The sequence below is a fragment of the Pristiophorus japonicus genome, chromosome 1 (assembly GCF_044704955.1).
Source record: "Pristiophorus japonicus isolate sPriJap1 chromosome 1, sPriJap1.hap1, whole genome shotgun sequence".
Taxonomy (NCBI): Eukaryota; Metazoa; Chordata; class Chondrichthyes; family Pristiophoridae; genus Pristiophorus; species Pristiophorus japonicus.
In genome coordinates this window covers 80,094,264-81,205,189 of record NC_091977.1, presented here as the reverse complement: position 1 = coordinate 81,205,189, position 1,110,926 = coordinate 80,094,264, and the positions used below count along the sequence as shown (strand labels likewise).

The 1,110,926-nt window shown below is 44.6% G+C and overlaps 2 protein-coding genes across 4 annotated transcripts in view; both read right to left on the bottom strand.

Moving 5' to 3' along the window:
- The window catches only part of rfx3 (regulatory factor X, 3 (influences HLA class II expression)), a 576,400-nt gene extending 535,030 nt beyond the window's left edge, over positions 1-41,370 (bottom strand). Inside the window, exons 1-3 of one of the 2 annotated variants that reach the window (XM_070881253.1) lie at positions 41,252-41,370; positions 40,833-41,028; positions 4,433-4,461 (exon numbers count right to left, since the gene is read on the bottom strand). The gene's annotated coding sequence lies outside the window, so the exon portion shown is untranslated. The other variant, XM_070881273.1, reaches the window with a different exon arrangement.
- A 95,316-nt stretch (positions 41,371-136,686) lies between these two features.
- glis3 (GLIS family zinc finger 3) lies at positions 136,687-1,075,533 on the bottom strand. Of its 2 annotated transcripts, XM_070857596.1 has the most exons (11): positions 1,075,140-1,075,533; positions 786,485-786,680; positions 759,642-760,677; positions 452,515-452,676; positions 447,970-448,080; positions 359,928-360,069; positions 323,818-323,983; positions 301,137-301,139; positions 247,566-247,747; positions 184,168-184,350; positions 136,687-136,823 (listed from the first exon to the last, which is right to left on the bottom strand). In XM_070857596.1, exons 1-11 carry the CDS (start codon positions 1,075,531-1,075,533, stop codon positions 136,687-136,689), a joined length of 2,712 nt encoding a protein of 903 aa, XP_070713697.1. The 2 variants fall into 2 exon arrangements, with proteins under 2 accessions (XP_070713697.1, XP_070713781.1); XM_070857680.1 differs by lacking the exon at positions 301,137-301,139.
- Positions 1,075,534-1,110,926: the final 35,393 nt, after the last annotated feature.

Below are 1,110,926 nucleotides of genomic sequence, written 5' to 3'. Positions count from 1 at the left end.
GGGCGGGGGGGCGGAATGGAGGGCGGGGGGGCGGAATGGAGGGGCGGGGGGGGCGGAATGGAGGGGCGGGGGGGCGGAATGGAGGGGCGGGGGGAAAAAGAAAGGAGAGGCTGAGGGAGGGAGTGAGTGAGTGTCCATATCAGTGAGTGGGTTTGTGGGGATAGGCTGTGAGGGAGAGTGCAAACCGGGAGGGGAGAAGATAGAGAGAGAGACAGGGAGCGTGGGAGAAGAGAGACAGGGAGTGTCGGGGTGGGTGGGGGGAGGGGAACAGCGGAAGAGAGAGAGAGACAGGGAGCGTGGGGGAGAGAGAGACGGAGCGTGGGGGGAAGAGAGACGGGGGTGGGGGGGGGGGGGGGGAGAAAAGAGAGACAGGGAGCGTCGGGGGGGGGGGGGAAGAGACGGAGCGTGGGGGGGGGGCGTGAAGAGAGACAGGGAGTGTTGGGGGGGACGGTGAAGAGAGACGGAGCGTGGGGGGAGAGGGACAGGGAGCGTGGGGGGGCGGGGGGGGGGGGGAGGTGGAGAGAGAGAGAGTGAGACGGGGAGTGAGGGACAGGTGGCGGGAAGGCCGGGTGGAGGGAGAGGGGGTCCGGGCTGAGGGAGCGAGACTGTGGCTGAGAGGGAGGGAGGACAGGTGGAGGGATCGAGGGAGGTGGGATGGGCTGAGGGAGAACGAGTGACAAGCTGAGGGGGAGGGACAGGCGGAGGGTGGGAGAGCAGGAAAGGCTGCGGGAGGGCGAAGCGGAGAAACATGCTGAGGGAGGAAGTGAGGGAGGGAGGGACGAGCTGACTGCAGGAGGGAGTGCCGTGCTTCGGGAAAGAAGGAGGGAGGGACGGGCTGAGGGAGGGAGGGAAGGAAGGAGGGAGGGAGGGAGGGAAGGAAGGAGGGAGGGAAGGATGGACGGGCTGAGAGAAGGAGGGAGGTGGAGGGAGGGACGGGTTGCGGGAGGGACAGGCTGAGATTAAGGAAGTGGGGAGCTGAGGGAGGAAAGGAGGGAGTGAGGGGCAGGCTGAGGAAGAGAGAGGGCAGGGCTGAGGAAGAGAGAGGGACAGGCTGAGGGAGTGAGGGACAGGCTGAGGGAGGGGAGCGAGTGAGGGAGGACGGGACAGGCTGAGGTGGGGCGGGCGGGCCGGACGGAGGGACAGGTGGAGGGAAGGACGGGCTGAGGTAAAGAAGGAGGGGGACAGAGGGGTAGGCTGAGGGAGGAAAGGAGGGAGCGAGGGACAGGCTGAGTGAGGAACAGGCTGAGGGAGGAAATGAGGGAGTGAGGAACAGGCTGAGGGATGAAATGAGGGACTGAGGGTCAGGCTGAGGGAGGAAATGAGGGAGGGAGGGCCAGGCTGGGCTGAGAGAGGGAGGGTGGGCCGGGCTGTGAGAGGGAGGGAGAGAGGGAGAGGGGCCAGGCTGAGGGAGGGAGAGGGGGAGGGAGGATCGGATGTACGGGCTGAGAGGGGGAACGAGTGACAAGTTGAGGGAGAGACAGGCTGAGGGAAGGAGGGAGAGTGACCAGGCTGAGGGAGGGCCGGCGAGCTGACGGAAGGTGGGAGTGCCGGGCTGAGGGAGGGACAGGCTGAGGGAAGGAGGGAGGGGCAGGCTGAGCGAAGGAGAGCGGGATGCGCTTGGGGGGGGGGGGGGGGGGGGGGGGAAAGAGTGACATGCTGAGGGAAGGAGGCTGAGGAAGAGAGAGAAGGAACAAGCGGAGGGAGGGGGCAGGAAGGAGGGAGGGACGAACAGGGCGTGGGGGGCGGAGGGGGGTGGGGAGGGAGGGACGGACAGGCTGCGGGGGGGGGGGGGGGGGGAGGGAGGAGGTGGGGGTGGGGAGGGAGGAGGTGGGGTGGGGAGGGAGGGACGGACAGGCTGCGGGGGTGGTGGGGGGGAGAGGGAGGAGGTGGGGGGAGGGAGGGAGGGACGGATGGACAGGCCGCGGGGGGGCAGAGAGGGAGGGACAGGCAGGCTGATGGGGGGGCGGGAGGGAGGGACAGGCTGCGGAAGGAGTGAGGGACAGGCTGCGGGGGGGGGAGGGGGGGAGAGGGTGAGCAGGAGAGGCGCAGGCTGAGGGAAGGAGAGGCTGAGGGAGGGACAAGGTGTGGGAGAGTGTGGCTGAGGTGGGGAAGGAGTGACATGGTGAGGGAGGTAGGGAGTTACAGGTTGAGGGAAGGAGGGAGGGATAGCAGGACAGGCGGAGGGAGGAAGAGAACAGGAGAGGCACTGGCTGAGGGAGGGAGAGTCCACACCGAGGGAAGGAGTGAGTGAGGGTCTGTGTGTGTAAGTGACGGTATGTGAGAGAGAGTGAGTGTGTGAGGGTCTGCGGATGTGAGTGAATGATGGAGGGAGGGTGCGTGTGTGTGTGTGAGAGACAAGGAGTGAGGGACAGGCTGAGGGAGGGACACGCTGAGCGATTGCAGGAGGGACAGGAAGAAGGGAAGGAGTGACAGGCTGAGAGAGGGAATGAAGGAGGGAGGGAGGGAGGGAGGGAGGGACAGGTGGAGGGAGGTAGGGAGGGACGTGCTGAGGGAAGGAGAGTGGCTCAGGGAGGGAGGGAAGGGGTGACATGCTGAGGGAGGGTGGGAGGGACATGCTGAGGGAGGGAGGGGATGGCTGAGGATGGGAGTGACACGCTGAGGAAGGGTGGGAGTGAGGGACAGGCTGAGGGAGGGAAGGAGGGAGTCACAGCTGAGGGAAGGGGGGAAGCGAGGGCTGAGGGAAGGGGGAAGGGAGCGAGAGACTTAAGGGAGCGAGGGGATTAAGGAAGGAGGGAGCAAGGTACAGGGCGAGGGAGGTGCGCGGCAAGGGAGGTGCGCGGGGCGGAGCAGGGTGAAGGGCAGGACAAGGGAAGGGTATGACAAGCGGGGGCGGGCGGAGGGAGTGAGATGGGTGTGAGCGAGGGTGGGGTGGGGTGGGGCACAGCAAGGACGGGGGCAGTAGCGAGGGGCGGGGTGGAGTGAGGGCGGGGCGGAGTGAGGGCGGGGCGGGCGGAGGGATGGCCGGGCAGGTGGGGTGAGCGAGACCAGCGGGTGCGAGAGGGCGAGGGAAAGGGCCAGGAGCGAGCAAGGTGGCGGGAGCAAAGTGAGGGAGGAGCAAGGGGCGGGGCAGAGTGAGGGAGCAGCGAGGGGCGAGGCGGAGTGAGGGAGGGGCGGGTGGAGGGAGCGAGATGGGCAGCGTGATGGAGGGAGCGAGGAGCGGGCGGAGCAAGGGATGAGCCGGGCAGAGGGGCCGGGCGGGCGAAGGGAACGAGGGGCCGGGTGGGCAGAGCGAGGGAGGATCAGAAGCGAGGGTGGTAGTGATGGGGGGGAGGAGGGCGGTCCGAGTGGCGGGCGTGGCGAAGGAGGGAGGGGGCGAGAGTGAGGTAGCGAGGAGCGGAGGGAGGGCGGGGCAGGTGAGGTGAGCGAGACCGGGGGGGGAGGGAGTGAGGGGGTGGGCGGGGGCGATTGGCGGGCGGGGAGAGGGGTGGGAGTGAGGTAGCGAGGGAGGGACGTGCAGGTGGAAGGAGGGAGACCGGTGGGTGAGAGGGAGCGAGGCGGGGGGAGGGGGCAGGAGCGAAGGCGGAGGAAGCGAGGGGCCGGGGGCAAGTGAGTGGAGGGGCGGAGTGGGGGCATGGCGAGCGAAGGGAGCGGCAGGTGGTGTGAGTGAGACGGGTGGGCGGGCCAAGGGGGGCAGGAGCGAGTGAGGGAGGGGCGCTGCATGAGGGCGGGCGGGGTGAATGAGACGGCGGGGCGGGCGGAGGGAGGGAGCGAGGGGCGAGTGGAGTGGGGTGAGGGAGGGCTCGGTTGTGAGGAAGGGGTCGTGAGCGGGGATGAGGGAGGGGCGAGCGAGGGGATGGACGGTGAGAGGGAGGGGCGGGACGGTGTGGAGGGGCGGGGCGGTGTGGAGGGGCGGAGTGAGGGAAGGGTTGGGCGGAGTGAGCGCAGGGCGGAGGGAGGCCGGGCGGAGTGATGGAGTGGTGAGCGGGTGGCGGAGGGAGGGAGGGGCGGAGAGGGGTGGGATGGGCAGAGTGAGGACCAAGCTGAGAGTGGGGGAGGGGAGAGGACCAAGCTGAGGGTCGGAGGGGGTGTACGGAACAAACTGAGGGAGGGTGGACCAAGCTGAGGGGAGGGACAGATAGACAGGACCAACCCCAAGGCGAGGGTCAGCTGGAGATTGAGATTCGGGCAAGGGTAGTTCGGGGGCTACCAAACGAGAGGAGCAGCAATTAAAGAGGCAGTGACCCGAGGAGAGGAGCTGTTACAGAGCCCTGACATGAGTGGAGAAGTTTGAGATTTACATTGTTGCAGAAAGGGGTAGTCTTCAGAGGCTTGGATAAGACAGCATTAGGAAATGTTGATGGAGTTTTACTCTCCATCTAGCCATGTTGTACATGATCTGTCTGTGCTTTACAACATTAATGTTAACATTGCTTGGTAAAAGTGCCACGAACTCTTGTTGCCAGGTACTCACATTTCTTGTTCTGATGATCTCTCCCTGTGCTGCAAAAGACAAAAAAAAACAAGGAGTTTGATGCTAGGCACTTAGGCAGATCCTAACCTGCAATGAAGAGGTTGAAGTTTGAGTAGTATTAAAGGGAGTGAAGTTACTTAAGATGGTAACAACGGTCGTCTGTACATAATTTTAAAAGGGATACATTTTCATGCTCAGCCCTCCCAGCACGGGGATTTGCATGCTTTGAATGAACTACACACCATTTTTGATCCATTAAAATTAATATACGGTAAACTGTTGCATGCACCCAAATTCCCAACATATGTTCCCAGTGTAAAAATCTCTGCCTGGAGTGCTAACGATTTTGTTTTAATCCCCAAAGGCAAAGTGAACTGCATCATTGAAGCTAATAACTCAGGAGCTGAAAGGCAGATTGATACAGCACAGAAGGAGGCCATTTAGCCCATTGTGCCGGCTCTTTTAAAGAGCTATCCAATTAGTCCCACTCCTCTGCTCTTTCTCCATCGTCCTGCCAAATTTTTCTCTAAGTATACATTCAATTCCCTTCTAAAAGTTACTATTGAATCTGCTTCCTGCACCCTTTCAGGCAATACATTCTGGATCATCATAACTTGCTGTGTAAAACAAATTCTCATCTCCCTTATGGTTTTTGTTGCCAATAACCTTAAATCTGTGCCCTCTGGTTACTAACCCGCTTGCCAGTGGAAACAGGTTGTCCAATTATCAGAAACTCTTCATAATTTTGAACACCTATAATGGGGTTGGGGGAGGGGCAGAGTTAGGCAACATAAGAGCCAGTGACTAACAGGACATGCAGTTACATTGACAATATCCTCAGCTGGAGTAGCTGATTGGGACTGACCTTATTAGAAGATTAGATTACAATGGCAGCTCAGCATCTTCCACTGGCAGCTCCAGGTTTCAACACCATCCAACATTGCTCATTCTCAATATATTCATTTTTTCCAGTTTGCACTTGTTTTTGAGATACCTGGTACAAATGAACTATCTCAGGGTGCACACCTCATCCTGGTCAGCACACATTTCTGAAGATATGAAAATATCTGTGATGTGTTTATTCAGACTTTTCCAATCAGAATGATGGAGCTGACACAAATATTTGTGAATTTTGGGGTGGGGAAGTGTCGGGACATTACTACGTTAAAAGTACTATATAAATACAATGTTGTAAGCTCCCCCTTTATCTACCAAGTGCTTATCTTGAGATCATTGCTTTTGATTAATCTACAAATGGAAATAATTTTTATATTTTTATCTCATCTATTTATTTTATCACCTCTATCAAATCCCTCCACTATCTTCAGTTTGACATCCTATATCCCTTGTTTGTTCTGGCCTTTCCATATAATTCAGATGTTTCATCCAGTATCATCCAGGTTCCATTTTCTCCAGGGCTAGTATCACAAGATAATAATGGATGAAAAAGGCTATTCGGACCAATCTCAATTTGAGTATAGGAGCAGGGAGGTCTTACTGCAGTTGTACAGGGCCTTAGTGAGTCCTCATCTGGAATACTGTGTTCAGTTTTGATCTCCTAATCTGAGGAAGGACGTTCTTGCTATTGAGGGAGTTCAGCGAAGGTTCACCAGACCGATTCCTGGGATGGCTGGACTGACATATGAGAAGAGACTGGATCGACTGGACCTGTATTCACTGGAGTTTAGAAGGATGAGAGGGGATCTCATAGAAACATATAAAATTCTGACGGGACTGGACAGGTTAGATGCAGGAAGAATGTTCCCGATGTTGGATAAATCCAGAACCAGGGGACACAGTCTAAGGATAAGGGGTAAGCCATTTCGGACTGAGATGAGAAACTTCTTCACTCAGTTGTTAACCTGTGGAATTCCCTACTGCAGAGAGTTGTTGATGCCAGTTCATTGGATATGTTCAAGAGGGAGTTAGATATGGCCCTTATGGCTAAAGGGATCAAGGGGTATGGAGAGAAAGCAGGAAAAGGGTACTGAGGTGAATGAGCAACCATGATCTTATTGAATGGTGATGCAGGCTCGAAGGGCCGAATGGCCTACTCCTGCACCTATTTTCTATGTTTCTATCCATCAGAAAGATCCTAAAATCCCTCTGTGGTGTATGAAATGATACAATGAACTCCATACTGTGAGCCAGTGACTAGGTGTAACCTGGTCAGTCTTTAATGGCTTCCAGAAGTGAAGATACAAGGTGAAGTTCAGGTTATATATCAAGCCCAGCACAAGTGTACCTATGACCCTAGGACCTCAGACGGTAGTGCCCCCTGGTGGTGGGCAGACCTTATGTACATACATTACATCTCCATATAATTCAGATGCTTCATCCAGAATCATCCAGGTTCCATTTTCTCCAGGGCTAGTATCACAAAATAATAATGGATGAAAAAGGCTATTCAGCCAATCTTAATTCATCCATCAGAAAGATCCTAAAATCCCTCATTGTAGCATCTGATTGACTGCAGGGGTTTTGCCTCCACTGCTCTGTCTGTAATTCTATTCCACACATTTGCACAAGTAAGAATTTCCTGATTATCAGACCGAAATGACCCTTTTACTTGCTTAAACCTATGTCGCTTTATTCTACTTTCGCAATCCAATTCAAAATGAAATTACAAGATTACATTCTCCATTCCCTTAACTATCTTGTATACCTCTAAGATCACTGCTCGGACACATCCTTTATGGGCTAAAAAGTGCATGTTTCTCCAGTCTTAGCTCATAATTCAAAACTTTGACTCCAGGGATCAGCCTTGTGGCTCTTCTCTTCACGGTCTCCAGTGCTTGAAAACCTCCCTTGTGTCTTCACAATCAGAGCTGGGTGCCGTCTGACCAGAGCACTATAAAGTTTTACAATTTCCTGTGAATTATATTCAACATTCCATTGGCTATGTTAATCACTGCTCTGTATTTGGTTGAACATGTTTAACATCGTGTCCAATAAGAATGAGAGGTGTCTTTCAGCTTCACCCTTTGTTATTTCAACACCATCCATGGAGTATATATGTTCCCTATTTGCAGAACTGCACACTAGGCTCCATTTAATTTCACCTGCTATTGTTTTATCCATTTAAATATTTTATCCAACTCATTCTATAATTTTTGAGCTGTGTATCCCAATTCCAGTACCCCTTCGAGTTTGCCATGATCTACAAATGTTACCACTTTGTATTGAGTTCCTGATTCCAGGTCATTCATGTAAATTAAAAAGTGGTCCCAACACTGAGCGGAGGCTACCAATCCAACTCCTCTATCAATACTTGTTATTTTCTACCCTTGAACTAGTTTCTTAACGATTCCCAAGGTTTACCCTGAATCCCCATAAAATGCCTTTTGTGAGTCTAGGTACAACACTTCGTCGGACTTTCCAGTGTACAGGATAAATATCTATCGCTGGGGATTTATTGGTTTTGAACCATCTGAGCCTGTAGGGCTTTAATCTCATTTATATTGCAGTCATTAATTTTGTCTAAGTTACCTGTGTTCATGAATAGTATGTTGCTCATATCTTGTGTTGTAAATACTTGGGGGAACTAATCATTACTTATCTTGTGCTGATTCTCTACTTCAAGCCGCTTGCATCTTTTGTGGTATTCAGCTCTTTTACAGTTGTGGTACTGAACCTTTTTTTTTTAAACTGTTACGTTTAGCTTCTGTTGCTATATTTTTTCTAGGTTTTTCTTTGCCCCCAGATCACCCTTTTAACAAGTTTCTGCATTTTCTTATGTACATCTTAGTACATTCCTTCCCCTTTCTCCCTGAAGGATTTGCAGAGGTAATTTTTCCTCTTTGATTTTCTGGAATATGTTAATCTATTTAGGGTCAAATTTGTAAATAACAACATAAGAAATAGGAGCAGGAATAGGCCATACAGCCCCTCAAGCCTGCTCCGCCATTTAATACGATCATGGCTGATCTGATCATGGACTCAGGTCTACTTCCCTGCCCGCTCGCCATAACCCCTTATTCCCTTATCGTTTAAGAAACTGTCTATTTCTGTCTTAAATTTATTCAGTGTCCCAGCTTCCACAGTTCTCTGAGGCAGCGAATTCCACAGATCCACAACCCTCCGAGAAGAAATTTCTCCTCATCTCAGTTTTAAATGGGCGGCCCCTTATTCTAAGATTATGCCCTCTAGTTCTAGTCTCCCCTATCAGTGGAAACATTTTCACTGCATCCACCTTGTCAAGCCTCCTCATAATCTTATACGTTTCGATAAGATCACCTCTCATTCTTCTGAATTCCAATGAGTAGAGGCCCAACCTACTCAACCTTTCCTCATAAGTCAACCCCTTCATCTCTGGAATCAACCTTGTGAACCTTCTCTGAACTGCCTCCAAAGCAAGTATATCCTTTTGTGTTTCATGCACAAGTACCCCCAGGTCCTGTTGTACTGCAGTACTTTGCAATCTTTCTCCATTTAAATAATAACTTGCTCTTTGATTTTTTTTCTGCCAAAGTGCATGACCTCACAGTTTCCAACATTATACTCCATCTGCCAAATTTTGCCCACTCACTTAGCCTGTCTGTGTCCTTTTGAAGATTTTTTGTATCCTCCTCACACATTGCTTTTCCTCCCATCTTTGTATCGTCAGCAAACTTGCACTACATTACACTCGGTCCCTTCCTCCAAGTCGTTAATATAGATTATAAATAGTTGGGGTCCAGCACTGATCCCTGTGGCACCCCACTGGTTGCTGATTGCCAACCCGAAAATGAAGCATTTATTCCTACCCTCTGTTCGTTAGCCAATCCTCTATCCATGTTAATATATTACCCCCAACCCCGTGAACCTTTATCTTGTGCAGTAACCTTTTATGTGGCACCTTGTCAAATGCCTTCTGGAAGTCCAAATACAGCACATCCACTGGTTCCCCTTTATCCACTCTGCCCGTTACATCTTCAAAGAATTCTAGCAAATTTGTCAAACATGACTTCCCCTTCATAAATCCATGCTGACTACCTGACCTAATTTTGCTTTTCCAAATGTCCTGCTACTGCTTCTTTAATAATGGACTCCAACATCTTCCCAACTACAGACGATACGCTAACTGGTCTATAGTTTCCTGCTTTTTGTCTGCCTCCTTTTTTAAATAGGGGCGTTACATTTGCAGTTTTCCAATCTGCTGGGACCGCCCCAGAATTTGGGAATTTTGGTAAATTACAACCAATTACAACCACTATCCCTGCCGCTTATCTCATAAGACCCTAGGATTTAAGCCATTAGGTCCAGGAGATTTATCTGCCTTTAGTGCCATTATCTTACTGAGTACCACCTCGTTAGTGATTGTGTTAAGTTCCCCCTAACCCCCCATAGCCCCTTTGACTATCCTCTGTTGGAATATTGTTATTGTCCTCTACTGTAAAGACTGATACAAAATATTTGTTCAGAGTTTCTGCCATCTCCATGTTCCCCATTACTAATTCCCTGGTCTCGTCCTCTAAGGGACCAACATTTACTCTAGCCACTCTTTTCCTTTTTGTATACCTATAGAAACTCTTGCTATCTGTTTTTATATTTCCTGATGGTTTACTTTCATAGTCTATCTTCCCTTTCTTAATCATTTTTTTAGTAATTCTTTGTTGGCTTTTAAATGCTTCCCAATCTTCTGTCCTCCCATTAGTTTTCACCACATTGTATGCCCTGGTTTTTAAATTGGATACCGTCCTTTATTTCTTTAGTTAGCCACAGATGGCTGTCTTTTCTCTTACGCCCTTTCCTCCTCACTGGAATATATTTTTCTTGAGAGTTGTGAAATATCTCTTTAAATGTACACCATTGTTCATCAACCGTCCTACACATTAATCTATTTTCCCAGTCCACATTAGCCAACTCAGCCCTCATACCTTCATAGTCTCCTTTATTTAAGCTTAGTACGCTGGTTAGAGATCCAAGTTTCTCACCCTCCATCTGAATTTGAAATTCACTCATTCCAAGGGGATCTTTTACTAGGAGATTGTTTTTGTTTATTAATCCTGTCTCATTACACAGGACCAGATCTAAGATAGCCTGCCCCCTGATTGGTTCTGTTACATACTGCTCAAGGAACCTGTCCCTTATGCACTCTATGAATTCTTCCTCAAGGCTACCCTAACCAATTTGATTTGTCCAATCAATATGGAGGTTAAAATCACCCATAATAATTGCAGTTCCCTTTTTACAAGTCCTCACTATTTCCTGGTTCATGCTCTGACCAAGAGTTGCTACTGTTAGGGGCCTATAGACTACACCCACCAGTGACTTTTTCCCTTTATGTTTCCTTATCTCCACCCAAACTGTTTCAACATCCTGATCATTTGAGCCAATTTCATTTCTCACTATTGCAGTGATTACATCCTTTATCAATAGAGCTACCCCACCTCCTTTCTGTCTGTCCTTCCGGATTGTCAAATATCCTTGAATATTTAATTCCCAGTCCTGGTCACCTTGCAACCACGTCTCTCTAACGGCTATCATTAGTTTAGTAATTTTAATCTTGCATTAATGTTAATCATGTATTTATCCTGCATGCTCAGTTAGCATGATACCTTTAAAAGTGTTCTAGTAGTCATCATCTAGTATTCTGGAATAGCCTCGCAAGTGCCGTTACTTGTTACCTCACATTTTTGCAGTTAGACCCAAATCCTAGTGTTAGTTTTGACTCTAAGATCATTCTGTGGTTGCCATCTGCCAGGGGTGCTACAGCTTTCATTTCATGTACATTTTCTGGGTCATTAATGAATACAAGATGAAGATAAGCATGGCTTCCCTGAAACACTGGGCCATGAACCAGTCAGGCATTACATTTACTAATTCTGACCCTAAACCATTTGGGTTTCCCCAGATTATTTTTGGTTACTTGAAGTCACGCATTAAAATATTTTTTTTGTTCTCACATATTGTTGCTATTGCTTCGTAGAGCAAACTACCCTTCTTATGATCTAGCGATAATATATCCCGAGTGCGAGTTTGGATTTTTTCACCTTGCATGTCTTAGCAGAGTAGTTCATTTTGTAACTTACTACCTACCACGGGGTCAATTTTGGTTTTACCTCCCAGGTGTCCATGGCATAAGAAAAGTGGTAGCCCTATATGTCATGGACACCTGGACACTTCTTATCCGTGCTGTCTTTCCTGAAGATATTTATTTTTTAATATTCATTTCCATCCTCTGGATTATGTCATTTTCCAATATTATATGCTATAAATATAGATCCCAAAACTGCATTCCAGATGTGGTTGAACCATTGTTTTGTTAGTTATGCTGACTTCTTTCCTGTTGCATTCAATGCTTCTCACAATAAATCTCAATAATCCATTTGATTAATGTTTTTTAACATAGTCAACTATTTAAGGATTTATGTTTCTTCACACCTAAATCCATTTGCTCCTCTCCTACATTAAGAAACCATTTGATATATTTCCATTCTTTATTTTTGTTCACAAATGTATTACCTCATATTTTTCTTTTAGACTGCAAATGCCACTTATCTGCCCTTTACTTTAGCCTTTTTATACCCTCATGTTTGTTACTACCAGCAGTTTGGACCATCAGAAAACTAGTATTCACATTCTAAGTCCAAAACATACATAAATATATATACACATACACACACACACACACACACACACACACACACAAAGGGTTGGTATGTCAGCTGCAGGCTGATGAGGACCCTGATCCCAGAGGAATAGCCCATTTAAGAACCACCCCTTTAAGGATAATTGCACCTAGAGTGGGAGGGGTGTTTCCCCAAGCAGCTGAGCATAAAAGGGAGAAGTTCATGAGTAGGCCCTGAAAAGAGGCTGGGAGTTGAAAAACTGAAAGATGCACTGTGTGGTCTTGCTTTGTGCTAAATGCATTAAAAGGTGTTTGGAACTTGGCTTGTTCAAGGAACACTGCTTGTAAGGAAAAGATGTCAGAAATGGGATCCGTGTTTCTAAAAGAGATCAACTCAATGGAGGAAATGGTGCGGACCACGCAGGCTTTGCAAGAGGCCCGCAGGGCTGCTCAGGAGGCCCACCGGGCCACACGAGAGGACCATTGAGATCCCTGAGGCCCAGTAGGAGATCACCCAACTACTAGTGAACAAGGTCACCCAAAGACAGGGAGAGATCACTGAATTGAGGCAGCAGTGAGGCCAGATGGAGGGCCAGGAATCCCCCATCCAACCTAGTCTAATGCTGCAGAAAATGACTAAAGTGGGCAACGTGGAGGCATACCTTTTGGCCTTTGAAAGATGTGCTGAGCGGGACAAGTGTCCACAAGACTAATGCATTGTGGCACTCTTCTTAGTGGGTGATGCTCAGAAGGCATTCTTTGACCTGGAGTCGCAGGTAGCAGCTAACTACCCACAGTTGAAGGCGGAGTTGCTCGCCAGGACTAGCATCAACTTAACTGTACAGACTCAGAAGTTCAACGCCTGGTCCAACCAGGAGGGCAAGGCACCTCTGTCTCAAATGTTTGACTTAATAGTTATGGCCAATAGGCGGCTGCAACCTGACAGCAACTCCCCTAAAAGAATTGTGGAATTGCTGGTAATGGACCCTATCTACGAGCCCTTCCACCCTAGATCAGACAGTTGGTGGATCAAGGGAACCCAGCCAATGTCCAAGAGTTGATCAAGCTGGCATAAAGACAATTTGCTGCAGAGGAACTGGTCAGATCACCGACGTTCACAAATCTAGGCAAACCCCCCACCCGAGTCCAAAAGAATGTGCCTATATCCTAGGCTGGTAAAGCTCTTGGGGGGGGGGGGGGGGGGGGGCAAGGGGGCACTGAAGAGCAGCAAAGGAACTTATGGGTGTGGCCTATGTAACCACAAACCTGGGGGTAAACAGAAAACGAAGGAAAATGTATGGGTGTTACCGATGTTGAGTGGACATTGCCCAAACCAGGAGGGGCCCATGCAATGCAGCCTCGGGGAGTCCAGGAATGCCAGCAGAGATTACCAGAGTTGGGCAGTGCAGCTTGTGAGCCATGTGGAGGCTGCTCATCCCTTCCTAGGAACAATAAAAGTTAATGGAAAGGAGGTGGTGGCACTTACTGACTCAGGGAGTGCAGTTATCCTCGTTTCCTCAGCTCTAGTATGGCATTCAGATCTAGACTATGTGAATGAAATGGAAATAAAATGCATAAGCGGAAACATATTTTATTACCCCCACCAGCTGGGTCAAGGTGGAAGTGAAGGGAGATGCTTGGGAAGTAAAGGATGGGATGTACCCAAACTTCCTTAGCCTGTAATCAACGGAACGCTTTAATCTGCACGTCTGCTGGTCACGCGAAGCCCGGGACCGTCTTTTTCAATGTTAAGTTTCGCGCATACATGGAACTGAATGGGGCACGCACCCAAAAAGAATTAGGGGATCATCGCCTGTAGTACGGGGAGGGATTTCCCAGGGTTTAACAACATGTATTCATATAGCGCATCTATCATAGTAAAACGTCTCAAGGTGCTACACAGGAGCAAAATTTGACACCAAGCCACATAAGGAGATATTATAAGAGAAGGCCAAGAGGAGATTTGATAGAGGTGTTTAAAATCATGAAGGGGTTAGATAGAGTAAATAAAGAGAAATTGTTCCCAATGACCAAAGGGTCGATAACCAGAGGGCACAGATTTAAGATGATTGGCAAAAGAACTAGAGACGGTATGAGGAAAAACATTTTTACGCAACGAGCGGTTAGGATTTGGAATGCACTGCCTAATAGGGTGGTGGTACAGATTCAATAGTGGCCTTCAAAAAGGGAATTGGATAAATACATCAAGGAGGGGGAAATAGCAGGGGAGTGGAAGTAACTGGATTTCTCTTCGAAAGAGCCAAAGACTGTCCTCATGTGCTGTACTATTCTGTGATTAGGTCAGATGAATAACATCTTGGTCTTAAAGGAGGAAAGAGAGATAGAGAGGAGCAGAGATTTAGGGAGGCAATTCCAAAGCTTGGAGCCTTGGCAGCTGAAGGCAAGACCACAAATGGCGGAGCGATTAAGATTTGAGGCTCTTGCTCCCTGTGGGGACGAGGGCAGGGACTTCATGGAGGATATGCAAACTGACCACAGCACCATGGTACAGGGGGCCATTCAAGTGGGGGGAGTAAAAAGAAACGTAGTGGTAGGGGACAGTATCATTAGGGGGATAGATAAGATTCTCTGCAGCCGAGAGCGTGAGTCCCGAAGGTGGTGTTGCCTGCCTGATGCCAGGGTTAAGGACATCTCCTCAGGGCTGGAGGAACTTGGAGTAGGAGGGAAAAGATTCAGTTGTTGTTGTCCACGTGGGTACCAACAACATAGATAGGACAAAAGCAGAACCACAAAAGGTAATAATCTCTGAATTACTACCTGAGCCACGAGCAAATTTGCACAGGGTAAATAAAATCAAAGAGTTAAACAGGCAGCTCAAAGACGGGTCTGAGAGAAATGGGTTTTGGTTCATAGAAACATAGAAACATAGAAAATAGGTGCAGGAGCAGGCCATTCAGCCCTTCTAGCCTGCACCGCCATTCAATGAGTTCATGGCTGAACATGAAACTTCAGTACTCACTTCCTGCTTTCACGCCATACCCCTTGATCCCCCGAGTAGTAAGGACTTCATCTAACTCCCTTTTGAATATATTTAGTGAATTGGCCTCAACTACTTCCTGTGGTAGAGAATTCCACAGGTTCACCACTCTCTGGGTGAAGAAGTTTCTCCTTATCTCGGTCCTAAATGGCTTACCCCTTATCCTTAGACTGTGACCCCTGGTTCTGGACTTCCCCAACATTGGGAACATTCTTCCTGCATCCAACCTGTCCAAACCAGTCAGAATTTTAAACGTTTCTATGAGGTCCCCTCTCACTCTTCTGAACTCCAGTGAATACAAGCCCAGTTGATCCAGTCTTTCTTGATAGGTCAGTCCCACCATCCCGGGAATCAGTCTGGTGAATCTTCGCTGCACTCCCTCAATAGCAAGAATGTCCTTCCTCAAGTTAGGAGACCAAAACTGTACACAATACTCCAGGTGTGGCCTCACCAAGGCCCTGTACAACTGTAGCAACACCTCCCTGCCCCTGTACTCAAATCCCCTCGCTATGAAGGCCAACATGCCATTTGCTTTCTTAACCGCCTGCTGTACCTGCATGCCAACCTTCAATGACTGATGTACCATGACACCCAGGTCTCGTTGCACCTTCCCTTTTCCTAATCTGTCACCATTCAGATAATAGTCTGTCTCTCTGTTTTTACCACCAAAGTGGATAACCTCACATTTATCCACATTATACTTCATCTGCCACGCATTTGCCCACTCACCTAACCTATCCAAGTCACTCTGTAGCCTCATAGCATCCTCCTCGCAGCTCACACTGCCACCCAACTTAGTGTCATCCGCAAATTTGGAGATACTACATTTAATCCCCTCGTCTAAATCATTAATGTACAATGTAAACAGCTGGGGCCCCAGCACAGAACCCTGCGGTACCCCACTAGTCACTGCCTGCCATTCCGAAAAGTACCCATTTACTCCTACTCTTTGCTTCCTGTCTGACAACCAGTTCTCAATCCACGTCAGCACACTACCCCCAATCCCATGTGCTTTAACTTTGCACATTAATCTCCTGTGTGGGACCTTGTCGAAAGCCTTCTGAAAGTCCAAATATACCACATCAACTGGTACTCCTTTGTCCACTTTATTGGAAACATCCTCAAAAAATTCCAGAAGATTTGTCAAGCATGATCTCCCTTTCACAAATCCATGCTGACTTGGACCTATCATGTCACCATTTTCCAAATGCGCTGCTATGACATCCTTAATAATTGATTCCATCATTTTACCCACTACTGAGGTCAGGCTGACCGGTCTATAATTCCCTGCTTTCTCTCTCCCTCCTTTTTTAAAAAGTGGGGTTACATTGGCTACCCTCCACTCGATAGGAACTGATCCAGAGTCAATGGAATGTTGGAAAATGACTGTCAATGCATCCGCTATTTCCAAGGCCACCTCCTTAAGTACTCTGGGATGCAGTCCATCAGGCCCTGGGGATTTATCGGCCTTCAATCCCATCAATTTCCCCAACACAATTTCCCGACTAATAAAGATTTCCCTCAGTTCCTCCTCCTTAATAGACCCTCTGACCACTTTTATATCCGGAAGGTTGTTTGTGTCCTCCTTGGTGAATACTGAACCAAAGTACTTGTTCAATTGGTCTGCCATTTCTTTGTTCCCCGTTATGACTTCCCCTGATTCTGACTGCAGGGGACCTACGTTTGTCTTTACTAACCTTTTTCTCTTTACATACCTATAGAAACTTTTGCAATCCGCCTTAATGTTCCCTGCAAGCTTCTTCTCGTACTCCATTTTCCCTGCCCTAATCAAACCCTTTGTCCTCCTCTGCTGAGTTCTAAATTTCTCCCAGTCCCCAGGTTCGCTGCTATTTCTGGCCAATTTGTATGCCATTTCCTTGGCTTTAATACTATCCCTGATTTCCCTAGATAGCCACGGTTGAGCCACCTTCCCTTTTTTATTTTTACGCCAGACAGGAATGTACAATTGTTGTAATTCATCCATGCGGTCTCTAAATGTCTGCCATTGCCCCTTAAGTATCATTAGCCAATCTATCTTAGCCAATTCATGCCTCATACCTTCAAAGTTACCCTTCTTTAAGTTCTGGACCATGGTCTCTGAATTAACTGTTTCATTCTCCATCCTAATGCAGAATTCCACCATATTACGGTCACTCTTCCCCAAGGGGCCTCGCACAATGAGATTGCTAATTAATCCTCTCTCATTACACAACACCCAGTCTAAGATGGCCTCCCCCCTAGTTGGTTCCTCGACATATTGGTCTAGAAAACCATCCCTTATGCATTCCAGGAAATCCTCCTCCACCGTATTGCTTCCATTTTGGCTAGCCCAATCTATGTGCATATTAAAGTCACCCATTATAACTGCTGCACCTTTATTGCATGCACTCCTAATTTCCTGTTTGATGCCCTCCCCAACATCACTACTACTGTTTGGAGGTCTGTACACAACTCCCACTAACGATTTTTGCCCTTTAGTGTTCTGCAGCTCTACCCATATAGATTCCACATCATCCAAGCTAATGTCTTTCCTAACTATTGCATTAATCTCCTCTTTAACCAGCAATGCTACCCCACCTCCTTTTCCTTTTATTCTATCCTTCCTGAATGTTGAATACCCCTGGATGTTGAGTTCCCAGCCCTGATCATCCTGGAGCCACGTCTCCGTAATCCCAATCACATCATATTTGTTAACATCTATTTGCACAGTTAATTCATCCAGCTTATTGCGGATACTCCTTGCATTAAGACACAAAGCCTTCAGGCTTGCTTTTTTAACACCCTTTGTCCTTCTAGAATTTTGCTGTACAGTGGCCCTTTTTGTTCTTTGCCTTGGGTTTCTCTGCCCTCCACTTTTCCTCATCTCCTTTCTGTCTTTTGCTTTTGCCTCATTTTTGTCTCCCTCTGTCTCCCTGCATAGGTTCCCATCCCCCTGCAATATTAGTTTAACTCCTCCCCAACAGCACTAGCAAACACTCCCCCAAGGACATTGGTTCCGGACCTGCCCAGGTTCGTGGGACACTGGCAGCAGTACTGGGGTACAAGGGAGCTGTTCCATTGAGACGGCCTCCATTTAGACCGTGCTGGTACCAGGGTCCTGACGAATCAAATAACTTGGGCTGTAGAGAGGGCTTTAAACTAATTAGTGGGGGAGAGGGGTCAGGTGAGCGGAAATTTAAATAGTCAAAGAATAAGGAGAAGGCAATAGAACAGAGTAGCACTGGAGGAAATAAAAACCAGAGACTATTCGGAAGGACCGACAGAAAGGAAAAGGAGGTGGGATAACTTTGCTAATAAAGGATGAGATTAGTGCATTAGTGAGAAACGATATTGGCTCAGAAGATCAAGATGTTGAATCAGTTTGGGTGGAGATATGGAATAATAAGGGGAAAAAGTCACTTATGGGCATAATCTATAGGCCCCGTAACAGTCGCTACACTGTTGGATGGAGTATAAATCAATAAATAATGGAGGCTTGTTTAAAAAAGGAACGGCAATAATAATGGGCGATTTTAACCTTCGTATTGATTGGACAAAGCAAATTGGCCAGGGTAGCTTGAGGAAGAGTTCATAGAATGCATCCGGGATCGTTTCTTTGAACAGTACATTGCGGAAATCAACCATGGAGCAGGCGATCTTAGATCTGGTACTGTGTAATGAGACAGGATTAATAAAGGATCCTCCAGGAATGAGTGACCATAGCATGGTTGAATTTCAATTTCAATTGGAGGGTGAGAAATTTGGATCTCAAACCAGTGTACTAAGCTTAAATAAAGGATACTACAAAAGTATGAAGGCAGAGTTGGCTAAAGTGGACAAAGAAAATAGATTAAAAAGTGTGGGACAGTTGATGAGCAGTGGCAAAGGAGATATAACATAACTAGAGTGGTTAAAGTAAATGTTGGTCCCTTAGAGGATGATACTGGGGAATTAATAATGGGGAACAGGGAAATGGCAGAGACTTTGAACAAATATTTTGTATTGGTCTTCACGGTAGAAGACACTAAAAGCATCCCAATCGTGGATAATCAAGGGAGGAACTAAAAACAATCACTAAAGAAGTAGTACTCAGTAAAATAATGGGACTAAAGGTAGACAAATCCCCTGGACCTGATGGCTTGCATTCTAGGGTCTTAAAAGTGGCTGCAGAGATAGTGGATGCATTGGTTGTAATCTACCAAAATTCTGGGGAGGTCCCAGCGGATTGGAAAACTGCAAATGTAACACCCCTATTTAAAAAAGGAGGCAGACAAAAACCAGGACACTACAGACCAATTAGCCTAACATCTGTTGTTGGTAAGGAATTTAGGAAGGACAGGCAAAAAGGAAGAGGAGTTGGTGTGGCGTTGTTAGTAAAGGATGAATTCAGTGCAATAGTGAGAAAGGATATTGGCTCAGAAAATCAAGATGTAGACAGTCTGGGTGGAGCTAAGGAGCACCAAGGGGCAGAAAACATTGGTGGGAGTTGTCTATAGGCCTCCAAACAGTAGTGGTAGTGTGGGGGACTGCATCAAACAGGAAATTAGAGATACATGTAGCAAGGGTACTACAGTAATCGCAGGTGACTTTAATCTACATATAGACTGGCCAAACCAAATTAGTAATAATACTGTGGCAGATGAATTCCTGGAGTGTGAACGAGATGGCTTTTTAGACCAGTATGTTAAGGAGCCTACTAGGTTATTACTACTACTACAATATCCTAGATTGGGTATTGTGTAATGAGAAGGGGTTAATTAATAGTCTTGTTGTGCGGGGTCCTTTAGGGAAGAGTGACCATAACATGATTGAATTTCTTATTAAGATGGAAAGTGAAGTAGTCCAATCCGAAACTAGGGTCCTAAATCTAAACAAAGGAAACTACGAAGCTATGAGGAATGAATTGGCTACGATAGATTGGGACTATGCATTAAAAGGCAAGACGGTGGACAGGCAATGGCTAATATTTAAGGAACAAATGCATGAATTGCAACAGTTATACATTCCTTTCTGGCGTAAAAACACAAAAGGAAAAGTGGCCCAACCATGGCGAACAAAAGAAATTAAGGATAGTATTAGATCCAAAGAGGAGTTATAGAAATTTGCCAGAAAAACTAGCAAGCCTGAGGATTGGGAGCAGTTTAGAATTCAGCAAAAAAGGACCAAGAGATTGATTAAGAGGGAAAAAATAGAGTATGAGAGTAAACTTGCAAGGAACATAAAAATCGACTGCAAAAGTTTCTACAAGTACATAAAAAGAAAAAGATCAGTGAAGACAAATGTAGGTCCTTTACAGACAGAAACAGGAGAATGTGTAATATGGAACAAGGAAATGGCAGAACAATTAAATACTTTGGTTCTGTATTCATGGAAGAGGACACAAATAACATCCCAGAAATGCTAGGGAACCCAGGGTCTAGTGAGCAAGAAGAAGTAAAGGAAATGATAATAAGTAAGAAAATAGTACTGGAGAAACTAATGGGACTGACGGCAGATAAATCCCCAAGGCCTGATGATCTGCATCCCAGATTACTAAAAGAGGTAGCCATGGAAATAGTAGCTGTATTGGTTGTCATCTTCCAAAATTCTATAGACTATGGAACAGTTCCTGCAGATTGGAGGGTGGCAAATGTAACCCCACTATTTAAAAAAGGGAGAGAACACGGGGATTATAGAGCGGTTAGCCTGATATCAGTAGTAGGGAAAATACTGAAGTCTATTATAAAAGGATGTGATAACGGCACACTTAGATAATATCAACGGGATTAAACAAAGTTAACATGGATTTATGAAAGGAAAATCATGTTTGACAAACCTACTGGAGTTTTTTGAGGATGTAGCTGATAGAATAGATAAGGGAGAACCAGTGGATGTAGTGTATTTGGATTGTTAGAAGACCTTTGATAAAGTCCCACATAAGAAGCTAGTATGCAAAATTAAAGCACATAAGATTGGGGGTAATGTATTGGCATGGATTGAAAATTGGTTAACTGACAGGAAACAGAGTAGTAGGAATAAACGAGTCTTTTTCAGAGTGGCGAGCAGTGACTAGTGGGGTACCACAGGGATCAGCGCTTGGGTCCCAGCTATTCACATATTTTATATATAAATAATTTGGATGAGGAAACCAAATGTAATATTTCCAAGTTTGCTGACGACATAAAACTAGGTGGGATTGGGAGTTGTGAGGACGATGCAAAGATGCTGCAAAGCAATTTAGATAGGTTGAATGAGTGGGCAAACACATGACAGATGCAGTATAACGTGGATAAATGTGAAGTTATCCAGTTTGGTAGGAAAAACAGAAGGACAAAGTATTATTTAAATGGTGATGGCTTGGGAGGTGTCGATGTACAGAGGGACCTGGGTGTCCTTGTACACCAGTCATTGAAAGCAAATATGCCAGTGCAGCAAGCAGTTAGGAAGGCAAGTGGCATGTTCGCCTTCATTGCAAGAGGATTTGAGTACAGGAACAAGGATGTCTTATTACAGTTATACAGGGCCTTGGTGAGACCGCACCTGGAGTATTGTGTGCAGTTTTGGTCTCCCTTACCCAAGAAAGGATATACTTGCTGTTATGTATGGAGAAAGAGTCAGACTGAACACTATGAGCTCAAAGTAAAGTGTGACCTTACTTTTATTGCAGGTCTCCAGAGTGCCTCTCCAACCTGTGAGGCCTCCTGAAATACCTGTGCTCCCAAGGGATTATGGGATCCCTTGGGAATCCAGGGGATGAACCCTCTGGCGGCTGTACAGAGTATATACAAGTTTACATATAACACACACACTCTCTCTCTCTCTCTCCCTCTCTCTATCTCCCTACCTTCCCCCCCCCCCCCCCCCACCCAAAGTATTTACAAGGTGAGTCGATCTTAGGCCCTTCTTGCCCTGGTTGATCGTCTTGGTGTGAAAGCTGGTATTGGTGAATCAACTGTTGGTCCCTCACTGGGGTGCTGTGCAGCTGGCCTTGATGGACTGCCTGGTGTGGCGGGTCCTGCTGGGCTGCTGTGGATGATGGGTTCTGCTTCATGGCCAACCGCAGTGCCAATTGCCACTGGTGTGTATGTTGGGGGGTCAAAGCAGGTAGGCTCCAAAGAGGGTTGCTCAGGATAGTCCGTGAATTTGAGTTTGATTTGGTCCAAATGTTTCCGGTGAATGAGTCCATTTTAAAGTTTGACCCAAAACACCCTGCTCCCCTCTTTGGCCACAACAGAGCCGGGAAGCCACTTGGGAACCTTGTCCATAATTCAATACAAATACAGGATCATTGATTTCAATTTCGCGTGACATACTTGCGCTATCATGGTATGTACTTTGTTGAAGCCGCTTGCTCTCTACCTGTTCATGTAGATCCGGGTGAACTAATGAGAGCCTTGTCTTAAGTGCTCTTTTCATGAGCAGTTCAGCAGGTGGGATCCCAGCGGACGTGCTAGCCAACATAATATCCTATTCAATCCATTCAGAGTATGCATTTACAACCACAAGGAACATTTTACCCAAGAACGGGCTTGCATAGTCGACATGGCCCTCCAACCCGTGGTCTAGGGTACAAGACCATAAACTTAGCGGCGCCTCCCTGGGTGCATTGCTTAATTGCGCGCATGTATTACATCTGTACATGTAGGACTCTTAAATCCGCATCAATACCGGGCCACCACACGTAGGATCTGGCTATCACTTTCATCATTACAATGCCTGGGTGGGTACTGTGGAGGTCACTGATGAAGGTGTCTCTGCCCTGCTTGGGAACCACTACTTGATTGCCCCACAGAAGACAGTCTGCCTGTAGACATTTCATTTTGCGCCGCTGGAACGGCTTTATCTCTTCCTGCATTTCCACTGGGACATTGGACCAGCTCCCATGAAGCACACAGTTTTTGACTAGGGACAAAAAGGGGTCCTGGCTCGTCCAAGTTTTGATCTGCCGGGCAGTGACGGGGTGATTGGTCACTCTCAAATATGCTTTCATAACCATGACTAAATCTGCGGTGCCCACCCCCGTGGTGTGCAATGGCAGCCTACTGAGAGCCTCGGTGCAGTTTTCTGTGTCTGGCCTGTGGCAGATGGCGTAGTTGTATGCGGACGTAAGCGCCCATCTCTGGATTCGGGCCAATGCATTAGTATTTATCTTGGAAAACAGGGATATGAGTGGCTTGTCAGTTTCCAATTCGAATTTTAGTCCAAAACAGATATTGATGCACTTTCTTTACCCCATAAACACACACTAATGCTTTTTTTTCAATCATGCTGTCGGCTCTCTCAGCCTTAGACAGACTCCTGGATGCATAAGCAACTGGTTGCAATTTCCCAAAATCATCAGCTTATTGCAATACACACCCGACGCCATATGACGACGCATCACATGCTAGTACCAAACACTTACATGGATCATACAACACAAGCAATTTGTTTGAGCATAACAATTTTCTAGCTTTTACAAAGGCATTTTCTTGGCTTTTGCCCCATGCCCATTCGTTCCCTTTACGCATTAAGACATGCAGTGGTTCTAACAGTGTGCTGAGACCCGGTAAGAAGTTACCAAAGTAGTTCAGGAGTCCTAGAAACGACCGCAGCTCCGTCACATTCTGTGGCCTCAGTGTGTTCTCGATTGCTTCAGTCTTCGAATCGGAGGGCCTGATGCCGTCCACCGCAATCCTCTCCCCAGGAACTCCACTTCAGGCGCCAGGAAAATGCACCGAGCGTTTTAACCAGGGCCCCATGCGGTTGAGTCAACCGAGAACCTCCTCCAGGTTCTGCAGATGCTCGACTGTGTCCTGACCTGTAACCAAGATGTCATCCTGGAAGACCATGGTGCGCGGGACCGACTTCAGTAAGCTTTCCATGTTTCTCTGGAATATCGCTGATCAAATTCCAAACAGGCATCTGTTATAAACAAAAAGACCCTTGTGTGTGTTGATGCAGGTGAGGCACTTCGATGATTCCTCCAGTTCCTACGACATGTAGGATGAAGTTAAATCTAGCTTCGTGAATGTCTTTCCTCCTGCCAGCGTTGCAAAGAGGTCGTCGGCCTTTAGTAGTGGGTATTGGTCCTGCAGGGAGAAACGATTGATGGTTACTCTGACGGTGCTGTCTCCCTTGAGGACTGGTACAATAAGACTGGCCCACTCGTTGAACTTGATCGGGGAAATTATGCCCTCTCTTTGCAGCCAGTCTAACTCGGTCTCTACCCTTTCATCATGTACGGTGCTGCTCTTGCCTTGTGATGGATGGGTCATGCCCCCGGAATTAGGTGGATCTGCATTTTGCTCCTTGGAATTTCCCGATGCCTGGTTCGAACAGCGAAGGGAACTTGTTTAAGACCTGGGCACACGAAGTGTCGTCAGCGGGCGATAGTGCTCGGACGTCGGCCCAGTTCCAGCGTATCTTTCTCAGCCAGCTCCTACCATTGTCCGGTACCACCCAGAGTGGTGGCTTGTGTACGGCTCCATCATAGAAGACCTTTACAGTAGTACTGCCGATTATGGGAATCAGTTCCTTTGTGTAAGTTCTTAGTTGCATGTGAATTGGAGTTAAGACTGGCCTTGAGGCCTTGCTGCACCACAATTTTTCAAAAGTCTTTTTGCGCATGTTGGACTGGCTCACACCTGTGTCCAGCTCCATTGGCACCTGGGGTCCATTTAGTTCAACATTCAGCATTATCGGGGGACACTTTGCGATGAATGTATGCACCCAATGTACCTCTGCCTCCTCGGTCTGAGGCTCTGGTTCATCGTGATCCGCCGTGGATCTGTCCTCCTCTGCAAAGTGGTGGTTTGCAGGATTAACAGGATTTGCAGCTCACCTGCACATACGTTGGAGCTGTCCCATTGTTCCACAGCCCTTGCAAACGTATCCTTTGAAGCGGCATGAATGGAAATGATGATCACCCCCGCAGCACCAAAAGGCGTTAATGGCCTTGCATTCATCACCCTTGATGGTGGACTCTTGAGACATCTGCGGACGTGCAGCTGCAGGCATGTGTGACCTGCCCTGTACGTTGCAATTCGAAAACATCACTACTTTGTTCACAGTTCTTGTAGCAGCACTTGTGTGCTGAGAGATTTGCTTGGTATTGTCACTGGTGGCAATGAATGCCTGGGATATCGCTATGGCCTTACTCAAGATTGGGGTGTCTACAGATCAAAAGTTTGCGAAGTATGGTTTCGTGGCCAATGCCAAGTACGAAAAAGTCTCTGAGCATGTGCTCCAAATGTTCTTCAAATTCGCAATGTCCTGCAAGGCATCTTAGCTCGGCGACATAACTCGCCACTTCCTGGCCTTCAGACCTTTTGTAGGTGTAGAACCGGTACCTCGCCATCAGAACGCTTTCCTTCGGGTTCAAATGCTCCCGGACCAGTGTGCACAAATAATCGTACGATTTCTCCGTGGGTTTCACTGGAGTAAGCAGATTTTTAATGAAGCCATACGTTGGTGCCCCACAGACGGTGTGGAGAATCGCCCTTCGTTTGGCAGCGTTCTCTTCCCCATCTAGCTTGTTGGCTACAAAGTATTGGTCGAGTCACTCCACAATGGTTTCCCAATCATCTCCCTCTGAGAATTTCTCCAGGATGCCCACTGTTCTCTGCATCTTTGGGTTCGCTATCTGTATCTCGTCACCAGTTGTTATGTATGGAGAAAGAGTCAGACTGAACACTGCGAGCTCAAAGTAAAGTGTGACCGTTGTCTTTTATTGCAGTTCTCCAGAGTGCCTCTCCAACCTGTGAGGCCTCCTTAAGTACCTGTGTTCCCAAGGGATTAAGGGGATGAGTCCTCTGGTGGCGGTGCAGAGTATATACAAGTTTACATATATAACACTTGCCATAGAAGGAGTACAGCGATTCCTGGGATGGCAGGACTGACGTATGAGAGATTGGGTCGACTAGACCTGTATTCACTAGAATTTAGAAGAATGAGAGGGGATCTCATTGAAACGTATAAAATTCTGACTGGGTTGAATAAACTGGATGTGGGGAGAATGTTTCCCCTGGCTGGGAAGTCTAGAACAAGGGGTCACAGTCTCAGGATACGGGTTAGGAAATTTAGGACCGATAATGAGAAATGTTTTCACTCAGAGGGTGGTGAACCTGTGGAATTCTCTACCACAGAAGGATGTGGAGGCCAAGTCACTGAATATATTCAAGAGGGAGATATAGATTTCTAGAAACAAAAGGCATCTAGGGATATGGGAAAAAAGCGGAAATATGGTGTTGCGATAGAGGATCAGCCATGATCACATTGAATGGCGGTGCATACTCGAAGGGCCGAATGGCCTACTACTGCTTCTATTTTCTATGTTTAGTAGCAGAACATTTGGAAAAGCATAATTCAGTCAAGCAGAGTCAGCATGGTTTTATGAAAGAGAAATCATGTTTGACAAATTTGCTGGAGTTCTTTGAGGATGTAACGAGCATGATGGATAAGGGGGAACCAGTGGATGTGATGTATTTGGATTTCCCGAAGGCATTCAATAAGTTCCACATAAAAGGTTACTGCACAAGATAAAAGTTCACGGGTTGGAGGTAATATATTAGCATGGATAGAGGATTGGCTAACTAACAGAAAACAGATTTAGGATAAATGGGTCATTTTCTGGTTAGCAAACAGTAACTAGTGGGGGGCCGCAGGGATCAGTGCTGTGGCCTCAACTATTTACAATTTATACTAATGACTTGGGTGAAGGGACTGAGTGTAATGTAGCCAAGTTTGCTGCTGATATAAAGATGGATGGGAAAGCAAATTGCAAGGAGGACACAAAAAATCTGCAAAGGGATATAGACAGGCTAAGTGAGCGGGAAAAATTTGGCAGATGGAGTATAATGTGGGAAAATGTGAGATTATCCATTTTGGCAGAAAAAAAATAGAAAAGTAAATTATTTAAGTGGAGAAAAATTGCAAAGTTCTGCAGTACAGAGGGACCTGAAACACACAGTTAGTATGCAGGTACAGCAAGTAATCAGGAAGGCAAATGGAATGTTGGCCTTTATTGCAAGGGAGATGGAGTATAAAAGCAGAAGTCCTGCAACAACTGTACAAGGTATTGGTGAGGCCACACCTGGAGTACTTGGTTAAGGAAGGATATACTTGAATTGGAGGCAATTCAGAGAAGGTTCACTAGGTTGATTCCGGAGATGAGGTGGTTGACTTACGAAGATAAGTTGAATAGGTTGGGCCTATACTCATTGGAGTTCAGAAGAATGAGAGGTGATCTTATCAAAAATATCAGATGAGGGGGCTCGACAAGGTGGATGCAGAGAGGATATTTCCACTCATAGGTGAAACTAAAACTAGGGGGCATAGAATCAGAATAAGGGGCCGCCCATTTAAAACTGAGATGAGGTGGAAATTCTTCTGAGGGTTATAAATCTGTGGAATTCTCTGTCCCAAAGAACTGTGGAGGTTGGGTCATTGAATATATTTAAGGCGGAGATTGACAGATTTTTGAGCAATAAGGGGATAAAGGGTTATGTTGAGCGGGCAGAGAAGTGGAGCTGAGTCCATGATCAGATCAGCCATGATCTTATTAAATGGCGAAGCAGGCTCAAGGGGCCAAATGGTTTACTTCTGCTCCTATTTCTTATGTTCTCATGAAGGAGCTTAGAGATAGGGAGGCCATGGAGGGATTTGAAAACCAGGAGGAGAATTTTTAAAATTGAGGTGTTGCTTAACCGGGAGCCGACGTAGGTCAGCGAGCACAAGGGTGATGGGTGAGCGGGACTTGGTGTGAGTTAGGACACGAGCAGCAGAGTTTTGGAGGACCTCATGTTTACAAAGAGTAGAACGTGGGAAGCCAGGAATGCATTGGAATAGTCAAGTCTAGTGGTAACAAAGGCATGGATGAAAGTTTCAGCAGCCATAATCCTGATCCAACAGAGGGCAGGTTGAAAACCTCTCCCAGCTGTTTCGCTTTTTCAGATCTCATGTTGTATCAGGGATCCGGGAAGCTCAAAAAATCAAAGGGAACAGAGGAAAGACAAAGCAAGGGGAAAGTGCCTAGAATTTTACTAAGGCACCAAGACCCTATTCCCTCTGCTTCTCCAGCCACAGAGGGGGTTCCGGGCCTGATACAAGAGGATGGAGAGAGGAGCTCCTCCGGCCAATTGCCAGGGGAGGACGGGATAAATTTTGAGGGACTGGATATGTGTACTTTCCACTTTCAACTGGAGCAGATAAATGATCCAGTCCTACAAAATACAAAGCAAGAAGTAATGGTGATAAATGAGCACCACGTTGAGGGTAAAACAAAAAAGGTTCTGGCCCACTACCTTTTTTTATACCGAATGATTCCGGCAGCGAGAGGAAGTGGAGTAATTGCTGGTGTCACAGACACATAGGTGGGCAGTCTTTGACTTGTGCCACAAGCACCTATTTGGAAGTCAACTGGGAACAGAGAAGATTCTGGAGCAGTTATTGAGGTGATTCTTCTGGCCAGGGCGATATGAAGAAGTTTGCTGGTTCTGTACCTCCTGTCCAACGTGTCAGTTTTTTGGAACCAGGCCTCACTGTCGCACTCCATTAGTCCATTTCCCAATAATTGAGCTGCTCTTCAATTGGATCACAATGGACCTAGTGGGACCACTGGAGAGGTCAGCACCAGAGGACACCGATATATTTTAGTAGTCGTTCACTATGCCACATGATAACCAGAGGCTATTCCCCTCAGGAACACCTCAAACTACAGCAGGCGAATTAGTAAAGATGTTCTCCAGAGTAGTGATCTCAAAGGAGATCTTAATGGACCAAGATACTTGCTTTGTGTGAAAACTGATGAAAGACCTTTGTACCCTGCTCCAAGAGTCTAAGGATCTCCGTGTACCATCCTCAAACCGATGACTTTGTGGAGAGGTTCAAATAGAACCCTTGAGTAGAGTAAAAAAAAAAGGATGTGAGAAACAGGGATATCCTACTGTTCGATTTCATGTTTCCAGTTAAAGAGGTGCTCCAGTCTTCGACAGGGTTTTCCCCATTTGAGCTGCAGTATGGGCAACAGCCTTGCAGAATCCTTGATATGAAAGAGGAATGGGAGAAACAAAACCGTTCAAATATTTTTGAACATGTAGTGAAGATGATGGAGTAGCTCAGTGGTATCACTCTTGCCTCTGAGTCAGTGGGTTCTGGGTTCAAATCCCACTCCAGGGACTTGAGCACATAACCTAGGCTGACACTTCAGTGGAGTACTGAGGGAGTGCCGCACTCACTGTCAGTGGTCAGAAGTTCTGGATGAGAAGTTAAACCGAGTCTGCCCTCTCAGGTGAAAATAAAAGATCCCACGGCACTATTCAAGGAACAGCAGGGAGTTCTCCCAGGTGTCCTGGCCAATCTTCAACCAATATCATTTAAAAAGAAAAGCAGATTAGCTGGTTATCACATTGCTGTTTGTGGGATCTTACTGTGCACCTGGTTGAGGAATGTTCCACTCAGAATTCTTTGGCAGCCACCAGAAAAAGGCAATTAAAAAAAAATATTGAAAAAATGTTGCTGGGGAGCCAGAAAAAGTAAGAGTGCTCCAGTGACTTCACAGTGCACACGATGGGCTCCTCACCGATTGCCACTTCACTCTCACCGGGACTTACCTTAGAGTCGCTGTTGGCGAGGCAGGTGGTTAAACATTCATCTATTTAAATTGGGCAAGTTGCCTGTGGAGGCCAACATGCGCTGGCAGCTCACCCACATAACACAAATCAGGCCAAAAGTCCAATTTCAGGCCAGCCTCTGGTCTCCTGGTTTTGGGTCACACACTGATGGTTCGCTGTTGGTTATGCACTCCAACAGGCCGTAACCAATTTTCACCCCTTACTGGAAGCAATACGGTGGAGGAGGATTTCCAGGAGTGCATAAGGGATGGTTTTCTCGACCAATATGTCGAGGCACCAAATAGGGGGGGGGCCATCTTAGACTGGGTGTTGTGTAATGAGAGAGGATTAATCAGCAATCTCGTTGTGCGAGACCCCTTGGGGAAGAGTGACCATAATATGGTGGAATTCTACATTAGGATGTTGAATGAAACAGTTAATTCAGAGACCATGGTCCAGAACTTAAAGAAGGGTAACTTTGAAGGTATGAGACGTGAATTGGCTAGGATAGATTGGCGAATGATACTTAAGGGGTTGACTGTGGATGGGCAATGGCAGACATTTAGAGACCACATGGATGAACTACAACAATTATACATCCCTGTCTGGCGTAAAAATAAAAAAGGGAAGGTGGCTCAACCATGGCTATCAAGGGAAATCAAGGATAGTATTAAAGCCAAGGAAGTGGCATACAAATTGGCCAGAAATAGCAGCGAACCCGGGAACTAGGAGAAATTTAGAACTCAGCACAGGAGGACAAAGGGTTTGATTAGGGCAGGGAAAATAGAGTACGAGAGGAAGCTTGCAGGGAACATTAAGACGGACTGCAAAAGCTTCTATCGATATGTAAAGAGAAAAAGGTTAGTAAAGACAAACGTAGGTCCCCTGCAGTCAGAATCAGGGGAAGTCATAACGGGGAACAAAGAAATGGCAGACCAATTGAACAAGTACTTTGGCTCGGTATTCACTAAGGAGGACACAAACAACCTTCCGGATATAAAAGGGGTCAGAGGGTCTAGCAAGAAGGAGGAACTGAGGGAAATCCTTATTAGTCGGGAAATTGTGTTGGGGAAATTGATGGGATTGATGGCCGATAAATCCCTAGGGCCTGATGGACTGCATCCCAGAGTACTTAAAGAGGTGGCCTTGGAAATAGCGGATGCATTGACAGTCATTTTCCAACATTCCATAGGCTCTGGATCAGTTCCTATAGAGTGGAGGGTAGCCAATGTAACCCCACTTTTAGAAAAGGAGGGAGAGAGAAAACAGGGAATTATAGACCGGTCAGCCTGACATCGGTAGTGGGTAAAATGATGGAAGCAATTATTAAGGATGTCATAGCAGCGCATTTGGAAAGAGGTGACATGATAGGTCCAAGTTGGCATGGATTTGTGAAAGGGAAATCATGCTTGACAAATCTTCTGGAATTTTTGGAGGATGTTTCCAATAGAGTGGACAAGGGAGAACCAGTTGATGTGGTGTATTTGGACTTTCAGAAGGCTTTCGACAAGGTCCCACACAAGAGATTAATGTGCAAAGTTAAAGCACATGGGATTGGGGGTAGTGTGCTGATGTGGATTGAGAACTGGTTGGCAGACAGGAAGCAAAGAGTAGGAGTAAATGAGTACTTTTCAGAATGGCAGGCAGTGACTAGTGGGGGACCGCAAGGTTCTGTGCTGGGGCCCCAGCTGTTTACACTGTACATTAATGATTTAGACGAGGGGATTAAATGTAGTATCTCCAAATTTGCGGATGACATTAAGTTGGGTGGCAGTGTGAGCTGTGAGGAGGATGCTACGAGGCTGCAGAGTGACTTGGATAGGTTAGGTGAGTGGGCAAATGCATGGCAGATGAAGTATAATGTGGATAAATGTGAGGTTATCCACTTTGGTGGTAAAAACAGAGACAGACTATTATCTGAATGGTGACAGATTAGGAAAAGAGGAGGTGCAACGAGACCTGGGTGTCATGGTACATCAGTCATTAAAGGTTGGCATGCAGGTACAGCAGGCGGTTGAGAAGGCAAATGGCACGTTGGCCTTCATAGCGAGGGGATTTGAGTACATGGGCAGGGAGATGTTACTACAGTTGTACAGGGCCTTGGTGAGGCCACACCTGGAGTATTGTGTACAGTTTTGGTCTCCTAACTTGAGGAAGGACATTCTTGCTATTGAGGGAGTGCAGCGAAGGTTCACCAGACTGATTCCCGGGATGGCGGGACTGACAAAACAAGAAAGAATGGATCAACTGGGCTTGTATTCACTGGAGTTCAGAAGAATGAGAGGGGATCTCATAGAAACGTTTAAAATTCTGATGGGTTTAGACAGGTTAGATGCAGGAAGAATGCTCCCAATGTTGGGGAAGTCCAGAGCCAGGGGTCACAGTCTAAGGATAAGGGGTAAGCCATTTAGGACCGAGATAAGGAGAAACTTCTTCACCCAGAGAGTGGTGAACCTGTGGAATTCTCTACCACAGAAAGTTGTTGAGGACAATTCACTAAATATATTCAAAAAGGAGTTAGATGTAGTCCTTACTACTAGGGGGATCAAGGGGTAAGGCGAGAAAGCAGGAATTGGGTACTGAAGTTGCATGTTCAGCCATGAACTCATTGAATGGTGATGCAGGCTTGAAGGGCCGAATGGCCTCCTCCTGCATCTATTTTCTATGTTTCTCTGTCTGTAATGTGACATAAATGGTCATTTAATCTGATAATATTGATTGTAAGAGGAATGTTGGCCAGGAAGCCAGGAAAATCCCCAGTTTTTCATCACATCCACCTGAACAATGCCTCAGATGAATATTTCATCCAAAAGACAACATCACCAACAATGCCGTAGGCCTTGAACATAGAATCTTCTGACTTAGAGGCGAGAATGCAACTACTGACCCAAAACAAAAGTATAAGCTAAAATTGTAATAAAATTATTTAAGATCATCAGCCATCTTTAACAGTCATTTAAAAAAAACATAAGCCTGTGGCACATTTCAAGTTTATCACCACAATTTTTCCATAGAATTTGGAAATAAGATCCATTTACGTGGTATGATTTAAATTAAAGAGGCCTTTATCTCAAGGAGACTGGAATACAAAGGGGTAGAATAATGCTCGTTGTAAAAAGCTTGTTAGATCCAGAGTACTTAAGGAAGTGGCCCTAGAAATAGTGGATGCATTGGTGGTCATTTTCCAACATTCTATAGACTCTGGAGCAGTTCCTATGGATTGGAGGGTAGCTAAGGGAACCCCACTTTTGAAAAAAAGTTGGGAGAAAGAAAACTGGGAATTATAGACTGGTTAGTCTGACATCGGTGGCAGGGAAAATGTTGGAATCAATTATTAAAGATGCAATAGCAGTGCATTTGGAAAGCAGTGACAGAATCGGTCCAAGTCAGCATGGATTTATGAAAGGGAAATCATGCTTGACAAATCTTCTAGATACATCCTCAAAAAATTCTAGTAGAGTGGACAAGGGGGAACCAGTGGATGTGGTGTATTTGGATTTTCAAAAGGCTTTTGACAAGGTCCAACACAAGAGATTAGTGTGCCAAATTAAAGCACATGGTATTGGGGGTAATGTATTGACGTGGATAGAGAACTGGTTGGCAGACAGGAAGCAAAGAGTAGGAATAAATGGGTCCTTTTCAGAATGGCAGGCAGTGACTAGTGGGGTACCGCAAGGTTCAGTGCTGGGACTCCAGCTATTTACAATATACATTAATGATTTAGACGAAGGAATCGAATGCAATATCTCCAAGTTTGCAGATGACATTAAGCTGGGTGGCAGTGGGAGCTGTGAGGAGGATGCTAAGAGGCTGCAGGGTGATTTGGACAGGTTAGGTGAGTGGGCAAATGCATGGCAGATGCATTATAATGTAGATAAATGTGAGGTTATCCACTTTGGTGGCAAAAACAGGAAGGCAGAATATTATCTGAATTGTGACAGATTAGGAAAAGGGAAGGTGCAATGACATCTGGGTGTCATGGTACATCAGTCATTGAAAGTTGGCATGCAGGTACAGCAGGCGGTGAAGGCGGCAAATGGTATGTTGGCCTTCATAGCTAGGGGATTTGAGTATAGGAGCAGGGAGATCTTACTGTAGTTGTACAGCGCCATGGTGAGGCCACACCTTGAATATGGTGTACAGTTTCAGTCTCCTAATCTGAGGAAGGACATTCTTGCTATTGAGGGAGTGCAGCGAAGGTTCACCAGACTGATTCCTGGGATGGCAGGACTGACATGAAGAAAGACTGGATCAACTAGGCTTATATTCACTGGAATTTCGAAGAATGAGAGGGGATCTCATAGAAACATATAAAATTCTGAAGGAATTGGACAGGTTAGATGCAGGAAGAATGTTCCCGATGTTGGGGAAGTCCAGAATCAGGGGCCACAGTCTAAGGATAAGGGGTAAGCCATTTAGGACCGAGATGAGGAGAAACCTCTTCACTGAGAGACTGGTGAACCAGTGGAATTCTCTACCATAGAAAGTTGTTGAGGTCAGTTCGTTAGATGTGGCCCTTATGGCTAAAAGGATCAAGGGGTATGGAGAGAAAGCAGGAATGGGGTACTGGAGTTACATGATCAGCCATGATCATATTGAATGGTGGCACAGGCTCGAATGGCCTACTCCTGCACCTATTTTCTATTTGGATTACTGCGTTCAGTTCTGGACAGTGAACATCAAAAAAGATACATCAGGATGTAGTGCAGAATGAAATTGAGCTCAAAGGGTTAAATTATGAGGATGGGTTGCATAAACTAGGCTTGTATTTCCTTGTGTTTCGAAGATTAAGTGGTGATCGAATTGAGGTGTTTAAGATGGTTGAAGGATTTGATACGGTAGGAGAGTTCAGAAAAAGGGGGCATAACCTTTAAAATTAGAGCTAGGCTGTTCAGGGGCAATGTTAGGAAGCACTTCCTCATACAAAGGTTAGTGGAAATCAGTAACTCCCCCAAAAAGCTATAGCGGCTAGGTCAATTTAAAAATGTCAAAACAGAAAGGATGGTTAACTGAATGCTATGGACAGAATATACATAAACTTAATATGCGCCGGCATGGACTGATTGGGCCGAATGGCCTGTTTCGTATATCCTATGTAATATGCATCCCCATGGCATTAACTGCACCAAAGCTGCTAATTATTAAAATATGTCTCATGAAATGCTCTTATTTAGATTCAGATACAGCATAATTGAAAGAAATTAATTGATTTTAAAGGATTATCAAGGCATCAGCCTCTTGCCTCTGAGTCAGAAGCCCATGCTAGACTTTCCACTATGATCTTTTTGGGCGATAGTTCCAACCTTGGTGCTTTTTTTTTTTTATTTTTCAGGATTGATTTAAATACCATTTTAAATACGGTTTAAAATTTTAAATACCGCTAATTTTGCCCTTTTAATTTGGGCGATAGCCTTAACGACGTGAAATGGGCGATAGCGATGGATTCAGTCGTGCAAGGCTGGCATCCATAGCAACGGCCGTTCTGCGCATGTGCTTTTTTTTCAGCCAAAGAACTTTTCCCGCGATTTAGGAGGTCAGGGGTCATCTGCACATGCTCAGAAGGCAAAGGGAGGGAGAGAGAGAAGGAAGCTTTTCGATGAGGGTGTATTTTGAAGGAGTGCTGAACATACTACATGATGGTGATGTCCCACGAGGATTCGAGAGAAAGTCTGCAGGGAGAAGGAGGGCGAAAGCCTTTTCAGATGAGGCTAAGAGGCCTTAGTCAACGAGGTCAAGACTCGGTGGTGCCAATTAACTCGGGTTGGGCGTGGGAAACCTCCACCCCGGATTTACCTAAAAGTATGGGCGTATATCGCTGCTCTCGTCTCATCGATGGCCCACGATAGGCGTGAGGCAGACCAGTGCCGCAAGCGTTGGAACAGTCTTGTTGCACCAGCAAGAGTAAGTATTAAATAATTGTAATGATACACTGACTCATTAATTAGAATGTAAATCTTCCAGATTATAATTAAGCTGGGTAATCTTGGGTATCCTCTCTGTTAAGATTTGGACTGGGATCAGAACCTGGTCCCTTTAATTCTAATTTTGCTGAGATGCCTTAAACTTAAATCGACAGTATTAATTATTATTTAAAGGCTTTGATCGAAAATTGGGGCCAAAGGAATGACTGGAAACAGACAGACTGCAAAGACTCGGCATTTCTACCACTTTAGTTTAGAAGAATTATTAAATTATATCGTTGCTTGTGTGCTGTGAGCAACTCTTTAATTTGGGCTCCGCCTCCTTTTTGGTTAGGTTGGTGAATGGGGCACAACTGAGCACTGAGGGGGCCGCTCAGCTTTGCCCAGACTGTGAGTCTCTCCGGCTACTGTCAGTCACATAGTGACCCAGCCTGGAGTGGGGGAGAGCTCTGGCTCAGTCTGCCCTGGAACACTTTGGGACATTAGTTCCGGCCACATGGAGGTCTCCGAGCACAGCCCAGGGACACTGTGCCCTCTCCCATTACGGTCCTGTCATTGCCAAGCTCACCAATGGTCTTGATCCCCACCCCCTCAGGGACCTCCATCGATTCCAATAAACCACCTACCTCCCCTCAGGCGCCGAATGGCACCGCCCGTGGATAGGGCCTTTCCTGGAGATTGTACGCGAGATGTTTGGTGTAAAGCATTAGTTCCTAAACACAATCTTCTTAAATATTTTCTCTGAACATAGATGTTATAACCATGCATCTATTGGATACAAACCGTATTAGCATATAATGTTAATGATGACTAGCATGTAGGGTGACTAATTGTGTATTACATATCTGTTATGTTTCCATAATAGTACCTAGTCAATTAACTTATGCCATGCTCTTGTCACGTTTGCAGAGGAAGATATCTAAGAAGTGGACCTGCACCCTCACTGATCTGGAGGAGCGTGCCGCAGCCTTAGTGGGCAGGCATAATCGTTCTGCCACCTGTTATGGTGCACATCCCGCTGTTGCGCCACATGAGTAATGTGTAAACCAGTGCTAATTTAAAGCCATTTGATGATATATGATGTAATATTATGCGCGCAGCTTCTGTACTCATGTTAATCATATGCAACGTCTCTCGTTCACATTTATTGCAGTGGTGTTGCTCCTCATACATATGCCTGCGCAGCGCAAGCATTCCCATGTCTCCCCTTCTCTTCTACTAACCTCAATTATGTTTTCCAGCTCCCCAGGCACAACGGGAGTCCCCTGGAGCAACACCAGTACCACTGAAGGTTGTGCTCACCACGGGTGACGAAGAACAAACCGAGGAGGATGATGAGCCTGAACTCTCATCTGTGGTACCTGCGGCCACGTCATCATCAATTGATGAAGTCGCGGGACCAAGCGGCTTGCAGCAGGCCACTCCTAGTCGTCCAGTGCCCACGCCGACCTGGCGGAGGTTGGGTCGGCGAGGTAGGCACGTGCTGCGATGGGCTGATGTCAACAAGGACATGGTGTCACTGTCAAGCGCGAGCGTCGACATAGGTCGAGAGCTCCTCCAGGTACTTGTTGGGTTGACCGGCATCATTGCCACACTGTCTGCCAGAATAACGAAGGGCATGGGGCAGATGGTTGCGGCAATGGGGCGAACGACCAACTCTGTCGATGCCTTGCGGCACGCGATAGTTTCGGGATACAGCACTGTACCCCAAGGTGCCGTACCACAAACCCCCATGACAGATGCGATACAGGAGGAAGAACTTCCTTCTGACTCGGAAGATGTTTCTTCGCAAACATCTTCTCCTCGATCCACTGAGGTCATTCTGCCGCGTCACCTCCCCCCCCACCCCACCCCCACAGCAGCAGCTCTTGAGGTTCTCTGCTGCAAGACATCTTGGTCCCATTACTAGATTACGTGGCAAACTGGGGGTTACAACAGGGGGGGGGGGGGGGGTCAAGTTAGAGGTGGGAAGCGTGGCCGCAAGAAGAGGGGGGCATATATTGTTTTGTAATCATGTTCATTGTTGACTGTTGGGGATGGTGGGATGGTGGGATGGTGTTCTTGTTATATTGTTGTGGAAAAAACTTTCTTCATTGTTGGAGGTTGGGGAGGGGGCGTTATATAAGTTTGTTGAAAAAAAAATTAAAACCAGCTGTTAAAATTATAAAAAACTTGTATTTAACTTTGCAATTGTTGTGAAGTGTCTTCTAATAACACAAGGTAAAACATCAATACAAGGGTTGAAAACAATGGCCACGCAAGGATGAAACATAACGCAGCTGTAACGGTCACTAACGTAACTTCATGCAAAGCGTTCATTTATGAGCTGCTAACATAGAAACATAGAAAATAATGTCATGTGACATATTGAAATGGTGCTATACAATCTCTGTCCTGTGACAGTTGGAACTGGTGCTCTCCTCAGTTTTGCAGCGGCGTAACCACCATGGGGCTTTTCTAGTGGTGTGGGGGGGGCGTGGGCGTGGGGGCATGGGTTCATTGTCAGGCTGATTATCCTCCTCAAATTCCTCGTCCTTATCCCCTCTCCTGAGGTGGACCGGCAGTCCCATTTGGCAATTGTTGTCCTCTCCCAATAGCTAGGTTATGCAACATGCAGCACACCACAATGAACTCAGCAACCTGCTCAGGGTGGTATAATAGGTTGCCTCCTGAGTGGTCCAGGCATCTGAAGCACTGCTACAGAACTCGTCTTTGACGATATTGCGTGTGGCGAAATGGCTTTCGTTATACCGCTTCTCGGCTTCTGTCTGGGGCTTACTCCGGGGAGGGGGCCCCATGAGCCAGCTGGCAAGGCCAGATCCTTTATCCCCAAGCATCCAAACGTGACCTTGTGGCTGACTCTTAAACAGGTCAGTGACAATGCTCTCACGTAAGATGTGCACATCATTGTTTCTCCCTGAAAAATTTGCATTTAGTGCCATGATTATTTGCTGGTGATCAACAACGAGCTGCACATTCAGAGAGTAGAATCCTTTTCGGTTCGCAAACACCTCTGCATCCTATAAAGGTGCTCGCAGGGCGATGTGCGTACAGTCTATTGCTCCCTGCACCTAGGGGAAGTTTATAAGAAGTTTGCTATTCTGCAGAACTCAAAAGCCCTTTCACTCTGTGCCTCCCTGGTCATAGGGAAGTTTTTAAGTCCATCCTACGTGCATAAAGGGCTTCAGTCACATGTCGAATGCAGCAATGTGTGGCATGCTGAGAGATACCGCAAATGTCGCCATCTGAGGCCTGAAAGGAGAGAGAAAAAACGGGAAATTATAGACCAGTTAGCCTGACATCAGTAGTGGGGAAAATGTTGGAATCAATTATTAAAGATGAAATAGCAGCGCATTTGGAAAGCAGTGACAGGATCGGACCAAGTCAGCATGGATTTATGAAAGGGAAATCATGCTTGACAAATCTTCTGGAATTTTTTGAGGATGTAACTAGTCGAGTGGACAAGGGAGAACCAGTGGATGTGGTGTATTTGGACTTTCAAAAGGCCTTTGACAAGGTCCCACATAAGAGATTGGTGTACAAAATCAAAGCACATGGTATTGGGGGTAATGTATGGCATGGATAGAGAATTGGTTGGTAGGCAGGAAGCAGAGAATCGGGATAAACTTGTCCTTTTTGGAATGGGAGGCAGTGACCAGTGGAGTGCCACAGGGCTCATTGCTGTTGACCCAGCACTTTACAATATACATTAATGATTTGGATGAATGAATTGAGTGTAATATCTCCAAGTTTGCAGATGACACTAAACTGGGTGGCGGTGTGAGCTGTGAGGAGGATGCTAAGAGGCTGCAGGGTGATTTGGACAAGTTAGGTGAGTGGGCAAATGCATGGCAGATGCAGTATAATGTGGATAAATGTGAGGTTATCCACTTTGGTGGCAAAAACACAAAGGCAGAATATTATCTGAATGGTGACAGATTAGGAAAAGGGGAGGTACAACGAGATCGGGGTGTCATGGTTCATCAGTCATTGAAAGTTGGCATGCAGGTACAGCAGGCGGTGAAGATGGCAAATGGCATGTTGGCCTTCATAGCTAGGGGATTTGAGTATAGGAGCAGGGAGGACTTACTGCAATTGTGCAGGGCCTTGGTGAGGCCTCACCTTGAATATTGTGTTCAGTTTTGGTCTCCTAATCTGAGGAAGGACGTTCTTGCTATTGAGGGAGTGCAGTGAAGGTTCACTTGACTGATTCCCGGGATGGCTAGGCTGACATATATGAGGAGAGACTGGATCAACTGGGCCTTTATACACTGGGGTTTGGAAGGATGAGAGGGGATCTCATAGAAACGTATAAGATTCTGATGGGACGGGACAGGTTAGATGCAGGAAGAATGTTCCCGATGTTGGAGTAGTCCAGAACCAGGGGACACAATCTTAGGATAAGGGGTAGGCCATTTAGGACTGAGATGAGGAGAAACTTCTTCACTCAGAGTTGTTAACCTGTGGGATTCCCTGCCGCAGAGAGTCGTTGATGCCAGTTCATTGGATATATTCAAGAGGGAGTTAGCTATGGCCCTTATGGCTAAAGGGATCATGGGGTATGGAGAGAAAACGGGAAAGGGGTACTGAGGTGAATGATCAGCCATGATCATATTGAATGGTGGTGAAGGCTCGAAGGGCCAAATGGCCTACTCCTGCACCTATTTTCTATGTTTCTATGCATAGAAGGAAAGTACCAGCCTTTTATTAAAGATCCTCTGTGGCGTTCATAGTGCCGAGTTAAGGTCAGGTGAGTGCAGCTTTTCTTAAGCGTCTTTTTGGGCGCGCGGTCATTTGGGCGAATTGCCAAAAGTAGCGCTCGGCGATAATCTGGCACTATTTTCCATTATAATCAGTATTCTGATCTTTGCACGAGGATGACATTATATATTTTTTAAATAGGCCGGGCAATGCAGCTCATTCCTGTATGCCGAAAGTTGTGCCGAGGATAAATGGGCTATAATCAGGTGCTAATTTCCTTTTTCTTCAAATATAGGCGATAGCCTGAATCTTAGCACTTATATGGGCGGTGATGTGCTGAAAGTCTAGCCCCAGTCCTATCAGTTGTTGGGAGGTGCTATCTTTTGGATGACAGGCCCTGCTTGTCCTCCCGGGTGCATGAAAAAGATCCCATGGCATTATTCAAAGAACTCGGCAGTTCTCTTATGTCGCTGGCCGTTTATGTTACCCTTATTCCTTACCTTGTTCTGACCTTTACTCTCATCCATTTCTTTTATTTTCAGGATTATCTTATTTTCACCAGATTCCTCCCCCCCATCTTACTAGTTAAAAATGTATTCATAGCCGGATTCATCCTTTCCGCTAGCGTAGCCAACATTTATCCTTCAGCCATCATAATTAAAGCAGATTATCTGGTCACCTCTCGTTGCTGTTTGTGCAACTTGCCGTGTGCAAATTAGCTGTCCTGGTTCTCAATATTTCGACAGTAACTACTCTTCAAAAATCTTAATTGGCTGTAACGCACTTTAGGATACCATTAAAGGTTGCAAGTTTCCTCGTTGTTAAGAAAAACATAAGTCGGAGTTCCAAATATTTGTTTCTTCATTCCAACAAGCCTTTAATTAAAAAAAATACAAGAACATGTTAACGCTCCTTCTCGAAACTTACTATATACTCCACAGTAATAGGGTGTTAGAAGAAAACCAAATGCAACCCAGTGACCTCAAGTCAAAGGGATCCATTTTAAATAAATTTTAGTGTTTTAATCGTTTCTTGCAAATTACATTCTCCATTAAACTATTACAAATATTTGTTGGAGGGTGGAAGCATAACGTTTACCTTGGCAGCATGTGTCGTTACTCAAGTGCAGAGGGTGGTGTGGGCAGAAGCAGCCAGCAGTCACTCCACAGTATAAGCGTCTGTTGGCTCTTACCTGTCTGGCTGCAGAGTTTAAGGCGGGATTTCCGCTCTTGGTAGCAAGTTTGGCAGAGAGGGAGAGAAAGAGTCGGTTCAACTTCCGCCCCACCCCCATCCCTTCGCCCTAATGAACAGTCAATCGGCACCGGCAACAAAAAAGTCACAAGGCCCGGCGTCCCATCATCATCCGCTTATACAAAAACTCGCCTCCCTTTAAACATGCAGACATTCGACTATTAATTTAGGAAAGAAAACAATTTTGGCAATAACAAATGATATGATCTATTTTGTTTTCATTTTTAAGAGTACAATTTGAAACCAGGGGAACTATGTTCTTTGAGCCGTGCAATGCACCTGTGTGCACCTGATGACATTTCCTCCCTGGTTTTGCGGCTGCTCCATGTTTGGGTATCAATTACACTGTGTGTGTGCCGCACTGTGACAGTGACAGGCGCGGTCTGAGCCCCTAGGGTGACGTCACATTGGCAGGGGGACACTGTTTTTGGAATGTCATGTCTCTATAAAATGTATCTCTTAACAACCCGGGAAAATCTGAGTTCCATTTAATATTGCATTAAGTGGTGCACGCGTTCTTTGTTCTCGAGTTTTAGTTTATAAAGTAAATTTCTCTTTAAATTTATTTGCACCAGATCCACGAGGTTGCCTCGATCATGTTTCCCGATACAAGGTGGAACTTGAGTGTGGGAAAAAAATCAACGAAGCTCCATTTGATCAAATGGGTGACTTTAAAACAAATCTTGCCAACAATTTCCCCATTCTCGATAACCCCCTAGCAAGTGATTTCAGGTTAAAGTAATAGCACAAAAATGATGTCTTCTAGACGAGTGGGCATGCCAGAACAGGCGTATTTAATAAAGAAAAACATCGCAAATGAATTGTGAATGTAAATAAAAAAGTGCATTAACAGTTATTAATGAATGTTTTAAAAAAACATGCAGCACTGCAATCTGGTGGGAGGTCACTAATGCAAAGTGCGGTTCTTCTAGGGATGGGATAGAAGTCTGTTGTTTGCCGCAAACCCGATTCTTTGAAGCGGGAATGGAGAAAAGTTTTTCCCCCGCCAAGGATAGGAGTAAACAGCGCGCTATCAATCAACTTCCCACTTTGCATAACTGCAGAGTTTCTCCCAAAGCGCACGATCTGCATGATCTGGAGTGAAGAATGAATATTGGTGAGGAGACAGCAATAACTCACCACACTTTAAACACTGCTATGGGATCTTTAATGCCCACTTAAACACCCAGACAGCATCAGTTTAATGTCTCATTCGAAAGAAAGCATCACCAACAATGCAGCATTCCCTCAGCATTACAACAAAATGCCATAGATTATGTGCTCAAATCCTGGAGTAGGGTTTGAACCCATACAATTTTTATTCAGAAGCAAGAGTAGAATCACTGAACCAAACCAACACTTAAAACCGCTGACTTGCTGTGAACAATGTCACATGAGCTCTGTTACATGTATTTGTATCTCCAGACAAATCAACTGTCAGCCATACATATTAGCATTCTCATGTCACCCACTATCATCTGAAATACTCCATACGTGCTTATATATAATAAATGTTTGTGCATGAGGGTGTTGTAGTTTCCTTTGAGGCAAGCTTAAATTAGAAAAAAATAGGGCCAAATCTTTCAGATTGTGGATGGAAAGTATTTTCACCAATTGTGAAAACATAATCTGTACAGCTTTTTCTGTCAAATCATCCAGGAAATCATTAAAAAAAAAACAGATCTGGTATCACTTACAATGATGACAACTACTTTGTATATTTTTATAACCACTTTAATATAAATAATGTCCCAATGTACTTCACAGGTGTGTAAGGAAAATGAATGCCATGCCAGAAAGGGAAAGATTAGGCGCGAGTGACCAAACGATTGGTTGAAGAGATAGATTGAAAACATTTTTAAAGACGGAGGAAGCGGGATTTAGAGACGGAAATTCAGAGAGGAGCACCTAGGCAGCTGAAGGCTCTGCTACCAATGCAGGAATGAAAGGGGGTGGGGTGAAGAAAAGGTTAGAGTTTGCAGAGAAATGGTGGGGAAAGGTCATGGCAGGAATTAAAGACAAGGAAGAAGATTTTTAATTTAATGTGTTTAGGGATTGTGAGCCAATATAGGTTAGCACAAACAAGGACGATGGGAAAACAGAACTTTGCGCAGCACAGGAGTTTCTGGAATGTGGAGGAAGGGGAACGAGCAAAGAGAGCTTTGGCGTTGTTAAGTCTGGAGCCGGTAAGTCTGGAGCCGATGAGGGTTTTGTTGTGTATGGAGAAAGAGTCATACTGAACACTGTGAGCTCAAAGTAAAGTGTGACTGTAGTCTTTTATTGCAGGTCTCCAGAGTGTCTCTCCAACCTGTGAGGCCTCCTTAAATACCTGTGCTCCCAAGGGATTATGGGGTCCCTTGGGACTCCAGGGGATGAGCCCTCTGGTGGCTGTACAGAATAAATACACCCAAAGTCAATAGTGTAACTATTTACAATGTGAGTCGATCTGGGGCCCTTCTTGCCCTGGTTGATCGTCTCAGTGTGAAAGCTGGTATTGTTGAATCATTTGTTGGGCCTTCGCTGGGTTGCTCTGCAGCTGGCCTTGTTGGTCTGCCTGGTGTGTTGGGTCCTGCTGGGCTGCTGTGGATGATGGGTTCTGCTTCGTGGTCAATGGTGGTGCCGGTTGCCACTGGTGTGTATGTTGGGGGATCAAAGAAGATAGGGTCCAAGGTGGGTTGCTCAGGATAGTCCATGAATCTGAGCTTGATTTGGTCCAAGTGTTTCCGGTGAATGAGTCCATTTGAAAGTTTGACCCAAAACACCCTGCTCCCTTCTTTGGCCACGACAGTGCCGGGAAGCCACTTGGGACCTTGTCCATAATTTAATACAAATACGAGATCATTGATTTCAATCTCGCATGAAACATTTGCGCTATCATGGTATGTACTTTGTTGAATCGCCTGCTCTCTACCTGTTCATGTAGATCAGGGTGAACTAATGAGAGCCTTGTCTTAAGTGCTCTTTTCATGAGCAGTTCAGCAGGTGGGATCCCAGTGAGCAAGTGGGGTCTCGTGCGGTAGCTAAGCAGGACTCGGGATAGGCGAGTCTGCAGCGAGTCTTCAGTTACCCTCTTTAAGCCTTGCTTGATGGTTTGCACTGCTCTCTCTGCCTGACCATTGGACGCTGGTTTAAATGGGGCAGATGTGACATGTTTGCTCCTGTTGCGGGTCATGAATTCTTTGAACTCAGCACTGGTAAACTATGGCCCGTTGTCGCTCATATGGACATAGGGTAGGCCGTGTGTGGCAAACATGGCCCGCAGGCTTTCAGTAGTGGCAGCGGATGTGCTAGCCACCATTATCTCACATTCAATCCACTTGGAGTACGCATCTACAACCACAAGGAACATTTTACCCAAGAACGGGCCTGCATAGTCAACATGTACCCTAGACCACGGTTTGGAGGGCCAAGACCATAAACTTAATGGCGCCTCCCTGTGTACATTGCTTAACTGCGAGCATGTATTACATCTGTGAACGCAGGACTCTATGTCCGCATTGATACCGGGCCACTGTGTGATCTGGCTATCGCTTTCATCATTACAACGCCAGGGTGGGTACTGTGGAGGTCATTGACGAAGGTGTCTCTGCCCTTCTTGGGAACCACTACACAATTGCCCCACAGAAGGCAGTCTGCCTGTGTAGACATTTCATCTTTGCGCTGCTGGAACGGCTTTATCTCTTCCTGCATTTCCACTGGGACACTGGACCAGCTCCTGTGAAGCACACAGTTTTTGACTAGGGATAATAAGGGGTCCTGGCTCGTCCAGGTTTTGATCTGCCGGGCAGTGACGGGTGATTGCTCACTCTCAAATGTTTCCATAACCATGGCTAAATCTGTGGGCTGCGCCATTTCCACCCCCATGGTGTGCAATGGCAGTCTATTGAGAGCATCGGCGCAGTTTTCTGTGCCTGGCCCGTGGCGGATGGCGTAGTTGTATGCGGATAACGTGAGTGCCCATCTGTGGATGCGGGCCGATGCGTTGGTATTTATCCCTTTACTCTCGGAAAATTAGGATATGAGTGGCTTATGGTCAGTTTCCAATTCGAACTTTAGCCCAAACAGGTATTGATGCATTTTCTTTACCCCATAGACACACGCTAATGCTTCTTTTTCAAACATGCTGTAGGCTCTTTCAGCCTTAGATAGACTGTTGGATGCATAAACAACCGGTTGCAGTTTCCCGAAATCATTAGCTTGCTGCAATACACACCCGACGCCATATGATGATGCATCACATGCTAGTACCAAACGCTTACATGGATCATACAACACAAGCAATTTGTTTGAGCATAACAATTTTCTCGCTTTTACAAAGGAATTTTCTTGACTTTTGCCCCAAACTCATTCGTCGCTTTTTCATAGTAAGACATGTAGTTGTTCTAACAGTGTGCTGAAACCCGGTAAGAAGTTACCAAAGTAGTTCAGGAGTCCCAGAAACGATCGTAGCTCCGTCACGTTCTGTGGCCTCGTTGCGTTCTCGATTGCCTCTGTCTTCACGTTGGTGGGCCTTATGCCATCCGCCGCAATCCTCCTTCCCAAGAACTCCACTTCAGGTGCCAGGAAAACGCACTTCGAGCGTTTTAACCTGAACCCCACGCTTTTGAGTCGACTAAGAACCTACTCCAGGTTCTGCAGATGCTCGTCTGTGTTCCGACCTGTGACCAAGATGTCCTGGAAGGCTACGGTGTCCGGTTCCGACTTCAGTAAGCTTTCCATGTTTCTCTGGAATATCACCGCCGCTGATCGAATTCCAAACGGGCATCTGTTATAAAAATAAAGACCTTTGTGCGTGTTGATGCAGGTGAGGCCCTTCGATGATTCCTCCAGTTCCTGTGTCATGTCGGCTGAAGTCAGATCCAGCTTCGTGAACGCCTTTCCACCCACCAGCGTTGCAAAGAGGTCTTCGGTCTTTGGTAGTGGGTATTGGTCCTGCAGGGAGAAATGATTGATAGTTACGTTGTAATCGCCACAGATTCTGATAGTGCGGTCTCCATTGAGGAGAGGAACGATCGGGCTGGCCCACTCGTTGAACTCGATCGGTGAAATGATGCCCTCTCGTTGCAGCCGGTCTAGCTCGATCTCTACCCTTTCTCTCATCATGTACAGTACTGCTCTCGCCTTGTGATGGATGGGTTGCGCCCCCGGAATTAGGTGGATCTTCACTTTTGCTCCTTGGAATTTCCCAATGCCTGGTTCGAACAGCGAAGGGAACTTGTTTAAGACCCTGGGCACACAAAGTGTCATCAGTGGGCGATAGTGCTCGGACGACGTCCCAATTCCAGCATATCTTTCCCAGCCAGCTCCTGCCGAGCAATGTGGGACCATCATCCGGTATCACCCAGAGTGGTAGCTTGTGCACCGCTCCATCATAAGAGATCTTTACGGGAATCAGTTCTTTCGTGTAAGTTCTTAGTTTTGTACGAATTGGAGTTAAGACTGGCCTTGAGGTCTTGTTGCACCACAACCTTTCGAAAGTCTTTTTTGCCCATGATGGACTGGCTCACGCCCGTGTCCAGTTCCATTGACACCGGGAGACCATTTAGTTCAACATTCAGCATTATCGGGGGACAATTCGTGGTGAATGTGTGCACCCCATGTACCTCTGCCTCCTCAGTCTGGCTCTGGTTCGCCGTGATCCTCCGTGGATCTGTCCTCCTCTGCAACATGGTGATTTGCAGGTTTAGCAGGATTGGCAGCTTGTCTGCACCTACGTTGGAGGTGTCCCATTGTTCCACAACCCTTGCAAACATACCCTTTGAATCGGCATGAATGCAAGCAATGATCACCTCCGCAGCGCCAACAAAGTCTTAATGGCCTTGCATTCATCACCCTTGATGGTGGAATCTGATACATCTGCGGATGTGCAGCTGCAGGCATGTGTGACCTGCCCTGTATGTTGCGATTCGAAAACAACATCACTTTGTTCACAGTACTTGTAGCAGCACTTGTGTGCTGAGCGATTTGCTTAGTATTGTCACTGGTGGCAATGAACGCCTGGGCTATCGCTATGACCTGACTCAAGATTGGGTGTCTACAGTCAAAAGTTTGCGAATTATGGTTTCATGGTCAATGCCAAGTACAAAAAAAGTCTCTGAGCATGTGCTCCAAATGTCCTTCAAATTCGCAATGTCCTGCAAGGCATTTAGCTCGGCGACATAACTTGCCACTTCCTGGCCTTCAGACCTTTTGTAGGTGTAGCACCGGTACATCACCATCAGAATGCTTTCCTTCAGGTTCAAATGCTCTCAGACCAGTGTGCACAAATCATCGTACGATTTCTCCATGGGTTTCGCTTGAGTGAGCAGATTCTTCATGAGGCCGTACGTTGGTGCCCCACAGACGGCGAGGAGGATCGCCCTTTGTTTGGTAGCGTTCTCTTCCCCATCTAGCTCGTTGGTCACGAAGTATTGGTCGAGTCACTCCCCAAAAATTTCCCAATCATCTCCCTCCATGAATTTCTCCAGGCTACCCACTGTTCTCTACATCTTTGGGTTCGCTATCTGTATCTCATCGCCAGTTGTGTATGGAGAAAGTGCCAGACTGAATACTGTGAGCTCAAAGTAAAGTGTGACCTTAGTCTTTTATTGCAGGTCTCCAGAGTGCCTCTCCAACCTGTGAGGCCTCCTTAAATACCTGTGCTCCCAAGGGATTATGGGATCCCTTGAGACTCCAGGGGATGAGCCCTCTGGTGGCTGTACAGAGTAAATACAAGTTTACATATATAACAGGTTTCAGTACCAGAGATGCAGAGGTAGGGGCCATGATGGACAATGTTTTAGAGGTGGAAATATATGGTCTTTGGGGTTAAGGTCTTTGTGGCTACGAGGTCTAACACTAATCTCAAGTTTGAACAAGATACCAAGGTTACAACTTGCAAGTAGACTGGTTAAAGCTGAAGCAATGGGCATGGAGTGGAAGATGCCAATGAACCAAAGTTAGTTGTAAGGTTGGGGGGGCGGGGGGGGGTGGTTATCCAGATGTTGAACTGGAGGAAATTGTGACTCATCCAAAACTGGATGTCAGACAAGCTGACTGATAGCAGAGAGGCAGTTGAGGGATCAATGGAGGTGGTTGAGAGGTAGAACCGGGTATAATCGGCATACAAATAGAAGCTGACCCCATGCCTACAGTTGGAGTTACTGAGGGGTGCATTTAGATGAGAAAGAAGAGGGGTCGATCGTTGGGCGATTTCAGAGGTAATAGTGCAGAAGAGGGAGAGAAGCATGCTGGTGATGCACTGGCTATGTTTACATTGGTAGGAATGGAATCATGCAAGGACAACCCCACAAAGCTGAACGAATGGCCTCTCCCTGGCCACTGTCTGGGGCTGAACCAGACCATTTGCAACCTTGGTGTGTCATTTAACCCGTAGCTGAGCTTCTGACTCCTTAACTGCAGCATTACCAAGACCGCCTACTTCCATCTCCGTAACATCGCACATCTCTGCCTCTCATTATCTGCTGCTGAAACCCTCATCAATATGTTTGTTACCTCTGGATTCAACTATTCCAATGCACTCCTGGCCGGCCTCCATCTTACATCCTCCATAAACGTTAGTTCATCCAAAAGCATGTATCCTAATTCGCACCAAGTCCAATTCACCCAGCACCACTGTGCTTGGTGACCTACATTGACTCCCGGTCCGGCAATGCCTCAGTTTTAATATTCTCATCCTTGTTTTCAAGTCCTTCATTAGCCTCACCCGACCCTATCTCTGTATTCTCCAGCCCGACATCCCTCTGAGATCACTGTGCTCCTCCAATTCAGCCATTTTGTGCATCCCCAACTTTTCATTGCTCACCATTGGGGGCCATGCCTTTAGCTGCCTGCTAAACCCCTCCACCTCTCTCCTCCTTTAAGATGTTCTTAAAACCTATCTCTTTGACCAAGCTTTTGATCAACTGTCCTAATATCTCATGTAGCTCAGTGTCAAATTTTGTTTGATAATCGCTCCTGGTGATGCAACATGGAATGTTTTACTACATTAAAGCTGCTATATAAATAAGTTTTCGTTGTTGTTGTTGATGGAGGAGAAACATAGGATGAGAATGATAACAACATAAGAACATAAGAAATAGGAGCAGGAGTAGGCCACCTGGCCCCTCGAGCCTACTCCGCCATTTAATAAGGTCATGGCTGATCTGATTATGGACTCAGCTCCACTTCCTTGCCTGCTCCCCATAACCCTTTATTCCCTAATCGCTCAAAAATCTGGCTACCTCCGCCTTAAATATATTCAAGGACCCAGCCTCCACAGTTCTCTGGGGCAGAGAATTCCACAGATTTCCAACCCTCTAAGAGAAGAAATTCCTCCTCATCTCAGTTTTAAATGGCCCTTTATTCTGAGACTATGTCCCCTAGTTTTAGTTTCCCCTATGAGTGGAAATATCCTCTCTTCATCCACCTTGTCAAACCCCCTCATTATCTTATATGTTTCGATAAGATCACTTTTCATTCTTCTTGTTACGTCTTCAGATGCTCTAATAATGACTCCACAAGACAATGTGTTGTGCTTGAACTGTAGTGACCTTAGTCCATTTAATGTAACTCCAGAGTGAGGATCACGCGTGGTGGCCTGCCTTTTATACTAGGCCTGGCACACTTGTATAGGTAATCTACAAGTCTCCCACTGCAGTGCCTTCTGGTGGCAAGCCTTGTAATAGTACAAGCAGTAACCATGTAGGATACATGACATCACACTCCCCCAAGTCCTTTGTGCGAATCGCCTTTGCATTGACTGTGCTCTGGGCTTAGCTCTATCTGGTTGACCCTTGGAGGGTCGTTTCCATCTTGGGTGAGTAGGTGGTGTTTCGTTGGCAGTAGAGTTGCTGGTGGTTTCTGTTTGTGCGTCCAGGACCACTCCATTCTCTCCCCGCCTCCCCCCCGCCCCCCCCCCCCCCCCCCCCCCCGCCACATAGAGATTGTGCTGTTGGTTCATTACATTCATATACATTCAAGTCCCCAAAAAATTTGCATTTACAGTATTGCATTTGTGGTACTGTGGTGAGGTAAGTATATTTGAATGGTGAGGTACATACTTGGAATATACTTGCCGTTAGTGCTGGGGTCAGCACCGGTGCGTGAGGACAAACTAGTGCCAGAACTGCTGGATGGTGGCCAGGTAGTCTGGTGGTGGAGCGGTGCCCAGTGCCTGCTCTCAGGGCTTTTGCCGTTGTTTCTTGCGTCGGGCAGGTTCACAGATGCCTGGGACCTCCCTGTCCTCTCTTTGCGCCCCGGGTCGCTGTTGCTACCTAAGGAACAGTCATCTAGCAGTGCACAGGGAACTGCTGACTTGCTTGCCTGGGCGTTATTGGGTTTGGGATCCTGGCTGGTCCCAGTCCCATTTGGGAGGACTGTTGCGGGTGAGCCTTCGTTTCCGGGTGTAATCTTGGTGGCGATAGGGTCTGGGGGCTGTGCCTGAGCGCAGTTTGCTCTTTCAGGCTCGTGGCGGTTGCTGCCATCGGGTTCCTGAGAGGTGGAGCTGATCGGGGGCAGGGTATTGATACCGGTGCCGTTGCCCTCCTGAGATCGCTTGCTCTGCAGCTTGTATATATTAGCTGCTTGTGGCCACACTCTGGTCCCAGGGATGCAGGCTACAGAATTGGGTAGCTCGCTGGACCTGTGTGCTCCCAGTGGGTGTTTGCCCGTTGCATTGACTGTATGCATTTGAAATCCTACATCACACAACGTTTCATTACTTATGGTAAATAACCTGTAGCTCCGATCATAATCGCGAGACTTTTCCTTGCTTATTGCATGTACACAACTCTGATCATCAATGACACATTTTACATCTAACTCACAGTTGCTGTTACATTGATTGAGAGTGTGGAACTGTCCCTTTAAGTGTGGTGAGTTGTGGGCCTCCTTTAAGAGAGCATTGCTATCTTTATGAATTTAGGGAGCTAGGAGCTAAATTAAAAAATAGGACCTCAAATTAGAAATCTCAGGGTTGCTATCAGTGCCACATGCTAGTCAGAGTAGGAATCACAGGATAATTCAGATGAATACGTGGCTTGAGGAGTGGTGCAGAAGGAAGGGATTCAAATTCCTGGGACATTGGAACTGGTTCTGGGGGAGGTGGGACCAGTACAAACAGGACAGTCTGCACCTGGGCAGGACCGGAACCAATGTCCTAGGGGGAGTGTTTGCTAGTGCTCTTGGGGAGGTGTTGAACTAATATGGCAGGGGGATGGGAACCTATGCAGGGAGACAGAGGGAAATAGAATGGGGGCAGAAGCAAAAGATAGAAAGAAGAAAAGTAAAAGTGGAGGGCAGAGAAACCCAAGGCAAAAAGCAAAAAGGGCCACATTACAGCAAAATCCTAAGGGGGCAAAGGCTGTTAAAAAGACAAGCCTGAAGGCTCTGTGCCTCAATGCGAGAGGTATTCAGAATAAGGTGGCCGAATTAACTGCGCAGTTAACGGATATGATGTAATTGGCATCACGGAGACATGACTCCAGGGTGACCAAGGCTGGGAACTCAACATCCAGGGGGATTCAACATTTAGGAAGGATAGACAGAAAGGAAAAGGAGGTGGGGTGGCGTTGCTGGTTAAAGAGGAAATTAATGTAATAGTAAGGAAGAACATTAGCTTGGATGATGTGGAATCTGTATGGGTGGAGCAACGGAATACCAAAGGGCAGAAAACGCTAGTGGGAGTTGTGTACAGACAACCAAACAGTAGTAGTGAGGTTGGGGACAGCATCAAACAAGAAATTAGAGATGCGTGCAATAAAGGTACAGCAGTTATCATGGGCGACTTCAATCTACGTATTGACTGGCTAACCAAACTGGTAGCAATGCGGTGGAGGAGGAGTGTATTAGGGATGGTTTTCTCGACCAATATGTCGAGGAACCAACTAGAGGGCTGGCCATCCTAGACTGGGTGATGTGCAATGAGAAAGGACTAATTAACAATCTTGTTGTGCGAGGCCCCTTGGGGAAGAGTGACCATAATATGGTAGAATTCTTCATTAAGATGGAGAGTGACACAGTTAATTCAGAGACAAGGGTCCTGAACTTGGGGAAAGGTAACTTCGATGGTATGAGACGTGAATTGGCTAGAATAGATTGGTGAGTAATACCTAAAGGGTTGATGGTGGATAGGCAATGGCAAACATTTAAAGATCAGATGGATGAACTTCAACAATTGTACATCACTGTCTGGAGTAAAAATAAAATGGGGAAGGTGGCTCAACCGTGGCTAACAAGGGAAATTAAGGATAGTGTTAAATCCAAGGAAGAGGCATATAAATTGGCCAGAAAAAGCAGCAAACCTGAGGACTGGGAGAATTTTGTAATACAGCAGAGGAGAACAAAGGGTTTAATTAGGAGAGGGAAAATAAAGTATGAGAGGAAGTTTGCTGGGAACATAAAAACTGACTGCAAACGCTTCTATAGATATGTGAAGAGAAAAAGATCAGTGAAAACAAACATAGGTCCCTTGCAGTCAGATTCAGGTGAATTTATAATGGGGAACAAAGAAATGGCTGACCAATTAAACAAATACTTTGGTTCTGTTTTCACGAAGGAAGAAACAAATAACCTTCTGGAAATACTAGGGGACCGAGGGTCTAGTGAGAAGGAGGAACTGAACGAAATCCTTATTAGGCGGGAAATTGCATTAGGGAAATTAATGGGATTGAAGGCCGATGAATCCCCGGGGCCTGATAGTCTGCATCCCAGAGTACTTAAGGAAGTGGCCCGAGAAATAGTGGATGCATTGATGATCATTTTCCAACAGTCTATCGACTCTGGATCAGTTCCTATGGACTGGAGGGTAGCTAATGTAACACCACTTTTTAAGAAAGGAGCGAGAGAGAAAACGGGTAATTATAGACTGGTTAGCCTGACATCAGTAGTGGGGAAAATGTTGGAATCAATTATTAAAGATGAAATAGCAGCGCATTTGGAAAGCAGTAACAGAATCGGTCCAAGTCAGCATGGATTTATGAAAGGGAAATCATGCTTGACAAACCTTCTGGAATTTTTTGAGGATGTAACTAGTAGAGTGGACAAGGGAGAACCAGTGGATGTGGTGTATTTGGACTATCAAAAGGCTTTTGACAAGGTCCCACACAAGAGATTGGTGTGCAAAATCAAAGTGCATGGTATTGGGGGTAATGTACTGATGTGGATAGAGAACTGGTTGTCAGACAGGAAGCAAAGAGTCAGGATAAACAGGTCCTTTTAAGAATGGCAGGCAGTGACTAGTGGTGTACCGCAGGGCTCAGTGCTGGGACCCCAGCTCTTTACAATATACATTAATGATTTAGATGAAGGAATTGAGTGTAATATCTCCAAGTTTGCAGATGACACTAAATTGGGTGGCAGTGTGAGCTGTGAGGAAGACACTAAAAGGCTGCAGGGTGACTTGGACAAGTTAGGTGAGTGGGCAAATGCATGGCAGATGCAGTATAATGTGGATATATGTAAGGTTATCCACTTTGGGGGCAAAAACACTAAGGCAGAATATTATCTGAATGGCGGCAGATTAGGAAAGGGGGAGGTGCAACGAGACCTGGGTGTCATGGTTCATCAGTCATTGAAAGTTGGCATGCAGGTACAGCAGGCGGTGAAGAAGGCAAATGGTATGTTGGCCTTCATAGCTAGGGGATTTGAGTATAGGAGCAGGGAGGTCTTACTGCAATTGTACAGGGCCTTGGTGAGGCCTCACTGGAATATTGTATTCAGTTTTGGTCTCCTAATCTGAGGAAGGACGTTCTTGCTATTGAGGGAGTGCAGCGAAGGTTCACCAGATTGATTCCCGGGATGGCGGGACTGACATATGAGGAGAGACTGGATTAACTGGGCCTTTATACACTGGAGCTTAGAAGGATGAGAGGGGATCTCATAGAAATTTATAAGATTCTGACGGGACTGGACAGGTTAGATGCAGGAAGAATGTTCCCGATGATGGGGAAGTCCAGAACCAGGGGACACAGTCTTAGGATAAAGTTTAGGCCATTTAGGACTGAGATGATGAGAAACTTCTTCACTCAGAGAGTTGTTAACCTGTGGAATTCCCTGCCGCAGAGAGTTGTTGATGCCAATTCATTGGATATATTCAAGAGGGAGTTAGATATGGCCCTTACGGCTAAAGGGATCAAGTGGTATGGAGAGAAAGCAGGAAAGGGGTACTGAGGGAATGATCAGCCATGATCTTGTTGCATGGTGGTGCAGGCTCGAGGGGCTGAATGGCCTACTCCTGCACCTATTTTCTATGTTTCTATGTTTATCCCAATCCTCTTCTTTTCTTGGTGCCACGTGTTGCTCCATCAGCGCTGCACCTCGTGGTCCGGCTGCCGCCATCTTTTTCTTCAGCGCTTCACCTCGTGGTTTGTGTGCCATCTTTCTTCCATCCACGATGTCGACTGCTGTGATCCTCTTCTCCCCGGATTCTGCCACCAAAGCTGGGAAGTCTCCTTTGGATCCGATTTTCTTCCTCCGGAGTCCTGCCACTAGAGCCTGGAATGTGTGTTCGGGTCGTCTCAGTTGGATCATCTCCACGCAGTCGTGCTGAGCAGTCTGTGCCTCGGGTGCTGTGCTGGTCTGCTCTCTGGTGCTGAATCCAACCTCAGGTGGGGTCTTACTTTGCCCCTGAGCGTGGGGGATGTCGATCGCTGGAGGGATGAAATCTTCCCAGCTTGAATGGATCTTCTCCATCCACCTTCTTCCGAGTAGCATTGGCCCATGACCTGCAACAATGCACAGGGGTAACTTGTGCACCGTGGCATCATGGAGTACCTTTACCTCCGCACTACCAACGACTGGGATAAGTTAATTGGTGTAGGTGCGCAGCTTTGCCTGAACTGGGAGCAACTTAGGTCGTTCAGCCTGATTGTCCCATAGCCTCTCAAAGGCCTCTTGATTCATTACTGACTGGCTCCCCCCCGTGTTCACTTCCATGAAGACTGGAACGCCATTTATCTCAACTTCGATCCTCAACGGAGAACATTTGGTGGTGCAGGTAAACATGCTATATACCTCATCGTGGGACTGAGCTGCCTCTCTGCCTATTGCCTCATGGCCACCTGCGGACTCTTCATCAACACAGTGAGTCATATTTCTTTTACACATTCGCTGGAGGTGGCCCTTTGTGCTGCAGCCTTCACAGACATAGTCTTTAAAACGGCACTGGTGAGCCCTGTGATTCCCACCGCAATGCCAGCATGGTGCTACTCGACTAGCCCCCCCGGCGGACTCTGAGTTAAGGGTCTCGGGGGCCTGTTCTCTCTCCCCTGAGAAGATTCACGTTCTACAGTCCAGCCTCTAAAAGGCGCCATTCTGTGCACAGTACTTTCCGGGTTTGAGTCCTGAGGATGAGTCATCCACCTAGAGCCTCAGGTCGAGGTAATGAATGCTTGGCTCACGGAGATGGCCTTCTGCAGTGTGACTGTAGTACCCGCAGATAGTAGCTCATGAAGAAGGCCCTCATGGCCGATTCCGATGACAAAGATATCCCGCAGCGCTTCGGTGAGGTGGTTGCCGAAATCACACAGTGCCGCCAGCCTCCTGAGATCTGCAGCATATTTCGCGATCTCCTGGCCTTCGGGCCGTTGGTGTGTATAAAACCAGTGTCCGGCTGCGAGGATGCTCTCTTTGGGCTTGAGTTGTTCTTGGATCAGTGTTACAAGCTCCTCGTACGTCTTGGTCGTTGTCTTCGCTGGTGCCAGCAAGTCCCTGACGAGGCCATAGACGGTGGGCCCACAACTGGTTGGCAGGATAGCTCTGCGTTTATCAGCCAGTGTGGCCGGATTGTCGCCTGCCAAGTCGTTTGCTGTGAAGAAATGGTCGAGCCTCCCTGTTATGTATTTAATCCCTTGTCACCTGCGTCACACCTGACCACCAGAGGGCCTACCTGTTGGAGTCCCAAGGGATCCCAGCATCCCTTGGGAGCACAGTATATAAGCAGGCCATCCACGAGGTACCTGCACTCTGGAATCTTAACAAAAGGAGCTAAGATCACACTTGCTCATTACACACAGTACTCAGTCTGACCATTTATTATGAGCGTAACACTCTCCACAAAGGCTTCCCAATCATCACCATCAGCGAACTGCTGCAACATACCAAAGTTAGCCATTTTTATGTGAAGGTCCGTAATCTCATCGCCAATTGTTATGTGTTCAGATGGCTCTAATAATGACTCCACGAGACAATTGTGCTTGAACTGTAGTGACCTTAGTCCATTTAATGTAACTCCAGAGTGAGGATCACACATGGTGTCCTGCATTTTATACTCGGCCTAGCACACCTGTACAGGTAACCTACAAGTTTCCCACTGCAGTGTCCTCTGGTGGCACACCATGTAATAGTACAAGCAGTAACCATGTAGGATACATGACACTTCAGAACTCCAATGAGTATAGGCCCAACCTACGCAACCTATCTTCATAAGTCAACTCCCTCATCTCCAGAATCAACCTAATGAACCTTCTCTGAACAGCCTCCAATGCAAGTATATCCTTCCTTAAATACGGAGACCAAAACTGTACGCAGTACTCCAGGTATGGCCTTACCAATATCCTGCACAGCTGTATCAGGACTTCACTGCTTTTATACTCTATCCCCCTTGCAACATTCCATTTGCCTTCCTGATTACTTGCTGTACTAACATTTTGTGTTTCATGCAGAAGGATCCACAGGTCCTTCTGTACTGCAGCACTTTACAATTTTTCTCCATTTAAATTATAATTTGCTTTTCTATTTTTTCTGCCAAAGTGGATAACCTCACATTTTCCCACATTATATTCAATCTGCCAAATTTTTTCCACTCACTTAGCCTGGCTATATCCCTTTGCAGATTTTTTGTGTCTTCCTCACAATTTGCTTTCCCACCCATCTTTGTATCATCTGTCCCTTCATCCAAGTCATTAATATAGATTGTAAATAGTTGAGGACCCAGCACCAATCTCTGCGGCACCCCACTAGTTACTGTTTGCCAACCGGAAAATGACCAATTTATCTCGACTCTCTGTTCTCTGTTCGTTAGCCAATCCTCTATCCATGCTAATATATTACCTCCAACCCCATGAAATGTTATCTTGTGCAGTAACCTTTTATGTGGCACGTTATCGAATGCCTTCTGGAAATCCAAATACACCACATCCACTGGTTCCGCCTTATCCACCCTGCTCGTTACATCCTCAAAGAACTCCAGCAAATTTGTCAAACATGATTTCCCTTTCATAAAACCATGCTGACTCTGCTTGATTGAATTATGCTTTTCCAATGTCCTGCTACTGCTTCCTTAATAATAGACTCCAGCATTTTCCCAACAACAGATGTTAGGCTAACTGGTCTATAGTTTCCTGCTTTTTGTCGGCCTCCTTTTTTAAACAGGGGCGTTACATTTGCGATTTTCCAATCCGCTGGGACCGCCCAGAATCGAAGGAATTTTGGTAGATTACAACCGATGCATCCACTATCTCTGCAATCACTTCTTTTAAGACTCTATGATGAAAACCATCAGGTCCAGAGGACTTGTCTGTCTTTAGTCCCATTATTTTACTAAGTACTACTTCTTTAGCGATAGTGATTGTATTTAGTTTCTCCCTCCCTTTTGCCCCTTGATTATCCACTATTGGGATGTTTTTAGTGTCTTCTATCATGGAGACCGATACAAAATATTTGTTCCACATCTCTGCCATTTCCCTGTTCTCCATTATTAATTTACCAGTCTCATCCTCTAGGGGACCAACATTTACTTTTGCCACTCTTTTCCTTTTTATGTACCTGTAGAAACTCTTATTATCTGTTTTTATATTTTGTGCTAGTTTTTTTCATAATCTATCTTCCCTCTCTATCATTTTTTTAGTCGTTCTTTTCTGGCTTTTAAAAGTTTCCCAATCCTCTGGCCTCCCACTAGTCTTGGCCACTTTGTATGCCCTTGTTTTCAATTTGATACCATCCCGTATTTCCTGAGTTAGCCACGGATGGTTATCCCTTCTCTTATAGTCTTTCCTTCTCATTGGGATATATTTTTGTTGCGAGTTATGAAATATCTCCTTAAATGTCTGCCACTGCTCATCAACCGTCCCATACTTTAATCTATTTTCCCAGTCCATTTTAGCCAACTCTGCCCTCATACCTTTGTAGTCTCCTTTATTTAAGCTTAAGACACTGGTTTGAGATCCAACTGTCTCATCCCCCAACTGAATTTAAAATTCAACCATGTTATAGTCACTCATTCCAAGAGGATCCTTTACTAGGAGATCATTTATTAATCCTGTCTCATTACACAGTACTAGATCTAAGGTAGCCTGCTCCCTGGGTTGGTTGCACAACATACTGTTCAGGGAAACTATCCCGGATACACTCTATGAACTCTTCCTCAAGGCTACGCTGGCCAATTTGCTTTGTCCAATCAATATGAAGGTTAAAATCGCCCATGATTATTGCCACCATTATTTCTTGATTTATACTCCATCCAACAGTGTAGCTACTGTTAGGGGGCCTATAGACTATGCCCACCAGCGACTTTTTCCCCTTATTATTCACAAGAGGCTCTGGTCAACCACATTGAATGCTGTGGACAGGTTGTGGTGAACAAAGAGCAATAAAGCACCACAGAAGACATAGGGCTAGACATTCCATATTTACCGCTACCGTGTTTTTAGTACCACTGGAATACCGCTAAGAAGCAAAGCCGCAAATTTCGGTAAAATTTGGCCGGCGGTGGTGGTAGCAGTAAGTATTGGGCGGTGGCGATTTATTTCCTCGTGTAAGGGTGGCTTCTGTGACAACGGCCCTTCTGCTCATGCGCAAAAAAAAAATTCGCAGATAAATTTTTCCCGCGATTCGGGGTCAGGGTTGGCCCGCGCATGCACAGAAGAGGGAGGGAGGGAGAGAGAAAGAGAGGAAACTGTTGGGATTTGTCGTTGAGCTATTGATAACACTTTATTATCGATTTCTGGACATCTTTTTTGAATTTATTTAGAATAGACCTCATTATATTTTGAAATTTGCTGGATATTTTTTCTGCGTAATCTTTGAACATTTTCAAAGCCAAAATAATGGAGCGAGAAGGAGAGGGAGAGGTGGAAAGAGAGGTAGGGGAAGGAAGAGGGCAAAGAGATTCTCATGGGACACCCAAGAGGCTCTTGTCCACGAGGTGGAGGCAAGATGGGGTCAATTGACCCGGGGTGGACAGGGGAAACCCGCCCTAGCGGTGTACCAATGCATCTGGACAGAGATATCGGAGGCGGTGTCCTCGGTCGCCCAGGCCAATTGGGGGGCAAACCAGTGCCGTAAGCGATGGAACAACATAGTTTTGGCCGCGAGAGTAAGTAATAACTTTAATCATGCACTGACTCATTACTTAAAATGTAAATCTGCCACATTTTAATGTTGATAAGCTTGGTGTCATGCCTTATTTCCCATCAACGATCTTATTGCAATGGTTTTCTGATGTGTTCATCATGCACCACTTGCATCCTAACATTACATTAATGGGACATTGAGGAAAGGATTGGGGATGGCTAATTGGGGATGTCTATCTGTGTGTTCCGTAATAGCAGCTGGGCAATTAGGTTATACACTGCTATTGTCTTCTTTGCAGAAAAAAATATACACCAATCACCAATCACGCAGAGCGTCGATGCGGCTGGAGGTCCACCAAGCTCGAAGATCTGTCTGACCTGGAGGAGTGTGCTGCAGCCCTGGTCGGAGCGCATAATTACTCGGCCACCCTGTGGTGGTGCTGATCCAGTGACAGTGGAGGGTAAGTCCTGCATAATCCACGGGCTGTGCTGCGGTCATGTAATTTAATGTAATGTGAATATAATGTAGAAATAATGTAATGTAATACTGGGACCACGAAATCTAACGTCATGCAGTTTATGTCCAATCTGTTTATGTAAATTTCATGTAATGTCTCTTGGCGATATATAATGCAGCAGTGTTGCTCCTCTACATAGGCCTGTGCAACGTGAGCGTACACATGTCACTTGACTCCTCCCCTCCCCTGCTGCTAACCACTCATATTATGTTTTCAAGTTGCACAGGAGGAGCAGCAACCTGTCCATCCCTCTGGAGCATCCCCCGGCATCCTTCAGGTGTTGATTTCCGAAGGTGACACCACTGAGGAGGAGGAGTACGTTCATCTTGATGGCCCTCCTCAAGCTGTTGTGGCGGGAGAGAAAGTGCACAACATGTGCAGGGGATAGTTGAGGAGGAGGAGGCAGAGACTCAGGGATCTATTGCATCTGCAGCCACCTCTTCCTCATCAGAATCCATTTTTTCTGGCTTCCGATCAGAGGAAGTAGCGGGACCATCATCAAAGGCAGTCCCTCGGAATCGAGGAAGACTTGCTTCCACTCCTGAAGTGAGTTCTTTGTTGGCTGAACAGTCCAAAATGAGAGCCACAGACTCTGTTACAGGTGGGACAGATAGTCGTTGAGGGAAGGGGTGGGTGGGACTGGTTTGCCGCACGCTCTTTCCGCTGCCTGCACTTGATTTCTGCATGCTCTCGAGGTGCTCAACGCCCTCTCAGATGCACTTCCTCCGCTTAGGGCAGTCTTGGGCTAGGGACTCCCAGGTGTCAGTCGGGATGTCGCACTTTATCAGGGAGGCTTTGAGAGTGTCCTTGTAGCGTTTCCACAGCCCACCTTTGGCTCGTTTGCCGTGAAGGAGCTCCGAGTAGAGCACTTGCTTTGGGAGCCTCGTGTCTGGCATGCGAACTGTTATATATGAATAAAAAGCCTGACTGGATACTGTGAGCTCAAAGTAAAGTGTGACAGTAGTCTTTTATTGCAGGTCTCCAGCGTGCTTCCCCAGCCTGTGAGGCCTCCTTAAGTACCTGTGCTCCCAAGGGATTGTGAGATCCCTTGGGACTCCAGGGGATGAGCCCTCTGGTGGCTGTACAAGGTATATACAAGTTTACATACATAACAACACCCCCCCCCCCCCCGCCCCCCGCCCAAAGTCAACAGTGTAACTATTTACAAGGTGAGTCGATCTGGGGCCTTTCTTTCCCTGGTTGATCGTCTCGGTGCAAATGCTGGTTTTGGTGAATCATTTGTTGGGCCCTCGCTGGGCTGCTGTGCAGTTGGCCTTGCTGGGCTGCATGGTGTGGTGAGTCCTGCTGGGCTGCTGCGGGTGATGGATCTGCTTCGTGGCCAACCACGGTGTCAGTTGCCACTGGTGTGTATGTTGGGGGGTCAAAGAAGGTAGGGTCCAAAGTGGGTTGCTCAGGATAGTCCGTGAATCTGAGTTTGATTTAGTCAAAGTGTTTCCAAAGCCTGCCTTCTACCTTCAGCGGGATATCGACCGGAGGTGCGGCCCGACCTCAGCAGCTGAGCCAGAGACTGACAAGTTTTAAAATTTACATTTTAGACTCTCAACCAAAATACTTTTAAACATTTATTATTAACCTACATCTTTGACTTTTAACAACTTTTTAAACTGGGGAAACTTTTATAATCTATTATTGATTTATATCTTAGATTTTTAACAACTCTTAGAAACTTCTTAAAATGTTTTAACAATTCTTAGAAACTTTTGAAATAAATTGGGAATCTTTATCAACTTTTAATCTTTTAAAATAACTTTGGAAGTCACCTTCCTAATGCCTGCCCTCAAACCTAGCCTAGGGCCATCTACCACCAATGGCACCACCCGGCGCTGAGCTAGCGGCCAACACTTCGCCGTAGACAATTAGGCTTATATGGCTGCGCCTGGTCTCCAGTCGTCTTGGACCCACTTGCCACTGGACCAAGACTTTTCTCAGCTAAGCCCGTGTGGTTGCCGGTGTGCAGCGGCCACCCCACGTTAAAAGAACTCACGCACAGGCATCTTCCACTCCGTCAGTATGAAGTTCGGGACCTGGAACGTCAGGACCCTCATGGACAATCCTAACAGCAATAGGCCGGAACGCCGCACTGCGATAGCTGCCCGGGAACTCAGACGTTTTGACATTGATATCGGCGCCCTAAGCAAGACCCGGCGGGCAGGGGAAGGCCAGTTGAAGGAACATGGTGGAGGTTACACCTTCTCTTGGAAAGGGAAACCAGAGGCAGAACGCTGCCTTCATGGAGTCAGCTTTGCCGTCAAGAATGAGCTGGTCGACCGCCTCAAAGACTCCCCCTGTGGGGTCAACGAACGCCTCATGACTCTCCGTATCACCCTATCGCGGAACCAATGTGCCACAGTCATCAGTGCGTACGCCCCCACACTTGATGCAACGGATGAGGCTAAAGAAGGTTTTTATTCTAACCTCGAGATATCCTTGTCCCGTGTCCCCACGGGCGACAAATTGATCCTCCTGGGTGATTTTAATGCCAGGGTTGGCAAAGACACAGCCCTCTGGGGAGGTGAGAATGGAAGAGAGGGGGTAGGGAAAGCCAATTCTAGCAGTACCCTACTCCTGACAAAATGTCTAGAACATGAACTCCTCATTACCAACACCCTGTTCTGCCAGAGAGACAAATACAAGGCATTGTGGCAACAACCTCGCTCCAAACACTGGCACCTGCTTGACTATGTTATCGTTCGAGCCAGGGATCGCAAGGATATGTGCATCACCCACGCGATGACAGAAGCTGACGACTGCTGGATGGACCAACATCTAATCCGACCCATCATCAACATTAACATTGCCCCAAAGCAGAGGGGACAACAGAAGCAGTTCCGCAAAAATGTTAATGCCAGGGCACTTAAAGATCCAGCTAAGAGAGCCCTATACAGCCAGCGCCTCACAGCCAATCTGGCGTGCCTTGATGACCCTGAGAGGCTGAATCCCCATAGTGCTTGGTCTGCCCTCCAGGCCTCTATAACCAGTGCCTGTGAAGAGACACTTGGTCACTCAACCAGAAAACATCAGGACTGGTTTGATGAAAATGATCAGGAGATCAAAGAACTAATGGATCGCAAGCGCAAAGCAATTCTGAGCCTCAAGCAACATCCCAACTCGGGAGCTGCAAAACAACATTACAGACGGCTCAAGGCTCAGGTCCATCAAAAAACCTGGGACCTAAAGAACAGGTGGTGGATGGAGAAAGCACAGGAGATACAACAACTGGCCGACAGCCATGATATGCGAGGATTCACTGCAGTCAAAGCCACCTATGGTCCAAACTCCCAAGGCCCCACCCCACTCCTGGCCAAGAACCGGGAAACTCTCATCAAGGACACCGAGGCTGTCAGGGCCCGATGGAAGGAGCATTTTGAAAATCTCCTCAAACAAGACTCTGCCTTTGACTCGAGTGTTCTCGATTCCATCCCGCAGCATTTGAGCCGACATCAACTCAGTGAAACTCCAACGCTACACGAGAAAGGCAAAGCCATAAAATAGCTTAAGAATAACAAGGCTACGGGTGCAGATGGAATCCCTGCTGAGGCGTTAAAATATGACGGAGAGGCGCTGTTGGCGCGGATACATGACCTCATCTCTCTCATCTGGAGGGAGGAGAGCATGCCGGGAGATCTCAGAGATGCAGTGATTGTGACCATTTTTAAAAGGGGGACAAGTCCGACTGCGGCAACTACAGGGGAATCTCCCTGCTATCAGCCACTGGGAAAGTTGTCGCGCGAGTTCTCCTCTATTGTCTTCTTCCTGTGGCTGAGGAGCTCCTCCCGGAATCACAATGTGGATTTCGTCCTCTACGGGGCACAACAGACGTGATCTTTGCAGCGCGCCAGTTGCAGGAAAAATGTAGGGAGCAGCGCCAGCCCTTATACATGGCCTTTTTCGATCTTACAAAGGCCTTTGACACTGTCAACCATGAGGGTCTATGGAGCGTCCTCCTCTGTTTCAGATGCCCTCAAAAGTTTGTCAGCGTCCTTCGCCTCCTTCACGATGACATGCAGGTCGTGATCCTTAACAACGGATCCATTACAGACCCAATCCACGTCCGGACCGGGGTCAAACAGGGCTGCGTTATTGTTCCAACCCTCTTCTCAATCTTCGTCACCGCCACGCTCCACCTCACAATCAACAAGCTCCCCGCTGAAGTGGAATTAAACTACAGAACCAGTGGGAAGCTGTTTAACCTACGCCGCCTCCAGGCCAGGTCCAAGATCACCCCAACCTCTGTCGTTGAGCCGCAGTATGCGGACGAAGCCTGCGTCTGTGCATATTCAGAGGCTGAACTCCAGGATATAGTCAATGTATGCACTGAGGCATATGAAAGCACGGGCCTTACGCTTAACATGCGTAAGACAAAGGCCCTTCACCAGCCTGTCATCGCCGCACAGCACTGCTCTCCAATCATCAAGATCTACGGCGCGGCCCTGGACAATGTGGACCATTTCCCATATCTCGGGAGCCTCTTATCAACAAAGGCAGACATTGATGCGGAGATTCAGCATCGCCTCCAGTGCGCCAGCGCAGCCTTCGACCGCCTGCGGAAAAGAGTGTTTGAAGACCAGGCCCTCAAATTTACCACCAAACCGATGGTCTACAGGGCTGTAGTAATACCCGCCCTGGGTCTGGGGCATGGACGATGTACAGAAGGCACCTCAAGTCGCTGGAGATATATCACCAACGATGTCTCCGCAAGATCCTTCAAATCTCCTGGGAGGACAAGCGCACCAACATCAGTGTCCTCGACCAGGTTAACATTGCAGTACTGAAGCACTGACCACACTCGATCAGCTTTGCTGGGCAGGCCACATAGTACACATGCCAGATACGAGACTCCCTAAGCAAATGTTTTATGTGGAGCTCCTTCATGGTAAACGAACCAAAGGAGGACAGCGGAAACGTTATAAGGACACCCTCAAAGCCTCTCTAGTAAAGTGTGACACCGCCACTGACACCTGGGAGACCCTGGCCGCAGACCGCCCGAGGTGGAGAAAGTGCATCCGGGAGGGCATTGAGCTCTTTGAGGCTCGACGCGAGGAGCATGAAGAGGTCAGGCGCAGGCAGCAGAAGGAGCGCACGGCAAACCAGCCCTACTGATCCCTTCCCCCGACGAACGTCTGTCCCACCTGTAACAGGGTCTGTGGCTCCCATATCAGACTGTTCAGCCATCAAAGAACTCACTTTGGGAGTGGAAGCAAGTCCTCCTCGATTCCGAGGGACTGCCTATGATTCCGGTGAATGAGTCCTTTTGAAAGTTTGACCCGAAACACCCTGCTCCCCTCTTTGGCCACAATAATAACGGGAAGCCACTTGGGACCTTGTCCATAATTCAATACAAACACAGGACCATTGATTTAAATTTCGTGTGACACATTTGCGCTATCATGATATGTACTTTGTTGAAGCTGCCTGCTCTCTACCTGTTCATGTAGATCAGGGTGAACTAACGAGAGTCTTGTCTTAAGTGCCCTTTTCATGAGCAGTTCCGCAGGTGGAATCCCAGTGAGCGAGTGGGGTCACGTGCGGTAGCAAAGCAGAACTCAGGATAGGCGAGCCTTCAGTTATCCTCTTCAGGCCCTGCTTGATAGTTTGCACTACTCTCTCTGCCTGACCATTGGATGCTGGTTTGAACAGGGCAGATGTAAAATGTTTGGTCCCGTTACGGGTCATGACTCTTTGAACTCGACACTGGTAAAACGTGGCCCGTTGTCGCTCACAAGGACATCAGGTAGTCTGTGCGTGGCAAACATGGCCCGCAGGCTTTCAGTGGTGGCAGCAGACGTGCTTGCCGACATTATCTCACATTCAATCCATTTGGAGTACGCATCCACAACCACAAGAAATATTTTACCCAAAAACGGGCCTGCATAGTCGACATGGACCCTGGACCACGGCTTGCAGGCCAAGACCATAAACTTACTGGCGCGTCCCTGGGTGGAATGCTTAACTGCGAGCACGTGTTATACCTGTGCACGCAGGACTCTAAGTCCGCATCGATACCGGGCCACCACACGTGGGATCTGGCTATCGCTTTCATCATAACGATGCCTGGGTGGGTACTGTGGATATCACTGATGAAAGTGTCTCTGCCCTTCTTGGGGATCACTACCTGATTGCCCCACAGAAGGCAGTCTGCCTGTGTAGACATTTCATCATTGCGCCGCTGGTACGGCTTTATCTCTTCCTGCATTTCCACTGGGACACTGGACCAGCTCCCGTGAAGCACACAATTTTTAACTTGGGAGAGTAAGGGATTCTGGCTCGTCCAGGTTCTAATCTGTCGGGCTGTGACGGATGATTGCTCACTCTCGAATGCTTCTATAACCATGACTAAATCCTAAATCTGCGGGCTGCACCATTTGCACCCCCGTGATGTGCAATGGCAGCCTACTGAGAGCATCGGCACAATTTTCTGTGCCTGGCCTGTGGCGGATGGTGCAGTTGTATGCGGACAACGTGAGCGCCCATCTCTGGATGCAGGCTGTGCATTCGTATTTATCTCTTAATCTTGGAAAACAGGGATATTAGTGGCTTATGGTCTATTTCCAATTCAAATTTTAGCCCAAACTGATATTGATGCATTTTCTTTACCCCATAGACACACACTAACACTTCTTTTTCAATCATGATGTAGGCTCTCTCAGCCTTAGACAGACTTCTGGATGCATAAGCAAATGGTTGCAATTTCCTAGATTCATTAACTTTTTGCAATACACACTCGACGCCATATGACGACGCATCACACGCTAGTACCAAACACTAACATGGATCATACAACACAAGCAATTTGTTTGAGCATAACAATTTTCTAGCTTTTACAAAGGCATTTTCTTGGCTTTTGCCCCAAACCCATTCATCTCCTTTACGTAGTAAGACATGCAGTGGTTCTAGCAGTGTGCTGAGACCCGGGAAGAAGTTACCAAAGTTGTTCAGGAGTCCTAGAAACGACCGCAGCTCCATTAAGTTCTGTGACCTCGGTGCGTTCTCGATTGCCTCCGTCTTCGAATCAGTGGGCCTGATGCCATCCGCCGCAATTCTTCTCCCCAGGAAGTCCACTTCTGGCGCCAGGAAAACGCACTTCGAGCGTTTCAACCTGAGCCCCACGCAGTTGTATCAACTAACAACCTCATCCAGGTTCTGCAGATGCTCGACTGCTTCCCAACCTGTGACCAAGATGTCGTCCTGGGGCATTGGAACCGATTCGGGGGGAGGTGGGACCAGTACAAACCAGACGGTCTGCATCTGGGCAGGACCGGAACCAATGTCCTAGGGGGAGTGTTTGCTAGTGCTGTTGGGGAGAAGTTAAAGTAATATGGCAGAGGGATGGGAAGCTATGCAGGGAGGCAGAGGGAAATAAAAGGGAGACATAGAAACATAGAAAATAGGTGCAGGAGTAGGCCATTCGGCCCTTCGAACCTGCACTGCCATTCAATGAGTTCATGGCTGAACATGCAACTTCAGTACCCTATTCCTGCTTTCTCGCCATACCCCTTGATCCTCCTAGTAGTAATGACTACATCTAACTCCTTTTTGAATATATTTAGTGAATTGGCCTCAACAACTTTCTGTGGTAGAGAATTCCACAGGTTTACCACTCTCTGGGTGAAGAAGTTTCTCCTCATCACGGTCCTAAATGGCTTATACCTTATCCTTAGACTGTGACCCCTGGTTCTGGACTTCCTCAACATTGGGAACATTCTTCCTGCATCTAACCTGTCTAACCCCGTCAGAATTTTAAATGTTTCTATGAGATCCCCTCTCATTCTTCTGAACTCCAGTGAATACAAGCCCAGTTGATCCAGTCTTTCTTGATATGTCAGTCCGCCATCCCGGGAATCAGTCTGGTGAACCTTCGCTGCACTCCCTCAATTGCAAGAATGTCCTTTCTCAAGTTAGGAGACCAAAACTGTACACAATACTGCAGGTGTGGCCTCACCAAGGCCCTGTACAACTGTAGTAACACCTCCCTGCCCCTGTACTCAAATCCCCTCGCTATGAAGACCAACATGCCATTTGCTTTCTTAACCGCCTGCTGTACCTGCATGCCAACCTTCAATAACTGATGTACCATGACCCCAGGTCTCGTTGCACCTCCCCTTTTCCTAATCTGTCACCATTCAGATAATAGTCTGTCTCTCTGTTTTTACCACGAAAGTGGATAACCTCACATTTATCCACATTATACTTCATCTGCCATGCATTTGCCCACTCACCTAACCTATCCAAGTCACTCTGCAGCCTCATAGCATTCTCCTCGCAGCTCACACTGCCACCCAACTTAATGTCATCCGCAAATTTGGAGATACTACATTTAATCCCCTCGTCTAAATCATTAATGTACAATGTAAACAACTGGGGCCCCAGTACAGAACCTTGCAGTACCCCACTAGTCACTGCCTGCCATTCTGAAAAGTACCCATTTACTCCGCCTCTTTGCTTCCTGTCTGCCAACCAGTTCTCAATCCACGTCAGCACACTACCCCCAATCCCATGTGCTTTAACTTTGCACATTAATCTCTTGTGTGGGACCTTGTCGAAAGCCTTCTGAAAGTCCAAATGCACCACATCAACTGGTTCTCCCTTGTCCACTCTACTGGAAACATCCTCAAAAAATTCCAGAAAATTTGTCAAGCATGATTTCCCTTTCACAAATCCATGCTGACTTGGACCTTTCATGTCACCTCTTTCCAAATGCGTTGCTATGACATCCTTAATAATTGATTCCATCATTTCACCCACTACCGATGTCAGGCTGACCGGTCTATAATCCCCAGTTTTCTCTCTCCCTCCTTTTTTAAAAAGTGGGGTTACATTGGCTACCCTCCACTCGATAGGAACTGATCCAGAGTCAACGGAATGTTGGAAAATGACTGTCAATGTATCTGCTATTACCACGGCCACCTCCTTAAGTACTCTAGGATGCAGACCATCAGGCCCTGGGGATTTATCGGCCTTCAATCCCATCAATTTCCCCAACACAATTTCCCGACTAATAAGGATTTCTCTCAGTTCCTCCTTCTTATGAGACCCTCTGACCCCTTTTATATCCGGAAGGTTGTTTGTGTCCTCCTTAGTGAATACCGAACCAAAGTATTTGTTCAATTGGTCTGCCATTTCTTTGTTCCCAGTTATGACTTCCCCTGATTCTGACTGCAGGGGACCTATGTTTGTCTTTACTAACCTATTTCTCTTTACATATCTGTAGAAACGTTTGCAGTCCGTTTTAATGTTCCCTGCAAGCTTCCTCTCTTACTCTATTTTCCCTGCCCTAATCAAACCCTTTGTCCTCCTCTGCTGAGTTCTAAATTTCTCCCAGTCCCCGGGTTCGCTGCTATTTCTGGCCAATTTGTATGCCACTTCCTTGGCTTTAATACTATCCCTGATTTCCCTTGATAGCCACGGTTGAGCCACCTTCCCTTTTTTATTTTTACGCCAGACAGGGATGTACAATTGTTGTAGTTCATCTATGCGGTCTCCAGATGTCTGCCATTGCCCATCCACTGTCAACCCCTTAAGTATCATTTGCCAATCTATCCTAGCCAATTCACGCCTCATACCTTCAAAGTTACCCTTCTTTAAGTTCTGGACCATGGTCTCTGAATTAACTTTTTCATTCTCCATTCTAATGTAGAATTCCACCATATTATGGTTACTCTTCCCGAATGGGCCTCGCACAACGAGATTGCTAATTAATCCTCTCTCATTACACAACACCCAGTCTAAGATGGCCTCCCCCCAGTTGGTTCCTTGACATATTGGTCTAGAAAACCATCCCTTATGCACTCCAGGAAATCCTCCTCCACCGTATTGCTTCCAGTTTGGTTAGCCCAATCTATAAGCATGTTAAAGTCACCCATGATAACTGCTGCACCTTTATTGCATGCACGCCTAATTTCCTGTTTGATGCCCTCCCCAACATCATTACTACTGTTTGGAGGTCTGTACACAACTCCCACTAACGTTTTTGCCCTTTGGTGTTCTGCAGCTCTACCCATACCGATTCCACATCATCCAAGCTAATGTCCTTCCTAACTATTACATTAATCTCCTCTTTAACCAGCAATGCTACCCCACCTCCTTTTCCTTTTATTCTATCCTTCCTGAATGTTGAATACCTTGGATGTTGAGTTCCCAGCCCTGATCATCCTGGAGCCACGTCTCTGTAATCCCAATCACATCATATCTATTAACATCTATTTGTACAGTTAATTCATCCACCTTATTACGGATACTCCTTGCATTAAGACACAAAGCCTTCAGGCTTGTTTTTTTTAACACCCTTTGTCCTTTTAGAATTATGATATAGTGTGGCCCTTTTTGTTTCTTGCCTTTGTTTACTCGGCCTTCCACTATTGCTTTTTAACTTTCTACCATCTGTTTCTGACTCCATATTACTTCGCCCTGTCTCACTGCATAGGTTCCCATCCCCCTGCCATATTAGTTTAAACACTCCCGAACAGCATTAGCAAATGTTTCCCCTCGGACATCAGTTCCAGTCCTGCCCGAGTGCAGACCGTCCCTTTTGTACAGGTCCCACTTCACCCAGAATTGATTCCAATGTCCCAGGAATTTGAATCCCTCCCTCTTGCACCACTGCTCAAGCCACGCATTTATTCTAACTATCCTGCTCCCTCTACTCTGATTAGCACGTGGCACTGGTAGCAATCCAGGGGTATGGCGAGAAAGCAGGAATGGGGTACTGAAGTTGCATGTTCAGCCATGAATTCATTGAATGGCAGTGCAGGCTCGAAGGGCTGAATGGCCTATTCCTGCACCTATTTTCTATGTTTCTATGTTTCTACTACCTTTGAGGTCCTACATTTTAATTTAACTCCTAACTCCCTAAATTTAGCTTGTAGGACCTCTTCCCACTTCTTACTTATATTATTCGTACCTACATGTACCACGACAACTGGCTGTTCACCCTCCCTCTCCAGAATGCTCTGCAGCCGCTCCGAGACATCCTTGACCCTTGCACCAGGGAGGCAACATACCATCCAGGCGTCTCGGTTGCGGCCGCAGAAACTCCTATCTATTCCCCTTACAATAGCGTCCCCTATCACTATAGCTCTCCCACTCTTTTTCTCGCCCTTCTGTGCAGTAGAGCCACCCATGGTGCCATGAACCTGGCTGCTGGTGCCTTCCCCTGGTAAGTCATCTCCCCCAACATTATCCAAAACGGTATATCTGTTTTGGAGGGAGATGACCGCAGGGGACTCCTGCACTACCTTCCTGCTCTTGCCTTGTCTCTTGGTCACCCATTCACTATCTGTCCTAACCCTTACCTGCGGTGTGACCAACTCACTAAATGTGCTATCCACAACATTCTCAGTATCGCGCATGCACCAGAGTGAGTCCATCCGCAGCTCCAGTGCCATCATGCGGTCTGTCAGGAGCTGCAGCTGGACACACTTCCCGCACAGATAGTAGCCAAGGAAACTGGAAGTGTCCCTGACTTCCGACATAGCACAGGCGGAGCATGACATGGGTCTGAGCTCTCCTGCCATGACTTAACCCTTAAATTAATTTACTTACTAAAATTTACTTAAACACCAAACAGCTACTTAGTAGTTCGCTGTCAATTATACCAATCTAAAAATCAGTCTAAAAGAGAGTTATACTTACCAGTCGAACAGCCAACCACTTACTAGCTTGGCTGTGACGCCACCTCTCGATTTCGCACCCCTCCATCTTTGTCTGCAGCTGGTTGGGCAGAGGCAAAAGATAGAAAGAAGAAGAGTAAAAGTGGAGGGCAGAGAAACCCAAGGCAAAAAACAAAAAGGGCTACTTTGCAGCAAAATTCTAAAGGGGCAAAGTGTGTTAAAAAGACAAGCTTGAAGGCTCTGTGCCTCAATGCGAGGAGTATTCGGAATAAGGTGGACGAATTAACTGCGTAGATAGCAGTTAATGGATATGATGTAATTGGCATCACAGAGACATGGCTCCAGGGTGACCAAGGCTGGGAACTCAACATCCAGGGGTATTCAACATTTAGGAAGGATAGAGAGAAAGGAAATGAAGGTGGGGTGGCGTTGCTGGTTAAAGAGGAAATTAATGCATTAGTAAGGAAGGACATTGGCTTGGATGATGTGGAATCGGTATGGGTGGAGCTACAGAATACCAAAGGGCAGAAAACGCTGGTGGGAGTTGTGTACAGACCACCAAACAGTCGTAGTGAGGTTGGGGACAGCATCAAACAAAAAATAAGGGATGTGTGCAATAAAGGTACAGCAGTTATCATGGCCGACTTTAATTTACATATAGATTGGGCTAACCAAACTGGTAGCAATGTGGTGGAGGTAGATTTCCTGGAATGTATGAGGGATGGTTTTCTTGACCAATATGTCGAGGAACGAACCAGAGAGTTGGCCATCCTAGACTGGGTGATGTGTAATGAGAAGGGATTAATTATCAATCTTGTTGTGCGAGGCCCCTTGGGGAAGAGTGACCATAATATGGTAGAATTCTTTATTAAGATGGAGAGTGACACAGTTAATTTAAAAACTAAGGTCCTGAACTTAAGGAAATCTAACTTCGACGGCATGAGGCGTGAATTGGCTAAAATAGACTGGGAAAGGATACTTAAAGGGTTGACGGTGGATAGGCAATGGAAAACATTTATAGATCACATGGATGAACTTCAACAAGTGTACATCCCTGTCTGGAGTAAAAATAAAATGGGGAAGGTGGCTCAACCGTGGCTAACAAGGGAAATTAAAGATAGTGTTCGATCCAAGGAAGAGGCATATAAATTGGCCAGAAAAAGCAGCGAACCTGAGGACTGGAAGAAATTTCGAATTCAGCAGAGGAGGACTAAGGGTTTAATTTGGAGGGGGAAAATAGAATACAAATGGAAGCATGCCGGGAACATAAAACCGATTGCAAAAGCTTCTATAGATATGTGAAGAGAAAAAGATTAGTGAAGACAAACATAGGTCCCTTGCAGTCGGACTCAGGTGAAATTATAATGGGGAACAAAGAAATGGCAAAGCAATTGAACAAATACTTTGGTTCTGTCTTCACGAAGGAAGACACAAATAACCTTCTGGAGGTACTAGGGGACCGAGGGTCTAGTGAGAAGGAGGAACTGAAGGATATCCTTATTAGGCAGGAAATTGTATTGGGGAAATTGATGGGATTGAAGGCTGATACATCCCCAGGACCTGATTGTCTGCATCCCAGAGTACTGAGGGAAATGGCCCTAGAAATAGTGGATGCATTGGTGATCATTTTCCAACAGTCTATCGACTCTGGAGCAGTTCCTATTGGCCTGGAGGGTAGCTAATGTAACACCACTTTTTCAAAAAGAAGGGAGAGAGAAAACAGGTAATTATAGACCGGTTAGCCTGACATCAGTAGTGGGGAAAATGTTGGAATCAATTATTAAGGATGAAATAGCAGCGCATTTGGAAAGCAGTGACAGGATTTATCCAAGTCAGCTTGGATTTATGAAAGGGAAATCATGCTTGACAAATCTTCTGGAATTTTTTGAGGATGTAACTAGTAGCGTGGACAAGGGAGAACCAGTGGATGTGGTGTATTTGGACTTTTAAAAGGTCTTTGACAAGGTCCCACAGAAGAGATTGGTGTGCAAAATTAAAGCACATGGTATTGGGGGTAATGTATTGATGTGGATAGAGAACTGGCTGGCAGACAGGAAGCAGAGAGTCAGGATAAATGGGTCCTTTTCGGAATGGGAGGCAGTGACTAGTGGAGTGCCGCAAGGATCCGTGCTGGGTCCCCAGCTCTTTACAATATATATTAATTATTTGGGTTCAGGAATTGATTGTAATATCTCCAAGTTTGCAGATGACACTAAACTGGGTGGCGGTGTGAGCTGTGAGGAGGAGGCTAAGAGGCTGCAGGGTGACTTGGACAGGTTAGGTGAGTGGGCAAATGCATGGCAGATGCAGTATAATGTGGATAAATGTGAGGTTATCCACTTTGGTGGCAAAAATACGAAGGCAGAATATTATCTGAATGGCGGCAGATTAGGAAAAGGGGAGGTGCAACGAGACCTGGGTGTCATGGTTCATCAGTCATTGAAAGTTGGCATGCAGGTACAGCAGGTGGTGAAGAAGGCAAATGGCATGTTGGCTTTCATAGTTAGGGGATTTGAGTACAGGAGCAGGGAGGTCTTACTGCAATTGTACAGGGCCTTGGTGAGGCCTCACCTGGAATATTGAGTTCAGTTTTGGTCTCCTAATCTGAGGAAGGACGTTCTTGCTGTAGAGGGAGTGCAGCGAAGGTTCACCAGACTGATTCCAGGGATGGCTGGACTGACATATGAGGAGAGAATGGATCAACTGGGCCTTTATACACTGGAATTTAGAAGGATGAGAGGAGATGCGGGAAGAATGTTCCCGATTTTGGGGAAGTCCAGAACCAGGGGACACAGTCTTAGGATAAGGGGTAGGCCATTTAGGACTGAGATGAGGAGAAACTTCTTTGCACAGAGAGTTGTTAACCTGTGGAATTCCTTGCCGCAGAGAGTTGTTGATGCCAGTTCATTGGATATATTCAAGAGGGAGTTAGATATGGCCCTTACGGATAAAGGGATCAAGGGGTATAGAGAGAAAGCAGGAAACGGGTATTGAGGTGAATGATCTTGTTGAATGGCGGTACTGGCTCGATGGGCCGAATGACCTGCTCGTGCACCTATTTTCTATGTTTCTATATGTCCATGTGTGCGGCACCGACTTCAGTAAGCTTTCCATGTTTCTCTAGAATATCGCCGCCGCTGATCGAATTCTAAACGGGCATCTGTTATAAATGAAGAGACCTTTGTGCGTGTTGATGCAAGTGAGACCCTACGATGATTCCTCCAGCTCCTGCATCATGTAGGCAGAGGCCAAGTCCAGCTTCGTGAACGTCTTTCCTCCCGCCAGCGTAGCAAAAAGGTCGTCAGCTTTTGGTAGTGTGTACTGATCCTACAAGGAGAAATGATTGATAGTTACTTTGTAATCACCACAGATTCTGACGGTGCCGTTTCCCTTGAGGACTGGAACAATCGGACTGGCCCACTCATTGAATTCGGTCAGCGAAATAAAGCCCTCTCGTTGCAGCCGGCCCAGCTCGATCTCTACCCTTTCTCTCATCATGTACAGTACTGCTCTCGGGTCGCGCCCCTGGAAATAGGTGGATCTGCACTTTTGCTCCTTGGATCTTTCCGATGCCTGGTTTGAACTTGTTTAAAACCTGGGCACATGAAGTGTCATCAGTGGACCAGAGCATTTGGACATCATCCCAGTTCTAGCATATCTTTCCCAGCCAGCTCCTGCCAAGCAACGTGGGACCATCACCCGGTACCACCCAGAGTGGTAGCTTGTGCACCGCTGCATCGTAGAAGACCTTTACAGTAGCACTGCCGATTATGGGAATCAGTACCTTTGTAAGTTCTCAGTTTTGTGCGAATGGGAGTCAGGACTGGCCTTGAAGCCTTGCTGCACCACAATTTTTTGAAAGACTTTTTGCTCATAATGGACTGGCTCGCGCCCGTGTCCAGCTCCATTGACACCGGGAGTCCATTTAATTCAATCTTCAGCATTATCGGGGGACACTTTGTGGTAAATGTGTGCACCCCATATACCTCTGCCTCCTCGGCCTGAGGCTCTGGTTCGTTGTGATCCGCCGTGGATCTGTCCTCCTCTGCAACATGGTGGTTTGCAGGATTAACAGGGTTTGCAGCTCACCTGCACATACATTGGAGGTGTCCCATTGTTCCACAGCCCCAACAAACGTACCCTTTGAAGTGGCATGAATGGAAATGATGATCACTCCTGCAGCACCAACAAGGTGTTAATGGCCTTGCATTCATCACCCTTGATGGTGGACTCTGAGACATCTGAGGATGTGCAGCTGCAGGCATGTGGGGCCTGCCCTGTATGTTGCGATTTGAAAACAACATCACTTTGTTCACAGTACTTGTAGCAGCACTCGTGTGCTGAGAGATTTGCTTGGTATTGTCACTGGTGGCAATGAACGCCTGGGCTATGCTATGGCCTTACTCAAGGTTGGGGTCTCTACAGTTGAAAGTTTGCAAAGTATCACTTCATGGTAAATGCCAAGTACGAAAAAGTCTCTGAGCATGTGCTCCAAATGTCCTTCAAATTCGCAATGTCCTGCAAGGTGTCTTATCTCGGCGATATAACTCACCACTTCCTCACCTTCAGACCTTTTGTAGTTGTAGAACCGGTAGTTCGCCATCAGAACGCTTTCCTTCGGGTTCAGATGCTCCCGGAGAAGTGTGCACAAATCATCGTATGATTTCTCTGTGGGTTTCGCTGGAGCAAGCAGATTTTTCATGAGGCCATATGTTGGTGTCCCACAGACGGTGAGGAGAATCGCCCTTCATTTGGCAGCTTTCGCTTCTCCTTCCAGCTCGTTCACCACAAAGTATTGGTCGAGTCGCTCCACGAAGGTTTCCCAATCATCTCCCTCCGAGAATTTCTCCAGGATGCCCACTGTTCTCTGCATCGTTGGGTTCGTCACCTGTATCTCGTCGCCAGTTGTTATATATGAACAAAGAATCTGACTGGATAATGTGAGCTCAAAGTAAAGTGTGACCTTAGTCTTTTATTGCAGGTCTCCAGAGTACCTCTCCATCCTGTGAGGCCTCATTAAGTACCTGTGCTCCCAAGGGATTGTGGGATCCCTTGAGACTCCAGGGGATGAGCCCTCTGGTGGCTGAACAAGGTATATACATGTTTACATACATAACGCTAAACATCCATAAGACAAAGATCCTCCACCACGATCCTCCACCACTGGCCTGCCCAGCGGTTAGTGCTTCAATGCTGGGGATGTTAGCCTGGACGAGGATGCTGATGTTGGTGCGCCTGACCTCCCAGGGGATTTGTGGGATCTTGCGGAGATATCGTTGGTGATATTTCTCCAGCATCTTGAGGTGTCTGCTGTACATGGTCCATGTCTCTGAACCAGACAGGAGGACGGGTATTACTACAGCCCTGAGGACCATGAACTTGATGGCAGTTTTGAGGGCCTGGTTTTCAAACACTCTTTCCCTCAGGTGGCCGAAGGCTGCACTAGTGCACTGGAGGCGGTGCTGGATCTCGTCGTCGATGCCTGCTCTTGTTGATAGGATGCTCCGGAGATATGGGAAGTGCTTCACGTTGTCCACGGCCGTGCCGTGGATCTTGATGACTGGGGGGCATTGCTGTGCGATGAGGACAGGCTGGCGGAAGATCTTTGTCTTATGGATGTTTAGCGTATGGCCCATGCTTTCGTACGCCTCAGTAAATACATCGACTATGTCCTGGAGTTCAGCCTCTGTATGTGCGCAGACGCAGGCGTCGTCCGCGTACTGTAGCTCGACGACAGAGGTTGGGTGGTCTTGGACCTGGCCTGGAGACAGCGCAGGTTGAACGGGTTCCTCCTGGTTCTGTAGTTTAGTTCCACTCCAGCGGGGAGCTTGTTGACTGTGAGGTGGAGCATGGTGACGAGAAAGATTGAGAAGAGGGTTGGGGCGATGACGCAGCCCTGCTTGATCCCGGTCCGGATGTGGATTGGGTCTGTGATGGATCCGTTGGGAAGGATCATGACCTGCATGTCGTCGTGGAGCAGGTGGAGGATGGTGACAAACTTTTGGGAGCATCCGAAACGGAGGCGGACACTCCATTCACCCTCGCAGTTGACAATGTCAAAGGCCTTTGTGAGATCGAAGAAGGCCATGTATAAGGGCTGACACTGTTCTCTGCATTTTTGCTGTATCTGTCGTGCTGCAAAAATCATGTCCGTTGTGCCCCGTAGGGGACGAAATCCACACTGTGACTCCAGGAGGAGCTCCTCGGCCACGGGGAGAAGACAATTGAGGAGGACACTAGCGATGGCTGATAGCAGGGAGATTCCTCTGTAGTTGCCGCAGTCGGACTTGGCCCCTTTCTTAAAGATGGTCATGATTACTGCATCTCTAAGATCCCCGGCATGCTCTCCTCCCTCCAGATGAGAGAGATGAGGTTGTGTATTCGCGCCAGCAGTGCCTCTTCGCCATATTTAATGCCTCAGCAGGGATTCCGTCCGCACCTGTAGCCTTGTTGTTTTTAAGCTGTCTTATGGCTTTTTCTACCTCGTGTAGTGTTGGGGTCTCACTGGGGTGGTGGCGAGTAGCATGGCGTGGGATGGAGTCGAGAACACGCGAGTCAAAGACAGAGTCTCGATGAGATCTTCAAAGTGCTCCTTCCAGCAGGTGTTTGGCCCGTAGGTGGCCTTGACTGCGATGAAGAATACTCGCACATCATGGTTGTCGGCCAGCTGCTGTATCTCCTGTGCTTTCTCCATCCACCACCTGTTCTTTAGGTCCCGGGTTTTCTTGATGGACCTCAGCCTTGAGCTGTCTGTAATGCTGCTTTGCTGCTCCCGCTTTGAGTTGTTGTTTAAGGCTCAGAAATGGCCTGTGCTTGCGATCTATTAGCTCTTGGATCTCCTGATCATTCTCATCAAATCAGTCCTGGTGTTTCCTGGTTGAGTGACCGAGCGTCTCTTTGCAGATACTGGTTATGGAGGCCTGGGGGGCAGACCAATCGCTGTGGGCATTCTGCTTCTCGGGGTCGTCAAGGCACGCCAGGTTAACTGTGAGGTGTTGGCTGTATAGGGCTCTCTTAACTGGGTCCTTAACTGCTCCGGCATTGATTTTTTTGTGGCACTGCTTCTGCTGTCCCCTCCACTTTGGGGCTATGTTGATGTCGATGATGGATCGGATTAGACGGTGGTCCATCCAGCAGTCGTCAGTTTCTGTCATGGCACGGGTGATGCCCACATCCTTGTGATCCCTGGCTCGGACGATGACATAGCCGAGTAGCTGCCAGTGCTTGGAGCGAGGATGTTGCCACAATGCCTGTATTTGTCCCTCTGGCGGAACAAGGTGTTGGTGATGACAAGTTCGTGCTCAAGACATTTTGTCAGGAGTAGGGTACTGCTGGAGTTGGCTTTTCCTACCCCCTCTCTGCCAATCACGCCGCCCTCAGAGTTCTGTGTCCTTGCAATCGAGTGTTGGGGCGTACACACTGATGACTACGGCGCACTGATTCCGGGATAGCGTGAGTTGAAGAGTCATGAGGTGTTCGTTAGCCCCGCAGGGGGAGTCTTTGAGGCGGTCGACCAGCTCGTCTTTGATGGCGAATCCGACTCCGTGGAGGCGGTGTTCTTCCTCTGGTTTCCAGAAGAAGGTGTAACCTCCACCTTGTTCCTTGAGCTGGCCTTCCCCTGCCCGCCGGGTCTCGTTTAGGGCGGCGATGTCGATATCAAAGCGTCTAAGTTCCCGGGCAACTATGGCGGTGCGGCGTTCCGGCCTGTTGCTGTTGGGGTTGTCCATGAGGGTCCCGACGTTCCAGGTCCCAAACTTCATGTTAACGGAGTGGAAGATGCCTGTGCGTGAGTTCTTTTAACGTGGGGTGGTCGTTGCACATTGGCTACCACACGGGCTTAGCTGAGCAAGGTCTTGATCCAGTGGCAAGGGGGTCCAAGACAACTGGAGACCAGGCACTGCTATATGGGCCTAGTTGCCTATGGCTCGGTGCTGGATAGCACCCTTGATGGTAGGTGGTCCGAGGCCTGGTTGGGGGCAGGCATTGGGAGGGTCAGAGGCCCACCAGGGTTCAGGGTGGGAGGGCAGGAGTTCACAGCCATGAAACTCACCACGTGTTGGAGGAGGAGAAGAGGCCAGGTCGCCATTGGGGGAGGAGAGCTCCAGTCATCACAGAAGGAGGAGGGGAGGCCAGTCACCGACGTGGGAGAGGGGGGATCCGGTCGTTGTTGAGGAGGCGGTCGTCTGTCGCTACGGGAGGTCCAGCCGTCGCCGAGGGGGCCCGGACTCCGTCGTGGAGAAGAGGCCCATCTGCCGTTGCTGGAGGTGTTCCGATCTGATCACCACTGGAGGGGTGGGATGGGGTGGAGGCCCAATAGCCAGGTCCAGGTCGAGGATGCTGCCTCCGGAGTATGTTGGAGGTTGCTGGAGGTCGCCGGGGGTCGTCGGATGTCGTCGGAGGACATCGGAGGTATCGTTGGAGGTCGTCGGGGACGTCAGAGGTCGTTGGAGATTGCCGGAGGTTGTCGGGGGTCACCGATAGGTGATGTGGTGGGAAGCCTGAGGTAGGCCCGAATGGCCCGAACGCGTGGGACTTGCAGGGATGGGACTAGGATAAGGTGTAAGGGTTTGGGTTCATGTGTTTAGGACCCCCTATTAGGGTCTATTTCATTTGGTGCGTATGTTGGGAAGGTTGCGGGGTGGAAAGTTGCCAAGAGCTGGTGGGAGTTGTTTGGAACGGGGAAGCTCCCGAGGGAACTACCACCCCGGTGGCCATCTTGCACTTGCGGGACCAAGCGGTGTGCAGCAGCGCACACAGAGTTTTCCAGACCCTATGCCGAATCTGCGGAGGTTGATTCAGCAGGGCAGGTATGCTCCACGACAGGCAGACGTTGACCTGGACATGGTGGGACTGTCTCGAGCGAGCATCAACATCGGTCGTGAGCTCCTCCAGGCCATTGGTGGTTTAGCCAGGAATATCGCCACACAATCCTCCCGTCAATCGGCGGACATGGTGGAGCTGATTGCGGCGGTGCGGCGAACCACCGATTCCGTCGATGCCATGCGGCAATCGATGGAATCGGCATATGGCACTGCACCCCAAGGTGTCATACCCCAAGATGGCGACAGCACCTGAGAGGCAGGAGGAATTAACTGCTTTCCACTCTGAAGCCGGGTATTCAGAACCCTGTGCTTCTGCAGAACCCGCAGACCCCCCTTACAGCAGCAGTGCTCGAGGTAAGCTCAGGGGTAGGGGTAACGGGATGAGGAAAGTGGGGGTAAATATCAGGGGGGCAAAGGCAGTGGGAATGGTGGCCACAAGTAGAATTTTTGCCGGTTGGGGGGTGTTGTGGGTGTTTATAGTTGTTACTCAAAAATTGTTGCTTGTTGGGGGGTGTTTGTAGTTTTTACTGTTTTTAACTGTTTGTTGTTAATGTTTGGTTTGTTATAGTTCAAAGAAAACAAAAATTATTTATCACGTTTTATTGCAAATGAATTATTTATTATTTTATTTTTAATCTTTCAAACTTGTTCAAAATTTCAAATTTCAAATTTTAATTAAAAAAAATTATTCAACTGATCCATTCTTGTGTATGTCTCACTCACTTTTAGAAAATAAGGGGTAACAATCATTGTAAGGGTTGCATACAATGGCCAGGCAAGGGTGAAACGTAGCTCTCACCATTCAAGCAAAGCGTTCATTTATGAGCTGCTGACGTAGCAGTTTTGCAATTGCTTAAGCACCACGAGGCTTCCCCTGTGGTGTTGGGGGATGGTGGCATGGGTTCACTGCTAGGCTCCTCGTCCTCCCTGACGTCCTCGTCCTCCTCTTCCTCTTCCTCCTCTCCTCCCTCTTGAGGTGGTCCTGCAGTCCCATGTGGCAATTCCTGTACCCTCATGATGGCTAAATTGTGCAACATGCAACACACCATAATGAACTCAGCGACCTGTAGAGGGTTGCATTGCAGGCTGCCTCCAGAGTGGTCCAGGCATCGGAAGCACTGCTTCAGCACTCCAATTGTCTTTTCAACGATATTGCGTGTGGCTATATGGCTTTTGTTGTCGCGCTTCTTGGCTTCTGTCTGAGTCTTTCGCAGGGGGGTCATAAGAACATAAGAAATAGGAACAGGAGTAGGCCATACGTCGCCTCGAGCCTGCTCCGCCATTCAATAAGATCATGGCTGATCTGATCATGGACTCAGCTCCACTTGCTCGCCCGCTCCCCATAACCCCTTATCCCCTTATTGTTTAAGAAACTGTCTATTTCTGTCTTAAATTTATTCAATGTCCCAGCTTCCACAGTTCTGATGACAGCGAATTGCAGATTCACAACCCTCTGAGAGAAGAAATTTCTCCTAATCTCAGTTTTAAATGGGCGGTCCCCTTATTCTAAGATCATGCCCTCTAGTTCTAGTCTCCCCCATCAGTGGAAACATCCTCTCTGCATCCACCTTGTCAAGCCCCCTCATAATCTTATACGTTTCGATAAGATCACTTCTCATTTTTCTGAATTCCAATGAGTAGAGGCCCAACCTACTCAATCTTTCCTCATAAGTCAACTCCCTCATCCCCGGAATCAACCTGGTGAACCTTCTCTGAACTGCCTCCAAAGCAAGTATATCCTTTCATAAATATGGAAACCAAAACTGCACGCAGTATTCCAAGTGTGGCCTCACCAATACCCTATACAGCTGTAGCAAGACTTCCCTGCTTTTATTCTTCATCCCCTTTGCAATAAAGGCCAAGATACCATTAGGCTTCCTGATCACTTGCTGTACCTGCATACTATCCTTTTGTGTTTCATGCACAAGTATCCCCAGGTCCCGCTGTAATGCGGCACTTTGCAATCTTTCTCCATTTAAATAATAACTTGCTCTTTGATTTTATTCTGCCAAAGTGCATGACCTCACACTTTCCGACATTATACTCCATCTGCTAAATTTTTGCCCACTCACTTAGCCTGTCTATGTCCTTTTGCAGATTTTTTGTGTCCTCCTCACATATTGCTTTTCCTCCCATCAGTGAGGCCGTATCCTTTGTCCCCCAGCATCCAGCAGTGACCTTGTGGCTGACTCATAGGGCCCGAGTTTCGGCCCCAGTTGCTCCTGATTTTTTGGAGCAACTGGTGTAGAACGGAGCATCTTAGAAATTCAAATTCTCGCCATTTAGTTTGCTCCAGTTCTAGTCAGTTAGAACAGTTTCACTTTGGAACAGAATTTTTTTTTCAAAAGGGGGCGTGTCCGGCCACTTACGCCAGTTTTCAAAGTTTCGGCAGTGAAAACTTACTCCAAACTAACTTAGAATGGAGTAAGTGAAGATTTTTGTATGCTCGAAAAAACCTTGTCTACACTTTAGAAAATCAGGCGTAGGTTACAAATCAGGCGTAGGGAATGGTGGGAGGGGGGTTTAAAGGGAAGTTTACAAACATTAAACACTTCAGTTTTACAAATAAAGAGCCATCATCAATAATAAATGATAAAAACATCAATAAATCAACCAATAAATCAATCAAAAAAAATTAATGAGAAATAATTTTTTTTTAAATCAATAAATAAAACATTTTCTACTTACCGACTGCAGCACCGGGAGCCCTCAAACAGCGTGCTGGGATGCCCCCCCCCCCCCCAGTGTGTCTCTGTTAGTGTCTCTATCTCTCTGTCTGTCTGTCTGTGTGTCTCTCTCACTCGCTGTCTGTCAGTGTCTGTGTTTCTGACAGCGAGGGGTGGAGGGGAGGGGGAGGATGGGGAGGGGGAGATGGGGTGGTGTAGTGGGGGAGAGGGGGTGTAGTGGGGGAGAGGGGGTGGGGGGGGAAGAGGCGGTGGGGGGGAGAGGGGTGAGAAGGGAGGGAGGGGAGGGGGGGTGAGAAGGGAGGGAGGGGGGTGAGAAGGGAGGGAGGGGAGGGGGGGTGAGAAAGGAGGGAGGGGAGGGGGGGAGGAGAGGTAGGAGGAGGGAAGGAGGGAGAGAAGTGAGGGAGGGGAAGGGAGGGGGAGAGGAGGGAGGAGGGGAGGTGAGAGAAGGGAGGGAGGGGAGGGAGGGGAGGGGGGAAGAGAAGGGAGGGAGGGGAAGGGGGGAGAGAAGGGGGGAAGGGAGAGAGAGAGAGAGAGAAAGAAAGGAAAGGGAGGCTGAACGGGCCGGGCCCGGCCGGGCCCAAGACGTCGAGCTTAGACTTACCGGATTGACAGGTAGGTGGCGTTGGGTCCGGGGTCCGGGGGGGTCGGGGGGAGCCCGGGTCGAGGCGGAGGGGAGGGAGGTCGGTCGGAGATCGGTCGGGGAGGGTGGGGGGGGGCGGAGATCAGTCGGGAGCGGAGGTCGGTTGGGGGGGCGGAGATCGGGAGCGGAGGTCGGTCAGGGAGGGGGGGGGCGGTCGGGAATGGAGTGGGGGGGAAGGTCGGGAGCGGGGGAAGCGGAGGTCGGGTGGGGGGGGGGGGGGGTGGCGGTCCGGTGCGGGGTGGGGGGGTGGGAGTGGGTGTCAAGTCGGGTCCGGTCTGGTCCGGAGGAAGCAGGAGCTGGGCGTGGGAGGAGCCTCATGCACGCAGCCACAGTGAGGCCATTCGGCTAGGGCTAGGGGCTGCGTGCTTCGGGCCCCTCCCACAGTTTTGGGCGCCTGGAGCTACTGCACATGCGTGCCCACTGTAGCGCGCATGTGCAGAGGTCCCGGCACTGTTTTCAGCGCAGGGACCTGGCTCCGCCCCCTACAGCTCGTGCTGCGCCGCGCCGAGCTGCAAACGACCTGCAGGGAGCCGGAGAATCAGGAAGTTTTTTTTAGGCGCACTTTGTGGCGCGAAAAACGGGCGGCCAGGTCGGGGCTGCGCTGTTTTAGGCACGGCCCGAAACTTGGGCCCTTAAAGAGATCACAGGCAGTGCTCTCATGCAAGATGTATGCATCATGGATGCTCACTGAAAAATTGGCATTGACTGCCATGATGCATTGTGTGTGATTGATGACGAGCTGCATGTTCAGGGAGTGGAATCCTTTTTGGTTTCGGTACACCTCTGGCTCCTCTACATGTGCTCGCAGGGCAATATTCATACAGTCTATGGCACCCTGACCTTGGCGAAGTTTGAAATTCTTGAAAAACCCAAGGCCCTCTCACTCTGTACCTCCCTAGTCATTGGGAAGTTTATAAAGTCCATCCTGCGTGCGTAAAGTGCTGCAGTTACCTGACGAATGCAGCGATGTGTGGCGTGCTGAGAGATGCAGCATATGTCACCAGCTGATGCCTGAAAGGAGCCCGATTCACAGAATGAAAGTACCGCAGTCACCTTCACCTCGACGGGCAGTGCGATCCTGATGGTGCGGGTAGGCTGCAGGTCTGCCGTAATGAGCTGACATCTCTCATTGATGACCTCTTTTCGGAAGTGCAGCCTTCTAACGCACTGTGTATCGGACAGGTGCAGGTGTGACCGCTTCTCCCTGTAAATTCGTTGGGGGTAAGGCCTCCTCCTCCTCAGAAGTCTGCGACCTCTTTCATGAGGCACATAATGCTCTTCAATGAACCTTCTTCCAGCTCTATTCCGCAGCATGTAAGTAGTCAGCAATATTAGCACAGAAATTACAGGCCCCATCCCTTTTAATGTCCTAAACTGTCCTCAAAATTCTTCAAATGTCCTCAAACAACCACAAATGTACTTTAAATTGACCATAATGTGCTCAGATAATCTCCAATATATTCAAACACCCTTGAAAACTACTCAGAAATAACTTTTATGAGTAATTTTCAGAATTTACCGTCAGCGGTATTTTTAGGCGGTATTTGGGCGGTGCATGAAAATCAGAATCAATTTTTTAAACTGGGCGGGTGGTATCGTTTATATGTGTAGTCCTTACGATACAGTATAAATGCACACGAGGCTCATACTTGAGAGAAGGTCACTCTGTGACCAGTTACCTGTATTACCAAGACCTCAAGTGATGAAGGTGGGTGGAGCTTCCCCTTTTATACCTGAAAGTCCAGGTTAGGAGTGTCTCCCACAAGTTCACCCCCTTGTGGTCAATGTTCTCAAGGTGTACAATTTAGGTCAGCTTATACATGGGTAACAATGATAGTTGAATACATGACATCACCTCCCCCCCAAAGTCTTATTGGGATCACAGGTTAAGTCTCTCTGGTGGTTTACGCTCCCTTGTAGAGCGCCTGAGTTGGGGCTCCGGTTGTTGGGCGCTGGCCTGAGTGTCTGCTGTTTGCGGTGCCTCAGGCCTGTCCGGACTGCCCACAGTGACTGGGCTCTCCACCACTTGGTTCCGGTGTTCGGTCACCTGTGGTGGAGTAAACTCTACATCGTGTTCTTCCTCTGCTTCTTCTATGGGGTTGTTGAACGTGCTTTTAGTTTGATCCACGTGTTTGCGGACGACTTGTCCATTGGTAAGTTTATCTACCAAAACCCTATTCCCCTCTTTGGCAACCACAGTGCCTGCAAGCCATTTGGGCCCTGCAGCGTAATTAAGGACAAAACAGGGTCATTGACATCAATACATCGCGCCCTCGCATTCCTGTCATGGTAGTCACATTGTGACTGACGCCTGCTCTCAACAATTTTTTTCATAGCAGGGTGTATAAGGGATAACCTGGTTTTGAGCGTCCTTTTCATTAGCAGCTCTGCGGGTGGAACCCCTGTGAGCAAGTGTGGTCGGGATCGATTGGCCAACAGGAGGCGTGATAAGCGGCTTTGTAGGAAACCCCCTTGGATTCTGAGCATCCCGTTTGATTATCTGCACTGCTCGTTCCACCTGGTCGTTTGAGGCCGGCTTGAACGATGCCGTTCTGACATGGTTGATTCCATTGCCTGCCATGAAGTCCTGGAATTCAGTGCTTGTGAAGCACGGGCCACTGTCGCTGACCAAGACATCCGGTAGACCATGGGTGGTGAACATTGCCCGTAGACTTTCTACTGTGGAAGAGGATGTGCTTGAATTTAAAATGGCACACTCAATCCATTTTGAGTAGGCGTCGGAGAGACGTGAGTCCGGGGTCAGCGAGAGGCCTACAAAAGGCCGCGAGAGGCATCGGGAGGTGCGTCGGAGTGATGTGAGTCCGGGGTCGGCGAGAGGCCTACAGAAGGCCAGCCGTTGCAGCTACAGGGAGAGGGCAAAAATGAAATAGAAAGAAATAGAAAGGTGACGTCACAGCCAAGGGGGTAAGTGATTGGCTGGTGATTGGTGAGTAGCTTTTCTTTTTTCTTTATCAGTAAGTAACTTTTAGCATTGTTGTTGCCACTTTAAGTTAATTTAAGGGTTAAGTCATGGCAGGAGAGCGCGGACACGTGTTATGCTACTCCTGTACTATGTGGGAAATCAGGGACGCTTCCGGTGTCCCTGACGACTACGTGTGCGGGAAGTGTATCCACCTCCAGCTCCTGATGGACCGCGTTGCGGAATTGGAACTGAAGGTGGATTCACTCTGGAGCATCCACGATGCTGAGAATGACGTGAATAGCACTTTTAGTGAGTTGGTCTTACCGCAGGTATAGGATCCACAGCCAGATTAGGGAATGGGAGACCAACAGGAAGAGCAGTGCAAGGAAGGTAGTGCAGGGATCCCCTGCGATCATCCCCCTGCAAAACAGATACACCGCTTTGAGTACTGTTGAGGGGGATGACTCATCAGGGGTGAGCAGCAGCAGCCAAGTTCATGGCACCGTGGCTGGCTCTGCTGCACAGGAGGGCAGGAAAAAGAGTGGGAGAGCGGTAGTGATAGGGGATTCAATTATAAGGGGAATAGATAGGCGTTTCTGTGGCCGCAACCGAGACTCCAGGATGGTACGTTGCCTCCCTGGTGCAAGGGTCAAGGATGTCTCGGAATGGGTGCAGGACATTCTGAAAAGGGAGGGTGAACAGCCAGTTGTCGTGGTGCACATTGGTACCAACGATATACGTAAAAAACGGGACGAGGTCCTACGAGAAGAATTTAAGGAGCTAGGAGCTAAATTAAAAAGTAGGACATCAAAAGTAGTAATCTCGGGATTGCTACCAGTGCCACATGCTAGTCAGAGTAGGAATCGCAGGATAGCTCAGATGAATACGTGGCTTGAGCAGTGGTGCAGCAGGGAGGGATTCAAATTCCTGGGGCATTGGAACCGGTTCTGGGGGAGGTGGGACCAGTACAAACTGGATGGTCTGCACCTGGGCAGGACCGGAACCAATGTCCTCGGAGGAGTGTTTGCTAGGGCTGTTGGGGAGGAATTACACTAATATGGCAGGGGGAGGGAACCAATGCAGGGAGACAGAGTGAAACAAAATGGAGACAGAAGCAAAAGACAGAAAGGAGATGAGTAAAAGTGGAGGGCAGAGAAACCCAAGGCAAAAAACAAAAAGGGCCACTTTGCAGCAAAATTCTAAAGGGTCAAAGTGTGTTAAAAAGACAAGCCTGAAGGCTCTGTGCCTCAATGCGAGAAGTATTCGGAATAAGGTGGACGAATTAACTGTGCAGATAGCAGTTAACGGGTACGATGTGGTTGGCATCACAGAGACATGGCTCCAGAGTGACCAAGGCTGGGAACTCAACATCCAACGGTATTCAACATTTAGGAAGGATAGACAGAAAGGAAAAGGAGGCGGGGTGGCGTTGCTGTTTAAAGAGGAAATTAATGTAATAGTAAGGAAGAACATTGGCTTGGATGATGCGGAATACCAAAGGGCAGAAAACGCTAGTGGGAGTTGTGTACAGACCTCCAAACAGTAGTAATGATGTTGGGGATAGCATCAAACAGGAAATTAGCGGTGCATGCAATAAAGGTGCAGCAGTTATCATGGGTGACTTTAATATGCATATAGATTGGGCTAACCAAACTGGAAACAATATGGTGGAGGAGGATTTCCTGGAGTGCATAAGGGATGATTTTCAAGACCAATATGTCGAGGAACCAATGAGGGGGAAGCCATCTTAGACTGGGTGTTGTGTAATGAGAGAGGATTAATTAGCAATCTCGTTGTGTGTGAGGCCCCTTCCGGAAGAGTGACCATAATATGGTGGAATTCTACATTAGGATGGAGAATGAAACAGTTAATTCAGAGACCACGGTCCAGAACTTAAAGAAGGGTAACTTTGAAGGTATGAGGCGTGAATTGGCGAGGATAGATTGCCGAATGATACTTAAGGGGTTGACAGTCGATGGGCAATGGCAGACATTTAGAGACCGCATGGATGAACTACAACAATTGTACATCCCTGTCTGGCGTAAAAATAAAAAAGGGAAGGTGGCTCAACCGTGGCTATCAAGGGAAATCAGGGATAGTATTAAAGCCAAGGAAGTGGCATACAAATTGGCCAGAAATAGCAGTGAACCCGGGGACTGAGAGAAATTTAGAACTCAGTAGAGGAGGACAAAGGGTTTGATTAGGGCAGGAAAAATAGAGTACGAGAGGAAACTTGCAGGGAACATTAAAATGGGCTGCAAAAGCTTCTGTAGGTATGTAAAGAGAAAAAGGTCAGTAAAGACAAACGTAGGTCCCCTGCAGTCAGAATCAGGGGAAGTCATAACGGGGAACAAAGAAATGGCAGACCAATTAAACAAGTACTTTGGTTCGCTATTCACGAAGGAGGACACAAACAACCTTCCAGATATAAAAGAGGTCAGAGGGTCTAGTAAGAAGGAGGAACTGAGGGAAATCCTTATCAGTCGGGAAATTGTGTTGGGGAAATTGATGGGACTAAAGGCCGATAAATCCCCAGGGCCTGATGGTCTGCATCCCAGAGTACTTAAAGAGGTGGCCTTGGAAATAGCGGATGCATTGACAGTCAGTTTCCAACATTCCATAGAGTCTGGATCAGTTCCTATGGAGTGCAGGGTAGCCAATGAAACCCCACTTTTTAAAAAAGGAGGGAGAGAGAAAACAGGGAATTATAGACCGGTCAGCCTGACATCGGTAGTGGGTAAAATGATGGAATCAATTATTAAGGATGTCATAGCAGCGCATTTGGAAAGAGGTGACATGATAGGTCCAAATCAGCATGGATTTGTGAAAGGGAAATCATGCTTGATAAATCTTCTGGATTTTTTTGAGGATGTTTCCAGCAGAGTGGACAAGGAAGAACCAGTTGATGTGGTGTATTTGGACTTTCAGAAGGCTTTCGACAAGGTCCCACACAAGAGATTAATGTGCAAAGTTAAAGCACATGGGATTGGGGGTAGTGTGCTGATGTGGATTGAGAACTGGTTGGCAGACAGGAAGCAAAGAGTCGGAGTAAATGTGTACTTTTCAGAATGGCAGGCAGTGACTAGTGGGGTACCGCAAGGTTCTGTACTGGGGCCCCAGTTGTTTACATTGTACATTAATGATTTAGACGAGGGGATTAAATGTAGTATCTCCAAATTTGCGGATGACACTAAGTTGGGTGGCGGTGTGAGCTGCGAGGAGGATGCTATGAGGCTGCAGAGTGACTTGGATAGGTTAGGAGAGCATGGCAGATGAAGTATAATGTGGATAAATGTGAGGTTATCCACTTTGGTGGTAAAAACAGAGAAACAGACTATTATCTGAATGGTGACAGATTAGGAAAAGGGGAGGTGCAATGAGACCTGGGTGTCATGGTACATCAGTCATTGAAGGTTGTCATGCAGGTACAGCAGGCGGTTAAGAAAGCAAATGGCATGTTGGCCTTCATAGCGAGGGGATTTGAGTACAGGGGCAGGGAAGTGTTAATACAGTTGTACGGGGCCTTGGTGAGGCCACACCTGGAGTATTATGTACAGTTTTGGTCTCCTAATCTGAGGAAGGGCATTCTTGCTATTGAGGGAGTGCAGCGAAGGTTCACCAGACTGATTCCCGGGATGGCGGGACTGACATTTCAAGAAAGACTGGATCAACTGGGCTTGTATTCATTGGAGTTCAGAAGAATGAGAGGGGATCTCATAGAAACATTTAAAATTCTGACGGGTTTAGACAGGTTAGATGCAGGAAGAATGTTCCCAATGTTGAGGAAGTCCAGAACCAGGGGTCACAGTCTAAGGATAAGGGGTAAACCATTTAGGACCGAGATGAGGAGGAACTTCTTCACCCAGAGAGTGGTGAACCTGTGGAATTCTCTACCACAGAAAGTTGTTGAGGCCAATTCACTAAATATATTCAAAAAGGAGTTAGATGAGGTCCTTACTACTAGGGGGATCAAGGGGTATGGTGAGAAAGCAGCAATGGGGTAGTGAAGTTGCATGTTCAGCCATGAACTCATTGAATGGCGGCGCAGGCTCGAAGGGCCGAATGACCTACTCTTGCACCTATTTTCTATGTTTCTATGTTTCTACTACAACCAAAAACATTTTTCCCATGAAAGGACCTGCGTGGTCCATATGGATGCGTGACCATGGCTTGGCGGGCCAGGACTAGGGGCTAAGGGGGGGCTTCCCTGGGTGCATTGCCCAGCTGAGCACACGTGTTGCACCTGCGAACACAAAGTTCCAGGTCTGCATCTATCCCTGGCCACCAAACCTGTGACCTGGCAATTGCCTTCATCATGACAATGCCCGGGTGCTCATTGTGAAGTTCTCTGATAAATACGTCTCTGCCCCTCTGGGGCATGACTAGTCGGTTTCCCCACAGTAGGCAATTGGCCTGAATCGAGAGTTCATCCTTGCATCTATGAAACGGTTTAAATTCCTCAGGGCATGCCCCATACGTGGCTGCCCGGTCCCCATTCAGGACACATTTATTAACTAAAGACAGTAGCGGGTCTTTATTTGTCCAGACTTTAATCTGACGGGCGGTCACAGGTGAGCCTTCGCTTTCGAAAGCTTCAACAGCCATGACCATCTCAGCATCATGCTCAGTTGCCCCCTCAGTGGTGGCTAGTGGGAGCCTGCTGAGTGCATCGGCGCAGTTTTCAGTGCCCGGTCTGTGCCGAATTGTGTAGTCATAGGCGGCTAACGTAATTAATCACCTCTGTATGCGGGTTGATGGATTCACATTTATGGGCTTGTTGTCGGCCAAAAGGGATGTTAGGAGTTTGTGATCTGTCTCCAGCTCAAATTTCCTGCCAAACAGGTCCTGGTGCATTTTATTTTACACATGCTAGTGCTTCCTTTTCTACCATCCCGTAGCCTCTTTCTGCCTGGGACAGACTTCTGGAGGCATAACTGTAACTGACCATTGGCATTCACATGCTGCAACACACACCCGACCCCATAGGACGACGCATCGCATGTTAGAACAAATTTCTTACACGGGTCATATAACGTTAACAGTTTGTTGGAGCATAACAAGTTGCGTGCTCTATCAAAAGCCCTTTTCTGGCTGTCCCCCTAAACCCAATCGCGACCTTTGCATAGGCGCATGTGTAGCGGCTCTAACAGCATGCTCAATTTGGGAAGAAAGTTACCAAAATAGTTCAGGAGCCACAGGAACGAAAGCAGCTCCGTCGTGTTACGGGATCTGGGTGCTCTCTGGATCGCTTCCGTTTTGGACGCAGTGGGTCTGATCCCGTCTGCTGCTACCCTCCTCCCCAGGAATTCTACCTCTGGAGCTAAGAAGACGCACTTTGCCTTTTTCAGTCGCAGCCCTACCCGGTCCAGTCTGTGTAGCACCTCCTCCAGGTCGTGGAGGTGTTCTTCAGTATCGCAACCCATGATGGGGATGTCGTCTTGAAAAACCACCGTCCTTGGAATCGACTTGAGGAGGCTTTCTATATTTCGTTGAAAGATCGCGGCGGCCGAACGAATCACGAACGGACATCTGTTATACTCAAACAACCCCTTGTGTGTCGTGATGGTGGTCAGCTTCTTCGACTCACTCGCCAGCTCCTGGGTCATGTAAGCTGAGGTCAGGCCCACTTTTGAAAAAAGTTTGCCACCAAATAGCGTTGCAAAGAGGTCCTCCGCTCTCGGTAGCGGGTACTGGTTTTGGAGTGACACCCAATTGATGGTGGTCTTGTAATCACCACATATCCTGACCGACCCATCCGCCTTGAGCACCGGCACAACCAGGCTCGCCCAGACACTGAATTTGACTGACGAGATGATGCCTTCTCTCAGCAGGCGGTCCAATTCTTATTCTATCTTTTCCCGCATCACGTACGGCACCGCTCTGGCCTTGTGGTGTACTGATCTGGCGTCCGGGTTTATGTGAATCATTACCTTGGCCCCCATGAAAGTGCCGATACCGGGTTGAAATAATGAGTCAAATTTGTCCAGGACCTGTGAGCATGATACTCGCTTCACAGAAGAAATTGCATTGACATCGCCCCATTTCCAGTTCATGACAGCAAGCCAACTCCTCCCCAGTAGTGCGGGACCGTCCCCTGGGACAATCCAGAGTGGCAACCTGTTCTCCGAATTTTTGTGGGTCACGACTACCGTGGCGCTGCCGAGCACCGGAATGATCTCCTTTGTATAGTCTGTAGCTGTGTGTCAATCGGCAATAATTTTGGCCTCCTGGCCTTGAACACCCACAACCTTTCGAACTGTTTGTTACTCATCAGGGACTGGCTGGCCCCCGTGTCTAGCTCCATTAATACTGGGATGCCATTGAGGAGCACTTTCATCATTATCGGTGGCGTCCTGGTATATGAACTGTATATGTGCTCCACATGAACTTGCTGAACTTCAGCTTCCAGCGATTTCCCCCAGTATTCATTTTGCCTCGTAGGGCTTACATTGGGCCCGTCCTCCTCGTACATCAACCTGGCTGCAGGCTTCCTGCACATACGCGCCAAGTGACCGCTGACGTTGCAGTTTCTGCAGGTATATTGCTGATACTTGCAAGCTGTGGTTGGGTGTTTGCCTCCACACCTCCAGCATGAGCTGGAGGCCCCATTGTTGGAAACAAAAGGTCCATTACTAGTCGATCGTCTCTGACTGCCTCTGTAACTATCCTTAAGCCCACCATTAACAGGTGTTGATGGCCCCATTACTGGCCGCATTGTCCATTGCGATGGCATGAATCGCCGTTCAGCTAGCCATTGTCTCTGTTGAATTCCCCCTTTGGGTTCGACTACATGCTGGGGCATATTCGATTGCCCTTGTCTGCCTAGAGAACTGTGCTGTGTTAACAATGTTGACTCCCTCGCCCTTTGTCGCATTTGAGCCACGATCTTTGTCATACATCATTCTGGTCTCTTCCTCTCCTGAGATAAATGTCTGGGCTATCAGAGCCACCGCTTCCAAGGTCAAATCTTTGGTCTCAATCAGTTTCCTGAAAACACCAGCGTGCCCAATGCCCTCAATAAAAAAGTCTCGCAGCATCTCCGCTCTGCATGCATCTGTGAACTTAAGGCTCACCAGTCGCTGGAGATCTGCCACGAAGTCAGGAACGCTTTGCCCTTCTCACCACCGGTGCGTGTAAAACCGGTGTCTCGCCATGTGCATGCTGCTCGCCGGTTTAAGATGTTCCTCGATCAACTTACTGAGTGTCATGTATCTTACATTATTATATATAACTGTATCCTAACATACTATACATGACTGTAATAAGATATGACCTGTAACCACCAGCATACCTTACCACCAGGGGTGCACTTGCAAGAGACAGGTATATAAGGACAGGTCTCAGGCAAGTGCAGCATTCCAGAGCTGTGAAATAAAGGTGCAGGTCCAGAGTGACCTTGACTTCACTACATGCCTCGTGTGAATCTGTACTGAGGGGACAGGACGTTACACTGAGCTCTTCGAACGTCTTGTCCGCCGGCTTCTCTGGCGCTAGAAGGTCCTTCATCAGGGAGTACGTTCTGGATCCACAAACCGTCAGGAGATGAGCCCTGCATTTATCGGCCGAACCCTGTCCCAATCATTCCTTCGTGACAAAACTTTGCTGTAGTCTCTAAATAAAGTCTTCCCAATCATCACCAACACATTACCTCTCTTCTGTGCTGCTAGTGGCCATGCTCGCATGGTTTAAATCCCAGTTTCTCGTCGTCAATGATATGTCCTTACTATATAGTGTAAATGCACACGAGGCCCATACTTGAGAGAAGGTCATTCTGTGACCAGTTACCTTTATTACCAAGACCTCAAGTGATGAAGGTGGGTGGAGCTTCCCATTTTATACCTGAGAGTCCAGGTTAGGAGTGTCTCTCACAAGTTCACCCCCTTGTGGTCAATGTTCTCAAGGTGTACAACTTAGGTCAACTTATACATGGGTTACAATGAGTGTTGTATACATGACAGTTTACTGTGATAATTGATTGTCGAATTTACTGCCGACGATTTATGGCTGGTAAATGGCTACTAATTTCCACTTTGACCGTCACTTGGGCAGTAAACTGTTCCCAGTGGTAATTGGGCAGTAAAATGGGTGGTAAATGGGCGGTATATTGCTGAATTTCATAGTTTGTGACTTTGGTTAGGGTCGTATCAGTGCAGTGAGAAGGGTAAAGCTGAACTGAAGATTTAAATGAAGTTATGGGAGAGATGGGCATGGAGCTGGGATATAATAATATTCAAAGATCTTAGGAAGGAAAGGATTATTGTAGTTGGTGATATAATTGGCAAGGATGGAAAGATCAAGAATATGTTTTTTTGCAAAGGAGTGTGATAACAATTGTTTAGAAAGGAAGAGGGATGGTCCTTGAAAATTGGGGAACACTGACAATGTCAGCTAATATAGGAAGAAGGGTTGGGTGGTCAGCAGTTGAGTGGGAAAGGGATCAAGTAGAAAGTTGGTCACACAAACAAGCTAGCTTGGGGCTGGTGAGGGAGATGACAAAAAGCTGCAGAGTGATGGAAATTCAGGATTGATGGCAGATTTGGGAGAGGGGAGGGGTATTGCTGGGGAGAGTTGTGGACGAGGGTAAAGGAAGGCAGATTGGGAAGGAAAATGCAATACAGGATAATTCTCTAAAGTCTTGTTTGGGCAAATTTATATCTGACCTGTGATTGCTTGATGCTGACATGCTGCCTGAAATAGAAAGTATTGCATTCCCTATCACGAACAGCTTGATAAGCACAAAAGTCACAAAAAAGGACATTTTGCAAACTGCTTAGACATGGCAGTACAGTTGACAATGCTTTTTGTAAGACTTCAAAGACAAACTAAACTAATAATAAGGACTAATAATCCTGAGAATGAGAGCTCAAATTGCAGTGGCAGTTTGAGAATTTGATTTCCGTTTTTTTAAAATCTGAAAATAAAAGAAACTAGTATCAATGAAAAAATCATTCACATTACCTGTTTGCAGATTCCTTATTACTTGTTTAGACATTGCTCTCCTGTTATCTTAATGTCCTTCTGTGTGCTCCTACTCATTGAATTGAGGGATGAAAGTGCTGGGGAATGGAATTTCTTTTCCCCTCCTTGTAATCTTGGGATTACTACCTGAGCGGTGTACTAATTGGCATAGGGATAGACAGATCAGGAAGGTGAATGCGTGGCTGAAAGACTGGTGTGCGAAGGGGTTCCATTTTATGGGACACTGGCACTAGTACTGGGACAGGAAGGAGCTGTACCACTGAGACAGGCTCCACCTGATTCAAAATGTCCTCGCAGAAAGGATAAATAGGGCTGTGGATAAAACTTTAAACTAGTAAGATGGGTGGGTGTCAGGGGGAGATGGATCTGGTGAAAATAACATAATCCTGAAAATAAAATAAATAGAAGATGAGAGTAAAGGTCAGACTATGGTAAGGAATAAGGTTAACAAATGGTCAGGGAATGGATACAATTATAGAACATAAGTATAAAATGACTTAAAAATGAAGTGAGTGTAACATAAGAACATAAGAAATAGGAGCAGGAGTAGGCCATACGGCCCCTCGAGCCTGCTCTGCCATTTAATAATGATCATGGACTCAGCTCCACTTCCCCACCCACTCCCTATAACCCCTTATCCCCTTATCGTTTAAGAAACTGTCTACTTCTGTCTTAAATTTATTCAATGACCCAGCTTCCACAGCTCTCCTTGGCAGAGAATTCCACAGATTAACAACCGTCTGAGAGAAGAAATTTCTCCTCATATCTGTTTTAAATGGGCAGCCCCTTAATCTAAGATCATGCCCTCTTGTTCTAGTCTCCCTCGTCAATGGAAACATCCTCTCTACATCCACCTTGTCAAGCCCCCTCATAATCTTATACGTTTCGATAAGATCACCTTCCATTCTTCTGAATTCCAATGAATAGAGGTCCAACCTACTCAACCTTTCCTCATAAGTCAACCCCCTCATCCCCAGAATCAACCGAGTGAACCTTCTCTGAACTGCCTCCAAAGCAAGTATATCCTTTCGTAAATGTGGAAACCAAAACTGCACGCAGTATTCCAGGTGTGGCCTCACCAATACCCTGTATAACTGTAGCAAGACTTCCCTGCTTTTATGCTCCATCCCCTTTGCAATAAAGGGCAAGATACCATTGGCCTTCCTGTTCACTTGCTGTACCTGCATACTATCTTTTTGTGTTTCGCTGTACTGCGGCACTTTGCAATCTTTCTCCATTTAAATAATAACTTGCTCTTTGATTTTTTTCTGCCAATGTGCATGACCTCACACTTTCCAACATTATACTCCATCTGCCAAATTTTTGCCCACTCACTTAGCCTGTCTATGTCTTTTTGCAGATTTTTTGTGTCCTCCTCACATATTGCTTTTCCTTCCATCTTTGTTTCGTCAGCAAACTTGGCTACATTACACTCGGTCCCTTCTTCAAGTCGTTTATATAGATTGTTAATAGTTGGGGTCCCAGCACTGAACCCTGCGGCACCCCACTAGTTACTGGTTGCCAACCAGAGAATTAATCATTTATCCTGACTCTCTGTTTTCTGTTAGTTAGCCAATCCTCTATCCATGCTAATATATTACCCCCAACCCCGTGAACTTTTATCTTGGGCAGTAACCTTTTATGTGGCACTTTGTCAAATGCCTTCTGGATGTCCAAATACACCACATCCATTGGTTCCCCTTTAACCACCCTGTTAATTGCATCTTCAAAGAACGGCAGCAAATTTGTCAAACATGACTTCTGTCATGTATCTAAACATGTTTATTGCTTGTACTATTATATATGATGTGCCACCAGAGGGCACTACTATGGAAACTTGTACACCAGCTGTATGATCACTAAGGTGTGCCACCAGAGGGCACTGCAGTGGGAGACTTGTAGGTTACCTGTACAGGTGTGCCTGGCCTAGTATAAAAGGCAGGCCACCATGTGTGATGCTCACTCTGGAGTTATATTAAATGGACTAAGGTCACTACAGTTCAAGTGCAATACTTTGCCTCGTGGAGTCATTATCAGAGCATCTAAAGACATAACAACTTCCCCTTCATAAATCCATGCTGACTCTGCCTGACCATTAATAAAAACAAATTAAATTGCCTGTACGCAATGTGCACAGCATCCAAAAGAAAATGGGGAACTGGAGGTAGCGAGGAGCCAGATGTAGCAGAGCTAACTGAAACATAGCTATAAAACGAACATGACTGGCAGTTAAATATTGCAAGGTATCAGTTCATGTTGAGATGGCTGTTAAAAAAAGCATATGAGATCCTTGGCCTTATTAATAGAGGAATAGAGTACAAGAGCAAGGAAGTTATGCCAAATCTTTATAAAACACTGGTTAGGCCTCAGCTGGAGTATTATGTTCAATTTTGAAGGATGTCAAGGCCTTGGAGAGGGCACAGAAGAGATTTACTAGATTGGTACCAGGGATGAGTGGCCGTAGTTATTTGGAGAGACTCGAGAAGCTGGGTTGTTCACCCTAGAGCAGAGAAGGTTAAGAGGAGATTTGATAGGTGTTCAAAATCATGAATGGTTTTGATAGAGTAAATGAGGAGAAACTATTTCCAGTGACAGACGGGTCGGCAACCACAGATTTAAGGTGTTTGGCAAAAGAACCAGAGGCAACATGAGGATCCATTTTTTTAAACCCTGAGTTGTTGTGATCTGAAGTGCACTGCCTGAAAGGATGGTGGAAGCAGATTCAATAGTAACATTCAAACAGAATTGGATAAATACTTGAAGAGGAAAAAAATACAGGGCTATGGAAAAGAGTAGGGGAGTGAGATTCATTGGATAGCTCTAACAAATGGCAGCACAGGCACCATGGGATGAATGGCCTCCTTCTGTGCTGTATAAGAACATAAGAATTAGGAGCAGGAGTAGGCCATTCAGCTCCTCGAGCCTGCTCCGCCATTCAATGTTCATGGTTTATCTTCTACCTCAACTCCAGTTTCCTGCATTGTCCCTTGATTCCCTTAATATCCAAAAATCTAGCGATCTCTGTCTTGAAAAGAGACTGAGCCTCCACAGCCCTCTGGGATAGGGAATTCCAAAGATTCGCCACCCTCTGAGTGAAGAAATTTCTCTTCATCTCAGTCCTAAATGGCCGACCCCTTATTCTGAAACTGTGACCACTGGTTCTAGACTTCCCAGCCAGAGGAAACATCCTCCCTGCATCTACCCTGTCTAGCCCTGTAAGAATTTTGTATTTTTCAATGAGATCACCAGTTATTCTTCTAAACTCTAGGTAATTTAGTCCTATTCTGCTTAATCTCTCCTCATAGGACAATTCCCCCATTCCAGGAATCAGTCTGGTGAAACTTCGTTGCACTCCCTCGATGGCAAGTATATCCCTCCTTAGGGAAGGAGACCAAAACTGTACACAATCTTCCAGGTCAGTGCTTCAATGCTGGGGATGTTGGCCTGGACGAGGACTCTAATGTTGGTGCGTCTGTCCTCCCAGGGGATTTGTAGGATCTTGCGGAGACATCGTTGGTGGTATTTATCCAGCGACTTGAGGTGTCTACTGTACATGGTCCATGTTTCTGAGCCATATAGGAGGGCGGGTATCACTACAGTCCTGTAGACCATGAGCTTGGTGGCAGTTTTGAGGGCCTGGTCTTCAAACACTCTTTTCCTCAGGCGGCCAAAGGCTGCACTGGCACACTGAGGCGGTGTTGGATCTCGTCGTCGATGCCTGCTCTTGTTGATAGGAGGCTCCCGAGATAAGGGAAGTGGTCCACGTTGTCCAGGGCCGCGCCGTGGATCAAGCATTGAAGCACTGACCACACTTGATCAGCTCCGCTGGGCAGGCTACATAGTTCGCATGTCAGACACGAGACTCCAAAAGCAAGTGCTCTATTCGGAACTCCTTCACAGCAAACGAGTCAAAGGAGGGCAGGGGTAACGTTACAAGGACACCCTCAAAGCCTCCCTGATAAAGTGCAACATCCCCATTGACACCTGGGAGTCCCTGGCCAAAGACCGCCCTAAGTGGTAGAAGTGCATCCAGGAGGGTGCTGAGCACCTCGAGTCTCATCGTTGAGAAAATGCAGAAATCAAGCGCAGGCAGCAGAAAGAGCATACGGTAATCCAATCCCTCCCATCCCTTCCCTCGACGACTGTTTGTCCCACCTGTGACAGAGACTGTGGTTCTCATATTGGACTGTACAGTCACCTAAGAACTCATGCTAAGAGTGGAAACAAGTTTTCTTCGATTCCGAGGGACTGCCTATGATGATGATGATGATGATGACTCCAGATGAGGTCTCACCAGGACCCTATATAATTGCAATAAAATGTCTTTACTCTTATACTCAAATCCTCTTGTAATAAAGGCCAACATACCATTTGCTTTCTTAATTGCTAGCTGCATGTTAACTTTCAATAACTCCTGTACAAGGACACCCAGATCCCTCTGAACAACAACATTTCCCAATCTCTCACCATTTAAAAAATACTCGGCTTTTCTATTTTTCCTACCAAAGTGGATAACTTCACTTTTCTCTACATTATATTCCATTTGCCATGTTCTTGCCTATTCACTTAACCTGTCTTTATCCCCTTGAAGCTTCTTATCATCCTCCTCACAACTTACATTCCTACCTCGCTTTGTATCATCAGCAAACTTGGATATATTATATTTGGTCCCCTCATCCAGATCATTGAGATAAATTGTGAATAGCTGGGGCCCAAGCACCGATCCTTGCAGCACCCGACTACTTACACCATGTCAACCCGAAAATGACCCGTTTATTCCTACTCTCTATTCTGTCCATTAACCAATCTTCAATCCATGCTAGTATATTACCCCCAATCCCATGAACCCTAATACAAAAGCAAAATACTGCGGATACTGGAATTTGAAATAAAAACAGAAAGTGCTAGAAATCTCAATGGGTCAGGCAGCATCTGTGGAGAGAAGCAGAGTTTACGTTTTGGGTCGATGACCCTTCGACAGTTCTGACAGGGACTCCGAATACACAAGAAGCCAAACAAGTGAGCAATCACTACTGGATCTAATAATGGTAAATGAACCCAGAGCAAATAAGAGAAGTAAGCCTGGGTGAACATCTAGGCAATAATGATCGCATATAATAAGTTTTAAAATAATAATTGAGAGAAACATATGTAAGATAAAGAATAAAATAATGCATTGGAAAAAAGCTAATTTTGAGGGGATGATAATGGAAGTAGGGAAGGTAAACTGGAAAAAAAATGTTGACAAAGAGATAAAACAGCAGTGGGAAATATTTAAAAAGTTGGTCGATAGAGTTCAGAAGAAATATATTCTGTCAAAAAAGAACAAACTAGCCAATAATTAAACACCATGGATGAATAAAGAGGTCAACATTAAAACTAAAGGAAAAAAGCATAAACCAAGTGCATGGACAATAAAGGAGAGGATGACTAAAGGGAACACGAAGAGGTTAGGAAAGAAGTTTAAAAAAAAATTAAGAAAGCAAAGAGGAACTACAGAATTAAATTATCAAGGAATATGAAAATAAATAGTAAGGTATTCTACAGACACCAAAATAACAAAAGAAAAATCACAACAGGATTAGGGCCACAAAATAAATATACAGGTAATGACAAGAAAATGGCAGAAATATTGAATAGTTACTTTGCCTCAGTACTTACCAGGGTGACTAAGAGGATGGACCTGATATTAGAAAAGATCAAAAAAGATATAGTGACATTTAAGATAGAAACTAGGCAGATAATTGATAAACTAATCAAATTTAGAGAGGATAAAACCCCTGGTCAGGATGGATCGAATCCAGGCATATTAAAAGTTAGGGAAGAGACAGCAGAAGCACTATTATAAATTAATTAGAAAATTAAATAGTTCCATATCTGATTTCCTATGGGTGTCTTTTCCCTGCTGATTGGTGACATTCTTCCCTCAGTAGCTTTCAAGTCAACTTGTTGTTTGCGTTTAAACAACACCCGATATTTTCATCACAATAACACTAAAATGTCTAGTTTACAGTTGGAATAATACTCCCGGAACAATATTTACGTATAAAATTTGACATCCCCCCACCCGCCCCGCCCCCCCTCCAAAACACACATACAATTTTGCATTGCAGTCTTTTGTCCTAAATCAATGTCACAATTGTGCACTTCTCCAGGACAGTGATCAGCAACTGGAATCTTGACTGGGTTCCCTCCTCTCCAGTTCAGATTATTGTTGCCAATTGTGACTGTGATGCCATATTATATATATATATATATATATAAAAATATAATATATATATATATTTTAAGTTGAGTTGTATCAAACAGAACATCATCGAGGATCCATGAAATGTGACAGAATTTTACAAGATAGTTTACTTCAGATTTTGTCTCTCCTGTGTTATCAGTCAAATCCACCTCTAGAATTATTTAATTTGTATTTTTCCCTCTTTCAGTTTCCCACCTCTGCAATGTGACAGATTGCTGCCAATACCATTCTATAATCACCGCCGGCAGGCAAGCAGCCTGGGTGGAGTTGCCCACTGTACGGGCCCAAGTTTCGGGTTGCGCCTAGAATGGCGCAGCCCCGACCTGGACGCCCGTTTTTCGCGCCACAAAGTGCGCCTAAAAAAAACTTCCAGATTCTCCGGCTCCCTGCTGGTCCTCTTGAGTCGGGCGCGGCGCAGCACAAGCTGTGGGGGGGTGGAGCTAGGTCTCTGCACTGAAAACAGTGCCGGGACCTCTGCACATGCGCGCAACAGTGGGCGCACATGTGCAGTAGCTCCAGGTGCCCAAAACTGTGTGGGAGGGGCCCGAAGCACGCAGCCCCTAGCCCTGGCCGAATGGCCTTACTGGGGCTGCGTGCATAAGGCTCCTCCCACGCCCAGCTCCTGCTTCCTCCCGACCCGACTCGACTCCCGCTTCCCGCCCCCGGACCGGACCCGACCCGACTCCCGCTTCCCCCCCACGACCCCGGACCGGACCCAACCCAACCTGACCTCCGTCCCTGGCCCCCGACCCGAACCGACCTCCCTCCTCCCCCCCCCCAACCCGACCCGTGCTCCCGACCGCCCTTCCCCCCACCCCGGACCAGCCCCGACCCGATCCGACCCGCGCTCCCGACCCTGACCCGCGCTCCCCCCGACCCGACCCGCGCTCCCGACCCCGGACCCAACCCGACCCAACGCCACCTACCTGTAAATCTGGTGCTGGGGACGGGCCCTGCCCGAAGTCTTGGTCCCGGCCGCCGGGCTCGGCCTGTTCAGCCTCCCCCCCCTTCTCTTTCCGCCCCCCCTTCTCCTTCCCCCCTTCTCCTTTCCCCCCGCTCTCCTTCCCCCTTCTCCTTCCCCCCTTCTCCTCCCCACCTTTCCCCTTCTCCTCTCCCCCCCATTTCCCTTCTCCTCTCCCCCTTCCCCTTCTCCTCCTCCCCCCTCCCCTTCTCCCCCCTTCCCCTTCTCCCCCTTCCCCTTCCCCCCCTCCCCCTTCCCCTTCTCCCCCCCTGCCCCTTCTCCTCCTCCCCCACTTCTCCTTATTCTCTCCCCCCCTTCTCCCCCTCCCCTTCCCCCCTCCCCCATCCCTCCCCCTTCCCTCCCTCCCCCTCTGCCTCCCTCCCTCCCCTCCCCCTGACCCCCCTCTCTCCCTCTTCCACCTCCCCTCACTGTCAGAAACACAGACACTGACAGACAGAGAGTGAGAGACACATACAGACAGACAGACAGAGAGATAGAGACACTGACAGAGACACACTGTGGGGGGTGGGGGGGGGGGGGGGGGGGGGTATCCCAGCACATTGTTGGAGGGCTCCCGGTGCTGCAGATGGTGAGTAGAAAATGTTTTATTTATTGATTTAAAAAAAAAAATTCTTATTAATTTTTTTTGATTGATTTATTGGTTGATTTATTGATGTTTTTATCATTTATTATTGATGATGCCTTTTTATTTGTAAAACTGAAGTGTTTAATGTTTGTAAACTTCCCTTTAAACCCCCCTCCCCCCATTCCCTACGCCTGATTTGTAACCTACGCCTGATTTTCTAAAGTGTAGACAAGGTTTTTTCGAGCGTACAAAAATCTTCACTTACTCCATTCTAAGTTAGTTTGGAGTAAGTTTTCACTGCCGAAGCTTTGAAAACAGGCGTAAGTGGCCGGACACGCCCCCTTTTGAAAAAAAAATTCTGTTCCAAAGTGAAACTGTTCTAACTGACTAGAACTGGAGCAAACTAAATGACGAGAATTCCGATTTCTAAGATACTCCGTTCTACACCAGTTGCTCCTAAAAATCAGGAGCAACTGAGGCCGAAACTTGGGCCCTACCTTTCCTCATCTTTATCGATCTCTGTGCATCATTTTCTAAAAATGTTAGAAACTCTCCTTGTGAAAAATAAAAGAACAAACCTGTGTCATATGTTACAATACATGCCATCTCTGCGACATCACTCGTGAAATTATATCATAGTAAATCCCTTTCCATACTGTATACTTGATTTATTTGTACTGTAACACAATATACATTGTTTTACTAAATGTTAGACATGAAACTTCTGATTATAAAAGCAGAATTATGTATCATTACTTTTATACTTTTTAGCCAGCCAGCACCGTCTTCCATATTAAGCAGTACTTCATTTTCTTCAACAGGTGTCACTGAAGTTCTATTTCTTACCTGTCACTGTCTGTTTACCAACGTTAAAGTTCAGACAGAAAACACCATTCATTTCAGAAGATTAACATTTCTCTGTAATGTTTGCTATGACAATTAGTTTTACAGTAGAGATTAACCAGGGAATGTGTCTCCTAGTTTCAGTTACAGCAGAAATGTTTAAATCCCTATTGTACACTGGACTGCCCCATTAGCTGATTGTAATCCGTAGTGTACGTAACAGTGATTAACCTGTAGATTTCAAATAATTGATTTTTTTTGTTCATTATGAAATATGCAGCTTCTCTCAGACTGGATACATTTCAATGTCCTGCACATAAACAGAATAAAATAATTGCTGGGAAATTCCCCCCCCTCCGGTATTTCCCGCTTTATATCAGGTTATTTATGTGTAAACTTTGTGAATGCATCCCTCGTTTAGTTTTTCACTCCTAAGTTACATCCAAATTGCCCGAGCAGTGTGACGGAAAATATGCATTTGGTCGCTGGCTTTGCATTCATGTTAAGTGCACTCATGTTAAGTTAGAAAACTTTGCTAACTAATTAAGGATGGCATGCTTGAGCGTTTGAGGCCGAATAATTATTTAGTATGTTTAGTAGATTTTTATTGGATTGAGTTTGGACTGAGATCTGATTACATTGAAGTGATATCAAGCATACAATATTTATCTTAATGAACAAAACTGCCTTATAATTATGGTAAACCCCAAAATATATGAAATGAATTAAAAATATATATAGGAATCAGCACAATCAGTTGAGATAATCATTGCAAAATATTACCTCCTTTGCAACTTAAGTAACCGACTGCTGCATATTTTGTTGTTGGTTGGAGCAAATTTTCTAACGCTACCAGGTTATTTATTTATAGGCCTTGCTGTGATCTTGGAAAGTCCCACTTTTCTCTTGCTTGAGTGGATTCATTTTTTTTAAAACTCTTTCTATAAACGGCACTTGGAAATACACTTTATTTTGATAGCTTAATATCTCAATTGTCTCTTGCATTATAGACACATTGCTTTGATTTACATGATCTAAATATTGCCAACATTAATACAACATTGCATTTTGTTGCGATTTTATATTAAAATGAAATTGGTAGATAGTGTAGATCAATATAATGCACTTAAAAAAAACTGTTGCCCATTGAATTGTTAAACAGTATACGTGCCTAAATATAAAAAATATCTTCAAATCATAATGCAGTTATAACGCACCGGGGCTGCAACTGAATATCACGGGTTCTGCATTTATGCTCGATTCCAAAGAATTCACTCAGTTTTAAAACAACATTAAACTGGAGAAAATAATGTGGATGGAGATGATATGGTTACTGTGCTTCCTTCTACCCGAGTCCGGCCCCCGCGTCGTTGGCAATTTAATCTTTTTTGTGCAGATTTGTGCTGCCCAAATACATTAGCAGGTCCCATTTACCAAAACCTTTACCATATTGCAGCTTTTTAACAACAAAATGGGAGGGAACGCGATTATTTGTAGTGTTTAGACCTCAGTTTGATTAGAGCTCCACTTACCAAACAATGAGTGGGCTCGGAATTCCGAGTCCTTACTCCCTAAATTCCTTGACCAGTTAATGAGGACAGATACAATTTCCGTCTTTTGGACAGAATCCCAAAGTAATGCCCAATGGGGGGAGGTGGGGGGTGGGGGGGTGTTGAGCGTGCGTAAATAATGTTATTAATATATTTATTTTTAAAACTAATAGTGTCATGGGGATTTAATTAAATGAAAAAAGACAGGTTTACCACTCCATCAAAGTTAGGAGTGGCAATTTAGGCTTTCTAGAGAGAAGAACATCAAGCTGGCTACTCATGAGATTGGGTAGTGCACAAAACCCCTTGATACCCCATCCATTTGGTAATCATTCCCAGAAACCCATTCAGATACACTGCAGGGTGAGACTTTATTTTCTACCATGGTTTTCATTCCTGTCAAGTGAATCTTCATTACTTAAATTACACATTACAACAGAAACACCCTCCATCTGCTGATCCCTGCCTAGGGTAACGACATTTTGAACTGAGTGTTCTGTATGATTTGTGAACCTGACTTCCCTTCGCAGTTTTAAAATATATTATATATATATCAATACAGTATATCAAAATTCTTACTTTGATTCAAGTGGGTTAATTTACTTTACAAGCATGCTTACAATTGAAACCTCAAGTGACAAGTTACTAATTTGACAATTTTGGGTTGTATTGGGAAATTGCTACAAGGACGCAGCCCAGGGAATCAGAGAGTATTCCCTGATTCCTCGGGAATTATATAAATGTAGACAGGATAAGTGTGAGAGCTGCAGCGAGGAAGACTTGCCGAAGTCCGGATTGCTTTTGTCAATTGCGTTGTCTCCGCGCATGCAATGGAATATCAAAGAACAGGATCAAACTTCAATCCAAGTTTATGCAAAAAAATTCAATATTATTAAAGTTGTGAGTCAATATAAAAGCTCTATCTCTGAAAGCAAAACAGAAAAACATATTTGTCATTCTTTAAAAGTGAATGCTGCAGTAGTAAAACTCTAGAGGTGGCTCTTGCTCCACAGATCTCCCTCCCTGAACAGTCCTCTTCAGAGTCCAGCAGCCAACATGTTTTCCAAATGGTAGTTTTTTTGCTGTGGATGAACCAACTGCACAATGGCCCAGTGGACCCATCTTTAATTCACACCCTCGTGTGCAAGTTTCGCAGATGCCAATTTGCAGGCTGACCAGCTGGGGGTCCTGACAAAAACTTATAAATGAACGCATCTGGAAGTAAAACTAATAATTTCAGTAGATTTGCAAATATTTTGGGGGGATTTTATCAATAAATGTCAGCAGCTATTTAATGATGGAGGTTATCTTAACCAAGCCTGATCCTGTCCTTAGCTGAGATCCTCACACATACATATCTAGTAGAGGTCGCTGCATATAATGATCAGGAGCCAGAACTCTAAGCTATTTTCCCATCCTAATGATTGTCACCTGGCGAATTCTCTAAGTGAAGCCAGACTATAATACATCAATGATATTGCCTCTCTGGGTCCAGTGCTTCAGACATTGTCCGTAGTGATGCAACCAGCCAGTTTAATTCAGCATACATTACTACAGAAATAAAGTGGCCATTGGACCAGCACAACCAATTTAATGGTGCTCAAATTGCTAGTCAAGACTAGAACTAGAACTCAGATTTCCTAGTTGGAAGTCCAGTGCTGTAATAAAATTATAGTATTGTAGTTATTGGGGCTGACTGATATAACAAATAGTCTCAAATAAATAAATTATATCAAAGAATTTTAAATACCAAAATAAAATGCGCATAACTTTACTATCAAAATTCAAAGAATGTAGACAATTAGATTATGTTTGTACACAATGAAAGCCATTTTTCCAAATATCACTTATCTGAACTGACTGGTTATTGAAATTGGCTGCACTCCCATTATTCCCTGTGTAATTGATTATTTCATTATGCTTTTTATAAGTCTCTGCACTGAAGTAATATCCTTTAATATAGTTCCACATTGGAATTAATATGTGAGCCATTATGCAAATCATTCACTGATCCAAACTGGATAAATGGTGTCCCACTGTATTAGCTGTTGATGATCTTTAATTTTTTGGAGCTAATTGCATCTTTACAGAATAAATTTGCAAAGGAGAAATAAATGTAATTAAAAATATATACTAGTAGCCTCAGGTAGTTCAATGAATAAATTCATTGTTATACCTCTGCGATCTGGGTTTACAACTAGCACAAAACCAAAGAGGTGAAGATCCTGCTGTATAGCCTCTAAGGATCCTAGATGTAATATGTTTGGGCTGTTTGAACCCAATTTTGAGCAGGTATAGATAATACATAATTGTTGATCATTTGCCTCCAGTTGGCAACCAGAGAGAAATCATCAGGATGGTTTGTGAGGGAATGGCAGCATCTCATTGATGCGGTAGTAATTGCTCTTCTGAGGATGGGCTCAACCTACACTGCTGGGACAAGTTAGAGGAAGTTTCACTGCATTTAATAGTCACAAAGCTTGACCTGGGAGAGCTTGACATTGATACTGGTGGGAAAATGTTCCATTATACCAGAAGCACAAGCATTTGGAGAAATAAACATAAATCATTGAACATGGTTTTGTTTTCTAATAATTATTTTCATATTCAGAAAGTGCTAATTGTATCCCTTTATCCATGCCATGCAAAATATATACTTACTACCAATATTTCTATGGATATACTTCCTATCCTTACCTTTGGCTATGGTTTCTTAATGGTCTCCAGCTTAATTCATTATATTGCTTGATTTAGAAAACAAATTGTACCAACTTTAAGTGATATTTACCCTTGTTTGGTAATCTGATAATACCTGTAAAATGACGTCAATGAATCTTTAAAAAAAAGAAGTGTTTCAGAATTTTTTCAGAGGTTCCTTACATTGGCAATTTTAAATTTACATCTATGGCAAGTCTCATTCTAAAATAAGTTGTTTTAGTCTCAGTGCTGGAGAGAGATTACCATCAGGTGCACACATTTCAAATATGCAATTAAACTGTCAACTTTAATCTTAATTGCTTTCTGGATCCCAACATTATTCAGGTTTTGAAGCCTTCTGTCATGGGTTTCAATGTTTCAAGCCCAGGTGTCTTATAAGATGCTCACCCTTTAAATATTGTGCAAAAATGCAATATGGTTTGAAATAATATTGGATACATTATATTTTTTTAAAGTACGTGCACCAGCAAAGCTATTGTCATAATATTGAACACACTAAGAGACTATTTATCCCTGAAGTGTTGTCTCAAACAGGCAACTATAGAGAGTGACACAGGGCTAGCATACATTCATTATGCTGCCTGCTCTAGCATCAATGCCAGCCAACACAGCAGATGAACTCCATTCACTGGCTTCCAAATGATGGTTACATTTTGAAATTTAAAAGACAGCTGATGATCCACTCCATGTTGACATTAAAAAGATTCAAAATGAAGATTGAAATGTGTTTGAACTAAACTTTGCACTAGACCTTAGTTATAACAAAATTAATCTTGAGGTGTCACAGAGCTCTAGTTATAGTGTAGCAAGTGTGAAGACTGCCTCCTGGAAATGGTCTCAAATGTTTTACCATAAACGGTCTGAAGCAGATCACTGACTAGTCTCTCGAATTGTATATTTGGTTTTGTTTCAATATGCAGCTGAAACTGCTTTGTTGTAATGGAAAACTGGTAATTGAATGCACAGTTGAAGTATCTTTAGGTTCAACAGAAACACAGCACCAGAACAGGAAGAATAATGATTGTGAAAAATGTTCAATGTTATAAATATTAGAAACATAGAAACATAGAAAATAGATGCAGGAGTAAGCCATTCGGCCCTTCGAGCCTGCGCCGCCATTCAATGAGTTCATGGCTGAACATGCAACTTCAGTACCCCATTCCTGCTTTCTTGCCATACCCCTTGATCCCCCTAGTAGTAAGGACTACATCTAACTCCTTTTTGAATATATTTAGTGAATTGGCCTCAACAACCTTCTGTGGTAGAGAATTCCACAGGTTCACCACTCTCTGAGTGAAGAAGTTTCTCCTCATCTCGGTCCTAAATGGCTTACCCCTTATCCTTAGACTGTGACCCCTGGTTCTGGACTTCCCCAACATTGGGAACATTCTTCCTGCATCTAACCTGTCTAAACCTGGCAGAATTTTAAACATTTCTATGAGATCCCCTCTCATTCTTCTGAACTCCAGTGAATACAAGCCCAGTTTATCCAGTCTTTCTTGATATGTTAGTCCTGCCATCCCGGGAATCAATCTGGTGAACCTTCACTGCACTCCCTCAATAGCAAGAATGTCCTTCCTCAAGTTAGGAGACCAAAATTGTACACAATACTCCAGGTGTGGCCTCACCAAGGCCATGTACAACTGTAGTAACACCTCCCTGCCCCTGTACTCAAATCCCCTCGCTATGAAGGCTAACATGCCATTTGCTTTCTTAACCGCCTGCTGTACCTGCATGCCAACCTTCAATGACTGATGTACCATGACACCCAGGTCTCGTTGCACCTCCCCTTTTCCTAATCTGTCACCATTCAGATAATAGTCTGTCTCTCTGTTTTTACCACCAAAGTGGATAACCTCACAATTGTCCACATTTTACTTCATCTGCCATGCATTTGCCCACTCACCTAACCTATCCAAGTCACTCTACAGCCTCATCGCATCCACCTCGCAGCTCACACTGCCACCCAACTTAGTGTCATCTGCAATATTATGAATATTGAGGTACTTCTAGCTGGATATAAGGCAATAATGTCATATTGGGGCTCTGACAAACAACATAAACTGCTCAAAGTTTGAGTTTGTAGTTTAAGACATGATCTAGACCCTTCATTTGGATTATTGGCTTGTAATGCATAGAGGGGTATCCATTGACCTCCATGTAATTTTGATCAGTTCATGTCCTGCATCTAATATCTTGTATTTATTCTGAATGTACTATATATGTATGGTGGAGTCACTGAACTAGTCACATCACCAAGTACATGTCCCCTCAACATCGTTACACTTGCATTTTTGCTTTGTTACAAAAAGGCATTAAGAGAAATGAGCAGATCTGATTTGGTTAATTGATAATAACTCATGCATGGAGTTTAAATCAAACATTGCAAGCCTGTCTCTATATATTCCAATATTTCACAACGGTCGATCACTTTGGCTTTTTTCCTGACCTTGTATTTTATTGAAATTCACTGATCCTAATGTTATGTCTTGGCATTCTTGGGTACTTTTTTCCTTTCCATGATTAATTATTTCAACTAGTATGACTCAATGAAGCAGCTAACCCAGAATGACTTCAGGGTACATACTGTGCATCATTGGCAAATTATCTTACGCAGACTATGAAAAAGAAAAAAATGGAACTGGACACCTATTAACTTTCTGTTTAGTACTATGTGTGAATAGTGTGACTAGTGATAAAAACCCTGGTGAAAGTAAAAGTTGATTAGGGTACTTCTAGAACCTTGCTGTGTATAGCATCTGTCTTTACTTATCAAAGACATCTGGGTAAATTATTAACATTTCATCTGTCAGGTGTCCTTTGTCCTACCTCCTCTCTCCTTTCTGATAATTGGTCATTGCTCAATAATGCTGCCTTTGTTAAATACTTGTTGGGTGAGGTAACTCTAGGACAGTTGCCAGAATTTCTAAATTCACTTACTAGCAGCAAAAAAAAAGGTTTAAAAAAGTAAAAGTATCTTTTTCTTTGTTTTATAATAAGTCAACATATTTCCTGCTTGTTCTTGACAATTTAAAACAACACATTTTGTTAATAAAAGCAATAACTTTTTTTTCAGGTATTCGAACTAGACTAGTTTGTTACTGGAAATTACAGTGTTAACCATAAATGCACTCATGCATGATATTGGTATTTTCTGGTCACTTCAAAAGTATGCTGTGGTACTTTCGAAAGAACATATAAGAAGGATCTTTGTCATACTTTAGCAAACTGGTCATCCACTTTGTGAATCATTAATTTCTTACATTGGCAGATCAATTTACTGTAAATTTAAAAGTGACATGAGAGGATATGGTACACTGATTTTCATGAGTAGCTTTAAACTAACTTTAATTAAAGATGTATTTACAATGATCTGTAAGAGGACAGTTATGAAGCTGTCTGCTCTCATATTGATTTATGTGTGGTGCTTTAGACACAGTTAACTGGTTAATGACAGAACACAGTTTCATATAGTTGTGATGCACCCAGTTTGTACTGAGTTTCTATTACATTTACCCAATGTCACATGACTAGTTGATTAAAAGCAGAAAACATTGAAAATGTATCAGCATCTGAAAAAGACAATTTGGTTGGAACACTTATCAGACTTAGTTTACGTGGGAGTTATTGCCAGTCTTTTATGATATTGCATTTCTGGGTCATAGATTGTTGAGTAGTATGTAGAGATATAAAGGATGGGGTAATATTACGATAAAGTTTTATTTTTATTTTGACAGATCGCAAAGAATGATAACCCAATAGGTGGGACAAAGAAATAAAGGTGTTTTCATTGAGATTTCAGTCAGACTGACAACTTCATGGTTTGTGATCACCTCACTGTCAAATGTACCTATAATTAAGAATGAAGATAGATCAGTCATGGAACTCAATTAACATTCAAGAGAATTCACTCTTTTTACGAATCACATTGTCCATAGCCTGAAAATCCACAGGGGTGGAAATGTTGTGTGTAAGTGCCGAGGTGCCTCCACCTGGGACTTCTACCTTTGACCCCACCAAAGTTCATGGGGACAGGAAAAGGTCCTTGGCATTGGTGCGCATTCACACTGCTAGGGGCACAACTAGATTACTTACAATTGTTTACATGCAATAAAGTTCAGTGTATGTGGCCTGCTTGGGGAAGGGGGAGAGGGTTGTCATGACCACCACCAGAAAGTCAATTTAGGTGGTTTCTGCATGCGTATTTTTATTAAAGAAAAATAATCAGGCATCCAGGCCATGATCCTGGCCAGATGGACCCCACTTCCAACCCTGGCGAAAAGGTTCACCTGGCCTGACCAGGCATACCTCTGCTCACCACACACTAAGTCCCACGGAAGGCATGGGAACTCGCAATATAGGGAATCCCTGCCCTGGCCCAACCACTTATGAAGGGTAAATTTGTATTGGCGGGTTGAGGTTCTGCCCCACAAGACCATTCCAGAAAGTTTGCTGCAAGGTTGGGACCCAGCATATTCAGGTACCGGCTTAGTGTCCAGTTGATTCAGCATACTCCCACTGAAGTTACAGCAGGCGTATGCAGAAATGATGGTGGATTTTTGAGGCCTGTGCCTTTATTCAGAAGTCACTTCTTGATACAAATTTACCACCTAAATCAGCACATGTATTGGTGTCAATAGAAAAGTTCAACATTTTCAGGAATTCTGTTTTGGTCCCTTCTCTGCCTTCATAAACTCTGACTTTGGATATACAATAGTACTTGATCTGAGGAGAATTGTTCCAAATGCATTTGCTTAAGAAAGAACTGTTGTGACATTAAAACCCTCTATATACTCAATGATTGATGCCTAGAAATTCGTCTCAGGCGGTGGTGCAAAATGTGTGATAGCGAATCTGCCGTCCGTTATATGCAGAGCCTCATATTCAATTTCATTGCAGTCAATGGAACTCAAAATCAGGCGCTGCGTATACTACCTATTTTGGTCACTGCCCGAGATGAATTTCTAGCCCTTTATATGTAATTATGTCAGATGTTTGTGCACAGGTTGTTGTTAGCTGAAGTTATAAAATTGAAAATGGTCCTGACCTATTCTTTGACTGTATCACCATCTGTTTTCCAAGGGACATTTTTAAATTGTTGCATGAAGTCCAAAAAACTGATGAATTTTGACACCTAAACCTTTACTTCACATGATGCTGGAGTGTTCCTTTAGTCAGTTTTTTTGGGGTATGTAAATGTTGCTGTGAGTGTCACATCACTCCACCTTAACATAATACTTCATGATACATGCGCACAGCAGGATAAAGGGAAAATAATTGCAGAGCTGTGAAGACAATTATAGCACAGCTCCCAATATGTCCATTTTTAGTCGAGGAGATTGGCTTGGCTGAAACATGTACTGGTTTGATTTTGTTTATTCAAATAGATATGTATTTTCTTGACTTGAACATGGGAGTTTTGCACTTTAAATTATTTTTAGAGGTCAGATAATTGAATAGGTTTACAAGTTGATGTGTGAAGAATCAGGCTGGTCTGATACCAAGCCTATGGTAAGGATTGTATGGCTTGTGTGACCTCAATTTGCAGGCACACCATGGCTGAAGTATATGGTTGCTGACTTAAGCATTTTGTCTGGACAGCTTATGTGTTTATGGCACATCTTTAGCATGTGGACAAATTGTAAATTCATTTTTTTTGGAACCACCACTGGGATTGGTTATAGTATTTAGGTTTGACTTTTGCTTTATGTTAATCTAATAATTCCAAAATATTAATGATGCAGCTAATTGGATAAATTGGATAATATCCAATCTCTGCATTGACTATAAAGATTCTATGTAAAATAAGCTTGGATAGTCTCAAATTATTTCAGAGTGGCCATGGGCCCACAACTGAATCAGTAAAATTTAGATATATTGGCGCTAAATTGAAAATGGGATTAAAAAAGTAAAATTTTGAAGCAATTGGAAATAGCTAATGATTCAACCCAAGATGTTGACGAAGCACACTTACACATTTCCAGATGTAGGTGTTGGGGGAATAGTCTGCAAGTTTGCAAATGATACAACAACAACTTATATTTATATAATGTAGGAAAACATCCCAAGGCGCTCCATAGGAGCGATATAAAACAAAATTTGACACCGAGCCACACAAGGAGATATTAGAGCAGATGACCAAAAGCTTGGTCTAAGTGACCACCAGTGGTTGAGCGATTAAAATCAGGAACACACAAGAGGGCAGAATTTGATGAGTGCAGATATCTTGGGGGGTTGTGGGGCTGGAGGAGATTAAAAAGATAGAGAGGGACAAGACCATGGAGGGCAGAGTTTTGGATGACCTCAAGTTTACGTAGGGTAGTCAGCCAGGAGTGCATTGGAATAGTCAAATCTAAAGGTAACAAAGGTATGGATGAGCAACTGATTGAGCTAAGGCAGGGGCAGAGATGAGTAATGTTATGGAGGTGGAAATAGGCGGTCTTAGTAATGGCGAGGATATGTGGTCGGATGCTCATTTCAGGATCAAATATGACACCAAAGTTGTGAACAGTTTGGTTCAGCCTCAGACAGAGACTAGGGAGAGGAATGGTGTCAGTGGCTTGGGAATGGAGTTTGTGGCTTTGGTCTTCCCAATATTTAGTTGGAGTAAACGTCTGCTTATCTAATACTGGATATTGGACAAGCAGTCTGGCAATTTAGAGATAGTAGAGGGGTCTAGAAGTGGAGGTGAGGTAGACCTGGGAGTCGTCGGCGTACATATAGAAACTGACGCTGTGTTTTTGGATGATGTCACCAAGGGGCAGCATGTTTTTGAGAAATGCGAGGGGGTCAAGGATAGATCCTTGGGGGACACCAGAGGTAACAATGTTGGAGTGGGAAGAGAAACCATTGCAGGTGATTCACTGGCTACAATTAGATAGGTGAGAATGGAATCAGGTGAGTGCAGTCCCACCCAGCTGGACAACAATGGAGAGGTGTTGGAGGAGGAGGTTGTGGTCAACCGTGTCAAAGGCTGCAGACAGGTCGCGAAGGACGAGGAGGGATAGTTTACCTTTGTCATTGTCATGTATTCAACTATCATTGTAACCCATGTATAAGCTGACCTAAGTTGTACACCTTGAGAACATTGACCACAAGGGCGTGAACTTATGGGAGACACTCCTAACCTGGACTTTCAGGTATAAAAGGGGAAGCTCCACCCACCTTCATCACTTGAGGTCTTGGTAATAAAGGTAACTGATCACAGAGTGACCTTCTCTCAAGTATGGGCCTCGTGTGCATTTATACTGTATAGTAAGGACATATCATTGGCGACGAGAAACTGGGATTTAAACCACGTGAGCATGGCCACTAGCAGCACAGAAGAGAGGTATTGTGTTGGTGATGATTGGAACGATGTTATTGAGAGACTACAGCAAAGTTTTGTCACTAAGGAATGGTTGGGACAGGATTTGGCCGACAAATGCAGGGTTCATCTCACGACGGTTTGTGGATCCAGAACGTACTCCCTGATGAAGGACCTTCGAGCGCCAGAGAAGCCGGCGGACAAGATGTTCGAAGAGCTCAGTAAGTTGATCGGGGAACACCTTAAACCGGCGAGCAGCATGCACATGGCGAGACACCGGTTTTACACGCACCTGCGGCGAGAAAGGCAAAGCGTTCCTGACTTCGTGGCAGATCTCCAGCGACTGGCGAGCCTATGTAAGTTCACAGATGCATGCAGAGCGGAGATGCTGCGAGACTTTTTTATTGAGGGCATCGGGCATGCTGGGGTTTTCAGGAAACTGATTGAGACCAAAGACTTGACCTTGGAAGCAGCAGCTCTGATAGCCCAGACATTTATCTCAGGGGAGGAAGAGACCAGAATGATGTATGACAAAAATCTTGGCTCAAATGCGGCAAACGACCAGGGAGTCAACATTGTTAACGCGGCACACAGTTCTCTAGTCAGACAAGGGCAATCGGACATGCTCCAGCATGTAGTCGAACCCAAAGGGGGAATTCAACAGAGACAATGGCTAGCTGAACGGCGATTCATGCCATCGCAATGGACAATGCGGCCAGTAATGGGGCCATCAACACCTGTTAATGGTGCGCTTAAGAACAGTTACAGAGACAGTCAGAGAAGATCGACTGGTAATGGACCTTTTGTTTCCAACAACGGGGCCTCCAGCTCATGCTGGAGCTGTGGAGGCAAACACCAGCCAGAGCTTGCAGGTATCAGCAGAAACTGCAACGTCAGCGGTCACTTGGCGCGTATGTACAGGAAGCCTGCAGCCAGGTTGATGTACGAGGAGGACTGGCCTGATGTAAGCCCTACGAGGCCAAATGAATACTGGGGGAAATCGCTGGAAGCTGAAGTTCAGCGAGTTCACATGGAGCACATATACAATTCATACACCAGGAGGCCACTGATAATGATGAAAGTACTCCGCAATGGCATCCCAGTATTAATGGAGCTAGACATGGGGGGCAGCCAGTCCCTGATGAGTATCAAACAGTTCGAAAGGTTGTGGGTGTTCAAGGCCCGGAGGCCAAAATTATTGCCGATTGACGCATAGCTACGGACATATAAAAAGGAGATCATTCCGGTGCTAGGCAGCGCCATGGTAGTCGTGACCCATAAAGATTCGGAGAACAGGTTGCCACTCTGGATTGTCCCAGGGGACGGTCCCGCACTACTGGGGAGGAGTTGGTTTGCTGTTATGAACTGGAAATGGAGCGATGTCAACGCAATTTCTTCTGTGGAGCGAGTATCATGCTCACAGGTCCTGGACAAATTTGACTCATTATTTCAACATGGCATTGGCACTTTCATGGTAGCCAAGGTAATGATTCACATAAACCCGGACGTCAGGCCAGTACACCACAAGGCCAGAGTGGTGCCCTATGTGATGCGGGAAAAGATAGAATGCGAATTGGACCGCCTGCTGAGGGAAGGCATCATCTCGCCAGTCGAATTCAGTGACTGGGCAAGCCCGATCATGCTGGTGCTCAAGGCGGATGGGTCAGTCAGGATATGTGGCGATTACAAGGCCACCATCAATCTGTTGTCACTCCAAGACCAGTACGCACTACCGAGAGCGGAGGACCTCTTTGCGACGCTATCCGGTGGCAAACCTTTTTCAAAATTGGACCTGACCTCAGTTTACATGACCCAGGAGCTGGTGAGTGAATGGAAGAAGCTGACCACCATCACGACATACAAGGGGTTGTTTGAATATAACAGATGTCCGTTCGGGATTCGTTCGGCCTCCGCGATCGTTCAGCAAAATATGGAAAGCCTCCTCAAGTCGATTCCAATGACGGTGGTTTTTCAAGACGACATCCTCAGCACGGGTCATGATACTGAAGAACACCTCCACAACCTGGAGGAGGTGCTACGCAGACTGGACCGTGTAGTGCATCGACTGAAAAAGGCGAAGTGCGTCTCCAGAGGTAGAATTCTTGGGGAGGAGGGTAGCAGCAGACGGGATCAGACCCACTGCGTCCAAAATGGAAGTGATCCAGAGAGCACCCAGACCCCATAACACGACGGAGCTGCGTTCAGTCCTGGGGCTTCTGAACTATTTTGGTAACTTTCTTCCCAAATTGAGCACGCTGTTAGAGCCGCTACACATGCTCCTACGCAAAGGTCGCGATTGGGTCTGGGGGGACAGCCAGGAAAGGGCTTTTGATAGAGCACGCAACTTGCTATGCTCCAACAAACTGTTAACGTTATATGACCCGTGTAAGAAACTTGTTCTAACGTGCGATGCGTCGTCCTATGGGGTCGAGTGTGTGTTGCAGCATGTGAATGCCAATGGTCAGTTACAGCCGGTAGCTTATGCCTCCAGAAGTCTGTCCCAGGCAGAAAGGGGCTACAGGATGGTAGAAAAGGAAGTGCGAGCACGTGTATATGCAGTAAAAAAAATGCACCAGTACCTGTTTGGCAGGAAATTTGAGCTGGAGACAGATCACAAATCCCTAACGTCCCTTTTGGCTGACAACAAGGCCATAAATGCGAATGCATCGGCCTGCATACAGAGGTGGGCACTTACGTTAGCCTCCTATGACTACACAATTCGGCACAGACCGGGCACTGAAAACTGCGCCGATGCACTCAGCAGGCTCCCACTAGCCACCACTGAGGGGGCAACTGAGCATGATGCTGAGATGGTCATGGCTGTGGAAGCTTTCAAAAATGAAGGTTCACCTGTGACAACCCTTCAGATTAAAGTCTGGACAAATAAAGACCCGCTACTGTCTTTAGTTAAGAAATGTGTCCTGAATGGGGATGGGCAGCCACGTACAGGGCCAGCCCTGAGGAGTATAAACTGTTTCATAGGCGCAATGATGAACTCTCGATTCAGGCCGATTGCCTACTGTGGGGAAACCAAGTAGTCATGCCCCAGAGGGGCAGAGAGGTGTTTATCAGAGAACTTCACAATGAGCACCCAGGGAAGCCCCCCTTAATCCCTGATGAAGGCAATTGCCAGCTCACACGTTTGGTGGCCAGGGATAGATGCAGACCTGGAACTTTGTATTCGCAGGTGCAACACGTGTGCTCAGCTGAGCAACGCACCCAGGGAAGCCCCCCTTAATCCCTGGTCCTGGCTTGCCAAGCCATGGTCACGCATCCATGTGGATTACGCAGGTCCTTTCATGGGAAAAATGTTTTTGGTTGTAGTAGACGCCTACTCCAAATGGATTGAATGTTCCATTTTAAATTCAAGCACATCCTCTGCCACGGTAGAAAGTCTACGGGCAATGTTCACCGCCCATGGTCTACTGGATGTCTTGGTCAACGACAATGGCCTGTGCTTCACAAGCACTGAATTCCAGGACTTCATGGCAGGCAATGGAATCAACCATGTCAGAACGGCACCGTTCAAGCCGGCCTCAAACGGCCAGGCAGAACGAGCAGTGCAGATAATCAAACAGGGGATGCTCAGAATCCAAGGGGGCTCCCTACAAAGCTGCTTATCACGCCTCCTGTTGGCCAATAGATCCCGACCACACTCGCTCCCAGGGGTTCCACCTGTAGAGCTGCTAATGAAAAGGACGCTCAAAACCAGGTTATCCCTTATACACCCTACTATGAAAGAAATTGTTGACAGCAGGCGTCAGTCACAATGTGACTACCATGACAGAAATGCGAGGGCGTGATGTATTAATGTAAATGACCCTTTTTTTGTCCTTAATTATGCTGCAGGGCCCAAATGGCTTGCAGGCACTGTGATTGCCAAAGAGGGGAATAGGGTTTTGGTAGTTAAACTTACCAATGGACAAATCTGGCGCAAACACATGGATCAAACGAAAAGGAGGTTCAGCAACCCCATAGAAGAAGCAGAGGAAGAACACGACGTAGAGTTTACTCCACCACAGGTGACCGAACACCGGAACCAAGTGGTGGAGAGCCCAGTCACTGTGGGCAGTCCGGACAGGCCTGAGGCACTGCAAACAGCAGACACTCAGGCCAGCATCTAACAACCGGAGCCCCAACTCAGGCGCTCTACAAGGGAATGTAAAGCACCAGAGAGACTTAACATATGATCCGAATAAGACTTTGGGAGGGAGGTGATGTCATGTATTCAACTATCATTGTAACCTACGTATAAGCTGACCTAAGTTGTACACCTTGAGAACATTGACCACAAGGGGGTGAACCTCCTAACCTGGACTTTGAGGTATAAAAGAGGAAGCTCCACCCACCTTCATCACTTGAGGTCTTGGTAATAAAGGTAACTGGTCACAGAGTGACCTTCTCTCAAGTATGGGCCTCGTGTGCATTTATACTGTATACTAAGGACATATCAGTCATAATTACATAGGATGTGATTTGTGACTGATAATCATAGAATCATAGAAATCTACAGCATGGAAGGAGGCCAATTCGGCCCATTGTACCCGCACCGGCCGACCAAGTGCTATCCAGCCTAATCCCACTTTCCAACTCTTGGGCCGTAGCCCTGTAGGTTATGGTACTTTCAGAGCACATCCAAGTATCTTTTAAATGTGGTGAGGGTTCCTGCCTCTACCACCCTTTCAGGCTGTGAGTTCCAGACCCCCATCCCTTCTGGATGAAGAAATTTCCCCTCATATCTCCTCTAAACCTCTCCACAATTACTTTAAATCTATGCCCCCTGGTTGTTGACCCCTCTGCCAAGGGAAACAGGTCCTTCCTATCCACTCTATCCAGGCCCCTCATAATTTTATACACCTCAATCAGGTCTCCCCTTAGCCTCCTCTGTTCCAAAGAAAATTCACCCAGCATCTCCAATCTTTCCTCATAGCCAAAATTCTCCAGTCCAGGCAACATTCTTGTAAATCTCCTCTGCACCCTTTCCAGTGCAATCACATATTTCCTGTAATGTGGTGTCCAGAACTGCACACAGTACTCCAGTTGTGGCCTAACCAGTGTTTTATACAGTTCAAGCATAACCTCCTTGCTCTTGTATTCCATGTCTCAACTAATATTCCATATGCCTTCTTGTATTCCATATGCCTCCTTAACCACCTTATCTACCTGGTCTGCTACCTTCAGGGATCTGTGGACCTGCACTCCAAGGTCCCTTTGTTCCTCTACACTTTTCAGTATTGTACCATTTAATGTGTATTCCCTTGCCTTGTTAGACCTCCCCAAATACATTACCAAATGCACTTACCTGAATTGAATTCCATTTGCCACTGTTTTGCTCACCTGACCAGTTGATTGATATCTTCCTGCAGTCCGCAGCTTTCTTCTTCATTATCTACCACACAGCCTATTTTAGTGTCATCTGCAAACTTCTTAATCATACTCCCAACATTTAAGTCCAAGCCATTGATATATACCACAAAAAGCAAGGGACCCAGCACTGAGCCCTGTGGAACCCCACTGGATACAGCCTTCCAGTCACAAAAACACGCATCAACATTACCCTTTGCTTCCTGTCTCCAAGTCAATTTTGGATCCAACTTGCCACTTTGCCCTGGATCCCAAGGGCTATTACTTCCGTGACCAGTCTATTATGTGGGACCTTATCAAAAGGTTTGCTAAAATCTACACACACTACATCATACCCATCATCGACCCTCCTGGTTACCTCCTCGAAAAATTCAATCATGTTAGTCAGACACGATCTTCCCTTGACAAATCCATGCCAACTGTCCTTGATTAATCCCTGACTTTCCAAATGAAGATTTATCCTGTCCCTCAGTATTTTTTCCAATAATTTTTGCACGACCGAGGTTAGGCTGACTAGTCTGTAATTAATCGGTCTATTCCTTTCTCCCTTTTTAAACAAAGGCACAACATTAGCAGTCCTCCAGTGCTCTGGCAGCACACCTGTAGCCAGATAGGATTGGAAAATGATGGTCAGAGCCTGTGCTATTTCCTCTTTTGCTTCTCTTAACAGCCTGGGATACATTTCATCTGGGCCTGGGGATTTATCCACTTTCAAAGCTGCTATGCCCCTTAATACTTCCTCTCTCTGGCCCCAAGTTTTGCCATGATTTGCTCCTGATTTTTAGGAGCAACTGGTGTAGAATGGAGTATCTTAGAAATCGGAATTCTCGCCATTTAGTTTGCTCCAGTTCTAGTCAGTTAGAACAGTTTCACTTTGGAACAGAATTTTTTTTTCAAAAGGGGGCGTGTCCGGCCATTTACACCTGTTTTCAAAGTTTCGTCAGTGAAACCTTATCCAAACAAACTTAGAATGGAGTAAGTGAAGATTTTTGTACGCTCGAAAAAACCTTGTCTACACTTTAGAAAATCAGGCGTAGGGAATGGGGGGGCGGGGGGGTTTAAAGGGAAGTTTCCAAACATTAAACACTTCAGTTTTACAAATAAAGAGCCATCATCAATAATAAATGATAAAACATCAATAAATCAACCAACAAATCAATCAAAAAAAATTAATAAGAAATAATTTTTTTAAAAAATCAATAAAAAAAACATTTTCTACTTACCGACTGCAGCACCGGGAGCCCTCCAACAGCATGCTGGGATGCCCCCCCAGTGTGTCTCTGTCAGTGTCTCTATCTCTCTGTCTGTCTGTGTGTGTCTCTCATTCTCTGTCTGTCAGTGTCTGTGTTTCTGACAGCGAGGGGAGGGGGAGGAGGGGCGTAGAGGGAGAGAGGGGGGGAGCAGAGGGAGGGATGGGGGAGAAGGAGGAGGGATGGGGGAGAAGGGGGAGGGATGGGGGAGAAGGGGAGAAGGGGGAGGGATGGGGGAGAAGGAGGGAGGGAGAAGGGGAAAGAGGGGGGGAGAAGGGGAAGGGGGGGAGAATGGGAAGGGGGGAGAAGGGAGGGGGGGAAAGGAGATATGGGGGAAAGAGATATGGGGGGGGAAAGGAGATATGGGGGGGAGAAAGGAGATATGGGGGAGAGAAAGGGGGGGGGGAAAGGAGAGGGGGGGAAAGAGAGGAGGGGGAAGGAGAGGAGGCGGGGGTGGGGAAGGAGATGGGGGAGGGAGGCTAACGGGCCGGGCTTCAGGCAGGGCCTAAGACTTCGGGCAGGGCCTGTCCCCAGCACCAGATTTACAGGTAGGTGGCGTTGGGTCGGGTCGGTGGGATCGGGTCGGGTCGGGGGGAGCGTGGGTCGGGGGGGGGTGGTGGGAGGGAGGGAGGTTCGGGTCGGGGGGAGGGAGAGGGAGGTCAGGTCGGGTCCAGTCCGGGGGCGGGGCGGGGGGGGGAAGCGGGAGTCGGGTCGGTGTTGGGTCCGGTCCGGAGGCGGGGGGCGGTGGGGGGGTGGGGGGAAGCGGGAGTCGGGTCGGGTCCGGTCCGGGGGCGAGGGGGGAGAAGCGGGAGTCGGGTCGGTGTCGGAGTCGGGTCGGGTCCGGTCCGGAGGTGGGGGGCGGGGGGGTGGGGGGGAAGCGGGAGTCGGGTCGGTGTCGGGTCCGGTCCGGAGGCGGGGGGCGGGAAGCGGGAGTTGAGTCGGGTCGGGAGGAAGCAGGAGCTGGGCGTGGGAGGAGCCTTATTCACGCAGCCCCAGTGAGGCCATTCGGCCAGGGCTAGGGGCTGCGTGCTTCGGGCCCCTCCCACACAGTTTTGGGCGCCTGGAGCTACTGCACATGCGCGCCCACTGTAGCGCGCATGTGCAGAGGTCCCGGCACTATTTTCAGCGCAGGGACCTGGCTCCGCCCCCTACAGCTCCTGCTGCGCTGCGCCGAGGGCCAGAGGACCTGCAGGGAGCTGGAGAATCTGGAAGTTTTTTTTAGGCACACTTTGTGGCGCGAAAAACGGGCATCCAGGTCGAGACTGCATCGTTCTAGGCGCGGCTCGAAACTTGGGCCCTCCATGTTTATCTCGTCTATATTTCGCACTCCTCCTCCCTCATTGCAAAGTCTGCATTGCCTCTCTCTTTTGTGAAAACGGGTGCAAAGTATTTATTAAGAATCCTACCCACATCTTCCACACACAGATTTCCTTTATGGTCTCTAATAGGCCCCACTCTTTCTCTAGCTATCCTCTTGCTCTTAATATACTTATAAAACATCTTTGGGTTTTGCCTGATTTTACTTGCCAACATTGTTTCATGCTCTCTCTTTGCTTTCATGATATCTTTTTTAATTGCACCCCTGCACTTCTTATACTCCTATAGAGTTTCTGCAGCGTTGAGTTCTCAGTATCTGTCATAAGCTTCCCTTTTTTTCTTTATCTTACCCTCTTTGTCCCTTGGCATCCAGGGGGCTCTAGATTTGTTAGTGCCACCCATTTTTTTTAACGGAACATACTTGCTCTGTACCCTCAGGATCTCCTCCTTGAATGCCTCCCACTGCTCTGACACTGATTTACCATCAAGTAGCCGTTTCCAGTCCATTTTGGCCAAATCCCATCTCAGCTCAGCAACATTGGCTTTACCCCAATTGAGAACTTTTATTCCTGGTCCCCCTTTATCTTTTTCCATAACTACCCTAAATCTTATGATCATAAGAATTATGATCACTAGCACCAAAATGCTCTCCCACTGATAGCCCTTCCACCTGCCCTTCTTCATTCCCCAAAACCAAGTCCAGAACCGACCCTTTCGGTACTGGAAACCTGATTGGAGGGATTCAAAAAAGGAGTTCTGGGAGAAAATGTGCTCGGATTTGGGAGGCAACACATTCAAGGACTTCAAGGAAAGGAAGGTAGTTTGCAAGGACGGAGTGGTCAAGGGTTGCTTTTTTAAGGAGACATGTGATGAAGGCAGATTTGAGGGGGAGGGGGACAGTACCTGAGGAGAGAGAACCGTTAACAATATCCGCTAACATGGGAGCCAGAAAAGAAAATTGGGTGGTCAGTAGTTTAGTGGGAATAGGGTCGAGGGAGCAAGAAGTGAGTCTCATGGATAAGATGAGCTTGGAGAGGGAATGAGTGTAGATCAGAGAGAAACTAGAGAAAGATGTGATTTCAGGGCTAGGGCAGGGGGGAACCTTAGAGGGAGTTTGGCCTGGTGGGTTCTGGGATGAAAGTGAAGTGACAGAGGCAGCTGATTGGATGATCTTAATTTAGTGATAAAGAAACCCATGAGCTCTCTCTTCGCACTTGTTGTTGTAAGTGAGGGTGGAGGGGACAAGATAGAGGGGTTTAAAGAAGATGGTTTACAGTAAAGAAAAGAAGCTGGGGTGATTTTTACATTACAGAATGATCCTGGAACAGTGAGCAGTTTTCGCAGACGAGAGCTGGACCTAATAGTGCTCTATGTGATCCAGCCAGATCTGGCGGTGAATGGCTAAACCAGTTGTCTGCCAAATTAAGGTCTGGGTCCTATGAACTTAAGGGAATGGAGATGAGGGCCATACTAGGGGGAATGGCCAGGATAAGAGAGAATATTGATTTGAATGGAGATAGGGCGTCAAAGGTGGTGGTGAAGGTGTGGTTGAGCAGATCGGTAGCTGCAGGAATGTTGTGGTGAATGAAATGCCAAAGGCTAGACAGTTAGGATTTTGAAAGTGCAGTTGTAAGAGAGTTGTAAGAGAGTTTTTTTCCAGGTGTGGATACAAAAGGAAATAAGGTTGGGAGGGGAAAGGGGGATGTGGGCGGAGAGCGATACAAGGAAGAGGCCAGAGGTGGCCTTATCTGTGATTGACACGATGGGAGGAGCAAGGCCACGCGAGATTGAAAGGTCAAAGAGGTGGCTGTGAATATGGGTTGAGGAGTTTCCATGGAGGGAGAGATTAAGGGAAGATAGGAGGGTAGTAAATGCAGAGGAGAGAGAGCAAGATGATTTGAGATGGAGGTTGAAATCACCGAGGATGAGAAGTCGCTCAGTTCAGATGCTGAGGGAGGAAAGCAGTGGAGATATTGTGGTGAGAACATTTTTATGGTACTTGGGTGCGTGGTAGAGAATGGGGATTTTAAATCAGGGGTGAGAGGGCTGGAACAAGGTGAGATGCTCAAAGGAGGAGAAAGTGCCAGAAGAGTTGGGGGACAGATCAAGGTGTGCTTTGGTGATAAGTGCTACACCGCCACCCCAACAGTCTGGGCGGGGCAAGTGGTGGAAGGTATAGCCAGGTGGGGAGGATTCACTTCGGGGGAAGATGTCATCACCTCTCAGCCAGGTTTCCATCAAGGCCATGATGTCGATGCCATCATCCAAGATAATCCCATGAATGGCAAGGGCCTTGATATATGTAAGAGTCAGGTCTGCAGACGATGTTCGACTACTACAGGCAGATCTAGATGTGCTGGGGGATTGGGCTCCTAACTAGAAAATTATGTTTAACTTAGAAAAGTGCAGTGTTGCATGTGGGCATGGCGAATGCTAAACATATGTATACACTTCAGCGAGAAGTACTAAAGTCAGTGGAGAAACATAAGAACATAAGAAATAGGAGCAAGAGTAGGCCATATGGCCCCTCGAGCCTACTCCACCATTTACTACGATCATTGCTGATCTGATCATGGACTCAGGTCCACTTCCCTGCCCGCTCCCCATAACCCCTTATCCCCTTATTTAAAAAACTGTCTATTTGTGTCTCAAATTTATTCAATGTCCCAGCTACCACAGCTTTCTGAGGCAGAAAATTCCACAGATTTACAACCCTCTGAGAGAAGAAATTTCTCCTCATCTCAGTTTTAAATGGGTGGCCCCTTATTCTAAGATTATGCCCTCTAGTTTTAGTCTCCCCTATCAGTGGCAGCATCCTCTCTGTATCCACCTTGTCAAGCCCCCTCATAATCTTATATGTTTTGATAAGATCACCTCTCATTTTTCTGAATTCCAATGAGTAGGGGCCCAGCCTACTCAACCTTTCCTCTTAAGTCAACCCCCTCATCTCCGGAATCAACCGAGTGAACCTTCTCTGAACTGCCTCCAAAGCAAGTATATCATTTCGTAAATATGGAAACCAAAACTGCACGCAGCATTCCAAGTATGGCCTCACCAATACCCTGTATAACTGTAGCAAGACTTCCCTACTTTTATTCTCCATCCCCTTTAAAATAAACGACAAGATACCATTGGCCTCCCTGATCACTTGCTGTACCTGCATACTAACCTTTTGTGTTTCATGCACAAGTACCCCCAGGTCACGCTGTACTGCAGCACTTCGCAATTTTTATCCATTTAAATAATAACTTGCTCTTTGATTTTTTTCTGCCAAAGTGCATGACCTCACACTTTCCAATATTATACTCCATTTGCCAAATTTTTGACCACTCACTTAGCCTGTCTATGTCCTTTTGCAGATTTTTTGTATTCTCCTCACACATTGCTTGTCCTCCCATCTTTGTATCGTCAGCAAACTTGGCTTACAGTCCCTTCTTCCAAGTCGTTAATATAGATTGTAAATAGTTGGGGTCCCAGCACTGATCCCCACTAGTTACTGATTGCCAACCCGAGAATGAACCATTTATCCCAACTCTCTGTTTTCTGTTAGTTAGCCAATCCTCTTTCCATGCTAATATATTACCCCCAACCCCGTGAACCATTATCTTGTGCAGTAACCTTTTATATGGCATCTTGTCAAATGCCTTCTGAAAGTCCAAATACACCACATTCACTGGTTCCCCTTTATCCACCCTGTTCGTTACATCCTCAAAGATTTCCAGCAAATTTGTCAAACATGACTTCCCCTTCATAAATCCATGCTGACTCTGCCTGACTGAATTATGTTTTTCCAAATGTCCTGCTACTGCTTCTTTAATAATGGACTCCAACATTTTCCCAACCACAGATGTTAGGCTAACTGGTCTATAGTTTCCTGCTTTTTGTCTGCCTCCTTTTTTAAATAGGGGTGTTACATTTGCAGTTTTCCAATCTGCTGGGACCTCCCCAGAATCCAGGGAATTTTGGTAAATTACCACCAATGCATCCACAATCCCTGCCGCTAAATAAAGAAATCTGAATGTTCTAGTGCATAAATCTCTAAAGATTCATGACAAAGACAGTGAAGAACTACTCGACCAAATAGGATTTCTAGGCTCTATTTATAGGACTATTTTATCCCTGTACAAGACCCTAGTTAGACTTCAGTTGGAATACTGTCTCCAGTTTTGGTCTCCTCACATGGGTTACATTGAGGCTTTGGAAAGAGTGCAGAGGATTGCCGCTAAATTAATTCCCAGTTTGAAGTATCTTGGTTACCAAGTTAGGCTTACTTTAGAGAAATGCAGACTTGGGTGTTAATTGATCAAGGTTTATAAGATGAAGAAGTGAATAGATTGTGTTTGTGTGGAAGGTTTGTTTCAACTAAATGGGTCAGGGAAGACCTGGGGTCACAATCTCAAGTTATGCAAGGCCAGAACTAGGTTAGATGATCGGAGGTGTTTCTTTTCCAAGAGAATAGTGGACATACAGGTTCGTGCTGGGAACGCTGATTCGCTGAATTCCTTCAAGTAAGAGCTGAAATTGTTTCTGGCTGGGTATGGATCACCTTGTACAAAAGATAGACACTGTATAACATTAAGCAGGGCCAGAACTAGTTTTGATCGCCTAAGGGGATTGGTCGGATAGAAATGTTCGTTTTTTCCCCCCTTTATTGGCCTGGGTTTTTATCTGGTTTTCGTCTCTCCCAGGTGATTACAGAGCTTTTGGCTGAGGTGGGGAGTGTATATATAGTGATGCACAAGGCATTGCAGTTGTGTGGGACAGACTGGATGGACCAATGAGTCTTTTCCTGTCTGTTATTATTCGTATGGTCGTATGATTTTCAATCTCAAATAAGCCAGTGTGAGAAAAGAAAAAATTCATTGTGCAGGAAGGGTTGTTTATCTGAAACTGGGATTAAAGCAGATTATTTGAGAGAGTTACATCGCTAATCTCCTGGAAAAACACGATCCATATCTTTAAAATGCTGAGAGGCAGGTCATGATGGGCCAAAATGGCCTCCTTCTGCATTGTAGATTTCTATGTTTCTACGTAATCAGTACTATGATGATGTTTTGTCATCCAACTGGATAGAGTCCAACAATCCGTACTTGGTTTATGCAGAAAACAGACTGGATCGACTTTTCTTGTTTCATGTTTTATATCGGTATAAGCCTGGATATGTTTCCTTGGAAAATAAAATCTGTTGATTTTTTTTCATTTTGTTTCTGGTTTCAATAACAATTTTTTTTTTTGTATTATGTCATTCTCTGCATTTTAACTTATTCATTAGCTTTGGTAGAGAAATAATTTCAGTTCACGAACAACACAGAATTTTTTATATCGTTTAAAAAGAAAACATTATTTATAAAAGTTTATTCAGCAAAGGAATGTCTAAAGAATCAGTGCATAAAATTCATCAAAATAAAATTTATTTAATGAATTAAAGCAGATATTGTGAATCATTTTTTTCCAGCACTGTTACGCCAATCTCTCTTTCTCACTCTCTCATGCTTTATGATACAAAAAATAGTTTGAAGCGATACAAAATTGATTTTTAATTCATTGTACAAAATGTTTCCAAATTATCCACTGCAGATTAACTTGAAAAGATAAATAATAAATATATTGCACATTACTAGAGATGGGCATTACATTTGATTTATTTTTAGCTTAAAATAATGAAAGTAACGGGCGGAAAGTTTATTTTTGTGATGAGGTTGCTCCTGTCGAACTTGTTAATGGTCCTTCAGATCATCTATTGCCGAGGTGTATAGCTTTCAGTCACAGGGCCACACACAGCCTCCAAAATCAGATGATCTGGCCTTGAAGCCCAAGCTACCTGGTCCTATTTGCATTTATTATTTATTTTCTGCTTTGCCCTGTTTTGGATTTTGTGGGCCTGGACAATTGAAAAGGGTTGTTTTACTACTGGAAAAATCCTAAATCAGAATACTAAGATCTTTAATACCTGCAGCTTCAAATATGTGCAAATTAATGGGAACATTGATTTAAACTTTTTTTGAAGCCCCCAAGATACCATGGTATGTACCTATGCGGTTCATGAAGACAAAAGCTTGGACATCTCTGATCTATTGTATAACTAACCGTAATACCACATATTGTAGGAGCATTTTAATGTGTAAAAGATGGAATATTCAGACAAATCTTGAGCACCATAGAGACTGCTTGCTTTAATCGTAGACTGAAAATATTTTTACCCTCACATGACTATGATCTGAGTGTTGTGTCTGTCTAAAGACTAACCTTAAGTGCCTAAACTTCCCTGCTCTGCTCACTGAAATATTAATCAGACATACTTCCAGTGTAGAAATCTCAAACACAGTAAGTGAAATCGGTAAATTTTCCCCTGGGTGGTGGTCATTAACTTGACTCCGATTATACTAAGGCTAAGTTATGGTTTGGGTGAAAAGAGTTGCATTAAACAAAAAAAAAACTAAATTTAATCACCTTTATCCATTTTAAAAGTTTTATTTGGGATAACTCCCATAGGAAAAAAAATACAAAAGAAGTTCACTCCAGGTGCTGCAGTTTTATGACAGTTATTTCACAGCAATATAATCTACATTTCTAATCAATTCCAGTCCTAGAACTTTGGCCAAGAATAAAAAAAAGCCTCATTAGCAAAGACCTTAAAGCATTTTTCTGTTTCTGATTATATAAAAAAAGTAGCACAAGTACTCAGTAATAATAGTAAAACAAGTGGAAAAACTGCTTTATTTTTCAGTACATCCTTTACTGGTGCATTTCAGTTGTTTAAGTGCTGACAGATTTCCAGTTTCAATCTTGTACCATATTCAGGGAAACAATTCAGAGATTTATTTTGTGCCCGAAGTGGTGAACTATTATAGCAAAAGAATAATATAAACATGAGGAAAAAATAATTTATCAAAGTTGTAATAAACCACAAGACTACATTATACATGTTAATGATGATGTAGCTATTAACCTATCCTGTTGAGAATTCAAGCTCCAGCCACACAATTTACAGGATGTCATAAGTGTAGTATTGGACAAGACAATCAACCAAATATACAATCAAATTTGCAGTTAAAAATCTACATGTAAAGATGGATGAAATATATACAAGCTCTATAAAACCATGCAAAAACATAATACATTTTCACATCATTTCCTATTCAAAAGTGCTTCCAAAACTATATTATGCAGAAAGCTCTAAAGTATGTACAAAATTGTTTTATTTAAAAATGTTTTAACCTGCAGAATTATTATATTTTGTTATACCATTAGTATCCTCATTGGGAAAACATCAAGTCATGCCAGTGAGGACAATGCAATGCCATCTAAAGGAAATGCAGCTGAAGAACCTTTTATCATGAAATGTATAAAACAATAGTAGTCAAAGCTTGAAGGATGAGCAAAGCAGCATCGAAGCCAAACTGAACTGCAACATGGGAGTGTACAGGGGACAGAAATATCATCTGAGGAGAGAAACCAGATTATATCTGACACACATTGAAATATGGCACATGACTCCTCATTCATGATGCAACTTGCTAACTATTTTATGATGCTACTGTCACAAGGGACTGTTTAATCTTAAGAAACTGAGGTGAAGAAAGAAGAAAAGAAAGACTTGCATTTATATTGTGCCTTTCACGACTACCGGATGTCTCAAAGTGCTTTACAGCCAATGAAGGGTTAATATCCTTACTGTAGGACATGACAAAGGTTGAACACAGTGGAATAGAAGATGAGATAGATTAATAGTGATACTAGGCTTGCATTTCAAAATCCTACAGATTGTGGAAGTAAGGGAAAACTGAGGGAAGTGAGGAGTTCAATGGTTCTGAGGTCTTGCCAAAGAATATTAGAGGAGGCAATGTAATAATTCTTGATAATTTCAAAAGTTGAATAACTTGAGGCAACACAATTGTGCTGAGTGCTAGGGGAATAACATTCTGGGATGTGAGTGCATGATTAATCTACATTTGATTCCTGCTCTACTCAGTCCCCGATCTGGGCCACATCGAGCAGTGCTTCCAATGTGAGGGATGATAATTCAAGCAGGGGCAAACATACCTGGGAGCTTTACATGATCAACAACAGAAGATTGGCAGGGAAAATAGCAGGATGAGTGCATGATATCTCGACAGCAGAGGTCAATGAATTCTCAATGAATTCAGATTGTCAATGACTAAATTCTCACCAAAGTCAAAATCACCATTGAAACTGCAAAGGCACACTATTATTATAGGGCTTATGATCCTTTTCCCAATCTATCCTCCTCTTCATTCTGTGTAGAATCATCACTTTAAAAAACTTTAAACACAGAACACATCATGCAAACTTATTATGCATGTGTTATGAAGTTACTTTACCTATGAAACTAAAAATACTTTCATATCGACTTTCTCCCATTCTATTAAGTATCCTCTGTATATTTCCCTGTAACCCATCTAAATGATCTAAACTTGGAAGATTGCACACATTATCCAATTTTTATAAAGCGAGCAATTTTCCTGAAATTAAACATTTGTCCCTTGTAGGTTTTCTATGGTAGTTTTGTTTTGTTCTGTTTGGATGTTGAGTCACTCATCCTGAAGGAGAAACATATTTTACTGAATTGTCGCACAATCATAAATGTTATGAAGGTACATTTACTGGTTTCTTCCAGTTGACCCTTCTGCTTATGTTTCATGTTTTTACACTACTGGTTGGTGGCAGCCTAGGTACTGACCTTTTGTGTAAAGCCTCCCTTGATGTGATATCATAAAATTCTGCTCCATTACAAATGGGGTGCATGGATTGTAAGAATACATTCCTATAATGTCACTAATGCAGAACTTTGTGATGATACACCAGAAAAAACATTAGACAAAATGGCTGCTCTTAGGCTGGCTTGAACAGGTGGTTTCAGTTGATGAAACATAGTGATTAGGGCAACTGAAACTTTGGTACGTGTACACACGACCCTTTGAGCAGAATACTGTTCCCCTTTAAACACACGTAATAATGTGAAATAGTTGTGAACATTCATGTGAATAGGTCTACGTGGGGTATAAAGGGCAAGAATTCAATATTGTTCTAACAACAACACCAACTTGTATTTATATAGCGCATTTAACATTGTAAAATGTCCCAAGGCGCTTCACAGGAGTGTTATAAAATAAAATATTTGACACCAAGCCCCACAAGGAAAAATTAGGGCAGGTGACCAAAAGCTTGGTCAAAGAGGTAGGTTTTAAGGAGCATCTTAAAAGAGAAACAGAGGTAGAGAGGCAGAGAAATTTGGGCAGGGAATTTCAGAGCTTAGGGCCCAGGCAACAGAAGGCATGGCCACCAATGGTTGAGCAATTATAATCAGGGATGCTCAAGAGGCCAGAATTAGAGGAGCACAGATATCTTAGGGGGGTTGTGGGGCTGAAAGAGCTTACAGAGATAGGGAGGGGTGAGGCTATGGAGGGATTTGAAAACAAGGATGAGAATTTTGAAATCGAGGCGTTGCTTAACCGGGAGCCAATGTAGGTCAACGAGCACATGGGTGATGGGTAAACAGGACTTGGTGTGAGTTAGGACATGGGCAGCTGAGGTTTGGATGACCTCAAGTTTACGTAGGGTAGAATGTGGGAGGCCAACCAGGAGTGCGCTGGAATAGTCAAGTCTAGAGGTAACAAAGACATGGATGAGGGATTCAGCAGCAGATGAGCTGAGGCAAGGGTGGAGGTGGGCGATGTTACAGAGGTGGAAATAGGTGGTCTTAGTTATGCTGTGGATATGTGGTCGAAAGCTCCCTTCAGGTTCAAATATGACACCAAGGTTGTGAACTGTGTGGTTCAGCCTGAGACAGAAGTTGGGGAGAGGGATGGATTTGGTGGTGAGGGAACGGAGTTTGTGGCGGGAACTGAAAGCAGTGACTTCGGTCTTCCCAATATTTAAGTGGAGAAAATTTCTGCTCATCCAGAACTGGATGTCGGACAAGCAGTCTGACAATTTAGAAACTGTGAAGTGGTTGAAAGAAATGGTAATGAGATAGAGCTGAGTGTCATCAGCGTATAAGTGGAAACTGATGCTGTGTTTTCGGATGATGTCGCCAAGGGGCAATGTGTAGATAAGAAATAGGAGGGGCCAAGGATAGATCATTGGGGGACACCAGAAGTAACGATGCAGTAGTGGGAAGAGAAGCTGTTGCAGGCGATTCTCTGGCTACAATTAGATAGGTAAGAATGGAACCAGGCGAGTGCAGTCCCACCCAGCTGGACAACAGTGGAGAGGCGTTGGAGAAGGATAGAGTGGTCAACCGTGTCAAAGGCTGCAGATAAGTCAAGTAGGATGAGGAGGGATAGTTTGCCTTTGTCACAGTCACAAATGTGTCTTTGATGAGAGACATTTCGGTACTGTGGCAGACACGGAAACCATATTGGAGGGATTCAAACATGGAATATCTACACTCTTACATTTTCATTTCTAATAATGGAAGAGGCCTGTATGGCACATTAGGACCAGAGTCGTGGAAAATCATTCTGAGCACAGGATTATTTTAAAAAGGGATAGAACAATGCAAAAGATGGTTTACAGTCTATGGGTAAACTGGAGTTACCTCATTCCTCTAGACAATCCTTCTCCATGCATTTTGTGATCTTGGCACTAACATTCTACCTTAAAAGATATGATACTTTGTTAAAAATAATGCAGTGTAAGGGATGCTGTGTAGCATCTCATTTTTTTATTTGCATGTTAGAAATAGGACAATATAATTCAATTTGAAAATAATAGCAAAGAAAGATGCAATTTTGCACTGTGTGCTACTTAATGGGCCAGATCTTGCTGGACTGGGACATCTCGAGACATGCGCAATTAGACTGTTTTCTGCTCCCTTCGCCTTGAAAATGTTTTGCGCCGTAACTTGCTGGATGTGCGAGCTGATAATGGCATGGTGAGGGTAACAGGGCACCTGTGGAACCAGTGAGATTTAAGGATTGAGAAAGAAACAGAAACAATGGAGAAGGATGGTGAATTAGAGTTAATTAAGGTACAGAAAGAGAAATAAAGAGAGAAATGAAGATTAGATTGAGAGAGAGAGAGAGAGAAGAGAGAGAGAGAGAGAGAGAGAGAGAGAAAGAAAAGAGACGAAGGAAAAGTAAGAAAAAAAGTAATTTAAAAATTTTTTAAAAATCATTCACAATTCACTATATGCAGGAACGGGATTGAACAGTTTAAATGGTTCCCTTTCTGGGGCAGAGAGGTTGATTGGCATTGCATTAACAATTATGATGTAGTTCGAAAGGTATTTACGCTGTTAAATTCCAGTCCTAACTTTCTGTGGCGAGTTTAATGGGCAAATCCATCAAGTTCTTAAAAACAGGGAGGTTATTAATGCTGTGTAAATCAAGCAGCAATTTCTGGAGATTCGCAACTCATGGCGTATTTCTTAATCCCTTGAATCTGCTGGCCGATTTGCAAATTAATAACGGCATGCATCGTCAACATGCCGTTATTTTCCACCAAGATCCGGCAATATCTTTATTAGTGTAAACTGATGGACAGTGATATGCATGTGTGTACATTACTGTCCATATATTAAGAGTAATAAAGGTATTAGGTTTTAGTTATATTACAATTTCCATACTGTTTCACTAAAAGCCATAGCATACAACCTACACACTTCAAGTCTTAGGATGCTAGTTTTTTTATTTGCTTGTTCTGTTTTTAATAAAATAAACTTGTAAAGGTATTTTGCAACACAGCTTTGAATTTAGAGAGAGGGCTTTAACCTTTGTTTGGATCTAGGGCCATTTAATGCCAAACATCAGGGAAAAACCCCACATCTTTGTTCCTTCTAAGTATTGTTAGTTAGTGAGCTTGGAAAAAAACTTGCCTGAATAATGTAAATTTATATACTAATGATTTGAAAGGTGAGAAAAAAAGACATTTTAGAAAATATATATAAAAATAGTGTGAGCTTAGTAATACATATGTAAATAGAAGATAGCTTAAAAACAAAACAAAAACAACACCCATAAAAAACATAACAGATCTGTTCTTAAAGCTTCTCTCCATATGTAATGCAACCTGTTTCAGTAGTCTGCTCCAATGTTTTTAATGTAAGTTTAAGATCGTGGTTGCTCCACCTGTAGGTGGTGCTATAATCCATTTCCCAGCACCCACAGTGAAAAGAAATGGGTGGCTGGGATGCACTTTAGACACAGTTCCCATTGTGCTGTGGCCCTGGTTTTGGAAGCACTATAGCACCAATTCTATAAGACTGATTATGAAAACTCAGCATTTTTTTTATTTTCAAGTTTAAGGAAAGAACATTAGCACATCAGTTAAAGAGAAGCAAGGATTCTATAAAACAACATATGACCCTTCATATAAATCGTGAATTCCCTTTTCTTTTTCAGGAGTAGTTTGTAATGTGGCCATGGGTGCATTAGCAGTACTTTGATTCCCTTGCTATTTCACTTCTATGACAGCGTTTACATAGCGTATGGGTTTCACTTTTCTCCTCTCTCAGGTGCTGGCTTTCTGTGCAAAGAGAAACTAGAGGTGAATGAACACTGTGCTTCTCTCAACTGTGAGAGGTAGGAATGTAGAGCCTGAATTCATCAGAATAACCTCATTCAGTTTCAAAAGGTTTAATAATTGGTTTAAAACAAAACATAAAAGAATGTGAGGAGTTGCCTCTTTGTAGTTTTTTTCTCTCTGTTCTCAACCCTCTGTGTAAATGGAAGACAGCTGGCTCGGGCATCGATCAATTGCATTAATCTGGAGGAAACCACTGTCCTCAGGACAATTCCGTACAGAGTCACCAAAAATCCCAGGGGAAGTTGCTTGAAAGTCATAAGCTGCAAATGAAAAAAAAATATATATTAATACAATGCATAGAATAAGGACAGACGAACTTCAGACTTCAGGGTGCCGAAATTGCATATCGCCCTGTTGGAGGCGATAACCTTTCCGAGGCCGGTCATTCTGCGCCCAGAGCAGAGGTCCCGCATCCGAAAATGAAATTGGGCTTACCTCCCCGACAGGCAGTGGAGCACAATGTTGGGCACTCCACTTCCTCTTGGGGCGGGCTCGGAGGCGGTACCCATAGAACATCGGAGCACTACACGGCCTCGCCACATAGCGCTGACGCGTTCCAAGGGCCTTCCCTTTCATTAAAGGAGAGGGACGCTGCAAGCTCTGCCAGGTTTTTGATGGGCCTCCACTCGGCTATCAGGCTTTTTGGGTGCAGAGGCCGCAGCCCGGCATGATCGCGGCACGGCCACCACGAAAATGGACTCCAAGTCCCGACTTATAAGTCAGAGGGCAGCGCAAAATGGCAGTGCGCACTTCCCCTTTAAGTTATGCCCTGCGAGCGATGTGTGGTCCAGTTCGCAACCTGCGAGGCTGGTGCTGTCATCGCCCGTTGTAACCTCATGGAGCACAGCCCAATTTCTGCCGCGGGGTGAAAACGATTTACCGCAGATGAAAAGGGGTCGCGCGCATAGTGATGACATCACCGGAGGCGCAGTGGCCCAGGTCACTTCCAGCGGGGGCGTGGCCTTACTTGTTTCGTGCCTCCACTAACTTCTGCGCAATTTTTCTGTAGCCAGTAGCGCTCCGCCCTCGGGTGAAAACACTTTCACGTCCCATGTATCTAGGGGTCAAAGATCCTCAGCTCCAAGTGGATATCCAGTGTAATTATTATGTAGGAGGCCCAGTGAAGTACAAAATGTGGGTGGGCCCCGAAACACGGATTCCACCCTGAAGCCTTCTAATTAATTTGTCCATGGTTCCCATGGTGGGGCAAAGGGGGAGGAAATTCCAAAGTTGGGATTTGGTCCCAGCCTCTCTATTAATCAATGACCTGCCTGCTGTGATGAACCCAGCATAGAGATCGCGTCAGTGGCACAAGTGTGGCACAAGTGTGGCCCAGTTTCAAATTTGTACGACTTTCAGGCTTCGAGTACTATCAGCCCCCTTATAAAGGCGATTTATTGTGCTGTATTCAAAACATGTCCTTAAGTGGTGGTGCCTGCAGCCAAATGATTGGCTTGCCAGTGCAGTTGTTCCCGCTTCCCTCCTCTGACAGGTGCCCAACATGTACCAATATTGGTGTGGGCACCTGCTCAACATATGTACATACTCTGATCCTGCCCTGATCCTGGATATCCTGCCGAGATCAGGAGCTGAGGTCATTGCGCTTACTCTGCAGCGTTTCTGCTGTCTGAGCAGGTTTGCGGATTTTTGTCCCCATTTGTTTGATGGATACCAGTGCTGTACTGAGCAGTCAAATCCTGTTGGATGTTCTAAATACAAGTATCTGCACTTTTGTTTGGTGTGTGTAAATGTTCTGCAAGTTCCAAGCAGAATATTTTAAAGCAGGAAGATACAGAACTGTGAAACAATTCTTAATTCCTAACCAGCACTGTGGTGATGAAAAAAAACCAAAATAAACTGTAGATGCTGGAAATCTGAAATAGAAACAGAAAATACTGGAAGTATACAGCATCTGAAAAGCAAAAAGACGACTTAATGTTGAGAGTGTAGGTCCTTTGTCATAAACTAGAAAAAAGAAGTTAAACATGCTCCTTTAAAGCACTCAACAAAATTAAGGGGCCAGAGAGAAACAGTTAAAAGTCGCAAGTCAAGAATATTGACTCCCAACACAAAGCAGCAGTTAATGGGTTTTAATAGAATGCAAACAGTTTTCTTTGCTTATTATTACATAGAACATACAGCACAGAGACAGGCCATTTGGCCCAAATAGTCTGTGCTTGTGTTTAGTCTCCTCCCATTCCATTTACCTCATCTCAACCTTTCAGCATATCGTTCTATTCCCTTCTCTCTCATGTATTCATCTAATTTCCTTTTGAATGCATCCAAGCTATTTTCCTCAACCACTTCCTGTGGCAGCGAGTTCCACATACTAACTGCTCTCGGAGTAAGGAAATTTCTCCTTATTTCGTTATTGGATTTATGGCCCCTAGTTTTTGATACTCCCACAAGTAGAACCATTCTCTCCACTTCTACCCTGTGTAACGCATTCATAATTTTAAAGACCTCCATCAGGTCACCTCTAAGTCTTCTCTTTTCGAAAGAAAAAAGCTCCAATCTGTTCAATCTTTCCCTATAGCTATAATCTCTAAATTGTAGTACTATCGTTTTTGCTCTTTCTCCAGTGTTTCTGTGTCATTTTTATATCATGGAGATCAGAATTGTACATAGTACTCCCTGTCACGTATTCAACCAGCATTGTAACCCATGTATAAACTGACCTAAGTTGTACACCGTGAGAACACTGACCACTAGGTGGGAGACACTCCTAACCTGGACCTTCAGGTATAAAAGGGGAAGCTCCACCCACCTTCATCACTTGAGTGCTAAGGAATAAAGGACAGGTCACAGACTGGCCTTCTCTCAAGCATGGGCCTCGTGTGTATTTGTACTGTGTAGTAAGGACGTATCACTCCCCACAAGTGTGGCCTGACTAGGATCCTGTACAAATTTACAAGGTGTAGGTGATGTTTTTGTTCTTCCAACCAAAGTGCATCACCTCACATTTATCTATGTTAAAGTTTGTTTGTCACTTAACCACTGACCAGTCTGCAAGTTTTCTAATGTCTTCTTGTCAAGTATTGACTTTACCGTGGCTTTGCTCACGTACTCCGGAACTTGCAGTACAGTCCCTGATCTTTACCATATTCCCATTGGAGCCTAAACTTGACCGCAATCACTGATCGCTGCAATATGGAAAATGTACTGAAACAATACATCACATAACTGCCACATGGACTTGTGTCCACAACTGGCAAAGCCTTCAGCCAGCTCTCTGGAACTCCTTCATTCAGTCTCTCTGCTTCTCCACCTTCCTCTCTTTCTCTAAGACACTTCTTCAAACCTACTCCTTTGATCAACCTTTTGGTCACCCTTTGTAATCTTTTCTTCTTTGGCTTGATGTCCATTTTCCATGCGTCTGTTTGTGAATTACCAGGAGACAAGTTTTAATTTAAACGTGTTATAGTTCTGACAGCCTGTCATTGTACCCTAGGGGGCTGAAGTTGGTCGATACATAAGGTCCGCCCATTTCTCAGCGGTACGTCGTTTCATACCGCCGGCATACCGGCGAGACTGAACAGAACGAAATTAGTCAACATTTTTTCAGCGGTGTGTCAGCAGTCTGCATCTGGCAGTATGTATCTTAGTAGTCGATCCAGATCGACTTTCTGTTCGATAGGTGGTGCGGCACGGAACTGTGCACGCGGGAATTTTTTTAATTTTGTTTTTACACAAGTGTTTTACCTGCAATATCGGGGGCCAGGGGTCAATGAGTTGAAGAGGAGAGAGAGAGTGAGAAAGTGCAGCAAGGTAGTTGACGGGTAGTGAGTTTAAAAATACATAGCACAGTGGAAATATATTGCTGACAACTAATAATTCATCACTTTGAAGACAAGAAGAAATATTTAACAAATCAAATTCATACCAGTAAAAAGATTATGGCAATGTTAAAAAAGACATCAAAACGCAGGAACATTGAGAAGGAGGGGAAGTTGAGGGCGCCTGCCTTCGATGAGATGGAGTTACCTGCCCTTCTGGAGCACATAACAGAGAGGTACTCCGAGCTAACTAAGGGTGATCGTGGAAAGCCCCCCCGCAAAGAAGTACAACAGGATATGGGACGACACCGGGGAGGCCGTGTCCTCTAAAAGTACAATGGTGCTATAAAAGGTGGAATGACCTGATGAGGGTAGTAAGTAATGATTTTATTTATGCCCCCCCATGTGCAATGTACCATGTAAATGTAGGTTCAGTGTCACATGGATGATGTTATTTATCTTAAGGTTATGGCAATGTATTCGTGCTTTTCAGGCAATGACAAGAGGATCAACGCAGTGCTTTTGTGTGTGTGTGTGTTTGTGTGTGCGTGCGCGCGATGTTAGATGGATTGAAGATTTTTACTTTGACTTACTTTACTTTCTGCAGAAGAAGACATCTGCAATAGCAGCCGATCAGCGTCGCACGGTGGGAGGACCCACAACCCAGGAGCCTCTTACTGATATTGAGATTCGTGCCCTGTCCCTGGTTGGGGATAGCAACCGTACCACCACCGGCATTGGAACTGACCCATTCACACAAGAAGATGGTAAGTTGAATAAAATGCAGTCTATGTTGCGGTTCTCTCATGTCATGTAATATAAATGTAACTATAATGTTGGCCTGATATAATGTAATGTAAGTTTATTGCACTGTAATGTTGGCCTCATGTGATGTACTGGAATGTTGGGGGCATGTAACGCAATGCATATATGTATTCTGTCTGCAATATAGAAACAGAAATTTACAGCGCAGAAGGAGGCCATTTTGGCTCATCGTGTCCGCACCGGCCGATAAAGAGCCGCATGGCCCTCGGTCAGCAGCCCTGAAGGTTACATATAAACCTATGAACAATAAACAATGGCGGAAAGGTAGAGAGCACCCAGCCCAACCAGTCCGCCCCACAAATTGCGCCACCCCTTACACTGAAATATTCTACAGTCCAGTCCAATCGGAGCCATGAGATCTCCTAGGAAAACCAGATAAAAAACCCAGGCTAATTGGGGAAAAAAAGAATCTGGGAAAATTCCTCTCCGACCCATCCAGGTGATCGAAACTAGTCCAGGAGATCACCCTGGCCGTATTCGATTCCCTGCAGTACTTACCATCATATCTGCACCAGACAATAAGAGGTTATCCAGTCTAATCCCAATTACCAGCTCTAGGTCCGTAACCCTGCAGGTTACGGCACTTTAAGTGCTCCTCCAAGCACCTTTGAAATGTGGTGAGGGTTTCTGCATCCACTACCTTTACAGACAGTGAATTTCAGACTCCCACAGCCCCCCGTCAAATCTCCTCTGAAGCTTCCACCAACCACCTTAAAACTATGCCCCCTCGTAATAGACTCCATTCATCAATAGAAATAGGCCCTTGCTATCCACTATATCCAGGCCCCTCAAAATTTTGTACACCTCAATGAGGTCTCCTCTCAACCTCCTCTGTTTCAATGAGAACAAACCCAGCCTATCCAATCTGTCCTCATAGCTAAGATTCTCCATTCCAGGCAGCATCCCAGTAAATCTCCTCTGTACCCTCTCTAGTGCAATCATGTCCTTCCTATAATACAGCGACCAGAACTGCATGCAGTACTCCAGCTAACCAAAGTATTATACAATTTAACCATAACCTCACTGCTCTTGTATTCTATGCCTCGGCCAATAAAGGCAAGCATTCCATATGACTTCTTAACCCACCTGGCCTGCTACTTTCAGGGATCTGTGGATATGTAAAGAGAAAAAGGTTAGTAAAGACAAACGTAGGTCCCCTGCAGTCAGAATCAGGGGAAGTCATAACGGGGAACAAAGAAATGGCGGACCAATTGAACAAGTACTTTGGTTCGGTATTCACTGAGGAGGACACAAACAACCTTCCGGATATAAAAGGGGTCGGAGGGTCTAGTAAGGAGGAGGAACTGAGGGAAATCCTTATTAGTCGGGAAATTGTGTTGGGGAAATTGATGGGATTGAAGGCCGATAAATCCCCAGGGCCTGATGGACTGCATCCCAGAGTACTTAAGGAGGTGGCCTTGGAAATAGTGGATGCATTGACAGTCATTTTCCAACATTCCATTGACTCTGGATCAGTTCCTATGGAGTGGAGGGTAGCCAATGTAACCCCACTTTTTAAAAAAGGAGGGAGAGAGAAAACAGGGAATTACAGACCGGTCAGCCTGACATCGGTAGTGGGTAAAATGATGGAATCAATTATTAAGGATGTCATCGCAGTGCATTTGGAAAGAGGTAATATGATAGGTCCAAGTCAGCATGGATTTGTGAAAGGGAAATCATGCTTGACAAATCTTCTGGAATTTTTTGAGGATGTTTCCAGTAGAGTGGACAAGGGAGAACCAGTTGATGTGGTATATTTGGACTTTCAGAAGGCTTTCGACAAGATCCCACACAAGAGATTAATGTGCAAAGTTAAAGCACATGGGATTGGGGGTAGTGTGCTGACATGGATTGAGAACTGGTTGTCAGACAGGAAGCAAAGAGTAGGAGTAAATGGGGACTTTTCAGAATGGCAGGCAGTGACTAGTGGGGTACCGCAAGGTTCTGTGCTGGGGCCCCAGCTGTTTACACTGTACATTAATAATTTAGACGAGGGGATTAAATGTAGTATCTCCAAATTTGCGGATGACACTAAGTTGGGTGGCAGTGTGAGCTGCAAGGAGGATTCTATGAGGCTGCAGAGCGACTTGGATAGGTTAGGTGAGTGGGCAAATGCATGGCAGATGAAGTATAATGTGGATAAATGTGAGGTTATCCACTTTGGTGGTAAAAACAGAGAGACAGACTATAATCTGAATGGTGACAGATTAGGAAAAGGGCAGGTGCAAAGAGACCTGGGTGTCATGGTACATCAGTCATTGAAGGTTGGCATGCAGGTACAGCAGGCGGTTAAGAAAGCAAATGGCATGTTGGCCTTCATAGCGAGGGGATTTGAGTACAAGGGCAGGGAGGTGTTGCTACAATTGTACAGGGCCTTGGTGAGGCCACACCTGGAGTATTGTGTACAGTTTTGGTCTCCTAACCTGAGGAAGGACATTCTTGCTATTGAGGGAGTGCAGCGAAGGTTCACCAGACTGATTCCCGGGATGGCGGGACTGACCTATCAAGAAAGACTGGATCAACTGGGCTTGTATTCACTGGAGTTCAGAAGAATGAGAGGGGACCTCATAGAAACGTTTAAAATTCTGACGGGGTTAGACAGGTTAGATGCAGGAAGAATGTTCCCAATGTTGGGGAAGTCCAGAACCAGGGGACACAGTCTAAGGATAAGGGGGAAGCCATTTAGGACCGAGATGAGGAGGAATTTCTTCACCCAGAGAGTGGTGAACCTGTGGAATTCTCTACCACAGAAAGTTGTTGAGGCCAATTCACTAAATATATTCAAAAAGGAGTTAGATGAAGTCCTTACTACTAGGGGAATCAAGGGGTATGGTGAGAAAGCAGGAAAGGGGTACTGAAGTTGCATGTTCAGCCATGAACTCATTGAATGGCGGTGCAGGCTAGAAGGGCCGAATGGCCTACTCCTGCACCTATTTTCTATGTTTCTATGTTTCTAAGCACTCCAAGGTCCCTTTGTTCATCTACATTATTAAGTGGCCTACCGCTTAATGTGTATACCCTTTCCTTATTTACCCTCCCAAAGTAGCCCTCCCATTACCTCACACTTCTCTGAACTAAATTCCATTTGCCACTGCTCTGCCCACCTGACCCAGTAAATTGCTATCCTCCTGTAGTCCATGATTTTGCTCTTCATTATCAACCACACAGACAATTTTAGTGCCATATGCAAACTTCTAAATCATACTCCCTATATTCAAATCTAAAACATTGATATATATCACAAAAAGCATGGGACCCAGTACTGAGCCCTGCGGGACCCCACTGGAAACATGCCTCCAGTCACAAAAACATCCATCAACCATTACCCTTTGCTTCCTACCTCGAAGCCAATTTTGGATCCAACTAGCCACTTTGCCCTGGATCCCATGGGTTTTAACATTCATGACCAGTCTACCATGTGGAACTGATCCTGAGGAACGTTTTCTTCCAAGGGATGCCCTTGATTTCCATTTGAACTCTCTTTCTTTTACTCTACCTCTATCAAAGTAATTGGGCGCAAAACTCTTGGTCAAGCACATTCCCAGGTGCTGGTTATGGAGGTCTCCTAATAACTTGGAACTGCATTTATTTGGTATAACCACTCTTGCACCCCACATGATACAATCTTTATCGACTGATAATTCATTCCTACGAATGAAGAATGGATGAATATCTTTGTCTGTTACCTGGTTTGGCCATCCATTTGCAATATACTCATACACATTTGACATAACTGGGTCACATTGGTTGCTCTACCAATCTCTTCATCTGTGACTGACAGTTCTTCAATGTATGAAAAATAGAACACTTCTTCCCTATCGGGTGTAACTTATGATGGAGAAGGCAATCTAGACATAGCATCAGCATTACTGTGATCAGCTGATCGTCTGTATTCAATATCATATGTATATGTGGACAAAATCAAAGCTCATCTCTGCATTCGGGCTGCAGCTAATGTTGGAACTGGGGACTTTGAATGGAGGATTGCTGTCAGGGGCTTATAGTCCATAATGATGGTAAACCTATGACCATACGAACATTTGTGGAACTTCTTGACCCCCAAAATTAATGCCAAAGCTTCCCATTTGATTTGCGTATAATTATGCTCACTGGCAATGAGAGTGCATGAAGCAAAAGCAATTGATCCCTCCTCCCACTATGTAGTACATGAGAGATCACTGCCCCCACTCCATATGGAGGGGCATCACATGTTAGCTTGATCTCCTTAGAGATGTCATAGTGAACTATCATGGTGCTCTCTACCAACTTGCTTTTACACTCCTTGAATGCTGTATCGCATTCTTCTGACCACTTCCAATGGACCTGTTTTTTCAATAGTTCATTCGGTGGATATAATTCTGCAGCTAAATTTGGTAAGAACGTCCCATAATAGTTTAAAAGACCCAAAAATGATCGAAGTTCAGTGACATTCTTGGGAGTGGGTGCATTTCTGATTGCATCCAGTTTTCCCTTGGTTGGATGTAAACCATCTTTGATACTCTGTACCCTAAGTATTACACTGTTTTGAAATAACTCATACTTGCGAGCAGACACTCGTACTCTGTGCTTCTCTAGCCATTTGAGGATTTCATTCAATATATTATTCATAAATTGCCTATTTGGTGCTGAAATTACTATGTCATCTAAATAACATACAACCCCTTCAATACCTTGCAAAATCTGGTTCATCACCCCTTGGAATATGGCAGGGGCGGAGGACACTTCAAATGGTAGACTATTAAATTGATATAGGCCTAGATGAGTATTTATAGTCAAGCCTTACTTGGACTCCTCATCTAGTTCAAGCTGTAAGTAGGCATTCGTAAGATCCAACTTTGAGAACATCTGACCACCTGTCAGTGTTGTGAACAAATCTTTCATATTTAGCAATGCATTGGGTAGATTACCCTCTAGAACCTGTTTTACGGTTACTTTATAATCATACAATCTCACCTTACCATCGGACTAAGGTACAACAACAATGGACGTAGCCCAATTACATAGATCTATATGAGAAATAATGTTCTCAGTCTCTAGTAAACATAGAAACATAGAAATTTACAGCGCAGGAGGCCATTCTGGCCCATCGTGTCCGCGCCGACCGACAAAGAACCACAGGGCCCTTGGTCAGCAGCCCTAAAGCTTACATATAAACCTATGAACAATGACGGAAAGGCAAAGAGCACCCAGCCCAACCAATCCGCCTCACCACAACTGCGACACCACTTACACTAAAACATTCTACACTCCACCCCAACCAGAGCCATGTGATCTCCTGGGAGAGGCAAAAACCAAATAAAAATCCAGGCCAATTTAGGGAGAAAAAAAAAATCGAGGAAAATTCCTCTCCGACCCATCCAGGCGATTGAAACTAGTACAGGAGATCACCCTGGCCATATTCTATTCCCTGCAGTACTTACCATTATATCTGCTCCATCCAACAAAAGATCATCCAGTCTAATGTCAATTACATAGAAACATAGAAAATAGGTGCAAAGTAGGCCATTTGGCCCTTCGAGCCTGCACCGCCATTCAATAAGATCATGGCTGATCATTCCTTCAGTACCCCTTTCCTGCTTTCTCTCCATACCCCTTGATCCCCTTAACCGTAAGTGCCATATCTAACTCCCTCTTGAATATATCCAGTGAACTGGCATCAACAACTCTCTGCAGTAGGGAATTCCACAGGTTAACAGCTCGCTGACTGAAGAAGTTTCTCCTCATCTCGGTCCTAAATGGCCTACCCCTTATCCTAAGACTATGTCCCCTGCTTCTGGACTTCCCCAATATCGGGAACATTCTACCTGCATCTAACCTGTCCAGTCCCGTCAGAATCTTATATATTTCTATGAGATCCCCTCTCATCCTTCTAAACTCCAGTGAATAAAGGCCCAGTTGATCCAGTCTCTCCTCATATGACAGTCCAGCCATCCCTGGAATCAATCTGGTGAACCTTCGCTGCACTCCCTCAATAGCAAGAACATCCTTCCTCAGACTAGGAGACCAAAACTGAACACAATATTCGAGGTGAGGCCTCACTAAGGCCCTGTACAACTGCATTAAGACCTCCCTGCTTCTATGTTCAAATCCCCGAGCTATGAAGGCCAACATACCATTTGCCTTCTTTACCGCCTGCTGTACCTGCGTGCCCACTTTCAGTGACTGATGAACCATGACACCTAGGTCTCATTGCACCTCCCCTTTTCCTAGTCTGCCGCCATTCAGATAATATTTTGCCTTCGTGTTTTTGCCCCCAAAATGGATAACCTCACATTTATCCACATTATACTGCATCTGCCATGTATTTGCCCACTCACCTAACCTGTCCAAGTCACCCTGCAGCCTCTTAGCGTCCTCCTCACAGCTCACACCGCCACCCAGTTTAGTGTCATCTGCAAACTTGGAGATATTACACTCTAATCCTTCATCCAAATCGTTAATGTATATTGTAAAGAGCTGAGGTCCCAGCACTGAGCCCTGCGGCACTCCACTAGTCACTGCCTGCCATTCTGAAAAGGACCCGTTTATCTCGACTCTCTGCTTCCTGTCTGCCAACCAATTCCCTATCCACATCAGTATATTACCCCCAATACCATGTGCTTTGATTTTGCACCACAATCTCTTGTGCGGGACCTTGTCAAAAGCCTTTTGAAAGTCCAAATACACCACATCCACTGGTTCTCCCTTGTCCACTCTGCTAGGTACATCCTCAAAAAATTCCAGAAGATTCGTCAAGCTTGATTTCCCTATCATAAATCCATGCTGACTTGGTCTGATCCTGTCACTGCTTTCCAAATGCGCTGCTATTTCATTCTTCATGATTGATTCCAACATTTTCCCCACTACTGATGTCAAGCTAACCGGTCTATAATTACCAGTTTTCTCTCTCCTTTCTTTTTTAAAAAGTGGTGTTACATTAGCTACCTTCCAGTCCATGGGAACAGATCCAGAGTCGATAGACTGTTGGAAAATGATCACCAATGCATCCACTATTTCTAGGGCCACTTCCTTGAGCACTCTGGGATGCAGACTATCAAGCCCCGGGGATTTATCGGCCTTCAATCCCATCAATTTCCCTAACACAATTTCCCGCCTAATAAGGATATCCTTCAGTTCCTCCTTCTCACTGGACCCACTGTCCCCTAGTACCTTCGGAAGGTTAATTGTATCTTCCTTCATGAAGACAGAACCGAAGTATTCGTTCAATTGGTCTGCCATTTCTTTGTTCCCCATTATAAATTCACCTGAATCCGACTGCAAGGGACCTACGTTTGTCTTTACTAATCTTTTTCTCTTCACATATTTATAGAAGCTTTTGCAATCAGTTTTTATATTCCCTGCAATCTTCCTCTCGTACTCTATTTTCCCCCTCTTAATTAAACCCTTAGTCCTCCTCTGTTGAATTCTAAATTTCTCCCAGTCCTCAGGTTTGTTGCTTTTTCGAGCCAATTTATAGGCCTCTTCCTTGGCTTTAACACTATCCTTAATTTCCTTTGTTAGCCATGGTTGAGCGACCTTCCCGGTTTTATTTTTACTCCAGACAGGGATGTACATTTGCTGAAGTTCATCCATGTGATCTTTAAATGTTTGCCATTGCTTATCCACTGTCAACCCTTTGAGTATCGTTTTCCAGTCTATTCTAGCCAATTCACGCCTCATACTGTCGAAGTTACCTTTCCTTAAGTTCAGGACCCTAGTTTCTGAATTAACTTTGTCACTCTCCATCTTAATAAAGAATTCTACCATATTATGGTCACTTTTCCCCAAGGGGCCTCGCACAACAAGATTGCTAATTAGTCCCTTCTCATTACACATCACCCAGTCTAGGACATCCAGCTCCCTGGTTGGTTCCTCGACATATTGGTCTAGAAAACCATCCCTAATACACTCCAGGAAATCCTCCTCCACCGCATTGCTACCAGTTTGGTTAGCCCAATCAATGTGTAGATTAAAGTCGACCATGATTACTGCTGTACCTTTATTGCACACATCCCTTATTTCTTGTTTGATGCTGTCCCCAACCTCACTACTACTATTTGGTGCTCTATACACAACTCCCACCAGCGTTTTCTGCCCTTTGGAATTCCACAGCTCCAGCTCTAGATCTGTAACCCTGCAGGTTACTGCACTTTAAGTGCTAATCCAACCATCTCTTAAAAGTGGTGAGGGATTCTGCATCCACCATCTTCCAAGCAGCGAGTTCCAGATCTCCACAACCCTCTGCTTAAAGAAGCACCCCCTTAAATCCACCAACCATCTTAAAACCACGCCCCCTTGTAATAGACCCCTCCACCAATGGAAATAGACCCTTACTATCCACTATGTCCAGGCCCCTCAATATGTTGCATACCTCAATGAGGTCTCCTCTCAACCTCCTCTGTTCCAATGAGAACAAACCCAGACTATCCAATCTGTCCTCATAACTAAGATTCTCCATTCGAGGCAGCACCCTAGTAAATCTCCTCTGCACCCTCTCTAGTACAATCACGTCCTTCCTATAATACGGCGACCAGAACTGCACGCAATACTCCAGCTGTGGCCTAACCAAAGTATTATACTATTTAAGCCTAACCTCCCTACTCTCATATTCTATGCCTCAGCCAATAAAGGCAAGCATTCCATATACCTTCTTAACCACCTTATCCACCTGGCCTGCTACTTTTAGGCATCTGTGGACAAGCACTCCAAAGTCCTTTTATTCATCTACACTATTAAATGGCCTATCGCTTAATGTGTATACCCTTTCCTTATTAGCCCCTCCAAAGTGCATCACCTCACACTTCTCTGAATTAAATTCCATTTGCCACTGCTCTGCCCACCTGACCAGTAGATCGATATCCTCCTGCGGCCCATGACTTTCCTCTTCATTATCAATCACATAGCCAACTTTAGTGTAGTCTGCAAACTTCTTAATCATACTCCCTATATTCAAATCTACATCATTGATACATACCAGAAAAAGCAAGGGTCCCAGTACTGAGTCCTGCGAAACCCCACTGGAAACATCCTTCCAGTCACAAAAACATCCATCCACTTTGCTTCCTACCTCCAAGCCAATTTTGGATCCAACTTGACACTTTGCCCTATTTCCCATGGGCTTTAACCTTCATGACCAGTCTACCATGTGGGACCTATCAAAAGCTTTGCTAAAGTCCATATAAACTACATCGTATGCACTATCCTCATCGCCCCCCCGGTTACCTCCTCAAAAAATTCAATCAGGCTAGTCAGACATGATATTCCCTTAACAAATCCATACTGACTATCCCTAAATAATCCTTGCCTTTCCAAATGTAGGTTTATCTTGCCTTTCAGGATTTTTTCCAATAATTTTCCCACCACCGAGGTTAGGCTGACAGGCCTATCCCTTTCTTCCTTCTTGAACAAAGGCACTGCATTAGCAGTCCTCCAATCCTCTGGCACCATGCCCAGATCCAAAGAAAACCGGAAAATGATAGTCAAGTCCTCTGCTATTTCCTCTTTTACTACTATCAACAGCCTGGGATGCATTTCATCTGGGCCTGGGGATTTATCTACTTTCAAAGCTGCTAAGCCCCTTAATATTTTTTCTCCCAGTATATTTATTTAATCGAGAATATCACAATCCTCCTCGATAGCAGTATCTGCATTGCCCCTTTCCTTTGTGAAAACAGATGCAAAGTATTCGGTAAGAATCGTCCCAACTTCTTCCGCCTCCACACAAAGATTACCCTCATGTTCTCGATTAGGCCCTACCCTTTCTTTAGTTACCCTTTTACTCTTAATATATTTATGGAACATCTTAGGGTTTTCCTTAATATTACTGGCCAAGAATTTCTCCTGCTCTCTCAGTATTCCTAATATCCTTTTTAATTTTGCCTCTCAACTTTCTACATTCCTATAAAGATTCTATAGTATTTAACTGTTGATATATGACATAAGCTTCCCTTTTTTTCTTAATCCTCCCCTGTAAGTCCCTAGTCATCCAGGGGGCTCTAGAATTATTTTTCCCAGCCTTTTTTTTTAAGGGCACATATTTGGCATGAGCCTTCCGGATCTCCTCCTTAAATGCCTCCCACTGTTCCGACACTGATTTACCCACAAATAGCTGTTTCCACTCCACCATGGAAAAATCACTCCTTAACTTAGCAAAATTAGCATTTCCCAAATTCGGAACTTTTATTCCAGGCCTATTCTTATTCTTATCCATAATCAACTTGAATCTGACTGAATTATGGTCACCTGCACCCAAGTGCACTCCCAGTAATACCCCTTCAACCTGCCCAGCTTCATTCCCCAAAACTAAATCCAAGACCACCCCCTCTCGTGTTGGGCTTGCTACATACTGACTAAAAAAGTTCTCTTGAATGCATTTCAAGAATTCCTCACCCTCTATATCCTTCGCAATGAATTTGTCCCAATCGATACTTGGAGAGTTAAATTCCCTACTATTACTACCCTATGGTTTTTGAACTTCACAGCAATTTGCCTACATATTTGCTCCTCTATCCCCCTCCCACTGTTTGGGGGTCTATAATACAGGCCCAGCATTGAGATTTTTCAATTTGACCTATATGGCCTCATTTGATGATCCCTCTAACATATCATCCCTCCTCACCGCTGTAATAGTTTCTTTAATCAGTACCCCAACACCCCCCCAACCCCCTATCTTGTCTAAAAATCCTGTAGCCAGGAATATTGATCTGCCAAACCTGCCCCTCTTTCAGCCATGTTTCTGTAATAGCTATAATGTCATACTCCCAAGTGTCTACCTGTGCTCTTAGCTCATCCGCCTTATTCGCTATACACCTTGCATTAGTCTTTTGAGTTCTTGCTCAACTTTCTCCTTGAGTTGAGGAGACGTGGCTTGCTGTAAACCGATCTAGCATCCTTCTGTACCCTGACACTCGCCTTGAAGCCTTGGAACGGTCTGCCCATTTCGCAGAACACCTTCGGATAATTCTTGATGACATCATCCTTTGATGCAAATCTCGTTTCAACACGAAAAATCTCACTCCAATCCAGCTTCAGTGATCCCAACTAATTATGTTAGAGGGATCATCAAATGAGGCCTTGACCATCATTTTCCAGTCCTCTTTGGATCAGGGCATGGTGCCGGAGGATTGGAGGACTGCTAAAGTAGTGCCCTTGTTTAAGAAGGGAGAAAGGGATAGGCAGAGTAATTACAGGCCTGTCAGTCTAACCTCAGTGGTGGGAAAATTATTGGAAAAAATCCTGAAAGACAGGATAAATCTGCATTTGGAAAGGCAAGGATTAATTAGGGACAGTCAGCACGGATTTGTTAAGGGAAGATCATGCCTGACTAACCCGATTGAATTTTTTGTGGAGTTAACCAAGAGGGTAGTGCGTAGAATGTCTATATGGGCTTTAGCAAAGCTTTTGATAAGGTCCCACATGGTAGACTGGTCATGAAGGTTAAAGCCCATGGGATACAGGGCAAAGTGTCAAGTTGGATCCAAACTTGGCTTATCTACTTTCAAAGCTGTTAAACCCCTTAATACTTCCTCTCTCACTAGTAAGGCAAGCTCTGAAATTGATCCTTTATTTTACTGGTATGGTGATACGACCTACCACAGGAATGTTCTCTCCCTAGTAGCCTCGCAGCTCTATCTTGGATTTTTCCAGTGGGAAATCACGCAATTTGTCAAGGTATAGCGACTCCGGTACTATACTCACGAATGCAACAGTGTCGATTTCCGTGGTTATCTTGGTTCCTGCAACATTTATGTGGATTATGATACTTTTCGAATCGCTGTTAGTTAACCTTGTGCTCCTGATGATGTGTTGCTCTAAAATCTCCTCGTCCTGTTGTTTTTCTTCCATGCTATGTAGTCTCTGGGGATTTCTACTTATAGCTTTGAAAGCTGGTTTACCCTTCAGTCGGCATGCCTTCGCAAGATGCCCAGTTTTCCTGCAGATAAAACACTCTGCCTTCATATATGGACAACTTTGAGCAATGTGTTGTCCCAGGCTTCGATAGCAGGACTTCAATGCTCTGTTACCATTGCCAGTTTCTGAGACCTTGGGGCCCAACTGCCTTTTACTTTTAACCTGCAGGCGATTCACCTCGGTTGTCTGACGACTGGAAATAATATGAAATTCTCGGGAATATTGGTCGGACATGTTCATTGACATGCTAAATCAAAAGTCAAGTTAGGCGTTGCCAATAACTTTCTTCCGATTGCATTATTTTTCATCCCACAAACAAAGCGGTCACGCAATGCTCGGTCCTGAAAGTTTCCGAAATTACAGTGAATAGATAGCTTTTTTAATGCTATAATATGCTCACTAATATTTTCTTCGGTTAATTGATCTCGTATTCCGAAACGATAACTTTCAGCAATTTCCAGGGGCTCAAGACTGTAGTGCTATTCTAACTTAATTAGAATCTGCTTAAGAGTTGTGTTCTTTGGCTTGGACAGGCACAAGCAAAAAAATTGCCCGTTGTCTTTCCAACACCACTCGGTTATGGTTTTCAACATTGGGGACTTTGATGATATTATTAGCGGTGAGAAACATTTCTAGCCGCTCCACATATGCTCCAAAACTTTCACGGTCACGTTGAAACTCCACCAAATGCCCTATTATTTCCATAGGCACAGCCATCTGGACTCTGGCAGTTCAGACAAGTTTGCTTGTAATTTACCTTGGATTTGTAGCTGTTAATCAAAACAAAGAAGCTCTCAAAGTCTCTCTGTCATAGAAACATAGAAAATAGGTGCAGGAGCAGGCCATTCAACTCTTTAAACCTGCACCACCATTCAATATGATCATGGCTGATCATGCAACTTCAGTACCCCACTCCTGCCTTCTCTCCATATCCCCTGATCCCTTTAGCCGTAAGGGCCACATCTAACTCCCTTTTGAATATATCCAACGAACTGGACTCAACAACTTTCTGTGGTAGAGAATTCCATAGGTTCACAATTCTCTGGGTGAAAAAGTTTCTCCTCATCTTGGTCCTATATGGCTTACCCCTTATCCTTAGCCTGTGACCCCTGGTTTTGACTTCCCCAACATCGGGAACATTCTTCCTGCATCTAACCTGTCCAATCCCGTCAGAATTTTATATGCTTCTATGAGATCCCCTCTCATTCTTCAAATTCCAGTGAATATAAGCCTAGTCGATCCAGTCTTTCTTCATATGTCAGTCCTGCCATCCCGGGAATCAGTCTGGTGAACCTTCGCTGCACTCCCTCAATCGCAAGAACATCCTTCCTCTATTAGGAGACCAAAACTGCACACAACATTCAAGGTGTGATCTCACCAAGGCCCTGTACAACTGCAGCAAGACCTCCCTGCTCCTATACGCAAATCCTCTCGCTATGAAGGCCAACATGCCATTTGCTTTCTTTACTGCCTGCTGTACCTGCATGCCTACTTTCAATGACTGATGTACCATGACACCAGGTCTTGTTGCACCTCCTCTTTTGCAAATCTGTCACCAGCCAGATAATAATTTGTCTTCCTGCTTTTGCCACCAAATTGGATAACCTCACACTTATTCATATTATACTGCATCTGCCATGCATTTGCCCACTCACCTAACCTGTCCAAGTCACCCTGCAGCCTCTTAGCATCCTCCTCACTGCTCACATTACCACCCAGCTTACTGTAATCTGCAAACTTGGAGATATTACATTCAATTCCTTCGTCTAAATCATTAATATATTTTGTAAATAGCTGGGGTCCCAGCACGGAACCTTGTGGTACCCCATTAGTCACTGTTTGCCATTCTGAAAAGGACCTGTTTATTCCCACTCTTTGCTTCCTGTCTGCCAACCAGTTCTCTATCCACGTCAATACATTATCTCCAATCCCATGTGCCTTAATTTTGCACACTAATCTCTTGGGTGGGACCTTGTCAAAAGCCTTTTAAAAGTCCAAATACAGCAAACTGTCAGTTGGCTGAATCCTCCACCCAAAAAAATTGCAGCTTTTTCCCCCCCGATTATCCCATCCTCATCGCCATTGTTATATCTTCAGTACAACTCACAACCTTAAGATGGCAGAACACTCCGGAAATCTCAGCCAGGTGACCTGTTCCCTTTTATTTGTACACAGCACTGGCTGCAATGCCATAGTAGTCCACAGGTGGCGCTATATATACACATTACAAGGACAAAGCAGCCCGCTTGTTTGGCATCTCATCTACCACCTTAAATATTCACTCCCTCCACCACTGGTGCACCGTGGCTGCAGTGTGTACCATCTACAAGATGCACTGCAGCAACTAGCCAAAGCTTCTTCAGCAACACCTCCCAAACCCACGACCTCTACCACTTAGAAGGACTAGGGCAGCAGGCGAATGGGAACACCATCACCTGCAAGTTCCCCTTCAAGTTACACACCTTCCTGACTTGGAAGAAAGTCATCGTTCCTTCATCGTCGCTGGGTTAAAATTCTGGAACTCCTTCCGTAATAGCACTGTGGGAGTACCTTCACCAAACAGACGGCAGCGGTTTATGAAAGCTGCTCACCTTCTCAAGGGCAATTAGGAATGGACAATAAATGCTGGCCTTGCCAGCGATGTCCACATCCTATGAATGAATAAAATAAATGGGTAGGCATTTCTTAAATCAAATAACTGACTTTATGGATAACGCTAGTGATTTTTTCAGTTTTAGTCTGCATGTAACCATTCTACCTATGCCTGGCAATGAAGTGCTTTCTTGTACCACTGACTGCCTGAAAATAGATTATTTTTCCATTTTCCAGCACAAAAAACATTTATTCTAAAAAATAAATCTATTTTTAATGATATAGGGTTGCTGCAGGTTCACTGCAATTACTGCCAGCCAGTGGTAATCAAAACCGTCAAACTATTTATTTCACTATTTTTAATGTAAAAAAGCAAGAATTCTGCAGGACATTATTATATTTTTCTTACAGGACCTATAAAATATTTAAACGTTTTTGGAACACATCCTAACGGATTGTATAAAACTATATAATCCAATAGGCAAGATGATAAACTTTGCAGGATTTCTCCCAATCATCCTAGCAGAGAGTCTCCAGTGGTCAGTGAAACTTTTATAATTATGTGAACATTCAGGCTTTTGTACTTTCTCCTATAATCATCTTCAAGAATAGCTGACTCTAGATAAATGTTTGTTAATATGATAATCGAATGCCACGCTGGATCAATGCTCCAAGACTCTGCAAGGTATACCTGTAGCTCATACCCATGATTCTCAGCATGCTAATTTCCTAAATCAGGTCGAAACACAATGGTCAGGTGTCAAGCAGGGGTCAGGTGGCATGCAAAATTCAGTGGCTGAGTTACCCTGAGTTGCTTTTTTTCATCCCCAGCAGCTGGCTCTAGAGGGCCACAGTCAGCGACTTGGTAGCAGGTCAGCTGCACACTCACTCAACTAACTATGGAATGGTTTTTGGTAGAATTTAAAATGAGAACTGAAAATTGAAAACATATCAGAAATGTGGGAGGGAAGAGGAATGACACAATAGTTCCATAATACCCAATCCCTTCCAATTTACTGTTATTAAATAGCATTTATTCTTTCGTCATTTATTTTATTTTGTCTTTTTTCTCTCTCAAGACTCTCCAGTTAGTGTTTCTTCCTCAGCTGAGAGAGTGAGCTAAATATCTGCTTCCTGGACTCCACAACCCCATAGCCAGCTGTCAGGTGTACAGGATCGATCCAGAGTGACTCAGATTTTCCTTCGCTTTCCTGTGAGGAAATGGAAGGTTTCTCACTGGTGTTCAGCCATAATTCTGTGACAAATATGAAGCAGTTCTGTCTTGTTTTGGGTCTGATTGCTTTCCATTTAAAATCAGCCACAAAACATGAGACCTGCTCAGCCACCTGCGCAATCTCAACCTACTTTGTTACACATGTTGCAAAGTTTATTGTTGTAATCTCCTTGGTAGCAGGCTTGAGAGGTGCCTAATATATACTGACATTGTAACTGATTCAGTTAGGAATAGACAGCATGTTTTTTTAATGCAACTGGGAGTTATGAATTTATAACACTTGGCAACAGGTCAAGAGTTATACATACCAGTGGCAATAGGAGATTCCAGTTAACATTTAGATTCACATCCTTTTTGTTACTTTCCCATTTTGAGAAGATAGATAGAATTTCTATTATTTATTGTATATATTTAGTTGTTCCATATTTGCTTGTTCATTCAATTAATACATTTTCTTCGTCATTTAAAAGCAGAGCAAGGTCCGATGTGATGTTCTATCATTTTAAAAATAACTGGAGATAGATCTTGTGAAGGCATAGGAATAATTCTAGTAAATGACAGGCTAGCGTCTTCTGTACGACATCACAACACACACTTTTAAAAGATATCTCTTAACTCAGGAACTTCTCAGTCACCTGATGCTTTGTTCTTACAAACAGCAATGGCTGCATTCATCATCATCATAGGCAGTCCCTCGAAATCGAGGAAGACTTGCTTCCACTTTAAAAAAGTGAATTCTTAGGTGATGAACAGTCCAATACGGGAATTACATCTCTGTCACAGGTGGGGCAGACAGTCGTTGAAGGAAAGGGTGGGTGGGACTGGTTAGCCCCACGCTCCATTCCGCTGCCTGTGCTTGTTTTCTGCATGCTCTCAACGACGAGACTCAAGGTTACTTAGCGCCCTCCCGGATGCGCTTCCTCCACATGGGCGGTCTTTGGGCCAGGGACTCCCAGGTGTCGGTGGGAATGTTGTATTTTATCAAGGAGGCTTTGAGGGTGTCCTTGAGGGCTCGCTTGCAGAGTAGGAGTTCCGAGTAGAGCGCATGCTTTGGGAATCTTGTGTCAGGCATATGAACAATGTGGCCCACCCAACGGAGCTGGTCGAGTGTGGTCAGTACTTCGATGCTGGGGATGTTGGCCTGGGCGAGGACGCTAACGCTGGTGCGTCTGTCCTCCCAGGGGATTTTCAGGATCTTGCGGAGACATCGTTGGTGGTATTTCTCCAGTGATTCGAGGTGTATACTGTATATGGTCCACGTTTCTGAGCCATACAGGAGGGCGGGTATCACTACAGCCCTGTAGGCATGGTGGCAGATTTGAGGGCCTGATTTTCGAACATACTTTTCCTCAGGTGGCTGAAGGCTGCGCAGGTGGTGTTGAATCTCGTCATCAATGTCTGCCCTTGCTGCTAATAGACTCTCGAGGTATGGAAAGTGGTCCACCTTGTCCAGAACCGCGCCGTGGATCTTGATGACTGGGGGGGGCAGTGCTGCGTGGCGGGGTCAGGTTGGTGTAGGACCTTTGTCTTGCAGATGTTTAGTGTAAGGCCCATGCTTTTGTACGCCTCGGTGAAGATGTTGACTAAGACTTGGAGTTCAGTCTCTGAATGTGCGCAGACGCAATCGTTGTCTGCGTACTGTAGCTCGACGACAGAGGTTGGGACGGTCTTGGACCTGGTCTGGAGACGACGAAGGTTGAACAGGTTCCCACTAGTTCTGTCGTTTAGTTCCACTCCAGCGGGGAGCTTATTGAGAGTGAGATGGAGTATTGCAGCGCGGAAGATTGAGAAGAAGGTTGGCGCGATGACCCAGACCTGCTTGACCCCGATCCGGACATGGATTGGGTCTGTAATGGATCCGTTGGTCAGGATCACGGCTTGCATGTCATCATGGAGCAGGCGGAGGATGGTGACAAACTTTAGGGGGCAGTCGAAACGGAGGAGGACGCTCCATAGACCCTCATGGTTGACAGTGTCAAAGGTGTTTGTAAGGTCAAACAAGGCCATGTACAAGGTGCTGTTCCCTGCACTTTGCTTGCTGCTGTCGCGCTTTAAAAATCATGTACATTGTACCCCTTAGAGGACGAAATCTGCACTGTGACTCCGGGAGGAGCTCTTTAGCCATAGGGAGAAGATGGAGAAGGTGGCTGCATTACCATAGTCGACCACTAGGTGGCGCTATATTACACCGGATGTGTTATTGAGCGTATACCAAGAAAATACATTTGCTGAAGTCTATTGGCTAGACTTTCCACTAGGTGGCTAAGGCCCTCAAAAATGGGCCTTGTTCCAGCAATGTGGGATGTATCGCCCATGCTGATCGCCAGCACAAAGCCCATTTTTTTTGGTGATTTTCCACTTGACCTTACCTTGGCGATGTCAAATGGGCGATCTGATTTTTCGGCGATCTCACGATCGCCCAAAGAAAACAGAAGTTAATGAAGAAAAATAAGCTTCCCTAGCAACGCAATACTGCGCATGTGTAGCTTGAGTTTTTTTTTAGGTTGATTTTCTTTGCCGCGTTTTGAGAGGTCAGGGGTCATCACACATGCTCAGAAGCTCTGTGAGGGTCGGGGAGAGAGAGAGAGGAGAAAGGAGAAAATAGAAAGGAGAAAGGAGTTTCTGGATTGTTTGAATTTATCTGATAATATTACACATATTTTGAATTATTTTCGCATTTTAACAAATTTTAAATACTGTTAAGTACAATGATAATACTACTTAGAATTTAATTAAAAAAATTATCAGCATTTTATTCTTTGAAAATGGAGGGATCAATGGAAAGGCGAAGGGCCAAGCCCTTCAACGAGGAGGCCAATGAGGCCCTCGTGAATATAGTCAGCACGAGGTGGGAGGATCTGACACGGAGTGTGCATGGGAAACCTCCACCCCGTGCATATAGGAGGATTTGGGCAGAGATTGCCGATGTGGTCACGTCGGCATCAAATGAAGCGCAGACACCGGACCAGTGCCGCAAAAGATGGAACAGCCTACTGGCGGCTGCCAGAGTAAGTTAAAATTTATATTTGAAATCATCCATATGTATTATTTAATGATGTATGGAAATTGTAACTAGAATCTGCAATGTTATTTCATAATTTTTAAACATAACTAAATTATGAATAAATTTAAGCACCCCAGCATAAAGTTGAATGTTATAGTATGAAATATTTTATTCCTATGCAATGTAATGTAAATTTGTAATTGAACATTTAAATCTGTCAGTCTTAAATGTTTATTGCCAAATCCATTTGCTTATGCCGTGCAATGTTATCTTATCATTTACAGAAGAAGATATCTATCAACCACTGCAAGCAACGCAGGATGGATGGGGGCTGTGCCATGCTCCAGTCTCTAAGTGCTTATGAGGAGTTTCGGTGGCCTTGGTGGGGCCAGAAAGCCGTTCGGTCACAACCCGTGGTGTGGCCGAACCCACCCTTGAGTCACGTGAGTAATGAGAACTGTGCATTGTGTAGTGTGTGAATCAATAGTAAATACTATATATATATCTTAGTTACGCATGTTATGCAATTATAATGTAATTTGATATATAATTGTGATGTACTATTGATCTTCGAATGAGGTCATGTTAGGCCTGGTGATCCCTTGTGCATATGGAGTAATGGGAAGCATTGTAATGTTTTGACTTCTTGAGAAATTGAGATGCATTGATTTGAATTGTTAAACGTTGTTTATAAATTTCATTTGTCTTTCAAAGGTCAACAAGTGTCCGTGGAGTCACGTCCACTGACCCTTCAGGAACGTCGCAGGAGGAAGAGGCAGAGGAGGAGCCACTGCAGACTCCACGGACAGGAGAAGGAGGAGAAGGAAGAAGAAGAGATTTTTTTTTTGTGGGGGGGGGTGGGGGAACAACCTGCGGCCATCTCTTTTGAGATGGATGAGGCACCATGCCTCATGGTGGAGATGGATGAAGCGGTGTGCAGGTGGTGATGCCAAGGCGCGTGACATTGCACACGCCGACCCCACGGAGGTCTGGTCAGCGTGCTACACAATCGCCTACCACGGAGGACCAGACGAAGAGCTTACTATTCCTGTGCAGGGAGACGGTTGCGATCGGTCGCGGCCTTATCCAGGGGTTCGCGGGTTTCTCCTCAAATTGGAGTCAGTTCTCCACATCCTGGAGCGAGTTCTGCATGCGCTTCTCCAGCTGGTCTTCTGAGTAGTCACAGGCTGCTCGGGAGACGTTAGAGGCGATTAGGGAGCAGACAGCTGCAACAAATGCCCTACGGCATGCATTTATCATGGGCGACTTTAATCTACATATTGATTGGGCGAACCAAACTGGTAGCAATGCGGTGGAGGAGGATTTCCTGGAGTGTATTAGGGATGGTTTTCTCGATCAATATGTCGAGGAACCAACTAGAGAGCTGGCCATCCTAGACTGGGTGATGTGTAATGAGAAGGGACTAATTAGCAATCTTGTTGTGCGAGGCCCCTTGGGGAAGAGTAACCAAAATATGGTAGAATTCTTTATTAAGATGGAGAGTGACACAGTTAATTCAGAAACTAGGGTCCTGAACTTAAGGAAAGGTAACTTCAACGGTATGAGGCGTGAATTGGCTAGAATAGACTGGCAAAGGATATTAAAGGGTTGACGGTGGATAAGCAGACTTTTAAAGATCAAATGGATGAACCTCAGCAATTGTACATCCCTGTCTGGAGTAAAAATAAAATGGGGAAGGTGGCTCAACCATGGCTAACAAGGGAAATTAAGGATAATGTTAAAGTCAAGGAAGAGGCATATAATTTGGCTAGAAAAAGCAACAAACCTGAGAACTGGGAGAAATTTAGAATTCAACAGAGGAAGACTAAGGGTTTAATTAAGAGGGAGAAAATAGAGTATGAGAAGAAGCTTACAGGGAACATAAAAACTGACTGCAAAAGCTTCTATAAATATGTGAAGAGAAAAAGATTAGTGAAGACAAACATAGGTCCCTTGCAGTCGGATTCAGGTGAATTTATAATGGGGAACAAAGAAATGGCAGACCAATTGAACAAATACTTCGGTTCTGTCTTCACGAAGGAAGACACAAATAACCTTCCGATTGTACTAGGGGACAGTAGGTCGAGTGAGAAGGAGAAACTGAAGGATATCCTTTTAGGTGGGAAATTGATGGGATTGAAGGCCAATAAATCCCCGGGGCCTGATAGTCTGCATCCCAGAGTACTTAAGGAAGTGGGCCTAGAAATAGCGGATGCATTGGTGATCATTTTCCAACAGTCTATTGACTCTGGATCAGTTCCTATGGACTGGAGGGTAGCTAATGTAACACCACTTTTTAAAAAAGGAGGGAGAGAGAAAACGGGTAATTATAGACCGGTTAGCCTGACATCAGTAGTGGGGAAAATGTTGGAATCAATCATGAAGGATGAAATAGCAGCGCATTTGGAAAGCAGCGTCAGGATCGGACCAAGTCAGCATGGATTTATGAAAGGGAAATCATGCTTGACGAATCTTGTGGAATATTTTGAGGATGTAACTAGCAGAGTGGACAAGGGAGAACCAGTGGGTGTGGTGTATTTGGACTTTCAAAAGGCTTTTGACAAGGTCCCGCACAAGAGATTGGTGTGCAAAATCAAAGCGCATGGTACTGGGGGTAATGTACTTATGTGGATAGAGAACTGGTTGGCAGACAGGAAGCAGAGAGTCGGGATAAACGGGTCCTTTTCAGAATGACTAGTGGAGTGCTGCAGGGCTCAGAACTGGGACCCCAGCTCTTTACAATATACATTAACAATTTAGATGAAGGAATTGAGTGTAATATCTCCAAGTTTGTAGATAACACTAAACGGTGTGAACTGTGAGGAGGACGCTAAGAAGCTGCAGGGTGACTTGGACAGGTTAGGTGAGTGGGCAAATACATGGCAGATGCAGTATAATATGGACAAATGTGAGGTTATCCATTTTGGGGACAAAAACACGAAGGCAGAATATTATCTGGATGGCAGCAGATTAGGAAAAGGGAAGGTGCAATGAGACCTGTGTGTCATGGTTCATCAGTCACTGAAAGTTGGCATGCAGGTACAGCAGGCGGTAAAGAAGGCAAATGGTATGTTGGCCTTCATAGCTAGGGGATTTGAGTATAGGAGCAGGGAGGTCTTACTGCAGTTGTACAGGGCCTTAGTGAGGCCTCACCTGGAATATTGTGTTCCGTTTTGGTCTCCTAGTCTGAGGAAGGACATTCTGCGTCGACCAAAACGGGCGGGTGGGGTGCGAACACGGGGTGGGACAGGATCTGGAGGGAATCGTGACTGCAGGTATGGAAGGGGGAGTGCTTTTCAATAGTTCCATAAATGTTATTGTTACTTAAATGTTCACGTTATTATTACTTAAATGTTCAATTTCTTCCTGTTGTAACATTTTAGAGATTTGAGGGAAGGGCGGGTTGGTGCGGTGGGCGGGGGGTTGGAGGGAGGGTGTTGTTCATTAGTTTATTAAAAAAATTCTATTTTGTTAATAAAAAAAAAATTTATTCAACAACTTTTGTGCCTTCTCTCTTAATTACATTAGTTTTCAAACGTACAGTTTTTCATACATATTTGTTTGTTTATTCTGTTATTATACCAGTACTTTAAGTTTGCCAGTACTTTAAACTAACTCAGATGATAGGCCAGCGCAGGAAAGACAACAAGGAAACCCCACGCAAATGAAACTTTTGATTAACCCTAACTGCAATTGAACATTTGAATATCCACAATCATGCAAAGCGTTCATTAATGAGCTGCTGACGCAAAAGCTTCGCAGCCGTGTAACTGCCATTGGCTACTGGTCTTCGGGAGAGGTGTGGGGTGGTATCGGTGCTAGAGCGCCAGGCTGATTAAGCTCCCCTATGTCCTCGCCCGCGTCCTCTCCTGCCTGTTCCTCCTCTTCATCCTCGCTGGCTGCCTCGTGTCTCATCTCCTTCTGGAGTGGACCTGCAGCATGATGTGACATTATTTGTCCTCTCTTTATAGCTAGGTTATGCAGCATGCAACACACCACAATAAATTCTGCTACCTGATCAGGATGATACTGGAGGCTGCCTCCGGAGTGATCCAGGCATCTGAAGCGCTGCTTTAGGACTCCAATTGTCTTTTCAATGATGTTGCGAGTCGCTATGTGACTTTCATTATACCGTTTCTGTGCTTCAGTGACGGGATTACGTAGAGGGGTCATCAGCCAAATGGTAAGGCCATATCCTTTATCCCCCAGCATCCAACCGTGACCTTCTGGCTGATTGACAAACAGGTCAGGGAAAGCACTTTCACGTAAGATGTGCGCATCATGGATGCTGCCAGGAAATGTAGCATTCACTGTTAAAATTGTTTGATTGTGGTCGACAACAAGCTGCACATTTAGTGAGTGGAACCTCTTTCTGTTATGAAACGCCTCCACTTTCTTTAAGGGTGCTTTCAGGGCAATGTGCATGCAGTCTATTGCTCCCTGTACCTTGGGGAAGTCTGCTATTCTCGAGAAACCCAAAGCTCTCTCGGTCTCTGCCTCCCTGGTCATTGGGAAGCTTATGAAGTCCATCCTGCGAGCATAAAGGGCTTCAGTCACCTGTCGAATGCAGCAGTGTGTAGCGTGCTGAGAGATATGGCAGATGTCGCCAGCTGAAGCCTGAAAAGATCCCGATGCGTAGAAGGCTAGGGCAGCCGTAACCTTCAGCTCAACGGACAGTGCGGTTATGATGGTGCTGGAAGGCTGCAGATCATCCTTGACGAGTTGACATATTTCATCGGTGACCTCCTTCTGGAATTGCAGCCTCCTCAGGCAAGCATTTTCAGACAAGTTCAGGTAAGATTGCTTTTTCAAGTCCCTTCATTGGCTCTACGGTCTCCTCCTCTGTCTTTGTCTCCATCTACGCATTTCTCTGCCATCCCTTCGATTGATCCTTTCAGTAACCAGTGTGTGAGCAGTTGTAATTAAAGGCAGGGAAAGCATGAGCCCCATCACTATCGATAATTACTTTCACTAATTTTAATAATCTCTCTACTCTATACTCTCTAATCACTGTAGTCTGCCCTCTCTATGCTGTATACCAGTCAGTTTGATAGGCCCCAACAATATCAGTAAATAACTTCACTATGTAAAAGCTATTGACAAAATAATTTCAATATATAAAAGCTATTTACCAAAAATAATTTGATAATACCTATTTATATTCCCTGTCCCAATATTCTGAGTAAAATTATCTTTAAATTAACTCTCTAAATAACTCACAACTAATCCTCCACCTTTCCGCTGAAGTTCAAAATGGCGTCCGTAGTGTCCATTTCCTTCTCTTAGGCCCAGTAAAAGCAACTTTTTCTCAGCACTCTTTTGTGTCTTGCATCGGCCCAGCGAAGTGCATGCTAGTGCCGAAACTTGGGATGGGCCTTGTGTGGGCGATCAAAGTGGAAACTTAGGCACCTGTTTTTCTGGCTATGTTTTGGGTCTAGTTTCCACTTTTTGCTCAAAATGGGCGAAAGAGGTCTGTTTTGGGTGATAGATGGGTGATGTGAAGTGGAAAGTCTAGCCCGATGGATTTGGGACTCACCAAGGAGAGTGATCTAAGATACGAGTGCCAAAAAAATCTAGCACAAAGAAGGGTAGAAAAGAACAGAGGCAACAACTTACACTTATATAGCAACTTTAACAGAGAAAGAAATGTTCCATGTCAATTCACAGATATGCAAGAAAAGAAATGGATGGCAGGTCAAATAAAGAGATAATAGCTTGGTCAAAGAGATAGATTTTAAGAAGGGGCTTAAAAGGAGAAAAGGGATGTGAAGAGGACTTTATTGTGGGAATTCCAGGGTGTCATGTATTCAACTGTCATTGTAACCCATGTATAAGCTGACCTAAGTTGTACACCTTGAGAACACTGACCACAGGGGGCGAACTTGTGGGAGACACTCCAAACCTGGACTTTCCGGTATAAAAGGGGAAGCTCCACCCACCGTCTGTCTCTTGAAGTCTTAGTAATAAAGGTAACTGGTCACAGAGTGATCTTCTCTCAAGTATGGGCTTTGTGTGCATTTATACTGTAGAGTAAGGACACATTATTGGCGACGAGAAACTGGAATTTAAATCACACGAGTATGGCCACTAGCAGCACAGAAGAGAGGTACTGTGTTGGTGATGATTGGGACGACTTTATTGAGAGACTACAGCAAAGTTATGTCACTAAGGAATGGTTGGGACAGGATTCGGCCGAAAAATGCAGGGCTCATCTCTTGACGGTTTGTGGATCCAGAACGCACTCCCTGATGAAGGACCTTCTAGCGCCAGAGAAGCCGGCGGACAAGATGTTCGAAGAGCTCAGTAAGTTGATCGGGGAACAGAACACCTTAAACCGGCGAGCAGCATGCAATTGGTGAGACACCGGTTTTACACGCACCGGCGGCGAGAAGGGCAAAGCGTTCCAGACTTTGTGGCAGATCTCAGGCGACTGGCGAGCCTATTTAAGTTCCCAGATGTATGCAGAGCAAAGATGCTGCGAGACTTTTTTATTGAGGGCATCGGGCACGCTGGGGTTTTCAGGAAACTGATTGAGACCAAAGACTTGACCTTGGAAGCGGCAGCTCTGATAGCCCAGACAATTATCGCAGGGGAGGAAGAGACCAGAATGATTTATGGTAAAAATCTTGGCTCAAATGCGGCAAACGACCAGGGAGTCAACACTGTTAACGCGGTACACAGTTCTCCAGGCAGACAAGGGTCATTGGACATGCCCCAGCATGTAGTCGAACCCAAAGGGGAAATTCAACAGAGGCAATGGCGAGCTGAACGGCGATTCATGCCACCGCAATGGACAATGCGGCCAGTATTGGGACCATCAACACCTGTTAATGGTACGTTTAAGGACAGTTACAGAGACAGTCAGAGACGATCGACTGGTAATGGACCTTTTGTTTCCAACAATAGGGCTTCTAGCTCATGCTGAAGGTATGGGGGCAAACACCAAGCCAGAGCTTGCAGGTATCAGCAATATATCTGCAGAAACTGCAACGTCAGCGGTCACTTGGCGCGTATGTGCAGGAAGCCTGCAGCCAGGTTGATGTACGAGGAGGACGGGCCTGATGTAAGCCCTACGAGGCCAAATGAATACTGGGGGAAATCGCTGGAAGCTGAAGTTCAGCGAGTTCATGTGGAGCACATAGACAGTTCATATACCAGGACTCCACCGATAATGATGAAAGTGCTCCTCAATGGCATCCCAGTATTGATGGAGCTGGACACGGGGGCCAGCCAATCCCTGATGAGCATCAAACAGTTCGAAAGGTTGTGGGTGTCCAAGGCCAGGAGGCCAAAATTATTGCCGATTGACGCACTGCTGCGGACATATACAAAGGAGACCATTCCGGTGCTAGGCAGCGCTACGGTAGTCGTGACCCACAAAGATTGGAGAACAGGTTGCCACTCTGGATTGTCCTGGGGGATGGTCCCGCACTACTGGGGAGGAGTTGGCTTGCTGTCATGAACTGGAAATGGGGCGACGTCAAAGCAATTTCTTCTGTGCAGCGAGTATCATGCTCACAGGTCCTGGACAAATTTGACTCATTATTTCAATCTGGCATTGGCACTTTCATGCGGACCAAGGTAGTGATTCACAAAAACCCGAAAGCCAGGCCAGTATACCACAAGGCCAGAGCGGTGCTGTACATGATGCGGGAAAAGATAGAATGCGAATTGGACCGCCTGCTGAGGAAAGGCATCATCTCGCCAGTCGAATTCAGTGACTGGGCGAGCCCGATCGTGCCGGTGCTCAAGGCAGATGGGTCGGTCAGGATATGTGGTGATTACAAGACCACCATCAATCGGGTGTCACTTTAAGACCAGTACCCGCTACCGAGAGCGGAGGACCTCTTTGCGACGCTATCTGGTGGCAAACCTTTTTCAAAATTGGACCTGACCTCAGCTTACATGACCCAGGAGCTGGCGAGTGAGTCGAAGAAGCTGACCACCATCACGACACACAAGGGGTTGTTTGAGTATAACAGATGTCCGTTCGTGATTTGTTCAGCCGCCGCAATCTATCAGTGAAATATGGAAAGCCTCCTCAAGTTGATTCCAAGGACGGTGGTTTTTCAAGACGACATCCTCATCAAGGGTCGCGATACTGAAGAACACCTCCACAACCTGGAGGAGGTGCTACGCAGACTGGAATGGGTAGGGCTGCGACTGAAAAAGGCGAAGTGCGTCTTCTTAGCTCCAGTGGTACAATTCCTGGGGAGGAGGGGAGCAGCAGACGGGATCAGACCTACTGCGTCCTAAATGGAAGCGATCCAGAGAGCACCCAGACCCCGTAACACGACGGAGCTGCGTTCATTACTGGGGCTCCTGAACTATTTTGGCAAATTTATTCCCAAATTGAGCACACTGTTAGAGCTGCTACACGTGCTCCTACACAAAGGTCATGATTGGGTCTGGGGGGGACAGCCAGGAAAGGGCTTTTGATGGAGCATAACAAATTGCGTGCTCCAGCAAACTGTTAACGTTATATGAACCGTGCAAGAAACTAGTTTTAACGTGTGATGCGTCGTCCTATGGGGTCGGGTGTGTGTTGCAGCATGTGAATGCCAATGGTCAGTTACAGCCGGTAGCTTATGCCTCCAGAAGTCTGTCCGGGCAGAAAGGAGCTATGGGATGGTAGCAAAGGAAGCGCTAGCATGTGTATATGCAGTAAAAAAAAATGCACCAGTACCTGTTTGGCAGGAAATTTGTAAAAAAGTATTAATCTTGGGATTGCTACTAGTGCCACGTGCTATTCAGAGTAGGAATCGCAGGATAGCTCAAATGAATATGTGGCTTGAGCAGTGGTGCAGCAGGGAGGGATTCAAATATCTGGGGCATTGGAACCGGTTCTGGGGGAGGTGGGACCAGTACAAACCGGATGGTCTGCACCTAGGAAGGACCGGAACCAATGTCCTAGGGGGAGTGTTTGCTAGTGCTGTTGGGGAGGAGTTAAACTAATATGGCAGGGGGATGGGAACCAATGCATGGAGACAGAGGGAAACAAAATGGAGACAGAAGCAAAAGACAGAAAGGAGATGAATAAAAGTGGAGGGCAGAGAAACCCAAGGCAAAAAACAAAAAGGGCCAGTGGGCAGCAAAATTCTAAAGGGTCAAAGTGTAATAAAAAGGCAAGCCTGAAAGCTCGGTGCCTCAATGCGAGGAGTATTCGGAACCCAGGAGAGGGCTCTCAGCTAGTTAGAGTGGATGAGAGCGCAGATGAACAGGACCCCAAGAAAGAATGCAAAAGGCAGGAGGCAACAGAGCAGAGTAGCACTGGGGTAAGTGTAAACCACAAGGTGATAGGAAGGGACAATATGTATGAATATAAAGGGGCTGCAGGAGGGGTCAAAACTAAAAATTATGGTTTAAAAACTAGTATTAAAACACTCTACCTAAACGCACACAGCATTCAAAATAAAGTAAATGAGTTGACGGCACAAATCATTACAAATGGGTATGATTTGATGGCCATTACAGAAACGTGGTTGCAGGGTGGCCAAGACTGGGAATTAAACGTACAGGGGTATCTGACAATTCGGAAGGATAGACAAGAAGGGAAAGGAGGTGGGGTAGCTCTGTTAATAAAGGATGATATCAGGGCAGTTGTGAGAGATGATATTGTCTCTAATGAACAAAATGTTGAATTATTGTGGGTGGAGATTAGAGATAGTAAGGGGAAAAAGTCACTGGTGGGCGTAGTTTATAGGCCCCCAAATAATAACTTCACGGTGGGGCGGACAATAATCAAGGGAATAATGGAGGCATGTGAAAAAGGAACAGCAGTAATCATGGGGGATTTTAACCTACATATCGATTGGTCAAATCAAATCGCACGGGGTAGCCTGGAGGAGGAATTCATAGAATACATACGGGATTGTTTCTTAGAACAGTATGTTACAGAACCTACAAGGGAGCAAGCTATCTTAGATCTGGTCCTGTGTAATGAGACAGGAATAATAAACGATCTCCTAGTAAAAGATCCTCTCGGAATGAGTGATCACAGTATGGTTGAATTTGTAATACAGATTGAGGGTGAGGAAGTAGTGTCTCAAACGAGCGTACTATGCTTAAACAAAGGGGACGACAGTGGGATGAGGGCAGAGTTAGCTAAAGTAGACTGGGAACACAGACTAAACGGTGGCACAATTGAGGAACAGTGGAGGACTTTTAAGGAGCTCTTTCATAGTGCTCAACAAAAATATATTCCAGTGAAAAAGAAGGGCGGTAAGAGAAGGGATAACCAGCCGTGGATAACCAAGGAAATAAAGGAGAGTGTCCAATGCGTATAAGGTGGCCAAGGTTAGTGGGAAACTAGAAGATTGGGAAAATTTTAAACGACAGCAAAGAATGACTAAGAAAGCAATAAAGAAAGGAAAGATAGATTACGAAGGTAAACTTGCGCAAAACATAAAAATGGATAGTAAAAGCTTTTACCGATATATAAAACGGAAGAGAGTGACTAAAGTAAATGTTGGTCCCTTAGAAGATGAGAAGGGGGATTTAATAATGGGAAATGTGGAAATGGCTGAAACCTTAAACAATTATTTTGCTTCAGTCTTCACAGTGGAAGACACAAAAACCATGCCAAAAATTGCTGGTCACGGGAATGTGGGAAGGGAGGACCTTGAGACAATCACTATCACTAGGGAGGTAGTGCTGGACAGGCTAATGGGACTCAAGGTAGACAAGTCCCCTGGTCCTGATGAAATGCATCCCAGGGTATTAAAAGAGATGGTGGAAGTTATAGCAGATGCATTTGTTATAATCTACCAAAATTCTCTGGACTCTGGGGAGGTACCAGCGGATTGGAAAGCAGCTAATGTAACGCCTCTGTTTAAAAAAGGGGGTAGACAAAAGGCAGGTAACTATGGCCGGTTAGTTTAACATCTGTAGTGGGGAAAATGCTTGAAGCTATCATTAAGGAAGAAATAGCGGGACATCTAGATAGGACTAGTGCAATCAAGCAGACGCAACATGGATTCATGAAGGGGAAATCATGTTTTACTAATTTACTGGAATTCTTTGAGGCTATAACGAGCATGGTGGATAGAGGTGTACCGATGGATGTGGTGTATTTAGATTTCCAAAAGGCATTCGATAAGGTGCCACACAAAAGGTTACTGCAGAAGATAAAGGTATGCGGAGTCAGAGGAAATGTATTAGCATGGATCGAGAATTGACTGGCTAACAGAAAGCAGAGAGTCGGGATAAATGGGTCCCTTTCGGGTTGGAAATCGGTGGTTAGTGGTGTGCCACAGGGATCGGTGCTGGGACCACAACTGTTTACAATATACATAGATGACCTGGAAGAGGGGACAGAGTGTAGTGCAACAAAATTTGCAGATGACACAAAGATTAGTGGGAAAGTGGGTTGTGTAGAGGACAGAGAGAGGCTGCAAAGAGATTTAGATAGGGTAAGCGAATGGGCTAAGGTTTGGCAGATGGAATAAAATGTTGGAAAATGTGAGGTCATCCACCTTGGAAAAGGGAATATTATTTGAATGGGGAGAAATTACAACATGCTGCGGTGCAGAGGGACCTGGGGGTCCTTGTGCATGAATCCCAAAAAGTTAGTTTGCAGGTGCAGCAGGTAATCAGGAAGGCAAATGGAATGTTGGCCTTTATTGCGAGAGGGATGGAGTACAAAAGCAGGGAGGTTCTGCTGCAACTGTACAGGGTATTGGTGAGGCCGCACCTGGAGTACTGTGTGCAGTTTTGGTCACCTTACGTAAGGAAGGATATACTAGCCTTAGAGGCGGTACAGAGATGATTCACTAGGTTGATTCCGGAGATGAGGAGGTTACCTTATGATGATAGATTGAGTAGACTGGGTCTTTACTCGTTGGAGTTCAGAAGGATGAGGGGTGATCTTATAGAAACATTTAAAATAATGAAAGGGATAGACAAGATCGAGGCAGAGAGGTTGTTTCCACTGGTCGGGGAGACTAGAACTAGGGGGCACAGCCTCAAAATACGGGGGAGCCAATTTAAAACTGAGTTGAGAAGGAATTTCTTCTCCGAGAGGGTTGTGAATCTGTGGAACGCTCTGCCCAAGGAAGCAGTTGAGGCTAGCTCATTGAATGTATTCAAATCACAGATAGATAGATTTTTAACCAATAAAGGAATTAAGGGTTATGGGGGGCGGGCATGTAAGTGGAGCTGAGTCCACGGCCAGATCAGCCATGATCTTTTTGAATGGCGGAGCAGGCTCGAGGGGCTAGATGGCCTACTCCTGTTCCTAATTCTTATGTTCTTATATTCTTATGTTGAGCTGGAGATAGCGCACAAACACCAAACGTCCCTTTTGGCTGACAACAAGGCCATAAATGTGAATGCATCGGCCCGCATACAGAGGTGGTCACTTACGTTAGCCGCCTATGACTACACAATTCGGCACAGACCGGGCACTGAAAACTTCGCCGATGCACTCAGCACTGAGGGGGCAGCTGAGCATGATGCTGAGATGGTCATGGCTGTTGAAGCTTTCGAAAGCGAAGGCTCACCTGTGACAGCCCGTCAGATTAAAGTCTGGACAATTAAAGACCCGCTACTGTCTTTAGTTAAGAAATGTGACCTGAATGGGGACTGGGCAGCCACGTACGTGGTATGCCCTGAGGAATTGAAACCATTTCATAGGCGCAAGGATGAACTCTCGATTCAGGCCGATTGCCTACTGTGGGGAAACCGAGTCGTCATGCCCCAGAGGGGCAGAGAGGTGTTTATCAGGGAACTTCACAATGAGCATCCGGGCATTGTCATGATGAAGGCAATTGCCAGGTCACACGTTTGGTGGCTAGGGATAGATGCAGACCTGGAACTTTGTGTTCGCAGGTGCAACCCGCTGCCCATAACCCTTTACTCCTTATCACTTAAAAATGAAGACATTTCTCCTCATCTCAGTTTTAAATGGGTGGCCCCTTATTCTAAGATTATGTCCCCTAGTTTTAGTTTCCCCTATGAGTGGAAATATCCTCTCCGCATACACCTTGTAAAGCCCCCTCATTATCTTATATGTTTCAATAAGATCACCTCTCATTCTTCTGAACTCCAGTGTGTATAGGCCCAATCTACTCAACCTATCCTCATAAGCCAACCCCCTCATCTCCGGAATCAACCTAGTGAACCTTCTCTGAACAGCCTCCAATGCAAATATATCCTTTCTTAAATACGGAGACCAAAACTGTACGCAGTTTTCCATAACTGCAAAGACTACCGCTCATTTAATGTGCAATTTGTGTGCGACCGCACCCAGCACATCATGATGGTGAATGCCTGGTATCCTAGCAACAGTCATGATGCCTTCATCCTGCACCAGTCCGCTGTGCCAGCAGTCTTCTAGTCACCACGTCGAACCTGAGGGTGGCTGCTGGGCGAGAAGGGTTATCTGCTCTACACCTGGCTGATGACTGCCCTCCACAAATCCACCATGTGGTCACCAATCATATAATGACAACCATGACGCCACGAGGCTTCAGTAGCATTCAGCAAATGAGCTCCAAGCATGTGTAGTGTCTGTTCTAAAAGGCCATGACTTTGTTGGAAGATGATCAGCTTGTTGGTGGGTTTACAAGAATCTTAAAAGGGGAAGGGTTTGTTGCAATGATATAGAAGATGGAACAGTCTGAAAGCATTTATTAAGAATCCCAAAACTCTCTGAGCTGCTGACTGTTGGGAGCGAGTTTGTCTCACGAGGGCACCCAAGGCCACAGTCCCCATAGAAGAGTTTTCCAAAGTAAAGGTGACAACTTGTGTCACTGTGCACAGTAACTCCATAAGGATATGGGCTCAACTGCAAAAGAAGTTCAGAGATCTCACTCTACATCTTGTAAGGACTCCATTCCATTCTCCCAAATTTTCTGTTGCATCTGCTGTGACGACGCCATCTTCCACACTAATGCCTCTGATGTCTTCCTTTTTCCTCAACCGAGCATTCCCCTCCACCGTGGTTAACATGGCCCTCGACCGTGTCTGTTCTATTTCCCGCACCTCTGCTCTCACCCCTTCCCCCCTCTCTCAGAACCATTGCCAACGATGGTGGTATGCTCATACCTAACCCTTCTTCTCACAGCCCACTTCCCCCTCATCTCACAATCTCTTCTCACTTACAAGCTGCGGATGGTCTATGCATGGATATCTTGCTTTCCCCCAATCTCCTCAACACAACCTGACCCTTGTGCCTTTCTCCTTTCAGATGCCCAAGAACTCCAATCGGGCCAGCCTGTCCCTTAAGTTCTAGAAGAGAGTGATGGAGGAGAAGACGACGACACATCGGCACTGCATCAGACACTCAGATGCCATCTCAGAAAATGGCACTGTTTGTATTTTACATGGTAGTACCGAGGTGGGATCTGCACGTGGTGAATCACCGGGCACAAGTGGGCTGCAGCCAGGACAGAAAGGATAGCTCGGGAGCCAGCTCCCTGGAGCGCTAGTTCATGCACAAGTTCTGCTCCACAGGACTCAGATCATGAGCTTGATTGGGTGGCCTTCAGAAGAATGGTGATGGGCTTGCACGCAGAAATACTTTGTGCAATGGCAAGCCTACCAGAGAGTCTCTCGTCCATGTCAAGGAGCATGGAGGAGTCCGGCTCCAATATTGCACTAGGTTTTGCACAGTGCTTGGAGCACATGAATTCCAGGATTGAAATGATGGGTGACTCCAGGAGAGAACGTGTGTACCCAAACATGAGACTGAGTGTCATGGGAGGTCTCAGCTTCCATTGCAGCGAAAGCGACTCAACCTCTCAATGCTGCAATGGAAGGGCAGACTGCTCTCCTGCAGTCTCTGTTTGCTGCCACGTAAGCACAGACTGCTGCCATCATGGCTGGGTTTATGAGTGTCGAAAGAGTCTTGCAAGGTATCACAGCAGTCCAGTAGATGGCTGGGAATGCTGAGACATGTGGCAGCCAGGGTGTACAGTGTCAAGTGAAGTAAATCTGGCCAATGGTGAGGCCATCCTTGGGGTCCCAGGCAGCAATGTGGTCGGCTGATGGCCTGTGCCCTGTGCAGCATCAGTTGATTGCGGAGAAGGTTGGTGTTGTTGATGCTGGTGGTGTCGGGGCTGATCATAGTGGGATTCTGCAGATTAAGGTGAGATTGTTTTCAAGGGCACCGATGCTAATAGAATAGATGGCAGGTGAGGTTGAGATGACAGAAGCAATCCGTCAATGGTGAGAGGTGTTGTTCCAATGAGGTGACGCTGGATAGAGAGATTGCTCTAAACACTTGCTTGCTGCAAAATGCTCAATTTCCAAATGCAGTAAGTAACAGCTTCTAATCTTGGAAAGTGAACACCTATGAAATGGGAGCTTATATAGACCACTTGCTGCTGTCAAGTTATGAAATCATGCCATGCTGACACAATACCTGATCTCCTTACCCGAAGTGATCCCTGAGCAGCAGGGAAGCAGTTGGCAAACTCTTAAAATCTAAAGTGAGCTTAAAATAGTTTTTAAGAAGCTCTTAATAATCTAAATTGCCACCCCTGTAGCTTGGTGTCAGGACTGATCAGCGCTGACAGACCCAACACCTGGGAGACTACTGTGGAGACGGGTTGACAGCGGGGTCCCGACCCGTTGTCAATCGTTTCAAATTTCACAGCTGATCTGCCTCCGATCCCATTATGTCAGTGCCAGTCATATTCCGGCCTGAAAATCAGCAGCCTTCCACCAGCCATGCTACAGCCACTGGGGGACACTTCGTAGGAGCACTAGATTGGGAAAAAGCACACGAAAGACAGATACTAAGGGAATACATAAGGGTGATTAGTTGTGTTATGTATTTATGCTTGGGGTTACCAGACACCAGGGGGCGCCACTGTCGCAAGCCATCGGGTTGTACGCGTGCATGTGTGGTCACTGGTACATAAGCGCGGGTATCATGTCATGCGGGTTACTTTGGGCATGAATAAAGTTGGATCAGGTTTACACCTGAGGCAGTTTACAGTATCAAGTCTTTTGACTCATTACATTCGGTGGCGAGGTAACTTAAGAAGCTTCGCATGTACAATGGGCTCATCACATTGCTGATGATGACCCCCAGTCCAGTGCTAGCCTGGATACACAATCCGAGGAGCAAGTGTATGGTCTGTATTCGTTCTTGGGAAGGAACCACCCGATAATCGTTAATGTGATGCTGAATGGCATGCCTGTATCAATGGAGCTGGACACGGGTGCGAGTCAGTCGATAATGAGCCAAAGGACATTTGACAAGCTGTGGGATACTGAGGCTGTGAAGCCTAAGCTGAGTCCAGTCAATGCCAAGTTGTGTACTTACACTAAGGAACTCATACCGGTAATTGGCAATGTAGTAGTCAAGGTGTCATATGATGATGTGGTTCATGATCTACCGTTATGGATTGTCTCAGGTAATGGTACAACGCTGTTTGGCAGGAATTAGCTTGAGAAAATCTAGTGGAATTGGAATATCATCAAAGCGTTGTCATCAGTGGATGACACTTCGTGTACTCAAGTATTGAAGAAGTTTCCTTGTTTGTTTGAACCGGGCATTGGTAATTTTACTGGAGCGATTTTACTGAATTCACCTGGATTCTGATGCAAGGCCTGTCTATCATAAGGCTCGGTCTGTTCCCTACATGATGAGGGAGAAGGTTGAAATTAAGCTTGACAGACTCCAACGTGAAGGAGTCATATCACCGGTCGAATTTAACGAGTGGGCCAGTCCTACTGTTCCTGTGTTAAAGAGTGATGTCACTGTCAGGATTTGTGGAGACTACTAGGTTACAGTTAACCGATTTTCGAAACAGGATCAGTACCCATTACCGAAGGCTGTTCGCTATGCTAGCTGGTGGAAAGTCGTTCACGAAACTGGATCTGACGTCAGCCTATATGACACAGGAGCTTGTCGACACTTTGAAGAAACTCACCTGCATCAACACCCATAAAGGACTGTTTGTCTACAACAGGTGTCCTTTTAGAATTCGTTTGGCTGCAGCCATATTTCAGAGGAATATGGAGAGTCTACAGTTCCTAGAACTGTCATGTTTCAAGATGACATTATGGTCACAGGTCGCGAAACTACTGAACATCTGAACAATCTTGAAGAAGTCTTACATCAAGAAGTCTTGAAGAAGTCTGGACAAAGTGGGACTCAGGCTGAAATATTCAAAGTATGTCTTCATGGCACCTGAAGTTGAATTTCTGGGGAGGAAGATTTCTGCTGATGGCATCAGGCCTACTGTTTCGAAAACCAAGGCCTTCAAAAATGCACCCAGGCCTCAGAATGTGACGGAGCTGCGTTCATTTATGGGCTACTCAACTACTTTGGTAATTTCTTACCGATTGAGCACTTTGTTGCAGCCACTCAGAAAAGGCGGCAACTGGGTCTGGGGTGTGTTTCAAGATACAGCCTTTGAGAAAGCTAAGAATCTGCTCTGTTCAAACAAGTTGCTTGTTCATTATGATCTGTGTAAGCGTCTTGCATTGGCCTGTGATGCTTCATCATATGGGGTTGGCTGTGTTGTACTCCAACAAGCAAATGAGTCAGGTAAGCGATAACCTGTTGCATATGCTTCAAGAAGTTTGCCAAAGGCAGAAAGAACTTACAACATGGTAGAAGAAGAAGCTTTGGCCTGTGTTTATGGGGTCAAAAAGATGCATCAGTACCTGTTTGGTCTTCGTTTTGAACTTGAAACGGATCACAAGCCACTCATTTAATTGTTTTTGGAAAACAAAGGGATTAATACCAATGCATCGTCCCGTATCCAGAGATGGGCGTTGACATTGTCTGCCTATGATTACATTATTCGTTATAGACCTGGCACTAAGAATTGTGTCGATGCACTGAGTCTTCTGCCATTGCCCACACCTGAGGTGGAGACGCCTCAACCTGTAGATCTACTGTTAGTAATAGATGCTTTTGAGAGTGAAGGAACACCTGTCACTGCTCAACAAGTTAGGATCTGGGCCAGCCATGACCCTATTTTATCGGTTGTGAACGTTGTGTCCTCAGTGGTGATTGGTCTGCAATACCTATGGAAATGTGTGATGAGACCAAACCTTACAACCGTCGCAAAGATGAACTGTCCATTCAGTCAGATTGTTTACTGTGGGATAATCGTGTTGTTATGCCTAAGAAAGGTAGAGAAAAATTTGTATGTGAACTACATAGCACTCATCCTGGTAATGTCATGATAAAAGCCATTGCTAGGGCTCATCTATGGTGGCCTGGAATTGATTCTGATCTGGAATCATGTGTGCATCAGTGCAATAATTCCATGCAGCTAAGTAAAGTACCAGCGGAATCTCCACTGAGTCTTTGGTCGTGGCCATCTTAACCATGGTCGAGGATCCACATCGATTTGTGGGCCCTTTCCTGGGAAAGATGTTTTTTGTTGTGGTGGATGCATATTCAAAGTGGATAGAGTGTATTATTATGTCATCCAGTATGTTTACAGTTACTATTGAGAGACTTCGTGTCATGTTTGCTATTCATGGTTTACCTGACATTGTTGTGAGCGACAACGGATCTTGCTTCACAAGTCTGGAGTTTCAAGAGTTCATGAAACTCAATGGTATTAAACATGTGAGGTCAGCCCCATTCAAACCTACTTTGAATGGTGAAGCAGAGCGTGCTGTTCAAACGATCAAGCAGAGTATGAAACGTGTAAATCAAGGTTCACTGCAGACTCGCTTGTCCTGTATACTGATCAGTTACAGGACCAGACCTCATACGCTTACTGGGGTCTCCTCTGCTGAACTACTGATGAAGAGAAGTCTCAAGACCAAGCTCTCTCTTGTTCATCCCGATTTGAATGATCATGTTGAAAACAGATGTCAGACTCAGCAATGGTATCATGATCATGCTGCTGTGTCACGTGACATCTCTGTCAACGATCCGGTTTATGTACTGCACTATGGTCAAGGTCCAAAGTGGATCGCCGGTACTGTTACAGCCAAGGAGGGTAATAGGATGTTTATTGTCGTGCTCAAGAATGGGCAAACATGCAGGAAACATGTTGATCAGATAAAACTCTGGCACACGGATGAACTGGAACCGCTTGAGGAAGATGTAGTCAGTGACCAACCAACCAATGTTCATTCATCAGAGGACTTTGCTGTCATTATTGAAACTGGACCTCCTGTCTCTGATGTGGTCATTACCACTCCCATCAGTTTGGTTACTCAGCCTTCAGTCACAACTGACTCTGAACGCTCGCCTAGAACTGAAGTTGAACTGAGATGATCAACTTGTGAGTGGAAAGTCCCAGACCGTCTTAATTTGTAAAAAGATTGATATTAAGATCTAGAAAGGGGATGTTGTTATGTATATATGCTTGGGGTCACCAGACACCAGGGGGCGCCACTGTCGGCAGTCACTGGTACATAAGCACGGGTACCATGTCACGCGAGTTACTTTGGGCACGAATAAAGTTGGATAAGGTTTGTATCTGAGACAATTTACAGTAACAAGTCTTTTGAGCCATTACATTCATTACAAGTTGACTTTGTTTTTTTGATTTGAATTTGATAAATTTATAAATTATGTTTGGAATGTGTGTTTTGTGGTGGCTCTCATTTCAACTTTGTGCCCAGGAGGAGGATGTTTCTATTTCTCTACCACAGAAAGTAGTTGAGGCCAATTCACTAAATATATTCAAAAGGGAGTTAGATGAAGTCCTTACTACTCGGGGGATCAAGGGGTATGGCGAGAAAGCAGGAAGGGGTTACTGAAGTTTCATGTTCAGCCATGAACTCATTGAATGGCGGTGCAGGCTAGAAGGGCTGAATGGCCTGCTCCTGCACCTATTTTCTATGTTTTCTATGTTTCTATGTTTCTATGTGATGTTCCGTGGCATAGGGATGGTCAGGTGAGCAATGGGGTGGAGATGAGGAAGTTGGATGATCCGCCACCCAAGCTGAGGGCTAGTACCATTTTTGTTTATCCAATGGGTGCAAACTACAGAGTAGCCCCTAATTCCTGAAAAACAAATAAAAAATCAACTTGTACTTTCCAAATTAGGCTGTTCAGACCTATCACATAGTGACAGCAATTCAGGTACATCTACATTCTTTTTATACTTTCTGAAATTTTGGATGTTTATACCTTCACTACCTGTAATGCCGACGCAAGAGCTGGAAATAGATGCGCATCTCATTGTGCTGCTTATTTAATATTGAAACCAACAGTTCGTGGTTTTTAGTGAGCCTGTTGAGTGCTGACTTCTTGAGTCAGCCCAGGCACCCACCTGAATAATGTGGGAGCCTCATTAATCTATGAAAATTGGGTTCCTATGATGTACATAGGACACCGATGCAATTTGAGGGCATACTTTGCAGAGCATGCACTGCAGACATTCTACTCAGTAAATTCTGGCGGTCAACAGGAAGAGGCCCCCAAAAGGTAGGGGCTATTTAATTATTGGGTGGCTGGCCAGCAGAGCACTGGCGGGAGGCCCGGTCCGTTTTGAGGGCGGTGCTTCATTAACCTGCACTGTCAAGCTGAATATCCCAAAAGAGTACACTGCTGCAGCTTGGCAGCTCTTCGGTCAGTGCAATTTCAGGCAGCCCAGAGGCTGAGCGGGCTGACAGGAAGGTAGGTCTGGAGCGAGCACCTAGGGTGGCAGCAGCTCACATTATACTTGTGGAACCCAGAGGAGCACTTTTGCTCCTCCTGGTCCCACAAAAATAATTTTGGACTTACCTTTGCAGCCTCTTCCTCCTGATCACTGTCAATTGCCCCTATAGTGTGAGAAGTGAAAGAGTACAATGCATACTTTGGTGCCCCGTCGTAAGAGAATGTTGGGGTACTTGGACCAACCTTAGTATTCCTTTTCTTGCATGTTTGAAACCACGTCATTGTGAGTTATTATGTGTCTTGACATGGGTTTGTACTTCCTTCTATTCACTTTAAAGCACGCTTTTAGGGGGCTGTGGCCTATTGTGTCAAAGATAATTGTTCCTCTCGAGATGAACTTACAGTACTTAATGCTAACATTTGATAAATCATGACTCTACAAATCGTTTCTCCTTTAAGACCCAGTAACAGACAGGAACCCCAAAGAGGTTGTTACACATCCCAATAGCTCACTTGCTTATGGCTCTTGAGGCAGCCAAGGAAGTCTAAACATGACTTTCCTTTAACCAAATTGTGGGCTTGAAGCACATTGTTGCTGCCTCCATTATGGGTCAAATTGGAAGACTTAACCCATCAGCTCTAAAGTTCAATTTTAAACTTTACCTATAAATTAAGAATGTGCGCATAGCCAATTGCTTATATTTTGTAATCTTAGTGTATAGAGTTTATGCTTATTTACAATTATTTTAAAAAACAAAATATATATATCGAATTGGTATTTGAATAGGAGTGAAAGTTATAACTGAAAAAATATTGCTGGCCTATGTCCAAACACAAATCTTGTTCTGGTACAACTGAATTCTGATAAATGCATAACTAGTTTGCCAAGAAATGTTCCGCTTGAGTCAAGATTATGCTTCATCAGAATTTTTATCTCGTTCAGATAAAAAATAGCCAGTTGGCAAACCCTTGTACCACAGCCCATTTAATCTTGCAGCACTAGAGCCTAAACAAAATAGAAAATTAATAAGTTACATTTTACACAAAACAGATTAGATTTCTAAAATATTCTGGCATCTTTAGGTGGAATATTGCAGTTGGTTAGCTTTTATGGTGATGAACGTAAAAAGTGTTGAATAAAAACACCATATTGAATCATTTTGTCGAGAAGTGTATATAATACAAATTAGTTAAATGCACTGGAATTCTTTACAATGGGAGTGAAATAGAAGTGATTCAGTACATTGGGATTCAATGCAATATGAGTGTTACAAACTACATGCTTGGGTTCAGTGGGACTCCCGAAGAGTTCTTTAAGATTTGGGATAGATTCACACTGTGCAATATCTAATTATATGATAACATAACCCAGGGGTGCAACAAAAGCATCGTTTCGTGAATTGGATACGCCCAATTTCTCATTTCCTGCCACATATCTATCCAATATTTTCAAAGGTGGACAGAAAATACATGGTAAACTGAGGCAAGATATGAATTGTTAAGCTACTTTATCTCACAGCAAGTGAATATGCAGAGCAAGTCATCATCTGACAGACTTAATTTAATCATTACAAATTGTTTTTGTGCAATATTACAAAATAATGATCATGCTAGGCTTCCCCATATCAGCGGGCCATCTTGCTTGACGAAAGTAAAATAACTCCTAACTACCCTCCTGCATTCTCTTGCTGAGCTTGCAAAAGTTTTCCCTTGCAGCTTTCTGTTTTAAAACCAGACTGACTGCCTATGTCTTGGGAGCTAAATTACCCTGCGCCACCATTTGGGGCGCACAATTCGAATTAAGTGAAGATTTAGCACCTGGCGAGATGGACTGCTAAATCTTGCTGATTTGGGCACTTAGAAAGAGAAAAAGTTGCGGGATTGTATCGGAGGCAGGAATGGCATCAGGGGGCGCTGCCAGGGCGTTAGTGGGGCGGAAGCGGGGCGTGACACGTCACAACGTCCCTACCCTTCTTTTAAAGGGGAGGGCCACTGTGAACTCTGCAGCTGCTTTCGTGGCGCCGACTGGGCCACCAGGGAGGGCCACCAGTGGCCCGGCACCCAAGAAGGGGCGCCGTTGGGCCGACTGCAAATTTGGCCAACAAAAAAAAGATGGCGGCCGTGGTGCAAGGCCCTACCCGCAGCCGGGGCGCTCCAGCCATGACAGCTTCACACCCCGCAAAGCTGTAATTGGCATCACCCTACGCCAAACTCGTATCCCGCGGGGTGCAAAGGGGTCAGCGTGGGCCGATAAGGGGTCTGCGCACACGGTGATGCTGTCATCGCCATGTGCGCCCCTGCCCGGGTCAAAAAGTACGGGGTGCGGTGCAAATCTGTTTTTGCCTGCAGACTCCTGGGGGCAATTCCGGGGGTGGGGGGGCGCGATCTGCCCGCCACGCCCAGGCTTTTCACGAAGGGGCAATTTTGTCCCCGTTGTCTTTTATCAGCCCATGTTCACAGCCAGAAGGTAAAGCCTGAAAAAGTGATCCCTGCCAAGCTCCCAGGTCCAGAGACTTCCTAACATAATGGGTGTGAGGTGTTTACCGAAACATGTTATTGAATTCCTTATTGTTTACAGTTATTGGGGAAAACAACCTCAATGACTATTCATTAGCATCTTAACCATCTTTCATTTAGTGCATTTTTCCCCTAAACTTGTGTGAAAACACTTTGGGCCAGAATTCCATTCGCCACTGCAATTTCACTGGACGAGCGGTGGAAATCTATTTTGCGTGTGTAAATGCAGTTTGCACCGTAATTCCAACAAAGTTAGGATGGCAGAGTGGGAGCAGCTCTCAACGTTGGTTTAAAAACCTAAAATTTAATAGTAACTCTTTTTCCAAATCCCTTTGTGTGGAAAATTGTCAAAAACAAATCCCAAAACGTCATAGGGAGTAAATGGAAAATATAACCAGCTTGATGTGGTTGGAACCACTTGTTTATATTACAACTTTGTTAATACACTTTCAATCATCTTTAGTTCTCTGTTTAATGGCTTTTGCCACATTTGGCTTGTAGTCTGATTTTGTAAAATGAAAAATTAACGAAGTATAAAGGGTGAAACAACAGCAATATTTTCATTAGACTGATTTTGATATCTCCTGAGCAGGTGTTGAAGTGATTATTCAGTTTGACCACTTAAACACTTGGGAAAAAAAGTTTCTCAGTTCAAAATAAATATGTGAAATGTGCCGCAGCTGTTAAGAATGTAATCTGTAGTTTGCATCATTAAATTTATAACATTGCAATTGAAAAATTATAGAGTTATTGGACAACCATCTAATTTTCAAATCAAAATTGCTATAAGGAGCACTGTATTCATATTATCAATGACTATTCATATTTTGTAACTGATGGAAGTGTATTCAACTTTAATTCCCCCCTTCTTTAAACACTTCAATGCACACCATGCATTATTCTCCCCCAAGAGTGGGCAAGCGACTTGCTCAAAATTCTCTGGCAATGTCCTTTCCATAACCACAGTCTTAGAGGTGAAGGGAGTGGTTCAGGTTGACTGTCTTTGATTTCCCTCTTTTCCCATTAAGGAAACAGTTTAAACCACTCAGCACCAGTAATGAAGCGTCAAGAGTGATCTGGGCATTTCCCGATGGTCAACTGCAGTCACAAGGACCTGTCCTGGCACTGTAGATTGGAAATGTCTTTTTTATGTAATTACATTTTTATTGCCCAGTAGGGAATGGGGGTGGAAGTGTGGTATTCTTGCATTGAATGAAAATAAATAGATAGTCACCTGGAAAACTGGGATGAGCAGACAATGCTCTGTGGAAGGCATCAAATCCAGCTTGTCCCACAGTTGTGGGAAATAGGCAATCTTCAAATGGAGGCACCATATTGCGAGGACTAGCTTGGCGTATATTTCGAGAAGTTTCACTATACTGGGGTGGGTAGAAAGTCTGCAACTGACCATAATAACCTATAAAGAGAAAACAAAGCATTAGATAAATTGACCTAATTGTAGAATTTTAGTTTTTTTGTCACATGTAATTCATCTACTAAACTCTGAAGGCTTGTACAACTTTTCTAACAATCAAGCAAAGACAGAATGCTGCCCCGAGGCTGTGAAAGTTTGTCATTCTCCCATTAGCTGCCAAGTATGGAAAACAATGTAACCTTTAATGTCAGCTGGTTAGCCAAGATGGTGGAACTTGGAAAATGGTTTTGGGCCTATCAAAACTGGCATTTTGCCACTCTGTGCATGAATGAGGGGCAAATGAATCAAAACTTAAAGTAATCTAAATTGACTAAAGTGCATTTTCGGGTACTCACAAATAATTTGGCCAGATCAGTTTTCCAGCTCTGTTCAGTGCTCAACCCACAGGGAAAAGAAACACTGCAGTGTAAGTGAAGTCAATTTATTTTATCACATTATTATGGGCAATTACAAAATTACATATTGAAAATACTGCATTCTCTGTATAAATGTTTGAATGGAAAAAAGTGCTGATCAACTTTAGAGACAACATATCTTTGCACATGACTAAAGGCAGCTGTTCTCAATGTTCAGCACAAAATTACAATGAATTAAATGCTACACTTGCTGGAAGTGGACTGCTTTGTGAAAGGTTACAGCTGAGTCCTATTACAAGAGAAAACTGCTTCCATCAAAGCCAAGCCAGCTGGCAGGGCCCATCAGAATGCATACTGAACACATCTTTCACACTGCCTTGCACTCATTCTGCATGTTTGCACCCTTCTACAACTTCCTATTCACAATTCAGAGAATCTCGTAATATTATCTGCCGCATCCAATTGTAGCCTAGTAACAAGAAATCTAATAATGTGGAAGAAATGCTACCTTGTCCCAGATCATGCCCAGTGTGAAGAGAAGGATACAGAATGCCTTAATTATTTCAACAGCTATGTTAAACAGACGAAGTAAAAAACAAAATGCTCCTTCATCCCTATTCTTCTGGTATAAACGATGCTTTTGTTTTGCCTTTATTATTTGTTTCCAATGCAATTCAGGATTTTAGCATAACACAAATACATTTTTACCATTTTGTATGTTGCTGTTTAATTGACGATGAACAATGAAGGGCTGAGTTTATGTTGCAGAATCCATTATACAGAAAAGATAATTCAGTTGCAGATTACTTGGCTGTGTTTAATACCGAGACAATGGCATTTACTTAAATCTATAATACATGCATGGGTTTGTTTATGCTGTCTTCTTTCTTACTTCTGTGTTATTTTTAATTACCTGTGCAAGGCTTGAAGAATGATGTGGGCACAACTCTTTCCCACCTACACAGGTGTGTCAACCATATCATCCATTACTCTCTGACTCATCTTTAGATATCTTTCTGTTTCTGCCTCTCTCTCATTATTTTCCCAAGTGTCTATCCCTTTATGTACTTTTGAGGGACAGTGTCCAAAATGCAGCCTGCAGCCAAATGCAATCCGCGAGATCCTTTGATCTGAACTGCAAAACCTTTTCTGGTTCTTTGGATATCCGATCACCAGTGGGCATATCTCAGCACTTAGAGCTACGTGGATAGCACGTTTCCAGAGGTGGTCACCCCGCAGCTTAAGAGTGCACAGGCAGAGAGGCAGTGGGTGACCAGCAGACAGAAGAGGAGGACTAGGCAGGTAGTGCAGGAGTCCTGAGCCCATCTCGCTCTCTAACTGGTATTCTCTTCTGAGGACCGGTGGGGGCGATGGTGCCTCTGGGGAGTGCAACCAGAGTCAAGTTCACGGCACCACGGGTAGCTCAGCTACACAGGGGGGGCAGGGGTGTGGGAGAAAGAAAAATAAGAAGAATGGAAGAGCTTTAGTGGTAGGTGATTCAATAGTCAGGCGAGCAGACAGGCGTTTCTGCAGCTGTAGACATGACTCCAGGATGGTATGTTGCCTCCCTGGTGCCAGGGTCAAAGATGTCACCGAGCGGCTGCAGGGCATTCTGGGGGTGAGGGTGAACAGCCAGAAGTTGTGGTTCATATCAGGACCAATGACATCGGTAGAAAGAGGGATGAGGTCATGCAGGCAGAGTTTAGGGAGCTAGGAGAGAGTTTAAAAAACAGGACTTCGAAGGTAGAAATCTCTGGATTACTCCCGATGCCATGAGCTGGTGAATTCAGAAATAGGAGGATAGAGAGATGGTGCAGGAGGGAGGGCTTCAGATTTCTGAGGCATTGGGACCATTACTGGGGGAGGTGGGACCTGTAGAAGCCAGATGGGTTGCACCTCAACAGAGCTGGGACCAATATCCTTGTGGCCGGTGGGGGGGGGGGGGGGGGCGGGGGTTGCTAGTGCCGTTGGGGAGGGTTTAAATTAGCTTGGCAGGGGGATGGGAACTTGAGAATAGATTCAGTAGGGAGGGAAGTAAAGTTGGAATTGGAAAACACGAAGATAGAAAGTGAATTTGAAGGACACAGGAAACAAGGGCTAGAAAGTAGTCAACAGGGCGGTCTGGCTATACTAAATGGTATATACTTCACTACAAGGAGTGCAACAAATAAGGCAGATGAGCTGAGAGCACAGGTAGACATTTGGGAGTATGATATTATAGCTATTACAGAGACATGACTAAAAGAGGGGCAGGTATGGCAGCTCAACCTGGTTACAGAATTTACAGATGGAATAGAGAGGGGGTTTAAAGGGAGGGGCAGTCGTGCTTTTGATTAAAGAAACTATTACAACTGTGAGGAGGGATGATATGTTAGAGGGATCATCAAACGAGGCCGTATGGGTCCATTTGAAAAACAAAAACGGGGTGATCACACTGCTGGGAGTGTAATATAGACCCCCAAACAGTGAGAGTGAGATAGAAGAGCAAATATGTAGATACATTTCTAAGAAGTGCAAAAACTATAGGGTAGTAATAGTAGGGGATTTCAACTATCCGAATATTAACTGACACAAAATTAATGTGAATGGTATAGAGGGTGCGGAATTCCTAAAATGCATTCAAGAGAACTTTTTGAGCCAGCATGTAGCAAGCCCAACATGGGAGGGGGCGGTACTGGATTTAGTTTTCGGGAATGAAGCTGGGCAGGTGGAAGGGGTTTCAGTGGGAGAGCTTTTAGGTACTAGTGAACATAATTCAGTTAGATTTAGGGTAGTTATGAAAAAGGACAAGGATAGATCAGGAATAAAAAGTTCGAAATTGGGGAAAAGCCAACTTTGCTAAGCTGAGAGGTGATTTAGCCATTGTGGACTGGAAACAGCTACTTGAAGGTAAATCAGTATCAGAGCAGTGGGAGGTATTCAAGGAGGAGATCTGCAGGGTTCAGGCCAAATATGTGCCTTGAAAGAAAAGGGGTGAGACTAACAAATCTAGAACCCCCTGGATGTCTCGGGACATACAGGGTAGGATAAAGAAATAAAGGGAAGCTTATGACAGATACCGAGGGCTATATACTGCAGAATCTCTCGAGGAGTATAGAAAGTCCAGGGGTGAAATTAAAAGGGATATTAGGAAAGCAAAGATAGAGCATGAAAAATTCTTCACAAGTAAAATCAAGGAAAACCCAAAGATGTTTTACAAATATATTAAGAGCAAGAGAATGACTAAAGAAAGGGTAGGGCCTATCAGAGACCATGAGGGTAATCTGTGTGTGGAGGCGGAAGATGTGAGTATGGTTCTTAATGAATACTTTGCGTCTGTTTTCACAAAAGAGAGGGGCGATGTAGACACTGCTACCAAGGAGGAGGAGTGTGAAATATTAAATGAAATAAACACAGTGAGAGAGGAGGTGCTAAAGGGTTTAGCAGCTTTGAAAGTGGATAAGTCCCCAGGCCCAGATGAAATGTATCCCAGGCTGTTAAGCGAGGCAAAAGAGGAAATAGTAGAGGCTCTGACCATCATCTTCCAATCCGCTCTGGCTTCAGGTGTGGTGCCAGAGGATTGGAGGAGTGCTAATGTGGTACCATTGTTTAAGAAGGGAGAAAGAGATAGACCGAGTAAATATAGACCTGTCAGCCTAACCTCAGTTGTGGGAAAATTATTGGAAAAATCCTGAAGGACAGAATAAATCTACATTTAGAAAGACACGGATTAATCAGGGACAGTCAACACAGATTTATTATATGGTGGTCGTGTCTGAATAACTTGATTAAATTTTTCAAGGAGGTAACCAGGAGGATTGATAAGGTCCCACATGGCAGACTGGTCATGAAAGTAAATGCCCATGGGATCCCCGGGATGGCGGGACTGACATATCAAGAAAGACTGGATCAACTGGGCTTGTATTCACTGGAGTTCAGAAGAATGAGAGGGGATCTCACAGAAACGTTTAAAATTCTGACGGGTTTAGACAGGTTAGATGCAGGAAGAATGTTCCCAATGTTGGGGAAGTCCAGAACCAGGGGTCACAGTCGAAGGATAAGGGGTAAGCCATTTAGGACCGAGATGAGGAGAAACTTCTTCACCCAGAGAGTGGTGAACCTGTGGAATTCTCTACCACAGAAAGTTATTGAGGCCAATTAATTCACTAAATATATTCAAAAAGGAATTAGATGTAGTCCTTACTACTAGGGGGATCAAGGGGTATGGCGAGAAAGCAGGAATGGGGTACTGAAGTTGCATGTTCAGCCATGAACTCATTGAATGGCGGTGCAGGCTCGAAGGGCCGAATGGCCTACTCCTGCACCTATTTTCTATGTTTCTATGTTTCTATGTTTCTATGGCAAAGTGGCAAGTTGGATCCAAAATTGGCTCAGAGGCAGGAAGTAAAAGGTAATGGTTGATGGGTGTTTTTGTGACTGGAAGGATGTTTCCAGTGGGGTTCCGCAGGGGTCAGTACTAGGTCCCTTACTTTTTGTGGTACACATCAATGATCTAGCCTTGAATATATGGGGTATGATTAAGAAGTTTGCAGATGATACAAAAATAGGCCGTGTGGTTGATAATGAAGAAGAAAGCTGCGGATTGCAGGAAGATATCAATCAACTGGTCAGGTGGGCAGAACAGTGGCAAATGGAATTTAAACCAGAGAAGTGTGAGGTAATGCAGTTGGGGAGGGCTGACAAGGAAAGGAAATCCACATTAAATGGTAGGACACTGAGAAGTGTAGAGGAACAAAGGATCCTTGGAGTGCAGGTCCACAGATCCCTGAAGGTAGCAGGCCAGGTAGATGAAGTGGTTAAGAAGGCATACGGAATGTTTGCCTTTATTAGCCGAGGCATAGAATATAATATGCTTGAATTGTATAAAACACTGGTTAGGTCACAGCTGGAGTACTGCGTGCAGTTTTGCTCACTGCATTACAGGAAGGACGTGATTGCATTGGAGTGAGTACAGCGGAGATTTACAAGGATGTTGCTGGGAGTGGAGAATCTTAGCTATGAGGACAAATTGGATAGGCTGGGTTTGTTTTCTTTGGAACAGAGGAGGCTGAGGGTAGACCTCATTGAGATGTATAAAATTATGAGGCGCCTAGATATTGATACACTCATAATAAAGGATGAAACTGAGTACTGTGAACAATGAGCAAGTGTGACCTTAGCTCCTTTAATAAGACTCCAGAGTGCAGGTACCTCGGGGTGGACTGCTTATATACGGTGCTCCCAAAGGATGCTGGGATCCCTTGGGACTCCAACAAGTAGGCCCTCTGGTGGTAGTGTGATACAGGTTGCAAGGGGTTAAATATATAATACCACTCCCTCGTAAAGTTAATAATACACTTATTTACAAGGTGAGACGATCTGGGGCTTTTTGCTCCGTTGTTGATCGTCTCAGTACAAATGCGGGTGTGGGTGAGTTGGTTAGTTTTTCACTGGGCTGCTGGGCAGCTGGTCTTGCCCAGCAGCCCAGTTGAGTTCGGCTTCGTGGTCAACCATGATGTCGGTTGCCACTTGTGTGTGTGTTGGAGGGTCAAAGTTGGTGCTGTCTTCTTCGGGTTGTTCGTAGCTGTTGGTGAACCGCAATTTCATTTGGTCCAAATGTTTTCTGCATGTTAGTCCATTGACCAATTTGACCAGAAAAACCCTACTCCCCTGTTATGTATGTAAACCTGTAAATACCATGTCTAACCACCAGAGGGCTTATCCCCTGGAGTCCCAAGGGATCCCACAATCCCTTGGGAGCACCTGTATATAAGGAGGCCTCACAGGCTGGAGAGGCACTCTGAGATCTGTAATAAAGGACTACGGTCACACCTTACTTTGAGCTTGCAGTATCTCGTCTGACTCTTTATTCAAGACATAACAACTGGCGACGAGATAAAGATGACGAACCCCACCTCAACAATGCAGAGAACTGTGGGCATCCTGGAGAAATTTTCGGAGGGAGATGATTGGGAAACCTTCATGAAACCTTTGTGGCCAACGAGCTGGAAGGAGAAGCGAGCGCTGCCAAACGAAGGGCGATCCTCCTCACCGTTTGCGGGGCATCAACGTATGGACTCATGAAAAATCTGCTCGCTCCAGCGAAACCCACAGACAAGTCGTACGATGAGTTGTGCGCACTGATCAAGGAGCATCTAAACCCGAAGGAAAGCGTTCTGATGGCGAGGTATCAGTTCTACACGTACAAGAAGTCTGAAGGCCAGGAAGTAGCGAGCTACGTCGCCGAGCTAAAGCACCTTGCAGAACATTGCGAATTTGAAGGACACTTGGAGCACATGCTCAGGAACTTCTTTGTACTTGGCATTGGCCATGAAGTGATACTTCGCAAACTTTTGACTGTAGAGACCCCAACCTTGAGTAAAGCCATAGCGATAGCCCAGCCATTTATCGCCACCAGTGACAATACCAAACAAATCTCTCAGCATACGAGTGCTGCTGCAAGTACTGTGAACAAAGTGACATTGTTTTTGAATCGAAATGTACATGACAGGACTTACACGCCTGCAGCTGCACGTCCGCAGATGACTCAGAGTCCACCATCAAGGGTGGTGAATACAAGGCCATTAATACCTTGTTGGCGCTAAGGGGGTGATCATCGTTTCCATTCATGCCGCTTCAAAGGATACGTTTGCAAGGGCTGTGGAACAATGGGACATCTCCAACGCATGTGCAGGCAAGCTACAAGCCCTGCTAATCCTGCAAACTACCATGTTGCAGAGGAGGACAGATCCATGGTGGATCACGATGAACCAGAGCCTCAGATCGAGGAGGCAGAGGTATATGGGGTGCAACATTTACCACAAAGTGTCCCCCGATAATGCTGAAGGTTGAATTAAATGGACTCCCGGTGTCCATGGAGCTGGACACGGGCACAAGCCAGTCCATAATGAGCAAAAAGACTTTCGATAAATTGTGGTGTAGCAAGGCCTCAAGTCCAGTCCTGACTCCCATTTGTACTTAACTGAGAACGTACACAAAGGAACTGATTCCCGTAATTGGCAGTGCTACCGTAAAGGTCTCCTACGATGGAGCGGTGCACGAGTTACCATTCTGGGTGGTACCGGGCGATGGCCCCTCGCTGTTCGGCAGGAGCTGGCTGGGAAAGAAACGCTGGAACTGGGACGATGTCCAGCGCTTTCGTCCGTCGACGACACCTCATGTGTCCAGGTCCTAAGCAAGTTCCTCCCACTGTTCACACCAGGCATCGGGAAGTTCCAAGGAGCAAAAGTGCAGCTCCACCTAATTCCGGGGGCGCAACACATCCATCACAAGGCGAGAGTGGTACCTTACATGATGAGAGGGTGGCGATCGAGCTGGACAGGCTGCAACGAGAGGGCATCATTTCGCCGATCGAATTCAATGAGTGGGCCAGTCTGATCGTCCCAGCTCTGAAGGGAGACGGCACCATCAAAATCTGTGGTGATTATAAAGTAACTATCAATTGTTTCTCACTGCAGGATCAATACTCACTATCAAAGGCAGACGACCTATTTGCGATGCTGGCAGGAGGAAAAACGTTCACGAAGCTGGACTTGACCTTGGCCTACATGATGCAGGAGCTGGAGGAATCATCGAAAGGTCTCACCTGCATCAACACGCACAAAGATCTCTTCATTTACAACAGATGCCCGTTTGGGATTCGATTGGCCGCGGCGATATTCCAGAGGAACATGGAAAGCTTGCTGATGTCGATCCCGTGCACCGTGGTGTTCCAGGACGACATCTTGGTTACAGGTTGGGACACCGTCGAGCACCAGCAGAACCTGGAGGAGGTTCTTAGTCGGCTTAATCATGTGGGGCTCAGGCTAAAATGCTCAAAGTGTGTTTTCGTGATGCCTGAAGTGGAGTTCCTAGGGAGAAGAATCGTGGCGGACGGCATCAGGCCCACCGATTCGATGACGGAGGCAATCAAGAACATACCGAGTCCACAGAATGTGACGGAGCTGCGGTCGTTTCTCGGACTCCTAAACTATTTTGGTAACTTCTTATTGGGTCTTAGCACATTATTAGAACCTCTGCACTCTTTATTGCGTAAAGGAGATGAATGGATATGAGGTAAAAGCCAAGAAAATGCCTTTGAGAAAGCTAGGAAGCTGTTATGTTCAAACAAATTGCTTGTGTTGTACGATCCATGTAAGCGTTTGGTACTAGCATGTGCTGCGTCGTCGTACGGGGTCGGGTGTGTATTGCAACAAGCTAATTTGGGAAATTGCAACCGGTTGCTTATGCATCCAAAAGTCTGTCTCAGGCCGAGAGGGCCTACAGCATGATCGAAAAAGAAGCGTTAGCGTGTGTGTTTACGGGGTAAAGAAAATGCATCAATATCTGTTCGGGATCAAATTTGAATTGGAAACCGACCATAAGCCGCTTATATCCTTCTTTTCTGAAAGTAAGGGGGTAAATACGAATGCATCACCCCGCATCCAGAGATGGGCGCTTACGTTGTCCGCCTACAACTACGCCATCCGCCACAGGCCAGGCCGGGATGGAGATGGCACAGCCTGCAGACTTAGTTATGGTAATGGAAGCATTCGAGAGTGAGCAATCACCCGTTACCGCCCGACAGATTAGAACCTCGACGAGCCAGGACCCTTTGCTGTCCTTAGTAAAAAACTGTGTGCTCCATGGGTGTTGGTCTAGTGTCCCATTAGAGATGCAGGAAGAAATAAAGCCGTACCAGCGGCACAAAGATGAAATGTCTATACAGGCTGACTGCCTCCTATGAGTCAATTGGGTAGTTGTGCCAAAAAATGGCAGGGATACTTTCATTCGTGATCTCCTCAGCACCCACCCAGGCATCATAATGATGAAAGCAATAGCCAGATCCCATGTGTGGTGGCCCGGTATCGATGCAGACTTAGAGTCCTGCGTGCACAAATGTAATACATATTCACAGTTAAGCAATGCACCCAGGGAGGCGCCACTAAGTTTATGGTTCCGGCCCTCCAAACCGTGGTCTAGGGTCCATGTCGACTATGCAGGCCCATGCTTGAGAAAAATGTTTTTAGTGGTTGTAGATGCGTCCTCCAAATGGATTGAATATGTGATAATGTTGGCAGGCACATCCGCTGCCACCATTGAAAGCCTACGGGCCCTGTTTGCCACGCACGATCTGCCTGATGTCCTTGTAAGTGACAATGGGCCGTGCTTTACCAGTGCCGAATTCACGGAGTCCATGACCCGCAATGGGATCAAACATGTCACATCTGTCCCGTTTTAACCAGCGTCCAACAGTCAGGCAGAACGAGCAATTCAAACTATCAAGCAGAGCCTGTAAAGGGTAACTGAAGGCTCACTGCAGACTCGCTTATCCCGAATCCTGCTTAGTTACCGCAGAAGACCCCACTCGCCCACCGGTGTTCCTCCTGCTGAACTGCTCATGAAAAGGGCACTTAAGACAAGGCTCTTGTTATTACACCCTGATCTTCACGAACAGGTGGAGAGCAGGCGGCTTCAACAGAATACATATCATGACCGTGCAAACGTGTCACGCGAAATTGAAATAAATGATCCTGTATTTGTGTTGAACTATGGACAAGGTCCCAAGTGGCGTCCTGGCATGGTTCTGGCCAAAGAGGGGAGTTGGGTGTTTCTGGTCAAACTCGCAAATGGACTCACCTGCAGAAAACACTTGAACCAAACCAAACTCAGATTTACGGACCATCCAGAACAACCCACAATAGACGCTACCCTTTTCGACCTTCCAACACACACACAAATGGTAACCGACCCAACGGTTGACCACGAAGCAGAACCTATCACCCGCAGCAGCCCAGTAGGACACACCACCCCCAGCAGCCCGGCAAGGCCAGCTGCACAGCAGCCCAGCAAAAGCCCAACAAAAGACTAACCAACACCAGCAATTGCGCCGAGACAATCAAGCAGGGAAAGGAAGGCCCCAGATCGAGTCACATTTTAAATAGTTACACTATTGACTTTTGGGTGGGGTTGTTGTTATGTATGTAAACCTGTAAATACCATGTTTAACCACCAGAGGACTTATCCCCTGGAGTCCCAAGGGATCCCACAATCCCTTGGGAGCACCTGTATATAAGGAGGCCTCACAGGCTGGAGAGGCACTCTGAGATCTGTAATAAAGGACTACAGTCAACCTTACTTTGAGCTTGCAGTATCTAGTCTGACTCTTTATTCAAGACATAACACCGCCTTTGGCTTTGACCGTGCCAGCGAGCCATTTAGGACCATGTCCATAATTGAATACAAACACAGGTCATTGACCTCAATATCGTGTGACAAATTTGCGCGGTCATGGTACACACTTTGTTGATGCCGCCTGCCCTCCACGTGATCATGGAGATCAGCGTGGACAAGAGAGAGCCTTGTTTTGAGCGCCCTTTTCATGAACAGCTTGGCTGAGGGAACCCCGCTGAGTGAGTGGGGTCTGGTGCGGTAGCTGAGCAGCACTCGGGACAGTCGGGTCTGCAAGGAGCCTCCCGACACGCATTTCAAGCGTTACTTGATGGTCTGAACTGCCCGTTGTGCCTGGCTGTTGGATGTGGGCTTGAACGGGGCAAAAAAAATGATCAGCCATGATCTTATTGAATGGCGGTGCAGGCTCGAAGGGCCGAATGGCCTACTCCTGCACCTATTTTCTATGTTTCTATGTTTCTATGTGACGTAGTTGATCCGATTGCGAGTCATGAATTCTTTGAATTCAGCACTGGTGAAATACGGCCCATTGTCGCTGACTAGGACATCAGGCAGGCCGTGCGTGGCAAATATGGCTCGTAGGCTTTCAATGCTGGCCGTGGACATGCTTACAGACATTATAACACATTTAATCCATTTTGAGTAAGCATCCATGACAACCAAGAACATTTTGCTCAGAAATGGGCCCTCACAGTGCATGTGGATCCTCGACCACGTTTTGGAGGGCCATGACCACAAACTTAGCGGTGCTTCTCTGGGTGCATTGCTCAGTTGAGAGCAAGTGTTGCACTGGTGCACGCATGACTCTAAATCTGAATCGATGCCGGGTCACCACACATGGGATCTGGCTATGGCTTTCATCATTACAATGCCTGGGTGGGTGCAGTTCACAAATGAATGTATCTCTGCCTTTCTTGGGCAAGACCACGCGATTACCCCACAACAGACAGTCCACCTGTAAGGACATTTTGTCTTTGCGCCTGTGGAATGGCTTAATCGCCTCCTGTATCTGCGCTGGGATACTGGACCAGCTCCCATGGAGGACACAATTTTTTTATCAAGGACAGTAAAGGATCCTGGCTAGTCCAGGTTCTGATCTGGCGGGCCGTAAAGCGTGACACTTCGTTTTCGAATGCATCCATTACCATGAGCAAGTCCGCAGGCTGTGCCATTTCCACCCCAGTGGTGGGCAATGGTAGCCGACTGAGAGCATCAGCGCAGTTCTGTGTGCCCGGTCTGTGGCGGATTACACAGTTGTATGCCGACAGCGTGAGCGCCCATCTTTAGATGAGGGCAGAGGCATTGGCGTTAATCCCTTTGCTCTCAGACAACAGCGATATGAACGGCTAGTGGTCAGTTTCAAACTCAAACTTGAGGCCAAACAAGTGCTGGTGCATATTTTTTACCCTGTAAACGCACGGCAGAGCCTCTTTTTCAATCATGCTGTAGGCCCTTTCGGCCTTGGACAAACTCCTGGACGCATAAGCGATCGGTTGCAAAATCCCCGATTCATCATCATCATCATCATAGGCAGTCCCTCGAAATCGAGGGAGACTTGCTTCCAATTCCAAAGTGAGAACATTGATGGCTGAACAGTCCGATACGAGAGCCACAGACCCTGTTACAGGTGGGACAGACATTCGTCGTGGGAACGGGTCGGTGGGGCTGGTTTGCCGCGTGCTCCTACCGCTGCCTGCGCCTGGCCTCTTCACGCTCTTTGCGTTGAGAGCTCAACGCCCTCCCAGATGCACTTTCTCCACCTTGGGCAGTCTTCAGCCAGGGTCTCCCAGGTGTCAGTGGTGATGTCGCACTTTACCAGGGAGGCTTTGAGAGTGTCCTTATAACATTTCCGCTGTCCTCCTTTGGCTTGTTTACCATGAAGGAGCTCCGCATAAAGCATTTGCGAAGGAGGTCATATCTGGCATGCGAACTATGTGGCCTGCCCAGCGATACTAATCGAATGTGGTCAGTGCTTCAATACTGGGGATGATAGCCGATTCATTAGCCTGTTGTAACACACACCTGACCCCGTACGACGACGCATCGCAAGCTAGCACTAATCATTTACAAGGGTTATACAGGACAAGCAGTTTGTTTGAACACAACAGATGTCTGGCTTTCTCAAAGGCAGCCTCTTGTGAATTCCCCCATACCCAGTCGTCTCCCTTGCGCAGTAGCACATGTAGGGGTTCCAGCAGGGTGCTTAACCCAGGTAGGAAATTACTGAAATAGTTAAGCAGTTCCAGGAACGACCGCAGCTCCATCACGTTCTGTGATCTCGGCGCGTTCTTGTTGGCCTCCATCTTGGCGTCGGTGGGTCTGATGCCGTCTGCTGCGATTCTTCTTCCCAAGAACTCGACCTCCGGCACCAGGAAAACACACTTTGAGCGTTTCAAGCTGAGTCCCATGCCATCCAACCGACTAAGAACCTCTTCCAGATTCTTCAAGTGCTCAATGGTGTCCTGACCTGTAACCAGTATGTTGTCCTGGAAAACCATGATGTGAGGAACTGACTTTAGCAGGCTCTCCATGTTCCGTTGGAAGATTGCCGCGGCCGACCGAATCCTGAACGGGCATCTGTTATAGATGAACAGACCTTTGTGCATGTTAATGCAGGTGAGGCTTTTCGAAAACTCCTCCAGCTCCTGCGTCATGTAGGCCGAGGTCAGGTCCAACTTGGTGAACGTCTTCCCTCCAGCCAAGGTTGCAAATAGGTCATCTGCCTTGGGTAGCGGGTATTGGTCCTGCAGCGAGAAACGGTTAATCGTTACTTTATAGTCCCCACAAATTCTGACTGTGCCGTCCTCTAAGTACCGGGGCAATCGGACTGGCCCACTCGTTGAATTCCATCGTGCGACGATGCCTTCTCGCTGCAGCCTATCCAGCTCAATTTCCACTTTCTCACGCATCATGTACGTTACCGCCCGTGCCTTGTGGTGGATGGGTCGCGTACCGGGAACCAAATGGATCTGCACTTTCGTCCCCGAGAAGCTTCCAATGCCTGACTCGAACAACGATGGAAATCTGCTTAGAACCTGGGCACATGAGGCGTCATCGACGGACGAAAGCGCTTGGATGTCATCCCAGTTCCAGCGGATTTTTCCCAGTCAGCTTCTGCCAAACAGTGTGGGGCCATCCCCTGGCACAATCCACAGCGGGAATTCGTGTACTGCTCCATCATAGGAAACTTTGACTTCTGCACTGCCAATTACAGGGATTAGTTCCTTGGTATAAGTCCTTAGTTTGGTGTGAATGGGTCTGAGCTTGGGCCCATGTGCCTTGTTGCACCACAGCCTGTCGAAGGCCTTTTTATTCATTATGGACTGACTCGCACTTGTGTCCAGTTCCATAGATACTGGAATTCCGTTCAGTTCAACTTTCAACATTATTGCTGGACCTTTCATGGTGAATGTGTGTACCCTGTAACACTTCTGCCTCCTCAGTACGAGTCTCCAATTCAGCCTGATCCTCTGTAGATCGATCTGCAATGTGGTGGTTTGCAGGGTGTGAAGGGTTTGCAGCTCGCCTGCACATTGCTGGAGGTGTCCCATTGTTCTGCAGCCGTTACACGCATAGTGCTTGAAGCGGCATTGATGGGCCCGATGATCACCTCCACAACACCAACAAGGTGTTAACTGTCTCGGTTTAATGATTGATGGCGGACTCTGGGTCATCTGAGGTCGTGCAGCAGCAGCCGGCGTGTACATTCTGCCATGTAAATTCCTGCTCGAAAATGACATAGAAACATAGAAACATAGACATAGAAAATATGTGCAGGAGTAGGCCATTCGGCCCTTCTAGCCTGCACCGCCATTCAATGAGTTCATGGCTGAATATGACGTTACTTTGTTCACAGTACTGGCCGAAACCTCTTTACTCTGCAAAATCTGTTTGGTATTGTTGCTGGTGGACATAAATGCCTGGGCTATCATTATGCCTTTGCTTCGATTCGGAGTTCAACAGTCAACAGTTTGCGAAGGATTACCTCATGGCCAATGCCCAGTACAAAAAAGTCTCGAAGCATTTGTTCCAGGAATCCCTCAAATTCACAATATCCTGCGAGGCGCCTTAGTTCGGCGACAAGGCTCGCCACTTCCTGACCATCCGACCGTTGACACGTGTAGAACCGATATCTCGCCATCAAAACACTTTCCTTAGGATTTAGGTGCTCCTGGACCAGTGTACACAATTCTTCATAGGATTTAATTGTTGGTTTTACCGGAGCTAGAAGATTCTTCATGAGGCCAGAGGTTGTTGCCCCACAGACAGTAAGGAGGATCGCCCTTCGTCCCTTCGTTTGGCAGCGTTCTCATCCACTTCCACCTCGTTTGCCACAAAGTATTGGTCGAGTCTCTCCATGAAGGCCTCCCAATCATCCCCTGCTGAGAACTTCTCCAGGATACCAACTGTTCTTTGCATTTTCGCACGGTTGTTCGTTACCTCGTCGCCAATTGATACGCTCATAATAAAGGACGAAACTGAGTACTGTAAACAATGAGCAAGTGTGACCTTAGCTTCTTTAATAAGATTCCAGAGTGTAGGTACCTCGTGAGTGGCCTGCTTATATACAGTGCTCCCAAGAGATGCTGGGATCCCTTGGGACTCCAACAGGTAGACCCTCTGGTGGTAGTGTGATACAGGTTGCAAGGGGTTAAATACATAACAGCTATAGTGGATAGAAAGGGCCTATTTCCCTTAGCAGAAGGGTCAATAACCAGATGGCATAAATTTAAAGTAATTGGTAGAAGGTTTAGAGGGGATTTGAGGGGAAATTTCTTCACGCAGAGTGTTGTGGGGGTCTGGAACTCACTGCCTGAAAGGGTGGTAGAGGCAAAAATCCTCATCACATTTAAAAAGTACTTGAATGTGCACTTGAAGTGCCATAACCTGCAGGGTTACGGACCTAGAGCTGGAAAGTAGAATTAGGCCGGATAGCCTCTTGTTGGCCGGCATGGACACGATGGACCAAAATGGCCTCCTTCTGTGCTTTAAACTTCTATGATTCTATGCCAGGATAAGCCACCTGTGGAATTGTGGCCACCTCGCCTCTGCTGTTATTTTAGTCAGGAATGTATACACTGAACTGCATTATAATGCTATTATTTTGTATTCTATCAAGTATTTTGCTGCAAATTTCCTATTATTCTAATTCTTACTTTCAATTATTTTTGCCAAAAGAGCTATGCCTTTATGTATCTCTCTCTTTTTTTAATTGACCGTGACTATTTCTGTTTGATAAATTCTGTCATTTTCAGTCTCTCTCCTCCTCCTTTATTTTTGCTGTTCAATGGCCCTGAAACTCCGATGTCCCGGGTCCGTACGAAGTTTCTGCAGACCCGGGAAGGCATCGGAAAGCCGGTTTTCAGCACGCAATGCGCACGCGCTGAAAACCGGCTTTTCCGATCTGTCAAGTTTCTGGCTTGACAGATCCTCCCCATATCGGGAGTGGGGACACTTGCAGGGCAAGATTTCCGATATTTACGAATATTTTGCCGTGCAAATGTCCTTTAAAATCTTGCACCTGAAAAAGCAGGCCTATAGCCTACTTTTACAGGCGCAAGTGTTTAAAAATACACAAAAACATTTTAAAATGAAGTTATAAAAACTGATTTTATTGTTAAAAACCCTCCACACTACGGTAAGTTTATTTTAAGGTTTAATTAAAAAACGTTTAAAAAAAAGTCGGGAAAATATATTTTTTGATAACAACTTTAATTTAAATGAATTAAATATGTAGTTTATTTTCTATTTTTGATTGTGTTTTGGGTGTTTGTGGGGGTTTCTCATTCATAGTAATAGGAGTTCCGGACTTACGGATGAGAATCTATACTTCATCTGATTGGCTGCTGTCTCCAGCTCCCGGCCTGCGCACGTCTCCATGTGCACGCGCTGCGACGCGCAGTTACGAGAGGCCTCAGGCTCGGAAGTTCTCGCGGGAAGAACTCGACCGGAATTTAAGGACCAATATCTTTTCTGGAGCTATCCTACCATATGTCAACCTGTCCTTTTCATCTTTGTTGTGCTCTTCCTTGTCTCAAAGAACACATAGATGGGGGGAAATTTTTGCTCTTAACACAGTACTTCATACAGCAGGCGTGCACTTCAGGAATGTGGCTACATGGCTCACTTCACTATGTGTACTCCTGGTGCAACATTCTGCATGAGGAGTTCTTTATAAGGGAGCCAAAAATTTGTTCAAATTCTTTAAAGATTTTCAGGCATCCAAGTCCCAGGCCTGGACTCTCAGGTAGGACCCACCATGTAGGCCACCTACTTTCCCTGGATGTATCAGCCTGCTGGAGGATTCCAAGCCTGGGGACATGGATACTCCTGGTCTGGGAGTTCACAACCCCTAGCTATACCTCCTCTGATGCTGGTGGCCTTGTTAAAGTGGATGGAGGCTCTGCCCCAATAAGGAATTACACAGAATGGCAAGGAAATCCAGGTAACATATCCAGGACCCAGGCTAATTTCCAGTCCTCACATTACACTCCTGCCAGATTTATAGAATATTTCAAAAGCTATAAAAGCTTCATCAAAGAGGGTGAATAAGTAATATTTCGCAGGTTTGGAATCAGTGTATGAGGTAGCAATGGAGAAATGCCACAGAGGAGAAAGGAAGTGTTATGTATGTAAACCTGTAAATACCATGTCTAACCATCAGAGGGCTTATCCCTGGAGTCCCAAGGGATCCCACAATCCCTTGGGAGCACCTGTACATAAGGAGGCCTCACAGGCTGGAGAGGCACTCTGAGATCTGTAATAAAGGACTACGGTCACACCTTACTTTGAGCTTGCAGTATCTAGTCTGACTCTTTATTCAAGACATAACAACTGGCGACGAGATACAGATGACGAATGCCACCGCAACAATGCAGAGAACCGTGGGCATCTTGGAGAAATTTTCGGAGGGAGATGATTGGGAAACCTTCGTGGAGTGACTCGACCAATACTTGGTGGCCAACGAGCTGGAAGGAGAAGCGAACGCTGCCAAAAGAAGGACGATTCTCTTCACCATTTGCGGGGCACCAACATATGGCCTCAGGAAAAACCTGCTCGCTCCAGCGAAACCCACAGAAAAGTCGTACGATGAGTTGTGCACACTGGTCTGGGAGCATCTGTAGAGACCCCAACCTTGAGTAAAGCCATGGCGATAACCCAGCCATTTATCGCCACCAGTGACAATACCAAACAAATCTCTCATACACTAGTGCTGCTGCAAGTACTGTGAACAAAGTAACGTTGTTCTCGAATCGAAATGTACATGGCAGGACTTACGCGCCTGCAGCTGCACGTCCGCAGATGACTGATTCTACCATCAAGGGTGGTGAATACAAGGCCATTAACACCTTGTTGGCGCTGTGGACGTGATCATCATTTCCATTCAAGCCGCTTCAAAGGATACGTTTGCAAGGGCTGTGGAACAATGGGACGCCTCCAACGCATATGCAGGCGAGCTACAAACCCTGCTAATCCTGCAAACCATCATGTTGCAGAGGAGGACAGATCCACGGCAGATCACGACAAACCAGAGCCTCAGACTGAGGAGGCAGAGGTATATGGGGTGCACACATGTACCACAAAGTGTCCCCCGATAATGCTGAAGGTTGAATTAAATGGACTCCCGGTGTCCATGGAGCTGGACACGGGCACAAGCCAGTCCATAATGAGCAAAAAGACTTTTGATAAATTGTGGTGCAGCAAGACTCCCATTCGCACTAAACTGAGAACGTACACAAAGGAACTGATTCCCGTAATTGGCAGTGCGACCGTAAAGGTCTCCTACGAAGGAGCGGTGCACGAGTTACCACTCTGGGTGGTACCGGGCGATGGCCCCACGCTGTTCGGCAGGAGCTGGCTGGGAAAGATACTCTAGAACTGGGACGATGTCCGAGCGCTTTCGTCCGTCGATGACACCTCATGTGCCCAGGTCCTAAAACAAGTTCACCTTGCTGTTAGAACCAGGCATTGGGAAGTTCCGAGGAGCAAAAGTGCAGATCCATTTGATTCCGTGGGCATGACCCATCCATTGCAAGGCAAGAGCGGTTCCTTACATGATGAGAGAGACGGTGGAGATCGAGCTGAACAGGCTGCAACGAGAGGGCATCATTTCGCGTCGAATTCAATGACTGGGCCAGTCCGATTGTTCAAGTCCTCAAGGGAGATGGCATCGTAAGAATCTGTGGTGATTACAAAGTTTCTCACTGCAGGATCAATACCCGCTACCAAAGGCAGATGACCTATTTGCGATGCTGGTGGGAGGAAAACGTTCACAAAGCTGGACTTGACCTCATCCTACATGACGCAGGAGCTGGAGGAATCATCGAAAGGTCTCACCTGCATCAACACGCACAAAGATCTCTTCATTTACAACAGATGCCCGTTTGGGATTCGATCGGCCGCGGTGATATTCCAGAGGAACATGGAAAGCTTGCTGAAGTCGGTCCCGTGCACTGTGGTGTTCCAGGACGACATCTTGGTTACAGGTCGGGACACCGTCGAGCATCTGCAGAACCTGGAGGAGGTTCTTAGTCGGCTTAATCGTGTGGGGCTCAGGCTAAAACGCTTGAAGTGTGTTTTCCTGGCACCTGAAGTGGAGTTCCTGGGGAGAAGAATCGCAGCGGACGGCATCAGGCCCACCGATTCGAAGACGGAGGCAATCAAGAACGCACCGAGACCACAGAATGTGAAAGAGCTGCGGTCGTTCCTAGGATTCCTGAACTATTTTGGTGACTTCTTACCGGGTCTTAGCACATTGTTAGAACCCCTGCACTCTTTACTGCATAAAGGAGATGAATGGGTATGGGGTAAAAGCCAAGAAAATGCTAGGAAGCGGTTATGTTCAAACAGATTGCTTGTGATGTACGATCCATGTAAGCGATTGGTACTAGCATGTGATGCGTCGTCATACAGGGTTGGGTGTGTTTTGCAACAAGCTAATGAATTTGGGAAATTGCAACCGGTTGCTTATGCATCCAGACGTCTGTCTAAGGCTGAGAGGGCATACAGTATGATCGAAAAAGAAGCGTTAGCATGTGTTTACGGGGCAAAGAAAATGCATCAATATCTGTTCGGGCTCAAATTTGAATTGGAAACTGACCATAAGCCACTTAGTGACTAGTGGGGTACCGCAAGGTTCTGTGATGGGGTCCCAGCTGATTTAGACGAGGGGATTAAATGTAGTATCTCCAAATTTGCGGATGACACTAAGTTGGGTGGCAGTGTGAGCTGCGAGGAGGATGCTATGAGGCTGCAGAGCGACTTGGATAGGTTAGGTGAGTGGGCAAATGCATGGCAGATGAAGTATAATGTGGATAAATGTGAGGTTATCCACTTTGGTGGTAAAAACAGAGAGACAGACTATTATTTGAATGGTGACAGATTAGGAAAAGGGGAGGTGCAACGAGACCTGGGTGTCATGGTACATCAGTCATTGAAGGTTGGCATGCAGGTACAGCAGGCGGTTAAGAAAGCAAATGGCAGGTTGGCCTTCATAGCGAGGGGATTTGAGTACAGGGGCAGGGAGGTGTTGCTACAGTTGTACAGGGCCTTGGTGAGGCCACACCTGGAGTATTGTGTACAGGTTTGGTCTCCTAACTTGAGGAAGGACATTCTTGCTATTGAGGGAGTGCAGCGAAGGTTCACCAGACTGATTCCCGGGATGGCGGGACTGACATATCAAGAAAGACTGGATCAACTGGGCTTGTATTCACTGGAGTTCAGAAGAATGAGAGGGGACCTCATAGAAACGTTTAAAATTCTGATGGGTTCAGACAGGTTAGATGCAGGAAGAATGTTCCCAATGTTGGGGAAGTCCAGAACCAGGGGTCACAGTCTAAGGATAAGGGGTAAGTAAGCCATTTAGGACCGAGATGAGGAGAAACTCCTTCACCCAGAGAGTGGTGAACCTATGGAATTCTCTACCACAGAAAGTTGTTGAGGTCAATTCACTAAATATATTCAAAAAGGAGTTAGATGAAGTCCTTACTACTCGGGGGATCAAGGGGTATGGCGAGAAAGCAGGAATGGGGTACTGAAGTTGCATGTTCAGCCATGAACTCATTGAATGACGGTGCAGGCTAGAAGGGCCGAATGGCCTACTCCTGCACCTATTTTCTATGTTTCTATGTTTCTATACCCCTCTTTTCTGAAAGCATGGGGTAAATACGAATACATCAGCCCGCATCCAGAGATGGGCGCTCACGTTGTCCAGATACGCCATCCGCCACAGGCCAGGCACAGAAAACTGTGTCGATGCTCTCAGTAGGCTGCCATTGCCCACCAGAATGGGTGGAGATGGCACAGCCCTCAGATTTAGTTATGGTAATGGAAGCATTCGAGAGTGAGCAATCACCTGTTACCGACTGACAGATTAGAACCTGGACGAGCCAGGACCCCTTACTGTCCTTAATAAAAAATTGTGTGCTCCACGGGTTGTTGGTCTAGTGTCCCGTTAGAGATGCAGGAAGAAATAAGCCGTACCTGTGGCGCAGAGATGAAATGTCTATTCAGGCAGACTGCCTCCTATGGGGTAATCGGGTAGTGGTGCCAAAAAAGGGCATCTTCATTAGTGATCTCCACAGCACCCACCCAGGCATCGTAATGATGAAAGCGATAGCCAGATCCCACGTGTGGTGGCCGGTATCGATGCGGACTTAGAGTCCTGCGTGCACAAATGTAATACATGTTCACAGTTAAGCAATGCACCAAGTGAGGCGCCACTAAGTTTATGGTCCTGGCCCTCCAAACCGTGGTCCAGGGTCCATGTCGACTATGCAGGTCCATTCTTGGGAAAAATTTTCTTAGAGGTTATAGATGTGTACTCCAAATGGATTGAATGTGTCATCCGCTATCACCATTGAAAGCCTACGGGCCATGTTTGCCACACATGGCCTGCCTGATGTCCTTGTGACTGACAATGGGCTGTGCTTTACCAGTACCGAGTTCAAGGAGTTCATGACCCGCAATGAGATCAAACATGTCACATCTGCCCCTTTTAAACCAGCGTCCAATGGTCAGGCAGAACGAGCAGTTCAAACTATCAAGCAGAGCTTGAAAAGGGTAACTGAAGGCTCACTGCAGACTCGCTTATCCCGAGTCCTGCTTAGTTACCACACAAGATCCCACTCGCTCACTGGGGTCCTTCCTGCTGAACTGCTCATGAAAAGGGCATTTAAGACAAGGCTCTCGTTAGTCCACCCTGATCGAGACGAACAGGTAGAGAGCAGGCGGCTTCAACAGAATACATATCATGGTCGCGCAAATGTGTCACGCGAAATTGAGATAAATGATCCTGTATATGTGTTGAACTATGGACAAGGTCCCAAGTCACTTCCTGGCATGGTTTTGGCCAAAGAGGGGAGTAGGGTGTTTGTGGTCAAACTCTCAAATGGACTCACATGCAGGAAACACTTGAACGAAACGAAACTCAGATTTACGGACTATCCAGAACAACCCACAATAGACTCTACCTTTTTCGACCCTCCAACACACACACAAGTGGCAACCGGCCCAGCGGTTGACCACGAAGCAGAACCGATCACTCGCAGCAGCCCAGCAGGACTCACCACCCCCAGCAGCCCAGCAAGGCCAGCTGCACAGCAGCCCAGCGAGTGCCGAACAAACGACTCACCAAAACCAGCATTTGCACCGAGACGATCAACCAGGGAAAGGAAGGCCCCAGATCGACTCACATTGTAAATAGTTACACTATTGACTTTGGGGCGGGGGAGTGTTGTTATGCATGTAAACCTGTAAATACCGTGTTGTCTAACCACCAGAGGGCTTATCCCTTGGATTCCCAAGGGATCCCACAATCCCTTGGGAGCACCTGTATAGAAGGAGGCCTCACAGGCTGGAGAGGCACTCTGAGATCTGCAATAAAGGATTATGGTCACACCTTACTTTGAGCTTGCAGTATCTAGTCTGACTCTTTATTCAAGACATAACAGGAAGGCACTGGAGCTCAATGTGGTCAAAATAAATGTTTTGTCAAAACACTATGTCAAAAGGCTGATTCTGATTGGGCTCTCCTGGCAAGTACCGGTGCTTGCAGGTAGGACTGGTCAGAAACTGAAGTCCCATTGTGACTGATTTTCCATCCACTAATTTAAATACATAGAAAATTCAGGGCCAGGCTTCTCCATTTCCTGACCAATACTTAGTGTGAGCCCTGCTCAGGCCTGAAGCACCCAATCAGGCAATCAGCTCTCCGATGTCATGGGTAGTTTGGAAATGTATCTACATAGAAGAGGAAAAAATAATTTCAGGTATAGACCCTTTGTCAGTCATGCAATATTAACTTGTTTGTTCTCTCCATAGATGCTGCCTGACATCCAGCTATTTCGGTTTTTGCTTTACGTAAATGTAGAATTAATCTCACCACATTATAGGATCAATTAGAGTAATATAAAACATTAATAATTTGCATCTTTACAATTTGTACAATTCAAGGAGCAGTTCTATTCACAATAGTTGCTTACATTTTGTTGCACTTTTAACACATTAAAATGTCCATGTCTGCTTCACACAGGAGAGAGCAGACACCAGACAGCAATAGAAGAGTTACGAGAGATGATTGAAGGCCTGTTTGAAAAGTTATGTTTCCAGGAGCCTTTTATAGAAGAGAGTGAAGTAGCAAAGAGAATGGGAATGAACTGATGAAGGCTGTGACACAGAGAAGAATGGCAGGAAGGGAGATGTAAAAAAATGTACAATCATTAGAATGAATGAGGCAGATTGTGACATAGGGCTGGAGAGGAGTGTGGAGTCAGGTAATGAAACAATTTGTGGACAGACAAAAATTTTAGAATTCAGTTGCACTGAAAAACAGGGACTCAGTGAAAGGTTAGGCATGACAGGTGTGATGGTTGAGCAGCACTTGACGTAAAAAGAGGATGTGGGAAATGTAGTTTTGGACGAGTTGAAACATAGAAACATAGAAAATAGGAGTAGGCCATTCGGCCCTTCGAGCCTGCACCGCCATTCAATAAGATCATGGCTGATCATTCCCTCAGTATCCCTTTCCTGCTTTCTCTCCATACTCCTTGATCCCTTTAGCCGTAAGGGCCATATCTAACTCCCTCTTGAATATATCCAATGAACTGGCATCAACAACTCTCTGCGGTAGGGAATTCCACAGGTTAACAACTCTCGGAGTGAAGAAGTTTCTCTCATCTCAGTCCTAAATGGCCTACCCCTTATCCTAAGACTGTGTCCCCTGGTTCTGGAATTCCCCAACATCGGGAACACTCTTCCCGCATCTAACCTGTCCAATCCCATCAGGATTTTATATGTTTCTATGAGATCCCCTCTCATCCTTCTAAACTCCAGTGTATAAAGGCCCAGTTGATCCAGTCTCTCCTCATATGTCAGTCCAGCCATCCCGGGAATCAGTCTGGTGAACCTTCGCTGCACTCCCTCAATAGCAAGAATATCCTTCCTCAGATTAGGAAACCAAAACTGAACACAGTATGCCAGGTGAGGCCTCACCAAGGCCCTGTATAACTGCAGTAAGACCTCTCTGCTCCTATACTCAAATCCCCTAGCTATGAAGGCCAACATACCATTTGCCTTCTTCACCGCTTGCTGTACCTGCATGCCAACTTTCAATGACTGATGAACCATGACACCCAAGTCTTGTTGCACCTCCCCTTTTCCTAATCTGTCGCCATTCAGATAATATTCTGCCTTCGTGTTTTTCCCCCCAAAGTGGATAACCTCACATTTATTCACATTGTACTGCATCTGCCATGCATTCGCCCACTCGCCTAACCTGTCCAAGTCACCCTGCAGCCTCTTAGCATCCTCCTCACAGCTCACACCGCCACCCAGTTTAGTGTTATCTGCAAACTTGGAGATATTACACTCAATTCCTTCATCTAAATCGTTAATGTATATTGTAAAGAGCTGGGGTCCCAGCACTGAGCCCTGTGGCACTCCACTGGTCACTGCCTGCCATTCTGAAAAGGACCCGTTTATCCTGACTCTCTGCTTTCTGTCTGCCAACCAGTTCTCTATCCACGTCAGTACATTACCCCCAATACCATGCGCTTTGATTTTGCACACCAACCTCTTATGTGGGACCTTGTCAAAAGCCTTTTGAATGTCCAAATACACCACAGCCACTGGTTCTCCCTTGTCCACGCTGCTAGTTACATCCTCAAAAAATTCCAGAAGATTCGTCAAGCGTGATTTCCCTTTCATAAATCATGCTGACTTGGACCATCCAGTCACTGCTTTCCAAATGCACTGTGCACTGCACTGTGCACCATGTTTTGGCCAAGACACCATCAACAACACTGCCACCTGCACCACCTCAACGATCATGGATATCCATCCTTTGATCTGCCACATATTCTGCACATGGACAGCACTATCAGTCAAGGTTGCTGCTGCCCTGAACTGTTATGTCTTAGGCTCTTTCCAAGCCACTACAACAGTCAAAGCAAAGTGTGCAGATGCATCACACAGGTCCCTCATACTTTGTTCAACAGGATAAACATCTTCATCACTCTTCCAGCACAAGGACAGCACTATCAGTCAAGGTAGTAAACTGTCAAAGTAAACTCAGAAAAGGAACCTGTGTCTTACGGATGTTTAATGTAACACCCAGACGCTCGTATGCTTCAGTGACGGTGTCAACGATTATGTGGAGTTTGACCTCTGAGTGTACGCAAATGCAAAGCGTCATCTGCATATTGTAATTCAATAACAGTGGTTGGGACAACCTTGGTACTTGACTGGAGGCGATGGAGGTTGAACAATTTCCCGTTCGTCATGTGGGGAGCTTGTTGGAGGTTAGATGAAGCATTGCAGTGAGTTAGATTGAAAAATGCGTTTGGTGCAATGATGCAGCCTTGCTTGAACCTGGTCTGCACTTGTATTGGGTCTGCGGTGGATCCATTTGTAAGGATCATGGCTTGCATGTCATCGTGAAGCAGGCGGAGGATGGTGACAAATTTTTGAGGTCAGCCGCATTTGAGGAGGACACTCCATAATCTCTCTCGGTTGACAGAGTCGAAAGCCTTTGTGAGGTCAAAGAAGGCCATGTACAGAGGTTAGTGCTGCTCATTACATTTTTCTTGGATTTATCGCGTGGTGAAAATCATGTCCATTTTGCCTCTAAGTGGGCAGAATCCGCATTGCGACTCAGGGAGGAGCTCTTCAGCCACTGGGAAGACATGATTGAGGAGGATTCTTGTGGTAATTTTTCCTGTGGCAGACAGCAGGGAGACTCCTCTGAAATTACCGAACTCAGTCTTGTCACCTTTCTTGAAAATGGTCATGATTACGGCATCTCTGAGATCTTCCGGCATGCTCTCCTCCTTCCAGATAAGAGCGATGAGGTCATGGATTCGCTCCAAGAGTAATTCTCCGCCATGTTTTAGTACTTCACGGGGATTCCATCTGCTCCTGAGGCCTTGATGTTTTTCAGCTGCCGGAATGCCTTTTCAACCCCATGCCGGGCTGGTGTTGTGCCGAGATGGTGGCAGGTAGCATGCTGTGGGATGGCGTCAAGGAAGCTCACGTCAAATACAGAGTCTTGGTTAAGGAGATCTTCGAAGTGCTCCTTCCAGCAGGCACGTACTGCTTCTCTGTCCCTGATGAGTAGGGTTGCCAACTCAAGGTTGATGTATTACTGGAGATTTGATTTTGTGACATTTGATCACATAGCATCTGATCACATGACACCGCTCATGTGACGCTTAACTGCATGACATTTGATCATGTGACATTTGCCCAATGTTTTCAAATGCTTTTGCATTTACTTTAGTTGAGTGTCTAAGTATCGTAAAGCCCCGAATAAAATATTTGACTTTTTGTTTGATAATGGGATGAATAACTTAATTTATAAATCAAAGAACGAACACAAAAGAATAGAAAGATTTAAGGATAAGTAATGTTTAAATAAAATCTACTTCTGTAATGTTTCTACAGTGTCGATGGCAATGAGAAACACCATGTAAATTCCACTCATTTAACAAAAACATCATCAACATAAATAATGCCGACCTGATGTGAGGTTGTCTGCTGATCCCTGTTAGTGCCCTGGAGGGGTGGCAATGGCGGCAGTAAGCACTTCTGGGCGGATGGCCAGCTTCCAGTGCCCCACCGGGATATTCGGTGACGGTTTCGAGGGGGTGTGGAGCATTACAGCCCGGAAGTGCAACAATCCTGGTGGCGACACCAGCTCGATTTTTGGCTGGCGCCCGACCCGTAGTGCTCCGTAGAGCGCCCTGTTGGGGATGCCTGTGGAAGCTGGCATTCCAAGCTGTGGCAGCTGCATTGAGTTAAGTAATGTCGACATGATGTAAGTGTGATTGCTTATTTTGCGATTTAATTTGTGGTGTTGTGAGTTATGTATTGGGAATGTTTTTGGTGTTTTTTTTTCAGGTTTTTTTCCCTCGCGAGGCCTCTCTTAGGGCGCTCTGAGGCCGGCTATTCAGCTCTGGATTTTCACTTGCTCAGAGGCCTAGCGCCCTAAAAGAGGCTTGCAACGTCGCCCTTAGCGCTCCGCTCCAAACTCCGGGCGCAGCTGCTGAATTTTGCGGCTGCAGATGCAATGCATTTGCCGGCGCAAAATTTACCCCTCCGCCCGGGACAACGCCGCAACAGAGGCACAACTGAATTTCTCCCCCGAAGCTTCTTAATGAAAGAAACACACAAAAATAGGAATGAAAGCTTTTGTTCAGCACTAAAGCTACAGCAATTTAAAGTTGTTGTGAAGCATACCTTTATATCAACTTCCTGCTGTTGGCTGCTGCCTGGTAATGCTGAACCTCGGTTATGTACTGGTGATCTTAACGATGGGTGAACCAGAAGCATCAACATCTTATTTGGGATAATGCATCCATGAACATTGAAGGGGTGGAAGGGGGTCTGTGCCCTGTTGCAGCACCCTCAGACATCAATCTTTGCACCACTTTGGTGTACTTTCCCCCCCACACCCCATACCATTCACTGTCACCAAGAGGGCAACATTTACAATATATTTAAACATGATGGCTATTTGACCTTTGTATTTGGGGATGCCAGGGTGAAAGAACACCAAAGTGGTACAAAGATGCATGTCTTGAGGATGCTGCAGCAGGGTTCTAGCCTCCATATTTTTATTGCTTCTCCTGTTTTATTTAGATTTCTGCACAAAGCTATGGAGTGGTGAGTTTTGTGCTTATCACTTTGCCGAGATTAGCCCAAGTTAAATAAGAAGGCTGAGCAGGGGTGGGTGGGGAAGATGTGAACTGTGTACATCAGCAACCATTAAAGGCTGAAAAATTCAAGTGTGAGGCCATTAAAGGTAAATGGCTGCTAATGATGCAACATTTTATTGGCTTTTAAAAAGCGTAAAATATTTTTAATGTATAATATTTCCTTTCCAATTGCTGCTTCGGGCAAAAAAATGGCTGGCAAATTCCAGAGTTTGGCACAATAAATGTGCAGTAAGTAAACAGAGATTGTAGGCATGTGATGGAGTGCCATAGCAGTCAAACCCCCTATTTGATGGTTTAAAAAGTGGAAATGTTGTTGTAAGAGGATATCTGCCCTGTTTGCCACTCTGGTGCATTCTCCCCAGAGTTTGAAGTGCTTTTTCTCTGGCCATTGTAGTATCTTTTTGGTGACACATGGATTCTTCTTCATTGCAGAGCCTTTAAAAAAATTATAGTCTTACCTTTGAGTCCTGATTTTCCAAGTTCAGGGAAAGTGGGCTATGCATAATGCTACACATTGACATGGGCACCCATGTGGGGGAGGGTGCTGTCCTGGCTTAATTTTCTAAATTAATGCCATGTTCAGGGAATCAGGCCAACCAGCTAATTGGCTGGCAATCAGAAAATGGAATGAGGCAGCAGCACTTAAAGGGCTGCTGCTAACCCTTAATGAGAAGTGGGAATGAACTTGCATTTATATAGTTTCTCAGACCATCCCAAAGCATTTCACAGCCAAAAAAGTAGTTTTAAGTGTAGTCACTATAATAATGTAGGGAAACACAGCAACCAATTTACACACAACAAGGCCTCACAAAGATCGATGACTTAAATGACCAGTTAGTCCGTTTCAGTGTTGTTGGTTACATAGAAACATAGATACATAGAAAACATTGAGGGATAAATGTTGGCCAGGACACTTGCGCTCTTCAATGATTAGTGCCAATGGGATCTTTTATAAATACACGAGAGTGCAGACGTCATGGTTTAATGTATCATCTGAAAGAGGTGTTATAACTGAGTGGAGGTTAAGGTGCAGCATACATGTAGAATTTGTGTAACAATGGCTATGGGGAGGCCCCTACGGGAAGGCCCCTGGCATTTAGCAGCAGTGCCTTGAAGGTCTTGATGTAGGAGATGCGATGAACCAGGGTGACTCTCTTAAAGCACAAGATCATAGGCCTGGTTGTTCTTGGGGCAAGTGAATGCAGTGTCCCAGATCCAAGAGGAAGTAACTGGGAGAAATGAGGAAAATGTTCAGTGGCATCGGAAGTGCCATGGTAAATGCAGGTACCTTGGCATACATGTGTAGTTATACTCTTTATTTCTTTAAACAAGGAATGGTCCCAGTCTAATTGTCCATGTGCTTTATACTCAGAGAGGTAATCTGAAAAGCTATTACGTAGCATTGCCCCTTTTTGCAACACACTGTTCCATAGAAGCTGTATGGCACATTGCCAGCAGGGAACAATTGCTCCATGCACAGAGATCTTGACAGGTCTGGCACGAAGAACCATACTAGGAACAATACCATGAAGTAGGAGTGGTCTAGGTTAGCAAGAGATGTGGTCAAGAGCAATTCAACATGGGCAAGAGCAATTCAACATGTAGCAGCAAAATCTCTAGTCAGAAAATCAGGAGCGTTGTGAATGCAGCACTCAAAGTAGGAGGCTTGATTTCCCAACCATAGAAACATAGAAAATAGGTACAGGAGTAGGCCATTTAGCCCTTCGAGCCTGAACCACCATTCAATAAGATCATGGCTGATCATTCACCTCAGTACCCCTTTCTGGCTTTCTCTCCATATCCCTTGATCCCTTTAGCCGTAAGGGCCATATCTAACTCCCTCTTAAATATATCCAATGAACTGGCATCAACGACTCTCTGCGGTAGGGAATTCCACAGGTTAACAACTCTCTGAGTGAAAAAGTTCCTCCTCATCTCAGTCCTAAATGGCCTACCCCTAATTTCAAGACAATGTCCCCTGGTTCTGGACTTGCCCAACATCGGGAACATTCTTCCCGCATCTAACCTGTCCCGTCCCGTCAGAATCTTATACATTTCTATGAGATCCCCTCTCATCTTTCTAAACTCCAGTGTATAAAGGCCCAGTTGATCCAGTCTCTCCTCATATGTCAGTCCAGCCATCCCTGGAATCAGTCTGGTGAACCTTTGCTGCACTCCCTCAATAGCAAGAACATTCTTCCTCAGATTAGGAGAACAAAACTAAACACAATATTCCAGGTGAGGCCTCACCAAGGCCCTGTACAATTGCAGTAAGACCTCCTTGCTCCTATACTCAAATCCACTAGCTATGAAGGCCAACATGCCATTTGCCTTCTTCACCGCCTGCTGCACCTGCATGCCAACTTTCAATGACTGATGAACCATGACACCCAGGTCTCGTTGCACCTCCCCTTTTCCTAATATGCCGCCATTCAGATAATACTCTGCCCTCGTGATTTTGCCACCAAAGTGGATAACCTCACATTTATGCACATTATACTGCATCTGCCATGCATTTGCCCACTCACCCAACCTATCCAAATCACCCTGCAGCCTCTTAGCATCCTCCTCACAGCTCACACCACCACCCAGCTAGTGTCATCTGCAAACTTGGAGATATTACACTCAATTCCTTCATCCAAATCATTAATGTATAACGTAAAGAGCTGGGGTCACATCACTGAGCTCTGTGGCACTCCACTAGTCACTGCCTCCCATTCCGAAAAGGACCCGTTTATCCCGACTCTCTGCTTCCTGTCTGCCAATCAATTCTTTATCCACATCAGTACATTACCCCCAATACCAATTTGATTTTGCACACCAATCTCTTACGTGGGACCTTGTCAAATGCCTTTTGAAAGTCCAAATACATCACATCCACTGGTTCTCCCTTGTCCACTCTACTAGTTACATCCTCAAAAAATTTCAGAAGTTTTGTCAAGCATGATTTCCCTTTCACAAATCCATGCTGACTTGGACTAATCCTGTCACTGCTCTCCAAATGCGCTGCTATTTCATCCTTAATAATTGACTCCAACATTTTCCCCACTACTGATGTCAGACTAACCGGTCTATAATTACCCGTTTTCTCTCTCCCTCTTTTTTTAAAAAGTGGTGTTACATTTGCTACCCTCCAGTCCATAGGAACTGATCCAGAGTCAATAGACTGTTGGAAAATGATCACCAATGCACCCACTATTTCGAGGGCCACCTCCTTAAGTACTCTGGGATGCAGACAGTAAGGCCCTGGGATTTATCGGCCTTCAATCTCATCAATTTCCCCAACACAATTTCCTGCCAAATAAGGATATCCTTCAGTTCTTCCTTCTCACTAGACCCTCGGTCCCCTAGTACATCCGGAAGGTCATTTGTGTCTTCCTTCGTGAAGACAGAACCAAAGTATTTGTTCAATTGGTCTGCCATTTCTTTGTTCCCCATTATTAATTCACCTGAGTCTGACTGCAAGGGACCTACTTTCGTCTTCACTAATCTTTTTCTCTTCACATATCTATAGCTGCCTTTGAGGTTCTATCTCAGTTGCAGAACCTCAGAAAATGTACTCTTTAATTTAACAACACAGCTCAAGTTGTTTATAGGATTCTCATTGCGTTAGAAACTTTTAACACTTTGTGTATGATGACGGCCTAGGTTTTCAATGGCTTTCTATTGTAGTCAAAGTTGCAATGGTGCCAAGCCAAGCATGACTGAACCCGATGTACTGTTTCACCAGTACAAACAGTTCAACTTTTCTGAAACACGCTGTCCTGTGTGCGAGTTCTCCTTCATTGCCATTTTACACCTCTTTACTGCCACCAATGTAACACATCATATTCAATTTTATGTGCCAAATAGCTAATTTCCACCATTTCAGCAATAAATTTGAACAACTTTAGCTAACATTTGACAGAAAGTCAATCAGTGGGCCAGAAAATTCAGTATTAATGACTCAGTTATAAGTGCATGCGATTACTGCCAAAGAGCTGTCTACAGCGGCTTTTGCACCCAACAGTTCAAATATCTGTCACATACTCTAAGTTCACTACAAAGAATATACAAGTTAAAAAAAGTTGTTGTCTCCTTAAATTTAGTATACCCGTGTTCCTAAAAGTGAGACACACTCGAAAAATGCAGATCGTGAATAATCCTGATTCTCTGACCTGATCCTCTGAACATGCTTCCACAGTCGGAGCATGGGAGTGATTAGTTCTGTCATGGTGAACTTCGTCATCTTTGAAGAGAGGCAAGCACAAACTCTTTACTTAACTGCTATTCAATTGAATCTATCATCCAAAAGATAATTAATTGATCATTTTGTATTTCAAGAAAGATACTTGAATCGGTTTTGATGAGTAGCTCACTGATTTAAAAAATAATATTTCTTTCTTATTCATATTCATACATTTAAGGTGACCTAAAACAGTTTATAAACAGCTTAAGTCCACCAGTGGTAGTTATTACCTTTTAAATTGAATTCATCAACATCGATTATACTTCTATAATAATAATTTCTAGAAAAAATATATTTTGAATCCATTTATTCACATGATATTAAAATGAAAAGTTTATTGACTACATATACAGATGATCACTGAATGATTCTGAAATGTTGACAGTTTAAGCTGTCAATCAGTCAATGAGTTCACAGCTGCAATGGGGCGTGGGGCTGGTGGAGAGAAGCACTGGATTGTTAGTGGGTAAGCTGCCTTCAATATAAATCCTTGATTAGAAATAACTCAATAAAACAAACATGGAAAAACACAAAAATGTTCTCTCCTCTGGGAAATTAGGAAAGATGGATATGGAGATAAAACTGAACATGACTTGTCAGAGAAAGACTCCAATATTTCCAACCCCCTCACTTGGTGAAAACAAGCAAAGCAGATTTGGAAGGGATGGCGAGACAATTTAGATTTCAAGCTGGTTTTGCTTATATAACGTTAGTGCTTTTTATTGACTTATAATCACAGAATTAAAGTCTGTATAAAATATTGGTAGTCTGTAGAAAAACTGGAAACTGAGCGGGGCTGAGGGGATGTGAGTTGAGTGACAAAAGCAGGGTGGAAACTTCTAGAGATCAAAATAAAAAATATAGCAATTTTCTCTTTAAAATTTATATATGTAATGCTACTTTAATATGTGCATTGGATTTCAGATAAGAATATGTTTGTGTCATGTCTAATGGTGATACCCATCCCCAATTTTCTCGCCTCTTCTGAAGGTGGTGATTTATGACAGGATACAATTTCATAGGCAATGACCATCTATCTACCAGTGCCTCATCCATATGTGTGAGTCTAGAAAATTAGTATTGACTGACATCTTAACTGTAGGGAGCTATCATAGCAGAGGCTGATTCAGTTCTCAGCTGATGTCTATGCACATAATTTTCTGCTGGAAAGTGTATCTGGCAGGAATGCTGGCTAACTTTTCCCTTCCACAATCTAAGTTGTTGGAACAACCGCATGTGTGCTTACTGCTACTGCCATGGCTGAGTTCATGTAACCCAGTGCTGCACAGGGATTGAACCTGGGGACTTAGCAATTTGAGACATAGGGTAAGTGCAGCATGCTTGGGAGGAATAGGTGACTTTGGACCTATGGTTTCTGAAACTTTCTGCCACTGGGGTTTTCCTCACCTTATGTCTGTTGCAGACGAATTGATAGAGATTGATCGCTATGATTAGTCAACTACTCCATTATCATTGTATCATGCAACTCTTCTCCTTAGGCAGTCTCATGGAGTCGAGGATGACTTGCTTCCACACTAACATCAGTTCTAAGGTTGCTGATGAGACCAATGCGGGATCTACAGTCTCTGGCATAGGTGGAGCAAGTGGTGGTTGAAGGGATGGATGGATGGATGGGGTGCTTGGTTTGTTGTACGCTCCTTCCGCTGTTTGTACTCGCCTTCCGCGTGCTCCCAGCAAAGAGACTGGGAAGTGTTCGGCGCCTTTTCGAATGCTTCTTCTCCACTTTGAGAGATCATGGGCCAAGGATTCCCAAGAGTTGGTGGGAATGTTACATTTTTTCAAGGAGGCTTTGAAGCATTTTCTCTTTCCTCCTGGGGCCCCCTTGCCGTGAAGGAGCTCAGAGTACAGTGCCTGTTTCAGGAGTCTTGTATCAGGCATGCGGACAATGTGGCCCACCCATCAAAACTGATTGAGCATGGTCAATGCTTCGATGCTGGGGATGTTGACCTGAGAGAGAACACTGACATTGGTATGATAATCCTGCCAATGGATTTGCAGGATTTGCGGAGGCAGCGTTGGTGGTACTTCTCCAGTGCTTTGAGGTGCCCACTGTACATTGTCCATGTCTCTGAAGCATAAAGGAGGGTGGGAATTACTACTGCTCTGTAGACCATGAGCTTGGTGCCGGCTTTGAGATCTTGGCCTTCAAACATTCTTTTCTTCAGGCGACGAAAAGCTGCACTGGCACATTGAAGGCAGTGTTGGATTTCATCATCGATGTCTGCCCTCGCTGACAGGAGGCTCCCAAGGTATGGAAAGTGGTCCACGCTGTCCATGGTCTTGTCGTGGATCTTGATGATCGATGGGCAGGTTGGTAGAGAACCTTTGGTTTATGGATGTTTATGGATAGACTCTCGTACACTTCAGTAAAAGTGTCAACGATTGTCTGGAGTTCGGCCTCGGAGTGTGTGCAAACGCAAGCATCATTTGCATACTTTAATTCAATGACAGTGATTGGGACAACCTTGGTACTCGACTGGAGGCGACAGGGGTTGAACAATTTCCCATTCGTCCTGTAGATTAACTCCACTCCAGCGGGGAGCTTGTTGGAGATTAGATGAAGCAGCAAGAAAGATTGAAAAGAGCGTTGGTGCAATGACACAGCCTTGCTTGACCCTGGTCTGCATTTGTATTCGGTCTGTGGTGGCTCGGTTGGTTAGGATGAGGGCTTGCATGTCATGCTGAAGCAGGCGGAGGATGGTGACAAATATTAGAGGCAGAGGCATTTGAGTAGGACACTCCATAATCCCTCTCGGATGACAGAGTCGAAGGCCTTTGTGAGGTCAAATAAGGCCATGTACAGAGGTTGGTGCTGCTCCTTATATTTTTCTTTGATTTATCGCGTGGTGAAAATCATGTCCATTGTGCCTCTAAATGGGTGGAATCTATATCGCGACTCTGGGAGGAGCTCCAGTCACTGGGAGGAGATAATTGTGGAGGATTCTTGCGATAATTTTCCCTGTGGCAGACAGCAGGGAGACTCCTCTGTGATTACTGCACTCGGTCTTGTCACCTTTCTTGAAAATGGTCATGATTACGGCGTCCCTGAGATCTCCCGGCATACTCTCCTCCTTCCAGATAAGAGTGATGAGGTCATGGATTCGCTCCAAGAGTACTTCTCCGCCATGTTTTAGTACTTCACGGGGATTCCATCTGCTCCTGAGACCTTGTTGTTTTTCAGCTGCCGGATGGCCTTTTCAACCTCATGCTAGGCTGGTATTGTGCCGAGATGGTGGCAGGTAGCATGCTGTGTGATGGAGTCGAGGATACTCACGTCAAAGACAGAATTGGTTAAGGAGATCTTTGAAGTGCTCCTTCCAGCGGGCACTGCTGCCTGTCTGTCGCTGCTGAGTAGGGTTGCCAACTCAGGATTGATGTATTCCTGGAGATTTGATTGTGACATTTGATCACATGGCATCTGATCACATGACACCTCTCATATGATGCTTAACTGCATGACATTTGATCATATGACATTTGCCCAGTGTTTGTAAATGCATTTACTTTAGTTGAGTGTCTAAGTGTCAGAAAGCCCCAAATAAAATATTTGACTTTTTGTTTTATAGTGAGATGAATAACATAATTTATAAATCAAAGAACGAACACAAAAGAATAGAAAGATTTAAGGATAAGTTATGTTTCAATAAAAACTACTTTTGTGATGTTTCTGCAGCATTGACGGCAATGAGAAACACCAAGTAAATTCCACTGATTCAACAAAAACATCATCGATACAAGTAACTTATAACCAAAGGTTTTGTCCTATTTTATAACTTTTTACAGTACACAGCAAGTTATAATGGTAAGAAATGAAACCAGAAGTATACCTAATTCAATTCACTGACCAGCTTTAGGGAGATGAGGCTCAGTTCTCAGGAAGAAGCACCAACGCTGCCTGACTCCCGGAACAAAATACATTATATAACAGCGCACATCACAGACTAATATGAACTCTCTCTTGCTCCACTTCCAGTTGCTCCCTCTCCCCCAACCCTGTAAAGTCCTTACTCTACAGCATGAAACCACACGAGGCACATTCCAGGGACAAGGCCACTCCGTGACCTTAACTCTTTATTACAGGACTCCAGAAGTGATGACCCTGCGTGGGACCTCCCTTTATATACCTGTGTGATCAGGTAAGGAGTGTCTCCCACAAGTTCACCCCCTATGGTCAAGGTGTGCATCTAAGTTGAGTGTATACAGTAATACAGTGGTGTTACATTGTAGTTACAAACATGATACACCCCAGGTTGTGTTTCTCACTCTTTCTCTCCATTTTGTGTTGCTCTCTCCCTTCCCCAGTTTGTTTCACTCTCTCTTCCCCAGTTTGTTTCACTCTCCCTTTCTCAGTTTGTTTCTCTCTGTTTCTCCCCACCCCAGTTCGTGCTGTTCTCTCTCTCTCGCTCTCCTCCTCCCCAGTTGCTCTCTCAGGAATCACGGAGTTTTCAGGTGATTCTTGTTAACCCCGATGCTGCCACCCTCACAATTGAAGAAGTGCGCTCTGAATATTGGGGCGACCTGTAGGGCTCAGACAATATGGTTTGGTTGCAAGCCACAACAGCCAGGGTACTGCGCATGCGCAAACTGCACATACAAGGATCATTTCTCCCCAGCAGCTCCTATTTAAATCTCTCGGATTGCTTTCAATAGTCACCAGGAGATCGATACCAATTCTGGTCGACTCCCGGCCAATCCGGGAGGGTAGGCAACCCTATTGATGAGTACCTCTCCATTCTTAGCCCTGAGTGGGATAGGACCTTGAATGCTTGGGCAAGGATCAGAAGGTGAACGAGATGGACCTTGGTCTTTTTTCGTCTAGCAATTCCTATATTCCAATGATGTCCTGGTCTATATGGCTCAGTTTAAGTTTGGGAATGCAGTTATCAACTGAGCCATCAGGGCAGCCATTTATTTGGGTATTGGAAATTTAAATTACTACAGTATTCTGAAAGGGTATTTAGGAAATGTTTGCAGTGGCGTGATTGTTTTGTAGAAAATTATTGATGCGTTTGAACTGGCACAAGCCAAACCATCAGCTACATTTCAATACCAGCAGAACCTACAGGATAAAAGAGTGCCATATGTGATAGAATATTCCCAAAACAATAAAATACACACCGAGAAGGATTAATGGGTATGAGGCTGCAGGTTTGCAAGCTAGGGGGGGAATTGTAACCCTCAAAAATGGATGGATTTGGGTCAGGTGCCATGTAAAAATATACAAATCTGAAACCCGCCTGTTGTGTATGGAGAAACATAGAAACATAGAAAATAGGTGCAGGAGTAGGCCACTCAGCCCTTCGAACCGGCACTGCCATTCAATAAGATCATGGCTGATCATTCCCTCAGTACCCCTTTCCTGCTTTCTCTCCATACCCCTTGATCCCCTTAGCCGTAAGGGCCATATCTAACTCCCTTTTGAATATATTCAATGAACTGACATCAACAACTCTCTGCGGCAGGGAATTCCACAGGTTAACAACTCTCTGAGTGAAGAAGTTTCTCCTCATCTCAGTCCTAAATGGCCTACCCCTTATCCTAAAACTATGTCTCCTGGTTCTGGACTTCCCCAACATTGGGAACATTCTTCCCGAATCTAACCTGTCCAGTCCTGTCAGAATCTTATAAGTTTCTATGAGATCCTTTCTCATCCTTCTAAACTCCAGTGAATAAAGGCTCAGTTGATCCAGTCTCTCCTCATATAACAGTCCAGCCATCCCTGGAATTAGTCTGGTAAACCTTCGCTGCACTCCCTCAATAGCAAGAACGTCATTCCTCAGATTAGCGACCAAAACTGAACACAATATTCCAGGTGAGGCCTCACTAAGGCCCTGTACAACTGCAGTAAGACCTCCCTGCTCCTATACTCAAATCCCCGAGCTATGAAGGCCAACATACCATTTGCCTTCTTCATCGACTGCTGTACCTGCAAGCCATCCTTCAATGACTGATGAATCATGACACCCAGGTCTCGTTGCAGAAAGAGTCAGACTGAACATTGTGAGCTCAAAGTAAAGTGTGACCTTCGTCTTTTATTGCAGGTCTCCAGAGTGCCTCTCCAACCTGTGAAGCCTCCTTAAATACCTGTGCACCCAAGCGATTATGAGATCCCTTGGGATGCCAGGGGATGAGCCCTCTGGTGGCTGTACAGAGTAAATACAAGTACACATATAGAACAGCACTCCCCCCTCCCCCCCCCCACCTCCAAAGTCAATAGTGTAACTATTTACAATGTGAGTCGATCTGGGGCCCTTCTTTACTGGTTGATCATCTCGGTGTGAAAGCTGGTGTTGGTGAATCAATTGTTGGGCCGTCGCTGGGCTGCTGTGCAGCTGGCCTTGCTGGGTTGCCTGGTGTGTTGGGCCCTGCTGGGCTGCTGTGGATGATGGGTTCTGCTTCGTGGTCAACCGTGGTGCTGATTGCCACTGGTGTGTATGTTGGTGGATAAAAGAAGGTAGCGTCCAAGGTGGGTTGCTCAGGGTAGTCCATGAATCTGAGTTTGATTTGGTTCAAGTGTTTCCAGTGAATGAGTCCATTTGAACGTTTGTCCTGAAACATCCTGCTCCCCTCTTTGGCCCCGACAGTGCCGGGAAGCCACTTGGGACCTTGTCCATAATTTAATACAAATACAGGATCATTGATTTCAATCTCGCGTGACACATTTGTGCGATCATGGTATGTACTTTGTTGAAGCCGCCTGCTCTCTAACTGTTCATGTTGATCAGGGTGAACTAACGAGAGCCTTGTCTTAAGTGCTCTTTTCATGAGCAGTTCAGCAGGTGGGATCCCAGTGAGTGAGTGGGGTCTCGTGCGGTAGCTAAGCAGGACTCGGGATAGGCGAGTCAGCAGTGAGCCTTCAGTTACCCTCTTCAAGCCTTGCTTGATGGTTTGCACTGCCCTCTCTGCCTGACCATTGGACGCTGGTTTAAACCGGGCCGATGTGACATGTTTGATCCTGTTATGGGTCATGAATTCTTTGAACTCAGCACTGGTAAAACATGGCTCGTTGTCGCTCACCAGGACATCGGGTAGCCGTGTGTGGCAAACATGGCTCGCAGGCTTTCAATAGTGGCAGCGAACATGTTAGCCGACATTATTTCACATTCAATCCACTTGGAGTATGCGTCTACAACCACAAGGAACATTTTACCCAGGAACGGGCCTGCATAGTTGATATGTACCCTAAGCCACGGTTTGGAGGGCCAAGACCATAAACTTAGCGACGCCTCCCTGGGTACATTGCTTAACTGTGAGCATGTATTACATCTGTGAATGCAGGACTCTAAGTCCGCATCGATACCGGGCCACCACACGTGGGATCGTTTTCATCATTACTATGCCTGGGTGGGTACTGTGGACGTCATTGATGAAGGTGTCTCTGCCCTTCTTGGGGACCACTACTCGATTGCCCCACAGAAGGCAGTCTTAGACATTTCATCTTTGCGCCGCTGGAATGGCTTTATCTCTCCCTGCATTTTCACTGGGACACTGGACCAGCTCCCGTGAAGCACATAGCTTTTGACTAGAGGTAATAAGGGGTCCTGCCTTGTCCAGGTTTTGATCTGCCGGGCAGTGACGGGTTATTGCTCACTCTCAAATGCTTCCATAACCATGGGTAGATCTGCAGGCTGCACCATTTCCATCCCCGTGGTGGTTGGCAGCCTACTGAGAGCATCAGCGCAGTTTTCTGTGCCTGGCCTGTGGCGGATGGCGTAGTTGTATGTGGACAACGTAAGCGCCCATCTCTGAATGTGGGCCGATGCGTTGGTATTTATCCTTTTACTCTCGGAGAACAGGGATATATGTGGCTTATGCTCAGTTTCCTATTCGAATTTTAGCCTAAACAGGTATTGATGCATTTTCTTTACCCCATAGACACACGCTAACGCTTCTTTCTCAATCATGCTGTAGGCTCTCTTAGCCTTACAGACTCCTGGATGCATAAGTAACCGGTTGCAGTTTCCCGAAATCATTAGCTTGTTACAATACACACCTGACGCCATATGACGATGCATCACATGCTAGTACCAAACGCTTACATGGATTATACAACACATGCAATTTGTTTGAGCATAACAATTTTCTTGCTTTTACAAAGGCATTTTCTTGGCTTTTGCCCCAAACCCATTCATCCCCTTTTCGTGGTAAGACATGCAGTGGTTCTAACAGTGTGCTAATACCCGGTAAGACGTTACCAAAGTAGTTCAGGAGTCCCAGAAACGACCGCAGTTCCGTCACTTTCTGTGGCCTCGGTACTTTCTCGATTGCCTCCGTCTTCACGTTGGTGGGCCTGATGCCATCCGCCACAATCCTCCTTCCCAGGAACTCCACTTCAGGTGCTAGGAAAACGCACTTCGAGCGTTTTAACCTGAGCCCCACGCGGTTGAGTCGAATAAGAACCTCCTCCAAGTTCTGCAGATACTCGACTGTGTTCCAACCTGTGACCAAGATGTAGTCCTGGAAGACCATGGTGTGTGGGATCAACTTCAGTCAGCTTTCCATGTTTCTCTGGAATATCGCCGCTGCCGATCGGATTCCAAACGGGCATCTGTTATAAACAAGAAGACCTTTGTGTGTGTTGATGCAGGTGAGGGCCTTCGATGATTCCTCCAGTTCCTGCATCATGTAGGCTGAAGTCAGATCCAGCTTCATGAACGTCTTTCCTCCCGCCAGCGTTGCAAAGAGGTCGTCAGCCTTTAGTAGTGGGTATTTGTCCTGCAGGGAGAAACTGCAGGGAGATAGTTACTTTGTAATCGTCACAGATTCTGACGGTGCCATCTCCCTTGAGGGCTGGGATGATAGGACTGGCCCACTCGTTGAGCTTGATCGGGGAAATGATGCCCTTTCTTTGCAGCTGGTCTAGCTCAATCTCTACCCTTTCTCTCATCATGTACGGTACTGCTCTCGCCTTGTGATGGATGGGTCGTGCCCCCGGAATTAGGTGGATCTGCACTTTTGCTCCTTGGAATTTCCCGATGGCTGGTTCGAACAGCGAAGGAAATTTCGTCAGCATGAAGTGTCGTCAGCGGGCGATAGCGCTCGGACGTCTTCCCAGTTCCAGCGTATCTTTCCCAGCCAGCTCCTGCCAAGCAGCGTTGGACCATCACCCGGTACCACCCAGAGTGGTAGCTTCTGCACCGCTCTATCGTAGGAGACCTTTACGGTAGCACTGCCAATTACAGGAATCAGTTCTTTCTTGTAAATTCTTAGTTTTGTGTGAACTGGAGTTAAGACTGGCCTTGAGGCCTTGTTACACCACAACCTTTCGAAAGTCTTTTTGCCCATGATGGACTGGCTCGCGCTCGTATCCAGCTCCATTGACACCGGGAGTCCATATAATTCAACATTCAGCATTATCGGGGGATAATTCGTGGTGAATGTGTGCACCCCATGTACCTCTGCCTCCTCGATCTGAGGCTCTGATTCATCGTGATCCTCTATGGATGTCCTCCTCTGCAATATGGTGGTTTGCAGGTTTATCGGGCTTTGCAGCTCGCCTGCACACTCGTTGAGGTGTCCCATTGTTCCACAGACCTTCCAATTGTACTCTTTGAATCGGCATGAATGGAAATGATGATCACCCCTGCAGCACCAACAAGGTGTTAATGGCCTTGCATTCATTACCCTTGATGGTGGACTCTGAGACATCTGCGGATGTGTAGCTGCAGGTATGCGTGACCTGCCCTGTACATTACGATGCGAAAACAACATCACTTTGTTCACAGTACTTGTAGCAGCACTTGTGTCCTGAGTGATTTACTTTGTATTGTCACTGGTGGCAATGAATGTCTGAGCTATCGCTATAGCCTTACTCAAGGTTGGGGTCTCTGCAGTCAAAAGTTTGCAAAGTATGGTTTTGTGGCCAATGCCAAATACGAAAAAGTCTCTGAGCATGTGCTCCAAATGTCCTTTAAATTCGCAACGTCCTGCAAGGGGTCTTAGCTTGGTGACATAACTCGCCACTTCCTGGCCTTCAGACCTTTTGTAGGTGTAGAACCTGTACCTCGCCATCAGAATGCTTTCCTTTGGGTTCAAATGCTCTCGGACCAGTGTGCACAAATCATCGTATGATTTCTCCGTGGGTTTCACTGGAGTGAGCAGATTCTTCATGAGGCCATACGTTGGTGCCCCACAGACGGTGAGGAGGATCGCCCTTTGTTTGGCAACGCTCTCTTCCCCATCTAGCTCGTTGGCCACGAAGTATTGGTCGAGTCGCTCCACAAAAGTTTCCCAATCATCTCCCTCCGAAAATTTCTCCAGGATGCCCACTGTTCTCTGCATCTTTGGGTTTACTATCTGTATCTCGTCGCCTGTTATTGTGTATGGAGAAAGAGTCAGACTGAACACTGAGATCAAAGTAAAGTGTGACCTTAGTCTTTTATTGCAGGTCTCCAGAGTGCCTCTCCAACCTGTGAAGCCTCCTTAAATACCTGTGCTCCCAAGGGATTATGCAATCCCTTGGGACTCCAGGGGATGAGCACTCTGGTGGCTATACAGAGTAAATGCAAGTATACATATATAACACCGCCCACTTCAGGTTTTAACCAAGGCAGGTTGGTCATTTAAATATTATAATGAGCTGCATGGCTCATATGTAACCACCATTTTAAATTTGACTCTGTCTGGTCGGTTTTCCCGGGCCTCAAGAAACCTGTCGGCTAAAGGAAGACGAGGATTGCTGGATCTAGGAGTTAAGTGCCTTTGCACTTACCTACTGGATCCAATTTACCTGCCTCACCCACCCCTCGCATTTGGACATTCCCCCAAGACCCTTCTGATCTCCCACACCTGACCCTTCTAATCTCTCCACTGACTCTTCCAATCTTTCCCACGAGGTCTCTGATCTCCACCACTAAAAGGTCCTACCGACCTCCCCCCCACCCCCGCACCATGTTGACTCTGCCCAATTATATTATGATTCTCTAAGTGCCACGTTACTACATTCTTAATAATAGTTTCTAGCATTTTTCCTACTGTTGATGTCAGCCTAACCAGTCTAAAGTTCCCTGTTTTCTCTCTCCCTCCCTCCTTGAATAGCGGGGTTACATTTGCTACCTGCGGGCACAGATTATAATCCCTCTGCTCCCTCCTGTAGGGCATTCCCATGCTTTGCTATTTTATTTGAACAGAAAATAATTCTGATTAAATAATACAGGGCTTTCAATGACCCCTGAGTTGCCAGTGTGTGGGGCAGAGGCCGGGGCGGCTGGGAAGAGCCCATTACCAATGCAGGCGTATGGCACGGACTATTTTAACTTCCACTCTTCATTAAAATGATCAAAGTCTGACTCCCACCCGAACCTGGCGGGAATGACAAGCTGAGCTCCTTCTGGCCACAGTCCTGCTTGCTGCCAAGTTTCACTAGCAGCTCGAGCACTGGCCATCACTGCTGTGATCAGCAGTAAAAATTGCACTGGGGTCCAAATGAGGTCATTGAACCCCAATATTTAAATATGAATGAGGCCCTTGCCTGCCTGTGGTGGCCGGCCCTGATACTGTCAAAAATCTGGGCGTTAAGATGGCAGTGGATACAAATGGATCAGGAACACAGCACTTGGCTACCATTTTAACATTCCACCTACCCCATTCATGCTGTGCAGGCTGGGTTAAAATTGGCCCTTAAATGTCTGGCTTTCCTTCTCTTTTTAAAAAAAAGTATGATTATTAACTAGTTTTCAAGTTATACGCTGCAGACCTTCAAACTTCTGTGTTAATACAATATTTTCTGTCACCAGGAAAGTTTCTCTGTATAATACAAGTGACTGGCTTTTTACTTAAAAAAAAAACTGACTGAAGAAATTTGTATATGACCCAATTAGCAGCAAGAAATTTGCCTAGAATATATTTCCCTATAAATCATTATGACAGAGAAATGTGATGCAAGAAGTATAATGTGATGGTTAGGAAATGTGTGAACATGTGCTGTTTTAATTATATGACTAGTGGATCTTCTTTGTCACTGATCATAGAAGTTGGAACATCTGGGGGTAAATATTTATCTTCACCACGTGAGCAGTAATCTGGCAGAGTAGATCGCCCATCCATATAGAACCCTTCCAATTTTCATTCTATTGAAGTCAATGAAATGTAAATTGGGCAGATTCTAAAACGGGCTAGTAATCTGTTCCACCAGTTTACTGCCCATATGGTGAAGACTGAAATTTACTGCATGGTACCTCCCAAGCCCATCTTTCTGCTGTTTGGATTTCTGCTTCTTTATCTGTTCCTCTACTGTTAGTGTCTCTCTATCTTTCTCAAGTTTGTTGCTTCTTTCTCTTCATTTTTCTTTTTGTTTTGGGCTTTGGGTGGTTGATGGTGGACGGTGAGTTGTGGGAAAGCTGGTGACAAGAGTCACCGGCTGTTATTCTTAGTGTCGGGTGTGGTGTGCTGGGTAGGGGGAGAAAATAAGATAACGTAACAGCCCAGAAGATTGTGGGTGGGGTATGTCGATTGTAGTGAGGGATCTAGCCAAGGTTGTCTTGGAGTGTCTAGTCAGAGAGCAGTTGTGGATAGGAATCAAGACAGGGTGGAAGGTGGCTTTCAAGTCAAGGGGGGGTTGGATCCAGCTAGAGTGCAGGGTAGCCGAGGAAAGTAATATGAAAGGATTGGATTTGCGACCCCTTTGTTGCACATCTGCTGTGCAGTGTGACACTCTGCCAGTTCACGTACCAATGCCCTGTTTTGTCTGTTGCCGCTTCCTAGTGATATTGTGTCACCGATCTATTCATCTTTTGATCAGCCCATGATCCCGTGTATTCTTCCTTAGCTTCACTTTATTGTTGTCTTGTGTTACTTTTTCCAATGTGTGTTGTTTCACACACATTCATTCCCATTATGTACATCTATTACCTACCTCCACTCTGTATGACCTATACGTTATCTTTTTCCTGTCATAGTGCCAATTCCCAGAATTCCTGTCTTTTTCACCCTGCATCCATTATGGCAACACCTCTCTGACCATCATCTCTTCCTGTCCATTCCTATCCTGTATCCACTTTGTGAGCCCAGGTACTCTATGACAGCCCTATTCTTCAAATGTTCAGAAAACTGCTTATCTAGCAGTTTGGTTTTTAAGCTATAAAGAACCCTCGGCCTCCATATCAATCTTACTCATCGCATTGTCTCCCTCCAGCTACTATCTTATGTCAATCAATTTAATCCCTATGGTTGCCATATCATGATTCCACCAATCTCCCTAATTAGCTATGAAAATAAAATGATTGCGCACACTTCCAGTATCACACTTTCTTACATTCATATTCAAAAAAAATTGTTGTCATACTTGTGATACTTGGTAACAACTGAAGTCACTCCTGAACTATCACCTGTTTACATTAATGGAGTCGCTGTCATTGTTGTTAAAATTACTATTTTATCTGTCATTGCCTTTTAGTCCTCCCCTACTGGCTGCACTACTCTCTCCTCTCCGTTACACCATCACTTCCCATTCCATTCGACACCCACCATTGCTTCTCACTCCCTAATTCTCCACAAACCTTTTTGGTACCCCACTCATTCCCATACTTAACCCCTCACCCTGTTCATTTTTTTTGACTCTCTTTGTGTCGATACACATAATTTTCCTTTTTATCCTGGGTCTATTCTATCTCCCGCAGCCTGAGTAAAGGGTAAATTATAAGTAGTGGAATAGTGGGCTGATTTTTGGAACAGGGCCTGAAGTGGAGTAAGGGTGATTGTTGGAATACAAAGCAGAAAGTTAATGAGAAGCTGGGTTGATATTTCATTAGGGGGCAATTTTTGGAATGAGGCTTGCAATAGCAGAACAAGGCCTGTAACAGTAGAAGAGCAATGGAACCAGATGTTTGGGTGAAGGTTCTGCAGTCGCAGCAATTGGAAGTGGGACTTGTGAACCAAACAGCAGTAATATGGAGCCAGAGGCAGTGCTGGCTTTTTTGGTAAGTGAGAGGAGGAACACTGGGGAGTGCAGCCTACAGGAGAGCTGGGGAAAATTTAAAAAAACCTGTGCGCCCAGTAAAAGCTGAAAGGTGTGGGGCACAAAATTCATTCGGGAGAGATAAACATTTTATGAAATGAAAATTTGAAATGCATTGACCTGATTTGGGAAATGGCAAAATAAGGTGAAAATACTGGTTTGTGGAATTAGGCACCTCGTGCCAACAGTAGGGGAGGACTAAAGCAATGAAAGGTATAACATGAGAGCTTTAATAACTTCTACTGAACAGCTTCTTCCATGTACAGTTTAGCCATTTGAGATGGGATGGGTGGGCATGGGGTGAGGGGTGGGGTGGATGGGCGTGGTAAGGATTGCCAAGCATATGCAAGAAATAAGTTTCACAAGTAAATACCTCGACACTGATATGTCCTTACTATACAGTATAAATGCACACAAGGCCCATACTTGAGAGAAGGTCACTCTGTGACCAGTTACCTTTATTACCAAGACCTCAAGTGATGAAGATGGGTGGAGCTTCCCCTTTTATACCTGGAAAGTCCAGGTTAGGAGTGTCTCCCACAAGTTCACCCCCTTATGGTCAATGTTCTCAAGGTGTACAACTTAGGTCAGCTTATACATGGGTTACAATGATCGTTGAATACATGACAGATACTATAACATTGATATAATTGGGAAAGAAAACATTTTCAATTTGATTTTTATTCACAATTTCAAACTATACTTACAAAATTTTAAATAATTTTATTAGATACATATCAACTAGCACCTAAACTGTTGAGCAGTGAATGCTTGCTTTGAAATGTTCAAAATGAAAAAAGATGTTCATGGCAACAGCAAAAATTATTTTCACTATATTTTTGTGCTAAATACAACAACGCAACATCAGACAATGGCGAGGAATGAAGAATAATGTTTAATTCTCAGACTTTGTGCAGATTTATTTTTAAAGCACAGAAATGTTGCTGCAATCTTCAAAGCGTTACTGTATGAAAATGTGAGATGAGGCCCATAAAGTCCAAAAGTAATGGCTTTAGAAAGACATGATGAACATTTAAAAGCCGCCTTCTTTTTGAAGAAAACACAGCTGCAAAATACAAGTAGTTTATGGAGTACATAGGACAGTCAATCTTAGATTGATTTCATGACTGCTTGCTGTTTAAGCACCAACACTTGGAGATTCACATCGGCTTCCAAGACATGCAGTCTTCGGCAGGGAAACTATTTACTGCTCTTTGTTGAAAAGGCATGCTGGCTATGGAGCTGTTCTCGAGTCGTACAGCCAATTTAAACTAAACTGACAAGTTTAAGACTGCATATTGGGATAGATAAATGTCACTATTGTTTGGTACCAGATTGAGCTGAAAGTTCAGTGACCATGGCTACAGCTCTTTAAATCATTCTAAACAAGTTGGAACAGCAAGGTAGTGAACTGCAGGAGATGGTGACTGTTGGAACTGGCTTCCCACAGCCACCTGATATTATGAAATAAACCAAAACTGATGAAACAGCACCATTGTGCTCTTTTTAATGCATTGAGATGAGACAACTAAGGATGATTAAAATTTTTGTCCATGCCTGGGTGGTGAAGCTCAACTCTAAACTAATAAACTGTTGAAAGGCATGTGCCTTTCTAAGCTCAAAATTGTCTGATCTGCCGTGTACTAGAAGTATCATTTTGTATTTATTTATGGTTATAGTTTTTAATGAGGTGGGCAAATGACTAAAATTGATTATAAAATAAGTAAAGGATTTACCATTGTACTCATGGGATATCAAAATTCATAAGCAATCAAACTAAAACGTATGGAGGCCAGACCACATATGAAATAATATCAGCATCCTTCAGCTATTACCAAATCTCTGGGTTTTAGTTTTGTCTTAAATCATTCTGTTCATAGAATTATAGAATCTTACAGCACAGAAGGAGGCCATTTGGCCCATCGTGCCTGCGCTGGCTCTCTGAAAGAGCTCCCAATTAGTCACACTCCCCTGCTCTTTCTCCATAGCCCTGCAAATGTTTCCTTTTTAAGTATATGACCAATTCTCTTTTGAAAGTTAGTACTGAATCCGCTTCCACCACCCTTTCAGATAACAACAACTCGCTGAGTAAAAAAGTAAAATCTCATTACCCCGTGGCTTTTTTGGTAATTACTTTATATCTGTGTCCTCTGGTTACTGACCCTCCTGCCAGTGGATCCTCTGGTTACTGACCCGCCTGCCAGTGGATCCTCTGGTTACTGACCCTCCTGCCAGTGGATCCTCTGGTTACTGACCCTCCTGCCAGTGGATCCTCTGATTACTGACCCTCCTGCCAGTGGATCCTCTGGTTACTGACCCTCCTGCCAGTGGATCCTCTGGTTACTGACCCTCCTGCCAGTGGATCCTCTGGTTATTGACCCTCCTGCCAGTGGATCCTCTGATTACTGACCCTCCTGCCAGTGGATCCTCTGGTTACTGACCCTCCTGCCAGTGAATCGTCTGGTTACTGACCTTCCTGCCATTGGAAACAGTTTCTCCCCATTAAATGTATCAAATCCCCTCATAATTTTGAATACCTCTATTAAATCTCCCGTCAACCTTCTTTGCTCTAAGGAGAATAACCCCAGCTTCTCTAGGCTTTCTGCATAACTGGAATCTCTTATCCTTGTATCCATTCTAGTCAATATATTCTGCACCCTCTCCAAGGACTTTCCATCCTTTCTAAAGTGTGCTGCCTAGAGTTGTACACAAAACTCTAGCTGAGGTTTAACCAGTGATTTATAAAGGTTTATCCTAACTTCCTTGCTTTTGTACTCTATAGGATTGATATTAACACCCCCACAATGGGCGAGAGGGGGTTTGGGTGGGGGTTAAAAATGAAAAATCGCAGCTTCCCCTAAACTACCCGAGCGTGTGGCCGTGCATCGATTGGGAGATCCTGCGCAAGCCTTTTAGAGCACTGCTTGTGGGCCAGGAGGAGCAGGAGTGCTTCCCCAGCGGCCCCGCAAGCAAATCTTTTTCTGATTGCAGTCTCTCCTCGCCTCCGTGATCTGCCGATGCCCTCCATCTTGTGATCTTTCCCTTCCTCCCTGTTAAGCTCATAATAAAGTAATGTAACTGAGTACTGTAGACATGAGTAAGTGTGACCTTAGCTCCTTTATTCAAACTCCAGAGTGTTGGTACAGCGTGGGAGGCCTGCTTATATACAGTACTCCCAAGGGATGCTGGGATCCCTTTGGACTCCAACAGGTATGCCCTCTTGTGGCGGTATGATACAGGTTACCTAGGGTTGCATACATAACATCACTCCCTCCCAAAGTCAATAGTACACTTATTTACAGGGTGAGATGATTTGAGGCTTTTCGCTCCTTTGTCGATCGTCTCAGTACAAATGCAGGTGTGAGTGAGTTGGTTGGGCCTCTGCTGGGCTGCTGGGCAGCTGGCCTTGCTGGGCTGCTGGAGATGGTGAGTTCAGCTTCATGGTAGACCGTGATGTCGATTGCCACTTGTGTGTGTGTTGGAGGGTCGAAGTTGGTGGTGTCCTCTTCGGGTTTTTCTTGGCTGTTTGTGAATCGCAGTTTGGTTTGGTCCAAATGCTTTCTGCAAGTTAGTCCATTAGCAAGTTTGACCTGAAACACCCTACTCCCTTCTTTGGCTATGACAGTGCCAGCAAGCCATTTGAGACCATGTCCATAGTTGAGTACAAATGCAGGGTCATTGATTTCAATATCGCGTGACAAGTTTGCACGATCATGGTACATCCTTTGTTGATGCCGCCTGCCCTCGACGTGATCATGGGTGGACAAGAGAGAGCCTTGTTTTGAGCACCTTTTTCATGAGCAGCTCGGCTGGGGGAACCCCGGTGAGCGAGTGGGGTCTGGTGCGGTAGCTGAGCAGGACTCGGAACAGGAGGGTCTGCAGGGAGCCTTCCGTCACATGTTTCAAGCTTTGCTTGATGGTTTGGAATGCCCGTTCTGCCTGGCCGTTGGATGCGGGCTTGAACGGGGCAGATGTGACGTGCTGGATCCCATTGCGGTCATGAATTACTTGAATTCAGCAGTAGTGAAGCACGGCCCATTGTCGCTGACAAGGACATCAGGCAGGCCGTGCATGGCGAACATGGTTCGTAGGCTTTCGATGGTTGCAGAGGATGTGCTTACAGACATTATTACACACTCAATCCATTTTGAATAAACATCCTCAACAACCAAAAACATTTTGCCTAGAAACGGGCCCGCAAAGTCAACGTGGATCCTAGACCACGGTTTGGAGGGCCATGACCACAAACTTAGCAGTGCCAGAGGGGTGCATTGCTCAGTTGAGAGCAAGTGTTGCATTGGCGCATGCATGACTCCAAATCTGAGTCGATGCCAGGCCACCACACATGGGATCTGGCTATAGCTTTCATCATTACTATGCCTGGGTGGGTACTGTGTAGGTCGCATATGAATGTTTCCCTGCCTTTCTTAGGCAAAACCACGCAATTGCCCCACAAAAGACAGTCTGCCTGTATGGGCATTTCATCTTTGCGCCGCTGGAACGGCTTGATCTCTTCATGCATCTCTGCTGGGACGCTGGACCAGCTCCCATGGAGGACACAGTTTTTTACAAGGGGCAGTAAAGGATCCTGGCTGGTAACGGGTGACTTTTCGTTTTCAAATGCATCCATCACCAAGAGCAAGTCTGCAGGCTGTGCCATTTCCACCACAGTGGTGGGCAATGATAGCCGACTGAGAGCATCAGCGCAGTTCTCTGTGCCTGGTCTGTGGCGGATTACATAGTTATATGCAGACAGCATGAGCTCCCATCTTTGGATGCGGGCAGAGGCATTGGTATTAATCCCTTTGCTCACTGAGAATAATAAGAAATGAGCGGTTTATGGTCAGTTTCTAACTCAAACTTAAGCCCAAACAGATACTGGTGCATTTTTTTCACCCCGTAAATGCATGCCAGAGCTTCTTTTTCAATCATGCTGTAGTCCTTTTCGGCCTTGGACAAACTCCTGGACGCATAGGCGACTGTGCAAGCTAGCACTAAACGTTTGCATGGTTTATACAGAACAAGCAGTTTGTTGGAACGTAACAGATTTCTGGCTTTCTCAAAAGCAGCCTCTTGTGAGTTTCCCCATACCCAGACATCTCCCTTGCGTAGCAGCTCATGTAGGGGGTCTACCAAGGTGCTTAACCCGGGTAGGAAATTACCAAAATAGTTGAGCAGACCCAGGAACGCAGGGAAAGGAATGCGAGGGCTGCTGGGTCCAGTAGGTAAGTGCCTTTACACTTACTTCCTGGATCCAGCGTCTCTGCCTCACCCACCGCACACGATTGAAAAGCTCCCTCCGAGGCCTCTGATCTCCCCATACCAGCTCTCCCCCGAGGCCTCCGATGGCCTTCCTGGCCTCTACCCTCCGGCCCCAATGCTCCTCTAGCCCACAATCACCCCCCAATGCTCCTACGGCCACCCATCTCCAGCCCCGATGCTCCTCCAGCCTCCCCCCTCCATCTGCCTGGCTGCGGGAGGTAATCAGTGCTTTAAAATGCTAATCAGGCACTACCATTAAATTTGACATGTCCTGCGGGAAACCCGCTCTCCCAGGTTTTCCGACCGCTCACTAGTCCCCCCGCTCCCGAACTGCCTCCAGATTAAAATTCCAGCTTATGACTCTATTTATAAAGCCAAGGATCCCATATGTTTTTTTTTAAACAGCTTTATCAATTTGTCCTGCCACCTTTAAAAATCTGTGTATGTGAACCCCCAGGTCTCTCTGTTCCTGCACTCTCTTTAAAATTTTACCAGTTTGTTTATGCTACCTGTCCTCGTTTTTAATTCCAAAATGCATCACTTCACATTTCTCTGTGGTGTGTACCATCTACAAGATGCACTGCAGCAATTCTCACGGTGGCTTCTTTGACAGCACCTCACAAACTCCCGACCTCTACCATCTAGATGGACAAGGGCAACAGGTGCATGGGAACACTGTTACTTCCAAGTCACACACCACACTATTGGAAATATATCGCCATTCCTTCATAGTCGCTGGGTCAAAATCTTGGAACTCCTTCCCTAACAGCACTGTGGGTGTACCTGCAGCAGTTCAAGAAGGCGGTTCACCGCCACCTTCTCAAGAGCAATAACTGCTAGCCTTGCCAGTGGCGCCAACGACCCAGGAATGAATTTAAAAAAAAAAACTGACATCTGCCGTGTGTCTGCCCATTTAACAAGTCTGTCTATGTCCTCCTGAAGTCTGTTCCTATCCTCCTAATTGTTTACGATATTTCCAAACTTTGTGTAATCCGCAAATTTTAAACTTATGCCCTTGTATACCCAAGTCTCGGTCATGAATATATATCAAGAAGAATTATTTCCTTTCCTTGCTTTTTATCTCCCTTCTTGTCACAGAGACCGATTATCATGGATTGTACAAGAGTAACATAGGTTGTTGTTATGGACAGGGGCAGAGCTGTTGTGACATGAAATCTACAAGTGGCAGATTGTACAAGCCGATACAAATAGTCACCTGTCTGCATTGCCTGTCATATTGGGTCTGTCATTTTCCTGACTTGAGTCTTCATTCCGAGTAGTTTGCTACGCTATATCTGGGCTGTGAGGGGACTAAATATTGTTAAAGATCTGGGATGGGAGAAGAGCAACTGAACATAAGAACATAAGAAATAGGAGCAGGAGTAGGCCATACGGCCCCTCGAGCCTGATCCACCATTTAATACGATCATGGCTGATCTGATCATGGACTCAGCTCCACTTCCCTGCCCGTTCCCCATAACCTCTTATTCCCTTATTGTTTAAGAAGCTGTCTATCTCTATCTTAAATTTATTCAATGTCCCGGCTTCCACAGCTCTCTGAGGCAGCGAATTTCACAGATTTACAACCCTCTGAGAGAAGAAATTCCTCCTTATTTCAGTTTTAAATGAGCGACCCCTTATTCTAAGATCATGCCCTCTAGTTCTAGTCTTCCCCATCAGTGGAAACATCCTCTCTGTATCCACCTTGTCAAGCCCCCTCATAATCTTATACATTTCGATAAGATTACCTCTCATTTTTCTGAATTCCAATGAGTAGAGGCCCAACCTACTCAACCTTTCCTCATAAGTCAACCCCCTCATCTCCGGAATCAACCCTAGTGAACCTTCTCTGAACTGCCTCCAAAGCAAGTATATCCTTTTTTAAATATGGCAACCAAAACTGTATGCAGTATTCCAGGTGTGGCCTCACCAATATCCTATACAACTGTAGCAAGACTTTGCTGCTTTTATACTCCATCCCCTTTGCAATAAAGACCAAGATTCCATTGGCCTTCCTGCTCACTTGCTGTACCTGCATACTAACCTTTTGTGTTTCATGCACAGTTACCCCAGGTCCCGCTGTACTGCAGCACTTTGCAATTTTTCTCCATTTATATAATAACTTGCTCTTTGATTTTTTCTGCCAAAGTGCATGACCTCACATTTTCCAACATTATACTCCATCTGTCAGATTTTTGTCCACTCACTTAGCCTATTTATGTCCTTTTGCAGATTTTTTGTGTTCTCCTCACACATCACTTTTCCTCCCATCTTTGTATCGTCAGCAAACTTGGCTACGTTACACTGCTGTGGGAGTACTTAGTCGTGAGATAGGTAGCTGCTGTGATGGAGCAGTATGAGGACAGAAGTGCACTGTTCACTCGAAGCAGCTGCTGGGACCAGTTCAGAACAGAAACATGTTAACCGAGACAATTAGCAAAAGCTGACCAACAGCTTAGAAAAGGTGACACATGATAAATACATAATATGAGCAGGAGTCCATCGAGCCATAACAAGCTGACAACTCAAGAATAGCATTGATTATGACAGCATGACATGTGAAAACAAATAGTTACATTGGCTTTGTATATCCAATATCCCATTGTTTGAATTGAAGAGTGGAAAAAAACTAAGTGCATAAAAACTTTAAAGGGGAAAATACAATGCTAAAAATTGATTATTCTAGGGTGTCTGAGGTATGTTTCCCTGTAACTATTTGAATTTTTACAATAAAATGATGCATTCTGGTTAATTAGTGTCCTTTTATTTTTCACAATGAGATTCTTAAACTTAAACAAGGGAAACGCAGTGACATTTGGATTTTTGACAAATTAACCAAACCACTTCCACAAAAGTTAGTTTTCACCATCATTCTTCCCCATCCATCCGCTTTGTTCGAATTCACAGAAACACTCTACCCATTCTACAGAAGCACTGTACGCAATCCAACACCCAGCCCACTCAGTTAAGCTTTCTCGTCCTCCAACCCTCCCAGTTCATACTATCACTCTCTCCCTCTTTATATCAATTCAACCTCGCATTTTTCTCCTCTCCCCTCAATTCAATCCTACTTCCACCCATATCTCTCATTTCATGTCTCCCATTCAAACAGACATTCTTTTGTCTCTCCACCTTAATTCAACCTGACAAAAGGTCATCAACCTGAAACGTGAATTCTGTTTCTCTCTCCACAGATGCTGCCTGGTCTGCTGACATTCTTCTCCTCTGCTTCTTCTTAACTCATCATGCGGGCACTGTTCTTTCTACCCATTCAATCTGATAATCTTATCATCACTCTCTGTTAATGCTGTCACTCTTATTCTCCACCCCTCCACCCCTAAGTGCCACTCTCAGCTTCTTCCCTTTCCCTCCAAAGCTCAGCTTCCAGTTTACATAAGAACATAAGAATATAAGAAATAGGAGCAGGATTAGGCCATTTGGCCCCTCGAGCCTGCTCCGCCATTTAATAAGATCATGGCTGATCTGATCATGGACTCAGCTCCACTTCTCTGCCCTCTCCCCAGAACCCTTTATTCCCTTATCGCTCAAAAAACTGTCCATCTCTGCCTTAAATATATTCAATGACCCAGCCTCCACGACTCTCTAGGGCAGAGAATTCCATAGATTTACAACCCTCTCAGAGAAGGAATTTCTCCTCATCTCAGTTTTAAATGGTTGGCCCCTTATTCTATGTCCTCTAGTTTTAATTTCCCCCTATGAGTGGAAATATCCTCGCTGCATCCACCTTGTTGAGTCCCCTCATTATCGAGGTGGTGATGGGGGAGGAGGAGGCTGATGGGGGAGGGGGGTAATGCAGAGGGGTGGTGATGGGAGAGGGTGATGGGGAGGGGTGTTTCAATAAGATCACCTCTCGTTCTTTTGAACTCCAATGTGTATAGGCCCAACCTATTCAATCTATCTTCATAAGCCAATCTCCTCATCTCCAGAATCAACCTATTAACCTTCTCTGAACAGCCTCCAATGCAAGTATATAGCTTCTACCCCTCCCTCTCTCCTTCATTACCATCCATTTCCTATCCGTTCATCTCTCCCATCTCTTTACCCCCTCATTGAGTGCTTCTATATTCCCTTCATTACCATTAATTTTCCTCTCCCTTCCCTCTCCTCTTAATTGCCCTCAAATTCCCTTTCATTTCTCTCTTCCTTCTCCCCTTCATTCACCCCTACCCTTTTTCTTCATTTCTCCCCATGCCCTATCCCCATAATTTCCTCCATTTCCCTCTCCATTCAGCAGCACTTCTACTTGTGTGACATAAACAAATCCAGCCACTGCATTCTGCAGAGGGGACTCTTTTTCTTGCTTGAATTTCTGCCTCCACTGTGCACCAGTCAGAATCACTTCCATTAGCCACAGGACACTCATGAGAATGGCACTGAGGGTAGTGAGGCCTGGTCTGTGCTGATTTCTGTCAACAAACACTGATACATGCTCTGGGACCCCAAAACACTGTCAGAATGAAATGCTGACAGCTGCCATGTGTGGGAAGACAAACTGCTGTGAGGGACCTGTGCAAGGAGAAAAAGAGCTCCTTTGAGAAACCAGTGCAGGAAGAAAACAAACTGTTTTGGGGACCACTATAAGGAGAAAGTACTGTAAAGGATCAAATTTATGTCCGATTAGTATTACAACATGAGCAGGTGCTATGAAAGAGAATCGAGTGAAGTGAGTGGTAATATTAGGTATATGGAGTAAATTCAGGTTGAGTGGCAATAATAGTGAAGATAAAGGGAAGAAGAAATAAGAGGGCAGATTACCCTCTGCGCTCCAATGGCGGCAGGTCAGTGGTAGGGTGAGACTTCCGCCTGCACCATGTCTGTGCTCTTGACCAGGCCGGTTACCTGGGGTTGGGGTGATTATCAAGATTTGGGTGAGCACAAGGGCTGTTGACATCACTGCTGCATCATCCACCTCAGATGGGTGAGAGAAATTGCTGTGGCATCTAGCTGCACTGTAGTCTTGATGCTGCCTGAAGGTTTTTTTTTAATATTTAATTTTTTTAATTCCCGCTGTGCAATGGATTTCACCAGGCAAAGCATCCTTTACGATAAATCCTCCCTTCCAAAGCTGCAGCCCCTGCCCCCGCCCCCAACCCACCCACTGGCCCATATCGATGCTGGGCATCAGGACCGCCTTGGTATCCTTGCAGCGAGTGTTGCTGTCACAAATTATGGGAAATAAGTCAGATGACTTCATACCATAATTTGCATCTTATTATAATACGCCTGCCTGGAAATCCTAGATGTTATGTAAGTATGTAAACCTCACCAATATGTAAGACTTGCCACCAGGGGGCACACCTATGGGAGACCTAAGGGTCATCTGTGCACCCTGCGCAAGCAGATATAAAAGGTAATCTACCATGCTGCTTCCTCACTCTGGAGTCTGAATAAAGAGATCAAGGTTACAACAGTTTGAGCTTTCAATACAGTCTTGTGGAGTTATTCTGAACATAACACTAGAAGTGTTGCAAGTGGTGGAGAGCCAGCAGAATGGTTGCTTGTCTGATCCTCGCCTGTGCAGGATACATGATAAATAGGGGTGACTGGCAGAGGAAGATCTGCCCCTAAGTTTTGGAGTGGCTCTCTGGCCAATATCCCACTCCCACGTGCCTCATTAATGCCACTAAAGTGGTGCAAATGTTGCGAAAAATCTGCTCTAAATCTCAACAGGATTGTAAATTGGGAACTCGTAGTCTGTCCCAGCATGAAGGAGGGATTAGTTTTGAAGTGCTATGGCAGCATTGAAGTTGGTAGCTTGGTTTAAAGTCTGTGAAGGTAAGGCTGTGGCAATCTTAGCTATCACAAGGGCACAGTGCAATGCTAATTGAAACCGTAACAGGCTACGATTGTGGTGATATGAGCAAATCAATATTTAATGCTTTCGTAAGTTATTCCTCTGTTGCTATTTTAATGGTGGCATTAATCTGTTTGAGTCAACTCCTGTATAAAAATAGGAGACAGTGGAATATCACACAAATGTGCTATGCATTCGTCCGCTAATGTCAGTAACAGCAATTTCTCACATCATGTATTTTGGCTTTCACTGAGAAATTTATGTGGACTCATTTTTCCACCATTGTCTATTGATGGGTAGAAATTCAGTCCAGCTGCATGTGCATGATGCCAATTTTATTTAATTTGACAAGAGCCAAATCTGCATTTTCTTTTATATGAGAAACCAAAGTGAAGTGCCAAGGCCTATAGTACAATACAACATCAAGTTTGAGAGGCATCAAAGAGAAGAGGAAGTAACTTAGGAAATTATAATTTGATGATGCTCGACTTAAAGTTTATGTCCTATCCAAGAGCACGGAGAAGATTAAAATCCAATGTATCAGCAACTACACTGCAAGAGTACTGGACATTGTATGTAGCGAAGGTATGTTATCTGAAGGAAGTTGATGTAGAATAAGTCCATCAGCAGGATTGTATATCGCTGACTGATGAAAAGAGAAAATTATTGAAAGGGAGCAGAGGAGATTTACAAGAATGTTGTCTGGACTGGAGAATCTTGGCGAAAAAGGAAAGATTGGAGATGCTGGGTCTGTTTTCTTTGGAACAGAAGAGACTGAGGGGAGTCTCAGTCGCCTCTGTTCCAAAGAAAACAGATACTTAAAGGGTTGACGGTGGATAGGCAATGGTAAACATTTAAAGATCACATGGATGAACTTCAACAATTGTACATCCCGGTCTGGAGTAAAAACAAAACGGGGAAGGTGGCTCAACCATGGCTAACAAGGGAAATTATGGAGCGTGCTAAATCCAAGGAAGAGGCATATAAATTGGCCAGAAAAAGCAGCAAACCTGAGGACTGGGAGAGATTTAGAATTTAGCAGAGGAGGACAAATGGTTTAATTAGGAGGGGGGAAATAGAGTATGAGAGGAAGCTTGCTGGGAACATAAAAATTGACTGCAAAAACTTCCATAGATATGTGAAGAGAAAAAGATTAGTGAAGACAAACGTAGGTCCCCTGCAGTCAGAATCAGGTGAATTTATAATGGGGAACAAAGAAATGACAGACCAATTGAACAAATACTTTGGTTCTGTCTTCACGAAGGAAGACACAAATAACCTTCCGGAAATACTAGGGGACCGAGGGTCTAGAAAGGAGGAACTGAAGGAAATCCTTATTTGTCAGGAAATTGTGTTGGGGAAATTGATGGGAGTGAAGGCCGATAAATCCCCAGGACCTAATAGTCTGCATCCCAGAGTACTTAAGGAAGTGGCCCTAGAATTAGTAGATGCATTGCTGATCATTTTCCAACAGTCTATCCACTCTGGATTAGTTCCTATGGACTGGAGGGTAGTTAATGTAACACCACTTTTTAAGAAAGGAGGGAGAGAGAAAACGGGTAATTATAGACCGGTTAGCCTGACATCAGTAGTGGGGAAAATGTTGGAATCAATTATTAAAGATGAAATAGCAGCGCATTTGGAAAGCAGTGACAGGATCGGTCCAAGTCAGCATGGATTTATGAAAGAGAAATCATGCTTGACAAATCTTCTAGAATTTTTTGAGGCTGTAACTAGTAGAGTGGACAGGGGAGAACCAGTGGATGTGGTGTATTTTGACTTTCAAAAGGCTGTTGTCAAGGTCCCACACAAGAGATTGTTGTGTAAAATTAAAGCACATGGTATTGGGGGTAATGTATTGACGTGGATAGAGAACCGCTTGGCAGACAGGAAGCAGAGAGTCAGGATAAATGGGTCCTTTTCTGAATGGCAGGCAGTGACTAGTGGGGTGCCGCAGGGCTCAGTGCTGGGACCCCAGCTATTTATAATATACGTCAATGATTTAGATGAAGGAATTGAGTGTAATATCTCCAAGTTTGAAGATGACACTAAGCTGGGTGGTGGTGTGAGCTGTGAGGAGGATGCTAAGAGGCTGCAGGGTGACTTGGACAGGTTAGGTGAGTGGGCAAATGCATGGCAGATGCAGTATAATGTGGATAAATGTGAGGTTATCCACTTTGGTGGCAAAAACACGAAGGCAGAATATTATCTGAATGGCAACAGATTAGGAAAAGGGGAGGTGCAATGATACCTGGGTGTCATGGTACATCAGTCATTGAAAGTTGGCATGCAGGTACAGCAGGCGGTGAAGTAGGCAAATGGTATGCTGGCCTTCATAGCGAGAGGATTTGAGTATAGGAGCAGGGAGGGCTTACTGCAGTTGTACAAGGCCTTGGTGAGGCCTCACCTGGAATATTGTGTTCAGTTTTGGTCTCCTAATCTGAGGAAGGACGTTCTTGCTATTGTGGGAGTGCAGCGAAGGTTCACCAGACTTATTCCCGGGATGGCAGGACTGACATATGAGGAGAAGCTGGATTGACTGGGCCTATATTCACTGGAGTTTAGAAGGATGAGAGGGGATCTCATAGAAACATATAAAATTCTGACGGGACTGGACAGGTTAGATGCAGGAAGAATGTTCCCGATGTTGGGGAAGTCCAGAACCAGGGGACACAGTCTCAGGATAAGGGGTAAGCCATTTAGGACTGAAATGAGGAGAAACTTCTTCACTCAGAGAGTTGTTAACCAATGGAATTCCCTACCGCAGAGAGTTGTTGATGCCAGTTCGTTGGATATATTCAAGAGGGAGTTAGATATGGCCCTTACGGCTAAAGGGATCAAGGGTTATGGAGAGAAAACAGGAAAGGAGTACTGAGGTGAATGATCAGCTATGATCTTATTGAATGGTGGTGCAGGCTCGAAGGGCCAAATGTCCTACTCCTGCACCTATTTTCTATGTTTCTGTGTCTATGTTTCTATGCTCGCAGTTAAGCAATGTACCCAGGGAGGCGCCGCTAAGTTTATGGTCTTGGCCCTCCAAACCGCGGTCTAGGGTACACGTCAACTATGCAGGTCCGTTCTTGGGTAAAATTTTACTTATGGATGTCGACGCGTATTCCAAGTGGATTGAATGTGAGATAATGTCGGCTATCACGTCTGCTCTCACCACTGAAAGCTTGCCGGCCATGTTCGGCACATGGCCTACCCGATGTCCTGGTGAGTGATAACGGGCCATGTTTTACCAGTGCTGAGTTCAAAGAATTCATGACCTGTAACGGGATCAAAACTGTCACATCTGCCCCGTTTAAACCAGCGTCCAATGGTCAGGCAGAGAGAGCAGAGCAAACCATCAAGCAAGACTTGAAGAGGGTAACTGAAGGCTCACTGCGGACTCGCCTATCCCGAGTCATAAGAACATAAGAACATAAGAATTAGGAACAGGAGTAGGCCATCTAGCCCCTCGAGCCTGCTCCGCCATTCAACAAGATCATGGCTGATCTGACCGTGGACTCAGCTCCACTTACCGTAACCCTTAATTCCCTTATTGGTTAAAAATCTATCTATCCATGACTTGAATACATTCAATTCGCTAGCCTCAACTGCTTCCTTGGGCACAGAATTCCACAGATTCACAACCCTCTGGGAGAAGAAATTTGTTCTCAACTCGGTTTTAAATTGGCTCCCCCGTATTTTGAGGCTGTGCCCCCTAGTTCTAGTCTCCCCGACCATTGGAAACAACCTCTCTACCTCTATCTTGTCTATCCCTTTCATTATTTTAAATGTTTCTATAAGATCACCCCTCATCCTTCTGAACTCCAACGAGTAAAGACCCAGTCTACTCAATCTATCATCATAAGGTAACCCCCTCATCTCCGGAATCAGCCTAGTGAATCGTCTCTCTACCCCCTCCAAAGCTAGTATATCCTTCCTTACGTAAGGTGACCAAAACTGCTGCAGTACTCCAGGTGCGGCCTCACCAATACCCTATACAGTTTGCAGCAGGATCTCCCTGCTTTTGTACTCCATCCCTCTCGCAATGAAGGCCAACATTCCATTCGCCTTCCTGATTACCTGCTGCACCTGCAAACTAACTTTTTGGGATTCATGCACAAGGACCCCCAGGTCCCTCTGCACCGCAGCATGTTGTAATTTCTCCCCATTCAAATAATATTTCCTTTTACTGTTCCTGCTTAGCTACCGCACGAGACTCCATTCGCTCATTGGGATCCCACCTGCTGAACTGCTCATGAAAAGAGCACTTGAGACAAGGCTCTCGTTAGTTCACCCTGATCTACATGAACAGGTAGGGAGCAGGTGGCTTCAACAAAGTGCATACCATCATAGCGCAAATGGGTCACGCAAGATTGAAATCAATGATCCTGTATTTGTATTGAATTATGGACAAGGTCCCAAGTGGCTTCCCGGCACTGTCATGGCCAAAGGGTGTTTTGCGTCAAACTTTCAAATGGACTCATTCACCGGAAACACTTAGACCAAATCAAACTCAGATTCATGGACTATCCTGAGCAACCCATCTTGGACCCTACCTTTTTTGATCCCCCAACATACACACCAGTGGCAACCAGCACCACGGTTGACCACGAAGCAGAACCTATCTTCCACAGCAGCCCAGCATGGGCCCAACAAATGATCCAACAATACCAGCTTTCACATCGAGACAATCAACCAGGGCAAGAAGGGCCCCAGATCGACTCACATTGTAAATAGTTACACTTTTGACTTTGTGGGGGTGGGGGTGGGGGGCCGGGAGTGTTGTTATATATGTAAACTTGTATTTACTCTGTACAGCCACCAGAGGGCTCATCCCCTGGAGTCCCAAGGGATCCCACAATCCCTTGGGAGCACAGGTATTTAAGGAGGCCTCATAGGTTGGAGAGGCACTCTGGAGACCTGCAATAAAAGACTAAGGTCACACTTTACTTTGAGCTCACAGTGTTCAGTCTGACTCTTTCTCCAGACATAACACCCTCAATTGCAGCCAGAAAGCACTTCTGATTGTGGCTACAAGCCCCCCACCCCCCGATCACCTCCAGAGCCCACCCTCAATTGACAACCGGGGGCAGTTCCCATGATTCCTTAGCTGTGGCCTCATGCCGCCGAACTCCCGCTCCCACCTGCGGGCCAGATAATGGATCTGGTTGAGTTCGGCAGAGATTCCGGGTGAATTTATTTAAATCGGATCTGGCTGTTAAGATCGGCCGATCCTCCACGTCCCCGAAGTGCCCGGGATTACTCATCCGCTTCTGGGATCGCAAGCTCCGTTCCTGACCCCACTTTAAAGCAGGGGTTTGTGTGTTTGTAAACAAATGAAAGGAAAGGTTGCCAAAATCTGTCATGAAGGGGCTGCTCTTTTCCACCCATTTCTTTGCAGTTCTAAGAAAGAACTGGAATCAAACATTGTGACATCCTGCCCAGTTTCAGCTATCACCGAAAGTTAAAATCTGCTTCAGTAATACTGGACTTTTTTTCTGGAAACAGGTGTCCAATACTGTAAAAAAAAATCAAAAATCTATCGCAGAAAGTCAAATAAATAGAGGTACTATGGATCGTCAGGCCCAGGTTCCTTTTCACTGAATCTGTATCTGACACAGCAAAATCAATTTCTTCTTGGAGACGGTCTGACTTTTAAAGGTGTTTCAGTATTCCGAATCCTGTTGCAGCATCCACTTCCGGACTCTCCCAGTGATGAGCTCCTCAGTGCAGGTAGCAACACCGTCAATCGCGACTGAAAATAAATGCACCTGACCATGAAAAATTCACTGGGGCCAGCACTGATGGCCTGAGGCAGGGAAAAAGCCTGCCTCACCAATCTATTACAGTGGATTGCACAAGGGAGGAGAATCCCAGCTTGCATCTCTAATTCTGTATTCGAATGAATTTCCGCATTTGTAGTTTTAAATAATTCATTTTGGATAATAATTAACTAACTCTCGTTGAGACCTCTAGTTGAAATTCAAACAGTTGTTAAGAACTTTTTTGTAAAGCTTTTTCTTTTTAAAAATACAGTAGATGGACAAAAGTTTTGCCACAATTGATTGTTTAAGAAGGGTAGTGAGAAATTGTAAACAGTTTGCATCAGTAGATTGCAGAAATTTGCAACCATCAACAAGGTTTCCAGTGTGGATATGACTACACTGTCAGTGTTTCCTTTTCTTACCTTGGACATGGATGCTGCTGGGTTGTGCTGAAGAGGCTGTGATTGGCGGGTAGGGTTTGAGGTGCGGTCCTGAAAACTGCTGAATTTGGGGTGGCTGTGGTGTCCTTCTGTGCATCAAGGGAGGAGGTGCTGTAATTCTCCTGGGACTGATGTGATGAGGAGAAGGAACTGAGGCTGCAAATCTGCCGGACAAATCAGAAATGACCAAATGACATAAACTGACATTTTCACTTTACAAAGTTGCCCTTTATATAAGAACATAAGAAATAGGAACAGGAGAAGGCCATATGGCCCCTCTAGCCTGCTCTGACATTCAATATCATGACTGATCTGATCACGGACTCACTCAGCTTCCCTTCCCTGCCCGCTTCCCATAACCCTTTACCCTTTGTCGTTTAAGAAACTGTCTATTTCTGTCTTAAATTTATTCAATGTCCTAGCTCCCACAGCTTTCTGAGGCAGCAAATTCCACAGATTTACAAACCTCCGAGAGAAGAAATTTTTCCTCATTTCTGTTTTAAATGGGCGGCCCCTTATTCTAAGATCATGCCCTCTAGTTCTAGTCTCCCCCATCAGTGGAAACATCCTCTCTGCATCCACCCTGTCAAGCCCCCTCATAATCTTATACATTTCGATAAGATCACCTCTCATTCTTCTGAATTCCAATGAATAGAGGCCCAACCTACTCAACCTTTCCTCATAAGTCAACCCCCCCCATCTCCGGAATCAACCTAGTGAACCTTCTCTGAACTGCCTCCAAAGCAAGTATATCCTTTCGTAAATATGGAAACGAAAACTGCACGCAGTATTCCAGGTGCGGCCTCACCAATACCCTGTACAGCTGTAGCAAGACTTCCCTGCTTTTATACTCCATCCCCTTTGCAATAAAGGCCAAGATTCCATTGGCCTTCCTGATCACTTGCTGCACCTGCATGCTATCCTTTTGTGTTTCATGCACAAGTACCCCCAGGTCCCGCTGTACTGCAGCACTTTGCAATCTTTCTTCATTTAAATAATAACTTGCTCTTTGATTTTTTTCTGCCAAAGTGCATGACCTCACACTTTCCAACATTATACTCCATCTGCCAAATTTTCGCCCACTCACTTAGCCTGTCTATGCCCTTTTGCAGATTTTTTGTGTCTTCCTCACACACTGCTTTTCTTCCCATCTTTGTATTGTCAGCAAACTTGGCTACGTTACACTCAGTCCCTTCTTCCAAGTCATTAATATAGATAGTTGGGGTCCCAGCACTGATCCCTGCGGCACCCCACTAGTTACTGATTGCCAACCAGTGAATGAACCATTTATACCGACTCTCTGTTTTCTGTTAGTTAGCCAATCCTCTATCCATGCTAATATATTACCCCCAACCCCGTGAACCTTTATCTTGTGCAGTAACCTTTTATGTGGCACCTTGTCAAATGCCTTCTGGAAGTCCAAATACACCACATCCACTGGTTCCCCTTGATCTATCCTAATGCCTGTTTTGGGTGGATTTGAAAAAGAATCATGGGGTATCTTTACTAACAACAGCTGGTTCAGTGAATCACTGCCAAGGTGATTTCCTCCCTTGTGGTAAAAATCTAAAGATATCAAAAATAGAGCACACAGTCATAAAGATTTCACATCTGGTTTAGCATCTATAAAATAATTGCAGGTCATTTTAGACCAGAAAAGAATGGTTTCATTTAGTAATACTTTGTGGCATTTAAAATAGTTCATGAATTACTAATTGGGTTCGTGGCCTACTGACATTGGTGATTATAGTCATTATTAATAGTCCCATTCGCCCTATAAAATGGATATGTTGGACAGCTTTGAGTTTCTCCATTAAACAAAATTTTCCACTGGAAAACTGAAAACCTACTGCTGCTAAAAAGAACCATCAATACCCATTTGACACCACATGGATACTGTTTCAACGTGCTCACAGATTGCTCCCCTCTGTCCCACAACTGTTAGGAAAAAATTGTGGCCTGCAAATTCAAAGTCTTACCGCTGGCCGTTAAGGTTTGTTTCGGGGGAAAAAATGGTGGTTGCTGCACTTCAGCCTGCTGCCAGCAGGTCTTGCGGTGGCTGCCATTTTCAGCAGGTCAGCAGCGCTGCCATTATCTGCGCTCATCGAAAGTATTGTAATTAGTCGGAGCGTGACGTCAACTGGTGTGCAACGTCGAGCTGATGGCCGCTCATCCATTTTGGATCTTGCCACTCCTCTTGCCTCTAAAACAGGCCCATGGGTGCAGCTGCTAAAAGCGTTAACAGCCATGAGGACGCTTGAACTGACAAATGTAAGACAACCGGGACTCTCCACATAGCAGTGTTTATATTATTTGCAAGCTTAGGTCTCGAGATCTAACCCTTGAGATTTGTTGGTAAAGTTAAATGTTTTTTTTGGTGGTTTGCTGATTTGAAACTGTCCTGGCTGAGATTGTAACATTGAATAAAACAAATGGGAAGATGCAGAATATTGCAGGTGATTATTTCTGAGTGACTAGAAGAGTGAGCTTGAGGTTTGGATTAGGAATCAACTCTGGATATTCAGTGTTTCGCGCTCTGAAATCTGAAGCGTGAATTCAAATTGTTTAAGTTATCAGATTCTGAGTACTCTGTCCTCAGCATGGACTAGAAAGCCCTCAGTTGTCAGAGCTCCTAAGCCAGTGACTAAAGTGACCTCAGCTTATCAATGAAATGATGACTACAGTATAATGGTTTCAAAAACTACAAATTGCTGGATTTGATCGTTCCTGCCCTACATCCTTTTCTTCCTGCTTTTTGAAAATTTAAACACGCATTTAAATTAAATAACTTTGCTTAGTCTCTATTCCTTTAGAATGAGATGTATGAGTGAAATGATGGGGGAAGAGTCCTTGAAAGGATTAAATGGGCCATCTTGGCTAAATGTAAAAAAATGACCTGTGTTCCCTTTCAACAACACTGAATGCTGCATGACTTCTTCAGCGCTATGAGAGGGATGGACTTCAGAGAATTAATTTGCCCTGGTGTATACCCACGATCTTCCCCCATCCCATAAAACCCGAAGTCTAATCAAAGCACAGACTTCCCCGGCACAGTTGTCTGTCTTCCCACAAACACAAGAACAATTTGCCTGTAACAATGATTGCTGAGCGGATGGCAGGTAAATTGTTGTAACGAGAATGGCGACTGACCCGAACATGGCCTACAGGTCCGCTCGTTTCTTCCCCGTCTCCTTCACTGCAAGCAGGACACAGATGCGACCTTCGGCCTCCTGCTGAGCTTAGTGCTGGAACGAGTGCGATACACCACAAATTCTCCGCACCGCTGAAGTTAATTAGCACGCAGAACCAAAATACCGGTTCCGCCTGCACTCTCTCAGCAGGTGGCTGTTAGCCTTGGCAGGTTTCCTGCGTATTGTAATTTCTAGGCCCAGGTTTATGTCGACAAAATGTGCAGATTCATTGGCTGAATAATTTGGTGGAATAGTGAATTGTTTGAATTGCCCTTTAACCATCTTTCTTGTTCAGTTTGTAGTACTGCCAGGTGAAGTGGAAACTACATTGAATGAATTCCAGCTACATGGGAAGCAGATACATTGATATTTAAGTCACCTGTGCTCTCGCTCCCCCTCTCTTCCGCAGCAGTTGTAACACGCTCACATGTAACCCCATCACAAAGCCTCAACAATTCTTGTGGCAGATGTGGATAGGACCTGAAAGTACCCTTAAAAGTGTAAATATCTATAAGCTAATAATTAGCTGTAGACTTGTAGTCCATCCTGTATTGTCATTTCTTTCTGCCTTCATGTTGTCCTGCTTCCGTCTGGGTGACAGGATGAACCTATGATTAATGTTGCTTGGTACTAAACTACCGTAGATCAGGAGATGTGCATTGTGAAATGGGATTTATGTGATCATGGTGGGATTGGGACTGGGGTAGAGGTAACTTTACGTTGTTTCTGGCCTGTGCTGCATCTCATGTGGGTGCACATGATACCGACACTACAATCACAGCTTAAGCATCACAACACTAAAAGTATATTTTATTTGATAATGTGGAATAGATGTTAGTACTTCTGGGTAAATATTTAAATTCCAATCTGTACCATAAACTTTTCTTTTTAAGTTTTGTATTTTTAATAACAATCTTGGCTCACTTTTATATTTCCCCTCAGGCCTCTGCCTTTGTCATTCTAAAAGTGACTTCGAAGGGGTGTTTGAAAATAACTTGTATTTTCCACTTCCTTGTGGGGAAATGTAAGCCTTCTATCCAACACCTATTTCTGATGATAACGCTAGATTGCAAACTCACCAAAGGGAGAATTGTATACATAGTGGAAACCAGGCCATTGTAGAATTGGCACTGGGTGGTGCACAAATTCACACAATTTTCCATCACTCCTGGAATCTGGGCTCAATTCTGGGGTGCAATTTGGGAAATCTTTCCATCTTTCTTCGCACAACCAATTCCTAGAAATTCTGGCATTTGCAAAATTTCCTAGTGAGTGCAAGCTCCTACCTGCACAATTTGAGGGAATAATTGGACAGTTCACAGTTAATTTTAAAGTGTTGCAGTCCGGGGAGCGTCGAGAGAGGCGGGAGTCGAGAGAGGCAGCGGCCTATAAAAGGCTCAGCAGTCCGGGGAGCGTCGAGAGAGGCGGGAGTCGAGAGAGGCGGGAGTTGAGACACGTACCGGTGCAGCTCCAGCTGAGATAAGTCAAAAAAGAAGTAGAAAGAAATCAAAAGGTGACGTCACAGCCAACGTGGTAAGTGATTGGCTGCTGATTGGTGAGTAGTTTTTCTTTTTCTTTATTAGTCAGTAACTTTTAACATTGTTGTCGGCAATTTAAGTGTATCTAAGGGTTAAGTCATGGCAGGACAGCTCGGTCACGTGATATGCTCCTCCTGTACCATGTGGGAACACGGGGACAACACCAGTGTCCCTGACGACTACATGTGCGGGAAGTGTGTCCACCTCCGGCTACTGACGGTCCGCGTTGCGGAGTTGGAGCTGAAGGTGGATTCACTCTCGAGCATCCACGATGCTGAGAATGACATGAGTATCAAGTGTAGCGAGTTGGTCTTACCGCAGGAGAAGGGTCCACAGCCAGCGAGGGAATGGAAGACCAGCAGGAAGAGTAGTGCAAGGAAGGTAGTGCAGGGGTCCCCTGTGGTCATCCCACTGCAAAACAGATACACTGCTTTGAGTGCTGTTGAGGGGGATGACTCATCAGGAGCGGGCAGCAGCAGCCAAGTTCATGGCACCGTGGCTGGCTCTGTTGCACAGGAGGGCAGGAAAAAGAGTGGGTGAGCGATAGTGATAGGGGATTCAATTGTAAGGGGAATAGATAGGCGTTTCTGCGGCCGCAACCGAGACTCCAGGATGGTATGTTGCCTCCCTGGTGCAAGGGTCAAGGATGTCTCGGAGCGGGTGCAGGACATTCTAAAAAGGGAGGGAGAACAGCCAGTTGTCGTGGTGCACGTTGGTACCAATGACATAGGTAAAAAAAGGGATGAGTTCCTACGAAATGAATTTAAGGAGCTAGGAGCTAAATTAAAAAGTAGGACCTCAAAAGTAGTAATCTCGGGATTGCTACCAGTGCCACGTGCTAGTCAGAGTAGGAATCGCAGGATAGCTCAGATGAATACGTGGCTTGAGCAATGGTGCAGCAGGGAGGGATTCAAATTCCTGGGGCATTGGAACCGGTTCTGGGGGAGGTGGGACCAATACAATCCGGATGGGCAGAATCGGAACCAATGTCCTCGGGGGAGTGTTTGCTAGTGCTGTTGGGGAGGAGTTAAAACTAATATGGCAGGGGGATGGGAACCAATGCAGGGAGATAGAGGGAAACAAAAAGGAGGCAAAAACAAAAGACAGAAAGGAGATGAGGAAAAGTGGAGGGCAGAGAAACCCAAGGCAAAGAACAAAAAGAGCCATTGTACAGCAAAATTCTAAAAGGACAGAGGGTGTTAAAAAAACAAGCCTAAAGGCTTTGTGTCTTAATGCAAGGAGTATCCGCAATAAGGTGGATGAATTAACTGTGCAAATAGATGTTAACAAATATGATGTGATTGGGATTACGGAGACGTGGCTCCAGGATGATCAGGGCTGGGAACTCAACATCCAGGGGTATTCAACATTCAGGAAGGATAGAATAAAAGGAAAAGGAGGTGGGGTAGCATTGCTGGTTAAGGAGGAGATTAATGTAATAGTTAGGAAGGACATTAGCTTGGATGATGTGGAATCTATATGGGTAGAGCTGCAGAACACCAAAGGGCAAAAAACGTTAGTGGGAGTTGTGTACAGACCTCCAAACAGTAGTAGTGATGTTGGGGAGGGCATCAAACAGGAAATTAGGGGTGCGTGCAATAAAGGTGCAGCAGTTATAATGGGTGACTTTAATATGCACATAGATTGGGCTAACCAAACTGGAAGCAATACGGTGGAGGAGGATTTCCTGGAGTGCATAAGGGATGGTTTTTTAGACCAATATGTCGAGGAACCAACTAGGGGGGAGGCCATCTTAGATTGGGTGTTATGTAATGAGAGAGGATTAATTAGCAATCTCGTTGTGCGAGGCCCCTTGGGGAAGAGCGACCATAATATGGTGGAATTCTGCATTGGGATGGAGAATGAAACAGTTAATTCAGAGACCATGGTCCAGAACTTAAAGAAGGCTAACTTTGAAGGTATGAGGCGTGAATTGGCTGGGATGGATTGGCGAATGATACTTAAGGGGTTGACTGTGGATGGGCAATGGCAGACATTTAGAGACCGCATGGATGAACTACAACAATTGTACATTCCTGTCTGGCATAGAAATAAAAAAGGGAAGGTGGCTCAACCGTGGCTATCAAGGGAAATCAGGGATAGTATTAAAGCCAAGGAAGTGGCATACAAATTGGCCAGAAATAGCAGCGATCCTGGGGACTGGGAGAAATTTAGAACTCAGCTGAGGAGGACAAAGGGTTTGATTAGGGCAGGGAAAATGGAGTACGAGAAGAAGCTTGCAGGGAACATTAAGATGGATTGCAAAAGTTTCTATCGATATGTAAAGAGAAAAAGGTTAGTAAAGACAAACGTAGGTCCCCTGCAGTCAGAATCAGGGGAAGTCATAACGGGGAACAAAGAAATGGCGGACCAATTGAACAAGTACTTTGGTTCGGTATTCACGAAGGAGGACACGAACAACCTTCCGGTTATAAAAGGGGTCGGGGGGTCTAGTAAGGAGGAGGAACTGAGGGAAATCCTTATTAGCCGGGAAATTGTGTTGGGGAAATTGATGGGATTGAAGGCCGATAAATCCCCAGGGCCTGATGGACTGCATCCCAGAGTACTTAAGGAGGTGGCCTTGGAAATAGTGGATGCGTTGACAGTCATTTTCCAACATTCCATTGACTCTGGATCAGTTCCTATGGAGTGGAGGGTAGCCAATGTAACCCCACTTTTTAAAAAAGGAGGGAGAGAGAAAACAGGGAATTATAGACCGGTCAGCCTGACATCGGTAGTGGGTAAAATGATGGAATCAATTATTAAGGATGTCATAGCAGTGCATTTGGAAAGAGGTGACATGATAGATCCAAGTCAGCATGGATTTGTGAAAGGGAAATCATGCTTGACAAATCTTCTGGAATTTTTTGAGGATGTTTCCAGTAGAGTGGATAAGGGAGAACCAGTTGATGTGGTATATTTGGACTTTCAGAAGGCGTTCGACAAGGTCCCACACAAGAGATTGATGTGCAAAGTTAGAGCACATGGGATTGGGTGTAGTGTACTGACATGGATTGAGAACTGGTTGTCAGACAGGAAGCAAAGAGTAGGAGTAAATGGGTACTTTTCAGAATAGCAGGCAGTGACTAGTGGGGTACCGCAAGGTTCTGTGCTGGGGCCCCAGCTGTTTACACTGTACATTAATGCTTTAGATGAGGGGATTAAATGTAGTATCTCCAAATTTGCGGATGACACTAAGTTGGGTGGCAGTGTGAGCTGCGAGGAGGATGCTGTGAGGCTGCAGAGCGACTTGGATAGGTTAGGTGAGTGGGCAAATGCATGGCAGATGAAGTATAATGTGGATAAATGTGAGGTTATCCACTTTGGTGGTAAAAACAGAGAGACAGATTATTATCTGAATGGTGACAGATTAGGAAAAGGGGAGGTGCAAAGAGACCTGGGTGTCATGGTACATCAGTCATTGAAGGTTGGCATGCAGGTGCAGCAGGCGGTTAAGAAAGCAAATGGCATGTTGGCCTTCATAGCAAGGGGATTTGAGTACAGGGGCAGGGAGGTGTTACTACAGTTGTACAGGGCATTGGTGAGGCCACACCTGGAGTATTGTGTACAGTTTTGGTCTCCTAACCTGAGGAAGGACATTCTTGCTATTGAGGGAGTGCAGCGAAGGTTCACCAGACTGATTCCCGGGACTGACCTATCAAGAAAGACTGGATCAACTGGGCTTGTATTCACTGGAGTTCAGAAGAATGAGAGGGGATCTCATAGAAACATTTAAAATTCTGACGGGGTTAGACAGGTTAGATGCAGGAAGAATGTTCCCAATGTTGGGGAAGTCCAGAACCAGAGGTCACAGTCTAAGGATAAGGGGTAAGCCATTTAGGACCGAGATGCGGAGGAACTTCTTCACCCAGAGAGTGGTGAACCTGTGGAATTCTCTACCACAGAAAGTTGTTGAGGCCAATTCACTAAATATATTCAAAAAGGAGTTTGATGAGGTCCTTACTACTAGGGGGATCAAGGGGTATGGCGAGAAAGCAGGAATGGGGTACTGAAGTTGAATGTTCAGCCATGAACTCATTGAATGGCGGTGCAGGCTAGAAGGGCCGAATGGCCTACTCCTGCACCTATTTTCTATGTTTCTATGTTTCTATGACTGCATAAGAAGGGAAGGGGATCGCTACTACAATATTACTGGAAAATGGGTGGTTGTTGCCTGCATACCCAGATTCAGGGATCCTGCCCTTGAAGTCATGTTGGATAAAGTGAGGTAAAGAAAGTCTGCCCTTGTGTATTTGTGCACTCTTCCCAGAAGAATGGTTGAATAAATCTGGCAGAGAATAATTGACAGGTTAAATGTTGGCAGCTGTACCCAAGAGAATATGACTCTAAGCAAAGAAGAAGATGTCAGACCTCAGGAGATCTGCCACGGTAAGGCTACCTACCAAGTAACTGGCTCAAGTACGTATGCTACAAAGTGTTTTCTCATAACCTATTTAACGTTACCCAGTGAAAAATACTCAGAACAGCGTCGGCGGCAGTCGGGAGCAGCGTCGAGGAGGTGCGTGGAGAGGCCTATAAAAGGCACAGCAGGGAGTCCGGGGCCCAGTGTCGGCAGCAGTCGGGAGCAGCGTCGGAGGTCCGTTGGTGAGGATTATAAAAGGCGAGCCGGTGCAGCTACAGGGAGAAGGCAAAAAAGAAGTAGAAAGAAACAGAAAGGTGACGTCACAGCCAAGGGGGTAAGTGATTGGCTGGTGATCGGTGAGTAGTTTTTCTTTTTTCTCTTCTATAACAGTGAGTAAACTTTAGCATTGTTGTTGCTTATCTAAGGGTTAAGTCATGGCAGGACAGCTCGGCTCCTCCTGTACCATGTGGGAACTCAGGGACGACTCCAGTGTTCCTGACGACTACGTGTGTGGGAATTGTATCCGCCTCCAGCTCCTGACGGACCGCGTTGCGGAGTTGGAGCTGAGGGTGGATTCACTCTGGAGCATCCACGATGCTGAGAATGACGTGAGTAGCACGTGTAGCGAGTTGGTCGTACCGCAGGTAAAGGGTCCATAGCCAGATAGGGAATGGAAGACCAGCAGGAAGAGCAGTGCAAGGAAGGTAGTGCAGGGGTCCCCTGTGGTCATCCCCCTGCAAAACAGATACACTGCTTTGAGTACTGTTGAGGGGGATGACTCATCAGGGGAGGACAGCAGCAGCCAAGTTCATGGCACCGTGGCTGGCTCTGTTGCACAGGAGGGCAGGAAAAAGAGTGGGAGAGCGATAGTGATAGGGGATTCAATTGTAAGGGGAATAGATAGGCGTTTCTGCGACCGCAACCGAGACTCCAGGATGGTATGTTGCCTCCCTGGTGCAAGGGTCAAGGATGTCTCGGAGCGGGTGCAGGACATTCTAAAAAGGGAGGGAGAACAGCCAGTTGTCGTGGTGCACATTGGTACCAACGACATAGGTAAAAAAAGGGATGGGGTCCTACGAAACGAATTTAAGGAGCTAGGAGCTAAATTAAAAAGTAGGCCCTCAAAAGTAGTAATCTCGGGATTGCTACCAGTGCCACATGCTAGTCAGAGTAGGAATCGCAGGATAGCACAGATGAATACGTGGCTTGAGCAGTGGTGCAGCAGGGAGGGATTCAAATTCCTGGGGCATTGGAACCGGTTCTGGGGGAGGTGGGACCAGTACAAACCGGACGGTCTGCACCTGGGCAGGACCGGAACCAATGTCCTTGGGGGAGTGTTTGCTAGTGCTGTTGGGGAGGAGTTAAACGAATATGGCAGGGGGATGGAAACCAATGCAGGGAAACAAAAAGGAGACAAAAGCAAAAGACAGAAAGGAGATGAGGAAAAGTAGAGGGCAGAGAAACCCAAGGCAAAGAACAAAAAGGGCCACTGTACAGTAAAATTCTAAAAGGACAAAGGGTGTTAAAAAAAACAAGCCTGAAGGCTTTGTGTCTTAATGCAAAGAGTATCCGCAATAAGGTGGATGAATTAACTGTGCAAATAGATGTTAACAAATATGATGTGATTGGGATTACAGAGACATGGATCCAGGATGATCAGGGCTGGGAACTCAACATCCAGGGGTATTCAACATTCAGGAAGGATAGAATAAAAGGAAAAGGAGGTGGAGTAGCATTGCTGGTTAAGGAGGAGATTAATGTAATAGTTAGGAAGGACATTAGCTTGGATGATGTGGAATCTATATGGGTAGAGCTGCAGAACACCAAAGGGCAAACAACGTTAGTGGGAGTTGTGTACAGACCTCCAAACAGTTGTAGAGATGTTGGGGAGGGCATCAAACAGGAAATTAGGGGTGCATGCAATAAGGGTGCAGCAATTATAAAGGGTGACTTTAATATGCACATAGATTGGGCTAACCAAACTGGAAGCAATACGGTGGAGGAGGATTTCCTGGAGTGCATAAGGCTTGGTTTTCTAGACCAATATGTCGAGGAACCAACTAGGGGGGAGGCCATCTTAGACTGGGTGTTGTGTAATGAGAGGATTAATTAGCAATCTCGTTGTGCGAGGCCTCTTGGGGAAGAGTGACCATAATATGATGGAATTCTGCATTAGGATGGAGAATGAAACAGTTAATTCAGAGACCATGGTCCAGAACTTAAAGAAGGGTAACTTTGAAGGTATGCGGCATGAATTGGCTCGGATAGATTGGCGAATGATACTTAAGGGGTTGACTGTGGATGGGCAATGGCAGACATTTAGAGACCGCATGGATGAACTACAACAATTGTACCTTCCTGTCTGGCGTAAAAATAAAAAAGGGAAGGTGGCTCAACCGTGGCTATCAAGGGAAATCAGGGATAGTATTAAAGCCAAGGAAGTGGCATACAAATTGGCCAGAAATAGCCGCGAACCCGGGGACTGGGAGAAATTTAGAACTCAGCCGAGGAGGACAAAGGGTTTGATTAGGGCAGGGAAAATGGAGTACGAAAGAAGCTTGCAGGGAACATTAAGACGGATTGCAAAAGTTTCTATAGATATGTAAAGAGAAAAAGGTTAGTAAAGACAAACGTAGGTCCCCTGCAGTCAGAATCAGGGGAAGTCATAATGGGGAACAAAGAAATGGCGGACCAATTGAACAAGTACTTTGGTTCGGTATTCACTAAGGAGGACACAAACAACCTTCCGTCAGAGGGTCTAGTAAGGAGGAGGAGCTGAGGGAAATCCTTATTCGTCGGGAAATTGTGTTGGGGAAATTAATGGGATTGAAGGCCGATAAATCCCCAGGGTCTGATGGACTGCATCCCAGAGTACTTAAGGAGGTGGCCTTGGAAATAGTGGATGCATTGACAGTCATTTTCCAACATTCCATTGACTTTGGATCAGTTCCTATCGAGTGGAGGGTAGCCAATGTAACCCCACTTTTTAAAAAAGGAGGGAGAGAGAAAACAGGGAATTATAGACCGGTCAGCCTGACATCGGTAGTGGGTAAAATGATGGAATCAATTATTAAGGATGTCATAGTAGCGCATTTGGAAAGAAGTGACATGATAGGTCCGTCAGCATGGATTTGTGATAGGGAAATTATGCTTGACAAATCTTCTGGAATTTTTTGAGGATGTTTCCAGTAGAGTGGACAAGGGAGAACCAGTTGATGTGGTATATTTGGACTTTCAGAAGGCTTTCGACAAGGTCCCACACAAGAGATTAATGTGCAAAGTTAAAGCACATGGGATTGGGTGTAGTGTGCTGACATGGATTGAGAACTGGTTGTCAGACAGGAAGCAAAGAGTAGGAGTAAATGGGGACTTTTCAGAATGGCAGGCAGTGACTAGTGGGGTACCGCAAGGTTCTGTGCTGGGGCCCCAGCTGTTTACACTGTACATTAATGATTTAGACGAGGGGATTGAATGTAGTATCTCCAAATTTGCGGATGACATTAAGTTGGGTGGCAGTGTGAGCTGCGAGGAGGATGCTATGAGGCTGCAGAGTGACTTGGATAGGTTAGGTGAGTGGGCAAATGCATGGCAGATGAAGTATAATGTGGATAAATGTGAGGTTATCCACTTTGGTGGTAAAAACAGAGAGACAGACTATTATCTGAATGGTGACAGATTAGGAAAAGGGGAGGTGCAACGAGACCTGGGTGTCATGGTACATCAGTCATTGAAGGTTGGCATGCAGGTACAACAGGCGGTTAAGAAAGCAAATGTCATGTTATCCTTCATAGCGAGGGGATTTGAGTACAGGGACAGGGAGGTGTTACTACAGTTGTACAGGGCCTTGGTGAGGCCACACCTGGAGTATTGTGTACAGTTTTGGTCTCCTAACCTGAGGAAGGACATTCTTGCTATTGAGAGAGTGCAGCGAAGGTTCACCAGACTGATTCCCGGGATGGCGGGACTGACCTATCAAGAAAGACTGGATCAACTGGGCTTGTATTCACTGGAGTTCAGAAGAATGAGAGGGGACCTCATAGAAACGTTTAAAATTCTGATGGGTTTAGACAGGTTAGATGCAGGAAGAATGTTCCCAATGTTGGGGAAGTCCAGAACCAGGGGTCACAGTCTAAGGATAAGGGGTAAGCCATTTAGGACCAAGATGAGGAGGAACTTCTTCACCCAGAGAGTGGTGAACCTGTGGAATTCTCTACCACAGAAAGTTGTTGAGGCCAGTTCACTAAATATATTCAAAAAGGAGTTAGATGAAGTCCTTACTACTAGGGGGATCAAGGGGTATGGCGAGGAAGCAGGAATGTGGTACTGAAGTTGCATGTTCAGCCATGAACTCATTGAATGGCGGTGCAGGCTAGAAGGGCCAAATGGCCTACTCCTGCACCTATTTTCTATGTTTCTATGTTTCTATGTAAGAAAGCTTTTCTGGACTGCATGTGGCAATTCCAGGGGCATCTGCACTGCAGTCTCCAGTGATACGGTCATAGAAACATGGAAACATTGGGCTAGACTTTCCGCTAGGTGGCTAAGGCCCCAAAAAATGGTCCTTATTCCAGCGATGTGTGATGTATCGCCCATGCTGATCGCCGGCATAAGGCCCATTTTTTTTTTTGCGATTTTCCACTCGGCCTTACCCCAGCGATGTCAAATGGGCGATCTGATTTCTCAGCGATCTCACGATCGCCTACAAAAAGAGGAAGTCAAACGGAAGTCCAAAAAAATAATCTTCCCTCGCAACGCTGTTGTGTGCATGTGTGGGATATTTTTTTTGGGGTCGATTTTTCTTGCCGCGTTTGGAGAGTTCATGGGTCATCGCACATGCTCAGAAGGACAGGGAGTGTCGGAGAGAACGGGAGAGAGAGGAGAGAAGGAGAGAGGCATTGAGGAAGCAGAGAGGAAGTAGTTGCTATTTTGCTAATTTGCTTAAACAATCAACAATGGAAACACCAAAAACAAGGGAGATGGAGAGGCAAAGGGCAAAAGTCTTTAGTGAGGAGGCCAATGTCGTTTCTATAAGGTGGGAGGACTTGACACGAGTTGGCCATGGGAAATCTCCACCCCGTGCCTATAGACGGATCTGGCTGGAGATTGCCGATGTCGTCACATCGGCATCAAATGGGGTGCGGATGGCTGACCAGTGTCGCAAGAGATGGAACATATTTAAAAGTCATATTTAAAATCACACATATGTATTATTTACTTCATGTTTATAAATTATTATGTATTATTTACTTGATGTTTATAAATTACAAATAAAATCCTCAATGTTATTTATTTATAATGTGAAGTAATAACATTAATTTAAAAACTACATTAAATTAAAAATAAATTACATTAACAATTACATTTATTTACCCTAATACTAAGTTGCCTGTTATAGTACTAAAAATTATTCATATGCAGCTTCCAGAGTAAGTTGCATTTTAATATTTAAAATATATTTAAAAGTCATAGTTAAAATCATACATGTGTATTATTTACTTGCTGTTTATAATTAGAATAATATTAAAAATTATTCATATGCACTACGATGTTATGTAATAATTGAACATTTAAATCAGTCTTCAATGTTTATTGTCAAGTACAGTAGCTTGTGCAGTGCAATGTTAAATGATCATTTACAGAAAAAGATCAGTATGAACCACGCAGAACAAAGGAGGACGGGTGGCGGCTCCATGACAGTGCACACACTTAATTCATACAAGGAGCTTGCGGTGGCCTTGGTGGGGCCTGAAAGCCGTTTTGGTCATGACTCGTGGCATGGCCGAGCCCACCCTTGAGTCTGGTGAGTAATGGGAAATGTGCAATGTATCAAACATTACTAAATACATACGAAAAATATCGTAGTTATGCATTTCATGTTATACAATTATAATTCAATAATTTAGATGTAGTCTGATCTACAAATGAGGCCATGTTAACCCTGATGAACCCTTGTGCATATGTGGTTTTGCAAAGTATTGCAATGTTTTGGGTTATTGAAATATTGAAATATTGATATTAAAATATTGAAATATATTGATATGGATTGTTATGAGTTGTTTAGAAATTTCATTCATCTTTCTAAGTTCAAGTGTCCGTTGAGCAGTGCTTGGTAGCAGAGACATCTCAAAATGTGATACATCCCTCAAGCAGCTCGCAGGAGGTTGAGACAGCGGAGGACGAGGAGGAGGAGCAGGAGGAGGAGGAGGATGATGATATTTTTTTTGTGGGCGGAACAACCTGCGGCCATCTCGATTGAGATGGAAGAAGCACTGGGACCAAGCGGTGTGCAGGTGGCGACGCCAAGGCGCGTCATTTTGCAAACACCAACCCCATGGAGGTCCGGTCAGCATAGTGAGCAATCACCTACCATGGAGGGCCAGACAGAGAGCTTGATTTCCCTGTGCAGGGAGACGGTCGCGATTGGTCGCGACCTTATCCAGGGGTTCGTGGGATTCTCTGCGAACTGGAGCCAGTTCTCCGTGAACTGGAGCCAGTTTCCAGCATCTTGTGTGAGTTCTGCCAGAACTTCTCCAATTGGTCTTCCATGCATTGCTGACTGGACACGACGCTGCACCCCAAGGTGTCGTGTCTGCTCGCAGTGAGACCCCGAGCACGCAAGCGAGTACAGAGGACACAGTTCCTCCTGACTCGGAAGTGGAGCTTCAGGCTTCCACTTCCTCTCTGTCACCTCCACCACGGCAGGAAGTCTTTCTGTCCCACTCTGCACGACATCTTAGTGTCGGTCTGCGTTGACCAAAACGGGCGGGTGGGATACGAACATGGGGTGGGACTGGATCTGGAGGGAAACGTGGCTGCAGGTAGGGAGGGGGACGTTTTTTCACAAAGTTTATTCACTTGTTCAATTGTTCTTGTTCCTGTTTTGTTACTTTTGTTGGTTGTTAAAGGTTAATTGTAAATTGTTAATTGTTAACTGTTAAGATTTTTATGTATTTGAGGGAAGGGTGGGTTGGTGCGAGGGGTGGGGGGTGGGGGTTGGAGGGATAGTTTTTCAATTTTTGTTTTCGTTTTTGTTAATCAAATTTTTTTTTATTTAATTCAATAAATTGTGTGTCTTCTCTCTTAGTTACATTAGTTATCAACTATACAGATGTTATTCCATATTTGTTTATTCTTTTAATATACGAGTACTTTAGTAACACTTCAGTAACACTAAACTTTATAAAATAAGCATAAATTCTGATGATAGGCCATTGCAGGCAAGACCTAAAGGACACCCCAAGCAATTGAAACTATTGATTAACCCTAACTGTAAATCAACATCAAAAATGTCCACATTTAGTGAGTGGAACCCCTTTCTGTTTCAGGGTGCTTTGAGGGCAATGTGCGTACAGTATATTGCTCCCTGCACCTTGGGGAAGTCTGCTATTCTATGGAAACTGCAAAGTACTCATGGTCTGTGCCTCCCTGGTCATTGTGAAGCTCATGAAGTCCCTCCATGAGTGTAAAGAGCTTCAGTCACCTGTCAAATGGAGCTGTGTGCAGTGTGCTGATGTGTAATTTTAATAATCTCTCAAAATATCTAATCACTGTACTCTGCACTCTGTGTACTCTATACGCTGTTTACCAGTCAGTTTGATAGGCACCAACAATATCAGTAAATAACTTCACTATGTAAAAGCTATTTAATAAATTCAATATATAAAATATATATAAAACCTTCTAATAAATTCTATTATATAAAACCTATTTACTAAAAATAACATAATAATACCTATTTATATTCCCTGCCCCAATATTCTGAGTACAACTAGCTCTCTAATTAAATCACAACTAATCCTCCACCTTTCAATTGAAGTCAAAATGGCGTCCGTAGTGCCCATTTTCCTTCTCTTACGCCCAGAAAAAGCAACTATTTCTCAGCACTCTTTTGGGCCTTACATCGGCCCAGCGAAGTGCAAGCTAGATGCTGAAATTTGGGATGGGCCTTGTGTGGGCTATAATTTCGGCAATCTTCTCGGCGATCAAAGTGGAAACTTAGCCACCTGTTTCTCGGGCGATATTTTGGGCCTAGTTTCAACTTTTTTGCTCAAAATGGGTGATAGAGGTCCATTTTGGGCCATATATGTGCCATAAATGGGCGATGTGAAGTGGAAAATCTAGCCCATTGAAAATAGGAGCAGTAGTAGGCCATTCGACCCTTCGAGTCTGCACCGCAATCAATATGATCATGGCTGATCCTCTATCTCAACACCATATTCCCGCTTTTTCCCCATACCCCTTGATGCCTTTTGTTTCTAGAAATCTATCTCCCTCTTAAATATATTCAGTGACTTGGCCTCCACAGCCTTCTGTGGTAGAGAACTTCACAGGTTCACCAGCCTCTTGAGTGAAAACATTTCTCCTCATCTCAGTCCTAAATTTCCTACCCCATATCCTGAGACTGTGACCCCTTGTTCTAGACTTCGCAGCCAGGGGAAACATCCTCCCCGCATCCAGTCTATCCAACCCAGTCAGAATTTTATACGTTTCAATGAGATCCCCTCTCATTCTTCTAAACTCTAGTGAATACAGGCCTAGTCGATCCAATCTCTCCTCATACGACATTCCTGCCATCCCAGGAATCAGTCTGGTGAACCTTCACTGCACTCCCTCTATCACAAGTATATCCTTTTTTAGTTAAGGAAACCAAAATTGCACACAATGCTCCAGGTGCAGTCTCACCAAGGCCTTATATAACTGTAGTAAGACATCCTTGCTCCTGTATCAAATCCTCTTGCAATGAAGGCCAACATACCATTTGCCTTCCTAACTACTTGCTGCACCTGCATGTTTGCTTTCAATGACTGGTGTACAAGGACACCCAGGTCCCTCTGTACATTGACACGTCCTAAGCACATTGGGATTAACTCTCATGAATCTCAAAATACTGCTATAGAGATCAAGGGCTCTGATCTACAAGAAACTCTCTTATCTGGTTTTAAAAAGTTGCAGGATCGAGTTGAGAGAACCTTGAGACTGAAATTCACATACCTTATTGCCATCCACAGATCTGCTTCCATGCAGATCAATAAATATGCTGAAGGCGTGCCCAGCAGCAGTAGCATGGCCAGAGTAGGCATTGATAAAAATAAGAACATAAGAACACAAGAAATATGAGTAGGAGTAGGCCATTTTGCCCCTCGAGCCTGCTCCACCATTCAATAAGATCATGGCTGATCTGATCATGGTCTCAACTCCACTTCCCTGCCTGCTCCCCATGATCCTTTATTCCCTTATCTCTCAAAAATATGTCTATCTCCACCTTAAATATATTCAATGTCCCAGCCTCCACAGCTCTCTGGGGCAGAGAATTCCATAGATTTACAACCCTCTGAGAGAAGAAATTTCTCCTCATCTCAGTTTTAAATGGGCGACCCCTTATTCTGAGACTATGTCCCCTAGTTTTAGTTTCCCCTATGAGTGGAAATATCCTCTCTGCATCCACCTTATCGAGCCCCCTCATTATCTTATATGTTTCAATCTTCTGAACTCCAATGTGTATAGGCCCAACCTACTCAACCTATCTTCATAAGTCAAACCCCTCATCTCCATCTAAGGTTACTGTCTCTCAGGGAAATGCCATAACCAGCCTCCAGAGCAAGTAATAGTAGGTGTGCTAGAAAGTGGCTGAATCAAAAACCAGCACAAGGAAGTAGAGTCCATTCTGAATCTCATGTAACTTCCTCTGAAACTCAAAAAAACAGTGAACTTCGAATTATTCACAGGTTCTGAGTTAAAGGTTGCACACAATACATGAGCACTAAGGTGAAGTATCATGGGAAAATATACTAACATTACTGACACGTGGCACCGAGTAGGTGAATAAATCGGTTGCATTGTATTTCAATTTTGTCCAGAAGTTAATTCTGATTCTGTGGAAGAAGGAAGCAGTACAGCAAAGCGTGTGCCCTTATGTTAGCTGAGGAAGTGAAGAGGATGATGTTTCTTGGTGCCATGTAGACAGTTGTCTTTAAAGAAACAGCTTTAACATTGAGTTGAATGTCTCTTGGATAAATGCTGGATGCATCAGTTTTCCTTACTGTACTGCTATTGTTTGTAGTGACATCCTCTTGACCAGTGCTTGCATACTGCTCTGGCCTTGTTTTTGGTTTGTCTTCCTCCTCCATAGCTAGGCCTCTTTATATTGCAAAGTTGTTGAGCTTGCAGCAGATAACAATGATCTCGGAGACCTTGGTGGAGAGGGACTAAATAGTCGAGTGCCTCTTGATCTGTCAATACATTTGAAGAACTGTTTCAAGATGCCAATGGTATTCTCTATAAACGTCTGGAAGCTACATGGGCCTCATTGCATCTATACTCTGATTTTGCCTAGAGCTGTCATAAGGGTATTCTTAGCCATGACTGAAGAGAATCATTGCAGTCTGCCTTTAGCTTCAAATACGCCTAATTCACAGATGGAATGAATGCATCGTGTTAACTGCCTGACAAGTGATTATTGACCCGCATGATGATGATACTACTGTTACATAAACAACAACAACTTGTATTTATAGAACACCTTTAATGTATAAAACGTCCTAAGGTGCTTCACTAAAGAAATAGATCTTGATTAGTAATAGAAGAGTTAGGAGAGATGAAGATAGGCCATACATATGCATCCAGAGTCTTTTGACCTGACTTTCACCCTCGAATATTACAACTGTCATTTTTGGGGTTTATATAAATAATCAAATTACAGAAATGACAGTGAATATGAACCTAATAGATGGATTTTAAAAAATAGGGCCAAGTTCAGATTCAAGAGGAAGTAAAAAGCAAGTTAGCACGAAAGCAAAAATGGATACAACTAAATATTGATTTAAATATCGGCGGAATTGAACTTTTCTTAATCCTAGTTTAGCTTTTTTTTTTAGCTCATCCTGCTCTTCAGTTGCAATAATTCAATGTATGAATAAATAAATTACATTAAAAAGGTAAAGTCTGAATTAGCTAAGTTTAGGAAAATATTTCAGAAAAGTTAGACAGCAAACTATAATCATTTGAATCTGACAGTTACACAAATTACTTTACAATGTAATGCCAACACCATAGCAACTGCTTTGTATTGTTGGCCAGGTTGTGATGAAGTGATAAGCACAGTGAAGAGCACTGGTTCTGCTATAGAATAGTGGGAGACACTTCTAAAAATGTGGTGCTCATGGAAAAACAACAGCATTGGTGCAAACTCGGTGCAGCACAGTTTTACCATCTGTCTTGTTCTTAATTGTTTGGTGTTGTTGTCACCACTGTCATGTTTTATGCTATTGCTGTGACTCTTCGAGAGTTTGTACTTAATTTCAGACCTTTTCTCAATCAGAAGCTCATTTTGGGTGGCAAGGGGTTAAGGTAAACGGTGAATATTTTTGTTTCATTTGTAACTACTTCAATGGGCCAAGAAAATTGTTACTTTGATTCAGAGCTCGCATCATTAGTAATGTGAATTGACCTTACATAAAAGATGTTTTCCCATGCCAGACCTGAGTAGCTTTGCCATGTGCAGTGTTAAATACTGACAATTGCACACAATAGTCAATAGTTCATGCTTTTGGAACCCTGGAACATTTTAACTCGGTAGTTTACAGCTTTCAAAATAAAAAAGTAACCACAAAAATGACATTAGGAAATAAGAGTCATTTCCTTAGCCTTTAGATTACACACGTTTGAGTAACACAACACACATGTAACCCAACAATTTTGAACAATACCAAGGAGAATAGCAACTGAATTCCTTCCTGAAACACCCTATTCAAAAAAGCAACATAAACCGCAGTATGCAATAGTTATGACAGAAAGACATGATAAAACTTTGCTGAGCCACTGAGCTTGTTCACCGCTTGGTGAATGTTGAGAAAAATCAAGACAATCTGCATCAAACTGGCCAGGAAACTGCATCTTGCTTTCCTTTAATGATTTTGATTGATGTTGCCACCCAGAAATGATAGCATGAGTGATTTTCCTTGTTTGGTAACCCATCTGAACCAGATTCTCCAATCTATTGCTGCAAATCTAAAAGTTGGGGTTGTGTAGGAAACTGCAGTTTGACTGTCCAGCAGCTGTAGCTTAATTACTTCCAGCTCAGGAGTCCTTTAAGGTGGTCAGTGCAAGTATTGCCTTGGACTTATATTGTTACTTACAGTTCAGACTATCAGTGACAGACGAGCAGTGTGATAACTGACTTGAGATGAGATTTCTGTGTCCATTCAATAAGCATTGAAATAGTTATTAGCTTAGACATCTAACAATCTTTTTCTGGTGCGGGGGCGGAGGGGAGGAGATCCATCTTCAAAAGCACTAACACCTGTCTTAAGCTTCAAGAAGGTAAATAAATAATAAGATACATTGCACTTGGTGGTGTGGGTTGACTATTTTTTTCCTAAAGGCCCGAGTGAGGTTAGTAAAATGCTTTAAAGCTTCAGCAGCAAGGTTTGTTGGTAGGGCTGAATTGTAGGGTTATATTGATTATAAAAAGAATTAGATCCTGCAGCCCAAATGAAATTTCATCCTACATTTGGAAAGCAATGCTTCCAGAATATTGGAACAAAATCTGAATAGATCCCCATTGGCATAAATTGATATGCTACATACAAATGGATGTCCCTGTTTCTGTACACTCCTGAATGGCAGAACACTAAACTCACAAAGAGTGGAAAAGAACAGAATTTACTTTTAGCTTCACCCCACTTTGACATTAAATACATCGGTTGCATTAGAAATATCAAACAATCTTTCTTCCTGACCTGTACTATTTCTATGACAAAGTTGCTGGAATTCTTTGAGGATGTAACGAACAGGGTGGATAAAGGGGAACCAGTGGATGTGGTGTATTTGGACTTCCAGAAGGCATTTGACAAGGTGCCACATAAAAGGTTACTGCACAAGATAAAAGTTCACGGGGTTGGAGGCAATATATTAGCATGGATAGAGGATTGGCTAACTAACAGAAAACAGAGAGTTGGGATAAATGGTTCATTCTCGGGTTGGCAATCAGTAACCAGTGGGGTGCCGCAGGGATCAGTGCTGGGACCCCAACTATTTACAATCTATATTAACGACTTGGATGAAGGACTGAGTGTAACGTAGCCAAGTTTGCTTATGATATAAAGATGGGAGGAAAAGCAATGTGTGAGGAGGACACAAAAAAACCTGCAAAAGGACATAGACGGGCTAAGTGAGTGGGCAAAAATATGGCAGATGGAGTATAATGTTGGAAAGTGTGAGGTTATGCACTTTGGCAGAAAAAATCGAGAGCAAGTTATTATTTAAATGGAGAAAAATTACAAAGTGCTGCAGTACAGCGGGACCTGGGGGTCCTGGTGCATGAAACACAAAAGGTTAGTATGTAGGTGCAGCAAGTGATCAGGAAGGCCAATGGAATCTTGGCCTTTATTGCAAAGGGGATGGAGTATAAAAGCAGGGAAGTCTTGCTACAGTTATACAGGGTGCTGGTGAGGCCACACCTGGAATACTGCATAAAGTTTTGGTTTCCATATTTAAGAAAGGATATACTTGCTTGGAGGTAGTTCAGCGAAGGGTCACTAGGTTGATTCCTGTAATATATGTATGCCTGGGTTTACCTGCCACCAGGGGGAGCGACCGTCGGAGATCATTGGGCCTCAGACACACACGTGCAGTCCTTGTATATAAAGAAAGCCTCCATGTTTAATCCTCATTTTGAGAGCTAATAAAGAAGAGTCAGGTCGCACCTGATTGAGTTCACAGTACTAAGCCTATTGAGTTATTACATACGCAACATTTGCCGACAAGGCACAATACGAACTTTCACGCACAAAACGAAAAAATGAGCACCGTTGGAATCCTGGAGCGATTCGTGGAGGGAGAAGACTGGGAGGATTTTACAGATCAGTACTTCATGGCCAACAAGATGGATGAAGACGCTGATGCAGTTAGGCGCAGGGCGGTTTTCCTCATGGTTTGTGGTCCAAAAATCTATGGCCTCATAAAGAATCTGCTCTCACCTGTACGTCCAACGGAAAGGACCTATGAGGAATTGTGTGCTCTGATTTGGGACTATCTCAAACCTAAAGAAGGCATCATTATCTCGAGATATCGCTTTTACAAGCATGTTCATTCTGAGGGCCAGGACGTGGCCCTCAGAATTTGTTGCTGACCTGAGACACCTCGCTGGGCCGTGTAAGTTTGGAACCACGTTGGAAGACATGCTGCGTGACGTCTTTGTAATAATCATAAATCACGAGGTAATCCTGCGGAAGTTGCTGGCTGCAGAGACGCTGGATCTGAGCAGGGCCATCACGATCGGCCAGGCTTGCCTGACCACGGTCGATAGTACAAAGCAGATATCCTTGCAGAGTTGGAACTCCATGGCAAGTACTGTGCACCAGATTGTGTCGTCGGTTGGCAGAGCTGCACCTGGCAGGGCCTACCCGACAGTGTTTGCGAAACCTGTAGCTACTCGAAGTCTGCCATTGGGCACAAATCCAATTTCACCCTGTTGGCATTGTGGGAGCAATCATCGGCCTCATCAGTGCTGTTCCACACAGTATATTTGTAGAGGCTGTGCGAAAATGGGGCACCTTCAGTGGATGTGTCTGCAGCTCAGCAAGCGTGCTGCGACACACCACGTGGATGATGATGACCAATCCGGAACGGATCCGGCAATGCAACCCGAGATACCTGACAAAGAGCCAATCGATAATGATTGAAGTAAAATTGAACGTCGTGCCGGAATCTATGGAATTAGATATGGGTGCGAGTCAGTCAATTATGAGCCAGAGGACTTTCAAAAAGCTGTGGGACACCAAGGCTGTGAAACCCAAGCTGAGTCCAGTAAATGCAAAATTGTGTACCTGCACCAAAGAGCTCATACCAGTGATTGGCAGTGCAGCAGTCAAGGTGTCATACGCTGGAGCAGTTCATGATCAATTGCTGTGGATCATTCCAGGCAATGGTCCAACCCTGTTCAGCAGGAACGATATTAAAGCTTTGTCATTGGTAGATGCCGCTTCGTGTGCTCAAATGCTGAGCAAATTTCCCTCGCTGTTTGAACCGGGCATTGGCAACTTCACGGGAGCCAAGGTGCAGATCCACCTGGACTTGGATGCAAGACCCGTCCATCACAAAGCCCGGGCAGTCCCATACATGATGAGGGAGAAAGTAGAAATCGAAATGGACAGACTCCAACGTGAAAGGGTCATTTCACCGGTCGAATTTAACGAATGGACTAATCCCATTGTTCCTGTGCTAAAGAGTGATGGCACTGTCGGGATTTGTGGCGACTATAAGGTTATGATCAACCGAGTTTGGGAACAGGATCAGCACCCGTTACCAAAGGCTGATGACCTGTTTGCAACGCTAGCCGGTGGAAAGTTGTTCACCAAATTGGATCTGACATTGGCCTATATGACACAGGAGCTTGTTGAATTGTCAAAGAAACTTACATGCATCAATATGCATAAAGGGCTGTTCATTTACAACAGGTCGCCTTTTGGAATTCGCTCGGCGACCGCCATATTTCAGAGAAACATAGAGAGTTAACTGAAGTCGATCCCTAGAACCCTAGCATTCCAAGACGACATTCTGGTCACAGGTCGTGACACTGCCGAACACCTGCACAACCTGGAAGAGGTTCAACGTTGTCTGGACAAAGTGGGGCTCAGGCTGAAACGTTCAAAGTGCATCTTTATGGCACTGGAAGTTGAATTTCTGGGAAGGAAGATTGCTGCAGACGGCATCAGGTCTACGGATTTGAAAACAGAGGCCATCAAAAATGCACCCAGACCCTAGAATGTGATGGAGCTGTGTTTGTTCCTTGGTCTTCTCAACTACTTCGGTAATTTCTTATCTAAATTGAGCACATTATTAGAGCCACTGCACATGCTGCTCAGAAAAGGCGACAACTGGATTTGGGGTGTATATCAAGACAGGGCCTTTGAGAAGACTATAAATCGGCTTTGTTCCAACAAATTGCTGGTACATTATGACCCGTGCAAGCGGTTAGTATTGGCCTGTGACGCTTCATCACATGGGGTTGGTTCGTGTTCCAACAATCCAATGAGTCAGGCAAACTACAACCCATTGCATACGTGTCGAGAAGCATGTCTAAAGCGGAAAGAGCCTACGGTATGGTAGAGAAAGAAGCTTTACCCTGCCAAATGGGGTTAAAAAGATTCCTACCAGTATTTGTTTCAGCTTCGTTTCGAGCTTGAAACCGATCACAAGCCGCTCATATCTTTGTTTTCAGAGCATAGAGGTATCAAATGTATCAATACCAACGCATTGTCCCGCATCCAGAGGTGGGCGCTGACATTATCTGCCTATGATTATGGCATTCGCCATAGACCTAGCACCGAGAATTGTGCCAATGCATTGAGCCATTTATCGTTGCCCACGCCACAGCCCGCAGACCTACTGTTGATCATGGATACCTTTCAGAGTGAAGGGTCGCCTGTCACTGCTCAACAAGTTAGGACCTGGACCAGCCTGGATCTGATCTTATCGGTTGTAAAATGTTGTGCCCTTAGTGGTGATTGGTCGGCAATTCCCAAGGAAGTGTGTGATGAGACTAAACCTTACAACCGTCGCAAAGACGAACTATCCATTCAATCTGATTGTTTGCTATGGGGTAATCGTGTTGTTGTGCCCAAGAAAGACAGGAAGAGATTTGCTTGGGATTTACACAGTACCCATCCCGGTATTGTGATGATGAAGGCCATTGCTAGGTCTCAAGTTTGGTGGCCTGGCATTGACTCTGATTTGGATGCATTTGTGCATCAGTGCAACACTTGCATGCAGTTAAGCAATGCATCAGTGGAATCTCTGCTAAGTCTGTAGTCGTGGCCATCCAAACCATGGTCGAGGATCCACATCGACTATGCGGGTCCTTTCCTGGGCAAAATGTTTTGGTGGTGGTGAATGCGTATTCCAAATGGATAGAAAGTGTAATTATGTCATCCAGCACATCCACAGCCACCATTGAGAGCCTTCGTGCCATGTTCGCCACTCATGGTCTGCCCGACATTGTTGTGATCGACAACGGATCATGCTTCCCAAGTTTGGAGTTTCAAGAGTTTGAGACTCAATGGTACCAAGCACATAAGGTCAGCACCATTCAAACCCGCGTCCAATGGTCAAGCGGAGCGGGCCGTCCAAACCATCCAGCAGAGCCTGAAACGCGTAACTCACGGTTCTTTGCAGACTCGCTTGTCACGCATACTGCTTAGCTACAGGACGAGACCCCATACGCTTACCGGAGTCCCCCCTGCTGAACTGTTGATGAAGAGAGGTCTCAAGACCAGGCTCTTTGTTGCCCACCCTGATCTTAACGATCACGTCGAAAACAGACGTCAACATCAGCAGTGGTTAATGATTGCACTGCCGTGTCACACGACATCTCTATTAATGATTCTGTGTATGTGCTAAATTATGGTCAAGGCTCCAAGTAGGTCACTGGCACTGTTATGGCCAAGGAGTGTAACAGGGTGCTTATTGTTAGACTCACTAATGGGCAAACATGCAGGAGGCATATTGATCAGACTAAATTGCGGCAGACAGACGAACCGGAACAGCTTGAAGAAGACCAACCGATTCATATTCAGCCATCAGAAGACCCTGCTGTTGTCAATGAAACTGGACCTTCAATCCCCAACATGGACACTGCCACTCCCATTAGATCGGCTACCCAGCCTCAAGTCATGAGCTCGGAGAGCTCACCCAGATCTGGAATTGAACTGAGACTAGGGACCAAGATCAACTAGGGAGCGGGAAGCCCCGGACCATCTCAATTTGTAAATCGGACTGATACCAAGATCTTGGGGTGGGAATGATGTAATGTATGTATGCCTGGGTTTAACTGCCACCAGGAGGAGCGAGTGTCGGAGGTCATTGGGCCACAGACACACGTGTGCAGCCCTCGTATGTAAAGAAAGCCTCCATGTTTAATCCTCACTTTCAGAGCTAATAAAGTAGATTCAGGTCGCACCTGATTGAGTTCACGGTACTAAGCCTATTGAGTTATTGCATATGCAACAATTCCGGAGATGAGGGGATTGACTTATGAGGAAAGATTGAGTAGGTTCGGTCTCTACTCATTGGAATTCAGAAGAATGAGAGGTGATCTTATCGAAACGTATAAGATTATGAGGGCGCTTGACAAGGTGGATACAGAGAGGATGTTTCCACTGATAGGGGAGACTAGAACTAGGGGGCCATCTTAGAATAAGGGGTCGCCCATTTAAAACTGAGATGAGGAGGAATTTCTTCTCTCAGAGGGTTGCAAATCTGTGGAATTTGCTGCCTCAGAGAGCTGCAGAAGCTGGGGCATTGAATAAATTTAAGACAGAAATAGACAGTTTCTTAATCGATAAGGGAGTAAGGGGTTATGGGGGGCGGTCAGGGAAGTGGACCTAAGTCCATGATCAGATCAGCCATGATCATATTAAATGGCGGAGCAGGCTCGAAGGGCTATTTAGAAACATACAAACATAGAAAATAGGCGCAGGAGTCGGCCATTCGGCCCTTCGAGCCTGCACTGCCATTCAATGAGTTCATGGCTGAACATGCAACTTCAGTACCACATTCCTGCTTTATCGCCATACCCCTAGTAGTAAGGACTACATCTAACTCCTTTTTGAATATATTTAGTGAATTGGCCTCAACAACTTTCTGTGGTAGAGAATTCCACAGGTTCACCACTCTCTGGGTGAAGAAGTTTCTCCTCATCTTGGTCCTAAATGGCTTACCCCTTATCCTTAGACTGTGACCCCTGGTTCTGGACTTCCCCAATATTGGGAACATTCTTCCTGCATCTAACCTGTCTAAACCCATCAGAATTTTAAACGTTTCTATGAGATCTCTTCTCATTCTTCTGAACTCCAGTGAATACAAGCCCAGTTGATCCAGTCTTTCTTGATATGTCAGTCCCGCCATCCCGGGAATCAGTCTGGTGAACCTTCGCTGCACTCCCTCAATGTTCTTCTGTTCTTATGTTATTATGTTATAATTCTTTCATTTTTAGAATTAAAAACAATATCGTGGATTTCACTGTGGCTTCAAGACATTAATAACAAATTTTATCTTGTTATTTATTTATTATTCTATGTGTTGGCAATCTAATGGATAGACCGTTGAGTGCGGTGACCAGAATGACACCTGCGAAATACAGTGAAAGCTTCCTTATGAATTCAAGATGGCTGCTGTTATATCTTGAATAAAGAGTCAGACTAGATACTGCAAGCTCAAAGTAAGTGTGACCATAGTCCTTTATTACAGATCTCAGAGTGCCTCTCCAGCCTGTGAGGCCTCCTTATATACAGGTGCTCCCAAGGGATTGTGGAATCCCTTGGGACTCCAGGGGATTAGCCCTCTGGGTGTTTCGACATGGTAATTACAGGTTTACATACATAACAACACTACCCCCTCCGCCCCCCCCAAAGTCAATAGTGTAACTATTTAAAAGTTGATCTGGGGCCTTCCTTTCCCTGGTTGATTGTCTCGGTGCAAATGCTGGTGTTGGTGAGTCGTTTGTTGGGCCTTGGCTGGGCTGCTGCGCAGCTGGCCTTGCTGGACTGCTGGCGGTTCTGCTTCGTCGTCAACTGCTGGGTCGGTTGCCAATTGTGTGTGTGTTGGAAGGTCAAAAAAGGTAGAGTCTATTGTGGGTTGTTCTGGATGGTCCGTAAATCTGAGTTTGGTTTGGTCCAAGTGTTTTCTGCAGGTGAGTCCATTTGCAAGTTTGAGCATAAACACCCTACTCCCCTCTTTGGCCAAAACAGTGGCAGCAATCCACTTGGGACCTTGTCCATAGTTCAATACAAATACAGGATCATTTACTTCAATTTCTCGTGACATATTTGCGCGATCATGCTATATATTCTGTTGAAGCCGCCTGCTCGCTACCTGTTCGTGTAGATCAGGGTGGACTAACGAGCGCCTTGTCTTAAATGCCCTTTTCATGAGCAGTTCAGCGAGAAGGACCCCGCTAAGCGAGTGGGGTCTTGTGCGGTAACTAAGCAGGACTCGGAATAAACGAGTCTGCTGAGAGCCTTCAGTCACCCTTTTCAAGCTCTGCTTGATTGTTTGAACTGCTCGTTCTGCCTGACCGTTAGAGGGCAGACTTGACATGTTTGACCCCATTGCGGGTCATGAATTCCTTGAATTTGGGACTGATAAAGCACGGCCCATTGTCACTTACAAGGACATCAGGCAGGCCATATGTGGAAAACATGGCCCATAGGCTTTCAATGGTGGCAGCGGACGTGCTTGCCAACATTATCATGCATTCAATCCATTTGGAGTACGCATCAACAACCACTAAAAACATTTTTCCCAAGAATGGGCCTGTCGACATGAACCCTAGACCACGGTTTGGAGGGCCAAGACCATAAACTTAGTGGCGCCTCCCTGGATGCATTGCTTAACTGGAAAAATGTATTACATTTGTGCACACAGGACTCCAAGTCTGGATCGATACCGGGCCACCATACATGGGGTCTGGCTATCGCTTTCATCATTACAATGCCTGGATGGGTACTGTGGAGATCACCAATGAAAGTGTCCCTGCCCTTTTTTGGCACCACTACCCGATTTCCCCATAGGAGGCCGTCTGCCTGTATAGCCATTTCATCTCTGTGCTGCTGGTACGGCTTTATTTCTTCCTGTATCTCTAATGGGACATTAGACCAACTCCCGTGGAGCACACAATTTTTTACTAAGGACAGCAAGGGGTCCGGCTCATCCAGGTTCTAATCTGTCGGACAGTAACAGGTGATTTCTCACTCTCGAATGCTTCCATTACCATAATTAAATCTGCAGGCTGTGCCATCTCAACCCCGGTGGTGGACAATGGTAGCCTACTGAGAGCATTGGCACAGTTTTCTCTGCCTGGCCTGTGGCGGATGGCATAGTTGTATGTGGACAACGTGAGCACCCATTTCTGGATGCGGGCCGATGCATTCGTATTTATCCCTCTATTTTCAGAAAAGAAGGATATAAGCGGCTTATGGTTGGTTTCCAATTCAAATTTGAGCCCGAACAGATATTAATGCATTTTCTTTACCCCGTAAACACACGCCAATGCTTCTTTTTCGATCATACTGGAGGCCCTCTTGGCCTTAGACTGACTTCTGGGTCCAAAAGCAACCGGTTGCAATTTACCAAATTCATTAGCTTGTTGCAATACACATCCGACCCCGTATGATGACGCATCACATGCTAGTACCAAACGTTTACATGGATCGTACAACACAAGCAATTTGTTTGAACATAACAGCTTCCTAGCTTTCTCAAAGTCATTTTCTTGGCTTTTACCCCCTACCTATTCATCTCCTTTACGCAGTAAAGAGTGCAGGGGTTCTAACAGTGTGCTAAGACCCGGTAAGAAGTTACCAAAATAGTTCAGGAGTCCTAGAAATGACCGCAGCTCCGTCATGTTCTGTGATCTTGGTGCATTTTTGATTGCCTCCGTCTTCGAATCGGTGAGCCTGATGCCGTCTGCCGTGATTCTTCTCCTCAGGAACTCCACTTTAGGCACCAGGAAAACGCATTACGAGCGTTTTAGCCTGAGCCCCACACGATTAAGCCGACTAAGAACCTCCTCCAGGTTCTGCAGGTGCTCGACGATGTCCTGACCTGTAACCAAGATGTCGTCCTGGAAGACCACGGTGCGCGGGACCAACTTCAGCAAGCTTTCCATGTTCTTCTGGAATATCGCCACGGCCGACTGAATCCCAAACGGGCACCTGTTGTAAACGAAAAGACCTTTGTGCGTGTTGATGCAGGTGAGGCTTTTCGAAGATTCCTCCAGCTCCTGCGTCTTGTAGGCCGAGGTCAAGTCCAGCTTCCTGAACGTTTTCCCTCCTGTCAGCATCGCAAATAGGTTGTCTGCCTTTATTGATCCTGCAGTGAGAAACGATTGATAGTTACTTTGTAATCACCACAGATTCGAACGGTGCCATATCCCTTGAGAACTGGAACAATCGGATTGGCCCACTCATTGAATTGGGATCGGCGAAATGATGTCCTCTCGTTGCAACCTGTCCAGCTCGATCTCCACCCTCTCTCTCATCATTCATCACCTTGTGATGAATGGGTCGTGCCCCCGGAATCAAATGGATCTGCACTTTTGCTCCTTGGAACTTCCGGATGCCTGGTTCGAACAGCGCGGGGAACTTGCTTAGGACCTGGGCACAAGAGGTGTCGTCGACGGACGAAAGAGCTCGGACGTCGTCCCAGTTCCAGCATATCTTTCCCAGTCAGCTCCTGCCGAACAGCTTGGGGCCATTGCCCGGTATCAGAGTGGTAAATCGTACACCACTCCATCATAGGAGACCTTTACGGTAGCACTGCCAATTACGGGAATCAGTTCCTTTGTGTACGTTCTAAGTTTGGTATGAATGGGAGTCTGGACTGGCCTTGAAGCCTTGTTGCACCACAACTTATAAAAAGTCTTTTTACTCATTATGGACTGGCTTGCGCCTGTGTCCAGCTCCATGGACACCGGGAGTCCAGTTCATTCAACCTTCAGCATTATTGGGAGACACTTTGTAGTAAATGTGTGCACCCCATATACCTCTGCCTCCTCGGTCTGAGGCTCTGCTTCATCATGATCCACCGTGGATCTGTCCTCCTCTGCAACATGGTAGTTTGCAGGATTAGCAGGGTTTGCAGCTCGCCTGCACATATGTTAGAGGTGTCCCATTGTTTCACAGCCCTTGCAAACGTATCCTTTGAAGCGGCATGAATGGAATCGATCATCCCCGCAGTGCCAACAAGGTGTTAATTGCCTTGTATTCACCACCCTTGATGGCAGACTCTGAGTCATCTGCGGACGTGCAGTTACAGGCGTGTAAGTCCTGCCATGTGCATTTCGATTCGAAAACAATGTTACTTTGTTCACAGTACTTGCAGCAGCACTAGTGTGCTGAGAGATTTGTTTGGTATTGTCACTAGTGGAGATAAACGCCTGGGCTATCGCTATGGCTTTACTCAAGGTTGGGGTCTCTACAGTCAAAAGTTTGCGAAATACTACTTCAAGGCCAATGCCAAGTACAAAGAAGTCCCTGAACATATGCTCCAAGTGTCCTTCAAATTCACAATGTCCTGCAAGGCACGTTAGCTCAGCGACGTAGCACGCCACTTCCTGGCCTTCAAACCTCTTGTTCATGTAGTACCGATACCTCGCCATCAGAACGATTTCCTTCGGGTTTAGATGCTCCAAGACCAGTGTGCACAACTCATCGTATGACTTGTCTGTGGGTTTTGCTGGAGCAAGCAGGTTTTTCATGAGGCCATACATTGGTGCCCCACAAACAGTGAGGAGGATCACCCTTTCATTTGGCAGCGTTCTCTTCTCCTTCCAGCTTGTTGGCCACGAAGTATTGATCAAGTCACTCCACGAAGGTTTCCCAATCATCTCCCTCCGAAAATTTCTCCAGGATGCCCACAGTTCTCTGCATTGTTGCATTGGGGTTCGTCATCTGTATCTCGTCGCCAGTTGTTATGTCTTGGATAAAGAGTCAGACTAGATACTGCAAGCTCAAAGTAAGTGTGACCGTAGTCCTTTATTACAGATCTCAGAGTGCCTCTCCAGCCTGTGAGGCCTCCTTATATACAGGTGCTCCCAAGGGATTGTGGGATCCCATGGGATTCCAGGGGATAAGCCCTCTGATGGTTAGACATGTTAATTACAGGTTTACATACATAACAACTGCCATGTCAGTAAGTCCAAAAACATGTTGGTGCAAGAGCTAATTTTCTGAAATATATTTAACTTTTTTAACATCGCCTTTTCAAATCAATAAATTCTTAAAATTGCTGACAGAATGATGTCTAGAAATGCTTCTAGTAGGGTCCACATCGAGCATCCACAGAGCAGTGGTCAAGTAAAATACAACCTAGACATTTTGATGAATACTAACTAGAATGCAGTGTGCTTGAAATGTATCTTTTTCCCCTGAAGAATTCAGGACAATCAATCCGAATTCCATTACAAGTGAACATCCATCACCTAATCTCAAAAGATTTGAGGAAGACAGAATTCTGATGTATTTCACCAATTTACAAGGCTTTTGCTGAGGTATTAAATTTATAAATTTGTGTCAATCTAGAATTTAGAATTTAGAATTTATCGACCGAAATTTTTCAAAAAGGCTATTTACATACTGCCAAATACTATAGTTCAGCACTTTCTGAATCCCGGTTCCAGTAAAAAATGAGAATGTCTTTGCGTCCCTCAACAGAAAAGAATTCCAGGTTGTAGGGAGTGTATCAAAATATAGAAGCAGATTCTTCTGTTGCTCCTGGGCCAGTAATGGAGTCTACCAATGTTCTGGTCATTTAAATTAATAGTTTGAAAAGCAAATGGGGCAGTTTATGGGTGGAGTGAGCCTTTGACTCTGTGGTAGCTTTGTCACCTGAGTCAGTAGCTAAAGGGTTAGAGCCCTGTTCTAGACAGCCTTGGCAAGTGGAGGCTAGAAAATGGGCTTTACATCCTGGGTTGCAGAGCATATGGGTCCCGACAAAGGGTTGGGGTTGGGGCCACACTCCAGCTAGCTCCAGCGAGCCAAGCGCTGGTTCTGAATATTGGATTGATGTTGAGCAGGGATACTTGCATCTAATGCCTGTGCGTGCCTCCATCCTCCCCCACCCATCATAAAGGGTAGGTGTGACTCTTTAACTTTGTTTGCAGCCCACTTAGGAGAAGGTACTCCGAAGATAAAAACCATGAGGAAGGCAACGGGATAACCACCTCAGCTACTCTCCTCTAGTAAGTGAGTCAAGAATCTCGTGTCGGAGACTTGAGTTAAGACCAGCCCGGCGGCAGAATACAACGGATTGACGGACCTTACAGGTGTAATATCCTTCACACCTAATTGTCCTCGATGCACTATGTTCAGGTGGTTGAATAACGCCCAGATGCATGAACAGGAATCTCTGCCCCATACAATCAAATATTCTACAAAATAATGTCCTGCCGGGACCCTAGAATTGTTAATTCTGGAACCTAACTGATCTGAAGTATTTCCCTTGCAGCAATCAGTCCCAGGCCTGTACCAAAAGTTTTTTTTAATGCAATAAATTATATGTGGAGCAAAATCGTACTGAGTGATTTTAGTGTACTTTCAAAAATTGGGTTAGTGCCTCAATTGACATAATGGACAGAGGGCATTTCATATGAACATTTTAAATATTCATATGCAATTTCACCTCACTAGGCATTTGCAAAGTTTCCATGGCCAATGAATCAAATACTGATTTAATATTGTCCTCTTGTGAATATTTTGCACAGTTCACTGGACACAGATCAAATTCCACAGGACTGGAAAATAGCAATTACTCCCATTTTCAAAAAGACGTGGAGGATGAACTATCAAATTATAGACTTGTAAGTTAGGTAAGTGTTTGAAAGTACTGTGAGGGACAACATAAGGGAGAATCTCGAGGGGCATGAGCTAATCCGAGAGAGTTAGCATGGTTTTAAGAGTGGGAGATCATGCTTGACTAATTTGTTGGATTTTTTGAGATGACAGACCTAGTAGATAGAGAATAGACAGTGGACATCATCGACCTGGATTTCAGGAAGGCATTTGGTACTGTCCCACATAAAAGGCTGCTACAGAAAGTCCATGTCCATGCGATAGATGGGAATGTCTTACCATGGTCTGGAGAATAGTTGGCTGGAAGACAGCAAATAGTACTGCATGGGCAAATATCTGGTTGGTAGCCAGTTACCAGTGGAGTGTCGTATGTTTCTGGGTTGGGGCCACAGTTGTTCATAATTTTTAGAAATGATTTAGAGGAAGGAATTGTGTCCAAAATGTCCACAATTACAGATGATACCAAATTGTGATAAATGATGAATATCAATGTGCACAAATTCAAAACATAACATAAGAACATAGGAACGTAACAAATATGAGCTGGGCGAGTTGCACCTCAACAGAGCCAGGACCAATATCCTCCTGGGAAGTTTTGCTAATGCTGTTGGGGAGGGTTTAAAATAGCTTGACAGGGGGATGGGAACCGAAGAATAGATTCAGTGGGGAGAGAAGCAAAGCTGGAACTGGGCAGCAGAGAAGTAGAATTAGAAAGTGAATTTGGAAGGCAGAGGAAACAAAGTCTGGAAAATAGACAACAGGGGAGTTTGGCAATAGTAAATGGTATATATTTCAATGCAAGGAATATAGGAAATAAGGCAGATGAGCTGAGAGCACAGATTGAAACTTGGGAGTATGCTATTATAGCTATTACTGAGACTTGGCTAAAAGAAAGGCAGGTATGGCAGCTCAACATTCCTGGTTACAGGGTTTTCAGATGGAATAGAGAGGGTGGTAAAAAAGGAGGGTGGTCACAGTATTGAATAAATAAATAATTACAGCTATGAGAAGGGATGATATGTTAAAGGGATCATCAAACAAGGCCATATGGGTTGAATTAAAGAACAAAAAAGGGGCAATCTACTGGGAGTGTAATGTAGACTCCCAAGCAGTCAGAGGGAGATAGAAGAACAAATATGTGGGCAAATTGCTGCAAAGTGCAAAAACTATAGAACTGTAACAGTGGGGGATTTCAACTACCCTAATATTAATTGGGAAAAAAGTAGTGTGAATGGTACAGAGGGTGCAGAATTCCTAAAATGCATTCAGGAAAACTACTTTAGCTAGTATATAACAAGCCCAACAAGGGAGGGTGCAGTTCTGGACTTGGTTTTGGGGAATGATTTTGGTGGAAGGGGTATCAGTGGGAGAGCATATTGGAGCATATTAGTGCTACTGATCATAATTCAGTAAGATTTAGGGTAGTTATGGCAAAGGACAAAGGGGGACCAGGAATAAAAATTCTCAACTGGGGTAAAGTCAGTTTGGCTGAGCTGAGATGGGATTTGGCCAAAGTGGACAGGAAATGGCTATTTGAGGGTAAATCAGCGTCAGAGCAATGGGAGGCATTCAAGGAGCTGATCCTGAGGGTACAGAGCAAGTATGTTCCCTTTTTAAAAAAAGGGTGGGGCTAACAAATCTAGAGCCCTCCTGGATGTCAAGGAACATACAGGGTAAGATAAAGAAAAAAAGGAAGCTTATGACAGATACCGGGAACTCAATACTGCAGAAACTCTAGAGGAGTATAAGAAGTGCAGGGGTACAATTAAAAAAAAATCAGGAAAGCAAAGAGAGAGCATGAAAGAATGTTGGCAAGTAAAATCAGGGAAAACCCAAAGATGTTTTATAAATATATTAAGAGCAAGAGGATAACTAGAGAAAGAGTGTGGCCTATTAGAGACCATAAAGGAAATCTGTGAGTGGAGGCAGAAGACGTGGGTAGGATTCTTAATGAATATTTTGCATCCGTTTTCACAAAAGAGAGGGATGATGCAGACTTTGCAATGAGGGAGGAGGAGTGTGAAATATTAGATGAGATACACATAGTGAGAGAGGAAGTATTAAGGGGCTTAACAGCTTTGAAAGTGGATAAATCCGCAGACCTGGATGAAATGTATCCCAGGCTGTTAAGAGAAGCAAAAAAGGAAATAGCAGAGGCTCTGATCATCATTTTCTAATCCCCTCTGACTACAGATGTGGTGCCAAAGGACTGGAGGACTGCTAATGTTGTACCTTTGTTTAAAAAGGGAGAAAGTGATAGGCCTTTAATTTACAGGCCAGGCAGCCTAACCTCGGTAACATTATTGGAAAAAATCCGGGCGGCAGGATAAATCTTAATTTGGAAAGACAGGGATTAATCAAGGATAGTCAGCATGGATTTATCACGGGAAGGTTGTGTCTGACTAACTTAATTGAATTTTTCGAGGAGGTAACCAGGAGGGTCGATAAGGGCAGTGCGTATGATGTGGTGTATATGGATTTTAGCAAAGCTTTTGATAAGGTCTCACATGGCAGACTGATCACGAAAGTACTAGCCCAAGGGATCCAGGGCAAAGTGGCAAGTTAGATCCAAAATTGGCTCAGAGACAGGAAGCAAAGGGTAATGGTTGATGGGTGCTTTTGTGACTGGAAGGCTGTATCCAGTGGGGTTCCGCAGGCCTTAGTGCTGGGTCCCTTGCTGTTTGTGGTATTCATCAATGACTTGGACTTAAATGTTGGGAGTATGATTAAGAAGTTTGCAGATGACACTAAAATAGGCTGTGTGGTTGATAATGAAAAAGAAAGCTGCGGATTGCAAGAAGATATCAATGTACTCATCAGGTGGGCAGAACAGTGGCAAATGGAATTCAATCCGGATAAGTGTGAGGTAATGCATTTGGGGAGGTCAAACAAGGCAAGGGAATGCACACTAAATGGTACGACACTGAAAAGTGTAGAGGAACAAAGGGACCTTGGAGTGCAGGTCCACCGATCCCTGAAGGTAGCAGGCCAGGTAGATAAGTTAGTTAAGAAGGCATATGGAATACTTGCCTTTATTAGTTGAGGCATGGATTACAAGAGCAAGGAGATTATGCTTGAACTATATAAAACACTGGTTAGGCCACAGCTGGAGTACTGTGTGCAGTTCTGGACACCACATTACAGGAAAGATGTGATTGCACTGGAAAGGGTGCAGAGGAGATTTACAAGAATGTTGCCTGGACTGGAGAATTTTGGCTATGAGGAAAGATTGGAGATGCTGGGTCTGTTTTCTTTGGCACAGAGGAGGCTAAGGGGAGACTTGATTGAGATGTATACAATTATGAGGGGCCTGGATAGAGTGGATAGGAAGAACCTGTTTCCCTTGGCAGAGGGGTCAACAACCAGGGGCATAAATTTAAAATAATTGGGGGAAGGTTTAGGGGAGATATGAGGGGAAATTTCTTCACCCAGAGGGTAGTGGGGGTCTGGAACTCACTGCTTGAGAGGTGGAGGCAGAAACCCTCACCACATTTAAAAGATACTTGGATGTGCACTTAAAGAGCTGTAACCTACAGGGTTATGGACCAAGAGCTGGAAAGTGGGATTAGGCTGGCTAACTCTTGGTCGGCCGGCGCGGACACGATGGGCCGAAATAGCCTCCTTCCATGCTGTAAATTTCTATAATTCTGTGATTCTAGTAGGCCATTTGGCTCTTTGAGCTTGCTCCGCCATTCAGCAAGATCAAGGCAGATCTTCCACCTCATCTCCACCTTCCCGCACTATCCCTATATCCCTTAATTCCCTTTGTGACTCCATCCTTGTCCCCAACGTCTGTGAGGCAGAATCACAATGTTACCAACCTTGCGCTCATACTTGACCCTGAAGTTAGCTTTTGTCCACATATCGGCAGCATAACTAAGACTGCCTAGTTCCACCTCCGTGTCTCCACCCGTGCCTCAGCTCATCCATTGCTGAAGCTCTCATCCATGCCTTTGTTATCTCTAGACTTAACTGTTCCAATGCACTCCTGCCTGGCCTCTTACATTCTACCCTACGAAAACTAGAGGTGATCTAAAACTCGGATGTCCATGTCCTAACTCGCACCAAGTCCCGCTCACCCATCACCCCTGTGTTCATTGACCTGCACTGGCTCCCAGTTAAGCAACGCCTCGATTTCAAAATTCTCATCCTTATTTTCAAATCCCTCCATGCCCTCACCACTCCCTATCTCTTTAATTTCCTCCAGCCCACCACCCACCCCCTCCCCCAGAGATGTCTGTGCTCCTCTAATTTTGCCCACTTGAGCATTCCTGATTATAATCGCTCAACAATGGTTGAGCCTTCTGTTGCCGAGGCCCTAAGCTCTGAAATTTCCTGTCTAATCCTCTGTGCCCCTCTACCTCTCTTTTCTCCTTCAACACACTCCTTAAAACCGACCTTTTTGACCTGCCCTAATTTCTCCTTTTGTAGCTCGATGTCAAATTTTTAAAACCTCATAATACCCCTGTGAAGCGCTTTGGCACGTTTCACTACATTAAAGGCACTATACAAATACAAGTTGTTATTGTTCCCTAAAATTGGTCCACCGCTGTCTTGAATATACTTAATGACTGAGTCTCCACAGCTCCTTGGAATAGAGAATTCCAAAGATTCACAACCCTTTGAATGAAGAAAGTTCCCTTCCTCTCAGTCCTAAATGGCCGACCCTTTATTTTGAGACTGTGGCCCCGTGTTCTACATTCCCCAGCCAGGGGAAACATCTCCTCAGCATTTACCCTGTCAAGGCCCTTAAGAATTTTACATGATTCAATTAGATTACCTCACATTCTTCTAAAGTCTAGGAAATATAGGCCTAGTCTACTCAATCACTCCTCATAGGGCAATCCCCTTATCCCAGGAACCCCAGATTAGTGAACATTTGTTGCACTCCCTGTAAGGCAAGTATGTCTTTCCTTGGGTAACGAGACCAGAACTGTACACAGTACTCCAGGTATGGCTTCACAAATGTCTGTATAATTGTAGGAAGGCTTATTTACTCTTGCATTCTAATCCCTTTGTAACAAAAGCTAACATACCATTTGCTTTCCTAATTGCTTGCTGTACCTCAGAAGGCTGTGGAAGCCGGGACATCGAATAAATTTAAGACAGTGATAGGCAGCTTCTTAACTGATAAGGGATTAAGGGGTTATGGGGAGTGGGCTGATAAGTGGACCTGAGTCCTTGATCGGATCAGCCATGATCGTATTAAATAGCGGAGCAGGCTCAAGGGGCCGTATGGCCTACTCCTGCTCCTATTTCTTATGTTCTTATGTTCTAAAGTATTTGTTTAACATCCCTGCCATTTCCTTGCTGCCTATTATAATTTCTCCTGTCTCTGCCTCTAATAGGCCCAAGTTTACTTTCACTAATCTCTTCCTATTTACATACCTATAGAAACGTTTACAATCTGATTTTATGTCTCTTGCTAATTTACTCTCATATTCTTTTCTCTCTTTCCTTCTCAATTTCTTGGTCCTCCTTTTCTGAATTCAAAAATCTTCCCAATCCTCAGGTTTACAATTTTTTTTGACAACATTATAAACCTCTTCCTTTGATTTAATACTATATTTAACTTTTCTTCTTAGCCACGGTTGGACCACTTTGTACGCACCCGGCGAGGCTGCAATTTTCGCCGCACTATTCCAGAGAGGTCATTTTAAAACTGTATTTGGCACTGATGAGAGCATCTGGAGTACTGTGGCCAGATTTGGTTTCCCTATTTCAAAAAAGGATATCGAGTTATTAGATGGGTGCGCTACATGGTTAATTACAGAACTTAAGGGAAAATCACATGAGGATAGATTGACTACCATGAGTCTTTTCTTTATTGAAAAGAGAGACTGAGAGGGGATATGACAGAAGTATTTAAAATTATGAAAGATTTGGACAAATTAGATCCAAGTAAGCTTTCCTCCTGTGTACAGAATGTAAGCACAAGGTATCATATTAACAAATTGAGGACAGCAAAATAGAATAGGAAGTGCAGGAGGATGTACAGGTGTTAGATATGTGGAACAAGAAATCTTAATGGGTTTCAAGAAGGAACTAGATTGGTTCTGGTCATCAAATAGAACTCCGGATTATTAGAAATACATTCCGGGAATACTGTGGATGGTGCGAAGGTCTTCTCCTGCCTGAAACTGTAACTCTGTTATAATGTTACCAAGTTAGTGTTCCAGGTCATTACAACGGGTGTAACGGCACATGGTCTGACATTTGCAGCAGTGTGGAGATAACACCAGCTCTTCTTAACTGGTATCTCTAAAGAAAGCAAAGTGCTGTAATTATTTACTGGAAACAAGATGGATTTGAAGGCTTTGTTAGCCAGGTGTAGATGGTGAGCTGTGTGTCACTGGAAGCCTGCTACATTGTCCGAACATTTATACAAATATTCAAATTATTTTGAAACAATATGTAGATATAATATTGTAAAGAAACCACAGCTAGTTATGAACCAACATAACATTAAAGCAATCAGCTAATACAACAAATGCTGCACTTGTGCCTAAAGCTTCCCATTTGGCCAGTGGCCAATGTTTGCTGTGTGTTCAAGGGATGCATTGAATAAAGTCTGGAGGTTCCTCACAGAAAGAGTGAAAATTAGAGACTGAGCCACAGCGAACAGCTTTTGTGGACTTCCTGGCCACAACACCACCAACTTGTATTTATATAGCGCCTTTAACATAGTGAAATGCCCAAGGGGCTTCACAGGAGTATTATGGGATAAACAATTTGACACTGAGCTGCATGTGGAGAAATTAGGGCAGGTGAAAGAGGCAGGTTTTAAGGAGCGTCTTGAAGGAGGAAAGAGAGGTAGAGAGGCGGAGAGGTTTAGGCAGGGAATTCCAGAGCTTAGGGCCGAGGCAACGGAAGGCACGGCCACTAATGGTTGAGCGATTATAATCAGGGATCCTCAAGAGGGCAGAATTAGAGGAGCGCAGACATCTCGGGGGGTTGTGGGGTTGGAGGAGATTACAGATAGGGGAGCCAAAATTTAGTCCCGCCGGAAAGCTGACGCTCCGACCTTTTTTTTTAAATAGAGTTTTTACCGCCGTTTCGCTAAATTCACCTCTTTGTCTTTTTTTAATCAGCCTGGAAGTTGGTCATAAAGTGGGCGGAAGTGCTGCAGTAAGTGCTGGTGAGTGGTGGAAGTGGAAGTGGAGGCAGGACAGATTCTCCGCCGCTGTCACTCAGCAGTGGAGCGGTGGTGACGTCATTGCGCGTCTGCATCACCACGTATCTCACCTTCGTTAAAGAGGAGAGAATCGGCCATCAGTTGCGATCAGATACTGGACCATCAGGGAGGGTTTCGACCGGGCCAGTGGCCTGGCACCCAAGAGGGAGTGCCAGGCTGCCTGTTGGTGGCCCGGCCGAACCTTGAGGCACAATAGTCTGGCTGACATGGAAGTCAGCCGGCAAAAAAAATGGCGGCAGCGGCATTGTGCTGCAGTTATGTGCTCGAAAGCTCAGTTCAGAGCAGTAATAACATAAGATTTGCATGTTTTGACAGAAACAGAGCCCTACCTTTCTTCAAACTGTAAAATCTCTTATTTTTCATATGAAATGTTAGATAGGGGTAATTTAAACTTGTGAATTTAGACTTGAACTCTTATCTGCATTCTGAAAAGAATTCCTTTGTCCTGACTCCTGGGGTAAAGTAATACACAAATACTTGCTGGAGATAGCTGCTAGATTCACGGGGAGGTGGCCTGTCACTGTTAATAAAGCAGCTAGAATCAGAATCCAATCTGATCAAGCTGGATTGGCTTGTACCTCAGGTTTTCAAAATAATAATCATGTAGGCAAGCTGGCCATGGTTTGGGTAGATGGAAATCATTGTCTGTGACTGCTGGAATCATCAAAGGGATTATCATGAGAGATGGAAATTCAAATAGGCTTTTCTTCAGACCTAGCCAAGAAAATTAGGGGCAGAAATTCACCCCCGCCAGAAACGGGTCACTCCTACCGTTTTTCTTGTGTTTTGGCCGTCGCAATGGATGCGGCGGCCCATTTTGCAAAATTCAGCACTTTGTCGGGTTTTTTTCTGAGCCGGGCGGAAGTTGGTCATAATGGGGGCAGAAGTGGAGGCGGGACTGAGTCTCGCCGCTGTCAGTCATCAGCGCCGGGCTGGTGACGTCATCGCACTGGCGTGTCAACACATCTCTCCACTTCAGTTAAAGGGGAGAGCTGCTGCGAGCTCTTCAACTTTTTAAGTTAGGTCCACTGGACCACCAGGGAGGTTTTTGGCCGGGTCAGTGGCCTGGCACCCAAGAGAGGGTGTGGTGTGCACTTTGATGTCGCACTTAGGAGGGTTCAAACAACAGTGGGGCGGAAGTGGGAACCACCCGGAAAAACCACCAGGGAGAACTTCACCTACAAATCGGCGGCCATTCAACACTGCCGCGTGGCCGCGGCTTTCCGATGGTCATGAGCCTTATCGGGAGGCTGAATTTCGGCCCCTTACTCTCTCGTCAACCAAGGCACTGCAATTCATATCCCATACAGTTGATTGGTAGAAATAAGTAACATTCAAATTACTTACCTATTGAGAAACAAAAGATGAGTCTAAAAAGGGTATAGCAGATTTACACCTTTTCTAGATTTATCTTTTTTGTCTTTACTTGTCCCATTACCATCTCCTTTTGCTTTGTACAATCATAACTTTTGTTTTAATTAAATGTAATAACTCCTGCCTTCCACCCTAACACAGACCTACCTTTTTTTCTTTCCTCTCCTCCTGCCTTTACCTGCCACTGCACTTGCTTAAAACCTGTTACATCTCTAACTTTTACCAGTTCTGACGAAAGGTCATCAACCTAAAACGTTAACTTTGTTTCGCTCTTCACAGATGCTACCTGATCTGCTGAGTATTTTCTGCTTTTATTTCAGGTTTCCAGCATCTGCAGTATTTTGCTTTTGTATTGCAGCTTAAAGGGAACATTGGTTGTAAGGCTGGAGGAGGTTACAGAGATAGAGAGGGTGCAGCCTTGGAGGGAAAAACAAGCATGAGAATTTTAAAATTGAGGTGTTGTCAGACCGGGAGCCAATGCAGGTCAGCGAGCACAGAAGTGATGGGTAAATGTGAATTGGTGTCAGTTAGGAGATGGGTAACATACTTTTGGATGAGCTCAAGTTTATGAAAGGTGCAGGATGAAAGGTCGACAGGAGAGCATTGGAATAGTCAGGGTTAGAAGTAATAAAGGCAAGGATTAACTAAATGGTTGTAAGGCAACAAAAGTATACAAGTAGTGACCTGGAAGCTGGAAACTCTGATGGAAAACCAGATATCTGCACTTTCAGCATTAAATGCAGTGGGGGTGGATATGACATCATTTTAATGACCACGCTTGCCTGGGGTGGGTGCCTGACACGCAGTTAAAAAATGATGAGATAAAGTGGTGTGGGGTGGGAATGGTGCGCTGAGCCTCCAGAAACTATTTGAACCCTTCACCTGCCACATTCCCACTGGCAGGCCGAGTTTAAAATCGGCACTCGTGTTTTTTGCCTGAGCCCAAGTAACCTCCAGTGTGTAATTGTCTGTGTAAAAGGGTAACTGGTAATTCTGTGGCATGCTGCTCTCATTCCTTTATCCACATAAAAAATATAGTGTTACAAATCAGGGGTGTCCAAAATGCATTTGGTATGGTTATGCGAGCAAAACTGTGAGGTGAAGAATACTGTGTTTACATGGTTGTGTTAGAATTGGAGACGAAACGTCTCCTCAGACTGTTATTAGAATGCTTAGAAGTGCTAGGGGCCAAAATTTTCCCCCTCCATAAGCTCCAATACTGCCGCTAAGAGGCGGGAATAGAGCGAAGAGGCCTTACTGACTGGGATCAGACAGATGGGCCGACCTGACCGAAATTGCCCCGGGCCAGAAGCGGTGGGAACAGGTTACCATACCATACCAATGGGGCTTTGAGTTCTTTGTCTTGATTCTTGAAACAACTCCTTCCCTAAAGATGCCTCATGATCGTGTTCACATGTCTTTTCCTGTTTATACTTAAAGTTCTTCCTTTGGAATTTGTCTTATCTCTTTTGATCAACAGGGAACCAAAAGATTAGGGGACCGAAATTGCCCTCCCAGTGGGAAGCTGTCAGTGGTGGGGTGGCAGGTCTGCCCTTAAAGGGGAAGTCGCATCACTGGTGACTCCATGTTATTTTTTTATTGTCGGCCGACTGTCAGGTCAGGTCAGCAATTATGCCAACGGATTCAGCCGGGCATCCCCTCTTGGGTGCCAGGCCACTGGCTCGGTCGAAAACCTCCCTGGTGGCCCAGTGTTTGCCACTAAAGTGGCTGCAGAATTCGTAGCAGCCCTCCCCTTTAACTGAAGTGGAGGGACATTGTGATGCGTCCCGCACTCGTGCCCCGCTGATGACTGCAACACCGCTCCGACCGGAAAAAAAAATCAAGTCCTGAATTTCGCTGGATTATCATGGGGCGGACAGAACACTTACAAAATGGTAAGTGCGCCCCATTTGGGAGGGCAATTTCAGTCCCCTAATCTTTTGATTCCCTGTTGATCAAAAGAGATAAGACAAATTCCAAAGGAAGAACTTTCAATAAGTATTAACAGGAAAAGACATGTGAACACGATCATGAGACATCTTTAGGGAAGGTTTTGTTTCGAGAATCAAGTCAAAGAACTCAAAGCCTCATTGGGTATTGAGTTTTTAGGGGAATCTCTATAGGTCAAAAGGTCCTGTCAATATCCCATTTCAGGCCACCCCTAAAAAGGGAATAAAAGTAATCGCCTCAGGGCTTGATGGAGGGAAGAACCAGAAGTTGGGCTGGTCGAACACTCTTCAAGAATGATCCTTTGCTTACCGAAGGAGGCTCTAGATGAAAGGAAGAGACGGGGCAAGCCAGAGAACTGCTCATGTGCACCAGCCATTTGTCCAATTGGGTCGGTACTAGCTACTTGTCACGGTCATATGTTTTTGCTGTATAACTAACATGTTATATTCTGTCTTAAACTTTGATTAAACACAATAAACCCACCATACTGGTTTACAGTTGATCCTGATTATTAAAGTGACCAGAGATAGCCATACATTGGTTATTTCTAACAATAGGTTTTGGATTATAGGAAACCCAGGTCTGCCGATGGAAACTATACAGTTCTGAGAGCCTGAATTGTCACACTGCTTTTGTTTAATAGCCTGAAAATTGAAAGCACTACAAGACAGGCTTGCTGACGTTCATGCTTGATTCTTCAATTTGCACAACTGTTGAATAAGAGTTTAGACTAGGAGTAGTGCCTCAGAGTTTCACGGCCATACTGCTACTATATTCCACTGCCCTCAGAAAAGCCCTAGCAAGCCATTCAGTTATACCAAACCGCTACAAAAATTTGCAAGAATAATAAAACAGACCACCCGGCATTAACCTAGGCATCGGATTCAGACACGATGAAGGCATACCCAGCCCAGATGATCCTGCAAAGTCTTTCTCACTAACATCTGGGGTCTTGTGCCAAAATTGGGAGAGATGTCCTACGGCTAGTCAAGCAACAGCCTGATACAGTAATACTCACACAATCATAGCTTTCAGCCAACGTCCCAGAAACTTCCATCACCATCCCTGGATATGTCCTGTCCTATCAGCAGGACGACCAAGCAGAGGTGGTGGAACAGTGGTATACAGTTAGGAGGGAGTGGCCCTGGGAGTCCTCAACATTGACTCCAGACCCCATGAAGTCTCATGGCATCAGGTCAAACATGGGCAAGGAAACCTCCTGCTGATTGCCATTTACCGCCCTCCCCTCAGCTGATGAATTAGTACTCCTCCATGTTGAACACCACTTGGAAGGAGCACTTTGTATAGCAAGGGCACAGAAGGTACTCTGGGTGAGGGACTTCAACATCTATCACCAAGTGTGGCTCGGTAGCACTACTTCTGACCGAGCTAGCTGAATCCTGAAGGGTATAGCTGCCAAACTGGACATGTGGTAGGTGGTGAGAGGAGGGAAAAACCTACTTTACCTCATTCTCACCAATCTACCTGTCGTAGATGCGTCCAGCCATGCCAGTATTGATAGGAGTGACCACTGCAAAGTCCTTATGGAGATAAAGTCCCATCTTCACACTGAGAACAACCTCCATCGTGTTGCATAGCAGTACCACTGTGTTAAATGGGACAGATTCAGAACAGATCTAGCAGCTCAAAACTGGGCATCCACGAGGCACTATGGGCCATCAGCAATGGCAGAATTGTATTCCACCACAATCTGTAACCTCATGGCCTGGCATATCCCTCACTCTACCATGACCATCAAACCAGGCGACCAACCCTTGTTCAATGAAGAGTGTAGAAGAGCATGCCAGGAGCAGCACCAGGTGTATGTAAAATGAGGTGCCAACCTAGTGTAACTACAGCACAAGACTACATTCATGATAAGCAGTGGAAGCAGTATGCTATAGAAAGAGTTAAACAACCCCACAATCAATGGATCAGATGAAAGCACTGCAGTCTTGCCACATCCAGTTGTGAATGGTGGTAGACAATTAAACAACTAATGGGAGGAGGAGGCTCCATGAACATCCCCATCCTCAATGATGGCAAACCCCAGCACTTGAGTGCAGACAAGGCTGAAGCGTTCACAACCATCTTCAGCCAGACGTGGTGAGTGGATGATCAATTTTGGCTTCTTCCTGAGCACCCCACCATCACAGATGCTGGTCTTCAGCCGAATTGATTCGCTCCACATGATATCAAGAAACCGCTGAGCACACGGGATATGGCAAAGGGTAAACAGCTGGAGTTCATGGTCCATATCGGGACCAATGACATAGGTAGAAAGAGGGATGAGGTCCTGCAGGCAGAATTTAGGGAGTTAGGAGAAAAATAAAGGGTAGGGCCTCAAAGGTAGTAATCTCCGGGTTATTACTGGTGCCACGTGCTAATGAGTACAAGAATAGAAGGATAGAGAGGATGAATGTGTGGCTGGAGAGTTGGGGTAGGAGGGAGGGCTTTAAATTCCTGAGGCATTGCGACCGCTTCTGGAGGAGACGGGACCTGTACAAATCGGACGGTTGCACCTGAACAGCACCGGGACCAAAATCCTCTCAGGGGGATTTGCTAGTGCTGTTGGAGTGAGCTTAAACTAGCTTGGCAGAGGAATGAGAACTGGAGAACAAGTTCAATAGGGAAAGAAGTAAAGCTGAAATTGGAAAGAAAGAATGTAGAAAGTGAATCTATAAGACAGAGGAAACAAGGGTTAGTATGTAGTAATTGTTGTGTATGGAGAAAGAGTCAGACTGAACACTGTGAGCGCAAAGTAAAGTGTGACCTTAGTCTTTTATTACAGGTCTCCAGAGTGCCTCTCCAACCTGTGAAGCCTCCTTAAATACCTGTGCTCCCAAGGGATTGTGGGATCCCTTGGGACTTCAGAGGATGAGCCCTCTGGTGGTTGTACAGAGTAAATACAAGTCCACATATATAACAACACTCCCCCCCACCCCCAAAAGTCAATAATGTAACTATTTACAATGTGAGTCGATTTGGGGCCCTTCTTGCCCTGGTTGATCGTCTCGGTGTGAAAGCTGGTGCTGTTGAATCATTCGTTGGGCCCTCGCTGGGCTGCTGTGCAGCTGGCCTTGCTGGGCTGCCTGGTGTGTTGGGCCCTGCAGAACTGCTGTGGATGATGGGTTCTACTTCGTGGTCAACCGTGGTTCCGGTTGCCACTGGTGTGTATGTTGGGGGATCACAAAAAGTAGGGTCCAAGGTGGGTTGCTCAGGATAGTCCGTGAATCTGAGTTTGATTTGGTCCAAGTGTTTCCGGTGAGTGAGTCCATTTGAAAGTTTGACCCGAAACACCCTGCTCCCCTCTTTGGCCACGACATTGCCGGGAAGTCACTTGGGACCTTGTCCATAATTTAATACAAATACCGGATCATTGATTTCAATCCCGCGTGACACATTTGCGCTATCATGGTATGCACTTTGTTGAAGCCGCCTGCTCTCTACCTGTTCATGTAGATCAGGGTGCACTAACGAGAGCCTTGTCTTAAGTGCTCTTTTCATGAGCAGTTCAGCAAGTGGGATCCCAGTGAGTGAGTGGGGTCTTGTGCGGTAGTTAAGCAGGACTCGGGATAGGTGAGTCTGCAGTGAGCCTTCAGTTACCCTCTTCAAGTCTTGCTTGATGGTTTGCACTACTCTCTCTGCCTGACCATTGGACGCTGGTTTAAACGGGACAGATGTGACATGTTTGATCCCGTTATAGAAACATAGAAACATAGAAAATAGAAACATAGGTCATGAATTCTTTGAACTCAGCACTGGTAAAACATGGCCCGTTGTCGCTCACCAGGACATCGGGTAGGCCGTGAGTGGCAAACATGGCCCGCAGGCTTTCAGTAGTGGCAGCGGACATGCTAGCCGACATTATTTCACATTCAATCCACTTGGAGTATGTGTCTACAACCATAAGGAACATTTTACCCAAGAACGGTCCTACATAGTCGACTTGGACCCTAGACCAGGGTTGGAGGGCCAAGACCATAAACTTAGCGGCGCCTCCCTGGGTACATTGCTTAACTGCGAGCATGTATTACATCTGTGAAGGCAGGAATCTAAGTCTGTATCGATACGGGCTACCACACGTGGGATTTGGCTATCGCTTTCATCATTGCGATGCCTGGGTGGGTACAGTGGGGGACATTGATGAAAGTGTCTCTGCCCTTCTTGAGGACTACTACTCAATTGCCCCACAGAAGGCAGTCTGCCTGTATAGACATTTCATCTTTGCGCCGCTGGAACGGCTTTATCTCTTCCTGCATTTCCACTGGGACACTGGACCAGCTCCCGTGAAGCACACAGCTTTTGACTAGAGATAATAAGGGATCCTGGCTTGTCCAGATTTTGATCTGCTGGGCAGTGACGGGTGATTGCTCACTCTCAAATGCTTCCATAACCATGGCTAGATCTGCGGACTGTGCCATTTCCACCCCCGTGGTGGGCAATGGCAGCCGAGTGAGAGCATCGGCGCAGTTTTCTGTGCCTGACCTGTGGCGGATGGCGTAGTTGTATGCAGACAACGTGAGCACCCATCTCTGGATGCGGGCCGATGTGTTGGCATTTATCCTTTTACTCTCGGAAAACAGGGATATAAGTGGCTCATGGTCAGTTTCCAATTCGAATTTTAGCCCAAACAGGTATTGATACATTTTCTTTGCCCCATAGACACACGCTAACGCTTCTTTTTCAATTATGCTGTAGGCTCTCTCAGCCTTATACAGACTCCTGGATGTATAAGCAACCGGTTACCGTTTCCCCAAATCATTAGCTTGTTGCAATACACACCCGACGCCATAAGACGACGCATCACATGCTAGTACCAAACACTTACATGGATCATACAACACAAGCAATTTGTTTGAGCATAACAATTTTCTTGCTTTTATAAAGGCATTTTCTTGGCTTTTGCCCCAAAACTATTTGCCCACTTTTCGTAGTAAAACATGTAGTGGTTCTAGTAGTGTGCTGAGACCCGGTAAGAAGTTACCAAAGTAGTTCAAGACTCCCAGAAACGACCGCAGCTCCGTCACGTTCTGTGGCCTTGGTGCGTTCTCGATTGCCTCAGTCTTCGCGTTGGTGGGCCTGATGACGTCCGCCACAATCCTCCTTCCCAAGAACTCCACTTCAGGCACCAGGAAAATACACTTCGATCGTTTTAATCTGAGCCCCACGCGGTTGAGTCGACTAAGATCCTCCTCCAGGTTCTGCAGCTGCTTGACTGTGTTCCGACCTATGACCAAGATGTCGTCCTGGAAGACCACGGTGTGCGGGACCGACTTCAGTAAGCTTTCCATGTTTCTCTGGAGTATCGCCGCCGCTGATCGGATTCCAAACGGGCATCTGTTATAAACAAAGAGACCTTTGTGCATGTTGATGCAGGTGAGGGCCTTCGATGATTCCTCCAGTTCCTGCGTCATGTAGGCTGAAGTCAGTTCTGATTTCGTGAATGTCTTTCTTCCCGCCAGCGTTGCAAAGAGGTTATCGGCCTTTGGTAGTGGGTATTGGTCCTGTAGAGAGAAACGATTGGTAGTTATTTTGTAATCGCCACAGATTCTGACGGTGCCGTCTCCCTTGAGGACTTGGACAATAGGACTGGCCCACTTGCTGAACTCGATCGGTGAAATGATGCCCTCTCTTTGTAGCCAATTTAGCTCGATTTCTACCCTTTCTCTCATCATGTGTGGTACTGCTCTCACCTTGTGATGGATGGGTCGCGCCCCCAGAATTAGGTGGACCTACACTTTTACTCCTTGGAATTTCCCGATGCCTGGTTCAAACAGCGAAGGAAATTTGTTTAAGACCTGGGCACATGAAGTGTCATCAGCGGGCGATAGCTCTCGGACACTGACCCAGTTCCAGCTCCTGCCGAGCAGCGTGGGACCATCGCCCAGTATCACCCAGAGTGGTAGTTTGTGCACCGTTCCATCGTAGGAGACCTTTACAGTAGCACTGCCGATTACAGGAATCAGTTCTTTAGTATAAGTTCTTAGTTTTGTGTGAACTGGAGTTAAGACTGGCCTTGAGGCCTTGTTGCACCACAACCTTTCAAAAGTCTTTTTGCCCATAATGGACTGGCTCGTGCCTGTGTCCAGCTCCATTGACACCGGGAGTCCATTTAGTTCAACATTCAGCATTCTCGGGGGACAATTCGTGGTGAATGTGTGCATCCCATGTACCTCTGCCTCCTTGATCTGAAGTTCTGGTTCATCGTCATCCTCCGTGGATCTGTCCTCCTTTGCAACATGGTGATTTGCAGGTTTAACAGGCTTAGCAGCTCGCCTGCACACTTGTTGGAGGTGTCCCATTGTTCCACAGCCCTTGCAAATGTACTCGGCAAGAATGGAAACGATGATCACCCCCGCAGCGCCAACAAGGTGTTAATGGCCTTTCATTCATCACCCTTGATGGTGGACTCTGAGTCATCTACGGACGTGCAGCTGCAGGTATGTGTGACCTGCCCTGTACGTTACGATTTGAAAACAACATCACTTTGTTCACAGTACTTGTAGCAGCACTTGTGTGCTGAGAGATTTGCTTTGTATTGTCACTGGTGGCAATGAATGCTGGGCTATCACTATGGCCTTACTCAATGTTGGGGTCTCTACAGTCAAAAGTTTGCGAAGTATGGTTTCGTGGCCAATACCAAGTACGAAAACGTCTCTGAGCATGTGCTCCAAATATCCTTCAAATTCACAATGTCCTGCAAGGCGTCTTAGCTCGGTGATATAACTCACCACTTCCTGGCCTTCAGACATTTTGTAGGTGTAGAACCCGTACCTCGCCATCAGAACGCTTTCCTTTGGGTTCAAATGCTCTCGGACCAGTGTGCACAAATCGTCGTACGATTTCTCCGTGGGTTTCGCTGGAGTAAGCAGATTCTTCATGAGGTCATGCGTTGGTGCCTCACAGGCGGTGAGGAGGATCGCCCTTCGTTTGGCAGCGCTCTCTTCCCCATCTAGCTCGTTGGCCACGAAGTATTGGTCGAGTCGCTCCACAAAAGTTTCCCAATCATCTCCCTCCGAAAATTTCTCCAGGATGCCCATGGTTCTCTGCATCTTTGGGTTCGCTATCTGTATCTCGTTGCCAGTTGTTGTGTATGGAGAAAGAATCAGACTGAATGCTGTGAGCTCAAATTAAAGTGTGACCGTAGTCTTTTATTGCAGGTCTCCAGAGTGCCTCTCCAACCTGTGAAACCTCCTTAAATACCTGTGCTCCCAAGGGATAATGCAATCCCTTGGGACTCCAGGGGATGAGCCCTCTGATGGCTGTACAGAGTAAATACAAGTCCACATATATAACAGTAATCAAGGAGGTCTTCCTGTGCCAAATGGTATATATAGGCAACTCTCGATTATCCGGGTCCCTCAGGGATTGGGCTATTCCGGGTAAACGATTTTTCTGTTAGGGTGTCTACATTGTAAAGTTAAAACTTTAATGAATATATACAATCATTAGGGTGAGTTTACACTTATAAGTTAAAACTTTAGTGAATCAGTACAATCAGGTACAAACAGTAACAAATGATGGATATTACCAGTATGCATGTACAGGTTCTGTGCCTGGAACCCGGTGCCGGCTCTGCCCCCGTTCCCAACGTCAGCGGCGGCTGCGAGAGACAGCGGCTGCAGCAGTGCGCACACACACACACACACACACACATCAGCAAAGCAAGGGCAGAGGAGGGTGATTTTTACAGTGAGTGAGAGAGAGAGAGTGTGTGAGAGAGAGAATGTGCGAGTGTGAGAGAGAGTGTGTGAGAGAGAATGTGCGAGTGTGAAAGAGAGTGTGTGAGAGAGAGCGAGTCTGAGAGAGAGAGTGTGTGAGAGACAGAGATTGTGTGAGTGTGAGAGAATGTGTGTGAGAGAGAGAATATGCACGTGTGAGAGAGAGAGTGTGTGAGAGAGAGAGTGTGAGAGAGAGAATGTGCGAGTGTGAGAGATGCGCAGGACATTCTGAAAAGGGAGGGAGAACAGCCAGTTGTTGTGGTGCACATTGGTACCAACGACATAGGTAAAAAAAGGGATGAGGTCCTACGGGACGAATTTAAGGAGCTAGGAGCTAAATGAAAAAGTAGGACCTCAAAAGTAGTAATCACGGGATTGCTACCAATTGTAGGGGAGGACGAAAACTCCCTCATTTTACCCAGAAGGAAAAGGGCTGTGGGATCTGTCTGTGCTGCAATGTGAATTGAAACGGAGGCGGTTTGACCTTGGCAGAGCAGTGATTGGACGGGGGAGGACACCGGAGGGCCAATGGTGGGACAGAGTCAGCCCGAAGCATGGGGTTTTCAAGCCAATGGGAGAGCACTTGCTTGAAAACTGTGGGACTAACTCATCGCCATTATCGGGCTATTGTCTTCCCCATGTTTACACTATGGAAGGAAATTATGCAGACCTTCAAAAAACTAGGGAACCCAAAACAAACCAAGGGCCTACACAATGGCTACAGAAGGCCAACGCAATCAACACCTACTCAAACCTTGAGTAGGTTAGGAAAACTGAATTGGAGGAAAATTATGCAGACCTTCAGAAACCAGGGAACCCAAAACAACCCAAGGGCCTAAACAATGGCTACAGAAGGCCAACGCAATCAACACCTACTCAAACCTTGAGTAGGTTAACATCAGTGGAAAAAAACCCCGCAATAATCTAAAACTGCTGCATTTTTCAAAATCACAAAGCCCACCAATGGGAAGGATCGATTTCAGCACGGGGGGCGGACTGGATAATCTGGCTATAAAAAGGAGTTTCTGACGCAGTGTGTGCGCTCTGCTCTCGTGATCCAACAACCAGCAGGCCTCTCGACCATGAAGGAAAACCAGTGTCCGAAGACACCGAAGATAGAAGAAACAAACCACCAGACTGCAGAAGGCACAGTAGTGAGTATAACCTCTTGTCCCCAGAACTCCCAACTCAGTTAGGCCAGGAAAGGTGGGAGGTTGGGCATTGCACTGCTAAACTTGTGTAAAAATTTTCATTGTGTCCGTTTAGTGGGATTTAGGGGGATTGTTTTGTTGGTGTATTGCTGTTTGTTGAGATACACCTTGTAAAATAAATTGGAAGCCGAAGTTCCTCTTGGAATCACCTTGTCTCAGTTCTATTGTATTACATCTCCTGATCGTGAGTCTTATGTCAGAACAGTGTAAGGGAAGCTAGGAGCGCCTCGAAAATGCTCAACTGTGTGTCACATGCTAGGGAAGAAGGGGTTAAGAGTGTTTGACACTCACAGGTGCCTCACAGGCTAGGCATAAGCTGTGGGGACGCACGAGTCTCAAAACCCCCTTCATAAGCTGTGGACACAGTCTCTCCAGGGGTGCTCTTGCAGCACTCAGGGTACCTCACAGGCCAGGCATAAGCTGTGAGGGCAGAAGCCCAGAGAAAGACACCCAAGGCACAACAACACTCCCTGTGAACCCCTTACACAGTGCCACGTGCTAGTCAGAGTAGGAATCGCAGGATAGCGCAGATGAATACGTGGCTTGAGCAGTGGTGCAGCAGGGAGGGATTCAAATTCCTGGGGCATTGGAACCGGTTCTGGGGGAGGTGGGACCAGTACAAACCAGATGGTCTGCACCTAGGCAGGACCGGAACCAATGTCCGAGGGGGAGTGTTTGCTAGTGCTGTTGGGGAGGAGTTAAACTAATATGGCAGGGGGATGGGAACCAATGCAGGGAGACAGAGGGAAACAAAATGGAGACAGAAGCAAAAGACAGAAAGGAGATGAGTAAAAGTGGAGGGCAGAGAAACCCAAGGCAAAAAAAAAAGGGCCACTGTACAGCAAAATTCTAAAGGGTCAAAGTGTAATAAAAAGGCAAGCCTGAAAGCTCGGTGCCTCAATGCGAGGAGTATTCGGAATCCAGGAGAGATCTCTGAGCTAGTCAGAGTGGGTGAGAGCTCAGATGAACAGGACCCCAAGAAAGAATGCAAAAGGCAGGAGGCAACAGAGCAGTGTAGCACTGGGATTATTGTAAACCACAAGGTGATAGGAAGGGACAATATGTATGAATATAAAGGGGCTGCAGGAGGGGTCAAAACTTAAAAATCATGGTTTAAAAACTAGTATTAAAACACTCTACCTAAACGCATGCAGCATTCGAAATAAAGTAAATGAGTTGGCGGCACAAATCATTACAAATGGGTATGATTTGGTGGCCATTACAGAAACATGATTGCAGGGCGGCCAAGACTGGGAATTAAACATACAGGGGTATCTGACAATTCGGAAGGATAGACAAGAAGGGAAAGGAGGTGGGGTAGCTCTGTTAACAAAGGATGATATCAGGGCAGTTGTGAGAGATGATATTGGCTCTAATGAACAAAATTTTAAATCATTGTGGGTGGAGATTAGAGATAGTAAGGGGAAAAAGGCACCTGTGGTGGAGTTCAAAGGCCCCCAAATAATAACTTCACAGTTGGGCGGACAATAATCAAGGGAATAATGGAAGCATGTGAAAAAGGAACGGCAATAATCATGGGGGATTTTAACCTACATATCGATTGGTCAAATCAAATCGCACGAAGTAGCCTTGAGGAGGAATTCATAGAATGCATACGGGATTCTTTCTTAGAACAGTATGTTACAGAACCTACAAGGGAGCAAGCTATCTTAGATCTGGTCCTGTGTCATGAGACAGGAATAATAAACGATCTCCTAGTAAAAGATCCTCTCGGAATGAGTGGTCACAGTATGGTTGAATTTGTAATACAGATTGAGGGTGAAGAAGTAGTGTCTCAAATGAGCATACTATGCTTAAACAAAGGGGACTACAGTGGGATGAGGGCAGAGTTGGCTAAAGTAGACTGGGAACACAGACTAAACGGTGGCACAATTGAGGAACAGTGGAGGACTTTTAAGGAGCTCTTTCATAGTGCTCAACAAAAATATATTCCAGTGAAAAAGAAGGGCGGTAAGAGAAGGGATAACCAGCCGTGGATAACCAAGGAAATAAAGGAGAGTATCAAATTAAAAACCAATGCGTATAAGGTGGCCAAGGTTAGTGGGAAAATTTTAAACAACAGCAAAGAATGACTAAGAAAGCAATAAAGAAAGGAAAGATAGATTACGAAAGTAAACTTGCGCAAAACATAAAAACAGATAGTAAAAGCTTTTACCGATATATAAAACGGAAGAGAGTGACTAACATCCAGGGGTATTCAACATTCAGGAAGGATAGAATAAAAGGAAAAGGAGGTGGGGTAGCATTGCTGGTTAAAGAGGAGATTAATTCAATAGTTAGGAAAGACATTAGCTTGGATGATGTGGAATCTATATGGGTAGAGCTGCAGAACACTAAAGGGCAAAAATCGTTAGTGGGAGTTGTGTACAGACCTCCAAACAGTAGTAGTGATGTTGGGGAGGGCATCAAACAGGAAATTAGGAGTGCATGCAATAAAGGTGCAGCAGTTATAATGGGTGACTTTAATATGCACATAGATTGGGCTAGCCAAACTGGAAGCAATACAGTGGAGGAGGATTTCCTGGAATGCATAAGGGATGGTTTTCTAGACCAATATGTCGAGGAACCAACTAGGGGGGAGGCCATCTTAGACTGGGTGTTGTGTAATGAGAGAGGATTAATTAGCAATCTCATTGTGCGAGGCCCCTTGGGGAAGAGTGACCATAATATGGTGGAATTCTGCATTAGGATGGAGAATGAAACAGTTAATTCAGAGACCATGGTCCAGAACTTAAAGAAGGGTAACTTTGAAGGTATGAGGCATGAATTGGCTAAGATAGATTGGCTAATGATACTTAAGGGGTTGACTGTGGATGGGCAATGGCAGACATTTAGAGACCGCATGGATGAATTACAACAATTGTACATTCCTGTCTGGCGTAAAAATAAAAAAGGGAAGGTGGCTCAACCGTGGCTATCTCGGGAAATCAGAGATAGTATTAAAGCCAAGGAAATGGCATACAAATTGGCCAGAAATAGCAGCGAACCTGGGGACTGGGAGAAATTTAGAACTCAGCAGAGGAGGACAAAGGGTTTGATTAGGGCAGGGAAAATGGAGTACGAGAAGAAGCTTGCAGGGAACATTAAGGCGGATTGCAAAAGTTTCTATAGGTATGTAAAGAGAAAAAGGTTAGTAAAGGCAAACGTAGGTCCCCTGCAGTCAGAATCAGGGGAAGTCATAACGGGGAACAAAGAAATGGCAGACCAATTGAACAAGTACTTTGGTTCGGTATTCACTAAGGAGGACACAAACAACCTTCCGAATATAAAAGTGGTCAGAGGGTCTATTAAGGAGGAGGAACTGAGGGAAATCCTTATTATTCAGGAAATTGTGTTGGGGAAATTAATGGGATTGAAGGCCGATAAATCCCCAGGGCCTGATGAACTGCATCCCAGAGTACTTAAGGAGGTGGCCTTGGAAATAGCGGATGCATTGACAGTAATTTTCCAACATTCCATTGACTCTGGATCAGTTCCTATCGAGTGGAGGGTAGCCAATGAAACCCCACTTTTTAAAAAAGGAGGGAGCGAGAAAACAGGGAATTATAGACCGGTCAGCCTGACATCGGTAGTGGGTAAGATGATGGAATCAATTATTAAGGATGTCATAGCAGCGCATTTGGAAAGAGGTGACATGATAGGTCCAAGTCAGCATGGATTTGTGAAAGGGAAATCATGCTTGACAAATTTTCTAGAATTTTTTGAGGATGTTTCCAGTAGAGTGGACAAGGGAGAACCAGTTGATGTGGTATATTTGGACTTTCAGAAGGCTTTCGACAAGGTCCCACACAAGAGATTAATGTGCAAAGTTAAAGCACATGGGATAGGGGGTATGGATTGAGAACTGGTTGTCAGACAGGAAGCAAAGAGTAGGAGTAAATGGATACTTTTCAGAATGGCAGGTGGTGACTAGTGGGGTACCGCAAGGTTCTGTGCTGGGGCCCCAGCTGTTTACACTGTACATTAATGATTTAGACGAGGGGATTAAATGTAGTATCTCCAAATTTGCGGATGACACTAAGTTAGGTGACAGTGTGAGCTGCGAGGAGGATGCTATGAGGCTGCCGAGCGACTTGGATAGATTAGGTGAGTGGGCAAATGCATGGCAGATGAAGTATAATGTGGATAAATGTGAGGTTATCCACTTTGGTGGTAAAAACAGAGAGACAGACTATTATCTGAATGGTGACAGATTAGGAAAAGGGGAGGTGCAACGAGACCTGGGTGTCATGGTACATTAGTCATTGAAGGTTGGCATGCAAGTACAGCAGGCGGTTAAGAAAGCAAATGGCATGTTGGCCTTCATAGCGAGGGGATTTGAGTACAGGGGCAGGGAGGTGTTGCTACAATTGTACAGGGCATTGGTGAGGCCACACCTGGAGTATTGTGTACAGTTTTGGTCTCCTAACCTAAGGAAGGACATTCTTGCTATTGAGGGAGTGCAGCGAAGGTTCACCAGACTGATTCCCGGGATGGCGGGACTGACCTATCAAGAAAGACTGGATCAACTGGGCTTGTATTCACTGGAGTTCAGAAGAATGAGAGGGGACCTCGTAGAAACATTTAAAATTCTGATGGGTTTAGACAGGTTAGATGCAGTAAGACTGTTCCCAATGTTGGGGAAGTCCAGAACCAGGGGTCACAGTCTAAGGATAAGGGGTAAGCCATTTAGGACCGAGATGAGGAGAAACTTCTTCACCCAGAGAGTGGTGAACCTGTGGAATTCTCTACCACAGAAAGTTGTTGAGGCCAATTCACTAAATATATTCAAAAAGGAGTTAGATGAAGTCCTTACTACTAAGGGGATCAAGGGGTATGGCGAGAAAGCAGGAATGGGGTACTGAAGTTGCATGTTCAGCCATGAACTCATTGAATGGCGGTGCAGGCTAGAAGGGCCGAATGGCCTACTCCTGCACCTATTTTCTATGTTTTCTATGTTTCTATTATAGACCCCCAAACTGTGGGAGGGAGATAGAAGAGCAAATATGTAGGGAAATTGCTGTAAAGTCTAAAAACCATAGGGCAGTAATAGTAGGGGATTTCAATTATCCTGATATTGATTGGGACAAATATAGTATGAAGGGTATAGAGGGTGTGGAATTCCTAAAATGCATTCAAGAGAACTTTTTTTAGTCGGTATGTAACAAGCCCAACTCGGGAGGGGACAGTTCTGGATTTAGTTTTCGGTAATGAAGTTGGGCAGGTGGAAGGGGCATCAGTGGGAGAGCACTTGGATGCCAGTGATCATAATTCAGTCAGATTCAAGGTAGTTATGGATAAGGACAAGGATAGACCAGGAATAAAAGTCCCAAATTGGGGAAAAGCTAACTTTGCTAAGTTGAGCAGTGACTTGGCCACAGTGGACTGGAAACAGCTACTTACATAAGAACATAAGAAATAGGAGCAGGAGTCGGCCATACGGCCCCTCGAGCCTGCTCCACTATTTAATACGATCATGGCTGATCCAATCATAGACTCAGGTCTACTTCCCTGCCCGCTCCCCATAACCACGTATTTCCTTATTGGTTAAGAAACTGTCAATTTCTGTCTTAAATTTATTCATTGTCCCAGCTTCCACAGCTCTCTGAGGCAGCGAATTCCACAGATTTACAACCCTCAGAGAAGAAATTCCTCCTCATCTCAGTTTTAAATGTGCGGCCCCTTATTCTAAGATTATGCCCCCTAGTTCTAGTCTCCCCTATCAGTGGAAACATCCTCTCTGCATCCATTTTGTCAAGCCCCCTCATAATCTTATACGTTTTGATAAGATCACCTCTCATTCTTCTGAATTCCAATGTGTAGAGGCCCAACCTCCTCAAACTTTCCTCATAAGTCAAATCCTCATCTCCGGAATCAACCTCGTGAACCTTCTCCGAACTGCCTCCAAAGCAAGTATATCCTTTCTTAGCAGGGTGGAGGCCCCAAGCTGTGGCAGGTCGGAGCCATAAACTGAGCGGAGGCGCAGCGACCCGGGAGCAGCGTGGAGGCATGCCACTTCAGGGAGCAGCAGGAGGGCGATGGCAACGAAGAGTGAAGTTATCAAGTTGCAGGTCGGTGATTGGAGTGTGGGCAGGTACAACAGGAGCAGTGAGAGATTGTGGAGGGATGTGATCGGGGCCCAGGAGAGGCGTGAGTTTGGGGCCAGAGGCCCAGGGGAAGCACGGCCAGCCCACACTGCGATATGTGTGTGCACTCGGTCCGTGCAGCAGAGCTGGTCTCCAGTCATCTTGGATAACCTTTGCCACTGGACCAAGACCTAGCTCTGTCAAGCCCGTGTGGTGGCTGGTGTGCAACGGCCACCACACGTTAAAAAAATCCATGCATAGGCATCTTCTACCCTTCAGGATGTACTTCAGGACCTCGAATATTACGTCCTTCATTGAAACACCTGGGAACTCATCCTTCTTTGGCATGGAAGCAAGCCATCCTCAATTCGAGGGACTGCCTTTCTTAAATATGGAAACCAAAACTGTTCGGAGTATTCTAGGTGTGGCCTCATTAACACCCTGTATAACTGTAGCAAGACTTCCCTGCTTTTATACTCCATCCCGGCATGACGGCATTAGACTCACTCTGCGGATGGACTCACTCTGGAGCATGCGCGATGCTGAGAATATTGTGGATAGCACATTTAGTGAGTTGGTCACACCGCAGGTAAGGGTTAGGACAGATAGTGAATGAGTGACCAAGAGACAAGGCAAGAGCAGGAAGGTAGTGCAGGAGTCCCCTGCGGTCATCTCCCTCCAAAACAGATATACCGTTTTGGATACTGTTGGGGGAGATGACTTACCAGCGGAAGGCACCAGCAGCCAGGTTCATGGCACCATGGGTGGCTCTGCTGCACAGAAGGGCGGGAAAAAGAGTGGGAGAGCTAGAGTGATCAGGGACTCTATTGTAAGGGGAATAGACAGGAGTTTCTGCGGCCGCAACCGCGACTCCAGGATGGCATGTTGCCTCCCTGGTGCAAGGGTCAAGGGTGTCTAGGAGCGGCTGCAGAGCATTCTGGAGAGGGAGGGTGAACAGCCAGTTGTCGTGGTACATGTAGGTACCAACGATATAGGTAAGAAGCGGGAAGAGGTCCTACAAGCTGAATTTAGGGAGCTTGGAGTTAAATTAAAAAGCAGGACCTCAAAGGTAGTAATCTCTGAATTGCTACCAGTGCCACGTGCTAATCAGAATAAAGGGAGCAGGATAGTTAGAATAAATACATGGCTTGAGCAGTGGTGCAAGAGGGAGGGATTCAATTTCCTGGGACATTGGAACCAGTTCTGGGGGAAGTGGGACCTGTACAAAAGGGACGATCTGCATTTGGGCAGGACTGGAACTGATGTCCTGAGGGTACCATTTGCTAATGCAGTTCGGGAGTGTTTAAACTAATATGGCAGGGGGATGGGAACCTGTGTAGCGAGACAGGGCGAAGTAATATGGAGTCAGAAACAGATGATAGAAAGGTAAAAAGCAATAGTGGAAGGTCGAGTAAACAAAGGCAAGAAACAAAAAGGGCCACACTACATCATAATTCTAAAAGGACAAAGGGTGTTAAAAAACAAGCCTGAAGGCTTTGTGTCTTAATGCAAGGAGTATCCATAATAAGGTGGATGAATTAACTGTGCAAATAGATGTTAACAGATATGATGTGATTGGGATTACAGAGACGTGGCTCCAGGATGATCAGGGCTGGGAACTCAACATCCAGGGGTATTCAACATTCAGGAAGGATAGAATAAAAGGAAAAGGAGGTGGGGTAGCATTGCTTGTTAAAGAGGAGATTAATGCAATAGTTAGGAAGGACATTAGCTTGGATGGTGTGGAATCTATATGGGTGGAGCTGCAGAACACGAAAGGGCAAAAAATGTTAGTGGGAGTTGTGTACAGACCTCCAAACAGTCGAAGTGATGTTGGGGAGGGCATCAAACAGGAAGTTAGGGGTGCATGCAATAAAGGTGCAGCAGTTATTATGGGTGACTTTAATATGCTTATAGATTGGGCTAACCAAACTGGAAGCAAACCGGTGGAGGAGGATTTCCTGGAGTGCATAAGGGATGGTTTTCTAGACGAATATGTTGAGGAACCAACTCGGGGGGAGGCCATCTTAGACTGGGTGTTGTGTAATGAGAGAGGATTAATTAGCAATCTCGTAGTGTGAGGTCCCTTGGGGAAGAGTGACCATAATATGGTGGAATTATACATTAGGATGGAGAATGAAACAGTTAATTCAGAGACCATGGTCCAGAACTTAAAGAAAGGTAACTTTGAAGGTATGAGGCGTGAATTGGCTAGGATAGATTGGCGAATGAACTTAAGGGGTTGACAGTGGATGGGCAATGCCAGAAATTTAGAGACTGCATGGATGAACTGCAACAATTGTACATCTCTGTCTGGCGTAAAAATAAAAAAGGGAAGGTGGCTCAACCGTGGCTATCAAGGGAAATCAGAGATAGTATTAAAGCCAAGGAAGTGGCATACAAATTGGCCAGAAATAGCAGCGAACCCGGGAACTGGGAGAAATTTAGAACTCAGCAGAGGAGGACAAAGGGTTTGATTAGGGCAGGGAAAATAGAGTACGAGAGGAAGCTTGCAGGGAACATTAAGACGGACTGCAAAAACTTCCATAGATATATAAAGAGAAAAAGGTTAGTAAAGACAAACGTAGGTCCCCTGCAGTCAGAATCAGGGGAAGTCATAACTGGGAACAAAGAAATGGCAGACCAATTGAACAAGTACTTTGGTTCGATATTCACTCAGGAGGACACAAACAACCTTCCGGATATAAAAGGGGTCATAGGGTCTAGTAAGAAGTAGGAACTGAGGGAAATCCTTATTGGTTGGGTAATTGTGTTGGGGAAATTGATGGGATTGAAGGCCGATAAATCCCCAGGGCCTGATGGACTGCATCCCAGAGTACTTAAGGAGGTGGCCTTGGAAATAGCGGATGCATTGACAGTCATTTTCCAACATTCCATAGACTCTGAATCAGTTCCTATGGAGTAGAGGGTAGCCAATGTAACCCCACTTTTTAAAAAAGGAGGGAGAGAGAAAAAAAGGAATTATAAACCGGTCAGCCTGACATCGGTAGTGGGTAAAATGATGGAATCAATTATTAAGGATGTCATAGCAGCGCATTTGGAAAGAGGTGACATGATAGGTCCAAGTCAGCATGGATTTGTGAAAGGGAAATCATACTTGACAAATCTTCTGGAATTTTTTGAGGATGCTTCCAGTATAGTGGACAAGGGAGAACCAGTTGATGTGGTATATTTGGACTTTCAGAAGGCTTTCGACAAGGACCCACACAAGAGATTAATGTGCAAAGTTAAAGCACATGGGATTGGGGGTAGTGTGCTGACGTGGATTGAGAACTGGTTGGCAGACAGGAAGCAAAGAGTAGGAGTAAATGGGTACTTTTCAGAATGGCAGGCAGTGACTAGTGGGATACCGCAAGGTTCTGTGCTGGGTCCCCAGCTGTTTACACTGTACATTAATGATTTAGACGAGGGGATTAAATGTAGTATCTCCAAATTTGCGGATGACACTAAGTTGGGTGGCAGTGTGAGCTGCGAGGAGGATGCTATGAGGCTGCCGAGTGACTTGGATAGGTTAGGTGAGTGGGCAAATGCATGGCAGATGAAGTACAATGTGGATAAATGTGAGGTTATCCACTTTGGTGATAAAAACAGCGAGACAGACTATTATCTGAATGGTGACAGATTAGGAAAAGGGGAGGTGGAACGAGATCTGGGTGTCATGGTACATCAGTCATTGAAGGTTGGCATGCTGGTACAGCAGGCAGTTAAGAAAGCAAATGGCATGTTGGCCTTCATAGCGAGGCGATTTGAGTGCAGGGGCAAGGAAGTGTTACTACAGTTGTACAGGGCCTTGGTGAGGCCACACCTGGAGTATTGTGTACAGTTTTGGTCTCCTAACTTGCGAAAGGACATTCTTGCTATTGAGGGAGTGCAGCGAAGGTTCACCAGATTGATTCCTGGGATGGCGGGAGTGACATATCAAGAAAGACTGGATCAACTGAGCTTGTATTCACTGGAGTTCAGAAGAATGAGAGGGGATCTCATAGAAACATTTAAAATTCTGACAGGTTTAGACAGGTTAGATGCAGGAAGAATGTTCCCAATGTTGAGGAAGTCCAGAACCAGGGGTCACAGTCTAAGGATAAGGGTTAAGCCATTTAGGACCGAGATTAGGAGAAATTTCTTCACCCAGAGAGTGGTGAACCTGTGGAATTCTCTACCACAGGAAGCTGTTGAGGCCAATTCACTAACTATATTCAAAAAGGAGTTAGATGTAGTCCTTACTACTAAGGGGATCAAAGGGTATGGCGAGATAGCAGGAATGGGGTACTGAAGTTGCATGTTCAGCCATGACTTCATTGAATGGCGGTGCAGGCTCGAAGGGCTGAATGGCCTACTCCTGCACCTATTTTCTATGTTTCTATGTTTCTATGATGTTGGGAAAGTCCAGAACCAGAGGACACAGTCTAAGGATAAGGGGTAAGCCATTTAGAACTGAAATGAGGAGAAACTTCTTCACTCAGAGAGTTGTTAACCTGTGGAATTCTCTACCGCAGGGAGTTGTTGATGCCAGTTCATTGGATATATTCAAGAGGGAGTAAGATATGGCCCGTACGGCTAAAGGGATCAAGGGGTATGGCGAGAAAGCAAGAAAGGGTTACTGAGGTGAATGATCAGCCATGATCTTATTGAAAGATGGTGCAGGCTCGAAGGGCCGAATGGCCTACTCCTGCATCTATTTTTATGTTTCTATGTTAATTGGGTACCATCCTTTATTTCTTTAGTTAGCCACAGGTGGCTATCTTTTCTCTTACACCCTTTCCTCCTCACTGGAATATATTTATCTTGAGAGTTATGAAATATCTCCTTAAATGTAAGCCATTGTTCATCAACCGTCCTGTACTTTAATCTATTTTCCCAGTCCACTTTAGCCAATTCTGCCCTCATACCTTTGTAGTCTCCTTTATTTAAGCTTAGTACGCTGGTTTGAGATCCAACTTTCTCGCCCTCCATCTGAATTTGAAATTCAACCATGCTATGGTCACTACTTGTAGGTAAATCAGTGTCGGAACAGTGGGAGGCATTCAAAAAGGAGATCCGGAGGGCAGGCCAAACATGTGCCCTTAAAGAAAAGTGGTGGGAATAACAATTCTATAGCCCCCTGGATATCTAGGGGAGGATAAAGAAAGAACATGAGTTCTTACAATGCAGTCCAATACGAGAACCACAATCTCTGTCACAGGTGGGACAGATGGTTGTTGAGGTAAGGGGTGGGTGGGACTGGTTTACCGCACGCTCTTTCCACAGCCTGCGCTTGATTTCTGTATGCTCTCGGCAACGAGACTCGAGGAGCTCAGCGCCCTCCCGGATGCACTTCCTCCACTTAGGGCGGTCTTTGGCCAGGGACTCCAAGAAAGGGAAGCGTATGTCATATACCGATGGCTAAATACTGTAGAGTCTCTGGAGGAATATAGAAAGTTCAGAGGTAAAATTAAAAAGGATATTCGGAATGCTAAGAGGGAGCATGAAAAATTCTTGGTGCGTAAAATTAAGGAAAAACTAAAGATGTTCTATAAATATATTAAGAGTAAGAGGGTAACTAAAAAAAATGGGTAGGGCCTATTAGAGACCATGGCCCCAAGTTTCCACATGATTTGCTCCTGATTTTTAGGAGCAACTGGTGGAAAACGGAGTATCTTAGAAATCGGAATTCTCCACATTTAAGTTTTCTGCAGTTCTCGTCAGGTAGAACAGTTTCACTTTTGAACAGAATTTTTTTTTCAAAAGGGGGCGTGTCCAGCCACTGACGTCTGATTTGAAAGTTTTCACAGTGAAAACGTACTCCAAACTAACTTAGAATGGAGCAAGTGAAGATTTTTGTAGGCTTGAAAAAACCTTGTCTACACATTAAAAAATCAGGCGCAGGTTACAAATTAGGCGTCGGGAACGAGGTGGGGGTGGGAGGGGAGGGAAGGGAAGTCATTAAATTCTACAATAAATCCTTAGTTATACTTATACAAATATTATACAAATAAATCCAACCTGAATAAAAATTTATAAGCAAAGAAAAGATTAAATAAACCATGTTCCTACCTGTGTGAAAGTGTTTCAGGCAGGCCTTTCAGGCAGCGGTTTGCCATCGGGATCGACCGACGGCAGGGGGAGGGGGAGGGAGGGAGAAGGCTGCAGGAAGCCTCAGAACTTGAGGCAGCCGTTCCCGACGGCAGGGGGAGGGGGAGGCAGGGAGAAGGCTGCAGGAAGCCTCATTACTTGAGGCAGCCGTTCCCGACGGCAGGGGCAGGGGGGGAGGCAGGGAGAAGGCTGCAGGAAGCCTCATTACTTGAGGCAGCTGTTTGCCGTCGGGCCTGACGGACGGCAGAGGGAGAAAGCTGCAAGAAGCCTCAGTGCTGATCATGGAAGGGCAATGTGGTTTTATTAAAAAATGTTAAAAATTGAACAGCTACAAAGAATTTGAATAGTCTCAAACAAGTGCATGTGTCCAGTTTATCACAGTCTATCTTTATTTACAGAATGCACTCCCTCACACACAGAAATATCAAGAAAATTAAAATGCAAGCTTTTGCAAGGGTTCAATAAACAAATTTTCACTTTTTCTGCAGCACTTTTTAAAATGGCCGAGTGCCAATGTTTCCTTCAGACTGTGTGTGCGCGAACGCTCCAACGCTCACGCGCAGGGTTGCCGGCACGAAAAGAACTCATTTAAATTGTACCCGCCCCCTCCTACTTACAAAATCGGCGCGAGTGGTAGGCTCCGCCCCCTGTGCGCCGCGCCAAGCAGCCAGCGAACTGCAAAGCGCTCGAGAATAGCGCGTTTTTTTTCAGGCGCCGTTTTCGGCGCGAAAAACAGGCGCCCAGGTCGGAGGGGCGCCTGTTTTGCCGCGTGTGGAAACTTGGGGCCTATGATTGTAATCTCTGTGTGGAGGTGGAAGATGTTGGAATGGTTCTTAATGAATACTTTGCATTTGTTTTCACAAAGGTAAGTGGCAATGCAGATACTGCTATCGAGGAGGAGTGTGCAATTCTGGATGAAATATACATAGTGAGAGAGGAGGTATTAAGGTTTGAAAGTGGATAAGTCCCCAGGCCCAGATGAAATGCATCACTGGCTGTTGAGCGAAGCAAAAGAGGAAATAGCAGAAGCCTTGGCCTTCATTTTCCAGTGGATTTAGGCATGGTGCCAGAGGACTGGAGGACTGCTTATATGGTACCCTTGCTTAAGAAGGGAGAAAGCGATAGGTCGAGTAATTACAGACCTGTCAGCCTAACCTCAGTGGTGGAAAAATTATTGGAAAAAATCCTGAAGGACAGGATACATCTACATTTAAAAAGGCAAGGATTAATCAGGGACAGTCAGCACGGATTTGTTAAAGGAAGATGTGTTTGACTAACCTGATTGAATATTTGGAGGAGGTAATCAGGAGGGTCGTTGAGGATAGTGCATATAATGTAGTGTATATGGACTTTAGCAAAGCTTTTTATAAGGTCCCTCATGGCAGACTGGTCACGAAGGTAAAAGCCCATGGGATCCAGGGCAAAGTGGCAAGTTGGATCCAAAATTGGCATGGAGTTAGGAAGAAAGGGTTAATGGTTGATGGACGTTTTTGTGACTGGAAGGATGTTTCCAGTGGGGTTCCGCAGGGCTCAGTACTGGGTCCCTTGCTTTTTGTGGTGCACATCAATGATCTAGATTTGAATATGATTAAGAAATTTGCAGATGACACTAAAATTGGCTGGGTGGTTGATAATGAAGAGGAAAGTCATGGACTAAAGGAGGATATCCATCTGCTGGTAAGGTGGGCAGAACAGTTGCAAATGGAAGTTAATTCGGAGAAGTGTGAGGTAATACACTTGGGGAGGGCTAATAAGGAAAGGGTATACACATTAAACGTGTTAAGTCCTGACTCTAATGTACTGACTTACACGAGACACATGCTGAATTCAAGGTCGCTCAGGACCTGCACCTTTAATTCCAGCTCTCCAGTGCTGTACTTGCCTGAGACCTTCCTTTATATACCACAGTGGGACAGGTATGGAGTGTCTCCTGCAAGTGCACCCCTGGTGGTAAGGTATACTTATTGTTACAGGTCATATCCAGTTACAGTCATGTATAGCATGGTAAGATACAGTTATATACAGTAATGTGAGATACATGACATCACCCTCCCCCAAGGTCTTATTGCCTTTATAGATTTAGTCTCTCAGGTGCTCTGCGCTCTCGCGTGGAGCGTCTTAGTTGTGGTTCAGTTGTTTGCCTTGGTGCCTGTTTTTCGTTCGGTGTGATTGCTGGTATCTCGCCTGAGCTGTCTGTTGAGACTGCCCTTTCCTCAGGTTGTTCCACCTGTCTGTCCACCAGGTGTGGTGTGAGTTCCATATTGTAGTCTGCCTCTGGTTCTTCAGTGTTATCAGTGAATCTACTTTTTACTTGGTCTACATGCCTCCGGCAGGTTTGGCCATTGTCCATTTGTACAACCAGTAGCCTGTTTCCTTCTTTGCCTGCTATTGTCCCTGCAAGCCATTTGGGACCCCGGCCATAGTTTAGCACAAACACTTTGTCCCCGATCTCATTCCACCTCCCCCTCGAATTTCGGTCCTGGTACTCAGTTAGCTTTTGACGCTCAGCCTCAACAATTTCATGCATGTCTGGGAGGATTAACAAGAGCCTGGTCTTTAATCTTCGTTTCATCAATAGTTGCGCGGTCAACGAATGCGGACGAGATCTGTATGCCAGCAGCAGTCGCGACAGGCGGCTCTGCAGCATGGGACCTTGGATTCTGAGCAGGGTTTGTTTAATGATCTGCACTGCTCGCTCTGCCTGGCCATTGGAGGCCGGCTTGAAAGGTGCCGTCTTAACATGATTTATACCGTGGTCAACTATAAAATCGTGAAATTCTGCGCTGGTGAAGCATGGACCATTACCACTGGCCAATATGTCAGGAATGCCGTGCGTTGCAAACATGGTTCTAAGGCTCTCCATAATGGTGGAGGTGGTGCTCGAGTTTAAAATGGTGCACTCGATCCATTTTGAAAATGCATCAACGGCTACGAGGAACATTTTGCCCATGAATGGGCCTGCATAGTCTACGTGCACCTGCGACCACAGTTTGGTGGGCCAGGGCCAGGGGCTGAGGGGGATCTCCCTGGGGGCATTACTGAGTTGGGCACAAATGGTGCACCGACGGACGCAGAGCTCCAAGTCCGCATCTGGCTATGGCCTTCATAAGGACGATCCCTGGGTGCTCGTAATGGAGCTCCCGGACAAATGCCTCCCTGCCTTGTAAGGGCATAACTACTCGGCTGCCCCACATCAGGCAATCTGCCTGTAGTGAGAGTTCATGCATGCGCCAATGGAAGGGTTTGACCTCCTCGGGGCAGGCATCGCGTGCCTCTGCCCAGTCACCGGTTAAAACGCATCTTTTAACTAGAGATAACGTGGGGTCGCTCGTCGTCCAGGCTCTGATTTGGCGAGCCGTCATGGGCGACCCTGTGGATTCAAAGGCATTGATTGCCATGACCGTCTCACAGTCCTGTTCGTCGGACCCTTCTGTGGTCGCCAGGGGTAGCCTGCTAAGCGCGTCGGCACAGTTGTCTGTGCCTGGTCTGTACCTTATCGTGTAGTCGTAAGCCTCCAGCATGAGTGCCCACCGCTGAATGCGCGCTGAGGCGTTGCCGTTGATTGCCTTGCACTCGGATAGTAGGGACGTGAGGGGTTTGTGGTCAGTTTCTAATGCCAACTTGGCCCTGAAAAGGTATTGATGCATCTTTTTGACACCGTACACGCACGCGAGCGCCTCCTTCTCAACCATACCGTATCCGCGCTCCGCCCGCGAAAGTGACCTGGAGGCATAAACAACGGGCTGCAATTTACCCGCATCATTGACGTGCTGCAAAATGTACCCGACCCGTACGCTGAAGCATCACACATAAGGACTAACTTTTTACCTGGGTCAAAAAAGGCTAAAACACTCTTGGAACATAGAAGGTTGCGTGCCTTATTGAAAGCGCGTTCTTGGGCGTCCCCCCAAAACCAATCGCACCCCTTTCTGAGTAGCAGGTGGAGAGGCTCCAGCAGCGTGCTCAACTTCTGCATAAAGTTCCCAAAGTAATTGAGTAGCCCGAGAACGGCACGCAGTTCCGAGACATTCCGGGGCCTGGGTACCAGGCGAATCGCTTCAGTTTTGGATTCGGTTGGGCGGATTCCATCAGCGGCAATCCTTCTGCCCAAAAATTCAACCTCAGGCGCGAGAAACAAACACTTGGATTTCTTAACTCTTAGGCCTACCCGATCCAATCGACTTAGTACTTCCTCAAGATTGTGGAGATGAGAGTCGGTGTCCCTGTCCGTGATGAATAGGTCATCTTGAAACACAACCGTCCCCGGGATGGACTTGAGCAGACTTTCCATGTTGCGCTGGAATATAGCAGCTGCCGACCTGATGCCGAATGGGCATCGATTGTAGACAAAAAGGCCTCGATGTATGTTGATGGTGGTGAGTAGCTTAGACTCTTCGGTCAGTTCTTGCATCATATACGCAGATGTGAGATCATATTTCGAGAAAAGTTTTCCTCCAGCCAACGTGCCAAATAGGTCCTTCGCTCTGGGCAGCGGGTATTGGTCCTGTAGGGTGACTCTGTTTATGGTAGACTTGTAATCCCCACAGATTCGCACGGATCCATCAGGCTTCATGACGGGGACGATGGGGCTTGCCCAGTCGCTGAATTCCACAGGAGAAATTATGCCTTCCCGCAGAAACCGGTCCAGTTCGTTTTCAATCTTTTCCCTCATCACATAAGGCACAGCTCTAGCCTTGTGATGGACCGGTCTGGCATTCTGTGTGATGCAGATTCTAACTTTTGCCTCTTTGAAGGTGCCCACACCTGGCTGAAAGAGATGTTCAAAACGACGTAGAACTTTTGAGCAGGAGGTCCGTTCCTCTGACGACATGGCGTGAACATCATCCCATTTCCAATTAAGTTCTGCTAGCCAGCTTCTCCCCAACAGGACTGGGAGATCCCCGGGGACAATCCACAGGGAAAGTCGGTGCACCATCCCTTTGTGTGTGACTGAGAGCATGGCGCTGCCAAGGACTGGGACGATTTCTTTAGTATAGGCCCTTAGTTTGGTGTCGATCTTTGTGAGTTTTGGTCTGTTGCTTTTGTGCGGCCACAGCTGTTCAAATTGTTGAACGCTCATGAGGGATTGACTGGCCCCCGTGTCCAGTTCCATGTTGACGGATATCCCGTTGAGTAGTACCCTCATCATAATTGGAGGCGTCTTGGTGTAAGAACAGTGGACATTGATCGTGTTAACCAGCTGTACCTCGGCGTCCCGTGCACTGTTCCAACCGTCTTCTGGACCGCTTTCCGACCCTTCCGATTCATATCCCAGCCGAGCTGCTGTTTTTCTGCACATGCGAGCCAGATGCTCTGTGTAGTTGCAGTTTCTGCAAATGGCATGCTGAAATCGACACACCCTGGTTGAGTGCCTTCCTCCACATCTCCAACACAGACCATTTCCATTGTTTCCGAAGGATGAGCTGCATCTGGCTGATCTCCCTTGAGCTTCTCTCAATCTGTTGTTGATTGCTCGCATTGTGGGTTGATGAGGTGTGATCGGCCGTTCATGTGGCCCTTGATTTTGATGGCTTCTGGCGCCATTGTCTGCTGTTGAAGGCCTGCTCTCCTGCCTTTGCCTGTGTGTGGGGGTAGCGGTTTGTTTCACAATGTGAACCCCTTGTTCCGATGCCTCGTTGGTTGTCGTACCCAAAGTATAGATCAGCCTCATTTCTTCTTCGCCTGCCAAGAACGTCTGTGTGACCAGAGCTGCTGCCTCTAGAGTCAAGTTCTTAGTCTCTATAAGCTTTTGGAATATGCCTGCGTGGCCTATTCCTTCAATAAAAAGTCTCTCAGTACTTCTCTTCTTAGTTCATCGGGGAACTCACATGAACTAGCCAGCCTCTGAAGTTCCGCCATGAAGTCGGGTATGCTTTGGCCCACGCAGCGTCTGTAGTTGTAGAAACTGTGTCTGGCCATGTGTCGGCTGCTCGCTGGCTTCAGGTGGTCTCTCACCAGTGTGCTCAACTCCTCAAATGACTTGCTTGCTGGTATCTCGGATGCCAGCTGGTCTTTCATTAAAGCGTATGTTTTCGAGCCACAGCTGGTCAAGAGATGGGCTCTTCTCTTGTCTGCCTTATCGTCGCCCAACCAGTCTTTGGTCACAAAGCTTTGCTGGAGCCTTTCTGTAAAGTCATCCCAATTGTCTCCAGCATTGTATTTCTCATCTGAGCTGTTGGTAGCCATTCTGTGGATTCTGTGATCCCGTAACTCGTCGCCACTGTTAAATCCTGACTGTAATGTACTGACTTACACGAGACACATGCTGAAGTCAAGGTCACTCAGGACCTGCACCTTTAATTCCAGCTCTCCAGTGCTGCACTTGCCTGAGACCTCCCTTTATATACCACAGTGGGACAGGTATGGAGCGTCTCTTGCAAGTGCACCCCTGGTGGTAAGGTATGCTTATTGTTACAGGTCATATCCAGTTACAGTCATGTATAGCATGGTAAGATACAGTTTTATACAGTAATGTGAGATACATGACAAAACGGCAGGCCACTTAATAGTGTAGATGAACAAAGGGACCTTGGAGTGCTTGTCCACAGATCCCTGAAAGTAGCAGGCCAGGTGGATAAGATGGTTAAGAAGGCATACGGAATGCTTGCCGTTATTGGCCAAGGCATAGAATACAAGAGCAGGGAGTTTATGCTTAAATTGTATAGACTTTGGTTCGGCCACAGCTGGAATACTGCGTGCAGTTCTGGTCGTCGTTTTATAGGAAGGACATGATTACACTGGAGAGGTTGCAGAGGAGATTTACTAGGATGCTAACTTGAATGGAGAATCTTAGCTGTAAGGACAGATTGGATAGGCTGGTTTTGTTCTCCTTGGAACAGAGGAGGCTGAGAGGAGACCTCATTGAGGTGTATAACATTTCATGGAGTCTGGATATAGTGGATAGCAAGGGCCTTTTTCCCTTGGTGGAGGGGTCAATTACGAGGTGGCATAGTTTTAAGGTGATTGGTGGAAGCTTTAGAGGTGATTTGAGGGTAAACTTCTTCACGCAGAGGGTTGTGGGGGTCTGGAACTCACTGCCTGGAAGGGTGGTAGAGGCAGAAACCTTCATCACATTTAAAAGGTGCTTGGATGGGCACTTAAAGTGCTGTAACCTGCAGGGTTACGGACCAAGAGCTGGTAAGTGGGATTAGACTGGATAACCTCTTGTTGGCTCGCGCAGATACAATGGTAAATACTTTAGGGAATCGAATTCAGCCAGAGTGATCTCCTGGACTAGTTTTGATCGTCTGGATGGGTCGGAGAGGAATTTTCCCGGATTTTTTCCCCCAATTGGCCTGTGTTTTTATCTGTGTTTTTTGCCTTTCCCAGGAGATCACTTGGCTTCGGTTGGGGTGGAGTGTAGAATGTTGCGATGCAAGGGGTATCATAGTTGTGTGGGGTGGACTTGTTGGGCTGGATGCTCTTTACCTTTCCGCCATTGTTCATTGTTCATAGGTTTATATGTAACCTTCAGGGCTGCTGACCGAGGGCCGTGCGGCTCCTTGTCGGCTGGCACGGACACAATGGGCTGAAATGGCCTCCTTCTGTGCTGTAAATTTCTGTGTTTCTATGAAGAAAGATGGTTGTGGTGGTTGAAAGCCAATCATCACAGTTCCAGGACATCGCTGCAGGAGTTCCTGAGGGCAGTTTCCTTGCCCCAACCATTTTCAGCTGCTTCATCAATGACCTTCCCTCCATCATAAGGTCAGAAGTGGAGATGTTCATTGGTGATTGCACAGTGTTCAGTTTCATTCGCAATTCCTCAGATAATGGAGCAGTCCATGCCCGCATGCAGCAAGACCTGGACGATATTCAGGCTTGGGCTGATAAGTGGCAAGTAACATTCGTGCCACACAATTGCCAGGCAATGGACATCTCCAACAAAAGAGAGTCAAACAACCTCCCCTTGACATTCAATGGCATTATCATTGTTAATCCCCCACCATCAACATCCTGGGAGTCACCATTGACCAGAAATTTAACTGGATCATCTACATAAGTACTGTGGCTACAAGAGCAGGTTAGAGGCTGGGTATTCTGTGATGAGTGACTCACCTCCTGACTCCCCATAACCTTTCCATCATCTACAAGGCACAAGTCAAGAGTATAATGGAATACATTCCACTTGCCTGGATGGGTGTAGCTCCAACACTGAAGAAGCTCGACACCATCCAGGACAAAGTAGCCCGTTTGATTGGCACTCCATCCACCATCTTAAACAGTCACTCCCTCCACCACCAGCGTACCATGGCTACAGTGTGTACTATCTACAAGGTGCACTGCAGCAACTCACCAAAGCTTCTTCGACAGCATCTCCCAAACCCGGGACCTCTACCACCTAGAAGGACAATGGCAGCAGGAGCATGGGCCACCACCACCTCCAAGTTCTCCTCCAAGTCACACACCATCCTGACTTGAAAATATATTTCAATTCCTTCATCTTTGCTGGGTCACAATCCAGGAATTCCCGTCCAAATAGCACTGTGGGAGTACCTTCACCACACGGATTGCAGCAGTTCAAAAAGGCAGCTCACCATCACCTTCTCAAGGGCAATTAGAGATGGGCAATAAATGCCGGCCTTGGCAGAGAGGCCCACATCACATGAATGAATACATTAAAAAGAAATACATAGCAGCATTTTCTTTATTAACCCAATTCTTTTTAAGTTTGAGTATTAGAATTAAGTTTGTGACCTTTTTTTTTTAGGAGGGACAATAATGCTTAATGTTTTGGATCACTGTGAAGTAAGTTATTTGATGTCTGTTGGAAATGCACTCAGCTGTAATATTTAATCAACTGACTTCATTTTATTTCTGATAAAGAAAAAGGGTCTCCATTTCCATTACTTACTATCTAGGATTGTATAAGGACAAATATTATAAATAGCATGGCAAGCACTCCTGATTTTATCTCAATATCCTAAGACATTGTATTAATTTTATCCACCTTAGAAGGATGATATACTCAGTGGACCCTTTCAGTATTGGACATGCTTATCTGTACTGCCAAAATGGCCACCATGCTCCATCCTTTGTCTATGATTGGTCCCCTTGGAGGATAAGCCACACCCTGAAGTTTCACTGGAATTTGTAACTGGAACCGCCCATTCCCAGGTCTCACTTACTTTGCAAAGTGTAGCTCGATCCACTTTGACTTCCTGAAGCAAAAGGAGACAGGGCTCCGCAGAAGACAGCAAGAACCAGCCAACGTGCCTCCCCCAGCCGAAGAGCCTTAGCCCAGCGCAAGTGCATCTTTCCCCCCACCCTCCACCCCACCAGAGATGGGGCAGGCATTGTGTATGGATTGTTAACAGGTTTATTGGGTATGAAGTGAATAGTGACAGTTTCATGAATTCTGGATATCATCCATTCCAATGATGTCCCTTGTAGGGGGTTGTCAGAACATGATCCGTCTTCCCTGAGTTCCCTCTCTCCCCTCCGATCCCCCCCCCCTCCACCAGTCTCTTTCCCCCAGTCTTTCTCTTTCTCCCCCAGCCTCTCTCTCTTTCTCTCCCCCAGTCTCTCTCTCTCTCTCCCCTAGCCTCTCTCTCTTTCTCCCCCAGCTTCTCTCTCTCTCTCTCTCTCCCCCCTAGCCTCTCTCTCTCTGCCCCCAGCCTCTCTCTTTCCCGCCCAGCCTCTCTCTCTCTCTCCCCCCAAGCCTCTCTCACTCTCTACCCCCTCCCAGCCTCTCTCACTCTCCCCCCCCCCCCCCCCGCCACCCCTCCGCTGTCACTCTCGGCCCTCCACCGCTTCTCTGCTTGCCAATGGCTGCTCTGGGCCCCAGGCTGCCGGGGAGGGAAGTGAGTCGGAGCCTCAGGTCCTGCTTCTTGGCACCACGTGGATGTAATGATTCGGGTGGGGTCAGCGGGGGGGATTGTTGCCTGTCTGTCAAAAAAGTGCAGTATGGGCATGGGGTTGCAGGGCTGGACAGACACCTGTCTGTCAAAAAAAGTGTCGTACAAATAGTTACATCGGTCAGTATTTGATCTCAGGACCAGTGCTCAAATGGCCAAGCTATCTAGTATCCCATTCTCATTTAATAAAGTACAAAAACTTTATAGCAACATGTATATAGCAATATATGTAAATCAGATGTAAATCAAGTATTGATGAAAATAAAAATGACACTAAAACATATTCTAATCTGATTAACATTCACCTACCTCTCATTGCCCTCTTCGACCACAGGGAGTGGGGGTAACTGTGTCTGTGGGTTGTGGGGGCTTCCTTGCATATTGTGCACAGGGGACAAATGATTCGGAGGATGGGAAGAAGGCATGATGCCTGTTGCTGTTCCACATCGGCTTGAATGTGTGCTGGAAAACATTCCTGAAGAGATACATGAAAAATATAGCATTACTTAATATAGACAGAATTGCTCTCAGTCACAATACAGTCACTGTTAAATAGAATAATGCCTCTCCCTCCTGGGAATAACAAATGTTGTCTTGATATGAAAGATGATCAGGTTCAACTTTCAACAATTGAAAAGATTATTTACTAAATGTTCCTTTAGAAAAATCTTGAATTTGAAAATAAAATTGTCAGCATGGCTAACTCCTTTGGTTTCTGCTTGTCAGTTGAAAGATTTTCAATTATCTCCATTAGAAGTATCTTAAGAAAGTTGCGAGTTCCTTCTGAATTGCACTCTCTGAAAATGTTAGGTGTCTGTGAATTATCCATACTTTTAGGATTCAAAACAGACTTGCCCTCTTTTGTGAGGAAAAATTTATAAGATTCACAAAATGCAACACCCTTTTGAAGTAGCGCAATTAGGTATAAATATAGTGTAAATACAGTATATGTAGTACATTACAGAATCTGTGTACATTACAGTATAAACCTAAGTATATTACAATGTGCACAGATTACAATACAAATCTATATAGATTAGAATGTGTATGTTCCAGTAAAAATGTATGTTGATTAGAATGCGTAAGTGTATGTGGAATCCACTATGTGTGCAGATCAACATATAAACTACATAGATTACAATGTGTGTAGATTGCAGTATAATTGTACTTAGATTAGAATATGTATGTAGATTACTGTGTAAATGTATGCAGATTATAATGGCCCACGTTTTGCAGTGGTAATGATGGTGAAACTGTCAGCGTTCACTGTCATGACTCCTCTGAAACTGACCCCAACGTCAGGATTTAACGCATGCACAGATAAACTTGGAAATCCTGAACTTTTGGTCAGTCATTCCACGATCTGCCACAGGTTGAATTGTGGAACTGCCCCAGAGCCTTGTATCCCCTAATTGGACCTTGCACTGTGCTAGCTTGAACTAGTACTTCTTCGTCATGAGCAGGATAACTAACGGTGACTAACTGATCATCTCCATCCCCAGACTAGCCTGTGGACCTTGGCGCAGGCCAAAATTGGTAAAGCCCAGACAGGTGAACTGCATTGGGGTGCCTGATTGGCATCCGTAGCTCACCTGAATTATTATGGTGAGGCCTAAATAGAGGACGGTACTTGGGCTTGTCCATAACAACTAGCCATTTCTACACATTGCCGGATTCACACCCGGTTTCAGGCGCTAACTAATTTAGGGGCCATTCTCTTTTTGAAAGCTCATGTCTGCTGTCTTCTGAAGTAATAACTATGCTTGTATCTAGAGTATGATGTAGTCACTCTTCAAAAAAAAGATACAGAAGGATATTATATTTTAAGACCATTAATAATGACTATTTATTATGATGCCATAACTAAAAACCTACACTAATTGTCACTGCTATGACACAAGGTCACTGGCATAATGTAAAATAAATCATGTGGTGTAGTCCCTGAAAATAGTTTATTTTCAGATTTTACTCCATGGCGCCTCATACTCTTGTTGTAAAGCAATGGAATCAAAAATACATATCCTGTAAAATTATGCTTACATTTAATAATAGTTATTTATATAAGAGTGATGAATGTGAGTCCATCTCTGACAGTGAGAGGTAAAATTATTTATAGGTAACAAAATACACTTGTAACAGCCTATGGTATGCAGCACAATAACGGCACACATGCTGCAATACATTTACATTAAGCGCTGCCTCGAGGGTTTATGTTCATTGTCTGAATCCTTTAGATTAGTAAAAGTCACTCTTTTTTTGCTAGTGGATTGCTTTTAAGTTTGTCTTGAGACACTTAAAGTGATTGACAGGTGGAACAATTGATTGGGCACGGCAGGAGAACATATCAGTAATTTTCATTGCTTGTGTGACTGGGAGATTTCGAGATTAATCTGGAGCTGGTACTTGTGGTATTAATTAGAACATGAGATTATAGGATCTGGTTGTAGACTCTTTTCTCCTTTACTCAATTTTAATATAGGATTATTATTTCTACAATACAGTTTAGATATTAAGGTAAAATAGCTTTGCATTAAGGCCAACTTATAAACAATGCCAGCAAAGTATATATTATTTTTAAATACTTCTTTGTTTTTTTACTCAGTTTTTTAGGGGAATTGCTTACCATGCATATTTTCAGAATTCATTGTTGACCATATCAGCATCATTTGTGATTACTTCAATATTCAATCATGGCCATAAAAATCCATTTGATTACACACATCTTTGGTAAGTCAGCTATTTCAATTTTGTATATGAGGTTCCATGGAGTCATCATAGGCAGTCCCTCGAAATTGAGGAAGTCTTCTTCCACTCCAAAAGTGAGTTCTCAGGTGACTGAGTTGTCCATGAGGGCCCTGATGTTCCAGGTCCCGAACTTCATTTTGAAGGGTGGAAGATGTTTGTGTGCGAGTTCTTTGTCTGTGTGTGGGGTGGCCATTGCACACCGGCTACCACTCAGGCTTAGCAGAGAAAGGTCTTGGTCCAGTGGCAAAGGGGTCCAAGACGACTGGAGACCAGGCACTGCTGTATGAGCAGAGTTGCCTCGATGGGATGCGAGCCGTAAGCTCGGAAACAGTAACTTCCAATATAACTCATCCCCAAGTCCTTTCCACTGCAAAATGGTCAAAAGTCCCAAAACAGAACAGTCCTTGTAGTGTATTTTTAAATAAAGCAGCCAGTGGCCTTTTAAAAACACAATGAGAACATGAATTCTATTTCCTCCTATTTCTCTCTATTCAGGTCTCAATGGGGGCTCTGCATCTGCTGCTGCTAAGAGGTTCGATGATCTACTTGTAGACCTCAACAACTCAATGACCCAATGAGGCTGTTCCTTCTTATTTGTTTTGGCTATGAATCAGAACAGGCGCTTAGCAAAGTGCTCATAATTAAAACTATGCATCTCCACTCTGGTTATGTGCCAGTGCATCAGTAAGCCATCTTTGATAATGGATCATTTTTGATCAAAGAGGGACAATTTCTACAGTTTCTACTGTATTTGATACCATCGATTCTGCTCTCGTGCCATTCAGCACGACACATCCTCCTTCTGCTTTGAGGGTCTGAGTTATCTACAATTCCACAGTCGCCATCAATGAGCTTTCACAATCAGCTGGCAGGAGCTTTGACACAAACCGCATCAGTGGACGATGCCAGTTTTTACTGCTTTATCCCGTCTTACCTGCTGTCGTCTAGCAAGGGCTGAAATCTGGATTTCCAGTTGTCGAATGACCAACTAGTAATTATCTTCATTGGAGAAGGTGGGAGAGAGTCAAGTGGACCCCTCTTCAGGGTCAAGATGGTTCAAAGATGACATGCCTGGGATGGACGATTGGAACCAAGTCAATCCTCCATGGCAGTAGTGGCAATCCAATATCTAAGTCAAGCAGATTCAAGGCACCAGATGATTGACTAGCCAGTTGGCTTATTAATGGGCCCTGGAGGGGTAGACCAGCACCTGGGAGCTGGGATTCTCCTCACTTGGCTCCAGGTAGCCTTGCAAGTCAGTAAAGGATAGGGCGGTGCATACTGAACAAACAGCAAGAAATTTACCAGTGCTCTCTGCTGGTAAGTTGCACCTTTTCAGCGGGTTAAACCCCAGCAGTACACCTGAAACATTAGATGATTCCTAAGCCTTGGCTCTTGCTTAACCTTGCGTAATCTCTCTGGATTTAGTTAGGTTGTATATGGCCCTACAGAGAGGAGAGAGTGCACATTTTCTATGGAGCACACAGAAATTGTGGCTTTCTCAGTTTGATTTGGAAACACAGTGATCGGTTTCCACATGTCAAACAACTAGCTAACCAAAAAGAAAGAAAGAATGTGAGATGTATCATAAGAACATAAGAAATAGGAGCAGGAGTAGGCCACCTGGCCCCTCGAGCCTGCTTTGCCAGTTAATAAGATCCTGACTGATCAGATCATGGACCACTCCCCATAACCCTTTATTCCCTTATCACTCAAAAATCTGTCGCTTAAATATATTCAATGACCCAGCCTCCACAGCTCTCTGGTGCAGAGAATTCCATAGATTTACAACCCTCTGAGAGAAGAAATGCCTCCTCATCTCAGTTTTAAATGGTTAGCCCTTTATTCTGAGACAATGGGCCAGAACCTCCATTTTTGAGCTTATTGCCCAAAAATGGGCGTTATTTCCAGTGTGGGCAGGAAAAAAGGGTTTTCAGATCGCCGGCTTCTCGCCCATTCTCAAAACGCCTAGTTTACATTTTTGAAAATCGGCGTTACCATGACAATATTAAATGGGCGGTACCGTTAAATCTTTTAGGCCTTCTGCCATATAGTGTGGCCGTCCTTTGCAACGGCATGGCAATGCTCGATTCCCGCAATTCAGGAGGTCAAGAGTCATCATGGCAAGCGCAGAACAGGAGACAGAGAGCTCAGAGGCACTGAAAGCGTGTGTGGCTGTGGTGTGTGCTTGTCTGGCTATTGTGGGAGGCATGACGGAGATTCACTATTAGCAAAAAGCTTCCTTAGCACCAAGAACATAGTTGGCACCGAGTTTTTGTCCAACAAATAAGATATAACATGGAAGGGATGGAGGAGGCCCTGGAGCTGGTAGCCAGGAACAGTGATGGCAGAGAGCTCCCAGTGGTCCCTGAGCACGGCACTCCACCCCTAAGTTCCGCACCACCACTGCGAATGACAGATGAGAGCAAGGACCAAGATCCTGCTTCTGCATCAGAGAATGTTGCCCCCTTGGCACCTCCCCACTCCCGTACTCGTGCACCCACCGCATCTGCCTTCATCCCCCCCAATAAGACATTGCCTGAGGAGCTCCTCGGTCAGGCGCCGTGGAGCGAGGAGGGGAAGGGATAGAGGTGGGGAGAAGAAAGAGAGGGGGAAAGGAAAGTGAGGTGCATGTGCACAGGTGACGGCTGTGTTATATCTCCATCTGGGTGTATGCAATTTGTTGGGGGCTGGGGACCATGCTCCTGCTTTGCCTTTGTATTCTATGTTGCTGGACATATTGACCATGTGATTTATGTCAATGCTGGAAAAAGCAGGATGTGGGCGGGGTTATTGGCTGTGTCACTTATGATTTCAGACCAATGTTGGTATTAAACTTTTGTTATTGAACATAACCTTGTTGCGCATTGTCTCAGATAGCTGGATCGTTACACACTGGTGATTCCTTACCGTGAAAGGGTTAAATACAACTTTACATCAATCAACAGAAACTTTAACTGGCACCAAGGTGATGGGCACCATTGGTGTCTGAGCTGCACACACACACAGCAGTGTGTCAGTGTTGTCACTCACATCAGCGCTCTTTCAGGCAAATCTTTCCGATATCAGCTCCTCACGTAAGAGTGGGATTTAACAAATGCTAGCCACACTGCTGACATCCATCCCAGTTAGTTCCACTTTTTGTGGGTGGTTTTTTGAGCGGGCGATATTCTGGGCGATATTTGTGCGAGGTGGTGAAATTGACGGTGGGTAATCTCCATGGCCGCTAGTTTGGGTAAATATGCTCTTTACGACAAAAAACAGTCACCGGGCGTTATTATTGAATCTCGGCGTAAAGTCCGTGAGGAAAGTAACGCTGGCCGATATTATGGGCGTTGAAATCACCCATTCTGCTGATTCTATCCAAAAAAAGTGGGCGGGCAGTAATATTTTTTCTCGCCGTTAAGCATATGTGGAAAAATAATGCTCGGCGATAAGTCTCCTAAAAAGCCCGTCAGTTTCCATTTTGTGCCAAAATGGGTGATATCTGGGCGTTATACGTCATTTCAGCGGTTAAATGGGCATTAAGTGGGCATTAAGCAGGCAAAAGAAGTGGAGATTCTAGCTCTATGCCAACTAGTTTTAGTTTCCCCTATGAGTGGAAATATCCTCTCTGCATCTACCTTGTTGAACCCTCTCATTATCTTCTATGTTTCGATAAGATCACCTCTCATTCTTCTGAACTCCAATGAGTATAGGCCCAACCTACTCAACCTATCTTTGTAAGTCAACCCCCTCATCTCCGGAATCAATCTAGTGAACCTTCTCTGAACAACCTCCAATGAAAGTATATCCTTCCTTAAATACGGAGACCAAAACTGTACGCAGTACTTTAGGTGTAGCCTCACTAATACCCTGTGCAGTTGTAGCAGGACTTCTCTGCTTTTATACTCCATCCCCCTTGCAATAAAGGCCAACATTCCATTTGCCTTCCTGATTACTTGCTGTACCTGCATATTAACGTTTTGTGTTTCATGCACAAGGACCCCCAGGTCCCTCTGTACTGCAGCAGCTTGCAATTTTTCTCCATTTAAATTATAATTTGCTTTTCTATTTTTTCTGCCAAAGTGGATAACCTCACATTTTCCCACATTGTACTCCATCTGCCAAATTTTTGCCCACTCACTTAGCCTGTCTATATCCCTTTGCAGATTTTTTTTATATCCTCCTCACAATTTGCTTTCCCACCCATCTTTGTGTCATCATAAACTTGGCTACATTACACGCGGTCCCTTCATCCAAGTCATTAATATAGATTGTAAATAGTTGAGGACCCAGCACCGATCCCTGTGGCACCCCATTAGTCACTGTTTGCCAACCGGAAAATGACCCATTTATCCCGACTCTGTTTTCTGTTAGTTAGCCAATCCTCTATCCATGCAAATATATTACCCTCAAACCCTGTGAACTTTTATCTTGTGCAGTAACCTTTTATGTGGCACCTTATCGAATGCCTTCTGGAAGTCCAAATACACCACGTCCACTGGTTCCTCCTTATCCACCCTGTTCGTTACATCCTCAAAGAACTCCAGCAAATTTGTCAAACATGATTTCCCTTTCATAAAACCATGCTGACTCTGCTTGATTGAATTACACTTTTTCCAAATGTTCTGCTACTGCTTCCTTAATAATGGACTTCAGCATTTTCCCAACGACAGATGTTAGGCTAACCGGTCTATAGTTTCCTGCTTTGTGCCTGCCTCCTTTTTTAAATAGGGGCGTTACATTTGTGGTTGTCCAATCCGCTGGGACCGCCCCAGAATCCAGGGAATTTTGGTTGATTATAACCAATGCATCCACTATCTCTGCAGCCACTTCTTTTAAGATTCTAGGATGTAAGCCATCAGATCCAGGGGACTTGTCCGCCTTTAGTCCCATTATTTTACCGAGTACTATTTTATTAGTGATAGTGATTGTATTAAGTTCTTCCCTCCCTATAGCCCCTTGATTATCCACTATTGGGATGTTTTTAGTGTCTTCTACCTTGAAAACCGATACAAAATATTTGTTAATTTCCCTGTTCTCCATTATTAATTCCCTGGTCTCTTCCTCTAGGGGACCAACATTTACTATCGCCACTCTTTTCCTTTTTATGTACCTGTATATATATACCTCTTACTATCTGTTTTTATATTTTGTGCTAGTTTACTTTCATAATCTATCTTCCTTCTCTATCATTTTTTTAGTTGTTGTTTGCTGGCTTTTTAAAGTTTCCCAATCCTCTGGCCTCCCACTAGTCTTGGCCACATTGTATGCCCTTGTTTTCAATTTGATACCATCCCTTATTTCCTTAGTTAGCCACGGATGGTTATCTCTTCTCTTACAGTGTAGATTTGCAACAAATAAAAAAAAGCCTTGAATGTTTCTCCCATGAACATGCTACCCCCTCTAACAAAAATAATTTTTATTGTGTACATTTATTTGGAGTGCCTCCAGTGCATACTTAATAACTGTTTGTATGTTTTACTAATTACTGTGGCAAAGATATGTAACAGAATATTAATGAATTCTACTTTAAACAGACACAAGAATAATCAGCACTGAGTTGACTTAATTATGTTTACATTGTAATCATGCCTTCCCTTGCTTGAATTTTTCTTTTAAAATCATAATAAACCGTAGTTATGAGCCAACCCTGCTCTGATGGCATAATGATCATTTAAAAACTTAACAGACAATAACATTTTACTGAAGGTACTGGCTGCTTTCTAACAGAATTGTTGCTGGCAAGGAATAAAATGTGGGCTCGAAGATGTGAAGCAGAAAATCATGTGGTATAAACAACCCGAATGTCCATGATAATGATGTATAGGAACGCTGCACTTTAATAAATGTTACAGGCAATAACAGGATCCTTTCCAACAAGCGCTAGAATTATGTCTGCATTTGAAATTTCCTAATAATAATTCAGTGCAGTATCAGAAGAGCTGCATCTGTCTATTAAAGGGTAAATGACTTCATGTAAATTTGCTTGACAAACCCCTATTTCATTTGGGCAGGGAATAGAACGAAAGAACCATGTGCTATCGTAACAACATCACATTTGAATGACGCAATCATTTGATGTTATTTATCTGTTATCATGTTATGCGCTTGGAAACATAAAAGAAAAGGTTTGCATCGCACTTTTTTATGGAAGTGGTGACCCTTTAATTCTAGGTTTTAGCAGAGTTTTTCATAGCATGTAATCAGATAGCTGTCAACCATTATTTTTAATCACTAAGCATTTTATTAATAAGAAGATTAGAGGAAAATATGTTTACAATACTCTATATTCTGGTCGACGAAAAATAGACAGTAACATAACACCGCACACTGTAGTATAAATCATGTAATATTGAATAACTTCAGCTGCCATGTGACCGACTGATGACATTTGTTGGGGATCTGTTGAGTAAACTTAATCAATGAGCAACAACGCACCAATCATGACTCAACATTCATGAGTCATTGTGCTCATTAGATAAATATATTCAGTGAATCCCTGACATGTCTACTGCTTGATTTGTGGTATATGCTAGAATAAAAGTGTTTTTTTGAATAAAACAAACTGACAAAATATGTGTACCCAAGATGATATGACAGGATGGATTTTTGGATTTAGAAAACATAGCTGTCATATCATCTCAGGGGTAGTAAGGAAAAATATAATTGTTGCTAATCGGTAATAAAAGGTGCTCCCTGAGTGAAATGGCAAATGTCACGATCATTATGGTTCAGGCGAAGCAAGAGAACCAGAAACAGCAAAGAGGTTCTGTTTTGCCAGTCCCACCTACGCAGTGTTTGTTTTTGTCCTGTTCTACTGATGCAGTAAAAGAGGAAATACTGTTAACAAGCTATGTGTTACCTCTGCTGACTGAGTGAATATTGACATAGAGGTTCCACATTGCTCCTGCACTAGATTGACAAATAGTATACCTACCACCTAATACAAGTGGGCCTTAGTACAGTTGTAGTAATTTGCAGAAAAGTAGGTGTAACTGATCAGCGCCTTTATTCGTGCTTGTGCTGCTAACTTCAGTCTTTTTTACTATGAATTCAAAACATTCTCAGATGCCTGTAGAGGTAATAAAAAAAAAAATGGTGAAAATTGTTGACGGTGTGCGTTATCTCACGGATTGAGCAAGACTCCTTTGTCTGTGGCCAATTGTCATGTTGGCGTATGTTGGCGGGTGGTGCTCACACCCTGTGCTCGCCTGATGAGGTTGATGGAGGCTTGAACAATTTTAGTGGTCAGGCCACATTTGAATGCAACAGGTATGCTAGCAGCACTAATCACGCTCCTTATAGGCAGCTTGTCGATTGGGAGGGCAAGAAATCTGGCTGCTTCTTAGAAGGAGCCTGCTGCCCCATAAAGAGGAGGGGCACATTTCAAAGGTGGTCAGTCGAATGCGAGTTATTGAAGCAACAGTCAACAAGACATAGCCTATGGTTCTCCAATTCTCTGATCCATCTGTGGAGATGCTCGTGAAACGAGTCAGCAACAGGTCGAGGACCTGATACCATAATTTGCATGTTTCTGGTGAGAGCTCCGGGTGCCTAAATCGAGCTTGCCCAAAAATCGGAATGGGTGGAACTCCAGTAGTAAATCAGTGATTCAGTTTCTAATGCGATTTTGGTTCTCCTACTGCCCTGGTTTTAGGTGTAAATTTCCTCCGATAGCTTTTTACTGCTTTTCACATTGCCTTTGCTGCTTCAGACATATATAATCCTTAAACCGTCGATAGTTCAGGAAAATCACTCAAAATATTAACCTGTCTTTTTTCTTTATGAACGCTGTCTGACCTGCTGACTATTTTCAGGATTTTCTGATTTTATTTCACATTTCCAGAATTTACAAATGTTGTTTTTTTCTGAGCTCAAGGAAATTACTTATTCCCAGTGCTAGATGATTTTGGACATTTTCAGCTTACAAACTGTGGTGTAAAAATAAACACTAATTTTATGGAAATGCAGGAGTAGTTTTTTTATTATAATGAATCAATGCAACTAAAACAAACACGCACAACTTATAATCAACTAAACATTTTAAGCATTAATTCTGCTCGCTGCCTCTTTTTATTTGTATTCTTTTTCTATCCTACTTTTATCTTACATTTTTAAATATCTAAACAAACCTTTGTATCTTTTAAAAGTTCTCACCCAACAAAAATTTAAATTTTAACCTTTAGCTGGCCATTTTCCTTCTTTCTCTGAACTCACAATCTCTAATTTGGACATGGGAGCAAGTTTAGGAAAACTAGGACTTAGAAATTCAATGCCACCATGCCTCTTTTTCAGGCACATAACCAGGTGCCCAAGAATCCAAAATGATGGGCGGGGTACACATGCTCATTACATGCTGGCAGTGCACTGATAGCCATATTGGTAAAAGCATGAAAAGCAGCGTCCATGACTCATGCTTAAAACAAACGAAAGCCTCTTTGCATATGTAAATAGGGGGCCTCATGCTTGTATGAGGCCCCTTTTACAAAATTGGCTGCCTTCAATGCAGCCGGTGGTATGTCAGCAGCGTTTAGGAAAACATGATCTCTATGCGGCCTAACCAGCGGTCCTGAACGGGACCGCTGGAGGCTGCCACCAAAAGGGTAATTAAAAAAAAATTTACCTACCAGAATATGGAGCTGGGCGGTGCAGGAATGCTCCTCTCAGCTCCACTGCAGTGCCTGAAGACCATTTAAGCCGACCCCCACTTGGTCCCCTTCTGATCACCTCCGCCCTCTACCAATTGCTCTCTCTTTCCTGATCATATCCATCCCTCTCAGGCCCTCTCTGCTGCCAGCAGCACAATGGTGCAAAGTTGAAATCCTGGAGGTGCCGGTCTCATGTAAATGAGACCCGAGGCCCAATATCCGTGTACCTCGGGCCTACCGATTCTGGCACAGGGATTGTTGCCTGCGCCAAGTTCTATGTCTAGGCCTAGGTTTTTATAGGCTGAAATATAGCTTAATAGACTGTATTTTCAGGCAAGTAATAGCCCTGACTTCGAAGACTCTTTTGAGGTTCTGCAAACAGTCTACCTTTTGGTGGCTCCTGGAGACTGTGTGGTGCTCGGAGGGTTAAATAACCTGAAGCGTATTTTAAAAAATAATAAATGGCTGGGAGTGCATCTAAGGCAGTGTTCCGGCAATGTTCATAAACTACTTTTGTTTTGCTTTTGTGGTTTGTGATTTCAATAAGAATTGCTTGATTGAATTAAGTGAATTGCTTTCTTGAAGCTCACTGTCAGCCTTCCTAGAAACCTATACTGACTTACACTAAAAAAGTATCTGATCTTAGAGCTTGATAGGGACTGGAAAGTCCATGTGTAGAACAGATTGGTCTACTATGAAATAGTGTAGTACACAGAGATATTCAAGAACCCAAAGGCAAATATCAAGGATCCATTAGTCAATAATATTAAAATAAAAAAACAGAGACAAGGGATTTAGCCATTATGTGTCTGCGTCTCAAAGATTCATGTCTTGGACTAAATCCCTTTTAGCCGTAACAAAAAAAATTCAATTACAATGCCCAACATAGCCAAATTCCCAGTTTTGAGAATTCAGGCTCTTGTTATTAAAATATATTAATTTTCCTTTTTAAAAAAGAAGTCAGCAGGATATTGATGCTCATTCTTGCAATGACTGCCATATGAAAAACCAGCTGGCTTGAGGAAGTGGATTCATCATTTTAATCCCTTCATCATCACAGCATTAATAATGTATGGAATAATGTTATTTTAGACAAAAGCTGAATTCTTTTCAGTCCTTTGATAGCCCTCGTTTATTATCCACCAGGAGGATGACTAGACAGGTCCTTTTGGCTGCATCAGGTGCCTGTCAGAGTGACAGGACAAGAGCTGGTTTGTCCCTGACACCAAACTCTCAGCTAATTTCATGGCAAACAATAGCACCCGTCTCGTGCACTCCATTACCAAGAAAACAAACACTTGTTGACTGACTGATTGCTCCCGTGAATGCTAAACATACACATTTAGAAAGCTATTCTATTAATTAAAATATGTGGCAGATGATAAGGGCTTATAACTCACTAAAATCCCATTAAGGTTTCAAGTCATAGAGTACAATTTTGGACAGTACATCTAAAAAAAGAAAGACATGGGTCAAAGCTGAAACTGCCATTAACCATTTGTTACAGTTTGGGCATATCCTCAATACTTCTGTTTTGTGTTTAAAACAAAACATAAAAATCACTTTCCACAAGTAACCAAGTCTCCTAAGAACGGAAACCTATGCCCTTATATGTACCATACCTTCTACATAGAATTAACAACACGGAAACTGGCCGTTAAACCCAACCAGTTCCCGTCGTTTATCCTCCTCATGAACAGTAGTCCTATTCCCATGTGCTCTCCCTTTTCCTGTGTCTCTTTATCTTTTTTTCCTTTAACCACCTATCTAACCTGCTTTTACATATTGACATGGTCTCTGTTTCAATCACTAAATCTGGTGCATTCCACAACTTTGTAACCCTCTGTGTAAAAGCTTCCCTTGATCTCTGTCCTAAATCGATTACATTTAATCTTATATGTATATCCTCCCATTCTAGAACCCTCAAACACTATAAACAGTTTGTTTTTATCTATCACCTTGATTTTAAAATTCTAATCCTTGTTTTAATTAGTTAAGTGACAGGAAACAGAGTAGTGGTGAATTGTTTTCTCCTGTAATCTCCTCTAGTCTACAACACTCAGATATCCGCGCTCCTCCAATTCTGGCCTCTTGAACATCCCTGATTTTAATCGCTCACCAGTGGCGGCCGTGCCATCAGTTGCCAAGGTCCGAAACTCTGGAATTCCCTCCCTAAACCTCTCTACTTTTCTTTTCTCCTTTAAGATGTTCCTTAAAACCTATCTCTTTGATCAAGCTTTTGTACATCTGCCCATATATCTTATGTGGCTTGGTGTTAAATTTTGTTTGATAACTCTCCTGTGAAGAATTCTGGGATGTTTTACTATGTCAAAGGTGCTATCTAAATTCATACTATTGTTGTTATTTTGTCTCATCTTTTCATAATTTTAAACAACTCTATCAAATCACCACTTAATCTCTTCTGTTTTAATGAAAACAGCCCCAATTTTTTAAGTCTTTTTTTGTATTTGTATTTTCTCATTCCAGGCAGCATCCTAGTCAATCTGTACTGTACCCGTTCTAGTGCCTTAACATTGTTTCTATAGTATGGAGCCCAACATTGCATTCAGTACTCCAACCGTGGTCTTCCTAAGGTACTAAGCAGCATCTCAAGTAATAACACCATAAAAATGCTAATGAAATATGGATTTTAAGGACAAAGGTATAGCAGTAAATGTTCCTCTCCCCTGCATGTGCAGTCATCTGGCAGGACATATCACTTGTTTGTTATAGAACCCGGCCAATTTACATTCCATTAAACTCACACCTGCAATTTCTCAATATCTGCTCCTGGCAGGCAAAATTTCACACCAGAAATAAGCATTCAAAACAAGGTGTTAAAATACATAGTAGAAAAACATATTTCATCTGCAGTTTGATAAATGATGGAAATCTGAGTGAAACGGTCTTTATACCCTATGTGGTAGATCTTTACTTTTTTTGATAGCGTAAAATGGGTGATAGTGAGTCGGCAGCCCGCTTTACATCTCTCCCGATTTCTCCATTGTGTCAATGGAAATAAAAATGGGGAGAGATGTAAAACAGGCTGTCAACTCACTCTCACCCATTTTACAATATCGCACCATTCCATTCTACCCCATGCAATGCAATGTTATACCCGGAGAATGTGAATTTCCACTCCACCAACAGATATTTGATCTCAGGCCAGAACTAAAGCTTAGAAACCAGAGCTATATTTTATAGCCATGGAAAGTTCTTCATGCTACACCTTAGAAGTATACAAACTATCTGGGAGTTTAACAGCTCTTACGATTTGAATTATCATTCCCGGCATATATTTCTCTCTGATGGACTTTCACAATTGAAACAGATTTTCTTAATGCCTCAGCATTGAGAGAGGTTAGGTTGTCTCCGCCGCAGTCTGTCAATCCATATTTGTTGTTGTTTCAGTTGAGCTACTTCAGCAAAAAACTTTATTTTAGTCAATCAACTTCTGAACAAAAGTATAGATGCAGAAAAAGAAACATATTTAGGACAAATGTTAATCACTGAATAGACTGTACGTCTAGTCAGTTAAGTGGATTTGTTATCACGACCAGAAAATAATGGGATACCTTGAGTCATACAATTGGCTGAAGCCATTTTTAAATTTGATTTCCTGAATCTATCTAAAGTTGAACAACATAAAAAGCAAAAATTGTCCTATTTTATTACACCCTTTTGCAGTAGTTTTTAATCAAGTGGCAAAACATGATATGGTGGGAATGTCACTGGGTTTATGATAAGCCACCAAGATACCTTGTTTAGAACATGTCAAGATGAAGGAATGTTAAGATGATGCATTGCTCAGTTTAATCAGAATGCAATGCCTACCTGACAACTCAAAATGATGTACCATTTTACAAGGTGGATTAAGATTGTAACATAAGCTTATTGCGAAAATACAGAAACCAGTATCATAGCAATGTACAACATATTATGTAATTAACTTTAATTCAGCTATATTTGGAATTTCTCTTTGTCATGTTAAAGTATTTTGCTAATTAGGTCACTACATGACTGTTAGCTTTAACTGAGACAAAAAGCAAACATTAGAAAAATAATTTGTCCACTGGTAGGTGAAATCCATTAAGGTGCTTCAATTCATGGGATTAAAGGTAAAAACCAAATAGTGCAATGAAAATTATTCCAGGGCAAAATCACCAGAGTATAGAAAACAAGCTTACAGTAATGCTTCTTTTTGCTTAAGAAAATAGGTTACATTTCATAAAGTGGGTCAATGTTAATTTTATGTTTTGGAAAAGCAGTTATATTTTCTCCTTTCCCGCTCCTGATTTTCTTGAGCCATGCATCAACAGTGGCCGACAAATTTGACAGGAAGATGACCAGCTTCTCGATTTTGCCAATGTTGCTCTATAACTTGAATTTTCGAAGAAGACTCTTCCAACTCTTACACTTGACAGGATACATGAGATAGCTCATTGTCTAATAAGGTAATTGCTCTCTTACCACCAGCTTCCTACCTCTCTCTGCATTGCAACCTTTCTTTTCTTTCTTTATTTGGCCAATATGACTATAACTAAACTAAGTGTGAAAGGAATAGCAGACATGACCTCATATCCTACTATTGCCTAGCATGATACATGAAAATTCAATGCACAAACCTGTTGTTAATATTGAAGAAATAGAGCTATTGGATATTTCTAGCTTCTTTGAATAAGCACAGATAGTAGTAATGAGAAACACCTGTCTATTTTGCAATATGCAGCAATTAAAGATGAACTATATGCTACTGAAGTACCAAATGATCTTATAAATTATAAAGTGAGATATTTATACACTTATTTGTGGCTTATATTTGCAGCTTGTTTTATACTTCTGAACTGCTGCCCAAGATAGGCTGGATGCAGGCATTTTTTGTGAAATGTTTCTGTTATGTGACATCATAAAGGGGGGTGGGGAAGTGCTTCCCACTATATCAGATATAATCACTGAAATTTTCCAGTAAGATTGAAATAGTCTTTAATTTAAAGACTCAAATGTGCATATTTAACAAGTTCCATTTAAGTTAGGAGCTACTTGCTGTGTGTCTACAGCATGACATAACACAAGGAAGGTAGAAGCTGTTGGGTTTGTTTACAATACAAATACAAAAGCACCTATTAAAATTATATGTTGTCGATTTTTTTGTGTTGCAGCTCAGGTTTTGTGCATTCTGAAAAAAGTGACAGCACCAAAGCAGCATCAGATAATAAATTGGGCGAACACAGTGGCCTTGATATTAACCCTCCCACATGTGATTGTATGTGGGGATGGGTGCGGGGGCGGCGTGGGAGGTTAAAGACTTAAATGTGGGGAATGAGTTCCCAACACGCTGCACATGCGCCCACTACTTTTTTTACGATGGTTTATATCAGGGCAGCTGAGAGTGGCAGGACAAATCATTAACATATGTAAGTCGGGCTCCCACAGTGCAGTTGGGAGCCTGATTTAAAATTTACTGCTTCTGCATAGGTTTCCCAGGGGTTAGGAAACCCGGCAGTGAAAGGGAGGCAGGAGTTGCCGGCTCCACAAGGTAAGTGCCTTTATCAGCACTCCTTGTTGGCCAGGAGGAGTGCTCCCCCCCTCGGCCCCTCAAGGAAGCCTTGGGCCTCCCCTCCTCCCAGCCCTGATGGCTTCTCTCTCTCCGCACTACTGCGACATTCGATCTCCCCCCCCCCTCCCATCCCCGCCATCAACCACCGGCACCGATTGTTGACTGTCCCCCCACCCCCTCCTGACTGCCAGGGTTCGTCCCTATGGGTCACCGGCTGTGGCTTCCTGCCACTGGATTTCCTTCCTGACTGCCAGCCAACCTGTCAATTTGGCCAGCTGCCGGGGGCGGAAAACAACAAAAATATGATAATGATAATGACGTCCTGCCGTTAAATTTGGCAGAACCTGTGTGTTCTTATTCGGCCTCCCCGTAAATATCGGGGCCAGTATGATACAAAAATGGGTGGGAAAGCAAGTTGTGAGGAGGACGCAAAGAATCTGCAAAGGGATATAGACAGGCTAAGTGAGTGGGGAAAAATTTGGCAGATGGAGTGTAATGTGGGAAAATGTAAGGTTATTCACTTTGCTATGAAAAATAAAGAAGAAAATTATTATTTACATGGGGATAGATTACAAAATGCTACAGTACAGAGGGAACTGGGGGTCCTTGTACATGAAACACAAAAATTTAGTATGCAGGTACAGCAATTAGGAAGGCAAATGGAATGTTGACCTTTATTGCAAGAGGGATGGAGTATAAAAGCAGAGAAGTCTTGCTACAACTGTACAGGGTGTTGGTGAGACTACACCTGGAGTACTGCGTACAGTTTTAGTCTCCTTATTTAAGGAGGGATATACTTGCATTGGAGGCAGTTCAGAGAAGGTTCATGAGGTTGATTCCTGAGATGAAAGGGTTGTCTTATGAAGAAAGGTTGGGCCTATACTCATTGGAGTTTAGAAGAATGAGAGGTGATCTTATTGAAATGTACAAGATTCTAAGGGGTCTTGGCAGGGTAGATGCAGAGGGGATGTTTCCCCTCGTGGGGGAATCTAGAACTGGGGGGCATAGTTTAAGAATAAGGGGCCGCCCATTTAAAACAGAGATGAGGAGGAATTTCCTCTCTCAGAGGGTTGTGAATCTTTGGAATTATCTACCCTAGAGAGCTGTAGAGGCTGGATTATTGAATATATTTAAGGTGGAGCGAGATAGATTTTTGAAATTACTGGGTTCAGTTCTGGACACTGCATCTCACAAGGAATACATTGGCCTTGGAGGAGGTGCAGCGCAATTCACCAGAATGATACTGGGGCTAAAAGGGTTCATTTCTGATAACAGGTTGAATAGACTAAGCTTCTATTCCTTTGAGTATAGAAAATTAAGGCGTGATATAATCGAGGTGTTTAAAGCAATGAAAGGAAATGATATGGTAGCTGGAGAGAAATTATTTTCTTTGCTTGGGGAGTTCAGAGCATGGGGACATAACCTTAAAATTAGAGCTAGGCCATTCTGATGTCACATGAGGAAGCACTTCTTCACAAAAAGGATAGTGGAAATCTGGAACTCTCTTCCCCAAAAAGCTATTAAGGCTCATTCAATTGAAAATTTTAAAACTGAGATTGAAAGATTTTTGTTAGGCAAGGGCATTAAGGGTTATGGAGCCAAAGGAAATAGATGGAGTTATGATACAGATCAGAAATGATCTAATTCAATTGCAGCACAGACTCGAAGTGCTGAATGGCCTACTCCTGTTCCTATGTTGCTACTCTTTGTTCACACCATCTATAAGATTGGATCCATCTGGCAACAGGTGAAATGGAGTCATTGGTCTCTCTTGACTTTTTGTCACTTTCCCCACAGGAGAAGCATCTGCCATACACTCAGTGCCTCATCATTTAGAGAATCTGAGGTGTGAACAAGGTGCTTTTGCTATATTAATGAGTTGCCTCCACTGGCAAGAGTGCTGGCAGCATCAGTAGCCCTGTAATATATAACCTGAAATTCTTGCTATCGGAGGCAGCAAAATCCTCTTGGCACAAGAATTTTACCTTGAAGCTGGTGATGGTATGAAATATAGCTACAGGTTGAACCTCCCTTATCCGGAACCCTCAGGACCCGGCCTGTTCTGGATAAGGGATTTTTCCGGACGAGGGGTGGTCACTTTAAATTGGATGGTGCAGGTACTGAGCAAGAGGATATCGAGGCTGGCTGGCTTGGGGTTGGGAATGCGGCAGAGAGATCATGGCGGGGGAGGGGGGGTGGTGGATTGCAGGGTCAGGCCAGCGATTGTGGGATTCGACAGCAAGGAAGGACTTCAATTTGTTCATGTCGGAGTTCTGCACATGCGCCACGCGGTGGCCGGGAACGGTTGTGGATGAGGAGTGGTTCTGGATAAGGGTGTTCTGGATAAGGGAGCTTCAACCTGCAGTTTTTAACCAGTGGCACTTGATGTCAAGTCACCATTTTAAGGTTTGACTGTTGATGACCTGACCTCTTAGCCCACTAGTGAAGGGTATCATGGATCTTTTTGAAATATTTGCTGAACGTTTCTCATCTATAAAAGCATATTATAGCCTCGAAGTAATACCTTTTTTCTCTAGTTACACTATGGGGGGAGTTTTTACTTCCCGACTTGCTGAGAGCTGGGGGGTCCGGTAACGCAGAGGAAACCCGCAAGTCTGGGTTTCCCCACATGATTTGGAGATTTAACTCCTCAGTGTGCATCTTCCGTCATTGATGGGTATCCCATCCAGAAGTCAGCCTGATTGACAGGTTTGGCTTCTAGTCGGGCAGGGAGCACTCCGGAGGAGGCTGCAGGACCAGGTAGGTCCGATCCCCTACATCGTGGGGGAGGAGATCTGATTCCAAGGGCTGTCTGATCCATGACCCGGGGGGGAGGGGGGGGGGAGGAGTCCCATCCTGGAGGGTAGGGGATTTATGTGGGGAAGTGGTTTGATGTTATGGGAGCATTCCTTCTGACCCACAAGGAATGCTCCCCGAGGCCATCCTCAGCTGGGAAACCCAGCCCACCAGAGTAAATCTGAGGCTTCCAGCCTCATTAAAATATTGAAAATGTCAACCCGCCTCCTGGGAGCATTTTGGCTGCCCACCCCTTGTCCCGCCTCAGTAAAACCTGGAAGTCAGCAGGTTGGAGCCGGCTTCCTGACACGCTTGCGATTTTTGCCCATTTAACTCCCCCACCAGCACCCAATTCTACCCACTCACCCATGTTAAAATTCCCCCCTATATGTTTGGTGTTAGTCTGGCTTAATCTTACACACTGCACTGGTGTGAAACATAGGCAGAGAGATTGCGGTGACAGCTCTGCGTACGCCATCTGAAAAGCCTTGCAACTTCTAGGTTTCTGCATGCACTTGTACCCAGGAAACCCGCTGTGCCTTGACAGATCATGTGAACTGAATGTAAAATCGGTTTAGCTGGTGCAGAGTTAGGCTATTTGTCCCACAACTGCCTAACGATTGCCCACAAAACTCTCACGGATGACACTTTAAATTAATTTATGCAAATATTGGCCCAGATTAAGATGTTTAAAAGTAGTTTTCAAAAAATTTATTTTTTATTGTATTTGGTGTAATGAAGGGACTTCTGAATAAAACTGAAATTCAGAACCTTTATATTTATTAGAATTTTTTAAATTGTTTAATTATTTGGGAGCCCCATTACAGGTCATTAGGGGATTCCATTTGTAAATGACTGCAATGGAATCCTCCTTTGTGGAGCTGCCTGTATCCCTGGGATCAGTGGGCCTTTACACAGGCGTACGCCTGGAGGCCCGAGATCCGAGACCCGAAATCTCTGCAGCCTGGACACATGGAGGTAGGTACGGAAATGTTTTGCGGGTCAAAGGCGTACTCCGGAGGTACAGTTTAATGCTAATAGTAAACATTACACTGCTACGGCTGTACAATGGTTTTAATATAGTTGCAGTCACTGCAGAACTGACATTTTGAAACTTAAACCATAATGTTCCACAAGTAATCAGGCACCAAACTACACTGCCTTTAAACTCAATATCATGAGAGAATTGGTTAACCCATTAGCTCTTTTACAATGTTCACTTGCAGTCAGAAGCTAATGAGCAAAATTTATGATTAAGTACACACATGCTGAGCTCTGCTTGCCCTGACTCAAGATGTAATACAAATAGACAATACAACGACATCTGCCAATTCACACCACTCTCAGAACAGCAGAGAGAGGGAAAAAACACCTGCAGTAGCCTTAACACTAAAAACCTGGAGGGAGGCTTGTATTCTTTGAAGGTCCCCAGCCCAATCAGCCCTTTACTGCCAAAGGAAACACCAAGGAACAATCACTGTGAGTGGACTCCAAGCATGGCACCAGAAGAGTTTCACCAACTCCTTCACAAGGAATATGTCCTTCAACAGCTAGCTGACAAACTCCAACTTATACAGCATGACCTATACAGCTACCTCCAAATGAGATAGAGGGCTAGACATTCTACTATTTTGCAGGACTTCCACCCGCCACAAAGATGTGTCCTCATCCCGGTTGGGGGCGATTTTAATAATATTAACTGGATCTGCAGAGCAGTTTGCCTGGATGGTGGCATGAAGATTGTCTCTGAGGCTTGTCGAAGTATAGCATGGATGGTGGTCTCTATCCTGCTGGTTGAAGGTTGTAAAAAAAAAAGATGTAATTTTAAAATTTATGTCTCGGCAATTGATTGCGATTGATTCCAGAGGCAGTTAAATTTTATATACTGCGCCTCTAGATGCCAGTGATCAACTGCAGTCCCTGGCATCTATTATTCCTCGGTTGCAAATGATGGAAAATATCTCAGATGATTTGTCACGATTTTCATTACAATACGTTTACTCACATATAGCTGGTTGTATTGTACATCACCCGTCAGTTCTGGTGGACAATTGGAGAGCTTTGAAAATGGGCGGCGACCTGGTGTAATTGAATGGGTGCCTACCTTAACCTGCTCACCCACCCACTTCCACAGAAAAAGAGGGAAGGTAGAAAATCCTAGCCATTATTTCCAGCAACTAGCCTTTATCAACTCCACACTTCAGCAGATTTGTGCAAGTGCCTCTCCATCATCTGTACTGTATTTACCTTCAATTTAAAAGAAAACACAAGAGATCCTGAAAAGAGTCTACGAGCAATGTCTAGACGACCAGTTAACAGAAGAGGAATAGAGATACGATAGACAGACCATTACAATCACCATCTGAAGCAAATGCATGAGGGACAACTCAAGGTCATACACCAAACATAATGTACCCTATATAAACTCGCAAGGAATTTTCCACTGCATTCTGCTGGAGTTGCGCTGGCTCCCAGGTGCAACTCCAATGGAAAATATAGGTCTCCTTATTTAACATTATTAGAATTTTCACAGTTTACTACCATTTCTTCCTGGATAACTATCTGCCGAGTGTACATATTTATATCAAGTATTGGTGGGTCCATCCCGGTGGCAAGTTATACCAAATGACATTATGGAGTTGAAACTTCATTTTACGATATTAGTAACAGATGTGAAATTCCTCTGTCTGCTCTTTTAACCAAGGCAATAGTTCATATTTTTAAAAATAAATTACTTATAACTTACTTGTACTTTTCAATAGGAAATTTCTACGATTACAGGAGGCGGCCATTCATCCCATCATACCTGTACTGATGCTAGCTCCAAACTAGAGCTATCTCCTCATCCCCAATTCCTTGCAATTTCCTCAAGCCTTTAATATTTTTCTTCTTCAAATGCTTATCTAATTCCTTCTTAAATGCTGTGATTGATTTAGCTTTACCACTTGTGATAAAGCATTCCATATTCTAATTACAATCACTGTCCATTTTCCTGAACAAGACTATTTATTGTATGCTGCTCTCTTTTAAAAAAAATACTTATATTTTTAACCCAATTTCATTCAATTCCCCCAAATGTTTTCCATGTCCCATTCCTCAAACTAAGAGGGTAAGCAGTACATCCATTCCCTGGCCTCTGCCAATCCTTCCTTGAAATCTAATTGAGATGCACAAGTTGAATCTTCCTTTACATGACATCTTTCTTCAAAATTAGGTATTCACTACATGAGAAATCTTGAATGTAAATCCTCACCCTTCTGGATGCAGCTTATTGGTATCCAAATACAAGCACATGGTGGCTAGCTGATGTAGGGGGTTAAGTACATTGTGCCCAAATTTACCCATGAATTGCACCATTTTTTTGGTGTAACTTGATTTTTCTGGTGTATCTTTTAAATTGGTCATTTAATTTGTGCCAGTGTAAGTGAGTTAGTTAGGTTTTTTGTTAGGTCAGTTTTTTTTTCCAAAAGGGGGCGTTCCCAGCCACTTAAACCATTTATGCCAATTTGGTCAGAAAAAAGTTGTACTAAACTAACTTAGGACAGCGTATGTGTCCACTTTTGTCCATACTGAAAGACCTTACTTACAGTTAAGGAATCGGTGCAAGTAACTACATTTAAAGCACCAAGCACCAAACAAAGCACAAGAAGTAATTAACAAATAAAATAGAAGCAACCCTGCACCTAAAGCACCAAGACCAAAGTAATAAGCAATCAATAAATAAAAAATAAAAAAATAGAAGCAGCCCTGCACCTAAACAACATTTCAAGCACCACCAAGCACCAAACAAAGTACAAGTAGTAATAACCATTCAATAAAAACTAAAGAACTGAAGTAAATAATTAATTAACAAAATTAACAAATAAAGAGCTGAAGTAAATCCTATCTTCAGCCTGGGATAGGGGAGGGAGAACGCGGCTGCAGTCCCACCGACTTTCAACCCTTTCGGGTGGGAATTTTTTTCCCTTTTTGCCCATTTTCCCTTTTCCCTTTTTTGCCCACTGACATCTTCAAAGAGCTTCACACATAAATTATTTGTAATACAACCTAACTGCATGTTGCTGGTTATTTATTGATACACAGGATGGGATGTAGGTTAAGCACATGTCTGTCACTGTATATATTAAGTCCTGACTCTAATATACTGACTTACACGTGACACATGCTGAAGTCAAGGTCACTCAGGACCTGCACCTTTAATTCCAACTCTCCAGTGCTGCACTTGCCTGAGACCTCCCTTTATATACCTCAGTGGGACAGGTATGGAGTGTCTCCTGCAAATGCACCCCTGGTGGTAAGTTATGCTTATATTGTTACAGGTCATATCCAGTTACAGTCATGTACAGCATGGTAAAATACAGTTATATACAGTACTGTGAGATACATGACATCAACCTCCCCCAAGGTCTTATTGCCTTTATAGATTCAGTCTCTCAGGTGATCTGCACTCTCGCGAGAAGCGTCTTAGTTGTGGTTCAGTTGTTTGCCTTGGTGCCGGTTTTTCGTTCAGTGTGATTGCTGGTATTTCGCCTGGGCTGTTTGTTTCGTTCGGTGTGATTGCTGATATCTCGCCTGGGCTGTCTGTTGAGACTGCCCTTTCCTCAGGTTGTTCCACCTGTCTTTCCACCAGCAGTGGTGTGAGTTCCACATTGTAGTATGCCTCTGGTTCTTCAGTGTTATCAGTAAATCTACATTTTACTTGGTCTACATGCCTCTGGCAGGTTTGGCCATTGTCCATTTGTACAACCAGTAGCCTGTTTCCCTCTTTGTCTGTTACTGTCCTTGCAAGCCAATTGGGACCCCGGCCATAGTTTAGCACAAACACTTTGACCCCTATCTCATTCCACCTCCCCCTCGAATTTCGGTCATGGTACTCAGTTAGCTTTTGATGCTTAGCCTCAACAATTTCATGCATGTCTGGGAGGATTAACGAGAGCCTGGTCTTTAAGGTTCGTTTCATCAATAGTTGCATGGGGGGAACCCCAGTCAACGAATGCGGACGAGATTTGTATGCCAGCAGCAGTCAGGACAGGTGGCTCTGCAGCGTGGGACCTTGGATTCTGAGCATGCCTTGTTTAATGATCTGCACTGCTCGCTCCGCCTGGCCATTGGAGGCCGGCTTGAAAGGTGCCGTCTTAACGTTATTTATACTGTGGTCAACTATAAAATCGTGAAATTCTGTGTTGGTGAAGCACGGACCATTATCACTGACCAATATGTCAGGATGCCGTGCGTTGCAAACATAGTTCTAAGGCTCTCCACAGTGGTGGAGGTGGTGCTCGAGTTTAAAATGGTGCACTCGATCCATTTTGAAAATGCATCAACGACTACGAGGAACGTTTTGCCCATGAATGGGCCTGCATAGTCGACATGCACCCGTGACCACGGTTTGGTGGGCCAGGGCCAGCGGCTTAGGGGGTCCCTCCCTGGGGGCATTACTGAGTTGGGCACAAATGGTGCACCGACGGACGCAGAGCTCCAAGTCTGCGTCAATACCAGGCCACCAGACATGAGATCTGGCTACGGCCTTCATAAGGACGATCCCCGGGTGCTCGCGATGGAGCTCCCGGACAAACGCCTCCCTGCCTCGTAAGGGCATAACTACTCGGCTGCCCCACAACAGGTAGTCTGCCTGTAGTGAGAGTTCATGCATGCGCCTATGGAAGGGTTTGACCTCCTCGGGGCAGGCATCGCGAGCCTCTGCCCAGTCACCGGTTAAAATGCATCTTTTAACTAGAGATAACATGGGGTCGCTCGTCGTCCAGGCTCTGATTTGGCGTGCAGTCATGGGCGAACCAGTGGATTCAAAGGCATTGATTGCCATGACCATCTCACAGTCCTGTTCGTCGGACCCTTCTGTGGTCGCCAGGGGTAGCCTGCTAAGCGCGTCGGCACAGTTGTCTGTGCCTGGTCTGTGCCTTATCGTGTAGTTGTAAGCCGCCAGCATGAGTGCCCACCGCTGAATGCGCGCCGGGGCGTTGGCGTTGATTGCCTTACACTCTGATAGTAGGGACATGAGGGGTTTGTGGTCGGTTTCTAAAGCAAACTTGGCCCCGAAAAGGTATTGGTGCATCTTTTTGACACCGTACACGCACACGAGCACCTCCTTCTCAATCATACCGTACCCGCGCTCCGCCCGCGAAAGTGACCTGGAGGCGTAAGCAACGGGCTGCAATTTACCCGCATCACTGATGCACCCGACCCCGTATGCTGATGCATAATACGTAAGGATGAACTTTTTACCTGGGTCAAAAAAGGCTAAAACACTCTTGGAACATAGAAGGTTGCGTGCCTTATTGAAGGTGTGTTCTTGGGCGTACCCCCAAAACCAATCACACCCCTTTCTGAGTAGCACGTGGAGAGGCTCCAGCAGCGTGCTGAAATTCTGCATAAAGTTCCCAAAGTAATTGAGTAGCCCGAGAAAGGCGCGCAGTTCCGAGATATTCCGGGGCCTGGGTGCCAGGCGAATCGCTTTGGTTTTGGATTTGGTTGGGCGGATTCCATCAGCGGCAATCCTTCTGCCCAAAAATTCAACCTCAGGCGCGAGAAACAGACACCTGTATTTCTTAACTCTTGGGCCTACCCGATCCAATTGACTTAGTACTTCCTCAAGATTGCGGAGATGAGTGTTGGTGTCCCTGTCCGTGATGAGTATGTCATCTTGAAACACAACTGTCCCTGGGATGGACTTGAGCAGACTTTCCATGTTGTGCTGGAATATAGCAGCTACTGACCTGATGCCGAATGGGCATCGATTGTACACAAAAAGGCCTCGATGTGTGTTGATGGTGGTGAGTAGCTGAGACTCTTCGGTCAGTTCTTGCATCATATACGCAGATGTGAGGTCAAGTTTCGAGAAAAGTTTTCCTCCAGCCAATGTGGCAAATAGGTCCTCCGCTCTGGGCAGCGGGTATTGGTCCTGTAGAGTGACTCTGTTTATGGTAGACTTGTAATCCCCACAGATTCGCACGGATCCATCAGGCTTCATGACGGGGACGATGGGGCTTGCCCAGTCGCTGAATTCCACGGGAGAAATTATGCCTTCCCGCAGAAGCCGGTCCAGTTCGTTTTCAATCTTTTCCCTCATCACATAAGGCACAGCTCTAGCCTTGTGATGGACTGGTCTGGCATTCTGTGTGATGCAGATTCTAACTTTAGCCTCTTTGAAGGTGCCCACACCTGGCTGAAAGAGATGTTCAAAACGGCTTAGAACTGTTGAGCAGGAGGTGCGTTCCTCTGACGACATGGCGTGAACATCATCCCATTTCCAATTAAGTTCTGCTAGCCAGCTTCTCCTCAACAGGGCTGGGAGATCCCCGGGGACAGTCCACAGGGAAAGTCGGTGCACCATCCCTTTGTGTGTGACTGAGAGCATGGCGCTGCCAAGGACTGGGACGATTTCTTTAGTATAGGCCCTTCGTTTGGTGTCGATCTTTGTGAGTTTTGGTCTGTTGCTTTTGTGCGGCCACAGCTGTTCAAATTGTTGAACGCTCATGAGCGACTGACTGACCCGTGTCCAGTTCCATGTTGACGGATATCCCGTTGAGTAGAACCCTCATCATAATTGGAGGTATCTTGGTGTAAGAACAGTGGACATTGATCGTGTTAACCCAGTGTACCTCGGCGTCCCGTGCATTGTTCCAACCGTCTTCTGGTCCGCTTTCCGACCCTTCCGATTCATATACAAGCCGAGCTGCTGTTTTCTGCACATGCGAGCCAGATGCCCTGTGTAGTTGCAGTTTCTGCAAATGGCATGCTGAAATCGACACACCCTGGTTGAGTGCCTTCCCCCACATCTCCAACACAGACCGTTTCCATTGTTTCCGAAGGATGAGCTGCATCTGGCTGATCTCCCTTGAGCTTCTCTCAATCTGTTGTTGATTGCTCGCATTGTGGGTTGATGAGGTGTGATCGGCCGTTCATGTGGCCCTTGATTTTGATGGCTTCTGGCACCACGGTCTGCTGTTGAAGGCCTGCTCTCCTGCCTTTATCTGTGTGTGGGGGTAGCGGTTTGTTTCACAATGTGAACCCCTTGTTCTGATGCCTCATTGGTTGTCGTACCAGAAGTATAGATCAGCCTCGTTTCTTCTTCGCCTGCCAAGAACGTCTGTGCGACCAGTGCTGCTGCCTCTCGAGTCAAGTTCTTAGTCTCTATAAGCTTTCGGAATATGCCTGCATGGCCTATTCCTTCAATAAAAAAGTCTCTCAGTACTTCTCTCCTTAGTTCATCGGGGAACTCACATGAACTATCCAGCCTCCGAAGTTCCGCCACGAAGTCGGGTATGCTTTGGCCCACACAGCGTCTGTAGTTGTAGAACCTGTGTCTGGCCATGTGTAGGCTGCTCGCTGGCTTCAGGTGGTCTCTCACCAGTGTGCTCAACTCCTCAAACGACTTGCTTGCTGGTTTCTTGGGTGCCAGCAGGTCTTTCATTAAAGCGTATGTTTTCGAGCCACAGCTGGTCAAGAGATGGGCTCTTCTCTTGTCTGCCTTATCGTCACCCAGCCAGTCTTTGGTCACAAAGCTTTGCTGGAGCCTTTTTATAAAGTCATCCCAATTGTCTCTAGCATTGTATTTCTCATCTGAGCTGTTGATAGCCATTCTGTGGATTCTGTGATCCCGTAACTCATCGCCACTGTTAAGTCCTGGCTCTAATGTACTGACTTACATGAGACACATGCTGAAGTCAAGGTCACTCAGGACCTGCACCTTTAATTCCAGCTCTCCAGTGCTGCACTTGCCTGAGTCCTCCCTTTTTATACCACAGTGGGACAGGTATGGAATGTCTCTTGCAAGTGCACCCCTGGTGGTAAGGTATGCTTATTGTTACAGGTCATATCCAGTTATAGTCATGTATAGCATGGTAAGATACAGTTATATACAGTACTGTGGGATACATGACAGTATATGTGCTTCTTTAACATGATAAGACCACCACCCAATCAAATGAACGCAAAGCCAGCCCAGCATGGCAAGCAATGTCACTACACGACAAGCTATCCTCGTTCTAAACCACTAGACTGCAGCCAAAGATGACCAACCTCTCCCCCCTCTCTCGCCCCGATCAAAACTCAGTCGTACCAACCTGTTTCTTGCAGCCCAGAGCGGGTTATTCAGATGCCCCCAAAACTGCCGCGGTTGTAACGGAAGTAGGCACGTTTGTGGCTGGTTGGGGTCGGGTTTCGTTAATGTGCCCATTTAACCTCCCCCACTTGACCATCTCCTGCCCATCATGGGGGAGGTAAATTTACCTCCATGGGTGTCTGCAATGGGAAAGAGTTCTATTTCCCAGCACAAACAGTCAGTAAAAATAAGCATGAAAAAACATGACGCGCCACCAGGATGACAGTTCTGTCCTAAACTTAAAACCTGGTTCTGCGGGTTGACAGTCACTAAGGGCCTACAGTGATTGATTTTTTAGTGGCATCGCAGAAATGGACGCTGCAGCTTTGTATTTTGGAATGGAGAATTTTGTTTGTAGATTCCTCAGACATACAGCAGAATCATATGCCAGTTCCCCCTTACTTTGAATGGGGTGAAAAATGTCATTGCTGACTAGGAGTGTCCAAAGCATTTTGTCTTTGTGAGTTGCTTGGGTGCATACTATGGAGCCTTGCAGATGGTATTGCTACTCCTATCATAATCTGGGTGCGTGGGGTTTGGGAAATTGTGTGGCCAATGATCTGACCCAATGCACAATGAAAACACAATCCATCACATATTTCTGTTGGGATAGTTTGTTCAGGTAACCACTCCCACTCATTTTGAGCGGTCCCCTCACTAAGCATGTATGCATGATGCTAATGATTGTCATAAGCAGACACAATCCTCTTATAATATTTGGGTAGAAGTTCTACCCATTAAAATTGTACATTAGAAGCAAGCTGCTAAGATTCTATATATTTTTTACACTGTTTCCAGTATTTGTTCATTTTTTTTCCCCAGTAATATTTAATGTCTTTTCCTGTGTTTTCTGGATCAGATCATGGAGGAAATATGAACATGATAAACATTAAATCATTGTTATCAATATTGTAGAGAAACTGACAACAGTGACTCTTTCCAAGATTTCTGCAGAGTAGGGAGATCCTTAAAGTACATGTGATCTGTAAAGCGTCTCCCCAATGTCAAAGATTCATGCCACTGAATCCAAATGAATGCCACACTAAAGAGCCATTTGTCAAGTCACAGGCAACCTTACTGTACACAAATGGCAATATTGCATGCTTTAAGTAGTGTGATGAAATATGGAATTACAGGGAGAGTACAGGTTCCACAGCTGGATTGGCTGCCATGCGGTCAGCAACCATATTAGGGCCTGGATCCACAGATTGTAGATGAGCAGGAAGCCAGACAGTGAGCCGTGTCATTACTGCAAGGACACCTGCAGCAAAATCACAACATATGATTGACACTCACGTGGCCATTTTATCCCTGCCCGCCCAGCAGATATTGGGCGGGTGAGCAGTTATAATCACGAGACTCACCCAACGATCCCGCAGGCTGTGATTTTAACCCACTTTTTTAAAGAAGGCAAGAATAACACTTACCGTGGTCCTCCATTAAATGTGCTGATGATATCATTGGGGCGCGTCTGCTATTTTAACTGTGGCCCTGAGTGGGGAAGCGGTTGTGGCTTTCCTGCCAGAGCAATCTAGCGGGTAGTGGAAATGTGGCCAGCTGAGGCCCAAAAATCTAAGTATTTTTACTTTTTTGTTTAATTTTCCTTGTGGGGCCAGGAGGAGCAGGAGCACCCCTCTGGATCTCAGAGGGACTGTTTAGGCCCCCTTGCCTCAAGCGCCTGTCACCACCCCCCCCAACCCCCCGATCATTTTACCCGATTGCTGGGCACCATTCCTTCTGCCACTCGACATTCCGCTCCAGCCCGCCAGCCAACTGCTGCGTTCTTCTGGTAGCCTTGCGGGAAACTGACTGGGGCCATGCTAACTAGGCTTTGGAGGTAAAATCTCCAGAGATCAGGTTGGTTTGCCACCCATCTTGGCCCCCACCCGTCAAATTCCCACCTCAAGTTAAAATTGGGGCTATGGGCAATGGCTGTGCACTCAACCTTCCGGTCTGTGCCTCCTTCCAGTCACACATTAGCTGATAGTTTGGATGATGCCCAAACTCTGCAAACCTGCAGCGGCCCGCTCTCGCTGGTAGCACCGTGTGCCACTGCGCCAACGACGACGATGTCATCGCCATGCACAGAGACCCATTTTCACCCCAGAGTGGAAGTTCTGTACGGCGCCGTGAGGCCACTGTGGGCAATATTTGCGCCAGCCACATGGGTTGTGAACCAGGCTGCACTCCACCCGAGGGGTGAAAATTAAAGGGGAGGTGTGTGGCGGCATTTTTATTCAATGGCCGACTTACCAGTCGCGGCCTTGCGTTGATGATTTTGTAGGATCCGTGCCGCTGTGTTGCAGCCCAGTATTCCGCTTCTGTGCCAGGCCCCGGTGGAGAAGTGGTGGCCCTTCACCCCAATGCAGAGCTCGCAGCATGCCCTCCCCTTTAACGGAAGGGGAGGGCCCTGTGCTCCCGCCAGCGTTACACAGCGCTCCACGTAGCACTGGAAAATTCCTGCACTTAGTGCCCCGGTCTGCCCCTGAGAGGAAGTGGGGCACCAGACATTACTCTCCACTTCCTCTTGGGGCCAGTAACCCCAGTTTCGCAGCCAGGATGGGACTTCCGCGCTGGGCGCAGGAAGTCCACCTCGCCTCGGTTACTGGGCGTGACCGAATTTCAGCCCCTTATTTTCTTAAACAGAGGAACTTTGGGGTGTATAATTTTCTGCAGTATGTGAGATAAAACACAGCTGTCTGGTCATTCTTGGCGTCAATAATATGTGTGTACTGAAGCCTCAAAATGTTAGCTAAGCACCCATAGCACAGTCATCACTGAAATAAGGAACTTTTTCATGGATAAATTAAGAATTGAAAAAAATCTAGGCTAATAGTTGGCTAGTATGAAACCCTGAGCCATCTCTGCATCTAATGCTTTGATGGGTTTTGTTATGTCTTGAATAAAGAATCTGACCAGATACTGTAAGCTCAAAGCAATGTGTGACCATAGTCCTTTATCACAGGTCCCCAGAGTGTCTCTCCAGCCTGTGAGGCCTCCTTATGTACAGGTGCTCCCAAGGGATTATGGGATACCTTGGGACTCCAGGGGATGAGCCCTCTGGTGGTTAAACAAGGTATTTACAGGTTTACACATCTAAAAACACTCCCGCCCCCACCCCCCCCGACCAAAGTCAATATTGTAACTATTTACAATGTGAATCGATCTGGGGTCTTCCTTTCCCTGGTTGATTGTCTCGGTGCAAATGCTGGTTTTGGTGAGTCACTTGTTGGGCCCTCGCTGGACTGCAGCACAGCTGGCCTTGCAGGGCTGCTGGGTGTGGTGAGTCCTCCTGGGCTGCTGTGGATGATGGGTTCTGCTTTGTGGTCAACCGCTGGGTCGGTTGCCACTTGTGTGTGTGTTGGGGGGTCGAAAAAGGTAGATTCTATTGTTGGTTGTTCTGGATAGTCCGTGAATCTGAGTTTGGTTTGGTCCAAATGTTTTCTGCAGGTGAGTCCATTTGAAAGTTTGACCAGAAACACTCTACTCTCCCCTTTGGCCACGACATTGCCGGGAAGCCACTTGGGACCTTGTCCATAGTTCAACACAAATACAGGAGCATTAATTTCGATTTCACGTGACACATTTGCACGATCATGATATGTATTCTGTTGAAGCCGCCTGCTCTTTACCTGTTTGTGTAGATCAGGGTGGACGAACGAGAGCCTTGTCTTACGTGCCCTTTTCATGAGCAGTTCAGCGGGGGGATCCCCAGTGAGCGAGTGGGGTCTTGTGCGGTAACTAAGCAGGACTCGGGATAGGCGAGTCTGCAGTGAGCCTTCAGTTATCCTCTTCAAGCTCTGCTTGATTGTTTGCACTGCTCGCACTGCCTGACCATTGGACGCTGGTTTAAATGAGGCAGATGTGACATGTTTGATCCCATTGCGGGTCATGAGCTCTTTGAACTCAGCACTGGTGAAGCACGGCCCATTGTCACGCACAAGGATGTCAGGCAGGCTGTACGTGGCAAACATGGCCCGCAGGCTTTCAATGGTGGCAGCCGACATGCTTGCCGACATTATCTCACATTCAATCCATTTGGAGTACGCATCTACAACCACAAGGAACATTTTTCCCAAGGATGGGCCTGCATAGTCGACATGGACCCTGGACCATGGTTTGGAGGGTCAGGACTATAAACTTATTGGCGCCTCCCTGGGTGCATTGCTTAACTGTGAACATGTGTTACATTTGTGCACGCAGGACTCTAAGTCTGCATCGATACCGGGCAACCACACTTGGGATCTGGCTATCGCTTTCAACATTACAATGCCTGGGTGGGTACTATGGAGGTCACTAATGAAAGTGTTCCTGCCCTTTTTTGGCACCACTACCCGATTATCCCATAGGAGGCAGTCTGCCTGTATGGACGTTTCATCTCTGCGCCGCTGGTATGGCTTTATTTCTTCCTGCATCTCTAATGGGACACTAGACCAACTCCCATGGAGCACACCGTTTTTTACGAAGGATTGTAAGGGGTTCTGGCTCGTCCAGGTTCTAATCTGTTGGGTGGTAACAGGTGATTGCTCACTCTCGAATGCTTCCATTACCATAACTAAATCTGCGGGCTGTGCCATCTCCACCCATGGTGGGCAATGGCACCTAATGAGAGCATCGGCACAATTTTCTGTGCCTGGCCTGTGGCGGATGGCATAGTTGTATGCGGACAACATGAGCGCCCATCTCTGGATACGGGCCGATGCATTCGTATTTATCCCCTTACTTTCAGAAAAGAGGGATATAAGTGGCTTATGGTCAGTTTCCAATTCAAATTTGAGCCCAAACAAATATAGATGCATTTTCTTTACCCCATAAACACATGCTAATGCTTTTTTTTCAAACATACTGTAGGCCCTCTCAGCCTTAGACAGACTTCTGGATGCATAAGCAACCAGTTGCGATTTCCCTGATTCATTAGCTTGTTGCAATACACACCCGACACCATACGACGATGCATCACATGCTAGTACCAAACGCTTACATGGATCATACAACACAAGCAATTTGTTTGAGCGTAACAGTTTCCTAGCTTTCTCAAAGGCATTTTCTTGGCTTTTACTCCATACCCATTCATCTCCTTTACGCAGTAAAGAGTACAGTGGTTCTAACAGTGTGCTAAGACCCGGTAAGAAGTTACCAAAGTAGTTCAGGAGTCCTAGAAACGACTGCAGCTCCGTCACATTCTGTGGTCTTGGTGCGTTCTTGATTGCCTCCATCTTCGAATCGGTGGGCCTGATGCCGTCCACTGCGATTCTTCTCCCCAGGAACTCCACTTCAAGCGCTAGGAAAACGCACTTTGAGCGTTTAACCTGAGCCCACCAGATTAAGCTGACTAAGAACCTCTTCCAGGTTCTGCAGGTGCTCGACGGTGTCCCGACCTGTAACCAAGATGTCGTCCTGTAAGACCACGGTGCGCGGGATCGACTTCAGCAAGCTTTCCATGTTCCTCTGGAATATCGCCGTGACTGATCAAATCTCAAACGGGCATCTGTTGTAAATGAAGAGACCTTTGTGCGTGTTGATGCAGGTGAGGCCTTTCGATGATTCCTCCAGCTCCTGCGTCATGTAGGCCAAGGTCAAGTCCAGCTTCGTGAACGTTTTTCCTCCCGCCAGCGTCACAAATAGGTCGTCTGCCTTTAGTAGCGGTTATTGATCCTGAAGGGAGAAACGATTGATAGTTACTTTGTAATCCTCACAGATTCTGACGGCGCCGTCTTCCTTGAGGACTGGGACAATCGGACTGGCCCACTTGTTGAATTCGATCGGTGAGATGATGCCCTCTCGTTGTAGCCGGTCCAGCTCAATCTCCACCCTCTCTCTCATCATGTACAGTACCGCTCTCGCCTTGTGATGGATGGGTCGTGCCCGCGGAATCAAGTGGATCTGCACTTTTGCTCCTTGGAATTTTCTGATGCCCGGTTCGAACAGTAAGCGGAACTTGTTTAGGACCTGGTCACATGAAGTGTCGTCGACGGACGAGAGCACTCAGACATCATCCCAGTTCTAGTGTATCTTTCCCAGCCAGCTCCTGCCGAACAGCATGGGGCCATCACCCGGTACCACCCAGAGTGATAAATTGTGCACCGCCCCATCGTAGGAGACCTTTACGGTAGCACTGCCGATTATGGGAATCAGTTCCTTTGTGTACGTTCTCAGTTTAGTATGAATGGAGGTCAGGACTGGCCTTGAGGCCTTGCTGCACCACAATTTATTGAAAGTCTTTTTGCTCATTATGGACTGGCTCGTGCCGGTGTCCAGCTTCATTGACACCGGGAGTCCATTTAATTCAACCTTCAGCATTATCGGGGGACACTTTGTGGTAAATGTGTGCACCCCATATACATCTGCCTCCTCGGTCTGAAGCTCTGGTTCATCATGATCCTCCATGGATCTGTCCTCCTCTGCAACATGGTGGTTTGCAGGATTATCAGGGTTTGCAGCTCGCCTGCACATACGTTGGAGGTGTCCCATTGTTCCACAGCCCTTGCAAACGTATCCTTTGAAGCGGCATGATTGGAAATGATGATCACCTTCTCAGCGCCAACAAGGTGTTAATGGCCTTGCATTCACCACCCTTGATGGGGGACTCTGAGACATCTGCGGATGTGCAGCTGCAGGCATGTGAGTCCTGCCCTGTCCGTTACGATTTGAAAACAACATTACTTTGTTCACAGTACTTGCAGCAGCACTCGTGTGCTGAGAGATTTCTTTGGTATTGTCACTGGTGGCGATGAACTATCGCTGTAGATTTACTCAAGGTTGGGGTCTCTACAGTCAAAAGTTTGCGAAGTATTACTTCATGGCCAATGCCAAGTTCAAAGAAGTTCCTGATCATGTGCTCCAAGTGTCCTTCAAATTCATAATGTCCTGCAAAGCGTCTTAGCTTGGCGACGTAGCTCGCCACTTCCTGGCCTTCAGACCTCTTGTATGTGTAGAAGCGGAACCTCGCCATCAGAACGCTTTTCTTTGGGTTTAGATGCTCCCAGACCAGTGTGCACAAATCATCGTACGACTTGTCTGTGGGTTTCGCTGGAGCGAGCAGATTTTTCAGGAGGCCATACGTTGGTGCCCCGCAAACGGTGAGGAGAATCGCCCTTCGTTTGGCAGTGTTCGCTTCTCCTTCCAGCTCGTTGGCCACGAAGTATTGGTCGAGTCGCTCCATGAAGGTTTCCCAATCATCTCCCTCTGAAAATTTCTCCAGGATGCTCATGGTTCTCTGTATTGTTGCGGTGGGGTTCGTCATCTGTATCTCGCTGCCAATTGGTATGTCTTGAATAAAGAGTCTGGCCAGATACTGTGAGCTCAAAGCAATGTGTGACCGTTGTCCTTCATCACAGGTCTCCAGAGTGCCTCTCCAGCCTGTGAGGCCTCCTTATCTACAGGTGCTCCCAAGGGATTGTGGGATCCCTTGGGACTCCAGGGGATGAGCCCTTTGGTAGTTAAACAAGGTATTTACAGATTTACATATATAACAGGTTTCATTTAATGACCTTGCAGAAGAGCAAAATAAATAGCAATACTAAAACTGAAATGTATTTTATTACTTCAGAGGTTTTTAAAAGCTTACCTGAATACATGTCATGAGGGGGCCCCGGTGATCGCCCCATAGTGCTGTCCACAGCATCTTGTGGTGATGTAGCGGCCTGAAGCGGTTGAATAGTGAGGCAGTCATTGAGCATGTCCTGGTCTGGCTCGTTGCTGGATCTTAACTGTATACAGAATAAAAAACACTTTGAGTGAAGAAGAAAACAACCTTACACAAGAAGCGCCAAAATCTGTTATCGATTAAAAGAAAACATTATTGAGCAGTGCAGTGCCCACTGAAGCCGATATTCTTGAAATGGATTGTTAAATGAAATAGACTGTGACAAGTTCCTTCGCGTTGCAATCGATTCAGGATGCTTTTTCATGTGATTGTTCACTGTTCTATGCAAGAATTGAAGAAGGATTTTCAATGTGGTTACATACTCAAGAATACATACTTTAGAATGTTAAAGGGTTAAAATTATTTATTTTAATTTGACCTACAATTTTGTCCTGATTTTGTGACAGATAGACACTTCTGCATAAAGTTTATGTGAAATGGGAAGGTTCATCTCCGCAGGCAAAAATGTGATTCAGCAGGTGATGACAGGCCTTAGTGCAAGAACCAGATCACATACAACACGTGCACTTCCCCTCCTCAGTAGTAAATCATTCTATTAGGCCACTGGGAGACCATTTTACAAAACTGACCTTTTTGCCACTGTATTAGTGAACTGTTTGAGCTGTGTGCTGCATGCAAGTTGCCCTTTTTCAGGTTATGTCTCATCATTTTTATGTCATTCAGCATAATGCAACTTTTGTAACATTCCCTAAAATAGTTTCAAATGTACAAAAGCAACAAAAATGTTCATTTAAAGCTCCATAATTGGGGAAGAGGATTGTCTAATGATTGAGTAAACTGTCCTTTCACTTAAAGAACCTTTCTAAAATCTATTCCAGATTGGTGGAATGAACGCCTAAATGACTTTGAACCCAGATCCACAATTTAAAACCCTGACACTAACTAGTTCAAAATTAGTAGTCCAATTAAGTTGCAATAATTTGTGAAGGAAATGAAAATGTCATACTTGCATAATGGAGGCTGCTGTTCTGAGCCTAGGCCCATGCACAGGAAGCTTAACTTCTCATATCTGATGGGGAGAAATAAGAAGGGATAGGGAGGTGGTAGTGAAGGTCTACATGTAATAGGAGGCAAGAGAGGGAGGAACATTTTTTTGAATAAATAGCATCTACTGAGGTTTTATGTGGCTAGTGCTGTAATTGAATTGTTTATATCAGAAATACAGTATAACTTGAGTATACAAAAAGGAAGAGTGAAACACACAGTTTATGACACCAGTGAGAATATCGAATAAGTTACAAGGGTTCTGTCATGAGTGAACTTAGTCAATCAGTTATTCCACTGTTTACCGTCACATTCTATTTATACAACAAATTAATTTATACGGCAGTTACACTGCACATTTGCATTTTTATGACATGGTTTCAGATTTTCAGCCATATACTGTCTCTACTGTGTATTCAGCAAATTTCAAAAACAGCTTCGAATATGAAACTATCTTGAGCAAATATTACTTCTTCCCTTTTTGGCTGGAAGAAACTGAGGCCAGTGAGAAGCTAATCAAGAGCAGTCTGTGCCTGGAATTGATTGCCTGAACATGGAGCTCTGCTCCATTCCACAAAAATATGACCAGACCATTGAATTTTTTGAGGAGATAACAAGGAGGGTCGATGAGGGCAGTGCATTTGATGTAGCCTACATGGATTAGCAAGGCTGTTGACAAGGTCCCACATGGCAGGCTGATCAATAAAGTAAAAGCCCATGGGTTTCAAGGGAGAATAGCAAATTGGATCCAAAATTGGCTCAGGGCAGAAAGACGGGTTCCACAGGGCTCAGTCCCTTACTTTTTGTAGTATATATTAATGATTTAGACATAAATGTAGGGGGGTATGATAAAGAAGTTTGCAGATGGCCGCATGGTTGACAGTGAGGAGGAAAACTTTAGACTGCAGGAAGATATCAATGAACTGGTCAGTTGGGCAGAAAAGTGGAAACTGGAAATCAATCCGGAGAAATGTGAGGTAATGCATTTGGGGAGTTGCAACAAGGCATGGAACACAACACAATAAATGGGAGGATACTGAGAGGTGTGGAGGAACAGAGGGACTTTGGAGTGTATGTCCACAGATCCTTAAAGGTAGCAGCAGGATAAGGTAGTTAAAAAGGCATGCAGAGTGCTATCCTTTATTAGCCGAGGCATAGAATACAAGAGCAGGGAAGTTAAGCTAAAACTGTATAAAACACTAGTGAGGCCACAGCTTGAGTACCGCGTGCAGTTCTGATCACCACATTACACTAGAGAGGGTACAGAGCAGATTTACCAGGATGTTGCCAGGACTGGAAAATTTTAGCTATGAGGAAGGATTGCATAGGCTAGGGTTGTTTTCTTTGAAACAGAGGGGGCTGAGGGGAGATTTAATTGAGGTGTATAAAATTATGAGGGGCCCAGATGGAGTGGATGGGAGGGACCGATTTCCCTTAGCAGAGGGGTCAATAACCAAGGGGCACAAATTTAAAGTAGTTGGTAGAAGGATTAGAGGGGAGATGAGGAAAATATTTTTCACCCAGAGGGTGATGGGGGTCTGGAACTCACTGCCTGAAAGGATGGTAGAGGCAGAAACCATCAGCACATTTAAAAATTACTTGGATGTGCACTTAAAAGAGCCGTAATCAACAGGGCTATGGACCAAGTGCTGGAAGGCGGGATTCGGCTGGGAAGCTCTTTTTTGACTGGGATGGACACGATGGGACGAATGGCCACCTTCTGTGTCGTAATTTTCCTTTGATTCTATGATCTAGAAAAATGATGCTAAACCACCTACACAGCAAATGGGACAGTACATAGCAGGGAAAATCCTAAAGCATTCCATGCAAATATTTGAACGTGCATGTGTGGAGCTCTGTTTTTCTCCAGCGATGTGAGCAGCCATTGTACTGACATCTGCCATTATACATCACTGGTGAAATAAGAATATAAGAAATAGGAGCAGGAGAAGGCCATTGGGCTCCTCGAGCATGCTCCGTCATTCAATAAGATCATGCTGATCCGATCATGGTCTCAGCTCCACTTACCTGCCCGCTCCCCATAACCCTTTACTCCCTTATCGCTCATAAATCTGTCTATCTCCACCTAAAATATATTTAATGACCCAGCTTCCACAGTTCACTGGGGCAGAGAATTCCATAGATCTACAATCCTCTGAGAGAAGAAATTTCTCCTCATCTCAATTTTAAATGGGCGGCCCCTTATTCTAAGACTATGTCCCCTAGTTTTAGTTTCCCCTACGATTGGAAATATCCTCTCTGCAATATCCTCTCTGCATCCACCTTGTCGAGCCCCCTCATTATTTTATAAGTTTCAATAAGATCACCTCTCATTCTTCTTCTGAACTCCAATGTGAATAGGCCCAACCTACTCAACCTATCCTCATAAGTCAACCCCCTCATCTCCAGAATCAACCTAGTCTGAACAGCCTCCAATGCAAGTATATCCTTCCATAAATATGGAGAGCAAAACTGTATGCAGTACTCCAGGTGTGGCCTCACCAATGCCATTTACAGTTGCAGCAGGACTTCTCTGCTTTTATACTCCATCCCCCTTGCAATAAAGGCCAACATTCCATGTGACTTCCTGATTACTTGCTGTACCTGCATACTAACTTTTTGTGTTTCAAGCGCAAGGACCCCCAGGTCTCTCTGTACTGTAGCACTTTGCAATTTTTCTCCATTTAAATTATAATTTGCTTTTCTCTTATTTCTGCTAAAGTGGATAACCTTACATTTTCCCACATTATAATCCATCTGCAAAATTTTTGCCCACTCACTTAGCCTGTCTATATCCCTTTGCAGATTTTTTGTGTGCTCCTCACAATTTGCTTTCCCACCCATCTTTGTATCATCAGCAAACTTGGCTACATTACACTCGCTCCCTTCATCCAAATCATTAATATAGATTGTAAATAGTTGAGGACCCAGCACCGATCCCTGTGGCACCCCAGTAGTGTTGAGGGTTTTTGCTCTGCCCAATTATGGGGGTCTTTGGTGGCTGTTGGTGTATTGGGCCTCTCTGTCCCTTCGAGGGGACGGTCCAGCAGCTTGTGGCTCGCTGACCACTAAACTGGCGGTTTCGAAGCGTCCCAGCACCCCTATCTGGTTCTAAGCTCAGAATTTTGGTGGATTATGAGCTTCCACAAGGGAAAACAAAACACTCAGAGACAAGTGGTCCTTGGAACGAAAAAAAAAACGGGTAAGTCCAATTTATTAACCACGGTAAGTTTCCAACAAGGTCAAACTTCATCAAAACACATATCTGACACACACTTATAAACAATAAAAATCTATGGGAAGAAACGGACACAACGAAAACCTTACACAATTTTATCTTTACAAGACATTTCCAACACCACCCCCACCCCCAGACAGACCTAGGCTGACAGTTGAGAAAAGAAACCCCAGGATAATACTTACGATCCCTTTTGACAGTTATTTTTTTTTAGCCTTAGGATGTTTGGTTTACGGGGTAGCTGGAGTGAATGTTGCCTCTCCCAGTTACTTAGGTCTCCGGTTCTTCAGCTGGTTGGCCTCGGAGCATTGTTTGGTGTGCGGCTCGGCTTCTTGAGACGATATTGGGCCTCTCAGTAGTTGGGTTGTATATTCTGCACACAAGTCGAGTCCAGGGCCCGTTCAATGGTAGGTTTCCCAGCCGGTAACAGTCCGTCTCCGTTCTCTCTCGATTTCTGTCTATCTGTGACTGCTACTGCTCCTCGACTCCTTCTCCTACTGCTCCAGCTGCTTCTTTCCTCTCGTGGTTCCGTAGGTCTTATATTTGTATCCAATTTAGTTCTGGTCTTTTCGCGCTCAAACTCAGTTGGTGGTCCAGTGTGTAAGTTTGGGCGGGGAGATAGCTTTGAATACTTAATCAGAAGATGTCACAGGTACAGGTAGGTGTGAGGACAGGGGTATTGTTTCAGTGCACATTGGTGCCTCAAAGTCTGCTGGTCCATTGTAACAGACCTGGGAGTCAATCGGTTTGGGCCGCCCCTTTGATGGGCTATCACCGCAGTGATCTCAGGACTATTGTCCACTGTCCATATTAATTAGGTAGATGATGGTCCACATTCATAATTTGATTCGGGGTGAGTCATATTTTCGAACTGGGCCGGGTAGTCCCCATTGGTTGAGGATTTCCCTGCTTCAGACCCGACTCAATCCCTGATTGGCCTGCCAGAATGCACTTTCCCCCCATTGGCCAGTGCCTCTGTCTCGCTTGTGAGCCAGACTCTACAATGTCTGTATCCGCCCACACGTTTCCCAGCCTGCATGGTCTGAGGATTTTACTTGGCCAAAAATGTTCATTTAAAATGTATAGGATGATCCCATCTTAGTTTTCTTGTCCTTAGGGTGTTCCAAAAGAAAATGCGGCCGTGGATTTTCGAACCTTACACTAGTCACTGTTTGCCAACCCGAGAATGAACCATTTATCTCTGTTTTCTGTTGGTTAGCCAATCCTCTATCCATGCTAATATATTACCCCCAACCCCGTGACCAATAATGTTACTGATAATGGAGCAGTAGTTGCAGTGTAATGACAGGATATATGTGTTCAACACTTTTGGTGCATCTTTTTACTAAACATTTCAATATGGTGATGTAATTACTATCAAAACCTGTCACAAAAAAGTCATTGCATCATTTGGTTTCCACAGCATCATGAAAATGAGTTGATGTTCTCTCTCCTCCTAATAAGAACAATGCTTCTTGAAGACAGAATAGAAACAGCCAAACCTATCCAAGTATATGAATGGGCTCCTGAATCTCACACAGCATCAGTGTTTCTGTTGCAAATCTGCCAAGTAGTGGAATGGGAGAAGCTAAAAGGAGATTCACCAAATAACCTCTTTAGCATAGATGGGCAAGCCAACACTTAGACATCAGTGTTAGATATTGAACCAGGGGTAATGAATTTAGTATCAGCTGACATTTTTTGCACTGAGGAAATGGAGATAAGTTAGGGTTATGTGGTGATTTTTTTATGAGGAATTTTAAATGTCCTTATTTGACTCTCTGAATAGATGCTGTGCAGTTCCATCTGATTACAAGCTGACTCACATTAAGGCAGTAATATTACGTTTTTTGTGATTGACTCTTATGAATTTAAATGAATATCTTCTTGTAAACTGATTTTTGTCTTTATAAAGTATTTGGCTTCAATGATTCATTACCCCTGTGGTGGTCTGATTTAATCCCACACAGCATTGGGGTTTCTGTTGAAAATCTGTCAAAGCTATGGTAGTAGAATGGGAGAAGCTATAAGGAGATTCACCCAATAACCTCATTAGCATAATGGCAGTGGCTCATATTATGAATTTTGCACCATTCATGAGCCCATTCTTATGAAGTACATCACACCAAAATGAAGAGCTTTTGGGGCCAAAATTCAGGGTCTCAAAGAGACCCGTTAATGCCCGCTTGCGGCGGCCATTCCTAAAAGTCGAATGGCCGCCGCTTTGGGGTCAACAGGCCGACCCTACCTAAATTCAGATCGGGGATTTTTCGGCCTGGACCCAATCCTGCCCGAGTGGTTGCACCGCCAATGAAAACAATAAAAAAAGCAATAAAAATACTTACCCATCGATTTTCACCTGAATCCGTTGATCCCCGCTGTGTGGTGCCCCCGACAGGTTTCTCTGCCGGTGCACCATCTCCGTACTGAGTGTGGCCCGGCAGCACTGCCACCCTTAAACGGGAGGGCCCACTGCCGCGGCCGCAATGGAAAAAATTTTGCCGGCCAACATGCCGATCAGCCGCCAAAATACTGATCGACAGCGGCATAGGACTTTGAAGTCCTGAAAATGGATCTTTTTACCATACCAAGAATTCCAGCAGTAAGTACCACTCTAAAAATCATAGATGCGCCAGCTTTCTGGTGCACCCGAAATTTGACCCCTTTTTCTTCCAGTTCACAGTAAAAACTCCACACTTGCAGTTTACACATAATTTTTTTAAAGAATTTTATGAGACACTGGGGCCAAAATTCATGTGCACCAGAAAGCTTTGAGTTTTTAAAACTGGTACTCACTGCTGGAACTCTTGGTGCAGTGAGTAGATCAACTTTCAGGACTTTGAATTTTTTTCAAATTCCTACAGGAAATGGATCATAATGGGGGTGGGCCTTAGACTCAAAGCCAGGCTGACTGGCTGAAAATGGGTCGTTTGGGCCGTCCGCCGCTATCAATCAATGTGGTGATGTCACAGTGTGAGTGCATTATCACGCTCTCTCTCTCCTCTGTTCAAGGGAAGAGATTCGATCATTTTTTAAACTTTGGCCACTGGGCCACCAGGGAGGGTTTCGGCCGGATCAGCAGCCTGGCCCCCAAGAGAGGGTCATCATAGATAGTCCCTCAAAATCGTGGAAGACTTGCTTCCACTCTAAAAGTGAGTTCTTAGGTGACTGAACAGTCCAATATGGGAACCACAGTCTCTGTCACAGGTGGAACACCTGGGTGGGACTGGTTTGCCGTACGCTCCTTCCGCAGCCTGCGCCTGTTTTCTGCATGCTCTCGGCAAGAGACTCAAGGTGCTCAGCGCCCTCCAGGGTGCGCCTCCTCCACTTAGGGCGGTCTTTGGCCAAGGACTCCCAAGTGTCGGTGGGGATGTTGCATTTTATCAAGGAGTCTTTGAGGGTGTCCTTGAAATGTTTCCTCTGCCCACCTTGGGCTCGCTTGCCATGTAGGAGTTCCGAGTAGAGCGCTTGCTTTGGGAGTCCTGTGTCAGGCATGCAAACAATGTGACCCGCCCAACGGAGCTGGTCGAATGTGGTCAGTGCTTCGATGCTGTGTGTTATGTTTAGAATAACTCCACAAGATTGAGTACTGTAAACTTAAACTAATGTGACATTAGTCTCTTTATTAAAACTCCAGAGTGCCAAAGCAGCATGGCAGACAATCTTTTATATTCGCTTGCATGAGGTGTGCAGGTGACCCTTGGGCCTCCAATAGGTGCGCCCTCTGGTGGCAAGTTTTACACCATTATAATGTTTACATACATAACACTGTGGATGTTGGCCTGATCGAGGACGCTAACGTTGGTGCGTCTGTCCTCCAAGAGCAGGTGCCATAAATCACATTAATAATATCTGTTTGGTATGTTAGATATTTTAAGTTGGAACTGCAATATATCTGTTTGAGACCAAACTGTTAAACTCTAACAGGAAGTGTCATGTGAACTGCCTTGCATTCTTTTAAATTACTGGCCCAGAATTTGCGGTCAGTAGCAACGCAAAGGCATTGGCCACTGGCTCTGAAGAAAGCTGCCCACAACGACCTCGTGATCTCTATAGTGAGAAGTTTGCCTTTTTTGATGCATAATGGATTGCAGCGCTCTGTAGTGAGAATTCCCTACTGTGATCTGCTGTGACATCAACAAGCTGTCTAAGCAACCAATAACTTTTAGACAGGGGACCAGGAAATGAGAAGTTGCTTTTATCCAGACTTTTAAAAATGATGAGAGAGCAAAACAAAGATTGAGGCTTTTACATGGGTTAAAATAGAACCTGAAATATCATGAACAAATTTTAAAAATATATATTTTTTAAGTTTCTTAAAAATTTTAATTTTTATCATAGAAATTTGAAACTCCATAAATTAAAATTAGTTTTTCAGGGCCATAATATTTATTTAGCAGTCAATACTCTGTTAAAACCCCAGTTACACCTAATCCAACAAGATTTAACATTTAGTGGGGTATTTAACAGTGATATAACTGCGGAAAAGCCCAAGTTTTTTTCAGATTCACTGATTTCTGGCTGTTGGGGGAGGTGGTAGTGGTGGTGGTGGTGGGTTGGCGGGGGCACAGCACAACCAGTGCAACTTCAGGATTTCTGCTGTTAGACGCGCATTCGCTGCATCCTGAAATTGTGGTTGGTTTCAAAGGGTAATAATGGCGAGCACTGTTCGTTCCCTGTTATTACCCACTGCAAATTCTGACCCAACAGCTAGGATATATTAAGACTACATGTCTATTTATTAATCATGTTTAATAGGAGAAATTTATTATCTATTGGAACAAACTGTTAGAAATGGACCAAATGGCAACAGCTGTATTACTTTCAGTGCTGTCATGTTGCAATGAACACTGAGCTAAATTTAAGTTTCAGATCCAAAACTATTTCAAACTTCAGACTGTCTATTTCAAACTGAATCCAAAATAAAGTGTCAAAATTAAGGAACATATGCGAGTAAGGATAAAATATCCATGAGCCGTAGGGAGTTCAAATTCTAATTTTAAAGGAATGAGCTATCCAAATCCAAAGAAATGAATTGGGCTAAGTCACGTATTTGTGAAGCAGCCTGGACCAATCCAAATGGGGCCATTTCAGATTATTAATTCAAATCGATAGATGAAACAATCAATTCCTAGAAAAGCATCATGTGGTGTACAGGTTGAACAGGCTCGAGGGGCCAAATGGCCTACTCCTGCTCCTACTTCTTATTTCTTAATTACCTGTACTGATATGAGCATATAACACAGCTGGAAACAGCAAGTCAGCAAACCAATTTTTATCTTGGAAGTAAAATCTTTTTATTTGGAAAATAGAGCCTCTAACTTCTCTTTGATGATATAAAGAACCTGAGTGGTGAAACAATGTTTATGATTTAATGAATAGTGATTCCATAACAAATATACATATTCTAGTGACTTTGGCTGGAACAGAATTCAGTGAAGCTACTAATTTGGCAATTAAATTTGATAGTACTACCATTTTTATTTTTTAACTGATTAGGAGGCATTAGCTTGTCAAGGACATCACTCTTTTTACCCCCCTCAAGCAACCTGAAGTATTGATTTCCAGACCTCCAAACGGATGAACATGATTCCACAAGACTGCTATGGAACCACTTCAAGTACAAGCAATTCTTAACATAAACTCAACATTGAAGGTTGATTGCAGCTATTTTACTCCATGTGCTTGAAAGAAAAACAGTAATTTTATGGGAAAGGAATGGTAGACAAAATAAAGATAATCCTGTCACACAAGCACAGAAATCAGTCTTACTTCCTGGTTTCAACATTGGTTTGAGGCTTTCGATATCCTGGAGTGATTTTCAACTGCTGATCTCTTGTTTCTCCCCATGACAACGAGTAGCCGGCAATTGAAAATTGGGAAAGGGGCTCCTTAGCCACCTCTTGGACGCCCGATAAAGTTTTCAGATAGGTGTGTACATTAGGATGACCAGACGTCCCGCTTTCCGGGGACAGTCCCGGGCAAACAGTGTCTCCGGATGAGTCCCCATTTCACAAAACCCATCCTCTAATAGACTAGGTGTCATATTATTTGGAATAGATGCATATCATACTGTTAGACATGATCACAGTTTCAGGTCAGTGGACTGAATAGTGTTATTGTATTGTTTATAAATGGTGTCCGAATGTGCTTCAGTGGTGTGACGTCACATGCGCGGTAATTATATGCACATTTGTTTGCATTTGTAGTGTATATATGCAACTGTTAAAATATAGGCTGCTAAAAAAAATGTGCCTCGCTACGCTGCGCAACCTACATTTTCCATCCTGGTTGATTTTCCGTACGCCCATCCTGTGTGTCGCCGGATTTGGTTTGGAAAATATAGTCACCCGAGTGTACAAGGGTAAGTAGCTACCTGCCTCAAACAGCTGAGAGGCTGCTTATGTAAACAAATACCTGCAAGATGCCGATTGCAATTTTCAAATGAGCAGAGGATGTACCGTTCATGTTCCGCCCATTTATACCAGGCACTGAGCAGCCTAACCAGCGGCCTTTAAATGAACTGCTATAAGCCACTCGCAAAATAACCCAGGAAACCTTTTAAAAAAAGATCTGGCCTGTTCAAGGCCCCCAGCCCGACCCAATCTGCTGGCTGGCTTAGTTTGGGAGGCAGCTGAGTTCGAGCTCCCCCACAACTGGCGAGCTGTAACGGGGTGGCTGCTTGGCGCCCGCAGCTTGCTGGTGGCAATTAAATGAATTCGAGCCCCAAGATGGCTCTGGCAAGAACAGGCTGCTCCACTGACCATTTCAGGAAATAATCGCAAATCGCCCCCTCTGATGTTATGATATTTTATGGATCCCTCCCCCTGCAGTAGTGAGTACTTTGGAATACAAACTGCAGAAGAAAGCATTTACATTGTGGTTTGGGATCGACAGTTTGGGTCTGAAATCTCAGCAGCTGGGGGTTTCACTTCTAATATGCTAATGCAATGCTTAGTTAGATCACAAGTGAGAATCGTTGTGTACACACCAACTAGCGAAGAGGGAAGTTAAAGTGTAAATACACTATCTATGAGTGCTTGATGATGTTCCTCAACATGATGAGCACATGATTCACAAAAAAACTTAAAATTGTTAAAAACACATGAATATGCAAACATTAATGTTCCAGGCCAATAGAATATTAGGGACTTCCTGACTTGAATTTATCAAGGAAGATTGAAAATGCCAATGCAGCAGGACAAGGGGGCATCGTTTCTGTTGGCAAAGTGCAAGTTTAGGACAGGTGCCAGGAAGTCTTTCTTTACACAGATAGTTATCAACAGCTGGAATGAGTTTCTGTGAAGGGTGGTTAAAGCGTTACTGGACTCACTTACGAAAGAACTAGATATAATCAGAAGATGGTCAAGTTGCTGCCCCATAAAGAATAAATGGGGTGAAAGGTTGATTTTTATCCAATCCTATTTTATGATCAATGTATGATAAGCAGCAAAAAATATATATATTTTTTTAAACTTCATTTCTGATAATATCATGCTACTGTGCATATGGGTAGTTCTGATTAGCCTCGCCTGAAAATCAGTGGATTTCCTCCTACTTTATGGCTATAAATGTTATAAGACTAGACTTTCCCGAGAGCCCCTCAACGCCCGATTGCCTGCCCAGAAAAACCGCTCACGTTTGCTGAGTAACGCTGGTGAAAATTTCCACTTTTAAGTAAGAACTATTATTGCCCCATTATTCTCGGCGGTTTTCTCGGTGGTTAAGGGAAAACTAAGTAAAACGGACGTTTTTAAAAAAATTTAGTATGAGGCTGCATAGGGAGCCTAGCGAGGGGGGAAAACTTAAAAAAAATGTTCACAAAAAAAACATTCCCAAGACACTTTTACACCTAATCGCCATTTTATAATTAAAAAAAATTAAAACCTTTAACTTACCTTTCTTTGCAGAGTACTCACCTACTGCCCTGCTTAAGCAGCTTTTACAGGGCGACTCCCTCAGCGATCTGGACAGGCTTCCGTTGAGACAAAAATTACGCCCTGCCGATTTTCTCGGCAGTGTACATCAGCGGTTTGGTCCCGACGGGCGTTTTCAGATTTGGCCGATACCATTGAAAAACAAAGGGGGAAACATTCGCCAGGTGGAAAAACAGTTGTACTGCCGAGAAAATCACTGAGAACCCGCCGAAAATGAAAGGAAAGTTTAGCCCATAGTCCCTGTGCAGCTCAAATGATTTAGTAAGAATGCACCTGTTCCTTCAATTACTTTGCAGTAATGCATGAAAATGATCTTTTAAAATTAAATGTTATTTCACTACCACCGTAACTTTGTAATTTTTTAACCCCCTACACAAACATAAACTGGCAATTAACTGGCAAAATTTTCACTTGTAGGAGGAGGTTTTAGCTATGCGAATGAGATGTCATATTATTGCAATTTTAACTTGGTTAGAATGTGGAAAACATGAAGGCCTAGAAATTGGATATGGCCTGAAAACGGACAGTGTCATGGCCCAACGCTAATTAGCTGCATGGGGCAAAGTGGTCGAGGTAGTGCGCAAAATTTGTGCTCATTTACATCATTATAGTGTTGATCTCAAAGCTAAAACCACTGCTCATTGACTTACCACTCAACTGGTGCCAATATCGGTGCAGTCTAATTCCAAGCCATGTTTGGCCTAGGCTTTCCCCACAACTTAAAGGGGTGTTTTTTTTTGATGCAACAGCACTTCATTGTCATTCCATTTGGAAACGTCACTTCAGCCAGAAGTGCCGAGTGGATGATCCATATTGACCTCCTCCTGAGATCCCCACCATCACAGTAGCCAGTCTTCAGCCAATTCGATTCACACCTCGTGATATCAAGAAGCGACTGAGCGCACTGGATAGAGCAAAGGCTATGGGCCCTGACAACATCCCAGCTGTTGTGCTGAAGACCTGTGCTCCGGAGCTAGCCACGCCTCTAGTCAAGCTGTTCCAGCATAGCTACAATACTGGCATCTATTTGACAATGTGGAAAATTGCCCAGGTATGTCCTGTTCATAAAAAGCAGGACAAATTCAATCCGACCAATTACCGCCCCATCAGTCTATTCTCAATCATCAGCAAAGTGATGGAAGGTGTCGTCGACAGTGCTGTCAGGCGGCACTTACCAATAACCTGTTCACCAATGCCCAGTTTGGGTTCCGTCAGGACCATTCGGTTCCAGACCTCATTATAGCCTTAGTCCAAACATGGACAAAAGAGCTGAATTCCAGAGGTGAGGTGACATCAAGGCAGCATTTGACTGAGCGTGGCATCAAGGAGCCCGAGTAAAACTGAAGTCAATGGGAATCAGTGGGGAAACTCTCCACTAGCTGGAGTCATACCTGGCACAAAGGAAGATGGTTGTGCTTGTTGGAGGTCAATCAAGCATCCCAACTCCAGGACATCGCTGCCATAGTTCCTCAGGGCAGTGTCCGAGACCCAACCATCCATCATAAGGTCAGAAGTGGGGATGTTCGCTGATGATTGTACAGTGTTCAGTTCCATTCACAACTCCTCAGAAAATTAAGCAGTTCATGCCCGCATACAGCAAGACCTGGATGACATTCAGGCTTGGGCTGATAAGTGGCAAGTAACATTTATGCCACACAAGTGCCAGGCAATGTCGATCACCAACAAACAAGAGTCTAATCACCTCCCCTTGATATTCAATGGTGTTATCATCACCGAATCCCACACCATCAACATCCTGGGGGTCACCATTGACCAGAAATCTAACTAGACCAGCTACATAAATACTGTGGCTACAAGAGCCGGTCAGAGGCTAGATATTCTGTGGCGAGTGTCTCACCTACCGATTCCCCAAAGCCTTTCCACCATCTACAAGGCACAAGTCAGGAATGTGATGGATTACTCTCCACTTGCCTGGATCATTGCAGCTTCAACAACACTCAAGATGCCCGCTTGATTGGCACCCCATACACCACCTTCAACATTCACTTCCTCCACCATCGGTGCACCGTGGCAGCAGTGTATACCATCTATAAGATGTAATGCAGCAACTCGCCATGGCTTCTTCGGCAGCACCTCCCTAACCCGCGACCTCTACCACCTAGAAGGACAAGAGCAGCAGGCGCATGGCGCACCATCACTGCAAGTTCCCCTCCAAGTTACACACCATCCTGACTTGCCGTTCCTTCATCGTCGCTTCGTCAAAATCCTGGAACTCCCTCCCTCACAGCACTGTGGGAGTACCTTCATCACAGGTATTCAAGAAGGCAGCTCACCATCACCTTCTCAAGGGCAATTAGGGATGGGCAATAAATACTGGCCTTCCAGCGATACCCACATATCGCAATGAATAAAAAAACAAACTTGGAAGCAGAACTGATTAGGAAGACATGGGTGAGTGGCAGCAACATGGTTCTCAGATGTGGCACTAGAGGCACTGGTGGTGGCTGTGCGGAGGAGGTAGGCTGTCTCCTTCCCGTAAGCCAGTCGGAAGCAATTGGCCCATACGTGTAGAAGGCTCTGCTTAGTTGATGGCCACCATTGTGGTTCCCCCAGGTCCTCAATCCAATACTGCAAGAAGATTAATGACCTCACACAGCTGGTCAAGGTGAGTGAAGGCTTCAGCAAATGCCATATCCCACCATCTGCACCACAAGCCTCACACACTGCTCAATGCACCACACCCCTATCAATCACATCCCGACAATCTCTACCTATCACCACTCAGACGTCACAGTCATGGCTTCACTTCACCCTCACAATCTTACCACTGCTGCAACACTCACATCCACATCTCACACCTTGCACACACTACCAGCTATTCAGCTAAGGCAAGCACCTCACTCAAACACATTACACCACACTCACTGACACACTTCCCTTTTTCTTGGAGGCTATGGTCGCATGGGGTGGGGTGGGGGGGCAGGGGCGATGCAAGTTGCGATACAGGCCTCGAGCCAACTGGAGGGGGTCGGTGCTCAATATCATTGGATGAGAAGTCAGTAAGGCCGCAAACACTGGTACTGCGCGTGATTTAGATGATAGTGCTGATGAGGGATCTGCACAGGATGAGGCACCGGGCAAGAGTGGGCTGCAGCAAAGCCAGAGGGATAGGGTAGCTCGGGGGCCAGCTCCTTGTGGGGGGGGGGGGGGGGGGGCGAGTGCGTGTGTGAGTTCTGCTGCACACAACTCAGATGAGGAACTCGATGGCATGACCTTCAGAAAAAGGGTGATGGGCATGCACACCGAACTGCTAGGTGCAATGGCAACCCTGCCAGAGAGCCTCTTGGGGATGTCCAGGAGCATGGAGGAGTCTGCCTCTAACATTACATGGGGCTCTGCGTAGAGCCTGGAGCCCAGGAATTCTAGGCTGGAAATGATGGAAGACTCCAGGAGGGAACGTGTCAACACAGACATAATGCTGCATGTGGTGGGTGATGTCATGGCTGCTATTGCAGCACAGGTGGAAGTGACCCAACATCTTAGTGCTGCAGCAGAAGTGCAGACTACTGTCCTGCAGACTCAACTTGCTGCCACCCAAGCTCAGACTGCTGCCAGCGTGGCTGGGTTTAGCAGTGTTAAATGGGGCTTGTAAGGTGTCACAGCAGGCCAGCAATCTGTCCACCAATAGATTGCTAGGAATGCTGAGGCTCTGCCCCGGGGGAGTGGCAGTGGGTCTTGTGGAGCAAGAACCTGCTGTCCTCACCATTGCCACTTCACCATTGCCCTTGTCGTTGCCTGTCAGCCAACCAGCCCAGACTGCAGCTGCTCATGGTGAGGTGGTGCAGTCTACAGTCGGACCTTCTACAGCTGCTTGAGGTCGTCTTGGAAGGCCATCTGAATTCTTCCCCATGGAAGCTCAGCAGCCTTCAATTGGCCTTGCTGCAGCTACAGGGAGAGCACTTCGTAGGAGCACGAGAGCAGGAAAAGGCTCCCGAACGACAGGCACTAAGGGATTGCACAAGGGTAATTAGTTAATATAGTATGTGTGAATTGATTATTGATAAACTTATTCATTTTGTTTGGAATGTGTGTTTTGTGGTGGCTCTCATTTCAGCTTTGTGCCCGGAGGATGCTGTGATATTCCGTGACAAAGGGTTGGTATGATGGGGATGTGGTGAGCAACAGGGGTCTGAGGTTACATTCACTGGAATCGGAGTCTGATCAGGCGTTCACGGACAGCCCGTGCTGAAGGTGGATTTGCTGACTGCCTCCGCCCTTCATAAATTTAAAGTAATTGGTAGAAGGTTTAGAGAGGATTTGAGGGGAAATTTCTTCATGCAGAGGGTTGTGGGAGTCTGGAAGTCGCTGTTTGAAAGGATAGTAGAGGCAGAAACCCATATCACATTTAAAAAGTACTTGGATGTGTACCTGAAGTGCCGTAACCTGCAGGGTTACGGATCTAGAGCTGGAAAGTAGGATTAGGCTGGATAGCCTCTTGTTGGCCGGCATGGACACGATGGGTCAAAATGGCCTCCTTCTGTGCTGTAAATTTCTATGATTCTATGATTCCTCATCATCTTACTCCTCTTTCTCTTTGTCCTCCTCCTCCTCTCTCTTGTCCTCTTCTTGAAGTGGTCCCGTACTCCCTGCTGGCAAGAGCTGTGCCGCCATGATGGTCAAGTTGTGAAGCACGCAGCTGGCCACCACGAAATGGGACACCTGCTCCAGCGTGTACTGGAGGGCTCCTCCAGAAAGGTCAAGGCAGAGGAACCATTGCTTCAGCAACCTGATGGTCTGCTCGATGATGTTTCTGATGGCACCATGGCTCTCATTATGAGAGTTCCGGGCACGAGTGGTGGGGTTGTGGAGAGGACTCATCAGCCAGGTGCAAAGCAGATAGCTCTCATCACCGAACAGCTACCCTCGGGATTTGGTATGGTGGCTGGCAGATTGTTGGCATGCCGGCTGAGCAGGATGAAGGCACCATGACTGCTGCCAGAATAGTAGGCATTGACCATCAGGATGCGCTGGACGTGTTCTCACAACAGCTACACATTAAGTGAGTAGCCTTTGCGGTTCCGGAAGATCTCAGGATTGTTACACGGCGCCCGCAAAGCCTCATGTGTGCAGTCGATGGCGCCCTGCACCATGGGGAAGCCTGATATCCTGGCAAAGTCACTGCGCGATCCTCCTGCTTCTCTCTGCTTAAAGAGACAAATACATAGTCCCTTCTCATGGTGTAGAGAGCCTCTGTGACCTCTGAAGTGATGAACGGCGAACTGAGAGATGGTCGCTAAGTATCCTCCTGCAGACTGGAAGGATCTGCTGGTGAAGAGATTGAGGGCAACAGTGACCTTGAGGGCCACTGGGAGAGCTGTGATCGCTCTGCTCTGAGGCTGGAGGTCTGGTCACCCTGCTCTGAGGCTGGAGGTCTAGTTGCAGGAGGTGACAGAGTTCTGTGACAACCTCCTTGTTGAAGCAGAGCCTCCGAATACATTGCTCCTCACTTAAGTGGATATAAGAGGCGTGCTCTATGAAGCCCATAGGTGTCAGGCCCCCTGCTGAGAGCTCTCCTGGCCCACTTCCTCCTCCTCTCTCTTCCTTGCTGCCTCCACCCACCCTCCCAGATACTCGCGTGCGAGGGGAACTGCCATGACTGTGAGCAAGTGTTGTAAGCAGAAGCCATTAAATAAGAATGAAAGGATTCTCTACTTGCCCCAACACTCCCTGTTCACCTTTGGAACTTGAAAGAAATTTATAAAGCTACTAGGTTTGCAGAACATTCCACAGAGCCAGTTAAACTGAAGAAACATATCAGCCACAAGTTGCTGCTGATGATCCCTTTAAATAGCGTTGCTCAAGCCTCCTTCCTGCTCGTCAACGTTTGTTCAGTTGTTCAAATTACGACAGGCTGGTAAGTGGAGCAGCGCACTCCAAAATGGCAGATCGAGTGTTAAGTGAGTGTTGCATCCAGCCAAAAATGGCGGCCGCCACGGGACCTGCCGGCAATATGCAGAAGAGCGGCAGCCGCCATTTTTCCCCGAGTTGGGCCTTAACAGCCAGCATCAAACTCCCAAATTTCTAGGTCAAAGTAATCTTAAAAAAATAAGGCTATAACAGTAATCAACAAATAAAATTGACATGTTGTTTTTGTAAACGTATATCACCTTCCTAAGAAGCAAAGAATGCAATAACACAAATTGCTTTGGATCACATTTTCATTTCACATGTATTTGATGTTGTCACAATAAAACTCTATATGGCTCTCCTCCTAGCCAAGCAAAATATAATTTGCCCAATATATTTTCACGATGGCAAACCCGCCTATGATTATATTACCTGGCTCCATATCAAATGCTCACAATCAGTTGAGAGCTCTGCAGTCACCCATTATACTTGAAATGTTTTAAGAACAATGTTTTAGGAAGATATGTTTTCTGAAAGCATTTAACTCAATTTTAGGTACATTTAAAATTTGTCTAGAAGGTCCAAGAAACTGCCTGAACACTTAAAACCAGATTTGGCACCACTTTGAAGTTACTTCTCCACTAAGCCTCAATATGAAATTGCCTCCTACATTACAAGAGTGACTCCACTTCAAAAGCACTTCATTGGCTGTAAAGCGCTTTAGGACATATTGAGGTCATGAAAGGTGCCATATAAATCTAAGTCTTTCTTTTTTCCTCTGAGGATCTCTCACCACTGCACTTACTTTTAGTCAAAGCAGAAACCAGTTTGGGGACTATATTGGGTAGCTGTGAGTGGTGAAAGAATGGTACCAGCTATTTGTTAGACTTTTACTGACCCGTAGACTTCCCATCGGGTTTGTATGGTAAGATACTGTCAGCGGGACATCCAAATGGTGCAGCGTATCTGGGACGTATGTGAACAGGGAAAGCAACTGTGTATCTCCTTAACCAATGAGATTGAAGATTATTAATGAGCAGCGCAGACTCTGAACCAGGAAGTGTTAGCTAGCATAGTGAATTCAATGTCAAATCAGGTACAGAAAATGAAATAAACAGAGGGAAAGAAAGATTGGATTGAGAGAGAGATAAAAAAGACAGAAAGAAAAAGTTAAATAAAATTATTTACATAAAAAAATCTCCAACAATAATTTATATCTGAAGGAATGAATGAGACTCCATACTTGTTAAAGTTAATTTTCAGTGCCAGAGAGGTTGTTTGACAGTAATTAGTGATTATGGCTATGTTACTGGACCAGTAATCCAAAGGCCTGGTCTCATGCAAGTTCAAATACCACTACGGCAGTTTGTGAATTTGAATTAGGTTAAATCAATAAATATGCGATAAACAGCTAGTATCAGTAATGGTAACCACGAAGCTATTGGATTTTCATTAAAAAAAACAACAGGTACAAACAAAGGGTTATGGGGAGTGGGAAGGGAAGTGGAGCTGAGCCCAAGATCAGATTAGCCATGCTCTTATTAAATTCCGGAGAAGGCTCGAGGGTCCAAATGGCCCACCACTGCTCCTATTTCTTATGTTCTTTAGGGAAGGAAACCTGCCGCCCTTACCTGGTCTGGCCTATATGTGACTCCAGACCCAAAGCAAAGTGGTTTACTCTTAATTGCCCTCTGAAATGCCCCAGCAGGCCACTACAAAAAGTTACAATAATAATAAAATTGTATAGGCCACTCAGCATCAACCAAGGCACTGGATTCAGAAACGGCCCAGCCCAGTTGACTCTGCAAAGTCCTCCTCACTAACATCTGGGGTTTTGTGCCAAAATTGGGACAGCTGTCCCAAAGTCGAGTCAAGCAACAGCCTGACATAGTCATACTCACACAATCATACCTTTCAGCCAATGTCCCAGACTCCTCCATCACCATCCCAGAGTATGCCCTGTCCCACCAGCAGGACAGACCCAGCAGAGGTGGTGGTATCGACTCCGGACCCCATGAAGTCCCATAGCATCAGGTCAAACATGGGCAAGGAAACCACTTGCTGATTACCTGCTACTACCCTCCCTCAGCTGATGAATCAGTATTCCTCCATGTTGAACACCACTTGGAGGAAGCACTGATGGTAGCAAAAACACAGCATTTACTCTTCAATGTCCATCACCAAGAGAGGCTTGGTAGCACCACTACTGACCGAGCTGGCCGATTGCTGAAGGATATAACTCCCATAATGGACTTGCGGCAGATAGTGAGAGAAACAACATGAGGGAAAATATACTTGACCTGTAGCAGATGCATCTGTACATAACAGTATTGGTAGGAGTAATGACTGCACAGTCCTTGTGGAGACAAAGTCCCATCTTCACACTGAGGACACCCTCCATTGTGTTGTGTGGCACTACCATGCTAAATAAGACAGATTCAGAACAAATCTAGCAGCTCGAAACTGAGCATTCATGAGGTGCTGTGGTCCATCAGCAGCAGCAAATTTTATTCCACCACAATCTGTAACCTTATTGGCTGGCATATCCCTCACTGTATCATTACAATCAAGCCAGGTGACCAATCCTGGTTCATAGAATAGCAGTTTACCTGACAATGAGGTGCCAACCTGGTGAAGCTGCAACACAGGATGACATACATGCTAAACAGCAGAAGCAGCATACTATAGACAGAGCCAAGTGATCTCACAACCACGTATCAGATCAAAGTTCTGCAATCCTGCCACATGCAGTCGTGAATGTTAGTGGATCATTAAACAATTAATGGGAGCAGGAGGTTTCGAGGACATCCCCATCCTCACTGATGGCAGAGCCCAGCACGTGACTGCAAAAGACAAGACTGAAGTGTTCGCAACCACCTTCAGCCAAAAGTAGTGAGTGAATGTTCGGCCTCCTCCTGAGGCCCCACCATCACAGAAGCCAGACTTCAGCCAATTCAATGCGCTCCATGTGATATCAAGAAAAGGCTGAGCGCACTGGACACAGCAAAGACTCATCATATCATAGGCAGTCCCTTGAAATCGAGGAAGACTTGCTTCCACTCTAAAAGTGAGTTCTTAGGTGACCGAACAGTCCGATACGGGAATTACAGTTTCTGTCACAGGTGGGACAGACAGTCGTTGAAGGAAAGGATGGGTGGGACTGGGTTGCCGCATGCTCCTTCCGCTGCCTGTGCTTGTTTTCTGCATGCTCTTGGCGACGAGATTTGAGGTGCTCAGCGCCTTCCCGGATGCTCTTCCTCCACTTAGGGTGGTCTTTGGCCAGGGACACCCAGGTATCAGTGGGGAGGTTGCATTTTATTAAGGAGGCTTTGAGGATGTCTTTGAAACATTTCCTCTGCCCACCTGGGGTTCGCTTGCATGTAGTAGTTCCGAGTAGAGCGCTTGCTTTGGGAGTCTTGTGTCAGGCATGCGAACAATGTGGCCTGCCCAACGGAGCTGGTTGAGTGTGGTCAGTGCTTCGATGCTGGGGATGTTGGCCTAATCGAGGAGGCTGACTGTTGTGTATTTAACCCTTTGTAACCTGCATGACACTTGACCACCAGAGGGCCCACCTGTTGGAGTCCTAAGGGATCCCAGCATCCCTTTGGAGCACAGTATATAAGCAGGACACTCACGAGGTACCTGCACTCTGGAATCTTATTAAAGGAGCCAAGGTCACACTTGCTCATTACACACAGTATTCAGTCTCACCCTTTAATATGAGTGTAATAATTGGCAACGAGGTAATGAACAACCGCACGAAAATGCAAAGAACAGTCGGCATCCTGGAGAAGTTCTCAGAAGGGAACGACTGGGAGGCCTTCATTGAAAGACTCGACCAATACTTTGTGGTCAACGAGCTGGAAGGGGACGAGAATGCTACCAAACGAAGGACGACCGTCCTAACTGTCTATGGGGCAACTGATATGTCCTTACTATACAGTATAAATGCACACAAGGCCCATACTTGAGAGAAGGTCACTCTGTGACCAGTTACCTTTATTACCAAGACCTCAAGTGATGAAGGTGGGTGGAGCTTCCCCTTTTATACCTGAAAGTCCAGGTTAGGAGTGTCTCCCACAAGTTCACCCCCTTGTGGTCAATGTTCTCAAGATGTACAACTTAGGTCAGCTTATACATGGGTTACAATGATAGTTGAATACATGACATCACCTCCCCCCAAAGTCTTATTGGGATTACAGGTTAAGTCTCTCTGGTGGTTTACGCACCCTTGTAGAGTGCCTGAGTTGGGGCTCCGGTTGTTGGGCGCTGGCCTGAGTGTCTGCTGTTTGCGGTGCCTCAGGCCTGTCCAGAGTGCCCACAATGACTGGGCTCTCCTCCATTTGGTTCCTGTGTTCAGTCACCTGTGGTGGAGTAAACTCTACATCATGTACTTCCTCTGCCTCTTCTATGGGGTTGCTGAACCTCGTTTTAGTTTGATCCACGTGTTTGCGGCAGATTTGTCCATTGGTAAGTTTAACTACCAAAACCCTATTCCCCTTTGGCAATCACAGTGCCTGCAAGCCATTTGGGCCCTGCAGCGTAATTAAGGACAAAAATAGGGTAATTGACATCAATACATCGTGCCCTCGCATTCCTGTCATGGTAGTCACATTGTGACTGACGCCTGCTCTCAACAATTTCTTTCATAGTTGGGTGTATAAGGGATAACGTGGTTTTGAGCGTCCTTTTCATTAGCAGCTCTGCGGGTGGAACCCCTGTGAGCGAGTGTGGTCGGGATCTATTGGCCAACAGGAGGCGTGATAAGCGGCTTTGTAGGGAACCCCCTTGGATTCTGAGCGTCCCCTGTTTGATTATCTGCACTGCTCATTCCGCCTGGCCATTTGAGGCCGGCTTGAACGGTGCCGTACTGACATGGTTGACTCCATTGTCTGCCATGAAGTCCTGGAATTCAGTGCTTGTGAAGCATGGGCCATTGTCGCTGACCAAGACATCCAGTAGATCATGGGCGGCGAACATTGCCCATAGACTTTCTACCAAGGCAGAGGATGTGCTTGAATTTAAAATGGGACACTCAATCCATTTGGAGTTGGCGTCTACGACAACCAAAAACATTTTTCTCATGAAAGGACCTGCGTAGTCCAAATGGATGCGTGACCATGGCTTGGCGGGCCAGGACCAGGGGCTAAGGGGGGCTTCCCTGGGAGCATTGCCCAGCTGAGCACACGTGTTGCACCTGCGAACACAAAGTTCCAGGTCTACATCTATCCCTGGCCACCAAACATGTGACCTGGCAATTGCCTTCATCATGACAATGCCCGGGTGCTCATTGTGAAGTTCTCTGATAAACACCTCTCTACCCATCTGGGGCATAACTACTCGGTTTCCCCACAGTAGGCAATCGGCCTGAATCGAGAGTTCATCCTTGTGCCTATGAAACGGTTTAAATTCCTCAGGGCTGCCCAGTCCCCATTCAGGACACATTTCTTAACTAAAGACAGTAGCGGGTCTTGATTTGTCTAGACTTTAATCTGACGGGCTGTCACAGGTGAGCCTTCACTTTCGAAAGCTTCAACGGCCATGACCATCTCAGCATCATGCTCAGTTGCCCCCTCAGTGGTGGCTAGTGGGAGCCTGTGAGTGCATCGGCGCAGATTTCAGTGCCCGGTCTGTGCAGAATTGTGTAGTCATAGGCGGCTAACGTGAGTGCCCACCTCTGTATGCGGGCCAATGCAGTCACATTTGTGGCTTTGATGTTGGCCAAAAGGGATGTTAGGGGTTTGTGATCTGTCTCCAGCTCAAATTTCCTGCCAAACAGGTACTGGTGCATTTCTTTTACTGCGTATACACATACTAGTGCTTCCTTTTCTACCATCCCGTAGCCCCTTTCTGCCTGGGATAGACTCCTGGAGGCATAAGCTACTGGCTGTAACTGACCATTGGCATTCACATGCTGCAACACACACCCGATCCCATAGGACAACGCATCTCACGTTAAAACAAGTTTCTTACATGGGTCATATAACGTTAGCAGTTTGTTGGAGCATAACAAATCGCGTGCTCTATCAAAAGCCCTTTCCTGGCTGTCCCCCTCCAGACCCAATCTCGACCTTTGCGGAGGAGCACGTGTCGCGGCTTTAACAGCATGCTCAATTTGGGAAGGTGGTTACCAAAATAGTTCAGGAGCCCCAGGAACGAACTCAGCTCCGTCGTGTTACGGGGTCTGGGTGCTCTCTGGATCGCTTCCGTTTTGGACGCAGTAGGTCTGATTCCGTCTGCTATTACCCTCCTCCCCAGGAATTCTCCTCTGGAACTAAGAAGACGCACTTCGCCTTTTTCAGTCGCAAACCTACCCGGTCCAGTCTGCGTAGCACCTCCTCCAGGTTGTGGAGATGTTCTTCAGTATCGCGACCCGTGATTAGGATGACGTCTTGAAAAACCACCGTCCCTGGAATCGACTTGAGGAGGCTTTCGATATTTCGCTGAAAGTTCGCGGCGGCCGAACGAATCCCGAAAAGACATCTGTTATACTCAAACAACCCCTTGTGTGTCATGATGGTGGTCAGCTCCTTCGACTCACTCGCCAGCTCCTGGGTCATGTAAGCTGAGGTCAGGTCCAATTTTGAAAAAGGTTTGCCACCGGATAGCGTTGCAAAGAGGTCCTCCGCTCTCGGTAGCGGGTACTGGTCTTGGAGTGACACCCGATTGATGGTGGCCTTGTAATCGCCACATATCCTGACCGACCCATCTGCCTTGAGCACAGGCACGATCAGGCTCGCCCAGTCATTGAATTCGACTGGCGAGATGATGCCTTCCCTCAGCAGGCGGTCCAATTCGCATTCTATCTTTTCCCGCATCACATACGGCACTGCTCTGGCCTTGTGGTGTACTGGCCCGGCATCCGGGTTTATGTGAATCAGAACCTTGGCCCCCATGAAAGTGCCGATGCCGGGTTGAAATAATGAGTCAAATTTGTCCAGGACCTGTGAGCATGATACTCGCTCCACAGAAGAAATTGCATTAACATTGCCCCATTTCCAATTCATGACAGCAAGCCAACTCCTCCCTAGTAGCACGGGACCATCCCCCGGGACAATCCAGAGTGGCAACCTGTTCTCCGAATCTTTGTGGGTCACGACTACGATGGCGCTGCCTAGCACCGGAATGATCTCCTTTGTATCTGTCAGTAGCTGTGCGTCAATCGGCAATAATTTTGGCCTCCTAGCCTTGGACACCCACAACCTTTTGAACTGTTTGATACTCATCAGGGACTGGCTGGCCCCCGTGTCTAGCTCCATTTATACTGGGATGCCATTGAGGCGCACTTTCATTATCGGTGGCGTCCTGGTATATGAACTGTATATGTGCTCCACATGAACTCGCTGAACTTCAGCTTCCAGCGATTTCCCCCAGTATCCATTTGGCCTCGTAGGGCTTACATCGGGCCCGTCCTCCTCCTACATCAACCTGGCTGCAGGCTTCCTGCACATGCGCGCCAAGTGACCGCTGACGTTGCAGTTTCTGCACGTATATTGCTGATACCTGCAAGTTCTGGCTGGGTGTTTGCCTCCACACCTCCGGCATGAGCTGGAGGCCTCGTTGTTAGAAACAAAAGGTCCATTACCAGTCGATCATCTCTGACTGTCTCTGTAATTGTCCTTAAACGCACCATTAACAGGTGTTGATGGCCCCATTACTGACCGCATTATCCATTGCGATGGCATGAATCACCCTTCAGCTAGCCATTGTCTCTGTTGAATTCCCCCTTTGGGTTCGACTACACGCTGGGGCATGTCCGATTGCCCTTGTCTGCCTAGAGAACTGTGCTGTGTTAACAATGTTGACTCCCTGGTCGTTTGCCGCATTTGAGCCAAGATTTTTGTCATACATCATTCTGGTCTCTTCCTCCCCCGAGATAAATATCTGGGCTATCAGAGCCGCCGCTTGCAAGGTCAAGTCTTTGGTCTCAATCAATTTCCTGAAAACCTGAGTGTGCCCGATGCCCTCAATAAAAAAGTCTCGCAGCATCTTCACTCTGCATGCATCTGGGAACTAATATCGGCTCGCCAGTCGCCGGAGATCTGCCACGAAGTCAGGAACGCTTTGCCCTTTTCGCTGCCAGTGCGTGTAAAACTGGTGTCTCACCATGTGCATGCTGCTCGCCGGTTTAAGCTGTTCCCCGATCAAATTACTGAGCTCTTTGAACGTCTTGTCCGCCGGCTTCTCTGGCGCTAGAAGGTCCTTCATCAGGGAGTACGTTCTGGATCCACAAACCGTCAGGAGATGAGCCCTGCATTTGTCAGCTGAATCCTGTCCCAACCATTCCTTAGTGACAAAACTTTGCTGTAGTCTCTCAATAAAGTTGTCCCAATCATCACCAACACAGTACCTCTCTTCTGTGCTGCAAGTGGCCATGCTCGCGTGGTTTAAATCCCACTTTCTCGTCGCCAATGATATGTCCTTACTATACAGTATAAAGGCATACGAGGCCCATACTTGAGAGAAGGTCACTCTGTGACCAGTTACCTTTGTTACCAAGACCTCAAATGATGAAGGTGGGTGGAACGTCCCCTTTTATACCTGAAAGTCCAGGTTAGGAGTGTCTCCCACAAGTTCACCCACTTGTGGTCAATGTTCGCAAGGTGTACAACTTAGATCATGGGTTACAATGATAGTTGAATACATGACAGCAACAACCTATGGCCTCATGAAGAATCTCCTGGCCCCGGCAAAACAAACAGAGAAATCCTATGAAGCATTGTGTACGCTGGTCCGGGAGCACCTAAATCCTAAGGAAAGCGTTTTGATGGCGAGATATCGATTCTACATGTGTCAACAATCGGAGGGCCAGGAAGTGGCGAGGTACGTCGCTGAACTAAGGCACCTTGCAAGACATTGTGAGTTTGAGGGATTCTTGGAATAAATGCTCAGAGACTTTTTTGTATTGGGCATTGGACATGAGACAATCCTTCACAAACTGTTGACTGAAGAAACTTTGAATCTAAGTAAAGCCATAACGATAACTCAGGCATTTATATGCACCAGCGACAACATCAAGCAGATTTTGCAGAACAAAGAAGTTTCGGCCAATACTGTGCAGAAAATAACGTCGGATTTGAGCAGAAATGTACATGACAGAACGTACACGCTGGCTGCTGTGGCCCAATCTCAATTGACCCAGAGTCTGCCATCAACTGTTAATGTGAGGCAGTTAACACCCTGTTGGCGCTGTGGAGGTGATCATCGGCCCCATCAATGCCGCTTTAAGCATTATGTGTGCAATGTTTGCAGAACAATGGGATACCTCCAACGAATGTGCAGGCGAGCTGCAAACCCTGCAAACCACCACGTTGCAGAGGAAGATCGATCTACAGAGGATCAGGCTGAATTGGAGACTCGTACTGAGGAGGCAGAAGTGTACGGGGTACACACGTTCACTACGAAATGTCCACTAATAATGTTGAAAGTTGAAGTGAACAGCATTCCAGTATCTATGGAGCTAGACATGGGGGCAAGTCAGTCCATAATGAGTAAAAAGGCCTTCGACAGGCTGTCGGGAAATAAGGCACACAGGCCCAAGCTCAGTCCCATTCACACCAAACTAAGGACTTACACCAAGGAAATAATCCCTGTAATTGGCAGTGCAGAAGTCAAAGTCCCCTACAACGGAGCAGTACACAAACTCCCACTGTGGATTGTACCAGGGGATGGCCCCACTTTGTTTGGCAGAAGCTGGCTGGGAAAAATCCGCTGGAACTGGGACGACATCCGAGCGCTTTCGTCCATCGACTACACCTCATGTACCCAGGTTCTGAGCAAGTTCCCATCATTGTTTGAGCCAGGCATTGGAAGCTTCTCGGGGGCAAAAGTGCAGATCCATTTGGTTCCCGGTACACGATCCATCCACCACAAGGCTCGGGTGGTACCATACGTGATGCGTGAAAAAGTGGAAATTGAGCTGGACAGGCTGCAACGTGAAGGCATTATCGTGCCAGTGGAATTCAATGACTGGGCCAGTCCAATTGTCCCATTACTCAAGGAGGATGGCACAGTTAGAATTTGTGGGGACTATAAAGTAACGATTAACCATTTTTCGCTGCAGGACTAGTACCCACTACCCAAGGCAAATGACCTATTTGCGCCCCTGGCTGGAGGGAAGACGTTCACCAAGCTGGACCTGACCTCGGCCGACATGTCGCAGGAGTTGGTGGAGTCTTCGAAAGGCCTCACCTGCATCAACACGCACGAAGGTCTGTTTATCTACAATTGATGCCCGTTTGGGATTTGGTCGGCCGTGGCGATCTTCCAGCGGAACAAGGAGAGCCTGCTACAGTTGGTTCCTTGTACAGTGGTCTTCCAGGACAACATATTGGTTACAGGTCGGGACACCATGGAGCACTTGAAGAATCTGAAGGAGGTTCTTAGTCAGTTGGATCGCGTAAGGCTCAGGTTGAAAAGCTCGAAGTGTGTTTTCATTGCACAGGACGTTGAATTTTTAGGAAGGAGAATCGCAACAGACAGCATCAGACCCACCGATGCCAAGACGGAGGCCAGCAAGTATGCGCCGCGACCACAGAACGTGATGGAGCTGCGGTCGTTCCTCGGACTCCTTAACTATTTCGGTAATTTCCTACCTGGGTTAAGCATCCTGCTGGAACCCCTACATGCGCTACTGCGCAAGGGAGACGACTGGGTATGGGGGAATTCACAAGAGACTGCCCTTAAGAAAGCCAGAAATCTGTTGTGTTCAAACAAACTGCTTGTCCTGTATAACCCTTGTAAACGATTAGTGCTAGCTTGCGATGCGTCGTCATATGGGGTCGGGTGTGTGTTACAACTGGCTAATGAATCGGGGATTTTGCAACTGGTCGTCTATGTGTCCAGGCGTTTGTCCAAGGCCGAAAGGACCTCCAGCATGGTTGAAAAAGAGGCTTTGGCATGCATTTACGGGGTAAAAAAAATGCACCAGTACTTATTTAGCCTCAAGTTTGTGCTTGAAACTGACCACAAGCCGCTCATATCGCTGTTCTCTGAGAGCAAAGGGATTAATACCAATGTCTCTGCCTGCATCCAAAGATGGGCGCTCATGCTGGAGGCATACAACTATGTAATCCGCCACAGACCGGGCACAGAGAACTGGGCAGATGCTCTCAGTCGGCTGCCACTGCCCACCACCGGGGTGGAAATGGCATAGCCAGCGGACTTGCTCATGGTCATGGAGGCATTTGAGAATGCGAAGTCCCCCATTACGGCCCGCCAGATCAGGACCTGGACCAGCCAGGATCCTTTACTGTACTTGGTAAAAAACTGTGTCCTCCATGGGAGCTGGTCCGGTGTCCCAGTGAAGATGCAGGAGGCGATTAAGCCATTCCACAGACGCAAAGACGAGTTGTCCTTGCAGGCGGACTGTCTATTGTGGGGCAATCGCGTGGTCTTGCCCAAGAAAGGCAGAGACACATTCATATGTGAACTACACAGCACCCACCCAGGCATCGTAATTGTAATGTCTGCAAGCTTGTAATGTTTGTAGCTCCACACTGTGGATGTGGATGCATTGTGTACTGCAAGTGCATAGTTAATCATTAAACAGAACCAGGCTATTCCGGAGACTTCCAAGAGAGCTGCCTGCCATGTTAGGAAGCTGTGTGTGCTGTGCTCTGTGAAGATATCACATTTGGTGACGGAAGATGGGATTTTTCGGATGATTTAAAGCTTAAATTATGTTGGTGAAGGATTCAGCCAGCCGACAGAGAGACTTTGGAAGTTTCTGTCTTTGGAAAAAAGCAACAAATATCCGAGGTAAAATACAGCACACGGTGTGAACAGCTAGAGATTAAAATGGCAGGTGTATTGGGATATTTTGGTGAATATAGAAACGACTGGGAACGTTTTAAAGCGTATGTGGATCGGCTAGAAATGTATTTCACTGCAAATAACATAATCGAAGTTCCAGACAATGCAGACCAGAACCAGGCTGTGTTGGAACATAAGACATCAGTAGTGGGTAAAATGATGGAATCAATTATTAAGGATGTCATAGCAGTGCATTTGGAAAGAGGTGACATGATAGGTCCAAGTCAGCATGGATTTGTGAAAGGGAAATCATGCTTGACAAATCTTCTGGAATTTTTTGAGGATGTTTCCAGTAGAGTGGATAAGGGAGAACCAGTTGATGTGGTATATTTGGACTTTCAGAAGGCGTTCGACAAGGTCCCACACTAGAGATTGATGTGCAAAGTTAGAGCACATGGGATTGGGGGTAGTGTGCTGACATGGATTGAGAACTGGTTGTCAGACAGGAAGCAAAGAGTAGGAGTAAATGGGTACTTTTCAAAATGGCAGGCAGTGACTAGTGGGGTACCGCAAGGTTCTGTGCTGGGGCCCCAGTTGTTTACACTGTATATTAATGATTTAGATGAGGGGATTAAATGTAGTATCTCCAAATTTGCGGATGACACTAAGTTGGGTGGCAGTGTGAGCTGCGAGGAGGATGCTGTGAGGCTGCAGAGCGACTTGGATAGGTTAGGTGAGTGGGCAAATGCATGGCAGATGAAGTATAATGTGGATAAATGTGAGGTTATCCACTTTGGTGGTAAAAACAGAGAGACAGACTATTATCTGAATGGTGACAGATTAGGAAAAGGGGAGGTGCAAAGAGACCTGGGTGTCATGGTACATCAGTCATTGAAGGTTGGCATGCAGGTGCAGCAGGCAGTTAAGAAAGCAAATGGCATGTTGGCCTTCATAGCAAGGGGATTTGAGTACAGGGGCAGGGAGGTGTTGCTACAGTTGTACAGGGCATTGGTGAGGCCACACCTGGAGTATTGTGTACAGTTTTGGTCTCCTAACCTGAGGAAGGACATTCTTGCTATTGAGGGAGTGCAGCGAAGGTTCACCAGACTGATTCCCGGGATGGCGGGACTGACCTATCAAGAAAGACTGGATCAACTGGGCTTGTATTCACTGGAGTTCAGAAGAATGAGAGGGGACCTCATAGAAACATTTAAAATTCTGACGGGGTTAGACAGGTTAGATGCAGGAAGAATGTTCCCAATGTTGGGGAAGTCCAGAACCAGAGGTCACAGTCTAAGGATAAGGGGTAAGCCATTTAGGACCGAGATGCGGAGGAACTTCTTCACCCAGAGAGTGGTGAACCTGTGGAATTCTCTACCACAGAAAGTTGTTGAGGCCAATTCACTAAATATATTCAAAAAGGAGTTAGATGAGGTCCTTACTACTAGGGGGATCAAGGGGTATGGCGAGAAAGCAGGAATGGGGTACTGAAGTTGAATGTTCAGCCATGAACTCATTGAATGGCGGTGCAGGCTAGAAGGACCGAATGGCCTACTCCTGCACCTATTTTCTATGTTTCTATGTTTCTATGTTTCTAAAGCGATCTTCTTATCGGAGGCCGGTCCGGCATTATATGAAACCCTTGTAAATCTGCTTGTGCTTGACGAGCCAAAGGACACAACGCTTAAAGAGGTTTTAACGAAGCTGGAGCAGCACTACAACCCCAAACAGTTAGAAATTGCTGAAAGCTATCATTTCGGGATTCAGAATCAAAAGGCTGATGAAAGTATCAGTGATTACATCACAGCATTAAAAAAGCTATCGATGCACTGTAATTTTGGAAACTTTCAAAACCGAGCATTACGGGATCGTTTTGTTTGTGGGGTGAAAAATAATGTGATCAGAAGGAAGTTATTGACGACGGATGACTTGACTTTTGAGATTGCTTGTCAGACAGTGAGGTTGATGGGCATGTCCGAACAATATTCCCGAGAATTAAATAATAATTACAGTTGTCAGTCAGCTGAGGTAAATGACCTGCAAGTTCAAATTAAAAGACCGGCATGGCCGAAAGTCTCAGAAACTAGAAATTCTAACACTGCGTCGAAGTCGTGCTATAGGTGCCTGGGACAACACATTGCTCAAAGTTGTCCATACGTGAAGGCAGAGTGTTTCTTCTGCAGAAAGACTGGGCATCTTGCGAAGGCATGCTGACTGAAGGGTAAACCAGCTTCCAAAGCTGAGTCCAGCGTTCAAAGCAATGAATAGAAATCCCAAGAGACTACATAGCATGGAAGAACAACAACAGGACGAGGAGATGTTAGAGTTACTCGTCATCAGGATCACGAGGTTAATGGGCAGCGATTCGGAAAGCATCAAAATCCACATAAATATTGCGGGATTCAAGAAACCAATGGAAATTGACACGGGTGCCTCCGTGAGTGTAGTACCGGAGTCACTGTACCTTGACAAATTGTGTGATTTCCAATTGGAGAAATCCAAGATAGAGCTGCGAGGCTACTCAGGAGAGAAAATTCCTGTAGTAGGCCGTATCACCGTACCGGTGAAATATAAAGATCAATTTCAGAACTTGCCTCCAATAGTAGTGAAAGGAGACAAGTCTGCCTTACTAGGAAGAAATTGGTTGAACTCACTGAAGCTGGATTGGAGTAAGATTTTCTTTGTGGAAGCGAGATTTTCATCAACGGATGAGGTTATCAAGCAGTATCTGAAGGTGTTCTGCGAAACGGGCAGTCCGATCCAAGGCTTCAAGGCGAGTGTCAGGGTACAGAAGGACGCTAGATCAGTTTACTACAAGCCACGTTCCGTACCATATGCACTCAAGGAGAAAGAACTCAACAGACTAGAAACTGAAACATTATATGTAAGATTGATCAATGTAATTGGGCTACATCCATTGTTGTTGTACCTAAGTCTGATGGTAAGGTAAAATTTTGTGGTGATTATAAACTAACCTTAAACCAGGTTCTAGAGGGTAATGTCCCCAATACATTGCCGAATATGGAAGATGTGTTCACAACACTGACAGATGGTCAGATCTTCTCAAAATTGGATCTTACGAATGCCTACTTACAGCTTGAACTAGATGAGGAGTCCAAGTCATGCTTGACTATAAATACTCATCTGGGCCTATATCAATTTAATAGGCTACCGTTTGGAGTGTCTTCCACCCCTGCCATATTCCACGGGGTGATGAACCAGATTTTGCAAGGTATTGAAGGGGTAGTATGTTATTTGGATGACATACTAATTTCAGCACCAAATAGGCAAATTCATAATAACATGTTGAATTAAGTCCTCAAATGGCAAAAGAAGCACAGAGTACGAGTGTCTGCTCGTAAGTGTGAGTTATTTAAAAACTCAGTGGAGTACTTAGGGTACAAAGATGGTTTACATCCAACCATGGAAAAATTGGATGCAATTAGAAATGCACCCACTCCCAGGAATGTCACTGAACTTCGTTCATTCTTGGGTCTTTTGAACTATTATGGAAAGTTCCTACCAAATTTGGCTACAGTATTACATCCACTGAATGAACTTTTGAAAAAACAGATCCGTTGGAAGTGGTCAAAAGAATGCGGTACAGCATTCAAGGAGTGTAAAAGCAAATTGGTAGAGAGCACCATGTTAGTTCACTATGATATATCTAAGGAGATTAAGCTAGCATGTGATGCCTCTCCATATGGAGTTGGGCAGTAATCTCTCATGTATCACGTAGCGGGGAGGAGAGACCAATTGCTTTTGCTTCACGCACTCTCAGTGCCAGTGAGCGTAATTATGTGCAAATTGAAAGGGAAGCTTTGGTATTAATATTTGGGGTCAAGAAGTTTCACAAATACTTGTATGGTCGGAAGTTTACCATCGTTACAGACCATAAGCCCCTAACAGCAATCCTCCATCCAAAATCCCCAGTTCCAATGTTAGCTGCAGCCCGAATGCAGAGATGGGCTTTGATTTTGTCAGCATGTACATATGATATTGAATACAGACGATCAGCTGATCACAGAAATGCTGATGCAATGTCGAGATTGCCTTCCCCATCACAAGTTACACCCGATAGGGAAGAAGTGCTTTATTTTTCATACGTTGATGAACTGCCAGTCACAGCTGAAGAGATTGGTAGAGCAACCAAACGTGACCCAGTGATGTCAAAGGTGTATGAGTATATTGCAAATGGTTGGTCAAACCAGGTAACAGACAAAGATACATATCCATTCTTCATTTGAAGGAATGAATTATCAGTCGATAAGGATTGTATCATGTGGGGTGCAAGAGTGGTTATACCAAATAAATTCAGGTCCAAATTATTAGGAGAACTCCATGACCAGCACCTGGGAATGTGCTTGACCAAAAGTTTTGTACGCAGTTATTTATGGTGGCCAGGTCTTGATAAAGATATAGAGTACATAGTGAGTCAGTGTACGACATGTCAATCGGTAAGCAAGCAACCACCACCAGTACCATTACAGCTATGGAATGGCCTCCGAGGGTGTGGCAAAGGCTACATATTGATTTTGCTGAGTTAGAAGGACAACAATTGTTCATTGTGATTGATAGCCATTCGAAGTGGGTTGAGGTGTTTCCAAAGTAGAAAATAACAACAAGTAAAACATTGGATATTTTACGAAAATTATTTTCTGCATTTGGCCTCCCTGAAGAAATTGTTTTGGATAATGGACCACAATTTCGGTCAGAAGAATTTGCACAATTCACGAGCAAAAATGGTGTGAAACATACCAAGATTCCACCATAACATCCTGCTTCGAATGGTGCAGCAGAGCGCACTGTACAAATTGTAAAACGTGCCCTCATAAAACAAATAGATCCAAATTCAAGGAAACGACAGTTGTCATTGGATCACAAATGGGCTAATTTTTTGATTACATATCAAAATACTCCTCATACAACTACTGGTAGAACACCAGCAGAGTTGTTTCTCAAACGACAGTCACGGCCTAAATGGCCTACCCCTTATCCTAAGACTCTGTCCCCTGGTTCTGGGCTTCCCCATCATCGGAAACATTCTTCCCGCATCTAGCCTGTCCAGTCCTGTCAGAATCTTATAAGTTTCGATGAGATCCCCTCTCATTCTTCTAAACTCCAGTGTATAAAGGCCCAGTTGATCCAATCTCTTCTCATATGTCAGTCCCGCCATCACGGGAATCAGTCTGGTGAACCTTCGCTGCACTCCCTCAATAGCATGAACGTCCTTCCTCAGATTAGGAGACCAAAACTGAACACAATATTCCAGGTGAGGCCTCACCAAGGCCCTGTACAACTGCAGTAAGACCTCCCTGCTCCTATACTCAAATCCCCTAGCTATGAAGGCCAGCATACCATTTGCCTTCTTCACCGCCTGCTGTACCTGCATGCCAACTTTCAATGACTGATGAACCATGACACCCAGGTCTCGTTGCACCTCCCCTTTTCCTAATCTGCTGCCATTCAGATAATATTCTGCCTTCGTGTTTTTGCCCCCAAAGTGGATAACCTCACATTTATCCACATTATACTGTATCTGCCATGCATTTGCCCACTCACCTAACCTGTCCAAGTCACCCTGCAGCCTCTTAGCGTCCTCCTCACAGCTCACACCGCCACCTAGTTTAATGTCATCTGCAAACTTGGAGATATTACACTCTATTCCTTCATCTAAATCATTAATGTATATTGTAAAGAGCTGGGGTCCCAGCACTGAGCCCTGCGGCACGCCACTAGTCATTGCCTGCCATTCTGAAAAGGACCCGTTTATCCTGACTCTCTGCTTCCTGTCTGCCAATCAGTTCTCTATCCATGTTAGTACATTACCCCCAATACCATGCGTTTTGATTTTGCACACCAATCTCTTGTGCGGGACCTTGTCAAAAGCCTTTTGAAAGTCCAAATACACCACATCCACTGGTTCTCCCTTGTCCACTCTGCTAGTTACATCCTCAAAAAATTCCAGAAGATTCGTCAAGCATGATTTCCCTTTCATAAATCCATGCTGACTTGGACCAATCCTGCCACTGCTTTCCAAATGCGCTGCTATTTTATCCTTAATGATTGATTCCAACATTTTCCCCACTACTGATGTCAGGCTAACCGGTCTATAATTATCCGCTTTCTCTCTCCCTCCTTTTTTAAAAAGTGGTGTTACATTAGCTACCCTGCAGTCCATAGGAACTGATCCAGAGTCGATATACTGTTGGAAAATGATCACCAATGCATCCACTATTTCTAGGGCCACTTCCTTAAGTGTTTTGGAATGCAGACTATCAGGCCCCGGGGATTTATTGGCCTTCAATCCCCTCAATTTCCCTAACACAATTTCCCACCTAATAAGGATATTCTTCAGTTCCTCCTTTTCACTAGACCCACTGTCCCCTAGTACATTCGGAAGGTTATTTGTGTCTTCCTTCGTGAAGACAGAACCGAAGTATTTGTTCAATTGATCTGCCATTTCTTTGATCCCCATTATAAATTCACCTGAATCCGACTGCAAGGGATCTACGTTTGTCTTCACTAATTTTTTTCTCTTCACATATTTATATAAGCTTTTGCAGTCAGTTTTTATGTTCCCTGCAAGCTTCCTCTCGTACTCTTATTTTCCCCCACTTAATTAAACCCTTAGTCCTCCTCTGTTGAATTCTAAATTTCTCCCAGTTCTCAGGTTTGTTGCTTTTTCTAACCAATTTATATGCTTCTTCCTTGGTTTTAACACTATCCTTAATTTCCCTTGTTAGTCATGGTTGAGGCACCTTCCCCGTTTTATTTTTACTCCAGACGGGGATGTACACTTGCTGAAGTTCATCCATGTGATCTTTCAATGTTTGCCATTGCTTATCCACCGATAACCCTTTAAGTATACTTTGCCAGTCTATTCTAGCCAATTCACGCCTCATACCGTCGAAATTACCTTTCCTTTTCAGGACCCTAGTTTCCGAATTAACTGTGTCACTCTCCATCTTAATAAAGAATTCTACCATATTATGGTCACTCTTCCCCAAGTGGCCTCACACAACAAGATTGCTAATTAGTCCCTTCTCATTACATATCACCCAGTCTAGGATGGCCAGCTCGCTAGTTGGTTCCTCGACATATTGGTCTAGAAAACCATCCCTAATACACTCCAGGAAATCCTCCTCCACCACATTGCTACCAGTTTGATTAGCCCAGTCAATATGTAGATTAAAGTCGCCCATGATAACTGCTGTACCTTTGTTGCACACATCCCTTATTTCTTGTTTGATGCTGTCCCCAAACTCACTACTACTGTCTGGTGGTCTGTACACAACTCCCACTAGCGTTTTCTGCCCTTTGGTATTCCGCAGCTCCACCCATACCGATTCCACATCATTCAGGCTAACGTCCCTCCTTACTATTGCATTAATTTCCTCTTTAACCAGCAACGCCACCCCGCCTCCTTTTCCTCTTTGCAGAGTGAGTTGGACAGGTTAGGTGAGTGGGCAAATGCATGGCAGATGAAGTATAACGTGGATAAATGTGAAGTTATCCACTTTGGTGGTAAAAACAGAGAGACAGACTATTATCTGAATGGTGACAAATTAGGAAAAGGGGAGGTGCAACGAGACCTGGGTATCATGGTACATCAGTCTTTGAAGGTTGGCATGCAGGTACAGCAGGCGGTTAAGAAAGCAAATGGCATGTTGGCGTTCATAGCGAGGGGATTAGAGTACAGCGGCAGGGAGGTGTTGCTACAGTTGTACAGGGCCTTGGTGAGGCCACACCTGGAGTATTGTGTACAGTTTTGGTCTCCTAACTTGAGGAAGGACATTCTTGCTATTGAGGGAGTGCAGCGAAGGTTCACCAGACTGATTCCCGGGATGGCGGGACTGACATATCAAGGAAGATTGGATCAACTGGGCTTGTATTCACTGGAGTTCAGAAGAATGAGAGGGGACCTCATAGAAACATTTAAAATTCTGACGGGGTTAGACAGGTTAGATGCAGGAAGAATGTTCCCAATGTTGGGGAAGTCCGGAACCCGGGGTCACAGTCTAAGGATAAGGGGTAAACCATTTAGAACCGAGATGAGGAGAAACTTCTTCACCCAGAGAGTGGTGAACCTGTGGAATTCTCTACCACAGAAAGTTATTGAGGCCAATTCACTAAATATATTCAAAAAGGAGTTGTTAGATGAAGTCCTTACTACTAGGGGGATCAAGGGGTATGGCGAGAAAGCAGGAATGGGGTACTGAAGTTTCATGTTCAGCCATGAACTCATTGAATGGCGGTGCAGGCTCGAAGGGCCGAATGGCCTACTCCTGCACCTATTTTCTATGTTTCTATTTTTCTATCCTTCCTAAATGTTGAATACCCATGGATGTTGAGTTCCCAGCCTTGGTCACCCTGGAGCCATGTCTCCGTGATGCCAATGACATCATATCCGTTAACTGCTGTCTGCGTAGTTAATTCATCCACCGTATTCCGAATACTCCTCGCATTGAGGCACAGAGCGTTCAGGCTTGTCTTTTTAACACCCTTTGCCCCTTTATGATTTTGCTGTAATGTGGCCCTTTTTGCTTTTTGCCTTGGGATTCTCTGCCCTCCACTTTTACTTGCTTCTGCCCCCATTCTACTTCCCTCTGTCTCCCTTGCTCTCAGCTGAGCAATGCACCCAGAGAGGCACCGCTAAGCTTGTAGTCGCGGTTCTCCAAACCGTGGTCGATAATCCATGTAGACTATGTGGGCCCATTTCTAGGCAAAATGTTTTTGGTTGTCGTGGACGCTTACTCAAAATGGATTGAATGTGCAATGTCTGTAAGCATGTCCACGGCCACCACTGCAAGCCTACGAGCCATGTTTGCCACGCACGGCTTGCCCTGATGTCCTAGTCAGCGACAATGGGCTGTGCTTCACCAGTGCTAAATTTAAGGAATTCATGACCCACAACGGGATCAAACATGTCACATCTGCCCTGTTCAAACCCGCATCCAACGGCCATGTAGAACAGGCAATTCAGACCATCAAGCAAAGCTTGAAACGCATGTCGGAAGGCTCCCTGCAGACCCGGTTGTCCCGAGTGCCGCTCAGTTACCCACCAGACCCCACTCACTCACCGGGGTTCCCCCAGCCGAGCTGCTCATGAAAAGGGCCATGATCTTGTTGAATGTCGGAGCAGGCTCGAGGGGCTAGATGGCCTACTCCTGTTCCTAATTCTTATGTTCTTATGTTCTTATGTTCTTAAAACAAGGCTCTCTCTTGTCCACCCTGATCTCCATGATCATGTGGAGGGAAAGCGGCATCAACAAAATGTGTACCATGACCGCGCAAATTTTTCACGCGATATTGAGATCAATGATCCTGTGTTTGTGCTCAATTATGGACATGGTCCCAACTGGCTCGCTGGCACGGTCACAGCCAAAGAGGGGAATAGGGTGTTTCAGCTCAAATTAGCCAATGGACAAACGCAGAGAAAACATTTGGACCAAATCAAATTGCGGTTCACTAACAGGTATGAACAACCCGAAGAGGACACCACCAACTTTGACCCTCCAACACACAGACACAAGTGGCAACTGACATCATGTTGACCACAAAACTGAAATCATCATCCCCAGCAGCCCGGCAAGGCCGGCTGCCCAACAGCCCAGTGAAGAACTGACCAACCAACCCACACCCACATTTGTACCGAGACGATCGACAAGGGAGCATAAAGCCCCAGATCATCTCACCTTGTAAATAAGTGTACTGTTGACTTCACGGGGGAGTGATGTTGTGTATTTAACCCTTTGTAACCTGCATGACACCTGACCACCAGAGGGTCCACCTGTTGGAGTCCCAAGGAATCCCAGCATCCCTTGGGAGCACAATATATAAGCAGACCACCCACAAGGTACCTGCACTCTGGAATCTTATTAAAGGAGCTAAGATCACACTTGCTCATTATACACAGTACTCAGTCTCACCCTTTATTATGAGTGTAATACTAGTGTTGGTGCGTCTGTCCTCCCAGGGGATTTGCAGGATCTTGTGGAGACATCGTTGGTGGTATTTCTCTAATGACTTGAGGTGTCTACTGTATATTGTCCATGTCTCTGAGCTATACAGGAGGGCGGATATCACTGCTGCCCTGTAGACTATGAGCTTGGTGGCAGATTTGAGGGCTTGATCTTTGAACACTCTTCCTCAGGCGGCTGAAGGCTGCACTGGCGCACTGGAGGCGGTGTTAAACCTTGTCGTCGATGTCTGCCCTTGCTGATTATAGGCTCCCGAGGTATAGAAATTGGTCTACGTTGTCCCGGGCCACAAGGACCATGGAGGAAACAACATCCCTGCAGTAGTGCTGAAGACTTGTGCTCCAGAACTAGCCGTGCCTCTAGCCAAGCTGCTGCAGTACAGCTACAACACTGGCATCTAGCCAACAATGTGGAAAACTGTCCAGGGTGTGTCCTGTCCACAAAAAGCCAGACAAATCCAATCTGTCCAAACAGCCTACTCTCAGTCATCAGCAAAGTGATGGAAAGTGGTGTCAACAGTGCTATTAAGCCACACTTACTCATGAATTCCTGTTCACTGATGCCCAGTTTGAGTTTCGCGGTTGTGGTTGTTGGAGGCCCCCATCTCAGGCCCAGGACATGGCTGCAGGAGTTCCTCATGGAAGTGTCCTAGGCCCAGCCATCTTCAGCTGCTTTATCAATGACCTTCCCGCCATAATAAGGACTGAAGTGCAGATGTCCGCTGATGATTGCACAGTGTTTAATTCCATTTGCAACTCGTCAGATAATGAAGCAGTCCTTGCCCACATGCAACAAGACCTGGACAACATCTAGGCTTGGCCTGATAAGTGGCAAGTAACATTCGTGCCACACAAGTGCTAGGTAATGTCCATCTCTAACAAAAAAGAGAGTCCAGCCACCTGCCCTTGTCATTCAATGGCATTACAATCATTGAATCCCCCACCATCAACGTCCTGCTGGGGGGTGGGGGGGTGGGTCAGCATTGACCAGTAACTTAACTGGGCCAGCCACATTAATACTGTGGCAACAAAAGCGGGTTAGAGGCTGGGTATTCTGTGGCAGATGACTCAACTTCTGACTCCCCATAGCCTTTCCACTACCTGCAACGCAAAAGTCAGAAGTGTGATGGAATACTCTCCACTTGCCTGGATGAGTGCAGCTCCAACAACACTCAAAAAGCTCAACACTATCCAGGAAAAACCAGCCCATTTGATCAGCTCCCCATCCACCACCTTAATCATTCACTACCAACACCACTGGTGCAACGTGGTTGCAGTGTGTACCATCTACAAGATGCTCTGCGGCAACTCGCCAAGGCTTCTTCAACAGCACCTCCCAAATCCATGAACTCTACACCTAGAAGGACAACGGCAGCAGGCGCATAGGAACACAATCACCACCAAGTCGCAACCATGCTGACTTGGAGCTATATCAATGTTCCTTCATCAACACTCGGTCAAAATCATGGAGTTCCCTCCCTAACAACACTGTGGGAGTACTTTCACCACACGGACTGCAGCAGTTCAAGAAGGCAGCTCACCACCACCTTCTCGGGCAATTCAGGATTGGAATTAAATGCTGGTCTTGCCAATGATGCCGACATCCCGTGAATGAATAAATTTAACAAAAGGGTACTTAGATTGGAATGACTTGACTTAACTTTTTGTGGTGAGTTTAGTCTGTATTTACAACGTCAGTACAGGAACTTCATGCCGTTCAATATATTTGAATGGGGAGCCAGATGGAAGGATGCCATTTTCACACTGATTACAGAGGACCGACACATCTCAGAAAGCAATTTCTGCTGGCCCGCTGTTGCTTTGGCTTGGTGCAAAGTGGAAACCATCCTGAAATATTGCAGTTGTACAGCTTGTTCTGCATTCTTGCAAAATGGTTTTCCCATTGGAGTGTTGTAAACTATGCAAAATAAATGCTGAACTATTATGCATCAGCTTTGAGATTGCATAGAGGTGGTCTCATGCTGTGCTGTGCCCAAGCTCCAGAAATAGTCCAGATCAGCTTTTTAAACTTTAAAATTAGAGGGAGTATGACCTTGGAAACATTTCATGAGAAACATTTTTATGCTTCCGATGATAGAAAGTACTGACTATCTGCTCAGTTCTTTTCTAGCATTGGAAATGCAATTGATGGGGCCAAGTTTTGGCCTGAGTTGCTCCTGTTTTTTGGAGCAACTAGTTTAGAATGGAGTATCTTAGAAATTGCAATTCCTGGCATTTAATTTGCTCCAGTTCTCGTCAGTTAGAACAGTTTCAGTTTGGAGGGGAAGGAGGAAGGAGAGGGGAGGGAGAGGGGAGGGAGGGAGGGAGAGGGGAGGGAGGGAAGAAGAGGGGAGGAGAAGAGGGGAGGGAGGGGAGGAGAAGAGGGGAGGGAGGGGAGGAGAAGAGGGGAGGGAGGGAAGGAGAGGGGAGGGGAGGGAGAAGGAGGCTGAACGTCCGGGCCCAAGACTTCGGGCTGGATTTACAGGTAGGTGGCGTCGGGTCTTGGGTACTGGGTCCGGGAACAGGGGTGGGGGGGGGTCGCGGAGATCGGGGGGGGAGGGGAAGGAAGAGTCGCAGAGGTCGGTGGAGGGAGGAAGAGTCGCGGAGGTCGGAGGGGGGGGAGAGAGTCGCGGAGATCGGGGGGGGGAAAGAGTCGCGGAGGTCGGGGGGGGAGGAAGAGTCGCGGAGGTCGGGGGGGGGAGGAAAGAGTCGTGGAGGTCAGGGGGGGAGGAAGAGTCGCAGAGGTACGGGGGGGGAGGAAGAGTCACGGAGGTCGGGGGGGGAGAGAGTCGTGGAGGTCAGGGGGGGAGAGTTGCGGAGGTCGGGGGAGAGAGTCGCGGAGGTCGGGGGGGGAGAGAGAGTCGCGTTGGTTGGGGGGGAGAGTCGCGGAGGTCGGGGGGGGAGAGAGACGCGGCGGTCGCGGGGTGGAAGAGAGAGTCGCAGAGGTCAGGGGGGAGAGTCGCGGAGGTCGGGGGGGGAGAGAGAGTCGCGGAAGTCGGGGGGGGGAGAGAGTTGCGGAGGTCGTGGTGGGGGGAGAGAGTCGCGGAGGTCGGGGGGGGGAGAGAGAGGCGCGGAGGTCGGGGGGGGGGAAGAGAGGTCGCCGAGGGGTGTGTGGAGGTCAGGTCACCGGGGCAGGGGTGGGAGCGGAGGTCGGGTCGGGTGGGGGGGTGGAGCAGAGGTCGGGTCGCCGGGGGGGGGCGCGGAAGCGGAGGTCAGGTCGCCGGGGGGGGAAGATGGGGAGAGCGGGGGTCCGGTCCGGTCTGGTGGGAGGAGCCTTATCCACGCAGCCCCAGTGAGGTCATTCGGCCAGGGCTAGGGGCTGAGTGCTTCAGGCCCCTCCCACAGTTTTGGGCGCTTGGAGCTACTGCACATGCGCGCCCACTGTAGCGCGCATGTGCAGAGGTCCCGGCACTGTTTTCAGCGCAGGGACCTGGCTCCGCCCCCCACAGCTCATGCTGCACCGCGCCCAGCTCCAGAGGACCTACAGGGAGCCAGAGAATCGGTGAGTTTTTTTTAGGCGCACTTTGTGGCGCGAAAAACGGGCGTCCAGGTCCGGGCTGCTCCGTTTTAGGCACGGCCCGAAACTTGGGCCCGATATTTGGAGGCTGGTGAACAAAGCTCTCATCATGTATTTAAATACATATGTGCAGAGCTCCACTTTCTGTTATTAGAGTGAGCGGCAAGGAGAACAGCATGACTCTGCAATTACTCCACAAATGGTACACGTGTACTGATACCAATGTATGATTGCACCAATATGATCTCAAAACCATATTTTGTTTTTGTCATGGTAGGGCAGAATAATTGACATGAAACTTTATTAAAATTTCCTCAATTTAACAAGCATGCTGTCGATGAAGATCTATGCAGAAAATAGCTCCAATGAGTCACTTTTTAATTCTGTAGTACTTTACGACAAAAGCTTTAAATCTCTGCTTAAAAATTTGCTAACATTGTAAATAATGATAATGCCATAAAATGTATGATGGATTGAAATCCAGATTGGCCTGCCTTTTTATGGGTTCCTGCAAACCTCTCATTATTTCCATTTTCAAGATGCAAATGCCTTCCTCTGTGCTTCTATGTGGTCATGAGGAAACAAGATACAGAACATTAGAGAAATCCATCAAACAGTCCCATCAGGTTGCAGTCATATGAGTAATATATCGCTGCAGCCAAATGAATTGTGGAAGATATTAAAATGGTGCATTCATTCTATCTATTCAAACAAGTTCATTTCCATTTTAGGTTTTTGTTAATGTTGCTACCACATCATTTTTTTCTGCTGTTTAATTAAGATGACTATCGTATTATTGATTTATGCTAGTGTTTTTTTTGTTTTACTGAAACAGCAAGAATTCCATTTATTTTGGCTGTGGCCGTCTTAAAGCACCTTTCATTTCTGTGATCCAGCAACAACAGTGAGACAATGAAAAATACTGAAGCATGGAGTCAGTAGAATCAGTAACTGAAGCTTCATTTAATATTATTTATCTCTTTAAAACATTCAACCTTATCCTACTGGGGAGTGGATGAGGTAGCTTGCGAATAATTCTGGTAATGCCCAAGAGCCCAAGTTATTACTGTAGCTATAGCAAGAGAGCTTGCTCGCAACATCCAAGATGGGGAAGTCTTTTAAATAATGCTGGATTTGGAGACGTTAACCAGTATCATTGTCAGACTCAACTTCTGTTCAGGGTTTATTTTCATTCAAACTCTTCTCAGCTAACTTGTAATTCTCTCCACCTTGGGGATTGAAGTTGGCTTTGTTTGGAACTGGGAGAGTCCTTCTCCTTATGACAATCAAATTTAAAAAATAATGCCTCAGGAAAGGTGCCAAATCCTTTATGATCCACAGAATGATATCATTTATCACAGATAATTCCAATGTGTAATTTGCAATTATGAAAATGATGAGCTGTAGAGGATATGAGTGAACCAGTTTCATTCTTTGATCATAGCAGTATTCAACCATTTCAATTCATCACTGTTATCACAATTTACCTATGTGGTATAATGTATTGCAAACTACTATTACATTTAATGACTATGTATGGTACTATCATCAGGAAGAATTCTAGAGGTAGATGTAGACAGTGTTGAGTTTTTTGGGGTCTCTATTTTAATCATGCAATTGAGTGGCCTAAACCAAAGTGGACAAAACGTTGCTGCTGAAGGAATTACTGTGCAAAAAGGCCAGTTTATATTTTTGGAAGATGTAACTGCCAGCATTTTCACAGACCCTTGAGCTTTATTTCTTTGACCTGGTCTTTATCAATAAATTTTCCCCAACAGTGGATTGGTGCTGTAGTGTAATTGTGTGAGTTGTCTGAGACTTGATAAATTTCCACACCAATAGCTGTCTGATGTTGGAATTCACAATTACAGGGAAATAGACCACCATGCCAAGAGAAACGCTGGTTGCAAGAGTCTACATGCTTTTGAAAATACAGGGGAATCAAATACCCTGAAATTTTTTTATTATATATGTATATAAGTGTGTTAGAATGATGGGTGGGATGTCACTTCAGGGAACTAATGCAATTGATGGGGTTTGTGTACTTCTTGAGCATGATCTTGAAGTTGTTCCAGTACTGTACAGACAGAGTTCAAGTAAAGTATGAAAGCCATTTGAACCTTCACCTTTATATCTAACTCGAAAAGTGCATTACATTTTTCTTTCTCAATAAAGTTTCTGTAAAAATTAATTTACCAGTGATTCAGAGCTAAATCCAATTCTTGTGCTGTTAAGATTGCAGAAAGAAGTGATATTCTTATTTTTTCGGTGAGTTAGATAATGGGTCATTCCTTATTTTCCATTGTGCATGTTGTATAAGCCTGGAAATTATGCTGTGCTAATTCATTTTTAAATGGTATAACACCTAATTTAAAAAACATGTTAGGCACTTCTAAGATAATATCACGACTATAGAGAATAAACAATGCTGACAGTGTGCTACTGGTCTGTATCACTCAAGGGTTTCAGGTGACATATTGGCCCGGATTTTGCAGTCAGTGGCGAAGGGACGGTGCTTGCCGCTGACCTCGAAGAAAGCTGCCCACAGAAACATAGAAACATAGAAAATAGACACAGGAGTAGGCCATTCGGCCCTTCGAGCCTGCACCACCATTCAATAAGATCACTGTGGCAAGAAGTTTGTCTTTCTCGACATGCAATTGATTGTAGTGCTGTGTAATGGGGATTCACAGCAAAGAGCTGCAGTGATGTCAACAAGCTGTCCAAGCAGTCAATCACATTGAAAAAATCTCACAGACAGCAAACCAGGAAATGAAAAGCAGCTTTTATCCACACTTTATAAAGAGTGAAATAAAAATTGGGACTTTCACATGGAGATAAGGTAGAAGCTGAAATAGCATGAACAAACTTGAATTATTTTTTTAAAGTTAAAAAAAATTGGGGGATGGGGGAAATTCAGTTATGCCCTATTTGGGGGTGGTAACTGAGGTGAGGCAGGACTCCACTTCCCTTTGGGGCAAGTTTGGGGGCACTGCCTGGCTTCTCCATGTAGCACTGAAGCGTTTCAATGCCCCTTTAATAAAAAGGGCAGGGATGCTGTGAACTCTATTAAAAGACCTCCACTGGGTCAGCAGGGCTAAGGGGTGCTGTGGCCGTGGTCCAGCACTGAGACGGAGTGCCGGGCTGCACAATGGCGGCCCGGACCCCATGAAAGGAGCAGCGAGTAGCCTGACCGGTAAGGGGGGGAAAAAGCAAAGATGACAACAAGCGGCACAGCAGACCTGCTCTTTAAGGTTCACCCCGTTTGTGACCCGTGAGGCTGATGCAAGCATCGACCATGGCGGCCTCATGGGATGCTAGCCAATTTCCACCATGGGGCGGAAAGGGGCCACCACGAGGCAAAAAGGCATCACTGTGCATGCTGATTATGTCATCGACGGAGGCACGGCAGCCTGGGCCACTACCAGCAGGGGCACGGCACTACTGTGTTTGCGCTTCCGCTAACTCCCGCGGGAGACGGTAACATCCCCCCATCCACCCTGGGTGAAAACAGTTTTGAACCCTTTAGGTTTTAAAAATTGTTTTTAGCATAATGGAGAAACCGGAGATGCCACAAATATAAAAATTTGTTTTTCAGGGCCAGAATATTTGTTTAGCAGCCAATACACTGTTAAAACCCCAGTTACACCTATTCCAACAAGGCTTAACATTTAATGGGGTATTTAATAGCGATATTAGCATGGAATAGCTCAAGTTTTTGTAAGTTCCACTGATTTCCGGCTTCGGGGTGGGGATGTGGGCAGAAGGGGTCCACAGCACTCCCAGTGTCGGAGCAGTGAATGATTGACTGCAACTTCAAGATTTCCACGTTTATATACGCATTTGTTAAATCCTGAAGTTACGGTTAGTTTCAGAGGGGTAATGCTGGTAAGTTCGCTGTCATTACCCACCACCGGGCCATTATCGCTGAAAGCGGTTTTACCCTTCATTATCACTAGGGGAAATTTATATCAAAACTCTTTTCCTGAAAGAAAAATTATTTATTTTCCCCTGAAGTATTAAATGATCGCATTTAGGAAGTGGAATAAATCGTTATTACTCAGTTTTATCACTGGGAAGAAATGTTATAATTCAACAGATTAGTCTTAGATTTATGTTGATTGTAAAGGAAAATAAGCCCAAATTTAGTTACGCTGGAATTTCACATTCAGCAACCTTTCAAAAAAAAAGATGGGTTCCCAACCTCTCTAGCACTTGCTTAATTGTTCTCATGTTGTTAAAATTGTGCTAAATAATAGATTAGGTGGGAGTTCACCTCCATCACAAATAATGTGCTTTATTATTACATATGAGCTCAATATATTTTAACAACCCAGTTATACTGCAGTTTTGTGCAGATGATAAATGGAGTTTGTATTACTTCAACACAGAAACTGCAGTAAAATTAGGGAATTAAGTCACCTATCTGACCGACAACCAATGCCATTTGAGCACTAGTGAGCAGAGTTTTGTGTATGTAACTAGCAAGTGATGAGAGCTGGCATTATTACAGGATACTGCTGTCTTGCATTGCTCCAAAGAAAGTATCTAATTCGGTAGGCTAGCGCCTCCCATTAGCACCGGGGGTGGGGGGGGGAGGGGGGCGCTGACGGTGCTCTAAGGGGTTAGCGACCTGGCGCGGTAATTGCATTGATGCCCGCAAACTTCAGTGCCAGTTTCGCGCTGAAGCTAACTCGTGGCGCCTGAGCCACATGGATTATGATGTCATAAAGTGCCAGTGACCCGTTATCGCCCCGGAGGTAAAATTGACTCTCGCCCCCTCCTGTATTGAGTCGCGCCAACAAAGCCAACAAGAGGAGGCATTATGAACTCGGCTGGCCGCTTGGGGAGCAGTAATTAAAGGGGATGGTTTTCAGCTAGCGCAAACTTTATTATTTGCACCAGTCTTGTGCCTGCGCAAAGTTTTTCATGTTTCACTGATGCAAGATGTCCAAGCCTCCACTTTGTGAGAGTGTTTGGGGATGTAATGTTAGTCATCCAGGTTATGTTGCAAAACAGAACTGCTGACAACTAGTTTGTGCAGCATCATTAGCCCTTCCCTTTAAGCAAGGGAAGCAGCCTCTTATGCTGTTATCAATGCACTCAAACTTGCCACTATCATAAGAATATAAGAAATAGGAACAGGAGTAGGCCATACGGCCCCTTGAGCCTGCTCCACCATTCAATAAGATCATGGCTGATCCGATCATGGACTCAGGTCCACTTCCCCACCCGTTCCCCATAACCCCTTATCCCCTTATCATTTAAGAAACTGTCGAATTCTATCTTAAATTTATTCAATGTCCCAGCTTCCACAGCTCTCTGAGGCAGCAAAATCCACAGATTTACAACCCTCTGATAGAAGAAATTTCTCCTCATCTCAGTTTTAAATGGGTGGCCCCTTATTCTATCATGCCCTCTAGTTCGAGTCTCCCCCACCAGTGGAAACATCCTCTCTGCATCCACCTTGTCAAGCCCCCTCATAATCTTACACGATTCGATAAGATCACCTCTCACTCTTCTGAATTCCAATGAGTAGAGGCCGAACCTACGCAACCTATCCTCATAAGTCAACCCCCTCATCTCCGGAATCAACCTAGTGAACCTTCTCTGAACTGCCTCCAAAGCAAGTATATCCTTTCAGAAATATGGAAATGAAAACTGCACGCAGTATTCCAGGTGTGGCCTCACCAATACCTTGTACAACTGTAGCAAGACTTCCCTGCTTTTATACTCCATCCCCTTTGCAATAAAGGTCAAGATTCCATTGGCCTTCCTGATCACTTGCTGCACCTGCATACTATCCTTTTGTGTTTCATGCACAAGTACCCCCAGGTCCCACTGTACTGCAGCACTTTGCAATCTTTCTCCATTTAAATAATAACTTGCATTTGATTTTTCTGCCAAAGTATATGACCTTGCACTTTCCAACATTATACTCCATCTGCCAAATTTTTGCCCATTCACTTAGCCTGTCTATGTCCTTTTGCTGATTTTTTTGTGTCCTCCTCACATATTGCTTTTCCTCCCATTTTTGTATCTCAGCAAACTTGGCTATGTTACACTAGGTCCCTTCTTCCAAGTCGTTAATATAGATTGTAAATAGTTGGGGTCCCAGCACTGATCCCTGCGTCACCCCACTAGTTACTGCTTGCCAACCAGAGAATGAACTATTTATCCCGATTCTCTGTTTTCTGTTAGTTAGCCAATCCTCTATCCATGCTAATATATTACCCCAACCCCGTGAACTTTTATTTTGAGCAGTGACCTTTTATTGCCACCCTCTCGGACTTTTGCGCCCTAAGAGAAGTGGTTTGCACTTGATTTGGCACTCCACTTCCCTCTTGGAGAATTAAAACTGAATTTTGTTGCAGGAGAGAATGATTAGCGCCTGATGTGACTTTTTTAACTTTTCAAAATTTAGTGTCCTGGTTGAATTTCTAGCCCTGGAGTTTAAGCAGTACAAAGAAAAAGTGATCAACTATGCATCAAAACATTACACTTTGAAATGCTTGATAGAATGAAGAGTCGACTGATTATTTAGGATATATTTTAGCCAATTTTTCTTCTACAGGCAAAATGTATAATCTTAGTCCTGCTTTTTCCATGTTGAATTATAATTCACTAATAAATTTTTAAAGAAAATTATTTTCTGCATTGGTTGTGATGCTGTAATAACACACAGTATGGTCAGGGAAATAATTTAGTAATGATTGTGGATGGTTTGATATACTTCAAAGCAATATCAGTTGGTCTGCTCTAAACTTATGCATCTTTTACAATTTCCAGTGATGGTTAGATGGTTTTTGTTCCTCTGCTGCATAAGAGTTTCTAATTAATGTTAACTATAGAATTATATAATTATAAAAAAAAACTGAGATATTTAGTAATTCACAGGGTTAAACTTGTTAATTGATGCAAATTAAATCTTTAATTGCTGTCTTCCGTGCCTCTGATGTTATGTGTTGCACAAAGATTGCGATTACCTGCTATAGCATCTAGTTAAGTGTCAGCCGGAGCCAGTTTCTAATCACTTTCAAAGTGTTGTTGTTCTTCCTTGGTTGCACTAAAAAGAATTGGTCACTCATGGCCTGAAAAGTTTTACAACAAATTGTGTGATTAAATTCCTTAAACACTTTTGCCCATTACTAATCCTCTTTTGCCAACATCCTTTTCAGTAAAAATTGTTGCACACCATGGTGCCTGATTTATATTTCATTCCTGAACAGGAAGTAGGGGGGATTAAAGTTTAAGGATTAAAACACTTACTCTTCATTGCATTTTTGTACAGAATGTATCCTAGATACCATGTTCAGTGACCCTCAGCCTTTTAGTGCACCTCTTTACACATACATAAAATATTTTAAATTAGCTTCAGGAATGTTTAAATATCTTCTTCAGATGTGTACACAGTACAACAAATTGGTGTTGTTTCCTCATGGTATGCACAATGTTTTTCAGTTTAACAGCAACAGTTATGAACCATTGTTTGAAGTGAGGAACAAAAAGGCACAGAAGGCAATAAAATATAATAGGATCATTTTTCAGTAAGGAGCTTCCATTTTAGCATTCATTCACCACAGGATTAAACAATTAACTATTTCCTCCATGAGACAAACATGAATTTTAAATTTGGTATAAAAAATGTAGTGTCTGGCAGGAAAGCACGTTTTAAACTTGAGAAAATAAAACCCTAAAAACAGGAAGTTAACCTCAATAAATATAAACAAGCAAAAATACAATTCTTTGATTTCTGTCAGAGTACACAAATTGCCTCCATTTCAAAAATATTGACAGCTCTTTCTTGCATGGAATTATAGAAAAACTATTTTACATTATATTTAATGCTGGAGCTGCGAGCTTAACTAGGGAGAAATTATTTCTAACTAGATGGTTCTGACCACAGAAAGAAAGTATTTACTCAGTAAATGCCTAATCCACAATTACATCACTCAAAATACAAATAGGTCAATATGATTGCACTCTATTTCTGGAAAAACACATCAACGTCTTCAAGTTCTTCGATGTGCTATTTTTAGCTGACTGGTTAATGTGTTCTCTATTTTTAATGCAATTATCAATGCATTTAAAATAACTGGGGGAGCGACTCTAACATGTTAACCAGTGTGTTAAAAATAGCACACAGGGACAATTAAACCCAGAAGTAAGTAGCTTATTCGGAATTTTAAATATCAGCAGCATTGCTTAGACTTGAATAATATCTGGCCATGATGATAAATAATCTTCTCTGTATCCAAATTTCACCCCCTCCCCCCACCGCCCCACAAATAGGCACACACAAAATGATGGGGTGAGATTTTAAGACTTTTGCGACACCGTGGTTATTGGTAATCCAGTGAATAATGTTCCAATACATGGTAATTCAGAAATTCTAACTTGCATTCAATCAATGCAAAAAACCTGTAACCTCCCTTCTTTGTGACCGATAAGTTGTTTAGTCTGGCGATTTGATGCTCATGTGCAGTAGTACAAATAAGCTAATGACACAAATCCATTGTTTTTCAATTGCCATACATTTTCAAATAGCTGTCCTGTGCAATGCACTGCTTTGACTACAAAGAATTCTACTCAGAGGTGAAATTTTTTCCTCAGTCTGTTGAGTTCCTGAGAACATTTTCTGATCAGTCCAAAGCATTTATTTTAGCTCTATTATGAAAGTTAAAGGAATGTTTGCTGAAAAGTAGATGTTACATGGCAGGCAGTGAAATGCTAATTCTCGCTAAAGAGTAAAAATTATTTTTTGCAGCTAATTTCTTTTTCTCTCACACACATGCACTCACAGACACAAACACATACTGTTTATACTGGTTATGTTAGAATTTTGGACTAAACAAATGAGATGAATTTATGCTGTCCACCTCCTACTGATCCCAGTTCCATAATGCACAATAGAAAGTGCTAGAAATATGCGGCAGGTCAGGCAGCATCTGTGGGGAGAGGAACAGAGTTAACGTTATGCCAATTCTGAAGAAAGGTCATCGACTTGAAACGTTAACTCTGATTCTCTTTCCACAGAAGTTGTCTGGCTTGCTGAGTATTTCCAGCATTTTCTGTTTTTATTTCAGATTTCCAGTCGCCGCAGTATTTTGCTATTCCATAATGCACAAGCTCTGCATTCTGAATCAAACTGCTTTAGAAAACTGTACCCCGCTGGTGCAGGGAGGTGTATATTTCAAGTTAGAGAAGTGGACGCTGGATCTCACTCACAGAAGTTCACAGGGAAATTGTCGGCTGAGTGTTTGCAATATGTTAACTTATGAGGGGTTGCAGCCTTATGATGGGTTTACTGTTTTTTAACATGCATCAGTCTGTACAGATGCACAAACATGCAGAATTTTTTGAGTCAATGATTTCTTTCCAATGCACTGAATGTTTATGTTGCTGCTGAAGGATTATAATAGTTACTTTTATATTTTTAGTAATTATACTACTGCTGACAGACTTTGTATTATAAAAAAATCACTATTGTCCATGTATTGTATTGTTAGTGATATATATACACACACACACACACACATTATTATATATATGTTATCAGTGGTAATAGGACTTAACTTGCAGCCTTATCCAACAGTGCAACTATGGAATCAACCTCAGATCTATTTGGGAGTAAAACCTGTTCTTCACAAGTACATTTTTGGAAGTAACTTGAGAAGTGCCTTCATAATATAATTGGTGACCTACCCAACAATGCACAGGTGATAACCTATTCTAGTTGGCTCTCCATTGTGAATAGTTACACACTGTCCTTGTATAATAATCTCCTGTGCATACTGGGTCTGTACTGCAAACCCAGAAAGGAAAATTATGTTCTGTAAAATTTTAAAAACATTTTCAAACTCACTTCTGTTGAAAATAATTAAAAAAGACAAACTAAAGAGGATTTGTAAACTCACTGTATAAATTAATCCATGACTAACAGGATGTGACAGGAGAGGTCTTTTATCCATTTGCAGGACACTGGAATCCTACTGCTGCACTATTGCTTCACTGAGCCTTTATCACCTTGGAATTTTTATGGTGAATTTCATTTTATGAATTTCACATTTTTTTATAAGCTTGCTTGGTCTCATGCCAGCATTCAAGTTTAATTAAAGTCATAATTCAGTTTTAAGGCAATTTATTATTTCTTTAGCTTTTACTGTTAATTGCAGGGAATGCTTGTCTAAGCCAAAGTGAGACTAGAGTTCTCAACTAAAACAACAAAGATGCCCAGAAGCTTAGCATACTGATAGAGTCTGAGTTCACCAGGGCTTAAAATGTTCAAACATGTCTGCACTACTATAGACAAATGATTTACTGTTCACTACAAAAATTATTCAGTGCTTCTAATCAATACGTAAGATACTGATGGTATAAGGTGGCAGAAATGGAGGCCGATAAAGAGTTCAATGCATTAATTAATAAAAATTGGGAGTATGTTACAAGAAAGGAAACACATGTGCAACTTGGACGATGTCAGATACAACTTAAGCCAGTTTTGTACAATTATCTGAATCCTGACAACATCTAGAGCAATGAATAATGGTGAACTCTTGTGAAATTTCTCATTTTATATTGCATAGCTCTTCTGAGTTTCCTAAAGAAAAGTGGATAAGAGTGGAGTTTCTGGTTCTGGTTCTTGGGTTGGTATGCAGCAGTTGATGTGCCTTTGCAGAATACACATGCCCAACCCGACTGTATTGGACGAATTAGACAGGCAGTGTGAACTCTCAGGCTGTGACTTCGCCAGCTGTGGTGAGCCCGGTGCAGCCGGAGTAGACAGCGGCCTCAAAACCCTCTCCCGTCTTCATCCTGCCTCCTCCAAGTGATTTTGCCTTGATGGGGCTGTTAAGCCCACTCTGCAAGATTCTTGGCCACTTAAAAGGAAGCCAGTCTGATGACATCATCTGATGACACATCATCAACCGATTTCCTTAAAGGGACCATGCCCTCATTGATTTTGACAGGTGTGCTGTCAGTGTTCTGCAGCATTGAAGTGCTCCAAACACTGACAAGCACTACACAAAGGCTTTATGCATATGGAGGGAGTCAGAGCACGGAGGATGGTTCTCTCCCCTTCCAATTGGTGGAAGAGACCTCCCCAGGAGAACGCAGCCTGGTTGCACATTGCACAGGAGGGCACAAGCCTATTAGGAGGAGGATCTGGTTGCAATGGCGCAAACCTTTCAATGATCTCAGTTACTGCAAAGCCACACTCAACTTCACTCTGCTGTGCCACTCATCACATCCCCATCACTGTGCCTTCCCTACACTACTCCTGCACATCCTTACTCTCACCAACTTACCTTGCACCTCCACCCATCGCCTCTCTATCTACATTATCACTTCCCCATCTCACTAACCACCCCTCACACTCACCCTCATCCTAGTCCAATCATACCAACTAACAATACACAAGGTGTTTTAGCCAATGTTCATGTAAAGTTTCTGTTATTGTGAAACATTGAAACCTTTATTTTCAACACTTTGCATTCTTGGACAGATTTGTGTGCACCTTTGGAAGTGGCTAAGTGAGCTGCAGTGAATGGTGAGACATAAGGGTACCCCCCTCAATGGTGATGAGTGTGAAAGGAATGGCTTGGGCATTGTAGGAAAGCTTTAAGGTGTTAGTGTGGGGTGATGCCAGCCTGGTGTATCATGTGGTAGCCAAGGTGAACAGCGTCAAGTGAAGTAAATCTGGCCATGGTGAGGCCATCCCTGGCGCCTGGACAGCAATGTGCTCTGTGCTGATGCCCTGTGTCCCGTGCAGCATCAGGTGATTGCGGAGAAGGTTGGTGTTGTTGTTGGTGCTGCTGGTGTTGGGGCTGATCATGGTGGGATTCTCAGGATGAAGGTGAGATAGTTTCAAGAGCACTGATGCTAATGTAATAGATGGCAGGTGAACTTGAGATGACAAAAGAAATCTGTCAATTTTGAGAGAGGTTGTTCCAATGAGGTGACACTGGATAGAGAGATTGTTCCAAACACTTGCAACCTGCATAAAGCTCAATCTGCCTTCCAAATGCAGTAAGCAACAGCTTTTGATCTTGGAAAGTGAACAGCTGTGAGATGCGAGCTTTTTTTTGCAAAATTGCAGCTCTCAAGTAAAGAAACAAATTCATGGTCACACAACTCCCAACGTCCTTACTTGACATAATCCCTGAGTAGCGTCAACCTTATGGATAACCTGGTAAATGGTAAATTCAGCTCAATATTCTTTTTAATAGGCTCTTAACAAGATCATAATGACTTAAATTGCCTCCCCCGCCGCTGTGTGTCAGGTCTGTTCAGCCTTGACAGACCCAACATCTGGGAATGTAGTGTGGCGGCATGTTGAAAGCAGGGTCCTGACCCGCTGTCAATCATTTAAAATTTAACAGCTGACCTACCACTCATCCCATCCTCTGAGCACCAGAAAAATTCTGGCCAAAGTATTTGTTTAATCTCTCTGCCATTTCCTTATTCCCCATTATCATTTCTCTTGTCTCAGCTTGTAAGGGACCCACATTTACTTTTGCTAATCTTTTATTTTTTACATACCTATAGAAGCTGTTACAGTCTGTTTTTATATCTCTCGCTAGTGTAAGGTTACTAATCTTTACAAAAGCACAGAAAGAGACCATGAACTAAAAATTAATTAATACAAGGTTTTGGAATTTAATACAAGCTTTGGAATTAAGCTGGACAATTAAGGACATTCTGTGGTCAGGAACCAAAACTGACTTCATGCAGAACAACAATGGAGTTATTACGTGAGGCCCTGAACTTGATTGACCAGGGTGGGGAAAAACAAACCCACTGGAGACACCAAGTCTGTAAAAAGACTGGACAACAAAAGAATCACACCAGGTACACATTTTTTGGGAACAAGGTGTTAAGATGAGAAATCAACTTGAGCCTTGCAGACTCAGTGTGCAAATGGGAAAACAGATGTCCATTATTGCAGTCAATGAACGAAGGGGACCACAAAACAATGTATCGTGCAAACACTTTATCAGAAACCGCAGTGGCGGAAGATCAGTCAAAACCTGGATATAAATATGTGAGCTAGAAGCAGCTCAGCGGAAGACGGAAGAAGGGCAGGAACAAACCGAAGAAGAAGCACACAGAAGTAGAAGGACATGTGTACAGATGGACACAGGTCGAAAGAACGAACAGACGAACAGACGGAAGGACATGTAGTACGGAATGTACATGAAAGGAACAGCATTGCAGAGAACGGCCAGAAGAAGAACCAACCGGTCATGGAACCAATGACCACGAACCTACAATAGCTACAGCCAGGAAGGGTGATTGTATCTTTTCAGTCGATTTCTCTCAGTCTAGTCCTGTAGTTTTAGTCAGTTTTTGTGTGTAATAAAACTGACACTGGGTTAAGTCTAAATTTTGTGCCAAGTGTTGTCCTTTCCCCTATAAGTTCTGAGGTCGAAGAATCTGAGTAGAGTGAAAAACAAACACCCTACATTAGTTTACTCTCATATTTTATTTTCCCCTTCTTAATCAATTTTTTGGTTCTCCTTTGCTGAATTCTAAAATCCTCCCAATCCTCAGGCTTACTAATCTTTTTGGCAACACTATAAGCCTCTTCCTTTTATCTAATACTATCTTTAATTTCTCTTAGTAGCCACAGTTGGACCACTTTTCCCGTGGTGTTTTTATTCCTTAAGGGAATAAATATTCGTTGAGCATTATGAATTATTTCTTTAAATGTTTGCCATTTAAAGAAAATCAATACAGCAGGAGGTGCCAAACAGGACCCGGGTAGTGTTGAGGATGAGAGCAGACCTTATAAAAAGCAGCAACGTAAGGCTAACCAACAGTTTCGCCAACCAAGTGCATAATCCAATCATATATGCCACAAACTGTTGCCCATTAATCTGCTACACATTTAGCATAGTCCCATTCTAAGTTAGGGCTGGAAATTCAGTTCTGGCCATTTTGAGGTGTTATTTCTGGAGGGGCGATAAGTATAGTGCCCTCTAAAGGTTTGTGCCTCCTACCGGGAAATTTGTTTGAAACACAGCAAGAGGGAAAGGGGCCGCTACATCAGGCGTTCCACACCTGTGCTCGGGCTATCCAACCAAAAACCTCAGCGCTAAAATGGAAGGTGAAATGTGCATGTTCTTAGGCCCGCGATAGATCCCGGGCCCAGCCGATTATTAAAGGCACGGCACTATAAGTATACGCATGCGCAGTTCCAACTGTGCAATCTGAGCAGAGTGGGAAAATGGAGGAGCAGGAAGGTTGACAGCATGCACACCGCATTCTCAGCCATGGCCGCTGAGGCATTGACAGAGGCTGTTGAAAGGAGGTGGCATGTGTTGCAGCTTCCTGGAGGAAGGAGGCCCTTCCCACGAGTTTACCGCCGGCTTTAGAGGGACATGGCCCAGGATGTCTCAGCAAGAGACACGATGCCACGAACTATGATACAATGTTGGAAGAAGTTCAACGATCTCATGAGGATCCTTAGGATGTGTACTCTTTATATTATTCCCGGTGCCACGTACTAGTGAGTACAGAAACAGAAGGATGGAGCAGATGAATGCATGGCTGGAGAGTTGGTACAGACGGGAGGGCTTTCGTTTCCTGAGGCATTGGGACCTCTTCTGGGGGAGGTGGGACCTGTACAAGCCAGACGGATAGCACCTCAACAGAGCCGGGACCAATATCCTTGCGGGGATTGGGTTGGGGGGGTTGGTGGGGGGTTTGCTAGTGCTGTTGGGGAGGGTTCAAACTAGCTTGATAGGGGGATGAGAACCTGAAAATAGATTCAGTAGGGTGTGGAGTAAAGCTGAAATTAGAAAGCAAAAATAAAGAAAGTGAGTTTGAAGGAGAGAGGAAACAAGCAGGAAAAAAGGGTAAAAAAAACAAATTTAAAGGCTCTTTGTCTAAATGCACGTAGCATTCGTAACAAAATAGATGAGTTGACGGCATAAATAGATACAAATCAGTATGATTTGATAGCCATTACAAAGACATGGTTGTAAGGTGACCATGACTGGGAACTAAATATTCAGGGGTACTTGACAACCCGTAAGGTCAGACAGACAGGAAAAGGAGGTTGGGTAGCTCTGTTGGGTGGAGATAACGAATAATAAGGGGAAAAATTCACTGGTGGGAGTAGCCTATAGGCCCCCTAACACTGGCAACTGTGTTGGTCGGAGTATAAACCAGGAAATAATGGGGGCTTGCAAAAAGGGAACAGCAATAATCATAGGTGATTTTAACTTCCATATTGATTGGATAAATCAAATTGGTCAGGGTAGCCTTGAGGAAGAGTTCATTGAGTGCATAAGGGACGGGTTCCTTGAGCAGTATGTAACAGAACCAACCAGGGGGCAGGCTATCTTGGATCTGGTCTGTGTAATGAGACAGGATTAATAAACAATCTCCTGGTAAAGGATTCTCTTGGAAAGAGTGATCATAGCATGGTTGAATTTCAAATTCAGATGGAGGGTGAGAAAGTTGGATCTCAAATCAACGTACCAAGCTTAAATAAAGGAGACTATGAAGGTATGAGGGCAGAGTTGGCTAAAGTGGACTTGGAAAATAGATTAAAGTGTAGGACCATTGATGAACAGTGGTGTACATTTAAGGAGATATTTCATAACTCTCAAGAAAAATATATTCCAGTGAGGAGGAAAGGGTGTAAAAGAAAAGATAGCCATCCCTGGTTAACTAAAGAAATAAAGGACAGTATCCAATCAAAAACAAGGGCATACAAAGTGGCCAAAACTAATGGGAGGAGAGAAGATTGGAAAGCTTTTAAAAGCCAGCAAAGAATGACTAAAAAAATGATTAAGAAAGGGAAAATAGACTATGAAAGTAAACTAGCACAAAATATAAAAACAGATAGCATGAGTTTCTATAGGTATATAAAAAGGAAAAGAGTGGCTAAAGTAAATGTTGGTGCCTTAGGGGACGAGACCAGGGAATTAGTAATGGGGAACATGGAGATGGCAGAAACTCTGAACAAATATTTTGTAGCAGTTTTTACAGTAGAGGACACTAACAATATCCCAACAGTGGATAGTCAAGGGACTATGGGGGTGGGGGGTGGCGGGGAGGAACTAAGCACAATTACAATCACTCAGGAGGTGGTACTCAGTAAGATAATGGGACTAAAAGCAGATAAATCCCCTGGACCTAATGGCTTGCATCCTAGGGTATTAAGAGAAGTAGCGGCAGGGATAGTGGATGCATTGGTTGTAATTTATCAAAATTTCCTGGATTCTGCCAGCAGATTGGAAAACTGCAAATGTAATGCCCCTATTTAAAAAAGGATGCAGACAAAAAACAAGAAATTATAGACCAGTTAGGCTATCATCTGTGGGTGGGAAAATGCTGGAATCTATTATTAAAGAAGCAGTAGCAGGACATTTGGAAAAACATAATTCAGTCAGGCAGAGTCAGCATGGATTTATGAAAGTGAAGTCATGTTTGACAAATTTGCTGGAATTCTTTGAAACATAGAAACATTGAAACATAGAAAATAGGTGCAGGAGTAGGCCATTCGGCCCTTCGAGCCTGCACCGCTATTCAACGAGTTCATGACTGAACATGCAACTTCAGTACCCCATTCCTGCTTTCTCGCCATACCCCTTGATCCCCCTAGTAGTAAGGACTACATCTAACTCCTTTTTGAATATATTTAGTGAATTGGCCTCAAAAACTTTCTGTGGTAGAGAATTCCACAGATTCACCACTCTCTGGTGAAATGTGATGTATTTGGACTTCCAGAAGGCATTTGACAAGGTGCCACATAAAAGGTTACTGCACAAGATAAAAGTTCACGGGGTTGAGGGTAATCTATTACCATGGATAGAGGATTGGCTAACTAACAGAAAACAGAGAGTCGGGATAAATGGTTCATTTTCTGATTGGCAATCAGTAGCTAGTGGGATGCCACAGGGATCAGTGCTGGGACTCCAACTATTTACAATCTATATTAATGACTTGGAATAAGGGACCGAGTGTAACGTAGCCAAGTTTGCTGACGATACAAAGATGAGAGGAAACGCAATGTGTGAGGAGGACACAAAAAATCTGCAAAAGGACATAGACAGGCTCAGTGAGTGGGCAAAAATTTGGCAGATGGAGTAGAATGTTGGAAAGTGTGAAGTTATGCACTTTGGCAGAAAAAAATCACAGAGCAAGTTATTATTTAAATGGAGAAAAATTGCAAAGTGCTGCAGTACAGCGAGACCTGGGGGTACTTCTGCATGAAACAAAAGGTTAGTATACAGGTATAGCAAGTGATCAGGAAGGCCAATGAAATCTTGAGGCTAGACTTTCCACTAGGTGGCTAAGGCCCAAAAAAATGAGCCGTGTTCTAGCGATGTGGAACGTCTCGCCCGTGCTGATTGCCGGCACAAGGCCCATTTTTTTTTTCCGATTTTCCATTCGGCCTTAGCCCGGCGATGTCAAATGGGCAATCTGATTTTTCAGCGCTCTCACGATTGTCCAAAGAAAGCAGCAGTCAAACGGAAGTCATAGAAAAAAAAACTTCCCGAGCAACGCTAGTGTGCGCATGTGTGGGATGTTTTTGTTTTGGTTGATTTTATTTGCCGCGTTTGGAGAGGTCATGGACCATCGCACATACTCAGAAGCACAGGGAGGGTCAGAGAGAGTGGGAGAGAGAGAAGGAGAGAGGACTGTTCATTTGCTCTGTGAAATATTTGACTAATCTAGTATCTAGTATCTTAATGTATCTTAAAGCAATGTCGATGCAGCTAGAAAAGGAAAGGGAGAGTGAAAGGAGAGGGGCCAAAGCCTTTAGTGAGGAGGCCAATGAGGCCCTTGTAACTGTCGTGATTAATAGGTGGGAGGACTTGACATGGGGTGGGCATGGAAAACCTCCACCCCGTGCATATCGCAGAATATGGCTGGAGACGGCATCTAATGAGGTGCGGACTGCTGACCAGTGCCGTAAGAGATGGAACAGCCTGCTGGCAACAGCCAGAATAAGTTGCATTTTAGATTCTATATTTAAAACTTATTTAAAAGTCATATTTAAAATCATACATATGTATTATTTACTTGATGTTTATAAATTGTAATGAGAATCTTCAATGTTATTTATTTATAATATAAAAGAATTAAATTATAAATAAACTTATTCACCCTAACACTAAGTTGAATCTTATAGTATTAAAAATTGTTCATATGCACTGCAATGTTAATTAATAATTGGACATTTAAATCTGTCAGTCTTAAATGTTTATGGTCAAGTCCATTAGCTTATGCCGTGCAATGTTATCTTATCATTTACAGAAGAAGATAACTATCCACCGTGCGGAGCAAAGGAGGATGGGCGGCGGCTCCGCAACGGTGCACGTGCTAACACAATACGATGAGATTGTGGTGGCCTTGGTGGGGCCTGAAAGCCGTTCGTTCATGACCCGTGGCGTGGCTGAGCCACGTGAGTAATGGGAACTGTGCAATGTGTCAAACATTACTAAATACATACTACAAATATCGTAGTTATGCATGTAATGTTATGCAATTATAATTCAATAATTTTGATGTACTCTTGATCTACGAATGAGGCCATGTTACCCCTGGTGAACCCTTGTGCATATGGGGTTTTGACAAGTATTGCAATGTTTTGGGTTATTGAAATATTGATATTGATATTGAAATATTGATATATATTGATATGTATTGTTATAAGTTGTTTAGAAATTTCATTCATCTTTCTAAGATCAAATGTCCTTTGAGCCAGGTGATTTAACGGAGCCATCTGCAAATATCGACCCTTATAACAGCTCGCAGGAGGAAGAGACGGAGGAGGAGGATGTTAACACTCAATCCATAACTCAACTTGAGCCAGAGCAAGAGGAGGAAGAGGATGAAATTGTTTTTGTGGGGGGCGGGGGAACAACCTGCGGCCATCTCAATTGAGATGGAAGAGGCACTGGGACCAAGTGGTGTGCAGGTGGCGATGCCAAGGCGCGTCATTTTGCAAACGCCGACCCCACGGAGGTCCGGTCAGCAGGGAGAGCAACCGCCTATCATGGAGGGCCAGACTGAGAGCTTATTATCCCTGTACAGGGAGACGGTCGAAATTGGTCGCGACCTTATTCAGGGTTTCTCGGGATTCTCTGCGAACTGGAGCCAGTTCTCCGTGAACTGGAGCCAGTTTCCAGCATCCTGGAGCGAGTTCTGCCAGAACTTCTCCAACTGGTCTTCCGAGCAAGCACAGACTGCAAGGGAGATGTTGGAGGCCATTCGGCAGCAGACAGCCGCAACCAATGCCCTACGGCATGCGTTGCTGGCTGGACACGACGCGGCACCCCAAGGTGTCATGTCTGCTTGTAACGAGACCCCGAGCACGCAAGCGAGTACGGAGGACACAGTTCCTCCTGACTCGGAAGTGGAGCTTCAGACTTCCGCTTCAGCTCTGTCACCTCCACCACGGCAGGAAGTCTTGCCGTCCCACTCTGCACGACATCTTGGTGTCAGTCTGCGTAGACCAAAACGGGCGGGGGGGTACGAACACGGGGTGGGACAGGATCTGGAGGGAAACGTGGCTGGGAGGGAGGGGGGCATTTTTTCACAAAGTTTGTTCACTTGTTCAATTGTTCTTGTTTTGTTAATTGTTAAGATTTTGCGGATTTGAGGGAAGGGTGGGTTGGTGTGGGGGGCGGGGGGTTGGAGGGATAGTTTATTAAAGTTTTTTTTAATATTTGTTAATAATAATTAAAACATTTTTTCTTTAATTCAATAAATTGTGTGTGTCTTCTCTCTTTGTTACATTAGTTGATAACAAGACAGTTGTTAATCCATATTTGTTTATTCTTTTACTATACAAGTACTTTAAATACACTAAATTTTATATTTAAAATAAGCATAAATTCTGATGATAGGCCAGTGCAGGCAAGACAACAGGAAACCCCACGCAATTGAAACTTGTGATTAACCCTAACTGTAAATCAACATCTGAATGTCCACATTTAGCGAGTGGAACCTCTTTCTGTTACGAAAGACCTCCGCGTTCTTTAAGGGTGCTTTGAGGGCAATGTACGTAGTGTCTATTGCTCCCTGCACCTTGGGGAAGTCTGCTATTCTCGAGAAACCGAAAGTACTCTTGGTCTGTGCCTCCCTGGTTATTGTGAAGCTCATGAAGTCCCTCCACAAGCGTAAAAAGCTTCAGTCACCTGTCAAATGCAGCAGTGTGTAGCGTGCTGATGTGTGATTTTAATAATCTCTCAACACTATGGGCCCAAGTTTCGGCCTCAGTTGTTCCTGATTTTTTGGAGCAACTGGTGTAGAACAGAGTATCTTAGAAATTCAAATTCTCGGCATTTAGTTTGCTCCAGTTCTAGTCAGTTAGAACAGTTTCACTTTGGAACAGAATTTCTTTTTCAAAAGGGGGCGTGTCCGGCCACTTACGCCTGTTTTCAAAGTTTCGGCAGTGAAAACTTACTCTAAACTAACTTAGAATGGAGTAAGTGAAGATTTTTGTACGCTTGAAAAAAACGATTCGGATCAGGGGCGGGAGCGCGGGTCAGGTCCAGTCCGAGGGGTCGGGGTCGGGTCGGGTCCGGTCCGGGGGCGGGGGGTAGCGGGAGTCGAGTCGGGTCGGGAGGAAGCTGGAGCTAGGCGTGGGAGGCAGCCTTATGCACGCAGCCCCAGTGAGGCCATTCGGCCAGGGCTAGGGGCTGCGTGCTTCGGGCCCCTCCCACACAGTTTTGGGCGCCTGGAGCTACTGCACATGCACGCCCACGGTAGCGCGAGGGACCTAGCTCCGCCCCCCACAGCTCGTGCTGCGCTGCGCCGAGCTGCAAACAACCTGCAGGGAGCCGGAGAATCTGTAAGTTTTTTTTAGGCGCACTTTGTGGCGCGAGAAACGGGCGTCCAGGTCGGGGCTGCGCCGTTCTAGGCGCGGCCCGAAACTTGGGCCCTACATAATCACTGTACTCTGCACTCTCTGTACTCTCGACACTGTATACTAGTAAGTTTGATAGGCCCCAACAATATCAGTAAATAACTTCACTATGTAAAAGTTATTTACAAAATAATTTCAATATATAAAAACTATTTACCAAAAATAACTTGATAATACCTACTTATATTCCCTGTCCCAATATTCTGAGTACAATTATCTTTCAATTAGCTCTCTAAATAACTCACGACTAATCCTCCACCCTTCCTCTGAAGTTAAAATGGCGTCCATAGTACCCCATTTTCCTTCTCTTCGGCCCAGAAAAAGCAACAATTTCTCAGCACTCTTTTGGGCCTTGCATCAGCCCAGCGAAGTGCATGCTAGGTACTGAAACTTCTGATGGGCCTTGTGTGGGCTATAATTTCACTGATCTTCTCGGCGATCAAAGCGGAAACTTAGGCACCTGTTTTTCGGGCGATATTTTGGGCCTAGTTTCCACATTTTGCTCAAAATGGGCGATTGAGGTCCGTTTTGGGCCATATATTGGCCAAAGATGGGCGATGTGAAGTGGAAAGTCTAGCCCTTGGTCTTTATTGCAAAGGGGATGGAGTATAAAAGCACGCAAGTATTACTACAGTTATACAGGGTATTGGTGAGGCCACACCTGGAATACTGCGTACAGTTTTGGTTTCCATATTTAAGAAAGGATATACTTGCTTTGGAGGCAGTTCAGAGAAGATTCACTAGGTTGATTCCAGAGATGAGGTGGTTGATTTATGTGGAAAGGTTGAGTAGTTTGGGCCTCTACTCATTGGAATTCAGAAGAATGAGAGATGATCTTATCAAAACGTATAAGATTATGAGGGGGCTTGACAAGGTGGATGCAGAGAGGATACATAGAAACATAGAAAATAGGTGCAGGAGTAGGCCATTCGGCCCTTTGAGCCTGCACCACCATTCAATAAGATCATGGCTGATCATTCACCTCAGTACCCGTTTCCTGCTTTCTCTCCACACCCCTTGATCCCTTTAGCCATAAGGTCCATATCTAACTCCCTCTTGAATATATCCAATGAACTGGCATCAACAACTCTCTGTGGTAGGGAATTCCACAGGTTAACAACTTTCTGAGTGAAGAAGTTCCTCCTCATCTCAGTCCTAAATGGCTTACCTCTTATCCTTACACTGTGTCCCCTGGTTCTGGACTTCCCCAACATCGGGAACATACTTCCTGTATCTAACCTGTCCAGTCCCATCAGAATTTTATATGTTTCTATGAGATCCCCTCTCATCCTTCTAAATTCCAGTGAATACAGGCCCAGTCGATCCAGTCTCTCCTCATATGTCAGTCCTGCCATCCCGTGAATCAGTCTGGTGAACCTTCGCTGCACTCCCTCAATAGCAAGAACGTCCTTCCTCAGATTAGGAGACCAAAACTGAACACAATATTCCAGGTGAAGCCTCACCAAGGCCCTTTACAACTGCAGTAACACCTCCCTGCTCCGATACTCAAATCCCCTAGCTATGAAGGCCAACATACCATTTGCCTTCTTCACCGCCTGCTGTACCTGCATGCCAACTTTCAATGACTGATGTATCATGACACCCAGGTCTCGTTGCACCTCCCTTTTTCCTAATCTGCCACCATTCAGATAATGTTCTGCCTTCGTGTTTTTGCCACCAAAGTGGATAATCTCACATTTATCCACATTATACTGCATCTGCCATGCATTTGCCCACTCACCTATCCTGTCCAAGTCACCCTGCAGCCTCTTAGTGTCCTCTTCACAGCTCACACCGCCACCCAGCTTAGTGTCATCTGCAAACTTGGAGATATTACACTCAATTCCTTCATCCAAATCATTAATGTATATTGTAAATAGATGAGGTCCCAGCACCGAGTCCAGTGGCATCCCACTAGTCACTGCCTGCCATTCTGAAAAAGACCCGTTTATCCCGACTCTCTGCTTCCTGTCTGCCAACCAGTTCTCTATCCACGTCAGTACATTACCCCCAATACCATGTGCTTTAATTTTGCACACCAATCTCTTGTGTGGGACCTTGTCAAAAGCCTTTTGAAAGTCCAAATACACCACATCCACTGGTTCTCCCTTGTCCACTCTACTAGTTACATCCTCAAAAAATTCCAGAAGATTTGTCAAGCATGATTTCCCTTTCATAAATCCATGCTGACTTGGACTGATCCTGTCACTGCTTTCCAAATGCGCTGCTATTTCATCTTTAATAATTGATTCCAACATTTTCCCCACTACTGACATGAGGCTAACCGGTTTATAATTCCCTGTTTTCTCTCTCCCTCCTTTCTTAAAAAGTGGTGTTACATTAGCTGCCCTCCAGTCCATAGGAACTGATCCAGAGTTGATAGACTGTTGGAAAATGATCACCAATGCATCCACTATTTCTAGGGCCACTTCCTTAAGTACTCTGGGATGCAGACTATCAGGCCCCAGGGATTTATCGGTCTTCAGTCCCATCAATTTCCCTAACACAATTTCCCGCCTAATAAGGATATCCTGCAGTTCCTCCTTCTTACAAGACCCTCGGTCCCCGAGTATTTCCGGAAGGTTATTTGTATCTTCCTTCGTGAAGACAGAACCAAAGTATTTGTTCAACTGGTATGTCATTTCTTTGTTCCCCATTATAAATTCACCTGAATCTGACTGCAAGGGTCCTACGTTTGTCTTCACTAATCTTTTTCTCTTTACATAACTATAGATGTTTTTGCAGTCAGTTTTTATGTTTCCAACAAGCTTCCTCTCTACTCTATTTTCCCCCTCCTAATTAAACCCTCTGTCCTCCTCTGCTGAATTCTAAATTTCTCTCACTGATAGGGGAAACTAGAACTAGGGGGCAAAATCTTAAAATAAGGGGCCGCCTATTTAAAACTGAGATGAGGAGGAATTTCTTCTCTGATGGTTGTGAAAGTGTAAAATTCTCTGCCTCAGAGAGCTGTGGAAGCTGGGACATTGAATAAATTTAAGACAAATATAGACAGTTTCTTAACCGATAAGGGAATAAGGAGTTATGGGAAGCGGGTATGGAAGTGGACCTGAGTCCATGATTGGATCAGCCATGATCGTATTAAATGGCGGAGCAGCCTCAAGGGGCCGTATGGCCGACTCCTGTTCCTATTTCTTATGTTCTTATGCACCAATGCCATGATGTGCACCTCAGTGTCTCACACAATGTAAAGTCTTTGCAGTACCCTCCCTTCTCTTTGTGTTCCAGCCCATGGTCCTGGTTGGTAAAGCCACCTGAAAAGTTGAGGCTCGGTTCACCAGCCATGCCATGCGCATGCAAGCGTCGCTCAGCGTCTTGTTCCCTATTAAGTCTCACCCCTCCCCGCACTATCCTTTCAATGTTGATATGCATTTGCAAAACGTCAGCCTGATCCGTAATCCTCAGTGGCTCTCACCACATCTCACCATTGCCATGTGCACTATGCGCAGCCATGTGCATTCTAATGAACATCTAAACACTTCCATACAGTAGGAGCTGGTATACTATGGAAGGCACATGTGCCACACGACGAGCTGCACACTCACTCACACCTTTTTCTTATTGCAGGCGAAATTGGCTCATAATTGTCATGAGCAGCAGTGCACTGGGAGCCTGGTTTACAAGACCTCACTCAGGTCGAGGAGTGAGTGTCTGACCTCCTAGGCACACCAGTTGGAGCGGTGGCAGGCAGCAAATGGCGTTTGTGACTTATGTGAGTTCCGTGAACCTTGATAGTAAATGACTTATCCCCCCTTTACATATAAATGTCCAACGCCACCTTTCTCTTATCTCTCTGCCCCCTCCCCTGCTGCTAACAACACGTCTGTTGCTTTGTACTTACAAATGATGAACCAGAAGCGTGGCAGCCTGCCCTGATCCTTCTACATCGGCCGATGGGGGAGATGGCCAGGGAAGGGATGACAATTTGTGTCATATATTCAACCCATGTATTGTAACCCATGTATAAACTGACCTAAGTTGTACACCGTGAGAACACTGACCACTAGGTGGGAGACACTCCTAACCTGGACCTTCAGGTATAAAAAGGGAAGCTCCACCCACCTTCATCATTTGAGTGCTCAGGAATAAAGGACAGGTCACAGACTGACCTTCTCTCAAGCATGGGCCTCGTGTGCCTTTATACTGTGTAGTAAGGATGTATCAATGGCGACAAGACACTGGTATTTAAACCACGCGAGCATGGCCACAAGCAGAACAGACGAGAGGTACTGTGTTAAGGAATGGTTGGGACAGAGATTCAACATTGTTAAAGCAGCACACAGTTCTCCAGGCAGACAAGGGCAGTCAGGCATGCCCCAACATGTAGTCGAACCCAGAGGGGGAGTTCGACAGAGACAATGGCAAGCTGAACAGCGATTCACGCCATTGCAAGGGACAATGCGGCCAGTAATGGGGCCATCAACATCTGTTAATGGTGCACTCAAGGACAATAACAGGGGCAGTCAGGGACGATCGACTGGCAAGGGACCTTTTGTTTCAAACCGCAACTCATGCTGGAGGCGTGGAGGCATACATTCAGCCGGAGTTTGCAGAGATGAGCAAAATACCTGCAGAAATTGCAGAAATGGACACTGGGGGAAATCTCTGGAAGCTGACGTTCAGTGAGTTCATGTGGAGCACGTATACAGTTCATACACCAGGACACAACCGATAATGATGAAAGTGCTCCTCAATGGCATCCCAGTATCAATGGAGTTAGACACTGGGGCCAGCCAGTCCCTGATGGGTATCAAACAGTTCGAAAAGTTGTGGGCATCCAAGGCCAGGAGGCCAAAATTATCGCCGATTGACGCACAGCTACGGACTTACACAAAGCAGATCATTCCGGTGCTAGGCAGCGCCACGGTAGTCATGACCCACAAAGATTCGGAGAACAGGTTGCCACTCTGGATTGTCCCAGGGGACGGTCCCGCACTACTGGGGAGGAGTTGGCTTGCTGTCATGAACTGGAAATGGGGCGATGTCAATGCAATTTCCTCTGTGGAGCGAGTATCATGCTCACAGGTCCTGGACAAATTTGACTCATTATTTCAACCCGGCATTGGTACTTTCATGGGGGCCAAGGTAGTGATTCACATAAACCCGGTCGCCAGACCAGTACACCACAAGGCCAGAGCGGTGCCGTACGTGATGCGGGAAAAGATAGAAGGCGAATTGGACCGCCTGTTGAGGGAAGGCATCATCACACCAGTCGAATTCAGTGACTGGGCGAGCCCGATTGTGCTGGTGCTCAAGGCGGATGGGTCGGTCAGGATATGTGGCGATTACAAGGCCACCATCAATCGGGTGTCACTCCAAGACCAATACCTGCTACCGAGAACGGAGGACCTCTTTGCGACGCTATCCGGTGGCAAACTTTTTTCAAAATTGGACCTGACCTCAGCTTACATGACCCAGGAGCTGGCGAGTGAGTCGAAGAAGCTGACCACCATCACGACACACAAGGGGTTGTTTGGGTACAACAGACGTCCGTTCGGGATTCGCTCGGCCGCCGCGATCTTCCAACGAAATATGGAAAGCCTCCTCAAGTCGAGTCCAGGGGCGATGGTTTTTCAGGACGACATCCTCATTACGGGTTACGATACTGAAGAACACCTCCACAACCTGGAGGAGGTGCTACGCAGACTGGACCGGGTCGGTCTGCGACTGAAAAAGGCGAAGTGCGTCTTCCTAGCTCCAGAGGTAGAATTCCTGGGGATGAGGTTAGCAGTAGATGGGATCAGCCCTACTGCATCCAAGACGGAAGCGATCCAGAGATCACCCAGACCCCGTAACACGACGGAGCTGCGTTCGTTCCTGGGGCTCCTGAACTATTTTGGTAACTTTCTTCCCAAATTGAGCACGCTGCTAGAGCCGCTACACGTGCTCCTACGCAAATGGGTCTGGGGGGACAGCCAGGAAAGGGCTTTTAATAGAGCACGCAATTTGTTATGTTCCAACAATCTGTTAACGCTATATGACCCATGTAAGAAACTTGTGTTAACGTGCGATGCGTCGTCCTATGGTGTCGGGTGTGTGTTGCAGCATGTCAATGCCAAGGGTCAGTTACAGCCGGTAGCTTATGCCTCCAGGAGTCTGTCCCAGGCAGAAAGGGGCGACGGGATGGTAGAAAAGGAGGCGCTCGCATGTGTATATGCGGTAAAGAAAATGCACCAGTACCTGTTTGGCAGGAAATTTGAGCTGGAGACAGATCACAAACCCCTAACGTCCCTTTTGGCCGACAACAAGCCATAAATGCAAACGCATCGGCCCGCATACAGAGGTGGGCACTCACGTTAGCTGCCTATGACTACACAATTCGGCACAGACCGGGCCCCGAAAACTGCGCCGATGCACTCAGCAGGCTCCCACTAGCCACCACTGAGGGGGCTACCGAGCATGGTGCTGAGATGGTCATGGCTGTTGAAGCTTTCGGAAGCGAAGGCTCACCCGTGACAGCCCGTCAGATTAAAGTCTGGACAATAGAGACCCGCTATTGACTCTAGTCAAGAAATGTGTCCTGAATGGGGACTGGGCAGCCACGTACAGGGCATGCCCTGAGAAATTTAAACCATTTCACAGGCGCAAGGATGAACTCTCGATTCAGGCCGATTGCCTACTGTGGGGAAACTGCGTAGTCATGCCCCAGATGGGCAGAGAGGTGTTCATCAGAGAACTCCACAATGGGCACCCGGGCATTGTCACGATGAAGGCAATTGCCAGGTCACACGTTTGGTGGCCAGGGATCGACGCAGATCTGGAACTTTGTGTTCGCAGGTGCAACACGTGTGCCCAGCTGGGCCATGCGCCCAGGGAAGCCCCCCTTAGCCCCTGGCCATGGCCCGCCAAGCCTTGGTCAAGCATCCATGTGGACTACGCAGGTCCTTTCATGGGGAAAATGTTTTTGGTTGTAGTAGACGCCTATTCCAAATGGATCGAGTGTGACATTTTAAATTCAAGCACATCCTCTGCCGCGATAGAAAGTCTACGGGCAATGTTCGCCGCCCACGGTCTACCGGACATCTTGGTCAGCGACAATGGACCGTGCTTCACAAGCACTGAATTCCAGGACTTCATGGCAGGCAATGGAATTAACCATGTTAGAACGGCACCGTTCAAGCCGGCCTCAAACGGCCAGGCAGAACGAGCAGTGCAGATAATCAAACAGGGGATGCTCAGATTCCAAGGGGGTTCCCTACAAACCCGCTTATCACGCCTCCTGTTGGCCTATAGATCCCGACCACACTCGCTCACAGGGGTTCCACCCGCAGAGCTACTAATGAAAAGGACGCTCAAAACCCGATTATCCCTTATACACCCCACCATGAAAGAAATTGTCGAGAGCAGGCGCCAGTCACAATATCACTACCATGACAGGAATGAGAGGGCGCGATGTATTGATGTATATGATCCTGTTTTTGTCCTCAACTACGCTGCAGGGCCCAAATGGCTCGCAGGCACTGTGGTTGCCAAAGAGGGAAATAGGATTCTGGTAGTTAAACTTACCAATGGACAAATCTGCCGCAAACATGTGGATCAAACAAAAAGGAGGTTCAGCAACTCCATAGAAGAAGCAGAGGAAGAACACGATATAGAGTTCACTCCACCACAGGTGACCGAACACCGGAACCAAAGGGAGGAGAGCCCAGTCACTGTGGGCAGTCCAGACAGGCCTGAGGCACTGCAAACAGCAGACACTCAGGCCAGCGCCCAACAACCGGAGCCCCAATTTTCAGGTGCTCTACAAGGGAGCGTAAACCACCAGAGAGACTCAACCTGTGATCCCAATAAGACTTTGTGGGGGGAGGTGATGTCATGTATTCAACCAGCATTGTAACCCATGTATAAACTGACCTAAGTTGAACACCGTGAAAACACTGACCACTAGGTGGGAGACACTCCTAACCTGGACCTTCAGGTATAAAAGGGGAAGCTCCACCCACCTTCATCACTTGAGTGCTGAGGAATAAAGGACAGGTCACAGACTGACCTTCTCTCAAGCATGGGCCTCGTGTGCATTTATACTGTGTAGTAAGGACGTATCAATTTGGTTACTGAGTGGGAAACTCCATCAGTCACATCGAGTGGGGGTCACCACATCGGTCGAGGACCCTGAATTCCTGGAGTTTGAAGATTCTGAGGCTCCTGGTCTCAGTGACCTACAGCAATGCACAGCGCAAGGAGAAGCTCAGAGGCCAGCTCCCCGGATGGTGAGTCAGCTTTGGAGTCCTGCTGAGAGGCAGGCAGACATGGACCTGGACTTGGAGACTATGTCCAGGGAGTTCATGCAAATGCACCGCGAGCTCATGGTTACATTACAGAAGGTCTCGCTGAGCATGGATGCACTTGCTCTGAGGTTGGGGAAGACCGTCCCATCGAGCCCATCCTTGCCTGCTAACAGAGGGAGATGGACTCAACGAGTGACAGTGGACTCCCGGGGGGATGGCTCGCACCATTTTTGATGTGGCAGCAGCTATTGCATCACAGGCCCAAGCCATGCAAGAACTTTGTGATGTGATGTTGTAAATGATGGCTGGTATGAATTCTTCGCCTGCTGCGTTTCAGGCTCAGTGTGCTCTGAGTCAGTCACAGAGTGATGTCATGCACACACTGACTGCTGCAATCCTCTCTGTGTTCCCCACAGTCCAACGAAGAAGTGACTATGCCGAAGCAGGCCAGTAATGTGTGCTCGCACATATTGCTCCGGATGCTGAGGCTGCACCCCGGGTGAGTGGCAGTGGGCCATTGGAAATGGAAGGTGTTGTCCTTCCTCAAGATGACAGCATTCTGACTCCCACCACTACCACTCTGCCTTTGCACCTGCCGCAGTCTACACCTGAGCCATCCATGACTGCTGCCACCAATTCTGAGACGGTGGAGTCCGTAGCCGGGCATTCCAGACCCAGAGATGGTCCAGGGTGTCCTGCTAGGTTATCTGTACTGTCTGTTCCACACATGCAGCGGCCCTCAAGCAGCCTTGCTGTAGGCACTGAGGCAACATTGAGGAGGAGCACGAGATGTGGAGGGGAGTTAAAGGTAAGGGGTGGCAAATGAGCGAGGAAGTCTGAGTGAAGAATTTTCCCACCATGGACAGATGTCTTCATCATGTAAATAATGGCTCTAAATATGTTGTTGCATTATTTGATGTATCCTTTGTTGCCGAGCAGCCAGCTGCGCCCTTCTCGTGGTGGCAGAAACAATCGTGGCACAGTGCTCTCATGCAGGAAGAAAGCATCATGTGCGCTACTTGGATAGTGGGCATTCACTGTGAGGATGCGCTGCGTGTGGTCACACACCAGCTGGACATTTAGGGAGTGATATCCCCTTTAGTTTCTGAATATCTCTGCGTTGTGGAATGGTGCTCCCAAGGCCACGTGTTGCAGTCCTTTGGGAAATCCACAATCCTGCCAAAGCTGCATGCCAGCTCATTCTGGCTCTCCCTGCTCATTGGGAACATTATGAAGTCCATTCTGCGAGCGTGGAGAGCCTTTGTGATGTGGCGAGTACAGCGTATTGAGAGACACTGCATATGTCCCCTGATGCAGCCTGGAAGGAGCTGGAGGCATAGAAGGCCAGCGCCATAGTGACCTTCACTGTGATGGGCAGCGTAGTCCTGGTGCCAATGTGAGGCTGCAGGTCTGCCTGGCAAAGATGGCATATCTCTCTGAGTACTTCATTTCTGAACCACAACCTTCTCACACACTGTTCCTCAGAAAGATGGAGATATGATCGTTGCTGCTTGTAAACTCTTGTCGGTAAGGCTTCCTGTCCAGGCATCTGCGGTCTCTCCTCATTTGTGGCCCTACATGGCCAACAGTCCTTCTATCTTCATGCCGCCTAACAAGAGCATGAAGTAGGCGATGCTGGTGAATTAGTAATGCATCCATTAAATTATTTCACTCAAGTTGTAAGACCCTGTAACGGCAGGTAAATATGCTGTTTTAAAGCCAGAGGTTCATGCAACATGCTCTGCGGAAACGTTGCACTCAGTGCAACCTGTGATTAATGCTCCTGCTCCCTCCCTTTAAATAAACTGCAGATAGCGCCATTGGAAGGTGGTACCATCTGGTTTCTTGGGCGTGATTACGGGCGGATACTAAATGAGGTGATCGCACATAATTTTGCGACCACGGCACTGATGGGTTGTTGCACAATGACTGACGTCATGATCTGACTGAAAGTACACAGCGAGGCGGCAGTGTTTTGTGCACCAGGTGGGGGGCTGCAAGTTGCACGGCCGGGTGGTAAGTAATCTCCAGAGTGCTAACAGAGGCACTACACAACCCAAATTCTAGCCCCTTAACTTTACAGTTCCTACATTGTTGATCATGCATGTCCATATTGCAGAACATTCAAACTTTGACTTACAACTGAAGTCTTTGCAGCTTAACATCTTAAAAGTGCTTCACCCAGTAAATTATTGTAACACAACGTAGCTATAAGATATGTGATCACTTTTTGACACACAGGATTGGCTGCAAGCTGAACACGTGACTGTTATATGTACATCTTAAACTTACAACATTCCAATATTACTTCATTGCTTCTGAACATGATGGAGCATAACATAAGATAATACAAGAGAACCTACCCTCCTCCTGCCCCACCACACCAAACTGGAGACGGGCCCAGAAACTAGATGTCTAGACTCCTTTTTATGTCATCTTGGATATCCTTGCATATAAGAGCATCATGGCAGTAGTGGAAAATGAAACCCTAACTATTCTGCTTCTATTATGTCTTGTTCCCATTCTTGCTACCACATAGTCTTCTGCACAACCACAGATACATCGCACACCGTATTTTGCAATACAAGCCCCACTTGAAGGTATCACTTGGGATCAGCTTTCTAACAATATGTTCCTTTTCTGTCATTTTAGACTTGGAAGACCAGCCTGCCAGTGGCCCAAAATGACACAGCACCTCTCAGCAGCCTGTATTACTCTCACCAATATTTGCATGAGCAACACAGCTGCATACATCCTGGAGGATCCAGCTTGAGGAGATATCACCATGATGAGTTACAATGCACAGGTAAGGGGAAGCAAGTGGTGGTGCGAAAGGAAGGGCAAGAGCCTGCTGCCTAGATGGCCACATGGATGCTATCAGTGTCCACCTCTATTTGGGAAATCTAGCAAGTGTTGAAATTGCAAAACTACAATCATACACCTGTTCTGCTGCTATTCAGCGAGAAAGGAAATTAAAAAAGGAGGGAGAGAGAAAACAGGGAATTATAGACCGGTCAGCCTGACATCGGTAATGGGTAAGATGATGGAATCAATTATTAAGGATGTCATAGCAGTGCATTTGGAAAGAGGTGACATGATAGGTCCAAGTCAGCATGGATTTGTGAAAGGGAAATCATGCTTGACAAATCTTCTGGAATTTTTTGAGGATGTTTCCAGTAGAGTGGACAAGGGAGAACCAGTTGATGTGGTATATTTGGACTTTCAGAAGGCTTTCGACAAGGTCCCACACAAGAGATTAATGTGCAAAGTTAAAGCACATGGGATTGGGGATAGTGTGCTGACATGGATTGAGAACTGGTTGTCAGACAGGAAGCAAAGAGTAGGAGTAAATGGGTACTTTTTAGAATGGCAGGCAGTGACTAGTGGGGTACCGCAAGGTTCTGTGCTGGGGCCCCAACTGTTTACATTGTACATTAATGATTTAGATGAGGGGATTAAATGTAGTATCTCCAAATTTGCGGATGACACTAACTTAGGTGGCAGTGTGAACTGCGAGGAGGATGCTATGAGGCTGCAGAGCGACTTGGATAGGTTAGGTGAGTGGGCAAATGCATGGCAGATGAAGTATAATGTGGATAAATGTGAGGTTGTCCACTTTGGTGGTAAAAACAGAGAGACAGACTATTATCTGAATGGTGACAGATTAGGAAAAGGGGAAGTGCAACGAGACCTGGGTGTCATGGTACATCAGTCATTGAAGGTTGGCATGCAGGTACAGCAGGCGGTTAAGAAAGCAAATGGCATGTTGGCCTTCATAGCGAGGGGATTTGAGTACAGGGGCAGGGAGGTGTTGCTACAGTTGTACAGGGCCTTGGTGAGGCCACACCTGGAGTATTGTGTACAGTTTTGGTCTCCTAACCTGAGGAAGGACATTCTTGTTATTGAAGGAGTGCAGCGAAGGTTCACCAGACTGATTCCCGGGATGGCGGGACTGACCTATCAAGAAAGACTAAATCAACTGGGCTTGTATTCACTGGAGTTCAGAAGAATGAGAGGGGACCTTATAGAAACGTTTAAAATTCTGATGGGTTTGGACAAATTAGATGCAGGAAGAATGTTCACAATGTTGGGGAAGTCCAGAACCAGGGGTCACAGTCTAAGGATAAGGGGTAAGCCATTTAGGACCGAGATGAGGAGAAACTTCTTCACCCAGAGAGTGGTGAACCTGTGGAATTCTCTACCACAGAAAGTTGTTGAGGCCAATTCACTAAATATATTCAAAAAGGAGTTAGATGTAGTCCTTACTATTAAGGGGATCAAGGGGTATGGCAAGAAAGCAGGAATGGGGTACTGAAGTTGCATGTTCAGCCATGAACTCATTGAATGGCGGTGCAGGCTAGAAGGGCCGAATGGCCTATTCCTGCACCTATTTTCTATGTTTCTATGTTTCTAAAGTGCTGAAAGAAGCATCAGTCACTTTTCTGACACATGAAAGTCCAAATTGATGACTACTTCAGATCACAAATCCCTGTGCTCTTTTGGAAGGAGCTGAAGGCAGCAAAGCTGAAAGAGGAGGTGAACTTGACTGCCACTGGTAGTATTGTACTGGAGCGGGCCCTGGAGCGGCCATGCCACTGCAAAGTACAGCGCGAGCTGGTGCAGGAGGGCGACGGCAGTGAAGAGGGTGACTGGATTGGATGTCATCAAGGTCCAGGTCAGTGATTGGAGTGTGGGCAGGTACAGCAGGAACGGTGAGGTCTGGGTGAAGGAGCAGCGAGAGATCGTGGAGCGACGCGATCAAGGCTCAGGAGAGGTGTGAGTTCGGGGCCAGAAGAGGCGAGGGCCCAGGGGCAGCACGGGCCAGCCCACACTGCGATATGTGTGCGCTCTAGGTCCGTGCAGCAGAGCAGGTCTCCAGTCGTCTTGGTTAATCCTTGCCACTGGACCAAGACCATGCTCTTTCAAGCCCGTGTGGTGGCTGGTGTGCAATGGCCACCACACGTTAAAAAAATCCACGCACAGGCATCTTCCACCCTTCAAGATTTTGTTCGGGACCTGGAATATTAGGTCCTTCATTGAAACACCTGTGAACTCATCCTTTTTTGGCATGAAAGCAAGTCATCCTCGTTTTGAGGGACTGCCCACGATGTGATGATGTACTGTCTCAATGGTGGGAATTGACTGCATGTCTCCTTGCAGCAGCGAGCACAGTTGTGTAACTGCCTCAGTTAGTGCCATTTATATATGTGCCATAATCTAGAGAGGCACAATGACTGATGCGGAGAGTCTGTTTCTGGTGCTAGCTGATCTCCTTGATAGGCATTCTTTCATCTTTTATCACTTCAATCTATAGATATTGCAATTAAGATGCATTAAAAATAACCCTCATCTTCTCTTAAGGAAACTCAACCACATCCCCAACCTCCTCAAAATAAAACAGCCAAAAACGTCAAGAAATCTCTTCCACATATAACTTACTTTTAATGCCCAACATTTTATTTTTATACACAGGATGTGGGCAACGTTATAGCAAGGCCAGCATTTATTGCCCATCCCTATTTGCACTTGAGAAGGTGGTGGTGAGCCGCCATTTCAGAAAGCAGTTAAGACCACATTGCTGTGGGTCTGGAGTCACATATAGGCCAGACCAGGTAAGGATGGCAGATTTCCTTCCCTGAAGGACATTAGTGAACCAGATGGTTTTTTTTTACAACGATCCGCCAGTTTTGTGGTTACCATTACTGATACTAGCTTTTTAATTAACTGAATTTAAATTCCCCAGCTGCCATGGTGGGATTTGAACTCATGTCTCCAGATCATTAGTCCAGCCCTCTGGATGACTAATCCAGTAACATAACCAAAATGCTACTGTACCCAGATAGCATAAATGATTGCCGTCTTTTTTAAAAAGCTGCAAATTCCTTCAATTCTGCTCTTGGTCCTCATTTACATGCAGGATACATGCTTAGTTAATGCTCACACATTCCGTGACCATTTTTGTGGCCATCGTTGCTGTTCAGTGGAGGCTGTGTTGTTCCCCACCCTCCTGCCCTCCGCATGTATAGATGGCTGAAAATAGGAATAAAGTTTTGTACAAGAGGTGAGGACCTAAGACCAAAGTGTAACTGGCTTTACTTCTATTACCATTCCACCCCTTTTGAATCAGGTATTAGTGCTAGGAGGTAAATACTTTTAACTACTGAGATCAGTCATTGAAAAAAATGGCACCAAATCCATACACTTTCAAATATATACGACCACAACATGCATTTATATAGCGCCTTTCATGCAGTAAAACATCCCAAGGTGCTTCACAGGATCGCTATCAAACACAATTTGATACCACGCCATAGACTGGGTGTTGTGTAATGAGAGAGGATTAATTAACAATCTCATTGTGCGAGGCCCCTTGGGGAAGAGTGACCATAATATGGTGGAATTCTGCATTAGGATGGAGAATGAAACAGTTAATTCAGAGACCATGGTCCAGAACTTAAAGAAGGGTAACTTTGAAGGTATGAGGTGTGAATTGGTTAAGATAGATTGGCGAATGATACTTAAGGGGTTGACTGTGGATGGGCAATGGCAGACATTTAGAGACCGCATGGATGAATTACAACAATTGTACATTCCTGTCTGGCGTAAAAATAAAAAAGGGAAGGTGGCTCAACCGTGGCTATCTAGGGAAATCAGGGATAGTATTAAAGCCAAGGAAGTGGCATACAAATTGGCCAGAAATAGCAGCGAACGTGGGGACTGGGAGAAATTTAGAACTCAGCAGAGGAGGACAAAGAGTTTGATTAGCGCAGGGAAAATGGAGTACGAGAAGAAGCTTGCAGGGAACATTAAGGCGGATTGCAAAAGTTTCTATAGGTATGTAAAGAGAAAAAGGTTAGTAAAGACAAACGTAGGTCCCCTGCAGTCAGAATCAGGGGAAGTCATAACGGGGAACAAAGAAATGGCAGACCAATTGAACAAGTACTTTGGTTCAGTATTCACTAAGGAGGACACAAACAACCTTCCGGATATAAAAGGGGTCAGAGGGTCTCGTAAGGAGGAGGAACTGAGGGAAATCTTTATTCGTCGGGAAATTGTGTTGGGGAAATTGATGGGATTGAAGGCCGATAAATCCCCAGGGCCTGATGGACTGCATCCCAGAGTACTTAAGGAGGTGGCCTTGGAAATAGCGGATGCATTGACAGTCATTTTCCAACATTCCATTGACTCTGGATCAGTTCCTATCGAGTGGAGGGTAGCCAATGTAACCCCACTTTTTAAAAAAGGAGGGAGAGAGAAAGCAGGGAATTATAGACCGGTCAGCCTGACCTCAGTAGTGGGTAAAATGATGGAATCAATTATTAAGGATGTCATAGCAGCGCATTTGGAAAATGGTGACATGATAGGTCCAAGTCAGCATCGATTTGTGAAAGGGAGATCATGCTTGACAAATCTTCTGGAATTTTTTGAGGATGTTTCCAGTAAAGTGGACACAGGAGAACCAGTTGATGTGGTATCTTTGGACTTTCAGAAGGCTTTCGACAAGGTCCCACACAGGAGATTAATGTGCAAAGTTAAAGCACATGGGATTGGGGGTAGTGTGCTGACGTGGATTGAGAACTGGTTGTCAGACAGGAAGCAAAGAGTAGGAGTAAATGGGTACTTTTCAGAATGGCAGGCAGTGACTAGTGGGGTACCGCAAGGTTCTGTGCTGGGGCCCCAGCTGTTTACATTGTACATTAATGATTTAGACGAGGGGATTAAATGTCGTATCTCCAAATTTGCGGATGACACTAAGTTGGGTGGCAGTGTGAGCTGCGAGGAGGATGCTATGAGGCTGCAGAGTGACTTGGATAGGTTAGGTGAGTGGGCAAATGCGTGGCAGATGAAGTATAATGTGGATAAATGTGAGGTTATCCACTTTGGTGGTAAAAACAGAGAGACAGACTATTATCTGAATGGTGACAGATTAGGAAGGGGGAAGGTGCAGCGAGACCTGGGTGTCATGGTACATCAGTCATTGAAGGTTGGCATGCAGGTACAGCAGGCGGTTAAGAAAGCAAATGGCATGTTGGCCTTCATAGCGAGGGGATTTGAGTACAGGAGCAGGGAGGTGTTGCTACAGTTGTATAGGGCCTTGGTGAGGCCACACCTGGAATATTGTGTACAGTTTTGGTCTCCTAACTTGAGGAAGGACGTTCTTGCTATTGAGGGAGTGCAGCGAAGATTCACCAGACCTGATTCCCGGGATGGTGGGACTGACCTATCAAGAAAGACTGGATCAACTGGGCTTGTATTCACTGGAGTTCAGAAGAGTGAGAGGGGACCTCATAGAAACGTTTAAAATTCTGACGGGTTTGGACAAGTTGGATGCAGGAAGAATGTTCCCAATGTTGGGGAAGTCCAGAACCAGGGGTCACAGTCTAAGGATAAGGGGTAAGCCATTTAGGACCGAGATGAGGAGAAACATCTTCACCCAGAGAGTGGTGAACCTGTGGAATTCTCTACCACAGAAAGTAGTTGAGGCCAATTCACTAAATATATTCAAAAGGGAGTTAGATGAAGTCCTTACTACTCGGGGGATCAAGGGGTATGGCGAGAAAGCAGTAAGGGGGTACTGAAGTTTCATGTTCAGCCATGAACTCATTGAATGGCGGTGCAGGCTAGAAGGGCTGAATGGCCTGCTCCTGCACCTATTTTCTATGTTTCTATAAGGAGATATTAGGACAGGTGGCCAAAAGCTTAGTCAAAGAGTTAGGTTTTGAGGAGCATCTTAAAGGAGGAGAGAGAGGTAGAAAGGTGGAAAGTTTTAGGGAGGGAATTTCAGAGCTTCGGGCCTAGGCAACTGAAGGCATGGCCGCCAATGATGGAGTGATGAAAAGGGGGTGTGCAATCGGCCAGAATTGGAGGAGTGCAGCAATCTCACAAGGTTGTAGGGCTGGAGGAAATTATCAGAAGTAATTACACTTTGCTGAAAATCTGCTGTGCAATTGTGTAGTTATTTTCTATTGCAGACATGCATGATTATATCATTTGACTCAAACTTCAGTGACATTGTAACATGTATTAAATCACAGCATTCCTGTCCATGTGACTTATTCAGCATTGATGTAGACTTTTGTTCCACTGAATATTGTATATTGATAATGGATACCAGGGAGTGGTTACAAGATAGTAATCTCACAAAGAAGTTCAGACAATGTCATAAACTATTAGGGCAGAATAATTTACGACAATTATCTGAACCCTAAAATGAAATTACAGCCTCAAAATTACATTCATCCATCTGTATGACATATGATGGAATTCATTGGGGAAAGGATTAGTTTTAGTTTTTTTTGAATTGGCAATGTGTGTCACAGTAGATGCCGATGGTCAGCGTGCCTTGTTTATTTAATTACGATGCTGTCTTTTCTTGAAAGATTAATGACTGTGCTGCATTATTTGAAAATTATGTTTACTTTACATTATAAAGGAATAATGCCCCTTATAACTTACCTACATGTAGCCATTTCACTTTGGAGTTGAATTTGCTGTTTGGCAATTTTACCAACAAAAGGAAGTGCGAGTTTAAGTGGAGCATTGTTTTATGCTCACAAATTCTTTTGTTAAAATTGGTAAAGGAATTTCACCTCCTTTGTTTCCCAAGTTCCTGCATTTAACTTGAGCTTGTGACTTCTAATTTTCATCGGTCAGACATTTTTGACAAGTTTTCAGCTCACAAACCATGACGTTGAAAAAGTACCAATTCAACAGCAATAAATATACACGGGTGCCAGGAATAGTTTGTTACTCTAAAATGTAAAAAATAATAATAAAACAATTTCAAAACTTCTGCTCATGCCGTGTTCCCTTCTTCACCTTTTTCCCTTTCTATTTTACTTTTATTATTTTAACTTTATTTATAATTAACATATCAATTCTTCTGAATCTACCATTTTTCTTTGTTACTCAACTAACTTCTACTGCCTTCCTGATCCGACTGTAGCATACACCCTGCTGCCAGCGGGGACTACATGACTGGAAAATGATGTATGTATCCTAAATTTTGTACTGCTGCGAGTTCTTTAAGATTATTGGTTTGATTATGACCTTGCCTGATTACAGAATCTCGTTGGCCTAAGTTGGCCAGTATGTTGTTGTATTACATTTTTTTTTCTGATAAATGGAAAGTTCTTTTGTTGTTATGAGATGTAAGTATTAGACAGGTGAAATTTCCAATGTCTGGATATGAATACAAGAATAACCTCACTACCTTGTAGCAAATGTGCAGAAAACAAGGAAATGGTATATATAGGTATGATAATCAAATAGCCTTTTGTTTATCATTGGAGCAAGATTTGGTCATAAAAGTGCAACCATTGCTCTAAATAAGCAGAGGTTGAGGAGGGGCTCTATAGACAGGTCAAGGCAATTACATTTCCAGTGTTGTAAACAAATTGGATATAAGTAAAGGTAGCATAGCTACTGTTTGTTAGAACAGACTCAAGAAGATATTGTGCTGTTCTACAGAGTGAGGTAAATACTCTTTCTGTATTTGGCAATGCTGCTAATAAATTAATTGAAGATAACTATCTGGTGGCTGTAACCATAAGACTCCTAGCTTTAGAGTTAACACTACAGTTTATTTGGAGAAGTGACTAACGTTCCAGAAATATTGTCCCATGATGAGTTGATCACTAGCTCTTAAGGCTCATTTATAACCAACTGTCAGCAATGCATAGCTTGACCTAGTAATAGATGTAACCAGGAAACCTAAAAAAAACACAAAAAAAAACACAAAATAAAAGGAAAAAAACAAAAAAAAAGGTCATTTGAAAAATGTTTGGAGTGTCCTCCCCCTTTAATCAGGGGGGCACTTGATTTAATTTGTTATTTGTATGCTACAAAAGAGTTGTAACCAGGAAAAACCAGGAAGGAGTGCTGCTTAATCAGTTACCTCGTTAGTTGCACAGGAGGCCTAATCATGCCCAGATAAGATAACTCAGCACAGAAGGGGTTCACCATAAATAGACAGTGGACAGCTATAATAAAGAGAAGCACTACGACAGGCACATTCTGTAACTATAGGTCTGCATTGCCAAAGCACTCTGAAGATTTTGAGGGAGTGATCTATTCTTAATGCCAATTTATATTTAAAAAATAAGTACTGTAAGGGGAGGAAAATGATACCCGAACTGAATTGTAGGGCTTATCAGTATTAGGAGGTTCTGAGGAATCGGTTCTGACTTTATAGGGATTGTAATTGTATGTAAAACTCACTTTTGTATGTAAAGCACGCTTATACACTTGCTTGAATGTATCTTAAGAAGGGGAAGCAGCAAAGCTTGCTATGTTGCAAAGCTTAATGGTTGATGAACATCATAAGTAGCTTGACCTTTAGCACAGAATGATAGAAGATGAAAACATAACATAAAAACTCAGTACTGAATAACAAGGACAGTGGAGAGTCAATAGTCTAGAAAGATAGCAAACCCTGGGAAGCTAGGTCAATTCACACGTCATGAGGAACTGAGGCAAAGTTGACACCATGGGAGATGGACAGGTGGGGGAGGACCACTCCGAGCCAGTCTGAGTAGTAGGCCAATTGGTGGTTTTGAAGGAGGGTTACACCCCTCGAAAAACTGTATAATTGTAATTATAAAACCTCTGATCGGGGAAGTATTCATCGGAACCTTCCCGAGCTTGTCCGAATAAAACCGGTTAACCGAGGTTTTGTCAGAGTGATTCCGTATTCGCTATGTCAAAGGGCAGGTGTCGATTCCTTATATCAGGGAGTCCACCTTGAGGAAGAGAAGTCTTCTTTTTACCCCAACAATAAGTATTTACATTTCAAAATGATCCATGAGTGGTAAGTTCTTGAAAGATTTCACTTTGGAATGAAAACTTTGAATCCACACTAACTGGATGACTTGAGGTGTAACAGCTTGGTTGAATTTTTAAATTTTTCATAGAATTATATAAGGAAACAGCACCTGTGTCACTCTTTGATAGAGCTATCAAATTAGTCCCACTCCTCTGACCTTTCCCCATAGCCCTGCAAATGTTTCTCCGTCAAACATTTATCCAATTACCTTTTTATTTAAAAACTTATTTTAGACATTGAAAATTTCAGTTTCTGAAAGGAATGTTAGAAATATTGACAAACAATATTTTGAGTAATTTGTTCAGCAACAAACTGTGATGGTGACAGTTCATGTAACATTTCTCATTAAAGAATGTTGACATAGGGTTTTTCCATTATGATGTGTTGAGATACACGTTTTCCATTATAAAATCTAACAGCGTGACACAGAAAGCAAGGTTAATATGTGCAGAAATTGCATGTCAAATGTAAGATTTTTTATTGTACAGGTTATATTTTAATACCAAGTAAGCTGGGGTTTTTTAAAAAAACAGCATAGTTTCAATGGGCCCAATTTTCCCCAACCCCTTTTTTCGGTGCACTTACCTTAAATGCGGCGACTTTGCGCGCTGGAAATGGCGGCGTAAAAAAGTGGCCTCATCCTGCCCGCTCTGCCGATTCTCGGGTGTCCCAGCGTGGCATAGATAATGAAATGGGGGGGGCGGAGCAACAGCCCAGTGCAGAAAACACTGCTGGCAGCTGTGCGCATGCACAGTGTAGTCTGTGCGTATGCTCCTCGCCCACCCAATGTGTCCTGGGGGCTGTGAGCAGGACCCGATGCTCGCAGCTCCTATCCCCAGCCAAAGGGACGCTCCGATGTTCGCCACATCCTAACCCCGGCTGAGTGGCCTCCCGCACCAGCCGGCCAGCCCGCTGAATTCCCGGTCCGAAGTAGGACTTGAGTTTTATTTTTTATTTATTGATGGTTGTGCTTTGTTTAGTGAGGAGAGTTTTGATTGGGGGTGGGGGGAAGGAGAGGTTTTTTTTTTGGGGGGGGGGAGAAAGAGTGTTTTGATGGGGAGGGGGGGTGGAGGGGGGGAATTTAAAAAAAAACTTGATTCTGGCATAAAGATAGGACTTCTATTTTTTATTTGTTATTGATTGCTTATTACTTTTTGTGGTTTGTTTATTGCTTTGTAAGTCTTGGTGCAGGTCCTCTCAGTTTCCTTGTATTTTTTATGTGTTATTTTTTATTTGTTATTGAATGCTTATTTTTGTGCTTTGTAAGTCTTGATGCTTTAAATGTACTAACCTGCGCCGAATTCTTAACTGCCTGCAATGTTTTTCAGAGCTGGCCACATACGCTGACCTAAGTCGATTTGGAGTAAGTTTTAACTGGCCAAAGTGGCATAAATGGCCAAAACTGGCTTAAGTGTCTGGGAACGCCCCCTGTTGAAGAAAAAACTCAACGAAAAAAAATCGTACCTAACTGACTTACTCTGGAGCAAATAGTTTGGGGAAAATGGCATTTTTTAAACTTATGCCAGAAAAAACAAATTGATACAAGTCATGGCCAAAATTGGGCCCAATAAGTCACTTGAAATGGAAAAGAGATTAGCTGTTCTCCATCTCGTCACTATGTAAACTCTACCCTAATTTTCCAGTGCTTCTGCAACTTTAGTAATGCTACAAAACTTCCTGTCACTTAGTTCATTAATGTCAGGTTGTATCTGGATTTTAATATTCATTGTTTAAATTCTCACTGCCCCACATAATTTGGCACGACTGTTCCTGATTGGCCTTTAACATACAGGGAGGAACGTTCAACTTTGGCGGGAGCATAAAATGGGCAGTCGCAGATCAATCGCCCGTTATACATGCTGCCTGATTTTCCCTTCACTTGACTTCAATGGAGAAGAAGTTCGTGCGGGATGTGTAATGGGTGGTCAATCTGTTACTGCCCATTTTACCTGCTCCCCCGCCGAAGTTGGAAGTTCTGGCAACAGTTGTTAAAAATCTTGCACTAGTTTTGCTGAATTCATTTTTGACTAGGAGCAAGTCTCAGAGCAGACAAATTTTCTTTAAAAAATTGTCTGTTAGTGCTTTCTACTGTCATAGTCATTAAAATGAATGTGAGGTTCAACCCATGACAGTATCACCATCTAATAAGGAATCCATTTCTTATCAAGATGTTAAAAAAAAAATTGGGTTGAGTTTAACTCCCCAAAATCGGTGTTAAAGGGATGGTAATGGCCCCAAAATATGGTTAGTAGCCTTACTGCCCCATTAACTCCGATGTTGTGGCTGGTGACATTTTGAAAGGGGCTTAGTACTGGCTGTGTAAAGTGCCTGTTTCAGGCAGATGGACCATTTTTAATATCCGCGGAAGTCAAAAATCGACTCCATTGTTCATTCGAGACACTGTTGGAAGTTTACCTGACCTTGGCGCTAGGAAGGTTATTCAGCTGAAGAGTGGGTGGTAAATGGGTCAGCAATGTAACCCTTCAGACAAACAAATTCTAAAAGTTAGGCCACAGAGAGTCTGTGCAAGGCATTTTGCTGGAAAGAATATCTTTTTTCACAAGCTGACTCTTGCCTGTATTTGAACAAGAGACCAGATAAGCATAAAAACTTTGTAGGAGAAAGGAAGTCTTACCTTTGGAGCTCAGTATGAGCCTTGTACAATAGTCATATGTGCTAATGCTAAATTATCAGTCAAATGGGAAGTGATGTGGTAAATCGGACCATTGGCGTTCCTCCTGTTGTTCTATTTAGCATTTATTCCATTTGAGTTTCTCTTCTTCTTCTTTCCTAATTTATGCTGGGTAGGGTCCCATGTGCACTAGCTGCCATCCAGCACCCAGCCCATTCTTCTTATGATGGATAATGAGCAGACTATTTGACCAGGGAGTGGGAATGGGGGGAACTGAATCTTCACACGTGCACTTTCCAGCAGGAGTCACTGGATCATAAGCAGCTGCTGGAAACCGGGCTGATTTTTTCCCCTCCCTAGCTCAGGAATGTTGAGACCAACTGTACCATTTCTCCACAGCCCGGGCTCATAGCATTGGATCTAGCACGGACCAAGGATTGAATTTAGACCCTTGTGGTCTGTCTGATTCAGTTCCACATTGAGGAATGAGCTTATCAATTGACTCACGAGGAAACCATTCTATCTATTCTTGCTTGTTGCAGCGTCATCCATCCTTTCAGTCTAAAGCCCGTAGTCTTACATTTATATTTTAAAATTCTGGCGCATTATTCCTTAGGTTACTGCAGCATCCAATATTACAGTCATTTCAGATTAAGATAATCACAAGCCATCAGGTATGAATGTGGTTTTCCTTGTCGGATCCATAGTTAGTTTATTTTTTTTGCCCTTTACATTGCTAAAGATTTAGTGACGCTGAATTAGAAATAAATTATCTTTCTAGCACCAACTACTTTCTATGACTGACCTAGCAATTTTAAAAAGGTTATCTATTAACTTAAATGATAAAATAAGCTGACTGGAAACAATGTGGCATTTCTTATTTCCTTTTTTTTACATATATATATATAGCCAGAGTTGTGTATTTATTATGTCCTTGAATAAATGAAGGTCACAAATTAACGACTGAGGCTATGCACCTGTGTCCAAAGTATTGTTAAACTTTGAAATAAACTTTGTTGTTCCCATTCCATTACAGTTCTTTTCTTCAATACCCCTTAATTAACTCACCTTCTTTCTAGCCTGCTGTTCTTTTGTGGAATGTGCCTTCACGTGCTTTCTGAGGGAGCTTGGGTCAGTGTACCGTTTAGTACAGCCTGGGATCTGACATGCATACGGTTTCTAAGACAAAGAGAGAAAATGGCACCAGCTTTAGTACAGTGAAGGTTAGTTTGATGTGAGGCTTCTATTCGAGAGTATTTGGCTGTATGTCACTCCGGTCTAATCTCAGACTAATCAACTTCACCTGGATCAGACATGCAAGACCTGAAGTATCAGCCAAAGGTTACTGACAAACACCCATTTTCGAATTGCGAAAAATTTAACACACCTTATATGTCTGCATGCTAACCATTGAGCAGAATGACTTGCATTCCCTACCAAAACAAACTTGTTATTAAGATTTGACTAAATTATATTCTTTTGTACCTTTTACCATCTTTGCGACTTTAATTTATTTTTCAGTGTAAGCTTGCAGCTGACTTCTGTAATTATTGTAATTATATACTTACAATTATTTCAGCCCCTGAGACTCTGCGGCATAGTCAGAAACGATTAGCAACAGAAAGCATTTAGGGTTTCAGCTCAAGAAACAGTAGAAAGGTCCATGTAACAGTATCTGATCACTATGAGAAAAAATAAAATCTGCTAGGAAAGACAGAAAACAAAGGTAGAAGTAAGAAATTAGTTCTGGCACACACAGGGTTTAGAATGTTGGTCATGTTTTTCCAAGCAATTTTGTTTAACTCATTAACTACTACAGTTGTCATCTGCCACAGCAACAATATAAAGGGGAGTAACTCTATGGATAAGTACTATCTGCCAGCTGTTACTTTAGGAGCAGACTGACTTCGTGAGTGAGTACAATCACTCCAGGGGGAAAGTAATTCCTCATAGAAAGATAGAAACATAGAAAATAGGTGCAGGAGTAGGCCATTCGGCCCTTCGAGCCTGCACCACCATTCAATAAGGTCATGGCTGATCATTCACCTCAGTACCCCTTTCCTGCTTTCACTCCATACTCCTTGGTCCCTTTAGCTGTAACTCCCTCTTGAATATATCCAATGAGCTGGCATCAACAACTTTTTGTGGTAGAGAATTCCACAGATTAACAACTCTCTTAGTGAAGAAGTTTCTCCTCATCTCGGTCCTAAATGGCTTACCCCTTATCCTTAGTCTGTGACCCCTGGTTCTGGACTTCCCCAGTATCGGGAACATTCTTCCTGCCTCTAACCTGTTCAATCCCGTCAGAATTTCATATGTTTCTATGAGATCCCCTCTCATCCTTCTAAACTCCAGTGAATACAGGCCCAGTCGATCCAGTCTCTCCTCATATGTCAGTCCTGCCATCTTGGGAATCAGTCTGGTGAACCTTTGCTGCACTCCCTCAATAGCAAGAACGTCCTTCCTCAGATTAGGAGACCAAAACTGAACACAATATTCCAGGTGAGGCCTCACCAAGGCCCTGTACAACTGCAGTAAGACCTCTCTACTCCTATACTCAAATCCCCTAGCTATGAAGGCCAACATGCTATTTGCTTTCTTCACCGCCTGCTGTACCTGCATGCCAACTTTCAATGACTGATGTATCATGACACCCAGGTCTCTTTGCACCTCCCCTTTTCCTAATATGTCGCCATTCAGATAATATTCTGCCTTCTTTGTTTTTGCCACCAAAGTGGATACCCTCACATTTGCCCACTCACCTAACCTGTCCAAGTCACTCTGTAGCCTCTGACATCCTCCTTACAGCTCACATGGCCACTCAGCTTAGTGTCATCTGCAAATTTGGAGATATTACATTCAATTCCTTCATCTAAATCATTGATGTATATTGTAAATAGCTGGGGTCGCAGCACTGAACTCTGCGGCACTCCACTCGTCACTGCCTGCCATTCTGAAAAGGACCCGTTTATTCCTACTCTTTGCTTCATGTCTGCCAACCAGTTCTCTATCCATGTCAATACATTACCCTAATACCATGTGCTTTAGTTTTGCACACTAATCTCTTGTGTGGGACCTTGTCAAAAGCCTTTTGAAAGTTCAAATACACCACATCCACTGGTTCTCCCTTGTCCACTCTACTAGTTAAATCCTCAAAAAATTCTAGAAGATTTGTCAAGCATGATTTCCCTTTCATAAAACCATGCTGACTTGGACCGATCCTGTCACTGCTTTCCAAATGTGCTGCTATTTCATCTTTATTAACTGATTCCAACATTTTCCCCACTACTGATGTCAGGCTAACCGGTCTATAATTCCCCATTTTCTCTCTCCCTCATAGAATCTTACAGCACAGTAGACGACCATTTGGTCCATTCCACCATGCTTGTGTCGGCTCCTTGCAAGAGCTATCCAATGAGTCCCACTGACCTGCTCTTTCCCTACAGCCCTGCAAATTTTTCCTTTTCTCTTTTGAAAGTTACTATCGAATCTGATTACACCACCTTTAGGCACTGCATTCCAAATCATCATAACTCGATGCACTAAAAAAATTCTCCTCCTCCCTCCCCCCCCCGCCCCTCTGGTTAACAACCCTCCTGTCAATCGAAACAATTTCTCCTTATCTACTTGATCAAAACCCTTCATAACTTTGAACACCTCTAATGAATCTCCACTTTAGCTTCTCTGCTCCAAGGGGAGCAATTCCATCTTCTCTAGTCTCTCCACATAACTGAAGTCTCTCATCCCTGTTATCATTCTAGTAAATTTCCTGGGTAATATAATAGAATTGTTTGAAATTATCTTTTTTCGTATGGTAACAAAAAACAAATTAAATATCAATGTCTATGTCAGATATCCAGGCCAAAGCTTCCAGTGTAACAGTATGGATACCTTGTAGCCTGAGTGTGAATTTCCTCTGAAGGCAGTGTTTAATAATGGGCTCCAGGGTCTGATTAGGATGCTTTAATTCTCCATCTATGTGAAGTTGGCAGCATCTACCATGACGGTTCTGAGGCATTCTGAGTTTAAACTTATGAAAGCATGGAACAGGATGGTTAGAAGCAGATTGTTTCCAGTAGTTGGGTGGTCTATAACCAGGGAGCCATAGATACCAGATTAAATTCAAGAGATATAGAATAGAGAGTAAGAGCAACTTCTTTACACAGAGTGTTGTGAGGCTGTGGAATTCGCTTCCAGGGTTAGTGGTTGAGGCAGAAACTAAGGCGATATTCAAGATCAGAATGGATAGATGAATGAAGCAAAAGGGTACAGGATGGGTAAATGTGATTAGGGCTACTTGATCATATGGAGGGTAAATGCTGACATGAACTGATTGAGCTGAATGGCCTGTTTCAGTGTTGTAACTTCTATGTATGTCTACATTTAACTCTACTGGCAGCCAGCACCAATTGAATAAAATAATCCCTTTATTGTACTTTGGAGTTTCTACAATTTTCTTACATATTTTTCTTGTCAGTGATGCCGGTGTAAAGATGTCAGATGTCTCTATATTGTAGGCTGATCTGCACTGAAGTTCACACCAAGGAGATGAGAAGTGAAAATAGTCAATGCATGTTCTAAATATAGACGCAAATGACAAGGGCAAGTCAGGTCGGCTAAAAGAACTTTTTGTGTTTTTGTGCTCTTAATTATTACTAGAACTGATAACATTAATGAAAGAGATGAAAACTTTCATTGGAGATTATGCGCCCAGACCTCAATAGTTTACATTAGTGAATAAGGAAAGTGCATGAATTCCATAATGAGCAAAGAATTGGACTCAGATAAACTGGGTCCATCTTCACCTTTCTGGATATTTGAGCAGTATCAGAACCCTAAGGGCTGCTTCAGCTCTTTGTTTTGTGTTCTGTTACATTTGGGAATATTGTCTAGAAATTACTGTTGCTGACATTAGTGATTGAACAATTAGAACATTTGTATGGAATTCCTCATTACACTATTTTAACACATGCATAACTAATTTTTTTTTAAATGGCAGACAGAAAAATCTCATATGAACATTAAGGTGCTTGTCTGCTATATTTTCAACCGAGTTTCTGGAATTTTGTCTCTTCTCCAGCAGGGACTGAATGGGATGAGAGGAAATTCTCTTAATGTGTTCAACTCACATGAAAAGCCAAAGGTTAAACAAGTTTAAATGATTTATTTGAATAAGTCTGAACTGACATAAGAACACATGAAAATAATTAACTGTTACCAATTACTTAGGGTATTTGTAGCAGCAAATAAGGTTAAAATATTCAATGTGCTATCTGTTACATAATCTTAAAATTATTCCCATGTAATATTTAATAAAATATTAAAGAACATGAAAGCATTTTATACCATAGGGATATTTTATTTCTTGGACAATAAGCAACAGGAATTACAATAAAAGTAACACTTTTTCTGGGCCTTGCATGTGTTCGTATTGCTGCATTTTAGATAGCACATTATGATTATGAAGAGGTTCAAGAATAAATTAAGAGGCAAAACCAGAAATGTGATGACAGGATTATTTTTTGAACTAGATTACAACTATTTATCATAAAGTTTGAAAGATTTTATTTCTTAACAATACAGAGTGCTGATTTCTGAATTAGAGACTCTTACTGTATCTAGATGTGTTCTCTGGTGTTTGGCGCGGTCACTTGAGTTGCTAAAGGCTTTTTGGCAGCCTGGATGCTGACAAAGGTAAGGTTTTTCCCCTGTATGACTTCGTAGGTGAATCTTGAGATTTTCCAGTCTCGAAAAAGCCTTATTACAGCTTTCAAACTACAGGAAGAGATTTGAGAAACAGTTGTTAGAAGAAAGGATACGATACAAATTTCTATCAGGAAATACATCCGTTCAACAACTTTCAATTTCAATTCTGATGATGGTCACATGCAATACATTAATCTATCTTTTCTTTTTAGATGGTGACGGACCTGTTGTGCATTTCCAACATTTTACATTTTATTTCCGATTTCAATATTTGTAGTATTTCTATGTATCACTTCACACTTTCCACAATAAGTATTTTGGTTTCAATTGCTTTTTTAAGGTGAATATCTGAGTTGTCTTGTTAAAAATAATACCAAAATCATGGCAATATTACTGAATATATTGACCATCAATTTGATTACTTCGGACTTTTTTAAACCTGTCGTTTACTCTTAATAATTGCAACCAATCTATAGATAACCAGTATCTAAAGAAGCCTGGTTATAATAAAAAAGGCTAATTCTCATACCGTCCATACCAGAAATATTTAACTTTATTCAGAGGGATATTTAGCAATGGGCTGGATTGTGATGGAAAAATAACTGCATGTTGATGACGTACGCCATTATTGTGAAAATCGGCCAGCAAGTTCAGATATGCCGTAAGATGTGCATCTCCAGAACTTGCTGTCGATTTACATCTCTCGACCGTTTGCTTCGCACAAATGGTATCTCAACATTAAAGTCACCGTTATTTTTAAGAACTTGCTGAATTTTCATCGTTGCCCATTAAACTTGCCACAGAAAGTTAATTCTGGTACTTAATAGCAAAAGTGCCCTTTTAACAATGTGTTAATTGTTAATGCATTGCCAATCAACCCATCTGGCCTAGAAAGGGAATGATTGAAACTGCGGATTCCTTCAGGTAGTGAATTATCCATAAAGATTTAAAAAGTATAAAATTTAAAATTACATTTTTTTAAATTACTTTTCCTTTGTCTTTTGCTCTCTCTTAAACCAATCTTTCTTTTATTCTCTTTATTTTTCTTTCTGTACTTGATTTGACTCTATTCCACCTATTTCTTTCTCCGCTGTTCCTCTGCTTCTTTCTCAATCCTTAAATAAGAACATAAGAAATAGGAACAGGGGTAGGCCATACGGCCCCTCGAGCCTGTTCCACCATTCAATAAGTTCATGGCTGATTGTATCATGGAATCAGCTCCACTTCCCTGCCCACTCCCCATAACCCCTTATCCCCTTATCATTTAAGAAACTGCCTATTTCTGTCTTAGATTTACTCAATGTCCCAGCTTTCACAGCTCTCAGAGGCAGCGAATTCCATAGATTTACAACCCTCTGAGAAGAAATTTCTCCTCATCTCAGTTTTAAATGGGCGGCCCCTTATTTTAAGATCATGCCCTCTAGTTCTAATCTCCCCCATCAGTGGAAACATCCTTTTTGCATTCACCTTGTCAAGCCCCCTCATAATCTTATAGGTTTCGATAAGATCACCCCTCATTCTTTTGAATTCCAATGAGTAGAGGCCAAAACTACTCAACCTTTCCTCATAAGTCAACCCCCTCATCTCTGGAATCAACCTAGTGAACCTTCTCTGAACTGCCTCCAAAGCAAGTATATCCTTTCGTAAATATGGAAACCAAAACTGCATGCAGTATTCCAGGTGTGGCCTCACCAATACCTTATATAGCTGTAGTAAGACTTCCCTGCTTTTATACTCCATCCCCTTTAAAATAAAGGCCAAGAATCCATTGGCCTTCCTGATCATTTGCTGGACTTGCATACTATCGTGTTGCATGCACAAGTACCCCCAGGTCCCGCTGTACTGCAGCACTTTGCAATCTTTCTCCATTTAAATAATAACTTGCTCTCGATTTTTTTCTGCCAAAGTGCATGACCTCACACTTTCCAACATTATACTCCATCTGCCAACTTTTTGCCCACTCACTTAGCCTGTCTATCACCTTTTGCAGATTTTTTGTGTCCTCCTCACACACTACTTTTCCTCCCATCTTGGTATTGTCAGCAAACTTGGCTACGTTACACTCAGTCCCTTCTTCCATGTCGTTAATATAAATTGTAAATAGTTGGGGTCCCAGCACTGATCCCTGCGGCACCCCACTAGTTACTGGTTGCCAACTAGAGAATGAACCATTTATCCCGACTCTCTGTTTTCTGTTAGTTAGCCAAGCCTCTATCCATGCTAATACATTACCCCCAACCCCGTGAACTTTTATCTTGTGCAATAACCTTTGATGTGGCACCTTGTCAAATAACATTGGTTAAGGAGATAGACTGTTGATCCCATCATTCACCAAGGTCCCCGATGTCCCGTTGCCCTTGCTGCGCAGTCATCAGCTCACACGTCCAGCAATTTGCAGTACAGATATTTTTCAAGCTGAATAGTGTGGGAAAAAGTTTAACTAATGGGGCATGCCATTAGATGCCCCGTTCCAACAAATTCGTGGCCAACATAGCAAATTTTAGAATTGAATTGCAACCATTTTTAGTGTTCACCAAGTTGATGAACAAAATGGCAAAGAATCTATTAAAGCTTGAGCAACAAGGGAGGCATTTATTGAATACAGTCATTATCTTGCCAAGCTTTTTATTCAGTATTGAGATCAGGGTTTGCAGTTTGGTCTTCCTCAGATACATGTTGCCCATTGATGGCATCATCCACAAACATGCTTGCTAAAGACGTCCAGCTCTACCTTTCCACCACCTATCTTAAACTCTCCATTGCCTTTCAGCTGTCAGACTGGTTGTTCGGCAACTATGACATATTCTTTACAACATCACTAACACACACAGTCTACAAGATGGCCTACAGTAGTCCACTAGGTGGAGCTCTATATTACAGCAACCAGTCTTGGATGAGTTGCAATCTTCTCCAGTTAAACATTGGGAAAACCAAAGCTATCTTCTTCGGTCCCTGCCACAAACTCTAAAGCCTTGACACTGATTCTATCCTCCTCTCTGGTCACTGTCTCAGGATGAACTAGACCATTCACAACCTTGGCATCCTGTTCAACCCCAAGCTGAGCTTCCAACCCTATATCCTCTACACAAAGACAGCCTACTATCACCTCCGTAACATCGCATGACTCTGCCCATGCCTCAGCTTATCTGTTGCTGAAACCTTCATCCATTACATTGCTCTCCTGGCTGGTCTCCCATCCTCCATGCTCTGAAAACATCACAATTCTGTCTCCCATATCCTGTCCTGCGCGAAGTCCTGCTCACCCATTACTTCTGTCCTTGTTGACCTACAGAGCTTCCTTGTCTCCTAACACCTCCAATTTAAAATTATCGTCATCATATTTAAACCTCTTAATTGCCTCGTCTCTCCCTATCTCTGTAACCTCCTCCAGCCTTGCGATACCGCCCCCTGCCCCACACCAAACTTGCTGTTCCTCTGACTCTCGCCTCTTCTGCATCCTACTAGATGGAGCAGTAATCCACGAGCGGAGCTCTATTACACTTCTCACTCCTTATTGAAGAAGTAATCATAATAAAATAATCATCATACATAACTTGCATGGTTATATACAAAAGATATTGGGCTGGACTTTCCATTATTATCGTTATTGCCCAAAAATGGGCGATATTTCCGGCATTTGTGGTTGTTTTATTTTTCAGGATCGCCTTTTTAATTTGGGCGATAGCCGTAGCGATGTATTCAGTCATGCAAGGCTGCGTCCATAGCAATGGCTGTTCTGCGCATGCGTATTTTTTTTCAGTCAATTAACTTTTCCCGCGATTCAGGAGGTCAGGGGTCACCTGCGCATGCTCAGCAGACAAAGGGAGGGAGAGAGAGGAGGAAGGTTGTATCGAGGCAATGGAGATGGAACATGAGGAGTCAGGAGAGAGTGATGTTAGGGAGGTTGCAGGGAGAAGGAGGGCAAAATCCTTTTCTGATGAAGTCAACAAAGCTCTGGTCCACGAGGTGGAGACTCGATGGGGTCAATTAACCAAGGGTGGGCATGGGAAACCTTGCCCCCCTTGGATATACCAGCGAATATGGGCGGACATTGCCGAAGTGGAAACTTCGGCAGCCCATGACGTGAGAGAGCCAAACCAGTGTCACAAGCGTTGGAACAGTCTGGTGGCATCTGCAAGAGTAAGTATTAAATTATTACATTTATAATTTTAATGATGCACTGATTCATTAATTTGAATGTAAATCTGCTGGACTGTAATTAAGCTGGGTAATCTTGGGTAGCATCCCTGTTAAGATTTGGACTGGAGTCAGAACCTGTGCCCCCAGGACTCTAACCCTGGGAGAGCAGGGCCCAGGACTCCAACCCTTGGAGGGAAGGTACTCCAGGAACCATTCCATGCAAATGTGCATTCATAATCTGGCTGAGATGCCTTAAACTGAATCGACAGTATTAATTATTATTTAAATGCTTTGATCGAAAATTGAGGCCAAAGGAATGACTGGAAACAGACAGACCACAAACACTCGGCACTTCTACCACTTTAGTTTTGAGGGAGAATTATTAAATTATATCGCTGCTTGTGTGCTGTGAGCAACTCTTTAACTTGGGCACCGTCTCCTTTTTGGTTAGGTTGGTGGATAGATGGGAGCACGACTAAGCACTGAGGGAGCCACTCAGCTTTGCCCAGACTGTGAGTCTCTCCGGCTGCTATCAGTCACACAGTGACCCAGTCTGGACTGGGGGAGAGCTGCCCTGGCTCACTGTCTGCCCTGGGACACTTGAGACATTAGCTCTGGCCACATGGAGGTCTCTGAGCACAGCCCAGGGACACGGTGCCCCCTCCCCTCATGGTTCTGTCATTGCCGAGCTCAACAGCGGTCCTGATTCTCACCTCGGGGACCTCCACCGATTGCAATAACCCGGCCCCCTCCCCTCAGGCGGCGAATGGCACGGCCCGTGAATGGGGCGTTTCCTGGGAATTGTACGCGAGGGTGTTGGTGACACACATTAGTTCCTAACCACGATCTTATTAAATTTCTTCTCTGAACGTAGATGGTATAACCATGCATTAATTTGCATACAAATTGTATTAGCATATAACATTAACGATGAATAACATGTGCGATGACTAATTGTGGATTACAATATCTGTGTGTTTCCGTAATAGTACCTAGGCAATTAGCTTATGCCATGCTCTTGTCACATTTGCAGAAGAAGCTATCTAAGAATCAGGTGGAGCAATGGCAAACCAGAGGAGGGCCTGCAGATCTTTTTCAGTTAACCAACCTGGAGGAGTATGTCTCAGTCCTTGTAGGGGCGCATAATCATTCTGCCACCCATGGTGGTGCAGATCCCGTTGTTGCGCCATGTGAGTAACGTGTAAACCAATGGTAATTTAAAGTAATTTAATGCCATTTGATTATAATATATGAATGATGTAATGTTATGCATACAGTTTCTGTACTCTTCTGTACTTTCATGTTAATTTTATGTAACATCTCTTGTTCATATTTATTGCAATAGTGTTGGTCCTCGTACATATGCCTGCACAGCGCAATCATTCTCATGTCTCCCCTTCTCTTCTGCTAACCTCAATTATGTTTTCCAGCTCCCCAGGGGCAACAGGAGGCCCCTGGAGCATCACCCCAATTGCTGCATATCATGCTGATCAGGGGAGAAGAAGATACAACCGAGGAGGAGGATGATGAGCCGGTTGATGAATCGGCACTACCTGCGGCCACGTCATCCTCAATGGATGAAGAAGCAGGGCCAAGCGGCTTGCAGCAGGGCACTCCGAGTGGTTCAGTGCCCACGTCGACCCCGCGGAGGTTGGGTCGGCGAGGTAGGCATGAGCAGCGACAGGCAGATGTGAACCAGGACATGGTGTCTCTGTCGAGGGCGAGCGTCGAACTTGGTCGAGAGCTCCTCCAAGCGATTGGTGGGTTGACTGGCAACATTGCCACACGATCTGCGTGAATCTCGGAGGACATGGGGCAGATGGTTGCGCGCAATGCGGCAAATGGCTGACCCTGTCGATGCCATGCGGCAGCCGATGGTTTTGGGATAAGGCACTGCACCCCATTGTGCCATACCACCAACAACGTCGACAGATGAAAGTCAGGAGGAAGCAGTTGCTTCTGACTTGGAAGATGTTTCTTTGGAAACGTCTTCTCCTGGGCCCCCTGAATTGAATCTGCCAACGTCACCCCCGCCCACCCCCCCCATCCCACAGCAGCAGCGCATGGGTTCATCGCGAGGCTGATTGTCCTCCCCGAGGTCCTTGTCCTCCTCCTCCTCTTCCACCTCCCCTCTCTCCTGAGGTGGACCAGCAGTCCCATCTGGCAATTGTTTTCTCCTGATAGCTCGGTAATGCAACATGCACAAACCAGAATGAACTCAGTGACCTGCTCAGGGTGGTGTTGTAGGTTGCCTCCTGAGTGGTTCAGGCATCTGAAGTGCTGCTTCAGCACTCCAATTGTCTTTTCAACGATATTGCGTGTAGCTATATGGCTTTTGTTGTAGCGCTTCTCAGCTTCTGTCTGAGTCTTTCGCAGGGGGGTCATGAGCCAGCTATCCTCCAGTATCCAACCGTGACCTTGTGGCTGACTGTTAAACAGGTCAGAGACAGTGCTCTCATGCAAGATGTGCACATCATGGATGCTCCTTGGAAAATTAGCATTTACTGCCATGATTATTTGCTTGTGGTCGACAACAAGCTGCACATTCAGGGAGTGAAATCCCTTTCGGTTACTGTAAACCTCTGCATCCTATAAAGGTGCTCGCAGGGCGATGTGCGTTCAGTGTATTATTCCCTGCACCTTGGGGAAGTTTTCTATTCTCGAGAACCCCAAAGCCCTCTCAATCTGTGCCTCCCTGGTCATAGGGAAGTTTATAAAGTCCATCCTGCGTGTGTAAAGGGCTTCAGTCACCTGTCGAATGCAGCAATGTGTGGCGTGCTGAAAGATGCAGCAAATGTCGCCAGCTGAGGCCTGAAAGGAGCCCAATGCACAGAAAGAAAGTACCGCAATAACCTTAACCTCAATGGAGAGTGCGGTCCTGATGATGCTGGTCGGCTGCAGATATCCCTTAATGAGCAGGTATATCTCACTGATGACCTCCTTTCGGAAGTGCAGCCTTCTAATGCATGTGCTATCGGACAAGTCCAGGCATGATCGCTTATCCCTGTAAATGCATTGGGTGTATGGTCTCCTCCTCCTCAGCAGTCTGCCACCTCTTTGATTGGGCACATAATGCTCTTCAATGAACCTTCTCCCATCTTTATTCTGCAGCATGTGAGTAGTCATCAATACTGGTTGAGAAATTACAGGCCCCATTACTATAAATCACTATAAATGCCCTAATCTGTCTTCCAAAATGCTTAAATTGTCCTCAACAAGCATAATATAAACTCAAAATTGACCACTATGTGATTAGATGATTGGCAAGATTCTAAAACGGCCTTAAAATCACTTTCAAATTACTTCAATGCTCCCATCAACTTGAAGCAGTCTTTTATTAACAAACAGTGTCCATACTGGTGGGTTGTCAGGAGAGTGCAGCTTTTCTTGAGCGTTTTTTCGGGCGAGCGATCATTTGGGCGTAACATGGGCGAAATGCCGAAAATAGCGCTCGGCGATAATCTGGGCTTATTTAGCCATATTTACAAATCAAACTTAACTACTGTTTTTCTGTTTCGAAGAGGATACCTTCGCTTTCAAACAGAACTTTCCAAACTTGGTGTCGAACTTAGACTCATTCTAGGCTGAGCCTGAGGAGAGTTTGTCTCCAAGGGCAACCCTAATCTACATTTGACTCTCTGCAACTTCAGATTGCTGGTCTGCCTGACTCTGACTCAGACTTAAACTCCGACTTTCTCTTGGACTTGTTTCTGGTACATCTGATGTAGGATTTGCTACTGGTACACCACTTGTAACAAGACTATCTGACTCAGCAGAAATAATCGAATCATTCCAACTTTCAACTCCTTCCATGTCTGTAGGTAAAATATGATCAATGTGAACAAACCTAACCTGGCCATGGTCAAACATCTTGACTAAATATGTGCGAGGACCATATATCTTCACTACTCTTCCTGGTAACCACTTTAACCATTTATAGTGATGGTTCTTCACTCTAACCTGATTCAAATTCAGACGTCTCTACCTCTATCATGATTCTCTTTCTGTCTTATTTGTTTCTCTTCTACAGACTGTGCCAAGTTTGGCTTTAACAATGAGAACCTGGTTCATGGCTGCCGTTTTGGAGCAACAACTCTGCTGGTGTTTTACCAGTAGTTGTATGAGGAGTATTACGATAAGTAATTAGAAAATTGGCCAATTTGTGGTCCAACGACAACTGCTGTTTCTTTGGATTTGGATCCAACATTTACTTGATGGATGGCATGTTTTACAATTTGTACTGTGTGTTCTGCTGCACCATTTGAAGTAGGTTGGTATGGTGGAACCTTGGTATGTTTCACACCATTTCTGCTCATGAACTGTGCAAATTCTTCTGAACAAAATTGCGGCAATCAATGGCTATCAATCACAATGAACAATTGTTGTCTCTCTAGCTCAGCAAAATCTAGATGTAACCTTTGACACAACCTGGGAGACCATTTCCATGGCTATAATGGTGGTTTTGTGCTCACTGACTGATATGTGGTACACTGACTAATGATGTACTCTATGAGCTAGATTTTACAATTTTGTGCAGATCGCCCAAAAATGGGCGTTATTTCCGGCGTGGGCGGTAAAAATGGGTTTTCAGATCGCCGGCTTGTCACTCATTCTCAAAGCCCCTAGTCTCCATTTTTGAAATTGGACGTGACCGTGAGCGATATGAAATGGGCGGTAGTGTTAAATCTCTCTGACCTTTTGCCGGGCGTTTTTTTGGGTGAGCGATATTGTGGGCGATGTGTGCGCGAGGTGATGAAAGTGACGCTGGCGATTTCCTAGGCATTAGTTTTGGCAAATATGATCTTTATGACAAAATAAAGTGGGCAGTCGGTATTATAGAATCTCAGCGTTAATTCTGTGCGGAAACTAACGCTGGCCGATATTATGGGCATTGACTTTGCCCACTCTGATGATTCCGCCCAAAAAAAGTGGGCGGGCAGTATTATTTTTTCCGGGCGTTACGCACATGGGGAAAGTAATGCTCGGCGATAAGTGCCCCCAAAATGGTCCTCAGTTTTCATTTTGTGACTAAATGTGCGATATATGGGCGTTATACGTCATTTCAGCGGTAAAATGGGTGTTAAGTGGGCGTTATGCATGCAAAAAAAGTGGAAAATCTAGCCCTATATCTTTGTCTAGATCTGGCCACCATAAGTAACTGCGTACAAAATTCTTGATCAAGCACATTCTCAGGTGCTGCTCATGAAGATCTCCTAACAATTTGGATCTGAACTTATTTGGAATAACTACTCTTGCACCCCATATGATACAATCTTTATCCACTGTTAATTCATTCCTATGAACTAAGTATGGATGAATAACTTTCTCTGATACCTGATTTGGCCAGCCATTTGTTATGTAATCATACATCTTTTACATAACTGGGTCACACTTGATTGCTCTACCAATCTCTTCAGCTGTGACTGGCAGCTCATCAATGTATGAAAAATAGAACATTTCTTCTACCTTAAAGATAATGTCCTCAGTTTCTAGTCTTTTGAATTCTTCCTCAACTTTCTCCTTGAGTGCGTATGGTATGGGACATGGCTTGTAGTAAACTGGTCTTGCGTCCTTCTGTACTTTGATACTCGCCTTGAAGTCTTGGATCGGACTGCCTGTTTCACGGAACACCTTCGGATATTGCTTGATGACATCATCCTTCAACGCAAATCTCGTTTCAACACGAAAAATCTCATTCTAATCTAACTTCACTGATCCCAACTAAATTCTACCTATTAAGGCAGGCTTGCCTCCTGCCGCTACTAAGAAAGGCAAGCTCTGAAACTGATCCTTGTATTTAATCGGTATGGTGATACGTCCTGCTACAGTGATTTGATCTCCTGAATAGTCTCAAAACTCTATCGTCGATTTCTCCATCGGAAAATCACTCAACTTGTCGAGATATAGCAATTCTGCTACCACGCTCGCGGATGCACCAGTGTTGATTTCCATGGGTATGCTAGTTCCTGCAACGTCTACTTGGATGAAGATACTTCGTGAATTGCTGTCAGATAGTCTTGTGCTCCTGATGACATGCAGCTCCAGAACCTCCTTGACCTGTTGCTTCTCTTCAATGGTATTTAGTCTCTGGTGATTTTTACTGAAAGCATTGAAATTAGTTTACTCTTCAGTTGGCATGCCTTTGCAAGATGTCCAGTTTTCTTATAGCAGAAACGCTCTGCCTTCACATATGGACACCTTTGAGCAATGTGTTGTCCCAGACATCAATAGCACAACTTCAATGCGCTGTTACCTTGTTCAGTTACTGAGGCCTTGAGGTCCAACTGCCTTTTACTTTTAACCTCCAGGCAATTCACCTCGGTTGTCTGATGACTGGAAATGGCACGAAATTCTTGGGAGTACTGGTCGGCCATGTCCATCGAGCTGTGTGACAAGCTAAATCAAAAGTCAAGTTAGGAGCTGTCAACAACTTTTTTCTGATTGCTTCATTTTTCATCCCACAAACAAAACGGCCACGCAATGCTTGGTCCTGAAAATTTTCGAAATGGCAGTGAATGGATAGCTTTTTTAAAGCTACAATGTACTCACTGATACTCTCATCATGTAATTGATCTCGTGTTCCAAAATGGTAACTTTCAGCAATTTCCAGGGGCTCAGGATTGTGGTGTTGTTCTAACTTGGTCACAATCTCCGTCAGTGGTGTGACCTTCAGCTTGATGGGAACAAGTAAATTCTTCAGGGTTTCATACACCTCAGAGCCTGCTTCAGTCAATAATATAGCCCTTTTTCTTTCTAACACCACCTGGTTACAGTTTTCATCATCGGGGACTTCCACAATATTATTCGCGGTGAAAAACATTTCTAGTCATTCCACATATGTTCCAGAAGTCTCTCGGTCGCAATGGAACTCACCCAAGGACCCTATTATTCTGATAGGTGCGGCCATCTGGACTCTTCAATTCAGCCAAGTGTGCTTGTAATTTACCTTGGATTTAGCTGTGCTGCAAAACAAAGAACCTCTCAAAGTCTTTCTCTTGTTTGGCAGGAACATCCACAACAAAAATATCAGCTAGTCTTACGTCACCAATGTGATATATTCTTTACGAGATCACTAACACACACAGTCTACAAGATGGCTCCAATACATCCTGTGACTTTTATTGTATTTACATAAGCAGTTGCATTACCACACTTGGATGAGTTGCAATCTTCTCCAGTTAAACATTGGGAAAACCAAAGCCATCTTCTTCAGTCCCTACCACAAACTCTATACCCTTGACACTGATTCTATCCTCTTCCCTGGTCACTGTCTCAGAATGAACGAGACCATTCACAGTCTTGACATTCTGTTCAACCCCAAGCTGAGCTTCCAACCCCATATCTCTACACAAAGACAGCCTACTACCACCTCCAAAACATCGCCCGATTCTGCCCATGCCTCAGCCTGTTTGTTGTTGAAACCGTCATCCATTACATTGCTCTCCTGGCTGGTCTCCCATCCTCCATGTTCTGAAAACATCACAATTCTGTCTCTCATATCCTGTCCTGCACTAATTCCTGCTCACCCATTACTTCTGATCTTGTTGACCTACAGAAGTTCCTGGTCTCCTAACACCTCTGATTTAAAATTCTCATCCTCATATTTAAACCTTTTAATTGCCTCATCTCTCCCTATCTCTGTAACCGTCTCCAGCCTTGCAATACCGCAACCAACCCCTCCCCACCCGCCACCCCCACCAAACCCTCTGACTCTTGACTCTTCTGCATCCTGCCCTCCTTTCGCCCTACCATTGGTGGCTGCGCCTTCAGACATCAGGCCCCCACACTCTGGAATTCCCTTCCTAATCCACTCCACTCCTCCTTTAAGAACCTCCTTAAGCATACTGGGCTCAGTACTGGGTCCCTTGCATTTTGTGGTATATATCAACGATTTAGATTTGATTATAGGGAATATGATTAAGAAGTTTGCCGACGACACTAAAATTGGCTGTGGTTGATAATGAAGAGGAAAGTCACGGGCTGCAGAAGGATATTAATCTGCTGGTCAGGTAGGCAGAGCAGTGGCAAATTGAATTTAATTCAGAGAAGTGTGAAATAATGCACCATGGGAGGACTAATAAGGAAAGGGTACAGAGAGAATGCAGAGGAGATTTACTAGGATGCAGCCTGGAATGGAGAATCTTAGTTATGAGGACAGATTGGATAGGCTGGGTTTATTCTCATTGGAACAGAAGAGGTTGAGAGGAGACCTCATTGAGGTGTACAAAATATGGAGTGGCCTGGACATAGTGGATAGTAAGAGCCTATTTCCATTGGTGGAGGGGTCTGTTACAAGAGGGCATAGTTTTAAGGTGGTTAGTGGAAGGTTTAGAGGGGATTGGGAGGGGCGGGGGGGACTTCTTTACGCAGAAGGTTGTGGGGATCTGGAACTCACTCCCTGGAAGAGTGGAGGACGCAGAAACCCTCACCACTTTTAAGAGATGGTTGGATGGGCAATTAAAGTGACGTAACCTGCAGAGTTACGTATCTAGAGCTGATAATTGGGATTAGACTGGATAACCTCTTGTTGGCTGGCGCAGATATAATGGTAAGCATTGCAGGGAATCGAATATGGCCATGGTGATCTCCTGAACAAGTTTCGATCGCCTGGATGGATCGGAGACGAATTTTCCCAGATTTTGTTTCCCTAAATTGGCCTGGGTTTTTATCTGGTTTTTGCCTCTCCCAAGAGATCACATGGCTCCGGTTGGGGTGGAGTGTAGACTGTTTCAGTGTAAAGGTGTCGCAGTTGTGTGGGGCAGACTGGTTGGGCTGGGTGCTCTTTACCTTTCCGCCATTGTTCATTGTTCATATGTTTATATCTAAAGATAAGGGGTAAGCCATTTAGGACCGAGATGAGGAGAAACTTCTTCACTCAGAGAGTTGTTAACCTGTGGAATTCCCTACCGCAGAAAGTTGTTGAGGCCAGTTCATTAGATATATTCAAGAGAGAGTTAGATATGGCCCTTACGGCTAAAGGGATCAAGGGCTATGGAGAGAAAGTGGGAAAGGGGTACTGAGGTGAATGATCAGCCATGATCTTATTGAATGGTGGTGCAGGCTTGAAGGGCCGAATGGCCTACTCCTGCACCTATTTTCTAAGTTTCTATGGGGCCCAAGTTTCCACACGATAAAAAACGGGCGCCCCTCCGAGCTGGGCGCCCGTTTTTCGCGCCTAAAATGGCGCCGGAAAAAAAACTCGCGATTCTGGAGAGCCCTGCAGCTCCTTGTCTGTTTGGCGGGGCGCCCAGGGGGCACCGATTTTGTAAGTGGGAAGGGGCGGGTACTATTTAAATTAGTTTTTTTCCTGCCGGCTACCCTGCCCGTGCGCGTTGGAGTGTTCGCGCACGCGCAGTGTGAAGGAAACATTGGCACTCGGCCATTTTTGTAGTTCTTTGTAGCTGTTTAATTTTTGAACATTTTTTAATAAAACCACATTGCCCTTCCATGATCAGCACTGAGGCTTCCTGCAGCCTTCTCACTGTCTCCTTCCCGCCCGCCGTCTGGAACGGCTTCCTCCCCCCCCCCCCCCCCCCCGCTGCGTTCGGTCGATCGGGCCCGCACTCCCTCCCTCCCTCCCTCCCACCGTCTGGAACGTCTTCCTCCCCCCCCCCCCCCCACCCCCCCGCTGCGGTCGGTCAGGCCCGCACCTCCCTCCCTCCCTCCCTCCCGCCGTCTGGAATGTCTTCCTCCTCCCCCCCTGCCGTTGGGAATGAACGAACAAACTTGTGAGGCTGGCTGAAGCACTTTCATACACAGGTAGGAAGATGGTTTATTTAATCTTTTCTTTGCTTATAAATGTTTATTCAGTTTGGATTTATTTGTATAATATTTGTATAAGTATAAATAAGGATTTATTGTAGAATTTAATGACTTCCCTTCCCCCCCCTCCCTGCCCCCCCACCTCGTTCTGGACACCTATTTTGTAACCTGCGCCTGATTTTTTAATGTGTAGAACAGGTTTTTTCAGTTCTACAAAAATCTTCACTTGCTCCATTCTAAGTTAGTTTGGAGTACGTTTTCACTGTGGAAACTTTGAAATCAGGCGTCAGTTGCCGGACACGCCCCCTTTTGAAGAAAAAATTCTGTTCCAAAGTAGAACTGTTCTACCTGACTAGAACTGCAGAAAAAAAAATGTGAAGAATTGCGATTTCTAAGATAGTCCGTTCTCCACCAGTTGCTCCTAAAAATCAGGCGCAAATCATGTGGAAACTTAGGCCCTTGGTTTCTATATGTAAACTTCAGGACTGCTGACAGAGGGCCGTGCGGCTCTTTGTCGGCCGGCGCGGACACGCTCGGACGAAATGGCCTCCTTCTGCGCTGTAAATTTCGATGTTTCTATACCTCTTTGACCAAGACTCCAATACAATGTTTTCCTCAGAACAACATTCATGAATCATTTTACAATGAAAACACCGATTAAAACATCAAGCTGCTTTTTGCTGTCATTTTTGAGCAGAGAATTTTTTTTGCCTTGACCTTTTAAAGTAAGATCCAAATACATCTGACTGTTGTGACAAGAAACCAATTTGCACAAAATGTTTGTGTAGAGGATTGACAAAGAACATAAACTTACTCTTAAAAATGTAATCAGATTGTACAAAAGAAAATGGTTTCAATTAATAGAATTGGAAAAACCTTCTGGATAAGTGGAAGGTAACAAAATCAGATGTGTGAGTAATATTTAGATCAATTGAATTCGATTGGAAAAAGTAACAAATGAGAATGCAAAATATACAATAAATCTAAATAAAGAAGCATACTCCTGTGATCTAGTGGTGCCTTGTGTTGGCTCATTAACATGGTGCACAATGGAGGGATAGAACAGAGAAGGAACCAGGGAGATACTTCTCCAAAGAAAAGGAGGGCAAGTACATTTGTGCTAATCTCACATGGCTCCTGGAGGCTAACTGAGGAGAATCATTGGTAAAGAAGCTGGTAGAAGATTTTTTAAAATTTGTTCATGGGATTTGAGCATCGCTGGGAAGGCCAGTATCTATTACCCATCCCGAATTGCCCTCGAGAAGGTGGTGGTGAGCCACCTTCTTGAACTGCTGCAGTCCGTATGGTAAAGGTCCTCTCATAGTGCTGCTCGGGAGTTCTAGGATTTTGATCCAGCGCCGATGAAGGAACAGCGATATATTTCCAAGTCACGATGGAGTATGTCTTGGAGGGAAACTTGAAGTTGATGGTATTCCCATGCACCTGCTGCTCTTGTACTTCTAGGTGGTGGAGGTTGCAGGTTTGAACATAAGAATTAGGAGCAGGAGTAGGCCATTCGGGCCCCTCGAGCCTGCTCCACCATTCAATAAGATCATGGCTAATCTTCTACCTCAACTCCACTTTCCTGCACTATCCCCATATCCCTTGATTCCCTTAATATACAAAAATATATTGATCTCTCTCTTGAATAAACTCAATAACTGAGCCTCCACAGCCCTCTGGGGTAGAGAATTCCAAAGATTCACCACCCTTAAAGTGAAGAAATTTCTCTTCATTTCAGTCCTAAATAGCCGACCCTTATTCTGAGACTGTGACCCCTGGTTCTCGACTCCCCAGCCAGAGGAAACATCTTCCCTGCATCTACCCTATCAAGCTCTGTAACAATTGTGTATGTTTCAATGAGATCACCTCTCATTCTTCTAAACTCTAGAGAATATAGGCCTAGTCTACTCAATCTCTCCTCATACGTCAATCCCCTCATCCCAAGAATCAGTCTGGTGAACCTTCGTTGCACTCCTTCTATGGCAAGTACATCCTTCCTTAGGTAAGGAGACCAAAACTGTACACAATACTCCAGGTGCGGCCTCACCAGGGCTCTATATAATTGCAGTAAGTGGTCTTTACTCTTATACTCAAATCCTCTTGTAATAAAGGCCAAAATACCATTTGCTTTCTTAATTGCTTGCTATACATGCATGTTAATGTTTAATGATTCGTGTACAAGGACACGAATCTTCTACCTCAGGCCCCTCTGAAAACCAACATTTCCCAATCTCTCGTCATTTAGAAAATACTCTACTTTTCTATTTTTCCTAACAAAGTGGGAAGTGGTGTCGAAGAAGCCTTGACGAGTTGATGCAATGCATCTTGTAGATAGTACACACTGCAGCCATGGTGCGCCGGTGCTGGAGGGAGTGAATGTTTAAGATGGTGGATGGGATCCACCAATCAAGCGGGAGGCTTTGTCCTGGATGGTGTCGAGCTTCGTGGGTGTAGTTGGAGCTGCACTCATCCAGGCAAGTGGAGAGTATTCCATCACACTCCTGACACTCGCCACAGAATACCCAGCCTCTGTCCTGCTCTTGTTGCCACAGTATTTATGTGACTGGTCCAGTTAAATTTCTGGTCAATGCTGCCCCCCAGGATGTTGATGGTGAGGGATTCAGCGATGGTAATTGTGTTGAATGTCAAGGGGCGGTGGTCAGACTCTCACTTGTTGGAAATGGTTATTGCCTGGCACTTGTGTGGCACGAATATTACTTGCTACTTATCAGCCCATGGCTGAATATCATCCAGATCTTGCTGCATTCGGGCGTGGACTGCTTCATTTTCTGAGGAGTTGCGAATGGAAATCAACACTGTGCAATCATCAACAAACATCTCCACTTTTGAAACTATGCTGGAAGGAAGGTCATTGATGAAACAGCTGAAAACGGTTGGGCCTAGGATACTGCTCTGAGGAACTCCTGCAGCGATCTCCTTTGTGCTAGTTATGGAGAGTTTTCCCTTGATTCTCATGGACTTCAATTTTACTAGGGCCCCTTGATGCCACACTCAGTCAAATGCTGCCTGTCAAGGGCAGTTACAATCACCTTACCTCTGGAATTCAGCTCTTTTGTCCATGTTTGGACCAAGGCTGTAATGAGGTCTGGGGCCGAGTGGTCCTGGTGGAACCCAAACTGAGCATCGGTGAGCAGGTTATTGGTGAGTAAGTGTCGCTTGATAGCACTGTTGACGACACCTGCCATCACTTTGCTGATGATTGAGAGTAGACTGATGGGGTGGTAATTGGCCGGATTGGATTTGTCCTGCTTTTTGTGGACAGGACATAACTAGATAATTTTACACATTGTTATGTAGATGCCAGTGTTGTAGCTGTACTGGAACAGCTTGGCTAGAGGCGTGGCTAGTTCTGGAGCACAATCTTCATCACGGCAGCTGGGATGTTGCCGGGGCCCATAGCCTTCGTTGTATCCCATGTGCTCAGTCATTTCTTGATATCACGTGGTGTGAATTGAATTGGCTGAAGACTGGCTTCTGTGATGATCAGGACCTCAGGCGGAGGCCAAGATGGATCATCCACTCGGCACTTCTGGCTGAAGATGGTTCAGCATTGTCTTTTGTACTCACTTGCTGGGCTCCGCCATCACTAAGGATAGGGATGTTCATGGAGGCTCCTTTTCCTGTTAGTTGTTTAATTGTCTACTACCATTCACGGCCAGATGAGGCAGGACTGCAGAGCTTTGATCTGATCCGATGGTTGTGGGATCACTTAGGCCTTTCTATAGCATACTGTTTCCACTGTTTAGCATGTATATAGTCCTGTGTTGTAGCTTCACCAAGTTGGCACTTCATTTTTAGATATGCCTGGTACTGCTCCTGGCATGCTCTTCTACACTCCTCATTGAACCAGAGTTGGTCCCCTGGCTTGAGTGTAATGGTAAAGTGAGGGATATGCCAGGCCATGAGGTTACAGATTGTGTGAAATACAATTCTGCTGCTGCTGATTGCCCACAGTGCCTCATGGAGGCACAGTTTTGAGCTGCTAGATCTGTTCTGAATCTATCTCATTTTGCATGGTGGAGAGTATCCTCAGTGTGAAGATGGGACTTCTTCTCCACAAGGACTGCAGTGGTCACTGCTACCAATGCTGTCATGGACAGATGTATCAGCGACAGGTAGATTGGTGAGGACAAGGTCAAATAGGTTTTTCCCTCATATTGGTTCTCTCACCACCTATCGCAGGCCCAATCTGGCAACTATGTCCTTCAGGATTTGGCCAGCTCGATCAGTAGTGGTGCTACCAAGCCGCTCTTGATGATGGACTTGGAAGTAGCTCACCCACATTACGTTCTGTGCCCTTGCTACCCTCCGTGCTTCTTTCAAATGGTGTTCAACATGGAGAAGTACTGATTCATCAGCTGAGGGATATGGCTGATAAGGATATGAGTAGGTTAACCTGATGTTTCAAATTCAGGTGAGTCATGGATACCCTCTCACGTTCACTGGAATCAGTTGCTTCCTTAAGTGGTCTGAGAAATATTGCTTCTGTAGGAGATGACTGCCCGATATCTACTGATACAATAGCATAACCCAGGGATGTAACAATGGCAACCCCTTCTTATCAGGACTGAATCCTTGTCTAATATTCCTCCAAAGGTAGACCAAGCAAACACTTGATGAGACGAGACTTGATACAAGTTGTTAAGCTACTTTATCTCCCATTATGTGAATATACAGAACAGCTATAATCAGATTCACTTACTTCCAACAGTTAAAATTTGTCTCTGCTGAATCATCATCATCATAGGCAGTCCCTCAGAATCGAGGAAGACCTGCTTTCACTCCCAAAGTGAGTTATTTGGTGGCTGAACAGTCTAATACGAGAGCCACAGACTCTTTTACAGGTGAGACAGACATTCGTCGAGGGAAGGGGTGGGTGGGGAACGGTTTGCTGTGCGCTCCTTCTGCTGCCTGCGCTTGATCTCTTCATGTTGAGACGCGAAGAGCTCAACGCCCTCCCGGATGCACTTTCTCCACCTCGGGCGGTCTTCGGCCAGGGTCTCCCAGGTGTCAGTGGTGATGTCACACTTTATCAGGGAGGCTTTGAGAGTGTCCTTGTAACATTTCCGTTGCGCACCTTTGGCTCATTTACTGTGAAGGAGCTCTGCATAAAACATGTGCTTAGGGAATCTCGTATCTGGCATGCGAAGCTGATCGAGTGTGGTCAGTGTTTCAATACTGGGGATGTTAGCCTGGTCGAGGACACTGATGTTGGTGAGCCTGTCCTCCCAGGGGATTTGCAGGATCTTGCGGAGACATCATTGGTGATATATCTCCAGTGACTTGAGGTGTCTTCTACACATCGTCCATGCCTCAGATCCACACAAGAGGGTGGGTATTACTACAGCCCTGTAGACCATGAGCTTGGTGGTAGATTTGAGGGCCTGGTCTTCAAACACTCTTTTCCTCAGGCGGCCAAAGGCTGCACTGGCGCACTGGAGGTGATGTTGAATCTCCGCATCAATGTCTGCCTTTGTTGATAAGAGGCTTCCGAGATATGGGAAATGGTCCACGTTGTCGAGGGCTGCGCCGTGGATCTTGATGATTGGAGGGCAGCGCTGTGCAGCGGTGACAGGCTGGTGGAGGACCTATGTCATGCGGATGTTAAGCGTAAGGCACATGCTTTCATATGCCTCAGTGAATACATTGACTATAGTTCAGCCTCAGAATGCGCGCAGACGCAGGCGTCGTCCGCGTACTGCAGCTCAATGACAGAGGTCGGGGTGATCTTGGACCTGGCCTGGAGGCGGCGTAGGTTAAACAGCCTCCCACTGAATTAGGCTCCACTTCTTCAATGGGTAATATTGTTTGACTTAAAGCTAATTTATCAACTTCTCTGCCCTGTATTCCGTCCAGCTCACAGCTCTTGGCTGCCTGATTGTCACTTGATTTTGCAGCTCGCTGTTTTAAAAAAAATCCTGACTCCAGTGTTAACTTTTAGTCAACCTTCCTACATTCCTGTCTGGCGTAAAAATAAAAAAGGGAATGTGGCTCAACCGTGGCTGTGAAGGGAAATCAGGGATAGTATTAAAGCCAAGGAAGGGGCATAAAAATTGGCCAGAAATAGCAGCGAACCCGGGGACTGGGAGAAATTTAGAACTCAGCCGAGGAGGACAAAGGGTTTGATTAGGGCAGGGAAAATAGAGTACGAGAAGAAGCTTGCAGGGAACATTAAGGTGGACTGCAAAAGCTTTTATAGATATGTAAAGAGAAAAAGGTTAGTAAAGACAAACGTAGGTCCCCTGCAGTCAGAATCAGGGGAAGTCATAACGGGGAACAAAGAAATGGCAGACCAATTGAACAAGTACTTTGGTTCGGTATTCACTAAGGAGGACACAAAAAACCTTCCGGATATAAAAGGAGTCAGAGGGTCTAGTAAGAAGGAGGAACTGAGGGAAATCCTTATTAGTCAGGAAATTATGTTGGGGAAATTGATGGGATTGAAGGCCGATAAATCCCCAGGGCCTGATGGACTGCATCCCAGAGTACTTAAGGAGGTGGCCTTGGAAATAGTGGATGCATTGACAGTCATTTTCCAACATTCCATAGACTCTGGATCAGTTCCTATGGAGTGGAGGGTAGCCAATGTAGCCCCACTTTTTAAAAAAGGAGGGAGAGAGAAAATAAGGAATTATAGACCGGTCAGCCTGACATCGGTAGTGGGTAAAATGATGGAATCAATTATTAAGGATGCCATAGCAGTGCATTTGGAAAGAGGTGACATGATAGGTCCAAGTCAGCATGGATTTGTGAAAGGGAAATCATGCTTGGCAAATCTTCTGGAATTTTTTGAGGATGTTTCCAGTAGAGTGGACAAGGTAGAACCAGTTGATGTGGTGTATTTGGACTTTCAGAAGGCTTTCGACAAGGACCCACACAAGAGATTAATGTGCAAAGTTAAAGCACATGGGATTGGGGATAGTGTGCTGATGTGGATTGAGAACTTGTTGGCATACAGGAAGCAAAGAGTAGGAGTAAATGGGTACTTTTCAGAATGGCAGGCAGTGACTAGTGGGGTACCGCAAGGTTCTGTGCTGGGGCCCCAGCTGTTTACATTGTACATTAATGATTTAGACGAGGGGATTAAATGTCGTATCTCCAAATTTGCGGATGACACTAAGTTGGGTGGCAGTGTGAGCTGCGAGGAGGATGCTATGAGGCTGCAGAGTGACTTGGATAGGTTAGGTGAGTGGGCAAATGCATGGCAGATGAAATATAATGTGGATAAATATGAAGTTATCCACTTTGGTGATAAAAACAGAGAGACAGACTATTATCTGAATGGTGACAGATTAGGAAAAGGGGAGGTGGAACGAGACCTGGGTGTCATGGTACATCAGTCATTGAAGGTTGGCATGCAGGTACAGCAGGCGATTAAGAAAGCAAATGGTATGTTGGCCTTCATAGCGAGGGGATTTTACAGGGGCAGTGAGGTGTTATTACAGTTGTACAGGGCCTTGGTGAGGCCACACCTGGAGTATTGTGTCTCCTAACTTAAGGAAGGACATTCTTGCTATTAAGGGAGTGCAGCGAAGGTTCACCAGACTGAATCCAGGGATGGCGGGACTGACATATCAAGAAAGACTGGATCAACTGGGCTTTTATTCACGGGAGTTCAGAAGAATGAGAGGGGATCTCATAGAAACGTTTAAAATTCTGACGGGTTTAGACAGGTTAGATGCAGGAAGAATGTTCCCAATGTTGGGGAAGTCCAGAACCAGGGGTCACAGTCTAAGGATAAGGGGTAAGCCATTTAGGACTGAGTTGAGGAGAAACTTCTTCACCCAGAGAGTGGTGAACCTGTGGAATTCTCTACCACAGAAAGTTGTTGAGGCCAATTCACTAAATATATTCAAAAAGGAGTTAGCTGTAGTCCTTACTACTAGGAGGATCAAGGGGTATGGTGAGAAAGCAGGAATGGGGTACTGAAGTTGCACGTTCAGCCATGAACTCATTGAATGGCGGTGCAGGCTCGAAGGGCCGAATGGCCTACTCCTGCACCTATTTTCTATGTTTCTATGTTTCTATTAACCTAACCAACAATGACCACTCCCAAGTCCAAATTAATAGTTAACACAACTATATATCACTGGAATTTAGTTCCACTCCAGCGGGGAGCTTGATGACTGTGAGGTGGAGCATGGCAGCGAGGAAGATTGAGAAGAGGGAAGGGGCAATGACGCAGCCCTGCTTGACCCCGCTCCGGATGTGGATTGGGTCTGTAATGGATTCATTGGTCAGGATCACGGCCTGCATGTCGTCATGGAGCAGGCGGAGGATGGTGACAAACGTTTGGGGACATCCGAAACGGATGAGGACACTCCATAGACCCTCGCGCTGCAAAAATCATGTCTGCTGTGCCCCGTAGGGAACGAAATCTGCACCGTCGACCACAGGGAGAAGACTGTTGAGAAGGACTCTAGCGACGACTTTCCCAGTGGCTGATAGCAGGGAGACTCCACTGTAATTGCCGCAGTTGGATTTGTTGTATTCCAACTAAACTACAGAACCAGTGGGAACCTATTCAACCTTTGCTGTCTCCAGGCCAGGTCCAAGACCACCCCAAACTCTGTCGTCGAGCTACAGTATGCGGACCACGCCTGCGTCTGTGCACATACAGAGGCTGAACTCCAAGTCATTGTCGACGTATTTACTGAGGCATATGAAACCATGGGCCTTACGCTAAACATTAATAAAACAAAGGTCCTCCATGAGCCTGTCCTCGTCGCACAGTACTGCCCCCCCATTCATCAAGATCCACAGTGCGGCCCTGGACAATGTGGACCACTTCCCTTATCTCGGGAGCCTCCTATCAACAAGAGCAGGCCTCCAGTGCTCCAGTGCAGCCTGTGGCCGCCTGAGGAAAAGAATGTTTGAAGACCAGGCCCTCAAAACTGTCACCAAGCTCATGGTCTACAGGGATGTAGCGCGCCCTCCTGTCTGGCTCAGAAACATGGAACATGTGCAGTAGAAACCTCAAGTCGCTGGAGAAATACCACCAATGATGTCTCCGCAAGATCCTACAAATCCTCTGGGAGGACAGATGCACCAACGTTAGCGTTCTCGACCAGGTCAACATCACCAGCATTGAAGCACTGACCACACTTGATCAGCTCCGCTGGGCAGGCCACATAGTTCGCATGCCAGACACGAGACTCCCACAGCAAGCGCCCTACTCGGAACTCCTTCATAGCAAACAAGCCAAAGGTGGGCAGCAGAAATGTACAAGGACACCCTCAAAGCTTCCCTGATAAAGTGCAACATTCCCACTGATACCTGGGAGTCCCTGGCCAAAGACCACCCTCAGTGGAGGAAGTGCATCTGGGAGGGCGCTGAGCACCTTGAATCTCGTTGCCAAGAGCGTGCAGAAATCAAGCGCCGGCAGCAGAAAGAGCGTGCGGCAAACCAGTCCCACCCACCTCTTCCCTCAACGACTATCTGCCCCACCTGTGACAGAGATTGTGGTTCTAGTATTGGACTGAACAGCCACTAAGAATGGAAGCAAGTCTTCCTCGATTCCGAGGGACTGATATCACTGGAACATCAACCTAATCCCTAACCTTCATTGTCTACAGCCTCATCTGAAACTTCATGTGTGCATAAACCACCTGAGAGCAAGGTTTAGCCCAACAGTAACATTTTTAACATTTTTTGCACGAAGATCCCCATGTATCTCAACAACCGTTGCAGCAATCTGAAATTCTGAAACGCAACATCTGACAAATTATAAGCAAAGTAGCTAGTGAGTTAAGATCAGTACCATGAGTTAGACATGAATTATAAACAATAGATCATAATTTATTCACAGTTTAATCCCATATACACTTGGTCTTAAGTTCCGCCTACCTTCGCCTGCTCAGCCTATCTGCCACTGAAAGCCTCCTCCATGCCTTTCTCATCTCCAGACTATTATTAATCTAATACTCTATTGACTGGCCTCCCATCTTCCACTCTCTGCAAAGTTTGGCTTATCCAAAGCTCTGCTGCCCCTATTCTATTCTGCTCCAGGTTCCACCTCACCTATCAGCCCTGTCCTTGCTAAGCTACATTGGCACCTATTCGCCCCCAATGCTTCAATTTTTAAATTCTTATTCTCATGTTTAAATTGATTCATGACCTCACCCCTCCCCATCTGTAACCTCTTCCAGCACTCTCCACCCTGTACAATCTCTTCCTCAAACTCTTGCCTCTTCTGCAGCCCCCCTCCGCCATCCCCCCACCCCCGTCCCTTCACTCCATCATTGATCTTCAATTGTCTGGGCCTTATGCTCTGGAATTCCCTCCCTAAACCAATCCACCTCTCCAGCTCCCTCTTCTTTAAAATCCACGAGTCCCTTTAAAATCCAACTCTTTGAGTAACATTTTGGTTAATCCTCTTAATATCTCGGCATGTTTTTCTGTATCAATGGCATTATATAAAGTTAAGTTGTCGCTGTTGATTTATAATATGCATGAGAAATTAATCTGGTAAAGAATTTTTTTAAAGAAATAGATTTAATCATTTAATATTCCTTTGTAGCTTATATTCAGTGTGTAAATGTTGATTAATGCATTATTGTCTGATGTGGCATTAGAATATTTATATTGCAATGTGACATGGTGGGGGGGGGGGGAATGAAATTCCACTTCATTTTGCGTGGTTTTGGGTGTAATATAAGGGAAAAACTCAACAAAATCTGGCCCGGATTTCTCGCACTCATTCTGCACCTCAAATTCGGTAGTTGCCATTTTGGATTGTGCCCAGAGCGCCTGCCTGAAACAGGTGTTAGGTCTCTTAAATGTGATAATCAGTAGCCTAAACCCTGATTCAGGATCCTAATGTCCAATTTGGCAAAAGCTGGGTGGCACGTGTTGCGAGCATGCACACTCAGTCTTTCCGGATCTACAATTGCCTAACCAGCAGTGCTTAATGGGAACACTGGAAGTCGACGAAGAGGTAAGTTTTCTGGTTTCCACTTACCTTGACGTGGAGCAATGTTTGCAGGAGTGTTCCTCCTGGTGCTAGAGCAATACTGTGAACTGCTTATCATCTACGCTCGCCCCGCTCCTGTTCACCTCCTCCCCTCGGCCAGAACTTACGTAGGGTTTCGCCTGGCATCCGAACCAGCCAATCCTCAGAAGTGGTGGACTAGTGAGCTGCACCATGCTACCTGATTGGTATCCGCTGTTTGCCAGAATTGAGGTCTGACACCCTTCGGCATATATTTTAAACGCATTGCTGATTTCATGCCAGTTCCATGTGAAAAACTAATCCCCCGCCCCCCCATTGATATCTAAATGGCAATGTAGTGGTGCAACAATTCCAGCAAATTGTCTCACAAAATTATCAGCATGGGTTCGCATTCTAAATCCTTCATGTGCTAAATCCTGATCTCTAAAGTGCCATCATAGAAGGAAGTAAACAGAGGTCAATCATTTTTCCACAACAAAGAGGGGAAATTAGGTGATTCTTTCCTGGGTTGGTTGTAAGGACATCCTGGTGATCATTCTGGACTGGCATTGGCAAAGGGCTTGAATGTTTTGACTACTTGATCTTTCAGCTGGGAATGCTGCATGGAAATAAAGGGAAAGGAAGGAAAAAAACATGTTTTTCATTCACATCTCCAAAAGACATGGTGTAATCTTGGTGAAATGTGATTATTATGCAAGGTATAAACAGAGTATAAATCTTGAGTAAACACGTTTGAAGAGGGAGATTTTATGATATTGTTGGCTTGGGAACAGGGGATAGCCAATTAGAAGGAAAGAATTTGCATTTTATACAGCACCTTTCATGACTTCAGTATGTCCCAAAGCACTTGACAGCCAATGAAGTATTTTTGAAGTATAGCCATAATTGTAATGTAGGGAAACATATCAGATAAATTGTTCACAGCAAGGTTCCTCAAACAGTAATGGAGCAATGACCAGATAATTGGTTTTTGTGATGTTGGTTGAGAGATAAATGTTGCTGAGAACACCAGGATAACTCCCCTGCTCATTTTCAAATAAGTGCCATGGGAAGTTTTACGTCCACCTGAGACAGCAGATGGGGTCTCGGTTTAACATCTCATCTGGAAGACAATACCTCCAATAGTGCAGAGCTTCCTCAGTACTACACTGGAGTGTCTGTCTCATGTGCTCAAGTCTCTGAAGTGGGGTTTGAACCCACAACCTTTTGACTCAGAGGTGAGGGTGCTACTGCTGTAAGCATACACAAACTATTGAGAGAAATATTCAATGCCAATGATTTTTGAGATTCTTTCTTGATTAAACAGTTCTGACCGATAAGTTATGTTATTTATGTGAACTTTTCAAGATAATTAATTTTCAATCTTTATCGACAATCTTCTGCATTAGGTTAAAAAAGGTGAATGTTTCATCAGGCAACCAATGTGGAGTGGGATTAATTCCACATGTCCAATCAACAATCACACGTGATGCCATTTCATAGTATTAATATGTTATTTTGCTGTTCTTGCCTTATGTGTATACACTGTCTAAAGGCAAAAAGCATTGATATTCTTCAGATCAGGTTTCAGCACTGTCTCTGATGTCAGTGAAACTGAAAACATGAAGGATTGTGTGTCAAGTAGACCTATTCTATACCATTTGACTTCAATTAAAAGCAGAAAGTACAAAGTCGGGCAATTCCATCAGTCAAAGTCCCACATAGCCCTATTATTAATCACAGGTCAATGAGAGATGCTGTCTATATAACTTGACAGGCAACGTTATACCTGGGACTGTATAAAAGCGTCTGCCTACTTAACTACATACATGGACATACTTGGAAAAATGAAATGTTTTGCAATCCTACATTAGACGAACTCTTGCAAAGCTATAGAAATAAGTCGCAGTTTCAAAGCAGACCTAAGTTTCATATTTTTCCTGCCGAGTCCACCACCCTTGAAGGTTACAAGTTAGATTGCAATTTATTATTTTTTTCATCACTTAAGTTATAGACCCGTCACACTTTAATCATTCAGTCATTAACACATTTGTAATAATATTACCAAGCTGTCTGTGGTGGACAGAAGTTCAAAAGAGAAACTTGCCATATATATGTCTGAGCCCTGCATCAGCCACGATTGAGAGCATAAGAACAGCAATGCCAGGCTTGATGTAATGACATTTTTCTCCATGGACAGGTTAAGTTGCATGCTTGGGGCACTATAGATGGGGTTACTGCTGCAGGTTTCAAGAAAGCAGCTCCTGGAATTTAAAGGACTCCAAAGGTAAAGACAATTCTTTATTTTTTCCCTTTAACATTTCTTTTAATAAAAAATGTGATAATTTTGTTAAAACTCCTAGTTCAAGAACTTTTGAAGACTAAAATAAGCATAAAATCCAAAACAATATCCTCTGTAAAACACAAAAATAATGTGGACAAACCCAGGTTCAGGTTTAAGACACACAAGCTTTCATACACACAAGTCACTTGAACAATTTGGCACATGTTTTAGTCACCAAAACATTTTAAAATCTCTTTCTTTCATCTTCTTCATTTCTCAGAAATGAGGAAACAAAAAAGAATGAGAAAGAAAACTTTGAAAAGCTTGCTACCATATATCAATCCAAAGTTAATGATAATTCATCGTGGTTGATTTAAAAATAATAGATGTAGTAATGGTGAAACTCACTCTTTAGTTATGGGCTGGTAAAATAGAAGTAAATGTTTTACATTTTGAGGTGAATGACAACCCAAATTGTAGAAGAGGGAAGGGCATCAGCGCTTGCCTTTAATATGATGAAAGTGGTGGTACAGTTTGTAGAATACATAACCCCCCCATGCCTGCTACTCTCAGCTTTAAAAATACTGGGAGCACAAAAACAAATCCTCTTTTTTTTGGTCACCTTTAACCAACACCCAAATTAAGTATTTAACATGGACACATACATTTGTAATGTGAATTGAAAAAAGGACCAACTGATCTCCGAATGTAAATGAAAAGACAATCTTGTTAAAGGAGTAGCATTTCCCCAAAGCAGTTGTTGGGCAAGCTTTTGCCACTCTTTTGTGAAGACAGAACCTTTGAAGTAATACAATGGGGGGCTAGCCTATGACATTTTAACTTGTTCATCTGACATTTCTCTCCCTGCTATTTAAGAGGAGGCATAGAAACATAGAAACATAGAAAATAGATGCAGGAGTAGGTCATTCGGCCCTTCGAGCCTGCACCACCATTCAATAAGATCATGGTTGATCATTCACCTCAGTACCACTTTCCAGCTTTCTCTCCATATCCCTTGATCCCTTTAGCCGTAAGGGTCACATCTAACTCCCTCTTGAATATATCCAATGAACTGGCATCAACAACTCTCTGTGGTAGGGAATTCCACAGGTTAACAACTCTCTGAGTGAAGAAGTTTCTCCTTATCTCAGTCCTAAATGGCTTACCTCTTATCCCCTAGCTATGAAGGCCAACATACCATTTGCCTTCTTCACTGCCAGCTGTACCTGCATGCCAACTTTCAATGACTGATGTACCATGACACCCAGGTCTCGTTGCACCTCCCCTTTTCCTAATCTGCTGTCATTCAGATAATATTCTGCCTTCGTCTTTTTGCCACCAAAGTGGATAACCTCACATTTATCCACATTATACTGCATCTGCCATGCATTTGCCCACTCACCTAACCTGTCCAAGTCACCCTGCAGCCTCTTAGAGTCCTCCTCACAGCTCACACAGCCACACAGCTTAGTGTCATCTGCAAACTTGGAGATATTACACTCAATTCCTTCATCTAAATCATTAATGTATATTTTAAATAGCTGGGGTCCCAGCATTAACCTGTTTCAAGTAAATGGGTTAATGCCTTAGCTGGAATAATGGAAAGAAAAATTCCATACAATTAGGTGAAGTGTTTGTGCATTAGGAATCCCAAAGTGGAATTTCAAGTACAGGATGAGATGACATAAGTCACATTGTAATGACATCCTGCTTGTCAGAAAACATCATTGCATCATGAAAATCCCATTGTGACACTTGTTGCACAAAATGGCAATTTGCAGATTTTCAATGCCTTCCTTTCCCAAAATGAAGTTGATCCCCTTTTAATATTCTGTTCCGACGCAACAGTCTAAAGGGAAAAAAAACTGATGGACAGAACGGACAGATTGAGAATACATAAAAGTGTCATCCCTCCATGAAAAGATTGATTTGGACAGGTTTGTTGGATTACTGGGCTGGTATTGGTTATAGAGAACAAGTACAGCTTTAGCCTTTGTACTGATTCACTAAAACCAGAAGTTTTCTTAATCAACAATACAGATCCCAACTGAATCATTTTATTTGTTCAGTAATGTTTTGTTAAGATTTTATTTATGTTATGGTTAAAAAATTAAATTACATGCTGAAGATTTCATTTTATCCTAAAGCTGGTTTGCGCTACTCATATTTGTGCAATCGCATACAAATTCAAACCATACAGAACCCCATAAAATGTAATTTCCTGACTGCATTCATTTCCTGTTTTCCTGGCTCTCTATTAATGAGTCTCAAATAAAAGGATTATAGCTATTTACATTACATGAATTGTGCTCAGCATATAAAGCGGAGACATTCTGAGCCCTTTAACAAGCTACACATTTGATGCCAAATCAACTTACAACAAAATGCATCAGAAATTGTTTCAATCTCCGTCTGCTTGAGTTTCTTCCCCATACAATTACAGCCTGCCTTACTGCTGATTGCCTCAACATTGCAATTTAGTCTGCTTTTGATAAAGTCAGGCTGGTAGGATCTTTCCATGGCTCTGCTGTCTGTCTCTACTGTGTGATGTCTTTAGGTGTTAACTTTTTTTTTCCTGAAACCTTCAATGTTAAAACTATGAAAATATAATTTTTCTCTTGTTACATTAACAACTTTTGAATTTAAAGAAATGCACTTACTGAAGAGGGTCCTAACTATTTTGAGTTAATATAAATATTTGAACACTTCAATTATTTGCAAATTAGTTTTGAAATGCTGATGTGGTGGATTCTTGTTATGTCACATTCAGTTCAATAGACAATAAACAGACAATGGGTCAAATTCTTGTCCACCTGAACACATATGCATATGTGTATGCAAAGTTTTAGCCAAACAAGTCAGTCTTAATCCATATGCTGTGCTTGGAAGGGGAAATCTGCATCAGATAAGGTATATATGCATTGCAGTGTATTTTATAACTATATTGTTCCATTATTGTAGGAGGAAGACACTCTTGGGCTTTGTAATGATTCACAAATTTATATCACATTTTTAAAATATAAACACTAGAGCCTGGTCCTTTACTGAACTTAAATACATTAAAAAGAAATTACAAAGATATTTTTGTTTTTTTGAAAATTATTTAATATTCGACATATTGGGCTCAAGTTTGCCCCTCCGGTTAAAACGGTGCACCTCGCTGAGGTGCGCGACTTTGTTCGGGAAAAACGGCGCCGAAAACTTCGCTCGGTATTCTCCTCCCTCCTTGGAACGTCGTAGGCCTTGGCGTGGCGCAGCACAAGCAGTGGGGGGGTGGGGCAGAGCTAGGGCTGTGCTGGATAAACAGAGCTGGCAGGGGGCGGGGCTAGGGCCCAGCGTGTGTGTGAGTGCCGGCAGCGTTGCGCATGCACGTTGGAGCGTGTGCGCATGCGCCCATGCGTAATGGGTCAGTAACATTGGCAATCGGCCATTCCCTCCTGCAGTCCAGCCTGCTGCTTCTTGCGTGCCTCCCATCCCTAGCCCTGGCTGAAGGGCTTGCCAGTGCGGCGAGTTGTGCCTCCCGCCCCTAGCCCTGGCCGAAGGGCTTTCTGGTGCGGCCTGTCGTGCCCCAAAGGGCTCTGCTGCTGCTTCTTGCGTGCCTCCTGCCCCGAGCTCTGGCCAAAGGGCTTACCAGTGCATGCTGCAGTCGGTGAGGTAGGACTTTATATTTTTTAGTAATTTATTTATTTTTCATTTATTATTGATGATGGTTTTTATGCTTTTTTAATGTTGTTGTGAAGGTGTTTAGTGTTTTGCAAGGTCCTCTCACTTCCCTTCCCCCCGCTATCTCTGGCTACCTACACTGATTTCTTAACTCACTGCAAGATTTTTCTGTGCGGCCACAAGTGGCTGCATACGCTGGACTAAATTAGTTTGGAGTAACTTTTAGTTGTCTAATCTTGCTTAAATGGCCAAAACAGGCGTAAGTGGCTGGTAACGTCCCCTTTTGGAAAAAAAAACGAAACTTAAAACAAAACCTAACTAACTCACTTACACTGGAGCAAATTAAATGGGCAGAATTGCGATTTTTAAGAAACTCCAAAAAAATCTAGTTGTTCCAAAAAAAATAAGAGCAACTCCTGGGCAAACTTGGGCCCATTGGGAGTAATTTTAATCCAACCCGGCTGGCTGGAAACTGGCAGGATCAGGTGTTATGCCCATTTGACTGTCCACCAGATTTTAATAGAGAGTAAAATGGACATTCAACCCGACCCCGCCTGATGGGTTAGGTTAAAATTATCCCCCATTGAATTAGTACAGAGAAGATGTTTGCTATTAAGTAAGAAACCTTTTATGCACAGATAAGTTTGATGAACCTGTTCACACAGTTCATGGAGCATTGAATACTTTAGTATAGAATGAAATGCCCAGTTTGTTTCAGTTATAACATGGGCTAACCAGGGATGGGAAAACTGAGCACAGCATGTTCACAAATACATTAAAATGGGTGCAATTAACAAAGGAACCAGTAAAAGGGTTTTCACTCCTCGTTTATGCAGACAGATTAAGGAATACAATTTACCATAATGTCACTGCAAAGTAATTCAGGCAATGCTGGTTGGCCACATGTAGACAAGATAATCCTGAACACAGCAGGCCTGATGCTTTCTGCGTTCAGTGAAAACCAATTTCTGGTTTGAGTCCTAAAACAGGCATATTCTATTAGCATATTCAACATCCATTTTAGGCAACCACCAGGATCACCTCGAGCGTGCCCAAACCAATGTGGCGTGGAATGTTTTTCTGAAGCTATTCGGGCACGGGGCGTTGGCTCCTTAAATTAGACCTTTGCTCACCTGTTTTCCGCCTTGAATGCAGTATGCCCTTAGAAGTAGAGATGATGGCTTACATCTGAGTAGAAATGTAATCAATGAAAGTTGATCACCTCTGGGTCATCAGATTGTGAGCTCTTAGTACTGCACTAAAATGTCAGTTTGCACCAGTACTTGAGTGCAGTACTGAGAAAATCTTGCATTGTTAGAGGTGCTGCTGCCTTTCAGATAAGACATTAAACCAGAGTCCTGTCTGTTCGAGTGCTTTAGATAACGCCGCCACCTGCTCCCATCACCCACCCCAATTCATTATTTGAAGTGTGGGAATGTCATCTGGGATTCTGATCAACATTTCTCCCTCAACCAGCACCACTAAAAATATTGATTAAATGGACATTCATCTCATTGATGTCCACAGAATAGCTACCATGTTTGCCTATATATTGACAGACACTGTCATTAATACTCCAGGCAGGTTCGGCCTGTACTTCCCAGTGAGGCCCAGAGAAGCACTCCACAAATGAAAAAGAAATAAACTTACCTGACAGGGCCTCTTCTCCTGATCCTCCTCCTGCTGGACTCAGCCTGTTGGGAAAAGCCACAGCTGCTTCCCCGCTCAGGCCAATGTTAAAATGGCAGTCAGATCCCCGCTCAGGCCAATGTTAAAATGGCAGTCAGATCCCCGCTCAGGCCAATGTTAAAATGGCAGTCGGATCTGTGATATATTCTTACGACATTACTAACAAACACATACCACAAGATGGCTCTAATACGGAAAACCTGTCATCATGTGACCTTGTCATATGATCCTTCATTACCGCAGTAGTCCATTAGATGAAGCAGTATCCACTAGGTGGAGTTCTAGTACACTTCTCCCTCCTTAATGAAGAAGTAATCATTAAAATAATCATTACACATAACTTGAATGGTTATACACAACAAAAGATAGGAACTTAATTTGCAATTTACAAATCAAACTTAACCACTGATTTTCTGTTTCAAAGAGAATATCTCTCGAACAGAACATCCCAAATTTGGTGTCGAACTTAGACTCATTCTAGGCTGAGCCTGAGGAGAGTTTTTCTCCAAGGGCAACCCTTGATCTACATTTGGACTCTCTATTACTTCAGATTGTTTGTCTGTCTAATTCAGATTCGGACTTAAATTCTGACTTTCTCTTGGACTTGTTTCTAGTACATCTGATGTAGGATTTGCGACTGGTACTCTACTTGTAACACGACTATCTGACTCATCAGAAATAATCGAATCACTCTAACTTTCAACTCCTTCCACAGCTGTAGGTAAAATATAATCAATGTAAACAAACTGAACCATTCATGATCAAACATCTTGACCAAATATGTGCGAGGGCCACATATCTTCACTACTCTGCAACCACTTTAATCATTTATGGTGATGGTTCTTCATTCTAACCTTCTGATTCAATTTCACACTTCTCTCTCTTACTCTACCTCCATCATGATTCTTTTTCTTCTGAATTGTTTCTCTTCTACTGACTGTGCCAAGTTTGGCTTGAACAATGAGTACTTGATTCGTGGCTGTCATTTGAGAAACAACTCTGCTGGTGTTCTACCAGTAGTTGTATGAGGAGTATTACGATAAGTAATTAGAAAATTTTCCAATTTGTGGTCCAACGACAACTGCCATTTCCTTGGATTTGAATTACCACATGTCGCAAACAGTTTTGATTTGAATCCCAACATTTTCTTGGTGAGGGCATGTTTTACAATTTGTACTGCACGCTCTGCTGCACCATTTGAAGCAGGGTGGTATGGTGGTATGTTTCACACCATTTCTGCTCATGAACTTTGCAAATTCTTCTGAACAAAATTGCAGCCCATTATCAGACGCAATTCCTTCTTGGGGGTCATATGAAGAAAACAATCTTCGCAAATTGTCTAGTGTTTTACTTGTTATTTTCCATATTGGAAACACCTCTACCCATTTCGAATGACTATCAATTACTATGGACAATTGTTGTCCTTCGAGGTCAGCAAAATCTACATATAACTTTTGACACATCATGGAAGGCCATTTCCATGGTGGTTTCTTGCTTACCGATTGACATGTTGTACACTGACTAACGATGTACTCTACATCTTTATCTAAACCTGGCCACCATAAGTAACTGCATGCTAAACTCTTGGTCAAGCACATTCCCAGGTGTTGCTCATGAAGCTCTCTTAACAATTTGGACCTGAACTTATTTGAGATTTGAAATTTATTTGAGATAACTGCTCTTGCACCCCACATGATACATAAAAACATAGAAACATAGAAACATAGAAAATAGGTGCAGGAGTAGGCCATTCGGCCCTTCGAGCCTGCACCGCCATTCAATGAGTTCATGGTTGAACATACAACTTCAGTACCCCATTCCTGCTTTCTCGCCATACCCCTTGATCCCCCTAGTAGTAAGGACTACATCTAACTCCTTTTTGAATATATTATGTGAATTGGCCTCAACAACTTTCTGTGGTAGAGAATTCCACAGGTTCACCACTCTCTGGGTGAAGAAGTTTCTCCTCATCTCGGTCCTAAATGGCTTACCCCTTATCCTTAGACTGTGACCCCTGGTTCTGGACTTCCCCAACATTAATAAGAACATAAGAACATAAGAACATAAGAATTAGGAACAGGAGTAGGCCATCTAGCCCCTCGAGCCTGCTCCGCCATTCAATAAGATCATGGCCGATCTGGCCGTGGACTCAGCTCCACTTACCCGCCCGCTCCCCATAACCCTTAATTCCCTTATTGGTTAAAAAATCTATCGATCTGTGGTTTGAATATATTCAATGAGCTAGCCTCAACTGCTTCCTTGGGCAGAGAATTCCACAGATTCACAACCCTCTGAGAGAAGAAATTCCTTCTCAACTAGGTTTTAAATTGGCTCCCCCGTATTTTGAGGCTGTGCCCCCTAGTTCTGGTCTCCCCGACCAGTGGAAACAACCTCTCTGCCTCTATCCTGTCTATCCCTTTCATTATTTTAAATGTTTCTAAAAGATCACCGCTCATCCTTCTGAACTCCAACGATTAAAGACCCAGTCTACTCAATCTATCATCATAAGGTCCCTTATCTCCGGAATCAGCCTAGTGAATCGTCTCTGTACCTCCTCCAAAGCTAGTATATCCTTCCTTAAGTAAGGGGACCAAAACTGCATGCAGTACTCCAGGTGCGGCCTCACCAATACCCTGTACAGTTGCAGCAGGACCTCCCTGCTTTTGTACTCCATCCCTCTCGCAATGAAGGCCAACATTCCATTCGCCTTCCTGATTACCTGCTGCACCTGCAAACTAACTTTTTGGGATTCATGCACAAAGACCCCCAGGTTCCTCTGCACCGCAGCATGCTGTAATTTCTCCCCATTCAAATAATATTCCCTTTTACTGTTTTTTTTTCCAAGGTGGATGACCTCACATTTTCCGACATTGTATTCCATCTGCCAAACCTTAGTCCATTCGCTTAACCTATCTAAATCTCTTTGCAGCCTCTCTGTCCTCTACACAACCCGCTTTCCCACTAATCTTTGTATCATCTGTAAATTTTGTTACACTACACTCTGTCCCCTCTTCTAGGTCATCTATGTATATTGTAAACAGTTGTGGTCCCAGCACCGATCCCTGTGGCACACCACTAACCACCGATTTCCAACCCAAAAAGGACCCATTTATCCCAACTCTCTGCTTTCTGTTAGCCAGCCAATTCTCTATCCATGCTAATACATTTCCTCTGACTCCGCATACCTTTATCTTCTGCAGTAACCTTTTGTGTGGCACCTTATCGAATGCCTTTTGGAAATCTAAATACACCACATCCATTGGTACACCTCTATCCACCATGCTCGTTATATCCTCAAAGAATTCCAGTAAATTAGTTACACATGATTTCCCCTTCATGAATCCATGTTGCATCTGCTTGATTGCACTATTCCTATCTAGATGTCCTGCTATTTCTTCCTTAATGATAGCTTCAAGCATTTTCCCCACTACAGATCTTAAACTAACCGGCCATAGTTACCCGTCTTTTGTCTGCCCCCTTTTTTTAAACAGAGGCATTACATTAGCTGCTTTCCAATCCGCTGGTACCTCCCCAGAGTCCAGAGAATTTTGGTGGATTATAACGAATGCATCTGCTATAACTTCCGCCATCTCTTTTAATACCCTGGGATGCATTTCATCATGACCAGGGGACTTGTCTACCTTGAGTCCCATTAGCCTGTCCAGCACTACCTCCCTAGTGATAGTGATTGTCTCAAGTTCCTCCCTTCCCACATTCCCGTGACCAGCAATATTTGGCATGGTTTTTGTGTCTTCCACTGTGAAGACTGAAGCAAAATAATTGTTTCAGGTCTCAGCCATTTCCACATTTCCCATTATTAAATCTCCCTTCTCATCTTCTAAGGGACCAACATTTACTTTAGTCACTCTTTTCTGTTTTATATATCGGTAAAATCTTTCATTATGTGTTTTTATGTTTTGCGCAAGTTTACTTTCGTAATCTATCTTTCCTTTCTTTATTGCTTTCTTAGTCATTCTTTGCTGTCATTTAAAATTTTCCCACTAACCTTGGCCATCTTATACGCATTAGTTTTTAATTTGATACTCTCCTTTATTTCCTTGGTTATCCACGACTGGCTATCCCTTCTCTTACCGCCCTTCTTTTTCACTGGAATATATTTTTGTTGAGCACGATGAAAGAGCTCCTTAAAAGTCCTCCACTGTTCCTCAATTGTGCCACCGTTTAGTCTGTGTTCCCAGTCTACTTTAGCCAACTCTGCCCTCATCCCACTATAGTACCCTTTGTTTAAACATAGTACGCTCATTTGAGACACTACTTCCTCACCCTCAATCTGTATTACAAATTCAACCATACTGTGATAACTCATTCCAAGAGGATCTTTTACTAGGAGATCGTTTATTATTCCTGTCTCATTACACAGGACCAGATCTAAGATAGCTTGCTCCCTTGTAGGTTCTGTAACATACTGTTCTAAGAAACAATCCCGTATGCATTCTATGAATTCCTCCTCAAGGCTACCCCGTGCGATTTGATTTGATCAATCGATATGTAGGTTAAAATCCCCCATGATTACTGCCGTTCCTTTTTCACATGCCTCCATTATTCCCCTGATTATTGTCCGCCCCACCGTGAAGTTATTATTTGGGGGCCTATAAACTACGCCCACCAGTGACTTTTTCCCCTTACTATCTCTAATCTCCACCCACAATGATTCAACATTTTGTTCATTAGAGCCAATATCGTCTCTCACAACTGCACTGATATCATCCTTTAGTAACAGAGCTACCCCACCTCCTTTCCCTTCTTGTCTATCTTTCAGAATTGTCAGATACCCCTGTATGTTTAATTCACAGTCTTGGACCCCTGCAATCATGTTTCTGTAATGGCCACCAAATCATACCCATTTGTAATGATTTATGCCGTCAACTCATTTACTTTGTTTCGAATGCTGCGTGCGTTTAGGTAAAGTGTTTTAATACTAGTTTTCAAACCATGATTTTTAGTTTTGACCCCTCCTGCAGCCCCTTTATATTCATACATATTGTCCCTTCCTATCACCTTGTGGTTTACACTTACCCCAGTGCTACTCTGCTCTGTTGCCTCCTGCCTTCTGCATTCTTTCTTGAGGTTCTGTTCATCTGAGCTCTCACCCACCCTAGCTAGCTCAGAGCCCTCTCCTGGGTTCCCATCCCCCTGCCAAGCTCGTTTAAAGCCCTACTAACTGTACTATCAAAACCACCCGCGAGAACATTGGTCCCGTCTCTGTTGAGGTGTAACCTGTCCGACTTGTACAGGTCCCACCTTCCCCAGAAGCGGTCCCAATTGTTCAGGAAACTAAAGCCCCCCTCCTACACCAACGGCAGAGTGGAGAGCACCAGTTCCAACTGTCACAGGACGGGAGAGTGGAGAGCATCAGCTCCAACTGTCACAGGACAGAGTGTGGAGAGCACCATTTCCAATTGTCACAGGAGAGAGAGTGGAGAGCACCAGTTCCAATTGTCACAGGACAGAGTGTGGAGAGCACCATTTCCAATTGTCACAGGAGAGAGAGTGGAGAGCACCAGTTCAAACTGTCACAGGACAGAGAGTGGAGAGCACCAGTTCCAACTGTCGCAGGAGAGAGAGTGGAGAGCACCAGTTCAAACTGTCACAGGACAGAGAGTGGAGAGCACCAGTTCCAACTGTCGCAGGAGAGAGAGTGGAGAGCACCATTTCCAACTGTCGCAGGACAGAGAGTGGAGAGCACCAGTTCCAACTGTCGCAGGAGAGAAAGTGGAGAGCACCAGTTCAAACTGTCACAGGATACAATCTTTATCACTGATAAAACGAAGTATGGATGAATATCTTCCTCTGAATACTTGGTTTGACCAACCATTTGCTATATAAACCTTTGACATAACTGGGTCACATTTAGTTGCTCTACCAATCTCGACAGCTGTGACTGGCAGCTCATCAATATATGAAAAATAGAACACTTCTTCCCTATTGGGTGTAATTTGTGATGGACAAATCATCAGAATTACCATCGACTTAGGGACAACAACAATGGGTGTACCCCAATTACTTAGATCTACCTTAGAGATATTGTTCTCAGTTTCTAGTCTTTTGAGTTCTTGCTCAACTTTCTCAGAGTTTGTATGATAAGGAATGTGGCTTGCAGTAAACTGGTCTTGCGTCCTTCTGCACTTTGACACTCGCCTTGAAGTCTTGGATCGGACTGCCTGTTTCGCGGAACACCTTCGCATATTGCTTGATGACATCATCTTTTGATGCAAATTTAATTTCCGCATGAAAAACCTAATTCTAATCCAGCTTCAGTGATCCCAACCAATTTCTACCTAGTAAGACAGACTTGTCCCCTGCCACTACTATAAGAGGCAAGCTCTGAAACTGATCCTTGTATTTCACCGGTATGGCGATACGTTCTACAACAGGGATTTGCTCGCTTGAGTAGCCTTGCAGCTCTATTTTCAATTTCTCTTGTCGAAAATCACTCAACTTGTTGAGCTATAGTGATTCTGGTACTACGCTCATGGACGTACCAATGTCGATTTCCATGGATATCCTAGTTCCTGCAACGTCTACTTGGATGACGATACATTGCGAATCATTGTTAGATACCCTTGTTCTCCTGATGTCATGTATCTCCAGAACCTCCTCATCCTGTTGCTTCTCTTCAATGCTATGTAGTGTCTGTCAATTTATACTTCTAGCATTGAACATCGCTTTACTCTTCAGTTGGCATGCCTTTGCAAGATGCCCAGTTTTCTTGCAGTAGAAAAACTCTGCCATCAGATATAGACAGCTTTGAACGAGATGTTTTCCCAAACACCGACAGCACAACTTTAATATACTGATACCTTGGACAATTACTGAGGCCTTGGGGCCCAACTGCCTTTTACTTTTAACCTGCAGGTGATTCACCTCGGTTGTCTGATGACTGGAAATGGTGTGAAATTTTCGGGCGTATTGGTCAGCCATATCCATCGACATAGTTGTCTGACAAGCTAAATCATAAATCAAGTTAGGGGTTGTCAACAATTTTCTTCTGATTGCTTCATTTTTCAACCCACAAACAAAGTGGTCACGCAATGCTCAGTGCTGAAAGTTTCCAAAATGACAGTGAATAGATAGCTTTTTTAAAGCTACAATGTACTCACTGATACCCTTGTCAGTTAATTGATTTCATATTCCAAAATGATACTTTTCAGAAATTTCCAGGGACTCAGGACTGCAACACTGTTCGGAATCTCAGTCAATGATGTGTCCTTTGGCTCGACAGGAACAAACACATTTTTCAGGGTTTCATACACCTCGAGGCCTGCTTCAGTTCAGAAAATAGTCCGTTTTCTTTCTTAATCCACCTGGTTATGGTTTTCATCTCCAGGGACTTCGACCATTCTATTTGCAGTGAAAAACATTTCCAGCCGCTCTACATTTACTCTGAAAGTCTCTCGGTCATGATGGAACTCACCCAAGCGCCCTATTATTCTCATAGGCGCAGGCATCAGCCAAGTGTGCTTGAAATTTACCTTGGATTTTTAGCTGTTCTACAAAACAAAGAATCTCTCAAAGTCTCTCTGTTGGTTGGCTGGATTATCCACCAACAAAAATTTCAGATAGGGAATTTGATTGTCCTTATCCTCATTCACCAATGTAATATATTCTTACGGCATCACTAACAAACACACTCTACAGATGGCTCTAATACAGAAAACCTATCATGTGACCTTGTCACATGATCCTTTATTATTTACTTCAGTAGTCCACTAGGTAGAGCAGTAGTCCACTAGGGGGAACTCTATTCCTGGATCCTGATCTGATCTGCATTTTTAAAGAAGGACCCTGCCACCTTCAGTCGGGTGTTCTTGGTGTTTGCAATATAAAATTGCAGTTAGTGAATTGGGGTGGGAGGCCAGCAGGGAAGTCCTTCGCTCCATTTTAACTGCCCTCTAGCCTCGATTCTGCTGGGCTGGGACAGTTACAATTCCACCCCCTTTGTCTGTATTATTGCATAACTGTAATATTGTAGAAAGCCTAATGTTGCTGATTGGTTCACACTCAAGACCATCACAGACCAATTATACCGAACACCGCTAACCCAGGGGACACTGCAAACTAATCAGATCATTGGGAAAACAATACAACCTCTTCATCTGCTAAGATAGTTCCCTGTCCTTCCCCCGTGAATCCTTTACCTGGGACATTTTACCCACTCTGTTTAGCTTCTATTCCCTTTGCTCTGCTCTCATCCAGGTCCATTACCAGTGCTCCAGCCATGTATCTCCTGCTCTCACTCAGTGGGGGGGAATTTTCATCCCAAAGAACAGATGGGTTTGGGTTGGGTGGGAAGTTAAAGTGTTAAAAAAAAATGGAATCCCGACCAGAACCCACCTCCAGCATGCCCATTTCTAGTTTTAAAGGAGGCTTCATGGCAGGGAGAGGGCAGCTCACCCCTGCCATTAAATTCAGCAGGGCCTGCAAGAAATCAGTTCTCCTGGGTTTCCTGACTGCTTCCAAGCCCCCCCCCCCCCCCCCCCACCGCCTCACCCAATTAAAATTCTGGCCAGTATATATCTTACCAGCTGGCTGCTTTCCCCTTTTTTTTTTACAGCACTCCTGCTCCTTACTAACACACATGTAATCAATATCACCCAGACTAGAGCTTTAATGTTAATTTTAACTTACAATATTAAACCTAAATACACGGGGCAATGAGTGCCAGCCGATTAATTGGCCAATAACTAACAAAAATCCCATTTCATCGCTATGATCCCTGGGAGTTCTACACAAAACATCAAATTGTCCTGAGAAAATTGTTTAATCATTCAGGCGGGTATTTGGGTTACCCAGGTCAGGATTAGTGCCTTCCGCCTACCATTGCTGGAGTTGTGCATTGATCTTAATCTGAGATCAAGAAATTTGAAATGCTAGTTTTAGCTCTTAAATGATTATAAATATATTTTGTCCTCAATGCATTCCTGCGAGATTATATAACACGATTGGTAAAGCTTAATTGATTACAGTTTTTCTTTGGATTAGAAAAACACAATTTTCTGAGATGTTCAATACTGCAGTAGTCACTTCCCTTTCTACAGAATGTCCACCAGGAATTCCACAACGTCTTGGGTCACACAGAATGATCACGTTGCCCGTGGTTGAAATGTTTCCGGCACTACTTAAATTTCTCGACCCTTGTGTTTGTGGAACTATATGTCAGCATGCATCAGCACATACAGGAGATTATGGAAGAATATTACAGTGGAAAATAGAAAAAAACTAAAGCTTTCAAAGATGGGGAAAGCAACAAGGCCTATTTTTGTAGATCGAACAGTATGTTTGCTGTATAAGGATTATGAAGAAAAAGGGAAGTGGTCAGCATAGCTGCTGCTTTACCTATGTAAACAGACTGGGGTAGACTTTAGTCTTTACTGTGGGTTATTGAGCAGTACCAGGGCAGAGCATAGAGCAGAAAATTAAAATCGACTGCAGGACTTACCCGCCAAGGTCCCACTCTCTCTTAACCTGATCTTCTGAGCAGACGCAGTTTATCTTTAAATATGCAGATTAGCTCTGGTGATGTTAGCGGGACCCAACTGCTATTGTAAATAAAGACCTACATGTGGAAGCCACCAGGCCAACCTAGTAGGAAGAGGTGTCAGAGCCAGAGGAGGTTCATAAAAGTAAGTGCTTTTTTTGACTTCCCTTGGAGCGCCAGGAGGAGTAGGAATGCTCCGTTGGCCCACAAGGAAAGTTTCAGGCATTTCCTGACCTGGGCTTCCTCCCTCCCACGATTGCGAGGCTCTCCAGAAACCCCTTACTGAACGTTTGCCTGAGTGGCGAGGACTGCTCCTCTGGTCCCCGGCGAGGGCCACCTGCCATCCCGCTCCTGCCCATCAGGTTTTGGGTGGCAGGCTGACTGAGGCCATGCAGATGAAGTCTGAGAGTTAAACATTCTTGGATCTCACGAGTCAGGTCTGTTTTCTGCCCACCTTGACCCTACCCTTCTCACCACCGAGTTAAAATGGCGACTTATGTCATTTGTTTTGCTCCTGATAATGTTAGCTTTTTGGTGTTATATTACAAAGTAGAAAAATACACATCCATGTTCTTTTAGATCCTATTGAGGATCTTTGTTCTGTAGGATTAACCACAGAACAAGCTAGTTAGATTGCTACTCAACAAATAATCCACACAGCTGAAAACAATGCAAACAATGACAATAAGCTGTACGCTGATTCCCTAATTACTGGGGGCCTGAGAAGGAGAAGTGCAGATGTGCAAAGAAACATTTTTTCCAATTAAATAGACCAGCAAGTAATATGGGATTTACGGTATTTGAATACTGCTAAACAACAATTTGTCAGACTTTTTATATTACTTTAAGGAAAACTCCTGAACATATACCAGTGATGATTAAAAATGCCAACATAGGTCTTATCAGTTAAATTATTTGTGGTGCTCATCCACAATCTATGTTGTATCTTCCATTTATTAATCATTTTCTTCAGATGTGATCAAACTCACTGCCAAGTGACAAATACTTCCTTCAGAGGTGGTGAAGAACTGGAAGCTTTCGACAGAATGTGACTTGTTGAAATTATATAGAAATAGCTGCCACAAAGCTCTATGTTGACTGAAGCAGTTATATTTCTGAATGACAGATTTTTGTTACTGTTTTACTTAATCAACTTTTTGGCACAAACTATATTTAAGTTAGCCCAAAATTCTTCCTGAATTACATTAACTAATATTTCAGCTTGTTCCTGTACCAATCACTTTCATTCAAGTTTATTGTAGAAGCTTTTGCCAAACACAACTAGGGTTGCACCTGCATCTTGTTAATTTTGTGCAGTCCACAGGAGTCTGCATCTGTCTTAGACTGTAACTACTAAATACACATGAAATGAATGCAATTCAATTCAATTAAATACCATCCAAATATAAATGCCATCCAAGGCATATTTGATTCAATTATTCAAAGAGCAAATTAAATTAAAACACAATTTCATAACAAACCCATTTCTCAAATTTGATAAAGTGAAACGAGGTAGTTGTAGCATGTAGAAAAGGGAATTCATTTATAGAACGAGTCCCTTTTATAAAATTTAGCTTTTTCCATTTCTGTTTGTTTTGGGGCTACCTTATTCTCTGGTTAAGTAGGTTATAGTAACTTGTTGGAATGGTTGGATGCTGGTTCACAGTTCTGATTACCCTTATAGTGAACCCTCGATCTTATCTGGACTGTCAGGGGTGCAAACAATGGACAGAGAGCAGGTGTGTCCCCAAAGGAAGATATAAAAAATTGTAGAGGAAGGCACCCAACTCCTCACGTAAATCTACCAGCAGCTGATTAGACAGCATTACTGACAGAGTATGGCTGCATTACTGACAGAAGATCACCTCCTTCGTTTGGAATATTGTATGTGGCGTGGGGGGAAGAAAACGACACAAGGGAAAAACAAGGTTAAAAATGGGAACATCCGTAATTATTTTGAAAGGCAGCTATTTAAAGACTAACAAAATAAGCATTTTACAATGTAACAGTACTGTGGCCAAACATATATTTTTTGGGATTTTTTTGAACTTGTGAATTGTACAAGGTATCACTCAGAAACTATCAGAAAACTAAAAGTATTATTTTTGCTAAAGTTAATTTCAATTAATTTCAAAAATGTATCACTGTTTCCGGTGATCTCCTGACATTGACTTAAAATAAATTTTCCTTAAAGTTTTGCAATGGTGTATTGGCTTTATAAAAACAGCCCATCATCTTTACATTTTCAATAAACTTCAAGCAATGTTTTTTCAATTAAGACTTAGAATTAATAATAGAACAGAAATTGGAATTTTAAGATTGATGACGTTAGTTTTTATTTTATCTCATGACTTATCAGGATTACAACAGTTATTAATTATAACAATATGAAAAGTCATGATTATCATGGGTTCTAAATGGTCTTGAACTTTTAAAGTTATTCAGAAATGTTCTCACCAATTTTCACCTATAACAATGTATACACATAAGAGCTTGTTTTATGACTTTGCCTTCCTGACAGAGCGCCTTGCCGACTGAGAGTGCATATTAGAAATTCAGGCATGCATTGTCCACGATTTTTCGACCATGATTTTAAATGGCCAGAAAATCGAGGGGAGTACATACCTGAATTTTCAATATCCGCTCTCGGTGGGCAAGGCTCCCTGTTGGGAGAGCAATGTTAAAAAATTACTCTTATAAAGTACTAATTCTTACATCTTCAGCTTAAGGTTATTTTAAGTAGTGCAGGAGCATTTGTTGAATCTATAGGATCAGCTAATTATGGGGCACTAATCTTGGTTTTTGGTGCTGTTTGCAGATCGGAGGGATTCTTAGACTCGACACCACAAAGAGAAACATTGTGAAATAAATTTTATATTTGGTGAGGATGGTTTCACAATTGAGAACCAATAGGGGTAGATCTTGACTTTGTCCAAAAGTATAAAACGGGTGGGCCGCATGCTTGACATGAGACTCCCAAAACAAGCGCTCTACTTGGAACTCCGACGTGGCAAGCAAGCCCCAGGTGAGCAGAGGAAACGCTTCAAGGACACCCTCAAAGCCTCCTTGAAAAAGTGCAACATCCCCACCGACTCCTGGGAATCCCTAGCCCAAGACCGCCCAAAGTGGAGGAAAAGCATCCGGGAAGGTGCTGAACAACTCGAGTCTCTTCACCGAGAGCAAGCTGAAGTCAAGTGTCCACAGTGGAAGTAGCGTATGGCAACCCAGGCACCCCAACCTCCCGTTCCTCCAACCCCCATCTGCCCCACCTGTGCAAGAGACTGTAGGTCCCGCATTGGACTCTTCAGTCACCTGAGGACTCATCTTTAGTGTCAAAGCAAGTCATCCTTGATTTCGAGGGACTACCTAAGAAGAAGAGAAAACAGGTGGTAGTAAATAGGCAGCCCGTTTTACATCTCTTCCCATTGTTTTCAATGGGAATAAAAATCGGGAAATCCTCCACAGAATTGAACTGGCAGAACTTGTTAAGGAAGCAGCAGGAAGTTTTGTGGGCGGGGCAGGGAGGGACCACCAGTGTGTGGGATGATTTTAGTGAGGCCAAAAGGAACATTCATACCCCTCCTAGCTCCTTAACAATCATTTAAAAATCTCAACACGTATTAGGACCTCAACTTAAATACTTGAATGAAGCTCCCGCCTGTTTTGGTTGGGAATGCTACCCACCCAAATCAAGGCATACTTAATAATCACAACGGGCAGGTTTTGGGTGGCCAAGTGAAAGCTAAGCGTTTTTTCAGATTTTTGTATTATATAGTATTACAACACAGAAACAGGCCATTTGGCCCAACAGATGTTTAAGCTGCACACAAACCTCCTCCCACCTTACTTCATCTCAACCTATCAGTATATCCTTCTGTTCCTTTCTCGCTCATACTTGTCTAGCTTCCCCTTAAATGTGTCTATGCTATTCGCCTCAACTACTCCCTGTTTGTCCTCAATTCCCGATTGGATTTATTAGTGACTATCTTATATTTATAGTTTGCTGTTGCCCCGTTCATCCTGAAATTGGACAGTAGCATGATGACATTTTCCCCAGTGTGTCCAGAAGGCCATGACAAGCAATGATAATCTTGATCTGGTATTTATAAATGGCCCAGAGGATGTACAGAAATACCTAGAACTAGGAGCCAGATGCATAACTTTAAATGGATAAATTGGATAAAATGCGGAAACAATTAAAGCTAATAAATTGCTGGAGTTTGTGCAATACTTCAGTAAAAGAAAATGCACACCTTTAATTTTGAGATGGGCAACTGGGTGACGTCATCAAAACCCTGGTCGCCATTTTGGAGGGTGGGCAGGAACCGTAGTGTATGTAGGCACCTTTAGTAATGACTCCACGAGGCGGGGTATGATACTTAAACTGTGCAGACCTGCAGTCCTTTATTTGCAGCTCCTGAGTGACAACAACAACTGTGTGCAGGCAACCCCGAGGTCTCCAGCAGCAGCACCCTCTGGTGTACCGGTAGGGTATGTACAGTATAAGGGTACATTCAATGTGGCATAACAGTGTTACAGACATCACACTGTAAACAGGCATGCATACACAACAATACTCCCCCCTGAGCATTTTTCATATCCTTATTGTCATGACCAGGGGAGGTGATCAGTGGTGGGCTATGGGAGGTTGTGGTGAGGGTTGTGTGGTTGCCAGGTGTGACCCCTGTGCTTCAGACTGGCCTTGTACGTTTCCCCCCCTCACACACAAACCAAGTGGGTGTCACTGTTGTGGGATCCCTCGGGGAGGTAGCCATGGCAGCAGTGGGTGATGTGTATACACTGTGATGTGGGTAGTTGTGGGGTGGTGGGCAGGGCCACAAGACTGGGTGGGCTCCTTGTCCACCAATTGGGATGAGGGTCAGGTCACCCCAGGGTTTGCCAGGGAAGCTGGAGGGTATTGGCCTCATGCTCCTGGTGTTGGCCCTGGTGGCCAGGGATTGTAGGGCTGGTCTGGTGCAGGTTGCCATTGGTGGTGGCTGGGCTGCCCATTGACCACTGTCCCTGTAGTGGGTCTGCTCCCACTGCCTGTGTGTGTGTCCTGCAAGGGGCAGGTAGCCTGCTGGACCTGGGGGTCTCCCACAGGGGGATTCTATTGGCATCAGCATGGTCCCTGTAGGACCCAATGTCCTTTGGCAGTGTCCTACCGGTATACATGACACCTTGGCTCTGATCACACATAGTCAAGCCTGCATTATACATTCTAGCATTTGCATCACTTTTGGGTGTCCTGGTTTCAAGAGACATGTTACATTAGGCATTTCACATTTCTTATTATTATTGTTAAGCATAATAAACTTGTTCTTAACCTTACTGACACCTGCATTCATCTCATTCGTCACATTAGTTAAACTAGCATCACAATTCATGGTTACATTTAATACATTTTCATACTTGCACCCTTTAATTGCATCTTTAGCTTTAAAGTCTGTGTACTCAAATAGTTGAAACTTCCCCTTTAAATTTTTTTGGTTACTAGTCTCCTTTAAGGGAGCCTTCAAATCCAATTGGCCGCTTGATGTCACATGATGCTCCTCCATGTTCACTCGTGGCATGACGGAGGCCATTTTGATTACAGGTTCTGCTGCTTGTGGTGCTGCAGCCATTTTCTGGTCTTGCTGCAGGTAGGCTGTGGTGGTCTTTTCTTTCACAGGGCCACTTCGCCTGATGTGGACCCGGTTCATCCAATTCCTGCCCAGCAGCGTGAGACCGTCGCCGGCTACAATCCACAGGGGGAGTTTGTTCAACACGTCGCCCTGGGAGACCTGGACGTCTACACTGCCAACGATTTGGATTTTACCTTGGTATAGGTGAGCAGCTTTGCCTGGACAGGAGACAGTTTTGGTCGAGTAGCAGGATTCATCCAAATTTTTTCAACGGTCATTTGGGTCATCACAGACTGGCTCGCCCCTGTGTTGATCTCCATGGAGACTGGGACCCCATCGATATCCACTTCCATCTTCCACGGAGAACTTCCGGTGGAGCAGGTAAAGATTCCATACTCTTCTTCCAGGGTTTGAGTAGCTTCATCTTCATCTGTGTCGGAGCCCCGGTGATCAGCCAACTCATCAGAGACACAGTGAGTACAGCCTTTTCTGCACCTTCTCTGAAGGTGCCCTTTCTCTTTGTAGCCTTTGCATGCATAGTGTTTGTAGCGGCACTGGTGGGCCCTGTGGCTTCCTCCACAGCACCAGCATGGGGCCATCCGTTTTGCCCCATGTGGCGGACTCAGGGTTGCGGGACTCGGGGCTGCATTTCTGCCTTTAGAAGTATCCATGCAGTGTACTGCACTCGCCAGTTTAGAGTCCTGGGTCAGTATTCACCTGGAGTCGCTGGCTGAAACCATACAGGCCTGGCTCACTTGAATTGCTTTCTGCAGGGTGACCGTGATGTCAGCCGAAAGCAATTTGTGTAGGAGGCCTTCGTGGCCGATTCCGATGACAAATATGTCCCTTAGTGCTTCATTAAGGTGGTTGCCAAAAATCACACGGTGCAGCTCGTCTTCTTAAGTGTGCAGCATACTTGGCAATTTCTTGGCCCTCAGGTCGCCGGTAATTGTAGAACCAGTGCCTGGCTGTAAGGATGCTTTCTTTCGGTTTTAGTTGTTCCTGTGTGATTGTTACAAGTTGCTCATAGCTCTTGGTGGTTGTCTTCTCTGGGGCTAGTAAGTCCCTGACGAGACCGTAGATGGTGGGCTCACAACTGCTAAGCAGGATGGCCCTGCGTTTGTTCGGTAGTGTAGCCGGTGTGTCCCTGTCCAGGTCGTTAGCTATAAAGAAGTGTTCCAATCTTTGCACAAAAGCGTCCCAATCTTCCCCCTCTGTAAATTGCTGAAAATTGCTGAGGTTAGACATGTTGAGCGTGTAGTTCGTGACCTCGTATTCCCGTCGCCAGTTGTTGTGTATGTAGGCACCTTTAGTAATGACTCCACGAGGCAGGGTATGATACTTAAACTGTGCAGACCTGTAGTCCTTTATTTGCAGCTCCTGAGTGATGACAACAAGCTGTGAGTTCCCTTTTATACTGGGTTACCTGCCGTGTGCAGGCAATCCCTAGGTCTCCAGCAGCAGCACCCTCTGGTGTACCGGTAGGGTGTGTATAGTGTAAGGGTACATTCAATGTGGCATAACAGTGTTACAGACATCACACAGTAAACAGGCATGCATACACAACAGGAACATAGGCAGGACCCAGGTACCGAGGAGTGGGAAGGTCGGGGCGGATGAACGGTGAGTGTTTGTGGTGACATGCGATGAATGTTTGTGGCGGAGGAGCGGTGAGAGATCGTGGCGGAGGTGTGGCAGATGAGGGTATGGGGCCCAGAAGAGCCGAGGGCCCAGGGGCAGCACGAGTCAGCCCACACTGCGATATGTGTGCGCGCTAGGTCCATGCAGCAGAGCAGGTCTCCAGTCGTCTTGGTTAATCCTTGCCACTGGACCAAGATCGAGCTCTGCCAAGCCCGTGTGGTGCCTGGTGTGCAACAGTCACCACACGTTAAAAAATTCACGCACAGGCATCTTCCAGCCCCTCAATTGGAATTCAGGAGTGGAACATCAGGTCCTTCATGGAAGCAAGTCATCCTCATTCGAGGGACTGCCTATGGTGATAAATGCTGAGGAGGCAGGATAAATACAGTTCCAAAACCAACAAGCTCAGACTAAATAAACATGACCTTAAATATATGAATATGCAAATTAAAAATGAAATAAAGTGGAAAAATGGTGCCTACAAGTCCTCCAGTGAGAAAGGAGATGGCCCCAAATAGATTAATACAAGAAAATGCAGAAAATCATCGAAAGGGGATCGACGGGCAAAGAACAAACTTGAAAATAACATCGCTGTAGAGGGTGAACACAACAGTAAAAATTCTCAATGGCAGATGGAGTATAATGGAAAGTGTGAGGTCATGCACTTTGGTAGAAAAAAATCAAAGAGCAAGTTATTATTTAAATGGAGAAAGATTGCAAAGAGCTGCAGTACAGTGGGACCTGGGGTACTTGTGCATAAAACACAAAACGATAGTATGCAGGTACAGCAAGTGATCAGGAAGGCCAATGGAATCTTGGCCTTTATTGCAAAGGGGATGGAGCATAAAAGCAGGGATGTCTTGCTACAGATATACAGGGTATATTCAGTGTGGCCGGCCCGACCGGCGAGACCATCAGCGGCACGTTGGGCCATAACAGGAGCGGCGAGCGGCGGTCCCTGAACAGCGTGGCAGTGTACCACTTCAAGGTAGAGTGCGAGCTGGTGCAGGAGGGCAACAGCAGCGAAGAGGGAAGTCATCAAGGTCCAGGTCAGTGATTGGAGCATGGGCAGATACAACAGGAGTGGCGAGGTCGGGGTGAAGGAGTGGCGAGAGAATGTAGAGGGATGTGATTGGGACCCGGGAGAGGCGTGAGTTCGGGGCCAGAAGAGACAAGGGCCCAGGGGCAGCACAGCCCAGCCCACACTGCGATGCGTGCGCGCACTAGGCCCATGCAGCAGAGCTGGTCTCCAGTCGTCTTGGGTAATCCTTGTCACTGGACCAAGAACTAGCTCTGTCAAGCCCGTGTGGTGGCTGGTGTGCAACGGCCACCATACGTTAAAAAAATCCACACACAGGCATCTTCCACCCTTTAATATGTAGTGCGGGATCTGGAATATTAGGTCCTTCATTGAAACACCTGTGAACTCATCCCTTTTTGGCATGGAAGCAAGTCATCCTCGTTTCGAGGGACTGCCCATGATGATGATGACAGTGTATTGGTGAGGCCACACTTGGAATACTGCGTACAGTTTTGGTTTCCATATTTACGAAAGGATATACTTGCTTTGGAGGCAGTTCAGAGAAGGTTCACTTGGTTGGTTTTGGAGATGAGGGGGTTGACTTATGAGGAAAGATTGAGGAGGTTGGGCCTCTACTCATTGGAATTCAGAAGAATGAGAGGTGATCTTATCGAAACATATAAGATTATGAGGGGGCTTGACAAGTTGGATGCAGATAGGATGTTTCCACTGATGGGGGAGACTACAACTAGTGGGTATGATCTTAGAATAAGGAGCTGCCCATTTAAAACTGAGATGAGGAGGAATTTCTTCTCTCAGAGGGTTGTAAATCTGTGGAATTCACTGCCTCAGAGAGTTGTGGAAGCCGGGACATTGAATAAATTTAAAACAGAGATAGACAGTTTCTTAACTGATAAGGGATTAAGGGATTATGGGGAGCGGGCAGGGAAGTGGACCTGAGTCCATGATCGGATCAGCCATGATCGTATTAAATGACAGAGCAGGCTCGAGGGGCCGTATGGCCTACTCTTGCTCTTATTTCTTATGTTCTTATGTTCGTATGTAAAAGAGGCCAAAACCATAAAAGGTCCAAACAAGGCAGAAAATTAGATGAGCACATAGTAAATATTCTGACAGCAGAGTATTGACAGCATGTTACAATATGTCCTCTACAAACAAAGCCATCAATGACTTTATTATAAATTAGATGAATGTCCTAGATAGGATCATTAGGCTCAAATCAAATAAATCCCCAGGGATAGATGGCATTTATCTCAGAGTGCTGAAAGAGACAAGGGAAGATATTTGTGAATTGTTGGCAATTATAAGGGAGTCACTGGACACTGGTACTAGAAGATTAGAAACAGGCTAATGTGGTGGCTGTTATATATGTAAACCTGTAAATACCATGTTTAACCACCAGAGGGCTCATCCCCTGGAGTCCCAAGGGATCCCATAATCCCTTGGGAGCAACTGTACATAAGGAGGCCTCACAGGCTGGAGAGGCACTCTGGAGACCTGAAATAAAGGACTACGGTAACACCTTACTTTGAGCTTGCGGTACCTGGTCTGACTCTTTATTCAAGACATAACTTTGGCAATATTCAAAAAGGGTGACTGATTAGTCTTACTTCCATCCATGTACGATGATAGAATTGATTGGAGGAACATCTGCACAACAACAACTTGTATTTATATAGTGCCTTTTTTAACGTAGTAAAATGTCCCAAAGTGCCTCACAGGAGAATTATAAAACAACATTTGACAGCAAGCCACATAAGGAGATATTAGAACAGGTGACCAAAAGCTTGGTTAGAGTTAGGTTTCAAGGAGTGTCTTAAAGGAAGAGAGAAAGGTAGAGAGGTTTAGGTAGGGAATTCCAGAGCTTAGGGCCTAGGCAGTTGAAGGCACAGCCACCAATGGTGGAGCAAAGAAAATCAGGGGTGCGCAAGAGACCAGAATTGGAGAAGTACAGAAATCTCGGAGGCTGTAGCACTGGAGAAGGTTACATAGATGGAGAGGGGAGAGGCCATGGAGGAATTTTTAAATTGAGGCGTTGCCAGACCAGTAGGTCAGTGAGCACAAAGGTGATGATTGAACAGGACTTGATGCAAGTTAGGATACGGGCAGCAGAATTTTGTAAGAGCTTAAGTTTGTAAAGGGTGCAAAGTGGGAGGTCAGCCAGGAGAGCATTGTAATAATATTGGCCTAGGAATAGGTCTGTTACCTAATATTTTGGATGAGGCACAAGAAGAGGAGAAATGATGAAAAGATGAGGACAATAATTTTTCTTCCATGTGAAGACAGAAGGAAGCTTACTCAAAGAAACAAAAAACAAAATAATCGGTGGATGCACCAATTAAAATAAAGGGTAATATAAAGAAAATTACAAAATTGTAAAAAGGTGGAAAATAAAATCATGAATTTGGAAAGTTCAACTGTGATAATATGAGCGCATTAAATATCTTGCACATGATAGCAAATGTTTCCATCACTGGTTTTGTAGAGGTACCGAGCTCTACTGTATGAGGCAGCTGAGTTGACTTTGATAGATGCAATCATTAATGTACAGTGTTTCAGTGACTGTGTCAATTCAAGCATGTAACTTAATTCAACTCGGGGTCAGGAACCCTATACAGCCAATTTCCAATTTTAATTCACTGTTCAATCTAAAATATTCATAAAAGAACCCCACAGTCAGTATTTCTGATTGTGAGAGTCTGCCTTTAAGTGAATTATCTTGAAACTGTAATTTGGTGACTAGGATATTACCCAGGTTTTTATATTGTAAATTCTATTTTATATTTCGTAAACATTAATGAAATATGAAGTAAGAGCTATAACTCGAGCAAAAATGAATTGGTAAAAAGGGTCAAGTCAGACATCTGTCTCTCTGCCAACTGACTTCTGCTGTCAGGTATCATCACTGCAACTCTCTGACATATGCGCAGCTTTTCATATTGGCCAGAATGATTCAATAGATAATGAGATAAAAGATGGGCATATCAAACTTCAAAAGCTTTAGAAACACCATACGAAACTGATTATGTGTAATACAATATTTTAAAGTGCTGAAATGATAGGACAGTTTACAGATAAATGCCATTGTACATTAAAGCATTTGGAACTGAAGTTCACAGATGTGTTCTTTAATTTATAGGAGCTTTTTGAAAAAGTCTGAATACTTACCTTTCAATCTGTCATATTTAAACCTTAGTGTATTGGACTTTCTAAGGAATATTTCCTCTTTTGATGATAAATGCACCTACTGTTCTCATTGTTTTCAGTTATTTTCCTAATAGTTGCACAAAGTTTGCAGTGTGCTGTATTATTTTTGTCACTAAGACTTCAGTTTGTAAATGTAATTGTGTGGGCAATCATTTTAAAGTGGCCATTCTACAATTACTGTTTTGTCATCAGATTTGCAGGTGAAGTTATAAAAGCTGTGACTATACACATTGGGGTGTTTAAATGTTCAATCTCAAATGACACCATGATCACAATTTCCTGTATTTCACAGCCAGCTCACAACTCAATATGGAACATTACTTAGTCAACAATAACGCATCCAACTAGAACAATTTCCTGCCTCAGATCTGGCTTAGCTATTCATAACAAACAGTACAATATTAATGTCTAAATTAACATAAATAGGTTTTATTCTGATGCTTTGATGTATGAGAAGGACATGCTTCCTTTTTCTGCAATAAATTCCATATTACGGCAGGGTATGGGAGTAATTTATGCCCAGGAGGCTCCTAACAATGAGTTACTAATCTGAATCATGCAGTTTTGATGAAGTATTTCCACAATAGGAGGAAGGAAAAAATGAAAGGAGAGCTCATTGGACCACATGTTCTTATAGTGGTTTGATTCTGTGGGCCATTGGCAAAGAGATGCTAGTAGTTGCTTAACCATTGTTTTGGATGGGAATGGTGCAGCCCTGGACTACTGGATAATTGAACCCGTTTTAAATTCAATCTTTTCAAAATTGACTTTTCAGTACTGCACGAAGATGAGCTGTGAAAAAGGACACAAAAGATAGGTAATTTATCGAGAATCCGGAAGAGCAATGAAAAATATGAAAACAGGTATGTGTGTGTTGGTCTGCTCCCTGGTCAGGGGAGGCGTGAGTTCAAAGCCAGGGGTCCAGGGGCAGCACGGGCCAGCCCACACTGCGATATGTGTGTGCACTAGGTCCGTGCAGCAGAGCAGGTCTCCAGTTGTCTTGGGTAATCCTTGCTACTGGACCAAGACCTAGCTCTGTCAAGCCCGTGTGGTGGCTGGTGTGCAACGGCCACCCCACATTAAAAAAATCCACGCACAGGGATCTTCCGCCCTTGAGGATGTAGTTCGGGTTCTTCACTCGAAACACCTGTGAACTCATCCTTTTTTTGGCGTGGAAGCAAGTCATTCTCGTTTTGAGGGACTGCCTATGATGATGATGATGCTCCCTGGTACAGGGAGACACAAGAAAGGAGAAAGGGAAAATCTGAAAGAGAGACTCGAATCATAATAACATAGAAAGCATAGATTAAGAAAAGGCCAATTAACTCTTTGTTTTACCCCATTCACAGACTAGTACAGCAGTGACTACCAAACCATTAAACCCCTTGATCTAAAGCTCTGAAGAATCTCCCTGTTCACTTCAAGATTTCCAATTTATCAGGAAAAATGAATTGGGACCAGTTTAGTCATGTCTTGTTTTTTAATTTCCTTTAATTTCTAATGATTTTTCAAAATCCTTGTTTAAGCAGTGATATCATTAAGGTTTAGAGAAGCTACTGATCCTAATACAGTAAGAGGGAACTGAATTAACATACATACACAGCTAAAGTGTGCTGATTATAACACTTTGTTAATTCAGCTCCCTTCCATCGTCAAAATTGGTAGACCATCAGGATCAATGAAGGGATGAACCAAATAATTTTTATATTTTTTTCTTTTCAAAACAAATGATTTTCTGTATTGTGGCTTTGTTACACTAAACCAGCCTGTACAAAATGGAGGATGCAACGGACATGCAATATACTAAAAGGCTTCAACAGTAACAGAAAATGTAGAAGCTCTCTCCGAAAATTAGATATTACATTGCAGCTAACAAGTAATTATACATGTAATAAATTCTAATTCAATATGCCTATTGAAACATCTAATGGTTACACCTTTTGGGTAATTCAAACTCAGTGTTCTAAAATACATATTTGATCAGGTGATCTGCCCTCGTGCCCTCGTGCCCTCAATCACATTGCCAATCCAGGATAGTAAATTCAAACAACTATGGGATACCATGAAAAACAAAATGGAAATAGGTTTGCTTTTTGTATTCCTGTCCCTGTTCAACCTACGGTTGTTTAGACAAAGTGAAAATCTCTTCCCTTTTCAGCTAATGCATGTGTAAATATGTTTCACTGAATTCCACACTCTCTTCCAAAAGTTGATACAATGCTTTTACCACTAGTTTTAGCTAATGGCTTCCTTCAGTTAAATTCATTTGATAAAACAACTTTTGTTTAAAGGAATTATTAGGTGGAGATCCAATTTATAGGATTTAATGCAATACATGTTTTTTACCGGCAAAAATATGCCATCCTTTTCTTGTGTTTTACGTAACATCATAATATCACTCGTCTCTGCCCTTGCCTCCACTCATCCGCTGCTGGAACGCTCATCCATGCCATTGTTACCTCTAGACTTGACTATTCCAATGCACTCCTGGCTGGCCTCCCATGTTCTACCCTATGTAAACTTGAGGTCATCCAAAACTTGGTTGCCAATGTCCTAACTTGCACCAAGTCCCAATTTCACCCATCACCCCTGTGCTCACTGACCTACAGTGGCTTCCAGTTAAGCAATGCCTCGATTTAAAAATTCTCATCCTTGTTTGCTAATCCTTCCATGGCCTCGCCCCTCCCCTCCCTATCTCTGTAATCTCCTCTAGCTGCACAAACCTCCGAGATACCTGCACTTCTCTAATCCTGCTCTCTTGAGCAACGCTGATTATAATCACTCAACCATTGGTGGCTGTGCCTTTTGTTGCCTAGGCCCTAAGCTCTGGAATTCACTCCCAAGCCCTCTCCGCCTCTCTACCTCTCTTTCTTCCTTTAAGACACTCCTTAAAACCTACCTCTTTGACCAAGCCTTTGGTCACCTGCCCTAATTTCTCTTTGTGTAGCTCGGTGTCAAATTTCTGTCTTAAATCTCCTGTGAATATCTTGGGATGTTTTACTATGTTAAAGACGCTATACAAATACAAGTTGTTGTTGTTGTTGTTGTTATTGGGTATTATCACACTCAACATGTTCAGCTGAATTACGTCTCGTGTGTGCTTGGGTCCCATCATTTTACGCACTATAACATTCTTTCATGGATTCTTCACTTTTAGGATTGGTATAGTGTAGAAAGTGGGAGGAAACAATGGAAGAGCAGGTAGGAAGTTGGATGAAGGACTGATAGCTATAGATGACCATGAATTGTGATCAAAGAAACAGTCCTTTCCCAATTTGGCCAATAGTCAGGTTAATCTTAAACCACATGTTTCAGCAAAGTGTTCATTCTGTGCATTTAAATAAAAATAAGAATTATTCATTTTCTGTTGAACAGAACAATATTTTTTGTGATTTTACTTGTTACGAAATCAACCAATCACGAACAGTGACAGGAGCATGAAAAACAACAAGATGATATTGATGGAGTGATCTTGCCATAAAATAATCATACATTGTGAAACAAAACATTTTTATTCTAGCGTGAAGTTTGTAATCATGAAGAAACAGCCTTGATTGAAGTCTAAGCATCTGCTATTGTCACAGACTTGAAACATTCAAGCAGAGAAGGAATAATCAGCAACAATGGCCTGGCAGCTCTCTGTTGGGAAGAAGTTAGAAGCTGGAGCAGAGAATATCTATCCAGGCTGCAGGCAATAATATCCAGCATTTGTCATTAGGGGCATGAAGTAGGTAGCTGAAGGATTTTTTGGGATAAAAGTATTGGGAAATCTGAAGCAACCATCAAGGTAAAGTTTCACCATTAGTTCCAGAAACTTGAAGTATCCATAGTGAAATCTGAAGCATTAACTTCAAGAGCAGCTCAAAACTTCACAAAATTATCATATTCTTTAGGTGATTTTTTGATTGCCACAATCCTGAATAGTAACTTGCTCACAGATGTGTCAAAACATAACTCAATGAACTTTTATGAAAATAAACTTTTGCATTTAAAAAAAATCTTTTACACTGACTAGACTTCAGTTGGTATATTGTGACTAGTTTTTGGTGCCTTAAAACATGGCAGAGAAGCACTATTGGCACGAATACATGAACTAATTTCTCTTATTTGGAAGGAGGAGTGCATGCCAGGGGATCTCGAAGTTGGTCACGATTATAGTGTCTCCAAGAAAGGGAACAAGTCTGATTGTGGTAATTACAGAGGAGTTTCCCTGCTGTCTACCACAGGGAAAGTTATTGCAAGAATCCTCCTCAATCATGTTCCCCATGTGGCTGAAGAGCTCCTCCCAGAGTCGCAATGCGGATTCCGTCCACTAAGAGGCACAATAGACATGATCTTCACCGCGTGATAAATCCAAGAGAAATGCAGGGAACACCACCAACTTTAAATCCAAGAGAAATGCAGGGAACACCACCAACTTCTGTACATGGACTTCTTTGACCACAGAAAGGACTTCAACACTGTCAACCGTGAAGGATTATGGAGAGTCCTCTTCAAATTCAGCTGCTCTTCAAAGGTTTGTTACCATCCTCCGCCTGCTTCACAATGACATGCAAGCCATGATCCTGACCAACGGATCCACCGCAGATCCAATTCATGTGCGGACCGGGGTGAAGCAAGGCTGTGTCATTGCACAAACACTCTTCTCGATCTTCCTTGCTGCAATGCTCCATCAGTAAGCTCCCCGCTGGAGTGGAGCTAATCTATAGAACAAATGGGAAAATGTTCAACCTCCATCGCCTCCAGACCAGATCCAAGGTCGTCTCTTCTTCTGTCACTGAATTACAGTATGCAGATGACGCTTGCGTCTGTGCACACTCGGAGGCCAAACTCTAAACCATCATCAACACCTTCACCTTGGCGTACGAGAGCATGGGCCTTACACTAAACATCCATATAACAAAGGTCCTGTACCAGCCTGCCCCCACCACACAACACTGCCCCCCGATTATCAAAATCCATGATGAGGCCTTGGAGAACGTGGACCATTTTCCATAACTCGGGAGCCTACTGTCAACAAGGGCAGATGTCGATGACGAGGTCTAACACCGCCTTCAGTGTGCCAGTGTAGCCTTTGCTCACCTGAGGAAGAGAGTGTTTGAAGACTAGAATCTTAAAACCAGCACCAAGCTCATGGTCTACAGGGCAGTAGTGATACCCGCCCTCCTATATGCTTCAGAGACATGGACTATATACAGCAGGCACATCAAAGCACTGGAGAAGTACCACCAATGCTGCCTCCGCAAGATCCTGCAAATCTATTGGCAGGATAGGTGCACCAGCGTCCGTGTTCTCGCTCCAGCCAACATCCTCAACATCGAAGCATTGACAACACTCGATCAGCTCTGATGGACGGGCTACATTGAGCGCATGCCTGATACCAGACTCCCAAAACAAGCGCTCTACTCTGAGCTCCTACACGGCAAATGAGCCCCAGGTGGGCAGAGGAAATGCTTCAAGGACACCCTCGAGGCCTCCTTGAAAAAGTGCAACATCACCACTGACACCTGGGAATCCCTGGCCCAAGACCGCTCAAAGTGGAGGAGAAGCATCCGGGAAGGCGCCGAACACCTCGAGTCTCTTCACCGCGAGCAAGCGGAGACCAAGCGGAAGGAGCGTACGATAACCCAAGCACTCCAACTAACCGGCCGTTCAACCAACATCTCTTCAAACATCGCCTGCCCCACCTGTGACAGAGATCATAGGTCCCGCATTGGTCTTATCAGTCACCTGAAAATTCATTTTTAATGTAGAAGCAAGTCATCCATGACTCTGAGGCACTGCCTAAGAATAAGAATTAAAGGCCATGAATTTAGGAACACAGGCATAGGAGTAGGAGTAGGCCATTCGGCATCTCGAGTCTGTTTGGGTCATCACCGAAAGAATGGAGAAGTTAGAAATTTTTTCTCAAAAATCTACAGTGTAATTAGGATATGGAATGCCCTCTCAGGAACAGTGGTAGAAGTAGAATCTATAATAGCTTTTAAAGGTGTATAAATACTTGAAAGCAAAATTTAGAATGGTATGGAAAAAGAGCAGTGGAATGGCACTAAGTGAACTGCTCTTTCAGAGAGCTGCATGGCCGCAATGGTTTGAATGCCCTCTTTCTGTGTTGTAAAATGATTCTATTCTATGATTCATTCTTCTTCCCTCCATCGATTCTCTGAATCCCAGCTGCATCAATATCCCAGAGCCAGTGGACACCTACTGAGAGCTCCCATATGTGAGGAGAGATGGACCTGGGGGCCATCTAACAAATAATACTGCTGCAAGCTAAGGAAATACATAATTAAATCTTATTATTTTGAGATACTAGTTTACGTGGAAGGTCACTGTGATTGATCAGAAACAGTGCATTGGTCACACACATTGTTTATTGACTTCACTCAGTACTGAATGTTCTTATATGTGACCTTGCTATAAAGGAAGCATGACGTTGACCCTTTCTAAATACATCTCTGTCAGCTTCTTTATGAAACAGTTAAAATTGTAATGAATGTGCTATTTATCAATTCTATTCCAATGCATTGGAAAAACAAAATCGTCTCCAATTAAGTTGTGGTATGAAAAAAGGAACAGGGCCAGAATGATACAATTGTTTCTATTACATGTTATAGTCTTTCCGAAAGAAAAAATAAAATCAATTTAATGCAAAAGGGTCAACTGGTATTGGCTTGGATAGTGGCAGGGGTTCTACAATTGGATTCCGATTTCAGGCTTTGAAGGAACGAAAATGTTCAAGATTCCTGTTCTTCACGACTATCCTGCTGGAAAATAGGTGTTCGAGATGTCTAAAACAGACGATCAGACTCAGCTGTGGTGGCTCCCAGGAATGTATAGTCAACTGAAGCTCATCGTCCAGGCTCATAAGAACATAGAACATAAGAAATAGGAACAGGAGTAGGCCATACGGCCCCTCGAGCCTGCTCCGCCATTCAATAAGATCATGCATGAAGATCACTTGAGTGAGATACTCGGGGCTTTTGTTCCTTATAGAAACCTACACTAGCTTCAAAGAAGGAGGGCCAAGGAGAAAAATAAGAGGAAAATATGCAACAAAAAAAAAATCACTAAAAATGAAATTAATTAAATGTATTGGTACTTTTTGTGAATCTGCAGAGCTGATCACTAACGGCATTGGTGTGTAATTGGCCAGCCAGTGAGGATCTGGATTTTTAACACATTCCTAGCTTGGCTGAGCTGACCAATTATTATGCTGTTTCTATCAACACTGGAGACTTTTCTTCTCTGGGGTCATTAAGCTTGTCAAAACTAATTTGTCACCACAACTGTGGACCCTCTGTGCATTTGACAGCAGCACAAGTATCCACCTGCTCTGCAAAACAACACTGGGCACAAGAAGAAAAGTAAGTGACTGATTAACTGCGGCATGCTACGTTCATAGGTCAATCCAGTGAACTTCAAAACTATTGGAGTAAAAGTAATCTCCAGTGTATGATATTGTTGTGATGATACAAAAATCCAGTTTTATTTTACCGAAAATAATCACCTTAATGCCTGTGGATGCAAGAGCCTTAGAAATTGGATTAGACCACTGGAAATCACTAGCTCCTGGCTGACTCAATTATATTCATTCTTCATTATCTGTCTAATTTCCATAGTTTTCCAGTTTCTTATTGATGTAATGAATACTGATGGAAGTGTTTTTTTCTGAGCAAAAGCTTTTTGGAAGAAAATAATTGATGTAAAACTTTCCCAGTCCTACCCCTCCCCCCCTTTGTAATGATGTCATTGATTCCATAATCTGTTGCATCAGCATGTTTTCCCTCCTTTCTTTGCTAATTGCCGCTCAAAACTTGGCAAACCTGATCTTAATGGAATTCAGCCGTTTCTCACTGTATTCACAGCCAAAGCCTGCTGAGATCTGAATTTTAAGTTGTTTTCTTTTGTTTCTGCAATAGTTGATATTGAGATCCAGCAATGATTTATACTGACGTTATTCTCATATTTCATTCAGCCCGCTCCCTTTACTTCTATAATTCTTGGGTGAATCAACTTTCAAGGATTATTAGAAGCTTTACAAATTTAAGATGTTGCCACAGCACACAGCATAAACATGGTATTTTACAAACCACCAAGTAACAAAAGCTAATGTTTTGCATGAAGTGAAAAGAAATTGTGCATTTTGTGATCACTCCTGAAAAATAGTGTTGCTTTGCTTGCAATATACACATATTATACATGTATACTATAAACATGCCAATATTTAACAGAGTAGAAAGCAAGAAACTTAACAGAATGTGGAAAGGTAAAAACAAAGTTAATTAATTACTATATAAAACAAAGTTTGTGTTGTGTAAAAGTCATACCCATGATCTGTACAGCAGGTGACAAAAGTACTAATGCAAACATTCTGAAAATTTCCCTTCCTCCTACAATCTGCAGACTTTTAAATCAATGCTTGGCATTACCTAATCACTATTTGTCGCATTTACCTCACCTTCTCTGAAACGTTTCAACCATGGTGGTTTCGTGTACTCCAAATTCTAGCCTTTCTCTTTAATTTCTTAATACAAAACCAGTATATGTAGAGTTGTTGAACAACATGGCTAATGGAAACCAAAAACAATTGTGAGTTATGTAGTCTCCTTCATTAATGACATAAACGTATATTCAGAAACGATGCAGTATCCTCTATTTATCTGGCAGAAATATTAAATGGCTTTGTGAGTGCTCTGTACCAATAATAGTTCCTGTGGATTTACCAACAGTACCTGACACAGCAAACGCACCAACAGAAAAAAGTTAAATAAGAATGAGTTATAATTGTTTAAATGTTGAATTATCTTTGTATGTAATATCACATTCGTTAATTTAATTGCTTGCATGGTCATTTTTATGTTCAAAGATGTAAAAAAGTTACAACTGTGAAATTAAAATCATAATAATTACAAAGTTCATTATTTCCTAATAGTTTGATCCACACACTGGCTGCAATTTTTACCGTGGAATTGGGTTGGGTGTGTGAGGGCCACGTAGCGGGTTGATATTCTGCTCAGCGTATTCTTCAGGGGAACTTTAACTTAATGGTCTCACTTAAAGCAGTCATGTGCGTTTCCCAGCTCAATTAAATGGAGTGGGTTTGATGATGTCATCGATGACTCATTTCCAGCACCGATATTTAAAGCATCCTTGCACACAACTCAACTAAAGTTGCTAGAGGAGTGTGGAAGGTGAAATAGAGACGTCTCAGTAATGTTCCAAACTTTAAATGATGGATACTCAAAGGCAGAGGGCTGCAACCTGATTTTCTGATGCATTCCTGCATATTCTGGTGGAGGCAGTGGGAGCACACTGGGAGGTCCTGTTCACTCCAAATAGGCACAGGAGTCCTCCCAAAGACATCAAAGGGGCCTGGTTGGAGATAGCAGTGGAGGTCAGCAGCAGGGATATGGTCAGGAAGATCTGGATCGAATGCAGAAAATTATTCAATGATCTCATGAGGTCAGGACAGGTGAGTGCAATACCACACTCCCCTTCATCCTGATGTGCCTGTTACCACATCCCATCATTCTGCCTTCCCAAGCCTACTCCTTCACATCGTTCCTCACACCAACATACTTTGCAGGTTCGCCCAACCCTTTCTCTCCATGTACATACTCACATCCCCATCTGACTAACCGCCCCTGACACTCATCCTCATCCTAATGCAATCATAGCAAGTAACACCATAGAAGGAGGCTATTTGACATTGGCACCATACTCCCTCCATCACCCTCTGCAGATGTAACCCATCCATTCCTTACACTCATTCCATCACACTCACTCCAAGTTCCCTTCTTTCCCTCCTTGCAGGAGAAAAGAGCCCAAAACATGCGGGAGAGGCAGAGAATTGGAGGTGGCCCTCCAGTCTTCACACAACTGACACCAGCAGAGGAGGCGACCATGGAGATATTGGGAGTTGCAGAGCCACTGGCGGTGGGAGACAGAGAGAAGGGAACATCCCAGCAACTTCATGACAGAATTGCATCTCATACAGCCACATGGCATATAGCGACAGATGTCAGCAGCCAGTGAAATGTCATCATGTGCATAATGGTAATGTTACCCATTCTTATTACATCATTTCTAATTCATCTCTTTATTCTCCCACAGGTCCATCAAGTGCCCCCCCCCCCCCCACCCCACTCCAACTCCCCACACACTGTCCAGCCAGAAGAGGAAGATGTCTCCTCAGAGGGACCTCCAGCTTGTGTGGGTGCACCGTCAGCAGACCCAAGAACACACAGCACCAGTGTAGATATGCATACCTTAGTGGGTCCTGTGCAAAATAGAGTATTGTTGTCACCTGGTGTCTCACACTTCACAAGTGAGCAAGAGCAGATGGTGTTGGCAAGCACGGCAGTGGAGTCTCCTCGCTGCAGAGCGCAGGATGCTTCAAGCTCTGCTGAGCTGCACGCAGACCCTCTTGGGCATCGAGAAAGAGGGTGATCTTGGAGGGGCAGCAACAATTGCATGAGATTCTGGCAGCTTTTGCAGTTGATATGTCTGCAAATATACAGCGAATGGAGGAGTCCATTTCCAACATGAGCATCACCATGTTGCAAGCGATGGCGACGATGTGCTGTTCCATGAAAAGGATGGCCACCTGCATGGAGCAGCAAATGTGCCAGTCACATGAGCACATGCTAACTGTGGACAACAAATGCTCATAGACCTCATCTCTAGGAGGGATATATAAGCGTAGACTTGGGTGTTCATTGCCCCACTGCTGTGCAGCAAGATGCTCGCCAGCTCCAAATTTAATATTGTGCGCAGACAAGGATTTGGGTTCATGTAACCTACATTTATGAAAGCTTAATTAGAAGGTGCGTGTGGCCTATGAGAGAGATGGTGGTGAAAGAAGATATGGAAATGGGGATTCTTCTCAAAGCGCTACGTTGCCTCCCCCTCAGTCAGAACCCCACATGCTTCCTCAGATCCTGATGGCTGAGTCCGCTCCTGCATAGTTGCAGGAGCAACAGACTTTGGCGGGGCCGTCACATGGGGCAGACGTCTGCCAAAAGTGTCTAACTAGTCGCAGCAGGGAAGTGAACAGCCTGCCTCTATCTCTGCTGAAGCCACAGGGTTTGCACCTCGTAGAAGCACATGGAAAAGTAAAAGGATGCGGAAATAGATGCACAAGGGTATGCAAGCGTATGGCAGACCAATTGAACAAATACTTTGGTTCTGTCTTCATGAAGGAAGACACAAATAACCTTCCGGAAATACTAGGGGACAGAGGGTCTAGTGAGAAGGAAGAACTGAAGGAAATCCTTATTAGTCAGGAAATTTTGTGGGGAAATTGATGGGATTGAAGGTCGATAAATCCCCAGGGCCTGATAGTCTGCATCCCAGAGTACTTAAGGAAGTGGTCCTAGAAATAGTGCATGCATTGGTGGTCATTTTCCAACATTCTATAGACTCTGGATCAGTTCCTATGGACTGGAGGGTAGCTAATGTAACACCACTTTTTAAGAAAGGAGGAAGAGAGAAAACGGGGAATTATAGACCAGTTAGCCTGACATCAGTTGTGGGGAAAATGTTGGAATCAATTATTAAAGATGAAATAGCAGCGCATTTGGAAAGCAGTGACAGGATTGGTCCAAGTCAGCATAGATTTATGAAAGGGAAATCATGCTTGACAAATCTTCTAGAATTTTTTGAGGGTGTAACTAGTAGAGTGGACAAGGGAGAACCAGTGGATGTGGTGTATTTGGACTTTCAAAAGGCTTTTGACAAGGTCCCACACAAGCGATTCGTGTGCAAAATTAAAGCACATGGTACTAGGGGTAATGTATTGATGTGGATAGAGAACTGGTTGGCAGACAGGAAGCAGAGAGTCGGGATAAATGGGTCCTTTTCAGAATGGCAGGCAGTGACTAGTGGGGTGCCACAGGGCTCAGTGCTGGGACCCCAGCTATTTACAATATACATCAATGATTTAGATGAAGGAATTGAGTGTTATATCTCTAAGTTTGCAGATGAGACTAAGCTGGGTGGCGGTGTGAGCTGTGAGGAGGATGCTAAGAAGCTGCAGGGTGACTTGGACAGGTTAGGTGAGTGGGCAAATGCATGGCAAATGCAGTATAATGTGGATAAATGTGAGGTTATCCACTTTGGTGGCAAAAACACGAGGGCAGAATATCATCTGAATGGCGGCAGATTAGGAAAAGGGGAGGTGCAACGAGACCTGGGTGTCATGATACATCAGTCATTGAAAGTTGGCATGCAGGTACAGCAGGCGGTGAAGAAGGCAAATGGCATGTTGGCCTTCACAGCTAGGGGATTTGAGGAGAGAAGCAGGGAGGTCTTACTGCAGTTGTACAGGACCTTGGTGAGACCTCACCTGGAATATTGTGTTCAGTTTTGGTCTTCTAATCTGAGGAAGGACGTTCTTGCTATTGAGGGAGTGCAGCGAAGGTTCACCAGACTGATTCCAAGGATGGCAGGAGTGACATATGAGGAGAGATTGGATCGACTGGGCCTGTATTCACTGGAGTTTAGAAGAATGAGAGGGGATCTCATAGAAACATATAAAATACTGACGGGACTGGACAGGTTAGATGCAGGAAGAATGTTCCCGATGTTGGGGAAGTCCAGAACCAGGGGACACAGTCAAATGATAAGGGGTAAGCCATTTAGGACCGAGATGAGGAGAAACTTCTTCACTCAGAGAATTGTTAACCTGTGGAATTCTCTACCGCGGAGTGTTGTTGATGCCAGTTCATTGGATATATTCAAGAGGGAGTTAGATATGGCCCTTATGGCTAAAGGGATCAAGGAGTATGGAGAGAAAGCAGGAAAGGAGTACTGAGGTGATTGTCAGCCATGATCTTATTGAATGGTGGTGCAGGCTCGAACGGCCAAATGGCCCACTCCTGCATCTATTTTCTATGTTTCTATCTGGGTGTATGAAAAAATATTACTGTTAAGTTTCAGTTCTTTTGATGACACAGATAAATACATTTCTTTGCGCTACTTTCCAGTCTTGTCCATTTTTATATTGGAAATGGCTTTGTCACTTGGAGTGAATGGTGAAACAATACTTAAGCTCGAGCACTGGGGGTTTGGGTAAGAGGAATGGCTTGTTTATTGAAGGGATGCTTCATGGTGTTGTTAGCAGTGGGTGAGGGGGGGGCCTTAGTATAGCATGTCGCAGTCATATGGTGCACTGGAGCAAGTTAAATTAATCTGGCCATGATCAGGCCATCCCGGGCAGCAATGTGCATCGCTGCTGGTGTCATCTCCACCTCAGGTTCCTCCTCCTCCTCCTCGTCTTCCACCTACTCTTCCTCCTCCTCTGAAGAGGCTTTGCACTCTGCTCCTTGCTCCTCCTGCAGCTCCAATCCTCAGTGTTGTGCTATTTTGTGGAGCATGCAGCAAACCATGGTGATTCTGAAAAACCTGGCTGATGCGTACTGAAGGGCTCCTCCAGATTTGTCAAGGCATCAGAAGCGCTTCTTCAGCATGCATATTGTTTGCTCAATGACACATCTTGTGAACAAGTGGCTTTCATTATAATGCTCCTTGGCCTCAGTATTTGGCGTCCTCAAGGGTGTCATGAGACAAGGGTGGTTCAAAAACACTCCTGGGTGATAAGGGGTTGCCTTCATGGCCATATGTGTGCTGTCGTTGAAGCCCTGCACTTGTATGAAGTCAGCCAGCGCTGCAAAGCTGAGCGCCCGCTCAGTAACACTGGCTTCATCAGTGGCAAAGTTGATAATAATTGGTTGACTTGTGAAACATGGCATCGGCCACCTGGGTGATGCATCTGTGGACGGCCGACTATGAGATCCTGCAAATATCTGCTGTAGATTCCTGCAAGGAGTTTGAGGTGAAGAAGTTGAAGGTGGTGATGACTTTGATAGCCACTGGTAAGGCATGTCCACCAGGATCTCTGGGAAGCTGGTCTTGTTGCAGCAAACTACAAGTGTCTGCAATGACTTGGCGCGATTGCCTGAGCCTCCTGAGGCACTGTTGCTCAGTCACGTTGAGGAAGCTCATCCTCTGGCTGTATACCCTGTGTTGGGGGTATCGTCTCCGAAGTGGTGCAGCCCTATGGTGCCCCCCGCTCTCCTGTGGAGCATCAGGTCATTGAGGAAAAGGATGCTGTTACTGGTGGTGGGGCTCATCTTGGTCCAATTCTGAGGATCAATGTGAAACAGTATATGCTGATGTAGTAGATGGTAGATAAAGCGCATATCAAAGGCCAATCACTCAATGTTCTGATAGTGACTAGCAATGTGGTGAGAGTGGCTTCCGAGGTTGCAGGAATGACCTAAATATGTGGACAAAATGGACTCAGCAAGAGCCTTTCCATGAGGCAAGTAATGAGAAAGAAAGACAGATTTATATAGTGCCTTTCACGACCACCGGATGTCTCAAAGTGCTTTACAGCCAATGAAATAATTTTGGAGCGCAGTCACTGTAGTAATGTAGGAAACGCGGCAGCCAATTTGCACACAAGCAAGCTCCCACAAACAGCAATGTGATAATAACCAGATCATCTGTTTTTTTGTTATGTTGATTGAGGGATAAATATTGACCAGGACACCAGGGATAACTCCCCTGCTCTTCTTCAAAATAGTGCCCTGGGATCTTTTATGTCCACTTGAGAGAACAGATGGGGCCATCTCATCCGAAAGACGGCACCTCTGACAGTGCAGCACTCCCTAAGCACTGCACTGGAGTGTCAGCCCAGATTTTTTTTGTGCTCAAGTCCCTGGAGTCCCTTGAAATGCGGCCGTCAATCTGCACACAGCAAGCTCTCACAAACAGCAGGTGATAATGACCAGATAATCTGTTTTTGTTTTGTTGATTGGAGGGATAAATATTGGCCAGGACACCGTGGATAACTCTCCATTTACATGAATAATATCCTGAGGCATTATTACAATATATATCACTTTAATCAAAATATAATGCTCATATTTAAAGTTCAGCCAAGGATTTGTATCTGGTCCCAGATACCACAACCAGTGTGTTGAAGTTAAATTAAGGTCAGTGAACTGGTAGACTACAAAATTACAATAATAATTATTCTATATCCTTTTTTGTTGGAAAAATCTGTTTGCAGAAATAACAAGCATTTAATTTTGATTTTTTTTAAAAATACATGCCTTTCTGGATCAAAAGTGACCTTTGCATTTCATAATGACAAAATAATAATGTGAATATGTTGAGAGAGTTTAGTTACAAACAGTCAGTATTTGATTTTCCAAATTAATTTAGGGTGTAACAATGGTACAACAAGTAATAAGTAGATGAGAGCAGAAAGTTGCAAAAATAATTGATGGATTAAGTGAGTGGCCAAAACTGGCAGATGCAGTTCAATGTAAGGAAGTACAAGGTCAACCTAAGAAAGACATATCAGAGTACTTTCTAAATGACGAGAAACTAGGAACTGTGGAGGAGCAGAGAGATTTAGGAGTCCATATACAGAAATCACAAATCTGATGGACAGATACAAAAAAATAATTAAAAAGACTAATCGAACGATAACCTTTATCTCAAAGGGGCTAGAATACAAAGGGCTGTGTTACAATTGTATAAAGCTCTAGTTAGAATTCATCTGGAGCAATGTGTTCAGTTCTGTCCAGCACAGCTTAGGAATGATACATTGGCCTTACAACGGGTCCAGCACAAATTCACCAGAATGATACCGGGGCTAAAATGGTTAAATTATGAGGACAGGTTGCATAGACAAGGCTTGTATTCCCTTGAGTATAGAAAAGTAAGGGGTGATGTAGTTGAGGTGTTTAAGTTGAATAAAGGATTTGATAGGATTTGTTGGGAAAAATAAAAAAGCAAATTGTTATTTAAATGGGGAGGGATTACAAAATGCTGCGGTACAGAGGGATCTGGGGGTCCTTGTACATGAAACACAAAAAGTTAGCATGTACAGCAAGTAATTAGAAAGGCAAATGGAATGTTGGCCTTTATTACAAGGGGGATGGAATATAAAAGTAGGGAAGTCCTGCTACACCTATACAGGTGTTGGTGAGACCACAGCTAGAGTACTGCGTACAGCTTTAGTCTCCTTATTTAAGGAGGGATATACTAGCATTGGAGGCAGTTCGGAGAAGGTTTACGAGGTTGATTCCTGAGATGCAGGGGTTGTCTTATGAAGAAAGGTTGAGCAGGTTGGGCTTATACGCATTGGAGTTTAGAAGAATGAGAGGTGATCTTATTGAAACATAGAGGATTCTGAGGGGGCTTGATAGGGTAGATGCAGAGAAGATGTTTCCTCTCGTGGGGAATCTAGAACTAGGGTCATAGTTTCAGAATAATGGGTCGCACATTCAAAAAGGAGATGAGGAGTAATTTCTTCTCTCAGAGGGTCGTGAATCTTTGGAATTTTCTACCCCAGAGAACTATGGAGGCTGGATCATTGAATATATTTAAGGTGGAGATAGACAGATTTTTGAATGATAAGGGAGTCAAGGGTTATAGGGAGCGGGCAAGGAAGTGGAGTTAAGGCCCAGATCAGATCAGCCATGATCTTATTGAATAGCAGAGTAGGCTCGAGAGGCCAAATGGCCTATTCCTACTTCTATTTCTTATGTTCTTATGAAACAATTTCCTTGTGGAGAGTCCAGAACAAGTTGGCATAAAATTAAAATTAAAGCTAGGTAGTTCAGGAGTGATAACAAAAAGTACTTCTTTGCACAACAACAACTTGTATTTATAGAGCACCTTTAACATAGTGAAATGTCTCAAGGCACTTTTCAGGAGTATTATGAGATTAAAAAATGACACCGAGCCACATAAGTAGAAATTAGCACAGGTGACTAAAAGCTTGGTCAAAGAGATATGTTTTAAGGAGAGTCTTGAAGGAGGAAAGAGAGGTAGAGAGGGGAGAGGTTTAGGCAGGGAGTTCCAGAGCTTGGGGCCTAGGCAGCAGAAGGCACGGCCACAAATGGTTGAGCGATTACAATCAGGGATGCTCTAAAGGGCAGAATTAGAGGAGTGCAGACATCTCGTGGGGGGGTGGGAGGCGGGGGGTTGCAGGGCAGGAGGAGATTAAAGAGATAGGGAAGGGCGAGGCCATGGAGGGATTTGAAAATAAGGAAGAGAATTTTGAAATCGAGGCTTTGCTTAACCGGAAGCCAATGTAGGTCAGCGAGCACAGGGGTGATGGATGAGCGGGACGTGGTGTGAGGTAGGACACAGGCAGCCGAGTTTTGGATCACCTCTACTTTACGTAGGGTAGAATGTGGGAGGCCAGCCGGGTGTGCATTGGAATAGTTAAGTCTAGAGGTAACAAAGGCTTGGATGAGGGCTTCAGCAGCAGATGAGCTGAGGCAAGGGTGAAAGGGTAGTATAAATCTGGAAATCACTCCCTCAAAAAACTGTTAAACATTAAAAACTGAGGTAGTTAGATTTTTGTTAGGTAAGGTTATTAAGGGATATGGAGCAAACACAGGCAAACGGAGTTGAGATATAGATCAACCTTAATCTAATTGAATGGCGGAACAGGCTACAGCGGCTGAATGGCCTACTCCTATGTTCCTAAGGGTATTTATACTAGTGGTACAGTGGCATCCTGTGGACAGTTTTACATGGATTCTCACTTGACTCTCTATAGCAGCTTGTGCATTAGAGATGGGCAACTGTCTCAGCTGACAGATGAAACTCGATGTCATGGAAATTCCTGACATTTCCCTGTTAGGCACTCCTTCAGCATGACCAGAGAACTGTGTAAGAGCAGACCTCTGGGCAACAAAGAGGTGACTACAATGAATTCAGAGGAAATAGAATGCTACTGTAGAGTGTTGTTCAAGCACCAGTCAAAATATACACAAGACAAACTAAACTTGAGTTTAAAATCTTGGCCAACAAATACTCTGCTGCAGAAAGCCCTGGACTGGCCACTTCTCAATAACAGTCTGTAACTTAGTCAAATTATCATGCAGGACTGCACAGATACAGGCTGTGGAATCCTCCATGGATGCTTTCATACTGTACAGGCTGCATAGCACAGTTTCAAATGACAATCGCTGATATGGAGCTCCCAAAGAATAAGATCGAGGCCCAAACCTGTGCGCACAGCAGTTGAATTGTACCTTGAGATGCTCGCCCCACCTGTAATGGATATATTTATGCTTGCCACTATAAGAATAGGGGACACTGAGCACTGGGAGGTGCTAGGCTGAGGTTATAGAGTTGGCTCTGTCACCTCCTCCTGCTGGGATCCTGGAAGAAGTAGAAGAACAAACTACGACAAAAAACTTGCAGTAATACACAGCTTGAAACATAGCTACATGTGGCAAGAGACTGCATTGTATTACATTGAAATGCTGAAATGTAGGGCTGTGTGAGGGAATGAATGAATGAGTAAATTTGGAACTAAGCAATGAAAAGCAATGATACTAGTCATGAACTTGGAACAAGGCCTTTCAATTCATCATCCTCACTCCCTCTTTTGCATTCATTACCATACTCTTGATGGCCCTCTTGTTATAAGAAATGAAGGGTTGTAGCTTTGGTAACAGCCTTCAGTCCCCCCAACAACCACCCCACTCCACCCCTCAGTCTGAAAGTGCTGTCTCCTGTTAGGTGCAGCCTTCTCCCACAAGCAGATAAGAAAGGGATATATATTGTTCTATCAAAGTGCCAAGCACAATAAGTACATAATGTGAATATGTTAACATGCAACTGTAAGGAATCTTGCCGTTATTGTATGTGGTGTTTGATACTTGACAGGTTTAATGGGCAACATGGACAGCATTGTGACAATGGAGATCTGGCACTGCAAAACCAAAGAACATGACTATATATGTATAGTTACAAAGATCAGGTGTTAGCAAAGTGGTCTGCATTCTCCCTCTGTGATGTTACACCAAATATATAGCGAGGAGTAATAAAGAAGGCCAAGACAACTTATTATTTTGGCAAAGTTACAGGGACCAAAAAATGCTTTCCTGTCTTTCGAATGAGACATTAAACAGAGGCCCCGTCTGCTTTCTCATGTGGACATAAAAGATCCCATGGCACTATTTCGAAAAAGAGTTATCCCCAGTGTCCTGGCTAATATTTATCCCTCAATTAACAACAAAAACAGATTATCTGGTCATTCTCACATTGCTGTTTGTGGGAGCTTGCTGTGCCCAAATTGGCTGCCACGTTTCCAACATTACAACAGTGACCACACTTCAAAAAAAGTACTTCATTGACTGTAAAGTGCCTTGAGACGTCTGGTGGTCGTGAGCGGCACTATATAAATGCGAGTCTTTCTTTATTTATTTCTGTACTCCATGTTCCTCTGCTGGTACTCTTATTGGTGGTTGGTTCTCTGCTTCAATTAGCAAACTATTCTGCATCAAGCTTATTTTTAGGAGGGGCTGGGGGGGGGGGGGGGCTGTGTGGAGGTTGAATCTGAAGCACAGCTATTTAACAAAAAAATTGTGCTCAAGGCGAGGGATGTTAGTGCTGCCGATTGGTCAGCAGTCACAGGCGGAATGGAGCTTTGTCTACTCTGCCCAAACTTCAGAATAGCGCCCCCTGCTGCATCACTGTGACATTTTTCCACTTTCTATACCAGCTGTTCTTTCACATCTCTGGGTGAAATAGGCATTTAATGTTAAATTAGGGACAATGTATGCTGTAGGCGCATGCTGATTCATAAATGGATTGAAACTACCCAAACTCATTTTACAGAGGAATTTTACAAACAGCAGCCAGAGGAGACCTTCTTCACATCATTCTGGATTTGAACAAGTTACAGAAATGAAAGGGCAGCGTCTAACCCATTATGCCTTTCAGTTCCCATGAAGTTCAGTTTTAAGGGCAACTAGCAACCCTTTAAGAGTTGCTGGTCTCAGAAATCTGGTCCAATAACCTTGGCACATTTCCATTATATCAAGCGCTAGGTACTGTCAAAATATGATAAAGAGCTGAGTCAACATAAGCTCAGTGGGGCTGAGATGTATGGCTAGGCAGGGATCACATTATCAACTCCATATTTACAGTTTTTTGTATATATCATAGTAATAGTACTTGAATAGATTAAGTGCTTTGAAATTGTAGGGAGATTTAATCGATTATATAGCACCTTTCATGACCTTAGGATGTCCCAAAGTGCTTTACAACCAATGAAGTACTTTTGAAGTGTAGTCACTCTTTAACATAGAAACATAAAAACATAGAAAATAGGTGCAGGAGTAGGCCATTTGGCTCTTCGAGCCTGCACCACCATTCAATAAGATCATGGCTGATCATACAACTTCAGTACCCCATTCCTGCTTTCTCTCCATACCCCTCGATCCCTTTAGCTGTAAGGGCCACATCTAACTCCCTTTTGAATATATCTAACGAACTGGTCTCAACAACTTTCTGTGGTAGAGAATTCCACAGGTTCACAATTCTCTGAATGAAGAAGTTTCTCCTCATCTCGGTCCTAAATGGCTTACCCCTTATCCTTTGACTGTGACCTCTGGTTCTGGATTTCCCCAACATCGGGAACATTCTTCCTGCATCTAACCTGTCCTATCCCATCAGGATTGTATATGTTTCTATGAGATCCCCTCTCATTCTTCTAAATTCCATTGAATATAAGCCTAGTCGATCCAGTCTTTCTTCATGTGTCAGTCCTGCCATCCCAGGAATCAGTCTGGTGAACCTTCACTGCACACCCTCAATAGCAAAAATGTACTTCCTCAGATTAGGAGACCAAAACTGCACACAATATTCAAGGTGTGGCCTCACCAAGGCCCTGTAAAACTGCAGTAAGACTTCCCTGCTCCTGTACTCAAATCCTCTCGCTATGAAGGCCAACATGCCATTTGCCTTCTTCACCGCCTGCTGTATCTGCATGCCAACTTTCAATGACTGATGTACCATGACACCCAGGCCTCGTTGCATCTTCCCTTTTCCTAATCTGTCACCATTCAGATAATATTCTGCCTTCCTGTTTTGCCACCAAAGTGGATAACCTCACATTTATCTACATTATACTGCATCTGCCATGCATTTGCCCACTCACCTAACCTATCCAAATTACCCTGCAGCCTCTTGGCATCCTCCTCACAGCTCACACTGCCACCCAGCTTAGTGTCACCTGCAAACTTGGAGATATTACAATCAATTCCTTCATCTAAATCGTTAATGTATATTGTAAATAGCTAGGGTCCCAGCACTGAACCTTGCGGTACCCCACTAGTCACTGCCTGCCATTCTGAAAAGGACCCGTTTATTCCTACTCTTTGCTTACTGTCTGCCAACCCATTCTCTATCCATGTCAATACATTACCCCCAATACCATGTACTTTCATTTTGCACACTAATCTCTTGTGTGGGACCTTGTCAAAAGCCTTTTTGAAAGTCCAAATATACCACATCCACTGGTTCTTCCTTGTCTACTCTACTAGTTACATCCTCAAAAAATTCTAGAAGATTTTTCAAGCATGATTTCCCTTTCATAAATCCATGCTGACTTGGACCGATCCTGTCACTGCTTTCCAAATGGATGTTGTAGTGCAGACCAATTGTTTAACTTTTTTTTGGCTTGTTTAGCCACAAATAGATTAACTGTCAAAGAACAGATAGCTTCTGGACTGTAATGCTTCATGGAAATTCGAATTTAAGTGCCGATGATCATTAAAAGGACAATTTGGTAGTTAGTCAGCTTGTTAGTCTACACACACACACAAACACATTTTTTTTATATGTGTTCTGCGTTTGATATATTGGATGGTTCATTGTGTCACTGCCACTGAAAATGGGCTCAGGCTTGTGCCTGGAACTTCCCTTATAATGTGATTCTAGTATCAGTCTGGTCTGTGGGGAAAAACAACGAATCCAAGCTGTTTTTATGTCCTTGTACTTATTGTTTAAGGATTTTATTAAGAGGTCTAGGTGCAGGAAACAGAAAAAAATAAAGAACATTATTACATCCTCAGGATGTCCCAAAGCACTCTATTGTTGTTTGAAGTACAGTTACTGTTATTGGGTAGGCAATGTGGCAGCCAATTTGGGCCAGCAAGGCCCTACAAAACTGCAAATGATTGAATGACGAGATGGATAAAATAACAAATTGCATAAGCAAGTCAAATAAGTGACTCTGCCCACACTGGAGCCAAACTTTGTCATCTGCAGTTGATCAATCCAATGCCCTCCTTGCTGGTCTCCCATCCTATACCCTCCATAAACTCCAACTTGGTCAAAATTTAATCACTCTTTTCTTGTCTCTAAAACCCTTGTTCTTGCTGACCTATATTGGCTCTCTGTCTCCCATGCATTAAATTCAAAATTCAGAAGTACTTGTCTTCAAATCTTATATTTTGGTATTTTTATTTAGAGATAAATCCTCAATATTTGTAGTGGTGGAACAGTAGACTAATTCCAATAACGTCAGGTTTGAATGACTGATGTTTAAATGTGACAACCTACAATGTTTCATAGTTATTTGCTATACTGCTAGAGAGAGTGCCTCACATGGTAATGGACGATTACTTGAGTGGGGGAGAAGGGAGGGAAAGAAAAGTTCGTAGAAAAACCTGTCCTGCCATGTTTCCTGATGGCTCATAGAGAATGTCAAAGGCAGGTGTGAATATGTCCAAAACACAGATAATCTAATCTCAACTGAAGGCAAATAGCATGTATTTGGGAAGGCAGTGAGGCGAGATAAAATGTGATTGGGAGAATTATAAAAGAATATGTTTAAAAAAAAAACATTTTGTCTAGGAAGAATAAATGCCTGTGTAATGCTGTAGTGCACCTTCAATGAAGGAAAGCTATGATTATTAGAAGACCACCCATATTGATGAAGCAAATGAGTCATGTAAAGACACTCAGATGACCAGATGTTGTCCTTCTTGTCCAATACATTTGGTTTAACAGCTGCATAATGATCTGCAGTTACAATATTTTACATGTGTTGTTATTTGGAAAATTCAACAATTTTTGCCTTAAAACCTTTAAGGTCATGGAAAAAGGCCACTAAGTCCAGTAGCTGTAGCAGTAGAGCACTGGACTCCCAACTAGAGGGCCTATGTTTAAGTCCCAATCGTGACTGACACTTGAACCTATCTAACCTTTTAGTGAGTCAGTTTTATTAGTTCTTCCCTCACTGGATGTACTGTTTTTTAAGCCAGAGAGTACTCCATCTCAGAGAAAGGGAAAGGGAGGAAAAAGTAGCAGAAGCACATTTTTGGCTAAAGATGCAGTATGAGGTAGATGGCAGTAGAGAGGAATTAAAGTAGCAGTGAATGGGGATAAAAGGACAAAAACCAATTAGCTGAAAATCTTTATCATTGATCATGTCTCTTTAAAAGCAGAAAAATAGCACTGAATTTTTCCATTTGGTAGAATATTGAAAGGAAGAAGTATAAATGCTTTGGCATCTTTGTGAAAGAAATTCACCTTTAAATTTAAGATATGCTTCATTAGATTCAGAAATACATCACAACAAAAGAAGAAATAATGCTATGTTGCTAGTAATGTTGGCTGTGTGCCATAACAATTAACAAATGTACACTGGTCCACATTCCAGAACTACTTCAGAGCAAGTCAACAAGAACAATTCAATCAACCAATATCAAGACCTGACCTGTACTTGGTGACCCTAACTTGAAACAGTTTAACATCCCTGAAATGACGTCTTAACACTGCATAGTTGCTCTTTTACATTGATTTTGTTACAGAATCAAACTTTTAAAAAAGTTGTTCAATGAGTTTCAACTTCAACTGATTCTAAAAGTGCATGAGTGTATGTGGGGTTGGAAGGGCAGTAATGGTAACTATAGTAGGTATTGGTAATGTTAACTGCAGTAAAATGAAAAAAGTGCAAATTACTGTAGTAGCTTTAGAAGAATCACAAAAAATGTCTGAGGTGTCTAAATGGTTCATTTTGGTGCATTTTAGTACAAGCCAAGAGAAAGCTATTGAATCTTTAAAACTACAGAATTCCTTTACATTGCTGACTTTTTATTTGCGAAATTAAATGTTGGAGTGGTGGGGAGAGAAAGAGAGAGATACTCTATTCAGGTTCAAGGGGAGAAAACAAGAGAAAGGAAGAGTCCCCTTTGAGCAGGGTGAGAAGAGAGAGGGACAGGCATTCTTGGAATTTTCATAGCTGTGCTGCATATGGAGAGACCATCTTGGAGACCTGAATGGATTGGAGAAAAGAAAGAGTAAAATATACCCTACTTGGGATGGGAATACATAAAGGATGGGAGATCTTTTCAATGCAGGAAAGAAGAGAGGGAGGTACACACCCTATTGTGTAGGATTTGGAGCGGGAATCTAGTTTGGGGGAGCGGTGTTGGGGGGGTGGGGGCATGTGGGGGAGATCCTGTTGAAAGGAGAGAGAACATTATGTTTATCAGGAAGGTAGAGCGATAGGACATCTCTGGATCTGCTGGGAAAGGAAGGGATGATTGCTGTTGGTGCTTAATGGGAATCTAGAAATAGAACTACATCCTTCAATTCACTGTCATTAATGCTGGATGGAGGCCATACATCTCCTCATTGGATTAATGGAAAATCAGATAGATGCCTTTAGCTTGCCGTCTGGCTAAAATAAGAATAGTAGTGACCAAGGAAGCAGACTATTCACCTAGCTCTTGTGTGGGAGGGTGGGAGGGGATTTATCAGGGGTAAAATTATGGGGGGAGAGGGGGGATGGAAAGCAGAATTTCACTTTCATTAGAGGAAAACATACCCTTGACAGACAAAACTAAGTCAAGATAAACACTGCCATTCATGGCTATTCAGATGTACTGGGTCATAGAGTAATCATTTACCAATTTGAACTTTAAACTGCTTGGGTCTTCCCAGTTTATATATGGTTGATTGAAGTCTTCCATTAAAATATCTTTACTTTTTGCACATATTCTCATCTTCAAAAAGCAAATGGTCTTATGCTGACTTGGTGGTCTGTAGCATACCCTGAATGTTTGCTTTATCTTTTTGTGACATTAAATATGTCTAACCAGAGTAGTTCATTGTGTAACTTTCACCTCGCATAGGATCAACTTCATTAACTTTCCAGGTGTCTCTAACATATATGACTACTCCCACCTCCTTTTCTGTCCACTCCTCTGTATGTAGCATTCATTACCATCCACTGGAGGCAGTCAGTGGATATTCTGATATTCCTACTACATCAAAATTCCTTTATACTACAACAACTTCCAATTTTGGTACAACAAAAACAGTTTATCTGGTCATTATCACCTTGGTGTTTGTGGGAGTTGCTGTGCACAAATTGGCTGCTGCGTTTCCCAAATTACAACCATGGCTACACTCCAAAAAGTACTTCATTGGCTGTAAAGCACTTTGGGACATCCGGTGATCGTGAAAGATGCTATATAAATGCAATGCAAGTCTTTCGTATTCATATTATTTCTAGTGTTTATTTACTTATTTGTTTGTTCTTAGGATGTGGCTAAAGCTGCAATTTTATTGCTTGTCCTTACTTGCCCTGATAAGGTGGTGGTAGTGGGCAGCCTCCTTGAACCACTGCAGTCCCTGTGCTGATGGTGCTCCTGTGATGTTGTTTGTTAGGCAATTCCAGGAATATGAGTCAAGTGACCCACAGGATGTGTAAGGTGGCAGTCTCAGCAAAGGTAGTGCCACTGAAATCCAGGGAGGTCATTCTTCATTTCCTTTTTGAAGATGGTCATTACCCAACACTTATGTGGTACAAATGTTAACCCAAGCCTGGATATTGTCCAAATCTTGCAGTAGACTAGCATGAGATGCTTAATTATCAGAAGAGTTGTGAATAGAGCTGAACTACGTAGAAACATCAGTGAACAGTCCCACTGATGACCTTATGATGCAGAGGAGGTCATTGATGAAGCAGCTGAAAATGATTGGCCGGAGGACACTTTCACTTCCTTGGGGAAAGGAGTAATGCCCTGAGGCTACGATGATTGGTCATTACAACCATGAACATTTTCCTTTGTGTCCGTTAAGAAACCAGCCACTGGAGAGTTTTCCTCTTGACACCTACTTACCCAGGTTAGGTTTATCCTGGTTTTTTTCCAGATTGCTGGGTCCATGCCAGTGTCATAGTTGCACTGAAACAGCTTGGCTAGTGGGAAGGGGGAGTGGGGTGCTGTTAGTTTACGTGCGCAGTGGTGACTTTGCCAAGGCCCATAGCCTTTGCACTGTTAAGCATTCTGAGTCACTTCTTAATGTTAAATAGAATGAACAGAATTGGATGGACACTGGCTTCTATGGCAGTGGGGCCCTCAGGAGGGGTCCGGGTGGCATTATCCACTCAGAACTTTTAGCTGCAGATATTTGGAAGATGGTTTACAGATTTTACAGAAAATTCACTAAAATGCTATAATTGGTTCGGAAAGACAGAACTATTTTTCTTATCTAATAGTATATTTAATAGCTTTATAAGTTGACATTTTTCCTTTGTTTTAAAGTGGACTGTTATGTAATTTATCACACACAATTATGATTAGCTCTATTCAACTTCTTTTTATCAAGTTGTCAATGAGAGCTCAGAATTTAATTATGCAGCCTAAAAGGGTAATATCAATAACCATTAAGTAATAACCAGACAATTTATTTCTATTATCATCTCCTGTTATTTTGTTCTCTAGATTAATGCTCCTTCTATGGAAGGCATGGTCCTATCATAAGTATCAGTGTCGGAAGGTATAACTGAGAAAGGTCATTCTCAAAAAAATATATATTTTTAATGTACAGTTACCTGCTGCCATGCTCTGTTTTGTTCCCTGGACTTTGTGGGCAAATGTTTACATTATTACTCGAAAGCAATACTCTGAACAAGCCATAAGCTAATAGATTATAGGGTCTTTATTTTCATTATTGTGAAAATTACTTCTATAGATCATCAATAACTACTGTGGAAATAATGCTCATATAACAAGCGTAGGATAATGAATAGTCAACAGTGAGTTACACGAGAGTTTCATCAAATGGTTCCAATTTGAAAGTGATTATTACAGAATCCTTTTCTTTTAAAATTTCAAGCAGAATCTTGCTGTAGGGTTGTCTGCAGCAATTCTCTAACATGCCTCACCACAGAGTGACAAAACGTTGGTCTGTGCCAATGATTTCCCATGCAATGACCTCCCAAATAAGCAGTTGCCAAGTGAAGACAAATTACTTCCCCACAGAAAAAGGGAATAAATTGCATGGCTGATAATTATATTAAATATATTTATATTTTAAAAGAACCCTTTCACTTGCTCTCTTGCTTTTATAAATGCTGGTATATCCTGCCTTCTACTAGCATTCCCTTACCTTCTTTTGCTAGACAGCAAGAAAATGAGGTGCAGCAACACTGAATCAAGGCTCTGTTAAATTTGTAGCCTGATCATTTATATTTTTTAAAGTTGTTATGTATTAATGCTTGGGGGTCACCAGACACCAGAGGGTGCTGCGATCGGAGATCATCGGGCTATATGCTTGTGGCATGTGTGCTGGTCACCTGTGTCTTTGTCACGCAGGCACTCTTGGGCTGGAATAAAAATGGATCAGGTTGCACCTGAGTGAGTTTACAGTAACCAGACTCTTGAGTCATTACAAAAGTGATTTTTTTTTTGATAGCTCATTGGGTAATGGCAATGTGTTGTGGCACATAGCCATAAAGACCAGCAGGGTCTCAGGTTTGATAACTAATCTTAGCTGGGCTGCTGTACGGAGACTAGAATTGGCCTCAATGCCTCTGAGCTGAGGAGCTGAGCGGAAAAAAATAGCCATTATCAGTATTTACTGACCTCTCTCGTACCGATGTTGGGATAGGGCAGATTAGGCTCAGCTATGATATTCCATGGTCAAATATCCTGTTGAAGTCACTGTCTTGGCTTACATATGTAGAATGGCCACTTCAGTGGGGAAGATTGGAAAAATGCTGTTGTTCTGGCTGTTAGGAATTGCACAAGGGCACATTGACATATCTCATCCTCCTCTTCCTGCGGAGAAGCATGTGACATTCATCAATGCCTCTCTTTCACAGCATGATTCAGATTACAAATTCATTATGGTGGGATTTGTTGGCAAGTGCTGAATCCTACCATGTGTGAGATAGCAGGCTGGATTCTGTGCTGCTGCACCATTTTTCTTTCCTGTATTCTATCAGTTATGGAAATCAGAGAATCTGCAAACTGAGAACGGCATTCTGCAATATTGGAATTAGCACTCAAATACACCAAGAGGGCTAAAATAGAAGGGAATAAAGAGTGATGGAATGAGGAATGCCCAGGAGTAAAATAAGAATGAACTAGAGATGTATGAAATAAAAACATTCAGTAAAACAGATGGAGCAGAGTTGAAATGAATGCAAGTTGGGAGTAAATTGCAATATTTCACAGACATCCCACACAGTTAATCATTGGAAATATATGTGTATTAAACGTGTGGATTAAATTCTTCTCTGGAAGATGGTAAAAGGGTGCTGAACAAACTGTTGTTACAGATGTCATCTTACCTGCACAACTAAATAAGGAGCCCTTATTTTGATTTTGCAATCTGAGCAGAACAGGCTTCTCACCAACCACCCACATAACCTTGCACTTAAGAATTCATTTCCAACATTATTTTTCAACATCCACTTTATTGCTCACACAGTACTGCTTGTTGTACAACATAATCCTGTTAGGTTAGAATTAATAAAACAGTTACTTTTATCACCTCGCCATACTGCTTTGTTACAAATAAAATGGCTCAGAATCCATTCAAAAACCTGGCTTCATAAGTGTAAAGTAACCACAAAGGTTTACCCTGGAATGGGTCACGACTGCAGCAAATGAAACAGGTTTGGCTTGGTCTGAATGGCACAAGAATCTATCAGGAGTAAAAGTCACTTTAGATTCTAGATTCCACATCGATAATGCATTCATCATCATCATAGGCAGTCCCTCGAAACGAGGATGACTTGCTTCCACGGCAAAAAAAGAATTAGTTTACAGGTGTTTCGAAAGAACCACCCAAACTACATCCTCAAGGGTGGAAAATGCCTGTGCGTGGATTTTTTTAATGTGTGGTGGCCGTTGCACACCAGCCACCACACGGGCTTGACAGAGCTAGGTCTTGGTCCAGTGGCAAGGATTACCCAAGACAACAGGAGACCTGCTCTGCTGCACGGACCTAGTGCGCACACATATCACAGTGTGGGTTGGCCCATGCTGCCACTGAGGCCCTGGCCCCGAACTCACGCCTCCCCTGGGCACCGATTACATCCCTCCACAGTCTCTCACAGCTCCTTCGCCCCAATCTCGCCGCTCCTGCTGCATCTGCCCACGCTCCAATCAGCGACCTGGACCTTGCTGATGTCACTCTTCACTGCCGTTTCCCTCCTGCACCAGCTCACGCTGTACCTTGTAGTGGCCTGCCGCCACACTGTCCAGGGACCTGCCGCTCGCCGCTTCTTTTATGGCCCCGACCTGCCACTGATGGTTTCTCACAGGTTGGGGCTGCCACACTGTCCAGGGGCCGCTGATTCAATGACAGGATGTGTCTTACGTTGTGTAATCACGTCATGTGCTTGGAGTAAACCATGAATAAGACTGAAAGCATTTTTAACTTTTAACTGAGCTACTATTAATGAACCAATGTACAATTTTTCTTCTGCTGTAACTTTATACATTCCAGGCATCAGAATTAGATGCTCCTCATAACAGGAATGACTATGCCACCGATTATAAAGGGTTTTTACTCCATAGACATCTGCTGCTGGAGCCTTCTTTCCCGATTCATCCCCTCTTTCTTCTCCATTGAAGGCATTAGCACTGATTGCCCTTCTTTACCTTACTCAAGTGGTATTTCTTCATGATTGAGCCTAGACAACAAATCTTTGCAGGTCTATTAGATGATGGCAATCCAACACAATTAAGCCGAATCCTGTTTTCACCCAACATCCACATGCACACACTTTCCAGTTGGGTTCGGTGGATAGGGATCAGCAGAGGAATCATGGATGTCTTTTATCTTCCCTCGCTCAGGTGAACTACAACCAATTATAGAAACACTACAGTCACCCTGGCTGAGATGAGCTAACTTAGTAAAAACCAGGAACTGAACCTAGGATCTTCAGATCTGTATGGCTAACTTAAATATGAGCAAATGAGGCATTGAGATAGATCATCACAGTGACATTTGGCAAGTGATGAAAAATATTTAAATGATATGTCATTCTAATGGCACTTTGGTGTGGATGGCAATACGCTGGAGCTTCAAGTGACTCACTGAAAAACAATGTATATTGTATAACCTTAATACAGCTAAAGAGAAGGCTAGAAAATAAAAACTAAACTGATTTTTAAAAAATGAGTTCATCTAGATAGAAAAAAATGTATACATTAGATTTTCAACTTGAAATTTTTAAAAAATCAGTAAAAATAAATGGTTTGTGATTCCATATGCACTCATTGGGGCATTTGGGTACTATGAACGAGAAATTCGAGGTTTACTCTGGCTGCAGACAGAAGGGAAATGCTGTGAAAGGTCTAAAATGGCTGGAAGAGGTAGAGAAAGGACACCCAGGTTCTCGGATGCAGTATTGGAGGCTCAGGTCTAGTCTATCGACAGGAAGGAGTAGAAAGACCTCCAGGCAGCACTTCCACCGCCAGTGGGAAGAGGTCACTGAAGAGGTCAATGCAAATTCTCAAAGCATCTCAAAAAGCTTTCACTAACATTCTTTCTTGTTGGAGAAAGTTGAACACAGCATGCGGCTCGAGGCAGCGATCAGAGGAGCAAGAGTCCATCTCTACAACTTCTCGCATCTCGAAGAAAGCATGCATGCCATTATAGATAGGAGAGGAGTCATAGCCATGGCGAGTGGCGATAGTGGAGGAGGCATCATGCACGGTTTCTTGACAACTTATCCTATTTTTCCTTTCTTAAAATCTGGAAACACCGTCTGGGTTTTACTGCAAAGCTCCTTCTGAACGGTCCATGCAGTGGACACGTTGCTCAAGCATGTTGACATCTGCTTGATGGTATTTCTAGTGGCAACATGACTTTCATTATAGACCAGACCTTTGGCTTTGCAGGAGTCATGAGCCATAACTAAAGTGGATATCTCTTGCCACCCTGTCACCTCATGGCCATGTTGGTATACAGGCAGCACAGATGAATGAATCATTACTCCTGCTAGTAAACTGGGTACAGACCTTCATGATGCACTGTTTTAGTTCATATTATACCACAAAACATAATATTTAACTTAAACTGAAACATTACTATGCTTCTATTCCACACAGGAATATTTAAGCAACACTAAAATTGGCTGTATTTTCAGAAGAACTGTTTACTAATTTCTGGCTGATAACGGATTGCTATGCCTGGATTTACTCATTCTTGTAGAGATGAAGAACAGCTATGATGACATTATTAACAGGTTTCTCAGGAAGTGACAAGCTTAGATCTCATTTGCTTGCAATTACTGTAGTTTAATTGGTTCTTAAGGATTCCTGTAAAATTTTGCATTTTAAAGTGAATACAAGATGGGCAGGTGTATTTTTACATTTAAATGTATAGAACATAATGGGGGTGAATTTGTGGCCCCTACAGGTCCATACGAGCTGCACATGCGCCTGGCTAGGGGCCCGGCAAGTTCCCGGCATTAGGCATGCACAATGCATGCGCTGAAACCCGAAACTTACGATCTGTCAGGAATCCTCTTGACAGATCTTATGAATCTAAAAGAAAAGGGCATTCACAGGCGGAGAGATGGGCTATTTGGCCAACTTATGCCCAGAGAATGCCCTTGAAATTCTTACGCCTGATAAAACTTGCTTTTACCAGCGTAAGAGTTAAAAAAAAATAGGAACATAAAATGTTATCACTCATTTATACATTAAAAGCCCTGTCCAATAAGGTAAGTTTATTTTTAGCCCTATTAAAGCATATAAATTTTTTCTTAAAAAAAAATATTTAATTAAATGGCATTTTAATTAATTTTAAATATGTAATTTAAAAAAATTATTTCATGTATTGGTGTATTTTTTAAAGTGATCCCCATTCATACTTATGGGAGTTCCGTACAAACGGAAACACCATAAGTATAAATGGGGATTCCCTTCTCTTATTGGTTGGGCAAGCCCACATAATCCCAGGGGCACTTGCGAACTGTGTGCGCCCCTGGGATAAGTGGGCCTCTATCCGTGGATACCCAGAGAGGCCCAGGAGCATGAATCTACGAACCTTCTGGACCACCAGGTAAATTCAAAGGTTTTTTGCAGGTCGGAGGCATTCGCCCGCGGGGTGCCTCCAACCGCTATCTCTACCACATTTATTCATCTACTTTAAGTAAAGGCTGGCTGTACATAAAGTAAATAAGTCACCAGGACCAGATGGGATGCATCCCACGATGCTGAGGCAAGTAAAGGTAGAAATTGCAGAGATATTGGCAATAACCTTCCAATCGTCCTTAGATACGGAAGTGGTGCCAGAGGCCTGGAGAATAGCAAATGTTACGCAACTTATTTTAAAAAAAGGGTGTGAGGATAAGCAAAGCAACTCAGGCCAGTCAGTTTAACCTCAGTGGTGGGGAAGCTTATAGAAATGATATCCAGGACAAAATTAACAGTGATTTGGATGAGTGTGGATTAATTAAAGAAAGCCAGCACGGATTTGTTAAAGGCAAATCATGCTTAACCAACTTGATTGAGTTTTTTGATGAGGTAACAGAGAGGGTTGATGAGGGCAATGAGGTTGATTTGGTGTACATGGATTTCCAAAAGGCGTTTGATAAAGTGCCACGTAATAGGCTTGCCACAAAAGTTGAAGCCCATGGCATAAAAGAGACAGTGGCAGCATGGACATGAAATTGGCGAAGTGACAGTACACAGGAGAGTAGTGGTGAACAGTTGTTTTTCAGACTGGAGTAAGGTCTATAGTGGTGTAACTCAGGGGTCGGAACTAGGACTACTGTTTTTCTTGATATATATTGGGCCTGAATTCGCGGCCGCTACGGGCGCATACGAGGTGCACAAGCGCCCCATAGGGGCCATGCAAGTTCTGGGTTTAGGTATGCGAAGCGCATGCACCTAAACACGGAACTTGGGATCCGTCAAGAATTCTCTTGACAGATCGCACGCATCCCTGGCAGAAGGGCCTCCGTGGGCGGAGAGTTGGGCTATTTGACCAACTCACACCCAGCGAATGTCCTTCAGATTCTTATGCCTGGTAAAAGCTTTTACCAGCATAAGAGTTTCAAAAAAATTGACTTGGGTAACTTGGAAGTATAGTGAACGATAAGGAGGATAGTGATAGACTTCAAGAGGACACTGACAGGCTGGTGGAATGGGTGGACATGTGGCAGTCGAAAATGAACGTAGAAAAGTACGAAGTGATACATTTTGGGAGGAAGAATGAGGAGAGGCAATATAAACTAAAGGGTACAATTCTAAAGGGGGTGAGTGAACAGAAAAACCTTGGGGTATGTGTACACAAATCGTTGAAGGTGGCAAGACCGGTAGAGAAAGCGGTTAAAAAAGCATATGGGATCCTGGGCTTCATAAATAGAGGCTTAGAGTACAAAAGCAAGGAAGTTATGATGAGCCTTTATAAAACACTTACTTCTTCCCATCTCGACTCTAGTTTTTCTCCTATTGTCCAGTCTCTCCAACATCTCCGACTCTTCCGATGCCTTCTACCACTTTAACCGTTTCCAGTTTCCTGGCCCCAACTGTCTCCTTTTCACTATGGACATCCAATCTCTCTACACTTCAATCCCGCCTGAGGGCTCACCACTTCATCCTTGAGCAGAGGCCCAACCAGTACCCATCCACCACCATCATCCTCCGCCTGGCTAAACTTGTTCTCACATTGAACAACTTGACTCCACTCACTTCCTCCAAATTAAAGGTGTTGCTATGGGAAACCACATGGGTCCTAGCTATGCCTGCCTTTTCGTGGAATATGTGGAACATTCTTTGTTCCAGTCCTATTCAGGTCCCCTCCCTCACCTCTTTTTCCGGTACAGTGATGAATGTATCGGTGTCGTTTCCTGCTCTCACCCTGAACTAGAAAATTTCATTCAATTTGCATCTTATTTTCGCCCATCCCTCACGTTCACATGGTCCCTCTCCGATTCTTCCCTTCCCTTCCTCGACTTCTTTGTCTCCATTTCTGGGATAGTCTATGGACAAATATTGACTATAAGTCCACTGACTCCCACAGCTACCTGGACTACATTTCCTCCCACCTCGCATCCTGTAAGGACTCCATTCCATTCTCCCAGTTTCTCTGTCTCCGTCGCATCTGTTCTGACAACGCCACCTTTCACACTAGTTCCTCTGACATATCTTCCTTCTTCCTCAACCGAGGACTCCTCTCCGTCATGGTTAACATGGCCCTCGACCGTGTCTGTTTTATTTCCCACACCTCTGCTCTCAGCCCTTCCCCTCCCTTTCAGAACCATGACAGGGTTCCCCCTGTCCTCACCTTTCACCCCATTGGCCACCACATTCAATGGATCATCCTCCACCATCTCTAGTGTGATCCCACCACCAATCATATCTTCCCCTCCCCTCCCCTTCAGCATTCCGAAGGGACCGCTCCCTCCATGACACCCTGGCCCACTCTGCAGTCACCCCCAGCACCCTCTCCCCTTCCTATGGCATCTTTCTGTGCAAGCGCAGGAGATGCACCACCTGCCCTTTTCCCTTCTCCCTTCCCACTATCCAGGGTCCCAAACACTCCTTCTAGGTGAAACAGCGATTTACTTGTACTTCTTTCAATTTAGTATACTGTAATCGCTGTTCACGGATACCTTTGATATCATTTCCATCCCCAGTACAGACATGAGCTCCTGTCATCAATACCAAAAACCTTATTCAAACAATATTAGATCAGAATTGTTTAAATTCTTATAATATGGAAGAAATGGAATCTTTTTATTTTTGATGTTCTTTTCTGCTGGTCTGTCTTGTACATTTTCTGGCTAATTATTACATTACTCTTTGGGTATTTGTAATTTCACTGGTGCAGCGCACCCATATATACAATTCTTCCACTTTCATATATTAAAGGTGTGGTACAATGGATGGACACAAGGCTCAAAGCATTTAATTATGTAGATGTTAATACGGTAAAAATTTGGGATTTGAAAGTGCAAAATGGCTTAAATAATGAATTCACTATATGATTCTATTGTAAGATTGATTATAAGATAAATGGAATATGGGTATGGTAGTGATACAATACTAATGAGTTGGACTCCTGACTAGGAGCCCAAAGCTCAAACTCTATCGCCTGCTGGAATGCACTTCCTGAAAAGGTGGTGGAAGCAGATTGAACAGTAATTTCTAGAGGGATATAAACTTGTAAAGAAAAACTTTGCAGGGCTATGGGGAAAGAGGTGAGTTCGACTAATTGGATAGCTCTTCCAAAGAGCCAACATAGGCACAGTGGGATGAATAGCCTCCTTTTTGGTTGTATGATTCTATGATCTATATTTGAGCTTCCCCTCGAGAATGAACTTCACCAAAAGCCATAGGAATCCTCTGAGGAAGGGCAAATTGACAAAGGAATTTTATTCTCTGCCATTCATATGTACTTCCTAATAATTTAATAGCATCCAGGGAGATATTTATAATATATAAAAACAGAAAATGCTAGAAATACTCAGCAGGTCAGGCAGCATTTGTGGAGAGAGAAACAGAGTTAACATTTCTGAAACATCAACTCTGTTTCTCTTTCCACAGATGCTGCCTGACCTGGTGAGTATTTCCAGCATTTTCTGTTTTTATTTCAGATTAGAGCATCCGCAGCATTTTATTTGAGATATTTATAGGATTGATTATTACACTCTCCCAACTGAAGAGAATAGGGGAGGGAGGAGGAAGAAAATAAATAGATAGGCAAAAGGAAACAGATTCTGATGAGTCAGAATAAAAGTAGCTAAGATATTAGTATCTAGAATTTCTGCCAATCTTCTACTGAAGTTATGGTAATAAATCAGGGAAGCCCCCCATGGAAATGCTACCCCTTACTCTATGGTACACTGTAATCTAGATTTTCTGATTAGTGTTATTTAAAATTGTTGTTAAAACATTTAAAATAAAATGGGTTAACCCAGCCATCAAATCAAATCAATGATTATCAAAAATCTAAGCTCGATTTTCTTGAGGTGATTACATCTCTTAAGTGGGCCTACAATCGTATTGTTATGCACCCCTTCAAAACAATTACACAAGCATGAATTATATTTTTTATTGCTTCATGCATAAAGATTGAAGGGATGGAGGGACTGGATTCTGAGGAGCGATTATATAAATTGGGTATGTTGTCACTGGAAAATAGAAGGTTGAGAGGTGATATGAACGCTGTTTTTAGGATGCTAAAGAGACTAGAAAATATAGAACATGACAAGCGGTTTCACAGAACAGTAGAACCAGAGGATACAACCTGTGCATGAAAGTGGGTAAATTTAAAACTAAGCTGCAGAAACGTATCCAAAAAATGATAAAGAAGTCTTGCCATTAAGTTCAGCAGGACTCCACATCCCAGGCCTTGCTGGATTCTTTGACCACACCTGCAACCTCCCCATAAATATCAGAGCCAATATTTGAGTGAGAGTGTAAATCTATACAACAGACTCTCCAGGGAGACGATGAAAATAGTTAGTATTTATTGAATGCAAATTGATAGATTTCTTTCAGAAAATAACATTTTGAGATATAATGTATGAGTAATTTGAAACATGACATGTGGTAACTGTAGTATGCTTGGGAGGAAAAAGGTGACTTCCTTTGGCTTCGTCGTGTCACTTCTGTTGCAGACATAGGAACAGGAGTAGGCCATTGAGCCTACATCATTCAATGAGATCATGGCTGATGTGTGACCTAACTCCATATAACCGCCTTTTTCCCATATCCCTTAATACCTTTGGTTAACAGAAAGCTATCATTCTCAGATTTAAAATGAACAATTGACCCAGCATCGACTGTCATTTGCAGAAGAGAGTTCGAAACTTCTACCGCACTGTGGCCAGAATCATTAAGGAGGACACAAACAACCTTCCGGATATAAAAGGGTTCAGAGGGTCTAGTAAGAAGGAGGAACTGAGGGAAATCCTTATTAGTCGGGAAATTGTGTTGGGGAAATTGATGGGATTGAAGGCCAATAAATCCCCAGGGCCTGATGGACTGCATCCCAGAGTACTTAAGGAGGTGGCCTTGGAAATAGCGGATGCATTGACAGTCATTTTCCAACATTCCATAGACTCTGGATCAGTTCCTATGGAGTGGAGGGTAGCCAATGTAACCCCACTTTTTAAAAAAGGAGGGAGAGAGAAAACAGGGAATTATAGACCGGTCAGCCTGACATCAGTAGTGGGTAAAATGATGGAATCAATTATTAAGGATGTCTTTTAGCGCATTTGGAAAGAGGTGACATGATAGGTCCAAGTCAGCATGGATTTGTGAAAGGGAAATCATGCTTGACAAATCTTCTGGAATTTTTTGAGGATGTTTCCAGTAGAATGGACAAGGGAAATCCAGTTGATGTGGTGTATTTGAACTTTCAGAAGGCTTTCGACAAGGTCCCACACAAGAGATTAATGTGCAAAGTTAAAGCACATGGGATTGGGGGTAGTGTGCTGACGTGGATTGAGAACTGGTTGTCAGACAGGAAGCAAAGAGTAGGAGTAAATGGGTACTTTTCAGAATGGCAGGCAGTGACTAGTGGGGTACCGCAAGGTTCTGTGCTGGGGCCCCAGCTGTTTACATTGCACATTAATGATTTAGACAAGGGGATTAAATGCAGTATCTCCAAATTTGCGGATGACACTAAGTTGGGTGGCAGTGTGAGCTGCGAGGAGGATGCTATGAGGCTGCAGAGTGACTTGGATAGGTTAGGTGAGTGGGCAAATGCATGGCAGATGAAGTATAATGTGGATAAATGTGAGGTTATCCACTTTGGTGGTAAAAACAGAGAGACAGACTATTATCTGAATGGTGACAGATTAGGAAAAGGGGAGGTGCAGCGAGACCTGGGTGTCATGGTACATCAGTCATTGTAGGTTGGCATGCAGGTACAGCAGGCGGTTAAGAAAGCAAATGGCATGTTGGCCTTCATAACGAGGGGATTTGAGTACAGGGACAGGGAGGTGTTACTACAGTTGTACAGGGCCTTGGTGAGGCCACACCTGGAGTATTGTGTACAGTTTTGGTCTCCTAACTTGAGGAAGGACATTCTTGCTATTGAGGGAGTGCAGCGAAAGTTCACCAGACTGAGTCCCTGGATGGCGGGACTGACATATCAAAAAAGACTGGATCAACTGATCTTATATTCACTGGAGTTCAGAAGAATGAGAGGGGATCTCATAGAAACGTTTAAAATTCTGATGGGTTTAGACAGGTAAGATGCAGGAAGAATGTTCCCAATGTTGGGGAAGTCCAGAACCAGGGGTCACAGTCTAAGGATAAGGGGTAGGCCATTTAGGACCGAGATGAGGAGAAACTTCTTCACCCAGAGAGTGGTGAACCTGTGGAATTCTCTACCACAGAAAGTTGTTGAGGCCAATTCACTAAATATATTCAAAAAGTAGTTAGATGTAGTCTTTACTACTAGGGGGATCAAGGGATATGGCGAGATAGCAGGAATGGAGTACTGAAGTTGCATGTTCAGCCATGAACTCATTGAATGGCAGTGCATGCTCGAAGGGCCGAATGGCCTACTCCTGCACCTATTTTCTATGTTTCTATGTTTCCCAGTCCTGTGAATGTGGGTTTGGAGGTGGGCGGGTCAAAATGATCCTGATTGACAGCAGGTTGGGATCCCGCTCTGAACCCGCCTCCATGTGAGTTTCTGACCTGTCTGGTCTGCGTGCAGATCGTTGACCCGACAGCAAGCAGAGGGCCAGTTAATTAAGATAACTAGGAGGTAGTTGAATGCTACTTAAGAGGATTCAAAGCAGATGCCAACCTTTTGTCAGTTTGCCATCCTTTGGAGAACACACGAAGTAAGCAGAGTGGGGTTCTCAGTGACTCTCCATTACTTTGGTTAGTTGACAGCTGCAGAAGTGGTATAAAAGCTACCATTTCACAGCAGTTCACTTTCCAATGTCTGAAGCTGAAGCCTTCAGGATTTGGAAGACATTTTTGAGCTGTAAGCACTTTGGAAGTGTTTGCAGTGAACTTTCTATTCACTGTCGCCTCCTTGGAGCAACCTCTGTTACCATTGACAGATTGCTTCTGTCATCTCAAACTCACCTGCCATCTATTCCAGCAGCATCGGTGCCCTTGACAAAATCTCACCTTGGTCTTCAGAATCCCACCATGATTAACCCCAACACCAACATCACTAAACACCAACAACAATACCAACCTTCTCCACAATCAACTTATGCTGCACAGGACACAGAGCATCAGCACTCGATCACATTGCTGCCCGGGATGCCATGGTTGGCCTCACCATGGCCACATTTACTTCACTTGAACCTGTACACCCCGGCTGCCACATGATGCACCAGGTTGGTACCACCCTACACCAGCTCCATAAAGCATCCCTGCAATGCCCAAAGCCATTCCTTTCACACTCATCACCATTGTGGGGGATATCCTTATGCCTCACCATTGACTACAATTCATGAAGCCACTTCCAAAGGTGCTCACAAATCTGTCCAAGAACACAAAGTGCTAAATATAACAATTTCAATGTTTGACAACATATCAACATAAACGTTACATGAACATTGGCTAAAGAACCCAAGTGCCTACCCTTGTGTGTTCTTAGTTGGTATGATTGGACAAGGATGAGGGTGAATGTGAGGGGTGGCAAGTGATATGGGGAACTGACAATGTAAATAGACAGAGAGGGATGGGTAGGTGATGGTGCAAGGTAAGTTGGTGTGAGTAAGGATGTGCAAGGGTAGGGTAGGGATGGCAGAGTGATGGAGATGTGATGAATGGCACAACAGGATGACGTTGAGTGTAGCTTTGCAGTAACGTTTTGTGATCTACTGAGAGCATTGAAAGGTTTGTGCCACTGCATCCAGCTCCTCCTGACTACATCCCTGCTTGTGCCCTCCTGTGCAATGTTCAACCATGCTGCATTGGTGTCCTGGGGATGTTTCTAAGCCCATGGGAAGGGAAGAGAACCTCCCTGCATGCTGTGACTTCCTCCATAAGCATCTGGAGGTAGTGATGGGAGAACCAGGGTACAGCCTAGCACTTCTGTGCAATGCTTGTCAGTGTTTGCAGCAGCTCAATGCTTCAGAACACTGACAGAAGAACTGTCAAAGCAATGTGGCCATGGTGCCTTTAAATTCCAGGGAATACAACCTCAGGTTGTATAATCTCTCCTAGTAATTTAATCCTTGGAGTCCAGGTATAATTCGAGTAAATCTACAACGCACTCCCTCTAAGACCAATATATCCTTCCGAAGGTGTGCTGCCCAGAATTGAACACAATACTCTGGGTGTGGTCTAACCAGGGCTTTATATGGCTGTAGAATAACTTATAACCCCTTGTATTCTAGGCCTCTTGATATAAAGGCATTCCATTAGTCTTTTTGATTATTTTTTATACCTGATCATGATATTTTAATGATCTATGTACATGGACCCCTAAGTCCCATTGGACCTCCAATGCCTCCAGTTTTTCCACCATTTAGAAAGTATTCTGATCTATCCTATTTAGGTCCAAAGTGGATGACCACACACTTGCTTAAAGTGAAATCAATTTTCCACAGTTTTTCCCATTCACTTAATATATTAGCACCTCTTTGTAATTTTATGCTTCCATCTACACTGCTTACAATGTCGCCTATCTTTGTGTCATTGGCAAACTTTGATATGTAGCACTCTATCCATTCATCTAAGTTGTTAATATTAATAAATAGTGAATAGTTCCTTGCTGGACACCACTAGACACATCCTACCAATTAGAGATCCTGTCCATTATCCAGACTCTCCGTCTCCTGCCGCTCAGCCAATCTCCTAACCAGGTTAAGAATTTGCCATCAATTACATGAGCTTCAATTTGAGCTAATATTCTCTTATTAGTAGCAAATGCCTTCTGGAAGTCCATATAAATAACAGCCATCGATATTCCCCTTTTCATTACTTTAGTCACCTCTTCAAAAAATTCAATCAAGTTCATAAGAACATAAAAAATAGGAGCAGGAGTGTTGTTTGAAAGTGATTTAGTTAAAGCCAAAACTAGGGTCTTAAATCTAAACAAAGCAAACTACGTAGGTATGAGGGGAGAGTTGGCTAAGATAAATTGGAAAACTACATTAAAAGATGTGACAATAGACAAGCAATGGCTAGCATTTGAAGAATTAATACATAATTTACAAAAAACATACATTCCTTTAAGGCACAAAAACCTCACAGGAAAAGTGATCCAACGGTGACTAACAAGAGAAGTTAGCGATATTATTAGATCAAAGGAAAAGGCTTATAATGTTGACGAAAAGAGCAGTAAGCCTGAGGATTGGGAGGATTGGGAGGATTTAAGAATTCAGCAAAGGAGGACCAAGAAATTGATAAAGAAAGTGAAAATAGAATATGTGTAAACCAGCAAAAGACATAAAAACAGATGGTAAAAGCTTCTATAGATATGTAAAAAGGAAAAGATTAGTGAAAGTAAATGTGGGTCCCTTACAGGCTGAGACAGAAGAAATTATAATTATGAATAAGGAAATAGCAGAGAAATTAAACAAATACCTTGTGTCCGTGTTCCCGGAAGACACAAAAAACCTCTCAGAAATAGTGGAGAACCAAGGGTCTAGTGAGAATGAGGAACTGAAAGAAATTAGTATTCATAAAAAGTAGTACTGGAGGATTTAATGGGAATGAAATCCTACATCCTAGGGTTTTGAAAGAGCTGGCTATAGAGATAGTGGATGCATTGGTTCGTATCTTCCATAATTACATAAATTCTAGAATGGTTCCCGCAGATTGGGAGGTAGCTAATGTATCCCTGCTACTTATATATTTACGTATTTACTGAGGCATACGAAAGAATGGGCCTTACACTAAACATCCGTAAGACAAAGGTCCTCCACCAGCCTGGCCTCGCCGCACAGCACTGCCCCCCATGTCATCAAGATCCACGGCGCGGCCTTGGACATCGTGGACCATTTCCCATACCTCGGGAGCCTCTTATTAACAAGAGCAGACATTGACGACGAGATTCAACACTGCCTCCAGTGCGCCAGTGCAGTCTTTGGCTGCCTGAGGAAAAGAGTGTTTGAAGACCAGGCCCTCAAAACTGCCATCAAGTTCATGGTCTACAGGGCTGTAGTAATACCCGCCCTCCTGTATGACTCAGAAACATGGACCATGTACAGTAGACACCTCAAGTCGCTGGAGAAATACCACCAACGATGCCTCCGCAAGATCCTACCAATTCCCTGGGAGGACAGATGCACCAACATTAGCATCCTCGACCAGGCCAACATCCCCAGCATTGAAGCACTGACCACACTTGATCAGCTCCGCTGGGCAGGCCATATCGTTCGCATGCCAGACACGAAACTCCCAAAGCAAGCGCTCTACTCGGAATTCCTTCATGGCAAACGAGCCAAAGGTGGGCAGAGGAAATATTACAGGGACACCGTCAAAGCTTCCCTGAAAAAGTGCAACATCCCCACTGACACCTGGGAGTCCCTAGCCACTAGTTACAGCCTGCCAACCCGAAAATGATCCGTTTAGTTCTGCTCTGTTTTTTGTCCGTTAACCAATCCTCAGCCCATGCTAGTATATTACCCCCAATCCCATGAGCCCTAATTTTGTTTAATAACCTCGTGTGGCACCTTACTGAATAATGCCTTCTGGAAATCCAAATACACCACATCCACTGGTTCCCCCTTATCTATTCTGCTCGTTAAAATCTCAAAAAATTCTAACAGATTCGCCAAACACAATTTCCCTTTTATAAATTTGTGTCGATTCTGCCCAATCCTATTGTTATTTTCTCTGTGCCCAGTTATCATGTCCTTAATAATAAATTCTAGCATTTTTCCTACTATGACCTTTATAAATCCTGCTGGCTCTCTCTGATCAGCTGGAAATTCTCAAGCTGTTCAGTCACTCCATCCTTGAACATCAACTCTAGTAACAACAAATGTTAGGCTAACTGATCCATAATTCCCCGGTTTCCCTCTCTTGCCTTTCTTAAATAGCAGACTGACATGTGAACTTTTAACGGAGCGACATGTGAACTTTTAACGGAGCGACATGTGAACCTTTAGCGGAGCGACATGTGCAATTTTAGTGGAATAACATATGAACTTTTAGCAGAGTGATTTGTGCAATTTTTGCAAACTAATTGATAAAAAAGAGATTTATTAAAAGAGATTGATTGCTATTATTAATCAACATTATCATTGTATCATGCGACTATCTGGATTGTAGAAGATAGATTAAATAGATCGTCATCTTTTTTCATCTAGCAATGCCTATGTTCCTCAAGTTTGGTCAAATATTTTAGTAATTCAAACAATTGAAAAAAACAAAGTGGTCAATTTATTATTTTTTTTTCCATTTTTACTTATTTTGTAATGGAAAGATGAATGACTAAAGCAATAAGTTGAACATTGTTTTCCCAGTGGGTGAAAAACACAATTGGTTCACATTGCAATAAATGTGCTCAAAAGTTGGCGATAGTTTTTATAAATAGCAGGAATCCAAGTTCATTCAGTGTTTCTATCTGTTCCCATATTATGGTTTAAATAACAACAGATTCGCTTGGAGTAAATATGCAAACCCTAAACCTTTTCCATCTGTATAACAAAAAAGGCTCATGCTGCCAACTCCTTTTCAGATAGGTCATTGTGAAATCAGTGCACTGGTGCTGAATGCCAGAACACTTTTTGTATTGCATATTTATTTTATATTGCAAATTCTTTTGTTGGCTTTCTTACTGAAACGATTGTAATTGCCTACTACCGCAGTGAATGGATGAGAACATTAGTTTGCCATGTTCTTCCTCCCATGATTTGCTTTGCATTAAACAGCATGTGGCAACTTTATACCACTAATTTAGAAGCAGCTGCATAAATAATCAAATACAGCAGATTTATTAGCATCTGTTAAAAAAGAAAAGTTTTAAATGAGGACTTGTTGAATGCAAAGTACAGAACACCTAGGATAGATCTTGGCCCTAGCTCTGTATGTGAAGTCATGTTCATTTGTGCCAGTCAGTTACAAGGATCTTTGGCATGGCAACTTTAATAAGTCAGCTAAATGCTGTATTGTATAATGATATTATTGCCTGCTGGGTCACCTTGCACTAACAAGCTACCAATTTTGGAGTTAGTGATTCCTTCCAAAACAGTAATAACTGCATCTAAATAATTCTTCTGCCTTAATGGCAAACTGAACCTTCCTTTTAGGGTCCAATTCAGCCTCTGTGATGGAAGCAACATCTTAGAACTACAATATATTTCAAAATAATTTAAAATTTCAACTACTCAAAGGAACTAAATCTTTTCAACTTCCAGCAACACTAAATAGACTTAACGGCATGTTGAGAAGCAGTTTTATTTTTAGTAATGGCAGGAAAAAGTTTTGGTCTCCATTCCCATCCACCACCCCCAACCCACTCATGATTAGTTATGGTGAAGAAGTTCTATGTTCTGCTGCTGGGAAGGCTGCAGTGACAGAAAAATCCACATTAATGAGTGTGATGGCTGAGAAAAAAAGATTTTCCAGCTTGTGCCAAGCTGAAGCTAGGCCAAGGAGCTTGGTTTGGCTCATAGACACAAAATTTGAGTTCAGCAAATTAAAAAATAAATTAAAAAATCCCCATATCCTCTTCACTCACCCTCACTCTAGTTTTTTTTTCCAGACAACTTGTTATAATGTCCTCAAAAGATTTCTTCCTCCAATGTAGTCACTTTTTAACTGAGTAAAATATTATGGTAAGGAGATAATCTAACCTCAATACCCATACATGGTTCTGGTTCAGATATCGAGTACCCAACCAACATGTGCAATGCGGCAAGAGCACTGTTGATTTGTGTAAATGAGTTGTGGGTCAAAGCCAACTCATTTGAACTTGGATATGGCCAATAAATATTGAGTAAAATGTTGCCGACACTGTGCAATGATTGTACTATCACTTTGTGTTATCCAACTAGTGAACTCTGGAGATTAACTACCACTTGCATTGACTCCTACTAAAGTTTTTTGCAATGACCTTAAAATGTTATTTACTTTCTGTATGTAACTGTATTAAAGCAGCGTCAACGACAGACCAACTCTCAAATCCAACCATAGTTAAACTCTACAATCTTTGCTTATACAGGTGCTGCGTCGAGAATCCGGAACCCTTGGGACCGAGGCCGTCCCAGATTCCGGGCTTTCAATTGTCTTTCTGATGTCACGAATCTGGAAACACCCAAGCCCAGGTTTGGGTATTTCCGGATTTCGGAATGTCAGAAAGGGGAGGGGGGGTCCTCATCGAGGAGCTGTTCGGGTCAGCCGGCCCCGTCGATGAAGTTGTTGGGCCGGGCCCTACTGAGCTATTCGGGTGGGCGGGCCCTGCCAAGGTGATCGGGCGGGCGGGCCCTGCCAAGGTGATCGGGCGGGCGGGCCCTGCCGAGGAGGAGGTGTTCAGGTGTGCCGGCGAGGAAGCCCAGAGGTCGGCAGCGTCGGCGGGTCCGGATTCCGGAACATTTTACCGATTCCGGATGATCCTGCTACTGATCGTCCCGGAGTCCAGATTCTCAATGCTGTACCTGTAACCTACATTTTGTTCAATGTTGAGGCTATTTAGAAATTCAATATTAACATTGAGCATTTCTACTTTTTTTGTAAGCAATTTGCTACACTCCACAATGAAGGGTTATGGGGAGCGGGCAGAGAAGTGAAGCTGAGCCCAAGATCAGCCATGATCTTTTGAATGGTGGAGCAGGCTCGAGGGGCCAAATGGCTGCTCCTACTCCTAATTCTTGTGATCTTATGTTCTTATATTGTTTGCAGATATAAATAGCTCAGAAATCATTCCACTGCCATTAGAAGATATATAAGAACTTCTTAGGCAGTCCCCCAGAGTCAAGGATGATTTGCTTCCACACTAAAACGAGTTCTAAGGTGACTGCTGAGACCAATGCGGGATCTACAGTCCCTGTCACAAGTGGGGCAGATGCTGGTTGGTGGGATGGGTGGATGGGGTACTTGATTTGTCGTGTGTTCCTTCTGCTGTTTGTACATGGCTTCCATGTACTCCCGGCGAAGAGACTCGAAGTGTTTGCTGCCTTCTCAGATGCTTCTCCTCCACTTTGAGCAGTCTTGGACCAGGGATTCCTAAGAGTCGGTAGGGATGTTACATTTTTTCAAAGAGGCTTTGAGGGTGTCCTTGAATCGTTTTCTCTGCCCTCCTGGGGCTCGCTTGCCGTGATGGAGCTCAGAGTAGAGCGCTTGTTTCAGGAGTCTAGTATTGTGCATGCGGACAATGTGGCCCATCCATCGCAGCTGATTGAGTGTGGTCAATGCCTTGATGCTGGGGATGTTGGCCCGAGAGAGAACACTGACATTGGTGCGCCTATCCTGCCAATGAATTTGCAGGATTTTGCGGAGGCAGTATTGGTGGTACTTTTACAGTGCTTTGAGGTGCCTACTGTACATAGTCCATGGGCTAGAACCTCCACTTTTGTGGTTATCGCCCAAAAATAGGTGATATTTCCAGCATGGGCGGTAAAAAAGGGTTTTCAGATTGCCGGCTTCTCGCCCATTCTCAAACCACCTTGTCTCCACTTTTGAAAATGGGCGTTACCGCGAGCGATATAAAATAGGCGGTAGCATAAAAATTTTTTGAACATCTGCCGTAAAGTGTGGCCGTCTTTAGCAACGGCATGGCAACGCTCGATTCCCGCGATTCTGGAGGTCAAGGGTCACCATGACATGCGCAGAAGAGTAGACAGAGAGAGAGGGAGCTCAGAGGGACTGAAGGCGTGGCTGGGTGTGGTGTGGCTACTTTGGGAGGAAGGAGGGAGACTTTAGAGCTTCACAGCAAGTAGGCAAACAAAAAGTAGCTGTTACCAGCCACATATTTGACCAAATTTGGCCTATTATGGAGAGATAGGAGGAGGCATCACAGCATGCTATGGAGACTGATGCTGGAGAGAGCAGTGAGCTGCGAGAGGAGCACATTGGAGGGCGCAAAAGAGCGAGGAGGTTCTCGGACGAAACAAATGCCTCCCTCCTGCAGGAAGTCAAGTTACACTGGGGTGATTTGACACAGGGAGAGTGTGGGAAGCCCACCCCAAAGGCATACCAGAAGATATGGACTGAGATAGCAGAGGTGGTCTCGTCAGCGACCAACGAGGTGCATGAGGGCAACCAATGCCGCAAACGATGGAACGACCTTGTGGGATCCGCAAGAGTAAGTATTACATTGATTTACATGTACTTATGTATTTGTATAATTTGATTTGTAACAGTCCTGAGTGACTATCAGCAGACATGAGGTCTTTCACTTTTACCGGGAATGTTGTGCTCAAAGCCTGCAGTCACGGTGTACGTCTTTAGGTAAAGAATGATCATTATCATCATAATCATGATTACATCTGTCGGTTATGTGTTGTATCAGTCTCTGTGACGGTACCTAGCAATGATATCATGCAATGATCTCATGCCATGTCGTCCTGTCACCTTTTACAGAAGAAGCTATTGACGATGAGGTCCATGCAGAGGCGAACGGGTGGGGGGCCACCAGTCCCCAGTGACATCACTGACATGGAGGAGTGTGTACTCGCACTCGTGGGGAAGCACCCTCGGACAGCCACAGATGCATCTGCAGACTCTGAAGTGATGCCACGTGAGTAAAGCTTACACCAGCTTACATGTAAAGTCTATAGATGCCACACCCACTCATAGCCGAACAATTATATATGATAGATGATTTCTAAAATTGTCATAGAAATAACGCTGGCCGAATGAAAATCATTGCAATGCGCAATATGTTGATGGTCATGAAATGTGATGTCTGTGATGATTTTGAGAGTGGTGGTGCTTTTGTTGTGCATATGCTATGTGTAGCGCTGGACTCACCTTGTCACCCTAGTACCCCTTTCTCCTCTAATAACCTCATTTGTGTTTTGCAGCTCAGCCAGCAGCGCGGCCCTAGGCAAGACGACAGAGGCCAGAAGGTCGGGGCTTGGGCCAGGAGTCAGCGGATGATCCTACTACATCTGGTGCTGAGGAGCTCCGATTCTCGCCCATCAATCCGCTGGGTCTGTTCTCAACGGATGCGAGCGATGACTTCAAAGAACCTGCATTGCCCTGCTCCAGAAGCCATTCCACCCCAAGGCCATCTAGTGGTCATTCCCGCCTCCACTCTGGAGGTACTGGCCCCAAGCACCACGCCACAGGGCACTCCATTTGTCTCCAGGATGGCGCCGACCCTGTGGAGGCCTCATGGAGGCCTCAGGTCTATTCCACGAGCGCGACATGACAGCGGAGCGATGGTACAGTTGTCCAGAAGGACTGTAGACATTGGTGACCAGTTCATCGAAGCATTGGGGGCCATATCCCAACAGCTGGCCACCATGACTGAGTACATTCCACGCATGGCGGAGGCCCTGGATGCGATAACCAGGAACACTGCTGCCACAGCCCTCCCAGTGGTCCCAGAGCGCGGCACTCCATCCTGAGGTTCCGTACCACCACTGCGAATGACAGATGAGTGCAAGGACAAAGATCCTGCTTCTGCATCAGAGAATGTTGCCCCCTCGGCACCCCCTGCTCCTGTACCCTTCCAACGATCGCATCTGCCTTCATCCCCCCTAATGAGGCACTGCCTGAGGAGCTCCTAGGCCAGGCACCATCGAGCGAGGAGTGGAAGAGGTAGAGGTGGGGACGAAGGAGAGGGGGTAAGGAAAGTGAGGTGAATGTGCGTAGGTGATGGCTGTGTTATATCTCCATCTGGGTATATGCAATTTTTGTAATGTATGGGGGCTGGGGACTACGTTCCTGCTTTGCCTTTGTATTCTGTGTTGCTGGACTTGTTGAACATATGATTTATGTCAATGGTGGAAAAAGTGGGGTGTGGGCAAGGGTTGGGTGTTATTGGCTGTGATACTTATGATTTCAGATCAATGTTGGTATTAAATTTTTGTTACTGAATATAACCTTGTTGCGCATTGTCTCAGATAGCTGGACCGTTACACACTGGTGATTTCTTACCATGAAAGGATTAAATACAACTTAAACTTTAAGTGGCACCATGGTGATGGGCACCATTGATGTCTGAGCTGCGCACACACAGCAGTGTGTCAGCATTGTCACTCACATCAGCGTTCTTTCAGGAAAATCGTTCAGATATCAGCTCCTCACGTAAGAGTGGGATTTAACAAATGCCAGCCACACCGCTGCCATTCGTTCCAGTTAGTTCCACTTTTTGTGGATGTTTTTTTGGGCGAGCGATATTGTGGGCGATATGTGTGCAAGGTGGTGAAATTGATGCTGGGCGATCTCATGGCCGCTAGTTTGGGTAAACATGCTCTATGACAAAAAACAGTGGGCGGGCGTTAAAATTGAATCTCGGCATTAAATTCAGTGCGGAAAGTAACGTTGGGCGATACTTTGGGCGTTGATTTCGCCCATACTGCCGATTCTGCCCCAAAAAAGTGGCGGGCGGTAATATTCTTTCCCAGCGTTAAGCACATGGGGAAAGTAATGCTTGGCGATAAGTTTCCTAAAAATGCCCGTCAGTTTCCATTTTGTGCCAAAATGGCCGATTATTGGGCATTATACGTCATTTCAGCGGTAAAATGGGTGTTAAGTGGGCGTTAAGCATGCAAAAGAAGTGGATGTTCTAGCCCCTTGTCTCTGAGGCATATAGGAGGGCGGTTATCGCTACTGCTCTGTAGACCACGAGCTTGGTGCCGGGTATGAGATCCTGGTCTTTGAACACTCTATTCCTCAGTCGGCCGAAGACTGCACTGGCACACTGAAGGTGATTTTGGACTTCGTCATCGATGTCTGTCCTTGCTGATAGTAGGCTCCCAAGGTATGGGAAGTGGTCTACATTGTTCAAGGTCTAGTCATGAATCTTGATGATTGGGGGGCAGTACTGTGTGATGGGGGCAGGTTGGTAGAGAACCTTGTCTTACTGATATTTAATGTAAGGCCCAGATTCTCATACACCAGTGAAGGTGTTGACGATGGTTTGGAGTTCGGACTCCGAGTGTGCACAAACGCAAGCATCATCTGCATATTGTAATTCAATGACAGAGGTTGGAACAACTTTGGATCTGGACTGGAGGCGACGGAGGTTGAACAATTTCCCACTTGCCCTGTAGATTAACTCCATTCCAGCGCGGAGCGGTGAGATGAAGCATTGCAGCAAGGAAAATTGAGAAGAGCGTTGGTGCGATGCCACAGCCTTGCTTGACCCCAGTCTGCACTTGTATTGGGTCTGTGGTGGATCAGTTGGTAAGAACCATGGAAAGAAACACAGAAAGTATCTCACTTATAACTGAGTACTGCTTACCAGTCTTTCAGAAATTATCTATTTAACTTGCCAAATCTCTGAATTCTGTGTGTCCCTATCTTCCCGAAATGCTCATGGGGTCCTTACCAAATACATTACCAAATAGCTTCCAATTAGGAGTGAAATTCCTCTGATGGATAAGGTGAGCAAAAAAAGTTTATTTGCTTTATATTCATGTTGATTTTTAACAAAAGGGGAATTTCACCCTCGTATGCAAATATGCAATATTAGCTGTGCCTTTCTCATCCACAGGTGTGGTTATATCCACTAAAAGTTAAATTCATTTTTTAGACATAATTCACCATCCTTATATCATAGAAACATAAGAACATAGCAACAGGAGTAGGCCATTCAACCCCTCAAACCTGTTCCGCCATTCAATCCAAGCCCACTCCCACTTATGTTCCAAGGAGTTTCACTCCTTTTGACCGTTTCAATTAGTTTCTTGTCAACAACCTAAGCATGGAGCTTTTCCACAAAGTCCAGGGAGGCAGTGGGAATGGTATGATACATGAATAGCATATACCTGAATTAGGCATGTGACAATGAGCTCTAACTTCTTGGTTGGAAATCATAAACTCTACAGAACCAGTTGCCAATGTGATCTGAAGTACCTGCTGGGAGCTCACGCAGTTGGGGGCTGCAAGATTTCCTGTACAGTTTAAAAGGCTGCATCATGACTTTTACATGCTGTCAAATTAAATAAGGTACATATTGAAGCTGTGATAGAGCTGCAAAAAACAAAAATTGCACATTTTCTGGAAGCAGAACAGCAGTTACTGTTGCAAGATGTGCGCCAAAGAAAAGTTGTCCTGCTTGGTACTCCCAAGAACTCTCCCCATTGGAGATGAAAGCAAAATGTGCCTGCGGTAATGTCTCAGGAATAATTGTGTGGGCTACTTCAACTCAGGAGTTTGGACAACAGCCATGCTTTTATTTTTGCCTGTGTTTTTCCTATCTGTACCAATCACTGACCACTTCCACATCAGATTATAAATTTATATTTCTTTCTGGCCACCAGACGACAGTAAACCCTAACCTTATGTACATACTTGGGAGGAGGTGACAGTCATCGTGAATGCCAACTCTCCTCAATTGCTTCTGACACTCTTCTCTCCCCTTACCCGATTCAAACTGGCACTCTTCCCCACCCCAGGTTTTGTTCTGTCCCAGTCCGAGATACTGCTGACAATCTCCAATTCTAGCTCTTCCCCATCTCCTTCCATAGATTCCAACTATTGCCCAGTTCCTCTCTCCTCCATTACTGCCTCCAACTCGGAATGATTTCCATTCATTTCCATTTCCCGCTCCCCTCAGTTCTGCTCTTACCTGCTAATGTACTGGACTGGCCCCTCTCGCCTCAACACCCCTCTTACTGCTAGTGGAACTGATTCCAGCCATTATAATTCCTGCCTACAGTATGCAGCCACCGGGATCTTTTCCATTAATGCTAGGAGCAGTGTTGAAGGGAGAGGAACCAATGTGATTCATTGGAGGCAGCACTTGGGTCGGAGTGGAACCGAGATGAGAGAGGCTTGGCTCATGCTGATTTTTATAAGAAAATGTTAAGCTGCTGACTAGACCCTCAAGATGCTGATAGTTGTCATGTATGCACCCATTGCCTTTAGGTTCTTATCTATGTCACCTCCAGGCTTAAGAATTCCAACATTCTTGCAATAAATCTCTCAAGCTTCAGCCGACAGAAACTCCAAATTATCCAACCCACTTCCTGCAACCTATCCCATATCAAGTCCTATTCACTACCTGACCTTGTTCCACCCACCCTCTGCCATCTCCTCCAGCCTTGTATTTCAGCTCACAACCTCGAAACTTGACAGTCTGAGTTTTGTTCATCTCATCCTGCCACTCCACAGCTTCCAGTATTTCACCACCACCTTCCAGATAAGAGTGTTTCTCTCTTTGCTGGTGGCATTGAGCCCTTGGTGGTTTTACAGGCACAGATCAAATAGGTCTAGCTTTAAGAACAGAAGAACATAAGAACATAAGAACATAAGAAATAGGAGCAGGAGTAGGCCATTTGGCCCCTCGAGCCTGCTCCGCCATTCAATAAGATCATGGGTGATCTGACCATGGACTCAACTCTACTTCCCTAGCTGCTTCCCATAACCCATTAATCCCTTATTGCTCAAAAATCTGTCTATCTCCACCTTAAATATATTCAATGACCCAGCCTCCACAGCTCTCTGGGAGGTAGAGAAATCCAAAGGTTCACGACCTACCGAGAGAAGAAATTCCTCCTCTTCTCAGTTTTAAATGGGTGACCCCTTATTCTAAAACTATGCTCCCAAGTTCTAGATTCCTCTATGAGTGGAAAATTCCTCTCTGCAGCTACCTTGTCGAGCCCCCTCATAATCTAATATGTCTCAATAAAATCACCTCTCATTCTTCTGAACTCCAATGAGTACAGGCCCAACCTGCTCAACCTCTCTTCATAAGTCAACCCCTTCTTCTCAGGAATCAACTGAGTGAAGCTTCTCTGAACTGTCTCCAATACAAATATATCCCTCCTTAAATAAAGAGAACAAAACTGTACGCAGTACTCTAGGTGTGGCCTCACCAATACCCTGTACAGTTGCAGCAGGACTGCTCTGCTTTTATACTCTATCCCCCTTGCCATATAAAGGCCAACATTCCAGTTGCCTTCCTGATTACTTGCTGTACCTGCATTCTAACTTTTTGTGTTTCATGCACAAGGACCCCCAGGTCCCTATGTACTGCAGCATTTTGTAATTTTTCTCATTTAAATAATAATTTGCTTTTGTATTGTTTCTGCCAAAGTGGATAACTTCAAACTTTCCCGCATTATACTCCATCTGCCAAAGTTTTGCCCATTCACTTAGCCTGTCAATATCACTTTGCAGATTTGTTGTGTCCTCCTCACAACTTGCTTTCCCACCCATCTTTGTATCATTAGCAAATTTGATTACATTATACTCGGTCCTTTCATCCAAATCATTAATATAGATTGTAAATAGTTGAGGCCCCAGCACAGGTGCCTGTGGCAACCCACTAGTTTACCAACCTGAAAATTACCCATTTATCCCAACTCTCTGTTTTCTGTTAGTTCGCCAATCCTCTATCTATTGCTAATATATTACCCCCAACCCCGTGAACTTTCATAGAAACATAGAAACATAGAAAATAGGTGCAGGAGTAGGCCATTCGGCCCTTCGAGCCTGCACCGCCATTCAATAAGTTCATGGCTGATCATTCCCTCAGCACCGCCTTCCTGCTCTCTCTCCACACCCCTTAATCCCCTTAGCCATAAGGGCCATATCTAACTCCCTCTTGAATATATCCAATGAACTGGAATCAACGACTCTCTGCGGCAGGAAATTCCACAGGTTAACAACTCTCTGAGTGAAGAAGTTTCCCCTCATCTCTGTCCCAAATGGCCCACCCCCCATCCTAAGACGATGCCCCCTGGGTCTGGACTTCCCGAACATCGGGAACACTCTTCGGGCATCCAACCTGTCCAGTCCCGCCAGAATCCCATATGTCTCTAAGAGATCCCCTCTCATCCCTCTAAACTCCAGTGAATAAAGGCCCAGTTGATCCAGTCTCTCCTCATATGACAGTCCAGCCATCCCTGGAATTAGTCTGGCGAACCTTCGCTGCACTCCCTCAACAGCAAGAACGTCCTTCTTCAGATTAGGAGACCAAAATTGAACACAATATTCCAGGCGAGGCCTCACTAAGGCCCTGTACAACTACAGCAAGACCTCCCTGCTCCGATACTCAAATCCCCCAGCCACGAAGGCCAACATACCACTTGCCTTCTTCACCATCGGCTGCAACCGCACGCCAACCTTCAATGACCGATGAACCATGACACCCAGGTCTCGCCGCACCTCCCCCACTCCCAATCTGCCGACACTCAGATAATATTCTGCCTTTGTGTTTTTGCCCCCAGAATGGATAACCTCACATCCATCCATATCATACTGCATCTGCCATGCATTTGCCCACCCACTCAACCCATCCAAGTCATCCCGCAGCCTCCCAGCGTCCCCCTCACAGCTCACACTGCCACCCAGCCCAGTGTCATCTGCAAACCTGGAGATATTACACTCAATTCCTTCATCCAAATTGTTAATGTATATTGTAAAGAGCTGGAGTCCCAGCACTGAGCCCTGCAGCACTCCACTAGTCATGGCCTGCCATCCTGAAAAGGACCCGTTCATCCTGACTCTCCGTCTCCTGTCCGCCAACCAGTCCTCCATCCACGTCAGTACACCACCCCCAACACCATGCGCTTTGACCTTGCACACCAATCTCCTGGGCGGGACCCTGCCAAAAGCCCCTCGAAAGTCCAAGTACACCACACCCACTGTCTCTCCCCTGTCTACTCCGCCAGCCACACACCCAAAAAACTCCAGAAGATTCGTCAAGCATAATTTCCCTTTCATAAATCCATGCTGACTTGGACCGATTCCGTCACCGCTCTCCAAATGCACCACTATCCCATCCTCAATGATTGATTCCAACATTTTCCCCACTACTGATGTCAGGCTAACCAGTCTATAATTGCCTCTTCTCTCTCTCCCTCCCTTTCTAAAAAGTGATGTTGCATTAGCTACCCTCCAGTCCAGAGGAACCGATCCAGAGTCGATAGACTGTTGGAAAATGATCACCAATGCATCCACCATTTCTAGGGCCACCTCCTTAAGTACTCTGGGATGCAGACTATCAGGCCCCGGGGATTTATCAGCCTTCAATCCCATCAATTTCCCCAACACAACCCCCCAGTCCAATAAGGACATCCTTCAGTTCCTCCCTCTCACCAGACCCACTGTCCCCCAGTACATTGGGAAGGTTATTCGTGTCTCCCCCTCCCCCCCCCACACACTCCTCTCTCCCCCTCCCCCACACACACTCCTCTCTCCCCCTCCCCCACACACACTCCTCTCTCCCCCTCCCCCACACACTCTCCTCTCTTCCCCCACCCCCACACACACTCCTCTCTTCCCCCACCCCCGCACACACTCCTCTCTCCCCCTCCCCCGCACACACTCCTCTCTTCCCCCTCCCCCACACACACTCCTCTCTTCCCCCTCCCCCACACACACTCCTCTCTCCCCCTCCCCCACACACACTCCTCTCTCCCCCTCCCCCACACACACTCCTCTCCCCGTCCCACACACACACTCCTCTCTCCCCATCCCCCACACACACTCCTCTCCCCCCTCCCCCTCATTCAATTGGTCTGCCACTTCCCTGCCCCCCACATTAAATTCACCTGAATCCGATTGCAAGGGACCCATATCTGTCCCCACCAATCCTTCTCTCCTCACATATCCATAGAAGCATTTGCAGTCAGTTTTTATGTTCCCTGCAAGCTTCCTCGCGTACTCTATCCTCCCCCTCCCAATTAAACCCTTAGTCCTCCTCTGTTGAATTCTAAATTTCTCCCAGTCCTTAGGTTTGTTACTTTTTCTAGCCAATCCATATGCCTCTTCCTTGGTTTCAACACTATCCTTAATTTCCCTTGTTAGCCATGGTTGAGCCACCCTTCCCATTTATTTTTTACTCCAGGCAGGGATGTACAACTGCTGAAGCTCATCCATGTGATCTTTAAATGTTTGCTCTTGCTTAACCACCGCCAACTCTCCAAGTATCCTTTGCCAGTCTATTCTAGCCAATTCACGCCTCATACTGCCGAAGTTACCTTTCCTTAAGTTCAGCCTCCGAACTAATTGTGTCACTCCCCATCTTAACAAATAACTCCACCACATTATGGTCACTCTTCCCCAAGGGGCCTCGCACAACAAGATTGCTAATTAGTCCCTTCTCATTATACATCACCCAATCCAGGATGGCCAGCTCTCCAGTTGGCTCCTCGACACATTGGTCTAGAAAACCACCCCCAATACACTCCAGGAAATCCTCCTCCACCGCATCACCACCAGTTTGGTTAGCCCAATCAATATGTAGATTAAAGTCGCCCATGATAACTGCCGTACCTCCATTGCACACATCCCTCATTTCTTGTTTGATGCTGTCCCCAACCTCACTACTACTGTTTGGTGGTCTGTACACAAGTCCCACTAGCGTTTTCTGCCCTTTGGTATTCCGCAGCTCCACCCACATCGATTCCACATCATCCAAGCTAATGTTCCTCCTTACCACTGCATTAACTTCCTCCCTAACCAGCAACGCCACCCCACCTCCCCTTCCTCCCTGCCCATCCCTCCTAAATGTTGAATACCCCCGGATGTTGAGTTCCCAGCCCCGGTCGCCCTGGAGCCATGCCTCCGTGATGCCAATTACATCATATCCGTTAACTGCTATCTGCGCAGTTAATCCGTCCACCCCATCCTGAACACTCTTCGCATTGAGGCACAGAGCCCCCAGGCCCGTCCCTCCAACACACCCTGCGCCCCCAGAACCCTGCTGCAATGTGGCCCCTCCTGCCCTCTGCCCTTGGTTTCTCCGTCCCCCACCCCTACCACTCCCCTCTCCATCCCCCACCCCACTTCCCTCTGTCTCCCTGCATAGGCTCCCAGTCCCCTGCCATGTTAATTTAACTCCTCCCCAACAGCACTAGCAAACACTCCCCCCAGGACATTGGTTCCAGTCCTGCCCAGGCGCAGACCGTCCGGTTTGTACTGGTCCCACCCCGCCCAGAACCGGTTCCAATGTCCCAAGAATTTGAATCCCTTCCTTCTGCACCACTCCTCAAGCCACGTATTCATCTGAGTCATCCTGCGATTCTGACCAGCACATGGCTCTGGTAGCAATCCCGAGATGACCACTTTTGAGGTCCTACTTTTTAATTTAGCTCCTAGCTCCCTAAATTTGTCTCGTAGGACCTCATCCCGTTTTTTACCCACTCTTGTGCAGTAAACTTTTATGTGGCACCTTATCGAATGCCTTCTAGAAATCCAAGTACACTATATCCACTGGTTCCCCAAGCACCATTTCTGCTTAGTACATCCTCAATGAACTCCAGCAAATTTCTCAAACATGATTTCCCTTTCATAAAACCATGTTGACTCTGCTTGACTAAATTATGCTTTTCCAAATGTCCTGCTACTGCTTCCTCAATAATGGACTCCAGCATTTTCCCAATTACAGATGTTAGGGTAACTGCTCTATCGTTTCCTGATTTTTGTCTGCCTCCTTTTTTAAATAAGAGCATTACATTTGTGGTTTTCCAATCCGCTGGGACCTCCCCAGAATCCAGGAAATTTTTGGTAGATTACAACCAATGTATCCACTATCTCTGCAGTCACTTCTTTTAAGACCCTAGGATGCAAGCCAGCAGGTCTCGGGGACTTGTTCACCTTCAGTCCCATTACTTTACCGAGTAATTCTTCTTTAGTGACAGTGATTGTTTTAAGTTCCTCCCTCCCTATAGCTCCTTGATTATCCATTATTGGGATGTTTTTAGTGTCTTCTACCGTGAAAACCGATACAAAATATTTGTTCAAAGTCTCTGCCATTTCCCTATTCCCCATTATTGATTCCCCAGTCTCATCCTCTAGGGGACCAACATTTACAAAAGCAAAATACTGCGGATGCTGGAATCTGGAATAAAAACACAAAATGCTGGAAATCTCAGCAGGTCAGGCAGCATTTGTGAAGAGGAAGCAGAGTTAACGTTTTGGGTCGATGACCCTTCGTCAGAACTGGAGAGTGTTTGGAAAGAACAGATTCTAAACAAGAACTGAAAGGCAGAGGGGAAGAAAGAATAAAAGGGAAAGTCTGTGATAGAGTGGAAGACAGGAGAGATTAGAGAAACAAAAGGGATCATGGGCCAAATTGAAATGGTAATGCCAGGAGTTAGAAAAGCATTAGTCAAGATAGGGTGTGAAAGGTGAGATAATGACCAAGTGCCATTCGAGACAAAGAAAAAAAACAGGCTTGGGGAAGTGGGGGGGGGTGTAGGTGAGCCAAAGATTAGCAATGGTTACTGTCATGTATTCAACTATCATTGTAACCCATGTATAAGCTGATCTAAGTTGTATACCTTGAGAACATTGACCACAAGCGGGTGAACTTGTGGGAGACACTCCTCACCTGGACTTTCAGGTATAAAAGGAGAAGCTCCATCCACCTTCATCACTTGAGGTCTTAGTAATGAAGGTAACTGCTCACAGAGTGACCTTCTCTCAAGTATGGGCCTCGTATGCATTTATACTGTATAGTAAGGACATATCATTGGCGACGAGAAAATGGGATTTAAACCACGCGAGCATGGCCACTAACAGCACAGAAGAGAAGTACTGTGTTGGTGATGATTGGGACAACTTTATTGAGAGGCTGCAGCAAAGTTATGTCACTAAGGAATGGTTGGGACAGGATTCGGCCGACAAACGCAGGACTCATCTCCTGACAGTTTGTGGATCCAGAACGTACTCCCTGATGAAGGACCTTCTAGCGCCAGAGAAACCGGTGAACAAGACGTTCAAAGAGCTCAGTAAGTTGATCGGGGAACACCTTAAACCGGCGAGCAGCATGCACATGGCGAGACACTGGTTTTACACGCACCGGTGGCGAGAAGGGCAAAGCGTTCCAGACTTCGTGGCAGATCTCCGGCGACTGGCGAGCCTATGTAAGTTCCCAGATGCATGCAGAGCAGAGATGCTGCGAGACTTTTTTATTGAGGGCATTGGGCACACTGGAGTTTTCAGGAAATTGATTGAGATCAAAGACTTGACCTTGCAAGCGGCGGCTCTGATAACCCAGACATTTATCTCAGGGGAGGAAGAGACCAGAATGATGTATGACAAAGATCTTGGCTCAAATGCGGCAAACGACCAGGAAGTCAACATTGTTAACGCGACACACAGTTCTCTAGACAGACAAGGGCAATCGGACATGCCCCAGCATGTAGTCGAACCCAAAGGGGGAATTCAACAGAGACAATGGCTAGCTGAACGGCGATTCATGCCAACGCAAGGGACAATGCGGCCAGTAATGGGGCCATCAACACCTGTTAATGGTGCACTTAAGGACAGTTACAGAGACAGTCAGAGACGATCGACTGGTAATGGACCTTTCGTTTCCAACAACGGGGCCTCCAGCTCATGCTGGAGGTGTGGAGGCAAACACCCAGCCAGAGCTTGCAGGTATCAGCAATATACCTGAAGAAACTGCAACATCAGCAGTCACTTGGCGCGTATATGCAGGAAGCCTGCAGCCAGGTTGATGTACAAGGAGGACGGGCCCGATGTAAGCCCTACGAGGCGAAATGAATACTGGGGGAAATCGATGGAAGCTGAAGTTCAGCGAGTTCATGTGGAGCACATATACAGTTCATATACCAGGACGCCACCGATAATGATGAAAGTGCTCCTCAATGGCGAAAGTGCTCCTCAATGGCATCCCAGTATCAATGGAACTAGACACGGGGGCCAGCCAGGCCCTGATGAGCATCAAACAGTTCGAAAGGTTGTGGGTGTCCAAGGCCAGGAGGCCAAAATTATTGTCGATTGACGCACAGCTACGGGCATATACAAAGGAGATCATTCCGGTGCGAGGCAGCGCTACGGTAGTCGTGACCCACAAAGATTCGGAGAACAGGTTGCCACTCTGGATTGTCCCGGGGGATGGTCCCGCACTACTGGGGAGGAGTTGGCTTGCTGTCATGAACTGGAAATGGGGCGATGTCAATGCAATTTCTTCTGTGGAGCGAGTATCATGCTCACAGGTCCTGGACAAATTTGACTCATTATTTCAACCCGGCATCGGCACTTTCATGGGGGCCAAGGTAATGATTCACATAAACCCGGACGCCAGGCCAGTACACCACAAGGCCAGAGTGGTGCCGTACGTGATGCGGGAAAAGATAGAATGTGAATTGGACCGCCTGCTGAGGGAAGGCATCATCTCGCCAGTCGTATTCAGTGACTGGGCGAGCCCGATCGTGCCGGTGCTCAAGGCGGATGGTTCGGTCAGGATATGTGGTGATTACAAGGCCACCATCAATCGGGTGTCACTCCAAGACCAATACCCGCTACCGAGAGCGGAGGACCTCTTTGCGACCTGACCTCAGCTTACATGACCCAGGAGCTGGCGAGTGAGTCGAAGAAGCTGACCACCATCACGACACACAAGGGGTTGTTTGAGTATAACAGATGTCCCTTCGGGATTTGTTCGGCCGCCGCAATCTTTCAGCGAAATATGGAAAGCCTCCTCAAGTTGATTCCAAGGACGGTGGTTTTTCAAGACGACATCCTCATCACGGGTTGCGATACTGAAGAACACCTCCACAACCTGGAGGAGGTGCTACGCAGACTGGACCGGGTAGGGCTGCGACTGAAGTGCGTCTTCTTAGCTCCAGAGGTAGAATTCCTGGGGAGGAGGGTAGCAGCAGGTGGGATCAGACCTACTGTGTCCAAAACGGAAGTGATCCAGAGAGCACCAAGACCCCGTAACACAATGGAGCTGCGTTCGTTCCTGGGGCTATTTTGGTAACTTTCTTCCCAAATTGAGCACGCTGTTAGAGCCGCTACCTGTGCTCCTACTCAAAGGTCGCGATTGGGCCTGGGGGGACAGCCAGGAAAGGACTTTTGATAGAGCACGCAATTTGTTATGCTCCGACAAACTGTTAACTTTATATGACCCGTGTAAGAAACTTGTTTTAACGTGCGATGCATCGTCCTATGGGATCGGGTGTGTGTTGCAGCATGTGAATGCCAATGGTCAGTTACAGCTTATAGCTTATGCCTCCAGAAGTCTGTCCCAGGCAGAAAGGGGCTACGGAATGGTAGAAAAGAAAGCGCTAGCATGTGTATAGGCAGTAAAAAAAAATGCACCAGTACCTGTTTGGCAGGAAATTTGAGCTGGAGACAGATCACAAACCCCTAACGTCCCTTTTGGCCGACAACAAGGCCATAAATGCAAATGCATCAGCCCGCATACAGAGGTGGGCACTCACGTTAGCCACCTATGATGACACAATTCGGCACAGACCGGGCACTGAAAACTGCGCCAATGTACTCACAGGCTCCCACTAGCCACCACTGAGGGGGCAACTGAGCATGATGCTGAGATGGTCATGGCTGTTGAAGCTTTCGAAAGCGAAGGCTCACCTGTGACAGCCCGTCAGATTAAAGTCTGGACAAATAAATACCCACTACTGTCTTTAGTTACGAAATGTGTCCTGAATGGGGACTGGGCAGCCACGTATGGGACATGCCCTGAGGAATTTAAACCGTTTCATAGGCGCAAGGATGAACTCTTGATTCAGGCCGATTGCCTACTGTGGGGAAACCGAGTAGCCATGCCCCAGATGGGCAGAGAGATGTTTATCAGAGAACTTCACAATGAGCACCCGGGCATTGTCATGATGAAGGCAATTGCCAGGTCACACGTTTGGTGGCCAGGGATAGATGGAGACCTGGAACTTTGTGTTCGCAGATGCAACACGTGTGCTCAGCTGGGCAACGCACCCAGGGAAGCCCCCCCTTAGTCCCTGGTCCTGGCCCGCCAAGCCATGGTCACGCATCCATGTGGACTACGCAGGTCCTTTCATGGGAAAAATGTTTTTGGTTGTAGTAGATGCCTACTCCAAATGGATTGAGTTTTTTTTTTTTTATTTTTCGTTGCCAATCTTTCCAATTCTTTGTCAAATCACAAACGCCAGAGGTCACCTTGCACACATCAAGGATCACTCTGCGCCAATGCTCTTAGCCAAAAGGCCGAGAGCCACTGCACCGTTCCTGGAAGTACTGCAATACCAGGTTCGTGCCATGGAGGTGGATGGGTCAGGCCCCCACACACCTCCGTGGAGGTGGATGGGTCAAGCCACCCCAGTGACATTTTAAACTCATCCTCTACCATGGTAGAAAGTCTACGGCTAATGTTCGCCGCCCATGGTCTACCGGATGTCTTGGTCAGCGACAATGGCTCGTGCTTCACAAGCACTTAATTCCAGGACTTCATGGCAGGCAATGGAATCAACCATGTCAGAACGGCACTGTTCAAGCCGGCCTCAAACGGCCAGGCGGAACGAGCAGTGCAGATAATCATATAGGGGTTGCTCAGAATCCAAGGGAGTTCCTTACAAAGCCGCTTATCACGCCTCCTGTTGGCCAATAGATCCCGACCACACTCGCTCACAGGGGTTCCACCTGTCGAGCCTCTAATGAAAAGGACACTCAAAACCAGGTTATCCCTTATACACCCTACTATGAAAGAAATTTTTGAGAGCAGGCATCAGTCACAATGTGACTACCATGACAGGAATGCGAGGGCGCGATGTATTGATGTCAATGACCCTGTTTTTGTCCTTAATTACGCTGCAGGGCCCAAATAGCTTGCAGGCACTGTGATTGCCAAAGAGGGGAATAGGGTTTTGGTAGTTAAACTTACCAATGGACAAATCTTCCATAAACACGTGGATCAAACTAAAAGGAGGTTCAGCAACCCCATAGAAGAAGCAAAGGAAGAACGCGACGTAGAGTTTACTCCACCACAGGTGACCGAACACAGGAACCAAGTGGAGGAGAACCCAGTCACTGTGGGCAGTCCGGACAGGCCTGAGACACCGCAAACAGCAGACACTCAGGCCAGCGCCCAACAACCGGAGCCCCAACTCAGGCGCTCTACAAGGGAGCGTAAACCACCAAACCTGTGATCCCAATAAGACTTTGGGGGGGAGGTGATGTCATGTATTCAACTATCATTGTAACCCATGTATAAGCTGACCTAAGTTGTACACCTTGAGAACATTGACCACAAGGGGGTGAACTTGTGGGAGACACTCCTAACCTGGGCTTTCAGGTATAAAAGGGGAAGCTTCATCACTTGAGGTCTTGGTAATAAAGGTAATTGTTCACAAAGTGACCTTCTCTCAAGTATGGGCCTCGTGTGCGTTTATACTGTAAACTAAGGACATATCAGTTACGCTCTGAAATTGTTGAACTCGATGTTGAGTCCAGAAGACTGGAAAGTGCCTAAACGAAAGATGAGTTGTTGTTCCTCGAGTTAGCGTTGAGCTTCGTTGGAACAGTGTAGGAGACCGAAGACAGAGAGGTCAGAGTGGGAATGGAGTGGAGAATTAAAGTGACAGGCGACTGGAAGCTCAGGGTCACACTTGCGGACTGAATGAAGGTTCTCCGCAAAGCGGTCACCCAATCTAGCTTGGTCTCCCCAATGTAGAGGAGCAGCGAATACAGTATACTAAATTGAAAGAAGTACAAGTAAATTGCTGTTTCACCTGGAAGGAGCATTTGGGGCCCTGGATAGTGGGAAGGGAGGAAGTAAAAGGGCAGGTGTTGCATCTCCTGCGCTTACACAGAAAGGTGCTATGGGAAGGGGAGTGTGTGCTGGGGGTGACTGCGGAATGAACCATGATGTCGCGGAGGGAGCGTCCCTTCGGAATGCTGAGAGGGGAGGGAGGGGAAGATGTGATTGATGGTGGGATCACGTTGGAGGTGGCGGAAATGGCGGAGGATGATCCGTTGAATGTGGAGGCTGGTGGGGTGAAAGGTGAGGGCAAGGGGAATCCTGTCATGATTTTGAGAGGAAGGGGGAGGGGTGAGAGCAGAGTTGGGGGAAATAGAATGGACATGGTCGAGGGCCATGTCAAGCCCTTTGGAGGGGAATCCACTGTTGACGAAAAGGGAAGACATGTCAGAGGCACTAGTGTGAAAGGTGGCATGGTCAGAGCAGATGCGACGGAGACGGAGAAACTGGGAGAATGGAGTGGAGTCCTTACAGGATGCGTGGTGGGAGGAAGTGTCGTCCAGGTAGCTGTGAGAGTCAATGGGCTTATAGTGGATACTGGTCAAAAGCCTATTCCCAGAGATGAAGACGGAGAAGTCGAGGAAGGGAAGGGAAGGTTCGGAGATGGACCATGTGAAGGTGAGGGAAGGATGGAAATTGGATGCAAAGTGAATAAAATTTTCATGTTCAGGGCGAGAGCAGGAAACAGCACTGATATAGTCATCAATGTACCATAAAAAGAGGTGAGGGAGGTGACCTGAGTAGGACTATTCCACATATCCCATGAAAGAATATTCCACATATCCCATGAAACAGCAGGCATAGCTAGGACCCATGCTGGTTCCCATTAATTTTGAGGAAGTGAGTATAGTTAAAGGAGAAGTTGTTCAATGTGAGCCAGGCGGAGGAGGGTGGCGGTGGATGGGGGCTGGTTGGGCCACTGCTCGAGGATGAACTGGAGCGCCCTCAGGCCACCCTGATGGAGGATGGAAGTGCAGAGAGATTGGACGTTCATGGTGAAAAGGAGACGGTTGGGGCTGGAAAACTGGAAACTGTTAAAGTGATGGAGGGTGTTGGTGGAGTCGTGGATGTAGATGGGAAGAGAGTGGACAAGGGGAGAAAAAATAGAATCAAGATAGGAAGAAATAAGTTCTGTGGGGCAAGAACAGGCTGAAATATTTGGTCTACTGGGGCAGTCCTTCTTGTAGATCTTGGGAAGGAGGTAGAAGCGGGCTGTGCGGGATTGGGGAACTATGAGGTTGGTGACTGTGGAGGGAAGATCTCCAGAGGAGATGAGGTCAGTGACGGTCTGGGAAATTATAGCTTGATGTTCAGCAGTGGGGTTATGGTCCAGGGGCAGGTAGGAGGAGGTGTCAGAGAGTTTACTTTAGCCACTCTCTTCCTTTTTATATACCTGTACAAACTCTTACTATCTGTTTTAATATTTCTTGCTAGTTTACTTTCATAATCTATCTTCCCTCTCTATTATTTTTTTAGTCGTTCTTTGTTGGTTTTTAAAAGTTTCACAATCCTCTGGCCTCCCACTAATCTTGGCCACTTTGTATGCCATTGTTTTCAATTTGATACCATCCTTTATTTCCTTAGTTAGCCACAGATGGTTATCCCTTCTCTTAAAATCTTTCCTTCTCACTGGAATATGTTTTTATTGAGAGTTATGAAATATCTCCTTAAATGTCCGCCACTGCTCATCAACCATCCCACTATTTTCCCAGTCCACTTTAGCCAACTCTGCCTTCATACCTTTGTAGTCTCCTTTATTTCCCCCTCCTTTTTCCTTCTAATTTCCCCTCCTTTTTCTGCCAACTTCCCTCGGTTCTCTTCCTCTCCAAAATGCACTGACTCCTTTCTGAGGAATGGTTCCACAGGTGCCAGTTGCCCTCTGGTATCTTGCCAAGTGACATTCTTCATATGTGAACCTAGAAAGTGAGTGTTATCTATCACCAATGGGAACATCACAGCCGAAGCCCATTCTGCCATCCCCTGATGTGCAAACTTCCAAAATCAGTCCGTAGAAGCAATCGTGGGTAGGCTCCCCGGCCAATTTTTCCCTCCTTAACTCATGAACATTGCAGCCATTTCTAGCACCTCTTGTTCTGCCCTGGCTGACATAAGCCAGGGACTGCATTTGGGATCTTCCTGGTCAGTTTGATCCGGCCACTCCCTACTTTAACTAGCTGAGTTATTGGGCAGCCATTTAAAAATTAAAACAGGGAATACTAGGGTGCCAGACCAATGGTTCAACAATCTGAGAAACATTTTTTGTCAGAAGTGTCAGTTATAAGGCAATCAAAGCAAGTTTAACCTGGTACATGTGAATAGTTACTTCTGAAACTGGCAGCAGTGAGCGTATCAAAATTACTGCTATGTTTTCATGGATTGGTCATACCAGCATCCTCCAGTTTACAGATACAACAACATCAAATTCAATTTTGATAAGATTGCAGCACTATTAATGAGGACTTATAGTAAAATAAAAGATAGAATGACTGAGATACCACTATTAGCCATTGTAGTTTGAGTAAATTATATGATATATGATCTGTAACAAACATCACAAAAAAGAATAGTTTCACTGCATTTAGAAGTAGACAATAGCACACAAGTAACATTACATATTGGGCATAATAGAAATCCCCAGGTAGATTGGAATCTGTAGGAACACACAGACAGCATCACCAAATTAGATAGTGTATTTTTCCCTGAAGAACAGGCAGGATACCTAAAGGAACAGATCTAGTCAAACATTTTACTCCCAGTGAAATCTATCCTAGTCTATCTGGTTCAGGTCATAGGTTGGGTGGTGCTGCAAAAGAAGCCTTGTCGACTTGCTGCAGTGATTTCTGTAGATAGTATACACAGCAGCACAGTGCACCGATGGTGGAGGAAGTAGATATTTAAGCCAGTGGATGGAGTGCCGATCAAGGGGGTTGCTTTGTCCTGGATGGTGTCGAGCTTCTTGAGTGTTGTTGCAGCTGCACTCATCCAGGCAAGTGGAGAGTATTCCACCACACTCCTGACTTGTGCCGTGTAAGTAGTGGCGAGGCTTTAGGGAGTCAGGAAGTGTGCCACTCATCACTGAATACCCAGCATCTGACCTGCTGTATTGTAGTAACCACTGCATTTATGTGGCTGGTCCAGATGAGTTTCTGGTCAAAGGCGACCCCCAGGATATACATGGAGGGGGACTCAGCGATGGTAATGCCATTGAATGTCAAGGGAAGGTAATTAGGCTCCTGTTTGTTGGAGATAGCCTTTGCCTGGCACTTGTGTGGCATAAATGTTCCTTGCTACTTGGATCATGCTACATGCAGGCCTGGTCTGCTTCATTATCTGAGGAATTGCAAATGGAACTGATCAATCATCGGAGAGCAGTCCTACTTCTGACCTTATGATGGAGGGAAGGTCACTAATGAAGCAGCTGAAGGTAGTTGGGCCTAGCACGCTGCCCTAATGATGTCCTGCGGCTGAGATGATTGGCATCTGACAACCACAACAATCTTCCTTTGTGCTCGGAATGAATCCAGCCAGTGGATTGTTTCCCCTCGATCCTGATTGACTTTAGTTTTGCTAGGACTCTGATGCCAGATGCAGTTGAAGGCTGCCTTGATGTCAAGGGCAGTCACTCTCATCTCACCTCTGGAATTCAGCTCTTTTGTCCATGTCCAGACCAAGACTGTAATGAGATCTGGTGTGGAGTAGCCCTGGCAGAACTGGCAGAACCCAAACTGAGCATCGCTGAGCAGGTTATTCGTGAGTAAGTGCCGCTTAATAGCACTGTCGATTCCTTCCATCACTTTTCTGGTGAGCCGGAGTAGGTTGATAGGAAAGTAATTGACTGATTGGATGTGTTCTGCCTTATGTGGACAGGTGATATTTGGGCAATTTTCCATTTGTGAGGGAAGATGCCAGTGTTATAGCTGTAATGGAACAGCTTGGCTACGGACATGTCTAGTTCTGGAGCACAGGTCTTCAACACTACAACCAGGATGTTGTTGGGGCCCATAGCCTTTGATGTGTCCAATGCATTCATGTGATATCATGTGGAGTGGATTGAATTAGCTGAAGACTGGCATCTGTGATCGTGGGGATCTCAGGAGGCCAAAATTGATCATACATTAGGCACTTCTTACTGAAGGTGGTTGCAAATGCTTCAGCCTTGTCTTTTGCACTCGCATAGAAACATAGAAAATAGGTGCAGCAGTAGGCCATTTGGCCCTTCGAGCCTGCGCCACCATTCAATATGATCATGGCTGATCATGCAACTTCAGTACCCCATTCCTGCTTTCTCTCTGTACCCCTTTAGCCGTAAGGGCCACATCTAACTCCCTTTTGAATATATCTAACAGACTGGCCTCAACAACTTTCTGTGGTAGAGAATTCCACAGGTTCACAATTCTCTGAATGAAGAGGTTTTTCCTCATCTCAGTCCTAAGTGGCTTACCCCTTATCCTTAGACTGTGACCCCTGGCTCTGGACTTCCCCAACATCGGGAACATTCTTCCTGCATCTAACCTGTCCAATCCCGTTAGAATTTTATATGTTTCTATTAGATCCCCTCTCATTCTTCTAAATTTCAGTGAATATATAAGCCTAGTCGATCCAGTCTTTCTTCATATGTCAGTCCTGCCTTCCCAGGAATCAGTCTAGTGAACCTTCGCTGTACTCCCTCAATAGTAAGAATGTCCTTCCTCAGATTAGGAGACCAAAACTGTACACAATATTCAAGGTGTGGCTTCACCAAGGCCCTGTACAACTACAGTAAGACCTCCCTGCTCCTATACTCAATTCCTCTCGCTATGAAGGCCAACATGCCATTTGCATTCTTCACTGCCTGCTGTACCTGCATGCCAACTTTCAATGATTGATGTACCATGCCACCCAGGTCTTGTTGCATCTCCCCTTTTCCTAATCTGTCACCATTCAGATAATATTCTGCCTTCGTGTTTTTGCCACCAAAGTGGATAACCTCACATTTATCTACATTATACTGCATCTGCCATGCATTTGCCCACTCACCTAACCTGTCCAAGTCACCCTGTAGCCTCTTAGCATCCTCCTCACAGCTCATGTCATCTGCAAACTTGGAGATCTAACATTCAATTCCTTTGTCTAAATCATTAATGTATATTGTAAATAGCTGGGGGTCCCAACACTGAACTTTGCGGTACCCCACTAGTCACTGCCTGCCATTCTGAAAAGGACCCATTTATTTCTACTCTTTGCTTCCTGTTTGCCAACCAGTTCTCTATCCACATCAATACATTACCTCCAATACCATGTGCTTTAATTTTGCACATCAATCTCTTGTGTGGGACCTTGTCAAAAGCCTTTTGAAAATCCAAATACATCACATCCACTGGCTCTCCCTTGTCCACTCTACTAGTTACATCCTCAAAAAATGCTAGAAGATTTGTCAAGTATGATTTCCCTTTCATAAATCCATGCTGACGTGGACCGATCCAGTCACTGCTTTCCAAATGCGCTGCTATTACATCTTTAATAATTGAATCCAACATTTCGGGCTAACCGGTCTACAATTCCCTGTTTTCTCTCTCCCTCCTTTTTTAAAAAGTGGGATTACATCCATAGGAACTGATCCAGAGTCTATAGAATGTTGGAAAATTACCACCAATGCATCCACTATTTCTAGGGCCACTTCCTTAAGTACTCGGGGATGCAGACTATCAGGCCCTGGGGATTTATTGGCCTTCAATCCCATCAATTTCCCTAACACAATTTCCTGACTAATAAGGATTTCCTTCAGTTCCTCCTTCTCGCTAGACCCTCCGTCCCCTAGTATTTCTGGAAGGTTATTTGTGTCTTCCTTAGTGAAGACAGAACCAAAGTATTTGTTCAACTGGTCTGCCATTTCTTTGTTCCCCAAGGGGTATGGAGAGAAAGGAGGAAAGAGGTGCTGAGGTGAATGATCAGCCATGATCTTATCGAATGGTGGTGCAGGCTCGAAGGGCCGAATGGCCTACTCCTGCACCTATTTTCTAGATTTCTATGTTTCTATTATAAATTCACATGCTGGGCTCTGCCATCATTGAGGATGGGGATATTTAAGGCATCGCCTCCTCATGTTAATTGCTTAATTGTCCACCAACAATCAGGACTGGATATGGCAGGACTGCAGAGCTTTGACTCGAGTCGTTGCTTGTGAGATTGCTTAGCTATCTATAGAATGCCGCTTACGCTGTTTATCATGCATGTTGTCCTGTGTTGTAACTTCACCAGGTTGGTGGCACTTCATTTTTAGATATTGCTTCCAGCATACTCTTCTTCACTCCTTATTGAACGAGAGTCAGTCTTGATGGTGATCGCGAAATGAGGGATATGCTGGGCCATGAGGTTACAGATTGTGGTGGACTACAATTCCGCTGCTGCTGATGGCCCACAGCGCCTCATGGATGCCTAGTTTTGAGCTGCTAGATCTTTGCTTAATCTATCCCACTTAGCACGGTGATATTGCCACACAACACTAGGAAGGTCTCCTCAGTGTGCAGACCTGCTCTCCACAAAGACTGTTACTCAACAATACAAAAAAGAATGCTTGAGCCATACACTGAACACCAAATTATATTTCAAAAGCAAAATACTACAGATGCTGGAATCTGAAATAAAAACAGAAAATGCTGGCAATCTCAGTGGGTCAGGCAGCATCTGTGGATAGAGAAACAGTGTTAACGTTTCAGAGCAGATGCGACGGAGACGGAGAAACTGGGAGAATGGAATGGATGCAGGGTGGGAGGAAGTGTCGTCCAGGTAGCTGTGGGAATCAGTGGGCTTATAGTGAATGTTTATCAATAGTCTATCCCCAGAAATGGAGACAGAGAAGTCAAGGAAGGGAAGGGAAGAGTCGGAGATGGACTATGTGAAGCTGAAGGAAGGATGGATTCCATCTTTTCTGCCTTCCACCCTATCACAAACCTTCACTTTTGTTCTTTCCAGCCAGCCCCCTCCCCCTTTCAGGGCCCCAAAACTTCCTTAAGAATCTGTTATATTTCGAACTATTGCCAGCTCTGACAAAGGGTCATCAACCTGTTTCTCTCTCCACAGATGCGGCCTGACCTGCTGAGATTTCCACCAAATGATATTTACTGATCTTAGACACTGATTATAATTCAGTTAGCTAGGTTAGGCTGCTACCTGTCACAGAGAGTGTAGGCCTGATTCTAACTCGGGCACATGTCTGGCTTGCAGGGCTAAATAAGCCCCTGATGGCGGTGGCATGAGGCCCGAGCCATTTTAACTCCTGGGCCTCATTATTGGTATTCAAAAAGAATACGTTTGTTTATATTTTTATCTGTGAAAAGTCCCTCATCAGGTCAAAATTAGTTTGACTAATTACTCAGACAATATAGCAAGTTTACTACTGCAGAGCCATTTATTTGTAATGACTATCTTAACTTAATCCTGCTCGCAAGACCCTTGCCTACTGTGGCAGAATTACTTTACCTAGATGGTGTGGATGGAAATCTGGTTGAAACTAGGTACTTGAGAAGCATCCCCAGAGTTTTTGGAATCCAGTTTGATTGGCAGCTCTATAACAAAACAGCTCCCATGCTTAGGATAAGGGTGGCAGCTAGTGGCCATTGTTTTAGTTCATCTAATTTGCTAGATTGAGCCACAGGTCTAAGTCATTGAGATGAGAGAGAACACTATGGAAGCCAAAGTGTGTTCCATGTAAAATTTTCAAGGGATGCCAAAAGTCTCAAATTACTTTATTTCTAACAGTTTTAAAGCATCAATGTTATTTTTATCTGATGATTTATTCTTGCTTCTGTAAAAAACTTACATTTTACAAATAAATGTGATTTAGTGTCAGCCAGTGGTTGAGTTGGTAGCACCCTCGCCTCTGAGTCAGAATGTTGTGGGTTCAAGTCCCACTCTAGAAACTTGAGCACAAAAATCTAGGCTGACACTCCAGTGCAGAACTGAAGGAGTGCAGCACTGTTGGAGCTGCCGTCTCTCGAATGAGACGTTAAACCGAGGTCCTGTCTGCTCTCTCAGGTGGACATGAAAGATGCCATGGCGCTATTTCTAAGAAGAGCAGCAGAGTTATCTTCGGTGTTCTGGTCAATATTTATCTCTCAATTAACATCACAAAAACTGATTATCTGGTCATTAACAGACTGCTGTTTGTGGGAGCTTACTGCGTGCAAATTGGCTGCCGCGTTTCCTACATTACAACAGTGACCACACTTCATTGGCTGTAAAGCGTTTTGGTACATCCGGTGGACATGAAAGTTGCTATATAAATGCAAGGCTTTCTTTTTTTTAGCAATTTCAACCTGAACTACACGGACCATCAGCATGGCATTTTTCCATGCTTCAGAAAAATGGTGCACATGGATACATTATTTCCTTATGTCACACTATCCCAAATATTTCAAACACAAGATTAACTTTTAATTCAGAAGAAGCACAGCTTCACTATGGAAACTGACTTTTGCATCAAGTTTGAGCAATATGTATTGGAAAGCAATCTAAATTGTAACAGGGTTGTTTGATTAAACATCTAAATTTTTAGCTGATTTTGTTCTTCGTTATAAATGTTGCCACCTTGTTCAAATCAATCAGTGATAGAATCAGGCACCTTGCTGGTCTTTAGGTTGGGCCTATACTCATTGGAGTTCATGAGAGGTGATCTTATCGAAACATATAAGATAATGAGGGGGCTCGACAAGGTGGATGCAGAGAGGATAATTCCACTCATAGGGGAAACTAAAACTAGGGGACATAGTCTCAGAATAAGGTGTCGCCCATTTAAAACTGAGATGTGGAGGAATTTCTTCTCTCAGAAGATTGTAAATCTATGGAATTCTCTGCCCCAGAGAGCAGTGAAGGCTGGGTCATTGAATATATTTAAGGTGGAGATGGACAGATTTTTGAGAATAAAGGGTTATGGGGAACGGGCAGGGAAGTAGAGCTGAGTCCATGATTAGATCAGCCATGATCTTATTAAATGGCGGAGCAGGCTCGAAGGGCCAAATGGCCTACTCCTGCTCCGATTTCTTATGTTCTTATATTCTCATGTTCTTTATAGGTTAGTATCATTATTGTATTCATTCATTAAGCCATCAAGACAGCTAATTTACTCATCTTCAAGACAGTGTTTGAGTTGGTGATCTAACATTCCCCATGGAGCTTTTCAAGGTTTATTATTTCAGTCATTTAAAGGTGAGATGAATGATAGGTGGCCAACAGATGCTGTTGCTGCACACCTTCTGGGTAATGGATTGTTAGTGTGTGCGCAGGTAGTCAGTGGAAGCTCCGGCTATATCATACACGTGGTCTTCCAAAATGCAATGCTGGTGTGAAGTACTTGGGTCAAATCGAGAAACCCAAAGTAAATATCATGGGGATAATTTTCACCTTCACCACCTGGGCATAATTTGGTGGAGCGGACCAACCTGTTACGGAACCTGCTGTTTCATTCCCTTTCTATAATGGGTGGCTGATCCACCCTACCAGATTACCTTCTAGAGCAGAGAAAGATAAGAATTACCCACCATGTGTTTTTGTGCCAAATTACTTCAGATCAGAAATAAAGAAAATATGCACAACATTCTAAGCAAAACAAGAAACAAAGAAAAAGACAAATGCCCTCAGTTGGAAACCATGCTTGAGGGGAGTGCAGGTCAAAAAATGGGAACTGTAGTATCATAGCCCTGTGACCTGATCTATGCTCCTTTCAAGTGGTTCCCTGCAAGGACTGTAGGATTGGTGAAGTTAGTCTATGCAGTTAGTCTAAAGCATATTGGTTATAAATTATGCTGAACAATATTAGTGCACAGAAATGGATTAATGTTATAAAAGTCGCATAACCAGGTGGTGAAGAATTGTCGCTTATGAACCTTTATTTAGAGATACACATTACATATCGCACACCCCCAAGACAAGCTTCTCTTCTTTCCGAGCCTGCTCCCATATATAAATACAAGAGAGTCTCCAATCAATATCCACCACCGAAATACAATTAACAAATGTCACCATTAAATTGATAATTTCATACAAATGCACCAAGTATTTCTACACTAATACTGAACACTGTGATTTCTAGGCATTAATTGCTAGTTCTAAAATGTTCTTATTTTAGGGGTTAAAATAACTTCAAAACCACAATTTCTCAATGGAAATGTGAAAATATGAGAAGCATAATATGTATTGTTTACATAAGAACGTAAGAATTAGGAGCAGGAGTAGGACTTGCAGCCTCGAGCCTGCTCCGCCATTCAATAAAATCATGGATGATCTTCGACCTCAACTCCACTTTCCCGCCCGATCTCCATAGCTCTTGATTCCCCTAGAGTCCAAAAATCTATCTAGCTCAGCCTTGAATATACTCAGCGACTGAGCATCCACAGCTCTTTGGGGCAGAGATTTACAAAGATTCACAACCCTCTGAATGAAGAAATTCCTCCTCATCTCAGTCTTAAATGGCTGACTCCTTCGTCCCCTAGTTCTGGACTATCCAGTCAGAGGAAATTACCTCTCAGCATCTACCCTATCAAGCCCCCTCGGAATCTTATATGTTTTAATGAGATCACGTCTCATTCTTGTAAACTCCAGAGAGTATAGGCCCAATCGACTCAATCTCTCCTCAGAGGACAACCTGCTCATCCCAGGGATTAATCTAGTGAACCATCGTTGCACCGCCTCTAAGGCAAGTAGTGCGGTCTCACCAAAGCCCTGTACAATTGTAATAAGACTTCCTTACTCTTGTAATCCAAACCCCCTGCAATAAAGGCCAACATGCCATTGCTTTTCTAATTGCTTGCTGTACCTGCATGCTAACTCTCTGCTTTTCCTATACGAGGTTTGAACACCAACATTTAATAGTTTCTCATCATTTAAAAAATATTCTGTTTTTTAATTCTTTCTACCAAAGTGAATAACTTCGCATTTCCCCACACTATATTCCATCTGCCACGTTATTGCTGACTCACTTAACCTGTCTATATCCCTTTGTAGTCTCTTTGGGCTCAAAATTGGCCCATCCCTTTTTTCGGCATACTCACCGGAGATGCGCCGCTTTTCTGCATTGAAAAGTGCTCCGAAAAAAATCACTCCCCACTTTGGCCACTGTCCGGCCTGTCCCGGGTCTTCACAGAGCATGGCCAATTGGGTCGGGGGCGGAGTCAGCGTCCCGGGCTGAAAACAGTGCCGGGAAGTCTGCACATGCGCATTGGAGTGTGCGCGCATGCACAGTAGCTCCTCGCCCCCAGCCTCTCAGTGTGCATGCTGCAGCATGGGACCTGATCATCATCATCATCATACTGGCTGCTGGTGCATCCCGCCCCTATCCCAGGCCGAGTGGCCTACCCCACAGGCCGGCCCGCTGCCTTCCCGGGCTGAAGATGAAGGTAAGGTCGGACTTATTTACTTCTATTTTTTATTTGGAAATTTTGAAAAAATTATGTAAATATATTTTGTCTCTTGTGATTAGTGGCAACCACTTGTCAAGCCTATTTACCTGGTACTATTGTGAAAGAAGAACATAAGTGAGAGAGGAACACTGAGAGAATATCTTATTTATTGAAGTAGACTTTATTTAGATAATATGGGCTCAATTTTGGCCCAGTATAATCAATGCAAACAAATAGTTGTTTAAATTAGTTGTGAGATTAGGGCAATTTAATTCAACTATCTTTTACTTCTTTTATTTTTGTAGTTTAAGCTTCCATGAATGCTTCTGTTGTATAGTAAATTAACTTTGCGAAGTTTGTCATATGATGTTCTGCATCGCTCTTTGATCCTATTCATATTCTTTAGTCAAGTCATTAAGTTCTGCTGGCCTCCGATGTACCGACCTGCGCTGATTTCTTAACTCTCCGCAAGAGTTTTCACAAGTGGTCACATACGCTGGCCTAAGTAGATTTGGAGTAACTGGCCAAAGTGGCCTAAATGGCTAAAACTGGTGTAGGTGGCTGGTAATGCCCCCTTTTGAGAAAAACTAAACTAAAAAATCCTAACTAACTCACGTACACTGGCGCAAATTGAATATGCAAAATGGGGATTTTTAAGATACTCCAGAGAAATCAAGTTGCTCCAAAAAAAACGGAGCAACTCTCGGCTAATTTTGAGCCCTTTGCGTCCTCCTCACAGCTTACTTTCCCACCTATCTTTGTACAAAACTGATTTACAGAATGTTCTGGGCTCTGAGATCCTTAGCCAGGTGGAAGGCACATTTTTGAAAGATGATATGGTAATTCCCTTTTTATAAGACTCGTGATTAATGGTTAATCACAGAGATTTGACTTCAATTTATGCAGTACATGAGATGAAACTTAAATGTAAATGTTGCCAAATTCATCAAGACAATAATGACTAGATTCTATGAGAAATAGGATTACCATTACAGTAATCATAAGCTAAACTAACTTTATCAGGTAACGCTTTTGCCACACTTTGATATTATGTCCATCACATTCCTGAGTTTCAATTATATAGCATCTTAAATGTAGGAAAATGTTCCAATGCGTTTCACTGAAATCGCTGTGTGATGTGCTAGACCTCGGTGTCCTTACACACATTGCCTGTTTGGCTCCAGCACTTTTGCCGACTGCTGAGTGTGCATCTAGTCGGTCCCGTCCCTGCTGCCTGTTTTTCCCCATGCTTCCGCCCCCGCTCCATGCCTTTGTTCTAACAATGCAGCCACTGCATCTGGTCTTTCCCGCCGATGCCGCTAGTCCCTCTGGCTCTCTGATTCGGACCTTTTTTTGCCTTAAATACGTAAGTATATAAATGTCTGAAACCATGACTTTTTTTAATGAGCAAATGTAGGGCCTAAATCAATATGTTCATATTGGATAAAAAAGGTGTTAATCCCTTTATATTTCTGGGAATCTCCCTTTATCTCACAGTAATCATACATCTCCTTCGGTCAAAGGCATGAACGGTGTTATATATATAAACTTGTATATATTCTGTACAGCCACCAGAGGGCTCATCTCCTGGAGTCCTAAGGGATCCCATAATCCCTTGGGAGCACAGGTATTTAAGGAGGCCTCACAGGTTGGAGAGGCACTCTGGAGACCTGCAATAAAAGACTACGGTCATACTTTACTTTGAGCTCACAGTGTTCAGTCTGACTCTTTCTCCATACATAACAACTGGCGACGAGGATGGGATCCCTTGGGACTCCAGGGGATGAGTCTTCCGGTGGCTGTACAGAGTATATACAAGTTTACATATATAACAAACAGAATATTTTCTCAGAGGCATTCACCAATGCCCCTTGCGGTAACAATGTGCGTGATAGTTGCACAGTTATGACTCCCCCTCAATTTATTTTTTTTTGTTTAGTTCTCCCAGTAACAGCACAGTGTAGATTGGAAATACAGTGCCATAAACCTTTGCAGGTGTATCCCTTGACTCTCTGGTGCTGCATCTTGATGCACTGTGCTATATGTACCATCTGTGTTAATATTTTCTCTGGAACTACCACAGCTCAATGGGCTCAGAATGCAGATTCAGGTGCCACTCTACATTTCGAAAGAAGAAATAACTTTAAATCCAATTTAGTTGATGTTATGGCAGTAAAACTTCTTACTCTCTGTTAGTTTCTGCAGTTTCTACATAAAAACAGAGGTTAACTGGCTTCAGAATAGTCTTTGATAAATGTAAGCCATTATGCTACCAGTCTGACCTTTTCTTCTAGGTACAGGACTGCTGCTGTCATTTCCGGTACTTTTGAATTGGCTAGCCGACCATTAAAAGATCACGTAGAATTACATAAATCGCATTCGCTCTCCACATCTTCATGCTCACAGGTTATAAAAACCGAAAATATAGTGCAATTTATGCAATGGTCTTGATAATATTTCAAACCTGGTGCAATCAAATTCAACATTATACTTTGAACAAAAATTGAGCAATTGAATAAAAGTCACTGGCCCATTTATGTTGAAGATAAGAGTACCTTCTACCTGACATTTGTTCACATTTTCTGATAGATGTTCACCTACTTTTTAATTTTTCAAATTCCTGATTATTTAACACTTAGTCATTTATTTCAAGAAATTACTTTCTTCAAAAACTACAACATGTTATCTGACATGACATCTGACTACAACAATATTATCTGAATGGTGGCAGATTAGGAAAAGGGGAGGTACAACGAGACCTGGGTGTCATGGTTCATCAGTCACTGAAAGTTGGCATGCAGGTACAGCAGGCGGTGAAGAAGGCAAATGGTATGTTGGCCTTTATAGCTAGGGGATTTGAGTATAGGAGCAGGGAAGTCTTACTGCAGTTGTACAGGGCCTTGGTGAGGCCTCACCTGGAATATTGTGTTAAGTTTTGGTCTCCTAATCTGAGGAAGGACGTTCTTGCTATTGAGGGAATGCAGCGAAGGTTAACCAGACTGATTCCAGGGATGGCTGGACTGATATATGAGGAGAGACTGGATCAACTGGGCCTTTATACACTGGAGTTTAGAAGGATGAGAGGGGATCGCATTGTAACATATGATTCTGACGGGACTGGACAGGTTAGATGTGGGAAGAATGTTCCCGATGTTGGGGAAGTCCAGAACCAGGGGACACAGTCTTAGGATAAGGGGTAGGCCATTTAGGACTGAGATGAGGAGAAACTTCTTCACTCAGAGAGTTGTTAACCTGTGAAATTCCCTTTCGCAGAGAGTTGTCAGTGCCAGTTCATTGGATATATTCAAGAGGGAGTTAGATATGGCCCTTATGGCTAAAGGGATCAAGGGATATGGAGAGAAAGCAGGAAAGGGGTACTGAAGGAATGATCAGCCATGATCTTATTGAATGGTGGTGCAGGCTCGAAGGGCTGAATGGCCTACTCCTGCACCTATTTTCTATGTTTCTATGTATAAATAAGTAAACAACAACTTGTATTTATATAGCACCTTTAACATAGTGAAACGCCCCAAGGTGCTTCACAGGTGTATTATGTGATAAAAGTTTGACACCGAGCCGCATAAATAGAAATTAGCGCAGGTGACCAGTCACAGAGGTATGTTTTAAGGAGCGTCTTGAAGGAGGAAAGAGAGCTAGAGAGGTGGAGAGGTTTAGGCAGGAAGTTCCAGAGCTTGGGGCCTAGCCAACAGAAGGCACAGCCACCAATGGTTGAGCGATTGCAATCAGGGATGCTCAGGAGGGCAGAATGAAAGGAGCACAGACATCTCGAGGGGTTGCCGTGCTGGAGGAGATTACAGAGATAGGGAGGGGCGAGGCCATGGAGAGATTTGAAAATAAGGATGAGAAATTTGAAATCGAGGCGTTGCTTAACCGGAAAAGCACAGGTGTGATGGGTGACACGGGCAGCCGAGTTTTGGATCACCTCTAGTTTACGTAGGGTAGAATATGGGAGGGCAGCCAGGAGTGCATTGGAATAATCAAGTCTAGAGGTAACGAAAGCATGGATGAGCGCTTCAGCAGCAGATGAGCTGAGGCAAGGATGGAGACAGGCGATGTTACGGAGGTGGAAATAGGCAGTCTTAGTTATGCTGTGGATAGGTGATTGAAAGCTCATTTCAGGGTAAAATATGACCCCAAGTCCAAACAAGTCCAAAAATGTGATTTTAAGGTTGTATTCTAACCTGCAGCTTATTGTGTCATCTAAACCCCTTGATTACATCACTGCCCTGTCATCATTTCCATGACTTTACTGTTCACTATATTTAACATTATTGCTGTTGTGACCTATGATTTCTGGTAAGACCTTGCATCATTACAGTTAAAGATGAAAAGCAAAATTTATTGGGCAAACCTAGATTTTAGGATGTTAAGGGATTTATCAGAATTGTCCAATTTTACAACTTTGAGAAACTGAAAAATTTTTAGTTCTGATGTTCTTTGCCTCAGAGAGATGGAGTCAGTATCTAGGGAATGGAGTTTGTGGCGGGGACTGAAAACAATGGCTTCGGTCTTCCCAATATTCAATTGGGGAAAATTTCTGCTCATCTAGAACTGGATGTCGGACAAGCAGTCTGACAATTTAGAGACCGTGGAGGGGTTGAGAGAAATGGTAGTGAGGTAGAGCTGGGTGTCATCAACGTACATGTGGAAACTGACACTGTGTTTGTGGATGATGTCACCAAGGGGCAACATGTAGATGAGAAATAGGAGGGGGCCAAGGATAGATCCTTGGGGGACACCAGAGGTAACGATGCAGGGGTGGGAAAAGAAACATTTGCAGGTGATTCTCTGGCTATGATTAGATCGATAAGAATTAACAGACTAAACGGTGGCACAATTGAGGAACAGTGGAGGACTTTTAAGGAGCTCTTTCATAGTGCGCAACAAAAATATATTCCAGTGAAAAAGAAGGGTGGTAAGAGAAGGGATAACCAGCCGTGGATAACCAAGGAAATAAAGGAGAGTATCAAATCAAAGACCAATGCGTATAAGGTGGCCAAGGTTAGTGGGAAACTAGAAGATTGGGAAAATTTTAAACAACAGCAAAGAATGACTAAAAAAGCAATAAAGAAAGGAAAGATAGATTACGAAAGTAAACTTGTGCAAAACATAAAAACAGATAGCAAAAGCTTTTACCGATATATAAAATGGAAAAGAGTGACTAAAGTAAATGTTGGTCCCTTAGAAGATGAGAAGGGAGATTTAATAATGGGAAATGTGGAAATGGCTGAGACTTTAAACAATTATTTTGCTTCGGTCTTCACAGTGGAAGACACAAAAACCATACCAAAAATTGCTGGTCATAGGAATGTGGGAAGGGAGGACCTTGAGACAATCGCTATCACTAGGGGGGTAGTGCTGGATAGGCTAATGGGACTCAAGGTAGACAAGTCCCCTGGTCCTGATGAAATGCATCCCAGGGTATTAAAAGAGATGGCAGAAGTTATAGCAGATGCATTCGTTATAATCTACCAAAATTCTCTGGACTCTGGGGAGGTACCAGCGGATTGGAAAGCAACTAATGTAACGCCTCTGTTTAAAAAAGGGGGCAGACAAAAAGGCAGGTAACTATAGGCCGGTTAGTTTAACATCTGTAGTGGGGAAAATGCTTGAAACTATCATTAAGGAAGAAATAGCGGGACATCTAGATAGGAATAGTGCAATCAAGCAGACGCAGTATGGATTCATGAAGGGGAAATCATGTTTAACTAATTTACTGGAATTCTTTGAAGATATAACGAGCATGGTGGATAGAGGTGTACCGATGGATGTGGTGTATTCAGATTTCCAAAAGGCATTCGATAAGGTGCCACACAAAAGGTTACTGCAGAAGATAGAGGTATGTAGAGTCAGAGGAAATGTATTAGCATGGATAGAGAATTGGCTGGCGAACAGAAAGCAGAGAGTCGGGATAAATGGGTCCTTTTCGGGTTGGGAATCGGTGGTTAGTGGTGTGCCACAGGGATCGGTGCTGGGACCACAACTGTTTACAATATACATAGATGACCTGGAAGAGGGGACAGAGTGTAGTGTAACAAAATTTGCAGCTGACACAAAGGTTAGTGGGAAAGCGGGTTGTGTTGAGGACACAGAGAGGCTGCAAAGAGATTGAGATAGGTTAAGCGAATGGGCTACGGTTTGGCAGATGGAATACAATGTCGGAAAGTGTGAGGTCATCCACCTTGGGAAAAAAAACAGTAAAAGGGAATATTATTTGAATGGGGAGAAATTACAACATGCTGAGGTGCAGAGGGACCTGGGGGTCCTTGTGCATGAATCCCAAAAAGTTAGTTTGCAGGTGCAGCAGGTAATCAGGAAGGCGAAAGGAATGTTGGCCTTCATTGCGAGAGGGATGGAATACAAAAGCAGGGAGGTCCTGCTGCAACTTTATAGGGTATTGGAGTACTGCGTGCAGTTTTGGTCACCTTACTTAAGGAAGGATATACTGGCTTTGGAGGGGGTACAGAGATGATTCACTAAGCTAATTCCGGAGATGAGGGGGTTACCTTATGATGATAGATTGAGTTGACTGGATCTTTACTCGTTGGTGTTCAGAAGGATGAGGGGTGATCTTATAGAAACATTTAAAATAATGAAAGGGATAGACAAGATAGAGGCAGAGAGGTTGTTTCCACTGGTTGGGGAGACTAGAACTAGGGGGCACAGCCTCAAAATACGGGGGAGCCAATTTAAAACCGAGTTGAGAAGGAATTTCTTCTCCCAGAGGGTTGTGAATCTCTGGAATTCTCTGCCCAAGGATGCAGTTGAGGCTAGCTCATTGAATGTATTCAAGTCACAGATAGATAGATTTTTAACCAATAAGGGAATTAAGGGTTACGGGGAGCGGGCGGGTAAGTGGAACTGAGCCCACGGCCAGATCAGCCATGATCTTATTGAATCGCGGAGCAGGCTCGAGGGGCTAGATGGCCTACTCCTGTTCCTAATTCTTATGTTCTTATGTTCTTATGTTCTTATGGAACCAGGCAAGTGCAGTCCCACCCAGCTGGACGACAATGGAGTGGCGTTGGAGAAGGATAGAGTGGTCAACCGTGTCAAATGCTGCAGACAAATCAAGAAGGATGAAGAGGGATAGTTTGCATTTGTTACAGTCACAAAGGATGTCATTTGTGACTTTGATGAGAGCCGTTTCTGTACTGTGACAGGCACAGAAACCGGATTGGAGGGATTTAAACATGGAATTGTGGGAAAGATGGGCATGGATTTGGGGGGCAACAACACATTCAAGGACTTTGAAAAGGAAAGGGAGGGTGGAGATGGGGCGGTAGTTTGCAAGAATAGTTAAACCATGCAAAGAACATCAGAACTACAAATTTCTCAGTTTCTCAAAGTTGTAAAATTGAACAATTCTGATAAATCCCTTAACATCCTAAAATCTAGGTTTGCCCAATAAATTTTGCTTTTCATCTTTAACTGTAATGATGCGAGGTCTTACTAGAAATCATAGGTCTCAACAGTAATAATGTTAAATATAGTGAACAGTAAAGTCATGGAAATGATTACAGGGCAGTGATGTAATCAAGGGGTTTAGATGACACAATAAGCTGCAGGTTAGAATACAACCTTAAAATCACATTTTTGGACTTGTTTTTATTAATAGCATACAGATTACCGCCCTTAGGCTGCTAGTAGATGCAGAGATACTCCTGTTTTCTTGGGCTCACCAGTTTTATAGGATTTCAGCTCAAGCACTATTGTCTTGATAAAAAATACTAATATTAAAGAGTAAAGCTACAAAAAAATCAAGAATAGCTTTATTGCTGCAGTATTTATCCAAAATCTCTACTGTACTTGCCTTCATACATTTTTTCCTCATTTTCTTTCCCTATTTATCTCCATCCTTATTAAACTACAACTGTAATTTTACTCTTTTTCTAATTATTGTTTTTTTTGTTGCAAGTATAGGGTTAATAGCCTTAATTTGTGGAATTAAAATGATCCAAAACAAGATGAAAGGTGCCAGCTATTTTGATTGTGAGCCAAATTGGCACTTAAGTGGGAAAACAAACAAAAATGCCTTTAATGCATCTGAAAAGTGTACAAAACCTGTGCATAATGGCTTCACAAAATGTAGAGAAATTTTTGATTTATCCACAATTAGAGGAAGTTCCAGATCTAAAGAGAACTGTGCTCACCATGTTTGAGCACCAAAAACAAAATTAACCAGACAAGCTAGACTCTCTCCAAACCTTCTTGGTGACTGTACTATATTTTGCTGCAGACATTTTAAAAGTGTACTTTACTTGAATTTTAATATGCTGAAGAAACCGCAGAGTTGAAATGAACGTATAAAAACAATAAATAAATTTGTTTCCTCTGTTCCCCAAAGCTCAGCATCGATTTGGCTATCAGTTTGAATAATAAACTGTAACTATTCATATCTTCCAAAATGTTTGCTCACACTGTCCAGTTTCTACCACAGAGATCTCAGGAGATACTTGGCCATAGCTCATCTGAGTTAACACAAGTTAACTTTTGCAAAAATTGGCAGAAAGATTTGCTAATATGATATTTTCTATTGCGGATTAGAACCATCCATAACAGAAAAAGGTTGGTTGCGTTCTACAACATATATCCACGTTAGTGCCCATAATATAGGTACAAATAGCTGTAAGGTACAAATGAAGATACTTATAAAAATGCTATGCTTCAAAAGCTCTTCATCTCTCACATTTGCTAGTTGTGATGAAAGGTTATTTGACCTGAAACATTAGCTATGCTTCTATCTCTCCACAGATGCTGCCTGACCTGTTGAGTGTTTCCAGCATCTCCTGTTATTTTTTTCAGATTTCCAGCATCCGCAGCACTTTCCTTTTGTTTGAGATCTAAACTGATTCATTCACCAAATGTCAGGCAAAAAATAGTGTTTGGGCATTTGGAAATACAGAGTAGCCTGGTGGTGTATGGCATTGAGTATTGGTATATATAATTCCTTACTGCAAGTTCTTGATATTGGATACGTTGTCCAGAGCAGACATGGAGTGGAAGCACAGACTTTTCCCAAAGAAGGAAGGCAGAAATGGAGGGTCTATGTATCTCCTGCAGCAAGCATTATTTCATTTGCAGTGACAAGAACATGAATTGCCTTCATAGACATTCAGTTGGGAAATAAACTGCAGTGGTACATTACATTGCTCCAATTATACTTTGAGATGTGGATTTAACCCAGAAGGCAAATCTTCTCTTTTTAACAGCTGAGACAATTAGTTTTCTCTGTCAAAAGACACTGATGTAAGAGACACTGGTGTGGATTTTCCTATGACTGCTCCCATCAGACCGGAGGCAGGTGGAATGAACTCGCTGCCCACTCAATGGAAGTGGTCTGAGGCCCAACCAATTTTCATGGTCAGTGTTATATCTTCCTTTGGATATCATTTAATAAAGGATGTTAATAAAGGATGATATCAGGGCAGTTGTGAGAGACGATATTGGCTCTAATGAACAAAATGTTGAATCATTGTGGGTGGAGATTAGAGATAGTAAGGGGAAAAAGTCACTGGTGGGCATAATTTATAGACCCCCAAATAATAACTTCATGGTGGGGCGGGAAATAATCAAGGGAATAATGGAGGCATGTGAAAAAGGAACGGCAGTAATCATGGGGGATTTTAACCGACATATCGATTGGTCAAATCAAATCGCATGGGGTAGCCTTGAGGAGGAATTCATAGAATGCATACGGGATTGTTTCTTAGAACAGTATGTTGCAGAACCTGCAAGGGAGCAAGCTATCTTAGATCTGGTCCTGTCTAATGAGACAGGAATAATAAACGATCTCCTAGTAAAAGATCCTCTCGGAATGAGTGATCACAGTATGGTTGAATTTGTAATACAGATTGAGGGTGAGGAAGTAGTGTCTCAAACGAGCGTACTATGCTTAAACAAAGGGGACTACAGTGGGATGAGGGCAGAGTTGGCTAAAGTAGACTGGAAACACAGACTAAACGGTGGCACAACTGAGGAACAGTGGAGGACTTTTAAGGAGCTCTTTCATAATGCTCAACAAAAATATATTCCAGTGAAAAAGAAGGGCGGTAAGTGAAGGGATAACCAGCCGTGGATAACCAAGGAAATAAGGGAGAGGATCAAATTAAAAACCAATGCGTATAAGATGGCCAAGGTTAGTGGGAAATTAGAAGATTGGGAAAATTTTAAACGACAGCAAAGAATGACTAAGAAAGCAATAAAGAAAGGAAAGATAGATTACAAAAGTAAACTTGCGCAAAACATAAAAACAGATAGTACAAGCTTTTACCGAGATATAAAACGGAAAAGAGTGACTAAAGTAAATGTTGGTCCCTTAGAAGATGAGAAGAGGGATTTAATAATGGGAAATGTGGAAATGGCTGAGACCTTAAACAATTATTTTGCTTCGGTCTTCACAGTGGAAGCCACAAAAACCATGCCAAAAATTGCTGGTCACGGGAATGTGGGAAGGTAGTGCTGGATAGGCTAATGGGACTCAAGGTAGACAAGTCCCCTGGTCCGGATGAAATGCATCCCAGGGTATTAAAAGAGATGGCGGAAGTTATAGCAGATGCATTCGTTATAATCTACCAAAATTCTCTGGACTCTGGGGAGGTACCAGCGGATTGGAAAGCAACTAATGTAATGCCTCTGTTTAAAAAAGGGGGCAGACAAAAGGCAGGTAACTATAGGCCGGTTAGTTTAACATCTGTAGTGGGGAAAATGCTTGAAGCCATCATTAAGGAAGAAATAGCGGGACATCTAGATAGGAATAGTGCAATCAAGCAGACACAACATGGATTCATGAAGGGGAAAGCATGTTTAACTAATTTACTAGAATTCTTTGAGGATATAACTAGCATGGTGGATAGAGGTGTACCGATGGATGTGGTGTATTTAGATTTCCAAAAGGCATTCGATAAGGTGCCACACAAAAGGTTACTGCAGAAGATAAAGGTATGCGGAGTCAGAGGAAATGTATTAGCATGGATAGAGAATTGGCTGGCGAACAGAAAGCAGAGAGTCGGGATAAATGGGTCCTTTTCGGGTTGGGAATCGGTGGTTAGTGGTGTGCCACAGGGATCGGTGCTGGGACCACAACTGTTTACAATATACATAGATGACCTGGAAGAGAGGACAGAGTGTAGTGTAACAAAATTTGCAGATGACACAAAGGTTAGTGGGAAAGCGGGTTGTGTAGAGGACACAGAGAGGCTGCAAAGAGATTTAGATAGGTTAAGCGAATGGGCTAAGGTTTGGCAGATGGAATACAATGTCGGAAAATGTGAGGTCATCCACCTTGGAAAAAAAAACAGTAAAAGGAAATATTATTTGAATGGGGAGAAATTACAACATGCTGCATTGCAGAGGGACCTGGGGGTCCTTGTGCATGAATCCCAAAAAGTTAGTTTGCAGGTGCAGCAGGTAATCAGGAAGGCGAATGGAACGTTTTCCTCATTGCGAGAGGGATGGAGTACAAAAGCAGGGAGGTCCTGCTGCAACTGTATAGGGTATTGGTGAGGCCGAACCTGGAGTACTGCGTGCAGTTTTGGTCACCTTACTTAAGGAAGGATATACTAGCTTTGGAAGATGTACAGAGATGATTCACTAGGCTGATTCCGGAGATGAGAGGGTTACCTTATGATGATAGATTGAGCAGACTGGGTCTTTACTCGTTGGAGTTCAGAAGGATGAGGGGTGATGTTATAGAAACATTTAAAATAATGAAAGTAATAGACAAGATCGAGGCAGAGAGGTTGTTTCCACTGGTCGGGGAGACTAGAACTAGGGGGCACAGCCTCAAAATACGGGGGAGCCAATTTAAAACCGAGTTGAGAAGGAATTTCTTCTCCCAAAGGGTTGTGAATCTGTGGAATTCTCTGCCCAAGAAAGCAGTTGAGGCTAGCTCATTGAATGTATTCAAATCACAGATAGATAGATTTTTAACCAATCAGGGAATTAAGGGTTACGGGGAGCGGGCGGGTACGTCGAGCTGAGTCCATGGCCAGATCAGCCATGATCTTGTTGAATGGCGGAGAAGGCTCGAGGGACTAGATGGCCTACTTCTGTTCCTAATTCTTATGTTCTTATCTTCTTATAACACACACTTTACAAGATGGCTTAATTCCTTTTATTCTTGCAAATAGCAATGGCTGCATTACCACAGTAGTCCACTAGGTGGAGCAGTAGTGCACGAGATGGAGCTATATATTACACTTCTCCCTCCTTAATGAAAAAGTAATTATAACAAACAATAATCATACATAACTTGCATGGTTATACATAACAAAAGATATGGACTTATTTTGCCATATTTACAAATCAAACTTAACCACTTGTTTTCTATTTTGAAGAGGATACTTTCGCTCTCAATCAGAATCTTCCTAACATGGTGACAAACTTAGACTTAATCTATGCTGAGCCCGAGGAGAGTTTCCCTCCAAGGAATACCCTTGAACTCTCTGCAACTTCAGACTGTTTGTCTGCCTGACTCATTCTGACTTTTTCTTGGATTTGTTTCTAGTACATTTGATGCAGGATATGCTACTGGTACTCTACTTGTAACAAGACTATCTGATGAGTCAGAAATAACCGAATCATTCCAACTTTCAACTCCTTCCACATCTGTAGATAAAATATGATCAATGTGAACAAACCAAACTGTCCATGATCAAACATCTTGACCAAATATGTGCGAGGACTACATATCTTCACCACTCTTCCTGGTAACCACTTTAACCATTTATGGTGATGGTTTTTCACTCTCACCTTCTGATTTAATTTCACACTTCTCGCTCTTACTCTACCTCTACCATGATTTTCTTTCTGTCTTAATTGTTTCTCTTCTACTGACTGTGCCAAATTTGGCTTTAACAACGAGAACTGGTTTGTGGCTATCGTTTGAGAAACTGGTGTTCTACCAGTAGTTATATGAGGAGTATTACGATAACTAATCAGAAAATTAGCCAATTTGTGGTCCAATGACAACTGTCATTTCTTTGGATTTGGATCCAACATTTGTTTGATGAGGACACGTTATACAATTTTTACTGTGCACTCTGCTGCACCATTTGAAGCAGGGTGGTACGATGGAACCTTCGTATGTTTCACACCATTTTTGCGTGTGAACTGTGCAAATTCTTCCGAACAAAATTGCGACCCATTATCAGATACAATTTCTTCTGGCAGGCCATATGAAGAAAATAATCTTCACAAATTTTCTAGTGTTTTATTTGTTATTTTCCACATTGGAAACACCTCTATCCACTTCGAATGGCTATCAATCACAATAAACAATTGCTGCCTTCTAGCTCAGCAAAATCAATATGTAACTTTTGTCACACCCTGGGAGGCCTTTTAAATGGCTGTAATGATACTGATGGTGGTTTCTTGCTTATCATTTGACATATTGTACATTGACTAACGATATACTCTATATCTTTATCTAGATCTGGCCACCATAAATAACTGCATACAAAACTCTTGGTCAAGCACATTTCCAGGTGCTGGTCATGAAGATTTCCTAATAATTTGGACCTGAATTTATTTGGTATAACCAGTCTTGCACCCCACATGATACAATCTTCTACGGACAATTCATTCCCACGAACTAAGTATGGATGAATATCTTTCTCTACCTGGTTTGGCCAGCCATTTGCGATGTAATCATATACCTTTGACATAACTGGGTCATGTTTGGTTGTTCTGCTAATCTCTTCAGCTGTGACTGGCAGTTCATCAATGTATGAAAAATAGAACACTTCTTCCCTATTGCATGTAACTTGTGATGGGGATGGCAACCTGGACATAGCATCAGCATTGCTGTGATCAGCTGATCATCTGTACTCAATGTCATATGTATATGCTGACAAAATCAAAGCCTATCTCTGCATTTGAGCTGCAGCTAAGGTTGGAACTGGGGACTTTGGATGGAGGATTGTTGTCAGGGGCTTATGCGCCATAAGGATGGTAAACCTATGACCATACAGGTATTTGTGGAACATCTTGACCCCAAAAATCAATGCTAAAGCTTCCCTTTTGATCTGCGCATAATTATGCTCACTGGCACTGAGAGTGCATGAAGCAAAAGTAATTGATCTCTCCTCCCCAAAACTATTACATGAGAGATCACTGCCTCAACTTGATAAGGAGAGGCATCACATGCTAGCTTTATCTCCTTAGATACATCATAGTGAACTAACATGGTGCTCTCTACCAACTGGCTTTTACACTCCTTGAATGCTGCGTCGCATTCTTCTGACCACTTCCACTGAACATGTTTTTTCAACAGCTCATTCAGTGAATGTAACGCTGTAGCCAAATTTGGTAGGAACTTCCCATAATAGTTCAAAAGACCCAAAAATGATCAAAGTTCAGTGACATTCTTGGGAGTGGGTGCATTTCTAATTGTATCCAGCTTTCCCTTGGTTGGATGTAAACCATCTTTGTCTACTCTGTGCACTAAGTACTCCACTGAGTTTTGAAATAACTCACACTTGTGAGCAGCCACTCGTATTTTGTGCTTCTCTAGCCGTTTTGAGCAGTTCATTCAAAACGTTATTATGGATTTGCCTGTTTGGTGCTGAAATGAATATATCATCTAAATAACATACTACCCCTTCAATGCCTTGCAAAATCTGGTTCATCACCCCTTGGAATATGGCGGGGGCGGAAGACACACCAAATGGTAGCCTATTAAATTGATATAGGCCGAGATGAGTATTTATAATCAAGCATGACTTGGACTCCTCATCTAGTTCATGTTGTAAGTAGGCATTTGTAAGATCCAACTTTGAGAAGATCTGACCACCTGTCAGTGTTGTGAACAAATGTTCTACATTTGGCAATTGACATTAGATTACCCTCTAGAACTTGGTTTACGGTTACTTCATAATCACCACACAACTTTACCTTACCATCAGACTTAGGTACAACAACAATGGGTGTAACCCAATTACATAAATCTATCTTGGAGATAATGGCCCTGAAATTCCGATGTCCCGGGTCCGTACGAAGTTTTTATGGACCCAGGAAGGCATCGGAAAAGCCGGTTTTCAGTGCGCAATGCGCATGCACTGAAAACCGGCATTTCCGATCTGTTAAGTTTCTGGCTTGACAGATCCTCCGTATCTTGGGAGCGAGGACACTTGCAGGGCAAGATTTCCGAAATTTCGAACATCTTGCCCTGCAAATGTCCTTTAAAATCTTGTGCCTGAAAAAGCAGGCATATAGCCTACTTTTACAGGCGTAAGAGTTTAAAAACATAGCAAAAACATGATTAAAATAAAAATTAAAAAAACACATTTATGTTAAAACCCTGCCCAGTCAGATCATTTTATTTTATCCCCTAACCCTAAATTTTTTTTAAAATCGAGATTTTTAAAATTTAAAAAACGTTTGTAACATTTTTAATTTCTTTTAGTTTATTTATTAGAAAGTGAGGTGTTTTTTTATAGGTTTTGTGTAGTGTTTGTGTATTTTGGGGTTTTTCTCATTCATAGTATAGGAGATTTGTAACTTACGAATCTCCTATTATTATGAATGAGAAACTACTTACCTGTGATTGGGTGTCTAGGCACACGTGACTCCCGCGGATGTTCTGACGTGCACATGCTGTGCGTCATTGGGAGAGGAGGCCTGTGGATCGGAAGTCCCAACGTGCGCAGCAGCTCCAGATAAGTGCGCAGTTTATTTCTATTTTTTCAGGATTTACCCGTGGGAAGCCTTCCTCGGAATTTCAGGGCCCATGTTCTTGGTCTTTAGCCTTTTGAGTTCTTGCTCAACTCTTTCCTTGACTACATATGGTGTGGGACATGGCTTGCAGTAAACTGGTATATTTCTTGATGACATCATTCTTCGAAGTAAATCTCGTTACAACATGAAAAATCTCATTCCAATTCAGCTTCAGTGATCCCAACCAATTTCTACCTAGTAAGGCTGGCTTGTCTCCTGCCACTATTAAGAGAGGCAAGCTCTGAAATTGATCCTTGTACTTCACCAGTATGGTGATATGACCTACCACAGGAACTTGCTCTCCTGAACAGACTCACAACTCTATCTTCAATTTCTCCAATGGGAAATCACGCAATTTGTCGAGATATAGCGACTCTGGTACTACGCTCACGGATGCGCCAGTGTTGATTTCCATGGGTATCCTGGTTCCTGCAACATCTACTTGGATGATGATACTTTTTGAATCGTTGTTAGATACCCTCGTGCTCCTGATGACATGTATCTCCTTGCTATGTAGGCACTGGGGATTTCTACTTATAGCCTTGAAAGTTGGTTTACTCTTCAGTCGGCATGCCTTCGCAAGATGCCCAGTATTCCTGCAGAAGAAACATTCTGCCTTCACATATGGACAACTTTGAGCAGTGTGTTGTCCCAAGCATCGATAACATGACTTCAATGTATTGGTACCTTGACCAATTGCTCAGGCCTTAGGACTCAACTGCTTTTTACTTTTAACCTGCAGGCGATTCACCTTGATTGTCTGATGATTGGAAATGGCTCAAAATTCTCAGGAGTATTGGTCGGCCATATCCATCGACATAGCTGCCTGACAAGCTAAATCAAAAGTCAAGTTAGGGGTTGTCAACAACTTTTTTCTGATTGCTTCATTTTTCATCCCACAAACAAAGCGGTCACGCAATGCTTGGTCCTGACAGTTTCTGAAATGACAGTGAATAGATAGCGTCTTTAACTTTCAACAATTTCCAGGGGCTCAGAACTCTAGTGCTATTCTAACTTACTTAAAATCTCTGTCAGTGGCCTGTCCTTTGGCTTGATGGGAACAAGCACATTTTTCAGGGTTTCATACACCTCGGAGCTAGTTTCAGTCAGGAAAATAGCCTGTTTTCTTTCTAAAACCACCCGGTTACTGTTTTCATCATTGGGGACTTCAATGAAATTATTTGCGGTGAAAAACATTTCAAGCCACTCCACATATGCTCCGAAAGTCTCTCGGTCAGGTTGAAATGCACAAAAGTGCCCTATTATTCCCATAGGCACAGCCTATTCAGTTCAGCCAAATGTGCTTGAAATTTACCTTGGATTTTTAGCTGTTCTGCAACAAAAAAGACCTCTCTAGTCTCTCTATTATTTGGCTGGAAACAAAAATTTTCAGCTAGGGTATCCAGGAATCCTAACCTTCATCGCCAATGTGGTATCTTCCTTATGACATCATAACACACACTTTACAAGATGGTTTCATTCCTTTTATTCTTGTAAACAGCAATGGCTGCAGTACCACAGTAGTCCACTAGATGGAGCTATATATTACACTCAGGCCTCATCACTACACTGACAACAAGCTGCTGCTGCATTTGTAGAAGCTTATTGATTGGAGAGGGTTTAAAATCCGGAGATTCCACTGAAGAGCCCAAACAATGCAACTAAGTTAAAGGGGTGGAGAGACAGTCCTGATCCCACAAAAATCATTTACAAACCTGTTTAAAACTTTTTTTGAGCAGCTTGCAGCAGTCCTTTTAAGGCATACAGTTCACCCATTGGTACTTCACCCATTGCATTGGGGTCCTATTGATGTCATCGGACCCCAATTTGCATAAGCTAATGAGGCTCCCACCCGTCTTTGATAGGCATCTGGGCTATCCATTTCAAAGCTCCCACTAAAATGGCACAGGTCTGGAGGTCGGCCGGAACAGGGTGGTAAGTGCTGTGCTGTCATTTTAATCGTGCTCCTGCCTCTTTTTTGTGTGGCTGTTGTGATGCAAATTGGCCTGGTATCCTCTGGGCAATATGTGGCAAGGCATTATCAACATGGCAAGAAAGTTTCATGTTTCTTATTTCTGTGAAGATCATAGAAGTGTTCTAAAAAGTGATAAAACTATTTTGCTACAAATAGTGAGCATATGAAATCCTCTGGCTGTGTTCATGGGTTTGCTTCTAATAGTGAACAGGGAAAAGCTCTGCCTGCATCGAATGCACATTATGGCTGTCTTGGAGCTGTTTGATGCTGACACTGGGAGCTAAAGCTGGAGAAGTGGTTCTGCTACCCAGCACCAACATTAAGATCACAGCTTTCAAAAAATGTAACATTGTTTCTTTTTTTTTAGCAGAGGTTTATCTGAAAACATGCATCAGATTCTTTGTCAGTGAAGTTGGACACATATGATAGATGGATTCATTTTGTAGAAAGCATTTAAACTTTGGAAAGTCTGCAGACTTGTATCAATTGATCAAAATGTTACTTTTACCTACAAAATTAAACTGACTACTCTTTGCACACCTATGTCAAAAGGGTCCCTTATTTGTTCTGAGCAGTTAAGATTCCTTTCCTTGATACAACGGGAACCTGTAATTATCTCGGTCACTGTACTTTCCACATCAGATTAAATTGTTAACTAAATAAATATCAAAGAGGGGATAATAATGAGCTCAAATTGATTCTGACAGTGACTGCTCCAAAATCATCACCTTACACCTTTCAGATAAATGCTCTTTATGTAAAGAAATTTATGTTTCAAAGATTAAATGTGTAACATGATCTTTTCCCTGACAGACTAAGAAACTATGGTAAAAAGATTCATTTAAGCGTAAATTGATCTTCAAACTAGACAGTAATGCACAAAGGATCCTAGCAATGTGTAGAAAACAAAATGTGTTATTGGTCAGCATTGCCTTTGTCTGCAGTTTGCATCTATAGCAACTTAGATATATCCTACAATTTCAATAATGACCCCAGGAGTTCTGTTTTCACTACAGTCATAGAATAAATAAAAATATCAATTTTATAAAATGATCAAGTTTCAGACATGATAGTAGACAGGTAGCTAGACAATGGCCAGATGGCAGAAATTAATGCAATAAACAACTTGCATTTATATAGCATCTTTCACAACCTCAGGAAGTCCCAAAGTCACTGTTGTAATATTGGAAACGCAGCAGTCACTCTGCACACAGCAAGCTCCCACAAACAACACTGAGACAATGACACGATTTATGTGTTGGGACACCGGAAAAAACTTCCCTGCTCTTTGAAATAATGCTTTGGGATCTTTTATGTCCACCTGAGAGGTACAATGTCTGAAATAGCATCACCATTATTTGTGACAAAGCAAACAGCACTAGAATTTCACCATCTACATAACACACAAGAGATGTGCAAAGTTAAAGCACATGGGATTGGGGGTAGTGTGCTGACATGGATTGAGAACTGGTTGTCAGACAGGAAGCAAAGAGTAAGAGTAAATGGGTACTTTTCAGAATGGCAGGCAGTGACTAGTGAGGTACCGCAAGGTTCTGTGCTGGGGCCCCAGCTGTTCACATTGTACATTAATGATTTAGACGAGGGGATTAAATGTAGTATCTCCAAATTTGCGGATGACACTAAGTTGGGTGGCAGTGTGAGCTGCGAGGAGGATGCTATAAGGCTGCAGAGTGACTTGGATAGGTTCGATGAGTGGGCAAATGCATGACAGATGAAGTATAAAGTGGATAAATGTGAGGTTATGCACTTTGGTGGTAAAAAGAGAGAGACAGACTATTATCTGAATGGTGACAGATTAGGAAAAGGGGAGGTGCAACGAGACCTGGGTGTCATGGTACATCAGTCATTGAAGGTTGGCATGCAGGTACAGCAGGTGGTTAAGAAAGCAAATGGCATGTTGGCCTTCATAGCGAGGGGATTTGAGTACAGGGCAGGGAGGTGTTGCTACAGTTGTACAGGGCCTTGGTGAGGCCACACCTGGAGTATTGTGTACAGTTTTGGTCTCCTAACTTGAGGAAGGACATTCTTGCTATTGAGGGAGTGCAGCGAAGGTTCACCAGACTGATTCCCGGGATGGCGGGACTGACATATCAAGAAAGACTGGATCAACTGGGCTTGTATTCACTGGAGTTCAGAAGAATGAGAAGGGATCTCATAGAAACGTTTAAAATTCTGACGGGATTAGACAGGTTAGATGCAGGAAGAACGTCCCAATGTTGGGGAAGTCCAGAACCAGGGGTCACAGTCTAAGGATAAGGAGTAAGCCATTTAGGACCGAGATGAGGAGAAACTTCTTCACCCAGAGAGTGGTGAACCCGTGGAATTCTCTATCACAGAAAGTTGTTGAGGCCAATTCACTAAATATAGTCAAAAAGGAGTTTGATGTAATCCTTACTACTAGGGTGATCAAGGGGTATGACAAGAAAGCAGAAATGGGGTACTGAAGTTTCATGTTCAGCCATGAACTCATTGAATGGCGGTGCAGGCTCGAAGGGCCGAATGGCCTACTCCTGCACCTATTTTCTATGTTTCTGTTTCTATGTTTCTATAAGAAATAGGAACAGGAGTAGACCATACAGCCCCTCGAGCCTGCTCCGCCATTCAATAAGATCATGGCTGATCTGATCATGGACTCAGCTCTACTTCCCCGCCTGATCCCCATAACCCCTTATCGTTTAAGAAACTGTGTATTTCTGTCTTAAATTTACTCAATGTCCCAGCTTCCACAGCTCTCTGAGGCAGCAAATTCCACGGATTTACAACTCTCTGAGAGAAGAAATTTCTCCTCATCTCTGTTTTAAATGGACAGCCCCTTATTTGAAGATCATGCCCTCTAGTTCTAATCTCCTCCATCAGTGGAAACATCCTCTCTGTATCCACCTTGTCAAGCCCCCTCATAATCTTATACGTTTCGATCAGATCACCTCTCATTCTTCTGAATTCCAATGAGTAGAGGCCCAACCTACTCAACCTTTCCTCATAAGTCAACCCCCTCATCCCCGGAATCAACCTAGTGAGCCTTCTCTGAACTGCCTCCAATGCAAATATATCCTTTCATAAATATGGAAACCAAAACTGCACGCAGTATTCCAGGTGTGGCCTCACCAATACCTTATATAGCTGTAGCAAGACTTCCCTACTTTTATACTCCATACCCTTTGCAATAAAGGCCAAGATACCATTGGCCTTCATGATCACTTGCTATACCTGCATGCTATCCTTTTGTGTTTCATGCACAAGCACCCCCAGATCTAGCTGTACTGCAGCACTTTGCAATCTTTCTCCATTTAAATAATAACTTGCTCTTTGATTTTTTTCTGCCAAAGTGCATGACCTCACACTTTCCGACATTATATTCCATCTGCCAAATTTTTGCCTACTCACTTAACCTGCCTATGTCCTTTTGCAGATTTTTTGTGTCCTCCTCACACATTGCTTTTCCTATCATCTTTGTGTTGTCAGCAAACCTGGCTACGTTCCACTCAGTCCCTTCTTCCAAGTCGTTAATATAGATTGTAAATAGTTGGGGTCCCAGCACTGATCCCTGCGGCACCCCACTAGTTACTGGTTGTCAACCAGAGAATGAACCATTTATCCCAAATCTCGGTTCTCTGTTAGTTAGCCAATCCTCTACCCATGCTAATATATTACCCCCAGCCCCATGAACTTTTATCTTGTGCAGAAACCTTTTATGTGGGTAAGGTAAGGATGTTGCTTGCACTGCCTTTATTCTGGTGTAAAATGGTTATTCAACCCATAGGTATTTGCAGTGATACTTTGCACTAGCTTACACTTGGAGATAATTTTAGCCGGAGTTCACACAACATAGTTTAAAAACATTGGGCTCAGTTTTGCCAAAGCTTTTTTTGGCATATTGCCAGAGTTACACCCATTTTTCTACGCCACAACTGCTCCAAAAATAAATATGCCAAGTTTCCCCGCTCCATTTAAAAAATTGGTGCATGCAGCCTGTCCTGTAGCCTCTGGGGGTGGAGCCTAATGTCTGCGCCGATAAAACGATGACACTCATTCTGCGCATGCGCGGAAAAAAAGGACGTTTTTGATGTGATTCCTATGGGCGCGCATGTGCAATCGGCCATTTTTAATGAGCCAGTTGTGTGTGTGAGAACTTTGAGTGCTGTGTGAGAACTTTAATTATCATTGGCAAAATTGGAGTTGCAATACAAGATGCAACATGGTGCAAGGACCAAGAATTTCTTGCAGGATGAAGTGGAGGCACTAGTTACTGTGATTGAGGGCAGATAGCATGAGCTGGACACCAGCAGAGGTTACATAAAAGTTCCACCCAAAGACATGAAGAAACGCTGGAACCAACTTGCAGAAGATTACTGTGCAATGGTGACCACCCAGAGGTCTGGAGGCCAGTGCAAAAAGAAATGGCAGGACTTTGGTCAAGTAGTTAGTGAAAGTAAAATATTTTCATTTTTCAATGGAATTGCAATTGTAAATGTGATCATCGATGTATGTCCCACCCAGCAGAAAGACACTTTCTCTAAAAAGTTACATTTTCGTCTTTGCAGAGGAAGGTGGCACACAACAAATGAGAAAGAACTCGAACAGGAGGAGGCCCGGCAAATCTGCAGCCACTGACACCCTTGGAAGAGAAGGTCGCTGCTTTAATGGGTCCTGCCTGGAGAAAAGCAATCACCACTGTACAAGCTGGGCCCACACTCGAGGGAGAGGGTAAGTCCTGCAAATTCAACAGCCTGCCTTTCCTAAATGTTAAGTACTGCGCGGGCTAGCCATGCGTCAGTTCATGGGGATGTTTCCATCAGCTATGCTTCAGTTGATGCAACGTGCTATCATTCATCGTGGCCTTCAAATCAGCCTGCTGCCTGCGCTGTGCGAGCCTACTCATCTCACCCATCCTGCTCCCTCCTCTGCTGCTAACCATTTATCTGCTCGGTTATATTTTGCAGAACTTGAGGCCTGACGATGACGATGTAGAAAAAGATTCAGACATGGACGAGCCTGAAGAGGAGAACATCTTCCAATCTGACTTTCCAGACCAAGAGCATGGGGTGAGGCTGAGGATGGATGAAGTCCCCATTGTTGTACTCACTTTGGCGGAGATGCAGGTGCCGCCCATTGAGGTGCTAGCCCCTTCCCTGAGTAGTGGTTTGAGTGTTAGTGGGACATTCCATGGTTTCCCATCGTCCAAGGCTGGTGCAGTGAGGCACACCCAGGGTCCCACCATCCCAGGCTGTGGGTCACCGTGGGATGCAGCATGGCACAACTAGGGCCCCACCGTCCGAGGCTGCGGGTCCCACTGGGATGCTGCGAGCCGCACCCAAGGTGAAGAGGGGAAGGAGAGCTTGACCGCGCTCTCCCGAGGTGCAGGATCTAACAGATGTGGTTTACCTGATGGCAATGAGTGCAGAAAGCATTGACCTTACCCAATCACTCGTGGACACCATCAGTGGGGTGGGTGATGAGGTATCAGGACTGTCGGGAGAAGTAACAACACTCTCACGAGAAATGGGAAGGCTGGCCGGGAACATGAGGGAGGGAATATCTCAGTCAGCAGAAACAATGTCGGTGCACATGAGGGAGGGAATGTCGCAGGTAGCTGATGCGCTGTCAGTGAACATGAGGGAGGGAATGTTGGAGTTAGCTGCTGCAATAAGGGAACACGCCCAGATCCCGCGCTCATTGACAGAATAAACTGCCACTCCCACTCCAATTCCCAGACCAGCCACTGAAGGGGCCCAAGCCGGGCCTTCCACATTACCGGATGCGCCCCCCCACTTCCATCAAAAAGTGCGCATTACCGGAGATGTTCGAAAGAATAAGCTTGGTATCAACCTGAGATACGCTGCGCCACTGCCAAGACCAAGCGCAGCGGACAGTCTTCGAATAAGGTGGAGGAGAGATGGGTGCAGCCATTCTTTGCTGCTGTTATTATTATTGTTGTTACTGTTGTAACTATTCTCAATTTAAAAGTTTTTTGTAAGTTATATAAATTTACAAGTTTAAAAGTTAGTAAGTGATCTTAAAGTTTGTAAATGATCTTAAGTGAAAACTTTAAAGTTTGATACAAGAATATGTTTATTAAAGTTAAGTACAAACAAATGTTTATTAAACTTTTGAATAAAGTATATTTTAAATTATAACTGAATCATTTACATTATTTGTTCCATTATTAACACAACTTTTTGAAGTAAAGAAGAATCATTTCCATCATTTATTCCATTAACACAAAAAAAATTACAGAACAGGTCCAAACAGTAAACATAGTCGACGTGGAATAGTTACCGCTGAGCCTTCAGGCAGCAAAGAGTCAATGGTCCTCTCTATTCTGCTGCTTTTTGCAATGTGCAACATGTTGTATTCCCAGTTAGCTTCCTTCCAGGTTACGTGTAAGGGCGTCATGAGCCAGGTGACGAGGCCGTATCCTTTGTCTCCCAGTAGCCAGCTCTGCCTTTCTGGCTGCTGCTAAAACATGGCAGATATAACGCTTCGTGTAGGATGAATGAATCATGGGTGCTCCCAGGGTATCTTGCATCAACTGACATGATGCAATGCATGTCGTCACACAGGAGCTGCACATTAATGGAGTGGAAGCCTTTTCTGTTCCTGTACATCTCAGAATCCTCCAAAGGTGCTCGCAAGGCGCTGTGGGTACAATCAATGCAGTCCTGTACCTTTGGGAAGCCAGCAATCCTGGAGAAGCCCACAGTCCTGTCACGTATTGCTTGGGTGATCATGGGAACTTTATGTAGTCATTCCTCTGGAAATATAGTGCAGCAGTCATCTGCTGAATGCAGACATGTGTTGCATGTTGAGAAATGGTGCACACATCTCCAGTTGTAGCCTGGAACGATCCAAATGCATAGAATGAAAGTGCAGCTGCAACCTTCACTTCAATTGACAAAGCAGTCCTCCTGACGCTTCTAGGTTGCAGGTCTGCTTTTATTAACTCACAGATCTCAGTTATAACTTCTTTGCAGAAATTCAGCCTTCTCACACAGTCTGCATCACTCAGGTGCAGGTACGAACACCTGTCTGACGTGGGAAAGGCCTTCTGCCCATCACCCTATGGGTCTGAGGTTCCTCATTCGATGACGTTGAATCAATTGTCTCCTCTGCAGCACCATCATGCAAAAGGCTTGCACAAGGTATGGAATTGTCAGTATTGCCCCTATGCTTAAATTTTACCTTTGCAAGAAGTTCAAAACGGCAGACAGGCAGGACAAGGTTCTTTGTTCTCTCTCCCCACAAGTTCTGTATGGATCACACCCAGCTCTGAGCAGGCGCAGTGATCGGGAACCCTTGGGTTACATTTGATGCATAGTGCAGGCTTCTGATGCCTTCCGTATGCCTTCCACAGCCCCCCTCCTACCTGCGCTTTATTTGAATGGTAGTGCAGACTTTTGATGCCTTTCATATGCCACCCACCCGGGCTTGATTTGATGGGTAGTGCAGGCTTCTGATTCCCTTCGTGTGCATTCCACAGGGCCCACACCTCCGCCCCCGTCACCCCCCCCCCGGGCTTCTTTTGCAGCCGAGCCCTGAGCCCGTGTCTGACCGCGGAACTGATTCTGCCGGCCGACACTCTGACCCTCGAGCCCTGTTTGCAGACGTTCGGTGGTGGCGTGTCAGTTGAAAAAAAATGAAAACTTACAGAATTCCATCAAAATTCCATTTACTGCGATATAAGGTTTAAAAAAATGTAATCTTTATTATGCATAGTTAAGTGTTCTTGACTCCCTCCAAAACTTCGCTGAAAACAATGGTGTCTTTCTGTGCTGATTTTTCAAAATGCGCTGCTTTTTCTTAACTCACCAGAAGATTTTTTGGGAGTGGTCACATACACTGACCTAGGGGAAAATTTTTTTTGGGGGGGCAAACTTACATAACTGACAGAAACTGGCACAGAGATCAGGTTACCCTATGACGCAAAAAGAAAACTAACCTAAAAAAAATCATAACTATCTGAGTTACGTTGGCGCACATTCCTTGGGGGAAACTTAAATTTTTTAACTTATGCCAAAAAAAAGTGCCGCGCGCCAAAAAAACGGCACACATCACCGGGGAAAATTGAGCCCATAGTTGCTGATTCATTGTTGCCAATTATATTTTGTTCTACGTGTAAAGATAAAGAAATATTATTTTACAAAACTGGAGAGGTTTACACTCAGAGCAAAATGTACCCACCAATCACTGTGGAATCCGGGTAGATTAGAAACTTTGAAACTACAAAATAGAAAAGTTACTCCTTTCTAGCTACTTCCAGTTAGAAATGCTGAGCGAAATATGGATCTCCACAAATACTACACACTGTATTGATAAGGTGCTGCAGACAAAAATGTGCCAGTGTGTGAATTTGCGACATCGGTTTTCTTAAACTGAAGCTGATTTGAGTCTTAATTCAGAACTTTTCTGATTTCAAACTCATTATACCAATTTGGATCGGAAAATTCAAATCTGATTTAGAACCAAACCTTGAATGAACACTGTTATATATGTATACTTGTATTTACTCTGTACAGCCACCAGAGGGCTCATCCGCTGGAGTCCCAAGGGATCCCATAATCCCTTGGGAGCACAGGTATTTAAGGAGGCTTCACAGGTTGGAGAGACACTCTGGAGACTGCAATAAAAGACTACTTTGAGCTCACAGTGTTCAGTCTGACTCTTTCTTCATACACAATAAACACAATATATTTTACTTCAGATAATCCATGTGGGTGAGAACCCATATATGTTAGCTGAACATTTAATAGTTTACATGAATTAGTATCAATCCTGTCTAAATAGTACAATTGCTGCTGTTTCCCATTAATCTCTTCTGAAAATGCCAGGTAGTAATAACCACTCTATCCTCCCCAACACATCTCTTCTGCAAGTCCACCTCCATGGCACTAATCTCATGGTTCCACTCCTAGTTTTTGTCACGCCACCTCTTCCAACAGTTTCTCCTCTGATGCACTGCTGGGCTCCATGATTGGTCCCCTCCTCTTCAATAATTACATGTTGTCCTATTGACAGCATCATAACTTGTACAATAATGACACCAGCCCCACCCCACCCCTAATTATTGTTTCCATCCTCTCCAACTGTATATCTGACACTAAGTTTTGGATGAGATGTAACTTCCCTCAGCTGAATGCTGGTAAAATCAAAGCCATTATCTTTGGTTACTGGCACCAGCTCTGTGCCACTGCCATAAAATCCATTAACCTCCCACATTGCTACCTCAAGGCTGGCCCATAGGCGTGGAGCCTTATAGTTCTGGCTCCTTCCTTACATCAGATCTACCTCTGAAACATTGCCTGCCATGCCCCTAATATTTCCATATCACTGCTGAGACTTTAGTCCATGCTTTCATCATAAGCACACAGTCAGTGTCTCTACCTCCAGTCTTTGCAAACTCTAACTTTTCCAGAATTTCGCAGTGTCCTCTTTTATACAAAGCTTGGCATCCTTGCCAAGCTCCAACAACTTCTTGTATTCTACCAGGTTGATTACAAAATTATCACTTTGAGGATCAACTCGGTCCATGGCCTGACCCCACCACTCTGGAATCTCATCCAGAGATATGTTCCTCCACACATTCCCTCCACTCCTCAGACATCAGTGTACTTCTTGCTTCTCAATGTCTCAGTTGTTTCTCAATGTTTCTGTTCCATCGCTTCAGCTGCTATGCGCCATTCTATGGCACTCCTTCCCAACATTTCTGTACCATGCTACCTCCCTTCCTGCATTTAAAAGCCTCCTTAAAAGTCTTTGGGGTGGATTTTCAGCTCCTCTCTGCTCTGTATTTTGCCCTGGAGCGGCAGCAATGGCAATGGTGAGGTGTTCTGGCCGTGTGGTCAGCCTCCAGCACCCTGCAGCAATCCTCAGGTCCGGTTTTGCGGCGGCACGGAGCAGCACCGCCTGCAATGCCCCTGGCTGTGACACCAGTGCAAGTTTTGACTCTTGCATGACCCGTACGCCCCGAAGCGTGCCCCGCAGTGAATGCCTGGGAAATCAGGCGGTGCAATGATACTGACAGCGGAGAGGTACGTAATGAACTCCTAAGATAAACGTGACTGTTTTTTCTTTTAATATTTTTTGTGATTTGTGTTTTGGTGGCGTGGGCAATGTTTTGGGAATGTTTTTGTGGAAGTTTTTTTGGGTTCACCTCCCCACCCGCCCCCGACGTCTCTCGGAGCGCTCCCGGCCTGGCTCTTTAGCTCGGGAGTTTCCCATATTAGCACCCAAGAGAGGTGTACAATGCCTCCCTTAGCGCTACACCCCCTGACTCAGGGCCCAGCTGCCCAATCTTACTTACTGAGGCGCAAACTGTTCCCAGGCACAAACATTACTGCCCCGCCGCCATTACCGCCCCAAAAACATCAAAGCCAAAATCCAGCCCTTTGGCTGTACCTTTCTCTCCTCTCTCTAACCTTGACTTCCTTGCTTCTCTTTCTCTTTCCTACTAAATTTCTACCTTTTCTGTAAAGCTCTGCAATGTTCTCTACATGAAAAGCACTATATAAATTTGAGTTGTCACAAATATCTTACCTCTTAAGATAAAGATATTATAGCAGCTCTCAAGCAAGGTATTATTAAATTTGATTTTGAACAAAGGACACGGATTTAAATTAATTGTGACATGAGTGTATGCAAATAAAAATAAATTGACAGATATGACTATTTTTCTAGTATAGTGACAAGAATTGTTGCATTCTATGAGTAGATCTGTTAAGATTAGTTTTATTTGCAAATCGAAGCACAATTTGGAGATCACAGAGGAATGTTTAAATAACAATCTCATTTAATTTAAATCTATTTTTACTCAAAAATAACATTACAATGGACCGACTATTAAAAGAGTGCAATACTAAAGGGATAATTTTCAGACCAATTCCTAAAGCCTCAAGTAAAACTTTCACACAAGTGGTAAGCACCTGTAAGCAGTTACTGGTGTTTTTTTCCTTTCTCAAATTTTTAACGCGCAGGAGGAACAATCACAAAAATGTACTGGACGCTTGAAATTCTTTAGCACCCACTTCATTGTGTAAATCTATTGAAGTGCAGGACACTACACAATAGTTCTCCATTCAATGTCCCTTTGTCACTTATCTTCACAACAGTAGGGTAGTTATTATGCTCAATTATCTTTGCTATTGCTTCTGAGAAAGCCTGCATTAACAGCTGTATTATTCTGTTAAACCATGATTGAATGGTATGTTCACACTAATGCTAGTTGCAAAAAGACATCAAGCCTTTAAACCAGGATAGGGCCTCTTGTAGACAAACTGATATATACTAAGCCTGAATTGAACATTTGACAGGTGAAAGATTTTGTACTGGTCCAAATCAGTGAAAATGGACATATTTAGGCTTAATCTTAATTAGCTCATTACCACATCACTGACAGGTCTGCATAAATTATTTACCCTGGCCAATCCTAGCTGTGAGGAGTAATTTTACAAATGTGCTCTTGACAAGCAAAGCTCCATACAGAGATCACAAATTTGCAAAATTACTTCTGTAACTTCAAACCCAAACTCAAACCAGACATCTTTTGAAAGAGTTGCTTGTCAAAATGATCTGAGATCTGAAATTGCACCATGGAATATGAGAAAATTAAAGATTAATGCATTAGCCTGAAATTGCTCCATCTCCCATTTATTTCAAATGACTCCACTAAACTAGCAGAAAGAGGAATTTCAATTTGTATGCTAGCAATTTTAAAACCAAAGATTTTGTTTTTAATTCAGTTGTTACACTTGTAATTGTCACGTTAAAAATAAAAATATCAGAAGCTTCCTGATGGATCTATTGGTTAAGGCTGTGCAAATCTGCGCCATTTAAGCCATGAAGGTCTTATATTTGATCTGAAGTAGTTGATCTCAGTTGGCCCCTGTGTCTTATGTTCGGGTGGAGAAAATTTGCTAAGGATACAATTACTAGTTACTATTCAATGATCCCTGTAAAAATGCATGCTTGTGAACATCAGGTGAGAAGTTTTTGGTTTGGCTATGATTCTGCAGTTAGACAGCAGGTCAACAATCACTGTTTCAGGTTCACACACAAAGAATGGTCACCATTGTAAGTAAACTGCACCCAAACATGGAATTAACACCTCAAGGAGATGAGAAGTGGAGGGGAGAAAATTGGTGGAAAGACGAAGGGAAAAAATGAAATTTTTCGGGTAATTTGATGATACTGTGGGAAAGATATGTCTTGCGGCTATGGATTGGAGTCTTCGGGGCAGAAATTGGGGTACTTTGCACCTCCCGTTCGCACCTCGGGGGTGCAAATGTGTTTGCGACCGGGCACAGTACTTAAACGACTCCTGCCATATTGGGCGGGAATTTAACAGCAGCATTATGGCATTGCACCCTGATCTCCTGTGCCCGGAGTTCTGTGACGTCATCGCCGTGCGCATCGCCCTGGCCCCTAAATTGTGTTTCGCCCCCTGCGGCTGCGTCAGGGGCAAAAATTAAAGGACAGGTGACCAACTGCTGGAAAAAACCTCAGCTTTTCGTTGCCTCTTCGGATGCGGTTTCTTTGCGGGGTCGGAGTCGGGCCACGATCACTCAGCCTGGCATTCTACTCCGGGCTGATCGCATGGCAGCCCCGCTCCCCGGTGGTCCAGGCATGTGTCACCTTCTTTGGCAGAGTATGCAGCCTGGGCCCTTTCCTTTCATTGAGGGAAGAGACCCTCAGACGCGGCAGCGCTACGTGGCCCAGTATGTAGCGCTGCTGAGGCAGCCGCTCTGATACCGCCTCAGGAAGGAAGTGGGGTGCTTGAATTAGCGCTCCACTTCCTTCCGGGGCAGTGACCTGAATTTATCGAGTGAGGCGGGACCTTCTGCGCCTGTTGCAAAGTTTTGCGCTTCTCGGATGTTACTGCCCCCAAATGGGCCAATACGAAATTTCTATGCCTTAGAATCTCATGCTTAAGAACAAAAGAAACTCATCTCGCTAGTGTCCCAACTCTGCCATTACAGCATCTAACTGCATTTTGAATGTTGATGATGCTCATCACTATTACCTCACCTGGTACATTATTCCAAACATTTATCACTCTTTAATTAAAGAGGTTTTTCTTCTTGTTTTAAATTTACTTTTGACCAATTTGAATATGTGTTATTTTGACCTACTGTCCTAGCTTAATTTGAAGTAACACTCTGGGTCTATCTGGTCTGGATCATTTAATATTTTTATATTTTTCAATGAGGTTTCAACCTAACAGCCTTTTTTAGAATCCAGAGCATTCCAAACTTTTTCTTCCAAGCCCCGCTTTGGAGATTCACACTTCATGCGAGCCTTATCTTTCGAAAAAAACAGTATTTCTGACTGGAAGAATAGGATTTTATTTTCTCGGCTAATGTATTATTTAGATAGAAAGCAACATAAATAGCACAGTACCAGTACTATGTAATTGAATACATTTTATATCAAAAAACACTCAATGATTTAACCATGGGCTAAAACCTTCACTTTTTTTGCATGTTTAATGCCCATTTTACCGCTGAAATGACGTATAATGCCCAGATATCGCCCATTTAGCCACAAAATGGAAACTGATGGTCATTTTTCAGAAACTTCGTGCCGAGCGTTACTTTCCCCATGTGCTTAATGCCGGGAAAAAATAATACCGCCCACCCACTTTTTTTGGGTGGAATTATCAGAATGGGCGAAATCAACGCCCATAATATCGCCCAGTGTTAATTTCCGCACTGATTTGATGCCGAGATTCACGCCTGCCCACTTTTTTTTGTCGTAAAGAGCATATTTATCTAAACTAGCGGCCATAAGATCGCCCAGCGTCACTTTCACCAACCTGCACACATATCGCTCACCCAAAAAAAATCCCAGAAAAAGTTGAACTAACTGGAACTAATCACAACGTTTTGGACGCCATGTTCTACATCACATGTCGCATCCTTTAAAAGGCTACTGTGCTTCAACCTCGGGGGAGTTCGGATGTACTCTGGAGGTTGTTGGAGTTGATGTGAACCTCTGTACAAATATCTTGACCATACAGTGACTGATTGGAATTGAATAGGTGTCTTCGTTGGGATATTCATTGTTTGTGACCAATCGGTGGAAAACAGAGAGCTACTGCAATGGGGCCTGTCCTTTCTCACTCTCTCTTGGTGATCAATTACATGCAGCAGACTCGAGATCGCTGAAGGTACACTCCACATCATTAGTGCCAGACTGATGAGGAGGACCCCCCGCAAGTACAGGGAGAAGCAGTCTTACTTCGACTTGCCTGACACCACCTGCCTTTGGAGACTGTGCTTTCACAAAGAGATTATCACTGAGGTATGCCAGCTGATAAGGGGAGATTTGTAGCCTGCCAGCGCCATCAGTACTGCACTGTTTGTCGAGGTCAACGTCACCGGGCACTGTCGTTCTATGCCTCGGGTTCTTTTCAGGCCACAGCTGGCGACATTTGTGGACTTTCTCAGCATGCCACTCATTGCTGCATTAGACAGGTCATTGAAGCCCTGTACGCAGGAGGGACTTGATCAGCTTCCCTATGACCAGAGAGGCACAGAGTGAGAGGGCTCTAGGATTCTCCAGAATTGCAAACTTCCCCAAGATGCAGGGAGCAATAGACTGCACGCACTTCGCGATGCGGGCACCTTTTCAGGATGCAGAGGTTTTCAGGAACTGCAAACGATCCACTCCCTGAATATCCAACTCGTTGTCGACCACCAGCAAATTATACTGGCAGTGAATGCTCAATTTCCGGGCAGCATCCATGATGCTTGCATCCTGTGTGAGAGCACTGTATCTGACTTGTTTAACAATCAGCCACAAGGTCAATGCTAGATGCTTGGTGACAAATAATATGGCCTTGCCACCTGGCTGATGACCCCCTTGCATGACACCCACACTGAAGCTGAGAGGCGATACAACAAGAGCCACAGAGCCACTTGCAATATCATGGAGAAAACCATTGGAGTGCTTAAGTAGCGCTTTAGATGCCTGGACCACTCAAGAGGCAAGCTCCAATACCACCCTGAGCAGGTAGCTTAATTCATGGTGGTGTGCTCCATGCTGCGCAACTTGGCTATCAGGAAGGGACAAGAACTGCCTGAAGAGTCTGACAGTCCACCTCACCAGAGAGAAGAGGACAACAAGGAGGCGGACGCTGATATCAGCCCACACAATCAAGCTGATGCTGAAGCCATGCCCCCGCCCCCCTGTAGACCGCATGAAAGGGCCCGTGGCAGCATGATAGCTGCAAGAACCTTGCGTCAGGAGCTCATCAATGATCGCTTTGCCTGAAAGAACGTTGGTGTTATTTACAAGGCTGACACATTGCTGGGTGTGCAGGTCATACATCAATGGTGGGTATCACCTTGGTGACAGTTAAAGTTTAAGTTGATTAAAGTTAAGTGTCATTATACCCTTTGATGTTAAGGAATCACCAGTGTGTAATGGTGCAGGCATCTGAGCCAATGCACAACAAGATTTTGTTAAATAAAAAACATTTTTAAACCAAACATTTGTCTGAAATCATAAGTAGTTCTGTAAAAACCAACCCTTCCCCCCCCGGCTTCTCCTCCTCACCTCTACCCATTCCCCTTCCCCTCCTGACTCCAAGCTGCCTGGCCGAGGAGCTCCTCAGGCGATGCTTCATTGGGGGGGGGGGGGGGGGGGAGGGGGCTGACGGCCGAAATGCTGCTTGGATGGGTACGGGAGAGGACGGTCCCGAGGTGGGAACGTGCTCCGAGTCAGAAGCAAGATGTTGCTGCTGGCTCTCGTGTGTGGTTGGCAATGGGGGTGCCGCACCTTGGCGTGCAGTACCGTGCTCCGGGACCACTGGGAGCCCTCTGCCACCAGTGTTCCTGGCTACCAGCTCCAGGGCCTCCACCATCTCTTCCATGTTATATCTTATTTGTTGGACAAAAACTCGGTGCCAACTATATTCTTGGTGTTTAGTCAGCTTTTTGCTGTTGCTGAATCTCCCTCGTGCCTCCCACAACAGCCAGACAAGCACACACTACAGCCACATACACTTTCAGTGCCTCTGAGCTTCCTCGCTCTCTCGCTCCTCTTCTGCGCATGTCATGAGGACCCTTGACCTCCTGAATCGCAGGAATCGAGCGTTGCCATGCCTTTGCTAAGGATGGAGACATTTTACGGCAGAAGGTCAGCGAGATTTAACGTTACCACCTATTTCATATCGTTCGCGGCAACGTCCATTTTCAACAATAGAGACTAGGTGTTTTGAGAATGGGCGAGAAGCCCACGATCTGAAAACCCTTTTTGACTGCCCACGCGGGAAATAACGCCCATTTTTGGGCGATAAGCACAAACGTGGAAAATCTAGCCCCATATCTCAGTGAGTAGAATGAGCCTGTTTGCCAGCAGACAATTGGTGGAATCCCTGGTTATCTTTGAAGAATTTCAACCGCAAATCAGTCTCCACATTCAAGTAGCTTCTATACTTGTATTTTTAAAGAAAATCCCAATTCACACAGATACACTGAGACAAAATGTAAAAGTATTTCAAAGGCTCTTTGGAATAACTCAGGGAACACTTTTTGAATTAAGAGCTGGAACTGATCAAGAGGCATGACTTCAAAATTGTCTCTCGAGTCACCAGCAATGGTGAACAAATTCTCTTCTTGCCCAGTCCTGATTTCCATTGCTCCACCATTGGCAGCTGTGCCTTCGGCTGTCTATGCCCTAAGCTCAGGAATTCCCTCCCTAAACCGCTCGACCTCTCTATCTCTCCTACTTTCAGATGCTCCTTAAAACCTACTTCTTTGACCAAACTTTTAATAACCTGCCCTAATATCGCCTTATGTGGTTTGGTGTCAAATTTTGATTGATAACGCTCTTGTGAAGCACCTAGGGATGTTTTACTATGTTAAAGGTGCTATACAAATACATGTTATTGTTATTGTTGTTGTTGTTATAGATTTACAACACTCTTGACCTTTTCTACAAAGTCCTCTGAAATAAATTTCAAATCCAGGTGAAATTCATTTGCCTCTCTTTCAGGAAAATATTTGCAGAATTTCGTGTGAAGCTGAAAAAATGCACCAGAATTACATCTTTAACTTCTAAGGTCAGCATTTTATGGCTCATAATGACAGAATACAATGTCAGGAACATAGTTACATTGTCTGGAACATAGTTACATTGTCTTGCAGCACATAACTAAAGTCTTTTATGACATGACGAAAATGTTACAGTTCCTACTTTACAAAGAAAGGTTAAACTTCATTGAGTCAAATATTTCGGCCAAATAGCCCAGTAAAACCTGGAGGCTCTGGTTGAGGAAATGATGGTGAAGAGGTGATTCAGAGATGATCAAAAGCATGCAACTCTCCTCTGAGTTTACAAATTCTTGCTAAAATTTTACCACGAGACAGTCATCGAATTTTTGTATGAAGCTGAACTTGCTAGTGCAACAATCCATCTCTCCACAGAGCACTAGGAAGTGGTCAAGCTTTTATGTCCTTTGCAACCTTAACAGCCGCAGTCAGTACATCCCACAGCTCTTTAGGCATCACTTTTGCGACTAGCGCTCCCTTTGTATACAACTGATCTCATTGTGTGAACATTTCACTGTATGACCATCATTGCTCTCATTGTGTGAAATCGGCGCGGTCCCGGCCTGCAAGACCATCAGCAGGCCGGGGTAATTGGAGGGAGCAATGTGCGGCAGCATACCACTGCAGGGAGCAGCGCATGCTGCTGCAGGAGGGCGACGGCTGCAAAGCCAGGTCGCTGATTGCAGTGCGGGCAGGCACAGCAGGAGGGGCGAAGGAGCAGCAAGAGTCATAGAAACATAGAAAATAGGTGCAGGAGTAGGCCATTCGGCCCTTCGAGCCTGCACCACCATTCGATAAGATCATGGCTGATCATTCACCTCCTGCTTTCTCTCCAGACCCCTTGATCCCCTAAGCAGTAAGGGCCATATCTAACTCCCTCTTGAATATATCCAATGAACTGGCATCAACAACTGTCTGCGGCAGGGAATTCCACAGGTTAACAATTCTCTGAGTGAAGAAGTTTCTCCTCATCTCGGTCCTAAATGGCCTACCCCTTATCCTAAGACTGTGTCCCCTGGTTCTGGACTTCCCCAACATCGGGAACAATCTACCTGCATCTAACCTGTCCCGTCCCATCAGAATCTTGTATGTTTCTATGAGATCCCCTCTCATCCTTCTAAACTCCAATGTATAAAGGCCCAGTTGATCCAGTCTCTCCTCATATGTCAGTCCTGCCATCCCGGGAATCAGTCTGGTGAACCTTCGCTGCATTCCCTCAATAGCAAGAACGTCCTTCCTCAGATTAGGAGACCAAAACGGAACACAATATTCCAGGTGAGGCCTCACCAAGGCCCTATACAACTGCAGTAAGACCTCCCTGCTCCTATACTCAAATCCCCTAGCTATGAAGGCCAACATACCATTTGCCTTCTTTACCGCCTGCTGTACCTGCATGCCAACTTTTAATGACTGATGAACCATGACACCCAGGTCTCGTTGCACCTCCCGTTTTCCTAATCTGCCACCATTCAGATAATATTCTGTCTTCGTGTTTTTGCCCCCAAAGTGGATAACCTCAAATTTATCCACATTATACTGCATCTGCCATGCATTTGCTCACTCACCTAACCTGTCCAAGTCACCCTGCAGCCTCTTAACGTCCCCCTCACCGCTCACACCGCCACCTAGTTTAGTGTCATCTGCAAACTTGGAGATATTACACTCAATTCCTTCATCCAAATCATTAATATATATTGTAAAGAGCTGGGGTCCCAGCACTGAGCCCTGCGGCATCTTACTAGTCACTGCCTGCCATTCTGAAAAGGACCCGTTTATCCCGACTCTCTGCTTCCTGTCTGCCAACCAGTTCTCTATCCACATCAGTACATTACCCCCAATACCATGTGCTTCAATTTTGCACACCAATACCTTGTGTGGGAACGTGTCAAAAGCCTTTGAAAGTCCAAATACACCACATCCACTGGTTCTCCCTTGTCCACTCTGCTAGTTACATCCTCAAAAAATTCCAGAAGATTTGTCAAGCATGATTTCCCTTTCATAAATCCATGCTGACTTGGACCGATCCTGTCACTGCTTTCCAAATGCGTTGCTATTTCATCCTTAATAATTGATTCCAACATTTTCCCCACGACTGATGTCAGGCTAACTTGTCTATAATTACCCGCTTTCTCTCTCCCTCCCTTTTTAAAAAGTGGTGTTACATTAGCTACCCTCTAGTGCATAGGAACTGATCCCGAGTCGATAGACTATTGGAAAATGATCACCAATGCATCCACTATTTCTGGGGCCACTTCCTTAAGCACTCTGGGATGCAGACTATCAGGCCCCGGGCATTTATCGGTTTTCAATCCCATCAATTTCCCAATCACAATTTCCCGCCTAATAAGGATATCCTTCAGTTCCTCGTTCTCACTAGACCCTCGGTCCCCTAGTACTTCCGGAAGATTATATGTGTCTTCCTTCGTGAAGACAGAACCAAAGTATCTGTTCAATTGGTCTGCCATTTCTTTGTTCCCCATTATAAATTCACCTGAATCCGACTGCAAGGGACCTACATTTGCCTTCACTAATCTTTTTCTCTTCACATATCTATAGAAACTTTTGCAGTCAATTTTTATGTTATGGCTAGCTTCTTCTCGTACTCTATTTACCCCCTCTTAATTAAACCCTTTGACGTCCTCTGCTGAATTCTAAATTTCTCCCAGTCCTCAGGTTTGCTGCTTTTTCTGTGCAATTTATATGCCTCTTCCTTAGATTTAACACTATCCTTAATTTCCCTCATTAGCCACGGTTGAGCTACCTTCCCCGTTTTATTTTAATTCCAGACAGGGATGTACAATTGCTGAAGTTCATCCATGTGATCTTTAAATGTTTACCATTGCCTATCCACCGTCAACCCTTTAAGTATCATTTACCAGCCAATTCTAGCCAATTCACGCCTCAAACCATCGAAGTTACCTTTCCTTAAGTTCAGGACCCTAGTTTCTGAATTAACCTTGTCACTCTCCATCCTAATAAAGAATTCTACCATGTTATGGTCACTCTTCCCCAAGGGGACTCGCACAACAAGATTGCTAATTAGTCCTTTCTCATTACACATCGCCCAGCCTAGGATGGCCAGCTCCCTGGTTAGTTCCTCGAAATATTGGTCTAGAAAACCATCCCTAATACACTCCAGGAAATCTTCCTCCACTACATTGCTACCAGTTTGGTTAGCCCAATCAATACATAGATTAAAGTCACCCATGATAACTGCTGTACCTTTATTGCATACATCCCTAATTTCTTGTTTGATGCTGTCCCCAGCCTCACTACTACTGTTTGGTGGTCTGTACACAACTCCCACTAGCGTTTTCTGACCCTTGGTATTCCGCAGCTCCACGCATACCGATTCCACATCATCCAAGCTAATGTCCTTTCTTATTATTGCATTAATTTCCTCTTTAACCAGCAATGCCACCCCGTCTCCTTTTCCTTTCTGTCTATCCTTCCTGAATGTTGAATACCTCTGGATGTTGAGTTCCCAGCCTTGGTCACCCTGGAGCTGTCTCCGTGATGCCAATTACATCATACCCATTAACTGCTATCTGCGCAGTTAATTTGTCCACCTTATTCCGAATACTCCTCGCACTGAGGCGCAGAGCCTTCAGGCTTGTCCTTTTAATACACTTTGCCCCTTTAGAATTTTGCTGTAATGTGGCCCTTTTTGCTTTTTGCCTTGGGTTTATCTGCCCTCCACTTTTACTTTTCTTCTTTCTATCTTTTGCTTCTTCCCCCATTCTACTTCCCTCTGTCTCCCTGCATAGGTTCCCATTCCCCTGCCATATTAGTTTAACTCTTTCCTCAACAGCACTAGCAAATACTCCCCCTAGGACATTGGTTCCGGTCCTGCCCAGGTGCAGACTGTCCGGTTTGTACTAGTCCCACTTCCCCCAGAAACGGTTCCAATATCCCAGGAATTTGAATCCCTTCATGCTGCACCACTCCTCAAGCCACGTATTCATCTGAGCTGCGATTCCTACTCTGAGGAGCACGTGGCACTGGTAGCAATCCTGAGATTACTACTTTTGAGGTCCTATTTTTAATTTAACTCCGAGCTCCCTAAATTCAGCTTGTAGGACCTCATCTCTTTTTTTACCTATATTGTTTGTACCTATATGCACCATGACAACTGACTGTTCACCCTCCCTTTTCAGAATGACCTGCACCCGCTCCGAGACATCCTTGACCCTTGCACCAGGGAGGCAACATACCATCCTGGAGTCTCGGTTGCGGCCGCAGAAACGTCTATCTATTCCCCTTATGATTGAATCCCCTATCACTATAGCTCTCCCACTCTTTTTCCTGCCCTCCTGTGCAGCAGAGCCACCCATGGTGCCATGAACTTGGCTGCTGCTGCCCTCCCCTGATTGGTCATCCCCCTCAACAGTACCCAAAGCGGTGCATCTGTTTTGGAGGGGGATGACTGCAGGGGACCCCTGCACTACCTTCCTTGTACTGCTCTTCCTGTTGGTCATCCATTCATGATCTGGCTGGGTACCCTTTTCCTGCGTTAAGACCAACTCACTAAACATGCTATTCACGTCATTCTCAGCATCGTGCATGCTCTGGAGTGAATCCACCCGCAGCTCCAGTGCCGCAATGCGGTCCATCAGGAGCTGCAGCCGGATACACTTCCCGCACACGTAGTCGTCAGGGACACAGGAAGCGTCCCTGACTTCCCACATAGTACAGGAGGAGCATAACATGTGTCCAAGCTCTCCTGCCATGACTTAACCCCTAGATCAACTTTAATTTGGCAACAAGGCTAAAAGGTTACTTACTGATAAAGAAAAGAAAAAGAAAAACTACTTACCAATCACCAGCCAATCACTTACCCCCTTGGCTGTGACGTCACCTTTCGATTTCTTTCTACTTCTTTTTTGCCTTCTCTCCATGCTGCAGCTGCACTGGCTGGCTTTTTGTAGGCCGCTCGCCTGGCGCTCCAGCTCCTGACTCCCCGCTCGCCTCTCCGCGCTGCTGGTGGGCTTTTTGTAGGCCGCTCGCCTGGCGCTCCAGCTCCCGACTCCCCGCTCGCCTCCTCGACGCTGCTGGTGGGCCTTTTGTAGGCCGCTCGCCTGGCGCTCCAGCTCCCGACTCCCCGCTCGCCTCTCCGCGCTGCTGGTGGGCTTTTTGTAGGCCGCTCGCCTGGCGCTCCAGCTCCCGACTCCCCGCTCGCCTCTCCGCGCTGCTGGTGGGCCTTTTGTAGGCCGCTCGCCTGGCGCTCCAGCTCCCGACTCCCCGCTCGCCTCTCCGCGCTGCTGGTGGGCCTTTTGTAGGCCACTCGCCTGGCGCTCCACCTCCCGACTCCCCGCTCGCCTCCTCGATGCTGCTGGTGGGCCTTTTGTAGGCCGCTCGCCTGGCGCTCCGCCTCCCGACTCCCCGCTTCGTAGAGGGAAGTGACTGGGGCTCAGGAGAGGCGTGAATCTGAGGCCCAGAAGAGGCGAGGGCCCAGGGGTGGCACAGGCCAACCCACACTGCGATATGTGTGCGCGCTCCAGTTAGTCTTGGGTAATCCTTGCCACTGGACCAAGACCTAGCTCTGTCAAGCTCTTGTGGTAGCTGGTGTGCAACGGCCACCACAAGTTAAAAAAAAAGTCCAGCACAGGCATTTTCCACCCTTCACCTCTTGGGATCTGGAATATTAGGTTCTTCATTGAAATACCTGTGAACTCATCCCTCTTTGGTGTGGAAGCAAGTCATCCTCACTTCGAGGGACTGCCTATGATGATGATAATGTATACGACAGTGGCACGATACACTGCATGATGCAACAACTTTCACTCAAGCAGCAAGTCCACTACTGTCTTTGCCCCATCTGTGCAAATCGCAACAACAACTTGCTGGACACAACAATTCATTTTATGGATTAATCTGTCACACACCAGACTAAAATTTTGAAACTCTCCTCACCAGTCGTTCTCATTGGGGCAGAACAGCAAAATAAAAAGTCCACTTTGATCTCAAATGAGCTCATGTATCGAACAAAAACCATAATTTTTTCCAGCAATTCTGTTAATACTTTTGTGAATGTTTTTTCAATTTTTATTATTTTATTTTTGAAAATTTTTGAGGGTGTTTTTTCCCCTGTATTTTTGGTGATATCAGTCTTGCGGTAAAGTTGGAGAGGACGGTGTTTTCCAACCTGATTCCTCCAGCAACGCTGGGTTTTTTTTTTTAAGGACGGGGGTATTTTTTGGGCAAACTTACCCCATTAAAAAATGGCGAAATTTTTCTTCTTATTTTTTCACTAAAATGCCGTTTTGTGTCAGGACAGTCTGGCGAATTTCTAGCCCTTGGTGTCCAAGTGAAGTTTTAGTTTGCTTGGCTTCATGCTATCCTGAGCAAGAACTTCAGCACAAACAACACATTGCGGTTGATGATTTTTGCCAGAACCAGTATATGTGAATCCCAGGTCCAAGTATGGAGGATCGTATTTCCTATTTTTCTTTTGCTCAGCTTTATTTGTTCCTTACACATGATGAACACCCTTAACTCTATGCTTCAAAATAGTTCCATTCCTTTTCATTTATCAAATGCCAGACGTCACAATCATGCCAGTTATATATCTGGCGGCACTGGGTTGTTTGGAATACTTTAATAAGAAATGGCAGATGATTGCAGATATCAACTCAGGCAAGAATCATATGGACTGGTAGAAAATTATGATATAGTGAAAAGACACTGCTGGGTGCCTACAGCTGCCATTGATGCAGCCTCAAACTATCTTCCTACATTATTATGGTAGACTGGCTTTCAAAAGTCTGAATTTCTTTACATTTTAAGTTCAAGTTTAATTTCAAAGAAAAAGTAAACACTGATGTAGCCACGCATAGGGCAGCCCATTCATTGTTTATTTATGATGGATAATTTTTTTTGACCGTTGTGCAATACTTTGCATTTAGTTGTCCTAAGTTTCATTTTACAATTGTCTGCCCAGTTGCATAAACACTCTAAATCCCTCTGCAAATCTTTTACTACATCCTCGATCTCTATTATTCTTTCGCGTCAGCAAATTTGACAAGCTTACATTTGTTTTTGATATCCAGGTCATTAATATAGATTATAAACCAGAGGGGCAAGATTTTCCACTCAGTGGAAAGCCCACATAAAGATAGTGTGGTGGATTTCAAGACTGCCTGACTTCTCCGGCATTGACCCTGACAAATATTCCAGGATCAACGTCATTATCATAATTCTGGTGGGCTCCTGGCTGGATTCCCATTTGCAATGGGGAGCCTGCCTCAGGGAGTTAAATGGCTGTTAACAATTTGAAAAATTGCAGAACGTGGGAGAATTTTCAAACGTTTTAAATCTTAATTCCCTTGCCGTTTGGCAGAGCAATGCTAGATGCCAATAACATGCATCCCTGCTCCACCTCAAATCCACCTAAAAACTGGACAGAAAGGGAATGGAAAATCTTGCTTCATGTTTCCAAACACTAATCTCTGTAAAACTTCACTTGAAACCTCTCCTCAATCTCCCGGTTCCCTATTTTTAATTATGTTCTCATCTAGCCCTGTGTTCTACCTTGGATACCTGCAGGTTTAGCTTAATTAGAAATTTTTCACATGAAATTTGTCAAAAGCTTTTTTTAAATTCAAATAAATTGCATGGTATATTTTATAAATTTGTACTCATGTCACTGAATTTTGCACACCCCAGATCTATGGATCCCACAAGATATGCGATCCTACGGGTCCTAATTCCTGACATGCACTCTTGGTGTACAAAATTCTGCTCCAGGAGTGCAATTTGTGTAAAATCAACACTTGTATCTCAGGTTACCATCAACTACATTATCCAAAACATTTTCAAATAAGCCAAAGTTTGTCAGGTAGGATCTTTCCCTTCTAAATGCATACTAGTTGTTTCTTATTAATCCTTCAATCAACATAACAAAAACAGATTATCTGGTCATTATCACATTTCTGTTTGTGGGAGCTTGCTGTGCATAAATTGGCTGCCCCGTTTCACACATCATAACAGTGACTACACTCCAAAAGTACTTCATTGGCTGTAAAGTGCTTTGAGACGTCCGGTGGTCGTGAAAGATGCTATGTAAATATAAATCTTTTTTTATTACTCCAACTTTCGCAGACAAAACTTTAGAATAGATTCCATAATTTTGAACTATTGATATTGGCTACCATTCATTTAAGATTTTAACTAGTTTATCTTCTTCAGTTTCAGCTTCATATTTTTATTTTATAGAAACATAGAAAATAGGAGCAGGAGTAGGCCATTCGGCCCTTCGAGCCTGCACCGCCATTCAATGAGTTCATGGCTGAACATGCAACTTCAGTACCCCATTCCTGCTTTCTCACCATACTCCTTGATCCCCCGAGTAGTAAGGACTACATCTAACTCCTTTTTGAATATATTTAGTGAATTGGCCTCAACAACTTTCTGTGGTAGAGAATACCACAGGTTCACCACTCTCTGGGTGAAGAAGTTTCTCCTCATCTCGGTCCTAAATGGCTTACCCCTTATCCTTCGACTGTGACCCTGGTTCTGGACTTCCCCAACATTGGGATCATTCTTCCTGCATCTAACCTGTCTGAACCCATCAGAATTTTAAACGTTTCTATGAAATCACCTCTCATTCTTCTGAACTCCAGTGAATACAAGCCCAGTTGATCCAGTCTTTCTTGATATGTCAGTCCCGCTATCCCAGGAATCAGTCTGATGAATCTTCGCTGCACTCCCTCAATGGCAAGAATGTCCTTCCTCAAGTTAGGAGACCAAAACTGTACACAATACTCCAGGTGTGGCCTCACCAAGGCCCTGTACAACTGTAGTAACACCTCCCTGCTCCTGTACTCAAATCCCCTCGCTATGAAGGCCAACATGCCATTTGCTTTCTTAACCGCCTGCTGTACCTGCGTGCCAACCTTCAATGACTGATGTACCATGACACCCAGGTCTTGTTGCACCTCCCCTTTTCCTAATCTGTCACCATTCAGATAATAGTCTGTCTTTCTGTTTTTACCACCAAAGTGGATAACCTCACATTTATCCACATTATACTTCATCTGCCATGCATTTGCCCACTCACCTAACCTATCCAAGTCACTTTGCAGCCTCATAGCATCCTCCTCGCAGCTCACACTGCCACCCAACTTAGTGTCATCTGCAAATTTGGAGATACTACATTTAATCCCCTTGTCTAAATCATTAATGTACAATGTAAACAGCTGGGGCCCCAGCACAGAACCTTGCGGTACCCCACTAGTCACTGCCTGCTATTCTGAAAAGTACCCATTTACTCCTACTCTTTGCTTCCTGTCTGCCAACCAGTTTTCAATCCACGTCAGTACACTACCCCCAATCCCATGTGCTTTAACTTTGCACATTATTCTCTTGTGTGGGACCTTGGCGAAAGCCTTCTGAAAGTCCAAATACACCACATCAACTCGTTCTCCCTTGTCCAATCTACTGGAAACATCCTCAAAAAATTCCAGAAGATTTGTCAAGCATGATTTCCCTTTCACAAATCCATGCTGAATTGGACCTATCATGTCACCTCTTTCCAAATGCGCTGCTATGACATCCTTAATAATTGATTCCAGCATTTTACCCACTACCGATGTCAGGCTGACCGGTCTATAATTCCCTGTTTTCTCTCTCCCTCCTTTTTTAAAAAGTGGGGTTACATTGGCTACCCTCCACTCCATAGGAATTGATCCAGAGTCTGTGGAATGTTGGAAAATGACTGTCAATGCATCCGCTATTTCCAAGGCCACCTCCTTAAGTACTCTGGGATGCAGTCCATCAGGCCCTGGGGATTTATCGGCCTTCAATCCCATCAACTTCCCCAACACAATTTCCTGATTAATAAGGATTTCCCTCAGTTCCTCCCTCTTACTAGACCCTCTCACCCTTTTTATATCCGGAAGGTTATTTGTGTCCTCCTTAGTGAATACCGAACCAAAGTACTTGTTCAATTGGTCTGCCATTTCTTTGTTTCCTGTTATGACTTCCCCTGATTCTGACTGCAGGGGACCTACGTTTTTCTTTACTAAACTTTTTCTGTGTACATATCTATAGAAGCTTTTGCAGTCCATCTTAATGTTCCCTGCAAGCTTCCTCTCGTACTCAATTTTCCCTGCCCTAATCAAACCCTTTGTCTTCCTCTGCTGAGTTCTAAATTTCTCCCAGTCCCCGGGTTCGCTGCTATTTCTGGCCAATTTGTATGCCCCTTCCTTGGCTTTAATACTATCCCTGATTTCCCTTGATAGCCACGGTTGAGCCACCTTCCCTTTTTTATTTTTACGCCAGACAGGGATGTACAATTGTTGTAGTTCATTCATGCAGTCTCTAAATGTCTGCCATTGCCCATCCACAGTCAACCCCTTAAGTATCATTCGCCAATCTATCCTAGCCAATTCACACCTCATACCTTCAAAGTTACCCTTCTTTAAGTTCTGGACCATGGTCCATCCTAATGTAGAATTCCACCATATTATGGTCACTCTTCCCCAAGGGACCTCGCACAACAAGATTGCTAATTAATCCTCTCTCATTGCACAACACCCAGTCTAAGATGGCCTCCCCCCTAGTTGGTTCCTCGACATATTGGTCTAGAAAAGCATCCCTTATGCACTCCAGGAAATCCTCCTCCACTGTATTGCTTCCAGTTTGGTAAGCCCAATCTATATGCATATTAAAGTCACCCATGATAACTGCTGTACCTTTCTTGCATGCACCCCTAATTTCCTGTTTGATGCCCTCCCCAACATCACTACTACTGTTTGGAGGTCTGTACACAAGTCCCACTAACGTTTTTTGCCCTTTGGTGTTCTGCAGCTCTACCCATATAGATTCCACATCATCCAAGCTAAGGTCCTTCCTAACTATTGCATTAATCTCCTCTTTAACCAGCAATGCTATCCCACCTCCTTTTCCTTTTATTCTATCCTTCCTGAATGTTGAATACCCTTGGATGTTGAGTTCCCAGCCCTGATCATTCTGGAGCCACGTCTCTGTAATCCCAATCACATCATATCTGTTAACATCTATTTGCACAGTTAATTCATCCACCTTATTACGGATACTCCTTGCATTAAGACACAAAGCCTTCAGGCTTGCTTTTTTAACACCCTTTGTCCTTTTAGAATTATGATGTAGTGTGGCCCTTTTTGTTTCTTGCCTTTGTTTACTCGGCCTTCCACTATTGCTTTTCACCTTTCTCCTATCTGTTTACTTCACCCTGTCTCGCTGCAGAGGTGCCCATCCCCCTGCCATATTAGTTTAAACATTCCCGAACTGCAATAGCAAATGTTACCCCTAGGACATCAGGTCCAGTCTTGCCCAACTGCAGACCGTCCCTTTTGTACAGGTCCCACTTCCCCCAGAACTGGTTCCAATGTCCCAGAAATTTGAATCCCTCCTTCTTGCACCACTGCTCAAGCCACATATTTATTCTAACTTTCCTGCTCCCTCTACTCTGATTGGCACGTGGCACTGGTAGCAATCCAGAGATTACTACCTTTGAGGTCCTACTTTTTAATTTAACTCCTAGCTCCCTAAATTCAGCTTGTAGGACCTCTTCCCGCTTCTTACATATCGTTGGTACCTGCATGTACCACGACAACTGGCTGTTCACCCTCCTTCTCCAGAATGCTCTGCAGCCTCTCCAAGACATCCTTGACCCTTGCACCAGGGAGGCAACATACCATCCTGGAGTCTCGGTTGTGGCCGCAGAAACTCCTATCTATTCCCCTTACAATAGAGTCCCCCATCACTATAGCTCTCCCAATCTTTTTCCCGCCCTTCTGTGCAGCAGAGCCACCCATGGTGCCATGAACCTGGCTGCTGGTGCCTTCCCCTGGTAAGTCATCTCCCCCAACATTATCCAAAACGGTACATCTGTTTTGGAGAGAGATGACCGCAGGGGACTCCTGCACTACCTTCCTGCTCTTGCCTTGTCTCTTGGTCACCCATTCACTATCTGTCCTAACCCTTACCTGCGGTGTGACCAACTCACTAAATGTGCTATCCACAACATTCTCAGCATCGCACATGCTCCAGTATTTATAATTCTACTTCCTTTCTAATCCCCATGTACTGTAGTAGGTACCCTAAATCCTACTGATAAATATTGGAATGCTGAACCAAATTTTGGAATTCTGGTAAACCTGAAGGGTTGATAGTGAATTCAGGAAAAGCAGCTCTATGAGAAAGTAAAGTCACAGACGTTTCACCAAATGGCCGAGAAAAGGAATACTGTAGCTCCAAGCATCATAATACGATCTTACATCAACCCTAAAATGGTAAATGGATGGGTCACAGAAGGACCCTTACCAAGGTATAAAAATACTGGTTTATGATTCTAGTTATAGTGGGTGCATTGGTTGTAATCTACCAAAATTCCCTGGATTCTGGAGAGGTCCCAGCGGACTGGAAAATTGCAAATGTAACACCCCTATTTAAGAGGGAGAGAGAAAGCAGGAAACTGTAGACCAATTAGTCTAACATCTGTCATTGGGAAAATGTCCATTATTAAGGAAGAAGTAGCAGGACATTTAGAAAATCAAAATGCAGTCAAGCAGAGTCAGCATGGTTTTATGAAAGGGAAATCATGTTTCACAAATTTGCTGGAGTTCTTTAAGGATGTAATGAGCAGGGTGGACTTTTCGTGGAGGTAACCAGGAGGGTGCATATAATGTAGTGTATATGGATTTTAGCAAAGCTTTTGATAAGGTCCCACATGGCAGACTGGTCACGAAAGTAAAAGCCCATGGGATCGAGGGCAAAGTGGCAAGTTGGATCCAAAATGTGCTCAGAGGCAGGAAGCAAAGGGTAATGGTTGATGGGTGTTTTTGTGACTGGAAGAATATTTCCAGTGGGGTTCCTCAGGGCTCAGTACTAGGTCCCTTGCTTTTTGTGGTATACATCAGTGATCTAGATTTGAATATAGGGGTATGATTAAGAAGTTTACAGATGATACTAAAATCGGCTGCGTGGTTGATAATGAAGAAGAAAGCTGTGGACTGCAGGAAGATATCAAACAACTGGTCAGGTGGGCAGAACAGTGGCAAATGGAATTTAATCCGGAGGAGTGTGAGGTAATGCATTTGGGGAGGGCTAACAAGGAAAGGAAATACACATTAAATGGTAGGACACAGAAGTGTAGAGGAACAAAGGGACCTTCGAGTGCATGTCTACAGATCCCTGAAGGTAGCGGGCCAGGTAGATAAGTTTCTTAAGAAGGCATGCAGAATGCTTGCCTTTATTAACCGAGGCATAGAATGTAAGAGCATTGGGGGGGGTTATGCTTGAACTGTATGAAATACTAGTTAGGCCACAGCTGGAAAACTGCGTGCAGTTCTGGTCACCGCATTACAGGAAGGACATGATTGCATTAGAGTGGGTTCAGAGGAGATTTACGAGAATGTTGCCGGAAGTGGAGAATCTTAGCTATGAGGACAGATTGGATAGGCTGAGTTTGTTTTCCTTGGGACAGAGGAGGTTGAGGGGAGACCTCATTGAGGTGTATAAAATTATGAGGGTGCCGAGATATAATGGATAGAAAGGACCTATTTCCCTTAGCAGAGGGGGTCAACAATCAGGGGGGCATAAATTTAAAGTAATTGGTAGAAGATTTAGAGGTGATTTGAGGGGAAATTTCTTCACACAGAGGTTGTGGGTCTGGAACTCTGCCTGAAACGGTGGTCGAGGCAGAAATCCGCACCACAACTAAAAAGTACTTGGATTTGCACTTGAAGTGCCATAACCTGCAGGGTTACGGACCTAGAGCTGGAAAGTGGGATTGGCTGGATAGCCTCTTGTTGGCCAGCATGGACATGATGAGCTGAAATGGCCTCCTTCTGTGCTGTAAACTTCTATGATGATTCTATGATTCTATGATAAAGGGGAACCAGTAGATGTCGTGTTTTTGGATTTTCAGAAAGCATTCGATAAGGTGCCACATAAAAGGTTACTGCAAAAGATAAGATCTCACGGAGTTGGGGGTAATATATTAGTGTGGAAAGAGGATTGGCTAACTAACTGAAAACAGAGAGTCGGAATAAATGGGTCATTTTCAGGTTGGCAAACTGTGGGGTGCCACAGGGATCAGTGCTGGGTCCTCAACTATTTACAATTTATATTAACGACTTGGATGAAGGGACCGAGTGTAATGTAGCAAAGTTTGCTGATGATACAAAGATGGGTGGGAAAGCAAATTGTGAGGAGACACAAAAAATCTGCAACGGGATATAGACAGGCTCAGTGAGTGGGAAAAAAATTGGCAGATGGAGTATAATGTGGGAAAATGTGAGGTTATCCATTTTGGTAGGAAAAATAACAAAGCAAATTATAATTTAAATGGGGAGAGATTACAAAATGTTGCAGCACAGAGGGATCTCGGGGTTCTTATACATGAAATACAAAAAGTTAGCCTGCAGGTACAGAAATTAATCAGGAAGGCAAATGGAATGTTGGCCTTTATTGCAAGGGGAATGGAATATAAAAGCAGGGAAGTCCTGCTCCAAATGTACAGGGCGTTGGTAAGACCATACCTGGAGTACTGTGTACACTTTCCGTCTCCTTATTTAAGGAAGGATATACTTGCATTGGAGACAGTTCAGAGTAGGTTCACGAGGTTGATTCCTGAGATGAAGGGGTTGTCATATGAAGAAAGGTTGTGCAGGTTGGGCCAATACTCATTGGAGTTTAGAAGAATGGGAGGTGATCTTGTTGAAACATATAGGATTCTGAGGGGGCTTGACAGGGTAGATGCAGAGAGGATGTTTTCCCTCATGGGGGAATAAGAACAAAAGAACATAAGAATTAGGAACAGGAGTAGGCCATCTAGCCCCTCGAGCCTGCTCCGCCATTCAACAAGATCATGGCTGATCTGGCCGTGGACTCAGCTCCACTTACCCGCCCGCTCCCCATAACCCTTAATTCCATTATTGGTTAAAAATCTATCTCTCTGTGATTTGAATACATTCAATGAGCTAGCCTCAACTGCTTCCTTGGGCAGAGAATTCCACAGATTCACAACCCTCTGGGAGAAGAAATTTCTTCTCAACTCGGTTTTAAATTGGCTCCCCGTATTTTGAGGCTGTGCCCCCTAGTTCTAGTCTCCCCAACCAGTGGAAACAACCTCTCTGCCTCTATCTTGTCTATCCCTTTCATTATTTTAAATGTTTCTATAAGATCACCCCTCATCCTTCTGAACTCCAACGAGTAAAGACCCAGTCTACTCAATCTATCATCATAAGGTAACCCCCTCATCTCCGGAATCAGCCTAGTGAATCGTCTCTGTACCCCCTCCAAAGCTAGTATATCCTTCCTTAAGTAAGGTGACCAAAACTGCACGCAGTACTCCAGGTGTGGCCTCACCAATACCCTGTACAGTTGCAGAAGGACCTCCCTGTTTTTGTACTCCATCCCTCTCGCAATGAAGGCCAACATTCCATTCGCCTTCCTGATTACCTGCTGCACCTGCAAACTAACTTTTTGGGATTCATGCACAAGGCGGGTCCTGAGGCGCGTTCGTGAGGTCGCGGATCCGGTTCCTGCGAGATCTGGACCGCGGCTCCCCCTTCTTCTACTCGCTGGAAAAAAGGCAGAGTGTCCGTAAGCAGCTCTTGACGCTGCTGGCCGACGACGGCTCTCTCGTCTCGGATCCGGAGGGCGTCAACAACAGGGTCCGTGAATATTACGGGGCTCTGTTCTCTCCGGATCCGTCCAGCGAGGAAGCGCGTAGAGTTTTGTGGGAGGACCTGCCGAAGGTCGGCCCGAAGGGCGCCGAAAATCTGGAAGCTCCGCTAAGCCTGGCGGAGCTGACCGGTGCCCTCGCCCGGCTCTCGAGGGGAAAATCCCCGGGGCTGGACGGGCTGACCGTGGAGTTCCACAGGGCGTTCTGGGACGTCCTGGGGAGCGACTACGCGCGGGTCCTGGGGGAAAGTCTGGCGACCGGGGAGATGCCCCTCTCTTGGCGCAGGGCAGTCATCGTCCTGCTGCCTAAGAAGGGCGATCTCCGCCTCCTTAAGAACTGGCGCCCGGTCTCCCTCCTCAGCACGGACTACAAAATCTTCGCCAGGGCGATGTCTGCTCGCCTTGGTGCCGTGCTGGACCACATGATCCACCCCGACCAGTCATACACGGTCCCGGGCCGGACAATCCACGATAACATCCATCTGGTCCGGGACCTCATCCATTGTTCCCAGGAGGCTGGTCTGTCGGTCGCCTTCCTATCCCTCGACCAAGAGAAGGCGTTCGACAGGGTGGATCACGACTATCTGCTCGGAACTCTGCGCGCTTTCGGGTTCGGGACGCATTTCGTCGCCCGGATCCGACTTTTGTACGCCGCCGCGGAGTGTCTGATTAAGGTTAACGGGTCCTTGACGGCGCCCCTTCGCTTTAGGAGAGGGGTGCGCCAGGGATGCCCCATGTCCGGCCAGTTATATGCTGTTTGCGTGGAGCCTTTCCTGCGCCTCTTGCGGACGAGGTTGACGGGACTGGCTCTGCAAGGGCCGGGCGTGGAGGTCGTCCTCTCGGCTTACGCCGATGACGTGCTCCTCGCGGTAGAGGATCCCGCTGACCTGCGGAGGATGCGTGAGTGCCAGGAGATTTACTCGGCCGCGTCCTCCGCCAGGATCAACTGGGAGAAATGTTCCGGACTCCTGGTGGGTCAGTGGCGGGTGGACTCCCTGCCGGAGGAGCTCAGGCCTTTTGCCTGGAGCACGACCCATCTCCTCTATCTGGGAGTCTACCTTAGCCCCGACGAGGGAGCCTGGCCGGCGAACTGGCAGGAGCTGGAGGCCAAGGTCGCCGCTCGCCTAGGGCGCTGGACAGGACTGCTCCGAGTGCTGTCCTACAGGGGTCGAGCGCTAGTCATAAACCAGCTGGTGGCCGCAATGCTGTGGTACCGGCTGGTCACTTTGACCCCTCCCCCTGCGTTTGTCGCCAAGATACAGAAGAAGCTGGTGGACTTCTTCTGGAACAACAGGAAGCACTGGGTCTCTGCCGCGGTCTTGAGTCTCCCGCTTGAGGAGGGCGGTCAGTCGTTGGTGTGCGTCAGCGCCCAGCTCGCGACTTTCCGCCTTCAGACCCTGCAGAGATACCTTTACGTCGAGCCCCCTCCTAGGTGGTGCGCTCTGGCGAGGTATTTCTTCCGCCAGCAGCTCGACCTCAATTATGACACGCAGCTCCTGTTTGTGAACTTGGGGGGTGCCAGGACCGCCCTCCGGGAGCTGCCTGTCTTTTACAGGGAACTCATCAGGGTCTGGAACAAAGTCTCCACCAAGCGCAGCTCTCCGCCGGCTGGAGTGGCGGCCGTCCTGCAGGAGCCGCTGCTCGGGAATCCGTACCTCCACGGCCGAGGCTTCATGTGGCGGTCGGAAGAGAGGGCTGTGGCTGGTGAGGTGACCAGGGTCAGGGACCTGCTCGATGGCGGAGGAGCGGGCTGGATGGCGCCAGACACGCTGGCGCGGCGCCTAAACTCTGCCAACGTCCGCCACGCGGCCGATGCCATCGAGTCGCTAAAAACAGCTCTGGGCCCTGACTCCGTTAGGTGCATCGAGGAGGCTCAAGCACGTGGGGAGATCCCGTCCGAACTGACCCCCGTCCGGACGGAATTCCTCATCGGCGCCAAACTCCGGAACCTCCCTCGGGGGCCGGCGCCTCACAACTTGAGCCGCCTCGGGGAAATCCCCTCCGTGCCTTTCAGTTCCGCGCGGAGGGGTTTCCTGTACGGGCTGCTCCTGCACACCCTCAACTTTGCCATCCTCGCCGGCCGTCCGGACACGCCATGGCGTACCATCTTGCCGTCCGGAGGAGGCGGGGGTCCCCGATGGAGGGCACTCTACGCAGGGGTCCTCCCACTATTCATCGGGGACTTGGCCTGGAGGGTGGTGCACGGAGCAGTGCTGTGCAACAAATTTTTAAGCCGGTTCACGGACTCCCAGGCCGCCTGCAATTTCTGCGGTCTGGAGGAGTCCGTGTTCCATGTTTTTATTGAATGCACAAGGTTGCAGCCCCTGTTCCACTATTTGAAGGGGCTGCTCCTGAAATTCTGGCTGCACTTCAGTCCCACTCTCCTGATCTTTGGGCACCCTGTGCGGAGGGGAGCGGGTAGGTCCGAAGGCCTCCTCGTAGGACTGCTCCTGGGCACGGCCAAGGGTGCCATCAGCCGGTCCAGGCAGCGGGCGGTCGAGGGGGTCGTTCAACCTGACTGCCTGCCTCTCTTCCGCTCTTACATCCGATCCAGGGTGTCCTTGGAGATGGAGCACGCGGTGTCCACCGGTACGCTCGCGGCCTTCCGCGAGAGGTGGGCACCGGAGGGACTGGAGTGCATCATCACGCCCGGCAACCAAATTTTAATTTGATTTTACGTTTTAAAGTTAATTTGTTTTAATTGCCGGTGCTTTTAGTGTCCCCTTCCCTTTTATAGGGGGCACTGGGGAAAAATTGTGATTTTAGTGCCCAAAAAAAAACAAAAAAAAAGAAAAAACACAAAAAAAAAACACAAAAAAGGGGGGAAAAAAAGGGCCTTGTAAATGTCTGGAGTGTCACCCAGGTCGGGTGGCACCGTTTAATGTCTTTATGTTTTGCAGATAAACTCAAAAGAGTTTCATGCACAAGGCGGGTCCCGAGGCGCGTTCGTGAGGTCGCGGATCCGGTTCCTGCGAGATCTGGACCGCGGCTCCCCCTTCTTCTACTCGCTGGAAAAAAGGCAGAGTGTCCGTAAGCAGCTCTTGACGCTGCTGGCCGACGACGGCTCTCTCGTCTCGGATCCGGAGGGCGTCAACAACAGGGTCCGTGAATATTACGGGGCTCTGTTCTCTCCGGATCCGTCCAGCGAGGAAGCGCGTAGAGTTTTGTGGGAGGACCTGCCGAAGGTCGGCCCGGAGGGCGCCGAAAATCTGGAAGCTCCGCTAAGCCTGGCGGAGCTGACCGGTGCCCTCGCCCGGCTCTCGAGGGGAAAATCCCCGGGGCTGGACGGGCTGACCGTGGAGTTCCACAGGGCGTTCTGGGACGTCCTGGGGAGCGACTACGCGCGGGTCCTGGGGGAAAGTCTGGCGACCGGGGAGATGCCCCTCTCTTGGCGCAGGGCAGTCATCGTCCTGCTGCCTAAGAAGGGCGATCTCCGCCTCCTTAAGAACTGGCGCCCGGTCTCCCTCCTCAGCACGGACTACAAAATCTTCGCCAGGGCGATGTCTGCTCGCCTTGGTGCCGTGCTGGACCACATGATCCACCCCGACCAGTCATACACGGTCCCGGGCCGGACAATCCACGATAACATCCATCTGGTCCGGGACCTCATCCATTGTTCCCAGGAGGCTGGTCTGTCGGTCGCCTTCCTATCCCTCGACCAAGAGAAGGCGTTCGACAGGGTGGATCACGACTATCTGCTCGGAACTCTGCGCGCTTTCGGGTTCGGGACGCATTTCGTCGCCCGGATCCGACTTTTGTACGCCGCCGCGGAGTGTCTGATTAAGGTTAACGGGTCCTTGACGGCGCCCCTTCGCTTTAGGAGAGGGGTGCGCCAGGGATGCCCCATGTCCGGCCAGTTATATGCTGTTTGCGTGGAGCCTTTCCTGCGCCTCTTGCGGACGAGGTTGACGGGACTGGCTCTGCAAGGGCCGGGCGTGGAGGTCGTCCTCTCGGCTTACGCCGATGACGTGCTCCTCGCGGTAGAGGATCCCGCTGACCTGCGGAGGATGCGTGAGTGCCAGGAGATTTACTCGGCCGCGTCCTCCGCCAGGATCAACTGGGAGAAATGTTCCGGACTCCTGGTGGGTCAGTGGCGGGTGGACTCCCTGCCGGAGGAGCTCAGGCCTTTTGCCTGGAGCACGACCCATCTCCTCTATCTGGGAGTCTACCTTAGCCCCGACGAGGGAGCCTGGCCGGCGAACTGGCAGGAGCTGGAGGCCAAGGTCGCCGCTCGCCTAGGGCGCTGGACAGGACTGCTCCGAGTGCTGTCCTACAGGGGTCGAGCGCTAGTCATAAACCAGCTGGTGGCCGCAATGCTGTGGTACCGGCTGGTCACTTTGACCCCTCCCCCTGCGTTTGTCGCCAAGATACAGAAGAAGCTGGTGGACTTCTTCTGGAACAACAGGAAGCACTGGGTCTCTGCCGCGGTCTTGAGTCTCCCGCTTGAGGAGGGCGGTCAGTCGTTGGTGTGCGTCAGCGCCCAGCTCGCGACTTTCCGCCTTCAGACCCTGCAGAGATACCTTTACGTCGAGCCCCCTCCTAGGTGGTGCGCTCTGGCGAGGTATTTCTTCCGCCAGCAGCTCGACCTCAATTATGACACGCAGCTCCTGTTTGTGAACTTGGGGGGTGCCAGGACCGCCCTCCGGGAGCTGCCTGTCTTTTACAGGGAACTCATCAGGGTCTGGAACAAAGTCTCCACCAAGCGCAGCTCTCCGCCGGCTGGAGTGGCGGCCGTCCTGCAGGAGCCGCTGCTCGGGAATCCGTACCTCCACGGCCGAGGCTTCATGTGGCGGTCGGAAGAGAGGGCTGTGGCTGGTGAGGTGACCAGGGTCAGGGACCTGCTCGATGGCGGAGGAGCGGGCTGGATGGCGCCAGACACGCTGGCGCGGCGCCTAAACTCTGCCAACGTCCGCCACGCGGCCGATGCCATCGAGTCGCTAAAAACAGCTCTGGGCCCTGACTCCGTTAGGTGCATCGAGGAGGCTCAAGCACGTGGGGAGATCCCGTCCGAACTGACCCCCGTCCGGACGGAATTCCTCATCGGCGCCAAACTCCGGAACCTCCCTCGGGGGCCGGCGCCTCACAACTTGAGCCGCCTCGGGGAAATCCCCTCCGTGCCTTTCAGTTCCGCGCGGAGGGGTTTCCTGTACGGGCTGCTCCTGCACACCCTCAACTTTGCCATCCTCGCCGGCCGTCCGGACACGCCATGGCGTACCATCTTGCCGTCCGGAGGAGGCGGGGGTCCCCGATGGAGGGCACTCTACGCAGGGGTCCTCCCACTATTCATCGGGGACTTGGCCTGGAGGGTGGTGCACGGAGCAGTGCTGTGCAACAAATTTTTAAGCCGGTTCACGGACTCCCAGGCCGCCTGCAATTTCTGCGGTCTGGAGGAGTCCGTGTTCCATGTTTTTATGGAGTGCACAAGGTTGCAGCCCCTGTTCCATTATTTGAAGGGGCTGCTCCTGAAATTCTGGCTGCACTTCAGTCCCACTCTCCTGATCTTTGGGCACCCTGTGCGGAGGGGAGCGGGTAGGTCCGAAGGCCTCCTCGTAGGACTGCTCCTGGGCACGGCCAAGGGTGCCATCAGCCGGTCCAGGCAGCGGGCGGTCGAGGGGGTCGTTCAACCTGACTGCCTGCCTCTCTTCCGCTCTTACATCCGGTCCAGGGTGTCCTTGGAGATGGAGCACGCGGTGTCCACCGGTACGCTCGCGGCCTTCCGCGAGAGGTGGGCACCGGAGGGACTGGAGTGCATCATCACGCCCGGCAACCAAATTTTAATTTGATTTTACGTTTTTTAAGTTTAATTTGTTTTAATTGCCGGTGCTTTTAGTGTCCCCCTTCCCTTTTATAGGGGGCACTGGGGAAAATTGTGAATTTAGTGCCCAAAAAAACAAAACAAAAAAGGAAAAAAAAAAAAAAAGGGGGGGGGGGAAAAAAGGGCCTTGTAAATGTCTGGAGTGTCACCCAGGTCGGGTGGCACCGTTTAATGTTTTTATGTTTTGCAGGTAAACTCAAAAGAGTTTCATGCACAAGGACCCCCAGGTCCCTCTGCACCGCAGCATGTTGTAATTTCTCCCCATTCAAATAATATTCCCTTTTACTGTTTTTTTCCCCAAGGTGGATGACCTCACACTTTCCGACATTGTATTCCATCTGCCAAACCTTAGCCCATTCGCTTAACCTATCTAAATCTCTTTGCAGCCTCTCTGTGTCCTCTACACAACCCACTTTCCCACTAGAACTAGGGGACATAGTTTCAGAATAAGGGGTCGCCCATTTAAGACAGAAATGAGGAGGAATTTCTTCTCTCAGAGGGTTGTAAATCTATGGAATTCTCTGCCCCAGAGAGATGTGGAGGCTGAATATATTTAAGGTGGAGATAGACAGATTTTTGAATGATCAGTGAGTCAAGGGTTATGGGGAACGGGCAGGGAAGTGGAGTTGAAGCCAGGGTCAGATCAGCCATGATCTTATTGAATGGTGGAGCAGGCTCGAGAGGCCAAATGGCCTACTCCTGCTCCTATTTCTCATGTTCTTATGTTCTTATGTTATATTGACAAGCTGTGCTATGTTAAAAGGCAAGAACAGGCCAGAAAATGTTGATCCTTTCAAAATTTGCAGAAGGTAACTATCTAAAATTTCAGACAAATTCTTATCAAAATTGATTGTCACATTGGAAGGGACTCACATAACCCAATAATCCTGAACATGAAGTTTGTCAGTAAAAGTGAAGATATAAAAATGTCACTCTTAAGTGTCTCCTCAGCGTTCCATTTAAATTCTTCTATAACTCTTTTGCTACTTCCTCTGTTTCTGTTAGTCTCTCTTGTCAGCAAATTTGACAAGGCTTTGATATCCATGTCATTAATGTAGATTAGAAACAAGAGGGGCAAGATTTTCCACTTTAGTTGAAAACTAATATAAATATGGTGTGGTGAATTTTGAGACTGCCCAACTTCCCTGCCACTGATCATGGCAAATATTCCAGGATCAATGTCATTATTGGAATTTTGGTGGTTTCCGGCTGGATTCCCACCTCAGGGAGGAAAATGAAAAATGTGAAAAATTGCAGAATGAGTGAAAATCCATCGAAAATAGGATAGAAAGGAAATGGAAAATCTTTCTTGATGAATGTGAGCTGAATATATTTGGATTAGAAGACATTAGACAACTTTGGGTTTGGAACTTGCGAGTTTCTGATTATGAGGCAAGTAGACTGATGGTAGCGATATTAAACTGCTTCCCTCAGCAATCCACGACCAAAAATATTTAACTATTAATGGAGCATCCACGATGCTGAGGATGTCGTGAATAGCACGTTTAGTGAGTTGGTCACACCGCAGGTAAAGGGTACGCAGCCAGATAAGGGATGGGTGACCAATAGGAAGAGCAGTGGAAGGAAGGTAGTGCAGGGATCCCCTGCGGTCATCCTCCTGCAAAACAGATACACTGCCTTGGGTACTGTTGAGGGGGATGGCTCATCGGGGAGAGCAGCAGCAGCCAAGTTCATGGCACCGTGGGTGGCTCTGCTGCACAGGAGGGCAAGAAAAAGACTGGTAGAGCTATAGTGGTAGGGAATTCTATTGTAAGGGGAATAGATAGATGTTTCTGCGGCTGCAACCGAGACTCCAGGATGGTATGGTGCCTCCCTGGTGCAAGGGTCAAGGATGTCTTGGAGTGGGTGCAGAACATTTTGAAGAGGGAGGGTGAACAGCCAGTTGTCGTGGTGCATATAGGTACCAACGATATAGGTATAAACGGGATGAGGTCCTACAAATTTAGGGAGTGAGGAGCTAAATTAAAAAGTCGGACCTCAAAAGTAGTAATCTCAGGATTGCTACCAGTACCATGTGCTAGTCAGAGTAGGAATCGCAGGATAGCTCAGATGAATACGTGGCTTGAGGAGTGGTGCAGAAGGGAGAGATTCAAATTCCTGGGACACTGGAACCGGTTCTGGGGGAGGTGGGACCAGTACAAACTGGATGGTCTGCACCTGGGCAGGACCGGAACCAATGTCCTAGGGGGAGTGTTTGCTAGAGCTGTTGTGGAGGGGTTAAACTTATATGGCAGGGGGATGGGAACCTATGCAGGGAGACAGAGGGAAGTAGAATGGGGCAGAAGCAAAAGATAGAAAGAAGAAACGTAAAAGTGGAGGGCAGAGAAACCCAAGGCAAAAAGCAAAAAGGGCCACATTACAGCAAAAAACGGGTCAAAGTGTGTTAAAAGGACAAGCCTGAAGGCTCTGTGCCTCAATGCGAGGCGTATTTGGAATAAGGTGGACGAATTAACTGCGCAGATAGCAGTTAATGGATATGATGTAATTGGCATCACGGAGACATGGCTCCAGGGTGAACAAGGCTGGGAACTCAACATCCAGGGGTATTCAACATTAAGGGAAGATAGACAGAAAGGAAAAGGAGCTGGGGTGGCATTGCTGGTTAAAGAGGAAATTAATGCAATGGTAAGGAAGGGCATTAGCTTGGATGATGTGGAATCTGAATGGGTGGAGCTACGGAATACCAAAGGGCAGAAAACGCTAGTGGGAGTTGTGTACAGACCACCAAACAGTAGTAGTGAGGCTGGGGACAGCATCAAACAAGAAATTAGTGATGCGTGCAATAAAGGTACAGCAGTTATCATGGGCGACTTCAATCTACATATTGATTGGGCTAACCAAACTGGTAGCAATGCGGTGGAGGAAGATTTCCTGGAGTGTATTAGGGATGGTTTTCTCGACCAATATGTCGAGGAACCAACTACAGGGCTGGCCATCCTAGACTGGGTGATGTGTATTGAGAAAGAACTAATTAACCACCTTGTTGTGCGAGGCCCCTTGGAGAAGAGTGACCATAATATGGTAGAATTCTTTATTAAGATGGAGATTGACACAGTTAATTCAGAGACTAGTGTCCTGAACTTAAGGAAAGGTAACTTCAATGGTGTGAGACGTGAATTGGCTAGAATAGCCTGGTGAGTGATACTTAAAGGGTTGACGGTGGATAGGCAATGGCAAACATTTAAAGATCACATGGATGAACTTAAGAATTGTACATCCCTGTCTGGAGTAAAATTAAAACAGGGAAGGTGACTCAACCGTGGGTAACAAGGGAAATTAAGGATAGTGTTAAATCCAAGGAAGAGGCATATAAATTGGCCAGAAAAAGCAGCAAACCTGAGGACTGGGAGAATTCTGTAATACAGCAGAAGAAGACAAAGGGTTTAATTTGGAGGGGGAAAATAGAGTGTGAGAGGAAGCTTGCTGGGAACATAAAAACTGACTGCAAAAGCTTCTATAGATATGTGAAGAGAAAAAGATTAGTGAAAACAAACATAGGTCCCTTGCAGTCAGATTCAGGTGAATTTATAATGGGGAGCAAAGAAATGGTGGACAAGTCAAACAAATACTTTGGTTCTATTTTCACGAAAGAAGACACAAATAACCTTCTGGAAATACTAGGGGACCGAGGGTCTCGTGAGAAGGAGGAACTGAAGGAAATCTTTATTAGGTGGGAAATTGTGTTAGGGAAATTGATAGCATTGAAGGCCGATAAATCCCTGGGACCTGATAGTCTGCATCCCAGAGTACTTAAGGAAGTAGCCTTAGAAATAGTGGATGCATAGGGTGATCATTTTCCAACAGTTTATCGACTCTGGATCAGTTCCTGTGGACTGGAGGGTAGCTAATGTAACGCCACTTTTTAAGAAAGGAGGGAGAGAGAAAATGGGTAATTCTAGATCGGTTAGCCTGACATCAGTAGTGGGGAAAATGTTGGAATCAATTATTAAAGATGAAATAGCAGCACATTTGGAAAGCAGTGATGGGATTGGTCCAAGTCAGCATGGATTTATGAAAGGGAAATTATGGTTGACAAATCTTCTAGAATTTTTTGAGGATGTAACTAGTAGAGTGGACAAGGGAGAACCAGTGGATTTGGTATATTTGGACTTTCAAAAAGCTTTTGACCAGATCCCACACAAGAGATTGGTGTGCACAATTAAAGGACATGGTATTGGGGGTAATGTACTGACGTGGACAGAGAATTGGTTGGCAGACAGGATGCAGAGAGTCGGGATATACGGGTCCTTTTCAGAATGGCAGGCAGTGACTAGTCGGGTGCCGCAGGGCTCAGTGCTGGGATCCCAGCTATTTACAATATACATTAATGATTTGGATGAGGAAATTGAGCGTAATATCTCTAAGTTTGCAGATGACACTAAACTGGGTGGTGGTGTGAGCTGTGAGGAGGACACTAAGAGGCTGCATGGTGACTTGGACAGGTTAGGTGAGTGGGCAAACGCGTGGCAGATGCAGTATAATGTGGATAAATGTGAGGTTATCTACTTGGGTGGAAAAAACACGAAGGCAGAATATTATCTGAATTGTGGCAGATTAGGAAAAGAGGAGGTGCAACGAGACCTGGGTGTCATGGTACATCAGTCATTGAAATTTGGAATGCAGGTACAGCAGGCGGTGAAGAAGGCAAATGGTATGTTGGCCTTCATAGCTAGGGGATTTGAGTAGAGGAGCAGGGAAGTCTTACTGCAGTTGTACAAGGCCTTAGTGAGGCCTCACCTGGAATATTGTGTTCAGTTTTGGTCTCCTAATCTGAGGAAGGACGTTCTTGCTATTGAGGGAGTGCAGCGAAGGTTCTCCAGACTGATTCCCGGGATGGTAGGACTGACATATAAGGAGAGACTGGATTGACTGGGCCTGTATTCACTGGAGTTTAGAAGGATCAGAGGGGATCTCATAGCAACATATAAAATTCTGACTGGACTAAACAGGTTAGATGCAGGAAGAATGTTCCCGATGTTGGGGAAGTCCAGAACCAGGAGACATAGTCTAGGGATAAGGGATAAGCCATTTAGGACTGAGATGAGGAGAAACTTCTTCACTCAGAGAGATGTTAACCTGTGGAATTCCCTACCGCAGAGAGTTGTTGATGCCAGTTCATTGGATATATTCAAGAGGGAGTTAGATATGGCCCTTACGGCTAAAGGGATCAAGGGATATGGAGAGAAAGCAGGAAAGAGGTATTGAGGTGAATGATCAGCCATGATCTTATTGAATGGCGGTGCAGGCTCGAAGGGCCAAATGGCCTATGCCTGTACCTATTTTCTATGTTTCTATGTTCCTTTGTTATTCTCTATTTGCTCTGAAGTCATTGGATTACATGTTGGGAAGTTTAGACATTTCACTCTCAGAGAATCTTGTTGTGTTGAATAATTGAATTACAATCTGCCAAATGACATCTGACGCGATAGCTTCAACTGAATTATGAGTGACTAAGGGATCGCGATACACAGGAGTATTTATTGAAATTGCTCTGAATATATCTATGTCCGACTTCAGTAGCTCCGCAAGCAGCTCTGATCATAGCTGACAGCTCATAGGGAAAGATTGGAGTCAACCATTAAGGCAAATTGATTGATATCTGGATTATCCATTGAACACCATAGACCAAAGTTTGGGACATAGAAGCCAAGAGTGCTGGGATTTCATGCCAGCAACTTGACCATAATATTTTTTGACATGGGTTACTCACGCTACCACAAAGTATTACAAAGAGCATATAATACACATGAAATCACATTCCCCCTCTGACTATTTCTCTGCACGTTTATGGAATTAAATGGATCTGTGAGCCATGAGAAACAGCACAGCAGTCAACTGAAGGATACTAAAGCAAAATACTGCGGATGCTGGAATCTGAAATAAAAACAGAAAATGCTGGAAATCTCAGCAGGTCAGGCAGCATCTGTGGAGAGACATACAGAGTTAATGTTTCAGGTCGATGACCCTTCGTGAGAACTGGCGAATGTTCGAAAATAGCATTCTTAAGTAGCACTGAAAGGGGGAGGGGAAGAAAGAACAAAAGGGAAAGTCTGCAATAGGGTGGAAGGCAGGAGAGATTAGAGAGACAAAAGGGATGATGGGCCGAATTGAAATGGTAATGGCAGAAGTTAGAAAAAGGTTAGTCTAGATAGGGTGTGAATGGCGGAATAATTACCAGCTGCCATTGGAGACAAAGAGAGAAGAAAAAAAACACATCAAATCCAGGCCGATGGTGGGGGTGGGGGGCGCGGCGGGGGGTGCGGTGGTGGAAAGGGAGCCAAAAATGAAACTGTTGAACTCAATATTGAGTCCAGAAGGCTGTAAAGTGCCTAAACGAAAGATGAGGTGCTGTTCCTCGAGCTTGCGTTGAGCTTCATTAAAATAGTGTAGGAGGTCAAAGACAGAGATGTTGGAGTGGGAGTGGAGTGGAGAATTAAAGTGACAGGCGATCGGAAACTCAGGGTCATGCATACTGACTGAACGGAGGTGCTCCGCAAAGCGGTCACCCAATCTGCGTTTGGTCTCCCCAATGTAAAGGAGACCACATTGTGAGCAGCGAATACAGTATACTAAATTGAAAGAAGTACAAATAAATCGCTGTTTCATCTGGAAGGAGTATTTGGGGCCCTGGATAATCGGAGGGGAGGAAGTAAAAGGGCAGGTGTTGCATCTCCTGCATTTGCACGGTAAGGTGCCATGGGAAGGGGAGTGTGTGCTGGGGGTGGCTGCAGAATGGACTGACGGTGGACAATGAAATAATGTGTGGGAAATCATGAATATGAATCCAACTCCTCCCTCTGCAATATTGTCACCACCTTTATTTAGCACATTGATACCTATATGCTATACAAAAAATATATTGTACTTAAACCAATGTACATTAATCTCGGACAATATACTTTTTGTGCAACACTCTTAATTCATCACTTCAAATTATTCCCAATAGCAGTGCCAGAACTGTAAGCACTGTTGCTTTACATCAGACCAAAACGTTTGTTTCTTGACACAATCCGAAAGGATTGAATTTTTAATTGTACTGTTCGGTCTTTTCAGAATTCATGTGACTTAGTACAAGTAAAAAAATCACTCGCCCAGCATTATGCTTTCCTGAACTCCTAGTAATAAAGCAGTAATCAGCGGTAAATTGTATTTGATTTATTGTTCCTTAAAATTCATAAACTATGTAGTGTTTTTTTAAAATAGCTGTTATGTCTTTATGCGGTAAACTGTGAGGACAGAGAAGTAAAATTGGTATTATGTTATTTAAGTCTTCATGATTTGCTTTCCTCTGTATTTCTAACAAATGTTCCAAACATATTTTATCAAGATGTTATTTTGCCTCAAATGCATACATTTTACTGGAAAACAGTAGGTGGGAAGTATGAGTTAGTTTTTCAAATATAATGGAAAATATGAAATTCAAGTATGTTTTTAATAAATCAGTTCCCTTAATTGAAGTGGTGTATGGAACTAATTATATTTTTTCAACAGTTCTTTATGGTAGTAACATTGACAAATTATAAGATATACTTAATTTTCGAATTTATAACAAGCATTTTTTTTTAAGTCAGAAAGGGCTCAATCCTCACATTCATATGTTGAGCTCACATTTTTTAAGGTTAGAATTAAGTGGATTTTGTTTTTATAGATTCAGATTCAGAAGTCTGGTGTGATTAAGTGGTGGTTGAAGCCATGCCCAGTTGCAATAAAGGTCACTGTTCCAAATTCTTTTGATGGCATATGGTCTGCTTGTTCAAACACTTGAACTGCTGTGACAGATGTCACATTGATGATCAAGTACTGTGGAAACCTGCGTATTTATTTCTATGAGCAACTGTCCTTGAACTACAATATCTCCTATCAATTTGTATTTCTTTTTTCTGTTGTTGAGGGCTAGACTCCTTTTGCAGTATTGTGTCTATGTTCTTTTATTAGGTTGTTCACCATCCCCAAGTGAAATGATCTACTTCTTGGGCTCCATTCGACCTCTTTGCTGGCAAGTGGCATGACTGAAATTTGGAACTTGGTGTATGGGGGAATTGTGAGTACCAACTACATCTGATCATTTTGTGGCACAATATTTGGGTTCTGATAAACTGCATCATCACACTGCCCAACTTAGTTTTATTTTTAAAAACAGATTGCAATAATGACTCAGTAAATGTAGTATGACAAGGGACACAGTGCAAGCATGTAGAAGAATAATAGTCATATTTTTGAAAATAAATCAAATTATATCTTTTAGTTAAAAAATAACCTTATAAAATATTAACCAATTGGGAACCATTTTAAATAGATTTTAATTTTTCCATGTAAGGAACGCCTGTATTATGAAGTAACCTTTAAAGTAAAACTGGTAGTTGTAGCTCGTTATTGTTGTTGAATCCAGGTGATGAATACCTTTAATTTTGTGTGCTCAACGCAAGTACAGCATTTCAGACTGTGTAAGTGCTGCCATTTTATCCAGGTGCACAATTACTTTCTTACATTACTACTGTGTTCTATTTAAAAAAAAATGTACTATTAACTTGAAAAATGGATTACTTAAGGCTTATATATCGCAATAGGGAGCCATATATCCAAGTTTAACAATGACTGAGATTGGTGGTATAGTAAGTAGTGTAGACAGGCGCATAAAATTACAAAGAGACATTGATAGATTAAGTGAGTCGGCAAAACTGTGCAGATGGATTTCAATGTAGGCAAGCGTGAGATCATGCATTTTGGACCCAAAAATAATAGATATGAGTATATTTTAAATGGTGAAAGGCTAGGAATAATGGAGGTGCAAAAACATTTCGGGGTCCATGTCCACAGATGATTAAAATGTAGTTGTCGGGTACAAAAATTAATCAAAAAGGCTAATGGAATGTTAGCCATTATAACTAGAGGGTTAGAATATAAAAGGGAGAACATTTTGCGACAGCTATACAAAGCCCTGGTTAGACCACATCTGGAGTATTGTGTACAGTTCTGGACGCAGCACCGTAGAAATTATATTGGCCTTGGAAGGAGAGCAGTGCAAATTTGCAGAATGTTATCAGGCCTCCCAGGGTTAGATTATGAGGAGAGTTTACATAAACTAGGCTTGCATTCCCTGGAACATAGACATTTAAGGGTTGATTTGATTGAGATTCTTAGGATTTTGAAAGGACTTGATAGGGTAGACAGAGAAAACTATTTCTGCTGGTGGGAAAATCTACGTCAAGGAGACATATCCTTAAAATCAGAGCCAGGCCATTCAGGAGAGAAGTTAGGAAACATCTTCATGCAAAGGATGGTAGAAATGTGGAACTCTCGCCCACAAAAAGCAACAGATGCTAGCTCAATTAGTCATTTTTAAATCTGAGATCTATACATTTTTGCTCGCCAAGGATATTAAGTGACATGGAATCAAGGCGGGTGGATGGAATTAGGATACAGATCAACCATGATCTCACTGAATGGCAAAATAGGCTCGAGGGACTGAATGACCTATTCCTGTGCTCCTGGTGGTTGGTTTCTCTTCCAGGTTGTTTTTTTTTAAATTTTAAAAGAGAAGCCCCTTAAACAGTATTTTAAGGGTAATATAATACCTTTCTTTTTTTGGTTGGATTGTTTGCTAATTTAAAACTAGTACCAGATTATAAGATGGCTAAATTTGCAAAGATGGCAGATGACTTGGAAGAGCTTGATTGGGTGGGGACTGATGAAAAATTGAATATTTTTAAAACTATGCTTATGCAGAGGAGGGTCTCTCCGTTGTTCCTAATTTAATCTTAGTTACAGCCCAATTTTTTTTCTGCTGCACATAGCAGATTGTGTGACTGGATGGGGATGGATGGAGGGTGCAATGGGGTGATGGTGTGTATACGTTACACCATGCCAAGCTGTAACAGGCATTATGGGCCAACTGGTCTTTGCTTGTCCTTTCTTATATATCGGCAATTCGCAATAATGGGAAAACTAAGACCAGTAACTCAGCACACACTAGTGGGTTCAACTATGTGCTCTACATGGAAGAGTTCTTTGTGACTCCAATCTCCAATATGCTGCTCTAACAATTCACCCAACTATTTAAAAAATATTTATTCCTCTGTTTCTTAAGGGCTCCCATTCACTGTTGTCCAACTGACAGAACTGGAAGGGAGACCTATGCAATTTTCAGTCTTTGAGGAATCATGCTAATTAATTTATCCTCTGGTTTTCTCCTTCTCTGTCGATGGACACACAACCTTAATTTTCTTTCTCTACATGCTGGTGCAGACATAATTAGGGGGACTCACTGTATGAGCAAATATTGGCATAAATGACAAAGTTGTTCACCCTGTGATACCACGCATTAAAGTGTCACTACAATGCACCAATTAGCTGCCTATAAAGAAGTGACTATTTGATCAATGCGGCTGGAAGGACACATTTTATCCTATGTAAATAAGTGCACAAGACAAATTCTGTTTTTTTTTCCATTATCCATCGTGATTAGAAAAAAAATTACACATAGTTAGTTCTGTACGGTTTCCCACAGCTTTGTGTGTTTTTCACATGCTTCTGTTTTCATTGTTGGCTGCTAGGATCAATATGCTTCATAGAGGAGAGTTGGGAAAATCTCATCAGTGCTTCTCCCACTTTGGTATTTATTAAAATCAATCTCTGCACCATGGCAGTTACCACTGAACAAATTTACATGGCCTTGGAAAAGATCTATAGTTTCAGATCGGTACATATTTTTCCCTTTAGTAGCTGCACCAGAAACAGTGCTTGTCCAATTAAAACAGTACTGGTGTGATTTTCTATAAATAATTTATAATTTTACTATGCTATACTTATAAATTTATTTTATAATAATATTGCTTCTAATATCAATAAAAACTGGTGTTCCAAATCTGTAACTAAAATAACTTCTTAGTAGGACACAGTACAAGGAAGATCCTTGAAATGCTTTAGCCGAGAGTGGGAAAAGCTTTATATATATATTCACGTGGCACTCCTATATCTGCTATTTTTAACACAAGTTATTAATGCGCTTATTTGAAATGGGTCTTTGACAAAATAGTTAACAAAGGAGTAAGAAACAATAGCATTTCACCAACAGTGACAAATATGTTTAATATATGCAATGCTGATAGGATACATATATGTACATTGTTGGCATTTCATGAAAATAATGATCCAGATAAAGGCATATGGGCAATGCTATTAATTGCCACAAAATGACTTATGCTTTGCACATCACATAACTTTTAGCACTATAATTCTCCACTGTTAGGCAAAAACACAGTGATTTTGCGGTACGAATAATTATGAGCTAATAGCTCTCACTGTTACTAAGGAGTAAATCGCACAGCAACTACCGGCATCCGCACATGCACAATTAAACAAGTCTGAGTTGCCCTGCTACTCCCAAGCTTTGGTAGACCAGTCCGCGAGACTCGCCATTCAAACATAAGAAGGGCATAATGTTGCTGTATTTACCCATTAGATACCCACGAAACACAGCAGAAAAAGTTAGAGCTTTTCCATTCAAGTCTAAGTGAATTTTTAACGGCATGATAAGTTTTAATTACTACCAAACAACCTCTCTGGCACTGAAAATTTACATTTACAAATGTGGATGGAGTCGCATTCCTTCAGATTTTAATTATTGTTGGAGATATTAAAAAATAAAAATTAAAATACTTTTTAACTTTCTTTCTGTCTCTTATTTCTCTCTCTCTCTCTCAATCACATCTTTCTTTCCCTCTCTTTATTTCACTTTCTGTACTGATTTTACATTAAATTAAATATTCTAACTCACACTTCCTGGTTTAGAATCATCGACCGCAATTTTACTTACCTCGGCGATCTGTGGTGGGTGACATGGGTGGCGGGTCCCAAATCTCCTGCTAGCTCCATTCCACACTGCGAAATTAATTTATGTTAATAGGGCTTGTTAAGCCCGCCCAGTGCATTTCCCAGCCAATTAGAGGAAGTGGGTCTGGTGACATCATTTCATTATGCATAATTTCCTTAAAGGCACCATGGCCAAATTTGTCTTGACATTTGTGCTGTCAGTGTACTACAGCACTGAAGTGCTGCAAACATTGACAATCACTGCACAGAGGAGCAGGGCTGCACCCAGCTTCTCCCATGACTCCCTCCATATGGGGGGAGGGGGGTGGCGGGGAAGTCACAGCACGCAGGGAAGTCTTCTTCCCTTCCCATGGGCAGAAGAGACCTATGCAGGAGACCAAGACAGTCTGGTTGCACATTGCACAGGAGGGCATAAGCAGGGATTTCATCAGGAGGACCTGGGTGCAGTGGCACAAACCTTTCAATGATCCCATTAGATCACGAAACATTAGCACAAAGCCACACTCAGCCTCATCCTGCTGTGCCTCTCATCACATCCCCATCACTGTGCTTTCCCTACCCTACTCCTGCACATCCTTACTCACACCAACTTACCTTGCACCTTCACCCATCTCTCTCTCTCTATCTACATTATCACATCCCCATCTCACTAGCCACCTCTCACACTCACCCTCATCCTTGTCCAATCATACCAACTAACAACACACAAGGGTAGCCACTTGGGTGTTTTATCTAATGCACATGTAAAGTTTCTGTTAATGTGCTGTCAAACTTTGAAACCTTTATTTTCTACACTTTACGTTCTTAGACAGATTTGTGTGCACCTTTGGAAGTGGCTTGGTGAGTTGCAGTGAATGGTGAGAATAACAGTCCCCACCCGTAATGGTGATAAGTGTGAAAGGAATAGCTCGGTAATTGTAGGGATGCTTTACGATGTGGGGTGGTGCCAACCTGCTACATCATGTGGCAGCTAGAGTAAACAACATCAAGTGATGTAAATCTGGCCATGGCGAGGCCATCCCTGACCTCTCGGGCAGCAATGTGGTCAGGTGCTGATGTCCTCTGTCCTGTGCAGCATCAGTTGATTGTGGAGAAGGTTCATTATGTTGTTGGTGCTGCTGGTGTGCGTGGTGCTGGGGCTGATCGTGGTCAAATTCTGAGAACAAGGTGAGAGAATATAAAGGGCGTCCACGTTGATGGAATAGATGGAAGGCGAAGTAAAGATGACAGAAGCATTCTGTCAATGGTGAGAGAGTTCTGCCAATGAGGTGAGAACAGTTGGAGGGTGGAAAGTGGAAAGCCTGCAGAATGCGTGCTGGAAATGCGAGAAAAAACTTCTGCCTGAGGAAAGTGAAGATGGGAGCTTTTACTGTACATTTGAAGCTGTCAATGAATCAACTGGAGCAATGGCCACTGAACTCACACCTTTCTGAACAATATCATCAATTTGTTACCAAAATCAAAAATGTAACAATACAAAAAAGAAAAATATGTGCAGTTTTGGGTGTACATGTTTCTCGAATTCCATGTTATATTCAGAAATGTGTGAAGCACTGGCTCATAGATCGTATAAGAATAGTGTGCATACTTCAAAACTCAAATAACTCCTTTATCAGCAAGCTTGCTGAATAGCAAGTGAAAGTAGAGAATCTGGTTCAGTTTATTATTGTGCTGAGGAACTCCAACATGGCCTCACCCTCTCCCCTGCTGTATGGCAAGTTGTTTCTGTAGATTGTGAGTCACAGCAGTTACAGTTTTCAGTTTATTTATTTGCCATCAAAGATTTGAAGGCTATTGTCATGAAAGGAAAAATCTTTGCAAACATACTAGGCTATCTTTCAGCTGTCCATATAGAAGGACTTTGAATAAACTGGAGTAGAGACTTGAGATGATTCTGAGCAAGCCAAAAATTCTCCAGTGACTTGTGGAGGCTATCAGTTGTCATTCAAGGTGGAATAACCTCTAACTCAGGTAAGGTTCTGCTGTGACGAGATGAAGATATCAGGAGGGAACCCTCTTTAAAATAAGAGTCGATACAAAGGGCACTTTCAGGTCTTTCACAAAATGATCTGCAGTCAGTTTATCTTTTGAAATGTACCCTTCCCCAGGATTGAAATAAATCAGGATGAATTTAATAGATAGGCGGCCAACGGGGAGCTATGACACCTGCTAAAAAGCATATTTATGTGTTTTATAGTTAGGGTGACAAAACAGTAAGCTGCAACTAGAGATAACTGTAACCTGGGCCGGTACCTCTTAAATTTGACCCTAGTTGCTGTGAGCACATTAAAACTTGTAAAAATTGTACTGGGACATCAACAGGCACGGAACACATTTTCCACAACCTAATACATGACCTTGCAACCATCATAAGAACATAAGAAATAGGAGCAAGTGTAGGATACCTGACCCCTCGAACTTGCTCCGCCATTTAATATCAGGCTGATCTGATCATGGACTCAGCTCCACTTCACTGCTTGTTCCCCATAACCCTTTATTCCCTTATCACTCAAATATCTGTCTATCTCCACCTTAAATATATTCAATGACCTAGCCTCCACAGCTCTCTGGGGCAGAGAATTCCACAGATTTACAACCCTCAGAGAAGAAATTCCTCCTCATCTCAGTTTTAAAAGGGCGGCCCTTATTCTGAGACTATGCACCCTAGTTTTAGTTTCTCCTATGAGTGGAAATATCCTTTCTGTATCCACCTTGTCGAGCCCCCTCATTATCTTATATGTTTCGATAAGATCACCTCTCCTTCTCCTGAGCTCCAATGAGCATAGGCCCAACCTACTCAACCTATCTTCATAAGTCAACCCCTTCATCTCCGGAATCAACCTCGTGAACCTTCTCTGAACAGCCTCCAATACAAGTATATCCTTCCTTAAATACGGAGACCAAAACTGTACACAGTACTTTAGGTGTGGCCTCACCAATACCCTGTACAGTTGTAGCAGGACGTCTCTGCTTTTATACTCTATCCCCCTTGCAATAAAGGACAACATTCTATTTGCCTTCCTGATTACTTGCTGTAACTGCATACTAACTTTTTGTGTTTCATGGCACATTAAAAAATGTAGAACAATATTAATATCAATCTGAATCAGAAAATTGGGAAAATTCTCATTTGACAAAAACTGTCTTGAAACTTGACTTCACAATACTGACTGTGCTTTGTCCTGTAAATTATTATTTGATATATTAACAGCACTTGCATCACAATCCCAAATCCTTCAGTGCAGAGATCAGTACACATCAGTATCATGGAGCAAGCTATCCATTGCAGTCTGCTTTTATACAAAATAGTGCAAAAATCAGAGTGTGACCAGTAAAATCACACATGTACTTCACAGCATATATTGAAACAATGAAAGAAAGCATGGGAGTGATTTCAAGCCTGTATCACATTTTAGGGATTCAGGTGAAGGTCAAAACCATTTTGAGTTCTGCTCTTACAGATTATTACAAAGTCTAAATCCTGCAGTGAAATTATTGCCTTAGAATCACTTCCAGGCATTGATTATTTCCTATATAATTAATATAATAGATTCAATTGAGTTGCTACTGATTCACATAATTTATATTCCGATAACTCCAACAAATTTGTTAAGCAAAGCAGGGGCTTGGTATCTGCAAACCTCAAAAATTGAATGCTATGGAGATTATCTTGCTAACAAAGGAGTTTTAAATCCCAGTTCATGTCAATGTGCACATTTATCCTGCATTTAGCTTGAAATTTCTGATGCACTGTATCACAAAGAAGTTATGCATTCGTGTTTAGCACCATCCTGTAACACACTATTAATGTTCTTGCCTCTAGGGGAAGAGTGAAATATTGTTTGGAAACCGCAAATGAACCTGTTACCAATTAGAAAAACTGACAGGATCTATGGAACACAGGTGTACTAGATTTATTCAAGATGCCCTCATTTGGCACCATTTGAGAATGAGTAACAATGCACTGCAGATACTGTTACATAAATTTAACATGAAGAATAAATGTCATTTAATGAGGCAAGTCCCAGTTTTATTAGGTGTGGTAGAAACAAAGTTAACTCGCAACTGAAGAAAAACTAAATAGCAGTAGTAACATCTGGCTCAATTTCTAGAACATATATTTCCACTCGTACTATAAATTCAGGAAATTTATAATAGTGCCTCTTCATTTATTTTCAATTGGTGAGTTATACCTGGCAACTATTGCTTTTGAAAGAAGACCGTTAGGTACTACCCATTGTACATTGCACCTGAACCATACAGAAGCCCATGATCATTCCCTCCAGTATTGCAAGTGCTCTTTTCAGAGCACGAATATAGACAGGAGCTTCTGATATGGAAATATGTGGACAAATCCAAACCTTATCTTGTTTGTTAAATGCCCATTACGTAGCTAATTTTAATACATGAATGATGTCTAGTCTGGCTGTAGAGTGGTAACTAAACTCAATTGCACTCAAAACAGAAGCCATCTTCAGCAGGTAAATGTACATCCTTCAAATTATTTTTACTTAGTTGTTGGCTTAGGAATGATAGACCATTCAGCCCTTTGTGCCTGTTCTGCCATTTATTAGATCATGCCATCTGCACCTCAACTGTATTTACTTGCCTTTGCTTCACATTCCTTGATACCCTTAACTAACATAAATATATTGATCTTGAAAATTTCAATGAACCCAGCATTCATAGAATCATATAATCTCAGCACTAAAGGAGGCCATTCGCCCTTTGTGCCTGTGAAAGAGCAGTCACGCTTAATCCCACATCCCTGCTTTTAGACCCTAACCCTGGCAAGTACCTGACCAACATTTTAAAATTATTTATGGAATCAGCTTCCATCATCTTTTCAGGTGGAGCATTCCAGATCCTGACAGCTCTGAGTGAAAAAAGTTTTCCTCATCTCCCCTCCAGATCTTTTGCCAATGTTTTTGAATCTATCACCTATAGTTATTGACCCACTTACCAGAAGGAGTAATTTTTCTCTATTCTATCAAAATGTTGTAGAATAGGCTCAAGGAACTGAATGGCCTACTCCTGCTCCTATGTTCCTAAAACCTCTCATCATCGTGAAAAGCTCTATTAGGTCACCTTTTAACCTTCTCTGTTCCAAGGAGAGCAGTCCTAACTTTTCTAACCTCTCCTCATAACTGAATCCCTTATCCCTGGTAAGAGAGGAAAAGAAAGTTATTTTCCATTAACCTTTGTGTAAAACAGGGCTTCTTGTCTTTACTCCTAAATGGCCTGGCTCTAATTTTAAGAATATGCCTCCTTGTACTGGTTTCCCCCATCAGAGGAAATGGTCTCTCTGCAGCAACCCTATTGAACACTTATCATTTTGAACACCCCGATTAGATGAACCCTAAACCTTCTAAACACAAGAGAATACAAACCAAGTTGGTCTCATAATTTACTCCTTTAAGCCCCATCATTCTGGTGAATCTGCACTGTAACCCCCTCCAAGACCAATATACCTTTTCTGAGAACATAAGAAATAATGGACTACATTCCATTAGCCTTTTTGATTTCTTTTTGTACCTATGCACTAGTTTTGGTTGATTTGTGTACTTGGACACCTAAATCCAGTTGCTCCTCCATGGAGCCTAGTCTCTCCGCAGTAAGAAAATATCACGATTTATCTTTCTTGGATCTAAATTTGATGACCTCATACTTCTCCACCTTGAACTCCATCTGCCAGAGTTTTGCCCACTTGTCTATGTCTCTTCGTAACTTCCTATTCCCAACTACATGACATATTATGGCTCCTTACTAAGTGTCATCTGCAAACTTGGATATACAACTCTCTATTCCTTCATGCAAGTCTCTAGTATACAAGGTGAAAAGCTAAGGCCCAGTATAGATCCCTGGGGGACACCACTTGTCACATGTTGTCAAAGAATATTCAATTTATCCATACTCTGTCTCCAACCTCTCAACCAATTATCAACCCATGTCACAAGGTTACATCCAATTTGTGCGCTTTAATTTTTTCGAATAATCTCTTCTATGGAACCTTATCAAATGCCTTCTGAAAGTCCATATAGACAACAACATTACCTTAAAGTCCATGCTTGTGACCTCCCCAAAAGACAATGTGTTATGCTTCCACTTTACACTCACATGCTTTTGCATTCTGCTATTCAGTTGTGGAATATTACGCTCCCATCGGATCTGTTCACTTCACACTAAACTGGTGGATACTCATGCATGCTCTACATGTCACATATCATGAATATTGCACCCTAACCTCATCCTACAGTCACCATTCCTCTGCCACATAGTTCCTCCACATTTTCCTCATTCAGATGCCATAGAAAAAAACAGTGAATAGATTTTTTGACAAAATTATGTTACCAATTTACTCTGCTTTGTTCTATCCACCAATAACTCAGCTCTTTTCCAGAGATGCAATATGGTCAATCTTTCCTGCTTCCTTTGATTTCTTCTTACTAACTCGCTTGTTTGAAGAGAGGAAAGATGCTCCTGTAAATCGCTATATCATCTTTGACCCTACAGACCATCCACCAGGATTCAATTGGTCATGTCATAGTTGGACACTTCTCAACTGCATTTGAGCATGACCGGGACAATATACCTCAAATTTTCTCCTTTGGAGCTGCCGTGATACCGACAAGTGTTTTTCCAGACAATTTTAAACCTTGTCCTATACCGCTGAAACATGGTCTATGTGCTTTGGACGCAGGTAATGACATTACGGTAAGACGGCTGGAATTATATGTTGAGTCTGCTAAATAACAATAAATTAATTTTAGAGACATATACAAATTTATAAAAAGATTTCCGATACATTGCACTACCTTTTAGTTTAATATCATTAGAAGAAAAGTTATTAATTTTTAAGAAAGTATGTTCTGAGGTGCTTCCATGGAAATCTTTTACGACTGTGCAGAAATACTGGCAAGGCAACCAAAATGGGTCTTCTTTGGGTTAATAAGTCAAACATTAAATCTGCTCAATAAAATATTATTTTTCATTCTTGAGGCAGATCCACAGTACACAAACACATCACATTATATATCAAAAATTATATGGAATGAGGAAAGGATTTTCTCACTATCGAACTTGTTCCTTTCCCAAGCCATGTACAAGCTGCTCTATCATTGACTACCCCATTTAAGCTCCATGAAAAGGTTCCGCAAGCTTTTCTCTGAACCAACACTATATCAAGCAATATTCCAGTGTACCTATCTAACCTTACATTCTAAATTACACATTATTGACCAGTAGCCTTCTTATTGTACTCAATAATCGCCACTTCTATGCTGCCCGTATCCTAATTTGCACCATCTCCCGTTCACCCATCACCCCTGTGCTCGCTGACCTACATTGGCTCCCACTTAAGCAATGCATCGATTTTAAAACTCTCATCCTTGTTTTCAAGTCCCTCCGTGGCCTCACCCCTCTCTATATCTCTGTAACCTTCTCCAGCCCTACAACTCTTACCTGTGCTTCTCCAATTCTGACCTCTTGCACATTCTCAATTTTAATCACTCGACAAATGGTGGCTGTGCCTTCAGCTGCCGAGGCCCTAAGCACTATTATTCCCTCTCTACCTCTCTTTCCTCTTTTAAGATGCTCCTTAAAACTTACCTCTTTGACCAAGCTGTTAGTCATCTGCCATAATATCTCCTTATGCAGCTTGTTTGATAATACTACAGTGAAGCACCTTGGGACATTTTACTATGTTAAAGGCACTATACATAAGAACATAAAAAATAGGAGCAGGAGTAGGCCACTTGGCCCTTCAAGCCTGCTCTGCCATTCAATAAGATCATGGCTGATCTGATCCTGGTTTCAACTCCACTTCCCCGCCCACTCCCCATAACTCTTGACTCCCTTATCTTTCAAAAATCTCTCTATCTCCATCTTGAATAAAGTCAATGACTCAGCCTCCACACCTCTCTGGGGTAGAGAATTCCAAAGATTCACGACCCTCAGAGAAGAGGCAGAGAGGTTGTTTCCACTGGTCAGGGAGACTAGAACTAGGGGGCACAGCCTCAAAATACGGGGGGAGCCAATTTAAAACCGAGTTGAGAAGGAATTTCTTCTCCCAGAGGGTTGTGAATCTGTGGAATTCTCTGCCCAAGGAAGCAGTTGAGACTAGCTCATTGAATATATTCAAATCACAGATAGATAGATTTTTAACCAATAAGGGAATTAAGGGTTACGGGGAGCGTGCGGGTAAGTGGAGCTGAGTCCATGGCCAGATCAGCCATGATCTTGTTGAATGGCGGAGCAGGCTCGAGGGGCTAGATGGCCTACTCCTGTTCCTAATTCTTATGTTCTTCTGTTCTAAGAAATTCCTCCATATTTCCGTTTTAAATGGGCGACCCTTTATTCTGAAACTATGCCACCTAGTTCTAGATTCCCTCACGTGGGGAAACATCCTCTCTGCATCTACCCTGTCAAGCCCACTCAGAATCTTATATGTTTCAATAAGATCATCTCGAAGTCTTCTAAACTCCAATGAGTATAGGCCCAACCTGCTCAACCCTGTGAGGTCGGCGAGTCGGTAGGTCCTGTGAGGTCGGCGAGTCGGGAGTTCAGAGGTTGGGAGTTAGGAGGCCTGTGAGGTGAGCTGGTAAATAGCTCTCTTTTCTCTATTTCTTTTGAAGTAGATTTTAAACTAGATAAGGCTAACTAAAGGGATGGCAGTACAGCTCATTCCCGTGGAGTGCACATCCTGCGGCATGTGGGAAGTTCTGGACGCTTCGCACAGCCTAGACAACCACGTGTGCAGGATGTGTCTCCAGCTTCAACTGCTCGAGCTCTGCGTTTTGGAGCTGGAGCCTATACGGTGGAGTCAATATGGTGCATCCACGAGGCTGAGAGCTACGTGGATAGCGCGTTTCAGGAGGTGGTCACCCCGCAGCTTAAAGGCGTGCAGGTGGAGGGGAAGTGGGTAGTAAGTGTGCTAGGCAGGTAGCGCAGGAGTCCCCCTCTGAGTCTATTTCGCTTTCAAACCGATATTCACTTCTGAGTATCTGTAAGGATGATGGTGCCTCTGGGGAGTGTAGCTAGAGCCAATTCCAACACACCACGGGTGGGTCAGCTGCACAGGGGGGAGGGACAAAGAACAAAAGAGCTCTAGTGATAGGTGATTCTATAGTTAGGGGAACCGACAGGCGTTTCTGCGGCCGTGGACATGACTCCTGAATGGTTTTATGCCTCCCTGGTGCCAGGGTCAAGGATGTCACAAAGCGGACGCAGGGCACCCGGGGGGGGGGGGGAGGGTAAACAGCTGGAGGTCGTGGTCCATATCAGGACCAACGACATAGGTAAAATGAGGGATGAGGTCCTACAGGCACAATTTAGGGAGCTAGGAAGAAAATTAAAGGGTATGACCTCAAAGGTAGTAATCTCCGGGTTACTACCGGTACCACGTGCTAATGAGTACAAGAATAGAAAGATAGAGAGGATGAACGTGTGGCTGGAGAGTTTGTGTAGGAGGGAGGGCTTTAAATTCCTGAGGTATTGAGATCACTTCTGGGGGTGATGGGACCTGTACAAACCAGAGGGGTTGCATCTCAACAGCACCGGGACCAATATCCTCGTGGGGAGTTTTGCTAGTGCTGTTGGGGAGAGTTTAAACTAGCTTGGCCAGGGGATGGGAACCTGAGAACAAATTCAAAAGGGAAGGAAGTAAAGCAAAAATTGGAATTCAAGAATCTAGAAAGCGAGTCTGTAAGACAGAGGAAATAGGGCTTAGTATGTAGTAAGCAAGGAGGTCTTCCTGTGCTGAATGGTATATACTTTAACGCAAGGAGTATAGCGAATAAGACGGATGAGCTAAGAGCACAGGTAGACACTTGGGAGTATGACAATATAGTCATTATAGAAACATGGCTGAAAGAGGGGCAGGTTTGGTAGATCAATATTCCTGGCTACAGGATTTTTAGACAAGATAGAGAGGGGGGTAAAAAGGGGTGTGTGTGGAGGTTGCGGTATTGATTAAAAAACTATTATAGCAGTGAGGAGGGATGATATGTTAGAGGGATCATCAACTGAGGCCATATGGGTTGAATTGAAAAATAAAAAAGGGGCGATCACACTGCTGGGCAAGTATTATAAACCCCCAAACAGTGGGAGGGAGATAGAGGAGCAAATATGTAGGCAAATTTCTGAGATGTCCAAAAACCATCGGGTAGGGGATTTTAACTAACCAAATATTGATTAGGACAAATTTAGTGTGAAGGGTATAGAGGGTGCAAAATTCTTGAAATGCATTCAAGGGAATTGTTTTAGTCAGTATGTAGCAAGCCCAACATGAGAGGGGGCGCTCTTGGATTTAGTTTTTGAGAATGAAGCTGGGCAGGTTGAAGGGGTATTAGTGGGAGAGTATTTGGGTGCCAGTGACCATAATTCAGTCAGATTCAAGTTAGTTATGGATAAGGACAAGAATAGGCCTGGAATAAAAATTCCAAATTGGGGAAAAGCTAACTTTGCTACGTTAAGGAGTGATTTGGCGATAGTGGACTGGAAACAGCTACTTGTGGGTAAATCAGTGTCAGAATAGTGGGAGGCATTCAAGTAGGAGATCCGGAATGCTCAGGCCAAACATGTGCCCTTAAAGAAAAAGACTGCGAAAAATAATTCTAGAGCTCCCTGGATGTCTCGGGACTTACAGGCGAGGATTAAGAAAAAAAGGGACGCTTATGACATATACCAATGGCTAAATATTTTAGAATCTTTAGAGGAATATAGAAAGTTAAGAGGCAAAATTAAAAAGGATATTAGAAATGCTAAGAGAGAGCATGAGAAATTCTTGGCCAGTAACATTAAGGAAACCCTAAGATGTTCTCTAAATATATTAATATATTTCCAACATTCCATTGACTCTGGATCAGTTCCTATCGAGTGGAGGGTAGCCATGTAACCCCACTTTTTAAAAAAGGAGGGCGAGAGAAAACAGGGAATTATAGACCGGTCAGCCTGACCTCAGTAGTGGGTAAAATGATGGAATTAATTATTAAGGATGTCATAGCAGCGCATTTGGAAAGAGGTGACATGATAGGTCCAAGTCAGCATGGATTTGTGAAAGGGAAATCATGCTCGACAAATCTTCTGGAATTTTTTGAGGATGTTTCCAGTAGAGTCGACAAGGGAGAACCAGTGTGGTATTTTGGACTTTCAGAAGGCTTTCGACAAGGTCCCACACAAGAGATTAATGTGCAAAGTTAAAGCACATGGGATTGGGGGTAGTGTGCTGACATGGATTGAGAACTGGTTGTCAGACAGGAAGCAAAGAGTAGGAGTAAATGGGCACTTTTCAGAATGGCAGGCAGTGACTAGTGGGGTACCGCAAGGTTCTGTGCTGGGGCCCCAGCTGTTTACACTGTACATTAATGATTTAGACGAGGGGATTAAATGTAGTATCTCCAAATTTTCAGATGACACTAAGTTGGGTGGCAGTGTGAGCTGCGAGGAGGATGCTATGAGGCTGCAGAGTGACTTGGATAGGTTAGGTGAGTGGGCAAATGCGTGGCAGATGAAGTATAATGTGGATAAATGTGAGGTTATCCACTTTGGTGGTAAAAACAGAGAGACAGACTATTATCTGAATGGTGACAGATTAGGAAAAGGGGAGGTGCAATGAGACCTGGATGTCATGGTGCATCAGTCATTGAAGGTTGGCATGCAGGTACAGCAGGCGGTTAAGAAAGCAAATGGCACGTTGGCCTTCATAGCGTGGGGATTTGAGTACAGGGGCAGGGAGGTGTTGCTACAGTTGTACAGGGCCTTGGTGAGGCCACATCTGGAGTATTGTGTACAGTTTTGGTCTCCTAACTTGAGGAAGGACATTCTTGCTATTGAGGGAGTGCAGCAAAGGTTCACCAGACTGATTCCCGGGATGGCGAGACTGACCTATCAAGAAAGACTGGATCAACTGGGCTTGTATTCACTGGAGTTCAGAAGAATGAGCGGGGACCTCATAGAAATGTTTAAAATTCTGACGGGTTTAGACAGGTTAGATGCAGGAAGAATGTTCCCAATGTTGGGGAAGTCCAGAACCAGGGGTCACAGTCTAAGGATAAGGTAGAGCCATTTAGGACCGAGATGAGGAGAAACTTCTTCATCCAGAGAGTGGTGAACCTGTGGAATTCTCTACCACAGAAAGTTGTTGAGGCCAATTCACTAAATATATTCAAAAAGGAGTTAGATAAAGTCCTTACTACTAGGGGGATGAAGGGGTATGGCGAGAAAGCAGGAATGGGGTACTGAAGTTGCATGTTCAACCATGAACTCATTGAATGGCGGTGCAGGCTAGAAGGGCCGAATGGCTTACTCCTGCACCTATTTTCTATGTTTCTATGTAAGAGGGTAACTAAAGAAAGGGTAGGGCCTATTAGAGACCATAAGGATAATCTTTGTGTGGAGGTGGAAGATGTTGGTAAGGTTCTTAACAAATACTTTGCATCTGTTTTCACAAAGGAAAGGGGCAATGCAGATACTGCTATCGAGGAGGAGTGTGATATTCTGGATTAAATAAATATAGTGAGAAAGGAAGTGTTAAGGGGTTTAGCAGCTTTGAAAGTAGACAAGTCCCCAGACCCGGATGAAATGCATCCAAGGCTGTTGAGCAAAGTGAAAGAGGAAATGGCAAAGGCCTTGACCATCATTTTCCAGTCCTCTTTGGATCTGGGCATGGTGCCGGAGGATTGGAGGACTGCTAATGTAGTACCCTTGTTTAAGAAGGGGAAAAAAGAATAGGTTGAGTAATTACAGGCCTGTCAGCCTAACCTCAGTGGTGGGGAAATTATTGGAAAAAATCCTGAGAAACAGGATAAATCTGCATTTGGAAAGGCAAGGATTAATTAGGGACAGTCAGCACGGATTTGTTAAGGGAAGATTGTGTTTAACTAACCTGATTGAATTTTTTCAGGAGGTAACCAAGAGAGTTGATGAGGGTTATGCGTACGATGTAGTATATATGGACTTTAGCAAGGCTTTTGATAAGGTCCCACATGGTAGACTGGTCATGAAGGTTAAAGCCCATGGGATACAGGGCAAAGTGGCAAGTTGGATCCAAAATTGGCTTGGAGGTAGGAAGCAAAGGGTAATGATTGATGGATGTTTTTGTGACTGGAAGGCTGTTTTCAGTGGGGTTCCGTAGGACTCAATACTGGGTCCCTTGCTTTTTGTGGTATATATCAATGATTTAGATTTGAATATAGGGAGTATGATTAAGAAGTTTGCAGACAACACTAAAATTGGCTGTGTGGTTGATAATGAAGAGGAAAGTCATGGACTGCAGGAGGACATCAATCTACTGGTCAGGTGGGCAGAGCAGCGGCAAATGGAATTTAAATCAAAGAAGTGTGAGGTGATGCACTTTGGGAGGGCTAATAAGGAAAGGGTACACACATTAAGTGATAAGCCACTTAATAGTGTAGATGAAAAAAGGGACCTTGGAGTGCTTGTCCACAGATCCCTGAAAGTAGCAGGCCAGGTGGATAAGGTAGTTAAGAAGGCATACGGAATGCTTGGCCAAGGCATAGAATATAAGAGCAGGGAGGTAATCCTTTAATTGTATAATACTTTGGTTGGGCCACAGCTGGAGTACTGCGTGCAGTTCTGGTCGTCGTGTTATAAGAAGGACATGATTGCACTGGAGAGGGTGCAGAGGAGATTTACTAGGATGCTGCTTGGAATGGAGAATCTTAGTTATGAGGACCGATTGGATAGGCTGGGTTTGTTCTCATTGGAACAGAGGAGGTTGAGAGGAGACCTCATTGAGGTGTATAAAATATTGAGGGGCCTGGACATAGTGGATAGTAAGGGTCTATTTCCATTGGTGGCGGGGTCTATTACGAGGGGGCATAGTTTTAAGGTGGTTGGTGGAAGGTTTAAAGGGGATTTGAGGGAGGGCTTCTTTACGCAGAGGGTTGTGGGGATCTGGAACTCGCTGCCTGGAAGAGTGGTGGATGCAGAAACCCTCACCACTTTTAAGAGATGGTTGGATGGGCACTTAAAGTGCAGTAACCTGCAAGTTTACGGACCTAGAGCTGGTAATTGGGATTAGACTGGATGATCTTTTGTTGGATGGCGCAGATATAATGTTAAGTACTGCAGGCAATAGAATATGGCCAGGGTGATCTCCTGGACTAGTTTCAATCGCCTGGATGGGTCGGAGAGGAATTTTGCAAAATGTTTTCTCCCTAAATTGGCCTGGGTTTTTATCTGGTTTTTGCCTCTCCCAGGAGATCACATGGTTCTGGTCGGGGTGGAATGTAGAATGTTTCAGTATAAGTAGTGTTGCAGTTGTGTGAGGCGGACTGGTTGGGCTGGGTGCTCTTTGCCTTTCGTCATTGTTCATAGGTTTATATGTAACCTTTAGGGCTGCTGACCAAGGTCCGTGCGGCTCTTTTTCGGCCGGCGTGGACACGATGGGCCGAAATGGCCTCGTTCTGCGCTATAAATTTCTATGTTCTATGTTTCTAACCTTTCTTCATATTACAACCCCTTCATCTCAGGAATCAACCTCATGAACCTTCTCTGAACTGCCCTCCCAGTGCAAGTATATTCTTCCTTAAATAAGGAGACCAAAACTGTATGCAGTTTTCTAGGTGTGCACGATGCTGTTGTTGTTAAACTGTTGTAAATTATAATTTACAAAGATACACCTATGGTCAAGCTTGAAGAATTAGTTATGTTTCTTCTAAACCTTTGGTGCAGCAAACTGCTGCTTTGAAAAGATTAACGCATCAAACTGGCACATCACTCCTCCAATAATGCAACTTTTTGTTGTCAAGTCATAACTGTGAGTAAAATTGAAATGGGAACTAAACAATAACTAGGAAACATAAAAATATACACCAACTCAGACTATTTTAGGATGACAATTCTATTTTTAAAACAATACACGTTAATCTCTGGCTTTTCCTCCTAACACACCAATACAGTTGTACATTGAAGTCTTTAAAAGGGCTAGAAATTCTGCAGTTTTACAACTGGGTTTTTACATGCTATTTCACTTTTTTTGGCAAAAACCCAGTCAGCGGAAAATTCAGTGACGTTTTGGGGTGGCGGTTTTCAAATACTGTGCAAGACCCGAAGTAACATTTTTGCCAAAGATTTGGCTCACTATGTGCACCCATATTTTGCACAAAAAATATCGACACGGAAAAAGCTGCGTTGCAGCCCTTGGAGCAGCGGTAAGTATGAAGACCTGCAAAAAACGTTAGTTAACATTTTTGGGCCCGAATTTGATCAAAGCCAAGTTCTGCCCATTTACCGTCGAAAAGACTGCTACGATTCTGACGGTACTTTGGGCGGAAGTTTGGTGAAAAAAATAGGGAATAAAATGCCCGGCGGAAGAAATGGGCATTACACGGTGATTCTGGGTGGTAGAGGGCGGTAGGTCGAATTCTGGGCAGCAAATGCAATCCTCGACAAAGTAACGCTGAGGCTGGAGTCGGGCCCAGGGAGGGGGGAACGCAAAAAAAAATGTTCAACAAATAAAAAACAAAACATGACAAAAACCTGAGGACCCTTTCAAACAAAATCGCTGCAAAAGAATTAAATAAAAACATCTTACTAACCTTTTCTTGCAGGTCTTCATACCTACCGTCCAGGTAATATCTGTTTCCACGTGGCGGTCTTTTCTCCTGCAGGAGCGGGGGATCGCCCGGATGAATCTCGGGCAGGAGGACTTTTTACGAGGTTGCATGCCGGTGCACGCTGGCGGATGCTCCCTTTGGTCCTTTCAAACTGCCGGTGTGAGGGCGCTGAGCATCTCGAGTCTCGTCGCCGAGAGCATGCAGAAATCAAGTGCAGGCAGCGAAAAGAGCGTGCGGCAAACCAGTCCCACCCACCCCTTCCCTCAACGACTATCTGCCCCAGTGGAAGCAAGTCTTCCTCAATTGCGAGGGACTGCCTATGATAATGATGTGAGGGCCTCACTAATCTTGCACAGAGGGGAGAGTGCCAAAAAACTGGGAGACTGCCGAGAAAACTCGGCGGCAGCCGGAGGTAGGTTGACTAAATTCGAGACCTTTATTTTTGAATTACTTTGCAGCGATTCAATAGATAAGTGTCTTGTAAATGTTTTGTGAATTTTTTTTTTCCAATTTATTTTCAGGTCTTTTTCCCGCAGCGGTATCGGCCTCGGACGTAAGTTAGCGAGGATTGCGGTTTGCGTCATGAATTCTCGTGCAATGCCTATTTTTACCACTGTGCAAAGTAAAGCTTGAATTTTCAGCCTTATAACAATAGCGAAGCAAAAACAGTAATTTTGGTGAAAAAGTACCTTTATCACTGAGAAACGAATTTCTAGCCCTTTGTATCGCAGTCTCCTAATTCATACCTAATGGGAAAAATTCCATGCTTTATGAGTATTGAGTAGTTAACTAAGGATAACCTCTTTATTCACAAACAGAAGTCTCTGCCATAGCTTTCCTAATGGGTTCAATGGGTAAAAGCATAACTTGGTTTGAAGTTGGATCATTTATAGCAGAAAGATTTCGGGTTTATTCCCTGACCTGCAGAAAGCTAGATAATCTGAGCTTGAGATGGTGGTGGGGGTAATTATAAATTACATCTGTGATCTTGGGCTCCTGATATATATTGATCTCTGCTGAAAAGTACAAATAATGGATGTTGAGTGAGAATAGGATCAGGCTCGGCTGTAATGTATGCCCATTCACCTTTCCCTTGACACTAAGTCTCATCTGAAGTATCTGGGGAAAGTACTGGAGGGTTGTTGTGCCAAGGAAACCACATAACACTATGAACCAATGCCTTCAGAAGAGTAAAATAAAGAAAAAACTCAAAGCAAAGTAAAAAGTAAACACAAAACTTCTATGGGCTAGATTTTCCACTCGCCCAAAAATGGGCATTATTTCCGGCGTGGGCGGTAAATATGGGTTTTCAGATCGCCGGATTGTTGCCCATTTTCAAAGCCCCTAGTTTCCATTTTTAAAAATGGGCGTTACCACGAGCGATCTGAAATGGGCGTTAGCGTCAAATCTCTCTGATCTTCTGCCATAAAGTGTTGCCGTCCTTAGCAACGGCATGGTAATGCTCGTTTCCCACGATTCAGGAGAACAGGGGTCATCATTACATGCGCATAAGAGGAGACAGAGAGAGAGGGAGCAGAGAGGGAGTGAAGGCTTGTGTGGGTGAGGTGTGGGTGCTTGTTTTGGCTGCTTTGGGAGGTACGGGGGAGAGTTTCCAGCTTTATAGCAAATTGTGCGAAAAAGTTAGCTGTTATCAACCAGATATTTTCTCGAATTTGTGCCTATAATGGAGGGAGTGGTGGAGGCGACATAGTACGCTGTGGAGACTGACGCTGGCGAGAGCAGTGAACTGGGAGAGGAACAAATAGAAGGACGAAAGAGAGTGAGGAGCTTCCCGGATGAGGAAACTGCCTCCCTCATGCAGGAGGTCGAGTCACACTGGGGTCAATTGACACAGGGAGGGCGTGGGAAACCCACCCCAAAGGCCTACCAGAAGATATGGGCCAAGATAGGTGAGGTGGTCTCATCGGCGACCAATGAGGTGCATGAGGTCAACCAATGTTGCAAGCGATGGAATGACCTTGTCGGATCCGCCAGAGTATTACATTTATTTACATGTACTTATATATTTAAATAATTTGATTTGTAAGAGTCATGAGTGACTATAATCAAATGTGAGGTCTTTCACTTTTACTGGGAATGTTTTACTCAAAGCCTGTGGTCACAGTGTACGTCTTTAGGTAAAGAATGATAATTATCATAATAATCATGATTACATCTGTCGGTTATGTGTTGTATCAGTCTCTGTGACAGTACCTAGCAATGATATCACGCAATGATCTCATGCCATGTCGTCCTGTTGTTACCTTTTACAGAAGAAACTATCGAGGAATAGATCCGAGCAGAGGCGAACGGGTGGGGGGCCACTAGTCATCATTGACCTCACTGACATTGAGGAGCGGGTGCTCACACTCAAGGGGAGGCAGCCCCAGCTAGCCACGCAGGCAGCTGCAGAACCTGAAGTGATGCCACGTGAGTAAAGCTTACACCACTGCGTGATGTGAAGTCAATAGATGACACACCCACTCGTATTCGAACAATAATATATGATAGATGAGTGCTAAAAGTGTCCTCTAAATAATGCTGGCCTCATGAGAATCATTGCAATGCAGAATGTGTTGAAGATCATGAAATGTGATGTCTGTGATGATTTTTATAGCTGTGGTCTTTTGTCATGCATATGCTGTGTGTAGCGCTGGACTCACCTGGTGACCCTAGCACCCTCTTCTCCTCGAATAACCTCATGTGTGTTTTGCAGCTCAGCCAGCAGCGCATCCCAAGGCAAGACTACCGAGCCCAGAAAGTGGGGCGCGGGGCCGGACTCGCTGGACGATCCGACATCTGGTGCTGAGGAGCTCTGATTCTCACCTGTCAATCTGCTGGGTCCATTCTCAACGGATGACAGCACGGACTTTGAGGAGCCTGCATCCCGCCTCCACTCTGGGGGCGCTGACCCCAAGCACCTCGCCACACAGGGCACCCCAGGTATCCCCAGGACGCGCCGACCCTGCAGAGGTTTCGTAGACGTGGCAGATGAGTGGGGCGGCAGGTTAAAGTTTTCTAGGAGGACTGTTGACATAGGTCACCAGATCCTACAGGCATTGGGGGGCACATCCCGACAGCTGGCCAGCATCTCCGGCACCATGATAAAATACGTTCCGCGGATGGCGGAGGCCCTGGATGCGATAGCCAGGAGCACTGCTGGCATAGGCTTCCAAGTGGTCCCGGAGTGCGGCACTCCACCCCTAGGTTCTACAGCCCCAGTGCCAACAACACATGAGAGGCAGGAGCAAGATCCTGCTTCTGAATTCGAGAATCTTCCCATCTCGGTACCCCCACTCCCATATCCTTGCAACCACTGGCTCTGCCTTCACTCCCCCCAATGAGGCACCGCCTGAGGAGTGCCTCAGCCAGGCAGCGTGGAGCGAGGAGGGGAAGGGGTATAGGTGGGGAAAAGAAGGGGAGGGAGGGAAGGAAAGTGAGGTGCATGTCCGCAGGTGATGGCTTTGTTATATCTCCATATGCAATTTGTTGTAAGGTATGGAGGGAGAGGGGTCACCCTGTTGGTTTGCATTTGTGTTTTGTGTTGCTGGACATGTTGACCATTTGATTGATATTTATGTTCTAAAAAGTGTTGTGGGGTGGGGTGGGGTGGGGGTGGGGTGTTTTTGACTTATACTTATGATTTCAGACCAATGGTCGTATTAAATGTTTTTTATTTAACATAACCTTGTTGTGCATTGTCTCAGATAGCTGGACCGTTACACACTGGTGATTCCTTAACATGAAAGCGTATAATTAAACTTAACTTGAATCATCTTAAACTTTAACTGCCACCAAGGTGATGCCCATCATTGATGTCTGAGCTGCATACACAGCAGTGTGTCAGCTTTGTCAATAACAGCAACGTTCTTTCAGGCAAAGTGCTCATTTATGAGCTCCTGACGCAAGAGTCTTGCAGCTATGTAGCCACCATGGGCCCTTTCCTGCGGTCTGGAGGGGGGAGTGGGCATGGTTGCATAGTCAGCCTGATTGTGTGGCCCGAAGTCAGCATCCAGCCCCTCGTCCTCCTCTTCCTCTCTCTCCAGAGGTGGACCATCAGTCCCTTCTGGCAATTCTTGCCCCCTCCTGATAGCCAAGTTGTGCAGCATGGAGCACACGACCACAAATTGAGCTACCTGATCAGGGTTTTATTGTAGCTCTCCTCCTGAGTGCTCCAGGCATCTAAAGCGCTTCTTAAGCACACCAATGGTTTTCTGGACCACATTATGTGTGGCTCTGTGGCTCTTGTTGCATCGCTTCTCACAGAAACATAGAAACATAGAAAATAGGTGCAGGAGTATGCCATTCAGCCCTTCGAGCTGCACCACCATTCAATAAGATCATGGCTGATCATTCACCTTAGTACCCCTTTCCTGCTTTCTCTCCATACCCCTTGATCCCTTTAGCTGTAAGGGCCATATCTAACTCCCTCTTGAATATATCCAATGAACTGGCATCAACGACTCTCTGTGGCAAGGAATTCCACAGGTTAACAACTCTCTGAGTGAAGAGGTTTCTCCTCATCTCAGTCCTAAATGGCCTACCCCGTATCCTAAGACTGTGTCCCCTGGTTCTGGACTTCCCCAACAACGGGAACATTCTTCCCGCATCTAACCTGTCCTGTCCTGTCAGAATCTTATACGTTTCTATGAGATCCCCTCTCATCCTTCTAAACACCAGTGTATAAAGTCCCAGTTGATCCAGTCACTCCTCGGCTTCTGTGTGGGTGTCATGCAGTGGGGGGGTGGGGGGGGGGTGTCATCAGTCAGGTGGCTAGTCCATATTGTTCGTCACCAAGCATCTAGCATTGACCTTGTGGCTGACTGGTAAACATGTCAGATATACAGCGCTCTCACGGAGGATGTGAGCCTCATTGATGCTGCCCTTTAATTTGGCATTCACTGCCATAATTATCTGGTTGTGGACCTTCAGGGAGTGAAATCCTTTTCGGTTGCAAAAAACCTCTGCATCCTGAGAAGGTGCCCACATGGCGATGTGAGTATAGTGTATTGCTCTCTGCACCTTGGGGAAGTTAGCAATTCTGTAGAATCCTAGAGCCCTGTCAGTCTGAGCCACCGTGGTCATAGAGAAGCTGATAAAGTCCATCCTACGTGTGTACAGGGCTTCAGTGACCTGTCTAATGCAGCAATGAGTGGCATGCTGAGATAGAACGCAAATGTCAACCGCGGAGGCCTGAAAGGAACCGGACGTGTAGAACGACAGTGCCGCGGTGACTTTGACCTTGACAGACAATGATGTCCTGAAGGTGCTGGCAGGTTGCAGATCTGCCCTGATGAGCTGGCATATCTCACTGATAACCACTTTGTGGAAGCGCAGTCTCCGAAGGCAGGTGTTCTCGGATAAGTCGAGGTAAGACTGCTTTTCCCTGTAAGTGCGGTGGGTATATAGTCTGGCCCTCCTCATCAGTCTGGCATGGCTTAGATTGGGCACATAATTCTGTGGATTAGACGCTATGCCATTTGCATTCTGCAGCATCTGCTTTGTAATCGATGCAGGCTGAGAAATGGCTGGCCCCATTCCAATAACTATAAGTATAATGCCGATTGTTCACAAGCAATAAATTTCCCCACTAAGACACCTAAAGTAAAAACCAATTGTCCACAGTATGATAAGATGTCTGTTCAGATGGTTACATCACTTGAAAAGAACTTCAGAGTACATCCAAACTCCCCTAAAGTTGAAACAGCCTTTTCAATGAAGCGACCTGCGATTTACAAAATGGCGTCCACACCGCTGTGATTAGTTCAGATCAGTTCAACTTTTTCACAGCGGTTTTTTCGGTGAGCGAGATTGTGGGCGATATGTGTGCGAGGTGCTGAAAATGACGCTGAGCGATATACTGGGCATTAGTTTCAGCAAATGTGATCTTTACGACAAAAAAAAGTGGGTGGTCGGTATTATTGAATCTCAGCATTAAGCACGTGCTGAAAGTAATGCTGGGCGATATTATGGGCAATGGTTTCGCCCATTCTGATGATTCTGGGCTATTATTTTTTCTCGGCGTTACGTACATGCCAAAAGTAACGCTCAGCAATAAGTGACCGAGAAATGGGCATCAGTTTCCATTTTGTACCTAAGTGGGTGATATATGGGCGTTACACCTCATTTCAGCGTTAAAATGGATGTTAAGTGGACGGTATGCATGCAAAAATAATGGAAAATCTAGCCCTATGTGTTTTGAACTATACTTTATTGGGGAGATAGCCATCTGACATCACTGTATAGTTTCATCACCTGCTTCATGAACTGCAATAGGAGGAGAATGATGCCATTATAGTCATCTTGTACTTCATAGCTCTTCTATTGCATTTCATACAATTTTGGATCCTACAAAAATATTTAATAATCGTTTTACTTATGCATCACGATTCTTAGGAAAGATTTTATAAGATGATGACAGAAAGAGATTGTGCTCAAATTCACAGTTTGTTCCAATAGGTTAGGGAGGATCAGTGGTTACCATTTTACGTTCTATAAGACCAGATCTAGATTAGATGTCAGGTGGGTGGTTCTTTTTCCAGAGAAGAATGGGCCTCTGAAACAGGATGCCGATTTGCTAAATTCTTTCAAGCAAGAGCTGATTCTGTTTCTGACTGGGGTGGAGATCACTTCATATAAAAGTTGGGTACAGCATAGAATTGTCAGGGCCAGAGTGAGCTCCTGGAAAATCATGTTTGTGCCATTTTATATGGACTGTTGGTGTACATAGGCTCTTTGAGCTTTTTTCCCAGCTTTTTTTCCCCAAATCTCCTGGGTTTGTTATCTGGTTTTGTGCTCTCCTAGGAGACCACATGGTTTTGGGTGGGGTGGGGTGTGTATGTATTGTGATGCACAAGGTATCACAAATTGTATGGGATAGGTTGGATTGACCAGAGGCTCTTTTTTATCCGTCATTGTTCAAATGTTTCACAGTGAAGCAATAGACCACAAGTTAAGAACATTGATGTCATGGTTCCTAGAGTGCAATACATGCAAGAAAACCAATGGTATCTCCCTGCCTATGAAAATATTCAATGTTAGAAAATTAATTTTTTATCAATATGGCAATGTACAATTCAGAGCACTTGGCAGAAGACATTGCTCATAAATAAGTATTAATTTAAAAAGTAATTTTTGGCTCAAAGAGCCTATGTACACCAACAGTCCATATAAAATGGCACAAACATGATTTTCCTCAAATTGCATATTTTCCTAAGGAACAGCATCAAGTAAAGATCATAAGGAAATTAGATTGTGAAATTTCTTCCAAACCAAGTGAATCAAGGAAAATTCCAAGATACTGAATGACCTCTTTGAATTTACTGTAAATCTGTATGTAATTGTGGACAGTATTGTCATGTAATTCTACAATTAAAAGCTAGGTTCAGGCTACCCGAGACTCATTCTACTTTGTTCCAATTGGTAGAGAAAGGGGAGCCACATTTCCCTTCATTTGGTTGCCAATATTCAGGTAATTGGTAGAAAGGAAAATTTGTAGAAAGCCTCAAATCCAAGTTCCTGCCACAAATAATTATTATGGTGCTGAAGGTATTGCCCTCCAGCACCATCTTGGGCTGTTACATCTCTAACCCGCTACATGAGAATAACTACAAGTAGGTGGGATATGATGTAGGGCCACATTTTTCTCATTTACTGCCAACAGGAGACAGCATCTCTGGGAAAGAGGTGTACAAGCCAATTTGAGGTGGCCCAATGTGCACAAAACCCGAAGGCCAGTGTGGCCCACGAAGAAAGATTTGTTTATTAGTATTATATAAAGTTAATTTAAGTTTTGTAATTTCTAGTATAGTTTAAAAATATTATAATGTGTTTATAATGATGAGCAAAAATAATGTGTCACTGCCAAGGGTATCTCCTTCCATGGGCCCAGATCATGTCCTTCATGGACCTCCTTCCTTTCTAGCACAGATGGATGTAAATTAATCAAAATAACAAACCTGTAACGCAATTTGATGACTAGCAGGAAGTTCGCCTGGTGTCATGGCTGATATATATCCCACAATCTATTCCAGCAAAACAGATTATTTGATTTTTTTTTTTGAAATTTCATTGCTGTTTGTGGGACCTAGCATTGCGCAAATTGGTTGCCATATTTCCCTACATTAGAACAGTGACTACACTTCAAAAAGTACTTAATTGGCTGTGAAACACTGTAGGTTGTGAAAGCCATTATATAAATGAGAGTTTAGTGTTGGTAGGAAGCCAAAACAACTTAGCACTGACACTAAACATGTCCAGTGTGAATGCACCATAAGAAATTTAAGAGGCTAAACCTTTCTTGTACCTCCTATGATAAACAGTGTTTAACAAGTATTTATGTAGTTACTTTGGGTCACAGCGTTTGTGTTTATAATGCATAAAATTGCTCATTTTGAATAGGAGCATCAATTCTCCAAAAGTGCACCACTGCATCTGCCAATGAAGAAAAAAATCTGTTCATTTATTGTATAAACAATGAAGATTATCCCTCACTCTTGAATACAAAATAAATGTATTTCAGTGTTTGACCAAATGTTCCATAATTTGAGTTTCTTTAGGAAAAAAAATCCATGTAGTATTTGAAGGAGCTTTTGGCAATTCTATCCTTACAATAATATATAACAGGGAGCGCATTGCATCTTCTCATACTTCAAGCTAGAGTAGCTCTCAAACTCCCATAGCGTATTAGTAAATCAGCAGTGACAGCTTGAAAAGTTTGCTAGCACAGCATTTCCAAAGAATTATAAAATCTTCTTCACTCTTAAAAGACTTCGGGGGAGAAATTCGGTTGCGTCATATTTGGGGCGGTAACCCAGGCGGAGCGTTAATTTTAGCGCCTTGAAAAGGTTTGCGCCCTCCTCCCAGAAATTCATCAGAATCGGTTGAAGAACTGACAGGGGCGCTAAATCAGCCGTTGCACACCAGAGCTGGATAGAAGCTAACGAAAATGCGGGCATTAAATTTAACCGAGTCATTACGTGTGCGCCGAACTCCGATTCAGATCCTGGGAAAAACAGAGTCTTAAAGGCATGGCATAGTAATGCACAAACACAAACACACTCACTCATACACACAAACACATTCATACACACTACACCCATAAGCACACGTGAGCTAGCATGAGTGTGTTTGTGTGTGTAGTGAGTGTGATTGCTTCTGTGTATGTGAGTGAATGTGAGTGTGTTGTTTTGTCCTATGTGTGCGCATTAGGTCTGTGCAGCAGAGCTAGTCTCCAGTCAACTCTTGGTTAACCCTTGCCACTAGACCAAGACCTAGCTCTGTAAAGCTTGTGTGGTGGCTGGTGTGCAACGGCCACCACATGTTAAAAAAATCCATCCACAGGCATCTTCCACCCTTCAATATGTCGTTCGGGACCTGGAATATCAGGTCCTTCATTGAAACACCTGTGAACTCATCCCTTTTGGTGTGGAAGCAAGTCATCCTCGATACGAGAGATTGCCTAAGACATAGTAATGCACCCATTAAAGTTTTTTAAATCACTTTTGCTCAAAAGTTGACCTTTTATTTCTGTCTGCCGCTGCAAACTCAGAGGCACACCAGAGCTGGGGGGGTCACTAACTGTGACCTCCGACAAGCATTTCCTCTTCCCTTTAAGTAGCCACCAGTTAAGCACTTTGCAAGCCTGTACTGACTGTTTTTCCAGACGTTATTCTTGGCAGCTGCTAAATGAGACGGGTGCGCCTAATTTTCCGATCGGGGTGCAAGCGTTGGCATACGTCATGATCAGAGTGATAGTTTGCACCCCCTGGTGAGCCTCTAATTAATTTTCACAACACTTAAAAGTATTCATTACATGTGTCTAAACTGTTAATTGCTCACTTTCATCACACCTTTACTCATCAAGTGTTGTGAAGATTTCCAACATTTTGGTAAGTTTATTTCAGTGCAATAAGTAGGTCACAGAAGATACTATAAATCTAAGCTTCTCTTGAATATGTACTTTCAATATTTTGCAGAATTTGATGTTTAAATGTACTTCCGCTATCACTTGCTGTACCTGTACAATTCAATACTGGCTTAAAATGCTCGCAGTAAACCTTTCCACTTATCCAGAATTCCAATTTTCAAGGAACCAAAATTAGCTTCTGTAAACAATTACCCTGTAAAACTATCTTTTTTTTCTCCCAGTGTTTTAGATACTTCTATTATTTTTCAATGGGAACTCACAGCTAATTTAAATGGGAAAAGGGGTTTGAGGACAATGTTGCACTATGACACATTTTAGCTACTGTACAGTGACTTAATTGGTGTACATATATGTAGCTTAACTAGCATTTGGAATCACTTAGCAAATAAAAAAATGCCAGGGTGCATGTGGGTATCTCAACCCCTATTTCACTTCCTCTCTTTTCTTGCTGTGCAATGATTGTGAATTTATAATTTGCTGTGTGCACATCAATGGATTAAAGCTGAAAAAAGTGTACATATAAAGCTGTGATGACTTATTGTAGAATGTAATGAAACATCAAATAAATACCAACATGCCATCAAATAGCTAATTATTAAGTTGTGAATATATGGGATTTAAACATGGTCATAATTCTTGAATCCGGATAACCTTACTTTTGAAAACGAGGGTTTGTGAACGGTTTATTGCTATAGATTATAAGGAGGTTGTTAAGCTCTCACAAACTTGCTTGCTGTATTTGAACCAAATTAAATTCATTCAGCCAGCACCGCATTAATTTTGTTAACTACGATTGTGACCAGCGTCTGTGAAATTAGAATCTGCTACTTTATAAATTGTTTATTCTCTGGTTGGCAACCAGTAACTAGTGAGGTGCTGCAGGGATCTATATTAACGACTTGGAAGAGGGACTGAATGTAACGTAGCCAAGTTTGCTGATGATACAAAGATGGGAGGAAAAGCAATGTGTGAAGAGGGCACAAAAAATCTGCAAAAAGACAAAGACAGGCTAAGTGAGTGGGCAAAAATTTGGCAGTGGAGTATAATGTTGGAAAGTATGAGGTCATGCACTTTGGCAGAAAAAAATCAAAGAGCAAGTTATTATTTAAATGGGGAAAGATTGCAAAGTGCTGCAGTACAGCGGGACCTGGGGGTACCTGTGCATGAAACACAAAAGGATAGTATGCAGGTACAGTAAGTGATCAGGAAGGTCAATAGAATCTTGGCCTTTATTGCAAAGGGGATGGAGTATAAAAGCAGGGAAGTCTTGCTACAGCTATATAAGAACATAAGAATTAGGAACAGGAGTAGGCCATCTAGCCCCTCGAGCCTGCTCCGCCATTCAACAAGATCATGGCTGCTCTGGCCGTGGACTCAGCTCCACTTACCCGCCCGCTCCCCGTAACCCTTAATTCCCTTATTGGTTAAAAATCTATCTATCTGTGACTTGAATACATTCAATGAGCTAGCCTCAACTGCATCCTTGGGCAGAGAATTCCAGAGATTCACAACCCTCTGGGAGAAGAAATTACTTCTCAACTCGGTTTTAAATTGGCTCCCCCATATTTTGAGGCTGTGCCCCCTAGTTCTAGTCTCCCCAACCAGTGGAAACAACCTCTCTGCCTCTATCTTGTCTATCCCTTTCATTATTTTAAATGTTTCTATAAGATCACCCCTCATCCTTCTGAACTCCAACGAGCAAAGACCAAATCTACTCAATCTATAATCATAAGGTAACCCTCTCATCTCCGGAATCAGCCTAGTGAATCATCTCTGTACCCCCTCCAAAGCTAATATATCCTTCCTTAAGTAAGGTGACCAAAACTGCACTCAGTACTCCAGGTGCGGCCTCACCAATACCTTATACATTTGCAGCAGGACCTCCCTGCTTTTGTACTCCATCCCTATCGCAATGAAGGCCAACATTCCATTCGCCTTCCTGATTATCTGCTGCAGCTTCAAACTAACTTTTTGGGATTCATGCACAAGGACCCCCAGGTCCCTCTGCACCGCAGCATGTTGTAATTTCTCCCCATTCAAATAATATTCACTTTTTCTGTTTTTTTTTCCCCAAGGTGGATGACCTCACATTTTCTGACATTGTATTCCATCTGCCAAACCTTAGCCCATTCGCTTAATCTATCTAAATCTCTTTGCAGCCTCTCTGTGTCCTCTACACAACCCGCTTTCTCACTAATCTTTGTGTCTTCTGCAAATTTTGTTACACTACACTCTGTCCCCTCTTCCAGGTCATCTATGTATATTGTAAACAGTTGTGGTCCCAGCACCGATCCCTGTGGCACACCACTAACCACCGATTTCCAACCCGAAAAGGACCCATTTATCTCGACTCTCTGCTTTCTGTTAGCCAGCCAATTCTCTATCCATGCTAATACATTTCCTCTGACTCCGCATACCTTTATCTTCTGCAGTAACCTTTTGTGTGGCACCTTATCGAATGCCTTTTGGAAATCTAAATACACCACATCCATCAGTACACCTCTATCCACCATGCTCGTTATATCCTCAAAGAATTCTAGTAAATTAGTTAAACATGATTTCCCCTTCATGAATCCATGTTGTGTCTGTTTGATTGCACTATTCCTTTCTAGATGCCCCGCTATTTCTTCCTTAATGATAGCTTCAAGCATTTTCCCCACTACAGATGTTAAACTAACCGGCCTATAGTTACCTGCCTTTTGTCTGCCCCCTTTTTTAAACAGAGGTGTTACATTAGCTGCTTTCCAATCCGCTGGTACCTCCCCAGAGTCCAGAGAATTTTGGTAAATTATAACTAATGCATCTGCTATAACTTCAGCCATCTCTTTTAATATCCTGGAATGCATTTCATCCAGACCAGGGGACTTGTCTACCTTGAGTCCCATTAGCCTGTCCAGCACTACCCCCTTAGTGATAGTGATTATCTCAAGGTCCTCCCTTCCCACATTCCCGTGACCAGCAATTTTTGGCATGGTTTTTGTGTCTTCCACTGTGAAGACCGAAGCAAAATAATTGTTTAAGGTCTCAGCCATTTCCACATTTCCCATTATTAAATCCCTCGTCTCATCTTCTAAGGGACCAACATTTAGTCACTCTTTTCCATTTTATATATCGGTAAAAGCTTTTACTATCTGTTTTTATGTTTTGCGCAAGTTTACTTTCATAATCTATCTTTCCTTTCTTTATTGCTTTCTTCGTCATTCTTTGCTGTCGATTAAAATTTTCCCAATCTTCTAGTTTCCCACTAACCTTGGCCACCTTATACGCATTGGTTTTTAATTTGATACTCTCCTTTATTTCCTTGGTTATTTACGGCTGGTTATCCCTTCTCTTACCGCCCTTCTTTTTCACTGGAATATATTTTTGTTGAGCACTATGAAAGAGCTCCTTAAAAGTCCTCCACTGTTCCTCAATTGTGCCACAGTTTAGTCTGTGTTTCCAGTCCACTTTAGCCAACTCTGCCCTCATCCCACTGTAGTCCCCTTTATTTAAGCATCGTACGCTCGTTTGAGATACTACTTCCTCACCTTCAATCTGTATTACAAATTCAACCATACTGTGATCACTCATTCCGAGAGGATCTTTTACTAAGGTATTGGTGAGGCCACACCTGGAATACTGCGTGCAGTTTTGGTTTCCATATTTACGAAAGGATATTCTTGCTTTGGAGACAGTTCAGAGAAGGTTGCTTCTGGAGATGAGGGGTTTGACTTATGAGGAAAGGTTGAGTAGGTTGGGCCTCTACTCATTAGAATTCAGAAGAATGAGAGGTGATCTTATTGAAACGTATAAGATTATGAGGGGGCTTAACAGGGTGGATGCAGAAAGGATGTGTTTCCACTGATGGGGGAGACTAGAACTAGTGGGCATGATCTTAGAATAAGGGACCGCCCATTTAAAACAGAGATGAGGAGAAATGTCTTCTCTCAGAGGGTTGTATATCTGTGGAATTTGCTGCCTCAGAGAGCTGTGGAAGCTGGGACATTGAATAAATTTAAGACAGAAATAGACAGTTTCCTAAACGATAAGGGGATAAGGGGTTATGGGGAGCGGGCAGGGAAGTGGATCTGAGTCCATGATCAGATCAGCCATGATCTTATTGAATGGCGGAGTAGGCTCAAGGGGCCGTATGGCCTACTCCTTTTCCTATTTCTTATGTTCTTATGTTTTATATGTGTTACTTTTTTGGCTATGGTGATTTTCTGCTAATTACTTGCACATATGCATGCATATGCGTAAGTAATTGTAGATGGTTTTTCATTTACACAGACTGTACTTTGCTTATGTTTCTTGAAGTTAAACAAATGGCATCTGATGCTATATTCTGGACTCATCATTCAAATGGATTGCTGAAGCTATTGGGCCAGAATTTACACTAAAGATAACGGTGAGGCTAACAGCGCTCACCTTTATTTATATGCAAATCAGACAGCAACTTCAGGTGAGCACAGATGCACAGTTAAACACTAAAATCTGGAAGTTGCTGTCACAGATGCACCACTCCTCCATAAATTGCGCAAAAAAGGTATCTCGCTGTCTGGCTCCCCATTCAAATATATTGAAGCATGAAGTTCCTGTACTTTCATAAACTCACCACAGAAAGTTAGGGCTTGTCCATTTCAGTCTAAGTACCTTTTTAATGGTGTGATAAGTCTTAATTACTGCCAAACAACCTCTCTGGCACTGAAAATTAACTTTTTTTTAAGTGTGGATTGTCCACAAATTTTAATTGTTGTTGGGGATTTAAAAAAAAACTTTTTCTATCTCTTTTCTCTCTCTTAATCCAATCTTTCTTTCCTTCTCTTTATTTTACTTTCTGTATCTGATTTGACATTGAATTCACTATTCTAACCTGGTTCAGACTCTTCGCTGTTCATTAACAATACTTCAATGTGATTGGTTAAGGAGACACACAGTTTCTTTCCTTGTTCACACGGGTCCCGGACACCGTGTAGAGTACACCGCACTGTTTGGATCTCAAACTTACAGCAACTTCCATTGCAGAAGCTCATAGGAATTAAATGGGCAAGGGCAAGTCTAATGGACATCTGGCACTGTTCATTTGCTGGCTACAATAAATTCGAGCCCATTCTGTTTACAACTTTTGCACAGTTCCACTGAAAAATATGTATATGCTACTTCCTTCCCCTCCTAACAAAGGTTCATCCTTTCCTACTGCTATATTGTGCTTATGTTAGATGGATAGATGTCAACCTACACAAATTAGAACAAGTGTTGAGCAGTTTCAAAAAGTCTAAAAAATGCTGACCTCAAAAAAGCAACCATCAACTGAAAAAAAGCCTTTGACCAAGGTCACTACTTCAAGCTTATTGAATAAGTTAAATTACTTTTTATTACACTAGATTTCATGACTTTTATTGGTGTTTTGGGCTCACATTCTATAGTTCAATTTATCTCTGTGAAATGTTGATTTTGATTCACCTTCACCCATAACAGTCTCTCATTCTCCCCAACAGATAGATGAATTGGTGGCACAAAAAAAAATGCTCGTGGTTGAAAGGTGAGCAAGGCTGGAAACTGAATATTCAGCATTACGAGACATTTCGGAAGGATAGACAGAAAGTAAAAGGAGGTGGGGTAGCTCTGTTAATAAAGGATGAGATCAGTACAGTAGTGAGAAATTATCTTGGCTTGGAAGATCAGTTTGGGTGGAGATAAGAAACAGTAAGATGAAGAAGTCACTGCTGGGAGTAGTCTATAGGTCCCCTAACAGGAGCTATACTGTAGGACAGAGTATAAATCAAGAAATAATGCCGGCTTGTAAGAAAGGAACTGCAATAATCGTGGGCGATTTTAATCTTCATATAGATTGGTTAAACCAAATTGGCAAAGGTAGCCTTGAGGATGAGTTTATAGAGTGTATTCAGGATGGTTTCTTAGAACAATATGTTGTGGAACCAACCAGGGTGCAGGCTATTTTAGATCTGGTAATGTGTAATGAGACAAGATTAATTAAGGATCTCATAGTAAAGGATCCTCTAGGGAAGAGTGATCATAACATGATAGAATTTCACATTCAGTTTGAGGGTGAGAAACTTGGGTCTGAAACTAGTATCTTAAACTTAAATAAAGGCAATTACAAAGGTATGAAGACAGAGTTGGCTAAAGTGGACTGGGAAAATAGATTAAAAGGTAAGATGGTTGATAAGCAGTGGCATACATTTAAGGAGATATTTTATAACTCTCAGCGATATATTCCAGTGTGAAAGAAATACTCTACGAGAAGGATGAACCATCCATGGCTAACTAAGGAAGTTAAGGATGGCATTAATTTTAAAGACAAGGCATAGAATGTTGCGAAGATTAGTGGTAGGCCAGAAGATTGGGAAATTTTTTGAAACCAGCAAAGAATGACAAAAAAAAATGAAGGAGAAAATAGATTATGAGAGTAAACTATCAAGAATTATAAAAACAGACAGTGAGAGCATCTATAGGCATATAAAAGGAAGAGAGTGGCTAAAGTAAACATTGGTCCCTTAGAGGATGAGACTGGGGATTTAATAATGGGAAACAAGGAAATGGCAGAGATTTTGAACAAATATTTTGCATCTGTCTTCATGGTAGAAGACACTAAAAGCATCCCAATAATAGTGGATAATCAAGGGGTAAAAGGGAGGGAAGAACTTAAAACAATCACGATCACTAGAGAAAAAGTACTAGGCAAACTAATGGGACGAAAGGCTGACAAGTCCCTGGATCTGATGGTCCGCATCCTAGGGCCTTAAAATAAGTGGCTGCAGAGATAGTGGATGCATTGGTTGTAATCTTCCAAAATTCCCAATATTCTGGAAAGATCCCAGCAGATTGGAAAATCGCAAATGTACTGACCCTATTCAAGAGAGGAGGGAGACAGAAAGCAGAAAATGATTGGCCAGTTAGCCTAACATCTGTCATTGGGAATATGCTGGAATCCATTATTAAGGGAGTAGTAACAGGACATTTAGAAAATCATAATACAATAAAGCAGAGTCAACATGGTTTTATGAAAGGGAAATTGTGTTTGACAAATTTACTAGAGTTCTTTGAGGATGTAACAAGCAGGGTGGATAAAGGGGAACCAGTAGATGTAGTGTATTTAGACTTCCAGAAGGCATTCGATAAGGTGTCACATAAAAGGTTGCTGCACAAGATAAGAGCTCATGGTGTTGGGGTAATATATTAGCATGGATAGAGGATTGGCTATCTAACAGAAAACAGAGAACTGGGATAAATGGGTCATTTTCAGGTTGGCAAACTGTTACTAGTAGGGTGCCACAGGGATCGTGCTGGGGCCTCAACTATTTACAATCTATATTAATGACTTGGATGAAGGGACCGAATATACAGTAGCCAAATTTGCTGATGATACAAAGATAGATGGGAAAGCAAGGTGTGAGGAGAACACAACGAGTCTGCAAAGGGATATAGACGTTAAGTGAGTGGGCAATAATTTGGCACATGGAGTATAATGTGGGAAAGTGTGAGGTTATCCACTTTGGTAGGAAGAATAGAAAAGTAAAATATTATTTAAATGGAGAGAGACTACTGAATGCTGTGGTAGAGGGATCTGGGTGTCCTCGTACATGAAACACAAAAAGTTAACATGCAAGTACAGCAAGTAATTAGGAAAGCAAATGGAATGTTGGCCTTTATTGCAAGGGCGATGGAGTATAAAAGTAAGGCAGTCTTACTACAACTGTAGAAGGCATTGATGAGACCACACCTAGAATACTGTGAACAGTTTTGGTCTCCTTATTTAAGGAGGGATATACTTGCATTGGAGGCAGTTCTGAGAAGGTTCATTAGATTAATTCCTGAGATGAAGGGGTTGTCTTATGAGGAAAGGTTGACCGTGTTGGGCCGATTCTCAGTGGAGTTTAGAAGAATGAGAGGTCATCTTATTGAAACATATAAGATTCTGAGGACGCTTGACAGGGTAGTTGCAGGGAGGATGTTTTCCCTCGTGGGGGAAGCTAGAACTAGGGGGCATAGTTTCAGAATAAGGGGTCGCCCATTTAAGACGGAGCTGAGGAGAAATTTCTTCTCTCAGAAGATCATGAATCTTTGGAATTCTTTACCCCAGAGAGGTGTGGAGGCTGAGTCATTGACTTTATTCAAGGCGGAGATAGAGAGATATTTGAATGACAGGGGAGTCAAGGGTCATGGGAAACAGGCAGGAAATTGGAGTTGAGGCCAAGAGCAGATCAGCCATGATCTTATTGAATGGCGGAACAGGCTCGAGGGGCTAAATAGACTACTCCTCCTACTATTTCTTATGTTCATAAGTCAGTATTTCCTCCACATGGATTTTGATGAATAACAATTTAAAGCTGGTAGGTAAATCTCACCTGAGAAGCAATATGAAGAGATGCACATAGGCAAAGAGAGGAAGGGGGATGTAGAAGGAACATTCTCAACTATATTCAGGATTCCAAGACTATCTACAAGGCAGGCTGCAAGAGACACAAAACGATCAGCAAACTTAAACCTACTTAAAACAATCACTATCACTGGAGAAAAAGTACTAGGCAATCTAATGGGACTAAAGGTGGACAAGTCACCTGGACCTAATGGCCTACATCCTATGGTCTTAAAAGAAGTGGCTGCAGAGATAGTGGATGCATTGGTTGTAATCTACCAAAATTCCCTGGATTCTGGAGAGGTCCCAGCGAACTGGAAAACTGCAAATGTAATGCCCCTATTTAAGAAACGAGAGGGACAGAAAGCAGAAAACTATAGACCAGTTAGTCTAACATCTGTCATTGGGAAAATTCTGGAGTGCATTATTAAGGAAGTAGTAGCAGGACATTTAGAAAATCATAATGCAGTCAAGCAGAATCAGCATGGTTTTATGAAAGGGAAACCATATTTGACAAATTTACTGGAGTTCTTTGAGGATGTAACAAGCAGGATGGATAAGGGGGAACCAGTGGATGTTGTGTATTTGGATTTACAGAAAGCATTCGATAAGATGTCACATAAAATGTTACTGCACAAGATAAGAGCTCACGAGGTTGGGGGTAATATATTAGCATGGATAGAGGATTGGCTAACTAACAGAAAACAGAGAGTCGGGATAAATTGGTAATTTTCAGGTTGGCAAACTAACTCGTGGGGTGCCACAGGGATCAGTGCTAGGGCCTCAACTATTTACAATCTATATTAATGAGTTGGATGAAGGGACTGAGTGTAATGCAGCAAAATTTTCCGATGATACAAAGATAGGTGGGAAAGCAAGTTGTGAGGAGGAGGTAAAGAATTTTCAAAGGTTCGTGAGGTTGATTCCTGAGATGAAGGGGTTGTTTTATGAAGAAAGGTTGAGCAGGTTGGGCCTATTCTCATTGGAGTTTAGAAGAATGAGAGGTCAACTTTTTGAAACGCGTAATATTCTGAGGGGGCTTAACAGGGTAGATGCAGAGAGGATGTTTCCCCTCGTCGGGAAATCTAGAACTAGGGGGCATATAGTTTCAGAATAAGGGTCATCTTCAAAATTTTAACAGCATAATACTGAAATTAGTTCAGGGGTTTAACAGCTTTAATTACAAAGTCATCAAGACCCAGATTTAAAATGATAAACCAGCAAACTACATGCTTTAAATAGTGCATTCCCGAGTCTGAACCTGTAATAGACATGAGACTCCCTGTTGTGGCTTGACAAGAGGTATTGTGGCATTACAAATTCTGACTTGCATAATGCATGTGGCTTAACTTTTTAAATGTAACGATATACATAGTACTGATTATTACGGACCTTAGTTCATATGTTTATAATGTTTCTCAGCAAAAACATTTAACATTTCAGCTGATCATGTCAAGCTCAAGGGAAAGCAACTCAACAGTAATATAATTATTGAAAGTAAGCGAAAGTTTCAATTTACCTGAGCATCATTTGAAGAAACTAGTTTCACTACACCCTAGCAAGAGCTGCGACTTTAAGTATTAAATGTACTTTCCAGTCTTCTATCATAATAAAGTATCAAAAAATCTGTACCAATGACTATTACAACGCAAGAGGAAAACAATCCAAAAATGTTGGTTCGAGCCATAATTGTCCAACAGGATGTCTGACATCCTGCCCTCGACTGTAGTTCATGGAAGATTGCCTTGTAGGCTTGACTATAATACAAAGTCATAAAATTCCTTCTGTGGAGAGCTAGCCCAATATTAAACCTCCAGTAACTCGTTATTGGATCTCAGATGTGTAAAAGACAAAGGGTTCGAAATTTGTTTCAGCCCATTTTTGGTCCTGAAATAGGCATCGTGCTGGGAGCGCACGCCAGAAGTCAGAAGCCCGAGGATCACCTGAAATTGGATCTTGGGCCTCATCGGCATATTGTCGGCAAGCAGTAGACGCCAACTGGGCACCTAGAGATAGGTCACCGACTCCATGGCAACGAAGTTGTGTCAGCTGCCTCCCTGGCAGTGGCCAGCAGGTAGGTCCTGGGATTGGAAGGCAGGAGAATGGGTGGGGGGGGGAAACATGGGCTGCCAGCAGCCTTTAGGAATGTTGTGGAGCTGGGAGATGCTCTACCCCAATGAATGGATTGCAATATTCTGTACCAGAACTGCCTGGCATGCCACCTAGTGGAAACTATTTTCATTGAACTGCTGTGACATTTACACATACGCTTGCATGCAAAGCCAGAGTTGCCAATTTGACAGTCAGCTTATCCACGTTCCATTCACACTGTACACACAAGGGCTGTCAAATGATTTCAAGACTGGATGAAAATGTCCCATAGTCATCTGTGGTTCATTTCACCTACATATGTGCCAAAATATTGTGCAGAATATGTAAAATGCAGAGGATTATGCATCAATTTCAGAAATTTGAAAAAAAACTGGCTCCATTCCGTTTGCAGATCTGCATCTTGTCCCGGATTTTCCAGGGCCTATGACCATGTTCACTGTTGTAAGTGCCTCGCAAGGTCTGGGTTTCCGCAAGTGATGTGTATGCGTCAAAACCTGGAACTTGCGACCTATCAAGTTTCAGCTTGACAGATCGTACCCATCCTCAGAATATGTACATTCACTGGCACAGAATTGGGCTATTTGTCACAAAAGTTTTGCATCTGGTAGAAGCAGGCTTAAGGCCTTCTCTTACCAGCATGAGGGTTTAAATAAATATTAAAATAAAATATTTTAAATGATTTAAACATTCAAAAACATTTAAAATTAGTTTAAGTAATTTTTGGCCCTTTAAAAATGTTAAAAAAATTTTTTACATAAATTTTTGTTTTAAATGTTTAAATTGTATTTTAATTAATTTTGATCATGTGGTGATTTATTTTTATTTAAGTGCTGTGAAAATATATTTTTTAGGGTATTCCTATTATGCTTATGAGGATTCCGTAGGTAAATGGAATCCTCATAAGCGTGAAGGAATTTCCATTTGTGATTGGTTGGCCTGGTCCACATGATCCCAGGGACGCTGGAGAACTGCATGCGCTCCTGGGATACGTGGGCCTTTACGCAGGTGTGTGCCTGCAGCCCCAGGACCACAAGAGTCTGAAGCTCCAGAGGCACCAGGTAGATGCGTACTTTTCTTGCGGAAGCCTCCGACTGCAATTTCCAGTCCATTGTGCTTTTTTTGTTTTTCCTTTTTTGTTTCTGTTCTTTTTCCACCAATTTTCGTCCCCTCCTTCACTCGTGAAGACGTTGGCTCTTTGTTGGGGTAGTTTTCCATTGTAGTTGACTTCTGGTAGTTTGGCCATGTGATCACTTGTCACGTGCAAGTCTATACAGTGAGTGTCGGCAGACTAATCAGGATGGAACATTACAGCCAAGTCGGCTTATAAGATAGTGACAGATTTGTACTTCCATCAGGATTGCTTCAGCAAGAACAGTGGTATTTGTTCTCTCCCTAGTCCAGGGACACTGAGCTCCATAGCCGAGATCAGCTAATTTATGACAATGGTAGCATAGTGGTTATGTTACTGGACCAATAATCCAGAGGCTTGGACTAATAATCTGGAGACATGAGTTCAAATCCCACCATAGGAATTTAAATTCAGTTAATTAAATAAATGTGGAATATAAAAGCTAATATCAGTAATGGTCAACATGAAACTATAGGATTTCTAAAAACCCATCTGGTTCACTAAGAAAGGAAATCTGCCATCCTTACCTGGTCTGGCCTACATGTGACTCCAGACCCACAGCAATGTGGTTGACACTTAACTGTTTTCTGAATTGGCTTAGCACAGTGGTTTTACACCAAACCACTGTGTCACTGTGAGTTCAAGGCGGCGGGTTACCATCACCTTCTCAAGGGCAATTAGGGATGGGAAATAAATGCTGGCCTTGCCAGTGACGCCCACATCCCATGAATGAAAAAAAAACTTAGCATAGACCAGGAATTGAAATTGTAAATTTTTTTAAGATCGAGTTTTGAGATTGGGTTTTCTGTTAATCTAAACAAGCCTAAATCCAAACTGATGTTTTTTTTCTCTTAAATGGTTTCGATTTACGATGGTGCCATACATTCAATTTATCAAATTACACCAAATTGCAAATATATTAATACAGAACAAGTAAATTGTTAACAGGTAAATGCTCTCTTATGTGCTAGTTCCTCTGCATCACAGGTGTCATACCTCTGCTTCAGGAATAGTATCAAGTCTTGATAAATATTTGAAGTAGCTTTTAGGACATTGGAACTAACCCAGAGCCTACTTTCTGATAATATGGCAAACATCAGCAGAAATGCTCAAAATTATTATATAGGAAATGCTAAAGATGTGCAATATTTTTCGCACACATTGCCATTGCATTAAAAGGCAAATGTATGGAAATCCATACATGAAGTATTACAACCTGAATGGTCATGTACTTGAAAGGTACACCACAAACTTTACACTCTTGATAAAAAGAGAACAACTCATTTGCTGTGAACCAATCGATCAGTCTTAAGAAATTTGAAAACTGGTTAAAGGCCTGAAAAATGTGTGCCTGAGTGAGAAGGATTGCCTTATTTTTTGTGCAATTAGCTGAAATAAAGCAAGTTCTGCATCTCCAACAAGCCAACATCAACTATATCACATGACATTAAAAAAAACTTCTGGCTGATTTCCCCCTGTGAATTTATGCAAATCACTTTTGAAGTTAATCCTTTTTAAATCCTTTAATACAAAATGTCCGGGGTGACAGATTACAAGTACCCATTATGACCCCTGACACAATATACCTCCTGCACATCAAGTGTTTCTGTATTAAACCAACCATGATTCAATATCTGATAGCCCAGTGATATTACAGAACTGCTTTGATTGTTGTCAAATCCACCTGGCAGTATAAACAATGAACAAATGTGGATGTACAAGGTCCGCACATTTGCAGTTACGCCTAGACCTTTTCCAATGCTGCGGAAGATCTGTACAAGCTAACAATGCTGTAAGCTCTTCCTATCAGTGGCAATCCTGAGTTTCAACTCATTGCAAGATACAAAATCATGGCAGCTAGAAAACACAAGTTGCATAAACAATAAAAGGTTAAAGAGGCGAGGGCCCAGGGGCAACACAGGCCAGCCCACACTGCGATATGTGTGCGCACTAGGTCCGTGCAGCAGAGCTGGTCTCTAGTCGCCTTGTTAATCCTTGTCACTAGACCAGGACCTAGCTCTGCAAGCCCGTGTGGTGGCTGGTGTGCAACGGCCACCATACATTAAAAAAATCCATGCACAGGCATCTTCTACCCTTCAAGATTTAGTTCGGGGCCTGGAATTTTAGGTCCTTCATTGAAACACCTGTGAACTTTTTGACATGGAAGCAAGTCAGCCTTGATTCAAGGGACTGCCTATGATGATGATGAAAAAGTAATGTATATTATGGCTTCACAGCACTAAATTAGTTCAGACAAATTGTCCTTTCTTGACCTACATTCATTTGTATACCTGCTATGTATATCAAGCATCTGCCAATCATTGAGCGGATTATACGAATTAACTAAACTGTCAGAGGGATTGCTTTGAAAAACTAGAAATTAGAATAGTGTGCAAATTAACCTAAATTCTTTGAATGGTAAAAATCACACTAAATTGATATGCCAATTTGTTTTTGCTTCTTTATTTATTCAGTTTATTTACATATGTTGTATTATCACTATAAATACCTCCGTAACTAAGACCATCCAATTTATCTCCTGTATAGTTCATAAATGAATCAGTCAATATTTAAAACCAAATTAAAATCTAAATGAATGAAGTAGGGACAATTCTAAGAAGAAACAAAATTCTGAAACCCAAAATGTCTCAAATTATCTGATTAAACAAATATTTTGGACACTGTAGGGAAAGATCCTAAGATGAAGCATCTGACAGAGTATTGCTGAATGGGAGCACTGACTCCAAAATCCGGAGTGCTCAAAATCAGACTTGCTAACTTCTGCACTCAACAGTCTTATCAACATCCTCATTGAGCAAAATACCATGTGGAAACAGATACTTGGAAAATGTATCCTTGTATAACTGGCTGATCTGTCTCTTTAAAACATTGCAACGTTCATGCACAAGATATTCAAATAATTCCCCCAATGTGAATGTAATGGGATACTAAAGGAGGTGAATTCTGGTGGCTCTCAAGGGAGCAAATTTCACCAGCCCCACCGCCCCGCGCCCCACCATGCCATCAGCTGGGAACATGGTAACAATGAGATAAAAATGGTCAATACAAAGGTAAAATACTGTGGATGATTTAAATCTGAAATATAAACCAAAAATGCTGGAAATACTCAGCAGGTCAGGCAGCATATGTGGAGAAAGAAAGTGCCCATTTCAGGTCTGTGACTTTTCATTAGAACTGGAAAATGTTAGGGATGTTACAGGTTTGCAACAGGCAGGGTGGGAGGAAAGAACAAGATGAAAGGTCTGTGATAGGGTGGAATGCAGCAGTGATCAAATGACAAAAGGCTTGTTAGCACAGGGCAAAAGGGGGTGGTAGTGGGACAATGTTAATGGGGGCCTTGAAATGACAGGTCCAGCGCCTGCCAGAAACAGGCAAGAGCCTCATTAGCTCATGAAAATCAGGGTCTTTTGACATCAATAGCACCCCGATGCAATTTTGAAGTACCATTGGGCAGAGTATGCAGCATGCAATCTCTGCTCATTGGTGCTTGGTGCACAGTGCCCTAACCAATAGCCCTTAAAGAGATCTCTGTAGGCTGCTCAGAAAAAGGAGAGAAAAAGGTTATTAAAATTATTTTTGTGGATTCAGGAGAAGCATTAATGTTCCTCCTGGCCCCACAAAAACCAACCCCACCAATGTGTGAACCTTTGTAGGCCTTCACGATCGCCATGCCCTCCAAATCTACCTGGACCGGCTGGAGCCATTAGTTTTACCGTTCTCCTTGTTTAGAGAGTTGCTCTGACAGCGTGAGCAGCTCGCCAACTGAATTTAAAACAGGCCTGAGCATGAAACTGGTTTGAACCTACGATCACTTCCATCAGGTGGGTGGTGGGATTACTTCACATGTCCCCTGCCTGATTAACATAGAAACATAGACATAGAAAATAGATGCAGGAGTAGGCCATTCGGCCCTTCTAGCCTGCACCACCATTCAATGAGCTCATGGCAACTTCAGTACCCCATTCCTGCTTTCTCACCATACCCCTTGATTCCCCTAGTAGTAAGGACTTCATCTAACTCATTTTTGAATATATTTAGTGAATTGGCCTCAACAACTTTCTGTGGTAGAGAATTCCACAGATTCACCACTCTCTGGGTGAAGAAGTTTCTCCTCATCTCGGTCCTAAATGGCTTACCCCTTATCCTTAGAAGCGGTCACTTCAAAATTGACCCCATGAAGTATGCATTCAAACTACTTTTAAATTTTTTATAAGTTACAAGTATTTATTTTTAGTAGTGTAATGAATAGGCAATATAGCAATCATTTTTTAAGTGTCTGCACCCAATGCACTGTGCAACGAATATTGGAAAATCAGGCAGGTTGGAGCACACCAGGAAGCCTGCATGATTCTTCTTCCATTCATGGAATGGAAGGAAACTTGGATGGGTTGCTTTCCAGATGTGTATATTCTGACCCTGTTGCAGTACCATTAGGATTTTATGCCCTTGCACTGGTGAGTTCCACCTTGGTGGTGTGAATTCATGTACATTACAGGGTGAATTTCGACCAAGGAAAATGGGCTGGAATTAGAGTGAATCTGGAGGGGTGGGCGAACGTCTTGCCCTGTTGGATTTCTGCCCCAAAAGGATCCTGACATAGGTGTTAATTGAGAACAATTTGGCACAATGGCTTACTTTTTTTTATTCGGATGGTCCATTTAGAGTGAAGGAGTTTGCAAGTAGGTGACAAATCGATCTGTTTCCAAAATCTATTAGATGGATAACACAAACATCCTCTGTACAGTTAAGTATGCATTTGTCAGCTTTATTTGACTTTGACAGTTACATTTTTAATTTCCCTTATTCCTGATTGAAGTTTGAAGTAGAGCATATATATCCCTGGGAGTGGGTTTCAAGTTCATCAGTTCTTCTAAGGCCATCACAACAGGGGCTGGATACATTGCGATCCAGTAAAACCCCATATCTAGTCAAGTGCTAAATCTTTGGTTATTTTGTATCTGATAAGGGAGCATAAATTAAAAGTTCCATAAAAATAGTGCCAAATGCTAACTTGGGGGTGAATGTCTTCAGGCTTTCTCTCACTCAGCTTCATTTGAAAATGTTGAGATGTGAGAATTGCTGGAAAGGCTGGCATTTATTGCCCATTCCTAGTTTCCCTAAGAAAGTGGTGCTGGGCCGCCTTCTTAAACAACTACAGCACAGTTTTGATACAACTAAGATGGCTCCATCAAAATGAGTGAACAACATGCCATGGGTGGTTCCTTGCCCAGAGTCAGGAACTTGAACAAAGGATCTAACTTAAACAATTATTTGATGGAAATGAGGCCTGCACATGCTGGTTATGTGGTTTCATTTCGGCCACAAAATTGTCCATTGGGAAATCAGCATGCTGCAAATCAGGCATTTTTAGGGCTCCCTACCTGAAGTCAAGAGGCCCAAAATTCCACTCTGGGCCAAGGCAGAGTCTCAGGAATGTCTGGAATGAAGAATGGAAAATGCCATTTCTGGTGGTGGGAGGCGGTGCAGTTGCGTGGGTGGATCTTCAAAAAGAGGGCATGTCGGGGCATTCCTAGGCTACCCTGGGAATTCTGTCCTTTATGCCCTTAAAAGACCAAGGTGAAACTCAACAGCTGAGAGCTGGCGTGAGTCCCTTTAAAGCCTTTTGAAAGGCCCCAAACCTTATGTAGGTTAAACCAGTTAGAGATCATTGAATATCTTGTATCTTGAGGCAAAATGGTTCATTTTGGAGCTAAAGGCTGCCATAGCTACTGTATTTCTTTGGTCCAGAAGAGGCTGGATTGGGGTCAATGCTGGTGAAGTGCCCTTGCAGATGCTTAGCCTGTTCAACATGTTAATGACCCTGTCCCCACAGTTTAGAATGGGTTGACGACCAAGCATCTGAGAAGGCGGAGCTGCCCTATGGAATTTCCAGCAAGAGGAATTCATGATTCACTGATAGGGTGAACACAGATGATATTAGTCATCAAAGTCATTTTCTGAACCCTAAATGGTGAATAGGCCAATTAAGAAAAGTTAACAGCACTTAGCATTCTATTGATATAATTACTGATTCAAGTGGTAGAATGTGCAGATTAACAACATTAAGGTAAGTGTCTATCAACAATGATGAACTGAGATAATCACAATGAATTACACTGAGCACTACAATAATTGCAATAACATATCAAATGGGTTGTGATTTTGGTAAGCAGATTTAAATTATTAGTGTGTGATTGCCACAAAGAGTGATCAATCTAATGGAATTCCATTGCACCTTTTAATTCTTTTTATGGTGTATAGAGAGAAATGGAACAGCTTACTTATAATTTGTCCATAATCACGACTGAACCGTTATAGAATCATAGAATCATACAGCACAGAAAGAGGCCATTCGGCCCTTTGTGCCTGTGCCGGCTCTTTCAAAGAGCTATCCAATTAGTCCCACTTTCCTCATATCCCTTTTTCCTTTTCAAGCATTTATCCCTTTTGAAAGTTATTGTTGAATCTGTTTTCAGCACCCTTTCAGGCAGTGCATTCCAGATCAAAACTTCATGCTGCGTAAAAGCATTTCTCCTCATCTCACCTCTGATTCTTTTGCTAGTTACTTTAAATCTGTGTCCTCTGGATACCAACATTCATGCTAGTGGAAACAACATCTCTTTATTTACTCTATTACTATTCATAATTTTTACCACTTCGATTCCATTTCTCCTTAACCTTCTCTGTTCTAAGGAGAACAACCACAGTTTCTCTAATCTTTGCAGATAACTGAAGTCCCCCTTTCCCAGCTACCATTCTAATAATCTCCAAGGCTTTGGCATCCTTTCAAAAGTATAATGCCCAGAATTGGACACAATACTCCAGCTGAGGTCTAACCAATGATTTATAAAGGTTTAGCGACTCATTATGTTTCAAATACATCGATACCGAAAAATATCAGAATTACCGAGAATATGGCTGTATTTTGCCTCAAAAACTGAAAGTAGCCACAGTTAATGTTATAGGCATTAACCCTAAACATTTATAACAGGATTATCTGTTGATTTGAGTATGTTTAATCATAAAAGAGAATCGTTCCATTTCTGACGTACATTGAATTTAGCTGAATTAATTGTATGGAATTTTATGATTTTTAATTGGTTTTGATCTGGTGTTTTTATTTCAAAAAAACACTTCGTTTTTAACCTCATTTTAATAGTCATATTTGTTATAACAATTTAATTAATCTTAACTCCCTTTTGCAGAAAGCTAATCTTTAATACGACTATGCAGAATATTGATTCGAGTAACGCTAGACTGAAAAGGATGTGCTTATTTTTACTGTAAAAATGGCCACCATGCTCCACTCTTTGTCTATGATTGGACCCCTTGGAGGACAAGCCACATCCTGAAGTTTCACAGGAATGTGTAACTGAAACCGCGCATCGCAAGGTCTCACTGACTTGGCAAATTGTAACTCGATCCACTTGACATCCTGAAGCGACAGAGGACAGAGCTCCCCAGAAGACAGCAAGGGCTAGCCAAGGTGCCTTACCCCACTCCAAGTGCATGCCTCCCCCAGACAAAGTGCATCCTTCCACACCACTCCCACCACCACCTCCCACCCCACCAAAGATGGGGCAGGCATTGTGTGCGGATTGTTAACAGGTTTTGGGTATGAAGTGAATAGTGACAGTGTTGTGATTTCTGGATCTCATCCACTCCAACAATATCCCTTGCAGGGGGTTGAAAGAAGGTGATCCGCCTTCTCTGAGTTCCCTCTCTCCCCTCTGATTCACCCCTCATTCGTGTCTCTTTCTCCAGCCCCCTCCCCCCTGCCCCCAACCTGTGACTCTCTCTCTCCCCCAGCCTCTCGCTCTCCCTCAGTCTCTCTCATAAGAACATAAGAAATAGGAACAGGAGTAGGCCACACGGCTCCTCAAGCCTGCTCCGCCATTTATTACGATCATGGAATCAGGTCCACTTCCCTACCCTCTCTCCATAACCCCTTGTTCCCTTATCTTTAAGAAACTGTCTATTTCTGTCTTAAATTTATTCATTGTCCCAGCTTCCACAGCTCTCTGGGGCAGCGAATTCCACAGATTTACAACCATCTGAGAGAAGAAATGTCTCCTTGTCTCAGTTTTAAATGGGCGGCCCCTTATTCTGAGATTATGCCCTCTAGTTCTAGACTCCCCTATCAGTGTAAACATCCTCTCTGTATCCACCTCGTCAAGCCCCCTCATAATCTTATACGTTTCGCTAAGATCACCTCTCATTCTTCTGAATTCCAATGAGTAGAGGCCCAACCTACTCAATTTTTCCTCATAAGTCAACCCCCTCATATCTGGAATTAACCTTGTGAACCTTCTCTGAACTGCCTCCAAAGCAAGTATATCCTTTCGTAAATATGAAAACCAAAACTGCACGAAGTATTCCAGGTGTGGCCTGACAATACCCTGTACAACTTTACCAAGACTTCCCTGATTTTATACGCCATCCTCTTTGCAATAAAGGCCAAGATTCCATTGGCCCATCTGATCACTTGCTGTACCTGCATACTAACGGTTTGTTTCATGCACAAGTACCCTCAGGTCCCGCTGTATTGCAGTACTTTGCAATCTTTCTCCATTTAAATAATAACTTGCTCTTTGATTTTTTTTCTGCCAAAGTGCATGACCTCACACTTTCCAACATTATACTCTATCTGCCAAATTTTTGCCCACTCACTTAGCCTGTCTATGTCCTTTTGCAGATTTTTTGTGTTCTCCTCACGCATTGCTTTTCCTCCCATCTTTGTATCATTGGCAAACTTGGCGACATTACACTCAGTCCCTTCTTCTAAGTCGTTAATATAGATTGTAAATAGTTGGGGTCCCTGCACTGATCCCTGCGGCACCCCACTGGTTACTGATTGCCAACCCGAGAATAAACCATTTATGCCTACTTTCTGTTTTCTGTTCGTTAGCCAATGCTAATATATTACCCCCAACCCCGTGAACTTTTATCTTGTGCAGTAACCTTTTATGAGACACCTTGTCAAATGCCTTCTGGAAGTCCAAATACAACACACCCACTGGTTTCCCTTTATCCACCCTGTACGTTACATCCTCAAAGAATTCTAGCAAATTTGTCAAACATGACTTCCTCTTCACAAATCCATGCTGACTCTGCCTGACCAAATTTTGCTTTTCCAAATGTCCTGCTATTGCTTCATTAATAATGGACTCCAACATCTTCCTAACCACAGATGTTAGGCTAACTGGTCTAGAGTTTCCTGCTTTTTGTCTGCCTCCTTTTTTAAATAGGGGTGTTACATTTGCAGTTTTCCAATCTGCTGGGACCTCCCCAGAATCCAGGGAATTTTGGTAAATTACAACCAATGCATCCACTATCCCCCCAGTCTCTCTCTCCCTCTTGGCACCCCGCCACTTCTCTGCTCACTGCGTTGCCGCTCTCGACCCTGCCCGGGGAGTGGGGAGGGGTGGGTAGAGAGACTGTCGGGGAGGTGGAGAATAAGAGTCAGGTGGGGGGGAAGAGAGAGAGTTGGGTGGGGGGGAGAGAGATAGCCGGGGAGGAGAGAGAGAGAGTCGGGGGGGAGGGGAGAGAGTCGGAGGGGGAGGAGAGAGAGTCGGAGGGGGAGGAGAGAGAGTCGGGGGAGGAGGAGAGAAAGTTGAGGGGGGGGGGAAGAGAGAGAAAGTTGAGGGGGGGAGGAGAGAGAGTCGGGGGGGAGGAGAGAGTGAGTCCGGGGGGGGAGGAGGAGGAGAGAGAGTTGAGGGGGGCAGGAGAGAGAGAGAGTTGAGCGGGGGGAGGAGAGAGAGAAATTCAGGGGGGGAAAGAGAGAGAGTCGCGGGGGGAGAGAGAGTCGCGGGGGGGACAGAGAGTCGGGGGGGACAGAGAGTCGGGGGGGAAAGAGAGTCGGGGGGGAAAGAGAGTCGGGGGGGGAAAGAGAGTCGGGGGGGAAAGAGAGTCGGGGGGGGAAAGAGAGTCGGGGGGGGAAAGAGAGTCGGGGGGGGAAAGAGAGTCGGGGGGGAAAGAGAGTCGGGGGGGGAAAGAGAGTCGGGGGGGGAAAGAGAGTCGGGGGGGGAAAGAGAGTCGGGGGGGGAAAGAGAGTCGGGGGGGGGGAAAAGAGAGTCGGGGGGGAAAGAGAGTCGGGGGGGGAAAGAGAGTCGGGGGGGTGAGAGAGAGTCGGGGGGGTGAGAGAGAGTCGGGGGGGTGAGAGAGAGTCGGGGGGGTGAGAGAGAGTCGGGGGGGTGAAAGAGAGTCGGGGGGGGGAAGAGAGTCGGGGGGAAGAGAGTCGGGGGGGAAGAGAGTCGGGGGGGGGAAGAGAGTCGGGGGGGGGGAAGAGAGTCGGGGGGGGGAAGAGAGTCGGGGGGGAAGAGAGTCGGGGGGGAAGAGAGTCGGGGGGGAAGAGAGTCGGGGGGAAGAGAGTCGGGGGGGAAGAGAGTCGGGGGGGAAGAGAGTCGGGGGGGAAGAGAGTCGGGGGGGAAGAGAGTTGGGGGGGAAGAGAGTCGGGGGGGAAGAGAGTCGGGGGGGAAGAGAGTCGGGGGGGAAGAGAGTCGGGGGGGAAGAGAGTCGGGGGGGGGAAGAGAGTCGGGGGGGGAAGAGAGTCGGGGGGGGAAGAGAGTCGGGGGGGGAAGAGAGTCGGGGGGGGAAGAGAGTCGGGGGGGAAGAGAGTCGGGGGGGAAGAGAGTCGGGGGGGAAGAGAGTCGGGGGGGAAGAGAGTCGGGGGGGGGGAAAGAGAGTCGGGGGGGAAGAGAGTCGGGGGGGAAGAGAGTCGGGGGGGAAGAGAGTCGGGGGGGAAGAGAGTCGGGGGGGAAGAGAGTCGGGGGGGGAAGAGAGTCGGGGGGGGAAGAGAGTCGGGGGGGGGGAAGAGAGTCGGGGGGGAAGAGAGTCGGGGGGGAAGAGAGTCGGGGGGGGAAGAGAGTCGGGGGGGGAAGAGAGTCGGGGGGGAAGAGAGTCGGGGGGGGAAGAGAGTCGGGGGGGGAAGAGAGTCGGGGGGGGAAGAGAGTCGGGGGGGGAAGAGAGTCGGGGGGGGGAAGAGAGTCGCGCGGGGGGAAGAGAGTCGGGGGGGGGGAAGAGAGTCGGGGGGGGAAGAGAGTCGGGGGGGGAAGAGAGTCCAGGGGAAAGAGAGTCGCGCGGGGGGAAGAGAGTTGTGGGGGGCCGGGGAGGAGATAGGGCCGGGGCCTGAACAGGCGAAGAGAGTCGGAGCTTCAGGTCTTGCTTCTCGGCACCACGTGGAGGGAATGATTCGGGGCCGGGGTCGGCGGCGGGGGGGGCGCTGAGGGTGGGAGGTGGGTGCTTGTCAGGGAGTCGAGCTTGACAGACACTTGTCTGTCAAAAAATGTGCAGTATGGGCATGGGGCAGGCGGGGGGGCGGGAGGGGGGTGCGCGGTGGGGTTAGATAGATGCATGTCTGTCAAAAAAAGCGCAGTACAAATAATGACACTGCTAATCAAATGACGAGGAATTAACTGGTAGTTTAACAGCAATAAACCTTAATGTGGCACCAGGAAAGCTGGCAGAAAACCCACAACTCCCAACATTACTAATTTATAAAGATTCAGAAGTATTGCATCGAGTAAAGAAATTGAGCGGCTTCTGCCTATCACACGGAAATTATATTTATTTGCTCTAGTATTGAAGGAGATGCTGATGAATACCAAGAAATAAAAATAAAAAGTCTCAATTGTCTTTCACAAATCTGGCAAATTAACTTCTCTTAACCCAACATTGACCATCAGTACTGCAATAATCTTCTGCTGTCAACAAAGTTTTCACTCCTGTGTGACATAATTTGTCTTTCATTTTTGTACTGATATTAAAGATACCAGGGCCCAAAAACTGCAATCCTGCTCTTCTGCCATGATAATGATGGAGTGAAACTTATTCTACACCATACAATTATACACCTAACCTGCCAAAACATACAAAAAAGTCAACATTTTAGCTAGAAAATACTCTCCGTTTAACTCTCCCGGTAGCGACCAGTGATCAGACTATTTGCAGGTGAATGCTCTTTTACCTATTTCTGGAAATGTTTTTTTTCTGACTTCTACCGCTCAGTAGTACTGGACAGGTCCACCGCTGAGTGTTCACCATGCTATAGTGCATGAAAATGGCACTGGCGTCCAATTGATGTTTTCGGACCCTGATTTGCATACTTTACTGAGGCTCTTGTCTGCTCTGATTGTCCATTTCTAGCTCCCAATGGAAATGGTGACTGGTGGATCAGCAGCATGAACAAGGTGATAAGTTTTGTGCTCCGATTTTCATAATGCTACCACCTTATTCTCGTTTGAGAACAGGAATGAAAATCAGCCCCATCATTTCGTCCTCACTTTTTCCCCAGTCTCTGTAATCTCTACTCACTTAGTCCCACTGTTATCGTAAATTAGTGGATTCTCACTCAGTTTTGCAATAATTATTCTGTCTTCAGACTTTTTTTCTTGCAATTTAAAAAAATCTTTCTTCATTCTTTTCTATTTCCTCTCAGATTGAATGCCTCAATTAAACTTTTTGCTCCAAGTAACTGAACTCCAGTTACAAGCTCCACTGAGGGTCAAGCCAAACCAATCTCTCCACAGATAACTTTCAGGTGATTTAGTTGATTTTTAAAAATTAAATCTAATTTGTTTTGTTTTCAGCACGTGATTATTACTTTTAAATTCTTTGAAAATAGACAGATTCCAGGACTGACCTTCTATGGAAAATGCCACAGGAGTTCCAGGCTGTGCCTTTTTACTTTTTACTTCCATAGCAGATATAAATAAATGGAGGAGGAGGAGTGGGGTAGGGGAGTTTCTGACATTAAAGGACGAGAGTAGAGAAGGATGTTTGTATTATTTGCAGGCAGGTATCTATGGAACTATAGATATATTATGCGCTGCAATTAACCTGCATCAGTTAACATGGCTTTAACACTCTTGCAATTCCAGGGCAAATACTGTTGCTGCTTTGACACAAGTTTAAAGAGCACTGATGAGCTTACGAAGATTTATTTTTATATGTGAGGTGGAGGAGGGAAAATATTTAGTTGTTTTCTTTTCTCGTCATCATGGGCTAAATGTTAGTCCCAAATGTGTTTGGGGAGGGGAGGGGCCTGCAGGCTAGGGTTCCACACTGGAGATGTGAAGATGGATGAAAATTCTGAAATCCTACTTGATTATCTTTAAAAATTCTCAAAAGTTTCAGTTTTATTTTCACTGGGATGATTAAACAGGTTGGTAGATTCCACAATAGGATAGATTGTCATCATCATCATTATCATAGGCAGTCTCTCGGAATCGAGGAAGACTTGCTTCCACTCTTAGAATGAGTTCTTTGGTGGCTGAACAGTCCAATATAAGAGCCACAGTCCCCGCCACTGGTGGGACAGACAGTCGTTGAGGGAAGGGGTGGGTGGGACAGGTTTGCCACATGTTCTTTCCGCTGCCTGCTTGGTTTCTGCATGCTCTCGGCGATGAGACTCAGGTGCTCAGTGCCCTCCCGGATGCACTTCCTCCACTTAGGGCGGTCTTTGGCCAGGGACTCCCAGGTGTCGGTGGGGATGTTACACTTTATCAGGGAGGCTTTGAGGGAATGCCTGTAATGCTTCCTCTGTCCACCCTGGCTCATTTGCCATGAAGGAGTTCCTGTGAAAGCCACAGCCTTGATGTGCCAAATGGCTTTTTCTCATTTGTTGCCTCCTTCTACTTTTTTATTTCACTTTTTTCAGACCACATTGTTAATTTTTCTTTGTCCTAATAGGATAAGAGCTAAAGCATTTCTTGTGCATATGACCAAGTACCCAAAAGAGGTTTTGTATGGCACAGTTTACAACAACAAATTGTATTTATATAGCGCCTTTAACGTAGTAAAACGACCCAAGGTGCTTCATAGGACTGGTATAAGACAAAAATTTGACACCGAGCCATGCAAGAAGAAATTAGGGCAGGTGACCAAAAGAGGTAGGTTTTAAGAGCGCCTTAAAGGAGGAAAGAAAGGTAGAGAGGCGGAGAGGTTTGGGAGGGAGTTCCAGAGCTTAGGGCCTAGGTAGCTGAAGGCACGGCCATCGATGGCTGAGTGATTATAATCAGGGATGCTCAAGAAGGCAGACTTAGATGAGCACAGATATGTCAGGGGGGTTATGGGCTGAAGGAGATTAGGGAGGGTCAAGGCCAGGGAGGGATTTGAAAACAATGGTGATAATTTTGAAATTGAGGTCAGCGAGCACAGGGGTGATGGATGAACGGGACTTGGTGCAAGTTAGGACACGCGCAGCCAAATTTTGGAGGACCTCAAGTTTATGTAGGGTAGAATGTGGGTGGCCAGCCAGGAGTGCGTTGGAATCGTCAAGTTTAGAGACAACAGGGGCATGGTTGAGGGTTTCAGCAGCGGATGGGCTGGTATGGAGGCGGGCAATGTTACGAAGGAGGAACTAAGCGATCTCAGTTATGCCGTGGATATGTGGTTGGAAGTTCATTTCAGTGTCAAATATAACACCAAGGTTGCAAACAGTGTGGTTCAGCCTCAGACAGATGTTAGGGAGAAGGACGGAGTCAGTGGCTAGGGAATGGAATTTGTGGTAGGTACCGAAGTCAATGGCTGCGGTCTTCCCAATATTTAATTGGAGAAAATTTCTGCTCATCCAGTGCATACCAGTAATGTTATTCAGTCCAGTGACCACAGACATTCCAGACTCTTTAATGATGTCTGATTGTGATACCGGACAGACTTGTATAGCCTCTGGACTTTAGGGTTAGGTAAATGGTCAGGGATCGCAAATGGCTACTAATTTGAGCTGCTAGAAACAGATCTGGATTGTCAAACTGAGGATATAGTAGCATAGTGGTTATGTCACTGGACTAGTAATCCATCCAGAGTAGAGAATTCAAATTCTTCCAGCTGGGGAATTTAAATTCAGTTAATTAAATAAATATGGAATTTAAAAAAAAGCTAACATCAGTAAGTGTCCATGGGGTCAAGTTTCAGCCGCCCACTAGAACGGCGCACATCGGGGAGGCCCGCCTAATTTATAGAACAAAAATTGCGCCAAATACTTACCTTGCGATTCTCCAATAGCTGTCAGCCCATTTCCACCTCGGCGCTGCGCAGCAAGAGCTGCTGGGGGCGGAGCTACAGCCCTGAGCCGAAAATAATGCCGGCAGCTGCGTGCATGCGCAGTAGCTCCCGGCGTCCTGTCTCCGGGGCGATGATCCTCTCCCAGGCCGAAGGGACGTTGCCCCTATCCCGGGCCGAGTGGCCTGCGCATCTTACCTCGGCGGCGGGGCCTGCCCGCCCGCTCTTTCACTGGGGCTGGGTCCCGCCCGAAGAGTTGCCGGCAGCGGCAGCCCGGCAACGGCTGCATGCGGGACCCGCCCGAAGTCCTCGGCGGAGCCCGGCTTCTTCGTCTTCTTCTCCTCCCCCCCATCTTCTTCTCTCCCCCGCCCCCCATCATCTTCTTCTCTTCCCCCCCATCTTCTTCTCTTCCCCCCCATCTTCTTCTTCTCTTCCCCCCCATCTTCTTCTCTTCCCCCCCATCTTCTTCTCTTCCCCCCATCTTCTTCCCTTCCCCCCATCTTCTTCTCTCCCCCGCCCCCCATCATCTTATCTTCCCCCCCACCCCCACTTCTCCCTGGTGCTGCAGTAGGTGAGTAGAAATATTTTTTTATTTATTGAGTGATTTTTAATTTTTTAAAATTTTTTTACTTTTAAATTTATTTGGATTGATTTATTGGTTTATTTATTGATTTATTTATCATTTATTATGGATGATGGCTCTTTATTTGTAAAAGTGAAGGTTTTAATGTTTGTAAACCCTCCTCCTCCCCGCCGCCCCCCCCCCCCCACTATCTTTCGTTGCATACGCCTGATTTTTAAGTGTAGGCAAGGTTTTTCTGAGCGTACAAAAATCTACACTTACTCCATTCTAAGTTAGTTTGGAGTAAGTTTTCGCTGCCTAAACTTTCAAAACAGGCGTAAGTAGCCGGACACGCCCCCTTTTGAAAAAAATAATATGTTCTAAAATGAAACTGTTCTAATTGACTAGAACTGGAGCAAACTAAAGGCTGAGAATTGCAATTTCTAAGATACTCCATTCTAAACTAGTTGCTCCAAAAAAATAGGAGCAACTCACGCCGAAACTTGACCCCCATGAAACTACCGGATTGTTGTGAAAAACCCATCTGGTTCACTAATGTCCCTCTGGGGAAGGAAATCTGCCATCCTTACCCGGTCCGATCTATATGTGATTCCAGACCCTCAGCAATGTGGTTAACTCTTAACCTCTGAAATGGCCGAGCAAGCCATTCAGTTGTACCGAACCGCTATTACAAAGTCAGCACTGTGTACCTTCACCAAGGGACTGCAGCGGTTTAAGAGGGTGGCTTACCACCACCTTCTCAAGGGCAATTAGGGATGGGCAATAAACACACTTAGTGCCAAATAATACGATAGGAAATATATGAAGCTGAATATTTGATACTAAGTTGTCTTGCCAGCGACGCCCACATCCCAGGAACTAATAAATAAAATACAAACTTTTCTAACTGGTATAATATAGAAATAGTCTGCAAGAGAGTTTCCTTGAATAGAACAAGAAGTGACTAATCTTCTTAAATTGTTCTCCCCCTCCCTACCATGCTGGTGCTATCACATCCTATACATGAAATTTATGAGACACAACCTCCCATTTGTATTGATGGACTGAATATTGAATTATCACAAGGATTTTAAAGGGCCGGAATTTGGTCAACCTACCGCTGGCTGTCACCAAGTTTTCTTGGCGATCTCCCTGTTTTTGTGACGCTCTCTCCTCTGAGCGAGTACGGTGAGGCCCTCACGCCGGCGGTGAGAGAAGATCGCTGGGGAGCGTCCGCTGGCGTGCGCCGGCGTGCAACGCCGGAAAAGTCCTCCCGCCCGCTCACTCCCGAGATTGGTCCGGGCGGTCCTCCGCTCCAGCAGGAGAAAAGACCGCCACATGGAGGCAGGTCTTACCTGAACGGCAGGTATGAAGACCTGCAAGAAAAGGTTAGTGAAATAGTTTTCTTTCTTTATTTTACAGTGATTGTGTTTGATAGGGTCCTCTGAAGGATTTGTCATAGTTTGTTTTTCATTTGTTGAAGATTTTCTTTTTTCCATTCTCCTCTGCCAGGGCCCGACTCTAGCCTCAGCGTTACTTTGCCGAAGATTGCAGTTGCCGCCCAGAATCGGCGTGTAAAGCTCACTTTTTCTGCCGGGTGTTTTTTTCCCCATTTTTCCATCAAACATAGAAACATAGAAACATAGAAAATAGGTGCAGGAGTAGGCCATTCGTCCCTTTGAGCCTGCACCACCATTCAATAAGATCATGGCTGATCATTCACCTCAGTACCCCTTTCCTGCTTTCTCTCCATACCCCTTGATGCCTTTAGCCATAAGGTCATATCTAACTCCCTCTTGAATATATCCAATGAACTGGTATCAACAACTCTCTGTGATAGGGAATTCCATGGGTTAACAACTCTCTGACTAAAGAAGTTTCTCCCCATCTCAGTCCTAAATGGCTTACTCCTTATCCTTAGACTGTGCCTTCCCCAACATCAGGAACATTCTTCCAGTATCTAACCTGTCCAGTCCCATCAGAATTTTATATGTTTCTATGAGATCCCCTCTCATCCTTCTAAACTCCAGTGAATACAGGCCCAGTCGATCCAGTCTCTCCTCATATGTCAGTCCTGCCAACCCAGGAATCAGTCTGGTGAACCTTCGCTGCACTCCCTCAATAGCAATAACATCCTTCCTCAGATTAGGAGACCAAAACTGAACACAATATTCCAGGTGAGGCATCACCAAGGCCCTGTACAACTGCAGTAAGACCTCCCTGCTCCTATACTCAAATCCCCGAGCAATGAAGGCCAACATACCATTTGCTTTCTTCAGCGCCTGCTGTACCTGCATGCCAACTTTCAATGACTGATATACCATAACACCCAGGTCTCGTTGCACCTTCAGTTTTCCTAATCTGCCACCATTCAGATAATATTCTACCATTCTGTTTTTGCCACCAAAGTGGATAACCTCACATTTATCCACATTATACTGCATCTGCCATGCATTTGCCCACTCACCTAACCTGTCTAACTCACCCTGCAGCCTCTTAGCGTCCTGCTCACAGCTCACACCGCCACCCAGCTTAGTGTCATCTGCAAAATTGGAGATATTACACTCAATTCCTTCATCTAAATCATTGATGTATATTGTAAATAGCTGGGGTCCCAGCACTGAGCCCTGCGGCACACCACTAGTCACTGCCTGCCATTCTGAAAAGGACTCGTTTATCCCGACTCTCTGCTTCCTGTCTGCCAACCAGTTCTCTATCCACGTCAGTACATTACCCCAATACCATGTGCTTTAAATTTTGCACACCAATCTCTTGTGTGGGACCTTGTCAAAAGCCTTTTGAAAGTCCAAATACACCACATCTGCTGGTTCTCCCTTGTCCACTCCACTAGTTACATCCTCAAAAAATTCGAGAAGATTTGTCAAGCATGATTTCCCTTTCATAAATCCATGCTGACTTGGATCCTGTCACTACTTTCCAAATGCACTGCTATTTCATCTTCAATAATTGATTCCAACATTTTCCCTACTACTGATGTCAGGCTAACCATCTATAATTACCCGTTTTCTCTCTCCCTCCTTTTTAAAAAAAGTGGTGTTACATTAGCTGCCCTCCAGTCCATAGGAACTGATCCAGAGTCAATAGACTGTTGGAAAATGATCACCAATGCATCCACTATTTCTAGGGCCACTTCCTTAAGTACTCTGGGTTGCAGACCATCAGGCCCCGGGGATTTATCGGCCTTCAATCCCAACGATTTCCCTAACACAATTTCATGCCTAATAAGGATTTCCTTCAGTTCCTCCTTCTCACTAGACCCTCAGTCCCCTAGTATTTCCAGAAGGTTATTTGTGTCTTCCTTCATGAAGACAGAACCAAAGTATTTGTTCAACTGGTCTGCTATTTCTTTGTTTCCCATTATAAATTCACCTAAATCTGACTGCAAGGGACCTACGTTTGTCTTCACTAATCTTTTTCTCTTCACATATCTATAGAAGCTTTTGCAGTCAGCTTTTATGTTCCCAGCAAGCTTCCTCTCATACTCTATTTTCCCCCTCCTAATTAGACGCTTTGTCCTCCTCTGCTGAATTCAAAATTTCTCCTAGTCCTCAAGTTTGCTGTTTTTTCTGGCCAATTTATATGCCTCTTCCTTGGATCTAACACTATCCTTTTTAGCCACGGTTGAGCCACCTTCCCCGTTTTATTTTTACTCCAGACAGGGCTGTACAATTGTTGAAGTTCATCCATGTGATCTTTAAATGTTTGCCATTGCCTATCCACCGTCAACCCTTTAAGTATCATTCGCCGGTCTATTCTCGCCAATTTACGTCTCATACCATCGAAGCTACCTTTCCTTAAATTCTGGACCCTAGTCTTTGAATTAAATGTGTCACTCTCCATCTTAATAAAGAATTCTACCATATTATGGTCACTCTTCCCCAAGGGGCCTCGCACAACAAGATTTCTAATTGGTCCTTTCTCATTGCACATCACCCAGTCTAGGCTGGCCAGCTCTCTAGTTGGTTCCTCGACATATTGGTCTAGAAAACCATCCCGAATACACTCCAGGAAATCTTCCTCCACCACATTGCTACCAGTTTAGTTAGCCCAATCTATATGTAGATTAAAGTCGTCCATGATAACTGCTGTACCTTTATTGCACGCATCCCTAATTTCTTGTTTGATGCTGTCCCCAACCTCACTACTACTGTTTGTACATAACTCCCACTAGCGTTTTCTGCCCTTTGGTATTCCGTAGCTCCATCCATACCGATTCCACATCATCCAAGCTAATGTCCTTCCTTACTATTGCGTTAATTTCCACCTAAAGTACTGTCAGGATTTTAATATTCTTTTTGATGTTAAATGGGCGGAACTTCGGTGTGACCAAACTCGGGCCCATAGAAATTTGCAGCATAACAGGCTATTTGCCCATTTTATTTGTGTCACCTCTTTGGTGGAGCAATCCCAAAGCTAATTCCAGTGCCCTGGCCTCATTCCATAGTCACGTATCCTTCTCTACTTCAAATAATAATCTATTCTTTTAAAAGATGCAATGTTCTCTGCCTCAACTACTATGATTCTGCACAATGGTAGACAAACACATTTAGTGTCAAATAATATGATATTAAGATAGGAAATATATGAAGCTGAATAATTGATACTATGTTGATGGCGCCATTATTATATAACACAGAAATCACTGACATTCACTTTAACAGATGTAAGTTGAATTTCAAACATAATATCATCTGCTGTAATTCATGTGTGGTCTATAAATCAATTCACTTTTATGATTTGATTTAGGTCTATTTGAAAACTATTTTTAATATTTTCATTGCACTTTAAATATGTTGCAGATCGATCAGGCACCATAAGATGATATATTGGAAAGCGCACTTAAATCAAACAATTGAAATTGCAAAGTAAAGCACTTACTAGCATCTCCTTAGAGAATACAATAAATAATAATATCTGAAACAGTGATAATGGAGTTTTAGTGTCGCACACTGTAAAAAATTGGCACATATCTGTGGTGGCCTGAAAAAGAGACAATTGTAGATGACGGAGCTGGCAAGTACCAGTTCTCTCCTAAGTGCTTCAGATTGATCAATGAGTAGTGAATTCTATGGACTGTATTTTTGTAGTTGGGGTAGAGTAAGTATAAAATTACATCTACAATTAGTTGATTCCTGGGTGTTGCACATTGGTGAATCAAGACTGAATGCAGTATTCAGATTAAGCAGGGTTAAAAGGTGGGGGATTGAACCCAGACAGGGAAGGGTGGAAGGAGATGATAGAGGAGGTAGTTGGGAGTGAGGGGAAAGTAGAAGAGAGTGGAGTTGAAGTAAGAGTAGGGGAGAGAGGAGGAGGGGAGAAGGGAGGAGAAGAGGGGAGAGAGAGAAGAGGGAGTAGAGGGATGGGAAAGGAAGAGATGAGTGGATGAGAAGGGTAGAAGGGCGAAAGTTCTAGTGGAGAAGAGGTGAATGGAAGAGGAGAGAGGAGGGGATAGGATCGGAGGTAGCAAAGGAGAAGATGTGGGTACACTGCCCCTTCCAATAAGGCCTCTGGCCTCCTGAAAGTGGCATCCACGGGTCAGTTCGAAATGGACGCCGAGTCTCTTTTGCAAATTGCCCTTGTTTATTTTTGGAGAGGTTTAGGGGAACGCTCCGCCCGTTTTTCCGCCATGGCGTGCAGCGCCGACCCCTTACCAACTGGCGGGGACCCCTTTGCAAAATTGCCCCTCGGGAAATTGCCCCTTTCCTGGAGTTGCCCCGTGGGAGCGGCAACACTGCCGGCGGTGCCCCTCAGTTCACTCTCTGCGGCAAGGTGGCGTGGCCGCCCTTATAGGGAAGGACGCACTGCCGTGGCTGCAATGGTATTTTTTTTGTCGGCTGACTGCCAGGTCAGGCTGACAATTATGGCCACGGGTTCGGCCGGGCCAGCAACAGGCAGCCATGCACCCCCTCTTGAGTGCCAGGCTGCTGGCCCAGCCGAAACCCCTCCCTGGTGGCACAGTGTTTGCCACTAAAGTAGCTGCAGAGTTTGCAGCGGCTCTCCCCTTTAACTGAAGGGGAGAAATGTTGTGATGTGCCAGGGAGATGACGTCATCAGCGCGGCTACTTCGGCCCGCCCCCCACTTCCGCCCCGCTAGAGACGGCCATTCCACCCCGCCCCCACGATGGCGCCACTTCCGCTCTGTTCCAAAAAAAATCCCCGAAATGCTGAATTTTGACAAAACACATCGAAAATGGTCGTTGCGCCTCATTTCTGGCGGTGGGCCCTTAGACTTTCACAGTGGTGGTGGGGGAGGGGAGTGGAAAGAGACAGTTACAGCCGGTTAGATATATTTCTGAATGCTGAAGCTTTTCAATGTGTAATGGACACAAAGTGTCTAAAAATGAACAAGAAGTGGAATTTAAATGTTTAAATATATTTTATGTGCGTTATTTGGTTAATACGATGTGCTAATTTTGATGGGTGGCAGAGATAGTAATTCTCAGGTAGATTAATTTAGGTGGGGACTTAGACGGATATTAGTTCTTCTGGGAACAAAATTGCATTAAGATTCATACAATTTGTCAGTGTCTGGGGGTGTAGGACAAGTCACGAAAATTAGTTTATTATTTGAACTTAGTTTTACCATTTCGAGAAGCATTTAAAACCCTACCAGTACAATCAGTAACACTGTGTTGAATACCAGCCTGGGTGAATCTGTAGAATGCCTATCACAGAGCCAACTATATACACAACTGGTACGACAAGTGGTTTTATGGTTTGCCCATAAGGACAAGGTTACCATGGAAGTTTCTGATGAAGCTTGCACATAATATACCAAATTTAACATATAATCGATATATTAAAAGTTTTGCATATAGTGCACACTAGCTATACCTGTTAAGCTTACAATCCTGTAATACTTTCTTTGTCACACTTTGTTGAGAACACCTTTATCGTTAGAAACATTGAAGGGTCATTTACGCTGTAGTAATGCTGACGAGGCAGTAATTCTTCCTGTTGGTGAAGTGTACTGCTGGCCACACCAGAATTTGCAGCGATATCTTATTTCCATGTTACCAAAATGTGCTGGTGACTAAAGTGAACTTCACTATGGCAGTTTGAAGATCTTGCACCCGCTTCACACCCCAGCCCGTGCTCCTGCTTCACACCCCAGCCCGTGCTCCTGCTTCACACCCCAGCCCGTGCTCCTGCTTCACACCCCAGCCCGTGCTCCTGCTTCACACCCCAGCCCGTGCTCCTGCTTCACACCCCAGCCCGTGCTCCTGCTTCACACCCCAGCCCGTGCTCCTGCTTCACACCCCAACCTGTGCTCCTGCTTCACACCCCAGCCCGTGCTCCTGCTTCACACCCCAGCCCGTGCCAGCTTCACACCCCAGCCCGTGCTCCTGCTTCACACCCCAGCCTGTGCTCCAGCTTCACACCCCAGCCCGTGCTCCTGCTTCACACCCCAGCCCGTGCTCCTGCTTCACACCCCAGCCCGTGCTCCTGCTTCACACCCCAGCCCGTGCTCCTGCTTCACACCCCAGCCCGTGCTCCTGCTTCACACCCCAGCCTGTGCTCCAGCTTCACACCCCAGCCCGTGCTCCTGCTTCACACCCCAGCCCGTGCTCCTGCTTCACACCCCAGCCCGTGCTCCTGCTTCACACCCCAGCCCGTGCTCCTGCTTCACACCCCAGCCCGTGCTCCTGCTTCACACCCCAGCCCGTGCTCCTGCTTCACACCCCAGCCCGTGCTCCTGCTTCACACCCCAGCCCGTGCTCCTGCTTCACACCCCAGCCTGTGCTCCAGCTTCACAACGCAGCCCGTGCTCCTGCTTCACACCCCAGCCCGTGCTCCTGCTTCACACCCCAGCCCGTGCTCCTGCTTCACACCCCAGCCCGTGCTCCTGCTTCACACCCCAGCCCGTGCTCCTGCTTCACACCCCAGCCCGTGCTCCTGCTTCACACCCCAGCCCGTGCTCCTGCTTCACACCCCAGCCCGTGCTCCTGCTTCACACCCCAGCCCGTGCTCCAGCTTCACACCCCAGCCCGTGCCAGCTTCACACCCCAGCCCGTGCTCCTGCTTCACACCCCAGCCCGTGCTCCTGCTTCACACTCCAGCCTGTGCCTGCTTCACACCCCAGCCCGTGCTCCTGCTTCACACCCCAGCCTGTGCCTGCTTCACACCCCAGCCCGTGCTCCTGCTTCACACCCCAGCCCGTGCTCCTGCTTCACACCCCAGCCCGTGCCAGCTTCACACCCCAGCCCGTGCTCCTGCTTCACACCCCAGCCCGTGCTCCTGCTTCACACCCCAGCCCGTGCTCCTGCTTCACACCCCAGCCCGTGCTCCTGCTTCACACCTCAGCCCGTGCTCCTGCTTCACACTCCAGCCCGTGCTCCTGCTTCACACCCCAGCCCGTGCTCCTGCTTCACACCCCAGCCCGTGCTCCTGCTTCACACCCCAGCCCGTGCTCCTGCTTCACACTCCAGCCTGTGCTCCAGCTTCACACCCCAGCCTGTGCCAGCTTCACACCCCAGCCTGTGCTCCAGCTTCACACCCCAGCCCGTGCTCCTGCTTCACACCCCAGCCTGTGCTCCAGCTTCACACCCCAGCCTGTGCTCCAGCTTCACACCCCAGCCCGTGCTCCTGCTTCACACCCCAGCCCGTGCTCCTGCTTCACACCCCAGCCCGTGCCAGCTTCACACCCCAGCCCGTGCTCCTGCTTCACACCCCAGCCCGTGCTCCTGCTTCACACTCCAGCCCGTGCCAGCTTCACACCCCAGCCCGTGCCAGCTTCACACCCCAGCCCGTGCTCCTGCTTCACACCCCAGCCCGTGCCAGCTTCACACCCCAGCCCGTGCTCCTGCTTCACACCCCAGCCTGTGCTCCTGCTTCACACCCCAGCCCGTGCTCCAGCTTCACACCCCAGCCCGTGCTCCAGCTTCACACTCCAGCCTGTGCCTGCTTCACACCCCAGCCCGTGCTCCAGCTTCACACCCCAGCCCGTGCTCCTGCTTCACACTCCAGCCTGTGCCTGCTTCACACCCCAGCCTGTGCTCCTGCTTCACACCCCAGCCCGTGCTCCTGCTTCACACCCCAGCCTGTGCTCCTGCTTCACACCCCAGCCCGTGCTCCTGCTTCACACCCCAGCCCGTGCTCCTGCTTCACACCCCAGCCCGTGCTCCTGCTTCACACCCCAGCCCGTGCTCCTGCTTCACACCCCAGCCCGTGCTCCTGCTTCACACTCCAGCCTGTGCCTGCTTCACACCCCAGCCTGTGCTCCTGCTTCACACCCCAGCCCGTGCTCCTGCTTCACACCCCAGCCTGTGCTCCAGCTTCACACCCCAGCCCGTGCTCCTGCTTCACACCCCAGCCCGTGCTCCTGCTTCACACCCCAGCCCGTGCTCCTGCTTCAGACCCCAGCCTGTGCTCCTGCTTCACACCCCAGCCCGTGCTCCAGCTTCACACCCCAGCCTGTGCTCCAGCTTCACACCCCAGCCCGTGCTCCTGCTTCAGACCCCAGCCCGTGCCAGCTTCACACCCCAACCGGTGCCCCCGCTTTGCACCCCAGCCCATGCCCGCCTTATACCACAGTTTTAAGTGCAGCTTAGTAGCTCGCCAAAACAAAAAAATAATCTTAAGTATGCAGTCAAACCTTAAAAACAGACAAAAGTTGTCCAGGCAATAAACATCTTTAAAAGGACCATTTCTGTTAAGGCGATCTGCTCATAACAAAATTATGTTTCTATTATCAGCTTGTAAGTTACACCGATGGAAATGATGTCTAATGGGGACATCAATTATAGGAATTCTAATGCTTTATACCATCCATCTCATTTGCATGTGCACATTGTTGAAGACATGAGCAGGGGAAATGGTCATTGCTCTCTGGCCTGAAAATTTCACCAGAATAAAAATGTGATATAAACCCAGTGGAAATGGGACCCACTCTGAAATGTGACAATTGAGATGCCCCTGCATTACACCATTATCTCACAAAAAAGTGTGGATTTTTGTCCACAATCACTCTGACTTACCTTAGCAATACAATAGGAGATGTTCTTTTTAACAATATGAGAAATACCAGCAGTAGGAATAAATAACATTTTCCACATAACCCCTGGTCAGCTACACGTTGGTTAAGTACAGGATAAAAATCTCTCAGCATTACCCAACAAATTGCATTCACTCCCTAACCTCAGAAGAGTGTACCTTATTGCACCAGCATAACATTTCCATTTCCATTTTCCATGCCAATCCTCTTTAAGAGTCTTGAGGGTAAAGTAGCAATTAAATGTAGATAATTTTGTGCTGTAGATACATGGCAAAGTGCATTTCCGTGAGGGCTGTAACTTCATTGGCACAAACCCTGTAAAATTTGCATAAATGCTATTTGGTAATTTTTCAAATCTTCTGCTGAGGTTAAGAAAAAGAGTGGGAGGAACCCCTTGGATGTTTACCATATGGGTATTCGGGATCGGATTGAAACCACCTCAAATTATTTTACCTTGGCGATGAATCTAGGTCAACAATCCAAATACTAATTCAAACTCAGGTCTTAGACATGAAACAATGAAGTTCTAACTACTAGCAGCAGATGAATCCAAGTACCTATTAGCACAGAGACCCCCACCTGTGAGCATTTGATTATGGAACTCATGCTGATATATGGATATAATTAATATTTTTACCTTAGAATAAGCAACAAAAAAAACAAAAGTTTAAATGAGCTAGATGACCTCTATTAGAATACTATTAGTTATTAGTGAATGGATTTTCTTTTCTTTATAATTTTGAATAAAATCTTAAAATTAATTTAAATTGCAACTTTTCTGATCCTTTGAAAATTTGGACTTTAAGATGCTGTTCTGTCCCATGAGACAAATTTTGGGAATTAATCTGTCTGATAACTTCATTGTGCTATCAGGTTAAAAAAAATAAACAAACAGATCCCAAATATGACCCGAGTAGTTTAAAAGCATTCCCTAAACTAACTGTTGCATGAGGCTCTCGAGCCCGCTCAGTATTTACCAGTATTCAGATATGTTTAGCATTTTTGTCATACTCAACAAAGGTTTCCGTGGAAAGTTCTATAGCTCGTCCACAGAGTAGAAGCCAATTACAGTGCTCATCACCCTACTCAGAATGCACCACAGGAAGGAGAAACAATGCTGTTTCCTTGGTGATGAAAGAAAAAGCAGTAATATGAGCTGGATTTTTCTACAACAGTAACATGCAATTTACAACATGAAGCAGAGAGTTTGTTAGTAAACTGCAGAGAATTACTATGTCTGTTAAATAGACTAGAGCTTCTCTATAAATATGTTTATTAAAATTGCGTAAGAAATACAATTACTTATTATACATTATTGTTGTTTTTTCATATATATCATACATTTTCATTCAATTGCATTCCATGAAATTATTTTCAAACCTTTTTTTAGCCTGGAGGATAATAGCCTATAAAAAATGCATTCTACCAACTCAGCTACAACAGTTGGATTTGCACCTGCGCACACTGAAGAACTGTTTTTATTCTGTTTTTGTGGCTGAAATATAACCACAAAACTCCTTTAAATTACAAAGGGCTAGACTTTTCCCAAAGCCCCTCACCGCCCGATTGCCGCCCAGAAACACCGCTAAGGTTTTGCAATTAATGCCGGCAAAAATTTCCATAAATAAGGTAAGAAATACTGCCCGGCGAGAAAATGGATCTTGCACCAAGATTCTTGATGGTTTCTCGGCGGTTAAAGCTGAAACTAGGAAAAATGGGCGGTTCTTGCCTGAATGGATGGTAAGTATTTAAAATTTAGTCTGAGGCTGCAGTTTTGCCTCAGGAGGGGGAAAAACTCAAAAATATTTTTTCACTTAAAAAAAAGTTAAAAAACATTTTCAATATAGTTTTAAAGGTAATCGCCATTTTAGAATTTAAAAAATAATAAAAAGAAACCTTTTACTTACCTATCTTTGCAAGGTACTCACCTACCGCCCTGTTTCAGGCTGTTTCTCATGGGCAGTTTCCTCGCGATGTGTACGAGCCTCCGTTGAGGCCAAACTTAGATCCTACCGGTTTCCCCAGCGGTCTTTTCGAAATGTGGGTGGTTCTCTTTAAAAAGTAAGGGGGAAACTTTCGCCAGGCGGCTTCTCATCCAAAATCAACTGTACCACCGAGAAAACCACCAAAAATGATGGCAAAAGACTACCCCAGCGATTCATACTTACGATGCATTGATTGAAAAATGCGCCATGGAAATTTGTATTGTGTTCTAATTTCTTGGGGTCATGTAAAAGTTAATTCTTATTGCTCAGGTTAGACCCGGGAGTCTTTTTTTCTTTATCCAGTATGTGCTTTTTTTTGAGGAATGAATAATTTATGCAGTAGTAATAAAGGGTTTGACTTCATCCTTCTTGAATTGACAGTAGAATTTCATCTATGTCTTTACATTTTTCCTTTTTGATTCTTGTTTTTGTTAATAATAATGAACATATCTACCAAATTTTACATTTGAAAAAGTTGCTAAGCTAAGGCATTGGTGAACATAAGAAATAGGAGCAGGCGTTGGCCGTGTGGCCCCTCGAGCCTGCTCTGCCATTCAATAAAATCATGGCTGAACTTCAACATCAACTCCCATATCCCTTGATTCCCTTAGTGCCCAAAAATCTATCGATTTCAGTCTTGAACATACTCATCGACTGAGCATCCACAGCCCTCAGCCCTTTGGGGTAGAGAATTCTAAAGATTCACAACACTCAGTGAAGACATTTCTCCTCGCCTCAGTCCTAAATGGCCAACACCTTATCCTGACACTATGACCTGTACACAAGTATACCGCTAAAAATTCAATTGCACCTCATTCCATGAAGCTTAACTTTTTCATTGGTTTTTACATCGAGAATAGTGCGTAAAAAGTTGAAGTTCATGTCAAATCACTGATTTACTGACTGCAACAGTGCACCCTGTGGAGGATATTGTATCACTGACTGCAACTTCTGGAATTCCGCATTTAATTGTGCATGTCCAGTCTCCAGAAGTTGCTATCATTACAACTGCAAATTGCAGGCCAATAAATCTACAGCAAATATGAGCTGAAGTTAAAAATATTGTACTTCACAAAATAATTACTCTTCGGGTGCTCTTCGTAAATTTGCATGGTTTGAACACCTTGCAAAATTGCATGGGACAGAGAGATTTGTTTACACCTGGAGGACTGAAATAAAGGGAAGCAAGGGTTTGCAATACTCAGTGACTTTACATCAGAACAGGCTAAAAAGGCATGTACCAACCAACAGGAGTCAGTGACTAGTTTATCCTTACAGCAGAATTTGGCACCATCCGTCGCAAGGTGTGAAATATTACTCAGCGTGATCGGGGCCCAGGAGAGGCGTGAGTTCGGGGTCCAGAAGAGGCGAGGGCAGCATGGGCCAACCCACACTGCGATACATGTGTGCACTAGGTCCGTACAGCAGAGCTAGTCTCCAGTTGTCTTGGTTAATCCTTGCCACTGGACTAAGACCTAGCTCTGTCAAGCCTGTGTGGTGGCTGGTGTGAAACGGCCACCACATGTTAAAAAAATCTACGCACAGGCATCTTCCACCTTTCAAGATTTAGTTCACGACCTGGAATATTAGGTCCTTCATTGAAACACCTGTAAATTTTCTGGCGTGGAAGCAATCATCCTCAATTTGAGGGACTGCCTATGATGATGATTACTCAGCCAGACTGCCATGGAAAACACTCAGCCAGAACGTAACAGACAACATTCAGTCAGATTGCAATGGACAGCAGTCAGCCAAAGTGTAACAGACAGCACGCAGCTAGATGGCAATCAACAGGTCAAATTCCAAAACATTTGACACTCTTTGATATTACCTTAGAGTGCAGTCACACTTCCATCCTACATTCAATGCTAGTACAAGCAAATCATGTTTCAGAATAAATGATAGCATAATTCATACATGTGCACGACACATTAATGGGGCAGATTTTTGGCTCCCCACTTCTCCATTTTTTTCCCCGGAGTGGCGGCAATGGCGGCGGTAAGGTGATCTGGCTAGGCGGTCAGCCTCCAGGACCCTGTAGCGATCCTCGGGTCCGGTTTTGCAGCGACGCGGAACAGCACTGCCGGAAGAGCTGCACCAGTGTGCAACGCTCCTGGTTGCGACACCAGTGCAAGTTTTGACTCTTGCCCGACCCGTACGCCCCAAAGCGCGCCCCGCAGTAAAGGTATGGGAAATCAGGCGGTCAAACGATACTGACAGCGGAGAGGCACCTAATGGACTCCTGAGGCAAGTGTGATTGTTTTTTCTTTACATTTTTTTGACATTTGTGTTGTTGCGTGGGCAATGTTTTAGGAATGTTTTTGTGTTTTTTGGGGGTTTTTAAAAATTTCCCACCCAGGCGTCTCTTGGAGCATTTTCGGCCTGGCTCTTTAGCTCGGGAGCTTCCCATCCTAGCGCCCAAGAGAGGTGTCCAACACCTCCCTTAGCGCTGCGCCCTCTGACTCAGGGCCCAGCTGCCCAATGTTATTTACTGAGGTGCAAACTCTTCCCGGGCACAAACATTACCGCCCTGCCACTATTGCCAACCTAAAAATATCAAAGCCGAAAATCCAGCCCCTCGAGGGGGTTACCTCTTGTCTTCAATCTGATAATCGACCAACGGCCCTACCTGGCTCTCATAAAAACAGTATTAGATGTATTGATAATTTTAAAGCCAATTTAACTCAAGAGACACCAAAATAGAAATAAGCTAATTTTCCTTAAAAGTTCTCCTCAAAATATGGCTGAGGTCAGTCGTCTTATCTTTATGTCCAGGATTTATTCACCTTAAAGCCAAACATGATGCCCCATTTTCAAACTGTTTAAATTCAGTTACATACATTTTTGAAATTAAATTTAAAAAATTCCTCTTGAAAAAGTACCAATAAAGTTAGATGAAAATCTTGGATTAATTCTCATGTTATTTGTTATTTCTTATTTTTAAAATTTGATGACTGTATATTTGTTTGTAGATGTTCATGTAATGCACACCTCTGTGTATGAAGGTGCATGTACTGTAGATGTACACAAGGATTGTGGACATAAGGGGCTGGATTTTCCGATCCTTTAAGCTCCAGGTTTCGCCCCAGAGCGGCATAAAAGGAGATGTGAAAGGGGGCGTTCAGGTCTCCTACGCCCTGTCATGATCCTCCGGTCCGGTTTTCCGGTCGAATTTTGGAGTGGAGCAGCAACGCTGGGAAGAGCTGCGCTGGGTGTGCAATGCCTCTGGTTGCGACACCGGCAGTAGTTTGGACTTCTGCCCGATCCATCCGCCTGGAAGTATGCCCGCAATGACCGCCTGGGAAACCAGTGCAGTCCAGCATAGCCAACAGTGCAGAGGAAGGTAATGTGCTGTAGAAGTAAGTGCGAGTGTTTGTGCTTTTAATTTTTTTAGCGATTTGTGTTGTGGTGGCGTGAGCAATGTTTTGGAAATATTTTTGTGAGTTTTTTTAAAAAAAGGATTTCACCACCCCTTCTGGCCTCTCTCGGAGCACACACGGCCCGGAAGTTTAGTTCGCGACTGTAGTTCGCGAAAAGTGTACAACACCTCCCTTCACGCCGCACCCCCTGATGTAGGGCCCCAACTGTCGAAACTTCCTTACCAAAGCGCAAACTATTCTCAGCCGGTCACTTTCCCACCCCACCTCCGTTTTCGCCCCGACAACAGAAAAGCCTAAAATCCAGCCCACAAACTTGAATGGTAAACAATCAAGCAGCCATCACAACCATTGTTATCGTCAGTTTGATTCATTCTGTTTTTTTTAAATATGGAAGGGCCATCAGATAAATAAAACAATATTTGTTTTGTTAAAAAAACAGAAATCATATTTTACTGATGAAAGGTTTTTGAAATGTTTTGATACTTAGGGTTCCACAACTAAATCTCAGTCAATAAGAGACTAGATGCTATACTTTATGGGTTGAGGCTCAGGTATAGCCAGAAGCTCAGTTTTAGGAGCCACTACAGGAGCGAATGGGGCTCTAAAAAAACAACTGCTTCAAACTTTGAACAGAACCGTAAAAAGTTATCCTTTGATTATGCTGAAACCATTAAAGCTGCCTCAATGAATCCGTTATTTAATGTAGATTATTTAATTTTTAAGTGGACAGAAAATTATGGGCTGACAGCCAGCAATTCCTCAAACTGCACTTCCTGTGAACACTGCTCCTTGCTGGTAGTGCTCAATCATGGAGTTAGCGCTATTGACTTTTGAATATTTCTTTTAAGTGACCAAGCGATTTTAGAAAAGAAAGGCCATTGATAAGGCCCCTAAGACATGCTGCATGCATAGAAACATAGAAAATAGATGCAGGAGTAGGCCATTCGGCCCTTCGAGCCTGCACCACCATTCGACAAGATCATGGATGATCATTCCCTCAGTATCCCTTTCCTGCTTTCTCTCCATACCCCTTTATCCGTAAGGGTCATATCTAACTCCCTCTTGAATATATCCAATGAACTGGCATCAACACTCTCTGCGGCAGGGAATTCCACAGGTTAACAACTCTCTGAGTGAAGAAGTTTCTCCTCATCTCAGTCCTAAATGTTACTAATCGTCCTAAGTTCTAAATAATGTATCAGTCAAATCATTAACCTGGAGTATACAAACAGTCAGCTGGTAAGTGTTATATCAAACAAAGCAGGAAGCTTAAGCAACAATAAACTAGGACTATAAATATAGTTTTAATAAACTTTTCCAACGTCAGTCAAATCTGAAGCTGTTCAAACTGTGAATGGAAATTGCACAACAGATTTGACTGAAATAATTGCTTTTTTTGTGCAAGCACTCGATTCTGCATGTAAAATAATAAATTAGTATCAATTTGTGACAGATTTAATGTACTAACTAAAAACATTTATTGTTTTCTTTCATTTAAAATGTATTTCAACTCTATAATTATATCTCCTGCTGCTGCATTCCAAGGTGCTTCTAAAGCTGCTCTTGAACTACCTGCTTACAAGAAGTGCAAAGGCAGCTTGTAATAACATGCTGTCCTACTTTTGCTCCTTCCCTCCTGGCCAGTGTCCAGACTTCACTCAGTATCCTCTTCCCTGATACAGTCAAGATCAGGAAATTAGTAGATGGAGAACTGGTATCCGTCCACTCCTATGTAAAATAAATCAGATCAATGAGACAAATGCCACAAAAAGAGTTTTTATTGAAATTAATTGGTGTCTTAAATTGACATCTGAGGAATGAATAGGATTTTTTTTTGGTGCAATGAATAGGATTTTTTTTTGGTGCAACTGATGTGATTGGGTTGATGGCATTCATTTTTGTAAAACAATGTGAAGTTGGGTATTTTAATCTGATGTAGTTGCCCTCCTACTAGTTCCGAACTATTGTTCAAAATCAAGGATTGTATATGTCGTGGCCTAGATATCTGCAAGCATGCTAACTGTAGCCCTAGCTTTCCTAAAATGTAATCCTGTCCTGATTTCTGTCCTGGTGGGGTCCTCCATTAAATGTGCAGATCGGACTCTGTTGACGCTGGGGAAGCCATTGTGGTTTTCCTGCCAGCTAACCTAGTGGGAAGAGCAAGCCCAAAAGTGGTTCTGTTTTATAAAGCAATGCGTGTAAAATTCAGGGAGGTAAAGGGTGAATCTTACACCTGCCCCTATCACATCTGAGAGAGTCCAGACTTACCCAGGAATTCCACCTATTACATCTTAAAGGCTTCGGGGAGTCCCACTGAGGCAGCAGGAAAGGCCCAAAATCCTTAGTAACCAAAGGCAATCAATCCTGATCACACCACTGAAGCAAAAAGAGGGAACAAAAAAATCTACCATTTTTCTTAAGCTCTTCTTAGGGCATCTCTTCTCTTCTCGGATTAGCACGGCACCTCCCCAATTTCCCAGGCCTCTGTCAGGGTGGGTATCACCGATGCATTGCAGAGTTTGATCACAACTTCATCGCACTTATACTATTTTGGCTATGTTATTCAACATTCTGTCAATTCTGTTGAGTGCTGCTTTCCATCCATTGGCCATGGCGAGCTTTGGAGTCTAGAGACTCCTAGATCTCTTTCAGCTTCATCCTTAGCTATTTCAACACTATTCATGGAGTATATGTGCTATTTATTTTTCCTTCCTATGTGCAATACATTACACATTAAATTTAATCTGCCATTGATACGCCCACTTACATATTTTTCTAATTCATTCTGTAGTTTCCGAATGCCTCTATTCCACCCTTTCCAGGGATATGCTTTTGACTAGTTGCTGATTACTCCTGAAATTCACTTTGTTCTTGTGCTGTGAGTTACTATCATAGAATTAACAATACTCACTCCTAACTCACCTTGCACAATGACTGGACCTAGACTCAGAGAAGGATTTCAAGCATTCATATCTCCTGTTCAGGAAACCGGCTTGTTTATACTAGGGTGGTTTAGAAAAAGGCTAGCATACACCAGACAACCTGAAAGATTGCTCAGGTATGTCCTATCCAAAAAAAATACAGGATTGATGCAACCCAGTCTATTACCACCCTTTTAACCTCCTCCCAATCATCAGTAAAGTGATAGTCATTAATAGTGTCATCAAGCAATACCAAATCACTAATAACTGCTTAGTTTGGGTTCTGCTAGACCACTTGGTTCCAGACCTCATCACAGTCTTGATCCACATGCATACCCAAGAGCTGAATGATAGAGAAGTGAGAGTAGATGCCTTCAACATTAAGACAGTATTTGACTGAGTATGGCATCAAGGAACCCTAGAAACACTGATGTCAATGGGAGTCAAATGGAAATCCACCCAGAGGCTGGAATCATACCTGACATAAAGGAAGATGTTTGTAGTTGTTGAAGCCAATCATCACAGGGGTTCCTTAGAGCACACCCTTGAGCTGCTTCATCAATGACCTTCCCTAAGTCATAAGGTCAGAAATGGGACTGTTCACTGGCAATTCCACAGTATTCAGCTCAGTTGACAACTTTGATAATGAAGCAGCCTATGCCTATAGCATGACGTACACTATATGCAGACGTCAGCTGATAATTGTTAGATAACATTCGCACTACATAAGTAATGACCATCTTGAACAAGAAAAAGCTGAACCATTTCCCCTGACCTTCAATGAAACCATCTTTGCTGAGGTCCCCACCAGCAACATCTTGAGGGTAATCACTGACCAGTAACTGATTTGGACCAACTATATCAACACCATGGCTACAAAAACAAAGCAGAGGCTATGTAATGTTGATAAGTTGCTCACCTTCTGACTCTTCAAATTCTATCTGCAATTGACAAGTCTCAAGTCAGGAATGCGCTACAATACTCACTGCTCACCTGAATGGATGCAACCCCAACAACACTCAGGAAATGCAATACTATCCAGGAGAGAGAATAGGAACACTGGGTGAAAAAAGACCAAGGTCCGTCTAGTTTGCCTTCTAGCATCCTGGTAGTCACACGATACAATGCTAATGGAGTTGTTAACCAATCATGGCAATGAATCTCAATCAATTAATCTAAAACGGACCCAGAAATGAGGTGGGGAAACCCTAGTGGTGGGCAGCTTTGAGAACTACAGGTCCAAAGTCACTTGTTCCTCCAAAGCATTCTACACATTACATCTCATGGTCATGTTGCACATTATTCATACTGTATCCCAAAATATTATTTTGTGAAGTAAATCCATCAAATTTGCAATTGAAAGCAATACTCTCTGCTTCCACCAGCTCCCTCAGTTCCATAGATTGAGCACTCATTCACTGAAAGAATGTTTCATTATTAAAGATTAATTTTCTTGATTTACCATAACCACAACACCACCCCCTCCCCCACCCCCACCACCATTGGATTCAATATCTACCCTTTACATTACTCATGCATTATAGTTAGTTTGTATTATCTACAGGATGCACTGCAGCAAGTCACCAGGGTTACTTCACAGCACTTTCTCTCTCTTGCAACCTCTATCATTAAGAAGGACAAGGACAACAATATTATGGGAACACTGTCACCTCTGGCTTCCTCTCCAAGTCACACACCATCCCAAATTGGACGTATATTGCCATTCCTTCATTGTCACTGGGTCAAGTACAGCGGGACCTGGGGGTACTTGTGCATGAAACACAAAAGGATAGTATACAGGTACAGCAAGTGAACAGGAAGGCCAATGGTATCTTAGCCTTTATTACAAAGGGGATGGATTTTAAAAGCAGGGTAGTCTTACTACAGCTATATAAGGTATTGGTGAGGCCACACCTGGAATACTGTGCGCAGTTTTGTTTTCCATATTTACGAAAGGATATACTTGCTTTGGAGGCAGTTCAGAGAAGGTTCATTAGGTTGACTCCGGGGATGAGGGGGTTGACTTATGAGGAAAGCTTGAGTAGGTTGAGCCTCTACTTATTGGAATTCAGAAGAATGAGAGATGATCTTATCGAGACATATAAGATTATGAGGGGGCTTGACAAGGTGGATGCAGAGAGGAAGTTTCCATTGATAGGAGAGACTCGAACTAGAGGGCATGATCTTAGAATAAGGGGCCGCCCATTTAAAACAGAGATGAGGAGAAATTTCTTCTCTGAAGGTTGTGAATCTGTGAAATTCGCTGTCTCAGAGAGCTGTGGAAGCTGGGACATTGAATAAATTTAAGACAGAAATAGACAGTTTCTTAATCGATAAGGAGATAAGGGGTTATGGGGAGTGGGCGGGGAAGGTCGTAAATGATTGAATCAAGTAATATTTAGATATGTCGGGGCATATTCAGGGCAGGTGTAATATAAAAAAACAACATCAGGATATACTTTTATGCAATTACATAACATAAGAACACAAGAAATATCTCCTTGTGTGGCTCGGTGTCACATCTTGTTTGATAATACTACTGTGAAGCACCTTGGGACATTTACTATGTTAAAGGCACTATACATAAGAACATAAAAATTAGGAGCAGGAGTAGGCCATACGGCCCCTCGAGCCTGCTCCGCCATTCAATAAGATCATGACTGACGTGATCATGGACTCAGCTCCACTTCCCTGCCCACTCCCCATAACCCCTTATCCCTTTATCGATTGGTAGCATTGCCCTCATCCCAAGAATTAAAAAAAAATAAAGAAAACACATGACTGCTGCCATCCAGTGTGTTTGCAATCCTGATGTGACTATATTATGATCTTAGTGGTACACACCTTGAAAGGAGTGTTTCTATGCGTGAATATCCTATTTAAAACAGTGCAACAAAAAGCACGTTCGTATACGTGACTGTTGGTGCTTGCACAGATCTTCAAAATAAAAAAAATTCAAAATAAATTTTGATTGGATTATTCGCTCCAATATTATCCCTTCGTCTCTCATCTAAAGTGACTATTCATGTATGAGTTTTAACAGGATGTGTGGCAACTTATTTTGAACATGAGGCATCACAGTTAGTTTCTGCTTTGTAACACAGATTCAGAAAGTTGTAATTTTCTGATCAGTTCTTAATCACAATCTGCAGGTTTTTAAAAGCCAGATTGGTGTCATCTAATCATTGTTTCTTGATTTACCTCAACTTGCCATATACCCTTTTCAACCTTGGTGGTGTCCTGCACCATGAATATTGCCTTTCACTTGATTTCCCACTTACAAAATAGGGATAGCTTTTGAGGTAATAACTTTAATTTGAGTCAGAAGAATCTTTAATCCGCAAGAAATGTAATCAATGGCAAAAATATGGTTGAATTATTCCATCCGTGATTCTAGGGTTGGATCTTTAGTTAATTCTTTGTTCTTTTAACAAATTAAGAAATATCCAAGTTGTCTTCCAGATCCTCAAATATTTTATGGTTGACTGTTTAAAAGGATTTCAAACATTTTAATACTCTTCTACATTCCTACTAGTCATGAGACCTTGGTTTCATCAAACAGTGTTGAAAGAGCGAGTTGCGGCATCTGAAGATGTAATTCCTCACAATTATTTTCCCAGTCGATAGGTAGGAGTGAATAAAGTCAGTGTATTCAAACATTTTTGGGGCAAAATTCCCCTGTTGTGCACCTCCTGGGGCACAAAGCACAAAGGTATTTTCGGTGGGGGGGGGGGGCGCTACCGGCTCCCGCGAAATTGCGTGGGAGTTAGTGGAGGCGCGAATCCAGTAGCGTAGCGCTGTACCCCGAGCTGCTGTGCCTCCACCGATGATGTAATCGCTGTGCGAGGCAACCCCTTTTCGCCCCACGGCAGAAATCGGGCAGTGCCCCTTGTGGCTGCCGCGGGCAATGCCCTTGCCAGCCTCGCAGGTTGCAAACGGAGCCACACACCCATTGCAGGGAGAAAGTTAAATGGGATATGCGCTGCACCGCATGCCGCCGCCTTTTTTTTTTAAACCACTTATCAATCGGACCCTTGCCTGATGCTTTTGCAGCATCCGGGTTGCAATCGTGCAGTAGAGGCCATCAAAGGACCTGCAGAGCTCGCAGTGTCCCTCCCCTTTAACGGAAGGGGAGGGGTGTTAAAACGTGTCAGTGCTACATGGCGAGGCTTGTGTAGCGCTCTATGATGCGCCCGGGTTGCGGCCCCGATCCCACCTCGAGAGGAAGTGGAGCCATCGACATTAGAGGAAGTGGAGTCATCGACATTGCGCTCCACTTCCTGTGAGATGCAGTAACCCCAATTTCGCTTCCAGATGAGACTTCTGCGTCAGGCACAGAATGCTTGGCTTCAGATAGATTACCGGCCCCAACTGGGTCTGGAGGGTCGGAGGTTGAAAAATTTCCCGCTTGTCCTGTAGATTAACTCCACTCCTACTGGGAGCTTGTTAAAGGTGAGTGTAGTGTAACAAAATTTGCAGATGACACAAAGATTAGTGGGAAAGCGAGTTGTGTAGAGGACACAGAGAGGCTGCAAAGAGATTTAGATAGGTTAAGCGAATGGGCTAAGGTTTGGCAGATGGAATACAATGTCAGAAAATGTGAGGTCATCCACCTTGGAAAAAAAAACAGTAAAAGGGAATATTATTTGAATGGGGAGAAATTACAACATGCTGCGGTGCAGAGGGACCTGGGGGTCCTTGTGCATGAAACTCTTTTAGAGTCATGAATCCCAAAAAGTTAGTTTGCAGGTGCAGCAGCTAATCAGGAAGGCGAATGGAATGTTGGCCTTTATTGCGAGAGGGATGGAGTACAAAAGCAGGGAGGTCCTGCTGCAACTGTATAGGGTATTGGTGAGGCCGCACCTGGAGTACTGCGTGCAGTTTTGGTCACCTTACTTAAGGAAGGATATACTAGCTTTGGAGGGGGTACAGAGACGATTCACTAGGCTGATTCCGGAGAAGAAGGGGTTACCTTATGATGATAGACTGAGTAGACTGGGTCTTTACTCGTTGGCGTTCAGAAGGATGAGGGGTGATCTTACAGAAACATTTAAAATAATGAAAGGGATAGACAAGATAGAGGCAGAGAGGTTGTTTCCACTGGTCGGGGAGACTAGAACTAGGGGGCACAGCCTCAAAATACGGGGGAGCCAATTTAAAACCGAGTTGAGAAGGAATTTCTTCTCCCAGAGGGTTGTGAATCTGTGGAATTCTCTGCCCAAGGAAGCAGTTGAGGCTAGCTCATTGAATGTATTCAAATCACAGATAGATGGATTTTTAACCAATAAGGGAATTAAGGGTTACGGGGAGCGGGCGGGTAAGTGGAGCTGAGTCCACGGCCAGATCAGCCCTGATCTTATTGAATGGCGGAGCAGGCTCGAGGGGCTAGATGGCCTACTCCTGTTCCTAATTCTTATGTTCTTATGTATGTTCTTATGATAGCCAATTTCGGCATCTGCATTTCGAGCACATATTTTATGAAGTTTTCAGAGCAGATCAACAATGTACAAACTATGTAGTCTCATTGATGTCTGCTTTTCACTGCCGGTTTCCTGTCAATAGTAAAGGCAAAACCAAGGAGGTAAACAACAGAAATCAAAGATGTATCTACATAAATCGCACAATCTCAATCTACACTGTGAAACCTTGAATCACTCTAGAATGAATATATATATACACAGTTGTAACTTTAGATGGCAAACAGAAATAAAAGGAAGCTTAATGTTTCCTTGAAGGTAAGCTAAAAGCATTTGTTAATGCATGAATAATCCTGTGAAGAATTATAGAATGCTGTATCCTAGCAACATGTAGTTATTGGGTCACTAACTTAAACTGTCATTCCAGTGCATGCTGGCTAAGCAGGTTTGGTAAATGTTTACTGGAAACTTTGTTTTTTGTGTAGAAATATTTGTGAACTCCCATTCAAAATTAATACAGTATATTATTCATAAGAAACTACTGAAATAACTAATGTAGGGAATGTAATTATGTAGGAAACCGAAAGTATACAATTAATAAACTGTTCTTGTATACTGTATAAATACCAAGACCACAACAACTAGTTCAAAAGAAAGACAATTCAAACCTGCACAACATTGCTTCTTACACCTTCTTAGTCCTGCTGTATCTTTCAAGGTATTTCAAGTTCATTAATGCACTCAAACATGATGGCAGATCTCTCTAAGCTTTGTTCCAAAGCTCAAAAGTTGCTTTGCACCTCTCACATTAAAATATTAAAAAAGATTATACATAATGAATAATGAGAAATATATTCAATATAATTGGATCAGTAACAAATTGTAGTCACACTCGAGATGAATTAGCAATGGTCCATAATGATGCCTACACACTACCCCTCCTTCTGTCTGTAATGTTGTTACATATGCAAGGTCTCTATACAATGGACCAGATTTTGCTGTCAAACTAATGGTGAGGTGAATGTTGCTCGCCGTTATTTATGCACAAATGGTACAGCAACTTCAAATGAGGGGCAGACACGCAGTTAAACTCAAAAATCCAAAGGTTGCTACATAAGAACATAAGAACATAAGAATTAGGAACAGGAGTAGGCTATCTGCCCCTCGAGCCTGCTCCGCCATTCAATAAGATCATGGCTGATCTGGCCGTGGACTCAGCTCCACTTACCCGCCCGCTCCCCGTAACCCTTAATTCCCTTATTGGTTAAAAATCTATCTATCTGTGATTTGAATACATTCAATGAGCTTAGCCTTAACTGCTTCCTTGGGCAGAGAATTCCACAGATTCACAACCCTCTGGGAGAAGAAATTTCTTCTCAACTCGGTTTTAAATTGGCTCCCCCGTATTTTGAGGCTGTGCCCCCTAGTTCTAGTCTCCCCGACCAGTGGAAACAACCTCTCCGCCTCTATCTTGTCTATCCCTTTCATTATTTTAAATGTTTCTATAAGATCACTCCTCATCCTTCTGAACTCCAACGAGTAAAGACCCAGTCTACTCAATCTATCATCATAAGGTAACCCCCTCATCTCCGGAATCAGCCTAGTGAATCGTCTCTGTACCCCCTCCAAAGCTAGTATATCCTTCCTTAAGTAAGGTGACCAAAACTGCACGCAGTACTCCAGGTGCGGCCTTACCAATACCCTATACAGTTGCAGCAGGACCTCCCTGCTTTTGTACTCCATCCCTCTCGCAATGAAGGCCAACATTCCATTCGCCTTCCTGATTAGCTGCTGCACCTGCAAACTAACTTTTTGGGATTCATGCACAAGGACCCCCAGGACCCTCTGCACCTCAGCATGTTGCTGTCCTAGTTGCACCTGCTCCACATGTGGGAAGGGATTCACTCAGTCACCCAACCTGTTGAGACACCAGCGAGTTCACAAGTAACTGCAGGGGTTGGATTCTGCTGTTATTGCTGCTGTTATTCACATCCCGGACTGAATCGTGTTCATTCTGTTCGGTGGCGTTTGTTTCTGCTGATGTTAATAACCCTTCAACTAGGCTGGAGTTTAATATTTTGATATTTCAAATAACAGTGTGTCGATATTTGATGTCTCCAAGATAAGAGGAGACTAATTGATGTCCTTTCACTGACTGCTCCATTTTTGATCGGGGAGGAGGAGTGGTGAGAGATCCGGGCCCAGGAGCATTGTGATCGAGGCTCAGGAGAGGCGAGGGTTCAGGGCCCAGAAGAGGTGAGGGCTCAGGGGCAGCATGGGCCAGCCAACACTACAATTTATAGAAAGTAGGAGCATGTGTGCACACTAGGTCTGTGCAGTAGAGCTTGGTCTCCAGTCGTCTTGGTTAATTAACCCTTGCCACTGGATTAAGACCTAGCTCTGTTAAGCCCATGTGGTGGCTGGTGTGTAACGGCCACCACACATTAAAAGAACCCACGCACAGGCACCTTCCACCCTTCAGTATGTAGTTCGGGACCTAGAATGTCAGGTCCCTCATTGAAACACCTATGAATTCATCCCTTTTTGGTGTGGAAGTGGGTCATTCTCGATACGAGGGACTGCCTAATACCGCTATACTAAGTCGCACCAATCAGTCGTTAGCTTCATGAAAGCGGCACCTCGCTATCTGCCTCACCAGCGAAATGCATCGAATGGCGTGAAATTGCTGTATTTGCGCAGTAGATATGAACTAAACTTGCCACAGAAAAATAAGTCAAGTTATTTCAAGTCTAATTATTATTTTAACGGCGTGATAAGTTTTAATTACTACCCATCAACCTCTCTGGCACTGGCAAATGAACTATTTACAAGTGTGGAATCTCATTCCTTCAGTTTTAACTGTTATTGAAGATTTTAAAAGTGCAACATTAATTTTTTTTTACTTTTCTGTTCTGTCACATTTTTCTTTCTCTCTTAATCACATCTTTATTGCCCTCTCTTTGGGCCCAAGTTTCCACATGATTTGCGCCTGATTTTTAAGAGCAACTGGTGGAGAACGGACTATCTTAGAAATCGCAATTCTCCACATTTTTTTTTCTGCAGTTCTAGTCAGGTAGAACAGTTCTACTTTGGAACAGAATTTTTTCTTCAAAAGGGGGCGTGTCCAGCCACTGACGCCTGATTTGAAAGTTTCCACAGTGAAAACGTACTCCAAACTAAAGTAGAATGGAGCAAGTGAAGATTTTTGTAGAACTGAAAAAACCTGTTCTACAAATTGAAAAATCAGGCGCAGGTTACAAATTAGGCGTCCAGAACGAGGTCGGGGGTGGGGGGAAAGGAAGTCATTAAATTCTATAATAAATCCTTATTTATACTTATACAAATATTATACAAATAAATCCAACCTGAATAAACATTTATAAGCAAAGAAAAGATTAAATAAACCATCTTCCTACCTGTGTGAAAGTGCTTCAGGCAGGCCTTTCGGGACCGAAGGCTGAACGGGTCGGCCCGAGAAGGCCCGTCCCCGGCACCAGATTTACAGGTAGGTGGCGTTGGGTTGGGTCGGGTCGGTGGGGTAGAGAGAGAGGGATGGAGAGAGAGGGGGGGAGGGAGAGAGAGAGGGGGAGGGAGAGGGGGGGAGGGAGAGGGGGGAGGGAGAGGGGGGGAGGAGGGGGGGAGAGAGAGCAAGGGAGGGAGGGGGAGAGAGAGGGGGGAGGGAGCGAGAGGGGGGGAGGGAGGGAGAGAGAGGGGGGGGAGGGAGAGAGAGAGAGAGAGAGAGGGGGGGAGGGAGAGAGAGAGAGAGAGAGAGGGGGGGGGAGGGAGAGAGAGAGGGAGGGGGGGAGGGAGAGAGAGAGAGGGAGGGAGGGAGAGGGGGGGAGAAGGTCAGGTCGGATCCAGTCCGGGAGCGGGAGTCGGGTCGGGTCCAGTGGGTGCGGGGGGGTCGGGTCGGGGGGCGGGAACGCGGGTCGGGTTGGGTCCAGTCGGGGAGCGGGAACAGGAGCGCGGGTCGGGTCGGGTCCAGTCGGGGAGGCGGGGAGTGGGAACAGGAGCGCGGGTCGGGTCGGGTCAGTCGGGGAGGCGGGGAGTGGGAACAGGAGCGCGGGTCGGGTCGGGTCGGGTCAGTCGGGGGGGGGGGGCGCGGGTGTCGGGTCTGGTCCGGAGACAGAGGGGGGCGGGGAGCGGGTGTCGGGTCTGGTCTGGTCCGGAGGCAGGGGGGGGGCGGGGAGCGGGTGTCTGGTCTGGTCCGGAGGCAGGGGGGGGCGGGGAGCGGGTGTCGGGTCTGGTCCGGAGGCAGGGGGGTGGGGGGGAGCGGGTGTCGGGTCTGGTCTGGTCCGGAGGCGGGGGGGTGGGGGGGAGCGGGTGTCGGGTCTGGTCCGGAGGCAGGGGGGTGGGGGGGAGCGGGTGTCAGGTCTGGTCTGGTCCGCAGGCGGGGGGGGGAGGGGAGCGGGTGTCGGGTCTGGTCCGGAGGCAGGGGGGGGCGGGGAGCGAGTGTCGGGTCTGGTCCGGAGGCAGGGGGGGGCGGGGAGCGAGTGTCGGGTCTGGTCGGGGGGGAGCAGGAGCTGGCCGTGGGAGGAGCCTCATTCACGCAGCCCCAGTGAGGCCATTCAGCCAGGGCTAGGGGCTGCATGCTTCGGGCCCCTCCCACACAGTTCGGCGCCTGGAGCTACTGCACTTGCGTGCCCACTGTAGCGCGCATGTGCAGAGGTCCCGGCACTGTTTTCAGCGCAGGGACCTGGCTCCTCCCCCCCACAGCTCGTGCTGGCTGCGCCGAGGGCCAGAGGACCTGCAAGTAGGTGGAGAATACCGAGGATTTTTTTAGGCGCACTTTGTGGCGCGAAAAACGGGCATCCAGGTCGGGACTGCGCCGTTCTAGGTGCGTGTGGAAACTTGGGCCCACAATTTCTCTTTCTGGACCTGATGTGACATTGAATTCACTCACTCTAATTTATATTTCCTTCTCAATCCTTGCGCTGTTAATTTCCTATTTCTTCAACATGATTGGTTAAGGAGATACACAGTTGCTTGACCTGTTCACTCAGGTCCCAGATGCCCAGTTTCTCACGATGTGACATTATCTCTCACATTTTCAGAAACTTGCCACACAAAATTTTTAAAACTTAAATGTGCAAGGGAAAGTGTAGCTAGATGCCCTGCCAAAGCAGGTTATGGTCCAATATAGTCTAAGTTTTTCTTAGCTAGATTTTCATTTTTTTAATCCCAGTTGTTCCTAAATAAATGGCTATTCCTTGCTTTGCCTGCCAGCTGCTGGCCTTCAGGCACTCAATCTCACAGCTCCAATTGCTTCATTTGCCTGCTTTATTTCCTCTGGTCGAAAGCTTTCAGTCAGCTCAGCGACACAGGTGCCATTGTGACATCACAACATCTGCTGCTGCCCCACTGCTTAACATATGTACAGTAATATTGTTCACAAATGAGAAAAGGCCATTTGATTCATCAAGCTTGCTCCTCCTAGAGAATATGCATAATCCACTTTTCGTGGGCACTACCCAGTCAGTTTAACACCTGAGGAATGCTCTGTAAAGTTTATTCTTACACTCAAAGGCAAATCTGAGAAACCTGCAGAATATCTGTCTAAACTTATATCCGACATATTTTGTTCTTAGCCAGTTACCTTAAATATTTTCATGATCTCAGAAGCTCATCAACCAGTGTGTTCTATAAAGTATATATTTCATTTCCATTTGTAGGCAAGTTTTTAGACCTGAAATATTGTTTCAAATATATATGTATCTAGCCTTATTTAAACATATTTAACTGGTGCAATATTAACTGCTATCGCGGGGGTACTGAATTCAATTAGAAATAACTGATAAACATGGGAATTGGAACCAACATTTTACTGTGTGCCATCTATGTGCAGTTGCTCTTCAGCAATTATATTCTCTTATTATGTTCCATGAGGCATTTATTATTCTTGCTCATTCCATGAGACATTTATTATTCTTGCTCGCTCCATACTCTCTACTGTCCACAGCCACGAAGGCAGGAAGACAACCTGCTATGAGGTATCTGCCAACACACTTCTAATGTTATAGAGTTATAAAATATAAAAACTCAGAAACAAGGTTTTAAACCCATCAAGTCTGTGCTTGTGTTTTCTCCACGAGCCATCAAGCTATTCTTCTTCTTTTGTTGGGGTGCCCAAAACTGTAAATAATTCCCCAACTGTGGCCTAACTAAAGTCTTTTTGTAAGTTCAATATTACCCCTTTGCTTTTGTATTCTAACTTTGACAGAAGGGTTGTGATAATGCTGGAAAACAGTATAAGTACAGTTTATGCCATTTTTCTGTGCTTTTTACAGCTCTTCCACCAATAGTTGAGCGGGAGTACCTCCAATGAAAGTTTTATCCCCTCGGCCTCTCGACTAAAGGTTCAGTTTTGCTTCTTTTATAGCCTTAGCTTCTTGTACCTTTAACATTTGGTAGGGGAGTGTAGTGGTTATGTTACTGGACAATAATCCAGAGGCCTGGACTAAGAATGTGAGTTAAAATCCAAGTTTGGCCGTTGGAGAATTTGAATTCAATTAAAAACAAAATTGTAAATAAAAAGTTTTTTTTTAAATGAAAAAGTGACAACGTACTATCAGATTGTTGTAAAAATCCAACTGGTTCACTGATGTCCTTTAAGAAAAAAAAACCTGCCGTCCTTACCTGGGCTGGCCTAGAAGTGAATCCAGTCTCATACCAATATAGTTGACTCTTAACTGTCCTCTGAAGTGGCTTAGCAAGTCACTCACTTGTATCAAACCTCTTAGGGATGGGCAAAAAATGCCATCCTTGACAGCACTGCCCACATCCTGAGAATGAATAATGGTAATTGTACAGGGCCTTAGTGAGACCACATCTGGAGTACTGTGCACAGTTTTGGTCTCCTTATCTAAGGAAGGATATACTTGTCTTGGACGTGGTGCAACAAAGGTTCACTAGATTGATTCCTGCGATGAGAGGGCTGTCTTATAATGAGAGATTGTGTAGAATGGGCCTATATACTATGGAGTTTAGAAGAATGTGAGGTGATTTCATTGAAACATGCAAGATTCTGAAGGGGATTGACTGAGTAGATGATGAGAGGTTGTTTCCCCTGGCTGGAGTGTCTAGAACTAGTGGGCACTGTCTCGGGATAAGGGGTAGGCCATTTAGGACAGAGATGAGGAGCACTTTCTTCACTCAGCGGGTCTTTGGAATTCTAGCTTCAGAAGGCTATGGATGCTCAGTCTCTGAGTATATTCAAGGCTGAAATGGATAGATTTTTGGACTCTCGGGGAATCAAGGGATATGAAGATCAGGCGGGAAAGTAAAGTTGAGTTCGATGATCAGCCATGATCTTATTGAATGGTGGAGCAAGCTCGAGGGGTGGTATGGCCTACTCCTGCTATTTCTTATGTTCTTATTATCCATGTGTTTTTACAACAAACTTCATCTGCTCTTTTATTACATTTAGAATTTACTTCCTTCCGTATCATTACTTAACATTTCTCTGCACTGATTACCTATTTGTCCTTCCAACGAGCCTATCAATATCTTCCAACAGTCTTCCACAGTCTTCATCATATTTTGCCATATCCCTCAATTTGGTATAATTTTACAATTTTAACGTTGTTTTCTCAATTCCTAAATCCAAATCATTTATGTATATAGTAAACAACAGTGGCCCTCCGTGGAATATCAGTCAACACATTTTTTTTGTCTGAAAAGCTTCCATTTACCCCTACTCTTTGCGTTCTGGACCCTTGTCATATTTTTGAAAACCCATATAAAGCATATTCACTGTATTTCCTTTAGCCATCTTCTTCAAAGAATCCATGACCTGCTCTTTAAAAAATCTACCCTGACTCACCCTAATTAACTCATGTTCCTTGGAATCTTCATAAATTAATTCCATATTATAGACTCTAGGACCTGGATATTAACTGGGGCGTGTTATGAAGGTGGGGGCATGGAGTTTCGGATTGCTTCGCCGCATGTTGTGGATTGTTAATTCCACAATGTGTGTCTTTTGTCATTGACAGGTTCCCTGCCTGGAAGTCAGCCTTGGCTTCCAGTTGGGCAGGGCAAGCCACAAGAGCAGGCCCAGGGGGCAGTCTGATGAGAGGGGGAGCTTAGAGGGGTTGCATTCCTGCTCCTCCTGGCCTAAAAGCAATGCAGAATTGGGACATAATGTCAAAAAAAGTTCAACGACCTTACCAGAGTCATCGGGTGTGTACCATTCACAATTATGTATGCCTGCTTTTCTTCTAACATGAATCTCACACAATATGTGAAGTCTTTCATGCATATGGTCCCTCTCAAAAGGTCTTGCTGTCTGTGGGGTGGGTTTCACAATGCACAAGATGAAGGCTTACTTCTGCACCCATTGCCTTCTAATGATCGATGCACATGAACTCACTAATTTACATCCTTCCTTGCAATACACTCCCACTGCTGCTATGGCTCTCAGAAAGATCACCTACAGCCTCTATGTTACATCCCTCTAACCTCCTAGCAATCGCTCACAAAGCTTATGCAACATCGAAACAGATTGAATGGAAGCCACTGGAACATTCACTAAGTCTCACCTATTGTAATATGGTAGGCATATGTGCCACAACAGGAGAGAAACGCTTTCTGAACCCTTCCTATTATTCTCTTTGGAGTCGAAGCACTCCCACAACAGGAGGGAGCAGCTGCACACAGGCAGGGGGCTGTCTCAAATACTGGAACTGAATGATGTTGAGGAACGGGTGTCGGTCCTAATTGGAGCAGCAGCTCGGCCAGTTGCTGGGGCGATGCTGAGCTCCCTTCGGGTAGTGAGGGTATGTAAATGGATAGGGCGCCTGAAGAGACTGCTTTGCGATGTATAATGAAGTGGCGGCAGCCCTTAAAATGAACATGTACAATGCGACCTTCCTCATGTCACCCTGCCCCCTCCCCTGCTGCTAACCACATGTATGTGTTTTTGAGCTTGCAGAAGATCAGACACAATTATGCCAGCCTTCCCGGGATGCAGCGACATCTGGTCATGGCAGTGATGGCGAGGCAGTGGAGACTACCAATATAACTGAGCCGCAGAGCCCACCAGTTGCCCCGATTCCACATTCGTCATCTGGTGGCAATGAGATCTTTAAGAGGTTTGAATCTTTGGAGGCTCTAGGCCCCAGTCGCCTACAGCAACGCAGTGCAAGAGGGTGAGTTGGCAAAGTTGGTTTGCTCAACGACAGGCAGACATGGAACTAGATTTGGTGGAAATGTCCCGGAATGCACGCTGAGCTTATGGATGCATTGGGACGGATCCCAGACAGCATCGACAAGCTTACGGCGACTGCTGCGGAGGCAGTGCCACACAAGAACATAAGAAATAGGAGCAGGAGTAGGCCATATAGCCCCTCGAGCCTGCTCCACCATTTTGTATGATCTTGGCTGATCCGATCATGGACTCAGGTCCACTTCCCTGCCTGCTCCCCATAAACCCTTATTCCCTTATCGGTTAAGAAACTGTCTATCTCTGTCTTAAATTTATTCAATGTCCCAGCTTCTACAGCTCTCTGCGGCAGCGAATTCCACAGATTTACAACCCTCAGAAAATAAATTTCTCATCATCTCAGTTTTAAATAGGTGGCCCCTTAATCTAAGGTAATGCCCCCCTAGTTCAAGTCTCCCCCATCAGTGGAAACATTTTCTCTGCACTCACCTTGTTAAGCCCCCTCATAATCTTATACGTTTTGATAAGATCACCTCTCAATCTTCTGAATACCAATGAGTAGAGGCCCAACCTACTCAACCTTTCCTCATTGGTCAACTCCCTCATCTCTCGAATCAACCTAATGAACCTTCTCTGAACTGCCTCCAAAGCAAGTATATCCTTTTGTAAATATGGAAATCAAAACTGCACGCAGTATTCCAGGTGTGGCCTCACCAATACCCTGTATAACTGTAGTAAGACTTCCTTGCTTTTATACTCCATCCCCTTTGCAATAAAGGCCAAGATTCCATTGGCCTTCCTGATCACTTGCTGTACCTGCATACTAACCTTTTGTGTTTCATGCACAACTACCCCCAGGTCCCGCTGTACTGCAGCACTTTGCAAACTTTCTCCATTTAAATAATAACTTGCTCTTTGATTTTTTCTGCCAAAGTTCATGACCTCACACTTTCCAATATTATACTCCATCTGCCAATTTTTTGCCCACTCACTTAGCCTGCTTATGTCCTTTTGCAGATTTTCTGTGTCCTCCTCACACATTGCTTTTCCTCCCATTTTTGTATCGTCAGCAAACTTGGCTATGTTACACTCAGTCCCTTCTTCCAAGTCGCTAATATAGATTATAGGATGGTCAATGCTACTCAGGACTCCAGCGAGGCCATCATTGCCCACACACAGAGGCTTGTGGCCTTGAGCAGCGACAGTGGCATTCCAGAGTGTGTGGCGCGTGCCTTGAGCACGTTGCAGCATTGCACGAATCGCAGGCACAAGCTACGCTTCAGCTTGGAGATGTGATGCGGTCGTTGACTGCTGCCATCCTCTCTTCGTTCTCCACTGTCCAACAGGTAAGGGACAGTGCCAAAGCAGACCAACAAGTTGTGGAGACACATCGTGCTCCAGATGCTGAGGACCAGCCCTGCCGGAGAGTCGGTGGCTCCCAGGAAATGGAAGGTGCTGTCCTTCCTCAGGATGACAGCATTCTGGCTCCCACCACTGACTCGCACCATACTCGGTTGACACCCCTACCAGCAGTGACTGCTCCCGCCGATGATAAGGTGCAGCACTCCATAGTCAGGCCGTCCAGGCTAAAAGCTAGTCCAAGGCATCCTCAGACGCCATCTGCATTGTCTGCCCCCCAATAGAGCGGTCCTCAAGCAGCCTTGCTGTTGGCACTGAGGCCTCATTGAAGAGGAGCAGGTAATGGAGGGAGTTGACGGGAAGATGGGGGGGGGGGGACCGCGGGGAAGTGTATCGAAGAGCCATTAAGGCCTGGCACAAGTTTGAGCTCAGGTGGAATTGTTCACATTGTAAATAGTTGTATCTTAAGAAATAAGTGAGTTTGCATTGACTTGCTGCAGGAAGCAGTTTTGTGTTTATTTAGTTTTGGTTTTATGATTGTATCATTCTGGTTTGTTGGGGGGGGGGGGGTCATTGTTCGTTATTGATGTTCATTAAAATGTTTCTTGCATCTTTGCCATTGATTTCTTGTGTCTCTTGGAGAATTCAGTGTAGATGAGCCATCATGATGGCACAGAATCACGAGTCAAAGCTGCAACCCCATCTTCCCCATTCCAGCAAACCGGTCAATGATGAGCTGGCGACGCAAGGCTCTTGCTGCGGCCGTATCTCCACGCTGTCTCCCCTGTGGTTGTGGCTTATCTTCCTCGTCCTCCTCCTCCTGAGGTGGTCTTGCAATGTCTGGCCCCTCATGACTGGCCCCTCATGATGGCTAAGTTGTGTAGCATGCAGCACACCACAATGAATTCATAGACCTGTTGAGGGGAGTTTCGAAGGCTGCCTCCAGACCGGTCCAGGCATCGGAAGTGCTGCTTGAGCACGTCAATTGTCTGTTTGATGATATTGCGGGTGGCTGCATAGCTGTCGTTGTAGCGCTGCTCAGCTTCCGTGGTGGTGTTCTGGAGGGGCTCATGAGCCAAGTGGCCAAGCTGTAATCTTTGTCCCCGATCATCTAACCCTACCCTTGTGTTTGTCGCTGAAACTTTCATGACCACTGCTCTCATGCAAGATGAAAGCATCATGTGGGCTCCCTGGATAGCGGGCATTCACTGTGAGGATGCGCTGCGAGTGATGGCAGACCAGCCGTACATATAGGAAGAGGTATTACTTTTGGTTTCTGAAGACCTCTGCATTGTGTAATGGTGCTCGCAAAGCGACGTGTGTGCAGTAAATGGCTCCTTGAACCTTCAAGAAGCCTGCAAATCTTTCAAACCCGAAAGCCCTCTCATTCGGGCTGTCCCTGCTCATTGGGAACTTTATGAAGTCCATTCTGCGTGTGTACAGTGCCCTTGTAACCTGGCAAATGCAGCAATGTGCAGTGTGCTGAAAGATGCTGTATATGTCCCCTGCTGATGCCTGGAAGGAGCCAGAGGCAAAGAAGGCCATCGCCACAGTCACCTTCACCTCGACGGGCAGCGCAATCCTGTTGGCGCTGGTAGGTCTGCCTAAAGGAGCTGGCAGGTCAGCACTTTTTTTTGTGAGCACAGCCTTCTAATACATAGAAATGGAGTTTTGAGTGATGTCCCCTGTAAACCCGTGAAGGGTAAAGCCTCTTCACCATACATCTGTGACCTCTTCGAATCGGTGGTCCAACATGGCAAAGAAACCTTCTTCCAGCTTAAAGCCGCCTGCCAATACCAACCAGCATGATACGCTGGTGAACTCGCATTGCCCCCATTGAAATCTCTCCCTGACCTTGTAAGCAAAGTGTCATGGCACATAAAAGTGCCATTTGCAACTCAGAGCCTCACGCAGAATTCTACGCATAACCGCAGCAGTCACTGACAACTACAATATAAGATCCTCCAGCCTCAGTTTAAATATACCACCAATAGCGCCTGCTGCACCCTGGGACTGCCTGTTTTGTTCAAGCATTTCCTGTGGTGGTCATTAAATGAGGCATTAAGGCCGAAAGTTCCATCAGGGCACTAGCGCAGCCTTGACAATTGACGTCATAATCATGCTGAAGTCGGAGGGCGGGGCGGTAGGTTTTTGCGCCAGAGCAAACCAATAGCCAAATCTTACAGCCAGGCGCTAAATCCTGGACGCCCGGCATAACGCCCAAAAACAGCATTTAATGCCCCACTGGGGCGCAAACCAAGGTGCAAATTAGCCAAAAATCCAGCCCTTAAATTGCCAACCCACCTCTTGTCTCACCTCTATTAAACTTGGATGTGGGTGAGTTGGGACCTGGTTTCAGTTATTTAAAATTTTAGCATCTGCCCTGACTCCAACCCACCCATGTTTAGCTGTTAAAATTCAGCCCCTGATGTTGACCAAGTCAAGTATTACTAATTAGTCTGTAATTTCTTGGATTATTTTGATCTCTTTTTTGAAAAGGTGTGTCACATTTTCCACCCTCCAAATGGGCCACAAATGGCTGGGGGGGTTGGTGGGTGATGGAGAGGGTGGTGGGGAGGATGGAATACAGCTGGAGAAGAGGAAGAAACCTGGTGCAACAGATGGATAATAAGATCTGTTGCTGCTTAAATAGAAAATGGTAACACTGGAGGAAACAGGCAAACTGAACGACAAAGAGGGCAGCCAGATCGAAGAAAATAGTGGCAAACTTCAGGCAGCTGGACCTGTATGTCCTTTTGATGGAGGTATGGAGCAGGAGAAATGGTCTGTTCATGGCTGGTCCGAGACCTGCCACAAAAATAGTATGCACTCTGTGGAGGGTGGCTGTGGCAGTGAGTTCCAGATCTATTATATTCCCCCCTTTGCAGTGCAGAATAAAATTTGACAACCTCTAAAAAGGATGCTGGATAAACATCACACTTACACTAAGGGTCATTTAAGAAGTTCTAAGACAGAAGGCAGGGGTCACAGCAGAGTCCAATATCATCTTCAGTGCTAATATCTGAGCAAGATTTGACACAATGCATTGCTAATTGGTGCAAGTGGTAACACGAGGAGAATTTCCATGTGTCTCCTGATGGAGATGGCTCCACACCAGTCAGTGCATCAAAACTAGACACTTTGACCACTGGCCTTTCTGGTCTTGTGGGACCATTTAGAGAGAACAATCAAAATTGGCTTCTGAGGGCTTTAAGGCACTCTCATGATAACGGATACCAGCAGCTGTTTCTTCGCTGATTAATGGACACTCAGATCCACGGACCAATACAAAAGGCTTGTGCAATCCAACTTCATGCTGCCATTCTCTCACCTGATGGCAGCTTATGTGACTATTTCAGCTTCCTCTTTGATGCCTGCTCATGTTGGTGGCAGGGAACAGGACCAGGCAGTCTACATTGCTGCAACGGCAACTCAGCCTGCTAAATAATACTCACGCAGTTCACAATTCTTGAAAAACTCTACAAATGTCCTAACATTATCCTGCACAACATGCTGGAGATCCAAAGTGATTCACAGGCATAGTGTCATGTATCTTACATGGTCACTGCTGGTACTATATCAAGGTGTGCCACCAGAGGACACAGCAGTGGGAGACTTGTAGGTTACCTGTACAGGTGTGCCTGGCCTAGTATAAAAGGCACACCAGGTGTGATCCTCACTCTGGAGTTAAGTAATAAAGGACTAAGGTCACTACAGTTCAAGTACAATACACTGCCTCGTGGAGTCACTGTTAGAGCATCTAAGGCCATAACAGATAGTTAAGCCAATTATTTTCTTAGAATTTTACTATAATGGCCCACAAATTCTGGCCTCCCGGGTCCGTACGGAGTGTGTACGTACCTGGGAAGGCATCGCAAAAGCTGGTTTTCAGCGCACAATGAGCATGCGCTGAAAAACGGCTTTTCCGAACTGTCAAGCTGGAGCTTGACAGATCCTCCATATCCCCACAGCCAGGACATTCGCACGGGCAAGATTGCGGTATTTACCCATATCTTGCCCAGCAGGTGTCCTGAAAACTCTTGCGCCTGGTAAAAGCAGGCGCATAGCCTACTTTTACAAACGTAAGAGTTTTAAAACACACTTAAAACATAAAAAATAAAATTAAAAAAACATTTTATTTTTAAAAACCCTGCCCACTACTTTAAATGTATTTTAAAGCATAATTTAAAAAACTTTTAAAAATTGGAAAAATATGTATTTTTTAATACATAAATAATTTTAATTTAAATTATTGTTAACTATGTAGTGTATTTTTTCTATTTTTTATTAGTGTTTTGGGTGTTTGGGGGGTTTTCTCATTCACAATAATGGGAATTCCAACTTACGGAGTTTCATTATTATGAATGAGAACATACTTTACCTGGATTGCTGCCCAGAGCCATGTGACCGCAGCTCCAGCATTGCGCACATCCTGGTGTGCACACGCTGCAACGCACAGTCAGTGGAAGCCTCAGGACTGGGAATTCGCGTGGGTGCAGCAACTTCAGGTAAATGTGCTTCTTTTTTCCAGAATCTAGTTGAACGCCCGCGGGAAGGAGAAACCGGGATTTCAGGGCCATTATTGTAGACATTGACATGAACAGGGGGTGCATGGCAGTATAAGTGAATCCTCTTACGCCTCACTAAATGATAGAAACATAGAAACATAGAAAATAAGTGCAGGAGTAGGCCAAATTCGGCCCTTCGAGCCTGCACCACCATTCAATATGATCATGGCTGATCATGCAACTTCAGTACCCCATTCCTGCTTTCTCTCCATACCCCTTAATCCCGTTAACCATAAGGGCCACATCTAACTCCCTTTTGAATATATCTAATGAACTGGCCTCAACAACTTTCTGTGGTAGAGAATTCCACAGGTTCACAATTCTCTGAGCGAAGAAGTTTCTCCTCTTCTCGGTCCTAAATGGCTTATCCCATATTCTTAGACTGTAACTCCTGGTTCTGGACTTCCCCGACATCGGGAACATACTTCCTGCATCTCACCTGTCCAATCCTGTCAAAATTTTATATGCTTCTATGAGATCCCCTCTCATTCTTCTAAATTCCAGTAAATATAAGCCTAGTCGATCCAGTCTTTCTTCATATATCAGTCCTGCCATCCCGGGAATCAGTCTGGTGAACCTTTGCTGCACTCCCTCAACAGCAAGAATGTCCTTCCTCAGATTAGGAGACCAAAACTGAACACAATATTCAAGGTGTGGCCTCACCAAGGCCCTGTACAACTGCAGTAAGACCTCCCTGCTCCGATACTCTAAATTCTTTGAGCAATGACTTTTGGATGACGTTTTCTCAGAAAGAACTCCTTAATGGCCAACTTTCAACAGATAATAGAGTTTCACAACACGATGACACACGATGCACATAAATGCACTGCTGGCTCAATAAATGATGCATGATGTTCATGCTTTCCTGAACAAACAGAGTGGTACCAGTTATTTAAAAATATGTGATGTCTGTTTGCCAAATTGCCATTAAACAAATACCTGGAACATGTTTAGACAAGTGCTGTTGAGTCAGTTCGGTCATAACAGAGGACATTTTCCACTCCCAGTAACTAAAACGACTGTAAATTCAAGTAAATTAGTAATTAAGAAAAGAACAGTACCATTGTCTTCAATCCATCACGTAGAACAGACCTGATTGGAATCAATGACGTTCTATTGTAGTGATAAAAGCATGTTGATATCGTTGCACTTTTTTTAAATGCACTTCAGAAATATAGAATGAGTTGTCAAGAATTTTATCTGTCAAGCATAAATTTTGACAACCTTGAACTGTAGCTTTACAACCTTATTTTACAAGCATTTCCTGATGATTTTAATCATTGCACCAAGCCATTTATATTTGCAGTGCACTGTAGAAAAAAAATCAGGCACTAACATAAAAAGTTTGAATGTCATAATGATTTATAATGGGCCAAAGATTGCAGCCTCACCGGGTGCGTATGAAGTGCAAACGCACACGGCAAGGCCTCGCAAAAGCCAGTTCTCAGGGTGCAATGCGCTTGCGCCGAGAACCGACTTTTCCTATCTGTCAAAACTTCTTCAGAGAGATTCTCCCCGGGAGAAAGACATCCGCGTGGCAGAGATTGGGCTATTTGCCTCACTCATGCCCAGCGAATGTCCTTCAAACTTTTACGCCTAGTAACAGCAGGCATATAGCCTACGTTTACCAGTGTGACACTTTTAAAACATAGAACAAATTAATTTAATCATTCATTTTTATATTAAATGCCTTGTCCATTAAGGTAAATTTATTTTTAACCCTATTAAAACACATTTAAAAAAATTTCCCCAAAAGATTTTTTTTTCCTGAAACGTTTAATTACATTTAATTTCAATTAATTTTAAATATGTGAGATTTTTTAAATTCATTTATTGTGCTGTGTTTTGGTGTTTTAGGGGGTTATTCTCATTGACAGTAATGGGAGCCTGTACAAATAGAGCTCCCATTTTTATTAATGAGAATACTAGATAGTGATTGGTGGTCCAGGCCCACGTGATTCCAGCATATACATTCATATGTGAAAGACATCTTCCCGTGCACTGCGCAGCGAAAGAAGGCCTCAGACCAGAATCCTACGTTCCTCCGGGACCAACAGGTAGTTTTGTAGATTTTTTCCGGGCCAGAAGCCTTCTGACCGCAATATTTGGCCCAATATGTTGGGTAAAATGAGTAACATTTGTACAAAAATATTTAACATGTCGATATGAAATTCCTTTGTTCACTATTTTAAGAAAGTTGTTAAAATGAATAAGTTAAAATAGTAGACAAAGGAATTCCATAAGTGTGTTAAGCATTTTTACATCAATATTTGTACAACATGATTTAAGCCTCATTGTATTGCAGACTGAGAAATACAATAACCATGTTGTTTACTGTCCTGTGACAGTAGGTATCCTGTGAGACAAATGTGCCACGAATATCTACCATAATGACATGTCACAACATCCCTCCCCTTCAGTTAAAGGGCAGGGCCACTACGAACTCTGCAGCCACTTTAGTGGCAAACACTGGGCCACCAGGGAGGGTTTCGGCCGGGACAGTGGCCCGGTACCAAAGTGGGGATACCGGGCTGCCTGTTGGCTGCTTGGCCGACAATTAAAATAAAATGCTGGCCGCAGCAGTGCGCCCCCCCCACCTCCCCCTTTAAGTGTGGACGTGCCACCCAGCCACAAGAAGATTCCCACCGGGGAAAGCTGTTGGGGTACTGAGCGACGGCTGATCCGCTCCTGTGGGGCAATTTCCCGCGGGGAAATTTCCCATGCGAGGCAAAAAGGGGGTCACCGCCGGTCGGTAAGGGGTCGGGGCGTGCCCGACGGGGCAGGTAGATAGCCAGGCTGGTCCCGTACATTGCTCCAAAAATAAAGGAGGGCAAATTTCAAAATGGTGACCCTTCCACATCGACCGAGTGGTGAGTCTTTACCGACCCGTGGCTGTCTCTTTGAGGCGGTCACGACTCTTATAGAAAGGGCAATTTCAGTCCCAAGGTGATGTTCTCTGGCTGGTACTTTTAGTGAAAATATAAATGCATTTTCTTTTGACATTCTTAAAAATAGGGATGAAGTAAAATGAAAGCATTTATATATTGGTTTTCAAGACCTCTGGAGATTCCAAAGTGCTTTACAGTCAATGAAGTACTTTTGAAGTGTAATCATTGTTGTAATGTAGGAAATACGGCAGCCAATTTGCACACAACAAACTCCTACGAACAGCAATGTGATCATGATCAGATCATCTGTTTTTAGGTGTTGTTTGAGGAGTAAATATTGACCAGGACACCGGGGAGAACTCCCCTGCTCTTCATCAAAATAGTGTCATGCAATCTTTTATGTCCACCTGAGATCAGAAAAGGCAACTCCACAGTGCAGCGATATTTCAGTACTGCACTGGAGTGTCAGCCTAAATTTTCTGCTCAAGTCCCTGGAGTGGGACGTGAATCCACTCAGAGGTGGGAATGCTACGACTAAACCACGGATGATAAGTTAAGTAGAGGGTGTAGAGTGACTTTACTCTGCATTTCTGACTTGGGTTTCTCAGTGTTGACAATGGATAGCAAATGTGAAAACGTGTTCTATTTCTCATTGCTGAAACCTTTTATCTTGCTCAACACGTACTACAATAAATTGAAAAAGCATATTAAAGGCTGATTCTGTACTTCCAGGGGAACACCCCAGGACTGTTGCTTCTCACTGGAAGTGCCAGATTGCAGAATTATTTCTTAAATGCAAGATATAAATAATAATATACTACAGCTGAGATTTCCAGCATTTTCTGTTTTTATATTAGTTTTCCTGTTTTCCTGTAACAAATGACGCACTATAATTACATTTTGGTTCAAATTGTTGCTGTCCAACACAGTAACTGATGCCAGTAAAAGGAAATCTTCCTAAAAATGGAGTAAAACTTCCACTCTCCCTCCTGCTACAGAACGAACCGCTGGAGAATGGTTCAAAGACATAACAGGGCATATCTCCACTCAAATCCACCTGAATTTGGATGGATCTGCAATCGGTGAGGATAGAAAATCCTCTGGGAAGTGGCACCACTGGCTCCCTGCGAATTGCCGTCACGTCTGGGCTTTTTCCACGGGAAGTGACTATAACTATTCAATATCACCACCTAAATTCGTGCAGGTGTATTCAAATTGGGACATAATGATGAGATGATATCATGTGACATATTTCCAGTCCTTATTGTTACTGGCGTCCAGCATTCCAATTGATTACACTCCTTAAAATTTAAATCCCTCCTAAGGGAATATAATCAACTATGGCCTGATCAATTATACTCCCAAACCTCACTACTTGAAAAACTTTTACCAAAAATTTGACTCCTTTTCAGCTGTCCTGCAACCACTAACCAACCACCTTCTCCAAGGTGGGCTCCCCAGAACAGGTTGAATGCCACCAGGAGCCCATCAAAATGGGAAATTGGCTGAGGTCAGAGAAATCTGAGGTCACCCTTGGAACAAATTGGAGATTGGGTGTCCCACTCCTGTTCCAGATACAGCAGGAATCTGCCGAAGCCGAAAAGCCACCCAATATATCTCAGAATTATAAACTACAACAGTGTTAGCTATAGCTCAGTTGGCAGCACACTTGCCTCTGAGTCAGAAAGTTGTGGGTTTAAATCCCATAAATTTGAGCACATAAATCTAGGCTGATACTCCAGTGTGGTGCTGAGGGAGTGCTGCACTGTTGGAAGCACCGTCTTTCGGATGAGACATTAAACCGAAGCCCTGCTTGCTCTCTCAGGTGAACGTAAAAGATCAGCCATGACCTTAGTGAATGGCGGAGCAGGTTCAAATGGCCCAATCCTGCTCCTATTTCTTATATTCTCATAAGATCCCATGGCCCTATTTCGAAGAAGAGCAGGGGAGTTATCCCTGGTGTCCTGGCCATTATTTAGTCCTCAATCTATATAACAAAAACAGTTTATAAGGTCTTTATCACATTGCTGTTTGTGGCAGTCGCGTTTCCCCACATTACAACAGTGACTACACTCCAAAAATACTTCATTGGCTGTAAAGCGCTTTGAGATGTCTGGTGGTCATGAAATGCGCTATATAAATGCAAGTCTTTCTTTACTATTCTAGTTTACAACATCATCTCTGTACCTCTTAGTGATACTACTTTGTATCACAGTCCTGCCTATGTGTCATGCTACAGGAATATAATGAATTACTGGACATCAGCTGTTAATTGGAACTTAGTAAATTTGTAATGATTGTGTTGATTCTTCATCATGGATCTCATCTTGAATTATCAGCTCAGCATATTGGCCATGTTGTCAGTCACTGTTGAGAAACACATTCAAAATTGAATAAAAAGGCAGTAATCTCATCTCAAGATTTAGAGGATGGTTATCAATCAATCCCATTTACATCATGTGATATAATTGAATCTCCTTGATGAGATCAGTGCATTGTGGTCACTCTTATTTGTCTATGCTCTCTGGAAAATCAAAACAAATAACTTTCATATAAAGCAAAAACAGAAAATGTTGGAAGCACTCAGCACGTCAGGCAATATCTGTGGAGAAAACAATAACAACGAGCCAATTTTGAATTTTTTGAGGAGGTAACTAATGTGGTAGATAAGGGAATGTCTATGGATGTTATTTATATAGACTACTAGAAGGCATTCAACAAGGTTTCACATAAGAAACTGTTGACAAAAATGAGAGTGCATGGAATTGGAGGCTTGGATAGGGAATTAGTTAGGAGGTATTAGAGTAGGGATAATGGGTATAGAAACATAGAAACATAGAAAATAGGTGCAGGAGCAGGCCATTCCGACCTTCGAGCCTGCACCACCATTCAATATCATGGCTGATCATGCAATTTCAGCACCCCACTCCTGCCTTCTCTCCATACCCCCTGATCCCTTTAGCCGGAAGGGCCACATCTAACTCCCTTTTGAATATATCCAACGAACTGGACTCAACAACTTTCTGTGGTAGAAAATTCCATAGGTTCACAATTCTCTGGGTGAAAAAGTTTCTCCTCGTCTTAGTCCTAGATGGCTTACCCCTTATCCTTAGACTGTGACCCCTGGTTCTGGACTTCCCCAACATCGGGAACATTTTTCTTGCTTCTAACCTGTCCAATCCCGTCAGCATTTTATATGGTTCTATGAGATCCCCTCTCATTCTTCTAAATTCCAGTGAATATAAGCCTAGTCGATCCAGTCTTTCTTCATATGTCAGTCCTGCCATCCCGGGAATCAGTCTGGTGAACCTTCGCCGCACTCCCTCAATAGCAAGAATGTCCTTCCTCAGATTAGGAGATCAAAACTGCACACAATACTCAATGTGTGGCCTCACCAAGGCCCTGTACTACTTCAGCAAGACCTCCCTGCTCCTATACTAAAATTCTCTCACTATGAAGGCGAACATGCCATTTGCTTTCTTTACTGCCTGCTGTACCTGCATACCTACCTTCAATGACTGATGTACCATGACACCCAGGTCTCGTTGCACCTCCCCTTTTACTAATCTGTCACCATTCAGATAATAATTTGCCTTCCTGTTTTTGCCAACAAAGGAACAGAGAGCTTTATATCCAAGTTTGCTGATGACACCAAGTTAAGTGCCACAGTAAATAGTGTAGATAGGAACAGAAAGTTGCAAAGGGACATTAATTGAGTGGACAGATAGAATTCAACGTGGAAAAGTGCAAGGTCATTCATTTTGGACCTAATAAAGATAAACCAAAGTATTTTCTAAATGTCGAGAAGCTTTAAACTATGGATGAACAGAGAGATTTAGGGGTCCAAGTTCTGAAATCATTAAAAGCCAGGGACAAAAAATAATTTAAAAAGCTAATGGAATGTTGGCCTTTATCTCAAGAGGGTTGGAATACAAAGGAGTGGAAATCCTGTTACAGCTGTACAGAGTTTTGGATAGACCTCATCTGGGGTACTGAATTCAGTGCTGGACACACTTCTTGGAAAGGGTACAGTGCAATTCACCAGAAATTATACTGGGGCTAAGAGGGTTACATTATGAGGACAGGTTGCATAGAGCTTGTATTCCCTTGAACATAGAAGATTATGGGGTGACCTAATTGAAGTGTTTAAGATTACAGGATTTGATAGGGTTAATGGAGAGAAACTAATTTCCTCTGGTGGAAGAGCCAGAACTAGGGGGGCATAATCTTAAATTTAGAGCTAGGCCATGTTACTTACATCATTGTTTAGCACAGTCATTCTAAACTATGTGTTATTTTCAGGGGTGTTGTCACACAAAGGGTAATGGACATCTGGAGCTCTCTCCCCAAAAAGCTGTTGAGGCTGGGTCAATTGAAAATTTCAAAACTGAGATTGAAACAGTTCTGTTAGGCAATAGTATTAAGAGTTACGGAACTAAGGCAGGTAGATAGAGTTCAGATAGCGGTTAGCCACGATCTCACTGAATGGTTGAACAGACTCGAGGGACTGAATGGCCTTGTCCCGTTTCTACATTACAGTCCTAGCTTGTTTAATACAGGAATTTAGAAATGGAGACAATAAAGCAAAGAATGTTTGAAATCATAGAGTGCAATAGACTTCTGTGTTGGTCAATATCTGGTGGAACTGGGGATGGGTATGAAATAAACTTACACAACTTTTTCCAGCCATTACCTGGGTAGTGCACCAGATCATAATCATGTCTATATAATTGCTACCACCAATGAGAAATACCAAGTAAGTGAGGTAGTGTACCAGTAAAGAGGGCTAGTATAGGTCAAGCCACCCTCAACCCCGCGTCGACAGACAGAGGTATAGATGCCTCACTCTGTCGGAGGAATAGTGCATGTGGAGGCTCCCATTCTGAAAGGGTACTGGGTCAGCAGATCCAATGGCACAAATAAGAAACATGAATGTCTGAATAGCTATAATGCTGAATACATCTTTGGAAGCACCGAATCATATGTCATGCTTTCATTGATACTGCATGAAAGGTGACATTCTAGGGTGATCAACAGCCAGTAATGCCATAAGATTAAAAATTCAGTGTTGGTGCCCTTGGAACAATACGTCTGCATGAATCCACTTTCAAGATAAGAAAATGAAGTCAGAGAATTGGGTTTGGCTGCACCCATCAGGATGTCACTAGCCATTAAGTATAGGCATTGTTACGTCTACCTGGCAATGACCTTGTGAAACCTGTGAAGAAAGTTCTTCATCAGCAAAAAGGCAGATGCAGAGCTGTGCCATCTGCTGGTTTGAAATCTATAAATAACATGCAGCCAGTAATTGTAGCTGTCTCCTTCCAGATATGTTGCAATGTTGATCTATGAGGACAGTACCCTAGTTTGGCAAATGGGGCCATCTCAACCTTCTCATGCAACATCAATGCCATTTAAGCAATTGTCAAATGAGAACTGGTGTTGGGTCACTCCATCAGTTGCCTACAGACTTATGCCTTCAACCTTGGGAATTGTTGTCAATGAGCTACGATGCCTTTTGAGCCTTTTCCCATAATTTGCTACTTCCCTTTAATATACAATTCACCAACACAAAACTTTCCACTCCCACCACTATTATGCTCCTTGCACATATCCAACTCCGTGCCTGTGGCTGTGAATAATTATTCAAGTGCCATGGCCCAAAAGGATCAAGTCCTATTAGCACATTACCATTCTGGTGAGATTTGGCAAATGTTTATTATATTGCGGAATTTGCAATACTAAATCATGGCTGGATATCTTAACATGGCTACCACTGATCCCAAATAATATGTCTGTTAAACATTCTTGATTGCAGTTACCTTTCTACACTGCTGCTCAAAAACAGACAAGGTTTTATTTGTTAATACAATCATCGTGGTGAAAGAAGGTACTAATTTTTGAAGATACTTATATGGCGGTGAGATTTTTGAAAAAAATGAGAGTTATTGAAGCAACATTTTTTTGCAGCATACATCCCTGAAGCTCCATTTAGATTTTCCCTTTTAGAGAGTGTTGTCCTGAACTAAATGCCCTGGCATTTATATTGACAGTAGCCCCAGTTGGCACACATGGGGAATTCATTCTGAGAGTTGAGTTTTGAGTTTGATGGTGGAATTGGGATGGGGCTTACATTAATTGTTTACACTTCCCTTACATAATTCCCAGTGCATTATACAGATCTTTTGTTGGAGTGACATGGTTTATCGTACTTCTCTGATGTCCCTACATACATGATAATGCTGTCAATCTAGCATCAAAGCTTTGTTTAACAGTACTCTTGGAAAAGTTTTGCATCACGTGAGGCTTTTCATGTGATATGCAACAGATTTTTTTAAATTATAAGTATAACATTTTTGTTAAATGTCAGGTGAGGTTTCCCCAGTGACTCAAAGGGGCAACTCACCAAGCAGGAAAATTATGGAATTGGGAGCAATGTTGGTTTTACACCTACCCAATTTTACACACAATTGAAGTCAATCAAGAATATCGGGCGGGGTGTAAATCCAATGTTCCACCCGTGCCCCTCGGTTTCCCACCTGGCAAGTTTGGTTAAACATATTTGGCGCAATTTTAACCTATGAGTAACTGAGACATACAGATTAAGCAGTTCCCAGGTTTCATTCCTTGTTGATTTAACTGGCCTTAGCCAGAACAACAGGATGGGTGCTACAATTGTCCTCAAATTCAAGCGTGCTGCATAATTAAAACATGGTCTTGACTATAATAGATTGTGTATGTTTATTGGTAAGAGTATCAAATGCAAGGGGTTTTGAGCCATATTCTGAGCATGAGAGATTTAAAAAAGACACTAGTTTTCCTTTGGGTTCTAATAACTAGCTCAGCGTATTCTTTACATAGCTTATACAGAAGAAAGGAGCTTAGAGAAAGTCCAGCACGTCAAACAAATGTATTTACTGTACAAATGGTAAGTGTTAATAAGAGTATTTGAATCAGCAGCCAAAAATATTAGTCTTTGCACACTAATGTTAATTATCAGGGGAGTAAAGGAATGTTACAGCTTTATTCAATGTAATTCCAGAGTGTTCTGTAAAACCCATTAAAAATTAAGTGCTTAAAATGTTATAGCAACAGTGAGCGAAGGTCAGTTACCTGGAGAGTTTGCTTTTGATGCAACATTTAAATTTGGGTGAAATAGTCACAAGGGATGCAATTTGATAGCAAAATGGTTTGTGGCAGGATGTCTAACGATAACCTTAGTTAAATGACCTTTAGTCGCAAGTCATTTAACTCCTTTGATGCCAGCTCTCCTGAGAATTTCATCATCAGTGAGTAATAACTGAGTAATAGATAAAAAGATCTGGACTATATATGTATAATCTATATTTTATATAGATATATGTTAGAACCTGCAATTAAAATGGAGAGTAACAAATAGCTTGGAGTGATTACTGCCTTGAATTTCTCTCATGCATCTGTTACTACTTTAAAATATGTACTGTTCTTTCTGTGGGAAGTTTTATTGGGCTGGATTTTTGGCTTTGCTCATTTTGGGGTGGTAATCGCGACAGGGGTAAAGTTTGCGCCCGGGAACAGTTTGCGCCTCAATCAGCAAAATTCGGCAGCTGGGCCCCGAGTGTGGACGGAGCGCTAAAGGAGGCATTGCACACCTCTCCTGGGGTGCTAGGCTGGCTTATGCATGCGAAAATCCTGAGCTAAACAGCTGACCTTGAAGCGCTCTAAGAGAGGCCTGGGAAGAAAAAAAAACCTGAAAAAAACCCACCAAAAACATTCCCAAGAAATCATGCCACCACAACATAAATCACAAAAAAAAATTAAATAAAAAATAATCACACTGACCTGAGGTCGACATTACTTACCTCACCGCGGCCGCTACAGTTTGACCACCCACTTTCAAAGGCGGTCCCAGCAGGGCGCTCTACGGAGTGCTACAGATTGGGCGGGAGCCAAAAATCGAGTCTGTGTCACAACAAGAGACACTGCACACCGGCTCGCCTCTTCCGGGTGGTAATGCCCCACCAAAAATCCCGGCAGGGCGCTGTAAGCTGGCTGCCCGCCCGGAAGAACTTGCTGCTGCCATTGCTGTCCAATGAGGCGAAAATTGAGGCGGCAACACGCCAAAAATCCAGCCCAATTTATTGTCTTGGGTCAGTTATAATGTCAATAGTGCCTGTTGGCGCTGATGGGGATGGCTACATGACAATAATATACTGAGAGATTAATAACCAGTATAATTACTACAACTTTATTGAAAAAATAACTACAGTTGACGATGAAATGTTGTGGCAAGTATATATATCTAAATACTTTGAAAAAACCTAGAAACTATGAGAGGTCTCAAAACAAAGCAACTGCTATTTTTAATGGCTGTTACAGTAACTCATTTTATGGAATGTATTATTCTTAATGATAAGATCTTGCAAAAACATCAGCTACATGTTTCTGAGACTATATTATAGAAAATGTTTCAAACACCCCAACTAAGCACACTTAACAAATAAAACTCCTACTCTATCTTCAACAAATGTGTGTTAAAATACGTGTTTATATGTGTGTGAACATAACAGTTGTAAACGGGAGGAAAATGCATCCAGTAAAATACATAAAAAGAGAACTAGCAATATGATTTATTCACAATAAAAGAATTGGTGAAAGAAGAAATACCGATCTATGAAAACATGTCTGGTTAGTAGTTTACGGTGCTATGAAAATAACTCGATACCCCTGTGAATTGCTACAGATTTGACTAAGTTCTTTCTTTTGTGGTCACCAAACTACAACTTGATTAATCCAGAAATCAATTATCAATTTATTCAGGATTTTTCATCTCTGTTTAACTTTTTACCCAGATGTCATTCAAAATGTTTTTGATAATCATATTTTCATCATATCCATTAACAATTTGATAGAACAGTAAAAACATTATTGGTTGTATTCCGTCAAAAGATATAATTTTCTTTCTAATGTGTACAAATCAAATAGAGGGTAGCATTAATCATGTTAAATATATAATCGTATCACTGTGTGTATTATCAATGTAATTATTAAAAATGAAGTCTAGCTCTTATAGTTGCTCTCTATAATTAAACAATGAGGTTTGTCAAATATTTGGGGTAGAAATTAGTCTTGGGTGGTTCCACAAACACTGTCAGATATTCAGCTCCATTGAAGTAAACTGAACTGAATATCCGACAAGGCGTAGCATAGGCAGCCGATGTGACACGGCCATTTTGACAGTGCCCAAGACGTATTTTTATCCCTTGTTTTTTTCATAATAACAATGTCCCTTTAAAATCTACTTCTTGTTCCTGATGTAATCCATCAATGTTTCTCAAACACAGGGAAACTGCTTTTTCAAAAAATATGTAAAATCTGTTTCTGATTTTGCACAAAAAACATAGTATAAAACAAGGCCAGTTGTTCAGGTATGTCAGATCACATGCCATCTCATGGGAAATGAAATTAAAATTACTGAATGACAGATCTTAAATTGTGCTTTCTGAAGTAAGATAGTTTCTGGCAGGTATTCTTACTGACTGCTGCCAGTAGGACATCTGGAGAGGATTTCTACCCTCTGTTTCACTTTTTTTTCCTCATCCTTCCAGCAAATGTCATTCAAAAATTTCTGAAGATCATACTTCTATCATACCTGTTAAGAGTTTGCTATACCAGATGCCTCATGGGACACATGCCAATGGCTCAGAAATATTTCTTCTCTGACATGGCTAAACTTCCCCAGATGTCACAAAACAGCATGTTTTTTGTTTTCAGTTTCCAGTAGTAGAGATGTTACCATTGATTATGGTTATTTAAAATGATCGCACTCCATGCCATCAACTTAATCAAAGGAAACCTCATTTTGTCTCTATATGTGATTCAAAGATATTAGCAAGAGATGAACTTTAGCTTCTTTTGGAGGAATAAGTTTAAAGCCGGAAGAAAATGTTTCAATCTGGCATGGGACAGAGTTATCCTGATCCACCTATATGAAATCTCATTGGCAATTTAAATTGAATTCAGACTGTGAAATTCTGTTTCCTGGAACGGCATTTTATTGGTTACCGTAGTGTATAGTCACTTACAAAAGCCTCATATTTCAATGAAGAGAGTAACACAATATAAAAAAACCTGAAAGATGCATATAATTCTATCCATATGGATAAAAGTTAGATTGCATTCAGATTTACTTAACAGGGTTCTTATGACTGGTAAAATGTACTTAGAGGAACTCAATTCTAATTCAGATCATGAGCAAATGTTGCTTCTGGCTGTGCAATGTTACCAGCGCCAGATATATTAGGGATAACTGAAGAACTAAAATATAACAGGCCATTTAAGAAGAATGTTTGTGTTATTCAATTTTTATACTAGTTTCAACATACCGAAGAATGATTGGGTGGCATAATTGGTATAATGTTGACCTTTGCCATCTGATAGCTGGGTTTCAGTTCCAACAAAGATCAATAAGATGAAAATTTCCTCTCATGTGACAGTAAGGGTGTTCTCAACCCCATATTCTTGTTTATTTGCTCACAGAACTAAGCTCTCTGAAAATCTTCAAACATTGTAACTAATGTAGCAACATCATTTACAGGCTGTGAGATTAGGCAGTTTAGAAATTTTTCATGTTCATTCTCAAGATTTGAGCTTCGCTGCAAGGCTGGCATTTATAACCCATCTCTAGTTGTTCTGAAAAGATGGTGGTGGTGGGTCTTTTTCTTGAACCACTGCAGTCCATGTAGTGAAGATACACCCACAATACAGATAAGGTCGGGAGTTCCAGGATTTTGACCCGGCAATATTTGTCTAAATCAGGATGGTATGTGACTTCGAGGGGAGCTTGGAGGTGATGCTGCTCTCACCCTTCTAGGTGGTGAAGGTCGTGGATTTGGGAGGTACTACCAAGAAGCCTTGACAAGTTGCTGCAGTGCATCCTATTGATAGTACACACTGCAGCCACAGCATGCTGTGCTGGAGGGGGTGATGTTCTGGCTAGTGGATGAGATGCAATCAAGCAGACTGCTTTGTCCTGGATGGTATTAAGATTCTTGAATGTTGTTGCAGCTGCACCCATCCAAGCAATTGGAGAGTATCCCGTCATACTCTTAACTTGTGCCTTGTAGGTGGTGGCGAGGCTTTGGGGAGTCACAAAGTAAGCCAGTCATTGCAGAGTACCTAGCCACTATTCTACCAACTATGACATTTATGTAGCTGATTCAGTTGTGTTTCTAGTAAAAGGCAACACTAAGGATGTTGATGGTGATAGAATGCCACTGAATGTTAAGGGAGGTGGTTAGACTATCTTGTTAAAGATGGTCATTGCCTGACACTTGTGTAACACAAATGTTACTTGCGACTTATGCACTGAAACATGGATGTTGTGCAGGTCTTATATGTGCATGGACTGCTTTATTATCTGAGGAACTGTGAATGGAATTGAACACTGGGAATCAACTGCAAAAAGCCCCACTTCTGATCACATGATGGATGGAAAGTCAATGATGAAGCAGCTGATGATAGTTGGGCCTAGGTTGCTACCCTGAAGAACTCCTGGCAGCAATGGGGCTGAGATGATTGCCTTCCAACAACCATAACCATCTTCCTTTGTGCTAGGTATGACTCCAGCCAATGGAGTATCATCACCCCCTAATCCCTACTGACTTCAGTATTACTAAAACTACTTGTTGCCACACTCAATCGAATGCTGCCTTGTTGTCAAGTGCAGTTACTCCCACTTCACTATTGGAATTCAGCTCGTGTCCATGTTTGGACCAAGGCTGTAATGAGCTCTGGAGCAGAGTGATCCTGGCAGAACCCAATCTGAGCATTGGTGAGCAGGTTATAGGTTAGTAAATGCCTCTTGATGGCACTGTTGACCACTCCTTTCATCACTTGTCATTATGGAGGGTACTTTTCCAAGGCTGCTTTCATAGGTCATTTTTGGGTTAACATTTCTACATTGTTCTAAATTGTTCCTAGAGGTTTTGAAAATTGGGTAGCTGTACATTTAATTTTACTTATTCAATATATGGTCTGTGAATATGATTTTTAAAGAATTTGTTCCTGGGATGTGGGCATTGTTGGCAACTCTAGCATTTATTGCCCATCCCTAATGCCTTTAGGAAGGTGGCGATGAGCCGCCTTCTTGAACTGCTGCAGTCCGCGTGGTGAAGGTACTCCTGTAGTGCTGATAGGGAGGGAGTTCCAGGATTTTGATATTGTCAGGGCAACATAAAGGCAGATGACCGATGAAATCATGCTACACTAAATCTGATGTCATAGGATACAAGATTATTTTTTCCCCTTTGTTTAGTACAATTGACCAATACATTGAGAGCAAATACATGAACACAGCCACATCCCACCTCTTGTAATATAAACTTTCAAAGGAAATTCTTCATTGTTATGCTGGAATAATTTCAAAAACCATTTGGATTATGTGACGATTGATAGTTTCAGAAAATATTTGTGGCATTTGCATTTTTCATCCTTTGCTACTCAATGGGAAATAAAAACAATCTGTGGGCTGAACTGATGGCTTTGCCAACATTCCTCAAGCAACGCACAACACAGTGGTCCACCTCACTTTCAGTATGACTGTTCGTATGATAAACATAGTAGATATTAAGCTCTTGAGGGGTAAATCTAGCAGAGATCTAATATGAGACGATAATATACACCAGTGGTATCTTAATAATTACATTACAGGAAAGATGTGATTGCACTAATGTGGGTACAGAGGAGATTTACAAGGATGTTGCCAAGACTGGAGAATTTAAGCTATGAGGAATGATTGGATAGGCTGGATTTGTTTTCTTTGGAACAGAGGAGGCTGAGAGAAGACTTAATTGAGGTGTATAAAATTATGAGGGGCCTAGGTAGATTGGATAGGAAGACCTATTTCCCTTAGCAGAGAGGTCAATAACCAGGGGACATAAATTTAAAGCAACTGGTAGAAGGATTAGAGGGAGGTTGTTTTAATTTCTCAATTCCAAAGATTTGATTTTTTTTCTATACGCCCTACTGAAGGATTCCCTACCCAAGACCCTGTATTCCAACACTGTTTTCAAAGTCACATAAAGTCTTCCATCTTTTTTGTACTGTTGCTCTTTTTCAGTGCACCAGCCTCTTGTTTGGATCCTTCCTTTTAACAACTTCTAACTGATTTATCAAAGTAATTTTTAATACATTTTGAGTGGGTTTAAATCAATGCAATACATATCCTGATAAATCTTACAGTACCAGCTTTTTTATTCAGTTCTTCAGTAATGATAAAACAGTGGCTTAACAGGTAAAATGTCTGTCAATGTATGGGTCATTGCATTTTTACCATATTCCCTGTACTTAAAAACACAACTTGCATTGTGCAATCCAGCACTCAATTGGGAGTGTACTTCAGGAAGCTGAGGGCATGTAATCTGTGACTTTTTATTTGCTGAGATGTCCTCCTTATGAGTGCTCTTTTTTGCTGGAAGTGTCGACTCGTAGATCACCCCTTAATGCAAACAATATACTTCATACATTCCCTGAGTCATGAACCAACTGTGGCCAAGAGGGCTACAGCAGCCACATCTCCCACAAAATCCTTACTGGGATCTGATAATGAGTTACATAAAATCATTCTGAGAATAAGTCTCCCTCCGATTTTCTTCTTCCCTCCTTCCCTTCCTGTGCGAAAATACCGGACTGTTCAGTGCCTCCTTACTATGAAGAGATTAAAATATGTAATTCTATAATGTGAGGAATATAAAATCCAGACCCCGTCACTCCATAGCACTGTGCATTGTTTGTGTAGCACCACTGTGTTAGAAACTAGAGATACCTAAAAAAAAACATGGTTATGCGACTAAAACTGTGAGGTGAAGAATGCTGTGTTTACATGATTGTGTTAGAACTGGAGACAAAAAGTCTCCTCAGACTAGATAGATGCTTAGAAGTGCAAATGTTTTGGTTTCCTGCAGATGGTACAGCATTCTGTACTATATACATTCTCCCTGTTGCTAAGCAATTATCTGTTGTTTTTAAGTAAAGATTTGAACCTTGTTTATGTATTTTATGTATACTGCTAAGGTAGGGATTGAAGTTAGTTTCACGGAACTGCTTAATAAGTAAACTCAATCTCAGAATGGAGCAATTTGCCAGGTCATAAAGACTGGTAATGAAATATTACATAGCTCTGGCTTGGGTCTCATGGTTGAAAGTGTACTGGGCTAAGCCTTGTATTAATGGTACCCAAGAGGACAGGGACCAAGGAGATTCCAAAGGAAGTACCCTAAGAAAGTTTAAACAGAAAAGATATGTGGACAAGATTATGAGATATCTTTAGGGAGGGCTTTGACACAAGAATCGAGACAAAGAACTCAAAGCTCCATTGGGTATTGAGTTTTTAGGGGAACCTCTATAGGCTTAAAGCTATTGTCAATATCCTATTTCAGGCCTATCCCTAAAAATAGAATAAAAGTAACCTCCTGTGAGTTTGTCCTCACAGACGGTGAAGGAGACAGAAGGAGACGCTAGATGAAAGGAAGAGAAGCCGCTCAGAGAACTGTTCATGTGTGCCAACCGTCTGTCCGATCAGATTGGTATCAGCTATTTGTCATGGTTGTATGTTTTTGTTGTATTACTAATGTGTTATATTCAGTCTTAAATTCTGATTAAACACAATATACCCACTATATTGGTTTGCGCTCGAACCTGATTATTTAAAGTGACCAAAGATAGCCGTAAAGAGGTTATCTCGAACAACTATTCTACTTATCCTTTAACATAACATAATAGGAGCAGGAGTAGGCCATCTGGCCCCTCGAGCCTGCTCCACCATTTAATAAGATCATGGCTGATCTGATCCTGGGCTCAGCTCCACTTCCCTGCCTGCTCCCCATAACCCTTCACTCCCTTATCATTCAAAAATCTGTATCTCCACCTTAAATATATTCAATGACCCAGCCTCCACAGCTCTCTGGGGCAGAGAATTCTGCAGATTTACGACCCTCTGAGAGAAGAAATTCCTCCTCATTTCAGTTTTAAATGGGTGATATCTTATTCTGAAATGATGCCCCCAGTTCTAGATTCTCCCATGAGGGGAAACATTCTCTCTGCATCTACCTTGTCGAGCCCCCTCAGTATCTTATATGTTTCAATAAGATCACCTCTCATTCTTCTAAACTCCACTGAGTATAGGCACAACCTGCTCAACCTTTCTTCATGAGTCAACCTCTTCAACTCAGGAATCAACCTAGTGAACCTTCTCTGAACTGTTTCCGAAGCAAGTAAATCCCTGCTTAAATAAGGTGACCAAAACTGTACACAGTACTCTAGGTGTGGCCTCACCAATACCCTTTACAGTTGTAGCAGGACTTCCCTGCTTTTATACTCCATCCCCTTTGCAATAAAGGCCAACATTCCATTTGCCTTCCTGATTACTTGCTGTACCTGCATACTAACTTTGTGTTTCAAGCACAAGGACCCCCAGGTCCCGCTGTAGTACAGCATTCTGTAATTTCCCTCCATTTAAATAATAATTTGTTTTTTTATTTTTCCTGCCAAAGTGGATAACCTCACACTTTACCACTTTTAAACTTAAAAACAGCAATGATTTTGTCCAACCTTGCCCTTCTACTTCCTTAATTTCTAAATAGTGTTTACTGTAATTAGTAACTAGGCTACCACATGATTTTACGACACAGTATTAGCGATAATAAAATTGAACGTTCAAGTTTGGCATCATACTCGTAACTAATGCTGCACAAAAGAAATCTGTTGTGGAAGTAGGAGGTTAATCCTTGGTGAAATAAAAACATTGATATGGTGTGTTTTGCATCAGAGTTACAATATGTTTGTGATACCCACAAATTCACGAAAACAATGACTCTCCATTATATTTGATAAGCAAAACATAATATAAGTTATTGTATTTTTTTGCAATAATCAAGATGGCAACCAAATTTGGAAATGACAAACATGAGATATAATTAGTTAGCCCATAGTAACATAATGCCTCATGTCAGTGAAATAGTTGACTTGTAAGCAAATGAATACTATACAGTACATTGCTTTGCCACCTACCGTACACTTGTTTGGCTTTTCTCCTGAGTGCACCCTCATGTGGATCAACAGTTTATATCGAGCATTAAATGGCTTGTATCTGCGTGGGCAACCAGCCCAGAAGCAAGTAAAGTCCTCTCCTTTACGCTGGTCTATATGCGCCTTTTCAATGTGTCGCACAAGCTCCTCCTGTTCGTCATACACTGCACTGCAGTCTATCCATCGGCAGCAGTGCTTTCCATTAACTCTTGATGGCTCACCGTCCTCATCCAGCTGTGTCCCTTGTGGTGATGGCTGTCCATGTGTATGGGAATGGGTCATAAGATGCTGGTGGGCATGGTAAGGTGGTGGAGGACCCTGGGGCAGTGTAGGTATTTCCATGCCTGAGGAGAATTCATCCAGTTGCTCATTTTTAAATACATCATACTGCTGACTACCGATCACTGAGATACCCTGTTGAACAACCATGTTGTTCATCACCATGGGGTGCAGGGAAGACTGCTCCAGCTGCTGCATCCTCTGGTACACGCCATTGCTGGTTTCAAGGTCAGTGAGTGTAAAGAAATTACGCTCTTTACCTGCTGCATTGTAGGCCTGAGGGATGCAACTACCCCTCACTCCCAGGAAATGCCCACACACTTCAGGTTGAGGGGAAACATTCGCCGGAGACCCCCTGGACCCATTGATGTATGCGACTAATGATGTTGGAGATGTACGGATAATGAGGTCGATTCCAACTCCATCTGAAAAGGGTGAGGTGGAAAGACCTCTTTTTCTTGAGCGAGCAGAATTAGATAGGGCAGAGTTGCGAGAGCTGTTCTCATTCCCAAACAGGTAAGAAGGCAAAGAGGTGGAGGTGCTGTTATTTGACATGGCAGTTCCAGGTGGTATACTCAGCACATCCCCTAGTTCACTGCCATTCTGGGAACCTTGGTTCGAAGGGAGGGATGGAAGGATTGGGTAACCATGAGGCCATTCTTGCTTCACATTCAAGGTTGACTGGCTTTCTATAAGGCTTAATGCAGTTGAGCCCAGTGATCCACCCGAGGTAATGGATCTAAAAAGTAAAAATAAAAAGACAATGAAAAAAATTCAAAGTTGTCACAACTTCTTTTCACAGGTGACAAAACATCAGCTGTCACTTGAAATATCTGTTTCAGTGGAAAATGATGCTTTGAAGTTGCGTTAATCTAACCTAATTATACAATTTCCTTTTCAGTGGGAAGCAGCCTAATTGTTGCAGACTGGAAGTTCAAGTTTCATAAAGCAAAGCAAAGTTCAATGACCTTTGATGTAATCAAAAAGAGCTTAACCATTGTATTGTGTGTCATCCTCTAGATTTGCGCAGGGACTGGTACACAGCTGATAAAACCAGATCTTGACGATCCAAATTTTTAAGCAATTACATTATTAGAGGAGAGATATACAAAGTGACGCAAAAAAACAAGTGATTTGGTACTTTTACAATGTAAGACAGTCTCTAGCACACCGGTGGAACCTGGCAGGGGATGAAGCTTCAGATAGACTTGCACACTGGAGGCCATTTAAAAGAATCATACACTTTCAAGGTAAGTGTATTAGGCCTTTTAAAGGAGTATCTTGTAGTTTTTTTAATTTTAGTTTCTAGTTGGCATTTAGGCTTTTGTGAGCCATGGTGACAGGTGAACTGATGTATTTATTTAATTGCCTCAAATACCCTTTAATGGTATCAGAGCGGTTGCCACCAGTAATCCTTCAAGCTGAGGATTGTCCGAAGGAAAAAGGGACCTTCGGAGAGATGCTTAGCATTTCAGGCTTCCCAAGAGGTGTTCTGTGACCTCCTGCCCGCACTGGCACCCCAACATTCAGTAACATGTCGGCAAACTCTGATAGGCCAAATCTTGCTGCAGCAGGGCATCTTGCAATGTACACAGTTAGGGGGAAAATTGATTATCGATCGGTTTGAGGCGGTAACACTGCCTGGTCGCTAACTTTAGCGCCAGGCGATGTTTACCGCCTCCAACCAGGGTATTGATTTTTAGCACCCCGAGAGGGTAGTGGAGCACTAATGAAGGGGTTCAACAATCCTCTAGGCCGCTAAAGTTGAATCGCGGGGCACTAGCGCGGGAGCGCCAATGAAGTTGTGACAATAGGAACCCAGCATCCTAGCGCCTAAAGGGGAGGTCAGCTGGACCACCTGAAGAGTAAAAATAAATCCAAGGGAAACGATTGGAACATTTTTAAAAATAAGACGAAGTGAAACAAAGCTAAATAAAGTGCAAGTAAATGAAAAAATCTCACTTTCTAACCACTCACCTGACGATCCGTTTCAGAATTGCCCTGGGAGCATCTGGCATGTCTGCTTTCACTGCCGTGATCAGCGGCAGGCGCTAAGGCAGGGGAACCTATTGAAGTTCTCTAATGCAGTGCTATCGGGGCATTGACGTCACGATGTGAGTGGCGCGAGAGCGCGCAGCGCTAATTGGTAGCACTGCCGGTAACCCTACAATCAAGTTTTCGGGAGATGTCGACAGCGCGGCGCTTCGCCGGTAAGCGCTTAGCGCCCCTCTCCAGCGCTAACGGGTGGCACTATTCCATTGAATCTTTCGCCTTTAGACTTTTCATTGATCAGAAACATTAACGCTGTTTCTCTCTCCACAGATGCTGCCTGACCTGCTGAGTATTTCCAGCATTTTCTGTTTTTACAGTATTTTTACAGTATTTGCCAGTATTTTATCATTTAAATTGGAATATTGTGGGTTAGTTTTACCGCCACTTTTGTGACAATTCTCTATTCTCTTCACAGTGACACTGTGACTCAAGAGGTAGCTCCGGAGTCAGATTATAAATTTAACTCCATAATGCATTTGACTAGGAGACGTGAAATCTCTTCAGCAGAGGCTTTCAAACTTGAGGTCGAAGTTGCAGGCTGTCATAAAATTCTGGTTTCCTGGATTTTGGTTGGGTAGAAGGACATGTTCTGAACACACTATATGATGATGCCACCAGACAACTAAACACAGTTGGTTATTTTTCCTTGCACTTTAGTGGGGTGCACATATCCTGGGCTTGCAACTGGCTTCAGAATCCTATAAAATTTGGAGACAGCAGATTGGCAGTATAATTCTAATCTACATAGCCATTGCCTGCTCCACTCTAACCTTGCTTTGTGCACTATAAAGCAACTATAGACGACAAGAACGCCACTTTGCCTCTGATCACTGCCTGTGTCTGTAGAATTAGCCAATACAGATTTTTCTCCTCTCCTTCCCAACTGACTGCTCAGACACAAAAGGAAATGTTTGAAAACAGCCATCTGATCGAGGACAAGCATATACTGAGGGCAACTTAATGACGTTGTACAATATTTTGAAGATTAGCATTCAAATCAGTCTGGAGATATAATAACATTTTATTGAAGTAAAACAAAGGAAAATGTCCTGGAACCACCAGGAAAAATATTTCAATTGGATAACCCCATAAAGTGCACGGGGCATGGATGTTCAGATGGATAGTCCCTAAATATCATGGGAAAAGGTAATTAAAATGAATAATTCCACAATGTTCACTGCAAAGGGCAATTGACAGGGGATAACAAATTCAGTGGAGGCAATAAAGCTTAATTCAAAGCTAACTTTATATGGTGCAAGTATGATAACTGCCCGGTAATATCAGAGAATACCACCTCTGATAATTCATTTAATAGCTGCTTGTGGGGCCTTGCTGTGTGTATATTGGCTGCTGCATTTGTCTGCAAAACCACAGTGAATACACTTCAAAAGTAATCAATTGGTTGTAAAGCACTTTAGGGCATTCTGATAAAGTGCTGCATAAATGCAATTTCTTTCCATTTTACTTAATTTAATTGGATCTTTGCTCTTCAACAATGAGCTCAATTGCTTTTTTACCCACTGTTGGAAAATGCAATGGTCTGGATTTTCAGCTTTACCGTTTTCAGGGCGAAAATGGAGGCGGGGCAGGAAATTTACCGCCCGATTAACGTTTGCGCTGTGTGGAGTAATTTATGTCATTTGGTCCCTGCGCCAGGGATGCAGTGCAAAGGGAGGCGTTGTACGACTTTCGCAGCACAAAAACGGGAATGTCGCCAATTAAAGTGCGAGGCTGGGAGTGCTCTGAGAGGGGTCTTGGGAGGGGCAAAGAAAAGCAAAAAAGAAATTCACAAAAACATTCAAAAAACATTGCCAACACCCTTACAACACAAATCGCTACAGAAAAATACAAGAATAAACACTGGAACTTACCTTTTTTGGCAGTTTATTCACCTCACCGTCACCGGCAGGGCTGGACTGCTGTGTTTTCCCTGGCGGTCATCGCGGGTCGAAACTTCTGCCGGTGTCGCAAGGAGAGCTGTTGCACATCTGACACAGCTCTCCCCGACGATGCTTCGAAGTGCCGACCGGAAGATCACACCCGGATGCAAAAGACCTTATTGGCCCATTTTTCGCCCAAATGATCCAAAAATCCAGCCCAAAATGTTACTAAATTGCCTAAAAATCAAGTTTGCCACTTTCTGCAAAACCACAGTGAATACACTTCAAAACAGTAGAAGCTCTTCATATATGGAAGTGCTGATTCAATACCATCAATATTGCCTGGTTAATGTGCGAGACGGCCAAGTAGCAGCAAAATGTACTATGGCACATACAAGACATCATGGGAGAAACCAATTCAATGGAAAAGAAAATGGGCTGCATTTTGTGCTGCTGCCAAAGACCAATTACGCCCCCATTTTAGATATTTTCTGCTAATATTCTCCCCTCCATCTCTTTTCTTCTAAAGGTATCAACTTCTTACTGGGGTTTGGTTCCAAAGGGCAGAAAACGTTAGTGGAAGTTGTGTACAGACCACCAAACAGTAGTAGGGAGGTTGGGGATGGCATCAAACAGGAAATTAGGAACGCATACAATAAGGGTAAAGCAGTTATCATGGGTGACTTTAATCTAAATATCTACATATAGATTGGATTAACCAAACTGGTAGCAGTACTCTGGAGGAGGATTTCCTGGAGTGCATAAGGGATGGTTTTCTAGACCAATATGTCGAGGAACCAACTAGAGATCAGGCCATCCTAGACTGGGTCTTGTGTAATGAGAGAGGATTAATTAGCAATCTTGTTGTGCGAGGCCCCTTGGGGAAGAGTGACCATAATATGGTAGAATTCTTCATTAAGATGGAGAGTGACACAGTTAATTCAGCGACTAGGGTCCTGAACTTAAAGAAAGGTAACTTCGATGGTATGAGACGTGAATTGGCTAGAATAGACTGGCGAATGATACTTAAAGGGCTGATGGTGGATAAGCAATGGCAGATATTTCAAGATCACATGGATGAACTACAACAATTGTACATCCCTGTCTGGCATAAAAATAAAAAGGGGAAGGTGGCTCAATCGTGGCTAACAAGGGAAATTAGGAATAGTGTTAAATCCAAGGAAGAGGCATATAAATTAACCAGAAAAAGCAGCAAACCTGAGGACTGGGAGAAATTTAGAAGCCAGCAGAGGAGGACTAAGGGTTTAATTAGGAGGGGGAAAATAAAGTACGAGAGTAAGCTTGCAGGGAACATAAAAACTGACTGCAAAAGCTTCTATAGATACGTGAAGAGAAAAAGATTAGTGAAGACTAATGTAGGTCCCTTGCAGTCAGAATCAGGTGAATTCATAACGGGGAACAAGGAAATGGCAGACCAATTGAACAAATATTTTGGTTCTGTCTTCACTAAGGAAGACACGAATAACCACCTGAAAATAATAGGGGACCGAGGGTCTAGCGAGAAGGAGGAACTGAAGGAAATCCTTATTAGTCAGGAAAATGTGTAGGGAAATTGATGGGATTGAAGGCCGATAAATCCCCAGGGCCTGATAGTCTGCATTCCAGAGTATTTAAGGAAGTGGCCCTAGAAATAGTGGATGCCTTGGTGGTCATTTTCCAACAGACGATACACTCTGGATCAGTTCCTATGTATTGGAAGATAGCTAATGTAACTCCACTTTTTAAAAAAGGAGCGTTAAGCCGGGTGCAGAAAGTCCCTGCCCCAGCTGGTTACCACCACCAATTCGGCACAGGGCAATATCGCCCCATAGTTCTTGCATGTCCTGTTATTAGGACAAACTTTTATTTTAGAAGCTATACTGACTTTATTTCAAAACCAAAACCTTGCAAGATAATTTTTAATCTTTTAAATGCAATAAAACATATTTTAAAATTCTGCTTTTATAAAATTTGTTTGTTGAGCTCAAAGTATTCACTATAACATAGTGCGGGGGTGGGGGGGGGCGGGTGCGGTTGAAGTCAGGAACTTGGGTGAGGGAGATCAAGGTCAGGAACATTTTGGGGAGGGAAAGGTCAGAAACTTGGGGGCGGGAGGGAAGTTGGGAGGAAGGTTAAGAACTTGTTGGTGGGGGGCTTTAACTTGGTTGGGGGGGTAGGAGATGGACTTAACCCATGAAGGTAAGCCCCGTCTGTTTTATGGGAGCTCTGTTCTGTCTGGAGCCTGGGAGTCACCAACTGAGCCATGGCTGAAACTATGATTAAAATGTGAATTATAATCCCTGCTTTTTACTTCCTGTTTTGCTGTCTATGAGAATTCTTCAATCTGATTGGCTGATCAGCCTACTTGCTGCCTGCATTGTTGCTGGATGCCACAGATGGGGCCAAATTCAAATTCAGATCAGAATAGAGGAATTCCACACTCTAGAGCCTGCTAAATCTTTGATTGCAGCTTCTCATCCATCCCCTGAGGTCAGCGGTGAGCGGGTCCCTTCGCTGCTGACCGCAAAATCCATTAACATGCATAATGTAGCAATGCAATAACCATGGCAGAGAGGGACATAGAAAAAAAGAGAGAGAACCGAGAATAAGTTCATTACTTATCGCTATCATTTGGTTCTACCCCAGCTTGTTTTACTACAGGCCACAGGCAAAATTCAAAATCTTTTTCAGTGGATTGACGATGACAACAACACATCATTAAGTAAATTTTACTGCTGGTGTGGAAATTCGTACTCTGGATGTGCAGACTATTCTATTCTATTCATGCGTCCATGAGCCACAATTGTTAAAGGGATGTCGATGTCAGCATGCTCTGCAATTTTAATGGACAGAAAATCCTACTGGGGTCACTAACCACAACACCCGATTTTCCAAAATGTGTTCATGATGTATGAATTCATAAAATCAACCCTTGTATGTTTCCAAATGCTGATGTCCTAAAAATAGCTTTTAATTTGATGGCCAAGAGCATCATTGCATTACAGCAAATAAATGCTAATGACGTGATTCACACACAGTCCCAGCATGGTTTCCATCACAGTGTGACAAAAATAAATATAACATTTTTACAGCATGACAAAGCAATCAAAGTTTTGCACCATCACTTCGAATCTTGACATTAGGATGCAGTGTAGAACTATCAGCTTGTTGGAAGTTTTTACATCAGTACATGTGTGCATGTAAAAGTATTTGTGAGTGCACACACAAAAAGTTCGACTGAATTTTAATTGGGAAAGAATGTGGCTAACATATCTAAACGACAGACATTCCAAGTATGTACTTGGGATCGCCAAAGAATAAAGTAATGTTTACAAATGACGCAGGGGAGTATATTCATAGGTTGCCCTTGAGCATGTTTGTCTATAACTAAATCGCCTTACCGTAGAAATTTCAGAAATTCCTGCATGGATTAGTTAAGTCAGTAAAAAAATTCTAATTAGCAGTGCAAGTGTCTGAGAGACATCAAAAACAATTTTTTGTTTTTTTGCTGCCATGTGACTTCAAGGTACATAAATTTTGATTTTTTTTCCCCCCTGAGATAACCATTTGCTTACATTCTGTCAATGGATAACCCAGTGATGGAAAAAAAATCAGCTAAACTTGGAGGTTCTGTCCTGAGGGTCACTTTATGGCCAACCAGTGAACTTTTATAAATTACAATAGAGTCTCAGTTTAAAAGAGCAATGAGCACATTTTAAGACCTAATTTTTTTATTGCTATGGCTTCAAAATGTCAATTGTTAATATCATCAACAAATAAAATTGATATATGCATCAATATTGTTAAGTAGCCTGCATTGTAGATTTAGGGCCTGCATCACCTTTGGGCTGAGTCACATTGGCATCGTCAGGCTGGGTCATGGACTGGAAGGCCCCATAAGAGAGTTTTACAATTTGTTAACATTGTCTGCCTTACTAAAAGGAACTTTGTGCGGGTGCCCACCAGTGGCATGCACATATGGTTATCTGGCGCCACACCTTCCTCACCAACTTTTCTAACAGACCCCCAGGATCTGCCCATACTGTCACAGGTGTGTGATGAAAATATTTAAATAAGTTGACCAAGTCCTGACTCTGGATAATCTGGTGGGATCAGCAGCGAGGTCTGATTCACGTTCTGCCACGTTTATGCCGGTGTAGCGTCTTTTTGGGCTTGCGTGGTTAATATAAACATGATGTTAATATATTATTCAATTAATCCGAAAGCCTCAAATCAAAATTGTTATTTCATTTTTGAATATTAAGAAAATATCTTGTTATGTAATGCTTAATCTCTGCTTGCTTTACAAAAGAAGGACAAACTAATATTCTCCAACATCTAGTGCTGGTTTTAACATGAGCAGATATTAGGGCTGATTTCTAAATGTCCCCGAGAGGAAATGGGGAGAGATCAGAGTGATGCAGTTCTCAAACACACTCTCCCTCTGTTCTCAAACACACATTTTAAGCAGCACTGAGAACAACTGGTCTGGTTGAATTACATCTGCTCATTTTAAAATAATTGAGGGAAGAGATAACAGAGGCATTACTACACATATTTAATAATTCATTAAAAAAAAGTTTAGTGCCAGAGGTCTGGCAGATAGCTAACATAATACCTATATTTAAGAAGGGGGACAGAACATATCCAGCGAACTATAGACCAGTCATCTTAACATTGGTGGTAGGAAAAATAATGGAATAATAAAAGAGAAAATAGAAGAACAAGAACATCCAGAAGGCAAAAGTATAATCACAAATAGTCAGCATGGATTTCAAAAGGTAAAGTCATGTCTGACCAACCGCATTTAATTTTTTGAAGAGGTAACAGAGAGAATAGACAAGGCTAATGTAGTAGATGTAATTTATCTAGATTTTCAAAAGGCCTTCAATAAGGTACCCCATAATATACTAATGAATAAGGTCAGAGAGTGCGGAGCCAGGGGACAAGTAGCAGAATGGATAGCTATCTGGCTTCAAGATAGAAAGCAAAGGGTAGGGGTATTTACAATGACATTAGGTGAGCAGTGGTGTTCCACAAGGATCAGTGCTGGGATCACTGTTGTTCACAATTTATATTAAAGATTTAGACTTTGGAATCAAAAAACACAATTTCTAAATTTGTGGATGACAATTGGTGGGCATAGTTAATACTGAGGAGGACTGCAACAAATTACAGGAAGACATCAATAAACTTGCAGAATGGGCATATAATTGGCAAATGAAATTCAATATAGTTAAATATGAGGTATTACATTTTGGTAGGAAGAATAGAGAATTAATTGGAGAATGAGAGTCAGGTGGAGTAGAGAAGCAAAGGGATCTCGAAGTACAAATACACAAATCACTAAAAGTAGTGACACAGGTTAGTAAGGCCATAACAAGGCCATTAAAAATGCAAACACGGCACTCGGGTTTATTTAGAGAGGGAGAGAATTGAAAAGTAGTGAAATAATGCTAAACCTGTATCAAACCTTGGTTAGACCACACGATACTGCGGTACAATTCTGGTCACCATATTATAAAAAGGATAAAGAGGCATTGGAGAGGGTGCAGAGAAGATTTACAAGGATGATACCAGAAATGCAAGGTATACATATCAGGAAAGGATGAACAGCCTGGGTCTCTGTTCCCTTGAAAAAAGAATGCTGAGGGGTGACCTAATTGAGGTCTTGAAAATTATGAAAGGTTTTGATAGCGTAGAAAGAGAGTGTTTCCACTTGTGGAGAAGAGCATCACTAGAAGCCATCAATATAGATAATCACCAAGAAATCAAATAGGGAATTCAGAAGAAACTTCTTTACCCAGGGATTGGTGAGAATGTGGAACTCGCTTCGACAGGGAGTAGTTGACAAAAATAATATAGATGCATTTAGGGGGAGGCTAAGATAAGCATATGAGGGAGAAGGGAATCGAGGGTTATGTTGACAGTTAGATGAGGAAAGATGGAAGGAGGCTTGAGTGGAGCATAAATGCCATCATGGACTGGTTGGGTTGAATGGCCTGTTTCTGTGTCATATATCCTATGTAATCGTATATCCTATGTAATTCTTAGGGCCAGTGCAGAGCCCTGCTTCTATTGACAGTTCTAAGAAAGGGAAAGCAGCAAAAAGATAGAGCTGCGAAAGTTAAGTGAACATTTCTATTTGCAGGTACCCAAAAATATCTTTGTGGCTGAAGGCCATCAGGCTGATGCTTTTGGACAGCAGCTAGATGGCCCCATAGAGAACCATCATTACTGTTGTGGCTGATGTATCAGACATGCAGCAATGGTTGGATTTCCACCACCGTTTCCAGGCACAAAGGGAAAACTCATGCCTGGAGTGCCAAGCAAATATCCTGAACAAACAAATTCAGGTAGGTTCAGGCCAGGCCAGGCCAGGTCCATGCGTTTGCCTGAGTTACACCCCACTGGATTGGGGAGGGTGAGGGTGAGGAAAACTGGCCCCATTATCTCCACAGTAAGGATTACATCACAACAGCTATTTAAGAGAACTAATCAACCACTTGTTCCATTTAATCACTTGCAAATCATTAGAATTTGTCAAGCCTAAGCTAAAAATATTAGTGTGTAATATAACATGAAGGTTTCAACAAAAAAAATGAAAATTCTGTTATTCATTATTCATGAAGGCCTTGAAATTATACTGCAGGATACGAATATATGGTTTGGCTTATGTAAAATATGTATTTGCAACAAAATAATGAAAAAACTTAGATTCACAAGGGGTATGTTGGGCTGGATTTTTATCCACTACCCACTCCCAAATTGTGTGCGATAGTGGTGGAAATGGCAAAACAATGGCCCGATCTTGCATTTCCGTACCCCTGCTGGCCACCACATCCCCACCCCCATATATAAATGCGATTAGAGTGATGGTGAATTCCAGCCTGATTTCCCTCTGGGCCCAGTCACCTGGTCCATTTCCCTCCCGTATGCCCCTCTTTCTGCCTGATGGAAGGTGTTGGTAGGCCCGGGGTATTAGAGACCTCCTCTCTCTCAAAGCATTGATTATTGCAGGCCTCTTCATTCTCCAGATTTTCCTTCACTTTTAAGACCGCTCATCACCTGGTGCGGAAGCAGCATACTCACTTCATTTCCCTCCTTGGCCCTGCTCTAGGAAGTGGGAACTTCATTAGGAGCTAGCTTGGAATGGCCAATAGCCCTCGACCAATGAAAATGGATCAGTATTGCAACGGAATTGGAGGAGCTGGCAGAAATCCCACTGCCAATCCAGTCTAATGAGGAAAATCCACTCCATTATTTTAATTACAATTTGTTATAAATTAAATAGCTAAAGCTTTCATCCACAGCAAAATCCTTTGATTCAGCACGGAAGTGATTATGTATCTGTTTTGCTATCATTTAAGTAATTTAGTGGAGCAAATGTGTAAAATTGTTATGGTATTTTTCGTATTTGACTTTTAAGTATACTTTTAAACAAATTGCCTTTTACAACTGCTGCTTGGCAATACTGAATACAAAGATACGGACCCGGGGAGGTTGGAATTTCAGGCCCATTAAAATGTGTTTTAAAAGAGTTTTAGAAGAGTTTTAAAACATATAAAAAACATAAAATTAAAATTTAAAAACACATTTTTATGTTAAAAGCCCTGCCCATTAAGATAAGTTTATTTTAAACCATAATTACAAAACTTTTTTTTTTTTAAATCGGAAAAATATATATTTTTTGTAACACATTTATTAACTTTAATTTAAATATATGGGATGTTTTTTTATTTTTTATTTGTGTTTAGGTGTTTGGAGGTGTTTGGTATGGAGTTCCCATTATTATCAATGAGAAAATTATTTATCTTGATTGGGTGTCCAGGCCCATGTACTCCAGCTCTAGCTCTACGTCCGTTCAAACGTGCATGCGCTCCGATGCGCATGCCTCTTAGGTCTAAAACCACAATCGCTGGTGGGCGCCCGAGCTAAAGGTAAGTGCGCATCTTAGCTCTTCTTTTCAGGCGACCGCCCGTGGGAAGCCCAAAACCGGGATTTCAGGGCTAATATATATACTGCATGTGAAGCATTCTAAGAAGGGACTTCACATTTTGTTCCTGCGTCCTCATTGCTATTGGCTGAAGACCCCACTAATTTCTTAAGGGCCACCAATAATTGTCATAATTTTCACTGGCGTACAATGAGTACTTAGGCAAGGGAGGAAAGAAAAGAAATGTAATGGTCCTTGGACTCGTGCACAAGTCACAGCATCTTCTGGGAGGGGAAGTAAGGCAAAAGAGTACATTTCGTACTTTTTGCAAAAGATAACAGTTATGAATGGCCCACTTATTCTCTGTGATTTTCAAAGGATGAATCAACTGAGAATTCTAACCATAAATGGACTCAAATATCTGAAAAATACTGTATGTCAGAGTAATGGATCTGCTGAATCTGAATAACTCATTAAAGTAGATTGGCAGGAACTGTAAAAACCATCTAGTCTGCATTGTCTAAGTTGCTGCGTGAACCTAATGGCACAAATTTATGGTTTATAAAGGGGCCAATTTGATCCAAAAATGTGTAATAAATCTTATTAGGATTTTATATTGAGATCTATTTTGCAGTTTCTGCTTCTGTTTTGGGTGTGACAGAAGTAGTCTCACACCACTTGGGCTTCTCACTGACAGCACTATAACTGCAATCAATACCAAGTGAGTCTTTTAAAATCAAGTGACATTCATCTCTCTTCGGTGCCTTAAAAAATTTCACCAACATTTGGTTGCAGTTAGGAGAACACTGCAGTTGTCTCTAAGTAGGCAGGAGTACTCTTCTGATTTTTAAATACTGTGAAGCCAGGAGCATACATTAGTGGTGCCAACTCAAACTGCTCTTAAATCAGGCATCACTTTCAAATGACACCTACTGTATAACTGGGAACAAGTAGTATACGATGGCTTTGAATGCAGATTAAGCAGTAGGGTAAATTTTACCTAAGTCAGCAGAATGAATGTAGACCATGCATACTAACTGTATAATCACATAAGGTGTGCCACCAGAGGGCACTGTGGTGGGAGACCTGAGGGTCACCTGCATAGGTGTGCAGGGCCCAGTATAAAAGGCTGCCCACCATGCTTGTGCCTCACTCTGGAGTTACAGCAAATGGGACTAAGGTCACAACAGCTCAAGTACAACACTAGACCTCGTGGAGTCATTCATAAGAGTATTAAAGACATAACAAGTACTGTCCATAGGAAGAGAAAATAAGTGACGCGTGTACTCACTGAATGGTGTTAAAATAACTAAGGGTGAGATTGAGAGGCACCTAAGGGTCTTAGTGGAGTTAATATTCAACATGTATTGTGAACCACCCCCAGTTGTACTTTTTTCCAGGCTCAGAGTTTGGTGAGTAGCTTTTATTTGCTTTCTAAGTTAGGCAAGGGGTTAAATTAAGAGCTGAGAAACTGCGATTTACCAGTAGTTATTAAATTATAACTTAGAACAGATAAAATAATTTAACAATAAAACTAAATATCGATTGAATAAAAACTTTAATTAATTAATAAATAAAACAAGGTTAGAGATGGCAGTGCAGGCGGTGTGTCGTAACTGCGGCTGTGGGAGCTGGCGGAGAGCATCAAGATCCTGAGCAATCATGTCTGTAGTAAGTGTTTGCAACTCAAGGAACTTTGGCTCAGATTTGTTGAGCCAGAGTACGAGCTTCAGACATTGAGAAGCATCAGGGATGGGGAGAGTTACCTGGACACTTACATCCAGGAGGAAGTCCCACCCCTTAGGTTAAGAAGTGGTCAGAGACAGGTGGGTGTGACTGCAACTCAGGCAGGTAAGGGAACCCCAGATGCAGTGCAGGAGGACCCTTGGCCTTTGCCCTTATCCAACAGGTATGAGATTTTTGCTCCCTGTGTGGATGAGGGAAAAGCCTGCAGGATGGATGAGCAGGCTGACCATGGCACCATGGTGCAGGAGGCCATTCAAGTGGGGGGAGTGAAAGGGAATGTAGTTGTGGTAGGGGACAGTATAGTCAGAGGGATAGATACTGTTCTCTGCAGCCATGACCAGGAGTTCCGAAGGTTGTGTTGCTTGCCTGGTGCCAGGGTTAAAGTCATCTCCTCGTGGCTGGATAAGACCATGGAGTGGGAAGGGGAGGATCCAGTTGTCGTGGTCCACTTAGGAACCAACAACATAGGTGAAACTAGGAATGAGGTTCTGCTGAAAGAGTTTGTGGAGTTAGGGTCCATATTAAAAAGCAGAACCTCAAAGGTAATAATCTCTGGATTGTTACATAGAAACAGAGAAAACATAAAAACATAGAAAATAGGTGCAGGAGTAAGCCATTCGGCCCTTCGAGCCTGCACCACCATTCAATAAGATCATGGCTGATCATTCACCTCAGTACCCCTTTCCTGCTTTCTCTCCATACCCCTTGATCCCTTTAGCTGTAAGGGCCATATCTAACTCTCTCTTGAATATATCCAATGAGCCACATGCCAATAAATCCCCTGGACCTGATGGCTCACATCCTAGGGTTTTGAAAGAGGTGGCTATAGAGATAGTGGATGCATTGGTTGTCATCTTCCAAAATTCCATAGATTCTAGAATGGTTCTTGCAGATTGGAAAGTAGCTAATATAACCCTGCTATTTAAGAAAGGAGGGAGAGAGAAAACGGGGAACTACAGACAAGTTAGTCTATCAGTCGTAGGGAAAATGTTAAGAATCTATTATTAAGGATGTGCTAACAGGACACTTAGAAAATAATAATAGGATTGGGCAGAGTCAATGTGGATTTATGAAAGGAAATCATGTTTGACAAATCTGTTAGAGCTTTTTGAGGTTGTAACTAGTAGAATAGATAAGGGGGAATCAGTGAATGTGCTGTATTTGGATTTTCAGAAGGCATTCGATAAGGTGCCACACAAGAAGTTATTAAACAAAATTAGCGATCATGGGATTGGGGGTAAGATATTAACATGGATTGAGAATTGGTTAACGGACAGAAAACAAAGTAGGAATAAATGGGTCATTTTTGGGTTGGCAGGCTATAACTAGTGGGGTGCCGAATTGATCGGTGCTTGGGCCCCAGCTATTCACAACTTATATCAATGATTTGGATGAGGGGACCAAATGTAATATATACAAGTTTGCTGATGATAGAAAGCTAGGTGAGAATGTAAGTTGTGAGGAGGATGCAAAGAGGCTTCAAGGCGGGTATAGACAGGCTAAGTGAATGGGCAAGAACGTGGCAAATGGAATATAATGAGGGAAAATGTGAAGTTATCCACTTTGGTAAGAAAAATAGACAAGCAGAGTATTTTTTAAATGGTGAGAGATTGGGAAATATTTGTGTTCAGAGGGATCTGGGTGTCCTGGTACATGAATCACTGAAAGTTAACATGCAGGTACAGTAAGTAATTAAGAAAGCAAATGGTATGTTAGCCTTTATTACAAGAGGATTTGAGTACAAGAGTAAAGACATTTTATTGCAATTTATTGTATAGGGCTTTGGTGAGACTGCACTTGCAATAGAGTGTACAGTTTTGGTCTCCTTAGCGAAGGAAGGATACACTTCGATGGAGTGCAACAAAGGTTCACCAGGCTAATTCATGGGATAGGGGGGTTGTGCTATGAGGAGAGATTGAGTAGACTAGGCCTATATTCTCTAGCGTTTAGAAGAATGAGCGATGATCTAATTGAAACATACAAAATTCTTACAGGGATTGACAAGGTAGATGCAGGGAGGATGTTTCCTCTGGCTGGGGAGTATAGAACCAGGTTCAGAATAAGGGGTTGGCCATTTAGGACTGAGATGAGGAGAAACTTCTTCACTCAGAGGGTGGTAAATCTTTGGAATTCTCTACCCCAGAGGGCTATGGAGGTTCAGTTTTTAAGTATATTCAAGACAGAGATCGAAAGATTTTTGAATATTACGTGAATCAAGGGATATTGGGACATAGTGCGGGAAAGTGGAGTTGAGGTAGAAGATCAGCTTCTTGAATGGCGGAGCAAGCTCAAGGGGCCGAACGGCCTACTCCTGCTCCTAATTCTTATGTTCTTATGTTTTGCGTCAGCAGCATGCCAGCTGTATGTTAATGTAGTGCTGCCTTCAAAATGGACCGAGCCTCCTACCCTATCAGGCACTATTGGGCAGCTGGTCAGTCAAAATTTGAATGGAAGGAAATTCAATCCCAGTCGTCTCCCTGGTTACACATCACCTCCAACCATTTCTTCTTCTTACTCCTCCTCTACGTCTACCAAGGCCTCAGGCTGCCTCTCCTGCTGCATAATTACATCTCTCTGCAGGGTGAAATCGTGCAATATAAACTGATGCAGATAACTTTCAACATCTTGTCAGGGTTATATAGTATTCCCCTGATTATTCCAAACAACAGAATGTCTACTTCAACATATTTCACCAGAATACGGGGGGAGGAATGAGTTTTATTGTATCTGCATTCCGCATCTGTTCAGGGTTTCTCAATGGGACAATTGGTAAGTATGTCCCTAGTCCTCTAACAACCAGTCATCCAGTATGCCTGCTCCTTCAAATCACAGTGGCATGATGAACTGGTGCAAATGGAAGATTCTGTGGCTGTTGCCAGGTTATGGCTCATTTACTTGCATCGTTCTGTTCCAACAACACCTGGTTATCACTGGAGTAAAAACGTCGACTAGTCATAATATGCCATGGATTGCTGCGAGGTGCCCCAGTGACCTTATGTGCACCTTAATACAGTTCTGACTTTTGGACAGCAAAACTGCATCATGCTGTTGCCTCCTTTCCTTGAGGAAATTGAGCATGTATTTCCTTGGCAAAAAAGAATCTGTATCTTTTTTTATGCACTGCTGGACTGAAGACCAACTGGCAAATTTTACTGGAAGGATTCAGTCATATATAAAAAATACAATACTGTGGTAACCATCACAGCTTCAGATAGAGCTGCCAATGTGGTCAAATAGGTGAGGAGGTCAGGCTTGAGGAGAGTCTGTAACTTAGTGACAGCTCCCTAACTGAAGTTTAGGCAGTAAGGACAGGTCTTGGGCAGGACCGGAACCAATGTCCGAGGGGGAGTGTTTGCTAGTGCTGTTGGAGAGAGGTTAAACTAATATGGCTGGGGGGATGGGAACCTATGCAGGGAGACAGATGGAAGTAAAATGTGGGCAGAAGCAAAAGATAGAAAGAAGAAAAGTAAAAGTGGAGGGTAGAGAAACCCAAGGCAAAAATCAAAAAGGGCCACATTACAGCAAAAGTCTAAAGGGACAAGTGTATTAAAAAGACAAGCCTGAAGGCTCTGTGCCTCAAGGCGAGGAATATTCATAATAAGGTGGATGAATTAACTGCGCAGGCAGCTATTAATGAATATAGAAACATAGAAACATAGAAAATAGGTGCAGGAGTAGGCCATTCGGCCCTTCTAGCCTGCACCGCCATTCAATGAGTTCATGGCTGAACATGTAACTTCAGTACCCCATTCCTGCTTTCTCACCATACCCCTTGATTCCCCTAGTAGTAAGGACTTCATCTAACTCCTTTTTGAATATATTTAGTGAATTGGCCTCAACAACTTTCTGTGGTAGAGAATTCCACAGGTTCACCACTCTCTGGGTGAAGAAATTCCTCCTCATCTCGGTCCTAAATGGCTTCCCCCTTATCCTTAGACTGTGTCCCCTGGTTCTGGACTTCCCCAACATTGGGAACATTCTAACCCCGTCAGAATTTTAAACGTTTCTATGAGGTCGCCTCTCATTCTTCTGAACTCCAGTGAATACAAGCCCAGTTGATCCAATCTTTCTTGATAGGTCAGTCCCGTCATCCCGGGAATCAGTCTGGTGAACCTTCGCTGCACTCCCTCAATAGCAAGAATGTCCTTCCTCAGGTTAGGAGACCAAAACTGTACACATTACTCCAGGTGTGGCCTCACCAAGGCCCTGTACAATTGTAGCAACACCTCCCTGCCCTTGTACTCAAATCCCCTCGCTATGAAGGCCAACATGCCATTTGCTTTCTTAACCGCCTGCTGTACCTGCATGCCAACCTTCAATGACTGATGTACCATGACACCCAGGTCTCTTTGCACCTGCCCTTTTCCGAATCTGTCACCATTCAGATAATAGTCTGTCTCTCTGTTTTTACCACCAAAGTGGATAACCTCACATTTATCCACATTATACTTCATCTGCCATGCATTTGCCCACTCACCTAACCTATCCAAGTCGCTCTGCAACCTCATAGAATCCTCCTTGCAGCTCACACTGCCACCCAACTTAGTGTCATCCGCAAATTTGGAGATACTACATTTAATCCCCTCGTCTAAATCATTAATGTACAGTGTAAACAGCTGGGGCCCCAGCACAGAACCTTGCGGTACCCCACTAGTCACTGCCTGCCATTCTGAAAAGTCCCCATTTACTCCTACTCTTTGCTTCCTGTCTGACAACCAGTTCTCAATCCATGTCAGCACACTACCCCCAATCCCATGTGCTTTAACTTTGCACATTAATCTCTTGTGTGGGACCTTGTCGAAAGCCTTCTGAAAGTCCAAATATACCACATCAACTGGTTCTCCCTTGTCCACTCTACTGGAAACATCCTCAAAAAATTCCAGAAGATTTGTCAAGCATGATTTCCCTTTCACAAATCCATGCTGACTTGGACCTATCATATTACCTCTTTCCAAATGCACTGCGATGACATCCTTAATAATTGATTCCATCATTTTACCCGCTACCGATGTCAGGCTGACTGGTCTGTAATTCCCTGTTTTCTCTCTCCCTCCTTTTTTAAAAAGTGGGGTTACATTGGCTACCCTCCACTCCATAGGAACTGATCCAGAGTCAATGGAATGTTGGAAAATGACTGTCAATGCATCCACTATTTCCAAGGCCACCTCCTTAAGTACTCTGGGATGCAGTCCATCAGGCCCTGGGGATTTATCGGTCTTCAATCCCATCAATTTCCCCAACACAATTTCCCGACTAATAAGGATTTCCCTCAGTTCCTCCTCCTTACTAGACCCTCCGACCCCTTTTATATCCGGAAGGTTGTTTGTGTCCTCCTCAGTGAATACCGAACCAAAGTACTTATTCAATTGGTCCGCCATTTCTTTGTTCCCCGTTATGACTTCCCCTGATTCTGACTGCAGGGGACCTACGTTTGTCTTTACTAACCTTTTTCTCTTTACATATCCATAGAAACTTTTGCAATCCGTCTTAATGTTACCTGCAAGCTTCTTCTCATACTCCATTTTCCCTGCCCTAATCAAACCCTTTGTCCTCCTCTGCTGAGTTCTAAATTTCTCCCAGTCCCCGGGTTCTCTGCTATTTCTGGCCAATTTGTATGCCACTTCCTTGGCTTTAATGCTATCCCTGATTTCCCTTGATAGCCACGGTTGAGCCACCTTCCCTTTTTTATTTTTACGACAGACAGAAATGTACAATTGTTGTAGTTCATCCATGCGGTCTCTAAATGTCTGCCATTGCCCATCCACAGTCAACCCCTTCAGTATCATTCGCCAATCTATCCTAGCCAATTGACGCCTCATACCTTCAAAGTTACCCTTCTTTAAGTTCTGGACCATGGTCTCTGAATTAACTGTTTCATTCTCCATCCTAATGCAGAATTCCACCATATTATGGTCACTCTTCCCCAAGGGGCCTCGCACAATGAGATTGCTAATTAATCCTCTCTCATTACACAACACCCAGTCCAAGATGGCCTCCCCCCTAGTTGGTTCCTCGACATATTGGTCTGAAAAACCATCCCTTATGCACTCCAGAAAATCCTCCTCCACCGTATTGCTTCCAGTTTGGTTAACCCAATCTATGTGCATATTAAAGTCACCCATTATAACTGCTGCACCTTTATTGCACGCACCCCTAATTTCATGTTTGATGCCCTCCCCAACATCACTACTACTGTTTGGAGGTCTGTACACAACTCCCACTAACGTTTTTTGTCCTTTGGTATTCTGCAGCTCTACCCATATAGATTCCACATCATCCAAGCTAATGTCCTTCCGAACTATTGCCTTAATTTGCTCCTTAACCAGCAATGCTACCCCACCTCCTTTTCCTTTTATTCTATCTTTCATGAATGTTGAATACCCCTGGATGTTGAGTTCCCAGCCCTGATCATCCTGGAGCCACGTCTCCGTAATCCCAATCACATCATATTTGTTAACATCTATTTGCACAGTTAATTCATCCACTTTATTGCGGATACTCCTTGCATTAAGACACAAAGCCTTCAGGCTTGTTCTTTTAACACCCTTTGTCCTTTTAGAATTTTGCTGTACAGTGGCCCTTTTTGTTTTTTGCCTTGGGTTTCTCTGCCCTCCACTTTTCCTCATCTCCTTTCTGTCTTTTGCTTTTGCCTCCTTTTTGTTTCCCTCTGTCTCCCTGCATTGGTTCCCATCCCCCTGCCATATCAGTTTAAATCCTCCCCAACAGCACTAGCAAACACTCCCCCTAGGACATTGGTTCCGGTCCTGCCCAGGTGCAGACCGTCCGGTTTGTACTGGTCCCACCTCCCCCAGAACCGGTTCCAATGCCCCAGGAATTTGAATCCCTCCCTGTTGCACCACTGCTCAAGCCACGTATTCATCTGCGCTATCCTGCGATTCCTACTCTGACTATCACGTGGCACTGGTAGCAATCCCGAGATTACTACTTTTGAGGTCCTACTTTTTAATTTAGCTCCTAGCTCCTTAAATTCGTTTCGTAGGACTTCATCCCTCTTTTTACCTATGTCGTTGGTACCAATGTGCACCACGACAACTGGCTATGATATAATTGGGATTACGGAGACATGGCTGGGAACTCAACATCCAGGGGTATTCAACATTCAGGAAGGATAGACAGAAAGGAAAAGGGAGTGGGGTAGCGTTGCTGGTTAAAGGGGAAATTAACGCAATAGTAAGGAAGGACATTAGCTTGGATGATGTGGAATCTGTACGGGTAGAGCTGTGGAATACCAAAGGGCAGAAAACGCTAATGGGAGTTGTGTACAGATCACCAAACAGTAGTAGTGAGGTTGGGGACAGCATCAAACAAGAAATTAGAGATGGATGTAATAAAGGTACAGCAGTTATCATGGACGACTTTAATCTATATATAGATTGGGCTAACCAAACTGGTAGCAGTACGGTGGAGGAGGATTTCCTGGAGTGTATTAGGGATGGTTTTCTAGACCAATATGTCGAGGAACCAACTAGAAGGCTGGCCATCCTAGACTGGGTGATGTGTAACGAGAAAGGATTAATTAGCAATCTTGTTGTGCGAGGCCCCTTGGGGAAGAGTGACCATAATATAGTAGAATTCTTCATTAAGATGGAGAGTGACACAGTTAATTCAGAGACTAGGGTCCTGAACTTGAGGAACGGTAAGTTCAATGATATGAGATGTTAATTGGCTAGAATAGACTGGCGAATGATAGTTAAAGGATTGATAGTGGATAGGCAATGACAAACATTTAAAACTCACTTGGATGAACTTCAACAATTGTACATCCCTGTCTGGAGTAAAAAATATAACAGGGAAGGTGGCTCAACCGTGGCTAACAAGGGAAATTAGGGTTAGGGTTAAATCCAAGGAAGAGGCATATAAATTGGCCAGAAAAAGCAGCAAATCTGAAGATTGGGAGAAATTTAGAATTCAGCAGAGGAGGACAAAGGGTTTAATTAAGAAGGGGAGGAAGCTTGCTGGGAACATAAAAGCTGACTGCAAAAGCTTCTATAGATATGTGAAGAGAAAAAGATTAGTGAAGGCAAATGTAGGTCCCTTGCAGTCAGAACCAGATGAATTTATAATGGGGAACAAAGAAATGGCAGACCAATTGAACAAATATTTTGGTTCTGTCTTCACGAAGGAAGCTACAAATAACCTTCCAGAAGTACTAGGGGACCGAGGGTCTAACGAGAAGAAGGAACTGAAGGAAATCCTTATTAGTCAGGAAATTGTTAGGGAAATTGATGGGATTGAAGGCCGATAAATACCCAGGGCCAGATAGTCTGCATCCCAGAGTACTTAAGGAAGTGGCCCTAGATATAGTGGATGCATTGATGATCATTTTCCAACAGTCTAGCGACTCTGGATCAGTTCCTATGGACTGCAGGGTAGCTAATGTAACCCCACTTTTTAAAAAAGGATGGAGAGAGAAAACAGGGAATTCTAGATCGGTTAGCCTGACATCTGTGGTGGGGAAAATGTTGGAATCAATTATTAAGGATGAAATAGCAGCACATTTGGAAAGCAGTGACAGGATCGGTCCAAGTCAGCATGGATTTATGAAAGGGAAATTATGTTTGACAAATCTTCTAAAATTTTTTGAGGATGTAATGAGTAGAGTGGACAAGGGAGAACCCGTGGATGTGGTGTATTTGGACTTTCAAAAGGCTTTTGACAAGGTCCCACACAAGTGATTGGTGTGCAAAATTAAAGCACATGGTATTGGGGGTAATGCATTGACGTGGATAGAGAACTGGTTGGCAGACAGGAAGCAGAGAGTCGGGATAAATGGGTCCTTTCAGAATGGTAGGTAATGACTAGTGGGGTGCCGCAGGGCTCAGTGCTGGGACCCCAGCTATTTACAACATACATCAATGATTTAGATAAAGGAATTGAAAGTAATATCTCCAAGTTTGCAGATGACAATAAGCTGGGTGGCGGTGTGAGCTGTGAGGAGGATGCTCAGAGGCTGCAGGGTGACTTGGACAGGTTAGGTGAGTGGGCAAATGCATGGCAGATGCAGTATAATGTGGATAAATGTGAGATTATCCACTTTGGTGGCAAAAGCACGAAGACAGAATATTATTTGAATGGCGGCAGATTAGGAAAAGAGGAGGTGCAACGAGACCTGGGTGTCATGGTACATCAGTCATTGAAGGTTGACATGCAGGTACAGCAGGCGGTGAAGAAGGCAAATGGCATGTTGGCCTTCATAGCTATGGGATTTGAGTATAGGAGCAGGGGAGATCTTACTACAGTTGTGCAGGGCCTTGGTGAGGCCTCACCTGGAATATTGTGTTCCATTTTGGTCTCCTAATCTGAGGAAGGACGTTCTTGCTATTGAGGGAGTGCAGCGAAAGTTCACCAGACTGATTCCCGGGATGCAGGACTGACATATGAGGAGAGACTGGATCAACTGGGCCTTTATACATTGGAGTTTAGAAGAATGAGAGGGGATCTCATAGAAACATATAAAACTTTGACAGGTTAGATGCAGGAAGAATGTTCCCGATGTTGGGGGAGTTCGGAACCAGGGGCCACATTTTAAGGATAAGGGGTAAGCCATTTAGGACCGAGATGAGAAACTTCTTCACTAAGAGAGTTGTTAACTTGTGGAATTCTCTACCGCAGAGAGTTGTTGATGCCAGTTCGTTAGATATATTCAAGAGGGAGTTAGATATGGCCCTTATGTCTAAAAGGATCAAGGGGTATGGAGAGAAAGCAGGAAAGGGCTACTGAGGTGAATGATCAGTCATGATCTTATTGAATGGTGATGCAGGCTCGAAGGGTCGAATGGCTTACTCCTGCACCTATTTTTTATGTTTCTGTGTTTCTATGAGGGAGAAGGTCGAAATCGAACTGGACAGACTCCAGCGTGAAGGGATCATATCACCGGTCGAATTTAACGAATGGGCCAGCCCCATTGTTCCAATATTGAGGAATGATGGCACTGTCAGGATTTGTGGAGACTGCAAGGTTACGATCAACCGAGTTTCGAAACAGGATCAATACCCATTACCGAAGACTGATGACCTATTTACAATGCTAGCTGGGGGGAAGTCGTTCACAAAACTGGATTTGACATCAGCCTACATGATATAAGAGCTGGTCGACACGTCGAAGAAACTTACGTGCATCAACACTCATAAAGGACTGTTTATCTACAACAGGTGCCCTTTTGGAATTCACTCGGCTGCAGCCGTATTTCAGAGGAACATGGAGAGTCTACTGAAGTCTGTCCCCAGAATCGTCGTGTTTCAAGATAATATACTGGTCACAGGTTGTGACGCCACCGGACATCTGAACAACCTGAAAGAGGTTCTACGTCGCCTGGACAAAGTGGGACTCAGAGTGAAACGCTCGAAGTGCGTCTTCATGACACCGGAAGTCAAATTCCTGTGGAGGAAAATTGCTGCTGATGGTACACGGCCTACGAACTCAAAAACCAAGGCCATCAAAAATGCACCCAAGCCTCAGAATGTGACGGAGCTGCATTCGTTCCTTGGTCTACTCAACTTCTTTGGTAATTTCTTACCTAGATTGAGCACCTTATTAGAGCCACTGCACATGCTGCTAAGAAAAGGCACCAACTGGTTTGGTATCAATATCAATGCGTCATCCCAGATCCAGAGGTGGGCGCTGACATTATCTGCCTATGATTATGTCATTCGCCATAGACCTGGCACTGAGAATTGTGCCGATGCATTGAGCCTCTGCCATTGCCCACACCGGAGGTAGAAACGCCACAACCGGCAGATCTACTGTTAGTCATGGATGCTTTTGAAAGTGAAGGAACCCCTGTCACGGCCCAACAAGTTAAGACCTGGATCAGCCAGGACCCGATATTATTGGTTGTGAAACATTGTATCCTTGGTGGTGATTGGTCTGCCATACCCAAGCAAATGTGTGAGGAGACCAAACCTTACATCCGTCGCAAAGACAAAATATCCATTTAATTAAATTGTATACTGTGGGGTAATCATGTTGTTATGCCCAAGAAAGGCAGAGAGAAATTTGTACATGATCTTCATAGCACACATCCCGGTATTGTCATGATGAAAGCCATTGCCAGGTCTCATGTATGGTGTACTGGAATTGACTCTGATTGGAATCATGTGTGCATCAGTGCAACACTTGCATGCAGCTTAGTAACGCACCAGCGGAATCGCCGCTGAGTCTGTGGTCGTGGCCATCTAAACCATGGTCCAGGATCCACATCAACTTTGCAGGTCCCTTCCTGGGAAAGATGTTCTTAGTTGTGGTGGATGTTTATTCCAAGTGGATAGAGTGTACAGTCATGTCATCCAGCACATCCACAGCTACCATTTGAAGACTTTGTGACATGTTTGCTATGCATGGTCTGCCTGACATCGTTGTAAGCGACAGCGGATCTTGCTTCACCAGTATGGAGTTTCAAGAGTTCGTGAAACTCAATAGTATCAAACATGTGAGGTCAGCACCATTCAAACCCGCATCCAATGGACAAGCAGACCATCAAGCAGAGTATGAAACGTGTAACTCAAGGTTCACTGCAAACTCGCGTGTCACCCATATTGCTTAGTTACAGGACAAGACTCCATACGCTTACCGGGGTCTCCCCTGCTGAACTATTGATGAAGAGAGGTCTCAAGACCAGGCTCTCTCTTGTCCACCCTGACTTGAATAATCATGTCGAATACAGATGTCAAAGTCAGCAAGGGTATCATGAGCGTGCTACTGTGTCACGTGACATTTCTATCAATGATCCTGTGTATGTACTGAATTATGGTCAAGGTCCCAAATGGATCGCTGGTACTGTTATGGCCAAGGAGGTTAACAGTTTATCGTTAAGCTCAAGAATGGGCAGACATGCAGGAAACATGTCGATCAGATAAAGATGAACCGGAACAGTCTGAGGAAGACACAATCAGTGACCAATCAATCTACCCTCAGTCATCAGAGAACTCCGCTGTCATCAATGAATCTGGACTTTCAATCAATGACATGTCAATGAATCTGGACTTTCAATCCCTGACGTGGTCATTGCCACTCCCATCGGATCGGCTACCATCCCCCAGTCATAACAGACTCAGAACGCTCGTCCAAGGCTGGAGTTGAACTGAGACGTTTAACTCAGGAGCGGAAAGCCCCGGACTGTCTCAATTTGTAAAAAGACCGTTACTAACATCTTAAAGGGGGATACTGTCATGTATGTAAGTTTGGATTTACTACCCACCAGGTGGCGCCACTGTCAGAGGTCATTGGGCTGTGTGTACATATGTGTGGCCCAGGTATAAAAGGCCAGCCATCTTGTAATGTAATTACTTTGGGCCCTAATAAAGTAGAGCCAGGTTTGTACCTGTTCGTAGTTTACAGTACTCAGTCTATTGAGTTATTGCATACAAAACACCCAGAATACCAACAGGCAAACCTGTCAATGCAACCTTGCCAGCAGCGGTAATTATGAAGATCTGCAAAAAAGGTAAGTTAAAGTTTTTATGTTTAATTATTTTTCAGCGATTTAGTTGTTAAGGGTTTTGTGAATTTTTTGTGAATGTTTTTTGCAATTTTATTTTTTTTTTCCCTCTCTCAAGGCTTCTCTCGCAGTGCTACCGGCCTCGAACTAAAGTTGCCGAAATTTGCGGCTTGGCCCCGAATTCTCATGCAATGCCGAGTTTACCTTTAAAGAAAAGGCCGAAATTTAGGCCTAAAAATGGTGGCGCAGTGAAAACGGTAATTTTGGCATAAAACTACCGTTTTCGCAGACAACCGAAATTCTAGCCCCATATCTTCTTGTTTTGGTCAGTCAATGGTACAAATCCACCTTTCCCAATCCATGCTTCTTATTTGGAACTTTGTAAATACAAGGGATCTTATAGTGGCTCGGGATTAGAATCTGGAATCTAAAGATCAACAAAGTCAACAATTTAAGAAAAAGAACATTACAAGACCTTGTATCTGAAGCAGGAAAGTTTAGATTTGGGTGCATCTGACGATATATGGTCCGATTGAGGTGGTTGCCGTGGACAATTGCCTGGTTTGACAGAAGCCCTGTTCGCTGGACCATCATGGGACTGCTTGTAACCACTAGATTGTTGCTGCTTCCTTTCCCAATTGCTTTGCATTGTGGTCCAAACCCAGGGTTCCCTGAAGTATACACAAAAATAAATGTTAGGCTTGCACAGCACTTTCAACAAAAATTTCTAAATATTTTAGAGTCACTCACAACACCATTGTGCGAGCAAATGGAAAACATGTAGTATATCCTAAATAATAGCATGTTTTCAGTAGCTTCAGCATGGCTCAGTCCTGCAATAACTTGTTCTAAAAAGTTTGCTTCAGAGCTTTCAACATAGCTGCTAGAAAATTCAAGCACGTTATATCTGCTATCCTACAAACTACGCTGATGTGATTTTTTTTCCTCAAACTTTAAATGAACTTTTAATGAAGCGTACAATTTTTAGCTGTAGCAGACATAATTAGTGATTATGCTTATTACATTCAGTAATTATATGTCACTGCTTTACTGATCGTGACCCTGTGTACCTGTGTTTACAAACCTGGTAAAGCTGCATACAAATGAATCACCATCAGGACAGTGCTGGCCCATTGCCTTTTGAAACTATGTTCTTTGTTATACGAGTATCTATTTATCCATATAACAATAATAATTCCCTGTATCTGTATGATTATACAATTGTATGAGAGCAGTGCTCCAAATTGCTTTCTGATTTATCTGGTTTAACCAATTGTTATTAGTGGTCACATGGATCAATTAGATCAACCGGTTACATTTATAAGCTAAAACTAAAACAATAAGCCAGTACATTGGAATAACTCTTAGCCATTTAGAACTAAATAACCATAAATATTTAAAATTAAAGTTCTAACTGTAATTTTAACGAAGTTCAAGACCTGGCCTCAAACAAACCCAAGGCTCATAACCAGTAACAAAAGTTAGCAGGTGATGCCTACTAAATTCCACTGTTTGTCATGGCAGATCAACGATTTTATATTAAAAGTATGTTAGATGCAAGAATGTTTCTGTTTCTTCACACCTTATGTATTATACTATATTATTTGAATGTCTTGTTTTGATGCCCTCCACTTAGGTTACAGTTCCATGGTGTCTTACTTCATTTTACTCCAGATTGAAATTCAGACCCTGATTCATTTACATAGCATTGCTAATTTTACTCCCTCTCTCCCACTTTGTTTTTTTCAGGCATCCCTGTACTTGGGCCCCCAAGGTCGAATGTAGAGGAAATCGAGGTGGGTGGGCTGTGAATGTCTCCTTCCAGTTAGTTTCCCAAACAATAACAACAACTTGTATTTATATAGCACCTTTTCCATCGTAAAACGTTCCAAGGCGCTTCACAGGAGCGTTAAACAAAATTTGACACCGAGCCACATAAGGAGATTTTAGGGCACATTACCAAAAGCTTGGCCAAAGATGCAGGTTTTAAGAAGCAGCTTGAAGGACGAAAGAGAGAAAGAGATGCGGGGAGGTTTACGGAGGGAGTTCCAGAGCTTCGGGCCTTTGCAGCTGAAGGCACAGCCACTGATGTTGAAGCGATTAAAATCGGGGATGCTCAAGAGGCCAGAATTTAGAAGAGCGCAGCTATCTCGGAACGAGACATTCACAGCCCACCCACCTCGATTTCCTCTACAGTCGACCTTGGGGACCCAAATACAGGATGCCTAAAAAAAAACTTGTAGGTGCTATATTTCAGGTATGTCCGCTGGTTTAACATGCAGCACGAAGTGGGAGAGAAGGAGTAAAATTAGCAATGTTATATAAATGAATCTTGCTTGTTTTCCCTCCATGGCCTCACATCTTCCTATCTCTGTAATCATGCGTTGCTGAACAATGCTGGAACTATTCAGTTTGCAAGTGCAAATCTAGGACCATCCATCCAAGAAAGGTACAGGAATCCTGGAGTAATGAAATCCTGGAGTAATGAAATGGGAGTGAAATCCTGGAGTAATGAAATCCTGGAGTAATGAAATCCTGGAGTAATGAAATTGGAGTGAAGACCTGAAATAACAGGTCTCAGGGTGGGAAATAAAAAGCATAATATAATTAGGCTCAATATAAAAATGAAAAAGAGGGGGAGCTGGCAAAAGTACTTTACTGGAAAGAGGTAAATTTCAATGAGATATAAAGGGAACAAACCCATTTGAATGGGAAAGTAATAAACGGCATTCAAGAGGGTGCACATACAACTGGAAATGTTCAACAGGAGATAATTAGGGTACAGACAAAACATATTCATACAAGAACTAAAAGATGGTGCAGCAAAAGCTGGCATTCCTTGGGTAAGTACAGAAATTAAAATTAAAATGTGACTTGCCACAGAGGCAGAGATAAATTTAGATTAATAATCAAGCTGAATTTAGAGAATAAAGAGAAAATCAAAAAAGATTAGAAATGCTCCAGGAGGGCTGATTATAGAAGATAAATAAACTATTCTTATGGATGATGAATAAATGGAGGAGAATAAACAAGTAATTTGCCTCCAATTTCACAGAACAGTGTAGTAGTAGGAATGAAAGGGTACAAGAGAAGGAGGTAGAACAATTAGGCAGGTTAACCACAGGAAGTAGTCATGAAAAAGGATTACCAGGTCAACATACGGCCTGATTGGTAGACCTGACTGGTATTGCTGGAGATCACCACCAAAATGTTACATTTAAAAAAACATACTTACCTGATGTGCATGTAAAACCTGACCTGACGTGCAGGTAAAACTGCACAGATAGCCACTAATTACTGCTCACTCCCCATCTGTCCCAATTAGCTCCCCATTCCTAGAGGTCAAGTTTCGGGCCGTGCCTAGAATGGCGCAGCCCCGACATGGACGCCCGTTTTTTGCGCCTAAAAGCGCGACAAAAATCTACCTCGTTTACATTGTACATTAATGATTTAGACGAGGGGATTAAATGTAGTATCTCCAAATTTGCGGATGACACTAAGTTGGGTGGCAGTGTGAGCTGCGAGGAGGATGCTATGAGGCTGCAGAGTGACTTGGATAGGTTAGGTGAGTGGGCAGATGCGTGGCAGATGAAGTATAATGTGGATAAATGTGAGGTTATCCACTTTGGTGGTAAAAACAGAGAGACAGGCTATTATCTGAATGGTGACAGATTAGGAAAAGAGAAGGTGCAACAAAACCTGGGTGTCATGGTACATCAGTCATTGAAGGTTGGCATGCAGGTGCAGCAGGCGGTTAAGAAAGCAAATGGCATGTTGGCCTTCATAGCGAGGGGATTTGAGTACAGGGGCAGGGAGGTGTTGCTACAGTTGTACAGGGCCTTGGTGAGGCCACACCTGGAGTATTGTGTACAGTTTTGGTCTCCTAACTTGAGGAAGGACATTCTTGCTATTGAGGGAGTGCAGCGAAGATTCACCAGACTGATTCCCGGGATGGTGGGACTGACCTATCAAGAAAGACTGGATCAACTGGGCTTGTATTCACTGGAGTTCAGAAGAATGAGAGGGGGCCTCATAGAAACATTTAAAATTCTGACGGGGTTAGACAGGTTGGATGCAGGAAGAATGTTCCCAATGTTGGGGAAGTCCAGAACCAGAGGTCACAGTCTAAGGATAAGGGGTAAGCCATTTCGGACCGAGATAAGGAGAAACATCTTCACCCAGAGAGTGGTGAACCTGTGGAATTCTCTACCACAGAAAGTAGTTGAGGCCAATTCACTAAATATATTCAAAAGGGAGTTAGATGAAGTCCTTACAACTCGGGGGATCACGGGGTATGGCGTGAAAGCAGGAAGGGGGTACTGAAGTTGCATGTTCAGCCATGAACTCATTGAATGGCGGTGCAGGCTAGAAGGGCTGAATGGCCTGCTCCTGCACCTATTTTCTATGTTTTTATGTAATTCTCGGGCTCCTTGCTGGTCTCTGGGAGCTCAGCGCGGCGCGCAGACAGCAGCAGGGGGGCAGAGCCACAGAGGCGCACCGATTCTGCAAGTGGAGGGGGGCAGGGCTAAGTCAAACGCACAGTCGCCCAGAAACATTGGCACTCGGCCATTTTTAAAGAAACTTGAAGAAAAGTGCTGATTTGTCTCGTGGACCTCTGGAAAAGCTTGGGATTGAATTTTGGTGATTTTTTGGTGTCTGAAGAAGTGCTTTTAGCAGCACTGTTGAATAAATCACCTGCTGAAATCAGTGAATGCTGCTTTTCATTGCTAAACTCCCAGAACTGCATAGGTGCATGCAAATTAAGGACTGTGTGTTTTGAAAAATAAGAGTGTCAATTCAATACAGCAATGGAACAACGTCCACCAAGAGCAAAGAATTTCTTACATGAGGAAATGGAGATATTAGTCAATTCATTGAGCAGAGATGGCAGGAGCTAGATACCAGCAACAGAGGTTGCATAAAAGTGCCACCTAAAGAAATGAAGAAACGTTGGAACCAAGTTGTAGAAGATTACTGCGCAGTGGTGCATACCAGGAGATCTGGAAGTCAGTGTAAAAAGAAATGGCACGACCTTGGTCAAGTAGTTAGTGTAAGTAATATTTGCATTTTTTACTGTAATCGTAATTGTAACGTGACTATCTGTATGTCCCACCCTGCAGAAAGACGCACTCTGTAAAAAGTTATATTTTACTATTTGCAGAAGAAATTGGCCCACAACAAAAGGGAAGCAACTCAAACAGGATGAGGCACGCCCAATCTGCATCCACTGACACCCTTGGAACAAAGGGTAGCTGCCATGATGAGTCGTACATGGAGAAAAGCAATCGGTACAGCACAAGCTGGGCCCGCACGCAAGGAAGAGGGTAAGTCCTGAAAATGCATTGTGGCCCTTTAAATCAACCTGCTACCTGGCCTGCTATGTGTGAGAGTACTCATGCCACCCATCCTGCCCCGTCCCTTGCTGTTAAACATTTGACTGTTCTGATGTATTTTGCAGAATCAGGGGAAGTCATAACGGGGAACAAAGAAATGGCGGACCAATTGAACAAGTACTTTGGTTCGGTATTCACTGAGGAGGACACGAACAACCTTCCGGTTATAAAAGGGGTCGGGGGGTCTAGTAAGGAGGAGGAACTGAGGGAAATCCTTATTAGCCGGGAAATTGTGTTGGGGAAATTGATGGGATTGAAGGCCGATAAATCCCCAGGGCCTTTTGGACTGCATCCCAGAGTACTTAAGGAGGTGGCCTTGGAAATAGTGGATGCGTTGACAGTCATTTTCCAACATTCCATTGACTCTGGATCAGTTCCTATGGAGTGGAGGGTAGCCAATGTAACCCCACTTTTTAAAAAAGGAGGGAGAGAGAAAACAGGGAATTATAGCCTGACATCGGTAGTGGGTAAAATGATGGAATCAATTATTAAGGATGTCATAGCAGTGCATTTGGAAAGAGGTGACATGATAGGTCCAAGTCAGCATGGATTTGTGAAAGGGAAATCATGCTTGACAAATCTTCTGGAATTTTTTGAGGATGTTTCCAGTAGAGTGGATAAGGGAGAACCAGTTGATGTGGTATATTTGGACTTTCAGAAGGCGTTCAACAAGGTCCCACACAAGAGATTGATGTGCAAAGTTAGAGCACATGGGATTGGGGGTAGTGTACTGACATGGATTGAGAACTGGTTGTCAGACAGGAAGCAAAGCGTAGGAGTAAATGGGTACTTTTCAGAATGGCAGGCAGTGACTAGTGGGGTACCGCAAGGTTCTGTGCTGGGGCCCCAGCTGTTTACACTGTACATTAATGATTTAGATGAGGGGATTAAATGTAGTATCTCCAAATTTGCGGCTGACACTAAGTTGGGTGGCAGTGTGAGCTGCGAGGAGGATGCTGTGAGGCTGCAGAGCGACTTGGATAGGTTAGGTGAGTGGGCAAATGCATGGCAGATGAAGTATATTGTGGATAAATGTGAGGTTATCCACTTTGGTGGTAAAAACAGAGAGACAGACTATTATCTGAATGGTGACAGATTAGGAAAAGGGGAGGTGCAAAGAGACCTGGGTGTCATGGTACATCAGTCATTGAAGGTTGGCATGCAGGTGCAGCAGGCGGTTAAGAAAGCAAATGGCATGTTGGCCTTCCTAGCAAGGGGATTTGAGTACAAGGGCAGGGAGGTGTTGCTACAGTTGTACAGGGCATTGGTGAGGCCACACCTGGAGTATTGTGTACAGTTTTGGTCTCCTAACCTGAGGAAGGACATTCTTGCTATTGAGGGAGTGCAGCGAAGGTTCACCAGACTGATTCCCGGGATGGCGGGACTGACCTATCAAGAAAGACTGGATCAACTGGGCTTGTATTCACTGGAGTTCAGAAGAATGAGAGGGGACCTCATAGAAACATTTAAAATTCTGACGGGGTTAGACAGGTTAGATGCAGGAAGAATGTTCCCAATGTTGGGGAAGTCCAGAACCAGAGGTCACAGTCTAAGGATAAGGGGTAAGCCATTTAGGACCGAGATGCGGAGGAACTTCTTCACCCAGAGAGTGGTGAACCTGTGGAATTCTCTACCACAGAAAGTAGTTGAGGCCAATTCACTAAATATATTCAAAAAGGAGTTAGATGAGGTCCTTACTACTAGGGGGATCAAGGGGTATGGCGAGAAAGCAGGAATGGGGTACTGAAGTTGAATGTTCAGCCATGAACTCATTGAATGGCGGTGCAGGCTAGAAGGGCCGAATGGCCTACTCCTGCACCTATTTTCTATGTTTCTATGTTTCTATGATGCTGCCAACCCTGAGGATCCTGAAGATACAGAACAATAATCAGTACAACCAGATGTGGACGATCCAGACTGGATGATGGTGGCGATGACTGAAATGTCTACAGGGGAGAGCTTCCAAATGAATGTTTATGAGCCCACATTAAGGGGCATCAGAGTTTCAACCCTTTGCATAGGTTCTGGTTCCACGTTCCATGGTTTTGATTTCGATGTTGCGGGTCCCAGTGGTGCTGCTGGTGTAATGCAGCAGTTTACAGCCAGTGCACCACCGTCCAAGCCTACACTTCCCACTTGCATAGGTTCTGGTTCCACCTTCCATGGTTTTGATTCCGACGTTGCGGGTCCCAATGATGCTGGTGATATAATGGGGCAGTTTACACCCAATCACCCACCATCCCAGCCCACAGCTCGCACTCGAGTGCTGTGGTCTGGAACACCGAGCGCCCCATCGTCCCAGCCCGCGCCTCTCTCTCTAGTACTTCCATCTGGAACACAGAGCGTCCCACCATCCCAGCCCATGCCTCTCTCTAGTACTGCCATCTGCAACACAGAGCGTCCCACCGTCCCAGCCCGTGCCTCTCTCTCTCGTACTGCCGTCTGCAACACCGAGCGTCCCACCGTCCCAGCCCGCACCTCCCAGTGCAGTGATGCCGCGAGGCAGACCCAGGCAGAGGAGAAGGAGATTGGAGACACGCTCTCCTGAGATGCAGCGTGCAACAGATGCAGCTCAGGTTGTGGCATTGGGTATGGAGACCAATGAGCTTACCCAATCTCTCATCGGTAGCGTCAGTGCAGTGGGTGAAGAGGTGACGGTCCTGACGGGAGAAATAGCAGTAACGACACGGGAACTTAGGGAGGGGATGTCTGAGGGAGTGCAATCGACGGCACAGGCCGTCGGGGAGGGCATGCAAGTGACGGCACAGGTCCTCATGGAGGTAGCTGCTGCAATAAGGGCACACAGCCCCGCCAATCAAATGACACTCCCATGAATAAGTGAACATTCACCGAGATGTGGATGAGACATGGTTGCAGCCTTTCTTTGCTGCTTTTGTTCTTGTTCTTGATGTAGCTGTAGTAGCGTTTTTCAAATTGAAATTGTTTTGTAAGTTTTGAAACTTTACAACTTATAAGTGATCTTCGGATTTTTAAGTGATCTTATAGTGTAAATGCTCTCACATTTTGTATCTTATTTAATTTTGCACCTAAAAAGCGATCCTAAAGTCTAAGTGATCTTAAGAGTGTAAAATTTTTCACATTGAAATTGTTTTGTAAGTTTTGTAACTTTACAACTTATAAGTGATCTTAGGGTTTTTAAGTGACCTTATAGTGTAAATGCTCTCACTTTTTGTAACTTATTTAATTTTGCACCTAAAAGTGATCTTGAAGTTTAAGTGATCTTAAGAGTGTAAGATTTTTCACGTTGAAATTGTTCTGTAACTTTACAAGTTTATAAGTGATCTTTAAGAGTCATATTAGAAAGTGAAGTTTGGTACAACAAATATTTTATTACAGTGACGTTAACTTTTCAATAAAATATTTTTTCATTAATACGGATTCATCTTCCATTAACACAACACAACGTAGGAACAGCTGCAAAGAATAAACATGTCCATGCACAACAGTGGTCGCAGAGCCCTCAGGCATCAGTAATTGAAGCGTTCACGGATGAGCTGCTGGCGCAGGGCTCGAGCAATCGTTAAAGGAGCACGATGGACGGCCCTCCTCCGACCTCATGCTCCGGCATCAGGCACTTGCATGCTTTCCTGATCGTCGTCATCATCCTCATCCTGCTCTTCCAAAATACTATCATCAGGCACTAGACCCTCACGTGGGTCTTCTGGTTCCACTACCAGCTCCTGCTGCCTCATGATGGCTAAGTTATGGAGCATGCAGCACACAACAGTGAAGTGACCGACAATCTGAGGAGAGTATTGCAACTGTCCTCCGGAATGGTCCAGGCATCGGAAATGTTGTTTCAATATGCCAATGGTCCTCTCAATGATGCTGCGCGTCGCAATGTGCACCATGTTGTATTGATGGTCAGCTTCTGTCCGTGTCACGCGTAGGGGCGTCATGAGCCAGGTGGCCAGGCCGTACCCTTTGTCTCCCAGTAGCCAGCTCTGCCCTTCTGGCTGCCGCTCAAACATGTCAGATATAACGCTGTCGTGTAGGATGAACGCATCATGGGTGCTGCCAGGGTATCTCGCATCGACTGACATGATGCACTGCTTGTCGTCACACACGAGCTGCACATTGATGGACTGGAAACCTTTTCTATCCCTGTACTGCTCAGAATCCTCCACAGGTGCTCGCAAGGCTATATGGGTACAATCAATGCAGCCCTGTACCTTTGGGAAGCCAGCAATCTTGAAGAAGCCCACAGCCCTCTCATGGATCACTTGTGCAGTCATTGGGAAATTGATGAAGTCATTGCTCCATGCATACAGTGCAGCCGTGACCTGGTAAACGCAGGCATGTATTGCACGTTAAGAGATGGCGCGCACATCTCCAGTTGTAGCCTGAAATGATCCTAAGGCATAGAAGGCAAGTGCAGCAGTTACCTTCACTTCAACAGACAAGGCAGTTGGCGTTCTGCTTCTGGGCTGCAAATCTACTCTCAGCATATCACAGGTCTCAACGGCAACTTCTCTGCGGAAACGCAGCCTTTTGACACAATCAACCTTGCTCATGTCCAGGTAACGAGCACCATGCCCAATATTGCCGACGTGGATAAGGTCTCCTGCCCATCAGCCTATGGGCTATGACGTTCCTGGTGCAGTGAGCTCTAATCAATTCTCTTCTATGCAGTGAAATGCTGGCGAACCATTGCATAATCCGTGGTATTGACAATGCAGCACCCATTCTGCAATTACAAATTTAAGTTTCAAACTGGCTATCTGGCTGCCTCTCCCTATCCCTGGCCAAATGGCCTCAGCCTCCCTTGCAGCTGGAAGGCTGCTTCCTGTGTCTTCGGCTGCCGTCAGCCACTGCCGCCACCCCTATCCCGTGGCCGAATGGCCTCAGCTTCCCTTGCAGCTCGAAGGCTGCTTGCTGTGTATTCGGCTGCCATCAGCCACTACTGTCGCCCCTGTCTCCTACATGGAAGGAAGACCTGCCTGAAGCACCATAGCTCGAAGGCTGCTTGCTGCCGTTGTTGTTGGGCTGCCATCGAGCCACTGTCGCCGCCCGTCTCCAACATGGAAGGCCTGCCTGAAGCACTGCAGCTCGAAGGCTGCTGCTGCTTCACACAGGTAGGAATATTCAATATTTTGTATTTGCTTTATTTATAATTTTTTATTCAGGATGGCTCTTTATTTGTATAAGTAAAACTGTTGAATGCTTGTAAAATTTAATTACTTCCCTTCCCCCACCTCGTTCCCTACGCCTGATTTGTAACCTACACCTGATTTCTAAAGTGTAGGCAAGGTTTTTCTGAGCGTACAAAAATCTAGACTTACTCCATTCTACGTTAGTTTGGAGTAAGTTTTCACTGCCTAAACTTTCAAAACAGGCTTAAGTGGCCGGACACGCCCCCTTGTGAAAAAAAAATCTGTTCCAAAATGAAACTGTTCTAACTGACTAGAACTGGAGCAAACTAAATGCCAAGAATTGCAATTTCTAAGATACTCCATTTCTAAACCAGTTGCTCCAAAAAAATTGGAGCAACTCAGGCCGAAACTTGACCCCCTAGACTCACTTTAGGTCCTTGGCCGGTTTCCCAGCCCAGCCGATCTTGCTACCCCACTGAATACCCTGACCCCGCCCCCACCCCACTGACCGGCGCCCACCGCTCATCGGTAGTAAACAAATGAGGATGATGGCCAATTGCTGTGGTCCTGCTGCTGGCCTCTTCAGGTATGTGCAGTGCAAGCTGCATTTGGATTGCAACCCGGTTCGGGGGCATTCCACTTTCTAGGCCGCTAAGTGTTATAAAAGGTGGTACAAAATACAAAAGCAAAAGAGTTAGACCTATAAAAATCACTGGTTTGGCCACAGTTAGAATTTTGTACCCATTTTTGGGTGCTTACTTTAAGTATATTGTCAAGCACAGTCAACGAGAGAGAAGTCATGACATGTTAGTTGCAACAGTGATTCTCTCCTGGCTTTGAAATCCTCGTTGCATGTGAAGTTTGCAGCTGTGTAATCATCACTAAGGCTTGATCCAGAGACCAAACCACTTGATATCCAAGTTGGGTGGCAAAAGTGAACACAAAACATATCAAACCAAAAGGCTGCAATTTGCACTCTTCAACCTGAAAAGGGAAATTGATTAATAACAAATTGCCTGCCTAAGGGAAATAATTTATTTGATCTTGTATTCTGCCTTGGAGACCCAGAGGAATGATAGAATACATAAGGATTTTTCTTGTTACATTCATTCCTAGTTATATTCTGGTAAAATGTATTTTTCACATCATGCCAGTGAGATGCGACCCCTTAAGAGTAAAAAAAGGGCCCATATGTTTATCATTAAAGACTCAATTTAAAAAAAAAAAAATCAAGGAAGAGACTTCAGACACCATTAATTTTAATATAATTTAAAATAATTTGTAGGTTATGCATTTTTCTTCCCGTTCGACAATTTCATTTTTTGCTTTTGTATAATTCTAAATCTTGTAAATAAATTTTGATTACTAGCTTTAGCCTGAACTACATAGTTTGACAACTGCAATTTGCCTTTTATGGAGTACAGGAATGCATGGTGGGAAGCGTCCGTTGTGAAAGAGCTCAGTAAAACATTAACTGTTAATGCTATGGCATGTTACTCCCAATACCAGGATGGGTGTAAATGTCTGATCATGGATGGAATGGGTTTGCCTATGGAAATTGCATTTTACATTGAACATGAATAAAAAGAACTTGTGTGTGGGGGGGGGGGGGGGGGGGGCAATTATAAGAACAGCATTACAGAGGCATGTGCAAAAAAGAACATAGTAGATGGGAAACTTTAACCAGCCCAACATAAATTGTAAAGGTTTAAGTGGGAAAGATTCTGGGGGAAACTTTAATTCCCCAAAACAGGTGGGCTTGGGTCAGGTGCCATGTAAAAATGTAAAAAATCTGAAACCCGCCCCCAAACCACCCACTTCCATTTTTTTGAAGGTGGGATGGGGCGGGTAACCAACCCTCTCTCAGGAGGCAGATTGGTCATTTAAATATTGTAATGAGGCTGTGTGCCTCAGAATTAACCACCATTTCAAATTTAACTCTGTCTGGCCAGGTTTCCCGGGCTCGGGAAAGCCATCGGCTAAAAGGAGGTGAGGACTGCTGGATCCAGGAAGTAAGTGCTTTTCTACTTACTTGCTGGATCCAGTTTACCTGCTTCACCCACTCCCCGCCAACTCTTCTGATTTCCCCCCACGATCCCAATCCTGATTCTTTCGCGCTCCCCCAGGAGGTCTTCAATATCCTCCAACACCGACACTTCCGATCTGCCCCCCCCCAACCCCCCCACCCACCCTGAAGTTCTTGCGCCCTCCTCCTCCCCTCCCCCCGACATTGACCCTTCTGATCTCCGCACCACCACCCCACCCGGGACGCCCTGATCTTCCCCACCACCCTCTCTCCCCACAACAGCCCTCCGATCCCCTCCACCACCACCTCTTCTCATGTCCAGCCCAAAGCCTCCGATCCCTCCCTCACCTCCACTCACTGGCTATAGCCTGGAGCCAAAGGCCTACCACCCGACAGCCAGCCAGTCTCTCAATCTGACTCACTGTGCTCGGGGAAATGGAGATAAGAAATGTTAAATTTGGCAGGGTCCGAGGGAAAGCTGTTCTTCCGGGTTTCCCGACGGTCAATGGCTCCTGCCACTTTAAAAAAATAAATAAATAAATTTGAATTATTTTTTAGTTGTGATACCTTCAAGATCTCACCATGAGTAGACTTTTTTGATCAAGGTGCCTACTTAGATCTTGCATCTTCTGTCCCTGGATCATGGAAGTGCACATTCATTACCAAATAGAAGTAAAACTTTCTTATTTACAAAAAAGATACAAGGGGCGAAATTGCCTCTTTTTGTAGCTCCGTTAGCACCTCCGGGAGACATTAACGGAGCGGAGGATACTTTTCGCTCAGGGGAGGGGGGGCGCTACCACCTCCTGGGAAATTGCCTGGGAGTTTACTGAGGCGCTGCCATGGCAGTACTCGCGCCCCGCAGTTAGCGCGCCAGGCAGTCACGCAACCGGCGATGACGTCGCCACCATGCGCAGCAACCTCTCACTGCCCCGCGCCGATCTCTTAACTGCCCCGTGGAACGTGAAACTGGCCGACATTCGCTCTCGGGGCGTTTCTTAAAGGGGAGGGCGCCAGCGCCCTGGGCCGCCATCTTTTTTTGTCGGCCGACTTTTGGGTCGGCTAGACAATGGTGATCCCAACGCAGGCCGGGCTGCCATCGTGCAGCTAGCACTTTGTTTTTTTGTGCCGGGCTAGAGGCCCGGTCGCACGCTGCCCTGATGGCCTAGTGGAGGCCATCAGGGGCCTTGCAGAGTGCACAACAACCCTCCCCCTTAAGCGAAACGGAGAAGCGTTGGAGCATCCACGTGGCGCTTCGTTCAGTGCCCCAATAATACCCCCGGTTACTGCCACCAGAGGAAGTGGAGCGCGTGAGATTGTGCTCTGCTTTCTTTTAGGGGCAGTAAGGGCAATTCCGTGGTGGGGGCAGGACCTCTGCATCGGGCGCAGAAAGTCCCGACTCCGATGGTTACTGCCTCCAATCGCACGCAGGGCAATTTCACCCCCATAGATTTTGTTCATCATCATAGGCAGCCCCTCAGATTCAACCATTCAAATAAACAACAAATTCTCATTTTACTTTTTACAGAAAATGATATTTGATATTTTTCATGTCATATCCAAGTTATTGAATTCTGGTGAAGGCACAACTTGTGATTCACAAAGAGACAGAGCAGCATAACGATTTTACCAGTCCTAACAGTAGAAAATGTTAACCTGATTTAATTAAATTAACAGGCTTGTGTCTGTATTGGCATCCTCTCGAATAGTTTTCTTTAAGTGAGAGGTATTAGCATGTGATTGAAGGCACTTGTGTATTACAATTGTAAGCAGGGAACTGCAGGGATAAAGACAAAGTTATGCAATGAACATGAGATTGGGAGAGAGTGTACCAACATACAGACATAGAAAATTGACAGGCAGGAAAAGACCAGCAGGTTCATCAAGCTTCCCCACACCATGATGGCCAGTATATCATAAATAAACACTTTGTCTCTCCCTCCCCCTCCACCCAACTCCCACCTACCCCTGCAGCCATGTAATCTGTAAATGGAATCCATGGTGACAGACCTTGCAAAGGACTGGCATTAGTCCAACTTGGTTTTATAGTGTATCTCGGTAGTTACAAGACAAGTGTAAATCCTTTATAATTGCTTGACAATTATAATAAGATTAAGTTATAAAAAAGGCAAAGCAAACTTTTGTTTCTAGAATACTGTAATAAACCAGTTTGGTTTGTGTGTAATTATTGTGGGCTGGGCCCTTGGTAATTGGATTGTGGCACTAATCTACTGAGTTTTCTCAATAATATAATGCATTGTTGATTGAAATATTTCCATAGCTATAGCTGCACCTGGAAGAGTCATTTGAAGCAGTGTGGTCTTCGAGTCTCAACGCAAAGAGCGTGAAGAGGCCAAGCGCAGGCAGCGGAAGGAGCGCGTGGCAAACCAGCCCAACCGATCCCTTCCTTCGACGAATATCTGTCCCACATGTAACAGGGTCTGCGGTTCTCGTATCAGACTGTTCAGCCATCAAGGAACTCAGTTAGGGAGTGGAAGCAAGTCTTCCTCGATTCCAAGGGACTGCCTATGATGATGGTCTTCTGGTCATGTGTGGAAGAATTGAGAAAGTCCCTTTGATCAGTGTGCATAAGTCAAGCAGTATGTATTATTTCTCCAATGGTAATTTTTACATCACAAAACAGAACAGAACTAATGAGACATTTTTCTTTATTTTAATCAATCCTGATACATTAGCAGAAATGGAATAATTACTTTATATCTGACCAGCTGACTACATTTAAAATTTCTCTTGGTTCAAGGTTAGTGGCGAGTTGGCAGACAGATAGCTTAGATTTTTAACTGCCAGCTGGTTTCCAGTGAGAAAACGCACTGATGAGACTGGGAGAGCTATAGTGATAGGGGATTCAATTGTAAGGGGAATAGATAGACGTTTCTGCGGCCGCAACCGAGACTCCAGGATGGTATGCTGCCTCCCTGGTGCAAGGGTCAAGGATGTCTCGGAGCGGGTGCAGGGCATTCTGAAAAGGGAGGGTGAACAACCAGTTGTCATGGTGCATATAGGTACCAACAATATAGGTAAAAAAAGGGATGAGTTCCTACGAAACGAATTTAGGGAGCTAGGAGCTAAATTAAAAAGTAGGACCTCAAAAGTAGTAATCTCAGGATTGCAACCAGTGCCACGTGCTAGTCAGAGTAGGAATCACAGGATAGCTCAGCTGAATACGTGGCTTGAGGAGAGGTGCAGCAGGGAAGGATTCAAATTCCTGGGACATTGGAACTGGTTCTGGGGGAGGTGGGACCAGTACAAACCGGACGGTCTGCACCTGGGCAGGAACGGAACCAATGTCCGAGGGGGAATGTTTGCTAGTGCTGTTGGGGAGGTGTTAAACTAATATGGCAGGGGGATGGGAACCTATGCAGGGAGACAGTGGGAAGTAGATTGGGGGCAGAAGCAAAAGATAGAAAGAAGAAAAGAAAAAGTGGAGGGCAGAGAAGCCGAAGACAAAAAGCAAAAAGGGCCACATTAAAGCAAAATTCTAAAGGGGCAAAGTGTGTTAGAAAGACAAGCCTGAAGGCTCTGTGCCTCAATGCGAGGAGTATTTGGAATAAGGTGGACGAATTAACTGCGCAGATAACAGTTAACGGGTATGATGTAATTGGCATCACGGAGACATGGCTCCAGGGTGACCAAGGCTGGGAACTCAACATCCAGGGGTATTCAACATTTAGGAAGGATAAACAGAAAGGAAAAGGAGGCGGGGTGGCATTGCTGGGTAAAGAGGAAATTAATACAATAGTAAGAAAGGACATTAGTTTCGATGATGTGGAATCGGTATGGGTGGAACTACGGAATACCGAGGGGCAGAAAACATTAGTGGGAGTTGTGTACAGACCACCAAACAGTAGTAGTAAGGTTGGGGACAGCATCAAACAAGAAATTAGGGATGCATGCTCATATGTCCTTACTATACAGTATAAATGCACACGAGGCCCATACTTGAGAGAAGGTCACTCTGTGACCAGTTATCTTTAGTACCAAGACCTCAAGTGATGAAAGTGGGTGGAGCTTCCCCTTTTATACCTGAAAGTCCAGGTTAGGAGTGTTTCCCACAAGTTCACCCCCTTGTGGTCAATATACTCAAGGTGTACAACTTAGGTCAGCTTATACATGGGTTACAATGATAGTTGAATACATGACATCACCTCCCCCCCCCCCTACAAAGTCTTATTGGGATCACAGGTTAAGTTTCTCTGGTGGTTTACGCTCCCTTGTAGAGCGCCTGAGTTGGGGCTCCGGTTGTTGGGCACTGACCTGAGTGTCTGCTGTTTGCGGTGCCTCAGGCCTGTCCAGACTGCCCACAGTGACTGGGCTCTCCTCCACTTGGTCCTGGTGTTCGGTCACCTGTGGTGGAGTAAACTCTATGTCGTGTTCTTCCTCTGCTTCTTCTATGGGGTTGCTGAACCTCCTTTTAGTTTGATTCACGTGTTTGCGGAAGATTTGTCCATTGGTAAGTTTAACTACCAAAACCCTATTCCCCTCTTTGGCAATCACAGTGCCTGCAAGTTATTTGGGGCCTGCTGCATAATTAAGGACAAAAACAGGGCCATTGACATCAATACATTGTGCCCTCGCATTCCTATCATGGTAGTCTCATTGTGACTGACACCTGCTCTCAAGAATTTCTTTCATAGTAGGGTGCATAAGGGATAACCTGGTTTTGAGCGTTCTTTTCATTAGCAGCTCTGTGGGTGGAACCCCTGTGAGCGAGTGTGGTCGAGATCTATTGGCCAACAGGAGGCGTGATAAATGGATTTGTATGGAACCTCCTTGGATTCTGAGCATCCCATGTTTGATTATCTGCACTGCTCATTCCGCCTAGCCATTCGAGGCCGGCTTGAACAGTGCCGTTCTGACATGGTTGATTCCATTGCCTGCCATGAAGTCCTGGAATTCAGTGCTTGTGAAGCACGGGCCATTGTCACTGACCAAAACATCCGGTAGACCAAGGGCGACGAACATTGCCCGTAGTCTTTCTGCTGTGACAGAGGATGTACTTGAATTTAAAATGGCCCAATCAATCCATTTGGAATAGGCGTCTACTACAAACAAAAACATTTTTCCTATGAAAGGACCTGCATAGTCCACATGGATGCGTGACCATGGCTTGACGGGCTAGGACCAGGGGCTAAGGGGGGCTTCCCTGGGTGCATTGCCCAGCTGAGCACACGTGTTGCACCTGCGAACACAAAGTTCCAGGTCTGCATCTATCCCTGACCACCAAATGTGTGACCTGACAATTGCCTTCATCATGACAATGGCCGGGTGCTCATTGTGAAGTTCTCTGATAAACACCTCTCTGCCCATCCGGGGCATGATTACTCGGTTTCCCCACAGTAGGCAATCGGCCTGAATCGAAAATCCATCCTTGCGCCTATGAAACAGTTTAAATTCCTCAGGGCATGGCCTGTACATAGCTGCCCAGTCCCCATTCAGGATATATTTCTTAACTAAAGACAGTAGCGGATCTTTATTAGTCCAGACTTTAATTTGACGGGCTGTCACAGGTGAGCCTTCGCTTTCGAAAGCTTCAACAGCCATGGCCATCTCAGCATCATGCTCAGTTTCCCCCTCAGTGGTGGCTAGTGGGAGCCTGCTGAGTGCATCGGCGCAGTTTTCAGTGCCCGGTCTGTGCCGAATTGTGTAGTCATAGGAGGCTAACGTGAGTGCCCACCTCTGTATGCAGGCTGATGCATTCGCATTTATGGCCTTGTTGTCAGTCAAAAGGGACGTTAAGGGTTTGTGATCTGTCTCCAGCTCAAATTTCCTGCCAAACAGGTACTGGTGCATTTTTTTTACTGCATATACACATGCTAGCGCTTCCTTTTCTAACATCCCATAGCGCCTTTCTGCCTGGGACAGGCTTCTGGAGGCATAAACTACCAGCTGCAACTAACCATTGGCATTCACATGCTGCAACACACATCCGACCCCGTAGGATGACACATCACACGCTAGAACAAGTTTCTGACACGGGTCATATAACGTGAACAGTTTGTTGGAGCATAACAAGTTACGTGCTCTATCAAAAGCCCTCTCCTGGCTGTCCCCCCAGACCCAATCACGACCTTTGCGAAGGAGCACGTGTAGCGGCTCTAACAGCGTGCTCAATTTGGGAAGAAAGTTACCAAAATAGTTCAGGAGCCCCAGGAACGAACGCAGCGCCGTCGCGTTACGGGGTCGGGGGTCCTCTCTGGATCGCTTCCGGTTTGGATGCAGTGGGTCTGATCCCGTCTACTGCTACCCTCCTCCCCAGGAATTCTATCTCTGGAGCTAAGAAGACGCACTTTGCCTTTTTCAGTCTCAGCCCTACCAGGTCCAGTCTGCATAGCACCTCCTCCAGGTTGTGGAGGTGTTCTTCAGTATCGCGACCCGTGATGAGGATGACGTCTTGAAAAACCACCGCCATTGGAATCGACTTGAGGAGGCTTTCCATATTTCGCTGAAAGATCGTAGCGGCCGAACGATTCCCGAACGGACATCTGTTATACTCAAACAACCCCTGTGTGTCGTGATGGTGGTTAGCTTCTTCGACTCACTCGCCAGCTCCTGGGTCATGTAAGCTGAGGTCAGGTCCAATTTGGAAAAAAGTTTGCCACCAGATAGCGTCGCAAAGAGGTCCTCCGCTCTCGGTGGCGGGTACTGGACTTGGAGTGACACCCGATTGATGGTAGCCTTGTAATCACCATATATCCTGACCGACTCATCCGCCTTGAGCACCGGTACGATCGGGCTCGCCCAGTCACTGAATTCGACTGGCGAGATGATGCTTTCCCTCACCAGGCAGTCCAATTTGCATTCTATGTTTTCCCGCATCATGTACAGCACCGCTCTGGCCTTGCGGTGTACTGGCCTGGCGTCCGGGTTTATGTGAATCACTACCTTGGCCCACATGAAAGTGCCGATGACGGGTTGAAATAATGAGTCAAATTTGTCCAGGACCTGTGAGCATGATGTTCGCTCCACAGAAGAAATTGCATTGACATCGCCCCATTTCCAGTTCATGACAGCAAGCCAACTCCTCCCCAGTAGTGCAGGACCGTCCCCCGGGACAATCCAGAGTGGCAACCTGTTCTCCAAATCTTTGTGGGTCACGACTACCGTGGCGCTGCCTAGCAAATGGTCTTCTTTGTATATGTCCGTAGCTGTGCATCAATCGGCAATAATTTTGGCCTCCTGGCCTTGGACACCCACAACCTTTCGAACTGTTTGATACTCATCAGTGACTGGCTGGCCCCTGTGTCTAGCTCCATTAATACTGGGATGCCACTGAGGAGCACTTTCATCATTATCGGTGGCGTCCTGGTATATAAACTGTATATATGCTCCACATGAACTCACTGAACTTCAGCTTCCAGCAATTTCCCCCAGTATTCATTTGGCCTCGTAGGGCTTACATTGGGCCCGTCCTCCTCGTACATCAATCTGGCTGCAGGCTTCCTGCACATACATGCCAAGTGACCGCTGACGTTGCAGTTTCTGCAGGTATATTGCTGATACCTGCAAGCTCTGGCTGGGTGTTTGCCTCCACACCTCCAGCATGAGCTGGAGGCCCCGTTGTTGGAAACAAAAGGTCCATTACCAGTCGATCGTCTCTGACTGTCTCTGTAACTGTCCTTAAGCGCATCATTAACAGGTGTTTTGTGCCCCATTACTGGCCGCATTGTCCGTTGCGATGGCATGAATCGCCATTCAGCTAGCCATTGTCTCTGTTGAATTCCCCCTTTGAGTTCGACTACATGCTGGGGCATGTCCGATTGCCCTTGTCTGCTTAGAGAACTATGTGCTGCGTTAACAATGTTGACTCCCTCGTCGTTTGCCGTATTTGAGCCAAGCTTTTTGTCATACATCATTCTGGTCTCTTCCTCCCCTGAGATAAATATCTGGGCTATCAGAGCCGCCGCTTCAAGGTCAAGTCTTTGGTCTCAATCAGTTTCCTGAAAACCCCAGCATGCCCGATGCCCTCAATAAAAATGTCTCGCAGCATCTCCGCTCTGCATGCATCTGGGAACTTACATAGGCTCGCCAGTCGCCGGAGATTTGCCATGAAGTCAGGAATGCTTTGGCCTTCTCGCTGCCGGTGCATGTAAAACCGGTGTCTCGCCATGTGCATGCTGCTCACCGGTTTAAGGTGTTCCCCAATCAACATACTGAGCTCTTCGAATGTCTTGTCCGTCAGCTTCTCTGGCGCTCGAAGATCCTTCATCAGGGAGTAGGTTCTGGATCCACAAACCGTCAGGAGATGAGCCCTGCGTTTGCCGGCCGAATCCTGTCCTAACCATTCCTTAGTGACAAAACTTTGTTGTAGTCTCTCAATAAAGTCGTCCCAATCATCACCAACACAGTACCTCTCTTTTGTGCTGCTAGTGGCCATGCTCACGGGGTTGAAATCCCAGTTTCTCGTCGCCAATGATATGTCCTTACTATACAGTATAAATGCACGAGGCCCATACTTGAGAGAAGGTCACTCTGTGACCAGTTTTCTTTATTACCAAGACCTCAAGTGATGAAGGTGAGTGGAGCTTCCCCTTTTATACCAGAAAGTCCAGGTTAGGAGTGTCTCCCACAAGTTCATCCCCTTGTGGTCAATGTTCTCAAGGTGTACAGCTTATTCATGGGTTACAATGATAGTTGAATACATGACACATTCAATAAAGGTACAGCAGTTATCATGGGTGACTTTAATCTACGTATTGATTGGGCTAACCAAACTGGTAGCAATGCGGTGGAGGAGGATTTCTTGGAGTGTATTAGGGATGGTTTTCTAGACCAATATGTCGAAGAACCAATCAGGGGGCTGGCCATGCTAGACTGGGTGATGTGTAATGAGAAAGGACTAATTAGCAATCTTGTTGTGCGAGACCCCTTGGGGAAGAGTGACCATAACATGGAAGAATTCTTTTAGGATGGAGAGTGACACAGTTAATTCAGAAACTCGGGTCCTGAACTTAAGGAAAGGTAACTTCGATGGTTTGAGGCGTGAATTGGCTAGAATAGACTGGCAAATGATACTTAAAGGGTTGACGGTGGATAGGCAATGGCAAACATTTAAAGATCACATGAATGAACTTCAGCAATTGTACATCCCTGTCTGGAGTAAAAATAAAACAGGGAAGGTGGCTCAACCGTGGCTAACAAGGGAAATTATGGATAGTGTTAAATCTAAGGAAGAGGCATATAAATTGGCCAGAAAAAGCAGCAAATATGAGGACTGGGAGAAATTTAGAATTCAGCAGAGGAGGACAAAGGGTTTAATTAAGAGGGGGAAAATAAGAGCATGAGAAGAAGCTTGCCGGGGACATAAAAACTGACTGCAAAAGCTTCTATAGATATGTGAAGAGAAAAAGATTAGTGAAGACAAACATAGGTCCCTTGCAGTCAGATTCATGTGAATTTATAATGGGGAACAAAGAAATGGCAGACCAATTGAACAAATACTTTGATTTTGTCTTCATGAAGGAAGACACAAATAACCTTCCGGATGTACAAGGGGACCGAGGGTCTAGTGAGAAGGAAGAACTGAAGGATATCCTTATTAGGCGGGAAATTGTGTTATGGAAATTGATGGGATTGAAGGCCGATAAATCCCCGAGGCCTGATAGTCTGCATCCCAGCGTACTTAAAGAAGTGGCCCCAGAAATAGTGGATGCATCAGTGATCATTTTTCAACAATCTATCGACTCGGGATCAGTTCCTATGGACTGGAGGGTAGCTAATGTAACACCACTTTTTAAAACGGGAGGGCGAGAAAGTGGGTAATTATACACCGGTTAGCCTGACATCAGTGGTGGGGAAAATGTTGGAATCAATTAATATGGATGAAATAGCAGCGCATTTGGAAAGCAGTGACAGGATCGGTCCAAGTAGGCATGGATTTATGCAGGGGAAATCATGCTTGACAAATCTTCTGCAATTTTTTGAGGATGTAACTAGTAGAGTGGATAAAGGAGAACCAGTGGAAGTGGTGTATTTGGACTTTCAAAAGGCTTTTGACAAGGTCCCACACAAGAGATTGGTGTGCAAAATCAAAGCACATGGTATTGGGGGTAATATACTGACGTGGATAGAGAACTGGTTGGCAGACAGGAAGCAGAGAGTCAGGATAAATCGGTCCTTATCAGCATGGCAGGCAGTGATTGGTGGAGTTCCAAAGGGCTCAGTGCTGGGACCCCAGCTCTTTACAATATCCATCAATGATTTGGATGAAGGAATTGAGTGTAATATCTCCAAGTTTGCAGATGATACTAAACTGGGTGGCGGTGTGAGCTGTGAGGGGTACGCTAAGAGGCTGCAGGGTTAGGTGAGTGGGCAAATGCATGGCAGATGCAGTATAATGTGGATAAATGTGAGGTTATCCACTTTGGGGGCAAAAACGCGAAGACAGAATATTTTCTGAATGGTAGCAAATTAGGAAAAGGGGAGGTGCAACGAGAACTGGCTGTCATGGTTCATCAGTCATTGAAAGTTGGCATTTAGGTACAGCAGGCGGTAAAGAAGGCAAATGATATGTTGGCATTTATAGCAAGGGGATTTGATTGTAGGAGCAGGGAGGTCTTACTGCAGTTGCACAGGGCCTTGGTGAGACCTCACCTGGAATATTGTGTTCAGTTTTGGTCTCCGAATCTGAGGAAGGACATTATTGCTATTGAGGGAGTGCAGCGAAGGTTTACCCAACTGATTCCCGAGATGGCTGGACTGACATACGAGGAGAGACTGGGATCAACTGGGCCTTTATACATTGGAGTTTAGAAAGATGAGAGGGGATCTCATAGAAACGTACAAGATTCTGACAGGATGGGACAGGTTAGATGCGGGTAGATTGTTTCCGATGTTGGGGAAGTCCAGAACCAGGTGACACAGTCTTAGGATAAGGGGTAGGCCATTTTGGACTGAGATGAGGAGAAACTTCTTCATTCAGAGAGTTGTTAACCTGTGGAATTCCCTACCGCAGAGAGTTTTTCATGCCAGTTCATTGGATATATTCAAGAGGGAGTAAGATATGGCTCTTACGGCTAAAGGGATCAAGGGGTATGGAGAGAAAGCAGGAAAGGGGTACTGAGGGAATGATCAGCCATGATCTTATCGAAGGACCGAATGGCCTACTCCTGCACCTATTTTCTATGTTTCTATATTTCTATGTTTCTGTTTCTCGTCCTGCCTTGGCAAAATGAAACACAATCAATTTTAACCGTTGACCTCATTTAAATTCCACTGACCGACCTCAGGTGGAAAGTCATTGGGAAGCAGCAGAAAATTGAGCCGAACAGAGGCTGTGCATTGACACGAAGTAAATGATGAGATTGGTTTTGTGGGCCATCTGCAGCATGGGAGTCCTAAGCTTTCCTCCTGGGACCCAAGGGGAAGTGAAACAAAAGTATATGTTTGGACTTGTGAGATTGACTTCCCTGCTCAGGCCACCAGTTAAGGTGCCGATGATGTAATCGGGAGCCGACATGCTTATGTAAAGAAGGACCTTGTTGCCTGGGGCGGGAATCCTTGCCAGCTGCTCAACGGAGCAGGTTAAAATTCGGAACAGTGAGCTGCTGGCAGATTACCGGCAGGTTAGTCACCTGGATGATATTAATTGCTGACCTGATTGATTTCCATTGGGCAAGTAGGAATAAAATCACTCCCAACATGTTTTTGTGTACAGTTTAGGTCTCCTTACCTAAGGAAGGATATACTTGCCATAGAGGGAATGCAAGTATATCCTTCCTTAGGTAAGGAGACCTAAACTGTTCACCAGGTTCACCAGACTGATTCCTGGGATGGGAGGATTGTCCTATGAGAAGAGATTGAGCAGAGTAGGCCTTGATACTTCTTAGGCCTATATTCTCTAGAATTTAGAAGAATGAGAGGTGATGTCATTGAAACATAGAAAATTATTACAGGGCTTGACAGCGTAGATGCAGGGAGGATGTTTCCTCTGGCTGGGAAGTCTAGAACAAGGGGTCACAGTCTCAGAATAAGGGATCGGCCATTTAGGACTGAGATGAGGAGAAATTTCTTCACTCAGAGGGTGGAATTCTCTACCCCAGAGGGCTGTGAAGGCTCAGTCTTTGCATATATTCAAGACTGAGATCAATAGAGTTTTGGATATTAAGGGAATCAAGGGATGTGGGGATATTGCAGAAAAGTGGAGTTGAGGTAGAAGATAAACCATGATCTCACTGAATGGTGAAGCAGGCTCGAGGGGCCGAATGGCCTATTCTAGCTCCTAATTCTTATGTTCTTATGTTCTTACATCTCCAAAGCAAACATATCCTTCCTTAGATAAGGAGGCTAAAACTATGCACAGTACTTCAGTTGTGACTTCACCAAAGCCCTGTACAATTGTAACAAGAATTTCTTACTGTTGTATTCCAACCCGTTAACAATAAAGGCCAACATGCCATTTGCCTTCCTAATTGCTAGCTGTACCTGCATGTTAACTTTCTATGTTTCCTGTATAAGGACACCTAAATCTCTCTGAACACCAACATTAAAAGTTTCTCAACATTTAAAAATATTCTGTTTTTCTATTCTTCTGACCGAAGTGAATAAGCTCACATTTCGCCACATTAATCTCCATCCGCCACCTTATTGGCCACACACTTAACCTGTCTATATCCTTTTGCAGACTCTTTGGCCTAGAAATTTGAAAAGGCCTGAAAACAGGTGGTGGGCACCGGCCAACGCTTCTTCTACGTGGTGCAGGCAGCACACAAAATTTGTGCTGCCTGCTCATTAACATGATTGGAGCGCGAATCTCAGCAGCAAACACACTGCTGATTGGTGCAGTCTAATGCCAATAAAGTTTGGCCTCGGCTTTCTCCACTACTTAAAGGGGAGTCGCTTTGTTGCAGAAGTCCCTTATTGTCAGATGAGAAGAAGAATGGTGCAACAGGGAAGAGAGAGAGCAAGACAGTTCTCGGATGCTGCACTGGAGACCTTGGGTAATGATGATGGGCTGTCCTTAACCCACAGGGGGGCAAGAGGCCAAAGGACATCAGCAGAAGGATTTGAGAGCATATCACCCAATTGTCATGACAAAGAGTGTGGTCTCTAACAGATTGCAAAGAATACTGAAACGGCGCCCCGGGTGAGTGGCGGTAGGTCTATGGAGCAAGAAGCCGCTGTCTTCTCTCAACACTGTCACTCCGCCATTGCCCTTGATAGAAACATAGAAAGTAGGTGCAGGAGTAGCCCATTCGGCCCTTCGAGCCTGAACCACCATTCAATATGATCATGGTTGATCATGCAACTTTAATATTCTATTCCTGCTTTCTCTCCATACACCTTGATTCCTTTAGCCGTAAGGGCCACATCTAACTCCCTTTTGAATATATCGAATGAACTGGCCTTAACAACTTTCTATGGTAGAGAATTCCACAGGTTCACAATTCTCTGAATGAAGAAGTTTCTCCTCATCTCGGTCCTAAATGGCTTATCCCTTATCCTTAGACTGTGACCCCTGGTTCTGGACTTCCCCAACATCAGGAACATTCTTCCTGCATCTAACCTGTCCAATCCCATCAGAATTTTATATGTTTCTATGAGATCCCCTCTCATTCTTCTAAATTCCAGTGAATATAAGCCGAGTCGATCCAGTCTTTCTTCATATGTCAGTCCTGCCATCCTGGGAATCAGTCTGGTGAACCTTCACTGCACTCCCTTAATAGCAAGAATGTCCATCCTCAGATTAGGAGACCAAAACTGCACACAATGCTCTCGGTGTGGTCTCACCAAAGCCCTGTACAACTGCAGTAAGACCTCCCTGCTCCTATACTCAAATCCCCTCGCTATGAAGGCCAGCATGCCATTTGTTTTCTTTACTGCCTGCTGTACCTGCATGCCTACCTTCAATGACTGATGTACCATGACACCCAGGTCTCGTTGCACCTCCCCTTTTACTAATCTGTCACCATTCAGATAATAATCTGCTTTCCTGTTTTTGCCACCAAAATAGATAACCTCACACTTATCCACATTAAACTGCATCTGCCATGCATTTGCCCATTCACCTAACCTGTCCAAGTCCACCTGCAGCCTCCTAGCATCCTCCTCGCAGCTCACACTGCCACCCAGCTTAGTGTCATCTCCAAACTTGGGGATATTACATTCAATTCCTTTGTCTAAATCATTAATGTATATTGTAAAAAGCTGGGGTCCCAGCACTGAACCCTGCGGCATCCCATTAGTCACTGCCTGCCATTCTGAAAAGGACCCGTTTATTCCCACTCTTTGCTTCCTGTCTGCCAATGAGTTCTCTCACCACATCAATACATTACCCCCAATACCATGTGCCTTAATTTTGCATACTAATCGCTTGTGTGGAACCTTGTCAAAAGCCTTTTGAAAGTCCAAATACACCATATCCACTGGTTCTCCCTTATCCACTCTCCAAGTCACATCCTCAAAAAACTCTAGAAGATTTGTCAAGCATGATTTCCCTTTCATAAATCCATGCTGACTTGGACCGATCCTGTCACTGCGTTCCAAATGCACTGCTACTACATCTTTAATAATTGATTCCAGCACTTTCCCCACCACCGATGTCAGGCTAACCAGTCTATAATTCCCTGTTTTCTCTCTCCCTCCTTTTTTAAAAAGTGGGGTTACATTAGCGACCGTTCAATCAATAGGAACTGATCCAGAGTCCATGGAATGTTGGGAAATGATCACCAATGCATCTATTATTTCTAGGGCCACTTCCTTAAGTACTCTGGGATGCAGACCATCAGGCCCTGAGGATTTATCGGCCTTCAGTCCCTTCAATTTCCCTAACACCATTTCCTGACTAATAAGGATTTCCCTCAGTTCCCCCTTCTCGCTAGACCCTCGGATCCCTAGTATTTTCGGGAGGTTATTTGAGTCTTCCTTAGTGAAGACAGAACCAAAGTATTTGTTTAATTGGTCTGCCATTTCCTTGTTCCCCATTATGAATTCCCCTGATTCTGACTGCAAGGGACCTATATTAGTCTTCACTAATCTTTTTCTCTTCACATATCTATAGAAGCTTTTGTAGTCAGTTTTTATGTTCGCTGCTGCCCATCAGCCAGCCAGTCTAGACTGCTGCTGCCCATCCAGAGCTGGTGCAGTCGACAGCCGGGCCTTCTAGGTCCACAGCTGGTCAAGGCCATCTGCAGTCTCCCAACACTGAAGGTCACCAGCCTTCCACTAGCCATGCTGCAGCCATTGGGGAGCACTTTGTATGAGCACTAGACTCGTAAAAGGAACACGAAATACAGGCGGTAAGGTAATGCACAAGGGAAAATAGTTGATGGCCATTTTGATTTGAATTTGATGAATTTATTAATTTTGTTTGGAATGTGTGTTTTATGGTGGCTCTTTTTTCAGCTTTGTGCCCAGGAGGACGCTGTGATGTTCCGTGACAGAGGAAAGGTACGATGGGGAAGTGGTGAGCAATGGGGCTCTGGGGTTTCATTCACTCGAATCGGAGACTGATGAGGCACTCACGGATAGCCCGTCCGGAAAAGGGATTTACTGCCTGCCTCCTCCCTTCCTTCTCCTCCCCTATGACTGTGAGCAAGCGGTGTGAGCAGAAGCCTATAAATAAAAGTGAAGGCGTTCTCCATATGCAGCAACATTACCTGTGACCTCAGCAACTTTATAATCAGGTTTAGAAAGCTCCAAACAGTTGCAGAAACATAGACAGAGCCAGCAGAACTGAAAAAGTACGTCAGCTGCAAGTTGTTGATGATCCCTTTAAATAGTGTTGCTGGGGACTCCTTCCTGCTGCTGAACACACTCTGCCTAACTTAAATATCTGGAGTGAGCACTGGCAATGGCAGTGCTACCAACCTCCCCAAAATGGCGGCTGCTGCGAGACCTGCCGGATGCGAGTCAGCTGCCAATTTTTATTCAAAACGGCTGGCGTTAAACCCCCGAATTTCCAGGTCTTTGTGTCCTCATTGCTTACTTTCCCACCCAGCTTTGTACTGTCAGTAAACTTGGATACATTACACTTGGTCCCTTCATCGAAGTCATAATAGAGATTGTAAATAGCTGAGGCCCCAGCACTGATCCTTGCAGCACTCCACTAGTTCCAGTCTGGCAACCTGAAAATGACCCGTTTATCCCTACTCTCTGTTTTCAGTCTGGTAACCAATCCTCTATCCATGCTAATATATTACCCCCAACCCCTTGAGCCCTTATGTTGCGTAACAACCTTTGAAGTGGCATCTTATTGAATGCCTTTTGGAAATCCAAATACTTGGATATTTAATGATGGCATTGTGTCACTAATTGACTGAGTGTTCTCACTGATTTAATACACTCCTGAGTAAGACTGTTCACTACAACCACAAGGAGAAAAGGTCACATCTTGCAGTTACGTCTTCTGAGATGGAATTGAAAAAGTCCCCTTTGAGCTTGATATAAATGTCAGGCAATAAATATCAATCTTTGTGTCATACATTTTGAATCACAAATACAAAGGAAGCTTTGGGGCATTTAAATCAGCTGTATTTGAACCCAGAACTGATCTGACTCCAAACTCTTGAATCACAGGTTGTCAAAGTTTACTGCAATATATTAAAATTATCATAACCTGGGGATAGTGATGTAGAAACCATAGAGAAATTTAGAACTCAGCAGAGGAGGACAAAGGGTTTGATTAGGGCAGGGAAAATGGAGTATGAGAAGAAGCTTGCAGGGAACATTAAGACGGATTGCAAAAGTTTCTATAGATATGTAAAGAGAAAAAGGTTAGTAAAGACAAATGTAGGTCCCCTGCAGTCAGAATCAGGGGAAGTCATAACGGGGAACAAAGAAATGGCGGACCAATTGAACAAGTACTTTGGTTCGGTATTCACGAAGGAGGACACGAACAACCTTCCGGTTATAAAAGGGGTCGGGGGGTCTAGTAAGGAGGAGGAACTGAGGGAAATCCTTATTAGCCGGGAAATTGTGTTGGGGAAATTGATGGGATTGAAGGCCGATAAATCCCCAGGGCCTAATGGACTGCATCCCAGAGTACTTAAGGAGGTGGCCTTGGAAATAGTGGATGCGTTGACAGTCATTTTCCAACATTCCATTGACTCTGGATCAGTTCCTATGGAGTGGAGGGCAGCCAATGTAACCCCACTTTTTAAAAAAGGAGGGAGAGAGAAAACAGGGAATTATAGACCGGTCAGCCTGACATCGGTAGTGGGTAAAATGATGGAATCAATTATTAAGGATGTCATAGCAGTGCATTTGGAAAGAGGTGACATGATAGGTCCAAGTCAGCATGGATTTGTGAAAGGGAAATCATGCTTGACAAATCTTCTGGAATTTTTTGAGGATGTTTCCAGTAGAGTGGATAAGGGAGAACCAGTTGATGTGGTATATTTGGACTTTCAGAAGGCGTTCGACAAGGTCCCACACAAGAGATTGATGTGCAAAGTTAGAGCACATGGGATTGGGGGTAGTGTACTGACATGGATTGAGAACTGGTTGTCAGACAGGAAGCAAAGAGTAGGAGTAAATGGGTACTTTTCAGAATGGCAGGCAGTGACTAGTGGGGTACCGCAAGGTTCTGTGCTGGGGCCCCAGCTGTTTACACTGTACATTAATGATTTAGATGAGGGGATTAAATGTAGTATCTCCAAATTTGCGGATGACACTAAGTTGGGTGGCAGTGTGAGCTGCGAGGAGGATGCTGTGAGGCTGCAGAGCGACTTGGATAGGTTGGGTGAGTGGGCAAATGCATGGCAGATGAAGTATAATGTGGATAAATGTGAGGTTATCCACTTTGGTGGTAAAAACAGAGAGACAGACTATTATCTGAATGGTGACAGATTAGGAAAAGGGGAGGTGCAAAGAGACCTGGGTGTCATGGTACATCAGTCATTGAAGGTTGGCATGCAGGTGCAGCAGGCGGTTAAGAAAGCAAATGGCATGTTGGCCTTCATAGCAAGGGGATTTGAGTACAGGGGCAGGGAGGTGTTGCTACAGTTGTACAGGGCATTGGTGAGGCCACACCTGGAGTATTGTGTACAGTTTTGGTCTCCTAACCTGAGGAAGGACATTCTTGCTATTGAGGGAGTGCAGCGAAGGTTCACCAGACTGATTCCCGGGATGGCGGGACTGACCTATCAAGAAAGACTGGATCAACTGGGCTTGTATTCACTGGAGTTCAGAAGAATGAGAGGGGACCTCATAGAAACATATAAAATTCTGACAGGGTTAGACAGGTTAGATGCAGGAAGAATGTTCCCAATGTTGGGGAAGTCCAGAACCAGGGGTCACAGTCTAAGGATAAGGGGTAAGCCATTTAGGACCGAGATGCGGAGGAACTTCTTCACCCAGAGAGTGGTGAACCTGTGGAATTCTCTACCACAGAAAGTTGTTGAGGCCAATTCACTAAATATATTCAAAAAGGAGTTAGATGAGGTCCTTACTGCTAGGGGGATCAAGGGGTATGGCGAGAAAGCAGGAATGGGGTACTGAAGTTGAATGTTCAGCCATGAACTCATTGAATGGCGGTGCAGGCTAGAAGGGCCGAATGGCCTACTCCTGCACCTATTTTCTATGTTTCTATGTTCTATGTTTCTATGGACTGATCCAGGCAACAAACTTCCAATGATAAAGATCGGGCCCGAAATTGGTCAATGCATAAGGTCCGCCCATTTTTCGATATGGTGGGCGGTGCATTGTTTCAAACCATCGGCATATCGTCGCGACCGAAGAGGACAAAACTGGTCGGGTTTTTTTTGGTGTTATGTCGGTGGTATGCCAGCGGTCTGCAGAGAGCGGTATGTTACTTAGTCGTTGATCCAGATTGACTTTCTCTTCGATGGACAATGCGGCACTGAACCGTGCATGCGTGATTTTTCTTTCTCGTTTTTTTTCACAGAGGTGTTTTACCCGCGATTTCGGGAATCAGGGGTCCCCCGCGCATGCGCAGTGAGTGAGAAGGAGCAGCACGCTAGTTAACGGGCAGTTACTTTAAAAACACATTGCAGAGTTAAAAAATATTCATAACAACTAATAATTCTACAGTTTCAAGAAAAAAACGACATATTTTACAAAGCAAAAATCATAACATAAATATTATAGAAATGTTAAAAAAAAATCAAAGTGCAGGAACATCGAAAAGGATGAGAAGTTGAGGGCGCCCACCTTCGACGAGACGGAATTACATGCCCTTCGAGAATATTACAGAGAGATACTCCGAGATAACGAAGGGTGGTTGTGGAAAGCCTCCCTCCCAAAGGAGTAGAACTATATGCAAGGGATTCCCCCATGGCTCCTCTGATTCTGCGGGACCAAGCGGTGCGCAGCAAGGCACCCCCAGTGTTGCAACATAAGAACATAAGAACATAAGAATTAGGAACAGGAGTAGGCCATCTAGCCCCTCGAGCCTGCTCCGCCATTCAATAAGATCATAGCTGATCTGGCCGGGGACTCAGCTCCACTTACCCGCCCGCTCCCTGTAACCCTTGATTCCCTTATTGGTTAAAAATCTATCTATCTGTGACTTGAATACATTCAATGAGCTAGCCTCAACTGCTTCCTTGGGCAGAGAATTCCACAGATTCACAACCCTCTGGGAGAAGAAATTCCTTCTCAACTCGGTTTTAAATTGGCTCCCCCGTATTTTGAGGCTGTGCCCCCTAGTTCTAGTCTCCCTGACCAGTGGAAACAACCTCTCTGCCTCTATCTTGTCTATCCCTTTCATTATTTTAAATGTTTCTATAAGATCACCCCTCATCCTTCTGAACTCCAACGAGTAAAGACCCAGTCTACTCAATCTATCATCATAAGGTAACCCCCTCATCTCCGGAATCAGCCTAGTGAATCGTCTCTGTACCCCCTCCAAAGCCAGTATATCCTTCCTTAAGTAAGGTGACCAAAACTGCATGCAGTACTCCAGGTGTGGCCTGACCAATACCCTATACAGTTGCAGCAGGACCTCCCTGCTTTTGTACTCCATCCCTCTCGCAATGAAGGCCCACATTCCATTCGCCTTCCTGATTACCTGCTGCACCTGCAAACTAACTTTTTGGGATTCATGCACAAGGACCCCCAGGTCCCTCTGCACCTCAGCATGTTGTAATTTCTCCACATTCAAATAATATTCCCTTTTACTGTTTTTTTTCCCCAATGTGGATGACCTCACACTTTCTGACATTGTATTCCATCTGCCAAACCTTAGCCCATTCGCTTAACCTATCCAAATCTCTTTGCAGCCTCTCTGTGTCCTCTACACAACCCGCTTTCCCACTAATCTTTGTGTCATCTGCAAATTTTGTTACACTACACTCTGTCCCCTCTTCCAGGTCATCTATGTATATTGTAAACAGTTGTGGTCTCAGCTCCGATCCCTGTGGCACACCACTAACCACCGATTTAAAAGGACCCATTTATCCTGACTCTCTGCCTTCTGTTCGCCAGCCAATTCTCTATCCATGTGAATACATTTCCTCTGACTCCGCGTACCTCTATCTTCTGCAGTAACCTTTTGTGTGGCACCTTATCGAATACCTTTTGGAAATCTAAATACACCACATCCATCGGTACACCTCTATCCACTATGCTCGTTATATCCTCAAAGAATTCCAGTAAATTAGTTAAACATGATTCCCCCTTCATGAGTCCATGCTGCGTCTGCTTGATTGCACTATTCCTATCTAGGTGTCCCGCTATTTCTTCCTTAATGATAGTTTCAAGCATTTTCCCCACTACACATGTTAAACTAACCGGCCTATAGTTACCTGCCTTTTGTCTGCCCCCTTTTTTAAACAGAGGCGTTACATTAGCTGCTTTCCAATCCGCTGGTACCTCCCCAGAGTCCAGAGAATTTTGGTAGATTATAACAAATGCATCTGCTATAACTTCCGCCATCTCTTTTAATACCCTGGGATGCATTTCATCAGGACCAGGGGACTTGTCTACCTTGAGTCCCATTAGCCTGTCCAGCACTACCCTCCTAGTGATAGTGATTTTCTCAAGGTCCTCCCTTCTCACATTCCTGTGACCAGCAATTTCTGGCTTGGTTTTTGTGTCTTCCACTGTGAAGACCGAAGCAAAATAATTGTTTCAGGTCTCAGCCATTTCCACATTTCCCATTATTAAATCCCCCTGCTCATCTTCTAAGGGACCAACATTTACTTTAGTCACTCTTTTCCGTTTTATATAGCTGTAAAAGCTTTTACTATCTGTTTTTATGTTTTGCGCAAGTTTACCTTCGTAATCTATCTTTCCTTTCTTTATTGCTTTCTTAGTCATTCTTTGCTGTCGTTTAAAATTTTCCCAATCCTCTAGTTTCCCACTAACCTTAGCCACCTTATACGCATTGGTCTTTGATTTGATACTCTCCTTTATTTCCTTGGTTATCCACGGCTGCTTATCCCTTCTCTTACTGCCCTTCTTTTTCACTGGAATATATTTTTGTTGCGCACTATGAAAGAGCTCCTTAAAAGTCCTCCACTGTTCCTCAATTGTGCCACCGTTTAGTCTGTGTTTCCAGTCTACTTTAGCCAACTCTGCCCTCATCCCACTGTAGTCCCCTTTGTTTAAGTATAGTACGCTAGTTTCTGACACAACTTCCTCACCCTCAATCTGTATTACAAATTCAACCATACTGTGATCACTCATTCCGAGAGGATCTTTTATTAGGAGATCGTTTATTTTTCCTGTCTCATTACACAGGACCAGATCTAAGATAGCTTGCTCCCTTGTAGGTTGTGTTACATACTGTTCTAAGAAACAATCCCGTATGCATTCTATGAATTCCTCCTCCAGGCTACCCTGTGCAATTTGAGTTGACCAATCGATATGTAGGTTAAAATCCCCCTTTCACATGCCTCCATTATTCCCTTGATTATTGCCCGCCCCACCGTCCCACCGTGAAGTTCCACCTTTGCCGCAGTGACGGAGGTTGGTGCAGAAAAGGTCTGTTGCTGCATGACAGATATGTGTGTACCAGGATATGGTGCGTCTGTCACAGGCCAGCGTCGACATAGGTTGAAAGCTGCTCAAGGCCAAGGCTACGATAGCCGCAAACATCACAGCTCTATCAGAGCGGCAGTCGGAGGATATGCCGCGTATGATCACCGCGATGGAGCGAACCGCCAACGCCGTCGAAGCCATGCAGCAATCGATGGGATCGGGACATGGCGTGGAATTTCCCCACAGTAATCAGGTCGACAGCACTTGAGGGTATGGAGCTGGCAACATCTTCCAGCTCTGAAGCCGTGCCATCCACATCACGAGCTTCTCCTGAGGCCCCATTTATTGCAACTGCAATGTCTGAACCCCAATGACAGCAACAGCACTCGGGGTGCCAACTTGGGACCACCACGGGGAGGTCCAGGCTAATGGGTCATGGGAAAGGGAAGGGTGGGAATAAGGAGGAAATAGTCCCAAGGGTGGTGTAGCACACGGTCGAGGTCGTGGTTGAGGACAGTAAAGGGTCTTTTGTTGTACTTGTTCATTGAATAATTGAAGTTTGATTTGTAAAAGTTTATTAAATTTGTTAAAGTTGTTAGTTGTTTTATAGTTATGTTTTACAAAATTTTAAAATTGTTGTATATTTTTGACATTTTTACATAAACACTTGAAATGAATTTAAGCACCCTTGTACAGTGTTAAACTTTTGGGGTAACAGTCATCAGGGTCCCAAAATGCAGCTCTCCACATTCAAGCAAAGTATTCATTTGTAATCCTTCTCACATCTGGTTCCTCCATTTAGACAGGTAGTCAGCAATACAGGCTGAGATAGTACGGGCCCCATTCTTTTTAAATCTCCACAATATTTTTCAATGAAAAAAATATAACTAAAATACCTTCTAGCTTAATAAGTTACTCAGTACCAATAAAAATACTTTTTGCACTCTAAATCGCATTGTAAAGTCACTGTTCACCTCAGAAATACAGAGGTGCTGCTTTCGCTGTTCCTGAATGGCAAAATAGTGGCTCCGAGCACTACCGCCCATTTAACATTGCGTAAACCACCTATCCCAGGACGGTAAGCAGCTCCGGTGGTATGTCGGCGGTATGCAATGAAAATTGGACTTTTTGGGCGGTATGCGGGCGGTCCTGCATTGCGGATGGTGTGCATACCGCTTGGCGGTATGTCATTGATGAATATTCCGCCAAGCGGTATGTCGGAGGTATGTAGGTGTCTTTTTACCAAAATCAAATTTTTGGGCAGTACGTGGGTGGTACGCAGGTGGTATGTCGATGAATTTAGTGCCCGTGAAGTTTTGAGTATGCAGGGAATCTGGGAATAGAGTTAATTTTAGCAAAGCACAAAATTTAAGTCATGATTGTAACTTGGGTGCAGGGACAAGCATGGGGCCAGTAGGGTGAGCATCGCTGATGTGAGGCCCAAGCCTCATTTAAATAGACCAGTCTCAACTCCCGAATGAATCTAGCATAAGTGACATCTTGCCGGCAGGTGGAAGTTGGGTGGTACGAGACAGGAGGAGGCCACAACTGGGGACCTGCGGGAAGAGTCAACGGCAAGGCAGGTGAGGGGGAGCGGGTGTCCGGTGTGATCAGGGAAAGCCTGGGGCAGGGGAGACCAAGGATTCTTAAAATCAGAGCTTGGTCTTTATTCTTTGCTGTTTCCAGAAATATTTTGCCCTCTTTTTCCCCTCCTTTCGTCATATTTCCATCTTCCAGAAAATGCTTTATGCCTGGAAATTTGCAGCTGGAAGGCTGGGTTTAATTTTCTTTTAAATCTTTTATTGATGGTCTATTCCCTAGTCTAGAAATATTGATCACTGTTTCAGGGATGGTTGCATTACAATTCCAAGCCAAGACCAAAAAAAAAACAACCAAGGAGCATTTGTTCCAGTTGCAAATTTAAGTCCCTTGGATTCTAAAATCTGGGAAATAGTTCAGTGCAAACTTAATGGGAAAGGCAGATGCTGCAGTTGAATATAATTAGCTGATTGAGGACCAAAAATCCACAGGCAGTAATCCCGGCAATCTTGCCTCATCCTGCCTGTCGAAAACCGCTTTCTGGGGTTGGGGTATTTCCATAATTAATGTGCCATTGGCATCCATCTTCACCAATCTGGCATTTAGGCCACAACCGTACAGAACGTGTGGTGTTAGTTAGATTCTTTTCCTTTACTTTTCAAGCTTGAATATAATTTGCACCGTAACTTGCTGGAAGTGTGAGCTGATAATGATGTGGTGAGTTTAACGGGGCATCTAGGACTTTGGTGAATAATGGGACCAGCAGTATATCTCCTTAACCAATGAGATTTAAGGAATGAGAGTAAAACAGAGGAACGGCAGATACAAAGGGTGAATCAGATTGGGTGAATTAGAATCATAGAAACATAGAAAATAGGTGGAGGAGTAGGCCATTCGGCACTTCGAGCTTGCGTCACCATTCAAAAAGATCATGGCTGATCACTTCCTCAGTACCCCTTTCCTGTTTTCTCTCCATACTCCTTGATCCCTTTAGCTGTAAGGGTCATATCTAACTCCCTCTTGAATATAGCCAATGAACTGGCATCAACAACTCTCTGCGGCAGGGAATTCCACAGGTTAACAACTCTCGGAGTGAAGAAGTTTCTCCTCATCTCAGTCCTAAATGGCCTAACCCTTATCCTAAGACTATGTCCCCTGGTTCTGGACTTCCCCAACTTCGGGAACATTCTTCCCGCATCTAACCTGTCCCGTCCCATCAGAATCTTGTATGTTTCTATGAGAACCCCTCTCATCCTTCTAAACTCCAGTGAATAAAGGCCCAGTCTCTCCTCATATGACAGTCCAGCCATCCATGGAATCAGTCTGGTGAACCTTCGCTGCACTCCCTCAATATCAAGAACGTCCTTCCTCAGATTAGGAGACCAAAACTTAACACAATATTCCAGGTGAGGCCTCACTAAGGCCCTGTACAACTGCAGTAAGACCTCCCTGCTCCTATACTCAAATCCCCTAGCTATGTAGACCAACATACTATTTGCCTTCTTTACCGCCTGCTGTACCTGCATGCTAACTTTCAATGACTGATGTACCATGACACCCAGGTCTCGTTGCACCTCCCCTTTTCCTAATCTGCCGCCATTCGGATAATATTCTGCCTTCGTGTTTTTGCCCCCAAAATGGATAACCTCAGATTTATCCACATTATACTGCATCTGCCATGCAATTGCCCACTCACCAAATCACCCTGCAGCCTCTTAGCGTTCTCCTCACAGCTCACACCGCCACCCAGTTTAGTGTCATCTGCAAACTTGGAGATATTACACTCAATTCCTTCATCTAAATCATTAATGTATATTGTAAAGAGCTGGGGTCCCAGCACTGAGCCCTGCGCCACTCCAATAGCCACTGTCTGCCATTCTGAAAAGGACCCGTTTATCCCGACTCTCAGTTCCTGTCTGCCAACCAGTTCTCTATCCATGTCAGTACATTACCCCCAATAACATGCGCTTTGATTTTGCACACCAATCTCTTGTGCGGGACCTTGTCAAAAGCCTTTTGAAAGTCCAAATACACCATATCCACTGGTTCTCCCTTGTCCACTCTGCTCGTTACATCCTCAAAAAATTCCAGAAGATTCGTCAAGCATGATTTCCCTTTCATAAATCCATGCTGACTTGGACCAATCCTGTCACTGCTTTCCAAATGCGCTGCTATTTCACCCTTAATGATTGATTTCCACATTTTCCCCACTACTGATGTCAGGCTAACCGGTCTATAATTACCCATTTTCTCTCTCCCTCCTTTTTTAAAAAGTGGTCTTACATTAGCTATCCTCCAGTCTATAGGAACTGATCCAGAGTAGATAGACTGTTGGAAAATGATCACCAATGCATCCACTATTTCTAGGGCCACTTCCTTAAGTACTCTGGGATGCAGACTATCAGGCCCTGGGGATTTATCGGCCTTCAATCCCATCAATTTCTCGAACACAATTTCCCGCCTAATAAGGATATCCTTCAGTTCCTCCTTCTCACTAGACCCACTGTCCGCTAGTACATTCGGAAGGTTATTTGTGTCTTCCCTCATGATGATAGAATCGAAGTATTTGTTCAATTTGTCTGTCATTTCTTTGTTCCCCATTATAAATTCATCTGAATCCGACTGCAGGGACCTATGTTTGTCTTCACTCATCTTTTTCTCTTCACATATTTATAGAAGCTTTTGCAGTCAGTTTTTATGTTCCCTGCAAGCTGCCTCTCATACTCTATTTTCCCCCTCTTAATTAAACCCTTAGTCCTCCTCTGTTGAATTCGAAATTTCTCCCAGTCCTCAGGTTTGTTGCTTTTTCGAGCCAATTTATATGCCTCTTCCTTGGTTTTAACACTATCCTTAATTTCCCTTGTTAGCCACGGTTGAGCCAGCTTCCCAGTTTTATTTTTACTCCAGACAGGGATGTCCAATTGCTGAATTTCATCCATGTGATCTTTAAATGTTTGCCATTGCTTATCCACCATCAATCCTTTAAATATCCTTTGCCAGTCTATTCTAGCCAATTCACGCCTCCTACCGTTGAAGTTATCTTTCCTTAAGTTCAGGACCCTAGTTTCCGAATTAATTGTGTCACTCTCCATCTTAATAAAGAATTCTACCATATTATGGTCACTCTTCCCCAAGGGGCCTCGCACAACAAGATTGCTAATTAGTACCTTCTCATTACACATCACCCAATCTAGGATGGCCAGCTCTCTAGTTGGTTCCTCGACATATTGGTCTAGAAAACCATCCCTAATACACTCCAGGAAATTCTCCTCCACCGCATTGCTACCAGTTTGGTTAGCCCAATCGATATGTAGATTAAAGTTGCCCATGATAACTGCTGTACCTTTATTGCACACATCCCTAATTTCTTGTTTGATGCTGTCCTCAACCTCACTACTACTGTTTGGTGGTCTGTACACAACTCCCACTAACGTTTTCTGCCCTTTGGTATTCCGCAGCTCCACCCGTACCGATTCCACATCATCCAAGCTAATGTCCCTCCTTACTATTGCATTAATTTCCATTAAAATCAAATCAGGTACAGACCTAGAAATAAAGGGGAGAATTTTCCAGGGGGTCAGCGGGCATGATCGGTGGCGGATCAAGTGGGCAAGTAATTTTTTTGACAGCGGGTCGGGAGTCAATAGAAATTAGTGGCTTGTTTACAGCCACTTAATGATTTTTTTCCCCAACTTTTTGAATTTGATAGGTCGTCCACCAGTTTCCCACTGTGCCTAGACCTCATCAGTGAAGCGAAGGTGCGAAGTCACTGGCCATTGTTTCAGCTGCTGAGTTGACTGCTTCAAATGACAAGTAAAAGCTCCCAGGTGATTGAAAAATGTTCCCTTAGCCACTAGCAAGTCTTTACAGAAGTCTCCATACAGTCTGACCTCATTACCTCTGCCACCATTGACAGATTGCTTCTGTCATCTCTACTTCACCTGCATCAGCACTTTATACTCCCTCACTTTGGTCCTCAGAATCCCACCACAGTCAACCGAACACAAGCATCACCAGGCACACCAGTAGCACCAAAAACACCAAACTTCTCCGCAATTAACTGATGCTGCACAGGACACAAGGCACCAGCACCCGGCCACATTGTTGCCTGGGATGCCAAGGATGGCCTCACCATTGCTAGATTTACTTCACCTGACGCTGTACACCCTGGCTGCCACATGATGCGCCACGTTGGCACCACACCACAGCAACACCATAAAGCATCCCTACAATACCCAAGCCATTCCTTTCACACTCATCATCATTGTGGGAGATAACGTTATGTCTCACCATTCACTGCACTTCCAAAGGTGCATACAAATCTGTCCAAGAATGCAAAGTGTTGAAAATAAAGATTTCAATGTTTGACAACACATTAACAGAAACTTTATATGAACATTGGTTAAAAATGTGGCTACCCTTGTAATGTCCAATTGTCCTCTAATTCTTGAGCCCCAAGATAAACTGCTGGCTAGAAGGGTCCTATGTAAAATTCATTGGGATAATCTGAGTCCAATTCTTAAAAATCATCGGTCCCCACCTTAAACCTGCCATGATTCGGCAGCAAACTCTCAAAGGTTACTCTTCTGAGTTTGGGGCTGAATCAGATTTTTCAGACTGGGTGGAGGAAGCTTTACTCTGTGCTTGGTCACGTTATACTTGATCTGGAAATTCCTTAAAGCTGACACTGGATACTCAATATTCTCGAATTCTTGACATAAGCACAAAAATGTATCAACAAACACAAATCTAAATAACAATAGTGTTGTTTGTACTTGCCATTGTGATGGAACTGTAGAATTGCTCCTATGCCCCAGCATAAATCAGAGTCATCAGGAGAGTTAGGGAGAAACCTTGAAATATTACATTGGTGGAGCTATAAAAGCAAGCTTACCTTAAGGGGGAAAAATAAATGAACACCCAAAAGTTTCTCACAAAAAGCATTAATAAAAATTTCAGAACAATTAAAAATATATCTAATATTAAAAACAATAATGTTCTAAAAGGCACTGTATACATTGCAAAAAAAAACACCCAAAGAAAGTCTGCCACGTAAAATCTCCTTCGCCTATGGTATTTCCTTTGCTCCCATTCTGATGATTGCCCAAGGAAAAAAAAACTAACCCAGGAAATGTCTTGCAAAACTGTGCGAAGTGCTTATCTAAATATTTCTGCATTAAATTAGGAGCCTTCATGAGGCTAAAACAAGAAATGGAGAGTAGCAATCTAGTATACAAAATGCAACAGACTGCAGAATTGCAGTCCAGTAGAAAAAAGGCACACAGCCAGCTCTTCCAATTCTGCTCTCCCTTGTGCCCATGGTACAACTGCAGAATCGGTCCCAACTGTGCCAATGTCCTCCAGTTCCTTTATCATGTGGTTGTATTTTACATGTGAACCCATAGAGTAAATGTTGATGGCCTTTTTAACCATAAGAAAGCATTACAGCCACTGTCCACACATACACTTTACTACGGACGTCAGTGGATAGCAATTAGTAGTAGTAACCTTCACCTCACTAGATCAGGGGAGCCAAGTACAGTAACAATGCCCCACTGCAGCTGAGATCAGCGAACTCAGCACAGACCAATAATGAAATATAGGGCCTTATTATGGTTTAAGTGACTCAGGTACTTTCTGTTCTCACCAATTGAACTATTGTGGAGATTAGGATATATATAGAGAATGAAAAGAAACAAATAGCAGTTATTATGCAAGGGCCAATGAATAAATGACCAGATAATCTGTTATTCATGCTGTGGTTAAGGGAGGGATGTTGATGACGACACCAGGAGAACTGACTGCTCTTCCTCAGTGCTATGGAACCTTTTACATTCACCTGAACAGACCTTAGCTCATCTTGAAGCATTTCCAAAAATGCAGTACTCCCACAAGTCTTTACTGAAACTTGAACCTACAATCCTATGACTCAAAGGTGAGAGGGTTACCAACTGAGCCAAGCTGATACTCATGCTTATTTCTAATCTTTCCACAGGTGTTCCATGCCACGTTGCAATGTACATCACTGCACACAAGGGTGCATTAAAATGCACGCATTTGCCATTTGTACATTTATGATGCATAATAGTTATAAAGTTAAGTGAAATATGCAGAATCAATATTTCTTAGTTTGTCAATAGTCAAATAAATCAAAAAACAGTAACCCTGTACTTTTTGTTTTATTGCAAAATGCTTCCCTCGACCTCATTTTGTTAAACTTCCAAAAAAATCATCTAGCTAAGAGAAATTAAATATTAAAAAACTTGTTTTTAAATCATGGAGCAAACATGTGACAAAAAACAGTCAACTAATGAGAAATAAGCAATAATTTTAATATTTTCCACATTAGTTTTGGCTCTCTAAGCCCCACTGAGTAAGGCTATGATTGGCTGAGTTACAGTTGATCAATGCTCAGGTTGTACATTTCATATTAAAACTTTAAGTTATAAAAGCACATCTTCCATAGTATTACATTTTAGTGGATTATCCCTAAAATTAATAATAATTTGATTATTTTCCTGTTTTCACTTAGTTTTTTCTAAGTTCTCTCTCGGGATGTGGGCACTGCTGCCATGACCTATATTTATTGCCCATCTCTCGTCACCCTTGAGAAGGTGATAGTGAGCTGCCTTCTTGAACTGCTGTAGTCCGTGTGGTGAAGGTACTCCCACAGTGCTATTAGACAGGGAGTTCCAGGTATTTGATTCAGTGACGATGAAGGAATGGCAATATATAAATGAATTGTGTTAGTTTTCCATTTGCTTTGAATACTTTTGGTTATTAGTTATTGAAAGTTGGAGATGGGAGAAACGGCTGTTTGGCTGGGTGCGGTGGTTGTAGGCAGGAGGTCATGTGATAAAATCTCCAGGACTATGTTCAACCAAACTTGGTAACCCTACTTGAATGTCAAATCTCAACCTAGTTCTTCAAAAACACAAAGCTTAACACAAGTATGTGTTTTGTGACAAATTATGGGGATTTCCTTAGTTTTGAAGTAAAATATTTAGGTTAAATTCCTAAATAGGCTAAAAGTAGCATTGCAGATCAGCGAAGCAATTTAAAATGCTAACAAAGCACTGGATTTTATCTCTGTGGCTATAGAATTCAAAAGTAGTGAAGTTATGTTAAACTTGTATCGGACCCTGGTCAGGCCATACTTGAGTACTGTGCACAGTTCTGATCTCAATACTGTAACAAGGTCATGGAAGCACCGGAGAAAGTACTAAAATGATTTACAAGGATGGTACCAGAACTAAGAGATTACAACTATCGGGAAAGATTGAACAGGTTGGGGCTTTATTAATAAATCCAATATGGAAATAAGGAGAAATTTCTTTACTCAGACAATGGTTAGAATGTGGATCACGATACCACAGGAAGAGGTTGAGGCAAATAGCTTGGATGCTTTCAAAAGGAAACTAGATGAATACATGAGAGAAAAGGGAATAGAAAGATACGCTAAAAGGCTAAGATGAGGTAGCTGGAATGGGAGGAGACTTGTGTGGAGTATAAACATCAGCACAGACTGGTTGGGCCAAATGGCCTAAAATCTGTGCTGTATATTCTATAGTTTAAAAAACTTGCTGCATCTCTGGGAGGTCCCCAAACTAGTGTATCAATACACAATACTGGCTGCACAATAAGAATGACAGTGCATTCAATAGGAAATGCCCGTCACAAATGGGTTTGTTTAATTGCCTTTCTTCAGAAGCTAATTAAGTCAAAAAGTTGCTTGGAAGCGTGTCAAGCCTATTTGAGATGCAAAATTATGCAAATGAATAAACAGTGGAATGGATAGATTCGAAACTCTGATTGCGAAGCCTTTATAGGAAACCAATGGAGGCAGAGGAGTATGTAGTCATTACTATTTCACCTTACAAGGTAAGAGCATTTTCAAATTTTCAGTCTGTTTGTTTACATCAAAGAAATGGTTGTAACATAAAAGACATAATGAACAGCTCATATTGCCTCGCTTTTGTTCTGGAAAAATAGCCAGCTTCCAAGTATGAACAGGGTACAATGTTGCATCTAAAAGGGTCTACTAAGAGACAAACTTGGCTGATTCTTCTGTCTCTTATCAGACTTTTGTTAGAATATGGTTCTAAAAAGAATGTATTAACCCTTAGTGGCATTACTCTGATGATATTGTTTTTATGCTGATTCATATGTATTATTTAACCCATAAATAATTTTGTCCAAATAGTTTTAGTTGCTATGTATTGGTCTGTTATTGTGGATATGTTCCTCTATTGGAAAAGATGGGAGGTGGGCATTCCACGTGATTTCTAGTGAACAATATATTGCAATTAGTGGTTAATTGTCAAATTTGGGGCTGCTAACCCAAGCATAAGGGTATTAATTTTCAAATGTAGTGTCTGCTTATGTAAAACTGTATTTTCTTAATAAATGCAAAACAAAAGTGTGAGGGAAAAGCTTGAACTGTAACAAACTAAATAAACTCTGGTCATCATTAAGTACAAACTTAAGCAATATTATTTGAAAATGTACAAAGCTAGTTAAAAATTAATGATAAATGAAAAGACAAAGGCTGTTCATCTGAATTGGATCGGAGATGTATTGTCACAACAAATGGAGAAAATTTTCATTTGCAAATAGCTCTGCTATATTTGAATTATGAATCCTTTAGGATGAACATTTGTTATACTGCCACTAAAGCAAACATGGAGCAGGGGAACAGAGATCACTCATATGTTGAGCAACGCAAGAAATGGCTGCACAAATGTGTGTCTGTAATTCTTTCCTCAGCCTTTGGAAGAATTTGCTGAATGTTTTCACCAGATGTTTTAAAATAGTTTTAACAATGCACAAAGCTGGAAAAGAACAAAAAGAGAAAAGCAAGAAAAAAAACACCAAGGAAAAGAGATAAAAGAAAAAAAGTGGGCAAACAATGTAAGATATTACTATACCGTGTGGTGTACATACCTTGTTGGTAGAAACACTTGTTAAAGCAAAGTGATTAATATCTCATATCCTACAGTATAAGCTTAATAGAAGCCACTGGATAAAGGAAACAGTTTATATGCTATTCACTAGTAATGTTTTATTGTTTCAATAATTAAGAAAACAAAAAATAGAAAATATAATTAGTGTTACCTTTCATTTCACAACTCAAGTGTGGTAGCAATTAATTCAAAATGTGCGTTCATAAGTTAAATGAAAGTTAGCAATGCAACCATTTAATTTTCTGGCCTGATTTTTGAAGTTGAGCTATTGATTTATTTGTAATGCCTCTGGCTTCTTATTTTAGCCAGAAAACAACATGGTGATGTCCTAAGAGCTTGGCATAGTCAGTGGATTATTGTTTCCAGAAAGGTTATGAAATAACATCACACTGATCAACAATGAGGCATGATTGCAGTTAAAGAACTCAGCACTTTTGGTATAATCGTTTTTTAAATACTATAAAAAGGTGGATAAAAAGGTTGATTACTTTCAATTTCCCCTCATGGTCACTATCATATATAAACAACAGTTAAAGCTTGGTTCCAAGGGATAGCATGCTGTCAAATTAAATTTGGATATTGACTACATGATCAAAATTTTAAAATATATGGGGAATCACCCATCTGTTAGTAAATTCCCTATCCAATTTTTGACTGCTAAAAATTATATTCAGCAAAGAAATGTTGGTTTGGACCAGATTTCAAGTTTGATGATCCACTGTTGGAAGAACGGTGAGGCAGGATTTACACCTGCAGAGTCAGCTCCTTTTGATATTCCTGGATGGGACAAAGGCACGTCCCACTCACAATTGGTGAGAAGTTCCATAAAATGTGTTGGGAGGGGAAGTGGGTGGTGAAGAGTGCTAAGAAGAATTTCTGAGGGCACAGCTGAAGCATTTAAAGCTGGACAGCTCTTAAAGCAGAACCAGAATGCAAAAAGGTAATGGCACGAGTCCAACAGGAAGATTCCAACAGGAAGAAGTATGATGAGAACAGCAAACATCTCAGAGTATATAAATATTCTTCTGACTGAAATTAGGCACAGGAGGAATGGAATGGAAACCTTCCAACACAGCAGCTAGGACCACTTGGAAGGAGGAAGACAGGCAATGAGTCCTTAACCCCCAGGAGAAGAAGGTAATTAAGATATTCAGATTCCAAACAGCTCAGGCAATAGGGAAAGAGATGTAGAAGATCCTATATTCCCAAATAGTTTGTGAAGAATATGTGGTACTGTTCAAAGATCAAAAATAGATTTCATTTTTCTGATACTCATACTCTGCAGAGCAATAAGCAAACAGTGGTTAGCTGGAATCTCATTTGCATTGTTCTCTCTTTCTCTGTCCACCACAGCTGGAAGCAAGGAGGAAGGAGCACAGAGAGAAACTGATGCACAGGGCATAATAAAAAGAAAGACTTATATAGTTCCTTTCATGACCACTGGACATCTCAAAGCGCTTTACAGCCAATGAAGTACTTTTGGAGTGTAGTCACTGCTGTAATGTGGGAAATGTGGAAATCCTCAACACCAGGGACAGTCAGCAGGAGATGGCTCCAAGGATTCTGCCTTCCCTTAGGAGAGTAGAGTTGCCCTTGATTTTGAAAGAGTACAGGGACATCAGATTGCTGAAGGATGGTTGAATGAACCATGCCAGGTTTCTGCATACTGGGTATTGACATAGAAAACTGTGCCTGTAGTCACACACTAATTGGACATTAAGGGAGTGAAATCCTTTTCGGTTGATGTAGTGATGCGGGTTGACAGTCGGAGCTCGTATGGCCCCATGAATGAAATCTATAGTTCCACGAAGTCATGGAAACCCAGTGATCCAATGAAAATTAATGGTGCACACAATCAATTATCTTGCCCGTGTGTCAAATATTGTGAACTGGGTTAACTAGCAAACAGGCTATTAATTACTTGCCTTATGCAAGAATGAACCTGGCAGTTGTTGCCTGTTGCCTCATGGAATGGGCCAGTGGCCAAGTTATTAAACACAATAATGACTTTCTGTGACATAGTTAGTGCTGTCTTGTTTCTTGATGTTTGCAAAGCTCCCTGACATACATTAATGACCTGGACTTGGGGGTACAGAGCATAATTTCAAAATCTGCAGATGACATGAAACTTGGAAGTGTAGTAAATAGTGAGAAAGATAGTAAGAGTTCAAGAGGGCATGGAAAGGCTGGTGGAATGGGTGGACACATGGCAGGTGAAATTCAATGCAGAAAAGTGTGAGGTGATAAATATTGGTACGAAGAATGAGGAGAAAAAATGTGAGCTAAATGGTACAATTTTATTGGGGGTTCAAGAACAGAGCGATCTGGGGAGTGTGCATGCACAAATCTTCGACGGTGGCAGGACAAGTTAACAAAGCAATTAATAAAGCATACAGGATCCTGGGCTTTATAGAGGCTTCGAGTACAATAGCCAGGAATTACTGCTAAACCTACATGATACATTAGTTTGCCCCAGCTGGAGTATTGTGTATAATTCTGGGCACCACACTTTAGAAAGGATGTGAAGACTTGGGAGAGGGTACAGAAGAGATACACTAGAATGGTTCCAGCGATGAGGGATTACAGTTATATGGGTAGACTGGAGAAGCTGGGGTTGTTCTTCTTAGAGCAGAAAAGGCTAAGAGGAGATGTAATAGAGGTGTTAAACAAATTACAAAGGGTTTTGATAGAATAAATAAGGAGAATCAGCTGCTTATCGACCTTTCAATGGCTGAAGGGTCGATAACCAGAGGTGTTATGTCTTTGGATGCTCTGATGATGACTCCACGAGGCAATGTGTTGTACTTGAACTATAGTGACCTTAGTCCTTTATTGATAACTCCAGAGTGAGGATCACACCTGGTGGCCTGCCTTTTTTACTAAACCAGGCACACCTGTACAGGCAACCTACAAGTCTACCACTGCTGTGCCCTCTAGTGGCACACCTTGTGATGGTGCAAACAGTAGCCATGTAGGATACATGACATCAATCTCCCCCAAGTTGGAGGAGGCACAGCCCATAAAAGGCAGCAGTTCGGGAGACCAGTGGGAGTCGGAGGAGGTACGGACCATAAAAGGCGGCAGTTCGGGAGACCAGCTGGAGTCGGAGGAGGCACGGACCATAAAAGGCGGTAGTTCGGGAGGCCAGCGGGAGTTGGAGGAGGCTAGCTGGTACAAGTGCAGGGGCAGAAAGTAAACAAAGAAGTAGAAAGAAATCGAAGGGTGACATCACAGCCAAGCGGGTAAATGATTGGCTGGTGATTGGTGAGTAGTTTATCTTTTTTCTTCTTATTTCCTTAGCAGTAGGTAACCTTGATATTGTTGCCAAATTAAGTTAATCTAAGGGTTAAGTCATGGCAAGAGAGCTCAGACACGTGTCATGCTCCTCCTATGCTATGTGGGAAGTCAAGGATGCTTCCAGTGTCCCTGACGACTACATGTGCAGGAAGTATATCTTGCTTCAGCTCCTGACAGACTGCTTTGCGGCATTGGAGCTGCGCATGGATTCACTCTGGAGCGATGCTGAGGATGTTGTGAATAGCACGTTTAGTGAATTGGTCTCGCCGCAGGCATAGGTTACTCAGGTAGGTAAGGAATCGGTGACCATCAGGCAGAGCAGTGGAAGGAAGGTAGTGCAGGGGTCCCCTGCAGTCAATGCCCTCCAAAACAGATACACTGTTTTGGGTACTATTGGAGGGGATGACTCATCGGGGAAGGCAGCAGCAGCCAAGTTCATGGCACCATGGGTGGCTCTGCTGCACAAGAGGGCAGGAAAAAGAGTGGGAGAGCTATAACGGTAGGGGATTCTATTGTAAGGGGAATAGATAGGAGTTTCTGTGGCCACAATCAAGACTCCAGGATGGTATGTTGCCTCCCTGGTTCAAGGGTCAAGAATGTCTCGGAGCGGCTGCAGGACGTTTTGGAGGGGGAAGGCGAACAGACATTTGTCGTGGTGCAGAAAAGGTAACCAACAATATAGGTAAAAAAACAGGATGAGGTTCTACAAGCTGAATTTAGGGAGCTAGGAGTTAAATTAAAAAGCAGGACCTCAAAGGTAGTAATCTCAGGATTGCTACGAATGCCACATGCTAATCAAAGTAGGAATTGCAGGATAGCTCAGATAAATACATGGCTTAAGGAGTGGTGCAGGAGGGAGGGATTCAAATTCCTGGGACATTGGAACCAGTTCTGGAGGAGGTTGGACCAGTACAAACCAGGCAGTCTGCACCTGGGCAGGACTGGAACCAATGTCCTCGGGGGAGTGTTTGCTAGTGCTGTTGGGGAAGGGTTAAACTAATATGGCAGGGGGATGGGAACCTATGCAGGGAGACAGAGGGAAGTAAAATGGGGGCAAAAGCAAAAGACAGAAAGAAGAAAAGTAAAAGTAGGGGGCAGAGAAACGCAAGGCAAAAAACAAAAAGGACCACATTACAGCAAAAGTCTAAAGGGTCAAAGTGTGTTAAAAAGACAAACCTGAAGGCTCTGTGCCTCAATGCGAGGAGTATTCATAATAAGTTGACGAATTAACTGCGTAGGCAGCTATTAACGAATATGATATAAGTGGGATTACGGAGACATGGCTACAGGGTGACCAAGGCTGGGAACTGAACATCCAGGGGTATTCAACATTCAGGAAGGATAGACAGAAAGGAAAAGGGAGTGGGGTAGCCTTGCTGGTTAGAGAAGAAATTAATGCAATAGAAAGGAAGGACATTAGCTTGGATGATGTGGAATCTGTATGGGAAGAGCTGCGGAATACCAAAGGGCAGAAAACGCTAGTGAAAGTTGTGTACAGACCACCAAACAGTAGTAGTGAGGTTGGGGACAACATCAAACAAGAAATTAGTGATGCGTGCAATAAAGGTACAGCAGTTATCATGGGCGACTTTAATCTACATATAGATTGGGCTAACCAAACTGGTAGCAATGTGGTGGAGGAGGTTTTCCTGGAGTTTATTAGGGATGGTTTTCTGGACCAATATGTCGAGGAACCAACTAGAGGGCTGGCCATCTTAGACTGGGTGATGTGTCACGAGAAAGGACTAATTAGAAATCTTGTTGTGCGAGGCCCCTTGGGGAAGAGTGACCATAATATGGAAGAATTCTTTATTAAGATGGAGAATGACATAGTTAATTCCTGAACTTAAGGAAAGGTAACTTGGATGTTATGAGACGTGAATTGGCTAGAATAGGCTGGCAAATGATACTTAAAGGGATGACGGTGGATAGGCAATGGCAAACATTTAAAGATCACATGGATGAACTTCAACAATTGTACATCCCTGTCTGGAGTAAAAATAAAACGGGGAAGGTGGCTCAACCGTGGCTAACAAGGGAAATTAGGGATAGTGTTAAATCCAAGGAAGAGGCATATAAATTGGCCAGAAAAAGCAGCAAACCTGAGGACTGGGAGAAATTTAGAATTCAGCAGAGGAGGACAAAGCATTTACTTAAGAGGGGGAAAATAGAGTATGAGAGGAAGCTTGCTGGGAACATAAAAACTGACTGCAAAAGCTTCTATAGATATGTGAAGAGAAAAAGATTAGTGAAGACAAATGTAGGTCCCTTGCAGTCAGAATCAGGTGAATTTATAATGGAGAACAAAGAAATAGCAGACCAATTGAACAAATACTTTGGTTCTGTCTTCACTAAGGAAGACACAAATAACCTCCCTGAAATACTAGGGGACCGAGGGTTTAGCGAGAAGGGGGAACTGAAGGAAATCCTTATTAGTCAGGAAATTGTGTTCGGGAAATTGATGGGATTGAAGGCCGATAAATCCCCAGGGCCTGATAGTCTGCATCCCAGAGTACTTAAGGAAGTGGCCCTAGATATAGTGGATGCATTGGTGATCGTTTTCCAACAGTCTATTAACTCTGGATCAGTTCCTATGGACTGGAGGGTAGCTATTGTAACACCACTTTTTAAAAAAGGAGGGAAAGAGAAAATGGGGAATTATAGACCAGTTAGCCTGACATCAGCAGTGGGGGAAAATGGAAAATGTGGAAATCAATTATTAAAGATGAAATAGCAGCGCATTTGGAAAGCAGTGACAGGATTGGTCCAAGTCAGCATGGATTTATGAAAGGGAAATCATGCTTGACAAATCTTCTAGAATTTTTTGAAGATGTAACCAGTAGAGTGGATAAGGGAGAACCAGTGGATGTGGTGTATTTGGACTTTCATAAGGCTTTTGACAAGGTCCCACACAAGAGGTTGTTGTGCAAAATCAAAGCACATGGTATTGGGGGTAATGTATTGACATGGATAGAGAACTGGTTGACAGACAGGAAGCAGAGAGTCGGGATAAACGGGTCCTTTTCAGAATGGCAGGCAGTGACTAATGGGGTGCCGCAGGGCTCATTGCTGGGACCACAGCTATTTACAATATACATCAATGATTTAGATGAAGGAATTGAGAGTAATATCTCCAAGTTTGGAGATGACACTAAACTGGATGGTGGTGTGAGCTTTGAGGAGGATGCTAAAAGGCTGCAGGGTGACTTGGACAGGTTAGGTGAGTGGGCAAATGCATGGCAGATGCAGTATAATGTGGATAAATGTGAGGTTATCCACTTTGGTGGCAAAAACACAAAGGCAGAATATTATCTGAATGCCACCAGATTAGGGAAAGGGGAGGTGCAACGAGACCTGGAGGTCATGGTACATCAGTCATTGAAGGTTGGCATGCAGGTGCAGCAGGCGGTGAAGAAGGCAAATGGCATGTTGGCCTTCATAGCGAGGGGATTTGAGTATAGCAGCAGGGAGGTCTTACTGCAGTTGTACAGGGCCTTGGTGAGGCCTCACTTGGAATATTGTGTTCAGTTTTGATCTCCTAATCTGAGGAAGGGCGTCCTTGCTATTGAGGGATTGCAGAGAAGGTTCACCAGACTGATTCCTGGGATGGCAGGACTGACATATGAGGAGAGACTGGATCGACTGGGCCTGTATTCAGTGGAGTTTAAAAGGATGAGAGGGGATCTCATAGAAACATATAAAATTCTGACAGGACTGGACAGGTTAGATGCAGGAAATATGTTCCCAAAGTTGGGGGAGTCCAAAACAGAGGCCACAGTCTAAGGATAAAGGGTAAGCCATTTAGGACTGAGATGAGGAGAAACTTCTTCACTCAGAAAGTTGTTAACCTGTGGAATTCTCTACCGCAGAGAGTTGTTGATGCCAGTTCGTTAGATATATTCAAGAGGGTGTTGGATATGGCCCTTACGTCTAAAGGGATCAAGGGGTATGGAGAGAAAGCAGGAAAGGGATACTGAGGTGAATGTTCAGCCATGAACTCATTGAATGGTGGTGCAGGTTCGAAGGGCCGAATGGTCTACTCCTGCACCTATTTTTCTATGTTTCAAGCCTTTAGTGCAAAACGCCTCTGCATTGACTGTGCTCTGGGCTTACCTCTAATTGGTTGACCCTTGGTGGGTTGTTTCAATCTTGCGAGAGTGGTTGGTGCAGTAGAGTGCTGGTGGTTGCTGTTTGTGTGTATCCCTGACCACTCCGTTCTCCCCCCCCACATATAGATTATGCCGGCGGCTCATTGCATTCATATACATTCAAGTTCAGAAAAACAAGTTTGCATTACATTTTTGGTTCAGTTGAGAGGCAAATACGTTAGACTGGTGAGATACATTATCGATGCGTACTAGGGATCGGTGACTGGTATGTAAGGATAATCTAGTTCCAGAACTGCTGGATGGTGTCCAGGCAGTCCGGTGGTGGCGCGGTGCCCAGTGCTGGCAGTGGGAACCCAGTTGGCTCAAGTTGCCTGCACTTGGGGCTGTTGCCGTGGTTCCTAGCATCGGGCAGGTTCATAGGTGCCTGTGACCTCCCTGCCCTTTCTTTGCGCCCTGGGTCACTGCTGCTCCCTGAGGATCTGCTGTCTCGCAGTGCACAGGGAACTACTGACTTGCTAGCCTGGGCGTTGTTTGGTTTGGGATCCTGGCTGATCCTTGTCCCCTTTGTGAGGACTGTAGTGGGTGACCCTACGTTTCCGGGTAGGGGCTGTGCCTTTGCACAATTTGCTCTTTCAGGCTCGTGGCGGTTGGTGCCATCGGGTGCCTGAGAGGTGGAGCCGATCAGGGGCAGGGTATCAATACCGGTGCCGTTGCCCTCCTGAGATCGCTTGCTCTGCAGCTCGTGTGTATTGGCTGCTTGTGGCCACACTCCATGGTGCATAACTCTGGTCCCCGGGGGCAGGCTACAGCATTCGGTAGCTTGCTGGGCCTGTGTGCTCCCGATGAGTGTTTGCCCGCTGCATTGGCTGTGTGCAGTTGAAATCCTCCATCGCACAACTTTTACATTACTTATTGTGAATACCCTGTAGCTCCGATCGTGATCGTGCGACTTTTCCTTGCTGGTTGCATGTACACAATTCTGATCATCAATTACACATTTTATCTTTAACTCGCATTTGCTATTATATTGCTTGAGTGTGTAGAACTGTTCCTTTAATTGTGGTGGGTTGCAGGCCTCCTTTAAGAGAGCCTTGCTTTCTTTACCCCAATCCTCTTTCTCCGTTTGGTGCCACGTGTTGCTCCATCAGCGCAGTACCTTGTGGTCTGGCTGCCGCCATCTTTTTTTTCAACGCATCGCCTCATGGTTTGGGCGCCACCTTTCCTCCATCCACGATGTAGACTGTGGTGATCCTCTTCTCCCCAGGTTCTGTCTCCGAAGCTGGGAAATCGCCCCTGGATCCGATTTTCTTTCTCTGGATTCCTCTAACTGGAGCCTGGAAGGTGCGCTCGTGTCTTCCCAGCTAGATTATCTCCACGCAGTCGTGCTGGGCGGTCTGTGTCTCGGGTGCTGTGCTGATTTGCTCTCTGGTGGCGGATCCAACTTCAGGTGAGGGCTTGCTTTGCCTCTGGGCGGAGAGGACGTCGATCGCTGGAGGTGTGAAGTCTTCCCACTTCCAATGGATCTTCTCCATCCACCTTCTTCCGAGCAACGCTGGTCCATCACCTGCAACAATCCAGAGAGGTTCCTTGTGCACCACGCCATCATGGTGTACCTTAACATCCGCACTTCCAACGACTGGGATAAGTTCATTGGTGTAGGCGCGCAGCTTTGCCTGAACCGGGACCAACTTGGGTCATTCAGCTTGATTGTCCCATAGCCTCTCAAAGGCTCCTTGATTCATTACTGACTGGCTCGCACCCGTGTTCAATTCCATGAAGACTGGAACGCCATCTATCTCGACTTCCTTCCTCAACGGGGAACATTCGGTGGTGCAGGTAAACATGCTATATATCTCGTCGTGGGGCTGAGCTGCCTCTCTGCCTATCACTTCATAATCCACGATGGATTCATGGCCATCTGCAGACTCTTCATCAACACAGTGAGTCATATTTCTCTTACACATTCGCTGGAGGTGGCCCTTTGTGCTGCAGCCTTTACATACATAGTCTTTAAGCCCGCACTGGTGAGCCCTGTGATTCACTCTACAACACCAGCATGGGGCTACTCGGTTAGCCCCCCTCGGCAGACTCTGAGTTAAGGGACTCGGGGGCCTATTCTCTCTCCCCTGAGAAGGTTCACATTCTACAGTTCAGCCTCTAAAAGACGCCACTTTGTGCACAGTACTTGCCGGGTTTGAGTCCTGAGGGTGTGACATCTGCCTAGAACCGCAGGTCGAGGTCATGAATGACTGGCTCACAGAGATGGCTTTCTGCAGTGTGACTGTGGTATCTGTCAACAGTAGCTTCTGAAGAAGGCCCCCACGGCCAATTCCACTGACAAAAATGTCCCGCAGCGCTTCAGTGAGGTGGTCGCCGAAATCACACGGTGCCGCCAGCCTCCTGAGGTCTGCAGCGTATTTTGCGATTTCCTGGCCTTCGGGCCGTCGATGGGTGTAGAACCGGTGCCTGGCTGTGAGGATGCTCTACTTGGGCTTGAGTTGCTCCTGGATCAGAGGTACGAGCTCCTCGTACGTCTTGGTCATTGTCTTCGCTGGTGCCAGCAAATCCCTGATGAAGCCATAGACGGTCGTTTTTTGTGAAGAAATAGTCGAGCCTCTCCACAAAGGCGTCCTAATCATCACCATCGGCGAACTGTTGCAACGTGCCAAGGGTAGCCATTTTCGCGTGAAAGTCCATAATCTCATCGCCAATTGTTGTGTCTTTGGATGCTCTGATAATGGCTGCACGAGGCAATGTATTGTACTTGAACTGTAGTGACTTGATAACTCCAGAGTGAGGATCACACCTGGTGGCCTGCCTTTTATACTAGGCCAGGCACACCTGTACAGGTAACCTACAAGTCTCCCACTGCGGTGCCCTCTGTTGGCACACCTTGTGATAGTACAAACAGTAGCCATGTAGGATACATGACAAGAGGGAACAGATTTAAGGTGATTGGCAAAGAACCAGAGGCGACATGAGGAAAAACTTTTTTACGCTATGAATGATTACGATTTGAAATACCCTGTCTGATAGGGTGGTGGAAATAGATTTAATAGTAGCTTTCAAAACGGAATTGGATAAATTCTTGAAGGAGAAAACTTGCAGAGATCTTGGAGAAAGAGTGGAGGAGTTTGACCAATGTTCCTTCTAAGCCGTGCGTGTGCAGTAATCTGCAAGGTCCCGCGCAGGACGCTCACAAGCTTTCACATTGGAAATACTGCGTATGCGCAGAAACTTAAAGGGATTGTACATTGAAAGAAACAGGCCGTGCGGAACAAAGCACAGCTTATAGGGAACATTGAGTGGGACTAACTGGATATGCTCTTCCAAAGAACCGACACACACTTGATGGGCCAAATGGCCTCCTTCTGTGCTGTACTATTCCATGATATATATTTTATCTTCACAGAATATATGTAATTATAAAGAGGGAATCCCACACTGCACCCTTTAGTATATTTCAGAGAAATTTCACAAATTAAAAAAAACAGTTTTGAATAAAGCTAGGAGCCTCCAAAATAAACAAAAATAAATGTAAAATCCAAAGTGAAGTTATGAGTCTCTAAAACACAATAAAACACACAATTCACCCCTTGGATTCCAGAATCAGCCGTATTTAGTTGCATAAGCTAGATTGGCACATCCTAGAATGAAAATAATGTAATTAAGCAGTAATGAGGTCTGCCTGGCCCAACGCTGTTCATTCATCGCCATTACACACCATCCTGACTTGGAAGTATATTGCCGGTCATTCATCGTCGCTGGGTCAAAATCATGGAACTCCCTCCCTCATCACACGGACTGCAGCGGTTCAAGGCGGCAGCTCACCACCACCTTCTCAAGGTCAATTAGGGATGGGCAATAAATTCTGGCCTTGCCAGTGACACCCAAATCCCGGAATGAATAATTAAAAAAAAAATACATTCTGGCCTAGAAAACGGGCAGTGTCATGGGTCAGCTCTTTTTAGCTATACCTGTTCATAAGAGCATAAGAACATAAGAAATAGAAGCAGGAATAGGTCATACGACCCCTCAAGCCTGCTCCGCCACTTAACATGATCATGGCTGATCCAATCATGGACTCAGGACCACTTCCCTGCCCGCTCCCCATAACCTCTTAATCCATTATCGGTTAAGAAACTGTCTATCTCTGTCTTAAATTTATTCAATGTCCTGGCTTCCACAGCTCTCTGAGGCAGTGAATTCCACAGATTTACAACCCTCTGAGAGAAGAAATTCCTCCTCATCTCAGTTTTAAATGGACGACCCCTTATTCTAAGATTATGCCCCCTAGTTCTAGTCTGCCCTATCAGTGGAAACATCCTCTCTGCATCGACCTTGCCAAGCCCCCTCATAATCTTATACGTTTCGATAAGATCACCTCTCATTCTTCTGAATTCCAATGGGTAGAGGCCCAACCTACTCGACCTTTCCTCATAAGTCAACCCCTTCAAAGTAGTTCAAAGTAGTGCAGACTGCACACAAAATATGTGCTGCCTGCTCATTTACATGATTGGTGTGCTGATCTCAATGCTAAATGTGCTGCTGGTTGGCTTATTGCTCAACAGCTGGGCCAATATTGGGGCCAGTCTAATGGCCAGTAATGTTTATCCTAGTCTCTCTCCACTACTTAAAGTGGAAGTGCTTTCATGCAGCAGCACCTCATTGTCATTGAAGTTTCAAGACCTGGCTCAGCAGCAACAGAGAGAATGAGAAAAAAGGTTCTCAGATGCGATTTGGTAAGAGATAGCTGTCTAAGTCACGGCCAACAGTTTTGTGCCACATATTTGGATGCAGTGCCGAAAGAGATTTAATAACCTCACGTGGCAGATCAAGGTGAGTGAAGGCTTCAGAAATGCCATATCCTGCTCAATACACCACACCCTCATCATCCAGCTACCAACAATCCCTACCGAACACCACTCATACCTCAATGATAGATTCACTTCACCTTCACACTGCTGCAACACTCACATTTTGCACACACTGACAGCTATTCAACTATGGCAAGAGCAGTAGCAGACAGGAGGTGGCCAAGCTGCTTTAGACACCTTGAGCCAATTAGAGATGGTGCTCCACATCATTGGAGGGGAAGTCACAGAGGCCGTTGCAATGGGCGAAGTTGAAACTCTTGGGGGCAATAACAGTATGGTCCTTCCGAATCCTTCTCCTCACATCACACTTTCCCCTCATCTCACAATCTCTTCTCACTTACAAGCTGCTGATGGTGTATGCATGGATGTCTTGCTTTCCCTCCATTCTCCTCACCACCACCCAACTCCTATGTCTTTCTGCTTTCAGATGACCAAGAACTTCCAACAGCAAAGCCTGTCCCTGAAGTCATGGAGGAGCATGGAGATGAACACACCGTCACTGCCTCCGACACTCACAGACACCAGCTCAGAAACTGGCACTGCGCGGAATGTAGAGGGTAGTATAGATGCGGAAACTGCATGTGGTGAGGCACCGGGCACAAAGGGGCTGCAGCAAGGCCAGGGGGAAAGGGTAGTTCCAGTGCCAGGGTGAGTTTGCACATGAGTTCTGCTGCACACGACTCAGATGATGACCTCAATGGGGTGGCCTTCAGAATTAGGACGGTGGGCATGCATATGGAAATTCTAGATGCAATGGCAAGCCTGCCAAAAAGCCCCTTGTCAGTGTCAAGGAGCATGGAGGAGTCCGGCTCCAAAATTAGATAGGGCTATGTGCAAAGCTTGGAGCCCATGATTTCCAGGATGGAAATGATGGAAAACTCCAGCAGAAACCTTGTGAATCCAGCCATGATGCTGCGTGTGATGGGTGATGTCGCAGCTTCCATTCCAGTACAGGAGGAAAACGACCCAAAGTCTCAATACTGCAGTGGAAGCTCAGACTGCTGCCATCGTGGCTGGGTTTACGAGTCTCGAAAGGGCTTTTTTGATTCTGGAGATGAGGGGGTTGACTTATGAAGAGGTTGAGTAGGTTCGGACTATACTCATTGGAATTCAGAAGAATGAGGTTGATCTTATCGAAACACACAAGATAATAAGAGGGATCGACAAGTTGGATGCAGAGAGGATATTTCCACTCATAGGGGAAACTAAAACTAAGGGACATAGTCTCATAATAAGGGGCTGCCCATTTAAAACTGAGATGAGGAGGAATTTCTTCTCTCAGAGGGTTGTAAATCTGTGGAATTCTCTGCCCCAGAGAGCTGTGAAGGCTGGGACATTGAATATATTTAAGGCAGAAATAGACAGATTTTTGAGCGACAAGGGAATAAAGGGTTATGGCGAGCGGGCAGGGAAGTGGAACTGAGTCCATGATCAGATCAGCCATGGTCTTATTAAATGGCGGAGCAGGCTCGAGGGGTCAAATGGCCTACTCCTGTTCCTATTTCATATGTTTGCAGGGTGTCGCAGGAGGCCAGCAATCTGTCCTCCAACACGTTACTAGGAATGCTGAGGCACTGCCCCAGAGGAGTGGCAGTGGGTCTGTGGACCAGGAACCTGCTGTCCTCTGTCAGGGTGACAGTATTCCTACTCCCACCACTGCCACTCCGCCATTGCCTGTGCTGCTGCCCATCAGCCAGCCAGACCAGACTGCTGCCGCCCATGCCGAGGTGATGCAGTCTGCAGTCTTGCCTTCTAGGTCCAGAGCTGGTCGAGGTTATCCTGTAAGGCCATCTTGTGTCTCCCCCATGGAAATTCAGCAGCCTTCCACCAGCCATGTTGCAGCCACTGGGGAAGCACTGCGTAGGAGCATGAGAGCAGGAAAGGGCACATGAATGACAGGTACTAAGGGATTGCACAAGGGTGATTACTCAAATTGTCATGTTAATTGAACACTTAGAAATTTATTAATTTTGTTTGGAATGTTGGCGAGTACTGGAGGGCTCCTCACGAGCGGTTGAGGCAGCGGAACCGTTGGTCTGCCAGACGGTGTTCCCAGTGGCAGCATGGCTCTCATTGTATAAGTGCTGGGCAGGAGTGGTGGGGTTGCAGGGTGGGGGCACGTGGGTGGAGTCCTCAGCCAGGTGCAGAGTGGATAGCCCATGTCTCTGTTAGCCCTTGCAATCCTCAGGTTGACATAAGAAATAGAAGCAGGAGTAGGCCATTTGGCTCCTCGAGCCTGCTCCGCCATTTCATACGATCATGGCTGATCCGATCGTGGACTCAGATCCACTTCCCTGCCCGCTCCCCATAACACTTTATTCCCTTATTGCTTAAGGTGGCTGAATAATTGCTGGCACACTGGACTGATGCAGGATGAAGGCATCATGACTGCTGCCGGGATATCGGGCACTGAGCAACAGGATGCGCTGGGTGTAGTCGCATAACAACTGCGCATTAAGTGCCTTTGCAGTTATGGAAGATCTCAGGATTGGTGTGTGGTGCACGCAGAGCCACATGTGTGCAGTTGATGGCGCCCTGCACCATGAGGATGCCTGCTATCATGGAAAAGCCACATGCATGCTCCTCCTGCTTCTCCTGGTGTAGAAAGTTTCTGTGACCTCCTGGATGTAGCGATGGATAGCGAACTGGGAGATGTTAGCTACGTCTCCTGCTGCAGACTGGAAGTATCCGCTGGCGGCCACTTGAGGGCCATTGGGAGAGTCATGGTTGCCTTGCTGTGAGGCTGCAGGTCTGGTTGCAGGAGGTGGCAGAGTTCTGTGACCATCTTCTTGGTGAAGTGTAGCCTCCTAATCATCATCATCATCATAGGCAGTTCCTCGAATTGAGGATGACTTGCTTCCATGTCAAAAAGTTCACAGGTATTTCAATGATGGACCAAATATTCCAGGTCCGAACTAAACCTTGAAGGGTGGAAGATGCCTGTGCTTGGATTTTTTTTAACGTGTGGTGACCGTTGCACACCAACCACCACACAGATTTGACAGAGCTAGGTCTTGGTCCAGTAGCAAGGATTAACTAAGACGACTGGAGACCAGTTCTGCTGCACGGACCGACTGCACACACATATTACAGTGTGGGCTGGTCCATGCTGCCCCTGGGCCCTCACCTCTTCTGGGCCCCGAACTCGTGCCTGTCCTGGGCCCCGATTAGCTTCCTAATACACTGCTCCTGGTTTAAGTGGAGATGAGAAGTGCTCTCGGAAGAATCTGCGTGGGTAAAGCCCCCTGTTTGAGAGTCCTCCTGATCCTGGTCCTCCCCCTCTGCTCGCATCTTCTCTTCTTTGCTGCCTCTGTTCCCTCTCCCTAAGATACTCGAGCGCGAGGGGAACTGCAAGTAGAGCCCCCAGAACTGTGAGCAAGTGGTGTGAGCAGGCAGAAGCCTATAAATAAGAATGAAGGCATTCTCCACTTGCACCAACACTCCCCGTCACCTTAGGAATTTGAATCAAGTTTAGAAAGCTGCAAGAGTTGTAGAGAGTTACACAGAGCCAGGTAAACTGAGAAACCATGTCAGCTGCAAGTTAATGCTGATGATCCTTTTTAATAGTGCTGCTGGAGGCTTCTTCATGCTTGTGAATGCTTGGTCAGCTGGTGAACACGAAAATGGCAGATCGGGTGTCAGGTAAGCATTGCACACTCACTGACGTCACGATATGCATAATCTACATAGCTCCAGCGAGTGCAGACATCGGTAGCGCTGCCTACCAACCAAAAATGGTGGACACTCACTGGAAGCAGATGGAAGTGAGGCGGCCACCATTTTCTTTAGGATGCGTTTATTTGTACAAATTGAAAGGCAGCCATTTCTCTGATTGGCTCTCCATTATCACATGATCTATTGCTAATTGGTTCCCTTGGAGGATAAGCCACACCCTGAAGTTCCTCTGGAACATGTAACTGGAACCGCCCAGCCCAAGTTCTGATTGACGTTCCAATTTGTAATTCGATCCATTTTGACTTCAGAAGCCACAGAGGATAAATCTCCCCAAAAGCCAAGTTCTAGCCGAAGTCCCTTACACCAGCGCAAGTGCAACCTTCCGCCAGCATAAGACCCTTACCCCAGCACATGTGTTGCCTCCACCAGTTGAAGACCCTGACCACAGCGCAAGTGCATGACCTTCAACCCCCCCCACCTCACCGCCCCCCACCCACCCCCCGCCCCCTGCCATAGATGAGGCATTATGTGCAGATTGTTAACAGGTTTATTGGGTATGAAATGAATCGTGACAGTGTCCCGACTTCTGGATTTCATCCACCCCAATGATGTCCCTTGTAACACATGCACCGAGCTTGGTCTTCCAAGAGTTCCCTCTCTCCCCACTGCTCCCCTCTCCACCTGTGCCTCTTCCCCCCGTTCGTTCGTGTTCTCTATCTCGCTCTCACTATCATGCTCTCTCTCTCCCCCGCCTCCCTCCCTCTTCTCCCTCCCCCCTCTCTCTTCTCTCTTCCCCCACCCCCCCTCTTCTCTCTCTTCCCTCTTCCCTCTTCTCTCTTCCCCCTCCATTTCTCTCTCCCTCCCTCTCCCCGTCCCCCCCACCATCCCCAGGCTCTCTCTCCCCATGTCTCTCACTTTCTCCCCAGCCCGCACCAGGCTTCCTCTCCCTGCTCGGGGCTCGGCAGCTTGCGGCGCTGCGGGTGGCTCAAGGCTGCTTCAGGATCGGAGGCAATGTGGTGTTTCAGCTCGGGTGTCAGTGGGGGCAGCGGTGGGGATGGGACAGGAGGACGCATGCACAGAAAAGGGTTAGTGGGAATTGCGCTGGGGGGGTGGGGGGGCACACGGAGTCGGTGATATTTGTCCTAAGTCTCACTTCTCTGCACACATGCGCAGAACAGAGACTTAGTCCAAATAGTTACTCCAGTTTCTTTACCAACACAGGCCTCAACAGCCAGCGCTAACACCTCCAATTTCTCGGCCTCTTTGTTTATGATGCACTTTTTCTTCAAGCAATCAGCAATATTTTACAATCATCACTACACATCCCTTGATGCCCTTACCTAACAATGTCAACTGAGTCTTGAAAATGTCAATTGACCCAGCACCCACAGTCTTTTGGGGGAGCAAGTTACAGATTCTACTGCTTCCTGATTTCACTGCTGAATGGCTTAGCTCTAATTTTAAGATTGCGCCCCATTGCTCTGGATACCCCCACCAGGGTAAATAGTTTCTTGGTATCTACCCCATCATAGAATCATAGAATGATACAGCCTAGGAGGCGGCCATTTGGCCTATCATGCCCATCGTGTCATAGTCAACATCACTGAGGCGTACGAAAGCATGGGCCTTACACTAAACATCCGTAAGACAAAGGTCCTCCATCAACCTGATCCACAGTCATCAAGATCCACGGCACGGCCCTGGACAACGTGGACCACTTTCCATACCTCGGGAGCCTATTATCAGCAAGGGCAGACATCGACGACGAGGTTCAACACCGCCTCCGGTGCACCAGCACAGCCTTCGGCCACCTGAGGAAAAGAGTGTGCGAAGATCAGGCCCTCAGATCTGTCACCAAGCTCATGGTCTACAGGGCTGTAGTGATACCCGGCCTCCTGTATGGCTCAGAGACGTGGACCATATGCAGTAGACACCTCAAAACGCTGGAGAAATACCACCAACGATGTCTCCGCAAGATCCTGCAAATCCTCTGGGAGGACAGACACACCAACGTTAGCGTCCTCGTTCAGGCCAACAGCACCAGCATTGAAGCACTGACCACACTCGACCAGCTCCGTTGGGCAGGCCACATTGTTCGCGTGCCTGACACGTGACTCCCAAAGCAAGCGCTCTACTCAGAACTCCTACACGACAGAAGAGCCCAAGATGGGCAGAGGAAACGTTCCAAGGACACCTTCAAAGCCTCCTTGATAAAATGCAACATCCCCACTGACACCTGGGAGTCCCTGGCCAAAGACCGTCCTAAGTGAAGGAAGTGCATCCGGGAGAGCGCTGAGCACCTCGAGTCTCGTCGCCGAGAGCATGCAGAAAACAAGTGCAGGCAGCAGAAGGAGCATGCAGCAAACCAGTCCCACCCACCCTTTCCTTCAACGACTGTCTGTCCCACCTGTGACAGAGACTGTAATTCCCGTATTAGACTGTTCAGTCACCTAAGAACTCATTTTAAGAGTGGAAGCAAGTCTTCCTTGATTTTGTGGGACTGCCTATGATGAGTCTCACTCTGCTGCTTTTTCCCTATAGCCCTGCAATTCTTTTCCCTTTCAGTATTCATCCAATTCCCTTTTGAAAGTTATTACTGAATCTTTCAGGTACTGCATTCCCGATCATAACTATTCGCTGTGTAAGAATTGTTTCCATGCATTGCATTCATTTTTTTGGCCAATCATCTTGAGTCTGTGTTTTCTGCTCACCAACCCTTCTGCCATGAAAAACAATTTCTCCTTATTAACTTTGTCAAAACCGTTTGAACACCTTTATCAAAACTCCTCTTAACATTCACTGTTTCAAGGAGAAGAACCCCAGTCTCTCTACATAACTGAAGTCCCTCAATCCCTGGTCCCATTCTAGTGTAAATCTCTTCTGCACCCTCACAGGCCTTGAAATCCTTCCTAAAATGTGGTACCCAGAATTGAACATAACATTCCAGCTGAGGCCTAACCAGTGTCTTATAAAAGTTTAGCATAACTGCTTTGCTTTTGTACTCTGTGCCTCTATTAATAAAGCCTTCTCAATTTTTCCTGCTACCTTCAAATATTTATTTAGGTACACACCATGTCTCATTGTTCCTGCACCTCCTTTAAAATTGTATAATTTAGTTTATATTGCCTCTCCTCATTCTTCCTCCCAAAATGTTTTTATATCACACTTCTCCGCATTAACTTTCATCTGCCACATGTCTACCCATTTCACCAATCTGTCGATGTCCTCCTGAAGTCAATTATTATTCTCCTCATTGTTTACTACATTTCTGAGTTTCATTTCATCTGCAAACTTTGAAATTATGGCCTGCATAACCAAGTCCACTTGCTAATGTAGCTGATGTTAGTTGCAAGAGCTTTGAAAGATTCTATGACATTTTGCAAAGTCATTTTTGCAAGGGCTGATCAAAACTGATGGCAAGCAGAAGTCTTCAGGAGTCCAGACCAAGGCTGAGGTCTGTACCCCTACCAGTGGCCCCATATATCTGCCAACCTGTATGTTGGTAGACCTGCTTTCTCCTGATGCACTGGCTGCCCAGATGAACCTAGGCTGGGGATGAGGGAACTTCTGGCCTGGAAGTTCCATCCATCTGCCCATGATCTTGCTGATGTAGAGACCTATATTTTATCCCAGTGGACATACATTGGGAATCTGCCAGAAAGTCCATGGATTTTTGGGACCATCAACGTAAGCCCTCACAAGGCCATATTGCGGCTAGGACACATATATCCTTGGGAGGATGTGTCCATGTGAAGAATGAGGCAGAATCTGCTTCAGCAATGGACAATAAGCTGTTTATTTTTTATTGCGAAGCAAAACCATGGAAGATCAACCATCTATATCCATTTATCAATCCATCTGGCTATTCATCTACTTACAGATAACAGTCTTGCATTAAACATGTCTTTGTCACACCCTAGATGTTATACTTTGTTATGGATCCAAAGTAATATTTTTAAAAAAGTGACAAAAACCAGTCATTGAGTTACAATTGTCCTCTTATTGACACTTTCAGCAGTGGTCTTATTTGGCAGGCCACTTTAGCAGCTAAACATCACAGCCATGCTAAGACTACCCATCGCATTGGAGAACTTCCAATAATGAAGAAATATTGGCCAAAATATTAATGTTCAGAAAAATCAAACACATTGCCTTGTCATTGCATCATGGAAGTGAAACCTTAGCACATTGTTGTGACCCCGACAGCATAGGGACGGTTTTATCTCGAGTCTGCCGGGTGGGAAAGGGGTGGCTGTTCTTCACCGGAAGCTAAATTCAACCTTTATCTCTCAATTGTTACATTTTAATGGGGATTTTCCCCAACATTGAATAGCATTGCTGAGAAAAGTAGTAGTGGTGCACAAGACTCCCTAGCTGGCAAAATTTCGGTGATTTTCTGGTTCTACTGAAAACTGTGTGCCCACCCCAAACGCACAAACAAATTGCATCCTTATAACATGTATGTTGAAATGAATGCCTGAGAGAGTTGAATGAAATAAGAAATACTTTGTGCAGTGGCGATAAGTGAATGGCAACCGGTATGTAAATAGAAGAAAAAATATACTGCTGTTGATTGCGGAGCAAAGCTAACTGCTAAAGGATTTTATGGTCTCAAAAGAGATGATTAATTATATTGTTTTTTCTTTGGTTCTTAAACCAGAGAATTATAAAATATACCAGTCAATCTCGTGTAGTTTGCATATGGGGAGTTAAGAAAAAGTGCAGTATTTAGATCAAGCAATGTTATAAGGTAGGGGATAACTGTATCCAGATGGAGGTGGTGGGGAGAGGGGGAGGAAGAGGGGAGGTGGAGAGATGAAGGGGGAGACGAGGAGAGGGAGAGAAAGAGGATAGGGGAGGTGGACAGGAGAGATGGAAGGGGAGAGAGGGAAGAGGATGGGACAGGGGAAGCACAGCTTGGAGGAGAGGCTTCAGTGGAGTGGGGAATGATGATAGGGAGGAAGAAGGTTGAGTGGTGGATAGGAGTAAAGAATAGAGGAAACAGATGGGGGAGGTGAACAGGGAAGTGGGAATTGGATAGGAGACGGTGAGAGGGGAGCGGGAAGAGCAAGAGGACAACAGGAGGAGCAGGTGATTTTGATGCTGTGGGGAAAGGGGCGGAGGGGGCGGGAGGTGGAGCTGATGTGCCAGAGATGCTTTCCTTGCTCAGCAGGGATCACAGGCTGCTGGGACAATGAGTATTACTCAGTGGGGTGGGTGGGGGGTAAGATGAGGATGAAGGCCATGAATGAAGCTGCTCAATGGGAAGGGAGGGGGAAAGTAAAGGTGGATTCAAGAGATCCTTAATGGGGTGGAGGACGTTTGTTACTGTGGGTGAGTAAGGAATAGCCAAACTGCTGAGCAGAGCAGGGCAGGGTGGAATACATCTCAATGTTAGGGCTTTGACTTAGCCTTAATGTCTAATCACGGTGCAGGAGATTTCTTCGAACGGATGAATGAGGTAGAGTGAAGATTCATTGGGAGGTGACTTGGGCAAGCCAATGGATGCATGCTATAGTAAATAGATACTCAATGCATTAGCATTGAGGATGGGTCACTGATGTTCGCTAGAGGTTGAGAGGTACTGTAGTTATAGAGAAGACGTTGTGTGGAAATATAAATGGGGTCAATGGATATATTAGCTGTTGAGTGTATGAGTAGGGTGGGTAAAGCAAGGCGAGGCATTTCATTGAAGATGAAAATTGCGCAGGCAGGCAGACAGAGAGACAGAGACAGAAAGACAGAGAGAGAGAGAGAGAGAGAGACACACACAAAGACAGAGACAGAGAGAGAGAGAGACAGAGAGAGAGAGAGAGAGAGAGAGAGAGAGATACAGAGACAGAGAGAGAGATACACACAAAGACAGAAATACACAAAGACAGAGATACACAAAGACAGAGAGAGAGCGAGAGACAGAGAGAGACAGACAGAGAGATACACAAAGACACTTATGTATGGAGAAAGAGTCAGACTGAACACTGTGAGCTCAAAGTAAAGTGTGACCTTAGTCCTTTATTGCAGGTCTCCAGAGTGCCTCCCCAACCTGTGAACACTCCTTAAATACCTGTGCTTCCAAGGGATTATGGGATCCCTTGGGACTCAAGGGGATGAGGCCTCTGGTGGCTGTACAGAGTAAATACAAGTATACATATATAACAACACTCCTCCACCCCCCAGCCCAAAGTTAACAGTGTAACTATTTACAATGCGAGTCAATCTGGGGCCTTTCTTGCCTTGGTTGATCGTCTCGGTGTGAAAGCTGGTGTTGTTGAATCATTTGTTGGGCCCTCGCTGGGCTGCTGTGCAGCTGGCCTTGCTGGGCTGTCTGGTGTGTTGGGCCCTGCTGGGTTGCTGTGGATGATGGGTTCTGCTTCGTGGTCAACCGTGGTGCCGGTTGCCACTGGTGTGTATGTTGGGGGATCAAAAAAGGTAGGGTCCAAGGTGGGTTGCTCGGGATTGTCTGTGAATCTGAGTTTGATTTGGTCCAAGTGTTTCTGGTGAATGAGTCCATTTGAAAGTTTGACACAAAACACCCTGCTCACCTCTTTGGCCACAACAGTGCCAGGAAGCCACTTGGGACCTTACCCATAATTTAATACAAATACAGGATCATTGATTTCAATCTCACGTGACAGATTTGCACTGTCATGGTATGCACTTTGTTGAAGCCGCCTGCTCTCTACCTGTTCATGTAGATCAGGGTGAACTAACGAGAGCCTTGTCTTAAGTGCTCTTTTCATGAGCAGTTCAGCAAGTGGGATCCCAGTAAGTGAGTGGGGTCTCGTGTGGTAGCTAAGCAGGACTCGGGATAGGCGAGTCTGCAGTGAGCCTTCAGTTACCCTCTTCAAGCCTTGCTTGATGGTTTGCACTGCTTTCTCTGCCTGACCATTGGACGCTGGTTTAAACGGAGCAGATGTGACATGTTTGATCCCGTTATGGGTCATGAATTCTTTGAACTCAGCACTGGTAAAACATGGCCCCTTGTCACTCACCAGGACATCGGATAGGCCGTTTGTGGCAAACATGGCCCGCAGGCTTTCAATAGTGGCAGCGGACGTGCTAGCCGACATTATCTCACATTCAATCCACTTGGAGTACGCGTCTACAACCACAAGGAACATTTTACCCAAGAACGGGGCTGCATAGTCGACGTGTACCCTAGACCACGGTTTGGAGGGCCAAGACCATAAACTTAGTGGCACCTCCCTGGATATATTGCTTAACTGCGAGCATGTATTACATCTGTGAATGCAGGACTCTTAAGTCCGCATCGATACCGGGTACCACACGTGGGATCTGACTATCGCTTTCATCATTATGATGCCTGGGTAGGTACTGTGGAGGTTATTGATGAAGGTGTCTCTGTCCTTCTTGGGGACCACTACTCGAATGCCCTACAGAAGGCAGTCTGCCTGTGTAGACATTTCAACTTTGTTCCGCTGGAGCGGCTTTATCTCTTCCTGCATTTCCACTGGGACATAGGACCAGCTCCTGTGAAGCACACAGCTTTTGACTAGAGATAATAAGGGCTCCTGGCTTGTCCAGGTTTTGATCTGCCGGGCAGTGACGCGTGATTGCTCACTCTCAAATGATTCCATAACCATGGCTAGATCTGCGGGCTGCGCCATTTCCACCCCCGTGGTGGGCAATGGCAGCCTACTGAGAGCATCAGTGCAGTTTTCCATGCCTGACCTGTGACGGATGGCATAGTTGTATGCGGACAATGTGAGTGCCCATCTCTGGATGCGGGCCGATGCATTGGTATTTATCCCTTTATTCTCGGAAAACAGGGATATCAGTCGCTTATGGTCAGTTTCCAATTCAAATTTTAGCCCAAACAGGTATTGATGCATTTTCTTTACCCCATAGACACACGCTAACGCTTCTTTCTCAATCATGCTGTCGGCCCTCTCAGCCTTAGACAGACTCCTGAATGCATAAGCAACCAGTTGCAGTTTCCCAAAATCATTAGCTTGTTGCAATACACACCCAACACCATATGACAACGCATCACATGCTAGTACCAAACGCTTACATGGATCATACAACACAAGCAATTTGTTTGAGCATAACAATTTTCTTGCTTTTACAAAGGCATTTTCTTGGCTTTTGCCCCAAACCCATTCGTCCCCTTTTCGTAGTAAGACATGCAATGCTTCTAACAGTGTGCTGAGACCAGGTAAGAAGTTACCAAAGTAGTTTGGGAGTCCCAGAAATGACCGCAGCTCCGTCATATTCTGTGGCCTTTGTGCATTCTCGATTGCCTCCGTCTTCGCGTTGGTGGGCCTTATGCCGTCCGCCGCAATCTTCTTTCCCAGAAATTCCACTTCAGGTGCCACGAAAATGCACTTCGAGCATTTTAACCTGAGCAGTTGAGTCGACAAAGAACCTCCTCCAGGTTCTGCAGGTGCTCGACTGTGTTCCGACCTATGATCAAGATGTCATCCTAGAAATCACGGTGTGCGGGATCGACTTCAGTAAGCTTTCCATGTTTCTCTGGAATATCGCTGCCACCGATCGGATTCAAAACGGGCATCTACTATAAACAAAAAGACCTTTGTGCGTGTTGATGCAGGTGAGGGCCTTCGATGATTCCTCCAGTTCCTGCGTCATGTAGGCTGAAGTCAGATCCAACTTCGTGAACGTCTTTCCTCCTGCCAGTGTTGCAAAGAGGTCGTCGGCCTTTGGTAGTGGGTATAAATCCTGCAGGGAGAAACGATTGATAGTTACTTTGTAATCGCCACAGATTCTGACGGTACTGTCTCCCTCGAGGACTGGGACGATAGGACTGGCTCACTCGTTGAACTCAATCGGGGAAATTATGCCCTCTCTTTGCAGCCGGTCTAGCTCGATCTCTACTGTTTCTCCCTTCATGTACGGTACTGCTCTCGCCTTGTGATGGATGGGTCACGCCCCCGGAATTAGGTGGATCTGCACTTTTGCTCCTTGGAATTTCCCGATGCCTGGTTCGAACTGCGAAGGAAATTTTTTTAAGACCTGGGCACACGAAGTGTCGTCAGCGGGCGATAGCACTCGGACGTCGTCCCAGTTCCAGCTTATCTTTCCCAGCCAGCTCCTGCCGAGCAGCGTGGGACCATCGCCCAGTACCATCCAAAGTGGTAGCTTCTGCACCGCTCCATCGTAGGAGACCTTTACGGTAGCACTGCCGATTACAGGAATCAGTTATTTTGTGTAAGTTCTTAGTTTCGTGCAAACTGGAGTTAAGACTGGCCTTGAGGCCTTGTTGCACCACAACCTTTTGAAAGCCTTTTTGGCCACGATGGACTGGCTCATGCCTGTGTCCAGCTCCATTGACACCAAGAGTCCATTTAGTTCAACATTCAGCATTTTCAGGGGACAATTCGTAGTGAATGTGTGCACCCCATGTACCTCTGCCTCCTCATTCTGAGGCTCTGGTTCGTCGTGATCCTCCTGGATTTGTCCTCCTCTGCAACATGGTGGTTTGCAGGTTTAACAGGCTTTGCAGCTCGCCTGCACACTCATTGGAGGTGCCCCATTGTTCCACAGCCCTTGCAAACATACTCTTTGAATTGACATGAATGGAAACGATGATCACCCCCTCAGCGCCAACAAGGTGTTAATGGCCTTGCATTCATCACCCTTGATGGTGGCCTCTGAAACATCTGCAGACGTGCAGCTGCAGGTTTGTGTGACCTGCCCTGTACATTACGATTCGAAAACAACATCACTTTGTTCACAGTACTTGTAGCAGCACTTGTGTGCTGAGAGATTTGCTTAGTATTGTCACTGGTGGCAATGAATGCCAGGGCTATCGCTATGGCCTTACTCAAGGTTGGGGTCTCTACAGTCAAAAGTTTGCGAAGTATGGTTTCATGGCCAATGCCAAGTACGAAAAAGTCTCTGAGCATGTGCTCCAAATGTCCTTCAAATTCGCAATGTCCTGCAAGGCATCTTAACTCGGTGACATAATTCGCCACTTCCTGGCCTTCAGATCTTTTGTAGGTGTAGAACTGGCACCTCGCCATCAGAACGCTTTCCTTCGGGTTCAAATGCTCTCGGACTAGTGTACACAAATCGTCGTACGATTTCTCCGTGGGTTTCGCTGGAATGAGCAGATTCATCATGAGGCCATACTTTGGTGCCCCACAGACGGTGAGGAGGATCACCCTTTGTTTGGCAGCATTCTCTTCCCCATCTAGCTCGTTGGCTACAAATTATTGGTCGAGTCGCTCCACAAAAGTTTCCCAATCATCTCCCTCCGAGAATTTCTCCAGGATGCCCACTGTTCTCTGCATCTTTGGGTTTGCTATCTGTATCTCGTCACCCTTTGTTATGTATGGAGAAAGAATCAGGCTGAACACTGTGAGCTCAAATTAAAGTGTGACCGTAGTCTTTTATTGCAGGTCTACAGAGTGCCTCTCCAACCTGTGAAACCTCCTTAAATACCTGTGCTCCCAAGGGATTATGGGATAGAAACATAGAAACATAGAAAATAGGTGCAGGAATAGGCCATTCGGCCCTTCTAGCCTGCACCGCCATTCAATGAGTTCATGGCTGAACATTCAACTTCAGTACCCCATTCCTGCTTTCTTGCCATACCCCTTGATCCCCCTAGTAGTAAGGACCTCATCTAACTCCTTTTTGAATATATTTAGTGAATTGGCCTCAACAACTTTCTGTGGTAGAGAATTCCACAGGTTCACCACTCTCTGGGTGAAGAAGTTCCTCCGCATCTCAGTTCTAAATGGCTTACCCCTTATCCTTAGACTGTGACCTCTGGTTCTGGACTTCCCTAACATTGGGAACATTCTTCCTGCATCTAACCTGTCTAACCCCGTCAGAATTTTAAATGTTTCTATGAGGTCCCCTCTCATTCTTCTGAACTCCAGTGAATACAAGCCCAGTTGATCCAGTCTTTCTTGATAGGTCAGTCCCGCCATCCCGGGACTCCAGTGGATGAACCCTCTGGTGGTTGTACAGAGTAAATACAATTATACATATATAACAGACAGAGATACACAAAGACAGAGAGAGAGAGAGATACAGACAGAGAGAGACAAACACAGAAACACACTAAGACAGAGAAAGAGACAGAGAGAGAGATACACACAAAGACAGAGATACACAAAGACAGGGAGAGAAAGACAGACAGACAGAGAGAGACAGAGAGAGATAGGCAGAGAGAGCGAGGGACAGAGAGAGAGCGAGAGTGAGAGAGATAGAGACAAAGAGAGAGGGGGAGAGAGAAAGACAGACAGACAGAGAGAGACAGAGAGACAAAGAGAGAGACAGACAGAGAGAGAGACAGAGAGACATACATATACAGACACAGACACAGACAGACATATACATATACACAGACAGGTACAGACATACACAGACATACACACAGCAAGAGAGACATCGCAAGAGAGAGACATAGAGACTTAGAGGGAGAGAAACATAGAGAGAGAGACATAGAGAGACATACAGAGAGAGAGAGACATACAGAGAGAGAGAGAGACAAACAGAGAGAGAGAGACATACAGAGAGAGAGACATACAGAGAGAGAAACATAGAGACACAGAGAGATAGAGAGAGACAGAGAGAGACAGAGAGAGACAAAGACAGAGAGACATACATATACATATACAGACATGTACAGACACAGACATATACATATACACAGACAGGCACAGACATACACACAGCGAGAGAGAGACATAGAGAGAGACATAGAGAGACTTAGAGAGAGAAATACAAAGACATAGAGAGAGAGAGACATAGAGAGAGACATAGAGAGAGAGACAGAGAGAGGGAGGCATAGAGAGACATACATAGAGAGAGAGAGACATAGAGAAAGAGAGACAGAGAGAGACATAGATGGGTTGCGGCGGAGAGTGCAACCTCCCCTTTAAGGGCGGCCGGGCTGCCACGCCACAGAGTGCACTGACACAAAAAGCTGTCAGGGGCACCGTTCGGCAGTGGGGCCACTCCCACCCGTGAGGCAATACCAGGTAAGGGGCCATTTCCCGAAGGGCAATTTCATGAGGGGGTCCCCGCCAGTTGGTAAGGGGTTGGCGTGTACATGCCGCGGTGGGAAAACAGGCGAAGCGATTCCGGGCACAGCTCCAAAACTCATAAAATGGCAGCTCCTCCGCGGAGAGTCGGATGCCATTCCACACCACTCAGTGGCCGCTGCTTTCAGGTGGCCAGTGGCCTTATCAGGAAAGGGATTTATGGGCCTACATGTTTTAATGGGGCTAAAAATAAACTTACCTTTTTGCACAGGGTTTTTAATGTATAAATGATTGAAATCAAAAATATTTTAATATTTTTTAAACTCGAACAATGGTAAAAGCAAGCCTTACCAGGTGTATGAATTTCATGGGATTTCACTGGGCAGATGTTTGCGCCAGCGAATGCCCTTTTTCCGGGGATGCGCACGATCTGTCAAGAGAATTCTTGTCAGATTGAAGTTCCAGGTTTTAGTGCATGTGCAGCACATGTCTAAACCCGAAATTGTGTGTCCCCTACGGGCGTGTGCGCACCTGATACGCGCCCGTAGAGGCTGCAAATTACGGCCCATAGACTTTTAAACAACTAGGTATGTGCAACATTCTATATACTCAGCTATGCATTTGTTACCTGGCACTCTGGAATCAACAATATCAGAAGTCAAGGCTGCTACAGAACTGCTGCTGTGCCTCCACTAAGTAAATAAGCAGTAAAATAAAGACAGATTGACTTGAAGTCACAGATGTCATTACTGATTTGCACTTCCGTATCAAACTTGAAAAGTAATAGGGCCTGAATTTATGGTCGGAGGCTTCCCCCGGGCGAATGCCTCCGAACCGCAAGACAAATACAAACGCAGAGGTTCGTATACTTGCGCTCCTGGGCCTCTGCACGCACTATGTGTAAAGGCTCGTGTAACCCCGGGCAATGCGGTTCGCAAGCACCCCAGAATATATTTACAATCTATATTAACGACTTGGAAGAAGGGACTGAGTGTAACATAGCCAAGTTTGCTGACGATACGAAGATGGGAGGAAAAGCAATGTGCGAGGAGGACACAAAATATCTGCAAAAGGACATAGACAGGCTTAGTGAATGGGCAAAAATTTGGCAGATGGAGTATAATGTTGGAAATGTGAGGTCATGCACTTTGGCAGAAAAAATCAAAGAACAAGTTATTATTTAAATGGAGAAAGGTTGCAAAGTGCTGCAGTACAGCGGGACCTGGGGGTACTTGTGCATGAAACACAAAAGATTAGTATACAGGTACAGCAAGTGATCAGGAAGGTCAATAGAATCTTGGCGTTTATTGCAAAGGGGATGGAGTATGCAAGCAGGGAAGTCTTGTTACAGCTATAAGATATTGGTGAGGCCACACCTGGAATACTGTGTGCAGTTTTGGTTTCCATATTTACAAAAGGATATACTGATTTGGAGGCAATTCAGAGAAGGTTCACAAGGTTGATTCCGGAGATGAGGGGGTTGACTTATGAGGAAAGGTTGAGTAGGTTGGGCCTCTACATTGGAATTCAGAAGAATGAGAGGTGATCTTATCGAAACGTATAAGATTATGGGGGCTTGACAAGTTGGATGCAGAGAGGATGTTTCCACTGATGGGGGAAATTAGAACTAGAGAGGGTATGATCTTGGAATAAGGGGCCGCCCATTTAAAACAGAGATGAGGAGAAATTTCTTCTCTCAAAGTTGTAAATCTGTGGAATTCGCTGCCTCAGAGACCTGTGGAAGCTGGGACATTGAATAAATTTAAGACAGAAGTAGACAGTTTCTTAAACGATAAGGGAATAAGGGGTTATGGAGAGTGGGCGGGGAAGTGGACCTGAGTCCATGATCAGATCAGCCATGATCGTATTAAATGGCGGAGCAGGCTCGAGGGGCCGCATGGCTTACTCCTGTTCCTATTTCTTATGTTCTTATTAATCACGTGGGCCACCTCAACCAATTAGAAAAGGGAATCCCCATTATGCTTATGGGGATTCTATTTACATACGGAATCCCCATAAGCTTAATAGAAATCACCTAAAAAACACACATTTCACACAACTTAAATAAATATACTTGTTCAAAATGAATTAAAATACAATTAAATTAAACATTTAAAACAAAGTTAATTTTTTTGAAAAATAAATTTAAACATTTTAAAGTGGTTAAAAAAAAGCCTGTAACTAGTTTTAAAGTTATTTATGTTTAAATCATTAAAAAAAATATTTTAATATTTATTTAAATTCCTGCCCTACGGCTGCTTTTACGAGGCGTAAGCATTTCATGGGCATTCGCTAGGCAGTAGTTGGGCAAATAGCCCAATTCTCTGTCAGCGAATGTCCATTTCCCGGGGATGTGGAGGATCTGTCAAGCGAAAACAGATCGCAGGTTTTGGGCTTTTGCGCATGCGCAGTGCATGTGGAAACCCAGAACTTGCGTATGCAGTCATAGGCCCCCAGAAAATCCGGCCCATTGTCTTGGGCATTAAAATGGAGCAGGCACTTTATTCTCCGAAGATACTCTCACATCTAATGGCTCGGTACGGTGCTTAACTGGAGCTACAAGTAAGCATTAACGTTGCAGCTCGATAACTATACAATCTTAAGTACAAAGCCTGTTGCTGAATCTGAAAATAAGACGCATCAGTAACCAAAAAGCAGAGAATTTCTACGATCTATAGTTTAAAATTTGCAGATGAATTGATAAAGACCTTATTTTTTCAATCAACAAAATATCTATATATTCGGCTCTTTCATGATGAAAAGTTTGCTGCGTTTTCATTTGCAAGTAGAAAACCTGAATGGTGATCGAGTGAAGAGTCTCATGAAATATTAAGCAGCTTGCAGTTCATGGACTGAAAACAATTAACAGCAGGACATTCGTTGCTGATTATTAACACAGGCAAATGAACTAGATGGTATTAGGGAAAGGTAATTATAAAAAAGCCACTAGATCCCCGTCTTTAAATGAAGTCTCCTCAATTATACTGACCTATTATTTGCACCATGTTCAGATCCACTGTTACTTGTGCAAGTCCCCATTTGCAGTTGATTTATTTCATTTATACTATATCAGGAAGTTAGAATGTGCATTGAAGGTCAAAGGTAAAGCTATGTGAAACACATTCAGGATGGTTCCATTTTCATGCAGCTATAGATAGCCTTCTATTTTGTTTTATTTCTTGTAATAAAATTTTACTGGTGGTCTGAAGAACACACTTAATATAGTGATGTTAGGAAGATTAGACATTGGATACACAGGTTTCTGAAACAGGAAAGACCCAAACTTAAAAAATGTCAAGAATTTTAATTAGTTATTATATATAACATTTTGATTTAGGGTTACTACAAACAATGCCTTTAATTATATAAAGAATATGCCAATAGTTTGCTTGAATAATATATAACAGACTATCCTTTAGTCAGGTTAAACAACTTGCACCTATATAGTACCCTTAATGTAGAAAAACCTCAAGGTGCTTCACAGAGGCAACAAAAAAGATATTAGTAGAGGTGACCAATAGCTTGGTCTAAGAGATTGGTTATAAGGAGGGTTTTAAAGGAGGAAAGAGGCGGAGAGGTTATGCGAAGGAATTCCAGAGTATGGGATGGCTAAGGGCATCCCATATTCCTACATTACAACAGTGACTACACTTCAAAAAGTAAAGCGCTTTGGGATGTCCTGGGGTCCTGAAAGATGCTGCATAAATGCAAGTCTTTCTATTTTTTGAAGGATATGGCTATCAATGGTGGGGTGAAGAGAGGGAATGCACAAAAGGCAAAGGAAAAGAGAGGTTGGGGGCAGGTTGTAGGCCTAGAGGAGGTTAGAGACATAGGAAGGGGTGAGGTCTTGAAGGGTTTAAACACAGGATGAGAATTTTAAATTGGAGGCTCTGCAGAACTGGGAGCCAATGTAGGTCAGCAAGGACAGGGATGATATGGGATAGGTTATAGACACCAGAATTTTGGGTGTTGGAAATTCACAAAGAGTAGAGGATGGGGAGGCTGGCCATGAGAACATTGGAATAGTTGTCTGGAGGCGGCAAAGGCTTGGATGATGGTTTCAGTAACAGATGGACTTCAGACAGAGGCTAAGGCATTATGGAGGTGGGGGTAGGTGGTATTTGTGATGGAGAGTAAATGGGGTTGGAAGCTCAACTCGAGTTCAAATAGGATACTGGGCCTGTTTCTGCCCGAGACAATAGCCTGGCAGGAGAAAGAAATCAAAGCATGGGTACGAAGTTTGTGACAGAGCCTGGAAATTTTGTCTTCAGTCTATCCAATATTTAACTGGAGAAAAGTGTAGTTCATCCAGAACTGGAAAGCAGTCAAGCAATCTGACAACCTAGAACCAGTGAAGCTTTCAAGAGAGGTGATAGAGAGCTAGAGCAGCGTACCGTCAACATACGTGTGAAAGCTGATCTCATGTCTACGGATGATATCGCCAAAGTGCAGCATGTAGATGAGGAAAAAGAAAGGGCCAAAGATAGATCTTTAGGGAATTCCATAGGTTGCAGTGTGTGGGTGGGAAGAAAAACCATTGTCGTAGATATGTTGGTTAATGATCAGATCGATAAGAGTGGAACCAAGCAAGGGCACTCCCTCTGAGCTAGACAATGGAGGTAGGGCATTGGAGGAGGATTGTGGGGTCGACTGTGTTGAAGGTTACATTAGAAATGATTACAAAGCATTTACAGCACAGAAACAGGCCCAACAGGTCCATGCCCATGTTTATGCTCCACACGAGCCTCCTCCCACCCCACTTCATCTAACCTCCAACATATTCTTCTATTTCTTTTTCCCTCATGTGCTTAACTCGCTTCCCCTTGAATGCATCTGTGCTATTCGTATCAAATATTTACTGTGGTAGTGAATTCCATATTCTAAATACTCTCTGGGTAAAGATGTTTTCCTGAATTTCCTACTGGATTTATTAGTGACTATCTTATATTTATGGCCCATAGTTCTCACCCCCAAGTGGAAACATAGGGAGGAAAATTGAGGTCGGAGGCTTCCTTTGTATTAACGCCTCCGACCCGGAAAAAAAATCTACGAAAGTATCTGGTGGTCCCGGAGGAATGCAAGATCCCAGTCGGAAGCCTAGATTCGCTGCACAGCCTTTCAGGTACGTACATACAAGCTGGAGTCACGTGGGCCTGGACCATCAATCACTTTGCAGTACTCTCATTGATAAAAATGCTCTGTTTGTATGGACTCCCATACTATCAATGAGAAAAACCCCTAAAACACCGAAGCACAGCATAATAAATAAATAAAACACCTCACATATTTAAAATTAATTGAAATTAAATGTAATTAAATGTTTTAGAAAATAAAAATATTTTGGGGATTTAAAAAAAATGTGTTTTAATAGTGTTAAAAATAAATTTACCCTAATGGACAGGGTTTTTAATATAAAAATTAGTGCTTAAATTTAATTTTCATATGTTTTAAAACTCTCACGCTGGTAAAAGTAAGCTATGCACCTGCTTTTACCAGGCGTAAAAGTTTGAAGGACATTCGCTGGGCATGAGTTAGGCAAATAGCCCAATCTCTGCCGTGCGAATATCCTTCTCCTAAGAATGCATAGGATCTGTCAAAAGAAATCTTGACAGATCGGAAAAGCTGGCTTTCGGTCCTTGCGCATCGCTCCCTGTAAACCTGCTTTTGCGAGGCCTCGCCGGGTTCATGCGCACTTCGACGGACTAGCGAGGCCAGAATTTTCGGCCCAATATCAGTAGCAGTTGTGCGCTATTTGAAACCTGTAGACTGAAAACACCAATAGAAATTTAGTACAAACTGTAGAAATAATGATTACTTTAACGAGCAACTCACACACCATCAGGATTCAGAATACAAATGAATGCAGTGCTGGACAGAATTGTATGTTTTACTTTTCACATAGCCAGGGAAAGTGTTGCATTTCCCCATTACTTTGCATAAAATTTTAGTCACAAACAACAACAACAACTTGTATTTATATAGCACCTTTAACATAATAAAACGTCCCAAGGCACTTCACAGATTTAAAAAATTGACACCGAGCCAAATAAAGAAAAATTAGAGCAGGCGACCAAAAGCTTGTCAAAGAGATAGGTTTTAAGGAGCGCCTTAAAGGAGGAAAGAGAGGTAGAGAGGCGGAGAGGTTTAGGCAGGGAATTCCAGAGCTTAGGACCGAGGCAACAGAAGGCACAGCCACTAATTGTTGAGCAATTATTATCAAGAGGGCAGAATTAAAGAAGCACAGATATCTCGGCGGGGGTGGCGGGGTTTGTGGGGCTGGAGGAGATTACAGAGATAGGGATGAGCGAGACCATGGAGGGATTTGAAAACCAGGATGAGAATTTTAAAATCGAGGTGTTGCTTAACCGGGAGCCAATGTAGGTCAGCGGCAACAGGGGTGATGGGTGAATGGGACTAAGTGCAAGTTAGGACACGGGCAGCCGAGTTTTGGATGACCTCAAGTTTACATTGGGTAGAATGTGGGGGACCAGTTGGAATAGTCAAGTCTAGAGGGAACCAAGGCATGGAGGAGGGTTTCAGCAGTGGATGAGCTGAAGCAAGGACGGAGACCGGGTGATGTTGCGGAGGTGGAAATAGGCGGTCTTAGTTATGCTGCAGATATGTGGTCGGAAGCTCATTTCAGGGTCAGGTATGACACCAAGTTTGCAAACAGTATGGTTCAGCCTCAGACAGAAGTTGGGGAGAGGGATGGAGTCAATGGCTAGGGAACGGAGTTTGTAGCGGTGACCGAAAACAATGGCTTCGGTCTTCCCAATATTTAATTGGAGAAAATTTCTGCTGACCAGAACTGAATGTCGGATAAGCTAGAGACCGTGGAGGGATCGATGGAAGTGGTAGAGCTGGGTATCATCAACGGACATGTGGAAACTGACATCGCATTAACTACATTTGAAGTTAGTCAGCTACTCTATTAAATACAAAATACAAAGTTACAAAATAAATGTTTTGGCAAATTAGTAACCACATTATAGCATAATTTCCTACATAAAACTACTATTGGAATTTGACAAATCAGCAAGTGATGTGATATAAAGAGTTTTGACGATCAATAAGACTCAGTATTTAAACCAAGAACTTTCTGGGCATTCTCTATCAACAGTATTGCCAGCTCTCAGATTCTTGCTGATGCACCAACATCATTGGCTGGGACAATCTGTAATTGTTTCACCACATGAAGAGAAGGAGTACATAAACAACGGCATACTCTGCAGTACACAACTGATTTATTGAAAACCTATAAATATTAAGGGGTGCAAATTCGGTCGCGCCTCAGTTGGGGTGGAGCGGTAATTTTATTGCCTTGAAAAAGTTTGCATCCTTCTTCCAGAAATTCATCACATTCGGGCGAAGAGCTGACAGGGGTGCTAAATCAGCTGTTGCACACCAGAGCTGGGGGGGGGCCATAACGAAAGTTTGCTCAGTAAATATAGCAGACCCATAGCGCTGAACTCACTGTCAGACCCCAGGAACAGCCGAATCTTAAAGGTGCGGCAACTCAACTATAAGCATGTGCATTTCAAGACTCCCACTCACCTGAGTCTGGGAGGATGGATGAGGACACAGTGAGGCAATGATGCACCGCTTCTTGGCCATGGCCCTTGAGGCGCTCCTAGAGGCCGTGGAATGGCGACAAGATGACCTGCTGCCTAGAGGGGGACGAAGGCCATCCCCCCCGAGAGACTTCAGAAGGCTGTAGTGAGAGGTAGCACAGCACATCTCTACCCACGACACAGTGCACAGGACAGTCACTCAATGTCGCAAAAAATTCAATTACCTCACTAGGGTCGTCAGGGTGAGTACCAGTTACATTATCGTTGCAATGCCTTCATGTGAGCCTTACTGCTTCAGACTGCCCACACCTTTTGTGTGTGTCAGGCCATGCTCCTCATTGCTGTACACACCCTCAAAGCTCTCAACAGCCTCCCCAAACATGCCTTGCCCATCCAAGCGTCTCTCACCTTCTCTCTCCCAAATCAACCTGAGGAAACCAACACCACCTTTTAAATCTTCATATGTGGTCACAGGCCATCAGCATCTTACCTACTCATACCTCCTTGTGCCCAGACTCCACCTTTCACACGTTCAATGTGAGCTGCCATGCAGTCTGAGATGCAGACATTGAGACATCGCAACATCACTTACTACAGACAGATTTTGCACAGCAGTAGGTACAGACCCACTGTTTTGCTCATTGCAGGCTAAGCTCGCCCACAACAGGTGAGAGCAACAGCAGACGGGAGGAGGGGAGCCAGATTAGCAGGTCCTCAGCAACATCGAGGAGCGAGTGCCTTCACGGGCCCAGTAGTCGGAGCGATGGTGGCCGGCCGGCTGAGCCCCCACAGGACACTGACGGTTTGTCAATGAAATGTCCATTTTCTGTAACAGCCCTCACCCTTCATCCCACATGCCTTACAACATGTATCTGCAAAATAATGATGCCCCCTCTTTCTTGCCATCCTGCCGCCACCCGAACTGCTACCTACACTTGTGCTGCTTTGTGCTTTTGGATGATGAACTAAATGTGATGCAGCCTGCCTGTCAGCCAACGTCCTCACATGAGGGGGAGGATGAGGAGGATGCTGGGACGTCTCTGGCCACCGACCGGCTGCTGACACCAGTTCCCACAAGTGGGGACACCAGCTTATTGGAGGATACCACCAACTTCTGGGGCTTCCCAGATCCTGATGCTCCTGGACCCAGTGGCCTGCAGCAATGCGCAGCGCAAGGGGAAGCGAGGGGGCCAGCTCTCTGGAGTGTAAGTCAGCCTATGAGTCCTGCTAAGAGTTGGGCAGATGAGGACCTCGATTGGGTGACTCTGGACAGGGAGTCATCGCAGATGCACCATGAGATGATGGGTGCATTGGGGACTGTGCCGCAGAGGCGGTGTAGTCAGCAGTCGGATCATCCATGCCCACAGCTGATCAAGGGTGTCCTCCTCGGCCATCTGACCTGTATTCCTCAGAAGCACAGCAGATCGCAAGCAGGCTTGCTGCAGCCACCGAGGAACAACTGAGGAGCAGCAGTAGGCGAGGGAGGTCGGGGAGGCAGAGGGGAGGCAAATGCATATAAAAAACAAAGTAATTGCCAGTGTCCCTATGGGCCCAATGTAAACAATGGTGTATGTGTCACTCATGTGTTTTATGATTTGATGGGATGGGTATTCCATTTTGTTTATTTTCAAGGGGTGGGGTTGTAGGAAAATGGCCAAGACTTGATGCTTCCTTGTTATATGATTTCAAGGGGCGGGTGCTCCATTTGTTCTTTTTTCAGGGGGTGGGGCTTTCTGGATTTTTTGATGGATGTGTTTGGAATAAAATGTTACGTTAAATGTTTCCTGCAGCCTCTGATGCCTGACACTTGACTTGTAATGGGGAGGTGACATTATCGTCCCTCAACACGCATTCATTAGATGCATCCCTCTGCACACTCCATTTAAGCGAAGCGGTCCATTATGAGCCGCTGCCGATTGGCCCTGCCGCCCACAACATCGGCACACTGCCTCCTCCGTGGCTGCTGCTGGTTGTCGCCGTCATACTGGACATTCGGGGTGTCAGTAGCCTCCTGTTCCTCCTGCTCCCCCTCATCCTCTTGAGGTAGGTCAGCGATCCCCAAAGGCAAGGCCTGGGCCCTCATGATGGCCAAGTTGTGGTGCATCCAGCACACAACAAAGAATAGTGAGACCTGTTGAGGGGAGTATTGAAGGCTGCCTTCAGAGCTGTCCAGGCTTTGGAATAGCTGCTTCAGCACTTCTATAGTCTGCTCAAATATTTTGTATCGGTCTTCATGGTAGAAGAGGCCCATAAAAGGGACCCGAGAGGCAGATGACCACAGGAGCAGGGACAAAAAGTTTTTAAAAAATCAAAATTGAAGTTTGACGTCACAGCCAAGCGGGTAAGTGATTGGCTGATGGATTGGTGAGTGTTTTTCTTTTTCCTTTTGGTAGGAAACCGTTGGCACTATTGCCAAATTAAGTTAATTTAAGGGTTAAGTCATGGCAGGAGAGCACAGACCCGTGTCATGTTCCTCCTGTGCTATGTGGGAAATCAGGGACACTTCCAGTGTCCCTGACTACTATGTGTGCAGGAAGTGTGTCCAGCTGCAGCTCCTGACAGACTGCATTGCGGCACTGGAGCTGCGCATGGATTCACTCTGGAGCATCTGCGATGCTGAGGATGTCGTGAATAGCACGTATAGTGAGTTGGTCACACCGCAGGTTACAAAGGCAGATAGGGAATGGATGACCATCAGGCAGAGCAGGAGTAGGAAGGTAGTGCAGGGGTCCCCTGTGATCATCTCCCTCCAAAACAGATATACCACTTTGAATACTGTTGGGGGAGATGGCTCATCAGGGGAAGGCAGCAGCAGCCAAGTTCATGGCACCATGGGTAGCTCTGCTGCACAGGAAGATAGGAAAAAGAGTGGAAAAGCTATAGTGGTAGGGGATTCTTTTGTAAGGGGAATAGATAGGCCTTTCTGCGGCCGCAATCGAGACTCCAGTTTCGTGTCATCTGCAAACTTGGAGATATTACACTCAATTCCTTCATCCAAATCATTGATGTATATTGTAAAGAGCTAGGGTCCCAGCACTGAGCCTGTGGCACCCCACTAGTCACTGCCTGCCATTTTGAAAAGGACCCGTTTATCCTGACTCTCTGCTTCCTGTCTGCCAACCAATTCTCGATCCACGTCAGTATATTACCCCCAATACCATGTGTTTTAATTTTGCACACCAATCTCTTGTGAGCGACCTTGTCAAAAGCCTTTTGAAAGTCCAAATACACCACATCCATTGGTTCTCCCTTGTCCACTCTACTAGGTACATCCTCAAAAAATTCCAGAAGATTTGTCAAGCATGATTTCCCCTTCTTAAATCCATGCTGACTTGGACCGATCCTGTCACTGCTTTCCAAATGCGCTGCTATTTCATCTTTAATAATTGATTCCAACATTTTCCCCACCATTGATTAATGTGCAAAATTAAAGCACATGGTATTGGGGGTAATGTATTGACGTGGATAGAGAACTGGGTGGCAGACAGGAAGCAGAGAGTCGGGATAAACGGATCCTTTTCAGAATGGCAGGCAGTGACTAGTGGGGTACCGCAAGGTTCAGTGCTGGGATCCCAGCTATTTATAATATACATTAATGATTTAGATGAAGGAATTGAATGTAATATCTCCAAGTTTGCAGATGCAGGTGGCAGTGTGAGCTGTGAGGAGGATACTAAGGCCCCAAGTTTCGCCATGATTTGCTCCTGATTTTTAGGAGCAACTGGTGTAGAACAGAGTATCTTAGAAATCGGAATTCTCGCCATTTAGTTAGCTCCAGTTCTAGTCAGTTGGAACAGTTTCACTTTGGAACAGAATTTTTTTTTCAAAAGGGGTCGTGTCCGGCCACTTACACCTGTTTTCAAAGTTTCGTCAGTGAAAACTTACTCCAAACTAACTTAGAATGGAGTAAGTGAAGATTTTTGTACGCTCGAAAAAACCTTGTCTACACTTTGGAAAATCAGGCGTAGGTTACAAATCAGGCGTAGGGAATGGGGGGGGGTGTTTAAAGGGAAGTTTACAAACATTAAACACTTCAGTTTTACAAATAAAGAGCCATCATCAATAATAAAAACATCAATAAATCAACCAATAAATCAATCAAAAAAAATTAATAAGAAATAATTTTAAAAAAATCAATAAATAAAACATTTTCTACTTACTGACTGCAGCACCGGGAGCCCTCCAACAGCGTGCTGGGATGCCCCCCCTCCCTGCCCCCCCTCCCCCCTCCCCCCCGCCCCCTGTGTGTCTCTGTCAGTGTCTCTATCTCTCTGTCTGTCTGTGTGTCTCTCATTCTCTGTCTGTCAGTGTCTGTGTTTCTGACAGCGAGGGGAGGGGGAGGAGGGGCGTAGAGGGAGAGAGGGGGGGGAGCAGAGGAAGGGAAGGGGGAGAGAAGGGGAGAAGGGGGAGAAGGGGAGGGGGGAGAAGGGGGAAAAGGAGGAGGGGGGAGAAGGGGGGAGAAGGGGGACAGGGGAGAAGGGGGAGGGGGGAGGAGGAGAAGGGAGAGGGGGGAGGAGGAGAAGGGGGGAGGGGAAGGGGGGAGGGGGGGAGGAGGAGAAGGGGAAGGGGGAGGGGGGAGGAGGGAAGGGGAAGGGGGGAGGAGAAGAAGGGGAAGGGGAGAAGGAGAAGGGGGAAGTGGAGGAGGAGAAGGGGGGAGGAGGAGAAGGGGGAAGGGGAGGAGGAGGAGAGGAGGAGAAGGTGGAAGGGGGGAGGAGAGGGGGGATGGGGGAGGAGGAGAAGGGGAAGGAGAGAAGGAGAAGGGGGAAGTGGAGGAGGAGAAGGGGGGGAGGAGGAGAAGGGGGAAGGGGGGAGGAGGAAAGGGGGGAAAGAAAAAGGGGGGGAAGGAGAAGGGGGGGAAAGGAGAGGGGGGGCAGGAGAGGGGGGGAGAGGAGAGGGGGGGAGGAGAGGGGGGATGGCGGGAGGAGGAGAAGGGGAAGGGGGGAGGGGGGAGGAGGGAAGGGGGGAGGGGGGAGGAGGAGAAGGGGAAGCGGGGAGGAGGAGAAAGGGCAAGGGGAGGAGGAGAAGGTGGAAGGGGGGAGGAGGGGAAGGGGGGAGGAGGAGAAGGGGAAGGGGAGAAGGAGAAGGGGGAAGGAGGAGAAGGGGGAATGGGGAGGAGGAAAGGGGGGTAAAGAAAAAGGGGGGGAAGAAGAAGGGGGGAAAGGAGAGGGGGGGCAGGAGAGGGGGGAGAGGAGAGGGGGGAGGAGAGGGGGGATGGGGGGGAAAGGAGATGGGGGGGAGGAGATGGGGGGAAGGAGATGGGGGGAAGGAGATGGGGGGAAGGAGATGGGGGGGAAGGAGATGGGGGGGAAGGAGATGGGGGGGAAGGAGATGGGGGGGGAAGGAGATGGGGGGGGGAAGGAGATGGGGGGGGGGGAAGGAGATGGGGGTGGAGGCTGAACGGGCTGGGCCCGGCCGGGCCCGAGACTTCTGGCAGGGCCCAAGACTTCGGGCAGGGCCCGTCTCCAGCACCAGATTTACAGGTAGGTGCCGTTGGGTTGGGTCGGGTCGGGGGGAGCGCAGGTTGGGGTCGGGAGCGCTGGTCAGGTCGGGGGGGTGGTGGGAGGGAGGTCGGTTCGTTACGGGTCGGGGGGAGGGAGGGAGAGGGAGGTCAGGTCGGGGGGAGAGAGGACAGGTCGGGGGAGGGAGGTCAGGTCGGGGGGAGGGAGGTCAGGTCGGGTCCAGTCGGGGGGTGGTGGGAGGAAGCGGGAGTCGATCGGTGTCGGGTCCGGTCCGGAGGCGGGGCGGGGGGGGAGCGGGAGTCGGGTCGGGTCCAGTCCGGGGGATCGGGTCAGGTCCAGTCCGGGGGGTCGGGTCGGGTCCGGGGGCGGGGGGGGAGGGGGGCGGAAGTGGGAGTCGGGTCGGTGTCAGGGTCAGGGTCGGGTCCGGTCCAGGGGCGGGGGTGGAGCGGGGAAGCGGGAGTTGGGTCGGTGTCATGTCCAGTCCGGAGGCGGGAGGCCGGAAGCGGGAGTCGAGTCGGGTCGGGAGGAAGCAGGAGCTGGCTGTTGGAGGAGCCTTATTCACGCAGCCCCAGTGAGGCCATTCGGCCAGGGCTAGGGGCTGCATGCTTCGGCCCCTCCCACACAGTTTTGGGCGCCTGGAGCTACTGCACATGCGCGCCCACTGTAGCGTGCATGTGCAGAGGTCCCGGCACTATTTTCAGCGCGGGACCTGGCTCCGCCCCGTACAGCTCGTGTTGCGCTGCGCCGAGCTGCAAACAACCTGCAGGGAGCTGGAGAATCTGGAAGTTTTTTTTTTAGGCGCACTTTGTGGCGCGAAAAACGGGTGTTCAGGTAGGGACTGCGCCGTTCTAGGCGCGGCTCAAAATTTGAGCCCTACGAGGCTGCAGGGTGACTTGGACAGGTTAGGCGAGTGGGCAAATGCATGGCAGATGCAGTATAATGTAGAAAAATGTGAGGTTATCCACTTTGGTGGCAAAAACAGGAAGGCAGAATAGTATCTGAATGGTGCTAGATTAGGAAAAGGGGAGGTGCAATGAAATCTGGGTGTCATGGTACATCAGTCATTGAAATAAGCATGCAGGTACAGCAGGCAGTGAAGAAGGGAAATGGCATGTTGGCCTTCATAGCGAGAGGATTTGAGAATAGGAGCAGGGAGGTCTTACTGCAGTTGTATAGGGCCTTGGTGAGGCCACACCTTGAATATTGTGTACAGCTTTGGTCTCCGAATCTGAGGAAGGACATTCTTGCTATTGAGGGAGTGCAGCAAAGGTTCACCAGACTGATTCCCGGGATGGCAGGACTGACATATGAAGAAAGACTGGATCAACTGGGCTTTTATACACTGGAGTTTCGAAGGATGAAAGGGGACCTCATAGAAATATATAAAATTCTGATGGGATTGGACAGGTTAGATGCAGGAAGAATGTTCCCGATGTTGTGGAAGTCCAGAACCAGGAGACACAGTCTAAGGATAAGGGGTAAGCCATTTAGGATCGAGATGAGGAGAAACATCTTCACTCAGAGAATTGTGAACCTGTGGAATTCTCTACCACAGAAAGTTGTTGAGGCCAGTTCATTGGATACATTCAACAGGGAGTTAGATGTGACCCTTACAGCTCAAGGGATCAAAGGGCATGGAGAGAAAGCAGGAATGGGGTACTGAAGTTGCATGATCAGCCATGATCATATTGAATGGTGGTGCAGGCTCGAAGGGCCGAATGGCCTACTCCTGCACCTATTTTCTATGTTTCTATGTTTCTAAGACACTAAAAACATCCCAATAGGGGATAATCAAGGGGCTATAGGGAGGAAGAAACTTAATATAATCACTATCACTAAAGAAGTAGTACTCAGTAAAATAATGGGACTAAAGGTGGACAAGTCCCATGGACCTGATGGCTTGCATCCTAGGATCCTAAAAAAAGAGGCTGTAGAGATAGTGGATGCATACGTTGTAATAAGGTGGACGAATTAACTGCGCAGATAGCAGTTAATGGATACGATGTAATTGGCATCACAGAGACATGGCTCCAGGGTGACCAAGGCTGGGAACTCAACATCCAGGGGTATTCAGCATTTAGGAAGGATAGACAGAGAGGAAAAGGAGGTGGGGTGGTGTTGCTGGTCAAAGAAGAAATTAATGCAATAGTAAGGAAGGACATTGGCTTGGATGATGTGGAATCAGTATGGGTGGAGCTGCGGAATACCAAAGGGCAGAAAACGCTGGTGGGATTTGTTTACAGGCCACCAAACAGTAGTCGTGAGGTTGCAGACAGCATCAAACAAGAAATTAGAGATGGATGCAATAAAGGTACAGCAGTTATCATGGGCGACTTTAATTTACATATAGATTGGGTTAACCAAACTGGTAGCAATGCGGTAGAGGAGGATTTCCTGGAGTGTATTCGGGATGGTTTTCTTGACCAATATGTGGAGGAATCGACTAGAGAGCTGGCCATCCTCGGCTGGGTGATGTGTAATGAGAAGGGACTAATTAGTAATCTTGTTGTGCGAGGCCCCTTGGGGAAGAGTGACCATAATATGGTAGAATTATTTATTAAGATTGAGAGTGACACAGTTAGTTCAGAAACTAGGGTCCTAAACTTAAGGATAGCGAACTTCGATGGCATGAGGCGTGAATTGGCGAGAATAGACTGGCAAATGATATATAAAGGGTTGACGGTGGATAGGCAATGGCAAACATTTATAGATCACATGGGTGAACTTCATCAATTGTACATCCCTGTCTGGAGTAAAAATAAAACAGGGAAGGTGGCTCAACTGTGGCTAACAAGGGAAATTAAGGATAGTGTTCGATCCAAGGAAGAGGCATATAAATTGGCCAGAAAAAGTAGCAAACCTGAGGACTGGGAGAAATTTAAAATTCAGCAGAGGAGGACAAAGGGTGTAATTAGGAGGGGGAAATAGAGTATGAGAGGAAGCTTGCCGGAACATAAAAACTGACTGCAAAAGCTTCTATAGATATGTGAAGAGAAAAAGATTGGTGAAAACAAACGTAGGACCCTTGCAGTCGGACTCAGGTGAATTAATAATGGGGAACAAAGAAATGGCAGACCACTTGAACAAATACTTTCACGAAGGAAGACACAAATGACCTTCCGGATGTACTAGGGGACTGAGGGTCTAGTGAGAAGGAGGAACTGAAGGATATCCTTATTAGGTGGGAAATTGTGTTGGGGAAATTGATGGGATTGAAGGCCGATAAATCCCCAGGGCCTGATTGTCTGCATCCCAGAGTACTTAAGGAAGTGGCCCTAGAAATATTGGATGCATTGGTAATCATTTTCCAATAGTCTATCGACTCTGAATCAGTTCCTATGGACTGGAGGGTAGCTAATGTAACACCACTTTTTAAAAAAGGAGGGAGAGAGAAAATGGGTTATTATAGACTGGTTAGCCTGACATCAGTAGTGGGGAAAATGTTGGAATCTATTATTAAGGATGAAATAGCAGCGCATTTGGAAAGCGGTAACAAGATCGGTCCAAGTCAGCATGGATTTATGAAAGGGAAATCATGTTTGACCAATCTTCTGGGATTTTTTGAGGATGTAACTAGTAGAGTGGACAAGGGAGAACCAGTGGATGTGGTGTATTTGGACTTTCAAAAGGCCTTTGACAAGATACCACATAAGAGATTGGTGTACAAGATCAAGGCACATGGTATTGGGGGTAATGTACTGGCGTGGATAGAGAATTGGTTGGCAGGCAGGAAGCAGAGAGTCGGGATAAATGGGTCCTTTTCGGAATGGGAGGCAGTAACTGGTGGAGTACCGCAGGGCTCAGTGCTGGGACCCCAGCTCTTCACAATATACATTAATGATTTGGATGAAGGAATTGAGGGTAATATCTCCAAGTTTGCAGATGACACTAAACTGGGTGGCGGTGTGAGCTATGAGGAGGATGCTAAGAGGCTGCAGGGTGATTTGGACAGGTTAGGAGAGTGGGCAAATACATGGCATATGCAGTATAATGTGGATAAATGTGAGGTTATCCACTTTGGTGGCAAAAACACGAAGGCAGAATATTATCTGAATGGCAGCAGATTAGGAAAAGGGGAGGTGCAACGAGACCTGGGTGTCATGGTTCATCAGTGATTGAAAGTTGGCATGCAGGTACAGCAGGCGGTGAAGAAGGCAAATGGCATGTTGGCCTTCATACGAGGGGATTTGAGTATAGGAGCATGGAGGTCTTACTGCAATTGTACAGGGCATTAGTGAGGCCTCACCTGGAATATTGTGTTCAGTTTTGGTCTCCTAATCTGAGGAAGGACGTTCTTGCTATTGAGGGAGTGCAGCGAAGGTTCACCAGACTGATTCCAGGGATGGCTGGACTGACATATGAGGAGAGACTGGATCAACAGGGCCTTTATTCACTGGAGTTTAGAAGGATGAGAGGGGATCTCATAGAAACGTATAAGATTCTGACGGAACTGGACAGGTTAGATGCGGGAAGAATGTTCCTGCTTTTGGGCAAGTCCAGAACCAGGGGACATAGTCTTAGGATAAGAGGTAGGCCATTTAGGACCGAGACGAGGAGAAACTTCTTCATTCACAGAGTTGTTAACCTGTGGAATTCCCTGCCGCAGAGAGTCGTTGATGCCAGTTCATTGGATATATTCAAGAGGGAGTTAGATGTGGCCCTTACGGCTAAAGGGATCAAGGGGTATGCAGAGAAAGCGGGAAAGGGGTACTGAGGTGAATGATCAGCCATGATCATATTGAATGGTGGTGCAGGCTCGAAGGGCCGAATGGCCTACTCCTGCACCTATTTTCTATGTTTCTATATGTAATCTACCAAAATTCCCTGGATTCTGGGGAGGTCCCAGCAGATTGGAAAACCGCATATGTAATGCCCCTATTTAAGAAAGGAGGCAGACAGAAAGCAGGAAACTATAGACCGGGTCGTCTAACATGTGTTGTTGGGAAAATGCTGGAGTCCATTATTAAGGAAACAGTAGCAGGACATTTGGAAAAGTATAATTCAATCAAGCAGAGTGAGCATGGTTTTCTGAAAGGGAAATCATGTTTGACAAATTTGCTGGAGTTCTTGGAGGATGTAACAAGCAGGATGGATAAGGGGGAACCAATGGATGTGGTGCATTTGGATTTCCAGAAGGCATTCGATAAGGTGCCACATAAAAGATTACTGCACAAGATAAATGTTTACGGGGTTGGAGGACATATATTAGCATGGATTGAGGATTGACTAACTTATAGAAAACAGAGAATCGGAATAAATGAGTCGTTTTCCGGTTGCCAAACAGTGCTGCAGGGATTGGTGCTGGGGCCCCAACTATTTACAATCTATATTAATGACTTGGATGAAGCGACTGAGTGTAATGTCGCCAAGTTTGCTGATGATACAAAGATGGGTGGGAAAGCAAATTGTGAGGAGGACGCAAAAAATTTGCAAAGGGATATAGAAATGGTTAAGTGACTGGGCAAAAATTTGGCAGATGGAGTATAATGTGGGAAAATGTGAGGTTGTCCACTATGGCAGAAAAAAATAGAAAAGCATTTTATAATTTAAATGGAGAAAATTCGCAAAGTGCTGCAGTAGAGAGGGACCTGGAGGTCCTTGTGCATGAAATACAAGAAGTTAGTATGCAGGTACAGCAAGTAATCAGGAAGGCAAATGGAATATTGGCCATTTATTGCAAGGGGGCTAGAGTATAAAAGCAGAGAAGTCCTGCAACAACTGTACAGGGTATTGGTAAGGGCACACCTGGAGTACTGTGTACAGTTTTGGTCTCCGTATTTAAGAAAGGATATACTTGCATTGGAGGCTGTTCAGAGAAGATTTACTAGGTTGATTCTGGAGGTGAGGGGGTTGACTTATGAGGATAGTTTGAGTAGGTTGGGACTACACTCATTGGAGTTCAGAAAAATGAGAGGTGATCTTATCGAAACATGTAGGAAAATGAGCGGGCTCGACAAGTAGTATATTTCCACTCATTGGGGAAACTAAAATTAGGGGGCACAGTCTCAGAATAAGGGGCCGCCCATTTAAAACTGAGATGAGGAGAAATTTCTTCTCTCAGAGGGTTGTAAATCTGTGGAATTCTCTGCCCCAGAGAGATGTGGAGGCTGGGTCATTGAATATATTTAAGGCAGAGATTTTGGGGCGATAAGGGAATAAAGGGTTATGCAGTGCGGGCAGGGAAGTGGAGCTGAGTCCATGATCAGATCAGCCATGATCTTATTAAATGGCAGAGCAGGCTTGAGGGGTCAAATGGCCTACTCCTGGCAGACTGGTTAGTAAAGTAAAAGCCCATGGGATCCAGGGCAAATTGGCAAGTTGGATCCAAATTTGGCTCAGAGGCAGGAAGCAAAGGATAATGGTTGATGGGTGTTTTTTGTGACTGGGGTTCTGCAGGGCTCAGTGCTGGGCCCCTTGCTTTTTATGCTATATATCACTGACTTGGATTGAATGTTGCGGGTATGATTAAGAAGTTTGCAGATGACACTAAACTAGGCTGTGTCGTTCATAATGAAGAAGAAAGCTGCGGACTGCTGGAAGATTTCAATGTACGGGTCAGGTGGGCAGAACAGTGGTAAAATAGAATTCAATCTAGGTATGTGTGACGTAATGCATTTGATGAGGTCTAACAAAGCAAGGGAATACACATTAAATGGTACAACACTAAAAAGTGGAGAGGAATAAAGGGACCTTGGAGTGCAGGTCCACAGATCCCTCACCAATCTGCCATGTGGGACCTATCAAAACTTTTGCTAAAACCCAAATACAGTACATCATACACACTGCCCTCATTGACCCTCCTGGTCACCTCCTTGAAAAATTCAATCAAGTTAGTCAGACATGACCTTTCCTGAACAATTCCGTGCTGACTGTCCTTGATTAATCATCAGTCATTGAAAGTTGGCATGCAAGTACAGCAGGCGGTGAAAAGGCAAATGGTATCGAAACATAGAAACATAGAAAATAGGTGCAGGAGTAGGCCATTCGGCCCTTCTAGCCTGCACCGCCATTCAACGAGTTCATGGCTGAACATGCAACTTCAGTACCCCATTCCTGCTTTCTCGCCATACCCCTTGATCCCCCTAGTAGTAAGGACTTCATCTAACTCCTTTTTGAATATATTTAGTGAATTGGCCTCAACAACTTTCTGTGGTAGAGAATTCCACAGGTTCACCACTCTCTGGGTGAAGAAGTTTCTCCTCATCTCGGTCCTAAATGGCTTACCCCTTATCCTTACACTGTGACCCCTGGTTCTGGACTTCCCCAACATTGGGAACATTCTTCCTGCATCTAACCTGTCTAAACCCATCAGAATTTTAATCGTTTCTATGAGGTCCCCTCTCATTCTTCTGAACTCCAGTGAATACAAGCCCAGTTGATCCAGTCTTTCTTGATAGGTCAGTCCCGCCATCTGGGAATCAGTCTGGTGAACCTTCGCTGCACTCCCTCAATAGCAAGAATGTCCTTCCTCAGGTTAGGAGACCAAAACTGTACACAATACTCCAGGTGTGGCCTCACCAAGGTCCTGTACAACTTTAGCAACACCTCCCTGCCCCTGTGCTCAAATCCTCTCGCTATGAAGGCCAACATGCCATTTGCTTTCTTAACGGCCTGCTGTACCTGCATGCCAACCTTCAATGTCTGATGTACCATGACACCCAGGTCTCATTGCACCTCCCCTTTTCCTAATCTGTCACCATTCAGATAATAGTCTGTCTCTCTGTTTTAAACACCAAAGTGGATAACCTCACATTTATCCACATTATACTTCATCTGCCATGCATTTGCCCACTCACCTAACCTATCCAAGTCGCTCTGCAGCCTCATAGCATCCTCCTCACAGCTCACACTGCCACCCAACTTAGTGTCATCCGCAAATTTGGAGATACTACATTTAATCCCCTTGTCTAAATCATTAATGTACAGTGTAAACAGCTGGGGCCCCAGCACAGAACCTTGCGGTACCCCACTAGTATGTTGGCCTTCATAGCTAGGGGATTTGAGTATAGGAGCAGGGAGGTCTTACTGCAGATGTACAGGGCATTAGTGAGGCCTCACCTGGAATATTGTGTTCAGTTTTGGTCTCCTAATCTGGGGAAGGACGTTCTTGCTATTGAGGGAGTGCAGTGAAGGTTCATCAGACTGATTCCAGGGATGGCTGGACTGACATATGAGGAGAGACTGGATCAACTGGGCCTTTATTCACTGGAGTTTAGAAGGATGAGAGGGGATCTCATAGAAACGTATAAGATTCTGACGGAACTGGACAGGTTAGATGCGGAAGAATATTCCTGATTTTGGGCAAGTCCAGAACCAGGGGACATAGTCTTAGGATAAGAGGTAGGCCATTTAGGACTGAGATGAGGAGAAACTTCTTCACTCAGAGAGTTGTTAACCTGTGGAATTCCCTGCCGCAGAGAGTTGTTGATGCCAGTTCATTGGCTATATTTAAGAGGGAGTTAGATATTGCCCTTACGGCTAAGGGGATCAAGGGGTATGGCGAGAAAGCAGGAAAGGGGTACTGAGGGAATGATCAGCCATGATTTTATTGAATGTCGGTGCAGGCTTGAAGGGCCGAATGACCTAATCCTGCACCTATTTTCTATGTTTCTATGTCTTTCCAAATTAAGATTTATCCTGTCCCTCAGGATTTTTTGATATAATTTTCTCACCACTGAGGTCAGGCCAGGTAGATAAGGTGGTTGAGAAGGCATATGGAATACTTGTCTTTATTGGTCGAGGCATGGAATACAAGAGCAAGGACGTTATGCTTGAACTGTATAAAACACTGGTAAGCCGCAGCTGGAGTACTGTGTGCAGTTCTAGTCACGACATTACAGGAAAGATGTGATTGCACTGGAAAGGGTGCAGAGGAGATTTATAAGAATGTTGTCTGGACTGGAGAATATGGGCTATGAGGAAAGATTGGAGATGCTGGGTCTATTTTCTTTGGAACAGAGAAGGCTGAGGGGAGACCTGATTGATGTGTATAAAAGTATGAGGGACCCGGATAGAGTGGGTAGGAAGGACCTGTTTTCCTTGGCAGAGGGGTGAACAACCAGGGGGCATAGATTTGAAGTAATTGGGGGGAGGTTTAGAGGATATGTGAGGGGAAATTTCTTCACCCAGAGGATGTTGGCGGTTGGAACTCACTGCTTGAAAGGGTGGTAGAGGCAGAAACCCTCACCACATTTAAAAAGTACTTGGATGTACACTTAGAGTGCCATAACCTACAGGGCTACGGACCAAGAGCTGGAAAGTGGGATTATGCTGGATAGCTCTTGGTTGGCCAGTTCAGACAAGATGGGCCGAAATGGCCTCCTTCCGTGCTGTAAATTTCTGTGATTCTATGAATGAAGAGAGGGAAGGTACATGAGACTTTTGTTCACTTTGTATGCTCAACATTTTCTGTTTTTCTACTTTGGTTTGTAGAGAAGGCCAGATGATTAGAAGGATGTGAAGTACTAACAATTCTAACATGTTAATGACATGAAACAAATAATTCATGTGAAACTCGAGAAATGTATAGAGTTGCATTTTCTGCAGTAATGTTTTCCTCCACAGCTTTGCCTCTCCTTGGGCCTGGGGCTCCAGTTTCTGGATCTTGCGCAGCGAAAGTAATGCTCAACCAGGTAGAAGATTACAACCTCCAGAACCTATATGACTCTGCATGTTACTCAGATAGACTACAACTCCCAAATGGACCTTCAAGGTGCTATTTTCTGGTCAAACTTGGGTAAGGGGATCTTTTGGAACACAATGTTGTGGGACATTATGTAAATAGCCAATATTTCAAATACACATTCTGATTTTGTGTTTGCGTGATACACCCACAAACAAACCCTCCGACTTCAATGTTACTGCTGTTGGTTGAAGGATAAATGTTGGCAAGAACACCAGAAGAATTCCTCTGTGCTTTTTTGAATAGTGCCAATGAATCTTATACATCCATCTTGTTGTGTATGCAATAACTCAAGAGACTGAATACTGTAAACTCCAAACAGGTACAAACCTGGCTCTACTTTATTAGAGCCCAAAGTGATTACATTACAAGATGGCTGACCTTTTAGACCTGGGCAGCACACACGTGCGCACAGCCCAATGACCTCTGACAGTCACCACCTGATGCGCCACCAAGCATACATACATGTTCTGAGCCGATCTGATGGGAGTGGCAATGACCACGTCAGGGATTGAAAGTACAGATTCATTGACCATGTCAGTGATTGAAAATCCAAATTCATTGATGACAGCGGAGTCCTCTGATGACTGAGGATAGGTTGGTTGGTCACTGATTTTGTCTTCCTCAGACTGTTCCTGTTCATCCGTGTGCCGCCGCTTTATCTGATCAACATGTTTCCTACATGTCTGGCCATTCTTGAACTTAACGATAAACACTCTGTTATCCTCCTTGGCCGTAACAGTACCGCCGATCTATTTGGGACCTTGATCATGTCATCCAGCACATCCACAGCTACCATTGAGAGCCTTCGTGTTTAAAGGGGGATATTGTCATGTATGTATGTTTGGGTTTACTAGCCACCAGGTGGCGTCACTGTCGGAGGTCATTGGGCTGTGCGCACGTGTGTGCGGCCCAGGTATAAAAGGCCAGCCATTTTGTAATGTAATCATTTTGGGCCCTAATAAAGTAGAGCCAGGTTTGTACCTGTTCAGAGTTTATAGTATTCAGTCTGTTGAGTTATTGCACACACAACATTTCATAACCGATAATATCAGTTCCTGGTTGATCGAGGTCTTAACTTGTTGGGCCGTGACAGGGGATCCTTCACTTTCAAAAGCATCCATGACTAACAGTAGGTCTGCCAATTTTGGCGTTTCTATCTCCGGTGTAGGCAACAGCAGATGGCTCAATGCATCGGCACAATTCTCAGTGCCAGGTCTATGGCGAATGAAATAATCATAGGCAGATAATGTCAGCGTCCACCTCTGGATGCGGGACGATGCATTGATACTGATACCTTTGTTTTCCAAAAACAATGAAATGAGTGGCTTGTGATCTGTTTCCAGTTCAAACCGAAGACCAAACAGGTATTGATGCATCTTTTTAACCCCATACACACAGGCTAGTGCTTCTTTCTCTACCATGCTGTAGGCTCTTTCTGCCTTTGACAGGCATATGCAACATGTTGTAATTTGCCCGAATCATTAGCTTGTTGGAGCACGCAACCAACTCCATATGACGAAACATCACAGGCCAATACTAGACACTTACACGGACCATAATGTACCAGCAGCTTGTTCGAGCAAAGCAGATTGGTAGCTTTCTCAAAAGCTCTATCGTGAGACGCACCCCAAACCCAGTTGTCGCCTTTTCTTTGCAGCATGTGCAGTGTCTCTAATAAGGTGCTCAATCTAGGTAAGAAATCACCGAAGTAGTTAAGTAGACCCAGGAATGAACGTCACATTCTGAGGCTTGGGTGCATTTTTGATGGCCTTGGTTTTCGAGTCCGTAGGCCAGATACCATCAGCAGCAATTTTCCTCCCCAGAAATTCAACTTTCAGTGCCATGAAGACGCATTTTGAGCGTTTCAGCCTGAGTCCCACTTTGTCCAGATGATGTAGAATCTCATTCAGGTTGTTCAGATGTTCGGCGGAGTCACGACCTGTGACCAGTATGTCATCTTGGAACATGACGGTTCTGGGGACGGACTTCAGTAGACTCTTCATGTTCCGCTGAAATATGGTTGCAGTCGAACGAATTCCAAAAGGGCACCTGTTGTAGATAAACAGTCCTTTATGAGTGTTGATGCATGTAAGTTTCTTCAATGTGTCGACCAGCTCCTGTGTCATGTAGGCTGATGTCAGAACCAATTTTGTGAACGACTTCCCCCCCGGCTAGCTTTGCAAACAGATCACCAGCCTTCGGTAATGCATATTTATCCTGTTTCGAAACTTGGTTGATCGTAACCTTGTAGTCTCCACAAATCCTGACAGTGCCATCACATTTTAACACCGGAACAATGGGGCTGGCCCATTCGTTAAATTTGACCGGTGATATGATCCATTCACACTGGAATCTGTCCAGTTCAATTTCATAGAAACATAGAAACATAGAAAATAGGTGCAGGAGTAGGCCATTCGGCCCTTCGAGCCTGCACAACCATTCAATAAGATCATGGCTGATCATTCACCTCAGTACCCCTTTCCTGCTGTCTCTCCATACCCCTTGATCCCCTTAGCCATAAGGGCCATATCTAACTCCCTCTTGAATATATCTAACGAACTGGAATCAACAACTCTCTGCGGCACAGAATTCCACAGGTTCACAACTCTGAGTGAAGAAGTTTCTCCTCATCTCGGTCCTAAATGGCTTACCCCTTATCCTTAGACTGTGACCCCTGGTTCTGGACATCCCCAATATCGGGAACATTCTTCCTGCATCTAACCTGTCCAGTCCCGTCAGAATTTTATATGTTTCTATGAGATCCCCTCTCATTCTGCTAAACTCCAGTAAATATAGGCCCAGTCGATCCAATCTCTCCTCATATGTCAGTCCTGCCATCCCGGGAATCAGTCTAGTGAACCTTCGCTGCACTCCCTCAATAGCAAAAATGTCCTTCCTCAGATTAGGAGACCAAGATTGAACACAATATTCCAGGTGAGGCCTCACCAAGGCCCTGTACAACTGCAGTAAGACCTCCCTGCTCCTCTACTCAAATCCCCTCACTATGAAGGCCAACATGCTAATTGCCTTCTTCACCACCTGCATGCCAGCTTTCAATGAATGATGTACCATGACACCTCCTCTTTTCCTAATCTGCTGCCATTCAGATAATATTCTTCCTTCGTGTTTTTGCCACCAAAGTGGATAACCTCACATTTATCCAAATTATACTGCATCTGCCATGCATTTGCCCACTCAGCTAACCTGTCGAAGTTACCCTGCAACCTCTTAGCATCCTCCTCACAGCTCACACTGCCACCCAGCTTAGTGTCATCTGCAAACTTGGAGATATTACACTCAATTCCTTCATCTAAATCATTGATGTGTATTGTAAAGCACTGAGCCCTGCGGCACTAGTCACTGCCTGACATTTTGAAAAGGACCCGTTTATCCCGACTCTCTGCTTCCTGTCTGCCAACCAGTTCTCTATCAACGTCATGCATGTACTTAAATTTTGCACAACAATCTCTTGTGTGGGACCTTGTCAAAAGCTTTTTGAAAGTCCAAATACACCACATCCACTGGTTCTCCCTTGTCCACTCTACTAGTTATATCCTCAAAAAATGCTAGAAGATTTGTCAAGCATGATTTCCCTTTCATAAATCCATGCTGACTTGGACCGATCCTGTCACAGCTTTCCAAATGCGCTGCTATTTCACCTTTAATAATTGATTCCAACATTTTCTCCACTACCGATATCAGGCTAACCAGTCTATAATTACCCATTTTCTCTCTCCCTCCTTTTTAGAAAAGTGGTGTTACATTAGCTACCCTCCAGTCCAAAGGAACTGATTCAGAGTCGATAGACTGTTGGAAAATGATCACCAATGCATCCACTATTTCTAGGGCCACTTCCTTAAGTACTCTGGGATGCAGACTATCAGGCCCTTGGGATTTATCAGCCTTCAATCCCATCAAATTCCTTAACACAATTTCCTGACTAATAAGGATTTCCTTCAGTTCTTCCTTCTCGCTAGATCCTCTGTCCCCTAGGAAGGTTATTCGTGTCCTCCTTCGTGAAGTCAGAACCAAAGTATTTGTTCAATTGGTCTGTCATTTCTCTGTTTCCCATTATAAATTCACCTGATTCTGACTGCAAGGGACCTACGTTTGTCTTCACTAATCTCTTTCTCTTTACATATCTATAGAAGCTTTTGCAGTCAGTTTTTATGTTCCCAACAAGCTTCCTCTCATACTCTATTTTCCCACTCCTAATGAAATACTTTGTCCTCCTCTGCTGGATTCTAAATTTCTCCCAATCCTCAGTTTTACCGCTTTTTCTTGCCACTTTATATGTCTCTTCCTTGGATTTAACACTATCCCTAATTTCCCTTGATAGCCACAGTTGAGCCAACTCCAGACAGGGATGTACGATTGTTGAAGTTCATCCATGTGATATTTAAATGTCTGCCATTGCCTATCCACCATCAACCCTTTAAGTATCATTCGCCAATGTATTCTAGCCAATTCACGCCCCATACCATCGAAGTTACCTTTCCTTAAGTTCAGGACCCTAGTTTCTGAATTAACCTTGTCACTCTCCATCCTAATAAAGAATTCTACCATGTTATGGTCACTCTTCCCCAAGGGGCCTCGTACAACAAGATTGCTAATTAATCCTTTCTCATTACACATCACCCAGTCTAGGATGGCCAGCTCTCTAGTTGGTTCCTCGACATATTGGTCTAGAAAACCATCCCTAATACACTCCAGGAAATCCTCCTCCACCGTATTGTTACCAGTTTGGTTAGCGCAACCTATATGTAGATTAAAGTCGCCCATGATAACTGGTGTACCTTTATTGCACGCATCCCTAATTTCTTGTTTGAGGCTGTCCCCAACCTCACTACTACTGTTTGGTGGTCTGTACACAACTTCCACTATCGTTTTCTGCCCTTTGGTATTCCGCAACTCTACCCATACAGATTCCACATCATCCAAGCTAATGCCTTCCTTTCTATTGCGTTAATTTCGACCTTCTCTCTCATCATGTATGGAACTGCCTGAGCTTTATGATGGACGGGTCTTGCATCTGAGTCCACGTGGATCTGCACCTTGGCTCCCGTGAAATTGTCGATGCCTGGTTCTAACAGCGAGAGGAACTTGATCAGCATTGAGCACATGGAGTATCCTCCTCCGATGACAATGCTTTGATCTCATTCCAGTTCCATTTGACTTTTTCTAACCAGTTCCTGCCGAACTGCGTCGGACCATTGCCTTGGACAATCCATAATGATAAATCGTGAACCGCGCCATCATAAGACACCTTGATTACTGCACTGCCAATCACAGCTATGAGTTCTTTAGCGTACGTACGCAACTTGGCATTGACTGGACTCAGCTTAGGCCTCACAGCCTTAGTATTCCACAGCCTGTCGAATGTCCTCTGGCTCATTATTGATTGACGCGCACTTGTGTCCAATTCCATCGATACCGGCACACCATTGTGTTTTACATTAATCTTTATCGGTTGGCTCTTTGTTCGGAACGAATACAGTCCATACCCTTCATCCTCTGGTATCTCGGATTGCACATCTGGATCCATGCTAGACTGGTCATCATCATCCTCCATGTGGTGTGTCGCAGCACGCTTGCTCAGTTGCGGACACATGCGCTGGAAATGTCTCACTCTCGAACAGAATTACAAATATACTGTTTAAACCGACACTGATGATGCCGATGATTTCGCCCACAACGCCAACATGGTGATATCGGATTCATTCCCGTTGGCGGACTTTGAGCAGTCACAGGTTTCGCATACACAGTCAAGTAGGCCCTGCCATATACAGCCCTGCCAAACGACGATACTATCTTGTTTACAGTACTTGCCGAGTTCCGATTTTTCAATGATAGCTGCTTTAAGCTTTTGTACGTCATCATGCATGATTGGGCAATCGTGATGGCCTTGCTCAAATCCAGCGTCTCCGCCACCAGTAGCTTATGTAGGATCACCTCGTGGTTGATGCCGATTATAAAGAAGTCCCGCAGCATGTCTGCCAATGCAGTTTCGAACTTACACGGTCCAGCTAGGCATCTTAGGTCGGCAATGAATTCCGATACATCCTGGCCCTCAGAACAAATGTGCGTGTAGAATCGATATCTTGAGATCCTGATGCCTTCATCTGGTTTGAGATGTTCATGTACCAGAACACACAATGTTTCATAGTCCTTGTCCATTGGACTTAAGGGCGAGAGGAGATCTTTATGAATCCATAGATTTTCGGACCGCAAACTGTGAGGGGACCGCCTGCGCCAAACTGAGTCTGCCTCTTCCTCCATTTTGTCAGCCACGAAGTACTGGTTCAAGCGGGCTACAAAGTCTGCCCAATCTTCTCCCTATACAAATCGCTCCAGAATTCCAATTGTGCTCATTTTTGCATGCGTAGGTTCTTGTTACCTCATCGCCAAATGTTGTGTACGCACTAACTCAATAGACTGAATACTGTAAAATACGAACAGGTACAAACCTGGCTCTACTTTATTCGGGCCCAAAGTGATTACATTACAAGATGTCTGGCCTTGCATACCTGGGCCGCACACACGTGCACTCAGCCCAATGACCTCCGACAGTGGAGCCACCTGGTGGCTAGTAAACTCAAGCATACATACATGGCACATCTGAGCAAGCAGATGGGACCTCAGCTGAATATCTCATCTGAATGGCAGCTATGACAGTGCAGCTGTCCCTCAATACTGGACAAATGTTGGCCTCGAGTATGTGTTCAGGTCTCTGGAGTGTTGCTTGAACCCATGACCTTCTAAGTCAATGATAAGAATACTATAAATGAGCCATCGCTGGCACTAAAGGGTCCTACATGCAAGATATCCATCACACTTGCAACTGATTGGCTCAAAAACCTGCTGTTTACTACAGTGAGTAATTCAAATATAGACCGACAATAACCAGCAGGTGGGTAGACAAAGCGACAATTGCAAATCAACAACACACGCAAAACCAAAGAGTTAAATTGCTCTTTTTTAAAAAAAAGCCAAAAAAAAAGATTCAGCTACGACCAAAAATGAAGCAAATTTCTAGTTTATTTCCAATTTTCTTTTCAGTTCCTCTTTTCTGTACACTTTTCACCCTCAACCTCCCCCTCCCACTGTCTGAACTTCCCCTAGCCCTAATAGACCCTAGTAGGGGGTCTTAAATCCCTACTCTTAACCCAACCCTGCGAATCCCACAAATTCGGGCCTACCTCAGGCTTCCCACCACACCACCCATCAGCGATGGCGACTGGGCTTCCTGCGGCAATTGGGCGACTGGGCCTCCTGGCTGGGCCTTCTGCAGCGATTGGGCCTCCCGACTAGACCTCCTGCGACGGTGACTGGGCCCCCTGCTGCGAAGATCTGGACCTGGTATCGGGCCTCCACCCTGTCATGTATTCAATTATCATTGTAACCCATGTATAAACTGACCTAAGTTGTGCACCTTGAGAACATTGACCACAAGGGGGTGAACTTGTGGGAGACACTCCTAACCTGGACTTTCAGTTATAAAAGTGGAAGCTCCACCCACCTTCATCACTTGAGGTCTTGGTAATAAAGGTAACTGGTCACAGAGTGACCTTCTCTCAAGTATGGGCCTCGTGTGCATTTATACCGTATAGTAAGGACATATCACAGCACCCCCCCCCCCCCCCGCCGCACCAGAGGCGATGGGAACACCTCCAGCGATGGCAGATCGGCCTCTCCTCCACGACAAAGTCTGGGCCTCCTCGACGACGGCTGGACCTCCTGCGGCGACAGGCAACCTCCTCCTCAACAGCGACCGGGTCAGCTGGCCTCCCCCCACCTCCTTCAGCGACAACTGGAGCTCTCCTCCCCCACTGATGACCTGGCCTCTTCTCCTCCTCCAACATGTGGTGAATACCATGGCTGTGACCCCCTTGCCAACCCACTCTGAACCTCAGTGGGCCAGTGATCCTCCCAATGCCTGCCCCCAACCAAGCCTCAGACCACCTACCATCAAGGGCGCTACCCAGCGCCGAGCCTGCGGCTAACATCTCGCCATAGGCAACTAGGCCCATATAGCAGTGCCTGGTCTCCAGTCAACTTGGACCCCCTTGCCACTGGATCAAGACCTTGTTCAGCTAAGCCCGTGTGATAGCCGGTGTGCAAACGGCCATCCCAGTTAAAAAAACTCACGCACAGGATACTTCCATTCCTCTAACATGAAGTTCGGGACCTGGAACATCAGGACCCTCATGGACAACACCCAAGAACTCATGTTAAGAGTGGAAGAAAGTCTTTCTCGATTCCGAGGGACTGACTATGATGATGATGACACCTATGGTTTAAGGTGGGACTTCATTAATAGTGGATGTTGGGCATAAATCCTGTGGTGCTGTTGTCGATTGTTTTTGCTTAGAAAATGATGCTAGATTGATACAGATCACAATCATTTAATTGCAGTAATAAAATGTACTATTTTAAAGAAGCAGGTATGTATTGATGGAAAATGCTATGATACAAAGTGTTTTTTTTCATACAACTAATGTACATTTTCAGTAAAATACTACTTCTCAAACAAGTTTTGTATAACATTAAGAGCTCTTCCAGTTTTGGCAGAGAGAATAGAGACAAGTGCTGGCTCCATATCAATTGCTGATGTGCTTTCAGTGGTTTTACGCTCGGTTAATGCACTTAACTATTACTTTCATGGTTCGTTTAAAAGTTTTATGGCTCATTAAGTAAAAATAAGTATTATAGAAAATGTTTCCAGTTGGGATGATTTTTTTTTCTTTGCGAGCAGAGATTCTTGATTATTGAGTCAGATAACATTTATACAAATTAAGCTTTAAATTTGACAAAATATATATGAATTACTGTTTGCGTACAATCTCACAAATTAAAACATAACTGAAAATGGTCTCCTTATTGATTGGTTGTAACCACTTCGGAAAAGTTTGATTTAAGTCCCTCTCAGCAATCAGTTGTGTAACCCACAGTCCCAAGATAGGTTCAAACCCGACATTAAAATCAATTTTACTCAGTATTAAACAGCATTTTAAATAACAGGAACTTATTCTATGACCATAAAACAATGAAGATTCTAACAGTGCCTGTGTGGTCCAGGGCAGTTTGCAAAATCACAGGCTGCAAAATTGATAGATTAGGACAGAGTACATGTCTGATTTTCACCTAGCAGGGTGGGGGGTGCAGAACATAGGCTGGAAGCCAATTTCATCAGGATTCTGCCCAGTTTGGAATGGACCTTTAAATTTGGGTTGGGGGTGGATGTATGGGTGCTTCTTCCAACAACCTTTCCAAATCAAGGAACGTGTGGGAAGGAAGTTCCCAGGCTCTGCTGGGGAATTCGTTCCTGTACACGCTTGAAAGGCCTCAGCAAAACTCGCCAATTGAGACCTGTCATGTTTGACAAATTTGCTGGAGTTCTTTGAGGATGTGACAAACAGGGTGGATAAAGGGGAACCAGTGGATGTGGTGTATTTGGACTTCCAGAAGGCATTTTGACAAGGTGCCACATAAAAGATTACTGCACAAGATAAAAGTTCATGGGATTGGGGTAATATATTAGCATGGATAGAGGATTGGCTAACTAACAGAAAACAGAGTCGGGATAAATGGTTCATTCTCTGGTTGGCAATCAGTAACTAGTGGGTGCCGCAGGGATCAGTGCTGGGACCCCAACTATTTACAATCTATAGTAATGACTTGGAAGAAGGGACTGAGTGTAATGTAGCCAAGTTTGCTGACAATAGAAAGATGGAAGGAAAAGCAATGTGTGAGGAGGACACAAAAAATCTGCAAAAGGACATAGACAGGCTAAGTGAGTGGGCATAAATTTGGCAGATGGAGTATAATGTTGGAAAGTATGAGGTCATGCACATTGGCAGAAAAAAATCAAAGAGCAAGTTATTATTTAAATGGAGAAAGATTGCAAAGTGCCGCAGTACAACAGGACCTGGGGGTACTTGTGCATGAAACACAAAAGGATAGTATGCAGGTACAGCAAGTGATCAGGAACATCATTGGAATCTTGGCCTTTATTGCAAAGGGGATGGAGTATAAAAGCAGGTAAGTCTTGCTACAGCTATACAGGGTATTGGTGAGGCCACACCTGGAATACTGCGTACAGTTTTGGTTTCCATATTTACGAAAGGATATACTTGCTTTGGAGGCAGTTCAGAGAAGGTTCACTCGGTTGATTCCAGAGATGAGGGGGCTTGACTTATGAGGAAAGGTTGAGTAGGTTGGGATCTACTCATTGGAATTCAGAAGAATAAGAGGTGATCTTATCGAAACATATAAGATTATGAGAGAGCTTGACAAGGTGGATGTAGAGAGGATGTTTCCACTGATGGGGGAAACTAGAACTAGAGGGCATAATCTTAGAATAAGGGGCCGCCCATTTAAAACAGAGATGAGGAGAAATTTCTTCTCTGAGGGTTGTAAATCTGTGGAATTCACTGCCTCTGAGAGATGTGGAAGCTGGGACATTGAATAAATTTAAGACAGAAAGAGACAGTTTCTTAAACGATAAGGAGATAAAGGGTTATGGAGAGTGGGCAGGGAAGTGGACCTGAGTCCTTGATCGGATCAGCCATGATCGTATTAAATGGCGGAGCAGGCTCGAAGGGTGGTCTGGCCTACTCCTGCTCCTATTTCTTATGTTCTTATGTTCTTATATCATGAGTCTCTAAGGCCTGCTGAACATTCCAAACCTTTACTAGACTAAGATCCCAATGGAATTACTTTTTGCCAGAGAATGCCACATTCTAACCACTCAAATATTTATTTTCTAACCTCACCTTTAATTCTTCTTGTAACGAGTTGAAGATGACTACCTTTGTTATTGTCTTGTCAACATACCCTTCATAAACTTCAATACTTCTATCATGTCTTCCCTTAACCCCCTCAGATTTAACAAAAAGTCTTAAATTCTCGAGTCTTTCTTCGTAACTGCAATACTTCCCCCTTGGTAACAGACACGTGAATCTATGCTGCACCATTTCCATTGCTTTTAGATCACTATAATAATGGAGTGCCCAAAACTGTACAAAGTACTCCAACTGTTGCTGAACTAAGGTTTTGTACAGGTTTAACATTAGCTTTGTGCCTATAGTACAAAACCAAGGATACTATATGCCTTTTAATGCCTTATTTACTTGAACTGCCAACTTTACTGACCTCTACATCTGCGCAACAAGATCCCTCTGTTCTTCTACTCCATTTGAAATCTTAGCAGTTACATGCATTTCCTTTCCCTATTCTCAATTCATTGTTTCAGTAATTCACTGCCTTTGCCATCTATCAGCCCATCCTGCTATCTTATCTTCAGTCTCTCACAACCTTCAAAACAATGTCATACCCCATTCTGTGCCATCAGCAAACATCAATAGTTCTCCTAGCAAATTTCAATATTGCTATCTGTATTGTTAAATTCAAATCATTTATGTCGATGGTAAATAACAGCAGACTCAATATGGAGCCATGTCACTACACCTTTCCATTCTGAAAAACTTTTTATCCCAACCTTTGCTTTCTGCCCTCCATTACCTCTCTATCCACATGGATCCAATGCCCTTCATGTGATGATCTTTGGCATAAGTCTCTTATGTGGCACCTATTCAAATACTTTAAAAAAATCCACATAGACCACATCCACTACATTTCTGTTACTTATTCAAAGAAGTACCTTTTAGAAAGTTGTGCTAACTTGATGGAACAGTAATGTACAGCCCCATGGAGTCTGTCAGATATAGGTTCATCCCACTCTCATCACATGGCCAGTTCCTGTTGTTAATGAATTGTCAGATAAGAGGTGCCACACAAAAGCAAAATGTTTCTCCAGGGAGAGGAACAGAAATGTTAACAGTAAATTAATGAAGAGCACTCTCATTTACTTTTCAGTATTTATGTCAAATGAGGCATTGCACACTGATTCATGGAATGATCTGGTGGCTGAATTTATTTTAGGACTTCAATCTCTAAATTTACAAACACATATTCTGATGAGCATTTATGTACATTGTCATTTTCAAAAAAATCTTTATCAATACTGTAAACTGGCTATTCAGGTATATCTATACATTTTGTTCTGACTTTTCAAATAATGCCATGAACAGCATTATTCTGAGTTGTTCTATTTATCTGTGTAAAAACATGAAAAGTTATTTCATCATGACCTAAACAACATCATCCATTTGTCCATTCCTTCTTATCGACCTTAGTCACAGGAGGAAAACCCTGGGAAAATTATACAAACAGCCACAAATATTTAAAACCTGCATTGTTCCTATGTGCTTACACTCATCTCAGACCTGAAGGCATTTCTCTTTTCAGTTTTATTCTTTCATTAGCCCAAGGCTTGCTAATTAATTGGAATTTTTCAATGCTTTTGTGGCACTGACAAAAACTAAATTCCTTCAATTTAAAGAGGTTCTATATACCTTCCAAAGGGCAGCACAAAGCCACTGGGAATAAGAGGTAGGATTAAGCCCAGTTTGAATGAGTCAGCCCCTGAAAAGACTACTCCAGTTCCTGCCCCTAGCCTTCAGTCTTGCCAAAACTGATTTATGGGGACTGACATCTTAACCACAGCTATTCTTTCTTTGAAGAGGAGGCTATGTTGTTGACATTGTTTAAGATCAGAAATTAGCCCTTGAAGAGACTGGCCTAGTTTAAAATGGGGGGTGGGGGGGGGGCAGTGGGGGTGGGGGGGAAATCTGATTTTGATTTCTATAAAAGGATTTGGCTGCTGATGAAAGTAATTTATTCCCAACACTGCTTTTTACTCGCCTCATTGTTCTTAGTATTTGAAATGCACTTGACATTGTATAAGCATTATATATGTTACAGATTTTAATCTGTTTAGGCAAAAGAAGTAGGAAATGGCTCTTCCTCGTCTACGTGACGGAGCAATCGCATGATAGCCGGTATGCCAACTATTGCTATTGTATCCCATACAATACAATGGTCTGGCTCCAAAACAGACACATACAAAGCACAACATACGCAGCTGAACTTTAAACAACTTCATTGAACATGTGCATGCACAATTTAGTTTTGCCATATGACACAAAGCTTTAATTGTGCTTTCAGTCAAGACACAAAGGCAGGGGTTTAATACTAGCTATCTGGTCACTAATTCAAATTTGTACTTTTTCAGCTCTGCATTATTAGAAAGCAACCAACAAGGGCAATTTTGATCCTACCCACTGCTGGAAACCAGACAGGCGTGTGGTTCCAATCATCCGAAACCTGCTCTGTAACACTTTCTTCTATTTTAACCTGTTCTTCAGAGTAGACAGCAAGGGCAGTAGTGGTGTCTATTTAAATATGCAAATCAGGGTCCGATGTCATAAGCGGGTGCCAATTACAATGTTAACTGGGGCTTGAGCAAGAAAGCAGTTCCAGCTTTCCAGCCAGGTAAAGCTAGTGCGAAGAGGAGCAGAGGCCTTAAACTGCCCAAAAGAAGTATGGATTTTTACTTTCATGTAGGGCCAGGAGGAGAACAAGTGCTCCACCAAGCCCTACAAGAAATGTTTAGATCTCTGCTTACCTGGGCTCCCCGTTTCCGACTGCAAGTCGCTCTCGAAACCCTTTCCCAAGATTTAGCAGAGTGCTGAAACCATTACTTTGGTCCTGGCAGGCCATACCCTGCTGCCAGAAATTACTGGTTTTGGGCAGGCACCTGACTGGGGCATACAGAGGCCTGGGAGTTAAAATCTCCCAGGCCACATGCTGCCATGATCAGTGGTTGGAGGATAACCACTCAGCTTGTGTCCCTAATCCCCACTCTGGTTTAAAATTGTGCCAAACATTTTTGATGATTTGATGTTTACTAATTTAATTTTTACTGAGATTGGAGGTTGTCAGTATGAACCAATCAGCTCCATTGGAAGGAAGGACTGGAGGCTGATCAGAACCAATCAGATGTTACTTTCTCCCACTGTTGGTTGCACACAAACTTGAGGTAGATAAAATGAGTTGATGGTTTCTGAAAGGTACAGTTTATAGGTGTATTTATTTAATGCTGGTCCCAAAGAGCTGCTAAAATTAAGCTTTTAAAAACATAATTTTCTTCAAAGAAACTTTATTTGGCCGCAGCTTCTTTTTGAAATGTTCTTTGGGATGAATGCATTAACTAACTTTATTTGAGCAGTTTTGTCAGTCTACTGGTAGAATTGTCAAGGTTTGGACTCAATAGGGAATTGGGTTGTAGTAGTGATGAGTCATGCTTAATATTTTTAAAAATTACAGATTCCACAATTAAAATTTTTTTACAACATATTACTGTGATTAAGACCATTAATCTATTTGTGGGCAACTCATGGCATCCAATTATGTTATTTAACTTGAAAATATGTTTCCAATTTATTTATATATATATATGATTACATTGGAGGCTCCCTAATGACCAGGCAAGAGCTGTGTCATCCATATTTGAGAGCTCAACATGTATGGTCAAATGTGAGGAATGGCATTATGAAACTATAAGATTATAACAGATTGCACACCCCAGACTGGAGCCAGTCAGTTAGGTCCACCTAGAGCACAATATTCAGGTCACCAAGCCTGATGCTGCAAATTATGTTTCATGCACCTTACTAATGTTTAAAATATCTGCAGTGTCTAATGTTATTTTTTTATTTCTAATACCAGAAAATAAGTCTTTTTTGGACAGTGTCAAAAGAGCTATCTGTGTTTAAGGTTTTAAAGGCAGAAAATATTTGAAATGCACAATAGGTTGAAAAACATGTAAAAGATGAAAAGATAAGTTAATGGCTGGCTGTGATCCTTCATCAGAAGTCAATTTTATGATTTTGTTTTGATGATATTGACTTACATTTAACCATTCTGAAGCTATTTAAAAATTATATTGTTTATTTAAAAGTTATCCTTAACCGAGGTAATCCCTGTCTGCCTCAGGGCTGCCATGGAATCCAAGACAGGAACAGATGTGATAGTGAGCCAGTTTTGTCTTGTGAATGTGGGTAATACTGGCAAGACTGCATTTGCTGCTTATTGCCCTGGCTAGTGATTGTTTTAAAATGACTTTCATCCTTGCAGGATAAATTAGTTTTGATTTGAAAGACAGAATTACAGATTCTAAAATGCATCAAATAGAGTGTCTGGCATCTTGCTAGAAAGTAAATATCAGGCCTTCTGAAGCTCAGGGAAAATTCCTGGCCAATGTGTTATGGAAGGGAAAGCCAATGGAATTTGGCCAGGACAGGTTACAGGTGAGTGGGATTTTTTTTAGTATAGTATAGGATGTGACTGTGGAAATTTGGATGTTCAGATCACGCAATGTAATCTAACTGAGCTTCATAGACAGAAATTCACTTTTAAGAACACAATTAATATTCTTTTAGTCTAGATTAGCTTATTTCATGACAATCCACTACAGGAAATATTGCTACAATGTTACTATTAATACCAGTGATATCTCCATACTATGGGCTCAATTTGCACCAGTTATCTGCGTTCTTTTTTTGCCACATGCCGCTTTTTTTGGCCTAAATTAAAATATCCGATTAAAATATAGTCACGATTTTTTTATAGTATTTTTTTGCGTCATAGTAACCTGATGTCTGCGCCAGTTTTTCAGATTTATGCACCGGAGTGATGCAGACTGTGTGAGAAGGCTGCATTTCCACAAATAAGTTGTAGCCGAAATCTGTGAGTTAGTAAAAGCAGACCTGGAACCTAGAAGCAACAGGAGGATTGCTTTGTCAGTTGAAGTGAAGGTTACAGCTGCACTTTCATTCCATGCATGTGGATCATTCCAGGCCACAACTGGGGATGTGTGCGCCATTTCTCTACATGCAACACATATCTGCATTCAGCAGGTGACTGCTGCACTATATGCCCGGAGGAATGATTACATAAAGTTCCCCATGACTGCCCAGGCAATGCGTGAAAGGGTTGTGGGTTTCGCCAGGATTGCTGGCTTTCCAAAGGTACAGGGCTGCATTGATTGTACCCACATCCCCTTGCGAGCACGTTTGGAGGATTCAGAGATGTACAGGAACAGAAAAGGCTTCCAATCCATGTGTGATGACATGCATCGCATCATGTCAGTTGATGCGAGATACCCTGGGAGCACCTATGATGCATTCATCCTACACAAGAGCGTTATAACTGCCATGTTTCAGTGACAGCTAGAAGGGTAGAGTTGGCTGTTGGGAGACAAAGGGTACTGTCTCGCCACCTTGCTCATGATGCCCCTACGTGTAACCCGGACGGAAGCTGACCAGGAATACAACATGTCACACATTGCGATGCGCAGCATAATAGAGAGGACCATTGGCATCTTGAAACAGCGTTTCCGATGCCTGGACCATTCTGGAGGCTACTTGCAATACTCCCCTGAGATTGTTGATCAGTTCACTGTTGTATGCTGCATTTTGTATAACTTAGCCACCATGAGGCAGCAGCAACTGGTAGTAGAAGACCAACCTGAGGTGAGTATTGCATTCCTAACACAGATAAGGCTGCACACAGGGAGGTTAAAGAAATAGTGACCGCAGTCTTTAATAAGACACTCCAGAGTGAGGAACAGGCCTTAGGGGCCGGCTTAAATACAGTGCTCCCAAGGGATGCTGGGATCCCTTGGGACTTCACGGGATGAGCTCCCTGGTGGCGGAACATGGGAGTGCATGCTTTACAGATATCACTCCCCCACAAAGTCAAAGTGAAAACTATTTACAAGGTGAGGTGGTCGGGAGCATTTCTTTCCCTGGTGGACCGCCTCGGTACAATTGTCTGTTCTGGTGTGTTGGTTGTGCCATTGCTGGGCTGGCGTGTTGTTGGCCCTGCAGGGCTGCTGGGTGAGCCTGGCCTTGCTGGGCTGTTGGGTTCAATTTCCTGGTCCGGCGTGGTGTCGTTGATCCTTTGGGTGTGTGTTGTGGGCTCGAAAAAGGTGGTGTCTGTTGTGCATTGTTCAGGGCAGTCTGTAAACTGCAGCCTCGTTTGGTCCAGGTGCTTTCTGCAAATTTGTCCATTGTCTAGTTTGACTACAAACACCCTATTCCCTTCCTTAGCTATCACTATGCCCACGATCCACTTGGGACCATGTCCATAGTTTAGAACATACACAGGATCATTCAGATCAATTTCCCATGACACTGTGGCCATCGTTTACATTTTGTTGCTGCCGCCTGCTCTCTACCTGATCATGCAGGTTGGGGTGAACCAGCGAGAGTCTGGTTTTAAGCGTCCTTTTCATGAGTAGCTCAGCCGGGAGCACCTCTGTGAGCGAGTGGGGTCTCGTGTGGTGGCTGAGCAGTACTCGGGACAGGCGGGTTTGGAGACTTCTGTAACTCGTTTAAGGCTCTGTTTGATGGTTTGTGCTGTCCGCTCTGCCTGCCCATTGGAGGCTGGTTTAACTGGGGCCGAGGTGACATGTTTGATCCCATTGCGGGTCATGAATTCTTTAAATTCTGCACTGGTGAAACATGGCCCGTTGTCACTGACCAGTATGTCAGGCAGGCCGTGGGTGGCAAACATGGCCCTCAGGCTTTCAATGGTGGCGGTGGCGGTGCTTCCCGACATTATTTCACATTCAATCCATTTTGAAAAAGCATTCACCACCACCAGGAACATTTTACCGAGAAACGGGCCCGCATAGTCGACATGGATCCTCGACCATGGTCTGGAGGGCCAGGACCACAAACTTAGTTGTGCCTCTCTGGGCGCATTGCTCAACTGAGCACATATGCTGCATTGCCGTACACAGGACTCTACGTCAGAGTCGATACCGGGCCACCACACGTGGGATCTGGCTATCGCTTTCATCATTACTATACCCCGGTGTGTGCTTTAGAGATCCAAGATGAACGTCTCCCTGCCCTTTTTTGGTCGCACTACGTGGTTAGCCCACAACAGGCAGTCTGCCTGAATGGACAGCTCGTCCTTTTGCCGCTGGAACGGCTTGATTAGCTCTTGCATTTCAACGGGGATGCTGGCCCAGCTCCCATGCAGTAAACAGTTTTTTACTAGGGACAGCAGAGGATCTTGGCTGGTCCAAGTCCTAATCTGGCGGGCCGTGACAGGTGATTTATCATTTTCAAATGCTTCCATGACCATCAACAAGTCTGCAGGCTGCGCCACCATCAACAAGTTTGCAGGCTGTGCCATTTCCACCCCCGTGGTGGGCAATGGTAACCGACTGAGAGCATCCGCACAGTTCTCGGTGCCTGGCCTGTGGCGGATGGTATAGTTATACGCTGATAGCGCGAGTGCCCACCTTTGTATGCGGGCTGAGGCATTAGTATTTATCCCCTTGTTTTCAGCGAACATGGATGTGAGGGGCTTGTGATCGGTTTCCAGCTCAAATTTAAGGCCAAACAGGTACTGATGCATTTTCTTTACCCCAAACACACACGCTAATGCCTCTTTCTCAATCATGCTATAGGGCCTCTCGGCCTTGGACAAGCTCCTGGAAGCATAGGCGACAGGTTGCAACTTCCCCGGAACGTTAGCTTGTTGTAATACATACCCGACGCCATACGACGACGCGTCACATGCTAGCACAAGTCTTTTACACGGGTTATACAATACAAGCAGCTTGTTAGAGCATAAAATGTTTCTGGCTTTCTCAAAAGCAATTACTTGTTTTTTTCCCCCATACCCAGTTCTCATCTTTGCGCAATAACACATGTAGGGGTTCTAAAAGGGTGCTTAACCCCGGTAGGAAGTTACCAAAATAGTTGAGGAGTCCCAGGCACGACCGCAGCTCCGTGATGTTCCTGATAGCCTCTGTCTTGGCGTCTGTGGGCCGAATGCCGTCCGCCGCGATCTTTCTCCCCAAAAACTCCACTTCTGTTGCCATGAAGGCGCATTTCGACCTCTTCAGCCGCAGCCCTACGCGATCCAGTTGCTGTAGGACCTCCTCCAGGTTTTGTAGGTGCTCGGCTGTGTCCCGACCCGTGACCAATATATCATCCTGAAAGACCACCGTGTGTGGTACCGGCTTGAGTAGGCTCTCCATGTCTCTCTGGAAGATCGCTGCAGCCGACCGAATTCCAAATGAGAATCTGTTGTAGATGAACAGTCCCTTGTGTGTGTTGATGCAGGTGAGGCCCTTCAAAGACTCCTCCAGCTCCTGAGTCATGTAGGCCGAAGTCAGGTCGAGCTTGGTGAACATCTTGCCTCCTGCCAGCATCGCAAATAGGTCGCCTGTCTTAGGTAGTGGGTATTGGTCCTGTAGCGAGAAACGATTAATAGTTACTTCATAATCGCCGCAAATCCTGACCGTGCCATCACTTTTGAGCACTGGAGCAATCAGGCTGGCCCACTCGCTGAATTCCACTGGGGAGATGATGCCCTCGCGTTGTAGCCTGTCCAGCTCGATTTCCATTCTCTCCCTCATCATGTGAGGTACCGCTCGCACCTTGTGGTGAATGGGTCGTGCCTCTGGGACCAAGTGGATCCGCACCTTCGCTCCGGAAAAGTTTCCAAAGCCTGGCTCAAAAAGGGAAGGAAATTTGTTAAGAACCTGGGTACATGTGATAGCGCTCGGATGTCATCCCAGTTCCAGCGGATTTTGCCCAGCCAGCTCCTTCCAAGCAGCGTGGGGCCATCACCCGGGATAATCCAGAGTGGCAGTTTGTGCACCGTGCCCTCGTAGGTGACCTTGACCATGGCGCTGCCAAGAACAGTGATAAGCTCTTTGGTGTACGTTCTCAGTTTCGTGTGGATGGGGCTCAGGGCTGGTCTGAATGCCTTGTTGCACCACAGTCTCTCAAACATCTTTTTACTCATGATGGATTGGCTAGCACCAGTGTCCAGTTCCATGGCTACGGGTAAGCCATTCAATTTTACGTTTAGCATTATAGGTGGACATTTCGTCGAAAATGTGTGCAGCCCGTGTACTTCATGATCTGTCTCCTCTCTCTGAGGCTCGAAATTGCTTTAATCCACCATGGACTGATCTTCCTCTGCCACGTGGTGGTTAGCAGGATTTACAGAGCTTGCAGCTCATTTGCAAGCTCATTGGAGGTGCCCCATTGTTCCACAGCTCTTGCAAACATACCCTTTGAAGCGGTATGAATAGGCTGAATGGAAGCCTCCACAACGCCAACAAGGTGTGAATTGCCTTACATTCATCCTTTGTTGGGGACTCAGTCATCTGGGTCACGTGAGACCTGCTGGCAGTTGCAGACTCGTGGGTTCTGCCCTGTACATTTCTGCTCACAAACACAGTTCCAGTTAATTTATGAACATTGCTAGTACTTGTGTGCTGAGAGATTTGTTTGGTGTTATCACTGGTGGACACAAACGCCTGTGCTATCGCAATAACCTTACTGAGAGTCGGTGTCTCTACAGTCAAAAGTTTCCGTAGGATGTTCTCGTGGCCAATGCCCAGTACAAAAAAGTCTTGAGCATTTGCTCCAGGTAGCCATCAAACTCACATTGTCCTGCAAGTCGCCTTAGTTCGGCGACGTAGCTCGCCACTTCCCAACCTTCAGATTGCTGGCACTTGTCGAACCGATACTTCGCCATCAGCACGCTCTCCCTCAGGTTAAGATGCTCCCGAATCAGTGTACACAGCTCCTCATACGACTTATCTGTGGGTTTCACCAGAGCCAGAAGATTCTTCATGAGGCTGTAGGTCGGTGCCCCGCAGAATGTGAGGAGGACCGCTCTCCTTTTTGCAGCGCTTCCTTCTCCGTCCAGCTCGTTGGCTAAAAAGTACTGGTCTAGCCGTTCAACATAGGCTTCCCAGTTCTCACCCTCCAAGAATTTCTCCAGGATGCCCACAGTTTGCTGCATCTTTGCGTTGGATTCGTATTCTCGTCGCCAGTTATTGTGCTCCTAACACAGATGAGGCTGCACACAGGGAGGTTAAAGTAACAGTGACCTCAGTCTTTAATAAGACACTCCAGAATGAGGAACAGGCCTTAGGGGCTGGCTTATATACAGTGCTCCCAAGGGATGCTGGTTCCCTTGGGACTTCAGGGGATGAGCTCCCTGGTGGTAGAACATGGGAGTGCATGCTTTACAGATACACAACAGTGAGAGTGACTGATGATGAGGAGGAAGATTCAGATGATGAGGAAGAGGAAGAGGATGAGGAAGCCATGCAACTACCTGAAACCGGAGCACGACGGCGGAGGAAGGCGGGCCGTTGTGCCCCTTTAACGATTGCTCGAACCTTGCACCAGCAGCTCATCCGTGAAAGCTTTTCTGCCTGAAGGCTCAGTGGCAAGTATTCCAAATGAACCATGTTTACTGTTTGGACCTGTTCCGTTATGTTATGTTGTGTTGTGTGGAACAAATAATGGAAATGATTCTTCTTTAGTTCAAAAACTTGTGTTAATAATGGAATTAATAATGGAAATGATTCAGTTATCATTTAAAATATATTTTATTCAAAAGTTTAACAAACACTTGTTTGTACTTAATTTAAATAAAAATATTCTTGTATCAAACTTTAAAGTTTTCAGTTAAGATCACTTACAAACTTTAAGATCACTTAACTTTTAAATTTATATAACTCACAAAAAACTTTAAATTTGATAACTGTTACAACAATAACAACAACAGCAGCAGCAAAGAGGGGCTGCACCCATCTCTCCTCCACCTTATTCTAAGATTGCCCGCTGTGTTTGGTCTTGTTGACTCCGCCCCTGCCCGCAGGCGGTGGCACATTGTTTCTTGGTTTGGTACCAAGCTTATTCTTTCGAACATCTCGGGTAAGTTCTGGATGGGGGAGAGGGGGGGTGCAGCAGGTAATGTGAAAGGCCCAGCTTGGGCCTCTTCAGAGGCTGGTCTTGGGATTGGAGTGAAAAGTGGCGGGGTCTGGGCGTGTTCCCTTATTGCAGCAGCCAACTCCGACATTCCCTCTCTCATGTGCACTGACAGTGTCTCAGCTACCTGCGACATTCCCTCCTTCACATGCACCGACATTGTATCAGCTGCCTGCGACATTCCCTCCCTCATGTGCCCAGGCAGTGTTCCCATTTCTTGTGAGAGTGTTGTTACTTCTCCCGACATTCCCGATACCTCATCACCCACCCTACTGATGGTGTCCAGGAGTGATCACATAAGATCAATGCTCTGCACTCATTGCCATCAGCTGAACCACATCTGGAGAGTGCTGTCAACCTCTCCTTCCCCTCTTCACCCTGGCCGTGGCTCGCTGCATTCCCACTGGGACCCCCAGCCTCGGACGGAGGGGCACCATGGAATGTCCCAACACTCGTACCACTCAGGAAAGGGCCTGGCACCTCAATGGACAGCAACTGCACCTTATCCAGAGTGAGTACAAAAGTGGGGGATTCATCCATCACCTCCCCCTCACCCCATGCTCTTGCTCTGGGGTCCGTATCTGAATCATCTTCTGCATCGGCTTCAGCCTCATCAGGGTTGGCCTCAAGTTCTGCAAAATGTAACAGAACAGACAAATGGTTGGCAGCTGAGGAGGGGGCAGGGTGGCATGAGTACACTCACACAGCACAGGCAGCAGGCTCATTTGAAGGATCACGGTGAATAAAAGCACATTGCATCAACCGAAGCGTAGCTGACAGAGACATCCCCATGAATCGAAGCATTTAGGAAAGCCAAACTGTGGAATTTGCAGGACTTACCCTCTCTCTCGAGCATGGGCACAGCTTGTGCAGTGATGGTTGCTTTTCTCCAAGCAGGACCCATCAAAGCAGCGACCCTCTCTTCCAATGGTGTCAGTAGGTGCAGATTTGCCGGGCCTCCTCCTGTTCGAGTTCTTTCCCTTTTGTTGTGTGCCACCTTTCTCTGCAAAGTTGAAAATATAACTTTTTAGAGAGGGTGTCTTTCTGCTGGGTGGGACATATACAGATGGTAACATTTACAATTGCAATTCCAGTGAATAAATGAAAATATTACTTACACTAACTACTTGACCAAGGTCCTGCCACTTCTTTTTGCACTGGCCTCCAGACCTCGGGATGGTCACCGTTGCATAGTAATCTTCTGCAAGTTGGTTTCAGCGTTTCTTCATTTCTTTTGGTGAAACTTTTATGTGACCAGCTCGTGCCATCTGACCTCAATTACAGTAACTAGTACCTCCACTTCATCCTGCGAGTAATTCTTGGTTCTCGAGCCGCGTTGCATATTGTATTGCAGCTCCGATTTTTCCACTGATTTTTCCACTGAGAATGAAAGTTCTCACACACAACTGGCTCTTTAAAAATGACCAAATTCAGACTGGGAGCTGTACTGGGCATGCGTGCCCATAGCAATCACATAAAAAACGTCATTTTTTTCTCACGCAAACATTAGGCTCCACCCTCTGAAGCTAAAGGACAGGCTGCGCAGCGCCAATTTCAAAAATAGAATGGGAAAACTTGCTAATTATTTTTTTGGAATAGTTGGGGCCAAAAAAAATGGACGTAACTCTTGCAATACAGCAAAAAATATCATTGGGGAAAATTGAGCCCAATGTCACTATCATCTTTATTATCCAGTCACTTGCATTACACTGACTCTACCATGATTAGTGCACCTGACATATTATGCACTATATGTTATAAAAGATAAATAAAAGTAGCTGGCTGGGAGCTCAATCTTAGGAGCTCTGCTTACATTCATAAATCTCTTGAGCGTCACTGTTGTGGTTTATGTTGTCATCAGAATCACTCGATTGAATTAGTGCCTTGTAACTCATTGCCAGCGGTTTATCATCATATCGTCACTATCCAACTGTATAAAACATATAATGAACCACCAGTGCCTGGTCAACTGATACATTGTGGTGACATTTTTTTGAAACCTGTAACTGGCTATAGCAAGGAATTTGTTTTACAAGCTTTAGTTGTTTATTTCTAAGGCTTTGTCATGTTTTATATGACTATTTACCTTGTTTCACTTGTTTTTGCAAAATCACTGATTTTTCCACTGAGAATTAAAGTTCTCACACACAACTGGCTCTTTAAAAATGACCAAATTCAGACTGGGAGCTGTACTGGGCATGCGTGCCCATAGCAATCACATAAAAAACTTCATTTTTTTCTCACGCAAACATTAGGCTCCACCCTCTGAAGCTAAAGGACAGGCTGCGCAGCGCCAATTTCAAAAATAGAATGGGAAAACTGGATAATAAAGATGATAGTGACATTGGCGTCCCCACAACTGTCGTGTTCCAAGATGACATACTGGTCACAGGTTGTGACTCCGCCGAACAGTTGAACAACCTGGAAGAGGTTCTACATCATCTGGACAAAATGGGACTCAGACTGAAATGCTCGAAGTGCATCTTCATGGCACCGGACGTTGAATTCCTGGGGAGGAAAATTGCTGCTGACGGTATATGGCCTACGGACTCAAAAAACAAGGCCATCAAAAATGCGCCAAGCCTCAGAATGTGACGGAGCTGCGTTCGTTCCTTGGTCTACTCAACTACTTCGATAATTTCTTACCTAGATTGAGCACCTTATTAGAGCCACTGCACATGCTAAGAAAAGGAGACAACTGGGTTTGGGGTGCGTCTCAAGATAGAGCCTTTGAGAAAGCTACTAATCTGCTTTGCTCTAACAAGCTGCTCATACATTATGATCCATGTAAGCGTCTAGTATTGGCCTGTGATGCTTCGTCATATGGAGTTGGTTGCGTGCTGCAACAAGCTAATGATTCGGACAAATTATAACCTACTGCATATGCTTCAAAACGTTTGTCAAAGGCGGAAACAGCCTATAGCATGGTAGAGAAAGAAGCACTAACCTGTGTGTATGGGGATAAAAAGATGCATCAGTGCCTGTTTGGTCTTCGGTTTGAACTGGAAACAGATCACAAGCCATTCATTTCGTTGTTTTCAGAAAACAAAAGGTGTTGTGTATGCATGCCTGTTTACTGTGTGATGTCTGTAACACTGTTATGCCACACTGAATGTACCCTTATACTGTACACACCTTACCTCTACACCAGAGGGTGCTGCTGCTAGAGACTTAAGGGTTACCTGCACACTGCAGGTAACCCAGTATAAAAAGGAACTCACAGCTTATTGTCCTCACTAAGGAGCTGCAAATAAAGAATTACAGGTCTACACAGTTTCAGTATCATACCCTGCCTTGAGGATTCATTACTAAAGGTGCCTACATACACCACAAAAGGTATCAATACCAATGCATCGTCCCGCATCCAGAGGTGGGTGCTGACATTATCTGCCTATGATTATGCCATTCACCATAGACCTGTCACTGAGAATTGTGCTGATGCATTGAGCCGTCTGCCGTTGCCTACACCAGAGGTGGAAATGCCACAACCGACAGACCTACTTTTAGTTATGGATGCTTTTGAAAATGAAGGAACCCCTTTCACGGCCCAACAAGTTAAGACCTGGATCAGCCAGGACCCGATATTATCGGTTGTGAAACGTTGTATCCTTGGTGATGATTGATCTGCCATACCCAAGCAAATCTGCGAGGAGACCAAGCCTTACATCCGTTGCAAAGACGAACTATCCATTCAATCAGATTGTATACTGTGGGGTAAGCGTGTTATGCCCAAGAAAGGCAGAGAGATATTTGTGCATGATCTACATAGTACGCATCCCGGTATTGTCATGATGAAAGCCATTGCCAGGTGTCATGTATGGTGGCCTGGAATTGACTCTGATCTGGAATCATGTGTGCATCAGTGCAACACTTTCATGTAGCTTAGTAAAGCACCAGCGGAATCGCCGCTGAGTCTGTGGTCGTGGCCATCTAAACCATGGTCCAGGATCCACATCGACTTTGCAGGTTCCTTCCTGGGAAAGATGTTCTTAGTTGTGGTGGATGCTTATTCCAAGCAGATCATGTCATCCAGCACATCCATAGCTACCATTGAGAGCCTTCGTGTCATGTTTGCTATGCATAGTCTGCCTGACATCGTTGTAAGCGACAACGGATCTTGCTTCACCGTATGGAGTTTCAAGAGTTCATGAAACTCAATGGTATCAAACATGTGAGGTCAGCACCATTCAAACCCGCATCCAATGGACAAGCAGAGCGTGCGCTCCAAACCATCAAGCAGAGTATGAAACGTGTAACTCAAGGTTCACTGTAAACTCGCTTGTCACGCAATATTGCTTAATTGCAGGACAAGACCCCATAAGCTTATCGGGGTCTCCCCTGCTGAACTATTGATGAAGAGAGGTCTCAAGACCAGGCTCTCTCTTGTCCACCCTGACTTGAATAATCGTGTCGAATACAGACGTCAAAGTCAGCAAAGGTATCATGATCGCGCTACTGTGTCACGTGTCATTTTTATCTGTGTATGTACTGAATTATGGTCAAGGTCCCAAATGGATCGCTGGTACTGTACGGCCAAGGAGGGTAACAGAGTGTTTATCGTTAAGCTCAAGAATGTGCAGACAGGCGGGAAAAATGTTGATCAGATAAAGCTGCGGCACACGGATGAACCGGAACAATCTGAGGAAGACACAATCAGTGACCAATCAACCTACCCTCAGTCATCAGAGGACTCTGCTGTCATCAATGAATCTGGACTTTCAATCACTGACATGGTCATTGCCACTCCCATCAGATCAGCTACCCAGCCCCCAGTCATAACAGACTCAGAGCGCTCGTCCAAGGCTGGAGTTGAACTGAGACATTCAACTCTGGAGCGGAAAGCCCCAGGCCATCTCAATTTGTAAAAAGACTGTTACTAATATCCTAAAGGGATATTGTAATGTATGTATGTTTGGGTTTACTAGCCACCAGGCGGCGCCACTGTCGGAGGTCATTGGGCTGTGTGCACAAGTGTGCGGCCCAGGTATAAAAGGCCAGCCACCTTGTAATGTTATCACTTTGGGCTCTAATAAAGTAGAGCCAGGTTTGTACTTGTTCGGATTTACATTATTCAGTCTATTGAATTATTGCATACACATCACAGGGTCCCTGCCTAACCCACACCCGCATGATCAGAAAACCCCCACGAAGTCTCTGATCACCCCTTTAGGCCTCCATTCCCCCCCAGGAAGCCTTCCCCACCCTGTGCTCCTCCAGACCTCCATCTTGCTGGCTGCGGGTAGGAAACTATGGCTTCCCATTCAAATCAGGGCCTGCCATTAAATTCGGCAGGGCTTGCAGGAAACCCATTCTCCTGGATTTCCCGATCACCTCGGAGCCCCCACCCGACCTTTCCCATTAAAATTCAGCCCATACTGTCTCTTTTATTAGATAAATAAAATGGCTCAGAATTTGCTGGAGCGGAGCATCTGCAATGTGCCCAGTTTTTTTAGATTAGTTTCCTCACCCTTCAGGTTGAAACATTTTTGCGTCACAAATTGTTGGAGGTGCATGCTAATAATGGGGCATCTTGGATCTTGGTGATCGACGGGATCAACAGTCTATCTCTTTAACCAATAAAATGTATGGAAAGACGGATGAACGACAGAGAAGGAAATAGGGTAAATTAAAGTAAAGTTAGATACAGAAAGAGAAATAAAGAGAAGGAAAGAAAGGGATTAAAAGAGAGGGAATAAAGAGACAGAGAAAAAGTACGAGAAATTTTTAAAACTTACGTTCCAGATTTCACGGGGCCTGTGACGCGGTGTCCACATGCACCAAAACCCAGACTTGTGATCTGTCAAGTTTATCCTCGACAGTTCGTACTCATCTGCCATAAATTCACATTCGCTGGTTCTGAGTTGGGCTATTTGCCCAATTACTGCCCAGTGAATACCCACCAAACCTTCTTTTACCAGCGTAAGGATTTAAATAACTGTTAAAATAATATTTTTGAAATGTTTTAAACATTCATTTACATTTAAAATTAGTTTAGGTCAATTTTGTCCTGGTTAAATTGTTTAAATTTATGTTTTAAAAAATTAAATTATTATTTTAAATTGTATTTTAATTAATTTTGAACCTGCAATCATTTATTTTTATTTCAGTGCTGCGAAATTCTATTTTTTAAGGGTTTTCTATTATGCTAATGGGGATTCCATACATAAATGGAATCCCCATAAGCATAATAGAAATTTCCCTTTGTGATTGGTTCACCTGGCCACATGATCTCAGGGACGTTTGCAAACCACATGCACCCCTGGGATGCGTGGGCCATTATGCAGATATACGCCTGCAGACCCAGGACTGCAAGAGTCCGAAGCTCCACAGCTATTAGACAAGTATGACATTTTCTTGCGGTTCGGAGGTGTAGGCGGGCGGCAAGCCTCCGACTGCAATTTTCAGCCCATTAAATGTTACATTTAAAAACCTCTGGGAACAATTTATTACCTGCAGAAATCAAACTCCATAGTTTCAATTATTCTCTTTCTGGGTCAGAGATTGAGTGGCATTGTAAGAACATAAATATAGTCATTGAAAAGGGTCCTTGCATTGTTAAGTAACAGCCCTAAATCTCTGTGGAGAGTTTAATTTGTACTAAAAGCACAAATGCAGCAATTTTTTGAAAGTCAAAGGGAGGTTGACGGTGAGCTCCCATTTTCGTGAGGCTAACGGCGAAGCAGTACAAGTCATCCACAAATTGTGACAATTCGCAACACACGTCGTATCTTTTCCTCACCACTAATTACTGGATTATTTACACATAAATAACAGCATGCGCATTAAATTTGCCATTATTTTCCGAGCAAATTTTGGGCCAAAACTGGCCTACGAGCTAGGGAATTTGCTTTATTTTGTAAATGAAGACGACCAACTGGAAACCGGAAATAAATAGTAGTGCTTGTAATGAATCAGACAACTAAAAATTTGCTTTCTTGATAAATTGTAAAATTACAATGAAGTAAAATTTTAAAATCTAAATGTCTATAAAATAATGTCCAGACAGCTTAGGGATAAAATAGTTCTAGGCTTTATTGTTATTTCTTTAAAATATTTTGCAACTGTGGAATGAAAAATATTTGCTGATTAGTTCGTAATTACTCTAAAAATGAGGTGATGAAAATAAATCTTGCCCTATTTACCTGATGTTCTAATAACTTTGATCTGAACCCTTTTTTGTAACCTCTATTCCCTCATTTTTAAAGTTATCTTCTATCTCTATCTTTAAATCCCACAGCTTGCACAATGTGTCATTTTGGGATGAGGGTAAGACAGGCATCTTTCTCTCAGGCAAATGTAATACCACTCTGAAGTGGGGTTCGAGGAGTTGAGAGAAATCGGTGAACACTGGCTCAACCTCTGTTCCCTTGCTCTCTTATTCTCTCTGGAGAAGCATCTTGTCTCTCCCAACCTGCCGATGATCACAAGTCACTGCGTGCGGCCCTCGAAGACTTGTTACTAGCTCATAAGCATATAGCATAGTTTCTCATTCAATGTTCTATTCGAGAAAGGATAAGCAAATCAGAATAATAGAAAGGGTAACATTGCCAAAGGACCTGGGGCTAGATTTTACACTTTTGTGCTTATCGCCCAAAAATAGATGTTATTTCCGATGTGGGCGGTAAAAATGGGTTTTCAGATCACCGGCTTCTCACCCATTCTCAAAGCACCTAGTCTTCATTTTTTAAATTGGGTATTACCACGAACGATATGAAATGGGCGGCAGCGTTAAATCTCTCTGACCTTCTGCCATAAAGTGTTGCCGTCCTTAGCAATAGCATGGCATCGCTCGATTCCCGCGATTCAGGAGGTCAAGGGTCATCATTACATGCGCAGAAGAGCAGACAGAGAGAGAGGGGGCTGAGAGGGACTGAAGGCGTGTGTGGTGTGGCTGCTTTGGGAGGAAGGAGGGAGAGTTTAGAGCTTTAGAGCAAATAGGAAAACAAAAATTAGCTGTTACCAGCCACATATTTGCCCGAATTTGGCCTATAATGGGAGGGAGAGGAGGCGGAGACTGAAGCTGGCGAGAGCAGTGAGCTGGGAGAGGAGCACATTGGAGGGCGCAAAAGAGCGAGGAGGTTCTCAGACGAGGCAAATGCCTCCCTCCTGCAGGAGGTCGAGTTATGCTGGGGTGATTTGACACAGGGAGAGCGTGGGAAGCCCACCCCAAAGGCCTACCAGAAGATATGGACCGAGATAGCAGAGGTGGTCTTGTCAGCGACCGAGGTGCGTGAGGGCAACCAATGCCGCAAACGATGGAACGACCTTTTGAGAGCCGCAAAAGTACTGCATTTATTTATATGTACTTATGCATTTATATAATTTAATTTGTAACAGTCATGAGTGACTATCAGCAGATGTGAGGTCTTTTACTTTTACCAGGAGTGTTATCTGAATGGTGACAGATTAGGAAAAGGGGAGGTGCAATGAGACCTGGTGTCATGGTACATCAGTCATTGAAAGGTGGCATGCAGGTACAGCAGGCGCTGAAGAAGACAAATGGCATGTTGGCCTTCATAGCAAGAGGATTTGAGTATAGGAGCAGGGAGGTCTTACTGCAGTTGTACAGAGCTTTGGTGAGGCCACACCTGAAATATTGTGTTCAGTTTTGGCCTCCTAATCTGAGGAAGGACGTTCTTGCTATTGAGGGAGTGCAGCGAAGGTTCACCAGATTGATTCCCGGGATGGCAGGACTGACATATGAGGAGAGACTGGATCAACTGGGCTTGTATCCACTGGAGTTTAGAAGAATGAGAGGGGATCTCATAGAAACATATAAAATTCTGACGGGATTGGACAGGTTAGATGCAGGAAGAATGTTCCTGTTGCTAGGGAGTTCCAGAACCAGGGGTCACAGTCTAAGAATAAGGGATAAGCCATTTAGGACTGAGATGAGGAGAAACTTCTTCACTCAGAGAGTGGTGAACCTGTGGAATTCTCTACCGCAGAGAGTTGTTGATGCCAGTATTAGATATATTCAAGAGGGAGTTAGATATGGCCCTTACGCCCAAAGGGATCAAGGGGTATGGAGAGAAAGCAGGAAAGGGGTACGGAGGTTGAATGATCAGCCATGATGTTATTAAATGGTGGTGCAGGCTCGAAGGGCCGAATGGCCTGCTCCTGCACCTAATTTCTATGTTTCTATGTTTCTATGTAGTCAAAGCCTGCGTTCATGGTGTACGTCTTCAGGTAAAGAATGATAATTATCATAATAATCATGATTACATCTGTCAGTTATGTGTTGTATCAGTCTCTGTGACAGTATCTAGCAATGATATCACGCAATGATCTCATGCCATGTCATCCTGTCACCTTTTACAGAAGAAGCTATCGACAATGAGGTCCATGCAGAGGCGAATGGATGGGGGGGCCACCAGTTGTCAGTGACATCACTGACATGAAGGGGCGTGTACTCGCACTCATGGGGAAGCACCCCCGGACAGCCACGGAAGCATCTGCAGAGCCTGCAGTGAAGCTACGTGAGTAAAGTTGTCACCATTGCATGATGTAAAGTCAATAGATGCCACACCCATTCATATCCGAACAATCATATATGATAGATGATTTCTAAAATTGTCCTAGAAATAATGCTGGCCTAATCATTACAATGCACCATGTGTTGATGATTATGAAATGTGATGTCTGTGATGATCTTTGTCATGTATCCTACATGGCTACTGCTGGCACTATCACAAGGTGTGCCACCAGAGGGCACAGCAGTGGGAGACTTGTAGGTTACCTGTACAGGTGTGCCTGGCCTAGTATAAAATGCAGGCCACCAAGTGTAGTCCTCACTCTGGAATTAACTAATAAAGGACTAAGGTTACTACAGTTCAAGTACAACACACTGCCTCGTGGAGTCATTGCTAGAGCATCTAAGGACACTACAATCTTGATAGCGGTGGTGCTTTTGTTGTGCATATGCTATGTGTGGCGCTGAAATCACCTGGTGACCCTAGCACTGTCTTCTCCTCTAATAACTTCATTTGTGTTTTGCAGCTCAGCCAGCAGCACGGCCCCAGGCAAGACCACAGAGGCCAGAAGGTGGGGACGCGGGGCCGGACTCTCTGGATCCTACTACATCTGCTGAGGAGCTCCGATTCTCGCCTGTCAATCCGCTGAGTCTGTTCTCTACGGATGAAAGCGCGGACTTCGAGGAACCTGCTCCAGAAGCCATTCCACCCTAAGGCCATCTAGTGCTCCTCCGGTCATTCCCGCCTCCACTCTGGAGGTACCAGCCCCAAGCACCTCGCCACAGGGCACCCCATTTGTCCCCAGGAGGGCGCCGACCCCGCGGAGGTTTCGTGGACGCGGCAGGTCTGGTCCACGAGTGTGACATGAGAGCAGAGAGATGGTACAGTTGTCCAGGAGGACTGTAGACATTGGTGACCAGCTCCTCGAAGCATTGGGGGGCATATCCCAACAGCTGGCTACCATAACTGAGGACGTTCTGCGGATGGTGGAGGCCCTGGATGCGATAGCCAGGAACACTGCTGGCACAGGCCTCCCAGTGGTCCTGGAGCACGGCACTCCTCCCGTAGGTTCCACACCACCACTGCGAATGACAGATGAGAGGCACGACCAAGATCCTTCTTCTGCATCAGAGAATGTTCCCCCCTCTCCCGTACCCTGCAACCACCGCATCTGCCTTCATCCCCCCCAATGAGGCACCGCCTGAGGAGCTCTTCGGCCAAGCGCCATGGAGCAAAGAAAGGAAAGGGTAGAGGTGGGGAGAAGAAGGAGAGGGGGGAAGGAAAGTGAGGTGCATGTGCGCAGGTGATGGCTGTGTTATATCTCCATCTGGGTGTATGTAATTTGTTGTAATGTATGGGGGCTGGGGACCACGCTCCTGCTTTGCATTTGTATTCTGTGTTGCTGGACATGTTGAACATTTGATGTCAATAGTAGAAAAAGTAGTGTGTGGGCTGGGATTGGGTGTTTTTGCCCATGATACTGATGATTTCAGACCAATGTTGGTATAATTTTTTTTTTTTATTGAACATAGCCTTGTGGCGCATTGTCTCAGATGGCTGGACTGTTACACACTGGTGATTCCTTAACATAAAAGGGTTAAATAAAACTTAACTTCAATCAACGTTAACTTTAACTGGCACCAAGGTGATGGGCACCATTGATGTCTGAGCTGCACACATACAGCAGTGTGTCAGCATTGTCACTCACATCAGCGCTCTTTCAGGCAAATCGCTCAGATATCTGCTCCTCATGCAAGATTCTTTCAGCTATGTAGCCACCATGGGCCCTTTCCTGCGGTCTGGAGTGGGTCATGGGCATGGTTGCATAGCCAGCCTGATTGTCTGGCCCTAGGTCAGTGTCTAGTTCCTCATTGTCCTCTTTCTTTCTCTCCTGAGGTGGAGCATCAGTCCCTTCTGGCAATTCTTGGCCCCTCCTGATAGCCAGGTTGTGCAGCATGGAGCACACAACCACGAGTTTACCTACTTGTTCAGGGTTGTATTGTAGCTCCCCTCCTGAGTGGTCCAGACATCTGAAGCGCTGCTTAAGCACAGTTATTGTTTTCTGGACCACATTGCGTGTGTCTCTGTGGCTCTGGTTGTATCGCTTCTCGGCCTCGGTATGGGTGTAACACAGTGGGGTCATCAGCCAGGTGGCTAGGCTATATCAGTTATCACCAAGCATCCAGCATTGTCCTTGTGGCTGACTCTTAAAGATGTTAGAGACAGCGCTCTCACGCAGGATGTGAGCCTCATCGAAGCTGCCCGGACATTTGGCATTCACTGCCATTATGATCTGGTTATGGCCGACAACTAGTTGGACCTTCAGGGAGTGAAATCCTTTTCTGTTACAAAAAAGCTCTGGATCCTGAGAAGGTGCCCGCATGGCGATGTAAGTGCACCCTGGGGAACCTAGCAATGCGGTAGAATGCTCCAGCCCAGTCAGTCGGCGTCTCCGTGGTCGTGGGAAAGCTGATAAAGTCCATCCTTCGCGCATACAGGGCCTCAGTAACCTGTCTAATGCAGCGATGGGTGGCATGGTGAGACAGAGGGAAAATCTTGACCACGGAGGCCCGAAAGGAACCGGACACATAGAAAGACAGTGCCGTGGTGACCTTGACCTCGACCGACACTGTTGTCCTGATGGCAGACTGCATATGTGGCCTGATGAGCTCAAGTATTTCAGTGATCACCACCTTATGGAAGCGCAGTCTCCGAAGGCAGGTGTGGTCGGACACGTCGAGGTAAGACCTCTTTTCCCTGTACGTGGGGTGTGTATAGTCTGGCCCTCCTCCTCATTCTTGCACATCTTAAATTGGGCACATAATGATGTGCATCACACATTGAGCCATCTGCACTCTGCAGCATCTGCTTATTAATCGATGCAGGCTGAGAAATGGCTGGCCCCATTGCAATGAAAGTATAATAGCAATTGATCAGAAGGAATAATTTCCTCACTAAAATACACCTACAGTAAACCCCCAATAGGCCAGCGTCGAAAAATATGTCTGTTGAGATGGTCACTTCACCTGAGAAGAACTCCAGAGTCAATTCAAACTCCACTGAAGTTGAAGCAGCCTTTTGAATAAAGCAACCTGCGATTTAAAAAATGGCACCCACACCCCGCTGGGATTAGTTCAGAACAGTTCCACTTTCTCCGGGCAGTTTTTTGGGCGAGCGATATTGTGGGCGAAATGTATGCGAGGTGGTAAAAGTGACGCTGGGCGATCTCCTGGGCATTAGTTTCGGTAAATATGCTATTTACGACAAAAAAAAGTGGGCGGGCAGTATTATTGAATCTCGCCATTAATTCCGTGCAGAAACTAATGCTGGCCGATATTATGGCCGTTGATTTCACCCATTGTGATGATTCCGCCCCCAAAAAGTGGGTAGGCAGTATTATTTTTTCCCAGCGTTAAGCACATGGGGAAAGTAACGCTCGGCGATAAGTTTCCAAAAAATGCCCATCAGTTTCCATTTTGTGGCTAAATGGGCGATATATGGGCGTTATATGTCATTTCAGCGGTAAAATGGACATTAAGTGACATTAAGCTTGCAAAAAACATGGAAAATCTAGCCCCTGGGGTTAGACAATGGTACAACAACAACTATTTATATAGCGCCTTTAATGTAGTGAAACGTCCCAAGGCGCTTCACAGGAGTATTCTGAGATTTAAAAAATTGACACCGAGCCACATAAATAGAAATTAGTCAAAGAGGTATGTTTTAAGGAATGTCTTGAAGGAGGAAAAAGCTCAAGAGGGCGGAATTAGAGGAGTGCAGACATCTCGTGGGCGGGGGGGGGGGGGGTTATTGTGAGGCTGGAGGAGATTACAGAGATAGGGAGGGGCGATGCCATCGAGGGATTTGAAAATAAGGATGATAATTTTGAAATCGAGGCTTTGCTTAACCGGAAGCAAATGTAGACCAGCGAGCACAGGGGTGATGGGTGAGCGGGACTTGGTGCGAGTTAGGACACGGGCAGCCGCGTTTTGGATCACCTCCAGTTTATGTAGTGTAGAATGTGGGAGGTCAGCCAGGAGTGCGTTGGAATAGTCAAGTCGAGAGGTAACAAAGGCATGGATGAGAGCTTCAGCAGCAGATGAGCTGAGGCAAGGACGGAGACAGGCGACGTTATGAAGTTGGAAATAAGGGGTCTTAGTTATGCTACCGATATGTGGTCAAAAGCTCATTTCAGGGTCAAATATGACACAAAGATTGCGAACCATCTGGTTCAGCCACAGACAGAAGTTGGGGAGAGGGATGGAGTCAATGGATAGGGGACAGAACTTGTGGCAGGACTGAAAACAATGGCTTCGGTCTTCCCAATATTCAACTGGAGAAAATTTCTGCTCATCCAGAACTGGATGTCGGACAAGCAGTCTGACAATTTAGAGACCATGGAGGGGTTGAGAGAAGTGGCAGTGAGATAAAGCTGGGTGTCATCAGCGTAGATGTGGAAACTGACGCTGTGTTTTCAGATGATGTCGCCAAGGAGCAACATGTAGATGAGAAACAGGAGGGGGCAGAGGATAGATCCTTGGGGAATACCAGAGGTAATGATGTGGGGGGTGGGAAGAGAAGGCATTGCAGGTGATTACCTGGCTACGATTAGATGAATAAGAATGGAACCAGACAAGTACAGTCCCGCCCAACTGGATGACGATGGAGAGGTATTGGAGAAGGATAGAGTGGTTAACCGTGTCAAAGGCTGCAGACAAATCAAGAAGGAAGAGGAGGGATATTTTGCCTTTGTCACATTCACAAAGGTACAGCTGCCAAATTTCAATATTTCAGAATTTAATTGGACCTCCTGTATTCTAACTCCTCCTCCAGTTCTCCAATATTGGATAAAAAAACACCTAGAATTGTATTGCTACATATTTATAAATATAATTATTGCAATTGTTCAAAAAAGAAATAAATATTCAAAAAAAGTTGGATTTTTTTTGAAGTGCGGACTAATCTTTTTTCAGAAAGACTCACTGTGAAGATTAATTCTGTACTCAGAATAACAAAGATTCGACAATTCTAGCTCTTTCCGATTAATAAACTTATTGCCTACCAGAAACCTTTTCTTCTTGACCACTGTAGTAATTGGATCAGTACTTCCTTCCAAAAGCATTTAACCGGCGTCCCTTCATGATAGTATGGTAATCTCCATTATGTAATCTGGTCTTCTACTTTCTGCACATATAAATGGATCTACCATTGCATGAGCACCATCACAAGGACTGCAGCAGATCAAGAATAAGATCCACCAACACTGGGCAACCAGGGATGCACAATAAGTGCAGCTGTGTCACCATCGCCCACATCCCGACAACAAATTAAAATAACTACTTGCAGGAATGCCACAAATATACAGAGTGCCTCCAAGACTTTGGCCAAAAGTTTCCTTCTCCCAAACGGTTGCCATAACTTCGCTGAATGAGTTGTGGTAACCTCGGTTACATGTATATTTGAGTTTCCATCAAAGTTACAGTTGCCGTTCGGGAGAACCCCTCCACGGAAATTCATGGTGTTTGGTAAAATACACTTCTAAAAATAGTGGATGATGATGCATGATGGTCTTACTCCATTCTGGCTCTTACAACTACAATGGTCATATTGCTGAATGCAAGTATGTTTATAAGTTTGATCATGAGCTGTAACATCACACAAAATATATTACCTGCTTTTCAGTAACACCTTGGGCAAATCTAGTTAAGAATTAAAAAAAATATTTACTATTAAATAAATACTAAAATAACTTTACTCTGCATCTTCATGTCGCTAAATAATCTTTGGCTTGTGGTGCTGCATTGCCAGAACAATGTACAGAAGCTTATATACTCCCCTACTCGAAAGTTCTTGCATCTGGGGAAAGGTTTAAAATAATTTGGTGGGGGGTGGGGGTGGGTGAGGCATTAGAGAGGAGATAAAAACAGAAAATGATGGTGTCATGTATTTAACTGTCATTGTAACCCATGAAAAAACAGACCTAAGTTGTACACCGTGAGAACATTGACCACTAGGTGGTGAACTTGTGGGAGACACTCCTAACCTGGACTTTCAGGTATAATAGGGGAAGCTCCACCCACCTTCATCACTTCAGTGCTGGCTAATAAAGGTTACTGGTCACAGAGTGACCTTCTCTCAAGTATGGGCCTCATGTGCATTTATACTGTATAGTAAGGACATATTATTGGCGATGAGAAACTGGGATTTAAATCACACGAGCATGGCCACTAGCAGCACAGATGAGAGGTACTGCGTTGGTGATGATTGGAATGATTTTATTGAGAGACTACAGCTAAGGAATGGCTGGGACAGGATTCTGCCGACAAACGCAGGGCTCATCTCCTGACGGTTTGTGGATCCAGGACGTACTCCCTGATGAAGGACCTTCCAGCGCCAGAGAAGCCGGCGGTCAAGACTTTTGAAGAGCTCAGTAAGTTGATCGGGAAACAGTTTAAACCGGCGAGCAGCATGCACATGGAGAGACACCGGTTTTACACGCACCGGTGGCGAGAAGGGCAAAGCGTTCCAGACTTCGTGGCAGACCTCCGGCGACTGGCGAGCCTATGTAAGTTCCCAGATGCATGCAGAGCGGAGATGCTGTGAGACTTTTTTTATTGAGGGAATCGGACACGCTGGGGTTTTCAGGAAACTGATTGAGACCAAAGACTTGACCCTGGAAACGGTGGCTTTGATGGCCCAGACATTTATCTCAGGGGAGGAAGAGACCAGAATGATGTTTGACAAAAATCTTGGTTTAAATGCAACAAATGGACAGGGAGTCAACATTATTAATGCGACACACAGTTCTCCAGGCAGACAGGGGCAATCGGACATGCCCGAGCATGTAGTCAAACCCAAAGGGGGAATTCAACAGAGACAATGGCTAGCTGAACGGCGATTCATGCCATCGCAAGGGATAATGCGGCCAATAATGGGGCCATCAACACCTGTCAATGGTACGCTTAAGGACAGTTACAGAGACAGTCAGAGATGATCGACTGATAATGGACCTTTTGTTTCCAACAACGGCTCATGTTGGAGGTGTGGAGGCATACACAGAGCCAGAGCTGGCAGGTATCAGCAATATACCTGCAGAAACTGCAATGTCAGCAGTCACTTGGTGCATATATGCAGGAAGCCTGCAGCCAGGTTGATGTACGAGGAGGACAGGGACGATGTAAGCCCTATGAGGCCAAATGGACACTGGGGGAAATCGCTGGAAGCTGAAGTTCAGTGAGTTCATGTGGAGCACATATACAGTTCATACACCAGGACGCCACCGATAATTATGAAAGTGCTCCTCAATGGCATCCCAGTGTCAATGGAGCTAGACATGGGGGCCAGCCAGTCCCTGATGAGTATCAAACAGTTCGACAAGTTGTGGGCGTCCAAGGCCAGGAGGCCAAAATTATTGCCGATTGACGCACAGCTACGGACATATACAAAGGAGATCATTCTGGTGCTAGGCAGTGCCACGGTAGTCGTGACCCACAAAGATTCGGAGAACAGGTTGCCACTCTGGATTGTCCTGGGGGACGGTCCCGCACTGCTGGGGAGGAGTTGGCTGGCTGTCATGAACTGGAAATGGGGCGATGTCAATGCAATGTCTTCTGTGGAGCGAATATCATGCACACAGGTCCTGGACAAATTTGACTCACTATTTCAACCCGGCATTGGCACTTTCATGACGACCAAGGTTGTGATTCACATAAACCCGGACGCCAGGCCAGTACACCACAAGTCCAGAGCAGTGCCGTACGTGATGCGGGAAAAGATAGAAGGCGAATTGGACCGCCTGCTGAGGGAAGGCATCATCTCGCCAGTCGAATTCAGTGACTGGGTGAGCCCGATTGTGTCGGTGCTCAAGGTGGATGGGTCGATCAGGATATGTGATGATTACAAGGCCACCATCAATCGGGTGTCACTCCAAGACCAGTACCCGCTACCGAGAGCGGAGAACCTCTTTGCGACGCTATCCGGTGGCAAACTTTTTTCAAAGCTGACCACCATCACGACACACAAGGGGTTGTTTGAGTATAACAGATGTCCGTTTGGGATTCGCTCGGCCGCCGCGATCTTTCAACGAAATATGGAAAGCCTCCTCAAGTCGATTCCAAGGACAGTGGTTTTGAAAGACGACATTCTCATCACGGGTTGTGATACTGAAGAACACCTCCGCAACCTGGAGAAGGTGCTACGCAGACTGGACCGGGTAGATCTGCGACTGAAAAAGGCGAAATACGTCTTCCTAGCTCCAGAGGTAGAATTCCTGGGGATGAGGATAGCAGCAGACGGGATCAGACCTACTGCGTCCAAAACAGAAGTGATCCAGAGAGCACTAGGACCCCATAACACGATGGAGCTGCGTTCGTTCCTGGGGCTCCTGAACTATTTTGGTAACTTTCTTCCCAAATTGAGCACGCTGTTAGAGCCGGTACACTGCGGGGACAGCCAGGAAAGGGCTTTTGATAGAGCACGAAATTTGTTATGCTCCAACAATCTGTTAACGCTATATGACCCATGTAAGAAACTCGTTTTAATGTGCGACGTGTCATCCTATGGGGTCGGGTATGTGTTGCAGCATGTTAATGCCAAGGGTCAATTACAGCCGGTAGCTTATGCCTCCAGAAGTCTGTCCCAGGCAGAACGGGGCTACGGGATGGTAGAAAAGGAAGCGCTTGCATGTGTATATGCTGTAAAAAAAATGCACCAGTACCTGTTTGGCAGGAAATTTGAGCTGGAGACAGATCACAAATCCCTAACATCCCTTTTGGCCAACAACAAGGCCATAAATGTAAATGCATCAGCCCGCATACAGAGGTGGGCACTCACGTTAGCCGCCTATGACTATACAATTCGGCACAGACCGGGCACTGAAAACAGCGTCGATGCACTCAGCAGGCTCCCACTAGCCATCACCGAGGGGGCAACCGAGGGACCATGCTGCTGAGATGGTCATGGCTGTTGAAACTTTCGAAAGCGAAGGCTCACCAGTGACAGCCCGTCAGATTAAAGTCTGGACTAATAGAGACCCACTACTGACTTGAGTTAAGAAATGTGTCCTGAATGGGGACTGGGCAGCCACGTACGGGGCATGCCCTGAGGAATTTAAACCATTTCACAGGCGCAAAGGTGAACTCTCGATTCAGGCCGATTGCCTACTATGGGTAAACCGAGTAGACATGCCCCAGATGGGCAGAGAGATTTTCATCAGAGAACTCCACAATGAGCACCTGGGCATTGACATGATGAAGGCAATTGCCAGGTCACACGTTTGATGGCCAGGGATAGATGCAGACCTGGAACTTTGTGTTCGCAGGTGCAACACATGTGCCCAGCTGGGCAATGCGCCCAGGGAAGCCCCCTTTAGCCCCTGGTCCTGGCCCGCCAAGCCATGGTCACGCATCCATGTGAACTATGCAGGTCCTTTCATGGGAAAAATGTTTTTGGTTGTAGTAGACGCCTACTCCAAATGGATCGAGTGTGACATTGTCAATTCAAGCATATCCTCTGCCACGTTCGCCGCCCATGGTCTACCGGATGTCTTGGTCAGCGACAATGGCCCGTGCTTTACAAGCATTGAATTTCAGGACTTCATGGCAGGAAATGGTATCAACCATGTCAGAACGGCACCGTTCAAGCTGGCCTCAAACAGCCAGGCGGAACAAGCAGTGCAGATAATCAAACAGGGGATGCTCAGAATCCAAGGGGGTTCCCTACAAAGCCACTTATCACGCCTCCTGTTGGCCAATAAATCCCGACTACACTCGCTTACAGGGGTCCCATCCACAGAGCTGCTAATGAAAAGGATGCTCAAAACCAGATTATCCCTTATACACCCCACCATGAAAGAAATTGTTGAGAGCAGGCGCCAGTCACAATGTGACTACCATGACGGGAATGCGAGGCCGCGATGTATTGATGTCAATGACCCAGTCTTTGTCCTCAACTATGCTGCAGGGCCTAAATGGCTTGCAGGCATTGTGATTGCCAAAGAAGGGAATTGGGTTTTGGCAGTTAAATTTACCAATGGACAAATCTGCCACAAACATGTGGATCAAACAAAAAGGAGGTTCAGCAACCCCATAGAATAAGCAGAGGAAGAACACGATGTAGAGTTCACTCCTCCACAGGTGACCGAACACCGGAACCAAGCGGAGGAGAGCCCAGTCACTGTGGGTAGTCCGGATAGGCCTGAGGCACCGCAAACAGCAGACACTTAGGCCAGCGCCCAACAACCGGAGCCCCAACTCAGGCATTCTACAAGGGAGCGTAAACTACCAGTGAAACTTAACCTGTGATCCCAATAAGACTTTGCGGGGGAGGTGATGTCATGTATTTAACTGTCATTGTAACCCATGTATAAACTGACCTAAGTTGTACACCGTGAGAACATTGACCACTAGGTGGCGAACTTGTGGGAGACACTCCTAACCTGGACTTTCAGGTATAAAAAGGGAAGCTCCACCCACCTTCATCACTTCAGTGCTGGCTAATAAAGATTACTGGTCACAGAGTGACCTTCTCTCAAGTATGGGCCTTGTGTGCATTTATACTGCATAGTAAGGACATATTCGATGGAAATACTCAGAAGGTGAGGCAGCACCTGTTGTGAGACAAACAAAATTAATGACCCTGAAATTCCGATGTCCCGGGTTCGTAAGAAGTTCCTACGGACCCGGGAAGGCATAGGAAAAGCCGGTTTCCAGCGCGCAATGCACATGCGCTGGAAACCGACATTTCCGATCTGTCAAGTTTTTGGTCTTGACAGATTGCCACATCTCGGGAGCTAGGACATTGCAGGGTAAGATTTCCGATATTTACGAATATCTTGCTCAGCAAATGTCCTTTAAAATCTTGCGCCTGAAAAAGCAGGCGTATAGCCTACTTTTACATGCGTAAGAGTTTAAAAACATAGAAAAAACATGATTAAAATAAAAAAAATTTTAATTCATTTATGTTAAAACCCTGCCCACTCAGATAATTTTATTTTAAACCCTAGCCCTAAATTTTTTTGAAAATGGGGAATTTTTTTTTAATTTAACATGTGTAACATTTTTAATTTCTATTAGTTTATTGTGTGAGGTTTTTTTAAAAAAATGTTTTGTATCGTGTTTGTGGGTTTTGGGCTTTTTCTCATTCATAGTATAGGAGATTCGTAACTTACAAATCTCCTATTACTATGAATGAGAAAATACTTACCTGTGATTGGGTGTCCAGGCACACTTAACGTGCACGCGCTGCGAGAGGAGGCCTGTGAATCGGAAGTCCCAACGTGCGCAGCAGCTCCAGGTAAGTTCATAGTTTATTTCTATTTTTTCAGGATTTACCCATGGGAAGCCCTCCTCGAAATTTCAGGGCCAATGTTTCAGGTTGATGACCTTTCATCAGAACTGGAAAAACAGGTTTTAAGCAAGTACAGAGAGAGAGGGGAAGGGAATGGGAGGAAAGAACAAAAGGGAAGGTCTCATCGGGTGGAAGGCAGGAGTGATTAAATGACAAAAGGGATGATAAGGGGTGGTAATTGGACAAAAAAGGAACAAAAGTTAGGTGTAGAGGAGCTGAAATTGACAAAAGAATAATTAGCAGCAACTGCTATCCAAAAAAAATAGGAGCAGTGGTTATGATCTGAAATTGGTGAACTCAGTGTTGAATCCTGAAGGCTGTAAAGTGCCTAATCGAAAGATGAGGTGCTGTACCTCAAGCGTCCATCGAACTTCATTCGAACACTAAGGACAGAGGTCAGAGTGGGAGCAGGGAAGAGAATTAAAGTGACAAGCGACTGGAAGCTCAGGATCATGCTTACGGACTGAACTGAGGTGTTCCACAAGCGTAGGTGTTTAGCAAAGCAACCACCCAATCTGTGTTTGGTCTCCCCAGTGTAGAGAAGACTGCATCGTGAGCAGCAAATACAATATACTAAATTGAAAGAAGTATAAGTAAATCATTTTAATTCTCCTGTTGACAAGGGTGTAATATATTTGTTTCATGGGTTCTTTGCTTAAGAATTCATAGCAACACATTACTATTAAGAGCTAGTTGGTTTATTAGCTAAAGGTTTGACAATCACATTACCAGTTTATCCACCAGGCTCACAATCACTGCCTCATCGTGAATCCCCCAAACCCAACTGGCTGGAGTTTTATTGAGTCTTGTGAATATCACGTGACAGGCTAAGCCACTCCCAATACTCTCAGGTGCATATATTACAAAGGGCGACACTGTTCTTGTTAGGCAAACTGATCTTCACCTTGCGGAGGCTGAACAGCAACTCTACCTCCTTCCCAATATTCACAAACAGGACTGTCTGGTAGACCCATTGTTTCTGCCTATTCTTGCCCCACAGAACTTATTTCTTCCTCTCTCGACTTTATTTTTTCTCCCCTTGTCCAGTCTCTTCCCACCTACATCCCTCTCGCTGTCTCTCGACTTGCTTAAAATCTGTTACATCTCTAGCTTTTCCAGTTTTGATGAAAGATCATCGACCTGAAACGTTAACTCTGTTTCTCTATTCACAAATGCTGCCTGAACTGCTGAACATTTCAAGCATTTTCTGTATTTATTTCTCAGTAGCAACATGAGATTATGACATAATGGCAATAACAGAGACCTGGCTCAAACAAGGCGAGGAATGGGCATTTAATGGGCCCAAGTTTCGAGCCGCACCTAGAACGGCGCAGTCCCAACCTGGACGCCCGTTTTTCGGGCCACAAAGTGCGTCTAAAAAAAACTTCCAGATTCTCAGGTCGTTTGCAGCTCGGCGCAGCGCAGCAGGAGCTGTAGGGGGCGGAGCCAGGTCCCTGCGCTGAAAACAGTGCTACAGTGGGCGCGCAAGTGCAATAGCTCCAGGTGCCCAAAACTGTGTGGGAGGGGCCGAAGCACGCAGCCCCTAGCCCTGGCCGAATGGCCTCACTGGGGCTGCGTGAATAAGGCTCCTCCCACGGCCAGCTCCTGCTTCCTCCCGACCCGACTCGACACCCGCTTCCCCCCCCCCGCCTCCGGACCGGACCCGACTCCCGCTTCCCCCCCCGCCCCCTGCCTCCGGACCGGACCCGACACCGACACCGACCCGACTCCCGCTTCCTCCCGCCCCCCCCCGACTGGACCCGACCTGATCTCCCTCTCCCTCCCTCCCCCCGACCCGAACCGACCTCCTTCCCACCACACCCCCGACCCGTGCTCCCCCCGACCCGACCCGACCCAACGCCACCTACCTGTAAATCTGGTGCTGGGGACGGGCCCTGCCCGAAATCTCGGACCCGGCCGGGCCCGGCCCGTTCAGCCTCCCTCCCCCTTCCCCGCCCCCCCCATCTCCTTTCTCCCCCCCATCTCCTTATCTCCTTTCCCCCTCTCCCCCCATCTCCTTTCCCCCCCTTCCCCCCCATCTCCTTTCCCCACCTCCCCCCTCCCCCATCCCTCCCTCTGCTCCCCCCCTCTCTCCCTCTACCCCCCTCCTCCCCTTCCCCTCACTGTCAGAAACACAGACACTGACAGACAGAGAATGAGACACACACACACACACACACACACACACACACACACACACACAGACAGACAGAGAGATAGAGACACTGACAGAGACACACTGTGGGGGGTGGGGGGGGGGGGGCATCCCAGCACGCTGTTGGAGGGCTCCCGGTGCTGCAGTCGTTAAGTAGAAAATGTTTTATTTATTGATTTAAAAAAATATATATTTCTTATTCATTTTTTTTGATTGATTTATTGGTTGATTTATTGATGTTTTTATCATTTATTATTGATGATGGCTCTTTATTTGTAAAACTGAAGTGTTTAATGTTAGTAAACTTCCCTTTAAACCACCCCCCCACTTCCCTACGCCTGATTTGTAACCTACGCCTGATTTTCTAAAGTGTAGACAAGGTTTTTTCGAGAGTACAAAAATCTTCACTTACTCCATTCTAAGTTAGTTTGGAGTAAGTTTTCACTGACGAAACTTTAAAAACAGGCCTAAGTGGCCGGACATGCCCCCTTTTGAAAAAAAAATTCTGTTCCAAAGTGAAACTGTTCTAACTGACTAGAACTGGAGCAAACTAAATGGCAAGAATTCCGATTTCTAAGATACTCCGTTCTACACCAGTTGCTCCTAAAAATCAGGAGCAAATCATGTCGAAACTTGGGGCCAATAATCCTGACTACAACGTACTCAGGAAAGATAGTGAAGGAAAAAAAAAGTAATGTGGCAGTATTGAATAAAGATACTGGCCGAGATTTTGCTCAACGCGGTGGGTCCGGGCAGGTGACATCGGTGGTGGGTCCCGAAACCGCTGTTGGCTCCATCCCACTGTCGAAAATGATTTTTTCTTGATGGGGCTCGTATAGCCCGCCTATCGCGTTTCCCGGTCTAATTTGAGGAAGCGGGTTTGGTGACATCATTCATGACACATCATCAGACAGTTTCTTTAAAGGGACTGTTGTGTATGGAGAAAGAGTCAGACTGAACACTGTGAGCTCAAAGTAAAGTGTGACCTTAGTCTTTTCTTGCAGGTCTCCAGAGCCCTCTCCAACCTGAGAAGCCTCCTTAAATACCTGTGCTTGCAAGGGATTATGGGATCACTTGGGACTCCAAGGGATGAGCCATCTGGTAGCTGTACAGAATAAATACAAGTATACATATATAACACTCCCCCCACCAAAGTCAATAGTATAACTATTTACAATGTGAGTCATTCTGGGGCCCTTCTTGCCTTGGTTGATCGTCTCGGTGTGAAAGCTGGTGGTGTTGAGTCATTTGTTGGGCCCTCGCTGGGCTGCTGTGCAGCTGGCCTTGCTGGGCTGCCTGGTGTGTTGAGCCCTGCTGGGTTGCTGTGGATGATGCGTTCTACTTCGTGGTAAACCGTGGTGCCGGTTGCCACTGGTGTGTATGTTGGGGGATCAAAAAAGGTAAGGTCCAAGGTGGGTTGCTCAGGATAGTCTGTGAATCTGAGTTTGATTTGGTCCAAGTGTTTCCGGTGAATGAATCCATTTGAAAGTTTGACCCGAAACACCATGCTCCCCTCTTTCGCCATGACAGTGCTGGGAAGCCACTTGGGACCTTGTCCATAATTTCATACAAATACAGGATCATTGATTCCAATCTCGCGTGACACATTTGCTCTATCATGGTATGCACTTTGTTGAAGCCGCCTGCTCTCTACCTGTTCGTGTAGATCAGGATGAATTAACGAGATCCTTGTCTTAAGTGCTCTTTTCATGAGCAGTTCAGCAGGTGGGATTCCAGTGAGTGAGGGGGTCTCGTGCGATAGCTAAGCAGGACTCGGGATAGGCGAGTCTGCAGTGAGCCGTCAGTTACCCTCTTCAAGCCTTGCTTGATGGTTTGCATTGCTCTCTCTGCCTGACCATTGGATGCTGGTTTAAACGGGGCAGATGTGACATGTTTAATCCTGTTACGGGTCATGAATTCTTTGAACTCAGCACTGGTAAAACATGGCCCGTTGTCGCTCACCAGGACATTGGGTAGGTCGTGTGTGGCAAACATGGCCCGCAGGCTTTCAATAGTGGCAGCGGACGTGCTAGCCGACATTATCTCACATTCAATCCACTTGGAGTACGCGCCTACAACCACAAGGAACATTTTACCCAAGAACAGATCTGCATAGTCGACATGTACCCTCGACCATGGTTTGGAGGGCCAAGACAAACTTAGCGGCGCCTCCCTGGGTACATTGCTTAACTGCTAGCATGTATTACATCTGTGAACGCAGGACTATAAATCCGCATCGATACCGGGCCACCACACCTGGGATCTGGCTATCGCTTTCATCATCACGATACCTGGGTGGGTACTGTGCAGGTCATTGATGAAGGTGTCTCTGCCCTTCTTGGGGACTACGACTCGATTGCCCCACAGAAGGCAGTCTGCCTGTATAGACATTTCATCTTTGCGCCGCTGGAATGGCTTTATCTCTTCCTGCATTTCCACTGGGACGCTGGACCAGCTCAGGTGAAGCACACAGCTTTTGATTAGAGATAATAAGGGATCCTGGCTTGTCCAGGTTTTGGGCAGTGATGGGTGATTATTCACTCTCAAATACTTCCATAACCATGGCTAGATCTGTGGGCTGCGCCATTTCCACCCCTGTGGTGGGCAATGGCAGCCTACTGAGAGTATCAGTGCAATTTTCTGTGCCTGGCCTGTAGCGGATGGCGTAGTTGCTTGCAGACAACGTGAGCGCCCATCTCTGGATGCGGGCTGAAGCATGTGCATTTATCCCTTTACTCTCGGAGAGCAGGGATATAAATGGCTTATGGCCAGTTTCCAATTCGAATTTTAGCCCAAACAGGTATTGATGCATTTTCTTTACCTCATAGACAAACGCTAATGCTTCTTTCTCAATCATGCTGTAGGCTCTCTCATCCTTACACAGACTCCTGGATGCATAAGTAACCAGTTGCAGTTTCCAGAAACCATTAGCTTGTTGCAATACATACCCGACGCCATATGACGACGCATCACATGCTAGTACCAAATGTTTACATTGAACATACAACACAAGCAATTTGTTTGAGCATAACAATTTTCTCGCTTCTAAAAAAGGCATTTTCTTGGCTTTTGCTCCAAACCCATTCATCCCCTTTTCATAGTAAGACATGCAATGGTTCTAACAGTGTGCTGAGACCCAGTAAGAAGTTACCAAAGTAGTTCAGGAGTCCCAGAAACGACCGCAGCTCCGTCACATTCTGTGGCCTCGGTGCGTTCTTGATTGCCTCCGTCTTCGCGTTGGTGGGCCTGATGCCGCCTGCCGCAAAACTCCTTCCCAGAAACTCCACTTCAGACACCAGGAAAACGCACTTTGAGCGTTTTAACCTGAGCCCCACGCGGTTGAGTCTACTAAGAACCTCCTCCAGGTTCTGCAGGCGCGCGACTGTGTTCCGAGATGTCACCTTGGAAGACCACGGTGTATGGGGCCGACTTCAGTAAGTTTTCCATGTTTCTCTGGAATATCGCTGCCGCTGATCGGATTCCAAATGGGCATCTGAAATAAACAAAAAGACCTTTGTGCGTGTTGATGCAGATGAAGGCCTTCGATGATTCCTCCAGTCCCTGCGTCATGAAGGCTGAAGTCAGATCCAGCTTCATGAACATCTTTCCTCCCGTCAGCGTTGCAAAGGGGTCATCGGCCTTTGGTAGTGGGTATTGGTCCTGCATGAGAAACGATTGATAGTTACTTTGTAATCGTCACAGATTCTGATGGTGCCATCTCCTTTGAGGACTGGGACGATAGGACTAGCCCACTCGTTGAACTCGATCGGGGAAATATGCCCTCTCTTTGCAGCTGGTCTAGCTCGATCTCTACCCTTTCTCTCATCATGGACGGTACTGCTCTCGTCTTGTGATGGATGGGTCACACCCCCGGAATTAGGTGGATCTGCACTTTTGCTTCTTGGAATTTCCCAATGCCTGGTTCGAACAACGAAGGAAATTTGTTTAAGACCTGGGCACACGAAGTGTCGTCAGCGGGCGATTGCTCTCGGACGTCGTCCCAGTTCCAGCGTATCTTTCCCAGCTCCTGCCGAGCAGAGTGGGACCATTGCCCGGTACCACCCAGAGTGGTAGCTTGTGCACTGCTCCATCATAGCAGACCTTTACAGTAGCATTGCCGATTATGGGAATCAGTTCTTTTGTGTAAGTTCTTAGTTTCGTGCGAACTGGACTTAAGACTGGCCTTGAGGCCTTGTTGCACCACAACCTTTCGAAAGTCTTTTTGTCCATGATGGACTGGCTCACGCCTGTGTCCAGCTCCATTGACACCAGGAATCCATTTAGTTCAACATTCAGCATTATCGGGGGACAATTCGTGGTGAATGTGTGTACCCCATATACCTCTGCCTGATTGATCTGGGGCTCTAGTTTGTCGTGATCCTCCGTGGATCTGTCCTCCTTTGGAACATGGTGGTTTGCAGATTTAACAGGCTTTGCGGCTCGCCTGCACACTCTTTGGAGGTGTCCCATTGTTCCACAGCCCTTGCAAACGCACTCTTTGAATCGACATGAATGGAAACGATGATCACCCCCGCAGCGCCAACAAGGTGTTAATGGCCTTGCATTCATCACCCTTGATGGTGGAATCTGAGACATCTGCGGATGTGTAGCTACAGGTATGTGTGACCTGCCCCATACGTTACAATTCAAAAACAACATCACTTCATTCACAGTACTTGTAGCAGCACTTTTGTGCTGAGAGATTTGCTTCGTATTGTCACTGTTGGCAATGAATGCCTGGGCTATCAAGGTTGAGTCTCTACAGTCAAAAGTTTGCGAAGTATGGTTTCGTGGCCAATGCCATGTATGAAAAAGTCTCTGAGCATGTGCTCCAAATGTCCTTCAAATTCGCAATGTCTTGCAAGGCGTCTTAGCTCGGTGAAATAATTCGCCACTTCCTGGCCTTCAGACCCTTTGTCGGTGTAGAACCGGTACCTCGCCATCATAATGCTTTCCATCGGGTTCAAATGCTTTCGGACCAGTGTGCATAGATCGTCGAATGATTTTTCCGTGGGTTTCGCTGGAGTGAGCAGATGCTTCATTGGGCCATCCGTTGGTGCCCCATAGAGAGTGAGGAGGATTGCCCTTCGCTTGGCAATGCTCTTTTCCCCCATCTTGCTCGTTGGCCACGAAGTATTGGTCGAGTCACTCCACAAAAGTTTCCCAATCATCTCCCTCCGAGAATTTCTCCAGGATGCCCACTGTTCTCTGCATCTTTGGGTTAGTTATCTGTATCTTGTCACCAGTTGATGTGTATGGAGAAAGAGTCAGACTGAACTGTGAGCTCAAAGTAAAGTGTGACCTTCGTCTTTTATTGCAGGTTTCCAGAGTGCCTCTCCAACCTGTGAGGCCTCCTTAAATATCTGTGTTCCCAAGAGATTATGGGATACCTTGGGACTCCAGGGGATGAGCCCTTTGGTAGCTGTACAGAGTAAATACAAGTATACATATATAACAGGGGCCATGACCAACTTTGTTTTGACATTTGTGCGGCCAATGTTTTACAGCATTGAAGTGCTGCAAATACTGACAATGACTGCACAGAGGTTGCAGCCAGGTTCTCCCAAGACTCCCTCCATATGCTATGGAGAATGGTAGTGTGGTGGTTAAGCGTCGGTGAATGGTAGCATTGTGGTTAAGTTATGGGACTAGTAATCCAATATCCTGGACTAATAATCCGGAGACATGAGTTCAAATCCCACCATGAATTTAAATTCAATTAATTAAATAAATCTAGAATTAAAAAAGCTACTTTCAATAATAGTGACCATGAAATTATTGGCTTGTTGTAATAACACAACTGGTTCACTAATGTCCTTTAAGGAAGGAAATCTGCTGTCCTTGTCTGGCTTATATGTGACTCCAGGCCCACAGCAATGTGGTTGATTCTGAAATGGCCTAGCAAGCCACTCTTTTGTAACAAAATGCTACAGAGAAGAACAAAACCAGACGGACCACCCGACATTGATCTCAGCAGCGATTTGGACAACAACGCCGCATCCAGCCCAGTGGAACTTGCAAAGTCCTCCTCACTAACATCTGGGGACTTGTGCCAAAATTGGGAGAGCTGTCCCACAGACTAGTCAAGCAACAGCCTGAAATAATCATGCGCTCAGAATCATATCCTTCAGCCAATATTCGATACTCCTCCGTCACCATCCCAAGGTATGTCCTGTTCCACCGGCAGGACAAACCCACTTGAGGTGGCGATGCAGTTGGGAGGGAGTAGCCTTGGGAGTCCTCAACATTGACTCTGGACCCCATGAAGTGTCATGGCTTCAGGTCAAACATGGGCAAGGAAACCTCCTGCTGATTACCACCTACCGCCCTCCTTCATCTGATGGATCAGTATTCCTTCATGTTGAACACTACTTGGAAGAAGCACTGAGGGTAGCAAGGGCACAGAATGTACTCTGGGTGGGGGATTTCAATGTCCATCATCATGAGTGGCTCGGGAGCACCATTACTGACAAAGGCCTGAAGGACATAGCTGCCAGATTGGCATGCAGCAGGTGGTGTGAGTACCAACACGAGGGAAAAACCTACTTGATCTCTACCACACCAATCTACCTGTTGCAGATGCATCTGTCCTTGACAGCATTGGTAGCGGTGATCACTACATAGTCATTGTGAAGACGAAGACCCGCCTTCACAGTGAAGACACCCTCCATTGTGTTGTGTGGCACTACCATCATGTTAAATGGGGTAGATTCAGAACAGACCTAGCAGCTCAAAACTGGGCATCATGAGGCACTATGGGCCATCAGCTGCAGCAGAATTGTATTCCACCACAATCTGTAACCTCATGGCCTGGCATAATCCCTCACTCCACCATTACCATCAAGCCAGGGGACCAACCCTGGTTCAATAAGGAGCACAAATGAGCATGCCAGGAGCAGCACCAGACATACCTAAAAATGAGGAACCAACCTGGGGAAGCTGCAACACAGGACTACATGCATGCTAATCAGCGGAAGCAGCATGCTATAAACAGAGCCAAGCGATCCCGCAATAAACGGATCAGATCAAAGCTCTGCAGCCCTTCCACATCCAGTCTTGAATAGTGGTGGACAATTAAATAACTAACGAGAGGAGGTGGCTCCATGAATATCCCCATCCTCAAAGATGGCAGAGCTCAGCACGTGAATGCAAAAGATAAGACTGACGCGTTTGCAACCATCTTCAGCCAGAAGTGCCGAGTGCATGATCCATATCAGCCTCCTCACGAGGTCCCCACCATCACAGAAGCCAGTCTTCAGCCAATTCGATTCACTCTACGTGATATCAGGAAGCAACTGAGCGCACTGGATGCAGCAAAGGCTATGGGCCCCAACAACATACCGGCTGTCGTGCTGAAGACTTGTGCTCCAGAACTAGTTGCGCCTCTAGCCACGCTGTTCCAGTACAACTACAACACTGCCTTCTACCCGACAATGTGGAAAACTGCCCAGGTATGTTCTGTCCACAAAAAGCAAGACAAATCGGATCCGGCCAATTACCCCCCCTCCATCAGTCTACTCTTAATCATCAGCAAAGTGATGGAAGGTGTCATCAACAGTGCTACCAAGCGACACTTACTCACCAATAATCTGCTCACCGATGCTCAGCTTGGGTTCCGCCAGGACCACTCAGCTCCAGACGTCATTATAGCCTTGGTCCAAACATGGACAAGACAGCTGAATTCCAGAGGAGATGGGAGAGAGTGACTGCCCTTGACATCAAATCAATGAGAATCAAGGAGAAAGCTTTCCACTGGATGGAGTCATATTTAGCACAAAGGAAGATGGTTGTGCTTATTGGAGGTCAATCATTCCAGCCCCTGGATATCGCTGCAGGAATTCCTCAGGGCAGTGTAATAGGCCCAACCATCTTCAGGTGCTTCATCAATGACCTTTCCTCCATCATAAGGTCAGAAATGGGGATGTTCGCTGATGATTGCACAGTATTCAGTTTCATTCACAACTCCTCAGAAAATGAAACAGTCCATGCCCGCCTGCAGGAAGACCTGGATGACATATTCAGGCTTGGGCTGATAAGTGGCAAATAACATTCACACCAAAGTGCCAGGCAATGACAATCTCCAACAAGCGAGAGTCTAACCATCTCCTTGATATTCAATGGCATTACCATCACCAAATCGTCCACCATCAACATGCTCGGAGTCAGCATTGACCAGAAACTTAACTGAACCATCCACATAAATACTGTGGCAACAAGAGCGGGTCAGAGGTTGGGTATTCTGAGGCGAGTGTCTCACCTCCTGACTCCCAAAAGCCTTTCCACCATTTACAAGGCATAAGTCAGGAGTGTGATGGAACATTCACCACTTGCCTGGATGAGTGCAGCTCCAACAACACTCAAGAAGCTCCAGGACAAAGCAGCCCGCTTGATTGGCAACCCATCCACCACCTTAAACATTCACTCCCTCCACCTATCATAGCTGCAGTGTGTACTATCTATAAGATGCAATGCAACTCACCACAGCTGCCAAACCCGCGACCTCTACCACAAGGGCAGCAGACGCATGGGAACACCATCACCTCCAAGTTCCCCCCCAAATTACACACCATCGTGACTTGGAAATATATCGCCATTCCTTCATCGTCACTGGGTCAAAATCCTGGAACTCCCTCCCTAACAGCACTGTGAGAGTCATCATCATCATCATAAGAAGAAGGGAGTACCTTCACCACAAGGACTGCAGCATTACAAGAAGTTCACCATCACCTTCTCAAGGGCAATTAGGAATGGGCAATAAATAGAAACATAGAAACATAGAAAATAGGTGCAGGAGTAGGCCATTCGGCCTTTCGAGCCTGCACCACCATTCAATAAGATCATGGCTGATCATTCTCTCAGTACCCCTTTCCTGCTTTCTCTCCATACCCCTTGATCCCTTTAGCCGTAAGGGCCATATCTAACTCCCTCTTGAATATATCAAATGAACTGGCATCAACAACTCTCTGCAGTCGGGAATTCCACATGTTAACAACTTTCTGAGTGAAGAAGTTTCTCCTCATCTCAGTCGTAAATGGCCTACCCCTTATCCTAAGACTGTGTCCCCTGGTTCTGGACTTCCCCATCATCGGGAACATTCATCCTGCATCCAACCTGTCTAGTCCAGTCAGAATCTTGTAAGTTTCTATGAGATCCCCTCTCATCCTTCTAAACTCCAGTGTATAAAAGCCCAATTGATCCAGTCCCTCCTCATATGTCAGTCCCGCCATCCCGGGAATCAGTCTGGTGAACCTTTGCTGCACTCCCTCAATAGCAAAAACGTCCTTCCTCAGATTAGGAGACCAAAACTGAACACAATATTCAAGGTGAGGCCTCACCAAGGCCCTGTACAACTGCAGTAAGACCTCCCTGCTCCTATATTCAAATCCCCTAGCTATGAAGGCCAACATACCATTTGCCTTCTTCACCGCCTGCTGTACCTGCATGCTAACTTTCAATGACTGATGAACCATGATACCCAGGTCTCGTTGCCCCTCCCCCTTTCCTAATCTGCTGCCATTCAGATAATATTCTGCCTTCGTGTTTTTGCCCCCAAAGTGGATAACCTCACATTTATCCACATTATACTGCATCTGCCAAGCATTTGCCCACTCACCTAACCTGTCCAAGTCACCCTGCAGCCTCTTAGTGTCCTCCTCACACATCACACCGCCACCCAGCTTAGTGTCATCTGCAAACTTAGAGATATTATACTCAATTCCTTCATCTAAATCATTAATGTATATTGTAAATGCTGGCCTTGCCAGCACCACCCACATTCCGGAACGAATACAAAAAATATATGCTTATGGAGGGAGTCACAGCACGCAACCCCACCTATTCCTCTACTTTCAGTTCTAATGAAAGGTCATTGACCTGAAACGTTTCTCTATCCACAAATGCTGCCTGACTTGCAGGGAAGGCAGAGTGATAATAATAACAACTTTTGTTTCTATAGCACCTTTAACATAATAAAACTACGATGAGGTAGTAATGAGAGAGACAGCAAGATGAAGGTGAATGTGGCTTTGTACTATTGCTTCCTGATCTAATGAGATAATTGAAAGGTTTGCACCACTGCACGCAAGTCCTCCTGATGTCATCCCTGCTTGTCACCTCCTCTGCAATGTGCAACCAGGCTGTGTTGGTGTCCTGGGGAGGTCGCCCGCCCCGACCAGCCGAGGTGAGCACAATCCTGGCCAGTACCTTTATTCAAATTGTTTAAATTGTCAGACTGTTTGTCTGACATCCAGTACTGAATGAGCAGAAATTTTCTCCAATTAAATATTGGGAAGACCGAAGCCACAAACTGCATTCCCTAGCCACTGACTCCATCCCTCTCCCTAGCATCTGTCCGAGGCTGAACCAGACTGTTCACAACCTAGATGTCATATTTGACCCTAAAATGAGCTTCCAGCCACATATTCAGGGCACAACTAAAACCGTCTATTTCCACCTCCGTAACATTGCCCGTATCCACCCTTGTATCAGCTCATCTGCTGCTGAAGCCCACATCCATGCCTTTGTTACCTCTAGACTTGACTATTCCAACGCACTCCTGGCTGGCCTCCCACATTCTACCCTACGTAAACTACGTCATCTAAAACTCGGCAGCCTGTGTCCTAACTCGCATCAATTCCCGTTCACCCATCATCCCTGTGCTTGCTGACCTACGTTGGCCCCCGTTAAGCAACACCTCAATTTCAAAATTCTCATCCTTTCGTACAAATCTCTCCATGGCCTCGCCTCTCCCTATCTCTGTAATCTCCTTCAGCCTCACAACCCACCCTACACCCCCACCGAGATGTCTGCACTCCTCAAATTCTTCCCTCGAGCATCCCGATTATAACTGCTCAACCATTGGTGACCGTACCTTCAGCTGCCTGGGCCCTAAGCTCTGGAACTCTCTCCCAAAACCTCTGCCTCCCTACCTCTCCTTTCTCCTTTAAAACACTCCTTAAAACCTACCTCTTTGACCAAGCTTTTGGTCATCATCTACAATTTCTTCTTATGTGGCTCGGTGTCAAATTTATTTGTCTTATAACACACCTGTGAAGCGTCTTGGGACACTTTGCTATGTTAAAGATGCTATATAAATACAAGTTGTTGTTCAAAACTGCCACACTACTTTTTTTTCCTTCCCTATCTTTCCTGGGTTTCTCTGGTTTCCATGAATCTTCTGCTCAAGTTACAGTGGGCATTTGGGAGAACCCTTGTGGAAACTAATCATTCATATTTGTGGGTTTAGAATATTGGAGAAGGACCAATACTGAAGTCCTTGTACTGAATAGCAACATGCAAATCAAATGATAAATGCAATACAATTTTTACATGAAAAGAGAATCATGGCAATAATTTGAATGTTTATTCTGTTACTTTGGGGTTGAATATCCACAGGGTTTGCTATTTCTCCAGGGTTCCTAATGATCTTCTGCCAAAGTTACTGCAGACGAATGGGAGAACATCCGTAGGAATTTAACTTCTTTAAATTTAGGCACAGGAGCATTTAGACATTGTGTTAATTTGAAATTCCAATGTGTGAAACTGACTCACAAATGTTATTTTCCTGCTTGCCGTAAAATACAAATACTGCACTTGTGTAGTTAAGGAATCATGGTCAACAAATGATTCAAGAGATAGTATCAAACTAAAAGAAAAGTTTACACAAATGCAAGGAAAAGTAAAAATCCAGTGGGCTGAGAGAGCTATAAACTGTAACAAAGGGACACAAAGAAAGTAATAAGTGGTGCAAAAGGAGAATAGGAAAAAAAACTTGCAAGGGATATAAAAGCCAACAATGACATTTTTAATGAAATATATTTAAAAAACTGATAAAGTAGAATGTGGGCTCATTAAGATAAATGCAAGTGATACTATAATGGACATTAAGGAAATGGCAGACTTGTTCAATGAGTACTTTGCATCTGTTTTCACAGTGGCAAAATTGACAATGTACCAACAGTACAAGAGAACCTAAGTATAAGTCATGGGAGAAACGTTGTTGATTTAATATAAAAAAATGGTCATGGAGAAAATAATGGGACTTAAATCTCAAGAACCTGATTTAATACCCAGAGGTAGATACAAAAAAATAAGTGAGGCAATTGGAAGTGTGTTGGTCATAATTTTCCAAAGCTTTCTCAACTCAAGAATTGTGCCTTTGGATTGGAAAACTGCAAATGTCATTCCATTATTTAAGAAGAGGGAGGGAGAAACCAGATAACTGTTGTGAGGAGGATGCAAAGAGAGTTCAAGGGGATATAGACAGGCTAAGTAAGTGGCCAAGAACATGGCAAATGGTATATAATGTGGAGAAATATGAAGTTATCCACTTTGGCAGAAAAAATAGAAAAACAGAGCATTTTTTAAACAGTGAGAGATTGGGAAATGTTGGTGTTCAGAGGAAACTTGGTGTCCTTGTACACAAATTACTGAAAGTTAACATGCAGGTACAGCAAGCAATTAAGAAAGGAAATGGTATGTTAGCTTTTATTACAAGAGGATTTGAGTACGAGAGTAAAGGCACCTCACTGCAATTATATAGGGCCTTGGTGAGACCGCACCTGGAATATTGTGTACAGTTTTGTTCTCCTTACCCAAGGAAGGATATACTTGGAAGGATAGAGGGAGTGCAATGAAGGTTCACCAGACTGATTTCTGGAATGGGGGGGGGATTGTCCTTTGAGGAGAGATTGAATAGACTCGGTCTATATTCTCAAGAGTTTAGAAGAATGGGAGGTGATCTCACTGAAACATACAAAATTCTTACAGGGCTTGACAGGGTAGATGCAGGGAGGATGTCTCCCCTGGCTGGAGAGTCTAGAACCAGGTGTCACAGTCTCAGAATAAAGGGTTGACCATTTAGGACTGAGATGAGGAGAAATTTCTTCACTCAGAGGGTTGTGAATCTTTGGAATTCTCTACCCCAGAGGGCTGTGGAGGCTCAGTCGTTTAGCATATTCAAAACAGAGATCGATAGATTTTTGGATATTAATAGAATCAAGGATATGGGGATAGTGCAGGAAAGTGAAGTTGAGGTAAAAGTTCAGCCATGATCTTACTGAATGGTGGAGCAGGCTCGAGGGGCCGAATGGCCTACTCCTGCTCCTACTTCCTATGTTCTTATTTGAATATGAGCGTGTCAATGGATGTTGTCTACATGGACTTCCAAGACTCATTTATTACGTTTCTGCACATGAGATTATCAGCAAAACTAAAAGCATACAGAATTGGAGGCAACCTTGCAGCATGGGTTGGTAAGTGATGGGTAGGTAGGTGATAGCGAAAGGATAAAAGGAATGTAACCTGATTGATGGGATGTGACAAGTCGTGTTCCCCAGGGGTCTGTACTGGAGCCTCAGCTTTTCATCATATGCAGGAAACTCTCGTTTATCCGGATACGAATGTAACGAAAAATCCACCGTAACGGAATTTAAAATAACTGTCACACACATGAATATCTCGCTCATTTCAACTATCGCAAACATGAACAGGTTGCTCAATTAATATAAATTGACGTAGGTGTGGACTTCTTTCTCACTTTTCAACTGCTAAGTTCAAGCAGTTGGATGTACAATTTAAAATGTCTTGTGACAGCACTAAAAGGAAACGAAAAGTATTGAGCATTCAGCCGAAATTAGAAATTATAAAGAAGCCTGAAGCTGGCAGAAGCGTGCGTACTTGATGGACAAATATGAAGTTGGATCATCAACAATTTACGATATCAAGAAGCAAAAGAAAGATTTAGAAAGTTTCACCGATGCTTCTGAATCTTCCATCAAGGCAATGTTCCGCAAGAATTTGCGAAAGCTGAAGCTTGACAAACTAGACCAAGTGCTTTATGAATGGTTTTCTTTGAAACGGTCTGAAGGTGTGGCAATTTCAGGGCTAATGATTACAGCAAAGGCCAAGGACTTCAAGATGAGAATGAATCTAACTGAAGAGTGCATTTTTTCAGAAGGCTGGCTCACATGTTTTAAGCATCGCCATGGCATTCGCCAGCTGGATGTGTCGGGCGAAAAAAAATCAGCAGACAATGAGGCCGCACAGAATTATTCAAGAACATTTGCTGAAATGGTGCAGGAAATGAAATTTACTGCAGATCAAATAAACAACGCTGATGAGACTGACTTACTATAGCAGTGTTTGCCAACTGGGGAGAAGGAAGCTGTAGGCTTTAAAATGAATAAGGAGAGGTTAACAATCTTGAATTGTGCCAATGCCTCTGGAGAACATAGACTTCCACTTTTAATGATTGGCAAATCAAGGAAACCACGTGCTTTAAAAGAAATTGCTCATTTACCAGTTAGCTATAAGGCTCAGAAAAGTGTGTGGATGGACAAGGACATATTCATGGAATGGTTTTCAACAGAATTCGTCCTCCAAACTCGAGAAAACAAGAAGAAAATAGGCAAACCTAGTGGAAAATGTGTGCTGCTTCTGGACAATTGCAGAGCACACCTGCATGAGTCAAAATTAGTGTCTAGCTGTGGCAACATCTTCGCATGTTATCTGCCCCCCAATGTGACCTCGCTCATTCAAACTATGGATCAGGGTGTCAAAACTTCAAGTGCCACTATAGGAATAACTTCATGCGCAAATTGATTAATAGCGATCAATCAATCTCTAATTTTCAGAGAGCATACAATATTAAAGATGTCATCTATGCATGCTCTCTGGCATGGAGAGAAGTAAAAAACATTACATTGAAGAGGTGTTGACGCAAGTTGTGGTCCAATGTCATATTCAAAGACAGTGCTTCTGATGACGAAGAATGCAAAGGTTTTTATGTACGGGCTAATAAAAAACAGGCTGTAAAAGAAATCATAGAAACATAGAAACATAGAAAATAGGTGCAGGAGTAGGCCATTCGGCCCTTCTAGCCTGCACCGCCATTCAATGAGTTCATGGCTGAACATTCAACTTCAGTACCCCATTCCTGCTTTCTCGCCATACCCCTTGATCCCCCTAGCAGTAAGGACCTCATCTAACTCCTTTTTGAATATATTTAGTGAATTGGCCTCAACAACTTTCTGTGATAGAGAATTCCACAGGTTCACCACTCTCTGGGTGAAGAAGTTCCTCCGCATCTCGGTCCTAAATGGCTTACCCCTTATCCTTAGACTGTGACCCCTGGTTCTGGACTTCCCCAACATTGGGAACATTCTTCCTGCATCTAACCTGTCTAACCCCGTCAGAATTTTATATGTTTCTATGAGGTCCCCTCTCATTCTTCTGAACTCCAGTGAATCGTGGAGATTGTCAGCAGTGCACACGAAACAAACGCACTTAAATCCCTAGCAGAAAATGACATTGCTAAGTGGATAGATGTTGACATCGAAACAGATGTAACACAAACTTACACTGACGAGGAACATATTGGCATAGTCACCAATAAAGACAAATCTGACAAAGAGATGAACGATTCAGACAATGAAATTGAAGAAAAACAAAAAAAGAGTTGGACACGCGCTGAAGAAGCAATGAAATATGTCGTTGGTTTTTTTTTGAGGAGAATTCTCATTTTACTTCTCATGAGTTCTGCAAACTCATATTATCCACAACATTTTAATTAAGAAGAAAATGAATTCATTTAAAGCAGATATCGGATCGCTATTTTAAAAATCAAGCTCAGTTTTAACAGAATAAAATAATTTTAAATTTCGAAACGTATGAATCAATTTTCATTTATTTTATGACGTTCATATTCAAATAACATGAACTAAATCTTTGTGGGTGGTTCTATCACCTTCAAATATTAGCTTTAAAATGTAAGCTCGCCCTATTGGAGAATTTGTTTACCCAGAATTGCCAAATCCCCGAGTGATCTGGATAAACGAGAGTTTCTTGTATATCAGCGACCTGGATGAAGGTACGGAGAATTTTACATCCAAGTTTGCAGATGACACTAAATTAAGAGGCACAAAAGGCTGGACTTACGGTTGGAGGTTTCTTAGGGCCGTAATCTCGGGCGGTAGATAAATTTAGCGCCAGGAAATGGTTCGCGTCGGCAGCCACAAAATTCAGCAGCTGCGCCCTGACAGCAGAGCGCTAAGGGAAGTATTCCACACTTATCTTAGGGCACTAGGAGGGGTGAGCAACTGAATATCCGTTGCTAAAGAGCCAGATTCGTAAAAAAAAAAAGCACAAAAAACATTCCCAATATATTGCTCACCCCAAATAAAGATAAATCACAAAAATAAAACAAAAAAACCAATCACACTTACCTCATGCAGTCATTCCTTCCCACAACCACCGTTACAGCTCTGACCGCTAGCTTTCTCTGGTGGGTTGTCTACGGGGTCAGCACGAAACAAATTGAGATCAGGACAATACCGGGGGCGTTGCACTCCCGGGCGGTTACTGCTCAGCACTACTGCAAAATTGGCACCAAATTTCCCAATACTCCGGGCGCTAACAGAGGCACAATTCAAACAAAAATCCTGACCAATAAGTTGTATAAATGGGAGCAGCAAATTACAAAGTGCCATTGACAGATTCAATGATTGGATGAAACTAGCAGATGGAGTACAATGTGGCAAGGCCACAGTGGATTCAAGAAAGACTAATGGGAATATTTTCTTGATAGAGAGAGACTTTGAGCTCTGGAGGAGCAATGGGAAATGAGTGTCCACCACAAGCTAGTTCACAGGAACAAAATGCAATCAAAAAGGCTAATGGAATTGCCTTGGAATTGCTAATGAAAAAAAATCCATCTAAAGTGGATTAGAATACAAAAGTAAGCAAGCTATGTTTCAGTTATACAGAGCCATCTGGAGTACTATGTCGGCTTTGAGCATTGCACCTCAGGAAGGGTATCATAGCCTTTGGAAGGGATACAGCACAGATTCATCAGAATACGAAGGCTTAAAGACTTTTGTTAGGTTGGTGCATTACAAGGATATGCATCAAAGGCAGGTAAATAAAGTTGAAGTACAGCTCAGCCATAATCTAATCGAATGCAGAACAAGTATGAAAGGTTATTTCTCTGTGCCTACAAACCCATTTAGCACTGCAACATTTAAACCAATGTAAAACAAAATTGCTACAAGAAGCTTTGAATAAAGAATGTTTTTGTTATATTATTTTACAAAGCATACTATATAAACAAAATAAAAGTAGCGGTGAAAATAGGTGTCCTATTCGACTATCTTTACGCGAAAGGTGAACAATTTCTATACCAAATTCAATGGCATAAATACTCACTAGATGTTTCTCCAGCATAACTAATGGACTGTGGCCCAAAAATGGAGCGAAACCTGGTTCTACCAGGATTTCACCTCATGGAGAGAAGGTCAGGAAATTCTGGTGGGTGGAAAGAGGGCGGATCTTCTGATTGACTCTAATTCAGGGGTGTGTCTGGCAGAGTTCCCAAGAATTCTTCCTATTACACCCTTGTAAAGCCTCAGCCGAGCTCTGACAAGACAAAAGGTCCTTTGAAAGTCTCAAAACGTTATGAAGAAAAAGTAATCGATCCCCGAATGGATCAATTATGTTTAAAAAAATACCTTGCTAGCTCCATTGGAAACCAAGGATACAGGAAAATGACCTGGTCTTTGGGTCTTTCTGGGTCTTGTCTTTAACCATCGGAGAACCACGGCCCATGGCTCCGATTTCAGGAGTAATGTCGGAGTAGGCACCATGAATGTTCCCTTGCAGTAGCTGGCAGCTTGTGCCTTCCATACATAAAATCTCGTTCCCAGGATTTGGGACAGGGTTTAATCTTATTCGCACATCAGCATTCTTCCACTGGCCAAATGCCCTGCAAAAATTCTGTGGTCTATATTTTTATTTTTCATTGTGACAATATTTTGTGCTTGACCACATTACATAGAAAGAGTGGTAATAATTTGTGACCGATCACTGTTAGGGTCTTGAAGATATTTTTATTATAACTTTAGCTGGAACAAACATTGTTCAAACTGACTGCAAATCATGAAATAAAGCTACTAATAAGGGAACTGATGACTTTTAGCTAAAGTCACAAGACTTTGTGAGTTTGCCAGTAAGTGCTGTGAGTATTCCCTGGTGGGGTGCAACAACGAGAGAGAGAGAGTTTTTGTTTTAATCGAAAAAGTAAATTTGAGTTTAATGTTTTATTCTGAATTTGTTTACATTTTTATAATGCATAACTTTAACTTCCTGTTATTTATTTTCTTGGGGCTTTGGTTGGGGTTATTCTTGATTCTAACTTTTACACTGGACAGCATACATAGAACTTGCAGCTCAGAAACAGGCCATTCTGCCCAACTTTTCAATGCCGGTCTTTATGCTCCACATGAGCCGCCTCCCACTCTATTTCATCTAACCCAATCAGCATATCCTTCTATTCCTTTCTGCCTCGTGTGCTTATCTGGCTTCCCCTTAAATTCATCGGTTAATTTTAATAGGTGGAAAATCACAGGCTATGTGCTGGTGATTTCCGCGATGTGCTCCATGCGAACACTGCTCACAGTTGGGAATGTGCCAGCATGTGATTGGCCCTTATGCCTAATAAGATCACAAAGCACTTAATAAAATTGTAAACCTGCTCTTGTATAGTGCCCAGAGTCATGTTATTTTCATTTAAAATATTATATCAATGTACAAGAACACTTGTTCCTTAAATTTACCCAATGCTTCATTGTCATCAATTTATGTATTTATTTGATGATGCTTGATAGGAATACTATCTAGCTGCCCTTAAATACATCTATTCACCTCAATTATTCCATGTACAGCAAGTTCCACATTCTTGCCACTCTCTGGATAAATAAGTTTTCCCTGAATTCGTTATTGGATTTATTAGTGATATGTCCCCTAGTTTTGGACTCCCCGGCAAATGGAAACATCTTCTCTAAGTCTACCCTCTCGAACCCCATCATAATTTTAAAGATCTCTATTACACCGCCCATCAGCCTTCTCGTTTCGAAAGAAAAGAGCCCCAGGGGCCGATATTGCCCCTTATTATAAGGCCCGTGGCCACCTGAAAGCGACGGCCACATGTCGGTGCGAAACAACCTCCGAGTCTCCATGGAGGGACCGCCATTTTAGAAATTGCCCTTCCTCCGTTTTGCAGCAGTGTAGGGGACCACTCCACCCGTTTTCCCGCCACGGCGTACATGCGCTGACCCTTTACTGATGGCGACGATCTCTTCCCAAAATTGCCCCACGGGAAATTGCCCCTTTCCGGAATTGCCCCACGGGAGCAGCGCCGCTGCCAGTCGGTGTCACTGACAGCTTTTTGTGTCGGTGCCCTTTCTGTGGCTTGGCGGTGCAGCCGCCCTTAAAGGAGAGGTGGCACTGCCGGCGACTCCATGTTTTTTTTTTTGGTCGGCCGACTGCCGAGTCGGGCCGCCAATTATGGCCTCAGGTTCAGCCGGGTCTCCAACATGCAGCCTAGCACCCCTCTTGGTAGCCCAGTGTTTGCCACTAAAGTGGCTGCAGAGTTCGCAGCAGTCCTCCTCTTTAACTGATGGGGGGGGAACGTTGTGACGAGCCAGCGCGATGATGTCATCAGTGTGGCGCTGATGAAGTGCAGCGTCTGCCACTCCGCCCCGCCCCCACCCCGCTACTGATGCCCACTTCCGCCCCAATGATGAGGCCACTTCAACCCCTTTCAAAAAAAAAAGCACAAAGTGCTGAATTTCTCTGGTTTGGTCATGTATTGGGGCGGACGGGACACTTCAAGAGCTATAGGTGTGACTCGTTTCAGATGGTGGGCAATTTCGGCCCCTCAGTCTATTCAGTCTTTTCTGATAGTTGAAACCGCTCAGACCACCGCAAGGAGGATTTTTGACTAAATAATTCAAAATGTTTTGTTTGAAACTTAAAACAAGGTACTTAAAATTACTCTAGACAGAAGATATTAAAACAGAATAAATATAAAATATTAGACTGTCAGTTTTTGTGTAACGAACAGCTGCGGATCCACTACCTCAAAAGAGAAACATTAATTATAATCAGAAAACTGCACCAAAAATATAAAATAACCCAGTATTTAATGTCAGACAGAAGATAGATTTCAAGTGGAAAGACGGAATTCTAAAGGTTGTAAAATTTGTTTTCGTTATCCACTGAGACTTTGCTGATGCTGTATTATGTCTGTGCCTGGACCCTTCGGGCTCTTTTGGAGACTGATGATTGTGTTTTCTTTGACATGAGTTAGCATGAGCAGCTTGATATATCCAGTAAAACAGGCTGATCTCCCAAAGAGAGGGCCCATATTACAATTCTGACTTAGATTGCCATTCAAACTTCATTTACGTTAACGAGTGTGATGTTAGATGGAGCTCATAAAAATATGGCATGCTACTAGGAAAATAAAAGGTTGTGGAGTGCTCTAATAGGCAAAGGGAGAGGGAATGAGAAAAAACTAACTGCAGGAGTCCAGCCTTACAGAAGTTTAACTTCTCATGCCCGGCCATAGATTGAGAGTGACAGCACCTGCACAGAAGCCAATGACCACCTTGACTGTTCATGGGCCTCCCACATTAATCTAGTAAAACTTTAATTTGCAGGCTTCAATGTTTGTGAAGGAAATATATAAAAATGTAGCCTTAAGGTAGTATCACATAAGAAAGATGGCATATTTGACATTTATTCAGAGAAAGGTAAGTTTCTCTGTCAAATGTTATTATTTTCTGTGCAGCATTATCGTTTTTTGACTTGGAAAGGAGAACAAAACATCTTATTGAAACAGATCTGGAAAGAAATGTTTCTGTGGATGTTTGTGTAAGATGTTCCCGGTTTGTTTTATGACACACAATCCCAAATAATGACTCAGTGGGGGTCCTGCATAGTCAAAGAGGATCAAACTGTTCCTGTTACTGCCAATGACTCAGTCAACCCTGCTATTGAGGAATTGACATGTTCACTTCCACATTTAATAAATGTTTTGCTTTGTAAAATAGTTACGATGACAATAAAACTGTGGCTTTTAAAAGAAAAGGAACAATTAGCTGCCAGGATCAGAGCATGCCATCATCACTGACATTTTTGCTTGCACAGAAGCAAAAAAACAAGGAAATTAATCATGATAGGTGGAAACTTTTCACACAGGGATAACATATAAATTAACAAGGTGAGACAAATTATGACAATTTGTTCTCATACTGAGATGAGGGAGGCAATTTTTAATTGCCTGCCACATATTCATCATCTGAAAAAAGTGTAACCAGCAATTGTAAATCAAGGTGGGGGCACCTTGTTCATCCCATTAACACCCAAGGACCACCTGATGCAGTTTTCAGGTGGGCCTATAAATTGGCAAGTAGCCCGTCCAACTAAAACAGGTGGCTGCTTAATTATGCAAATCGGGGTCTTACACTGGTTGCAGAATGGATTGCAATTTTCAGGTGTAAATGGGCAAAGCATTTATTGGCTTAACCAATGGTCCTTAAAGGAACCACTGAATAAAACGCCTCAATTTTTCTTTTTGTAGTTCCAGGAACAGCAGGAAACTCAGAGTAAATGCCCTTTTGAGACCCACCCTAGGATTGCCTCCTCTCTTCAACATGATAGCTGGCTCAATGTATGAGCCAGTCACTTTCATGCCTTCCCAGAAATGGTGATCTGCAGCTTTACCAGACACACCCACTAGGCATATGAGGTCCGGGCCTCAAAATGGCTCGGACATCATTCTGGCACAAACAGATGGACAGAGTGGTCATTTCGCTGAATTTGTGTCCACTCTGGGCACTATTTGAAAATCGCTCCTGAGATATCTTACTTTTACAGTTCAGCTGAGATCTGATGAAACCTTATGTATATTCATTAATTTCCCAGTGTTCAAATGACATTGAAGGTGCTCACAGAGAAGAATCAGATTGTCCCATTCTCCTGGCTGGAGAATTAAAGCTGTTTAGCAACTGGCAAGGCAAAGAAACTCTGAGGAATAAGGGGGTAAATAGTATTTAATTATAATGCTATATAAAAGAAGGACAGCTCTTTCTTTACTATCATCTAGCATACTCTATGGCCTCAAAAAATCCTCAAGCTTCCTATACCGACCTGCTTCACTGACCATCATGCACCTCCCTCTCCTCCCACCTCACCCCCCCCAGAAAGAAGATTCTGTGGCTTCTTCAATGATAATAACAATTATGGCTGACCTGTCTTCGTGTGTCCAGGCTGCAACCTACATTTGGACTCCAGGTGAGGCCCATGACCACTTGTGTAGAGGTCTGTACACCTCTTCTCACCAGGCGCCACTGTTCTGCCACACCTCAGAGGCTGAGGTTGTGGAAACACCTAACATAGGGAGTCATCACCCGTGTCCTCGTCCCTACCCCTTCATGTTACTGTGCTTGTAATAGGCAGGCAGAGGTTCAGCCCCTTACAGGAGCCATTTGGAAACTTGGTTTGAAGGTCAGGACCCAGCATATCAAGATTCTGGCCTAGTTTGCAGCCCTTACATGCACGCCTGCCAGAGTTGTGTTGAGAACCATCAGAATTACCTTAGAGTTTTAGCCCCTATGTTTCTAGCTGTTATCTAGTTGCAGAAACACCCCAGAAGTATTGAGTATTTTACAATTTGCAATACTCTCTTCTTACGTTGGTTCAAATTTAGAACAATCCTGAACTAGTTATTTGAATACATGTTGGTATCTATCTGTCTGCCAATTGGTTGTACAGATGGTCTCGATTTTTGACCGTTAAACACCGACAGGAAACTGAACAATTCCTTGAGTGATTGTTATTTAGGAAGCAAAGCTTCAGGCAGTTCAGTAAGGTTTGAAATAAATGTAGCAATGCTGCAGATAACCTTGATGTTAGATCTTTATCTTCATCCTATTATATTTGAAACAAAATCTGTTATGGGTAGCATTAGGAAAGCTTCAACTTTACACTGCTGCTTTCAACTCTCTGAACTTCTCTGACCTCATTGGAAACCAAAGACATCCAGTGAAACTGAAATATCTTGCAGTATTAAATAAACAAAAAATACATTTTGAAACTACATAATTTGTGAATTGCTGGAATGAAAAGATAATTATTGTAATTAAGGACGCAGTTTGGCAGACAGATTAGATCCTCACCCAAGTCTACTAATCAAGCTGTTTTTCCTCAAATACTATCTTCTGTGCACCCACAACTTTTATTGTTTGAGTAAAATTCAGACAGAAAATCTATTTGTTCATAATATCCATTTTATTAACATTCATTTTTTTTTAATTGTTCTTGCTTCCTAAATTGCAATTTATCTCAGTCAGTGACAAATAAATCTGGAAATATTTTTGGCAGTGTGATATTTATTTCCCCCAAAATGATTATTTTTGTACATTGGGATGAAATACCAAGAAAAATTAGAATGGAAAATTATTAGCATTTATATGCAACTTGAGAATGAAAATAAATGCACTCAAGGACAGAACTAACACATGGTTTGCACAATGAAAGAAATCTCAGGTGGCTTTTAATTTCATTATACGACATAAATTTTGCCGTATTAACAGTAAAATTCAAATTGTACAATTCGGACTAGAACTTTCACAGACCCATTTGAGAAATAGAAGTGTAACGGGGCAGTACTTCTTCCTATTGATGTGATCTGCCATTGGCCCTATTCCAATTCATTGGAATGGGGTCATTTAAATATTTGGAGTGATCACCCACACCTGAAGCCCAAATCTGGCTGAAAACAAGGGACCCTAAAGATAATCAATCTCACTATGATCGAATAAATTGTTTTTCAGCTTTGAAAGAGCCTTTTTATGGTCTACAATAGAGGCTATGCCTGTTCTCAGGGTGGGCTGAGCAGAGTTCCATGTAGCCTGGGAATACTCTGCTAGACACTCCAAGTTCCCATGGGGCTGGATCTGCAATGAGTGGATCCAAGTTTCTCCCAAATTGCAGCCCAACAGAACCATACCCCACTTCCATATCCCTTGATCCCTGAAATTTCTAGCTTTTTATATCCCAGTAAGGATGGGTTTTTAAAGGGACATTGTTGTTCTCTCGGAGTTTTCAGTGAGGCTCAATGCTGGGAAAAGTAGCAAGAGACTCCTCAAAACCCAATTTTGGAACTGTTTCATTGCTCAGGAGATTTATTCTACAGCGGATGCAATATCTATTTTAGTTTCAATGTTTGTGAAGCTGTTTTTGCAAGATGGTGTTAAGTTTAAAATACATGATAAAGAAATTATTCAGTATGTCCGTGAAAATTTTATCAATCATGCAATTATGCCACAGCTTCATAGAATACATAATATGCATACAGCACTACTGAATATGTTTACCAAACAATTTTCCACAGTAATATTTTTTTAACTGTAGGTTTGAATTGATTGATCCCATTAAGTAGCATTAGATGTTACTCTTAAAGAAAGGAAATCATCATAAATGTTCAGTTTGTAAGTTTAGTTTGACCTCTTAAAGCCAGGGAAAAGAAACTGTATCAAAATCAGTTCAGTTTGATCAAATGTACACTGAGCACACATGGGGTGGAATTTTCAACTCTTCAGTGGGGGCATAAAATGCACAGTTGCAGATTTCCCACCTGAAGTTAATGCAAAGGAAATAGGAAAGGCTGTACAATGGGCGGTCGTTCCACTCATGCCCATTTATGCTCCCGCCGAAGTTCAAAATTTGTCCATCGATTTTTAACTTGGTTTCATATTCAGCCTAGTTTTGATTGTTTTGCATTGACTTTCTGATACGAGATCCTGAGAACGAGGGTACTGGATTAAAAACTAGACTGGAAAAGCCAGTATATACATATACATTCATGCCAAACGTTAAGTTAAAGGAATACATTTTTAAAAACATAGGAAGCAAGAGAGCTGAATTCAACAAAACTATCACAAAATATAATACATAACCATCTTTTAATTTTTACTTGATTGTTTGAGACCAGTAAATTCTGTCCTTGAAATTTGCAGTTGCGGTGCTTGGTCTCTACCACTTCTGGTAGTTTCCTCAATGCCTGGCATCGGGCATAACATCCATCAACCCTTTACAAGGCAAGCAATGGCCAAGTGACAGAACCAGGAGCAGAGACTCCCAGTAGTTCTCATTACTGAACTTCAGTCAAGAACTGGAAACGTTAGCACAGCTAGCATGCTGTGATTAGGGACAGGCCCCTTTGCTCAGAGGCCAATAGGACCATTAGAGGGTTGGGGGCTTGTGGCAACCCTGCCCCTGCCCCCACCTCTCTCCCCACCCCACCCCCACCCGCGTTGCAATTTCCGGCAATGATGGGCAGTTAGATGTTGGAGATGTATGCGAAGTGGGTCATGCACCCATCTGAACCATGCAAATGAGGTGCCCTCCTGCTGATCTCTCACACTCAAGTGTGGCCCTTGCTGAAGGGCATCACTGATCACGGTGTATACACAAGGATTGTAACTTGAAGAATTTTGAGGTCACTTTGCTTCGGATATAGAATATTTGGTTACCTAGGTCTCTGCAAACAATCACAAAATTCCATCAAAGTTCAACCTTTTTCTAGCATTTTCACGTCAGCTGCCTATAAAATAGATTGTGGGTTTTATACGGCAATCAAAACTGAATTGAAAACTGTCTCTCCAAAAGTGAAGTGTCAAGACTTTAGCCCAGAAAGGCATTTTTTTTTCTAGACCAGTGTTAAACCTAAACAAGTTCTGTTCAACTCAATTCTGCCAGCAAGTGTATGGACACAAAAAATAAAGTTACACATCTCTGAGGGGTGTACATGATGAATCACTTCCACTTCTGAAGAAATGATTCACAATGTTTTTGGTAAGGGAACAAGGGGTAGAAGCTCCAAGGCCATCACCTGTGGAGTCAGTGATTGGCATAGAAGCAAAAATGTAGATGTTCAAAGATGTGTATTGTGTTACAGGGAATGAGAGTTAAGTATAAATTTAACACTTTGAGAGCTCTTTAAAATAAGAAAATGTTAAATATTTCAGTTTATTCTAGATCACATGGATTTGTTTCTTCTTTTCTTCATTCACCAAGGTTTTGTATTGCAACCTACGGGTTGGAATACGATTGTGCTGCTGAAATATATTAATAGGTCATTATGAGCGAAATCAAATGGGCTGGGAAGTCCATGTCCTTTCTGGCACGCTCACGCTTCAGTGAGAGTGTGCTGAAAATGCTAGAAATTGGATTGGGCCATGTTTACTCCAGGCCTCAGCCTACCATCAGAGTATCCAGTGTGCCCTGTGTCATGTATCCTACATGGCTACTGTTGGTACTATCACAGGTATGTCACCAGAGGGCACAGCAGTGGGAGACTTGGTTACCTGTACAGGTGTGCCTGGCCTAGTATAAAAGGCAGGCCACCAGGTGTGGTCCTCACTCTGGAGTTAGTAAATAAAGGACAAAGGTCACTACAGTTCAAGTACAACACATTGCCTCGTGAAGACATTATTACAGCATCTAAGGACACAACAATTGGTAACGAGATTACTAACTTTCACGTGAAAATGGCCACCCTTGGTACGTTGCAGTAGTTCATCAATGGTGATGATTGGGACGCCTTTGTGGAGAGGCACGAACATTTCTTCACAGCAAACGACCTGGCAGGAGACGACGCAGCCACACTGGCTGATAAGCGCAGAGCTATCTTGCTTACCAGTTGTGAGCCCACTGTCTATTGCCTCGTCAGGTACTTACTGGCACCAGCAAAGACAACGACCAAGACGTACAAGGAGCTCGTAACCCTGATCCATGAGCAACTTGTGGTGTCCCTGCACCGTACTACAAACTCACATGAGGCATGTACTGCAGACACAGTCACTACGTGACCTTAACCTTTATTCCCAGGACCAAGGAGTGCTGACCCTGGGTGGGACCTCCCCTTTTATACCTGGAAACCTAGGTGAGGAGTGTCTCCCATAAGTTCACCCCCTATGGTCAGGGTGTGCATTTCTAGGGTATATATACGGTGTACAGGAGTTGCATGAAGGTTACAGGTACATGAAGATTACTGTTGCATGATGGTTACATACATGAAATCACCTCCCCCCTTACGTCTTTTGTGTCAAAGGTTAAGTCTTTCAGGTGGTCGACGCTCTCTTGTGGAGCGCCGCAGTTGTGGCTCTGGTGGCTAAGCCTCGGCATGCGTCTCTGTCACCTGAGGTGATTCCGGCCTGTCCGGGCTGGTCGCAGGGACTGTGCATGCTGTGGATTGTCCTCGTTGCTCGTCCACTGGCAGTGGTGTGGGTGACATCTCATGCTCTTCTTCAGGTTCCTCCATGTCTGTGCTGAACCTTTTCTTTACTTGGTCCAAGTGTTTGTGGCATATCTGCCAATTGTTTAGTTTGACCACTATGACCCTATTCCCTTCTTTGCCAATTACGGTGCCCTCAAGCCATTTGGGTCCCAAAGCATGGTTAAGAACAAATACCGGGTCATCCATTTCTATACACCTCCACCTTGAGTTTCGATCATGGAGCTCAGTTTGCCCTCAACAATGTCTGCCAGGGCTGGATGAATGAGGGGCAGCCGCGTTTTAAGCCTACGTTTCATGAGGAGTTCCGCTGGCGGGACTCCCGTGAGAGAGTGCGGGCGGGACCTGTAGGCCAGAAGGAGGCGCGATAGGCGGTACTGAAGGGAGGGTCCTTGGATGCATAGCATGCCTTGTTTTATGACTTGGATCGCATGTTCCGCCTGGCCATTGGAAGCCGGCTTAAACGGCGCTGTCCGGACGTGTTTGATACCATTGCCCGACATAAACTCCTGGAATTCATGGCTGGTGAAACACGGGCCATTGTCGCTGACCAGGATGTCCAGCAAGCTATGGGTCGCAAAAACCGTATGCAAACTCTCCACGGTGATGGATGTCATGCACGAGTTTAATATGATGCACTTGATCCATTTCGAGTATGCATCGACAACGATCAGGAACATTTTCCCCATGAACAGGCCCGCATAGTCTACGTGAATACGTGACCATGGCCTGGTGGGCCAGGGCCACGGGCTGAGTGGGACCTCCCTGGGGGCATTGCCCAGCTGGCACACATCGTGCACCTGCGAGCCCAGTGTTCCAGATCTGAGTCAATCCCCGGCCACCATACATGTGACCGGGCAATGGCCTTCATTAACACAATGCCAGGGTGCTCGCTGTGGAGTTCCCTGATGAACGCTTCCCTGCCTTTCTGGGGAATGACTACCCGGCTGCCCCATAGCAGGCAGTCGGCTCAGAGCGGTGCTGTATTGTGTAATCATACGCAGCCAGCGCGAGAGCCCATCGCTGTATGCGAGCTGACGCATTGGCATTGACAGCCTTGCTGTCGGACAACAGGGATGTTAATGGCTTGTGGTCCGTCTCTAGCTTGTCCGTCTACCGAAAAGGTACTGGTGCATCTTTTTCACACCGTAAACACGAGCGAGTGCTTCCTTTTCGACCATGCCGTATCCACGCTCTGCCTGGGAGAGTGATCTGGAGGCATAAGCCACCGGTTGGAGTCGGCCGTCATCATTACCCTGCTGCAACACACACCCAACCCCATAGGACGATGCATCGCACGTTAAAACCAGTTTTTTACAGGGGTCATACAAAGTCAACAGTTTTTTTAGAACACAGCAGGTTCCTCGCCTTCTTGAAAGCCTGTTCTTGACAATCCCCCAAAAGCTATTCACAACTTTTACACAGGAGCATGTGTAACAGCTCCAACAATGTGCTTAAGTTCAGCAGGAAGTTCCAGAAATAGTTCAAAAGTCCCAGGAATGATCGCAACTCCGACGTGTTACCGGGCCTGGGCACCCAGCGGATTGCCTCCGTTTTTGATTCAGTGGGCCGGATCCTATCTGCGGCAACCCTCTTGCCCAAAAACTCGACATCTGGGGCCAAAAAAACACTTGGCCTTTTTCAGCCACAAGCCTACCCGGTCCAGTCGGCATAGCACCTCCTCCAGGTTGTGGAGGTGTTCCTCGGTCTCATCCCATTATAAGGATATCGTCTTGGAATATGATTGTTCCAGGAATGGATTTGAGCAAGCTTTCCACCATGTTCCGTTGAAAGATAGTTGCCGCCGAACGAATGCCAAACGGATACCTGTTGTAGATAAATAATCTCTTGTGCGTCGTGATGGTGGTCAAAAGCTTGGATTCTTCAGCCAGTTCCTGAGTCATGTAGGCCGAAGTGAGGTCCAGCTTCGTGAACAGCTTGCCATCTGCCAGCGTGGCAAAAAGGTCCTCCGCTCTCGGGAGTGGGTATTGGTCTTGCAGCGACACTCGGTTGATGGTGGCTTTGTAGTCGCCACAAATCTTGACCGAGCCATCTGCTTTCAGGACAGGAACGATCATCACGGGTGGCAATTTAGTGTATGAGCTGTGGACGTCAGCCACGTGAACCTGCTGAATTTCAGCATCCATTGCTTTTCCCCAGGTATCACCCTGCATTGCAGACCCCTCGTCTGGTTCCTCTGTCTCACAGATTAGCCTCGCCACAGCCTTTTTGCACACACTCGGTCAAGTGTCCACTGACGTTACAAAAGCTGCAGGTTCCAGCAATATACATGCAGGATTTGTAACGTCAGTGGACACTTGGCCAGGATGTGAAAAAAGGCTGTGGCGAGGCTAATCTGTGAGACAGAGGAACCAGACAAGGGGTCTGCAATGCAGGATGATGCCTGGGGAAAAGCCATGGATGCTGAAGTTCAGCGGGTTCACGTGGCTGACGTTCAGAGCTCATACACTAAAATGCCACCCATGATGATGACAGTTTTATTGAATGGCATCCTGGTGCACATGGAGCTGGATACCGGAGCTAGCCAGTCACTTATGAGCGCCCAACAATTTGAGAGACTATGGCCACACAGAGCTAGCAGGCCCAAACTGGAACGCATTGACACGCAGCTACGGACGTACACCAAAGAGATCATCCCAGTGCTAGGCAGTGCAAACTTGGTGGTAACACATAATGGATCACAGAACTGGCTGCCACTCTGGATCATCCCGCGCTCTTGGGGAGGAGTTGGCTAGCCGAGATGAATTGGAAATGGGGGGGATGTGCACGCCATTTCATCTGTGGAGCGAAGTTCATGCTCACAGGTCCTACAAAAATTCGGGTCACTGTTTCAACCCGGTCTCGGAACGTTCAAGGGCACTAAAGTAGTGATACGCATCACTCCGGACGCCAGACCAGTGCACCACAAAGCCAGAGCGGTGCCATATGTGATGCCTGAGAAAATTGAAAGTGAATTGGACAGACTGCTCAGAGAGGGCATAATTTCGGCTGTTGAATTCAGCGACTGGGCAAATCCTATCCTTGTCCCCAAATGTGGTGTCCCTGCACCGTACTACAAACTCACACGAGGCATGTACTGCAGACACAGTCACTACGTGACCTTAACCTTTATTCCCAGGACCAAGGAGTGCTGACCCTGGGTGAGACCTCCCCTTTTATACCTGGTAACCCAGGTGAGGAGTGTCTCCCACAAGTTCACCTCCTGTGGTCAAGGTGTGCATTTCTAGGGTATAAGTACAGTGTACAGGAGTTGCATGAAGGTTACAGTTACATGAAGATTACCGTTGCATGATGGTTACATACATGACACAACTCATGCCCAAGGGGAGCATCCTCACAGCCAGACACCGGATCTACACCCACTGATGACCCAAAGGCCAGGAAATCGCGAAATACGCTGCAGACCTCAGGAGGCTGGCGGCACCGTGCCACATTTTTGTCATTGGAATTGGCCATGAGGGCCTCCTTCATAAGCTAGTGTTGGCGGATATCACTGTCACACTGCAGAATGTCATTTCCGTGAGGCAGGCATTCATGACCTCGACCTGCGGTTCTAGGCAGATGACTCTCAGGACAAACCCGGCAGTTACTGTGCACAGAGTGGCGCCGTTTAGAGGCTCGACTGTAAAGCACAAACTCTCTCAGGGAAGAGAGAACAGTCCCCTGAGTCCCTTAACTCAGAGTCCGCTGAGGGGGGTTAATCGAATAGCTTCATGCTGGCGTTGTGGAGGGAATCACAGGGCTCACCAGTGTGCTTTTAAAGACAATGTATGTAAAGGCTGCAGCACAAAGGACCACCTCCAGCAAATGTGTAAGAGAAATATGACTCACTGTGTTGATGAAGAGTCTGCAGATGGCCATGAATCCAGCGCGGATTATGAAATGATAGGCAGAGAGGCAGCTCAGCCTCATGATGAGGTATATAGCATGTTTACCTGTACCACCGAATGTTCCCCGCTGAAGATGGAAGTCGAGATAGATGGTGTTTCAGTCTTCATGGAAGTGGACACGGGGGCGAGCGAGTCAGTAATGAATCAAGAAGCCTTTGAGAGGCTATGGGACAATCAAGCTGAACGACCCAAGTTGGTCCCGGTTCAGGCAAAGCTGCGCACCTACACCAATGAAATTTTACCAGTCGTTGGTAGTGCGAATTGTAAAGGTACTCCATGATGGCGTGGTGCACAAGTTACCTCTGTGGACTGTTGCAGGTGATGGACCAACGCTGCTCGGCAGAAGGTGGATGGAGAAGATCCATTGGAAGTGGGGAGACTTCAACCCTCCAGTGATCGACATTCTCCGCGTTTGGAAGCACAGCAAGCCCTCACTTGAGGGTGGACCCGGCACCAGAGAGCAGACCAGCACAGCACACAGAACGCTCAGCACGACTGCATGGAGATGATCCAGCTGAGATGACCCGAACGCATCTTCCAGGCTCCAATGGCAGAACTCTGGAGGAAGAAAATCAGATCCAAAGGCGATTTCCCAGCTTCAGTGGCAGAATCTGGGGAGAAGAGGATCACCGCAGTCAACATCGTGGATGGAGGAAAGATGGCGCCGAAACCACAAGGTGAGGCGCTTAAAAAAAAAAATGGCCGTGGCCAGACCACAAGGTGCAGCACTGCTGGAGAAACACGTGGCACCAAACGGAGAAAAGGATTGGGGTAAAGTAAGCAAGGCTCTTTTAAAGGAGGCCTGCAACCCACGACAATTAAAGGGACATTTCCCCACACTCAAGCAATATAATAGCAACTGTAAGTTAGAGATAAAATGTGTAACTCATGATCAGAGTTGTGTACATGCAATAAGCAAGGAAATGTTGCACAATCATGTAAAATGTATAACTGATTATCTGAATTGTGTACATGCAACCAGCGAGGAAAAGTCGCGCGATTGCGATCGGAGCTACAGAATATCCATCATAAGTAATGAAAAGTTGTGCGATGTAGGATTTCAATGCACTCAGTCAATGCAGCGGGCAGACAGCTATCAAGAGCACACAGGTCCAGCGAGCTACCCAATGCTGTAGCCTGCATCTCAGGGATCAGAGTTATACACCATGGAGCGTGGCCAAAAGCAGCCAACACACACGAGCTGCACAGCAAGCGACGTCAGCAGGGCAATGGCACCGGTATCGATACCCTGTCCCTGATTGGCTCCACCTCTCAGGCACCCGATGGCACCAACCGCCACGAGCCTGAAAGAGCAAACTGTACTAAGGCGCAGTCCCCAGACCCCATCGCCACCAAGGTCATACCCGTAAACGAAGGGTCACCCGCTCCATTTCCCCCAAAGGGGACCGGGACCAGCCAGGATTACAAACCAAACAATGCTCAGGCCAGCAAGTCAGCAGTTCCACCATAGACGACAGCTCCTCAGGGAGCAGCAGCAACCCAGGATGCAAAGAAAGGACAGGGAGGTCATAGGCATCTGTGAACCTGCCCGACACTACGAACCACGGCAACAGCCCCAAGATCAGGCAACTCGAGCCAACCGGGTTCCTACTGCCAGCACTGGGCACTGCGTTGCCACCAGACTGCATAGACACCATCCAGAAGTTCTGGAACTAGTTTGTCCTTACGCATCGGTCACTGCATCGATAATGTATCTCACCAGTCTAAGGTACTTGCCTCACAACGGAACCACAAATGTAATGCAACCTTGTTTTTCTGAACTTGAATGTATATGAATGTAATGAGCCTCCGCCATAATCTATATGTGGGGGCGGGGGAGTGGGGATGGGGGGAGAATGGAGTGGTCAGGGGTGCACACAAACAGCAACGACTCACCCAAAATTGAAAAGACCTGCCAAGGGTCAATCAGATAGAGCCCAGATAGAGCTAAGACCAGAGCACAATCAATGCAGAGGCAATTTGCACTAAAGGCTCCATGGTGTATAACTCTGATCCCTGAGATGCAGGCTACAGCTTAGGGAGGAATATTGTGTATGTAGGCACTCTGTTAATGACTCCACAGGCAGGGGTATGGTACTTAAACTGTGAAGACTGAAGTCCTTTATTGCAGCTCTGAGAGTGAGGCCACCAAGGGGTGAGCTCCCTTTTATACTGGGTTACCTGCAGTGTGCAGGTAACCCTTAGGTCTCTAGCAGCAGCACCCTCTGGTGTACAGGTAAGGTGTGCACAGGGTGAAGGTACATTCAGTGTTACAGTACATCATAACATTACATCATAGCATTGTAGGCATGAATACATAACAGGGAGTGATGTCATGTATCCTATGTGGCTACTGTTGGTACTATCACAAGGTGTGCCACCAGAGGGCACAGCAGTGGGAGACTTGTACAGGTGTGCCTGGCCTAGTATAAAAGGCAGGCCCACCAGGTGTGATCCTCACTCTGGAGTTAGCAAATAAAGGGCTAAGGTCATTACAGTTCAAGTACAACACATTGCCTCGTGGAGACATTATTAGAGCATATAAGGACATAACACCCTGTTGGAATGCAGCCTCCTTCTGCCCAAACAAAGTCATTGGTGAAAAGGAGGCAAGGCTGGGAGTGGGGACTCCTTATGCGGGGTGTTTCTGCATTCCCAGCCCTCAGAGGTACATCGGGTCTCACATGTGTGCTGATAATCGGCTGAAATGTGGCCAACCTTGATCCAGGGCAGGATTATGGCTTGGAACCCTGAAGAGAAAACATTTAAAAAACTTATTTAAATGTGGCCCCCTTGCATATGAACTTTGCTGGGGTGAGCATCAGAGATGCTGGCAAGTGCATCCTGTTCCTGCCCCCTTTCCACCAATTTTTGGCTCTATCATTATTACTGCAATGATGCAGAAAATATTGCCCTTCTGACTTTGGGGCTAAGGCACATTGTTGGAATTTTTCTTTGAATTTAACTTTGCCATATCTAACTAGGATGGTTTCACCACCAAAAACATAGGTTGTATTACCCAATAGAATTATTGATCTTTCCAGCATTTCAACACTGAAATATAAATAAGAAGCAATAAATAACCTCCATCTCTTGGCAATATTGTTATTCAAGACTATACAACACTTCTTAAGAGTTGCGCTTTGCTTGTAGTATAGCAGAGAAAAAATTTTGAAAAATCTTTTGGTAATTCCCTTTATATTCTCACGCTGGGCCTTAGTCCTGGAGTTAAAACTTCTCCTAATTAGATACTAAATTAACCACATTCACTCAAAGTGACCATAGAATGGCTGGACTCGCATGAAAAATACCACACTGAAAAGAAAAATACTTGAATTTATATAGCGGCTTTCATGACATCACAAAGCCCTTTATAGCCAATGAGGTACACTGGTGCAATAAGTGTTGCAGTTCAGAGATTGACAGGAAGGAATATTTTTGCAAAATAAAGAGTTTTATTCTGCATCCAACCATGCCATATCTGATCAGAGAGCAGTTTTCTGAATAAATGGTCCCAAAAGAGCTTTGCCTGCTAGCAGTACCTATCAGAAATCTCAGACCTACAGTAGCAGCCAACTTTTTTCCCCATGTCTAAGTATTAGAGCTGGGGTTGCCAACCTTCCCAGATTGTACGAGTCTCTCAAAATTGAGGATTCGTTTCCCGAGTGCTGTTTTGAGCAACCCGGGAGAAAAATTTCAAGCTCACCTGATGACTGCAGCTTCGATATCTGGAACAGTGCAGGAAGCTATGGCCCAAAGTTTTCACACGCTACAAAACGGGCGCCCCTCCGAGCTGGGCGCCCGTTTTTCGCGCCGAAAAAAAATCGTGCGATTCTGGAGCGCCCTGCAGCTCCACAGCAGCTTGGCGCGGCGCCCAGGGGGCGGAGCCTACCACTCGCGCCGATTTTGTAAGTGGGAGGGGGCGGGTACCATTTAAATTAGTTTTTTTCCTGCCGACAACCCTGCGCGTGCGCGTTGGAGCGTTCGCGCACGCGCAGTGTGAAGGAAACATTGGCACTCGGCCATTTTTGTAGTTCTTTGTAGCTGTTTAATTTTTGAACATTTTTTAATAAAAGCACATTGCCCTTCCATGATCAGCACTGAGGCTTCTTGCAGCAGTGAGAAGGCTGCAGGAAGCCTCAGAAAGTTGAGGCAGCCGTTTCCCGACGGCCTACCCCCCCTGCCATCGGGAATGGCTGCTCAACTTGTGAGGCTTCCTGCAGCCTTCTCACTGTCTCCTTCCCCCCCCGCCCGCCGTTGGGAACGGCTGCCTCCCCCCCCGCTGCGTTCGGTCTGTCGGGCCCGCACTCCCTCCCTCCCCCCCCCCGCCCGCCATCGGAAACGGCTTACTCCTCCCCCCCTGCCGTCGGGAACGAACGGCTGCCTCAACTTGTGAGGCTTCCTGCAGCATTCTCCCTGGCTGAAGCACTTTCACACAGGTAGGAAGATGGTTTATTTAATCTTTTCTTTGCTTATAAATGTTTATTCAGGTTGGATTTATTTGTATAATATTTGTATAAGTATAAATAAGGATTTATTGTAGAATTTAATGGCTTCCCTCCCCCCCCGCCTCCCCCCTACCTCGTTCCGGACGCCTAATTTGTAACCTGCGCCTGATTTTTTAATGTGTAGACAAGGTTTTTTCAGTTCTACAAAAATCTTCACTTGCTCCATTCTAAGTTAGTTTGGAGTACGTTTTCACACGCCCCCTTTTGATGAAAAAATTCTGTTCCAAAGTGAAACTGTTCTAACTGACTAGAACTGCAGAAATAAAAATGTGGAAAATTGTGATTTCTAAGATAGTCCGTTCTCCACCAGTTGCTCCTAAAAATCAGGCGCAAATCATGTGGAAACTTGGGGCCAATATATGCAACTATAGATATACTCTCTGTGTAGTCACTGTATAGTTGCATAAGATGGAGACTTGTTACCTGATGTATTATCAATAAGGTTTACACTGTGTATATACTATGCTGGCACCACTAGAGGGTGCAACTGGTGGAGACCGGGGTTTCCTGCCCCTGTGGCAGAGGCTGGCCACCAGAGGGCACTGTGGTGGGAGACCTGAGGGTCACCTGCATAAGTGCGCAGGGCCCAGTATAAAAGGCTGCCCACCATGCTTGTGCCTCACTCTGGAGTTACGAATAAAGGACCAAGGTCACTACAGTTTGAGTACAACACATTGCCTCTTGGAGTCATTCATAAGTGCATTACAGACATAACACAGTTTGTCCTTTCGTGTCTCCTTCCCAACTCGGTCAGCTGCTCTCTCAGCCAGCCCGGATTGCATCTGTGCCAGCCTGTGCTCTTCTCACACAACAGAGCTGTTTCAGCGGTGCAGGTCACTCTGGCATCTGCTGTTACCGTTGTGGCCTTGCTGCTTTTGGTATTAGAAAGCACTTCAGTGACAGGTAGGAATTCAGTTGGATGTGGGAAGAAACATTACCCATAGCTAAAACATGATTAAAACTTCTCTCTGACTGAAAACCATGGAGTGATGTTATCTCTAGCACCCACCTTTCCCAACGACAAACTCAAATTGGTACAAAACTCATGAATCACCTTTCACACATCACTCGTGTATGTTGCTGAACATAAGAAATAGGAGCAGGAGTAGGCCATTTTGGCCCCTCAAGCCTGCTCCACCATTCAATAAGATCAAGACTGATTTGATCTTCGGCTCAGTTCCACTTCCCTGCCCACTCCCCATAACCCTTCACTCCTTTGTCGCTCAAAATCTGTCTATCTCCACTTTAAATATATTCAATGACCCAGCCTCCACAGATCTCTGGGGAAGAGAATTCCACAGATTTACAACCATCAAATAAATTATTCCTCCTCATCTCTGTTTTAAATGGGCGACACCTTATTCTGAAACTATGGCCCCGAGTTCTAGATTCCCCCACGAAGCGAACCATCCTCTCCGCATCTATCTTGTCGAGCCCCATCAGTATCTTATGTTTCAATAAGATCACCTCTCTTTCTTCTAAACTCCAATGAGTATAGTCCCAACCTACTCAACCTTTCTTCACAAGTCAACCCCTTCATCTTGGGAATCAACCTAGTGAACCTTCTCTGAACTGCCTCCAATGCAAGTATATCCTTCCTTAAATAAGACCAAAACTGTATGCAGTACTCTAGGGGTGGCCTCCTCGCCCCGGAAACTCACCATCTCCGTTCATACTGAAGAATTCCTTTTCTCTTCTTGACACTGGCAATGTAAACACCTCTGACACACTCCCAAACAGGATCCAACAAAAGGATCTCTGTCTCGCCTCCAAACTCCCATTCTCTGTTATATCCTTTCCTGTCTACCGATTATAATTATGGTTGTGCTGACTTTCTTGTTCCTTCTGAATTATGGATACATCTATACGCTCTTCCTCCTGCCTGTCTGCATCCTTCCTGTGCTGAATATCTCTACATCTGCCACTCTAACTAATTCATTACTTTGCAGCATCACACCCATGGTTTGCGCCTTTGCACTTTCTTCGACTTCACATGGCCTCTCGTGATAACTGCTGGCACAAAACCATGGGCAAAGACACTAAACTACAGGGGATCTAACCTTCGTGATAACATTTTCAAACTGTGGGCAACTGTCATGGAATCAGAAGCAGCATAATAAAACCTTTTAGGAATACGTCCAAGAGTTGAAAACCCTTGCTAGACCATGCCAGGGATGGACCGGCACTGCAGATGCAACCAAGACCATTCAAATGACTTGGCCATTAAATGTGGATGCAAGTTCAGCATCCAGGTAGAGGGAGAACTTAGATGGAAAAATGTCAGACCTGCAATAGCATTAAACTGATTCAGTCACATGTTCCCAAGTATTTGACCCATTGATGTCCTTGTTATAATGGACCTACAGCAGTAGTGAAAAATCTGCTAAAATCATAGTATAGAATAGTTGCATCACATTTCAGTTCAGTTACTTTTACCAAATAGGTTACTCAATGAAGTGCAGCTGGAACTCATACCCCCTAGAATTCAATGGACATGATTACATTGCAACATTAGCGCATTATTAAACCTATATATACTTATTGGTGTGAATCCAACTCCTCTGGCTGGGACTTGCACCAGTAAGTTTGTGCAGCTGGGCTATATCCACTGCACACATTGGGTTTACTGGTTTTTGGACCACTGTCCTTTGGACCACATGCAGAAACACATGCATAACAGATGACAGAGTCCATATGCCCCAGTGTATGTGCAGCAGTGTTCTTTGGAAACCAACATGTTGCTCTGTGTGAATTGCCTGCTGTGAGTGAGTCAGAATTATTTTTGATGCATACAGCCATAATGTCAGGCAAATATAACGTGGGACATCTGAACTGGCACAGAACTTCATACCAGTGTGAATACAACAGGAATTCTAATTCAGGAGTGCATAACACATCAGTATAAATCCTTATCTTCCATCCTATATATTTCTTTAAAACCAAGAAGCCAAGATGCAGGGTGAAGACTCATGGTGCAAACTTGGGTTTAAGAAGCCTAAAAATTGTAGGATGAAGGAAAGAATGCAGAGTGTAACATATGCCTGTAGTTTAGATTCAGATTGCTGACCAGGGCAAATTACATTTCCCTCTCTTTGCAGATGTGGTGTACGGATACCTGCGAGTACACCTCTTCTGGAGCCTAACCTGCCTCGTTTTCTTCTTTTGATTCTCATTCCTGATAGGGGAATTCCCATTGGGATGCTGTTCGGGGGCTGTTATGTGTGCAATAAAGGTTCAAACTGAGTACTGTTTAATTAAGCAAGGTACAACCTTGGCTCTGCTTTATTTAGGTCCAAAGTGCCTGACTCTCAAAATGGCTGGCCTTTTATACCTGAGCAGCACCATGTGCGTGCTGCTTAGTGGCCTCCAACAATGACGCCATCTGGTGGCTACAAACAGAATGTACATACATGACAATACCCCTATCTGAGATCTTATCACAGTCTTTCACAGGTTGAGACGGTCCAGTGCTTTGCGCTCCCGGGTTGACCGTCTCAGTTCGATTCCAGCCTTGGGTGAGGACAAGACCCCACACACTCACAGGGGTCTCACCCGCTGAACTCATGATGAAAAGAGTTCTTAAGACCAAGCTATCACTGGTACACCTGGATTTAAATAATCATGTTGAATACAAAAGACAAAGTCAACAATCACGATCTGTGTCACGCGAGATTTCTGTTAATGATCCTGCATATGTGCAGGGTCTGTTGTGGCTGATGGCTGGATGACTGATTTGTTGGGGGTGACAGTGTCCATGTCAGGAATTGCAAGTCCATTTTTATTGAACAGATCCGTGATGGAAATTCCGGATTCACTGATGACCCTTGAGTCCTCTGATGACTGCTGGTAGATTGGCTGGTTGTCGATGGTTTCTTCATCTGACTGCTCTGGCTCGTCTGTGCCTCAGCTTTGTCTGATCCACGTCTTTCCTGCAAGTTTGCCCATTCTTGAGCTGAACGACGAATAATCTGTTGCCTTCCTTGGCCATGACCTTACCAGCGATCCATTTGGGACCCTGACCATAATTCAACACATATACAGGATCATTAACAGAAATCTCGCGTGACATAGTTGCGTGATCGTGACTTTGTCTTCTGTATTCAACATGATTATTTAAATCCGGTTGTACCAGACATAGCTTGGTCTTAAGACCTCTTTTCATCATGAGTTCAGCGGGCGAGACCCCTGTGAGTGTGTGGGGTCTTGTCCTGTAGCTCAGCAGTATGCAGGACAAGTGGGTCTGCAGTGACCCTTGGGTTACTCTCCTCATGCTTTGCTTGATAATTTGTACTGCACGTTCAGCTTGCCCGTTGGATGCAGGCTTGAACGGTGCTGACCTTACATGTTTTATGCCATTAAGTTTCACAAACTCCTGAAGCTCCTGACTGGTGAAGCACGACCCATTGTCACTCACCACTAGGTCAGGCAGATCATGTGTCGCGAATATGACATTGAGATTCTCTATGATTGTCATGGACGTGCTGGATGACATTATGCATTCGATCCACTTCGAATAAGCGTCCACCACCACTAATAACATCTTGCCCAGGAAGGGACCTGCAAAATCTACATGGATCCTGGATCAAGATTTGGATAGTTACGACCACAGACTCATCGGCGATTCCGCTGGTGCTTTGCTGAGCTGCATGCAGGTGTTGCACTGATGCACGCCTGCTTCCAGCTCAGAATCAATTCCTGGCCACCATACATGGCACCTGGCAATGGCCTTCATCATCACTATACCAGGATGTGTGCTGTGTAACTCACGCACGAACTTCTCTCTCCCTTTCTTGGGCATTACAACGCGATTGCCCCACAATATGCAATCTGCTTGAATAGACAGTTCGTCCTTGCAATTAATGTACGATTTGGCCTCCTCACATATTTGCTTAGGTATGGTAAACCAATCCCCTTTGAGGATGCAATCCTTTGCCACCGATAAATCGGGTCCTGTCTAGTCCAGGTCTTAACTTGTTGCTTCACTCTCAAAAGCATCCATGATTAATATTCGATCCACCGGTTGTGGCGTTTCCACCTCCGGTGTGGGCAACAGCAACCGGCTCAAAGCATCAGCACAATTCTGTGTGCCAGGTCTGTGGCGAATGACATAATCATAGGCAGATAATGTCAGCGCCTACCTTTGGATGCGGGATGAAGCGTTAGTATTGATACCTTTGCTCCACAGATTCTGACTGTGCCATCACTTTTCAGCACAGGAACAATGGGGCTGGCCCATTCATTAAATTCGACCGGTGATATGATCCCTTCAAGCTGGAGTCTGTCCAGTTCAATTTCGACCTTCTCCCTCATCACATACGGCACTGCCCGAGCTTTATGATGGATGGATCTTGCATCTGAGTCCACGTGGATCTGCACCTTGGCTCCCGTGAAGTTGCCGATACTCGGTTCGAACAGCGAGGGGAACTTGCTCAATAATTGGGTACATGTATCTTCCTCCGATGACAACGCCTTTATGTCATTCCAGTCACATCTGATTTTCTCCAATGAGCTCCTGCCGAGCAACGTTGGCCCATTGCCTGGAACAATCCACAGCGGTAACTTGTGAACCGCACCGTTACGTGACACATTAACTTGTGCACTGCCAATCACTTTTATCAGTTCTTTGGTGTACATGCACAGCTTGGCGTTAACAGGGCTCAGCCTGGGCCTCGCAGTCTTAGTATCCCACAGCTTATTAGATGCCCTCGTGTTCATGATCGATTGACTCGCCCCCGTGTCCAGTTCCATTGACACCGGTATCCCGTTAAACTTCACATTAATCAAAGTTGGTTTACTCTTGGTTATGAAGGAGTACAGTCCATACATTTCCTCCTCTGGCATCTTGGATTGCGTATCCGGATCCACGCTAGTCTGACTCTCATCCTCCATGTGGTGTGTCGCAGCTCGCTTGCTAATCTGTGGACACTTGGCTGGAGATGTCCCACTCTCAGATAGCCTTTGCAACGATATTGCTTAAATCGGTGCCGATGATTTCCCACACAACGGCAACATGGAGAAGTCGGATACATTCCCGCTGGTGGACTTTTGGGCAGCCACAGGTTTCGCGAACGTAGCCGGATAGGCCCTGCCATGTGCCGCCCTGCCGAACGCCGAATCAATCACATTTACAGTACTTGCCGAGGTTCGGTTCTTCACTGATATTTGCTTTAAACTCCTGTCCGTCGTCATACATGATTGAGCGATTTGGATGGCCCTTTTTAAATCCAACTCCTCCACCGTCAGAAGTTTGTGCAGGATCACCTTGTGGTTGATACCGATAACAAAGAAGTCCCAAAGCATGTCTGCCAACACAGTCCTGCTAGACGTCTCAGGTCGGCAACGAATTCCGCCGCGCTCTGGCCCTCCGATCGAATGTGTGTATAAAACCTGTATCTCAAGATGATGATGCGTCATCTGGCTTGAGGTGCTCCTGTACCAATGTACACAACTCCTCATACATTTTCTCTATTGGATCACTCAGCATGAGTAGATTCTTTATCAGACCGTAAATTTTTTAACTGCACACAGTGAGGAACACGGCCCGGCACCGATCTACACCATCGACCCCTTTCATTTTGTTGCCCACGAAGTACTGGTTCAAACGGCTCACAAATTCTGCTCGATCTTCTCCCTTCACAAATCGCTCTAAAAATCCAATCGAGCTCATTTTGCAAATAAAGGTTCTTGTATTCTCGTCGCCAAATGTTATGTATGCAATAAAGGTTCAAACTGGGCACTGTTTAACTAAGCAAGGTACAACCTTGGCTCTGCTTTATTTTGGCCCAAAGTGCCTGACTCGCAAAATGGCCTTTTATATTTGAGCAGCACCATGTGCGTGCTGCTCAGTGGCCTCCAACAATGACACTATCTGGTGGCTACAAACAGCATGTACATACATGACAGGGGCATCATAAACTAAATCAATTAGCACAAAAGCTCATGAGAACCTAAATGCCAGTGGAGAACAATCAATAAGAAATTGCAGAAATAAACCTACCTCAATATTACTGCATATTTTCCATGACCTTTGTTATGCTTGCTATTACCTAGCAAGTATAACACGGTGGTGTGGTGAGGTATACATGTCCTGCAGGCCCAAACATTGGAAAGTGGAAAAGTCTGTTTGAAGCAGCTGCTTCTTATGCTGGGGTTGCCTGGAGATCCAGTATTATGGATCTTTGCCCACTTTTCTGATCACAATTGTCTGATTTATACCGCAATTCACGCAATTGAATAAGCCATGCTAAGGAATTCCACAAGATTTGAAATCCTGAGAGGAATTAGTTGGATTGGAAAGCTGAATTGCCCATCAAGTAATCAAAGTTTTTTCCGAGTATACCATCTAGGAATGCGAATGAGTAGTTAGGAGGATTGGCCTAGATATGGGAGCAATATTTAAATCTTCGATGGATAGAGAATTAGGAGTACTTGATAGAGAAAAAGAATTGTTATGTATGAGAGAGGAATCTGAACTTCTTGGAGGCAACATTGACAATGGAGATAATGTGGACTTTGCCTTGAGGTCAAAGGAGACAGTGAAACCAATATTAATCAAAGAAAGTGGACCCATCAAAGGTAGTAGCTGTTGGTATACCTTCATTGAAATTATAACAGCTTATTTCTTTGTTTATAGATGCAAATATATAGGTATCTCATTTCACTTTAGAGGAAGACCAATTTCCTTGCATGACCCAGAAGATAAGAAGCATTATGTATATTTGTCCTGATCATATGCTATCTGTGGTACGATGATAAGACTATGATAACAAGAAAATGAACTCAAAATGTCTGGGACTTGATTATTCATGAATCCTGAGGTCTGGTCTAGTGATGGGCTCCCTCTGTAGAGGGAATTAGCACTGGGAGACCACCCTGCATACAAAAGCAGGAAACTTTAGACCAGTTAGCCTAACACCTGTGGTTGGGAAAATGTTGAAGTCCATTATTAAAGAAGCAGGTAGCAGGACATTTGGAAAAGCAAAATTCGGTCAGGCAGAGTCAGCATGGATTTATGAAGGGGAAGTCACGTTTGACAAAGTTACTGGAGTTTTTCGAGGATATAACGAACAGGGTGGATAAAGGGGAACCAGTGGATGTGGTGTATGACTTCCAGAAGGCATTTGACAAGATGCCACATAAAAGGTTACTGCACAAGACAAAGGTTCACAGGGTTGGGGGTAATATATTAGCATGGATAGAGGATTGGCTAACTAACAGAAAACAGAGAATCGGGATAAATGGCTCATTCTCTGGTTGGCAACCAGTAACTAGTGGGGTGCCACAGGGATCAGTGCTGGGACCCCAACTATTTACAATCTATATTAACGACTTGGAAGAAGGGACTGAGTGTAACGTAGCCAAGTTTGCTGATGATACAAAGGTGGGAGGAAAAGCAATGTGTGAAGAGGACACAAAAAATCTGCAAAAGGACATAGACAGGCTAAGTGAGTAGGCAAAAATTTGTCAGATGAAGTATAATGTTGGAAAGTGTGAGGTCATGCACTTTGGCAGAAAAAAATCAAAGAGCAAGTTATTATTTAAATGGAGAAAGATTGCAAAGTGCCGCAGTACAGCGGGACCTGGGGGTACTTGTGAATGAAACTATCAAGAAAGACTGGATCAACTGGGCTTGTATTCACTGGAGTTCAGTAGAATGAGAGGGGACCTCATGGAAACGTTTAAAATTCTGACGGGTTTAGACAGGTTAGATGCAGGAAGAATGTTCCCAATGTTGGGGAAGTCCAGAACCAGGGGTCACAGTCTGAGGATAAGGGGTAAGCCATTTAGGACCGAGATGAGGAGAAACTTCTTCACCCAGAGAGTGGTGAACCTGTGGAATTCTCTACCACAGAAAGTAGTTGAGGCCAATTCACTAAATGTATTCAAAAGGGAGTTAGATGAAGTCCTTACTACTCGGGGGATCAAGGGTTATGGCGAGAAAGCAGGATGGGGGTACTGAAGTTTCATGTTCAGCCATGAACTCATTGAATGGCGGTGCAGGCTAGAAGGGCTGAATGGCCTGCTCCTGCACCTATTTTCTATGTTTCTATGTTTCTATTAAAAGGATAGCATGCAGGTACAGTAAGTGATCAGGAAGGCCAATAATATTTTGGCCTTTATTGCAAAGGGGATGGAGTATAAAAGCAGGGAAGTCTTGCTACAGCTATATAAAGGTATTGGTGAAGCCAATCCTGGAATACTGCGTGCAGTTTTGATTTCCATATTTACGAAAGGATATAGTTGCTTTGGAGGCAGTTCAGAGAAGGTTCACTAGGTTGATTCCGGGGATGAGGGGGTTGACTTATGAGGAAAGGTTGAGTAGGTTGGGCCTCTACTCATTGGAATTCAGAATGAGGTGATCATATCGAAACATATAAGATTATGAGGGGGCTCGACTAGGTGGATGCAGAGAGGATGTTTTCACTGATGGGGGTGTAAGGTTGCAAAATTCGTGTGAAACCCCCCCCAGTGTTTGGACTCATTGGAAAGGAAATTTAAGTTGGAACTATCAACCAGAAAGTTTGAGATCCTAAAGTGCACATGGAAAAAACTACGAGTTTTAATCGAATTTGGGTTTTTACAAAGCAGATTGGGTCCACGTGGGAAGGGCTGAAAACTAAAGGATAACTATCCTTCAAAAGAAACCAGTTTTGAGTATTGAAACTGGCTGGGGTATTGAAGCTAAAACAAATTGTCTGGGGAAATTGTGTAAACTCGAAAACCCTTCTCCCCAGGAGACATTAACATAGCAACAATCAACCCAGAGATAGCCAGCCATCATCGTGAGCAGAAAACCCATTCCAGCACATGCATAATGACATTGGCACTTCCAGCCCGCATGGCAGACAAAAACCTAGGCAGACACTGCAAATACCAAAGCTAATTTTTTTCATCAAGAAATAGATTTAAACGATCGACACATCCGAGACAGGTTAACATTTAATGAGCCCGCCAAAATATGACAAAGAGATATCAAGCCTGCCAAAAATTAAACAAAGAATCAGGGCTGATTTGGCGCAAAGATTAGAACAGCTCTGGGGCCCTGTTTTAATGAAGGTATGCTTTTGCTTGAGAGGACAGTATTAGCATCATAGAGCATCAAAAAGGGAGGAGAGAGAGACCACCGCAGCAGTCATAACAAGCCTCTTCAGCCTCAACGACACTACCGGGACCACATTGCCCTGCTATCGAAAAGAAAGGAAGAACATCACCATCGCGGCAGCAATCGACCACAGCCAACGTGGTACCATCGAAAACACCGAGATCGACCAACTCCAAAACAAAACTCCTCAAAGAAGAAACCGAAGATTTGAAAGTTTCCACTCTACAATCTAGGCCTGACTACCAACATGTGAAAACATTACCTAAAGAGACTTGGAAACCTATTTCTAACGAAAGAAAGTGGGTATTTACCCCATAAGTCCAAAACGCGCCCTACCACATCAGTGGACATCACCCAACTGAAGATTGCGCAGTAAGAAGTCTTCTACTATGTTTGGGGTACGGCAAGCAGAACCTACAGAATCCAGTGAACCCTGAAATCACGAACCACCGCCAACTACCAGTAAAGGATCGGTTAGCATAGTCCTTGTTTGCCCTGGAGTTTAACCTAGTCAGAGTTAGGAATTGGGAGGTGGGAGGTGTATTATTTCTGTAACCCCTTTGAATGTGTGATATAATGTTCTTTATTTGAATGATTACAAGTTTGACATTGTATTTTCTTATCCTTAATAAAATCGAAGTTCTTTGCACCAAACCAGTTGTCTCTTGCACTTTGTCACATCCCCAAATAAATTCAAAGTCGAGAACCCAGGGAGTGGGAGCGATTCGAACCGCTCAGAGGGTCAGAGGTGAACCTGATCCCACACACCACCCCCTACAGGGGAGACTAGAACTAGAGGGCATGATCTTAGAATAGGGGGCCACCCATTTAAAACAGAGATGAGGAGAAATTTCTTCTCTCAAAGGGTTATAAATCTGTGGAATTCGCTGCATCAGAGAGCTGTGGAAGCTGGGACATTGAATAAGTTTAAGACAGAAATAGACAGTTTCTTAAACGATAAGGGGATAAGGGGTTATGGGGAGCGGGCAGGGAAGTGGAGCTGAGTCCATGATCAGATCAGCCATGATCTTATTGAATGGCGGAGCAGGCTCGAGGGGCCATATGGCCTACGCCTGTTCCTATTTCTTATGTTCTTATAATTAACCTCAAACCAGGGACAAGGTGAGGGTCACAAGTTTGGGGCGACAGGTGGAAATTCGGCTCTAACCCACATGTGGCAACAATACTTCTCCAGAAGAAAATCATTGCTACTAGTGTTTTGATGACTAGTTTGAAAATGTGAAAAACATAAGCTTCTTTCTATTGGCCTTTGAATGGGGACAGTTGGTATACAGGCTAAAGGTGCAGCAAAGAGAGAAAAGCTGCACTCAGAGGTCAAGGGTCCCCGCTTCAGCACTGCTCGCTCAGAGCAGGAGCAAAAATAAAATAGTGCTCATTTTTGTAATCATTCTACTAATTCAAAAACCTTTCTGCTCAGTAATCGGGACTCAGCACATGCAAAACTAAGTTTGAATTAGTGGAGCTGCTCCAGTTATACTGTGTGCCCAGAGCATTAAATTGAACCAGAACCTGAGTGAAATCATCCCAAGATAAGGTTTGTTGATGCTAGAGCTGTATATATGGACTTTCAAAAGACATTTGATAAAGTACCACATAACAGAAGTATTCATAAAATAGAAGCACGTGGGATTAAAGGGACAGTGGTAACTTGGGTATGTAATTGGCTAACGGATAGGAGGCAGAGAGTAGTGGTGTGTGGCTCTTTTTCTGACTGGAGAGAGGTATGCAGTGGGTTCTCATTCTCTCGCTCTCTCGCTCTCATAATATATAAAAAATATGTAAATATAATAAAATATTTAATGTAAAATTTTGAAGTTTGCATGAGGTTACAAAACTTGTCAATGTGGTAAATAATGAGGAAAGTAGCAGACTTCAGGAGGATATAGACTGACTAATGAAAAGGGCAGACAGATACTTATCAGAGGCAATTTAAAGCAGGTAAGTGTGAAGTGGTGCACTTTGAGAGGAACATGGTGCGTGGCAAGGCAATATAATCCAAATGGTGCTATTTGATGTTATTGCATGAGCAGAGGGACCTAGGGATGTATATTCACAAATCTTTTACCTCTTTTACACTTCCTTCTCAAACTTTCTCTCTCTTTCCCTTCCTTGCCAATATCTAACGTGTTGCAAGACGTTGGGATGTTTTACTATGTTAAAGGCGTTATATAAATAAAAGTTATTATTAAGTTATTATTATAGTAAAGAAAGCATATGGGATACTTGGTCTGTAAGTGGGGCATTGAATAAAAAAACATGGACCTTAACAAATCTCTGGTTAGGCCTCAGCTGGACTTGTAAACAAATTTTGGCACCACACTTTGGTAAGAATGTCAAGACCTTGGAGAGGTTACAGAGAAAGTTTACCTGGATGATACCAGGGATGAGGGACTTCAGTTATGTGGAGAGATTGGAAAAGCTTAGAGCAGAGAAGGTGAAGAGGAGCCCTAATAAAGGTATTCAAAATTATGAGGTGCTTTATGAAACTAAGTAGGGAGAAACTGTCTCCTCTGGCAAGTGGGTCAGTAAACAGATAGATTTAAAGGAACTAGAGGGGAAATGAGAATAATTTACACACGGAAGGTTGTTAAGATCTGGAATGCACTACCTGATTGGGTGATGGTTCAGATTCCATAGAAACTTTCAAAAGGTAATCGGACAGATATTTGAAGAGACTGATTTACAGGGTTATGTTGAAAAAGCTACGGTGTGGAACTAAATTGCACAGTTTTCAAAGAGCCGACACATGTACAATGGGCCGAATGGCCGCCTCCTGTGCTGCAAGATTCTATGAATCTAACACAACAACAACAACTTTTATTTATAGAGCACCTTTAACGTAGTGAAACATCCCAAGGTGCTTCACAGAGTATTAGGAGACAAAAAACTTGACACTGAGCCACAGGGCAGGTGAGTAAAAACTTGGTCAAAGAGGTAGATTTTAAGGAGCATCTTGAAGGAGGATAGAGAGACAGAGAGGTTTCGGCAGGAAATTCCAGAGCTTAGGGTCTAGGCAACAGAAGGCACGGCCACCAATAGTTGAGCGATTATAATCAGGGATGCTCAACAGGACAGAATTAGAGGAGCACAGACATCTTTGGAGGAGGAGGGTTATGGGGCTGAAGGAGATTACAGAGATAGAGAGGGGCGAGGCCATGGTGGGATGAGAATTTTGAAATCGAGGTGTTGCTTAACCAAGAGCCAATATAGATCAGCAAGTACAGGGGTGATGGGTGAGCGGGACTTGGTGCGAGTTAGGACTGCCACATTTTGGATCATCTCTAGCTTATGTAGGGTAGAATGTGGGAAACCAGCCAGGAGTGCATTGGAATAGTCAAGCCTACAGATAACAAAAGCATGAACGAGGGCTTCAGCAGCAGATGAGCTGAGGCAAGGATAGAGACGGGCGATGTTATGGAGGTGGAAATTGTTATGTCTGTAGTGTACTTATGAATGACTCCACAAGGCAATGTGTTGTACTCAAACTGTAGTGACCTTGATCCTTTATTCGTAACTCCAGAATGAGGCACAAGCATGGTGGGCAGCCTTTTATACTGGGCCCTGCACACCTATGCAGGTGACTCTCAGGTCTCCCACCGCAGTGTCCTCTGGTGGCCAGCCTCTGCCACAGTGGCAGGAAACGCCGGTCTCCACCAGTTGCACCCTCTAGTGGTGCCAGCATAGTATACACACAATGTAAACCTTATTGATAATTCATCGGGTAACAAGTCTCCATCTTATGCAACTATACATTGACTACACAGAGAGTATATCTATAGTCTGCATATATAACAGAAATAGGTGGTCTTAGTTATGCTGCGGAAATGTGGTTGAAAGCTCATTTCAGGATCAAATATGACACCAAGGTTGCGAACAGTGTGGTTCAGTCTGAAACATGTTAGGGAGAGGGATGGAGTCAGTGGTCAGGGAACGGTGTTTGTGGTTGGGACCAAAAACAATGGCTTCGGTCTTCCCAATATTCAATTGGAGAAAATTTCTGCTCTGGATGTTGGACAAACAGTCTGACAATTTAGAGACCGTGGAGGGGTTGAGAGAAGTAATAGTGAGATAGAGCTGGGTGTCATCAGCGTACATGTGGAAACTGATGCTGTGTTTTAAATGATATCAGCAAGGGGGCAACATGTAGATGAGAAATGTAAATGGGAAACACTTGCAACTCAGCTGAATTATACTGTACACATTGAGATTGCACTTTTCCTCCTGCCACGAGCATCATGGCCATCCATCCTTGACTGTCCTGCTGCATTTAAATGATGGTGGCGCGTGGCATGGTGTTCGTGCATGAGTTGATTTCCCTACCTCTCCACCACAGTACAACTGACCCTAATTAAGAACAGAAGGATAGTGATACAGACTGTAGCAGCAGTAGAATACCACAGCCACGGAAGTTTTGTAAGTATGATATAATCAGGGTTCAAGTTGTCATAGTGGTAGCCGCCTTCTATCCCTTTGTAGTTTAAAATTTAAGATTAGCATTATTATAAACAATTCAGGGTGAAGACAGATAGCTAGAATAGGCCTACAGTTGATTTTAGCAGAGATTTGATTCAAAGTGGATGTTAAGTGTGGTTCATAAAATAGAATAGCAGAGAACATGCAGAAGGATATTGATATAAAGATAAGAGTTGTTACTTTTTAAACTAAGTGTCTCCTAATATACTGTTCTAATTTTGACCATGGTGGTCAACAGTGATCGCTGACCCGATTTACGTGAAGTCAAAATTATTGTAAATATGTTCTCGGGCTGGATTTTCCTCTGCTTTACCATCTCAAATCAGCGGGGAAATTAGGAAAATGGGGAGGGGAGGTCTACTGCCAGATTCCCACTCCAAAATCCACAGCTGGAAATTTTCTTCCTGCACGCGACAGTGATCCTATCCAACCGGCCCTTTTCTGTCCCACCGTATCTAAAAGATGGCGGTTGGGGGAAGAGGTGGCGAAACTCGTTGTTTTCCTTGCCTCCCTGCCACAGTACTGCCAACCCCATTTAAAAACATAAGATAAGAACAGAGAAAGGGCTGTGGTACTGACTGTCGCAGCAGGAAGGGCACCGTAGTCAGTAAAGCAGCGAGAGGACCAATCTGTGGCCACCTCTCCCTCTCTTCTACCACCCGATGTTAGGATTTGAGATTTGGGTTCATTCAGAAATGTATTGGTGGTCTTCTGCCCCTTTATATAACTTTAATTTCAATTAATTTTAATTATGTGAGGTGTGTTTTTTATTTTTTATTTGGTGTTATTGTGTTTGGGATTTTCTTTCTCAATTAATAGCAATGAGAACTTGTAGATACGGAGTTCCCATTGCTATTAATTGAGAACACTGTACCTGATTGGTTGAGCAGTCACACGTGACTGCATCTTCTGTGAGAACCTCGAGGATGGGAGCGTGCTTCGCAGCGCGGGAAGAGAAGGCCTCCCCACCGGAATCACAGGCTCCTCCCGGACCACCAGGTAAATTCGTAGAAATGTTTCAGGTTGTACGCGGGAAGCCTCCGACCAGAATTTCAGCCCCAATGTGTTGACAGAGGTGTGCAATTGTACATTTGCTTGTGCCTCCTTACTCTCACAATCTCATATTACTTTCCCTCAAGCTTTGATTATGTGCTCTATACAGTTGTCAAGTTCATCGAAAATGGCAGCTGGTGAGGGGTGGGGATAATGTTTACAGTTTCTAATTCTGTGTTTAATACGCTTCATGACCTGACCACACCTTATCTCTAATTTCATCCAGCATTCCCACCGGACAGCCCCCCGCCCGCCCACCCCCACATTCTCCATACCTCACACCAACCACTTTCCCCATTGGTGGGAATGCTTTCAGCTGCTAGGCCCTATGTTCCAGAAATCCATTGCAAAACCTTTCCTATAGCTCCAGCAAGATAATGCTCACTTAAAGCCAGTCCCTAAAGAGGTTATTCATATATGACATTAGCAAAAAATAACCCACAGAAACTGTTTTGAACTCAATAAAATTATTTGTTCAAGAAGAAAGAACTGTAAATGTTTTGCAACATCTGCCTCCTGGGGTCTTGAAATTATGCCATGGGACACCAGTGTACAAATGGCTCTCAGAAAATTCCTCAGCTCACTATTTTAGAGGAGTTTTGGCTGGATTTTCCAGTCTTCTGCGCTCTGTTTTTCACCCCGGAGCGGCGGCAATGGCGACGGTGAGGTTTTCTGCAATCGCCGGGTCCAGTTTTGTGGTGGCGTGAAGCAATACCGCCGGGAAGAGCTGCGCTAGTGTGCAACGCCCCTGGTTGTGACATGGGCGCCAGTTTGAGGTCCTGGCTGACCAGTCCGCTCAGAAGTGCGCCCTACAATGACCACATGGGAAATCAGGGCAGTCCAACCATCCCGTTGGCGAACAGGTGAGTAATGGACTCCGAAGGTCAGTGTGATTGTTTTTTCATTTAATTTTTTTAGCGATTTGTGTTGTGGTGACGTGGGCAATGTTTTGGGAATGTTTTTAAGATCCCCCCACCCACCAGACGGCTCTGAGCGCACCAGGGCTGGCTCTTTAGCTCGGGAGTTTTCCATCCTTGTGCAAAGAGAGTGTACAACGCCTCCCTTACATTGCGCCCCCTGATGCAGGGCCCAGATGCCCAAACCTACCTACTATTCCCGGCCGCTAACTTTCCCGCCCCGCCGCCATTATCGCCCCAAATAGATAAAAGCCTAAAATCAAGCCCCATAATGCCCTAAATGTACTCGCTGACATATCATCAGCATACAGGGAAGGAGGAGAGAATAGGGATAAAGGGAATAAATACATATAGCTTCCACACAGTAATGGCAATGCTGTGGTTCCTGCTACAATTCACGCATGCACTCGCTGATGCTCCTGGTAGCTCATTGCCATATAATAAATTAAGGAGGGTCAGCATTGGAACCCTAATCCAAAGCCAAATCTTAGCTTCGTTGCAAGCACACATTTGGAAAAGTTTAGGGCCAAGAAAGAAGGAAATACTTGGATTTATACAGCGCCTTTCATGACCACCGGGCGTCTCAAAGCATTTTACAGCCAATGAAGTACATTTGGAGTGTAGTCACTGTTGTAATGTGAGAAACGCGGCAGCCAATTTGTGCACAGTAAGCTCCCACAAACAGCACTGTGATAATGACCAGATAATCTGTTTTTTTGTTACGTTGATTGAGGGATAAATATTGACCAAGACACCGGGGATAACTCCCCTGCTCTTCTTCGTAGAGTCCAATATGAAATGATCTTGTGTAGTGTTGAACCATTTCCTAGTGTGCTCACAGCACAAATCTGATCCCGAATCTGGCACTAAATAAACAATCTTACTCAAAGGCTACAGGTGTGGGAAATGGAAAATGTCAAACTGATGCAATAGGGGTGCTCTTCTGAAGCTGCAGCTGAGGCATGTTGTGAGGGCAGACTAGAGGGTGATTTATTCTGCATCCAACTGTATTGGATCTGATCTGGGATTGCTTGATGCAAATAATGGGTGACTGAAATAAGAAAATGATCTCTTTTCCACGGTTAGCTGCATCATCTGTGGCTCAGAGGGTAACACTCTCACCTCTGATTGAAGGTTGTGGGTTCAAGTCCCACTCCAAGGACTTGAGCACATAAATCTAAGCTGATACTCCAGTGCAGTGTTGTCGGAGTGCTGTACTGTCGGAGGTGCTGTCTTTTGGATGAGATGTTAAACCAAGGCCCCATCTGCTCTCTCAAATTGATATAAAAGATCCCATGGCACTATTTATAAGAAGATCAGGGGAGTTATCCCCAGTGTCCTGCTCAATATTTATCCCTCAACCAACATCACCTGAACAGATTATCTGATCATTATCACATTGCTGTTGGTGGGAACTTGCTGTGTGCAAATTAGATGCCACATTTCCCACATTACAAACTGTGACTACACTTCGAAAGTACTTCATTGGTTGTAAAGTGCTTTGAGATGTTCAGTGGTCGTGAAAGGGGCTATATAAATGCAACTCTTTCTTTTAATTCATTAGGATGCTTAAAACTCACAATATAAAACAAATAAAAGGAAGATGGACTCGTATTTCAAAAGCATGATAGTCCAACAATGTATCTAAACCTTTTTGCACATGAATATTAATATTTGAATTTGAACATGGTTTTGATAGGAGGGCAGAGGGAAGAGAGGTTTAGGTTGATGGCTCCTTTAATTGCAAGGAATTCTCTGCAACAGTTCTTGACTGAACACACCTTTCAAAATGGATAACTTGGTGCAGAAAATATTATCTAATTTGTATGTGATTTGGACATCACACGTGCAAAACTACAAATAATATAATTAATGAATCGTCAGTAGTTGGGTGAAATTTTATCTTAATTAGGATTAGTGCTATTAGATTAAATTAATTGAACGGAGAAATATTATGTAATTCTAAACTTTTTTTTATTTCAAAATATACTTTATTCATAAAATCTTGCATTTCATTAGGACTTTAATTCGTTTGAAAAGAAAGGCTCGTTCAGCACTGATTCTCAAAGTAGTACATGGACAAATTTATTGATCATGGTACATTCAAAATTATCTTCACATATATATTTATTGACCTAGAATTTTAGTCAGTTGCAAGCTTTTATGGATATGAAAAAAGATTTGCACCACCGGTGGCCTGGAGTAGTACTTATACAACTTTCCTGGGTTTGTAAACCCTGTATAAAATGGGTACAATCTGCTTGAGTATTGGAAATTAGTGTGTTGTCTTAAAAAGACAGTTCTGGCTGGAAACTGCAGCAGCACACTGGGGTACAAGTAGCTAAGTAAGGAACAGTTCTTGCAGTCAGCTAACTTCACTGTATGCTCATCAATCTTTTCCTGTCACTTTTCAAGAATATCTGCTACAGGATCCGCTGGTGCACACAGCCAAACAAGGCAATGGAGCATACCACTCAGGCCACAATTTTACAGACTGACCGACAAGCCCTCCTTGAGGAAATTGACATTGGGAAACAGGAATTTCTAGTGTCCGTGGCAGCAAACCCACCAGAAATCTCACTTGTGCCACTGCCAGTCTCTTACCTGCAGGACTGCGGGCAAGTGCTGCAAGAAGTTCAATCATATCGCCAGGGCAGACACTGGCCACTCTCTTTTACAGGTTACAGTGGGCTGGTACTCAGGATAGCCAAGAAAGAAAACGAATACTTGTACAGCTAACCCTTTACGATGTATTAATTAAGGGTGGTATGAACTTGGGATCTTAAACAATGGCTACCCATGTCCCCTAACAGCAATTACTTACATGTATAACCCTAAAACTCGTTCCTCCATTTTAACAGGCAGATACCTCCACATCTGTTACTTCAAACCTCTCACTTGGTATACACCTAACTGCTAGCTTTCCTCTATTTAACAATGTTGTTGCAGTATAACTTGATGGGCAATGGCCATGAGAGGTTGGCCACTGTGGGAGAAGCATCCACCACTTTATACAACACACGCCCGATGAGAAGAAGGCACTCTTGGAGAGGCATTCTTCTCGCCATTGGAAATGGTGAAGTCAGGAGCACATTTCTGCAACCAGATTAATGACCAAACACCTACATTATTACCCTGGGCATCCCTGTGAAGTACCATACAAACCTCCACCCCCTTCTCTGTCTCCTTGATGGGTAATACTCACCCATTATTAGCTTCTATGCTCCTTTCCTGTAGATCCACCAGAGCAATGGGAGACACAGGAGGAGTAACAGAGACCTAATACTTCCTTGTAAAGTATGATGAGGAGAAAGATGGAGAGATGAAGAAGATGAAGTTGGATTCAAGCTTATCTACGAGTTCCTGCAGGGAGTTCCTTCCCCATGTTGTTCTGGCCCGGACCACTCCAATTCAGCCCCTGCATCACTAGTTTCTTTGCTCCCAGGCACTGGCTCAGATATTTTCACCCAAGGCAGAATTTGATAGTGTTAGTGAGGAATGTGGTAGCAGATGATTCACAGAGCATGAGAATCAGGTGGGTGATAAGTGGGTGAGTTTGTGCCATCTTTTCAGTGGAGGCTGAGGAGAAGGCTTCCTAAGGCTTTAGCGTTGTGGAACCCAGAACACGTGTATTTGACTGAAACAAACATTCGAGGAACATCACATGAACATGCAGGTTCTGATGTCAGTCCCAAGGATACGCAGCAAATGACGGGTGTGACCATTGAGTCCACAGCTCTCACTTGTGGCAACATCACAGAAGCTTGATCTTCGTTGCAGACATCGATGGAGCATATGGCTGCTTCATTGGAGCCTGCAGTCGGTTCCTTCCTGCTCAAGAAGAACCCAATTTGTGTGTCCACCTCCACAGAAGCTACAACGCTGATGGCTCATCCTCAATTCGAGGGACTACTTACCGTATATACTCGCGTATCCTGCGATCTCGCGTATCATGTGACCCCTAAATTTTCGTCCCCAAAACATGATTTTACCATATATCTCATGTATCATGCGAGTCACTTTTTTGAGATTGAATACAGACCTTAACATGAAACATCGAGTGGATTCTGCTCTCTCTCAGTGCTCTCCGTGCTCTCTCTCCGTACTCTCCCCCCCCGACCTCCGCGACTCTCTCTCCCCCCCGACCTCCGCAACTCTCTCTCCCCCCCCGACCTCCGCGACTCTCTCTCCCCCCCCGACCTCCGCGATTCTCTCTCCCCCCCGACCTCCGCAACTCTCTCTCCCCCCCCCGACCTCCGCGACTCTCTCCCCCCCCCGACCTCCGCGACTCTCTCTCCCCCCCCCGACCTCCGCGACTCTCTCCCCCCCGACCTCCGCGACTCTCTCCCCCCCGACCTCCGCGACTCTCTCTCCCCCCCCCGACCTCCGCGACTCTCTCTCCCCCCCCGACCTCCGCGACTCTCTCCCCCCCCGACCTCCGCGACTCTCTCCCCCCCCCGACCTCCGCGACTCTCTCTTCCCCCCCCCCGACCTCCGCGACTCTCTCCCCCCCCCCGACCTCCGCGACTCTCTCTCCCCCCGACCTCCGCGACTCTCTCTCCCCCCCGACCTCCGCGACTCTCTCTCCCCCACGACCTCCGCGACTCTCTCTCCCCCCCCGACCTCCGCGACTCTCTCTCCCCCCCCGACCTCCGCGACTCTCTCTCCCCCCCCCGACCTCCGCGACTCTCTCTCCCCCACGACCTCCGCGACTCTCTCTCCCCCCCCGACCTCCGCGACTCTCTCTCCCCCCCCGACCTCCGCGACTCTCTCTCCCCCTGAAGAGAAGAATTTCAGCAGGAGTCAAATGGATTTTTTTTTGCATTGGGAGGATGTAGTTAGTGGTGTGCTGCAGGAACTTGGCCTGTTTTCCACATAAACTAATGATTTGGTCATGAGTATCGAGGAACTAATATCAACCAGGGATATTCGATTTACAACCATCATGGAGAGTGAGAGGAGAAACCAAGAGAAATGTCTTTACATAGAGGATTGTTGGAGCATGCCGAGATTCAGCGTGGATACGGTCTGCTTAACAGCCTAACAGCCTAATCTTGGCCAGCACTTCACACCCGCAAATTTTGTATCTCACGTATCATGCGACCCCCCAAATTTAGGTTACAATTTAGGTCTTCAAAAGTCGCATGATACGCGAGTATATACGGTATGATGATGAGGGGAGAGAGTAGATAACACCCTGCATACCCATAATATCCAGACTATGGCTGTCATGAAGCATGCTGCTGTGATTAGACCAGCGATCCTGCTGATTAGTTGGGACTCAGATCCAAGGCCCAGTGGAATGACAATAGATGTTCACCTGCCAGATACTGCCATCTCTTAGGACAGCAGCATATATCAGGCCTCCAACCTTACCCCTCAGAGCACCACACCAGTAGACCATTGGAGGACTGTCTAGGAACAGGCTGCAGAAATGCAGCTTACAGCAGCCCTCTGCCAGGAGAACACTGCCACAAGAAGAGGGCCAACCTCGGCTCTTCTGTACAGTACAAGCAGCCAAGTACCTCTCATGTTACTGGCTCTTAGATTGTACCTGGCGAAGCACTTGAATACGTGAAAGGGAGGCTCATGTAAGTACCCAGAATCACCAGAGTGATAGAAAAAGTAGGTTAGCTCCTGTTCACTTTGAACTATATTGTAATATAATAGAATGTACAATCACATTGAGCTTTGTTATTCATAAAAGTTAGTCATACAGAAAATTTATTTGGTGCCAAGTTATTCACTCAGGTGATTATTATTGGCATGCATGAGGGCTCATACCTTGTCATGTTATGGGATGGCTAGTGGATTGAGAATATGTTCCTTTATTTGAAAATGGGGGAGAAGGAGATAAGGCTCTGGTGTCAAAGGTAGACTATGTTACACTGAAGAAAAGATTTCAGTGATGAGATGTGCTCAGATATCCATTGCAGCTGAGGAGCCCCTGAGTGACAGACATCCTAATGTTCTCTTCATGTTGTTCTGGCTCCAACATAGCTAGGGACTTCTCACTCGTAATATCAAAGTCCAGCCCTTTTTGTATGGGTGGACGAGAGTGAAAATTTGTCAGTGGTCTCAACTGCAGAAGCAGTGAGAAAAAAAATCCAGTTCTGTATAAGCAGAAATTCCTCAAGAAAATACACTGGCATTCTTTTTATTTATCATCATGAAACACTATGTAATGAGGAATGCAGCAGACTACAATGAAAGCAAATATGGTTTTACCATTCAGATGAAAAAGATCAAAGGTGCCCAGCAAGAAAGATCATAGAATTTGATTTTGCAGATGACATTCCTCTCTGCAGTAACACAGTAGAAGATGGACAGAAGTTATTAACCAGGGTGAAAAAACAGCACAATTTGATCTTCAAATGAATGGAGAGAAAACAAAATGGTGACATAAGAAATAGGAGCAGGAGTAAGCCAAATGGCCCCTTGAGCCTGCTCCGCCATTTAATACGATCCATGGCTGATCCGATCATGGACTCAGGTCCACTTCCCTGCCCACTCCCCATAACCCCTTATTCCCTTATCAGTTAAGAAATTGTTTATTTCTGTCTTAAATGTATTCAATGACCCAGCTTCCACAGCTCTCTGAGGCAACGAATTCCACAGATTTACAACCCTCAAAGAAGAAATTCCTCCTCATCTCAGTTTTAAATGGGCAGCAAATGGTTTAGAACTCAAATGATTAATAAGATTAGATCTTCTATTCTCTTTGAGCACATTTCAAATTATTTTAGATGCAGAATTAAATTTATGTAATATACAGGCCACAAAACTATATATTATCAATTAAAAGTATTGAAATTGATATTTTGTGGTGTTGACCCAATCTGCAAAAAATTACGTATTAAAATTCTATCTTTTTATTGGAGCAAGTATTCATTTTTGAATTACAAAGTAGTTTTGCTAACTCTAGAATTTAAAATAAGTACATTCTATATTCCCATGCTTCAATTTCAAATGTAAACAGTAACAGGTGATTTAGGAAAAACGCTATGGTTATTCGGACAAGTGTGAATCTCTGCCTCTAATTTAACAATAAAAGCTTTCAAATTGTGCTGGCGAGAAACCTCTGGAAAAAGGTTTTCTCGTATTCTCATATCCCATTGAGGGAAATTAACATATCGGGATACTGTACTTAGAAAAAACATGTCAAATGCTTAGTGTCACTGACTTTAATTCAGAAAGAATATATATTTGTTGAAGTTTGGAAATTTTTTAGCAGAAGGATTTTATAAACCGCAGTGGCAAATGATTTAGGGATGCCTCTTTTACATTAGTAATTAGCATTTTGACTGTTCAAAAACAAAAGTCTGAGCAATTTCAGCAGTACAGGATTTTCATTTCTACCACCATGAAAACAGGATTTTAAATAAAAGGAAAAGGAAACCTTTTTATGCAAGTAGCATAAGCAAAAAACTTTGCATCCCGTGTCTTTCCCATTACACTTCAGTTTTATATTGAGATTTGTTCATTAATTGCATACACAAATCTTAGGAGGAAACAGTTTTCTAATTGCAGCTGATAACATGCAATCTAATTTGGACACAGTACCAGTGAACGTTTTCCAGATCAGCTCATTACTATCATTTGCTTTCTATCTACTTGCTGAGTCTCTCCATTCTCCCCCTCACACCACCACTAATTCTAACAAACCTGATTTTAAAAAATCCCTTTTCTGTTAGGTGTAAATTGTAGTTTTGTGATATCATGGGCTTTTGCTGGACATTGGGCAGTGGCGGTCACAGCGGGGGGAGGGTTGAGATATCTGCTGGCTCCTCTTCAGAGCCAATTCAATGTTAAAGGGCGGACAATCATGGGGGGAGGCGGGGGTGCGGGGGAGGGAGGCATGCATGAGCCATCAGCAGACTACTTGCTTTTTGTGAGGCCAGGAGGAGCATTCATGCAAAAATCTTTTGAAGAAACGAAGACCTACCTGTTTTGGGAATGGCCTGCAGCAGTCCCATTAAGGTATGTTGGTCAGGCTGCTTGACAGCCAGCACCAATGGATGGAGCATGTGAGGTGCACACTCCACTAATTGATACCTCAAAATACATTAGGACTCTATAACCATCTAAGGACCCCGATTGGCAAATTACACTTGGCAGACACCTGGGCTACCCATGTGAAGGCCCCAATGAAAATGGCGGCAGGTTTATCGGTAGTGGAAGCAGGGTAGCATATTCAGGCCTGTAATTTTTAGGGTGCTAACACAATGTTACCAGCAGGCAGAGTCTGTGAAAATTGGGGCTCTTATTTCTGTCTCTTCACAGGTCTACGATTAACTTATAGCTTAAGGCCAGAAAAGTTAACATAGCAGTAGGTAAAAATCTAAAGCCTACTATGTTAATATACAATAAAGACAAATGGCAAAGATCAAGTAAAGTCATTGAGAAGAATGAGGCTCAGCTCATGCTTTCAGAGGTATTTTTTGCTACTAGGGATATTAACTAGGTTGGTTAACAGGAACAGGTGAACTGCACCGTACAACCCTGTAAATGTACGATCAATATATCAAGTTATTGAATCTTTCCTTGTGATTTAGTAACTCTTACACTGCTGAAACATTGTACAGAAATTTAAGGTGTATAGATACCTGACAGTGAGTTATAAAGAAGCAATTCATTTCAGTGGTTCTGATAACACCACAGACTAAAAAGGCAAAGCTCGAGTCATTTTTAAATATTAATAGAATACCAAGATTGCATAACTGACTAAAACTCAATGTGAAAAATTTGTAATTCTTTATTTTTGAATTCATTTTTTAAACAATTAAGGAACTGAGAATTAGACAACTGACATAGGATGACTTTAGGGACAGGAGTTGACTGTATAGAAAGAATAGGCACCACCTGAACTGAATTGTGGCCTATGTCGGCAAGTATTTTGTCCTTGTATTTGCAGAGGAAGACGAAGATGAATGAAGGACTGCAGGAATAACTGCATAGGATATGGAACAGCAACTAATCAATAACAATGTTAAAAAAATAAATGGTATTAAAAGGGTTAATGGAACCTAAGGTTGATGGACCCGATTTTCTGGTGCCAGCACTAAAGCATAGCACTTGCCGATAGCTCACTGGTCCGACCTTGTGGGATTTCCCGGAGGTCAACCGGATTATGTGTGCACAATGAAATTCTGGGGTGGATTTAGACTGCCAGTTAGAGTAGAAAATAGCACTCAGTTGTAGTTCTTAACCAGTACAACTGCTGTTTAAAGGTGCAAAGGAGGGTTAGCCTATTTGGGATCCCAAGGCACCCACCCCACAGAGGTATACAGTGTGCTTGGCAGGAGGTGGTGGGCACCATAAATCTTGTGTCTAAAGGACATGACTGCAGAGGAGACAAAAAGAAACCAAAAGCCTCAAGTAGTTTGCCAAGGAAAGGCGAGCCAAAATATCACTATCAATTAGATGGGCAAATTATACATCCAACAAAGAGTTCCTCTCACCCTGTTAAACCATAACTGAGGCTGCATGCTGAGCCCTCACAAAACAGCTCTTTTGAAGCATGCCCACACTGCAACAGTGTACAATTTCTTACTGCCGCATCAAACTGGAATTGTATTCACATTACCATTAGGAAAGGTGAGCCCAGAAATCAACCTGACAAAACAACTTGCAAGTTCACAAACAACCTGAAATGTATAGTGGATCCTTGGGTTACAACATTGTAAAATATATTCTTCTTTTATTTCTGTAGGTGATTCCCAAGAACCAACCACAGATCCCAGTGGTGCACAAGACAGTATCTCACAGCACCAACTTCACTCACTCCTTTCAAAGCAAACACCAGCACAAGTATATCCATCAGGAGATTTTGTCAGACAGTTTGAGAAGTATACACTGCATGAATGTGCAGGAACAGATCAGTGGCAGAAGAGGACCAGGGACCTGGTGCTTGGAGAGTCAGCTTGTGTCCTTCTTCAGGTATAGAGCACAGGGATTCAGGCTGCATGTCGGCTAATGTTGCTATTTGAGTGCCAACCCTACAGTCTTATTGTTATTATAGTGCACCAAATCCCTGCATGGCCTAATGGTGGCTGTGAAGGTGTCCACTATCCAGTTGTGCAGGACTCCTTAACATAACTGTAACCTAGCATGCAGTGTGTGGCAACTCTAGGACCATCTGCAGCAGAGTGTCAGTGGCAGAAGTTGGAGCATCTCTCAGGAATGCAGAGATTCTTGCTATGGAGGATTTGAGCTTCAATCTGTGAGATGATTTACTGCCCAGCTTGAATGTGCTGGGAAATTGGAGAGAGAGATTTATTATGCAGGGCTCATAGTCCTCATCATTGACCAGGAGGTTTCCCTCATGCAAGTCAATGGACTTTCTCAGTGAGAAACCCACAATCAGGGCATAGTTAAAGTAGACATGGATGAGGCTGCTGACTCTCAGGATGATGGCTTAAATGGCTCATCCAGCACCACCCCAACTCTTAAATGACAGATCTGTGCCAGAAGCTGGCAGGACCAGCCAGCCACTTCAGTTGTAAGCATAGCTAATCAAAAGAGGCTCCCAGTGCCATCCAGTAGCCAGTCATCTAACACCTGTCTGGAAAAGCACCAGAGAAGAGCACAAGATTAGCACTTGTGAGATTAGACTTTTACTGCCTGCAATGGTTTTTTCAGCAGCAATACCTTCTGGCTGATTGTCAATGTCTTGCTCTGCCCTTCACTGCGTGTGAGCCTCCTCAGCCAATTAGGCCTCCCTAGACTGTAAAGTTGTGCAATATGCTGAAAGCATGACGACCACTGAAGTGGGCATAGACCAGTAAGATCTTGTGTTGCTGTCATTGACCACCTGGAAATTGATGGTGTGGAACCTCTTGTGGGTCATGAAGGGCATAGGTTGTGCGCAGGACCCAAATGGATCATAATGTCCTGGACTGCAGAGTCATTTCATTCAGCTGCCAGGTTTTCAATCCCTGTGGCTTGACTGATATTGCCAATCTCTCCTTTGGTAGATTGGAATGAACCTGAGGGATAAAGGTCTAGGGCTGTGGTGACCTTGTTCGTCACTTGCAGTGACAGTTTTATGCAAATTGGCTTCCATGTTTACATAAAAATAGTGACTACACTTCAATAGTAAATTAATTGAATATGAAGTACTTTGGGACATCCCGAGGACATGCTAAAATGACATATAAAGTTTCTTCATTCACTCTGCTATCATACATACATACATACATATATATACAAAAGCAAAATACTGCAAATGTTGGAAATCAGAAATAAAATCAGAAAATGTTGGAAATACTCAGCAGGTCAGGCAGCATCTGTGGAGAGTGAAACAAAAATAACGTTTCAGGTCAATGACCTTTTGTCGGAACTGGAAATAGTTAGAGATGTAACGGATTTAAATGCAGGGGTAGAGAAAAGTGGGAGGGGAGGAAAGAACAAAAGGGAAGGTCTGTGATAGGGTGGAAGGCAGGAGAGATTCCATCCTATCACAGACCTTCCCCGTTTGTTCTTTCCTCCCCGCCCTGCTTTCCTTGCCCCTGCACTTGCTTAAAATCTGTTACATCGCTAACTTTTTCCGGTTCTGACGAAAAGTCATCGACCTGAAACGTTATCTCTGTTTTCTCTCTCCACAGATGCTGTCTGCATTTTCTGTCTCTGTATATCGCTATATAGATACATATATGAATGTCAAAAAAATAATGAAGCTTTCCAAACAGGTTCACTGTCCTCTGCATTCAATATTTCAATATCAGTTGAAGCAAAAATATCTGCTCTGCAGCAGGAGCACAACATTGGAAAATTACCTATATATTCCATATGTTAGATGCTGAAATCAAAATACAGTAATAATTGTTCACAGTTCTGCATTTCTCAGTGAAACACAATACACAGCAAAATTGATTTGAGTCAGACTTGAATATTCCAAAGCTCTCCTGACTGGACTCCCACCTTCCACCTGCCCATAATTAGGTCTGGCAATATCATTCTTGAACGCTCATCTATCAGCTTTCGCACAGAATGTATCACTACAACAACAACTTTAATTTATCTAGCTCCTTTAACAGAGTAAAATGTCCCAAGGCACGTCACAGCAGTTTAATCATAAAAAATTAACACTAAGACGAAGAAAGAGACACTAGGATAGGTGACCAAAAGCTTAGTCAAAGAAGTAAGTTTTATGGACAGTCTTCGAGTAGAGAGAGGTGGAGAGGTTTAGGTTAAGATTTCCAGAGCTTAAAGCCTAGACAGCTGAAGCTATGGCCGCCACTGGTGGAGTGAAGGAAGTGCGGGATGGACTAGAGGCAGAGTAGGAGGAATTCAGAGTTCTTAGGGGTTTGTACAGCTGGAGGGGTTGCAGAGATAAGGAGGGGTGAGGCTATAAAGGGATTTGAATACAAGGATGAGATTTTTAAACTCGAGGCAGTTCAACGTAAGTCAGCAAGGACAGGGTGATGACTGAATGGGACTTGATGCGAGTTAGGAAGCAGAGTTTTGGATGAACTTAAATTTATGGAGGATGGAAGGTGGGAATCCAGTCAGGAGAGCTTTGGAATACTCAAGTCTGGCAATAACAAATGCATGGATGAGGGTTTCAGCAGCAGATGGACTGAGGCAGGAGTAGAGATGGATGATATTACGGAGGCAAAAGTAGGCGGTCTTGATGAAGAAGAGGATATAAGGTCAGAAGCTCAGCTCAGGGTTAAATAGGATGCCAAAGTTGTGAACAGTCTGGTTCAGCCTGAGATAATGGCCAGTGGGTGGGATGGAATTGGTTGCTAGGAAATGGAGTTTGTTGTGGGGTTTGAAGACAATGGCTTCTGTCTTCCCATTGTTTAATTGGAGGATATTTTGGCTCATCCAGGACTAGCTGTCGGACAAGCAGTCTGACAATACAGAGGCAGGGAAGGGGTTGAGAGAGGTGGGTGAGCTGGGTATCGTCAGCATACATGTGGAACTTGACTTTGCAGGGGAGGCATGTAGTTGAGAAATCGGAGGGGGGGTCAAGGATTGATCCTTGGGGGACTTCAGAGATAGCGTTATAGGGACAAGAGAAGCCATTACAGGAGATTATCTGGCTACAACTGGATAGACAAGAGTGGAAACAGGTGAGGGCAGTCACACTCAGCTGGATAATGGAGGAGACAATATCGAGAAGGGTGATGTAGTGAGCCGTGTTAAAGACTGCAGATAGTACAAGAAGGATGAAAAGGGATAGTGTACCATGATGTCAGATAGGATGTCATTTATGACTTTCATTAGGGCTGTTTCAGTGCTGTGTCAGGGGCAGAAACTTGATTGGAGAGGTTCAAATATGGAGTTGCGGGAAAGATGGACACAGAATTGTGGGGCTGGTGGGGGTGCGGTGGGGGGGGGGTGCAACAATAGGACTTGGGAGAGGAAAGGAAGGTTGAAGATGGTTCAGTAGTTTGCAAAGAGGAGGTCAAGGGTAAGGTTTTTTTTTAAAAGGAGCAGGGTGATGCCAGTTGATTTGAAAGTGAGGGGGCAGTACGAGGAGAGAGAACCGTTTACAATATTTAAACTAACTACTACATTTAGTTTTTTGGACAGTTGCATTTTAATTTGGGCTTTTTGGTTTTTCCATTTCAGATTTAAAACTAGTTGATGCAAACATTTTTCCTCATTTATTTTTATGTGTACATTTGACATTTTGAGGTCAGTGAATCAACTATGTGTATCACACTTTCTGAATTTAGCAATTGCTTATTTAAAATCTATACACAGTAGTTAATTGCAAAACGTCCACAGACGTCCAAAATCCAGAGTTCTAGAATCCGGAATGTTCCAGAATCCAGAGACTGGGCTGATCCGTGACATTATCATCTGGAAACCGGAAAATGTTCCGAAATTCGGACTCCCCCGCCTCGGCCCGACCTCCCTTGGCCTTGGCCCAACCTCCAGCCGCACGACCTTGCCTCAGCCCGACCTCTGGCCGCCCAGCCTCCCCCCTCCTCGGCCCGCCCGGCCCGCCCAGCTTCACCTCACTCAGCCTTGGCCCAACCTCACCTCGGCCCGACCGACCTCTGGCTGCCCAACCTGCCCTGGCCTCGGCCCAACCTCTGGCTGCCCGACCTCCCCTGGCCTCGGCCCGACCGACCTCCCCCGCCCGACCGACCCCCAGAACTCCAGCAGCCCGACCGACCCCCCTGACCTCCGGCGGCCCAACTGACACCCCCCCACCCCCCCCTGCCTACCTAACTTCCTTGGCCCAGGCAAAGACGTTCCGAAATTTGGAAATACCCGGAATCCGGAATGGCCTCAGTCCTAAGGTTTCCGGATTTCGGACGTCACATCTGTATATAGTTTTATTTACACTAAAAATAGTTTATTGATTTTTGAAAAGTCTCGAAAAAGTCCCAAACCCATGACCTCCAGAAGGACAATGGCAGCAGGCACATGGGAACACCACCATCTACAAATTCCCCTCCAAGTCGCACACCATCCTGACTTGGAAATATATTGCCGTTCCTTCATCGTTGCTGGGTCAAAACCCCAGATCTCCCTATCTAACAGCACTGTGGGAGTACCTTCACCACATGGATTGCAGCAGTTCAAGAAGGCGGCTCACAACCACCTTCGAGAACAATTAGGGATGAGCAATAAATGTTGACCTTGTCAGCGACACCCACATCCCATGAACGAATAAATAATTTTCTTTTTTTTAAATTGCAAATAAATAAATATTCAAAAAATATTGAATAATATTTTTGTGAATGCATACTAATAAATATCCTCCATAGTTTTAGATGCTGACCTTAATAATGATCCCAAAAACTAAAATAACAAAGTTTTCAAGTGCAACTTAAGCTGATTATTGATTAACCTGTTTGCACATACATGGAGATTCCAGCCATCCTAAGGCTCCTGTGCGGCATTGTTCCTGGCAAAGCATGTCTTTGTCGTCAACTTGAGAAAAATGCGCTTTGCTGATCAATTTTACAGTTCTCAGACAGATTAACAGTTAAATAGTTGCTGCTTTTCCTAACATTATCTGCAAGCAGAACTACGTCTCAGAAGTAGACATGACTCACACAACCTCTTGTTTAAATTATACCAACTTTTCTGGCGCACTCACATCTATTCAAATTGTTCTCAAAGGATAAGATTGTTTTGAACAGTGTACAAAGGAAAAGTAAAAAAAAACTTATTTCAAAATGTGTAATTTTAACAAAATCTTGTATTTAGTAATCATCCAAGAAGAATCCTTTTAGGTTAATCTGGAGAATACCAGGGATTGGTCACACGAGGGGGGAGTTCCACCAAACAGTGGAAAAGAATTCAGGGATGACATTTGTAAATCAAATTAAATAATTTTTGCATTAATACCACAGCTATAATTTAGGGGATTTTAATTATCCAAAAATAGACTGGGTTAGAGAAGATGTTTGTGGTGAGAAAGGGAACTTTTTTTTGGCAATGTTCAGGACTGTTTTCTCAGTTAATATGTTATTACTCCAATAAGGAAGAAAGGCAGTACTTGACCAAGGTTTGAGCAATGAAGTAGTGGCCGAAAAATAGGGGATTATTTGAGAAGCAGTGATCAGTATACAATTTAGTTCAGTGCATAAATAGAAACACAAATGAGAAAAGGTCAAGGACAACTAAACTTTTCATGAAAAAAATTAGATTGATGGGGGATAAAAGCATACTTTCCAAAATTAAAGGAAAGGTAAAATTGATAAATAAAGGCAAAGTTCAACAATGGACAATACGTGAACGGGAAATGCAAAGGTACACATTAAGTACATTCCAGTAAGGAAAAAGGGGAATGTATCGAAGGGGGCTTCATGGAATCATAGAAGTTTACAGCACAGAAGGAGGCCATTTCGGCCCATGGTGTTCGTGCCGGCCAACACAAGGCTATCCAGCCTAATCCCACTTTCCAGCTCTAGGTCTGTAGCCCTGTAGGTTACAGCACTTCAAGTGCACATCCAAGTACTTTTTAAATATGGTGAGGGTTTCTGTCACTACTACCTTTTCAGGCAGAGAGTTCCAAATCCCCACAACACTCTGCATGAAGAAATTTCCCCTCAAGTAGAAACATATAAACATAGAAAATAGGCGCAGGAGTAGGGCATTCGGCCCTTCGAGCCTGCACCGCCATTCAATGAGTTCATGGCTGAACATGCAAACTCAGTACCCCATCCCTGCTTTCTTGCCATACCCCTTGATCCCCCTAGTAGTAAGGACTACATCTAACTCCTTTTTGAATATATTTTAGTGAATTGGCCTCAACAACTTTCTGTGGTACAGGTTCACCACTCTCTGGGTGAAGAAGTTTCTCCTCATCTCGGTCCTAAATGGCTTACCCCTTATCCTTAGACTGTGTTCTGGACTTCCCCAACATTGGGAACATTCTTCCTGCATCTAACCTGTCTAAACCCATCAGAATTTTAAACGTTTCTATGAGATCCCTTCTCATTCTTCTGAACTTCAGTGAATACAAGCCCAGTTGATCCAGTCTTTCTTGATATGTCAGTCCCGCCATCCCGGGAATCAGTCTGGTGAACCTTCGCTGCACTCCCTCAATAGCAAGAATGTCCTTCCTCAAGTTAGGAGACCAAAACTGTACAAATACCCCAGGTGTGGCCTTACCAAGGCCCTGTACAACTGTAGTAACACCTCCCTGCCCCTGTACTCAAATCCCCTCGTTATGAAGGCCAACATGCCATTTGCTTTCTTAACCGCCTGCTGTACCTGCATGCCAACCTTCAATGACTGATGCAACATGACACCCAGGTCTCGTTGCAACTCCCCTTTTCCTAATCTGTCACCATTCAGATAATAGTCTGTCTCTCTGTTTTTACCAGCAAAGTGGATAACCTCACATTTATCCACATTATACTTCATCTGCCATGCATTTGCCCACTCACCTAACCTATCTAAGCCACTCTGCAGCCTCATAGCATCCTCCGCGCAGCTCACACTGCCACCCAATTTAATGTCATCCGCAAATTTGGAGATACTACATTTAATCCCCTCGTCTAAATCATTAATGTACAATGTAAACAGCTGGGGCCCCAGCACAGAACCTTGCGGTACCCCATTAGTCACTACCTGCCATTCTGAAAAGTACCCATTTACTCCTACTCTTTGCTTCCTGTCTGCCAACCAGTTCTCAATCCAAGTCAGCACACTACCCCCAATCCCATGTGCTTTAACTGTGCACATTAATCTCTTGTGTGGGACCTTGTCGAAAGCCTTCTGAAAGTCCAAATATACCACATCAACTGGTTCTCCCTTGTCCACTCTACTGGAAACATCCTCAAAAAATTCCAGAAGATTTGTCAAGCATGATTTCCCTTTCACAAATGCATGCTGACTTGGACCTATCATGTCACCTCTTCCCAAATGCGCTGCTATGACATCCTTAATAATTGATTCCATCATTTTACCCACTACCGATGTCAGGCTGACCGGTCTATAATTCCGTGTTTTCTTTCTCACTCCTTTTTTAAAAAGTGGGGTTAAATTGGCTACCCTGCACTCCATAGGAACTAATCCAGAGTCTATGGAATGTTGGAAAATGACTGTCAATGCATCCGCTATTTCCAAGGCCACCTCCTTAAGTACTCTGGGATGCAGTCCATCAGACTGATTCCCGGGATGGCGGGACTGACATATGAGGAGAGTCTGGATCGACTGGGCCTGTATTCACTGGAGTTTGGAAGAATGAGAGGCGATCCCATAGAAACATATAAAATTTGGACGGGGCTGGACATGTTAGATGCAGGAAGAATGTTCCCGATGTTGGGGAAGTCCAGAATCAGGGGTCACAGTCTAAGGATAAGGGGTAAGCCATTTAGGACCGAGATGAGGAGAAACTTCTTCACTCAGAGTTGTTAACCTGTGGAATTCTCTACCACAGAGAGTTGTTGATGCCAGTTCATTAGATATATTCAAGAGGGAGTTTGATATGGCCCTGATGGTTAAAGGGATCAAGGGGTATGGAGAGAAAGCAGGAAAGGGGTATCGAGGTGAATGATCAGCCATGATTTTATTAGATGGTGGTGCAGGCTCGAAGGGCCGAATGGCCTATTCCTGCAATTATTTTCTATGTTTCTATGTTTCTAAATCCCCTCTAACTCTTCTACCAATTACTTTAAATATATGGCCCCTGGTTGTTGACCCCTCTGCTAATAAAGGCAAGTATTCCGTATACTTCTGAACCACCTTATCTACCTGGCCTGCTATCTTCAGGGATCTGTGGACATGCATGCCAAGATCCCTTTCTTCCTCTACACTTGTGTGTCCTACTATTTAATGTATATTCTCTTTCCTTGTTAGCCCTCCCCAAATGCATTACCTCACACTTCTCCGGATTAAATTCCATTTGCCATTGTTCTGCCCACCTGACCAGTTCATTGATATCTTCCTGCAGTCTATAACTTTCTTCATTGTCAACCACACAGCCAATTTTAGTATCATCTGCAAACTTCTTACTCATACCCCTATATTCAAGTCTCGATCATTGATGTATACCACAAAAAGCAATGGACCTAGTACTGAGCCCTGTGGAACCCCACTGGAAACAGCCTTCCAGTCACAAAAACACCCATCAACCATTACCCTTTGCTTCCTGCCTTTGAGCCAATTTTAGATGCAACTTGCCACTGCTCTGGATCCCATGGGCTTTTACTTTGGTGACCAGCCTGCCATGTGAGACCTTATCAAAAGCCTTGCTGAAATACATATACACTACATCAAACACAATACCCTCATCGACCCTCCTTGTTACCTCCTCAAAAAATTCAATCAAGTTAGTCAGATAAGACCTTCCCTTAACAAATCCGTGCTGACTGTCCTTGGTTAATCCGTGTCTTTCTAAATGAAGATTTATCCTATCCTTCAGGATTTTTCCAATAATTTTCCCACTACTGAGGTTAGGTTGACTGACCTGCAATTACTCAGTCTATCCCTTTCTCCCTTCTTAAACAAAGGTACCACATTAGTCCTCTGGCACCACACCTGAAGCCAGAGAGGATTGGAAAATGATGGTCAAAGCCTCTGCTATTTCCTCTTTTGCTTCGCTTAACAGCCTGGGATACATTCCATCCAGGTCTGGGGATGAAGCGGAAGAGATGATCAAATTTGATACTTTAAAAAAACATTTAGCGCTTATAGGAAATACAATAGAAGGAAAGCTTAGACAATATAAAAAGTACAGGAAAGCTACAAAATGGAAATTAGAAAGGTCTAGAAAGAGTTTGAGAGATAATTAGTAAAACACGTAAAGACCAATGAAAGGTTTTCTTTGGGCACATTCATGGTAGGGGTAAGTTCAATAAAAGATGATGGAGATGAACTGGCAGTGGCGAATGAAGTACGTCAGAAATACAAATTATGCTTTTTGCCTCCGTTTTCATGGAGTAGTTGGATATTGGAATTGTAAAATTGTCAGAGATGGATGTGATGCAGGTAGTGGTAGTTACTATTCAACAGAAATGATATTAAAAAAGTTACTGAAACTTAAGGTAGGCAAATCATCAACACCCGATGATACATCCAAGGGTTTTGAGGGATGCTAGGGAAGAAATAGTGGAGGCTCTATCATTTTTCAAAATTGTACCATCATAAATAATGTAATAGAACTGGATGGTGTCAAATGTGATTCCTTTCTTCAAAAAAGGTAAATGAATAGGGCTAATTAATATAGCTCAAGTTCCCTAGTGTGACTTGTGTGGAATATTCAATGCCTGTTAGTTTGCTGGTTACCCGAACCACAAACCCTTACCCCATTTCCAGGATTTCCCATTGTAAGAGATACAAAACAAATTATTTATCTGCCCTTATATAGGTAGGTGTATAATAATATGCAAATTTTGTCATCAATGCAGGAATGCCACGGACACCTCTTCATCCCTAGTATCCAGAGCAAACAATTAAATTTTTTGAGCAATTTTCAACCGGCAGCAGAAAAAAGCTTGCTGCAGTTCCCACCTCCGGCAGAGATTGAAACCCACCAAAATAATGCAAATGATACCAAGGCTACAGAATTGTGAGATATTTAAAGTGCATATTTGTGGTGGGAGGAAGTCTTGCCTCTTCGACAGGGTCCCTCAATCTACTCGAGTTGAAAATTTAGGCCCGTGTCTGTAATACTCAATGAATTTATTAACCATTTACAGCAACACAAGCTAATTTGGGCCAGTCAGCATGTATTTCTAATAGGCAGGCTTTGCATGATTAACCTTATAGAATTATTTAAAACAAACTAATAGATAAAGGAAAAGCAGTGGATATGGTTCATATGTATTTTCAAAAAGCATCTGATAAGGGACCACATAAGAGACACAAGGCAAAAATAATGGCCTGTGGAATTAAAGGGATTGTGGCCGCATGCCTTTTTCCATACTATAACGTTCGATAATTTACTTGCTGGCAAAGCCAGCATTTATTGCCTATCACTAAATTCCCTCGAAAAGATGGTAATGAGCAGTCTTCTTGAACTGCTGCAGTCCTTGTGGTGAAGATACTCCTACAATGCTGCTTGGTAGGGAGTTCCAGGATGCTGACCCAGTGGCAATGGAGGAACGGCGATATATTTCCAAGTTAGGATGGTGTGTAACTTGGAGGGTAACTTAGACATGGTGGTGTTCCCGTGCACCTGCCGCCCCTGACTTTGTCCTTGTCCACAGTAAAGGCTGCAAATGCCTCTTTTGAATTGAAGGAATGGTCCTTTTATTTGAAGGTGGAGGAGAAGGAGTTAAGGCAGTGGTGACAAAGGTAGACTGTGTTGAACAGAAGATGAGGCTTCAGTAATCATTTGTGCTCTAATGCCCCTTCTAGCAGTCACCAAGGAATCCTGAGTCAGCATAGAGAGTATAGGGATGTATTGCTCAAATGATCCAATATAAAAGTATTATATTGTCCTTATACAACACTTTGGCGAGGTCTCATCTGGAATACTGTGCCAAGTTTTGGTCCCCTCACATGGTGGGTTATAGAAAACGATCAGCAGAGATTGATAACAAGCTTAATTATGAGGCTGAGAGAGCTGTGTCATCTTACTCTAGAAAACTTAGATCAGGGAGATATGATTGGGGTCTTTAAGATAATGAAGGGGCTAGACGATGTCCATGTAGATAGATTATTTGAATTAGATAGGTTAGGGAAAACCAAGAACTGGCATATAAATTATGTAAGCATAGAAGTAGGTTAGCAATCAGGAGGTTTTTCTTTTTGCAGAGTTAGACCTTTGGAACAAGTTGCTATCTCAAGCCGAGTGTGTAGATTTGCTGCAAACATTCAAAAGGATGAGCTCCTGATTGAAGCTAATAGTACATAAAGGGAATGGTGGTGATATTGGGTGATCTGTCTCCTACATATATATATATATATGGTCACTGTGGTCCTCTGGGACGTGCTTTGATTGCCTTTGAGAGATCTTAGGGGGACTTTGAGATTTATTTCCCCCTGAACTGGCCCTTAGTTTTAAAAATGTGTCCAGGTGATTACATGGTTGATGCTGGGTGGGGGGTGGGGGGGCCACTGGACAGCATGATACTCAATTGTAAAGTGACTGTATGAGAGAGGATTGACGGACCAGCTGGACTTTTACTATCATAATTTTTATATGCTTGTATGAAGCCATGGGTAGGCCTTCTCCTCGGTCTTTGCTGGCACAACCTCTCACTCCCAAGTCCTCTAACTCCCTTGTGTGGCGGAATCGGTACGGGTGGAGCTAACGGAATACCAAAGGGCAGAAAACGCTAGTGGGAGTTGTGTACAGACCACCAAACAGTAGTCGTGAGGTTGAGGACAGCATCAAACAAGAAATTAGGGATGCATGCAATAAAGGTACAGCAGTTATCATGGGCAACTTTAATCTACATATTGATTGGGCTAACCAAACTTGTAGCAATGCGGTGGAGGAGGATTTCCTGGAGTGTATTAGGGATGGTTTCTTAGACCAATATGTCGAGGAACCAACTAGAGGGCTGGCCATCCTGGACTGGGTGATGTGTAATGAGAAAGGACTAATTAACAATCTTGTTGTGCGAGACCCCTTGGGGAAGAGTGACCACAATAGAGTAGAATTATTCATTAAGTGGAGAGTGACACAGTTAATTCAGAGACGAGGGTCCTGAACTTAAGGAAAGGTAACTTTGATGGTATGAGATGTGAATTGGCTAGAATAGACTGGCTTGTGATACTTAAAGGGTTGACGATGGATAGGCAATGGCAAACATTTAAAAGATCACAAAGATGAAACATAGAAATATAGAAACATAGAAAATAGGTGCAGGAGTAGGCCATTCGGCCCTTCGAGCCTGCACCGCCATTTAATGAGTTCATGGCTGAACATGCAACTTCAGTACCCCATTCCTGCTTTCTCGCCATACCCCTTGATCCCACTAGTAGTGAGGACTATATCTAACTCCTTTTTGAATATATTTAGTGAATTGGCCTCAACAACTTTCTGTGGTAGAGAATTCCACAGGTTCACCACTCTCTGGGTGAAGAGGTTTCGTCTCATCTCGGTCCTAAATGGCTTACCCCTTAATCTTTCGACTGTGACCCCTGGTTCTGGACTTCCCCAACATTGGGACATTCTTCCTGCATCTAACTTGTCTAAACCCGTCAGAATTTTAAACGTTTCTATGAGATCCCTTCTCATTCTTCTGAACTCCAGTGAATACAAGCACTGTTGATCCAGTCTTTCTTGATATGTCAGTCCCGCCATCCTGGGAATCAGTCTGGTGAACCTTCGCTGCACTCCCTCAATAGCAAGAATGTCCTTCCTCAAGTTAGGAGACCAAAACTGTACACAATACTCCAGGTGTGGCCTCACCAAGACCCTGTACAACTGTAATAACACCTCCCTGCCCCTGTACTCAAATCCCCTAGCTATGAAGGCCAACATGCCATTTGCTTTCTTAACCGCCTGCTGTACCTGCATGCCAACCTTCAATGACTGATGTACCATGACACCCAGGTCTCGTTGCACCTCCCCTTTTCCTAATCTGTCACCATTCAGATAATAGTCTGTCTCTCTGTTTTTACCACCGAAGTGGATAACCTCACATTTATCCACATTATACTTCATCTGCCATGCATATGCCCACTCACCTAACCTATCCAAGTCACTTTACAGTCTCATAGCATCCTCCTCGCAGCTCACGCTGCCACCCAACTTAATGTCATCTGCAAATTTGGAGATACTACATTTAATCCCCTCGTCTAAATCATTAATGTACAGTGTAAACAGCTGGGGCCCCAGCACAGAATCTTGCGGTACCCTGCCTGCCTGCCATTCTGAAAAGTACCCATTTACTCCTCCTCTTTGCTTCCTGTCTGCCAACCAGTTCTCAATCCATGTCAGCACATTACCCCCAATCCCATGTACTTTAACTTTGCACATTAATCTCTCATGTGGGACCTTGTCGAAAGCCTTCTGAAAGTCCAAATGTACCACATCAACTGGTTCTCCCTTGTCCACTATACTGGAAACATCCTCAAAAAATTCCAGAAAATTTGTCAAGCATGATTTCCCTTTCACAGATCCATGCTGAATTGGACCTATCATGTCACCTTATTCCAAATGCGCCGCTATGACATCCTTAATAATTGATTCCATCATTTTACCCACTACCAATGTCAGGCTGACCGGTCTATAATTCCCTGTTTTCTCTCTCCCTCCTTTTTTAAAAGTGGGGTTACATTGGCTGCCCTCTATCTCATAGGAACTGATCCAGAGTTATGGAATGTTGGAAAATGACTGTCAATGCATCCGCTATTTCCAAAGCCACCTCCTTAAGTACTCTGGAATACAGACCATCAGGCCCTGGGGATTTATCGGCTTTCAATCCCATCAATTTCCCCAACACAATTTCCCGACTAATAAGAATTTCCCTCAGTTCCTCCTTCTTACTGGACCCTCTGACCCCTTTTATATCCGGAAGGTTGTTTGTGTCCTTCTTAGTGAATACCGAACCAAAGTATTTGTTCAATTGGTCTGCCATTTCTTTGTTCCTTGTTATAACTTCCCCTGATTCTGTCTGCAGGGGACCTACATTTATCTTTACTAACCTTTTTTTATTTACATATCTATAGAAGCTTTTGCAGTCTGTTTTAATGTTCCCTGCAAGCTTCCTCTTGTGCTCTATTTTCCCTGCCCTAATCAAAACCTTTGTCCTCCTCTGCTGAGTTGTAAATTTCTCCCAGTCCCTGGGTTCATTGCTATTTCTAGCCAATTTGTATGCCACTTCCTTGGCTTTAATACTATCCCTAATTTCCCTTGATAGCCACGGTTGAGCCACCTTCCCTTTTGTATTTTTACGCCAGACAGGGATGTACAATTGTTCCTTGCATTCAGATTCAGGCGAATTAATAATGGGAACAAAGAAATGGCGGACCAGTTAAACAAATACTTTGGTTCTGTCTTCACTAACGAAGACACGAATAACCTTCCGGAAATATTAGGGGACCGAGAGTCTAGTAGGAAGGAGGAACTGAAGGAAATCCTTATTAGGCGGGAAATTGTGTTCGGGAAATTGATGGGATTGAAGGCCGATAAATCCCCAGGGCCTGATAGTCTGCATCGCAGAGTACTTAAGGAAGTAGCCCTAGAAATAGTGGATGCATTGGTGATCATTTTCCAACAGTATCGACTCTGGATCGGTTCCTCTGGACTGGAGGGTAGCTAATGTAACACTACTTATTAAAAAAGGAGGGAGAGAAAACGGGTAATTATAGACTGGTTAGCCTGACATCAGTAGTGGGGAAAATGTTGGAGTCAATTATTAAAGATGAAATAGCAGCACATTTGGAAAGCAGTGACGGGATCGGTCCACGTCAGCATGGATTTATGAAAGGGAAATCATGCTTGACAAATCTTCTAGAATTTTTTGAGGATGTAACTGGTAGAGTGGACAAGGGAGAGCCAGTGGATGTGGTGTATTTGTACTTTCAAAAGGCTTTTGACAAGGTCTCACACAAGAGATTGGTAGGTAAGATTAAGGTACATGGTATTGGGGGTAATTTATTGATGTGGATAGAGAAACTGGTTGGCAGACAGGAAACAGAGAGTCGGGATAAACGGGTCCTTTTCTGAAATGGCAGGCAGTGACTAGTGGGGTGCTGCATGGCTCAGTGCTGGGACCCCAGTTATTTACAATATAGATTAATGATTTAGATGAGGGAATTGAGTGTAATAAGTTTGCAGATGACACTAAACTGGGTGGCGGTGTGAGCTGTGAGGAGGACGCTAAAAGGCTGCAGGGTGACTTGGACAGGTTAGGTGAGTGGACAAACGCGTGGCAGATGCAGTATCAGGTGGATAAATATGAGGTTATCCACTTTGGTGGCAAAAACACGAAGGCAGAATATTATCTGAATGGCGGCAGATTAGGAAAAGGGGAGGTGCAACGAGATCTGGGTGTCATGGTACATCAGTCATTGAAAGTTACCATGCAGGTACAGCAGGCGGTGAAGAAGGCAAATGGTATGTTGGCCTTCATAGCTAGGGAATTTGAGTATAGGAACAGGGAGGTCTTACTGCAGTTGTACAGGGCCTTAGTGAGGCCTCACCTGGAATATTGTGTTCAGTTTTGGTCTCCTAATCTGAAGAAGGACGTTCTTGTTATTGAGGGAGTGCAGCGAAGATTCACCAGACTGATTCCCGGGATGGCAGGACTGACATATGAGGAGAGACTGGATCGACTGGGCCTGTATTCACTGCAGTTTAGAAGGATAAGAGGGGATATCATAGGAACATATAAAATTCTGACGGGACTGGACAGGTTAGATGTAGGAAGAATGTTCCCAATGTTGGGGAAGTCCAGGACCAGGGGACAGGGGAAGTAGTCTCAGAATAAAGGTTAAGCCATTTAGGACTGAGATGAGGAGAAACTTCTTCACCCAGAGAGTTGTTAACCTGTGGAATTCCGTACAGCAGACTGTTGTTGATGCCAGTTCATTAGATATATTCAAGAGGGAGTTAGATATGGCCCTTACTGCTAAAGGGGTCGAGGGGTATGGAGAGAAAGCAGGAAAGGGGTACTGAGGTGAATGATCAGCCATGATCTTATTGAATGGTGGTGCAGGCTCGAAGGGCCAAATGGCCTACTCCTGCACCTATTTTCTATGTTTCTATGTGTACTGGGAATTATCTCGGGCCACACCATCGCTACAATATCCCTCTGGTCAGAGTATCTGAGTGGGTGCGTGGGAGTGAGGGGTATAAAATGAAGCAGCATATATATAAAATTAATTGCAAGAGATTTTAAGACAAAGCAGGTAAACATTTTATGCAGAAAATTGTGAGGCTATGAAATGCCTTACCAGAGTTAGTGATCAAAACAGAGATCATGTTAACTGTTAAGAATTGGTTAGATTGGTGGTTGCTGGAAAAGATGATAAAGGGTTATGGGAACAGAGAGGGTACATGGGATAGGACTACTGCTCATGTGGAAGACAAAGGCCAACATGGACTGGTTGGACCAAATAGCCTGTTTCTGTAGTTGTATGTACATGACAGGTCGATGTGTTTTAATGATACAGGTGAGTGTAGAGGAACACTGAGCAGTATCTTGGTCCAGAGACTCACAAATGGCTTCCTGATCTGTAAAAAATATTGTCATTTTGTGCAAACTAATTGAGCTATTGCTTTATACAGAATGTGACCAGGGGATCATCCCAATAATGTCTTAACAAAATCGTGATTCTCCAGATCAGACAATTCCCTACAATGTGCGAGGAGTGTTATCTTTGGAAGAATGATAGATTTCACAAGGTAGGTTATCTTCCTAAACTATTATATTTGTACCAGATTTGGGCAGTTCATCCAATGTACTATACACAAAGTGAGACAGTTAACATATATAAGAACATATGAACATAAGCAACAGGAACAGGAGTAGGCCATTGATCTTATTGAATGGTGGAGCAGGCTCGAGGGACTGTATGGCCTACTCCTGTTCCTATTTCTTATGTTCTTATGTTCTTATAAGCCCCCTCGAGCCTGCTCTGTCATTCAAGAAGATCATGGCTGATCTGATCATGGACTCAGCTCCACTTCCCTGCCCGCTCCCCATAACCCCTTATCATTTAAGAAACTGTCTATTTCTGTCTTAAATTTATTCAATGTCCCAGCTTCCACAGCTCTCTGAGGCAGCCAATTCCACAGATTTACAGCCCTCTGAGAGAAGAAATTTCTCCTCATCTGTTTTAAATGGGCGGCCCCTTATTCTAAGATCATGCCCTGTAGTTCTAGTCTCCCCCATCAGTGGAAACATCCTCTCTGCATCCACCTTGTCAAGCCCCCTCATAATCTTATACATTTCGATAAGATCACCTCTCATTCTTCTGAATTCCAATGAGTAGAGGCCCAACCTACTCAATCTTTCCTAATAAGTCAACCCCCTCATCCTCGGAATCAACCTAGTGAACATTCTCTGAACTGCCTCCAAAGCAAGTTGTGTCTAACTGTTTAATTAGCCAGAATTTTGTTTTAAACCTTCAAACTAGCCATTTGTTGCTTTGATACACAAAATGGCTAAACTTAAATTGAATTAAGTTTCTGCAGGTGACAGTATGACTGGTTGCATACTGGTTGTGCTGCTATCTAACTTAAAGTTTGGCACAAGAATTGAGTTCTCGCTACCCGAAACTTATGTATTTCTCCTTTTGGATCCTGACAGATCTATTGTATATTTGTAGCATTTATGTTCTTTTTCAGATTTTCAGTATTTTCCACTTTAAAAAGTTTGCATTGCCTAAAGTGCAAAAAATTAGTTATAATAATGCATGTGACTTAGTTTTAAAAAGTCATCTCCCTCAATATTTTAATAGCAAAATTATAAATCAGATGTCGGAAATATCTGAATGCTTATCACTCTTATACCAAATTCCTCTCACTATTATTCTGATGGAATCATTAAAATAACAGTAATTTTGACCCTGTAATTGATACTTACATAATTTTTCTGATTTAAAGAAGCTAATGTCTGTGTGTTTATATGTATTTTTCTATGCTCTATGTTATTTATCACAGAATCATTCAGCACAGAAAGAGGCCATTCATCTCATCGTAACTGTGTCTGCTTTTTAAAAGAGCTGTTCCTGCTCTTTTCCCATAGCCCTGCAAATTTCTCCTTTTTAAGTTTTTATCCAATTCTCTTTTGAAAGTTAATATTCAATCTGGTTCCACCACTCTTTCAGGCAATGCATTCCAGATCATAACAACTCATTGCGTAAAATAATTTCTCCTCATTTCCTCTCTGCTTCTTTTGCCAAGTATTTTAAATCTGTATCCATTGGTTACTGGACCACTTTCCAGGAAACAGTTTTTCTCTATTACTTTATCAAAACCCCTCATACTTCTGAAACCCTGCATTAAATCTCCCCTTAACCTTCTCTGCTCCAAGGAGAACAATCCCAGCTTCTCTAGTCTCTCCACATAATTGAAGTCCCCCATTCCAGTTCCTATTCATGTTTCTTTTATGTTATTCTCCTAAAGTGAAGATGTGAAGTAACAAGCAAATTTATGGTTTAATACAATTAACAACTTTAAAGAATCGTTCAAAATTCCATTTAAGAATGGGCAGAGGTGACATTATATTCAAAGGAAGTTATAAATAATGAAGTCAGATTACACAATCCAGGAAAAATATATGAGGGAAATCCCCAGTGAAATATTAAGGAAATAATTCAGGAAGTCATTGATTAAAATTCTGAGAAAAGTACAACTGAAGCAATATTAATTTGGAAAATGTGTTTGTTGTATTACTATATATTCAGAGAAAACAGAGAGACCGTGAGAAAACAAAAAAGTTATAGTGTGAAGCTTTTATAGATTAATAATTCAATTTTTATAAACTTATTTTCTTTGAACTTTGCAAATAACAGAGGGAATATAATTACAATATACATAACAAAAGAACAGAAACTTATGTTCTCATAAAACATTTTAAATACTCCCAAGTTAATATACAGAAATGTAATGATCTGAGAATTCAGAGTAGCTCAACAAGATCAAATTTATTCACAGCCAGAAGACCAAGTATCCCACGTGAAGTGGTTACAGATAGCTATATTATAGCACTTAATCACAGGAGGAAATGGAACTGTAGTGTATGTCGGCACCTTTAGTAATGACTCCACAAGACAGGGTATGATACTTCAACTGTATAGACCTGTAGTCCTTTATTTGCAGCTCCTGAGTGAGGACAACAAGCTGTGTGTTCCTTTTTATACTGGGTTACCTGCAGTGTGCAGGCAACCCTTAGGTCTCCAGCAGCAGCACCCTCTGGTGTTCAGGCAAGGTGTGTACAGTGTAAGGGTACATTCAGTGTTGTATAACATTGTTACAGACATCACACAGTAAACAGGCATGCATACACAACAACACTTGCCCCCCTAAGCATTTTTCATATCCTTATTGTCATGCCCAGGGGAGGTGATCAGTGGTGGGCTATGGGAGGTTGTGGTGAGGGTTGTATGGTTGCCAGGTGTGACCCCTGTGCTTGAGGCTAGCCTCGTACATTTCCCCTCCCTCACACACAGACCATGTGGGTGTTACTGTTGTGGAATCCCTCGGGGGGGGGCGGGGGGCTAGCCACGACAGCAGTGGATGGTGTGTATACACTGTGATGTGGGTAGTTGTGGGCAGGGCCACAAGACTGGGTGGGCACCTTGTCCACCAATTGGGATGAGGGTCAGGTCATCCCAGGGTTTGCCAGGGAAGCTGGAGGGTATTGGCCTAATGCTCCTGGTGTTGGCCCTGGTGGCCAGGGGTTGTAGGGCTGATCTGGTGCAGGTTGCCATTGGTGGTGGCTGGACTGCCCATTGACCACTGTCCCTGTAGTGGGTCTGCTCCCACTGGCTGTGTGTGTCCTGCAAGGGACATCACATTCGTTCCAAAGGTCCAGGCTACATGGTCTGGTAGCCTGCTGGACTTGGGGGTCTCCCACATGGGGATTCCATTGGCATCAGCATGGTCCCTATAGGACCCAATGTCCTTTGGCAGTGTCCTACCGGTATACATGACACCTTGGCTCTGATCACACATAGTCGAGCCTGCATTATACATTCTAGCATTTGCATCACTTTTGGGTGTCCTGGTTTTAACAGACATGGTTACATTAGGCATTTCACATTCTTTATCATTATTGTTAAGCATAATAAACTTGTTCATAACCTTACTGATACTTGCATTCATCTCATTAGTCACCTTAGTTAAACCAGCATCACAATTCATGGTTACATTGCATACATTTTCATACTTGCAGCCTTTAATTGCATCTTTACCTTTAAAGTTCGTGTACTCGAATAGTTGAAACTTCACCTTTAAATTTTTTGGGTTGCCGGTCTCCTTTAAAGGAGCCTTCAAATCCGATTGGCCGCTCGATGTCACATGATGCTCCTCCATGTTCGCTCGTGGCATGGCGGAGGCCATTTTGATTACAGGTTCTGCTGCTTGTTGTGCTGCAGCCATTTTCTGGTCTTGCTGTAGGTAGGCTGTGGTGCTCTTTTCTTCCACAGGTTCAATCCTGGATGTTGGGAATCCATTTCTTTCATCGATGTTCACCTCTTGGAGTGCTGCCCCGGCCCGGAAAGTTGAGTGTGGATCTTTGGTCTCTGAGATTTTGCCAGAGTGCTGTGGGCAGTCGAGCTGGACAGTGGAACCTCCGGATGCAGTGATGGATCCATGTTCGAGGTCGATTGCCGGAGCCCTGGAAGCAGCTTTGCTTGGACTGGATGCCGTTGTGGTCGATTGGCGGGATTCATCCAAAGTTCTTCAACGGTCGCTTGACTCATCACAGACTGGCTCGCCCCTGTGTCGCTCTCTATAGAAACTGGGACCCTGTCGACACCTACTTTCATTGTCCACAGAGAACTTTCGGTGGAACAGGTATCAGTTCCATACTCTTCTTCCAGGGGTTGAGCAACTTCACCTTCCTCTGTGTCGGAGCCCGTTGATCAGCCAACTCATCAGAGACGCGATGAGTACAGCTTTTTCTACACATCCTTTGAAGGTGCCTTTTCTCTTTGCATGCATAGTCTTTGTAGCGGCACTGGTGTGCCCTGTGGTTTCCTCCACAGCGCCAGCACGGGGCTAGCCGGTTTTCCCCATGTGGTGGACTCAGAGTTGCGGGGCTCGGGGCAGCGTTTCTGCCCTTAGAAGTATCAATGTAGTGCACTGCTCTCGTCGGTTTAGAGTCCCTTAGTGCTTCACTTAGGTGGTCACCAAAGTCGCACGGTGCAGCCAGTCTCCTTAAGTGTTCCAATCTTTCTACAAAAGCGGCCCAATCTTCCCCATCGGTAAATTGCTGAAATTCGACATGCTGAGCTTGTGGTTCATGACCTCGTATTCGCTTCGCCAGTTGTGGCGTATGTAGGCACCTTTAGTCATGACTCCACGAGGCAGGGTATGATACTTAAACTGTGTAGACCTGTAGTCCTTTATTTGCAGCTCCTGAGTGAGGACAACAAGCTGTGTGTTCCTTTTTATACTGGGTTACCTGCAGTTTGCAGGTAACCCTTAGGTCTCCAGCAGCTGCACCCTCTGGTGTACAGGCAAGGTGTGTACAGTGTAAGGGTACATTCAGTGTTGCATAACAGTGTTACAGACATCACACAGTAAACAGGCATGCATACACAACAGGAACAACATTCAATCTTTTGCCAAGCTGGTACACAACCAGCATGTAAAACAGAAATTCCTGTGGATGTATAAAAACAAAGGAAAATCACTTTTCTGATTATTTAGTTGGTAAATTTGATGCCCGGTATGAAATGGAGTCAAATAAACCAGAAAGTTCCAAGCTTGAACCCTGGTCTATGCTAAGTTCACTGGTTTCGAGGGTGGCAGTAGGTGTGTTACAATTAGCTTCATAAAGAATGTCTAAAAAGATAAGTTATGTCTCAGATGTAAACAAAATCAAAATGGATTCCCATTTCATCACTTTTGGGAGACCATCACAGTGGTTTCAGAAAAGTGCTACATCCATCTAATATCACTATCTTTATCACTGCACAAAAATTCACAAGAGCCCCTCTTAAAAAAAAATTGGAGAAACACAAAATACTCTTTACTCTTGTTTCATCAGTGATTAAATTACCCTACCCAAACACTACAGCCAGGAAATCATTCAGGTTATATCCAAATGGAATGTTGGTAAAGAAACCAATCCATGGGAAGTGGGGGTTAAAAATCGCATGGTCATATATCATTACAAATGAACTATAACATTTATTGGTGCAATTCCACTGACTGCTTCCCAATCTCCCTTCCCTCAGTTTTCAGTTCTCTCTCCAGCCATCCACCCAATTGAGTACTGAATTATCCTATCCTCCCTCAAGTCCCCTTCAGCACACTCATCTCGACTATGAAGCCTACCATCTGCTCCTAGGTCCTGACTACACAATTTCACTTTGAACTTCATGCTAGCCGACATCAACCTGTCTGTATCCTGTGGCACCAACCCTACTTCCTTCAGTATCATTGCCTCTCGCTCCCTTAAAAGAATCTACCTTTAACACTCCCATTCTCTCCAACTACTGCCCTACTTATAACCTTCACTTTCTCTTTAATATCTGACTTCTTCACCACTCCTTACTGAAAATCCTCCAACCTGGCTTCTGCTCCAACAGTACTGATACTAATACAAAAGCAAAAGACTGGAATAGTCTTTGTTCCAGTCCTACTCAGATCCCCTCCCTCACCTCTTTTTCCGGTACATGGATGACTATTGGTGCCGATTCCTGAACTAGAATATTTCATTCACTTTGTTTCCAATTTCCACCCTTCCGTTACCTTCACATGGTCCATCTCTGATTCTTTCCTTCTCTTCCTCATCTTCTGTGTCATCATTTCTGGGGATAGGTTATCGACAAACATCCATTATAAGCCCACTGACTCCCACAGCTACTTGGACTACACTTCCTGAGACCCGCTTCTTATAGGACTCTACCAGTTTCTCTGGCTCCGTCGCATCTATTCTGATGATGCCACCTTCTATACTAGTGTTTCTGATATGTTTTCCTTTTTCCTGAACTGAGGATTCCCGTTTATCGTGATTGACATGGCCCTTGACTGTGTCCATTCATTTCCTACATTTCTGCTCTTACCCCTTCCCCTCCCTCTCAGAAACATGATAAGGGTTCCCCTTGTCCTTCCCTTTCACCCAATGAGCCCCCCCCATTTACACCACCTCCAGCTTTATCCCACCAAACATATTCCGCTCCCCTCCCCTCCCTTTTCAGCATTCCAAAGGGACCGCTCCCACAGCGACATCCCGGTGCACTCCTCAATCATCCCCAAGGCCCCCTCCTATTCCCACGGCACCTTCCTATGCAAGCGCAGGAGATGCAACACCTGCCCTTTTACATCCTCCCTTCCCACAGTCCAGGGCACCAAATACTCCTTCCAGGTGAAACAGCGATTTACTTGTACTTCTTGCAATTTATTATACTATATTCCTTGCTCACGATGCGGTCTCCTCTACACTGGGGAGACCAAACACAGATTGGATGACCACTTTGCGGAACACCTCCGTTCAGTCCATATGCATGACCCTGAGCTTCCTGTTACCGGTCACTTTAATGCTCCGCTCTACTCCCTCTCTGACCTCCGCCTCTTACACTTCCAACAAAACTCAACGTAAGCTCGAGGAACAGCACCTCATCTTTCAATTAAGCACTTTGCAGCCTGTTGGACTCAACATAGAGTTTGAGGCCATAACCTCTGTCACTAATTTTTCACATGGCAGCTGTTGGTGACTCTGCCATTTCTAGTTACACCTCTTCTAGACTAATCTTTTGTTTCTTTACTTGTCCCATTACTGTCTCCTTTTGCTTTGTACTATCATACCTTTTGTCATTTAATCTCTCCTGCTTTCCACCCCATCACAGACCTTCCTTCCCTTTTATTCTTTCCTCCCATCCCAGCTTTCCCTGCCCCTGCATTGCTTAAAATCTGTTACATCTCGAACTTTTTCCAGTTCCGATGAAAAGTCATTGACCTGAAACATTAACTGTGCTTCTCTCTCCCTGGCCTGCTGAGTTTTTCCTGCATTTTCTGTTTTTAGTTCTGATACTATACTGTTAAAGTCACAAACATTGTGGTTGTCTCTCCATGGTCCCTCAAAAGCACCTTCAACAGCGTAATCAGGCCATTCTTCTCGAGAAAGAAAAAAACAATTTGCATTTATATAGTGCTTTTCATGGCCTCAGGACATCCCAAAGTGCTTCACAGCCAATGAAGTACTTTTCAATTGTAGGGGCGACTTTCAGGCTGGCCCGTAAATAAGCACCAAAGCAGCGATGCACTCAACAAATGCAGCACTGGGAGGCCTGGACCACTTCCAGTTTCAGGCTTCATTAACATTTTCATCAGTGAGCTTCAGGTGACAAATGGGCACCACATTGTAGGTCACCAGTGTGGGGAGCAGCAAAATTGGCAGACTACACGCATCAAACCTGCAGGCAAGAGAGGAAGCAGATGCTAGATGGTGAGGTGGGGGGGAGGGGGGGGGGGGGGAAGAGAAAAGAAAGAGAAAACTGGATTGGCACCAGGCCAGAAGAGTTTTGTTGGGCCCAGAAGAATTCTCCTACTCCTTCAGACCCCGCAAATAGCTTTAAAAAAATCTCAAAAATCTTATCTTTTCGGAGAGGCTTTCAGAACTTTTGGTAGGCTGACCAGTGCATTACTGTGGGAGTGTTGCACTGTTGGAGGTGCCAGGGCCGAAATTCAGGCCCGCCAGAAAGCTGGCGCTCCTACCTTTTTTTTTTAGATGTTTTTACTGTTGGGTCCAACGAAGCGGATACTTGATCCATTTTCACCTCTTTGACAATTTTTTTGGAGTGGACCGGAAGTCGGTCACAATGGGGGTGGAAGTGCAGCGGCAAGTGCTGGTGAGGGGATGGAAGTGGGGGCGGGACAGAGTCTCCGCCGCTGTCAATCAGCAATGGAGCGGTGGTGACATCAGTACGTGTGTGCCAGTGGCCCGACCGAAACCCTTCGAGGGGGTGCCAAGCTGCCTGTTGGCGGCCCGACCGAACAAGGGGTCATATTTATCCGGACAATCGGGAAATCGGCCAGCAAAAAAAAAACATGGCGGCTGCGGCAGTGCGCACTCCCCTTGAAGGGCCTCCCCACTGCCATGGCTCACACACAAAAAAACAAGGCGCAGTGACAGAAATAGCTGTCGGGGGCACCGCGCAGCGGCTCGTGGATTTGTTGAGGTAAATTTCGAGCGGAGTGGGATGGAAGAGTGGGAGAGTGGCGTTGCACACTTTGATGACGCACCTGGGGCGGTCAGCAGCAGCGGGGCGGAAGTGGGGACCACCCGAAAAATCCCCAAGTTGAATTTGGATTGTGACGTCCAATGGACTGCAATGCGGCGGCCACTTGATTCCGCCGCATGGCCGCCACAAAACAGCGGTAACATGCCTTATCTGGACCCTGAATTTCGGCCCTGCCGTCTTTCAGTTGACGTTAAACCGAGGCCCTATCTGCCCTCTCAGGTGGATGTAAAAGATCCCATGGCACTACAGATTGAACCTCCCTTATCTAGAACTCACTTATCCGGAACCACCCCGCGTCCAGAACCGTTCCCGGCCATCGGATGGCGCATGCGCAGAACTCCGACATGAGCAAATTGAAGTCCTTCCTCGCTGCCAACTCCTGCAATCGCTGGCCTGACCTCGCGATCCACCGCCCAACACCCCCCCGCCCATGATCTCTCTCTGCCGCGCTCCCAGCCCCGATATCCCCTTGCTCAGTACCTGTATCATCCAATTTAGCGTGATCACCCCTCATCCGGAAAAATCCCTTAACAGAACAGGCCACATCCCGAGGGTTCCGGATAAGGGAGGTTCAACCTGTATTTCAAAGAAGAGCCGGGGAGTTATCCCCGGTGTCTTGGCCAATATTTATTCCTCAATCAACATCCCTAAAACAGATTATACAGTCATTATCTCATTGCTGGTTGTGGGAGCTTGCTGTGTGCAAATTTGCCACCGCGTTTCCTACATTACTGCAGTGACGACACTTCAAAAAGTACTTCAATGGTTGTAAAGCACTTTGAGATGTCCTAAGGTCATGAAAGGTGCTACATAAATGCAAGTCTTTCTTTCCTTACTCAACACCCAAAGAAAGTGGTACTTGCATGCTTCACACATTTCTCTTTGAAAGATGCAATCAGGCTCCTCCAGTAGGTGTAGGATCCCAAATTGCATATTTAAACAGCCTACCACCTGTTTTGGATATTAACTCTATGGGATCTATCATAGCATATTCCTATACATGGGCACTGTAGAAATGCAAGATATTCCTGTTGTAGCAGTAAGAAAAATATTCACAAATCTTATTGCATCATATCCCTTCACATTCCATATAATACTCCAGAGTAATTAATTGGCACCTTACATGAGCAGCAGCTTTGGAATCATTCTTAAATTCTAAATTCGTAAATGGCAGGCATGTTATGCCACTTACAATTTTCCATTAGGCCCATCAAATCCATTTCCCCCGCAGACCATGTACAATTTGCCCCACCTCCTGAAGGAAGCAATGAACAACGTAATTCTCCAGGATAAAGGCAAGTCAAATTTCTCCTTGACCACAAAATTCATACATTTAGGATATTAACTCAACCTTACATTATTTAACTTCGACTAGCTATATTCCATGACTGGCTCAGCCATGATCCCAGCAGTGCATCATCTATTGTTAGTGAAAGCAATTTGTTATTTGGTCAGATACACTCATAAATCCAAGTGACTGCCTCTAGGATTTTTATGCTAAATTAAAGCAAATTGAACTACATGCGGCAAATATAGAAATTCGAATGATTAGTTACAGAATGTTGTGACACATCAAATAATTTTCCCCAAAGACTGGAATTCTTCAGCTGTAATGTAGCTCTGGGGGTGGAAATCAGGTCCCAAGGGCCCTGACAGAGGTGCGATTTCTGTCAGGACCAGCGAATGCTGGCTCTTCGCTTAAAATCCTATCCGCAACCATTTTGCATAGGGGCCTGGGCGGTGTAACTTTTGTCCACTCCAAATTTGGCCCTTGATGTCAGAAAGGGTGGAGCAAAGGGGAGGCTAATTTCCATTCTTGGAATTTCCTTGGCCCCAACCCTGCATGTCAGGATGAACCCAGCAGAATTGGTGCCTACGTAAGGGTCCAGGTTTGGACCCCTCAGCAGAACACCAACATTAGGAGAGCTACTAGGGCAGCAGGCTAAAATTGTAGAGGTGGGCTAAAGAGAAGAGAATCACTAGGCTGATTCCGGAGATGAGGGGGTTACCTTATGATGATAGATTGAGTAGACTGGGTCTTTACTCGTTGGGAGTTCAGAAGGATGAGGGGTGATCTTATAGAAACATTTAAAATAATGAAATGGATAGACAAGATAGAGGCAGAGAGGTTGTTTCCACTGGTCGGGGAGACTAGAACTAGGGAGCACAGCCTCAAAATAAGGGGGAGCCAATTTAAAACCGAGTTGAGAAGGAATTTCTTCTCCCAGAGGGTTGTGAATCTGTGGAATTCTCTGCCCAAGGAAGCAGTTGAGGCTAGCTCATTGAATGTATTCAAGTCACAGATAGATAGATTTTTAACCAATAAGGGAATTAAGGGTTACAGGGAGCGGGCGGGTAAGTGGAGCTGAGTCCACGGCCAGATCAGCCATGATCTTGTTGAATGGTGGAGCAGGCTCGAGGGGCTAGATGGCCTACTTCTGTTCCTAATTCTTATGTTCTTATGTTCTGTGCCGGACCACCTACTCTCCCAAGATGGCATTTAAATAAGATGACCTAGCCATGACCCCATACTTCAATGAAATCAGAAGCATTGGTCACCGAATTTTGCCTGCTGCACTATGGAATGGAGCTGAGAATTTTTGACCCCAGTGTGTTCTGTATAGTATTTGATTATGCTCGTCTATCCTTGTACTTGTGCTCTTAAATCATACGATCGTATATTGCCTCCCTTATTTGTCAGAAAGACAAAAGGGAGAGTTTTCTGCAGAGCTAGTTACACCCCTCATTGTCCAGGTAGATTTCCTAAAGGCACTCACGAGCCAATTTCCTGGTAAGTTATACTGGTTTACTAACATAGCCTGACTGAAATTATTATTTTTCACCATTATGATATGTTCTTGTTGAGGTCAAATTTTGAGGAGAAATTTTTGGACTCCCACTTTAGACAGGAAGATTCACTTGCCCAGTGCTCAGGAGATATTCAAACACATGCTGCATGTGATTTTCTGACCATTTACTTCATGGCTGGAGAATCGTGCACAAAAATCTCTTGCATGTACTACTGGTGAGGAAGGCCATTAGTCAGCAGTGTGAAATCAGAAAACTTTCCTTGTACTTTTCAAAAAGATTTGTGGGGATTTTGATAACATAACTAAGAGGGAGAGAAAATGAACCATTTTAATGGAATAACCACTTTCAAGAAGCTGTTTCTGCTTACTTATAAACATAACCTTGCAAATTGATAAAGTACAAAAATGTAAACAGGTAGTCTGTCTCTTAAATCATTTCCAGTCCCCACAAAATATGTCATTCTGACGTGTCAATTATATATGACCTAAATTTGAAACAATGCATGTCACAATGGGTTAACACACTTCAACTTTGCTGCTGATTAGATCCAAAATATGTTCACATTTAAGCTTTGAAATTCAATACATCAAAATCAGTTTATGTGCACTGAGTTGGTACTGGTTTGAACACTACCCAATTTAAGGTGTTTTCTGGTTCTGGTGCCAATTCAAGATACATGCCAGAATAACCAATTGGTTGGCTGATATTTGAATCCCACAATTTCTGCATTCTCAATTTTCTCATTCCTGCAGGATTCCAAGATAATTCATTCTCAGATTACTGTTGAGGGGGATGACTCATCAGGGGAGGGCAGCAGCAGCCAAGTTCATGGCACCATGGCTGGCTCTGCTGCACAGGAGGGCAGGAAAAAGAGTGGGAGAGCAATAGTGATTGGGGATTCAATGGTGAGGGGATTAGATAGGCGTTTCTGCGGCCGCAACCGAGACTCCAGGATGGTATGTTGCCTCCCTGGTGCAAGGGTCAAGGATGTCTCGGAGCGGGTGCAGGACATTCTAAAAAGGGAGGGAGAACAGCCAGTTGTCGTGGTGCATATTGGTACCAACGACATAGGTAAAAAGAGGGATGAGGTCCTACGAAACGAATTTAAGGAGCTAGGAGCTAAATTAAAAAGTAGGACCTCAAAAGTAGTAATCTCGGGATTGCTACCAGTGCCACGTGATAGTCAGAGTAGGAATCGCAGGATAGCGCAGATCAATACATGGCTTGAGCAGTGGTGCAACAGGGAGGGATTCAAATTCCTGGGGCATTGGAACCGGTTCTGGGGGAGGTGGGACCAGTACAAACCGGACGGTCTGCACCTGGGCAGGACCGGAACCAATGTCCTAGGGGGAGTGTTTGCTAGTGCTGTTGGGGAGGATTTAAACTGATATGGCAGGGGGATGGGAACCAATGCAGGGAGACAGAGGGAAACAAAAAGGAGGCAAAAGCAAAAGACAGAAAGGAGATGAGGAAAAGTGGAGGGCAGAGAAACCCAAGGCAAAGAACAAAAAGGGCCACTGTATAGCAAAATTCTAAAAGGACAAAGGGTGTTAAAAGAACAAGCCTGAAGGCTTTGTGTCTTAATGCAAGGAGTATCCGCAATAAAGTGGATGAATTAACTGTGCAAATAGATGTTAACAAATATGATGTGATTGGGATTACGGAGACGTGGCTCCAGGATGATCAGGGCTGGGAACTTAACATCCAGGGGTATTCAATATTCAGGAAAGATAGAATAAAAGGAAAAGGAGGTGGGGTAGCATTGCTGGTTAAGGAGCAAATTAAGGCAATAGTTCGGAAGGACATTAGCTTGGATGATGTGGAATCTATATGGGTAGAGCTGCAGAATACCAAAGGACAAAAAACGTTAGTGGGAGTTGTGTACAGACCTCCAAACAGTAGTAGTGATGTTGGGGAGGGCATCAAACATGAAATTAGGGGTGCGTGCAATAAAGGTGCAGCAGTTATAATGGGTGACTTTAATATGCACATAGATTGGGTTAACCAAACTGGAAGCAATACGGTAGAGGAGGATTTCCTGGAGTGCATAAGGGATGGTTTTTTAGACCAATATGTCGAGGAACCAACTAGGGGGGAGGCCATCTTAGACTGGGTGTTGTGTAATGAGAGAGGATTAATTAGCAATCTCGTTGTGCGAGGCCCCTTGGGGAAGAGTGACCATAATATGGTGGAATTCTGCATTAGGATGGAGAATGAAACAGTTAATTCAGAGACCATGGTCCAGAACTTAAAGAAGGGTAACTTTGAAGGTATGAGGCGTGAATTGGCTAGGATAGATTGGCGAATGATACTGAAGGGGTTGACTGTGGATGGGCAATGGCAGACATTTAGAGACCGCATGGATGAACTACAACAATTGTACATTCCTGTCTGCGTAAAAATAAAAAAGGGTAGGTGGCTCAACCGTGGCTATCAAGGGAAATCAGGGATAGCATTAAAGCCAAGGAAGTGGCATACAAATTGGCCAGAAATAGCAGAGAACCCGGGGACTGGGAGAAATTTAGAACTCAGCAGAGGAGGACAAAGGGTTTGATTAGGGCAGGGAAAATGGAGTACGAGAAGAAGCTTGCAGGGAACATTAAGACGGATTGCAAAAGTTTCTATAGATATGTAAAGAGAAAAAGGTTAGTAAAGACAAACGTAGGTCCCCTGCAGTCAGAATCAGGGGAAGTCATAACGGGGAACAAAGAAATGGCGGACCAATTGAACAAGTACTTTGGTTCGGTATTCACTGAGGAGGACACAAACAACCTTCCGGATATAAAAGGGGTCGGAGGGTCTAGTAAGAAGGAGGAACTGAGGGAAATCCTTATTAGTCGGGAAATTGTGTTGGGGAAATTGATGGGATTGAAGGCCGATAAATCCCCAGGGCCTGATGGACTGCATCCCAGAGTACTTAAGGAGGTGGCCTTGGAAATAGTGGATGCATTGACAGTCATTTTCCAACATTCCATTGACTCTGGATCAGTTCCTATGGAGTGGAGGGGAGCCAATGTAACCCCACTTTTTAAAAAAGGAAGGAGAGAGAAAACAGGGAATTATAGACCGGTCAGCCTGACATCGGTAGTGGGTAAAATGATGGAATCAATTATTAAGGATGTCATCGCAGTGCATTTGGAAAGAGGTAACATGATAGGTCCAAGTCAGCATGGATTTGTGAAAGGGAAATCATGCTTGACAAATCTTCTGGAATTTTTTGAGGATGTTTCCAGTAGAGTGGACAAGGGAGAACCAGTTGATGTGGTATATTTGGACTTTCAGAAGGCTTTCGACAAGGTCCCACACAAGAGATTAATGTGCAAAGTTAAAGCACATGGGATTGGGGGTAGTGTGCTGATATGGATTGAGAACTGGTTGTCAGACAGGAAGCAAAGAGTAGGAGTAAATGGGGACTTTTCAGAATGGCAGGCAGTGACTAGTGGGGTACCGCAAGGTTCTGTGCTGGGGCCCCAGCTGTTTACACTGTACATTAATGATTTAGACGAAGGGATTAAATGTAGTATCTCCAAATTTGCGGATGACACTAAGTTGGGTGGCAGTGTGAGCTGCAAGGAGGATTCTATGAGGCTGCAGAGCGACTTGGATAGGTTAGGTGAGTGGGCAAATGCATGGCAGATGAAGTATAATGTGGATAAATGTGAGGTTATCCACTTTGGTGGTAAAAACAGAGAGACAGACTATTATCTGAATGGTGACAGATTAGGAAAAGGGCAGGTGCAAAGAGACCTGGGTGTCATGGTACATCAGTCATTGAAGGTTGGCATGCAGGTACAGCAGGCGGTTAAGAAAGCAAATGGCATGTTGGCCTTCATAGCGAGGGAATTTGAGTACAAGGGCAGGGAGGTGCTGCTACAATTGTACAGGGCCTTGGTGAGGCCACACCTGGAGTATTGTGTACAGTTTTGGTCTCCTAACCTGAGGAAGGACATTCTTGCTATTGAGGGAGTGTAGCGAAGGTTCACCAGACTGATTCCCGGGATGGCGGGACTGACCTATCAAGAAAGACTGGATCAACTGGGCTTGTATTCACTGGAGTTCAGAAGAATGAGAGGGGACCTCATAGAAATGTTTAAAATTCTGACGGGGTTAGACAGGTTAGATGCAGGAAGAATGTTCCCAATGTTGGGGAAGTCCAGAACCAGGGGACACAGTCTAAGGATAAGGGGGAAGCCATTTAGGACCGAGATGAGGAGGAATTTCTTCACCCAGAGAGTGGTGAACCTGTGGAATTCTCTACCACAGAAAGTTGTTGAGGCCAATTCACTAAATATATTCAAAAAGGAGTTAGATGAAGTCCTTACTACTAGGGGAATCAAGGGGTATGGTGAGAAAGCAGGAATGGGGTACTGAAGTTGCATGTTCAGCCATGAACTCATTGAATGGCGGTGCAGGCTAGAAGGGCCGAATGGCCTACTCCTGCACCTATTTTCTATGTTTCTATGTTTCTATTAACATAATTGCTCAATGCAAATGTATGCATTTATTTTGGACACGTATGTTTTTTTCTGCATGCATGGATTCCAGCTATAAAACGACCCCATTTAGAATACGAGGCTTAAATTGGGTAGTTACAACCAATCTACTTGTGTAGATTAAAATATTGAGCCTGTATTGCGTGTCCCTGTAACTAAGTAGAGGTGAGAGTAGCTGCCCTTGAATTCAAGGCAGCATTGAACTAAATAAGGCTCCAAGAAATCCTTGCAAAACTGAGGTCAATGGGGGTCAAGAGAAAACCCTCCAGTGGATAGAGCCATACTTAACAAAAGGTTGTGGTTGTCAGAGGCCAATCATCACAACCCCAGCACATCACCACAGGGAAGTGTCCGCAGCCCAACCGTGTTCAGTTAATTCAACCCTAATCATCTGCCTTCCATCACGTTGTTAACTCTGGAACTGTTCGCCATCAATTCCACAATGTTCTGCTCCAATAATGAAGCGGTCCATGCCAGCTTACAGCAGAACTTAGACTTGCATGTGACAAGTAACATTTGTGCCACACAAGAGCCAAGCAATTACCATATTCAACAAAATAAATCCTCAAACATCTCCCTATGATCTTCAACACACCATTGTTGGACCACTATCACCAGAAAGACTGCATAAGTTCAAGAGGCGGCATATCACCATTGCCGATGTTCACTATGGATGTAGTTTCCAAGTTTTTAATATGTGGAAAAATTGTTAAACCTCAAAAATGTTTCAGACATTTTAACTAAATATTTGCAATAAAAAGCACTGATAATTTATAGAGAATGGATTTTTGTGTCAATTCATTTCCAACCATCAACAAAAAAGCATGAAAAGTTAATGTTTCCGACTGCTGCATCTCACACAAAAGGTCTTTGTTAACATGTACTGCTTCTGTTTTCATATGGAGCATCTGTAATTAAAAAAAATTACAGATGCCAAAATTGCCATATATTTACATAAATTTATCACTTGACTGAAATGAAAGCTTTAAAAACTGAATCTCCAATTTGTTTCAAAATGTTTTGCAAACAGCAACAAAGCTTTGAAATCCTCAGGAGTTGGAGATACAACTCTTTCACACTTCCACCCCAGTTGATGAACAGATTAAATGCTAGGACATTTCATAAATTGTGCATGCTTGGAATGCATATATTGATTTAAAGCTCTGTTAATTGTTATGGGGTAAAATATTCAGTTGATGCCGAGGCTTTTGAGACAGGCTGAGGCTTTCAAGTAAAAATTTAATGAAGGTATTAAAATGTATTAAAAGGTATTAAAAATGTGTTCATTTTATTGTAATTATATATTTGATTTTTTTTGTTTAAATCCTTGTTTTGGCCATGAAAATATTATAAATACCAAGAAAAAAATGGCAGATTAAAAAAATTTCAGATGAAAGTTGGGAAATCTATTCCACAACAACACTTAGTGGTCAAAAGTATGGAATTACAGAATCACAGGATATCACATTGATAGGAAAAGTCTGCTAAAACATATAGCAGGCAGCACCAGATGTGGACCCAATTAGTATGGAAAATCCCAGACACTGTTGAATGGAAAGATGATAAAGCATACTATTTTTATTATATAGCTATTAACCAGCTGCAATGAACCACAAAGCAATGATCTAGATTTGGGTTCAAGTAAATAAACTGCCTTCAGATGACATAATTCAAACTCATTGATCGGATAACTGCACGATAATTTGCTTCTAGCCATCCAATATTCTCTATGTATTTCTATGTGTCACATAACTTTTTCTACCATAATCAACTCAGAATATTTAGAAACTCTTGAATAAAGTCTATTCACTTCTTCTGTTGTTTACGCAGTGAAAGTATTCAGACATCCTCAGAATATCTAAACAGCCAGTTGTCCAGTGGTTGCTAACTGCTGACTCATTACATGCTTATTGTTAACCGAAAGTGTTATTGCTATTCTCACTCAAGATGGAAGTTCATTAAAAAAGTATTTAGGTGAACAGAATGTACTGGTACCATGCAATCAGAAGTCCCATTTACACAGGTTTGGAATTTACAGTTATTGCAAAATTAGTTTCAAATCAGATCAAAATAGATTGAGAGAATGAAATATATATTTGTGAAAAAAGTCAAAACTGAAACCTTAGATCCTTCCCTGGGTTTTACTGTTTTAGTGCAATCAAAAAATAATGTAATTTGGAGTGCCACAGCAGGCTTGAGTGGCTTTATTTAAATGGAGGCAATATTTAAAAGTTTATTGTTGCCATATTAGAGACGTTTTAGATAGGCTCAGCTCCTGGAACTAAAATCCCTGCTGTAATTTTTGTTGCATGTTTGAGGCATGCTGTACTTTACTTTTACACACTTTATGTTACCATAATAGGATAAAAACATAGAAAATAGGTGCAGAAGTAAGTCATTCTGCCCTTCGAGCCTGCACCGCCGTTCAATGAGTTCATGGCTGAACATGCAACTTCAGTATCCCATTCCTGTTTTCTCACCATACCCCCAGATCCCCCTAGTAGTAAGGACTACGTTTAACTACTTTTTGAATATATTTACTGAATTGGTCTCAACAACTTTCTGTGGTAGAGAGTTCCACAGGTTCACCACTCTCTGGGTGAAGAAGTTTCTCCTCATCTCGGTCCTAAATGGCTTACCCCTGATCCTTAAACTGTGACCCCTGGTTCTGGACTTCCCCAACATTGGGAACATTCTTCCTGCATCTAACCTGTCTCAAACTGTCAGAATTTTAAACATTTCTATGAGATACCCTTTCATTCTTCTGAACTCCAGTGAATAGAAGCCCAGTTGATCCAGTCTTTCTTGATATGTCAGTCCTGCCATCCCGGGAATCAGTCTGGTAAACCTTCGCTGCACTCCCTCAATAGCAAGAGTGTCCTTTCTCAAGTTAGGAGACCAAAACTGTACACAATACTCCAGGTATGGCCTCACCAAGGCCCTGTACAACTGTACTAACACTACCCTGCCCCTGTACTCAAATCCCCTCATTATGAAGGCCAACATGCCATTTGCTTTCTTAACCGCCTGCTGTTACTGCATGCTAACCTTCAATGACTGATGTACCATGACACCCAGGTCTCATTGCACCACCCCTTTTCCTAATCTGTCACCATTCAGATAATAGTCTGTCTCTCTGTTTTTACCACCAAAGTGGATAACCTCACATTTATCCACATTATACTTCATCTGCCATGCATTTGCCCACTCACCCAACTTATCCAAGTCACTCTGCAGCCTCATAGCATCCTCCTTGCAGCTCACACTGCCACCCAACTTAGTGTCATCCGCAAATTTGGAGATACTACATTTAATCCCCTTGTCTAAATCATTAATGTACAATGTAAACAGCTGGGGCCCCAGCACAGAACCTTGCGGTACCCGACTAGTCACTCCCTGCCATTCTAAAAAGTACCCATTTACTCCTACTCTTCGCTTTCTGTCTGCCAACCAGTTCTCAATCCACATCAGCACACTACCCGCAATCCCATGTGCTTTAACTTTGCACATTAATCTCTCGTGTGGGACCTTGTCGAAAGCCTTCTGAAAGTCCAAATACACCACATCAATTGGTTCTCCCTTGTCCACTCTACTGGAAACATCCTCAAAAAATTCCAGAAGATTTGTCAAGCATGATTTCCCTTTCACAAATCCATGCTGACTTGGACCTATCATGTTACCTCTTTCCAAATGCGCTGCTATGACATCCTTAATATTTGATTCCATCATTTTACCCATGACCAATGTCAGGCTGACCGGTCTATAATTCCCTGTTTTCTCTCTCCCTCCTTTTTTAAAAAGTGGGGTTACATTGGCTACCCTCCACTCCATATGAACTGATCCAGAGTCTATGGAATGTTGGAAAATGACTGTCAAATGCATCTGCTATTTCCAAGGCCACCTCCTTAAATACTCTGGGATGCAGACCATCAGGCCCTGGGGATTTATCGGCCTTCAATCCCATCAATTTCCCCAACACAATTTCCCAACTAATAAGGATTTCCCTCAGTTCCTCCTTCTTACTAGACCCTCTGACCCCTTTTATATCCGAAAGGTTGTTTGTGTCCTCCTTAGTGAATACCGAACCAAAGTACTTGTTCAATTGGTCTGCCATTTCTTTGTTCCCCATTATGACTTCCCCTGATTCTGACTGCAGGGGACCTACGTTTGTCTTTACTAACCTTTTTCTCTTTACATATCTGTAGAAACTTTTGCAATCCGTCTTAATGTTCCCTGCAAGCTTCCTCTCGTACTCTATTTTCCCTGCCCTAATCAAACTCTTTGTCCTCCTCTGCTGAGTTCTAAATTTCTCCCAGTCCCCGAGTGCGCTGCTATTTCTGGCTAATTTGTATGCCACTTCTTTGGCTTTAATACTATCCCTGATTTCCCTTGATAGCCACGGTTGAGCCACCTTCCCTTTTTTATTTTTACGACAGACAGGAATGTACAATTGTTGTAGTTTATCTATGCGGTCTCTAAATGTCTGCCATTGCCCATCCACTGTCAACCCCTTAAGTATCATTCGCCAATCTATCCTAGCCAATTCATGCCTCATACCTTCAAAGTTACCCTTCTTTAAGTTCTGGACCATGGTCTCTGAATTAACTGTTTCATTCTCCATCCTAATGTAGAATTCCACCATATTATGGTCACTCTTTCCCAAGGGGCCTCGTATAATGAGATTGCTAATTAATCCTCTCTCATTACACAACACCCAGTCTAAGATGGTCTCCCCCCTAGTTGGTTCCTCGACATATTGGTCTAGAAAACCATCCCTTATGCACTCCAGGAAATCCTCCTCCACCGTATTGCTTCCAGTTTGGTTAGCTCAATCTATATGCATATTAAAGTCACCCATGATAACTGCTGCATCTTTATTGCATGCACCCCTAACTTCCTGTTTGCTGCCCTCCCCAACATCACTACTACTGTTTGGAGGTCTGTACACAACTCCCACTAACGCTTTCTGCCCTTTGGTTGGGCAGAATGGCCTCCTCCTGTGCTGTGTGTGTCTATGATTCTAGGTACTGACAATAGAGACATGGTGACCCCTCCTCATCCTCCTACCCCCCAGTCACCCCCTTCCGCAACACCCCCCATCCCCCCCTTCCCCCAGCCACCGCTCAGCAGGTTCCCGGGGAAGAAGTGACTGTCCAGCTCACTCACTGATAAAAATAATAAATAAATAATACACCAATAATGATCTGTTTACGTATGTCTTAGTTCACAATGATTGATTTTTCAAAAACTAACTTGCATTCCTACCCATGCTTGTGTATGTGATGCAGCTTTAGCCAGCACAGTGTGGTTTACAATAGTTTTATACTTGGTAAGCTCTCTAGAGGCTATTAGCAGCATGAACACAATCATTTGCTGTGCCTTAATGAAATGATTAAAATGTTCCAGAAGCAAGCTACATTCAAGCAAGTGCACACTAATCACATAAAACAAAATGCAGCAACTTTACTACCAAAAAAATGCTTCTAGTTAACTTAATGCATTACTTTTAAATTACTAGTCAGTACCTGTATTCATCAGCTTCCCCAGGTCCTTAACTGGAGAAACCGTTTTTTTATATTTGGAAAGTAATTTGTTAGCACCAATCTTCGACAACATAAATCATCCCTTTTATACTACCACTTGCATTCCTGTCTCTGCTGAATGCTACTCTTATGGTCAATAAATTTGATAGTTTGATTATACGTCTTCATCCCCACCTACTCTTCTATGAACCATCAAACGGAATGCAAAGGGCATTCGTTTCTTCAACGTTGGTGGGATACGCACACAGTAGTTTGGTTAAAATTGGTCAATAGGGATGAGTGCTCCAGTGAATATGAACAAAGAGACACCCTTGATAAAGTGACTAGATAAATCCTAGCACATTCAGACTATTGGGGGTTAAGATTGACCTCTCTTTTTTTTTTACATAGGATATACAACACAGAAACAGGCCATTCAACCCAACCAGTTCATACCAGTGTTTGTGCTCTACTCGAGTCTCTTCCTGTCTTTCCTCAGTTAACTATCAGCATATTACCCTAACCATAACCCTATATTCCCTTCTCCCTCACACTTCTCTAGCCTCCCTTTAAATACATCCATACTATTCGCTTCAACCACTCCATATGGTAGCAAGTTCCACATTCTCACCACTCTCTGGGTAAAGAAGTTTCTTCTGAATTCTCTATTTGATTTCTTGGTGACTATCTTATATAATTTTAAAGACATCTATTAGGGCACAAGAGAGAAGAGACCCAGCTTGTTCATCCTTTCCTGATAGGTATACACTTGCATTTCTGGTATCATCCTTGTAAATCTTTTTTGCACCTTCTCCAGTGCCTCTGTCTTTTTATAATATGGTGACCAGAATTGTAAGCAATACTCCAAATGTGATCTAACCAAGGTTCGATACAAGTTTAGCATAACCTCTCTAGTTTTCAATTCTATCCCTCTAGAAATAAACCCTAGTGCTTGGTTTGCATTTTTAAATGGCCTTATTAGCCAGCGTCGCTACTTTTAGTGATTTATGTATTTGTACTCCGAGATCCATTTGCTCTCCTACCCCATTTAGATTCTTATTTTCAAAGAAATATGTGACCTTGTTATTTTTCTTACCAAAATACAGCACCTCACATTTATCGGAGTTGAAATTAATTTGCCAATTATACACCCATTTTGCAAGTTTATTAATGTCTTCTTATACTCTGTTGCAGTCCTCCTCAGTGTTGACTATCCACCCTCCTCCCCCGCCCCCGCAATTTGGTGTTATCTGTAAATTTAGAAATTGTTTTTGATTCCAAAGTCTAAATCGTTAATATAAATTGTGATCAGCATTGGTCGCAGCATTGATCTTTGTGGGACACCACTTTCTACCTTGTGCTACTCTGAATAGCTACTCTTCACCCCTACTCTCTGCTTTCTGTCTTGAAGCAGCTAGATCTCCATTCTGCTACTTGTCCTCTGACTCCGCATTCCCTGAACTTATTCATTAGTCTATTATGTGGTACCTTATCGAAGGCCTTTTGTAAATTTAGATAAATTACATCTACTGCATTAGCCTTGTCTACTCTCTCTGTTACCTCTAAAAAAAAATTCATGCTGACTATTCATGATCATACTTTTGGTTTCTAGATGTTCTTCTTTTATCTCCTTCAGTCGGGATTCCATTTTCCCACTGCTGATGTTTAGCTGATTGGTCTATAGGACATGTTCTATCTCCCTTCTTAAATAAAGAAAGAAAGACTTGGATTTATATAATCGCCTTTCATGACCACCAGACGTCTCAAAACGCTTTACAGCCAATGAAGTACTTCTGGAGTGTATTCACTGTTGTAATGTAGGAAACGCGGCAGCCAATTTGCGCACAAGCTAGCTTCCACAAACATCAATGTGATAATGACCAGATAATCTGTGTTTTTATTATGTTGATTGAGGGATAAATATTCGCCAGGACACTGGGGATAACTCCCCTGCTCTTCTTCGAAAATAGTGCCATGGGATCCTTTACGCCCACTTGAGAGAGCAGACGGGGCCTCGGTTTAACGGCTCATCCGAATGATGGCACCTCCAACAGTGCAGCGCTACCTCAGCACTGCACTGCACTGCGCTGGAGTGTCAGCCTAAATTTTTGTGCTCAAGTCCCTGGAGTAGGTATTATGTTAACTATTCATCAGTCCTCTAGCACTACACCTTTTTCTAACAAATTATTAAACATATGTAAGCATTCCATTGCTGTTCTACATCATTATTTGCCAATATTGTTGTCCATTTTATTTTCCCAAGTTCAATTCTCAGCCCTTCTAAATCAGCTTTTCTCCAATATATTACTCTGGTCTTCATCATAATTATACCCTTCTCAATTATTATCTTAAACTATATTATATCACTGTCACTTTTGCCTAGATTGTACCCTGCAATGTTTAATTTCCAGTCCTGATTTTTCTGTAGCCATGTCTTAGTCATCCCGACTATATCTGGTTCCTTGCAATGTATTATTGCCTCCAGTTTCCCTGTTTTATTATGGACATTGTGTACATTGCTGTAAAGAAAGTTTAATTCATTTTTCCAGCAGTTCCTCTCACTTTATTTTTAACCATCTTTTTACACTCCTGTTCTATATCTCTATTTATTCCATGGCCATCTATGTCCTCCCTAAGTTTAGTCTTTCCTGTGCTCTCTTTTCATGTTACATTTAGGCTGGTTTCATTCCTTGTAGATCCCACCCCCATCTTACTAGCTTAAAGCTTTTGCCAACTCCCTCGTTACTCTTTCTGCTCAGACACTGGTCCCCTTCTGGTTCTGGTGGAGCCCGTCCCATCGGTACAGCTCCTTCCTGTCCCAGTACTGGTGCCAGTATCCCATGAAAAGTTACCCACATCAGCCCTTTAGCAACGTGTTAAATCTTCTGATCCGACTGTTCCTATGCCCATTTGCACAGGGCTTGGGCAATAATCCAAAGATTATTACCCCCGACATCCTGCTTTTTAATTTAACACTTAGCGCCTGACACACCCAAAGTTGTTTGTTCCGACAATGCGTCCGACAACTGGATTTTCCTCCTCCTTTTCTAAGACTAGGATTTTACTAACCTCAGCGGGTCTGTGGCAGGCAATTTTGGTGGCAGGTCCCAACCCCGTTGCTGGCTCCATCCCATTCTGGAAAATTAATTTCCCTTGATGGGGCTTGTTAAGCACACCCAGCGCATTTCTCAGCCCATTAGAGAAAGCAGGTCTGGTGATGTCATTTGATGATGAGTCATCAGCTGGTTTCCTTCAAGGGACCATATCCAAATTTATTTTGACATTTGTGCTGTCGGTGTTCTACATTGAGGTGCTGCAACATATATGTTTATGGAGGGAGTCAGAGCATGCAGGGAGATCCTTCTCCCTTCTCATAGGTGGGAAAAACCTCCCAGTAGATCAACACAGCCTTGTTGTACATTGCAGAGGAGGGGACAAGCAGAGATGCGGTCAGGAGGACCTGGGTACATTGCCGTAAATGCTTCAATGATCTCAGTAGATCATGGAACATGAGTACGAAGCCACTCAACCTCATCCTGCTGTGCCTCTCATCACATCACCATCACTCTGTATTCCCTACCCTACACCTGCACATCCTTACCCACACCAACTTTTCTTGCATCTCCACCCATTGCCTGTCTATCTATATTATCACATCCCCATCTCTAATAACCACCCCTCACATTCACCCTCACCCTCGTCCTGGTGCAATTATACCAACGAACACACAAGGGTAGGCAGTTGTGTGTTTTAGCCAATGTTCATGTAAAGTTTCTGTTAATGTGGTGTCAAACATTAACATCTTTATTTTCAACTCTGTATTCTTGGACAGATCTGTGTGTATCTTTGAAAGTGACTAAGTGGGTTGCAGTGAATCGTGAGACAAAACAGTACCCCGCAATGATCATGCGTGTGAAAGTAATGGCTTGGGCATTGTAGGTTGTTGGTGTGGGGTGGTGCAAACCTGGCACATCATGTGGCAGCCAAGGTGTAGAACATAAAATTAAGTAAATCTGGCCATGGTGAAGCCATCCCTGACTTCCCAAGCAGCTGATGCCCTGTCCTGTGCAGCATCAGTTGATTGCGGAGAAGGTTGGTGGTGTTGTTGTTGGTGCTGCTGGTGTGACTGATGCTGCTGGTGTTGGGGCTGATCATGGTGGGATTCTGAGGATCAAGGTGAGAGAGTATAAAGGGCATCCTAGCTGATGGAATAGATGGCAGGTAAAGTAGATATGACAGAAGCGATGTGCCAATGATGAGAGAGGTAATGAAATCAGACTGGATGGTGATTTGTGTAAAGACGGACAGCATGCTGAATTTGTTGTGGAAATACAGTAAGGAAGAGCTTGTGACTGACGGAAGATATTGCTGTAAGGTGGGAGCTTTTACTTTACATATGAAGCTGTCAAGGAATCAGCTGGAACAATGGCCACTGAACTCCCATCTCAGCTTGACAGACGTGGTCCACGACCAGTGTGGACGAACTGTCAAATGAAAATGCTAAGTAGGGACAAAGTAGGAAAAAATGGTAAAAAAAAATTTTTAAAAGCTCTTTATCTGAATGCATACAGCATTCGTAACAAAATAGATGAGTTGGTGCCACAAATAGATACAAATGAGTTTGATCAGATAGCCATTACAGAGACATGGTTGCAAGGTAACCAAAGCTGGGAACTAAATATTCAGGGGCATTTGAAAATTTGGAAGGACAGACAAAAAGGAAAAGGAGGTGGGGTAGCTCTGTTAATAAAGGATGAGATCAGTGCATTAGTGAGAAATGATATTCGCTCAGAAGATCAAGATGTTGAATCAGTTTGGGTGGAGATAAGGAATAACAAGGTGAAAAAGTCACTGGTTGGCATAGTCTATAGGCCCCCTAACAGTAGCTACACTGTTGGACGGAGTATAAATCAAGAAATAATAAAGGCTTGTAAAAAAGGAACAGCAATAATCATGGGAGATTTTAACCTTCATATTGATTGGGCAAAGCAAATTGGCCAGGGTATCCTTGAGGAAGAGTCCAGAGTGTATCTAGGATAGTTTCCTTGAACAGTATGTTGCGGAACCAACCAGGGAGCAGGCTATCTTAGATCTGGTACCGTGTAATGAGGCAGGATTAATAAACGATCTCCTAGTAAAGGATTCTCTAGGAATGAGTGACAATAACATGGTTGAATTTCAAATTCAGTTAGAGGGTGAGAAATTTTGATCTCAAACCAGTGTTCTAAGCTTAAATAAAGGAGACTACAAAGGTATGAAGGCAGAATTGGCTAAAGTGGACTGGGAAAATAGATTAAAGTGGGGGACAGTTGATGAGCTGTGGCAGACATTTAAGGAGATATTTCATAACTCGCAACAAAAATATATCCCAATGAGAAGGAAAGACTGCAAGAGAAGAGATAACCATATGTGGCTAACTCAGGAAATAAGAGATGGTATCAAATTGAAAACAAGGCATACAATGTGGCCAAAACTAGTGGGAGGCCAGAGGATTGGGAAACTTTTAAAAGCCAGCAAAGAACGACTACACGAATAATAGAGGGAAGATAGATTATGAAAGTAAACTAGCACGAAATATAAAAACAGATAGTAAGAGTTTCTACAGGTACATAAAAAGGAAAAGAATGACTAAAATAAATGTTGGTCCCCTAGAGGATGAGACTGTGGAATTAATAATGGGGAACAGGGAAATGGCAGAGACTTTGAACAAATATTTTGTATCAGTCTTCACAATAGAAGACACAAAAACATCCCAATATGGCGAATCAAGGAGCTCCAGGGAAGGAGGAACTTATTACAATCACTCTCACTGAAGAAGTAGTACTAGGTAAAATAATGGGACTAAAGGCGAACAAGTCCCCTGGACCTGATGGCTTGCATCCTGGGGTCCTAAAATAAGTGGCTGCAGAGATAGTGGATGCATTGGTTGCAATCTATCAAAATTCCTTGGATTCTGGGGAGGTCCCAATGGATTGGAAAACCGCAAATATAATGCCCCTAGTTAAAAAAGGAGGCAGACAGAAAGCAGGAAACTATAGATCGGTTAGCCTAACATCTGTCCTTTGAAAAATACTGGAGTCCATTATTAAGGAAACAGCAGCAGGACATTTGAAAAAGCATAATTCAATGAACCAGAGTCAGCATGGTTTTATGAAAGGGAAATCATGTTTGACAAATTTTCTGAGGTCTTTGAGGATGTAACGAGCAGGGTGGATAAGGGAGGGAAAATCAGTGGATGTGGTGTATTTGGATTTCCAGAAGGCATTCGATAAGGTGCCACATAAAAGGTTACTGCATAAGATAAAAGTTCACGGGGTTGGGGGTAATATATTAGCATGAATAGTCGATTGACTAACAGAAAACAGAGAGTCAAGATGAACGGGTCATTTTCTGGTTGGCAAACAGTAACTGGTGGAGTGCCGCAGGGATTGGTGCTGGGGCCTCAACTATTTACAATTTATATTAATGACTTGGATGAAGGGACTGAATGTACTATAGCCAAGTTTGCTGATGATACAAAGATGAGTGGGAAAGCAACTTGTGAGGAGGACACAAGAAATTTGCAAAGGGATATAGACAGGCAATGTGAGTGGGCAAAAATTTGGCAGATGGAATATAATGTGGGAAAATGTGAGGTTATCCACTTTGGCAGAAATAATAGAAAAGCAAATTATACGTAAATGGAGAAAAATTGCAAAGTGCTGCAGTACAGGGGGACCTGGGGGTCCTCATGCATGAAACACAAAAAGTTAGTCTACAGGTACAGCAAGTAATCAGGAAGGCAAATGGAATGTTGGCCTTTATTGCAAAGGGGATAGAATATAAAATCAGAGAAGTCTGCTACAGCTGTACAGGGTATTGGTGAGGCCACACCTGGAGTACTGCGTACAGTTTTGGCCTCCGTATTTAAGGAAGGATATACTTGCATTGGAGGCAGTTCAGAGAAGGTTCTCTAGGTTGATTCCGGAGACAAGGGGGTTGATTTATGAAGATAGGTTAAGTAGGTTGGGCCTATACTCATTGGAGTTCAGAAGAATGAGAGGTGATCTTATCGAAACATGCAAGATAATGAGAGGGCTCGACAAGGTGGATGCAGAGAGGATATTTCTACTCATAGGGTAAACTAAAACTAGGGGGCATAGTCTCACAATAAGGGGCCGCCCATTTAAAACTGAGATGAGGAGGAATTTCTTCTCTCAGAGGTTTGTAAATCTAGAGAATTCTCTGCCCCATAGAGCTGTGATGGCTGGGTCATTGAATTTATTTAAGGTGGAGATAGACAGATTTTTGAGCGATAAGGGAATAAAGGGTTATGGGGAGCGGGCAGGGAAGTGGAGCTGAGTCCATGATCAGACATGATCTTACTAAATGGCAGAGCAGGTTCGAGGGGTCAAAGGGTCTATTCATGCTCCTATTTCTTATATAAGCTGAAAATCATTCTTAAATGGCTCTAATCACGCCACTAATGAACTGAATTGGGTCCCCTGCTGTTGCACGTCGGGTTTGCTCAGCGTTGACAGACCAGACATTGGGAAAGGCGTGTGGCGGCAGGCTCACAGCGGGGTCTTGACCCGATGTGAAAAAAAAAAGGCATTTTCCCACCTGACCCGCCACGGATCACGCCCGCTGACCTCCAGCAAAATTCCAGACCAAAATTCCTCTCCATCCACCATGGGATAGCCCTTACTCTGGCAGCACACCTTTCCGAGACTCTCATTCTGCGGAGGACACTATCTATCCCTCTAGTTATGGAATCCTCTTCTGAGCAACAGTGCCTTGATTTGCATTGTGGCTGTCCTTCTCACAGTCTTTCTCCTTGTCCTCACAGGTAGCGAGCACATTGTACCTGAAGGTGTCAGCGGGACTTCTTTCTCAACCTCTCCTATATCCCTGCTACCCAGCTCCCCAACATTCACACCCTTCTCTCCCTGAGCCTGTGCTTTCCTCTGGGGTGTGACTCTGTTCTGGATAAAACTATCCAGAAATTCATCCACCTCCTTCATGCTTTGGACTATCTCTATCTCACACTCAACTGAGGCAGTGTTGAGGGCAGAGATATTTCCTGGAGATATGGGAATCCAGGACAGTCTCGCTGTCCAAAAACTCCCACACACTGCCGCCCAACACATAGCCTGCCCTGCCATCTCTAGTCTAACCTCTAGTCTTTTTATTTATTTGGTTATTGATTTAAATTACTGAATTAAAATTAGGTAGATTGCTTTCTTTAAAACAAAACAACTTACTTACTTTTACTCACCTGATTTACTCACCCTCAGAGCTCCTCAGCCATACTCGCGTGATGTCACTAGGCTTTCACGGGCTCCTCCACTCCATCGACTGGAACGTCACTGATACAAATTTATTCAGAGTTTGTTTTCCCTGCTCTCCCGATACTCTGTTGCTGCTCTGCTGTGCTTCTGTTTAAATTCTTGGGCCTCTCCCGTGGTGCTCCGTGCTCTCATGACTAAACAAATGGGGCTTCCCCAATGGAACAATGCATCACCAGGCCCCAAGTTTGATCCTTGGTATGTGTAGCTTATCTGATTTTAATCAGGATAATTGACCCTAGTATCCTGTGCTAGAGGTGAAAAATTAGCCAAGGAACCGGTTTTTGATTAGCAGCCAGTGACTCCTGCTGAAAAGTACGTGTAGAAGTATCAGGTGAGAGCAGCATTATCTTGGTTATGATGCACCCACAATCAAATAGCCTGCCAACATTCAGAGCAAGTGTCAACTTGGCTAAATTAACAACATTCATTCTGAGTCAGAAGGTTGTGGAATCAAGCCATATTCCAATACTGAAGCACAGAGTCCAGACCAACATTTCAGTGCCGTACTTAGGAAATGCAACATTGTTAGCAGTACATTCTTCAGATGTGATGTTAAACTGAGAACTCATCTGCTTATTAATATTTCAGGTGGATGTAATAATCCCATGGCACAATTTGAAGAACAACATGGAGGTCTCCAACAACAGCTTATATTTATATAGCACCTTTAGCATAGTAAAACATCTCAAGGTGCTTTATAGGAGCATTATAAAACCGAGCTACATAAGCAGATATTAGACGTTTTAAAGAGTATCTAAAAGGTGGAAAGAGAGATAGAGAGGCAGAGAGGTTTAGGGAGGAAATTCCAGAGCTCAAGGCCTTGACAGCTGAAGGCATAGCACAATTAAAATCGAGGATGCGATTTAAAATCGAGGATACTCAAGAGACCAGAATTAGAGGAGCACAGGTATCTCGGAAAGTTGTGGGGCTGGAGGAGATTACAGAGATAGTGAGGGGCGAGGCCATGGAGAGATCTGAAAACAAGGATGAGAATTTTAAAATTGAGGTGTTGCTTAACCAAGAACCAATGTAGTTCAACGAGTACAGGGGTGACAGGTGAACAGGTCTTGGTGCGAATTAGGACACGGGCAGCAGAGTTTTGGATGACTTCAAATTTATGGTAGCAGGTGGAAGGCCAACCAGATGTGTGTTGCAATAGTCAAGTCTAAAGGTACTAAAGGCATGGTTGAGGGATTCAGCATCAGATGAGCTAAGGCAGAGCAGAGATGGGCGATGTTCCGGAGGTGGAAATAGGCAGTCTTGGTGATGTAGTCGAAAGCTCATTTTGGGGTCAAATATGAAACTAACGTGGCAAACGGTCTGGTTCAGCCTCAGACAGTTGGTAGGGAGAGGGATGGAGTCGGTGGCTAGGGAACGGAGTTTATGGCGGAGGATCAAAGACAACGGCTTCGGTCTTACCAATATTTTGGAGTAAATTTCTGCTCATCCAGCATTGGATGTCGGATAAGCAGTCTGGCAATTTAGAGATTGTGGAGGGGTCGAAAGAGGTTGTGGTGAGGTAGAGCTGGGTATCGTCAGCGTATACGAGGAAACGGACACTGTTTTCAGATGATGTCACCGAAGGGCAGCATGTAGATGAGAATTAGGAGGGGGCCAAGGATAGATCCTTATAGGACACCAGAAGTAAAAGTATGGGAATGAGAAGATAAGCCATTGAAGGTGATTCTCTGGCTCCAATTAGATGAATAAGAATGGAGCCAGGCAAGTGCAGTTCCAACCAGCTGGACAAGGATGGTGTGGTCAACCGTGTCAAAGACTACAGACAGGTCAAGAAGGATGAGGAGGGATAGTTTACCTTGGTCACAGTCACATAGGATATCATTTATGACTTTGAAAAGAGCTATTTTGTACTGTGGCAGGGGCAGAAACCAGATTGGAGGGATTTTTAAAAAAGGTTTTAAATTCGTTCACGGGTGTACATGGAGTTCCAGGAAAGACGGGCATGGATTTAGAGGTGATTACACTTGAGAGGAAAGGGAGGTTGGAGATGGAGTGGTAATTTTTAAGCAGAGTGGGGTCAACGGCTGGTTTTTTTGAGAGGGGTGATGACGGCAGATTTTAAGGAGAGGGGGACAGTACCCGAGGAGAGCACATCGTTAACAATGTCAGCTAACATGGGTGCCAGAAAACAAAGTTGTGTGGTCAGCAGTTCTGTGGGAATAGGGTTGAGGGAATAGGAAGTGTGAGTTATGGACAAGATGAGCTTGGACAGGGCTTGTGGGGAGATCCCAGTGCCCTACCAACACTTCACCCTCAGTCAGCATCATCAAAAACAAATCAACTGCTTCTTCATGTCATCATGTTTACGGGATCTTTGTGTCAAAAAAATCTGTTGCATTTGCAGAAACAACAGCAATTGTTCTTTGGGAACAATTAATTCGATGTGGTCTTTTTTGGTGTCTTTAGAGACACAAGGTACTATAAATGCAAATTAATTCTTTCTTTAGTTTGGATTCATACACAAAGAATCATAATCTGTGTGAAGTACTGGAAGCTTTCCAGTGCCCCTGAACTGCCAAAAATAGAAGGCAGGATCGCAGAGGTGATTCTGCGATCCTGTGCTCACTGGGAGATGAAGGAAAGTGCAAGCATGCAGCCTATGATTTTTCTGTTCATTAAAATTAATAGATGAAAAATCATAGGCCATGTGCCCATAATTTTCTGCACTGCATCTCCGTGAACACGGCTGTCCATTGGGAATACCAGTTCATGTAATCACTCTTCACATTACCTGATCTGTTAACTGTACTACCTGCTGTGCAGGAGGTACATTAATCTGTGGATTGAGCCATGAGGAAGAAGCCAATTGGAATCTTAAGAATATTTATCTCTATCAATCATTTAGGTCAAATACGTAGGCCTCAATTTTAACTCTAGGAGGGTTTTGGGTGAGGCAGTAATGAGATGAGTTTAATATTCACCCATTACTGCAAAGAACGGACCGCCGTATTTTAACTCCCGGGCTTCGTTATAAAGGTGACTGGTGGGTTTCTCACTGACTTGGCTGACCGGACGAGAAACTCACTTACTTCCAGGGCACAATTTCCGGTGAGTTAGCCAGAAGCCTATTTAAAGCTGGAATGCACCTCAGAGAGGTTGCATTCCCTAGTGACTAGTTTTGTTTTCAAAGTGGTGGAAGAAGAATCTTCTAAGATATTAATAGGGGGCAGGTGCAATGGTTTTCTTTGGAAGTGCTTTTGGCTGAGGTGAGGGCAATGAGGCAACTCCTTTTCTCAGCAGTGCCAGGACCTGGATATAGTGTAGGAAGCAATTGAATGAACTTACTTCGGACAAATAATGTATCCCTCTCGAGAATACATTACAGCAGTCCTTCATCCTCCTCCAGCATGCTCAACAATTACCTTCCATCATTTCCTTCACCACCCAGTACAAAGGTCACACTAGAACTTCTCACATTCTCATTGCAAACAAAAACACCTCTCTTCTTTGCTCAATTCATACCAACCACGAGCACCATTCTCTGCTCACTCGGTAGCCTTTTTAGAATCAGCAACTTCTCTCAGGACTCCTTTCTCATTTTTACAGTCCAGACACTTGCTTCCCATTCAACATCTCCCCATCCTAAATGCATCTTGCCTTTTCTCACTCAGCAAATGCACTACTAGCACAAGCCGCACACATCTCCGCTTTCCTCTTCAGTAGCCACTCATAAGACATTTAAAACCTTGGATTTAGAGTTATTAACTAGGAAGGCACCACTGCAGCAGAACCTTTTACTTAAGACAGAAAGGAATCCTGCTTACTTTACGCAATGTGAGCAAAAGTCATAATGACATTTGGAGGCGAGAAAGAATAAGCAAGAGGTTTTGAAGAATTTTCATTGACAAAGCAATTTTTTAGTGTAGTTTAGGGATTGTGAGAGATAGATTCCATTATTTAATCAGAACAGTCTGGAGTCTTTTTTATGGAGAAAGAAAAATGAATGAACTGCATTTTGTGTTTAATACATTCACTTTACTAAGGACCACAAATATTCATTAAGACTTAAGAAGTGTGAAGAAGAATATAGGTTCAACAGCCAAGAAACTGCAAAGTGTTTTCTTCTCACTGACTCAACATAACAGCATGCCATTATTTCTGTTGCAAGCACAAAATGGGATATTGGAATCTCCTACATGTGTTTTGGCAAATGGCCCCCTGACCTGCGGAGCTATTCTCTCGCAGGTCGGGCTATAAAAGAGCTGGAGCGTACCACTTCAAACTCCAGCGCGAGCTGCTCCAAGTATGCGACTGGGTGACGTCATCAAAACCCTGGTCGCCGTTTTGGAGCGTGGGCAGGAACATCGGCAGGGCCCAGGTAGAGAGGAGTGGGAAGGTCGGGGTGGATGAGTGACGAGTGTTTGTGGCAAGATGCGGTGAATGTTTATGGCAGAGGTGCGGTGAGAGGTCATGGCGGAGGTGCGACAGATGAGGGTACGGGGCCCGGAAGAGCCGAAGGCCCAGGGGCAGCACGGGCCAGCTCACACTGCGATGTGTGCGTGCGCTAGGTCCGTGCAGCAGAGCAGGTCTCCAGTCGTCCTGGTTAACCCTTGCCACTGGACAAAGACCTATCTCTGTCAAGCCCGTGTGGTGGCTAGTGTGCAACGGTCACCACACGTTAAAAAAAATTAATGCACAGGCATCTTCCACCCCCTCCCTCAATTAGAGTTCAGGACTGAAACATCGGGTCCTTCATCGAAATACCTGTGAACTCGTGGAAGCAAGTCATCCTCGTTCGAGGGACCGCCTATGATGATGTACTTACGGATGCACTCATGCAGGAGGGCGCTGAGCACCTCGTGTCTCATCGCCGAGAGCATGCTGAAGCCAAGCGCAGGCAGTGGAAGAAGTGTGCGGCAAATCAGTCCCAACCACTCTTTCCTTCAAAGACTGTCTGTCCCACCAGTGACAGGGACTGTAATTCCCGTATTGGACTGTACAGTCACCTAAGAACTCATTTTTGGAGTGGAAGCAAGTCTTCCTCAATTTCAAGGGACTGCCTATGATATGATGATTGTACTTACCTTTTTTTAAAAAAAAGAACATAAGAACATAAGAATTAGGAACAGGAGTAGGCCATCTAGCCCCTCGAGCCTGCTCTGCCATTCAACAAGATCATGGCTGGTCTGGCCGTGGACTCAGCTCCACTTACCCGCCCGCTCCCCATAACCCTTAATTCCCTTATTGGTTAAAAATCTATCTATCTGTGACTTGAATACATTCAATGAGCTAGCCTCAACTGCTTCCTTGGGCAGAGAATTCCACAGATTCACAACCCTCTGGGAGAAGAAATTCCTTCTCAACTCGGTTTTAAATTGGCTCCCCCGTATTTTGAGGCTGTGCCCCCTAGTTCTAGTCTCCCCGACCAGTGGAAACAACCTCTCTGCCTCTATCTTGTCTATCTCTTTCATTATTTTAAATGTTTCTAAAAGATCACCCCTCATCCTTCTGAACTCCAATGAGTAAAGACCCAGTCTACTCAATCTATCATCATAAGGTAACCCCCTCATCTCCGGAATCAGCCTAGTGAATCGTCTCTGTACCCCCTCCAAAGCTAGTATATCCTTCCTTAAGTAAGGTGACCAAAACTGCACGCAGTACTCCAGGTGCGGCCTCACCAATACCCTATACAGTTGCAGAAGGACCTCCCTGCTTTTGTACTCCATCCCTCTCGCAATGAAGGTCAACATTCCATTCGCCTTCCTGATTACCTGTTGCACCTGCAAACTAACTTTTTGGGATTCATGCACAAGGACCCCCAGGTCCCTCTGCACCGCAGCATGTTGTAATTTCTCCCCATTCAAATAACATTCCCTTTTACTGTTTTTTTTTCCCCAAGGTGGATGACCTCACACTTTCCGACATTGTATTCCATCTGCCAAACCTTAGCCCATTCGCTTAACCTATCTAAATCTCTTTGCAGCCTCTTTGTGTCCGCTACACAACCCGCTTTCCCACTAATCTTTGTGTCATCTGCAAATTTTGTTACATTACACTCTGTCCCCTCTTCCAGGTTATCGATATATATTGTAAACAGTTGTGGTCCCAACACCGATCCCTGTGGCACACCACTAACCACCGATTTCCAATCCGAAAAGGACCCATTTATCCCGACTCTCTGCTTTCTGTTTGCCAGCCAATTCTCTATCCATGCTAATATACTTCCACTGACTCCACGTACCTTTATCTTCTGCAGTAACCTTTTGTGTGGCACCTTATCGAATGCCTTTTGAAAATCTAAATACACCACATCCATCATGCTCGTTATATCCTCAAAGAATTCCAGTAAATTAGTTAAACATGATTTCCCCTTCATGAATCCATGCTGCGACTGCTTGATTGCACTATTCCTATCTAGATGTCCCGCTATTTCTTCCTTAATGATAGTTTCAAGCATTTTCCCCACTACAGATGTTAAACTAACCGGCCTATAGTTACCTGCCTTTTGTCTGCTCCCTTTTTTAAACAGAGGCATTACATTAGCTGCTTTCCAATCCGCTGGTACCTTCCCAGAGTCCAGAGAATTTTGGTAGATTATAACGAATGCATCTGCTATAACTTCCGCCATCTCTTTTAATACCCTGGGATGCATTTCATCAGGACCAGGGGACTTGTCTACCTTGAGTCCCATTAGCCTGTCCAGCACTACCTCCCTCGTGATAGTGATTGTCTCAAGGTCCTCCCTTCCCACATTCCTATGACCAGCAATTTCTGGCATGGTTTCTGTGTCTTCCACTGTGAAGACCGAAGCAAAATAATTATTTAAGGTCTCAGCCATTTCCACATTTCCCATTATTAAATCCCCCTTCTCATCTTCTAAAAGGACCAACATTTACTTTAGTCACTCTTTTCCGTTTTATATATCTGTAAAAGCTTTTACTATCCGTTTTTATGTTTTGCGCAAGTTTACCTTCGTAATCTATCTTTCCTTTCTTTATTGCTTTCTTAGTCATTCTTTGCTGTCGTTTAAAATCTTCCCAATCTTCTAGTTTCCCACTAACCTTGGCCACCTTATACGCATTGGTTTTTAATTTGATACTCTCCTTTATTTCCTTGGTTATCCACGGCTGGTTATCCCTTCTCTTACCACCCTTCTTTTTCACTGGAATATATTTTTGTTGAGCACTATGAAAGAACTCCTTAAAAGTCCTCCACTGTTCCTCAATTGTGCCACCATTTAGTCTGTGTTTCCAGTCTACTTTAGCCAACTCTGCCCTCATCCCACTGTAATCCCCTTTGTTTAAGCGTAGTACGCTCGTTTGAGACACTACTTCCTCACCCTCAATCTGTATTACAAATTCAACCATACTGTGATCACTCATTCCGAGAGGATCTTTTACGAGGAGATCGTTTATTATTCCTGTCTCATTACATAGGAAATGGTAGATAACAAGATTATTCCAGGCACAAATTTTCTGCTGCACCCAAAACTGTGTGTGCTGGAAAGGTACATTATATCCTGTCTTTTTAACACACAAAGATTTAATTGTATTAACTGTGATAGCAGTAAGAGGTTAATTGTAATGAGAAGGGAGTCAGTTATCCAGCTAAAGTTCAATGACTAAATTCAATCATGGATTTAAGAAACCTATTGAGCACCATATGGAGTGGTACTCCTGATACAGACCAGAAAGCACCCAAGTTTATTTGTTGGTCTCTGTTGAGTTAACAAGCTCATCTGGGCTGTAGTGCATGCTCTTACATTTATCTTATTTTTCTCAGACTAGGGAATGGAAATACTCCCAGTCCTGATTGCTACTCAGCGACTCCTAGTTGAAAATATATGTGCATGGATGTCACGTAAGGACAGGATATTGCTCAACTCTGATGCCTTCTTTATTGAATAGCCTCTATCCTCATTTATTTAGGTGTATACATGAAGAATTGCCTCGTAGTTGAAGTATCAGAGGGTTGCTGCCACCTGTGGAACAGTACACTTATCACCTTTCTGGGGAGATTTTTTTTTAAAGTATTTTAGAAATAACCTATGAATCAGGTATATTTATTAGATGCTATTTCCATATGCAGAATGAATTGAAAAATTCACAACTCAAACACCATAATCATTGTGCAGGTGATGTAATTAGTCGAGGTGAACATAGTTCTGGGGCAGTCGGTTGAACACATACAACTATGTCAGGGTGAGCCACACTAAAAAAATCATCTCTGTTCTGCTGGTTGGGATGTTTTATTGTAAATTGATATGTTTCTCTATTCTTCAAAAGACTCAAAACACCAACTGATGGAAAACTAACAGCTGAGCCCAGTTTACACTTGTGTTGTTGACTTTGAGAAACACATTTCAGTGGTTCGTATCTGGTTTTGACTTTGATGACCTGTAGATTGGGGTCAGCTCAAGTTGAACTGAAACAAAAATCTGAATTAAGTCCAGTTTGCTCATTCCTAATAACTAACCTACATGATATTGTGTACTCCACTTCAATGCATAATGGCAAACTGCATACTATTGATTTACACAAGAAGCTCTGCAATCCGTTTATACTCAGTAGTAAATTCTTAAAAAATGACAAAGCACCCATGTATAGTCTAGTGTACTATTCGCTAGTCACTCACTGTTATACTCTAGTAAACTACAATCTCTGACAAAACACATTGCTCCAAGTTTTCTTTCTAATAGAAACCATATCAGACAGTAATCTCTCTTTAAAACATATTTGTTATAATGCTTCTTGTCTGGCTTCCCAACATGAATTTGCACTGGTCTTGCATACATTAGTCCTGATCTGCACGCCATTTTGATAGGGACTCTAGCCATGTGATTTGTTTAGCACAGGTGCAGGAAGAAAAGATTACTAAAGACTAAAGAGATTTGTCTCCAACAATACTTGGTATTTTTGTGACTAAACTGCCTTAAAGCTCTGGATCATGTCATTATTATTTCTTGGGACCAGTGCCAGGAGTGCATATTTACAGTTCACAGAGGCCATGGTTGAGTAAATCTATCACATTTAATTAGCTAATGCTTCACAGTCTCTAGGGCTAACTAATTAAGCAGTACCCAATGTATCACACAAAAAGACAATGGCCCAAAAAATCTGTGGGGATGTGTTGAGATGCAGCTGCCTTGGACCTCCACCACTTACATGCCTAATTAGGATCCTCCTCCCAGAAGAAACATGTAGATGCTCTCGCAATCCCTTACAAAACTTGTAAAAAAAGAACTGGCTAGCCAAATCAAGGGTTCCCGTGGGCTCCACACTCACTCTTGGTCAGCCAGTATATCTGGTCATAACCAGGCATACCTGCACAGACCACACACTGGTCCCAAAGGCAGCCTAGGTTGTGGGAACTCTGACGTTCAGAGTTCAAGTGCATCAGATAGCTGGCGCACCTAAGAGTTTTTGACTGGTACTTACCACAGGAACTCCTGGTATGGTAAGTAGATCCATTTTCAGGACTTTAAAATTTTTTTACAAAGTCCTACAGGAAATGGATCATAATGGGGCGGGTCTTAGATTCAAAGCCAGGCTGACTGGCTGAAAATGGGTCGCTCGGGGTGGAGTCGTGGTGACGTCACAGCGTGTGTGCATCACCATGCTCTCTCCCCTCCGTTAAAGGGAAGAGAATCTATCATTTTTTAAACTTTGGCCACTGGGCCACCAGGGAGGGTTTCGGCTGGGCCAGCAGCCTTGCACCCAAGAGGGGGTGCCAGGCTGCCCGTTTTTGGCCCGACCGAACCCGGGGGGGCTGTATTTTGCCAGCCGATCAGCAAGTCGGCCGGCAAAATTTCTCCATTGCAGCTGTGGCAGTGGGCCCTCTCCATTAAAGGCGGCCATGCTGCCAGGCACCCTCAGTTCGGAGATGGTACACTGGCAGAAAAACCTGCTGGAGGCACCATGCGGTGGGGGAAATTGACGGATGGAGCTGAAAATCGCTGGCAAGTACTTTTTTATTGCTTTAAATTGGTGGTGCAACTAATGGGCAGAATGGGGTCCAGGTTGAAAAATCCCCGACCTGAATTTAGGTCAGGTCAGTCTGTTGACCCCAGAGCGGTGGCCATTCGATTTTTAGGAATGGCTGCTGCAAACAGGCATTATCGGGAATCTGAGACCCTGAATTTCAGCCCCTGTTTCTGGTTTTGCACTACCCCTTGCGTCAATTGTCCTGTCAGGGTTGGATAGAGGCTCTGCCCCCACAATGGTATCCAGAAATTTGGATACTAGGAAAGGACCCAGTGAATCTACATCCCAGCCATTCCATTGGACTGCCAAGTTACAGAATTTTGGGGCCAATTACAATATATCATTTACTTTATAATATATAATAGGCTGAAAATTCCAGAAATTTGGATACTAGGAAAGGACCCAGTGAATCTACATCCCAGCCATTCCATTGGACTGCCAAGTTACAGATTTTTGGGGCCAATTACAATATATCATTTACTTTATAATATATAATGGGCTGAAAATTCCAGCCTAGCCGGGTCCATACGAAGTGCGCACGGACCCGGCGAGGCCTCGCAAAAGACAGTTTTCCGGGCAAGATGCGCATGCGCCGAAAACCAGCTTTTCCGATCTGTCAAGTCTTGACAGATCCTCCGCATCCCCGGGAGAAGTCATTCGTGCTGGAGAGATTAGACTATTTGCCCAATTCATGCCCAGTGAATGTCCTTCAAACATGTCTGGTAAAAGCAGACGTATAGCTTACTTTTGCCAGCGTAAGAGTTTTAAAACATAAAAATTAAATGTAATGTTCATTTTTATGTTAAAAACTCTGTCTATTAAAAGGTAAGTTTATTTTTAACCTTATTAAAACACTAAAAGAAATTCCAAAAAATATCTATTTTTTCTAAAACATTTAATTTCAATTAATTTTAAATATGTGAGGTGTTTTTAAAATTTATTATGCTGTGTTTCTTGTTTTAGGAGGATTTTCTCATTGATAGTAATGGGGGTCCATACAAACAGAGTTCCCATTATCATTGAGAATACTACCTAATGATTGGTGGTCCTGGCCGATGTGACTCCAGCATTTCCATACATACGGGGATGTCCTCTCCATACGTTACGCATCAAATGAATGCCTCTTGAGGCGTTCGTCCAAAGGAAGCCTCTGAGTGCAATTTTCCCCCAAATATTTTGAGTCACAGATGGAAATTGCAGACTTTTCACGAATGTACATTTAGGCAATGTTGTTACTGAATTGTACTTTCCAAAATGTGTAAAGCTCAACACTAACTGCTTCTTACTAGTTGATTAATGACCCTCCCTTATGAAGAAATGAAATTGCCTCAAGGGAGATAGAAAAACAAATATGTAGGCAAATTTCTGAGAAGTGCAAAAACTCTAGGACAGTAATAGTAGGGGATTTCAACTATCCCAATATTAACTGGGGCAAAATTAGTGTGAAGGGTGTAGAGGGTGCAGAATTCCTAAAATGCATTCAAGAGAACGTTAGCCAGTATGTAGCAAGCCCAACACAGGAGGAGGCAGTTCTGGATTTCATTTTAGGGAATGAAGTTGGGCAGGTGGAGGTGGTATCAGTGGGACAGCATTTAAGTGCTAGTGACCATAATTCAGTTAGATTTAAGGTAGTTTTGGAAAAGGACAAGGATAGACCAGGAATGAAAGTTCTAAATTGGGGTAAAGACAATTATGCTAAGCTGAAAGGTAATTTAGCCAAAGTGGACTGGAAACAGCTGCTTAAAGGTAAATCAGTGTCAGAGCAGTGAGAGGCATTCAAGGAGGAGATCCAGAGGGTTCAGGCCAAATATGTGCCCTTAAAGAAAAAGGGTGGGACTAACCAATCAAGAGCTCCCTGGGTGTCTTGGGACATACAGGGTAGGATAAAGAAAAAAAAGGAAGCTTATGACAGATACTGAGGGCTAAATGCTGCAGAATCTTTAGACGGGAATAGACAGTCCAGGGGTGAAATTATAAGGGATATTAGGACAGCAAAGAGAGAGCATGAATAATTCTTGGCAAGTAAAATCAAGGAAAACCCAAAGATGTTTTATAAATATATTAAGAGCAAGAGGATAACTAAATAAAGGGTGGGGCCTATTAGAGACCATGGGCCCAAGTTTTCACACGCGCCTAGAACGGCGCAGTCCCGAGCTGGGCGCCCGTTTTTCGCGCCACAAAGTGCGCCTAAAAAAATCCTCCGTATTATCCAGCTCCCTGCAGGTCCTCTGGCCCTCGGCACAGCCAGCACGAGCTGTGGGGGGGCGGAGCCAGGTCCCTGCGCTGAAAACAGTGCCGCGACCTCTGCACATGCGCGCTACAGTGGGCACGCAAGTGCAGTAGCTCCAGGCGCCGAACTGTGTGGGAGGGGCCCGAAGCACGCAGCCCCTAGCCCTGGCCCAATGGCCTCACTGGGGCTGCGTGAATAAGGCTCGTCCCACGGCCAGCTCCTGCTTCCCCCCCCTCGACCAGACCCGACACCCGCTTCCCGCCCCCCCCCTGCCTCCGGACCAGACCCGACACCCGCTTCCCGCCCCCCCACCTGCCTCCGGACCAGACCCGACACCCGCTCCCCCACCCCCCCGCCGCCTCCGGACCCGACCCGACACCCGCTCCCCGCCCCCCCCCCGCCGCCTCCGGACCAGACCCGACACTCGCTCCCCGCCCGACTGGACCCGACCCGACCCGACCCGCGCTTCTGTTCCCGCTCCCCGCCTCCCCGACTGGACCCGACCCGACCCGACCCGACCCGCGCTCCTGTTCCCGCTCCCCGCCTCCCCGACTGGACCCGACCCGACCCGCGCTCCTGTTCCCACTCCCCGCCTCCTCGACTGGACCCGACCCGACCCGCGCTCCTGTTCCCGCTCCCCGCCCCCCGTCCCCCCGACCCAACCCGCGCTCCTGTTTCCGCTCCCCGCCCCCCCGACTGGACCCGACCCGACTCGACTCGACCCGCGCTCCTGTTCCCGCCCCCCCGACTGGACCCGACCCGCACTCCTGTTCCCGCTCCCCACCCCCCGGACTGGACACGACCCGACCCGCGCTCCTGTTCCCGCTCCCCGCCCCCCCGACTGGACCCGACCCGACCCGCGCTCCCACCCCCCGACCCGACCCGACTCCCGCTCCCGGACTGGATCCGACCCTCCCTCCCTCCCTCCCCCCCTCCCCCCCCGACCCGAACCGAATCTCCCCGACCCGACCCGACCCAACCCAACGCCACCTACCTGTAAATCTGGTGCCGGGGACGGGCCCTGCCCGAAGTCTTGGGCCGGCCCGTTCAGCCTTCGGTGCCGAAAGGCCTGCCTGAAGCACTTTCACACAGGTAGGAAGATGGTTTATTTAATCTTTTCTTTGCTTATAAATGTTTATTCAGGTTGGATTTATTTGTATAATATTTGTATAAGTATAAATAAGGATTTATTATAGAATTTAATGACTTCCCTTCCCCACCCCCCTCGTTCTGGACGCCTAATTTGTAACCTGCGCCTGATTTTTTAATGTGTAGAACAAGTTTTTTCAGTTCTACAAAAATCTTCACTTGCTCCATTCTACTTTAGTTTGGAGTACGTTTTCACTGTGGAAACTTTCAAATCAGGCGTCAGTGGCCGGACACGCCCCCTTTTGAAGAAAAAATTCTGTTCCAAAGTAGAACTGTTCTACCTGACTAGAACTGCAGAAAAAAAATTGTGGAGAATTGCGATTTCTAAGATAGTCCGTTCTCCACCAGTTGCTCCTAAAAATCAGGTGCAAATCATGTGGAAACTTGGGCCCCATGAGGGCAATCTGTGTGTGATGGCGGAAGATGTGGGTATGGTTCTTAATGAATACTTTGCCTCTGTTTTCACAAAAGAGAGGGCCGATGCAGACACTGCCATCGAGGAGGAATAGTGTGAAATATTAGATGAAATAAACATAGCAAGAGGAGGTATTAAGGGGTTTAGCAGCTTTGAAGGTGGGTAATTACCCAGGCCCAGATGAAATGTATCCCAGGCTGTTAAGTGAAGGAAAAGAGGAAAGAGCAGAGGCTTCGACCATCTTTTTCCAATCCTCTCTGGCTTCAGGTCTGGTGCCAGAGGACTGGAGGACTGCTAATGTGGTACCTTTGTTTAAGAAGGGAGAAAGAGATAGACTGAGTAATTACAGGTCAGTCAGCCTAACCTCAGTGGTGGAAACATTATTGGAAAAAATCCTGAAGGACAGGATAAATCTACATTTAGAAAGACACGGATTAATCAGAGACAGTCAGCATGGATTTGTTAAGGGAAGGTCGTGTCTGAATAACTTAATTGAATTTTTAGAGGAGGTTACCAGGATGGTCGTTGAGGGCAGTGCGTATGATGTAGTGTATATGGATTTTAGCAAAGCTTTTGATAAGGTCCCACATAGCAGACTGGTCACAAAAGTAAAAACCCATGGGATCCAGGGCAAAGTGGCAAGTTGGATCCAAAATTGGCTTAGATGCAGGAAGCAAAGGGTAATGGTCGATGGGTGTTTTTGTGACTGGAAGGCTGTTTCCAGTGGGGTTCCGCAGGGCTCGGTACTAGGTCACTTGCTTTTTGTGGTATACATCAATGATCGAGACTTGAATATAGTGGGTATGATTAAGAAGTTTGCTGATGATACTAAAATCGGCTGTGTAATGAAGAAGAAAGCTGCAGACTGCAGGAAGATATCAATGAACTGGTCAGGTGGGCAGATCAGTGGCAAATGGAATTTAATCCAGAAAAGTGTGAGATAATGCATTTGGGGAGGGTTAACAAGGAAAGGGAATACACATTAAATGGTAGGATACTGAGAAGTGTAGAAGAACAAAGGGACCTTGGAGTGCATGTCCACAGATCCCTGAAGGTAGCAGGCCAGGTAGATAAGGTGGTTAAGAAGGCATATGGAATGCTTGCCTTCATTAGCCGAGGCATAGAATATAAGAGCAGGTGAGTTATGCTTGAACTGTATAAAACACTGGTTAGGCCACAGGTGGAGTGAAGGATCTGATTGCACTGGAGAGGGTACAGAGGAGATTTATGAGGTTATTGCCGGGAATGGAGAATCTTAGTTATGAGGACAGATTGGATAGGCTGGGTTTTTTTTCCTTGGAACAGAGGAGGCTGAGAGGAGACCTCATTGAGGTGTATAAAATTATGAAGGGCCTAGATATAGTGGATAGAAAGCGCCTATTTCCTTTAGCAGAGGGGTCAACAATCATGGGGCATAAATTTAAAGTACTTGGTAGAAAGTTTAGAGGGGATTTGAGGGGAAATTTCTTCACGCAAAGGGTTGCAGGGGTCTGGAACTCACTGCCTGAAAGGGGGGTAGAGGCAGAAACCCTCACCATATTTAAAAAGTACTTGGATGTGCACTTGAAGTGCCATAACCTGCAGGGTTACGGACCTAGAGCTGGAAAGTGGGATTAGGCTGGGTAACTCGTGTTGGCCGGCGCAGACGCGATGGGCCGAAATGGCCTCCTTCCGTGCTGTAAACTTCTATAATTCTATGATTCTATGAAATTAAACAGCTAAGTTACATTACAGGGTAGATGCAATAAAATCAAGTCAGCATTATTTAAAATTTTTTTTGAATATTTAAATCACCTTGGTTATAACGTCACACAATTGTTAAGGCTTCAATACTGCTACTGTAACAATAAAAGAAAACATTAAATGAGGTACTGGACAAGTCTCCCTTGCCTGGATGTGACCAGAGGTACACCATCTTGGGAGCTTCAGGTTCAACAAAGGAGGAATGACTGACCAATGTCAAATGCAGATATCTGAATTAAGTTCTTTGCTCATGGTTGAGAGATTGTCAGCAACTATCAAATGCGAACATCGAATTGTTTGATAGTGAAGTAATTGAGCCAATAGGGGGAGATTTCACTGCTATGAAACAAAAATGGTCTGATGCACTCTGCCAGAAGGCAAGCACCTTCATTCATTTATACAAAAGCAAAATACTTCAGATGCTGGAAATCTGAAATAAAAACAGAACATTTTGGAAATTATCAGCAGGTCAGGCAGCATCTGTGGAGAGAGAAACAATCAGATCATTTTAGTTCTGACGAAAGGTCATCTACCTGAAACTTCAACTTTAACTTTGAAAACAATGAGCATACCGGCATCTTGTATTCTTTCATTCCCAATGTTGGCCAAGGGCTCGGCCATATCCCTGCCAAGAATGGCCTGTACCATCTCCAAGAGGGTGAGGTTAAACTAGGAATGTAAGGTGTGCCTCGTGTTGAGTCGAGATTTTTGGTTAGCTGAGTGATTTGGGTGGGGGGGGGGTGCGGGCAGCAGTGACGTAACTAGAGGATGTGGGCCCCAATGCAATCATAGATTTTTTAAACTCACAGAACGACAGGGAAAAGTGCAGCCAGCCATGGAAAACCCCTTGTGCAGCCGCCCCTCGAGTGAGGGGGTCCGGGGGACTCAAGAGGAAGTTCGGGGTCTGGGGGAGCCGTTGTGAAGGGGAGCCGGGAGCAGTGTGAGGGAGGGTTTACGGGGTGGGGGTTTTACCGCGAGGTCCGGGAGCGGAGCTGAGCCGGGTGCGGACGTCGGGATGATTGCGCCCCAGGCTCGGGCTCTGTACGATTTCCAGAGCGAGAATGTGGGCGCGATCTCGGTGCGGGGGGACGAGATGCTGACCGTGTGCACCGAGCACGACATCGAGGGCTGGTTGGAGGGGGCCAACAGCCGTGGCCAGAGGGGCCTCTTCCCGGCCTCGTACGTGCAGATCCTGCGGGCCGGGAGCGAGGAGAAGACGCTGCGCCTGGTGTCGGTGCCGGTGCCGCCGAGCCTCCCGCTATGCTAACATGCCGACCGGCGGCTACGACAGCCCGGCACCGCCTCAGCCCCCCTGCGGCTTCACCCTGCCGCCCTGCCCTGCCGCCAGCACCTTATACCCTCTGCCTCTCGCCAAAATGGGCGGCGGCCTTGGTGGGGGCTGGTCCAGGCGGGGCTGCAGCACCAGGTGTCGGGCAGTGGCGGTGATGACGACTAGGCCGATAACTCGATGGTGGCAGACGAGCTGCTGTCCTGGGCGATGGGAACGGGGGAGGCGGCGGCGACGGGTTATTGGATTTTGACGGGAGGGGCTGTTATCGAGTGAGCATGGGGGCCGGCGGCTGGAATGTTAGGGGCTCAGTGTCCTCCTCCTCCTCCTCCTCGGCTGCCACCTCCTTCTCCAAGAGCACGGCCACGGTCAGCAGGAACCTCAACCACGTCTCCACCTTCGTCAAATCGGCCGGCGAGGCGTTCATCCTGGGCGAGGCGGACGGCTTCGTCAAGGACGTCGACAAGATCTGCGTGGCGGCCGGCCCGCACGGCCCCGAGTGGCAGGAGAACCCTTACCCGTTCGCCTGCTCCATCGACTAGCCCACCAAGCAGACCAAGTTCAAGGGCATCAAGAGCTACATCTCGTATCGCCTTGTGTCGAGTCACACCCAGTGCCCGGTCAACCCGCGCTACAAGCACTTCGACTTGCTATACGGCCAACTGGTGGAGAAGATCCCCGTCATCTCGGTGCCCCGCATCCCCGAGAAGCAAGCCACCGGCCGCTTCAAGGAGGGCTTCATCTCCAAGCGTAAGAAAGCGCTGACCCTGTGGATGAACCACATAAGGAAAGCTAGCCTCGCTCGCACAGCCTGTCAGCAATACATTCAATGAGTGGCTGTACACAACAATCATGAATTTTCATCGACCTGAAACTGTAACTCTGTGTCTCTCTCTCCACAGATGCTGCCTGACCTGTTAAGGATTTCCAGCATTTTCTGTTTTTATTACCTTCATTCATTTCTTCAGGCTACACAGCCAAAGCTATTGCTGCCTTCTGCAAAGTGCAATGTGTAATGGACTGTAACCGCGTAAAAATGTGAGGATTGCCAGTCTAGCCAACAATGTACAGCTGTAAGAACTTCTAGGGCTAGAACCTCTACTTTTGAGCTTATCGCCCAAAAATGGCCGTTAAAAAAGGGTTCTCAGATCGCCGGCTTCTCGCCCATTCTCAAAACACCTAGTTTACATTTTTGAAAATGGGCATTACGGTGAGCGATATCAAATGGGTGGTAGCGTAAAATGTTTTTGACCTTCTGCCGTAAAGTGTGGCCGCCCTTAGCAACGGCATGGCAACGTTCAATTCCTGCGATTCAGGAGGTCAAGCGTCATCATGACATGCGCAAAACAGGAGACAGAGGGAGATGGAGCTCAGAGGGACTGAAGGCGTGGCTGGGTGTGGTGTGGCTGCTTTGGGAGGAAGAAGAGAGATTTTAGAGCTTCACAGCAAGTAGGCAAACAAAAAGTAGCTGTTAACAGCCATATATTTGACTGAATTTGCCCTATAATGGAGGGAGAGGAGGAGGCTGGAGAGAGCAGTGAGGTGGGAGAGGAGCACATTGGAGGCCGCAAAAGAGCCAGGAGGTTCTCGGATGAGGCAAATACCTCCCTCCTGCAGGAGGTTGAGTCATGCTGGTGTGATTTGACACAGGGAGGGCGTGGGAAGCCCACCTCAAAGGCCTACCAGAGGATATGGACCGAGATAGCAGAGGTGGTCTCGTCGGCGACCAACAAGGTGCGTGAGGGCTACCAATACCGCAAACAATGGAACGACCTTGTAGGATCCACAAGAGTAAGTATTACATTGATTTACATGTACTTATGTATTTATATAATTTCATTTGTAACAGTCATGAGTGACTATCAGCAGATGTGAGGTCTTCCACTTTTACCGGGAATGTTTTACTCAAAGCCTGCAGTCACGGTGAACACCTTTAGGTACAGAATGATAATAATCATGATTACATCTATCGGTTATGTGTTGTATCAGTGTCTGTGACAGTACCTAGCAATGATATCACGCAATGATCTCACGCCACGTTGTGCTGTCACCTTTTACAGAAGAAGCTATCGACGATGAGGTCCATGCAGAGGCGAACGGGTGGGGGGCCACCAGTCCCCAGCGACATCACTGAGATGGAGGAGCGAGTGCTCGCACTCATGGGGAAGCACCCTCGGATAGCCACGGATGCATCTGCAGACCCTGAAGTGATGCCACGTGAGTAAAGCTTACACCATTGCGTGATATAAAATCAATAGATGCCACACCAACTCATGTCCGACCAATCATATATGATAAATGATTTCTAAAAGTGTCATAGAAATAATGCTGGCCTAATGAAAATCATTGCAATCCACAATGTGTTGATGATCATGAAATGTGATGTCTGTGATGATTTTGAGAGCGGTGGTGCTTTTGTCGTGCATATGTTGTGTGTAGCGCTGGATTCACCTCGTCACCCTAGCACCCCTTTCTCCTCTAATAACCTCATTTGTGTCTTGCAGCTCAGCCAGCAGCGCGGCCACAGGCAAGGACACAGAGGCCAGAAGGTGGGGGCGCGGGGCAGGAGTCGGCGGACAATCCTCCTACATCTGGTGCTGAGGAGCTCCGATTCTCACCCATCAATCCACTGGGTCTGTTCTAGATGGATGAACGCGCGGACTTCGAAGAGCCTGCATCGCCACGCTCCAGAACCCATTCCACCCCAAGGCCATCTATTGGTCCTCTGGTCATTTCCGCCTCCACTCTGGAGGTACTGGCCCCCAGCACCTCTCCACAGGGCACCCCATTTGTCCCCAAGATGGAGCCGACCCCGCGGAGGCCTCGTGGACGTGGCAGGTCTGTGCCACGAGCGCGACATGACAGCGGAGAGATGGTACAGTTGTCCAGGAGGACTGTAAACATTGGTGACCAGCTCATCGAAGCTTTGGGGGGCATATCCAAACACCTAGCCACCATGTCCGAGTACATTCCGCGCATGGTGGAGTCCCTGGATGTGATAGCCAGGAACACTGCTGCCACAGCCCTCCCAATGGTCCCAGAGCGCGGCACTCCACCCCTAGGTTCCTCACCACCACTGCGAACAACAGATGTGAGCAAGGACCAAGATCCTGCTTCTGCTTCATTGAATGTTGCCTCCTCAGCACCCCCTGCTACCGTAACCGTCCAACCAACGCATCTGCCTTCATCCCCCCAATGAGGTACCGCCTGAGGAGCTCCTCGGCCAGGCACCGTGTAGCGAGGAGGGGAAGGGATAGAGGAGAAGAAAGATGGGGGGAAGGAAAGTGAGGTGCATGTGTGTAGGTGATGGCTGTGTTATATCTCCGTCTGGTTGTATGCAATTTGTTGCAATATATGGGGGCTGGGGTCCACGCTCCTGCTTTGCCTTTGTATTCTGTGTTGCTGGACATGTTGACCATGTGATTTGTGTCAATGGTGGAAAAAGTGGGGTGTGGGCGGGGGTTGGGTGTTATTGGCTGTGTTACTTATGATTTCTGACCAATGTTGGTATTAAACTTTTGTCATTGAACATAATCTTGTTGCGCATTGTCTCAGATAGCTGGACCATTACACACTGGTGGTTCCTTACCATGAAAGTTTTAAATACAACTTACATCAATCAATGTAAACTTTAACTGGCACCAAGGTGATGGGCACCATTGATGTCTGAGCTGCACACACACAGCAGTGTGTCAGCATTGTCACTCACATCAGCGCTCTTTCAGGCAAATCTTTCCGATATCAGCTCCTCACGTAAGAGTGGGATTTAACAAATGTCAGCCACACCACTGGCGTCCATCCCGGTTACTTCCACTTTTTGTGGGCGGTTTTTTGAGCGGGCGATATTCTGGGCGATGTGTGTGCAAGGTGGTGAAATTGACGGTGGGCGATCTCCATGGCCGCTAGTTTGGGTAAATATGCTCTTTACGACAAAAAACAGTCGTCGGGCGTTAGTATGGAATCTCGGCATTAAGTCCATGAGGAAAGTAACGCTGGGCGATATTATGGGCGTTGAAATTGCACATTCTGACGATTCCGCCCAAAAAGTGGGCGGGCAGTAATATTTTTTCTTGCCGTGAAGCACATGGGGAAAATAACGCTCGGCGATAAGTCTCCTAAAAAAGCCCGTCAGTTTCCATTTTGTGCCAAAATGGGCGATATCTGGGCGTTATATGTCATTTCAGCGGTTAAATGGCCGTTAAGCATGCAAAAAAAGTGAAAGTTCTAGCCCCTAGTCCCTCAATATGCTAGTAATCTGTGATACACTGGAAAGGATCCTTCAAGTGAAATGCAAGTATACACCCTCACATATGATTTATTTAAGTTGAACCAGTTATGTGTTTCCCAGTTATTTGAAAAAAATAAATGAAAGGCTGCCATTTGGAGACCCAAGTTTACTCATTGGAATTGTGGCTATGACAGCTATCACCAATCTCCTAAATAGCAACCAAACATCAGTTAAAAATAAGGTACATAAATCTACTTCCTTTGTAGAACAAACCATAGGTCGCATGAGAGATAAGAGCCAATCTCATTGGGCAACAAATAAAAACAGAAAATGATGGAAACACTCAGCAGGTCAGGCAGCATCTGTGAAGAAAGGAAAGTTAATGTTTCAGTTGACCCTTTATTGGAACTGGAAGATGTTACAGATGAACAGCTTATAAAAGGAGCAACAGGGCAAGGAAATAGGTGATGGAAAAGGACCACATACAAGCAAAGAAAACAAATGCTCTATAAAAAGTGATTAGGTAGAGAAGATGATTGAATGACAGAATTGATAATAGCATATGTCAAAAGGAGGCATAATGAGAGATATAGAAGACCCAGAGGATGTGTGAATGGTTAACGCAAAATAGAAGCCGGGAAAAACTATCAAAGTGGCCCAGTACTGGTTTGGGATTAGTGCACATAAGGATAGAATTTGCTTACTGCCATTTTAAATGGATTAAAATTGCAGAGAGAAATTTGGTGCAAGTGCATAAAGCATTGGTTTGATAACATCCTTGATAATATTTACCCTATAAAAACCTCAAACAACAAAACTTGACGAATTAATTTCAAACCCCCAATTATTTTTGGTTATAATAATGTGTCCCAGAACTGAAAATAAAAATAATTAATAGAATTAATTCTACTCTTTAATTCTGATGTTATACTGGAGTAAAGCAATATTGGCTCCAGGTGAATGAAGCAACCCAACTGAAGAGATTGCTCTGGCTACCATGTACAGCAAAATCATAAATATGCTCTAGAAAATTTCCTCGGGTTGGTATTTCTAGCAAAATCGCTTTCAAGTTCAAAAAGTACACACTTACAATTTCATAAGTTTGTTAGAAATATTGGCCAGCGGAAATCTTCATGAATTGAATGCTGGGATAAAGCTTTTATCTATCACAAGCAAGTGTAACCATCACCCAGGCTTTTTGCTACAGATGTTCCCAGAAAATTTGGCTATAAAATCTTCTAAGATGAAGTCCATAAACTAATTAAAGCTAATAGGCCTCTGGGTTAATTGCACCAGGAAGTTCTGTGTCTATACTACAGACATTTCCTACCTCATGTCTAACTCAGGCCTCAAGTGGAACACCTAATAGAACAAAGATGTCACTTCTCCCCAGTTGTGTGAAAAATGCAAAATTGGTTGCGGTTCATAAAAATTGTAGACACACAGGGGGAAATTGGGATGGGTAACGGCTGTTGTTTAGGTGCTACTGGTGCCGTTTGGGGACCAAAATGGCATTCGATGTGTGAGCACACTTCTGCCATTAATCACGCCCGACTCCATCTTGGTGAACGACAAACAAGAGGTGTCCTTTACCCAAGTCTGAAGCAGGAGTTAGTCCATTTGCACATGCAAATAATGGGTCGAACACCCCCTGCTGCAAGTTTGGTTTGCGCTGGGGCAGCCAACACCCGTACGGATTGCTGTTAAACATTATACAAGTCAAATAAAACAAAGTATTTATCATAATCACCGCCGCTCCCAGTCCAGAGATCTCCGATCTCTCTGCCGACTCTGACCTCCTGGCCACTCTGATCTTCCCCCAGCCCGACCTCCTAGTCCCCACTGATATCACTCCCAACCCCGTAACAGTACTCCCGATGTCTGCGATCTTCCTATCCACTCCTCAACAACACTTCCGACCCCCCAACAGTGCATCTGAGCCCTGCAATCTTCCTACCCAATCCCCCACCAAACCCTCATTACAGACCCCGAGGCTCACCCGTTCCTCCTCCAGTCTCCCATGACCTACCCAATCAATGGGCTTAATTTTCCCCAAGCCTGTTTTCTGGCATATTACCAGAGTTCCGCCTGTTTTTCTAGGCCAGAAATTCATTGCCAAAGTTTCCTGACGTATAATTTGAATTTGGCGCCGCGCAGCGTGTCCAGTCTCCTCGGGGGGTGGAGCCTGCTGTCTGCGCCAAAAAACAAAGCTGCACCTTCTGTGCATGCGTGGGAAAAAAAGTTACGATTTTGACGTCGTTCCAATGGACGTGCATGTTCTGTACAGCTCGGATTTGGCAATCGGCCATTTTTGAAGAGCCAGTTGTGTGTGTGAGAAGGAATGCTGTGTGAGAGCATTGGAAAAATCGCAGCTGGAGCAATACAAGATGCAACGCAGTGCAAGGACCAAGCATTTCTTACAGGAAGAAGTGGAGGCAGTAGCTACTGTGATTAAGAACAGATGGCAGGAGCTGGACACCAGCAGAGGTCACCTAAAAGTTGCACTCAAAGAAATGAAGTAACGCTGGAATTAAGTTGCAGAAGATTACTGTGCAATGGTGACCACAATGAGATCTGGAGGCCAGTGTAAAAAGAAGTGGCAGGGCCTTGGTCAAGTAGTTAGTGTAAGTAATATTTTCATTTATTCTCTGGAATTGCAATTGTAAATGTGACCATCTGTATGTCTCACCCAGCAGTAAGACACACTCTCTAAAAATTTGCAGTTTCATCTTTGCAGAGGAAAGTGACACATAATAAAAGGGAAACAACTCGAAGAGGAGGAAGCCCAGCAAATCTGCACCCATTAACACCCTTAGAAGAGAGGGTCGCTGCTTTGATGGGTCCTGCCTGGAAATAAGCAACCACCACTGCACAAACTGGGCCCACACTCGAGGGAGAGACTAAGTCCTGCAAATTCATCGTGGTTCTTCAAATCAGCCTGCTGCTAGGCCTGCGATGTGTGAGCCTACTCATGTCACCCACCCTGTCCCCTCCTCTGCTGCTAACCATTTAACTTCTGTTATTTTTTGCAGAACTTTGAGGCCAATCCTGATGATGCAGAAGATTATTCAGACACGAACGAGCCTGAAGAGGAGAACATTTTCCAATCCAATCCTCCAGACCAAGAACATGGGGGTGAGGGGGAGGGGATGGAGCTCCCACTGTGACATTGGAGGAGGTGCCGCTCATGGAGGTGACAGCCACTTCCCTGACTAGTGGTTTGAGTGTTGGTGGGACATTCCATGGTTTCACACCTTTCGAGGTTGCGGGTCCCAGTGGTGTGGTGCAACGAGGCACACCCAGGGCCCCACCATCCCAGGCTGCGGGTCAGTGGTGGGGTGCGAGCCACACCTGTGGGGAGAAGGGGGAGAAGGGGAAGGAGAGCTCGACCGCGCTCTCCTGAGGTGCAGGATATAACAGATGTGGTTCAGATGATGCCATTGAGTGTGGAGAGTATTTGATCTTACCCGATCACTCCTGGACGCCATCAGTGGGGTGAGTGATGAGGTAGCTGGACTGTCGGGAGAAGTAACAGCAATGACACGAGAAATGGGAACGATATCCAGGACCATCAATGAGGGAATAGTAGCTATGAGGGAGGGAATATCAGAGGTAGTGCAAACCACGTCACTGACCATGAGGGAGGGAATGTTGCAGGTTGTTGAGACACTGTCAGGGCGTATGAGGGACGGCATGTTGGAGTTAGCTGCTGCAATAAGTGAACATGCCCAAACCCCACGTCCATTGACAGAATCAACTGTCATTCCCACTCCAATCCCCACAACAGTCTCTGAAGAGCCCCAAGCCGGGCCCTCCAACTTGCCACCCGACGCCATCGACTAACCCCCACTCGCCCCCCCGCCCCCCGCCTCAAGAGGTGCGCAGTATCCGAGATGTTAGAAAGAATAAGCTTGGTACCAAGTCCAGAAACACACCTGTGGGCAGGGGTGGAGGAGTATCCAAGGCCAAGCGCAGCGGGCAGTCGTAGAATAAGGGGGATGAGAGATAGGTGCAGCCTTTCTTTGCTGCTGGTGTTGTTGTTATTATTATTATTGTTACTGTTGTAACTGTTCTCAAATTAATAGTTTTTTGTAAGTTATGTAAATTTACAAGTTTTTAAGTGATCTTAAAGTAAAGTTTGATACAAGAATAATTTTATTAAAGTTAAGTTAAGTACAGTGTAAACTTTTGAATAAAATATATTTTACATTAAAACTGAATCATGTTCCATTAGCACAAAACAGCATTACAGAACAGCTCCAAACAGTAAACATGCCCATGTGGAATAGTTGTTGCTGAGCCCTCAGGTATCAGTAAAGCGTTCACAGACACAAGGTTCGAGCAATCGTTAAAGGAGCATGATGGCCCGTCCTCCACCATCGTACTCCGTCCTCAGGCACTTGCATGGCTTCCTCATCCTCGTCATCCTCCTCCTTCTCCTGCTCGTCATCTGCATCTTCTACATCATTATCAGTCATTCTGACCGCAGGTGGGTCTTCCACTACCAGGTGCTGCTGCCTCATGATGGCTAAGTTAAGCAGCATGCAGCACACAACAGTGAACTGACTGACAATCTCAGGGGAGTACAGCAAGTAGCCTCCAGAATGGTCGAGGCATTGGAAATGCTGTTTCAATATGTAAATGGTCCTCCCTATGATGCTGTGCGTTGCAATGTGCGACATGTTGTATTGACGATCAGTTTCCATTACACATAGGGGCATCATGAACCAGGTGGCGAGGCTGTATCTTTTGTCTCCCAGTAGCCAGCTCTGCCCTTCTGGCCGCTGCTGAAACATGGCAGATATAATGCTGTCGTGTAGGATGACCGCATCATGGGTGCTGCCAGGGTATTTTGCATCGACTGACATGATATGATGCATTTCGTCACACATGAACTGCACATTAATGGGAGTGGAAGCCTTTTCTGTTCCTATACATTTCGGAATCCTCCAAAAAACCTTGTACCTTTGGGAAGCCAACAATCCTGGAGAAGCCTACAGCCCGGTCATGGATTGCTTGGGCGGTCATGGGGAACTTGATGGTCAATACTCCGCGCATACAGTGCAGCCGTGACCTGGCGAATGGAGACATGTTTTGCATGTTGAGAGATGGCACACACATCCCCAGTTGTAGCTTGAAACGATCCGGAGGCATAGAATGAAAGTGCAGCTGTAACCTTTGCTTCAACTGACAAAGCAGTCCTCCTGATGCTTCCAGGTTGCAGGTCTGCTTTGACCAACTCAAAGATCTCAGTTACAACTTCTTTGCGGAAACCCAGTCTTCTGACACAGCCTGCATCACTCAGGTGGAGGTATGAATGCCTGTCTTGATATATCCGAGGTGGGTAAGGCCTCCTGCCCAGCACCCTACGGGCTCTGATGTTCCTGATGCGATGAAGTCGAATCAATTATCTCCTATGTAGCACCATGATGCAGAAGGCTTTCACAAGGTATGGCATTGTCAGTATTGCCCCCATACTTAAATTTAACCTTTGAAAGAAGCTCAAAATGGCAGAAATGCAGGGAGACAGGTTAGGCTCGCAGTTCTCTCTCCCCCCCAAGGTCTGTATGGATGGACCACACCCAAATGTCTTGTGACTTATCCTCTCCCCTCCGCCCCCCCTTTACTAGTTGGAGTCTTGTGACTTCTCCCCTTCTCTCTCTCCCTGCTCCCCCGCACCCCTCCCCCCCCCCACTCATTGCAGTCTTCAGTGCCGAAGGCACCTCGCTCCTCGGGCTCCAAGCCTTCCGATCGGCACCTAGCTCTCTCTCTCTCTCTCTCTCTCTCTCTCTCTCCTTTCCTTCTCCCACCACCCCCCCCCCCCCACCCCACCACCCCCCAGGTTTGTTTTATAGCTGAGGCCCGAGCCACTGTGTCTGGGTGGGGGGGGGTCGATTCTGCCGGCCAAACCTACGACCCTCCAGCCCCTGCTTCAAGACGTTCGGTGGTGGCGTGTGAGTAAGTAAAAAAATGAAAGAACTTCTGAAATCCAAAAAATTGACACTTCTACGTTGACAGGTAAATAAAAGTTGAACTTGATTATTGATTGACAGTTTTCTTGACTCCCTCCAAAATCTTCGATTTAAAAACAATGGCGCCTTTCAGCGCAGATTTGTGAATGTGCGCTGGTTTTCTTAACTCACCAGAAGTTTTTTCGGGATTGGCCAGATACACTGATGTAAAAGGAAAAAATGTTAGCCAAACTGCGAACAATTGAAAAAACCGGCACAGTCAAAAGAGCAACGTGGAGGCCCCGACCTGCGAGAGACCATTAGAGGCAGGTCAGGGCCATAAAAGGAGCGGCGAGCGGCGGCCTGGGAGCAGCGTGGAGACATTCCACTACAAGGTGCAGTGCGAGCTGGTGCAGGAGGGCAACAGCAGCGAAGAGTGATGTCAGCAAGGTCCAGGTCGGTGATTGGAGCGTGGGCAGGTGCAGCAGGAGCGACAAAATCGGCACGAAGGAGCTGTGAGAGGGATGTGATCGGGGCCCAGGGAAGGCGTGAGTTCGGGGCCAGGGGCCCAGGGACAGCACAGGCCAGCCCACACTGTGATATGTGTGCGCACTGGGTCTGTGCAGCAGAGCAGGTCTCCAGTTGTCTTGGGTAATCCTTGCCACTGGACCAAGACCTAGCTCTGTCAAGCCTGTGTGGTGGCTGGTGTGCAAAAAAATTCATGCACAGGCATCTTCCACCCCTAAGGATGTAGTTCAGTTTCTTCTTTCAAAACACCTGTGAACTCATCCTTTTTTTGGCGTGAAGCAAGCCATCCTCATTTCGAGAGAGCGCCGATGATGACGTCAAAAGAAAAATTGGCCGAGAAAAATCATAACCAAGTCAAATCGCAGGGGAAACTTTGAAAAAAATAAATACACCATAAAAAATGGCACACCAAAAAAACGGCGCAAATGACCGGGGAAAATTGAGCCCAATGACCTGGAAATTGGAGCACTAACTGGTGCAGGCTACTACCATCTGTGTGATGAGGCCCGAGGTCCAAAATCCACAGCTCCTCGGACCTCCCTATTTGAGCGAGTATGCAGGTAATGCTCCCAAAAATAGGTGCGCCTAAATTTCTGGGCCAGTCTGTCCTGCTAGTTACTCAATGACAGCCACAGGATTTCACATTTATCAGATTTGATTGGCAGAAGTGGTGGGCAAGTTCCTCGGGCACCAGTGTCATCCTGATTGGTTAACTGTAAACAGACCTCCCTTTAAAATTAATATATGGAGGGTTCTAATCCAATCCAGTCGATCAGTGTTAGACAATCGGTAGTCATCAGTAGACAACCTTTTTCTTTTTAAAGATTAGTAGTAGTAATCTTTTTCTAGAGAGAGCAAATTACCTCTCTGTCTTTGTAGACATAGCAGTTTCTCTGTTAGTTTACTTAAGTTCTCTTTGTTCTAAAAGAATCTTTACCTAGACAATACTGAAAAGTGCCCTTACAGTAACTGCGTATTAGGACAAGGTGTAAAACACACAGTTAGTTGATGAGGCAATAATAGCCAGTTGCAGGCAGAGTAAAGTGTCACTTGACTTTATGTGACCTAGATCAGAGAATGGAGAGAGCAAAGCCAGCTCAGATATCATCACTCGTGCATAACATGGGGTCTGTTGGAACTGAAGATCCAAGTGTAATGGATAATCCTGCTACCAAAAGGGGAGTGGGGGAGGTTCGTCGACTCCGGAAGCTAACACCTGCATCCTGGGGAAGGAAGGAGGGGGGCTCAACCATGCCACTTCTGTATAAACTCTAGATATTGTTAATCGCACACATAGACTTCAGCTATAGTTATTCAAACCTGTTAACTTGCTCAAAGTAATCTCACCATTTTGTTACCTCAGACTCTGGTTCCTGCTATAGTTAATGCTCAGCAACTATTATAGCTGATTTACAGTGATGCACTGAATTGCCTGTATAACTCGTTTTGTTAAATAACTCAATCCATTAATAATTTGCTGCTCAGTTGCTGGATAACTCTGATTAGACTTAAACAAAAGCAATATACTGCAGATGCTGGAAGTCTAAAGTAAAAACAGAAAATGCTGGAAATACTCAGCAGATCAGGAAGTATCTGAGGAGAGAAACAGACTAAACATTTCAGGTCAATGACCTATTATCAAAACTGGTTAAAGTTAGAGATGTAACAGTTTTTAAGCAAGTACAGAGGCATGGTAAGGGGGAAATGGGAGTAAAGAGCAAAAGGGAAGATTTGTGATAGGGTGGAAGGCAGGAGAGATTAAATGACAAAAGGGATGATGGCACAAGGCAAAAGGGGGTAATAATGAACAAGTAAAGAAATAAAAGATGGGTCTGGAGGAGCTGTAAATGACAATGGCACAATCATTACCAGCATCTGCTGTCTGAAAAAATGTGAGCAGTGGTTACAATTGAAATTGTTGAACTCAATGTTGAGTCCAGAGGGTTATAATACAGTATTCGCAACTCACGATGTAGGCTCCTCTATATTGGGGAGACCAAATGCAGATTGGGTGATGACTTTGCCAAACACCTCGTTCACTCTGCAAGCATGACCCTGAGCTTCCAGTCACTTGTCATTTTAATTCTCCGTCCTACTCCCACTCTGACCTCTGCTTTCTGTCCTCGGCCTCCTACACTGTTCCATTGAAATTCAATGGAAACTCGAGAAACAACACCTCATCTTTCGATTATGCACTTTTCAACAGTATGGTGAGCTGCCCATTTTTTTATGATGCTTCATAAAAATTTTACATAATGGTAAGTAAAGAAGAACTGGTGTAGAGTAAGTAAAATGTTTTTCTCTTGTGGAAAAATATATTTGCACTATCCACAATAAAAAATACAAAATAATTAAGCCCTGATGAAGAAGTGACATTACATGTCCCAGCATAATATCGAAAATAAAAGTAATTTTAATCAGTTGTTCTTATGAAATGTAAAGCACAAATGTTATATAAACAATAAACTATGAATATGTGGTGCCACAGGGAATATGAATGAAAATATTCTGAAAATATGATTTGATTTGAGATTCACATCACAACTTATTGGACATGGATTTTGATTTTTTTTAATTGGATGAGTTTCCTGTAAGGTCCATTTCCATAATGCTTTCTATTACTGAGTATACTCAACTATCTGACTCTTTGAGTTTGTTTTTCAAATGAATTAAAGTGCATGGCATTTTTTTTTAATTTCTTTGCCTAACCTGTGCGTCAGTATCAAGAATAAGCCCCACGAAACACAGCGCGTCTTTTTAAAAAAATCATATCTACTCTGAAATCCATGTAATTCCTTCAAAAACTATGGCCCATAATTAGCTGTCAAAATAACGGTGAAGCTAATGGCACGCACCATTATTTATGCGCAAATGCTACATGAACTTCAGGTGAGGGCAGAGAGATCAAATAGAAAGAAACATAGAAATCCACAGCGCAGAAGGGGGCCATTTCGGCCCAAAGTGTCTGCGCCGGCTGACAAAGAGCCACACGGCCCTCGGTCAGCAGCCCTGAAGGTTACATATAAACCTATGAATAATGAACAATGACAGAAAGGTAAAGAGCACCCAGCCCAACCAGTCCGCCCCACACAACTGCGACACCCCTTGCACTGAAACACTCTACACTCCACTCCAACCAGAGCCATGTGATCTCCTGGGAGAGGCAAAAAACAAATAAAAACCCAGGCCAATTGGGGAAAAAAAAAATCTGGTAAAATTCCTCTCTGACCCATCCAGGCGATCGAAACTAGTCTAGGAGATCACCCTGGCTGTATCTGATACGCTGCAGGACTTACCATTATATCTGTGCCAGCCAACAAGAGGTTATCCAGTTTAATCCCACTTACCAGCTCTAGGTCCATAACCCTGCAGGTTGCGGCACTTTAAGTGCCCATCCAAGCACATTTTAAATGTGGTGAGGGTTTCTGCATCCCCCACCCTTCAAAGCAATGAGTTCCAGACCCTCACAACCCTCTGCGTGAAGAAGCCTCCCCTCAAATGCCCTCTGAACCTTCCACCAACCACCTTAAAACTATGCCTCCTCGTAATTGACCCCTCCACCAAGGGAAATAGGCCCTTGCTATCCACTATATACATGCCCCTCAATATTTTGTACACCTCAATGGAGGTCTCCTCTCAGCCTCCTCTGTTCCAATGACAACAAACCCAGCCAATCAATCTGATTTTTTTTAAAGATGCTCTGATTTAAAAAGATTCTCCATTCCAACAGCATCCTAGTAAATCTCCTCTGCACCCTCTCTAGTGCAATCACGTCCTTCCTATAATATGGCGACCAGAACTGCACGCAGTACTCCAGTTGTGGCCTAATCAGAGTAATATGCAATTTAAGCATAACCTCACTGCTCTTGTATTCTATGCCTCAGCCAATAAAGGCAAGCATTCTGTATGCCTTCTTAAACCTGGCCTGCTACTTTCAGGGATCTGTGGACAAGCACTCCAAGGTCCCTTTGTTCATCTATATGTTTAAGTGGCCTACCACTTAATGTGTATACCCTTTCCTTATTAGCCCTCCCAAAGTGAATTACCTTATACTTCTTTGAAATAAATTCCATTTGCCACTGCTCTGCCCACCTGACCAGTAGATTGATATCCTCCTGCAGCCCATGACTTTCTTCTTCATTATCAACCACACAGCCAATTTTAGTGTCATCTGCAAACTTCATGATCATACTTCCTATATTCAAATCTACTTCATTGATATATACCACAAAGCAAGGGACCTAGTACTAAGCCTGCGGAACCCCACTGGAAACATCCTTCCAGTTACAAAAACATCCATCAATCATTACACTTTGCTTCCTACCTCTAAGCCAATTTTGGATCCAACTTGCCACTTTGTCCTGGGTCCCATGGGCTTTAATCTTCATGACCAGTCTACCATGTGGGACCTTATCAAAATCCCTTTAGCCGTAAGGGCCACATCTAACTCCCTTTTGAATATATCTAACAAACTGGCCTCAACAACTCTCTGTGGTAGAGAATTCCACAGGTTCACAATTCTCTGAGTGAAGAAGCTTCTCCTCATCTCAGTCCTAAATGGCTTACCCTTTATCCTTAGACTGTGACCCCTGGTTCTGGACGTCCCCAACATCTGTTGCTGCTGTTTGTGGGACCTAGTTGCATGCAAATGGACTACTACATTTGCAACTTGCTACCGTATTTGTCTACAAATCCAACAGAGACTACATTTCAAAAGTAATTAATTGGCTGTGAAGCACTTTAGGATACCACAAGGACATGAAAAACACTACTTAAAAAATAATGTTTTAACTATAAAAATCATTATCTGTATATTAAACAACCACTGCACCATTTTTGGAGAATGCTCACAATTTTTTTAATGCAGAATTCCTCCAATTTTTTTAATTTCCTGTGCCTACATTCATTCTTTCCTTACTAACTATCTGCTGAAGACAGTGTGAAAGTCAGGGTATTCCAACATCACATATTTTGTTCCTGCAGTACTGTATTTATGTAAATTACTGCTGACTACACTGCACCCGAATGTTCATGATACAATTGCAAAACAACCTTCTCACAAATTAATCCAGTACTTCCACTGAACAGCCATTGTATCCCATCTGGTATAGAAACCAGAAACTCTCCAAACTTTTGGAATACCAATAGGTTTATGGTAAGTTGATACCTTGAAAAATAATACATATGTAAAGAGTTAAAGAAGAGTTTTGTAATAGAATTATAGAATTCCTTGAAGAATCTCTGCTAATTTAGCAGTGTTAATTGATAGATGATTTACTTTACCATTTGGATTGGAAAATGTGTAAAAGATAGACTTCTGGTGAAACCTATTGATGTATCCATGTCCTGTGCCTCCATAAAATATTATTAGTCCAGCATGGGATATGCCATGAATACATACAAGGTGACTCCACAATTGTAGCTTGGCTTTCTGGTTCGGAGCAAGGATGAAGTAGTTTAAATGTATGCATGATGATTAGAAAATGAATGAATTAAACTTATTCTCTTATCCCTTAATCAATTGAGTATCTATCTCATCCTCAGACTGATCAGAAACACAGAAATTTAAAATGTCTCCCAACGTCGAGGCCATCTAATACAAGTCTTTTCAAATGAATGCAGATAATCCATTCTGCATGAATTTATTAAACTAAATTTGGAAAATTATTGCAACTAAAGGGATGACTTAATGTAATTTGTCTTGAGTATATTTCAAATATTAAAACCCATAAAAATATAAATCATAAATGAATAGACTTTTGTATATTCAATATTATCACTACAAAAAAAAGCATGGCACCTTTGGCTATTTCATCCCTAAAAATGTCATACAGTTTACATCTACACGAGTATGGTTCCTTCCTCTGAGCAGTTCTAATATAACTAGGGCTGGAGCTGTGAGGCAGTTATAATGTTCAAGTCAGATGTGATACACCACTGGATAAGAGATAGGCAAGAATTAAATGCAGAAGCTGGAAAGAGGGATATTCTGTGAAATTGTGGAGAAGAAAAAAAAGTGTGTCAGAGCAGCTGAGAGAGGTTATGATAGTGGTGTGGAGAGAAGCAGAGACAGACAGAAATGAATATTGGGGAGCAGCATGGATAAAATAACACAAATATTAAGCTGAAGGGAGGAGAAAGGCTGAAAGTAATACAGCAACTACTGAAAACATACCTTCATTGAAATAGCAGCTAAAGGATAACCATAATAGTCATGGCAGAAATATAAACCTCTTCAAATAAATCATTACATTACTGCCCACCAAATGTTAAACTGTAGTCTAGTTATAGTGTGTGACTAGTATTCTTGCACCGTTGTCACAGGTGTTAGTTATGATCACATTTCAACAGAATAAAAGAACTTTAGTGATACACCATATCCTATTCTAAGTAAAATTTCTGGATCCATATTTCAAATTGTACCAGAATGCCGCATATACTCTGTAGACCAATCATCAAAATATTATGGGTGTGCATCATTGCTGTTCTTTTAATTGGCGGGAAATATTATGAAGGACAGTAAAAGTTCCATTAATGCTCACAGAATAAATATTATCCTTGAATGAATGTTAAACATTTATGCTTAAGTAAACTGACTAGTGCAGTATTAGCTGTGATTCTATCCACTTATGCACAATGAACTGCAGGCAAAAGTGGCAAATAGTTAACAAGAGCAAATATCCTGTAGGTGTTGAGACTTGCCTTTCAATCCCATGATATTATAATGGCAGGTGAATGACAGACTGTATTCCCTTCTAAACATGAATCCATGTAAACAATTTTTAAAGTCTGTACCTAATTTTAAATTCAGCTGATGTATGGAACTTTGCGGTCTTTTTATTGCCTCCGAGTGCAATAACTTTGGCAAAAGTAAAAAACATTTTTTTTTAAGTTATTACAGTTAAAGAGTATTCAGTTAAGAAAAGAAGTTACCCCATCCCTAATATTTGCATACATTGCAATTATATCTCTTAATTTTTCATTAAAGCAATCGTTTTCCACTTAAAAAAAAACTAAACATAAGGAAAGGAAGGAAACACAAGAACAGTAATTGGCCACCCTGAAGTGGAAGGGTGGGATGGGAATGAGCAGCAAAGTCTGGGTCCTGGGGAGGTGGTGGGGTGCGGGTGTAGGGAAGAGAATAATTGGAGAAGTTGAAGGCCTGGCATGATTGTGCTTGGGACATTTCTAGGAGGCAAGGCCAAAGTCGAACTGCACTGTGTACATCTTTGTCTACTCGTCATGTATCAATAACCAAAGATACAATAATAGCTTTATTGTAGAAAAATGGTCCCAGATGCTTCACAGATGAATAAAGGAATGGACAGTGAGCAGCTGTGTGAGAGTTAGGTGCACTGACCAAATTCTTGGTCAAAGATATGGGTTTTGAGAAAGCTTTTAAAGGTGGAGAGCAAGGTCGTGAGATGGAAGGATTTAGTAAGAGAGATTTATGTGGAAATGAGGCCTGGTTGACTGAAGAGTCTGTCATAAAAGTGGAGCAGGAGAAGGGACGATGCACAGCAGGTCAGAGTCAGAGGACCAGAGGAGATAGGGGAAGATGCAAGGGTGGAGAAAGTTGCAAAATTAGGAGGAAAAAAGGCAATGAAAGTCTTTTAGATGAGGATAAAGAATTAAAATTTGATTTTGGAGAGCAAGAGTCAGAAGATGGGGATGGTGACATGGGTGGGGCTTAGTGTGAGATATAGGCAGCGGAGTTTTGGATGAGTTGTAGTTATTTCAGGAAGGAAGGTGGAAGGCTGAAAACATAGGATTTGGTCTTCCCGAGTACAACTGAAGGAAAATATGTTTCATCCATGACTTAATTACTGAAGGCAGTTTAATCATCATCGTAGGCAGTCCCTCGAAGTTGAGGAAGACTTGCTTCCACTCTAAAAATGAGTCCTTAGGTGACTGAACAGTCCAATACAAGAACCACAGTACCTGTCACAGGTGGGACAGATAGTCGTTTAGGGAAAGGGTGGGTGGGACTAGTTTGCCGCACGCTCTTTCCGCTGCCTGCACTTGACTTCTGCATGCTCTTGGCGATGAGACTCGAGGTGCTCAGCGCCCTCCCTGATGCACTTCCTCCACTTAGGGTGGTCTTTGGCCAGGACTCCCAGGTGTCAGTGGGAATGTTGCACTTTATCAGGGAGGCTTTGAGGATATCCTTGTTACATTTCCTCTGCCCACCTTTGGCTCGTTTGCCGTGGAGGAGTTCCGAGTAGAGCGCTTGCTTTGGGAGTCTCGTGTCTGGCATGCGAACAATGTGGTCTGCCCAGTGGAGCTGATCAAGTGTGGTCAGTGCTTCAATGCTGGGGATGTTGGCCTGGTCGAGAACGCTAACGTTGGTGCATCTATCCTCCCAGGGGATTTGCAGGATCTTGCGGAGACATCATTGGTGGTATTTTTCCAGTGATTTGAGGTGTGAACTGTACATGGTCCATGTCTTTGAGCCATACAGGAGGGTGAGTTTAATAGTACGTGGTTATGGGTCAAAGTGATGGGAAGGTGGAAATGGCTGCCATCAGCATATATGTTGAAGTTGACCCTGCTCACTGGGTCACAGAACACAGTTGAGCAGGTTGGGCTATGAAGTACAAGAGATGGCTATACTCAAGGTCAGAAATATTCCTGAGGCTTACCATGAAATAATGTGGCTGTGGGAGATGGACAGAGTGAATGTGAATCGAGATATTTAAATTGGTAATCAAGTTTATTTTTAGGGCAATATAGGATGGGTGAGGAGCTTTTTTAAATAAGTTCTCAGACTATGTCCCCTGGTTCTGGACTTCCCCAACATCGACAACATTCTTCCTGCATCTAACCTGTCCAGTCCCATCAGAATTTTATATGTTTCTATGAGATCCCCTCTTATCCTTCTAAACTCCAGTGAATAAAGGCCCAGTCGATCCAGTTTCTCCTCATATGTCAGTCCTGCCATCCCGGGAATCAGTCTGGTGAACCTTCGCTGCACTCCCTCAATAGCAAGAACATCCTTCCTCAGATTAGGAGACCAAAACTGAACACAATATTCCAGGTAAGGCCTCACCAAGGCCCTGTACAACTGCAGTAAGACCTCCCTGCTCCTATACTCAAATCCCCTTACTATGAAGGCCAACATACCATTTGCCTTCTTCACCGCCTGCTGTACCTGCATGCCAACTTTCAATGACTGATGTACCATGACACCCAGGTCTCGTTGCACCTCCCCTTTTTCTAATCTGCTGCCATTCAGATAATATTCTGCCTTCGTGTTTTTGCTACCACAGTGGATAACCTCACATTTATCCACATTATACTGCATGTGCCATGCGTTTGCCCACTCACCTAACCTGTCCAAGTCACCCTGCAGCCTCTTAGCATCCTCCTCACAGCTCACACCACCACCCAGTTTAGTATCTGTTCATGAAAGGTGTCTAGTCATAATTTAAAAAAATGATATTTGTATTGAAATTAGAATTATCTTTTAATAAACTTTTCGGAAAAATATCACAATTATTAAAAGGCGCAGTTACGCTGCTACTTGTGTGTGGATTGAAGATGATTTTGGATATGCATCGACACAAAAGTAGCACTATAACTCCGAGGTCAATTTGCTAATCTGATTTTTTGAGTGCACTGCATTGGAAAGGTGCAAGACCCCTGCAAGTGATTTGGTTTTGCATGGTGTACGGTATAACTCTAGCTCAGTACGGTACCACGTTTTAAAAGTGCCAAAGGAATCCACTGTGAATTTTTAAAACCTGATTTGCATATACTAGTAATGCTCCCTCCCGATTCAGGTGGGCACGTGGGCTGCCCAGTGGAAGGCCGCAGGTAAAATGCCAGCAATGCAGAAACAGACAGCAAGTCAACCACCTCTACTTTTAACTCCATCACTGCCCTGTTTCCGCCAGGCGGCAGGAATTAAAATCTCTCTCTCTATTCGACAGAGTCAACACTTCCACCGTTTTGCCTCCCACTAAACAGCAACATAACTTTGCTACAATGCATTTCATAAAATGCAGGGGATCATTTATAGCATCCATCTGGCCATCCTGCAGTGCTTTGTGTATCAGTAACTGAACATGCCTCATGCAGCTGGAATGTGTTGGCAGGATTTCCTGTGTGAAGTACTGTTAAGATTTCAGTACAATAGTTCCAAGTATAACTTGTACCCTGTATGTGTGCCATGCTGCGTTATGGTCATGCATGCTAAGCATTCAAAGGGCTACAAGATTGCCTAACAACTTGAGGTGTGAGCAGTTAGAGTACAGTTTTGATACGGGAGACACATATTTGCTAAAAGAATCCAATGGGTACCATTATTTTGACAACTTTGCTCAGTTCTGCCATTTTCTTGTACATTTGCAACCAGGTCCACTGGATATTGCAGAGAGCAATTAGCCAGTCAGCTATGTCTTGCCAGGCATTTTGAACAACTTGGGATGGTCTTTGAGTGCCCTCTTTGGTAATTATCTTTTGCTTCACTATGTACACTGCAAAGCTATCTTCAAATATTCCCCGTGTTTTCAGGAAATCACCATTGAATAGAAACAGTAAATCTTTAAATCTTTTCCTGTGAAATGGAAGTGTAATTCACAGGATTTACGCACTTGAATTTCAAAAATTCTTTAAATTGATATATTTTCATTGTAGACCTTTAGACAAAAACTTAATTAAAATTTCAGCTGCAATTTGCTCAGCACTGCTTTTGCAACCTATTAGAGGTTGCTTTGACATAATATCTCATCAGGTTACAAATTTTAGAGCCTAGTAAATGCTATTTTTAGTGCAAAATGCAAAGTGATATAAAGTATTGAAAGATGCTAAAATATCAGCATCCTGACAATGCAAAATGTCTTAATTCACTGAGTTTAACACCTTATGATTTTCTACTTTGGGAAAAGTGTTCGTTTACTTTCCTTTTGCGTACTCTTTGTCAAACTATATAGTCTGCTAGCTGCAATTCCATTTTAACAAACCATAGTTTATCAATGAGTGAAACACAGAGGAAAGAAGTAGAAACCATTAGACACTTCACTGCTGCAGCACTCTGAAATCTCACTTTTGTGCACACAAGCTTTTGGGGCAACACACTTATTGTTCAATAGGACCAGCCCACTGTCCCACTACAGCCTGTGACTGCCTTGGGAGCATTGATTGTGGAATTTTTACTTTCATTTCTGTAGCATAGCTATAGTCTAATTGTCTTGGGAGATTGTCAAACCTTCGTAACCTGAAGCATATTGACAGTTATAAAACAACCTGCTCCATCCAATACAACAGACATTTCTATGGCTCGATTCAATTTAGTTGCAATTAAGTACAAGCTCCTTTCATCTAAAATGTATGCAACTTTGTCCCACTTTACAAACCCTACAAGGATTCAATGGCATTATGTTAGAACACTGTTACTTTTATCTATGCAAGCTCCTGTTCAGATTCAACCAATAAACCAGGGATACAGTATAGAGCTCCTCCGAACAACTGAAGAGTCAAAAGAGAAATGATTCCTCACAATATTAGCTCATTTCCTAATGAGTGTAAATCCAGAACATAAAAAACTAAACAAAATTATGTAAGTTTAAAAGATATTGCAAGCTCTGGGAAATCTGGATTAAAAATCATTAAGAATGGAAATTGATGTGATTGGTGACATTATTGAGAGACTGTGGTGGAAGGACTATCATGTTGTAACTCATCCATGTTATCATTGACTTAAGAATATGAACGACAATCACTTAAGTGCAAAGCAGATAAGGCAAAGAAGTATTGGTGAGCAGCTAACAAACTGCAAGGACTGTTTTACAAAGTTGTATAACAGAATTATCACAGTACACCATGTGCTTTCAAAAATAGTAATTCTGATGTACCCTTCTTACAATGAACTTTTTTCATATTCTTGGCCTGATTATTCTAAAGAACATCCAGTAAGTACTGTACACATATGAAACAATGTACACTGTGATTCCCTGTTTGTTTTATTGAGAGATATACTGCCAACTACAGACTGGATGATCATCGTGCAATGATAACTTTGAGATCTCAAATCAGTATTTGTCACAGTAGGAATTGGTCCAGATAGAGAGTAACAAGTATTCGAAACAACCAAGAGAGTCAGGTGGCATCCCAATTGCAGCTAACAGTGAATAGCCACCAATGTAATCCCAAGATGTAAGTACTTCCTTGGAATTATTCCCATGTATTCTTCATTTTATAATGTATGCTGAGGGGAATTTTATTGCACTGTTTTCTTGCTGGTGTCATGACAGACATCAACAGCTCGGATATGCCATGCAGTCCATACGTGACAATGTATACTGAATGATTAATGATTGAGATATAAACAGGGTGAGTGGTAATTTGCAGTTCAATACCCAAGAATAAAAAATCAGTACGTATTATTATAAACTATCACAGTTAGAAGTGCTGGTTATTGATTCACTACATGTGCTGTAGGTGTCCTGCGCAACTGTTACCAAGTAAAAGGTTAAAAAAGCTGGCAGTAATAGATTAGAAAAGGTCACTTACTATTTAACTAAGCATATTTTAACTTGTTGGCAGTATGCTGACATCACCACCAACATGCAAAGGCATGCTTAAGGCAGTGGATCAGGACAGACCGGTTGATTACTAATCAATCATTTATTTATTCAAATACCTTTTGCCCAGCAAACAAAATAAGAGGCTATTTAGAAAACTAATATGATATTTTGGAAATAAAACAAATACATAGAACTTTCAAAATTCTCATCTTAGCTGTGAAACATACACCAGAAGTCCAAGAATTTATCTACACAGACTAATATACACACAGATGTTCATTTAAAAACAAAATCAATTTTAGTTAATGAACTTCATACCTTTTATACTGCTGTTCGAAAAAATGCCTCCAAACTCCGTGTGTTTTGGTTTTGAGGATAGGACCGCTGAGTGGCCCGGCGGCTGGGGTACTTGAAAAGTATGTTTTGCTACTACTTGCCTTCTCGGACTTAAAGCAGGCAAATGGATGGCATTCTCGGGCATGCTGCTGTTTTGAGGTGTTGCAGTAGGATGCTGGCAGCCATTCAGTGACAGTTCTGTATGCATATTATTTGCGAGCATTCCAGTAGCGGGACTTGGTGTAGCGCTGTTTGAAGACGGGCATGGTGTTTCTGTCTGAATTCTGATGGGGGGGATCTGTTGTCCGTTGATCAAGGCTGGCCCCTGAGGAGTACCCGTACCCCGGTGATTAATATTACAGGGTCTTCCATTCATGTTTAAGACGATTCGTCAGCAATAAAATGCACTTAAAATATCCACAGACTTTGTCAATCCAGCAAGAGTTAATGTGAGTTCACTACATTATCCATACCATATCAGAGAATATCCTGTCAAAAGAACATATACAATTATAAAAGCGAAATTTACTAAATATAATATAGGGTTATATATTATCTGGACAAATACATAGATGGCTAATATATATAAAATATGACTACTCTGATGTACAACTATTGCTGTTACATTTTTAATACGATTATAACGTTTTATTTGAAAATTTCACGTCCTTACATGCGTTAAATAATTTTATTTGCATTTTTATCCGGAATTAAAGTGAGTAGCTTGAGTGAGTAACGATGCATTGGATCCGGACTGCACTAAGCATTGTAAACGAAATTACAACATCGTAAGCATCAATCGAATGCAACAAATGTGTATAATGATTACAATGTTGGGTCAAAAACTTTTTTTTTTTGCAGTTTTTAAATAGCCAGCAACTGAAAGCAATCAAAAGTCAGATCTGACATTACTCTCTTATATTTGCCAGGTTTGGCAAAGATAAAAATGTTAGCTCAGATAACACAAATATTGAAGCAATGCCACAGATATAGAGGTTGTCGATATTGTTGCATCACGGGAATTGGAGCGAATTCATAAAGAAATGGCACGGCTATTCATGTGAAACGCTGTATGCTTAAAAATTGTGAGCCGCTGACTGCACGTGTGTACTTACCTCGTTTCTGTTGCCATTTTCAGCATTTCTAAGCCGCTTTAATTATTTGAGTGGATCAATTACACCACCCGTGTTTCTGGAATCCACGGTGAAATATAGTGAGAATCAGTAACGGGGTCAGAAAAATGGGAAACTGAATAATGTTTTTAATATTGGTTCTAATTATTTCGATTAGCTGGGAATAGAATTTGAGGATGCAGCCACAGGTCTCCTCCTCATCTCAGTAGATTTTGCAAAATGTCAATCCTGTCCTCGTAATTCACAAAATCCTGCCGTCATACTTCAGAAATGGTGTCTCTTTATTGTACAACAGCGTCTCACCCTGCAAGGTCCACTAGATTATCTCCGAGAGGCATTGTATTGACCAGGGTGTGAATGCAGGGTATTTGAGCGGATTATTGTTTAGCAATTACAGATAATCCGCCGTATATTGCACCGTGATCCTGTCACGGGAAAGCAATAAATCCAAAAGTTGCAATGCATCCATGTGAGCAGAAACACGCCATGAACATTTCTATCAAGTTTGTTAAAAGGAAGCCAAAGAAATTACAAACGGACAGGCGTGCTATAGTGCTGGCAATACACTGGGCTTGGATGTTCTACCCGATGTGTTAAAGACATTCAAGCCAAATCCAAGTGATCGAACCATGCTGACAGGTGAAATGTGAACCAACTGGGTCTGAGCAGTACTAGAACCAAATGGTGACCCGAGTGTCGTGTAAAAGGAGGTGGAAAAGACACATTGTTGTCATGTAAAACCTTTAGACAGGATTCGAGCCGGTGTTAGGATGTTGGTAAGGAAAAACGGAATTGTGTGTGTAGGTGTCAGAGCCGGGGGTGAATTCTGCCCAAAGAGACGTGAAGCAAGAGCTCGGTCAACTCTCAGCGTTAACATGTCAGCGATCAATCGTGGCAGAGAAACAAAAATGTGACACAGTAGAAAAATATATAGCCAGGATGACGCACTTCATCCAAGCTGTATTGTGTTGGGGAGATGCTGTCCAAGGCCAGAGTTTCTCTCTCTCCCCAAAGTGGATGTTTGCTAAACCAGGATCTAAGGTGTGGTGACGTTTCTATTGAAAAGTAGAAAAAAAACATGCAACAAACAAAAAAAACAAGCAACTGAAAAACCCATGCATTGGGAGCGAGGGACAGCTCCAGTCAGCGAAGAGACACAGATTTACTCCAATAAATAATAATAATCTATTTTTTAAAGAAAAAGTGATTACAGATTTTAAAAAGACTCAGTGACCTGCAGCAGTCCAAACAAAACCTTTTTCTGGGGTTGGCGGGGAGGGTGCGAAAATAAAATTAAAATCTATCAGAGGAAAACATGGGAAGTTAGCATCCATTGGAAGAAATAGACAGCACGAAGTTTATTATTGAAATGCTGAGGAGAGAGGCGCGAGTGTGTGCACCTGGCGGCGCGAGCCCCAGCCAACAGCTCGCGGAGCAGCGGCACGGGCAGAGCGGCCTCGAGCCCCCTCACAGCTGGCCACTGCAGGGCAAGATCAGGAAACATCTCAGGAGGTATTTACATTTGTAATCAAAACTTAAACAAAACTTCCCAGCGTCGATACCCGCCGTATACCCATTTGCAAATTGTTTAGGTTAGATTGTTTTAAATGTCAATAGTGCTACGATGCGTTAAATTGCAACATTTTAAGAGATTAAGAAAAACATAAACACATTTTCTGCATACAACGTTATATACATAAAATGAAGCGGGGGGGTCGAGATAAATTGCCATGTCCTAGTCAGTTTGCTAGAGACAAATGCTTACTGAAAAAAAAATACTTTTCACACTAACTCAGTTACACGCTTTCACTCCAAGGACAACGGACAAATACTTAGAAGGACTTCTCAAAACATCAAGAGATCGGCGCAAAGGGCATGCTCCTTTTGCAATTCAAGTATTTAATCTAGGGGCATCTTATGGTTTGGAATTTAATTGTGAACATTTTCTGTTACTTGAATGAGGGCAATGTCGGTCTCAGGCAATTCTATCAGAAGGAAAGCAGCAGAGCGGCGAAGGTAGCTTGATTCGCACAACACGCTTTCTATTTTCAGTTTTATCCCTGCGCCAGGTTTACACTGCCTCTAATTAACTTTACCAGTTCATAATGGCAACATGAGATTAATCGTCGCCAAAGCCCAGCCCTTTATATACTCCTCTGTAAAAGCAACGTGTGTTTGACACAAACCCTTTAGTCACCTACAGGCTGAGAATTCCACCTGTCATAAATACACAGATACAAGTCGATGTTTGATTAAAAAAGACATGTTATTAAACAAAACTTCCATTGCGTTTTGTTGCTGCTCCGAGATTGGTGAGCTATTGGCCATCACATGGAGCACACTTTAGTCCCATGCCGATAGTACAACTTTATAAAAAGGTCACACATAAATGTGCCTGTTAAAAAGTAGCCCACATTCGCTCCAATGTATTTGTACATGTCCGAATTAAAGCATACTTTTACTACTTGTCACCTATGTTCCGGCAAGTTTCAGATCCACAACACACCGGTGACAACAACATAATGGTGACACCAATTCCATTATAACGATCATGACAGTTATGACAGTAGCATTTCACACATATCCTAAAACATTCACGCGAATAACTGCAGTTGTTTGCACACGGATCACGATGATAATGTAGTTACGTTTTTTTTGCATCTTGTTCAAATCAAGCGCCACTTACCGAGTAGTTAAAAGATTTGCACAACACACCGCAAACACCCTCATGACAGAGAGTATCTCTGGATCCAGGCGAATATTCCGCAGTGAAGTTATTCGGCGTTCAAAGATGGAGCAGAGCTTGTGTCGCCAGTGAGTTTTCCCAGCAGATCTCACTCTGACCGTACAGCAGCTTTTCCTTTCCCTCGCTCTTTTTTGCGAAGGGGGGAGGGGTTTTATAACTTTGTTACTTTGGGATCACTGCTATATGCTCGGTTATACTGGTGCTTAGTGTTATGTTGTGAATGTAGCTGTAGCTATGCCAGTGACTGGAGCTGTGTGTGTATCTGTGTTCAGCCCAACTCGACTGCGGGGGCGGGTAATTGGTGACCGATTTCTGGAAGCTCATTCAACCAAGGAGCTGCAACAGCCATTCGCTGAAAGAACGTAGGCATGTCTACGCTCCTGCATACTACAGCTGAGAATCGATGATGTTTACATATACATTCTGCATTGGAAAGTTGTTTTCGTTTGGTTGTCATAAAAATAAACTTTAATTTGTATGTACATTTGATTAATTGACATGCATGCAATATTCTTACTGATATCTGCACACTCACTGCATTTACGCACACGGATGTGGTATCGGCGATTCAATTGGAAACGGGTTATCACACTCGCCTTAACAATGATCGACTCTGAAAATATTCTAAATGGGCGAATTAGTAAAGTCCGTAAACATCAGTAGGGCTAATTTAAATGCGCGATGGCAGTAAATAATTTGCTGCATTAATTGGAGAATTATTTTACAAGGGAAAATGATCACGGCTTTTGTCATTCAATAGCCCTTGAAAAATTGGAAGGACGAAGCAATAAAAGAACACTACAATTTGATCACCCATGACGCTGCTCACGACATTAAATAAAATACAACGTAAGGATTATCCTACACATATGTTTTACTAATCCATTGTCCAAGTGTGTCTTTCGATATATACATAATCTAATAAATGGGCAGAAAATAGTGAATCATCCCTTCCAGTTAAGACTTTAGTAACACATTTTTGAAGTTCAAGAACTGCTCCCTCAAACCACTTAATCATCGTAGTCAAGAATGGCACACTCACTTGGTTACCACAAACTCTGAGTAACGATTACCATGGACCAATGGCAGATTAGATTCCTCACTCACATTGTAACCAAGCACTAATAACAACAGATAAAACGCTACGATGAAAACCCACACTCACATCTTGTGATTACTACTGGCTAATGAGAATGTTATAAACCGACTCAAACATTTGGACTGGTCATAATTATTATTGGGCATTGGTGTACTAGAAAGTGAACATTATTTGAAATGGTAACAATTTTAACAAATAAATTGGCACAAACGCAAAAGTAGCATGTTTTCTATTAATTAGTGGATCTCCCATGGCATTACACGTGGGAAGTCAGAGGATATGGTTTCTCTTACACATCTCTGTTGTCTTCTTATTCTCTGTGTCTCTTGTGTTCTGTATCTCCCTTTGTCTTCTGTTCATCTGTGTTTCTCTTATTTGCTTCTTTCTTTGTAGTCTTCTGATTTAATTTTGTTTTCAAATATGAAATAGGAGGTGACCAACAGTCCAGGGAGCTGCTGGTTTCATTTTTAGGTGGTGGATATGCAGTTTGCCTTTACATCCACTCCTGCATTTTAAATCTCTCATGCTCCACCCTCCCTTTGCATCCTCTACTGCACATCCTGTATGCTCCCTAACCTGTGCCTGCCCTGTTAGTGCATCTCTCTCGCTCCATCTCTTAAACCCTCATTCCCTTCCTCTGTGATTGCATGTCATATCTCTCCATTCCATTCACTTATCTTTCACATTCGAATTGTTTTTTAAATCCTGCATTACCTAACCCTTGAGTTGTATTTCATGCCATCAGCCCTCAGCTCACATTCCCTGTCTCTTGCCCACCCTCAAGGCCTCCCTCATAAAGTGCAACATCCCCACTGACACCAGGGAGTCCCTGGCCAAAGACCACCCTAAGTGGAGGAACTGCATCCGGGAGGGCGCTGAGTACGTCGAGTCTCATCGCCGAGAGCATGCAGAAATCAAACGCAGGCAGCGGAAAGAGCGTATGGCAAACCAGTCTCACCCACCCTTTCCCTCAATGACTATCTGTCCTATCTGTGACTGGGACTGTGGTTCTCGTATTGGACTGTTCAGCCACCTAAGGACTCATTTTTAGAGTGGAAGCAAGTCTTCCTCAATTCTGAGTCACTGCCTATGATGATGAATGATTCCTTGATGATGATGATGAACTCATCATCTGCCTACCACAAGCCTGATCACAGGCAAATTAAAAATGTAGAGAGTCTTGGCCCAAGGAGAGGGGCTGAAAACTGTGGAGAGGCCAGCAGAAGAAATATTGAGTCCATGCTGGGAAGACTTTGGGCTGGGGATGCAATGGTAAGAATGAAGTCTGTGTAGGAACATTAATCTGTAAGGATGTAAATGCTATGCTTGGGTCCACAGCCAATAGGTGGAGCCCTGCTGAAGAAGAATTAAGAGGAGCTAAGAAGGGTTGGGGCTGAGGAGCAGGGGAAGCTAGCCAAGGAGGCAAAGCTTGCATACTGTAAAACTAGGGAGCTAGCATGACAGACTTTCAACAGTAAACTGTGGCTAATATTGTTGACATTACTAATCAAGTTTGGGGTGCTGGTGATTAAAGGGCTGGAAGGACCGGAAATTGGGTGGGGGGGGGGCGATGGTAGCAAGGGGAGTTTAGAATAAATGAAGGGATCCAGACACTATGTAGAAGACCAAGGAATAGCATTAGAGATGAAAGAAGCCCAAGAGAGGGGAAGTTCAAGATGAGAATAGGGAGGTAACATAGCACCACTAGTGGTGGAATCCTGTATTACACTGTGACAGATAATTGTTTATGTTGAAAAAGTCCATTATAAGTGTTTGCATAGCCTTATTCAGTTATAAGTGTTGGCAGAAAAGCATTATTCAAACATCGTCAAAGCAGGAAATAAGCTTTGTGAAGAGGTGCATGCCATATTCAACATTCAACATTCAGGAAGGATAGAATAAAAGGAAAAGGAGGTGGGGTAGCATTGCTGGTTAAGGAGGAGATTAAGGCAATAGTTAGGAAGGACATTAGCTTGGATGATGTGGAATCTATATGGGTAGAGCTGCAGAACACCAAAGGGCAAAAAACGTTAGTGGGAGTTGTGTACAGACCTCCAAACAGTAGTAGTGATGTTGGGGAGGGCATCAAACAGGAAATTAGGGCTGCATGCAATAAAGGTGCAGCAGTTATAATGGGTGACTTTAATATGCACATAGATTGGGCTAACCAAACTGGAAGCAATACGGTGGAGGAGGATTTCCTGGAGTGCATAAGGGATGGTTTTTTAGACCAATATGTTGAGGAACCAACTAGGAGGGAGGCCATCTTAGACTGGGTGTTGTGTAATGAGAGAGGATTAATTAGCAATCTCGTTGTGCGAGGTCCCTTGGGGAAGAGTGACCATAATATGGTGGAATTCTGCATTAGGATGGAGAATGAAACAGTTAATTCAGAGACCATGGTGCAGAACTTAAAGAAGGCTAACTTTGAAGATATGAGGCGTGAATTGGCTAGGATAGATTGGCGAATGATACTTAAGGGGTTGACTGTGGATGGGCAATGGCAGACATTTAGAGACCGCATGGATGAACTACAACAATTGTACATTCCTGTCTGGCGTAAAAATAAAAAAGGGAAGGTGACTCAACCGTGGCTATCAAGGGAAATTAGGGATAGTATTAAAGCCAAGGAAGTGGCATACAAATTGGCCAGAAATAGCAGCGAACTCGGGAAGTGGGAGAAATTTAGAACTCAGCAGAGGAGGACAAAGGGTTTGATTAGGGCAGGGAAAATGGAGTACGAGAAGAAGCTTGCAGGGAACATTAAGACGGATTGCAAAAGTTTCTATGGATATGTAAAGAGAAAAAGGTTAGTAAAGACAGATGTAGTAGGTCCCCTGCAGTCAGAATCAGGGGAAGTCATAACGGGGAACAAAGAAATGGCGGACCAATTGAACAAGTACTTTGGTTCGGTATTCACTAAGGAGGACACAAACAACCTTCCGGATATAAAAGGGGTCGGGGGGTCTAGTAAGGAGGAGGAACTGAGGAAAATCCTTATTAGTCGGGAAATTGAGTTGGGGAAATTGATGGGATTGAAGGCCGATAAATCCCCAGGGCCTGATGGACTGCATCCCAGAGTACTTAAGGAGGTGGCCTTGGAAATAACGGATGCATTGACAGTCATTTTCCAACATTCCATAGACTCTGGATCAGTTCCTATGGAGTGGAGGGTAGCCAATGTAACCCCACGTTTTAAAAAAGGAGGGAGAGAGATAACAGGGAATTATAGACCGGTCAGCCTGAACTCAGTAGTGGGTAAAATGATGGAATCAATTATTAAGGATGTCATAGCAGTGCATTTGGAAAGAGGTGACATGATAGGTCCAAGTCAGCATGGATTTGTGAAAGGGAAATCATGCTTGACAAATCTTCTGGAATTTTTTGAGGATGTTTCCAGTAGAGTGGACAAGGGAGAACCAGTTGATGTGGTATATTTGGACTTTCAGAAGGCTTTCGACAAGATCCCACACAAGAGATTAATGTGCAAAGTTAAAGCACATGGGATTGGGGGTAGTGTGCTAACATGGATTGAGAACTGGTTGTCAGACAGGAAGCAAAGAGTAGGAGTAAATGAGCACTTTTCAGAATGGCAGGCAGTGACTAGTGGGGTACCGCAAGGTTCTGTGCTGGGGCCCCAGCTGTTTACACTGTACATTAATGAGTTAGACGAGGGGATTAAATGTAGTATCTCCAAATTTGCGGCTGACACTAAGTTGGGTGGCAGTGTGAGCTGCGAGGAGGATGCTATGAGGCTGCAGAGCGACTTGGATAGGTTAGGTGAGTGGGCAAATGCATGGCAGATGAAGTATAATGTGGATAAATGTGAGGTTATCCACTTTGGTGGTAAAAACAGAGAGACAGACTATTATCTGAATGGTGACAGATTAGGAAAAGGGGAGGTGCAAAGAGACCTGGGTGTCATGGTACATCAGTCATTGAAGGTTGGCATGCAGGTACAACAGGCGGTTAAGAAAGCAAATGGCATGTTGGCCTTCATAGCGAGGGGATTTGAGTGCAGGGGCAGGGAGGTATTGCTACAGTTGTACAGGGCCTTGGTGAGGCCACACCTGGAGTATTGTGTACAGTTTTGGTCTCCTCACCTGAGGAGGGACATTCTTGCTGTTGAGGGAGTGCAGCGATGGTTCACCAGACTGATTCCCAGGATGGCGGGACTGACCTATCAAGAAAGATTGGATCAACTGGGCTTGTATTCACTGGAGTTCAGAAGAATGAGAGGGGACCTCATAGAAACGTTTAAAATTCTGACGGGGTTAGACAGGTTAGATGCAGAAAGAATGTTCCCAATGTTGGGGAAGTCCAGAACCAGGGGATACAGCCTAAGGATAAGGGGTAAGCCATTTAGGACCGAGATGAGGAGGAACTTCTTCACCCAGAGAGTGGTGAACCTGTGGAATTTTCTACCACAGAAAGTTGTTGAGGCCAATTCACTAAATATATTCAAAAAGGAGTTAGATGAAGTCCTTACTACTAGGGGGATCAAGGGGTATTGGGAGAAAGCAGGAATGGGGTACTGAAGTTGCATGTTCAGCCATGAACTCATTGAATGGCGGTGCAGGCTAGAAGGGCCGAATGGCCTACTCCTGCACCTATTTTCTATGTTTCTGTGTTTCTATAGGCAATATTTTAAATAATATGTACATTATAGATATATATTCACATTTATAATATATATATAGGTATATAAAAAAGAAAAGGGTGGCTTTAGAGGATAAGATCATGGAATCAGTAATGGGAAACATGGAGATGGCAGAAACTCTGAACAAATATTTTATGGTAGAGGACACTAACAATATTCCGACAGTGGATAGTCAAGGGGCTATAAGGGGAGGGAGGAACTTAACCCAATTACAATCACAAAAGAGGGGGTACTCAGTAAGATAATGGGACTAAAGGCAGATATATCCCCTGGACGTGATGGCTTGCATCCTAGGGTCTTAAGAGAAGTAGCAGCAGGGATTGTAGATGCATTGGTTGTAATTTACCAAAATTTCCTGGATTCTGGGGAGGTCCCAGCAGATTGAAAAACTGCAAATGTAATGCCCCTGTTTAAAAAAGGAGGCAGAAAAAAAAGCAGGAATCTATAGACCAGTTAGCCTAACATCTGTGGTTGGGAAAATGTTGGAGTCCATTATTAAAGAAGCAGTAGCAGGACATTTGGAAAAGCAAAACTCAGTCAGACAGAGTCAGCATGGATTTATGAAGGGGAAGTCATGTTTGACAAATTTGCTGGAGTTCTTTGAGGATGAAACGAACAGGGTGGATGAAGGTGAACCAGTGGATGTGGTATATTTGGACTTCCAGAAGGCATTTGACAAGTTGCCACATAAAAGGTTACTGCACAAGATAAAAGTTTAATATATTAGCATGGTTAGAGGATTGGCTAATTAACAGAGAACAGAGAGTTGGGATAAATGTTTGGCAACCAGTAACTAGTGGGGTGCTGCAGGGATCAGTGCTGGGACCCCAACTATTTACAATCTATATTAACGACTTGGAAGAAGAGACTGAGTGTAACGTAGTCAAGTTTGCTGATGATACAAAGATGGGAGGGAAAGCAATGTGTAAGGAGGACACAAAAAATCTGCAAAAGGACATAGACAGGCTGTGAGTGGGCAAAAATTTGGCAGATGGAGTATAATGTTGGAAAGTGTGAGGTCATGCACTTTGGCAGAAAAAAAATCAAAGAGCAAGTTATTATTTAAATGGAGAAAGATTGCAAAGTGCCGCAGTACAGCGGGACCTGGGGGTACTTGTGCATGAAACACAAAAGGATAGTATGCAGGTACAGCAAGTGATCAGGAAGGCCAATGGTATCTTGGCCTTTATTGCAAAGGGGATAGAGTATAAACACAGGGAAGTCTTGCTATAGCTATATAAGGTATTGGTGAGGCCATATCTGGAATATTGCGTGCAGTTTTGGTTTCCATATTTACAAAAGGATATACTTGCTTTGGAGACAGTTCAGAGAAGGTTCACAAGGTTGACTCCGGGGATGAGGGGGTTGACTTATGAGGAAAGTTTGAGCAAGTTGGGCCTCTACTCATTGGAATTCAGAGGAATGCGATGTGATCTTATCGAAACATATAAGATTATGAGGGGGCTTGTCAAGGTGGATGCAGAGAGGATGTTTCCACTGATGGTGTAGACTAGAACTAGAGGGCACAATCTTAGAATAAGGGGCCGCCCATTTAAAACTGAGATGAGGAGAAATTTATTTTCTCAGAGGATTGTAAATCTGTGGAATTCTCTGCCTCAGAGAGCTGAGGAAGCTAGGACATTGAATAAATTTAAGCCAGAAATAGACAGTTTTTTTAAACGATAAGGGGTTATGGTGAGCAGGCGGGGAAGTGGAGCTGAGTCCATGATCAGATCAGCCATGATTGCATTAAATGGCGGCGCAGGCTCAAGGGGTCTTATGGCCTACTCCTGTTCCTATTTCTTATGTTCTTATATATATAAATAAACATATGGTCTCAACAATACATGACCAAACACATGCCTAATATCACCATTATGCAAGTATATTCAAGTTTTTACAGATATGTGTAGCAATTCATTAAGCATACATAAAATATGCATATATAAATTGACACATATTTTATATACGTGTGTTTATATGGATATTTAGATCCCATAGATGAATGTGATAAATTTATCACCAAATTGGAATAAAATCTGATAAGCAATGTAATTTTTGAATTACTATATCATTTTATTTTAGCCTTGGGTGTTTATAGGGAGAATTATTTAGTTCTTTGATTGCCAGCAAGTTCAGATAAATTCCAGGTTCTATTTTTTTAAGCTTACCTTTGCTTCTAACACAATATGTTCTATCTTCTGTTTATTTAAAAAAATAAAAAAGTAATGTTTTGTTTTGTGCATTTTCCTTTGCCTGCTAGGTCCCACTGTCCATTTGGAGATAGGAGTAATACCTGAAAGGTTGGTCTCTGATTGGCCAAACAAAAACTAATGGCTTCCCTTCTCCAGCTAATTAAATCTGAGACCTACTAAAGTTAGTATTGTCTCATTCCAAGTATAGCAACATTAATCTTTGATTGTAAGTATTAAATAACCGACTGTTTGTACTGGGTGAGCTATCCTGTCTTTAGTGTCAATATCTCAATTGTGCATAGATGAGATAACACATGTATAGTGGGATTGAGTTTAATACTGTTCCTGTCTTTATGAGAAGTGACTTTATAGAAGGCTATTAATTTAGAAATCTCATTAACAGATTAAAGCCAAAAATTGTGGGAATGAGCAAACAAAATAACAATGTGTTTTGATAAATTCCCAGGGACTCAGTTTAGATTTCTATCTCTCCAACTCTTGCACTATAAATACTGCAATAATAAATGGTGTCATGTTTCTTATTGATAACTTCCTGTAAAACTATCTCCATTTCAGTTATTTTTAAAGTTGCCATGTATATTTGCAGTGACTATTTACCTACATGACAACAGTCACTGCACTCCAAAAGTAAGCATAATGCCTTGGTGTGGTCTGAGAAATGTGATAATGGCATTATATAAATGTAAGTCTATTTCTTTCTTTCTTTGGGCTCATACATGAAAATAGCCAATATAGTAAAGTACTAGAGAGGTGTCACTGCACAATCAAAGTGTCACAGGGGTAGGAATGTAGAGTAGATTATGACAAATTAATTATATTACCATTTCTGAGTACTAACTGAGGCAGTTCAGAAGCCTAAGTTGACCAGGAAATTAGTTCAATTTCTGGACCTAAATATTTTAGGAAATAAAAGAAAATATTTTTGATGAATGATTTGGATCCCACATTATTGGTATAAATGTATTTATATGTATGCAGAAATGTATTATCACTAATAACACCATGATACATGGATGATATGTCCTTTATATGGTATATAAAATATTTATATATACCCTGAAATGATAAGGTACATATAGACAGTCATTCACATATATATATCAAAAATCTTACGAAGGCATATGCCTCCTGTATACAAAACTTTACTTCTTTTTGTCACACTTTTATGTCAACTTGTTTCCATTATAAATTCCTATGTCCACATTTATAATGAAAGTTGTCTGTGTAAACTTGTTGCATTGTAATTACAAACTCCTGCCAATGATGGCACAGTTGTGCCTCAGTTCCAGCTTCTCGGCCTATACTGCAAAGAAGCTTCTATGTTCTAACCAACTCTACCTCTCCACTTCCCAAATTGCATTTATATTTTAACTATAAATAATATTAAATCAAAGTATTAAATAAAAATAAGAACAGAATATATGACTTTCAAATGGAATTGAATTATGTCATCATGCCCTGGTTCAATTATCCTCCACCATCTCACTCTACTTGACTCCCCATGTGCTATGCTACAGGAGATTGACATATAATAAATTACATGTGACATTGTCCAGATTTAATTCATGAGTAATGATTTGTTTACACACAAGGTGACAATGGAGTTGGGGGAGAGACATCAGAAACTCATTCCACTTGGTGGCCGCAGCCTATAAATGAAATATTTGCACAGCAGGCCGGGGCCATTAGAGGAAGCAGTGTGCGGCTGTGGCCCGGCCTGGAAATCTGTGCGGTCCCGGCCTGCAAGACCATCAGCAGGCCGGGGCCATTGGAGGGAGCAGCGTGTGGCAGCCCAGCCTGGAAATCGGCATGGTCCCAGCCTGCAAGACCATCAGCAGGCCGGGGCTATTGGAGGGAGCAGCGTGCTGTGGCATACCACTGCAGGGAGCTACGCGTGCTGCTGCAGGAGGCCGACGGCTACGAAGCCAGGTCGCTGATTGCAGTGCAGGCAGGCACAGAAGGAGGGGCGAAGGAGTGGCAAGAGTCCATAGAGCGAATGGCCCAGGAGAGGCATAAATCTGGGGCCCAGAAGAGGTGAGGACCCAAGGGCAGCACGGGCCAGTCCACACTGTGATATGTGCGCGCGCTCGGTCTGTGCAGCAGAGCTGGTCTCCAGTTAGTCTTGGGTAATCCTTGTCAAGCCCATGTGGTGGCTGGTGTGCAACGGCCACCACACATTTAAAAAAATCCAAGTACAGGCATCTTCCACCCTTCACGATGTAGTTCGGGATCTGGAATATTAGGTCCTTCAATGAAACACCTGTGAACTCATCCCTTTTTGGCGTGGAAGCAAGTCATCCTCACTTTGAGGGACTGCCTATGATGATGATGAGTAAGGATAAAGCAGCCCGCTTGATTAGCACCCTATCCACCACCTTAAACCTTCGCTCCCTCCACCACTGGTGTATATCATCTACAAGATGCACTGCAGCAATTCACGAAAGGTTCTTTGGCAGCACCTCCTAAACCCATGACCTTTATCACTTAGAAGGACAAGGGCAACAGGAACATGGGAACACCACCACCTTCATGTTCCCTTCCAAGTCACACACCATCCTGACTTGGAAGTATCTCACCATTCCTTCATCATTGCTGGGTCAAAATCTTGGAACTCCCTCCCTTGTGGGAATACCTTCGCCACATGGACTGCAGCAGTTCAAGAAGGCGCCATCTTCTCAAGGGCAATTAGGGATGGGCAATAAATAGTGGCCTTGCCAGCGATGCCCACATCCCATGAATGAATTTAAAAAACAGTTGACGTAATACAATTGAATGGGAAATGTTGACATAGCAATTTACATTGGTAAATGTTGATCCAAAAGTGTGACCAAAAATTATGGCAACAGGACGTAAGGTTTGTGATGGGGAAGTTCATGCTGCACATATTATTAAAAATATATATATATATCGGCCCGTAATTTGTGGTCAGTGGCGATATTACTGCAATCGTCGCTGACCTCGAAGAAAGCTGCCCACAGAGATCTCTATGGCGAAAACCTGAGGTTTAGAAACATAGAAAATAGGTGCAGGAGTAGGCCATTCGGCCCTTCGAGCCTGCACCGCCATTCAATGAGTTCATGGCTGAACATGCAACTTCAGTACCCCCTTACTGCTTTCTCGCCATACCCCTTGATCCCCCTAGTAGTAAGGACTTCATCTAACTCCCTTTTGAATATATTTAGTGAATTGGCCTCAACAACTTTCTGTGGTAGAGAATTCCACAGGTTCACCACTCTCTGGATGAAGAAGTTTCTCCTCATCTCGGTCCCAAATGGCCTACCCCCTATCCCTAGACCATGAGCCCCGGTTCTGGACTTCCCCAACATTGGGAACATTCTTCCTGCATCCAACCTGTCTAAACCCATCAGAATTTTAAACGTTTCTATGAGGTCCCCTCTCATTCCTCTGAACTCCAGTGAATACAAGCCCAGTTGATCCAGTCTTTCTTGATATGTCAGTCCCGCCATCCCGGGAATCAGTCCGGTGAACTTTTGCTGCACTCCCTCAATAGCAAGAATGTCCCTCCTCAGGTTAGGAGACCAAAACTGTACACAATACTCCAGGTGTGGCCTCACCAATGCCCTGTACAACTGCAGCAACACCTCCCTGCCCCTGTACTCAAATCCCCTCGCTATGAAGGCCAACATGCCATTTGCTTTCTTAACCGCCTGCTGCAACTGCATGCCAACCTTCAATGACTGATGTACCATGACACCCAGGTCTCTTTGCACCTCCCCTTTTCCTAATCTGTCACCATTCAGATAATAGTCTGTCTCTGTTTTTACCACCAAAGTGGATAACCTCACATTTATCCACATTATACTTCATCTGCCATGCATTTGCCCACTCACCTAACCTATCCAAGTCGCTCCGCAGCCTCATAGCATCCTCCCCGCAGCTCATACTGCCACCCAACTTAGTGTCATCCGCAAACTTGGAGATACCACATCTAATCCCCTCGTCCAAATCATTAACGTACAGTGTAAATAGCTGGGGCCCCAGCACAGAACCCTGCGGCACGCCACCAGCCACTGCCCGCCATTCTGAAAAGTACCCATTTACTCCCACTCTCTGCTTCCTGTCTGACAACCAGTTCTCAATCCAGCACACTACCCCAATCCCATGTGCCCCAACCCTGCACATCAATCTCTCGTGTGGGACCCCGTCGAACGCCCTCTGAAAGTCCAAACACACCACATCAACTGGTTCTCCCCTGTCCACTCTACTGGAAACATCCTCAAAAAACTCCAGAAGACCTGTCAAGCATGATTTCCCCCTCACAAATCCATGCTGACTTGGACCTATCATGTCACCTCTTTCCAAATGCACTGCTATGACATCCTTAATAATTGATTCCATCATTTTACCCACTACCGATGTCAGGCTGACTGGTCTATAATTCCATGTTATCTCTCTCCCTCCTTTTTTAAAAAGTGGGGTTACATTGGCTACCCTCCACTCTATAGGAACTGATCCAGAGTCAATGGAATGTTGGAAAATGACTGTCAATGCATCCACTATTTCCAAGGCCACCTCCTTAAGTACTCTGGGATGCAGTCCATCAGGCCCTGGGGATTTATCGGCCTTCAATCCCATCAATTTCCCGACTAATAAGGATTTCCCTCAGTTCCTCCTCCTTACTAGACCCTCCGACCCCATTTATATCCGGAAGGTTGTTTGTGTCCTCCTTAGTGAATACCGAACCAAAGTACTTGTTCAATTGGTCCGCCATTTCTTTGTTCCCCGTTATGACTTCCCCTGATTCTGACTGCACGGGACCTACGTTTGTCTTTACTAACCTTTTTCTCTTTGCATATCTATAGAAACTTTTGCAATCCGTCTTAATGTTCCCTGCAAGAACATATGTTTCTCAACGTATCATTGATTGTAGCCTGTCAGTGACATTATCAAGCTGTCTAAGCAGCCAATCACATTGAATAATTCTCACAGACAGCAAAACAGGAAATAAAAAGCCTTGTCCTCACTTTTAAAATGTTTTACAGAGAGCGAAATAAAGATTAGGACTTTCACATGGGGATAAGGCAGAAGCTGAAATAGCATCAACAAACTTTAAAGTAAAAAAATGTCATAATGGAGACACTTGACCTTTCACAAATATAAAAAAAATAAGTTCTTCAGGGCCAGCACGGTTGTTTAGCAGTCAAGATGCTGTAAAACCCCAGTTACACCTATTCCAGCAAGGCTAAACATTTAACAGCGATCTTAGCGCGGAAAAGCTCAAGGTTTTAGCAGTTTCACTGATTGCCAGCTTATGGGGTGGGCGTCCATAGCGCAGGCTGTGTCAGAGCAGTGAATGACTGACCATTAATAACTTCAGGATTTCTGCGTTTAAATGTACATGCATTAATCATAAAGTTGCCGTCTATTTCAGAGGGGTAATGACGGTGAACGCTGACATCATTACCTAGCACAATTTTTGGGATATCTTAACATCAGAGTTGACTTACCAGTTGATTCTGTTCTTTATTTTTCAATTCTTTCAGCTATAGTTCTTTATTTAAAAGTTTTGCTGAAATGAGTTGCAGTATCTTATCTGAGAGAAGAGCAATACAACTTGTGTAGTTAAAAATAAATTATGAATTTTTGTCATCTGATAATTCTATTTCCATTAAATATTTTTCATATTTCACAGATGACAATCAAATTTTAATCACTAAAACATTTTCCTTTGAAAATATGTTACATGAAAAATGTTACAAGTATAAACTATTTAAACCCAGAAACCACAGAAATAATCATCACTCTCACTGCCTCCAGCTGCACTGTAATTAATCCAAAAAGGAACGCAGTGCACCATTAAACACAATCTTTATTTTTATCTCGTTACCTGACTAACTTTAACTGGTTCTTTGTCGACCTATTAAAAAAAACATTTGATAATCAACGTGAATGATACGAAGATCTTTTGGGTACCAGTTATATCCTTGCCCTGATACTGATTCACTCACAACTTTTTTGCTGATTAACTTAATAGATCAAATCTGGGATAGAAAGTATATTCCTTAGATCGTCAAAACGAATCTCCTATTTTCGTACAATCTCCGAATCACTTCTAAGCAACCGCTATGGAAAAGTAGATTTTCTGTGGCGGTATAATGTTTGTTATTAATGAATATCCCAGAAACAAAGATAGTGGGTAAGAGTGTGTAGTTAATGGTTACTTTACAGTTGCTACCAACTACAGTGTAGTAAAATCATTAGATTGATAAGAACATACAAGAAATGGAACCATTATTTTATCAGTTTTAGAAAACATCCAGAACGCAACGAAATAAATATCACCGCATTAAAGCTAAAGTCTAAGTGGCCCGAATGGTACCTGTACTATTTATTTGTCACTCCCAGGTTCAGTTGAATTTTGGCACAAATGCAAAGATAATTAATGATTTCGTGGAGAGAACGTTTTATGAGTGGACCCACATCTGAAACCAGTTTTGACGAAGAATCCACACTTAAAACGTGAACAAATCTGTTCTGTCCATAGCTGTTGCCTGATTTGCGAAGTGTTTCCAGCATTTTCTATTTTTTTTCCAGAATTCCAGCAGCTGCACCTATTTAGCTTTTTAAAAAAAAAATCGTGCTTGTAATGCAAAAGTATTAAGCGTGGTCTCAGTAGATCTTGGTGCTTTAACTTAAATAATCGTTCTTTACACTGCGAGACTTAGCAACAGCCAAAATATGTCATCAGCATCCATTGGAGAGATCGTTTTTCAAAATGACGGTTTATGTATGTTATACGCTGCAATTTGCTTCAATTACACAATTCGCCCTTTCCTATGGGAATACATGGTATAATCCATAATAACATTGATGCATTATATATCAATTTTAAATGTGGCTCGTTGGCATGTTATGAAGAACTAATTGTGAAATTAACAACCCATCTGATGTATCTGGTTCTGCGCCAAGGCATTTTATGCACGTACAGATTTTAGGTACTGAGCTTTTATCCCCTCTCCTTGTCACAAATATTGCCATTTAGTTGACTTGATATTTTGAAAACAAATAATGCAATATGCAACTAAATCATATCAATAAGAATAATAATACAGATTAATAAGTATATATTAATTTTGGTACGAAGCCATGCCTGAAATTGGATTGTATCTGTAAACTAATCTACAATATTGTCATTGCATTTCAGTACATGATGTAGAGGTCGCTGGTCATACTCAATTCCAGCGAGCTAATTTCTGTAGCGTGTAAGATTCTTTTTGATTTACCCATTACAAATATATATATAGCTTTAAGTACTTAAATGGGCCTTCAATCTGTTTGCGTCATGCTCAGTTACATGAAACAGAAAGGTATGGATGATTATAATTCATTTGATTTTAAAACAATAGCTCATCTTTAGAATTCAATAATGCACCCCGATGAAGCAATCAGTCATAATACCAATAGATACGAGACAGATATAGGCTCACACTTTGCCTGGATTGATAATTACGTTGAAATGCATTTTATGTAATTATTAGAAAAATGATGCACCCCAGTACTTTGACAGAACATAAGTTACAGACAGCCGTTATCAGATGGAAGGGAATGCACCGGCGTCTGGGAATTCTAGTAATTTTTAACTTTTGAATAATTTGTTTAACAAAAGCTTGTCAGTTTGATGTGAAGCGAGTTCCTGTAAATCGTTCGATCGCGTTTTTCTCCCCCCTCTTACTGCACCGCACTAAGCTTCCTTGTTCCTTTTGACGCAATGCGTTCATTCCAGCTTCAGTTTCTATGTACTTATGTCTTTCCTGAAACTAAGGATGAAGGCGCTCGAAGTATTGCTGTTTGGCTCTATTCTTCGACAATGAGCGTTCTCCTGCAACAATCCAAGATGACCAATGGTTAAGACTCTTGACAGACTACAATAGTTTTAGCAATTGTCTGAAGTGCCACTGAAGTAATTCTATTCACACTTAGCACAATTAAGACCTCTATTTGGATTCCAATAACTGAGTTCCTCAAGTGATTACATTCCTTACCAGCTTTTAAAATGCACTGATTCCAAAAAGCTATCTCATCTCAAATTGCGCATAATTTCCTATTTTACTTCCTGGTTTTAAAAGGAGTTTTATATATACAGCACAAACTATAAAGGAGGAATGGTAGAAATTGCCCTGAAATTCACAAACTAGGTGTCATATTTGATCCTGAAATGAGCTTCCAGTCACATATCCGTGGCATAACTAAAACCGTCTATTTCCACCTCTGTAACATTGCCCGTTTCCTCCCCTGCCTCAGCTCATCTGCTGCTGAAACCCTCATCCATTCCTTTGTTAACTCTAGACTTGAATACTCCAACGCACTCCTGGCTGCCCTCCCAAATTCTACCCGTAAACTTGAGGTCATCCAAAATTCGGCAGCCCGAGTCCCACTCACCCATCACCCCTGTGCCTGCTGACCTACATTGGCTCCCGGTTAAGCAATGCCTTGATTTCAAAATTCTCATCCTTGTTTACAAATCCCTCGATGGCCTCGCCCCTGCCTATCTTCTTCAGCCTCACAACTCCCCAAGATATCTGCGCTCATCAAATTCTGGCCTTTTGGGCATCACTGATTATAACTGCTCAACCATTGGTGGCTGTGCCTTCAGCTGCCTCGGCCCTAAGCTCTGGAACTCCCTGCCGAAACATTTCCGCCTCTCTACCTCTCTGTTCTACTTCAAGATGGTCCTTAAAACCTACCGCTTTGACCAAGCTTTTGGTCATCTGCCATAATTTCTTCTTATCTGGCTCGGTGTCAAATTTTTTTTGTTGTCTTATACCACTCCTGTGAAGCACCTTGGGACATTTTACTACATTAAATTGAACAAGTACTTTGGTTCGGTATTCACTAAGGAGGACACAAACAACCTTCCAGATATAAAAAGGGTCGGAGGTTCTAGTAAGGAGGAGGAACTGAGGGAAATCCTTATTAGTCAGGAAATTGTGTTGGAGAAATTGATGGGATTGAAGGCCGATAAATCCCCAGGGCCTGATGGACTGCATCCCAGAGTCTTTAAGGAGGTGGCCTTGGAAATAGTGGATGCATTGACAGTCATTTTCCAACATTCCATTGACTCTGGATCAGTTCCTATGGAGTGGAGGGTAGCCAATGTAACCCCACTTTTTAAAAAAGGAGGGAGAGAGAAAACAGGGAATTACAGACCGGTCAGCCTGACATCGGTAGTGAGTAAAATGATGGAATCAATTATTAAGGATGTCATAGCAGTGCATTTGGAAAGAGGTGACTTGATAGGTCCAAGTCAGCATGGATTTGTGAAAGAGAAATCATGCTTGACAAATCTTCTGGAATTTTTTGAGGATGTTTCCAGTAGAGTGGACAAGGGAGAACTAGTTGATGTGGTATATTTGGACTTTCAGAAGGCTTTCGACAAGGTCCCACACAAGAGATTAATGTGCAAAGTAAAAGCACATGGGATTGGGGGTAGTGTGCTGACATGGATTGAGAACTGGTTGTCAGACAGGAAGCAAAGAGTAGGAGTAAATCGGCACTTTTCAGAATGGCAGGCAGTGACTAGTGGAGTACCGCAAGGTTCTGTGCTGGGGCCCCAGCTGTTTACACTGTACATTAATGATTTAGACGAGGGGATTAAATGTAGTATCTCCAAATTTGCGGATGACACTAAGTTGGGTGGCAGTGTGAGCTGCGAGGAGGATGCTATGAGGCTGCAGAGTGACTTGGATAGGTTAGGTGAGTGGGCAAATGCATGGCAGATGAAGTATAATGTGGATAAATGTGAGGTTATCCACTTTGGTGGTAAAAACAGAGAGACAGACTATTATCTGAATGGTAACAGATTAGGAAAAGGGGAGGTGCAAAGAGACCTGGGTGTCATGGTACATCAGTCATTGAAGGTTGGCATGCAGGTACAGCAGGTGGTTAAGAAAGCAAATGTCATGTTGGCCTTCATAGCGAGGGGATTTGAGTACAGGGGCAGGGAGGTTTTGCTACAGTTGTACAGGGCCTTGGTGAGGCTACACCTGGAGTATTGTGTACAGTTGTGGTCTCCTAACCTGAGGAAGGACATTCTTGCTATTGAGGGAGTGCAGCGAAGGTTCACCGGACTGATTCCCGGGATGGCGGGACTGACCTATCAAGAAAGATTGGATCAACTGAGCTTGTATTCACTGGAGTTCAGAAGAATGAGAGGGAACCTCATAGAAACGTTTAAAATTCTGACGGGGTTAGACAGGTTAGATGCAGGAAGAATGTTCCCAATGTTGGGGAAGTCCAGAACCAGGGGACATAGTCTAAGGATAAGGGGTAAGCCATTTAGGACCGAGATGAGGAGGAACTTCTTCACCCAGAGAGTGGTGAACCTGTGGAATTCTCTACCACAGAAAGTTGTTGAGGCCAATTCACTAAATATATTCAAAAAGGAGTTTGATGAAGTCCTTACTACTAGGGGGATCAAGAGGTATGGCGAGAAAGCAGGAATCAGGTACTGAAGTTGCATATTCAGCCATGAACTCATTGAATGGCGGTGCAGGCTAGAAGGGCCGTATGGCCTTCTCCTGCACCTATTTTCTATGTTTCTATGTTAAAGGCTATATAAATACAAGTTGTTAATGTTTTTGAAATCATACCATGGAATGCTAGCTATGATACCTGGCACATTCAACTGAAATTTCTCTCTGTGATATTTTAGTTTACCTGTTTGAGGGTACCTTTACACTGCAAATTTCGCATCAATGCCAAGCAGTTTCAGCTTTGCCGTGATGTTAAACTCGTGTAGGATAAATTGGGTTCCAAGGCATAAAAAACTCTGAAACCAAGTGAAGTGCCAGACCACATTGCCCTTGGAGATGAACCAACTAAGCTTGACAGTAACATTCTGGCAGTAGTGAGTGGTGTTGACGCTGACCCACAAACGTTCCGATATTTAACTCAGTGGAAGAGCAGAATGCAGTCCGACTCCGTGTCAGATATGCAGAGGTGGGTGTTGAAAACAAAGAAAATCTCGTACTTTCAGACAGATGAACATAAGCATCGAGAATTTAACTGGCACCTCCTCCTCTGAAGAAGGAGGATACTTTTTCAGTGACCTAGTTATCCTTTATCATAGAATGGTTACAGCACAGAAGGAGGCCATTTGACCTGTCAGGCCTATGCCGGCTATTTCCAAACTTTGAAGAAATAGAATTCATACTGCCTTCATGTATCTTGTAATATAATACAGCGGCAAGAAGGTAGTAAAAATGAACTTCAGCAATGTTTTCTCAGGGTTTTTTAAATTCGTTCCTGGGATGTGGGTGTCGCTGGCAAGACCAGCATTCATTACCCATCCCTAATTGCCCTCAAGAAGGTGGAGGTGAGCCGCCTTCTTGAACCGCTGCAATCCGTGTGGTGAAGGTACTCCCACAGTGCTGTTAGGGAGGGAGTTGCAGGACTTGGATTAGCGACGATGAAGGAATGGCGATTATATTTCCAAGTCAGGATGGTGTGTGGGACTTGGAGGGGAATTTTCACGGTGATGGTGCTCCCATTCGCCTGCTGCCCTTATGCAGAAAAAGTAATGGCTTGTGGTGTTCTGTTTTTATCTTGTATATTTCTTAATTCTAATTGAAATGTAGCTTTGTCTAATTGTTCTCGGGGTGTGGGTGACTCTGGCGAGACTCATTGGTTGCCCTGCGATGGTAGTGGTGAGCCTTGTTTTTGGCCTTTTCAGTGAGCATTAGGAGCAAACCGCATTGTATGGGACTGGAGTTGTGTGCAGGCCAGGCCAGGCCCGAAGGTTGCAGTTTGCCTTCCCTGCAGGACATCAATTAGCCAGTTTCGTTTTTCCTGTCCAACATCTTTCGTGGTCGTTTTTTGCTGCCGCCATCCCACAAATGACCAGATTTACTGAATTCAGTTTCGCGTCTTGCCATGATCGGATTGGAACTTTCAGCCTCTGAGTTGCTAGTCCAGTATCACGACCACTACACTACACAACCTATAAATGTATAGTGCATTGAGCTTAAATACTAGATTCCAAAAAGCCCAGTAGCAAGTCATGCAGATCATAAAGTCTTTTGTTTGATTCCCTGCCTGTGCCGAGTTAGTTCATCTCAGTTATGCCTGATGACAACCTGTGCTGTAACTCCTTTCAGATACTTATCCAACTCCCTTTTGAAAGATAAAATTGAGCCTGCCTCCACCACCCATTCCAGATACCAACCACACGCTGCACAAATAAGTTTTTTCTTATGTCGCTTTTGTTCTTTTGCCATTCACCTTAAATCTGTGTCCTCTGGTTCTCGACCCATCTGCCAATGGGAACAGTTTCTCTCTATCTTACCCTGTCCAGACTCCTCATGATTTTGAACACTTTGATCAAATCTCATCTCAACCTTCTCTGCTCCAAGGAGAACAGCCCCAGCTTCTCCAGTGTATCATCATTATCATTATCATCATAGGCGGTCCCTTGGAATCGAGGAAGACTTGCTTCCACTCCTGAAGTGAGTTCTTTGGTGGCTGAACAGTCCAATACGAGAGCCACAGACTCTGTCACAGGTGGGACAGATAGTCGTCGGGGGAAGGGGTGGGTGGGACTGGTTTGCCACATGCTCTTTCCACTGTCTGTGCTTGATTTCTGCACGCTCTTGGTGTTGAGACTTGAGATGCTCAGCGTCCTCCCGGATGCACTTTCTCCACTTAGGGCGGTCTTTGGCCAGGGACTGCCAGGTTCAGTGGGGATGTCACACTTTATCAGGGAGGCTTTGAGGGTGTCCTTGTAACGTTTCCATTGCCCACCTTTGGCTCATTTGCCGTGAAGGAGCTCCGCGTAGAGCACTTGCTTTGGGAGTCTCGTGTTTGGCATGCGAACTATGTGGCCTGCCCAGCTGAGCTGATCGAGTATGGTCAGTGCTTCAGTCTATCAACATAACTGTAGTCACTCATTCCTGGAATCATTCTCATATATCTTTTCTGGACCTTCTCTCAGGCCTCCACATCCTTCCTAAAATGTGATGCCCAGAATTGGACACAATACTCCAGTTGGGGCCGAACCAGTGTTTAAGACAGATTCATCATAATTTCCACATTTTTGTGTGCTATACCTCTATTTATGAAGTCCAGAATCCCGTAAATCTTTTTAGCCGATTTCTCAACCTGCCCTGCCACCTTCAATGAATAATGCATATATACCCCCAAGTCCAGCTCTCCCTCCACTCAGGAAGGAGAAAATTCCTGGTCTTAAATGCTAACCATTGATCCTGTTGGGAAGATTGGGCTGGCAGAATTGGGCTCATTGTTGGGTTTGCAGATCCGATCAGCCTGCTGATGCTCATGGTCTAAGCTCGGACGTGAATAATGGCCTGGCTTCGGTCCAAGGTGCTAGATTGTTGCTGGCACCCATCCCAGTGTATTCCAGAGACAGTCACCACCGTCAGGAGAGAATGGAAGAAAGCTGACCAAAAGGACAATGAAAGACCCGTTTGATTTTGAACGGTCAGCTTGTCAGGAAACAAGTATTCCACATGTGAGTTGTTGTAACCCATAACCTGGTGCGACGGCCTCGACCTACAAGGACTATCGGCAGTTCAGGGCCTTCAAAGGAGCAGTGTGCGGCCCTACCCAGCATTCGGCGCAGCGGCCCCGACCTGCAAGGACCATCAGCAGGTTGGGGCCTTCAAAGGAGCTTCAAGGTACAGAGGCAAGGTCCAGGACACTGATTGGAGCATGAGCAGGTACAGCAGGAGCGGCTAGGTTGGGGCGCAGGAGCGCCGAGTGATCATGGAGCAATGTGATAGGGGCCCAGGAGAGGCGTGAGTTCGGGGCCCAGAAGAGGTGAGAGCCCAGGGGCAGTACGGGCCAGCCCACACTGCAATATGTGTGTGCACTAGGTCTGTGCAGCAGAGCTGGTCTCCAGTCGCCTTGGTTAATCCTTGCCACCGGACCAAGACCTAGCTCTGTCAAGCCCGTGTGATGGCTGGTGTGCAATGGCCACCACACATTAAAAAAATCAACGCAAAGGCATCTTCCACCCTTCAACATATAGGTCGGGACCTGGAATATTAGGTCCTTCATTGAAACATCTGTGAACTCATCCCTTTTTGGCGTGGAAGCAAGCCATCCTCATTATGAGGGACTGCCTATGAAGATGAAGAAATAAACCCTAGTGCTTGGTTTGCTTTTTTTATGGCCTTGCTAACTTATGTCGCAATTTATAGTGATTTGTGTATTTGTACTACAAGATCCATTTGTTCCTCTACCCCACCTAGAGTCGCACCTTCCAAATAATAAGTGACCTCCCTATTCTTCCTACCAAAATGTAACACCTCATATTTATGTGTGTTGAACCTCATTTGCCAATTATATGCTCATTCTGCAAGTTTATTAATGTCCTTTTGTAATTTATTGGAGTCCTCCTCAGCTCCCTATCTTCAAATTTAGAAATTGTGTTTTTGATTCCAAAGTCTAAATCGTTAATATAAATTGTGAACAACAGTGGTCCCAACATTACATAGAGGCCCCTTCAGCCACTGTGAATAGTTATCTTTTACCCCTACTCTCTGCTTTCTGTCTTGAAGCCAACTAACTATCCATTCTGCTACTTGTCCCCTGACTCATATATATTACATGGTTAATGGTTGATGGGTGTTTTTGTGTCTGGAAGGCTGTAACCAGTGGGGTTCCACAGAGCTCAGTGCTGGGTCCCTTGCTTTTTGTGGTATATATCAATGACTTGGACTTGAATGTTGGGGGTATGATTAAGAAGTTTGCAAATGACACTAAAATAGGCTGTGTGGATGTTAATGAAGAAGAAAGCTGCTGACTGCAGGAAGCTATCAGTGTATTGGTGAGGTGGGTGGGACAGTGGCAAATGGAATTCAATCTGTATAAGTGTGAGGTAATGCATTTGAGGAGGTCTAACAAGGCAATGGAATACACATTAAATGATACGACACTGAAAAGTGTAGAGGAACAAAGGGATCTTGGAGTGCAGGTCCACAGATCCCTGAAGGTAGCAGGCCAGGTAGATAAGGTGGTTAAGAAGGCATACGGAATACTTGCCTTTATTAGTCGAGACATGGAATACAAGAGCAAGGAGATTATGCTTGAACTATATAAAACACTGGTTAGGCCACAGCTGGAGCACTGTGTGCAGTTCTGGTCACCACATTACAGGAAATATGTGATTGCACTGGAAAGGGTGCAGATGAAATTTACAAGAATGTTGCCTGGACTGGAGAATTTTGGCTATGAGGAAAGATTGAAGATGCTGGGTCTGTTTTCTTTGGAACAGAGTAGGCTGAGGGGAGACCTAATTGAGGTGTGTATAAAATTATGAGGGGCCTGGATAGAGTGGATAGGAAGGACCTGTTTCCCTTGGCAGAGGGGTCAACAACCAAGGGACATAGATTTAAAGTAATTGGGGGGAGGTTTAGAGGAGATATGAAGGGAAATTTCTTCACCCAGAGGGCAGTAGGAGTCTGGAACTCACTGTCTGAAAGGGTGGTGGAGGCAGAAACCCTCACCACATTTAACAAATACTTGGATGTGCACTTAAAGTGCCATAACCTACAGGGCTTCGGACCAAGAGCTTGAAAGTGAGATTAGGCTGGATAGCTCTTGGTCAGCTGGCGTGGCACGATGGGCCGAAATAGCCTCCTTTCATGCTGTAAATTTCTATGATTCTGTGAATCACATAGGGTGTTATACTTTTCTGGAGGAGGCAGTCTCTACTGCAGTATAAAACAGTTGGCCTTATTAACTCTGTCACAAAGTTCTTTGGCGCGCCCTCGTTTTGAATGTGCGCAAGGTTCCATATAAATACGCACGTACAGGATTCTATGCTGGTCCTGAGAATTCATTTCGCAGCCAGGCAACACATGCCAGGTTGGAATCCATCAGACCAGTAGCTACAGTACAAATGCAGTCTAAGAAATAAAAGGTTGAAGACTCTTTGAAAAAGAATCCCCCTTTTTGGCAGCTAAATTTCTGTTTAAAATGTAAGCCCATGTTTCTTTGCATTGCAGACTACAATGCCATAAATAAGGTTTTATTGACTGTCAGTGGATCTGCATGAGTTTTATAGCGCCCAATCATCGTTTCATCCACAGAACCAATTATTAGTAACTACATACTGGAGAAGTGATGAGGGAGGAGTCAAGGAGTTTTAATTAGGACTACTGTTTCCAGCCACTTCTCAGTGCTTCCGTTTTGCCTTTGTGCTGAGGTTGTTTGATGGCTGTTGGAGCGTGTTTGTTCGCTGCATTTGCACAGCCAGTCTCGCTTCAGCGCTGCCGTGGCAACGCCATTGTTTATAGCTGGATGACGTTGAAGGTAACCTAGGAATACTCCGAAAACGAACCAGAGCATTGCCAGTGACTTTTACAAAGGGAATGCTCGGCTCGCCACATGCTTTACAACGCATTCTGACTTTCACGGTGGAACTCGAAATATCCATTTCTGTCCTTTTTGTTGACCTTGTTAACGATCAATTTATACCTAATACTATATTTCTTACACTGAAAACCACATCTCAAACTGCTTTCAACTTTGAATTTCTGTACTTATAAAAATCTCAGTGTATCAGGTATACAAATAACATATACCAAACAGTTCATTTCTTCACAATCTACCGCATCCGGCCCCCAGATGGCCTTGAAATTATAATGTACTAGCGTAGGAATGTTTTACATGTTCGTATGAAATTACTTTGCTACTTAAATCGAATTGTAAATAAATACATTTCATTCCATTTAATATTCGTACAGTATAATTGCAATGCCTGTATCTTTTTTCAACAATCACTTGACAACCTTGTTTTGCAGTTTCAGTGTCACAGAAAGTGATGTCGATCTTAATTGAAACAACCAAATAACAATATGGCACAATATGGCACTGTAAACATAAACCAAACCAATATTTAAAATCTAAAACGCAATTGTAAATGTTGAAAACTATTTTTATTTAAAAATATTGTTGGTTCTAATAAGAAAATGCAGCCATAGTAATCCAAGAATGTGTTATGCAGCCATTTCACAAGCATAGCAACAGCAACTTGCATTTATATAGTGCATTTAAGGTAGAAAAAAGATCAAAAATAACAGTTTATTGCACCAAAGTACTAACATGTAAGTCCAGGATGTTCTACAGATAAACTCTTCACTACTTTCCACACGATCAGCAAATCAACTGCTTCAAAATCTTACTGCAAATATTTCAGTGTCCACAGTAAATCCCCATTACAACGCAACAGTTGGAAGCTTCCAAATCTTGCATTAAAAGAATAAATGTTTTGTAACCGAACACCATTTATTTATTGTCTTGCCTTGTGTCATTCACATATGACCTGGGCCAAATTCTTGGAAGCATTAATAAGGAAGCAGTAGCGGGACATTTGGAAAAGCATGCTTCAATTAAGCAGAGTCAGAATGGTTTTATGAAAGGGAAATCATGTTTGACAAATTTTCTGGAGTTCTTTGAGGATGCAATGAGCAAGGTGGATAAGGGGGAACCAGTGGATGTGGTGTATTTGGATTTCCAGAAGGCATTTGATAAGGTGCCACATAAAAGTTTATTGCACAAGATAAAAGTTCACTGGGTTGGGGGTAATATATTAGCATGCATAGAGGATTGGCTAGCTAACAGAAAACAGAGAGTCGGGCTAAACGGGTCATTTTCCAGGTGGCAAACAGTGACTAGTGGGGTGCCGCAGGGATCAGTGCTGGGTCCTCAACTATTTACAATCTACATTAATGACTTGGATGAAGAAACTGAGTGTAATGTAGCCAAGTTTGCTGATGATACAAAGATGGGAGGGAAAGCAACTTGTGAGGAGGACACAAAAAATCTGCAAAGGGATATAGACAGGCTAAGTGAGTGGGCAAAAAGTTGGCAGATGGAGTATAATGTGGGAAAATGTGAGGTTATCCACTTTGGCAGACATAATAGAAAAGTAAATTATAATTTAAATGGAGAAAAATTGCAAAGTGCTGCAGTACAGAGGGACCTGGCGGTCCTTGTGCATGAAACACAAAAAGTTAGTATGCAGGTACAGCAGGTAATCAGGAAGGCAAATGGAATGTTGGCCTTTATTGCAAGAGGGATAGGAGTATAAAAGCAGAAAAGTCCTGCTGCAACTGTATAGGGTATTGGTAAGGCCATACCTGGAGTACTGCATTTTAGTCTCTGTATCTAAGGAAGGATATACTTGCATTGGAGGCTGTTCAGAGAAGGTTCACTAGGTTGATTCTGGAGATGAGGGGGTTGATTTATGAGGATAGGTTGAGTAGGCCCTACATATTGGAGTTCAGAAGAATGAGAGGTGATCTTATTGAAACATATAAGATAATAAGGGGGCTTGACAGGGTAGATGCAGAGAGGATATTTCCATTCATAGGTGAAACTAAAACTAGGGGACATAGTCTTAGAATAAGCGGCCACCCATTTAAAACTGAGATGAGGAGAAATTTCTTCTCTCAGAGGGTTGTAAATCTATGGAATTCTCTGCCCCAGAGAGCTGTGGAGGCTGGGTCATTGAATATATTTAAGGCGGAAATAAACAGATGTTTGAGCGATAAGGGAGTAAAGGGTTATGGAGAGCGGGCAGGGAAGTGGAGCTGAGTCTATGATCAGATCAGCCATGATCGTATTGAATGGCAGAGCAGGCTCAAGGGGCAGTATGGCCTACTCCTGCTCCTATTTCTTATGTTCTTATTTCTTATAACAATTCAACCTGGCCTGGATCATAGTCACATGTTTCTTGTAAAACTTATATTTTAAAATTTAAAATGGATTCAATCTTGTTATGGAAAACATGCTGCACAAGAGCAAGTGATGGATATTCTTACCCAAAGGCAAGTTATTTTAAGCTTTACCTATCTGGAAAAAAATATAAATCATCAGCTTTCAAGCAACATTCCCTTCATCTTCTCTTTTGATACATTTTTGGGTGCTATCGTTATTCCATAATATAGGATTGACTCTATGTCCTCACTAAGTATCCTCCTCCATTTCTTTATAACATTCATGTTTTCTGGTTAAAGTTCATGTAGCAGTTTTGGCAAGTTAAAATGAATCTGTATATGCAAGAGGTGAACAATTGTGCTTATCCATGCATTTAATCTAGGTAAAATGGTACATTTACGTGGCTTCATTTGCATTAAGGAGTACGTAGCAAAGCCTAATATTGGGAAAAAGAGGCTCAGCCATCTCTTGCCAAAACTGCTACATGAACTTTAACCAGAAAACATGAATGTTATAAAGAAATGGAGAAGGTTTTGTGTCTTAATGCAAGGAGTATCCGCAATAAGGTGGATGAATTAACTGTGCAAATAGATGTTAACAAATATAATGTGATTGGGATTACGGAGACATGGCTCCAGGATGATCAGGGCTGGGAACTCAACATCCAGGGGTATTCAACATTCAGGAAGGATAGAATAAAAGGAAAAGGAGGTGGGGTAGTATTGCTGGTTAAGGAGGAGATTAAGGTAATAGTTAGGAAGGACATTAGCTTGGATGATGTGGAATCTATATGGGTAGAGCTGCAGAGCACCAAAGGGCAAAAAACGTTAGTGGGAGTTGTGTACAGACCTCCAAACAGTAGTAGTGATGTTGGGAAGGGCATCAAACAGGAAATTAGGGGTGCATGCAATAAAGGTGCAGCAGTTATAATGGGTGACTTTAATATGCACATAGATTGGGCTAACCAAACTGGAAGCAATACGGTGGAGGAGGATTTCCTGCAGTGCGTAAGGGATGGTTTTTTTAGACCAACATGTCGAGGAACCAACTAGGGGGGAGACCATCTTAGACTGGGTGTTGTGTAATTAGAGAGGATTAATTAGCAATCTCGTTGTGTGAGGCCCCTTGGGGAAGAGTGGCCATAATATGGTGGAATTCTGCATTAGGATGGAGAATGAAACAGTTAATTCAGAGAACATGGTCCAGAACTTAAAGAAGGGTAACTTTGAAGGTATGAGGCATGAATTGGCTGGGATAGATTGGCGAATGATACTTAAGGGGTTGACTGTGGATGGGCAATGGCAGACATTTAGAGAACTACAACAATTGTACATTCCTGTCTGGCGTAAAAATAAAAAAGGGAAGCTGGCTCAACCGTGGCTATCAAGGGAAATCAGGGATAGTATTAAAGCCAAGGAAGTGGCATACAAATTGGCCAGAAATAGCAGAGAACTCGGGGACTGGGAGAAATTTAGAACTCAGCAGAGGAGGACAAAGGGTTTGATTAGGGCAGGGAAAATGGAGTATGAGAAGAAGCTTGCAGGGAACATTAAGACGGATTGCAAAAGTTTCTATGGATATGTAAAGAGAAAAAGGTTAGTAAAGACAAACATAGGTCCCCTGCAGTCAGAATCAGGGGAAGGCATAACGGGGAACAAAGAAATGGCGGACCAATTGAACAAGTACATTGGTTCGGTATTCACTAAGGAGGACACAAACAACCTTCCGGATATAAAAGGGGTCGGAGGGTCTAGTAAGGAGGAGGAACTGACGGAAATCCTTATTAGTCGGGAAATTGTGTTGGGGAAATTGATGGGATTGAAGGCCGATAAATCCCCAGGGCCTGATGGACTGCATCCCAGAGTACTTAAGGAGGTGGCCTTGGAAATAACGGATGCATTGACAGTCATTTTCCAACATTCCATTGACTCTGGATCAGTTCCTATGGAGTGGAGGGTAGCCAATGTAACCCCACTTTTTAAAAAAGGAGGGAGAGAGATAACAGGGAATTATAGACCGGTCAGCCTGACATCGGTAGTGGGTAAAATGATGGAATCAATTATTAAGGATGTCACAGCAGCGCATTTGGAAAGAGGTGACATGATAGGTCCAAGTCAGCGTGGATTTGTGAAAGGGAAATCATGCTTGACAAATCTTCTGGAATTTTTTGAGGATGTTTCCAGTAGAGTGGACAAGGGAGAACCAGTTGATGTGGTATATTTGGACTTTCAGAAGGCTTTCGACAAGGTCCCACACAAGAGATTAATGTGCAAAGTTAAAGCACATGGGATTGGGGGTAGTGTGCTGACATGGATTGAGAACTGGTTGTCAAACAGGAAGCAAAGAGTAGGAGTAAATGGGGCTTCTCAGAATGGCAGGCAGTGACTAGTGGGGTACCGCAAGGTTCTGTGCTGGGAGGTGTTGCTACAGTTGTACAGGGCCTTGGTGAGGCCACACCTGGAGTATTGTGTACAGTTTTGGTCTCCTAACCTGAGGAAGGACATTCTTGCTATTGAGGGAGTGCAGCGAAGGTTCACCAGACTGATTCCCAGGATGGTGGGACTGACCTGTCAAGAAAGACTGGATCAACTGGGCTTGTGTTCACTGGAGTTTGGAAGAATGAGAGCGGTCCTCATAGAAACGTTTAAAATTCTGACGGGGTTAGACAGGTTAGATGCAGGAAGAATGTTCCCAATGTTGGGGAAGTCCAGAACCAGGGGACACAGTTTAAGGATAAGGGGTAAGCCATTTAGGACCGAGATGAGGAGGAACTTCTTCACCCAGAGAGTGGTGAACCTGTGGAATTCTCTACCACAGAAAGTTGTTGAGGCCAATCCACTAAATATATTCGAAAAGGAATTAGATGAAGTCCTTATTACTAGGGGGATCAAGGGGTATGGCGAGAAAGCAGGAATGGGGTACTGAAGTTGCATGTTCAGCCATGAACTCATTGAATGGCGGTGCAGGCTAGAAGGGCCGAATGGCCTACTCCTGCACCTATTTTCTATGTTTCTATGTTTCTAAGTTAACATAAGAGCTGCTAATCTGAAATGTACCTCACTGACAAAGTGCAATGTTGAGGCATTAAAACATTTATTTGAGAATATAAAATGTATTATATTGAGTACATACTGTACAAGAAATGTTCGAAGAATGGAAGTGAGTTAACAGCTGTATTTCAATCTCACATTGTATTGAGGGAATACTATATTAGAAATATCTGTATTAGCTAAACAGAAGGGAGCTACAAGGCTCATAACATTTATAGATAGGTTGAGCTTCCATCTTCAGTTTATTATACTATCAAAATGATTGAGTGAGTTACAGCTGTATAATAAAGTAAAAAGAAAAGAACTTGCATTTACATAGCGCCTTTCATTATTTTAGGACGTTCCAAAGCACTTTATTGCCAAATAAATACTTTTGAAGAGTTGTCACTGTTGTAATGTGGGAAACGTTTTCCCTTTCCCTCTGTATATATCATGAATTTTAATGATAATTTTACTGTTTAATGCTCTGAACTAAAATTTAATAATTCCAGAACATGCTTACAAAAATAGCTGAAGAAATTAAACAGTGTGTCATAGATGTTCTTTTACTGTGGAATAGACCATCATAACCTACCCATAAAAAGAACTGGCAACAACCCTATATCTATTATAAAGTAGACAGATGATATCCTCGTAAGGTATCAAAAAACCTCTTGGAATATTCAACCACACAATATTGTTAGCTCCAGGTTATTATCCTTGATGGAAAAGGCTAGGTTAATAAAGGATCTTACTCAGAGGCAACACCTTTTACACGCTGTTCCCTACAACTATTGGCTAGATTCAATTGTTGTCCAGAGTCTAGTTTATTGGATTGTAACAGCTATTTACACAACTTTGCTTTAATAGGTCGTCTGCATAGGAACAACTACATTTGCATGTAAAAACACACACAAACATTTATAATAATTGCAACTTTTGGGAGACGGAGAAAAATGAATGTCTTTAAGCAGAAGCTTAGGAGGATCTTTGAAGCAATTAAATAATCTTGGGTTCAGATAGCAATGTGAATAAATTGCATTTGCTTCAGCTCCTATGTTCACCCTTTGATCTAAAACCGCCGAATTCCACTTCCATAACATTGCCCGTTTCCGTCTCTATCTCAGCTCATCTGCTGCTGAAACTCTCAGCCATGCCTTTGTTACCTCTAGATTTGACTATTTCACATTCTATCCTATGTAAACTTGAGGTCATCCAAAACTTGGCAGCCCATGTCCTAACTCGCACCAAGTCCCACTCACCTATCAGCCCTGTGCTCACTGACCTACTAAGGCTCCCAGTTAAGCAACGCCTCGATTTCAAAGTTCTCATCATTGTTTCCTCCATGGCCTCACCCCTCCCTATCTCTGTAATCTCCTTTAGCCTCACACCCCCCAAGATGTCTGCACTCCTCAAATTCTGCACTCTTGAGCATCCCTGATTATAACTGCTCAACCATCGGTGGCCGTGCATTCAGCTGCCAAGGCCCTAAGCTCTGGAACTCGCTTCCTAAACCTCTCCACCTCTCTACCTCTCTATCAAAACGCTCCTTAAAACCTATTTCTTTGACCAAGCTTTTGGTCATCTGCTATAATTTCTTCTTATCTGGCTCAGTGTCAAATTGATTTTTTTGTCTTATACCACTCCTGTGGAGTGCCTTGGGACATTTTACTATGATAAAGATGCTATATAAATATAAGTTGTTGTTTGTACAACTAATTGCATTTGGTTTAATTTAGAATGAAATAAATTGATCTCTAGATTTACCAATGAAATTGCAGCTATTTCATAAATCTGCCTATCGCCTATATCTATTATATATTGAACTTGGTACATGGGTGTGTGTTTCATTGGAGACTTATCTGTGGAGGGTCCGGTTATCGCTAAAACCCATTATAATGCCTGTAATATCAGTTACGCCTTTAGGTGGCACTGTGATAGTAGTTTTCAATGCCAGGAGTGTTACATTTTGCTTGCCATTGATTCATCCATCCTGGTATACCTACTGGCACATGAGCCAAATTATTTCTTCCGCTGCTGTCTGTGCAGTGTAAAGTCCTTACACAATACCACAAATCCACATGAGGCACATTCTATGGACAAGGTCACTCTGTGACCTGCACCTTTATTCACAGGACCAAGAAGTAATGACCCTGCGTGGAACCTCCCTTTATATACCTGGAT

Bases quoted from the DNA above. Each gene is read 5' to 3' on its own strand.
- glis3 (XM_070857596.1), bottom strand. From the start codon at position 1,075,533: ATGAATGGAAGACCCTGTAATATTAATCACCGGGGTACGGGTACTCCT. The intron at 760,678-786,484 runs GTCTTGTAATGT...TTTACTTTTTAG, and splicing joins TTTCCTGCTTCAGATACAAG to ATCCATTACCTCGGGTGGAT. The intron at 452,677-759,641 runs GTAGGTGGCAAA...CTCTTCCTGTAG, and splicing joins AAAAGCCAAACAAGTGTACG to TTTGAAAGCTGTAATAAGGC.